This window comes from Eublepharis macularius, chromosome 17 (genome assembly GCF_028583425.1).
Source record: "Eublepharis macularius isolate TG4126 chromosome 17, MPM_Emac_v1.0, whole genome shotgun sequence".
In the NCBI taxonomy this organism is placed as follows: Eukaryota; Metazoa; Chordata; class Lepidosauria; order Squamata; family Eublepharidae; genus Eublepharis; species Eublepharis macularius.
Genome location: NC_072806.1, coordinates 16,929,649 through 18,033,919, shown reverse-complemented (window position 1 = coordinate 18,033,919; position 1,104,271 = coordinate 16,929,649). Strand labels below are relative to the sequence as shown.

Here is a 1,104,271-nt window from a genome sequence, read left to right as displayed (position 1 = left end):
TTTTATTTTTAGTTGATCTAGCTTCGAAGTTGTCTCCTTTCTGTCAAACACTCTGGGAAACAGATCGGCAATGCCCACATCTTTTCAGAAACCGTCCGCTGTGAGATGCGTCTCAAATAAATAGTTGACTTGCAGGAAGCAGTGAGTGCATGCATCCATGACGGATGCGACTTTTATCTTCACATCAACTGCAAAGCACCCCCTGCTCATAGAACCCAACCTAAAACATCACTTATTTATTTCATAGGCCAAGGTTGTAGGTAGCTGTGTAGATTCAAAAACCACAGTTCAGCAACTTTTTAATTAGTTGTGTGGGTCCTTTTTATTTGATCTTCAAATGGAACTTTGTTTAGCGAAAGTTCTTTGCCCTCCAAACACTGTGACATTTATCTGATTGGGCTTCTATTGACCCTTTGCCTAGCAGTGCATCTCCTAAAATTAAGCGTCAGCTTTGTAAATAGTGTGGCCATTTTTTACCACCTGCTTTCAAGGGACCTGTGTGTGTCAATTAGTGTTGGGAGAGGCATTTGATCACCTACTTGGGTGGTATCAAAGGGAGAGTGGCCACTTTTTGCTTCTTGGTGCCTCTTGAAACCAGTCTTGCACCCAACACCATGTTACAGTTCATGAACAGATACAAAGAAGCTGCCTTATGCCAAGTCAGACCTAGACGATCTTGCTTATGCCAACTGGCAGCAGCTGTCGGGGTTCTGTCAGATCGAGGTCTACCTAATCCTTTTCACTGCAGATGTTGGGAATTGAACCTGGGACCTTCTGCATGCAAAGCAGATGGTCTGTCATAGAGTCATGGACCCTCCTTACGTGAAACTGACTTATACTGTCAAGGTCAGTCTTGTCTACTCTGACGGGTAGTCCAAGATATCTCCAAGATATCTGGAAGCGGTCTTTCATACAAGAACATGAGACTAACCCTGCTAGAGTCCAGCATCCTGTCTCACACAATGGCCAACCAGTTACTATGGAGTTACTACAGAGGGCCAACAATAAGGCATAGAGGCCAAGACCTGCGCCAAATGTAGCATCCTAGCACTGGTATTCAGAGGGGTTTTTTTTTAGTTACTATGGCTAGTAGCCACTGATGGATCTAACCTTCATGAATTTGTCCAATCCCCTTTTAAAGCCATCTATGCTTGTGTCCATCACTACATCTTCTGGCAGTGAATTCCACATTTTAACCACTTCTTAGATAAAGAAGTACTTCCTTTTGTCCGTTATGAATCTATTGCCCATCAACATTATTGGGTGCATTGACTTCCAGTATTTTGGGAGAGGGGAGAAAAGTTCTCTTTATCCACTTTCTTTGCCCCATGCATAATTTCATAAACCTCTGTCATGTCTCCTCTCCATTATCTTTTTTCTGAACTGAAAAGTGCTAGTCTCTTTCTTTAGCCTTTCTTTGTAGGAAAGTTGCTCGAACACTTTAATCATCTTGGTTGCCTTCTTCTGTACCTTTCCCAGATGTGCAATGTCCTTTCTGAGATATGGCCTCCAGAACTACACACAGTATTCTAAACGAGGAGGCACCATTGATTATAGTATTTGCATTATACTGTGTGATAGTGAGCACCCTCAAGTCATAGCTGAATTATGGCGATCCCTGGTGGGGTTTTCATGGCAAGAGACTAACAGAGGTGCTTTGCCATTGCCTGCCTCTGCAACCCCCGTCTTTGTTGGAGGTCTCCCATTCAGGGCTTTTTTTCAGGGGGAATGCAGTGGTACAGAGTTCCAGCACCTCTTGAAAATACTTGGCAATAGTGTGTGGAAATAATATTCTTTCAAAGAATCCTGTGTGTTTCTTCCTCATTTCCCCCTTGAGAGTTCCACCACATCTTTTCCCAGAAAAAAACCCCTGCTTCCATCCAATTACTTTCCAAGACCAACCCTGCTTAGCTTCTGAGATCTGACGAGAGCAGGCTCACCTGGGCTGTTCAAGTCAGGAAATATTATATAACATTTGCATTTTTATCTTTAGTTCCTTTCCTACTAATCCCCAGTATGAAGTTTACCTATTTCACCTCTGCTGCATATTGAGTCAACATTTTCAGTGAGCTATCCACCACTACAGTGTGCATCACACATCATCCAACTACCAGATCTCTTTAACTGGAGATGCTGAGTGGAGACTGAACCTAGGACCTTTCTGCATGCAAAGCAGATGCTCTACCACTGAGCTACAGCTCCTTGGCAAGTCTGCAACACATTCAGTATTCCATTTTAAGACTCTGTGTCAGGCTATGGATGACAGGCTATGGCAGATAGACCCCTGTACCATTACTGCAAGAATCCAGGCTCTTGGTTAAAAGGTTTTATTCAGGAATCAGATCATTCCCACAGATATGTCCATAGGATGACTCAGAAGCAAGGTAAGCAACTAAGCAGTAAAAACAAGTTGACAGGAATGGCAACATGTGGAAAAACCATTCCTCTTAAAGAACACAATTACTCCTTTCCCCGCTCCCATCAGCAAAACATAACTTTTGGCGCGAACCCATCTTGGGAACTTCTCACATATTTTAACTATCACGTCTAGACACTGAGAAAGCAGGAGATTAAAGCTGAAACACAGTAATTCATGGGAGCAGACAGTATACAAAGTCAGAAGCACTGAAAGCTTCAAAGCTGTTAGATAAGACACCTGCAACTTCAGTAAGCCTGTGAAAGCAAAGCAGTTATGGCATTGACAATATGGCATCAAGGTACAGCATGAAACACTGGTTCAGAATAACAGGTCAGCATCAAATAATGGCATGGATGGGGCACAGACATGACACTCTACAAACTAAGGGCTTATCTATCATCTACCACATATTTAAGCTCAGCATTATGTATATAATTCTCCTCTCTTCCATTTTATCCTCACCACAACACTGGGATGGAGAGACGGTGGCTGGGCCAGGATCACTCGCAAGTTTCATAGCTGAGTGGAGCTTCGAACTCAGGTCTTTCCGCCATCCTGGTCCAACACTCCAACCACTAAACCATCATATACTGAAAGATCTTTTTTTTCCCCTCCCTCCTTTATTTACACAGCACATCCAACCTGACAAAGAGTTCCATGGAAAGCATGCTTAACTGTTTTGTGATATTTTGATTGACCCTAATTTTTAAAAAAGGTCTTATGCAGGGCTTTTTTTCTGGGAAAAGAGGTAGTGGAACTCAGTGGTAGAACTCAAGACAGCACAATGACGTCACTTTGGGTCAGCTGGAACAAGGGAGGAGTTTTTTAAAGTTTAAATTGCCCTCAGCAAAAATGGTCACATGGCCGGTGGCCCCGTCCCCTGATCTCCAGACAGAGGGGAGTTTAGATTGCCCTCTGAACCACTGAGCGGTGCGGAGGGCAATGTAAGCTCCCCTCTGTCTGGAGATCAGGGGGCGGGGCCACCGGCCATGTGACCATTTTTAAGAGGTGCTGGAACTCCATTCCACCACGTTCCCGCTGAAAAAAAGCCCTGGTCTTATGCGATGCTTGTTTCTAGAATTTCCCCTTCCTCATCATGATAGCAGCATCATGACAAAAGAAACAACTCGTGATATGAAAACAGTAATCCTCTGCAGACGTGGTGATCAATGGACTTAAAAACATTTGCATGTTTGCAACTGGGCAGCAACCACTTAACTAGGAAAAAATGCCTCCATTTGAAAATTACATAATGGCAGACAGGTTTTGTGAGGGGGGGGAGGGGCAGGGAGTGCATAATGTTAGGTCAAAGGAAAATGTGGTGAGGCAAGAGATTGGCTCTTGAATGTGACAAGGGTGGGGCCAGGTAACAAGCAAGTAATGCACAGAGGAAACCATTCTCTAGAGAGCTGTCCAGCATGCCTTCCTATGGTCCTTGACTCACTAGGGTAGGTGACAAACTAGTCCAGTGAACATCCTGATCTCCTCCTTCTGCCCTCTCCAACCAGGCCAGTTCCTGGGCTGCACAACCTGGTGAAAGCGCACAACCATTGTAGGCACGTGTGCACACATGAAAAGACTCTGAACATGTGAGGAAAGCTTGTGTACCATGTTCAGAAACACTTCTTAAAAACCTTAAGATTTCTTGCAGTTGCCTGGATGTTTGTAACCGAAAGGTGGCACCCTCGTTCCCTCAAGTGAGAGCAGCAGGTTTGGCCCACAAACAGCTCCTCGAAACTTGACTGAATGCAACACAACGTTTCTTCACAAGAGAGACCATTATGGGCACAAGTCTTTTCAGTTTTGTTTAGTCTAGTCTCTCTTCTTTATACACAGCAAGCTAAATTCCAGGAGTTATAAATAAATGTGGGGTTACAGATAAACTGAAAAGCTTTCCTGAAGTGCACTGCAGACATGAGTAAAGAGCTCTCGCAAGAGGAACAAGTGCCAACTTTTGCATGCACATGGAAATGTGTAAAAATAAATATGTCAAGCACCGGGACGAAGACTGAATCAGCAGAAAGGAATGGAAACCTGACTGCTGAACATGCCGTGCTGCAAGATCTTTATGGAAGCCCCATCTTCCCATATTGCAGCAGTCTCCCTAGTTAGCTTGCTCTTTGTTATCAAATAATGGGGAGGGGTCCAGATAAAGACCCATCAGCCCATGTTGCTGTCAAGCTCTTTGCTTCATTTTCCATTGTAAGGGCTAAGAATTACTGGAACAGAAATCGCTTCTGCCAGTGAATGAACAGCCCCTGCTCAGGGGGAATTGGGGGGGGGGGGATATATTTCCAAGCAAATCTTCCTATCTTGAAATTGTTTGCAAAACTTTTAAATGTATATTCTTCTTGTTCTACCCCGCCACCCCTCCATCACTTCCTGTTATGTTGGATTCAGTAACCTTGGAGAACAAAGCAGGAGAGGGGGTAAAAATGGTAAAATCAGGGCTTTTTTTCAGCTGGAATGCAGTGGAACGGAGTTCCGGAACCTCTTGAAAATGGTCACATGGCTGGTGGCCCCGCCCCCTGATCTCCAGACAGAGGGGAGTTTAGATTGCCCTCCGCGCCGCTCGGCGGCACGGAGGGCAATCTAAGCTCCCCTCTGTCTGGAGATCAGGGGGTGGGGCCACCAGCCATGTGACCATTTTCTCCAAAGGCAACCCACTGAGTTCCACCACCTCTTTTCCCAGGAAAAAAAGCCCTGGGTAAAATTATTCAATTTATCCCACCGATGCTTTAGATAGCTAGCTTAAAATTCAATCCACAAGAGTTAATCTTTAAGGTTTTGTGAAAGCCTTGCTTAAAGCCTAATTTTAAAAGTAACCTTTGAAAATGTTTAAGGTTAATTCAGCCAAATTTCTGCTGCATGTGAAATTTCGTTTCTGCTCAGAGGCCCTTTCCTGACCCTATGCCTCATGCACCAATGGCAGTGAAGGACTTGCCAGAGGCATGCATACATCACAACCAGCCGGACATCCTGTTGCTCGCATTATCCCACCAAAATGTGGAGGAGAATGTTCTCACATTTCTACACATGATCAGAAATTCAGGGACAAAGCATGCAGGAATGGGAAGAATCTCCTCTCCAATGGGTTGATGGTGCTCACTCAGCCCTTGGGGCAAAGGCTATTGGATTCACCTTTGACTTCCAAGACTTGAGTACCGTACACTCACGTTTTGCAGGGCATCCATTCCCAGGATCACCACAAATGGCAAAATCAGCAAATACACACTGCCCCACCCCAGAGGCCTCCCAGTCATAAAACAACAACCAGTACAAAATGTAACAGTGTAATGGTTACAATGATGATGGGGTGGGAGTAAAAACAGTACAGTGATGCCAACGATCTGCATTACTTACTTTTCTTTTCAGCTCCATAATTAGAGGGGGAAGAGCAACACTGCCTCATGTGGTTGGGCCAAGGACCACAAAGGAGTTAACATCCCGATTCCCGAATCGTGAATCCACAAATAGTGACATTTTACTGCCTAAATTGTGTTTGCCCTGGTCTTGTGCACTTCCTTGGCCTTGGGTAGGGTTTGACAAGTGTAAGAAAAATATAATTGCGAGCAAAATTATTCCAAGTGGAATGTGTAATTGCTGACTCCCAGTATAAACAGCAGTAGCCATTCCTTCCCCAAACCATGATATTAAGAATAATTAAATTTATTTCTAAGTTTCATTCATCAACTATATGAGATAAAAATTAAAAACAGAAAATGTACATCCCGTGATAATGTCTCAAGCCCTGCAATTTCAGGCTTTAATAAAAAAAAATCCCCTGTAATTGTGAGCGTTGTGATAAAATCACAGCAGACTTCAAGCTGACATTTAATGGGAAATTATTAAACGTCCTACACAGACTAAGAATAAATCACCAGTTGTGTCGCTAATTACTGGTGCGTTGCATCAATATTATGGGATGTGATCACCATCCTGTCCTGAGGTTAAAAGTGGGGGGGAGAAGAGGCGACAGTGGGAAAGATTTTCTCTAAAAAAAATAATTTAAGTAAAGAAGAGATCTAAGTGACAAGACAAAGAAGGTGGATGATTAGAGATGCTGGGATTAAAGAAAACCACCCAGACTGAGAGAAAGAGGTGGCAAAATCCATATCCTCCTCCACAATCATTATTATCCCGCAGTGCTCCGCTTCCAGTTTTAGGTGGGAAGGTGGTTGCCTGAAAGCTAGTTATCCAAACACAAACAGCCTATGATGATTCTGGAAAGATAACTGTCCAGACAGTCTTGCTTCATTGGCAACCAACAGCAGCCTGTACATGGGCTTTCTCTGTGGCGGCCCCTACCCTATGGAATGGCCTTCCTTAGGAGATCCGGAGTAGAGATGGGCACAAACTGAAATACGAACCAAAATTCATCACGAACCAGGCCAGTTCATGGTTCATGAACCAGTGGTTTATCAGAGCCCATTTCTGACGAACCGCCACGAACTTTAGGGCAGTTCGTTTGGTTCGTTTTTTGATTTGTCACTGCAGACAGCCTGATGCCAATCAATCAGTTTCCTAGGCAACGGGGGTTGGGCTTTCTGCAGACCTTATGCTGACCCAGAAGTGACCTTCTGCTGATCCGGACGTGGTGATTTTGCTGGCCTGGAAGTGACGTTTTCAGAAACCGAAACCGAACTGGTTCATGAACCGGGGCAGGTTTGTGAAAGTTCATGGTTCGTGAAACATGACAAACCATGAACCACATGGTTCGGTTTTTTTCTGGTTCGTGCCCATCGCTAGTCAGGAGAGCCCCCATGCTCCTGGTTTTCCACAAACAATGCAAAACCGAATGATTCAAAAAGGTCTTTTTCTCAGCTAAGAGGACGGAATTGTAGGAAAGGGGTCCCAGATGTTTCGCTAATGAGTTAGAAACCATAGATTTCACCATTATGTTGCCTTACATATTATCTGTTGCTTTAAATATGTACTCCCAGGGCTTTTTTCCTGGGAAAAGAGGTGGTGGAACTCAGTGGCGGAACTCAGGACTGTACAATGACATCACTTTGGGTCAGCTGGAACAAGGGGGGAGTTTTTTAAAATTTAAATCGCACTCAGTGAAAATGGTCCATGCTGGAGCAGCGTGGAGGGCAATCTAAACTGCCCTCTGTCTGGAGATCAGGGGGCAGTGCCACTGGCCATGTGACCATTTTCAAGAGGCGCCGGAACTCTGTTCCACCACGTTCCCACTGAAAAAAAGCCCTGTGTACTCCTATATACTACCTGTGCTTTATGTTGTTTAATGTAAGTCCTAGAATTGATTATGTCCTGTTTTAGCAATTCCTCAACTCCATACTGGATCCTTGCTAATATTATGTCTTTGTAAACTTATATTCCATTGTTTATGGAAATGTTTTTGACACTGTATGGAAATGCCTGCCCTTGTCCTTGCCAGTGAATGTACTAATCTCACACTATGTAATCCGCCTTGAGTCTCAGTGAGAAAGGTGGAATATAAAATGACATAAATTAAAATTATCCTGCATTCCTTCCTTTCCTCCCTCATAATTTTTATTATTAAAAAAGGGTAAATGGGTACCCTAACATTTGTGCAAGGGAAAGTGTCATAGTAGTATACATACTTTGCATCCTAAGGACTTCCCTGGATCTCAAATTGAAGAACATTTGACAGAAGGACTGGGAAAGACCTCTGAAAGGAAACCTCAGCCTAGTGCTTTCACCATACAGACATCTGGGGGAAAAGGTGGTGGAACTCAGTGGGTTGCCCTCAGAGAAAATGGTCACATGGCTGGTGGCCCCGCCCCCTGATCTCCAGACATAGCGGAGTTTAGATTGCCCTCTGCGCCACTTGGCGGCGCAGAGGGCAATCTAAGCTCCCCTCTGTCTGGAGATCAGGGGGCGGGGCCACTAGCCATGTGACCATTTTCAAGAGGTTTCGGAACTCCGTTCCCCCGTGTTCCCCCTGAAAAAAAGCCCTGGATGGTACTAATTTTTTAAAGCAGGTTCCAAGCCATTTCATTTTTCATTTAACTTCACTTATACCCCACCTTTCTTCCCCATGGGGACCCAAAGCAGATTACATGATTCTCTTCTCTATTTTTTCTGCACAGGTGATTTTTGACACTTTTGGCCCCATACTTCTTTGGGTTTTCCCCCAAATTCTGGACAATTAACTCTTTCTTCCAATTTCGATGTGGCATTTCAAAGGTTCTCTTCTGAATTTTCTCCCCACACAGAAAAGGCGCAGGCAGAAAACATGGAAGAAAACCCTTGAAACGCTGCATTGAAATCTGAAGGGAGAGTTAATAGTCTGGAATTCGGAAGAGATCCCAAGAAGATATGGGGCCCAAATTGGCAAAAATTGCCTGTGCAAAAAAGGCCTGAGACTGGCCCAAGGTTATCCAGTGAGTGTCCATGGCAGAGTGGAGAATCAAACTTGGGTTACCAAGTTCCTAGTCATCACTGTATCCACTAAACCACACTGTTTCTCCACACCCAGAACTTTATCCCACTCCTTCTGTTTGTTTTTTCAATGTAGGAGGCTATATGTAAATGCTAATGTACATCTTTCATTTCTCCAAGAAAAATGTAAATGCTTTTAAGAATAGTAAAAAAACTACTCCAGAAATTTGGTGGGGAGGGCGATGAGTCTGTATATCATTGGCCTACTACAGTGATGATATGGGCATCAGTCAATGGGAGCTCACTGCAGTCACAAATTCGACTCATGCATCAGTTCCTTTGAAGAGACAGAATAATCTTTTTAGGAAAAACCTGAACTCTGCCCAAAATAGTGCTGCTATTTTTATATGATGTTTTAATGTTTTAATATGGAACGTTTTAAAATGATTTTAAGGTTGTTATCCGCCCTGAGCCCGCTTGCAGGGAGGGTGGAATACAAATATGATATAAATAAATAGTAAATAAATAAATCCAAGACTAGTTTCTTTACAGCCATTTGTGGGGCAGGAAAATCATTGTGTATAGATTACAGGTAGAAATGGGTGAGTATAACAATGGGCATACTCTTCTCCAACTACTCTTAAAAACAGAATTTCTCTTTTAAGTTTACATTTAAAGACTGACATTGAGTTAGAGATGTAAAATTTCTGGAAATTTTGAAGCAATGGAAAAACACAGGGAGAAAAACGGGGAAGGAGAGGCGACTTGAAATAGTAGTGAACACTTACTTTCTTATCAGCCCTAAGCTTATTTCACTACTTTATCATCATTTGAAACTTAATTAGCATACCAAATTGTGTGAGAGAAAGCGAGAGAGCTGTACGCTGCTGCCCTCTATCCTACTCAACAGTTTTTGCCATGAGAGGTTGAAAAAAATAAAAGTTGAAAATAGAAAACAAAGTTTATAGTAAATGAAATGAGTTTAACAGAAACACTCTTGTACAATTACTGTATTCGAATGTCGATGGAAATGTGATAACACGGAAAACACTGTACGCTTCATTAGTGTATTATTGTGATATACAATACAGCATATCAATTGTGGACACAGTTAGTCAAGTTTAAAAAATAAATGTATCTTTGAAAATATTGTATACATCTACACTGTGGGCAGCTATGGCACCTTGATGGACCAATGGTCTAATTCAGTATAAGACATTCCATGTGGGTATACACCAGAAATTTCATTCTCTAAGGTCATAGACTGGCTTACATAAAAATATTCACTGACAATAATGAGTAAAACTGCATCTCAAAAAACATTTCACTCACTCTGTTAGTTTCTTGCCATGAGAACTCCACCAGGGGTCACCATAAGCCAGCTATGACTTCCGGGCACTTTCCACCACTACCATATCAAGAAATAAAATATTTCATAGGAGTTTTTTCCCCCTCTGTGTACCAATAGTTTCAATCTTTTCATTGGAAATATGTATGTGTGGGAGGGGGGAGTATCTTCAGAATTCGACACACACTTTTCTGTTTTGTTTTTTTCCTGGGCATTCACATCTCTGCATTGTACTGTTATAATTAGTCATCTGTCCACATTGGACAACTGAGCAGATTACAGAAATAATTTTGTGACAGTCATTATGCAAGATCCAACAATGAATGGATCCCATCTTAAAGTACTTTCCCAGCCAAACTTGAACGGAAGCTGTACCCTCGGCAATCTGCATTCTGTACAGAAAGCAGAATTAGGCAAATTAAGCATAGTTGCATGATCTTGTGAGCAAAATTAGCCAGAACACTGTCATATTACCAGCATGCAATTCGAGGAAGGGACCTACCACTTTCTTTTGACAATCTTATTTTGCATAATCATGAGACAGAGCCAAACAGAGTGTAGTTCAACCTTAGCCATTAGGAATCTAATTCAGCAATCTTCCGTATCTACGATTTGCTAGACGCTGCACACACTTTCATTGATAAGGGCAGAAAGTTTCTTTTGAAAAGACGAGATTCTTGGGGAGGGGAATTTTACCGCCAGGACCACAGTTCTGTCAATTCACATATTTATTTATTTACGGCATTTTGGAACCCAAACCTGCTTACAATATATACAAATTTACATAAATAGAACGTAAGCAAACAAACAGGGAACAAAACAAAAAGTATACTAAACATCCTGGGCTGGGCTGAGAGCGGGACCACAAGTGACGCCTGACACAGGTTGGACACTTGCCAGCTTCCCTCAAGTTTTGATGGGAAATGTAGGCAGCTTGGTGGAATGTTGGACAAGTGACAGTTGAAAAGTCCATTGGACAGCAGTCAGAGAGTCAAGCTGCAAGACCAGGATGCCTACATTTCCCATCAAAACTTGAGGGAAGCTGACTAGTGTCCAACCTGTGTCAGGCGTCACTTGTGGTCCCGCTCTGAGATCCGCTTGGCCCAATCCATCGTGGCCATGGCCTGTGAACCAAGAGCCCTTTGGCTCTTGCCAATAGGCTCATGCTTCTGGTTAAACATGAGTATTAAGTTCTTGCAACAGGAAGGAAACAAAAGTATAGCCTGTTCTGGATCTTACATAGCCTGGCAGCCATCTTACCACAATTCCCCTTCCTTGCTCAGAGAGCCTTCGGTCCAGGATTGTGAGGTCTGAGTTGGGAAATTCCTGGAGATTTGGGGCATGAAGCCTGGAGAAGGCAGAATTTGGAGAGGAAAACAACCTCAGCAGGGTATAATGCCACAGAGTCCACCCTCCAAAGCAGCCATTTTCTCCAGGGGAACTGATCTCTGTAGCCTGGAGATCAGTTGAAATACCAGGAGATCTCCAGCCACCACCTGGAGGCTGGCAAGCCTACTTCGGCCACACACCTTGGCATTTAGTACTTGCTTACAGGAAAGAAACCAACGTGCACCCTGGATCTTATGCAGCCTGGCAGCCATCTTCCCATAATTCCCTCCCTTGATGAAACAGCCTCTGGCCATGCCGAGCTTTTAAGGACCTTGCAACAGGAAGGAGCTTAAAGTTGTCTGGAAGGGTTCCAACTGGAGGTCTCCTGGAATTGCAACTGATCTCCAGGCCACATAGATCAGTTCCACTGGGGAAAATGGATGCTTTGGAGGGCGGACTCTGTAGCATTATACTCTGCTGAGGTCTCTCCTCTCCCCAAACCTTGCCCTCTCCGTCCTCCACTCCCAAATCCCCAGGTATTTCCAGATCTGGAGCTGGCAACCAAAGGCTGCCATTTTGTAACTCCCCGCTCCAGATCACATACGTTGTAACAGTAAGCAAGACATTGCTTTGACTCATTTCTACTTTATCATCTCTGTAGTTGTTACTAGCAAAATGCCCGACTGCCATGGATGTGTGCATGTGGAAGGCTAGGGTCGCCAGCTCCAGGTTGGGGAATTTTTGGAGATTTTGAAGGTGGAGCCTGAAGAGGGTGGGATTTAGGGAGGGAAGGGAGCTCAGCAGGGTATAATGCCATAGAGTCCACCCTCCAAAGCAGCCATTTTCTCCAGGGGAATGGTTGGCTGGAGATTAGTTGTAATTCTGTAAGATCTCCAGCTACCACCTGGAAGCTGGCAACCCTAGCAAGGGAAGGATTGTGTATTGCAAAAACCAGTAGGGGAGAGCCTCACACCTGGGTCTGCTCAAAGACACATGAAACTCAAAGACCAATTAAAGTCCATCTGGGCCACCCGCTTGTCAGGAACTGAAAGGCAGCTTTGTCCTGCCTGCCATAACATTCAAAAGAGCGGGACTTTGCTTCCGTAGTGTAGGAGTGATTGAATGGCAAAATGATGTCCCAACGGGTGACATTGGGTGGCACCCTAAACCAGCTCCTTGCTGCTGGTGGTGACTCCAGGCATTTACATGCAATTTAGCTAGGATTGTTCCTAATTGTAAGCTAGATTTTTGCATTTTTCTTTTAAAGACTGAAAAGATAACCAATAAATATACAGATTAAATAACTGCATCCGAGGAGCTGGCCGTATCTGCTTTGCAATGAAGATGTGTTACAGCTAATCCTCTTGCCATCTGTCTTTATTTAGCTAATCCACTCTCCCGCACACACTGTGCAGATGACATTGGATAATCCCCTCTACCGGCATGCGCTGAGCATTCCATGGTATGGTTTGGCAAATGCTTGTGGCAAGACGCAAACGCTCTTGGCATGTGTTAAATGCCTGGCTGGATAGATCTTCTTGGAAGTATCTGATCAGACGTAAATTGGAACCCCTTGGCAGAAAATGTTAGCAGTCAATTTTTCCAAAAAGGAAGGCTTGCGTGATTTCATTAACCTGACCTATCTTTTTAGTTGTTTTCTCTCTTCTTGTCATGACAATCTTATGAATGACCTGAAAGTGCATCACCAACCAGTTTTATAGTTTCAGGTGGGTAGCCAATGTTGGTCTGTAGTAGAAGAGCAAGACTCGGGTCCAGTAGCACCTAGTTGGTCCCTAAAGTCCTACCAGACCAGAATCTTGCAACCGAAATTATAACTGAACTCCAGGCCATCGAGATCAGTTCACCTGGAGAAAATGGCTTCTCTGGAAGGTGGACTCTATGGCATTATACCCTGTGGAGGTCCCTCCCCTCTCCAAACCACACCCTCCCCCGGCTCCACCCCCCTAAAAAATCTCCAGGAATTTCCCAACCTGGAGCTGGCAACCCTACGTGCAATGGAATGAGATGGTAGAATCCTGAGATGGTAAAGTGGCTTCAAATTGTGGAGGAAAACAAGTACATAACAAATGTTTCCCTGTGTGGGAAAAACAGATCTCTGCAGATTAAATAAAAATAAAGCAGAGAGAGAGCTTCTATCCCTGCATGCTGTGTTAATGCTCCTCTGGAAGGGAAACTATTGATCTAGAGGAATTTTGAAAACATAATCCGTTCCCCCCTGCTGTTTGAAGCAATGCAGCCCACCTTGGCACTCTGCAACCTCATTCTGCTCTGTACTCAGACTGGACTTCAGTGAAGCAAGGGTTGCCAACCTCCATTGGAGGCCAGGAGTGTACCTGGAGATGTTACAACTGATCTCCAGGATACAGAGATCAGATCTTCTGGTGGAAATGGAAGTGATGGAGGGTGGACTCAGTCATGGCTTCTAGGGTTGCCAAGGCTCAGTTGGGGCCAGGAGTTCCCCAGGAATTACAACTGATCCCCAGACTATAGAGATCAGTACCCTGGAGAAAATCACTGCTTTGGAGGGTGGCCTCTAGGGAATTATGATGATCTGCTCAAGTTCTTCCCCTCCACAAACCTCACCCTCTCCAGACTCACCCCCAAATCTCTAAGAATATCTTGACCTGGAGTTGGCAACTCTATGGAGCACCCCCAAACTCTGCCCTCCCTAGGCACTATCCACCAATCTCCAGAAATGTGCTAAGTGGGAGCTGGCAACCCTAAATGAAGCAGGCATAGCTAGATTTACATACCAGCCATGTTGTAGTTTAGGGCTTCAGAGTATGAAAGGCTTCTAACTAATATTTTGGAATATTAGTTATTTGATATTATTTTGGTAACTCTACGGGTAACTCTAAATTTGACATAGGACCTCAGCATGTCTTAATCCAGCCGATAGAGTAGGAAAAGATCACATTGCATAGTACAAATGAGGCATTAACATGTGTGCGTGTTGGGGTGTAAAAAGCCGCAGAGTTTTAAGTTGGAAGTTACTTTTGAACTGCTTTCTCTATGGTAGCAATACAACAATACTCCATAACTGCAGTTCTGTGTTTGCAATGGGAGTGATTTCGTTTCTGCATAATTTCATGCCTAGGTAATCCATCTGTCAGAGCACAGGCCCTGAACGCAGGGCAATCACGTGACCTCATACAAGGTTGTGCTTCAGATAAACTCTAGGGGGAAAAAATCCATCAAAGTTTCATAACAAAACTGCAAACACAACCTCTCAATGGCCTGTTTACTAACCAGGGCAAAGATTAGATTCAAACTGATGACAGATATCAGACTATTTGTTTATGAGAAAAAAAATAATTTAAAAAATGTGCCATGATTTTTTTTTGCCCATGTTTGAAAGGCTACTTTACAGAACATTATGTCACCACATGGTTTGAACGATGACGTCTGTAGGAATGGGGCAGAATCTGTTTACCCAAGAGGGCGTGAGCAATTCTGTGGTAACCGAGCAGCCCATGAAATAAGATGACATAATTGTCAACAGTCAACCTCTGTTGACACTGGAGCAAAGCCGTTGAGGTAGTATTTGGAACAGGGAATCAAATCTGGAAGAAAAAATCTCCAGTTACTTAGAAGAAGAAGCCCTTCTTGTCCCAGCTGGGAATTAATTGTCAGTCAGAGCTAGCTATATCTTACCTTTAATTTAAAAATTCTCCAATTTTTCTCGTTTTACTGATTCAGCCGTATTTTTCCTGCTGTTGATTTTTTCTGTGGCCTGTTTTTATGCTTAAGACAGTTTTCCACTATTGTTTTTATTAACTGCTGTCTTAAACGCATACGGTTGTTTCATTGGGCAGGCGTGGGGGGATTCATGCTGTTGAATTGGTTTAAATCATTTTTAGCACTAGACAGCTAAGCTAACCAACCAGCCACCGTTGTATAAACAGCTGAAAACTGACATTAAAGTAAGGCTGCCCCCCTGATCCTTGCCTTGTCTAACAAATGAACCATATAGGCCAGACTTATTTCAGTTGGCTTCAGCAGCTAGGCCCCTTCAACAGAGAAACGAAGGCAATGTTTCGTGTTCTCTGTTGCACAGGTCTAGATCGACAAGGAGGCAAAAAGCAGGATTCCCTTGTGACAGAGAATCCCCAGCAGACAATTAAGATTCTCCCAGTTAAATCAGTACTGTTAAAGGACATGCAACAGTCACCATTTGGGCTGTGGAAATTATATGGACATGTCAACAAATCAGTCCTCTTTAAGTTGTATACTTTCAGTTATGCGAGTGGACTTTCTTATACCAGCTCTCTGTTGATCTCTTGCTCTGAAATTCAGTGTCATTTGGCTATTTCATGACAAAATATTGCCAGTCTTTGCGATATAGGGTGTATAGATTGGGGCGGGAGGACAAGGTCACAGGGCACTATTGGCAATGGTATGATGTCACTTCCAGGGAAAATCTAGACGTGGCGTCACATCTCTCTAGAGATTCTTAGAGAGGACTGATGTCACTTCCTGGTGTCACTTGGAAGTGATGTCATGTTGTCAGACCAATGGCAATTTTGTTTGTCTGTTTTTCTCCTCTCACCAGTCCAAGTGGTGAAGGGAAGAGACAGTTGCTAGCAGGAAGTCCCCTGCCATCGTGGAAGATCTGGCAACCCTAGTGTGTATCGATATATGAGAGCACAGTGATTCCTGCATGAGTCTTATGGCCGTGGTTCCACTTCCAGTTTCATAGGCTCCTACTCTATTATATTCGTACACAAGGGACTTACTTCCATGTGGAGCAGTTGTCTGATGTTTTTGTTGTGGAGCTGCACACTAGCAGAGAAGCACAGTGGTGAATTAGCACAACACAATGCTTTTTGAAACATCTTCTAAACAAATCCATTGTGGCTTCAGTCCTAAGCACATTTACTAGAGAGTAAGTTTCACTGAACTCGGTAGAAATTACTTTTGAGTCTATATGCTTATGTTTGCACTGTCTTTTGTTATTTTTTAACTGTTAATCAGGAGTCCCACATTCCAGTACAAAAAAATTGGCAGACAAGAGTTTTGTTTTGCAGGAGTTTAATTTTTAACCTTGGCTTTACTTTAGAAACAAGCGCTGTTGGGCTACTGCACTCCTACAGAAAGGCAAGGGGAAAAAAATAAAATTTTGTCACACTGCTCCCTCACAACGTGGAGAACTCACATCATTCAATGATCGACCTTTTCAAAACACAAGGAAATCCTCAAAGCAAAATACACTTATTGTAAGAGAAGCATTTCAGAGGGCAATTCTAAGCAGGTCTACTCAGAATCCCATCTGGGTCTATTCAGTGGGGTTTACTCCCAGGAAAGTGTTCTTAGGACAGTGCTCTGTGCTCAGAAATGCAGTGCTTAAACATTTAGTACCACTACAAAAAGCACAGAAATTGCATACTAAGGCTCTCCCTAAACACCAAGTGAGTAATACTCAGTTACAGTAGAATCCATTGCAGCTTCATTCCTATAGTAACCCCATAAGCTGCAGCTAAGGTCTTTGTGAGTTTGGCTCTGTTGGCATTTAGGGTGCAGCCTTTAGGCTACAAATGGCCCTTTGATGCTGAGGAAACTGGGCCCTTGCAAATTCACAGGCAATGCCCTATTTTTGTGGTAATGCTCATTCTTTGCATGGATAAAGACCCAGGTTCAGTTTCTGCCATCCCTAACGGAAAGGATACAGGGTGGCAGGACGTTCCCTTGCCTCAGAACTGATAGAGTCACTGCCAGTTAAAGTAGGTAATACTGGACTAGACAGATCAATAGTCTGATGCAGTACAAGGCTGCTTTTTTTGGCAAGCGTTTGGAACGTACAGTGCATTGCAAAGAGTGGTGTGATTATATGTAAACGGAAGGCTCAAGGAAATGGAACTCAAACAGTAGATGTCGCTGAGGACACCAGGCTGATGCAAAAAGTGCTCTTGATTGCACGTTCCAGCCATTTGGTTGGCTGGAAAATTACAGCCTTTTGCTCCAGGCTGATTACCAAGATGACCCACGGCTGGATAGGAAGTGATTCAAACTGCAGTCATATTGCTTGCCCTGTTCTGCAATCTATGGGCAAACTTAAATCTTTCTCTTTCCACCCCCTCCTCTGCAGTCACCTTTCTCCATCCGCTCTCTGGTTCAGATGGTCCTTTTTGAGGGGAGATTTCAAACTGGACAGCTTTGACGTAGTGGCTTCAAAGAGACCCCCCCCTGCTGCCTCCAACCCTTTGCTCTAATTAGCGATTTAACTTTTAATATGAGGGTAGCAAAGACCAAGAAAGAGAGTTGGTTGGTGGTTCATTATAAAGACAGGTGGAGTCATTTTCTCTCTCTGAGAGGAACTCTGAGGGCTTGCTGCCGGCAATTGAGATTCTGCATGAACCTATTTAACGCTGTAGTTAATGATGGCTGTGTAATTCAGGGGCGTGTCTACACTAGCAATTTGGGGCCTTTGAATACCAATTTAAATGATACGGCTTCCCCCCCCAGAACCCTGTGAATTGTGGCTAGGTGCTGATGGAGCTTGTGGAAAAACTCCCAGGGCTTTTGCTCACAGTTCTTTGGGGAGAGGGACTCCGGCTGTTTTCATACGTATCTGTAAGCATCTGGAAGATTGCGAGAAACTCATGGCATGTTCCTAGCATGATTCACGATCCCATTTAATGGCACAATGACATCAGAAATCATGCTGTTAAATGGGATCGTGTTTCGGTAATGGAAATAATGAATTAATATATATATATATATATATATATATATATATATATATATATATATATAAAACGGGATCGTGCTGGGAAATCACGCTAGGAAGATGCTTCATGACGTGAATTTCGTGCGATCTTCCGGGCGCTTTGGGCGTGTGAAAGCGGCCTCCATTTTCTGATTCTCTGAATGGTGGGTTTGGTATTTTGGACAGGAGAGTCAGGGAAACAATACTTCTCCTTTCAGTGACTATTTTGAAGATCCAAGGCCTCATGAGAGATAAGGTGTTTGTATTTCACAAAGGAGGACACAGGGATGCTGAAAGGGAGGCAATGTGCCCCAAGACCCCCATTTTCCAGACCCCTCAATATATTGGTTGGTTCATATTGCTCAAGATTAGTGGACAAACAAGGTTTTGTCTTTCTGACCTTTCACCTTTGACCTGCAGGACAGCAGATTACTGTGTCCAATAAACAGCAGGATTTGAGTCCAGTGGCACCACAGAGACCAAAAAGATTTTCCGGGTATAAGTTTTCAAGAGTCAGAGCTATCTGAAGAAGGGAGCTTTGACTCTCGAAATCTCAAACCCTGAAAATTATGTTGGTCTCTAAGGTGCCACTGGACTCAAATCCCGCTGTTCTGCTGCAGACTGACACGGCTACCCACCTAAAAAGAGTCTAATAGGAAACGTACCTAACGAATCAGCATTCACAGTTAATAGTGAGTTTAAATTATTAAATACCACATACTAAGCTATATAATACATTTATTATGCCAGTGTTCTATGTTCTGAAATCTTTTATTTACTGGTAGCATGGGGGGCCGGTTGTATGAGGATTACCTCTAAGTGGCCTAGGGGGCACATAACTGAATACTTTCCAATGGAAAAAAAATCCTTGTATACATAAAAAAAATCAGATCAGAGTGAAGTGTCGGTAACTTTTTTTCCTTGGCATATATGCTCAGACAGAAATGCACCCCACTTTATTAGTCTACCCTTTTATAACTTAAATCAGGAAAATATCAAGAGTAGAGATGGGCAGAAAACAAACTACGGAACAAAATTCTGTATGGAACGGCCAGTTCATAGTCAAAGAACCACGCGTTCCATGGGACCGCGTTTTTCCGAATCAAACAAACTTTTCTTACCATTCCGTTGCCGGTTTGGACACTTTTGATGCCAAACACTCCCTCACCCAGGCAACGGTGGCAGTCTTTAGCTTGCTCTAAATCTGAGGCCTCCAGGCTTGACTGGCAGCTGTCCCTGCCAACTAGAGAGCTCCCACTCTGGCCTATCCAGCCAGGAAGAGGGGGAGGGTTAGAATCTCCAAGGCAACTGAGGAAATGGGCCTTCAGCAGTCATGGTAACACCATCTCTTCCTTCCAAAACCATGTTAGGCAGGCTTTTCTGCCAACTAGAGTGCTCCTGTGTTGTTCAATCTCTTGGCTTTTTCCATAAATAGGGGATGCCGTGTGATTCTTGGTTTCAGTTTCTCTAGAGTGGAAGAGGGAGGAGAGCTTGGTGGCTGGCTGTGGTGTTGGGACTGGGATTGGAACTTGGATCTTTGAACTTCTGGCTGCTGGAAAAGGGGCTGAGAAGCCTCTTTTCTCTTGCTTTCTTGTTTTTCTTACTGACTGGGGACTGGGGAGGTGTTTGGGGAAAGGGTGCTTTTTTCTCTGAGCATGAAGGGGGCTGTCCTGGGCCCCCCCGAACCGGTTCGGAAATTGGGTGAGTTTGTTAAGATCGTGTTCTGTGTTCCTTGGAAATGAACGAACCACGAACCGAGTGGTTCGTTTTTTTCATTCCGTGCCCATCTCTAATCAAGAGTCCAGTAGCATCTATAAGGCTAACAAAATTTGTGGTGACTTTCATGAGCCACAGCTGTATGTTGCCTTTTCAGTATCCATTGGAAAACTTAAAGTGATCTCAAAGTCTTCTGCATTTTGGGGGGGTACTTTCATGTGTAGTCTTGTTCTATGGGTTATACCAGAGGTTAGACTTGCTAGAGAAGCAAGTAAAATGCAGCTGCAAAAAAGGCCTCCTCAAAACTCAGTCTACCCTGGAAGATGGCCCCATACCATGTCGAGGCTGATCTGGCCACCTGGATTCACAGCACAGTAACATCAAGACTAGACTACTGTAATGCACTCTACATAGGTCTCCCCTCAAAGCTGACTTGGAGACTCCAGCTGTTGCAGAATGCTGCAGCTCATTTACTCTCAGGAGCTAGACAGCGCATGCATATCACTCCTATTCTGCAGTCACTCCACTAGCTTCCCATCAGTTACCGGGCTCAATTAAAGGTCATGACCATCACATTCAAAGCCCTTTATGATCTCAGCCCCCCATATCCATGTGATTGCCTCTCCCCCTATGTCCTGCTATGGCATTTTCACTCATCTGGACAGTGCCTTCTGTAGATACTGCCAACAGCTGCCTGCACATGTGCTTTCTTTGTAGTAGCCTCCACCTTGTGGAATGGCCGAACTGAGGAGGTCAGGAAAGCTCCCACTCTCCTGGCTTTCTGCAAACTATGCAAAACTGAATTATTCAGGAGGCTTTTCTAACTAGATTACAGGACTGTCATAAGAAGTAGCTCAGAAAGACACATCAGCAGGGATGGACTATACACTACTCTGTTGGGTACTGTCTGCTGATATAGATGTACTCCTACTAGAGAGCTTTCCACATTGCTAAACATGCCATGAAAATTACGTATGCTTGGTTTCATAAAAATTTCATCTATGTTTTTGGCTTTATGCATCCCACCCAAGCTTTTCTGCTTCCAAACCCTATTATATCTCTTTCACGGGATGTCCGAACAGCTATTCCTTATTGTATTTTGCTCAATGAATGTCCTAGCTGTTGATTATATTGTATTTTCACTTGCACTGAGTAATCTGCCTTGGATCTCAGTGAGAAAGGCAGACTAATAATAATAGTAACAATAACAACAACAACCTGACACTGTACCAGGGAGCACTGTGGTTCCTTCACCACAGTTCAAGATCCCTCTTTTTCAGTCAAGCAGATGTGTTTTATTGGTAGATGTCCCTGTCCTTGCTCTTTAAGCCAATTGCACAGGTCATGGGAAGGGCTGTGTACTGAACATCAGGTCTTAGGTCTCATGAATGATACGTTGTCTGTTTGCACCAGCTCTGTTTAATCACATGGTCTCTTGCTCATGAATATCTTGTCACACTGGCTTACACTGGTTGGGAGTTGAAGGTGTTTTCATATTCAATCCTGATCTCTCTCTCTCTGTCTTTCTCTTTGCCTTCATTTATGCCTCAGCTGGTTGCGCGAGACACCAAACTAACCAGTCAGTGAAGTTTGCTGCAACACATTACCAAGCTTTCAACAATTCTGCCTTTGCAATGAGGCTATTGCTAGAGGTTTATAGGAAAGACACTTCCTGCATCGTCCCTTTCTGCACATTTGTTTCTTGTGATGTTGCGTACCCTCAGTACATATGACCTCACATTTGCGGGTTTGTTGTGCTTTCCTCAAAGCAAAATATTTAGCACTTATCTCCCCACAACTTTAAGTAAATTTAAAGCTGGTTATTAACTTTTCTATTAATGTTATGCTTTAAATCCCATGCCGCTGGAGAACAGAATTGAGTAATTCTGGGTCATCTGTTGCTAAGAAGTATGTTGACTTATGTCCAATCTGAACAGAAATTCTCTTGTTTAACTTCTAAATTTCATTTTAAAAATGTATGTTTCACAAATGGGATTTGATGCAGAATACATAAACTACTTAAAATATTTACACTGTGCCTTTTTCTTGTCGGTCACAGTGGCTGACAATTCCAAGTATTTAAAACATACAAAATACAGTAAAACCCCATTAACCCCCTGTCTAAGAAAATGCCTGCAACTTAAACCACATTAGACATCCTTGTAGATAAAAGAGTCTTACAGCACCTCCTAAAACTTCTAAAAATGGTGCCCTCTCACCTCTTCAGTGAGCCTCTTTTACAAGGTTTGAGCCACTGTATAGAAGGAATGGGTCCCAGCAGATGTCAAGCAGGCCACCTTAAGAGGGAGAACATATGCCTTAAAAGCTGCAATTTAAAACAACAATCAAAGTTAAAACTTTCAATTGACATTCTCAGAAGCACTAATAATTTATTTATTTATTTATTTATTTCAAATTTCTATTCCGCCCTCCCTGCTAGTCATCTTCTTGGAAGCCACTGAAAATAAAAGTGTCTTAATCAGTGTCCTAAAAGCCTTGAGATATCCAGCCTGCAAGCAGTTCTACAGCAAAGATGCCACTACCTAGAAGGCCATGCTGCTTCATACCGCTACAAGATTCCTATGGCATTCTATCCAGGTTATATCACAGTAAGCCAAACAGAAATTTTGGAATTGCTTCAAGGATAGTATTAAGAAGCAGAAGATAATATCAATTCTGGGGCACTATGAAGTTCACCCATCACATGGCTTGCTGGCTCGTTGCCTCTTCAAGCACAATGATAAATTCAAAGAACTCTGGATGTTCCACCGGCGCCTTCCTAATTACAGCTTTGGGCACTGGGCATTAGGTATAAGACGTTAAATTTACTTATAAGTGAATATGAAGCAGCCAGATCATTTTTAATTAGGAACTCGATAGACAGAGTATCTGGAATGGGCTCACCTTTGTCATGGCAGGTGTACATTATTGAGTTTCATTTGAGATATTTTACTCAGTAGAAGATGCTTGAATAATTGTTTCCTGGGGGAAAGACTGTATTAGATGCTAGGAGTCAACACACAGCAAAATAATTTTTAATAAAGCACAGGCACGCATAACCCAATCTGTCAGGTGGCATTGACGTTCGTGGATCCTCTAAGCCAATCTACAGGGCACTTGTCAGTAGAACTGCTGACTCTGACCTGGGAAATTTCTGGAGATCTGGGAGTGGGGGTTGTGGAGGGGTAGTTTGGGGAGCAATTTCACCTGGAAACTATGAGATTGCCCTCTGAAGTTTCCATTTGTTCCAGGAGAACTGATCTCTGAAGCTCTGGAGAAAAGTTGTAGTTCTGGGAAAATTCTAGGCCCCACCTAGAGGTTGGCAACCCTATTTGTAAGAGCCAATGTGTACACAACAGGGATCACACTCGGTCTGTGAAATATAAATTGCATGGAAGTGTATCCTGGCTGTGTGGGAGTGGAACAGGGGATTTAATTCTTCAACGCTTGTTTATTTTGCCGATCAAACCCAGGCTCCTGGTGCTATCATTGCAAAGGAAAAAAATACAAACACTTTCTTTTAAAGTGGTAAGGACAGTGCTGGGAGCCTTGTTCTGAGCAGTGAAACCAAGCAGGCCTTGAAGGGTTAAATCCCCTCTTCCCTTCCTGCACAGCCCCGGTTCAAGTCATGGCTCTGTGTGTGTGTGTGCCCATGCATTTTACAGATCGATAAAGATCCGTGGCCTCTGTCACGTCTGTTTTTGGGCCCTGAAACCTCTTGATTTGTGGTTTAAAGGGGGGAGGGAGGAACCCGCAGCTGCTCCTTCACAGTTTCCTGACCCTTTTGTTATCTTTGGAGAAGCCAGTATAAATAAAAACACATTTGTCAAGCATGCCAAAGCTCTAGTGTTGCAACAACATCAAGCTGAAATCTGTTGATCCCAAAACAATTTAACCAAGTACTCTTCTAGCATTTTGCTTAGAACAAAGAAGTACCTGGTCCTGCTCAGAACTTAATTCCCATTTTGGATGGGGACTGAGGCATCCTGGGCCAAGGGGAGTTAAGCCTTCCTTTTACAATATTTTTCCAACGTAAAATGGTTCTGGGGACCTGCTATTTTTCCCTGAGCTGGCCTGACCATATCAGCGAGCTAGCAGTCGGCTAGAGTCCTGACCTTTAAAGGGCACCAAATAAAACAGAATGAGAATTTATTTATTTAAAAAAATTAATATGTTATCTCTTATAAACAAAAGAATGACATATTGAAGGTGTGCACTAAAGTAATAGTTTATCTAGGATGCCAAAAGCACTTTGGGCAATGGCGGGAGTAGAGATGGGCGTGAACCAGAATACAAACCAAAGTTCGTGACAAACCAGGCCGGTTTGTGGTTTGCAAACTGGTGGTTCGTCAGAGCCCATTTCTGACGAACTGCCACGAACTTTAGGCTGATTCATTTGGTTTGTTTTTTGGTTCGTCACTGCAGACAGCCTGGCACCAATCAATCAGTTTCGTAGGCAACATGGGATGGTCTTCTTGCAGACCTTCTGCTGACCTGGAAATGGCCTTCTGCTGGCCCGGAAGTGACTTTCTGTTGACCCATAAGTGACGATTTGCTGACCTGGATGTGACATTTTCATGAACCAAACAAACTGATTCACGAACCACGGCAGGTTCATGAAAGTTTGTGGTTCGTGAAATGCGACGAACCACGAACCACACGGGTTCGGGCTTTTTTCCAGTTCATGCCCATCTCTAGGCGGGAGACCTCCTGCTGGCAATCCTTTCTTCCTGCTGCCTAGGCTTACCATGTGCCTGCTTATGGTGGGCAATCTCCCAATGATTCCCTGTTACCCACCATAGATCCTCTGTGTGGCAAGAGAAAAAAACACTGGCATCATGAATGGTGGAAGTGGTATCACTTTGCTCCAGGAATCACTGGAAACTCTGTGGTTTTATCATAGAGTTTCCGGCAATTCCTAGAATGACATGATCTAACTTCCAGTTTTCCCTGGAAGTGATGACACACTATGCATGATGTTGCCACTCCCTATGACTCTGTCCCCCCATATCCCTCCAGTTGCCAGCTATCAGCTTGCTTCCCTACTCCAATAAAAAAAACTTACATGGAGCCCATTGGCATATGTGTAGGGCTCAGCGCATGGAAGTTTCCCCTACAAAGAAAATAGTGGCTTCCTTGGGCTGTTTCAGGTGGGGAAAATGCTCTCGACAAGGACCACACCCTGCTGTCCTAATTCAAATTGGCCTGGAAAGTAAGTTGGAATTCTCCGTGCAAACAGGGGATGCACAAGGGACAAAGTAAAATAAAGTTAAGACCTAACAGAATGTACTGTGAACGCTCAAAAGGCCTATTAAAATGCTGAGCATTATTATGAAGCATTCAGATTCCTTTAGCGATCCAAGAGCTTCTTCATAGATGACCTTTTCTCTTCACAGATGGCAAAAGAATTAACTTGCATATTCGTGCCTGGTTTGATGGTGTGTATGTCCAAAGACTGTGCAGAGACATACCACCGGTGAAACAGGCATGTGTGTGATCCTCATGTACAGGACATTCCTACACTGTTGTTCATTTGCAGGGAAAACATTTAGTGGGAAATGGCCTTGATGAAATGAGCTCTGACTCAACAAAGGTGATGCCTGCCAAAAAAATTGAGTAACGCTGCAGCCCTCTGGTTTTGGTGGCTTTAGATTGCAGTAAATCTGCATAGGATTGCTCTATAACACTGAGAACATCTGTACTTCTTGTGTATTGGAGAGAATGCTGAAGAGAGGCAAGGTAAATCTCCATCCTATCAATGCAAGTTTTACAGCTGCATTACAAGTGCCAAAAAAGAAGTAAAAAGTAGGGTTTGTTTCATATGTGAAAGTCCATTCATCGAGAAGGAAGTCCCACCGAAATCAGCCTGCAATTAACCTTATGGGATTGGGTGTCACTATCTCACGTCTCTTTAAACCCAGTGGGATGTATATGGACCAAACAGTCTCTGGGTTTCCTGCGGCCCCTTCAGTCTTTTACAGTGCAGTCATCATAAGCAGAGTTCACCCTTCTAAGCCCATTGACTTGCATGTGGAAAATTTCAACTAGAAATGTCTCACAGAGCAATGCTAGGCAGAGATTCACTGTTCTAAGCTCATTGACAGATGCTCTATCTACAGAAGAACTGGCAGAATTTCAGAACCATTTTGATTGGACTTTGAAAATAGACATCCAGAGAAGCTCGACGCTCTGTTTGGCCTATCCTTAAGGCATAGTTTACCAAGGGCATTCAGTAGCGCTAGCTTAGAGTTGGAACATTGATGCTCCACAGTGTGGAGGCATCGGAGGACAGGATCCATGTATATATCCCGAGTTTTGTGGTGGAGGTCTGGGAGACAACATATATTCTCTCTAATGCCCATTTGTGTTACAATTCTGCTTCAAGCAAACACTGGTCTAAGCCTCTGCCGCATGTGAAAACATCTTTCAAAAGCCATCTAGAATCCTATACACAACTTGACTGGGTGCGCCAGTGGTTATCTGCCCACACAGTTGGAACATACTCTGCCTTTAAGTTTTTTTCTCTCTCCAAGCTGGGGAAACAGGAAGTCTGACACTTGCATCTTTGTCCTTAATGTTACCGCAACATTTTTCCTGTGGAAGGTCAACCTGAGGCCAAGGAAACATGAAAATGGGAACTGTGTACCCAACATAGACCTTTCCAAGTAATTTCTTAAAGGATTTCATTTAGAGAAACTAAGAACAAATATTGACTTCCCCCTTTTTTTAAAAAAAACCTCATTTTCTCTTTTATGATATGTATAAACAAAACAATATCGTTTTTGTTTTTAACTAGCGGGCACGTTTGTTCTAGTAGGGAGTTTAAGCAAAGTTGTTAACTGCATGAAGAAGGACTATTGTTCTGATACAATAACTGTAAAGCTGGTTTTGAAACTCAGTGGTACTGAGGCCGGTGATCCTGGTATGTTCCTTCTTTGCAGAGCACCATCTTTCCTAATTTGGTTACCCACCACATCACAGCTTGCTTTAAATGCTTCTGAATTAACCTGAGCTGCTGCATTCATCTGGTGGCTGCAAACCTGCAAAGCTACACGTGCACAGAGAAGAAGGATCTATGTGTAAACCCAGCGAGTTACATGGTTGTTGTTTCTTTTAAACTATCCACAGGAATGTACAAATAGCTTTCCAGATTAAGATTTAAATTACTGGACTCAAAAGTGGACTGCTTCATCAGCGTGGGATGGAACCTTCTTTTAAAAAACTGTGGTCCCCTCAAGCATTTTTTCTATTATTTTCATTGTGGTCTTGGGGAACCACGTAAAAGTGCACTAGAGACCATTGGTAATCTCTGGAACAGTTTAAGAATAACTGCTCTGACTGGAAGTGCCAATAGCAAATGACTGTGAACCCTGCAATTTTGGCCTGAAAAGCTGCACTGAATGCTGAAAACCTAGAGAACATGAACAAAACCAATGGTGGAAATCGCGAGGATCCTCCAACTCACTAAAAAAAAAACACCTTGAAAAATTCATTCTCGGCAAATGCATCAAAACAAATAAAAGATTCATATAATAATGAGAGAGGCAAAATGGCCAAGCCAGCTAAAGGTTAGAAATCTCCAAACAGTAATGCCACTACATGACGTACAAAATTTTGAGCTTCATATTGGCCGAATCCACACTTACCCGGCACAGTGCTAAACAGGCGGAGTGAGAGCGTCTTTCTGGCGCGTTTTATGATGTCATCGCGCCACAAGAGTGGCAGAAAGATGCTCACACTCCGCCTGCTTAGCGCTGTGCCGGTAAGTGTGGATTCGGCCATTATAAAATTAAATAGAAGCACTTCTCAATAGGATGCAGTAGCACCTTGAAGAGCTAAAAGAAACTCTTAAAGAGACTTTTCCATAGCAGAATCAGCCTTGGAATTGGATCTACGAGGGCAAGAGAAAATGCAGAGTACAGAAATTTAAAGGGGGGAAATGAAAGCAAAAATAGAAGATACTGAAAACAGATCACACCATAATAATTTTAAAATCTGCAGTTTTCCTGAGAAAACAGAAAGTTCTACCATTGACAACTTTCTAGCTAGATGGCTAACCCAGTTAATGAACTTTGGAAATTATATCACCCCCACTTTAAAGCAGGACTGTAGACTTAAAGTCAGTCCTGCTATGGAGAAAATCGATATGAAACCCAGAGCCTTAATTTTTTCCCACCACTGAAGACTCTTAAGGAAGCAGGATTCAAAGGGGCCCTTCCTTTTAAAGACATCTTTATATAACTATTTCAGGATGTGATGTCCAATAGTTGTGGCGATTACAACAGACAAAGCCAGTAACTGGCAGGGATGTAAATGTCATTTAATAAAGCCACCAGCAAGAGTGTTATAATTTCAGCATTAATAAGCTCACAGTCTAACTAGCTCACATACATATTCTTATGTATTGTCTACTACACTACTTAATTTCGTTAAGAACAAATAACATAGTAGCATGCTGCGTTGTCAGTCTTATGTGCAGGCGGCGATTAACAATAAGGCCAGCACTGGAAAATGCACATTTCTCAGACACCAGTGAACACACAAGTAAATCTTTTTTTCTAACTTCCCAAACCTATATATAAATGGTAAACAAATCTTTATACAAATCCTTAAACAAATCCTGGTGAACACATTTGTGATAACCCTTCTCTACTTCCCTCATCAAGCCATATTTCAGTACTGAGTGCCAGGTTTGTGTTGATTCATCTTGGATTAGATCTGGAATAATGACTTGGCATTCAATTTAAGTCTTGATGACACCCAGAGTATTTTTTTTCCTGTAAAGTAAATAAATACATAAAATATTGCTTGGGAAGAGGATCAGAAGAGAGACAGGTTTGAAGAAATAAAATCTCTCTCCTGAACTGGCCTGTTTGGTTTGCATTATTGTTGCCACCCAGCAGCCTTTGAAATACTGTCATCTCTACATCCACCCCCATAAACTCATCTTATATTTAATTAACTAATACCACTTCTCAGTTTCTTCTCTTGAAGATTTTGGACTTTATCCTACAGCCCTGACCTGGATGGCCCAGGCTAGCCTGATCTTCTCAGATCTTGGAAACTAAATAAAGTTGGTCCCAGTTCGTACCTGAATGGGAGAGCATCAAGGAAGGCTAGGGTTGCCAGCTCCAAGTTGGTAAATTCCTGGAGATCTGGGGGGTGAAACCTGGAGAAACCTAGAGAAAGTGGGGTTTGGGAAGGGAAAGACCTTGGCATGGCATAATTCCATAGAATCCACTCCCCAATGTAGCCATTTTCTCCAGGTGAACTGATGTCTATGGCCTGGAGACCAGTTGTAATTCCAGGAGATCTCCAGGCACTACCTGGAGGCTGGCAACCCTAAGGAAGGCAGAGGCAGGCAATGGCAAACCACCTCTGAAATTCTCTTGCCTTGAAAACCCTATGGGGTTGCCATAAGTCAGCTGCGACGACAGCATTTTCCACCACCCACAGCCACAATACAGGCCCTAGCCACCCAGCCAGTCCAGAGTGACTGTGAGGGACATATCCTGCACTTCTAAGTAATGAGGGCGAATATCTTAACTGCAGTTTTATCTTTGTACGTTCTTCCACATCACTGTCTTTTGTCCTAGATATAAGCTACCCTGTCAAGCCAAGGTGCCCTCAGAAATTAATGGTCCTTGACAAATCCATTCTACTTTATCAGTGAAACATCATGGCCATTTTTAATCTAAGAAAGAATCACAGTACAGAAAGGGCCTCCTCCGCCCACGAACACACCGCAGTCTTTTTCCTTCCAGTTCCACAGAGGCGGGCACCTCAGGCTGTGGATTTTTATTGCCATTAAGTCCACAAATGAGCGAGAGGCAGGCTGCTGGGCTCTCGCACATCTCCTGTTTATTTTAGTGAGGCTTTCCTAGGAAAACTTCCTGGTGGACTGTGCCTCCAGTAAATGAGTGCATTTTTCTGTCTCAGCTCTCAAGCACCCACTATCTTTGACTGGCCTCACACCGCAATATTTTTTATTCAGCCTTTCCCCCCTTCTTCTCCTGAAAAGCCAGCATTTGAGAAGACAGCTCCTTATTCTTTGGAGAAGCCTACAGTTGCCACCTTTCATATAGACAGGATGTTTATGCAACAACTCCCTGCTTGTACTTTTCGACTCCAAATCCAGGCCTTATCCAACAGGACAAGCCAGGGCTTTCTCCCCTCTCCCCAATAGAGCGCTATTAGTGTCACCAGGGAAGAGAATTTATGCTGGGAGAGGAAGGCCTGACATTCTCCTCACAATGCAGCCCATTGTTCCCTGTGGCCACATTCAATTAAATGTTTACTTTTTTGTTTCACAACCAAACAGGAAGCTCAGGGTCAGCAAGGCCTCAGCTTGGAGCAAAGGGGGCTTTTCTTATTCTGCTATTCACCTCTGGCCAAGACTCCAGCAGGAGGCCATGAAGGCTTCCCAGAGTTTTGCCCTCTCTCCCCCTTCCCCCCTCTTTCCTTGCTTTGTTTAATTTCTTTCTCCTCTTTAAAGCCAGCCCAGACGCCAGGTAGTAAATTAACACTCCCGACAATCCTTCCGGCCTACTTCAACACTCCCGTAGCCATCCCAGCAAGCCTGGGACTGTTTTGACAAGAATGCATAAAAAGAGGATTAGAGGCCTTGTTTCTTCTCTCCTTCTCTACTCCAGCTGTGCCTTAGGGCTGAATAATAGAGCGGCCCTGACCCTGTGGCATTACTCCTTGCCATTGACCTTTCGGCCACACTTGAAAAAGCCATTTAGAAGAAACAGAAAAGCATCCCAAGGTTTAAAAAAACAAACAAACGCCCCAAATCTCTTCCTTTGGACAAACAGACTCCTTAAATATCTTCCTAGATGCGATTTCAGCCTGGATTGCACTGGTTTCCATTAATTTCTAAGCACAAGTGAGACACTGTTAGTTGTAGATCCAGAGGAGTTAGCCGTGTTAGTCTGTAGTAGCAAAATCAAAAAGAGTCCAGTAACACCTTTAAGACTAACCAATTTTATTATAGCATAAGCTTTCGAGAATCAAGTTCTCTTCGTCAGATGCCTGATCAAAACTGGGCAGATACAGAAGAGGAGGGGGAAAGAGAGAGAAAAAAGGGGAGGGGGCATAAATCACAAGAAGGCAGAATGCAATTAGCATGGAGGCTATCAAAACATTCCTTTGCTTGGAAATGTAAACATTTCCTTTTGGTGTGCAGTCAGTTTGTAGCAGTGAAGGTATCCAATTCCTATGTAGTATAAGCCTTCGATGACCACAGCTCTCCCTGCCAGCTGCATCTGACAAAGAGAACTGTGGTCCCCGAAAGCCCACACCAGGCGTCACTGGGCTCCCCCAGATCACGCCTCTGTAAAGAGAATCTGTTACCTGTGGTAATGTGATAACCATTCATAGTCTCTATTCAGTCCCCGCTTGACAGAGTCAAATTTGCATATGAATTCCAATTCAGCAGCCTCCCGTTGGATTTTGTTTTTGAAAGGTTTCTGTTGAACCACAGCGACCTTTAAGTCTTTGGTGGAATGTCCTGGTAGATTGAAGTGTTCTCCCACTGGTTTCTGGACGTTTCCATTTCTAATGTCAGATTTGTGTCCATTTATTCTTTTGCGTAGAGGTTGGCTGGTTTGTCCAATGTACAGAGCAGAGGGACATTGTTGGCACATGAGGGCATATATCAGGTTGGAGGATGAGACCTGATATATGCCCTCATGTGCCAACAATGTCCCTCTGCTCTGTACATTGGACAAACCAGCCAACCTCTACGCAAAAGAATAAATGGACACAAATCTGACATTAGAAATGGAAACGTCCAGAAACCAGTGGGAGAACACTTCAATCTACCAGGACATTCCACCAAAGACTTAAAGGTCGCTGTGGTTCAACAGAAACCTTTCAAAAACAAAATCCAACGGGAGGCTGCTGAATTGGAATTCATATGCAAATTTGACTCTGTCAAGCGGGGACTGAATAGAGACTATGAATGGTTATCACATTACCACAGGTAACAGATTCTCTTTACAGAGGCGTGATCTGGGGGAGCCCAGTGACGCCTGGTGTGGGCTTTCGGGGACCACAGTTCTCTTTGTCAGATGCAGCTGGCAGGGAGAGCTGTGGTCATCGAAGGCTTATACTACATAGGAATTGGATACCTTCACTGCTACAAACTGACTGCACACCAAAAGGAAATGTTTACATTTCCAAGCAAAGGAATGTTTTGATAGCCTCCATGCTAATTGCATTCTGCCTTCTTGTGATTTATGCCCCCTCCCCTTTTTTCTCTCTCTTTCCCCCTCCTCTTCTGTATCTGCCCAGTTTTGATCAGGCATCTGACGAAGAGAACTTGATTCTCGAAAGCTTATGCTATAATAAAATTGGTTAGTCTTAAAGGTGTTACTGGACTCTTTTTGATTTTACTGTTAGTTGTGAGTGCCTTTTGTAAAGCTGATGTAAATTAGCTACTTTACTTGTTGTTGGAGTCTTGGAAGATGCCCATTTACAGACAAATAAAAAGAAGTTGAATCCCGTAGATGACTATTCAAAATAATCAAAAGAGGGTGATAGAATTGTCCTCCCTTTCCCTCAATGAATTCTAATCAAGTAGAGAGAATATTTCCATGCAGGTCAATGAAACTTTCCCAGAGATGGCCTGAATATCTTCCTGCAATATATAATATATACAGTGCAATTCTAAAGAAGTTACTCCACTGGAGTGACTCTTTTTAGGATTGCATTGATAGAAACCCAGATTGTATAATACTTCCAAAACTTGCTGGAAAGTTGAAATTTGACACACGTAGTCCAATTGCTAGATTGCTAGAAATGTCTGGAAATGGGATGATTTCTGTATGTAACAAAAGCTAAGAATATTATTTCATAATAGAGGTACCTGCTCCTCTAGAATGTTTGACAGAGGGAGTTTCTCCCCCTCCATCGGGGAGTTTCTAGTAGCCACTGTGAACTTTTCATTGGCCAGGCAAATGCAGAAAAATTTGCCAGGCAAATACTGGCCCAAACCAGTATTTAGGGCGAGGCCTTGTTTAGACTTCCATAGCTGTGTGATCAAGTTTAATTTCTGGACAGGAGTTGGGGGCGGAGCTGTAATTATAATCTGGATTGGAGCTGTTCCAGGTTGCATCCGCATGGAAGTTTCCTCCACATTTTCCTTGGTTATCCTCTGATGGATGCTATTCTTTCACACACACCATCAGAAGGTTTTTTGCTGATTAAAAAAAGCCCAGGGAGTTGCTATAGCAGTTGTAATGCTATTTCAATATGGCAGCTATGTTTTTTTTTAAAAGCTTGCAAAAAATGGCAGGCATGAGGTGATGGCGCAGTAAAATGGTCCCAGCGTGAGTAGGAGGTTTAAGAATGCTACAGCTTGGAAAGATCATAGCAAAGCAGGCTTGGGTAATATCAGAGCAAGAGAATAAAACTCTGGAAAGTGCATGAATGGAGGACATGGTTGCATAGATACTCTGAAAAACACCTCTGCACTTTGAGAGCCAAGGCAGAGCAAAACGTCCATGTGGATGCAACCAGACTCTACTATACTAGAAAGCAACTAAAAACCAAGAACAGACTATTAAGTATTGTGATTTCAGCTCAAAAGGAATAGAGATTTCTGCTCATAGTAACAGCTTTATTGAGAACTGGAAGCAGACAGACAAATGCAGAGGCTCAACAGGAGCCAATATATACACATAAACCCCATGCCCCTTTCAAGCAATAACCAATAGGAATACACACAACTAGAATCCTCAGTTTGCATTAACTATATACAAGGTAAGTGATTTGCAGCCCTGTGATTGGTCTTTATTAGAGATAGGCACGAACTGGAAAAAACCTGAACCATGTGGTTCATGGTGCGTCAAATTTCACAAACCACGAACTTTCACAAACCTGCCCCTGGTTCGCAATCCAGCTCGTTTGGTTCGTGAAAATGTCACACCCACTTCAGAAAACCATCACTTCCGGGCCAGCAGAAGTTCACTTCTGGGTCAGCAGAAGGTCTGCATGAAGTCTATCCCCTGTTGCCTAGGAAACTGATTGACTGGTACCAGGCTGTCTGCAGTGATGAACCAAAAAACCAAACCAAACGAACCAGCCTAAAGTTCGTGGCCATTTGTCAGAAATGGGATCTGACAAACCGTGGTTCATGAGCCACGAACCACCCTGGTTCATGCTTAATTTTGGTTCGTATTTTGGTTCATGCCCATCTCTAGTCTTTATTTCTGCGGACCAATTGGCTGCTGCCAACAAGTAACAACCAATGAACATCAAGGCATTAGGAGCCTAGTTCTGCCTGAACGCAACCCAGTACATAACACAGACTAAACAGTGTGTATAGCAGCTGGGCATGTTTTTGAGTTACCCTTGGCAAATGGCTTCAGGTAGTAGTTACAGGATGGGGGAGGGGCAGAAAGATATTTGTCTTCCTCCATCGGGTCTGGCAACTGACCAGGGGCATTTCCACAATGGTTCTCTGACCCTGGGTTTAATGCTGTTAGGAAGCTCCACCCCCTCTACTTCCCCACAATATCGTGGTGCACCTTCCAGAGTTTCCCTGGATTTCTATGATCTTTCTCAAATTTGCTTTGCTCTGACATTTTGGGAATTGTCACAGTAAAGCCTAGATGGCTGCCATGTGGATGGGAAAGTTTGGATTTTCCTACCGAAATGGCAGCCCTTGTCCCTGACCCGATGCCCATGGTGGCCATTTCCTCTCTCTACCATCAAGGTTTTTTTTATTTCTTTAAAAAAAATCAACATCAGAACAACATTATATGTATATACCATTGTAACAATACCTTATGTGTAACTGGTTCTCTGAATTCCCAGTTGTCATTTAAAAAAACAAACCCAAGTCTCTAGCCTATTCTGTTTTGGAGATATAAAGGGAAAGGGCTACAACACAATGGGCTAGAGAACCTGTTACACATAGGTGGACCCGGCCATTCATGCTGCCATTCCATAGTGGGTGGTTAGGGGGCAATCCAGCAGCTATCCTACATCTAATGTAACTTCCAGCACAAATCCAGAAGTGATGTCATCACGTTGGCATGATGCTCTAAGATTGCCCCCAAATGCTAAGGTTTAGTTTGGGGTGAATCCTGGAGCATTGCCCCAACTGTAATGGTGCCTCTTCTGGATTCAAGCAGGAAGAGAGGTCCCTCATTGGTACAGAGAAGAATGTCTTGACCCTGCCATCTGAATTCTTCCACCTGGGTAGCAGCCAGGGCTGCAATCCTACACCCAGGGGAGTAGATAGTGGCTGCTGCTATGGAGCAGGGGAACTCCAAGGAAACCTGCTACGTGGAAGCCTGGTTGCTGCTGCACTTTATCAGCAGTTGCACCAGCAACCAGGACACCACACAAGGTCCTAGTATTAACACACCATAAACAAGTCAATAAAACAGCCAAACCAGCAGAATAAATAAAGCAGATCAATAAAAACATTTCAATAAAACATGCCAAGCTAATTAAATGTCATTGAGGCCTCATTACATTGCATCTGATGAAGTGGACTGTCTTCCACAAAAGTTTGTGCTGGGATAAAATCTTTAAGGTGCCACTGGATTCCTGTTTGTTGCTGTAGTCTCCTAGGTGGCCTTTTACAAAACCTCTGCCGTCAAACTTCACAAAGCAACTTAAGACCCGGAACCGTGTGGGTAACGAAACCAGTCTGATAATGATGGAAACTATCTGTGATGTGCAAGAACCTGATGGGCGCGAGTCACTTCCTCAACTGGCAATACCCCATCTTTTACTCAAAAACAGTGAACCACTTGCCAGTTTCTAACAGTTTCTCATGAATCATAAGGAGGCCAGGAAAGGGTCTGTACTCTGTAGCAACATTCTTTCAAGATGGAGAACTGATGAATCATAAGTGAAAGAAAGGCAACTGAACATTTATGCAAAAAGGAACAAGGGAATGGGGAGCCTGTATTCCCTGATCAGAGAGAGACATAAGTCCAATTCATATGTTACATCCATGCAAGCTGGGAGCCTGCCAACTACACACTGAAACGTGCCATCCTTGGGATGCAACCCGATGCAGGTGATCTTTGTTCTGTGGGAAATCAGCATCACGTGAATTTTCTGTTTACATACATATGAACCAGAACCGACTAAACAGCTGCCTTCTGTTCTAGTACCTGAACATTCTATTCTTCATAAAATCTAGAAAAATGTATCAGTCTTACATTTAGCCCAAAAAATCAACCAAGTTAGGGGCCACGGTCTAACCAAATTTCAGAAGGAAATCTTGAAAAGTGACCGAGTTAATGCAGTTTAAAGAAATACCATGGCCGAATCCACAGTCACCTATTTTCCATTTTTTTAACAGAAAACTTCCGTGTGTCTCCAACCCGCAAATTTCATCTCTTTGTTCACATTCATGCTTAAACTGCGTATTCCTTGTGCGATCTACTGTTCACACAGCCGTTGGCAAAGACGTCTTAGTGGGCGGGGCTTAATCTTCCCGCCCAATTTTTTAAAAAATTTTTTTAAACAGAATTCCGTTATTTCGAAATCGCAATATACTGAAACATCAGCAAAGTGATATATCACGTGCTGCTTTTCGTAGCAATTGGTTCATATTTCTGGCGGGGTACTTAAAAATCCTATAAAAAGGAAGCGCGCAGGAAAGATCTCTTTGTGGGTGATAGTGGCTGGTAGGATTCATTATCATGGATCCCATAATAGCTCTGATGGTGCAAGTAGTTTTGATCATTGCGCAAGAACATTTAGCGGAATTTCGATATTACATTAATCAGATTAAAAAAAGTTTTTAAAGGACAGAAAATATGGGGTGGTCCGCATCACGCCACTGAGGATAGAATTCTGCAGACCGCTTTCCCCAGCAACGAGATTTTATTCTGGCAACATCAAAATAATGTTTTCAATAGAACAAAGTAAGCTATGAAATCCCAGCGTTCATGGAGTACAGAACACTTGTGGGGACAATAAGCCAATCGACGCGTTAGGAACGGGTTTCCTATACAGGGTAGAGAAACGGAAGAGGGAGTGGTTTCAAGAAAAGGCGCTTGAAATCCGCTTCTAGGCATTCACGTCCACCGTGCAACTCCCGCAAGAGACCAGTAACTGGCGATGAAAACCAAACTGCAAGAGAAGCGAGAGAACTGTGGAATGGAAAACAGGTGGTGTAAACAGCACTCAGATTTGCGCAAAAAAGTTGGGAAACTGCGGGAAAATTTATGTAGTGTGGATTCGGCCCATGTTCCGCCTGTAGGCTGACATCCTTTTAGCTCTCTCAGCCTCACCCACCGCACAGGATGATTGTTGTGAGGATTATAATAACACACTTTGTAAACCGCTCTGAGTGGGCGTTGTTGTCCTGAAGGGCGATATATATTATTTATTTATTTGATTTATAAATTGCCCTCCCCACAAATGGGCTCAGGGTGGCTCACAACATTAATAAAAAACAATAAGTTGATCATAAAATGATAAATATTTGATATAAATCGAACGTTGTTATTTCAGGGGTCATTTCGTAGAAAAAGCGCTGGAGGAACTCATTAGCACAACTCATTAGCATAACTGATTTGCATATACCATGCCCCTTGACATCACCAGAAGTGTGTCATTAGCATAACTGATTTGCATATGCCACACCCCCTGACATCACCTATCCTGGTTGTTTTGGACCCAATCCTGGCCATTCAGGGCCGAAAAGGGGCCCAAAAAGGTCAGGATTGGGCCACTGCTGAGTGGGAGAGTGATCCACCATCCGTCAGAGGCCCGATCTGGGCCGTTTCGGCCTCATCCAGGCTGAAACGGGCCCAAAATGGCTGAGAGTCAGGTGGGCGGGGCCACCTGACATGTGACCTCTTTGGGGAACTGCTGGAACTGCATTCCTGCGCGTTCCCCCTCAAAATGAGCCCTGATTATTATTATTATCTCCCTCTTTTTACTGCTCCATCTCTGATGATAATGTCTCTTCCTTCTTCTCCCTTTCCTAGGTAGCCTCTCCTTCCTTTACATCTTACTCTTGTTAGCAATCTCTGCACCATATTCTGATTTTGCCCTCATTCTCTTGCAGTCTCTCTGTCTCTCCCCCTCGCCCACCCTTTCTGTTTCCGAAAACCTTTAGCTCCCCTCCCTATATACGAAGCTGATGCGATGCTTGTACGACATTGGCCTTTTTCATCTGTTACGCTTCTGGTGCTTGAGGTCATGCATATTGGGCAAGGGTGCTGCATGGATTCATCTTGTTGCATGCAATCACCCTGTTGTGTGACAAAGGAAACGTGCATATTTTGTAGGTTCAGATTCTGCAAACATGTACCCTAAAAATCTGGTTTTCAGGTAGTGCGAACAGAGCTGGAAAATACACTCATTGCCCTTTTCTGACAACATGGCAGTTGTGTACAGAGGTGATCTTGCATAGCAGATCACGCACAGCACTCTGTCCCGGCATGTACAATTGCAGCGCCAGAAACAACTTCTGAAGAGGACTCATGAGAGAGCATGTGGGGTGGGAAGCTTATTATGTGTATGTGTAGAAAGTAAGGAACAAAAGGACAAAATGTATGAGATGTAAAGAGAGAAACGGAGTATCTGGGTGTGGGAAGGCAGAGACAGAAAGAGTAGAGTTTGTTTCCCGCATCCCTCCATAAAAATCTGATGTTCAGAGGAATGTGGAGGTTGCCATTATCGTAATAGCTATTGAGTCATTTCCGTTTTCAGAAGAATCCAGGAAATTCTAGAATCAAACAACCTTTGATTTAAACCACTTTACAGCGCATCCCTAAATCCACTGAACTCAATGATCTTAAAAGGGTGTAATTCTGCTCTGGGTAGATTGTGCACGTCAAACCTGTCCTCCCAAAAATGTGAAAATGATAAGGCAAGCCACAGCTTAACCTCTATGCCCTGTCATCCATCTTGCAAGTTATGTTCACTTTTAGCAGCTAGACTCACATGCATTACTTTTGTCTTGCAGCTTAACCTTAAAGTCAGACGATATGCCCCAGTAGCAGTTCTACAGGTATAGCTTCCCCCATTGTTTGCAAGACAGGCATTGGATATTTTTCTTCATGATGCAGATAGGGAAGTTAGTATACTTAGTAGTACTTATTATATACTTATATAATTTTTTATATTTTTAATTAAGATAAGTATTATAGTAAGTGTAGATAGTTAAGATAAGTAAAGATATTTGATTAGTATGTATAATATAGATATACATTATAGACTTTAAGAATTTATACGATATACCTTTTAGATTAAGTTGGGTATGGAAAACTGCTGGGAGTCACTAGAAAAGGGGGGGGGGAAAGGATGGGGAATTTGTTATGGGGTAGGAAATGTTAATGATTTTTGTGTATGTTTGTGAACCCATCCAATAAAAATTTTTTTTTTTAAAAACCAAAGGGATTTTTAATCTGATTATTTAATTACTCCCATGCTGCAGTCCCTTCACTGACTACCTATCAATTACCAGGCTCAGTTCAAGGTATTGGCGATCACATAAGCTCTTCATGGCCTTGGAGGTAGGGCCGGCGCGCCCATTGAGGCCAGGTAGGCAGTTGCCTCAGGGTGCAGTGTGCTGGAGGGGGTGCCGGAGGAGGCGCTGGGGGTGGGAGTGCGCGCCACGGAGCTGCAGCCTCCCAGTCCTCCCATCCCGTGCTGCCGCTGCCACCAGCACATGCCCCCGGCCGGGCTCAGCAGCCGCGGGCAGGTGTCTGGGGCAGTGCAGGGCATGAGTGGAAGAGCTGGAAGGCTACCCATGCGCCATCCCAGCCGCCCGCCACAGCAATCAGGCTGGCTTGTGCACATGCCCGTGATGATGTCATGCGTAACATCATCATGCAGGCTGGTGTGTGTGCGCACGCACGTGCGCACAACCAGCTGGCCGGCTGGCCGTGGGCGCCGGAAACCCAGCCGCCGCTCCTGCTTGGAGGCCCAGCCTATCTATTGGATTGCCTCTCTCCCTGTGTTCCACTGCAGCAGCTTTGCTCATCTGAACAAGGCTTTCTGCAGGTGCCACCTCGTACGTGGGCAAAATCAGCAGCTGCCCACACATGTACATTCTCTGTGGCCTCCATTTTATGGAATGACCTACCTGAAGAGGTTAGGAAAGCTCCCATTCTCCTGGCCTTCTGCAAACTATGTAAAACTGAATTATTCAAGAGGGCTTTTCACTCAGATAGGAGGCCTGCTATATATGGAAGCCGTCTCAAAGAGGTGCATCAGTAAAGGGATAGGGAGTGACTATAAACTTTACTACTATTGATGTATGATCCTATTGGCTAGATCTAGGGTTGCCAGCTCCAGGTTGAGAAATTCCTGGAGAATTTGGAGGTGGAACCTGAAAAGGTCAGGATTTGGGATTCAGGAACCTCAGAAGGTTATAATGCCATAGAGTCCACCTTCCAAAGCAGCCATTTTCTCCAGGGGGACTGATCTCTATGGCCTGGAGATCAGTTGTAATTCCGGGAGATCTCCAGCCACCACCTGGAGGCTGGCAACCCTAGCTAGATCCTATATTGTTTAATATGTCAATCTTAGAATTACTTATGCTCTGTTTTCAGCATTTCTTCAATGCTGTATTGGTCTACTGGTTTCAAAACTTTGCAAATTTCCAGATAAATACCCCATTACATGTATATTGAAATGTCTTTGAAATTGTACTGACCCACACCTTGTAATCCGCCTTGAGCCTCAGTGAGAAACACGGTGGCAGACTATAAATAATGTAAATAAATAAATAATATGTTGAGCACTTAATATTATTGACCAGAGCATTTAAAAAAAACTTGATTGTTTAATACGGTTGTCAGCTCCAGGCTGTGAACTTCCTGGAGAATTTGAGAGTGGAGCTTGGAGAGGGTGGAGTTTGGGAAAGGGAGGGAGGAGCCTTGGTAGGTATAATGCCAAAAAGTCCTCCCTCCAAAGCAGCCATTTTCTCCAGGGAACTGATCACAGCTTCCCGAAGATCAGCTGTAATTCCAGGAGATGTCCAGCCATCACCTGGAGGTTGGCAACCCCGGTTTAATGCAAATGCTTAATGTCGATTGTGTTTCCTCTGAGCCCCTTCTGCATATACATTATAAAAATAAAAATATATACAGAAATGAGCCACAGTCAGAACTGATTTAGCTTCAGCCGCAATGATGTGCGTTTCTAGCAGAGTGCCTGGCCTGCTAGAATCCCCTCCGCTTGTAGCACTGTACACTGTAGATGCTGTGGAATGACTCAACAGATAATGTGGGATTTTTAAAAAAAAAGTATTTAATTTAATGGATGCTTCCTGGATGTGGCTTTTCAATAGCAGTCACAATAACTGTGACTCTGGAAAAATGAAGAGAGCTGGCAGCTGTTGTAACAAGGGCAGGGCTTCCTCCTAGATAGGTAGAAGGAAAGTGACTTCCAAATCCCTCTAGGAAATGCTGAAGCCCAAGCGGCGTCCAGTTCATTTTGTTCATTTATACCCCACTTTTCTCCCCAGTGAGGACCTAAAGCGGCATACTTTGTTCTTCTCTCCTTCATTTTATCCTCACAACAACCCTGTGAGGTGGGTTAGGTCGAGTGTTTGCGACTGGCCCAGGCTCACCCAGTGAGCTTCCATGGCTAGGTAAGGATTCAAACCTGGGTCTCCCAGATCCAACAGTAACCACTGGGTCCCCTGATAGGATGACAAGGTCAACCTTTCATATCTTCATCCAGGCTGGGCGGGGAGTGTTCTCTAGCTCAGGTCCACCAAATTCCATTACAGGAAATGACACTGAAGTGCAGAAGGTCTGGCTATGTGGACCAAAGGCACTAACCAGGCCAGCCTCCTGGCATTTATATCTGTCCTTGTCAACAGAGAACCTTCATATATCCTTCCAGCTCCATATCCCAAATCCGTCCTGCATCAAAACTGAATACACTCAGTCTCTGCTGGTTTGCTAGGCTTCATTCCCAGACTTGGTCATAGAGGTTCATGCCCCAGGGTCCCTCAAATAGGGAGAAGGAGTTATTAACAGTCAACCCATGGAATGGATTCTTTTTCCCTTTCCATATTAGGTAAAGTAGTCTGTTTGGGAGACATTGGGAATCTGAGTCACCAAAGTACACATAACTCGTCTGATATCTTATTTACTCGGCAGCCAACAGAAGAGGATAGGACTATGTAAAGCAAGAGGGCGTGGCTTTCTAATTTTAGCTGTGTTTGTTTTAGAGTAAGACGCTGGCGATTCCCACCTGAATTCCCGACCAGCTTAAGGGCTGAGTCACATCCACACATCGTGTAAGTTGGCCCAATACAAGATTCATGTCATGGCTCCCGAGATTAGCATTTCTGTGTCACGGGCAGCTCACTTCTGAGTCAGTTTGGGCGAAGGTGAGATGTAAGCCATGGGCTGCGTGCCAGTACAAGAAAAAAACGCCTTAAACATAAACACTGGACTCTGAAGAACAATTGCATCAGGGTTCCAAAGCTGATAAATAATTCTAAGCACAGTTGAGGAAAAGCCACAAGGGACAGTCTCAAGAAACCAGCAAGTCCATTCAACCCAAAGGGAGCCACCATTTTGTAAACAGCCAATATGGCGTCATCTCAAAAAACACATATCCATTTTTGAGAAATACGTGCTGTGTCAGTGTTTATGAAGGGCAACAAATCTAACAATAATAATAAATAACACTAACATGGCTTTTTTCCAGCTGGAACGCAGTGGAACGGAGTTCTGGAACCTCTTGAAAATGGTCACATGGCCGGTGGCCCCGCCCCCTGATCTCCAGACAGAGGGGAGTTTAGATTGCCCTCCGGCGCGGAGGGCAATCTAAACTCCCCTCTGTCTGGAGATCAGGGGGCGGGGCCACCAGCCATGTGACCATTTTCTCCGAGGGCAACCCACTGAGTCCCACCACCTCTTTTCCCAGAAAAAAAGCCCTGAACATTAATATTTGATTTATACACCACTGTTTAGGACAACTTAATGCCACACTCAGTGATCTACAAAGTGTGTTATTATCCTCACGACAATCACCCTGTGAGGTGGGCAGGGCTCAGAGAGCGCTGAGAAACTGTGACTGACCCAAGGTCACCCAGCTGGCTTCAAGCGGAGGGGTGGGAAATCAAGCCCGGTTCTACAGTTTAGAATCCTGCCGCTCTTAACCACGACACCAAACTGGCTCGCATTGAAAAGCAGGGCATATTCTTAACCCTGTACATGGGCAGTCTGCTGGCTATTTGGTCTCCAATGCCAATACAGTTAACCTGGATTGAGTAAACCACCCAAAGAAAGCAGAACCTGTCCCTCGCCAGAAGTTTCCTGCTTAACTTGGAGGGCAAACTTAAAAAATGCCCCCAGAGCAAAGTGTTGCTATAGCTGAACGATCTATATATTTCCCTATATATTATGCGGTCTATATTTCCCCCTTGAAATCCTGTACTGGGTCCTCAACAGCCTGTGCTCTGTTCTGCAGGTTGTCACAACGACAAGGCCAGACTCTAAAATGCTGAGACCGCAGCTCCGATTAGTTGCTTTAGGAAGCAGGTGTGGGTCCCGAGCCAAACAGGATTTGGTTTCTTAATTTCCCGCCCACCCCTGGAGCAATTTGGGGCGTTCAATAGTCACTTGATCTGACAGATCCACCCTTTGTCAAAAGGAAATTACCGGTCCTCCTCCAGACAAAAGCTCCTAGTGTTCGGTGACGCTGCCAGAAATCCCTCAGACGGCTAAGGGAGAAACAGGTAATGAGGAGCAGAGCCCATGGCTAGCAGCAAGAGACAGGAGACCAAGGAAAGAAAGTCAATGAATTATCCCCTTGTTAAGCTCACAGCTTGAGGCTGCAAACACCTTTACAGTGCCATTAATTCCTTAGACGATGGGGAATCATTTATGGAAAAAACCTTATGAATTTCTGGAACTATTTTTAACAACCATATTCGTCCCAGAGACCCTTCCTTCTGCCATTCTCCCCTCCACCGTCTCCCAGGCTGCTGACATTTCAACAGGAAGCTCCTTGGGGCAGTGACCTTTCTTTTAAAAAATCATTCTTTAAAGCTCGGTATACACTGATGGCGCAAGACACAATAATAATAATAATTAAAAATAGAACAGACTTGCAGGTTTTACAGCGCAATCCTAAGCAAATTCACATCCATCTGAGTCTTTTGACTTCAAAGAACCGAGGCAAATGTAACTCTGCTTAGGTTGGCACTGTTAATCAATGTAATTAGTAGGCAGGCAGAGCAATCTTAAGAAGAGTTACTCCAGTCTGATTTCAGTGGGCTAAGACTGGAGTAACTCTTCTTAGGCTTGTAGTGAGAATTTTGTTGATTCATTAGTAAGTAGGGTTGCCGACTCTGGGATGGAAAATTTCTGGAAATTTGGGAGTAGAACTTAGGGAACTGGGGTTTGGGGAGGGGAAGGAGCTCAGGCAAGTACAATATTAACAGCTGTTGCTGGTCCCTGGCCCCAAGGATGCTCACCTGGCCTCAACCAGAGCCAGGGTCTTTTTTGGTTTGTGTTGGTTAATGGAAGCCAAATGCCTATCCTTATAAAGGGCACGGTTCATATGGAGGAAGGGTCTTTATATTTTAGGGACATAAAACTTACCTTCCAGCAGCAGCAACAGTAGGCAGCAGGGGTCATTTCGTAGAAAAAGAGCTGCAGGAACTCATTAGCTTAACACATTAGCACAACTCATTTGCATATGCCACACCCCTTGACATCACCAGAAGTGTGTCATTAGCATAACTGATTTGCATATGCCACACCCTCTGACATCACCTATCCTGGATGTTTTGGACCCAATCCTGGCCATTCAGGGCCAAATTTGGGCCCAAAATGGCAAAAAGGGGCTGAAAATGGCTGAAAAGGGCCCCAAAACGGTCAGGATTGGGCTGCTGCTGAGCTGGACAGTGATCCACCACCTGTCAGAGGTCTAATCCTGGCCGTTTCAGGACCAATCCTGGCTGTTTGGGGCCTGATCCTGGCCATTTTGGCCCTGATCCAGGCTGAAACAGGCCCCAAATGGCCAAAAATCAGTTGGGCAGGGCCACCTGACATGTGACCTTTTTGGAGAACTACCGGAACTGCGTCCCTTTGCATTCCCCCTCAAAATGAGCCCTAGTAGGCAGACTACTCTTTAAATTTAATAAGTCTCAAACCCCTTTCTGTATTAGAGTTCCTAGTGAAAAGGTCCCTGGGAGTTGTCATTTACTGCATTGATACATGGTTGGATATTGCACCATTGTTGTTCTACAGCACTCGTGCAACAGGGTTATTTTGTTCACACCAGGAAAATCCAATTGAGAACGATTGTTATAGTGCAAAGAGAGTGCAGTATCTAAAGATGTGTGGATGCAGTCCTTCTAGTCTATATTGGGAGGGGGCGCTTCTGGCACACTTACAGTTCCCAAAGATCTTTGCAATGTTTGTAATGCCCGCAGGTCTAATAAAGCCCCCAAGTGCAGCCTTCTCCTTTGAATAGGATGACCAGCCTCAAGGTGGTAGCTCGAACTCTCCCAGAATTACAAATGATCTCCAGACTATAGCAATGTATTTATTTATTTATTCGATTTCTAGCCCACCTGCTCACCCTGCGAACAGGCTCAGGGCAGGTTACAGTAAAATGCTCAATGAGCATTAAAACATACAAATACATTTAAAAACCAGAAAACATCACAAATACATACAAAACAGCATTTGGGATGGTGGGCCCCCTCCAATTTCCCCACTCATAGTATAAAACAAAGCAAAACAGAAGGGGTGGGGTAGGGCCACAGTTTGTAATAATCTGGTGACTGCGCTTATAGGGAGGCAGATGATTTCGTTGCCCCCCTGGTGGGAGACCAGTAGGGAGGCTCCTAAAATGATCAAAGACTGGCCTTAACCACACACCTGGCGGAACATCTCTATCTTATAGGTCCGCCAAAAAGATATAAGATCTTAGTGGGCCTGAGTGTCCTCCAACAGAGAGTTCCACCAGGTTGGGGCTAGCACTGAAAAAGCCCTGGCCCTGGTCGAGGCCAGCCAGACCTCCCTGGGGCCAGGGACAACTCGTAAGATCGTATTTGTCGATCATAACGCCCTCTGAGGTACATACAGAGAGAGGCAGTCCCTCAGGTATGCTGGTCCCAGTCCATTTAGGGCTTTAAAGGTCTCCTGGGAGAAATGGCAGCTTTGGAGGGTGAACTCTATGCCACCACAAATTCCCTCCCCCAACTCCACTCTTCCCAGCGCCCACCCCCAAATCTTCAGGAATATTCTAAGTTGGCAAGCCTACCTTTGACTTCTCTCCACCCCATTTCCTTGCTGCTGGAGGGAAAATTCTATGGGAAGGGATAGGCAGGGTGGGGGAAACCTCGGGACAGACTGAACTTATCGATGAGCCAAGTTGAAATTCAAAGAGGATTTGACTAATATAAAAGTTTTATTATTTCCATCCCGGGAGGGAGGGTGTTCCCATACACCCCCAATGTCAATCGGTTGACTAATCATAGAGCAATCAAGTGATGCAGAGGGGTAGGAGAACTTACCCTGAATTAAGCATTAATTGTGTCCAATTCTGTTTGAGACATGTACAGCTTTTTTATCAGACAGAGAATAATTAAACTCCGCCCCCCCCCCGCCCAGCTCCACACACAACCAAAAGACAAATTAGAAAGATCAAGAGCTAAATTCAGGCTACTTCCACTTGAGGGCAATTACTCATTACAGAACACCCAAGAATCACCCAAGGTGGATGCTTAGTTGCTGGAGCAAATGAAGCATTGGCAGCTTCAATGGAGCGTCAACATGGGACAATTCTCAGATTTTTCTTCCCCATTCCCTTATGTCTGTCATTCCATTAGCAGACTTTTTTTGCTTTTTAAAAAAATCAGTAGTATAACCAGGGCTTTTTTTCACCTGGAATGTGGTGGAATGGAGTTCCGGCACCTCTTAAAAATGGTCACATGGCCGGTGGCCCCGCCCTCTGACCTCCAGACAGAGGGGAGTTTAGATTGCCCTCCGTGCCCTCAGCGGCATGGAGGGCAATCTAAACTCCCCTCTGTCTGGAGATCAGGGGGCGGGGCCACCAGCCATGTGACCATTTTCACCAAGGGCAATTTAAACTTTAAAAAACTCCCCCCTTGTTCCAGCTGACCCAAAGTGACATCATTGTGCAGTCTTGAGTTCCACCACCTCTTTTTCCAGAAAAAAAGCCCTGAGTATAACAGTATAGTATTATGATGATATACCGACTACCAGTCTTTAAAAAAAGATGGCAAAAAGCCTGCCTGTAGTGGTGGGGAAGGGCAGGGGCGAAGGAAAATGGCACTGGGTGAGGGTGGGGAGTTTCAGAAGTTTGCATCTTCTTGTCAACACGTAAGCTAGGTTCTGAAAACATCAGATCAAAAGAGGGGCAAATGCAGAAGAGAAAGGAAAGGGGATGGGAGGATGTTGTGTGGATGCTTCCATAAAACCTCTGCTGCAGTTTAAGAGTGATTGTGGAGGAAGTTGTCCATGTGGACGCAGCTTTGCTCCAATCCCCTGCTCCCCATCAACAATAACCTGACTGATGCAACAGGCACTCAAACCTCACTGTCAGAAGAGGCTTTTTTGCACGTATGCAACCATTGACGTATGTAGTTCCTTAAGCAGCAGCAACAGGCACCTGCTTGTAGACAGATCCGAATGCCTGTCCCTAATTACAGTAAGAGCCATGAACAGAAGTCTTTCATTGTCACATGTTCCGGGGATCACCATTGCTTTAAGCAAAATTGCCATTCTTTTCAAGCACTTCAACTGGTATAGTAGGGGGGAAAGATATGCATGGTTCAAACACTGCCTCCAATAAAACTGTAGGAAGAGGAGGATTAAATGCTGTCCCTTTCCTCAGGTTTGAGAAGGGGACAAAACAAAGAGAAAGATAGAAAAGTCAGGGCACTCTATTTACTGTTTACTGCTCTGACTGTCCTTTGATACGTAGATTGCTATTCTTAGGATTTTCTCCTCCCGACTTCCTCTCTCTCACTTCTTCTCTTCCTGGCATTGTTCCAGGCAACACCTCTCTCTTTCTCCTCTCTCCATCTTGGCAGCATGGATGCAGGCCTTGTCCTGCCATCCATGCTCATCCTTAGACTAGATAGGTAGTTAGGATCTGTTTCTCCTCCTTTCCGATCAGAGTATGGAGTTCCTGCAATAAAGAACTCTCATTTCTTTTCCAAATATAAAGCAAGTGTATGATTTATTATTTTCTCTCCTGCGCACACACACCAGCCAGCAGAACCAGCTCACAACCACCTATAATCACGCTTCCTAACAATAGACTGCTAATGGCCCAAACATGTAATCCTTTAATTGGGTTTCTGGGGTCTACATAACGATTTTTTTTAATCAAAAACTTCCCCGTGGCCCCACACAAAGGACAATAAAAATGCTATTAAGGTGGTGATTACAGAAGGGAGGAGACCGAACTGATATCTGGGCCAGGACTTGGAAAAAAGCTGATAGAGACTCCATGTGCTCTGTTGCTGTTTTGTAGCCAGATGAACTGATGGAGCTAATGACTCCACCTGTGCAATAAAATAGCACAATGTGTAATAAACTGCGGCAAGCCACCCTCTCCCATGTTCAGAGACAGGTAGGATAGCGCCCAGTATCCAGGGCTTTTTTTCTGGGAATAGAGGTGGTGGAACTCAGTGGTGGAACTTAGGACCGCACAATGACATCACTTTGGGTCAGCTGGAACAAGGGGGGAGTTTTTTAAAGTTTAAATCTCCCTTGGTGAAAATGGTCACATGGCCAGTGGCCCCGCCCCCTGATCTCCAATCTAAACTCCTCTGTCTGGAGATCAGGGGGTGGGGCCACGGGCCATGTGACCATTTTCAGGAGGTGCCAGAACTCCGTTCTTCTCTGAAAACTCCGTCCCTCTGAAAAAAATCCCTGCTAGTATCAAATGCTCCTGGGTGGCTGTCCTGAGAGAAAGAATGTTGCATGATTCTGTGTAGTGCAGCAGTTCGAGTGTCAGCAAGACCCAGATTCAACTTCCGACTCAGCCATCAAGATTATTGGGTAATTTTGGACCAGTCATTTTCTCTCTGCCTAACCTACTTCAGAGGGTTTGGGGGGAGGCAAAATGGATGAGAAGAAACCATACATGACACCTTGACCACCTTGAAGGAGGGACAGGATAAAAATGTCGTAGATACCTTTGGCCACATCCAACAGGGCATGCCTTATTATCTTATTTTGATCTCTTCCCATAAGTCATTTTGGAATTATGTTATTCGGCAGATTGTCTCTGTGCTTGCTGTAGGCAAATGGCTCTTAATTATATTCAACGAGCGCAGAATCTGTCATTTTAGAATTGCACCCAAAGTTAAAGCTATTCTTTTGTGTTTGCATATCTTGCCTTGCATTTTATTGTATTGAAAATCTTTTTTATAATATTTTTTTTAAAAAAAGAATAACATAGTAGGTTTTATCTCTGCAACTGGCCAAATTGTTAATAAAGAATTAAGAATAAAATGTGCCTGTGTGATGCTGCCTCATATCTTCCGGAAATCTTGACCACAACCAAACCAAAAGGAGGAGGAGCTACTGGGTGTTGATCTTTGTAACCTCTGTGGAAGAGAATTAATTTCTCAGCTGTTTTCTGTTCTCTCTTGGTAATCTGCCTGTTCTCCCACGACCCTGCGAGTCCATGCATACCGGATTCTCGGTGTCTGCAGAACTGCCTGAGAACTCTAAGCTTCGCTCACGAGTGAGTCACAGGATGCAGCAAAACCACCTACTGGAACAGCTGGCCAGATGTCACGCCCTATCTACAAAGGGCTACAGTGCTCTAAACTGGAGCAGGGAACCACAGCTGTTCATTCAGCAGGAGAGCTTTTGCTAGCCAGAAGTGACTTGAGCAGAATCCTAGCAGGGGTTTTGGAGTTCAACAGGGGAGTGCATGCTTTGCACGTCTGAGGGTCAACCACCGCCTCTTGTCAGAGATTTTTTAAAAGCCATACAGCTTTAGACTGTATGAGTGTGTTTCCCCTCATATTTTTTAACATTCTCTCATTGAAAAAAATGAACTAGCGTACTGTTGAGAGAAGCAACAGCCCTGATAGGATAGTGTTCTGTAAGCTGGGTGTTTTTAAGTAAGCGTGTGTGTGTGTGTGTGTGTGTGTGTGTGTGTGTGTGTGTGTGTGTGTGTGTGTGTGTGTGTGTGTGTGTGTGTGTGAGAGAGAGAGAGAGAGAGAGAGAGAGAGAGAGAGGAGCAGATTTAGACAAAAATTCATCTTTTTTTAAAAAAAGCTACAACTTTTTAATAAGCCAGCAAATTCTGATTATTTTATTGCTGCAGCATATTTGCCCATTATACAATTTGGCCATTGATTTTCATTTCATTTAATGATTTGAGCTTCCTTTGTATGTACATGTTTATATACAGGGCCTGATTGAGAGTTACAGCACAATTCTGTTCACATATCTCCTCATATGTTTGAACAGGAGTCTTTCTCTGCTTCTTGAAATTCAGCGGAGGAGACTCCTTAACCATCAGCAGAGAAGATTTCAGGGAACACCTCAGGCTGCCCCACACAAACACGTCCCTGGAACCCCTAGTGACCGTTCAGAATTCTGGGTGGGGGAAAGATCCCGCATTGCTCCAGGCATATTTGCCTGCACAGAGCAGTTTGTGTCCCATACAGTTGAGAGCAATTCAAATGTTGTGCCTCAGGGCCTACAGCATCTTGGGCTAGCCCTGCTGGTGACAATCTGAATCCCTCTGGAGTTTTCCACCTCAGACATACATACATTTTGATTTCACAAGAGCTATTTTAGGGAGGGAGAGCAGACAGATGTAGAAGACACTTTTGACAACCTTCCCTTTTACTCCAGCCTGGCCTGAAATACAGGATTTCCTGGCCAGGGGCCTGCGTGGAAGTTTTGCAACTGTCGTGCCAAAGGTGCTGCCTGCGCTTAACCCCTTCCATTCCTCTTGCCTGCCTTGTCAGCATAAATTTTCCGCTTCTGCTCTCCATGGGCTTATCAGTTGAGGAGTAGTTGTGTTCTCCCACTCTCCCAGGCTGGACAGACCCAGGTCCAAATTTATTAACTCCTCAGGTCTTAACAGGGACCAGGAATTCCTCACTCGCTATAGATGTTAATAACTTGCCTATCCCATTCTCGTGGATATCAAATAATTCTGAAAGAACAAGATTCAAGTCCAGTAGCACCTTAAAGACCAACCAGATTTCCAAGGCATGAGCTTGTGAAAGTCAAAGCTCCCTTCATCAGATATCTGGTAGCTGATGAAGGAAACTCTGACTCTCGAAAGCTCATTCTTTGGGAATCTGGTTGGTCTTTAAGGTGCTACTGGACCTGACTCTTGCTTTTCTACTACAGACCAACATGGCTTTCCACCTGAAACAAATCATTCTTCTGTAACTTCTTAAACGTCTTATATCTGCTTACCTTGCATTACGTTTTATGTGAATCTTGCTTTGCTTAACTATCGACAGCTGGGAGTGGCCCTCACCAAATCTGAGTGAACTGGTTGCCCTTTTTATTGGATTTTGTTTAAAGTGGCCTCTCTTTGTAACATATCCCTCTTCCTCACTGCCTTTCTGTTAATATAAATGCACTGATCTAATGGATGCACGCTCCAATGCATCTAATGAAGTGAGCTCTTACTTGCAAAACTTATTCTGGAATAAATTTTGTTTATCTGTAAGGTACCACTGGACTCCTGTTTTATTTTGCTGCTACAGACAAACACAGGTACTTGTCTGGAATTAACACACACATCCCTGGGCTGATTCTGTTTAATCTGAGTTAGGCTCAGCTCTCTGGATCCCATGAACACATGAAGCTGTGTTACACTGAGTCAAACCGATGATCTATCAAGGTCAGTATTGCCTACTGTGTTTGGGTGTGGCCAGGATCTCAGGTAGAAGTCTTTTGCAGCACCTACTGCCTGTTCTTTTTTTGGTAGCAGATGCTGGGGATTGAACCTGGAACCTTCTGCATGCAAGCAGATGCAGTACCACCTGAGCCACAGTCCTCCCCTTTCATGTCATCAAGGGCTTCAATCAAGACCCTCTTAGCCTGAGACTGGCCCCCAGGTTGTGAGTCTTGTGCTCAGGCCCCAGACCTTCCCCCATCGGCAAGGTAAAGAACATAACTGTATAACATCAACCGCTGCGATTGGCAGTGAGGATAAGGTGAAGAGAAGGTAACCCAGTGGCACCAACAAGAGTACTGCAGCACCTAGGACAGCTCCTGAGGGTAGTAAGACGTTGGTCCAACAGTTTAATCCCAGCTGAAGCAGGGTCTGAAGACCCCTTCTGGTGTAGTAGTTAGAATGTTGGACTAGGCTTTGGGAGACAGGGTTGAATCCCTGCACTGCCTGGGAAGCTTGCTGTGTGACCTGAGGCCAGCTGCATACTCTCAGCCAAACCTACTCATAGGGTTGTTGTGATGATAAAATGGAGAGGAGGAGAACAATGCAAGCAGTCTTGAGTCCCCATTGGGGGAAAAGGTGGGGTATCAATGACGCCAGTTCATAAATGCAAATAACCTTGGTGTGTCAATGGGGTGACTCATTTGCCTGAAAAGTTTGGCTACTCGTGCTGCTAGAGTCTGGAAAATCGTCCTGTTCCTCCTGCACTGTGTACCGAATTTATCCCTTCAAACAGTTTGGCTCGTTAATATCAGAGAGGTCACTGTACAGAATGTCAGGAGGCTAAACCACACAATCCACCAAGAGCTAGGATAGCTCTTTGTTAGTTCCCGAGAAAGAGAAGCACATTATTAAGAAATGAAGGAATGTAATGTCATTATGTGTACTGCATACTATTTGTCATTACAGTGACTCCCTTCCAAATAGAGTCAATCCTTGATAAAGCTTGGTTGAGTGAAACAAACGCTGCTAGCAGTTTGTTGGGCGGAGCCTGGACCGTGGATGCCCGATTCAAAAAGATGTAACTTTATGAAATAGCACAAGAGGTTTAAACATGAGTGGAAGTATCGTCCTGGCACGTCTTTGCAACACGAGCATTGGAGGCGTCCGCAGCAGTTTTCCTAAATGGGAGTTTCTTTGAAACTGATTAACTGTCTTTGCATACAAGTCATGAGAAGAACTCAAATTGGGAAGGTATTCTAGCTGAATACACATGGAATGTACTGAGGACTTCTTAATAATAATTTGTTAGACTATTTATTGATGTATTGTGTTCTTTATGCTGAATATTTATTGTGTACAGTGACGGATTGATTTCTATTTATTGAATGTATTTATTGAACCATATTTATTATATGCACTGAGCACTTTGTACACTTTATGCACTGCATTAGACTAATTAATTCTTCTAAGCTTGTGATAGTTTCTAATTGGGAGGGAGGCTTTGTTGGTTTGATATTATGCAAGGATTCATCGCACCATCAAGCTCGGGCCAAAGAAAGCTTACCTAATGAAGCCTCCTTACCCCAGCCAGGCTGGAGAGAGTCAGGCAATACTCTCTGAACAGAACTTTCCCAATCAGACAAGAATAGTTGATGCTGGCAACAGCTTCCCTCACCTCTTGCCTTGCTGTACCCTCAGCTGCCCAGACATGGATCTGAACTTCTTGTTCACTTCGTCTGAACAGATCTGCCATTGTATTTCTTGTGCAGCCCATTTACTTCTAAACCTCCCAACAAACAGAATTGCGCATATCTCAAAGAAAGGGAGTCTCTCTGTCTGCCCCTTCCCATCCTTCTGCGAACATGTCCTGTTCTCCTTAAGCAATAGGGATGGGTGCATTCGGTTTCTTTCACCAGCCTGATTTTTCCAGAGACCAGCTCCAGAGCAAGTAACATAAAATACATCTGATGCAATTCATAAATGTCCAGGGGTGAAGGAATCTGCTCGGTAAGTGCTGTTCCAAAAACCTGACATCTGTAAATACCATCCTGAAACAATGCCTCGGAGATCTTGGTGGATGTGTCCTGCAACGCCTTGGAAACAGGATGCAGAACAGAATTCTCTGGCAGGTCCCCGGCACTGGTCATTGGGATGAATTATAGACCCTTCCCTTCACAGGGGGGGGGCTCCTGTCTCCTGTGACTCTCCAGAGATACAGAGGTAAAAAACTGGTATTAACAGATCCTACATCTGCTCAACCATAGGAAGAAACCTTCCAATGTTGTCTAAAGCAGCAAGGCAAAGAAGGGGTACTATAGAAATGGGAATATGGGGACATCAGAGTTATCTCTGTCTGCACAAGGGTGTTTTCCTGTTTTGATCTTATTGCCTTTGCTTTTGGAGTTAAGATACTGACAGAGAATCACAGTAAAATTCTTGTCATTTGTCTTTGTATTTGCAGTGGCAATTGAAACTTTGTACAAGTCGATCCCCAGTTCTTTCCACTCACGCCTGCCATTTTGCTATTTTTTAAAAAGTTGCTAGTTTGCATATAGCTATCGTGTTTTAATGCGCTCCCAACATTTTTTTAAAAGTGCCAAAAAGCCTGTTGGTGGGGAGGGGGAAGGAAATGGAGGGAAGGAGAAGACTGGTGCTGGATGTGGATGGAGAGCCAGTTTGGTGTAGTGGTTAAGAGCGGCAGGACTCTAATCTGGAGAGCCAGGTTTGATTCCCCACTCCTCCGCTTAAAGCCAGCTGGGTGACCTTGGGTCAGTCACTTAAGAGCAGCAGGACTCTAATCTGGAGAACCGGGTTTGATTGTCCACTCCTCCACTTGAAGCCAGCTGGGTGACCTTGGGTCAGTCACAGCTTCTCGGAGCTCTCAGCCCCACCTGCCTCACAGGGTGATTGTTGTTGTGGAGATAATAATAACATACTTCATAAACCGCTCTGAGTGGGTGTTAAGTCATCCTGAAGGGCAGTATATAGATCAAATGTTATTATTATAAAGCTGTGGAAATTCACACCTTCCTCAAACCTGCTCTGGGCACATGATTGTACTAGTTGATGCTTCCTTCCAGCATCAGCAAACCACTTGCTCATTAGAGATACAGTTAGTTTTTTAAGAGTGCCCAAATACCACGTACAATCTAGAACCTGGTAGCTACATTTTCTCTTCCCCCCCCTTAAAATCTCAAAACATCTAGACTAATTGTAGTTTGTAGAACTGTGGTGAGGACACCCGAAGAGCAGGATAACCTAGGATTGGAAGGAGACACTAGGACCTGGGAACCACTCATGGACATAAATTTTGGTCATACTCATGGTTGCCAACCTCCAGGTGGTTGCTGGAGAGGTAACTTTAACTATTAAATACATTGTGGTGAAATTTGTGCTCTGCAATGTGCAGAGAACTTAGAACAGGGAAGTAGGGCCGTTAACTTTTTTTCTGGGCAACCTAGAACAGGCTGGCACTAGAAATAGACTTATGGTTACCACGGGGCCCCTGGCTTGGCAACTGGCTACAGAAGGCAGTTGTGGGGAGCTGAAAAAGATCTGATGCTCTTACAAGACTGGTTCTTTCCATCTGGGTGTATTCTGTGCATTTTAAAAATAAACAGATGTTACCAAAATATTGCGAGTCTCTCTCTCCTCAAAAGGAAACAGAACCTGTAAAAAAGCTATCCCTTGCAACATCCTATCATGGGGGTGGGGGATTAGGAAGTGCACAGTCCAAAAAAAGAGGCCACCCCTTATATCCCCAGAACGAAGCAATTTGAGCAGACACAGCCTAAAATCTCATAGGAAGCAAAGGATGGCTGCTAAGCGGTTTTTCAAAATAACCGATCCACTCATCACTCAGAGATGGGTGCAGCGAACAATTTCCCATGCACAGGGATGTAGAGACGAACAGGGGGAGTTTGGGAGAAATGAACTGTTAACATTGTTAAGTGCTTGCTACTATGATGGATTTTTCTCCCTAGGAAGCCATTAGGCCTGTAGAACATTTATAATGTGTGGGAGAAGAAGCGGAGAGACAAAGGCAGCTGACTTCCTCTCGGAGACCTCCTCCCAGAGTCAGCCAGGTGGTTTTCCTGTTTTCCTCTTTCCGCTGCAGCATCTAGGGTCTCCCCTCCTCCCCACATACACACACACTGTGTTGACTTCATATTATATGTGAGCAATTTTATTCCTAAAAATTTGGGGAGTCTGTAGCATGGAAAGATGCCCCAGGAAGGAGGCTGTGGGAGCTGGTAGCAGGCCTATGATGTACAAGCAACAGGCTGAAGGAATAGGAAGGACCATAGAATTCAGAGGGCATTGTAGAAAAAGGGAGGGGCTGTGGCTCAGTGGAAGAGCATCTGCTTTGCATGCAGAAGGTCCCCGGTTCAATCCCCAGCATCTCCAAGCAGCAGGTGATGTGAAAGACCTCTGCCCAAGACCCTGGAGAGCAGCTGCCAGCCTGAGTAGACAATACTGATTTTGATGAACCAAGAGTTTGATTCAGTATAAGGCAGGGTCATCTGTGTTCATCTTGCATTCATTCTGGAGGGGAAATGAGGGCTTGAATTAGAGGAGGCTGAGGAGGAAGGGGACGGTTACCTCTGCCTTTGGTGACAGCCCCCTGAGGTCCTGTTTTAGACCACCAATGGAAGGATGATTACCTCCACTCTGTTCGTTCTCTCTCTCTCTCTCTCTCTCTCTCTCACACACACACACACACACACACACACCACCTCTGAATCTCGAAGTCTTAGTGGGAAGGACTAGGATGGATGGAGGTCCAAGGATGGGGCGGGGGATTTTATTAAGGCCCCCGTGTCTTACCCTCTCATAATCTGGTTTGCCGTTAGTGGCAATTTCTTATTTGCTGACATGGCCTACCTCAGGCTGTTCATGCCAGAGCCAAAAGACTCCTCAGAAGAGATTGAATCCATGAGGGGAGAGGAGCCTCTACCGTCTTCTGATTCTGCCTCACGCTCCTTGCCTTTTAGGATTTTCAGAAGAAGGCTGCCTACCTTCTCTGTTACAGCTGGTTCCCATCCAAGAGATAAAGGTTCAGGTAGATCAAGAGCCCTCCAAGTGATCCTCCCACATTTAACCACAGTTTGGCCCAGGACACATCCCCAGGAGCAAAGCAAGTAGAGATCCAAGAAGACCTTGCCTGGCAGCAACCCAGAATCTTCCCTCTAGATTCTCACAGGAGGAACATACCACTCATTAAGTCTTGGCAGAACCAAGGGCCTAACTCTTCATATGTGAAAGGGTGGACCCTCAGTTCTGTTAATATCTCCTCAGCTGAGTTTCAGACAGAGTCCTCCACTGCAACTTGCCAACCTACAGGTGGGAGCTGGAGATCTCCCAGCATTTCAACTGATCTTCAGGCCACAGAGATCAGTCCCCCCTGAAGAAAATGGCTGCTTTAGAGAGTGGACTCCATGGGATTATACCCTGATGAGGGATGAGGTCCCTTTCCTCCCCAAACACTGCTGTCCCTAGGTTCCAACCCCCAAATCTCCAGGAATTTTCCAACCCAGAGCTGGCAACCCTACCTCCAACCAAGCTTGTGCTATTCCTGGACAGCTGCCTGCAGGAAGGCTCCACCTCCTATGCTAAGACTCAGTTCCAGCCCAATTCTTAGCTGCCTAACAGCTGCCCTGTATCTTTTCCCCATCCGGCCAGGTATAAAAGTGAGAAATTTTCAGCCTTGGGGTTTCTGCCTCTTGATGTAACAAGTTCCAGCCTTTATAGTTATCAAGGCTGTGGTTCACCCTTCTGGTCTTGTGAATCTCCATTCCATTATCTGACAAAAGGAACTTTGGCTCTCGAAAGCTTACAACCTGGAAACCTTGTTGGTCTTTAAAGTGCTACTGGAATCGAACCTTGCCATTCCATTATCTGAATTCCACAGACTGTGGGTCTGCCTTGCCAAGAATGGAAGTACCTTGTTTAAAGGCCAGTGCCGAAATCCAGCTTCCACCCATCTCAAAATCTATTCTGACTTGTGAGATGGGGATGAGTCTGTGGCTCAGAGGTAGAACTCCTGTTCTGAATGCAGAAGTCCCCTGATTTGATTCCCAGCATCTCGAGTTCAAAGGATTGCGTAGGAGGTGATGTGAAAGCCCATTGTCTGAGACCCTGGAGAACCATTGGTGGTCAAAGTAGACAAAGTCAACAGGAAGAAAATTGATTCATTTGAAATGTGGTGCTGGAAGAGAGTTTTGTGGATACCATGGACAGCCCAAAAGACAAATAAGTAGGTATCCGATCAAATCAAGCCTGAATTCTCCCTAGAAGCTAAAATGACAAAACTGAGGCTATCGTACTGTGGTCACATTATGAGAAGACAAGATTCTTTGGAAAAGTCAATAATGCTAGGAAAAGTGGAAGGCAGCAAGAAAAGAGGAAGATCTAAAACAAGATGGCTTGACTCAATAAAAGAAACAACCTCCAGTTTGTAAGATCTGAGCAAGTCTGTTAATAATAGAATGTTTTGGAGGTCTTTCATTCATAGGGTCGCCATAGGTCGGAGGTAACTTGACGGCACATCACACACACAACGTTGGCTCTAACAGACAAATGATCTGATGTAGTTTAAGGCAGCTTCATGTGTTCAAGAAAGATCTCACTGTTTCCTTCATTTAAACCAGAAGATAGCTCTAAGGTGGGACTAAACCATGGTGATGCCAGTCTTTAGAAGGAGGGAACGGTTTGCCTCTAGTATTTTTTTTGCCAGTTGCTTTGTTCATGTTACATCCCAATCTTATGCAGAGTTAGGCAAGACTAATAATAATAACATTTGATTTATATACTGCCCTTCAGGACAACTTAATGCCCACTCAAGAAGCCCACTGGTTTCACTTTTTAATGGCGGCCACAGAACATTCCGTCTCCGCTGCTACGCCCCATTCCTCTGCACATCGCTGGTCAGTTCTGTTTCTTGGTCATGCTCGAGTGTGACAAAGAGGCACAGGAGCAGCTGGCGTATACAAATATCATGTCTGTTCCTTGCAAAGGTTGACGGATGAAAAATTAATTCATTTGGGTTATGCTGGTGATTTATTTTTAAAGACGACTATTTTTCACTGTTTAAAATGTTTTCATAGTCATCCTTGACGAATAGAGGAAGCTGCCTCATCCCAGTTCACACCACGGTCCATTTAGCTCAGGATTATCTACTTTGGCAGTGGCTCTCCAGGCAAAGGAAAGTTTTTCTCATCACCTGAGAAGCTTTAATTAGAAGCGCTGCCAAGGAATGAGCCAGGAGCCTTCTGCAAGCCAGTCATGCTTTCGACTGCTGAGCCACAGCATAAAGAGGGACAATATTGCTGTCATGTTCCACGCTGGGGTGCCCCTTTGCAGGTCTGCCTCTTGCCCAGCAGGCTGGCTGCCCAGTCCGCAGCTCTGGAAAGGGAATAGGGTTGCCAATCTCCAGGTGGCACCTGGATATCTACAATTACAGCTGATATCTAGACTATGCCCTGATCTGGATAGTCCAGGTGAGCCTGATCTCATCAGATCGCAGAAGCTAAGCAGGGTCAGCCTTGGTTAGCCATTGGAGGGAAGACCTCCAATGAGGACCAGGGCTGCAAAGGCAGTCAATGGCCAATCATCTCTGTTAGTCTTTGACCAAGAAAACCCCGTTAGGAGTTGCCGTACGTCAGCTATGACTTGAGAGCACTCTCCACCCCCATCCAGACTATAGAGATCAGTTCCTCTGGAGAAAATGGCGGATTTGGAAAGTGGACACTTTGGCATCACTTTTCCTGTTGAGCTCCCTCCCTTTCCTGATCTCTGCCCTCCCAAGTCTCCACCCCCAAAATATCCAGGAATATCCCAGACTGGGGTTGGCCACCCTACACAGGGAAGCAGTTCAAAGTCCACCCTTCCTCCTCTCCCCCAGAAAATATCAGCCTATTTTCATTGGCCTGACTCTTGTATTTAAAGGGCAGTCATTAGAAAGGGTGGGCTGCTCTGTGGCTTCCTGGCATTTGGGCAGGGTTAGGGTTAGAAAGTCAGACTCATCTTCATCCTTCTCTGTTTAACCCAGGGCTCATTTTGAGAGGGAATGCACAGGAACACAGTTCTGGCAGTTCTCCAAAGAGGTCACATGTCAGGTGGCCCCGCCCACCTGACTCTCGGCCATTTTGGGCCCGTTTCAGCCTGGATTGGGGCCGAAACGGCCCGGATCGGGCCTCTGACGGGTGGTAGATCACTCTCCCACTCAGCAGCGGCCCGATCCTGACCATTTTGGGCCCCCTTTTGCCATTTTGGGCCTAATTTCGGCCCTGAATGGCCAGGAATGGGTCCAAAACAGCCAGGATAGGTGATGTCAGGGGGTGTGGCATATGCTAATGAGTTATGCTAATGAGTTCCTCCAGCTCTTTTTCTACAAAATGACCCCTGGTTTAACATAGCTGCTGTCCTACATGGTGGATAAGGACGCCTTATCCCTGTTGACCGTTTGTATTGTTGGCATCCCATAGAGTGACAGGCAGGCAGAATTACTGCCATAGCCAAATGAGGCTTCCTCACTGGGTTACCAGTTAGCCTTCCAGGGCTCAGTCCAGTTTCCAGTGAGCGTTAGGTGTGCCTCCATCCCCAATAAGTAGAAACGGCTGATCTTTTTGAAAAAAATCTTAGAGTCTCTCTAGGACTCCCTTCTCCATTTTGTTTCTCAGGACTAGATGCTGCCCCTCCTCCCATTTCTTAGCTTTCAGAGGAATATTTAATACCTGCCAGCTGCCTGAGGCGATGTCTCAGAGAAACCTGACCTGCTGACAGAAGTATGCCTGTCTTTTTCAACCTACAAACCAAAGAAATTAAAAACACGGATGTTGTCTTTTCAGAGCAGGGGAGGGCACTGTGCATGAGTCATACAGCAACTGCTGTAGTTGTCAGCTGGTGTGATTAGGCCTGACTAGGGCCTGGGAGACCAATTCTCTCCGAGCTATTAAGCTAATTAGCAGTGTAGTCTTAAGCCAAGTTACACCCTTCTAAGCTCTTTGACTTTGGGCCGCTTATACTCTTTCGTCCTAACCTACCTCACAAGGCTGTCGCCAGGATAACAAGGGCCGTCGTTGCATGGCCCCTTATTTTGTCAGTTTTGCACTAGAAATCGTTTCTTCTGTTATCGTTATCAGAACAGATTCTCCCATCTTTTGACGACTGCTTGCGCTTCCAGTCAGTCACATTAACAGGGAAAAGCGCAATTTGACGGGCAGTCAAAGTGCTTCCGGAAACGGGCTCAAAAAATCTCGCCCTCCCTCAAAAAAAATTTTTTTCGCAAATTTGCGCTATATTGCACTTCCGTTATATCAATATTGTGCTGGGCCAACATTGATATATATATATTTAAAAGGGGGGGGGGGCAAGACGGGCAGCGAAGCAGAGAATCCACAGCTACTTGGCACTAAAATTTTAGAGGAAATGTCAGTGTACTCAATCAGTGTAAACTGCTTCATTTGTTCTTGCATGGCAGAATATCGCAATAGCACTATAAGGCTTACCTTTAAAAAAAATTACTTTGAGGCTTAATTGTGGGTCACGCTGGGGCTTGAGGGAGTGTGGGGCGGTGGGGTGGCAGAATCAGCGTTAGGTGGGACAGATGATCGGGGAAGTGAGCACTTTGGCGTTGCAAAGCATTCACAGTCGATCCAGGGCATTCACATAGAAGCAGATGAGGACAACATAAAGGCCATTTTCACACTACTAACCTGCTTCCATAATGTTGCGAAACATCACGCAAAAACCGCGGAAGATAGCGTCTTCTCACGAAAGTTTTGCACAATGTTGCGCAAAACTCTCGTGAGAAAACGCTATCTTCCACATTTTTTGCACGACGTTTCACAATGTTATGGAAGCAGGTTAGTAGTGTGAAAACAGCCAAAGAGTCACAAAGCGTGATTTGGGAAGAATGGTGAAATTGCAACAGAACTGGAATAAGGTGAGCATTCAGTGGGAGATGGCACTAGTTTGGCGCTAAATTTATGGCCGTGTGACGATGGCCAAGGTAGGGAGAAATATGTATGCTGTTCTGAGCACCAAGAAAGAAGGGTGGGATAAAAGTGTACAAGACAATGCCGCAGAAAGCTTTCAGCTGCACTGTGGCTTGAAAACAAATGTAGTTCCTTAGGAGGACATGCTAGTTTTCTCACTTTCTGATATGGTTAATACTACCAGGGAGAGATGGCTTTACAGTCCACGGCACAGCTGGGTGCAAAGTGTGCTAACGAGCACAGATAATGGAAAAACTAGGCTAACATGTGCCTCTTTGTTTCCCTTGTGGTTCAGAAAATCCATTGATCTTGGCTTGATCTGCCTGCTGGGCACGGCCAGCTCCCACAACAACACGAAAAGTGTAACTATATGGTCAAGGGGTGGCAATGATCAGCGATGCACAACTTGTAAGCGCAACACACTACAAGTGCCACCCTAAGCAGAGTTCTACCTTTCTAAGCCCATTGACTTATGACACTGCCCGCAGCACCTATGCATGTTTCCTAGACTATAGGCTTTGTCCACAGATATTATTCAGCGCATATCAACTGGAAACTAGGTTTGTCAGACTTCAGATGGGGCCTGGAGACCTCCAGGAATTACAACTACAGAGATCAGTTCCCTTGGAGGAAATGGTAGCTATGGCATCACATCTTTGCTGAACGCCCCTCCCCAAACTCCGCCCTCTCCAGGCCCCACCCCCCAAATCTCCAGGAATTTCCAGGCCCAGAGTGGGCAATCCAACAAACTGAACTCTTCCTTTAGAGAAGGAAAAGGGATGATCCTGCAAATATATATGCGGTAAATATGAGCACCTTTGGCCAGCACCTGTGATTTCACTACGGTTATCTTTCTTTCCCTATAACCCCTCCCCATGCCTGGAGCATTTGATATGTGTGTCCTCGTTAATAAGCAGAAAGTACAAAAAGGCATAAACGGCATTTATTTTTAAGCAGAATTCTACCCGCTTCTCATTGCAATGACCCCTCCTTTCAAGGTCCACAGCATATTTATTTCTCTCTTCCCCCGTGTGTTTAAAATCTTTTAAAAACCAGTGGCAGAGATTTTTCTCCCTGTGACAAGACGAAAGGGAGGAGATAGGCAACAATTGTGTTATCCGGCTCCCGAAAGGTCATGGCAGAAAGCATGAAATCACCGTGAGAACATTACATCTGTAGACTGGCCCGTAAGCCTCAAATGATGGAGAAGATTAAGTTGAGCGCAAATGACATTTCAAGAGAGGATCAGGGAAATTTATAGGGGTCTGTAACATTATTTTTAAATGGAGGGGAAAGATACCCCTTCCTCGCCCTCTGGTTTTCTAAGGGCCCCTTAAAAATTCTCCCACACACATCGTGGCCACTCAACTGCACAGCCTGTCAATAAAGGCTGTCAAACCGATGCAAATTACACAGCCCACGGGGATCCGTTGTTTTATCTCATACTGGTTTCACAGCCTTTGCTTCCTTCCCTTCCTTCAACCCACACAACCGGGTCTTGTGGCTGCTCCCACTCAGCCATCTTTTGGCCTTGATTCCAATCCTTGGATAAATTCATAAATGTTACAAGTCAGGAGGGACCTTGCAGACAGAAGTGAGAATGTCGGATTCGTCCCCGTCATTGCAACAGGGGGCCATTCATGTTTTGGCTAAGATGTGATTTTTTTTCAAGGGAGTTGGAAAACCACTAGAAAGCCAGTCCTTCTTCCTGGAGCTTACAGCGGCTATCTGTCCTCTCCTCTGTGTCCACAGAAAACATTTTTCCAGCAAGTACTCACGTCACGTATGTGTCCAGTTGCCTCGCTGGCCATTTTCACTTAAATTCCAGGGCAGACTTATGAGGGTCTTGCTTGGAATTGGAGGAATTCTGAGGGAAGCAAAAAGAACATCAATTCCTAGCACATTCCCCTTCCCCCAGGAGGAGGGGTTGCTGTCCCTAGGTATGCAATAGCTGTTGATTTCCCCCCTTGTTCTTGTGCATTTTACCCGGAAACCATGCCATGCACTGCTGATGGGAACAAACTCTCCCCCCACCCCAAGTTTAAATCAGAGATCTATCTAAAGCTGTTTATCAATAAAGTTTTAGTTAACTGTTTAAGACCAATAGGCCATGGGGAGAGTTTTATTACACATTATTGGGGGCGAGTGGACAAGGAGAATAAAGGACTCTTCTTTCTTCCCAGAATCTCGTTTCCATGCAAAGTTTAGTGCTGCCCTCCCTGATTCTCCAGTCTGAAAATCAACTGGTGGAAGCATTGCCCCCTCACTTTTCTAAAGAGAGAGAATAAAAAAGACTTTTTAAAAATGACATCAAACAAAGCCTATGGTCAGGCAACGAGTGGAAGCAAGGAGTGGTGAGATAACCTCTTAATGACAGAGGTGATGGGTCGCATGTAATTTTTGCCTCTAATAAGACTGAAATCAGATCTATCTCCCTCTGTATCCAGAGACCTCGACTCCAGTCTTCCTGGAAGACCCTAAGCTGCCCATTCAACCTCCTATAATAACATTTGATTTATATACCGCCCTTCAGGACAACATAACGCCCACTCAGAGCAGTTTACAAAGTGTGTTATCATTATCCCCACAACAACAATCACCCTGTGAGGTGGGTGGGGCTGAGAGAGCTCCTAGAAGCTGTGACTGACCCAAGGTCACCCAGCTGGCTTGAAGTGGAGGAGTAGGGAATTGAACCCAGTTCTTCAGATTAGAGTCCTGCGCTCTTAACCACTACACCAAAGTGGCTCTCTATGGTAGATAGACACATAAAGGGGTTGATGGAAGGTGCTTTATCATTAGATTCAAGGTTGCCTGGCAATTTTCAAAGAATTCCTTAGGTAAGATCCAGGAGGACCAAGGCTGATATTAATCTCTGGGTCATTTCCCCAGTTCCCCTGTGGGAACCCAAAAGGCATTGAATCTAAGGAGAGAGCAGAAGGTATTCTGCTCATTGGTCCCTGCTTATTTGGTGTAGTGGTTAAGAGCGGCAGGACTCTAATCTGGAGAACCAGGTTTGATTCCCCACTCCTCCTCTTGAAGCCGGCTGGGTGACCTTGGGACAGTCACAGCTCTCTCACAGCTCTCTCAGCCTCACCCACCTCACAGGATGATTGCCGTGAGGATAATAATAACACACTTTGTAAACTGCTCTGTGTGTGGCATTAAGTTGTTCCCAAGGGAAGTATATAAATTGAATGTTGTTGTTGTTGTTGTTATATATGTCCCACCTTGTCTCCTTAATTTTAAGGCAGCAAGTCCAAATTGCAAACAAATAACAGCTAGCAAAATTTGGGCTATACCCAGACTTGAAAATAGAGACTAATATTGATATGCCCCCCCTTCCTTTTCTCATTGCTGATTCACCATAGCCAGGTTTTCATCTGAGCGGGCCGAGCATTCGGAAGAACTGGAGAGCGGCCAGCAGTTGGCTCTCTCTTTCAGGATGTAATGGGTCATAAAGCTACTCCCACCAAGTCACATAACTCCATCACACGTCACCTTCTTCCCTCCTCCATGTCAAGGTTGAGTGTTTTGCCCTGGCCAAATGGCACAATGGAAAGCAGAGGCCAACTCAGGGCAAACTCCATGGCAGGAACCAGGAAAAGGTGCATGAATAATCGCTGGCTCACAGAGGAAGTGAGTGTGCGCACCTTTCGTCATGGAGAACGTGTGCGGTGAGCAATGCCAGCGATCCTGCTTTCATTAAGCAAGATGAGGTCAGAGGGAGGCTTTCCCTTTTCCCTCTCCTGCAAATTGTTTCCTGAGTCATTTGCCTCTGGAAATTTTGTCTTTGAGGTCTGACCACTTACCAGGAATAGGAAAAGAATCCTGGAGAACAGCATGAAGAATGTTTTGGCTTTTCCAGTTGGGGATGGTTTTGCAGGCACAGCTGTTTCTCATTTGCTGAGCAAAACCCTGAACAAGTGCATCCGTGACTGAGAACAGTATCAAATTGTCCATTTTCTGCAAAATTCGGCACAGGCTCCAAATCCTGAACTCCATCCCACACTCTGAGAACCATGCATAAATAAATTAAAAGTATATTAGCAGAGCTACCCATGAGCTCACTCCTGCGCAGAATAATTGGTGGAATCTTGAGAGAAGTGATATATTTTCAAGGGCACGGTTAAGGTTGCCGACTCCAGGTTGGGGAAATTCCTGGAGATTTGGGGGGTGTTGCCTGGAGAGGGCAGGATTTAGGCAAGGAGACACCTCAGCAGGGTATAATGTCATAGAGACCACCCTTCAAACCAGCCATTGTCTCCAGGGGAACTGAGCTCTGCGGCTTGGACATCAGTTGTAATTCTTGGAGATTGCCGCCTACCACCTGGAAGTTGACAACCCTAGGCACTGCTGATGAATTCTACATTTTTCTTGCTCAGAGAACTGGCCAATGAGGGCAGAAATTTGAATGCTGACCAATCAGTGCAGCTAGTTAAAGTGACATGTCTCTGTCCCACCAAGAAGCTGTATTATGTTAGGCTCCTGGTGTAGTTAACATACAACAGTGCTACTCTGCCTGGCCTCACAAAGCCTCACCTCTGGATTTTCATTTACCTTCCTGAAAACATGCTTATTATTTCATGCAGAAAAAGTCTATCTTTTAAATTAATTAATAATGGTGAGTACGGTGCAGACGAGGCCCGTTTTGTGTCCCTGTTCAGGCTGTGTCTAGGTCAAGTGCCTCATCAACCCAATGCAGTTCCACCACTCCCCAGGACTCTCAATGTGCCCTCGATTCAAACCACAATACCGAGTTGCTGGAAGAATGGCATCTTCATTGCAACCACAATCCTAGGTGTGACAAACATTCCATGGCTTGCAGTGGCAATGGGCATCCGTTGGATGGTGCTTATGACATCACTGTGAAGGGGCGCCATGAGTCCTTCCTCTCTTGACCTGCCCCATTTGGAAAAATGTAAAATCCCCTTTCCTGCCTTTTTGTTGTTCTTCTTCAGAGGCTGCATGGGCACAACACACTGTACATCTCCTCCGTCTGTTCCTAAAGGGTCGTTTCTCTGCATCAGCAAGGCTTCCCTCTTAGTATGTGCGGACGGAACTCCTGTGCAGATCTTAAAGCTTAAATACATCGTATGGGCAGAGAGGGGAGCAGGAATGAGCCTCTTGGTCCTGCCCTCCCCCCCATACCTGCATGTTCACCTAAACTTTGATGTGTATGTTTCTTCACACAGTCGGCAGTGCTGCTTTTTGTAGTGTTCCCAAGCACATAGAAGAATGTTTGCTGGCATGAGCATAGGACTGGATGGATGGTCTGGTGCTACCCTGATTTCATCAGATCTTGGAATCTACACAGGATCTGGATGGTCTGGGCTAGCCCGATTTCATCAGATCTTAGAATCTACACGTGATCAACCCTGGTTAGTACTTGGATGGGAGACCTCGAAGGAGGTCCAGAGTCGCTATGTAGAAGCAAGCATTGGCAAACTACCACTGTTTGGTTTTTGCCTTGAAAACCCTACAGGATTGCCATACATCAGATGCAACTTGACAGCACCTTCACACATGTGTGAGCATAGGGCTTGCTACATATGTTCACCCAAATCTGTATACATTAGGAGTGGGAACCAGTGGTTACAATTTCCTACCCTCTGCACACACACATTGAACTTGATTTTAATTGCCTGTACACACATGACCAGAAGAAAGTTGGTTCTGTGTTCATTTTCTTGCCCGGGGAATTCTGGAAAAACAGTCCAATGAATGGATGGTGGTATGGGAGATCTCTCAGCACCCTCAATATACTGGAAGCCCCAGGATTCTTTGGAGGAACCTCTGACCATTAAAACAGTGTTGTTGGTTTTTTTTAAGGAGGCGGGGGAGGGTCCCTTTCCTGTTTAGAATACAACAATTAACGAAAGGATATAAATTTGTTTAACAGGCTCTCGGGAGAGATATCCACTAAGCACCAAAAATCCAGTTCTACAGCACTAGAAATTCTTTCACTAATAATCATTGTTCCATCTGGTACAACATGCAAAGGGTTGTGCAACTTAAATAGACATTTATAAGACACAGATTAGCAGCTCTTTGCAAAGTATCTCACGGTGCCATCAAAAGGACACTTTCCTGGGACCCACTGAATAGACTTCAGTAGGATTCTAACCTGCGTGGGAGTGCACTGTTAGAGGAGTTAATGCAGAATAGAAAGGGTAACCACTCTCCCAGAGGAGAATTGTGTAGGAAGCATTTCCTTAAACTGGGAGGGAATCTATATCCATTGTTAGGATTTCCCAAACCTTTATAGAAGGGATTCTTCTCGTTTTCTGTAAGTTTGTTAATGAAAATTTGCTACAGTCGTCACCACCAACACCCGCACCACCAACAACCTATTCCCTTCATTAAAAAGGGCCAACATATATATGATCTCTTCAACTCTCTAGTAGTACATAAACCATATAAAGGTGGTGGTAGAAAGTGCCATCAGTTCATAGCTGACTGATCAAATCTTGGGATCTACACGGGATCTGCAAACCCTGCTGCAGTTTTCAAGGCAAAAGACTAACCGAGGTGGTTTGCCGTCACCTGCCTCTGCAACCCTGGTCTTCTTTGGAGGTCTCCCATCCAATTGCTAACCAAGGCTGATCCTGCTTAGATTGGGCTTGCCTGAGCTATCTTGGTCAGGGCAAGTCATGTAAGACCTTTTATTAAACTAATCCAAGTAACACCAAGCAGTGTAAAAGCTTTCAGGTTCTTCAGAGCTCATTAGGATTGATGTTAAAAAGGGGAGTGGGTAGGAGAAAAGAAAGATCTCTCCACACATTATCTTAAGATCTCTCAGTCAGCATCTTATGTGGAATGCTTTGCTGACTTCTATGGCGACAGGGTGTGGCTGGTATCAGGTTGCTCCCTTAGCATGTTGGGAAAAAGTAGCAAAAATGGAAGCCATCCAGTTAAAGTATCCCTTTCTTTACTGGCCAAATTCCAGTATCCCCAAAGTAGACAAAACCATTTGGGTAACTGCTTTGGTCCATAGCAAAATCCAAAATCCAGGTTGTGCATAATCTCATAGGTATAGAATAGATAATGTGATAAACACAGTTGAACTTCTTGGAAAAAATCTCTATCTGGGGTCTTATTTTTTAGCCTTTTTTTATTACATCCGATACTTTGTTAGTGATGATGTTCTGTTCTAGAAGGACTATGTAATCTGGAGGAAGAGATTTGGCTAGATTCCTCTGCAGAAACTCCTTTACATCTAAAGAGCTGAGGGAATCAGCCGTACAGCATTTTGCATAGCAGTAATCAGGAAATGATGTAGATATTTCAGAAGTCTTCTGTGGTGTCCTTTAATATCAGAAATTGTCCAAAGTTTATTTGTAGTCCTCCTTGCCATCATCCTATGAGCCTTTCTTCCTTTGACTAGCCTGTATTTGACTGTCCTGATGGGTAAAACTGTCAGGTAACCAACACGGGGTGGAGGTGGGGGTAGGAAAGCCAGCAAATGTCTATTTTGGCAATACTCCATTCAAAGCACAGCAGACTCCACTCTAACTACCACTCTGGCTTCGTCGTGGTTCTGCCATCAAGTGCCAGGCTGCGTTTGACCAAATTCTTCATGGCTCCACCTAAGTGCCAGTCATTTTTCTGGAAATCATTATTGCCCCTTACCATTAGAATTTACAAAAGAACAGAACCTATACGTGTCCTTGTCACTTGCTATTTACAGTAGGGAGATAACAAAGGGAGGGTGTTTTTTCCCATCAAGTCATAGCCAACCCTGTAGAGTTTTCAAGACAAGAGACATTCAGAGGTGGTTTGCCATTGCCTGCAACCACATACTTCCTTAGGAGCCTCCCACCCAAGTACTAGCCAAGATCTAACAAGACTGGGCCAGCCTAGGCTATCCAGATCGGGGCAGGGAGGAGATGGGGGAGGGGTAAGGAAAGCAGGGGTGAGGGAAGAATCCAGAAAGGCTTGAGTACCTAGGCACACAAGCAAATGCCAACAGCATACTTCCCCAAGTTATTATTAACTGACTGACTGACTGACTGACTAATTGGTTGGTTGGTTGGTTGACCGATCGATCTATCGATGGATTGATCAATTCCTTGTTAAGAGACAAAGAAAATGAAAGTGTCCTGAGAGGGCTGTGATTATGACTGTGCAATAGTGCTTTGATAACTTGGAAAGCCATTTTGTGTATATATAGAAATGCCAAAAATGGCTCCATGGCTGATTGGGGGGGGGGCTGTGTTTCCTTAAAAGTTGTGCATGTATATGCTGGGTGAGCATGATGACAATGAGGAAATTGAAATTGTTCGAGATTTGCTATTCCTTGGCTCAATCATCAACCAACAGGGAGACTGCCATGAAGAAATCAGAAGAAGATTGAGACTTGGAAGAGTAGCTGTGAGGGAGCTAGATAAGATCCTTAAAGATAAAGATGTCTCTCTGGGAACCAAGATCAAGATAATCCAAACTATGGTATTCCCCATTACTATGTATGGATGTGTAAGTTGGACAGTGAAGAAAGCTGACAGGAAGAAAATCGATTCATTTGAAATGTGGTGCTGGAGGAGAGTTTTGCGGATACCATGGACAGCCAAAAAGACAAATAAGTGGGTACTAGATCAGATCAAGCCTGAATTCTCTCTAGAAGCTAAAATTTTTGACAAGGCTGTTGTACTTTTATCACATCATGAGAAGACAAGATTCTCTGGAAAAGTCAATAATGCTAGGAAAAGTGGAAGGCAGTAGGAAAAGAGGAAGACCTAAAACGAGATGGGTTGACTCAATAAAAGAAGCCACACCCTCTAGTTTGCAGGATCTGAGCAAGTATGTTAATGATAGGACTTTCTGGAGGTCTTTCCTTCATAGGGTTGCCATAGGTCGGAGGTGACTTGATGGCATATGCTGGGGGAGGGGAGGAGGGGAATAGCAGCATGAACCAAAATTCCAGAACCTGAAAATTTTGCCAAGGAAATGGACATTCAGTCCATTGCCAGTCCTAACCAGAGCTATCTCAGTCCCATGCCCCTCTCAAAGCACAAGAGTTCCAAAAACACACCAGGGCTTTATATCATGGCTACTAACGTGCACCAATTCTCCTAGATGACAAACAGAACTCCCTTCTGCATGAAAGAGCTTCATAGCAGATCCTCAAGGGATCTCAGAAAGCGTTTTTGGATGTGGGCATCTTTCCAAGACCTTCTATGATTTTTTGAGGGAGAAAGACAAGAAAAACTCCTCTATTTGTTGGACAGCTAGATGTATAAAACATCTCTCGCATGTCATTCTTCTCAGTGTTTCCTAACCTTTTTTTCAAATCCCAAGGAACTGACTGTTTACCTATGAAATGAAAATGTTTCCAGGCCAGAAAAAGTTGAAGGCAGGGAGGCGCAATTCAATTATTGTTAAATTATCATCAAGAAAATTCATTTGTAAAGAGATGTGTGCGCTCTCTTTCCCATGTCAGCTTACATTATAAGAAAAATACATTTTTCCTGTCTTTTTGGTATTACCTAATCTTTTTTTCCCAAATATCAAAATATCAAAAATTAAGTTTACTTAAACATCAAAATAGAGTTCCAAAATCAATATAAAGTTTACTTTTCAGTGTGACATTTGGGCTCGTTTATGTTTGCACAAATGCTGGATTTTTGGTCTAATTTGAATAGTTGGAATTTTGGGTGGTATTTAAAATCTTTTATTTATTTATTCCATGATTTCTTTTGGAACCCATAACAATGTCCTGCAGAATCCCAAAGTTCTGTAGAACCCTGGTCAGGAAATACTGATCTATCAGCCTCAAGTCTTTACAGAACAACTGAGAATAATTTAGCCAGTTGCAGCAAAGTAAAACAGAAATCAAGCGGCACCTCGAAGACTAACCAAGTATATCCCAGCAGAAGTATTTGTGTGCATCTGAAGAAATGAGGTCTGACTTACGAAAGCTTGTGCTGGAATAAACTTGGTTAGTCTTCGAGGTGCCACTTGATTTCTATTTTACTTTGATGAACAATTGAAAGTTCCCTGGAAGGAGAGAGAGTGCACCCTAGTGGTTTGTGAGAAAGCCTAGCGATCAGTCTGGAAACCTCTACGGAAGTTACAGAGTAGGCAGGTTGCCCAAGTCTTCCCAGTGAATGAAAATAGGAATCTGTACACCATGCATTTTACATTGAACCACTTTCCTTTCTTTTGGAAAATTTTAGATATGTCCATATAGATCGTACTGAAATATCTCTAGTTTGCTATTAATGCACAACTATTAATATTTGACAAATATTAATGCACAACTATTAATATTCAACAGATATTTCTGCTTTGATCCTCCTCCCACGGCCCTGCCCCAGTATGGTAAATATGCAAGAGAACAGCAGAGGTTTTCAAGGAAGATTCATGGTAAATCGAAAAGGTGGGAAATATAGGAAACTAGGAACTGCCTTACTCTTACGCTTCCTTATACGGTCAGACCATTGGTCTGCGAAAGTCAGCATTGCCTGATTGACTGGCAGTGGCTCTCCAGGGTCCCAAATAGAAATTTTTCACATTATCTACTAACTGATTATTTTACCTGGATATGCTGGGGACCTTCTGCCATCAACACCGGCCCCTATTTCCAAGGCTGATGGTCCTAAAAGTCACCACCTCTACTCCTCACTTTATATGTGAAGAAACCGCCACATGCCTTAGGGAACCTCAAGCCAAGTGTTAGGTCTGTGACTAAGTATTAGGACCCTGGGGGACAACAGAAATCGAGCCTGTCTGCCTGTGCAAGAAGGTAATGTCTCCAACCATACAACAGAGAGCAAAATACTTATGACAAGCAGGGAGCGAAATACTTCATAAAAAAAACCATTCCACGTGTGTGCATGCACAAATGCTGCTCTCTTTTCAGTCTATCCCTGGGGTGAACTCTGGAATCCAGACTAGGGATAACTTCTACCTCAAGGATAACATCTGTTCTGAGGTGAGTGGGAAGACGTTTGTTCTCTTGTAAAGAACTCTCAAGGAGCTAGAAGTTCTGCCAAGAAGGTCGGCGCCTCTTTAAAAAACAAAGGTACGATATATTGACCACGCAATTAGATGGCAGCCTTTGAATCATTCAGTCATAACCTGCTGGCCTCAGACAGGATATCCTATATCCAGACCCACCCTGACAGGTACCTGCCTAACCAGTTTGGGACGATGGAGACTTTAGCAGCTTTGTTCTGCTTCTAATCATCTCCATTTTTGTACTCTCTCTTTTAATTTTATCTAGCTAGTACATATTTATCTTCCACCAAGGAGCAAAAAGCAGCATGGATTCACCCCTCCTCCATTTGACCTTCACAGTAACCCTGTGAGGTCAGTTAAGCTGACAGAGAGAGACTGGCCTCATGCCACCCAGCAAGTATCATGGCGGAAGAGAGATTATGAATCTCTCTCTGGCTACTTCGTGATTTGGACAGTGAAAGAAGGTGTGGGATAGCGAGTCAACTTCAGCCAAAGGGCAGTCACAGAAGTTTTGATCCGATGGTATCCTGAGGAAACGGCCCTTCATCTGAGCGCCTCCCCTTAACTATTTTTTAAAAAATTATTTCTTTTTCAAGGATCAAAACAAGTTTCAGCCTCTTACGTTGCCTTCTTACGCCGAGTTACTCCCTTCTAAGCCCATTGGTGTCAATGGATTTAGAAGGGTCTCATTTTACTTAGGGTGGCACTGTTACAAATTCCCTCAGGACTCCCGCCTCCCTGCTCCAAACCCTCACAGACATGGAGCTTGCTTAAAATCCTGGGCACCCACACAGTGCCCCTTATGTTGGAAGAGTACCTCGACTTACAATTTCTATTCTTTCTGGTGCATGAATGAATTTGAAGATGCTTAACTCTTCTTTTAAACCAAAGATTTTTTTAAAAAAAATCTTAGAATGTCTTTTACAAAAAGAAATACACAGGGCTCATTTTGAGGGGGAACGTGCCGGAACACAGTTCCGGCAGTTCCCCAAAGAGGTCACATGTCAGATGGCCCCGCCCACCTGACTCTCGGCCATTTTGGGCCTGTTTCAGCCTGGATTGGGGCCGAAAAGTCCAGATTGGGCCTCTGACGGGTAGTGGATCACTCTCCCACTCAGCAGCGGCCCGATCCTGACCATTTTGGGAACCTCTTTGGCCATTTTCATCCCTTTTGCCATTTTGGGCCCAATTTCAGCCCTGAATGGCCAGGATTGGGTCCAAAACAGCCAGGATAGGTGATGTTAGGGGGTGTGGCATATGCAAATATGTTATGCCAATGACAACTTCCGATGATGGCAAGGGGCGTGACATATGCTAATAAGTTGTGCTAATGAGTTATGCTAATGAGTTCCTCCAGGTCTTTTTCTACGAATTGACCCCTGGAAATACATAAAATCCCATCATCCTGCCCCGGAATGAGGCCCCAGCAGTAGCAACGACTAACTAACTAACTGCGAAAATAGCTCATTAACAAGAAGATTTATGGCCGTCACATATGTAGTTGCAGTCATTTTTATATCACCCCTGTAAGAAAGGTCACATTTATTATCGTCCCCATATAGTCGCTTTTATTACCATCTTTATAGCTTCATCAAGAACGCATCCTGTAGTTCACTGCTATTAGCACTGACTGCAAATCAAGCAATCATGGTAAAGACACAGGTGGTGCAGACCACATGAAGAAGTGAGCCAAGCTGCATTGTAATGCAAGCGGCAATGAGGACCATATAACAGTAGAATGGACAAATGTTAAAAAAATTATATGTTTTATGGATAGGAACTAGGAACAGATAATTTGACGAATATAATTCCTTCCTTCCTAAATACCTCTGTAGCTTTTTTCTTTAAGAAGCAGAAATTCTACTTTAGCCATTTAATTTCCCCCAGCAAATTGCCTTTAGTTAAATGGTTGATTAAAATGGGAAGGAGCATTTTTCTGGTGGGCATAAAAACTGTCTCAAATGTGGGAAGCCAGCGCTTCAAGGCAAACATTTAAAGTAGCCATAAGCCAACCATCCCTCATGAGATTTTTCTGAAATGTGGCCCGATTGTGTAGATTCTCAGTGCTAAATTTCACACTGGCAACACAAATAATCTTGATTTCATAATAAGATAACGTATTCACAGGGTATAGTGGTAGAACATGGGGAAACAAATATTTATTTAAGTATTTGTAGCTGGAGGGACACAAAGCAGTTTACAATAGAATCAACACCATATAAATAAACCAGTAAACAAATAAACAGAACCTATCTACAGTGTAGTTGACCGACTCAATGGCTGGCTTGGTTCGTGAATCTCGGCTCGCACCTCTGGCCGTGCCCAAACTCTATAGGATACCTGATAGGGTTGCCAGGTCCAGGTTGGGAAATTCCTGGAGATTTTGGGGGTGGGGCCTGAAAAGAGTGGTTTGAGGAAGGGAGGGGCCTCAATGGGGTATAATGCCATAGACTCTACCTTCCAAAGCAGCCATTTTCTTCAGGGGAACTGATCTCTGTGGCCTGGAGATCAGTTGTAATTCTGGGAGATCTCCAGCCACCACCTGGAGACTGGCAACCCTTTTACCTGAAATTTTATAGAGTGACCTGACTGAAAGACAGTTCTCCGTCCCAAGGAGTTTACAGCTTAACATCAGCCTGTTTGGTATAGTGGTTAAGAGTGTGGGACTCTAATCTGGAGAACCAGGTTTGATTCCCCACTCTTCCACTTCAAGCCAGCTGGCTGACCTTGGGTTAGTCACAGCTTCTAGGAGCTCTCTCAGCCCCACCCACCTCACAGAGTGATTGTTGCTGTGGGGATAATAATAACATACTTTGTAAACCACTCTGAGTGGGCATTAAGTTGTCCTGAAGGGCGGTATAGAAATTGAATGTTGTTGTTGTTAAATACAAGGAGACAATGGGAACAGTCACAAATACTAGTACGGAGGCATTACATCAATTTGGACTAGGGGCTGGGAGAATCAAGCAACAAACTTCATGGAAAAGCTGGGTTTTCAAGGGAAAACATTTTCTCCTTTTCTCCTTTTCTTCCCATCCCTAGTTTATAGGTGATAGTTCTAAAGTATTTACACCAGATGTAGGTTGATGTCAGATTTGCGTGGTTGAATTTATTTTTATCCCAGATTCCCCAGAATCTAACTGTCCTAACACAATCTGCACAGAGTGGTAAGCTGCAGTAATGCAGCCCAAGCTCTGCTCACACGACCTGAGTTCGATCCTGGCGGAAGCCGGGTTCAGGTAGCCACTCAAGGTTGACTCAGCCTTCCATCCTTCCGAGGTCGGTAAAATGAATACCCAGTTTCCTGGGGGTAAAGTGTAGATGATTGGGGAAGGCAATGGCAAACCACCCCATAACAAAAAGTTTGCCAAGAAAACGCCGTGATGCGACGTCCCTCCCATGAGTCAGTACTAATGACAGGTGCTTGCACCTTTACCTTTAACACGATCTAAATGTCCTGTCTGTTGTTCATCACTGTACTTTATTCAGTGAATGTCCTCGCCATCGATAATAGTGTATTTTCACTCGCAGTGTTGTAATCCGCCTTGGATCTCAGTGAGAAAGGTGGGCTATAAATAAACCAAACAAAAATGATCTGAGGGTGCATTTTAAGTTTACTGCCTGATCCTGAATATGCCCTTTTGCTTTAGAGGTGCTGGGCTGATCTGGGGGAAATGACTGTCTCATCCCTCGTTCTTAGTAAGAACCCCAGACACAACCGGCCCTGGGTGGTCACCGTAAATTGGCCAATATGAAAAGACACCAAGACCAGGAGAGGAAATGAGGGTACGTGATGATGAGCAGAGCTGACTGGACAAAATATGCAGACTAGCCGCACCGGCAGCTTCCTTGGGCAACAAAGTTCAAGGGGCAGAGGCCTTGCTTTCACCAGGATGCAAGGCTGGGCTTTCCTGGCACGTGCAACTGCAATGTCAGCCCAGAATCCTCAGAGATTTCGCAGGGGGTTCTTCTTACACCTTCCTTCACATTTGCCCTGGGACATTTCTGCTGCACTCCTGGCAACAAAGCCCATGGAGGCAAAAGAATCAAACCTGGAAATACATTACCAATGGAGATAAAAGGGTGCATACAATCGATAGGTCTTTAAAAGTGCATAACTGTGGCAGATCTCGCTGCAGAGCTTAAAAAATAAGGCAGATCCAAGGACTGCAAGAGAAAGCAAGTTATGAAGGAGAGCCTCCTAGCTGATCACTGTGCTCCCTGGGGGGCTATCCTGTCACCTTGGTAACAGGGGGGAGACTATTTCCAGTCCACACTGTTTTAGCAAGATGCTTATCTTCTCTCCCTTTTCTCCAGCAAAGAGGACAACGTTGCTTCCTCTTAGCATTTCCACAGCAGATGGAAGAACAGGCAATGGGGCATGTGGACCCTTGTGGGTATTGCAGCCCCCCTGAAATATCCATAGTAGCCAGAGATGAGTTGTGGTGTGTGTGTGCGTTGCTGTCCCTTCGGAATGCAAGTAGGTCAGCGCATCACACAATGAGCAGGCAGGAAAGCAACTTGTGCACCATTGAGGGTGCAGACCCTTCCCCAAAAAGGTTATTCATTTGCCGATCAGTCCCCATTTTGTCCCCCTCTGCCCTTCACCACACTGGAAAAGCCCCCCCCCCCATTTGTCAGGCTGTCCTTTGGGGACTGAATGCAAAAGAGGCGGTCTTGAAGGTTTCAAAAGAGGGAGGAAGAAGGAATTCTGGCAAGGGAAAGCTTTGTTCATCCTGAATAGTAAGGGGGGGGCCTCCCCCATCTTCTGCCTCCCCTCCCTTCTGCACAGCCTGTGTGCCCTCCTTAGCATCGGCTTGCACCTCATGTGCTGGGCTGAGTCCCTGGATTAGGAACAAAGGGCGTGCCTTCACTGTCCTTTCCACCTATACGATTATAAGATAAGGGCCATGATCATTAACGTCGCTCATAATTATTATATGGTCTACCTATCTCCTGCATTTGTATTCCACCCTTCCTCCAAGGAGCTCAGGGTGGTGTAAATGATTCGCCCTTCCCCATTTTCGGCTGAGCGGGAGTAACTGGCCCAAGGTCACCCAGAGAGCTATAATATCAGGAGGGGAATTTGAACTTGGGTCTCCTGGATTCTTGTCTGACTTCTCTAACAATGAAACTACCATGGATTATCTAATGTGTTTTCTTGAGTAAGGAGTCGGGGCAAAAGGCATGTTTGGGCCTCTGGATCACTGAAAGCAGCAACTGTTGTGTTCAGTGAAAGTTTATTAGCAGTTCTAGTTATTTCTTCAGAATTCAGGAGAAACCAGCTCAGCTCCCTGGGGGAGAGGAAAGGGGTAATGGGGGTCACATGGCATCAAGAATGCTGCTGACAGCCATGTGATTCGAAAATCTCGTTAGGCTGCCGTAGAGGAGAGCTTGCTAGGCGCCGAAACAGACCGCTGCTATTTCCCTATGGATGTTACCTTTTTTACTTCATCGGACGGCTTCCTCATAAGTCTGCTATTATTAGCCAAACCGCGATCGCAGTGAATAGTTTCAGGACAGCCATGTAGACCTGTCCTAAACCACAAAGAGACCAAAGCTGGGAGGGGTATCCAATCTGAGCAACAAAAGGGGTGGATCAGTACATGCACTGCTGGGATGCTCGACCCATTCAGTCGCTAAAGACATGAAGACTTAATTCAACCACTTAGAATAATCTCAAAGTAACAGTGGAATGCTAAGGAGACTTGCACCTTTTCAGTGCCATCCTAAGAAGTTACACCAGTCTAAGCCTATTGAAATAAATGGGCTTAGATTGGAGTAATTCTGTTTAGGATTGCACTGTTAGACTTTGAAGTCCATTGACTTCACCGGATATAAAAGGGTGTACGTTCACTTAAGATTATACTACTAAAACAGCGTTAAGTAGCACTCTTCTGCTATGGTACCTCTTTTTTTTAAAAAGGTATTTTGAGCATGAAAGTGTGCACCAATGTCTAAGGGCCAAGCTACAAGTGATGAATGACACTTGAACAGCAAGTGAACAGACTCACGTGTATTCCTCCCTGCTCACTTGCGCTCCACTTGATCACTACATGGAGCGCACGTGAACAGGGAGGAATACACGAGTCTGTTCACTTGCTGTTCAAGTGTCATTCGTCACTTGTAGCTTGGCCCTAAGATTACTGTGTTTGTATCAATGAAAGAAAAAAGGGATTGGGTTGTCACCCAAGGGATAGAGCACCTGCTTGGCATGCAGAAGGTGCCAGGTTCAATTCCTGCCATCCCTAGTTAAACGGAAAGACCCCTGTCTGGGATCCTGGAGAACAGCTATCAGTCAGAGTAGACAGCATGGCCACTGATAGATCAACTGTCTCACTCAGTATGAGGCAGCTTCCTGTGTCCAAGGGAAGAGAGAAGTTTGTATGCTGCCAGTACTTTTTAATCAGTGCTTGTATGCAACAAATAGTGCAATCCTAAGCAGAGTTACGCCAGTCTAAGCCCATTGATTTCAATGGGTTTAGACTGGAGTAACTCTGCTTAGGACTGCACAGTTAGATTATTGCGCTCCGCCTGGTTCACTTTGATTTCATGCATCTCTTCTTTGAATTCCAGACTCCGGTGTCAGACGCGTATCCTTTCACTCCATGAGAGAAATTTCCTCTGGGAAGCTGATAGTATAATAATCATAAAACGAAATATTATAATAACCATAAAATGCAATATGTATGAAGGACTGCCTTCATACATGCAGGGTGGCGCCAAGGGGGGGGAGTGCTAGTTCATAATAAATCGATTCTTATAATTAATCCGATTTAAAATATCTTGCTCGTCTCTCAGACCTATTGCCCACTTGCCAGGAACAGAGTGGGAAAGAATTTGTCCATATCCCCCTATAGGTCATGAATTTCATGCTCCCTTTATCTTGGAGGTGTTTTTTTCTCATCCTCCTACATAAAACATCTGTGTAGTGAAAATCTACTCATTGCATCTCAAGTAGTAGACTCTAGTCAGCAAACATTTGTATGTCAGAATAAAACATTGTTACATCTTTAAGATTCCTGCTTATGTTTGCTAAGGCAGACTAGCAGGGCTCACAGTCTGGAATTACTGGCATCCTCAGTTTAGAGAAAAGCTATGACTAGTGGCAGGGGGAAAGGAAATATAGGTGGGTGGCAGGGTCGAGGTCAGTGAAACGCCCTACCTGGATCTCCTACCTAGCAAAGGGAAGTGCTGCAGGCTGCATGTCAGCAGTGCAATCCTAAGCTTAAAAGGGTGGTACTATAAAAGAGTGGACCAGTTGTTTATAGCCGTGCCGGTCCAAAACAAAAAGCCCCCAAAGCCAAGTACAAAATCCATGTCATGCCATTTATTCAGACCAATCCAGTGGCACGCAACAGTGTGCAAGCTTTTGATCTTGCCAGCACTCTTCAACAGGCCAGATACTGCAATTATTTTTAATTGACAGGAGGAAAAAAGCTGGCAGGGCGAAGTCTTAGAATGCAAAATCTGCTTTCCCCCTTCCCTCTTGCTTATTTTGTAACATCTGTCTTGATGAAGAATTCTGGTCAGCTCAAAAGCTTGCACACTGAAAGGTATTGGTTTGAATAAAATATATTTACATGGACTATGAAGAGCAAACAGCTCAAAAGCTGACATCTTTTCCTGTTGGCTAGCCAATGTTCTAGTGCACACACACACAGAGCATTACCCACATGCTTGCATTTGGTTTAAAGAGAATAGCCTGTGTTTGTAGCATACAGCTGTATTGGGTGGGGGGGAGAACCAGGGTGATGGATGGAGCAGAAGACTGAGGGCAGAGGCAACAGGCCAAGTGTCTGCAATATCCTGAGTCAAGGAACAACGCATGAGTCAGCAAGAGGAAAGGAGGAGGCCAAATCCTGCATTGAATAGGGAATATGCATAGCATTGGCCACTGCAACAAGCAAGCTCTGCTTCCAGTGAATGAATTATAATTTTTTATAATATACAAGCAGTTGCACAGGGAGTCGGCATTTCTGATTTTTGCTTGAACGTTCACTTTCCTGGTGTTCCTTCTGGCTCCATCCTGCTAAGTTGCTGGCAGCCTGGCTTCCCAGGGACCCTTCTTTGCCCCAGCAGAGGCTGACACAAGGGACAGGCAGTGGTGTTATCCTCTGTAAGTGAGCAAGATTCGGTTGGGAAGGTTGGGGAGGGGAGGGAACTTACATTCATTGTTGGTGGTCTTGTCCAGTGGTTTTTAAGTTTTGGGGAAAGATCGTGCATCAAATATTCCTGGTCATACAATTCCATTCATGATACAATCTATATTGTTGAATGTTTTGCTGGATTTAGACATCCCTGATATACGGAAAAATTTAATAGTAATGCTACTATTGGTAGCTTAAAAAGTAATTGCCTCTCATTGGAAGCCCCCTCCCCCAGTTACTAGAGATAAAGGAGAGGTACATGTGCTTGTGGGACTATATAATTTTTGACAAAATAGCCAATGTTAGGAGGTCATATGAGTATCCTACGTCAGTCAAATTTCCTGAATAAGTGGTACCCAGTATTGGAAAAACTTTTAAAGAATGAATATTCTCCATATTCCTTCCACAATCATCGTTATTTCAATTACATTTTGTTAACTTAACAATTAAGATTTGTATAAGGAAGTATGGTAATATGAGCTGTAAGATAGCCATTTTGTTTCTATTGGTGTTTTAAATAAATTATTATTATTTTTTAAAAAAGCAAGATTCGAGTCCAGTAGCACCTTAAAGACCAACTAGATTTCCAGGGTATGAACTTTCGAGAGTCAGAGCTCCCTTTGGAGTGGGGAAAAGTAGGAATCTTTATAATCCAGGCAGAGAGTGGGAGGGGTATTGCAATAACCCCCCCACTCTCTGCCTGCAAATTATTTGCCATGCTCCACCCACCCCCTGCATGGATTATAAATCCCCCTACCTTTTCCCACTCCTTGTATCTGATGAAGGAAGCTCTGACACTCAAAAAGTTCATACCCTGGAAATCTAGTTGGTCTTTAAGGTGCTACTGGACCTGAATCTGGCTGTTCTACTGCAGACCAACACAGCTATCCATCTGAAACTACCAGACAAAGAGAGCTTTGACTCTTGAAAGCTAACACCTTGGAAATCTAACTGGTCTTTACGGTGCTATTGAGCCGAGATCACGCTCTGACAGTGGCAGCATCTCCACTGCCGGAGCAAAAAGACATCATTGCCAGGGTCAGTCAGGGGCCTGCAGGCAGGAGTGGGCTGCTGCCTTTTTGCATTGCCACTGGAGCATGGGTGCCTGCCTCTGCCCTTTGCCAGTGGCTCCTTCACAGCACGGCATCTTTCCGTTTGGGTGGAGCTGGTCAGAGGAACACCCTTCTAAGCCTTACAATAGGGTTGCCAATTCTGGGCAGGGAAATTCCTGGAGATTTGGGGGCAGATCCTGGGGGTGGCAGAGTTTGGGGAGGAGAGGGAGAGCAGCAGTGACGGATGCCATAGAATTCACCCTCCGAAGCTGTCATTTTCTCCAGGGGAATTGATCTTCACGGTCTGGAGATGAGTCATAATTCTGGATAACTCCAGGCCCTACCTGGAGGCTGGCAACTGTAGGAAATCTGTCCATGCCAGGCAGGCAACATGCACCAGATTGCACACTACAAGGTGAAATAAGCTTTGCAAGAGATCAGTCGTCAAGTCAAAGGATGTAAAAGCACCTCTCTGACTAAGGGTTGACGCACTGCTGACCCCTCACCCCCCTTCCGTTGTTCCTCCAGGCTCCCCCCTCATTCCCTTTCCGTTGTTCCCCCAGGCTGCTAAGGAAAAGGACTGGAAATGACAGACCTGGGGGGTGGGGGCACAGTGGCAAAGCTGTTTGTGGAACGCTTTAACTGCTTATCTGGCATGGAAGCACAGGCAAAAGGTCCATGTTTGGGAGGCAGATGAGGGTGGGTTTGGAAATTTGCTGTAACACTTTTTTGAAACCAAAGGTTGCCTGATTTTATTCTAAAAAGGAATGACACAAGTCTTCTCGGGGTGGGGGGATCAGCACAGTTTAATTTCCTTGTGGCTCCAAAACCTTTACACCAGCTCGGTGACATAGGCCATTGGATGATCATCTTAGGGTTGCCAACTTTGGGCTGGGAAAGTCCTGGAAATTTTGGGGGTGGAGCCTTGGGAGAACAGCGTTTGGGAAGGGTATAATGCCATAGAGTTCAACCTCCAAAGCTCCCGTTTTCTCCAGGGGAACAGATATCTGTAGTCTGGAGATCAGTAGAAATTCCGGAAGAGCAGCAGGCCCCATCCTGGAACTTGGCAACCTCTATCAGAGCCTTCCATAACGGTTCATTCCATGGGTACGAACCTGCGGCGAACCTCATACGCTTTCCTGAGCTGCGGCTGCTCACATGCTTACATAGCAATCTATGCAGAGCCACTCTGGCCTCAATCCCTTGCAGTGCAATCCTATGCAGAGTTACTCTAATCTAAACCCAATGATTGCAATAGGTTTAGACTGGGGTAACGCTAAATAGGAGCGTATTCCCGGTCTTCCATAGGGGCACCCTACACGCATAGAAGCCGGTTCAGGAGGTCCCTCCCAGTTCCGTGGCATCGCCTTTTTAAGACTCACGGGGGGCGTGTCCCGAGAAAGGGCCGGGCTCCGCCTACACGCACAGGCCCTGCCCACCACTATAAAATGAAGCTTCATCGAGCGCTCGCCACCATTTACCTGGAAAGCTGTGGACAGAGAAGGAGCGGAGACATGACGCATGCGCACAGCTGGTAGGGACGGACATGCCTAGCCGCGGCGCTGCCCTCTGGGTAAGGACCGGGAGACCCCTCTGGCGGGTCGTGAGGAAAAGTTGGCTGCCGCGGTTGTTGCTATGGCAACCTGGATAGGGGGGAGCGGAGGGAGCGCGAAGGAACGGCCGAACGTGTACGTCTGAACGTGTGACGCTCGCTTTCTCGAATGCGCGTTTGAAATGAAACAAAGCTGGAAGGTCATTGGTAGTAGGGGAGCCGCGGGTGAGGTGGGGACCGTCTCGGGACGCCTTAAAGACCCAAGTGGTGGTAGAAGCCTCCCCGAGATACTGGGAGGGAGCCCTGACTCGTGAGGAGTGGCGTTTACACGCAGTCCAAGTGCCTGTATATGTTAGAATTGCGTGTCAGAATTGGGCATGCACACACGCACATTCTTGCACATAGGTGTGCATGGCGTGGGATGGATATAGGTTGTCAGTGTAAAGATATCAGAATGCAAGTCTCTTGGTGAGGGGTGTGTTATGTAAGCGGGCTGTGATGTGTGCTGGACCCTCTCAGTCCTGTCATGCGCCCCTCACCCATCATGTACTCCCCTCCGTGAATCCTGCCAATGCGCTCCTCTTCTAGCTTCTGCCTAATGCGCCAGCTGTCTTTCGACAGGCTCTGCTGGAACAGGCCTCCCAAACTGCTGATAAAAATCATCGTGAATCAAGTATTAGTCACAATCCTGAAAGTACGGCAGGGACACGGATGGCGGCTCCTGGCCAGGCGGGTTGTTGATTTTTTTCCCCAAGTGCACCTGCCGCACAGGTAGCACAAGCCCAGCTACCAGGCGGTTGTCAGGGTTAAGGAAGGTAAATTTATTCCTCCTTGGAGAAGGTGAGGGCCTGCATGGCACCTCTCTCTTTGACGGGTGGATGGTGCTGGGCTGCGAATCCTAATGTAAAGCTGGCTTGTGCCATTTTGTTGGTGCGTTGCCAGAATTGCCCGGCTCCCATGGGTCGGCCCTGAAGGTTGCTGACGCTGAACATTGAGCGCCAGTCTCTTGGCTAGTCCGGTTTCAGTGGTTTCACGTGCTTAGTGTAAAAGTTTATGATCCTAAAGGGGCTGTACAGGTAATGCTAGATGGTTGGGGTGGGTGAGTCACTTCCCAAAACCGTGTACGTTGGGGCTCCTGCAACTTGTGACTGGCTCCAGTTGCAACCCCTTCAGGGTTTTCTAGATCTTCCTTTCCAGCAGGCTCAGCATCTAATATTGCAAAGCCTCACAGAACAGGAAAAGCATTTGCAAAGGAAAGAGGCAGAGCCCTCTAAGAGATATCTCAGCTTTCCAGCTGGTTGTGTGTTAGGCATTCCAAGGCAATTCAAACAAGCTGTAGTTAGCTGTGTGACTTGCTGGTTCCTCTGGTGAGGGCTGTTTGATTTATGGGCCAGTCCCTGTGTAAGGAAGACAGTGTCTTGTGAAACCTTCAGGTGGGTAGCGGTGTTGGTCTGTAGCAGAAGAGCAAGATTTGGATGCAGTAGCACCTTAAGAGACCAACTAGATTTCCAAGGTATGTGCTTTCAAGTGTCAAGGGAGCTTTGACCCTTGAAAGCTCATACCCTGGAGATCTAGTTGGTCTTTAAGGTGCTACTGTACCCCCGAATCTTGCTCTTGTGAAACCTTGTACTCTAATTTGCTGCAGCGGTTTTAAGCATGTAGCATGTGTGCATCAAAATGAAGCCTGCCTGCGTTCCTAAGTCTTGGTAACTGAAATATTGCTGGTGAATGCCTTGGCAAGAAAACTCAAGCCCTTCTCCTTGGTGCTCTTTACCAGGCTAAATAAACGGTAGCCATTATCCTTAACCTCAATTATCCTCAATTTAGGCTGCATTGTGTGGCAAGTAGCAAGACCCAAGAGGAAGTCTAAAGTTGCTTCCGCAGCATTAAAGATGCTCTCCCAAATGCTGTGCAAAGAGAATTGTAGGCGCACACTTTCTTAATTGTTAACATACAAGAGAATAAACGCATACAGGATATTAACAATAGTGTGACATTGAATAGTCTGACATTGAATAAATACATCCACATGTGCTTTTTCTTAAAATACAGCATTCCAATAACAGCACAGCTTGCGCATCTCCTTATGTGTCCATGTTTGCTATGTTTTCCTTTCAGTGTTTAGAATTTTGCCTTTTGTTACTATGGAGCTCACTCAGAGCTTCCAATGGGGATGGGTGGTGGTGGTTCTATTGCCGTTACTCCTTTTCTGGGCTGACTTGAGACAGCTAGGATTCAGGTGGGGCTTTCAACACTATACATTGTGGCCAGTTGAAATGCACCTTTCCATGTTCCTTCTGGATTTTGCAAGGTGGTGCAGACAGTGAGCACTTGTGCTTACATATGTGCGTACCTGGATGCTGGAGTTGTGGAATCCTGTTGTCTCTGGTCGGGATGCCATCTGGATGGGCTTTAGGTCTGGACTGACCTTTTAAAATGGTGTGCTTTTATTGTCTCAAAAAAGGCATCTGTGTTAGGGTTGTGGTGATCTTGAGTATATTGGTGAAAACGATGCTTGATTGGCTAAGAATTGTTTAATTGACTGGCAGCCTTAGGTTTTACCTGATCTACGAAGTGGTTCTTGAAGGAGTGAATTAACCTGTTTTAAAAGGCAAGATGGGCTTGGGTAGCTTCAGACCCCTGAAAAAGCAATCCTCATTCTTCTTGGTCCGGGAGACATTGGTGCAGGCAGAAAACCATCAGTAGCATTAAATCACAGAGGCGCACATGTTTTCTCATGCATTTAAGCACATGTCTAGCTGAGAATTTGTGTGGAAATACTTCTGTTTGTGGTTAAGAAGGTATTTAGCTGAAAGATCACTCATCTTAGCTGAAATCAGCAAAGGACACTTGGCAAATCCGGTCCGAAGGAATATTTTTCTAGCTCATCATAAATAAATACCACTCACCTCCAAAAATATATCATGCAGTAGCCATTCCTTCCCTAGCAACTGGAGTTGAGGTGGCTGTTGTAGTCCGTAACAGAGAACTTAATCCACCACTACCACCCCAAAACTACAGATCCCAGGATTCTTAATGGTGACTCCAAATTACTATTTAACAGGGGCATCCTTTAAGCCTAAACAAAATTAACTGGACCTATGTTTTGGAATACATGTTTATCTTTAAGGTACCACTGGACTCCTGTTGAATTTCAGGGCAATGGACTTACACAGTTACCACAAAACCACTGTGTGCCTTTTGTCCTAATTTTGGTGATAGGCCACTGAGCTATGATCTATTTCTGGAAAGAAACACTTGACCGCTACTTCCATCCTTGCTTACCTGAGACCATGACTTGGTGCTTCAACTAGTAAGATGCTTGCTGTAATGCCCCTGTGTGCAGTATCTTTCACGGTATACCTCAGGAATCTTCTGTGAAGGTTTGCTCCTGAATAGATCAGAAATATTAAAAGATTAAGGGGACTAAGACTTTGCATTGTCGATACTTGGCTCGTTGCATGTTTTCTTGTTGTAATCTTAGGGTTACAATAGCCTTGTAAGGGTAGGTCAGTATGATCACTTGTGTTGTAGATATGTAGCCTTTAAGGAAGCCTCAGCCACCCTTGCGAAGCGGGAGTGAAAAGATGTGAACCTGAGACTTTCTGGTTTGAGCTCAACCTCTTATACTGTGGCCCTGTGCAGAGTTACTCCAGTGTAAGCATGCTGATTTCAGTGGGCTTAGCCTGGACTAGCTCTGCATAGGATTATGGACTATGTGCTACACCAGGGTTCCCCCCCTCTCCTGGCCATGAGTGTACGGACAGGTTCTCTTTGTTCAGGGTCATGAGTCCTTTTTTGTAGGTTTTGGCAACCAAGGCCCTGCCGCTACTTCTGTCACATTCCTTCCTCCGTGTGGGGAATTGCTCGTCCTGAATAGCCTGATTTTTTTTTCTTTTGCCTTGGTTTTCAAACCAGAGGTGAGGAAAGTGGCTTCCTGAACTCCACAACCTTCAAAAATGAAAAGTCAGCGTTGCCAACCTTCTAATTAAACACACACGGTGTGTATCTCCTACCTGGTCATTTTAACATCCACAGCTAGCTGTGGAGGCTCTGAGCACCTTGTTGCCCTGCATATGAAGTATTTATTCTCAATTTGTCTCATTTCCTGTGCCTCAGACAGAAGCTTTGAGGAGGAGCTTTTTATTCTCTCCTGGCTCTGTTCTTTTCGTGGCTGTTTTTTCCTCACAAAGTAAGGAAACTGATAGACTCTGATATTGGGCGCAGAATTCAGCATCCAGAAAATATCTGCTTCCTTTTTAGAAGAGCAGTCTTCTAGCCCTTATGGATCTAAAGATGGGCTTGGAAGCCTGTGGCCAGTATGGAGAAATGTACAAGCCACAGAGAGCTTCAATGGGGCTTCACTGACGGGGGCGGGGGCACGGGCGCTTCATTGTCCATTCCTGTAAAGGGTAAATTATACAGAATAAGGCTCTAACAATTTTGACGAATTTCCTCATTTGCAAGATGCTGCTTATCTTGGCATAGAAGTTTGCTTTCCAAAATGTCAGGAGATCCTTGGTAGTTGCAGCAATCTCTTTTCCTAACTGGTAAGCCTTAGTTCATCTCTTAATATTCCTCTTCGCTTACACGCTTGAATCTGTTCTGTTTGCTCTTACATAACACAGCCTTGGCCTTCTGGGCCATTTCCCCTTGAATGTTCAAATCCTCTGCAGATGTTCAGTATGGGGAGGGGATTGTGAGGGCAGACCACCCCTTCCGCGCACCAAACAGTTGCGCACACAGTAGAGTATTTGTACAAGAGGTCTGTTTGCACAGACTCGATTTTCCTGGTCTGCACACTGAATGTTGTAGTGTGCAGCCTCACAGTTGCTGCCTATGCAAACAGGCTTCTGTGCGATCATTCTGCTGGTCCGTGGGCACTGGACGCATGCAGGGGGTAGGACCTGCCAGTGCCGCAACCCTGCCGTGCATAGGGAAGAGCCTCTGCAGAGTACATTGCATTCCAGGCAATTGTTTTGTTTGGCAGAAGCGAAATCTGGGATTACCAGCCGCAGGGCCAGTTCAGACACTCTAAAGTTCTGATGGAGGGGGAATAATGTATCAGCTGTCATGACCTTGGTGACAGGCGGGCACAGCTTTGCAGCAGCAGCGATGGCCTATTTTTCAGCCACTCTGGATGCAAAGTGTGACTTGTCCTTAAAGTGTAAACTGAACCAGAGCTGAATCCAAATAAGCAAGGGCTTATTTGTCTGCTAGAGGAGCTACAGAACATAGCAGGATTCTTATCCGCATGACTTAAATCTACACTGGACAAGACAGGGTTTGGGGACAGGGAAGGCACAGGTTCTTTGAAGAACTCTGTAAAGTTCCCTTGTCCAGTTTGCCTGCCTGAGTATACTTCTGTAGTACAGAGAGATCATCCTCTTCCCTTCTCAGCCAATTCCATACCAGTTTTACGAATCTCTGCCTTGTTTCTCCGGAACCAACCTGGGATAGGGGAGAGTCTGTGGGTAGCAGAGGAGCAGGTAAGATGAGGCTGGCTTGGGTGAGGAAGCGGGTCTTTGAGGAAGGGAGGGGAAGCAGGCCGGCAAGTGGAAGCAGCAGCCCGTTGGGTTATTTGTGGTGGTGGTGCGGTTTGGCTTTGGCTTGCGTGGACTTGTCTCTGTAGGGAGATCCTCGTCGGAGTCATCTTGTCGCACAGGGCGAGAGACTTCCAGCCGAGCAGCTTGCCTGGCTCACCCGCTCAAGCCCTCTTGTGACACAGAGTTCTGTGTGGGAGGGCAGGCTGGTAACTTTTTTTAACAAAAAGCTTATCAGCAAGGCTGAATTAGAGCAGAGCAGAGGAAATAATAGACTGTTGTAAAAACCCAGAGGTCTGATGCAACCAGGCGCTGGGTTTTGTGGTGATCCAGGTTTCCTGTCATCTACCTGTGAGTAAAAGGCACCACTTAGAATTATGTAATAGCTACAGCTTAAACACTGCCTTTTATGAGTTCCAGGAAGTAGATAATACCTGCTAACAGTCCACGGTTTGCCCCCCCCCCTTTCAGGGTTTTTTTCCTCCTGGGACTTACAATAGTTTAAAGAGTGTTAAAGTAGCTGAACAGGCTAAGAGTCATCCCCAAATAAGCAGAAGCGTCTCCTCCTTCTCCAAGTTAAAGGAGGAAATGACGTCATGGTAGTTGTCAAACAGGGAAGGGCAACAAGCAGGGCCGATGACTTGGTCAGTAGAAATGTGTCCCTCCTCCTCCTCCTCCTCCTCTTCTGAGTCACTTTGGAGATTGAGTCATGATACGTGACTGGTAAGGTAGGCAAAACTAGGTTGCTACTGGGGAGAGAGAAAGGGGAGGGGAGAGGCTGCCACTGCTTGATAAATGCAGCTCTGTGTTTGCCCGCGGATGGCACGTCCTCTTCTTCTAGCACAGAAAGGGAAACTTGGTCATAACCTCTCCTCGGTCACTTGCTGCAGATGCCAGAGGATTTCTTGCCTGGTCCCTTGGTATTTTTTGTGCCTGGTTTCTCCCCCTCCCCGCAATTCCCAGGCCCTGTGCAGGCATAATCCTTGACCCATGGTTAAACATTGCATCTGAATATCGAAAGAATTGGCTGCAAACCTGGACACAAAACTACGGACCAGGTTAACTGAGGGCAAGTGTAACGTCTGCACCAAGTGAACCAGCCTCTGCCTCTTTGCCTGTCTTACCGTGTACCCACCCCTCCAGGACAGGTCTTGCTCAAAAAACTAAGATAAGAAACAGAGGTTAAATCTAACCATGGTGAAGAGTGATGTCTGTTCTGAGCCCTGAGAACTGCTCATTAGAGGGAGCATACCTTATAGGTTTATTTATCTAGCACATTTTTATGCTGTCCTTCTGTCAAGGAGTTCAGGACAGACATTCTCCCCTTCTCCAGTTTATCCATACAGCAGCCCTGTGATGTAGAGAGCAATTGGCCCAAGCTTCATGTCAGAGTGGGGATTTGAACTTGGGTCTCCCATATCTTAACCTGAAACCTTAACCACTACAAACAGCCCCATATTTATCATGCTGATTGGATGGTATAAACTCTCCGAAAGGCAATTTTAACTACTAAACATTTCCAAGGGCTTGCGTTTCGTGGCCAGAGCATGCTCTTCTTATCTACACCCACCCTTGATAATCACCCTTATCTACACCCTGGATAACATGAAGTTTGCTGGTTGGCCATAGGCTAGCTGCTAGCTCAGTGTCGCCTACTTCACAGGGTGGTTGTGAGGATCAAATGGGGAAGGAAGAGCCATGTATGTCACCTTGAGCTTCTTGGAGGAAAGTCAGGATAGGAGTTTACTGCGAGGGCTTTCTCTGTGTTAATCCAGTTCATAGTGCAATCAAGCATATAAGCGAGAGCTGGACCCTCGTGAATGAAATAAAATCAGTAAACGAGGGAAGAGGGGCTCACTCCATAGGACTGCAACCAATGTACAGAATAATGAGCAAAACAAGATCAGTTCCTGCCCCAAAGAGTTTACTGTCTAAGGCAGTGGTTTTCATACTTATTAAAGTCAAAACTTCTTTAGGGGTACACTTGCAAAGTAATTCCATTCTATTTTAATCCTCTGTGTAAAATGAAGAATCTCACATCACTTAACGTGGAGTAAGATCCTATATATGCAACAGGCTGTACTTTGTGGCTGCTTCACACGTGGTGCAGAGGCAAATCTGAATTTCCCATCATGCCTCCCAGCGTCCCCAGTTGTTGTTCCTCCTCCTCCTCCATCCTGGCTTCGCAAACCACCTGTTATAGAGACTCATGACCCACTTCCCGATCCCAGCTCACTGTCGGAGGACCACTGATCTAAGGATCCAAATATGTCATGCACTCTGTTACACAGTTATTCTCTTTCTATCCTGCACCAGTTTGTTCTTAATGAAAAGAGCAAGAATTTCTGAGGCTGTTTGAAAGCTTGTTTTAATGTTACCTGGGAGTTGAATTTGTACAATTGAGTGTGACCCATAGCTTCAGTGGGGAGTCAAAGGGCAACTGAGTGCAGTTCTTATGGGTGAGGGGGAAGGGGGAGCCAAGCTTCTATCTGCGTGCTCAAGTTCAGTTAGAGATCATCTGCTTGGGGGTCTAATGCCTGTCGCCATCTTGGATAAAACTGCCTTATCCATGAATGTACAAGACCGCCAGGGCTTTCACTCTGGCTTTTAGTTGTCTCCCAAAAGAACATTTAGTTATTTATGATTCCTGTTAAAGAAACAAAATGTCCAGCACTATTAAACAGCTCCTTGTTTAGCCTCACTTCCTTAGAACTGAGAAAAGGACTGCTTGCAAGTCCTCTTTGGTATATTTCTCTCCTAATTTGTGTAACATGCATCTTCAAGGGGGAGGGAGAAGGATGGCGGAGTCCTCATTTTGAACACTTCAATCCAAGTGAATTGAGAGTACCTCTTGCCAGTCCAGGAAGTTTAATAAACAAGCGATTGTCCAGGGTGAGGGTGGGAAGCAGTCCCCAGTGGCTTTAAAGGGACTCCTTGTCTTTATTTTAGGGGATGGACCCAGGCAAGGGATGCTGTGTTCAGAAGAATGAACTAAGCCTCCACAGTGTATGACTTTCTAAGGTTGCATAGCTCGACCAGGTCTCTGGAGGAGGCCCCAACTGCTTTGTTGTGTTGGTGGATTGTACATATTGCAGTGTTTTTGAAATGAGCCTGGTTCGCAAAACCCATGCTATGGTCTTCTAGGGTGCAGTAAAGTATGAATACTGCATATTCCCACCTGAAGGAATTAATCGGGCATTCATGGAACCACAAGAGGTGCTAGTGGCCAATGGAAAACCTGTTATCCAGCAAAGTAGTTGTGACTGAGCTGTGGGCCAAAGATGCCTCCAGTTCCAGTTTTGACTCCGCTGAGAACTGGCTCCTGAGCGCTTGCCTCGACTCGCCTGAGACGAGCTGCTGTTCCTGAGCTTCAACAACCCACAACTGCAATATGAAGATATTATTGAGCTACCCTTCAGGGTGGTTGTTACCGAGAGCACTTCGAAGTGCTTTGAACATCATTTTTAAAAAAGCATTTTTTTGCAGCTAATTAGTAATGTGAGGGCGACTGACGCTGATGAGACCCAAATGAAGACCAAGTCCTAGAGGTGGATTGCTCAAGTTAGACTAGTGATTATTAACAGGGCAGCCATACAGGCCTTCCGAGGAGTGATCTACAACTCTTGGGAGGTTTTCCATTTGGGGAGACATTTGGGATATTAGGTAGCTCTTCTTCCCACTTGCAGTGACTTCTGAAATCCCGTAGAAGATAGTTATTTTATACTGCTCATTCCTCCCTAAGGATAAAATCCTGGCTCCTTTATTTCTCTCCCAAGCTGTTAAAGTGGCACATAGCAACTAGGAGTCAAACATAGCTTGAAGGAGTTGGCTGGTGACCACTGTGCGCAAGGGTCTCATACAACATACTGCTGAATGCTGAGATCTTTGTATTCACCTGTCTTGTCTAGTCTAGAGTGCTGCTTTTATACCCTAACGTTTTTTTTTCCCTTTTGGGGGTATTAAGTGATAGTTTTAACGTGCTTGGCTACAATAGTGGATGGAAGGTTAAGAACCACTGAGTTGGACATTTGCATGAGAGACAACTAGGTGATTACTCTTTGATTATCTGTTTGGCCAGTATCGATAATGACTGGAGGAAAGTTTGGTACCCACCATCCAAGGGCCACCTTGCCCTGCGCTACTTTGGATGTCTACAGGCCATAAGAGCAATGCTTTGTGCTTCCCTTGTGTGGGGGTGTTTGTTTCGTTGTTGTCGTTGTTGTTGTTGTTATTATTAAAGTTGCTTTAGCTGCAGTAGCCCCATCTCTGTGGAGAAGATGATACCACGTCTTAAAGGTTATCTTGGTGAGCGTGATGCTGCCTTCTTCCCATTTGAAGATGGATCATGTGGTCTGTCTGGATATTCCCCCCCTTGAAAGGCCTGGCCAGGTTGCTTTCTAAGATGGTAGTGTTGGAAAGAGCTAGTTTTAACAATTAAGCTTTTTCTTGGAAAGTTAAGGGGAGGGGAAGGCAGGAGAGACTTGTCCTCAGAGTAGGCGCTGAGCCTTTCAAGGCGTGCTCCAGAAGAGAAGGGGTGGGGCAGACGTCTTGCATCGGCTGCGAGGGAAGCTTCACATTCCAAAGCCAAGGGGTGGTGGCAGCACCATGGGACTGAGGCGGCATGAGGAGGCTGGCGTGCGGCACTCACTAGCTGCAGGTTTTGGCATCGACCTATGTGGAGGCTGGCCTCTTGGAATCCCCAGAGGGTGTCTCACGTAATGAGAGGAACTCTTGAGCCTGCGTGTGCTCCTCCAGCTGGTTTCAAGGCCAGCTTTTTTCCTGTTCTCCCCTTTCCTGCGTTACCACAGGCACACACACACACATACACAGAGCTCCTCCTTGATCTTGCTGGATCTTGCCAGCTGAAGGTGGATGACTAGAACATGCAGTCGAAATCTAGGCCTCTTCTCCATTGCCAACAGGAGGACTTCCTGATTGTCATTTCCCCTCCACCCCCAAACCATTTCCACTCTGTGATGCACTTCATGGTACAAAATACGCCCCCCTCCTCCCTCCATCTCATGGTCTAGATAGAGGTTTTCTCTCTCCCTCCATTAAACTGTGGGTTGGTCAGTGACACTCACTGTTGATAGCTCCAGACCATAGTTATGAGCACCAGCTGATAGGTTTAGATGATCTGCATTCAGAGGCAGTATGTCTCTTTGAAATACCAGGTGGCTGAATACTCTGGAAGACTGGTTATCTCTGGGCCATGCTAGTGAGTTTCCAGAGATCGAATGCTGAGCTGGATGGATCCTTTCAGTCTGAACCTAAAAGGACAGTTCCTGTGTTCTGCATAACAAAGAACTAATGCAACATCCTGTTGCTCATGGATCTACTTTACATGATTGGATGATCAAGCCCAACATTGGTGTGCAGCTGCTCTTGGCAGTCTCTGTCACAGCCCTGCCCTCTTAACTGGAGATATCCAGGACTAGGCTCAAGGAGAATCTGCACTCTTCCTCTGGGCTGTGGTCCCTTCCCCAACGTGCTCAGTCATTACTTTCATTAAATGATGCTGAAAAGCTCCAGCCCTTGAATCCCATGTTGGCATCCCATGAACCTAGTCAGCCAGAACCAGCGGCCAGGATGGATGTCCCTTTTCTCTCTCCTGGCAGGTGCTGTTCTTCTAGCATCCCGGTTATGGAAGAAAATCAGCACGTGCGAACTGGATGCGATCGGACTAGTCCCTATAGACCTCTGTCTACAAGGCAAGACTCAGCACTGCAAAGGGTGGAAACTTCCCTGCCACGTGGCTTTGCTTCCCAATAATCCTGCGGTGGGGAGACCTGCTTATGAGTTGCCTCCCCCAGGGAAGCTGTGATACAATAATAATAATAATTATGATGATGATGATGATAATAATAAACTGCGCTTATATACCGCTCTTCTAGACAGAGATATGTAGTGGCTTCTGAGGTTTCTAGTCTTCATTAAGTGAGGGGGGAATTAAAAAGCGGTAGGAATCACTAGAATGTTTTACACGCTGGTCCCCTTCGTACTGCTACCGTCCAGCATTTTGTATAGCGCTCCTGGCACTTTGGTGCTGAACCTCTTGCGTGGCATAATTGCTAGTGTGCCTAACCTGAGCTTGTGAGGTCTATGTTCGTGCAAAACTGATATCAGGACTGGTGTGGGAGTAACTGCAGAGGAGGCAACAACTATGCCACTCGCCCCTATGTACAAGAAGAGTGTGTGTGTGCATGCGCACAACTCTCTCTTTGTTTGGTTTTGGCAAGGCTTCTTCCAAGCTTCCTGTTTTATCACTGTTGAGTTGTCCTGAGCTGCGTGGAAAGCTTATCTGCTGGCTGTTGTCTTTCTTCTCTTCCCTCTCTAAGCAATTAGCCTTGTCCAGAACGAAAGAGGCTGATAGACAGGAAGGGCTCCAGCCATTATTTCTTATCTCTCTCTCATATTATCAGCCAATAGAGTGATTTTTTTTAATAAGTTGCTTCCAGGAACGATCTATTTATATAAGCCAGTGCTTAAAAAAAAAAACACCAACCCAGGAACATCTTCTGCTACCATGGCATCAACAACTGGATTCTCTGAACTTAAAATACGTCAAGTAGTTGTGATTACTATGTAGAAGAGTGGAATGTAACATCTTCATTCTAATTTAGTCCCCATTCCTTATTTCAGTGCAGAAGCTGGGGCAACACAGCGTCTTTCGGTCAAGTGTGATGTGGTGGACAGCACTGGAATTGGGCCAGGCTGCCTTGGTTTGAATCCCTTGCACAGCCGAAAGCAAGCTGAATGACCTTGAGCTGTTAACACACCCAGAGCCTAAGCTACTTTGCAGGATAAAATGGAGCCACCCCAACACGTGTGCCATCCTGAGTTCTTTGGAGGGGTGCTAAAAGTGGCAGATACTGTGTCGGCATTTGCTCTTGTAATGGCTTTTCCACTAAATAGATATTTGGGAAGTCTGAGATAATCCTACGTAAATGTCTAGATGCTTACATAAAGAAAAGGTGCAATGAATGAAAACCACCTTAGGGACAACCTTTGTATAGTTAGTATCCTAAAAATCCAGTGATGTTGGAGAAATCGTTCCAAGCAATATGGGTGCCGTTGTTCAATATGAACTTTGAAGGGCCTGATTACACAGTATGTTGTGTACAGATCCACCTTTGGTCCTGTTCACAAGATATGCATTGGTAGTTCCCTATTGAAGCTCAATTCCCAGGTCTGCAGAGGCTCAATTAAATGCCCGGAGGGAGGGCTTTATTGTCCCCCCCCCTTGACCTGGTGTTTCTTCAACCTGAAGCAATCCTTGAGAGCTGCTGTATACACCTTGTGTGTTGCCTATCAGTACACATAAGTCTCCCCAACGTGCCAAACAGCACTTCCCCAGGGCTGTTTCAGGTCAAGAAAATGGCATGGAGGAGTGGGTGAAGGCCTCTTGCCCCACGGTGCCCATCCAAACTGGGTTTGTGTGCCTGGAGATTATTTCAACACAGATCTTGCAGTCCACATAATGTTGGAGGAGGTGTGGCTCATTGCAAGACCCTCTGTTTTGCATGCAGCAGGGTCCCAGGTTAAATCCCCAGCATCTCCAGTTAAAAGCACCAGGCAGTAAGTGATGGAAGAGCTGCTGCTGGTCTGAATAGACAATAGTGGCCTTGATGGGCTGATTCGGCATCAGGCAGCTCAGTATGTGTCCAGAGAAACAGTGTACTAGCTAGGCCCTGACTCCGTGTCTTTTAGTTTCCAGAGTACAGGATCAAGGCAAATTTTGGCTTTTTACTTTTGTTTTATTTATGTCATTTCTAGTCCACCTTTCTTACTGAGACTCAAGGCAGATTACACAGTGTGAGATGAGTGCATTCAATATCAAGGACGTTTCCATAAACAATGCCATACGATAAATAAATACAAGTTTACAAAGACACAACATTAGCAGGAATCCAATACAGAGTTGAAAAAATGCTGGAACAGAGTATAAGCAATTCTAGGGCTGACATTAGACAACATAGAACTACCCAGTAGGGTCATACTTGAAGTGCGGGTAGCACATAGGAGCACATACTTAAAGCAACAGATAGTATGTAAGGCAACATAGTGGTGAAGTATATGGTCCCTAACCCATTAGCGAAGCATCTGGGACCTCCTCCCTACAATACAGCCCTATCTCAGTATAAAAACCTTTCTGAATAATTAAGTTTTGCATAATTTGTGGAAAGCCAGGAGGGTGGGAGCTCTCCTGACCTCCTCAGGCAGCCCATAATTAAAATCCTCAGCATGGTCCAAGGAGAAGACTCTGCGTTTGCAATGGATGATTCACTCTGCTTGGGGCCCGGTGGACCAGTTGCTAGTTGATAGAAGCCAAGGAAGAAAAAAACGGTTGCAAGTTGTATATTGTCCAGGGCTCTTTCCCCAATATCGGGTTTTGTTTGAGCAGCTTTTGGGTTGCGTGTGCTGTCTGAATTGTCTGGCTCGTACTTCCTGTTCATCACCCCTGTGCAGAAACTTGTCCCATACAAAACAGATTTCCAGCTACAGACCTGAGAATCCCAGATCTGCAGATGTACAATTGCCACATCAGTGTGTTCCTCTCTCCAGCCAGCACTGAGGCCTTTTGAACAAAGGAGCCGCTGTTAGCCTTGGAGCTGGGTTGCATTTACAATGGACCCTCATCTCTGCTGCGATGGTACTTAACACTTCCTATCCTCCTTTTCTTTTTCCCCTTAAAGGGAGCAAAAGTTGCGGGTTACCTGGCAAGAACTGTGGACTTCTGAAACTTTAAAGACCAGAAACCAGGACATCATGTCAACAGCAGGAATTGCAACGCAGGAGATGAGAGTCCCCTTAAAGAGCGGCTTCCTCCATAATGGGCAAAGCATAGGGAGCCTGAAGACCTGTTGGACAGGCCACAGTGGGTTTGGAAAGTAAGCAGTGTTACAGCATACTTTCCCCTCCCTGATGCTGCTTGCGTTTTTTTTTTGTGCCAAATGTGTGTCAGGCAGGGGAGTGAAGAGCATGTGCAGTAAGTGGCGTTTGGTGGTTCTTGACTTCATTTTGACCCTTTTCCTCTCTTCCAGTTCATTCTTCAGCATGGATCCCGTAACGATGGCCTACAGCCTGAACCCATCGGCTCAGCATCACTGTGCGTCTGTCGGTATGTAACGGCCGGGGGTGGTTTGAGAACTCAGTTGTGTTTTAGTTTGAAGGAAGCCCTTTTAAAAGCAACAACATATTTTATGCCGGGGGCGGGGTGAGGGAGTCGCAGTGTTAGTCTGTTGAGCGGAAGCAAATAAAACAAACAGGAATCTTGCCAGCGCCTTGAAGACCTAACAGATTGATTGTGGCAGGAGCTTTCATCAGATGTGTGAAGTTGTTGTCCTCTTTATTTGACATGTATGTGGGAATAAAGAAAATAGTTGTAAACAGTGCGAGCCAAAGGCCAGGAAACGAATGTATGGCACAGAAGGGCTGTGGCGTTTCTACGGAAAGCTCAGCTGTGTACCAGACGAGAACTGGGATTGTTCACAACTGCTGAAGCCCATTGGCACAGCTATAAATAGTCCACCTTATCTTTGCATAGAAATATCACAGACCTCATGCTGTGCTTGGCCTTTTGCCCCCAGTGTTTACATTTTTTTCCTCTGTACTCATCGATTGTGTGCTATGTCAGCTGAGGATAACGTTTCATTCATCTAAGTGGGCTCTAGTCCTCAAAAGTTGCCACAATAAATTTGATAGTCTTTAAGGTACATAGGGCTCTGCTTTTGCACCTATGTTCTACGCGCACCTGGCCTAATTTGCATGCATGCAGTCAGCAAGTTACTTGTGCTGCATTTCAAAGGTTAACCAGTGGTTTTTCCTGCTTTAAGTTTGAGCTCCATAACCCATACCGTGGCCACTGGTCTTTGCAGCAAGAGACAGAAGGCCCCTTTGCAGTTGCACTGATCTTCGCCTGCCCCCTAGTGTTGGGATTTAGTCCCCATGGTCGGTAAATTGAGAATTTCTTGACAGCAAATAGAAGTTGTTGGCAGCTGAGTCAGGAACAAAATTCATATAATACCTTTTATTGGCACCAACCCAATGACATAACCAAACTTTTTTTTCAGGTAGGATGTTACAAAAAAATTTTTTTAAGTGGGAAGAGGGCAGCGTGGAAAATCCTTGTGCGGTCTCCTGTGTTATGCTGTAGATGCAGAGCTGATGCTGACATGCAGTGATGCCCATCTTTTGTTAAGAGCAAGAGGCCATAAAATTGTTACATTCTATGGCAAACAAATAACAGCAAATAGCCTTTGTGCTCAGGTAGTCTGGAATTGGCCCTGACTTGGATAGCCCAGACAAGCCTGATCTCATCAGATCTCAGAAGCTAAGCAGGATCAGCCTTGGTTAGTAATCGGATGGGAGACCTCCAGCAGAGACCAGAATTGCAGAATGGGCAATGGCAAACCACCTCTGTTTCTCTTTTGCCATGAAAACCCCACCAGGGGTCGCCATAAGTCAGCTATGACTTGAGGGCAGGATTTCATTCATTGTGCCTGGAATTGAAAGCCACTTCGGGGCTTCCTCACAGACTTCTTAAAAACAGATGCAAGGGTTGCCTTCCTTTCTGAAACCATTGTGGAATTTTTCCCTGTCTGAATTTGTAAACCAGGTTTTGCTGAAATTTAGATCACCCCGTACCAGATTCCTCTGTGGGATGTTGCAATGTAGCATTTCCCCATGGAGGCATTCACCCGATCATTTCAAAAGCCCATCGATGAGGACATATCATTCCTCGTGCCTTCTTGCAATCGATGGAACGCTCTGGGGCGGATCACATCTTTGTTGTTCTGCTCCCTGCCAAGATCTCATCAGAGGGGAGTAAGCTCCAGAGATCGCTGCACCAGCTGCAGAGGTTTCTGGGCTATCTTTTCACTTTGCTTGGCATCTGCCAGGTTTCAAGCAGAGTGTGTGTGTGGGGGAGTTGAGGACACCCCCCCCCCTCAGCTTGATCTAGCCCGTGGACTGCCCTCAGACACCAAGATCGTCTTGTTCAAATTACAACTACGATGGTGTGATTGCATCCGAATTGTTGGTGCAGCAAGAATAGTTCAGGAATCAACGTGCGCTTTGCAGGTCAACTCTGTTCCCCTTTTTTGGGAAGTTTAATTTGAATTACCAAACTGGTAGTTTCGTATTGACTGAGAAGATGCACATAAGTTAATGTGTCATATTAAACAAATAGATTGTAACTGGAGTAGTGGGAGTGTCAGAATCGTAGTGGAATACAGGGAATCAGGGGGGTCTCCAGACAGCCCTCACTATCTTTGGAAAGGTTGCAAGGGCTGATTGTAGTTTATGTTGTACTGGCAAGTGCTGGATGCTGCTTTAATATGCCAAAGAGGCCTTGAGCACGGTACATTAGAAATCTTAAACCGGTTCAGTCACAGGCTTGCTGTAGGTGGGAAGATGAGGCGAAGAAAGTAATACAGTCAAAGGGACATGCTAAAGAAGGTGGGGTTCTTAACTTGATTTGCAAAAATAATTCTGGAGCCTTTCATCAGCGTTCAGTAGCAAGCCAGAATTAATTTCTCAAAATTTCTAAAGCCTTAAAGCAGTACGCACATTCATGAAGTCATAATTACAAAACAGAACAGCACGAGAAGACACGGAGCTGCTGAACGTTAACAGAATGGGACGAGAGAGATGAATTTCATGTGCCCAAGGCAGTCTAGAAGAAATAGGCCTTCCCCAGTCTACCAAATCCTCAGCAAGGAGAGTGCAGAGGAAAGGAGAGTCCAGAATTCTACAGCAACTGTTGAGCGTCTGGATTCTAGCAAAAGCCAGTCTTCTCTCTCCTTTAGATGCTGCTTCATGCAAGGCCTCTCCAATTGATCTCAGGTTTTGATTGCATGGACTGATAACTGGTGAGGTGGAAGCAAAAGGTAGAAACAGATCAGTTTTCATAACAGAGGGGAGATTGTTTAGCTATATATTGTGCAAAGAGCACAACTTGGTATTTAAACTGGTGATGATTAGGAAGGCATGCTAGGGTTCATCATAAGCCACCCCAAGCACCAGTTAGTTGAGGGGCCAAGGGTACAAATGCTTACTAGGAATGAATAAATTTATGGTGGCTAGCTCAATAAAAAATGTTGACTTAGTGTGAGGCAGCAACTGAAAAAGATAATTCTGTGTGAGAAATCGTTGAGATTGGAAACGAAACAGAAGCATAACCCTCTTCTCTAGGTCTGTGAAGTGGATCCATTTGAAATGCTGTGAACAGTTCTGGTCACTGCATCTTAATAAAAGGTGCTGTAAAGATTGGGGAAATGTGTGGGACAGGGCATCTGAAACAATCCAGGGACTTAAACACCTTCTGTTGGAAGGCCTGAAGGATTTTTGAGGCCTTCTAGTTCAGGGGGGAAAGATAACTAAGGTGGGGAAATGGTAGACATTTATAACTTATAAAAAAAATACTCTTCCATGCATGTAAAGTGCCATCACGTCACAGCTGATTTATGGCGCCCTCATAGGGTTACGAGGCAAGAGACAGAGTTGGTTTGCCATTGCGTGTCTCTTTGTTATGACCATGGACTTCCTTGGTCCTCCCACCCAAGTGCTAACCAAGGCTGACCCTACTTAAGAGATCTGATGAGATCAGGCTAACCTGGGCTATCAAGGTCAGGAGTGTTACTTGACAAATAGTTTCTTCTCACAACAGCTGATCCAAGGGATTTGCTGCAGCCAGATGATAGCTGATTGTTTTAGAAAAGGTAGCTGATAGTTTTTGAAAAGGTTGGACCAATTCTGTCAATGCCTGTTAGACATGAAAAGATCCTCCAGATTCTGAGACACTGTACCTGAGTAGTAGCATGCAGGGAGAGAAGGCAGCTGCCTGTATACCCTCATTAAAGCAGTTGTCCAGCCTGTGTTCAGTACTGAACACGAGTCTCGATGGGACTAGGTCTGATCTGGTAGGGCTGCCGATATTTAAATAGATGGACCCGTTGCGCATCTCTTCCAATTAGATGCTCATTCTTAATTGTCTCCTCCTAGGGCCCGTTTCGAATCCTGATCCAGTGAATGGCCATAGCCACAAAGAGAACAAGGCCTTGCCTCAGAAATTCAGCCCGCTCCCCTTTAACCCCAAAAGCGAGCGGCCTACTTCAAACCCCAAAGATGACCCAATTCCCAGCTTCAGCAGATTCTCAATAAACACAAGCAGCCATTGCAGTGAGACACCTCCCCACACGCCAGTGGTGAGCAGGACGCTTCTCTCCCCTCCCATGCCTGCTAGCGAGCGTGGCACCAGACCTCTGCCTCCACTGCCTGTTGCTCAGGATTTCCTGCACGACGATGTGGACAGGGAAGTGGAGTTCCTGACCAGTTCGGACACAGACTATTTGCTGCAAGATTGTGAAAACCCTGCATTTAAAACCACTGGGCAGGGTAGGAGGAGCTTTCGGGGCTGCGGGCAGATCAATTATGCCTACTTTGATGCCCCAGCAGGAACTAAATCACAAGATGCCCACTCTGCAGCTGCCCATAGCGGATGCACAGCCAGCGCCTGTCCTCCTCCTCCACTACCCCATCAACTGCACCGGCGATTGCGGCGCTCACATTCCGGACCCGCTGGGTCTTTCAACAAGCCAGTTGTGAGGATATCGAGCCATTTCCATCGAGCATCTCCCACTTCTGATGACGATAAGCCAGAGGTTCCCCCTAGGGTTCCCATTCCTCCCCGGTCGCTCAAGCCAGACTATCGGAGGTGGTCGGCCGAAGTTGCTTCCAATGCTTACAGTGATGAAGATAAACCTCCGAAAGTTCCCCCAAGAGAGCCTCTGTCCCGCAGCAATTCTCGAACTCCGAGCCCCAAAAGCTTGCCACTGTACGTCAACGGGGTCATGCCGCCCACGCAGAGTTTCGCCCCCGATCCAAAGTACGTCAGCAGCAAAGCCCTGCAAAGGCAGCACAGCGAAGGTTCTGCCAACAAGGCCCCGTGCATCCTCCCGATAATTGAAAATGGCAAGAAAGTCAGTTCGACACATTACTACCTGCTGCCAGAAAGGCCACCATATCTGGACAAATATGAAAAGTTCTTCCGGGAAGCGGAAGAGACCAGCTTGAGTGCGGAAGGGCAGCCTTGGAACGGTGACTCTGGCACAGCAAAGCTGGACTTGAAAGTAAAGGCAGATGTGGCCAGTCATGTGAAGCGCAAACATCTGCCTTGCATGGTTTCTCCGTAAAACTCTGGAAGGGCACAGCAGGAAGGTTAAACAAACTGTGATTGCGAGCAGCTCTCCAAGGACAAAGTATGGCAGAGCCGCTCTGGCCTGTTAGGAGAAGAGCAAGAAGGGGATAGCAGAGCTCTTTTGGTGCTGCGTTACTGTGGACAAAGTGGGACCATTCTTGTTTGAATGAAAGGACTTGGAGAAACACTTGAGTGTGCATAGGGTTGGCCAGTTATTCAATATTCTAGAGTAATATATATGTTTTTAGGAACTCACATTAGTAGGGAAAAGAAATGCAGTCTTGCTAACAAGACTAGTGACTTAAGCTGAAAACAAAGGGTGGTTCAGTATTTTTATTGGAGGACTTTCAGCGTGACGGCCATGACATTTTAATTTTTTTTTCTGAACGTGTTTCCTGCTCTCCTCTACCTGGCACAAGCTGGTTCTCCTCTGCCAGGAAATGGCCTTGTTACGGGGTGGGGTGGGGGGTGAGAAAGGAGACTGACAACTCTGGTACCGGTTTCTTGACTTTGCAAACCAATCATGGTTTGGATAAAAGGCTAGTTATGTGTTCTAGATTTTGACCGTGGGAGGAGTTTAGATCTGTTGGCTGGAATTTGTCTGCAGGGCCTAACCTAAACTGCCCCCCCCCCCCATTCCTGTACTGAAAAGCACTTGGTAGGATTCAGTCAGTTATCTGTTGACTTGGACCAATAAATGCCAGCTGCTGCCCACAGCTGCAGTCTTGACAAATCCCAAGGAATGGTTAGTGTTGGTCTGCCAGGTAGGGCAACCGTGAAAAAAGCTGTTGCCACCTAAACTGAAAAAGACAGATCTAGTAGGGATGGAGAGGACCTTTTTAAAAAAAATAAAACGGACCAATTTCTGTTCTTCTAGCAGGAAGTGTATGAGATAGCTAGAAATGGGTCACAAGCTGGTCTTGCGTCCTGGTTCCTGTTTAATATTCCATGAGAAGGTGACTTATTTTTGTTAAGTCGTTAATGTCTTTTTTTCCCTCTTGAAGATGACGGTCTGTGCTTGCCAGTTCTTCCTGTTTCTGAACCTTGGCAGCAGAAGGGCCTCTTCGAGCCATCTGAGGGTTTGTTGAAAGGTGACGCTTCCCCCCCCCCTTGTGTCCCCTGCCCCCCCCCCCCACTAAAACTTGCACCAGGGGGAAAGGTGCTCTCTGACGGAGGTCTGTCCATGGTCGTGGTCTCCCGATGACACACAAAAATAGCTGTTTACAGTCAAAGAAATAAAACTGCTGAATGAAAAGGTGTTCCCTTCCCCTCCCCATCCCAACTTCTGGAAAGCTTACGTGTTTCTAGTAAAAACACTATATGAAGGCAACATACATGTTCTGGAAATAATGCACTGAGACTTTAATGCATCAGGTGTACAGTATTGGAGAAAGTTCACTTTGTATTTTTGGATATTGTCATGTCTTGAATTTAATAAAATTATAATGTACTTATTTATGAAAATATAACACCTCTTGTGTTGACTGGCAGGCTGTTGTGCGATCTTCCCCTCCCCATGTTAATAAAATTGCAGAAGCACTCTTCTTCCCTTGGTTACGTTGCCGAGTACTTTGAGTGCCAGCTGTGTTTAGCATGTAGTGTAATTTGGGGTGCGTCCTTTGGCTTCCTATGTGAGCCAATCAGGAGCTTGTGTCAAATCAGGCTACGGCTTTATCAAGATTGGGAAGGCTGGCATCATTGCATGCTTCCGACGACGCCCACGCCATGGGTAGTCAGTATACGAAACTCTGAAGGGAAGGTAGTTGCTATGCCTTGCTGAGTTTGGGATGGAGCCAGGCTAGGCCAGGAATCTTCAGGTTAACCCATTGTACACCGCAACGTGCTGTGAGGAATGATGTTGGGTGGTGACCATTACAGCTTTTGGCTGAACTGCCTGCGCTACCCATCTGCGCCTTTGGTACTTGCTGCGCTCCTAAGGATCTGTGTTTCCTACTGGTGAATTTTAATCATAGAGAGGCCCAAGCCAGGCAGAAGGGCCCAACGAAGGAGCAGGATAGCAGTGTGCAGAGGGCTGAGGAAACCAGGCAGTAGTGTGGCTTAAGAAAGGAGGGAAGGGCAGAGCAAAAGAGACCAGGTGGGAGAAGGAATGTGGACATGGCCAGGAAACTGTCCGTCAAAAGTTTCTGAACCATCTTCAAGAACAGCCTCATGGAGTACACGTTGCAGTGCTCAAGGCAGCACATTTACAATAGCCAAGATCTCCCCTTGAGGTTGCCCTCTGACATTGGTATTCTGAAATATTAGGGTAGTTGGTTGTGGAGGTTCCCTTTAGTCATGAGGCCTGTAGCCTTTGATCGATGTCTCCTCTACAAATCTACGTAAGCCCTTTAAAAAGCCGCTATCGGTCTGGCAGCAAATTCCAAAATCGTTGCGAGAAGAAATGTTTCCTTCGACTGTGCCCTCCGCAATGAACACAAGTTCTAGACTTATGGTCAAGGGAGAAAAAGATCTCGGAGGTTCTGGAAGCCAGCTACCCACAAGGTGCCTGCCACTTAAGCAAATTCTGCAGCCTGGCTGTTGAAGTTCATGCAGGTGGGAAAGGCTGGGCTCCGTTTTCCTCAGGCACCAGCTCTTGGCACCTTATCAAAACCTCTCCTGCCAGTTCCTGAAACAGCTGATGTTCTGGCCAGCCCTCCCACGTTGATGCCACAGCAATCTTGATCTCTGCGCCTGTCTCCTGTGCCTCAGCTGTCAGGCCCGCAGGCACTGATGGGCGGAGATTCTTTCTGCTCATCCTTTGGTATGCAGCATGACTTGTCAAGGCATCCCATCTTGCTTGCGCAAGGAAGCTTTTGATTACACATTCAGATCTTTAGAGAGCACAGGGCTGAGCTTGGCAGTGCCAGGAAGAGACAGGGAGGAGGAGAGAGAGATTCTCCTTAAGAGGTCTGGTAGCGCATGTCTGCCTCCGCATGGTGAAATGAATATGACAGCTCATCAATGTATGGATAGATGCCCACCCTGGCCATTTGGTAGGTGGTGCTTTGCACATGCACAAAGTGGCAGCCATTTGAACGGTTGCCTGCTCTGCTAAATAAGCTTATTGAGTGGTCACACATGCTGACCTTGTTTAGATCCCGCTTTTCTCCCTGTTGGGAATCCAAAGCGGCTTATATTGTTCTCCCCCTCAATTTTATCTTCACAACAGCCATCCTTGTAGGTGGGTTAGACTGAGAGAATAAATGGCCTGAGATCACCTGGTGAGCTTTGGTGGTAGAGCAGAGAATGAAATCTGGGTCTCCCAGGTACTATGCCAACGTTAATCACTACACCACGATGTCTCTTCACTACGCCTGTAAAAAAAACCAAACCTGCATATGCAGTTTCTAAACTTCTCGGGACAAAACCAAGTGTTTCCTTCCACATCCTACAGAGTAATAGGGACCTTGTCTAACCCCTGCCCACCTATTTCTATTTACAGGTAATTGTTTTATTGTCTGATACCCTCCCCCCCTTTCCCAAATTATATGTTCAGCCCATGCCTGTATTTAGCTGTTTAGAGAGTGTTCCTGTGGCACTTCCACGCACACCCAAGCTGCCTTCCCCTTAATCATCTAGTCTCTCCTTTTGCCAAACCTGAACCACAAGCTGCTAATGGCGACCATCCGGTTCCACCTTCACTGTCGGCAGAGAGTGCTCTTAAATGACGCTCTAACCTCTGTAATTATCTGCTTTTTGGGCCTGGCAGTTAGCCCTGCCCACGCTTGGGATACCAGTTTTATTCAGGAGGAAGAAGACGCAAACCACGTCTAGGATTCTGTATGCTCGTAAACTCTACCTTGGAGTATGAATTTTGATAGATGTCCTTGGAAAATGTGAATCTTTGATGTCGATTTGCCATCAGTATTTGATAGGCATACGGTGGTATCTAATTTTGGCCTTTTACAGTGACCTTTTTAAAAACAACAAGAAGGAATTGACTTCTTAAAAACTAAATTTGTTGGTGCCTGCGGACTGGGCTTCAGTACAGAATCTTTTTGCCTTTAAAAAAACTAATTTGCATTTCCATCTGGTGTATGATTGGAGCACTTGCTAGAACTAAATAAGTAAGCATGCACTTTGAAAGTAGCATCTTGATAAGATTATTTTTTTAAGCCTTTCGTTTCTTCCTCCAGCCCAAGCAACTCAGAGTACGAGTTGCGGCCATGTGATACAGCTGGCTTGCTGACACGTATCAGGTCTGGATGTGACCAGTAACCAAATGGGAGTCTGTCTGGGGCAGTGGGTCAACCCTCCCAACGTATACCACGTTCATAGTTCTTTATGAACAAAGATGAAAGGTTGGATATAAAGGAAACTGATGTCTGGAGAAAAGGGCTGTATGACATTATACCCCACTGAGGTCCCTCCCCAAATCCCACCCTGCCCTAGGCTCCCCCGAAAAATCTCCAAGAATTTTCCATCCTGGATTTGGCAACCTTAGCCTGGAAGGTATCAAAGGTCCCCCTTCAGTCAACTGCAGTCTAAGGATTCCCAGAGGATAAGGAACAACTATTACACAAATCTTTAGTGCAGATTTCAGATTGAGAAAGTTCCCAACTTACTAAATTAAGATTTGAAATCTTGAATAGGGCTGGAAAATGGTTGTCTTCATTACTAAGAACTCCTCCAAACACTCGAGAAAAGATTTTTTTTTAAAATTGTTCTCCTCACCCAGTCATCCAACACACAGTAGCTTCCTTCTGGTTCAAGACTAGAAAAGGCCACAGAAAAATGCCAAGTTATCCTTTGAACTGAAACAGCCCCTTGATTCTCTTACAGCAAGGGAGTGCTTGCCGTCTGCCACTAGGTGGCACCAGGATGTCAAGTCCCAGCAATTTCTAGTGGACAAGAGAAACTGTTGTGCAAAATGTTAAAGAACAGACTAGGATATTTTACAGATCCCCTGATGAAGTGTATGCAAAACGCATAGGGGGCTCAGAGTGAATTAAAATCGGTTCTCTCAGCCATTGCACCAATTGTCTGTTGGTGTTTGATCCACACTTGGTGCAGCCCTCCTTTTCCTGCCACTTTGGATGGTGGACTGTATGGCATTATACCCCACTGAGGTCCCTCTTCACCCAAATCTCCAGAAATTTCTCTACCCAGAGTTAGCAACCCTAAACTAGAATCTGCTGCAGCCTCATCCTCTTCCCTTGTCTCCAACTTGAGTCCAGATGTAACATCACTGCCTGTGGCGTGGGTTCCCCGGCAGGTACAGTGCCCAGTTCAGGGCTTTTTTTCTGGGAAAAGAGGTGGTGGAACTCAGGACTGCACAATGACATCACTTTGGGTCAGCTGGAACAAGGGGGGAGTTTTTTAAAGTTTAACTCGCCCTTGGTGAAAATGGTCACTGGAGCGGTGCGGAGAACAATCTAAACTCATCTCTGTCTGGAGATCGGGGGTGGAGCCACCAGCCATGTGACCATTTTCGAGAGGTGCCAGAACTCCATTCCACTGCATTCCAGCTGAAAAAAAGGCCCTGGCCCAGTTAGGATCAGAAGTCCTGAGTGTAGAGAATCAGCCACAGCACTTTCCCAGCCTAAAGCTATTGGACTTGTTGGGGAAACCTTTATGTGTCCCGGAGGACATGAGTGTTTCTCCATATAGCACCTCTTGGAACTGTTTCAGGAAGGGAAAATTGCACAGGGGGAGGCAAAATTCCTGCTCCCTGGGTGCTGGGATATTGTTCCTTGCCTCTTGTCATGCTGGGGTCCCACTAAACTGTCCTACACTGCCAGGTAGTCTAGCTGCAGTGATTGGCAAGGGGACTAGCACAGTTGTTGGCCGACTGTGTTAGCTAGGATTCTCCGAACTGGAGTTGCTGCCAGAGATGGAAACTGTCCCTATCCATGCACAGTGTGAACTACTATTGCTCTCTGCACTCCCCACCCCCACCCCCTGGTTGGAATTTTTAAATTTCTCATTTATAGTCCGCCCTCAAGGCGGATTACACAGTGTGAATCAGTACAGTCAATTCCAAAGACATTTCAACAAACAGTGTAATAGGGTATATAAATGCAAATTTGCAAAGATTTTAAACCAGAAGGAATCCAATACAGAGTTGAAGAAATGCTGAAGCAGAGTACAAGCAATTCTAAAACTGACAAATTAGACAACACAGAATCTCCACACAAGACATCTTACACAGGCGATGCTCAAGTGACTTACTTTCCGAGTAGTCTTATATTCAAGTGTACTCTGTCTCCCTAGCGGTGCATGTGTATTCACAATGGGAGAACAAATGTAAGATCTTTCACTTGATCCTACGCATGTAAGATGTCTTGTGTAGAGAGACTCATAGAAACTACCCAGTACAGCATATGTTCAGCAACCGACAGTACATAGTAGTAAAGTACATAGTAGTAAAGTAAGTGCCTATCTCTTTACTGATGCCTGTCTTTGAGACCACTTTCATATAGTACAGCCCTCCTATCTGAGTAATAAGCCCCCTTTAACAATCCAGCTTTGCATAGCTTGTAAAAAGCCAACAGTGGGAGTTTTCCTGACCTCTTCAGGTAGGCTGTTTGTAAAGTGCGAGCCACCACAGAGAACACAGTTTTACGGGCAGCTGTTGATTTTGTTGGAATGCCCTAGAAAGCCCCCCCCCCTTTGCAAAACGTGTCCTATGCAAAGCACGTTTCCTGCCTGTATATGTTGAATTGCCTTATTCTTGTATCTTTTATGTTTTCTTATCTTTTTCAGGAAATCTTGACAGTACGCTGCAGAATGCCAGAAAATCACGTGTTCATTGCTTACCAAACAGTTTGGGGTGGTTTTTTTAACCCGCAAGAATAGGAATCAGCTAACCACATTTCGCCCTAACACTTTGCTCAAGATGGAAGCAGGGTCACAAACAGCCTTCCTTACAAGCAGGGGCTGCCCCATGTCCAGGTGGGGCTTTATAGAACTGAATGAACCCGCCCCCTCCACTGTGATTTACTTACAACTAGCAGAGATTTCTATAATCCAGATATGTCTGAAATTGTGTGCTTACAGAGTGTTAAGTTTCTGTAATATATAAACTTAATATGAAGGACTATTTTGCCTGCATTCTTAAACGCTTTAAGAATGTTGCGTTTAGTTCATACTGGGCACGCAAGAGAATTAACTGCCGCCGTACGTTACCAGTGGAAAATTTGCTATAACCTTACCAGTGGTCAGGAACATTATGAGGTGAATGCACGAGTAAGTACCTGGACAATTCCTAAGTGAATTTGTTGAGATTTATGGTAGGGTTTGGTGTGTATCAAGGTTTGTTTGTTTTTAGATGTAAAAGACGCACACTTTTGAGAATAGAACACTACGGAGACCGACGCCCCTGACGAGGCGTTGAACGAAATCTGAGCTTCAGCCGGCCCCAGATTGGGCGCGTCTCTCTCTTCTGAGTGAGTGACTTCTGCACCGAAGTGGAACTCACGGGGGTACTTTTACCCCCGTATGTATTGATTACATACTGGTGTTTGAATTGCTGTGTTGTGCTTAAGAAGACATGGTTTATGTTTGAAGTGGTTCAGTAGTGCTTAAGAAGATACTGTTTGGATACTGGTTACTTTATTTTGAAGGTTCATTCTGTATAAATTTTCATTGGACTGTTGTAAACATATGTTATGTATTTTGTAATATGTAAAATTGTTGATTAAATAATTGTATTGTAGGTTATACATTGCACATAGTATTGTACATAACCCCCGTGGGCTTCCCTTCCAAATTGCATCCCTTTACGGGGGTGGCCCCTTTTGTATGCTTATAATGAGCCTCTTCCTGAAGTAAAGGATGTCTTTCTTAAGTTATCTCCTTTGTCCTGTTTCGCTTCCCTGGCAGGGTGACGGGGGTTTTCCCGCAGAATCACAGAAGTATGGAGAGAGTGGTGATCGTGAACCATTCTTTCTGGGCCAGGAGCAACGTTGGGGGAGCAAAGTGGAGCTTAGAGCACTGTCACTTTGGGGGAAGGAAGAAGCAGCAGTCTTTTTTTTTTTTTAAAGCCAGAACAGTTCATAATGTAGAAGAACCCTGAACTTTTAAAAGGAAGCTGTCACAGCACAAATGAAAAAGTTGGTCCTCCAAACAGCAGCAATAGGGACGTCCTACACAGACTTATGCTTCTAAGTCTGTTGAAGTCCATGGGCTTCAAAAACTTTAACTGTGCATAGGATGGGACTGTGTGGCATGGCAAGTTCTGTTCTGGCTCGGTATTAAGACTTCTGCTTATTTTCAGGTTTCTGCAATCCAGACCCTATTGTATGGTTTATTGAACATCTCAGTCGTTGACCGTATTGTCTTACATGATGTAATCTGCCTTGAGTCGCAATGAGAACGGCGGTCTATAAATAGCATCAATAAATGAAATAAGTTGGTGACCCAGGTGAGATGGTTAACTCTCCAAACCCACCTCTGCATCTTCTTCAGGGCCTTTTGACAGGACAACCCTCGTAAACGATCATCAGGCGTCTTAAAGGAGGCTGGACTCAGCTACATAGCACAATAGGCAGGTGTTTTATGAACAGCATTTGCAGAGTGGTTTTAAAAAATGCTTCACAGGTCCAAATCATATCAGAACCATGCCATAGGCTTTTTGTAAGCCTTTCCCCTACAGTGATTTGCCCCTTTAGGATAAATATGGAAATACCCATGTCAGGTTCTGCTAAGGGCACCACCCTGTGAGACGCTGGCATGCCTGACTTCAGCCTTGACTTTCAGGGAATATGCAGGGTCCCGCTCTGTGGATGGAGGAGGGGGGTATACCTCACCCTCACACCCTCTCAGTCCACTCGCAGATCCCTTCAACCTGAAATTGTCCTGGCTGCCTTCCATGACAGCTGTCCCCATCCAGCTGTGGGTCTTACTCCTGCTCCTCCACCTCCTCTCCGTTGCTCTCTCATTCTCTCTCTCCTCCACTCCCCACACTCCTACACAATAACCCACCCCGCCCTGTGGGTGGACTTCCCTTATATCCTTTCATTCCTGGCTCCACCTGCCAGCCACACCCCTCATTTGCCCTCTAGCCTTGGCCTTGGTTGCCTCAAGCAGCTGCACCTGGGGTAGCTAGTCTGGCTGCTTTGGGCAGCTACAGCTGTGCTCTTAGCTGGCTGCCAAGCCTCCTCTGCTCCAAGCTTCAGGCTCCTGGGCAGCTACAGCTGTGCTCTCTTGGCTGGCTGCCAAGCCTCCTCTGTTCAGAGCTTCCAGCAGCCTCAGCTGGTCTCTATTATTCCCTTCCTCCCTGTTTGCAGGTTGGGGCATGGCCCTGTGCTGCTTTGGCTGCATTTCTTCCCCTGCCGGTAAGGCTGCAGTCTGTCTGGCTGATGGCGGGCTGTCCCTATCTCTTGTGCCTTCTCCCTCTGCCCTGGTCTCCTCCTGTCTGTCCTTACTCCTCCTGTCGGGGCTCTTAACCTCCTACTGGAGGGTGGGGCTAGCTGGCTTCCACCTGCCCCAACTGACCCTCTGAGGCTTGGGTGCCTCCCTCTCTCTGTTGCTGACAGGTTCTGGACCTGGGTGCCTGTTGGGGCAGCTGGGTCGTTGTCTCCTGGCCACCTCCCGCCCTCTGCTCCCGGCGAGTCTGGGGGCAGAGCCCCAGACCCTGGGCAACTCATATGTGTGTTTCCACAACAGTGGTTCCTTGGGGGCCATTTCGTATTAAGAAAATGGTGTGAGGAAACAATAGACAGCCATCAATTCTATTTCTTGGCATAGCAGCGCATTACTCTGTTCAGGAAATCCAAAGTTCTACAGCCCAACTAGACCATGATATGATCTTGATGTGACGGAAATGACCCGTGCCACAAATGAATTTGACACGACACCGTTGCCTCCATTAAAAATATGTGCTTTTTACCTGCTTTGTCTTTACTTTCAGAAGTGCATATGAAAAACTCGCAACAGCAGCATCCCACAGCTGGGGTGGGTGGGAAAGGTTATTACCCTAGTAATAACCGCACCAGCAATCTTATGAAGTGTGATCCATTGTGCCTGTACAATTGCAGTCAGTGAACTACACAGTAACAGGCAGCTGCCAACGGAATGAGCACTGCTTTGCAAATGTGATTGTGGACATAGCTGCCCCAAACCTGGCACAATTGTCAGGGGCTATGCAAAATGTAGACTGTGAATATTAGAATAGTCTCTTTATCTCCACCTGGGCTCTATTTGTATACTCCCTCCCCTGCTCCAAGTCTGCTTCCTTTGGTTGGCTGAGCTGGTTCCCCATTCGATTGGCTGACCCCATTAAGCAAAGCAGGTGTGGATGCATGGAAAACATGTGCTCGTCCCCTCTGACCAAACAAATTGACTCCATAAGGCACAAAGGGGCTGAGAGATGCAGCAAACCAACAGCAATTAGGATAGACAGCCGTGGCATCCAGTTAGTATCCCGCCTCCTGTTCCACCGAGGAAGGGTGACACCATCTCCTTGTGATTGCCTCACTTTTCTCTGGACCCAGCTATGATGTCCACGTGGATTTGGGTGGCTGTCCTCCTTGTGCAGCAGAGTGCCAGTGACTCTTGCGACTCTCTTTTCCACCTGGCCGGGGACTTTATTATTGGTGGCCTGTTTCCGATTCATTACAACAGCACGTGGAGCAGTGGGGCCCTGCAATTGGACTTGCCGTTGTGTACAGGGTGAGTGAACACTTTGATTCTGGGCTGATGTGCTTGGTATAGAACTTGCTGCGCAGGGGTGCCATTGAAGGAGGGAAAGCGGGAGGCAGCCTTCTGCCTCCGGCTTCAACCCCCCTGTGGCAATTCCTCAGGAGCTGCCTCCCTTTAGCACCAGCCTGTTGCTTCTATGCACTCCCAGTGCAATCCTGTGCAGAAGTCAATGGGCTTAAACTGGAGTTAACTCTGCTTATGTGTGTAAGCAATGCATGTTTTTAAGCCTTTATGTTCTGTTTCTGCATTTAGCCCTGTGTGCATTTTCCACAGGATAAATTCATGGGGCTATAGCCAGTTTCAAGCAATGCGGCTGGCAGTGGAGGAAATCAACAATGTCTCCAACATACTCCCCAACATCACCTTGGGGTACCATGTGTGGGACACCTGCCACGACAGTATTTATCTGCAAGCAGCTCTGCAGTTGGCACCAGGTCGACTGCACAGCTTGCAAAGAGGATCTTCTAACAAAGTGATCGCCATCGTGGGACCTGATCAGGCCGATATGACAGTTCTGATCTCCCGAGTCCTCACTTTTTACCGTCTTCCGCAGGTGAGCTGCCAAACCGATTGCATGCTTCTGTTTTGCTTTGTGTTGCTTTCTAGAAAACATGCTTGAGCTTCCAAGTTTTATAAGACAATCACTGAGTGAGCATAGAGTGACTCGTCTAACGGTGTTGTTCGATATCTAACTAACCAAAGTAGTTGCCTCATTCTGGATATGCTGTTGGGATAATTCAGATCCAGTTACACTTTAAATACCAACATTTCCAGGGTATGAGCTTTTGAGAGTCAAAGCTTCCTTTTTGTCATACCCTGGAAATCTAGTTGGTCTTTAAAATGCTGCAGGACCCAAATATTGCTCTTCTATTACAGACCAACACAGCTACCTACCTGTTGGGATAATGTAATGGATATATAACCTTCCCTGCCAGTGGGTGGTGCTGTTGTACATCTGAGTGTTTAGGTTGGTTTTATACTGGTTCTAGTGGTTTTATCTGTGCTCTGTCTGAAGGAGTTGACACTTTAACTGTTCTGTCTTAAGATCTGTGCTGGAGACTGTGGACAACTGGAATTTTTTTTAAATTAAAGTTGGTTCGTTAAACAAGTGTGTTACATTAAACCAAGCATGAAATAGTGTAGTATCGCCGCAGCTCATCAGAAGCTAAGCAGGATGGGAGGACCACCAAGGAAGACTCTGCAGAGGAAGGCAACGGTGAACCCCCCTGCTTCCCACTTGCCTTGAAAGCCTCTTGCTGGGGGTTGCCATAAGTCAGTTGTGACTTGACAGCATATACACCCAGATACAATAAACCTAAAGAAGATCTAAATAGTCAGCATCACAACTAGTGTCTTAGGATAATTAAAATGGGAAACAAACCAAGACTGTTATATACATAATGTTCTTGGTTCTTGTTTCAGGCTAGCATTTAGATGTGTGTGTTTGGTTCAGCAGAAACACATCCTACAGATCTCCTTAGGAATGAACTTTTTCACTTCTCCTTCCAAGGGAGGTAACTATCTACCCCCCCCCCCAACCATGGACTGAGGACCTTGTGGCTCAAATTTGAACCGTTTTGAAAATCTGACTCTTATTGCATACCTCAGCAGCGAACACTGCCTGTCGTTTCCAGCAATAGAGTCTATGACCAGCAATGGATGCCACGGTGTCATTTTAAAGGCATGTGATGCTATGCCATTGATCAAAGAGCGTAACTTACAGAAAGCTGCCCAGGGAACTTGGAATTTGGGGCTCAGTTTTCTGAGTCTAGGTCTAGGTAGACATGAAGTTGCCTTTTACTGAGCCAGACCAGGGCTCATTTCGAGGGGGAATGCGCAGGAACGCAGTTTCGGCAGTTCCCCAAAGAGGTCACGTCAGGTGGCCCCGCCCACTTGACTCTCGGCCATTTTGGGCCTGTTTCAGCCTGGATTGGGGCCGAAATGGTCCAGATCGGGCCTCTGATGGGTGGTGGATCACTATCCCACTCAGCAGCAGCCCGATCCTGACCATTTTGGGCCCCTCTTTGGCCATTTTCAGCCCCCTTTTGCCATTTTGGGCCCAATTTCAGCCCTGAATGGCCAGGATTGGGTCCAAAACAGCCAGGATAGGTGATGTTAGGGGGTGTGGCATATGCAAATATGTTATGCCAATGACACACTTCCAATGATGGCAAGGGGCGTGACATATGCTAATAAATTGTGCTAATGAGTTCCTCCAGCTCTTTTTCTACGAATTGACCCCTGAGCCAGACTATTGATTTATCAAGGTCAATATTGTCTACTCTGGCCCAAGACTCTCCGGGGTCTTGGGCAGAAGTCTTTTCTCATCATCCTTTTAACTGTTATGTCAGAGCAGTGGTGTTTAGGGCAGCTAGAAGGACTGCAATGCCCCTGTCAAACTAGCTGTTCGGTGACATCATAGTTCAATGACAGTGGCATCAAGAGGTGGGGCACAGGTGTTCACTATGCAAAGTGGTCCTCTGAAATGGCCTGTCAGGATGGTGTAGCAGACACCTTCACTGGCTACATTAAGGCAGGCATGCAAAGCAGTTCTATTTCAGAGGGCATTTGGTGACAGGAAACCCATTTTGGCAGATTTGGTTGCATTATTTAAAAAAATCTGTGCATTGCGTTTTGTTTTTGCTTATGGATGTTTTTGTGTTCTCGCAACTTGTTGCTTTGTTAGCTGCCTTGAGTCTAATAGATAGGGTTTGGGTTTTTTGTTTTGTTTTTATAGTCCGCATTTCCCACTGAAACTAAAGGCAGAGATGCCACAGTCAAAGTCCATACAATCAATGCCTGGGGCATTCAATAAACAATACATTCAATGTAAATATTCAATCAATGAAGATGGGAGAATAGGACCATGGAGAGGAAAAGAAGTTAAATGATGCACACAGCCCACTGTCCTGATGGGTCATTAGTTCAATTTTGCAGATTCTTACACAATTGTGTAACTCTATTTTGTGTATACTGCAATCATCCACATAATCTTCCTCCTCCACCCTGCAAGAAGCCCAATAAGAAATGGAATGCGTACTTATGAGATACTTTGGAAACCGCTCTGAGTGGGCATTAAGTTGCCCTGAAGGGCGACATATACATTGAATATTGTTATTGTAATTATTATTGATAATTATTATTGATTTAAAATATCCTACACTAATATGGGGTGGTGGGTGTTCCTCTCCCTTCTGTCCATCCAGATCAGCTACAGTGCCAAAGATGAACAATTTACCGACAAGAACCTTTTCCCTCTACTGTTCCGCATGGTGCCCAACGAGAACCACCAGATCTACGGGATCCTTTCCCTGATACAAGCCTTTGATTGGCGGTGGGTTTCCACTGTGGGCAGTGGCACAAAATCCAGCCAGAAAGCCATGCAGACATTGGCTGCTGAGGCCTCAGCCAGGAACATTTGTATTTCCTACCAGGGAGTAATGATGGCGAACGATGAGATTTTAAAGCTTCAACTCCAGCAGATTGTAAGGAATGTTGTGAAAGCAAAAACCAACATCAGCATCGTTTATGGGGAAGAGGACGTGGTATATAAATTCTTCAAAACAGTCATTGAGCTGAATGTGACTGGCAAAGTCTGGATTGCTCCCGAGACTTGGGTCTTATCCGACTTGGTTGCCTCGATACCAGACATTGGGGCAACCGGCACTGTCCTTGGTCTCACCATCAAGCCTATTAAGTTACCCCAGTTCACACGCTTCGTCGAGAGAACCATACACTGCAGCACGTTGAGTAACAGGAGCTGCCAGTTTTTGCTTGAGGCTGAAAAGCTGGGCGAAACAGAAAGTTGCAGCCAATCAAGCGATGAGCATCACTCACTACCCCAGGAATCTCTAGCTGACATTTTAAAGTCTTCCACTTGGCACTGGTCATTCTATACCTATGCTGCAGTGTATGCTCTAGCACAGGCTCTTCATCTGCGCCTTGAGTGTGATGATATAGAAGCATGTCGAGCAGATGAGGAGTTTGAACCTTGGCAGGTATGTGATGAGATTGCAAAAAAAGGTGAACGCAGTTGGATTCATGCAGCATCGCCAGAATGTAAGTAGAGGGAAGATTTGCAATAGCGCAAGACAGTTGAGCTCTACGGCAGACTTTCCTACTCTGCTCTGCAGCCACATTTTACTACATAAGTACCCTGATCACCCAAAAGTTTTGGGATAAGGGAACAGGAAACTGACCAACATGGAGTAGCGGTTACAGTATAGGCCTAGGATCTGGGAGAGACGTTCACATTTCCCACTTTGCCATGAAGCACTCACAGTGCAATCTTAGCAAAGAGTCCAGTAGCACCTTTAAGACTAACCAACTTTATTGTAGCATAAGCTTTCAAAAGCCACAGCTCTCTTCGTCAGATGCATGGATCTGACGAAGAGAGCAGTGGCTCTCAAAAGCTTATGCTACAATAAAGTTGGTTAGTCTTAAAGGTGCTACTGGATTCTTTCCTATTTTGCTACTGCAGACTAACACAGCTAGCTCCTCTGGATCTAGTGCAATCTTAAGAAAAGTTACTCCAGTCTAAGCCGATTGATTTAATTTAGGATTGCACTGAAAATAGGTTTGATCCAGTTACTCTGTTTTGTCTGCACCTACCTCAAAGGGCTGTTATGAGTATAAAAAAGGCAAGGGATGTAGCTACCCTGGACAGGTTGATAGTAGTTGCATGCTTCTTGTATAGTTAACTAGTATAGATTACTGTGGCTGCTTCTCTTGTGGTTGCACACTTATCTTAGTAACAGTTAATTTTATACAGAAGCCTTCTCGAAAAGTTTTGGTTGAGTGGCTGGATGTGTGTATTTTGAAGAGAAAAAGATGTAACAGAGGAACCAGTGGTTACTTTACAAGGTGTTAGTGAATTTTATCTAATTTTTCATCTGGCAAACAGTCACTATTGCGCTTCTTGCTTTGTGTTGCTTACTGAGACTGAAGGGGGGTGGGGACTTCAAAGACCTAAAGTACAGAAGAAGAAGAAGAGAAAAATGCTATTCTGACCAAAAAGGGAAGGAAAGAAGACATATATTACAACAGTTGACAAGGTTAGACTTGTTTTCATGCTGTATATATGACGACGGTGCTGGACAACTGAATGGGAGGCTGGTTTACTTTCCCCTACTCACTCTCCGCTTTTTCAGCTGAAGCCGTCTTTCACCTTTGAATGCATAGGGCTCTCTTCCAATATCTAAACTGGAAACCTTATATAGTGTTAAAACAAAGCCTGCAACAGCAAGCCGGATGGATTTTGCACACTTCCCTGAACATAACTGATCTCTGCAATGGATCTCTGTTAACACAAGAGCTTGATATATTTTTTTTGAAGTCATGAATAATTGTTAGTTGTATTCAAAAGCATATGATAGTTGGCAGGCAAGTTGGCATTCAAGAGTCCAAAGGCAGTGTTTGGAATCTTTTGCAAATCTGCCTTTTAGCTCTACTGTAAGATTTACCGAGTTGAAGCTTTTGGAAACAAATGGCAAACCCCACCATGCTCATTAGCAAATTTTGGCATGAACAGAGGACTTTTTCTGAGAGCCAAGCTACGTGACGTGACACAGGTTGGACACTTGTCAGTTTACCTCAAGTTTTGATGGGAAATGTAGGCATCCTGGTCTTGCAGCTGTAATGGAGAGCCAAGCTGTAAAACCAGGATGCCTACATTTCCCATCAAAACTTGAGGTAAGCTGACAAGTGTCCAACCTGTGTAAGGCGTCACTTGTAGCTTGGCTTTCAGTGATTAAAAACAATTCTCATGTAACTGACTGTGCTTAGGGGCCCACAATGGAAGAACACTAAGCAACCTGATGAACCCAGGACAAGATGATGACTCTGGTATGGGCATGGATCTAGTGATCTTTATTAGCATGCTAAGCTGTACAATGCAGACGTATTGGCAGCAGCTGTGGAGCACCCAAATGATCAATTGAGCAGAGAATTCCCATCTCAGTCCAGCTATTTTGCAACTTCCCCTCTCCATTCATTACCAGGCAATCAAGACAAAAATTGCCTACACCTATCTCCACAACAACAAAGAATATAGGGACTTTAAAAATGAAAGACAGAGTTTTTGAGGAACTATTAGGTTATGGTAACAAGTCATTATAGTGTTATTTTACCTATAGTGCAATAGCAATTACTAATTTTTTAAAATGCTTTCAAAAAGCCCTCTAGTGGCACAGTTGGCAAAAAATATCAAATGTGAGAGGAAGGAAAATAGTACCAGTGTGGGTGGGACCTTCAGAAACACACACTTACCCATCTAGATAGAATGCTAACATGCTTAAACCACGTTCCTTTAAAAAAAAAAACATAGCAAAGGTGGCTTGGGAAATACCAGAAAAAAAGTAGAGGAAAACCTGGTAAGTGAAAAATTAGAGGATGACATCAGGTGAATGCTAAAAAACAATGCTCTAGTTTGGAAGCCAAGATGGACCAAAAGATCTATGTGGAAACAGCTTGTCTTTTACTTTAAGTTAACCAGAACAACAACTCAGATTCTAAACAACAATTTTTGAAGATAAAGATTTTCAAGTGCGCATGGAACTTCTTTTCATAGTTTCATGTTGTCTCCCCTCCGCCTTTTGTCTATTGTTTTCAGGAGCCAAATTAGATATCCTCTCTCTCTCTTTCTCTTTGCAGCTTTCTGAAATGTTGTACCAGGTGAACTTCCTTTTGCAGAACAACACCATCAAATTCAGCTCCCAACAAGATCTTTTCCTTGGCTATGATGTGCTTACCTGGACTTGGGCAAACGGCAAATTTGATCCAAAAACGATCGGCAACTTTAGCTCTAAAAACTTGAACATAGCTAGCAGTGAAATTAGATGGGCAACGCCAGATGGCCAGGTAAAACCACATGGATGTCTCAGAAACTCCTCAGGCTCAGAGTAGCCCATAAAACAGCTTAAAAATATGGAATCTCTCAGATAGAATCCTGGGTAAAGAGAAATATTTTGGCCTGGCACTTAAAAGTCTAAAGGGGAGGGCATTTCAAAGGTGAGGTGCCACCACTGAAAAAGCCCTGTCTCTGGTCACCTCTGCCTCTCCAACAGGAGCAGGGAGAAAGGGCTTAGGAAGAGAATTTTAACTAGTACTGTCTACTTTCCACTAGCAGTGGTTTGTCAACTTTCTAGGCAGAGTCTATCTTTCCCAGCCCAGTTGCATGTCAGCATTTCAGCTAGGTATACCAAGGATTAAACCCAATACACCCTGCATTCACCCTTGCCCCCTTCACAGTGCTTGTGGCTGGCACCCCCTTCACAGTGCTGGTTGGCTGCCATTTTGTGCCACTCAAGGTCGTTTCCCCTCCCCACAAATGCCTGTGCATGCGTAGACATCTTTTTAAACCAACTTTTGTTATTGCTGTCAATCTAGGGGTTGAGCTAAGTTTGCAGAACCCTAAACTGTAGTTGTAGCCGGTCTTGTTGTGCAGATCTTTCTGAGTCACAATGTGGGGATGGGGGGAGCTCTTTGGTGTATGAAGCTGGTGGTGGAGGAAAGTGCCATCAAGCCAAAGCCCCGTTGGGGCTTTTAAGGCAAAAGACTAACAGAAGTGGTTTGCCATTGCCTGCCTGTGCAACCCTGGTCGTCTTTGGAGATCTTCCATCCAATTACTAACCAAGGCTGACCCTGCTTAACTTCCATGATCTGATGAGATTGGGCTTGCATGGACTTTTTAAAAAATCCTTGGTGTCTATGAGGATATTGTCTAAGGTATCGCCAAAAGATTACCCCCTAGGAAAGGCCACGTGGCTACATTAGCCTTGGATGTGGCATCCACTGTCCAGTTTTTCAGACAAGTTTTCCCTTCTTGTAACTACAGTAGAGTCCATAGCCTTTGAGGAAAACTTCATATAGTCAATGCTGACATTAATGAAAGTTGTGGCTCTCTCTAGTCTGGAGAGGAAGCCAGTAAGCATCTTTGACAAACTGGAGGTTTCCCACCGAAATCTCTGAAGTCACATGATGGAGTTCTAGACATGAGCAAGGAGACTGCAAAGGATCTAACAGTGGGCCATCACTTCATGAGCTCTGTGTAGGGCTGCCCCACTTTTTCTATATGTGGGATAATTTAAGGTGCTTTCCCTTTCTTTAGGTAAGGCTAGGGACCTGGATTGGAAATGCGGTACTTTCCTAAGTCCACGATGGAACTTGCTTCCAAGTAAACACAGAAATTATTAGCTGGAGGGTTGGAAAGCTGTTGGAAATCGACAAGGAGAGGGGAGGAAAAGGGTGGGGGGTTAGAGCAAATTAGATATAGTGGGAATGTATGTATTAAATATGAAATAAAAACTCACCAATAAAAATTCTTTTAAAAAAAAGAAAGAAATTATTAGCTGCAAAGATCCCTTGGTTTATGTTGTGTCTGGGGCACAGTCCTCACATTTGTGGCTAACCAACATATTTCTCTTATTAACCAACACTGCATACTCTCTCGAGTTGTATTTCCCTGGCAAATGTCTCCTCTTCAGGTTCCACAGTCAACTTGCATCACGATGTGCGATGAAGGCCAGATCTGGAGCAAGCAAACTTTGGACGAATGCGCATGTCGCTGCGAGGACTGTCTGGAGGGGACCTATCCAAATCACACAAGTAAGAACAAAGTCCGTACAGCTGAGGTGTCTGAGGTGTTTGCATCTGTCGGGGCTTCACTCAGGAAGGAAAAGGGTATCTCTCATTGTGAACGGAGTGACTTTTGCACTTACAAGAGTCGCTATCTTGTTTTGATGTTGGCATAAAATTCATAGCACCAACACAAATTCATATCCTTAAGATATGATAGGAAAAAGTCTTAAGACACTCTGCCCTGAACTCTGCTGCTTTGTTTCTATGTCTTATTTATTTAGATAATTTTTATGCCTTATTTCCAGGGAACTTGCCTAAGGCAGTTTACAAACCATTGAAGTTGTTAATTAAAACCCAGCATTAAAAGCCCAGCCAGTGTAAAAACTGAAAAGCTTTAAAAAGTTGTCAGACTGAAAGTGCACTGTAATGATGGTATTAAAATTAATTTTAAAAATGGAGGAAAGGGAACGATGGAATTCACTTTGCGTCCCTATTGGGGATAAAGGCGGGGTATAAATGAAGTAAATGAACAAATAATAATAACATTCGATTTATATACCACCCTTCAGGACAACTTAATGCCCACTCACAGTGGTTTACAAAGTATGTTATTATTATCCCCACAACAAACACCCTGTGAGGTGGGTGGGGCTGAGAGAGCTGAAAGAGAGCTGTGACTGCCCCAAGGTCACCCAGCTGGCTTCAAGCGGAGGAGTGGAGAATCAAACCCGGCTCTCCAGATTAGAGTCCTGTGCTCTTAACCACTATACCAAACTGGCTAACAGAGTCACCAACACAGGTACAAGACCCTGCAAGAGACCCAGATGTCCTGTGCTCTTAACCACTACATGAAATTAAAAGCCTGGCTAAACATAAATGCTTTGGCTAAAAGAGAATAGCACAGATGCTGAGAGAGTCGCAAGGGGAAGGGCATTCCATAAGCAAGGTGCCACTACTGAAAAAGTCCTGTCTGTAGTAGTAGTAACAACAAAAACAGTGCACTTATATACATACCACTCTTCTAGACAGATTAGGACCTCATTCAGAGTGGAGAAGAAAGTCTGTGTTATCATTATCTGATGCTGAGTTAATGGCAGTAGTGGGATTTGAACCAGCAGAGTCCTGATTAGAGATGGGCACGATCCGAATTACGATCCAAAAAACCCCACAATAATGGCAATCACACGATCGTGACTCAGCGGATCGTGATCGGCCATGGCCAACTATCCGGCGATTGGGAGGGGGGCTGGATCGGGGCTGGATCGTGCTCAGATCGAGAAGCCAGACGCTCAGGCGCCAGTAATCTATTCCCGGGGCAATGGAGCCAGGGGAATGCCTGAGCTGTGTTTCCCCTCCTTCTGTCGCCCTGGAAACCCGAATGGAAGCCAAGCTTTCCTTGATCAGCAGGGCTTCCTTCCAACCACGGAGCAGCAAAGCAGAGAAGACACCCAGGGGAGGGAGGGGGAAGGGGGTGTTCTGTAGCCATGGGCACTCCAATCACATCCCTGCAAACCCTGATAGGCAGCTCTGACAGCCAAACGCAAACACAGATGCCGCCGGCATCACCCACCATTCTTTTCTCACCAGCACGCTCCCTTTTGGCCTGGCGGGCAGGCACATGGGGGGTGCTGCCGGCGAGCGGCCAGACCACCTGCCCCCTGAGGGGAGGCGGCTCATTGCCGTCTCCCCGTGCCCGGTGGCCACCGCCAACACTCACCTTCCCACATAGCTGGGAATAGCAGCGCGCTCCGCTTTGGCCTCCACGATCCACGGATTGGGAACGGGAGATGATCGGTGTGGATTGTTTAGTCGGGATCGTCACCGGCACCGATCCACGATCAGCTGGATCTGCAATTTTTTTTGGATCGTGCCCATCTCTAGTCCTGATTCACATCCCAGCCACTTAACCACTATGTGACAACAGCCCCCTTGTTGCTACCTGCCTCATCTCTGAAAATGGAAACACCAACACCAGAGTTTGTGAGGCTGATCTTAATTGGCAGGCTGGACAACAGGCGTTCAGATTGTTTGGATTTTGAAAACAGACAGCAGGTGCACCTGAGCCATGGCTGCTGAGGGAGAGGGAATCAACTATAAAACAGCTGGCGAGGACCTGACACAAAATGCTGGGGTGTTCCAACCCAAATATCCTCCTACGATTGAGGCATCTGTTTCCAAACGGATGCTCCTGGGATCACCTGAAGCGCCTCCTGCTCCGGGGAGCTTGAAGGAAAGCCAGGACAGGCTTGTTGCGTTGGAGAAGCAAGCGGGTGCCTGGAACCACATGAGATGCCCCACGGTGCCCCACTGAGGAATCACAGCTCTAAGCTCACTCGCCTTCTCCCTCTTCCTTCCAGATTTGGATGCCTGCATTCCTTGCCCATCGGGCACATGGGCACCAAGGAAAAGCAGCCAGTGCTTTGCCCCCGCCGTTACTTTTCTTGACATGAAGGACACCATCATCTCTGCCTTGGTGATTCTGACCATCGTCGATTTCTTCCTCCTCTGCAGCTGCCTGCTGGTCTTTGCTGGCCACTGGCAAACCCCCGTGGTGAAAGCGGCAGGAGGAAAGCTGGCTTTCGTCATGCTGGGCTCGCTGGTCTCTTGCTGCACCACCACCAGCCTCTTCATTGGGAGGCCCACCTCGTTCACCTGCCTGATCCGGCAGCCCATCTTCGCCATCAGCTTCACCTTGTGCGTGTCCTGCCTCCTGGTCCGCTCCTTTCAGATCATCTTTATCTTCAAAATGGCTTGCAAGTTCCCTATGATCCACAAGTATTGGATCAGGTACAGGGGGACCTACTTCTTTGTCACCCTCAGCAGCGGAGTGCAGGGTTTGCTCTGCTTCCTCTGGCTCTTTTTTTCCCCACCCTCTTTGCATGCAGATGTGATCAACAAGAAGGAAATCTTTCTCCGGTGCTCCGAGGGCCATTTCCTCGGGCTGGGCTTCGTGCTGACCTACATTACACTGCTGTGCGGGGCCTGCTTTGTGTTTGCCTTTTGGGGGCGGAACTTGCCCAAGAACTACAGTGAAGCCCGCCTCCAGACAGTCAGCATGTTGGTGTTTCTCATGGCGTGGGGATCCTTTATGCTCATCTACACCACCACGGAAGGGAAAGGGAAGCAGATCTCCGCTCTGCAGATGTTCACCGTCCAGACCAGCGTCTACGCTGTCTTGTGCACCTTCTTCCTTCCGAAATGCTACGTCATCCTCTTCAAGCCGCAGACTAACACTGTCGCTCACTTCCAGACCTGCATCCAGGCCTATACAACCACCACCCGCCACTCTGCCAAGTAAGCCTGCTTTTGCAAGGGGCCACCACAGCACAGGCCCTGGGGCCAACCTGCCCATAAGCAAACCAATACCAAAAGTACTCCAGGAGGTGCATGTTGGTTCTCTCTCTCACTCTCTCTAGTGACCACCTTGCCAGCAGCCTAAGTAAATCTCCTGCATATTTTTGGCATGGTGTTACTGAGCCATCCACGTACGCCATATTGCTAATATCCAAGGTGATGCAAGATGTAGCAGCAGCAGAAAGTCTAGGAAAGGAAACCACAGGCAACCCCAACCTTTGGAACTCCTTGCTGAGAGAATCCCTGCAAAGCTCTCATTTTATCCCCAGGCCCAGGAAGCTGATTCAAGATCTTATTTGTGTGAGCTTTTGCTATGTGGCACCTCCACTAAAAGTATGGATGATTTTTAAAAAAATACTTTGTGTTGCTGTTTTCTATTGTTTATTTTTAGCTGTACCATGTCACGTTAATCTTATTCGCATTTTCTTACAAATTGGCTGTGGGGCTTGTCAGTGCCGTGGAAGGACAGATCTCAAACTTCTGTAAACATCAATCCCATTTGCACCCATTTCCCTGGCTGACTGGTAAAGTCCATTGAGGGCTGAGCCAGGAAGATGGACTGGACCACTTTGGACAGCACAGGGGTGGATTATTCCCCCCCCCCACAGCTTTTTGTAAATGAATGTGAAACATGTAAAGGGCTAGGTGAGAACCTCTCTCCCTTGAAGTGCTGATTTTTAATATGCAGGAAGTTTGCACATAGGGGAAGTGTTAAAAAACTGGCCTCCCCCTCCATCTGCAGCTAGAAGCAGTACAGCCCCTTATTAGACTTGATTCTACTGTGTGCATACTAAGCCTTATAAAGGAACTCCCAAGGGTGCTCTGGAAGCGAGCCTGGACCTCACTGGAGCCGCAGATCTGACGCCATTCACTGCCACAGAAGCTCTGGCCTCATCTAGAGCACACGATGCATGGAATCCATGCCATCTTTTAATAACAACTGCACTTATATACCGCTCTTCTAGACAGATGAGTGCCTCACCCAGAGTGGTGAACAAGTTAGTGTTATTATCCCTACAATACAGCTGGGGAGCTGGGGCTGAGAGGCTTACCCGAGGCCACCTACTGACCTCACAGCAGTAGAGGGATTTGAATCAGGAGTGCTGATTTGTAGCCAAACCACTTAACCACTGTGCTACAGCAGCTCCTATGAAACAGCACCTATGAAACAGGCCTGAGGATTGCCAGTTCAGTAGGCTGTTGGGTTTTGGGCCCGAGTACCCTATTCAAATCCCAATGGCACCTGATGCAGGGGTGGGGTGTGTGTGTGTGTGTGAATGTAGCACCATCTCTTGAGCATTTCAGGGTTTAATTTATTAAGTAAAAGAGCTTGTAAGAAGCCAGTGAACAATAAACAATGAAACGGCAATCAGAAATCTTTTGCATTTCCAGGCTAACGGCAAGACAAAAGCAGTGATCCGCACCCCCCTTTCCTCTTCCTAGTAAACACCTATAAATAGGAGCTAGGAAAATTAAAATCAGGTATCATTTGTGCCTAATCAGCATGAAAAATGTCTCTGGGCAGTCCCCCCGGCATTGTCCAAAGGCCCTCTTTTCTCTGAAGTTGAGAATAAATTTGCGGATGCAAATGATATTTCTTCGATGATTGCTCACCTTCACATTTATCTCGCATTTGCATGGGTTGAACAGTCAAACCAGTTCATTTGCAAAGCAAACCTGGAGAGTTTTACATGTAGGTCAAAGAGGCCGTTTTGCATCCACAGCTATGACATGAATGTTTGTAAAGGGCAGTTTCTTCGAGTCCCTCCCTGGCCAGTTACTTGTGCCACACTGAAGAGTCATTGTGGTGTGGTGATTATAATATTGGACTAAGACTTGGGAGACCTGGGTTCAAATCCCCACTCTGCTACGGAAGCTTCCTGAGTGGCCTAGGGCCCGTCACACACTCAACCTAACCTACTTCACATGGCTGTAAGAATAAAACGGAGGAAAGGCAACCCACCAATGTAAGGCACTTTGGGTTCCCACTGGGGGGAAAAGCTCAGTATAAATAAAGTTAATAAATATTTGTTGGTAAAGCCTTTAGCTTTAACGGAACTGCCTTTTAAAAATGGAATGAAGTTACTCCTTTTGCTGGTCGCCAAGCTGCACCCTTACATACTTTCTGTGTGGAAACTCCAAAGGAAAAAAGAGAGAGTTCCACCCAAAAAGAACTGGGTAACAAAGAAAAAACTTTCACATACAAGTGCCAAGATTAATACACGCATGCGTGCACAAACGCACGTACCAAAATCTTTAATAAAATTCCAAGAATTAAAACTGTGCAACTAAAATAATATCACTCTGGTTCCATATATGTAAGTATCTTCTCATTTGCGTAGAAAAACTGCACCCATACAATGAGGATGTCATTTACATTTACTGGTATCTTTAAAATGACCATTTAAAATCATCATTACACACAACCAAAGGCATTTCAGCTGTGAGGACTTCCGCGGTGGTTTTTATTTGTTTTATACACACCATATATTATATGTCCAACCAAGCAATAAATAAACAGAAAAAAAGATGTAGAGATGCATGGAGTGAGTAGGTCCCACTTCCCAATTCAAACTAAACAGGACTGCCAAAGACACATTAGTGTAGATTGTCATGAGAATAATGACACACTTTGTAAACTGCTCTGAGTGGGCATTAAGTTGTCCTGAAGGGCGGTATATAAACTGAATGTTGCTGTTGTTATTTTTCATGTTATTCCACATGTCTAAGAATTCTATAAGCCAGGTCAGGATAAATCATATGAAGAATAATGTGTATAGCCACAAGAAATCCAGAAACATGGAACCAGATATTGTTTTAATAATACAGTTTTAATTCCTGGAGTTTTATTAAAGATTTTGGTACTTATTTTTTTTGTTTTGTTTAGCTTGGTCTTGGAATTTGTATGTAACAACTTGTGTGGAAACTCCACCTGAATATTATTTAGCATTACCTCTGTTATTGACCTAAATAAAGATTTCTAGAAGATGAAAAATATCACTCAGCTATCCTTATCTCTATCAGCTTAACGTCCTTTACCTTAGAGGCAGCCTCACAGGAAGGGTTACTGCAGAACAGCTGGGGGGACTGGGACTTAAAGCAACAGTATCCTCCACTGGTCAAGTCCCTGCCCCACCGGAAAAAGTCACTGGACAAATGAAACCAAATGCTTCTTTTATTTATGGTGAATTATGTCAGAAGGACAGACACCACTGGAGAGATGACGAGGCGAGCATGTTTTTATTTTCAACTTCCCCAAACTCTTTTCAAGTGCTCCAACTGCATTTGCTAAGGGACTCTAAGATTACAACTGTGATCTCAAACTGCATTTCAGTTCTGTGGCGTTAACACAAGCGTCAGCTTCACAGCTGCTTGGGGAACCCATTATGCATTCCATTATTGCTCTAACCAAAACACAAAGCATCAAAACATTTCTCTCTAGTCCTTCAGGACAAGAGGAGCCTTCACCTGTGCTGCCACTTCCTTCCCCATTAAGGTTTCCACAATAGCGAGGCCAAACTCGAAGCTGGTGCCGGGCCCCCGACTGGTGAGAATATGTCCATCCTTTTCCACACGGTTCTCGGAATATTTGTAGTGATCTTCAGAAGAAAAAAAAAAGGAGACACAAAAATAGGTTGCAGGGCAGAGACCGGCCAACTCAACACAGGCTCCATAGGAAGAAAACAGCCCCCGCCCTCACCTAGGAAACGCTCTCACGCTCTGACGTCCTCATCGACAGTAAACCACGAGAGCAGCCCGTTTTGGAGGACCACAGAATCTAAAACTGTATTGCACACATCGTTCCAGATAGGTGGATTTGCATGTGGTTTGAGAGAGAGATTTTAATAACCCCAGTTCATAACTTCAAGACACAACACTGGGTTTTGAACCTCTTGGCAGGAAATGAGGGGAAGGGCTGTTGGGTCCAAGGGCCATTGAGAGACTGCACACCCTGTCTCCCAAGTGGCACACTTTCTCAGACCAGCCAGCCAGCCCTAACCCTTGGCAAGTGGACAGAGCTTGATTTCCGCTACCCCTGCCCCAAAGGCCCCTTTTCTCTAACTACCAGCTGCTTGGGGTCTGCAGGAGGAAAGACGTTCTGGATTCTACCACTGGCCGGAGCCAAGGGCTGCTGGGAGGTTGCACTCTCTCCTTCCCAGGACCAAAAACCAGCCAGGGAAATACCACCTTGGCTCCAACTAGACCTAAATGTTCACTTCATTCTGCCAATGTTAGCCTGATGGCCGTCCTCTGTCTTTTTCCTTCTCTCCCCATCTTGTGTGGCTTTTTAAGGTTAGGACAGGGGTCGTGTGAATGGTATCAGACCATAAGGGAGACGACTGCCAGAAAAGCAGGATGCAATTCTCTACATTCAGCCACAGCAGTGGCCCAGTACCTTCTGGCATTCCGGACTGCCTTCCTCCTATTGCGTTGCTACTGAGTAGCACATTGAGCGGAGGGGCCTCCTTCCCTGCTGGCAGCCACAGCAGCAACCTCACAGCCCAAGCTGTGTGAGCTTCTGAGTCTTGCTGACCTACTCAAAACATGGGACACTCGAGCACAGCCCCTTTTTCGCTTTCAGCCTCGAGATGAACTCTAGGCCAGAAGTAGCTGATCGCTGCAAATTCTCCACTAACAGACATTGAAAGTCCCAGGTGAGCGCAACAAAAATACAGGTAATTCTCACCTACTGGTTGAACAACAGGGTTTTGAAGTCCAGAATACAACCTTAATTTGAAAAAATCAAAACCTTTATAGAGGTGGAGAGAAGTTCTTACCAATCCCCAGCGCAGGTTCATAGTACTGTTAGATGGAGAACCATCTCCCTCACTAATAAGTGAATCTGCTTAAATTCAGTGTGTGGGGGGGGGGGGGCGGGGGGGTCCTACCTTAATTTACAGTGAAAGCCTAAGCAGAATTACTCCAGTGAAACAAAGCAAGAGTCCAGTAGTACCTATGAGAGTGAAAAAAACTGTGGTAGGGTATGAGCTTTTGTGAGTCACAGCTCACTTCTTCAGCTACAGCTGTCTCCACAGAATTACTCCAGTCTAAGCTCCCTGATCTCAACAGGCTTAGACTGGAGTAACTCTGCTTCTCCTCTGCTTAGGCTTTCACTGTTGGTCTACCTGCTACTCAAGACTCCAAGTCTTTCACAGACGAGCTTTGGAAACCTCATTTGACCTTCCTGAATGGACACTTACCATTCAGAATACAGAATACAGCCCCCTTCCCCCTGCCCCTTTTTGTGCTTACCCCCATTCATCATTTTCTCTTTGGCCAGAGGATGTGTTGTCACATGGCTTCCAAATCCTATTCCGTGTGCCAGCAGAGCCGTGGGACCTAGGAAGGCACAGGGAGGCATGAAAAATCACTTGGGCCCACTTGGGCGAGCCACCTCACGTAGCCTACATTCTGCAAAGGTTAAGGGGAATGGGGGGACAAACCCTTGAGGACCTGCAGCTAAAATCTTTTATAGTGAAAAAAGAAAAACCAAAACTTAAGTTTGAAGACTTGTTACTCCTTTCAAGCAATGTCTACTCTCCTGAAAGCATGGAACCAAAATCCCTGGCCTTACTAAGCCTGGTGAACATCTCAATTTTTGAGAAAGGATAGCGAGTCCACCACAAAATGGGTACCATATTGGGCGTAGGGGAAATCACCAAAAGGTTATCAACAGGGTGGATGGTGGAGGAGAATGCCCTCAGGTCATATCTGACTTATGGCAACCGCTGGTGGGGTTTTCATGGCAAGAGACTATCAGAGGTGGTTTGCCATTGCTTGCCTCTGCATCCCCAGTCTTCACTGGAGGTCTCCCATCCAATTACTAACCAAGGCTGACCCTGTTTAGCTTCTGAGATCTGACAAGATCAGGCTCACCTGGGCTATCCAGGTCAGGGTCAATGGGGTGAGACTTATCAAAAAGTTGCACCTTCCTAGGATGCAGACCGCTGCTCCCAAATGGGGACCCCCTTCAAATGCAAACTTGATGCTTCCAGGCCCTTCCAAAGCACCTCCTGCTCCAATATGGCAGAAGAACGCAAGGGTCAGCTCTTTGCTGTGCAGAAGAGGTGCTGTTGGGTTTCAGTTTTCAAGCAGAGAAGTATGTTTGGTCCCTGACAGCCACAGAGGGAGCCCGCTAAGCACAGAGATATAAGAAAAGCTCAGGCCAAGCTGAGGCTGCACAGCTGGGATGCGCCTGCCCAGGATGAATTAAGAACTTGGCCAAATAGTTAACTGATAAGGATCGACCCAAAGCTCCGCATTCCATTCAAGACCCTTTGGATTTTATGCTGGAGAAGTTAATGGGCTCCAGGAAACACATCCACCGGAGTGTCATATGGGGGATCACTAGTGCAGAATAACACATTCCTGTTTGGAGCAGTCTAAACCTGTATTGGTGGCTAAAGCATTGATCTGAATGTAGAAGAGATACTCTGAAATAAAGGGGGGAGGGGCTTTAGGCTACACATGCTGCATGCCCTGACCTGGATAGCCCAGGTGAGCCTGATCTCGTCCAATCTCAGAAGCTAAGCAGGGTCGACCTTGGTCAGTAATTGGATGGGAGACCTCCAACGAAGACGGGGGTTGCAGAGGCAGGCAATGGCAAACCACCCCTGGTAGTCTCTTGCCATGAAAATCCCACAAGTCAACTATGTCTTGAGGGCACTCTCCATCACCACCAGACATGGTGCATGATAGGGTCTACTGTGGAAGAACATGGTTTTGCTGGGGATCTGGGTAATTCTTCGTGGCATCAAGCTGTGACTACAAAATACCACCCTGGTGCAGTGAAGCAAACATTTAGCACTCCAGAATACTTGAACCACATGTGGCACTCGACTGATTCAAAAAGTGGAGACCCAAGGACTATGTTGGCTGAGGCCAAGTATCTCGCCACCATATTTTCCTTAAAGAAATAGACTCCTTTTCTGCTGTTTAAGATCATTGGATCAAAGGAGCTTGAAAGAAAAGGGTCAATTCAAAAAATGCTACAAAGCAGGAGATTAATGATGTCCCACCACCCCTGACAAGAACATGGTTTTCATGAAATTAGCATAAATAGATTCATACAACGGCTTAATTTGCGACCTAAATGCAGTTGGACAATGGCGTGAGGACAATGTGAAAGAGGTGGCAGGAGAGATCTTTTGTGCAGGGGCTGGATTGGAAGGACTCTTGTGGATACAAGACCCTCCTCTCCCATCCTTTCTCACAGCAATCAGGACATCTCTAGATCAAGCCCAGCGCACTGGGTGAATCTCATTAAGTATGGCTAGAAAAGATCCAGTTACCAAGTAGGAACTCTCCACTGCCATCCCCTCAGATTGAATCAATCCGAACAGCACCATCATCAAGAAGAGACTTGTAATTCTAGACTTAGAGCATTGAAGGCCAAGGGGCAACTGAAGGTCAAGTCATTAAAAAAAATCAAACTGCATGCACAACAGAGATTCTGACAGACAAAGCAAGAAGTTAAGAGAACTGGAGCCAGTTAGTAGCTGGAAGAGTTTAAAGGAGGGATCTGGAATTCCAGGCTAACAAACAAATACCCACTTCTACCTGGCGCTAAAATAGCTTTTGGGAAGGGAGAGGTATTCTACTATTATGCAATATTTAAAGAGATCCAACATCCCAACAGGTACATGTGAGAAGTAACACAGTGCTCGCACAGAAAACTGACTATCCACATTAGAATTTTAATTGGCATCATGTTTGTATCTTGCCCTTTCTACCCAGGGAGCTGCAATTGGATCCCATAGCAGGCCCTTTCCCTGGAACCAGACCCATCTGGCCTTAGAGGTGCAAAAACATTGGGCAAAAGAAAGTGGTAGGAATCAAGAACTCTTAGGCACTGCAAGGCAAGAAGTATGCAGGGAACCAGTTCTCCTTTTGCTTTTCTGGAGATTTCAAATACAGCTGTCCTTACTTTGAGTTCCACTATGCAGCGGGTAGTAACTTGAGATAGTTTTGCAAATCTCAGCACCCTCTATAAACACATACCCCTCCACACACACCCTTAATACTGGTTTGCTGCAATTGCAGCCAAGGTTAAGACAAAGACCCAAACAAGGTATATCAACCTAGCTCCTCCAGGCAAACATTCAGGAAGGACAGCGGGAGCCAGTACCTGCACAGATAGCTGCAATCAGCCCTTTTCTGGCATCCTGGTCCTTCAAGACATCCTTCACAAGAGGGGACTGCAACAAAAGAAAAGGTGGATTTCGTCAAGGTATACTGACCACAGAAAGGGGGGAGGGACAATCCTGTTTATTACACCTTCTCCCCATTGAAACACTGTCTCTGGGGAGAAGGTTTCAAAGCCCTGAAGTATCCCAATCCAGAGCTCGTGGCACCATAATCCTACTCCTATGCAATGAAAAGGAATGAGAGCTTCTTCTTGTCATGGGTTAGGCAGAGTTTAATTTATTAAAATATTTCTATCCTGCCTTTCTCAAAGATACAAGGGGTTTTGCTTTTATGTGCACCAGAGGTGGCACACACTGGAGTACTTTTGCAACATATAAGCTCCACCAGGGCTTTTTTTCTGGGAAAAGAGGTGGTGGAACTCAGGACTGCACAATGACATCACTGTGGGTCAGCTGGAATAAGGGGGGAGTTTTTTAAAGTTTAAATTGCCCTCTGCAAAAATGGTCACATGGTTGGTGGCCCCGCCCCCCTGATCTCCAGACAGAGGGGAGTTGCCCTCTGCGCCCGCTAAACTCCCCTCTGTCTGGAGATCAGGGGGGCGGGGCCACCGACCATGTGACCATTTCCAAGAGTTGCAGGAACTCCGTTCCACAGAATCCCCTCTGAAAAAAAGCCCTGAGCTCCACATCTGGTGAGAGCCCCTTCGCAGCCGCACTACTAATTCCACAGGGTTATAATGCAAGATCCGATCATCTCGCTCTTGTTCAGAATGTTCTCTTAACAAGGACAGGCATTCCAGTGTTTTCACATTTATTCAGGTTTTTACCTCTGACAGGTTTTGGGCTCCCAAGTTCCCTCCTGGCAAGACCACCACATCGTAAGGTCCCTTAAAAAAAAAAAAAAGAGGAGAAAGTCAACATTCAACGAAACTCTTGAGCCAGAGTGGTAAGAGAAGAACCTGTTTCATTGAACAAAGCTATAAGCAAAGCAAAAAAGTAAAGAATCTTTGCACCAAACCTACCCCATCTGCTACATGTTATTTGCCTTTGGTAATAAGCTGTTTATCTGGAGCACTGCCACTCCACTTTTCTGCTATAAAAAATGGTATATGAAGTGCTTTGAACACTGAGTGTGATACAAACGCCAAGTGGCACTGCCTAAAATGTCCACAAACTCCTCTTCCTTCTCGGTCACTGAAAATGGCAACAGCAGAATGTATCAAGAGGGCCCTCTGGCTCCTCAACCGTAGTGTCTAGCGGTCCACAATTCATAAGCAAGACAGAGTCCAGATAGTTCAGCACAACAAACCTCTTTTTTGGCATCTTCTAAACTCTTATCAGGGCAAATGACGACATCGCGGCTACACTGCACAGGCTCTTTTCCCGCCAGGCCAGCTACCGTCACCATGATCTGGTGAGAAAAGAAACACCATTATGGAAGGTTCTGCTTTGGAGCGGAAGATTGAGATTTGTATGTGGAATTAAGCGGATGGGAGAGGCTCTTCAGGGCAATTCAATGGCCACTGAGCAAGACAGGAAACTGGACTAGATGGACTACTGGTCAAATCCAGAAGGGGTCTTCCTTGAATAGTCCCCAAGTGGCAACCTCCTTTCCAGACCTCCATTTGGGAGCTAACAAGGGCACTTCGGTCACTGCTCACTACAGAACCGTCGATTCTTCAGTTCCATATACTTACACCTGCCCGTCTCAAGACATCCGTGGGGATAACCGTTTCCATCTCCTCTGCTCCTTTGGCGAGAATCACCAGGGCTCTTTTAGAAGCCATTCTGAGAGCGGCGCTTGGGTGCAAAACACTGGCTCACTAGCGCACAAAAGCAAAGAGAAACTATTAAGAAAGTCTCATAAACACTGTTCTAATGGCAAGACCTGGGCTGAGGGAATCCCTCTGGAGTGCAGGCAAGAAAGATTATGCAAGCAACTGATGGTGGGGGGAGAAGCTTTCATGATCTCTGTATCTGAATGCCTTCCATGCAGGCAGCAGATAACAGATGGGGGTACCAGAGACACTCTAAGGAGCTAAGATTGCTACAGAGGAGAGCTGATGCAGTCACACCTAAGTGCCCTGTATAAGGAGGTGTGCTGGTTGGAACCAGCACAGAGTAAGGGCACCCTCAGGGCTAGACTGCAAGTGACAGCAGCAACGTGTCCATCCCATGGCTGCCGATGCCGTTTTGAAAGCAGGTGTAGTTCTTTAAAAATTGCTGTTTAGGCACTGAGAAGGGGGAGGGGGAGGAAGAGCTCCACTGTGCTGTGCGCACGGTTTGGATTGGGGCCCCACAGCAATTTATAAAGAACGACACCTGCTTTTAAAATGGTGTTGGCAGCCATGGGATGGACCCGTGACCGTTGCCACTTGTAGTGTGGCCCTCAGAGAGATTCTCAAGTCCTAGGAAAATCACAGACAAAAATTGCTTTCCTGAAAAACTCCTTATTTTAATACCTTTCCAGGCAGAGAGCCAAAAAACACAAATGGGGTGCAACAGCTATAGTGTCGGACTAGGACTTGGGCAATACAGGTTTAAATCCCTGACTCAGACCACAGCTCAAAGGAGACCCTCGGCCGGATACTTGCTCTTGGCCTAACTCAGGGGCCTCCAACCTTTGCAGACTGCTGAGCTATATAAGCATGTGACATAAGAGACATATGACAAGAAAAGAGCAAGAGCCCAGTAGAACCTATAAGAGTAACAAAATTTGTGGTAGGATATGGGCTTTCATGAGTCACAGCTCACTTCTTCAGAGCTGTGACTCACAAAAGCTCCTATCCTACCACAAATGTTGTGACTCTTATAGCTTCTACTGGGCTCTTGCTCTTTTCTACGGCTACATGGCTACCCGTCCTGATTTTACATGACAAGAATAAAAAGGAGGACTGTAGCTCAGTGGTTAAGAATCTGTTTGGCGAGCAGGTGGTCTCGGATTTATTCCTCAGTCTATCCAATTAAAAGGACCATACAGGAGGTGATGTAAAAGACCTCCGTTTGAGGCCCCAAAATGCTGATACTGGTCAGACAAAGCAATACTAACACACTGGTATTTCAATGGTCTGACTCAGTGTAAGGCCAGAAATGCAAAATTTCCAGAAATGTTGATGCCATGGGAGAAAACTAGGGTTTTCCCCTGCTTAATTACTGAGAGGAGGGAAACCCCAGAAACTTCGAGGAACATTTAAATGTAACCAATAAGTTCCCATCAAATCTAATATAAAATACAATTTGGACAAACTAGAAATCTGAGAGACTGCTAAAAATCTCCTATGTTCAGAAAATATAGGATAAAGCTATTTTTTTATGAAAGCCAACCTACAGCGTTACATAATAATTTCCACGTATAGCAAGAACATATATAACATAGTTCAAGCGTGTATTTATTGTGTAAATGAGACTCATTTTGTCCAAAACGAATATGCTACAAATAATACACAACTGAAAATTTAGTGTTTTCAATGTTATAAAGTTTAACGAAATATTCAAATAGTCTACCAGGCTTCGTCGAAGTGTGCAGCCAAGACAATGTCTGGAGATCAGTTCTGATTCCGGGAGGTGTCCAGCCTCCACCTGGAGATTGGCAACCAAGCAAATTTACATACTGGGGTGAGTGACGCACAGTTTAAAGGAAGGGTTTTCCCCATCGCCCACCGAGGCCAGCCACCCTCCGCTTGCCTTGCAGGCAAGGGGAGGCTACCGCGACCCTTACGGTCCCCCGCAGCCCGTTCACACGCCCCCTGGGCGCACGCACGGGTTGCAATACAACCCCCACAAAAAAAGCGCAGTCCAAACCTCAACAGCGCAGCTCTCCAAGCCGGGCCGCCCTCCAAGCCACCCACCTGCCTCCTGCCCCTCTTCGCCCCCAGACTGTTCTCACGCGAGCCAAGCCGAGAACGTCGAGCCCACGTTGCTGCGGCTGCGCGGCCAGGGTGCCCTTTACAGTCAGCGCGTTCTCCTCCCCCCCACCCCCGCTTGGAGGGAACAGGTCCCGCCCCTCTTAACCCCTTCCTTGCCCTTCGCAGAGCTCGCTCGAACAAGCTTTTGATAGCCCCGTCCGTCCAAGCCGGGCTGCGCGCGGCGCAATGCGCGAGACGTCTGTGCAAGAGGCGGTGCGTTCGCGTGGAGGCCCGCCTGCCGCTTCATGCTTTGCCCACCCCCTTTCTTTTGTTGGAACGAGGTCGGTCTTTCCCGCCATGCCCGCTGGGACTCCCCCTGCCCCATGCATAGGAAGAGGCCCCTGATGCGAATGGTAACACCCTGTAAACCGCTCTGAGTGTGGTATTACGTTATCCTCAAGGGCGGTACATAAATCGAAGGTTTGTCATCATCAGCCTTTGCTCATGTGAACTGTGGCACAGTAGTCCACTTCAGGCGGTGACTGGAGATCTCCTGCAATTGCAACTGATCTCCAGGCCGCAGCGGGTGCTTTGGAGGGGGGTGTCTCTTGGGCATTGTGTCCTGCTGAGGTCGCTTCCCCTTCCCAGGCTGCAACCCCCTCAAAATCTCCACAGAAGTCTTATGGAGGAGCCTCTGCCAATTCTGCAAAGCAGGAGCAAAGGAAACCGGCGCCGAAGAGGTGTGGTGACGTCACGCGCACGCTCCTCTTCGCCCCGCCCACTTCTCTCGGCAGTCGGGCCTCGTCGACGAAAGCGCTCTGAGTGGGCGAGGAAGGGAACGAAGCGCCAGTGAGGCGCGTGCGTTCTTCGCCGCGCGTCATGCGCACGCGCACTCTTCCCCCTTCGTCTTCCCACGGCCCTGGCGGAATGACGGTATGACTGTGGCGTGACGTAAACCCCTTCCCAGGCTTTGTTTCGAAAGTTTCTCAGGCGCTCCTGTGAGAAGGCAAAGAAGTTTCCCTGCAAGGAGAAAGCTAGTCCTTCAGGGAGGACTGGGCTGGAAATCGGGACTTTCCTTTGCTCTGCGAGAAGCTTGATTCCTCCCAAGCCATTTTCACCCCCATCTACACTCAAGCCTCGATCCTGACAATTCTAGGATGGAGTTGCCAGCTCCAGGGTGTGAAATTCCTGGAGATTTGGGGAGGTGGAGCCTGGAGAGGGAGCGGTTTGGGAAGGGGTGTCAGTGGAGAGTCCACCCTCTAAAGCAGCCGTTGTCTCCAGCCAGGGAAACTGAGCTCTATGGCCTGGAGATCAGTTGTAATTCTGGGATATCTTCAGCCACTACCACCTGGTGGTTGGCAAATCCACAAGGAAGAAGGATGGAACAACAGGATTTGAGTCCAATTAGACTAACAAGATTTTAGTGTATAAGCTTTTCAGAGTCAAAGCTCCCTTCTGTCAGGACTTTGAGGGGCCGAGCCTTCCCACAGCAAAGTTCTCATCGCCATGGAAGTTGGGGGGGGGGGGAGGCTGGGAATGAAGGGTTTGATGTATCACATGTTGTGCTTTCTTTTTTCATTCTGGACAATGACCATATTCAGCCAAGATCCTTTCTAGGCCTTGGAATATGGATACTTGTGTCAGAGCCTAGTCTTTCAATAAACCTTTTGAAATCAAGAAATTGTGCTTCTTGCAGAAGGGGGGAGACGAACTCTAGATAATAGGGATTCCATAGTCTGACACCTTCTTCAGATACAGGTGGGAGTGGAGATCCCTGAGCCTTTAAATCCCAGTCAGGAGGTGGGAGGGATGGAGCAAATAAAGGAGACAGGCTGTAAAGGTACCATGCAGCTGATTAGAGCAGAAAAGATAAAGAATCCTATGTCTTTGTTCAGTCCCTGGGGTTCCATTGTTCTGAACTTGTGAATGAGCTCAAGCCCAGCAATTTCACTTGTAATCTGCCCTTTGAGGAGAGCCGTTGTCATTGGACTGTTTCCCACTGTAGCCTTTGGCTCCTGCAAGACAACAAACACCTTGTGAGGGAAGCTTTTGTGAGCCAGAGCTTTTGTTAGAGGCATGAAGTCCATAGGCAGGCACACACAAGATTATAAATCGGGGAGGTAGGAGAAGGTGGAAGGTCAGGCATGTTTCGAGTTATGGCTGTGTCACATTACATTGCAGAACACTGATAAAGACCCTGTACCAGTGCAGGGGCTGGAAAGTGGTGGCACCAAGAGTATGCTGAAAAAAAAGCAGAGTTCAGTCAGTATACCAAGCTCCCTCAGGCCTCCCCATCCCTCGAACTGGCCATTACAGCAATGAAAATGCTGGTATAAGTACTAAGTACGGTGAGGAAATGGACTCAAAGAGATGTACCAGTAAAGGGGTAAGGATTTTTACCATGTACTGTCTGTAGCTTTAAGTATGACATCGAACGCTGAATCTTGAACTGTTTTATTGTCTTTGTAGTTCTGCTAGTTTTATATTATGCTTGTTTTTATATGTATGAATATAATATTCTGTTATCTGCTCTGTGCCTGCTTGTGGGCTACAAATTTAATAAAATAAATAAATATGATCCTATTGGGTAGTTTCTGTGTTGTTAATATGTCAGGCTTAGAATTTGCTTATATTCTGTTTCAGCATTTCTTCAGCTCTGTATTGGATTTCTGCTTGTTTTAAATCTTTGCAGATTTGCATTTATATGCCCTATCACATTGTTTATTGAAATGTCTTTGACTGTACTGACTCACACTGTATAATCCACGTGACTATAAATAACATATATAAAAACACTCAATTGCAAATTAAAAAGCACCCCCCCACACACACTCACACCCACTTCTCACTCATTTGCACAGCCAATCACAGTTCTCCTAGACACTAATATAAACCCCAACCCAGATGGAGGAAACTGCACAAAAGGGGAATACTTTTCTGGGGCTGCTGATGGGGTGGTCTAGGGGGACAAATTTTTAGGACCCCCTTAGGGCCTATGGGGAAGGCAATGGCAAACCACCCTGTAACAAAAAGTCTGCCAAGAAAACATCATGATGCGATGTCTCCCTGTGGGTCAATAATGACTTGCTTCTTGCACAGGGGACTACCTTTACCCTTACCTAGGGACTATGGAACTGGACAACTCATGATTTGCTTTCATACCGTATTTGTGTTAAGTCAGAGTGTTGTGAAGGGGGCTCCCAGAGGGAATCTTTGGGGGAGTAGTGGCTCACAGCAGCCCTGCACTTTGCACAGATGGCCAAGGATGAGAGCAAATACAGTTAGAGCATATTGTTAACATTGCTCTGCTCAGAACCTTTACAGGTCCTTGAAACTCAAACATTGTTCCAGATCCTCTTTCCAAGTCTCTAGCTAACCCTATATCAAAGGCCCAGATGCATACCAAGCATTGTTTTTTAGAGCAACCGCAAAGACAATTCAGAGTACTGTAATCAAAACAGCAAAGCCACAACAGTATTCAGCCTCACCTTTATTTACATTTTTTTGGAGATGAAATTGCTGAATGTTCCCCAGAAAGCAGAATTGTAAAGCTATCTTTTCCGCTTACTAAGTATTACACAATATTTGCAAGGCCCAAAGTGTGCCAGGGCTAGTCAATCTGGGCAAGTTGTCATTTCAGTCTTTGCCACTTTCGCTCGGTTGCAATGTGTTCGAGCTGCAATCTGCCTTTGACCTAGTTTTGGAATGGAAACTTTTTTGGTTGCCCAGATGGATCAGTTTGCCTGGAGAATGACAAGCAAAGTGTGACCCAGTTGATACTCAATAGGCTTAGTCTGGAGTAACTCTGTTTAGGATTGCATTGATAGATGTTTCAGCAGCTTTTGACACCATCAGCCAGGGCGTCCTTCTGACCAGTGTGGTTGAGTGGGGATTGGGCCACGCTGTGCCAGCAATTCTAATCCTATCTGACTGACTGGCAAGACGGTAGTGTTGGGGGAACTGCCGTTCAGACCCCCGGTATTTATATCCCATGCTGTTTAATATCTATCTAAAAATTCAGGGAGAATTCATCCCAAGATTCACAGAAAGAGGCTATTAGTAACAGGCTATTTCTCCTTTTCCGCAGAATTTGGATGGACTGAATTGGTGTCCGAAAGCAGAACGTGACTGGATTTATTTATTTATGTCATTTATAGTCCGCCTTTCTCACTGAGACTCAAGCTGAATTACACAGTGTGAGACCAGTACAGTCAATTTCAAGGATATTTCCATAAATAATGCCATAGGGTAAATAAACACACAAGTTTACAAAGATACTGCATTAGTAAGAGTCCAATACAGAGTTGAAGAAATGCTGAAACAGAACATAAGGCTAACATTAGAGTAGCTCATAGAAGCACATATTTAAGACAACACATAGTACAGAAGGCAACATAGTGGTAAAGTTTATGGTCCTTAACTCATTAGCAAAGCATCTGAGATCCCCTTCCCTACAATACAAAAGCCCTTTTGAATAATTCAGTTTTGCATCATTTGCAGAAAGCTAGAAGAGTCAGGACTCTCCTGACCTCCTCAGGCAGGCCATTCCACAGGGTAGGGGCCACCACAGAGAAAGCCCGTGTACGGGCTGCTGTTGATTTTGCCCATGTGTAGGGTGGCACCTTCAGGAGACCCTGTTCAGATGAGTGAAGCTGCTGTGGAGGAACATAGGGAGAGATGCGGTCCCGTAGATATGCTGGGCCAAGGCTGTGAAGAGATTTGTATGTGATAACCCATACTTTGAACTGAGCATGGTAGCTGATAGGTAGCCAATGGAGTGACTGCAGAATGGGGGTGAGGTTCATGTTCCTGCTCACTCTTGATAGCAGTCGCACTGCGGCATTTTGCACCAATTGGGGTCTCCTTGTTATTTGGATGGGAGACCTATGTATAGTGCATTACAACAGTCAAATCTTGATGTTACCGTAGCATGGATCCAGGTGGGCCAATAAATTGAAACTCAGCCCAGATAGCATTGATGTGCTGTCAGTCAGTAGTAGAGCTAAACAAAGGTTAAAGTGTCAGCCAGTTCTAGCTGCGGTTGCTCGGCCCTAGAAGGAGCAGGTTTGTAGCTTGGGGGTGTTATTGGGGCATCAATAAAATTAAAAGGACATGGGCCCTCCAGGTAAAGTAGAAGTTCCGTCTCATCCCTGCATGGCATACCTGCTTGTATAAAATCAAACTTTAACTTTAGTTTTGCTCAAGTCTTAGGGAACATGGGAGTTCCATCATTTTGAAGTCTAGATAAATTCTGAGAACTAGCTCTCTGTCACAAAGGTGGGCATGTGTGCTGCAGAAGAGCAGCACCTGAGATGGACCTGAGATGCCTCATCTCAGGCTCTAAAAATCTGTATATAAATGTATACATTATCTTCATGTTATTGCTGTATATTTATTTATGGAATCATCATGCTAAATATTGTAAACATACTTTCCTTGAAATTGTACTTAAATAACCAGACATGAATTCTTGTACTTTACTTGTACTTTAGAAAGTTACAAATTGTGTTATTGTTATATTTCGTTATGTATTGTTTATTGTTATATATCATTATCTTATTGTAATTTTGAGCGTCATAAAGTTTTGATAAAATTTTTAAAAAATCTTCAGGGGAAAAACTGAAAGGTGAGGTTTTAGAACTGAGCCTATAACATGGGAGAGGAGTATTAAAGGAATACATGAGTAACTCCTGAATTTTTCAAGAGTCAATGGTCTGAATAGTCTAGACAATGGGGCAGAGTCTAGTATTCCTAACACCAAATAGTGAGTCTGTTGGGCCAGCCTCTCCAATCATGAGACGGGTTGAGAATGCGAGATCTGAGCACAGCTTCCATCACCTTCTTGCTTCAAAATCATAACAACATTCTCAGGTTTTTCTATACCATTACAGGATCTAGGAGCTTGGTCTTTAAGCCAATCAAAACAGACATTTCCAGGAATTGTAAATGGAGCCATTGGGGGGAGGGGAAGTCCACCCACTTCTAAAATCCTAGATCTACAGCAGTGGAAACATTTAGCAAGATCCCTCCGCCCCTGCATAACTCTATTTTAACATTTGGTAAGAAGTGAGGCAGAACATCCCGCCTATCCAGTTCTACCTTCTCAATGCCAATCCCAGGGATAATCTTGGAGGATGGAGCTGCTCTTTCCCCCTCCCCACCGTCTTGTTCCCTAGAGGGACCTTGGATAGTTGTGCTTTGATCACATAGATAACACCATTTAGGCCCTGTAGAACCCAGAATTGCTCTCTCCTTGGTGGAAGGGGCACTCCAGATATCAAGGAGAAAGGAGGAGGGATGTTCCAAAGCTTTTCCTGCGGTGCAGCATAGTTAGACCATTGTTATTATGCGATGCAGGCACTCACCTTGGAGAGCTTTCTACAAAAAAGCAAGTGTGGGGTAGGAAATCGCTTTATAGCATCTTTGGAGAACCACCTTCTGGTTTGGGGATTGTATGAATAAGGGTGGTCCAAAAACTGATTTTGGGGCATAGCAGCAGCCTCAGATTTCAGCTATTTAACAATACCCTGCAAGAAGCCCGCAATAGACAGGGCACCTCTACAAGACCAGAATCCAGGGATATATAAATTGGGGTTTGTTCCAAAGCTTATTTGGGATGTAGCAGTCTTGGGTCCTTCAGCTGGTGCTCAGCAATGCAATTCAATGGGATTTCTGTAGTCAGGCCACCCTTTCAGGATGCAAAAGCCAGGCTTTAGGCTGGTCAACTCTCTATGCCACCTTCCAGGGTATCTTCTCTTGATTTCAGCCTTTCCCAGGCTTATTTTGGGGTAAAGAAGCCATCAAAATATCCTTGATATTTAGGGTAGGACTGAAGAATAAGGAACCAGGACCTGCAAACTGGGAGCAGTTAACCATCCTTATCAGGGCTGCCAACCCCAGTTTGGGAAATTCCTTGAGATCTGGGGTGGAGCCTGGGGAGGGAGCTCAGCAGGAAGGCAGTGCCAGAGACCTCACTCTCCAAAGCTGACATTTTCTCCAGATTTCTGTAGTCTGTGTCTCTGTAGTCTAGAGATAAGTTAGTTTCTGGTACATAGTTGTGTTGGTCTGCGGTAGAACTGCAGGATTATAGTCCAGTAGCACCTAGAGACCAACAAGATTTTTCAAGTGCATGAATTTTTGAGTCAAAACTCCCTTCAGGATTTGAGTCCAGTGGCACCTTAAAGACCAGCAAGATTTTTAGCGTGTAATCTTTCCAAGTCTGTATCTGAAGAAGGGAGCTTTGACTCTCGAATGCTTATTCATGATATCCAAATGATGTATAGTGATTGTGCACTAGATAATCTGTGTAATGGGTATCTCCATCTTCCCTTAGTGTAATGGGTATCCTGTTTTTCCCTATTTTTTCCTGTATCCCCTTTGTTTAGAAAATTAAAATAAATAAAAAGAAAGCTTATATCCCGAAAGTCTTGTTGGTCTCTAGGTGCCACTGTTCTCTAACTCAGGAGATCAGTTGTAATTCCGGGAGAGCTCCAGGCCCCACCTGGAGAGGTTGTCAACCCGAATCCTTGTTCCAGTAAAGTGCTTTTGGCTTCGGGGGCGTTTCACTTGCAAAGTAACCTTGAAAGTCTCATAGGCTGGTTCAACCATCACCACGCGCAGGTGGCAGGATGAGGCTCGCTGGTCTGAGAGTGAGGGAAATTCCGAACAGCGGCAGGGTGGGTTGGGAGGGACGAGGGGTCCCCGAGTACATCTGGGCCGAGCCCTGCCCCGGAGGGGAGGCGCCATGCGGGGGGGCCCGCCCCGGCGGCTGCTTTGCAGGCGCCCCCACAGGGCTGCAGCCTGCAGAGCGCACGGAGCGGCACGTGGAGACGATGGGGGGCAGCGCGGGGCTGCCTCTTCTCTGGCTGCTGCTGCTGCTGCTTTGGAGCCGGCGGGGCTTGGGGGCTTCCTGCCCGAACGGTGAGTGCCGGAGGGCAGAGAGGCGCGCCGGGCCGAGGGATGCTTGGCGTACGGAGCAGGTGGGAAGGCGCCAGCCAAGCCGAGCCCCGGAGCGCTGCACGCAGGGGAGGCGCGGGGAGGCGGCGTGGCTGGTGGCGAGCGGCCCTCCAACTGTGGCCTGTTTGATTTCTGCAGACGCCTACCTCGGGCCGAACGGGAAGTGTTTTCCTTGCCGGACCTGCGAAGGTAAGTGGAGCCCCAGGGCGGCCAGGTAGAAGCCCTCTTTGCCAAAGGTCCAAGGAGCAAGTCGAAGATCATCTCGGAAACAAGACATCCCCACTTGATACAATTGTATTTTGGTAGGGGAGGAAGCATTAATTCCAGCCCAAAGAAAATGGTGTTTGGTCCCTAAGTACTGAGGCTGGAATGGGCCCCTCAAGACCTATTTCTTGCACTCCGAGTGTGTATAACTCTTAGGATTAGAATCTGGAGAGGCGGGGGGGGGGGGGGAGGATTGTTCTCCCAGTTGACTCAGTGGATGGGGTATTATTTTTTATTTCTATGCGGCCTCGGCTAAAGATTGATGGACATCCGGTACAATGCATGGCCTCAGGCTCTTGTTTAACGGGAATTGGACCCGAATAGTGCAATCCTACGCACTTGTACTCCAAGTCCTGCTTTATTGAAACAAGCTTCCTCTTAGCTAGGGATGTCAAGAAGCGCAGCCTTGTCTTTAGAAGCAACAAGTTCGTTTCGACATCCCTTCCCCAACCTGGACTGTGGAATTCTGCACTAAACTTGGGGGCAAATTTCACACCCCACATGGGTGCCTTCAGAATGTATGCAGCTATTTCAGGATCCGTAAATGGCCCAACGGAGCTTTTACGAACTGGCCTCCAAGACCCCTCTGTCGGCCACTAGCTTCTGGCTGCAAGAGGAGCTCACCTTTCCTGCCTTCTTGGGTGTAACACGGAGCATTTAAAAAAATAAATAATTTATCCCTTCAGGAGAACAGGAGTATGAAAAGAAGTGTTCTGAAACTGAAAATGCAGTTTGCAAATGCATTCGGTGTGGAGAATGTGGGATTGGAGAGAAGCGGACGGAGGAAGGTGAAGACTCTTTTCATTATGTTTGTTATTGTCCATACTGTAGTGCACTAAGGCTTATGGTGCTGGCCAAGCTACACCAGTGGTACAGAGGGTGAGTGCAGGACAAGGGGGTCTCTGGTTGCTATTGGCTTTCTCTATCCTTTTATATCAACTTCTCCCTTTCCCCTTTAAATTAATGCTTACTTTGGACAGGCTCATATACAAGTCACATCAGGCACTGGCTCTTCCCCTTACCCAACCTATCTTATAAAAATTCCCCAGTATGATTTTCAGTCACATGTCTATCTGACAAAGCAGGCCATGACCCATAAAAGCTCATATTGAAATAAGTGCCGTGTTTCATTTTGGGAAGGAAGCAAGCTAAGCAAAGAGGCACGGGGACAAGAGGAGCAGAAAGTTGGGACTTCACATCCAATTTACAGTCACCAAAACAACTCTGGGCTGCTATCATTCCATCTTGCCCTTGCTTTAGAAAGCTCCAAATGATTCCTGTAGGTCTTGGGGAGGGACTGTGGCTGAGTGATATCACATAGGCTGCTTTGAACACAGAAGGTCCTAAGTTCAAACACCAGCATCTCCAATGAAAAGGGCCAGGTAGCAGGTGATGGGAAAGACCTCCTCCTGAGGCCTTGGAGAAATGCTGCCCGCCGGAGTAGACAATACTGGCATCAATGGACCAAAGATTTGACTTGGTATAAGGCAGATTGCACATGCTCCTGGTGCTCTCCAGGCACTGATCTCGGTCACGTGTGTGTCACTTCGACAGGGCAAACTTTGCAGTAGACCAGCTTTCAGTTTTCACATTCAAATCTTCTCCTGTTTTGCACAGGCATTGGTTTCATCCTGGGGGCCTTGGGAGAACCAGAAAAGATGCAAAGCAAACCTAGGGAAAACAAAGAATGAAACGCCCTTCAGAGGCCCCCTCTCCATGGTCCACCCTGCCCCTCACTTTCCATTTGTACTTTGAGCTCCTCCCCCAAAATCTATATATTAGTGCTGCATTAGTCAGAGACTGCCGTGAAATTCTGCAATGAATCTCGGGCAAATTTCAGACCTCACTAACCTCCAAAGTACTCATAGTAATATCAGTTCATAGAAAGAGACACAATCTGCCACACCTTTTTGATCTCAAAACAACAGCGGAGAGGAAAAAAAACCCATCAAGAGCAAGTGAGATGCTCAAATGGCCTCCTGGTTATGGAGAGACCTCACTTGATCTCCAGCCGTAGGCTTGAGCGGTGGCCATTTGGAACCATAGCTCTTGAGCATTGGGTCCAGGAGGTTAAAAAAAATTGCTGCTGGCCTACAATGCCTTCACGCTCACCGACAGCAGCCTTTCATCTGCCAGGAGTTCACACTTCCCTTAGCCTGTTTGCTCCTCCACTTAATCTCATGAACTCTAAAAAGAACCAAAGTTTTCTTCTCTGGTCCTTCAGAGCTGGTCCGTTTGCAACCCAGGGAGTGAGCTTGCCTGTGTGAATGGGACTCCTGCAGCAGATGACTCTTCCAGGTATTCTGCTGAGTTGCATCCTACTTCCCCTTTCTTTATGTGACAGGTGCCTTTGTGTTTCTCGCAGGTTGCCAAAGTTGCCCCCAAGGGACATTTAATGATCAAGTCAATGGCGAATGCCGACAATGGACACAGTGAGTCCTTTTTCAAAAACACTTAGTAGAATGGCTGCTAGATTGTCTGTTTTAATACCGCTCTTGTGACTGAATGCAGATGTCCCTCCGGTAAGATTATGACTCCTGGGACGGAGAAGAAAGATGTGGTTTGCATGCCCGAGTTCAAAGACCCAGAACCGTCACCTACTGCCCAAGGCTCAGACACCACTGAAGGAATAGGTGAGGTTTTACTTCTCAACTTCCAGCAAGAGGTTACTAGTTTTAAAAATGCTCAGAGCATCCATCTTTGCTCTGCCTAGATATTTCTACTCTTTCAATAGAATAACTCTGGTTTAGCCCTGATGCCCTGCTGGGGCAAATTAAGTGGGGCCGCAGTCAGGTCAGTCATGGTGTGAAAACCGTAAGCCTTGTTCTGTTTTGGCTTCCTGATACCGGCGCCGATTTCATGGGCTCTGCTGCTGTCCTCTGTTGGTCCTGCTTCACTGTCTCCCCCGCTTTGCTGTGATCTTTCCAAACCCTTTTAAGAAGATCTCAGTCCAAGCCCCTTCAAGCACCATGTGGACAGGAAGCTGCGTATTATCAGGTCCTGCCCACCCAAACACCGTTTTGCTTGTCTCACCTCCCCTGCCGAGGCCACCATCCCTCATCTCCTGACATAGAAAGCTTTTTAAAAACCTGTAATTGACGTAATGATCTGTTGCCACCAGATACTAGTTCCCAGCTTTCGTTTTTTAAAAAAATCTGTAGATCTGTTCATTTCTCTTTAGAAGGAAGGGTGAGATTAAAATGCGATCCAGTGAAGGCAGATTGCAGAGGAGGGCTGTGTAGGTCTGCTGTAGCCTTAGTTCCCCTACTTTGGTTGTCCTGCTTGCCAGCTGAGATCCTCTTCTCAAGCCTTGCTCTTTGTGCCCCAGGTGAATGGCGACCAGAGACAAGGCTTTTGACGTTCACCTGGAGCCTACCAGGCCAAAATATTACTTTTTAACTAGGCTTCTAAGTAAGGTCTTTCATCTTTTTAAAAGCTGTTTTACGGACTGTTCCCAAGATGCTTTTATCAAATATCATTTTAGACAGCTGCATTTTATGGAGTTTTATGCTCCACCTTGCTTTTATTGGCATGTCTTTATGGATATGTTTTTATTAGTATGATTTGTTTTATCGACTGCTTTTTGTTTTCTTGCTGTAAGCCACCTAGAGCAGGTCTGGAAAGGGGGCAATACCTTTTGCAAAATAAAATAAAGAAATTTGTGTATCTGTAAAGAGTCCAGTAGCACCTTTAAGACTAACCAACTTATTTATAGCACAAGCTTTCGAGAACCACAGCTCTCTTCGTCAGATGCATGACAGAGAGAGCTGTAGTTCTCGAAAGCTTATGCTACAAATAAGTTGGTTAGTCTTAAAGGTGCTACTGAACTCTTTACTATTTTGCAACTACAGACTAACACGGCTAACTCTTCTGGATCACATAACTGTGGGACTTCTGGAAGCTCAGTACACAAGCTGTCATTTAATTTTGTTCTGAGGACTGTGTTCTGCCTGTTCCTAGTGCTCACCGCCAGCATCGCTCTGATTACAACCTCAGTTCTGTGCCTAGGATTCCTGTTGCTTTTCTGCATCTTCTTCAGCCTGTGGGCTCGAAAGAAGCTCTCCGCTATTTTCATGAAACGTAAGGCCAAACATTTTCCTGTTTCCGATTGACATCCAATTCCTTGCTGGGTTTTTTTTTTGGTGTTAAAAGCGTCTAGTCCTTATGCGTGAGATGAAATTATTGAAAATGTGGTCAGTTTTTGTTGAAATCTCAGAAATTAGAGAAGTAACTGAATGAGGTTTTCAGTAATTGTGAAGTATGAATAGCAAAATCAGGCTTATGCAAAATAGTAAAATGTGCAGATTATGCAAAACATGAGTTGCTTAATTTGCACAATTCATAGAGGTTGGGAACTTCAGCTTTTCATGTCTTAGTTGAGAATCTTGACTTTTGTAGATCAAAATGGGTGGTGTAGCAGTAGAAAAGAGCAAGAGTCCACTAGCACCTATAAGACTAACAAAATTTGTGGTAGGGTATGCACTTTCATGAGCCAGAAGCGAGCTGTGGCTCACGAAAGCGCATACCCTACCACAAATGTTAGTCTTATAGGTGCTACTGGACTCTTGCGCTTTTCTACTGCTACAGACAAACACAGCTACCCATCTGAGCAAAGCTGTCAACGAGAGGAAGCTTTGGAGGTCATTAACTCACAGGGTCACCATAAGTTAGAAGTGACTTAACAGCACATCTCTCTCTCTGTCTCTGTCTCTCTCTCTCACACACACACACACACACAGAGTGTGTAGTTCCATGCCAGCAGCTGATGAGCCTCCCCATTTATTCTTCTCGGGTCCCCATTTGAGGATAGTGGGGAGCAGACCTAGAACACTTTCAGCAGACTTGGCTGTGCAGCTGTAATAGATTGCCTGTCCCTCTGTGCTTCATCATGAGCAAATGAAGACGCCTTATAACAAATCAAACCAGTGGTTCCTCTACCTCAGTATCAGCAATGGGCTCTCTCCTGAGTTTCCCAACACCAGTTACCCCAGAGCTTTTAACTGGAGGTGCCAGGGCTTGAACCTGAGACCTTCTGCATACAAAGCGATAGGGAAAATTTCCTTTGTAGACCACAGGTTAAGGTACCGAGGGCATATCAATAGATGCTAACGAGGGCTGCCCTGCATCTGTATTCTTCCTGAGACACACTCAAGCCATGTGCCAGAAGCAAAAGGGGGAGGGAACTTTTTAGTATCCAGCATTGTGGAAAGGGATTTTTAAGCAAAGAAGCAATTTTTGCAGCATTGGGTCAAAGACCAATTTAGCTCGGCATTGTCTCAAACAGTGGAAGGGCGTGAGGAAGGAAGCAGCCCACCTATGGGACAGTCCCAGCAGCAGCATATACTTGGGCTGGCCCCTGGTAGCTGTTTCTAATAATGCAGTGGGCACTTTGGGAACATGTCAGATTTTCTTTTACAGGAAGCCGTGCTCTCTGCCCCTTGTACTAATGAATCACAAAAGTTACATTTCACAGGAAGATAGATCAAGATGGGTAACTGTGTTATAGTCTGTCTGTAGCAGTAGAAAAGAGCAAGAGTCCAGTAGCACCTAACAAACCTAACAAAATTTGTGGTAGGGTATGAGCTTTCGTGAGTCACAGCTCACTTCTTCATTTTACATGAAGGATTACTTCCATCTTTCCCATCCTGAATCTACTGACACTTAATAGAGCAGCAGCTGTTGATGAGCCCTCTAAGTGGAATTAAGACTTTCCCGCAGCCTGAGCGCAGGAGAGCCTGGCTGCTGTTGGCTAAGCTCAGGGAGGAGGTGGATATAAAAGACTGCGCCAGAATCATCGTTACGCTGGGTGCAAAGGAACCAACCGTGCCTCCTTTCTTCCCCCCTACCCCTGTAGAGCCTCTCAAACAACCAGCACAGGAGGTAGAGGATTGCAGCTGCCGTTATCCAGAAGAAGAAGAAGGGGGAGGCTGCAATGCTGCAGACCTGAAGTGGGAGTTGCTGGAAAAAATTGCTTAACCAATCACAAGAGCCCAAATCTTCCCCCCACACCGAGAAAAATAGAGATGAAGAATGCAAATGCATCAAAGAATGTAAGCGCAACAACAAATGCCAAAGGATCTTGGCAGCTCCCTCTCCTGCTGCCTCTCTGCCATGGTCTGGGATGAACAGTTCCAAAAAATGTAAGCCCCCCTCCCCTAGCACAGATGATGATTGTGGTTATCTAGAAAATTGGATGCTTTGATAGCGTCAGCCTTCAAAAACATCTCCTTGGACTGGTGCTCTTCCTAGGAGTCTGGCACAGAGGTTGCTTTGGGGCAAGAGGGAGGGGAGGGGACGCAGGCTGAGGGTCTCAAGAGCAAGACTTCCCACAGCTGCCTTTCAGAACAGGTGAAACAGGAGGCTGGATTTTGTCAGCTAGGAGAGCACCTGCAAGCAGCCAACTCTGCTCCTGCCACGGTGCATTTAGCAAGTGTACCTCAGACAGCAGATCTGGGGCACTGCTCAGGATAACAGCAGCAGAAACCACAACCATCTGATTATGTGCTTTGCCCATTTATTTCGATTGGGCTTGTGAAGGAGAACTTCTCAGGTGGTTGGAGCTCCATTTTTATGGCTGTTGAGGAATGTTGGTTAGGCCATCTACCATTGGGTCATCTCCACCCACAGACTCCTCTGCAGTAAAATTAGTGGACACCTGTCCCCTGTAGCAATGCCCCACCCCACATAACCTGTTCTTTTCTTACAATACTCCTAAGCTGCTTTTGCTCCCGTTTATGTACGTACAAAACGCTGACAAAATGACTCATCTCTTACGTCTGCTTTTGATGTCAGGTTCAATGGAAACATCCGTCATAAGCTTGAGGCTGTATCTTTGTGCCACCTGACCACAGTGTGGCTACATACTTCCGGCCCAATGACATTTGCCTTTCATCTGCAGGGAAGTGAGAATATGCTATCTGAGATTGGCTTTCTCTATTTACACACCAAGAGATGGAAAGACTGAATCTTGAACTTTCCAAGTCGCACCTAAAAATGCAGTGGCCTTATATACATAGAGGTTAAAATGCTTGCCCTAAGCAATGCCTGCTGGATTTGTACTGTAAGACCCACAACTTCATGCAAAGATGGCCCAACTGTACTCACATACAGGAAGGAGCTGACATACAATAAATTTTAGAAACATACCCCAGAAGCTAGATAAATCCAACTCAGTTATTTTTTACAAGTAATGAGCAAAATCCTATAATGTTTCATCCTTTACTGTTGCTCTTAAATTTTCACCAAAAATATCCCATGGGGAGGGTTCAGCTTTAGCGACTTATAAAGCAGGATAATGATCTTGCATTTTCTGGAAGCTAAGTAAAAAAATTGTAAATAAATTTTTACCAAATTTAGCATCAGTGAATTCTCACTATTACAGAATATGCATCTTTGATATTATGTGTTTTTCTGGGCAGGGCAGGTTTTTACCAGATTTCCACAAATGCTTGCACTGGTAGGGCGCACCTAAACATATGGACAAAAGAAAGGGGGGGGGACATTTCCCCATTAAAAAAAGATTCAAAGATCACTGAACATGATACAGCATTAGAAAATATGTAGACGTTTTCAATTGGGTGCTTATATTACATTTCTGGGGGCAGGGCAGCAACAGAAGTCCCCTCCCCTTCAGCCACAGGTGTTTTTTGAGGCTCCAAAGAGGGGTTTTATATCAGTGTAGGAAGGATGTGGCAGTTTGCCCTCCTATCAAACCAGGTTTTCCGTTTAGTTTTCAAATGGCTCCAAGGAATCAAGATGGGGAAATAGCAAATGTTCTAGATCCGCAGAATCCATGAAGCCCTTGGAAGAAATGCTCATTTGTTCACTGAAGCTTGGAATCGCAGGAGATTCCAGCAAACAGCTCGCCGGTGGGTTTGACCACAAATCGTGTTGCATTTGGAAAACTTTCCATGCTTGAAACTTGTGAGAGGCTTTCAAAGGGCTCAGAGATGCACACACACACTTGGAATAAAAGTCCTTCCTTCGGGTTTGCTTTCATTCACTTAACTTTATCTACACAGGATTTTACAGTGTTGCTTTAGTCCGAGTCAGACCACTGGCTCGTCAAGCTCTGTGGTTTTGATTCTGCCTGTCAACAGCTCGTCATGGTCAGAGAGAAATCTTTCTCAGCATCAGCTACCCAAGATCTTTAGTGGCCAGATGTCCAGAACCATCTGCATCCAAATGCACTGCCACAGTCCCTCCTAAAGTTGCCAACAGACCTGGAGTGAAATGTCCTTTCCCTTTAACAGAGGCTTGCTATGTGGAAATGGGCTAGTGAAGCTTTTCATAGCATGAAAAATTTATACACCAGATTTATGCACTCATCGGGGCCACCGAGGTGGCTAACAGTTAAAACAAGCCATATAAAAGCTCATCAGAAAAACAATTTAAACCATAACGAAAATACACATATAGAAACACAGAAAAACAGCAATTAACACACAGTGCAGGAGAGAGGGATCAGTGAGGACATGCTAGACATAACGAAGTTTTCACCAGGTAGTGGAAGACACTGACAGGAGGGGACAGGTGAAGCGCCTGGGGAAACAGCGCCATAGTTTTGGTGCCACAACCAAGAAGGCCCTCTCAGGTTGCCACCCGCCTAATTACAGAAGTTGGGGGCATCTGAAGCAGGGTCTCAGAAAATGACCACAGTGGTGGGGCACATTCATAAATAGCATCACCTGGTAAATAGCATCCCATTAATCCTCTATTAAAGGGGACAGGCCATTGTTCTCCAGGCTGTTGGTAACCTTAGCCTGTCCCTCTCTGAACTTGGCAGAGAAAAAAGGGAACGCGGAGCCACTGCTGATCAAACCATTTAAGAAGCCATGGAGAAGGATCACAAAATGTCTCACCAAGAAGATTTCTCTTCCAGGAACAACTGCCCTGGTAACAACCGTGGGCTCTCTTCCTCCTACATCTCTTCTCCCTTGTGTGAATTCCCCACCACTACTGTTGCGATCCACAGTTGGGTGCTTCCATCAGTGCAAAGGTTATTCAGAAACTGGTGTCTTCCTTGTTTGCAAGGTATTTATACCCAGCCTTCTGATGCTTTTAACTTTTGGGTTAGCCCGCTGGGGCCAATTCCTTATGCCAAAGAAGTTCTAGCCAAGTGGTCTACAGGAATTCCTGAAACAAGTCAACAGATAACTGATTTTTAATGTAGGGAAAAACACAAATCACTGCAATCTATCCTACTACATAATTCTGTAAGCGTATTCCCGAGGACTCACTGGGATTCCACAGCACAGGCGCATTAGTGCACCCCTAGCGGGATAAGAGGGGAGTTGCTCCGTCGGTCAATGTGGCTGGATGTGCAGGAGCCCATCAGGAAGCTGGTGCCACCCCTGCGCTCCCCATCCGCGAGGCCAGATCCGGCCCCATTGGGGCCATGATCCCAGAGGGGGTGAGGGATGTAGCAGCAGGGAATCCTTGCTTGCCTGCTCTCCTCGCCAAGGCGGGGGGGGGGGGGGGCGCACAGCGGCGGGCAATCCTTGCTTGCCTTCCCCCCGCCCTCAAAGCCATGATCCGGGTGGCTGCACAGTGGAGGAGCTGGAGCCGCCTCCCTTGCACACTCCCTGCCTGTGGCGGTCACTGCCAGGTGCAGGAGCCTGTCAGGGCGCCTGGCACCATCCCTCACATTGCGGCACTGGGAAGGGGACAATGCTGTTGGGCAACCCTGCCCTCCTTTCCCCACCCCAAATCAGGGGGCTAGGCAATGCCCATCCTGGCCACCCTGCCTTTCTCCCCCTGCCCCAGATAGGGGTTCTGTGGAGGGTGCAGTGCCCAGCCGGGCCACTTTGCCCCCCTCCCCACCTCCAGATAGGGGCTCTGGGGAGAGGGCAATAGCGACCCAGGCCACCGTGCCCCCCCCCACCCCAGCTCAGGGTGCTGGGAAGCAGACAATGTCCAGTCCTGCTGCCCTGCCCTCCTCACTCCACCCCAGATAGGGGCTCTGGGGAGAGGACAATGGCCAGCTGGGCTGCCTTGCCCTCCCTTCCCCCAACCCAGACTGAGGCGCTGGGGAGGGGGCAATGCCCAGCTCCGTTGCCCTGCCCGCCTTCCCCCAACCCAGATGGGGTTGCTGGGGAGGGGGCAATGCCCAGCCCGCCCCCCTGCCCTTTTCTAGAGCCAGTTGAATTTTTTGCTACAATGGGCTTTGTTGCTAGTTATAAATACTAGTAAACCAGGAGCTTGTGCCCACAAGAATTCCACTGGAGCTGGCAAAGCTTACTTCACTGATTAGAGGAGTCAGTAACTACGTTTGTTGATTAATGGAAACCCTTCATAGATTATTTACATGAAATAGATAATGATTTGTGGATTTGTAGATTTATGGGCTAAGGGATTTTGACATTAAGAAAAAACAGCTTTTAATCATCGAGAGAATGAGTACATTTGACATGATAAGAATATTTGTTTTGGAGAAACGTGGAAACTTTTTAATTTAGATAGTTTGCTTTTTTATTGTTATTTTTATTTGTATTATGTATGTTTTGTAATTCTTGTTTGTTGATTTTGTTTGTTTGTTTTGTTAGTGTGTGTGCAATTGCAGCATTTTTAGGCTTTTTTTTAATGATATAAAACTCTTAATAAGAAAAAAGAATTCCACCGTGCCCCCCTTGGACTCCTGAGGACCAACACTGGCCAGGTGCATCAATGCCCTTCACAGAGGTTCAGTTTACACAAAACGCTCAAGTAAGGACTTCTTTAATGAAAGAGATACCACATTTCTTTTGTATATATTATATACACACGTAACACATGCACCGATTTCTAAGGAAGCCGAGTGGAACTAGCTTTTTCTTCAGCCAGACTCTTTGCAATGGAACTGCTAAGCAGCACCTGCTGCTACCAGGCCCTGCTCTTGGTGCAGAGGATTCATATATATAGATATATATGTAAATATACACATGCATATTATTCTTTTTTTAAAAAAAGAAAAAAGTGCAAATTAACACATTTAGCACCAATTCCAAATTGCACATCTTGAAGTCCATGATCCAGGAGCATCTGAACTGATACTTGGAGGGGAGGAAAAAGAGGCTCGTCTGCTTGCTACTAGGGTGGCATGTGGAAGATCAGCTTCTAATCTACCTCGAAAGCGTTGTGCGTATTTGGCCGTTCATTTACTCACTGCCTGTGGATCATATGTTTGCATAAAAGTAATGTAACTGCAGAAACACAAAGCACTTAATAGAATACTCTGTTTTTATATCTTGTTCGCGTTTCATATTTGAAGGAGAAATGTTGAAAAGCCCAAACTCCCCACCCTTTTGTCCTTTCCAAACCTCATGTGTTGCCCTACTTCCATCTTAGCTCCCCCACCATATCCCCTGCTACAGAACATTTGCAAGAGGCTGTGTCTGTATTCTCTGTCAAGAAAAAGTTTTAGCCAACAGTGTTTTCCAGGGAAGGACTGAGAGCCACTGGCTACAGAAGCATCCTACTCTACATGTGGTTTGGCTTTGCCCGTAGTCACCTGACAAACAGCGCATTGCAAAGCCATTATTTTGCACTGTAGTGAAAGCACCCTAATGGCTAGATGGTTCTGGATGCAAGAGTTCAAACTTCTCCTGGGAGAGAAGGAATTGCTACGCTTTGTGTTTTTTGCATTCCCCCCCCACCTCCCCCATGAATGAGCTAGGGCTATGCTGCTTTTGTCTAAGCTGTGTCGCTTCCATTTTCAGTTCTTTTGAAACCAAAATGGTAGCTGCACTGGCGATCTTTTGTATCTGCCGCATCTAATCAAATGCCTCAGTGCTAGAACAAAGGAAGCCCTGAGCAGGAACTAAGTCCACCATGGCAGACTTGTTCCCTGATGGTGAGGTACAAACAAGGAAAAACTTGCAATTCTGGTGCAGAAATATACTGTCAGTGGCAGAGGGTGGGGATGGATAACCAGGGGCTCATTGTTGCTTGCAGCCTTCCTTTTTGTCCCTGGATTTCTGGCGGTTCACCTTTTCTGGCTGCCGTTTGGTGGGGGATACAAAGGTGGGTTCTGAAATCTCATCCATATAGTCAAAGAGGCCATCCACTGGAACAGGACGTACTGAGCCCACAGCTGAAGGGAGGAGGAGGAGGAGGAGGAGAAGGGAGAAACAAACTTAACTGCATCGGCAGCATCTTTGTTACCTACCAGAATCATCCAACTACCTCCCTTTCTAATCCTCTCTCTTCAAATGTAAAGTTTTTTTCACATAAACTACCAATGGCAGCCACAAAAGCAACTGTGATGCAACTCAAACCCACTGTCCACTTGGCAGCACAATGCAAAGACTTTGCTAAAAGGAGGCAGGGCCAAAGTGGTTCCATCAGCACCCCTCCCGCTACTATACAAACCCTTTGACCACTGCCCCCAGGACATGCCAGGATGCTAAGCATTCAGGGAACTGGCTGTGGGTGTCCTTTTAATGCACAGTAAGTACTAACACCATTGCATGGTCATCAGCAACAGCCACCATTCACTTGGGGGTGATGGAACTATTTATGTGCTGGGCACAGGGAGGATAATGGAAAAGCAAAAGATGACGTTTCAGGCTGCAATTGCAAATGGGAGAGTTCAAAGATTCCACTGCACCATCAGGAGGAAGCAGAACTGTGGGCTTCTCTGTTAGGTCACATGACCATTTGGGCGGGAAGCGGTCGCTATGTGATACGAGAGCAACAGCCCCTAACAGGCTCTAAGAAGAAAGAATTCTCCGTTGGCAGGCCTGCGCATGTGCAGTCCCATGTGGGACTGCCCAGAAAAACGAAGATGGACTGTGTATTCCTGTCATATCATCCCATGTCACAATAAGGCCTTGAAGTTAAAACAGACCTTTGTTCTACCATCCATGCAGATAACCCTATTGCATACAAACGTGTCTCATTCTGTCTACACAGCTGTCATTCAAAAGCATTAAATGAGAGATGGAGGCTGGAAGGCAGGGGAGGTTAACAGTCATTTACCATGCCTCTCTTGTTCTCCAAACTGCACCAACAATGAGTTGGCACGAGCACAACCTTTCTCTCCCTCTACAAGTATGTATGTAACAATATACTTTTGGCCTTGGTCTAGATTAAAGGAGTCACCCTCAAAGCAGGTTCGCTTGATCGCTTGTGGTACATCAGAACTGCCTGCAAGTGAACAGAGGGGCGGTTTTGTTTTGAGGCCATTGCTTTGCGGTAAATGACTGACAGAGGAATACAGGCTAATAGTAGGCAGGCTAATGAAACTTTTAAGGGGCAGGATTAGTAGCCTCTGCTCTACTGGCAGGGCAAGTTTGTAGTTCCATTTATGGGATGCAAGCAGGCCATGACTAATTTGTCAGGCTGATTTCAATGCAACTTATATAGCTTTGCCTGGATCAGGATCATATGTTGTGCATATATGTATACATCCACAGCAGCACAATTCAGAAATTGTGTGTTAACTGGGCTGGGATGCACATCTAAAAATGTCTCTAAAATGCCAAGATCACAGATGCCTGTCCAGATGAGCTGTCCTTGCAGGTGTCCACTAATGTGACTGCTCATGTATGAACTTTGTGCAAGAGAGCTACACTGCCTTGGAAAACAAACAAGAAAACCCCCTTGTAGTACGGAAAAGTCCTGAAAAGAAAACAAGGTACATGAGGGATGGATACCCCCCCGAGTAGGAGGCCAATCCTGCTCAGTTCAATGGGCCTCAGTCCCTCGATCCCACCTTTCGTGTGACCTCCTACGTTACCTTGGGAACAGACTGTGCTCACATCAGAAGGTGGCTCCGTTCTTTTGGCTTTAAAGGTTGGATCCAGATCTTCAGCGATATTCCGGCAAAGCTGAGGCCTAAGGGACAAAGGCAGGATGCTGAAATATAACTGGCGCTCTTTGGCCTTCTGTGCAGCTGCACATATAAGGGGATCTGTGCCTGAGCAGAGTATTATTTGAATTCATCTAGAATGAAAACCTTAATGTTGATTTTAGAAAAAGGAATCTGCTATCTGTGAAGTATTGGGAGCTTTTACCGCACTTAGATCACAAGATCACCTGCCTGCTTAGACCTGCTCTCCCACCTGAGATATCTCCTAGGTCTTTGTAGGGACTCGTCTATTCAACCACCCAGTAGCTTGCCTTTTCCTGTCACTTTAAGGAGAAACTATAACTTAGCACCTGAAACCTGCTTACAAGAAGAGAAGGGCAAGTTGTGTGGCTGTACAGAATACCACGGATGCCTGTAAACCAGTGGGTAGCTGTGTTGGTCTGCAGCAGAAGAGCAAGATTTGAGCCCAGCAGCACCTTAAAGACCAATGAGATTTTCCAGGGCGCAAGCTTTCAAGAGCCAAGCTCCCTTCATTAGATACAACTTGTCGGTCTTCTTCATAATCTCTGTACAGGTACACATATATGGGAGGCCTAGCAAGCTGTTGTACGCAGCAACAGGTACAGGCGGCGGCATCAGGAATACTGTGAGCTGGAACAGCCACTTTGGAGGGAGCCATCAGATCCAAAGCAGTGTGTCTAATGATGCGTGGTGGTGTAGCGGCTCGAATGACAAATGAGGATCTGGGTGAGCCAGGTTTGATTTCATGCTCTGTCGTGGAAGCTCGCTGGGTGACCTGGGGCCAGTCCCACACTCTCAGCCTAACCTAATTGCCAGGGTTTGTTGCGAAGAAAAAATGGAGGAGAGGAGAACGGCACGAGCTGCTGTGGGTCTCCATTGGGGAGAACGGTGGGGTATAAAGGAAGTCAAACATGAAAAATAAAATGTTTAGTTCCCTGCTTATCCCTCCAGCCTCCCTCATGCCGATTTTTAGTCACCTTCCTGCAGCAAAAGGCCAGCTAGAAAATTTTAAATACATTTTCGACAGTAGACTCTCTGAAGCAGGTACCTGCCTTCTTATACTCCACGAAGCACATTCATGGCACTTAACAAACAGCTGCAAAAGGATAAGATCTGCTCTTCAAGAGTTTCGTAGAGCATCATCCTTCGAAAGGCAGAAGTGACAGACAGAGCCAAATCTCACAGAAGTGAGAAGTTTTTACGTCAAGTCTTACAGAATTTGATATCTGCTGTTATCTCAATGAGATACCCCAATGGACAGTTACAAAGAGGGGTTTCTCTAGCACCCTTGTCAACAAACAACACGTGTTACCTTCCTTCTGCACAAGGCCAAATCTGGTGCTAATAGCTGGAGACAGGAAATGGGCCTTCAAGATCTGACTTTTTAATCCATGAGGGCTGCAGAATTTAAGAAGCCCTGCATATACTTCACCCAGTTACTAGTCTGAGCACTGACTTCGTGTCCGCGTGGCCTCCTCTTGAGGGAGCATCTGATCTTTCCAGGGATTGGACTCTGGCAGGGGATGAAGCTCCACAGCTGTGCTGGGCCTCCTGTCAAAGGCAGTAAGAAGATGCTTATTTATTTTAATTATGGTATTTATAGTGCGCCTTTCTCACTGAGACTCAAGGCGGATTACAAAGTGCAAATCAGTACAGTCAATTTCAGAGACATTTCAATAAACAATGTAACAGAGTATATAAATGCAAGTTTGCAAAGATTCAAACCAGCAGAAATCCAGGACAGTGTTTAAGAAATGCTGAAACAGAGCTTAAGCAGTTCCAAGACCGACATGCAAAACCACACAGAAGCTCCCCAGTAGGATCAGACTTACAGCAGCAGACAGGACACAGCACTTAAGTATATAGTCCCTATCCTTTTTTCACTAATGCATCTCTTTGAATAAAAAGCCTCCTTGAATAATTCAGTTTTGCATAGTCTGCAGAAACCCAGGAGAGTGGGAGCTTTCCTGACCTCTTCAGGCAGAAGATGGCAGAAGGATTAAGGGGAGAGGCAGGAGGAAATGACTCGACTCTGAACAGATCTGCACTCCTTGTGTGTCTGTTTAGCTGGGAGAGGGAGACTGGACAAGCTTAGGGATCAACACTAGCAACACACACGTTTTCACATAGTGACTACAAGAAAAGTTGCAGACTAATTGGTCAAAGCCATTAACCAGCCCACGGATGCAAGAAGCCATCAAGAAAACTGTCTGTCCCCTTCTAGCTTTTTGGCACAAACAGCCATTCTGAGGCTTGGATTCTGTCTATGGCAAAATTCCCCATCAAATAGCCTCTTTTCAAACATAACACTTTCAGTAGTGTAAACGCGCTTGGATTGGACCAGAGAGTTCAAATCTCTTCTCAGACATGAAGTTCACAGAGGGTGGCGGCAGCTAACCTCAGAGGATTGCTGTAATGAACGAAAAGCCCTCCCAATACATGCCTCGGGGGGGGGGGGGGGGGAAGCAAGAGACAATGAAAGCAACTCCCAGCCTAAACTGGATTTACCCTTCAATCCAATTTCAGCAGCTTTGTGGAGAACTGGATTGTGACTTTTGTGTTTCTGAAGTGATCAACTACACGTCCCAATTTCATCAGTCTTCTGCTGCACCAACACTCCCAGAAAAGAATGTGCTCTACCACGGCAGTCATTCCTTTTGTGTGTACAGGATCCTGTCGGTGCTTCCAATGAAGCAGCTACACATTTCCCTGGGGTTGCCGGAACAGGGTGCTGCTGCCTCCAGTTGCGTCATGGGCTGTGGCAACTGCTGGCCCAGCCGACCCAACTCAGACTCCATTCTTTACATGTTTCAACAGCTTGATCTCCCTCCCCAGGGCACTGCAGCTAGAGATCTGAGTCAAGCCCCAGAAAAAGTGCTTCTGGGGGCCACCACAGGGAGAGGCTCACTGGGTCACCCTGCGGCCATGCAAAGCTGAGACTGACAAGTTCTGCCAGTCTCATCTTTGCGTAGCCAAAGCAGGAGCCACTGTGAACTGTCTCATGGGGACATCAATGATGTGAGGTGATATAAATGCATAGAAAATACTAAAAGTCAGGTAAGTTGACTGCTGTGCACAGCTGTAAACAGCAATCAACAGACAGAGGCTACTCCTCTCATGGGCACAAGGGTTTTTCTCCAGCCCAGGCAAAATGAGGGTCTCTCTGTGTGTTACCTCTAGACCTCGGCTCCGTCTCCGTTCAGAGAGGCTGTGCACCTCCTTGATGCTCTCAGCTGCTCCGTCCTTGCCGGAGGATCTCCACTGGGCTTTCAGTTCCTGGTCTTGCATATATCGAGCGATCTCCTGTAGTACGAGCATGAGAGACGGATATTTTCAATTCATCCCATCTGGAAAACTACAATGAACAGAGATGCACTCAACGATGCCTGAGGACACCCAGGGAGGAGAGAGATTTGGGCAGTGTCTACTGTACATGCAAGCTGGGAAGCTCTGGCCTTCTCATGGCATTACTGAATCCTCCCCTACCAGCAGCACCTTATTTAATCAACCCTTTCAGACAGAGAATGCCATTTAGGACAAGGTATGTGCAGGGGCAGACTGACACATCTAAATAGCCCAGGAAGAAGCTGAGCGATCACCGGCAATGCCATGGGACCAATCAACTCGGACTTACCAAAACCAGTTTGGTGAGTGGGCTGCCACTCACCAAACAGCGGGAGGAGTTATTTGGCTGTTTTCCGGTCATGAGAACCTTCCCATTAATTGAAAGGGCCAACTGTCCCTGGATCTGTGACATTCCCGTGACAGATACAGAAAGGGCGAGGCCCAAGGTTGCCACCACAGCTGCAATCTTCCTAGGTCGGCCTGCCTCACAGCAGCTCTGCCTGTCCAGCACAGGAGCAGACAGGTAGTCCCCTTGTAGCGAACTGCAGCCTCAAAGGTCAGGGATCAGACTGAATCCACACCCTCCAGGAAGGAGTTCCATTAACTGGTGATGGGGGGAGAATATCTTGGTTGGAACAGAATGCACTGATGCGACTCTACAGGCTATCATGGGCCGCAGAAAGGGAGGCAGCCTCTAAAAGCTGCTGACAACATAACATGTGCGGCAAAGCCTCTCTCTCTCAGGACCATTTCTGCAATTTGCAACAACCCGCGCAGGGGGTGGTGCTTGGAGGACCATGTCAATGAGGAACTCTGAAAACAAACCTATGTTCTGCCTCCCAGGAGCCGCACTCACATTAATTGCCTCATGCTTGGCAGTGGCACCTCCCCCCCCCCCCGTCATGCGTTTGATTGTTAAGACATAAGCAATATGGAGCCAGGCTTGGCTGGCTCTTCTGCCCGATTCCAAGAAGATATTGGAGCGTTCACTGAAGGGTAACGATACTCCCACTACGCTCTGATGCCAGCCCTGCCTCCAGCATGCCCTTCCATCTTAACACCCCAGATATACACAAGAGTCCAGAAATGGGGCCAAGAGAAACAAACAAGAACATGGGGAAGAGATCACAGCTGGTGCATTACCTCATCCTGAGCCACCTGGGCAGCTCTGTAGTCATCGTTACGCTCCCGGTTCTTCCTGGCTCTCTGCACAAGAGGGGTCAAAAGCTAATAAGCGTGTGGGAAAACAAACACTTCAAAGAGAGGGACAGAGCTGCCCTGTTTCCATACAGCACATACCCTTACCTTTTCTAGCACCCAAGCATGTAAAAATAAACAATTATTGCCAAGCTCCAGTTCATGATACTTTTTCCAACGCAAGGCTGAATCCTGCCGGGCTGAATGCTTTTATCAGTTGAACCAGCAATGAATCAATCAAAGTTCTCATTTACTGAGCCCATCCGGCCCAGTACTGTCTCTTCTCAGAGTGGCAGCAGCTCCCCAAGGTCAAAGGCAGAGACACAAAAGATTCTTTAACTGGAGATTCTGTAAAGGACCAAAACTGAGGTCTTCTGCATGCAAAGCAGATGCACACCGCTATGTTACTTTCTTAGAATGAAACAAGAGAATCTTGAAAGCGGTCTTTTATCTCTACAACAAATAAATTACAATTCAATCAACAAACACCATCTTAGAACTGGTTCAGTACCTTTAAAAGTTGCCTATGTTGAAGTTTTGGGAAAATGCATAAGAACATAAGAACATAAGCAAAGCCATGTTGGATCAGGCCAGTGGCCCATCCAGTCCAACATTCTGTCACACACAGTGGCTAGAAATCCAGTGCCATCTAAAGGACTGTCAGTGAGGCCAGGACACCAGAAGCCCTCCCACTGCCTTCCTTCCAGCACCAAGACAACAGAGCACCACCTCCCCACAAAGAGAATACCATCTATCTCCTGTGGCTAATAGCCACTGATGGACCTCTGCTCCATATATTTGTCCAGTCCCCTCTTGAAGCTGGCAATGCTTGTAGCTGCCACCACCTCCTGTGGCAACGAATTCCATGTGTTTATCACCCTTTGTGTAAAGTAGTATTTTCTTCTATCTGTTCTAACCCGACTGCTCAATAATTTCATAGAGTGCCCACGAGTTCTTGTATTGTGAGAAAGGGAGAAAAACACATCTTTCTCTACCTTCTCTAACCCGTGCATTATCTTGTAAACCTCTATCATGTCTCCCCTCAGTCGTCTTTTCTCCAGGCTAAAGAGCCCCAAGCGCCTCAATCTTTCCTCATAGGGAAAGTGTTCCAACCCTTTAATCATTTTAGTTGCCCTTCTCTGTACTTTTTCCAGTGCTATGATATCTTTTTTAAGGTGTGGCGACCAGAACTGTACACAGTACTCCAAATGAGGCCTCACCATCGATTTATACAGAGGCATTATGATACCAGCTGATTTGTTTTCAATCCCTTTCCTAATAACCCCTAGCATAGCATTAGCTTTTTTTATGGCAGTCGCACACTGTGCTGACGTTTTTAGTGAGTTATCTATCATGACTCCAAGATCTCTCTCTTGGTCAGTCTCCGCCAGTTCAGACCCCATCAACTTGTATTTATATTTTGGATTTTTGGTTCCAATGTGCATTACTTTGCACTTGGCTACATTGAACCTCATTTGCCACATGGATGCCCACTCTTCTAGCCTCGACAGATCCCTTTGGAGTGCCTCACAATCCTCTCTGGCTTTCACCACCCTGAACAATTTCGTGTCATCTGCAAATTTAGCCACTTCACTGCTTAATCCCAATTCCAAATCATTAATAAACAAGTTAAAAAGCATTGGACCCAATACCGACCCCTGTGGCACCCCACTGCTCACCACCCTCCACTGTGAGAAGTGCCCGTTTATACTCACTCTCTGTTTCCTATTAATTAGCCAGTTTTCGATCCACAAGAGGACTTGGCCCTTTATCCCATAGCTACTGAGCTTACTTAGGAGCCTTTGATGAGGAACTTTGTCAAAAGCTTTCTGGAAGTCAAGATAAACAATATCTATCGGGTCTCCCTTGTCCACTTGTTTGTTCACTCCCTCAAAGAACTCTAACAGATTGGTGAGACAAGATCTTCCCTTACAGAACCCATGCTGAGTTTTCCTCATCAGCTTTTGGTCATCAATGTGCCCACTAATTTTATTTTTGATAAATAAAGATTATTTAAATCTGACAGATGAATCAATTAAAATGAAGACGATGTATTAATTTCATAAGATCAGAAGAGTAATCCTATTGGATCAGGCTAAGGTGGGTTTAGCTAGTCCTGCACTCTGTTTCCGAGAGAGGCTGGCCAGACGCATTTGGGAAACTTGCGAGGAGGGTACTAAGACACACACACCCTCTCCTGCTGTTTGTCCACACCAACTGGTACTCAACAGGTATTCTTCCTCTGAACCTGGACGTTCTGTTTAGCTATGACGACTAATAGCTGTTGGTAGATTTCTCTTACTCCAAGAAAGAATGTAATCCATGACTATGCTCTCCTAATTTTTAATTAATATTTTTACTAATTATCGGAGCTGATAAATTTATTTTTAAAAAAGAATGTGGGACATCCACAGATACGTGCCAGAGGTCATCATCTCATGTGAGTTAATCATTCAATCAATTAAGTTGAAGGACTTCCTCTTGCCTGTTGTTATGGGAGAGGAAGGAAGTTCTTTCAAAGCACTTTCTATCCACCATGCATAATTTTATGAACTTCTCCCACATTTGACGTTAGTTGCCTTTTGCTCAACTGTCAATCCCCACGCTCCTTACATATTAGCTGAGTTTCTATTAATAACCTCCAGGCATCCTGAACAGACTTGGATTCTTTCAATTCCCTCTAACTAATACCCTTAATTTTCAAGAGATTTCCTCTTCTGAAATCAAAAGGTGACCATTGTGGACTACTGGGCAACTTTCACCAAAACACAGAGATACTAGATTTGTTAACCAAGGTCATGGTTCCTGAGCGGTTTTGACAGTACCGGCATTCAACACCAAATCCTGGCAAACCATTCAAGATTCATCTGGGGGTTGGTTTCCCCTTTAGTTGGTTCCATGATTAATTGTTCTAAGGCACAGTCATTTCTGTGGGCTTGAACTTCAGAATCTTCTAGTGATCTAAATTTGGTTCTCAGATGACCTCACAACTACATTTTTCAAAATCAGCAATTGTGAAATACGCTGTGTCACTGACTATTCCCTACAGCCTTATCTGGAGAGTGTGCAATGCCCACCACCTTTGCAATAGGCAGACAAGTCACCAGATAGCCAATATGCCCGTCGGAATCCTCTCTCTCTTCTAGCAACCAAATCTGCAACGTGTTTAACCGGTTTGGCAATACTCCCACTGCTAACCAAATGAGTTGCATTTCTGATTCAGAAATAGAAGAGGTAGGGGGTAGACACTCACAATAGAAGCTTGCTCCTCTTCTTGCAGTCTCTGAGCTAGTTCTTCATCTTGGCGGAGCTGTTCCAGAGTCTGGAGTTCCAAATTTGCCATTGCCCAATGCAGAGGTTCAGCGTCATCACCTTAACACCGGAAGACAAAAATACAAGCATCAGAAGAAAGAGGGCATGGCAGCTGTGTGTACTGCTGATGGTGCAGAGGAGGACTATCTCCAAAGATTACTACCCCTCTCTCCATGGAACAGGGCAGGACTGCAAGCACTGTGGGGTGTAGAAGCACAGTAAAAGCAGTGAAAAAGGCAAAATCCACACCAGGGATGATTAGGGAAAGGAAGTGAAAATAAAACAGGCAGTATATCACAACAACCCCCTTCAGCAGATCTCTGATGTTGCTGCATTCAGATTCCTGAGCAGTTTTGGCCTCAAAAAGGGTATCACAGAGCTGAAAGAAGTGGTGCAGAAGAACAAGTAAAATGAATACTACTGCTACAAACCGGCCTAGATGGCTTTATAAGGGAATTAGGGGATTTTGCAAATGACAGGTCTACCGACACTTCTCCATATTCAGAGGCGGTATACCGTAATTGCTTGGGGGCAACAGGGGTGAAGGGCTATTGCTTTTATAATCTTCTTGTGGGCTTCCTGGGAGAATCTGGCTAACAACTGTAGGAGATGACTGTCAGGATTTTTCTTTTGTTATTTAAATGAGAAATACAGGGAAATGCAAGCAGACAAATTAGAGACAACAGCCTAACAGGTTGAATGTGAAGAACACTAGTAAAAGTAAGCCTCATATTTTTGCCTCTTATGCCTCTTATAGCAACTGGCTTATAAAAAAGAGCTTTGCTTTAGGAAAAGGAATTGCATAATTCTGTAAAAGAATTTTCAAAATTATAATCAGGGAAATTATGAACAAGTCACTGAAAGTCTGCAGAAGCAAAGTGTCACTGCCAGCATAGAAGGCCAAGAAGAGACAAAGGTTGCAAGTTTGTACACTGTAAGAAATTCCTCATTTTTTGAGAAAAGGCCACTCAGAGGTCTGCTGGAGTGTCCTAGAACAGCAGTTTTACTTTACATTCCAGGGATCCTGAAGTTCCTCAGAAGTTATGGCAGTGAAGTGTCTCTTGCAGACAACTGGTCCAGCCACCACGCAGCCCCAAGAGACTGCTGGGTGTGATTTTGATATGCTTTCAGGACAAGCAAGGCAACGGTTCATTGTGTGAACTGACTACGCACTCTAGAACAGGCCCCATGCTGAGGTTCCACTGCTGTGTTCAGGAATTCTTGTTTCGCTGAGGCAATGCAGAAAGGTGTCTGTGAGAACCACTGCCCATGAAAGTAAAAAAATGCTTGCTATTACTTGTGAACTGGTGCAGCATAACAGTCTGGCAAAACTACACATACCAGGGATCCACAATCAGGTATCTCAACAAATAATTTAGCTGAAAAAAGCAGATATGGTTTGGTGTTGGGCTTCCCCTAACGTTTCTTTGACTGAAACGGCCCCCTGTCGCAATGGCTTTTGGTCCCAGGGTTTAGGGGAAATGACAGGTGCAATATGGATACTTATCCACCACCACTCCCGTTACCAGGGCTTAAAGCAGCTGGGGAGGGGAGAAAGAGAGAACTTTTCATTTGAAGAAACAGGGAGAAGAATTAAGCCATCTTTGCTCAGAACTGCAAGCCCTACTCCATATTGCCCCCTTGGCAGCTGCTTGTTATGACTCAACTACAACTCATGGGATCCTCTCTCAGACCCCCAACAATTTGGTCCTGAATGTGAGGAGATCCCAGTTCAAACCTCACATCTGCCCTGTGGCAAGGCACCCTCAGCTTGCCCAACCCACTGTGGGGATGGAGCATGGAGATAAATCATACTGGCCTGCCTTTTTTATGGATGCTGTAGGGATTACTGATATGAATGTAGACTCTTAGTTTAGGTGGTGGCGTTTTTTCTTTTTTTAAACAAATGGACAAATTCTCTCAAAAAGCATCTAACTTGATAGCTAAATTCATGCACAGAGGCAGCGTATCTTTGCAAAAACAGATGCTGGGGGCAATCAATGAGGGAAGGCCATTTCGCCATCTTTGTGTTGTTCTTATTCGGCTTGGCAACATGTCATGTTAAGCTGGAGCTGACTTGCTCAAAGTGGGGCCCTCTCCTTCCGCCCTGACTCTGCTCTGGCAACCTGTATGATGCAGATGCATTCAGAGAAGCAGAGGCTATCCAGTGTCAGACTCGGTTCTGAGCTCCGGTTACCTTTCTCGCCATTGGAGTTCTCGAACCTCTGCTTCTGCCGTCGGATCTCTTCCTCTTCTAAGTCTTGCAACCTCTTGGCTAGCTCCTGTGCATGGCAGAAAATCAGAATAGGTGTACTTCCAAACTCCACCTGTTTTTGTCATCATACTTACTGTTGACCACTTGATGACTGTGAGTAGCCCTGGAGGCCAAATAGAAACCAGGCAGGATATAAATGTTCTAAATTAAAAACAGATACAAAAGTGGCCTTCCTCCATTGTCTCTCTCATTCTCACCTGGCTGGTAAAACACCCTCCCACGAGGATAACTAACTGAAAGTTCCGTCTGTGGCCAATCTGGAAATCTTTAAGTTCTATTTTAATTTTATCACCTTTTACTTTTTTGCCTTTTTGAGTTTGGCCTGTTAATGAAACAACATTTCTTGGCAGCCTTTGTCTTGGTCTTTGGGGAGCTGCAAGCAAACCAGGCAGATAAAGAATTTGAGATTATGATAACCTCCTTGTGCATTTATTTCTTACATTTCTATCATGCCTTTCTTCCAATGTGAAACTGAGAACAACGTATATGTAAATAGTTCCCAGGTCTTCAATCCAGGCACCAGCCAGAACCGGACTTCTGCCTTCATACTCAAACCCCAGAACTCCAGTCAATGCATCTCTGCATTTGTATACTGAATTGGCATTTACTGACATGTTGCAAAGGGGAACTTCTGAGCAGGGTGAAAACAAACCTTGAATACATGGACCTGCCTTCTGAGTAAGCCCCTGGGTCTCTTAAAGTCACTGCTACATATTCTCATTGGTAGCAGCTCTCCAGGTGACTTAGATAGGAGAACTTTCATATCACCTGCTACCTGATCTTTTTCAAACTGGAGATGCCAGGATTGAACCCAGGACCTTTAGCACCACAAAGCAGACACTCTACCACTGAGCCACAGCTTCTCCTCACACCTTGCGTGTGCTTAGGAAGATGGAGAAGAATCCAGGGCACGAGAGATTTCTAATATCCGGTCTCAGGGAAGGGAACAAACCAAGATTTTTAAAAGCGGGTATTTGTAAATACCTCAAGGCCTGCCTCCACCCATACCAGCTGACCCAAGCTCTGATATCTATCAAGTGTGCCCTCTGCAGGAAACAGCTCTGTGCAAGTACAGGATTCCACTGGTGCGCCTGCACAGGGGCCATGAAGAACTGACTTTATTTGAAGGGATGGCAGTTGGAATTTGTAGGGAGGCTTTAGCAGCTGCTAAACTTTGTAATTCCTTCCCTCAAGAGACAAGCATGGCATAATCCCTACCAATCTTCTAGAACAAGTTCAATATATTTCTATTCTGGAAGGCCTTCTGAGTTAAATTGACAAAGGGATGGCGCCTGCTTGGCTGTGCGGTGCCTGATGTTTTATAAATTGACTGTTCTAAACTGGATGCTACTAATTGAATTGTATTGCTTGTAATTCTGCATTTTAACTTCGTTAGAGCCCCGGGGGCCTTCCAAGGCCAAAAGGCGATCTAATAAGAACACAAATAAGTGCCTCAGCCAGGTCGTTTGTTCCTAGTTGCGTAGTTCTCTCTCTTTAATTATGCCTGGATTATTCCTTGCACATATGTGCCAAACAGTGTGCAGATGATAGAACACCAAGCCAGCAGGATGGACACACGTGACACAGGACTGGTGTTTAATCTTCCCCTTTAACAAAATATCAGAAGTTAGTGCCAAGGAAAGTGGAATCCCATGACCTGAATGCGCAATGCAAATTACACAGATGTGCCTAGATTTTCTTAGTTTGTATAATTTCATCTGCTCCTACTCAGCATGGGCAGAAATCTGGTCCAGCAACTCCTCTGTCTTTGAAGATCTGAACTCCACCAGCAGTGCGTTGATGTGCCTCAAGCAAAATTACCAAGTGCTTTCCCGTCACACCTAAAACATTGCCATCAGATCACAGTTGCAAGCTATAGTTCCTTACAGAAGCTGCAACATTACGGAGTAGTGCAGATTCATTACCAAAATCTAATTATATCTTTAACTGGGCCCTGGACTGTAGTTGACACCTTTACCAGCGGTAACAGGGTTAAACCTATACTGACTTCTCACATTTTACCACATGAATAAGATCACTAAGGTTCTGCTGAAATAAAGACTTAACTACTCATTCATATAGTTCTTTTCCTGAACACTCAAAGCCCTTCATGTACACTTTCATTAGAAACAAAACAATCACACACACAAGGGGTCCATAATCCTTGCTCAGTGTGTACCCTGCCCCAATCAGCTGCTTGGACTGGCCTTCCATACACCTTCCATACTTCTCCAAAAACAATCAATCTGATAGGAGAGATTCTCAGGAAGTCAATTATCAGCAGAAATTCTCAGGAAGCCAATATCTATGGCCAATGCTGAGTTTGGCAGCTTCCTTGAGATCCTGGTTTAAGAAAAAGCACACCTTTGTCCTTTCCCCAATCAGAAATGAATGTATGAGGGCTGCCTTTTGCCGAGGAAGACCATTCGTCCGTCTCTCCTGATTGGCAGATAGTGGTCTTGCCTGAGAGCCTTTTCATTAAGGCCTCCCATGTACAAAGCATGTGCCCTTCCCGTTGAGCTTTGGTTCCTCCACAGATCAAGGAACAAGGAGTGGGGATCCCACTCCTTCAAGCTGTGTTCAGGTACAGAGAGGCACTTAGAAGATGGCAAGAATGGTCCCCCCCAATTTAAAGGAGAATTAGCATCCCAGGCATTTCTTTCTACAGTCCTTTCTCATATCCTCCAAGACAGTTCAAACTTACCTTTAAAACTAAAATGTAAGTGGGTGCAAACCTGAGCTTGCAGCCACAAGGCTCCTACAGATGCACCTTAATGATTGGATGCCACTTCCAAGTAAGCTTCTGCTCAGTGGCAACCATGTAAAAGGGCACTGCAAAATCTGCAGAGAGTCAATTTGCCTAGCACCAACAGTCATAACAGCAGCCTCTCCACAGTGGAGAAAACATTTGTGTTATTTTCAAGAGGCTGAGACCCAGCAGGAAGCGCAGCAGTTGCACTACGGCAATTCTCAAGTGTAGGATCCTCTTTAGCTGCTTGCTAATGATTTCAGGATACATCCCATCATAGCCAGAAGGTCAAGAAACATACATTTCTTACAAAGGAAACTCTTGCAAGGGTCAGACTGCCATCAAAAGATCTCTGTGTGGCACTCCCCCCCCCACCCTCAGCCTGGGCATTCCAGATACATCTCTGCTTGTATGTGAAGTTCATTTCAAGAAAGTCTGCCCCATATTAATATTTTGCATGTTTTCAGCCTCACGTGGCCATGTCATTTTATTGACATGCAAGAGTAGGCTCCATAAACTAGATAACACATTTTCTTTCTAATGAAGCATTCTGCTTGTTCAACAAGGTCAAAAGGAAATTTATTCAGGAGTAAAAATTCTACTGGAGAAGCCTCCCCCTACGGACTTTAAGTCCTTTAAAAAAAAAATTCAGAAGGCTGAAGAGGGCTTGTCTCTTCGATTCAGATGCAGGTACTGAGGGGAGGGGAGGTTGAGCGGCTGACAAGCGGCCTCAAAACAGGTTTCAATGCTGCCAAGGTTGCAGGCGTGATCCTGTCCACTTCCTGGCTAGGAGACCCCCCCCCAGGAATCTGGTGTGCATCAAGTCCCTTGAAGGAAGAGAGAAATACGAATGGTATAAAAGCAGGGACGGCACGCTGATCTCCTGGCTTTATTCAACCAGATTAATCAAAGGAACAGCCTCCACAAAAAGAAGCAGGGGGTGGTTACTAATGGTTGCAGCAGTATCCGTTCGTTCTAACTCTGAAGGTTCACGGGAAGGCTTGAAGCAGTACTTCTTTCCATCGGTTGGTAATGGAAACAGAAAAACCTGGGCTGGCTAGCTTACTCAGTCACATTACAAAAGCCCCTTTTGGTGCCTAAATTAAGAGCGGTCAGATGTTCACAGTGAAGATGACTGAAGCTTTGTGCCAACAGCATGAAGCCGAGTCAGGAAGTCTCTGTGTTACGTTTCTCTGCAGCCATGAACTTTTTGGGCAACTCAGAGCACAACCAACACTTTTCAAATCCACATTTGCATTGCGAATGTGAGCCTGCTGGTGCGGGGAGGGCAGAATACACATTTAAATAAATAAATAAATAGCTAAATAAATAAGAGCATTACAACCTTGCCGGGATGGCTGCTGTTATGACTACTGGTATAAAATGTGCACTGCACTCTGAAACCCCCAAAAGAGGTACGGATGAGAGAGGACATTGCCTGATCTGACTGGCACGCCCTGTAAAAACCTAGGGCCCTGGCACTGTCTGTTTATCAAGATTCCCAGGCAACTGGCCTGAGGACAGTGCAAGGAGAAAGGACACCACAAGCTTAGCAAGCAGCGCTGTACGGCTTTAAAGAGTGCCTGAATGTCCTTTGGAGTCACAGGCAGGTTAGCTAAAGGTAGAGAACAAAACTCTTGCCTGGAGAGCTGCAGAAAACAGGCAGGAAACCTCCCGGAGTGTTCAACTGTCTAGCTTAGTCAAAATCGGACCTTAAAACAGCTGGATTTTCTTCCAAGGAGAGTATGAACAAGGAGTCACAAGGGGAATGTCTCATCCACGAGAGGGCAGCAGACACTACGCAAGAACAGCCACCAGCAGCCTTGTGGCAAGAGCTCAGCAAAGGAAGTCAAGAGTTCCTATCTAGCCCCCAGCTTGACAACACTGGGAAACATTTCTGACCTGCCTAAATCTACATAGACCACACCACGGATCCACTCATATATTCTTTGCAGTCACTAGATAGAGAACACACTAGCCCTCTTCAGAAGACATAAACAGGGTGCCAACAGTGCATACAGAGGGGGAACAGGAAAGAGGGTACTGGTCCTGCCTACACATGAGCACCAGACGGCGAGCACAGTGCCCCATGCATGTACGTACAAAGAGTACGCCTGCCTGCACCACGCTTATATTCATGCATTTGTATTTATTTACAGCCCGCTTTTCTTCCCAGTTGCAACATGAAGTGGCTTAAGAACATCATTCTCCCCTCCTCTGTTTTCTTGCCATAACCACCCTATGAGGCTGGCCAGGCTCAGAGTTTGTGACGGGCCCAAGGTCACCCAGCAAGCTTCCATGGTAGAAATGGGGATTTGAACCCAAATCTCCCCAGATCCTAGTTCAACACTCTATCCACTATGCCACACCGGCTCTATTGTGTGTAGACTGGATGAGCAACACGTTTGCTCTCATCCCTCTGCCATGCAAACTGTTGCAAACTGTGCTGCACAAACACCCAATCAGTACAACATTAATTAATTTTAAAAGAAACTTAACAAAAGCAAAATGAAGCTAGCCATCTAGAAATCCTTCCTGCAAGAAATCTAGGATGGAAGTATGTTCAGGCCACTGTTGTATCCACTTCTTGCAGGCATACAAACAATGGAACGTAACAGGAACACGGAGACCTGACTCTCTCCAAAGTCACTTATGAAACAATGCTCAAAAGAGCTGGGCACAACTAGAGCACCAGACTGGTCTTGTTCTCCAAAATCAACAAATGAAACACCAGCCTGCACTTGGGATGGGGGGTGAAGTCCATTTTGCAACAGGGACTGACTGCGAGCTTTGTTTTTCACAAAGCATACACATTTGTTATCTCAAATACCCTTCCAGCTTTGATTTCCTGCTTTTATTAGATGCAGCCATTCCTAACGTTTCTGTCACCAACTGCTCTAGATACAAATCCGGATAGCATGGCAGACATTTTATAGCCAAGTTGTGGTCAGCCACTAACTATAGGGGGAAATCAGGCTGTGGTTTTACAAATACTTGGAATGGCAGAACCAAATCTATTTAGTGGCTTCTAGAAACATCCCACAATGATTGCTTGCCTTTTCCTTTTAACCACTGGAGTGGGGAGCGGCGGAGTCTAGGAAAAACCAGCACACTGAGACATCGCAATAAAAGTGTAATCAGTTTGTCAGCCCTCGAGACAAGTTCTGTTTTTAATACTGCTGTAGAAAACATGGGGGGGGGGGAACCAAAGATGTTTAAAAAAACAGAAAAAAAACCTTGGATATGAAAATATCAAGGTCAATATCAAAGAAGCTAAAAATAAAGTTACAAAATCTTTACTCAAATTGCATTTAAAATCTGTGCATTAAAATCTATTAACTTTGGTTACATATATGAGTACTTTCCCGTTGTAAAAATGTGTAAAGAACAATTCCACTTAAACACATGGGGATGTCACACATTTATAGGCATCTTTCAAGTGACCTGGTACCATTGTCTATAACATCAAATACATGTAAACCAATCCAAAATTTGGACAATTTCTGTATATAAGCAGAGGGGTTCTCTGTACTTATTTTGTAACTGTATTATTCAGTTGTCTATATGCCTCCTTAATATAATCATTTGCATCCCACATAACAACTGTACCTCCTTTATCAACTGAAAAATGATACGTTTAAGAGCACAAAGCTCTCTTAAACTATGCCATACTGGTATTTTTATATGGGTTAATTTCTTTAGTTCCTCCAAAACTAACTCCCGAAAAACCATAACCCTTGGATTATTAAGTGGAGGGGTGGTGGCGGCTGAAGTAGTTCTTGATTTAAATATATTATTAATGAATGAGCAAGGAATGAGCTTTCGAGAGTCAAAGCTCAAACACTGGAAATCTAGTTGGTCTTTTAGGTGCTACTGGACCCGAATCTTGCTCTTCTACAATAGACCAACACGGCTGCTCACCTGAGATTATTAGTTAATGAGGCATTCATCTTTTTGTCCTTATCTTTAAAGAAATCAGCAAGCCTAGTTTTTCTGAAAAATTGCTGGATTTCTTCATTAATTTTTAAAAAATCATGTCGATGTGCTGCAACAAATGAGAACCCCTTCTGTAATACTGGTATTTCCAGTTCTGGAAGGTTCACCCCACTAAGATTAACTACTTCTGGTTTTTAAAGGATTTTCTTGAATCCCCTTTTGGGTTCCTGAATTCTGCACCTTGTGCCTGTTTTCCCTAAAAAACTACTGTCAGTCCTCCTATAAGTGGAGCTGTTATTATTAGTGGAAGAAAGATGAAATGAGTTACCAGATAGGCTATCATCTAAGGATTGCTCTTATCAGTGTCAATGGCTTTATCAAAGGAAACAGCTTTTTACTTGCGGTATCATGTCTATCTGCTGGCCATTCATAGACCCCCTTTTCCTCATAATCTTTTAAATCTCTTTGGAATGTCTTCAGTTTTGCCTCCTTCAGTTCCAATAACTGTTTTTTAAATTTCCTTACCATGTGAGGTAATTCCTTCCATAAATTCAGCATCTTCTACTGTCCCTTGAATATTTTCTTTAATGTGCTGTGTACCCTGTTCCAGGTTAGGGGTGTGCAGCCCGAAAAGATTTGGGTTTCCCGCTTCGGGTTTACCTGGCGACCTGAAGCCCAGCTGATGACCCTCCCGCTCTCTCTCTGGCCAGGTACGTGGGTGGGGGGTGGAGGAGTTGCCCCAGGGGGGTGGGGGGGTGAAGCAGTGGGGCCCTTTAAACTCAGCCCTGAAGCTTTCCGAAGCATTACGAATGCTTCGGAAAGCTTTGATTCGGATATCCCAAATCTTTACGGATCGGGTCCGATTAGCGTATTTTACCTGAATCAGAAATTCGAAGCACACATCCCTAGTTAGGACTTTGTGCTACAGCAGTTTCAGACAAAAGGGCCATCAAATCCATTGAATGCTTAGTCAAAATAGCAAAGGCCCCTCGTATGTTCCCTTATAGTGAGGTTTAAGCAAAAGTGGTTTGCTATTTCGACTAAGTGTGCAATGGATTTGATGACCGCTTTGACTGAAACTGCTGTAGCAGAAAGTTCTAACCTGGAACAGGACACGATTGATTAAATTTGCCTGAACTATAAGCCTTTTGGCCATCCCTGAAACTGTCCCCAAGGCCTCTTCATTCAGCAGAGACTTTAGAAACTCTCGTTCAAAATGAGAAAAGCAAGAAGGGCCACATCTGGTTCTTCATTTCGACTAGATGCTCAAGTTCAAGTGGGGCTCCAGGAAGAAGTTTTATAATGGCAAAACAATAACCCTCTATAGTTGTCAGTGTGCTGACAAATTATATAGGAGTTTATGAGCTTGGACTGCACCCAGTAAGACGGTGTCATCTCTTCCAATATCCTGCAGGAAGTGCCCACAATTGACCAAGATTTCACAACCAGACATTCTGATTTTGCTGTCGCATTTCTTTTGCATTTTAATCCCCTCCCACTCAACAGTTTGCAGAAAATCGACCTCCTGATTCAGGTCAAGAGGTTCAGGCACACAGTAGAGATCAGTGTGGTGGGAGACTCAGGCCTGAATCCCCATTCTGCCATGGAAGATTTCTGGGTGACTTTGGGCCAGTCACACACACAAAGCTTAACCTACCTCCCAGGAATGTTGCGAGGATAAAATGGAGGAGTGGAGAATGTTCTCAACTTGCTTGATCTGGCCACAATTTGGAAACACCTCTTTAACAGAAAGGTCATGGCTCATGAGAGTTGGCTCAATTCTCAGGGCCACAAGGATCCAAGCACAGTAACAGCAACAACATTCGATTTATATACCATCCCTCAGGACAACTTAACACCCACTCAGAGCAGTTTACAAAGTATGTCATTATTATCCCCACAACAACAAAAACCCTGTGAGGTGGGTGGGACTGAGAGAGCCCCAGAGAGCCGTGACAAGCCCAAGGTCACCCAACTGGCTTCAAGTGGAGGAGTGGGGAATCAAACCCGGCTCTCCAGATTAGAGTCCCACGCTCTTAACCACTACACCAAACTGGCTCTCAAACTACTACACCAAACTGGATACGTCAAAGCAGAACAAGGCCTGGGTCCAAATAATTAGAAATCCTCCTCCCATGCAAGACTGCAGCCCCACTGCTTCTGAACTACTTTCACTAGCAACTCCGTTGGGTTTGCAACATTTGAGTTTTATGGGAAACAGCGGGAAAGACAACTGTGGTGTCGCAATGGCTTGGAGAATTGGTGGGGAGACTGCTAAGCTGCAGTGGCAGGGGAGGAGGCATTTTGGTTCAGCAAGTCATCTGACTGTCCTGGAGCCATTAAAGCAGTCTGGTCACCAGGCCAGGAGCTGGCAAAATAAGGCGAACTATCCAGCCCACAAGGCTTGACCAGTGAACCCCTGCTCCACCTCCCCACCCCCCAATCACCTCAAGCAGCAGCAAACAGGCCCAAATCCTTGACAGGGACTGTAGACTATACTAGTGTGTACTGTCTGCTGAGGTAAGTATGCTCTAACCAGTAATTGCTACACCATCTAGCATGTCACGTTTAAGCGTTTAGGTTTTGTTTCAGAATTTGTTCTATGTCTATGTGTTTACAAAATATCTGCAATCCAAATTCTATTGCACTGTTTATTGGATGTCCCAGCCACTGGTGATATTGACTTACACTGTGTAAGTCAATATCACTGAGACCCGAGTCTAAGTGAGATAAGCAGACTATAAAGGATGTAAATAAATTTTAAAAAATGCTGTGCCTCCCGCAGAGACTGTCTGCACTGAATGCTACACTATATATATATATATATATATATATATATATATATATATATATATATATATATATATATATATATATATATATATATAAAAAAAAAAAATAAAAAAAAAAAAAATAAAAGAAGTCTCCTGGAACTCCTACCTAGAATTTCTAAGCAGCCAGTTAAATTGCTACAGGGTGTTATTAAAATGATCTTGAAATAACTTGGCTGACAAAAATGGCATGTTTGCCTGCCACAACCTGCTCCCTCCTGATCTCAAAACCCTGTTTGACTCCATGTGCTCTCATACCTGGTCTCTCTCCTCCCGCTGGCGACTCTCTTCGGCTTTCCTCTGAATATCTTCCTGGATGGCACGGGCAATTTCAGAGTCACTCTCTTCGCTGTACACAATGGGATGAAGAGAGATGGAAAGAAGCAATTAAAGCAGCCACTCCTTGCCTGGCTGGGTACAAAATTAACAGAACACTAGATGGGCCATTTCTGAGTTCTCAATGGTCAGACTCGGTTGGTCTCATTGGGTTGGTTCAGGCTAGCCTGATCTCATTAAGTCTTAGAAGCTAAGTAGGATCAGCCCTGGTTAGTATTTGGATGGGAGAACACCAAGGAAGGGTCCCTACGCAGACAGACAATGGCAAACCACCTCTGAACGTCTCTTGCCTTGAAAACCCTATGGGACTACTGTAAGGCGTCTGTGACTTGATTGCACTTTACACATACATGCACCTTGCGTTCTCAACAGTATCCAAACCCACTAAAGAAAGGATCTTTCAGAAGCAACCAGTTGCCTTCAACATCCCACTACACACATGCGCACGCATGCACACACACACACAGAGGCCATCACCCTTTACACTGTCCTGTTACACCTAAACCATGCTTGCATTCAAAGCAACCCAAATGTGACACTACAAATCCACGGCTGACTCAACACTGGAACCCCAAATGCATCACATTCCCAGGAATGCAAAATTCGCTTGTTCCGTTTGCAAAAGGGGAGTGCGTCAGAAACAGCCCAAAAGAAAAGTGCGATGACAAAGGGCGACGACCCCTACATTTGCTTCTGCTGCTGAGAGTTATGGAGCTTCCTCTCTTCCTCCTCCATGCCCTGCAGCCTCCTGGCGATCTGGATGTCCTTCTGAACCAGCTGGTTCTTCTGGACGTTGGAGGTGTAATGCTGCTCATCTGCGGAAAAACGGCAAGAGACGGGAAGGCTCTCAGGGGGCACTGCAAGGAAGAAGTCCTCCGTGCCCCTTCCTTCTCCACACTGAGCCAGTCAGTGGTAAACTGTGAGCCCACAGGCTGGGATTTGTCTTTTTAAGGTAAACTGTAGAGCACCTATTCCAGCCGAGCAGCCATGCCAGCCTGTTTTAGCAAAAACAAAAGACGACTTCTTGTGGCGCCTTCAGCATATTGTGCCATAAGCTCTTTGCAGGTTTGAACTCACTTCGCAGGTGCAGTTAAATGAATCCTCCGTCTGCAACAATAAATTTGTTAATCTTTAAAGCGTCAGAGGATGCTTCTTTTGTTTCTTTACTGCACCTAGAAATTTAAGCATGCTGTAAACAAAAGAGGAGACCAATGAACAGAAAACAGCTGCTGTAAAGCAGGGGGAGGAAATCTTTTCATCCTGAGTGCCAAAAAAGCCTGTGCATCCACCTCTGAAGATGCTGATTTCCTGGCACCAAACGGGGAGAAAAGAGTTGGGCTTGGGAGTCAATAAACCCCCATGTGGCAACGTCATTCCTCCCAGCAATTTCTTGAACCTGTACCTTCCATGAGGATGATGAAATCTGCCTCAGGTCAGTCATCGGCCTTTCCTGCTGAGGCCCGACCTTCAGGAATCTTCTTCCTGAGGATGTGAATCTACTGACTAAAAAAACCCACCTCTAAATCTGTAGCATTAAGGAGGGCATTTGGAAGGGCTTAATTTCTGGTTCTTCTGTTTACAGGCGTAATTATGGTCTGAACTGTAGATACTGCTTGAAATGCTTACTGTTGGAATATTTTCTTTTCTAAGTCACCTTTCCCTTCTTTGGGGGGAAAAAGTGGACTATACACATTTTAATTAATTAAAAATGCAGTACGGGTTGAAGAAAGAAGCAACAAGGAGGAAGATGGGCTAGAGGCAAGGAGAGAGAAATCAGTGCATGTGAGGAGGTGGAAAGAACCCTTTTTGAAGGAAATAAGGAGGAAGGGTGCAGATGACGGCTTCTGGCCCCACCTCCAGCTCTGCTCTTACCTTGCCTCTTTTCCCTTACCTACGTCCTGCTTTTTTTATTACTATGATTAGACCTGCTGTCCTATCTTGACACTCAGCTTCATCTGACTGCCTTCCGCTGCCTGGTTATTTCCTTTGGCTGGAGCTGTTCCGCTACTAAGGGCCCCCTGCTAGCTGCTAACTCTGCACAGGCCACTCCCATTCCTAGCACTCCATTTCTGTGGCTGGCCTGAAAGAGAAGTGTCTTTTCCAACCAGCCAGCACCCTGAGGATTAGAAGTAGGGCAGGAATTGTTCCTGGTCCTCTGGGGCCAGAGCGACGGGCAAGGCGGCAAGCTTATTCACCCCTTCAACTAGACCATCCCTAGCCAGGAAACTCTTATGGAACTGCGACCTTCTCCAATAGGAAGCAAGAACCTAATTACCAGCCATTTCTGTAGCCTGTTTCACAGCACACCAAGTGTTTAAAAGTCCTCCTGACATCTACTTTTCTAATGGCTTGGGCAGCGTCTCGCACGCCATCTCCCACTCCCTCTGTTTCCAGAACAAGGAGCAGCAACCTCCCATACTGGAAAGTTGCTATGTTGTTCTTTATATGTCTGCAGGCACAGAGCAGCTCAAGGAATGATCTGAGAGTAAGCAGCCCAGCCTCAAAAGAGAGGCTGGGGCACTCGCAAGGAGACCCGAAGGCTGCTGTTTTCAAGGAAGCTATCTTTTGGTCTAGTCAATTTAACTCCAAGTATTTTTTGCCCACTTTGAAATAAAGGTCACTAAACCAGGGGCTGTATGCCAGGAAAGCTTCTGATTTAAAACCATTCCAAATGAAAAGAGGAGGGGTGGGGGGGGGAAAGCCTTCTGTGAGAGTGAGATTCGGGTCCTTACAGACCAACAAGATTTCCAGGGAATGAGCTTTTGAGAGTCAGAACCCCTTTTGTCAGATACTTGATGAAAGTATCTGGTCTTGAAGGTGCTACTGGATCCAAATCTTGTTCTTCTGCTACAGATCACCTGAAACTATTTTCATGAGAGTATTTGTTTCTATCAGGACTGTTTGCACACAGAGGTTTAACTCTGCCTTGTCTTTCTTACAGCAGTACCATTTCTGGGAGCAACTTGACATCATCCTCTATTCTTCTTCCATGTCCCCCCCCCCCGACTATGCTGTGATCTTTCCAGAAAGATCTTTCTGGAAAGATCACAGTCAAACTGCTGTAGGATGCCATGTGGGTGGGAAGGTACACATTTTTGCACAGTGGCACTGTTTTTCTTGATTCAACCATTGGGGGCTGTCAATCCCCTCCCCCACACTGGAGGGATTTCTTTAATAGCAGGACTTGTTAGATTATTGTAGTGTTACAACATTATGATGACTTATTGACATGATCCACTCGTTCAGTTTTCATTTTTAAAAATTTCATTCTGGAGTTATGAGAATAAAGGTACAGACTGCATATTTCCCCTTCTAATTCTGCAACAAAAAGGGACAGAGACTGTTTTTTTAAAAATAAAAACTGGGAAGCTCAAGACTGTGGCAATAGATCTCTATAACACTATAGTGGTCTAGCAATTCCAGTTTATCAAAAAATCCCTCCGTTGGGGGAGGGGTTTCTGAGACAAGCAAAGTGCAAGGAATGCTGTTGTTTGGGCACCCCATTGCATCTGTGGGTGGCTCTGCATTTGTAGCAGTAACTAGAGCTATCCATGTGGAAGCAGCCTTGGAAATGGAGTCCCACTAAGGAAATGGGGGAGACCACACTTCTGTTACTAAGGCATATTTTTGGGCAGCCAATTATGTTGGCTTCCCCTCTACAATGGCTGGTGAGACACAGCAAGAAATGAAGGGAAGCTTTACCTTCACCACAGCATCTTAATTCACCAAAGCATGCCACAAGGGTCTCACTGGCCATGTGCTTCCAACACTTACGAACTTCCCATCCTAACAAAACAGCCTGATCTAAACAGCCATCCATCACGGTCCCTGGCAGGCTGGGGGAGGAAGGATCAGTGTATTGATCACCCTTCATCACAGCTGTGGGGAAGTCTTGACGTCATGAAATGATTCATTGGCATCAGTGGTGGCAGCCAAAACAATTATGGGATGAACAAGACAACACCTCTGGGCTGTGGAAGGGACAATTCCCCACAAACAGCTGCCAAGAAAAGGCACCTATACAAGCAACCTTGAGAACGTCCCTGAAAATGCTATATCTTCTGATGACAAGATTTGCGTCACTTGCCTCATTAAAATCTACAGGTTTGTGTGACACTGAAACTCTGGACTCCATTTAATTAACCAAATATTATAATGGTTTTTTTTAATGGAACAGAGTGTCAGAGGCATCCCATTCTCGGGCAATCAAGTGCCCCCAATCTTTCAAGTGTACTTCCAAAGTTTGCTTCACTGATAGAGTAGGACAGACATATTCCCAGGCATTTTTTGAAAGTCTTGTTAATCAGTTGGTGGCTCTTGGCCCATTTCTTGGCTGCCTCAGATTTGTCCTCTAGCATTAAATGCTGGAGGAACATCAGGAAGAAAAACACCTAGTAAAAGTTAAAGCACCAGCTAGAGGAGGCTAAAGTTAAGCCTGGTCCATCACCCCAAGTTCCAGCTCTTACTCTCTTGTTCTTGCAGGCAGTAGGCCAAAGCTCCATCTTCAAGGACAGCAAAATCTCGGCAAACTGCAGAGAAAAAGAACAAAGACTTCATCAAGACGGGACTCACATCCACATTACCAGCACAAGCGTTCCCTGTAGGATCTCCTTGAATGTACTCACCTGTTCACCAGCAGCAAATGATCTTGGCCCCATATGCCAAGTTATGCTTGTGCTAAATGCAGTGAGGGTGTTTTCAGACTGGCTCTGGTGATTTAAAAGTGTTCCATACAGGGCTTTTTTTCTGGGAAAAGAGGTGGTGGAACTCTCAAGAGGAAAATGAGGGGAGAAACACATGGGCCCCCTTACAAAACAGCCATTTCGTTCAGGGGAACTCATCTCTGTCTGGAGATCAGGGGGCGGGGCCACTGGACATTAGAGGTACCGGAACTCCGTCCTACTGCGTTCCCGCTGAAAAAAAGCCCTGGTTACACACATCTGTCTTCACTCTTTCACTGGGTGAATAAAAAGAGGCCCTTCTTACTCCATTGAGCATATCGAAAAAGGCACAGCCAGAGGAAGGAGGAAGCATAAATAAAAGCATTTATTATATGGCTAAGCATTTTGATAGTGCTTTTTGAATGTTGAAACCACTTCACAGATATTTTCTCAGTGTTCCTTACAAAACCCCATATAAGGCAGTTAGGCATTACTACCGCATATTGGAGAGGAGAGGAGGTGAATGAGGCCTGCTAAAAACCACCTAGCGATTTCATGACAAAGGCAAGATTCAAACAAAGGACTTCCCATTCCACAGTTCATGTTTTGAGCCATTAGCCACATGGAAACAACTGTACTACAAAAGCGCTAGTGCAGTGGCTAGAGGGCTGAACTAGGTTGTGGGAGACTCAGGTTCAAATCCCTGCAGGGCAATGAAGCTCACAGGCTTGCTGTGTGGGTAAAATGGAAGAGGGACAGACATGTATGTTACCCTGAGCTTCTGGGAGGAAAAATGTATGAGAGACAGATGGAGAAAGAGAAGGGGGGAAATACCATTGTCTGACTGAAGGGTCTCATCTGTCAAAGGCTCAGCAACACCACCCCACCTCCGTGAACACCCTCACCAAGAATGCAGCTAGCCTGCCGAAATCAACAGGTACCTCCCTGCAGAAGCTCTGCCAGAAAATGGGTGTGCTCAACAAAACCCTGCTCCCTGCCACCGACGCCAGCCCCCTCTCCGTGGCGGCATTCCACTGCTTCACAGCTGCCAAGACTTTGCAGCTTGATTATGTGTTGAAAGTTCTCTCTGTGTGCACAGGACTTATCCCACTGTTGACAGAAGCGAAGGCATGAGAGAAGGGAGTTCCTCTCACTTCAGAGGATTACTCAGCGCTAAGGCTCTGACATGGCTTAGTGTAGGGATGGCCAAATGTGTGTGTGGGGAGGAGCATGGGTCAACGAAGCCCCAAGCAATTTCATCAGGCTCCTTACACTGACAGCTCAGCCAAATGGTTACCAAGATATAGTAAGAAGTTTGCCCACTGATTCACTTGAAAGGAAAAGAAAAACATTTTCAAGCTGGAACACTTCTCTTTTGGACTTAGTACGTACTGCAGCTGTAGCCAAGAGCTTGCCTGTGAAGCCCGTCCTGGTAGTTAGTGCCAACTTTACAGTGGAGCCAGAACTCTCTCCCAAAGGGGTCAGTTTCTGCTACAAATACACTGGTATCACTCAGGGGCCACTCTAAGGAGACTGTCCTTAAACTATCCCATCTGGACCAGAGCAAAAGCCATCCCATCTCCAGCTACAGTATTATGGTCTCTGTGAGCAGATGAAACAGTGGAGCAAGGAGGATGAGTTTTGATTTGTTAGGTACTGGAGAGCCTTTTGGGGCATCCCAACCCTGTGCAAAAGGAACAGGTTCCACTTGAACTGAAATTAAACCTGATTGCTGGCACTTATTATTAAACAAGGACACAAAGCAGCTTTTAAACTATCTCCTAGGGGGGAAACGAACAGGAGCTAGAGACCATCTGGTTCAGGGTGACTCATCTCTACTTGTTTATTTACAGAATTTATAAGCCGCCTCTGGCTTGACACTGGCTTGAGGCAGCTCACAACTAGAACAACAAAACAAAACCAGCCATTAAAAGCAAGGGCTGATGCTGATGGTAATCTAGATGTGGATGGGCTATAACTTGATAGTGAGAGTGTGCCAGGCAATGACAGCCATTTAAGGACACCAAAGGGCCACTGGGGAAAACGTGCATGCTAGCAACACTTGCAGAACAAAACAAAGGACAGGTGTTTGTATACAAATGCTAGAAGTCTCCAGGCTAAAATGGCAGATTTGAGTGCTTTAACATCAAGCACTCAACGAAAACACAGTAAGCATTTCAGAAGCCTAGCAGGACAAGGGAGACCAGGGTGTAAAACCGCCATGAAAAACAACAACCATGTTGCTCAGTAACACTATCATATATCAAAATCTGAACCTGGCCTCAAGTTGAGGATCAAAATACCCAGACAATGGGACCACATACAAATAAAGGAGAAGTTTCAGCAAACCCAGGAAAATTCCAGGTTTCCAGAAGAACCTGAATCTTCAAAAAGAAAAACACTTTGGTGGGGGGAGGTCAAACCACCCCCCACCAATCATTCCAGTTTTCTAAAAAACGCTGACTGAGATCTCAGGAGACTACGTTGCAAGATCTCCGTAGCCATGTTGAGGTCACAAGTCCACCCCAAACAACATTATAGAGCCTTCCATGCCTCAGTTAGTGTCAGCCAACAGGGGAAGTGGGAGATTCAAAATGGTAGGTAGGAGGGAGGGGGGGGAAGCAGGGAAAAGGAATGAAAGAAGGACAGGAAGAAAAGATGAAGACAGGGGGAGGAGAAAAGTAGGCAGGGAGGTGGGAGAGAAGAAAGGAAGCAGGGAAAGGGGAAAGACCACTGGGGCTGCCAAGAAGGAGAGAAGGGAAGAATCAGGAAAGGGGGGGAAGCAGAGACAGTGTGGGGGGACATGTGATTCTTCCACTTGAACATTTATAAAAATTCTAACATTGAAAATAAACTATAACCTTCTTCACTGTTAAAGGTGAGATTCCTGACTTTAATGCCGGGAAGGGTGAAAGTAAGCACGGAATTACTTGGCCAGTGGTTCCCCAAAAGTACAGTGGCCTGTATCCTACACTTCACTAAGCAAAATTTGAAGCCCTCCTCCAGCCTAAGCAGCCTTCCTCCAACGTAAGCAGCATTTCCTTTCAGGGAACAGCTGCTTCAGTTGATGGAAGGTTCCTTAAGTGGGAGGAATTTCATCCAGCATGGTACAATAGCATCCAGTACATTTAGAAGGTGGTTCCACTAAAAAGTCTGAGAACCATCGGCTTAGAGAAAATCACTGGTTTAGAGAAAAGATGACCAGGGTGTGTGCAAATTGGTTGTTCATACTAGCAAATATGTGGTTACCATCTTCAAAGTTGGATTAAATCCAGGCTAGGTCTACAAACAGTTCTAAGACTTCAACCAGATCTAAGAATTCAGCCAGTTTGAAAACCTACCTTCCTGAACCGGAGGCAGTCGAGAGCTGTCAATCTGAACTCCAGTCATCTTCCAAGCCGGGTGCTCTGGTGTCTCGGGGCTGAGTAGCTTTCACACACTCCTGAGAGCGTAAAGACAACCTGTGCAACAAGAGACAACGTGAGTTACTAGGACTCTGCAATGACAACCTGAGTGGATTTCAAAGACGCCAGAGGCGACAGGATGAACATTGCACAAGCCGAGATCACAAACTTCCTGAAAGCTGCAAAGACAAGACAATCCTGCTGAATTTGGCAGCCCGATGTGCATCTCATAAAGATCTTCCCTCAGGCCGCAGCAAAAGGAAATGATCTTCCTTAGTGAGGGATGAACAGCAACAAGAAAATGATTCCCTGTTCCTGCAGGACTGAGGGCAGCCACTCATTAACTACGAAAAATGCTAAAGAGGACAGGAATCTATCAGTTGAAAACATTTCTGTTTCATCTCCACATGCAGTTCAGGCAGTTTATAACCAATTCAAAACAGACTGAAAGAGTTTCTTTAGGTTCCCTGAAACCACTGCGGCATGTTCAGTAGAATTTTCCAGTTTTTCCTTTGAACAGCAGGCGCCCTCCCTTCCTCCCAGCCACAGCACAAACTGCCTATAAAATTCCCCTACAGTTTTTTAAAAAAGGGAGGGGGAGATGTGGAGTTGAGGTGGGGAGATGTTTTACAAGAAATACAAGCCCAAATCTCCCTTTGGAGCAAAGAAACGAGATACGTGGCTCTATGAATCACTAAAAGTTTTAAAACAGATATTAAAACAGTAGCAGTTTTAAAAATTACCAATATTTAATTATCAGCTTCTCAAAATATGATCACAACTGGACACAGCCACATAAACCTTGCACCTTTTTTAGAAGCTCCCAGAGACCCATCTACTCCTGTTGTCCACAGGAGTAGATGGGTCTCTGGGAGCTTCTAAAAAAGGTGCAAGGTTTATGTGGCTGTGTCAGGATTGCAGAACCCTAGCTTCCAGTTCCCCATCAGACATGACACTTACAGGATAGCCCTAAAGACAGTTACTACCTCTCAATTTAGTGTATCCCATAAGAGTTGCTATGGGGATAAGAGAGAGCAAAGATGATCTGAGCTCCTTGGACTAAGGGTTGGTTGAATTCCTGCAGCATATAAATGTGAGAGATGAGTTTCTTGGGGTCTGTTTGCTGACAGATATTGTTTCTGCATCTATCCGTTTAAAAAGGACGCAGAACTGTCAGAGCTTGGTTTATTTATTTAGGTTCACTTCTCTGCTGGCACTCCAGAGTAAAGCTGCCCAAGACCATCTTCCAAAGAAAGCAAAACAAACAAAGTTGTAACACAATCAACGAACCATTAGAGCAGCTAACAATACATTATAAAACCAACCCAATGGAACAACAGGAGGTTATAATGACCTGAACTGGCATAAAAGCAAGAAATAAAAGCTCAATAGAGAGGAAAAACGCACATCCCCCAAAACTATACAACAGGCCAAAAATGACAAAATGATAAATAAATCATAAAGCAGATATAAAAAAAATGTTTGAATGGCCAAATAATAAAACAGCACAAATCGGTACAGGAAAAAAAGGATTCAGATAAAAACCTGAGCAAATAAAATGTCTTGGCCTGGAAGCTAAAACAAGAGACACCAGGTGAGACAGCACACACTGTAACTGTCAGGTGACACACAGAAAAAGCCCGTCTCTAGTTGCCATTTGCCTCTCCTTTGAGGGAGGGAGCGCACAGAACAGGGTCTGGGTTGAAGCTCTTTCAACAAGCAGGCAGGACAGCATGGGAGAAAGTGCTCCTTCAGCTACCCTGGTCCTAAGCCATTTAAGGCTTTAAAAGTAAGAAGCAACACTGAATTGTGCGCATGAACAGACAAGCAGTCGGTGTAGATATTCCAATAAAGGGTTAATACGTTCCTTACGGCTATTCCCAGTCAACAGACTGGTGACAACATTTTTTTTTAACTTACTGACACTTCCACACAGCCTTCAAAGCCAACATCAAGGAGAACACATCAATGTAATTTAACCAGGATGTGATCAGCACGTGGGTAATTGTGGCCTACGGTGCCATGCCCAGCAGAGCTACATTCCTTCTAAATCCAGCGCTCTGCCAGTCTCGTTTCTCAAATCAAGACAAATCATTCCACGTCGTTTGTTTGCCAATACGCTTTCTCCGCCTACAGAAACCACCTTGGTCACTCGACTGGATGATCTACACATGGGGGCGGGGGGATGTGTTCCTGATGGTTTTTATGGACCTCTCAGTAGCTAATACCTACAGACTGTGGTATCAGTATGGCACTAAACCTAAGAGCAGCTTGCAAAAGCAAGGGGACACGTGAAGCTGCCTTATACCAACTCAAACCCTCGGTCCATCTAGGTCAGTACTGTCTACTTAGACCGGTAGCTGCTCTACAGGGTCTCAAGCAGAGGTCCCTCACATCACCAACTGCCAGATTTTGTAAACTGGAGATGCTGGGGATTGAACCTGGAACCTTCTGCATGCAAAGCAGAAGCTTTACCACTGAGCCAGGCCCCCCTCCAAAGGAGGCAACTCCTTGCATCACAAGCTTCCCTCAGACCCAACAAAAGTTTTGGAAGATTCTCCTGCTCTTCTCCTGCCTTGTGGGAAAACTCAAGAGGGATTTCCTTCCTGTTCCACACTAGGGACAGACAGCATCATTTGGCTGTAGCTCCCTTCGCTCCATTTCATGCCCTACACGGAAAGCCAAATACTTATTGGTAGGACAGAGAAACAGGGCTGGTATTTGCACATTCTTGAGTGCTCAGGAGAATATTAATTTATAGATTCTGATGGACTGATGAAGCGCTGATGAAGACTGAGCATGCTCATTGCTCTCCAGGAACCTATACTGTCTAACGATCAGGGGAGGAGAATTTGGCCTTCGGGGCATCTTGGAAGGAGGAATTAGTGCAGGCTCCTCCTAAGCAAGATTATCATATAAAGCTACCTCACACCAAGTTGGACCATTGGTCCACCTAGCACTGTCTACTCTGATGGGCAGAAAAGGTTTTTCATGGAGACACCAAGGGTTGAACTTGGGACCTTTTGAATGCAAACCTGGTGTTCTTCTACTCCTCCCCTCCCTTCCTCAAAAGCAGGTCTTAAGAAACAAGGTTTAACCTGTGCTCCTCGCTTCAGAGATCAGAACACTGAAGAAGGAGCAAAGCTGCTCTAGTATGGTACCTTAACAGTGAAATTCTAAGCGGAGTCACACCCTTCTCAGTCCATTGGAGTCAAGGGGCTTAAAAAGGTGTAAGTGCTTAGAATGGCACCGTTAGCCACCTTGGCCTTCTGGCACACAGAATGCTATAAGCTTTTAAGGACTCTGATCAGTTTTAAGCTAAAAGTATCTTGGAAGGGAAGTTAATTAGGATTAGAGGAAAAGTACTTCCTCAGACGCTAATTAAACAGTCATGCACAGACAACTAAATAAGATAATGGCAAAAAAAGGAAAGCAGGCAGGAAAAGACCAATGGAAGAGGCCAGGCAGGCACACCTACTTAGAGAAATGGAGTGTTAGACTGCAGAAGAAGGGGAGATTTTGGAGTTTGGAATTCCCAACTGTTTACCCTCCCCACAATCCCTCATGAACACCAACTTTTCCTGTATTTCCCTACCTTGCACACACACAAAAAATCCTCAGGTTTCATCAGTGCTGGGACAGTGAACAAATGGAGAAGCATCCTTTGGAGCACCAAAACATGGTGGTTTGAGACCACCTGTGGCAAAAAGTGGAACTCAGAGGCACACACCACACACCCCCAGTGAAGCCGGCCTTTTCCACATGGCAACACTTTCCTTTGGAAGAACCAATGTTGTTGCAGCTGCCAGTGAAGCACAGTGGCAATAGGGCTTCCTGATGGCAGCTTTCCCTACATTTTCCTTGCCCCACACCCCCGTCCCCCTGGGAGCCACTGTGGGGTTGTGGTGGTCCAGGATATTTTAAAATTAAACCAGACATATCAACATACTATTATATTGATATGCCAACTGCCAATTTTTAAAAACAGCCTCCTGGTGGCATGCAGGGTGGAGAAAGAATTTCTGCTGCAGACACTGGGGCAGGGAAAATGGCGGCTGAGTGGGCAGTACCAGGAAAATCCAGACTTTCCCACCCGCACAGCAGCCAGCCTGGTTATGCTGCAATCTTTCCCAAAACACTGCAGGAAAGCAGGTTTGGGAAAGATTGTAGAAAGGTTAAGGAAAACATGGGTGGTGCATGGAAGTGCCACGATGCTATGGGGAAGAAAAAAAAAAACCTTCCCAAAAGGCAAATCATCCATATGGAAACAGCCGCCAAAACCTTTGTTCTAATAGACCAACACAGCCAGATTTTGACCACTATTTGAAGTTACTGAACTCAATTCGTAAGCCTCCATATCCCTGGAGTTTTAGTTAAAAGAACACATTTTAACTTTCATACTGCATTAGGAGTCAAGACATTTCCATGCTCCCTTGTAATTTTGGCTCCATGCTGTGACACTTTCTCTTGCTTTCTTAAATTCCCCCCCCCTCCAATAGATGTTGTTACATCTATTCATTCCAAGGGATTATTTCCTAACATTAATTTCAGCATGTAATCAAACCCTTATTATACAGATATACAGCACTAATTCTGTATTAAGTGTTGTGTCCCAAATCTGTGTTGGATGAGAACTGGAGCAACAAGAACAAGGGAAAAAGTAGCTGCATAGAGCCAAAGTAGGAAAGATACATGAAAATGTCAAGCTATACATGCTTATCCATGCCCTGGTATGGCCCAGAAGATGACAAGACTTAACTTACGATTTCAAAATTTCTTGGCCCACAATTAATTTTGTAAGTACCTTCACTGGTTTCTTAAAGAGAAAGTTTTTAACAAAAAATATACAGCAGCAGTTGAGAGAGGAAAGTGCCCTCAAGTCATAGCTGATTTATGTCAACTGCTGGTGGGGTTTTCATGCCAAGAGACTAACAGAGGTGGTTTGCCATTGCCTGCCTCTGCAACTCTGGTCTTCCTTGGAGGTCAACCCTGTTTAGCTTCTGAGATCCTATGAGATCCGGCTCACCTGGGCTACGGCAGCAGTTACAATGCTTTATTTTCAATCCTTCCTAATGATCCAGTAGTAACTTTCTGAAATCCAGTTGCTGGGCAGAGGGAGGGGGGAGTAACACTTTTTATAGGCCTTTCAGGAACACCTGGCTGCTTGCTGAGTGAGTTCATCTTTCAAGAAAGCCCATAAACAGGGCAAGAAAGCCACAGGCTTCTTCTGCCATTGCCTCTCCCCAGCAACTAGACGTTCATTGTTAGGCAAGTCTGAGGACTTCCATTTGCAGAAGCCTTGCTGATTGTTCCCCAGCAAGGTTTGTTCTTCTTTATGTTTAACAAACATTTAAAAACAACACTGCAGCTTTAATGATGCTTTTCATCAATTTACCTAGGACAGTTGAAATTACGGGGCCTGTAATTTCTTGGCTCCTGTCAGAATCTTTTTTTTAAAAGACAGATGCTATGTTGGTTATTTTCCGGTGAGGTGACGTGTTTCATGATAAGATGAATATTTGTGTTAACAAGATCACCAAGCTTCTAAAAGTCTTTGGATCTTGTTCATCCAGACTCTGCTTTCTCAATTATTCCTGGAACTTCAGTTCTCTGCCATCTCTTCATTGTCTTGACAGGACACAGAAATTCCCTCCTTGTTCTCTTCTTAACGAGAGATAAGGAGCCATACTAATGAGGAACCACAGAGAGAATGAGATTCTGTCAATAGATATCCCAAATATTATTTCACATAAACAGATGGCTTGAAAGGTGATGCAATCTAAGGGAGGTTCCAGAAACTACTTGGCTAACAAGAAAATCCTAAAACTCCGCTTTCCTCCTCTTTTTAATTCTAGTCCTCTGCCACTTGTGCAAAAAGCTGAACAAATGCGCTTTTAGCTGCTCATCAGCAGAGGCTGTGGTTTGTTTCCTTTTACTTGCATTTATTGTCAGACTGCTTTTGTTTTTTAAGTTTAATGTTAAACCTGCTTGAAGCCTTGTTGACTGGGAGAAAAGAGAGACATAAACATTTTAAACAAACTACCAGCTAAATGTGAACCCTGTTCTATCCAACACAATCAACTCCAACTAGGTCTCTTCCCAACTGATCACAGCCGCCACTAAAACTTACACAGTTTCCCAGAGGAATTTGAGCACAGAAGATGCCTTCTGGAAATAGCAACTGAAAAGAAACTTTTACCAAGTAAGGACATATATATATAGCTGCTGAGTGTGCTTGGTTGGTATGTGCGCATGAATCTCTTATCTTTTGAGGATGCTGCTTTTCCTATGGGGGAAAGTGGCAGCAGAGAAACTCCTCCTGCTCAATTTCTGTGCATCAGGCTGTTTTTACATACAAAGGAACAAAGCCAGTCCCAAAAGATGGCAACCCCACGTCCAGTGAGCTGGACTGTTCAGTCGTCTGAAATCAAGCATCTAATGGCTTAATTGGTATCTCTGTGTTCCGCATCCTGCATACAGCTATCACAAGACAGCCTCTAGTGTGATGGAAAGTCATATTCAAGAAATTCTCCATTTTACTCACCACACCCCCTCCAAAAAACCCACAAACAAAAAAGCCCTTTATTTCACACCACATTGTCACAAAAGAGTTTAAAAGACATGGCCATATCAGTATGACATGGCCATGTATCAAGCACAACCACCCACAAAAAACCCCCCAAGGATTAGCCAAAACCTTCATCCTCCTGGTTTGTGGCTATTATGACATGAAAACAGCAAATGATTTATATTTGCTACTGCTCCCGAAAGCAACTTCAGTAGCATAATCTCCATAGGTAAATCAGAGGCATTATTTTTTCAAAATGAAGGGGAAAGGAAAAGTAGTTTGCAAGTGCTCAGGGGCACATGGTTGATGACACTGAAGGTCCAGGAGATTCAAGAGGGTCCCTCGGTCCAAGACTTCTTTGACCTCTGAAGGTCAGTACTGGGAACACTGACTTGTGCTGAGAAACTCAGTAGGATCTTTCAAAACCAGAGGGCTGTGCTCAGAGGAGTAAGCACAGCCCAGCTGCTGTATTTTGGACTGATGACTGAGTCACATATGCCAGTCCGCATTCCCATGTGCATTTTTGGCTTTTCCATTTCACATACTACCAAAGCACCTGCACAAGCTCAATGAATATGAAGCTACTCCGATGAAACACTGTCCCTCCACTCATATATGAAGCTCTGACTCTCAAAAGCTCATATCCTGAAAATCTTGGTTGGTCTCTAAGGTGCCACTGGAATCTTATCCTACTGCTCCCTAAAAGGCATCCCCCTCCCCCCGCCAATAGATTTCTTCACCTATGCACGCAGCTATTTATTTTTGCTGGGTAGAGGCCCACATGCACTGAAAGCAAGAAAGCTATCCCCTTTGTTACGGTTTTCACAGTGCAATCCTAAGCACAGTTGTAGTGGTGGAAAGTGCCCTCAAGTCATAGGGTGACTTATGGCAACCCTTTGCTGGGGTTTTCAAAGCAAGAGACTAACAGGGGTGGTTTGCCATTGCCCACCTCTGCATAGCAACCCTGGTCTTCGTTGGAGGTCTCCCATCCAACTATTTTATTCATTTATTATTAAATTTATAGTCCATTCTCCCCACAAGCTGGCTCAGGGCAGATAACAATATTTAAAAGTTACAATAAAAGATAAACACAATAATAAGATAAAAACATCACACTTCAGTTTCAGTTAGTAAAACCAAGGCTGACCCTGCTTAGCTCCCAAGCTGAGTTACTCTACTCTTAGGGTTGCCAGATTCCAGGTGGCAGCTGGAGATCTCCCAGAATTACAACTGATCTCGAACCGATAAAGAGATCAGTTCCCCTGAAGAAAATGGCTGCTCTGGAGGGTGGACTGTATGGCATTATTCTCAGCTGAGGCCCCTCTCTTCCACAAGCCCCCATCCCCCAAATCTCCAGGAATTTCACAACCCAGAGCTGGCACCCTATCTGCTCTAAATCTATTGGGCTTAGACTGACATAGCGCAGTCCTAACCAGTAACTCTGGCTGGGACTGCACTGCTGTTGGCGGCACTCTGCACATGCCCAGCGTCATGCGTCTCAAAGCAAAACCAGCAACCCGCTCACCCGCCACAGCAGGCACACACAAAAGCTGCCCGCCTTCCACACCCTGCCTCGGCCCTCCCAGTCCAAGGACTGGAGAAAGAAAGACTGGAGAGAAGAGGGGATAGCGCGGCTTGCCATTTGCCAACACCCATAAAACATGAGCACGGCGTCGCCCTGGAGGTTTCCATGGCGGGCAGCACAGCCCCCACCCAAAAAACCCCCCAAAGGCAAATCTGCAAACGCGCCAGGGCGGAAAGCGGGACCCTCCCTGCGCCTACCCCACAGGGCTGTCGTGAGGCAAAAGGGCGGCAGCCGGAGCCCAAAAGGGAGACAGGAGACAAAGCCTCCAGAGAGAGAGCGAGAGGCCGGGGCGGCGGCTGCTTCACCTGAGGGGAACCGCCGCTCCGTCTTCCTCAGCCTTGGCGCAGCGCTGGCGGGGGGTCGGGCTGGGCCTGGCCGCGGAGCCGCACCCGCCGCTTCTCTTTCTCCGCCGCTCAGTCGGTCGCCGCTCCGCGCCGTCGTCAAGCCAAGGCCGCCCCGCCGCCTTCCCATGGCACAAGAGAGGGCGGCCGGCGGGGAAGGAGGCCGGGCTCGCCCAGAGGCCTCTGGCGGGGACGAGCGCCTCCCGCCCGCAGCCGAGAGCTCGGAGCGCCCTGCCGCAGCGGCGCCAACCGGTCTTCGGCCGCCTCTGCACACGCCCGGCGGTTGCCCGTACCTACCCCGCCTCGGCTGCCTCTCCGAAGCAGCGGCCTGAGGCGAACATCCCTCCGTCCCCGGCTAGATTCGCCTCAGCAGCCGGCCGAGGAGTGGGAGGAGACCCTGCCCTTTCGCGTCCTCGTGAGGAAATGGCCGCCAGTCCGTCCTTTGAGGGGAACCTAAAGCCCCGCCGTTCTGGGGTTATATTTTTGAGTTAAAACTATTATTTTTTTTAGCTGCCTTTTCTCCAGAGGTGCTCAAGGCGGCTTACAATGTAAAATATAAACAATACAAATATATTTAAAAGCAACAGCCCCATTCTGGGGTTTTATTTATTTATTTAAGATAGATCCAGATGATGCATCTGACAAAGAGAGCTGTGGTTCTCGAAAGCTTATGCTACAATAAAGTTTGGTTAGTTTTAAAGGTGCTATTGGACTCTTTACTATTTATTTAAGGTTGTTTCAGGTGGGTAAGGTGTTGGTGTTGGTCTGTAGTAGAAGAGCAAGAGTCGGTCCAGTAGCACCTTTAATTGGTTAGTCTTAAAGGTGCTACTGGACTCTTTTTGAGTCGGTCCAGTAGCACCTTAAAGGCCAACAGTTGGTGCTACTGGACCCAAAACTAGCTATTTTGTTTAAAACATTTGTCAGCTGCCTTTCCTCCAAAGGTGCTCAAGGCAGCTTACAATGTAAAATATAAACAACATAAATGTATTTAAAAGCAACAGCCCCATTCTGGGATTATATTTATTAATTAATCCTGTTTTTAAAAGTTATTTTTGCTGTCTTTCCTCCAAAGGGGCTCAAGACAGCTTGTAATGTAAAATATAAATAACATTAAATATATTTCAAAATCGTTAAAAGGAGTTAAAAACAGTTAAAACACATTTTAAAACTGTCCGAAATGAAACAGTCTTTAGTAACACACGCCACTTGAGAACCATGAGGAATGTGATGCCACATCATGCTCTAATAACACACTTTCAACACATTCACATACATTATTGTCACAGTAATACTTACTACAGCCTGGCAGGGTAGGGCACTTTTATTATACCCCCATTAAATAGGAGCAGAGGCTGGGAGACTTGCCTAATTCCAGACAGGTAGTCAAGTTAGGCTGTAGTTGTTGGAAGTTATGGCATTCCTGAGATCTTTTGTCTACTTTCTTTTCAAATATCCTGCAGACTTGGAGAACTAGGTGAATAATTGGTCCCGTCTTTGGGAAAGAAGAACCCCAGAATAATGATGGCGTCCACTGTGGTTTTATATAGATATATATTTTAAAAGAGTGACTAATCAAATGTCTTACACCTTAGAAGCTGTCAAAGCACCTTAGAAGATCATTTTTTCCTCCTCCAGATCTACTGTAATGTAGTGGTTAAGTGGCTGGATTGCAAATCAGCACTCTGCTGGTTTGAATCCCACCTCAGTAGGTGACCTGGGGCAAGCTTCTCGGTCCCAGCTCCCCAGCTATATTGTGGGGATCATAATAACACTGACTTTATTTACTGTGCTGAATGGGGGACTAATTTGTCTAGAGGAGTGGCATATAAGTGCAATTATTATTTTCCCACAACAACAACCTTGTGAGGTACGCCACGAGGCTGAGAGTTTGTAACAGGCCCAAGGTCATTCAGCAAGCTTCCATGATCGAAAATTCAAATCCAGGTCTCTCTGGATCCTAGTCCTCTATCCACTATATCACCAATGGCTGCTTTTTAAAACATTCACCCTGATGAATGCTGGCGAACTTCACTTGTACATTTTTGTACCATTTGGGTTGATTTAATAGAATATTACTACCCTTGGGAAATAACCTTTTTGGATTGTAATTATTTTTCAGTTTTTTCTGGACTAACTATGGTACCTGGGAATCTTTATCTGGATTACTGCTGGCTTTTGTAATTTCAAAAGAAAGATAGTGTATTTTGTGGCAGTAGCCTTAGAGCAAGCCAAAACCGTGTTGTGACCCCAACACAGCCCACTCCAATTATGTGGGCATCGCACCACTGTTGTACCATCTTAAGGCTGTTACAATCTGCTTTCCACAAGGCCCAGCTATCTTTCCTCCTTTAACCCACTCCCTTTTTAAAAAAAAACAAACCCAAACTTGTCCTTAACCATCCAGCTTGAAGAAGAGTCCTGGACATTTCACTACTTGCTGACTACTTCGTATTCTTTCTTTAGTGCTAACCAGACATTAACCTGTGTTGCTTTTTGGAAGGGAAGAGAGCCATAGAGCATGAACAGGGTACCCCATTCTGAAGAAAACTACTTTGTGATTTTTAACCGGCAAAGCTCATCATGGTTCCCAGCGCCACCTGCAGGAATGAAGTCTCATTCAGCTTCTCTACCCGTCTGCCCCACTAGCAATTACAATGCCAATACCAACAAACTAGACATGACAGTGGAGCATTTTTTAAAGGAAAATAGATATAGTGCATGGAACAGAGAAAGAGGGCTGATGACCCAGGCTGAAAGGGAGGCGAACAAGTAAATTGCAAGTGCCTGTCTTTTTAAGCTTAAGGCAAATAGCACCTTGGAGAGGGGAGGCAGTTTTGATGGGGGCAGGGGGGCTAGAGAACATTTTCTGCCCTCCTTTGTAAGATTATTTATTTGCACTCAAGAAGTATTAATGCAGCAGGGATTTGGTTGTTGAACTAGGAATTCCAAAAGCCAGAACCTATTCTAGAATTTAAGGTCCCATGCTACCCTCTCCTCTGCCCCTCTCCCCGCAGATAACCATAAAGCACAGGTTGAGCACAGTTAAGAAAGCAGGTACTATCACATTTGCAATGTGACCTTTAGGAACAAGAATTCACATTTATTTATATTGGTGCTGTGGTAGTTAATTGTGGGCGTGAGCAATACACATGATTGCTCATATTGGTATGCTCGTCACTCAGAGACTGGCCAAGAAAGTCCTTATGTCTTAAAATGCAGAAATGCTTTGCAACAGACTCCTCCTTTTACCAGGTCAGCCTTCAGTCACCAATGTGCAGAAAAACTCCAGCAAGCTATATGCAAGCATGCACCAGCTCACTGCACTCTTTTTAAGCATTGTCAGGAAAAAACAACTTGTAAAAATTAAAAAGAAATTTAATTTGGCGCAGAAGGTCACCTGTATTCACAACTGCATGAATAAGCAATGGTTTGATGCACACACTTGCTATAACAGATTTATCGCAAGATGTATAATATGTGGGGACTTCTGAGTGGGAGGCGGTGGCAGCAGACACTGTCCTGAAGCTCTGAGATTTTTAAGATTTTTTTAGTTATTCTGGTGACCTCTAAATGCTTTTATCTTGTTTTAACCAAGACTGAATTCTTAGCAACATTTTACTCACTACGTTTTAAGTCTATAATACGCTAGCACACCAGCCCTAAGTCTGCTGGTGGCTACTAAAATTTATGAGTCATTAGCTGTCCCTGGCTGTGTTCTTGTAAGGTACAAAGCTTTCTTCCAGTCACAGAGTATTTTTTGCTTCCTGGAAATATCTCTGTTTGGTCCAGAACTGTAATGTTTTCTGTGCTTCATGTATTTGGATATAGGCACACCACGGCTCAGCAGTCTTGGTGCAACCACAGTCATGGCCCCAATGGGTGAACTAATCAGGGACCTTAAGAAAGACTGTGGGTCCAGGAGGAGTCGTCCCCACCCATGCTGCTGCCTGGATCTTTTATGCAGAAGCACAAATGAAAACTGTTGTAGGCAAGTTCAGACGGAGAGAGCTGTAACAACGCACCAAACTCCTACTAGGTTCAGAGGAAGTCTCTAAGGCCTTACAGGATCTCTGCCCATTGGAGAAGACCACGTTAGGCTAAATGCATCATGCTTGACTGATTACATTGGGCCAGTTGACATTATACAGGCCTTCTGGAGCCCACAGACGTGATTCTCCCTGCTGGACTTAATTCCCAGGCATGCACAGGCCCAATCTGGATGAGGACCACACCATGCAGTCTTTCTCCAACCCACTTGGTTTTCTTGACTTGCATCAGCCCTGAGAGAGCTGCTATTTGCCCTGATTTACATATAGCTATGACTACATATTACATTTCTCCAGTACATGAGGGGGCACCTTTCCTTTTCATATAGCAAACAACTACCCTCTCTGGGAAGAAATGATTCCATTTATTGGATGTTTGTCCAATGGCAGTAACGGCACCCATGCATGCATACAACTCAGAAAATTCATCCCAGCAGATCTGCCAGAATGGTTAAAAAGATTCCCTGGAGGGAGGGGTAGTACTGTTGTGTGTTGTAAAGCCAGGTTTTTGTTATGCCAGATTTGCTTTCCTTGGTGTTGAACGAGTTGAGGGGAGGGACTTTGGTCATTAAACTCTCTAGCACCAGATGGCTGGGGTTCTTGAAAAGGCATCTTCACACGGCTGCACATGCCAGTCCAGCAGGGCTCCATGTTCAAGAAGGCACTATGAACTTCTATTTTGGCAGCCAGGCGCGCTCCAACTTTAGCCAAGGGAGCGGACTTTGAGTCCAACAGATGTATGAGATAACCAGAGTCTGGGCACAGCTGACCCTGGAGCAACTTCAGCAGTACAGCAAAGATGTTTGCAGGGATGTTCAACAGTGGACTGTTAGCAGTTAACAATTCTGGTGACTTGGAGCAGGCCAGACTCACTGCAAGTTGATCACTTCCTACCGTTCAAGTTGGATGAGTATCACTTTTAACCTGGCCAATAAACAAACTGATGGAACCACTCTTTGTCCTCTACTAGGGACACTGGAGAGGTTTAACCTCCAACCTCTCTGCTTTGTCTTCCCACCTTGATAGCTGGAGCTGTTTCTTAAATGCCCAGTTTAGAGCTATGCTTCTCTTGCATGTTGAAAACAAACAACGGGCTGGCCTGTGACTAACCAGGTACTTAAGAAAGGCAGGAAGCCACAGAGTAGGTGCATCTCCCCCATCTTGGATGTACCTGCCTACTCTCCCAATGAAACATAATAGCACCTGTCTGGAAAAAAGGGCTTTCTTCATTAGCTTTCCATGGAAGCAACCCTGAGCAAATGTTGATGGCCAGTTGTCATTGATCATTTCTTGAAGGAGAAGAAAGAGCTTGTCATGAGCAAGGAGGACATGAAATCTCACCGCCCCTAATTACTTTGTGCAGCAATGGAATGAAATGACGTGCATGAGAGAGAGAGAGAGACAGAAGGAAAGAAAAGGGACCATGAGCCAGGTTCTTTTCCCATCAAGGAAAAGGAGAGGTACTAGCAGATTTGAAGTGCAGGTGATGGGGGAAGAGGGCAAATATCCAGGCAGGAAAAGGAGAAAGGCAAACAAATGGAGGGTGCTTGGTTGCTGTTTTTTTAAAACTTTTTTTGGAGAAGGGGGGGGTGATTTTGATGTGGGAGGCTAGAACAGAAGGGGGAAAAAATAAGCCTTTCTGCCCTTCCTTGTAAAACATTTAAGAAATCTTGCACATTCCTAAGATTTCAGGACAGGGTATCCTGAAACATAACATGCCTTACAAATTAAATAAAAGTGATACACCTATGGGTGCCTTTTAAAAATACCTTCCATGGTATCATAACATACCAGAAGAAAAAACCCTGTCAAAATAAACAACTGTGCCTTTAATATGCTGCCTTGTTGACTAAAATTGGCCCCTGCCGATTAACCAACTAAACCATCAATGGATTCTTGCAGCGATGAAGCCCATTAAATATGCCTTCTCTGGTTGAACAGTTTCTGCAAGATTGTCAAAGCATAGATCAAAGAAATGAGACTACTCATCACAAGCAACAATAGTTCTGCCACACCTTTCTAGAACAGGTACCATCTCTTCCGTCTCCTTCTCTGTATTAATGCATGACTTGGGGTGGGGGTCTGTAGCTCAGTGGTGCTTTTCCTTCACATAGAAGGTCCCTGGTTCAATCCCCAGCGCCTCCAGTTAAAGGCTTTCAGGTTATGAGGCTGCATGAGATTGTAGAGGGGTGTTGCCAGTATGAGTAGAGAACACAAGATTAGTTGTTTAACCTCCAACCTCTCTGCTTCATCTTCCTACCTTGATAGCCGGAGCAGTTTCTTAAATTCCCAGTTTAGAGCTATGCTTCTGTTGCATGTTGAAAGTGGATAATGGGCTACAGCCAACAAGGTACCTAAGAAAAGCAAGAAGCCACAGAATAGGATCACCCTCCCATCTTGGATGTAGCTACCTACTCTCCCACTGAAACATGATAGCACCTGCGAGGTATAATCTGACTTGGTAACAGGAGAGCTCTACGAGTTTTGGGGGCTCTGTGCAAAAGTCCAGGATGGAGCCCTAGAACCCCTGCCATCCCCCAGTGGGGGCCTCCCTGCCAGACCCAAGCAAGGAGCAGCCTTGACCTGTGTAGGCGGGTGGGAGGTGTCACTGGAAGCTCTTGAACAGAAAAGGACAAGTGCCTGCTCCCAAACCAGCCACCTGAGCCTCAGATGGGGTGGGGATGAGTAGCTGTCACTGAGTGAATGGCATGATCTGAACAGGGTGGGTGTGAGTGGTGGGGTGGGAGCCTGGTCTTTCTCTTCTTTGCCCCCCTCTGTCGAGGGTGGATGGGGCTATAGGTGGTTGGGCCTTCCCCTAGGACTGGCCCCGGGCAGCTTCCCCTGCTTGGAAGAAAGTAACTCCACATTTCCACATCATTTCCCCCAGATCTCTTTAGCATTCCTTATTGCACACTTCACAACACAGAGGGCTCCATTCAAGTATCTTAGTTGGGATGATGCTTAATAGACGGGCTAGTTAGCAGAGGTTTAAAAGCATTGTGTGTAATTAATCTCTAAACAGTGATAGAGGAAGAGAATTTCTTACTACACTGTGTAGAGAGGTCTGCTGCCTTAGGGAAAAGCCATGCAAAGCAAGCAGAGCTGTGCAGGTGGGCAGTTGCAGGGGCCCCAGCCTGATAAGGGTGCCCAAAGGCACTGCTGCCTGGGCATGGGGCTATGCCACTTGTAATCTAATCCGGTCCTGCATCAACGGCACCCCAAAGTCCCTGAGTTAATGGCAGGTATTCTGGGCTGTTCTCTGTTTGCATGTCCTCCCACCCCATCCTTCACTGGCCTTGCATTCACTGGCAAAGGGGAACATGGGACATACACGGTGTTCTACCAGGCGCAGTTGCCAGCATCCATGCATCCCAGCCCCACTGTCACCCATCAGCACGGTTGTTATGTTGTACTACAAGGAATCCCCCCCCCCATGTATTTAAAAACACCCACATGAAAGTAAAACTTGAGAGCATGCCCCTGGCTCTATTGGTCCAAGTACCGACAAAGCTACGTGACTGTGCAGGAGGATGTAAGTCCAGACTCACTAACCCAAGGCAGCTCTTATGTGGGGTGGCTGGAAAGAGAGGAGCCCTTCTAATTTTTCTCTAGGAGAAAAAGAACAAAAACAAAACCCTCTCTCCTTTGGCATGGGAGCCCCAAACACAACAGGTCACCTCATCCATCCCACTTGGCGAAGGGTGGGCGAGGCAGGGAGCACGTTCCCTGTTGGATGCCTTGCGTCAGGCCTGCTGCGATTAATAAATCAGCCATTTCAATCCTCAGTCCATTTCAAATGACGTCCAGCTTGTATGCCAGCCTGTGATTTATCACTAGAAGGTGCTCTCTTTTATTTTATGCCCAATTTATAAACTTTTTTTTTTATTCCTCTTCCACCCCACCATTTGATATCACATTCACTCTGTCCACCAGGCAGCGAGACAGTAAATTTATGGTCCATGAACTCTGGAAGATGACATCAATGCAAAAATGGGTTTCTGTTGAGCGTCTTTGGGCAATAAATTCATTGGAGAATCCTTGCGGGGCGGAGACTACGGGCGCTGTGAGGTCACGGGTGGGTATATTATATATACACACATGCCACTGGGGGGAAAACAACAGGAACGGCAGAGCGGCTGAGTGGGAACTTTATGCTAAGGAGGTCAAGACTGACCATCTCAGTAACACGCAATGGAGAAGCTGGGATGGAGCTGTTTCTTTCTGGTCAGTCTGTCCGGGCCCCTCTGGGCTGTCCCTGTGGCTAGCTCCAGTGACCTCTCCTACTGGATCTCAGGTAAGATTTCTGTTGATCATCTCTCTTTAGGCAACACATGAAGTTACCCTGCAGTGGAAAAAGTGCTGCTAAGCATCTCTGGTTTTGCTATTGCCGAAAGCCCAGCTTTTTTCAAAGTTCAGTGACAGAAAGGCTAGTTCACACATCACTTAATGACAGGGCTATAGGAATGTGTGAACTGAACCCTCCTTGGACAGCCCTGTTTTTGGAAGCAATAGGAAAAGACTGTTCTGTGGGGATTGATCTGTGACGACCCAATTCACACATGCAAACAAGCCCTCAAGGGATGAGCTTGTATGTGCGAATTGTCTTCTACGGCTGGAACTTGGCACAGTGCGTAGGAAGCCAGGTAGTTTAAATGCCTCATGAGTTCCACCGTTGGCAGAGTCAAAAATGAGTAATGTTTGAAAGGTTCCTGTTGCCAGCCTTTGAATTCTAATCGCTGAAGAAGAAAGTAAATTCACCTCTGGAAAGGTTGGGCCAAGGCAAGGAAATTTCACTTCTCAGCTTCACAGGATGAAAAAGACACCACGGCGACTGTAGTTTGGTGCTGAGTTCAGAGCTGATCTCAGCAAACGAGGGGAAATTAAATGTGGAAGGAAACAGAATCTTTTGGATAGCAGCAATGCACCTGCCAGGATACTGGCTCCACCCAGTATGCTGGAGCTGGAATATAGTACACATTTGTTTAATATCGAAAGCCCTACCCCTGTATGTCATCTCCACGAGCAAGACGATGCCTGTTTTCAAAGTGCCCAGTTCACAAACCAAAAGGCAAGTGAGCTGACCTCTTCAGATCTGAAACAAACAGGGGTCAACAGTTGAAATTTGACCTTCAAATCTTGGAAGGAGGCATGCTGAAGTAAAATATCAAATGTGCACATTGATAGCAAAATGTTTTTTCAACATTGGAATGTTTTAGACTTGTTGGAATCTCTTGGTTGTTTGGATGCGTGCAAGCATCAGACACAAAATATGAGATACTGAGACAGTGTGTCGTGTAGCCTTTAGAGTGAGATCCAGGAAATTTGGGTTCAAATCCTCACACTGCCATGAAGTTCCACTGGGAACTTGCTTGAGGTAGTCTATCTTAAATCTATCTCACAGGGTTGTTGTTAAGGATAACACAGAAGTAGGGAGGAAACTCTGTATGCCACCCTGAGTTTCTTGGAGGATGGACAGGAAAAAATGTACTTGATAGACAGAATATCAAATAGTATTTACTGTTACCTGTTATGGAACACACTGTCATTTGTTACAAACAGGATGTTGTGCTCCATGGACCTTTAGTTCAGCAAAACAATTCATAAGGGGAAAAAAGGGAGAGAATGCATGTAAATCTATGTGAAGAGGTCCCCCATTATTCAAAGTGTTGTTTATACAGAATTACATTGCTTGGGGTTGGCTGATTTTACTCATGGGCTTTTTACAAGAAATGAAAATAGAAAATGGGTGGGAGTTTGTAACAGTGCAGTTTTCTCTGTTCCTTGGAAGTCTGTGGCAGTCCCTGCCACCTAAGTCTCAATAAACCGACTATACTGTTTGCTAGACATTTCTCACACTGCACCTGTCCTTGAGGCAGGTTCTCCCTGAGCAGTGCATCTGATGTCTCTTTTGTGTCATTTTCACTTTACAGCAGTCAATGAAGATACAGGGTTAAATTTGGAGGCGCTGAACAGCAGGAATCGGGGCTCCCTTAGACAGATTCTTCCAAGGTTACTTGGAGCACAGGTGGACAATCAACCCAGTAAATCTGGTGAGTGTGGTTTCTGCCCTTGGCTACTCCACACATGCATGTATGCATGTACGTGTGCACACACACAGGGCCATATTAACATTAACCTGCATGTTCTCAAGGATTCCACCAGCTGTTGTGCATTCAAGTGTGCATCCTTTCAAATCTCCCCCTCCCACAAAATAGTGCAGACATCTTCAGAACGTTGACTGACAGTTCTTTGCAAAGCTGCATTTTGTAAATTGCTCCTCTTTGGAAACAGCTCATAAATAGCCCCACTCCAGGATTATAGACCTGTCAATCCAGTGATGACAGCAAAACAAAGGCGAGAACCAGGTACCACTTAGGAAAGCTATGCCTTGCATGTCACCACTGAATCTATTGCAAACTATTCTGAATTTCCAGTTAGGATGCAGAACTAAAACTAAAAAGGCACCCAGTCAGAGAACCTGGATACAAGATACTTGAACACTTACAGCATTTCCATGTACATTTGTTTGCATTCCAGGTTTAGGACACAACAGCTTCACCCCAAGAGAAAATGTCAAAGAGGTAAGAAACCAGCAGACCTGTAAATGGAACAAGAATTCTTCACTGTATCCCTGTTCAGAATTAAACACACAGGAAGTGGGGAAGATCATGGGTGGGAATAGAGATTCAAGGTGTGAGATGTTCCCAGACAGGAACTAGTACAACCGAAAAAGGGAACACATTTCCCATGCTCTAAACTTGGACCGGCCTCTGGTTACTATAGCCTCTTAACTGCTCAGAAGCCATCTTCTGAACCAAACCCAGTCTCCTCTCCCAGCATCCTGTTGCTTCTTCCATCACCTCTATTGCTTGGGGCGGACAAGTAGGCAGGTGTGGGTATGCTGAACCAAGAGATTCCCACAGTTGCCTTTGCATCCACTGTGCTAACCAAGCCATTCTGTGCACTTTTGCATCACTGACATTTTAAAATCTTTTGCATAATTTATTCTGTTATTCATGGAGATGGAGGTACTGAAGCTCCACCCCCAGCTTGGATAGGCCATCTGGTCAGCCTTCAAAATGTCAGGTTTTCCCAGAAAAGACCTATCTGCCCTGCTCTCAAGTCTACGTCCACTACCAAGAGGGAAGAAGGCTCCACAGCCACATCTCACTTGCATGAAAGACGGTGTGCATTCCTTTCAGAGCAGAAAGGGCCAGAGTCAGAAAACCGAGTCCACCTGATGGGGTTGGCCAGTTGGCCTACTTCATTGAGGACCGAACCTTTTGCACATACAGCACATTCTCTGCGTTGGGCTATTATCCCTTCCCAATCCCAATCCCAATTATCCCTTCCCGCTCAAACTCTAGACCACCGTTAAAAGCGATTCGAACTCTAGACCTTGTAAGAGTCTAGTGCTGAATCAACTGAGCCATGCAGAAATATCACTTTGCTAGGCCCATCATTAAACCTCTGAACAATCTAGTACCTGTTAGATTCCCCCCCACACACCTTATCACATTGAAGGCATATTTACTGAAAACGTTACAGAATTGAAAGATGGTTCAAATGGCCCCTACCCTATGGAACGGCCTGCCTGAAGAGGTCTGGAGAGCCCCACGCTCCTGGCTTTCTGCAAACGATGCAAAACTGAAGTATTCAAAAAGGCTTTTTTCTCAGCTAGGAGAGCGATATTGTAGGAAAGGGGTCCCAGATGTTTCGCTAATGAGTTAGGAACCATAAACTTCATCATTATGTTACCTTACATATTATCTATTGCTTTAAATATGTAATCCTTTATACTACCTGTGCTTCAGGATTGTTTAATGTCAGTCCTAAAATTGATTAGGTTCTGTTTCAGCAATTCTTCAACCCCATATTGGATCCTTGCTAATGTAAACTTGTCTTCATTTCCCCTATGATGGAACTGTTCTTGACACTGTATGGAAATGCCTGCTCTTGTCCTTGCTACTGATTTTACTATTCTCACACTATGTAATCTGCCTCGAGTCTCAGTGACAAAGGCGGAATATAAATAAAATAAATAAATATAGCTGACAATATACTGCAGAGAATCTGGCCATCTTGCACCCCTGGCCAGATTGTACTCAGGGCACCTACTCCCACCCACCACTTTTAATTGCCTGTCTGATCTTGCCTCTTGTGCTCTTGTTTAGGCTCTCTTTGGAAACTTCCCCAGGACTGCTTTGCTAAACCGCTTACTGACCAAGGACAAGAAACGGAGCAGCCTCTCTGAATGCTTCTGGAAATACTGTGTGTAACCAGCTGGGAGCAAGCCACTCCACATTCCGCACATCCACTCTCGCCTGCCCTGCTCCTTAATTTATGAAGATGTTATTGAGGACGACTGTACAATTCTGTATACAAAATGACAATAAATGTGACATTGGCAAAAAACAAACTCCCTACTCCTTTGTGTTTGGGAGGTGAATAAATTCCGTTTTGCAAAGACTGTGTAAATGAAGGATCCTTACCTTGTGTGCAGGCAAAGGCAGTGAGTAAGGCAGGTTGAAGACATTCCAAGCATGGCATGTGTTAACCATTTCTCTGTGCAATTTTTCCATGCATCCTTTCAACCACCCATTTCAGTAAGATCACTGTTCCTGCAGTTTTGCCCATGAGGAAAGTTTGGTGCAAAGGTAAGGGAAGAGACTGAGCCCCCGTGTTCCAGGCTGAACTTTTAATTTATGCCAGTCAAACCAATACAAGCATGTTTATTCCCTAAGCCCTGCGCCTTCACAATAAAGGCAAGGTGTAGGGGCACAAACAAGACTGCCTGGCTTCCAACTTCTAATGAATACAGTAACTGGCACTGAGATATGGGTTAGAAGACATTTCAGTGATGCCCGCCATAAATCTCCGTCTAGCTATCTCGGACACTATAAACTTGTCCTATAAATCACATCCAATTTTGATGCTTCTTAAAAGAAAAGCCAATCCAATGAAAGGCCCCCATTCCGTCAAGAACACATTTTGAGGCACGCCACAAATCTTCCCGACAATCAATAAATGATCTGGGCTCAGACACAGCTTGGCAGGAGAAACACAGCAAGAAAAGCTCAAGCTTTTCAAATGAAATGATTGGCTCTTTTTTATATACAGTCTTTATGTTCCGTTTCTTTTTGTAAACTCTCCAGAGAGCTTGTTTGAGTCAAAGCATATTGTGCTTACTTTATGCATGTTGGAGGTGTGAGTTCTTGTTTCAATTCAACAGCATTTTTTTTTTTAGTAGGAGTTCTATTGGACTGCTGTTCTAGAGTGTGGATATACTGTTACGAACACCACAATGCCAGCCAATGGCTACTTAATCTATTGGTAAATGTGGACATCTTGTACACTAGGTGGGGGGACAGTAGAGCACCATTTAGTTAAAACATTTCTGACATTCTCCAAAATCATAATCAAGATGGGTAGTACTAAATATAAAGAGGAGTACTAAATATCATCTTCAGCTTTTCATTATCCTCAACTTTTAACACATTGTTGTCATGCTGGGTGAGTGCATACTAGTTGCCAAACTTTGAAGAGACGCTTTTCCCACTCACATCTCATTTCTAGATGAATTGTCACTAGCACCACCTGTACTGGCCTGTACTGTACAAAGGAGCACCACTCCTTTGGCCTGTACTGCAGAACCATGAATAGTGCTGTCTGCTGAAAGTAGACAATGGTACTTTAATTTCAAACCCTACCTCCAAATGAATTGTTTGGTGGCAGCAGCCCAAGATACTAAATGTCTACTCAATGGCTTGCCCATTTCCCCAAGACAACCCAAATTACAAAACCAAACTCATCCAACTTAAAAACCCCAGGATCATACAACCAGTTAAGTGTTGCCCCTCCCCAAAAGCAATTCTGAACTTTAACGCCTTGGGCTTCTACCTTCTCCAAACAGGCTTCCTTGGGTGGGCAATTACATGTAAGGGCACAAGAGCTGAGAAAACCGATTAACTGCTTTGTACAGGGGGCTACGGTAAGGAGCCAACGTCTCATTAGGATCATGAAGCACCATTCTTTGACCACTGATTAGGCATTATGAGACGAAACCTTTATGCCCCCTGTCCTTTTCAGACTGGGAACTGAACCAATTCATTGTGCCTGGATCTAGCTCCAATTATCCTCCTCCTAACTGCCCGAGGCAGCAGCCAGGCACATTTCCCACTATACTGGTTAACTGTAATGTTCTTGCACTTGAGAAAGCAGTTCTTAGGAGGAGGTAGCATGATTGGAGTTGCAGAGCCAGGCTCAGTGGTATTCGAAGATCTATGTAAGGATAGATCAATTGGTATTAAAGCAGCTGATAAAGGGGGAGAGATTGTTATTTAGGATACCAAGGATTACATATAGGAAGCTGAATGGCAATTAGGGGACATGACAGTTTATAGGGCTCAATGAGTTTTCCAGAGTTCCTGTTTTATACGTAGCCCAAAATTCATAAGGCATCCAAGACTTCCTTCAGGTAAGCTTACTGATTCTAGTTCTGATACCTTCGGCCAAATTTGTTATCATCATCTTCGTCCTTTTGTTTCCACTACGAATCCTATGAAAGGGACTCTACGATTAAATGTTGAAGGTGGAAGGAATTCATTTTGGCACAGATGTCTTACTAATCCTGGATATAACACCTTTAACATACCCACACACAGATGCTCTTGAAGGAGCCAGATCTTTTTGGGGTCACAGGGAGGATTTATGTCCTCCTACATCATTCTTGTTACAACTGCTGGAAATTGTGCTAGAGAATTATTTTTGGCTTTGGGACCAAGTTTTCTATCAGACTCAGGGTGTGCCAGTGTGGAGTGCAGTGGCACCCACTACAGCCAATTTCTTCATGTCTAAACTTGAAGATATGGGCCGTTTCCACATGACTTACCGGCCTCAGGAGTGTTGAACAAAACACGCGGAAGATAGCATCTTCTTGCTGGAAATTGTGTCAGGAAGAAGCGATGTCGCACAAAACTCCTGGATGATAGTGTCTTCCTGGCGCAATTTCACGGGAGAAGACGCTATCTTCCGTGTGTTTTGTGCAACGCTCCAGAGCCCGGTAAGTCATGTGGAAACTGCCCTGTTCATTTTCTATCCATTCAGTCCTTTTTTGGAGTGTTTTTTTTGTTTACCTTTCATCAATGATATATTTATCATCTTTTGGGAAAATCTAAATCTCTCAAGTTTCACTGAATGGTCTTCACTCATCCCTGAGTTTCAGGGATGAGTGAAACTGAACTGGTATATTTAGATACAGTGGTCTATGTGTCTGCAGGAGTCTTCAGTAACAGTCCCCATGAGCTTCTTTTGTGAATTTCTGGCAGCAAACACGACAACCTGAACCCTCTTCTCCCCCAAACAACAACTGGGGACATCTAACTTTCCATTTACTCCCATGAACTCTTACAGAACTACACCAAAAGCACATTCTTCTTCTGAAAATAAACATGGTGGTGTAATGAAATTAAAAAAAAAAACAGAAAACAAAAGAAAAAACTCCCTACTAGGAAAAATGGAGAAAAAAAACAGATAGAAATGCTGAAAATCTCAGCAATGCTGCTGTCACAGTGACCAAACTGAAGTGAGCAAGCAGGAAGGTGCCTGACCCCTTCCTGCCGACAGGTTGACAGACCTTCTCCAGCCAAAGGGAGCCCCAAAGATGCAAACTCAAGCTCTGGAAGGTTTTGGAAATACTGTGAAAGCTGCAGATCCCAATTATGGAACAGCACAGAAAACAAGATGAGTAATTCTTCATGGTGCCATCTCACTAGCTGAAGAACATTAACAAAAATAACCGCAAACATTGCAGAATTCTTTTTCACTTGGTGGTGATAGATCACAGTAAAAAGAACAGTGAGTAAACTTACCCTCAATAAAAGCCAGTGCTCTCTTTAAGAAGAGTCTAAAGTTAGCACCAGTTCCTTCATAGATAAACCATTTTTTATAAAGGAAGCTGTTTTTTTCAGATACAGACATCCTATTTCTAAAGGCAGATTTTCTGGTGCTGAATTTGTCCTGTTACTTGGAAAGGCAGAGTCGCTTTTTTTTCTAAACCTCTGAAACTGTTAGCAGACTGACAATCTATTACATTTATTTAAATAGGGTCCAGCAGACCATCATCATAACCCAGAAATGTTTTTCCCGATTTTATTAAAAAGAGAAAACAATATCAATACACAGAACAAGACAACTTGTAAAATACACTTTAAAATATATCATACAAACAAGTTTGCTGATAGCCAGCATATAAATCCAAACTAAAAGATTTAAATTCAAAGTGCATTCTAAGTTAGACTGATTAGAAAAAAAATTACCCTATTATAATGCTACCCCAGGAAAAGCACTCTTCTCTTCCTAATGAACCTTTACTGCCTACCCTCGGTAGTAGCTTCAGCATCAGATAGCACCATTTGAATATCAAGTTATATGCATGGCAATCCAAGGCTGGCACCAAGGCATTAAATCCCAGCCACCTACTTCTGCTAATCTACTAGGCACCATTCACCAGGACATTCTCCTTTGCAAGATCCACGGACAGGAGTGAGAACTGGTAATGGATTATTCTCCCCAAGGGTCAGATCTGTTCACTGCTGCCCTTCACAGCAGCGAACAGTGGCCAACTGAGGGAACTGTCTCCCTGTGACTCTCCAGAGAGCCCTTGGCTCCATCTTTCTGATTTAGTGAGGCCCCCATGGGGAGCAGGAAACACATCACTGCTGCACACAGAGTGGCACTAGTAATGTTATCCTTGCAAAGCTGAAATTATCTACCAAAGGAAAAAGTAGCCATGCATCCCTGGTGAGCTGTGAGGGCCCATCCTGAGCAAAAGACACTTGTAGCAGGTCACCCCACTTAGCAGCCTTTCCCCATTAGGCTAGCTCTGCTGTAAAAGAACAAATTCCATCATTGCCAGAGTCACAGACCCCACAGGGCACTGATATTTCACATGAAGACTCTCCATTAGACAAGTTCTTATCCCCTCTCCTAGTTAGCTAAGGCAGAATCAATGGTGGGGCAAAGAAGGGTGATCACCAACCAATCCCACAGAGCTTAGCGCTGCATTGCTTTTCCTGTATGAAACATGTATTAGGCTGGGTGTACAAGATTCAAGAACTTTTCCAGATATGAATTCAGTATGTGGTGATGGTGGGGAGGCACCTATTGTCCCCACTAGCCAGGTCAGTGCTACTACAGTAGGATAATTAATAACGCTTTTCCTCTTGCTTCCACTTAAATACAGAACACCTCAACCAGCCAGTGAGCCCATCACATCAATCCAGACACATGCACATTACAAAGCTGAGAATCAGGAGGCTGTCCAGTTCCATTATGGACAAAGATCCAAAGGAGTTAGTTGTGTTAGTTTGTAGTAGCAAAATAGAAAAGAGTCCAGTAGCACCTTTAAGACTAACCAACTTTACTGTAGCATAAGCTTTTGAGAACCACAGTTCTCTTCGTCAGATGCATCTGACGAAGAGAACTGTGGTTCTCAAAAGCTTATGCTACAGTAAAGTTGGTTAGTCTTAAAGGTGCTACTGGACTCTTTTCTATTATGGACAATGAATACAAACGTGGAACAAGCAAGTTTAGAGCTAAAAGGGAAGTGAGCGTGCTCTCACCCTGGTGACAATCACACCACTGACACAAAAAATGCTTCAGTTTAGGGCAAACATCCGTTCTTGCCAATGCTGTACAAGCTCCAATGAGCATCAGTTGGTAATTTATAGCAATTGCCCCACTGCACCATCCCAAACATAATCCAATATTATTTATGATAATTTCCAATTCTTAAAAAATCAGAAGCGGAAGAGGAAAACTGACTCTGGAACCAATCTGTTGCTGAGGTGAGGGGAAACACTGTGGGGTGCCCATTAGCATAAGGCCAAGGTCACTGCCACGGATGAGGGCATACTGGAATGGAGGCACTCTTCACCACCCTTCTTCATCAGGAGCTGCAACCATGCAGCTGGTATTCCTGCTGTTGCATGTGATACAACCCTAGGAAGGAAAAAAAAATCACGTAACTAATACTCAAGTGCAAGAGCATCAGAAGAGCCCTGTGGGACTGGATCATGGCTATGTCCAGTCCAACATTCCTTTTCCATCAGTGCCCTGCCAGATCTTCTCCAAAGCTCAGATTATCCCTCGATGGTGGATTGTTTCTTCAAGGCTGAATCACTGGGAAGAGATTTTGCGCACCATTCCCTTCACTTCCAAGAATAAGCACCTGTATACTTTTATCTATCTTCTCCCAAGACACAAAGGCAGGGTACAAATATTCTAAAACAAACACAACCATACCAAGTGCCAAAATTACAGCTAATACCAGATACCCAAAAGCCTATACTTTAAAAGTCTCAGTTTAGAGACTGGAATTCCCAATCCAGTGAAAAACAAAACACAGTGTTAGTGAGCTGTTATGGTGAACTACCAAGGACTGTACAAAAATTGAAGTTTCCTTACATGGGTGTTAATTTCTTGTGGGATAGTCTGGGTGCGAATCCAGGGATGCACCTCGGCCAGCTCCTCCTTCTGCCCCTTTGTGAACTGAGGCTGCTGCTTGGTCATTGCAGCCAGCTTTTCCAGGTCCCCTTTCAGCACATCCTCTTGCATCCTGCAAATTACAAGAGTGGGGATCAAGCACAGCTGAAGTTCTAACTGTATCACGTCCTGCAAAACATTCCGCATGAAACTGAGCTGGGATCCAACACCAAGAACTGATCAGATAAAGCATGTCAGCACCCTGTTTCACTCCCAGAAGTGTAAAATCTCAAATTAATGTTACGTGGAAATATGTATAATTACATTTTAAATAAAGTCTCTTTTTTTAGAGAAAAGCTAATGGGGGCTGGTTGCAAAATTTACTGGAAAAGTAAACAAGGGGTGTGATCCGCCCTTTCCCAGCCTTCACCTCAGCTCTGCTCCAGATCACCTGCCCCTTGAGGTGGCTTTTCTCAAAGGAAACAAAAGGTCTCGGGTTTTAGTTTTCTGGCAACAGCACAGAGATGTTCTGGGATCTCCTCCCTCTCTCAAGGTAAGACCAGTTCAATCATCAAGAGGAGTTGCATGTGGCAGCACATATGAGAACTCCTCTACTGACTCCAACCACCAAGACTTGGCAATTCCTTTCATTAAAAGCAGAGCTGTTCACATTTCCCGCATCCATCTATCTACTACCCAAAGCAATCTAGATTTGGCATGAAATTTAGTTTCCTGAAGATACTGTCAGGGAAGGGAGTCCCACAGTATCCCTCTAGGACTCCAGCAGTCAATCTGCAAAGCCCTCTTTAGTGAATTTCTGCATTTTCCAAATGTAGACAAAGCAGCACAGTATCATTATTCAAGCAATTTTGGGGAAAGCTATGCCTGTGTGCTTCCTAAATAAAAGGGTGGGCGGAAGAACTTTCTGAGCATTTGGCACCTCTTCCTCGATCATAAGCCTTCCATCAATTTTCACAAAATCCGCCCAAAGCACTCCTTTGAAGCCAATTTCAACACCAAACTGACAATTCATCTTCCTTCTTTCTCTCTTTGCCTCCCCTCCACCACCATCAGCAGTAACTGAGCCTCCTTTGTGCATTACCAAGCCATGCTACTTTCATAAAGCAGTCAGACATCTGGATGCATCAAGTTCTGGGGATCAACAAAAAGAAAAGGTATTTCTCCTCACCACTTTGTCTGAGCCAGTCCTGATGACTTACCAAGTAGCAAACCACTATCATCTTCTACACCAACCTGGTTGGCTGACCAGATGCTCCTTGTCTGTCTTCTTCTCGGTTTGTCTTTTCTCTTTTGGAAACTTCTGAGGAATTGTTGCTGGCAAAATATTTGCTGCTGTTTCCACTGCCTGCCAAGAAGCCAGAAGGGAGCAGGGAGAAGAGTCACATGCCTCTGCCAGTTGGTCTCTCTGGTTTGCTCCTTCTGAGACAATCAAAGCAGAAACATCTCCCTTCCCAAAGGTTATAGAGCTCCCTGCTCTCAGTGGCTTCCCTAAAGGCCAATCACACATTACGGAAGGGTCTTAGGAGCAGCTTCCTGGAGCTTTCTTCCAGTTGCTACCTTGTTAACGAATTGATACAAGATCCTTTCCACAGTGGAATATCAATGTGATTCCTGCATCCAAAATGAAGGTCAGCACACTGAATGGGAGGTTTTGTGGGTTGTTCCTGACATGGAGCATAAGGTAGAACAAGAGATGGGAATAAAGGCCAGCAGGCTACTAGGATTCATGGCAGACTGTAGCCAGCTCAAGAGGCCTACGGCATCAACAGCAACCAACTTTTTTGACTCATGTGCTACATGTGCCTTGAGGAGCCTTTATATGTAGCCTATCAAGCCAAGAAGTGGGCTGCAGTGTAGCACAGAAGAGACAAGCAACCCAGGATGGCCACCACTGGCCTACTGGCCCCATAGAAACAGGCAACCAATATTTTAAAACACACTACTGAAGATATGGGAAAGCTATCAATTGCTTATGTCTATAGAAAACATAGGCTATCCAATCACAAACTTCTCTTACAAACAGCATCACTTTGTTCCCATTTCAAAAATCTCATTCCTTTCATGGCCCTGATATTTAATAACAACATAATAATAACAACATTCGATTTATTTACCGCCCTTCAGGACAATTTAATGCCCACTCAGAGCAGTTTACAAAGTATGTTATTATTATCCCCACAACAATAATCACCCTGTGAGGTGGGTGGGGCTGAGAGAACTCCTAGAAGGTGTGACTGACCCAAGGTCACCCAGCTGGCTTCAAGTGGAGGAGGGGGGAATCAAACCTGGTTCTCCAGATTAGAGTCCTGCACTCTTAACCTCTACACCAAACTGGCACTCAAGTTTAAGCAGTAAAATAAGGTGATGTCCAGCTTCCCTATCAAGGATGCCCTACCTGGGCCACAGGCAGATGTTTCATTGGAGATAGAACCACTGGAGCCAGACGCTGAAGAACTGGATTCTGCAGAACCAGAACCAGTTCCTGACTGAGAATCCTCATGGAGCAAGAGGTCAAACAGTTCACTGGAAACAGAGTGGCCATCATTGTTGCTGCTGTCCTCCCCATCCTGATCCTGCAAAGGAAATGGGACAACACATCCAATCACTCAAGTCAGATCTCAACTCAGTTATGGTTCTGGTGGACAGCAAGAATTAGCCATTGTTGTCAATTGGGGGTGGGGCTAATGGTTCTGTGAAAGGAAAAGGTTTCTGGCCACAAAGCCAAGGGAAGACCTACACGAAACCAGTACAAAAAGTATGCTTTAAACCGGAGCATTCCTTCTGCCAATGGAAACCACACATGGCAAGCACCCTTGGTGTCTCTGTGCAACACCAGAAGATGCCATACAGCCACAGAAACAACAGCATACCCCACAGGCACCAAGTCCATCATTCCTTTGCTTGGCTGTGTCTCAGTCACAGCCTTGACAGACCACTTCCATTTAGGACTATGCATTAGCAGTGCCAGCTCCCCCAACCCAATCTGGCTTTCAGAGTTAACATTTTCTGCTGGACAGCAAAACTCTGAGTATGCAGCAGAAACTGGAGGGAGGAATTTTGTCTATGCCCATGTATGTTCTTCACTACTTAGCTGTATCATTCCTGGGAGACAGAGGGAGTAATAAGAATGGTATCTTGCCCTCTGAAGTGGCTCTCAGAGCCAGAGGGACCAGCAGGAGAGGAAGTGAAATGTCATATTCAAATTAATATCTCACATGCAGAGATCCCACCTGACACCTTAGAAACACAGCTCCACTCCAAACAGAAAGGAGCAGCATGGGATGCAAGTTGCCAGTCAGCAGTGCATACAATTGCAATGCAGCGCTATGTGGCCTCAAAGAACTGTCATCAAATTTTCAGGAAGAATTGCTAGGAAGCAGCTTAATTATCTGATTTCTGCAACACTGTTACTTTTAACTCTGGATCTGCCACAGCCCCACATGAATATGTACATGTAAACCAGTCTTTACAGACCTAGTGTTTTCTTGTGTGAACAGAGCCTAGGGACTTACACATTTTGTCTCCACATGTGTCTTAGCTGGCACTGTGCTGGGCAGCTCCAAAGGTTTGGGCATCTCTTCTTGAAGCAGGTCCAGCTGCAGCGGAGAGCTGCTCCGTGAGTTACTGAATAGTGGGGGCTGGCCGTCACAGGCCTCTTGCTGCTCTTCCTCAGTAGACAGAAATGTGGTTGATGGTGATATAGGCTCTACAGGCTCTGAAGCTGCGGGCGATGGCATTGTGGAAGGAGGGCCTGGGGTCATTGTGGGGTTGTAGGCGTTAGACGTTGAGGGGTACTGAGCATGGAAGAAAGGCTGAGGGAGTGGAGTGGACACTGGAAGGCTGGGAAGCAGTACAGCCATGTATGGAGCAGGAAATGCTGGGATGGGCTGTATGGGTACAAGCAATGGGAGGACTGGTGCTGTCTCTCCTGAAGGCCAAGTGTGGCCCCCTCCCAAAGAGGCCACGGGAAAACCAGGCACCAAGTAAGGATTGGCAGCATGGATCACAGTGGGAGGGTCAGGCCAGGATCCTTCTGAAGTAGCACAGGATGGCTTCTGAGCAGTTGCTCTCTTCCCACAGTTTCCATTTTTATTGAAAGATTCTACCTGCTTGAGGCGTTTGAATTTTCCCTGTTTATTTCTTTTGCAGTTTACTGGGCTTGTTGGTTTGGAAGGGAAATCTCCTAAAGAGGACAGAAAAAATGCAGACAAGGTAAAGAGGAGGCAGAGGAACAACAGCAGTAGTTCAGGAGATGATGCTCTACTGCCAACCTCAAGATATGCTGAAATCAGTCCTGTCACCGACTATTGAATATTCATGCAAACATGGACCACTCTCTAGACCTGTCCAACTGTTCTCCTGACAAGCCTCCATACTCTCCCTGGCCCATTCTCTCAGCTGTCTCCAGACAACAGAACATGCATTGCTTTGGGGTCAACCAGTTCCACCCCCAACGTCCCACAGGTAGGTTATCAAAGCTCAGCTCTTCCTTAAGAATATAAAATCACAGAAAGAAAACACTCACTTCTCAGTATCATATTCCAACAAGAACAGAAACCATTAAAATGTACCACAAACTCTAATTCATATGAAGTAAATGTAAAAAGATCCAGTCTAAACTGGCTTCGGGTGCTAGAATCCTGTTGAAAGCATAAGCATTCTTCTTTAAAAAGCACTTCTTTTAGGTCTCTCTTTGTATACTAAGTAAAGCACAATCTGTTTATGTGAAAAGTTGGAACATGACAGATTTCTCTACATTATGTTGGAGCTGTAATATAATTGGGCTAATATTTAATGAGTGGAGCAAACCATGCAAGGACTTTTTTAAACTCGAGGGCAGAGATTATCTCATTTAGAGTATTGGTCTTAACACAGAAGCACAATTTGTACTTTGTCATGTATGCCAGATTTTTAATGTTAATATTTTTTATTACTGCAGAAGCATTTATTATTTAGAAACGTGGGCAGGATTGCAGGGGGACATGATTCACGGCAGTTAGAGCTGAAGATGATGCATTTTTAAACTACTTGCTTGCAAATTTTGGGATTTGCCCCCTCATCATTCCTTCTAGCAGGGTTGCAGCTGGCCTGCTTGCGAGACCTCTTGTAGTACCTCAACACTGCCAAAAAGAAACACAGGTGAGCAGCCTCCAATACCTTGCTGGCCTTGCTCCGCCTTTAGCCCGTTCCCGTTTACAGCTTTCCCAAGAAAAAGAACTGTTGCAGTCCTGCCTCATTCACCCATCTGGTTGCTTGTTCCTACCTTGCTTATGTGAATTAGTCTGGTTGCTTCCAACCTGTCCCTGCTGGAGGTAAGATCTGTAGTGGGACAGGCACATTCTCTGGCGGAACTGATCCACATAGTTCTGCTCCTCCTTCTGAGTGTGAGCTGACAGGACCTCCTTTGTCAATCCAAGCAGTTTGATCTCCTCCAGGACTGCAGTTGGGATCTCTGCTTGCTCACTCTGCAGAGTGGCCTCGTCTATGGCAGTCACTTCTGCAAGAAGAAAGGAAGAACCCTCAAGCAAGGCAGTTGGTTGTGCTTCAGGATCTCATTTATCATAAGCCAAATGATTCACTGAGATGTGGGGCTGGGTTACTGGAGGCGGCTCAGGCTACAAGAGGGTAGCCATGACAGATAAAAGACCTCAGGTAAGTCAGACTGAGAGCATCTGAATCAGTGTCATGGGAACGAGTGGCGCTGTGAGATTCTGGCCTGTTGGGCACTCAGCTGTACCAGTTTCCTTACTTGCTGTATGCAATGGGATCAGCCAATCAATTTTTATATTCAGAGGCAAAGGCCAAGCCGTAGAAGATTTTCCTACAGTTTCAGAATAATACTATTGCTTTATCTCAGTTATACCTTGGGTACTCCAAGAATACAAGTGGTGGGTTGTAGGACTGGTGATCACATTCACACAATCCTTATGTCAGTTGGTAGTATATTTCTCGCTAAATTCATCAAACGAGACACACATACTACCAGATATACAAAACAAGTATTCACCTCCCTCAGTAGGGACTACAATCCCTTCAAGACACTAAAGGATAACTCTGAAGAGAGAAAGAGACAGGAGCAGTGCATGTTGAGAACAAAACATGTATAATCATTACCTGAACTTTAGTTTTGGACTCATTAATTCCAGAAAAATATTTATTAGGAAGAGGGCAAGTAGAAGAACTATGGACTATTTTTATTTTGCATTCCATAGCATTGAGACATGGAGGAAACAACAGGGGGGAAAACACACACTTAGTTTGAGAAATGCCAGGCCAACCTACCAGATTCGGGGTGTGGAACATGCACAAGGGTGCTGCTGTAGCTGCACTGGCTGGTAATGGACACCACACTCAAGGCCATGGTGGTCAGCGACAGGTCTGTCATTGGAGGAGCTGCCACGGCTGTCGATGCTTGTGGCTTCATGGCCCCTTCTGGCATGGGCACTACTGGTGGTGGGGAAGCAATGGAGGACAATCTGGAGGCATCTAATGGTAAAGTGGCAGAAGAGTCAGAACAAATGGTTTAAGGCTGCCCTGCGACTGATATGAAGACAGAAAAACAACAAGGATTTCTCTTGCTCAAAACAAGCCCACTGACCAATTCTACTATGGTGTCTTTCATGGCTAAAAATTTGAAAAGGAAGAATTTTAAGTTTTAAAAATCTGTATGAAACATCAGTATACATTGGTAGCATGGATTAGCAATGTCACGCAGTAGCTGACACTTGAAACAGATTATTTCTGTAAAAATGTTGCTGCATTTTCTGTTACCTTTGAAGATCTGTGATTCATTCTGGATTAGCTGGACTGGTTTGTCATTATCTGATGATGAAGAGGAAATATTTGCAGATTTGCACTTCCTTTTCAATGCAGGAACATTGCAGCTCTCCAGGTACCTGCCAGTCAGCAAATCAGAGTCATGATCTTACTGTCATCATTCAGGGAGAGCCACTGATTTGGGGCTGTTTGGACAGATGGGGCTGCCTTTATTTGCTCAGAATGTGACTGAAAGAGCAAGCAGAGTCAATTGCCTAAAGAGTATGGTGCTTCAATTCAGTTATCCCATTAGAAGTGGCACAAAGCGATACTGCTGAAGCCACAATATAGCAAAAGATTTAAGTACTCAGAAAAACCACATAAAGCAATTTCTCTGCAGATGAAGGCCTAGACCTTTTCTAAATATTCAGAGCAGAAAATATAGAGTGCAGGGTAAAACTGCATACGAAAAACTTTCATTTTTCAATCATTAAGAATTACATAAGTTTCGGGCAAAATCAGCTGTTATGTCTCCTATTTTCAAGTACCCGTGTAACTTCATATAACTAAAGGCTCCATAAGCCAAAAGAAGAATCCCAGGGAAGAACCTTTTATTACATTTAAAATGTCCAACCACTCCCTCACCCTGACTTCACCAGTTGTCAAAAACAAATGGTTAATCGCTGCGCTAACGCACGCTGTATCCAAATATGCATCACAAACAAATTAATCATTATAAGCACAAAAAACCAAACAGCAAAAATGTTATCCAGCATATCAAGCACCTCAGGACACATTAAGGTGGCCAGGTGCATGCCTGAATCCCGGAGAAGAATTTTAGGGGTGGGGCATGGGGAAAAGGACATCGGAGATGAGTTGATGTCACTTCCTGTTAGAATCATAGCGACTGGGAAGATGCCTACAGCATTGTCATAGCACTTCTAAGTTCTGGCCAGAAGTGATGTTAATATGTTGTCAATATTCCCCTGCCCGCCATTTTCGTCCCACCACTCCTGAGCACTGGCAGGGGGAGGGGAGCATCTGCAGAAGACTGCTCACACCTTCCATGTTCAAGAGAGAGTGGCGCGGCTCCGGTGGGGCTGAGGGGGCACCGGGCACTTCGCCCCATTACCTGGGCTGCACCGGGGCTTGCAGGCGTGTCGGTTTTCCTGCCCCACCCGCCTCTTCTGGCTGAGCTATGTAGGCAGGCGGCAGGAGGCCGGGCAGACTTGCCTCACTCCAGCGGTCTTCCACGGCGCCCTTTTAACCTTGTGCGCCCGCGCAGGCGCACCAGGATATAAGTGCGTTGTCGGATAGACGCTAAGGGAATTATATAGTAGGATGGGAAAATCAATCCTGGTGCTATCCAGGGAGGCGGGTGTATGTCATTTTCCAAGCAAATACTACCAAATTTGTAGGGGATCTACTGCTGACTGTCCTTTAAAGACCACTCCCCACCAAGTTTCAGGAAGATTGGACCCCAGGGGCCAATTCTATAGGCCCCCAAAGAAGGTGCCCCTAAGCCACTCCATTGTCTCCTAAGGGAAAAACGTCAAAGCTGGACTCCCACTGCAGAAACACACGGGGCCAAAGCTGCCAGGGCCATGGCACACTCCCAAATGCAAGCTGAGCTCATCCCAGAGAATACCCAACAGAAGCAAACTGAAGCAAGGGAGTGGAATCCCTTCAGAACAAAGTGAAGCAAGGGGACCAACATCATACCAGAGATTCACACCTGTTCCACCCAAACCAAATCGAAACGAGGGACACTGTTGCAACTTAGCCCAACAGAACCAGTGTCATCCTCAGGAGCTAGGCACTGGGTTCAGCCAGTGGGGGAACACCACACTACAGATTCAGTATTGCCCATTCTGACCTGGGAAAACCAAATTATACTGAATCAGCAAAAATTCAGCTTCCCCCCCCGAATTCGTGAACTTCACACCCTGAACTTCACTAGAAAAGCACAGCACGTTTCTAGATTTCATTACAAAAGAAACTTGCATGAATTTTTTCTCCATCTCCTCTGTCCACAAGATGACTGATCACTGTTGTGTTTTAAAATCTATATATGAGAACCATTTCATTAACGATTTGTACGTTAAAAGCTTTGGAATTGTTAACATGTTCTCTTCCATCTCCCAGAATAAGCAACAGACACTGAAATGTTCTCACCATATTACCTGATAATGCTGTCCATGCAGTTAATTTGCTGATATGACAGAATACGACGTGTGCCTCCTGAATCACCACAGTGTACAACAGGTGCGTCTCTAGCACTGTCACTGCTCACAGTGTAAGGCAAATCAGAAGTTGTACGTTGTTTGTCTAGAAAGAGTAGAGGGGAAAGGGAGCCATCTTAAAACATGGTTGAGAAAAAAGGATCAGAGAGAGAAAGCATTACCGATTTCAGTTCTCATTCCAGCTCTCATGATTCCAATATCCTGACTGCATTTTCAGATTGCTAAATGTTTCTTTTGTAAACAGACTCTGGATTTCTGTACACAGTTTTTGCAAGCCTGCAAGGGCACCTCATTCCACCATGTACAATGCTGCAGTCTCAAAGGCCAGAACCTTCTATGTGAGTTCACCTCTTGGCAGCTCAGCGTCCGAAACTCTTCCTCTCTTCTTCAGACGCTTACTGTGCGACTCAATGTACAGCTGCTGGCCCACATTCTTCAGCCTGTTGATGTCCACAAAAGCCTTCTGTGAGGGCAGAAGATAAAAAAAGGTAGGAATGTAACTGGAAGGGAACTCAAGCAGACATCGAGACAGTAATAAGATGTATTACAGTAATAAGATGCTTAACCATCCTGCATTAGAGCATGGACACTGGGCAAGATCTAGCAGTCCCTGAAGGCATACTCTGCTTCCCACATTGCAGGATAGAAAGGATAGAAGAAGCTAGGACAATCACAGTAGGGCGACAGTTTATGGCTCAATGGCAGAGCATCTGCATGTGTGCATGAAGGAAACACAATTTTAATTCCTAGCAAAACCATGCATTTTAAAACACAATATATAGAGCAAGATTTAAGCCCACTAGAATCTTAAAAAACCAACAAGATCATCAGATATCTGGGAAGGAAGATTTGACTCACAAAAACGTATATCTTGCAAATCTTGTTGGTCTTTAAGGTGCTACTGGACTCAAATCTTGCTCTTCTATAGCAGACCAACACGGTTACCCACATATAAATAACATCCTGTATTTATAACCTGTCTCCATTTTGAGTAGACTGCTCATGCTCAGCAAATGAAACCATTGTACAGAAGTTTGACATCTGCAGTCCAGTTTGCTGAATTCTGCATTATTGCTTCAGACAAATTTTTAAAATCCAAATCGACAGTTGGATCTAACCATTTAAATTCAAGTGTTTTTACTTGCTTTGACTTGCTTCTCTCATCATCAGCTTCCCTTGTAGTTCATATGTAATGAGCAGAGTTCTATATTCCATACTAACACAATCTCAGGGTTTTTTTGTTTTGTTTTTAAGTCTACTGAATCTGGCCAGTAATATTAACAAGAACTTACTGTTTCCTTCTGTATTTCCTCCACATCATTTCCATTGGAATCACTGGAAGATGCTACACTGACGTAATGTTCATAAGATCCATTGCTAACAAGGCTTCCATAACCACTTGAACCATTGCTATGAACTGGCTGCAGAAAAACAAGGACACTTTTCAGAGCCCCAATATGGAAAGGGTGGGAAATATCTTGTTAGTGTCATTAGTCTTAATAATGTAGAGTTCGATGCACCTTGCAGTCATGCGGCATGAGCCTAAGTGAAGAATTGCCTGTCTGATGTTCCCTCCTTTTACCTGCAGAAGCAGCCTGTAGATCTGCCCTTGCAATTCTGTGATCTCTTTGTCAACACCATTTCCCTCTCTGCTTCTTACAGCAAAGACATCTTCATTCAGAGGGCTCCTACAAAACATTAATGGAACATCACATTGAAGCCAGATAAAGAGAAGTCTGTGGAACAAGATTATACAATATGCTGTTCAAGGAACTCTTTAGCATCAGGAAGCAATGCTGGATTATTAACCTGAGCTTTGTAAACTGAACAAAATCAGACAGCAGGATGATGGTGTAACCCAAGGAAAGCTGTTACCCTCTAGAAATAAGAAACTGGCCTTATTGGCTGGTTTTAAAAATAATATGATTTAAATGTTTTATTCCCCTCTACCCTCTGCCTTCATGTACTTTAAGGACCCCAAGAAACAAAACCCTCTTCAGATAAGGAGCTTCTCTATACAAGAACTGGATCCTGAATGAAAAACAAGCCAAAGCCTAGGGGATGCTTGGGGGGCCTGCTTATGCTTTGAAAGGTATGAGAGAAGCACAGCCACCTAGCACAAAGGACCCTACTGGAAATGCCCTCCAAAAGACCTATAGCCACTGGTATTTTTCATTGTTGCCCACTTCTACTTTCCAATTGCAGTGGAAGAAATGGTAGACACAAAATAACAGGTACCCGAGTTAACAAAACACTGGGACCTCCTATGAAAGTCTCTTTATGTCAGACAACAGCCCTGGAAGCTGCACTTGGAAAAGAAAACCGTTTACAGCAATCATGGAATGTCCAGCTGACCAAAGAAGTCTGAATTCATACATTACAAAGGCTCATATGTGGTTACGGACAATTGTTTTTTTCCCTTCCTTTCTACATTCAAGAGTTTGGAAAAAAATCCTTTCTGCTTTCATAGCAAATTGTAGTTTTAAAAATATCTGAACAACAAAACTATGCTTTGTTCCATCCCAGACAAGCTAGGATTCCAACTGCTTTCTGACTGTGGAGGGAAAATAGCACAGCTATATGATTCAGATGCAACAATAAACTATGCTCTCAGAAGTAAGCCTAGTTTTAAAGCCCTTTTAACATGTCAAATGCTTTACCTTGTCAAGAACATAAGAAAAGCCCTGGTGAATCAGACCAGACGTCTATCTAACGATACATCCTGTTTCACACAATGGCCAACCATCTGCCCTTGTTTCCAAACAGGACACAGAGGCCACAACTTCCTTCTGAAGTTGCCTCCCGGGCACTGGTCTTCAGAGGTTTGCCACTTCTGAACATGGAGGATCCCTTCAGTCATCATGGCTAAAGCTACTAATGGACTGATCCTCCTTGAACTTGCTTTTTAAAGCCATTTGTGCTAGTAGGAATACTCCATCCACTGGCAATGAATTCTGCTATTACTCACTTATTGTTGGCCTTCTCAACAGCTTTGTAAGGTAAGTACTCCAGTTTTACAGATGGAGGGAGAAACATGGAGCTAAGCCTAACCTGAGTCAGGATTTGATCCCAGGTTCAATCCAGCCCCCTTTCAGCTCAGGATGGTATCAGGAAGCAAAACATTGGAACAGAAAACATGGAGGCTTCGTTAAGCTTACGTTCTGACTTTGTGCCGCCCAATGACAAACACAACCTTCCTGCTCCATGGATTCACAAAGCTGGACCAGCTGGTATCCACAATGATGTAGTCTCCGTTCTGAGTACAAAATCTGATGGGCGAGTGTTCAAACGGAGGCTGACCTGCAAACTTCAGAACTGCATGGAAGTTGGGAGGCAAGAAAACAGGCCTGGACTGTTAATACTGTGACAGCAAATGATTGCTTTTTTGGGACATATGGGAAGGAGGAAGCGCATGCAAGGGCTGGACAATACAATACCACTGCACCCTTCTGAAGCATATGAAGAGGACAAAAGGTTTAATCTAAACGGAAAACTAGGACTTGCTGCAAGCTCTATCACTCTGAGCAGGTAAAGAGGTGTTCTCCTCCCCGCCAGGCCAGGGTCTGCTAGACATGCCACACAACTCATCTCCTTATTTACTTCATTTATACCCCACCTTTCTCCTCAATGGTGATCCAGAGTGGCTTACATCTTTCCCCTGCCCTTCAGTTCATCCTACCAATCACCCTGTGAGGTAGGTTATGATGAGAGTGTGTGACTGTCCCAAGTTCATCCAGCATGCCTCCATGGAAGAGTGGGGATTCAAATCCAGATCTCCCAAACCCTAACCAGTATACCACACTGACTTTCCAGTCTGTGAGAAATGCCTGTCCAGTTTTGGGATGAAACTTCACATAAGTGACTTTATTTATTCATTCATTTACAAGCCACGTTTCTCAATGAAGGTAGATTACAGAATTAGAAAACAATTCACTAATGACAGGTATAATCCATTCAACAGTGCAATAGAAATAGATTTCTCAGTTGGGGAACAATGAACTTAAAACAATATAATCTACCCAATAAACAATATAAAGGGGAAATATTTATATTTTTCTATATTTTTCAGAACTAAAACTACAGTCCTATTCCTTTTAATAAAAAGCCCTCTTGAATAAAGCTCTGTAAAAAATAAAGAAGAAATTGGAATAAAATCCAGAAGTTGAGAAATAAATATGCAGGACCAGGAGAAATTGTTAGGCTAACCATGGCTGAGGAAGCTGCTATACCAATATGAATTTCCCAAGACAGCAGATACCATCACTCCTGGACAAAGTGAGTTAGTGGTGGGAAGACAAATAAGTCCTGGGTGTTTAGAACTCCAGGTCATCCCTGTCAAACCTCTCTGTTAACTAATCCAGTGGCAGGGGAGGGAAGTCAGGAAAGCTTTGTGTTTTCTTGTGTCTGACTGTCTCTTCAAGGATATCCCACGTCTCCTTTTGTGATGCACAGACTTGGCAGGAATTTCCCCAAGGCACGCATTTGGCAATCTCTTTCCTGAGGCTACAGTTCTGCTGCCAATGGCAAAGCGTGCCTCGTTACACAAGAAGCACTTGAGTAAGCTGAAGGACCAGTACGGCTCTGCCTATATACATCCCAGGAGGATGCAACTTGGGACAACGCTTTCAGGCAAAGGGGTGCCGGCAGTTCAGGCTTACCTTTGCGATGAACAGCAACCATCAGAGGACGATCTTCAGGATGGAGATGCATCAAGATAGATGTTCCAATCAATTCCTGGGGCAGGTATCCCAGCAGAGGAACAGCTCTGAAAAACACAGCTGTCAGCTTATTACAGGACAACACCAAATGCCACCCTTTCAAGCATACCCTTGCTGTGAAAGAGCAAAATGTTTTGCACTTCTATCAAAGGTAGGCAAAAAGCACCAGCAACACAGACAAAAGCAACTGGTAGCCAAGCTTAGCTTCATTGTGCCTGGACCAGCTTCAGCTGAAATCCTCCTACCTCCAGCCTTATCATTTTAGCTCTTGGAACGCTGTCATCTTCCCTCTCTTTGGCTGTTCCCTTAGCGATAAAAACTTAGAATGCAAGTTCGGAACAGGATTTTTTTCTTTCTTTTACATCTTTCTTGTCTGCCTTTCTCCCAAAAAACCCAAGGTAGCCTTTGATTGTTTTACTGTGTAAAGAGTCATGTACATCAATGGCACCTACATGGTAACATAACCATGATAAGAACTAGAACCAGACTTTGTGATAAAAACATGAAGCATAGTAGAGAACCAGTGTTGCATAGTAGTTAAGAGGGTCGAGCTAGGATCTGGGAGACCCAGGTTTGAATCCCTGCTCCGCCATGGAAGCTTGCTGGGTGACCTTGGGACAGTCACACACTCTCAGTCTAATCTACCTCACAGGGTGGTTGTGAGGATAAAGTTGAGGAGAGGAGAATGATTTAAGCCACTTTGGGTTCACACTGGGGAGAAAGACAGGGTATAAATGAAGTAAATAAAAAAGAAATCAAAGGGTCTTCCCTAAAGTTCAAGTTACATTAGAGACATGTTCCCAATGTTCTCAAATTGGAAGATTTGAGGAGCAATTCTAAGCAGGTGTACTCTAAAGTAATCCCTTTTTTATTCCATGCATTTTATTCACAGGAAAGTGTTCTTAGGATTGCAGCTGCTTTAACTAGTTGGAGATAGGCTTAACTATGAGATTTTCCACATTCAATGGGATTGATTGGCATAATTTACACTAGTGTAAAGAAAATAAAGTACATGCAGTAATGTCTGCAATTGTTATCTGCAGCTATTCCCCTTTGAAATTAAACATGCAACTTTACATATTTAATAGAATTACATTCATCTATAGAATTACCTTTAAAGTGTTTTTTGTTTGAAAATTGCCCCATAGAATCCAAAAGGGTTAATATTTAATTTATGTTTTGGCACAACCAATTGATTTCATTTATTGTATAGTGCTTTGTTTCATATTATTCCAAGAGAACCCAGTAACAAAACACCACTTTAGGAGGACGAAACTGACAGATGCTTCCAGAGATCCTTGAAGTCAACATCCTGACTGAATGGATTAGGAAGTGTGCAGGGTGTGTCAGAAAGTGACAGCTGAATGTTCACAGCATCCAGCAACAGGCAAAAAGGCAGCCAACGGTGTTGGGAATAAGACTTTTGAGGATTATCTACTAGAATTTGCTGTCTGATGAAACAACGTTCCAGCTTGACAAATTTCATGAAAGTGTGCATCTGGGGGATGGAAGAGAGTCTGTTTGCTATTTTTGGGGGGATCTTTATATACAATTTTGAAAACTCTTAAATTTGCAGACGATGCTCAGGAAAGCTTTTTTCTTTTTTAAAGCTTGTAATTTTAGCTGTCAGATTTTTGTTGCTTCTTATGATGATGTAAAAATTAAAAATATTTCATTCGTGAAGGTTAAAGAATTGAAGCAATGTTGATTCATTTTACTATGTCCTACGTTTGCAGGGGTATGGGAGAGGAGGAGAAGAGAGATTCTTCTCGTAAAGCCAATCTAGAATTCCTTCAGCTCACAAAACTAGTTTCAGAGAATGACGAGTGAGCAGCCTAATCAGAAGAATTTAACAAGGCAAAATGTGTTGACTCAAATTTAACATGGAAATGTCTGCTGGATCGAAGCCTTTATATGGAACAACTGACAACTAGTTACATCAGTTTCCATTTTGAGTGGAGAGTATTAGGATTACTTCCCTACCTGAATCTGAACATCATAGGGTACCCTTAATATATACAAAATTTCATGTTTTTATTACAAACAGCATGATTTTTGTTAATATGCCTATACTAAGTAAGCACATTTAAAACTAGAACTTGACTTGCTTTGCTTTTTGTAAATAAAGTGCCATGTAGTCTCATTCATCTTATTGCATTACTTTTGGGTGCACCTATTATTTCTTCTCTATCAGATGCAACACAATGGGCTTCACTAAACGATAAGCCAAACAAGCGGCTTTGGAAGTGGTGCTTTCAGTTCTCCTTGGAGAGAGGGATCTGTGTATAGCCCTCTTCCTATGAAACACAAGGTGTTTTCAAAACCCAAAATTATCCAAGCTAATGCTCTTGGTTGCTATCAACATGATACATAATGGATGAGTCTCCAGCAATTTTCTTAAGGAGATTTTCCTTTTGCACATTATGTCATTAACTTTCATACATGAGAGCAAGAAAAAATAATTACCTATCATCAATCTCTAGAAATGAACAGCCTGGGGTATGAGCAGTGGTGAAAATCCTTTTTTCCAATGGTATTCGAGGAGCTGATCATAAAGAAAAAACAATACTTAAGAGTACAGCATGTAACTTAACAGGGACTGAGACTAACAGAGCCATTCTAAGCCAACAGAAGCTGCATTCTTAAAAAAGAAAGGCTTATACACATGCCATATTACTGAATTGCTTTTTGATACTCCTGAATTCCAATAGCTCTTTGTTGTGTCACATTTGCTGAGGAATGAGGGAAGAGAGATTCTTCTTGTAAAACCAATCTACAGTCCCTTCAGCTCACAAAACTAGTGACAGGGTTTTTTGGATCCTGGCCAGAGAAACTGAACTCTCTCATGCCTCATGGTATTTTATTCTGCTTAATTAGCTACTACTTCAAGAGGGAATAAAAAAAATACTGCACAAGTTGCACGCACACAAACAAACACAAAGCATTCTGTGTTGCATAGCAGGACTGTTGGCACAATCCAGCTCCATTAAAGTAAATGTGAACGAGTTGCAGTACAGCAGGATATGACACTAGGACCCAGAAAAACAAAGCAGGGGGCTCTGAAGAGGAATGTCTAGCTAGTTAATACACATTTAAAAAAAACATATTGCGTTATCTTGGGTTTCTAAATGGGCCTGTTCCACACCCAATTTCCCTTAGACTTGCCTTCATATCCAGAGTGAATTTTTTCAGCAACAGCAAGGCAGCAAGACTCTGGCTCGCTGTGATTCTGATAAGAGACATTAACCAAATAAGGGGTGATCCGGAATGGATAGTAGCGCTTCTCTTGATCTTGGTCTTTACCCACTCTGTAACAGAAACATTGATTCACAAGTTCCTGGAAGTTATTTGGAAATTGCTCCAGACACTGACTGACTGGTCTTTGGACATACTGAATTCCCTTGTTTTAATAAAGTTTTGTTGGTCAACTTTATTGCTACGTTCCTTCAGCTATGTACCTGGCAATCAAAAATTATACTGGAAATTCAGGGAAATGTTGATTTTAAAGACCAGCTGAAGAACCCCAATACATTTTTAAAACATATGCATCCTGTTCTCTCTCAGAAAAAATGGTAATATGAGAAAATCACTGGTTATTTCCACCCTATTTTGTGCATTTTGTCACACTCATAGTGTTATAATCCTTGATAACACTCACCTGAGTCTGCAGAAAAAGGACTTCACTTGTGCATATTCATAAACAGATGCTATAAGGAAAAAATAAGTGACCATAAAGTTAGGCATTAACTAACCTTTGCTCTCCCCCCAGTGCCCAGCTTGGTATTGAAATAATGCCCCTCCTTAATATCTACTATGAAAACCAAACTTGTATTCCAAGAAGCACCCAGCTTAAACGATAGGAAGACGGGTCTGGGTAATACATTCTGAGCTCCTTCCCAATTTATATAATCCAACTAACTTGAACATTTGTAGAACCAGTAGAGTCAAGCTATATGAATCAACAGATGACCACCTGAGTATCATCAGTTGGAGACGGACAGCCACCAACATGTTATCAATTACCCATAATACAATACAATTACCCACAATACAACTATAGTGCAGGAACAGCCTCTCTCAGAAAGAATCATGATCTGAGCACTTTAAAATTAATTCTGCAAAATATATAGAGAACAAGGGTGCCACACCTTTGGCCTTTCTTTGCAGGCAGGCTTAGAGGAGTAGCAGAATGGCTAGGCTCTAACCCTTGCCTTGTTTCTGACTACAATACACGTTCTGGTGCTTGGCTTATATGCTTTCTCTGGCTTTCTTGATCAAGTGCTGCCACCAAAGGGTATTAAAAGAGCCAGTGTGATGTAGTGGTTAGAGTGTCAGACTAGGATCCTGGAGACCCAGATCTGAATCTTCACTCTGCCATGAAGCTCACTGGGTGACCTTGAGCCAGTCACACACTCTCAGCCTAATCTATCTGTGAGGATAAAAAGGTGGAGAGGAGAATGATGTAAGCTGTTTTGGGTCCCCATTGAGAAGAAAGGTGAGGTATAAATTAAGTAAATAAATAATAAATAAATAAATAAATATTAAAAGGTGGGTTTTGTGTTTAGAAATGTGAAAAGCCATGGTCTTAGCCAATAAAGCAAGCTCCAGCCAGAGGATGATGCTGTCCTCCGTGAAAAGACAGATCAAGACATAAGCCTGCTAGTTTACTTGCCCCAAGAACAGAGGTGACAGAAGACAATACAGCAACAGATGCTAGCACTGGAGCCTCAGCACTCCTGTAAAGGGGTCAAATGAACTACAGGTGTCTAGCCACAAAGGGAAGGAGAACAATAAATTCCTGTTGAATGTTTAAGGGGGGGGGGAAAGTTCCTACCTTGGTGAGAAAATTACAATAGGAAGGATAAAGCTCAAAGTGGCAAGGAAAATCCTGAGAGATGCTGGTCTTGCATTGAACAGAGGCAAATGGGAGAATGCCTGCCCTTCAGACTAGACACAAAGGAGAGACCTCTGTGTGGAGGGATGAGCACACCAGCTCTAGGAATTGTTCTGTGCAGACACACAATCAGCTGTGGGATTCGCACAGACCCCATAAAAATGAGTTGTGGATAAAACTAGACAAGGCGTTGTTTTTGTAAATTTAATTTTTAATTTACTCATTTAAAAAATATTTTAACCCCTTAATTTGAAAGCAAGTTTTTCCTATACTCAGCAAGTCACCTGTTTGGGCTTTCACATTCCAAAGTGGCAGGAGAGACTGATTGGTATGAGTGTAGAAGATGCCTACATCTTGAGGAGCCAGTAACTCTGCAAAATGAGAGGAGTCTAAGAGTCTCTTCTTACAACACAAAATGGAGGCTGCTTGCTCAGAGACATGCACCATCTTCCCAGACAGCAAGGAGAAGATAGCCACAAAGGTGTCCTGGAAGAAAGAGAGCATGTCAATGAAATGTATTTCAAAGCACAGCAACAGTGTCATAAAGGTACCAAATCCCTGGCTGAAACACAAGAGTTCTGTATTCATGTTATACAGAGGTCCCTGCAAGCCTATAAACCATTCATTATACACATTAAACAGTGGAAGAGACAGGCTACGGAAACCTATGCAAAGGATTCCTCTTTCCAGGCTGTCAGGGTTCCTTGAACCTTATACTGCAATATGTAAAAAAGAGGGGAAAATTCACCAATAAGTCAATTTTATGCTCCCCACCTTTAAGAGAGCTGCTTTTGTGCAGTGGTTAAGTGGTTGGGCTGCGAGTCAACACTCTGCTGGTTCAAATGCCATGAGCTGAGGATGTGGCCTTGGGGAAGCCACCCCACTCAGCCCCAGCTCCTCAGCTGTATTGTGGGGACACAATGACACTAACTTTGTTCACTGCTCCAAGTGAGGCACTAATCTGTCTAGGAAGAGTGGTATATAAGCAAACTGTTAGTATTAATAAATGTTTGTATGCAGTTGTCTGTTAAGAGGGATCTAATTGCAGTGCCACTGTGAAAGAGGAACATTAGCAACTCAATACTGTTTGGTTAAAATGTTGGAAATGAAAAATCCAACCCATGTCCTTCCACACCTTACTCTGCCTGTATATTTGGTCTGAACCGAGAGAGAGAGATTTAAGTGCTAAGAAACCACCAGTGGGTTCCACCTTGGGTGATGTTTGAAATAGAAAAGGCAGAACAAGTGTGTTAGCTAAGTAAATAAATAACTAAAAAGCCACAACTGGCTAAAAGGATGCCCTTCCACATGGTTGGGCTTGCTTTTGTGACTCGAAAAGAGACACTACTTACAGCTTACAGACAGCTGTGATAAAAAAACCCCTGTATCGCTTACTGTATTTTTTGGAGTGTGTTCAGATGTAGCTGCTGCCAGCTCCTCAATGCTGTACACATTGGCATCTGTATGATATGATCCATGTTCCTCCCAAAACGAAAAGGACTTGCTTTCTGCCAATTAGAAAAACATGGAAACAAGTAGTCAGATGCAATGAAGTTGGCCATTGCTTGTTATCAGTCTAATTTGCATCTAATGGTCTTCCACATTTGCATGTATTAGAAAACTCAAAGAACAAGCATCAGGTAGAACAAATTTTTCTCCCCTGTGTACCACATATTAAACATTTTAATATCTTGGAGAAGACAAAGAACGGATCAGTCCCTGGTGACTTGCAACCGCTACTCTCATCCCAACATACTGAAGATACAAGACTGTGTTCCTACCTGCTGAACACATTTATCTGGTTATACAGATCAATGGATCAAAATGCATTCTGAAGAAGTTAAGATTAGTTTGTGTGGTACAAACTTTAAATCCCATACTTTTCCAAAGCAGAATGCCTCATTCTCAGCCGTAACAACAAAAAAGTTAACTCACATTTTCCAGATATGAACATAATTCAAGATCCCTTTGAGAGAATGAAAAGCAGTCAAAGAACCCCAGATGGCCCACAAACCTGTTATGCTACCCCTACGTAACATGTGTGCGAATCTGTGTCAGCCCACTTCTGTCTACATTGCCTTATCCTGAGGTTTCAACTTCTCCGCCGCGTTAGAGACAGAGAGAACTCTAGGAACCAGCTCTATACCCAATGTTGGAGCTACATGCTACCCACGTACTCTGGACCTGCTGGACACATTTCAAAGCATAGTTGAGTGCACTGAGGTTGCTGGTCTTGGTGTAGCTCTCCATCTTCTCTCTTGGGAGATACTGCTTCAGTTCCCGGATCACCATCTTAAGTTTTTCGTTACTACTTTTCCAATTTAGTTGCTCACTGCAAGTGAAACCCAACAAAATGATTGTCAGTAGGATTAGAAACAGCCATTCCTGCAGGACAACTGTTTTGAACGGGGATAAGCTCAGATTTATTTTGCTTAGGGGGCTAGGCCTGCAGAGTGGTTCCTTTCAATTGTGTTCTGACTGAAAGATCAGTGCTGTGTCGCACATGTGGACAGCAGTGTTCAGGCTATGGGGTACTTTCAGCATAGCAGTCCACCCTAAACCTCTGCTTTAGGATCTTCTGATTCAACATTGCCCCATATTATGCAAGTTAAAATTATTAGCTATAACAAGGAGTGATTTGCTATGATCGCCCCAAGTCTTTGGAATAACCTCCCTAATAAGGACAGGAACAACTTCCTGGAAGAACAGTAAAAGTTACTTGCTCTGGTTTCTGTAAAATGATGTGATCAAGAGGCTACTCAGATTTCATTTATCTGTTGTGTGAAACTTCATGGTCCAACTTTAGTTTTAAATTGTTTTATTGTATTTTTTATAAACCACAGTACGTATATGAAAACTAATGTATTGAAACAAACACAAAACTTCATAAGGCACAATATGTATGCAATGGTTTCAAGTATCTAGGCATTTTGCAAATAAGACTAGTGTGGTCCCAACAATTACATAACAGAGAACTAGGGTTCACCAAAGCATCCACACAATAGGAAGTGGTAGCCCATGCTGGCTCTTTCGTAAATGTATGTGGACGGATAGGTTTAGATCAAGAATTGAGATACAAATCTGGAACTGGTATTGGAAACAGAACACAGAGGCTAGCATTCAGACTAGTATTCCCACAGGCACAAGGACTTCTTTCTGCCTCTGGAGTGCAACCCCCCCCCCAGCCCAAAACACTCCCCAAAAGATTCTGAAGGCCATTTTGGCCTACATGGAAAGTGAAAATGTCACACTCCACAATCAGAAACTGGGAACACTAGTCTAGATCTCCAGAATCCCCTAAAATTTTCCAAAGGGAATGTTCTTAGAACAAGTTAGTAGCTCTTCCTAATTTTCATTTTTCCCATATCAGGATGAGATAAACGTGGATCAGCAATGGCAACCTGTTAAGGGGTATTCAATGCACCCAATTCTCACCTGGGGAGGGCAGGATGGTTCCAACCGCCTGAAGATCTCACCCATTGTTCATATCTACCCCTACGGGTGACCTCTGAGTTGACTTAGTTCAAAAGATCTAAGACTGGCATCTACTAGGCCTCTTAAACTCAGGTATAATCCCAAGTGATTTTCAGTTTCATTTCTTAGCCCTTGGTCACAGTTTGAGCCCCAATCCAACAATAATATAACCAACTGCTTCAACAAGCTGAAAAGACTTACCTCTTATTCTTCCTCTGGGATTTGTCTCGAACACTGGAATTTCTCACTATGTCAGGAGACTCATGGCTGTGAGAATTGGCCTCGTTGAATTCCAAGCCATTAAATTCATTTCCAGAGTTGCTTTTGGTACATCTGCTACAAAATATTTCCGTATCTTCTTGCTGGGTGCCATCCTGCTTCTCTATACCATCAGCTTGCTGACTGCCAGTTTCAGCTATAGCACCTGGCAACCAATTTTCATGGTGGTCCAAGAAGTCATTGTGGAGCAGGTTCTTATTCATGATGAGCAGTAAACTACTACAATACAGAGATTACGAATGTCACTGGCTGGTCCATTGTCAAATTCAGGTCGTTCTTTCTCTAAGCCAGGTTGAAAGTCAGGTGAATCCAACATAAGCGATTGATCTCTTTCATTTTACTTTTAACAAAGTACTTGCTCATGCACCCTAAATGGGCAGTTTAAAGAATTTCTGCATCCTTTCTGACCAAAGATAATGAGTTACTTCCAGACTTCTTTTGTATTTGGTTCCATACAGCTCTTCAAAATGCAAGCTTCAGCAGCTCTAATCACTTCCATCATCTCTTCACTTTATGGTAACTGTATCAATTCAAGAACACACATGCAAGTAATAATTATGACTAAGTGAGTACTACAATCTACTGCAGCACTAGTACTGTGCACCATGCAAATTTCAAAATTCTCAGACACTGATATTAGATCCTTACATTTCCACAATCAGAACAGCTTATTCACAAGCTGGTGAATTTCCCCTCTCACACTCAAAACCAAAGCTAGGATGATATCATGCAAGAGTAGCTTGATACATTGCACTTCAGGCAGGGTGGCTGTTGCTTAAGTTTAGCGTGTGTTTATATGCAGACGGCAATGATAACTGCTTAGTAGAAACTGGACCCTACTGGTGGGCTATGCAACTCGGTCCCTTTCTAATTAAATACAGAGTTTTGCAACTTTGCTGTCTACCATGCTAAATAATAAAAAATTCAAAGCAACATAAAACTAAGCGTGAGAATGTTTATATAGGTCTAGGCCATTGGATCTGAATTCTCATGGCAAAAATGTTGATTTTTTTTTAAAGTACAGATTATGTCAGAAAACAAAAGCAAAATAACATGCATTATCACTGCCATGCTGTTTTAGCTTATATAACGAATACTTTAAAAAGGAAACTCCTGGGCAAAATACACACAGAATGATCCTAGGCATGTTTACTTGTACTGTCAATGGGACTCTCTTCCTAGTTAACATGCTTAGGACTACAGAGAAAAATTATAAACCTTCCTTTACTTAGCATGTAACTTCTACAATGTAAATCCCACTTCTACCAGTTGAGTCCAATAGGTCATGTCTGTACAAGTAGAAGAACAGCTAAGAATAACTAGCTATACGGCAGTAAAGGGGAAGAGTCTTACTCCTTGATCTGCAGTGTCTATGATACTAATGAGAAGTTTTCCAGTCTATAAAGTTTTCCAGTCTAATTCAGGAGTTTCATATTTGAAATCTCTGGGATTCCTACGTACACTGCACTTGAGAGAGATTCCTGGGACAGAAAACCTTGAACTAGATCCCTTGAGTTGTAATTCAGAATCAGAAAAGTTCTATTTGAGTTCTCCTAGAAGAAAAATACAGAAGAAAGACAGTTAAAGAAATCCTCATTCCAGAAGTAGCCAAATTAGTGTCTTGTGGTAGACATCCTTATTCCAGCATAAGCTTTCATGGACTAGAGCCAATTTCTTCAGATGCTATGAGCGAATTCTCACATTTCATTCATTTTACACAGAATATCTGAAAAAACAAACAGCTGGACCAAGTAAAGTCAAATCTAATTAGGAAGAACTAGAGAATACAAAATGGCTAACCTGCAATTTATTCAAATGTTCCATAACTCCAGGCTACCCTGAGATGAACAGTCTTCGGATTCAGTTACCTAACTACAACTGACTGTGTTTGGACAGTGACAGGTTTTGTTAACTAGCTTAGTGTAACTAATGAATGGACTCTATACTCCTGTCTGATTAGATCTAAATTTTATGTAATTATATTTCACTTTCTACTGCTTGCATTTCACAATTCCATAATGTATGTAATGTTAGGATTCACTCACAGCAAAATTCGGCTGGAATAGAAGGAACTAGATAATTAGAGCATACTCAAAGGCAAGCACGGCCTATTGTACAATGTAAAGTTGGTCAATGTTCCCCAATGTAAAGCGCAATGTCACCCTATCGTACAGCCTTCTTACTACAGCACACCTGCACTCAAGTTCCTGTCCCTCCCCCCTCCTCTCATGATTACATAAATGTCTAAAACATGCTCCCTTATTAACTCACAACCTGAAATTCTGCTTCTTGGCTCACTGCCATTCCGCCAAACCCAAACATTGCACAAATACAGGGAAAGGAACATGATGTTCTGTACTGCACAAGATCACGGATTTTTGCAACACTAACCTGAAGCTAACAAAGCCACAATGAGAGAAACAAAGTGTGGTCAAGTAATAGTTTTATTGGATTAGCACCTCTTGGTGGACAAAAGAGTCTCACAGAGCATTTTTTTGAGGCTCATTCTTTACTGCTTAGGCACAGCTGCTCAAAAAAGCACATTGGAAACTGGGCTTTTTCCTGGGCACATACGTGCATAGTCAAAAGCATGATCTGAGCAGCACAAGGGGAAGGGAAAAATTACACTGCCTTAAGAGTTTGGAGCTGGCATTATAAGCAGAGGATCTGGACTGCTACCGAGTAGCTGGAACAAGGTAGATATCTGCACTTTTGTAGTTTAACACTATCAGTCCAGCTCTGTGATTCTTCAGGAAAGGGAGTGCTTAAGGTCAAGTCTTGTTTGAGTTGGCTTTCTTGCAATCACTTTGGTTGTGCGTATGGTTGCATACAAGCACCAAACAAACTAGCACGTACACATCAGTGATGTAAAAGCAGGTGTTTCAACTCCTAACTACAATGGCGGTAACTTGAAAGGAAGCAGGCCACATACACAAAACTCACATGCAGACGTGGGGAGAGGGGATTTGCACAAATCAGCAGGCTGGCCCAGTTGCAGCAAATTGTATGGGGGCTGTACCTCAAGTAAAACCAGTCCTCCAATGCAGTAACCTGATCAAATGCTGAGTGAAACAGAGAATAAAAATGCCCCCCATATAAACCTATATGCTGGTTGAGCACCATCAAGTCACTGCTGACTTATAGTGACGCCACAGAAATTCAAGGCAAAAGACAAGCAGAGGTGGCTTGCTATTGCCTGCCTCTGCATAGAGACCCTGGGCTTCATTAGTGATCTCCCATCCAAGAACTAACCAGGGTCTGCTCTGCTTAGTTTCTGAGTTCAAGTCAGTACTAGAATTATCTTATCTCACATATGGAAAAATGTTTCAATCTTGCCCCAAAAATAGTCTCTCAAAAGTGTCCAAATAAGATTCTTACATTAAGGACTATGGAAATTATTCTAGCATATCCTAAATCAATTCCTCTGCAAGTAAAATAAGACTTACCATGAATTTTAAATGTATCTGTTTACATTAAGCATTCTGAAAAGCAGAATGCTTCATTTTATTTATTGTATCTTCTCCATTGAGCTCAAGGCAAGTTTTGTAGGTTAGTAAGTTTTGAGAACTTACTCACTGGGTACCTCCAACAGCTCCTATGAACTACTCATGACTAGACATGGGCACGATCAGAATTACGGTCTGAAAATTGCCCCGATTTGGGCGTTTGCGCCATCGGGACCGGGCTGATCGGTTCCGTCCACAGCTCCCAGTTCAGCACTTGGGCGGGGCGCTCTATTGGGTCTCGATCGGATCAATCGGTTTACGTTCGGGATTGCAGTCTGCAGACAGTCTTGCCATCTGTTCCCGAGGGAATGGAGCCCCGTGGAAACAGAGCCTGGGGAATGCCGGAGCTGTTTGCCCTCCTTCTGTCGCCCTGGAAACGCGAATGGAAGCCCAGCTTTCCTTGATCAGCAGGGCTTTCTTCCAACCACAGAGCAGCCAGAAAAGCGCGCGCCCGTCTCGTCCATTTTGGAGAAGAGAGGGGAGGGCGGGGGAAGGGGGTGTTCTTCTGTAGCCATGGGCACTCGAATCTCCTAGAATCTCCTCACCCACCTCCCTTCCTTGGCGGGGAATACGCCCCGCTCCACTTTGGCCCGGCGGCCGGGCACATGGGGGGTGCCGCTGGTGAGCGGCCAGACCCCCCGCCCCCGCAGGGGAGGCGGCTCGTCGCCACCTCCCCGGGCCTGCTGGGCCCGGCGGCTGCCGTCACCCACCATTCCTTTAGCGCTGGAAACCACGGGGCGCTCTCCTGCGTCGGCCTTCCCAATTCCAGATTCTGCATCGGAAACGGAACTTGATTGGTGAGGTTCGGGAACCAGGGTTCGGCGGCGCCGCGGAATCACGATCAGCTAAATCGGGATTATTTTTTGGATCATACCCATGTCTACTCATGACCAAATAATTGGAACAAGCATAAATGCGCAGTATTACTCCTCAATGGACATTGAGCAGCAACATAAAATGTACTTCGCTATTCAAAGTTATGTCCAAGCAACTAAATACTACTTTGATAACTGACTATTCTAAAGAGTCACCATGACTCTGAAAGCAGACAAAATCATGCCAGCAATAAGGGGAAAATGACGGAGGGCTTGTATAAAGAATTAGTCTCAGGGAATTGTCTGCTACAGTGCAGAAAACAGAACTCAGTTAAAAGTTACGGAACAACCCAGAATATCCAATTCTAGTGTACCCCTGTATCACTAGGATTCAACATCACAGCAGCTAAAGCACAAAATTTTAAACTGGTCAAGCAATGTTAGGTATTTCTATATGCCCCTCCCCACATAGGAGCAAGGAATAAGTAAGATTAAAAGTTTCTTATCATTATTGGCACCAGCAGGGAAGTCCAGGATCACAATTCAGAGGCAGGCAAAACAAACAACCCAGTGGTTTCCCAGTTTTGGCTCTGACTAGTACTTGAATAGGAGACTACCAAGGAAGTCCAGGGTCGTTATGCAGAGACTGGCAAAGGCTACCTCTGCTTGTCTCTTGCCTTGAAAACCCCATGGGGGTTGCTGTTAAGTTGGCTACTTTACACACACACTATGACTGGCCACCAATGTAATAGCAGTGGGGAGGGGGGATATCAAGACCTAAACAATCAACAGCTAAACCTAAACAGTTTCATGGAAAATGAGGACCACTTTTGGAGATGTGAAAAGCTACCATGCTAAAGTGCAAATTAGACTCTTAAATAGCAAGGGCTGGGAAAGGGATGGATAGGGGGGAGTAAGAGATGATGGCCACGCAGAAATAATGCCGAGAGGGTGATTGGCCTGCAGCTCAGGAGCTTTCAGAGAAGGACAAGTAGTGTGTAATGTGGAGGGGATGTGTCAACCCACTCCAAGAGTTCACTGCAGTAGCACCTTAAAGACCAACAAGGTTTCCTGGGTATGAGCTTTTGAGAGTCAGCACTTCCCATATCTATCGAAGGAAGCTTTGACTCTCAAAAGCTCATACCCTGGAAATCTAATTGGTCTTTTACGGTACTACTGGACACAAATCTTGCTCTTCTCCTGTAGACCAACACGGCTACCCACCTGAAATTAGCCACATCTCATGGTTAAGTGGTTGGACTGCAAATCATCACTCTGCTGGTTCAAATCCCACCATTGCCATGAGCTCAGCAGTTGGCCTTGGGTAAGCCACTCCTCTCAGTCCCAGCTGTATTGTAAGAATAATATGCAGCAATATCTCGCTTTTATTTTTCTGATCGAGGTAATCAATATGTGCCTGCTGCTCTTAAAGGCTTCAGTGCTAAAACTGGAGCTCAGTTATTGTACGGGGCCCCGCTCTGGATGGATGCTATTGACAATTCAGTTGAACGTGTTCACTCTAACTTTCTGTGTAACATCATGGGGGTTCCTGAGTGTGTTCCGTATGCTGCCTTATGCTTAGAGTGCAGTCAGAATCTGTTGGCCACCGAGGCATGGCTTCACACTATCAAATATTGGTTGAGACTCCATTTTAATTCTGATCCCCCTAGTTATACGTATTATTTATTATCTGAATTTGCCAACTCTGGTTGGTCATCCTGTATTGAAGCTAAAATAAGTTCCTTGAACTTGTCTTTAGAATCTTTATCTCGGCTATCTGAGTCCGAGGCCTTCTCAAAAATAAAATCCAGTCTTTTGGGACTAGAGTTACAGACTCTCTATAGTTCTGCTAATAGAACTTGTTCTCCCCTAAACTTGGGGATTGTTCCTAATGTAAGTCTCCCAGCAGTATACTTTTACCAGCTCTCGGCTCCCAATTTACATAGAGTCTTTTCTCTGGCCAGATTTAATGTTCTTCCTTCAGCCATTTTATCTGGTAGATTTCATGGGATTCCTTATTATAGCAGGTGTTGTCCTTATGTTGAAACTGTCTCCCATGTTCTTCTCCAGTGCTCTTTTTATCTGGTGCCATGCTGGGACCTTCTGCATCCTATATTAGCCCAACTTTCAGAGTTTTCTGATGATTTTAAGGTTCAGTTTCTGCTTGACAACCCAGATGGGAAAATAACTGAAATAGTAGCAAAGTTTCTCTACAGTGCTATGGCTATACGCCCTGTCAAGTAATATTCTATACTGATTTTGCTGTACTGCTGCCCTGTTCCTATCTGTAATTTTAATCTCATTCTGTATGAACTCACTTCTGTATTTAAAATCTTTTATTTTTATATATGCCAATAAAGGCTTGCTTGGTTGGATAATATTTATTTCATTAAATTTAGAACCCACTCTCCCCGCAAAGCTTTTGACTGTGTGGAATGAAAAGCTATGGGTGGGGGTGCCACAACATCTGATTGTTTTGATGCGCAACCTGTACTCTGTACAAGAGACTACTGTCAGGACAGAATATGGGGAAACAGAATGGTTTTCCATTGGCAAAGGTGTCAGACAAGGATGCATATTATCTCTCTACCTGTTCAACTTCTAAGCAGCGTACATCATAAGGAAAACGGGATTAGATCTAGAGGAAGGTGGAGTGAACATTTATGGAAGGAATATTAATAATTTGAGATATGTAGATGACACCATGATACTGGCAGAAAATAGTGAAAACTTGAAATGACTACTTATGAAGGTTAAAGGTGAAAGTGCCAAAGCAGGATTAAAGCTGAACATCAAGAAGACAAAAGTAATGAGTACTGAGGAATTACACAATTTTAAAGTTGAAATTGTTCAAGATTTTCTATTCCTTGGCTCAATCATCAACCGAAAGGGAGACTGCAATGAAGAAATCAGAAGATTGCAACTTGGAAGAGCAGCTTTGAGGGAACTAGATAAGATCCTTACACTCTGGGAACCAAGATCAAGATAATCCAAACTATGGTATTCTCCATTACTATGTATGAAAATTGGACAGGGAAGAAAGCAGACAGGATGAAAATTGATTCATTTGAAATGTGGTGCTGGAGAAGAGTTTTGCAGATACTATGGACAGCCAAAAAGACAAATAAGCGGGTACTACTTCAAATGAAGCCTGCATTCTTCCTAGAAGTTAAAATGACAAAACTAAGGCTATCATACTTTGGTCACATCATGAAAATACAAGATTTTCTGAAAAAGTCACAGATCCAGAGGAGTTAGCCATGTTAAGTCTGTAGTTGCAAAATAGTAAAGAGTCCAGTAGCACCTTTAAGACTAACCAACTTTATTGTAGCATAAGCTTTCGAGGACCACAGCTCTCTTCATCAGACGAAAAAGTCAGTAACGCTAGAAAAAGTGGAAGGCAGTAAGAAAAGAGAAAGACCTAAAATGAGATGGCTCGGCTCAATAAAAGAAGCCACATCCTGCAGTTTGCAGGATCTGAGCAAGTCTGTTAATGCCAGGAGGTTTTGGAAGTCTCTTTCATAGGGTCGCCATGGGTTGAAGGTGGCTTGACGGCACATCACCCACACAGACACATACGCAGGCTCAGACCAAGTAACAACAGTCAAAATCATATTAAAAACAGTAACTATATTAGTTTTACACACACACACACATTAAAAGCAGTATTAAAAGTCAGTATTATCACAATACTGACTTTGTTCACAGCTCTGAGTGGGCACTGATCTGTCTAAAAGTGTGGTATACAAGCAGACTATTATATAATTTTCGCTCACGCTCAACAAACGAAGCCCTGGCGCAGAAGTTTGACACCCACTTTGCTGAATTCGGCCTTCTTGTGTGCCACACGAAACCCACTAGATACCCCCCAAATCCACCTGTTCGTTCCGATTCTCGCTCCCGGGGGCCATCCTGGAGAGTTTCCTAAAGACAAAGCCGGTCTTCCTCCCCCGTCCCCCAACACAGCCACGAATTCTTACCTCCCCCTCCAAGCCCTCACATCCCCGCCAGCGTAAAAGGGGCCAGCGCGCCTCGGGGGCGAGCTTCCCAGACGCGCCAGGCACAAAAAAGCGCAAGAGGAAGAAAAGCTCCCCCTCCAAGCGGACTCCGCTTCCGACCGGGCGACGCCAGCCTTGGCTGCCCCTCACCCTGCCACACACCCGCGCAACGTGACATGAGCCCCGCCCCCCTCGCGGCCGTTGGCTCGTGCCAACGGCTGCAAAGCGACGGTTGGCCGGCTGTGCGCGAGGCAGGGGAGGGAGGGGGCTGAGGCGGACCGCCGGCGCTCTCCCGCGTTCCTATTGGCTGGAAGTAGGAGCAGCCTGGTTTTTGTGCCCGGCGAGGCTCCGCCCCTCGGACGAAAGCCTCCCTCAAGACTGAACGGGAATATTGAGGGCTCGGCCCTTCCCCGGTTCAACTCAATAGGGTTGACTTGGAGAACTAGTTTTTTTCGTCATATGCACTAATGAAGAGAACTGTGGTTCTCGAAATCTTATGCTACAGTACAGTTGGTAAGTCTTAAAGGTGCTACTGGACTCTTTACTATTTTGCTACCACAAACAGGGCTAACTCCTCTAGATCAATAGGGTTGGAGTCCAGTGGTACCTTAGAGACCAACAAGCTCTGTTCTTCAGATATGTTATCAGATAGAGCTCTGACTCTCGAAAGCTCATACCCTGAAAATCTTGATCCAGAGAAGTTAGCGGTTAGTCTGTAGTCGCAAAACAGTAGAGAGTCCAGTAGCACCTTTCAGACTAACTACCTGAAAGGCAGTTACTTCTGTTAACGAGATAACCATGCTATTCAGATTCAACTATGGAGGGGAGGGATCACTCCCAGCCTGGATGGTGCTCTCCCCACCTTTCATGACTTTTGCAACCGATTTGCATCTACTCCCCCCTCCCCTCACTACCTATATCTCTGGGCAGTTTCTTCATACCTTCCATGCATCTGATGAAGAAAGCTGACTTGCGAAAGCTTATACTACAATAAAGTTAGTTAGTCTTAAAGGTGCTACTGGACTCTTTACTATTTTGAAAATCTTGAGGAGTAGCCCTATTTTGTCTGTAGCAGTAGAAAAGAACAAGAGTCCAGTATCACCTATAAGACTAACAAAATTTGTTCTAGGGCATGAGCTTTTGTGAGCCACTTCTTCAGATACCAGAAGGGGATATCAGAAGGGAGTTATGACTCACAAAAGCTGATATCCTACCACAAATGTTGTTAGTCTGATACTGAACTCTTGCTCTTTTCTCTTGAAGACCTTGGCCGTTTCCAGACGTTGCGCCACTTTTCGGATCGTGCCAGGGAAAACGTGAAGTATCGCGTTTTCTCACATGCGTTTTGCGCGACGGAGCTTGTTGGTCTCTAGGGGGCCACTGGACTTGAATCCTGCTGTTCTACTGCAGTCGCAGACCAACATGGCCACCCACCTAAAACGCCCCTCAATATATTTCCTATTCCTCTCAGCAGCCACGTTCTTCATGGGGCTGTCTTCAGTTCCATTGCTTCCCTCCTTCCTAGGATTGCCATCCTCTGTGGGGTCTGGAAATCGAAATAACTGATCTTCAAGCTACAGCAATCAGTTCCTCTGGAGAAAAAGGCTGTATTGGAGGGCGAGCTAACGTTGCCAGCCTTCAGGTGGCAGCTGGAGACCTCCCAGAATTACAACTGATTCCCAGGCCATAGAGATCAGTTTCCCTGGATAAAACGGGTGCTTTGGAGAGCAGTCTCTATGGTATTATACCTAACTAGAAACCAAGCCCATTGTATGAACAACAGGCTTAGGAAAGGTGTGGTGTGGTGGAGACCTTCTCCGTTGAGGACGCTGCAGCAATGGAGAAGGCTGGCACACCAGGCCTCCCCACCAATTCCACGGCCATGGAGGCAGCAGGGAGGCTTGGCCGGGCATTCTATCATTCTACTTTTCAGCTGTGCCGGGCCTCCCCGCTACTGCTTCTCCATCGCCACATTGGCCATGACTCACCGTGCCTGCGCCAGGATAAAAAGCGAGTTCTCGGCAACATGGCTTGCCTTTTATATATTAGAAATGAGGTCCCTCATCCTTCACTAAACTTGCCCTCTCCAGGCTCCACTCCTAACTCTTCAGGAATTTTCCAAGCCAGAGTTGGCAGCTCTAGGGCTTTCCACTGCAGGGCTGGCAGCCAGAGGCAATGCTCCCCAGATAAAGCATTCCCTCTTACTCCCACCTTTGAGTTGTGAACATAAATCATCCTTATGGATTTACAGTGTAGTGTTTAAGATGAAGTGAGCTGGGGCCTGGAGATCTCCTAGGAGAAAAAGGCTGCTTTGGAAAGTTAATTCTATAGCTGTATACCACCCATTCCTGGTGAGGTCCCTCCCCAAACTCCACCCCTCTTCAGGTAGCAGTAGACTTCCTAGTTGCTCGCCAGTGGTAGGTAATGTCCTGGGGGTTTGCCCCATTGCCCGCCAATCACTGGCGATCAGCAGGAGGTAGCAAATCCCCCGGGGATCACCCACTACTGATAGGCAACCCCGGAAAGTAAACATCAGGTGCGCTCCTGGCGAGGCACCATGATGTCACCTCCTGAAGTTATGTTGTTGCGCCGGCTGTGGGCATGGTCTCACACTTTGCTGGGGTCAATTATGACCCCAAAGAGGGCAGATTTAACCACATGTGAAGCAAAACACACCCATCGGCAGCTTGATGGCATCATTTCCTGGAAGTGACATCATCACACCTCTTTGGGAGCGTGTGCATGCAAAGCGCATGCAGAGATCAGAAGAGTTAAGTCCCAGGTGCCTCGCCACTCCCACCAGGAGGGTATAGGGATCTGGGAGCCCTAGGTACCACCCCCCAAAATTCCAGGAATTTCCCAACCTGGACCTGGCAACCCTGTCTCCTTCCACTTTTGTTCTTAATCAGCCCACCATAATGACACCCTTGGGGGTAAAAGAAGAGGCTATTCTTTCATATCAGCACACACACACATATAATAAAAACAGGACCACACACCAGATTGGTAGAATGCACTTTTAATAAACAATTACAAGCCTGTCTCTCACCTTGATGGGCATTTTCTGAAAAGGCCACCCTTCAGAAGAAGCAAGGCTTTCATGCCAAGCAGTATTTTTTTTAGTCCGTCTTAGAAAAGCTGTGATTTAAATCCTAGGACAATTCCTTTCTGGGTCAGACCTTTTACTGCAAGGCAACTAGTAAACAACACTTTGTACAGCCGAATTTCTGACAGCAACACTTGAACGATCATTTGGTATTGCAGGACAGCAAAAACTGAAGGCCTTTTAAAGTTACAAAACATATAGACAGTGTTTTAAGAAAATAGTACAAAACATAGCAGATTGTACAAACATTGAGTGTATATCAAATATCCGAAAGGTGGCGCTTCTATATTTACAGAACTGCACAATAGTATGGGAAGTGTTTTATGTTACATGCTGCTCCCCTCCCTTCACTACCTCTTACAAGCCAAAGTTCTCTACGAATTCTCAGGCTGCGCTATGTATGTTTGGCCATGTTAAGAGGATAGATTTGACAGCCTTGCAGTCGAGCCATTGGTGCCTACAGTTTTAACCTTAAGACCAAGGAGCCAGAAGAACAACAACATAAACCTGAAGAGGAATACAAGAGACAGGAAAAACCCCACCCACTAAAAATGGAAGTGAAAGTAAAGAAAGAGCACAGCATGTGATTAAGAGACTCTTCATACAGAAGAACAATGCATGCGCTACTATAAAATGACAAAGAAAACACTGTAGAGTTTCACCACCAACCCATCCTAAAAAACTTGCCCAACAATATGTGAAAAGGCTGATCATGTTTCCAAGCAGGAAACATATAAAGAAAGCCCAAATGACTCAGGTATGGCATTTGACATTTTTCAATGTTTCCTCTTGGTAAGTTAAGAGAGTTTATTCATGTAGCTTTAGGGTTTTTTAGCCAGAAAAACAAACCCAACAATTGTACAACCAGATTTTTTTAAAAAAAGTTAGAAACATTTTATGGTGCTTGTTCAAGTGCTAAGCATAAAGGCACCAAGGTGATGGTTTAATGCAAGGAAGATCATATTTTTTTTTTGTCTCAAATACTTTTTATATTCCACTGTGATTAAGTGCTCAATATATCAAACGTCACATCTTCATTTAAAAAGCACAGCAGTTGCTATACAGTAGCTCTTATTCCCTCCTAACTAGATGAGAAAGCATGAAGGCAAAAATTGTTCAGATATGGCACCACTGTGGGCAAGAGAAACTTCCACCCAAGAAGGCACAAATAAAAGCTGGTTTGCAACCCTTTCAACATACCATGTAGGAGGTGAGGTAGTGATGATATACTTGCTATCTTCTAAAATACATTCCAGAAGTAGACATTACTATCATAACACTCTCAAATCACAAAATTCTGAAGCCTTAACCATTTTCTTGCAAGTTCACACAACACAGCCAGTTTTAACAGCATTTACAGGTTACAGTGCATCATTTATATAAAGGCACAAACTACAGAAAAGTTAACACTTCTGCTATCAAAAAAAAGGTTGATTTGTGCACCCACAAGAAGCTTGGCAATATAGCAAGTCTGACGTAAGAGACTGGAGTGTCTCACTGAAACAACTTTGTCAGATTCAGGGTTTCTTCTCAAAGTTCATGGGGACACGCTCCAAACTATATAAAAAAGAGGTTTGGGAGGTATTAATTTGGATTCTTCAAGGGTAAATAATACAGCACACAAGCCCTGTATAACTATGCACACTACGCAGAATAAGAACTTAAGTGGTGTCTGCCGTGTTAAGACCAGTGGTCCATCTAGCCTAGCATCCAGTTTCACACCGGCCAACCAGTTACTCTGGAAGGCCAAAAAAACACAGCACAGAAGTGCAGGCCTTTTCCTGATGCTGTCACCAAGCACCAGTACTCAAGAATTTCCTGTCTTTGTAAGTGATGCTTTCTTCCAGTCATTATCGCTAATAGCCTTTGATAAACCTTTTCTCTGTGAATCTGTCTAACCTAAAAAGCCATCTATGCTTGTTGCCATCACTATGTCCTTTGACACAGTCTAGTTACTCACTGAGTAAAGTAGCTTTTCCTTTTGTCTGTCCTGAACCTATTCCCCAACAGCTAGCATTATCAGAGAGGGAGAAAACGCTTAATTTTACAAACCTCTACGGCATCTGTTTTGAATATGCAGGCAGTCTATCACAAAACCTCTTGGTGTGTGCGTGTATATATAAAGATCTTTTTTTTAGTTACTAAAACAGGAACCTGTTCCTTTATAGCGTTCAGTCTATCAGAGACCCACTAGCTGGCATACAGCCTGACCAACAGAACATCTAACTCCTCTTTACTAAGACTAATGGTGGTTCAGATTGTAGACAAAACCCATGGCTGGCACTTTAGGCCATGAAGCCTTGGTTCTCAAGTTATGAATGTGCAATGAAAGAAGGGCTCTAAATCTGGACCCTCTACTTGTCCATACAGCCCACATGTCCATACTTACCAATGATGATTATGATGAGAACCACCACCACCGCTATCAATATGGCCCACATCTGGTAAGGGGAGAAAGGGAGTTTTAGTCTCTTGGAACTTGCAAATTTAAGCCAGTACTCCAATTTTGTCTTTCGGTATCGTAAATTTAAAAAAAATAAAAACACTTGAATCCAAGGGTTGTTCTCTGATAACAGAAGGCGTTCTACCGATAGAAGAAACCTTTCCAGAGTTCCCTGCCTCCCCCCTTTCCACTGAGCGCCACAACATGCCACTCCGAGAGGACCCTTGGAAACAACACAGGGGATAAAGAGGGGTCCTTCACTAGCGGAAAGTGACCTTGGATTCTATCACAGACTTGCAACATTTCAGTAGAAGAGAGAAGTATCTGTTTACAGCAGGGAACATTCCGATTTCCAAATCCCAGAGATAAGTGACATTTAGAGGTTTGTGATCTGCAGAGCAATCTTAAACAGAGTTAAGCCCAGTCTAAGCCCAATGAAAGCAAGGAGCTTAGACTGGAGTAACTCTGCTTAGGACTGTAGTGATGGAGTTTCCTTTAAGAAAAAAAGAACTTGCATCCGCAGAAGGCCTCTTAACACCCACAAAACAAATGAAAGGCATTCTTGAGGATGTAAAGTCCTCTCATTAAATGGACCAGGTAGCTTCATATTTGGAAAATTTAAGCATTAGTTGATACTGAGTGAAACCAGCTGGGTCCCCCTCTTCTCTGACCCACCCCCAGGTTTTCACTATAAAACAAAAACCAGGTGCTCGTCACTAAAATTGCTTTCTAACTTCTGTGACAGAAAAATCAACGTGAGAGCAGAGTTAAAAGGGATGGGACAGAAACTGGGCAGACATGGAATGTTCATTTTTCTTGAAGATAACAAGGGACACTCTACTACGAGCTTACTGTGGAGGACGGATACAATACCCCCCATAAGCGCCTATCACTGATAAAAGCAGAGTTGTGACCATCATATTGGGCAATAACACAGCCCACCGACAGCTTCTTGGTATTCTTTTCCCAGTTTCTCTCAATGACAGATTGGGCTGGGTTCAATCAGACTTCTGGCTCATATGCTCAGCTCCATGTTTCCCTTTCTATTCAGACCCTGGAGAGACTTAAAATAGTTCACAGATAAATATTTGGAGGGCGAGAACGGGGGGGGGGGGGGATTGAAGAGAGGACTGGTGGCAGTGGCCTTCTAACTAAGAAGTATAGGGATACTTGGCTTGGGCCTCGCTTAACCATTCCCAGGCGTCGGAGCAAATGCACTAACTACCTTTTAAACATTTGAGAGTTCAACAGCACAGACCGTATTACCTTACAATTTTTCCACCAGTATTTTCTTTTCAGTTTGGCAGCATTTGTTTCGAACTGGGCGGCTCCTGCTTGCAAAGCATCGGCCCGGTCGTCCAGCTCAGACAGCTTCTGATCTCTTTCCAAAACCTTGTCCACGTTCACTCTCATGATATCTACCACCTAAAACCAGAGAAGCCACATACTCTAGAAGGGTTCTGTTACACCTCTGTGAATTAGGCCCATGATAGAAAACAGCTGTATTTCCAAGGCCGCAAAGCCCGCGTGGAAGTGTTTAGCATGATATCTGGGCGGCTGTTCTTTATCAGGATTATAAGAACTCTGATCCAAATAGCTTATACTCAAGGTGTAATTCCAAGTTCTGTGGAGATCCAGGCTGTTTTTGAGTCAGCAAGACCACAGCACGGAGCAAGATTGAAACTTGCAGTATCCTTTGTTCCTTAGTTTAGATGGTTTGTCATCTCAACTCATATTTATGAGTTCAGATGTGACCTCCTTATGTTATTGTGTTACAAGCTTGGATGTCAAAATCCTACAGTGTGTTTACATAAAGTGACAAAATGTTTGCAGAACCTTACACATGGAGTAATACACAATCTTAATCGTGAGGCTGAGGGGGCGGGGGGGGGGGAGAGAAGCACCAATACCCTCTTTGCTTCCTAATCACTGTTTGTTTTTTGAAACCCAGGCAGACAACACCTGAAATTGCAATTTGTTTGGCACTTAGCGAGAGATCTCCTCATCATATGACATCACCTTTCAAGGCACTTACTCTTTGCCAAAGGAACCACTTCTCCACCCAAACTACAACAGATCTGATATAGCAAAAAGTGTCTTGCAGCTTTATGCAATAAAGCAATTGGGGCGGGGGGAGGAGCTAGTGAGGAGTTCACCAACTCTGATTATCAGCAGAGAAGACAACTGTCCCCATTTTATGATACCCGTAAGTTTAAAGGGACAACGAAAGCCAAACTCACCTCACTGACTTGGTTTTGAGTCTGCTGAAGACGACGGTTGCTGCCAGAGGCAGCCCCAGACCCGGTGGGACCACTGGCTGACCTGCAGTGTAGAAGCAGACTACTTTTAAGGCAGGATTGTACACACACTACAGCAACAGCCAAATGCTTCCCTGGTTCCAAAAGAAACTCTTATTTTCATTTACAGTCCGCCTTTCTCACTGTGACCCAAGACAGATTTATAAATATGATTTAAAGCACGTTTCAGTCAGTAAGCGGATTACAAGACATGACAACATTTGAATCTAACAGCAAAGATTCTTAATAAGACAAAAACATGCAGTTGGGCTGGGATTGTAGAACTTGGGGGGGGGGGGGACACCAGAACAATGCATGCAAATGTGCCTGTTTAAGTCAACAGGACAGTCAAGATAGGTAAGATAAAGTCCCCTCCCGGAGCTGAACCATTACACCCCAGCTTTTCTCCTTCTATGAGAAATCCCTCCTGAACAATTCTGTTTTGCACATTTTGCAAAATGATAGCAGCATGGCATCTTCCTAATAGCCTCAGGCAGATGGTTCCGTAATGCAGGAGCCACCATAGAGAAAGCATGAAGGTGTTGCAGGGCAGCAACTTCAGGAAGGCTTACAGCCTAAGATTTAAATCAGTGGAGACAAGACACTTTATTCGCCCCATCCCAGCGAATTAACATAGCTGCACATGCATCACTCAACAACAACATTCGATTTATATACTGCCCTTCAGGACAACTCAATGCCCACTCAGAGTGGTTTACAAAGTATGTTATTATTATCCCCACAACAACAATCACCCTGTGAGGTGGGTGGGGCTGAGAGAGCTCTGAGAGAGCTGTGACTAGCCCAAAGTCACCCAGCTGGCTTCAAGTGGAGGAGTGGGGAATCAAACCTGGCTCTCCAGATTAGAGTCCCGCGCTCTTAACCACTACACCAAACTGGCTCTGAACTGCTGGTTTACTTCCATTTGTCGTTCCTGTGGCCCCATGAAAAGAACAAGCTGGTAGAAACAACTGGATGAACAGGCGATGCTTCAGCAGTAATTCTGAATTGCATCTGCTGGGTTCCAAACCAAACTCCTATCACCTCTGGAAATCCAAGTCCACTTAAATAGTTCGTCGTAGCCTGCTTTACAAATCATTAATTTTTTGTCTCTTTATCAGCTAGACACCAAGTAAACTAGACGGGGCATAAGCTGTTAGCTACCAAGAGACCCCTCAACTGTAAGAACAATCACTTTAAGAAACCGTAGTTCACCACTAGAGAGAAAGTAAAAGAGGTGTGCAGCAGGCATCACATCATTGGTTCTAGCAGCACGATATTTTAGTCCAGTCGCTCACTGCTGCTTCACACATGCAACAATAATGCGTGTGGAGACCAACACCAGGGTCTGTTTTGCTGCCAACTGTGGCTTTCCAACCACTGCGTACCTGACATAACAGACACTTGAGTCATCTTCACACACAGCTGCATACACAGGTCTCTCTCTATGGCTCGCAGGGAAAACAGTACATGTGAAGCAGTTCTCATTCTCTTAGGAATGCCAGGCTATTAAGCTGCTCTGCTCTGCATCAGAACGGTCAAAATCAAAAATCCCCAATGATCCACCAACAGAGGCACTTTGACTTCACACACTGCTTATGCTGATTTTTCAGCCTTGGCTTGTAGTGCAGATACAAAAAGGGGCCCAAAAATCCAGGGCTCTGTCATGTCCATCTGGAAACCACCTACCCTTTTAATCCATGGAAAATAAAATCTCCCTTATTTTCCCCCTTTTTCCAATCCTATCTTCAAAGAAAATCGTTAACTACATAGACTGGCTTTAAACAGGAGCACCAGGCAACCGAGCTTTGCAGCCTTCTCCGGTGCTACCTTTTAAATTCCACCCCCCCACCCCCCCATAGAACTGTCAAATAAACTGCTTGACAACAAACAGTGACCTCCTTCTCTATTAATGCCTAAACTCAGAAAGTTTAACAATTGGTGGGAGATCTGAAATGATAACCCACAGCTTGTAATCAGCCAAGGAAACATGATAGAGAAACCAGCTATGCTTTAGTGCAGTATCTGAACTGACCTGCCATATTTGTGGCCCTTGCTGCTTCTACAAGCCTGGACAGCTGGGAAAGATGCAAAGAGAAAGCAGGCACCGGGCCAGTTTGCCTACCAGATACAACTGGAAGCTCAAACCAGGGTTTAAAACTCAAAAAACCATGGTATGTGCAAATTACGGATCAGTGCAACTCCTGACCTCAGCAGCCATTCCAAAAGTGGCGTGAAGGGCTCCTAGGGTGGCCAACCTCCAGGTGGTGGCTGGAGACCTGGAATTACAACAACTCTCCAGGCCACAGGGATGTTTCCTTAGAGAAAATGGTGGCTTGGGAAGGTGGGCTTTATGGCATGATACCTACAGCCAAGCTACAAGTGACGAATGACACTTGCCTGGCAAGTGAACAGATTCACGTGTATTCTTCCCTGTTCACTTGCCATTCACTTGCGCTCCACTTGATCAAGGGGAGAGCAAGTGAATAGCAAGTGAACAGGGAGGATTACACGCGAGTCTGTTCACTGGCCAGGCAAGTTTAATTCCTCACTTGTAGCTTGGCTCCTAGTTGAAGTCCTTCCTCTGCCCAAACCCGACTCTCTCCAGGGGCCACCTCCACAATCCAACCTGGAGCCCGCACCTCTACACCCTTTCAGCATTAGCCACGCTGCCTTAAGACCCCCAAACAAAACCCATGTAATATCTTCTATGAAGGCCAACCAAAACAACACACGTTTTCAAGCTTCTCTAGAACCCTTCCTCAGGCGGATGTAAACGGGGAAAAAAGAAGAGGAAGGAGGGGGAACTTTAAGGCCACACCCCCTTCCTCCACCCAGCTCGAGGGCGCGTTCGTGAGAACTCGAAAGCTCGCAAAACTCTTTTCAGGTGTTGCGTCTGTACTGGAAGTGCAACATTCGGGTCCAGCAGCACCTCTGGGCTTTCGGCTGTTCCCGGACCCGAATCTTGCCCTTGCAAAAAGATGTCTTGTTTCGGTCGGCCTTAATAAAAGTTTTGCACGGATTTGTTTTGGCCCGGACTCCTACAGCTGCCAACTTCGGGGCCCCTGTTTTAAAGCCACCGAGGGCTTCCTCCGGGGCGCAGGGAGCGCTGGCCCAGAGTCCCGGCCAAGCCGCGCGCCTCCACTCCGGGCCGACGCGGGAAAGCGAGCGGAAGGGAGCCGCCCCGGAGTCCTCCTCGCCCCCAGCCAAGCGCAAAGGCCGGTGCGCACCGCCGGCCGCCCAGTCCCGCCGGCCTCGCCCCGAAAATCGCCCCTCTCGGCGGGACTCACATGCTGGCGACGCCTGCGGGGCTGCAGCGACTCTCTTGCACACGGGCGGAAGCCGCTCCGAGCGCCGCCGAGGCCCTTTTGCGCCGCCGGAGGAGGGCCGGGGCGGGGCCGCTGGGAGGCTGCGGTAACTCTTTGCGCACCGGCTGGGCAGTTGCGTGCGGCGGGTTTTAAGTCCAAGGCGGAGCAAAGGTAGGAACCGCTTTGCAGGGGGGAGATTCCACCGCAGCCCCCCTGTTGGGCTGGATTACTTCGGGAATCCTCGAGTCGACGGGAGGGAAATTTCCTGGAGAAGAGATTCAGCCTGCCTTCCCCTGCTCGTTTGCTACTGTTGTGATATCTTTACTACCTTTTCCTTTTCTTTCAAGCTCCTTTGATCCAGTGACCTTTGTTTTTAAAAGAAATTTCATTTGAAAAGAAAAAGACGACGGAAAGTGCATAAAAAAGCTTAGATAATATGCATAAAGCAGATTTAGGCGACCACTAAAAAAAAAGAAAAGAAAAACACAGTCAAGCAATTATAACAGCAAGCTAAATTGCCAAGTATTACTCCTCTCTCCTTCTCCTTAATTACTTATGCCCAAAATTTTATACTTATCATTCTGTAGTCAACCTTGTACTTCTCATTTTATAGTCAACATTTTTTAAACCTTAATTTTATAATGTCTGTGGCCATATTGGTGATGGAGAGTGCCCTCAAGTCATAGCTGACTTATGGCGACCCCTGGCAGGCAAGACACTAACTGAGGTGGTTTGCCATTGCCTGCCTCAGCAACCCTGGTCTTCGGTTGGAGGTCTCCCATCCTATTAAGTATTCTTAATTTTTCTTAATTTTCAGTGATCTTGAGCAGCTGATAAGGAGTCTGTTTCTTTAAGGAAAATATAGTGGCGAGATACTTGGCCAAACCCGTCATAGTTCTTGAACCTCTATCCACTAGCAGATAGGGGACTATATTATGTTTCAGTACAGTGGGAGCAAGTTCAGTTAAAATAGGGGTAATCCACAAGTGGCGATAAACATTATAATAAGGGCATTCCAAAATTGTATGGGACAAGTTGCCATTGTAACTTTTTCAAGTTACAATGGCAAAGTCGATTGGAATTAGGTAAGTTGCAGTATCTCCCATATAGAACTGCTAAAGGGGCAGTGTTCAGACGTGCAAGCATGAACGCTCTACAATAGCAAGGAACTGTATCTTTACTACCATGCTGCATTAGGTTTCCTGAAAATGGCTTACAACAACAGCAAAAGTATTAAAGATAACAGTAAAATGAAAACACCAGCATTAAAATACAAATCATTTTAAAAGTGGCAACTGCAATCAGACATACAGACAGCGGCAATTATAGTCTGCCTTTCTCATTGAGATCCAAGGCAGATTGAATATCGCAAGTGAATACAATACAATCAATAGCTAGGAGATTCACAGCAAAAATACAATATGATCAATAGTTTGGGATCAGTTTGGCAGTGCATAATAAACAGTTCTTGGTCATTTCAGAAGACAAAAACGATGTTAAAAGCCCCTCCCCCTTAAAAAAAACCCTCCACGAAACTCAGCTAAAAGCCTATATAAATAAGCAAATGGTTTGTGTGTTTGCAGACATTAACATTCCCATTGGCCTGGCAGGAGAAAGCCTAATTGTTGACATGCTAACTTTCTGTGTTCGGGGACATAGTTGCATTCCATCATGTGAGCCCCCTCCTGCCCTCGTGGATGGTACAGGCATGGTCTGTATTGAGCACTCTAATGAGATTTCAAAATCCCCTTCAATTCAGTGGGCTTCAGCCTCTCTCCTTGCAAGTAATGGGTCACCAAAGTGCTGCATCTGCAAATGAAGAGCCTGGGAATTGCCTGGTTGGCTCTGACAAAAGATCCACCTTGTTCAGCAATCAGCAGGATGTACACCACTTTGCGTCTCACTGGGGAGAAAAGGAGGTATGAATAGATAAAATCAACTCAGTCTACACCTGTTGAATCATAATCAGTAAAATGCATGTCTGTACTAGGTCAGAAGGTGCAGATCTCTGCTTAAAATGACAAAGGGGCATCTTTGACTTCATTGCTGTAATTCATGTGAGGTGTAAAAGAGTATACCAGCACACTTCTTTTGCAAGGTAATCTTGGACGTCTTCCAGAGCGGGACTTGGAACTTTTTTCAGCATCTCCCCCTGCCCCCCTCTACTGAACTGGCACTCTCATTTTGCACAGCCAGTCTGAACATGGGAGTTCCATTTGAGTATCGTGGTGGTGGAAAGTGCTGTCAAGTCATCTCTGGGTTATGGTGGCCCTTGCTTGTATTTTCAAGACAAGGGACTAACAGAGGTAGTTTGCCATTGCCTGCCTCTGCAGCTCTGGTATTCTTTGGAGGTCTCCCATCCAATTATGAACCAAGCCCAACCCAAAACCAACTTGGGCTTGCCCCGGGCCATAAGGTATAGATGGAACTCTGTCTAGGGCAGTGATGCTCTGTATTCTTGGTGTTTGGGGGGGCAATCAGTGGGAGGGCTTCTAGTGTCCCTTCCCCACTGGCAGACCTCTTGAGGACACCTGGTTTTTGGCCACTGTGTGACACAGAGCGTTGGACTGGATGGGCCATTGGCCTGATCCAACATGGCTTCTCTTTTGTGCTTATCTTCCAAGATCTGACGAGATGTTTTCTGTTTCTTAACCTCCCTCTTGAGATCTGGGCCCTGCGGGATTTGCTGAAGTTCCCGCCAGGCCTGTAAAATGGAGATGTTCCACCAGGCCTATAGCTGAGGCTGAGGCAATGGCAAATTGTCCTACTGGCCTCTCTTGGTCTGGTTCTGCCCTGTTTTTCTGCTGGTTTGATCGTGGCAGATTTTTATCTACTTGTATAGCTCCACATTGCTTTAAGTGCCTATCTGATTTGTTTTTGGATGCCATAATTGGATCGCTATTGTTAACTTCTATTTTATATTGTGTATTTATCGACTTTCGATTTTATATATGCTTATTCTCTCTCTTTATATTTTATGTGTGTTTTATCGTTGTTGTAACCCATGCTGAGCCTGCTTGCGGGTAGGGAGGGCTAAAAATTGAATAAACATATACATAAGCATTAATTGTTTCCCTCCGCAGCTGTCAGTCAAACCTTCTCAAGACAGAGGATATGTGATGTTACGATTGCAGAGCGACAGCTTCCAACCGTGTATCAAAGTGTTTGGGAGAGAAATGCTGGCTCTTAATGAAGTAAGTAAATAAATAAATAGTTTTCTAGACAGACTGTAAGAAATTTCACAGAAATTTCCTCTTGTAACATAGAGAAAGCTTGGGCTGTTGAATTTTTGCTTGTCAGGTATCTGCCAAAGTTTCAGGAACTCTGCCAGGAAAAAAAGTGGCCACAATGAACCAAGAGCTAGCAGATGCAACTTGCAGCTAGATTTTGTGCAGATTGTCTGATGTTGTCATAGCTGGGATGGCAATTTTATCTCCTTTGAATCTTTTGGGTGATTTAAAAAGGTCTTCTGTTCAAAAAGGTCTTTTGACAAGAGCTTGGAATATTTTTGTTGACTGAGGGCTGCATTCTATAAGGCAACCTTGTCCATCTGTTTGTGTTTTAAAGTTTGTTGTTATCTATGCACCCTGAGCTTTACTGAAGAATATAAACTTTTCAGTGCATAAATGAAAAATGAATTCCAATGTTACACATACGATGTATTGTGGTGATCTATATAAGATAGTGATTGGGGCAAGGTTGGTAGTCAGAGATGCAGCCTCCAGTGGAGGTGAGTTGGAAGACACACAGGAAGGACTAACAGCTAAACGACTGTGGACCAAGAAGAGTGGAAGCACCAGTAGGGTGTGGTAGACTGAGGTGGATCTAGGATTAAGCACCCATAGAACCTCCCCAAAGCACCCTGAACTGGTGAGTGCAGGTCTCCATAAGCATATCTGCTGCTCTTGGTCCTTGGCCATTTCGGCAGAGAAGGAAGTCTGGACAGGTTACCATGACATCCCTCCAAAGCCCCCTGGAGTGGGTGATGAATACACCTTCTCGGTGCAGACACGCCAGCTCTAGGTTGGTTGACCTATGCCCTTTCTTAGGATTCAGTCTGTGTAAGAGGCAAGACCAATGTCTTGACTTATTTCAGCTTCCCTATCAGTGTCCTGGTTTCTCAGGTCCTGGTTTGCTTCCTGAAAAATTGCAAATCCATCATGTTGCAAAGATGGGACAGCTGGAAACAGATTATGTATGTTAAGTGTGCAGTCCTAAAACCCTATGTTGGCATATTTTGGAGATATGTGGGTATACCTGGAGGTGTGCTGTTGTGATGCCTCTACTGGTGTATACCCAGTGCTGGCAGAAATGTAGTGTGCTGGGGGCATACTGGGGAAGGTTGGTCTCTCTCTCGTCCCACATCTCATCCGTTGCACTATTGTACCACGTCCATGGAGACACTGATGTTGGTTTAAACATACCCACTGAATTCAGTGGGAGTGAAAAGTTGTTTTCCTTGCCTCCCATCTCATCTCATGGCCATGGCAAAGCTCAGGATACCCACTAAGTCTGCAGCCAATCACAACTCTCCTAAATATTACATAAACCCCAAAGAGGAGATCTCTGGCTCAGATGATAGGGCAGGCAGCATGGGACGACATTTCTCTGGCCTTATGCCAGGCGTATTTAGAACACTCCCGAACACCCTAATGGCAAGGGGGCTTTGATGATGGGAATTCAAGAGAAAAGGTGCTTTGCACAAAAGAGCCAAGGAGGAAAACAAATATTGCTTCAGCGTATTGTTGACAGTGCTGTGCTCTTCCCCACTGTGGGATATAAACACTGATCTAGGCCTTCTATTCCTCCACCTGGGGATGCGAAGATAATATAAGCAAGAGAGGGGTATCGCCTGCTTCAGACATGAGACTGCTGCTCATATCCATTAGCAGCAACACGGATCTACCGTGTATTGGTTCAGCAGCCCCACTCTAGGTGCTAGAAAGGTCTCCCACACAGGGAGCTGAGGGTAACATATACATAATTCCCCCTCACACACCCCATTTTTGTATTTCTTAAGTTTGCAGAATTGTGTATAATTGGTCGTCGCAGTTGCCTACATAGCAGCTGATGCACCATCCAAGGCCATCTTGTGACACTGGTGTGAGTCCTCTGCCACAGGCTGTGGTGTCAGCCTTGTGCCCTGGCATTTTCACCCAACCCTATTGGACTTTACTGAAAGGTTTCATTGGTTCCAGGAAAGCCGTATTCCTAAGTAGCTGTGCTAAGGATGGCAGTGTGCATCTGCTGGGGTCAGCATCTCAGAGGACTGAAATCCACATTTATGGAGCCGATTACAGCAGGCCCTGGAACATGGGGCAGTTTCATGCTTCCGATCTTCTGCAGCAATGGTAGCCACAACCTCTGAGATTGAAGGAACTACCTTAGAGGGCAGGGATCTATGAGACTTGGAAGAGGAAGAACTACCTTGGAGGACAGAGATCTGTAGGGAATCTGCTGTTGCAGGTTGAGCGGAAATATTGGCAACTGCCAAAAGAATAGGCAGAATTGACAGTGGGCTCATGGGTATATAATTTGTCAGCATGTCTGCAAAGATACTAAGGGCATTTTCACCAACAAGCAGGGCTTTTTTTCTGGGGAAAGAGGTGGGGGAACTATCAACCGGGACAACACCTGGGAGGAGGTGGTGCACCTCTCAATACATGCGTGTGCTTGCACAGTGCACGCTTCCAGGACTGCATGATGATGTCACTTCCACAGGCAGTGATAAGGCTAAATTTGGCCCAGATTGGGCCTGAATCAGTATGGAATGGACTGCTCCACCATGGGGGAGCACTCCCCTGCCTGGTAGTGGCTGGATCCGGGTCATTTGGGGCCCAAATTGGCCTGGATCAGCCTGGATCAGCCTGGAACAGGCTGCTGCTACATGGGAGAGCACTCCCCCACCTGGCAGCAGGCCAAACCTGGCCGTTTAGGGCCCAATCCGGGCTGTTTTGGGCCCAAATTGGACCAAAAACGGGCCCAGATTGGCCTGGGATGGGCTGCTGCCACACAGGACAGCACTCACCTGCCAGACAGTGGCCCAATACTGGTCATTTTAGACCCGATCCTGGCCATTTTGGGCCTGAATTGGGCCCTAAATGGCCAAAACAGGCCCAAAAGGGCATGGATTGGGCCGGTGCTGGGATTTCCCCCCACTTGGCAGTGGCCCAGTCCTTGCCATAATGGCCCTGAAATGGTCTGGATTGGGGCCAAAATGGCCTGGGTCGCTGCTGGAAGGGGGAACCCTCCCCTACCCAGCATTGGCCTGATCTTGGCCGTTTTGGGCCCTAAACTGTTGTGCCCCCTTCCCAAAAAACCCTCACGGCAGCTGCTGCACCAGGTTTTTTCCCCATTATTCTCCACTGGCAGTGTTCAGTAATGGAATGGGATGAACTGTGTTAGGCTGCAACCATGAGGCCAATACGGTTAAGGTGCCACTGTGCCTGACCTACTGATTTCATGGAGTATCTGAAATTTTCATCCACCTTCTTGAAAACACGCCTGATACATGCTAGAAAGAAAACCTGTCAGTGTCATTGCTGTCCACGTTGTATTCCTGATCCAGCTGTACCCAAGCCCAGTGGTTGTCACCCCATTTCCTGGTTACATGGCTGCCTGCCTTGTGGATAAAATTAGGAAAGACAATATATACTAAAAAAAAAAGCTTCAAATGGGGAAATTTTCTTCATTTTTAATTTACAGCAGAAAGAATATAAAGCATTCAGAAAACATTTTCCATATTTTAAGGGCAATTCAAAACATTTTGCATGGTTCCAGCAGCTGAGTTCTTCGACAGATCCATTGATTCAGTGATGCTTTTACATGCAGTTACAAAAATAAAACTTACAAAAGAGACATCTATACTAGTTTGACATGCAAGTCTTGGGGGACCCCCCCTCCCCTTTATTTGGGCGCCGACTACTCTGTGGAACTGCCATGAAGCGAGCAACCATGGAGGGGGTTCATGTTATATTCTTTATTTCGTTCACACAGTATTGTTCGTTTCTCACAGGTGATGTCACACAAAGGAGCAATTCCAGGTTTTGGGGGGAGACACAAAAGGATGCTGGGCCCTGCTGCTTGGGAAGCCTGGTTATTCAGGAGGCCCGCCTGGGTTTTTCCCTGTTGCTAACCAAGTCCCGCAACCGAGTTAAGGGCAAGCAGCAATACTTGATACTAATTTGGGGAGTGTTTTTAAGCGGAATGTGCCAGAGGTCACCAATGTGGCAAAAAGTCACGGCCCCAGTTCAGCAAGGCATTTTGGCACATGTCAAACTTTAAGCACACAGGTGGACCCCTGAGCTCTCTTTGGAACTGAGGGAGGGACTACGGCCACGATCCTCAAGCTGCCTTGCAGGCACAAGCTGCTTCCTTTGCTATGGGACTTGCTCCGGCACAGCGCATTGAGGGTCAGACTGCCAACGGGTTGATGCACCACCAAACCTGTGGATCTGGAAGGGTTAACGGTGAAAACACTTCAGTATAGTACTGAATCTGAAACCCCTTGGGAGAAACTGAAACGGGACTGAAATTTTCCACTGGGGTCATTACTCTTGTTAGGAGGGGGCGGGGGGGAAGCAGTGATCTCTGCTCATAACATTACTACAAAAGAAGACGGAAAGTGTACTATTGTCAAATGTCAATTCTGTCAGAGTATTCCAAAGGATTTCCTTGCAGATTCTAATTCCCGTGTGTGGAATACTTTTTGTGCAAAGGCCTTGTTCAATAAAATCCTTGCGTGGTCCGAGGCTGCCTCTGGCCACAGCATGGGAGCCAAATTTCTTTGGCATCTTTTTTATTGAATTGGGCCAGACAGCAGCAAATAACAAATGTACAGACTCTGAGAACAAGCTTCAGCACACATAACGGCTATTTCTTTTTCAATCCTGGCAGTGAAAGGAAGGTAATTAAAAGATACAGTTATGATAGAAAAGGCACCAAGAGCACTGACCCCAGGTTGGGTTTTTTGCCACTATCTTTGTGTTTTAAATTTTTTTTTCAAAGACACCAGTTTAAAAGAGTCGCAGAATTGTGAGTATTTTTAGGCTTCACAACAAGCCTTTTGAGCAAGACTATACATTTCACCTGATGGCTGGGGTCAAGCAAGAGTGAGCGTTCATACATCAAGCATCTAAAAAGGTAAGACCATCAACCCACTTTGAACATAAGCAAGAGACACATTGAGGGAGGGGGAGGCAGTGTCCACCTCTGATCTTAGCTACATCGAGTGAAAAGCCAAAACAGTCCCACTTCAGACAAAGCAGAAAATGGTTTAAAAATCAGGTTCTGCCCCCTCCCCATGGTCTTCATTTCACATTAGCTTTAATATTGAAACGGCTAATTTAAAACGGATTTCTTTGGCTCCTCTCTATGTGGAAATAGCAATATACCATGACACCCCTACAAACCTGTTTGCATCTTTTAATTTTTTTACTTTTTTAAATTTTTGTGCAATTTTTTTTTCAGTACATTGTCTGACTTCCAGTAGGAAATATGGACATGTGAAACATTTTTTCTACTTTAATACTATTTTCTTTTTATTTTCTTTTTTTTTAAAGTTTATGTTCATTCTAAGTGATCTTTATTGGAGTGTGTGTATGGTGTTAAGCTAGATACAATTTTGTATTCTTATGATTATCTGCTTTGCAAAATAACTTAATTTTTTTTCTTAAGCGATATTAGCATTCACTTTACTTGGCACCATTGGCAAAAAAAAGGAGAAATAAAATTAAAAAAAAGTCAAATATAATCAAGAAGGTTAAAAAAATTTAAATAAACTCCTGGTAGCCAAAATCAAATGTAAACATATCCTTTTTAAAAAGTAATGTTACTTTGCCTTTTTTCCTAAGTCTAAATACATTAGCTCTTTTGTTTTTGCAGTTTTAGTCATGCTTTTAGCAAAATGTTCTTCTAAAGAACATTTAAAATAAAGTTTCTTATAGTGAAATAAAGTTTTTGTTTCATTTTACAGACCATAGCCACTAATGCTTTGCTTTTTCATTTCTTTTTTTTCCTTGAATTCATGCACATCTGTTTTAGTATATACAATATGTACAAACAATACATCCACACTCTGCCCTTTCATTCAGACAAAACTATACAAATAATCAAATTTCTCTCACCAAGTTATTGACCCTTTGTGAATAAAATATTTAGCAATTAATCAATATATTCCCTTTCAAATATTTCTCATTTCCATTTTTACCTTCTCTCTATGTACAGAAACTGCCTAAATTTTCTTTTTTTCTTTTCTTTTTTTGATGAAATAGCCAAAACAAGAAATCTACTGGCCAGAATGCAGCACCACACTGCCCCCCCTTAGGTGGTATAAACGTCCAGTCAACTTATTTGCATGTGACTTTTCGGTCTCACAAGAGGTCTGCAGGTTACTGAAACGCTTTACAAATAACTTGTTAAATACAGAAGTAAAAATCTTGCATGAAGTAAGGCCAGAAAATAAAGTGCCTAATATGAGAAGTGCATGGCAGTTGATATCCTTGAAGGCCCTAGAGAGAGAGAAAAAATAAAGACACCAAGAAAAGGAAATTTTTGCTTGAGCTCCTCGCCATTCTCTCCCCACCCCCACCCCCCCTGCAAATACCCGTTTGCCTTAAAAACACTGACAGCTTTCAGGAAAAACTCCCACGGGGATGTATTGAAAACCAGCAGATCTAAAAAGTTGCATTCGAGTGTGTGGTAAAGAGAGATTTCAGATGAAGAACAGAAAGACAGGCGAGCAAAGGAAATGGAGGAGGGGATGGACGTAAGCAAGACGGAAGGTGATCAAAGCCTCTCCGCGGAGAATCCCAGCCTTTCTGGATCTTGGAGGTGAGCAGCAGGAGCAGGAATAGCATTCTTGGGTTGTGGGTTTTTGCCTTTTTTTTTTTTGGTATACTATTTGTACAGTTCCACACGTTTTTGTTTTAATACAGCCCTATATGAAAAGGATAATTAATTGCTTCTTTTTTTTTCTTTTCTCTTTTTTGAGCGGAACGAAGCAACTCATGAAAACTCCTTCCGGTGTCACTTTCCCCCCCAACCCCGTGATCCAACCAAAGATTTGAGTTCCAAGATGTCTTGCTGAACAAATTAAAAGTTGTCCATGAAAGTGCAAATGTAATGACTAAACATTACTGTTAAAATCCTGCAGCCGAATAATCTCGGCCCTGCAGTCAGTTTCTTTTTTTTTTTTTTAATAATTAAATCATTTTGTAATTGTTGTTGCATGTTTCTGCTAAAAACAGAAAATGAAAACAGTCTGAAAAGCAATGTCACATTGCTACGGGATGCTGCCGTCTCTCTCTTCAGGTTCCTTGGCCCTTTTCAATTCTTTCGCTCTGAAAAGACAAAGCGGGACCGTGTGAGGTTTGTTTCAGCTCTCTCTGGATGAGAAAAGACATTCTTCATTTTGGCATCATTTTGTTTTTGCAAAATATATCGCAGTCACATTCTTTGAAAATCTTCACAAAGCATTTAAGAATAATAAAAACCACGGCATTACACTACAAAAAATTCATGGAGGTAATTTCTGGATGACAGTGGAAAGGAGAGAAGACCAAAAGCATTAGATCATTCTATACTATAGTCAAAGTGGAACTGCACCATTCAGACCAGACTTGCACAACTGGTGACCCACTAAGCCAAACCCTGTGCGCCTACCATGTACAGAAGCCTACCGAGGGCTTAAGAAATCACATTGTTTTGCTGCCTGTTTGGATCTGCAATAACGGGCTATGCCTATATGTGTCTAAGGGGCAGAATGCTCAAGTACTTGGAAGGCATTTGTTTGGCCTGGTGGGCAGATGGAGGTTTGTTACCTAGTTAATACTCCACAAAAAATAAAGCAGGTCCTCTAGGATATGTGTAAGAAAACCAACAACAAAAAGATGTGTAACAAAACCCAATACTGAACGAGAAAAAATTTACCATTACACAAAAATGTTCCATATATATCAGAGATCCACATATGTCCCAAGAGTTGTAGACCTAGAGCAGTGCTTTGTTGTTGACTTTTTTTTTTTTGCATATGTGGATCTAGGTTGTTCCAGATTGGACATTTTTGTATAATCATAGATTTTCCAGTATGCGTCTTATATTTGCCATTCACTGTATTAGTTTAAGGTCCTTTTGTTGTTGGTAAGTTAATAATCAGGCTTTATAGTCAAATAGTTATCACCTAGCACCATTCAGGATTACCACCAGCCGGGCTTTTTTTCTGGGAAAAGAGGTGATGGAACTCAGAATTGCACAATGACGTCACTGTGGGTCAGCTGGAACAAGGGGGGAGTTTTTAAAAGTTTAAATTGCCCTCAGCGAAAATGGTCACATGGCCAGTGGTCCCACCCCCTGATCTCCAGACAGAGGGGAGTTTAGATTGCCCTCTGCACCCATGAGTGGCACGGAGGGCAATCTAAACTCCCCTCTGTCTGGAGATCAGGGGGCAGGGCCACCGGCCATGTGACCATTTTCAAGAGGTGCCGGAACTCTGATCCACCGTGTTCCAGCTGAAAAAAAGCCCTGACCACCAGTAAAACACTCTGCTGAGATGCTGGTTTGGGAAATAGGCTTATGGAAGAAAAACAGGCAGGTATGCACAGCATGGAAGAAACCGCTCTTTACCATTCGCTTCTGAAACACCACATTTCTTTCTGCCTGAAGTCTTCCTATCGAGCAGTGTTTCTTTGTGCTTTGCACCTTCTCCAAGAACATTTCCTGTGCTACCACAGCAGCACGGGAGTGGCTTCTTCCCATGTTTCCACAGTATTCCTGGGAAGCCTGGAAGCAGGTGGACAAAGTTCCTCTGCTTGTTCAGGAATCCCTGGGTGATGCAGACCAGCCTTTGTATTATACCACTTCCTCCTCAACATACGTGTAGGAGCCCTTTGAGAGTCAGAATGGAGAGGAGGCTCATGAATACAGAGAATAAAACTTATTTCTGGGTGCTTTGAGACAACCTGCTTCCAATTGATTTGTTGGATCAGCCCAAAAGCATTCTTTGCAAGGTGAGCGGTTTTAGGAGGCTAAAAGTGCAATCCCAAACAAAGTTACTTGCTTTAAAGTCCATTGAGGCCAATGGGCTTAGAAGGTACAACTCTGTTTAGAACTGCACTGTAAAATACCACCTTGCAGTAACCCTCCATCTTCAGGTGCCTGAGCGTAAGCCGTATCAAAAGGGAATCGTCAGGCCAATAACAAGGTGGGTTATTTGCATCAGTGTGCTATACTGTGATCCTAAGCAGAGACTTCCAAATCCATTGTAATCAATAGTGTTAGAAGGGTGTAACCCTAATTAGGACGGCCTTGTTAGTGTCTTAAATGCCCAGCTTTTTGGTCTTTATGAGCATCACAGTTTCAGGTGGGTAGCCATGTTGGTCTGTAGTAGAAGAGCAAAATTCGGGTCCAGTAGCACCTTAAAGACCAACCAGATCTCCAGATTATGAGCTCTGACCTTGAAAGCTTGTACTTTGGAAATCTATTTGGTCTTTAAGGTGCTGCTGGACCCGAATCTTGCTCTTCTATAGGCATCGCAGGCGCTGACCCAAAAGGCATACAGATGGGTACACTGACCAATGCTTAAGCTAGTAATCACCTTTCCTGTCTGCCTGATGACGACTTGGATAACTAAAAATTCTCTTTTATACCCATGAGAAAGACATTCTCCACATAGTTTCATCTTAAGCTCTTCCCCCTGCTGTGACCCTTGACAAAGTACTAACACAGTAGAGGCAATACAGATGTAGTAAAAGAAGTAGCAACACATGTGAGGCATGCTCTTCCATGCAAGGCTCACATTTCCCTTTTGACACCCGTTTCATTGCATAGAAAATCCACCTGTCATGGATCTCTGACTGAGAACATGCATGATCTATTAAAGCCGATGGTACCTTTGCTGGCACATGCCAAGTCATGCAGAGTCCATGATATCAGAGCATTTTTGCTGGGGGGGAAATGCAAGTCATGCTCGGCGGGCGCCATCTGTCATCAGCATGCAATGTCTGTACTGGTGCAGACTGGTTGCCCTTGTTTGGGAAAACGCATGCTGATTCCTGCAACATTCCCCATTTGCATGAGTACAGATGGTATTTGTAGACTTACACAACACCTTTCTTGGGTTTCAACTGTGACACCCCTGCCCCCCCGAACCAAACAAAATTCATATTGTTGATTTGCTGTAGAGCTTGACATATAAGCCTCGTAGCAGATAAAATCCCGTAAGAGTCCAGAGTGTCTGCCGTTTCTGGTGCAACCTGCATGATTTCATAGGTGTGTGGAGATGGACTTTTAGGTCAGTCTAACTTTTATACTTTTTTGCCCTAATCCAACAATAGAGAGTTATTCAGGCAGCTGATAAACGTTATGGTGCTCATCAAGTCTTCAGTGAATTTAACAGCTGCATCTGATATGCACAGGATATGGATCTCCCACCTCGGCCTGTAGTCACATTCACAAAATGTTGCTAGAGCCGGATCAGGGCCTTTCACTTGCTCTGTGTGTTTCCAATCTGGTACATATTGAGTGTCTGTTTCAAATAATGCTTAGTTAAAAATAACGCTAGGCTTAGTTTAAAGTACTGTCCTTTCCATAACTATGTATTAGTAAAGCTGCAGGTGAAAAAGCTGAAACCACATCCTTCATCTCCTGTTTGACTTTGAAAGGATAATGCAGAGATATATATCTGCCAGCTAGAACGCGTCTCCCAATCAGCATGCTGGTGGGTATAAGGTACGCTTCCTGTCTGTAGAAAGTAAGCTGTTTGAAACCTCTGCCTCTTTACGGTGGAAAGAGAGGAGGATTAATTAAAATTGGAGGAAGTATTCAAAGTGGTCAGTACCTTTAAAAGAATCTAGGACTCCGGAGCACATGTTCCATTCTTAATCCTTCCCTCCAGGCTACTAGAAATCTTATGAAATTGAATAGGCCATTTACCTTCCCCCCCCTTTCACCAAGGTTCATCCAACCTCAATTTTTTATGCTTCTGGAGGGTAGTGAGCATGCTCAGTCTTTGTGAGGATGTTTTTGTTCTTTTTTCTGTGAAGCTTCATAGGATCCAATCCTTCGATTTCAATTTTATTAACATTTCACCAGGACTTGGGAGGCCTGGTATGAAAGCAAGTTATTATGATACATGTAGGACATTTTGAAATAGAAAAAGCTCTTGAGTCATAAGTTGACTTCTGAGACCGGAAAGGGAGGGGGGAATTTATTATAAGTTTGTACCTAGTTCACTATTAGTTTTAATACAATAAAGGACAGACCATAAGCACCACGCCACCCTATCCTGTAACAGTTCCACCCCCACCAAAACAAGCACGGGACTTCCTTTGCCAATTCAAAACACTGCAAAGTGGCCTTCAGTGTTGAAGCAATGGAATAAGCAGAAGCCCGGAATAGCCAGCGGCAGCCTCTCACCGCCACCCCCCCCCCGCTGCCCCATCCGGTCCGCTGAGAATCGAGTGAGCAAATGAGTTTGGTCTCGCTGGAGAAAAAAGATTTTAAAGGGAGGACAATGGCTGTGTGAGTAAAAGCGTGCTGCAAAGCTGTCTTGTTCAAAATGCCCAGCCAAAGGAATGCTGGATGAAACTGACAGCAGAATTGGTTGGTCAGAAAAAGACAAGGTGAAGAAAGATGGAGGCTCAGGGCAGAGCTTCGGAAGCAGTTACCTGTTGCTCTTAGAGCAGAAATGGTGCCTGGGTAATTTGGGGACTGGGGGCTCTTTCCAGATCTCTCATTTGGGTGGCAAAACAAAAAGAGAAAAAGGCCCAATAAGAGAGACGCCCCAGAGCATACGGCCTGCACCTTAACACACTGATTTGTGCTTCGAAAGCATTCAGCTCCTGAAAGAGGCAAATGGAACAACATTACTTTGGAAATCTTTGTGGCAGCTGCCTTGGCACATACTATACCACCACGGATTTTTTTTTTAAAATTCCAGGCAAGGTTTTCATCAGTACCACCAGCTGCAGGATTGTGGTAACATCTCGAGTCCTCGACCTTGGAGCTTATCTGCAGCCCCGTTTCCAGGGCAGCCATTTCTTTCTTGTCAAAAACAGAGGCCTTCAAGGCCCCCAGAAACTCCCCCCCGCCTCCCCCCCAGGCTTTCTCCCCCCATCCTCAAGCATTCCGTGTCCAGGCAATGGAACAACTCCACAGCTCACCCAATTCTTTCCTTACTCCATCGCACTTTTAGGCTTCCACCCTCGTTCCTCAGCTCCACCACCTCCTACTCTGTCTCCTGCCTGGGTGACTCTCTCACAATCAGCCTGGACTTGTCTTCTTGCCTATGAATCCGTCTTGCTCCACAGCAAGGGTCTTCTATTTGGGAGACTCCCCTGGGAGCTGCTTCTAGCCCAGGATGTCGTCACCACAGGCCCTGATCCTCAGAGAGACCCTCTCAGGCCTGACAGCCTTCTAAAAAACAGACAAGGGGAAACCTAATAAGCCTCCCATCCATGGAATAGGCACAGTGACTGGCCTTGTGATGCGTCATCAGTTTTCAGAAGAAAACAAAAATTCTGAGATGTTAGGCAATGCCACAGCCATACTTACCACAATTGGGAGTGCCTGGCCATACTTCTAAGGGTGCTATATTACATCTAATGATGATGCTAGGAGTGGGATTGGTTCAGTTTTCTTATCCTGCACAAAAGAGCTATAGAGAACCTCTGTGGAAAGTACAGCTCTCAAAGGTCTATGTTTCACACACATATTGAAAGCCAAAAATGCAGATACAGCAAAAGCCCACTGAATACAAACCACCCTGGCTTGCCAACTGCTGCACTTTGTCCTGCACAAAGCTAGGAGCAGCTGGAGGCTGTGATGCAAAAGGGGCAGCTCACTATACTGCTACACAACTGAGGCCAAAAGAACTTAGATCTGCTTGTTGGGAAACCTGTAATCTCTCCCACACTACTAGAAATGCACAGTGCAATTGTGTGCTTGCTAGGGATGTGCATATAACCTTTCCCAATTTTTTGGGTTCATTTCAGTTTTTTAAATGATTCTTTTTCCTTTAGTGCCATCTATCCCATACTTTATATTGTATTAGTTTCCACCAGCTTCCGTGAGAAACCAATTAATACTTGTAACCCTCCTCCCTCATTGAGTTTAAATTCTCAGGGACTGTATCCTTCCTCCAATGCATCTTCCCTGCCAAATTTCAGGAGCGCTAGAGGCGGGGTTACTCTTTTACAGGTACTTAAAAATCCCGTTTCCAGAACAGGCACAGGGAGGCATCTGGCAATCGGGGACAGTGGGACTAATCATACATAAAGCTCACCAGGGATATCTTGCCATATACATTCACTGTTCATGCCTAAAGCAGTGTATGAGGTCTATTTTTAGCAGGCAGGCAAGGAGCAGAGGTGACATCATACCCCTATTGCCGTTTCTCTTGCTCCAGTGTGGTGCTTGAAGCAATTTGTCCTAGTTTGGCTTGGACCCTGGAAGGGACTTGGGCTGGACGCAAAACGGTGAAAGAGTGAAGCAAGCCATGGCTCCTCGGTATCTGTGTCTCACTGACGTTTAAATGCATATCCTATCTACCTGTAACGCACTGTTTAAAAGGCCTGTACAGATACACAGTTGTGCACACTTTACTAAATGAGATTCTTGCCGTAGGTTTTGGGGTTCCTATGGCAACTCCCCCCCATTCATTTCCACAGGGATTGCTTTGCAAGTTCCAGCCAAGGCTACGTACAGCAGCATTCACCCTCTTGAAGCTAATAAGCTGTGCCTTGGACAATGAGAAACCACAAACCCCAGCTGAGGCTCGAAAAGCCCAAAACATACGCCGTGCACATCATCCTCTGAGTTGTGTGAGAAATGCACGTTAGCATACCTTTAGGATGGGACTGACAACATTTGGAAATGTGTATGCCACTGTTGTCTGCATGGCCTCTCTCAGGAGGTGACAGCAGCAGCAATGCTTCCTTCCTTGGAATAAAAGCAGCAGGTGCCTCAGCTGACAGCCAGAGCCACTGGATGCAATGCTATGAGCCTTGGGGGCATATGTGAACCATGCTCAGAAAAAAAAATATCCCAAGCCTTATCATGCAAACATCCAATTCTCCCTGATCGCTTTCAAAGAGGTGGCCCATCCCCTTTAGCGCTTGGCTCAGAAAGCCCTGTTGGGCAAGTACATGTAATTCCTTTTTCTGGGTTTTCAGCCTCCATAACCAGTTGGAGACACTACATCCACACAATGCTGTGGAGCAGAAATTTTGTGAAACAGGAAACCTGTCAGATTGACAGGTGAGCAAGCAGGGCACCCAGTGGCACCTGGACTGCAGACTGCCAAATGAACAAGATCAAAAAAACACACACAATGCAAAACAAAAACAGAATAAAAATTCTGAACTGGCAGTAAATGGCGCCAAAGACGTTTCCGAACCTAACTCCATACAACTGTTTGAACTATATATAAAAAAAAAGTTCCCAAGATTTTTCAAAAGAGGCCACACACCTGGGGACAAACCAGAACGGATGTTACTTTCCAAAAATGTAGAAAGCCTGAAGCAGAACTAACTCTCACGCTGGATAATGCAGGGGTAGGCAACCTCTGACTTGTGCGAGAATGGCAACATGACAGACTCTTTGGCTCGCCTCACAGGGCCAGTCAGTTCTCAGTCCAAACCACCAAGGTGAGCGAGCCTCTGAGGCAGTGGCAGTGCTATGGGAGAAGACAATGGGCATGGCTCACATCACTCATCTCCTCCAGGAGATGCACAGCTGTCAGCCAGGTCTGATTCCAGTTTCTGGTCAAACACAAGCCTTGTCTCCCCCACACATGCTTCAGTTTGCAGAGACTGATGTGGCTTGTTCTTTAGAACTCAAGTCAAAAAGGCTGCCCATGTCTACTCTAGTCAGAACACCTCATGTCAACAACCCAAACGGCCTCATCACGGTAACATCAGCAAGAGACTGGAATTGATTGCCCCCCCCCAATAATACGTTGCTCTTATTGTATCCTCTGCAATGGTTTGGATTTAATAAAGGCACTTCCCACAATATGACCCTGCATCTCTTTTAGACCAGCTGAACAGTTACAGCTTCCCCCAAAGAGCGCTAGGCATTGCAACATAGGGCCCAAGACCCATGCAATCCACATGTGCTTGCAAGTGCTTTGCTGAGAGCTCAGCTCCCAGGTGTGCCTGGCCTGATTTGGATCCGGATTGTGGCATGCAAGGGAAAGGGGCCTCAGCCCCCTCTGCACCGTTTTTTGAACCTCAAATAGCCCCACTAGGGGCTCCACCTGTACTGATGAGGTTAATGAAAGTTTCACTAGCAGGGTGAATAGCACTTCCTGGGGTGGTTGAGAGACAGGAATATGGTGCAGGGGAAGGTACAAGCATCTCCCTGCCTTGCTCATTTGGGAACTGAGTTCCTGGTGGGAAACTGCAAGCACATTGGCTGACTGCCAGTCCCCATGGGAGAACCAGACCTGACAATACAGATCATATAATTAGGGAACAGGTGTGAGAAAATCTCTACTCCGTCATCCCCAACTCCAGAACTCCCAAGTCTCAGGTTCTGTGGGTTGAGAGAACAGCTTTAACGTCTGCAATACAGACAAGCTCTGAAAGTACAAACTTGCTTATCCCAACAAAACTAAAAGATGTATTCCAGAAAGACATGATGTCAGAAGAAGTCTCTGTAAGGCTTCTATCACTTGCCAGGTTTTTTCCTTTCCTGTTAAGCGAACTTGGCACATACTGAGCTCAGTAGGAAAGAACTTTATTCAGTAATCTTGCCTTCCTCAAGAGGTGCATATCTGCTAGGGACACCATGAGCTCCTCTTGATGAGAAAGCATACACTTTAGAATAAGATCCAGAGGAGTTAGCCGTGTTAGTCTGTAGTAGCAAAATCAAAAAGAGTCCAGTAGCACCTTTAAGACTAACCAATTTTAGTTCGGATCAGGCATCTGATGAAGAGAACTTGATTCTCGAAAGCTTATGCTACAATAAAATAAAATTGGTTAGTCTTAAAGGTGCTACTGGACTCTTTTTGACTTTAGAATAAGATAGGTAGCCGTGTAAGTCTCTGTAGCAGTAGAAAAGAGCAAGAGTCCAGCAGCACCCACAAGGTTATCTGAAGAAGTGAGCTGAGGCTCACAAAAGCTCATACTCTACCACAAATTTTGTTAGTCTTGTGGGTGCTACTAGACTCTTGCTTTTTTCTACTACTTTAGAGCAGGTCTCTCCAAACCTGTTACTTAAGAGCCTTGATCTGGTGCTGCCAAGGGCTGAAACTGGGAGATTTGGCACACAAAGCATGTGCTGCACCGGTGAGTTCATCAACAGCTTACTTTCATCACCCCACCTATTTTTCCAGGCAGGCCAGGGACATAGTTCCTTCAGGCTCTGTGTTTCTGCCAGCTTTCAGAGGTCACGCACTGAACAGGGCACAGAGGCAACAGGCATACATAAATTGTGTGTGCATTTATTCATTAGAGCTAGGTTGGGACTCTTGAATCCAAACGTGTAAGATGCACTATCTTGCTCAGAGTCTCTGTGGTCGGGTTGGCGCTTGATCCTGATGAGTAGAAGGACCAGGCAAGACCACACTGAAGTAGTTCCACCTGGCTTGACAAAGTCTGAGGCTTCACACGGCCTGCCAATCACAGGGGCAGATGCTGCACTTTCCACCCCATTCCCATTTCTGGAGAAAACACTGAAGCCTGAGCGCACAGAGTCCCCCAGTTGTGGGTTAACAAGCCCAGAGAACTCTGCCTGACTCACTTTCCCCTATCTCCCTGGCACTGTTTTCCTGGGGAGGGGGCGGGGAGTTATTTGCCCCATTTTAGAGCTGCATGTGCACAGAATATTGCATGTTTGGTGCTGGATCAAACCCTGGAGTCCCTGCAATGGGTGCCTCCTAGTCCAATAACAGGGAACGTTCATTTTGACCGTCCAGCCAGAGAAGGGAAAACTCATTTAACAAACACAGAAACAAATACTTAGGAGTATGCCAAGACTTTGTTTCTAGATCTAGAGACTTTTTTTTTGTTCAGGGGAGAAAATCAGATGCTCTCTTAGTATCACGGTGCTAGGCAGAGACTCAGTAAAGCTCTGAAGCCACTGGGGTGGGGGTGAACAAAGATTTCTGGCCCCCACATTTGTCAGCATGCTCCATGATGAATGGAAAAGATCGCCCCCTTGCCCCCCCTCCTCCCGCTCCCCTCCCCATTCATGCATCTGTAACAGCTACTGCAGACTGTACAACTCGGCAGTGTTAGTAACCGCAACAGAGTTAGTTTGCACTGTATTCCATCTCGGAGAGAATTCAATGGATGTGAAAACTTACTGGCATTCTCTCAGCTGCAGCCCCATGCAAGCAAGCAGAAAGCAAAAAAGTAGATATATACATCTATATATAGAGAGATAGCTAGATATATAGATATAGATATAGATATATTTCAAATGGAAGAGAAATGGGCCAGCAAGGCAGCTAAACTCACCCTTTTGTACCGCCTATGGTCCACCAGGGGGCTTCAGATGAGCAAAACAATAGCAAAGAGCTATTAGCACACAGACCGTAACAGAGACCGTATTCAACAGCTTGAGATCAACAGAGGCAGAGGTCTTGTCTGGTTGGGAGAAGGGCAGGCAAGGGAGGTGGGGAGAGAAGGAACCAAGCTTCAGAGGCTGCACTGCCTCTTCTTTGCAGACATCAAGGCGTGCGTGCATGTGCAGTGTTTGGTAACATTCTGCGGCAATGATCAATATTTAAGACAAACTGCAGGGCTGGGGGAAGAGAGGTCACTTTGAGGCTCCCAGTCCTTCATGTCTGACCCCTAAGACCAGAGCAGGGTTTGGTAGTTAAGGAGAAGAGTATGTGACAATTACAGATTAGAATCCATGTAGAGAAAATGTGATCCTTTAATTGTGGCCCCAGGGATACCGAGAGTGAGAAACCTGAGATAAATAACTACAAACAAGGGTCGAAATCTGAAGTTGGTGTTGTCCTGCTTCAACAACAACAAAAGAACTCCTGTCAGTCTCAGAAGGGACCCCCAAGGGGATCTCACATTCTCCTGAATATCTCGAGATGACTGAGTATGTAGAACCCCTACCTTGTCTGTAAGTGGCCTTCTTCTGCTGCCCTACAGATAGTTGCACACAATTATCCAGGCTGCTATATTAGGGGTGCCAATGACGACTGAGTGCCTAAACTACACAGGCTCCTAGAAGATATCAGTAGGTGATTATTTATTTATTTGGTGAATCTAAGGGTCGCCCAAATGGCAAAGGTGCAACCTAGGAGTGAACTGGTTTATACAGCGTTATGGAAGAAAATGGTTGTCAAGGGAAAACAAAACAAAATGTTCACCCAGCAGGGAGTCACTCCAACTCAAAGGCTACTCCTTCACTTTTGCCTACACTGTTGGTTGTCTCCACTCTACCAGCATGATTTTTTTCTTCTCAGCAACTACTGTATTTGTTTGGACATGTGTGTGCGGAGGGTGGAGAATGGAGTAAAACAAACAAAGGGCCAGAGCAGATGCAACACTGGTGCCCTGCCAGCTGGAATGTCGACAGACATAGAAATCTAGGATGTATTATATTCTTGGACTTCCCAAAAGCCTTCAGGACAAGGATGCTCACCAAAGGCTCCTAAGTAACCTCAGTAGTTATAGGAAGAGATGTTGGATTTGCTTATAGATCCATAATTGCTCAAAATGACATGAGGTAAAGGGGCAGGAGGAAGTGGCAGCTTTCACCTACCAGTTCTACCAAAGCAGATCAGAGGTGGCTGATGCAGAACAAAGCAGGGATGCTTGCCTTTGTGACCTGCCTCCCAGAAGCCTCTGGTTGCCCTCTGATGAAAACAGAATGCTGGGCTAGATGGACTGCCTTTGGCCTGATACAGCAGGGCTCTTCCCATGTTCCACAGTCAGAAGCCAGGATGTGGAAGCTGCCTCCCCCTCCCCTTTCCCTCTTGGGAGAGACTTCCTGTCTTTCTTCTTGAAGCTAACCACAATTTCATATTTTGTGTACACCGAGGAAATCATGGTTTATACAAATCAGGCTCCTTTATAACCAGGGTTTGCAACCCGCCATTGTCAATCTCTGATTTACAAAAGAGCCATAGTAGGCACGTGGGAAACTGATTTAAAGAACTGATGTAGATTGCCACACTACAACAACTCGTTTAAATTATGGTTTTCAATTGAGCTTTGCACTTGGTAAAATTGTACATTACCTAAACAAATGTGCCAACTCCTTAGCTATAGCAATGAAAAAATATTGCCTTGCAGCTGAAAAGAGCTGATAGACTTCTTAAGAGCATAGTCCAATTTCCCCCTCTCCCCCCCTGCAATCAACATGGCCTCTGCACTCCACTTGGCAAGTCAGGGCTTGTAAAAAGAGCCACTATGGAGTCTCCACCCATGTCACAGAAACGTGTAATTTCATAACTCAGCATAAAAGAAACCACATACCCCTTCTACATGCACAAACACCAAGTCATCTTGATCAAAAAGGAGGGCACAAGAAGAGTCCAGCCGGGGGCTGGTGGAGCTGGGGAAAAGAACACAACCATCACGTTGTGTCCAAGCTCAGCTCTGGCTGTGGGGAAGCTGTGCCGTTCCCACGCTCCAAAATGTTCGCAGCTTGCCACCCTGAACAATTCTTACTGTTGGCAGAGAGCCAGCATCTGGCACTTTCTCAGTGGATGGGAACAAACCCCTTCACTGGCTTCCAGACTCAAAATCTGGTGCACTGATGGCATTTTGCAAAATTCCTGCCTAATAGGGGGAGCCTGCCTCTGAAATCACACTCACCCCAAAAGGCAACTTCATCAGTTTTCTTGCTTGGCAGTTTCTGATGTCCCCAAGAGAGCCTCCAGATGTATGTGGGAGAGGTGGTGTGCAAGACTTAGGCACACTGAAGCAGCATGCTTGGTACCAACAAGGGACAGAAGGTTTGTACTGATCTATGGAGTGTGGTCTCCTGTTTCAAGTAGGGAGTGCTACTAGCCCAGCCTTAGCCACCAACTCTCATGTTAAAATGCCAGCTAAGTTGGCTTCTCTCCCTTAAGGCACTCTTCCCTTCCCTTATCCCCATTTAGCACTGCAGATGATGGGGGACGGGGCTGCTGTTCAGAGACTGGATTGAATTTTTAACCTTTTGCCTACTCTCATGGTAGATCATATCCATCAATTTCTTTCCCCAGATCTCAGCTTCTGCTGCAACGTTCTCCATTGAGACTCAGCACTCCTTCCTCAGAAATGTCTCAAGAGTTGTGCTACACACTGTGTAGAATTGGGTGAGAGAATTCCAGCCTGTGTTTGTGAGTGTGAGTGTATGATAGGGTGGGAAAGCTGTGCATTTGTGAATGTGACCCCATGTAAAAAAAACTCTATCGATTACATTTTTTTATGCCAAATGTTCTCCAAGGAGTTCTCCACAGAGTGGCTTATACGGGGGTCTCCCCTTCCATATTTTATTTTCAAAACAATCCTGCAAGGTAGCTTGCTTTGCTTGGGGGAGGAGAAGGAAGATGTAACATTCTGAGTATGGCTGAGGATGTTTAAAAGCACCTTCACCACCCAGAAAAAACACAAATATTTTTCTGCCCTAGAGTGACCAATGGAATTTTTTCTCTGCTAAGTTTCCACCATGTCACAGCAAACCATGCTGTAGGTGCATACTGGTAAGTGTCCATAACATCAGAAAGTAACTCTTCTCTCCTGCAACTGATTTTTTAAATAGTTGAGGGTCCACCTGAAGCATGAAAGAGGTGGTTTCCAGTGGTCTGCTTGCCCCTAAATTGTTACCATAAGGCAAGTTTTGAACTTAGGCTAATGCTGTGGGCAAAATGTGCCAAGTCTAACTACGTCTTTGACTGCTTTAGTCCAATCACGAAGGGTTTCCCAAGGTCTGGGCTCAAGAGAAGGGCAGAAAGTGCTGTCCTTGTCCTGCCTCCTCCTATCAAAGCCTAACTTGGCCCAGCGTCTGCTGCTCCTCTGAATTCTGCTCCTTAATGGAGCTGATTGAAGCCACACCCAAATAGCCCCTCCTGCTTTCAAATCTCCAAGCTGCACCCATCACTGGGAGTTTTCCTGAGCACCACAGGAACTTGAATGTAGGTGATGCCTTACCTGTGGCGGCAGCGTCGTAAAAACCGCATGATTTTGCGAGCAGCTTGGTCCTGCTTCTTGGTGAGCAAGCTGCTTCTATGAAAAGAGAGAGAGAAAAAGGAGAGAGTGTCAGGGCCATAGAGGCAGCAACAAGGGGACCCCCTCGAGGGGAGCATCTATTCAACACAGATGTAAAATTGCTGGACCAAGCAATTTTTGAATACATACAAAAAGAATTTTTTTTTTTGGTCAGAGGGGAACAAATTTGGGAAAAAATGAAATATATGTACTACTTTCTTTCTTATCAAGCCTAAATTTACTTTACTGCTTTTACAATGTAAAATACCTAATTTATACCTTACTGAGCACATCAAATGGTACAATTTAGCATACCTGTGGAATTTAGAAATATAACTGCTTTTGTGTTCTACAAGCAAAATTTTAAGTATGGCCAAAACTTTACAGAATGGAAACCTGTGTAAGGTACAAAACACCTGTAGCTCTGTGTGTACACGTGTGCGCATGCGCACAGAAATTCAGTGAATGACTAAAGCCCTTCTGAGGTAAAAGATAAAGATAATTGTAAGAAGGTGCTGTGGAGAGGGTCACAGGGGGAATTAAGAGAAAAGGGTGGCTTAATAAAAAAGGGTTGCTCTCCTGAGGTAAAAAGCAAAGAGGAGCTGCAGTGCACTTAAAAGAAATAGGTGTGGCAAACAAATTTGACGTTCCTGAGATAAAATCAGAAAGGGTAAAGTGTAAGGTAGGGGTCCCCAACGTGGTGCCCATGGTCACAACTGTGCCTGCTGACACCTTTCCTGGTGTCTGCTAAGTGTTTTTAGAGAGTGGGTGGGGCCAGGTGGGGCTTTTGCAAAGCATGGCTTCTGATTGGCCATTGGAGTAGTCATTGGTTGTGCAGATTTTTAAAAATAGTGCTTTGGCAGTGGCTGCTTCCACAGCCCAAGAATCTTCACTGTGTGACTGAAAGTAAGCTGTAGCAGTCATTTTGTGGTTGGCTCTGTCTCCTGCAGCAGACATTTTATGGCAACCATTTTGTTGCTGTACCCACCAAACTGTGTCAGAACTCCAAATGACCCTGCAGGTTCAAAAAGGTTGGGGACCCTGAGTTGTCACCAAAATGCCACTAAGAAAATAAAGCCAGATGCGGAGAAAGAGGGAGGTGGTACAAAAACTAAGGTCGCCAGCTCCAGTCTGAGAAATTCCTGGAGATTTCAGGTATGGAATCTGAAGAGGGCAGTGTTTGGGGAGGGACCTTAGAAGGGTATAATGCCACAGAGTCCTCCCTCCAAAGCAGCCATTTTCTCCAGAGGAACTGATCTCTGTAACCTGGAGATCAATTGTAATTCCAGGAGATCTCCGGCCACCACCTGGAGACTGGCAACTCTATGCTACCTTAGCGCACGTATCTTAGTTTTTGCCATCTGTGATGGGGGAAGGGGAATGTTGAAACTAGAAAACAACTTTTGTAGAAAACAAAATAAAGTGCCTTATTTGGACAGAAACATATAGATGTAATAAGAATAGCATAGGGTGGACCAGGGAAGGCAAAATGGCCTGAGGAAAAGGGCCAAACCTTCTTCCCCCCCTGTACCCCCATGGAGTGAGGACTGGTTGGCGGTTGCAGCTGCAGGCAACTGTTCAGGGCCAGGACTGTCCCTCAACTTGCCTGGGATCAGGTTGGCCCCAGCAGAGGAGGGCCCTGCCCCTACCTGTGTGCCCGGCTTCCCCCAGCGGGCCCACCTGAGTTTCTGCTGCACGAGGGCAGCCGTCCTGCGACTTTGCCTCCTCTTGCCACATTCTTTGTAGCTGCGGTAAAACTGCTGGATCAGCACTGCAGCTCGCCGGCTCTGCTGGAATTTCTTCTGCTCATAATAGCTTCGGAATTTGCTCTGGATTAGGATGGCAGCTTGAATCATCTTCTTATAAAGTGCATACTGCAAAATGAGAGACAATGGAGAGGGAGGGAGGCTGAAGCCTTCTGGAAGCTCAGCGGAGTTCCCAAAGGCAAGACTCAGAACTTCCGTCCCAACCAGAGACCAAAGGGTGGTGGTGCTTGTGCGTGTGGGTGCTCCAAAGAAGAAACTTCATTGCAAGAATGACAGAAAAAATTACTTCCTTTGAGAGTCAGAAAAATAGGGGACAGAGAGGGGATATGAAACATTATTCCTTGTGTTCCCTCATCTTTTGTCATCTTGGATATTTCAGAGGGAGCTGGCTTGCAAGTGCATGTCTGTCTTGGGCTCAGTTGAAGAGAAGGGAAATTCTGCCACAGTCTTTAGATCTATGATTCACACATGCAAGTCATCACTTGATATTCAGGTCACAAAGTAATGAGCCTGGATGTGTGAACCAATTCCCAAACGTTAAACTGATCGTTTTAGAAAATGGAGGAGGTGGAGGGGGGCATCTTTGCCAACTAGGCCAAAACATTTTCCAAATTTCACTGTGTTGTTGAAGCAGATTCTGGCTGCTGGCAGAGAAGCGGTCTTCTTTAAGAATCTGTAGACTCCCGTTTTAAAAATTATTTCAGCAAAATTACTTTAAAAAAAAATAGAAAATTGTATTTGAATGATAACAGCAGCATGAAAGGAGCCAGTATATGAGAAACCAACACGCCAAGCCAGAGAATTGGGGGGCTCTATAAGCCACAGAACAGAGTGACTGTCACTCAGCAACTCTGGCTGAGCTTGGTATGTGATCCCTGACAGGTGATCCCTGACGGGAGCATGGGGCTGTGTGCACAGGTGACTGAGTGAACTTGTGAGCTCTGCCGAGAAGCTGGAGGACAGAACAAGTGTGCTTGGGCAAGATGCGGCTCAACCACTCCAACAAAAAGGGTGAGAAAATGGGAACAGAAAGGTGGAAGGGCCAGGAGTGGGAAAAGTGAGGAAGGATACCCAGAGTCCCTGATGCCCAGGGGAAGGAGGTTAACAGCAGCAGGACAGTGAAAACTATTTATTTAGTTTATAACCTGCCTTTTCCACCCATACGAAACCAAAGCTTCTTTACATGGTTCTCCCCTTCTCCATTTTATCCTCACAACAACTCTGTGAAGTGGCTTAGGCTGAGAGACAGAGAGCGCGACTGACCCAAGGTCAACCAGCGAGCTTCCCTGGCAGAGTGGGGATTCAAACCCGGGTCTCCCAGATCATAATCCGACACGCCACGCCTCACTGCAGCCACTCAGGTGGCCGCATTCCCTGTCCCCTCTGGCTCAAAGTCAGAGGGCAGTTTCTCCTTGTGGCACACACACTCCTGTTGGGTCTTATCATCTCCCTTCCAGCGAACAGGCCGAAGCAGCTAACAGGAGCTTCACATAAAAAAGGGGTCGCCTTGCTGGGTGAAGGTTCCTGCGTTCCACCTCCGTGGCGGCCAACAGCCATGAAGCTCACGAGGGTGGCAAGATGCAAACCCCACCCCACACACTTTCACCGCTGTGCTCCAGTCCATGGACCAGGAAAATGTCCAGAGCAATGAAGCATCTGTTGGTGGTCTCTCCAGGAATAGCTGATGCCTTTGACTGAAGCAAGGACCCCTACAGCAGCCATTGTAAGGGACAAAAAGGAAAGCAATGGTGTTGTGATTATGTTGCCTGCATTGAAAAGATAAACTGGGTCTTCGTATGGGGAGTAGCTTAGTGGGCTTGGAGGACCTGGGCAGATGCAAACCCCTTTCTTTGGCCTTCCTTGTCCAGCTCCATGAACCAGTGGGCTGTAGTCAAAGGGGGCAATTTCCCCACCTTTGGCAGTAATTTCCAGCTTTTGCTTTAAAAGTAGCCCTTGTGCTAATGGAGACATAAAGAAAACAGAGGAGCAGCATTCTACCCAAATACTCAATAAGAAGACAACCGGCTCCCACCTTCTAGGCCAAGATGCTGACTGAGCGGCAGCCCCTTGGGCACTTGAAAGCGTTATGATTAAAAATAACATTTGCAATTTAATTACATTAAACATAGATGACCGGTTGAGTTTTTGTTGTTTTGCATGGATTTGCAATGCCCCTCCTCAGAAAAACTCCTGGCTCCGGGCCTATGTGCCATGGACCAGTCTCTTGACTACAGAACAGGCTTGCATTCATAACAAAGTAGTATTGCTGGCATGCACCATCCAGTGCAGGATGCAATGATCAAGTTGTTTTCTAGCAAAACACAAGAGGAGTTCCCTGGTTTGCAATGAATGTGAGAAGCTGGTGAGCCCAAATGGTGTGTATTTCATTCATTACCTTCAAGGCTATCCAAGTAAGCTTGGGGGGAGAAACAGAAAATACAAGATTAACGTTCAACTGAAGTGGTCATCAGCAAAGTGTGAGGGAAGGCTGGCTGCTCCCCCAGCAGGTCTCAGGTTGACTTTCAAGGGAATTTTCCAAGTGCAATCAATCACTGGGGATGGCCTGCTGTATTCAATGTTGCCAACAACTGCAACATTGGGGGGGGGATTCCCTGCTGAGAACCAAACAGATCTCGATGCTCCACCTTCCAGTCTTTAGGCAGCTGGCTCTTCAAATAGTGCAGAGGAGTCCTTTCATTGTGTCTAGAGAGGTTCTTTGTCCCGTGGTTGAAAACTCGGCCTAATGCATGTTGCATGGGATTTATGGTCTGCTGGATTTAAAGCTAGCCTATGTGAAAGCAATCACCTCAATTTACTTACACCAAGGAACTCAGGCCAAACCCAACTTCCACATTTTTATATATATGTGGGTGGGTGGAGTATATTTATTTTCTATACAGAAATCCTGCCTTTCAGCCGACCAGCAGCCCTTGCTGTGCCTTACCGTTAAAACCAAGCAACAGCAACAACATAACCTGTGGCAACAGATTTTGGAAATGAGCCAGGCTCAGTATTTCCAATCCATTCCACTGGGTGGTTCTTTAGCAAAGTGAGCTGCTGATTTAAGGTTAGGATCCAAAGCACAGCACAGAGAACTTCTAAGCTCCTTCCCTTTCTAAGCAAAGCTCCTGTGTTACTGTACGAGCTGCTACCAAAATCATAAGGGGGCCTTGGAGAGGGGCCTCCAGCAGAGCAGGAGGAACAACAGTGGGAAGAGGAAGCCGGGACACTCTGCTGTCAACGTCCAAGCATGCATTCACACAGCTATCTTGAGTAAGATCGGAGTTACACCACAACATCTGTGGTCCCGTCTGAGCAAGCCAAAATACAGGATTCTGTAGACAAACAACTCATCCTATGGTAGAACTGTTCCCAGATTGTACCATTTCTCCATGCAGGTGGAGGATAGCATGATGGAATGTTTCCCCCATGGGGGGGAAATCCATATATCCAGAAATGTAGTATGCCAGAGAGAACACTAGGCTAGAAGTGTCCTCTTGGATTTCTAGCTACCTAACAAGCAGTCCGATGCGGAGTTCTCCAGTCTAAAGCCACTGAATGGACTTAGACTGGAGTAACTACATAGGACTGCACTGTCTAAATTGGGAGGTGACTTATGTGGTAGAAGATTAAGTCATGTCATTGATTCCTCTGCTTGCAGTCTGCAGTGGATCTCTCTAGGAACAGCTGCATCAGGCAATGAGTTTTTTTGGCAACTCTAGGATGCTTTGGACATCCCACATAAGGGCTGGTCTTCCTCTCCTCTCCTGAGCCCACACGAAGGAGACCCAGAAGCAGCAGGAGAAGAAGTATGCTACCTCTGCTGCTGCAGCTGTCTGTCAAAACAAACAAGCCAACCCAAGAGTGAGTGGAGTGCAGAATTGTCACGTGACCTTGGTCCACCATGGCTACCCACCATTTTCACGCTTTTCAGCTCACCTGTTTGTATTTTCGGTAACAACGCTGAATGACAGCAGCGGCCACTTCTTGTTGCTCCCGGAGGGGCCGTCCCTGCAATGGAAGTGAGAACTGTAATGGAGGAAATTGCAGACTGCTGCACCAACCAGAGCGAATGGAAAATTAAAAACTGACAAGGCTGTGGATCTGAAAGGCATGCACTTGTGTGTTCTTAGGGCAATTATATGGGAAACTGCTGATCTAACAAATTTTTTTGCTAAAATTGGTCTCCCTTCCAGAGACAAAATGTAATGCCAATTTTAAAAATGGATCCAGGGGCGCTCTTGAATATGACTGAACCTAGCATCTGTTCCAGGTAGAATGGTGGAAATGTTATTAAAGATGGAATTATTAAACACATACAAGAATTAGCCCGATAGGAAGAATCAGCGTGGCTTCTGTAAAAGGGAAGTCCTGTCACCAACCTTTTTGAGGTGGTTACCAAGCATGGTAGATCTCAAACTGGGACTTCCAAAAAGCTGTTGACAAAAGGCTTTTGACTAAAGGCTCCTGAACCATGGGATAACCATGAGGTCCACTCATGGGTTAGAGACTAGTAAAGCAATTGGAAATAGTAGGAATAAATGGAAAGTTCTTGGAATGGGGGGAACTAAGAAGTAGGGTTCCACAGAGAACTGTATTGGGAACAATGCCATTTAATTTGTTCATAAATTATCTGGAATTGGGGAGTGAGCAACAAAGTGGTCATTGTCGAAGGCTTTCACGGCCGGAGAACGATGGTTGTTGTGGATTTTCCGGGCTGTATCACCGTGGTCTTGGCATTGGCACTGTAGTTCCATCTTCAGAGGTGTAGCACCGAAAGACAGAGATCTCTCAGACACTCTCTCAGAAGATGCCAGTCACAGCTGCTGGCAAAACTTCAGGAACTACAATGCCAAGACCATGGTGATACAGCCCGGAAAATCCACAACAACCAAAGTGGTCATGTTTGCAGATGACACCAAATTACTTAAGATGGTGAAAACCAAAGCAGTTTCTGAAGCGCTCCTGAAGGGTCTCTCCAAAATAGATCAATAGACAATCGTGTGACACCAGTGGTTCAATATAAGCGTTAAGTGATACACACTGAGGCAATAGATCCAGAGGAGTTAGCCGTGTTAGTCTGTAGTAGCAAAATCAAAAAGAGTCCAGTAGCACCTTTAAGACTAACCAATTTTATTGTAGCATAAGCTTTCGAGAATCACGTTCTCTTCGTCAGATGCATGGAGGGCAGAAGGAAACTGGCCAAATATAGAGGAGGGGAAGGGGGGAAGGAGGAGAGGGGGGATGTAAACAACTCCTTTGATATGGAGATGCAGACAGCTCCTTTTGGTGTGGGGATCAGTTTGCTTGTGTAAAGATTCAAAGGAGTTTGCCATGTTAGTCTGTAGTAGCAAAATCAAAAAGAGTTCAGCAGCACTGCAGCACAAGCCCTCGATAACCACAGTCCTCCCCATATACCTTAATGAGGTCTCCTTACCTTATATTTCCTGAAGACTGTCTGGACGAGTTTGGCAGCTTCGTAGAGTTCTCTCTGCTCGTGGTCGGACAGGGTCAGCTGCGCAAACTCATTTTCAACCTTCTCACTGGTGGAGGCGCTTAGGAATTCCGACCAGTCAGTCGCCGAAGGGAGGCTGGGCTTTTCAAAAGCCATTTCACTGACTGGTGAGCTTGCAGGGCTCAGGCTGGTGTTGGAAGAAGGGGTCTGGGTTCCACTATACAGACTTCTGCAATGAAAACAATGCCAGATAGGGAGGTGTCACCTGGATCAGCCGCCTCACGTTCCGTCACGGAAATGGCCAAAGACAGACACGGTATTCTAAAAGTGATCATGGCAGGTGCTTTTCCCACAGTGAGAGTCTAACGTAGGTTACCAGCAAGCGTAACATTGGATTGGCAAGAATACATTTTCATTTGCAAGTATATGCTACATTTCTGTGTACATATACTACTCTATCAGCTTTCCATAAATAAATCACAAATATTTTAAGAATAGTAAAACTTGTGTTCTGTATGTTGGTGATGGTACAAGCACTAGCCAATAGGTGCCCACCCCCACCTCCAGTTTATACTAAAGCCAGCTGAAAATCGATCGAAGCATATATATTTTTTGCAGAGCTTGCCCCAGGAGAAATAGAAGCCCCATCCACCCTGGTGAATGAACATTACGGACCTTATTTGAGCAGCACTTGGTAAATGGTCAACGTCCGCAAGGTAACTGGCCAGCCAGCTCATTGAGGTGCTAATGGCAGCACTCTCCGTTCTCTCTACCAGTGGCGTCTCCATTGGCACAAAGTTTTCCCGCTTGATCCTCTCTGGTGTGGCTTCAATGATATGCTCTGCCAGTGTCATCATGGTCACCTACAAGGAAGGGAGACAGAAGTTTGGGGATGTCTCTCTCCCCCACTGAAGGAATTCTGCAGCCACTGCAGTCTTCCTGACCAAGACCTGGCTCGCATCAAGGTAAGGCAGAGGTGGCATGAGGCAAAGGTCGTTCGTCTCTAGCAAACAAGAATGACCCAGAAGCTTTTATAGTTGTCACTGAGTATCACCTGATCCACCCTGGCCTACACATGTGAAAAGGCCTCCTTAGATAATCTCGCTGCAGTTCCCCTCCTTCTTTTGGGCAGAGCTGAGTGCACAGGCTGAAATCTTGCTGCTTGTTCAAGATCCACTGCAGGTTTGGCTTTGACACTCGCTTCTGGGCACTTGAGAAGACCAAGCCAAGAAAAAATTCCTAGTTCTGTGTAGCAGAACATCTAACCGGGAGCCATAAGAAACTTGCCCAGTCCATCACAATTTGTGTGCGCCCATGTAAAATATAAGATTTTACAGAATTAAAAAACGAAGAATGCAGCAATCTTTTTCTAAAGATTTAATACTAGGTTGAAATTCTAACAAACGTCACTCATAATTTTAAATTTTTTATCAAGGTAGTACAAGACCTGTAAGGGTTTAAAAAAAATTATAATTGATATGGTTGGGGATGTACTATCTTCTTGGAAATGTGTGAAAGAGGAAACACTTTTGTTTACTAAAGGGCAGCGACTGTTTCGTCTGGCGTTTGGATGCTGATCTTGTCATGGGCTTGACTGCCTATGACTGATCTATTATGGACAACAGGCCTGAATATGACACAGTGACAGTGCTATTCTTTGTGATTTGTGGGTTTTAATGTTTGTAAAATGTTCGTATTCATGCTATTTTGATATTGTAATGTTTATTGTATTTTAGACTATTTTTAAATATTAGTTGTTTTATGTCTTATGTTGTAAACCGCCTTGAGGACTAAACATGGTGAAGAGGTGGTACAGAAATCAATCAAACAAACATTTCCATTAGTGTTCATCAGGGTGTATCCTCTTAGGGCATACTTAGAAATCAATCCTATTGAAATACACAGGACTTACTTCTGAGGAGGGTTATGCTGAAAGTTTCAGTGCTAACAGATCTCAGACCTGGTGTGTATGGGAAAAGTTAAAACAGTTTACACCTATAATTTACTGAACTGTTGTACTGAATCATTCTTTAAACTGGTAGCAAAGTCTTTTGGGGCCTACAAGCAAAGCAACCAGTTTTAAAAGTGGGAGGGGAGTGCTATTCAGCTACCAACAGTTTGGCCCAATTTGGCCTCAAAGTTTTGGTTGCGACACATGCCATTCTCTTCTCGTTACTCCATGCGGCAAATCTTTCCACATGGTAAGTTGTTCATGAATAACATATAAATAAAAAGCTAAGGAAAGTGAAGAAATATTCATTCATGAGTGGCAAAATATCTCACGGGAAGCCATTAACAAAGCAGATGTCCGTGCACTGCCCAGTGCACACTTGCCCACCCCACCCGGTTCCTGCCTCAGGCACTTACTTGCAGATCGTCCATATGGTGCAAGCAGTCCTCGCTTTCCGAACTGTTCCGGAAGGAGAGCAGTTCTGCTTCTGCCATCTCCCGGTCCGCCATCATCAACATGCTCATCTGCTCCCGCTGACGCAACCGCTGGGCCCCCAAGTCCTTCCCTAGAACCAGCCCCTTTGGGCTGCCTGTCATCTGCACCGCAGAGACACCAACATAAGCTTCCTTTGGGTTCCATTTGATCCCTGCCGGCCCACTGGAACTCCGGTACCCAGTCACATCTGGGACAAGCTCCCGGGCATAGTCCCTCACCCCCTGCCTGGGGCCGATTGTCTCAGGGATGGATGGCTTAGCACTGGAGCTTAGCTTCCGGGCACTCGACTGCTCCAGGCTCAGAGCTGTGGAAAGGAGCTTCTCTGGCCGAGCAGAGAAGTATTCAGGGTTCAGTTTGTGTTTTTTGGGTGCTGGGTAATCCTTCTGACTCTCGCTGCTGTAATAACTGGAGGGCTCAGACCGAGGCCGTCTCAACTCTGGAACCAAAGAAAACAGAAGTCAGGACAACGAGCATTCACTCTGTGGTAACTTGCAGGCCTTGCCTTTGGACACAGTATGCAAGAAACAGCAAGCGATGCTACAGAGTGGGATTACCAAATGCATAGTGCATGGACAATGCTTCTTGACACACTGCACTTCCTGTGGGATCTTTGTCAGGGACTATTCATGCATTAAAAAATCCACATGGCAGATATGTAGACTGGCAATGGATATAGTCTAGGGATTCCATGCTGGGAACTTAGTTCCAAGCCACGTGCAGGTCCAAGTGGGGTCAGGATTGTAGAATACAGAGAGAAAGGGCTTAAGTCTTTCCCCCGCTTTGCATTTTCCCAATCTGAAATGTCCCCAGGGACATTTGCCCCACTAGGGACATAACCCTCAGCACACACACACACACACACGTTTCCCTAATGGGGCTAGTAGCAGGTCCCCAGGGCTATTTTGGATTAGGCAAAAGGAGTGGGGGAGAAGGCTGAAAGCCCCATCTTGATCCATTGTGTATATATATATAATTTTAATTGCTCAGTTTTATTGCAGAATCTGCTATGTATTTGTATTTTATGACTGTTGTACCCCGTCCTGAGCCCACTTGTGGGGAGGGTGGGTTAAACACTGAATAAACTAAACGTACTGGGCCCACATTTGCCTGGGAATGAAGTTCCCAGCATGGACCTCCCAGGCTGTGTCTGCCAACATGTGAATCGGCAACATGAGGCTGCCTTACAATGAATCAGACCATCAAGGTCAGTATTATCTACTCAGACCGGCAGGGGCTCTCCAGGGTCTCAGGGTGAGGTCTTTCACATCAACAGCTACTTGTTCCTTTTAACTGGATGACGGACATTGTACCTGGGACCTTCTGCAAGCCAAGCAGAGGCTGCTCTGCTGAGCCACAACCCCTCCGCTCAGGCATGCCTCAGGGAAAAAGTGGGCAATGTGGGGTTGGAAACGAGTTCTGGGGACCCCAGCCGTCAATTATCCAGCCTGTGCTTATCTGCCTTACTGGGATCTGCTGGGATCTACTTCTTGGCATAATGTTCACATTATAAACAAACAAGACCCTTCTTATAGACCAGCAAGATTTTACTCCAGGACCTGACGAAGTGGGCTGTGGTCCACAAAAATTTATACTAGAATAAAATGTTGTTCGTGAGGTATTATAAGATTCCTGATGATTTTTGCTGCAACAGACCATCATATTTCCACTCCCCACATCTAACTCTTAGGTTGAGAATGCAGAGTGCAAAAAATCCAGAAGTCCCTGTGGACTGGGCAGCAAAGAGCTGAACATTTCTTTGCAAGCTTAATGGGAGGGGAAATGCCTCTGGCATTTCTTTTAAAGATACCTGTATTGCAATTGGAAATCACGGTGACTCCCTTGTGGGGCTCTTGAGAAGCAACCATCTCGCTGTGCCACTGCGTGATCCAGGTCTCACTGCTGGGCTCTTCGTTTGAAGGGGAGGGGATCCGGGGATCTTGTCGGAGTTGGGCTTGCTCCTCCCGCTGCAACTGCTCAAGACACTCGGCCAGTTTCACGTGGCCCCGCGACCGGGCAATAGCCAAGGGCAACCTCCCAAGGGAGTCAGGAATAGAGATGGCACGGCGGTCCCACTTGTACAGCACCACGGCTGCATCCATGTGGCCCAACGCGCATGCCCACATCTGGAAGAAAGACGGTTACATAGGCCAGGATCACAATGGTATCTTTCCAGCCCTTTCTCTGAACATTCAATACTTGTGCTGGGCACATTTAAGAAGCATTACAAATCCTGTGAATGCAAATGACAGCAGGAGAGATGTACAAACAGGACTTCGTCATGCCAAGCACTCAATGTAATCCCATGGACAGATGTAGTTATTTAATGTGCAGCCTGCACCCTCCCAAATACTCAGTGGAAGCAAACAACATGTTCAAAACCAGAGCATGTATTAGAACATCAGTCTTGTGCCGTCCAATCTCTGGTCCCCACAAAACCAGCTGAAAAACATACTGCTAAGGCTAAGGCATTGCTGCTACTTACCAGCGGAGTGCAGGAGAAATGGTCCACGTTCAAGGGGTCTACTTCCAGCTCCAGGTCGATGCTGTCAGCATGTTTGGTGCTAGGGAGGTGAGAAGGAGAGGAGTCACTACAGGTTATTTGCTGAAGGCAAGCAGAAATCCATAGGGAGGATGGGAAGCATGGAAAGTGAACCAGTGGAAAGGAAATGCAAGGAACTACAACACAGCAGCTAAGTTCCTGGGGGGGGGGGGGATGTCACAAAGCCACGCTATAAAAAGATTCCAATGGCAGAAAGGGTCTGTCCCTGCGCAGCAGGTCTGGTTGAGTCAATAGAGCGCACTTTGCTTCACTGCTGTTTTTATCAGGAAGCTTGTGTGAAGATCCTATATCCTCTGCTTATGAAGTTTTTCACATGCCCTGCTTTGGAAAACACCAAGAAGCTTTTATCCGACGTAACACCACAGTTTTCATATGCATGTGCTAGATTCCTTGAAGTAGTGCATAGAATCCACAAGGAACGACTACAGAAGGTATTGGATATATAATACGAGGGTTTCCCATGTGCCTAATGTTTTATTTGCTCACCTCAAGCTTGGCTTTTAAAATTTAAATTTTATACTATTTTTATATTTATTCCTGCAAATCTACTTGAGTTGACACCTGGAGGCATGAAATAAAACCCCAAGGCCTATGTTTTGTATGTTTATTCTGAGTCTTGTTTTAAATTTATAACAATTTTACATGCATTTCTGTAAACTTATTTAGCTTGATATGTGCTGGTTATGAACTGTAATAAATACTGATGATGATGATGAAGCCACACAATCTCTGGATGCTTAAGGACATCTAGGTTAAAAATATACTTCATTTGTGGGCATAAAGAAAATTGTGTGTGACAGTCCGACACTGCACTATGCATTGGTATGACACAGGCACTGGCATCATAGAAGAAAGTGAGATCTCCCCTGCCCCCCATACCCCTAGAACTTAGAGTGTCTCTACATGAGACATCTGACATGTGAAGCTGGCAATGGTAGCTGGGAAGGATAGTTTACAAAGACAGAGCAGGCAGCAGGGCAAAGGCTTTGCTATATACTGCAGCTGTGTGAAGGGGCTGTGAAATGCCAGAAGGGAAACTTCAGCCCATTACAACCTCTCCAAATCTAAGCCCAGGTCTGGAAAGCAGCTCCAGCCCATTTCCATTCCTCCCTGTCCTCTGGTTTTGACCCCACACGATTTTAGACTGGAGAGATGAAATTGACAGAGCCTTCCAGGAGGCAAAGATGAAATTAACAAACCCTCTGAAGAGCAACCTCTGCCTGCTCTGTCTTTTAAAACTACGCTTCCCAGCTAACACTGCATCTCCCTACACTTGACGGACACATGCCGAGACATCTCGTGTACAGTCAGAGACTCTTAGAGACACTTTACTGAATCAATCAGCAGATTCAGGATGAACAAAAGAGAAGTATTTCTTTCCAGAATACATAACTTATGGAACTCAGTGTCACAAAATGTGGCATTGGCTGCTAAGCCTAGACGGTTTCCAAGGGGACTAGACAAAATCATGGAGGACAAGTTTCTTGTTGGTTATTAGCTATGATGGCTGAGTGGAACCTCTGGGTTCAGAGGCAATATACTTCAGAATATCAGGGGCTGAACTATTGCTTTCAGGCCCTAATTGTGGCCATCTGGTCTATGGGATGCTTGATTAGATTTAAACCTACTTTGGTCTGGTCTAGCAGATCTGTTATGTTTTTATTGCACAGCTTGGGAAGAAGGCTGAGACTGCAAGCAGACTGCCCCCTTCTCTCCTCCTCCACCATAATGGACTTTGTAGCAGGCCCCGGCACAATCCCAAACGTCAGGGAGGGGGCCACCTCTCTTATTCTGCACCAAAGGCAAGCCTAATCTTTATCATCTCCTCTCTTCCCCACAGAAATTGAACGCATTTTGTATTATTTATAAAATCTTTTAAAAAAACTGCCCCTTTCCTCCCTGAAAGGGGCTTTTGCATAGCTTCAAGGTCTTACCGCCATTTGAGGAGGGTCTGGATGAGGGTAGCGTAGCCTTGGGCGGCAGCTAAGTGCAGAAGGGTCATCCCCCGGAAAGTCTTGGAGTGGATGAGGTGCTTGGATTTGGCCCAACAGGCCCGGCTCATCATTTTCTCACACACCACCACCACACGGCTTTCAAAGCAGTTCCCCAAGTTGGCGGCCCCTGAGACGCACTGTGAGAGAGAGACAAAGCTCAGAAACAGGAGAGGAAGGGAAGGCACGCTGGCAGGGGGGTGGGGGTGGGTGGGTGCGTTTCAAGACCGGCCAGAATCTGGAGAGTGTGATTTTTCTTCTTGTTCTTGCTCCTTGAAGGAAAGGAGACTGAAGAGACACCCCTTTTCACACAAGGCGTCTTTGCTCTGAGTGGGCCACAAGTGAACAAGCAGGCCACAAGTATTAAAGAAGGCAAATTTCTGCCAGGCAGACAGCATATGAGAAAGCACCCGAATGAGCAGCCATTGTCCTCTAGAAGAGCAGCTATGAGGACTTGTCCTCTTGCAACCACTCAGCCTTCCCAAAGGGCAGAGCACCAAAAAAGAGTAAGAAAGGGAGAAAAAACAAATAAAGGAAATAGGGGAGAAGACCTAAGGCCCACTATAGTAGCGCTGTGAACCTCCAGGTGGCGACTGGAGATCTCCTGGAGTTACAACTGATCTCGAAGCCACAGAGATCAGTTCTGATGGAGAAAATGGCTGCCTTGAAATGTGGACTGTATGACATTATACTCCCTTTGAGATCCCTACCCCCCCCCCAAACCCTACCTTCCCCAGGTCCCCCCCCTGCCAAATCTCCAGGAATTTCCCAACCCAGAGCTGGCAACCCTATAAAAAACTGCAAGTTCTCAGTTTTTTGAAAAAAGATTTAAGAAATTTGTCTTTCAGAATGATCTGTGACATTATGCTACAAGCGTGCTTATTTCTGAGTATTTTCTCTTTTTCTGCACGAATAAAACAAATATGTAGCAATAACTATCTTTCTGCAAACCCACAAAAACCGAATCTTCTGTTTTTGTTGCCACAAGGCTTCTGTGTTCAACGTCTATGCCATCTTCTTCCTACTCACTAAATGGCCGAAGAAAGAGCTTGCTTTTCTACCTCCGGGTAACACTGCACTCCTTCCCTCTCCATTACAGAACGTACTTATGGCTTGAGCAATGAGGACTTTATACCTATTTGCTTCACAATAAAACGAAATAGCATTTTGTGCATTCAACACTGATTAAACTTTACTGAAGGCATATTATGTGCTGAAAGCAGTAAAAAATTTAATAGGTATTTATTTCATTTCCCTTCCAATGGCCTAGGGGGGGGGGGAAATGCAGCCTCTGGGAAGGGGCCCAAAATTTTTCTGGAAACTTTATATCTATCCCAAAATTTTAATAAAATTATGAGAAGTGGGAACACAGTTATACATAAAGAACTACCTTCTGTCCTCTAACAGTATATGAATTTGGGACCATGCAATGGAATTGATGAGCTGAATATTCACAGAAGGCAAAAAGAAGCCCTTCACACAGTAAGTATTCACTTGCTGAATTCACTACCGTAACATGTGGCAATGTCTTCTACGGTTAGCTCCACTCAACAGCTGTTTATGTTGCTAAAACATCCCTCTCCAAGTTATGCAGTAAGTGAAATTGAAAAGGGGTTCCACATTGCATTTTAGTGCCGTATTGCCCTTAAAAATTTGGCAATACCCACCCGCTTCAAAGCCCAAATCTTACTTTTACAAGATTTTATCTTTACTTCGAAAGAAGCCCTGTTCTGCACAAGTCCTAATTCTCCTTGCAATTGTTCTTTTAAATTCCCGGTTGCTTGTCCTTAACTTGACCTTAATTAATTACATATTGCCATCCCTGAATGGATTCTGAACAAGTTCCTTTTTCCCCAAGGGAGGCTTAAAGTTGCAGCAACAGCGGCTGTTTGTTTTTAAAAATATCCTAATTGCACAGTTACAAAACCATGTTTGTGAAAAATAATTTTTACACAGCACACCTGGCAGCCAAATGCAATATTTCAAGATTCTTTCCCCTACCTCCCAAGCAAAGAATATGTTTAAGTATTCTGGAATACCACAAACAAATAACAGGGAGAAATAGAAAAACCAGGGGTGGGGGGGTGGGCTGTTGTAAAACAAGACAGGCAAGGAAGTCTTCAAAAGGGCAGGGAGACTTTAATTCTCACCTTTCTCTTAAATGAGCAAACTATCATACGTGTTGTGAATTTTAAAAGAATAATAAAAGCCTCTTGCAACTCCCTAATCCATTCAGTAAGGTGGCCGTTGCATTCACAAGGAGGAGAATGGACTCAAAAGGACAGTGGCCATGTGATGCCTCAACAGCGCCTTGTCAGTCCAAAAGAGACCGTGACACTAATTGCACTTACATTTGTGCAAAATAAATTTCTACAATTCAGGTCTGAATGCAGCTGAAAAAACGAGGCAGAAGACACCGACTATGATATCGTCTGGAGCCACCATAAAAATAGCACTAGCGGATCACGGCAGTGGCAGATTGAACAGCCACATGGAAAGCTTATATGGTTTCTTACAAAAGAGTTGGATGGATTCATTCAGGGGAAACTTTCTCAGCAGCTAGTAGCCATAATAGCTAAACAGAACTTCCACGATCAGAGTTATCTAAGGGCTTCCCGGAGGCATCTGGAAACAGGACGCTGGACTAGACAGCCCTTTGAACTGACCCAGCAAGTCTTTTCTGATGCTAGAAGTAGCATAACAAATGCCTCGTTTCCAATTTGACCTGTGAAATCCACCCGTCTTTGCGTGATCTGCCTGCTGGGCGAGGCTGGCTGTTCTCCCAGCCTCCAAAAGAAGAGGTTCAATACAACGTTCAGTTGGCAGTGCACGCTGGAAACTTGGTAGTGCAAGGGCGCTGCTGCACATTATTGATGCTACACTTATGCACATCATCACGACCTGCTCTTAACCCCACTGTGGTATGGATTTCTAACACTGTCTTTTAGGACTGGTAAGAGCCAAGTCCTTCAGAGACAAGGAGCATTTTTGACTTTACAACTAGAGATGCTAAACAGGTAACAACTTGCTCCCGTTAAGCAGGCATTATTGTACAAGACACCCTCTTTAACAAGGGGACATCTTTCCCAGATTTGTTCTACTGACGTTGCGCACTCAAAAGGGACCCTGTTTTGCCTCTTTTCTCTGGCCCCTGCACCCCAAAGACCTTTACATTTTTCAGAGCTACAGCCTCCCAGGAAGATTGTTTTCTCCTAATACTTTTAGTGGAGGCGTTGTGGGGGGTGGGGGGGAGGAGGAAGAAAGACAGACAATAAATATTGTAAAGCCCTACACAAGGTGCTCTGGAGGTAACTGAACAGCATCAGAATTAACCTAATGGAATCACATTGCACTGTGTGGCCATTTCTCAAAGAGTCAGCAATCAGCTAAGTTGTTTTATTCCGCTCTGCTTTAAAAAATCCTCTTGTTAAAGGGAATGCAGACCCAAGAGTATCAGGGAAGACTGGGGCAGAGCCATGCTTCATAAGCATTAAGCCTCTGATTAAATCCTTCCAGGTTTGTGACATCAGCAGCAGACACTTCAGCAGGCTAGAGCTTAACAGACACTAGGCAAGATGTCCTAGGAGGTCAACAGCCCCCGCAGGGCATCTGGGAATAGAAAGGGGTAGGGGTAAAGCCAGGGCTTGAGCATGTACCTGTGCTTGACTACCTCCATTGCCGCTGCCGTTGCTCCCGCCTACGCCTTGCTTGTGCTGCTGAGTTCCAGTCATCTCGGCCATCCGTCGCTCCATTTGCTCCAGCCGCTCCAGGATAGACATTCTGAACTGGTTATCTGCATTAAAAGAGGGGAAAGGTTGTGTGTGAGAGAGAAGGGTAATCCCATAGGCAGCAACGCAACGAGAAAGCATTCCCAAACTGGGTGAATCAGTCAGTGGGGGAAAGTTTGCTGAATTAAGCCTTCATTTCCAGACGTTTGTTCCTCCTCCGCTGCACCCTCCTAGAGATCTGCCTCCAAGTGGATGTAGTTTGGAAGCAATTTCTTAGTTTTCCTCAGTCACCGAAACGGAAACAAAAGCACTTCCCAATCTGAGAAGTCTGCTGTACAGGAGAAGGAAATTCACACACTCTTTCTTTGGCCACCTGTTGCATACTAGCCCCAGTAGCAGCTCCCAATGGATGAGTCTGGCTGGTGGATGTGACAACAAACAAAGGCTCCACATACAGATGCAGCCTACTGAGTGCTGGGGATAAAAAAGTGAAAAAAACCCACTCCAAAAGTCCCCCCAAAGTCAAGCTTCCTATCAGCTGCCAGTCCAAATAGAAGTCCCTAACACTAGAAAAGGTTAACATGTACCCCCACCCCCATGGCCCCAACATTCCTAGCCTATAAGAAAATCAACACACCAAACTGTAACTCTGAGAGAGAAGACTTGAAGAGATCAGACAACAGATCATCACCCTCAGACTTCCTTCTACTGACACAGAATAAAGCGCACGGTGTCATATTGCACGTGTCCCTCCTCCATTTTATCCTCTCCAGAAGACTGTGAGGTTGGTGAGTCTGAGAGAGTAACTGGCCCAAGGTCAGCCAATGAACGTTACAGTTGTGTGGAGGCCTGAACCCTTGCCTTTCCAGGCCTAGTTCAACACCACAGTCACTACAGCACACTGGTTCTCCCCTACAGTCAAACATGGGGTTCTCCCACCCCCCAAGGCCTTGTTCCTTATTTACAAAAAGGATTTTAAATGAACACTGGGTCAACAGCATCAAAAACAGAACCACCACGAAAGAGAGTTCACAGGCAAGACCAAGTTCCCTTCCTCACGTGGCTCTGGTGGTTAGGGCTGTCTTGGCTGACAGTGTTTAGAAAAGCAGCCACATCCTGGGGCGGGAAAGGGAGGACAGAATATAAGACACCACATTGAGATCCTCTTTACGGCACTGGATGGATTCACATACTACTTTGTATGGTTCAGACACTGCCTGCTGAGCCACTTTGGCATCATCTTTGGAATATTCTACCTTTATGGAGGACCAGTGATGTTCCACCCAGGTTAGCATCCTGCGTGCATCCCTGCCTGTTTACATGCGCCTTGGTAAACATGTTGTCTGTGTGGATTAGCACATGCTTTCCTTGTAGCAGCTCTTGAAAGGTCTGCATTGTGCCCGCAGCTCCAAGCAGTTTATCCTCTGAACAGACTTGACATGGTCCCCAAGCCATCCGTTCCTGCAGATGACCCCTTGCCGCAGCCATACAAGCTAGTGTGTAATCAGGATATGTAGAGAGGCAACCCAGAGACTGCACAATCTATAGTCAGCCATCATCAACACAAGCCCCCCTCTGATATTTTTATATGCTGTACTGCTTGATTCTGAAATGGGAACAGCAGCTTCTGAAGTGAAATCTCACACAGGGAATCACATCCTGAGAGAATAACGATGTGCCCAGAAGCTGAACCAGAGTCCTGTGATCACCAACATGCCCCTTTACAGCCCAGAAGATCACATTTGGGATCTTTGATTATCTTGCCTGAGATAGAAACAACTTGTTGAGCTGGGTATCAATTTCCTTTCTGGATACAGAATCTGCTGGTTCGAGGTGTTCTCATCTCTATCGATGACGAACCCCAAACCCTTGGGGATAACTTATGGTGCTGTCTACATCCTTCCTCCAGTGGACCTAGATCACCAGATATCATTTGAGTACGGAAAAATGTATGATACTGTATTCAAAACCTCCCGATGATTTTCCTTAGCTGTTGCAAGATGATGATAATAGCACAGAAGACATGATGGAACCTTTTGGATTCCACAGCTCAATGGCAACCAGGAATACCGACAACCTCCTAATACCACATTCTGGCCCCTGATTTCCAGGAATAATCGGAACTGCCACAGCATGGCACCTCTCAATCCCACCTTGACTAGGCATAGAGGGGACAGAGCTCAGTGACATCAAAAGCCAATGAGAAGGTTGGCAAGCATTAAAAGAGGTGCTGTCCATACCATTGATTAGATCATTGATTAAGGTAACCAAGGAAGTATCAGTGCTAAAATCAGCCCTGGAAACAGAATCCAGATAACTTGTTTTACCCAAGAGACTTTGAATATGCCATTGCCCCAAATTAGAATATAGAAGATCACCCTATAAAGTTATTAAAACCGAAGGAGGTGGAGCTGAAGAATATTTTTCCAACATGGCTGTATCATAGACTCCGTTGGTGTCATGAGGATCGCCCTCATCTTCAGCAAGGCGTTCTCCACCTTTATTGTCCAATTGCTCCCCCACCCACCCACTCTCAAAAGTCAGGAAGGGCAAGAGTTGAATATGCTGGTTCTGAGCCTCACTTCTAAAAAGTTCTTGTTCATCTCTCCAGCCAACACAATTTAGACAAGCTCTAAAGGCAACCGGAAACCCCACTGCATCCAATGTCCAGTCCATGGAGCAATCAGCTGATGATATGTGAACTAGCCCACATGCTCCATGCTTACAGTAAAACGTGACAAATTCTAACTCAACTTCGTTTTAAAGGTCCATTTATTTTTTAGTGCAGTGCCTGGATTAGGTGTCTAGTGTTTACAGAAGAAGGGCATTGTTGACAAAAGATCTGCATGTATCACATTGGAGGACAAGCGGATGAATGAGCCTAGACCAGATTAATGCTGCCTAGGATTGCACTGCCAGTGCTCAGCTTTTTATTTCAACGGTTACAACTTATGGAGACCACTGCAAGAGATTAAAGGTGGCATCTGGGCAGCTTCTTACTCTGTTCTTGGATGGGGAGGTGGAATGCCTTTGTTTGCCCTCTCTATCCACCTCTGGTCTGCCATATAGCCAAGCAGCGCTTCCTGAGGAATAACAGACAGGGATCGTGACTGCAGATTCTTAGTAGCACAGGCTTGCAGCACATACTCAGCTTCTGCTCTGCTGTTTTCCCAAAGAGCTTTTGTTCCACCGGCAGTAGCAGCAGCAGCTGCTGCAGTGCAGTTGATAGCACTGCCACCGCCTCCCCCCCCCCCATTTCTATGCAGAAGATGTCCACTGCAGAGACTGACAGGCTGGCCCCTTTCTCACCCCACCCCTTCAAACACAGCCACCTCCACCCTGCCGGGAAACGCAGCCTGAACCGGCCAAGAGATACCAGCCTTTTCCACACAGCCCTCCCTCCGAAAAAGACGATAGCGCCCGACTTTCCAATGGCCTTCTCCATGAACAATCATCTGCCTCACACTCAATGCAAGGCTAGTCTGGGCTAAAAGCCGGGGGAGGGGGGGGGAAGGCTGCGGGCTGAACTAGAAGCTACACAGAGATTTGTGTAACTTTCCTGTGATTTATAAAATGAAAAGCATTCTTGGGAGGTGGCCATCAGGAACAGAGGAATTACTTAACTCTGGTGGCTGGACACTTTACCATTCAAAGTCCGCCTCTCCAGTGGTTTTTCCCTCCACATGCCTTTCTCCCCAATGGAGACCCAAGTGGCTTACATCATTCTCTCTTCCATTTTATCCTCACAACAACCCCGTGAGGTAGGTTAGGCTGAGAGTGACTGGCCCAAGCTTACCCAGCAAGTTTCTACAGCACAATGGGGATTTAAACGTGGGTCTCCCAGGTCTAAGTCTGACAGAACCCAGCCGGAGAGAGGAGAGCTCATCAGGCAGGGGAATTTTTATTTTAAAAACAGCCAGCAGGGAAAAGGGTCAAGAGCCTCCATCCCACCACCATTTCTCTAATCAAATCTGCAGCCTCCCCAAGCTGCTTTTCACTTTAAAAGAAGTTCTATACATCTGATAGTGTATAAAAAGTTATATACGTCTCTATGCTACATCTGTAGTGTTGAGACAGTCATTGTAGTTTAAGATCTGGGACAGCCATTGTAGACTAAGATCTGGGAGAACCGGGTTCAAATCCTCACTCTGCCATGGAAGCTTGCTGGGTAACCTTGGGCCAGGAACACAGTCAGCCTAACCTACCTCACAGGGTTGTGAGGATTAAATGGAGGAGAGGAGAATGGTTTAAGCTGCTTTGGATCCCTGTTGGGGAGAAAGGTAGAGTACGAAGGAAGGGGGTGAATGAACGAATGCTCAGCTCATTATGGAGTCATAGTTGGCACCACTATCAAGAGCTTTACATGCTTTATTTCTGCTTCACACCCTCAGTGGACAGAGACAAAAAAGTCAGCTTCCAGCCCCAAGGGACACAGAAAACTACGAGAGAAAGGCAAGATTACATTTAGAGCACAGGGAGGGGGAAGAGGTGCCAAGGGCAAAACGCCAAACACGCGCAAGGCACACCCCGTACTTCCACTTCTGTTGGAGCAGGGATGAGGGGCTTTATGGAAAAGTTGAGCTTCGAGGAGGGCATCAAGCAAACAAGGGCATTCAGGTGGCTCCTTCCTACTGGGAGATACAAGCACCATGGGCGTGGCCTGCAATCTTTGCAGCACAACTGCAAATCTCCAGAGCGGCACCTGAGCGAAGTTGCCAGACACAGATTCTGCAATAACCCAAGTCATCTTTAGATTAGACTCCTTTATCACTCCCTACGTTAGGCTCCCTTTAAAAATGCTCAGAAGGTTCCACTGGCCCAGAAGGTAGTCGGACGGGGACAGCCCAAGACCCACCAGCATCAAAGGAGCCATGCTGGTCACTAGTTAGCCTTCTGAGCTGAATTCAAAGTGCCAGATCTTACCTTTAAAGCCTCCAATGGCCCGATCCCTCACAGGCGTCTCCTCCTAGAGCAGCCCCCTTGAGACTTTCACTGCCCAATGAGGCCTCTTTATCCAAGGTGAGGCTGGTATTCACAAGGCAAAGGAAAGAGAATACTCATCCATGCCTGGATCTCTGGATCTTCAACAGGCTCTCAATGGCCAGCAGAGTCTAAAGGCCCTTCCCAGCCTTCTGAGAGATGAGCACCTTGGGAACACTGCTCTTTCCCAGTGCTGACAGTGGAGTTTTACTTTGGAAAAATCCGTTGTGGCATCTGGCTGCTTTGGGGCACTGCTTGCATAGCAGGATAAAAATGGAATGCTTAGATAAGAAAGGGCACCCTGCAGGGGGTTGCCAAGGCACAAGCCTTCACAGCTCCCCCCTGGCTCGCAACCTCCTAGGAGACGCAGGGTGGAGCAGTCTCAGTCCTCAGCTCCCCAACAAGCCCCTTTAGCTAAAGCACAGAAATATTGTAACGGGTGTCAGGGCGATTTACAGACCCCTGTTCCTGGTTGGCTGGAGGGGAATTCAAGTCTGGTCTTCTTGCAAGGAAAAGGCCACATCCAAGCTCAGATCTTCAAAACTTCCAGATTCTATCAGTTTCATTGATGGGCAGAAACTCTTGCATCAGACCCCTCAGCTCTACAGGTTGTATTTGCTTGTATTTACCCAGTGCCATCCCTGTCCACTGTGCATAGCTTTACAGAGAAATGGAAGCAAGAGTCAGGGTAAGATGGTGATTGTCTGCATATACTATATATGTTGTTCAGTTAAGAACTTTGTCTCAGTCCATAGTAAATAATGCTGCCTTTCATTAGTACCTGCTTGGAGCCAGGTGCATGCAATGTAAGATGGGGGGGGGTTAATGGTGGCCCCTCCCTGTCTCTTTGTAACATGCAGCAGAAGGAATTCAAAACACTCACAGTTTGCAGCATCTTTCTACCCCTTTGAGGGAACATCCAAGGCCATTCAAGCCCATCAAAAAAGGGACTTTGGATAGGGAAATCGCCCCTGTCGCGCTACCTTTCCCTGGCTTTCATGGTGCACAGCAGAGCTGCATCAGTTTCTCCAGCCTGTGGCAATCAGCCATACTGCACAGCTTACCTGTGCCAAAGACTCCCTCGACATGGGAAATGCAAAAAAGAGGAAGCAGAAGTGGTGTGGCAGAGAAGATGGGAACGAGCTTTCCTGTCAGGCTGGGAACCAAGAGCAAGAAGAGATTTATAATTGCCATTGAATGGCCACCTCTGATATCTGCATTTGTGGGCTCCTGCTTGGAAAGATACAGGAGGAGAGAGTAGAACATTTACGGGCCACATCCAGCCTTTTCCATCTGTCCCCACTTCATGTCACAACAGGAACACTGAAGCCCAAATCCTGGCTGGCCCAAATATTGCATAGCAGTTCTGATCGTTTTCTAAGATTTCTCTGAATATTGACCATTTATTTTCACAGCTGTAAGGGCCTCAAGCTTGCTTTCAAAAATAAAATGTGTTAGTACACATGCAGCCTTGGTCATGAATTCCTTTCCCTGAAGCCAAATGCTCCGGACTAAAAATCCCAGAAGCCAGGACTTCTGGTGGAAAACCAGAACTTTTGCACAGATTCCTCCAAACAAAGTGAAAGCGCAAGCTAGCCAACTTTAAGGCAACGAAGCCTTTTTAATTTGTTCAGTGAGCAAATTAAGAGCACGGAACTCAAGCAGATGGCAAAGGATTCCAAGGTGGTCTTCCAGAGAGATCCACAGCTTGCTAAACTCTAGCCTGGAAGCTTACTAGGATATATCCTACCTATAACTCTTCTGACAAACAGAAAATGGCTCTGAAATATTCATAACAACACTCAAATAAGCAACCTCAATAATGCAGGTAGGTGTGTCTCATACGCACTCTAATTTTGAACACAGCACCCCTCCAACCCCTCCTGCAAAGATGTAATAGTTTAGGAATGATTCACTCTTGACTGTTATTCCTTTTGCCTTGAGCAGCTGACACAGCGGAAGGGAAGATTCAAAACCAATGTCCCCACTGGCTGGTTCCAAATTTGTCATTAAGCCCTGACCCATGGGCCTGAATGGCCCAGATCCCTAAAGCAAAATTCTACCTCCAAGAGAGCCTTTTTGAAAACAAGCCTTTCATAGTAGAAAAAAAAAATCACCCGTTCTGGGGAAAATGCTACCTGTAACGGTGCTGATCCAACAGTGATTGTAACGATAGTGATTTTACACTTAGCATCTTTTAGTGACAGCTCAGTGCCAAATGAAAATGCTCCAGGCAAATTCTTATCTATGGCTAAAGCAAAATAAAACCTGAATTGAGGATTATGTTCATCTCTTGATATCTTTTCTAAATTGCCTAAACACGTGTCGACACTTTTATCCCTCCAGGTTTGCCAATGAAAATATACCTTTTAAAATTTAAGCGCTCTAAACTGAGATAGTTCTCCATGTTTAGTAACAAGCCTATATGCCTGGATACTCAAGTAATGTTACTGGTCCACAAAAGAGTGGGTATCAATGAGACTGGCAAGATCCCACAAAAAGATACTAGGGGTCACAGATCTGTAACTAACAGCAGTGAGGACTCCAAAGAAGGAGATTTATTGCACAAGATCTTGTTTTTAAAAGGGTATTTTACACCGCTTAAGACAGCAGGTTGAAGGACAACCATCACGTGATTGAATCCACAAAATTCCTGAATTCACCTCCGCCCCATAATTTATCAGACCACATCTACTGCCTCTCCAGGATCAACAATCCACAGAAGCACTCACCAGCCACCACTCACAAGTGCATCTTTTAATCTGGCGAGAACATCTCTCCTCCTTTGGAACTTAAAGGAGGATGGGAACTCACCTTTCTTCATGCTAATTTCCAAGTATCTATAAGCACCCTGTCCTCCAGTTCATCTGAAGAGGAAGGTAGAGGACTCATTCTCTGAAGACATATGCAGCAAGAACACAAAGACCCCTCCAAGTCCTCTCTCATGGAGAGAACAAAGCTTGACTGGCTACTAAGGTCAACTAAAATATGTGGATTTCTGCTCAAGACCCACATCTTTTGTTTTTATCCTTTAATTTTAAAACGTCTGCTCTACTGTACAGGACCTCCATGTGGATGGAAATAAATTACAGCCCAGTCTACCCTGGACCATGCCAAGCTTGTCGTTTGCTAGCACAGATTCCTCTGTAGCCCACCCTCCACTATTCATTGCCAGTCTGTTCCATCCTTCTACCATCCTCCAGGCCCCAAAAGGTTCTGAACTGGGACCTGAGTGGGACCCCCAAATTTTGTCTTGACTCTAACTGGCCTGGTCCCCCAAACTGAAGAACTTGTGGGAGGGAAGGGAGGTGTCCTCATATGACACTGCTTATGCATACTGGTGGATATGAGTTGGTAGAATGCAGCAGAGCCAGGGCTTGAGAGTAGGACATGTGCTTTGTGTTCTAAGTTCCATTCCTGGCATCTGCAGGGATTGAACCTGGGACCTCCTCTGGCTCACTAGGGAACCTGCTCCAAAGTTCAGTGCAACAGGAGAAAAACCTCTTTTGGAAAGAGAGAAAATAATCCACTTGGTGAAGCCTGCAACGTTCTGGGAATGCCAGTGCCTGGTGAGCCAAAAAGGAATAAAGTCTGCCTTCTTCATTGGTGCTTCCTGTGATTCCTTTGGGCATGCAGCTCCAAGAGGCCTCCCTTCCTCACCGAGAAGGGTAAACTGTCAGCAACAGCAGAAGTGAAAAAGCAGGTGCTGCCCCTTCCAGCTAAATAGCACCTGACGGGGAGAAGTCCCTTCCATGCAACACCAATGCCTGAGGTAGGAGGAAGTTCCTGCCACAAAACGAGTGCCATTTGGGGTGAGGAGCGTCCGCACGCTCCATGCAAGAGACTGCCAGATGGGCAACTGGAGCTGCAGAATAGAAAGAGTTCACTGGGGCCTCCTCACCACTTCACACCCCATGTAGGTCTTCCCATATCCCAAATAATATTTATATAGCATCCTTGAGAACACACAAAGTATTTCAACAACAACAGTATTATTTACAACAATATCATCACCTTTCTATTCAGACCACCCCCCAATCAGGCCAGCTGAGTTCCTGGCAGAGGCAAGTTTGACCTAAGGACTCCCTGACTGGTAGTTCGGTCTCTTAGCCCATTTTTGAAACATGAAGCTGCCTTGTGCTAAGTCAGACCACTGGTCTATTAGTGTCAGTATTCTCTGTTCTGGATGGCAGTGGCTCTCAGGCAGCGGTCTTTCACACCACCTGCTACTTGACCCTTTAACCTACAGAAGCCTGGGACTGAACCTGGGATGTCCTGCATGCAAAGCACATGCCTACCACTGTGCCGTGACTCTGCTGTGCTCCGCCAACTCAAATCCACCAGCACAGAGCAGCAGATGCCGGTCATTCCAGAGTTGTGCCTCCCTTGTAAGCACCTCTTGTGTTTGGTTTCTGTGCAGGTCCAAAGAGGCGACCACTGTCCCGAGTCCTTCTGCACCTGTCAGGGAAAGGGAGTGTGCCGTGCCACTGATGAGCAAATCCGTGGAGGCCTCAGCAAGCTGAGCTCTGATCAGCACGAAGAACTAATTGCCTGTATAATTATTTCAATATACATATACATGTATTTATTGATATGTATCCGGATTTTTAAAAAGTTTAGTATTTTTTATGTTCAGTATTGTCATGGGGAAGAGCCCCATGGCACAGAGTGGCAAGCTGCAGTACTGCGGCCTAAGCTCTGCTCATGACCTGAGTATGATCCCGGCAGAAGCTGGGTTCAGGTAGCAGGTTCAAGGTTGACTCAGCCTTCCATCCTTCCAAGGTCGGTAAAACGAGTCCCCAGTTTCTTAGGGGTAAAGTGTAGGTGACTGGGGAAGGCAATGGCAAACCACTCCATAAAAAGTCTGCCAAGAAAACGTCATGATGCGACTTCCCCCCATGGGTCAGTAATGACTTGGTGCGCGCACAGGGGACTACCTTTACCTTTAGATTACGTTTTCTCATCTTTCCCTACCCAAATGTCTTTTCACAGGTCTCTTTGCTTGTCCTAGCTCTGGACCTGTTCCACTTCATCTCTGCCCAATGGCCTTTCCCACATTATATCCAGACCTAGATTGTTCCCATAATCTCATTCCCCTTCATCCAACAACAGGAGTCAGGCTCAACCCCTCAAAACTTCTTGCCTGCCTAACATGTAGCAGACACAGCTGCCCTGTGCACACATCATCCTGTAGATCCTCTAGTAAGCTGGTACTAAACCAAACATTTGTTGGTTCAAGGCTGGCATCAAAAATGAGCAGCTGGGCTTAGCCTGGAAACCATTTTCAAACCTTGCTTGACTGGTCATGGAAAATGTTGGCAACCTGAATGCATGTGGGGAGGGAGAGCTATGATAGGATTTCTCCTCTAGATGATTTTACTGGGCAGGGAACACAGGAAGAGTGCTGTCTGTTTTCTTTGTATCCCCAGAGTTCTTTGAATGATTGACTATGATCAGCCCAGTTATCACCTGAAGAATGCTAATTGAAATCTAGCACTCTGAAACACAGTAAAAGCAACGGGAAATGTATCTCAGATTCAATGAATGCCACACTATGCCCCCACATGTGCCCTTTGCCTCTGTTTCCTGACTGAGACTTCTGTCTATATCCTCTGCCACCAGAGCTCTGCTCTAGCACTTGGGTGGACACCTAGTTAGCTGTATGCTTGGGTAGCCCTGCTGGGCCAATCAGCCTCTTGATGGCACCTCCCTCACCTCTAATCCCCAGCCTCTGCTTGCCTAGTCCTTTCCCAAACACAGATGCTCCTCTCAGACCACCTGAACCATGACCAAGACACAGACGACTCACGCCTTTGTAGAGGATAGGGGGAGAGCAGTGACAATATTAGCAACTACGTTACATTAGAAATACCCCAGAAGTACGACCTAATTCACACACTCACATCCCTTAAACCTGTGGCACAGATGAACATGTAAACTGACTCCACTGAAAAGCACAGAGTCTGGAGAAATGTGAAAATTTTCTCGGTAGTGTTGCATTGTTACTTGTGGTGGCACTCCTCAAAGAGACAAAGCCAACCTACATTACCCACAATGGACCCCACTGTAGAGTTCTATTATTGCCTTGGGATGCATGCTTCATGTTTTGCAAAATGTCAGTTCACACATCCACGCAGATGCTTGCTTTCTCTCCAAATGTTTTGAACTGTGTGGCAGAACGTAATGTGTGAATTGGTGATGTTTTGCTGGAAAGTACATTCAGTTCCAAAGGGACTTTCTTCCACTTTCTCTGCCTCATTAATACCACCCACAAGGCATGCAAACAAGACAGAAGCCCTGTTCACATGGAACAGTGAATGCACATACAACTTGCACAGACATGTGTATGTATGTTTGTAAGAAAGAGCCAGCACACGTTCACTTTACAAATGAAACGGGGAACAAGCAACTGGAGTTTTAAATCACATGTTCAGCTGTACATAGGTTGAAGGTAACATGAAAATTACTCAACAACATACACAGAAAAAAATGCATGCTGCACATGGGTTGTACATGCGGCCACTTGTGAACAAGGCTAGAATGAGAATCAAAGCTATATTCGTGAAGGCATAAAAGGCCAACCAACCTGGGTTTGCAACTGAGTTGAAGCCAACTATATCTCCTTGACATGTACAACATTATCAGACATGAGTTTCCAGACATGATAGTTGTATTAGTACCTTGCATTTTAAAGTGTACACAGAAACTTCTTAAATGCATGCACTCACCTGCACCTCCCGCCAGTAATGTGTTCTAAGGAACTGACCACTATGATTATTTCATCTGCTTTTTAAAAGAACTATATGTTTAAGAAAAGTAATTGTTGAGTGGAGAAGCAGTAAGGATGAGGAGTACTCTACTCAACCCTTTCCTTTCCTGCTTTCCCTACGGCTCCCCCACCCTATGGATGCATTTTCTCATATTTTGAACTCTGCAAAGGAAAGTTGCAGGGTGAGGGAATCCAGAGCAGAGGAGGAATTAACCACCCTCCCCAACTTCTGAGCTTGAAACTGCCCCCTCCACTCCCAAATGGTGCCAGGGCGCTGCTCCGAGTCCTAACAGGCAGCTCAACCCTCCCGCGGTTCATCGTTTGATGTCTCCAGGGATCAAGCGATGGGACTTCCCCGTGTGAATGGACGGCCACAGCTCTGCCACCACAGACAGAGCAATCCCCATCTCTTCGCATGAACATCCGTTCACGCATTCAGGTGAGCGGGCAGTCATCGAGCGCCAAGAAAACAACCTCGGCGCACGTGTGAACGCAGCCCGACGATCGCAGACCTCGTGGAGGACCCGAGGTCTGCGCGCTTACCTGGGAAGGAACCCCATGGAGCCCAGCAGCGCCCTGACCGCAGCGCGAGAGAGGCGAGCCGAGACCGTGGGAACCCAACAAACCAGCGCGCAGCCCGCGTCCCCCACCGCCCTCCGCGGCTCGCGCCTAGAGCCAGGCAGGCTCCCCGGCATCCAATCCCCGGCCGGGAAAGTGACATCACCTCGCACCGGCATTGGGGAGCGCCGACTGTTTACACGCGCGCCGGAGCCAATGAGGAGCCACTGGGTGAGCTCATGCCCGGGCAGCCGCCGCGCGCCGAGAGCGGAGCCCAGCGCCCCGCTTTGGGGCTCGGCTAGAGAGGCGCGCCCAGACTCCTGCCAGCATCGCCGCCACGGGGCTCCCCGCTCGGTGCCGGCCTCCCTCCCAGCCCGGCTCCAGCTCCCTCGGGGCCTCCTTGCCTGCAGCAGCCGCCGCCCCCGTCTCCGAGCCCGGCTGCCCCAAAGCAGGGGCCATGCCCGGGACAGACCCTGCCCAGCCCGCCGCCGGTCAAGCGTTGCCGCCCCTCTGCGATCGGGGCTGCCGGACGCGCAGGTCGCAGCTCCGAAGCGGCTGGAGCGAGCGCTTCACGGAGGGAAACAGTCCTGCCGCTGCCGCCGCTGTGCGCCCGCAATGCAGCCGTCGGGAGAGGGGGGCGCTCCGCATTATGACAAAGCTCCGCTGGGCGGGAGAACCGGAGGCCTCCCCCCCCCCCCCGAAGGAATCTGCCTCTCTGCGCCCCATCGGAGTCCAGCATCTGAACCGCGCCTGCCAGGGAGCAGCCAAAAGAGCTGCAGGAACTCGAGGGCGCAAAAGCCCTTCGTGGCGAGCCGCGAGTTTCTAGATCTCAGGGCGCAAACCCCGGAGCGCTGATTGCATTCTTGCCAGGCGAGCTGTTTCCTCTTTGAGCCTGCATCTTTGGGAATGGAAAGTTCTACTCTCCAGCAAGGCACCTTTTCTCTTTTACTTCATGTGTTTTCCCAGCTTTTCCAGTACTGGGTGTAGCTGTTGGGGATTTGGAGCTTTGCTCTGCCTTGCCCTGCCTTGGCCCTCTTGGGAGAGCCACTTATTGTCAAGACTTGATCACACAATCTGGCCATCCCAGAAGGCAGCAACTGAGAAAATGGGTCTCGCACCTGGTCTTGCACCTTTGCACATAACTGTGGAGAAAGTACAAGTGGCAAAAGGATCCCTCACCCCAAACCAAAAATTGAGATGGGTCAGCCAAGCTAATCCCGGTTCAGTGTCACAACTTGCCAAGAAGCAGCCTCCAGTCTGTTCCCTTGCCCTGTCTGGGAACTGAAGACATAGCAGCCTTTCTTACTAAGCACATCAGCACCCCCTATAGACGGAGCACTTCTATACAGCTTGGTTTCCCTCTGGGCACATTGTTCGCTTGGGGGTGTGGCAGCTACTGCCTTTGATTTATGGCTCCAGCATCTCTGGACTTCCAGGGTTGCATGGAAGCACCAGCTTCTTCCCACATCTGTATTCCAAAAGCATGCCATTTTTCATTTTTGTATTAACTTTAAATTGGGAACCAAAATGTTCCTGTCTTAGGTAGGCTTTATGTCCAAATGTGCTCACAAGGGTTCTCTTAAGCTGGCCCCTGAAAAGCCATGGCATTCTCAAAACTCATAGATGGTGGGGACACAAACCCAACCTGTGGGTGTGGGTAAGGCAAGTCTCCTTGAGCGGCTGAGAGGGTTTATACTCTCTGTGTGATGCAGCATGCCCCACATCTGTTAATCCACACCTACCTCTTTTCTGCCTTATAAATGAAAGACGTTTTCATTTATGTTGAATGTTCCTCTGGCCAGTTATCTAAATGATGTTGCAAATGAAATCTGAATGTAATAATAACATTCAATTTATATACCGCTCTTCAGGACTACTCAGAGCGGTTTACAAAGTATGTTGTTGTTATCCCCACAACAGTCACCCTGTGAGGTGGGTGGGGCTGAGAGAGCTCCAAGAGAGCTGTGACTGACCTAAGGTTGCCCATCTGGTTTCAAGCAGAGGAGTGGGGAATCAAACCTGGCTCTTCAGATTAGAGTCCTGCTGTTCTTAAACACTACACCAAGGTCCAGGGAAAGGTCCAGAACTCATGGCCATATGCATGTATAAATATAATCAACGAAAGAAGCTCTGGGTAGCTGTGTTGGTCAAAGGAAAAATCCAGAAACAAAAGCCATGTGATGCTTTTTTTTTTATTAAGAGCAACCAAAGATGACACAAAACAGTGCAAACTTTCAAGTTCCCTAGAACTTTTCATTTGGCTGGATGGTAAAAAAGCAAGCAAACAACAAAGGGGAAGGGAAAGATGTTTCAGGCCTTGAGGCCTTTCATTGGCAACCTGTGTAGAATGGAAAGCCTCAGAATCATGGCCTGAAACATTCCCCCCCCCCCCATACACACCTTTATTGTTTTAACATTCCTGCTTTATGAAACATTTCAAAGAATCAAAACAAGCTTTCATATGGTTTTGTATAATTTTGATTGGTCTTAATAAAAAGCATTGTATGGCTTTTGTTTTTGGAATTAGCTGTAAAGAAGCTTAGGGGCGAGTCAACATTTAAAATTGACCCCGTCCTACCATATAGGAATTCATCATGATCTGCATGCAGACTAGCCCAGTCTTATCAGATATTGGAAGCTAAGCAGGGTCGGCCCTGGTTAGTACCTGGATGGGAGGCCAACAGGGGTCGCTTCACAGAGGCAGGCAATGGCAAACCAGCTCTGTTCATATCTTGCCTTGAAAACCCTATGGTTTTCAAGTTTTGGCCCTGACTAGTACATGAATGGGAGACCACCGAGGAAGTCCAGGGTTGCCATGCAGAGGCTGGCAATGGCAAACCACCTCTGCTTCTCTCTTCCCTTGAAACCCCTATGGGGGTGGCATAACTCAGCTGTGACTTGATGGCACCACACACGCACTTACATATTCTCACACATGAGTTTGCCTCTCTTTTTTGACAGCTTCTTCAGATATTCCTGGGAATTGTAGTTCTGAAAGGGGGGGCTACCAACTAGATGCTCAGCTCCTTGATCGTGCTACAATTCCCATGATCTTTTGTGGGGGAGCCATGACTGCCAAAGGAGTATAAGATGGTTATTGGGCAGGGCCGCCATGCATGTCAACAGAGACACTGTGAAGGCCCACTGTGTCCTGTGCTGCCTCCAAGAGCTGGGTAGGCTGGAATGAAGCTCTGTCCCACTTTTGGCCTTCAGCTCCCTTCCAGAAGGTGTCTGAATGGAGGATGACAATGGGGCCGGGACAGCAAGGACTCCCACAGCCTCCACAGTTGGGTGAAGTGGAATGTGGCACTTGGCAACTTAGGTGGTTGTTGGCTGCGTGGGACTGGACTCCTTACTCATGAACAGATCTGGCAGGCCTGTGGCATGAAATTCATACCCCCTGTCATAATGATAAGCATAGGGCAATGAACGAGAGAAAGTGATTATTTGTTGATGTCGAATGTTCTTCCTGTTCTCCTGCTGATCTCCTCCTGAGCTGCCTTCAACCCCACTTGAGATGGACCCCTTTCAGTTGGCAGATCTGTTGCGGCACTTCGTCAACAGCAGATCCACCTGGGAGATGCATGGATTCAAAAGGGAGGGCAGATCCCCTGCCTGCCACCAAAAGATCTCCTCAGGAGTAAGAACCCCAAAGTTTGGGCTTCCTTCTTGTGTATGCCCAGGAAGAGCAAACAGGGACATTTGTAGTAATTTTAGCACAGAGGCCCTGCTGGCAGCAGAGGTACAGAAGATGGCATAATTATTCCACCCTTTCCCCCTTCCAAGGCCTCTGCATTGCAGCTGTTCCGGTTGTGTGTGTGGTTTATGCTCGCTATGCCCTACTTTGTTCACAGCTACAAACTCCCTCCCTCTTCTCCTCCGTTACCACACCTCTCTCTCATGCATGTGCAAGCACACACACTCTCCCACTCCACAACCAGTCCTGCAGGCATGTTTACAACCAAAGCTGAAAGGTGAGGGGAATTAAGCTGTCATCCCCCTGTGCTACTTCTGCATTTCAGGGGCAGACTGGTATTTGTCTTCTCCCCTGCTAACAGCAGTGGTGCTTTGGGAAACATAACCTTGCTGTGCGTGTGCGCCATTAACAATGGACTAAGATCTAGAAAATCTGCGCTCAGCTAGTTGAGAGGCAAGATGGATTCAAGAATGTGTATTTGCATCGGGGAAAATGGCTGGGTTGGATTAGTACTTCCTCCTCAGCACTGTGGCTGGATCTGAATCAGCCCCCCCCCCCCGCCTCAACTGCTAATAAAAAAATGTGGGCCGGCCAAGCACAGATCCACCCCCCCTACTGCCCCACCTAGCTGGGCCCTTCAGCAAGTGAAACTTTTCCAGGGAGCTTCCGTTGCTGCTTTTCTGCCTCTCAAGATGCGGCTGAAGACACGGCAGCATCTCCAGCAGAGGATCCTGGAGGATCCTGAAAAAGGGAGGGCAGGTTCTGCCCAGGGGCCTGAAAACTGGAGGTGTTCTGTGCATCCAGCTATAGGATGGAAAGGGACACTTGGAGGTGCAGCTCTTCCTCTTGGCCAATTTCCAGGCAGGAGTAACTAGGGTGACAGGGAAGAGAGTTGGAGAATCTCTCTACAGGCAGCAGGGCAACGGCTTGGCTATATACGGCAGCTGTGTGAAGGGGCTGTGTAATGCCAGAAGGGAAACTTCAGCCCATTAAAACCTCTCCAGATGCAAGCCTAGCTCTGGAGCTCCATTTCTTGCTGCCCTCTGGTTGCAATCCCACACAGTTTTAGACTGGAGAGGTAAAACTGATAAGAACCTTCAGGGAGGCGAAGAGGAAATTAACAAAACCTCTGAGAAGCGATCTCCGCCGGCTCTGTCTTTTGAAACTATGCTTCCTGGCTAACATTGCATCTCCTTACACTTGACGAACATGCGCCAAGGCGGCTCATGTAGAAAGAGAGGGGACACTTTTACACCAGCCTGCTCAGTGAAGGATACACAAGATCTGCACACCACAGAGGTGGGGGATGGGTGTGACAGAAGGGGTCCCCTGGGCCCAGTGGCAATCCAGTCTCCCACGGGCGCAGTTGTGACCATGAAGGAGAACATGATTCATTGTATGTGCACTTCCTTGTGCTTTGGATATGATCTGTGGATGCAAGTCAGTTATCTAGACAAGATTTAACGTTGCTGGAGATATTTCCTCAGCAATACAAGATAATGAATTTTCCATATGTGTGTCTGCAGTATATTTTTTGCTTAAACTGGTCTGTTACATCATGTATAACCAACACTAGCTGCAACGTGCCATCTGTTGAAAAGGGCTGTCTTCTACATTCCAGCAGTATTAACAATATTGACGTGTGGGATAAACTCTGAGGGCCAGAACAGATGTAATACCATGAGATATGTAGTGGTTTCTTCCCAGCACTTAAAAAAGGGCTAATAACTGTTGTTTGGGCTTCTAATTCATATCAGGCCTATGGTGTAATGGAGAAGGGGTTTTAGCTCCTTCACAGTTTTACTAATTAAACTCCTACCCATTTCTTAGCCAACCTCTCTTGGAACGTCTTTGTTTTCTTTCAAGGTGAACAGCAGCAGAAAGGTCAGTTTCAATGGTCAAAAGCCTTCTCGGAGGAAGGGTTAAACCCTTCTCCCACCATGCTCTGGGCCCTGTGCACTTGCTATTAGCCACGTTTTGGGTGGCCCTTCATATCTGAGATCTGTTGACTTGTGCAAGTATTTCACCTGATCCCCTGGTAGCTGAACGTATGGGTGGATTCCGTTTAAAAAGTGACGATGCGGAATCTCTGCTTCTGTTCTTCAACCCACAATGACTCATTTTTGCACATGAAAAACATCACTTGATGCTGCATTAATCACATGCATTAAATGCTGTTTTACAAAAGATGCAGTGGCAAACCCATCAACTGGGTCTATCTGACTAGAGCATTTTTCAAGACAGAGCTCTGGGCAACAGTTTTCAGCTGGGAATTTGCATGGGTGTGTGTATCTCATCACCAAAGTGGAGGGATGCAGTAAGCCCAGCAGTAAGCAAGGACTTCTTCACTCCCCCCCCCTCCCACCCCGCTGCTTTATGGGAATGCAGTTTGGCTTTCTTACCATCCAGGGACAGCCAATCATGCTGGGAGGAAGGCAGTGTCGGCAATGCCCTCGCTTTGTACTCGAAGACCACCGAATTGGAGATGATCTGATTGTTGAAGGCAACTTGCAGCGTGACTAGCCCGGTGTCATGAGCTGAAAAACAAGGGAAGCATGGTGAAAAATAGAGGTGGGGTTTGGGGGGTTTCCAAGCAAGTCTGACATGTTGATGGTTTAGAAACTTTCTACTGAGCACCTGCCAGCAATGCGGAACAATAGACACTACAGAACAATAGACCCACAGAGATGAATAGGAACAGGAGTCTAATCTCATTACAGATGCTAATTTTCTACATTTCCTCCCTTGCTGTAATCAAGCTGATTACATTTTGCATTGTACCTTTGCATCCTGATTCCGTTCTTTGCAACAATCAGCCCACCTTCTGAATGGTATTACAGTTGTTGTTGTTATTATTATTATTAATCCACCTTTCTCTCAGAGATCCAAGGCTGATTACACAGTGCAAGTGAAAATACAATATAATCAACAGCTAGGACATTCATTGAGCAAAGTACAATAATGAACAACAGGACATTCTGGGAAAGAGAGACAATAGGGAATGGTAGCAGGAAAATTTTAAACAAGCATAAAGCTGAGCACAGAGATAAGAGACATAAGGTCTCAGGGATCTCCATTCCTACTTTGATCTGACAAAGGAAGCTTAACTCCTGAAGCTTGTACCCTGGAAATCTTGTTGGTCTTTAAGGTGCTACTGGACTCTACTCTTATTTTTCTACAGCAGACCAAGCCTATTATCCACCTGAAACTGCCAGCAATACTGTTTTCCTATTGGGGAGTGATGGTGAGTACAGTGTATACCCTCACATGCTCTGAGATGGCATTAGATGCATCATGTATCATGAGGGCAGTGCCACGTTCCTGGAATGGGGAGATTGTGGTATCTAAGTATGTGGCACCAAGAAGTACCCCAGAACCCTGACACTAATGTTTGTCAGGGAAATCACACCGCAGAATCCCCAAACATTCTTCTGTGGGTTTTTCTGTTGTTCTTATGTCTCCTCACTTAGCAAAACAGACAGAGTTAATACACCAGAAGAACATAAGAGCATGCTCGCTGGATTAGACCAAGTCAACCAGATGCCTTCCGGGGAAGGGGTTTGTGGTGTTCTAAGTAGGGCATGCTAGAAACAGCCACCTCCTGTTCATCTCCAACATCAGATATACTGCCCCCGAACATGGAGGTTCTATCTAGCCATCCTCACAGCATCCTCCTCCAAAGGCAATGACTGTGGTTACATCTTCTAGCAGTGAATTCCATCCATTTTTACTGAAGCAACTTCACTTGGCTTGTATCTTTTCCCTTTTGAGTTGGTTGCATTTAAGAGAACAGAGATCTCTTGATGGGTTTTTGTGAGCAAGAGCTTTCTTCCTTAGAAACATCATGCATCAAGTTTCTCTGATCTGTATTATAAGCACTATAGCCATGACAGTTAAAAACCAAACCTCCATATTCAGAAGCAGTATATCTTGCAATACCAGATGCTGGAGACCAATGACAAGGAGGTTCTTTCATTTCCCAGAGCACATTGCTGGCTGATGTTCAAAACCAAATGATGAGGCAGATGGACCTTGATCCAGAAAAGTAATTCTTTTATGTTCACAAGAAAGGATTGCAAAATTGCAAATGAGTCTCCACATGCACACAAAAACAGGAACTCTGAAATACACACGCAGCTTGTCAGAGGGTTTTTGTTTGTTTGTTTGTTTTCCTCTTAGCACAAATACATCAGAATTCCTCACCTGGGCAGTAACAGCGCAGCACCCCCGGCTGTATTAGCGAAGCAGGCACAGAGATCTGATCAAACAGACAGCTGTAGTTATTGCTGGCTTCCTGCCATGGGCCTGTGATAAGCACCTTCACGCCCCCCTGCAAGGAAAATAGAGAGGATGGTGTCAGGTTGCAAAGGAGAATGCAAGGGGTGGTACAGCCAACTGGACCAGAGACGACTTTACAATCTCCCCTGCCCTCCAAGCTCAACATAAGATGCAGGGAAAACATGAGGAACCCATCAGGGTGGCTTCAGCACAGCAGAATGATACTAAAGTGATTGTGGTATAACCAGTGCCAGGTAAATAGGGCGGATCATTCTGGGGGGAAAAGGGGCAGAGAGGTTTCCCCATCTACATCTGCAAATGGTGGCTTTTAACTGGGAGCTGGAAATCCAAGACCGTTTGTGATTGTCTTTATGCTACTAAGTGAGGGGGGGGGGGATATAGAGGGTGACCATATCTGTGTACGTAAAGAGTCACACCTGAATTATGGTGACCCCATAGGCTTTTCAAGGCAAGTGATGTGTTTGCCATTGCCTGCCTTTGGGCAGAGACCCTGGACTTCCTTGGCGGTCTCCCATCCAAGTACCAGTCAAGGCCGACTCTGGTCAGCTTCTGAAATCTGATGAGATCAGGCTAGCTGGAGGCCATTAACTCATAGGGTTGCCTAAGTCAGAAGCGACATGAGGGCACATAACATGCACATATCCGGTACCAGGCATCCCATTTCTGTCAATACTTTCTTGAAGTTATCCGATGGACGTGAATTTGGCAGATGTGGGTTTAACAGATATTCAGTTTAATTTCTGCTGTAAGTTATTTGCCTCAGCTGCCCACTTGAAAAAATTGGGCAACAGAAATGGTCGATTATTGATGAGATGAGTACATGCTTATCTCTCCCCCGACAAGGGGACCTCATAGTGGTTCATTTGAATTGTGTGTGTTATGTGCCATCAAGTCGCCTCCGACCTTTGACGACCCTATGAATGAAAGACCTCCAAAACTTCCTATCGTTAACAGACTTGCTCACATCTTGCAAACTGGAAGACGTCGCTTCTTTTATTAAGTCAAGCCATCTCATTTTAAGTCTTCCTCCTTTTCTACGGCATTCTACTTTTCCTAGCATTATTGACTTTTCCAGAGAATCTTGTCTTCTCATGATGTGACCAAAGTATGATAGCTTCAATTTTGTCATTTTAGCTTCTAGGGAGAATTCAGGCTTGATTTGATCTAATACCCACTTATTTGTCTTTCTGGCTCTCCATGATATCTGCAAAATTTCCCCCCAGCGCCACATTTCAAATGAATCAATTTTCTTCCTGTCAGTTTTCTTCACTGTCCAACTTTCACATCCATAGTTCGGATTATCTTGATCTTGGTCCCCAGAGAGGTATCTTTATCTTTAAGGATCTTATCTAGCTCCCTCACAGCTCTTGGATATGCACCTTAACTATGGTGAGGGGGTTTGAGCGTGTCAGTGAAGCTGAGAGCAACACCATCAGGAGCACGGGCTTAGTCAAGAGTCTAAACTCCTGGAAGAGTCACTCGAGGTGGAATGGTCAAAGCTTAGACACCAGACTAAGATGTATCCACCCCCTTCAGGAATCAACGGCCACATCAGCAGAAGAGAACTGAATGTTCCAGTGGTGATGGGAGCAGAAGAATCCTTGAAGGTTAGCTACTGGGCAGCAGCAGTAGTGGAAGGTGACACTGGCGGAGGATCTTTCACAGACAACGGCAGTGTCATTTAAACTAACCCTGGTTAGTACTGCAAAGTGGAAGAAGGTAATGGTAAACCACTTCTGCTGATCTGTTACGCTGAAAACCCTATGATGAGACAATCCAAACCATTCAAATTATTTTATGATTAAACCGGTTTAAAAAGCCACACCCCAAACAGTAACATCAAACCCCATCAATGCTGACTCCAATAAACACCCCATGCGAAGTAATTACAAAAGTCACAGTGGCAACTGGGAAAAAGGAGAGAGCAGCCAGCTTCCTCAGTGCTCCTTCAGAAAATGGGAAGGGGGTTTCGTAAGGAGGGCCAGAGTTCATTCGCTTCAGCAAATCTGTTGGTCTTTAAAGGCGCCACAAGCCTCCTTTTTATTTTTACTGCCACAGGCGAATGTGGCTCCCCCTCCCATGGGAGGAACAGTGTGGGGAACTGGAAAAAAACCCTAAACTTTTCACCCTCTGGGTGTTTTTCCTTTTAAAAAATCCCTTCCCTCCAATACTTTTCCAGTTGCGGAGAAAAAATACTGTTGTCTACTGATACCTATATTAATCCGTCTTTAAGAGTGGAAAAGTAGGGACTGATTCTGGGGTGGAAAAAGGCTGAAGGGTCAATGGTGAAGCATCTCTCCACCCCAGTTACTCCATTCAATTGTGTAGTTTCTCATGGCTTAGTTCAATGCTATATAAAGGAATCAGGAGACGTGAAGCTCTGGCTCCTATTTAAAGTCTACTTTGACGCTCAGAGCAGGAAAATTGATGGTCTGAGGCTGGACATGGACAATAAGAGCATAGTTTGAAAACGGTTTTGCTACCCGAGAGGTATGTACAGGGTCTGGGGGAGTGTGTGTGTATTCCTCTGTCATCTCTGGACAAAAAGGCTTGGTGTGTTCCTTTGGCCGCCTGTCTAAAGGTAAAACACCTTACCAGAGCCTTAGTTGTGTTTGCTGTTCCTCTGCTGCCCCCGTGTGGCAGAAAGACAGTTTGCTCTCCAAATAGTTTGCAGTGAGAGAGGAGGCTTGGATTAACACACACCAAAATTCTTCCAGCGCCAGCCCTCTGAGCTCTAAACCTGCTATGCAGAAGGACTGGGAACAAGAGGTGTTTCCACTGCCAGGGGGTGGGACACTGGAAGAACAAATGTCCTTAGCTGGTCCAGAAAAACAGTGAGACAAAACCTGCACGGATGCATTATGAAGACCTGACCAAAGCGAGACAGAGTTTGATAGACTGAGGGACTCAGGAGCAGAGATCTCATCAGCACATGAGTTCAAGTAAGCCTTGATCAAATTCTTCCTTATGCCACTTCACACACTGCTTTAGAAAAACTGGAAAGCACTACGGAAGGAGACCTTCCCCCATCTCCCTGGCATGATGCGGTCTTGGCCCATCTTCCCAGTTGCCCATCTTCCCTGGAACAGATGAAGATGCATTGGGCAAAAGGGGTGCCCTCTTCCCTTTGGTCACCCAGTCTGCCTGCCTGTCTTTCCATTTCATCTGCACTGCCCTGGCACACAGCGAGAAGGATCCTCAGTTGATCAAAACACTGGAGAAATCAAGCAAGTGGAAAGGTCTTCCTCAGCACTTATTGTGCATGTATCCCTGCATCAAAGATGAACTCAGGAATTAAACCTTAGCATGTGCTGATAGGCCTATGGTTTCACAGAAGTTTAAATATCTCATTACACCTTCCCTAAGAGAAAAGGCTTCTGGAGCTAGAATAAGCAAGGATTAAAAAGCTGAACCTGTCCCAGAGCTCACCTCAGGGTAAGACCACTCTGGTGAGTAATCCGTCACCATGAAGAGGCGCCCACTCTGCTGGAGCATCCCGAGTGCGCCTTGTGCAGCGGCAGCTGACACCACCTCTGTCACGTGCATGTACGCCATGGCGCTGGCCCCGTTCTCTGCGCTGCTGAGGTGCAGGTTGGCTTGCTGGGGGCTGCAGCACGGAATGCACATCTCTGCCTGGCTGTAGGATGCCCGGCTACCATCTTCCGGCTGTGACAGCCCAGCGCTCTCCCCTGATACTAGCTGGTGCCCATAAATGGTGTTGCTCCCGCCTTCCACCGAGATGAAATCGTTAATCAGATCGGAAAACTGGTTGCTAAAGGAGATGTCGAAGTGGTCCAAGCTCAGTTCCATGTTGGAGGAGTTGTTCAAGCTCGGGTGGGCGACAGGGTAGAGGCCTTGCACCATGTTCCCTTGCAGAATGGGCAGGTTGCTCCCATTCCTCAAGGTGCCGTTGGCCTCAGGCTGCATATAGTGCTCTGAGCTGCAGGTCTGGAGGTCACCAGGTTTTAGCAGATTCTCATTCCCTTCTGCCTGCGGCGAGGTCTCCATGGGAACTTCCCCTTCCGCCGTCATGGCCTGAAAGTTTGCCTGGAACTGCATGAGCTGCAACGAAGAGGTGGACTCGATCCGGGCTTCTACTGTGCCATTACAGTTGGAGGTGTTTTGGGAGGAGGCCTCTGTCTTCACATTGGGGAGCCCTAGAGGGTTGACGAAGGAACTGCTCGTGTCGCTCAGGTTGCCGTGGGCGTTTTGCTCCAAGGGGAGAGGTTTACTTGCATCTTGTAGGAAGAAGCTGGGGGAAGGGGTCTGATGGACATGGGGACTCTGGACGGCCTGATTGAAATTGGAGGCGTAATCTTTGTTGGAGTCAATTGCACTAAAGTCCATTTGCTCCAAGGTGGTGCTCGGGCTTAGGCCCCCTCCGGAGGGAAGCAAACCGGAACCGGTTGTAAGGGTGAGTGAGTTGGACGACGAAGAGGAAGAGAAGGCCTCTTTGGACATCTGTTGCTCGAAGGACGTGTCCTCAGTCTTGATTTCCTTTGTGAGGGCTGTGCTGAAGTTGAACCCGCGTTCCGTCGTGGGTGACTGCCTGATGTTGCTGCCGATGCTGTCTCCTTTGGGGCCCCCTCCTCCATAGGTCTGTCCCTGCTTGGGATTGTTAAGGAAGCAGTCAGGGTCAAAATTCATGGTGGTTTCAGGCATCTTCCTGTTGCTGTCGAGCGTTGTGGAGAGCACCAGCTCTTCAGAGACACCGGCAGGCAACATGGACAGACCCTCGGAGCTACTGGCAGTGGGGAAGGCAAATTTGTGGCCGTCTGAGCTCACGGCCAGTACCAGTCCTTGCGCAGTGGTGTCCGAAGTGAGGAGGTGCTGATTTGGGCCAGTGGTGGGCGACATGGTGTAGACACCGTCACTGGTCACATCCGACATGAAGACCGTGGCATTCTGTGACAAGTTGCCCATCACTGAGGCAACGGCCATGCTGGAGACCCCGGTGACTGCTGGACTGTCTGCCACGTCTGGATCGCTGTTCAATCCGCTGCTGATGGACACAGGAGAATTCTGGGTAGTGTCGGGAACTTCAACCTGATTGGTCGAGGAGACCTCTGTACTGTTTTGGTGGAGAAGCACCGGCTTGGCCACTTTGCCATTCCTCTTCTCCCTGCTGGAGGACTTGCCGTGGCTGTGCTCATTCTTGCCTTCGGAGACGTCATTGTTCTGCACCTCGGAGTGAGCGCTGTACCCGCCAGACCTCGGTTCAACCTTTGGTGATATGATGCGGTGTTTGGCACTATTGCATTTGTGGTGCACGCTGCTACCTGCGCCTGTCCCAGGAAGGAAAGCAAGCCCATGTTCATCAACTGGAACCACAAAACCTGCCCAAGATTGCATTAATGTTTGCCTGTGCCACTGACCCCAATAAGGTAAATAATTTGGGTCAAAGCAGCTTGGTGTTTTTTAAGTCTAGCTATATATAGCATTAGAGGAAGCCCACAATATGTTTAGAGATCAAGCTGCAAAGAGTTTGAACTGCTGGCCAGATGCTGGGACTGAACTGCATCTGCCCAGGCCTTAGGTCTCCCCTCTTTCAGGTAAGACAAGGAACAGGGGGACACCTCATCAATTCCTGCAATTGACAAGGCCTCTAGATAGGCCAGGCTGGGTATGCACACTGGGTGCCTGTCCTTCTGCCCTTGCCAGGTGAAACCTCTTTTCCCCTTGTTCTCTTGCATGTTGCAGCCACAGATACTTCAATCTAATATTCTGCCAAAGTATAGCATTCTCTGTTACTCCTTCTGCACATTTGTAGATCCCTTTCCCATTCATCCCTGTGGTCCTACTGTGGAAGGTTTTATTTATATATTTTATATATTTATTCCAGCCATACTTATCTTCTCCACCCCAAGGTGTTTCAGAAACTCCATCCTCAAATTTCACAAACTTAAAGACCACTGTGTCTTTCTTAACTTCTGTTCTGTACCCTACAGGGACTCACAGGTAACAAATAGTATCAGAGACATATGGGTTCACACGCATTCTCTGTGGCGGCCCCAACTTATGAAATGGCCAGCCTGAAGACGCCACTGTCTTGGCTTTCCACAAACTATTCAAAACTGAATTATTCAGGAGGGCTTTTCACTCAAGCAATAGCGCTGTGCTGTAAGGAAAGAGAGATGCTTTGGTAAATAATAATTATATAATAATAACATTAGATTTATATACTGCCCTTCGGGACAACTTAACACCCATTCAGAGCAGTTTATAAAGTATGTTATTATTATCTCCATAACAATCACCCTGTGAGGTGGGTGGGGAGAAAGAACTCCTAGAAGCTGTGACTGACCCAAGGTCACCCAGCTGGCTTCAAGTGGAGGAGCGAGGAATCAAACCCGGTTCTCCGGATTAGAGTCCCGTCGCTCTTAACCACTACACCAAACTGGCTCTCAGGGACAGGGACTGTTGCCTTTTCTTGTAGGTACTGTATGTTGATGTAGATATGCTCCTACTAGGTAGCTTTTGTGTCGTTTAATATGTCTCGTTAAATTACTTACGTTTTGTTCAGCATTGTTTCATCTGTCTTCCTGTATTCAAATTTATGCTTCTATTCAAATTTCTGCAATGCATACCCTGTTGCATTGCTTATTGAATGGCCCAGACCTTCCGTCTATTAGGGTTAGCAATGGTCTACTCTGAATGCAGCATATATAGGGCTCTATAGGGTCTCAGGTAGAGAAAGGTTTTTCACATAGGGTTGCAACCTCCAGGTGGTGGCTTGTGATCTCCCGGAATCACCACTGATCTCCAGACAACACAGACCAGCTCCCCTGGAGAAAATGGCTGCCCTGGAAGGTGGATTCTGTGGCATTATACCCATTATACCCTTCCCCTTCCCCAACCCCACTCTCCCCAGGCTCCACTCTCCAAATCTCCAGGCAAAATCAAAAAGAGTCCAGTAGCACCTTTAAGACTAACCAATTTTATTGTAGCATAAGCTTTCGAGAATCACAGTTCTCTTCGTCAGATGCGTGGAGGGCCAAAAGAAACTGGTCAGATATAGAGGAGGAGAGGGGAGGGCGGGTTAGATGCAAACAGCTCCTTCTGATATGTAGATGCAAACAGCTCCTTCTGATATGGAGATCAGTTTGCTTCTGTAAAGGTTCAGAGGAGTTAGAAGTGTTAGTCTGTAGTAGCAAAATCAAAAAGAGTCCAGTAGCACCACCAAGACCAACCAATTCCACTGCAGCACAAGCCTTCGAGAATCACAGCTCTCTAACCCGCCCTCCCCTCTCCTCCTCTATATCTGACCAGTTTCTTTTGGCCCTCCATGCATCTGACGAAGAGAACTGTGATTCTCGAAAGCTTATGCTACAATAAAATTGGTTAGTCTTAAAGGTGCTACTGGACTCTTTTTGATTTTGCCACTACAGACTAACACGGCTAACTCCTCTGGATCAAATCTCCAGGAACATCTTTACCCTGACCTGGCAACCCTACATCACCTATTGCCGGATCACTTTTAATTCGAGATACCAAGGATTGAACCTGGGACCTTCTGCATGCAAAGCAGAGGCTCTGTCACTGATTGCCAAGCGAAATGTTACTTTTTTGCATGGATTTTCACGGGTTTTCTCTTGATCCTTGCAGCCACACAACAGGTGTGGGAAACTGCTTGTTTTTTAAAAAAGGAGAGCCCAAATGGGCTCCGAATGGTGCTGCAGGGGGAGGGAGGGTCCTTGCCTCTCCCTCCACGCATTTTTCTTGTGTAAAAATTGCTCAGAGGAGTTATTTTACCAATTTTGCTGCTCCAGATGTGTAAAATTCTGCACGTGGAGCTGCAAAATCAGCAAACTAACTCCCCCTAGTGTGGTTTTAGTACAAGAAAACTATTTGGTGGGAGGAGAGGCAGGAGCCCTTCTTCCCTCTGCAGCGTCATGAGCCTGTTTGAACTCTCCTTTAAAAAAACCCAAAAAACCAAGCAGTTCCCCACAGTTGCTGTGTAGATGTGGGGATCAAGCGAAAGCCAGCGCAAACAATATCTAACTTTACACTGAGCGCCCCCCCCCCCCGCTTCCAAAGTTGGACAAATGTTCCTGCCAGCAGTCCCCTATTTGCAGTCTGAAGTGTTACAGCCCAGGAAGAACTCCCCCATGGGATGAGCTAACTCTCTGCAGAGAGAGATTCTTATGGATAATTTAATCTGTTTATAATCTAGTACGTTTTGGGTCTCAGAGCTGACAAGGCAGGCAGATGCTGGGCTGAGCCATCTGTCTGCGATGCCAGGTCTCAGCTCCAGAACCTACTGGGTTTATTTTATTTAAACCCCACCTTTCCCCCCAATGGGGACCCAAGGCGGCTTACATCATTCTCCTCTCCATCCATTTTATCCTCACAACAACCCTGTGAAGTAGGCCAGCAAAAGTGAGAATACCTGATGCCATGATAATTGTGCATCCCCTCCCCAAATAGGATAAATGTTCCTGCAAGCAATCCCGCGCTTGCTACGCCAAGTGTGTGTGACTGTAGCAAGTCCACCCAGTGGGCTTCCATCGCAAAGCAGGGATTTGAGCCTGATTCTCTCAGATTTATCCCTCAGTCAGTGAAAGAAGTAGTCCTCTTACTGCTGATGAAGGGGAAGGACATGGACGGAAGGCGGAGTTTGAGAGTGACCTTAGCCCAGCAACTCTTGTTCTAAGCATAGTATGCTGCCTCTATACCTGAAGGTTCCCTTTATGGCACCACGGCCAAGTCCTCTTCTTTAATGACACTAAGAGTGCAATCCTGAGCAGAGTTACTCCAGTCCATTGATTTCAATAGACTGGAGTAACTCTTCTTAGGCTTACACTGTAAATATGCAGTGGAACTCGACAATGTCTTGAAACGTCAAGAGCGACATAACACAGTTCATTCCGACTCCTTTGGGCTCTCCTACCCCCTCTTCACTTCCCCCCCTCTGCCGAAAAGTTTGTACTGCTCACCCAAGTTGCCAGTGCAAAGGCAATTGTGCGTCCGGGGCTGTGGTTTGGTCTGGTGACTGTCCAGGATTTGCTGCACCAGCTGCTCCACTGAGAACCCCGAACTGCTGTTCCCATTGCTGCACGTCCACTTGATGCCATGAACTGTGGAGAGAAGGACAGAAAGGCCCGTCAAGGACTGCCCAGCAGGCAGTTGGACAAGGTCACCCCTGAAGGGGAGTCAGAAGCCAGTCCAAAGCTTCTTGGCAGAGTTTTAGCTGTGTACAGACTATGTAATGTCATGAGAGTGAGCCCCCCCCTCCCATTAAGGGCTCAAGCAAACAAGATGAGATGAGCACATCTTGTTTCTCCCACAAATGCAAACTGTAGGCTTGTGTAGCCTCTGTTTACCCCGGGGCTGTGTAGGGAAGAAAGGCTGTTTAAATCTTTCACTCAGTTTAAAGGCTTGAAACTAGGTGCTCTGTTATTAGTATGTTAGAGGCAAGAATAAACCCAGTTGTTAAAGGATACCTTTAAAAGGGTAATCACAGAGCAAGAAACCACAGTTTCAAACAGAGCAACCAAGTGCAGGTTGAAGGATTAACAGCACAGACCTACGTAGAGTTAACTCCATTCTAAACTTGCTGACTTCCTAGGACTTTAAAAGGTGTAACTCTTATTACGATTGCAGTGCCTCTTTCTTCTCCATGGGGCCCTGCGGCAAATGGAGGCTGCACAGGCCTGCAGACAAGATGTGTGATCTTTGTTTCTTCTGTCTGAGCCGAAAGATAGCTTTTGACCCAGCCTGGCCCATACCTTGATAATCAGACACCATGAAAGATACTCAAGGGAAGAGGAATAAGAAATGTGGATCTGATGCAGCTAAAGCAACAGGCTTCCTGCACCTTAAAGAGGAAGCTATTTACTGCGGCAGCAGCTTCTGAAGGCCAGAGCTCACTGCATCAGATCCACAAAGCTTGGGGCCTAACCGTACGCTACGCTGTTCACAGTTCTGCCCCGGGTCCTTTCAAGCCAGATGCACTCTGGAGTTCCATGTTGGCAAGTTCTTGCAAAGAGAGGCCAGAAGACCCTCACGTTCTCTTCTTTTTGTTCCCATGTGGGTGTGTCTGCCTCTATCGATCCTAGGGATGGCAGCTTACAGGTGGGGGCTGGAGATTTCCCAGTACCACCACTGTTCTCCAAACTACAGCGATCAGTTCCCCTGGAGAAAATGGCTCCTCTGGAGTGTGGACTGCATGGCATAATACTCTTCTGAGGTCCCTCTCCTCCCCAAACTCTGCCCTCCCCTGGTTTCATCCCCAAATCTTCAGGAATTTCCCAATCCAAAGATGACAATCTTAGGCAAATCAGGGGAATAGGCTTGCTGTTCCCCCAGTGAGGGCAAGGGATCCCCTGCTCCCAACCTCCTTCCACTGCCACCACTCACCTGGTCAGTGGAGGGAAAGGCATGGGAAGGGGCCGGGAGTGACATCATCGCACAGGCCCCATAAGTGCTCCCGGGCTTTGTGCCGGCTGATTCAGCCCAGGGCCCAAACCAGCCCGGCGCAAAGCCCAGAAGCACTCCTGGGGCCTGTGTGATGAAATCACTCCTGGAAGTGATGTCATTGCACTGTGCTGGAAGCACGCGTGAGCTTTCTGTGCGTGTGATGAGGTTGAAAAGGTAAGTGCTGGGTCCCCCCCCCCCCCGCTCCTGCTGGGAGGGTAAAGGGACCTGGCAACCCTACAGGGGAGGCTGGGAGTTTTGGAAACTGAACTCCTAGTCCTTCAATTTCAGTTATCGGGTTCATGCCCCCCATTGGATAGGGACCAAGGCACAAAGGAAGGGAGGGGGGTTGAGCCTTTCCCCTTCACCCCAATGCCATTTTCCTCAGCCAAAAAAGTCCTTGAAAGCCACTATTTCTCCTGCTGGACAGATATATAGGTCTCTTCCCTTTCCCCCCAAAGTCCTTATCTTAAGAAGGCTCCCTCAATGCCCTTGAAAATTGAATTTTTTTAAAAAAATCAGGGAATGCTGGTCAGAAACTTGTAGCATCTTTTTCTGGTTTGTCTTTTGGAGAAAAATTCATGCCTCAAGAAAACTTTTGTCCCAGTACATTTATTGGTCTATAAGGTGCCACAAAAGACTGGGTTTTTTTCTTTCTAAAAAGAGGAAGAACGCACCTTGTTAACTGAAAAAGATGTTTTCATTAAGGGAAAAATAAGGATTAAAAAATGTCAGGATGTTGCTGCTAGCAGAACAGGTAACCGTACAAAGGGGAAAAAACACCCTTTGGAATAGTGTAAGATTGTGCTAGGGAGGCAGGGAGGAGTTACTGGACTATAGGACTGTCACAGGCTCTAGCCAATAGACACCATTAATACGCACACCTGTGCAATCATCCTCTGCTTTCCACCTGAGACAAGTAGTATAGTTTCCATTGAACAGCTTGTAGCACCCAGCAAACCGACAAAATCCACCTGAGCAGAAGCAGCAAAACCAGTATACGTGCTATGAGGAACTCTCGGCATGTACCATTAGGAACTCCTGCCTTTCTCTGTTCCCTGTTCTGGCCTCACTCGATCAGGGTTTTGCCCCTTTGGCTGCCCACATTGGTCACTGGTTTTGGACTGGTTTCCTGGCCTCTGTCTCTAGATTTTGGATTCAGATCCCTGAAGAGCCTGGATGATGTTCTTGGGAGTCTTTCCATGAAACTGCTGCCTTTGGCTGCTTTGTATTTTGTTGCGCCTACTGTATTGGGGTGGGTGTATGTGTCTGTACAATTCTGGAGCTTGCTGTATTTTCTGGATCGGTCATGGAGGTTTTTAAGAGACCAGATGTGATAACCAGAATCATTTCTTTCTCTTTCTCCTGTTTTTGGTCCTGGTCAAACCAGTTTTGTCATATTTCTTTGGAAGCAATAGAGAAAGCTTAAAACATGTTCGAACAAAGACAATAGCAGGAAATGACAGTGATTCCCTCCTCCCCCCAGTAATATGGACAACCTGGAATCCTTCCTGTTGTCAGAGACGTCCCTTTTTTCCTACAGATTCCCTATCCTAATTCTGATATCAAGCCAGGTTGCCGGTTCCTCCAACCGGCTCTTGGTATTGGTGTCGCTGCTCCCCCTTCTGTTGTGAAGGTTATAAAATGAAAAGCCATTGAAGGGTGACAGATTGCAAGGAGAGAATTTCGGGTTGCTTAATGTAAATTACCGACTGTCTTGGCACATCCAATATGCAGATTGTCTCGCTTTCCTTGCGCAGCACTCCCCCCTTAAAGAAAACCTCCTCTGAGCCACTGAGTTGTTAGCGCTGAATATAAAATACTATCAAGATGGCTTTTAACATGTCACGCTCGGCTTCCTGACACATAATGAATCAGCGGGAAGGGAGGAGGGGGAAGAGTGCATTATGAAGGCAAGGTTAATAAAACAGCACCCCCTCCTCTCTTTCAAAGGCTGAAGTATCAAAACAGCATTGAAAGCACACAGAATTCCATTTGAGGTCATAATGTGGGGATTTGACAAACAAATAAATAGACGGAATAAAGGAGCCGGAGCCAAATGGAATCCTTGCGAAATCCATCATCATCATCACACACACACACATACACAAAACCCCCGCTAAAAGCTTGTCTCTTCCCCTTCCTATTCCAAGACCCAAAGACTGGAAGATAACCCTCAACTCACATCCTTTTGGAAATATGGAGGTAAGGTAAAGAAAAAAAACCCGCTGGAAAATGGAAGATACTGCTCACAAGAGCGGATTTGGATAGGTAGTGACTAAATGAGACACTGGAGGGCTCAATCACACCTGATGCTGGAGTTTTGTGGATGGACTCCCAGCATTGTGTAAAAAAGTTTCCAGTGCATGGGGGACTGATGTGCCATGTGTAGACGAGCCCCCTTCTGGCAGACTTACAACCTCAAGCAGCCTACACTCAGTTTTCTGCCTGTTAAAATGGAATCAGTAACAGTCTAACACAGGGCCAAAATACACATTACGTTTGATGTGTCAGGGTGCTCAACTTGACTCAAACGTTACAGCAAGGATTAACCTTTAACAACATCTTCCTCTGGTTCCTCATACCCATTCCCAGGGCACGTGAAGCCAGAGAAAGGGTCAAACAGGCCTCCCTTTGCCATTTCCACGGGTGAAAACAGCAGGGGAGAGATGCATGAAGCCCCTCCTCCTCCCTCGTAGTGTGTGGAGCTGTGGAGGGTGTCAAAGATTTTTTAAAAGTTAGCCCTTCTCTGATGTTTAATTATGAGTTGGGTTAGGCCCCTGTGTCTCAACATGTGACCAATATAATGTGTATTTTGGCCATCAGTAATTCCCAGTGTGGTACATGTGGGTGCCGTGGTGCCCACTGATGTGTTTTCCTGGCTTCCACTTGCTTCTTCTTCAAAACAGTGTTTCCTCAAAGCAAAGACCCAATCTTGGCTTTCTTCTACCTTCCTGGAACAAGAAGTGGTTCAGAAGCCCCCAGGAGGTATCACTTTTGGATCTGCAGCAAGCATCCACCTGGAAAAAGCAGCTTTCATACACAGGGGGGAGGCTTGCTTTGGGACCTCCCGAGTTTTTGTAATGGCTTCTCAAAGCAGCCATTTTGTAGTGGTGTCCACTGCCCTTTCTCAAAATTCTGAAAGTGCCCGCAGGCTCAACTAGGTGAAAGGAAGAGCGAGCAGAGGGTGGTCATGTCTGAGAGCTGATTAATGCATATCATGGAGGTTTGAAGAGCCTGTGTTATGACATCCTCCACCATTTCCCTCCACAGCAACGGGAAGCCTGCACTGGCCTTTCCCCAAAGCCTGGCCGTGCTCAGAACATTCCCCTGCCCAAACAGAGCACTGATGTTAAAATCCCCCTTTTCCATCCTTCCCCAGTTCTGCCCAAAGTGTACACACTTGACACTTCTACAGGCCAGCTGATCTGGCACCCTTTGTATCCATTTAACATCTCATTTCTCAACCAAGGATCATAGGCTGTGTTCTTTCCCACTATAACATAGCCAACCTTTAAACACAGGAAGCTGCCTTTTGGAGGGTCCATCCAGACCAGTATTTGTCCCTCCTGTTTGACAGAGGCCCTCCAAGCTGTCAGACACAGAGAAGCCTTTCTATCACCTGCTATTTAAGACCATTCAGTTCATGTGCATGCAAATCATACCTTAAATCACTGACTTATGCCTCCCCATCAGTGAAGAATCCTCTCCATCTGCTTACTGTTCATTTACTCTGCAATAGCCTGTCCCACACAGATTTAAAAGATGTGAGGATGTTTGCTCTGTTTGGCTAAAGATCTGCTAGAGAAAAAGAATGCTGTCCTATCTCACCAATGGTTCAAAACATACCTCACCCACTTCGGCATGTGCAATGCCTGGTGCCTTGGCCAGACCCAAACCGTTGGCTTCTGTGCATGTGCAGAAGAGTCACTGCTCCCACTTCCCCCTTGACTGAATTTCTAGAGGTCAAGGGAAAGGAACTGGGGAAGTTGCAACTCTGGCAACATCTTCAAAAGGCATTGCCAACATCTCAGGGACAGTTACATGCTAAAAGGCAAGTACCAGCCAACGGGCACTGGCCATGACAAAAAGGGGGCTAATGGAGAGCAGGGAATGGCCTGGTTGAACCAAACAGAAGAAAATCAGCTGCATGCAGGTGCTTCCTCTGCTGTAGCATGTGGTTAAATGGTTGGGTTGCAAATCAGAACTCTGCTGGTTCGAATCCCATTACTGACATGAGCTCAGCAGGTGGCCTTGGGTAAGCCACTCCCCTTAGCTCGATATCCACATGTATGGGGATAATAACAACACTGACTTTTTTCATCACTCTGAGTGAGGCACTAATCAAGAAGAGTGCTATATAAGCACAGTTATTTAACTTCTCAGCATCCAAATGACCTTCCTTGTATCGACTCAATGGCTGCCCTGGACAAACCATTCGTCTTGTCAGGACTGTCTTTCGATCAGCAGCACCAATTGTCTGGGGATATTAAATGTGCGACAGAATACTCATGGCAAGGAGAACTAGCGGTCAGTGAGCCAAGAGACCAAGCAGGGCCTGCCTCTTTTCTCCACCAGCTCCTCCTAGACCATACCATCGATCACAGTTTTGGAGTTGATGTTCTCAGACAAGAGCAATTCTGTTTTGCTTGTCTCAAATTGCCGCTAGTATACCAGTACTGGGGGCTTATGTGTGCGTGACAGGAAGTGCTCTGTGGAAGATAAGAGAAAGCCTGAAACCTCAAGCAAAGATCAACTGGGACAACAGCAATAATGCACTTCAGCATTTTGAGAATGAGAATCACCTCACAAAAATTATTTCAGCACTGTACAACAACCCTGTGAAGTAGTTTGCCATGTTATCCTCATACTGTACATGGATGGGGTGAGCAGCAGATGGTCTGAGGGGAGTTTTGAACCTAGGACTTCCTGATTCTCAGTCATAATGACACTCCAAACTATCACAGTTCTCTCTCTTTCTGTGGCATTGTGTTTTCTTTGGAAATAATAAGGCTCTCAGTTCTCCCTATTAATGGAGATCATTTTGTTTCTTGGTTGTTGACATGTGAAGGCCAGCATCCCCGTGGTAACCATCCATTTAAAATGGCGGCTTTGCCCTTTTATCACCCTCCCACACCCCAATTCCTTTCTTGCTGACAGAAATAAAGGCCTCACTTCAGGTTTTTCTCAGCTCAATTGGGTGAAATTTCATTAGATTTATCTTTTCATACCCAGACTCCCACACACAATTCAATTTTCCTATGCTAGCTTTCTGTGTCCACCACCCTCTCGGAAGCCATGACAGTAAAACATCTTGTGTATTCCCCTGCTAAGTCCAGGGACAATTTGTGTTTCCCCTGCAAAATACACCCTTTATTTAATTACATGGAATTATGCAATACTTTCATTTTCACCAAAGGAAGATTTTATCCCACCAGGAAACATTTCCTTATAAACCAACTCAGGTGAGGCCCCTCCATTTGCCCTTAAATCGCAGATGGGAATTAAACATGGTGGAACATTTTCATTTAACTACAAAAGACAATTAAAAAAAATTAGCTGCCTGTTTTTGAAGGTACAGTGCCTGCGATGTAATTCCATTAAACTGTTCTCATCAGCTCTGTCCAAGCGATTTTTCCTGTTGTAGAGAAACAACATCTTGCTAAAAGCTCTCAGCTGTGATTACTTTGCATGAATGGCATGGGTTTCCTCCTTTCACGGTTCTATCCCGCAGTGCACCCCTTGACAGAGGAATGTTGAAACCCTGAGAGAAGGACAGGATCCCACAGGAAGGATTGCGTGAATTCTTCAGAGGATTTTTGCTTTCTGTTTACTACCAAGGAGTTGGTGCTCGGCGCACCAAGCCAGAATCTGTGGCAAAAGAATGTTTCTCTGTGGGAGGTAATTGCTAGGGAGGTTCTTTGCCCCCCCCCCCCCCGCCAGCTCTATCAAATACTCATCAGAAGTTGGAGAGGCTGAGAGAGAGGGGAGGTGAGGGTGTGTGTGTGTGTTAGTTTGAGTTTGGAGTGACACATAGCTCTAGATGAGCTAAAGCACCTTGAAGGTGCAGGATCTCTCTCTCTGTGGCAACATCTGCACATCACTGGATACAGTGCTACTTGTACCATAGCAATCATTTGCAACTGGATTCCCCTGGTGCGGACAAGACAATCCAGTTGTGAATTAATGCTATGTGCAATATCCAACAATCCAACAATTTGTGGATGCATACCCTGCTCCCCTCCTCAGTGGAAACCTGATATGGAGTGGCTGTGCTGTAGAACATTTATAAATCAAATATTACACAAATGCCACAAGACTCTCTCTTCCAAAGGAAACCAATCCAGGTTATGTGTAGAGGTTATGTGTAGCTCCTGGAACTTCTCATTGCTTGAGGAAGTGCAGACAGCTTAATCCTCCCATCTCACAACAGCACTCTGTTTGGACATCACACTGAACACTGCAGGGGAATTGGGCTCCTCTTTAAAGAGGAATGCACATTCCCATAAGCAAACACAGAAGTGTGGTGTATTCATCAGTGTCTCCACACGGGATTTGGTGGAAATGGCATGAGACATTCCTGGGTTTATCCTAGTGAAAACATCCCGTAATTAGGCTCAGCACCTTCTTCTAACTGAATATGTTGCCTCTAAGATCAAGTGGTTAGTAGGATTTAGGCTTGGTGGTGAAGCCAGGAATCTTATGAGTCAGTTTAGTTCTCATTTCTGCTTTCAACCCACATAAACAGTATTCCCGGCAAACTGACCCGCTGTTGTAATTACAGCAAAGGAGCACTGGAGCTTAAGCCCTGGAGAGGGACCCAAAATGAGCATCAAAGATAATGCAATGTACTGACAGTTATTAAGATAATATTAAATTATGCTGTTTTCTATTCAGTCAAGTTAAATTAAGATTGGCTTCAAGATGGAAACTGGATAAAGGAAGATACTAGATTGCTTGGAAGCTTACAGTGCAATCCTAGGCAGAGTTACTTCAGTTTAAGCCCACTGGAGTCAATGGACTTGGACTAGAGTTCCTCTGCATCAGATAGTGAGGGCAGGTAGAGCAACCCTTCATATTGACCTATGGCTGAAGATTAAATGTGGCATGCAGAACTAATTCAGCCATCAAACATTACTCTAGTTCGGAGGGGAAAATCAGAGACCTGAGATGCTGGGTGGTATCCTGCCTGGGGTTGGAGGAAGTTCCTGCAAACTAAAGAGCTTTCCTCCAATTTAAGTAGGAGGAAGAGTGACTTAAGCAAGAGGAAGGCTCCATATTATTGAAGTGGCAAGATAACAGTAGCAGCTTGGCAGTAGCAGCACAAGAACTTCTGTTCAGGAGCGGTCTATCTGAGCGGTAAGAACTTGGAACATCGGCAGCAGTATCCTGTTCCAATACAGATTTGTGAGGTATAGCGAGACCTAAAATTGGAATCCTGCCCTGACCATAGAAATTACTGACCTAATTTAATTTTCCCAAGCAAATGACCACTCCCTGCTCCCACCCAAATGCAGAAGGGTTGTAAACGAATTTGTTTCCCTTCACCTCACAAGCAGCTACCCCTCCTTATATTTCCCCTCCCCAGATAATTTGCATTCAAGGCCCTGTCTAGCTTTCTCCAACCATAATTTTCTAAGCTTATTAAAAATGTCAGAAATGATTTGTTCTCTCTTCAGATACATGGTTATTCATCAAGAGGTTTTTCTACAGGGGCAAATTACTCCAGGGGGGTGTTTTCCAGACTGGAACGGGCCTCTCTGGGAAAACACAGCAAGGCCGGGAGAGGAAACAGCAAGAAACGAGGAGGGAAGGAACTGTCAGAAATGAAGCCTTTGGGACCAAAGAGCTGGAAGGACCCTGGAGGGGTGGGAAATCCAATGGGAGCAAGAAAGCTGACCCACGTTGGAGAGACTTGCTGTCAGAATAACCCACAAGCCTGATGCATTCTGGGCCTGCATGCTTTCAGGTGAGCCCCTTCTTTACTAATCAAAACCAGGGAGCCTCTAAGGCTGCATAGTGCCAGGTGTACCTTCCTGAAAGTACAATCTACCAGCCAAGTCCTTGCTTATCCGCAGCATGCAACAGCTGCTCCCAGGCTGACAAAACATGAGCATTGGCTCATCACTTCCCCAGCTTTTTGCCGCCTCTCTTCTGTCTCCAGTCCAAACACACAAAGCGGCAAAGTGCTGAGAGGCACCAGGCGGAGCGTTTCTGGCTTCTGTCAGAGGGCCTGTTAATTTTTCTTGCCTTTCTTCTCACGGCCCCTTTACAGCCTCCCACAAAGCCCCAGATCCGAAGTCAGCAAAAGCCAGGCACTTGCTTTGTTGCAACACACCTGGGATCCACAGTCACTGTGAAAACCAGAAAGAGCAACTGTGAAATCTGCAGGTACCTGCTAAGCCCTTGCCTTGGAGTGAGAGAAGCTGCTCCTCCTCCCTGCTCAGGGAGCCAGTCCTCAAGGCTCTTGCCATTCCGAGACGGTTCCTGAGCTTCCATCACAGTAGTCCAGGGTAGGAGATACAGGCTAGCTTGAGTCTGGATGACTGGCTGGTCTGAGATGTAATGAAAAGAGTTTCCCTCACAGACACCATCTGCCAAGGCTGGCTTCAACCCCAAGTGCGCCTTTCCCTAAAGAGGAATGTTTCATCCACTCCTCGGCAAACAAGGAAGGGCTACCAGAGGGTCATCTATGTTGCAGCAGGGGACAAAACTGTACAGCAAATTGCCCAGCCTCTCTCAACAGGGACCGCGTGGGGGAGGGATTGAGGCTTGTCCAGGGCGCATCTTAGAGCTAAGCTACAAGAGACGAATTACACGAGGAAGAGCACATGAAGAGAATCACAATGTTAGTCGGGAAGCTGAGTTTTAAAAGAGATCAGATGGCTTTGTCAATTTCCCCTCTCTACACAGCCAGGGAGATAGTTGCTCAGGTTTATTTCCTCTTTGCCTCTTAGAAGGGGAGGTGAAACTAACAGAACCTTCAGGAGACAAAGAGGAAATTAGCAAACCCTCTGAGCAGGGATCTCCCTGGCTCTGAAGAGAGGGGAAATTGACCAAGCCTTCCGATCTCTTTTAAAACTCAGCTTCCTGGCTAACATTGCGACTCCCTTCACGTGCTCTTCTTTGTGTAATTCATCTCTTGTAGCTTGGCTCTTACTCTCCTTTCAGCACCATGTCAGAGCCCAAGGGTTTACCTGAGAGGTTTTTTTTAAAAAAAGCATTATTTATGGTCTGCTTCTAGCCTGAGGCCTGTTTTATGAATATCATTTTTAGTCTGTAGTTTTATATTGTTTTTACGCCTTTTTATTATTGTTAATTTTACTGCTGTTATGGTTTGATTGTATTGTTTTACTTCATGAGCCTCCTTAAGTAGGTCTCTGGAGAGGTTGCATTAGGGTTGCTAGTCCTCTGCTTGGGGCAAGGGATACTGCGCTCCCACCTTCCACCGCCCATCCTCGCTTACCTGGCCAGTGGGGGAAAAGGCAGGGGAACGTGCCTCCTAAGGTGTGCTCCCGGGCAGCGTGGCATGCTCCATAGCAATTCATCCTCGGTCAGCAACCTTCTTTCCACTCGTGCGGTCATTATTGCCACATGACACCTGAGCCAGCATCCTGTGGACCAGTCCCACACAACCTGCACATATCCCTCCTTAATTTCTCCCTCACTTATCATGCCATGCTGCATGCCCAATCTGGATTTTTTAATGACATTAAAATGTCAGCAACATTCTTGTGGCAGCTACAGGAATGTCATCACATCTAGTTTGGCCCTCAAAGGTAAGTAAGTGACCTGCCTCCATTAAAAATAAAACAAATTTACTGGAAGCAGTACAGGAGTTCTAGCTGTGTTGCTTGACTTGTATTGGCTTTTTCACACATTGCCAGTCACTACGTGATGCTGCATGCATTGTAATGAATGTGCATGTGTTAAGGATAGATCCAGAATGTAGTTTATGTGTAGTGTGTAGTGTAATGTATTCTTAGAGATGTCCCACTGAACGCAGGGCGACATTTCTGAGTAACCTGCACATGCTCAGATTGTGTGTGTTTGTGTGTGCTTTCAAATGTGAGGAGTAACATTGTCTTTTATGACAATGTCTGAACATAGTCCATGGAGAAGAAAGAAAGGCATTTGTATTGTAAATGAGCATTCTGGAAAATGTGGGTTCGATAGAAACCAACTGAAACAAGAAACGCTTTAAGCGTCATGTGTGGAGAAAACACCTTAAACAGGATGCTAATCCTGACTGAGAAAGCTTCAGTATAGAGATCTATATTGCCAGAATAGAGAGAAATCTCCTACTAAGATTGAGAATATTGGGATAGAGTTGTATTACATGAAATTGCAGTATTGCTGTGTAGAAAGACACTTTTTAAAAAGAAAAGATACACTTTTCTTGCTAGCCACATGGTGGTGCTAACAGATCAGAGAACTTATGGAGCCTTCCTGGCTTCACTATGAAATAAAAGCTTCTGTTGTTAGGGGTCACCCCCACCCCTTTTAAATATTCTATAATCACTAAGATTACAGTCTTAAGAATTATGTTGGATGTTTCAGGTCTGTGCTTTGAATAATTAGGAGAAAGCAAGAACACAGTGATTATAGATTACTGACATCGAGCAGAATTCGCGGGAGGCGCAAGTCTGCTTTGATGCGGAGAAGGGAGGTAGGGAGGAGAGAGATTTAATTGTCAACTGAGATATTGTGCAAAGAGTGGCTTGCTGGGAGTTCGTGCCCCAACTGCTTTCTTAACCCTACCCATCACAATGTGGAAGGGCTAGGGAGCTCTAGGACATCTCCGCAAAAGATTTCTGCTGATTTTTCACACATCAGCTCAGTTTTGGGATCCCAAGAGCATATGTCTTAGGTGTAGTCCAGATGGTATAGGTATCATACAGGCACTTCTGTGTTCACATTGTACATTTGTTTGTTTATACGAGCTGTCACATGCATTTGGAACATTGAGTTGGTAGCTTGCCACCTCAGGAATCAATCAATCACATCAAAGAAATGCCAGTTCTTTAATGCATTTCTGGCACTTGTGAATATAGCTCCAGAAATTCTAGTGGCCCTGCTGAAATTTGTCATCCATTCAATCATTTCACTGAATTTTTGTCTTGGACAAAGAAGTTTTCACTGTTGCCGTATACAATGTCCTCAGGCAATTTCTATATTCTCATGATACTTTAACACTTTTACACCAACCCATCTTCTATAACCACAGCAAATCTCTCCACATCAGGTGTGAGCTAGAGTGAAATATTTCATGCAGCAGAATACTGACAGGTTTATACCAGCCTTAAGACTACAAATTCCATGAGGCAGTGCACACAGGAGCAAAAACAACATGATAGACTGGCAGAGAACTATCAACTGATACTGGAGTCATGGAAGTGCAAAAACAGATCCAGATACATAGGAAAGTCCATTTACTGTGTTGCTTGGGTCTGAGAAACCAGAATTGGACAATGGAATTATTCCTGTGCACTGAACTGTCCCTGCTCAGGATTAAACAAACACAGGCTTTGTGAAGGTGACCACTGGCCATCGAGGTAGAGAGCAAAGCCTGTCATCAAATACAGAAAAATGGAATTGGTCTTATTCAAAGTTGTAACGACATAGAACAGAGGTCTGCAACCTATGGCTCCAGAGCCAAGTGTGGCTCCATACTTTTTAAAAAGTGATTTCTTTTAAAAAGAATCAAATCTCCATGTTACTGTATGTTGGGAGGATAGGTTAGATACTAGAATAATCAGCATGTGAAGGGAATGGCAGGTAAAGATTTTTATGGGACTAAAGGGTTTCTTAGAGACACTTTACAGAAAGAGAAATGATAGAGGTGAATAGTTACCAGGAATTCCAAGAATGAACCATCCACAGATTTATGCCAGTGTGCTAAAACAATCACATAGGGAGCTCTTGTGAATAATTGTGAGACCTCATGTGTGTGCTCCTTCCTAATAAAGGGCTCTCAACAGCCAGTGTTTGGGCTGCAGAATTATTAATTCAAATGTCAATTATCAGTAAGGTTACACTGTATATTTTCATTTATGCAGACAGGCTTTCTAACACTATGTCCTTGCTGATCTCTTGCTCTGAATTTTGACATAGTTTGGCTGTTTGGACACTGGACCTTAGAAAGGGAGTCTGATTAAGTCCAGTGATACAAGGACACCTGCCCAGCTTTGAGAAATTTCTTCAGCCTTATCAAAACTTTTGTTGCTTCCATCAGACCCCATAGATGTTCTGTCACTGCAGAAGCCTTCCAATTTGGCTCAATGTTTAGGTAAAGTTTGGTGCTTACTCCTAACGTTCCCAAGTCTCTCCGGTCATAGGAAAACAACCTTAGCCAGGAAAAATCATCATCATCATCTTTTAGAGACAGCCTTCCCTTTTGTAGGACGTGACACAAGACGGAAGCGCCGGGATCAGCACCTGCAGCCCTTTTGGTCTTGCTTTGTGGAACAGGAAAGCTGCCGCCGCCGCCACTGTCCCAGATCTCACAGCTCAGCTGCCTAATGTTGCCGATCACATGGCAGGACTACAGAGAGCTGCTGAATTCTGCTTTGCTAATCCCATTTCTGCTACCAGATGCCTCCAAGGACATCTTCAGGTCAGACTGGCGAGCCCTCAAAGCAAGGGTAATTGGGCACGGGAGGAAAACTGTGAGGGCCGATGCCAAACCTAAGGGATTTGGAACAGGAAAAAAGAAGAAACAGCAATCCAGTCTCTCTCCTAGCTGAAGCGCTTGCATGAGAGTCTCACTATTTCTCGATTGTTGTAACAGTCCATGGCAACAGCCCCTTCCAGAGGCTCTGGTCTTGTAGAAAACAGTGTGCTTTTGTTTTCTTATAGAGTGGGCTTGTTCTAGTCTATGGACGGTAGTCCCAGGGCCGGAAGGCCACAACCCCACTCCTGGTGTTCACATAATTGCAAGCTAATAAAGAAACATGGCTGAGGCTGTAAGGCCGGGTCGTTGGGGAACAGGTTAGAAATAGCAATCATGACAAGGCAAGGGGGAAAGAGGGCAGGGCACTACCAGAGACGAAGTGTAACGCTGATAGTCACAAATGGGGTTCGGGGACATGCAGGAAAAGCGCTAACCTTCGATCTTCTTCCCAACACAAATCAAATGCTAGGATTGGTAACTAGCAACACTTGCTCATCTTCTTCTTGTGATTATCTTGGGTCTTTCCCACCCCTCCTTTTCTCTAGCCCTGCCTTGGTGCCCCCCACCCACCCCATTGTCTCTCTCACTGTCAAAATGTACACTGAAAGCTCCTCAGGGCCTGGGTTGTTGTTGTTTTTTGCTTATGCTACTCTGGAAAGGTCCAGGCACTTGGGCGGCACCCTGTCAATACTGAGTAGAAATAATGGATCACTTTATAATAGGAGGCTTCTGTTTGTTTGTTTGCTAGTTAATCTAATCCAGCCTCTTGTCTTCTGTAGGTCAAAGTCACCTGCAGCAAACCTTACAAGGAGAGAGAGAGAGAGAGAGAGAGAGAGAGAGAGAGAGAGAGAGAGAGAGAGATGCTTCATACAATGAAAGTTTCTTTCTCCAGCCTGGAAGGAAAGCTGTTGCAAGAGAGGGTATAAATCCCCCTTGAATCCGTCCCCGAGGAGATGGCATACGGGCTTGGTAATTAAGTGGCTGGCAGGGAGGTGCAGCCGGGGCCCTGCTATAAGAGAGCTATTTGTGAAAGCTTGGACTCAAAGGGGAAAAAAGGCAAAGCTCACCTGCACACCTTGCCTTTCAAAGGTCTGGAGGAATAAAAGCCATAATAATGAAAAAGTACTGGAGCCGCATTATGCAACAAGTTGGGTTTTTTTTTTAAGGAAATGGTGGGGGGGGGGGTAGAAGAGAGAAAGAGCCTCGTGCGCAAGGCGCGCCTGGACTAGGCCAGTCACAGCACTCAGATTCAATCACTGACTAATCTCCTTCAGGGCAGAGAAATTTGGAAACATCAGGAAATCAAACTGCGAAGCCTGCGATAGAATGTGATTTATGTGAAAATGTGAGGCCGCTAATGTGCTTGGCTTCAGGATTTAGCAGCGTGCTCTGCTTGGAACCCAATCGGAGGCCTGCCTGGCGAGGAACACTCCTGGCACTCCCTGGACGTGCTCAGCCAAGCGCCACGCACTTTCCAAATTCAGATCAGAATCTAACGTGCTCCCCCCACCGCCCGCTCCCCACAATCCCACTTTAAACTCTGAGCTGCATTTCCAAGGAAGCCTTTCCCAGGATGCGCATCTATAAACAGGGACGTGCGCATGCATAAGCAGGCTGAATAATTGGGCAGAACTTTGCGCTTCCCTCCCAAGGCATAAAAGAGATTTACGGCTGGTTTGGTGTCGTTCTCGCATCGTTTTCCTGACGCACTGCAGATTTTCAAACCTGCTGCCACCTTCTCCTCCCATGCTGCATCACAGGCTTTGGACCGACATCAACGATGCCCTCAAAAAGTTTCAGTGCCATTTCTTCCTCCCAAAGGGGTGATTTGGCCCATCTGCTTAAGGTCAGGGCCGTGTGCTGGCATGATGCAATGAAGTAGTGAGTTTTTCCATATAGCCACAGCTATGCTTATGCTGTGACCTGTACCAGCCACAGGAAAAGTGCAGAAGGCACGACTGAGCCCTGGGTTCAGACTCTTCGAGCATCTTGGTTTCTCTTTCTGTTCAGAGAAACAAGGCTTGTCAATGTGTGGACAGTGCCAGGAACAGCACTCCTTTAAGGGAACAAGGGACTAGAACACATGGAGAACACAGCAAGGAGCCAGAGAGAAACAACAGACCGAAGGATCCATTTTTGGCTTACGTGCCTAGCCAACAATACTGACCTTAAGCACGGGCCATTACTGGGGGCCTGTCATGGATGCCCACTTTGCAACTCTGCTACCCAAACAGCCTAGTAAACCACTTGTGTCATATCCTAGCCCATTCCCTGACAAGTGTTTCCCAGCTTTTTATTTCAACACTGACCTTCAAGCAGGGCTGGCATCAGCATGTCCCGAAGTGGGGCATCTGCCAGGGCGTAGGGCTTCTGGCAAGGCTCGCTGCCCCTGACCCCCACACCTCCTCTGCAACATGCTCACTTGCAAGTGCTCTACCTCTTGTGTTCCCAGCTGCCTGGGCTGCCCAGCACCACCCCAGAAGAACATGCAGGTGACGCAAGCGATGGTCACAGTGGCACTCTCAGCTGTATACCCCACTCAGTGCTGCTGAGGAAGGGGTGTGCCGGTGGCTTACGGGTGTGAGCAGGCAGGGAGATGTGAGTGGGAGTCCTGGTGGAGGGCAGAGGAGGAGAGGGCAGCCCTGGGTGCTCTTTGCTCAGGGCCCCTCAAACCAAAGGTTAGGATCAGGACAGGAGGAACCATGGCAGAATGAGAGTGGGTCACATCTGGAGCCAGGGAGGGAAACGGGTGGATCAGAACTTGGCTTTTCAGACCTCCATACTGGGCATCAGACAGAATTCCAGTTTACTGAACAGGAAAAGCTGCAACCCTGATCCCTCCCACCAGCCGTTCTCAGGAGTCAAGCAGGAAGGGCAGAGCTGAACAGATGGGTATTTCTTCCCACAAGCTTTGCTGAGGGGCTTGTCTGGCTCCGCTCAGTTCAACCTGGCAAAGAAGCCCCCTTCCCCTGCCCCCCTGCACTATACAGAGCCTTACAGAAGGTATCCCTCCATGCCCCAACAAGCCTGTTCCCCAAACTCCAACAGTCAGATGGAACTCATTTTGCAAACATCGTCGTGGGCCTAGCAGGAGTAATGGAGCAGCGATATCTTGGGAACAGGGATCGCAAGGACAGCATTGCTTTCAAACTAAATTGGCCAGTGAAAATGAGCTGAAGATTGGGGGTGTGGGGAAGGACGAATTTCCTCTCTTGGCCAACTCCATCAGGGCTCTACAGACTTACAGGCAAGGAGAGGTTTGGCCTGGTTGATTCTCAGCAGGACAGAAGGAAGATGCCTCCAACTGCTGGCCTCTTTTGCATTCCGTAGCCCATTCCTGCCAAGAGGGATGCCTCGCTGCTAAAATGAAGAGCGGTTCAATACAGCCGCTATCTGTATGCAACAGCAGCGGCTTTGGAATGATCTGCTCACTTCAAACAGCAGGCAGTCGGGAGAGGGAGAGAAGGGGCTGAAAGGAGGCAACCCAGCTCCTGTTGTGGGGTTGGGGGTGGGGACAGGGGAAGAGGCGGATGACAAGCTGACCGGTTTGTGGCTTGCAATGGAGGGTTTGTCATAGCAACAAGTTAAAGCTGACGGAGCCAGCAGACAAGTGCCTGCCAGATCAATTTTCTAAAAAATGATTTGTGGGCAGTAACGGAGGCATGCCCTGGGACGCAGGAGCACAGCAGGTACATGTACACATAGACTCGCCACGTGTGATTATCCCTCAGGCTATCTCTCTGGCTTTGTGCACTGAGCTATGCTTGTTATAAACCGTGAAACAGCCCTGAATACTTACTGTGTCTGGCAAAGGGGCAGATATCCTTGCTTTAAAGCCAGACATCACAAGGCACCGGGAGTTCCGTGCTCAGAGATTCCAAGCATTCTTTCCTCTTTCTAAATAGCAGTGGTGTGGATACCTGGTTTAGATCAAGACTTGGGGGAGGGGAGATAAACTCCCTCTGTGTCTTTTTCCATACAGGCGCTCTGTATTTGCCATTGAGGCACGCGCAGCAGCTCCATGGGGGTCATTTCAGTCTGGGAAAATGGCTGATAGGGGAAAAAAGTTAACCTAAAACATTGTCCTGACCCAAAGTGGGCCCCTGTCCTGCTGCTTTTGAGGAAAAAACACTTAGGAGTCCAACCACAGAACTCTCAGTGTCACCAGCAATTTGATCCTAAGGAAAAAGTGATCATTAGATATGATTCCACTGCTGTATAGGCATTAACTGACACTCTTAAAATACACAGTCTTTCTCCAACAATCCTCAATAATAGTCAAAGCCTTGAAACCTTACATAGGATCCCCTTCACCCAAAGCCTGCAATTGTCACGGAGCACTTTTGTAAATTTCGTGCACTGGTTCCTGAAAGACACACAAGGCACCGCCAGTTGCGGACTCTGACATAGCCGGCGGTCAGCACCCCGCCCCTGTCCCGTTCCCACGTGCCCAAGCCCAGCATACTCACACATTGGTTTCAGTTGGCCAATCAGCTCCTCTTTTGTCCATTTGGCCCATTCCTTCTTGTCGGTGTTTATGGAGCAAAGGATGGGGCCACACGGCTTCCCGCAGTCCTCTATGGCAGGTACATTCAAGTAATGTACCAGCACAATGTCCGGGTTCTAAAGGGAGAATGGCAGAACAGGCAGTGTTGTCATCATCAATTCATTACTATTATAATTAATAATAATAATTATTATTAACATACAACTTTCCTGTTAACAAAAGCTCACAAGAACGTTTGCAACTGGAAAAAAAGAAAAAGTCAACAGCACTAAACAATAGAACAAGGTGGCAGAGAAGGGGCCGGGGCTCTGGGATACAACACCACCTTTCCCAGGTTCAATCTCCACTAAAAACATTCCAAACGTAAGTGATGGGCAACCCTGGAGAGCTGCTGCCATACAGAGTAGACAAGACAAACCTTGGCACACCAGTCCTTGCCTCTCCCCCGCCCCAGTTTGTTTGTTAACATGAAAGCAGCTTCATAGTTAGATGTGAGTTTTGGGGAACTCAGGCCAAAAAAGGTTGTCTACCTGTGCATTGCCCAGACCTGGATAATCCAGGTGAGCCCAGATCTCAGAAGCTAAGCGGGATTGGCCTTGGATAGTATTTGGATGGGAGGCCTCCAATGAAGACCAGGGTTGCTTTGCAGAGGCAGGCAATGACAAACCACCTCTGCTAGTCTTGTGCCTTGAAAACCCCAGCAGAGGTCGCCGTATGTCAGCTATGACTTGAGGGTACTCTCCACCACCACCTGTGCATTAGAGGCATTCTATTATTTTACATTAGACTTCCCAAACTATAGCCAGCCAGTTTGATTATTAAAAGCACCATCAAAATGGTCAGAGTTAAACCACCATGAAGGCACAGTGGGAGCCAGAGAAAGAAGAGTTCCAGAAGTGCCAGATTTTGGCAGCCACCTTGGAGGAAAAAAATAGCTTTGTGGGTTTCTGAGGATGACAGCAGCAACTATATCGATTGATTTTAAAAACTTACATCCTACACGTCACAACCAATGCAGGCTCTGGAGACAGGTTACAAAATACAAGATATTGTATATTATTACTGCTTCTCTGCCTTTTGGCTAAGATCAAGTGTAGTAGATTATTAAATCTGCCCACATGCACTTTTACAGTGCCATCCAATGCAAAGATAAACCTTTGTAAGACCGCTGAAGGCTTAGATAGGAATAACTGTTTAGGAGGATCTCACAGTTCCTGTTTTCTGCTTGTGGCACATGGGAGTCTGGATTGTGTTGGCCCCTCTTTCATTCACATTACTGGGCTCCACCTCGGGCCCTCCCATTCACAACCCTATTGCTAGCTGTGAAATGTGGGAGGATATCTGTAAGGCACATGCTCATCAAATGTTTTTCATCAGGCCTGGCTTAACATTTGAGTTTTGATGCTTGAAAACACCAAAGAATTTTTCACAGTGAACCAGTTCGAGGGAGAAAGGGGAGGATAACCCAAGAAAGCTAATGGCATTGCTGTGGATCTTGCATGAACACATGTGAAATCTACTTACTAAATCAGACCTCTAGTCTATTAAGGTCAGCACTGTCTACTCTGACTCCTCTCCAGGGTCTCCAGTGACATCTCAAAACACCTATCACCCGATCCTTTTGACTGCAGATGCCAGGGACTGAACTTGGAAACTTCTGCTTGCCAAGCATGCTCTACCACTGATCCACGGGCCCTCCTCTCTCTGGAGGGAGCTCCTTGTCAATCCAGCCTTCACAGAATTCCAAGATATGGGGGTGAAAAAGATCAAGCCAGTGAAACATGGAAGGAGAGGACAGTTCCCAGAGATCTAGACTAGCTTTGCATGTAGCGAATGAGTCTGCACAACACACATCCATTTATTTTGAATCTAATCATCTGTGTCTTCTGATAGGTTTGCAATTTGGGAATATGGGCAATCTCTGAAACTCTTAGAAATATTTGGCTTGATATGATGTATTCGGTCATGTTTGTTTTCTATAACATTTAATTAAATTCTGAAGAGAGTGAAATGTTAAGCAGTAATGTAACACTATAAAGTCTGTGCCATTTATTCTTGCTATGTTTATAGTTTGAAAGTAAATGCAATATTTAATTCCAGCTAATATGCAATATTTGGCTAATGGCTAATATGCAATGATAATGGCTAAAATACAATATTTAATCCCACTTTGTTATACTATTTAACTGATTTCATGAGTATGCGGAATGCTGAAAACTTTGCCTAATGTCAAAGTTTTAAATGATCTCTGTGGTGCGTTTACTATTGAGAATTGTTTATTTATCTGTTTAAAATATTTATAAACCCGCCTATGTTCTGGCACAGCTGGAATATTTGCAATATTTGAACACTTCACAAATATCCAGTGAATGTGTAATACATAAATTTTTCTGTTTTGCCATAAAATTTAATTAGATCTAAGGAAGTATCTGATAAGGAGCAAATGTAAAGCAAGGTATGTAATATCTACAATACAGAATGCACTGTTGTATGTGTACAATATCTTAATATGCAAAAGAGCAAGTATTTTTAGACTCATTCAAGCCATGGGCAATATCTACATTGTCATAATACTTAATGAAGCTTAGTAGAGTGTGAAATATAAATAAGTTATTTATTGCGAAGATTTGTATGCTGCCTAACTCAAGACCTGCTCGAGGTGACTAACCAAGGAAAAACATATTCAGAACTCAATAAAGCGGGATAGTCAATGAGCTTCCCTAGGAATAAAACCCTTTCAATCTACCAGTCATAAAATGACCATCCAATGAAAGCGGCATAAAACAGTAGAAAAAGAGCTTACAAGCAGCTTGAAAATAACCACATTTCAGGTAGGAATAATAGATAAATGGTTAACTATTGCACAAAACTTTATTTCACACAGGGAGCATCGTGGGATGGTGTCATTAAATAAGTCGAAAGATCTGGTGATTCCCATTTGGGCTGAAGATGCTGGATGATCCACAATCAGATCTGCAAGGCACATGTTCTTTGGTAAACAGCAGCAACCAGGGGTCCCAACTAGAAACCCCAGGTTGATAATTTGTTCCCCCTCTACTCAGTCTTTCCCCGGTTTTCAAGCAGTCCCCTTGAGCTTCTTTGTACCCCACTAGTGGAAGCATTTAGGCTCAACCAGGCAATTTGTTCTGTCAGGGCTGGTACTTGGACAGAAGTGGTATATGGTGAACTCCTTTTTCAATACGTTTGGAGACACTCAGCTTGCAAGAAACTAAAATTGGCCCCAAGATATCTGTGACAGAATGTGGATGAGTCACTTGCAGGAAATACCGTGAACTCTTTCTTCAAATGCAGCACCAGCAAAATGGCAATAGCCCAGAAACATCTGGTTTTTGGCAGGCAGTTATTCCGTTCCTACCCTGCTCGCCTTAAGTAATTAATGTCCCACTTGGAAGGAGAAGCTTCAAAGTCAACTATCTTTTTGGCTGGCCCTAACTTTCTAAGTGATGGCAAGTCCAGAAGGCTATTAGAGAACCTCTCCCCCACTTTCAGTGCATATTAGCTCCAGGCTGTTGCAGGAAAACGGAAGACCTGTGTGGACGCACATTCCTACATAGTCTACCCCTTCCATCACTGCACCCAATCCGAACAAAACTTGAGGGCTGTGTGTCCCTCCCACATTCCCATATGGGTCCACTCCAACCGATCAGTCAAAGAATGCAACTCTTTACTGGGGAACTGTTCTTTGACTGAAGCAGAGCCTGCAGGGCTGGACAAAGATACACAAGGTGCACACAAGTGGTGTGAGAGGCAATTTAAATATTGTGACCATCTGATACAAAGTTATGTTTTTTTACAGCACAGCCCTGTGGTCCCAGACTCTAGGATTCTGTACAGGTGTATTTTGAAGATATATTCATGTTGGGTATTCTACGCTTATGCAACTCCACAGGTACGCTGACAAAATACACTGACAGAATAACAAAGCTGGTGCAACTCTGCCAGTACAGGGACCAAAAACTGCAGTGTGTGTGTGTGTGTGTGGGGGGGGCAATTCAAGAAGGCAGCAGGACTCAAAATTGTTGTTGTCTTCAGGCTGCATGTGATTGTGATATAAGAGATTTGTACCCCCAGCTTCAGTGTTCCTAGTGGCTTCCTGATATTGGATTTTACCATTGAAGGCACTATGTTGACTTTGTATCTTCCAGTTCATTTTGTGTATGTGTGCGTGCGTGTGTGTAGAGTTTGGTACTAGCAATGCTGACACCACTGGAGATGAGGGATGTCTGAACTTCTGTGTGTGGACTGGCTTCTTCCATGCACGTCTAAACTAGGACAACATGTGTGAATTGTGTTGGCAGTATTGCTACAGACTCTGTTGCTGAAAACAGCTTCACTTTCTCCCTGGATTTCACTGTTTAGGAGAGCAAAGGAAACCATCTAAGCAACAATGAGATGACACTGGTGGTAGGTGCATCATCAGATTATTTTGCAAATTTCATAAAATATGTAGATCCAGAAAGATTACAGGAGATAACACTACATTTGCAAGAACAACATGCGAACACAGCCGGGAAGCTTGTGAGAGCCTCTACAAATCTGCTCTTCAAAGTCCAAAAGCTGACTTCAAAGCACCTCCTAGGACCTTTTCATTCAATGAACTCTGGGGACCAATTGTACTGCTCACAAGGAATGAAGTTTCAGTCTGATATAGCTCTTGCCAATGCCTGGATGCCTGATCTAATTATGCTGTGGTGTTCAGTAGCAATGTGTGCTAATTATGGATGGCGGGGTGAGGGGCAGTCTGTTCTTCCTAATTCAGTGTTGGCTTAAGTTTTGGAGATACTAAAAGAAAAGTGTAATTTTAAAAAGTTTGCTCATTGCAGGGCTCTGTTTGCCACATAAAAATGCAGATCTGGGTGCAGAATCTAGCTTTCTGAAAATCTCTGATTTTACCTAAAAGGAAGCTGTTTCTCGTCTTGATGGCTGCAAGCTATGCTTGAACATGTGTGGCAGTGACTGACAAATTGACAGACGCAAGCAAAGTGGCTTGGGGCAGGGATTCAGCGCCCTTTGTGGCTGCTTGTCTCCCACCACACTGCCAGCAAAACCGGGACATATTATTTAGAGCAGTAAAAAATTCAGAATTTGGCAAGACGAGAAATTCTAGACGTGCTTGATTGGCGTATTTCATGCAGAATCCAGCTTCTCCTAGCGCAGAATTCAGATGGCTTGAACACAAAAACACCATTGCTTTTTTAGCACAGAGTTACTCAGTGTCCTACCTGACTGCGAACACAGGAAAGCTCAGAATTTGCCAAGGTTACTATCAAGCAACCAGAGTTGCCTGTGGATCTCTTTTCAGTAGAAGCTGACCTGTTGCCAACCGTACCTGTAGCTGACCTGCAGTTAGGAGTTGTTGGGTTTGCAAAAGTCACTCTGGTTTGCCTCAGGTAAGACAGGTGTTGCTCTATACTTTGTTATGGATCCAGAAACCCTTGTGATGTTGTGGGATACATTTTCTGTAAGAAATGGCTCCTTCTTTTTCCTTGTCTCCAGATAAAATACTTTGTAGAGAGCACTCGTAAGACTGTCTTCGTCCAGATGTGCATCTGCAAATTTGATCTTCTACGAGGAGGCGATTGTGTAGGCAGCGTTGGGCCCTACACAAGAAGCCAAGAAGCCTTATCTTAACGTAGGCAGACATAGAAATGTTCCAAGAACTGGCCACCCGCAAAGTCTTTCCAGCAAACTTTCGAAGGAAGAAAGTTCAATTTGAGTGTTTATTACGGGTTAGATAAATGAACAATCTTAAGAACAATGAGACGACCAAGAAACAGCCCCCCTGGTAGATAACACCAAGATTGAAAACTTGATTTCTCTCCCTAAAGTCATTTACTCCTAAATTCACAAACTTTAATGACTGCTCTGGAATTATTTATAAAAATAAATAGGATAATGGTGTAATTAAAACTCTAATGTTCCATTAATGCTGTTAGAGCACGGCTTGGGAGAGGACAGGATATACAAGCCGGCATTTGTACGCAAAAAGGGAGTCACTTTCCTCATGGTGGAAGTAGCAGAGCAGCAAATAAGCTCCCACGCTAACGAGAAAAATTTACTAATGAATATACGCTGTGAGCCAATTAATTGCTTGTCCTTCAGATGGGTTAAACACACATAAGGGGCCTGACTCAGGCAAAGAGCAGGAGAAGCTCTAGAGGTTCAAAGGACAGTGGCCTTCACAAGGGATGAGAATTTGGGAAGAAACGCTCTTCCCCAGTTGCTTTTAAGGAAGATTTGGCACTGGCTGCCTGGGGGCCTGGGAGAGCTTCCCTTGGGCAGCCATAATAAACATTTCACTGAATAAAATAATAAATAGAGCTGGGGTTGCTACGAGCTGGAGGGTCAGAGACAGTCCTTTAAAACGTGTCTTTCAGAAAATGAATGACAGAAAGGGCAGCTTCCAACTCAAAAGCAGTTTTTAAAAGTTATGTTTTGTAACTTGTCTACGATGAGTCATATGTGTGCAAGCATGTACCCGTACAAAGAGACAGTGAAGCGGCTACTTTATACAGACTGTGGAATCCAAAGGTCTCCAGGCTTATTTCAAAACTCAGTTTTGAGTAATAGTTTCAGGGATCAGCATGACAATACTTTCAGGTGGGCAGCCCTGTTGGTCTCCCATACAAGAGCAAGAACGCTGCTGATTCCCAAGATCAATCTCATCACTTACCCATCTTGGTAATGTGCAGAACGTAAATGTTTTAAATAAATAAAGCTGCTCATGTCCAACCTCCTACAGCTACCTTATTCAAGCATGTTGTTTTTTTCTATGTCCGTCTTAACTTATGTGCTGAGAAAGGAGCACAGGCACAGGACCGTCTGAGAATTCATGATTGCTTATGGCTTAGGCACTCTGCATTTCCTATTACACCATGAGTTTTCCCACCCCCAGACTGGCACTGCTGCTACTTATATTCCTTTGAATAGCATTAATTTTGACAAGCAATCCTTATTAAACGTAGAGTCAGTGTACTATAGTGGTTAGAGTGCCAGACTATGTTCTAGGAGAAGCAGGTTCAAACCTCCACTCTGACATAGAAGGTCACTGAATAACTTTGGGCCAGTCAGTCTCTCTCTCAGCCTAACCAACCTCACAGGATTGTCGTCATGAGTGGAAGAGGAGAGAAGGATGTTATAAGCTGCTTGGGGTTCCCACTGGGAAGAAAAGCAGGACGTAAATAAATATCAAATAAATATGTAAAATTTACCCCACATTCAGTGGGGCACTTCCAATTCGCAAAGAAAGAAAACTGGGGCAAAACCAGCAAGGGACCCAGTTATGTATCTGCTGGAACCAATCAGTAACCATCAGTAAAAAAAATAACATGCCAGAACAAAAATGACTCTTGTTGGTTGTGCCTTGGATTCCACAAGGATATTCCATTCTTGACTGCAATTCCCTTTGGATTCTGCTCACTGCTTGGATGAATTGATTTCATGGCCCATGCCATGACATGCCCTCTTAATCCTTGTCCTTTTTGGCTGGTTCTTGGCAGTTGTTAGGTTCTGGCTGGCCCAAACAGTTGAGTGGTAAATGGGCTCTGACAGCAGGGTGTGTTGAAGGAGGAAGTAACCCAACTTCTGCTGAAATAGCAAATTTGAACCCTACTGATTCATGAAACAATTGGAAATTGGCCTATCTGCCTATTTTTTAAAATTTCAAAATGCATATGCCTCAAGTTTTTCTTATAGAACTCAAGGTAGTTAAAGAGTCCCATCCAAGGACACAAAACTAGAGGATCATTCAAAATACATCCCGATTTACCAAATGCCTCATTTAAAAGTTTTGTCTCCTTAGGAAGGAAATCCATAGTCTGAAGTCCTCCAGAAGGCACTGAGAAAGCTCATGCCTAGACTGTAGCTGTTCCTACAACCATATGAAAAAGCACTTTTAGTAGGATCTACTAAAAAGTAGATCCTGCGCAATGCAACTGACACAAGGTGTGATATAGTAACAACAATGTGCTTATATACTGCTCTTCTAGACAGATTAGTGCCCCACTCAGAGCAGTGAACAAAGTCAGTGTTATTATTATCCCCACATTCCAGCTGGGGAGCTGGGGCTGAGAGGAGTGGCTTACACAAGGCCACCTACTGAAGTCATGACAGTGGTGGGATTTGAACCAGCAGAGTGCTGATTCACAGTCCATTCGCTTATCCACTGTGCTACAGCAGCTATAGAGAGATGTGACCCTGCCAGTTAAAGTAAAGAACCCAAGAGGATGATGGTGGGTTAAATCCTGCTATTCTAAGTTAATTATCTAGATCCATTTTGAATGGACTTTGGAAGCATTTTGGACATAGACTGGCTTGGTCACCTTAGCTGATTGCCTGTAGTGGGATCGAGACAGGACAGGGTGTCACCCCTCTTGGGATCATTCGATATCACCAACCATGGTAATTCTTCTGGAATACCTTGAAGGGTTGGAGCTAGTGGTTTGCTGCTTTGTGGTGGTTTCTGCCTTTCCTAGTAGGTAAATCCTAGGAGGTTTTGTGGGAAAGATGATTTTTCATCTCTACTGGGGTAATTGCATAGATTTCCCCAGAGCCCAATTTTGTTTCCCCTGCAATTTAACATCTACATGAAATGGCTGGGAGAGGTCATCTGGCACAGTGCTGTCAGTACACTGGTGATAGCTAGCAGTGTCTCTCCTTTTCATCTGAACCGGGTGACTCAGCCAGTCCTCCTGAATAGGTGCCTGGAGATCAGTGGATGAGATGTGAGAGAATACACGGAAGCTTTGTCCACACAAGACAGGGATAATTGGTCATCAAGGGAAATGCCTTTTCTGGATGGGATTATGCTCACCTGGAAGAATCAGGTTCATAGCTTGGGCATGCTCCTGAATCCAATATTACTGCCAGAACCACAGATAACAGTTGCCCTCAGGAGTGCTTTTTGTTGCTTTGGCTGATTCATCAACTACATATGCTACTAGATCAAAAAGATGTTGCCATAACCACTTAGGCCTTGGTGATTTCTAGATCAGACTGATGCAGGGCACTCAGGCTGGCCAGAAACAGTCCAAAGTGCAATCATTTGTGTGTGTGTGTGTGTGTGTGAGAGAGAGAGAGAGAACAAAAGAGTACTCATTACACTGGTGCATAAGAGTGTTGGCTGCCTATTGGCTGCTGTTATTGTCCCCACAACAACAATCACCCTGTGAGGTGAGTGGGGCTGAGAGAGCTCTCAGAAGCTGTGACTGACCCAAGGTCACCCAGGTGGCTTTAAGTGGAGGAGTAGGGAATCAAACCCAGTTCTCCAGATTAGAGTCCCACGCTCTTAACCATTACACCAAACTGGCTCTCAAGGTGCCCAGTCTTCTAAACCTTAAATGGATTGGGCATGAAGTATCTCCAGAGGTATCTACTCCTGTATGAGCCTCCATACGCTTTAAGATTTGCCAATGAGACTCTGCCCATCTGAGGAAGATGCTAGACTTAGCAGAGGCTTGTAGGTTGTGCCCCCGCCCCCCCGTTGTGGAATTTACTTTCCCAAGAGATGCACCTTCTGCCTTTACTGTTCCCTTTTTGGATGCAGACTAGTGACATCTTCTATGATGTCTTAGGGCATGTTAAAAGAGTTTTTAAAAAATCTGTATCAGTGAAAAATATACACAAGCCTCTACACAATTTGAAAATATTGAGTTCAAATGTTTAATGAACAAAATCCAGTTCTTCACATTAAAACAGTTTTATTGTTCTACTGATTACGGTTTCAGTGTTTAGATTTTAAATTGTGAATGTGCTTAAAAAGTAGAATTGAAATACGGCAAAGAAACAACTCTTCTCTAAAAGCAAAGGTTTTTCTTTTTTAATTTTTAAAAAATGAAATTAAAATCTCCTACCACGCTCTGTCGCCAACCCTTTCTTGTAATTTCTGCATAACCAGAAATTTTAGCAGGAGTATCTTGCCATGCCAAGAGGAGAAAAGCTGCATCTGCTGACATTCTCTCTTCTGCGCACTTGCTAACATTACAGCTACCTGTACTCTGGGGTCACCCATCCACAGAAAAGGACTTTTATCTCCATGCCATGCCGGAACAGCCTCTCCTTCCTTGGCTGCTGCAAGTGCAATAGAGAAAGTCAGGATGGATTAAGTGGAAAGGAAGGGGAGGGGGCTCCTGCGACCGTCACAAGTGGGCAGAAGAGGGAATTCTGGGAGAGTCAGCTTTGCCCAGCCCAGGACTGGCATCAGCTTGCCCTAGGGGAGGCAGCTACCAGGTCTACTGCCACTGACCTGCATGCCTTTCCCCCAAGTACTTGTTTGCAAACACTCTGCCATTTATGCTCCCAGCTGTACACTCTGACCAACATTGCCAGGGAAAGGGGGTGAAGGTGATGCAGGCAGTTGTGAGGGTGAGCAGTGAGAGGACTTGTGATGGGGTATGGGAAGGACACACAGGCACATGGATGCATAGGCAGAGGTCTGGTGATAGGCAGAGAGGAGCGTACCTGGGCACTTTCTTCCCAGGGCCTCCCAAAATCTGGAACTGGCAAGGAAAAAAAAAACCCTCCCTCTTCTACACAACAAATGTCTGGTATTTGCATCAGGCCACGTTCCTGATGGGCACCAAGCTTTCCTGCAAGAAACACCCTACAGGGGCCAAATATTTGGCCCAGGGCCTTGAGTTGTTGACTCTTGCCCCAGATTCAGAGTCGGCTGACCCAAATCCTGGTTCAGCCCTGACAGCCTTAGTCCAGGGCATGTCCAGATGCTCCAAGTCTCTAGTCATTCCCAGCCCACTTTTGAAAGACTTTGGAAAGACTCCTGGCGAGAGTCTTGGCTTGTAACAGAGTGAGAAGACTTTCAATACTGAACTGAGCAAATCATCCCCATGCAAGGCCAACAGGAAGGGGGGAGAGAGAGAGAGACACGCAGACAAAGCAATCGTTAACCCATCGCTTAAATATGATTGTGCAAGTTCCCGAAGGCAAAGAAAAGTTCTTTTCTCCTTGGTTACTTCCATTAATTCTGCCATAATGTGTGTTATTAGAAATGTATCATATTTATTGTCCTATTATGGTGAATTAATCCTGCCCTAGATGCAGTTATTTTCCAAAGCCCATTGAGGACTTCACCCCAATCAGCTTTTATGATCGCCAAATGCATCCTCTGTGCGTATAAGTCTTCTCTCCTCCCAAGGCATTCTTTGCATACAATGCTACATCTCTAGATCAAAAAACAAAGATCTGAATCGCCCACCACAGGCTTAAGGCTTAGGGTAGATTACAATTTTAAAAGTCTGTTTAAAATCAAGCGGAATAAAACAGACCCCATACTTCATCCCAGTGGAAAGCTGAACCATGAGGAGCCAAACTTGATGGATTTGCATGTGCAAAGGTTGTTGGAGGACTGTTTTCAGATTCCAGTCCCCCCACCCCCAGTCTTGATTAGATGATTTCTGCAGAAAATTCGACAGTGACTTTGAATTGTTACCGCATGGACTTTGCCTCTCAAGAGTGGTAGCTGAGAGAAATGTTAAGCCAATAGTGTGTGCTCCTGTATAATTCAAGTATGGGTCTGGTGATGGGTCTCCCCCAAACTGTTTGCATCAGCTAATTTCAGTAAAGTTACTGGAATGGTCTGAGAATGTAGAGTTAACATGTCCCTTAAACATCTTCTTAAAAAGATGGGCTTTGGTGCTGAAGATGTTTGTCCAGTTCTTCCTGGGTGTGTGTGTGTGTGTGTCCCTCATCCTCTCCCTCACTAACTCTCCCCATCTCTCTGCCCCCTGCTCCTCTTGAGAGTGAATGCCCCACATTTCTCTCCCCAAATTCCCTGTCTCCCAGCATCTTCCCTATCCCTTTCTTGATTGGCCTGGGGCTAGGCCATGCTGTTGTCCCAGAGACATAATCTCGGGCTGCTGTTGGGTGTAGCAGAGCCCCCACGGGCACTTTGACAGAGGCTTTGTCTCCCACTCCCACTCTGCTGCATGCCCTGGTGCATTCCCATTTAGAGCTAGAATGGTGGAGTAGTTAGACTAAGGGTTGGGAGATGCAGGTTTGAATCCCTACTCTGCCTTGGAAGCTAACTGGGTGTTCTTGGACCAGTCTCTCTCAGCCTAGTCTACCTCACAGGGTTGTTGACATGAGTATAAAAAGAAAAAGGAGAGAAGATCGTAAGCTGCTCTGAGTCCGCATCGAGAAAAAATGGGCAATAAATATCTAAATAGGGTTACCATAATAGGGCAGCCCTTGAAAATGATTCTGAAATTTCAACAGATACACAATGCAGCACCCAGACCGGGGTAGCCCAGGTAAGCCTGATCTCGTCAGATCTCAGAAGCTAAGCAGGGTCAGCCTTGGTTAGTAATTAGATGGGAGACCTCCAACAAAGACCAGGGTTGCAGAGGCAGGCAACAGCGAACCACTTCTGTTATTCTCTTGCCTTAAAAACCCCACCAGGGGTCACCATAAGTCAGCTATGACTTGAAGGCACTCTCCACCACCACACGATGCAGCACCTACATTAGGACTGGTTACATCTAACACTTGGTGAGTTGCAATGGGGAAACAGTTTGTTTGGTATGGATGTGTCTCCAAAAAGAATGGCTCAGGCTGATGCTTAAAAAGATCTACAGAGGCGGGTTTTTGATATTTGGTAACAGATGTGTTAAGTGTAGCAGAAGGAATTTTCCTGGCTAAACTTTGGAAGAAAAACCTATTACCATCGATATAAGCCTGGAAATGTAACAAATTTAACATTAATGCTCATGAGAAAATGGGTCCTTTTCAAGCACCCTTGGGGAAAAATCATTGACACTAGTGAAAAATGTGTGGAATGACAGTAGCTGTTTCCTGGGAGCTGAAATAAGACGCTGCCAAAAGAAAATGTCACAGTACACAAAAAGAAGAAGCTACCCTCGGGTACAGCCAAATACAAAGAAGGTAACACCAACCAAGGGATAAGATACAATAAAGTACAGTAATATAAATTCCTATAAAAATATTTTTTTGTATTTTGTATCAAAATGGTGCAAGTGCTATTAATAAATATACAATAAATAGGTTCACATGTAATAAATATAGTATCAAAAATATAGGAATACTGTCCAAATAACAGTCTCAAGTAAGAAGAGATACTGTTGTCCAGCTGCAAAAGTCTACTCTAATTCATGCAGTCAATATAATAACTATTCCACTTTCCTTTTGTTGCACACATAGGACATCAATGTGAAGATAGAAAATGTCACTAATAACAGGTGAGTATTCATAAGCAATTATTGATTGTTCCGTCTTCTCTATTTTGCAGGTAGAGATAAGACAGGGGGAACAAAGTATCCCATGACCCAAATGCCTGCTCCCTGACTTCATGCAGCTGGGATCAGGAGCAGAGTAGGTGGCAATGCCCACCCCCGCCTTCACCCAGCTGGGATCAGGAGTAGAGTAGGTGGCAATGCCCATCCCCTGCCTTCACCCAGCTGGGATCAGGAGCAGAGTAGGTAGCAATGCCTACCCCCCGCCTTCACCCAGCTGGGATCAGGAGTGGAGCAGGTGGCAATGCCCGTCCCTGAGCCTTCACCCAGCTGGGATCAGGAGTGGAGCAGGTGGCAATGCCCGTCCCCCTGCCTTCACCCAGCTGGGATCAGGAACAGAGTAGGTGGCAATGCCCACCCCCGCCTTTATCCAGCTGGGATCAGGAGCAGAGTAGGTGGCAATGCCCATCCCCTGCCTTCACCCAGCTGGGATCAGGAGCAGGTGGCAATGCCAATCCCTGTGCCTTCACCCAGCTGGGATCAGGAGTGGAGCAGGTGGCAATGCCCGTCCCCCTGCCTTCACCCAGCTGGGATCAGGAGCAGAGTAGGTAGCAATGCCTGCCCCCCGCCTTCACCCAGCTGGGATCAGGAGTGGAGCAGGTGGCAATGCCCGTCCCTGAGCCTTCACCCAGCTGGGATCAGGAGTGGAGCAGGTGGCAATGCCCGTCCCCCTGCCTTCACCCAGCTGGGATCAGGAACAGAGTAGGTGGCAATGCCCACCCCCGCCTTTATCCAGCTGGGATCAGGAGCAGAGTAGGTGGCAATGCCCATCCCCTGCCTTCACCCAGCTGGGATCAGGAGCAGGTGGCAATGCCCATCCCTGTGCCTTCACCCAGCTGGGATCAGGAGTGGAGCAGGTGGCAATGCCCGCCCCCCTGCCTTCACCCAGCTGGGATCAGGAGCAGAGCATGTGGCAATGCTCACTCCCGGACTTCACCCAGCTGGGATTGGGCATGGAGCAGGGGGGCAATGCCAGCCTCTTGCCATCACCCAGCCGGGATCAGGAGCAGAACAGGTGGCAATGCCCACTCTCCCATCACCCAGCTGCAATCAGGAGCGAAGTAGGTGGCAATGCCCACCTCCACTTTCACCTGGCTGGGATCAGGTACGGAGCAGGAGGAAATGCTTGCTTCCCTCTTCACCCAGCCAGGATCTGGAGCAGAGCAGGTGGCAATGCCCTCCCCACCAGAATCAGGCCCAGAGCAGGGGACAATGCCCACCCCCGTTCACCTAGCTGGGATCAGGAGTGGAGCAGGTGGCATTGCCCACCCCCTGCCTTCCCCCAGCTGGGATCAGGCGCGGAACAGGTGGCAATGCTCACCCCCCCTCACCCAGCTGGGATCAGAAGTGGAGTAGATGGTGATTACCACTCTCCACTTCACCCAGCCTGGATCAGGAGTGGAGCAGGTGGCAATGCCCATTCCTCCTTCACCCTGCTGGAATCAGGCATGGAGCAGGAGGCAATGCCCCCGCTCACCAGCCAGGATTAGGAGTGGAGCATGAGGTAATGCCCACCCCACCTTCACCCGGTTCGGATCAGGGGTGGAGCATGAGGCAATGCCCACCCCCTTGACCTGGCCAGGATCAGTCACGGAGGAGGAAGCAATGCCACTTGCCCGCCTTCCCCTTTTTAGATCCCATTGTATTTTTTCCCATGATGGGCTTTGTTACTAGTTGGTTTATATTGCTAACATCATTGATGATTTTAAAAAGAGCTCTAAATTGGCTTCCACGTTTAGTTCATAGCGCAATGGTTTCAGAGCATTTGACCTTAGCATCACCACCTCTTTTCTCAATGTACATTCAAATTAATTAAAAAATATATTTTTGAAGGAGCACAGCAAACAAACAGCTATGCTGGGAAAAATGATTTTTATTTTTTATTTTTTCTCATATACAGGGCACACTAGTACTCATGTGCAGTTCAAAAGCAATACCATTTTAAAAAATCTTGCTCCAAGATTGATTGAAATTATGAGCATGAGACAGCTTTTCTTGAAATAATGGGAGCTGGGTCAATTCCTGCACTGAACCTGCTATTTTCAATCATTTATTTGGTTAAAAGAAACCCCAAAAGTGAAGTCTTTGGAAACTGAATTCTCATTCTGTGATTTTCTGCTGGATCCTAGCAAACACACTGTCTTGCCTAAAGTTATGACGCTGCAACCAGAGACAGAGTTGGCCCTTGACCCATTCCGGAATTTGTGACTTTTATGACAACAGAGTCTCAGGGCAGGACAAAAAAAATGTGAAAGCCAAGAAGGAAAGATGGATCCCTATTATATGGAACTGAACACTTAAAATGCAATTCTGCTGAGAAGGAAACATTGCTTTGTTCCAGTCTCTCTCTACCAAGAGCTCCAGATGGAGATGAGAGCCCTTTCATTAAGGAATCAACACAAATAATAAGCCTGCTTTCAAAGAACCAACTCTGTGGTTCTCAAAGCCCAACCAAGCTGCTCTTCCACCAATCTCTTACTTCACACCATGCACTCTATCTAGGGTTGCCAACTCTGAGTTAGGAAATTTGTGGAGATGAGGGTGGAATTGGGGAGGGAACTCAGCAAGGAGGTGATGGCATAGACTCTACCCTCTGAAGCAGCCATTTTCTCCAGGGGACCTGGTCTCTATAGTCTTGAGATCAGTTGTAATTCTGGGAGAACTCCAGCCCCAACCTGGGGGCTGGCAACCCTAATTCTACCACTATGGCATGCCAACCCCTTTAGTACATTCGGTCATGCCAGTTCAAAAGCACTGGCCCATCACATGCTGTTTCCTACACCTACTTAAAATACAATACTATAAAATAAAACAAACATAATCCACTGGTCTTAACAACTGTCTCCTCCAAAACTTCCTGTGTTTAAGAAATCAATGCAAGACCCTCCATTTTTGCACCAGTATCAAATAGCATTACCAATTTGCTTAATGCATCCTGGATTTCAACAGGCTGCTTATCCCAGGGTTACTTTGGGTTCCAGCCTTTTAAATGCTCTTCTTTTTTATTATTCACTTTTAACTGACTGTAAACAAATAAAACATGCATCACATGGAAAAAGAAAAACTTCTACCTTAAAATGAGAGTACGTAACCACAGAATCATTTATGTATGTAATGTCTCCTTCCCACTCACTCTCACACACACATATATATATGCAACATCTTTCTGTGATTACATCTTTTCTTCAAATTACTGAAAAGAACCTCCAGAGCTCACCTCCTCCCCACCCCCGGCATTTTATTTGACTGCCTGCCTGCCAACTTGGCCAGTATGTGTCTCCTTCCATCTGCAAGGTTTGCTCATCATAATTAGATGATTTGTCCTCCCCAGCCCCAACTGCTGCTATAAAGATTGCCAACTTCTTCTTCCCAGCAGGCTTCTGTGTCTTTTAACAGCTGGATGTTAGCCAGAAATTCAACAGGTACATCAAGTCAAGGTATGGGGAAAGCTCCCCTCCCATTGGATTTCTGCACACCCCATTGAAAAGTGATGTCCTGTTGTATTTAGTTAAGAATGCAGGTCCAGTAAGTATAGCAGGGGAGGAGGGAGTTGTTACACAGACAGTCCAGTTTAAAACAAGATTTTATTAAAACTGGTAATCAGTTTGCTCCTTTTAAACCTACCTGTTTGTGACATCTGCCCCATAGTGCCCCCATTGTTCTGTCATGGATAAAAAATCATTGATCTAATGGATGTACGCTCTGATGCATATGATGAAGTGAGCTCTGACTTGGAAAGCTGACACTGGAATAAGTTTCCTGACTCTTTAAGGTGCTACTGGACTCCTGTCTTATTCTGATGCTACAGAATAACATGTGACCCATACGAAATAATGAAAGACACATCTCAGCACTACCTCAGGGGACACACAACAAGAGAAAGCAGTTGTATTCATGCCCTGTAGTGCAATGTCCTGAGGGCATGTGGCCTGGCCACTTTAGGAATCCAGACACCGGACAAGATGGACTCAATATGTTTAAAAAGACATTTTCTCTGACAAACATGCAGTATGTACATCCTCTCCAAATATATATTCTCATTCCTGTTCTCTTAAAAACACATTTATTTTCAAGCTGTGTTACTAGGAATGATTTGGAATGTTTTGATGTTCTCCTAGAAGAGAACATCAGCAACAGTGGACATAGTTTAAGGTGGAATTGACAGTAATCAGCTAACAGGCAGATGATTACCAAACAGCAAATTCTTTTATCAATTGAGGGGTGTCCTACCATGGCCAGAGACCAAATTAGACTCACTTCCAATAAGACCCACAGCAGCTTGCAAAGGGTTGCAGCATGTAGCAATGGTCAGCAGCCATGGACCTATCAGTGGGGGTCTTATCTTCTGACAAGCGGGTGTTGTGATGTAGCAGAAGGGGCCACCAGGTGAGTCATTGATATCAGTAGCTCCACTGGACACCTCTATATGGTTCTGACCTGGCCATCCATTGGCCCATCTCATGATCCCTTCCTGAAAGGATGTAGGGCCTCCCATCCCTAAGGTTATAGCTTGGGGCAGTGGGCTTTTCCAGCGTGATGCATTTGGCCACTGAATCCCAACTTATTTGTAATTTATCTCAAAGGGCGGATACCATGCCTACGCACCTTCAACTTGCTGAGCATTTTGTGTTTTTAATGGGCTGCCAATCGTACGATTTAGAATTATTTGATAAACCTGGGGAGATAGAAGGAGGAGCAGCTCCTCATAAATCCCTCGCTGGCATCTTTATGCATTTACTTATCATCCAAACATTTTACAGGTTTCCCCCAGGCATTTACTAACCGTGGTGATCTGCTCTATTGGGTTGCACGAGATGGTCATAATGGTGTCACTGATGCCCAGATATATGGCTGGGGGTGGTCACCTCACCTGTCAGTAATCACGGGAGCTAAGGCAGAGGGAGAAGAAAGCAAACCAGCGCAAGGAACAGACGTGCAACCCAAGGAGACGTATGGCATGGCACATCTTTCCCCCCCTTCATTCTGAGGATTCTGAGCAAGTTACATAATGTGTTTAAATCCACACACAAAATCAAGGATCAATTGTATCTTTCAAAGCCAGTTGCTGGCTGGCATCCTTTGGTCACATTTCACTTCCTGTGCAGTATATTCTTTTGTTCTCACACTCATAGGTAGGACTGTGAGCAACAGACAGAGGAAGGAAGCAGATGAGCACTTAGAGGCAAGATGAGCTGCATGTGTTGTATGTGTACAGTTGTGGAGGAGATACTCGTGCCCTCTATTATGCCACCAGCTGAGAGGGATGCAGTGTGGAAGGAAGGATGGGGGAGAACAGGTCCTGCTTCTTCTTGTTCCTGAAACAGTAGCAGCCTGGAGAGTGACACACGCTCCACCTCTTCACTTGCTGATGGGCCACTAGTTAGCCACATACGAAATGATGGCAGACTGCAGGGGGAGGTAATTGCGTGTTTGATGTCTCTCCAAAATGGTCGGGAACACTTGGACCAAATTTCCACAAGCTGCTTTTTTTTACCCCTTTCCGGCTGTTAGCTGTGCACAAGTAAACAAACCAAGAAAAACCAGAATGGCAGTTCTAAAGGTGTGAGAATTGGATTTCTGAATCCAGTGATAGTAGTACGGAAAAGATGATACATAATCACCTGAGCCAGACAGAATCACCTGATACTTTCTGTACATTACGATGCTTGTGCGATTTCAGCCTTGCTGAGGTCTGGCTAAGGTTCCTTTTCTGGGCAAGTACCGAGGTGGTCAAGGCATACATCAGATCTGAGACTGCTGGAGGCCATGCTGGGGGGGGGACCCCAGGCCATGGCCAGATGGTCTTTCCTGAGGCTTCCTCTACCCTGGCCAAGAGCCAGTCCAGTCAGTAGCATCACATATGGCTGCCCAGGGAGCCACAATCTTCAATCTGGTTGCATCCACATGCGGGCAATTCTCCATTCTGCTCTCATTGCCACTGAATGCAGAGGCATTTGCAGTGGCAGCAGCGCTTCCACGTGGGAATATTCTCTGCAGTACCTCCTCATGCCTGCCATTTGCATCCCTTACTGCTTTTTTCCCCACTTTAAAAAATGGCAGTAGCTGTATCTCTAAATTTTAATGACATGATATATTTACAATTGGTAATAAAACGTCTGACAAAAAGCCTGATGTTGGGAGTGGGGAATGTTGGGTAGGAATGTGTGGAAATTTGTTGCTTCCTGTCTTCAGCACCTCCAAACCTGCTTCAGGAAAGATCTACCAAAGCCGGTTTGGAAAAACATACAGCGGAGCCAGGGAAAATCCAGAAAGGGGACTATGGCATGATTGTCGTGTGAACGAATCCCCTCAAAAAATGATGCAGTTTGTAGAAGAACATGAAGTCAAATCTCTGTGTGGAAGCAACTTGTGGAGGGGTGAATTGTCATTGCTCATTGGGACAGGGAAGATTTTTTGCAGATGCTCAGAGGCCTGCTGTTGCTTGACAGTTTTCAGGATAGTACCTTGGTGTTGTAAACAGGATAGGCCCAAAGACAAAGAGTAATGTCAGTCTTGCAGTGTACAGGAAAGGGTCAGAGGGAAGGAAGCCAGAAACTCTAGGGGGATAAAATGAGCACAGATCCTAGCTTGAACTGAACGCTTCCACAACTAGAACTGGATAGCTTGAGACAAAGAGAGCCCGACAGATCTTCAGCTGCAACTACTTCTCTTGGTGATGCACAGTAAGCAGAAACTGGGCGCAAGAAGTGGTTAAAAATGCACAAAGCTGTTCATTTTGATAAAGAAAAATGCAGCTGCAACAGCTGTTTGACTCGTGGTTGCGGCTTCATCAATGCTAAGTGGTCAATAAATCAAGCTGGCGTGGCGTTACGTTTCTTCCCTAGCTCCGTCATTAATCTCGTGCCGGTTCTCATGAAAAATGAAGGAGAAAAGCTGGGTGATAGTGAAAATGTATACATTATCCAGAAAGTAATAATGGCTTGTAATGGTGCTGTGGACCTCCCAGCACAGGCGCCAAGTGAGGGAAGACGCATGCGCCCAGACTGCACGGCTTGGGGAAAGCAGGTGAATAAATTGGCTGCCGCTTGTTCTCCCCACCCTACTACATTCTGCCTATTAGCATCATTTAAGGAAGAGCATTCCCCCCAAAGGCTCAACCAAGTAAGGTGCACTTTGCAGGTGCCCTTGGCAGCACTTGCCAGAGAGCAACTCCTCAGGGGATGAATAAACGATGAACAGAAAGGCAGATCAACTACTGCGGGGGCATTGGGGAATGCAAACTCTCCCTGGCATCTTCCCATCCTTAAGAATTATAGGGCCAAGGCTTTTGTGTGCAAAGGGGTGGTGGTGGGTAGGAGGGCACCAATCTCTGGCACTGGGGGGGAAGAGCAGGGCAGGAAGAATAACGGAGGATTGCAAAGTGTGTTTGTGAGTAGCCCCAGCTTGGAAAGGTTGCCACTGGACTAGATCGGTTGAAGAATGGGCTGCTGTTTGTCAGTAATCTTTTCTCTTTTGCTGTCAAGACTAGTAACTTACTCCAGAGGCAGTAATTCTAGGGCACCTCTGAGCCTCCTTCTGGGACGACTTCAGTATTAACTGTGTGTGGATTCAGGTTACAGTGAAATGTTCATGGTAACAACAGAGAAGCTAAGACAATTGCAGCTTCAGCCGGGGGACAGGAGATAGGGGTATGCAGACTAAGAAGTCTATTCATTCATTACACAGGCTGAGCCTGTGGTTTCTGTCCTGTGTAACAGTCTAGTGTGAGTTAAGGGCTGTCCTCAGTTCCCACATGCAGGTACCTGATCAGGATCAAGAGCATATCGCACATAGAGAAGGGGCTTCAACACCTGCCTTGTGCTATTTCCCAGACTTGAGAAGCTCCTGGGTTACCCTAATGGGCCAAATACCCCCCTCAAACTGTTTCAGGTCAGGAAAATGGCACAGAGGTGGTGGTGGAGACCAAAGCTTCTTTTCTACACATGCCATGGTCCTGAAATGGGCACTGAACACACAGGAATTAAGGAGATGACTATTACATAGGGTGGCTACCCCAATCCCAACTTGCATACTCCATAATGTGTGGATAAGGAGTTCATGGCGTAGGTCTCTGAGGTATGCTCTCATTTGGTGCAGGCCCAGACAGCTTGCAGGGAGGAATTATGAGCTGACTTTGAACCTAGCCAGACATGGTGACAAATGCCATGCTGTGGTGGTCTTGCTAGGAAATCTCGTAGCAGGTCTGGGCCTGACAGTTGCCCAGTCCTGCTGACCTGTTGGCCTGTGCTGCTGCCACCTGTAGTAAGGCAATCCAAACCCTGCACTGAGGCTGTAATAACGAAGCCAAACCACCTGTTTTCTCTAACTGAGCATAAGATAGCCTGCTTTGGCTAGCTTGTTTTGAAGGGGGCAGAGTAGCTAACCAGAGCACTTCTGTGCTGCCGCTGTCCTAATTACTGGAGAGCAGAAATCCTATTCAGCCTTCCGTCCAGTTCTCAGATGGTGTTAATGACCTCCTTTCAAGTATATCTGGGTAACCATGAGGGCAAGAAACCTTTGTTTCTTTCAACTGAAACTGGGAATTCTCCAGGAGGCAAGTCTGGTGGCCACGGCCACCCTTTTCTCATGGTGCGCACCGTGCACGCAGCCCCAGTGGCAGGAAAGGAACAACAGCCTCTAGATTCCCTTGTAAGAATGAAGCTAAACCATTTAAACTCTACTTTGGTTCAAGCAGCAGGCCAGGCCGGCCTTGTTTTCCCCCAGCAGTAAACCCTAACATTGCAGAATGGACAGATTGCCCGGAGGCCTGATCATAATGTCTCAGCTGCCATAGCTGCCCTGCCTTGGATGAATGGGTTGTAGCTTCCCTACTATCTTTGCCTATTCCACAAGCAGAATCTGTTTTTAAACAGCATCTGTAACCCTCTTTGCCATCACATTATGAGAAAGGGCAACAAGACACACACATACAAATCTTCACATCCCTGCCAGGTATGTATGCAAAATGCTGTTTTGACTTCTCTTCCCACCCAAATAAACTCTCCTGAGATAGTTAAATCAGGGCTCTCCCCTTCCCCCATATCTCTGATCATTCTCATTGCCCTTCTCTGGACCTTTTCTATTTTTAGACTATATATTTTGCTTAATGATCTTCAGCAGCACAGCAGGACATTTGCCGCCTGCCTTTGCCTTGCATCAAAACTGCCTCTGCCTCATCCCAGGTTCTTTGCTTTCACAAGGGATTTGCACCCCACTGTGAAGGGGGGTGGGTGGCAACAGGGTTGCAAATATTAAGATAGTTCTCCTGCAGGCTCCTTGCCCACCCATGCACTGCCCCAGAATTTCTAGTTTACTATTCCCATCTGTAGCTCAAGTAAAACAAATCAGCTTTGCTGGCTTCTCGATAATCGTCATGGAAAGAGCCCAGGATGCAGCCATCTGGAGGAAGTTCTTTCCAAAGACAGGAGGATGCTGTGATGGAAAAGTCCCCTGCTCTTCAGTCCTACTTACTATCAGTCTAACTTCTGCTAAAGAAGATCCTCAGAACAGGATCAAATGAGAATATAGTAAAACATCAATCTATATGCAAAAGAACCTCCTCAGGATACAGTGAAGTTTCCCCCCATTAGCATTCCACACCCTAGGAAACTCTTACAGGATGACTCAGCCCAAACCCACCTTCCTGACTAGATATAAATTACCTGCTAACATCTTCTCCACACATTGACACTGAGAAATCTCTGTCTTTTGGTGCTACACCTCTGAAGATGCAAGTCATAGCTGCTGGTGAAACATCAGGAACTACAATGCCAAGACCACGGCCATACAGCCTGGAAAATCTACAACAACTAATATAGTAAAACCTTTGATGGCAATAGGTGTCACCATCTCTCAGCCCAACCTACCTCCCAAAGTCTAATGTAGGTAGGGGTCTCCAGACTTTTTGAGCCTGCAGGCACCTTTGGGATGCTGATAAAGGGTGTGTGTGGGAGAGGAAACCACAAAATGGCTGCTGTAGGAGGCAAAATCAACCACAGGGAGTAAGGTAGGGTTGCCAGCCTCTAGGTGGTGGCTGAAGACCCCCCAGAATTACAACTCATCACCAGGCCATAGAGATTAGTCCCGCTGAAAAAATGGATGCTTTGGAGGGTGGATTCAATTGCATTATACCGCACTGAGGCCCCTCCCCTCCTCAAACCCCACCCTCTCCAGGCTCCACCCCCCAAATCTCAGTGAATTTCCCAACCTGGAGTTGGCAACTCTAGAGTGAGGCTCTGCATAACCCTAATAGTAACTCTTCAATATTTTAGACTGACATTCTGCTTAACAGGATGCCTTTTTAAGTGAACTTAGTGTTTTAAAACATTTTTCTTGAACACACACAGCTTACCTTCAGTTATGCAGGCAAGATCTATCTGCTGTGGAGGCAGCTGCCGCCAACGCAATATTTTAAAAAATGTGCACAGCCAATGAGATCTCCAATAACCAATCAGAAGCCATGTAAGGCAAAAGCTCCATTTTCCCCCTCCCAAAAAACCCTTCTTGGTAGGCTTCAGGAAAGGTGTTGCTGGGTGCCATGGCACGTACAGGCACCACATTGGGAACTCCTGGTTTAAGGGCTGCAGGCATGGCTCAGTGGTAAAGCATCTGCTTCTCATGCAGAAAATCCCATATTCAATCCACAGCATCTTCAATTAAAAGGACCAGGTAGTAGGTGATGTGAAAGATCCCTACCAGAGACCCTGAGCAGACAATACTGACCTTGATGGACCAGTGGCCTGATTCTGCATATGGCAGCTTCAAGAGTTGTTGGGAGAAAAAAGGGAGAGTGAAGCCATGCATAATGAGCTGAGCTCTTTGGAGGAAGCGAGGGATAATAATGAAACAAATTAAAGCCATCTCCTTATATTTTGCTTGGAAACCTGTCAACGGGAAAGCCAGTGCTTTCAGAGCTGGTGGTGTTTTATTCTTTTTCTTTTTAATGATGAACACCAATCAGCTGCTGAACTCTGAACCAAAACCATCTTTGAAAGCATGCACTGAAGTATGCATAACAGTCAACTGGTCAGAAAGTTATGGAGCAACGTGCAACACAGCAGGCATTTTGCCTTCCATGAAAGAACTTCATGGGCATCATTCAGGAGCTCTCCAAGGTATCGACCAGAAAACGGTCCTTCCCAAGTTGCTATCTGAAATCCTTAACCGGAGATGCCAGGGACTACACCTGGGACCTTCTAACTGCACAGATAAGAACTGGTGGCGGAAAGTGCCGTCAAGTTGCGGCAGACTTAAGATAACCCTTGTTGGGGGTTTTCAAGGCAACAGACTATCAGAGATAGCTTGCCATTGCCTGCCTCTGCGTAGTGACCTTGGATTTCCTTGGTGGTCTCCCATCCAAGTGTTAATCAGGGTTTACCCTGATTAGCTTCTGAGATCTGACCAGATCAGGGTAGCCTGGGCCATCCAGGTCCACAGATAAGAATTACAACCTGCTATATCCATGCTCCTCATTTCACATGCTTGTCAAGACTTAACTTTTATAAAGCATCTGATGGTGTTAAGGAACTCAAAAAAGTGATTAATACTAACCCTGCTCCCAGATTAGTGCTGCCTTTCCTACAGCAGAGATCTTTGTCCTACCACCAGCCACCCCATACAGAGTTTTTAAACACTGGCTTGGCTAGAAAAGCAGCTCACTTGCATGGATTTTGGCCAGTCCTTCCTCTCTCAGCTCAAAAACACAGCCAGAGGATGCTGTTACTATTCAGCTGGGTTTATGGATGCCTAGGCAAGCCTGCTGCTCACTGGAGCTGCCAGCGATGAATTGTGGAGCTTTGCAGAGTGATTTTTATGCGTGTGCCGTGGTAATGGCACGATTCCCTGCAATTGTTTTAAAGGGAATCATGATTAAATGGAGCTGTATGTTTTTTTAATGTGCTCCCCAGCTCCTCTTTAATACCTTGGTAGGACAAAAGAAAGTATAATCATGGAAGTCATTGTGATGCTACACACTTTATGGCTACGGGGGTGACAGCGACCCGGCAGGGCAGGGCTTGGATTAGGAAAGAACCGATTTGCCTTTGTGTTTTCCTCCTCCTTAATCCTTCTTTATCTTTGCTCTCCCTCCCGTCACTTCTGGCACTGGCTGATAACCTGTCAGCTTTCTCCACATAATGAACCTTGTGTGTGGCATACCTGCGCACTGACAAACATCGGCAAACGCCAGACGATTTGAGTTTTGTCCTTCTAACCTCCCTGCAAGGCGAGACAGCAAATTGGCGACTTTGCCTGAAAAGCCGAGGCAGACCCAGAAGCTGCCAAGGAAGCCAACTTGGAAAACGGAAACCATTTTCATAACCTGCCCTATTGGCTTTATGAAGGCATCTCTTACAGAGCGGATTCAGAGAAGGGTCTTCTGACTCAGAGGAGAACATAAAGGGTGGGGAAGGCAAGATGGTGAGAGATCTGTCTGTTCTTCCAGAACTGTTTGAAATTTAAAGTTTCCATTTGTTATGACACAGGGTGCACTGCCTTAGCACATGGGTCTGTCACTGGAGGCAGGTAGTACTTTGATTGGCAGAAGCTTTAACCCTGTTGCCTGTAATCCCTTAACTGAAGGTGCTAAGGACTGGACTTGGGACCTTCTGCGTGCAGAGTAGGTTCTCCTTCACTGTGCTACAGGCCCTCCTGGCCAATGTAAATTAGTTTACCTAGTCTGATCACAGAGTGCCTGTAACTATTTTGTAAGCCGTTCACCTTTCTAAGTGGTGTTAAGAATTTCATCATCTTCTGTGCTTCCCAAGCAGAGACAGCAGAGTGGTAACATTCTTCTGTGTGCAATGGGGCATTTGGGGTTGCCAGTTCCAGGATGGGAAATTCCTGAAGATTTTGGAGGTGGAGCCTGAGTGGAGTTTGGGGAAAGGAGAGAACTCAACAAGATATAATACCATAGAGTCCACCCTTCAAAGCCACCATTTTCTCAGAGGAAACTGATCTCTGTGCCCTGGAGATTAGTTGTAAGTCTGGGAGATCTCCAGCCACCACCTGGAGGTTGGCTACCCTAGGCATCACACTGGGCACCAGAGAACTTCATAATCTCAGTGTTCAACTCAAGACTAATAATAAATGTGCCCAACATACACACTCTGTTGCGAATCCCTCATGTAGCAGAGTTTTGAATTAATTTTGGCAAGGTGGAATAAGGTTGAAAGAGAAAGGTCAGTCGAGCAGAGCTGTGTGTGAAAATAGGAACGGGCTCTAGAAGAGGAATGGGCTGAAGAGGAAGATGTGAGGATCAGAGCAGAATTGGCTGACGGCACTGGTGGTGGCTGTTCTGTTGCTGAAGCTAAGCAAGTTCGGCCAGGGGAACTGCTTGGATGGGGGGCTACCAAGGAACCAGATGGAAGCCTACCTGAACTCCTTGGAGAAGATCTGCAGATACATATGATAAATCAACAAAGCATGAAGTTTGGAATGCCTTGCTTCAGAGAGGGCATTTACAATGTGTTTTGCATCCCCCCTCTTTAAGAGTCAAGCAAAACTCAAACACACATAGCAAATTTCACTGTGATAAGGTGAAGGGAGGTATGTTGCAAACAGAATGCTTGCCGGCAGTGCTATCCTGACAGGAGTTACACCCTTCTATATTCCTTGGAGTCAATGGGCTTAGACTGCACTGCAAGTAAGTTAAACCAAAGTCCCTACTTTGCTCACCCTGCCAACCATTTTTCTCCAAGCAGACCGCTGTTGAATGAGGGCCATCTTATCAGCACAGAGAGCTATCAACCTACTGGGTGATTCAGAGCTAATTCCACAAAGCCTGGAAATCAGCTTTTGTCTGAAAGTCATTTCCAAGTAAAGGGCATCTTAGCAGTGCAAGCACATGTTGAGGACCAGGAGAGGAACCGGGGAGGGGAAAGGAAAAATCTGGCAGATGATTGAAAAGCACTTGTGAGAAATTTGATGAAGCCAGAAAAGGAGGCAGAAGGGAAGTGCAAGGTATGTGCCATGTACTATGCTTCATCTCAGAACATGACAGCCAGCGTGGTATGGTGGTTAGAGTGTTGGACTAGGATCTGGGAGACCCAGGTTTGAATCCCTGCTCTGCCATGGAAGCTTGCTGGGTGACCTTGGGCCAGTCACACACTCTCAGCGTAACCTTCCTCACAGGGTTGTTGTGAGGATAAAATGGAGAAGAGCATAATGTAGGCTGCTCTGGGTTCACATTGGGGAGGTAATCCAGGTATAAGTGAAATAAGTAAGTAAATAATAAAAATGCTTCAGCCAAAGACCGCAAGCCTTGTCCAGTGATATATTCCCCAGTGGAGTTAAAGATGAGTAGAATATACAGACAGTACCTTCCCAAAGCTGTGGTTTGAATGCAGCCATGTTCTTGGAGAGGGCTTAATGGGGTTTTCTATGTTGTGTAGAATCTTAATTTGGAAATTTAAGCTGCCTTGAACCACAGAAGAAAGGTAGCGTATAAATATTTTAATTAATTAAGAAAACCAAGACGTTTTCATCTTTCTCCCCTATATATTTCTCCGCAGTCTTTTAAAGGTCTATAGAACAATCTGGTGATTCAAATTTATTAAAAAGCCGCTTTTGACAGGGCCAATTTTTCACCAGTAATTCATTACCCCATCTTGATCAGCTAAAATCCTGTAGGGAAGGGTTTGGATAAACAAACAGGAGACAACTGGCCATGGCTACTGAAGCCAGAGGTCAGTGCCAAAAATGGTGGAAGTTGGAGCTAAGCATAAGCAAACATTCCCTGTTTCATTTCTCTTTATAGTCTTTGATATATTTATAGACCATTTCAGTTCCCTGCCTTTTGCTGTTGGCTTTGTAGATTTTGTATGCGGGCTGTTCTGTTTTTATAGGTAATGTATATTTTATTTATATGCACAGCTTACATCATAAATTAAACTTATAATACCAGATTTATTGACACACAAACAATGTTGAAATAATGCATACAGTAAGAGTGATATAATAATGGTATGTCCTGAGTCAGAGGCCAGATGTCACATAGGGTTGCCAACTCCGGGTTGGAAAATTCCTGGAGATATGAGGTGCAGCCTATGAAGAGCAGGATTTGGAGAGGAGAGGGACTTCAATGAGTTGTAATGCCATAGAGTTTACCCTCCAAAGCAGCCATTTTCTCCAAGGGAAGTGCTCTATGTCATCTGAAATCAGTTGTAATTCTGGGAGATCTGTAGGTTCTACCTAGAGTTTGGCAACCCTACGAGAAAGCACCCAATGTCCTGTTGTTGCTGTATCTCATGAGTGTTTTGGGTGTGGAGGCTACAGTACTATTAAAGGCAGAAAGATACTATGAGCCTCTGGAAGGCTTTGGTCTGACTGGCTCGAGTACTGGACGGTGCTTTGTCCGTGGATGGTTTTATGAAAACGTTTTAAGGTCTGAGGTTTTAATGTTGAATATTATTTTTTTGTTTATGAGTCGTTAGCTGCCTTGAGGCAACCAGCTGGCTTTGAAAGTCAGCATCCAAATGACCCAAATAAATAAACAAATAAATAAAAGCAGTAAAAAATAATAGCCCATACTAACTCTTCATGTCTAGAGTTCTCCTCAATACTGAATGGCCGCATCTGGTCTCCACTAGATCAGAGCCCATGTGGTTTCTAAAGCTTCTCTGCCGGCACACCATAAACAAACTTTGGAGGAGGCACAAATACTATCAGTGTAATTAGCTAGGTGAGCCCCTGCTGAATTCAGATCTGGCAACCAAGGTCATTTCCACATGTCCTTAAAGAGACAGTCCACTCACCAAACACTGGTGGCGATGTCTCCATTTTCAAAACAGTTGCAGGCTGTTCGGCTTCCTTTTCAGTGCCTTTTCTAGGGCTGCACTTTCCTGCAGTTCCAGAAAAGGCACCAAAAAACCGAAAGTCAAATACCCTGCAACCGTTTTGAAAATGGAGGCATCTGGAGTCAAGGGGAAAAACCGCCAGTGTTTGGTGAGTGGGCCGTCCCTTGAAGGACATGTGGAAATGGCCCAAGTCTACCCTCAGGTTGCCCACCTCCCGAATTATGATCACCAGATGACAGAGATCAGCTCCCCTGGAGAAAATGGCTGCTTTGGAGGGTGGACTCTATGGCATCATACCCTACTCTTCTCAGGCTCCACTCCCAAATCTCCAGGGATTTTCCAGCCCAGAGTTGGCAACCCTAATGCACCCTTCTCTAACTCTTAGAGAAAAAGAGAATGGCAGAGCTAAAAGCTAACAGCCTTTCAAGGAAAACAGAGTTCCTAATGCTGATCACAGGGACGGCTCCCCACTGGCAACTGGCAATGGGATGCGATCTCAACTCAGTGGAATACATCAGGAAATTGGGATGCTTTTTAATTATCTCCTCCTAATGGGAGGTGAAGTGGGTTCCCAAGGGAGAGGAGCACCCGGAGCCACGAGGTTTTCACATCAATTGCAAATGCGCGACCTGGGCTGAGGAGGAGAAAGGGGCATTTCCTCAGTGTCCCCTGATGTGTAGCCTTTTACTGCTGTCATAAAAAGACAGTAAATTAGGAAAGTGTGATTTTTAAAAAGCGGAAGAAACTGCTGGAATGAGCTCCATGGAGCTGAGTTGCCGGCAGAAGCATTTAAACTGAGGAGAATATCAGATGGTAAACTTGAGCTGGGTGGTGGGAGTCTTGCCTGCTGGAAGGGCCTGAAATCCTTATCTTTCAAGATGACAATGCAACCAAAGAAGGGGTCGAGAGCCTCCAAACACATGAGACAGAACCCTGGCTTTCCTGGGCCTGGGCCCCCTCCGCCAGGAGGGGAAAGGTGAGGTACAAATATTTTAGCAAATTTAATAAAGCATACTCAAAAGGGGGGCTACAGACACACCAGGTTCTCTAAAATATACATGCACGATGGGTGTGATTTGTGCATGTGAGTTGCACAAACTTTGCATTTTAAAATATACCTTTTTCCTTGTTTTGTTACATTGTTTTGGAGTCAAAGTACCGATATGTCAAAAAGCGACAGGAACTTTCTCAATATGTTAAAAAATAGATTAAGAAATCAGTAATAAAAAGGTCATTTTTGTAGTCACCAAATCCCTATCTCAATTGCCACAAGTAAAACAGACCTCCTAATCTTATACAAATTAACCCTTTCTGGATGAAAAGCATCTTGGATGGTCACCTGCAGTGACTGCTGTCTTCTGGAACCCCTCTTCCCATCACCTCGCCTTCTTAGGAACCCTTATTCCTTGCCAAGACTTCTGTGGAGTGTTCAGTGATGCACATGCCATTCACACGACTGACCAATCCCTGTTCACAGATGCCTTGCTTGAATGAAACAGTATCCAGGGTAATAAATGAGAATACACAAATTGTGTATGTCCATGATGGGAGTTCACAGGTTGGGTTTGTGCTTCCCTACAACGTGAACTTCACATAGTAGAATTTGACCCTGACAACACAACCGCTCCCAGGTAAAACCACTCCAATGTTTCATCAGAATTCTACCACCCATCCTGGACAAGGATATTTCCTTCTCACAGGGTTTGGGGTGTAGGCCTTTCCTTACTTACAGTCTCTGGGGAAAAAAATTGTCTGCAACAATGGACTGCACAACAGATATATCAGCCCAGTTGCTGACACAAAACTGTCCCCCCTATCAGCTACCACATTTACAGAATCTAATAATGTCAGCCAAACCACCAGAGGCTCGTTCATCTGCTCATCCTCCAAAACGATATATGCAAAGTCATCTGTCAGCTATGTCCTGCAGTCTATGCAAGACAAATAGGCCAGTCTTTACCAAAAGAGTAAATGGGCAAAGATTTGATGTAAAAGATGGCAGCATTCAGAAATCCGAGGGAGAACATTTCAGTCTCCCAGGACATGCCATTGCTGACCTGACAACCCCCATTCTTCAGTAAAGGACTTTCAAAGGACAATTCCAACCAGAGATTGCCGACCTAGAATTTATCAGTTGATTTGATAGCACAGGCCAGCAGCTAAAGAGAGCTCATACCTTTCTTAGCCAATTGATTAACATAACTAGATAGATTTGTGCAATGATTTTAAGCAAATGCGTGTATGTGTCTTTAAATGCTTGGTGTTGCATAGATGAAGAGTGGGGGGTGAAAGAGAGGGATGAGTGAGTGATGATTGGTTGATGACTCAGGGTGTGGGTGGAGTGAACTCAGTTTTAGACAGCTTGGAGAGAAAAGATTCAGTCAGGGCAAGAGAGGCAAGTTGTGTGCAGCCTTAGCAAGTTTAAGCAGTTCTGAGAAAAATATTGAGTCTGGTATTAGCAGGCAAGCTGTGTGCAGCCTGAGTATTTTTAAGCAGTTGTGAAAGTACATTCAGTCAGGAGAAAGCAGGCAAGCTGTGTGCAGCCTGAGCTTGTTTATGTTGTCTGAGAGAAATATAACATGTGTGGAAGCCTGAACTGTGTGTCTGTGAAAGTCAGGAGAAAGCAGGCAAATTGTGTGTGCCTGAGAAAAGGCCTTACTTGTAATTGAGAGAGAAATTTATATCAAAAGCAGGCAAACTGTGTGTGAAGCCTGAGAGAAGATCTGTGTGACTGCGTTTAAGTAAAGTAACTTTTAAGAATTGAGAACTACTCTTTTGAAACCATCAAGTTTTAGAAATAATATGAAACTGATATGCTTCTTATAAAAATAAAAGTTTACTTTGTTTTTTTAATATCCCAGAGTATCTGTCATTCCTATATCCCATTCCTTTCCTCAGGGCCACATAGTACCACAAAAACGCCTGACCCTTGGGCATGTTACTAAAAGGAGAAATTTAAGTTATTCTGGGATTTAATTCCTGGTGGCAGCAATCTACCAAGAGGGGGCAAGAATAAAAGGCTTAAAGACCAAATCTACTCAAGAGAAAGAAAAGGGCCATAACAACTTTTTATCACTAGATACAGCTGCTGTGAATCGTCACTGTATTTATCTTGTATATACTTCAGGGTTTGGGATAGACATGTCAAAAAACAATGCCTCTTGCATTTTGGGTGGTTTTACACACACATTTTTCTTTCTCATCTTCGATGGAGTTTACAGATTGAGTCTGCTGTCCCCACTTTGTTCACAGGCCTTCTGACTGAGATTCACTTTAGATGTTGGACAAAGTGGACTCTAGCCCACAAAAACTTCTGCTTCAAGAGATGTTTGTCTTTAAGGTATCATATGACACCTTTCATTTTTTACAAGTCACAAAGTGGTCAACCCTCACATACAGCTACCCAAACTAACAACTTCTTTATGATCAATGCAATTGAATGGAAAGTTTGCACACAATTGCACATATGGTTGGAGAAGACTACTTTACTCTGGAGTAAGCTGGAAGAAACTGAACCCAATCAGAATATTCTTTCCTTAATGCAGCTATTAAGTAGCCCCCTCGCCCCTGGAAGATCATTTATGTTGGAATGCACAGGGGGAAATTTAGAAATTAGTCAATCTTTCTTGCTCCTCATGATTTCGTTCCCAACCCAGTTAACAACTCACAGTGCAGATAGGAGGAAAGCAAGATGGCAGCACTTCCTGGAGCCTGTTTTCATTTAGAACTCATTTCTTTATAAGAAAAGAACATCTCTTCCTGATATGACTGCTTTGCAGACCTGCCTGCTTTTCCCCTCTGCAAGGCTCACCAACTTTTAACCCTGTCCCTCTAAGCTGCCCCTTCAGTATCAGTTTGAGCTGCAGAAAATATAAGGAAATACTACTCTTAGCTCCATGTCATGAAAAGCTTCAACTCCTCATTTCTGCACATTTATTCAAGGGACAGGACATGTTTTGCCTGGCCAGTTGGCAACCTTATCAGCTGCCAGGCTGAAGGGAAGAGAAAACACCTGCCTTACATCATCATTTCAGAGGCTGCAGCTATAAAGTCAGATGTACACCTGTGTGGCTCCCTCAAGGACAAAGAGGGCACACAGATGTGTTGGGAAGGGCGAAGACCAAGGCATAAGCATTTTGCTGCTTCAACTGTCAGTCTTTGGGAGACCTGAAAATTAGAAGGTCAAATAATGCCTAATCATGAAGTCCCCTCCCATCATGTTTAGTACAGCCACATCATTCTGAGGTGCCAAGGGAGGAGACAGACAGCTTCTCTTTCAAAGTTTCCATGTAACTGATGGAGAACAAGCAGTTCTGCCTTAAAGGCCAGAGACAGGTCATCAGGGTCTGTTTTATCTGGGAGTGGAGGATCTGGGAGGCTCGATGGCAAATTTGGATTACAGCCTGTTGCTCAGTAATATTTATAAAGACAAAAACATGAAAGCTAAGCTTGTTCGGTGTTAATGTGAGTCTTGCATTTTATATTAAGAAGGGGAAAGTTGCTTGGAGATACTTTGCAAGTGGGTTCAGAAAAGTACAGTCAGTTCAGCAGCAGGTCACACTTAAGAAAGTTTGAGTAACACTGGAAACTCCTTAAGAAATTCCATTAGTCTTGTCCAAACTTTTTTTTTAATATTTCTTTCAAAATTTCGCAGATCTTTCTCTGAAGCAGGGACCTTCAAATTTTACCTTAGAACTTTGCTATAGGCAAAACTGTGCAGCATGTGGCAATTTCTGCAGCGCGGAAAAGCCTGTGCTGTCACTGAAACCTCATAGTGATGAAGCGATGTTAACCAAGTCTTCTTTAGTGGACCGTTCAAACTGCCCAGTTCTGAGCACTTCCAACAGCAAGAAGGCTCAGAGGAAGCCCCTTGGCCTCCTTGTTAGACCACAGCATCCTTCGACAACTTAACTCTGCACAAAACATCCCTTTGGCACATGGGTTGCCTTTCATCATTCATTTGGATAAAGAACCCAGAAGATAAGACAGCGATTGTAAGTCTTGCCTTTTCTCCCCACACACTAATTGAAAAAGGTCTCATTAATCTCTTTGGGCCCCTCCACTGCATTTGCATAAGGAATGGCTGCGGAACAAGCCTCTCCCAGATAATGTATTCTTTGCAGTGCATCACTCCCAATGTGCCTGCAGCACAACATGTTATATGAGTTTGACTTTGTAATGTGTGTAAGACAGGCAGCAATAAATACAACTTTTGTGAGTGGCGGGGGGACCCTCTGAGCGCTGTTGGACTTAGAGGCAACTTCTTCTCAACGGAAATATCAGCTACGACTCCTCCCTGCAGCCTGCTTTGAGATGTTACTGCGCTGTATTGTTCACAAAGAATTTCTAGTGGGGACGTCTCAGGGTAGTGTCAGGTGATGAGATCCAATGGCTGCCAAGCACCTTAGAGCAGATAAATCAGTGGCCAGGCAGGAAGTAGCCTCACTGTTCAGATGGCCACAGAGAGGTTGGCGGCAGCTTTTCTAGCCATATGAACAGGCAGTGACATGGGATTGGCCTTTGGAGTCTCATACTTTCCGCCTGCTGGCCACAGGCTTCACTTGAGATTTAGTACAGCTTTAAAAAGGTCACGGAGGATGGGTCTATTAGAGACTACTGAAGGGAACCTCTGTATTCTGAGCAGGGTTGCCAGATCCCTCTTACCTCCCGCTGGGAGGGTAGGGACAGCTGGCATTTATCTCCTGCTACCCACGAGGGTCCTCTTTGTGTACATGCTTTGCATGCACATGCCCTGGGGCTGACATGGTGATGTCACTTCCATAAGTGACATCACTGCCCCAGCCATGTGAGCTTCGGTGCGCTCCAAATGAAGTCTAGGAATGTTCCCATGGCCGGTGCAGTGGAGTCACTTCTGGAAGTGATGTTGCCGTGCCTGTTAGGAGCGCGTGCACAACACGCATTCCTGAGGTGCCAGTGGCGGGCAACCTCCAGGAGCTTGCCACTCCCGCAGTGGGTGATTGGCAGATAAGGGGGCAAATCCACATGAGTTTGCCCACCACTGGCAGGCACTTGAGAACTCTAATTCAGAGACAGTGAATCTATGAATACCAGTGCCAGGAGGCAACTTCAGGGAAGGCCTTGGCCTTCATGCCCTCCATAGCAACTGCCATAGCAACTGGTTAGCCACGATTTGAAATGGGGTGCTGGACTAGATGGACCACTGGTCTGATTCATTAGAGTTCTTCTTATGTTCTAACCTACCTCACAGCGTTGCTGTTAAGATAAAACGGAGAATGAAATAAGCCACTCTGGGTCTCCAGTGGGGAGAAAAGCAAGATATAAATGAAGCAAACAAATAGCCAGTGGAGCTTCACCTGGGCCTATAGGGCCTCCCCAGTCTAAACAACACAAGCTCAGTCTGCTAAGAGACCTGTTGGCCTGCCTATCCTCCAAGCACCTGCCTTGGTTTGCTTCCCAGCCTGCCTAACAAGTGATGAGTGGCCTTCTGTCTCCCCAAGTGAACCAGGCATTAACTTCCTGACCAGCAACTTGAGGTACAGCACAGAATCCTGAGTTGCCATTTCAAACAGAAGGGGCGAAGTTTGCAACCTCTCTGTCCTTCCCTCCCTTCGAAATGCCGAGACGATATAGTAAGCCCCAAGTGGCTCTTCTCCTGCCTTCCCTCAGCTAACTCGACAAGGCAACAGAACAATAGAAGTGGCAAAACAGGAGATATTTTAATTTCAAAGCTCTGCTGACATTCACCAAGTGCTCTCAAGGTTTCTATCAACAGCGGGTGCCACTGGAAATTCAGCTTTGGAATTCAGATTTGTGTCACTTCTCGTTTGCTGCGAGCTAGAGATTCAGTTTCCCTCATTAATGGCATTAACCTTTATATTTTTAAAAATAACTTTTTAAAAATCTCTTGCAAGGTGAGGAGAACCATAAAATAAGAAGGCAGCCTTGTAGTTTGGCTGAGGAAAGCAAAGTCAAAGGGGTAAGGCACAGTGTGTGGTAACCAACCATACAATATGGTGGTGAAGGAGCAGCTCAAATGCTCTGGCTTTGATGTGGATGCTGGAAACACTTCCACACGGCAATGGCTTCTGGCAGGGAGGGGGCAGGAAGATGCATTTGAAAGCCCCTCCCCACGATATCTGTGGTTTATTTCATGTTTGTTATACTTGCTGTAGAGAACCCTGCTCTGCCATGGAAGCTCACTGGATGACCTTGGGCCAGTTCTTCTCTTGAAATACCTCATACGGTTGTTATTGGCTCTTTCCACACACCCTTAAAGGGATGGCCTACTCACCAAATGCTGGTGGCTTTCCCTCATGAATCCAGATGTCTCCGTTTGTGAAATGGGTGTGGGCCATTTGGGCTGTTTTTGGGGGGGGCATCTTTTTTGGAAACACACTTTCTGTGGTCCCAGAAAAGACACCGAAAAAATGGAAGCCAAAAGGCCCGCATCCGTTTTGCAAACAAAGACGTTGCCAGCATTCCATGAGTGGGCCGTCCCTTTAAGGGCGTGTGGAAACAGCCAATAACAACAGTGTGAGGTAGGTTACTTTGAGATAGAATGACTGGCCCAAGGTCACCCAGTGAACTTGCATGGCAGAGCAGGGATTTGAACTTGGATCTCCTAAATATTAGTCCAACAGTCTAACCACTACAACATGCTGGCTCTCTATAGCAAGTATAACAAATGTGAAATAAACTACAGATATCATGGGGACTGGCTTTCAAATGTCGTCAGTGTTCCATGAGTGGGTCATCCCTTTAAAGGCACATGGAAATAGCCATTGTTGTGTTGATAGGATGGAACATGAGAGAATGTTGTAAGCTGTTTTGGGTCCCCACTGGAAAGAAAATGAGATCCAAAAATATAAATAAATAAAATCCTGCCCTTCCACCACAGGACTGTGGAGGCTGGAGATAATTAATGGAGTCTGCTGGCCTCGAGAACAGACTAAGGCTTCAGAAAAACCTTGCCATGTGTGACCAGTAAATTATTAATTTGAATAGCATTTCTGGTGGGTGGGTTCTCACTATGCAACCAAGACTGGCCTGTTCCCTCCATCCACACCCTGAAACCACAACATCAGGGGCTGGATCTATCCCTTGCCCCTGGATCTAACTCACTCGCCAACAGACATGTCTCTCTGCCCAATTCCATACAGGTGGGACTGGAAGGATTTTCCATTAGTATCACCGATCAGAGGCTGTTCTTGTTCCCATCAGGATGTCTTGATCCTTGGAAAGAATACAGCTTTTTATAAGCAACCTGCTCCACCCAGCCAGCTACCATCGTTCGACTTCTGTTGGCCCCTCTGTGATTTTCCCCATCTGGAACACAAAGAGGATTTTGTTTTTGTTTTAAGAAGAAAGAGCTCCAGAAGGTTAATGGAGTCCAAACTGGCATGTCTTCCTCTCTAGAGGGCATCAAAAGAGACTTTCCCCTTCTTTTCACTGAGCACAGCAAAGCTGAAGAGGACAGAACAAGGATGGGAGGGAAAGAGAGGAGCAGGGCTATTCTAAGGCAGCAAAGTCTGTGGATTGGAAAGCAGTTCTAATATCCCAAAACAAGAAGTAGTACTTTTCATTAGGATCTACCAAACAGATGCAAAACATTTCCAACAGCATTGAGCAAAAGACTGGAAAATGCTTAAATACAAATACAGCAAGAAACCTTCCTCCATCAAACACTTAAAAACATTTCAGGACACTAGCCAGTGCTGCTGAGCAATTTCTCAGGCAGCAAAATTTAAATGGTAGATTAATCAATTAAAGCTTTCATTGATTAAGCTTTACGATTTAATTGATTAATTGGGGGAAGGGCAATTTTCATTGGGGAGGATGAGCATTAGAAGACACTTCTTTATATTTGAGGGTATTTTGGTTCCAAAGAGATAGGGCAATAAGGAATAAAAAGTGGTCACTTTTGCTTATTTTTATTATTTTATTTTGTATCAAGTGGGTTTGAGTCCTGCTATGCAGGAGAAAAGCAGTATAAAATATTTCAAATCAATCAGTAAAAATAAACAATATTTTACCCTGCCTTCAGTGTCTGAAAGAGACACCTCAAGTTGAGGGTTTGATAATTTGCATTTAAAAGAACCTTTAAACAACTTGCTGAGCACAAAAATGTAGTATAGTTACTCAGTGAATATCTGTTGGGTGTCGAAGCTCACACATGGTGGACATTTGCAACAATTAACAGGTGATTAATATTGACTGAGATTAGCAACACAGGCATTCCTGACACGGGAATTGCACTTTTAAATACATGCGCTCCAGAAATTACCGATTCACAAGCTATTGTCCATTTACAATGCAGTCCTATGCAGAGCTACTCCAGTCTAAGCCCACTGAAATCATTGCTCGCCTCAGTAGCTCCTGGAAAAGTAATAATAGATATGTAGATAAGCAAGCTTGGCTCAATTACATTTGGCATCCTGGGTCACTTAAATTCACTACAGGCTAAACACATCCAGATGGCTTTGTTGCAACTTGGTTTCTGTTATTCTCTTACATTGAGCTAAACCCTAATTACTGCAGAATCTCAAATCAATATAAAGCCTTATTGTCCTAAGAAAGGTTTGGTATCAATTAATGGAATTATACATGTAAGAAGGAATATGATTTGTCCCTTGGTGGCAAGTCAATTAATCTGTCCTGGTTCTTGTTGCTATCTGCCCTCTCCTCCTTGAGTTATCTGAAATTATTTTTTGGTTTATTATTTATTGTTGTTGAAGGTTTAACCCTTGTTGTTCTGCATGCTTTGCTTTTAAAAAAAATTAAATAAATAACAAAGGTTTTTTTCTTTTAAAGCACCACTCTGCAAGGCCTGGCTTGCACTTAAAAGAGGCCATCCCAAGGACTGAAAGTGCTGCAGACTCCAAGCATCAAATACCACAAATCCTTTTTCTTTTATTTGACCATTCAGCTACTTAAGGAGTGGAGAGAGCTGTTAACCAGCCAGATAACCCAGAAATGGAGCAGTAAGTGCTGAGCCCAGAGTGGAGTGTGGGGATGTTTAAAGTTTAACAAGTGAGTGTTTGAAGCTGGAGGAATGCAAGGAAGGCTCAGCCCAGTTCAAAAGTTCCTTTAGTCTCCTGGAATATACAGCATCCAGAGAAGCATCTGAGAAACAGGCAACTCAGAGAAATCAACAGGTACCTGCAAGCATGAATACTCTCCACAGTATAACCTGACAGAAAGACATAAGAATGACCCTGGTGTGGTAGCCATGGGGCAACTGAGGCAGCTGGGAAGATCCCATTAAGATCCTCTATTGCCCTGCAGCTAGATGCCCCAGTTGCTGCCCTGAAGACCCTGCTGCGATCTGTGCCATCTGAAACTTAGGCAGGGGGTGAAGGCCATCATCCGTAGGGCAGTGGAGGGCACTGCTCTGTAGCTGATCACCCTCCCCCCAGCAATTCTGGGTCTCCAGCCTTGAGTTTTGCCCAGGGCCCCAGAATCACTAAGACTGCCCCTGAATGGCCTTACTGGATCAGATCAAGGGCAGTCCTGTATCCAGTTTCTAAAAGCAGTCAGCTAGATACCTCTAGGAAGTCCACAAGCAGAGAATGAAGGCAAAAGCTCTCCGCTGCCACTTGACATGGATAATCAGGGATACACTGCCTCTGAACCTGGAAGCTCTCTCAAGCTGTTGTGGCTGTGGATAAGCCTGTGCCTTTTTAAAGCCATCCCAGTCACTGGTTGTCACCATCTACACTTTCTGTAAGTTAAATGTTTGTAAATCTTATAGTGGACTGAACAAGCAGTCAGGGTATTCAAAGCTGAGCCACCCTGAATCTCCTGACCCATGTCTATTTCCTCTTGCACATTTCCAAGTGGAGAAGCTGGAAATTTCAGGGACCTTGAGGGCTCCCCGTCAGCCAGCTAGCAAGGCTAGCCACTCATCCCCCCACTGGACCAACACAAGGGAGATGTTTGCTGTCATCTTGATGTAAATTAGATATTTTGGGGACTGGATTAATGTTGACATTAACTTTCTTAACGGGCTTATTCACATGCAAAGCACTGGAAAATATTCAAGTCTAGCATTTTCTTTTCTCCCAAGACGAAGGGAAACAACATCTGTTGGTTTTTAAATCCTTTTCTTGACACCTCCCAGAGGGAAGAGGCAGGAAGGACACAGAGAGCAGGCTTTTGATGGGGCCACTTAGGAAAAGGCATAGGGAGGGGGGATTCATTGCCCTCTTTGGCTGGGAGCAAATAAGGCATCTGCTCCTGATAACGGAGGAAATCCAGACCATCTCCAGGTAAGTGTTTGGTCAAAAGGAGCATTCAGATTTCATCAGACAAGGAATTGGAGAGCCAATTGGAGAGCCATCTAACCTTGGCTAAAAGACAGAGCTGGGAAAGCTCTAACCCTAGGGCAAGCCACTCTTAACTTACCCTCACCATTGGAAGAGGTGTTGGAAGAATAATTGGAATAAGGCCCATGAAATATCTGAAAGCACTATATTCGGTTTCATTGTCACATGCATCTCCCCCCACCCCCAGCCTGATACACATTTTGCATTCCCACCTACCCCCTTTGCTACAACAAGCAAGGAAAAACAAATCTTTGGAGGCTCTCTACCTGCATTACCGCCTGTACCTTCCCCTGTGGTCACTGCAAATAGATGGTGGATGTTGGTGTGAGGCAATTCAAGTGTGGGAAGGAGGTCAGTATTACAGCTGCTGCTAAGATCCTTTGCTTGTCAGCAGGGGCATATAGTGTGCGTGTGTGTGTGCATGCATGCATGTATGAGGGTGTGTTGCTCCACCAGCTTCTCAAACAGATAATAATGAGTGGAGAAACTCTGGCTTGGGTTTCTATGCTAGCAAATGGCTTGTGTTGTGGATCTGTGTGGGAAACTGTTTTCTTTTCCGCCCCTTCATTTTCTTCAAAGCATCAAAAGCAGGCTCAGACACTGCTATTTAGCCTCTGGATAGCACAATAGCTGAGAAACACTCACATATACATGATGTACATCTTTGTGGATGGCCATCACGGGAGTACCAGGAATTCTATTCCTGGGAAGCTATGACTGGCAGCAGCTTTCCAATGAGTATATGTACATATGTGTTCTTATGTCACAACCAACTTATGGGGGCTTTCAAGACAAGTGAGAAGCAGAGGTGGTTTGCCATTGCCTTTTGCTGCAGAGTCTTCCTTGGTAGTCCCCCAACCAAGTACCAACTATGCTTAGCTTCCGAGATCTGATGAGATGGGGCTATACCACGATACCTTCTTTCTCTTCCAATGAGCATACACCCAGAAAAAGTGATGCTGATACAATCACCACACAGGACCATGGATGTGGGCTTCTTGACTATGCCCGTGTATACCTTTGTAGGGAAAACATCCCAGACAGTGACCAGGGTCAAATCCACATTACTCATTCTAAGTCGCATGTTCCCCGCATTCCCCACGCAATCCCGAGTGCCGGTCACATTACCTCATTAAACAGACGCATTTCATTCGCATTTCTTCTGAATATGTGGTCACAGGTTTTCAACGGGAGTTTCACGGTGGCCGTGAACGGGCCAATGTGCAATTTACGTGTTTTTTTAAAAAACCACCCCCCTTCCTGTCTCTCCAGCCGTTCCGAGAGTTCCTATTGGCTGATTCAACTTGCAAGTGCTCCGTAGTCTGCAAAAGACTGTTTTTGACTTCATAGCATTGGATTTATTGATTATGCTGTTTCTGAATCAAATCTGGTAGTTTGAAAAATCATTTTGGGGTGAATCCACCCTCGGAACGGACTCGCGAAACTTCCTTTTTAACTGTTTTTTATTTTTTTATTTTATATTACTGTAATATTGAAATTATGAAATATCGAAATAATGACACTCCAAGGAAGTGAAACTTCAGTAAAATTCAGGCACTGAACTGTCCTGCATAGGAAATGCCCAACGAAAGCTTCCCACATGCTTCCAAATTTCCAAAAAAGAAACGGGAGAGAGCCATCAGTGCTGTCAGTGGGGGAAAGAGAGGCATCATTATCTTCAATGATGTTTCTTTATAAGGCAAGATAGAAATAACGGAAAAGTGCGCTCAAAAAAATAAAAAAAATGGGCGGGGAAAAAGGCCCCGCCCCAAAAAGTGGTTTTCAAGCGGCTGTGTGACCAGAGGGACGCGCGAGAAAGACAGATTGGAAGCAGGAATGTGAACGAAGAGGAAAAAATCGCGGATTGGAGGCAAACGGAAGATATCCGATAAACATGCGGGTAATGGGTGAATGTGGATTTGACCCAGGAGACATCAGAAAGGGAAGGTATATAATGTTGTAACAACAACAACTGATTTATATACCTCCCATTTAACACCCACTCAGAGCAGTTTACAAAGTATGTTAATATTATCCCCACAGCAAACACCCTGTGAGGTGGGTGGGGCTGAGAGAGCTCTGAGAGAGCTGTGATTGACCCAAGGTCACCTAGCTGGCTTCAAGTGGAAGAGTGGGTAATCAAACCCGGTTCTCCAGATTAGAGTCCAGTCGCTCTTAACCACTACACCAAACTGGCTGTAGGTGCATAGCACCTGCAGACCTGTCACCACTAATGTATACCATTGGGAGGGGGCATCCCCTCCCTGACAGGAAGACCATCATGGTAAGGAGAAGGCAAGCCCAGCTCCAGCCATGACCCAGAAGCTGCAGGGAGCTTGCCCCTCTCCCTCCCAGAATGAATTCAAAGCAAGTGCAAGGTGCCCGGATGGGACCCCAACTGGCTCTTCTACAAGCCAAGCTCCAGTGCCTTTCCAGTGCAGCTCAGCTGCAGTAACTCAAGGCTTGGGGGGCTTCTTGATTTATAGGCTGAAGGACTGCTCTCTCTAAAGGGTTGATAAATTGTTTCCTTGGTAAAAAGTGCTTATGGAGAAAGTGTGTTTGCTTTGAAGAAGAATCTTGGAAACCGGACCCACATACTGTTTTTCCTGTCAGTGGTCACACAAGTGGTCATGTTTGGGATTTATGCAACTTAACCTGGAATTGGCACAGCAAAACCCATTGAGGAACTGGAAGAAATGATGTGAACTTATGTTCCCTTGCACCTGCCCTTTAGAGAACTGGCTATTGCAATTTTTGCTGTATTGTTAATTTTTATAGAAGTTCTTGATGTTTACATAGGAATTGATTGTTTAAATGTAAATATGATTTAAAGAGAATGAGCAAGGATGTATTATTAGGACAAATGTTAGCATTTATGTATGTAGGATGCACTTTACCATTCATATAAAAGAATTTGAATATTGTAATTACTTCTGATACCTCTTCTGTTGGGAAAACAGAAGTATGTGTTGAATCTAAATATGATTCTACTTACTCATTTCCAAGAAATAATATACACATATTATTGGATATACATTTTTGTTTATTGCTTAGTTAGTTTTCATGGGTTTGTTGATTTTTGGGTCTCAGCCAATGGTGCCTGGGACCAATCAGGATTCATTGGACCCTATAACACCCTAGCTTACAAACTACTAGTTGGCTGTGAGCAGCTCTAGTACAGGTTGAGCCCCACCCCCCAGCTGTCTGACCTCACCTTGCCTCTGGCTCTTTGACCCCCCTCCTCCTAGGAAAACCTGATCAGGGCTTGTTTTCACATCTACTCTTGCATCCCTGCATTGAGCCCTGGTACGCTTATAGCTAGCTGCCCTGGGACTGTAGACATGAAGGGAAGGACAGGGGATTTGTTAAAACACAACGAGCTCTAGAAAACTGATTTGGCAGGCCCCTGCTGTGGGGCCTTGGGAGGGTGCCGCCGCTGGGCCTCTATGCTGACTCCATGGCCCACATTGAGCAACTCTGGAGGCTGGGAGCACTGCCGGGGGGTGACAAGGGCCCTGGAGTGCTTCCGTGCCCCCACAGCCACCTAATTCGGCCCTGATTCATGCCAAATTGGCAGCTGTGGAAGCTGGGAGTGCTGCGGGGGGTGGCAAGTGCCCTGGCACGCTCCCATGCCCGGCAGCCGCCTGGATCAGCCCTACTGGGGCCAAATCGGGCAGCTGCAGAGGCGAGGAGTGCCCTGGCATGCTCCTGCGCCCGGCAGCCACCTGGTTCAGCCTCATTGGGGCCAAACTGGGCGGCTGCAGAGGTGGGAAGCACTGCTGGCGGGGCGGCAAGTGCCCTACTGCAGCATGCAGGAGCGCAGCCAGGTAAGCATGGGGAGAGGGAGGAGGAGCAGTAGCCTCCTCGGCTATAAGGATCTGCCAGTTGAATCTCAATCACTACAAGAGTCCAAGAATACATGAGGTATATTGATGATCCCCAGTTCAGCATCCCAAAATGTTATTTGTTAGGAATAAGGTCTGGTTCTCAATATACCCAGCATATACAGACATTTAAGCATAGCCCTGTTCCCCCCTTCTATCTACAGCAAATCTATCTACAGCGAATGGGAAGGAATCTAGCTACAGTAGATATCTACAGGAATGTGAGCTAAGAGAATGTTTTTATAAAGTCCAGAATGTCAAGGTTATGTATCTATGGCAACAGCTCTTTTCTTGCTAAAAGTTCAACATAGTCAGATAAGCTTCTCTGCTGTGTCAGCTAACGGGATCTTTTACACACAGCACAATAGTTAACATTAAGTCCCTAAAGTATGGCAGGGGCTGCTAGACCATGTAGCTTGTAAAGTATAGCTTATGACATTGGCAAGCCATGGTGCCAAGGACTCACCTTTTATCCCCACGGAGGGGCGTGTGAGCACACCTGCGTGGGGATAAGAGGTGCATCGTCATCAATACAGCTTGCCTTTTATATGTATAGATTTCTCACCAGCAGGGCATTTCACACCATCAGCAAAGAAGGTGGGACCCTGCCCCAAGGAAGTTACAGTGTGCATTTAATCTGTAAGGGGAGACAACACATGGAGGGTAGAGATGAGCGCAGTGGAGGAGTAGGAGAGGCCAGGGTAGCAGGCCATGAATTCCAGGCTCAGCTGAGATGAGACTGGCTCAGTGGCAATGTGGAAAAAGAATGAATGGAAGGAGAGGGCACTTCCAGCAGGGAGCCCCAATAGCAAGGAAGGGGCCAGGCAGTCAGCAGCCTCTCCTGGTTCCCTTTCTAGGGGCTGCCCTGGAACCAGAGTCAAAGAAAGCAGGAGAGGCTCCAGGGGCTTCAGGGAGAGGCTGAGTCCCATCCCTCCTGCCCTGTTCTTGTCCATCAGCTCATCCTTCTCTTGGCCACTGTCAGGTCTTTCAGATGGCCTGCTGCTTCCTGCCCAGGCTGCTTTTGCTCATGTGGGATAAAGCACTTTCAATGCACTTTAGTGATGGTTTGCAAGTGGATTTTCTGGGGATTTGAACCTGGCTTTCCCAGATGCTAGTCCAACACTTTTAACCACTACACCACATTTTGCCATGTCCCCAGTCCTATGTCATTTTGCTAGCCTTGATTCCACCCTAGTCCAGGTCCCACTGAAAGCTGTCTAGACCAGAGGAATTTTTTGGGCTGAGTTTGCAACCCAGCTTGATGTCATGCGCTCAGATCTCCAAAGAAAATATACGATTGGTTGGCTATATGAAGCTTCTTAACTGACCAGGCCAAGCATAATCTTGGGTGTCTGGATGTGTACCCTCGCTCAGTCAACAGTGCAGAACTTCCCGGGTGGCAGATCTTTGCTGCTACCAGCTTCTCCATACCCTTCAGCCCGATTTGGGGATGACTAACCATAGCCTTTGTTTCTCCTTAACAAAGCCCGCCCTCCTCTGCTTTGATAGTGTTTGATTCTGATAGTGCATGAGTGTCAGCTTCTGATGACAGGGAGGGGGAGAAGAGAGATTAAGTGTAGCAGACAGCAAATCCTGTCTGTCTCTCCTCCCATCCTGTACTCTGTAATTGTAGCATCTCGGCAGTGATGGTGTTAAACCATATTCTGGATTATTTTCAATGCTGGGGGAACACCCTCCACAACTCTGACTGTCTGTGAATAAATGTTTAATGGCGATAGAACTGCAGGTGTTAGCTGAAATCCTCTCTAAGATGCCAGGAACAGGATTGCTTGGCTGACTCGGGGATTTTCTTTTCCACTGTATTTGCGACACAGATTTTTATCGATCAATTTCCATTTCTGAGCTCAGATGAAGCAGTTTAGTTCTGGTGTGGATTCTAGTGGGGGGTGCCATTTTGCTAACATTTCAACAGGTCATTAACAATAATAACAACAATAACAAAACCCCCTTTCCCTGTGAAGCACAGCGGTGGGGACTGTCTGCCATAGTTCCTCTTTGAGGGTAAAACTCGTCTCCAGCAGTTTCATGAATTTTCTGTACATAGGGGCACAGTTTTGCTTCTGGATTAAAATAAGAAAGGCACGTCTCTTTTATACCACCACCCCGCAATGCAGATATATTTTTTTGACCATCCTGCAAGTGGCCTCCTTGCAGCTGCAGAAATGCTCAAGTAACATTGCCTCCCATTCTCCCCTGTGTTCAGGGATGGTCTACAGTGAAGCTTCATGGATTCTCTGTCCTGTACCAGCAGTACAGGCTGTATCAGGGAGTCTCTCTCTTGGCATAAGATGATCTGACAGAGAGAGGGTGAATCAGTGAGCTGCAGAGCCACCCCATCCAAAAGACAAGAGAGCGGTGGACACCTCCAGCATAGTGGTTTAGTTTTTCAAGGAAAGCTTCAGCTCCTGTCTTAGCCCAAAGTCTGCGAATTAGTGGCCTAAAGCCAGCAGGGGCTCGTAGGTAACAAGGAACTGATGCATTCTTAATAAGTACTTTCATTGACTCTTCACCTAGTGCAAAAGCTAGAATTATACCTATACATTTATGACCGTGTTTTCCCTCCGCTGTCAGTCTTGTAAGGTCCATTTGGTGTCAGAGAGGCAGTTGCAAGCGGAGGCAGTCGTTGTCTCTCCCCCACTTGCTTCTTCACAGAAGGGTGCTGGTGGTACTAGCTGCACTTACTTAGCATTCTGTACAGGATGTAGACAAGATCATGGCCTGAAACATCGTTTTCTTCTGCCTTCTCTACCTCCCTCCCTTTAAAACATCCAATCTGATGAAGAGTTCTAGAGGACTCAAAAGCCTGCACACTGTTTTGGTCTTACTAGATGGCATTCCATGGCTTTTGTTTTTGGATTTTGCTTTGGACCAACAAGGCTGCTTGCAACTGCACACTTAAAACTAGTGGACTGGAAATGAACAAGGCATTTAAAATGCACACACATAACATACACAATTTGAAAACCCACCTCTCTTCATTACTGCCCATGAACCTAAAAGAAGGAAAACTCTGCTAGATCAAGTCAAAGGGCCCCTGATCAAGCACCCTGTCTCCAAAAGTGGCCAGCCACTTTCACACCCCTCCCTTAAAAATGCAGGTGGCGGGGGGGAGGGGAGGGGTAAGGACTTTTGCATTTAGAAAAACGGAAGCCTCCCCATTCCAGGCTTCCATTTTAGACTGCAGTTTTTGTGGTGATGTTTTGTAAAAGAAAAAAAAGATTTGGGAAGAACTATATGCAACTCAGGGTCACAAGCATGTTGATTCTGATCATGAATCTGGGGGTACCCCTTGGACTCCACTGCAACCTCAATCACTTGATCACATCCTCAGTTGCTAACCTCCACAAATTTGGCTACCTCATTGCTAACTGTAGATCATTTAGGCACAGGCAAAATTGCATTGGTTCCAAAATGGTTCCACTACTTAACTCCTCTGCTTCCTCTTTCTTTTTAAAGTGACCAATCCATGGGCAATCCTATCTTCTTATCCCATGACTTTTGAGTTTACTTAGGAGTCTTTGGTGAGTGGCAGTGCCATAAGATTCTGGGAAGTCTGGGATGACTACAGGATCACCTGTACAGGACTTCATGCTTGTTGACACTCTCAAAAAATCAAAATGGTTGCAGAAGCCATGCTTCCTCAGCGAGGCTTGTTCTTCTGTGTGCTTAATAATGGTCATATTCAGAATGCCTTCTGCCAATAGATCTGTCAACAAGTGCGTAATTTTTGTGATCTTCCAAGAATACATCTCAGATAGAAGAGTAGTGCTTCTGACTTATCTGTTTTCCTGTGTGAAGCTAACTGAGGGCAATATTCCGAAGCAATATGCACGGTTCAAGCTTAGTTTATAGCAAATCTCCAAAGAACTATAAATCTACAGCTAAAACTTCCCTTAACTTTTAGCCTCCCTTCCTAAATGCATTGCCTTTGATAGCTTCCGATAGACCAGGTCTTCAAGTGAGGAAGTCAATACCACTTCTTTTCGAGGAGCAGAACTTATGCATTAAGTCATTAGTTACCAGGCCTCCCTGAAGTCTGTAGCTCATCACAGCCAATTCAGGAACAAATAAACTTGTGACTCAAGGCAGAGAGCATGGCAGCTCAATCCTCTGTGGAAGTTGCCTCACAATTCTTTCAAAAGACAAGCAGGATCTCCCAGTGGGGATCTGGTGGCCTTACCTATTGGATAAGCATCTTCCCATCACAATGTAATCAGAGAAGCTGTACCTCATTGTGTTTTCCCTTCTGCACAATGCTTGGTGGTGACCTCTGCCGGGGTTTTCAAGGCAAGAAACTATCAGAGGTGGTTTGTCATTGCCTGCCTTGGCATAGCAGCCCTTGTATTCTTTAGAGGTCTCCCAACCAATTACTAACCAAGGCCGACTCTGCTTAGCTTTAGAGATCTAACGAGATTGGGCTTGCCTGGGCTTTCTAGGTCAGGACGCACAATGCTTAGAAGCATGTAAGCCTTCTTAGGGTGTCAACCCTATTTTGTGAGAAAAGAACAAAGCCCTGCAGTTCTATCAAGAGATAAGTGGCTTCCTCGCAGTAAGTTTAAATGACATCTGATAAATGACATCTGCCAAAATTCTGTCCTATGTGCCACTTTTAGAGGTTCTGTTATACCTGGTCCCTCTAGCAACAAACCTGGTTTTAGCACAAAATCCAACCCTTGACAAATTTCTATGTGGATTTTAGAGTTCAATACAACCAGAACGATTGTCCAGGGTGGACTTCCTGAGATTGGAATCCAGAGGATTATTCCCAGGATACGCTCAAAAGAAATAAGAATAGAAATAAAATAAACCCTGTCAAACCTAGCTCAGTGCCTCTCAAAGTTCTTTTAAAAATGTTTTTATTTCTATATTTCAGATGGCTGCAATTGAAATCCTTTGTAACACAGAAAGAAGATGGAAAAAATAGAAATCCCTTTAGAACCAGCCCTCTGTATGCAATTAATTTATTTTTCAGCCAGAGAGTCATTTAGGGTGTATTTGTTTTTACTTTGTCGCATACATGTGGAAAAGCAACAAAAAATAATGCAAATGAATTTTTTTCAAGGAAATATTTTTGTTGGTAAAAAGCTATACATCTCAAATGAATAATTTTTTCTCTGCGTTAAATCCATTATCAAATTCATGTTCCTTGCTGGAAGATAACTGGAATGGTGCTCAAGTCATACTAAGCCACAGTACGGTAACATGACAGAATTGGGGAAATTCCCTAGTTTTATCATAGACTTGTAAACAGCTAGTCATCTAGTTTGTTGTGCTTGTGGACTAGTAACATGTATGGACTCATTCACAAGGATGTTTTAGCTGATTTGTCTGGAAGGTACATAGTGTGAATTGTGTCCGAATGCCATCAGTTTCAAATCAGTCTGGCTGAGAGGACTGAGTCTGAGCAGGGTTTTTTAGATAATTTACATGGCACTGTCCACCTCCCATTACCCTTCTGTGCGTTTCCAGAACCTGCTTTGATTCAACATTTCCAGTAACATCACAGCCAAAGTAAATTAGACCTTAAGTGGACTGGGAAGTGCTGTTTTCTCAACTTCCCCACCCACATTAGCTGCCATTTCCCCCACCCATCCCTTGACCACCAAAGGGCCTTTTCTTGGCTAAAAAAAAGAGATAGGTATTCACTATAACGATATGTCTACTATGGACTTTTAAAAAAAAGCCCAGTGGTAGTATGGGTGCATGTGGAATGGTGGGTGCAAGGGGATGGGGAGGGAAAATCAGAAAATTGCCACTGTGGATGTTCTGTTGTTGTTGTGAATGTCTCTGCAGTCACAGCAATAATGAGTTCCCAATGGGGAATCTCACTCATGTGGAAGCAGCCTCTGTCATAATTCAGAGAGGATTTCACCACTCTGCATGCACTCAGAGGCACTCTGTTCCTTAGTACCTCTCGAATCTTGATCATCAACCTCTGGAGGTGGAGAAAAGGGAGAGGGACATGAAGAGAACTTTGTCATAACATACAAGTTTCTGGAGTCATGCAGTCCTTCTCTCTTTAAATTAGATATAAACATCAGGGGAAGGGGGAGGGAGGAGAAATCTAAAAAGCATTGTCAACTTGAATGATTTCCGAGGCGCCTGTCACTAAACAACCATCACCCTTCAGAGCTCAAGCCAGGCAATGAAACCAATAGAAGTAATAAAGGGGAAGGCGGGTGGCGCTTGACAGATCTGAATGGCCCTGGCAGCTGACACTCAATTTCACCCAGGGGCAATTGAAGCTGAGACACGAATGTGTCCGTGGCTGCAATGACCCTGAGGAAGCAGCATGGATGGTTAATTTTAAGCGCGGTGTGTTCATTGGCAGATTCTGCCTGACGGAAAGAAAAAGAAGATGCAGGAGGCTAGCTCATCCAGAGAAGCCCCTTACAAGCCTAGCGGCCAGCCCTAGAACATGAAGATAGGCGCTTGCAAGATCTGATACAGCTCCATGGCCATGAGACAGAGCCACAAATGGCAAAAGCCCCTGTTCAAATTGCTCCTTTGCCAGGAGCTCATTAGGTGGCCTTCAGCAAGCTGCTGAAATTGCCACTTCTGGAATATGGGGATGAGCTACCTTGCCGGGTCATTGTTATCATAAAGGATTATTGAGCTAGCGTGCAATGCATTTTGCACCCTCCTGGGGTGCTGTATAAATTCTACATATTATTCTTATTACTAGGAATAGTGCCTTTGAACATAACCAGAGGGGCTTTTCCAAGAAATTCAGCCTCCTGGCAGGAAATCTACTTTTTTTGAAAAGGTGGTCTGTCCCAGGGAACTGTGACCCAGTGGCTGAGTATCTGCTTTGCATGCAATAGGTCCCAGGTAGGGCTGCCAGTCCCCCAGTGGGGGCGGGGGATCCCGCATTCCCAGCCTCTGCCAACCACCACCACTCACCTGGCTGGCAGGTGAAAAAGGCCCTGGGGAACAGGTCTGGGAGGCTAGCGTGCAGTGGGTGTGCGCCTCCCATAGGTGTGATGACATCACTTAGGGAAGTTTCAGTCCTCGTTAGTTTCAGTCAGAGGATTTCGAGTGATGGGAAAGAGCTTTGTGAGACCCTGGTGAGCTGCTGCCAGCTAGAGAGTAGATGGATCAGTCACCTGACTCAGCAAAAGGCAGCTTCTTCTGCTCATATGGCCTAGCCACCCAGTCCTCTTCCTCCCCCGCCTCACTGAACACATACTGAAATAGATGCGACTGCACTTCCTCACCTTCGCCTGCCTTAGATTAAATATAATGGGCCTTAGATTAAAACTAAGCCCTTTGTGCAAAGGAACTTTTTTGGCATCCGTGAAGCATCAGGTATGCCAACAGATTCAGAGAATTCCACATCTGGCTTCTGGGGCAGAGAGACTAGTTTGCACAGGCAAGTGTGAGCCCCAGCCCCTCTCCTCAAAGTAATTAGGCACTCAGGGTATCTTTTCAAACCATGGCCACTTAACATACAACCCAACTCATCGCTCACTAATTGCTCCTTAATTCCCATTTGGCAAGCAATAATAAAGTGAGCCTGAACACAGACAGCACACTCTCTGTCCCACACCTGCTCTCTAAGAATGACACCTGTGCACCATGACAGCGTGATTAGCCTCAGTGGCTTTGTAGCATTTCTTCTGTTGGGGGAAATGCCAGGAAGGCAAAAAGTGTGTCCACTCAACTCCTGGCAACTCTTATCCCCGATCTCCACATTTTGCGATGAGAGGAGCTGTCTGGAGGCCTGTGGAGAGCTAATTAAGGGCAGGGTCTGGGCACACCGTCTTTCTACTCACACAGATGGCAGCTTGCATTAAGGGGCAATGGCACATCTTCTTCCCGACACAGGAAGTTTCACATTATAAGAGGTGCATTTTCTTAGGAGAAGCTAGAAAGTTTTTTTTGGGGGGGCAGGATGTACTGGCTCTACCTGGTGGTCCAGGCAGGCTATGCTGTGGTTGCCCAATTCATTTCTGGAAGCCTTGAGGAAAGTCATAGGGGAAAGTGCAGAAGAGGTGAAACATTTGGGGAAATTTTTCCTGCATATGGAAGCAGTTTCCTGGGGGTAAAGAGTAGATGACTGGGGAAGGCAATGGCAAATCACCCCATAACAAAAAGTCTGCCAAGAAAACGTGATGCGACATCCCCCTATGGGTCAATAATGACTCGGTGCTTGCACAGGAGACTACCTTTACTTTTACATTTATGGAAGAAGCAACCCACTCGTCTATTTAGAGGAGCCCCCTGGAAACTGGGGGACCGCATTTGTGTTCTGGAGCTTGACTCAGTATAACTCCTGAAACACAAAATCCAAGGAGACCAAAAACACGTATCAAAATCACATATGATATTTATGTTGCGCTAATAAGCTTTGCGGACAGAAGGTGCACTCTCCATTCAATATGCCATTCAATATATAGTCATAAAATCCGATAAATAACTTTTTAAGTCCAAGTAATGTCCTTTCCTTCTCTGTTCAATATTGCAGGCAAAGAACCATAATAGCTTCAAGGATGCTAGTGGGCAGTCTGTGATGTTCCCAATGGCCAAGCCGCTCCCAAGGGAACTCCCCATGGGATGTTGGCAATGGGTGCTCCAGCATTGATAGTACCCCTTTTCGCTGTATCTTGCTTCTTCACCAGCCTTTCATATTTTGCAAGAGTTTTCTTTTCAACATCAAATTCATGCAATGAATTAATTTCCTCATCTTAGCACAACGTAAATATCATATGTGATTTTGATACGTGTTTTTGGTCTCCTTGGGTTGTGTGTTTCTTGTGCATTGTATATTGGAGACCTTCCCCCTGTTTGTGGCTTTATACTGACTCAGTATAACTCCTGCCAGGACAAAGGAGAAGCAGATTTGGGGCACCAGTGAAATACACGTAGCAGGATGTAGCGGAACTTCCTGCCTTAGAGGCTCAACTACACCTTACTGCATTTTTTTGGGTTTCTTTCCTTAAAGCATTTCTGTCCTGCTTTCTATCCTTAGACATAAGGAGGAGGGTAAAACGATAGCAACAAGTTGCTGGAACACAAAAAAGCAAGCTAATTACCAGGATAAAAACAAACATGCAAGGTAAAAACAAAAAAGAATTAAAAATCAATACAAATGAAAACAAGGATTAAAAACACACACGGATTAGGAACAAATTCATGGATTAAAAACCAACAGAGAGATTAAAACTACTTTTTTTTCTTTTGTAAATTTAGCTGCCAGGATTGTTTTACCAAGCACAAGAACAGTATGTGTGTGCGTGCATGCACACACACCTTTAATCCTCCCCTGCCATATTCTTACCGGAAAACACCACCACCAAGGTGCTTTTGCCTCTGCTGAAGAAAACATAAAGGTAGCCATTTTTTCCATCAACCAGGCAGGCAAAATAAGCTTGGCAGTCCTAAAAAACAGCAGGGGAGGAAAGGCTTAAAGATTCCCTACCTCCCCATTTTGTTTTCATAAAACATAGAAACAGAGCTGGAAGGAACCTCAAAGGGTCATCTAGTCCAACCCAGTGCACAATGCAGAAAATTCAGTTATTCCCCCCACCTCTCCAGTGACCCTTGCTCTATGCCCAAAGGATGGCAAAAACCTCCAGGATCCCTGGCCAATCTGGCCTGGAGGAAAATTCCTTCCTGACCCCAAACTGGTGATTTGCATTACCCTGGGCATGTAAGAAAGGGCCACAAGAGCCTCTGATAAAACCATCCTGACAGCTAAATCAGTACAGTTAAAATCTGATATTTTAAAACCCCCATAGTTTCAGGTGGGTAGCTGTGTTGGTCTGCAATAGAACAGAAAGATTCAAGGCTAGTGCACCTCAGAAACAAGGTCTCTAAGGTGCCACTGGACTCTAATCTTGCTGTTAAAATAAACATGGTATGGAGAAATGCTTGACACCCAAGCATTCACCTGGGGCGTTTCCTCATGCTCATCTTACATTAGATTTTCTGAGCTTTTGGCCTGGGAGGATCAGATCCAATGTGTCTGCTCTCTGTCCATGTATAAGAGCTCAGCTGCAGGCTTGTAGCTGTCAGCCATCAAGTACCCAGAGCACTCAAGTTCTTAGTTAATGCTAAGGAATCTGGCCAAAGCAGGACAATGGCTGACTGAGAGTCTCCCTATACAAGACATCTTACGCAGGGATGTTGAAATGACTTACTTTCTGTATGGTCTTCTGTTCAAGTGCACTCTGTCTCCCTAGCAGTGCATGTGTATCCACAATGGGAGAATAAGTGTAAGATCTTTCCCTTGAGTGTCCCCGTGTAAGATGTCTTGTGTAGAGAGACTAACTTACACCCTGCTGCCAGATCAGATGGGACTGAGACTACTAAGAGCCAAATGGCTAGAGAGTAAAGTCTTCCTTTTGGAGTAGGACTCCCAGGTGGGACAGAATCCCCAAGGTAGATTATAAATTCTCAGGGAAAGAGGAAGAACTAGCACCAGCAACTTCCAGGCTGGAAATCTCTCAGAATTAGAAGTGATCTCCAGGCACCAGAGCTTAGTTCCCCTGGAGGAAATGCAAATTTGGAGGGTAGATTGTATGGAATCATATTCCTGCTCTCAAACATCTCCCAAAATTCCAACTTCCCCAGGCTCTGCCCCCAAATCTCCAGGAATTTCCCAAATCAGAGCTGGCAACCATAGGAAGAAACTCTCTTGCATTTCGGGCAGCTCTTAGGATGGGCACCAGCACCAAACTAAGCTTTTATCTAAGAATTCCAATGGGGAGATGACCCAAACATGAGAACAAAGGTAATGCTGAACTTTAAACTACTGCAACTTCAAGTAAAGCTAGCCTGTCCTAAATTAAATATCATTAAGGGAGTACTCAAAATAAGCAAAGAGGACTGGGTGTTTTCACCTTTTCTTTGTTCATTTTCTCAGCCTGAATTGCTTGAACAGAACATGTTTAAACTTTTTATTTGTGTATTAAACTTTCTTATATTATGAATGCTTTATGTCTTATCTCTGGAAAAACACTATGTATATTCAAGTGTGGTAACGGGGAGGGTCAGCAGGTCTTCTCACCAGCTCTGTAGCATGATAGCTCAGGTGTGCAAAGTTGCAGTGGATCGCTCTCGTGCTTGCTTATAAGACCATAGTGGGAGGTGCAGGAACTAGGCAAAGGCCGTTTCCACACGTCTTACCTTCTGCCGGAACATTGTGGAAGACAGTGTCTTCTCACGCAAAATTGCGCCAGGATGACGCAATTTCGTGCAAAAATCCCAGATGACAGCATCTTCCTGGCGTGATTTCACGCGAGAAGAAGGCTGTCTTCCGTGATGTTCTGGCAGAAGGTAAGACGTGTGGAAATGGCCCATATCTTGACACAGCAACGCAGGTAGAGCGCGCCAAACGTAGGACTCTATTTAGCAGGAGATACTCTCAGATTCATTGGTGGCAGCAAGCACCCTGTTGTTTTTTGCATTCCTGGGGAGCGAGGGGAAGGGGCAGCATCACCAAGCAGAGACCTGGGAGGGCTGCAGTGGTTTTCCAACCTCTCAGGGACCAATCAGAAGGGAAGGGCTTGTAAGTCCGTTTCTTCACCTGTTGCAAAACCTGAAATAACTAAGGGAAATGGCCTTGGCTCAGAGTAGCAAAGGAATGGCCAAGTCACCATCTTTGCATGACAAGGGGCTCTGGTTTCAGCTTCCAGATGTCAGAATATCAGCCTAAGCATCTTGCCATGAGTTTGGACCATTTTTAGCAACACACACCTCACCACACTCTTTTGTGTCACATTCAATAAAACGTGCTGCAAGTTCGTAATACTAAGCGGGTTCTTTAAAAAGCTATTTTGGAATATCAAAGCTCTTCACATACAGTATCATGAGATGATCGCACCATTATTAGGTAAAATCTCTGGTCTCGCTGAAAAAGATAGGCTTGACTATCTCTTATTTGATAAGAATGCCAAGATTACCCATCAAGTAGCCAGATATTGCTTGTGATATTCAGGTCTCGGAAATTATATTGTACTGTAATTAGATCTTAATATTAAACTGTTTTATTTGCTCCATTATATGCCTTGAATTTTCTTTTTCGGTGTAAATGTGTTATATGATTGGTCAAATGACTGTAAATAAAAAGATCTGAATCACATACACCACTGGCGCCAGGGTTTCTGGCGCCAGCAGCAATCCCCACGTGCGCGTGTGCACAGTGCGCGCATGCGCCCCCGGACTGCGTGACGACATCATCATGCAGCAAAAGCTGGGCCCATTGGCCAGCGGGTGGCTGGGGTGGTGCATGGAAGCTGCCTGTGCTCCACACGCTGCCCCGGCCGCCTGCTGTGCCTGGCCTGTGGCTTCTGCGCCTGGCCAGTGGTGTGTGGCAGTGGCAGCGGCAGCCGCCGCACAGGACTGGCCAGCTGTAGCAGCCACGGGCCAGGCACACCAGCTCCGTGGCACTCACCTCCGCCCCCAGCACCCCCTCCAGTGCCCCCTCCAGCACCTGCAGCACCCGCCTCATCGCCTCAATGGTGGCGCCGGCCCTGATCACATACTGTATCTTAGAAAACATTACAACAACTCAGTGAAGCCAGCCAGGATTATCATTATTATCTACCAACAGCAGAAGGGTGGCTGAGGTAGAAATGTAGATGTTTATCAAACAACACCTACTGAGTTTGTGGCTGTGGGGACATTTGAACCAAGAGCTTTTAGTTTTGCAGCTATACTGTACTGGTTCTGGTGTGTGCAATGCACCTGGATGTTTGGGAGGGGGGAAGCCTTCACAGTCCATGGACAGTTGGCACACACACACCCTTCCAACTAAGCAGCACAAGAGCACAAGGAGCATTTTAAGACTCCTTTTTATAGAGGGAGAGAGAAGGACGATAAACAGAAAGGTTAAATGACTCGCCACAAGATCTCAGATCATAAAGTGAGCAGATTTGATAACCATTTCCAAATATGTGAAAGGTTATAAAGAAGACAGAGGTTGAACGTTTTCTGTGGTCCCTGGAGGAAGAAAGAACAGGATGAAGGGAGATTGGAAGGGAAGAAAGGGAAACTCTGTAAAACACATACACACACACACACACAGAGCAAACATTATTTTGTGCTCCACAACAACTTCCCAGGTTTGGGCTCAGCATCCAAATCAGTCCCGTTAGGGAAACTGATGGCACTCAGGAAGCTGATGGCACTGAGTTCAACTTCATTCTCAACAAGAGTTCGGAGTTCTTCAAAACGTCAAAAGCAGCATTTTAAAAAATTCTCAAGAGCTAGGTCCAAATTCTCAAATAGCACCACAGTTCAAATTTGTGTGAAATTTCATTTTGCCTCTAGAACTGAGAGCCTTTCTACCAATACCAGGTGGCCATAAAGGCAAAGGGTTAGTGTTGGGGCCTGCCTTAATTTATTAGATCAACAGAAAGAAACAGAGACAATTCCACTGATGACCAAAGCTGCACTGTGGCACTTTCTGCCCAACTCCACAATCCAGTTCCCTGCCCACGTTCAAGGAAGCAACATTGGACAGAACACCTGGGGCTCCCTCCTCCCCACACCCAGTGCAATGGCCTCAATGGGCAGTACGGATTCCTGCCACTTGCAACTTCTGCCACTGTGTGTGTTTAGTTCCTGTTTCCAGCTGTCCGGCTCCCTCCCTCAGTCCTGGAGATGCCAGTAAGGCATCTAAGGTAGTGTGCGTCTAGAAACCCTTCCCCCTAATTCCTGGTGAATGAGGATCCTCTGCAGTCACGTAGTAGGGAGAGAAATGCACTCTGTACATGTCCCTAAGAGCTTTACTTTTTTCTTGCATGGTATGTTCCAGGGTTGAGCTCAGGCATTGATGGCAGGGTTGATCACTAAGGGGCCATGCACAAATGCAGCCCTGTGTGTTAGGCACTGGGTGTGAGGCCTTCCACAGGGAAAGTACATGGTCTGCCTAGGGCTGCCAGCTTCCAGGTGATGGCTGGAGATCTCTCAGAATTACAACTGATCTCCAAATGACAGAGATCAGTTCCCCTGGAGGAAATGGCTGCTTGGGAGGGTGGACTCTATGGCACTGTACCCTGCTGAGGTACCTCCCCTTCCCAAACTCTTCCCTCCTCATGCTCCACCCCTCAAATATCCAGGAATTTCCCAACCCAGAGCTGGCAACCCACTGAACAACGAGTCCTCCCTAGCAAAGTTTGGAAAGGAAAACTTGTACATATATCAGCCTCTTGCCACCTGTCCCATTGCTTCTACAACACTGAAGCAACTCTATCTTGGAGCAATTCAAAGCAATCACCACTCGACGAGATAGAGAGGGGGAGAAATGTACAAAGTCACGATAAACGTTCACCATGGAAGTCATTTGGGGAGGGAAACAACCAGCAGCGGGTTTTTTCTTGTTCCTCCTTATTAGGACTCAACAAAGAATGAAGGAACTTCAAGGGCTCTCAAACTATGTCCTGCAGAGAAAAAGCAGCTCCATCCTCCTCCCCTCAAAGAAACCCATCCTCTCCTCATGCCACAACAGAGTCCTTGGAAGCAACATGTCTTGGGGGGGGGGATTCATTGATGGGAGCTTGGTGTGATTCCAGCTAAGAAGAAAGGTTTTGTTTTAAACCAGCCCAGCACAAAACCCAGCCTCTGTCATTTTGATTTTCTTTAACTACCCCCCACAAGAACTGATTAGAAGTTTTAATTGTTCCAAGAAACTTTGAAGCCATAAAGCTGAGTGGCAGACCCAGCTTTCAGAGCTTCACGATAAAAGACCGCTCCTAAATCCTAGACTTAATTTATCCGAGAACTTGTTAAGATTCTCCCTGTGCAGTTGCCGAATGAATGCACTTTTGAAGTCATTTACTTACTAATAAATTACAATGGTCTGAAATCATTAGCAACAAAGTAAATTGTTTTAATTGATCTGAACTTCGTTACGACCCGAGAACCTCGTTTCTGCGCAACTGCACTTTCCAAAGGACTGAAATAGCAAATTAATCTCCCTTGAAGCTTGTCATTTTGAGACCGGACGGGGATTACACATACACCACACCCCCTGCCAAAAACAGCAAGATCAGCAGCCAAAACAGCTCTGTTCAGAACAGCTGGCTTAACATGAGCTTTGCAATCTGGATTTCCTTTTGGATTAAGAGAAAGAAGGCAGCATGACTCTGGGGGCAGCCCCCCCCCCAATATATTATCATATAAGAATGAAGAGCTGTCAGAATCTATTTCCTGCATGAAATCTAACACTTCTCCCTACTGAACTACACAGAGAGGCCATTGCAACCACAATGATCAAGAGAAGCAGAAAGAGCTCTCTATGTCTCTGGGAGACAGCTCCCAACATTTCCTCTGTTGGTCACACATGCCCAACATTGGCGGTTTCCACACAACCAGATTTCCCCCACCCTTTGTCTATTTTTTGTGTATGTTTTGCTAACTGGCTCCGAAAACTTGGCCTTCACACACACTCTCCAAAAGTGCTTAACTTGTGCTTTGAGGTCACAGGGCAGCCTCCACAGTTCTTAGAAAAAGTGGTTTGGGAGGGGAGGTCGGGCACTTTCATCTTCATTGCCCGCCTCCGTTTCAAATGTTGTTTTTTTTTGCTCTACACACGTGTGATTGCATGCTGAGAGCTTCAGGGGAGGAACTGGGCTGTAATGGAACAATTCCTCAGAACGCTTTAACCATTCACATGCCCAAGAATGCAGAAGAAGCTCTCTATCAGCCTGCAGCAAAAGAAAAGACCAAAGAAAGTGCGGTCCCAGAAAAGGCGCCCCCCCCCCAAATGGAAACCAAGCAGCCTGCAAGCTTTTTGCAAATGGAGACGTCTGGAATTGTGGGGGAAAGCTGCCAGTGTTCCATGAGTGGGCCATCTCTATAAGGACATGTGGAAACAGCCACTGACACACTCTAGCATGACCGGTGGGGCTATGCAGATGAAGGGGTGGGGCTATGCTCCTTTTCTCAATGGATTCCTTTGGACAAATGGCACACATTGTGTTCTCTGAGATGCAGCTGGAAGAGGACGAAGCATGCCACTTCAAGTGTTTTCAACATTGGTGTCAGAGTTAGCCTCTCCTCAGTGGTGTCCTGGAGGACACCCTTGTGACAATCTGCTTTCGAGGACAAAAAAAGCAGGGTGTGAACTTAAAAATAAAATCTGCAAAGGGCTTCCATTCAATCCTACATGGAAACAAAGAGTCATATTTGTGACACCATTTTGTTTGAAGCAGATCTGTCTTGCTATTGTGGGGGAGGTAGGAGGCTTGGTCTGTAGCAACAGGGATCCAATGGATGGTGAGGAGGCAAGGCTGCTGGGGTCACTTTCTGCGCATACCTCCACCTGTCATGCAGAAAAGCATGCATGTACTTTTCATGTATTGGTGGTATAACCCCAATGATCTCACATCTGGAGAAAGGACCATTTATGGGGCAGAAGAGCAATTAAGCAGTCCCTCCATCTTTGGACAGAACTCTTATTGTTCATGTAAAAGTGCCCCCCCCTCTGGATCTTGCTCCATTCCTTGATTTGCAGTTGTGCCCTGTATGAACAGCCTGTGACACAAAACTTCCTAGTGACAGCGACTGCTGGGTTAGAATGGCCATATTAAAGCATCAGAACTTCTTCTCCTCTCTGTCCTTTCAACAACATCACCTGCCAAGCATGGGGAATCTGTCCCCTTGTGCAGTGGCTTCATGACAAGGAAAGTGAAGAGAGGTAATGAAATGGGAAAAGGGAGAGGGATTTCAGGCTTTGGAAGAGACCAACACATTACATTAGGTAAAGGTGGTTTTGTGTTTCATAAAATACAACAATTTGGAGAATGTATTCCTAGGTAGTTCCAGGGTGTAACAGAGGGGTAGTTTGTGGGGTGGATGGAATACATGAGTATCTTTGCAGTCTTATATAGACTTACTCCAGTCTAAGCCTATTGATTTCAGTGGGCATAGATTGGAGTGCATCTGTTTACACTGCTAGACTCCCAGCCAAGGGTAGGTGAGCTCCTTTGCTCCTCAGAAGACTCAGACTGGCTTCTTCCGTGGCCAGAGCAGCTGGTTCCTGGGTCCATGTTGGACACTAGGTCTCCCTTGATCCTGCAGTCCATCACTTGTCATCCTAATGGTGGGATTTCCTAATTTTCAGGATCTCTGAACCCATAAAAAGTGGTTTAATCTCACTCAGAAGCAGTCTAAATTGGTAAAAATGGGTTCAAAAACTAAGCAAGGCAAAATATGTTGAAACCTATTGAGGAGATTCAAACTGGTTTAAACTTGATAAAACTGCTTGAAAACTGCTTAGAAACGAGTTGGCTAGTATAGAAATGGTTAAAAACTAGTTAAAAGTAGTTAACACCAGGTTTTATCTACTTCAGAAGTTGTCGAAATTGTTTAAACAAGTTCAAAAGTTGTCTAAGCAAGGTGAAACCCCTTCAAGCCTGAGATCCTACAGTAGGTTAGGGATGTGACCACATTGTCCTCTGGGTCAATGGCTGGTCATCAGCTGGGGAAATGACAGGATGCACCAGTGAGAGTCAGTAAGTAATTTGCAAGAGTCAAGGCAGCAAACGACATGCACCAAATCATAACAGTTTGCTGTTGACCTCACAGCTGTTTCCCTTTCCCTTTCATACTTTCACTAATATTACTCGGGTTTGGGAAAGCAGATCAGGAAGCAAAGCAACATGCCACTCAGTGAAACCACCGTCCACAAAAATAGGTAATTTCCTCTTTTCAGGTGTTTGTATTGATTCATAGTTACTGGTGAACAAGAGATGCTTCCTTCAAGGCAGAAAGGCTAGCAGGCTACTCTAAACCCACCCTTGGAACATATCTGAAACCACTTCTATCTCTGGGATGAAGGTTGTGAATTTTCCTCCCCCAGTCTGGGTGTGTGCCAAGTAAGCAAATGAGTGTTGTTTCACTAGGGAAACCCAGTTTTTGAGCCTTGGAACTGGCTGAGAAAGGTTGCTCAGAGGTTTTTAGCTGGTAGAAAGAAGCCACTTTTAGAATCACAGGGCGCAAAACGAATGGTGCTCTGGAATTAGAAAGACCTTCCTGCATGTTAATTTGCTATTGGCTCAACCTGTAGGTCTGTAAATATTGTGAAAGGTGCTAGAGCAGTACAATGCTCTGGTAGCCAAAAAGGAACCAGCCCTGTCCTGGACTTCCCAACCCTCTGCAAACAGCTTTCCAATCAACTGTCTTTGCAAAATCAAATCTGGGTGATCCACCTGAGTCAAACTCCAAGCTCCAATCTAGACATATCTTCTTTCAAAACCCACCAAAGTCTAACTCAGTCTTTGTTTCTAGCTGCTTCTGATGGCAATGATCAACAAACCACATTCCTATCAGAGGTGTACCTGATGCTTGGCAGGGGAAATCACTACCTAATTACAATGGATTCTCTTTGCAGCAAACATGCGGTGTCTTGCCCTAGAAGGAGAAACTCAGCCAGGTGCTGGAACAGCTCCAGCCAGAATGTGGCTTGGGACTGAGGGCATGGGAAGGGGAAAGTTGGGAATCCCTCCGCAGAGGCCAAAGAAGCCCAGCCAGGAACTGCCAGCCCCCTCCAATCAATACAAACTCTTTTACACATCAGAGGAGAGGAAAGTGCAGCCTAAAAGCAAGAAGGATGCTTAGATCAGCATCAGCAGTGGTGGGCAAAGCTGCTGATGCGGCTAAGGAAACGGGTAGATCAAACCAGAGAGCCTTGGCAGATGGGGCTGATGTTGGGGCAGGCTTGGGAGCAAGGCAGTGCCACAAGCTTTCTGGGGACTGAATTATTTAGAGCCCCAGTTAAAGTAATGCAGCACAGTAGAAAAGGAAAGCTGCTGTTAGGAATTTCTTCCTCCTCCCATTTGTGTGAGGCCCAAGTTACTGACATTGCCCACTGTGGGAAAAAATCCCAGCTCATCAAGAGCACTGAAGGGGGGGGATGACTTCCTGTTTGGGATCCATGGAGGTCTAACGCAGCTCCACTTGCGGAGCTGACCGGACTGCCGTTTTAACCGGCCGGCGGGGTGAAAATAGCCCGCGGCCGACTGCTCTCAGGCGGGGAGCAGGCAAAGAACGCTCAAGACCCTAGGGTGAGCTAGATCTCGGACGAGGGGGGGCTCTACACAGCGAGTCTCCCCCCGATCCTTGAGGTCCCACCTTGCGACGGGTCGGCTATAATCTCTGCGGCAGTTTTGGGGCCAATTCGGCTGGCATAAGACCTACATACCCAAGCATCGATTGGGGGAAGAAGCTGAGAGGAGAACTTAAAATCGAAACAGCGATTACAACCCGAGAAAAGTGAAGAGAAGGTAAAGATCATTATCTTCTGAGACGGGACAGATTGATAAAAACAGAGAGGAAAAAAAGTAGATTTTTAAACTGCAACAGACTAGTGAAAAGGAGGGGAAGACTCGGCAGGAATCGAATTTAAAAAGAGACTAAGTTTAAAGAAGTTATTAAAGAAATGGGACTATTGTTTTGAATACCTGTGGCTTTGGAGCTGTGAGAAAAAGACACCATCGCGAGATCTGCTGTGGGAAGACGGGAGACAGGAAGTGCGTAATAACAATAGAGTGGCTGGAGAGAAGCGGCCCTTGCTGGAGGGCAGGAAGTAGGGAATCGCCATTTTTGAAAGGGGAAGGGTCGCGGCTTCAGCGGAAGAGGAAGTAGGCCATCTTGGATTACAAAATCATAGAGAAACCATAGAGAAAAGACGCCCGACATTTTGGACTCTTTAAAACTTAATTTCTATAAGAAGACCGGGACATTTAAAATAGAAAAACGTTAAATTTTACGCCACGGAGTTAAGGAAGAGAGCGGATTCGTGGGAGCGAGCTAAAGCAAGCCCCACGATGTCAAAAAAAGAGTGGCAATCGGCAATAGAAAACCTGGATAAAAACCTGGACAAAAAACTTTTAGATATGATTAAAGAACTTAAGGACACGAAATTGGAGCTGATAAAAGAGGTTAAAGAGGTTACACAGACAGTAAAATCGGAGCTGTCAGAAGTGAAAAAAGGTATGGAAACAATACGAAGTGAACTACAAGGAACGCAGCAGAGAGTTAAAACAGTAGAAGACGCGATGGAGAATTTAGCAGACACGCAACAAACAGAGATGAGATTGGTGAAGGGGAGAATGTCAGTTGCAGAAACTAAACATATGGAGAAGCAGCTACGTTTTCGTGGCTTGCCAGAAGTGGAAGGAAAGTCAGCGCAAGAACAGATGACTGAGGTGTTGGCTGAATACCTGGGGAAGGAGGAGGAGGAAGTTGTGGCTATCCTAGATGTGGCGTACCGTGTGAACTCGAGAATTGCAACCCAGAGGAAATTACCAAGGGATGTGATTGTGCAGTTTACAACTAGAAACATGAAAGAGAGGATTGTGACAAAACAGTTTCAAGATCCATTGGAGATTGATGGCAAGACGATTATTATAATGAAGGAACTGCCCAGATCAGTGTTATTGGACCGGAAAAAATATAAAGTGCTAATTCAGACTTTGAAGGACATGAATATTAGGTACAGATGGGAGCTACCGGAAGGAGTGTCCTTTGAGTTTGGAGGGGCAAAAAAACGCATCAGATCTGAGCGGGAGATGGAGCGATTTATTAAGGACAATGAAAAAGACTTACCAACAAAACTATGAATATGGAGTGTAAAGTATTATCTTGGAATGTAAATGGACTAAACTCACCGAATAAGAGGAAAAATATTTTTCATTGGCTACTAAAACAAAAATGTGATATTGTTTGTTTGCAGGAGACCCATATTAGAAAACAGGATGTAAAATGTTTAAAATCTGGAAAATTGGGCAAAGAATTTGTAGCAGCCTCCAACAAGAAAAAAAGAGGAGTGGTGTTGTACATAAAGGAGGAGCTGCAGCCAAAATTTGTTATGAGAGATGTGGAAGCTAGATTTGTAGCAGTGGAATGTAATTGGAATTTAAAGAGAGTGTTGGTAGTCGGACTTTATGCACCTAATGGTGCAAAGGAAAGCTTCTTTGAGGATTTAAGGAAGCATTTAGACGATCTTGCATATGACCAGATAATTCTTGCTGGAGACTTCAATGGAGTGACAGATTTGGAATTAGACAAAAAGACTACAACAGCACAAAAGAAAAGAGGACTATTGCCAAAGCTTTTTTTTGAGTTGATTCAACAAGAGACTCTCGAAGATGTATGGAGGAGAGAATATCCTAAAACCAGACAGTTTACTTTTTATTCTGCAAGGCATCTTACATTATCAAGAATTGACATGATCTGGGCCTCAAAAGACTTAGCGTTATGGACTAAGGAGGTAGAAATAATGCCGATGGTAGGCTCAGATCACAACCCAATTATATGGAAATTTGGAAAAAGGAGAAAAAGGAAAGCCTGGAGAATAAATGAGGACTTGTTACAGGAAAGAGAGAATATGGAAATATTGAGAAGAGAGACAAAGTTTTTCATACAATACAACGTGAACAAAGAAGTACCAACCAACAAAGTTTGGGATGCATACAAGGCGGTTGTAAGGGGCATACTAATGGACTTAAATGGTAGAGCAAGGAAAAAGAAAGAGGAGAAAAGACAAGAGATTGAGGAGAAAATAAAAGCCAAAGAAGCACAGTTAAAAAAGAGACCAGGAAAAAAGAAAATATACCAGGAAATCAAAATTCTTCAAGAACAGCTAACAGCAATGAGTAATAAAGAATTGGAGTGGAACCTTAAAAGATTGAATCAAAAAGCGTTTGAGGATGCCAATAAACCTGGGAAATATTTGGCATGGCAATTGAAGAAGAAAAGGGAAAAGAAAACAATAAATAAAATCTGTGAAGAAAATAAAACGTACTTGGAGCAGACTACCATCAGTAGAGCCTTTTATAAATTTTATGCTAAGCTGTATAATAAAAAAGAAGTAAACAAAGAATCAATAGCATCATATCTGGAGAAAACCAAACTTCCAGAAATCTCGGAAGCTTGGAGAAATAAGTTGAACAGTGAAGTAACTGATGAGGAAATAAGTAAGGCAATACAATCCGCAAATCTAGGAAAGGCGCCAGGGCCAGATGGACTTACGGCTAAATTTTATAAGATAATGGCCAATGAACTGGCACCATTCCTAAAAGAGGTGATGAATGGAGTTTTTAGGGATCAAAGGATTCCAGATACTTGGAGTGAAGCGAATATATCATTGATCCCAAAAGAGGGCCAAGACCTGACCAACGTGAAAAATTACAGACCTATATCACTACTTAACAATGACTATAAAATTTTTGCGAAGATATTGGCGGAGAGATTGAAGGGGTGGCTCTCGGAAGTTATAGAGGAGGAACAAGCAGGCTTTTTGCCAGACAGACAAATAAGAGACAATTTAAGGACAGTGATCAATGCTATTGAATATTATGACAAGCGTTGTGACAAAGAGGTTGGTTTCTTCTTTGTAGATGCTGAAAAAGCGTTTGACAATTTAAACTGGGACTTTATGTTTGCCACTATGGAAAAGCTACAACTGGGAGAAAGATTTGTCAAAGCAATTAAGGAAATTTATAGAGACCAGACTGCAGCAATTGTAGTGAATGATGAACTGACCAAGAAATTGACGATTAGTAAAGGAACAAGACAAGGTTGCCCGTTATCTCCATTGTTGTTCATTTTAGTATTGGAGATTCTGATGATACAAATACGACAAGACGAGGAAATACGAGGAATAAAAATAAAGGACTATTCATATAAGGTCAGAGCATTTGCAGATGACATAATGTTAATTGTAGAAGACCCACTGGAGAACATGCCAAAAGTGATAGATAAGATTAAGGAGTTTGGAGACCTGGCAGGTTTCTTCATTAACAAAAAGAAGTCAAAGATACTATGCAAAAACATGACTAAGCAGAAACAACAATTGTTAATGGAAACAACGGATTGTGAAGTAACTAGTAAGGTGAAATATTTGGGAGTTGAGCTGACTGCAAAAAATATAGATTTGTTCAAGAATAATTATGAAAAATTATGGATTCAGATAGAGAGAGACTTGATCAAATGGAATAGATTGAACTTGTCATGGCTGGGCAGGATTGCAGCAGTTAAGATGAATGTGTTACCAAGAGTAATGTTTTTGCTACAGACAATACCAATCATCAGAGATTCTAAACAATTTGAAAAATGGCAGAGGAAAATATCAGATTTTGTTTGGGCAGGCAAGAAGCCTCGAGTGAAAGTAAAAGTTTTACAAGATGCAAAGGAAAGAGGCGGAATGCAACTGCCCAACCTGAGACTTTATCATGATGCAATCTGCCTAGTTTGGCTAAAAGAGTGGATGACATTAAAGAATAAGAAACTATTAGCCCTAGAGGGATATAAAAAAATTTTTGGATGGCACGCATACCTATGGCATGACAAAGTGAAGGTCAACTCGATGTTCCTGCATCATTTTGTAAGGAGAAGTTTATATACAATCTGGAAGAAGTACAGAATTTATCTACAAGAAGGAACCCCCTTGTGGGTGGTTCCATATGAGGTGATAGACCCGAGAGCTGTTGATAATGAACAACAATGCTTAACGTACAAAGAAATAACTAAAATTGAAGTATCTAAACTTAGAATAAAGACGCAAGAGGAACTATCACCTAACTATGATTGGTTCCAGTATAGGCAGATCAGAGACTTATACAATTCGGACTCTGCAAAAGGGGGCATACGAACAGAGAACTCGGAACTAGAGCAGACCCTTCTTAAAGAAGATAAGAAAAGAATATCCAAGGTATACCAAGTACTGCTGAAATGGTATACTGAGGACGAGACAGTTAAAACACAGATGGTGAAATGGGCTATAAATTTTAATAAAGAAATAACAATGGAGGCATGGGAATACTTGTGGAAAACTACAATGAAGATAACGACATGTACTAATATTAAAGAGAACATTTACAAAATGATTTATCGTTGGTACATGACACCAAAGAAGATTGCGCTAGGGAACTTGAATACTTCTAATAAATGCTGGAAATGTAAGAAACATGAGGGCTCCCTCTACCACATGTGGTGGTCGTGTGAGGTAGCTAGGCAGTACTGGGGGGAAATAATAAGAGAAATGAGTGAAATTTTACAGTTTCAAATAAATAAGAACCCAGAACTCCTGCTACTAAACTTGGGAATGGAGGGAATTCCAGCCCATCATAGGACGTTGATATTTTATATGACAGCAGCAGCTAGACTTTTGTATGCGCAAAAATGGAAAGTACAAGAAGTGCCAACTATTGAAGATTGGATCTACAAATTGCTGTATATGGCTGAAATGGACAAGATGACGAGAAAATTGAGAGATCTGGACTCAGGGCAGTTTAACACGGACTGGGAGAAGCTGAAACAACATCTGGAGAAGAAATGGGAGGTGGGAGGAAAACTGTGGCAGTTTGAGAACTACTGAAGTATAATATAAGTATAAAAGAGAGGGGTGACTTTACCGGGGGAGGAAGAGAAAAGTGAACTTATAAGCAGTTAGATTAATAGATTGATATATATACATAGATATGTATAGGTTAATTGATAGAACATTGATAGAGAATAATTAATGATAAGGTTTAAACATGAGGATTGAGTAACTAACAATATTTTCTTTCTTTGATAAGATTTATATGCACCAAACTGAATGTACAGAAGAGTTAAATTGATTGACTATGTGATGAGCTATATAGAATTACCATAAAAAGATGAAATGAGTAACATATAGAGAACAAATCAAATTGTTTGATTTGTTTGATTTAAATGTGGGAAATTTTTATGGTTTATGATATATAGGTTTATGATATATAGAAATATTCAAAATGGGAAAAGGGGATAAATTGTTTATCCAAGGACGTACAGTTTGGGTGTATAGTAAGTAAAGGAGTTAAAGATGTACTGCTTAATATAATGGAGAATGTATATCTGTTTTAGATAGAGGAATTTAATAGAAGTAAGGGAAAAGGGACAGAGGGGGGGAAAGCTGTTGGAAGTCAACAAAAGGGGGGGAAAGGGAGGGGGTTAGAAATGAAAAATTTGGGGAAAATTGAATGTAATGTAAAAATAATAATATTCTAACCCAATAAAAATTTTTCTAAAAAAAAAAAAGAGCACTGAAGGGGGGGGGGGCAAAGGCAGCCCCCCCCATCTCATTGACAGTTCCTCTGAACTGCTCTTCTTCTGTCTGGGGTGCTCTGCAGAGGGGTGCTGTGCTCAGGAACTGTTTTAAAGACAGAGCAAGCTCCTCTGGCTGAAAGTTGAAAGACGATGCTGTGGAACAGCTGGAAAAAATTTTAAATATTTTCCCCTGCCCTAATAGCCCTCCATCCATCCCACTCCGGCTGCAGTTGAAGGAAGAGGGGCACTGTTTGATGTCTACTTAAACAGGAACTGAGGCTCAGGCCTACATGGGAGTCCAGTCATGTACCCTGGAAGTCCTGGTCCCTCATTTTCAGTGTGTAGGGACAAGCTGTAGATGCTTTAGAGCTGAAGGAAAGGTACTCTGCCCATGCTCAGAGGTACTTTTAAGAATAGCTCTGCAGCTGCAGGGTTAGAACTTGCTTTTTAAAAAACAACAACAACAAGAACATTTATGTCTCTGGGATCATCTTCTATAATGCTAGGAAAAGTAGAAGGCAGTAGGAAAAGAGGAAGACCTAAAACGAGATGGCTTGACTCAGTCAAAGAAGCCACGTCCTCCAGTTTGCAGGGTCTGAGCAAGTCTGTTAATGATTGGATGTTTTGGAGGTCTTTCATTCATAGGGTCGCCATAGGTCAGGGGCAACTTGAAGGCACACAACAAGAACATCATCTTCTATGCATTTTCTGAGCTTCTGTGGAATAAACTACACTTGGTACCCTGCTTGCATCTTCCAGCTCCCACTCTGGCTTACCCAGCTGGCAATGTATCTTCACCACAGGCACATGCCAGTTTGAAATATTATTTTTTTCCCTTTGGCAGCCTTCTGATCTATTTGCCCCTTTCCGTGTGTCTGATAACACTTGCTGTGCATATGTTTCTCAGGCGGGCTGGACCTTTCCTGTTCCTAAGCTGCAAATTTCTTGTTCAAATACAAAATGCATACAAAAAAATGTGTCAGAGGCGCAAGTCATAACACTCCGGGTGAACAAATTCTCTCTCTTTAACAGGGAGGATGATTCCCTTCATTAGAGTGCTTGGCTTTCTAAACACACCCCATCCTAATTAGATTTTGCATTTAATTTCTTGGAGTAGGTTGTGATGGGGAGACGTTATTTGTCCTAGATAAATGTATTCATTAATAGACTCTATTATAGTGTTTCCCACTCCGATTCCTTCTGGTAGGAGAATGGCAATTAAACATGACCTTGGCTTTCGTTAAAAAAAAATTTATCACGCTGGATTGGCCACCGCTGCCTTCTCTTCCTGCACATCCGGAAGCACAGTGTTCATACTGGACCACATCTCCCAAACCAATCTCTCTGCCCATTAACAGAACTGGCTGCTGTTAGGGACAGCTATGGACTAAGAATGCATGAATCTAAATGCAGGGATGCCAGCTTGCTCCAGAGGCACTTCAAGTCTGCTGAGCAGAATTCTTACCCTAAGATGGGCAGACATGTTCTTAAAGAGGAGGCAGTACAAGCAGTCTATGGGGAGGGCGAATGTCTACTACTCAGATCCTAGGCCCAAATCAACCGGAGGGGTCCAACGCTCCTTTCATTTGTAAGTCCTTGCTCCAGGTCTCTGGGACAGTGTTTCTGGGACTTCTCCCAACAGCAAGAGACCTGCTTCTGCTAGGTCTTTTAGATTCTCTAGCTCCCCAGCTGTTAATATATATTCCCCTTTATAATGCACAGTCCCATGCATGCTTAAACCAACTGAAAACAATGAGATCAAAGCCTGAAACCTGTAAATCAGTGTGTGTGTGTGTGTGTGAGAGAGAGAGAGAGAGAGAGACAGAGACAGAGACAGAGACAGAGACAGAGATAGAGAGACCATCCAGGCTGCTTCCATTTGCTCCAGTTTGGCATCCAAATTGTTGTCCCCTAACCATCTTCTATCTATCCCATGCTTTTGCTGTGCTCTTTCCCAAACCTTTTTTGATACCGTTTTTTGGGAAAGACTATAGTCAAGATGCATTTGCATGTTGTGTAGGTGGGAAGATGCCCCATTTCTGGGGGTCCCACCCACATCAGCTCCACTTTCCTTGATTCAGGGCCCACCCCCCCCACGACCACCATTCCTGTGCATCACCAGAGGTCTTTTTCAAAAGTTGGTATTGCTGTATTGCTATAGCATACTGGTTTTTTTTTTTTTTTTTTAAAAAACAGTCCTCCAAAGCCCTTCTGGTGTTGGGGGGAGGCTGCTGCTCTGCCCCCCCCCAAAGCATGGAAAACTCCTGCGTGGATGCTACACTGCCATAGCAAATGCCTCTGGATCTGCAGCGGCAATGAGAGCTACACTAAGCACTGTTACCATGTGGAAGCAACCACATTGTGCACTCCCAAGGGCTTCTGTTTGCATGTCGTCTCCAGAGATGGAGGGTGGAAGGAAGAGCAGGTGGAAAGTGAGGGCTGCTCTCATCCACCTTGCACAGGGTGAGGGTCTCTGGCTTGCCTGTCCACCTTGTGTTGGGAAAAGTCAGGCTGCTGGTTCATGGTGGGTTCTGCCTGTCTTGTGTGGGGCGACCCTGCACGAAGTAGATGGTGCCCCCCCCCTGGCCATCAACTCCTCCAAGACTTTCCCCATTGATCTTAACAGTCACTCCACCCCTGCTCAGGGGTCTCTTACTGGACACTAATGTCAGTCATTGCTTTGGAACCAATTCAGAAGTTACAAAGTCCCCATGTCCACCACAAGGATTTTGTATCACAAATGTGTCGGAGGTCTGAGGGCATGATGCTGATCACAACCACAGCATGCAAGGAGAAAGTGCTTCAGCCTTCCCCTGCTCTGTGTTGTTTTTGCATCCTGAAAAGGGGCTCAGGAAGCCATGGGCCGTCGTCACACGGGCATCTCTTCCGTTAAATTTACAGCATATAGCGTCCTACCTGTTATCGGCACAGTAACGTTTCTTTGGGTCACCTAACGGCTCTTCGCGCCACCAGCTGTCCACACCGAAGCACTCTGTTCTGTTCTCTCTAACCGCGCAGAAGCAGCTCCCCCCCCTTTTTTTTATTATTCTGGCGTTTAATTCCGTTATAACGGAATAACAGCATATAAACATTCCGTTAGAGCAAAACATTACGACCCTTTTGTTTTTCCAATTTTGAAATTATATAAATAGCCCTTTGCCCACAGAAAACTCCCTGTCTGGCGTGATCCCCATCGCTGAAGACTCTGCCATGGCGATTGAGTCATTTTTACTTCAGCAGAAAGTTTGCATTGTGTTATGTCGTTATGGCGTTATAAGGACAATAAAATTTAAAAAAGGGGAGTCGCAGGAAGAAATGGATTCTGGGATTGAAGGGAGGGCATAGGACGTTGCGAGGCGAAATACATCGATGTGAGGCATTCACACTGAGGCACAAAATAGCGCGACTATCAAGCACAAAGCAGAAGAGATTAAATCGCTACAGTGTTGAAATAAGGTGGGTGATTGCCGGGAAATAGCACCATTTTAGCGCTAAATAAAAGCCCGTGTGACGACGGCCATGGTTTGCTCTGCTGGGAAATGTACCCACGTAAGTTCCCAAGGGAGCTAATCACCCTCCCCCAGTCATTTCAGGATCCCCAAAACACAAGTGTATGTGAGGGTGAAGGCCAAAGTCCTTTCTTGCACAATGCAGTTGCCATCTGAATGGGGCCCATGTGCATCTGGGAGGCACGGAACTCCCAACTCACATATAATGCCAAATCAACACACATGAAGCTGCCTTATACTGAACCAGACCACAGGTCCATCAAGGTCAGTATTGTCTACTCTGACCACTAGTGGCTCTCCAGAGTCTTCGGTATTGGTCTCTCATGTCTCCTTATACCAGACCCTTTTAAATGGAGATGCTGGGGATTGAACCTGGGAGTTAGAGCATGCAAAGCAAATGCTCCACCACTGAACCCCATTCCTACCCTCCTAGCTGTATCTGAAGAAGTGAGCTGTGACTCACGAAAGCTCATACCCGACCACAACTTTTGTTAGTCGTATAGGTGCTACTGGACTCTTGCTCTTTTCTACTACATTTCTACTTTCTGATGGCCCACCATCCTTGTTGTCGGCACAGGGACTTTATAACATGTGAATTGGCCCTCATCAGTTCTTGAATGCCCAGTGGACTCTGAAGGCCAAGGGTTGGTCTGGGAGCATTGAGGATGGGAGGCCCAAGTATCTGTGTCAGGGGAAAGCAGTGCCTTTGTCTTTTCCTGGTATAAACACGGAGCGGGAGCCGAGAAAGCAACATTAGGCCTGGCGCAAAGAAGCTGCGAGGCATTAGTCACCCTGATAAGTTTAATGTATAATTTAGAAACAGATCATCAACATGGAAGGGAGAGGAGCTCTTAAATAACTCTGAAGGGTGTACGGCTCAGGAATTGCACTCCACAGTTAATGTTTCAAGAGAAGCTGCTGAGCCAGGGGGGCAAACGTAACCCGTGATCAGAGTGATTTGATTTAGGTGCCTCTGAGCACCAGAACACTTTGGAAAGAGAACTCTTTCATGGCCAGGTGGGCTTTATGCATTTTTGTCCGGTTTCAACTGAGGTGTAAAGCAGAGTTGTCAAACTTCAAAATCTGAGGCTGTTGAAATCAAGGCAGGGGAGAACAAGGACGTATCCCTGGCTGCACTCAGCCACTCTTGCAAAATCATGCTACAAACTCTACACTTGCCACACAATGAAATGACAGAGCAGCACAAAGGCTGAGTCAGTGCAGCGTTGTCCTCTGGAGGAGCACAGAAAAGCTGCAGAATGTGGTCTGTCACACAGAATTCAGCTTCCACTTCATTTCAAAAAACCTCCAAGTTTCTAGTCCTTACTGCTGAAAAGGGAAGCTTGAAAGGATATAAGTTAAATGGTCGCTGAAGTCTCAACAGGATGCTGTGGAAGATTTTCAGAGCCCAGAGGGTGGGGCCTCAGTGCCTGGAATAGCTCTTAGCCCCTCCCTCCAATTAGGAGAAGAATTTATGCAAAACAGACATTGTACCTTAGAGCTCAAGATTTACACAGTTGATAGAGATTGCAGAATCCAGCTTCTGTTGACACACAATTCTGATTTTAATTTTTTTAAAAATGTGCTCAATATATTTCAGGTCTGAGTTTGGGGTATAGTTTATTAACTTTGTGGGATCCCCCTCCCCCATGCAAATATTCAACTTTCCCCTTGTTCTGTTTGGCACCATTGTTCCTCAAGTTGCTACCTCTTCCTTTCAACAACAGCTGTTGCTTTTTCACATTAGGCATATGGGAGGCACTACTCAATCAGGAAAAACATGGTCAATAGGATGATGTCACAGGACTACATAGGCCAGGGGTCCCCAACCTTCTTGAGCCTGTGAGCACATTTGAAATTTTAAGATTTAATGGCTTCCACAGGAGGTGGAGCCAAACAGAATATCTGCCACCTCATGCCTCCTGGGAAGAAGGAAAGCCTGAAGCAGCAATGGAAGCACACACTGACTAAGGAAAGCCCAGGTGTCCTTCTGGTCCTCTAGTGGAAAATGCTTTCATTTAATTGAAGGCAGCCAATAAGAAGTCATGCCTTACAATGGCCCCACCCACTTTCTGAAAAGCTCGGCAGCCACCAAGGGAAATAATTCATTTCAGGGAGCCCGTGGGCACCACATTTAGGAACCCTGACATAGCCTATCAGATCTGACTAGGTGATAAGATTCCTGAGAGCAAGTGAGAGCACTTGAGAGTGAGAGCAACATACATGAAAAACAATACAATTGGGAGCTGACTCTGAAAGCTCATGCCTTGGAAATCTAATTGGTCTTTAAGATGCTACTGGACTCAAATCTTGCTATCCTATGCAAAGTTATTCCAGTCTAAGCCCATTGAAATCAGTGCATTTAGACTGCTGTAACTCTGCACAGGGTTGCACTGTGAGTGACTTTTTGAGTGTTCAAAGAATGGCAAAAATTGTCAAAGAGGGTAAACCAAAAACATTTCCACACACACACAAATTGGAGCGCCTTTGTAGGGCATAGAACCCCCCAGAGTGTCATGCTCTCTCACCTGAAAATCAATTTCCACTGCAATGGGACATGTGCAAGTACAGCCACTCCAAAGCCCCACAATTCTCTTCTCTTTCTGAGCATTGGTGCTGTTCACCGTACCTGCAAGAATCTGGGGACATTTCTTAGCACATAGCAAATGAGAGAGAGAACACCTTATCATGCGACCAAATCTGTGAAGTGCTTTCTCCCATTTATTTAAGCCCTGATTTAAAAAACCCATGTTCAGATGAACAAACAGAAATGCATGGGTATTGGGTTTCTTTCCTTTTTAAAAACCTCTTCTGTGCATCCTGTCCTCTTAGAAATAAAAAAAAAGATAGTTAATCTCCAGAAAAATGGAGACACCAGCATCGCTCGATCTCAGAATTGTATTGCAGGAAATGAGATGGTGGTGGTTATCATCGAGGGGGGAAAGGGAGAGGGGGTCCAGGGCCAACACACCTCCAAAACGCCCAGAGAAACAGGCACCGCTATCAAGAGGAAGACATCAAACTGCCAGGGGATGATGTGTTCATTGACACAGAAGATGAAGACAGGCGGATTGTCGGCTCTTACAGCAGAATAAGGAGGAGATAATGCCCATCTGGTGATGCTACCCCACTTGTAAGGGTTACAGTGGAAAGGAAGAGCTCAGGGATGCATTAAATATCAGAGACTTCCCACATGCTACGTGAAAGAACATAATCTGTTCTTGCAGATAAGTGTCCTAAACAGGCAGCAGGTTTGCAAAAGTGATTCCTGAGTTCTTAATCATAGGACTGGTGTTTAGCTCCCCAACACCAGGTCATGTATATGATTGATCGACTGGCTGGTTGATTGATAGACAGACAGCACAGTCAAATCAGCTTTCACGTTTTCCCATTGCTACTCTTTAATCTGGTAGCTGGGGCACCCTGTCTAGGACTGATTGGAGGATTTCTGCAGGCCAAATTGTGTCCATGATGTACTAGCTGCAATGCCGTCCAGAGGGTTTATGCAACTTGGGGCAAGTGTGATGTTAGGGGCTCTGCTGCTACCCCCTACAAGAATGTATGTCTGTATGAAGTTACTGGACCACATGCAAATAATTCTGCTATGCACGATTCACAAGTGCAAATTCTCTCATGCTGCTCCTTCTCACACTGGCAATGTCTTTGGTTTGGCCCTAACAGGCCCTGTGATGTCACAATTACATGTTGAAATTCGGTGTCCGCCTTACACTGTCACTGGCTTCCTCTTTTTAATGAAAACTTTACACAAAACACCAAGAATTCTGGTGAGCAATGCAGGGAGGCTAGGATAAGAGCCAATGGTATGCATTGGGGTGCATCTCACTGTGGGGTGAGATAGGGCTCCTGCTTTGGTCTCCAGTTTGGAAAAGTGCAAACAGCTTTCTCCATCCCTCATGTCCCTGAGATGCTGCCTCAGCCATCCCCCAGTACTTCTCCTCCCTCCCCCAGCTCTTTATTGCAAGCGTATCCCTGCCCCGCCAGACCGAGCCTGTAAACAGCCTCACACTTCATCATCCCTTCTCTTCTGGCAGCTAAACTGTCTTTGATGTAGCTGGCCAGAGCCTCATCCATTTGATGCTGCTTGGCTTTAAGTGCGTTTTAATAATGCATCTCCCCAGTACAGGGCTAGCCGTGCGGAGCACCAGCACCAGAGAGTGGCTAGAAATCTGCGGTGAGACTGGAGGGGTGATCTGAGGATGAACCAGGCTGCCTCTGAGTTTAGCGGTTATTAATTACGGACACTTTCCTGGAGGATGATTGGGGAGAAATAACTAGGCCTGTGGTTTGGGTGTAATGAACAAAGGCTCTTTGTAGCAGTGGGGCATGTTCCAGAGGGCCCAATCGATGAAGCCTCTTATCTGCTAATGTATTAAGCTGGTTCCTCTCTCTCTCTCTCACACACACACACACATACGCACACACACACACACACACACGCGCAAACACAACCTCCCCCCACTCCTCTCTCCATATCCCTTGTTAACTGGCTTCTCCTTGTATGGAGGTCTTGGTTGGGCAGAAATACAGCATTGCATGTTTCACTTTCAAGTCCTCCGGTATCTTTGACCTTTATCCCAGGCAGAACTACGGAGGATTCTCACGCTATAGGTTGTTTTCAATAGCACAGTGATTGGGGGAGGGCAGGGAATCCTCTTTATGGAGCCCAGCCTTGCAAGAGAGTGCAAGGACCTCTCTGCAAATCCCTGCAAACAACCTGCATGTCCAAAATCCAATGAGGACAAATTGCTCAGTGATAGAGCGCACATCTTTATCTATTTCTCCAGGGAACTCAAGGCAGGGTAAATACATTAGCCTACCCTCCTCCATTTTACCCTCACCACAACCCTGTGAGGTAGGTCAGGCTGAGAAAGGAAGTGAATGGCCCAAGGTTACCCAGTTACCTTTATGGAAGAATGGAGATTTGAATCAGGATGGACCAAGAGTTTTGGTCGCTCTAGGCAACCTATGACTTTGCTGCCTCCCCATTCAATACAGAGAAAAAAGAGGTCTAGAACAAATATCAAGTAAATGAATGTAAAATGTAAAACACAATGCAAAAATACAAATACAAATTTTTATTAATTTTTAAAACTCTTAATGACTCCTGTGCTGACATAGGGTTTACCAAATAGTCTAACAGAACACCTAAGGCCTCTGTAGACCTTATGGCCAAGATCCGTTCACATGTTGCAAGAATCTGCCATTTACACATATAGTAAGTGCATGGGTTCCCGCAAGCCACCCGATACACGCAATGCTGCAACATGTAAATCGGGCAATGTGTGGATTCTCCAAGTGCTTTTATTCACATAAGCAGATGCTGTACCCACATGGGAAACCCACGTGTTGCCCAGCTCCCACATTATGGGATCTCACATGTCACTTTTCTAAAGTGCATGGCAGATGGCTCCCACATGAACAGAACATGTGCAGAAATGCCCCCACAGCTCTTGCCGAAGGAAAGAATTGCCCTCAGAGACTGTGATTCCTCTCCCTCTCCACTCCTCCCCTCCATGTTCACACACACATTGGCCATGCTGCCACTTCTGGCTTCCCTTTGAACCAAACACAAGTCTTCCTGGATGCTCCATGGGTGCAGAAAGAGTTAATTCCCTACCTAAGACAGGGGGAGGAGCCACCAGTGTCAGATGCCAAACAAACAGCTGAATCAGTTTGCTCAGAGGATGGTTTCTGGTCGCTTAGTGATTCAAAGCCCATTTTTATTGGGAGGGCCAGACTTGCTAGGCCAGTGTCTGCGGCAGAGGGTGACAAATGTCATATTTTAAAAGCAGCAATGAGCCAGCCCTAAAGGTTTCTAAGGTTTCTAAAGTGTCTTGCAAGTGTAATTATGGTTTTTTGATGTTAATAACCATGTTAACTTTATAACTATCTGTAGCCATCTGATCTTTTAATTTTTAACTGTAAATATGTTTTGTGTGTAGAAAGGTTTGTAAATAATAAAAAAATCTATTTTCCTAAAGGAGCACATTCAACTGCCCTCCCCCACCATATGAATGCATGGTGTTGGCTGCATCAGTGGTTTTCAAGAACAGCATGCCGGGAAACACTACTGGACTCCTGTCCTAAAGGAAAAGGCTGGTTTAATCAATAAAACTATCATACTTGGTATTTATACTGTTCTCCTCTTAAGAGCTCAAACTGCTCCCTCCACACATATTAGGAACCCAGACAATTCTTGTCTGATAGGTCAGCATTATTAGCCTTGAAACGGAGATTCTGGCCTGCCTAAGGGCTCCCACAGAGCCGGATTTGAACTGGGCCTGCTGTTAACATCCCAGGCATTGCCTAAGCAGTCACAGAGAGATGATTGCTCAAACAAGACTGCTCGAAGCTGATCTATGCCATCAGAAACAGTGGCTCTCAGACTATACCTGGTGTGTGTATGTGTGCCGTATGCAGAATATCAAGAACTTTCTCTTTAGGAGAAGACAACCTGGATGTGCTTTTGGGGAGAAACGAATCGACATCTGAGCCAAATACATTAACACAATTATTGCAGCCCTCTGGAATTATATCCTTGCAGCGGGATACAGTTCCTGAGAACTCCATTCCACTTTGCTGAACAAGTTACCAATGGAAATATATTTCCTATTGAAAACCAATGGAAACAACCACCACAAAAGCAGAATAAAGGATCTACAAATGTGCAAATAGATGAGGCTTTGGACAACAAACCAAACATAAATCAAATCTTGATGCACGTCCCGAACCACAGCCACTAAGAGCCAAGGTTAAAATGCCTTCCCATCCCATGGCCTCATACTGAGAAGAGTAGGGGTTGAGCACCGTTCTTTTCCACCTGTTCTCCCTTAACCTTACTCTCTTCTGAGCTGGGAGCCTGCCTCTGTCATAATTCCAGCCAAAACGTTAATGATAAAAAACAAGAAATGTACAGATCCTTAAGAAAATTCTTCCTTACTTTCTCCAGGGTTGCATGACTCAGGATTTTTTGGCTGATTGTTAACAATATCCAGTCCTCTGCTTGTCAAGTTAAATCCATTTGGGGCTGGTGGCAAAGTTAGACACCTGCTCGGCAAGGATAAACATCCATTCAGCTCTCTGATCCAAGCTGCCTGAGACTTTCTGGGAGTGTGGCTAGAGATCCAAAATCACACAGATTGGGAATCTGACCAGAGGACTCTCTTTTACCCCGGATCCAATCCCTGAAGGTGGCACTGAATGACATCAAACGGTTTTATACAAGTAACAGGGCTATCACACTTCCCTGGCCTTTAAAAAAAAAGAAAAAGAAATATTGATTGTTTGAATCATCCAGAGAACGAGTGCTGCAAACGCCTTCTCTTATGCTGTAAACCATTCTTGGTGGTATGATTTGCAATAATGAATTTAGGAGCGGAAAGGGCAGACGAGGGACGGGGCTGGTTTGTATAAGCAATTTACTTAAAAGAAGGCTTAGATAAAGCTCAGCATTTATCTAGCGCTTTCAGCATCAGGCTGCATCTTCTTATCCTTCAAGCATCTCACAAAACTTTTTTTTAAAAGGAACAGATCAAGATATTAAAAAACAAAACAATCAGATCAAGAAAAAATAGCATCAGCTAAATATACAGCTCATCACCACTTCCTAGCAATTAGCAAGCACTAATCAGAACAGCTGTAAGCCCAACCATTTTTTTTAGCTCCTCCTTAAAAATATCCAAGGAGCTGGACTGTCTCTATTGGGGAGGGGTGGAATCATTCTGTGTTCTTGACACCACAGCTGTAAAATCCATCTAAGGCATTTTTATTTCATCCTTCCTTTAAGGAGCTCCAGATCTTCCTCTCCTCCATCTTATCCTCAAAACAACCTTATGAGGCTGGTTAAGCTGAAAGAGAGTGACTGACCAGGTCACTCAGTGAGCTTTAAAGCAAAGTGAGGATTTGAACCCGGGACTCCTCATTCCTATTCCACCCAAAACAGCCCATTGCCTGGAGAAGACCATGAGATCCATAATGAAGGAAGACAAGACTGGACTTGATTTGTAGCATGCGAATGCAGTGGGGCTGGCCTATGGGTCCCTGGCTGAGCAGCACTTGAAAGGCTAAAGCCAACATCTTGGCTTGGAAAGACACAAGCAGCCAAAGCAATAGGTAGAAAAATGCTGAAGGTAGCCATTTTGCCTCCCAGAGTTCCTTCAGAGGCCTGGCCACTAGGTGGACCTAGGTGATTGCCTAGGGTGCCAGAGGCAGCGGGCCGCCAGCCAACCCTGTCACCACCCTGTCTGCCCCCACTACGGCACTGAGCTCTGCCATGGCATGCAGCAGCCCCAAGAGGTGTCCCTTGCCCTAATGGGAGGCCCGCAGAGAGCCTACTCATTCCCTGCCTCCCTCTTTTGGGGGTCAGTATGGGCAGATGGGCCCTCTTCCTCCTTCCCAGGCTTCACCACGGTGAGGGGCACAAGGAGGAGGTGTGTGGGTCCCCTTCCTGTGATACAGCGGTGGGGGGAGAGTGCAAGCAGTGAGCTCCCTCTCTGCCAAGGACCAAAAAGCTCTTGCGTTGGCCCTGAGCAGGATTTTCCCCTGCTCAAAGTCATCTCTGGCTCTGCACTTACTCTGAGAATCACAAAGGCAGCGGGAGATCTTCAAGGGCTGTTTTGTGCAACAAGCAGGCCTGGAAGTAACCAAAGCACAGCTTGGCTGAGTCCAAGTAAGGGTTGGGCATGTGCAATCAATGCAATGCTTCTCAAAATTCATGTCAGACTAGGGAGGCCCAGGTTCAAATCCCAACTCTGCCATGGAGCTTACTGAGGGAATGGTCAGTCACTGAACCTACATTGCAGGGTAGTTGTGAAAATAAAAAGGAAGAAGGTGGAACTCTATCCCATGCTGAGTTCCTTGAATGTAGGGTGGAATAATAAAAAAGGAACAGATCTGATTTATGTTTTTAAAAAGCTCTGGTGGGGTGGGGCTTGGCATGGAAGGAAGGCACGTGGTATTTAGTCCTTTCCTTTTGCACCATTTACCTGCTCTAAGATTCCCCTAATATTTACCTTGAGGGGGGAAACACAGTTTCAGGTTTAGATTAAACCAGTTTTGGTAAGGACATACCTAAACTGCCAGCTTCATCTGTCATGTATTTCTGCAAGTTTGGTGTCACTTCCCCAGGAACCAGTTACTGTTGGGGGAGGACACAAGGATTTTCAAAACAAATTATTAATGGTGCAGAGAACTCTCTATAGAGATCCCTCACCTGCTTCAAAGACGTACACTTCCCTCAAGGGAGAAACTATTAACAGAGGTCTCCAGCTTAAGTTGCCATCCTGGGGGCATGGAGATCTCCTGGAATTACAACCTATCTCTAGACTACTGAGATCAGTTCCCCTGGAGAAAATGGCTATGTTGGAGGGTGAACTCTATACTCTGCTGAGTTCCCTCCCCTCCCCAACCTTGGCCTTCCCTTGCTCCAAGCTCCATCCCCAAATCACTAGGAATTTCCCAACCAGGAGTTGGCAACGTGTTGAACCAGTGAGTGTTTCTATGAGAGTCCACTGCAGGTCTTGAACTGACAAACTGAAGGTGGTCAGGCCTGTGTGCTATCCCCTGCAATGACCAGAAGAGGGAAATATAGGGACAGAAGCTACGCTAATCAAAGAAGCCTCTTTCCATTGACAGGCCATCCCGCTGTTTCCTGATTCTTATAAAGGACTCCAGGTCAGGCTGGCTTGCTGGCAGGTCAGAACAGCCTAAGAGGTTCTTAAAAAAAAAAATTATTGGATGGTTAACATAACATATATAATATTATTACATCTTACTTACTAACCATCCCCTATAGATATAGTATGTTCCCCACCCCCTCCCCACCCCCTTTCCTCTGTTGACTTCCAACAGCACTGCAACCCCCCATTTCTTGTTACAAATACTATCTCTTAATTGTCATTTTAAACTTAATGGTAAAGATTTATATTATAAACAGCCTAAGAGGTTCTGTTGCACACTTTGTTGGCTACAGAGCATATTCTTGCCACTTCTGTTTTTGCTTCATTTTGCCCTCTGTTTAGCAAGAGATGGGCTTGAGACACTCAATCTTGTTTGGGATGTAGGTGTGCCCTTCCCCTGCTTTCACATGATGGTCCTATGCTTTTAAAAACCTGCCTGGAGGTGGGGTAGGGGGAGGCCTCTCCTCTTACAGTAGCTCTGCAGGATTTTCTGTCCCTCATCACAACTCGCTCAGCGCTGATCGCAAGCGTAGGCTCTACGCTCCACTTCCTGACTCCTGATTCCACCAGTCTGGTTGATCGGCGGCATGCCAATCTATGCACCTGGCAGCTGGCTTTGCCACCAGAAGGGGGGAGAAGGGATTCTCATCCCTGACCATCAGATGAGTCATTTCCTAATGACAGAAATAACATCCTGTCTTCTCCTTTTGCACATCTATCTTTGGTGATTATTGCCAGAGAAGAAAGGGATGGGGGGAGAACTACTGGCCAAGGCGAACTGAGCCGAGAGAGAAGCAAGAGAAATTGCAATGGCCGGAAAGGCTGAAACACATGCTGGGTGGATAGTAGGTGGTGGTGGGGGAATTGCCATGCATGTTCAGCTGGCTGATGATTTCGTTGCTGCTTATAGAAACGCAAAGTCCTGGACTCGCAAGCTGGAATGTTTCTGCCAAAGGACAGCAGAGGGTGCTGTGTCTTTGTCTACAACATAGCAGAAAGAAGGTTCCTTAGCTTTGCAATGGTTACTGCAGAGATAGAAATGTCGTCCCCCCAGCTCCAAGTGAAAGGAAAGTTGGGACGATTCCCCCTGCTTAACATGATCTGCCAGAAAACTAACTTGGTAGTCAGTAGCTGCTGCTGAAGTCACCTGGAATACCCACTGAAGGACTGGGATTTCCCTCAAACCAAATATCATTTCCCCCCTCTTGAATGCCTGGAAGAGCTTTACAGCCAGAGTACATCTCAAAATGCATGGTAGGACTGATTTTGATATACCTGCACGAAGCTGCCTAATATTGAGTTGGACCATGGGTCTATCAAGGCCAGTATTGGACTGGCAGCAGCTCTCCGGGATCTCAGACCTTTTATATCACCTACTACCTGATCCTGTTACCTGGAGATGCCTGGGATTGAACCCGGGGCCTCCAGCATACAAGGCTCTGAGACTTCCTCGTCACTGGGCACCTCTTCATGTTCAAAGAAGATGCAGACAGCAAAAAGCAAAAGGGACAAGCTGAGGTTGGACACGAATGTAGCTAGGGACCAGTGTCAGTTCTGGAGGCAGACCAGTTCACACAACCAAAGCAGCTTTGTGAAAGAATGTGAGTGGAGGAGAATTGAGCTGGGTTGTGCTCTTGGGGACATTTATCAAGAGGATGAGGTCTGGTTTATGCTAGCATGGTCATTCCTGAACACAGAACCATCAAGGGTTGAATTGCATGTGTGACTGAGGTGGTCCAGCTGCCTTCAGCACACAGTGCGTCACAGCCAAGTCAATGCATATTGATATGCTGCCTAAGCCAGCGAGGGGACTCAGTGAGAGACCAGAGAGCAACTGGCTTAGTATGTTTGCGAGGTGGGCATCCTGATTTGTAGAGGGAGGGGGAAGCTGAGGTTCAGACACAACAGGGACTTTTCAGTGGTGGTGTCATGGCTGTGGTGTCATAACTTGGGCTTGAGGGTGACCCACCCAGTCCAGTATCTTGTAGCTTCTAGGATGTCACTTCAAGTCCCCCCCCATTCTGCTGCACTATTGCTGAGCTCCCACCATCACTACTGAAACACTCTTTGCCCAAAGGGGGAAGCACTTCCACAGGGTGTGGGAAGTGTGGATAAGTACAACAAAGAAATAGGTGGGGCCTGATAAGTGTCACATTTGTACTTTATTGGCGGAAATCTAGCACAGTTTAAAATACACTTACCAGGGATATGGGATCATGGCCATTATTTATAAAAGGCTTTCAGAACTAAGCACTATAACAGACGGTTTAAAAAAGAGAGAGATAAGCCTGAGATGGCACGTTTCTACCACAGGTCCATAGACTACCCAGCCCCCATATTCCTCAGCTGCCCACTTCGAGGTTTGGGTAATATGCAAACACAGTGAAATGAGATCGATCAGTTAAAAGGCAGACGATTAATCAACAGAAAAATCTTTATCCTTTGACAGCCCTAATTTGAATGGAGAATCTCATCACACCATTCTTTACTTGCAGTGCCAGACTCTCTCTCTCTGCCAAAGCAAAGCTAGATAAGACATCAAAAGAGCAGAGGCAAACAACATCGGATATTTGTTCCTCCCTCCTCCCCCCCCTGCCGAATTGGAGCCAACATCTCCGAAAGGAAGGCGATAGCGTTGCTGGGGAGTGTTAGGAACATGACAGGGGAACAACACCAACCTGTCAGGAAGATGCAGGTAGTGGGGGGAGGAGGGAGGGGCTGGGAGTGATGGGGTTCTGCATTCCGAAGCTCAGCAAACCTCTTCCGTCAGCTTGATGGTGCGGCAGAATTTCTTTGGTCTCTGAGGCAACCGAAGCATCAATTATCCAAACTACCGCGGCTTCCCCTCATATCGCTGCCGCGAAGAGTGAAATCAAACTGGGACTGAATTAAGCAACTTCCCAGCTGCTGAGAGAGGAGGAGTGGGAGGGAGGGAGGGAGCCCACCGCCCACCCCCCAAAGTCTGAATAGCAGTTGTCTGATATAGATTAGCCCACACATTCCAAACTCAAAGGCAGTGGAAACCAGAAATAATAATAATAAAAAATCACACACACACACACACACACACACACACACACACACAATCTGATTAGGAGGAAGTTCTGCGCACCCTGCAAGGCCTTCTTTGCATGGTGAACCCGCTCGGTTGGGAGCTGTCCATGGTGCCTATTTGATCAGGCAAACAGGAGCCTCCCAAGCTGCTGGTGGGCTAGTTTTAAGATCAAACACAAAGTGGGAAAGATTGCACTGTTGTGAACTGTACCATCCTACATGCAAAGGTTCTCCAGGAATACAGGAAAGCAATTGGGCTGCTATTTGTTCTATAGCTACCCACTGCTGAATAACCCAATGTTATTACTGATAAAACACTTTAAAAATTGTTGTTGTTCTTGTTATTAGTCCACCTTTCTCACTGAGATCCAAGGCAGATGACACACTGCAAGTGAATACAACAACATAATCGATAGCTAGAACATTCGCTGAGCAAAAATAAAATATGATCAACAGTTAGGACATTCAATGAAAACAGATACAACAGAGTATAGAAGCAGCAAATTTGAAAACTAGTATAAAGCTGAACACAGAGATGAAAACTGAATGAAAATGTAATTAATTTTCATGATATCTTTAGCAACATTGAACTACTCAGTAGGAGCCTATCTACATCAGCAGACCGTGATAGCCAAGTCTACATTCCCTGTCCCTTACCAAGGCATCTCATTGAGCTATTTCTTATGACACATTCTTACAGTCTTAGTAGAAAGCCCTCCTGAATAATTCAGTCTTGCAGAGTTTGTGGAAAGCCAGGGGAAAGGGAGCTTTCCCGACCTCTGCAGGCAGGTCATTCCACACGGTGGGAGCTGCTACAGAAAAAGCATGTGGACGGACAATTATCGATTTAGCCCAACTGCAGTTTAGTATCTGCAAAAGGCCCTGTTCAGATGAGTGAAGCTGCTGTGGTGGAACATTAGGGGGAGAGGCGGTTGCACAGATATGAGGGGGCCTTGGCTGTGAAGAGCTTTGAAAGCAATAGTCATGACCTTGAATTGAGCCCAGTAACTGATGGGTAGCCAATGGAGTGACTGCACAATTTTTGAGCATTAAAGCTGTTCTCTCAGTAATCTTGACATCCCTGAATAGCGAAACATGATCAGTCTGCATACTGCAGATGTGGGGCCATGGTAGAAATGATTGCTTACCTAGTGGGATTACAGCTGTGGCTAGATTTGAACCAGGAACTTCTCAGATCATGCTTGGCCACACCAGCTCTCCACCCCCTGTTGGCTCAACCAGTTTTGCCTGATGAGTTCAAGATACAGTGCAGGATGGGAGCAGCTTGGGTTTGACCAGAAACAGCAGTTTTGCATGGCTGCTGGTACAGAAGGCTGATCTGATCTCTAAGAAGATGGACTGGTGCTGCTATGAAACCTCCAGCTGCCTTGGTTCTGCAGAACTGACCAGGCTGGGACAGACCTCTGTGTCTTGCTCAGATCTCACTCCTGTTTCTGCCTCCTCTGCTATCCTGGTTTAGCCTTCTGCTGTAACACAGCACCACTATGGATATAATCTCTGAGTTATGCTGGTCTCGATGCCCCCCTGGGGCTCACCCTGCTTTGCTCAAACCCAACAGAGGGTCACCTTTTGGGAACCTCATCCCTCCAGCAACAGCTAGCAATTAGTGGGATGATCATGATGGCCCCTGCCCAGAAGGCATGCTATCCCTTTGCATACCGAAGGTCCCAGCATCCACGCACCACTGGAAGCCTCTTTGGAAGCTGCTTGGGAAAAGAGTTCGACTCAAGAACTGGGAGAGCCACTGCTAGTCTGTGTGCTGAGCATTGTGCCAGATGATGGGATTCAGAAAAAGGCAGCTCGACACAGATCCAGGGATGAAATGCTCATATCCTAGACACCAGGTCTAGCTTTCTCTTCCATCCAAACCCAAAACAGGGGATTCTACTCGGGCAGCTTTTCTGCTAATGAACAAGGAAAGTGCAGTCCCTTTGGCACACCCACTAAAAGCTTATGCTGAGGATCACGGGACCTAAATGTATAAAAGCCATGTGAGACATGGGCTGTGGTAAGGAGGAGCATTGGGCAACAGTGAGTGAATGATGCATTCAAGCTTGGGGGAAGTGACTCATGTTGCTCACAGCCCCAAGATGAGACCTTAACTTCTGAACCTTCTATTCTCTTGACTGGTTCTAAGTAAAGATCTAGCTTACTATACTGCTTCCATCATTCTCAGAGCGGCAAAAGAACCATTATTTTTCTCATTATTACAGAATCCTGAGTGTACTGTATAAAGTTCCTTAAGAGAAAATAAAGGAGCTCGTTCTTTCCCAGGAGCCCTCTAACCAGCCATTCGTCAGAATCCTGACGAATCCATCACACAACTCCTTTCGGGGACCTAAATGGAGTTCACAGCAATCTCCCTGCCTCTCCGTCTCCTGATTCCATGCGGTGTTATTCTGTTTCTCTGGACTTAAATCTTTGGTTCTGCCAGCCCAGTAATCTCTGGCAGCAATTCCTCAAAGCCTCAGTCCTCTTGTGATGGTTTTTACTGGAGCTGTCACAGACATGAACTAGGAGCCACCAGCACGCAAAGTACAGGCGCTAAGTTAAGATCCTTGTGCAGAAAGGGGGGAGGCTGAAGGAGCAGGGCCTAGACCCCCACCACCCCAGCCATGGCAGCTCATAAAATCCATGTTGCCTCTCACGTTTGTTCCTGTTTTCCCTCAAAGAACTCAGGGTGGCAAATGTGGGTTGAAGAAGGCAAACTGCAAGAGAGTGACTTGTTGGAGGACAAGGCGGCAAGCTTTACAGATGAGAAAGGAGTTGAACTTGAAACCATATCTCTTCGGTCCATAACGCTACCCCAGCTCTTCATAAGGAATTCACTGGTCAAACTACGTGTTGCTTTTTGTCCTGGTTGGCAGTGTCTCAGGGTCTCAGCTTGAAGGACTGCCTCCTCCCATACTGACAGATGGGAGCTCAGATCCTCTTCTCGAGCCTTGGTCTCTGTGCCTTCAAAGGTGATTAGAGACAGGGCTTTTTCAGTGGCAGCCCTTCATTTTTGGATGGCCCGTTTCCTTGAGGCATGCTGGTGGTAGAGAGTGCCCTCAAGTCATAGCTGATTTATGGCAGACCCTGATGAGGTTTTCATGGCAAGAAACTAACAAGGGTGGTTTGCCATTGCCTGCCTTTGCAACTCTGGTCTTTGTTGGAGGTCTCCCTTCAAATTACCAACCAAAGTCAACCCTGCTTAGCTTTTGAGAGCTGATGAGATCAGGCGCACCAGGGCTATCCAGGTCAGGGCTCCCGGAGGCAGTCTGATCTTGCCTGGTACTGATCTTACTATATTTTAGGCACCAGGCTAAAACATATCTTTTTTACCCAGGCTTTTAACTAAGCAATCACATCTTTTTAAAAAGCTTTATGGCCTGCTCCTACCCTGAGGACTGCTTTATGGATTTTAGTTTTGGCTCCTCAGTGTTTGTTTTATGGTGTTTTAATGCTCTGGTTTGTTGTTAATTGCTGTTTTTAGTGGCTTGTTTTGTTGTTTTAGTTGGGAGCCACTTTGAGCAAGTTTCTGGAAAGGCAACATATAAATATTTTAAATAATGGTCTTTGGCGATCTCTTTTGTTGAACTTTGGACCTTCACTATACCAACGATGTGATCGGCCAGAGAGTTAGTCCCGCCCCCCCCCAAGCAGGGCCGTTTCCAGACGGCCCCCCGCCTCGCGAAACGTCGCGCGTCGTCGCGCGTCGTTGCGCAGAAAACGCGAAATATCGCGTTTTCTCGCGCGAGTTTTGCGCGACGTCGCGCAAAACTCGCGCGAGAAAACGCGATATTTCGCGTTTTCTGCGCAACGACGCGCGACGACGCGCGACGTTTCGCGAGGCGGGGGGCCGTCTGGAAACGGCCCAGGCTGCTAGGCCCTTTGACATGGGCTTCTATGTACTGTGCCATCTTCCCAAGCAACAGCTCGGCTTCTCTGCCGCACATGCTGCTGAGTGGAGGCCACAGGTGGTGTTCCTAGCAAAGCAGCTGGTAGAGAGGGAAAGCCATTTCGACGGAGAGGCTTCATTGTCTCCCTCAAACTCCCTCTCAGGCAGCCTTCTTTGCTAATCACTTGTATAGACTTGAGTCAGGTGTTCCATCCCTGTGTTCATTTACCACTTGACAAAGGCTCATTATGGGAGATGGGCCCTGCCAAAGAACAGGACTCGGCAAGGACATTTTTCAAGTGTGTGCACAACACTGACATGTATCCTTGGGAGAATCCAAGGAGGAGGCAAGGGGTGGGGGAGGACTCGGTGTGGGGAGTGCACATTCCAAACCACTACAGTTGCCAGATGTTTTTATTATGAGGCCTTGTCAGAAGCTTTTTCTGGGGTGGCAGTGGGTGTGTGTGAGGTGGAGGGATTGGAAGGAGCAAAGGGTATAACCTGAATTTTCAGCACAGCATTTGAGAAGAGATGGAGCCGGGGGGGGGGGGAGTAAACAAAGAGTAAATAAGCAGCACACATCTCTTTCAGCACAGTGCTGTGCTCAGTTCCCTGTCATTAAGGAAAGAAAATACCCAAGGCAACAAGAAGAAAGCGGGAGTGTCTGTTCTGACCAGGAAGCTGCCACACAGCCAGAGGAATGAATGAACAAACTGAGAATCACTTATCCGTCTTGTCACTCTCATCCTTCACATGCTCTTTGCATCACTTTCCAGCTTCTGGCCCCAGCAATGTCACCTCTCCTTAGGCCCTCTGACAAACCTTTCTGGTTCCCTCAGTGACAAGATGACTTTTCCTCCACCACCCACCCACTTTCTCTCCTCATCTGTCAAGCTGCCTGTCAACCTTGGCTCCTTTAGAGGCAGGCCTGGAAGCCTTTGGAGCAGCCACTAGATTGCGCCTGGCCTCTTGACTGGTCTGGGTGCCTTGTAGCTTTGAACTGTGTAGAAGTTGCCTGACTGAACACTCACCAGGGGTCCCTCAAGGCCAGGCCCCACCTCACTCCTTCCTCTTAGCAAAGTTCTTCTTTGTCTCACTCTGTTGCTGTATAATGTAGACTGCATGCTTTCTGGGCAGGCATTTTGTGTTTTGTGTAAGACCTTGCACAGTGTTGGCACTAGATCCTACTTTGCAAGCAAGCAAAAAAGTCTGCTGGCCAAAAATCCACTCAAGTGATGTGCACCACCACCGTATCATTCAGAACGTCAGTCTTTAGTTTCACTCACATAGCTTAGAATGTAGAAAGTCCACCCCAAAGCAGCCCAGCATGCAGCGTGCGGATGATAAGACCCTCTGTGACATCAGAGCAGTTTGCAAATAGCAGCCAAGGGACCCAGCACTCAGTTACCAAAAGAACAACCTGTGACATCAGAGCACCTGAGTGAATGGCAGCCTCGGAGAAGGTGAGCAGATGGCAGCCATGGGAACTGACACTCAGTTACCAAAAGAACATACTGTGACATCAGAGCAGTTGAGTGAATGGCAGCCAAGGGACCTAAAACTAAGTTACAAAAGGAATAAACTGTGATGTCAGAGCAGCTGAGTGAATGGCACTTAGGGTCCTGAAACTCAGTTACATGAGGAACAAACTGTGACCTAAGTTACAATTTGTGACATCAGAGAGCAGGTTGTATGCCTCCCATTAAACGGAGAGCTCTTGTAACTTGACAGTAAGAAGTGGATCTTTGACTCAGAAGGACCCTAGATAAAATCTCACAATGTGTCCAGCTGGCCTTGGACAAGCCACCGTCTCTCAATCTCATCTCCCCCCGCCCATTATCAGGGTTGGACTAGATTTCCCTAGAGATCCCTTCCAACCCTATGAGTCTATGATTCTATGATTATGAGCATTGGTCTAACTTGGAAGGCTGTTGTCTACAAGATGCTTTTAAAAATGCTATATAAATGTTTCTATTGGCCGCCAAGATTTTCTTGGCAAGCATAAGAGCAGGGTTCAATAGCACAATAATCTAGGAGAAGACACAGGCAGACATGGTGGTCCAATGCCTTCCCCAAATTTGCAGTCTTCACTTGGAAGCTGGCTTGAAAAGGTGAAAAGTGGCTGCTGTACTAGCATCTCGCCACCATCACCTCATTCCTCTCCAAGTGGAAATGTATAATTGCTAAAAAGGGAAGCCCCCGTGGAAGTTGCAGGATTAACTCTGGTCTCTGAAGGAGGGATTGGCACCATGAATCTTGTTTGGGAGCTTCTGGGCATCCCTGGGCCACTTGGGATCAGAGTTAGATGCAAATGCAGAACCCTCTGCTGCCTTTGATGGGAATGCCAAGAGAGCAGCACCGCTTCACCACCCTGGCCTCTTCGGGATGCCTGCCTCACTTATCATACATCATTTTGTTCCCAGGCCAGCCCGTGAGATCCACCCACTCTGCTGGGATGTATTAATAGTGTTTGCCTGCTACCTGCAGGTGACGCAAGCCCCAGCGCTATCCATATGCTGAATTGCTCCCAGAAGGAGAGCATTAACATTTTCCCCCTGTTGCTTGCCGTCACTGTTCCTGGCTTCACGGCCCCTTTCATCAAGCTGACATGTGGTTTTCCGGGAATCACTCACAGTTAGTGTCAGAAGACTCACTTCCCCCTCAGGGGTTGAAGCCAGCGGCTTGCAAGCCAAGGAAAAATGGCAGAGTCTGCCGGGCGACACCCGTGTGTTTCTGAGCAGGACGAAGAAGGGAGAGGATCTCTGCCAGAACGCTGAGCTCACAGGTCTTGTGAAACAGAGAAGCTGCAGGTCCAAGGATGCAATCCCAGAGCTGAAGGAAGGTCACAGGTTTCACTCCCGCTCTGCTGTGCCCCAGGCAAGCCAACAAAAACGGAGCACATTCTCAATGCAGACAGTGCACAAAAAAAAAAGGACCAAAGGAAAGATATAAACATTTATTGCAGGTAATCGATAAGACTCAAAATGTTTGGTGAATACTTTATACAGAAAGGTATTAAAACATGAAGAGACTCCGGGTTATGTACTCGTGTGGGACCTTCCTCTGATTTATCCAGAAAACTTCTCAATACCCTAACACTCCATTGCAGGACTTGAATTGCTATGGGAGGTAAGTGAACCCCAGTCAATGTCCAAGATCCAGGGCTTTTTTTCTGGGGAAAGAGGGGGTGGAACTCCCGGCAGGAGGTGGCGACCCTGTCACCACGTGCGTGTGCGCAAGGTGCATATGCATGCTTCTGGGACTGTGTGATGATGTCACTTCCAGGAAGTGATGTCATCATGCAGGGTGTGGCCCTTCCCAGCTCCACCCTCCCAGCTGAAGCCCGGGAAGCGAAACAAGCTTTAAACTTCAGCTGGGGGTGGGTTTACCCCCCAGCTGAAGCTCAGGGAAGCCCCAAAAGGGCTCTTTAAACTTCAGCTGGGAGGTCAGCTGAAGCCTGGGGAAGCCAAATGGGAGCTTTAAACTTCAGCTAGGAGGGGGGATTCCTCCCTCCCAGCTGAAGCGCGGGGAAGGAAACACTTTAAACCCTGGCTTCAGCTGTCAGGCTGGGACTATTGGGACAGGAAGTTTGTCAATGTGCTCTGAATCTTTACGGAGCACACTGAAGGGGGTTAATAAGCAATTAGTCCTCCAGAGGAACTGATCTCTGTCTGGAGATCAATGGGTGGGGTGACTGGACACATGATTAACTTCAAGAGGTGCCGGAATGCCATTCCACCGTGTTCTGGCTGAAAAAAAGCCCTGTCAAAATCTGAATGGGATGTATGGCAAAGGGAGAAAGCAGAGCTGGCAATAATGTCGCCAAAGGTAGATGGAATCTTCAAAGATGCTAGTCAGCTCACTTCCTTCCAGATGGGGATTTTCCCCACTTGAAAAGCAAGATGCCTCCAGATTAAAAACAGAACATCCACAGGATACTGTACTTATTCTGGTCATGGTGTTCCTGGGGCTTTCCCTTAGAACAAAGAGAAAAAAACCCTAAATAAACCTCCCCCCACAGGTTTAAACAGGAATCTTCAGAATGACTTTAGGATGGTATCTATGGCGACATTTCCTCTGACACTGCTAAAGGGAGGGGCATAGAGCTAACCTCCACTTTCAAAACGGCACGGTGCAGTTTGCTGCTGTACACTATTCCTCCATCACCTTTAAAGGTCTTTTCCCCTTTCCCTGCTGAGCTGTGATGTATTGTTTTAGCAGGGCTCAGTAAAGAAAGTGAAAGTGAGAAGAAGGGGTGGGTGGGAGCCTGGCAGTTGCGGCAGGGGGCGGGAAGTAGGGGAACAGCAGTGGTGCCAAGTGGTGCAGGAATTGGAGGGTTGGATGCTTGTCCCACCTGTTCCTGTGCTGCCTGCTGCTGCAGCGCAGGAACATTTTTGCACTCCTGTGTAGAAGCAAGCCCCTAACATCTGCCACTGTATCAAACTCAGCTACCACATGAAGTAAAACTTTTCATCAATTATATGTATGGCAGAACAGCCCCAGTGACCTGTGAGCACTGCCCCTTCTTGTCCTCTGGAATGTCTGGGGGTTAAGCAGTGGCAGTCTCCGCCTGGCACGTGCCGCCCAGCTGATATCCTCCCAGCCCTCCGAGGGGCTTTTGCTCCTTCTGTCTTGTACCTGTTACAACCACTTGGCCTCCGTAGGAATTGCCAGTGCAGAGGATCAAGGTTCCCCACTCCCCTATGTAGGCTTGCCACTCTGAGCATTGCCTGGTGCCCAGTCTCCTGCTACCCAGCATCTGGTTACCACAGGGACTGTTTACTGCACTTGTGTATCACTGTGGGATCAGTCCATTGCCAACATACCACACCCTTCCTGTGGTACCTGTTTAGGTGGGAGTCTATGGGGTACTGAGAACAGCTAGTAGCATTAAAGAATTTTTAAAGCATTTATTAAAGAAATTGGAAAAAATGTTTACACTCACGCTTTTAAGCACAGCACCAAAGCAAGCAAGGGAATTCAAAAGAACTAGTTAAAAATGCAACTCTTCTGTCCCTCTGTATACACCTAACTTAGATCTTCTGTTAAGGGAGGCTCTCTATCTTAGAAAGTTCCAGCTTATTGAGAAGTCCTCATGGTTCATGCCTCCAGCCTCCACATGGCCAATGGCCACCACCTGCAAGGAGCCAAGTCTCAGCTCCTTCAGCTTCCAACTCAAAGAAACCAAAGAGACTTCCCCCCCTATGCCAGAAAGTTTTATTCTCTCCCTTTCCCCACTCCTTGGGCAGATCAAACGGGCAGGACAGAGAGGCTTTTTCTGGAGGTTCCCTGGTATTTTAGTCCTCTAAGTCTCTGTCCACCGTCCTCCACATACTTAGAGAGGTAAGGGGAAATCTTCTGCCACACCTTTTCTTTAGCCAGGTGGGGCATCTGCATCGCTGAAGACACTGGGTGCAGCTTAGAAAGCAGTTGGCTTCCTCTTACACGTTCTCAGTTAAGAGACACTTTTTAAACTGAAGGTGAAGGATTTGATTCCATACAAATCTACAAATAAAAATCTTTCTGCACAATATACAATACATGTTTATATTTTTCCTTTGTTCCTACTGAAAACTTGGACAGCCTTTCTCTGCATGGTCATTATCTGATTGACCTGTGGCTGCGGATGGAGGGGGTGTTATTTGAAACATGAGAGAAATGCCCTCTCATTTGCACAGCTTCCGCCTAAATTCCATTTCTCGCAGAGGAACCGAATTATATGTTCCGTACAATGCTTCCGTATTTCCTATACTGCCCCCTGCAGCAGCAGCCAATGGTGCCACCAGATGGGTAAATTTACCTAAACGTTGGAGGGAGTGAGGAGGAAAAAGCATTCAAGTTTTTAGCATAGCATTCAGTTTACATCTTTGGTCACTGTGCGTCTACTGTTATACAGTAAAGGCAAAAATTACTGTCATTATGATGAGTGGGCTATATATGAGCATGGAGCAGAGAGGCTTGTATACTGCAGGGTCCTCTGGGAAGCAACGCAGTGCATCTCTGACCTCAGTGTGTCAGCACATGTGGCACCGCCTGAAAAATCCCCGTCATTGAAAGTTGGGCCACTGAGGGTGGGTGTTAGAGATGGGCAGGTTTTTTACTTCCCTGAAACAGTGGCCATTTCCACACATCCTTAAAGGGACGCCCCACTCACTGAATGCTGGTGGCTTTCCCCCTTCACTCCAGATGTCTCCATTTTCAAAATGGCTGTAGGCTGTTTGGCTTCTCTATTTTCGGTGCCTTTTCGGTGACTGCAGGAAAGTGCATTCCCAGAAAAGGCACCAAAAAAACAGAAGCCCAACAGCCTACAACTGTTTTGAAAACAGAGACATCTGGAGTGAAGGGGGAAAGCCACCAGCGTTCAGTGAGTGGGCCGTCCCTTTAAGAACGTGTGGGAAATGGTCAGTGACCCTGCGTGCATTGTTTGACTGTCCTCATAGAAATGCATATCAGGGAACGTGTGTGGGATTAAACTTTATTTTGGGCTCCTAGGGGGGCCTTTAGGACTTGGGAATCTTTCTGTCTGTGTAACCTTGCCCAGTGTCTGTGTATGTCAGTTTTCTAGTCACACTGAAATGTGACAGAATGTTTGAAAACTGGCTTTTCATAGGAAGTGGTTATTAAATCTGGTATCATGTGTATATAAGCAGTGGTGAGGTTGATGCCTCCATTGCTCCGAGCCTGTCTTTGTGGGTCTTTTGAATGTCTACATTTTTCATCTGCAGATGTGGGACGAAAGCCACCGTGTGTATTTGCATAAACACCTGGCACCAAGCAGCTGTCAACATCATAATTCTTGCTGTCCCACATTTCATTTCTCCTGGAGTAGAAAGACAGTGGGAGAGTGATGGATTGCCTTCTGCTGGAAATGGGGCCTGTTTCTTCCACGCCAGGCAATGTATGTTGCTATGGAAGCATGGCAGGCAGAGGCACTGTCTCTCCTCCCCCTCCCCTTTGGCTGGCCTGGATGTTTTGCCACCATCTCAAACTTGTCCGGGGAACCTTCCCATCATGCTCTGAGCTGCCACGTGCTTTCTGCTACATCCTGCCAAAGTTCTGTATTCGTTGCTTGGATCTTAGCAGCCTTCCTGAGACTGCAGTGATACCAAGGAGGAGGGCACACCATCGGTGGAGCTGCTTTGATCCTAAAGGGGCTGTTAGCATTTGCTGGGAGGATGTATGAGTCAGCAGCCCAAGTGATAACAAAATCAGGGCCCGCAAGTCAGGAGGGAGGATGTTTGGAGGAAAGCAGCATAGTCTGTGAAAGCAAAGCTTGTGTTTTAGTGGCAGTCGCTGATGTGAGGAACTGGACACTGGTCTGTCAAGAGTAGACATGGGCACGAACCAAAACAATTTAATGAACCACTGGTTTGTGGTTCGTTGCCAATGACGAACCCGAACCAGCGAACCAAAACGAACATTTCCCTCTGACGAACCAGTTTGAGGTTCGTGGGTGTCAGAATGGCCCCCGTTGGACTTAGAGAGCCCATATTCCCAGGGAGTGTTTAGCAGGCTCTCCTCCACCCAGCAACCAAGTTTGGTCAAGATTGCAATAGGGATCAGTCCGAGGCCCCCAGGAAACTTCCATTCGATACAATTAGAACCACCAGTTGATGTTGGCCCAGTGTACAAGGGGTTGGCCGTCAGAACTGCCTATCAGGGTTTGCAGGGATGAGATTGGAGTGCCCATGGCTACAGAACACCCCCTTCCCCTTCCCTCCCCTGTAAGGTAGCCTGTAAGTCACCTTTTCTAATCAGGCCCTGGGAAAGCAGATCTCCGTGCAGGAAGAGGGTGCTATAAACACCTGGCAGGGAGGACACCATTTGCTGAAACTGACACATTTCCTTAGGATGTTTGTACAGCTGACATCCTGGGATGGATAAATGTACGTGGTTTTAGCCTTTTGGGTGCCATCATAAAACAAGCTCCATGGTGGACGTGCATAGCCATGGAGGACTAGTTTTAACTCTCTAGGAGGGAAGGAAAGGTTTCCCCCCTCTTGCCTTTTTGTGTGTGTGTGGTTCATCAGGGATGGAGAAATGAGGGTGCTAGAGGCAGGCTTGCCACTTCCCCCTACTTCCCCAAGCAATGAACACCCATCCGGCATAGATGTTTTCAGTTAGTTTTATAGTTCGTAACTCAAAAGATAGTTAGGAATCAGACCTCTCCCTTTTCTTTCTGTTTATTAGCTCCTTAGCCCAATGCACTATATCTTCCTCTATAGTACTGAGCTCTCTGTATTTTCTATTCCGCTGTAGTATAATAAGGATCTTTCTTGGTTAAGCTAAGCTACATGAAAGGTTTCTCACCCATGGGCCTCCTGTTCAGCCATTTGCTAGAACTTTGCACATACCCAAACAGCTGGTGAGGGGTTAAACCTTTTCAGTTTGGGTGGTGGCAGCTACTGAAGGAACCAAAGGCTGGGAGGGAGAAGGCCCCCCCCCCATGGTCATAATAGGAGGGTTGGGAGTGGCCCAAAGGAACACCAGGAGGAAGGAAGGAAAGCTGGGACAGAAAGAATGGCAGAGAGGCAGCCACAACTTGGATTTGCAGAAATGAGGACAGGTCTGAAGACTGCATATTGAAATAGTCGTGCAGGTGGCCTCTACTGCTATTATTTTTTTATAGGGTAGGAAAGGCAGTGACTTGCTGAAGATCCTGGCTTTGCAGGCATTTCAACCATGATCCATCAGGGTCACAAGTATGGGGCAGTAGGAGCACTTGTCCTAAGCACCATTATGACAGAGCTGCAAAGATTGTATGAGTAATCAAAAGGCTTTTCAGTTTGGAATTAATAATAGATGAAAGGCCAGATAACTGGCTTGCCCAGAGGCTTAGTGAGGGCGGCAGGCTGGGAAGGCAGCACAATTGCATAGTTCACTGGCATTGAGCCTGCAGCCTCACACAGGAAAGCACATTCAGCTGCTGAGAAGGAGAAGACTTGGGCTTTTAGCAGCAGATTCAGAATCGCTAATCTTTAGCATCAGCCCAGATCCACTAACCACACCCTCAGGGGTCTGTTGGTTTAAAGTAACTTCATATGAGGAAACTCATCCACCTGCAAAGCTCTTTGTGTCTTGGGGTCCATGGCCTTGAAGGAGTGACTCTTCCTCCATATTCCTGTATGGCAACTTCATTCTTCCCAGCAAGGTTTATTCCCAGAGCCCCCTTCACCTACGGCAACAGTCAGGGATTTTTCAACGGCTGCCCCATAAGTTTGAAAACACATGGAGAGGCCCTTCTACTCTCCAGGCCTTCTGGCAGGGCTGAAAAACAGAATGATTGTGGTTTCAGGTGGGTCGGCATGTTGGTCTGTAGTAGAAGAGTAAGATGCTGGTCCAGTAGCATCTTAGGGACCAACTAGATTTCCAGGGTATGAACTTTGGATCAACCTAAGTCTGGACCAAAGATGGACTATCTTGGCAGTAGGGCACAAGGGGCTGTTAGATGTGTGTTAGTACAGGTTCAATGTATATTAGTTGTTTCAATGTTTTCTTGTTATACTTCTATGACTCTTCACAGTTCTTTGTATTTTCTATTACTCTGTCAAAAGTATCTGCTCAGGAGAAAGGTGGGCATATACTGTAAATAAATACATTAGGCATATAAGTCACACATTGCCTATTGCTGTGAGAACCCCCTACTCATGAGGGTGTAAATAGTCTTCTTTTTCTGGGGAAATAATTTTAGGGGTGTTCCATGGTGGCTCCACTATCAGAAGTATAAGGAATGCTCCAGGGGATGCCAGGTGTCAGAAGGCAATTTCTTTTCCCCGCTTTCCCTTTTTCTCCTTTCCAATCCAATTAAATTAAGATACCAGAACCAAATAAGGCTCTGCTCATTAGCAGGCCTTTTATCTTAATGACTACAGCGACTAAAATTACTCTATAATTTTGACGGTATTGTTTTGCTGCCTGGCTTTGTATCGGAGGACATTAATTTCAACCTGTGACAAGAAGGGCCAGTGATGAAGGGAACAATTTGAGTTCAGGAAGATAGGTAACATGAGGCCCTTACATCAAGTATTAGGTCTGTTGCCATTGCCCTCATCAGTCAGGTGCACGGCTACACGGCTGGGGACACAACGATGTAGTCAGCTCTTCCAAATTTCACACTGGAATAGCAGTAAGCTGGAAGTGCAAGGAGTCATATGGAAAGAGATCTTACGGGAGAGTTCTACACTTGAATGCACAAAGCACATATCCTGAGTCAGGTACTTGGTCTAGCAATGTCAGTTTTAACTGGAGATGCTGGGACTGAACCTGGAACATTCTGCATGCAAATCAGAAGTTTTACCACTGAGCCATGATTCTACTGGTGCTATATCTAGATTGCATCATCCCTTTTGCGCTGAACCACATTCTTTCCTACATGCCCTTAGCAACACATAAAGCTGAAGTAGCACTCCACACATGTAAATAGCTGTCAATCTGCCAGCTGAAGGATGAACATGAACTGGCACACTGTCCACATGGTGGCACATGACCACTAGAGGCAGCCAACAGGTGTGTCAGATGCTCATAAAATCTTCCGGCTTGGAGATGCTTGCAGCACAGATGGGGTTAATACTGTATGTGCAATTTGAGGCAGAGAGCAAATGTCCCTAAATACATTTTAATGAGTTTCCTTAGAGGAAGGGAACTGGGAGTCAAACTTCAAGAGGCGGAGAGGGTTGAATTCATTCTTTGCACCTCAGTGGGGAGTTGCTGCAATTCATTACTGCTCCCTCTGTCTCTGAAAGGGAAGGAAAAACCCATCCAACATTAGACACAGAGGTGATCTTTTTTCCCTTGAAGATGCATCCGTCTCCCTCCCTCCCTCTTTGCAAACTCCAAAAATGAGCCTAATAGAGCTGTCTAGGTCAAACTCCCCAGATTCTCTCTGCTTGTTTCTTCCATTCCTGTGCACTTCAAAAAAGAAAGAAAAGGGATCTGGGGAGCAGAAAGCGATCTTCTCAGTGGAGCCCTAATTCGCAACCACCCCACAAGGCTGCAGCAGAAGATATTTGCAAGCAAAGATACTGCAGGAGTCCAGAAAAGAGGCTGTTCGACACTGAACAAGAGGGAGATTCTCTCTCAATCTACCTGCCCGCAGGCAACCTTCCCTGTTCCCATAAGCAACACAAACAGCAGCAGTTGTTTCCAAAGGAAAATCAGGAGGAGAAAGGTAGAAATGCAACAGGAAAAGAAAATTAGGGAGATAAAGCTGTAGACCCCACCCCCAAGTCTAGTTTGATTCTGGGACCTGCAGTCAGGCATCTTAGATAGTTCTAGTCAGACATCACAGGATGCATGCAAATTCTTCCAGCAGCAGCACTGAGCATGGATGTCAAAAGTATCTGGTGAGCTTTGCTTTTAAGTTGGCTCCAAATGCCCATTGTGCACCCTGGCTGTGCTGCAGCTGGGCATCATGGTCATTTTAAATGTGCTTACTTATGCACAAATTAAGAGATGCTAATGAGACAGGGTCACTTCTGTTTGCCCTCTGGGAGAACCTGGGAAGGTGGCTTAACAAAACACAGAACGACCATGCCAAAGCAGCCAGTTAGAGTGAACCAATCAATGCAGGCTTTCCTTCCACTCCTGTGGCCTTGGTCAAAAGCCAATCTGAGAGGCACCTTCCTTTAATTTCTTTGGGCAGCATTTGAATAAAAAGAAAGCTAGAGCAAGCTTTTTTCAATTGTTTTCCACCGGTTGCCATGAGCTACCTCCTACAAACATATTGGAGCCGTTGTTTAGAAAAGCTTCTGAGAAATCATTTCAGATAACTTTACTACTGTGTGGGTGTGAAAAACTGATACCCCGCTAGGGAAAGGGGGTGGGTGGGAATCCTATAGAAAAAGATAGACAGAGTGCAAAATCTGTTTGGATGCATGTTTGAATGCAGAGGACCAGAAACTGGTCAAAGGAGCTTCATGCAAGCATCTCCAGTGACATGGAAGGCACAGAAGAGTAAATGTATGCGTAACTTGTCAGGTTCCCCATCCCACTAAAGGAAAAAACAACACACCAGGGCAAATTCTTGGGATCCAAAAGTTCAAAGAGAAACCTACCCTTGCACTTGTTTCTCTCACACAGATCCAATGGGACAGAATTCGTTTGCTATCCAAAGCTCCTCCCACCATCAATATATCCCTGAACACCAGCTCCCACTCATCCACGCAAACAGAGCCTCAATTACCTGTAATACTGATGTTTCTCTGCAGGGTTTTACGGTCTATGGCTGGGACTTTATATATTTTGTATTAAGTTCTATGTTCTGTTTGGATTTTATTGGATTTTTATTGTTTTGTTGATTTTAACTGATGTAATTGATCATTGATGTGAATCACTTTGAGCTCTTAAATAAAGAGAAGTGGTATAAAAATCAAACGAATGAAAATGAATGAATGAATGAATGAAAACATATACTTCCTGTTCTCTCTTGCTGCCCCTTAGGCCTGGGATTTCTGCTACAATATTGTCATGCTGTCCTCTCTCTTCTTTGTCTTCAAACACCACCTTTTCTGAGAAGCCTCTAGAGAGTCCCCAGCTGAAGTTATGCTCCATTCATCCCACTCATTCCCTTGTTTCCCATTCCTGCCTTCTCTGTTGCTTGTTGTGCTGCCAAAACCAATGCTTAGGTCGGGGGCTTGGTCCAAGAGCAGTCAAGGACTTCAGGCAGGCAGCAGACTGGCAGGCAACTGGCACCAAGCTAACTGGACAAAGGGGAAGCAAGTTGCAACACAGTGGACCAGGGGAAGATAACCTCTTGGCCCTAGTGCTGAAAAAAAATGTATAATCTGCCTGTAAATATGTTGGTGTGCTGGAAAATGAAAGGGAAGGCAAGATGTGCTTGGTCAAGAAGTACTGTGAACAAGCCAGGCTCCTTCAGCACTTGCAGCACCCCAGGGACTGCTTGGGTGAACTGCCGTTGCCTGCTGAACACACATGGTGCCGTGATTAGAGGGCTGGAGTAAGATCTGGGAGACCCACGTTTGAATCCCCGTTCTGCCATTGCAGCTCTCTCGGTGACTTTGAGCCAGTCCCCGTCTTTCAGCCCAACCCAAATCCTCTTGTGAAGATTTTTAAAAATTGGAGGAGGGGAGAATTATGTTGTAGGCCACTCTGGATTCTCATGGAGGTAGGGGGTCAAAAGTAGGGTATAAATATCTAAATGAATAAATGGTCTGGTATGCTGTTGGTCAGCATGTGGGCTGGGAGTTGCCTGCCACCACACTGAGAACTTTATAGTAGATGGTGACATGGGATGGACTGCGTGCCATCATATGATTCCCTGTACCATCTCCACCACAATAAAAATAATAGCAATTGCACTTATATACTGCTCTTCTAGACAGATTAGTGTCCCACTCAGAGCAGTGAACAAAGTCAGTGTTGTTATTATCCCCACAATATGGCTGGGGCTGAGAGAAATGGTTTATCCAAGGCCACCTACTGACCTCATTCATGGTAGCAGTGGGATTCAAACCAGCAGAGTGCTGATTTGCAACCCAATCACTTAACCACTATGCTACAGCAGCTCTCAAGATTCTGGGGAACAGCAACAAAAGCTTGCCTTGAACCTCCTCCAGTTCCTTCCTCCATTCAGCAGCCCCAGCGATTGCCTGCCTGACCCCCAGTGCAGGTGCCATGCCCACCAGTTCTCTCCCATCTCCAACTTTGACAAAATGAGGATTGTTGGCTTCCTGTAGCACAGTTTGTGCTTGCTTATGTCCTTAAGGTGAAGCACCATGGACAGCAATAGGGCCTGACCAAAAAACCAGCAGCTTTAAGACAAGTTTGAAAACACCTCCAGCTGGACATGCCCCTCACACTGCCTAAAACGACACAGGAAAGCTCTTCCTTCTTTGCTCTTCAAGTTGCAATGGAGAAGCGTGGATGCTCTTTTGATTACTGCTGCTGCATCTGGAGGAGGGCCTAGCAATTCATCTCTTGCAGTCGAGGCTGTCTCCTCCCCACATAAGCAAAACTGTAAAGAGGGGGTGTGTAGGTTTTTTTCCCCCGTATGTGCATCTCCAAAATAAAATGGAGACCTGTCGATTGTTCTATAAATAGAAGCTTTTAAATTAAAAAGCTAAACTTCTCCCCGGATACCTGTACAGTGAGAACCCAGGCTGCCAGAGAAACCAAGTTGCATTTGTTAGGCCAGGCAGATTATACCCCCTCCCATTCTCAAAAGCTGGAGTGGTTGCATTTGCAGTGGCAATTTAAAAAACCCAACAGATCTACAGATTTTAATGGGCGAAGTCACAGTGCAGCCCAAAAGGGTTCCCGCTGCTAACTTCAGTTTGGCAAACCATTTGGATCACCCATTTTCTTTCCTTTCATCTAATATTCTACACTGCTTGATTTCTAGAAAAAGAAATGCTGACGCTGAAGTCCCTGAAAGCAGGAACTGCTCTTATGAAAGCTCATCCCACAGATCCCTGAGTTGTGATGAGGACTCTGCAGGTATTCAGGGGTGTAGGAAATGCACTCTGCACATGCTCAATGCCCATTTCAGCTATTCCTTCTTCCTATCCAGTTTGGTGTAGTGGTAGTCTGGAGAACTGGGTTTGATTCCCCACTCCTTCACTTGAAGCCAGCTGGGTGACCTTGGGTGAGTCACACCTTCTAGGAACTCTCTCAGCCCCACCCATCTCACAGGGTGTTTGTTGTGGGGATAATAACATACTTTGTAAACCGTTCTCAGTAGGCGTTAAATTGTTCTGAAGAGCGGTATATAAGTTCAATGTTGTTGTTGTTGTTGTCGTATTTTTCTGGGCCAAGCTGCATTATTAAGAGCAAGATGACACAGGTGTGACATAAAAGATGCCTGCTGGCAGATACCCACTGAACTGGTTCCTTTTCTGCAGTGATTTAGCTCTCCTTTTGTTTACACGCAGACTCTTCCTCCTTATCTTCAATTCCTGAAGGCATCTAAGGGTCCCATCTGAAGTTATTTTCCATACTCATCTCACAAATGTGTAAAAAAAAACCAAAGCCACCCCCAAACCAGCCTGGTTCTGGAAGTGTGCTGGCTGCTGTCGAAAACAGAAAGGGTGGTGGTCGTGGTGACTGAAATCCACTCTTTTCAAGGGACAGAATCCCAAATTCCAAAAGCAGATCTCCAGGGAGTTTCAGAAAGCTGGGCTATTGTTTGCACGGTGCTCAGTGATGGACAGGCAGCACGATTTATTTTCATTTTGGGGTGGAGCGGTGTGGCCTTGCCTGGTGTAGGGAAAGGAACAAGGGTGGCAGAGCGCCTTTCTTCCTGGCCTTATCATCATCACCTTGAGTCAGAGGCCAGATTTATGAAATCTTCATGAGGCCCAGAGAGCACAGCAGACTCAGAATGGTGTGTGTGTGTGTGTGTGCGTGCGCGCACACACACAAAACAGACTCAGATAACAGTGGCAGGATTCACCGATCCAGGTAGTTAAAACCTATGGGGGCTACAAAGACAGCCAAGCCACACTTCTCATCCCCTCTGCTTCAAATGGAACTCACCTCTCACTTGATACATTTATATTCCCAAATCCTGTCTCTAGAGATATATACGGCGGCAGGAAAAAAGGAAGGCCAAAGAGTCTTGTTAAGCAAACAGCATGCTTTCAAACTAGGGCAGACTTAGTGCCCTCTAAGGATGGGGTGGAGAGGGGCAGAAAGAAGAGATATGTCCCCAAGGACAGGGGTTATCCCACTGGTGGCTTATTGAAGGGGATAATGATCATGTTTAACATGTTTATGGAGATTTTTTTAGTGTTCTGCACAGAAATTATCTCAGTTAAGGTGGATAAACCAGTCTGATCATCCCTGTTGTGCAGAAGATGGGAGGCACAGGCTTGCTGTAGACATAACATGAAACCACAGTTTATTTTAACTGTGGTTCATGTATGAAACTGGGATTCAGCTCACAGGAACTCAAATCTGAGTTAGCCATGGCAAATGCTGGTTTGAGCACCTGTAGCCAGGGAATGTGCAAAGCAATTACGACGGAATGCCAACATTGGTACATCTCATTAAGCCATACTTAAGACTTATGCGACAGAGAGCCCAGCCATTGTTCCAGAAGTTATCCTAGACCAAGTGACTCAAACCTAAGTGGATCATCAAAAACTGGAAGTGATGTCATCATCTTGCTCGCAGGTGAGTATAAGAAGCCTACTCCTAGCCTGGAAAGGGCCAGTCAGGTTTAAGCAGGTGAGCCAGATGGAGCACCTAGGCATTTCGAGGTAGCTTCTAGGTAGCTCTATTTAATGAGATTCCTGATTCAAATCTCATCCCAGCCACCGGCTCACTAACTGGACTTTTAGACATGCCATTCTCAGTATTAGGGTTGCCAGCTCCAAGTTGGGAAATTCCTGGAGATTTGGGGTGTGTGTGTGGGGGGGGTGAAGCTTGGAGAAAGCAGGGTTTGAGGAGGGAAAGGACCTCAGCATGGTATAATTCCATAGAGTTCACCCCCACAAAGCAGCCATTTTCTCCACGGGAACTGATCTCTGTGGCCTGGAGATCAGGTGTAATTCTAGGAGATCTCCAGCCACCACCTGGCTGGCAACCCTACTCAGTATCCATTTGAAACATGGGGATAACACTGGCCTACCTCACAGGGCTGCTGTAAGGATTGTTGTGATAATGTAGGTGAAGTGCTTAGAACAGCACAAAGCAAATGTCAGATATTCTGATGAAGCAAACAAATCGTATTAGAGATTACAGATGAGGAGGAGAAGGGAGACATTTAGCATTATCCTAGCCACTAGTTTCAATTTGTTTTGATGCTAACCAGAAATGCCACCGATCTCAGGCAGAAAAAAGGACAAGAATAAAGGGGAGGAAAAAGAAAAAAAAAGAAAAATGGGCCGTCACTAATTATATCCTGATGTTTTTGCTGCTTAAGTGTTTAAATCACAAGTGACAGTTGCAAATCAATCCTGCTCTTTATTGGAGAGCTTCACATGAAATATTCAAGCTCTGGGAGAGCCTGCATTTATTCTGATCAGTAATTTGACAAGAATCCATTAAAATAAAATGGGGGGGGGGGGTGTTCTGCCCCCCGAGGTGCTACGTTTAGTCCATGGGCCTTTTCACAGCAGTTTTAAGGGGTAGGAGAAGCTATGTATGGAAACTCATTTTGCAAGTTCATCTCCAGGCATAATTAGTAACCTCTCCCCCAGACTCCATTTATCCAGCTTCCTTTTTATAAACCACAGGCTGAAATTCCAGATGGAAAAAGCCTCTTTCAATGGCAAGGTAGGCACAGAGCCAGGGAAGACCCTTTCCAAAATGCTTTTCTCCACAGAAGTTTTTTTTGGTCTCCTGCAGGTAAACTGTCAATTCCAAATGCATCAGCCTGGCTAGATTTTAATGAGAACGATGCCCAGCAGGAATCTGACACTAGAGACTTCCCACATATGCTGGAAATGTGTGAGTCTTCTTTGCTAAGGTGCAGTATACCTGAAGATCCAGGGAAGGATGGCAGGGCTGGAAAAAGATGGAGGGTTTCTTCTTAGAAAGCTGCTGGTGGGACTGGGAGCATGGAACTGACCCCTCATCTCCACTGTACATTGGTGCATGTTTTTAATGTATCCCTCCTGCTTCTTCAGACAGTAGGGATACTGTAATACTCTTGGCTGGCCTTGGGGACAAAAATCTGGGCCTTGGCTCAACAATCCCCCGTTCACGACGCAGGATGTAGTTAGCGGTGGATGAATTCTGCCCAGCTCCCCTCCATCTTTATTCCTCCACCTTCTTTTACCCAGTGCACACTGGGAATTGTAGTTCTCACAGCAGCTGACATTAATGATCAGGAGGAGGGGAGCCCTAAGCCCATTAAATCCAGAGTCCAAAATTACAGAACCGTATCACTGATAGTTTTTGAATTAAAAAGGGGGTTGAATTAGAAGCAGAAGCTTTTACCCCCAGCATAAGGCTCGCTTAGCACAGCTCCCGATTTTGTCACTGCCGTGCGGAAACAAGTAATTCTTTTAAAGCATTACATTTGAATAAAACGTGTAATTGGGAAAAATGTGTGGGCTTAGCATAATCAATAACCCACAGCAATAACTCCAGCAAATTGGGATTTGCATTGTGCTCGCGTCTGATCAAAATGACTTTATTCTCCCTAACACACTCAAGACCGTCACGCTGGTTTCACTTAAACCAATTTGCAACTATTGACCAAATCAAGGCCTGTGGCCATTCTATCAAGCCCTCCTTCTGGCCCCCAGAACAGCCCACATTGATAATTATGACAAAGATTGCGGGTTCTTTTTTATCCCTTGGAGGAAGAGATTGTTATTGATAAGACCACTTTGGGGACATAATGAGGCTTTAATCAGATGACCAGAGAGTGGTTTGCTTGGGTCATCCTTAAGTAGCATGTTGAAGAGTCTGTTCTTCATAGGAAGAAAAGGTGATGTGAATCAGACTGCTGCCTCTCTTTAACATAGCATAACTGTCCTACTTTTTAAAAAAACTATCCCTACCTTGCAAAAAAAAAGTTCACAATCTTATAAAAATTTGCCAAATTGCTTTGGAGGGCAGGGTGGAGGTGGCAGTGAGGGGAAGGAATGAAGGACAGAACATGGAAATAATTAGTTCCTCTTTCCCAATACTCTAGACTAAACTCGGGCATGTAGAATGGATTCTGCAATCGTCCCCAGGGCTGTTAGAGACTGGAGAAATGCCCTCCTCCCATGAGTTCACCTCAGTATTTTAACTACTGTGTCAGCTCTTTGTCTATGTTCAAGGGACACAGCTGGCAGACTCTTACATTTAACATGCTTTCTTTTACTTCTCCTGTTTGGGCAGCTATTCGGATGGGTGGACAGAAGGAGGCATGGTATAGCCTGATCTCATTATATCTCAGAAGCTAAGCAGGGTCAGTACTTGGATGGATGACCAACAAGGAAGACTGTGCAGAGGAAGGCACTGGCAAACCACCTCTGCCTCTTCCTTGCCTTGAAAGCCCCTTGATGGGGTTTCTAAGTCGATTGCGACTTGAAGGCACATATACACACACATTTGGATGGGTACTGGCCCTGACAGAAGAAGCTTATACCTTATCAAGTTGCAAGAGACAATTGGGAGAAAACCCACCCATAAAAACTATGGTAAATGATGATCTTTAAGCTACTGCAAATTCAAGTGAAGCTAGCCTGTCCTAAATTAAATACCATTTAGGGAGTACCCAGAACAGAGAAAGACAACAGCATGTTTTCACCTTTTTCTTTGTTCCCTTGCTCAGCCTGAAATGCTTGAACAAAACACGTGTAAACTTTTTATTCATGTATTAAGCTTACATTTTGAATGCTTGCAGTTTGATCTCTGAAAAACTTGCCTATTTGGTGATACAACCGGGAGGGGCAGTGGGGCAGTTCACCATCCCTAGAACACAATAGCTTTAATGTGCAGATCTGCAGTAGATCGCCCCTGCACTTGCTTGTAAGAACATGGTGGGAAGCATATCAACTAGGTGGAGCTTTTAAACAGAAATGCAGATACAAGATTTGAGTCCAGTGGCACCTTAGAGCCAACAAGATTTTCAGGGTATAAGCTTTCGAGAGTCAAAGCTCCCTTCTTCAGATATAGGGAGGACAGCGCTAGACATGTGACTCCATCTGGCAGGAGATACTCTCAGAGTCATTGGTGGTAGCAGGTGGATACCAGCTAGCTGTAGGGTCTCCCTTGGGAGACAGAGGGGTTGCTGGTCCCCCAGTGGAGATGGGGGATCCTCCGCTCCCAGTCTCCCCCACCCCCCCCGACTCACTTGACTGGCAGGGGAAATGCACAGGAATGGGTCTCCTGGGGCAAGTTGATGATGTCACTCCCAGGAGTGATGTCATTGCACAGGCCCCGGGAGTGCTCCTGGGCTTCATGCCACAGCCCATTTGGGGCCCAAATTGATCCAGCGCAAAACCTGGGAGCACTCCTGGGACCTGTGCAATGATGTCACTCCTGGATGTCCTAGAGGTGAATGCTGGGTCCCCCCTCCCATTGGGAGTGTAAAAGGACCTGACAATCCTTATAGTGAGGGAAAGGGGCAGTACTGACAAGTAGGAACTTGGGATGGTTGCAGGGTTTCTCTATCCTCCCAGGGGTCAACCAGAAGAAACTAGGAAAAGTTTGCAAGTCTGTTCCTTTTGAGAACCAAGCTGCAAGAGATGAATTACGCAAAGAGGAGCATGTGAAGAGAGTCGCAATGTTAGCCAGGAAGCTGAGTTTTAAAAGAGACCGGAAGGCTTTGTCGCTTTCCCCTCTCTACAGAGCCCCTGAGATCCCTGCTCAGAAGGTTTGTTTGTTTCTTCTTTGCCTCTTAAAAAGGGAAGTGAAACTGACAGTCTTCAGGAGGCAAAGAGGAAATTAATAAACCCTCTGAGCAGAGATCTCCCTAGCTCTTTAGAGAGGGGAAATTGATAAAGCCTTCTGGTCTCTTTTAAAACTCAGCTTCCGGGATAACATTGCGACTCTCTTCATGTGCTCCTCCTCGTGTAATTTAACTCTTGTAGCTTGACTCTCAGAGACAACAAGAAGAGGCCAAAAGATGATCTCTTGAGCTCTACTAGGCTTCTTCTAATCCATTGTGAATTCCCTAGTGTTACTGGAGGGGGCAATTCAGCTAGCTTTTACAGGATTGCAAGTCTCTAGACATGGCTTGTATTTGTCTATATTTCCAGACTCATTAGAGACACCTAGGACCCAGACTGGCTTTGGAAAAGCTCCTGCCTCATACTTAAGAGGACTGATCTAACCCCACCCCCATCTCTAGTTGTGTGAGGAGGGTTGGTGGTGTCATAGGCACTGGCTGACAGATACCCATCACAGCTGGCTTTTCTTCAACTCAAGTGGAACCATGCTGAAAATATGCAGAACTATTTTTACCAAACTTGTCCAGGAAGTGTCTGTGTTTTGAGAGCAGCAACATCACTTCTACTGCTTGTAAAAAGTTATGCCTGTCTTTACCCTTAAAAAAAATATAGGTCAGCAGGAAAAATGTGGATTTTACCTGGCACATCAAACAGAGGGGGGAAAAGAAGGGAAAGAGAGGCAGGAAAGGCGAAGAACTGGAGAGTAATGAAGAAATAAATTAATGCCACGACAGTGTAATGATGCTGACACCCAAACGAAGGTCAAGCCCCACTTGAAGGTCACCATGTTCCCTTCTTGCTGCATTTACTCAAGAGTTGATGGTTTGCCTTCGCTTCCAGGTTTTGAGGTTAACGGAAGCTGAACCGTCAGGGGCTCAACGCCAAGCTGCTCCGTGCCTGGCTTATTTTCCAGAGAGCAATGACCTTCCTGGAGTTTCTGCCGAGAAGCAACTTTCTGTAACTAATCAACTAATTCATTAAACTTCGGAGAGGTAGGCAAAAAAGCTCATATGATCCAGTCAATTAATCACGTTGCTAAAGTTGCCGCTCAGTGTTTAGGCTTTAACAATCATTTATGTGACCTTTCTGACCACTTACGTGTCCCCCAGCGGCCTTTAACCTGATGCATTATTCATTACCAACTGGCCAGCTGGTTGCCACCTGCACCAGGGACAGGTCTAAAGGGAAAATGAAAAGAAAAAGGCAGTTTGACGCTGTGGATTCTGGTTGATGCAAGCAAGGCTTAAAACGAAAGAGGGCAGAGATTCCAGCTGCTTCTTGCCAATGCAATCACTTTGACATTCCGTGCTACCAGAGTCTGTACTTCTTATGTGGCAGGCCTTATAGGTCACTGCTGAAGTTCACCAGTTATTGGACTGTAACTTATGGCTTTCTAGAGGGCTATTCCTCTAACTATCAAGGTGGAAGAGGGGAGGAGCAGACAGGTCCTTTGCCACTGCATATGAGCTTAATGTGATGTGACTTTCTTCTCCACCCATTAACTCCCTGGTGCTAGGAGAAACTTTGCTTCTCCCATTCAAACTGGGGCTAAGCTGAATGAATGAAACCCCAAGGGAAAGGCTGCAGATCTCAAAACCACCCCTGAATACCCTTAGATCTGGTATGCTGGAACTTCAAAATTCAAATTTTGCTCAAAGTGAAATTTATTTGCAATGCTCAGCCCTGGTCTCATCAATTTTGCCTGCTACATGATATGGCTGGCAACTTCCAGTTTGGGCCTGGAGTACTCCTGGAATTACAGTTGATCTCAGCTACAGAGATCAGTGCCCCGGAGGAAATGGCAGCCCTGGAGGGAGGGCTCCATGACATTGCAACCCTGCTGAGCTCCTTCCCACTCCAAATTCCATCCTCTCTAGACACTGCTCCCATGTTTCCAGGATTTTTCTAAGTTAGAGTTGGCAACCCTCTTGCATGGAGAGCATCTTTGTCAATCCCAGACTCCCAAAGGGGCATTCAAGGCTGAGGAGAAGCACAGAATAACACTCACAGAATGGCTTAATTTTTATTATTTATTTAGATCTTTATGTCCCACTTTTCTCCTCAATGGGGTCCCTTTGCAAGATCATTCCCCCCCCTCCTTTTGACCATCAAAACAACAGGCCAGTGAGGTAGTTTAAACCAAGAGAGTGCGGCTGGCCCAAAGTCATGCAGTGAGCTTCCACGGCAAAGTGGGGATTTGAACCTGGTTCTCACAGATCCTAGTGGGCTGCTCTAGCCACTACACTGCACTCTCTCTCTTTTCTGTCTTCAACTCTGCATTATATTTCTGCTGGTTTTAAATCTTTGCAAATTTGCATTTAGAGACCCTATTACAGTATTTATTGAAATATTTTTGAAATTGACTATACTAAATTGCAAAGTGTAATCTGCCTTGAGGCTCAGTGATAAAACAAACAAACAAACAAACAAACAAACAAACAAACAAACAAACAAACAAACGCACGCACGCACGCACGCACGCACGCACGCACGCACACACACATTTCTTACCCCTGTCCAGGTGAACAGCCCAGACCCTGCCACAATGCCAGGTGTCACTGAAACAAGGGAGAGAGTGACTTGCTGCTGACCACCTTGTGACTGAGTCTCTTTACACGAGACGCCTCTGTGCATGTTCGTCAAGTGTAAGGAGATGCAATATTAGCCCGGAAGCATAGTTTTAAAAAACAGAGAGATCACTTCTCAGAGGGTTTATTAATTTCATCTTTGTCTCCCCGAAGGCTCTGTCAATTTCATCTCTCCGATCTAAAACTGTATGAGATCGCAACCAGAAGGCAGCGAGGAATGGAAATGGGCTGGAGCTGCCTTCCAGAGCCAGGCTTGGACCTGGAGAGGTTATAATGGGCTGAAGTTTCCCTTCTGGCATTTCACAGCCCCTTCACACAACTCTAGTGTATAGCAAAGCCTTTGTCCTGCTGCCAGCTCTGTCTATTTAAACTACCCTTCCCGGCTACCATTGCATTTTCCGACACGTGTTCTTCACGTGTCAGACATCTCGTGTAGAAAGACTCTTTGTGGGTGAGGCAAGATTGAAAACAGGGCACTCAGCTCCCAGTTCACTCTCATAGCTAGTCTCTGCTTAGGATCTGTGCCACAAAAGGAGTACCCTCTCTCACACAAGAAAACGTAATGTATAGTACACAGGGTAAATGCTGTCTTGCACCATCTAATCCAATTCAGTCTGCAGCACGTCTCTATATTCTATTTTCAGACACTACAAGCCGCAGACTGAGGGTGTCTCCATCATACCCTGAAATCTTTCTCTCTTCCCCCAACCCCGTTTTTGTACAGAAGAGCTAGCTTGTTGACGGAGAGGGGGGACTTGAAAACGTGCTGATTGCTTTGTGACAATTTGGTTAGTCCTAATATTTTTTTAAAGCAGTATCACACAAACTGTTACTTTTGGAATTTCTTAATATGGTTTGCAATCTTTTTTCCTCCGGCAGACAGTATGTTTGATTTTGCAGAAGTTCACCCTTAATGGAAATTCCACTGCTACAAATGAATTTAAATCTACCACACTCAGGCAAACAGACCAATCCTCTAAAATAGCAGTGGTTCACAGTGGCCTGTTCTATTCATGCCCAGCCCTTTCCAAAAGAGAACTGCTGGGCCCTCCACCCCCTTTGTAATGAATTCTCCTTGTCATAGTTCAAAACCACTCATCAGAGTATCAATTCCAAAGACGCTCACTCCCCTTCTCACCCTCCATTCTTTGACACAGATGGTCTGATATGTGCCTCCAGTGAATTCAAACCTGATAAATGTATCACAAGGAGAAGGTGCTGTTTTATTAAAAAGCCCTGAAGCTAAAAGTGGCCATCACTCCCCCCCCCCCCCCGCCCCGCTCTTGTGCCTAGTAATGAGAACTTGAATTTCCACACCTTGATGCAGAAAAACCTGCTTGCGCTCTCATTTAAGTGCATTAGTGTTTCTATGAAATTGAAGTGGGTGGGAGGAAGGCTGTTACAGACATATCTTTTTTTTTTTACATTAATTCACTTTTTAAATACTACATGCCAAATATTATATCTGTTCAAGAAAGTATTCCTCCCTTCTGAATGGATTCCATCTAGCTCCGTAAAACCCAGTTTCCAAAACTGTTTCACATGCAAACAAGACCAAAAACACTGAATCCAAGAGGGAATTATGCAGGTAGGGATCTGCTGTGTTTTCATGGCTGGAGGCTCTAGGGAGAGGGGTTCAAGTCATGCCCCCCAACCTAAGTTGCATTCCCAAATATATCCCTTTACTTTCTCCCTGTATAAGTGAATGCCATCAAGTCCTGGGGTGGGAGAAAAAGCCCAGAAAATGAATATTGATACATTAGAAATGGGCACCTTCAAAATTTCTTCCAACTACTTTGGGATGGGAGGGCTCAGGTTTCCTCCCCCTTAGGGGGAGGGACACAGGACACAGTTGTGGAGAGAGATTTGGGCTCCATCAACAAGGAATTGTCCTGCAGCATGTAGTCTTTGGATAAAGGGAACAAAGGAGTATTACAGGCTGTGCCAAGAGGGCACTTAACAGATGTTGGCAGGTGCGGCTTGTGTCTCTAGTGCAATCTCTGTGCTCATTCTCTCTCACACACATGCACTACTCCCATGCAAAAGGAATAGCAGCACTTCTGACATGTGTGTCACTCATGCACCACTTGCGCGAGCAAACACACACAGCTGGACTAACACCTCAGGTCATGTTACCTGTTCTCTGTTAAACTCCTTTCCTCCATCTACACAATGTCATAGCTGCCACGAGACCTTGGGTAGGCTTGTTTTTGTGACAAAATATGTGTTTATTTATGAGCTCAATATCCTGCTTTAGAACCATATGGATCTCAATGAGGTTACAGCTTTCTAGAAATGCAATATTCACTTCTTCTCTCACCCATTCCCAATGTAATTAGCCCCCTGCTGTTTTCCCTCAGATATTATTCTGCTGGTGGCTGTGGATGGGGAGTTTCAAACACATGAAGCTGCCTTGTACTGAGTCAGACCACTCGTCTCTCAAGGTCAGCACTGTCTACTCTTACTAGCAGCAGCGTCCCAGAATCTCAGGCAAACCTGCTACCTGACTCTTGTAACAGGAGATGCCTGGGACTGAACCTGGGACCTTCTGCATGCCAAGCAGATTGCTCTATCACTCAGCCACAGCCTCTTCCTACTCTCCAGCTTTTAGAATCATGAAAATCCATGGGGGCCAAACAGGGAAGTTCCCAACATTGCTCACCTTGGATGTTCATAGATTGCTGTAAGATCTCAGTAGGTGAGCCAACTGACAGCGAGAAGTCATTTCAATCAAACAAAGCCAGCCAATCCTTTCAGCCAATCACTACTGAGATTTCAAAGACGGCAGCTTGCTTTAAATTCTTTTTTTCTTCTCTTTTGTTGAGTTTATCTGATTTCCAGGTTAAATTGACAAAACCACTTATTCTGCAAGTCTAGGTGTTCTGTGTTTCAGCTTGGTAACTCGTTTGTCTCTCTACAAACCTATTAAGCGCCCCAAAAGATTATCCAAAAGTGGCTTTGATTGCACAAATAGATATATCGATTCATGTTGCAGACTTCAACTATCGGAAATGTTCTTCTCATAACCTCTGCTCCACCTCAAGCTGTGCTCAGTGATTCCCATCAACTGGGAAGAAAGATGGATTTTTAACTCAATATTGGTTTTAGTGCTGTTTTTTTTATGATGCTGGATTTGGGCAGCTTTAGAGCAATGACAATTTTTGTGTTTTTAATGTGTTGCAACCTGTCATAAGGATGGAAGGGTGGGATATAAATGGTCTCATAAATTAATGAAATAAATGGCCTGCTTAAGGACCAATTCCAAGGTAGCAATCCGTACCAGTGATTGAGCTTCCTTGACTAGTAGGATTGGACTACCAATCCTCTCTAGTGTTCTTTGTTAGGCTCAGCCAAATATCATCCAGCAAGCATCTTCTATGTGGAAAATAAAGAGCTTTGGGGAGATTTCCCCAGTGTGCGTTTTCTTTTGGTTTGTTTTGCTGAATTCCACTCCTTCCTGGGGTCACACAGGCTATGTGATGAAGCTAATTCCTAAACAACTACAGTTTTCATTTCATTTGCCCCCAGAGATACTGTTGGAAAGGGAGTGTGGGCTGACATTGCCATAGTCCGCCCCCCCCCCCCCCCCGGGCAAAAGGCCCTCTGAAACCTCCTGTAAAAAAATGGCAGGCTTATGCAACAGAGTCCCAGCTTCGGTTCACCCTTAGTACTTTGTGATCCTCATCTACACAGCCATTCCATTGTGAAGGTGTTCAGTTTTATCTCATTCATGCAGAAGGGGAACTGAAGAGCAGACTACAACTTTGCACACAGCAAGTGTTTTGCACAAATGGATTTGTTACAATTTGTTATGAAGTCAGGTGGCGTTGCCAAGTTCTCATGGGTCAGGCAGAGAGTTTCTTTCATTATATCTTGCTTTGTTCATTTTACCTTGAGGTTACATTTATAGTGCAATCCTATGATGAGGTAGTCCAGTCCAACCCTCTTTGAAATCAATGGGCTTAGACTAGAGTTGCTAGCTCCAGGTAGGGAAATCCCTGGCTATTTGGGGGGTGAAGCCTGGAGAGGGTGAGGTTTGGGGAGGGAACTCGGTAGGGTATAATGCCATAATTGCTCCAAGGTGGAAATGTTCTCTATAGCCTGGAGATCAGTTATGATTTCAAGAGATCTCCAGCCACCACCTGGAGGCTGGAAACCCTAGCTTAGACTGATGTATTCCTGCACAGGACTGAACTGTTAAACTTTTAGGTTCAGTGTTAGATATTGTACCTTGTAGATCAGCTCCTTCCAAGCTAGCCTTTTTCTTTAGTTACAAGTCAGTATGTGTTACTAAGGCTGTAACTTTGTGTGAACTAGTGACGGCAGAGGGATTTGGGGGGAAGAATTACCAGAATAAAAAAGGTTAACTTTTCATAATTTACAGTTTAGTCCTAAGCAGCGTTACACTCAAGTGAGTGGGATTAGAAGGGTGCAACTGCTTAGGATAGCACTGTTAGTATGTCCATTTTTGAATGTTTTTATGCTGCTCTCATTTTTATTTTTGTTTTATTAATTTTAGTTACTTCATTTATAGTGCCTTTCTCCTAGACACTCTAAGCAAGTATCAGGGCAAATTCATTTGTATTCTTAGTTGTGGTATTTGGTAGTGACTCAGGATTTGAATCCAACACTAAGGAGTTGTCCACTGCTGCTGCTTAGGTTTTCTCCCCCTTGGCTTTGGGAGAACTGCTAGAGAATCCTAGATGCTTGAGTCTAAATGCCCAATTCATGAAGCTCTCTGATGAATGGATCCATGAACATTCATCGGAGAGCTTCATGAATTGGGCATTTAGACTCATGCATCTAGGATTCTCTTTAAGGGTTTCTGGGCCTGATTTACTGCCCTTCCTAAAGATTGTCAGCTAGAGGATATTGTCATCTTACAGAAGAACATTTCAGGAATGTCCTCCGATGGCCACCATGTAGGGAGCATAAGCCTTCCACCTCTTGGCCTGTTCAGCCAAGCCCAAGAATGCTAGCAGAACAAAAAGACAGACTCTCCAGAGTCGGCAAGCTTTGCTGCCCCCCGACTTGCTCCCTTCACCTTTCCTAATTCTGTCCGGCTGACCAATTACGCAGGCATTAACACATTATTAGATTCAGAAGAGCCTGAAATTACAGGTTAATGACATTTAGAAAAGTAAATTGAGAAAAAAGATTGAAGGACAGAGAAAGCAAACATGCCACTGCAATAAAATTGGTCTGGATGAGAGCAGTCATCAAAGACACGCCGGAGGACGTAAGAGCGCTGATATGACAGGCCACTAAGATAATCCAACCTGGAATCACTGGTGCTGATTGGAGCTGGGAACCCATCTTGGCAGGGAATCCATCAGCAAGTGGCATAGTTCACTTCCTCAGTAGAAAAGCAGAAGCCCAGAGAAAGTTCCTGCTGGGCCACTTCTAGGTATGATGCAGTCAGAATTAAGCCATCAAAACAAGCCTTATCCAGACTTTTGCCTACATATGCACTGAATGGCCTGTGCATTCATTCTGTAGTGAATGGAGCACATTCATTTTGTAGTGAGCCCCTAGATGGATGGAAATGTATGCAACATAGGATTCCATACATGGCGGGAAAAGCAGCATGGCCATTCAGTTGAATGTGCAGATTTTAGGGGTGCAGATATGATTTCAATCCCTCTACTCAAAGTCAGCGAACATATGCACAAATGTCCAAAGAGCATTTCAGAAAGGACCAACTTGTACAGGTATTTCCTGTTGTGGGGGTCTTGAGTTACTGAGGATGCCAATGCTAGGATATAATGATGGCTCCCCACCCTTAACCAGCCAAGGCTATTTGTCCTTTTCTCAGCCTGAAGGAGTGGCCGACAGGTGATTGGTGCTCTGAATCAGCTCCAGAAAGGCCCTGTGAGGTAGGCCTTCCACCTCAGTTCATGCTGAGTTTCAACAGCATATCAGGAATCACATTCTCAGGGATATTTGTCGTTAAGGAAACTCCAAATAAATTATTTTCCTTGCCAGATAATCAACTGAAATAAAGCTCTTTCTAGCCCTGTACCAAACCTACACCTCTCCCTCCATTCTTGATATACATTACTCAGTGATGGACATTAATAACTGCAGTTAGCATAGACTTGGGTCATTTCCACATGTCCTAACATTGTGCCACAAATGGGATCACGGTGCGATGATGTCAGAAATCGTGCCAAGAAGACGCCCTCATTCTGTGAGTGTGGTGTGATGTTAGGACATGTGGAAATGACCTTGGTCTGCTGCACAGAGGGCCAGGCAAATGCCAGGGCTCAAAGGCCAATGGAGGGACTCTTGAGCTGACCAAGCCAGGTAAGTCCCTCTTGCACCACCCTGACCTCTCAAAGAGCCCAGCACAAAACCTCTCTTTGATTCCCTGGTGTGGGGAGCAGAGTGAAGACAGCACTACTGGACCAAGGGCCAAATAATGAGCTGAAGTGGGGGAGATGGCAGACAGAATGAAGCGAGTGATGGTGCACGCGAGTGGGGGCATACTGCCTGCATTGCAGCTTCCCCATTTTGTTTCAGGCGCTCCCAGGCTTCCACTAGAATCCTCAGGGCTTAGGGACATGCCTCCTTCCAGGACAAAAAGCCCCTGAGGAAGCTCAGTAGGGATGTGATGCCACGGAGTCCACCCTCCAAAGCAACCATTTTCTCTAGGGAAATTGATTTCAGTGATGTGGAGAGCAGTTGTAATTTCAGGAAATCTCAAGGCACTACTTGGAGGTTGGAACCAAAATGTCTGCCATGAACTACTTACTAAGTAGTAAGTAGTTCACAGCAGACGATTTTCTTCCAACCCTTTCCGTGAATCTCTTTTTTCCTTGTACTACTTGGAGGGTGGCAGCCATACCAGGAGCTGGGATACTCAGATTCAAATTCCCACTCTGTCACAAAGTTTACTGGGTAGCTTTGGGCCAGTCACTCTCCCTTGGCCTCCCAGTATTGTTGTGAGGATAAAATGGTGGGGGAGCAATATATACCACCCTAAGCTCCATGTAGAAAGGGGGGGATAAAAACATATTGAGTAAATGAACATACAGTTTTTTAAATTAAACAAACAGGTTAAATCCTGTGATGAAAATGCTCATTTCCTCACGGGCAAATAGGAGGAGGAGAGTAGGCTGCCCGAGCAGGAAAACTAACAAGGAAAGACCAAGAATCCCTCTCCACTGCTGGCCTGCAAGCCAATTTCATTAGCCACATTCTCCACCCCCCCTTCCCCACCCTGTATTTGTTTCAAAAATAGATGCCAGCAGGCTCTCTGAAAATTAATTACAGATTACAGTGGCTTGTGCCGTGGAAGGAAAGTGCCGGGAAAAAAAAGAAGAGACCCAGGAGAGAGTGCAAGACACAAGGTAATTAAGGGATGAAACTGGCATCCATCTTTCTGCCCTAAAGCCTGGCACCCTTCAGAGGGAACAGCCTGACTTGAGTCAGCTTCATTAGGTATTGTCTAGAATTTCAACCTTCATTTGTTTGCATCAATAATGCATTCAAAGGTTTTGATTTAACTTGCAGATGTGCATTCAGCTGACTGGCCCCATAAGCAAGCAAGGAAGGGTGGCCAAAGAGGGTCTCGTCAGGCATCAGGCTGCAGGGAAGGCGCTGTTGAGACAGTGAGAAATGGAACCCGATTGGAAACGTTTGTGTTACGATGTGTGCCGCGGTGAGGTCTCCGCAAATGCAAACGGCAGAGGAGGAACTCCCGTGCAGAGAGAGTCTGAAATCAAACGCAAAAGGCAGGGGGGGGGGGGACACTCTCTAGCAAAACAGGCGAGCAGGATGCACACAGAAGACAACTCAGATTTGAATTACTATTTTGTTAAATTCAGAACAGAAAGGATATGGATAATAGTATTATTATTGTAAAACATAAAAGAGCAACCTTGAGGGTTCAAAGAGCTTCATGCCCGGTTTCAGTTCTGAATAGTCCCCTACATAACTACCAACCTCCGTTCAGTAAATAAGCACATCAGAGATCAGACGAGAACTATACTTACCACCACCCCGACGTCTTAGTATTGTATAGGGAGGGAGTTTTTTGGTATGAGGGAGAATCCTAAACTCACAAGCAAGGCCTCTGCCTGCAATGTGAAATGGGACAATTTGTCATTCTCTTAGTAATAATGCCTTGATAATTCTTGGCTGAGGTGACATTTGAACAGGAAGCCTTCTGTAGCTCTTCTCCACAGTCACTAAACTGCACTGCCTCACGTCAGAACAGCCTAAAACCAAAGATGGAGGAAAGGGGCCTTTTCCTTGGCTGCCAAGACACGGTCATAACTGCAGGCCTGAAGCAGGGTTCCTACTGCATGTCTTTGGGCATGGTGAGATTTGTTGTTGATTTCGACCTTGTGCCCCCATCTTCCTTCTCTTCTCCCAATAATAATGACAGCACTGGGGCAGCTCCCACATTCCTCTCTTCTAACTCAGGCAATGTGAGTTAGAACCTGCTAACCAAGAGCGGCCATTTCCTTCAGTGCATAGTAAGGAGATGGGGGACAGACCACATGATTCTGTGGCCAACTGTCACCTGAAATCCATGCTGTGAGCAGCTAAAGGAAACAGAACTAGCTCACAGGAATGTTAGGGAGATAAAATGGGATTGTTTAGGGTTTCCAGTCTCAAGATGGGGCTCAGAGTTTTCCCATACATGAAATGGCAGCTTTGGAGGGTGGACTCTATGGCATCACATCTTTATTAAGCTCCCTCCCCAGGCACTGCCCCTAATTCTCCAGGAATTTCCCAAGCTGGAGTTGGCAACCCTAGATAGTCTCCCCTGCATGCTACCCTGAGGCCCTCGGGACACACAGATGAAGGAGGCTTTGTGGATGTCACATTTCATTCATCGTAGAACAACGCAAGGGTAAAATGATTCAGACCATTTTTCTTCAGAATTTCCCTAACAAAAATTATTTCACCTGAGTAATGAAACATATCCACTTTCTTTCACTTTTCTACTTTCTTTCACTTTAGAAAGGCAGCCACCACCCACCAATTTTCTACAGCTGGGGAAAGGAAGGAGGACTGCAAATGCACCACTTAGTTCTAAATTGAAATATGAAAGGGGGGAAAAGCACCCTCTTTTTTTGGTCTTGACCTTCAGAACAAAATGGCCACCTGAGGGCTGGAATATATAGGCAGGAAGGCAAAAGGCCCAAAGTGGGTTCTCTCCCCCAAATGGTCCTGAACTTTGGACAAATATCCAAAGAAACAGGACGTCTCTACAATGCAAAGGAATTTTAATCTCTCTCATCTCTTATGTTTGGATTATTTAGCCAGGATGCCAAATGCTACAAATAGTCAATTCAGACATTTTATGGTGGAAATTTATTCTCTTTCCTGAAAAAAGAAAAAAAAAGTTTAAAAGGGAAGAGAAAAATCTTCTGTTCATCATCTTCAAGAGAAAAATTAGTTTCCAATTATCGTATCTAAAATTCATGATTCCTCCTAAATTTCTGACTAATCAGGGATATCATAAGCCTAATCATTTAAGGTAATTATCTAAAAAATGTAATTTGTCCTATATTTCAAAACATAATGAGCTCCCAGGCGTATCTGAAAGGGAGAGAAAGTGAAAGTTACAGATGTTGGGGGGGGGGGAGAGAATCTAGATATTCTCTCTCTCTCTCACTCTCCCCTACACAGATACAAGCTGCACAGCCAGGCAACTCAGAATTTTTAGACCCAAGTTATGTTGATGAAATGACTGGTGGAGCCTGTGTGTTATGCTTCACCTTATGGCTGCCAACCTCCAGGTGGGGCGTGGAGATCACCCAGAATTACAACTGACTTCTAGGCCACAGAGACCAGTTCCCCTGGTGAAAATGGCTCCTTTGGAGGGTAGACTCTATGGCATTATACCCCAATGGGGTCCTTTCTCTCCCCAAACCCTGTCCTCTCCAGGCTCCATCCCCAAATTGCCAGGATTTTCCCAACCCAGTGTTGGCAACCCAATGCACCCTCCATCTGGTCATGTCCTCAGGGCCAGCAGCAACCTTGACCTTGAGAAAACAACACCAGGTAGTTGCATATTCTAGCACCAATGCCTTTGTCTTCATGACAGACAGTAGATGAGGAAGTGAACCTGTTTCTAGACTATATGTGAACTTCAGGTGGACATGTAGCCTCAAACAACTGAATGCTTCTTCATATGAACAAAGGTCCCTGCGTACAGAAAACTAGCATACCAGGGAGAAGGTTAGGTTAGAACCTGTCTCTTTGCCATGTTCATTCTCTGTGTGCAAGATTCTTATTTTTAATATGGACAAGCATTCAGCTCTGTGCAGTCTGATGCAGTCTAACTTCATAAACAAGTTTGCTCCTCATTGGTCTTCTAAGAGCTCTTAACTTTTTCCCCACATTAAAGAACATCCAGACAAATGCCCTGATCTAATCAACAGGAATTGAATGCATTCCCTAGGAATGTACTGAGAAATGTGGCTAATTTATAAAAACGCTCCCAGAGTTTTTAAAATCCATTCAGGAAAAAGCAGAGTCACCTGAAAGTTTTGCTTTAGGCCAAATGTAAAGCAACAACCACTGGACCTGTTTTCTCCATCCATATAAAATAAAAGATACATGAATAACCAGTTGTGGACACAGCCTGCCTCCTACTCTAGTGTCGTGGAATAAGGCCATTCATCCCACACCAGACACTGGTTGTTCAGCTTTCAGGAGGTACCCCTTGCCCCGCTGACAACTATTTTCACCTTGTCATTGATACTGATACCTGCCTGGGTGCCGGTCACCTTTCCATGCCCTCAGGATCAAGTCCTGCTGGAGACTGAGGGACAGAGAAGGGCGAAAGGGATTTTAACACTGCCCTGCCTGGCTCAGGAAGGAGTGGACACCATGTAATGCACTTGGACAGAAAGGATCCGGTAGGGGTGGAACATATAGAAAGCTCAAAGGAAAAGCAAAGCTAGGCAGTGGGAGAAGAGAAGGAGATAGACTTTCACAAGGTATGGATATGTGGGCTGTGAGTGAAAGGGCAACAAAGGTTCCCATGCAGGGACCCCATTCCCATGGCTCCCAGTCTCTGCCCCCCTGCCACTACTTACCTGGCTGGCAGGTGGGGGAAGGTGTGAAGAATGAGCCTGGGAGCTCTGGAGTAGAGATGGGCTCAAACCAAAATATGAACCAAAATTCATGACAAACCAGGCCGGTTTGTGGTTCGCGAACCAGCAGTTCATCAGATCCCATTTCTGACGAACATCCACGAACTTTAGGCTGGTTCATTTGGTTCATTTTTTGGTTCATCACTACAGACAGCCTGCTGCTGATCAATCAGTTTCCTAGGCAATAGGGGATGGACTTCCTGCAGACCTTCTGCTGGCCCGGAAGTGACCTTCTGCTGGCCCAGAAGTGACCTTGTGATGACCTGGAAGTGACGATTTTCTGACCTGGATGTGACATTTTCACGAACCAAACAAACTGGTTCGTGAACCAGGGGCAGGTTCATGAAAGTTTGCAGTTTGTGAAATTTGACGAACCACATAGTTTTTTTTTTCTGGTTTGTGCCCATCTCTACTCTGGAGCATGCTACTGGGGGGGGGGGGATTTTTATCAGATCAGCCCTGCATGAGGGCCTTAACTTCCTTGTCGTACCAGGAATGATGTCATTCCCAGCACAACAAGGAAGTCCCATGAAGCATGCGTGTGAGGTAAGTTCCCCCCAGATGTGCCACCCCGACCCCCCTATACCCCGGTTTAGGCTCCAAGGGACCTGACAAACCTATCCCCTAGTTGGTAAAGAGGTTTCCAAGGAAGGTTGGCAATAAGACAGAACTTGGGCACTGGATTCCACAAGCTTCTGCTCATGGACTGTGATGCTTACAGTTCCCCACCCCCTGAGGCATCAAAACAGTTGATGCTCCAAAGTTTCTTTTCTAGGAATCCAGCCCAGGAGATGGGCCAGACGGAGCTTAAAAGTACTCTTTGGCTGGGCCAAATTGCCAAAGCCAAGCCAGACTGTGCCCAGGATTAGCATTTCATTGTGTGCATGAGTGCCTTTGTGTTGCCAAGTCACAGCTGAACTATGGCGACTCCCATGGGGTTTTCAAGGCAAGAGACATTCAGAGGTGGTTTGCCATTGCCTGCCTCTGCATAGCGACCCTGGCCTTGCTCAGTGGTCTCCCATCCAATTACTGCAGGGCTAATCCTGCTTAGCTTCTGAGATTTGACAAGTTAGGCCGCCTAGATCATCCTAGGACCCAGTTTTTTGAAGGAGAACTTGCTGGCTGGAGAAAGGGTTATACTCCAGTCTTAAAACAGAGGCTCCAAGTTGGGATATCAATGCAAACTGAACTGAGTGGCAGACCAGGTTGGGAATGGTCATGGCTCAGTGGCAGAAGATTCAGGCTCCGGTTAGGCAGACTGTAGGTAGCTGAGCTGGGTAAGGACCCCCAAGAGACTATGCCAGTCTCAAGTAGACGATACTAGGTTAGGTGGACCAACGTCTCGTTGAATATAAGGCAGCTTCATCTGTTCATATAACCTAATTGACTCAAGACTCCTATCCATCTTGCATTTAGCTGAATGTTATTATGATCCTCACGTAAAGGCAAGACTAATGGATTTCTTCCTTGAGGCAATTAAAAAGTGATTTGTCACCCGCCAAGATATATGGCTCAGTATCGGCAGATATTACTCTGCTGTGCCACTGACTGAGGCAGGGAAAGAAAGGAAGAGAAAGACAGAGAACGAGAACACATTAGGGGTGACAGGAAAGTGCAGCATGTTGCTGACAAACAGGGTCTCTGTTGGAAATTAGGAGCACCAACCAAAGCTCGATAAATGACACCAGCTCCAGGCAGAGGACCTGGGGTACGGGAAGGGGTGGGGTGTGGGGACAGAGGTTGGCAAGGAAAGAAGATATGCATCCTTGGGTCCTTGGGATGGGACTGCAGGCCTTCATTAGTAAGTAGAGATATGTCAGACACCTCCCCCACCCCACCCCTGGGGAATAATACTCATAAACTCTTAATTTCCCTGTTGCTTGGCTCAAAGCAGAAAAATCGAATTTGTACTGAAATGTTGCCTTAGCTGAATTTTGGCAACAACCTCAGGATATGTGAACTAAGGTGTCACAGGAGAAGCAGTGTGGCTTAGTTCACATGAAGGAGAGAAAAAAAGAAACTTTCAAGAAAAAGACTTGGTTAGAACCCTTCTAGAACCAGGGGTGGGGTTGTAGAGATATCAGCGGTACAGAACCTGCTTTGCATGCAGAGGGTCCCAAGCGCTGTCCCCGATATCTCCAAGTCATAGGTGATGTGAAAAACCTGTGCTGGAGACCCTGTCAGAGAAGACAAGACTAACCTTGATGGACCAAGGGTCTAGCTCCATTTAAGGCAGCTTCCTGTGTGTGTGTTCTCTCATACCAACCTGTTTCCTATATTTAAGGAACTATTTTATACAGCGGACCTCTGAATTCACATGTGTCATCCCTGCAATCTGAAAGGATCCAGATAACAGTTGGTCACCTTACTTGCTGTTGTAAGTGCTGCGTCTGAGATGAAGGTATGTGTGCATGCACACACATGCACATGTGCACATACTCCCTGCGCAGCTTACAACAATCCAACCCAGCTATTTACAAGATGTAGTCAGCCAGATGGCCTTGAAATAGTTATAACTATCTTAATAATGGTGCAACTGGAATTTGCTGCCCAACAGCCATCCATCTGGAACAACATGAAAAATTTGGAATACTGCCTTTTCCCCTACACAATGGAATTTGTTGGAAAGCTATTGGTATAGATTTACTGGCCATTGCTCTGAGATTTTCCTCAATGCCTTGATTATATTTAACTATCTGTTCCCTTTCTATACATTTTTTTTTGTTTAAACCCTGAATAAAACATGATTGGACAATACGCAGCATTACACCAGTCATGGCTAGAAGGAATATGTTAGATTACATGGTTTTATGGTCTGGTCAGCTCCTGAGAAATATTACAGATTAACAGATATCTTATCTAATATAATTATAACTGATATCTTACTTGATGCTCAGGGAGGCCTGTGAATTCTAAATCAAGATAAGAGAAAAGGACTTTAAAGGCAAAATGGGAGCAGTTTACAATGTGATCCTAAGCAGAGTGACACTCTTCTAAGCCCACTGACTTCGATGGACTTAGAAGGGCAAAACTTTGTTTAGGATGCCACTGTTAACAAATGGTAAGGGAGGGGTGGCTGTTGCATAGAGTCCTTGTTTTCATGCAATCCAGTATTTATTTATTTATTTATTTATTTATTTATTTATTTATCCATGTATATAAGAAAGCTTGGTTCTTGGAACTCTGAAAGTTCATAAACAGTGCGGCTTCAAACATATTCAAGGGGTGGGGGCTTATGATGGCCTCACTGCCTCAAGAGCCAGCTACGATTCTCCCAGTGGGTATAATCTGGATATGGTCACAACTGCCTCTGTTTAGGGACACCACTGGTATTGGAGCAGGAGCTCACCACTGCCGCACACACTCTTTCCTGGTCCTGCATACAGGCACTGCCCTTTGGCACATCAAAAGAAGCCTCGTTAATGCACATGGTAACCTTCCATTTCAAAAATCTTTTGATCCCCTCAAGGCTTCCAGCTCATCAAACTTTAAAGTACTGGCATTACTTCTGAGTACCCAACAATACCAAAGTTCAAGTCGTGTCTTATTCATCTTTTTATTTATATATATACTGAAACTTTAAATAGAAAATACAGTGGTAAGCATTCTCAAGGCTTCACTTGCTAATGGCTCACGTGGATGGTTTAAGAAAGGGAGTGAGATTTCCTCCCACCAATTTCTTTTTTGTAGTTCGTGACCTTCAGATGACCTTGCCAGCCCCAATGCCCTCTGCCTCTGGCTCATGGAGGGAATTGGCTTGGAAGCAGAGGAGAGGTTTTTCTTTTGTTCTTTAGCATTGTTTTATGGAGCTTCCTGAACTTTTCTCAGCAAAGCATCAAACTCTTTACTTCCACAAAGGGAAGCATTAGAACTCACTTGATATTTAAAAGGACTTGTTGGTGTCTTGTTTCTTTCCTACCAACCAATTTTTTCCCAGACAGAAAAGCTCCTGTTCTGGCCTTATCATTGGAATACCATCCAACCCCTCAATGTGATCCCATCTGCGGATACTTAAACTCATGGATTGGGGCCATGTAGAGAATAGGATCAGCCATATGCAAACCTAAGGGATGCCTTAGGAAAAATACAAAATCTTAAACAGAAAAACTGCATACATGTAAGAAAAATCTAAAGCAGGAACATGATATTTGTGCTTGTGTAGACATTGCAACTCACAGAGAACAGGGCCAGGGATAGACAGGGGAGATTTTCCAACAGGGTGGGGAAAAAAATCTTGAGTTTGGAAACCTCCAGATGCTAGGAGTCACATGACCTAGGAGAACCATCCCTTTGTCATTTGCTATAGAGCTCCAAGGCCTCCTCTGCTCTTTCAGTCTGGGCAACAGAGAAGAGCCATTAGGTTGCCTCTCAACAAACTCAACCTAGGCCCCTCTCTTCTTTCCTGTACCTGACTATACCCTGTTAGTTGCCTGGTCTGGTTGTAATCCGGTGAGGCTTCTCAGGCATAGGATCCATGTCTCTGCCCCTGGTATCAGCATCTGTCTCTATCCATCTTCTCCACCTCCAGGAAGGATGTCCAAACCTGTTTCCTCCATCCCTTAAAAAAAATTCTCTTGTCTAATCAAAAGTCTTGTGGCTTCCCTGGAAATCCCTCTGAATTTTGGTAGCAACCTTTGCCATTACTGCAGCCTCAACAGTCACTGAAAGCCAAGTCTCTGATGCGCCTGGCACATAGCCCCTGTGTGTGAGAGAGTCACAGAGTGGAAGTTCACGTTAAAAGCATGTGTTTCCCTACATTTCTTGCACGCAACCAATGTCATTCCAAGGTCGAATCCACATTCACCCATTACCCGCATGTTTATCGGATATCTTCCGTTTGCCTCCAATCCGCGATTTTTTCCTTTTCGTTCACATTCCTGCTTCCAATCCGTCTTTCTCGCGCGTCCCTCCGGTCACACGGCCGCTCGAAAACCGCTTTTTGGGGCGGGACCTTTTTTCCCGCCCATTTTTTTTTATTTTTTTGAGCGCACTTTTCCGTTATTTCGATCTTGCCTTATAAAGAAACATCATTGAAGATAATGATGCCTCTCTTTCCCCCACTGACAGCACTTATGGCTCTCTCCCGTTTCTTTTTTGGAAATTTGGAAGCATGTGGGAAGCTTTCGTGGGCATTTCCTATGCAGGACAGTTCAGTGCCTGAATTTTACTGAAGTTTCACTTCCTTGGAGTATCATTATTTCAATATTTCGTAATTTCGATATTACAGTAATATAAAATAAAAAAAAACAGTTAAAAAGGAAGTTTCGCGAGTCCGTTCTGAGGATGGATTCACCCCAAAATGATTTTTCAAACTACCAGATTTGATTCAGAAACAGCATAATCAATAAATCCAATGCTATGAAGTCAAAAACAGTCTTTTGCAGACTACGGAGCACTTGCAAGTTGAATCAGCCAATAGGAATTCTTGGAACAGCCGGAGAGACAGGAAGGGGGGTGGTTTTTTAAAAAACCGCGTAAATTGCGCATTGGCCCATTCACGGCCACCGTGAAACTCCTGTTGAAAACCTGTGACCACATATTCGGGAGAAATGCGAATGAAATGCGTCTGTTTAATGAGGTAATGTGACCGGCACTCGGGATTGCGTGGGGAATGCGGGGAACATGCGACTTAGAATGAGTAATGTGGATTTGACCCAAGTCTTGTTGCTGCCCTTCTCCCACTAACATTTCTTCTGATGTCCTTCATGAGAAAAATAGTAAAGAGTCCAGTAGCACCAACTTTATTGCAGCATAAGCTTTCAAGAACCACAGCTCTCTTCATCAGATGCATCTGACAAAAAGAGCTGTGGCTTTCAAAAGCTTATGCTACAATAAAGTTGGTTAGTCTTAAAGATGCTACTGGACTCTTTACTATTTCACTACTACTGACTAACACAGCTAACTCCTTTGGATCTATCTTCGTGAGAAAGGACATTTGGGAAACTTCTCTAATGGGAACTGGAATATGAATCCAGTCTTTGACAGGTTTGCTTTTGGTTCAAAGGAACAGGATTCCCTTCCAGCTGGTGGTAAATGTTTTAACTGTATGCAGTCCTGTCCCTTTTCAACACAGCTCTCATTTCGACCACTGGGAAATTGCTGCTGCTTTAGTGTCTTAATTCATTTAATTATTTCATATTAGGTCACTTTGATCAACAAATGCAAAACAAAGTGCGTGCACACACACACACACACACCAATTTTAAGAACATCAGGGGCTTTCAACATATACTCTTTAGATATTGTTGTTCATACAGTAAAGGCTTTTCAAAAGCAAAAAATGATTCAGCATTTACAAAATGCATCTAGATCCCAACCACGCATGTACGGGCCCCAGTCCCTATAGTCAACATTCTCTGTATATATACATTTTCTCTCCCTCTCCCCAAACCCCGAAAAATGTACTTTAAACAATAATGGGCCTCCTTCAGATGGAAGACTATCGGTAGAGTTTCCAGATGACTCCCCCCAACCCAGCTGGACAGGGGCCCTGGCACTAACATTTTTCCCCTTCATGTGATGTCATCACTGGAGAGCAAGAGGCTGGGCAGGTGGACAGGTGAGATGACTGGCAAGCTGCTCCCTGGGTGCACGGCAGGTCGGGCATTTGGGTGAGCGAGCCAGGTGTGTATTGCACAGCAGGCAGGACAGTTGGGCACACAGGCCAGCCATTCCCTGGGCATGCGGCAGGCCAGGCAGTTGGGCAAGTGGGCTGGGCACGCGCTGTGCAGCAGGTAGGGCGATTGGGTGAGCAAGCTGGCCACAGGCACACAGCAGACCAGGAAAGTGAGTGGTCTGGCTGCTCCCCAGACGAGTGACAGGCCAGCCTGCTCACCTCCCCAGGCACACCCTGGGCACGCACACATAGGTGTTTGTTTTTTGGACTTTGTTTTTCCCAGACAGTCTGGCCAGTCCAGGGGGAAAGTGGACTGCTGGCAGCCCTAACTATGGACGGAGGGAAGCCATTGTTTCCACAATCAACCTTCCCCTTCAGCTTTGGCTTCCAAAGAAAACTTTGCAAACTGTTCCCTTCCCTTACACAAGTTTCCACACATGCCAACAGCAGATCTTACACTTGGATGGAAAGCTATTTGTAAGAAATATTTCTAATTTGGAGGTCTGTTTTTCACCAACTATTGTTTTCCTGAACAAGAGACATTTATTAAGATTAATGCCAGGAAAAATCAGATTCTTCTTTTCTCTGATTTCCCCGAGGTCCATCTTGCACTTCCCAGCGTATTGATGGAGCACAGGGCCCGAAGGAAACTCTGTTTTTCATATAATAGATATGTTTTATATATAATGTACTGGCTAAGGGCCCATCAGTATGATGGGTAGTGAGTGATGCAAAACCTCCCTCCTGATGGCCCCACATCCCTCCTCACCAGCATTTAAGGCCCACTCTTAAACATAAAGTACTTACAAGCAATCATTCTCTCTTATCATCTCTTCCTGGATTACTCTGCTTGCTTTGATTCTTCAGAGGCCATTGTCTGATCTGCTCTGACCAGGGCCCTATGCAATTCTTGGCAAACGAGTCAACTGAGTTGGCCTAGCATCAAGCCCTCTGGCCTGTCTGGAGTACTTATGGAGAAACTTAAGAATATGCATTTCAAGGTTCGTGGCCCACCTTGTGCGTGAAATTAACAGCTGTATCTCTGGGAGTGAGCCTCAGGCTTTGGAATGTTACTTTGTGAGCACAAACTGGTTGAATAGTCTCAGAGCCCTGTGCCATTAAGAGACAGACAACATTAGTTATGTATAGATGCAAACAGGGGAATGGTTTCAAGAAGGCAGCCGGAGAAGGTAGAGGAGGGAGACGGAGCAAAACTTCCCTTCCTTGCTGTGCCAAGCTGTACCAAAAGGTGACAAGTAAAAAAAGAATGTGCTCATATGATCGGGCAGTAAGCTGCTGAGGACACTTTGCTATAACACTTTGAGCATCAGTAGTCCCATACAATTTGAGGAACGGTGCAGAGAAATATTTTCCCAGATCTCCCAATTCCAAGCTGGATGCCAAATCCACAGAACCCTGCAAGGTAGACTTGATTGTGATGCATAACAACAGAGGAAGAAAGTTGGGTGTTGCCAACAAGGGTGTGCTACAGTCCAGACAGAGGCAGTCATGAAAGCTGAAGTCTCTTAAGTCCGTCATCATACAAGCAGAAGTTTCCCAAGAAATTTTTGTTTCTGGGCTTCCGCATTTCACACTGTATGTGGAAGACTGAGTCTACTACAATACTATCTATAAAAAAAAAGATATCAAAGGGAAGCTAATCAAGCAAGAGGGGAATTGTAGAGGGGTGGTTGCCTGATATTTATGATCCACACTAATTTTTGGTTTCCCTTCAGTATCGGGTCTTTCAAGCCTGGTCATGGCAACAGGCTTCTGTGCATGAACCAAAGGACAAGAGCCAAAGGGCTCTTGCTTTTTGGCCTGTGGCTCACAACTGTTGCGTTGATGGTAGGGTAGGGAGTCTCCCACTCAGAAAACACCTGGAGATTTGGAGTTGGAACCTGGGCATGTTGTGGAGTTTGGGAAGGGAAGGGAGCTCCACAGGATATTATGCCATACAGTCCTCCCTCCAAAGCCACTGTTTCGAGCACGGGGATACTCTTTGTAGCCTGGAAATAATGTGTAATTCCAGGAGATCTCCAGCTTCCACCTAGAGGCTGGCAACCCCACTTAATGGACCACCCAAGTGTATCCCTGTCCAGCCCAGGATGTTTAGTGTGCCTTTTGTCTTTTTCTTTATTTCAATTGTATTGGTGTTTTCTGTAAGCTGCTTTGGATCTCTTTTGGGGATGAAAGTAGAACAAGAAACATTCTAAATAAGTAATAAAACTTTCTCCTTGACATGTGAGTTCTGTTGGGCCCAAGGAGCATCTGGTGGAAGCATGCAAACATTCTCTTCTTCTCAAACATTCCTTCCCTTCTGTTGGTATGAAATAGTACAGTCCAGCAGTACCCATACCACCTGTTGCTTCTGCTAATCTGTTTCAGCTCAGATACGCCATCCATGAATGAAAAGGGCTGTCTGAAGGGTGGAAGGACCCTCCAGATCAAGCCATATCTTTCCAAGCTATATAGTCAACAACATCCAGAGGGCAGAGGTTCAGCAAAACAACACCTGAAAAAAAGCAAACAATCTCTGGCTAACTTATGCAAGACAGAACACAGAGGGTTTCAAAATGACGGCGCACTTCTTTTTCCCCGATGAGATTTCTTTTAAACAAATAAAACATCAACATTAACCAGACGGGGTTGATAACTTTGAGATGGGGTGGGATGAGGTGGAAGAGAAGGGAGCGCAGTGGAAGCATCAGCTATTGGCTGTCTGACATGCCAGTGCTTTGAATGTACCATGGCCAGGCAGCTGGCGTGGACCCAAAGCCTTTCTCCATCGTCAGAGCACCAGATGCCAACGGGATGTCTGTCTTTATAGGCAACAAAAGAGTTCAGGGTTTTTTTTTCTTATTCTTCTCATCATCTCAGTGCCACACAGAGCCGCTTGTTTCTAGACAAACAAAGCCCCAGCTTTAAAAGCAGTGGCACATCGCTGCAATTTATCTCTTTTATTACGTTTTTGGAAGAAAGGCGCTTCTATACGAATCCAGCTCCAGCAGAATCAATGAATTCCCAGTCTGTTGTTTTGTTTATGATTAAGCTCTTGAGCGTGATGTTCCTTGCCATGCCCTGGGCCACATGTTTTTTTGTTTTAAAATGAAACCATTAAAATGAGGAGGCTGGTGTGATCCACAGCGTATGTCATGGGGCCCTGGGACGCCGTTTTCCCAGTCAGCATGGAGCACGGCACAATACTAGCGGGCAGTAGCCGGACTTAATGGGATTCCTAAAAATTATATTGGTTCTTAATCACTTCGGTGCTTCTTTGCAACTCATTTTAATGGCTGCAAGTAGCTTTCTTGACAGCTTGAGCCTCCAATCCGCCACACGCTCCCCTAGTACACAGATGCAGTACAATGAGATGGTAGAGCAGGGGTAGGCCACCCCTGGCACACATGCAACACAGCTGCAAGCTCAACCATTTTTGCTCAGCACACAGGGTGACTTCTTTGCCACTGCAGTTCAGCTTCCTCCCAACATCTCTGGCCAAGATCATACATCACCCCCTGTGTTTGTTTGCTGGCACGCTCACACCTTCACTGGTAGATGCTGAGGGTTTTGTGATATTCAGGCCAAGAAGAATGCCTACTCCAGGATTTGGTAAGAGGAGACACCATTGCTTAATGTTCCTCTACGTAAAAGCCTACATGCAAAAACACCCTGACCTGGATAGCCCAGGCAAGCCTGATCTCACCAGATCTTAGAAGCGAAGCAGAGTCAGGCTTATTATAACTGGATGGTAGATCTCCAACGAAGACCAGAGGCAAGCAATGGCAAACCATCTCTGTCAGTCTCTTGCCTTGAAAATCCCAGCAGTGGTCGCCGTAAGTCAGCTATGACTTGACAGCACTTTCCACATGTGCAAGAAGAAAACTAACATATCGGAGCTGTGATAAAGATTCCAAGCCCACATCTCTCTTCACCTTGCAGGAAGTTTTTTCCCTCTTAAAAATATAAATGGGCATTCCAAAATGATATCCACCACCTTCAGGTCTGATGTGGTGCAACACCTCATTGTGCTGCCTGCATAATAAATGCTGCTCAAGTAGACTGCTCAAGTAGAGGAGAAGAGAGAACAGAGCTGCAAAGACACAAGGGCTCTTGGGAGAGGAAAGTCCTCCTCTCAGAGCTTTCCTGGTTTGAGCCAAAGGTGCAAAAGCAACCAAGAATTTATTTCCGTCTGCTATCCTGGAATCTAATAATTCTCAATTTTTCTACTCTAGCTTTCTGTTATCACAGCCTGAGCGGTTCTCCTGAGCATGGGGTGTGTGTACGTGGCGAAGCAGATTAAAAAATGATCATATTAGTTTCCTGCACTTCTCCCCTATCTCTGCTGAATGCTATCCCAGCACCCAACAAGAAAGAAAAAGCACCGAAGCAGATAGATCCTGACAGCTCAATATGAAGAACAATGACGGTCTTGCTCATGAGAAGGCTACAGGATTGACACCAAATATTAAACATCAGGGATCATCATGAGGACTTCCAGGAGCACTTGCCAGAAGAATGCATGCTCTGTGCTGTAAGTGTATTTTTCAATAATGCAGGCTACTGAAAGATGCCCTTCACCCATTGATTAAGACTGGGCTGTGCTCAGTAAGTCTGGAGGTTCCATGTAGTGCAAATGCCGATCAAGCAGCCTGCACTGTTGAATGTATCTCTGTCACAATGGTGAATATCCCCCTTCCTCCCTCCTTGCCGAGCTCAGACACAATTGGCTCTTGTGTTGTTCCAAAGCGCACAGTATTCTGCATTGGGATCTTGTAGAGACTGTGTGTGCAGCTTGGCTTAGTCCATATAATCTATTTTTAGCAGTACCCTATTTTTTCAATGGCTTTTGCCTTATGAAACTGAATCTTATTAGGGTTTCTTTTTGCAAGGGGTTGTAATTCTGATACTTTCATTTACTTTTAACCAGATTGATAAACCAACTAAAGGTAAATTGCACACAAATGTTGCTAAGACATTTTTTCAAGGCTTGTAGTAACTATCTTTACTGAAAGATTTATTGGACCAATTGATTAATCTATTGTCTGTCTGTCTGTCTGTCTGTCTGTCTGTCTGTCTGTCTGTCTGTCTGTGTCTTTCTCTGAATCTGTCTGTCTGTCTGTCTGTCTGTCTGTCTGTCTGTCTGTCTGTCTGTCTGTCTGTCTGTCTCTCTCTCTCTCTCTCTCTCTCTCTCTCTCTCTCTATCTATCTATCTATCTATCTATCTATCTATCTATCTATCTATCTATCTATCTATCTATCTATCTATCTATCTATCTATCTATCTATCTATCAATCAAGGAATCATGCTTGGATATAGTCCAACAAGGGGCGATCATAATTTATCCTTATTCCTGATATTTTAATTCTGTAGATATTGAGTAAATGCCAAAGCTCAAGGTAAACAAATGGAGCAGAAAAAGTACAGTGAGGTCAAAACCAGAATCCACATTCTGTAAGTAGCACCCTCAATCTAGTGGCTCAGAATTCAAAGATGGTGGCATCCACAGGTATAATTTCAACAGGGGACTAGGCAGAGGGAAACATAACTCTTCCTTCAATCGTACTGAGAAGAGGCATGCTACTTGGCAATGTTGCCATTATTCAGAGGGGGAATTTGAAAGACAAAACATAAGACAGCCAGTTTGGTGTAGTGGTTAAGAGTGTGGGACTCTAATCTGGAGAGCCAGGTTTGATTCCCCACACCTCCACTTGAAGCCAGCTGGGTGACCTTGGGCTAGTCACAGTTCTCTGGAGCTCTCTCAACCCCACCCACCTCACAGGGTGTTTGTTCTGGGGATAATAATAACATACTTTGTAAACAGCTCTGAGTGGGCATTAAGTTCTCCTGAAGGGCGGTATATAAATTGAATGTTATTATTATGTTATTATAAACAAACAAACAAACAAATGTGAGTGGCCATGCTTTTATTTCCATTAAGCAAAAGGTGCCAGCAGACGATTCAAAGACCTCTCATCGTTGGCTGTCATGAGTGTGATGGTGGAAGGGAACCCCTTTTGATACAGGGAACCCCTGCATTGCAAAAGGGAACCCCTTTTGCAATAAATTAAAACTGCCCCCCCTCACCTGAGCATGTCCATGAGGGCGGGCAGAGGAGTCACCTTTTAGGAAATAGCCAATGTGCCCCCAGAGGCTCTCTCATGATCCCTCTCTTCAAATACCGCACACCTCCAACAAATCAGAGAAAAGCCATGCAGAGGGCAATCTGAGAGGTGGGAACAGGGCTGAAACTATCTTATTTTGCAGCAACTACACATTTGTTGGACAGAGGTCCTTCCCTCAAAAGCCTTCTTTTTTAGCTCCACATTTCTGCAGAATTCATGTTTTCAATACATTGTACTAATTTTCAGTCTTGCATTTAGAAGAGCCTCCCAGTGAGGCCATTGGGAACCTCTCTAAAGTGAGCAATCTAGAGAAATTCAGACTTCAGCTCTGCCTAACATGCAGAAACTTAAAAGGACAAGCTTAGGAAAGCTGAGGCTGAAATGAGCCAGGAGAGGAGGCACTTCTGGATGGAAACAGGGACCCAGCACATGGGTACCACCAGGCCCGGTGCATCCATTTATTTATTTATTTAATCGCATTTCTAGACCGCCCTCCCCGTCAGCTTGTCCATGGAAGCGGTGCTGGCAGCCACCTCGAGCGCTGAACTCTGAAGGAGGCACCGTGCTGGCCCCGACGATCCTCCCCGGCCTGGAAGTCGGCCACGTCCCTGCTTGCCTCTCCACCCCTTCGCCGCTGCTGCCTGCCTCAGCTTGGCTCTCGGCGAACTGGGCACCCAGGCAGCACAGCAGCGAGCGGGGAAGCGAGTGGGGAAGCGAGCCGCCTCCCTGCCCCTTCGCTGCTGCCACCTGCCTCAGGCGAGGGGGATGCATAGGGCCGGAGTGCGTGTGCACTTCACGCGCACCCATGGGGCGAGGGACACAAGTAGGTATCCTGCCTCTGGCGCCAGAAACCCTGGCACCGGCCCTGGGTGCCACATGTCTGTGGGCTCCATCTTCAAAGGCAAGCTGCCTCTTTTCCCCAGCACTCTCATGTCAGCAGCCATAGAGAGAACCAAGGCACATCACAAGCCCCACACAGCCAAAAAACTGGCGAAAAAATAGACTGCATGTATACAATTCGGGCTGCCAAACAGAATAACCTGTTAGAATGGTCTTTGGGAGAAGCAGAGAATAGGGGATGCAACTGCAGCAGATTCTGATGTTCTTCAGAAATTATTATAAAGAGAGACTGCTGAATTGCAACTGATAACGAAACTCAAGAAAATGCATCCACCTGGACTAAATTGAGACCTAGGCTTCCTGTCTCATTACGAATGCTTTCTCCACACCCAATACCCCTCTGCATACCTCACCCTATTCAATCATGTCCAGTAGCACTGGCCAGTAGCACCTTTAAGACTAACCATTGTCATTTACTGGCTATTATCCAGTAGCACCTTTAAGACTAACCATTGTCATTTACTGGCTATTATCATTCAGCTTCTGTAATCACTCCACTCTCCAAGATATAAGGACAGATGGATTAACGTTTTAGCTGTATCAGAAGAAGTGAGCTGTGGCTCACAAAAGCTCGTACCCTACCACAAATTTTGTTAGTCTTATATCCAGAGGAATTAGCTGTGTTAGTCTGTAGTTGCAAAATAGTAAAGAGTCCAGTAGCACCTTTAAGACTAACCAACTTTATTGTAGGATAAGCTTTCGAGAGCCACAGCTCTCAAAAGTTAGTCCCCTTTTACTTCTCTGTGTCCCAAGTGTGATAACACTTGAAAACCATTATGCTGAAAACTCTAAACTCAGCTCCTTTTCCTCCACATTTACTTCATTGCTGCCTGAGGCTGGGCTGATAATATTATTACTAAGGCACCAATCTGCATGGGGAAGAATTGTTTTTTAGAGAAAGAGAATGACACGTAGGGAGAAAGAAAGAGAGGATTGATATTTTGTAGTCTCCTGGTGGAGAACGATGGAGTTTCATCAGTATGCAAATTATTATCCAAACAGCTGAACAGCTGCAACCTGGGAGCCATCAAGGAAGCTGGAAAATCTATCAATCAGTCCCAACAAAGTGATGCTCCTCCTGTGGGTATGCAAGAAGAATGGTATGAATGGCCAGTTGTAAAAAAGCAATGGAGAAAAAACAGACTCTTCAGTACTATGGAGTGACCTGCTTGGGTGACAGGGTCATGGATTGCCTTGGGCAAAGAACCTGAGACTCTTCTTGGTTTGACTCCACACTCGTTTTCAAGCATGGAAGAGAAGAGGGGTGTGCAACACCATCCATTGCAATTGGCAGGCAGTACAGAGGCTCTAGATTGGCTGGGCCAAGAGCTCTGGACTTCTTCCCTCTTGCATTCTGCCTGCTGCTGGCTAAAGGCCAGCCAGGTCCCAGGAGGTGGCAATAGGCATGTGTGCCTGTTCCACATTTTGTTTGGTGCTTTTTATGCATGGCTAATATGGCCTCTTGTCATTGGAGTTCTCAGAGAAGAGGGAGTGGCTATCGCTCCAACCATTACGGCTCCCTCCTGCCCCTTTACTGCTGGGAAAAAACAGAATCCTGGCCTTATAGAGCCACAGTACAAGGCCTTGCAGAGTGGCAGCTACTTTAGTTGGACTATAAGATTGTAGGATGTTTTTTATATATACCTATATATACCTGTCACTGGTTGTGATTGGCAACAGCTCCCTTTGGATGGCAAACCTGATCATGTACCAAAGGGCCCAGAGACATTGCTCTGAAGTGCTCAGGTCTAGACCTGCTTTAAATAGGATGCTGGTGGAGGCAAAAGAATTTGCTCCTCACATCTCTTCTCCGCCCCTCTGATGATTAACGGCTGGGCTGATTGAAAACCTGCCGGCTTCAGCCCTGGCTTGCTTTGCTGAGCCCGCCCTTTCTCCTGCTCTCCTCGCTGCCCAGGCCACTAATTGGATGACAATCAGCTCCAATTTCAGCTATTCATTTGGTCTCAGCAGGCAACTTCCAGGCCTGGTTTCAGCCCTCCCAAGGAAACAAACAAACAAAAAAAAGATCCACCAGGCCTGTGATAAACAAAATCAAAGATTGTTTCTGTTTGCTGGCTTCAAGCTGCTCTTTAATGAAGACAACTGGCCTTGATATTTTGGAGTTTCGTGATTTGGCTCCATTCTCCCAAGAGCAAAAACTGTGTTTTAATAAGCAGCTTCCAAAACTGACCTTAGAAAAATGAGCGGAGACACAATAACTCCCCCCCTCCCCAATGTTTTTGCAGATTTCATGACTGCCATGATTGTCAAAGCTCCACGAAGTTCCCTTTGACAATAATACAGTAATTTAACTGATTGACCATACAGTCCTAAGAGTTACATTCTTCTAAGTCAACTGAAATGAATGGGTTCAGAAAGGTGTAACTTTGTTTAGGATAGGATTACAGTATACGGTTACCAGCACTAGGCACACTTACTTGAGAGTAAGGGCCATTGGTCACAGTTTTGAGCAACTCTGCCTCTAAAGATGTTATCTCTTATCTCTTAGAAATAGCACCTGATATTTCTTATCAACCTGCTGTTGCTGAAGAATTGCAATGTTCTTGCAAGTGATTAGGAAGAAAAAATGCTGCAATTTTGTCTCAAACAAGATGACACTGGAAGGAAATTGTGCACTTCTGCACAACCTGGCCTGGATGTCAGTTTTGCTTCTACTCAGGAAATGCTGATACACAGAGGTTGGTGGTGTTTACTCAATGGTGCAAGAAAGGCATTCTCCCCATGCTTCCAGACATTTGGACCACTACATAGAAGAGAACCTTCCGCTATTTTCTGTTGGCTGCCAAAAACTTCTCTGAAAGCTTTGCAATGCCAGAATGGGCCATCACTCACCCAAGGATTTGTATGTATGATCTATTTGTTGAGCCCTCCTAGTCCCACAGCTCTCAACGTTTTGGGTGTCTCTGCCCCAGCTTCTGATCCCTCCAAAAAGGTTGCCAAAATGCATTATGGTAAAAGCAGGGCTTCTGATAAAGCTCAGAGTTGGAGAGGACATGATTCAGAATCTGCAGTGAAATACATGTTACAAATTCTCTGCAAATGCTGCCCCCCTCAAAAAAAAGGAATGAGTGTTAAGTAGCTGTTTAGGGTTCAGTCAATGAATTATGCTACAAATCTATGCTATAAATACAAAGTCCTGTTGTGATCATTGATGCTCAGTCACCTGCCAGGTTGGGTCACATCCTGCTCACAAGCAGATATCACCAGAGATGAACATTTGATACCCAAAGAGCTAGGACATTTTCAGTTGACGAGAAAAGACAACTGTGCATGGGCAACTGCCTTGCTGCAGCTGTCTTCACCTGTCTGCTACCGCCAACTATTAAAGGGCATAAATATTTTTTAAAAATCTCCCGACATTTTGAGATGAGACTTACTACTTAGATATCTCTATATGCCTTATGACAACATCAATATTATATCTGTTAATGTCTGCAAAACTACTTAAATCTGCATTGGTTTGTGGATGTGTATTCCTACACTGCCTCACAGGAACTGTAAGTCTCTCCCAGTCCATCATGCCCCCTACAAATTTACATTGGTAATGTGGTGGGACTGAGGGTAGTCTTTGGCTGCATCTATACTTTGCTGGATATTGTGCTATCATTGTGTTATCACTGCACTATAGCAATCATTCACTTGCTGGATGCACAGGAAAATCCAGCTGTGAATGTTTGCTATTTCACAACATCCAGTCATCTGTGGATGCAGCCTTTGTGTCTCAGGCTTAAGGACAACACACTGCCACGTCCACTGTTACCTAAACACAGGACAAAAGCATTTCCTGTTTCCCTGACAGCCTTTTACAGCATGCAGGATTCCAGGGAAACTTCAGCTGTGGCTCACAGGTAAATCTAGATCACGCCAAAGGTAAAACAGACTTAAATTTCTTACTAGGATTGCTTCTTTTTTAGGGGTGGTGGTGTTGATGTAGAAGATGGCAGGTACTACTTTTCTTACCAGCTCATACTTGCTTACATTCACCCCTGTATCAGTGAAAATGAAGGGGGCAGTGAGTGACAAGGACGTGGCTTTTTGAAGAGCCAACAAGATAGAAGCTAGGGTGGAGAAGGCCTGTTGGGCTCAAAAAGAGCTTACAGAAAGTCATGCTGCAGAGATATGAGTGCGGGACTAGGATCTGAGAGACTCAGGTTTGAATCTCCATTCTGCCATGGAAGTTTGCTGGGTGACTGTGGGCCAGTCACATTCTCTCTCAGCCTAACCTACCTCACAGGGTTGTTATGAGAATAAACGTAGGGGAGAATGATGTCATAAACTGCATTTGAGTCCCCTTGGGGAGAAAAGTGAGGTCAAAATAAATATCTGCATCAATAAATAAAATGCTGGTGCTTGCTTTTCGAACACAGACGTATGGCAATTTGAGATGTAGGACCATCACTACGGGGAGATGTGGAAAGGAGGCTGGGCTTAGCTTAAGCCTTCTCACCTTCAGCACAAACAGGGTGGGCCACATCTGACCTTTGGCTGCCCAAATGTCTTCCCCCTAGTCACCACAAACCGTCCCCTGATGTGGAGTTGAACCCAGCAATTGGCGGCTGCAGGCTAATTTAAACCGTATTACGGTATAAAAATTAACAACATTAAAATGTCATGATCATCCCACTCTAATTACACACCTAATGAATAATTAGCCGTGGACACTTCTGACATGTTTTGGTTGTTAATTTGAGGATGTGTGTGTGCGTGCACGTGCGCGTTTCAAAGGAAAATGCCTCCCTTTTAGTAGCCCAAGCATTCCCAGCCAATATACTGACTGTACCCTCAGGGCCGGATCTAGGATTGCTGGCGCCCACGGCAACCCTAGTCTGACCCCTCGCGTGCACAGCACATGCACACGCTCCCAGCACTGCGTGATGATGTCACTTCTGTGATGTCATCACACAGGGCAGAGTGTGCTGCCCATGCAGTGTGCCAGCAGAGGCAGCGTGAAGGGCTGGGAAGCCACCCGCGCCATTCGCCTCCCCGCAGGACAGGGGGCGGCTGGCCACCCCCTGTCCTGCGGGGAGGCAAATCGCACAGGTGGCCTTGCAGCCCCCAGCACTGCCTTTTGCCTGCCCCGCAGGACAGGGGGCGGCCGCCCGCCCCCTGTCCTGCAGGGAGGCGAATGGCGCGGGAGGCCTCACAGCCCCCTGCGCTGCCTTTTGCGTGCCTCGCAGGACAGGGGGCGCGTGGCAAGCTGGCCACCCCCTGTCCTGCGGGGCCGGCGAAAGGCAGCGTGGGGGGCTGGGATGCTTCCTGCGCTGCTGCCTGCGCCGGCAGCTGGCAGCTGCTCCCAGTGCCCCCACCCTGGTGGCACTGGGGGCAGACTACCCCCCTGCCCCCTTGATCCAGCCCTGTGTACCCTAGTAGCTTTTCTATGGGCAAAAGAGGAAGGAAAGGATCACATTCGGCCACTGCAAAAGTTACACTAGGTAGAGATTTGTGGGGCCCTTGTGGCCAAAAGCCATGGTGGCTATAGTAAGGAAATGAATTGGGACTGATAAGAAAATCTGGTAGTATCCAACCCACAGTCTCTACAATGACAAAGGCCACGGAATTCATCTCTAGGAAAGGCAACTGGCCTCAGTTGCCCAGACTCATCTTCTCTGCAAACACGGTGAGGAAAAGAGAAGAGAACCAGCTGCCTGGTGATTGGGATGAAAATTGCCTCACGGAAGTGATGGCGGTAGCGCCGACATCCCTTGTCAAATTCATTAGAATTGCAGAAGTCCTGGAACGGCTATGACAGAAGGAAGCGAAGGGCGATCCTTTCAAATGCTTGGCTTGTCTCAGTGTCAACTGTTTAGATTTCGTTGCTATAACAACGGGAAACATCTCTATATTGCCTTCCTGGCTCACTCCATATATATATCCTTCTCACTTTCTGCCTCAGACTATTATTTGATGTGATGTGGAAACTATAAGCCCACTTGCCAGAGACTCACAGCAGACAGAGCAAGATAAACCTTTCACTTTGTTTTGGGGTGACAAACTGCTACAGCCGCGGGAACTGGAAAATCCTAAATGCTTGAAGTCATCTCTGGAGTTGAGAGAGGAAGGAAAGGTCTTCTCATGGAATGTCACTGCTGGGTTTCAGAGATCAGGATTGAACCTGATTGTCCTTCGGTCTTATGTGGAAAAATGCCACCCTTGAAGCAGGTGACAATTGACAGGTTTGTGAACAAACATTTCCATGGTCACCTGGGCAAATAAGGATCCCCCTCAAACCACTAGGATGGGGCAGGCCGACAAAATCCAGCAAGAAACTCCAGCATCCCTTAGGTTCTTGCATCAGACTGTTTCCCAGACCGGTTCTGTTAGTTCTCAGCAGTGTTGAAGAAGAGAATAAAGGCACCAATTTCCCCCCTTCCTGGTCTTTGAGCCAATTTTGCCAGAAGGTTGCAACATGACAGCAGTTAATGAACAAAATGCATCTAATGTTTAGGATGAGGGGACACGTTAAAAAAGGCACAAAAGGCCAGAATTGTCAGCAGATTGAACTCTAAAACAAAGACAGAAAGCAACAGATGTTTCCCTCCTAATTTAGTCCTCTAGGATCTCCTCCAGATAACGCACAATGCTGTTTCCTAATGAAGCATTTCCATCTTCTTTCTGTACAGCAACATTTAAAAAAATGGACTCCCCAAAGACTTGAAATGCATCAGAATCCAGCAATTCCTGACTCTCTGTCTGGGTTATGCAAACCTACTCCCATCCTCATTTTAAAACGCCGAGAGAAAGAAAATGATTACAGATTGACTGATTCTGTAATTCGGACATCAGGCAATTACAGTGAAATCCAAAGCAGAGTTACACATCCTTCTAATTTCATTAACTTCAATGGATTTAGTAGGGTTTAACTTTGTTTAGGATTGCACTGTTAATAACTCTTGCTGAAACTCTTGCATTTGGCACAGAGTCATGAAATTTAGGTGAAGGAGAGAGTTGACAGAGGGAGGTCTAGTTCCCATAAATTCATTTCCAAGCCCTTCTCTGTGGAAAGAAAGAGGGTTTTAGACTAAAATGATGGCTTTACATTGCCTCACTGAAGACAAAGAACAAGAATGTATGATAGCAGATGAATTAGTCCTGCTTCTCAGTACATCTTAAATCGTAAGAGTTTATTTTTTAAAAAATCCTAGAACTGGTTTTGAATGCTAGGGGTTATCTTAAGAGGCTGATGGAAAGAACAGGGTGTTCCAAATGTGTGCAGAGCACATTTCCCCTCTTTGACCATCTAGAACTGGCAGCAAGGTTTTCAAGTCAGACAGAATGGTAGCACAAAACCTGTCTCTCCTGCCGATTATCCATACGGGATAAGTACAGAGGTCTGCCTGCACCAGCCAAGCACTTGGCTTGGCTTTTATGAATGATTTTGTTAATAAATGCCACCCTTGCAATATTTTATCCCCCACTCTTGCAAAAGTCTCAGTGTACTGTATGGGTCTCCTCCCATTTCAGCCTCAATGCAGCCCCAGCAGACTGCAAGGCTGAGAAAGCTTGTCTGACTCACATGTCACAAAGAGCTGGGATTTGAACTCAGCTCTTGAACCAACCTCAAGCCTGTGCTGTCAGTGACTGCCAACTAAAATTCTTCATCTAAACTCTGGCCTCTGGTCAAACCCAAGTTGCCTTAACACTGCCACAGGTGTCTGTTGAATATGGGGGCGACATAATGAGCTTGGCACATAACATGCTTCCCAGGCAAGAAAGCCACCCACGCATACAAACACCCGCTCAGTTCATTAGGAATAATATGCATAAACACACACACACACACCATGCTTAGTTTTTACAGCAACTAACGACACGTATCGTCGTGGTTAGTACATTTCCCTAATTCCCAAAGATCATAAGGAGGAGGAGAGGAAAGAGATGGCTACCGAAAGGAACAAGGCGCTGGCAAGGGAGACAGCCAGGCTAGTTCCTTGGGGCTAAGTCTGCCTTCCTCATAAGCATTCCATAACCTCCATCAGAATGGGTGGTCTGTTCATGGTGCCAGCCTTCACCAGGGCCTGTGGAAGCAGCATCATGTTTTGTTACTATGCTGCCTTCTGGGACCTTCCCTTATTCAGGCTCCTGAGGTTGGCGGCATCTGCAAAAAGCAGGATTACTTAGCCATTATTTACTGGAAGGAGGGAAGGGCTTATATACTCCCTCCCAGCCCAAACAGGGTTAATGATTCTTAACCTGGCAAATTCTAATCTGTCCCTCCATTCCCTGAGACAGGACATCAACAGTCTTATTGGAGCTCCTGCTAGCAGTCATACTCTCACACTGAAAGAACAGCTTATGAATATGGGCATATCATAAGCCTTTTCCCCTATGTGCTTCAAGCACCAGACATGCTACCCTGGCTAAGCAGAATGGTTCCCAACTCTGGATGGAGATGGAAAAATACTGGAACGTGAGTCACGAAGGAGGACTGGCTAGCAACCCCACACCCTGGAGATGTGCAAAGATGTAAGGACAAAAGAGGTCTTTCAGGAGTTCCTGAATTAAAACCCCCACTCCCTGTTGATCTTCCCTCCCTTCCTAATCTAGGCTACTCAGAGATCTGATAGCCCTTCCAATCCAACAATTGTGGGTCATCAATCTTTTTTCTTACCTTTAATAACACCTAGGAAGGTTTGTTTAATCAATCCTTTCCCATTTTATTGTCTCACCTCCATTAAGCTATTGGTTTTGGGGCACAGACATAAGTTTTGCCCCAGGATGCATTTTGCAGTATAATTGGGCACTTCAGCTATGTGCCCTTAAGTACATCTGAGCCTTCCTTTCTTCTCTCAGTGAAGTGCTGGTCATCTTTGGTGCTACCTCCATGGAACCTTCCTCTTCAAGACTGGTAACTATAGCCCTCCCTGAAACTGCTTTCCCATTTCTTCACTGATTTTCTAGTTAGTTCTCTCTCTCTCTCTGGCTGAATCCACACTACCTTCCCCTTCGCATTTCTTCCGCTTTTCTTCTGTCGTTCTCCAGCGCGCATTTCCCCTTTTGGTGTTCTCACACCCTTTCTGATAGCGGATGTTGCGCGCCGAATTCTGTTCACATCCCCGTTAGAAACGCGCTTCTCGGGGCGTGTCCTTCCATCGCATACGCGATGACATCACCACGCATTTTTAAAAAATTGTTGTATATTTCCGATATATCGATATTTTGTAGGTATGTGGGGTCAATTGCCCCTATTTTTCACTTTGGGTCATGTCCGTCGTTTGCAAGATTGATGACACCAAGACGCATTTCTCCAAAAAATTTATATATTTATGGTTGCTTTGATTTATCGTCATAACGGAAATCTGAAAAAATATATATAAAAAAGAAAAGGGCGGTGGTAGAGTGAAAGGTGGAGCAGGCGTCTTGGGAAGGATTTTTTCCCGAGCTGGAATTTCTTTTTCATTTTCGGGATACTGTCGACTCGTGGCTGCGGAACAGCGATATAAGTTAAGTTAAATTAAAAAAAAAACCCATAAAACAAGTGATTTACTTATAGGGTAAAAGGCACAGCAACAGAGGAGGGGAAAAAAGGACAATGGGAGTGGTTTGGATTGGGCAGAAACAAGGAGAAACGGATTCTTTTGTTCACATCCGCGGTGCTTGCTGAGCAAGAGACGCGCAAGAAACCCATGAAATATGCGTTAGAAAAAAAACGCGGGAAATCCGGATGTGCGGTTAGAGTATGTGAACTGAAACGGGACCCGCGGATTTTATACGGGGAAAAACCGGAGGAAATTAGAAGTGTGGATTCAGCCTCTCTCTCTCTCTGTGGTATGTATTCTGTGCAAGTGCTCTTTTACTGCTCCTTTAATAAAAAACCGCTCCTGTTGAACACCTGCCTGTTTGTTAGAGAGTCCTGTAAGGGAATGAGCCTGGTACACTTTGGTGGAGAAATTTCTAGTTACCCCCTCTCACTGTGTCTCCTTATATGCCAATTCCCCCAACTCGCAAGGAGATCCCCCCCCCCCAATTTGGGTAACACTCCTTAGTCCTTACTACAGAAAACTGCATCTAGAAGAGGTGGATAAAGGATGTATTAAAGGATGATTAAGCATGTTGGCACACTCACTCTTATTCCTAGCTACTGTGATGTAGAAGTTAGGGTGTCAAACTAGGACCTGGGAAAGGATGCCAACTCCCCTGATCGGGGCAGGTATCCTTGCTCCCAACTCTCTCCTTTTGGCCCAGCTCACCTGGCCAATAGGGGGAAAGGAGGTGATGATTGGAGCCATCAGAGCATGTGGTAAAATGGAGTGCTCACATTCCAGTGGCCCCAGTGATGCACTTTTGGTTGAAAACCACAAGCTACAGGGTCTCAGTGGAGCCAATCCCACCCCCCAACATTGCGAAAATGCTATCTTTGGAGCTGATTTTGCCTTCCAATCACTTCCATTTTTCAACCAAAACTGATGTCATCAGGGCCTCTAAAGCATGTGTGCACAAGAGGACTCAAAATTGGGTCCCCCGCTTGCCTGCAGACACCTCCATCCCCCACTTTGGAAGTAAGGAAGTCATCCCTAGATTTGGAAGACCCTAGTTCGAATCCCAACTCTTCCATGGAAGTTCATATGGTAAGATTGGGCAAGCACTCCCTCTCAACCCAGCCTACCATAACAAGGGGGGTGGCTGTGAGGATAAAGTGGAGGTGTAAGTAGTCGGCCCTGGCCTCTGCCATATTTAACATACAGGCCTGTGATACAAAATCATACGGTCCCTGGATTAAATGCAGCTTGATCTGCAGCAGGGCGAATTCCAGCCGGCTGGGCAAGAGCGTTGCTAAGACCTGTCCAGGAGACTAAGGCATGAAAGGAATGTTCATGCTAATGCAGAGTGACTGGTGGTGGTTGTATTTACTGCCTTCCCAGCTAAGGGCGTGAGCTATGATAAGACAGGGTCTCCTTGTGTCACCCCACTTAGCACATTGCAATACCCTCCTTCCATGATGAAATCCCCACCCTAAGATCGAGGATCAATCAACCAGCACTAAGAAGTTTACTTTGGCTCTGGGAACATGCATCTTCATATCTAAATTCATCAACTTAGCTCCGGGAAGGTTCATTAGCAAATTGCCCCTTTGTGAGGCAGCAGGAGAGACTTTGTATTTCCTTTCACACACCCCAGCAGTAAGTAATCAAGGTAATCAAACCTTTGTAATTCCCAGACCTTTATGGTCTTTGATCCAATGGCTGAGTGGGCTTCCCAGCCTAGGACATGTTTTGCCCTATAAGAACCAGGGCTCTTGCCCCATTCAAACTGTGCACACTGCTCCTTCAGATATGAGTGTCGTACCGTTAGGGCCACTTTCCCTAAGTCTCTCTCCTGGCCGAGAACACGGGATGTTTGAAGCTACTCTCTTCCTCTGTGGACTACTCTACTCTCCTGGATTGGTAAATATAATTCCCCCCTCCTTCACTCCATTCCAACTTCTGGCTAGCTTCCCAGGACTCTGTGTGTGTGCATACCAACCATTTTTAATTGCCTCTTGTGTATATGTTGGTTTTTCCTCTTTAAATAAAAATACTCTCTGATCCTAAAAGCACCAAGTCGCGTCTGCTACCTTGGGGAAAGGACCTTGTAAATACTGATGGAAATAACCCGTTGTTGCCCTTCTTGCACAGCCTTCCTCCTTGCTGCTAATTCCGCCCACTTACTCACAAGCTGGTCCATTCCCGGTAACAGAGGAGCCAAGAAAGATGTTGTAAATGAAGTTGCTTTGAGTCCCCGCAGGGAGGTAAATATTTAAATAAATAAAATCCAAATACATTTCTCCATTACTCTTTTGCATCATTAATCCTGCTTTGGTCACGACGAGAGAGGGCTAGAGGCGATTCAGGGAGGTGGTTCTTCGATTCTCCTCACCACTGGACATCAACTCTAAACAGCAAACTATATACATAAGCTCATAGGAAGCTGCCTTATATGGAACCAGAACATTGCTTCATCAAGGTCAGTATTGTCACTATGCAAACTGGCCATGGCTCTCCAAGGTTTCAGGTGGAAGTCTTTAACATCACCTACTGCCTGGTACTTTTAATTGGAGATGCCAGGGATTGAACTTGGGACCTTCTGCATATAAAGATGGTGCTCTACCACTGAGCCATGACCCCCTCCTCACAAGAAAGTGTATCTTGATAGTTCTTCCCTGAAAACTGTTATTAAGAAAGAGAAGACGTTAAGATAATGATCAAGAGGGATGAGTGGGCGGTCCTGCTGAGCAATGGCCACTGTCATTTGGGACCAGGGGATCTGAGATTCAAGGCAAGGCTTCCACGCTTCCACGCAAACACTGCACCATAATACCGCAAGATGTCAGCCACTGCTATGTTTAATGCATGTCACAGCATGTTGTTGTTTAGGACTGGTCTTAGATTAAAAATACTGGGCAGCACAAGAATGGGAGAGGGGAAGGGAGAGGTGGTAAAAATATGCTCCCTGCAGACTATAATTCAATATGACTTATAAAACAAAACCCCAGTTTTAATGGATTCTTGCTGCTTTTGCAGCACCTGAAACGAAATTTTATAGGGTGTTTCTTACAAGGTAGCATTCTGGAGGCAAAATGAATGCAGCACTCCAAGTAATAAAGTTAGACAAATGCATTTCCAGGTAGAAAGAAGGATTGGAGGAAGAGGGGGGAAAGTCCAGCTCTTCTTTCCCCATTCCATCACATGCACGCCCAATGGGAGAAAAATCTCCAGGCTGCCCTCTTTGCTTCACTTCCTTTCTCATCTGCAACCGGAGGACTGTGTGTGTGTGTGTGTGGTGTGTGTGTGTCTCCTATCGTAAACCCTTCCTGTCTCTTCCAGTCATGCCCAACTTTAAAAGATACAATGAGCCAAAGCTTCCAGAATAGGTCCTCCCTCCTGCCTCTGTTTACTGCATTTTAAAATTCCAGGATGGAGTCAGTGGGACTCAAGCCACAGTAGGATGGGCAGAACTTTGTGGGTAATATTATTTATTTTAAAATGTATTCCTTACCTGTCCACTTTAAAAAAATGTATAAGGTGGTTTACGCCAGTAATTTAAAATTGTATCCACAATATCTTCTGTTTTATATATGTAGTTTTATCTCTGCTTTTTAATTGGTTTTATGGCATATTTTCATTATGCTTGTTTCCATTGTTAGTCATCTTGGAGCCATAACTGGGCAGAATGGCAGGATATAAATGGTGTAAGTAAATAAATAAAATAATGAATGTAGTATTATTGCACATGCACTCGTGTATGCACACACATTCTGGCCATGAAAATACAACCAGACTACAATGCAACGTCAAGTAAACAAATTAGTAACTAGTATAACCTCAAGTGAACTTGGCCTCATTCAGGAATGTTAGTTCCTAAATTGAATCTACTAAATAATAATAACAACAACATTAGATTTATATACCAGGGCAACTTAATGCCCACTCAGAGCAGTTTACGAACTATGCTATTATTATCCCATAACAAAACACCCTGTGTGGTTGGTGGTACTAAGAGAGCTCCTAGAAGCTGTGCCTGACCCAAAGTCACCCAGCTGGCTTCAAGTGGAGGAGTGGGGAATTAAACCTGGTTCTCCAGATTAGAGTCCCACAATCTTGACCACTACACCAAACTGGCTCCCCAAGGGAAAGCACTACAGAGGCAGGGAGCCATCACTGAGACCCTCCCACCATGAAGATATGGGAATATCTCAACTAGAGATGGCATGAACTGGGAAAATGGTGGTTTGTTACAGTTTGTGATTTGTTGCATTCACAAACCATGAACTGCTATGAACTTGCCCAGTTCACAAACCAGTTTGTTTGGTTCGTATGCACGTCACATCAGAGGCTGCAGAAGGTCTGCAGAAAGCCCATCCTCCTGTTGCCTAGGTAACTGATTGATTGGCGGCAGGCTATCTGCTGTGACGAGCTGAAAAACAAACCAAATGAACCACTCTAAAAACCATAGCGGTTTGTAGCAGTTTGTCAGAAATGAGCTCTGATGAACTGCCAGTTCACGAACCAAAAACTGACCCAGTTTGTGACAAACTTTGGTTCGTATTTTGGTTTGTGCCCATCTCTAATCTCAACTGCTCGGAAGGGTTCATAGGAGCTATATGGGTCATAGGGTTATATGGGTCATGGCAAAATTTTGATTGTTCGGATCTAATCTGAACTAAATCTAGAATTTATTGGTTTTCCAAATCTCTGGTTACCTGACAAATCACAACTGTACTGGAAAAATAAATAAAATGCTGCTGGCAGCCCAAGTGTGATGCACACACCATACAAATCACCGGAGAGACCAGCAGCCATTACAAAGAGGCAAACCCAGGTATGGAACTGATTCTGTACTCAACAGGAAGAAGTTGCGGCCAATCACGGCTCACTGATGAGTGCATCTTTATCAGACAGGAAACTGCACACATGTGCTTGCTAGAGTCATGCTTTGTAATCAAAAAATTTCATGCGGATGGCAGCATCAGCCTAGATCAGACTTTTTTTGTAGCTTTCAGACAGGAATGGCTTCAAGTAAAGATTGAGAAGGACTTAGGGTTGACTTCCAGCTGGGGTTCTATGCAAGCCCAGAAAGGAAAGGTAATCTCTGAATGTGACACAGCCATATATATATCAAATAACTCTCAGTATCTCCAACACCCCACGCCCCAATTACATGACTAAAAGATTTTTTTCTCTCTCCGAAGTCTGAGATGCATTTGGTCTATTCTGGGCCTTGGCATACAGTGAAAGTTTTATGGCCAAGTTATAAAGCTCTGAAAAATGGGGTTTATAATAGAAACTCTGACATCGTCTAAAAATATAGCAGCGCTGTTGGGTGCAGCTATAATACAGCCCTAATTTATAAAGCACTCAGGAACCCTTTTCTGTTTCAAAACTTATGGATAATAATCCAGCTAAAAAAGAGTAAACCAGAACAAAAAAATGGCCTCAGAGCCTGTGAGCAATAACACTTGGGCCGGCGAACAATTTGGAAATCATACTGGATGCCACAATACACTGTATCCCAGACCATCACACAATAAAAACACAGCTTCGCCAAGAATGTGGGTATATTTTATCCAGCTCTATGCCATTTTGCTTCCCCTGGTGCTGTATTTCTAGGGCTGATCTAGCAACTGCAAAGGACTAGGAGAGGGAGAATGGGGGAGAGAGGGGAGGTGCAACATTTTGGGGTTGACATAACCAATGTTTCTGCAAGAGGGCCTCAACACACTCCTCTTTAAATTGGAAGGGGGGGGGAATAAAGGAAACCAATTGTTTATTCACTGAAGACTCAAGTTTATCACTAAAGGTTAGTAAAAGGCGCTGGTTGTTTCAGGCCTCCAGCTTTTTGCTAAGAGATATCGAAAAGACTGTAACTCAGAAACACAATACTCCATCTTAGCAGTCAGGGCCCAAGAGTCTCAGAATCTGTTTTCCTCCATTAGGTTTGCCAGAAACCTATTTTAAAAATCTTTACAAGGATGCTGAGATGCTAAAAAAAAACAAACCACACAGATCAGTGCTCAGTCTTCAAGTCAGGTCAGGTGCTGATTTGCTTGGTCTTCTTTATCATTTCATTAGCTAAATCAGGTGGATTTTGAAAGCAACATTACAGGGAGACTGGAAATATACCACTGCTTCCCTCCTCACTTTTACTGTCCCAAATTTGGAGGGTCCCCAAATCAAGTAAATACTTTAACTAGGCAATAGGGGTCTTTGTCCTGAGAGTACACAATGCACATTGAAGATCATGTCATATACTGACAATTATTAAAATGCTGGTTAACAGTCTCTTGTCCAGAGGCTTAGTGAGGGCAGCAGGCCAGGCAGTATGGCCCTGCAGCTGCTTCTCATTCTTTGTGTGCATTCAGAGTACTGCTAGAATGTAGGGCTGCTGAGACGGTCACCATAGACAAAGTTTCTATCTGGAAACCTCCTCTCCTCACATCACAGAGAGTCTCTCTACACAAAATGCCTCAGTATGTGTTTGTCAAGTGTAGGGAGATGCAATGTTAGCTGGGAAGAAACTAGTTTAAAAAGACAGCCGGCAGAGATCCCTCCTCGGAGGGTTTGTTAATTTCATCTTTGTCTCCCCAAAGGCTGTGTCAGGTTCACCTCTCCAGTCTAAAACTGTGTGGGATCCCAACCAGAGGGCAGCGAGGAATGGAAATGGGCTGGACCTGCCTTCTAGAGCCAGGCTTGGACCTGAAGAGTTTATAAAGGCTTATAAGTTCCCCTTCTGGCATTTCACAGCCCCTTCACACAGCTCCAGCGTATAGCAAAACCTTTGCCCTGCCGCCAGCTCTGTCTTTTTAAACTACCCTTCCTGATTACTATTGTATCTCCCAACTTCACCTGTCAGATGTCTTGTGTAGAGAGACTCTTAGATCCACACCAAGCAAATCATGTGACTTCCCCAGCTCCATAGGAAAGCAGGCTGACCAGGAACCTGGCAGTTTTGTCCTCACAGGAAAGGGTGATGGTTCAATAGTAGAACCTCTGTTTGGCATGCAGAAGGTTCCAGGTTCAGTCCCTGGCATATCCAGTTAAAGGGATCAGGTAGGAGGTGATGTGAAAGACCTCTCCCTACCCGAAACTCTGGAGAACTGCAGCCAGTCAAAGCAGACAATATGGATCTTGGAAAACCCGTGGTCTGACTCAGGATAAGGCAGCTTCATGTGTTTATGTGTAGCTCTTTCTCTCACCTGCCCTGCTGGTAGGAAAGGAGTAAATTTGAGCTATGGCGCATTAGGAAACCCTGACCTGGATAGCCCAGGCAAGTCTGATCGCATCAGATCTCAGCAGCTAAGCAGCCTTGGTTAGCAATTGGATGGGAGACCTCCAAGGAAGACCAGGGCTACAGAGGCAGGCAATGGCAACCACCTCTGTTAGTCTCTTGCCGTGAGAACCCCATCGGGGGGGGGGGGTCGCCATACATCAGCTATGACTTGATGGCACTTTCCACCAGCACCACCATGTTAGGCAACAGTAGCAGCTACTGGCAGATGTTCAGTGAAATGGATCAGAAGCCATTCAAGATGTGAGAACCTGGAGGGTCCTCTACAGATCCACTGTCATTCTGAACAGCTCAAGAGGTGGTTTGGGAGGAAAGGGCAGAGATACGGAACTGGTCTGAGCGTAAAGGTAACAAACGATGCTACTATCCGAGCCTGGGAGAAAAGCGAGCTGCATTGATGTCATCATCACATTAACCAATATGCACCCACAGACAAACCGTTAAAAATGCCTTCACCTTCTGGAATGAGAAACAGCACATAGCTCTCAGAGAAAAGAAACTATTTTTAAAAAACGTACCGACCAATATTTTCATCTAGGACCAGTAATGCATCCCCGTCAAAACACACTCCCAGAAATTAAATGCAAAATCTAATTAGGATAGATTGTGTTTGGAAAGCTAAGCACTCTTAATGAAGGAAATTACCTCCTCTGTCAAAAAAAAAAGGAGGAAACTGCCAACTGGCATATCTTGGGCTTGAACGGCGTATGGCTCGCAGGCTGAATTTAGCTGAAATGGGCAGCCAAGTGGAGATGCTCTGTAGAGACTGTATTGCAATAAGAGACCAAAAGAGGGATTGGAAGCTACAAAGCTAAGCTGACCTGAGGAGCAACAGAAGGTAAGAACGTCCTCAGGAGACTCGCCTGTCGAACAGGAGCCCCCAGCAATTCTCAAGCCCTGATGTTGCAGAGCAAAGAAATGAGTTTTGCAGCTGGTCGTCGAGGTGAACCAGGCAGAGCTAAGGAAGTTTCTCAGGGAAGACTTGGCTTTAGAAGCAGAAGAGGCTGAAGGAGCCTCATGCACAGAGTTTGAAGTAGGGGTACTGGTTCTAGGCATCCGTCTCGTGTGTTTTTATCCTGTATTTTCTCCAAGAAACTCAGGGTGGCATACATGGTTCTCCCTTTCTCATTTTACCCACACAACCATCCTGTGAGGAAGGTGAAGTTAAAAGAGAGTAACTTGTCCAAGGTCAGCCAGAAGCAAGTTTTATGGCAGAGCGGGAATTTGAACCCTGGTTTCCCTAGCCTAGGACTGAAACCACCATGCCACATTGCTTCTCAAGCACAGGGGGCCTTCCACAAGGCAAGCCAGGAACCTTTTGATCAAAGGCTGGGATATATCCAAGTATGTAGCATGCTCAGTTGCAGAGCCTACAGAATGCATGCAGCTTCCAGTTACAGGATCTGAGACAGCAAGCTTGGGGGTTTCTTTGCTGCTGGAGAGGCGGTACCACAGACTCGGCAAAATAAGACAGCTGTTGCTATCTTTGCATGTCTCCAAAATTTTGCACTGCACCACTTATATTTCCCTCACCTGACGTTGTTCCTCTGGACAGCCCGTGTAGGGTAGTAGTTAGAGTGCAGAGCATCAAAAGGAGGGAGGGGTTGTGTACAGTGTTGTGAGCTTCATGGAGGCAGGATGGGAAACCAAATCCAATTCCTGTAGGAGAGAAAAGTTTTCTTGTCCTGACGTGGCAGTGGAATTTTCTTAAAAGAATGGGAGATTCCCCAAATGCTTTCAGGTCAATCCAATATTATTTGACAACCTGATCCTTTGCAAGGAAATACCACTGAAGACAACAGGGCTTATTCTCAAGAAAGTTTGCATCAGATTGTAGTCTATATGAATTAGATCAGACTAAGATCCTCATTTAACTTGGCATTCTGACTCCAACAACAGCCTGCCAGGTGTCCTCAGAGGTTAATACAAACAGGGCATGCAGGGTATGCATCTGTTGTTGTTCAGCCCTAACTTCTGTTCCTCGGATGTTTATTCCACTTAGTGCAGAAGATCCGTTGAGATCTTGTGGCTGATAGCCAGGGATAGACCCTCCTCTCCCATTCACCCACCTGAGCAAGTGCTACACTCACACTACAGCCTCTGCTTAAAAAAAAAACACTGCAATGTCACTACAAGTGAAAGAAAACAGCAAGCAACACGGCCACTGATGACGGCCTCAACCACACACCGTCCTCACGTCAAACGCTGCCTTAATCATCTAAGTGGATTTGGATGAAGGATTTTTGACAGATGACCTTGGCAAGCTAGAAACAGCAACATAACCTGCCCAGGTAGCTCTGTGGCCTGCTGAGCTCAAGCAGTATCACTTTAGCATTTTAATTGAAAATTACAGAATAGACATGTTTTGTTGTGCCTGGAATGCTCAGAAACTAGAGAGCCCCCTGTGGGGGTTCAGTTGGCCCTGCAGAAGATCCTTGATGACAAAGGGAAGGACTGGATTTTGGGAATCACAAAGAAGCCAATACCAACTTTTTGCAATATGAACGCCGGCTGTGGAGAGAGGTGTGTGTGGTGGGGAGGAGTGTGCGTATGCAGCTGACAACCAGCAAACCAGAGTGCTACATCAGATATAACTGTATGTGTGGACATATCAGGCCTCTTTAGGATTCATTGAAGTTGTGGGCACCTTGACCTGGATATCCCAGGCAAACCTGATCTTATTAGATCTCAGAAGCTAAGCAGGGTCAACCTTGGTTAGTAATTGGATGGGAGACCTCCAACGAAAACTAAGGTTGCAGACGTAGGCAACGGCAAACCACCTCTGTGAATCTCTTGCCATAAAAACCCCACTAGGGTCGCCATAAGTCAGTTATGACTTGATGGCACTCTCTCCACTACCAAGGTTGCGTGCACAAATACACACCATCAACAACCCAGTGCCTTTTAAGAGCATTTGTTGAGGAGATACTTAAAAAAAAAAAAACTCGTAAAATGGGGAATTCCCTATAGTACCTGGAGGTGAAAGGAATGCCCGTGGGGTTGCTGTGTCAGTCTGTGGCAGCAAAAAAGAAACAGGAGACTTGAGGGCACCCTAAAAACTAATATGATTTATTTTCCACCTAAGACTTTGTATACTAGAGTCCACTTCTTCAGGTGCAATGAGAGGATCCCCACTGTGCAGACATTTTGTATGAGGTGTGTGTGTGTGTGGGGGGGGGAACAGTGGGAGGTGTTGATTTCAGCGTGGAGAGTTCCTGCTTCACCAAGTAGGTATTGTGCTTTCTGTTTTTTATGCCTTATCAATTGATGGTTTGCATTTTTACAATGCAAAGTTACACCCTTCTCATTCTTATGGGACTGTAAGCTACTTTGAATGTTTTAGGCAAAAAAAAAAGGGGGGGGGTAGAAATAGAGAAGGATTTGCTTGCCTGCTGCATTTCAAGGGTTCACTCCACACATTCGAGCTTTCCAGTCTCAGGCCTGCTCGCTTCCTGTTTGTGGCAGAAGTAATGCTGGATCCATAGGTCCCCCAGACACCAGTATCTTCCACAGCTTTTTTAGCAAGAGAACGATCCAACAGGACCGATGCAAGGTGGTACCATGCTCCAAAGACGGAGGCACGTTCTGTCTGCTCCTTTGTGAAATGCACCCGAGGGATTTTGGCAGAGAGGAGGGAAGAAATGATTGTGCTCTGCACAAATCCTGCCCAAAATGTGGGAGCTGTTCCTTGCGGCATTGCCTGTTCTATTTCCTGGTCAAATGCTGAAGCTCCTTTATAGATATGCACTGCAGAAGGTGAGAGGAGGGTTTCTTTTGTAAAGCTGAACTCTTCTGCATGTTAGCGGCACCCAGGAAAATGTGGGTGGTAACCATTTTCTGGTTGGGCTCCTGAGCCTTTACCTGCTGCAGGGAATAGCAGGTGGCTGGGGGATTGGACTCCTGGAATGGGTGTGGAATGTGCAGAGGGACTTAATGGCATCCAGAGAGGTTCCAACCAAATACAGCCCTCCTTGTTTCAGACACACAGCATTGCCCAATATAACAACTGGCATTTTTGCTAGTATAAAATAAATGTGAAAGAGCAGAAAGCCGACTTATTCAGGGGGGACTATTCCTTCCAGAAACAAATGGCCATGCAATAGCAGCCATTCCAGAGCAAGTGATCAAACCCCATTTCCACTCTTGATAAGTCTCTGCCTTGCTTTGACAACAGCTTGAGGTGATGGGCAGCTGGGGGCCACTTCGAGTTGACCTAAGTTGTGCAGGAAACAGCCTGGCTTCTGCTGTGGCAGAAGAACAGTTCCCCTGAGGAAAGGTCTGGAAATCAGTTGACACACTGAGACCCCCCAAAGATGTGCTTTTTCTACAGCGGGGCTGAGGGACAGTGGGGAGGCAAAGTGTCCCCTTCCCCAGAGCTAATGGCCTGGGGATCCATTTCTCCAGTCAACCTTGGCCATTTGCTGTGATGAATACAGGGAAGCAGCTAGATAATGTCTGCGGCAGTACCAGATGCCCTTCTGTAATCCTTCAATGTGAAATAAACAAACCACACCAGTATAAAAAGTCAAAAGAGGAGCATCCAAACGAGGGAGTTCTATTTTGCCCAGGCACCATCTCAACCAGGGAGGCACAAAACCTTCCCTAATTATTCCTCCAGACCATGATGCTTGCTGGGTGATGTTGAACCAGACAAACACTCTCTTGTCTCTCAGCCTAAACTACTCCACATGGAATTGCTGCAAGATAATGTGAATATGCTTGCTGGAAGAAGGATAGATACATAAACTGCATGGTGAGAGTCCTGTGAAGGGAAGAAATCATACCTATTTGATCCATCTGAACCTGACCAGTCCAAAAGTGGACTCTTGGGACATGTTTATTTTAAGCAACCTTTTTTTCCTTTAGGAAATACAGCCGCCGGAATTGCTTTATCAAGGAGGGGAATACCATGGGGGAGAAGAGCAAGTCCAACCCTTTACTCTGCTGCTGTTTTTTTGCTGGAAAATCTTCTTATGCTGGGGAAAACCCTACAGATTTTTTTCACCAACAGTGGTACAAGCAACTTGTGAGTGGCTTTTCCCAATAAACCATGTGCTTGGATTCTGCAGAAAACCCCCACTAATGGACATGCTGGGGGGCAGATCACCACTGATTTTCCCTTCCCAGACCTTCAACTCTTCTCATGAAGGGGTCCTGTGTTACCCAGGAGCAACAGTTCAGGGATCACTTTGGGAAGAGGGAGGTGATGCAATCCACATTGCTCACACAAACGCCTTCTATCAGTGGAGATCTGCCATGGGATCTGAGCCATAATGGACAATTGATCCCTTGACCTCACTGGCACCCAAAAAGGTGCCTTGTCCCTCCCTTTGCCTGTTGGAGATGTGGGTTGCCCACACCCAGACCAACATTCATGTTCTAGTTCCTATGGACACCTGGAACAAGAGATGCAGGTAGATAATTTTAGACTCTGGACTCCGTGGTCTTCTGGGGCCCCTCTTTAGATGGCCGTGGATACTTCAGATGTGAAGCTACAGCATGCTTTGCTCCCCTCTCAAATGAACATGTGAGCTGAGACCTTGGATTTCTGCCTTAAAGTCTAGCCCAGACAACACTACTGCATGGAAATTTCTTTCTCCAGTCCCTTCAAGCAAAGTGCAGGCAGGTCAAACTAATGCCAGGAAATGTTTCGAGATGACAATAACTTCGTTTGAGCTAAAACCTGGCAATGCAACACTGCTATCCTGTTCTAACTAATTTAATGAGCACATCATTGACATGGGACACTGATTGCAGTTATGAATGCTGGTGTGAATTTTTCATTTCCTATTATGTATCTGACTAGTCAGACTCATGAAAACTTATGCTGAAATAAGCTTGGTCAGTCTAAATGGTGCCACCTGATTTCTGTTTTAAGTGACTGTAGAGATTAGTGTCACCGTCTCTACAGGAAAGGCTCCCTTCGTGAGATGGGCTATATCCAGAAGGACCCTCTATCACCCTTAAAAAGAAAGAGCATCCCAAACTTCTTGGGCCACCCAACCATTTTTCCAGCCTCACCCATGCATTCCAGGATCTACTGCATCCCGGGACCTACTGCATTCCAGGGCCCCCAAATAGGTTTCTGTTTTGCTTGCTAAGCAAACGTGAGCATCACAGAACAATAAATCAAAGTTTATTACACATTCCTCCCACTAAAACCTGGCAAATTTATCTCTATTCCTGAACAGGCTACACAACTTAATATAAATCAAATACACTTTGCAGTGCAGTCCCATACTGCCCCCTCACTTTGGAGAGCCTGATTCCCTACAGGCCACGTTCCTATCACTGAAACTAACCTGCAGCCTCTTCGAGGCCCCCAGACATGCAGGGAAATGGAAGGAGACAAAGGGGTGGATGTTCAGTAGGAAGATGTGGGTGTCATTTACCATTGTGGGCACTATTGATTAACATTACGGTTAGAATGTAGGACTAAAAGGCGGGATACCCAGGTTCATCCCCTCCCTCTTTCTCTCTTTGTGTGATCTACCTCACAAGACTGTTGTGAAAAGGGAGGGAGAACTCCCTCCCGAAGTCCTTGTATGAAGGCTAGGATAAAAAGAAAAAAAAGACAGATGGAAATGTGTCCAGGTCCAGACCTGAAGCACACATTTCATCATCCCCAGCAGCTGAACCACAGCCTAAAGGAGGGCTGGATTTATACCTGGCCTGGGCAGACCAATGGCAACTTGCCTCCTGCCACTGTTGCACCCCTTCAGTTTTCTTCTGTGCATGAAGAGGGGAGAGAGGATAGTCTGGGATACTTCAACAGACTGAATGAGGTTTCAGAACTTGCAGCCCCCCAGGTCAAGCCCCCGACAGCCCTGGGTCAGGAAGAGTAAGAATGACTCTGGGGCACATTATTATAGGCAGAAGTTTGGACAGGAGGGAGTGAAAGGGAGAGAGAGAAGAGTTACTTCTTCATAAACTGGTTAACAAGCTAAGAGTTCATTTGCGGTGGAAAAGGATGCACTAAAAACTGAAAATACTCCAGAGGTGGAATCCTTAAAAAGATGATTCTGCTGAGCTACAGTGCCACATCAAATTTTTATTGAATGCATTTCTGCTAAGAACCACTGCCCTAAAAGCAGTCAGAACTCTGGTAGAAGGGAATAAATTCAGTGCGCCAGCTCCTCAGAAACACGGTACAAGGACAAAAAGGGGACTCTGGTAGGGAAACAGGTGCCTGAGTCAAAGCAGAGCTTCAGGAAAGCAGCAGGCAAGGGCCCTGGACTGTATGCTGAGTTCATACAGGCATGTTCATTGCTCTAGTAATCACATGAGTGAAGAAGTCAGACACCTCAGAGAGAATTTTCACTCCTCTCCAAAAGCAGAATCTTTAATTGGTTTGCATATACAGTGGCAAGTTGTAAGCCATCAACTTATGAGATGTTTGGTGCAAAAGGCTTTTACCTGAGACCCCTGAACGCTGCTGCCAGTCAGAGTAGACAATACGGACATTGATGGACCAAGAGACTGATTCAGTATAAGGCAGCTTCATGTGTTCAATCTATTGCTGATCAGTTTCACAGGTTGCCCCTGAGTTGTCGTGTTTTGAGGAGAGGCTGTGGCTCAGTGGCAGAGCATCTGCGTGGCATGCAGAAGGTCCCAGGTTCAATCTCCGGTACCTCTGGTTAAAAGGATCAGGTGATCTGCTCCCATGTGGGGATGAGATCTGAGAAGTGTACTGAAGGGCACTGCACATTTCTTTGCAAGATAACGTAGCAGCCAAAGGGCAAGGCTGTGTACTAGGGATGCTACAACATGCTTGGAGAAGAGAAAGTATAATCCAGGGACCAGGAACAATTGATCACTATGCTCAGAAACTTAAAATCAGACTATAATATATCATTTCAAGACTTGTAGGGAATGCCGGCTTTTGTAAAGACAAAGACCCCTGACCCGCCAAAAACACACCTCTCTGCAACAGAGCCTTCTCTGACATGGACTGTTGTGGAGATAATCTGGGGAATGAAGAGTTAAAGGCAATTTCTTTTGTGGCTCCAACAGACCCACTGGATGGTTCTTGGGAGATGGTGCCTTAACTGCTGCTAACAACTGTGTACTAGAAGCTGCCTGTCTTCTGGGGAGGATACACCCCCCCCCCCAAAAGGGCACAGATCTAGAAAAAGTTCCTCGCGTTTGGGAGCTCATACTTTCGGCTCAGGAACCTTACGCTGAATCAATGCGGCTTTATTCCACTAGAGCCCCAAACTCAGGCCGGTGCATTGCAAATCCACTCAAGTGACCTTGAGAGATGTTGCATTCGTTTTTCTTTCTGCATCTCTCTCTCTCTCTCTCTCTCTCCCCCCTCTCTCGCTTTGTGTGTGATGGATTTAATGTTCAATAAAACTGAAAGAAGAACAAGCGATTTGTATGGGCGCCAAATGCGGCTGGAAAAGTTCAAGGCTGTTTGCTGCACCTTGCTCAAGACGAATGGAGAGGCTGGCTCTGCCCCCTCCGTGCCAAGGAAAGGGAAGCTCTGCACCAGTTTTTGCTCTTGTATCCTCCTATCCAGTATGTTTCTATCCCGCCCTTCCTTCCAAGAAATCAGAATGGTGTACGTGATTCTCCCTTTCTCATTTGTTATCCTCTCAACAGCCCTGTGAAGCAGGTTAGTCTGAGAGAGACTGACTTGACTCAAGGCCATCCAGTGAGCTTCCATGGCAGTACTGGGGATTTGAATCTGTGTCTCCCAGTTGCTAGTCTGACATTCTAGCCCCTACACCATACTGGCTCTCAGAGGTAGAGGTCGCGCCAAAGCAGATGTGCTGTTTATCTGGCTCAGACTAAGGCAGCTTTGTCACAGGGCATCTGTGCTCCTCGTATGACCACGTGGATGTGCCTAATGAAGTCCACTATGCACAATGCAATGGCTGTTAAACGTGTGCACCTAGAGAATGCTTTCCTTGCTAATGCATTCAAAAACAAATTGAAAGTGTAGTGCCTTGGGCAGATGTGTGTGTTCACATCGACTGAGGCTACCACCAGTGAAAATTGGCTTTGGGTTCAGGGTAGGTTTAGATGCAGAGTTTTTGTCTCTGTCCTTGTCCCCCTCCCCACTCATGCTCTTTGGGTTCCAGTTTGAGAAATCCATTGATCTCCAGCTGATCTTCCTGCTGAGCGGGGCTGGCCCTGCTCCCAGCAACAACAAACATCCCACCATGGAACAGAGTTCCTACTCTCCAAGGAGAGGCCTGCTTTTCTGGTACGTTTTCTGTTTGTCTGTACCTTGTAGTGATTTTCTGGCCTCTGTACTAGCAAACCTTACCAAAGCCACAAATCTCTTTGTTTTGTTTTTTTAAAAGGAAGAGTAGAGTATGTTGTCCTTCCCGCCTCTGTTTTATCCTTACAACAACCCTATGAAGTAGGTAAAGCTGAAAGACTGGCCCAAGATCACCCACTGAGCTTCATGTCTGACCACGGATTTCAACCCAGGCCTCCCCAGTCTTTCCCCTGCACTAGCAGCCACACTGTACTGCTATAGCTGTGCTGGAGCATCACAACATAATTGCACCACAGGCTTTGAACATGCATTGCTTTGAGTCCAATTTACCCTGGAATCCACCACTCCAAATTCTGCATAGGATTGCGCTGCCAGCCTTGACTATATCCCAGTTGCAAAGAGTTTTGTCCCTGCCTCTTTGCTTCCACAGTAATATGAGATGAAATTGATGGAACCTGCTTGGGAGGCTACCTTGCATGGTTGGACAGCATTAAATGGGTTCCCTCTGAGCCTTTAGCAAGCCTTGCTTGCTTGAGAGTGTAACTTCAGCAAAGGGTGGGCCTGAGGCGGGATCCTGTGTCCTTGAAAGAAGCTGCCTCAGAAGAACACTTGGCCAACTGGGCCATCTGGATCCATGCCATGGTAACTTAAGACTGGACTACTGTAATGTGCTCTTTATGGGCCTGCCCTTGAAGTCAACTTGAAAACTCCAGTTGGTACAAAATGCTGCAGCTTGGTGGGTATCAGGAGCTACACAGAGTATGCATATTATGCCAGTTCTGCAGTCACTGGCTGCCCATCCGTTACAGAGCTCAATTAAAGGTACTCACTATCACATTCAAGGCACTTCATGGCCTTGGACCCTCATATCTGCAAGACCGACTCTCCTCCAATGCTCCACCATGGCAGCTTCATTTGTTTGAGCAGGGCCTTCAGGGAGTAACATTCTGAAAATAGGCAAGATCTACAATTGCATGTACACGTGTGTTCTAATTATGTAATACCATTTTCTGCACTGTTAAGATGTTTAATACTTCTTGCTTTGTTTCAAATTTCTGCAATCTGAGTCTGATTATGTTGCTTATTAGAAGTCACAGCCTATCGACTGCATTGATTTACACTATGTAATCTGTCTCGAGGCTCAGTGAGAAAGGTGGGCTACAAATCAAGAAAATAAATAAATAAAACCTTTTTTTTTTGTTAGGGCCATCCGAAACTACACAAAGCACCATGAAAGCTTTCAAGCTCCACAGAACTCTTCATCAGGTCAGATGTTTAAAAAAATGGAGGGAAGCAAAAAGCCCTGTATGGTCACTCCATTCCTCAATTCTGCCCCATTGCAGTCTCTTTTCTCCTTTGTTTTCTTTAGAACCTGCAGGTGGCTACCTGGGATCAAAGCAAGAGAAAAACACCTGCAGAATATCAATTGCTTTTTAACCATCACCACCCTCCCCCAAAGCTCATTAAAACAGAAAGATTTCATGTTTCTAATTTAGTGGAAAAGTAGAGGCGGCAGGAAGGGAAGTAGGAAGCAAAAGCCCACAATTGCAATGTCACTGTCCAGTGAGCAAGAAAGGCATTGACGGGATGCAGACAGACTCATGGCACTTACTCAAAGTTGGTGTCACATCATAGCTGAGGCTGAAAGACGCAGCTGGCCCAAGGTTAACTGTTGACCTTCCTGGCTGGGGATTTGAACTCAGATCTCTAGTGCAATACTTGAATGACACCACACTGGGCATGAGGATGAGCGAGGAAGTGAAGAATCTGTGCAGCTTTGGGTTCCTATTTGCAGGCTGCAGACTGTGGCCGCTGTGGACAGTCATGGCCAAGTCCAAACAAGGAGCAGACTATTTTGCAAGCTCTCCACGTTTACTGCAAGTTTGGCCAACCCAGATTCCTCCACAGGCCTGCCAGTGGTAGGGGACAACACTGCCTTCGGTGCAGGGACAGACTGGGAAGTGAAAACAGCCCTGCAACAAGCCAAGCTGAGCGGCCGTGCAGTGCTAGAAGCCAGAGCTGCTCAGCTCTGCAGCACCAGTGATAAGCACTGGCTTATCCCATGCTTCCTCCTGCTAAATGGTGGCAGTGTGGGAAGAGGCAACCGAAGTACTGACACCGATTGTGATTGTTGCCACAAAGTTCCAAACCAAGTGGGCCCTGTGGTGCTGGGGCTGGGCTCTACTCACTCTCGGCCACCAGCGGTCCTCTTGGGCACTAGCTCACCAAGGAATTTCCCTGTCAGTTAAATGGCCAGTCCATCCCTGCCTCTGTGCCCCTGTCTCATATTGTGCCAACCCTGGAGTGAGCCCTTAGCTAGGCTTGCTGTTGCCCTTCCCACTAAGCATAACCAACAGTGCTTCCAACACTGTCATCACCCCCCCCCACACCGCCCACTGTCATTTTCCTGTCCTTACAAAAAAAAGGGGGGCAGAAGTATGATGAAAGCAGGTGAGAAATGCCTGAAAGCCAAACCTTTGTGTGCCTAGAAAAGCCTGATCTTTGAAGACCCAGCGGGATCCCCCCCTGCCAGCAGACTTCCGTTTTGGTCTTGATACAAAGGTGAGGAGATGCATCTTCGAGGACATCCTGTTAGGTTCCTTGTGCCCCTTTAAATCACCATGGATAAATATCTGCCCATCACGCTGCAAAGCCTTTGTTCGGGGAAAAAAAATCACACGGCTGGTTTCTTTCAAAATGCTATTACCCTGCTTGAAAGCAAGAGATAAAAGGACGCCGCAGCCGCAAAATTATATTTGCTTAAACTCGGCTTTTTTTTATTATTATTTTTAAAGGCATCTCTCTTTAAGTGGATTTTCATCCTTGTCAGAGATCTGTCGCTATTCTTTTAAAATATACCCGTCCTTTAACTTCTCTGGTTTCAAAAGCATCTAAAATTAATTACTCCCCTTTCCCCCTCAAGGTATATTCATTAATGAACTGAGCCCCTCACCCTCCCAATCTAAGATGACGGGAAACAACCCAGAATTCAAACATGCTCTTACAAATTTCCCCGTTTTATTTTGCTTCCATGTCTCCTTCCAAATAGTGACAGTTTTATATGGATTTTAAAAGCGGCCCAGCAAGCACAGTGCAACGGATTGCAACCCTGACCTTTTCCTCAGTCTGTTTGCTTGACAATTACACCCTTGGTTGTTGTGGGTTTTCCGGGCTGTATTGCCGTGGTCTTGGAAGCCCGGAAAACCCACAACAACCATCGTTCTCCGGCCGTGAAAGCCTTCGACAATACAATTACACCCTTCCTGCTGACCAGTGTAGTTCTCCTGCCTTGTTCACTCACCTGAAAATTATCAGGAGGAGGCTCCCACTGCCCCCCTTCTAGAACCTCCCAATACAAGCGTCTGAAGGTAACCCAGTTCCTCTGCATGGATATCTCTTCCTTGCCAAGGAAAATCTCTGAGGGCAAATTTCTTTGAGCTTCCTAGCATGAGAGCATCCAAGCCCTTGGCCCCTTCCCCAGGCCTTATACAGAATGATCTGCCAACCTGCATGCAGTGACACTTTGGTAAGGTCAAAAACGTACCGCGGCTTTCAAACCAGGCAGATACCCTGGCCAGCTCCCTTTACAAAAATGCAGCCCTTTTGTGTTGCAAGAAGCCGAGGGGCAGCCCTGGCTTCTTAGTAGTGCTAAGCATGAAAAAGCCTTTGATTTATTCCTGTCTTTTCCACACTCTGGAGCAAGCGGCAGCGTTTCAAGCCCTGCCAGCGTGACGTGGTCGTTTCTCGAAAAGCAGAGCCCTTTTAACGAGAATCTCCCCCTCTCAGGCCAGGCCCAATTCCAGAGTCTATTTTAAGGCAGCACGGATGTCCAAGCCTGGATTTATTCCCCGCGCCTGGCACAAGCGTGAAGGGCTAGCTAATGAACTCTGCCCACAAGTGGCTGGCTGGCAAAGGCCTGCCCTCACCTGGTCACTCACGCAAAATTCCCCCAATGCCAAATGCTCTGCCCATCTCACAGCAAGACTGAGAGCATCCTCCTGCTTCTCTCTCCCCCTCCATCAGTATTCTGCACAGCTTTGCAGCTTGACTGGGCAGAAGCTCCGGCCTGCGTAGACCAAAGGCTCATGCTCATTGGTGAGGCTGCTTTGTGAGTCCCAAAAACGCAACCGAGCACTGAATCTATAACTCACAATCCAGACCATACCAAAGGTTGATACTTGCCAAAGGTTGATACATGCCAAAGGTTGATGCTTGATCAGACCAAAGGTCTACCAGGTCCAGCATTCCATTTCCAGCAACTTTCAGCAGCCCCTGTGGTTTTGTCTCCCACCGCTGGTATTTCCGAGGTTTCTGAACACGGGGGTCTCACTTAGTGACCAGGAGGCCCTGGGAGACCTATATTTTATGTAGAAAATGCACACTCTGTATTCTGTAGGCTCTTGCATTGCACGTACAGCGTGTATTGCAATGTATAATTTAAAAGGAGTTAAAATCACTGGAGGTTCCTGGGGTGAAGGCAAACGAGTGCAGCCTAATACAACGCTCTAACGGCCCTTGTGTGGGATAGAAGCCGGCCGAAGATGCCAGGGGGTTCCTCCCACTCTGCTTGCATCAGCGGCAGAGATGGATTCCTTCCGAAAATATAGATCGGTTGCTGTTCTTCCCGTGACGTGTCTCCATTTCTTGACTCCCTGATGAAGGTTTGTAATAAAACCCTGCTCTTCTTCCTAGCTCCCCTGTCAGACCCAATCAAGGACCAGCTAGTCCAGAATTTGTGTGAGTGTCTATCCTCAGAATCAGAAATTCGGAAGTATACCAGCTCTGCATATTGAGGGTCGAGGGTCTCACTGCCCAATATCATCTGTAGGGACCCTGGTTCATTTTGGGCTGCGGGGAAGAGGGCTAATGCTTTGCTCTTGCGCTGCCTCCAAGAGTTATTTGCTCCATTGGGGGAAGAAAATAGGTTGTTGGCACCTCTTGAGTACATTTTATCCCTGTGCTTCCTACAAGGAGCTCAGAGTGGGGCATGTGGTGAGGCTGAGCGAGTAAGACTAGTTTAAGATTGCCTTTTTGGCAATGTGGATCTGAACCTGGGTTTAAGCGCTGTACCAGACTGGTTCTCTTCAGGTCAGAAAAAGAAGTGTTAATCTACTTCCCCTGCACCACAATCCTGACCTGAATGGCCCACTCCGTCAAGGTGACGACTTATCAACAAATATCGATTTAGTGATAAATACTGATTCCCCTAGAAATTTATTAGATTTATTTATAGAAGTGTATCAGCTTCTTGCAACCACAGGTCTTCCAGGATAATTTCCAATCTGACCCCTGTTTACTGCTAGCCAGCTGACAGCTGTTGAAAGACCTCGTCCTCAGCAAAATTATCTAAATTCTTATGAACATATAAGGCTGCTATATGTACTGACTCAGATCATTGGTCTACCAGTACAACCTGATTCAGTTCTGACCAGAATCCCTGGCAACTGAACTGGGTTTTTTTCTGCGTTCAAAGCATCACTGAGCTATGGCTCCCCCAACCCATCAATTTGACCAGCGCAAGTAGTAGTGAGCAGTGCACTTTTAAAAATGAGATGGAAACACGTTTGGGTGGGGGAAAGACAGAAAGCCATCCATGAAACTCAAGCCCCCCTCCAACAGAGCTGGGGTCGGTCTCTTCATAGGCTGATTCTGCACATGTTGGATAATGCACTTTCAATGCACATTATCAATTGTTTGAGGTGGATTTTTTGTTCCGCACACAAAAAAATCCATTCCAAATGATCTATAAAGAGGATTGGAAGTGCATTATCCAATCTGTGCGGAATCACTCATAGTCTCTCTCACTTCTTATGAGCCAAACTGCTGTGTTACATCTTGGTTCCCCAAACTTGTTGAACCTGTGGGCACTTCTGGAATTTTGAGAACAGGTAACAAGTGCCTCTACAAAATGGTTGCCATGTTGTGTGCGTGTGTGCATGCATGTGTGTGCGTGCATGTGTGTGTGTGTGTGTGTGTGTGAGAGAGAGAGAGAGAGAGAGAGAGAAAACAGCTGCCATGGGCCACTGAGGCAAATCTCAAAATGTGGGAGGTCACAAGCCAAGCATTGTCCTATGATGGAGGTGTTTCTGAACAAGTGCTCTCTCAGACAGAAAGGTGACATCTTCCAGGCTCTTCTAAAGCCCTTGAAAGAGATGGTGGAAAGCTAGGACTGGCTCTTTGCTTTGGGGAAGAGGGAAGTGGTACAAGGAATCACATTGGGGGGTGCTATGTGCCCATGCTGTGGATCACTGTGCTATGCAAACTAAAGGGACTGGCTGTGATACAGTCTAATATTTGGTGTGGACAATGGGTACTAACGAGCATTTTGACTCAAGAGTTACATTGTCATCTATCTTGAACAGTCCTGGCGTATCCATGGAGGCGATGTCGGCAGCCGCCTCAAGTGCTGAACTCTGAAGGAGGCGCAGTGCCGACCCCCAATGATCCTCCTCTGACCCAGAAGCGGGCCGCATCCCCACTTGCCTCTCTGCCCCTTTCTCCACTGCTGCCTGCCTCGGCTCAGCTCCCAGCGAGCCGGGCACCCAGGCGGCGTGGCAGCGAGCAGGGAAGCGGTGCGCCTCCCTGCCCCTTCACCGCTGCCGCCCGCCTGAGGTGAGGGGGATGCTCCTGCATGATGATGTCACAAGTGATGTCATCGTGCAGGGCCGGGTGCGTGCTTCGTGATTGCACATAGGGCAAGGGGCGCAAGTAGGTATCTTGCCTCAGGCGCCAGAAACCCTGGCACCAGCCCTGATCTTGAACCACACCTACCTGATCATTTTAGGGCTGAAATTAGTTTGTTTGGTATAACAAAACGGGTAAGATACATCTGGAGACAAAAGGGGCTTTTTTATCTGTTTTTTAAAAATCCCTAAGGCTTCTCGTTTTGTTGGTATAAGCGCTGCTTCTGCCCCCTCTAGAATTCCTGATCAAGCCGTACATTCACTTGCTCCGAAGACAACCCAGGACTGGAGCTGTTCGAAGGCAGCTGTTCTGGAAAAGGCAGTTGAGGGACCAGGGGAAGGAGAAAGAGCATGAAAGAATGTGAAAGATCACCCTCCGTTCTTAGTTTAACAACCCCCAGCAGAACGCAGGGATTGGCTTTGCAAAAAGTCCACCATTTCACAAACCATTTCGGCGAGATCCGAGGTGGAGTCAATTTACCGTGCACAATGTCTCAAAATAGCATTAGAATTCAATTTAAGTGTCACCAAAAAAAGAGAGAGCTAATCTTTGCTGTTCCAGAAAGCCAGGATAAAAAAAAAACCTGCTCTGCCTTTGGTTTGATTTTGTTTCCCACTGAGCGGTGCTGTTGTCAGTCCTTGATTCTCACGGGGAGAACACATTGTAAGCCCCAGAGACTGGGTGGGTTGGCTTCCCCGTGGGGCCTGTACTACAAAGTCAGGGCAGGGAAGAAGAGGGGTATGAAAATCTTGCCTCTGTTTGCAGATATTGCCGCCTTCCTGCACACTGGCTTTACATATTTGAAACACTTATCTGCAAAATGTGTTTTAACAATGCAGATCTATTGCTGGTGCCCATGACAAGCCTGTCCTGTGTTTGAAACCGTTTCCAAACTGAGACCTTTTCCAAACTTTTTCCAATCCTGGCTCCCAAATGAACCTAAACTGGTGTGGTGCAGCAGTTAGGGTGTTAGATTAGACCCGGGGTTCAAATCCCTATTCTGCCATGAAAGCTTGCTGGATTACCTGGGCCAGGCACTTAATTGCAGCCTAACCTTTTTCACAGGGTTGTTGTGAGGATAAAGTGGAAGAAGGGGAAACAAGGCAGACAAAAGAAACTTCACACAACATATCTGTGGAATTCACTGCTGCAGTGTGCAGTGGTGGCTGCTGTTCGATTGCTTTAAAAGAGGATGACAATTCTATTTTGACTACATGAACACACATGAAGTTGCCTTATACTGAATCAGACCATTGGTCCATCAAGGTTAGTATTGTCTACTCAGGCAGCGGCTCTCCAGAGTCTTGGATGGGCATCTTTCATGTTAACTACATCACCTCCTACTTGATCCTTTTTTTTACTGGGGATGCCAAGTATCAAACCTGGGACCTTCTGCATGCCAAGCAGATGCTTTTCCATTGATCCATAGCCCCTCCCCAGTGGGGACCCAAAGCTTACAACATCGCCACCCCCTCCTCTATTTTACCCTTATAACATTGACCTGGTGAGATATGTTGAGAGAGAGAGAGTGACTGATTCAGTTCACCCAGTGAACTTCCATGGAATCTGCATCTCTTGGATACCATTTTGACACTCTTACTGCTACGTCCTGCTGTCTTTCAAGTCAACTTTTGAGATATTGCAGGGCGGAGAAGGGGAATCACTGCTACTTTAGAGAACAGGCTACTGCTTGTGGGGCAAGTGCAGCAGAGTAGCCCATTTATCACCTCCCATGCATGCCAGATTTCCACCTCTGATTCTTGCCAGCCACTTGCGTGCCTTGCTGCTACTTCCTGTTGCACTAGCTGAGCCAACAGCAAATGGCAGAGCCACAGCAACTATGAAATGACGGGTCTGCTTCTCTCTGCTCTCCCGAGTCAGATGGACAAGTACAAATGGGGTCTCGTCCCCATAAAAAAGCCAGAAACATTAAGTCTGTTTTTAATGTTTTTTTCTAGTGTGAGGGGAACACTTTTGAGGCCTTCCTTTTTTATGGGTCTCCAGTAATAAAACTCCCCAACAATTAGCAGCCACGACTCATCCCAGGGCAGATTGGAAAGCGCATCTCTCTGCCAGCAGATTACTTCTGCAGCGGCAGGTCGAGCGCTTGGGCTGCTTCCTGGTTTTACTTGCACTAATGCCAATTTCCTTTGTATATCCAGGGAATTCATCTTTACTTTTTCTCTCTCCCTCTGTGTATGTGTGTTTAAAGGAAACAAAGGAGAGGGCACTACTAAAATAGCAGAGTTCTCCGCAAATGTGAAGCTGGGCTGGAAATTTTTTTTTTTCTTGCAGAACACAGACAGAGGAGCTGCTTTTCCCAAGCGTATTTCTACATTTTCACTTTTCCTTGCCATTTTCAGAAAGTGGGGTGGATACACCAAGTGAATGTGAAATAAATAACTTAGAAAAAACATTACACTAGACAGAGTGCTTGCTGAAAGGTTTCTAGCTGCTCATCGGCAACACCCTCTATGTTTCCCAAGCCTGGACATCAAAGAAGGAGGACTGACACAAGCATTCAATGCAATCCCTCTCACTTTACTCATCCTAAAAGTTCAGCTTGTTTGGGAAGAGTTGCAGAGGTCAGAAAAAGATGAGGGTCTGCAGGTTTAGAAGGAAACATCTGGGACTTTTGTAAATTGTTATAATATAACACAACACACACACCTTCCCTGTTCCAGGAATATTGAATTTCCCCATTACTACAACTGCTCTGTACTGTTATTGCCAAATGCAATTCTTTCCCAAGCTAGTATGACCTCTAGGATTGAGAGTCCTGGTATAAGCCAGAGGTTGCAAAGGAAGTGTGGGTATGTCTGGGAAGCATTTCTTGCATGAGACTCTGCCCATCATGTTTCTGTGCTCTGTCAAGAGCCCTTAAGGGCGATACCCTTAATACAGTGGCCTTAGGAAGGGCCACAAGTGAAAGGGAGAGGAGAGACTAGCAAAGAGGACAAGAGGAAGCCTGCATGGGAGCTGAGCCTTACTAGTCTGTCCTGCCAGCACATTGTAATGATTCACGTTGTGAGAATAAAACAGAAGAGAGGAGAATGACGTAGGCCACTTTGGATCCCCATAGGGAGATAGGTGGGGTATAAGTCAGTCAGTCTGTAAGTAAATAAATAAAAATACGTCAGACTAGGGCCTGACCTAGGATCGAAACTCTGCTCTGCCATGGAACTTGGCAGGGTGGCCATGGGCCAATCACACACTCTCACCCTAATCCAGCACACAGGGGGGCTGTTGTGAGGAGAAAATGGAGGAGGGGAGAATGATGTTGTAAGCCACTTTGGGCCCCTGGTGGGGAGAAAAGTGGAGTATAATATCTAAGCAAATAAACAGAAGCCTCCTGACAGTTTCCCCTAGCAAGTCCCCCCCCCCCCCCAGAAATATGTGTGCTTTCCACAAGGCAAGTTCATCAGGCAATAACCCAGAAGCTTTGCAAGGGACCTTTCCATATCTCACAGAAGCATATATACAGATATAAGCCTGACTTATACCAACATGGGTCCACATCGCTCAGTCTCCCTTAACTGGCAACAGCTTTCCAGATTCTTAGGCAGAGACAGATCTTGTCTTTGCAATCTCTGCTGCCAGGGATTGAAACGGAGACCGTCGGCTTCTAAGGAAGCCTCATCTTGGATTCTTTCGAAGGCGCAAGGAATCCAAATCAATCTTCAGAAGGCCTCTCCCTCTGCTCATGTCTGAGCCGCAGCAAATGAGAGGCAAACTTTTTCAGAGGCAGTGAGTGAGCATATCAGAAACAACAAGAGCAGCTGTCGCAGAGGGTGACGCTCAATGCCCATCAAGAGTTCTGGCAGAGACAGTCAACCGCCTTTCCCCCCTCTTTTATGATGGAGACATGAAGGGCCTGATGTGCCTCAGGCAGGGGCAGAGGATGATGGAAAGAGAGGATGACAAAGAGCAGACCGGCAGCCGCCAAACTCTTTCAAAGTGACAGCGGGAGATTTCTCTTCCACGTTCCTGACAGTCGCTGCAAAGGTGTAGCCTAGCCAGTGAAAGCGGCTGTGACTTGAGATGCATCCTCTCTTCACACATGACAGAGTACACATGTTGAGTTTAGGCTCCCCACCCCGTGTCCTATGCAATGGTCATACATGACTTATAGGTTCTCAGTTCCCATGCATGCAGTGCCCAATTGGATGGTGACCATGGCATGTATGGAGAACGCATTTCAGCCCCCCCTCCCATTTTCCTGACCTGAATCAATGTGGGTGGGTGGGCTATTCAGCAAGTTGAGGAAATTCTTGAGTGTACACATTATGGGTTTCCCTAATGGGCCAAAGAGCACTCCCAGGGAGCACTGCAGGTCAGGAAAACAGTGCAAGAAGGAACATGCAAGTCATCTATGAATATTAGACAGAAGATCAAAAACTGCTCTAAAAAGATAAAAAAGGAGGTTTGGGCTTGGTGTCTAACAGAAAGTAAGGTAGGTACCAGGCAAGCCTCAAGAAGGAAGGCATTCCAAAGACAAAGTGCCATCACTGAAAAAGCATCACTTCCAGTCACCTCCCACCTCACCTTTGCAGGCAGAGGCACAGAGAGCAGGGCTTGAGAAGAGGATCTTAACTGGCGGGCTCCACAGTGTAAAAGAAGGCAGTCCTTCAAGATGGGAGTTTCAGTTTGCTAAGACCCTTCCCTGAATGGCCACTTTCATAGCTAAACAGAGAGCAGAGTATGAGTTTTATTTTCCTTACAGCACACTCTTCATCAACCAATTTCTCACTGAGGATGCAGTCTTTGTGTGGGGCAGCATAAAGGTAGATTCTATTTCTCTGCTTAGGGGAGTAGATGTGGCGGAGAGTAGCATCAAGTGGAAGGATCAGCATCTTCCATCCCTCCCTGCGCAAACTTGACTGGATAAAAAAGCATCCACTGGAACAACAGGTCTCCCTGAAATGCAGCAAAAGCTTCCTTTTACAAGTTTGCTTCCTGCATGGCCATGTACAAGAGAGGCGAGAGAGCTCGTTTGGTCTGACAAATAAAGACGGCATGCAAAGGCATCGAGTTTAGCGCTTTCCTGTTGCAAAGCAATTCTTTAGCAAAGCTGACAGAACATGGCACCAGCGGCACAAAGCCCTGCGCATTGCAAAGGATTAGCCAACTGACAAGCTCTGGATAATAAGTCTAATTAATAATTTCCATCTCTAAGGACTCCGCATCTCATTCAGCCTCCCTTTTGTCTCCTCGCTTTATCTTTGGGCTTAATAGTCAGCTCCTCCACATTGTGATGGACGACTGTAGATCGCTGGAGAAAACAAACAGCACAGTGTGCATCCAAGGAAGCCTGGGAGGTAGGAAGGGCTACTTTTGCATCCCACAAATCTTTGCTTTTTCCTGCCTCGCTGGAGTTGCAGGTTCAAGATACTTTATCTGCAGCACAAACATGCTGCTTTCATAACAGAGATCTTGCAACTGGCTTAAGAGCGCATCATGCGCCACATTCAAAAGGCACTAGCAACTCCTCCTAGGAATATAATCCAACTCTCAAACATTGTTGCACATCATATGTGTGTTATTATTCAGCACTGGCTTAACTGAATATCAGTACAGCCCAAAGGAGATGTTTGACAGCAGCTTCTGTGGGGTGAAAGACATAAGGGACCACGGGTTTTGAGTCTGGGCCATCAGGGTTGGGGGTGGGTGGGAGACTGCATTAGCTCACATCATCAGGATAGTTTATCAGAAGTAGATGCGATACCTTGTGTTCGCACCAGACCAAATGATACAAAACAGAGTGCAAGCTTTCAAGGTCTCCAAGCAAGCAAACAATGAAGACTTAGGCCTCATGTTGTAAGTATCCTGTGTGAAGTTCTGAGCAGGTATACATATTTATAAGCTTGCACATTGTATTCTGTAACTTTGGTACGTTCTAATAAAAGGTATTATGTGGTCCTAGTTTTTGGATTTTGCTTTGGATCAATGCAGCTACCTGCAACCTTTTTTTCTTACCAGAAGAGGGAGCTGCGGGTACTGCAGAAAGCCTGTCGCCTGCTGCTCCCGGGCCATTGAACTGGCCATCTGAAAAGTCAAAAAGAGTCCAGTAGCACCTTTAAGACTAACCAATTTTATTGTAGCATAAGCTTTCGAGAATCAAGTTCTCTTCGTCAGATGCATGGTACAGAAACTGGTCAAATATAGAAGAGTTATGCTACAATAAAATTGGTTAGTCTTAAAGGTGCTACTGGACTCTTTTTGATTTGGCTACCACAGACTAACACGGCTAACTCCTCTGCATCTGAAAGGTGTTACTGTAGCCAGCTAACTGACATGGTCAGACTGAGTTCTACTGACTTAGCAATTGTGTCCCATTCGCTCTTATAGCCTGCCCAAACTCTCCAGTCTCAGAAACTCATCTCAGCAGACAGGCTAGAACTGCTGCCTGCCCAAATGCTTTTCTCCTTTGCCTCCTTACTTGCTCACACTCTTCTCTGCCTAAGAAATTGCAACTGACCATCCACCACCTAGGCAATGCCTTGCTTGGGCTCTTAACTTGCCAGCCTTGACCAGTCTAATGCCTGCATCAGCCTCCCCAGTTTACTCAAACTGAGAGCTCCTTTGCACTTGACAGCTCACAGATTCACACACCATCAGAATCAGAGAAGCCCTTGAAAAACATTGTGCTCTTTGTCATCAGGGACAAACAGAGCCACAATGGTCCAAGCTAAGCCTCTGCAGCCCTTTTAACCCTTCATCAAAACAGCCTTCAAAGTCCACAGAACAAACATCTCCATGGGGTACTTGCGTGCACATCTGGCAACCCTGGTTGGTTGACTGGCTTATTGGAAGCATAGAGCGACAGATAAAAGTTCAGTTAAAAAGGCAAATATAGGTGGTGGTGTTAGTATTAGAAGAACAATCTGCTGTATCCTACTTAATCTCTATATTACCTCTCTGCATCACATCAGTCCTTGTGTTGATCCCAGGACCTTAGTGGCACAGTCAGGAGTTGCTGCTACATGTCATGTTGCTCTGTTGTTCTGGGACCCCAGAAGTCCAAGATCCAATGGGAAGGGCTGGTGGACACTGCTCCAGTACATGGGACAGGAAGGAGCAATGCTGGTATGGGAAAGAGCCATATCACTGGATTTTTCTCATGGGCTTTTGATATGTCTGAGCAATGTGGGAAGGATGCTCACCACTCCCATATATTGAGATAACATCGGGAGCAGTCTATATATGAGTGGGTGCCTCTCCGCTCAGTATTTAAGAACTTTCTTGGCAGGCACTGAGAGAAAGCTCATTTGTTTCTTGAGAGTTCTCTCCTGGGTCATAATGTCGGTGCTTGCATGCTGGTGCTACTGGACGCACTGCCTCTTTGAGAAGTGTAGCTCACTTTGGTATCACCATGGCTCACCCCGCCCCCATTTTATTTATTCACTCATTACCGCACTGTTTTGTAAATCACATACCCAATAAAAGAGATACACGAAGCTCAACAGCAACTGACAAGATTTTCATTGAGAGGAAGCAGTTGATACTGGAAAACATTTGCGCATGCGCTTAGTCAAACGCGGAGTTGCTGAATGATGACCGTGCATGCACGGAATCTTGTTAACAGTTCCCATCCAGAGAAGAGCTTCTGGGGGAAACGATGCTTGATTCAAAATACAGCATTGGGAGCTGGATAAATTGGAAGCATGTCAATATAAATTATTTTAAAATGATTGCTTAGCTGCAGTCATTCCATGATGAGTCTCCCAATCAGCTGTGTGTGTTACCCAACATGCTGAGGCACCATCCAGGATAGATTCATCCCCGCACCAATATCTGCAACACACTCTTGCTTGCTGCAAACCTTGTTGCTTCGAAAATAAAAGATCCCCGATGTGGTCAAATCAAATAGCAAACACGCTCCAGGCAACTGGGGAGGTTTTTATCTGAATGAACATTCAGCAATTCATTTCCTCAGACTGGCTGCCCCATGTTCTTGTCAAGGAAAAAGGTATTACTGACCTCCCTTTGTTATGACTTTTGTCGTCACCTTATCGGCTGAGTGCAGCAAGCAGGAAAGATAGTTTTGAAAAGACAAATAATTAAAGGGATGAAATGTGAAGGGAACAAAACTCTACAGTTCAGCTCCATTTAAGATACTGTGAAGTCAACACTTACAGTCAAGGTGCCAATTTGAAAAGCTCTCTCCACCTTGTTATAAAGGGATAATATGTAGCCACGGGCTAAGTTCACAAGAGCTTTTAACACCCTCCTATACATCAGGCAGACATATATGACCAGTGCCTACTTGCTAACCATGATTTCAAAGGGGAAGGCTCCCAGTGATTGTAATGGAAGCTCCCCCACCCTGCAAACACATACATGCATTTCTGGCACATTTATGGACAACAAAGAGCAAGTGTTCACACTTATGGCTGCTTTTATTGCCCAATAATGTACTAGGCTCCCAAAGGACTGGAAATTAACACTCGTCATTGACAGCATGAACTTATGCCCATCCGATAAGAGAACAACTTCTGGAAGACCAGCCTGGGGGAAGCAAAGCCCCCCCCCATCCCCTGGCTTGGAGGGGAAAAGAGAGTTTTGAGATGCGGCAGTATCTTTCCCCCTACTCTTCCTACCCTGCTGCCCCTTCCACCAAGTTCAACTTCCTGGTAATGTAAGTTGGGCTGAAAAACATCCTGCCTGCTTCACAGCCAGGCTATCAGCAATAGCCCCCAAACCACCAGCAACTACACATCTCCATTCAATGGGCCAGCATCTCACTTGGTCCTCCCTGCTTCCTGACTGCCAGACCATGCCCACCTAGTTGTGGCATCTGCCCCTACCCACCATGTTTGGACTTCTACACAAAGTTGGCCTCTGCAACTCTCCTTCAAAGCTCAAACCAGCAAGATCCCCGCTCAATGAGATATCATGACCTGACCATCTTTGCTAGTGAACTACATGCAGAGGCCTTTTCACCTGTTTCAGGTACCCCACAAAGCTGCTTTGGGGATTATGAACCTACACATAAATACTAGACCCACTGAAGGTATAACAAACACCCTTGCAGAGCATTCCTTCATTGTGCTATTTATCTTTCTGCCAGCTACGTGGCGTCCCATCTTTCTCACGGTTACCAACACAAAACTGCTGCCCAGTGCTTGGTTTACATTCTGCATGTGTTCTGTATCAGGTGGTTTATCTGAATTGTATATTTCCCAACAGAGGTTTCAAGGGAGAATGGGTATTAAACCAGTTGTCTAACTAGGATGGAGCCACAGTGCCAACTGTCCATGGCACAATCAGGACAGGACCGCAAAACAGGTACAATTAATTGCCTCAGAGGCCAACAAACGGGGCAGAGAGGCCATGGCCTCCCCCTAGCACAGGTATTCAGAAGTTTACTGCCTCAAATTACAGAGGTTTCCTTTAGTCCTCATGGCTTGTAATCATGGACAGACCTATTCTCCATAAATCTATCAAACCCCCTCCGAAATCCATCTATGCTGATGGCCATTGCTACATCCATTGGCAGCCAATTCCACAACAGAGTGAAGAAGTATGCTATTTGGTCTGTCCAGATTCTAGTATGGTTCTGCCATGGCACAATTGGAGAGATCTGTGTTACCTGGGTAAAAAGGCAGCCAAAGCCATGGAAACCACCAGCCAGCCTGCCGATCCCCCAACAGCCAGCTGCGTTGGTGTCTCCCAAGCTGCTAATTGTCAACAGCAGAAGGGAAATTCTGCCATCAAACTGGGCCAACACTGCCAGCAAAGCAACTCACATTCCAGGCTGTATTAATCGCTGTAAATACAGACTTGTTTTCTATTACTGGAAGGCTGGTGCTGTTTAAACACAGCACCCAGTTGTGAATCTACACACACAAACAAAGCTCACAGTGCAGTCACAGCAATTGGCTAAGAACAAAAGCCTTCTTCAGAATTTGAAAAGGAGCCCCATGCAACTTGTATCCAAAGAAATGATGCTCCTCCATTTGATTGATAGAAGATGGCAGAGATTCCTGTTTTTCTACAGAAAGAAGAGAGAGTGCCAAAATTTTTTCTTCTGTGGCTTGTATTGCCTGTCTTAGTACCTCAGAACAAGGGAGATTGCAAGTAGGAAGCCTTTTTCCTGCCTGCCTTTCAATGTCTAAATTAGGGGCAGAATAGGGTTGCCAGGTCCCCCTGTCCTCCCAGTGGTAGGTGGAGGACCCGGCATCTACCTTATCTTCTTTTTCTTGCATGATGGGAAGTGACTTCATGACATGGGCTTTGGCTCCCCCAGGAGTGCTCCCGTGCTCCACAGGGCCCCCCAAATTGGGCCCAAATCGGGCCTGATTCGATCCAAATTGGCCTGGATCGGACTGGAACTGGCAGCTGCACCACCTGGGAGCATGCCCCCAGGAGGCCCATGCCTCCCCTGTTGGTCAGATAAACGGGAGCGGGGGTGGAGAGTGGGAGCGAAGAATTCCCCCATCCCCAATGGGGGACTGGCAACCCTAGGGAAGAGTGAAATTCAGAAAGCAGCACCCAAGCAATCCTCTCAGCAGGAAGTGCACTTGGTGGCAAGGCAGGCCTAGATTAGCCAAGAAGACCTGTTCTTTTTAATAGGAAGCTGCACAGATTCACGTATCCCAATCCTGAAGAAAGTTAAACTCTAGGACACAGCTGCACATCTCCAACATGAGCCATAATGGACCTTGCCTGACCTGAGCCACCTCATGACATCACCAGGTCCCATCCCATGACATCAACATCAATTACAAGCCTTTCAGATGCAGCACAGAAGTTACTCTTTCCCTAGGAAGGGGCCAGAATGCCACCTCTCAGGCCGGAGAACAGTGGCATTTTGACCACTTCACTGTGAAGGGGAAATTTTTTTGCTTCAGGGGGTGTGTGCGCTGTGGGTCACAAAATGTGGAGTCCATGAGCCAAACAGTGATGGGCCTCTCCTCCATGAATCCCCTCTCCTCCATGAACCCCCTTTGAAATCTATCGTCATGGCTATCACTTCATCCACTGGCAGCAAATTCCAAAACTGAATTAGTCACTGAGTGAAGAAGTAAGCCCTTTTGTCCGTCCAGATACCTCTGCTGTACAGACACAGCAGTGGATTTCAACCAATGCAAAATTCCACTGTGCAGAAATATTGGAGTCAATAGGCCTGTCTTACAGTCTCAACGCTGACTTCTGGGGGAAGAGCACCTTTAGATACCAAGAGCATGAAGAATCTCGACAGAGCTTTGTAATGTGGGTCCACCTGGAATCTATTCGGAGGTGGCTTGTAGGAAGAATAAAAATATCAAGTCACCAAAAACAATTAAAATGTTGGGGATACAGTAAAAACAAACTCAACATGGAAACATCCATTGAAACAACAACGACAGCAAAATGTTGCAACACAGAAGCTCCCCAACAAATAGGGGATGGCTTTTTAATGTTTTTCCTAATGGACAAAAAAGGATCAGTGCTACTGTAACTCATCTCCGGTGCTTAGTCCTCCTGCTAGTAGATTTCACTGAAAGAGGAAACCTGAGCTGGGTCCAGTGAGATGCCAGTCTTTATGGTGTTCCTCTCCTTTTCCTAGTTGTGCTTTTTGACCTATCAAAAAGATTATTTCCCAAGTCAGGGGAAATGGTTGTTGCGGGGGGGGGGGGGGGGCGCTGCAGTGAGATAGGGAGAAAGGGCAAATATTTTCCCTCCTCCTTTCTGTGCTTGCAGAAGATGGAGGGGTGATTTTTCTCCCTTCTCCCTCCCCACTGCAACCCTTGACCCATAGAACCATTTGTCTACATGGGTCCTCCAACCTGGCACATCAACTTTCCAGGGTTCAGAGGAATGTGGCCAAAATCTATTCTCCACTGATGATTCACTGGACCCAACCCCTGGAGCTGCAAAGCTGTGATCCTTGTGACATCTCAAAAGTAGAGCCATCCTACCTTATTTAAAACACACATTGTTAGAAATGGAATGGGACCCATTTAGAAAAACTTATCTTTAGAAAGGCAGCGGGACCTGTTTAGAATGGGTACACTGACACACAGCCCTTCTTGGCTTGACAGAGCTGCGCTAACTTATGACACAAACTGCGGCAAACAGCCGGGTCCCTCTGCAAACAAAAGAGCACAGGGGAGAAAACTCAAGCTGTCGGGCTAAGATTTAGTGAGCTTTGAGGAAGGTTCATTCACCTGGGGGAAGTCATTCTGCAAACAGAATAAGCTTCAAAATTTAAAAAGAAATGGAATTTGCAAGCGTCAAGGGCTTTGTCGATTACAAGTGATTGCTTATTCAGGAGATGGCACTCTTGATTAGAGTCGTAACCAGAGGAAAGGGTTCTCTGCTTGTCTGTCACGGCAGAGTTCCCTGGATGGGGCCCCAGAGTCTTCAGTAGTGGGCAGCCCTGGCTCTGGGATGCCCAGCTGCGTATCTTGCCCGTCAGGTGGGACAAGGAGGACTGGGAGCCTAACTGGGGGTGCAGCAGATGCTCTTCTGTCAAATGTTGCACATCTATCTCTGTGCAGAGCCAGCTGCTCTTCCACCTAGCAGGACTCCAAGGAAGCCTCTGTTGTCAATTAACACCCAACGCCTGGTTTTTTTGGGTTTTTTTGCTTTTGCAGGGTGTTACGCCGACTGCCGGGAGCCAGACTCTCCACCGGTCAAATCCAGAGAGAGAAGCAATCTTAGCTGTGGCTGGTGGCGATATGGCAACAAGATTGCTGTCCTCTAGCGCAAGAAGATAATTGTTTAACGTTCAAATTCATTATAAATAAACTGGAGAGAGAAATAGGCCTCGAAGGGGAGGGGGGGAAGAGAGCTTGCTTTTGCATTCTGAATTTTACCCAACTATTGCATGTGCCTTGCGATTCAGAAGAGGGAGAAATTTCAGCATGTTCCAGTGCTGTCAAGGCAGAGGTGGAAGCCAGCATTTTTGCTCTGATAAATGTTAGTGGGGGGTCCTATACATGACGCTGCCTTATACTCAGACAGATCATCTACTGTTTCTCTGCCACTGAGCCATGCCCCTTGAATTCTGCCATGTCACTTTGCCAGAACTCCAAAGTGGACATCACTATATATTTGGGGTATGTGGAGATGTCCAAGAGACTATGACATAGCGCAAAGACAATGGAAGCACAAGCTTAAGTTACCATACTGCCAGAGGCATCCAAACAGTAGGTAGAGATCTAGGGCGCTCAAAGGGTTCCCTCAAGCTCTGGCCTAGCCTTCTCTTGGACATATGGTTTTCTAAGTGTTGTAATTTTGTTCATGGGAAACTGTTCGAATCCGTCAGCAGACCTCCCCAATATGAAGCAGGACAGTCCAGGAACTTGTTTAACCACTGTATCTATTATTCGTACAGGTCACTCTCCTTATAACAAAGGGGTAGGTGGAAGTAGTAACATCATACTTATAATCTCTGGTATTTCTATTGTTAAAGGTTCAGTGGCAGTTCTGGCGTTGGTGCAGCTGCTTCTTCTCATATTTGAATCCCAGCCCCTCTCTTTTTAGAAATTACTCCTGGCCATTTTATCAGTATAGGTATCTGCAAGCATGTCTATCTCCCTTGTTTCTATAATGTGCAGCTTGAGCAGCACTTGAGCACGGCACTGTGCTTGGCCAGAGTGAACACAGAGGCCGAAGAAACACATACGCAAATGCTAAAGCCCACTGTTAAACATGCCAAAAGGCATGTTTTCACACACAGAAAAAAATACTTTGCTACAGCTGTATGACCATGCTCCCCCCTAGCTAAATGTGCCCCAGAGCTTCCAAATGCTTCACTTGCTCTCTACTGAGAGAGATTTCAGACTGCATTTGTGTGAAGGCAACTGTGGGAACAAGTGGGAGTCAATGTAGGAGGTGTGCATGAACCACATTTGAGAGGGTAATGATGTGGGAGGAGAGATGAGTAGCGTGTGCATGGAGCCGTGATAGGATGTGCATCAGCATCCTTGAGCTGTAACCCATACATGCCCCGAGATGAATGCACAGCTATGTTGAGCATGAACAACAAGCACAGAGGTGAGCACAATGCAGAGTCTGTAAGAAGCTTGTGTGCTGGAGGAAATTCTGCTGCTTGCCGTTTAACATCTATGTACTCTCTGGGGTGTGCAAGGTGCTGTATACAGTGCATCAGTGACACACCGTTTCTTAGGAACTAGCCTCTCAGAGACCAGGATAGGCAAACTGCATGTGAAGATATTCAGAAAATATTCAATACCTCACTTGCAGTGGTAACAGTTCATCACCAGAGGTTACCATGGACGGCTGCTACTTTGGCACTTCAAGCTCTCGAGCTGGAATATTCTCCCAGCTCAGCCCAGACATTTATCACCATGCTTTGTCCTACAAAAAAGGGGGAATTATGGTGCTTAAAGCATTAATCTGGAATGATTAATTGATTACCTCATTAATTGCAGATTAAACTGGGGAGTCTTAAATGGCAGTTTAATTGGAACTGACCTTTTGTCAAAGCGCATTTCATTCTGATGGCATTGCCAAAAGCATTTCAACAACAATTTTTTTTAGAAATGTTTTGGAAACAAGAAAATGATCCATCTCTCGTTTTTCATTCAGAGGAAACCATTATCTTCCTGAAATGTTTGCATTTACTAAATGAGTATCCTGCTCTTCATTCAAATAAACAATCAGGGCAAAACCAGCCTTGCAAGGTAGGCTAGGTGGATGAAAATAGATTGCCCAAGCCCACCCAAGGAATTTCAATGCTGAGCACAGTTTTGAACTCTCAGTCCAAATGTCTAATGTATTGCCTTGGCGCATTAGTTTCAAAATTAATGATGAGATGAGATTTCTCTGCCCCTGAGAAACACTCCACCTCCTTGGGAGAGCATACTAAACTGCTTCCAAGGGAGCTGAGAGTTCAGGGAGGAGACGTTTCAGGGGGCATCCTAGAGACCAACAAGATTTTCAGGGTATAAGCTTTCAAGTGTCAAAGCTCCCCTTGACAGATGAGTCTGCGTGAACTCTCATTCACTGTGATCTAGACACTTGCATATATCCAGTTGGGGCAGAATGTGGAAGGAGAGGTGCCTGTGGATGTACATCCCATTGAAAGTAACACAGAAGGGAAGGACAATATCCAGCCCCAGATATGCATCCAAATGCAGCGTCTCTCCATCCATACAGCATTACTTTCAATGGGCTGTACATCTGGACAGACATGCAGGGGTGGGTATTGATCCATCATCTATCTTTGCTAGTTATACATAACTATGTAGAGCCAGGGCTGGGTCAGGATGAAAGCCTTCTTGCGTAGTGCTAGTAGGGAATGAAACAACAAGACTGGAAGCATTGGCTGGTTGAATGGCATTTGGGATGAATTCCATCTTTTCCCCACTTCACAGTGAGGCCAGATAAAGGGGTCTTGCGTTCCACAAGGTGATTCCTGATTGGTTGGGATGTTGCAGCAAAGAAGACTGTTCTCATTTTCAAAAAATGCAGAGAAATAGCAGCCTGTTGAGGAAGGAATACGTATAGGCTTAAAAATACACCACAAAAGATCCAGGTTGGGATTTTTCAGGACCCTTACAACAAAGTAACAAACTTGGCATCAAAGTCATGAAAATTTAGCCTCACATGACTAAACAATCATATGAACGGTGCTGATATAGTTGGAAAGGGTTTGTGTGAGGCAACACAAGTGTCTGGATGGACTCCATCCCTCAAACGGAAGGCAATGTTTCACTAAACAGTGTAAGTTGCACACAGCACGGCCTGAGGGTAAGTTCGCAAATGCACATGCATCCCTTGATGAAAACAACATCAGACATTGATGTGAATGTACGAAATCGTCATCTCGGGTCAAATGCCACAGGCAGATGGTAATTCTCACTAGACAGTCCCTTCAATGCAATCCCTTTTCTGTCTTCCCATTCAATGGGCCTCAGCCTGAGTCCCAGACCCCCATTACAAAGCCACTATGCCTCAACAAGAGGAAGAGTTTTCAGGTATGAATCACACAGAAGAAGAAAAAAATCCAAAAGCACATCTATCCCTCGCTTTACGCTGATGTACTCAGCCAGTTCTCCACCCCAGGCATCCTCTGTGCCTCTGGGGCAACCAAGAGGCCAGGCCTGACCATATAGCAAAAGGTGGATCAACTTAAACTGTCTGTCTAGAGGCATTAAAAGGAAGTTGCTTCATGGACAACAGCCAGCGGGTTGAAAGGCAATGCTGACAGTAGACCCTTTCCCCATCCTGCAGTGGTAACTGCTTATGGGTCAGAGGCAGAAAGGAAGGAAGGAACTCTGATTTTAAACAGCAAAACCAAGACCTCTGCCCATGAATTTTTACTTATTTGCTAATTTTAAATAAACGTTTGCTATAATGAACTACTCTCTCAGGTCTGGACAGAGAGAACGATCACTGAGCATATAAATAGTTTGGTTGGCATCTGTCCTGAAAAAGGGGGAAAGAGACCATGAAATGTCCTTTCAAGAGCACAAACAAAAGTGTGCAAATACCGGGGCATCTAAGGTAAGGTTGACTGGACCCCTATGCAATTCCCCCACATACCAAGATCATCTCCAGCCCTGAATGGAGCAGAACAGTGATGGCTCATGTCAAGGCTGACAACAGCTGAAATCCAGAATTCTTAGCCCCCCAAATCCAAAAGCAGCACAGATGGCCATGATCACTGTATTTTGAAATGACATATGAACAGGAGGTGCTCACGGATGACTTGTACAGTTAAGCCCCCTCCCTTCTTGTCACCACTTTGAAATAGAGATGGCAGCGAGGACTCTGCTCATAAGTGCCTCATTTGGCACGGCAAGGGCTCTCCGTCTTTCTTATCCCCGCTTTCACCCTTGAAGCTGAATGGATGTGTTGCACAGGTATCTGAAAGAGGATTATCCATTCTTGGCCACCGTCGTCCCTCTCCCCTCCTCTCTTTTTCAGAGTTACATGACCTTCAGAATGCCACCAAAGGGCACCCGTTTCCATTGGGGAAGAGACTTGTATGAATCACAGTCTTTTACTTCAACACAGTGAAGGCACAACCTGTCCTTGTGGCTGATTAAAGCAATTCAGCTTCCTGCAATGGAACATTCAGCATTGTCTCTTATAAACTGGGACTCAGAAAGAAACAGGGCTTGCCTGAATCCCAAATCACTTCTCCCAATCTGTCAAAAGAACCATCAAGCAGATACTTCCACTAAGGGAACGATCCACAGATGGGATGCACAGGTGCTGGCAGAAGCCATTGCAAGTACAAGGAGGAAAAGAAATCCTTTCAAACAGAGGCCAATGGTTTTCGTTTTTTTTAAAATCACATTTGAATAGCATTTTCAGAGGTACGTGGTTCCTTCACATATAGCCCTTATGACAATGCTATAAGGTAGGCCAGTCAGGTATACCTATGGTGGGAGGAATGAGTAGTTGCTGTCACTTGGGCCCTTCTCAATATAGAAAACTCCCTAACATAGAAAGACGTCACATAAGAGATCTAGGCCAGCCACCCATTTGGTTCTGCATTTATTTGCTAGGGTCAACAGAACCATACGGAAACCTCCCACATCTCAAAGTCCAAAAAAACAGTTTTATTGCCTCTTTGGATGCTTGAAGGTAATGAGGTCTAAAGTCATCTTTGAAAACAAAAATCGGGAGCTTCCTTCATGCGGATGACTTGGGTTGAAAACTCAACTTGTTATAGTGCTCTTGGGCAAAGAACATTTTCGATAAGTGTTTGTTTGTTCCAGCAAAAGTTCTGTCTGGCAAAAATCCTACAAATCAGCCTCAAATTTCACTTACGGCAAAATTTGGTAATGAGAACCTAGCTTGCACTCTTTGGGAGCAGGAGGAGAACCCAAAAAGGGAACTGAGAGCAGAAACTTGGAGGAATGGGAAGACTCAGGTTTCCGTGGCTGTGTTGTGCCAACAGCACAGATTACATTTGCCGTCAGAACTTGTTGTCACTCCATCCATCACAGGCAGCAGCAGAGAAGGAAGTTACATAATAAAATACACAGCTGTCCACTGCCTCAGGCATGCTGGACACTCACAAAAGTTTTGCGGCAACAGCTCAGCTCAGGCAGTGTGTTGGAGTGTGAAATACGAAGTGGGCCCAGGCACTGGGCTTAGGACAGTCTCACACCTCCCTTGCACTGAGAACAGCTGCATCCAGCCTGGGACTTCCCATGAAACAAGGGGAACACCATGCCTGATTTCCTCCCCTCTAACGGCCATCTGGCCACTGCATCTACAAAGGTATTGGGGGAGCGGAGTAGTTTTGGACTTTTGGATTCAGGCATCGACATTTCTGAGGACAGCATTGCATCAGGGTTCATGAACATTCAAAGGAGGTCCTTGGAGCTGTGTCACCATGGAACCCTTCAGCCAAAGGATCAGATGCAACAGAACAAGGCCAGGGAGCAAGACTCTCAACCCTTCCTCCCACTCTCAAGTGCCTCTGCACTGCAGCAGGGCACTGAAGCCTTGAAAACAAGGATGCGGTTTCCTAGCATGCAGCTAGGGTTGGGGAATTCCTGGAGATCTGAGAGCATTGCCTAGGAAGGGTAGCGTTTGGGAAGGGGAGGGAGCTCAGCAAGGATGTCCACCATCAGGACCTGCCCTTGCCTCCAGGGATACGGATTCCAATAGTTTGGAAGTCAGTTGTAATTCCAGGAGAACTCCAGGCTCCACCTGGAAGTTGGCAACCTTAACATCAACTCAAGCTGTCAGCTCGGCTGAATGCAAAGGGAACAGAGGGCTTCCTGAGGCCCCAAGTGTCTGCTGAGGAGAGCAGGTTGCAGTCTCTGAACCTAGGGCTAGACCTCTCTTGTGAAGAATCCAAAATCTCTTGCAACAGTTTCCCTTTGTTCTCATACTGAGCTCTCTTTGCCGAGAAAGCAAAAAAGCAAACAGGGGGACTACTCAGGGAGATAGTTACTTTGGAGGCAGGTGGGATTGTGGCAGGCTGAGACAGAATGGAAGCCAGCGGGATGGGAAGCAGAAGTACAGAGAGGCAAGAGAAGGGCTGCAGCACTTTATCTGTGTCAGGAGCACAAGGCTAGCCAGCAACATCTCCTGACTTTCTTCCTAGGCTAGGAAGTTCGTGACATAACATTACCCTTGAGTAGTGACCATGACACCAAGTCAGAAGAAGAGGATGCAGAAAACTCTGGAAGGGGGATCTGTGGGGCCAGCGGTGGCACATTGCAGAGGAGCCATGTACAGCCCCCAACATAACACTGGTCTGTTGGTAGAGGCCCCAGCAGATGGAATCCCTAAAGCAAGATGGGATTTTCCCATCAATAATCAACATTCTCACAGCATTTTGGTGCATTTTGCTACGTGCCTGGCTTCCCCGGCACAGAGGTGCTGAACTACAAACAACGTAAGGGAGAAGGAAAAACTCATGATTTCAACAGGTCTTGCTTCCAGGTAAGCAGGCTTTGAGTTTCAGCGCAACACATGCAGGATGGGGGTCATTAAGCATTCTTTCTCTGTATGTTGAACAATGTCTTTTTTTTAAAAAAAAGTATCAATCAATAATCAGAAAAAACACAAAGTCAAGTCGAAAGCGAGCCCTCACAACCCCTCCCAAAATAATTGATTTTAAAAATTAGCATTGCTTCTTTTGCTATCCTTTGCAAAACACAACTCTCACATCAAGCATCGCTAGCCTTGCACTCCTTAATGTCCTGGTGGTTTCCCTACAAGCAGGCAGAGCCTACCTAGTGACTCGCAAACTGCCCTACAACCGCATTAGCAAATAGAAATCTCTTTTTAACCTTGGATCACACTGCAGACTTAAAACACAGATTTCAAACAAACAAAAACAAAACCTGAAGGACATAATCACAATTCTTGCATGAGAATCCATACCACAAAGAGGAGAGGTTAGGATCTGACCCTCTGCTTTATAGTAAGAAACTTCTGCTTGCAACGAAGTCCCCAAAATTTGCTATTGTGAAAATGATGGAAATAAGAAGAGGCCCCCCAACATCTTAGCCAAGCGTGCTATAACTGGGTAAACTTCTCTAGCTTGTGGAACGGGTAGGGAGGTAGGTGTGCCAACACACCACCCCCTTTACTGGGCTTTGACCCTTGGACACGAGATGTCAGGTGCAGATGCAACCTGAGTGCCCAACCCAACTCTGGCCAAAGGAGGGAACTGCAAGAAGAGCAGCTATACCAACAAGGAAACATCTCAACTACAGTAGGCCTGACGTAGCTGTCAGATGAGACTTGCCCACCAGTTGGGCACTCCGCTTTGTCTATTTCTTCTCTGGGCTTTGTCTTTGTCTCCTCACTACCCATCCCTTATTGGATAGCGGCTGGAGAAGGTCTTTGCGTCCCTTTGCCCAGAGATACCACAGCAAAGCAGTACGAAAGACGAGTCTCTTCCCACCATCATAATTCAAGCACCATTAGCCAGTTCCCACAGGCCGCTGCTCAACCTTCCTTTCTGCTCTTCACTGTCATGTATTTGACCCCTTCCAATGCTATGAGCCCAGACTTCTCACAACTCACTGCACGGACGTTTTCTCTTCAGCTCATGATTTTTCTACATGAGAAGATCACTGAATTGCTGCCAGTTAAAAAAGCCCACAAGCAGGAGGAAAGCACCTGTTCAGAAGGGAAGCACCCCTGTGGTTTCCTTCCACAACGAAGAGAAAACAAGGCCAAAACCTCCCTCTGAGCCAGGCTGAATCTCAATCCATAATGAACCATTTGCATTAAGATATGGATCCCACAGTGTCTTACCTGAAGAAGCCAGTAGCACCTTCTATGGAACGTGGGGATGATCGAGGAATGGACGTAACAGCCATAGAGGCACTAGAAGACAGAAGAAAAGAAGAAAATAGGAGTTAGGTAGTTGACAGAGAGAAACAGGGCTGCCTTCACCTTGATGCAATCACACTGGATCTGATTGCTCTACTTGACACTGCAGATAATAGGTCATTGTCAGAGCATCTGGTGGGCCTGTAGAAGAGCCCAGGCTCAATCACCAGCATCTCCAGTTAGAAGGCTATCAGGTTGTTGTAGGTGAACAGGGTTTGAGTCCAGTGGCACCTTAGAAATCAACAAGATTTTCAAGGTATGATCTATCAAGAGTCAGAGCTCCCTTCTTCAGGTTGTAGGTGATCTCTGACATTCAGAGTAGATAATACTAACCCTGTGATAGATCAAGGGTCTGACTCAGTATAAGGCAGCTTCATGTCCTCATCATGATGTGGGAGTTTACAAAGAGATTCTTTGTCACCAGTTTGGCAGCCCAATGGGATCCACTGTGGCCAGCCAGATGCCCTGAAAGGCTCACACAAAGAGGTGGAGGGGAGAGATACTTGTCCCTTTTCATTGCCCTTGGCCTGTGGTAATCTGAGGTAGACTACCTCTGGACATGGAGGTTCAATTTTAAAACAGCACTGATAATAACTAACTAATGTCAAACTCTAGATTCAGCAACCCTTTCACCTCCTCTATGAGAAAAGATAATCGTGTCCAGAATTTTATAGACCACCCCGCAACAGTACAATGAACAACTGTTAGTAATCAGAGTGTCAGACTCAGGGCTCCATGGCCTGTCTGCTTCCATCCTGGAAAGGAACACAATAAAACCAGCCACCCCAACAAAAAAGCTCCTTAAAGGCAACAGATTGAAACAAGTCTATGGTTCTCTTTGGGCCAAGCTTGCTCACTGGTCTGAGCAACCAGGGCCGGTGCGTCCATGGAGGTGGGTCCAGCAGCCACCTCAAGTGCTGAGGTGCCAGAGGGGGCACCGAGGGCACGCACCGCGGAGCTGGCGGCGGCAGTGTTGGTGGCTGAGCAGAAGGGCTGGGAAGCTGCCCACACACTGCCCCGGCCGCCTGCCGCACCTGTCACCCAGCTGCTGTGCCCAGTCAGGAGCGTATGCTGGCAGCGGCAGCACAGGGCAGTCTGAGTGGGCAGCCTCAGTTGCCCTGTGCTGCCGCCACTGCCACCTGCATGCAGCTGTGGGCCAGGTGCAGCAGGTGGCTGGGGAGGCACGGGACAACTGAGCGGGAGGGCTGGGAGGCCACCCGCGTGCCATCCCAGCTGCCTGCCGTGCCAATGGGGTCGGCTCGCAGCGGCATGCTGCGTGATGACATCACACGCAGTCCGGGTGCGAGTGTGCACGTGCTTTGCGCACACGCATGGGGGTGGCAACATCCCTGAAGCTGCCCCTGGCCTCAGGAGCCAGAAACTCTGGCACCGACCCTGTGAGCAACAAGTAAAAGGAGATGCTGCTGCAAATTCAGTACCACATGAGATGGAACCAATAACACCCTTAAGGTTCCTGGTCTGGTCACAGAGTTTCTCCTAACAACAAGCAACCATGACCTTGGTTTGCAACAGCTTGTCATAGATGCTGAATACAAGTGGGAATCACAGATGTGCAAATTTAAATGCCAAAGCCAAAAGCGAATCAGATTTTTCAATGGATTAACATTTGCACATGCAATTGTTCAGGGAAGTTGGGAGAAAAGACCGAAAACACAAGTAAAAATTAATTTAAAAGTTTCCTATGTGATTAAGACTGCAAATGCGTTTCTTATTAAAAAAGCGATACTGCTTTCATTCCCCTTTGTTACTAGAAATCTAAGAAGAAAAAACAATCTGCTCATAGATATCTACTACATCAGGGAGAAAAATGCAGCCAAAATGGACCTGCTGCTTTCTTAAATAAGGGAAGTTAGCAGTTCACAGATGAGCAACCAGATATGCCTGTCTCTTACTTGCAACCTAAAGTGGTAGAGTCCACAAAAGTTTTACCACTCAGTTAGGCGATGATACATAAACAAACTGCTGCCCTTCTAGCTGCACTTAAGAAGTTGAAGTCTGAACAACAAGGAAGGTGACCAAGATATATAGAAACATGGGTATGAAGATGGGCTGTGAGTGAGCAAGTGCCACACCTTGTCTTCCTAGACGGCTTCAACCCACCTTTCTTTCCCTCACTTCCCTCATCCTCTGGGAGCCTCACCTCTGTCCACTGCCCCCTTGGCCTTCTTCTCCCTTCTGTCCCTTCTGTCTGTACTTGAGGCCATGTGAGCAAGATGCCTATTAAGTGTGGCTATCTTTGGGTGTAGTGGTTGCTAGACATACAAATAGGTCTGAAATGAAGGTGGGTACTGGAGTACTGGCTGCTGATGTCATAAAGCCACTAATGTCCCACCAAGCAGAGGAAAACAGAGCAGTCCTGAGGGCATGTTGGAGGCTTCTTCACAGATGGTTCCCCAAATAACAGATTTTCTCTGTCTCCAAGTAGATCTCTCCTGCAAGCAACAGTCAAGTGGTTAAGGGGGAAGATGGAAAGATGGTTCGAGACTTCCTAACAAAAGCGGAGAATTTGCTCCTAGATTGTATAAGAGAAGCATGAGAGACTGCTCTGGATTCCAAGCTATTGCGCAGGGGTTCTTTCCTTAATACTGCCTCGGCAAGCAAGTTTAGCAACCTTCAGTTGCCAAAGCATTTTAAAATATTAACGCTATTAAGAGCTATATACACTGTAAATATTTTAAAACGAGCTGCTCTGTGTAAATATTAGCAACACCCGGATGCCATAAACCAGAGGATGAAGATAAAGCAGTTTTCAGATAGAGCAGAACTTTTGCATCCTGCTTCTACGCCGTTGAAATAAATACCCAAACTGAATAAGTTATGAGCTGTTGCTGCCTCTTCTTAAGATATTCACCCCTCCCGCCCCTGGAGTTCCTTATCAGCTGCTTAAGGGCTCAAGATCTCCCAGTGGCAGAAAGGATGCAATTCAGAATTATCCCTATGCCTGGAAGTCTCAGCAAATCTGCTGGCTGGGGACGATCTTCACCCCTCAGGGTAGGGGGAAGTGTAGAGCGAGCCCTTTCCTTTATTTATGTGATTATTTCCACCATCCCAAATGCTGGCAAGACATTTATCTCCAAAGCAAATGTGCAGGTTTTTTGTAATGCAGATTCGAGTCAGAGGTGTGCACTGCATGTAAGATACTGCCAGCGCTTAGCTTAATTGCACATCAGGCACTTCATTCAAAAGCAGAGTTAGACGCCTCTCAAAGCAGCATCACACAGTTCTGAGTCATTGCTATGCATCACCTGGGTATTATCCACAGATGACTTAAATGCACATCAGCTAGCTCGTCCAATTGCTCTTTTTATCTACCTGGATGCGACTCAGTCTATTTGGAGCACTGCAACAGTGAATGTGAGATTTCTTAATGCAAGAACAGAAAAACATGGAGATACAGTATCCATCCTTTCTGTCAGCTTGAGAAATATGCATCATCTTCTATGCTTTTGTCATTTGGCTCCCACTCACCCTCCACATACTTTCCTGCTGCCACAACTGGTTGTCCCACATCCCTGCAATCATCCCACATGGACACCAAACTCATGGGTAACAATTCATGTTCCTGGAAGACTCTGATATTCCCTTGTCTTCTTTGCTGTTGTCAGAGAGGCCAGAACTCAGAGAGGACAAAAATCTTCAAAACATTGCATGAAATTTTGGGAGAATGTTGTTGTTGGGGACCTCATGGTTCCCATACAGCATGCAAAGAGGGTGGATGAGCTCAGAGATGTATGCAACGTGCAGGGTACTCATGGCGTGTGGATTTTGGGAACGTCATGTTTCCAGGCTGTGGACTGTATCCTGCCAGCTTTTCTATTTGTTCTCACTCTTCTCATCTCCATCCTAACTAAAGCACCCATTCCATGAAGCCTTTGCATTCCACACTCCCTAGCATAACCTTGTCAGTGGTTAGAACTCCCTGCCTTTGCTTACACTAGTAGAAAAGATGCTAGGATGCAAACCGTAGACTTGAAGGCAGAGCTAAATATACTAGAGAGTTATTTCCCAAGTTTGGCCAAAGCCTCTCATTTGAGAAGGAAAAGACCTACAGACCTGAATGAAGAGGAAGTCTAGATGGTGGCCTTGGACTCCTGGCTCTGGAATTCCCTGAGAGTCAATATATTGATCCCTCTTGCTCCTCTGTGAACTCCCGCCAGAGAGGCCATATGATACAATGAGATGCTATGGTGTGGCCTAAGATCACACATCTCTAAGCCAGGCCAATGCTCCTTTAAGCATTATTACCATCTCTACAGAAGAGTATTTATATAACCATCAAAGGCTCAATGGGGGGCCAAACTAAAAGGGAGAGTGGCCACGGGTCCATCTCATGGTCACTGATGGCATTTTAAAAACAACTGTTCTTTAAAAGTTGCTGTGAGGTTCTGATTCAGATTGTACGCATTGTACAGTAGCCCCTAGAACTCTCCCCCCCCTTGCATTTTCAGGTGTCAAAACAGCACCCCCATTGCCCTCACAAGGTGGGGAGAACAAGAGCTTCTAGGGCCACCACATACGTGATTCAGACTAGGGCCTGTAACAATTTTTGAAGAACTACAGCTGCTTTAAAAATGGCGCTAGTGGCCGTGGGATGGACACGTGACCATTGCCACTTGTAGTTTGGCTTTGAGTTCTGTATTTTACTGAAGCAACATGGCGGCTGCTCTGGAGCTGTCCGTGGTCCTGAAGATCTTGACTCTGGCTATGCTTTCTGCTACTCAGCCTATTTTGCATCCTAAGCATCCTGTCACATTATTGGTTACCAATTACTTGCAGCCAACACATCTGAATGACTTCTTGCTTGAAACTGCACTCCTCAAGCTCTTGCCCAGCACTAGCCAACCACACCAGAAAAGGCACATCCAGCGTGTTACTTAGCCACTTTTTGATGGCACATACTCAAGCCTTGAGCTTCCAGTCCCCACCTTCTTGTTTTCACTTGCAAGTCTCAGCATAAACCCCTCCAGCCCTCCTCGATGCAGGATTTCTAACCATTTCATTATCACACAAAAGCTTCCCTCCACTGCTTCTGATTTATTTAGCACCTATGACACTTTTGGAAATGAAAAGAACTTGGAAAACACTAAAACAGTAGAAGCATTCCTGGCTTTGCATCCTTAACAGGTCCCATAATAGGATTAGCAGGAGGGGAAAGATGTCAATTCAGGTGAGTCATTAAAAAAGGACACACTTATCAGGGAACACACCAAGGAGAGATGCTGCTTTTGCTGCTCAAGATAATCACTCACAATACTGGCGTGAATTAAGAAGGATTTTCAAGGCCGCTGGCTTCTGTCACAGAGTTATTTTTACAAACACAAAATGCCAACGATTAATGATGTTTTCAGCTACATCTGGGGGGAAAAACTGCATCACCCCCCAATAAAAAGTATAAGAAATTGAAGTAGATAATATGACTCAAAGAAAACTGTAGCACATTAATCCTACTATTCGAAAGCAAAACGAAGTGAACTGAGCTTGTCATATATATCAACAGCAAGAGCGAAAGGCTGGTTTTCATAGAGAGGGTCCAAAGCTGCTAAAATTAACATTTTGAAGATGGAGATCTCGTCCCACAAGCTACCTGTCGATCCATCTAGTATATTTTTATTCTACCTTTCCTTCATGGAGTTCAGGGGGTACCATACGTGACTCTTTCATCTCTATTTTATCCTCACAACGATCCTGTGAGGTAGGATTGGCTGACAGAGAGTGACTATCCCAATCAGCCAGCAAGCTTCAACCAGTACACCACAGTGGCACCTCAGAACACCCTTTAGACTCAGAAGGGAATAGAGATATGCAGTATCAGACATTGCAGTTGGCAGGTAGTATAGAGATTCTGGATTGGTCAAGCCTGGCAGAAATCCTGGAGGCCTAGCTGTATGCCATTGGTGGTCTATACCAACAGGGACACTATACTGGAAGATGCACTGTCTGAATTTGGTTCATTGTAATCCACATTCCCACCCTGACCTGGATACCCCAGGTGAGCCTGATCTCATCAGATCTCAGAAGCTAAGCAGGGTTGGCCTTGGTTAGTCATTGGATGGGAGACCTCCAACGAAGACCAGGGTTGCAGAGGCAAGTATTTGCAAACCACCTTTGTTAGTCTCTTGCCATGTAAACCCCACCAGGACTCACCATAAGTCAGCTATGACTTGAGGGCACTCTCTATCACCCATCCCCATTTCCAATATACATTCCCTTCTAGATCTTCCTATCCATGATCTTTTGAAGATGCTTTTCAATATTTATTCATTCACACAAATTACACAGAGAAAATTATCCTAACTGTCTATTTGAATAGTCGCACAATATACCTTGAATTCCCATGGTACCCAATACAATGAAACCAAGATGAGTGATGCAAATCCCAGGTAGAAGCAGCAGCAATGGTATGCAGCATAAGACCTCTTTCCTCATTCTTGCAGACAGTAAGTTTTGACTGTATCATGAAAAGCTAATCAGAGACTGTGGTTAGCATTAACCAGAGATCAGGCTGGCCAATTAAAATCTCAGGAGGGTGCAGATCTCATCACGAAGAGAGATTCATTCCAAGATTAATTTTAACTAAATGTATTCCAAGCTGATTTGGCTAACGATGCAAACCCAGCAGTCTCTCTGAGTGATAGACCAAGCATTTGGCTAAGGTGACAGGATTGTGCTTTTCAGGGGATAACCAGTTTTTCCAAATGCAGCACACCATTAATAGGGTAGGGTTTCTGTGCAGGTGAAGCAAAAAATAGCTAAATCCGTGATAGAAGGCAAGTGCTGGACAAAGAAAACAGAAAGATGTGCAGGAAAAAGTTAAGCAGAAGCTCAACAGGAGGCAGGAGGGAACAGCTTTGTGGGGCACTGGAGACCATCTTGGCCTGCACTCAGAGAATAAAGTTTAACTGCTCCCTAGAGGGTATGAATAGAAAGGAGAGGAAGGGATTACAACTGGAACCATCAGAAGATGCTATGGATGCCTTTGGCTGCCGGATGAGAGAGGGTAGCAGAGCATGAGGGCTACCCCGAATATGGAAGGAGCCTGACAAATTAGGACTTGAATCTCTCAGTATGCTCTGTTGATCCAAGAAGCACCCAAAAATGCAACTCGCTATTCTCCATACCAGGAACAGCTGAATCTAATTTGATTTTCATCTCAAAAAGTACATGCCTGATGTGGGGGAGGCACTGTTTTGCAAACACAACACAAATCACTAAAAAATAATTGTTGTTCGAAGTAGTAACTCACCCACACAGCCATCCAAAGTGGTGGCACTTGTAGTTCAAGATCAAGAGGGGAAAAGAGATAGTGTGGTATAATGGGGTTTAAAACATTTTTAAAACTTCATTTATACCCTGCCTTTCTCCCCAGTGGGAACCCAGTGGCTTACATCATTCTTCTTTCCTCCATTTTTTCTTGCAACAAACCCTGCAAGCAGGTTAGGCTGAGAGTTTGTGATGGTTCCAAAGTCACCAAGTGAGCTTCTATGGGTTGCCCAGATCCTAGTCTGGCACTCTAGCCACTACACCACACTGACTCAACACTGGTTGCTGTGTGGGACCTCTGTTCAAACCTCCATTCTATTGTGAAGCATGCCAGATGCCCTGGATCTCATCACACACACTTTATACATAACCTACCTTACAGGGTTATTGTGAGGCTAAAATAAGGAACAATTATGCTCTCCTGAACTCTCTAGAAGAAGAGAAAGATAAAAATGGACTGGGTGGAAACTTAAGGGTGCCCTTGCTTTCTACCATCTGTGTGCTCAGCCACTGATATAAGCAAAGTTTTATGGCAGAAAAGAATCTTGGATCAGTGGCAATAGGGTACACATGGTATAAGAAAGTCTGCATTCAAGTTCAAGGTGATCCTAGACCACTCATAACATGACCCAGCTGCCTGTATATCTGACTAGGTGACCCTCGATGACCCAGCCCAGCAATATTGCATGACTGTTGCCCTATAGTGGTAATTCACACTTGGATTTTCCAATCCAGTTGCAAATAATTGCTATAGCACAGCATAAGCACAATAAGCTCTAGAGATGGATTCATTCAAATCACAGCCAAAATGAGTTTTGAGTTCCAAAAATTAAAGTATACCATTTCTTATCAAAAGGAAATTAGGGTTGGACAAATGTCACTTGTTCTGTTCTCTGTTTGCTCCATAATTTTGCACATCAAGTGTTCAGTTCTGCTTCTGTCCATAGATCCACTGTGAATTTCTGTGCATTTCATTTTCATGCCCATATTCTGTTTCCAGTGCACATTGCAATCTATACTTCCATTACGATAATACATGCCCTAGGGCATATCCAATGTTTACTGTTCCACCAATGGAAAAATGGGTGAAAATAATATATAGGCGGTTCTGTTGCACAGTTTGGACATCTCAAATTGGAACAGGTTAACTCCTTTCGGGGCAGAATTTGGAGGTAAATGAAAAGGGAATAATTTCACTCAGACCTAATGATGAGTAAGTACAACATGCTCTGTACGCTTGTACGTGCTCGTGGTTACTCCCATTTCCCACCCCTTTCCTTATTTCTCTCCCCACCTCCTAGATCCCCATAAGTCAAACTGTCCATGTATATACTGCTCACATACGGAGCATGTAGTGGCAGGTCCCCCAGTGATGCCGGGCAGCTTGCCTCTTCAGGTCCCTCACAGTGCCCCTTAAGAGAGGCAGTCGCCCTGAACTGTATGGTTCCAACTTTGTGTTTCAGAATTGGCACAGTTGGAAGAGGAGGAATTGCTGTGGAGGAAACAAATCTTAATAAATCCAGTTGCTGGAATAAAGACGACATGAGTGAAGACTGCAATAAAAATTAAATGCATTTCCAGATAAAAAGACATAAAAATCATGTCGAAGACATCAATTTGGGGAAAAGGGGGGGTGTCTTTCTTTCTTTCTTTTTTGGAGGGGCATGAGGCAGGATTTCCAAGATTAATAATGTATTAAGGGCTATAAAGTGAAATAACAGCTAAAAAATTGATAACGTTACAATCGGATTTAAAGAAATCAGGGAGCTGGGAGAGACGGATTTAATTGTTGCGAGGCTCAAGGCTCTGTTCTTGGAAAAGCCTACTTGGAAAGCAAGACCCTGAAAGCTGAGTTGCCCCAAGGTGGGGAGTGTAAAACTTGATCTCTAGTTTAGCTCTTCTCAGCATCATTTGAACCAGAGACACTCACAAGTCCATGGTAAGAACATCTATACGACAGCCCAAAACTTTCCCACCTTGAGGAAGAACAGAAAGTCATCTCACCAGCTTCCTTTCCTTAGTCTTTAGTGCTTTGAAGGGCAAAGACCTCACTCTTCTAAAGGGAATGTATAAAAAACACCTAAGAAATTCCACTGGTCTCATGTTCCTGCAAAATCCTTTAGGTGTTTTGACTGAGAAGAAAACTTGAAATTCACTTTGAATTTAACACATGGTAGTGATAACCCAAGGGATGAAGAGAATCCAACCGATAAAGTTTGCTCATCTTCTGAAAAGCTTTTTTTTTTTTGGTGGTGTGTGTGTTTGTTTCAAAATTGTGCAGATATTTCACCAAATAAGGGTTCCTTCACAATTCAACCCAGGTGACAATTCAGGCTACCCCTCCCCTTGGTTTCGCTATTACTCTCTCTGAGAGCTGGCGTGGCATAGTGGATAGAGCTAGAGTCCTGGGAGACCTGGGTTCGAATCCCCACTTCTAGCATGGAAGCTCACTTGGGCCCATCACAAACTCTCAGCTTGGTCTACCTCTCAGGATAGATGTTGTGAGGAATTGGAGGAAGGGAGATCAATGTTCTAAGCTGCTTTGAGTCCCAACTGGGGAGAAAAGTGGGATATAAATAAAATAAATGCAAATGCCCCTCTCATGCACGCACAGCTGCATAGGTCCTGCTTCCTGTTATTCTAAGCAGCTACAGTTTATCCTGTGACAGTATTGATAGGCCAATCAAATGAGTCTTTCCCTCCCAAACAGACATGCATCCTGAGTGCCAACCAGCTATAAAAGAACTACAGCATAGCAGTGGTATAGACAACACAAATAACCAAGTCACATAGGAAAGTAACGTAGCTGTTCATACAAGCCTGCATGTTTGTGTGTGTGTGTATGCATCCACACATGCATAAAGGGCCCCCAGCAGCAGTTCTGTCCCCAACTGACTATTATACAGAAAACTCAGACCGTTTCAGAAAGAATATCTGCTTTAGGACCCTGCTAGAGCAGAAGGCGTCTCAAGTTGGTTCACATCCAATGGAAGTTGTAGCTTTTAGTTACTTTTTTATGACATCCACATTAATGCTAAATGAGTTGATTATGATCAGTTTATCACAATGAATTAATGATAGGGAAATGGAAGCATCTCTCTGTTTACTGCAGCCGTGCTTGAAAAATTGGATTTCCAGTTAATCTGAAACCCGCTTCACAGTGTCCTCCTGCCAGATACATTCAGAGGGATGTCAAGAGATACCCAAATACAGAATCAGACAGCACAATTGACTGGAAAATGGCCCAATGCGAGCCCAGTTGAAATCAATGGGTGTGCTACAAGAGCTTTATGCAGGAGAAATTTCCAGTGGATTGTGCCAGCTCTGACTTCAGTGCATAATTTACTTATGGAACTCACTGCCACAAGGTATGGTGACAGCCATTAGATAGCTTTTTTAAAGGAACAGACAAACTCATGGAGGACTTTCTCCCTGGCACTTAGAACATCAGGAACGCATTGGGATTCCTGAATTTGGTACTGGGCTCAGAAATAAAAGAGCTATGTGTACTAGTAACTGAAGGGTAAAAAGAAACCAAGGCAAAGGGACAAAGATTGATATAGGATTAATCTGAAGAAATACTGATTGCAAACTTGCAAGTGTGATTCCAGACGAGAAAAAAGACCCATTTATTTCTTCTGCCTCTTGTACGGTTGGCATGGCTGTCCTAGCCTTTACTTTGGTTAGGGCTCTTCAGATCTTGCAAGTGCACATGCTGGTAGCCTTCGTACAATACCCGCCGCAATCCTCCTGATACACAAAGTTACCGTGTTGTTTGAAAGGGGCAATGCAGAGATTTTGCCTAAATGTACCTCCTCTGTGCACGTTACACCAAACCTTGAGTTTTCAGGGTTCTGATTGGTGGGTACCAAAGCTGAAAATATACACATTGCCCCTTTCAGAGGACATGGCAACAATACACATTGGGAGAATCTCTACATGGTTGGCCGCCTTTGAGTATGTGCAATTGTAATATCTGAAGCAAATGGGTTAAGTAAATGGTGATGAAGAAAGAGAGGGAGGAAGGGAGAGAAAGATGGTATGATGTAGGGATTTGGAAAGAGAATTCCAGGATCAAAGGGCAGCAAGGGAAACTGGAGGGAGTCGTATGAGATTGCAAGAGCCTTTCGAGCGTCTGGTGGTGATGGAGGCCACGTATTCTTCCTTCTAGAGGGGCAAACTCCAGGATGAATTAGCGTTGCCCCTCCCATTCCCATGTACCCCCCCCCCATGGGAATTTCGAAGTGTTATAAACATAAGAGTGTTTTCCTGAGCAGGAAATGCTCTATTGCAGCTGCCAAGTAATATAATAAAGGTAAGTATAAAGTTATAGCTTTATTGATTGCTGCATTTAAGATGGTAAAAGCATCTTCCATTTCAAAACCAGATTAATAATTACCAATAACATTTCTTTGGATTGCACATGGGAATTTTCCCTCCCATTCCCATGATATTTCTGTTTCTCAGGGCATATCTGTATAAAATTATTCTAGGTCAATTAGTGCAGGCTGTCTATTTATTCCTACTCCCTGGTTTCATAGTTACAAATATGGATTAGTTTCACTGACCCACAAATTAATTGCTATCACCATCGAATGTAGGGTACTACTGGATTTTCATGATATTCCTCAAAGTGCTGTCTGAAAGACGGATTACCTGCTTGGAAAAAAAAAGGCTCACTTTTGGTTGCAGAATAATTGCTTTCCATTTACATCCCATGGCAACATTGTCCATTGTGCAGAGGCTCAAAAAAACATCATTTGTTCTGATCCACTATCTCTGCAGAATAATCCCAGAATACTGGGGGAATGCAGGCACTTCCAGAGACGCTTTTGATTATCTGTCAGTGTGGTTCACGGATTTATTTGCACAAGCTGCAATGAGCATAGCTGAATTTTGGACAAACTGTTTGCCTGTGTTTGAACAGTTCACATGTACCTGCCATATAATGAGTCAGCCAGTGGTTTAATCAAGGTGTCTGTTGACCATTCGGACTGGCAGCAGCAATCCAAGGTCACAAGCTGAGATTTTTCACATCATCTGCTACCCACTGAATCACAGTCCCTCCCTAAACATATGTTTGATTGTGCACATGCATGTTCTCATTTCCTGTGGGCTCACCCCACCCCCACCCCCTCCCCATCTGCTCTTTGCCACATTCTTTAAGTACACAAAACATTAACATTTGACTGCAAGTAACATACAGATGTGAGGCATTTCCCCTTATGACTGCCTGATTAACGGCACAGGCAAGTGAACCGTCTGTATCTGGAACAATGCACTATTCTCTTATTGCTCTGTGGAAACTGTAGTCCCCCTGCCTCCAACTCCATAAAAATATAAGAGCAGCCCTGTTGAATCCAGACAGTGATCTACCAAGCCAAGCATCCAGTTTCACACAGTGGCCAAGAAGATGCCCCCAGAAGGCCTACAACCAGGGCAGCCCCATGTTGTTATCCCCCAGCAACGGTATCCAGAAGGGTACTGTCTCTGCCCATGGAGATTTTATTTAGTCATTGCAGCTAATAGCCATTTACGAACATCCCCCATGAATTTGTCAAAGCCCCTTTTAAAGCCATCTATTCTCATCCACTGGCTGTTACTTAATTGCCTGAAGAAATATTTCCTTTTGTCTGTTCTGAAAAAAACTTCATCATTGTGTCTTCTGTGCAGTCCCACATGGGAACTGTGCATGCCCAGGCCAGCTGCTGGCCTGCACATGCACAGTTCCCATATGTGCCTGCACAGAAGAACACTCGATGAACAACAGTTACAGGTAGGTGCAGCTCTGTTTTCTCTCTGGTCACTTTCTCTTCTCCATATATAACTCCATAGCATCTAAACTAAACAAGCCACCTATTCCTTAGCCTTGGTTCACGTGTAAAAAAGCAGTAACTCTAAACACCAGTTGCACTCGTTTACAGCATCACTACTTTCTGTGAAATGAGCATTCATAACTGGCATGAAGTACTTGCAGATAATCCGTAGACAGGATCTGTTTTGTAAATGTAGATTGAAATAGCAGATCCTGCTTTAGGGCAAACATTGGGGCCAGGCCTGGCAGATTCCAGACAGTTGGAGGGATCCACGGCAAATCAGCCAACTCCTGCTCCAAATAATCTCCAAGTCTTATTACTGAGATGCCAACACAATCTCACCTAAAGCCAAATATAATGAAGCATACTAGGGTAGTGGTGAGCATCTCCTTTGCCAGGGACAAAAGTAGAGTCAATTTTCTTGAGAGAGGTGACATTCTTCATGGGGGTTCATACTCATCAGTTGTGCTGTCAACAGATTTCACCTAAAGCCATATCTGAGGTGAATTTGTTTTTTGTCAAATTAGAGTGATATTCTATTTCTTATTTTTATATTAAGCATCATCAATGTATGTGGAATTTTCAGACTATAATAAGCAAACAACCAGTCTGGAAAGCTTCACTGAAACAATAAAGAGAGAGGAAGAGGAAGAAAATGTATAACAGTTATAGTGTGTGCGTGTGTGTGTGGGGGGGGGGGGTTGCCTTCAACCTTGTTGACCCTGTAGGTATTTTTTGAGAATGCTGACTGGGCCCCAACAGAAAATGGAGGCCACAGAGGACTATAACCAGTCACAAAACATTGGAAGGTTCCAAGCCAAGCATATTCTGACGATGGAAATAGTTATTTTCGAATAGAGGGTGTTTACAGACACAAAGGTGATATCTACTGGGCTCTTCAGAAGGATCTTCTGCTACAGTGGGGTGGAAAAAAGACAGGACTGGCTTTCTGCTTTGCAGACATGAGTTAGGGGAAATAGTGAGTGCAAGGAAACACATAGGTGGGCACCATGGTGCCCTGTGTTGGAAATCACTGGGTTAGAGCAGTGGAATAGAATCGGAGAGACCCAGGTTCAAATCCTCCGTCTACCATGAAAGTATGCAGGGTAACCTTGGGCCAGTCACACACTCTCAACCTCACCTATCTCACACGGTTCTTATGAGGATAAAATGGAAGAAAGGAGAATGACGTAAGCCACTTGGAGGAAGTGTCCCCCATTGGGGAGAAAGGGTATAGATATATCTAAATAAATATATAAACCTTCTGCCTGTTCTTACCCAAGTCTGGACTGAGGCCCTTTCTTACCAAATGGAAATATGATACCAAACCATAGAATTCCTCGGGAAGCCAAAGTGCTTTAAGACGGCACGAATCGTTCTTCAGGAGGATGTGTCCTATTCTTCTTTCTTCACCTACCTGTTTGCAAATGAGGCTGTTGAGACCTCCTTTGGCAACTGGGGAGCTACAAATCTGCTCCTGTTTCTTCTCCCCGAGGCACATCTCCACCACCACGTCCGCTGCCATCCCTTTGCAGCCAATTCCACACAAGTAGAAAGAAGCAAAGCAAAGCAATGTCCACTCAGGCCTTCATATAATTAAAAAATCAATGCCTATTTGCTTGTGCGAAGCCTCCTGGCGAGAGCGCTGCTTACCATAATTTAATATTTCAATCAGTCCCCCCCTTTCTCCTCCCCTGTTGTTGTTGATTTCTGTTTTACCGACAACGCTCGCGAAGCGGCCCAGCTCCTCCTGATGGGATGGAAATGCTTGCGCTCCCTGAAGAGGATTTAATTATTCTCACAGTTGGTTCCACATCCTCAAGCTCACAGGGTGAGCCTGCGCCAGCCATACTTCTGGGCAGCCTGGCAAAGAGACTAGCTTCAAAGGACACTCAGAGTGCCACTTCAGAGAACAGAGGTGGATCCACTGGCTTTGGAACCATACATGGCAGAGGGGCATTCTGCCTTTCCCCACTGGGGGTCCTATGATCCCCGGAGAAACATCAGCTTTCTGATTCCAGTCTTAGATTGAAATCCTAAGCATAAATGACTTGGAAGTCATCCTTAAAAGGGATACTGGATAGCATGAAGTTACAGCAATTGATAGGAAGGCCGCCTGTGAACTCTGATGGATCCTAATAAAGCTGGAAGGGCTGTGGCTCAGAGGTCAGGAAAGATGCTTTACCACCTGGGACTCTGGAGAAACTCTGTGACTCGAAACAGACTGCTGAACTAGATAGACTTGTGATCTCGACCGATATAAAGCAGCTTCATCTGCCAATGCAGTATGTTTTCATCTTGTCCTAATGAACTCAGGGCGCAGCACAAGATTCTTCCCCCATTTTTATCTTCACAACAACCCTGTGGAGCTAAGTTAGGCTGAGAGAGTGTGACCATCCCAAAGTTACCCAGTGAACTTCATAGCTCTGTAAGGATTGGAACCTGGTTCTCCCAGATCCTACTCCATCATTCTTACCATTACAACTACAGTGGCTCATAGGTCGGAATGGCTTTTCTTATCTTGGTTACTGTAGATCTTTTCAGATGGGTCAATATAAGTAATCTTCTCCCCCCACCACCACTTTGTTTCCTAATAAAGCTTATTTCCAAACTGTTGAGTTGTTGGAATGAAATGGTACCTAACTCTTCTTCCCAAGGACTCCAAGTCAGCCTGCATATGCTGTTTGTGTCCTAACACAGCTGGCTGCTTCTAATACTTGTGCGTTTCTAACAAGATTATGCATCTGTTGCCCATGTGTCATACAGTTTGTTCTCTTGGGCACCCTGCCATCCAGCGAGGAGGAGGTGGAGGGGGGGCTGCTCTTGCAAAGGCTGGGGTCATCTGCAGAGCAAAGGACTCCTTTCAAGCCCATTCCTAATGTCAGAAGAAGAGGAGTCACACTCAAAGGGCCTGCAAACTTCCTTGCTTTGCACTAGTTCCTGGCACAAGAAGAAGTACAGCTGTGTCTGTTGGGAAGCAGAGAAAGACACATCCTCATTAGCCAGTTTTAGCCTGTTCACTTCATTATTGCTACAGAGCCGGGGCGGCATCACACATGGCAAGGTGGGGCAACTGCCAGGGACTGTGGTTTCTGGTGGGGACCACTGCTGCTGACTCCCTGTTCATGCATCTCCTTTGATGCCTGCACTCACACCCTCCCACTGCCTACCTGTGTGTGCTTTGTCACCTTTGCTCTCAGTTCTGCTGGAGATGGGCATGTGGGTGGTGCACAAAGCATCAGCATGCCTGGTAGTCATGGCACTGGTACTGCTAGCTGCATTCACTACCCAGCACCATCGAGGAAAGGGCCTGCAGCCAGTGTGAGCAGCTGTGACTGCAGGTGGTGGGAGAGCTTGCTAGTAGGCAAAGCTCCCACACAGGTGGGAGGACAAGGAGGGGATCCTAGTAGTGGGCATAAGGAACTCCTGAACACTCTCTGCCCAGGGATCCCCAAAATCTGGAACTGGCCTTGCTACACAGAATTGCACAGCCCTTTGCAGATGCACAGAGCAAAGATCTCCGGTCTGCAGAGCTTCAGTACCAGCCTCCTGCCTGGCTGGAAGCTGTTCCCCTGATGCCATGCTGTAATTTACAGGTCAGGTGACAGAAATGTGTGTGAGTTGGGGTGGGGGCTACAGCCATCAAAGACCACCATCCGAAGAGGTGCAAACACCATTTCAGGAGGATCAACATAAAAATCCAAATGTCTTAAGGCACCTTAAAGGCTTCTAAATCTAGAGTGGCACCAAGAAAAGTTGAGGTTGTCGGATGTAAGCCAATCCCCGGATTCCATAGTAGTCAGGCATTCTGAAACTTGTTAAAAAAGGAAAGAGACGGCCAAGCCTTTCTCCTTGGCCTTGTCTTGGCATTTTTTAAAATGTCAGCTGTCTTACAAAAGACAAGATAACAAACATAATAAGCAAACCTATATCTACTTCCTCAAGTCTCTCTCCAGAAAGAAAAGTGTAAGATACAAGTCTGCCAAGAAGCTCCACCTGCCACATTTCTAGATAAAAAGTTCCCAAACTCTTCCTTGTTTGCAACAAGCATTCTGTGCATGCTCAAGTCAGCTTCACATATGGCAACTCTGCAATGAAGAAAATGTCCTAGTTGCCAGGCATTCTCTGGAAGTCTCAGGATCCCATGTAACACCGCAGTGGTGCACTGTGTTTGCAAACTCAGTTTCAACCTAGTTTATTACTAACCAGCTTGGGTTAAGAAGCTGCACCATTTGGAAGAAGTACACCGTTCTTTCTGGAGCATTCTGCTCTCCAGTCTCCACCCTTCAAGAAGCATGAGAAATGTTAAACATATGAAAACTGAGCAGAGTTTTTTTAAAAACACACACACAACATAACCTTAAATCAAAAAGGAGAACACACAAAACCTAGGAAAATGAATGGGCCTTCGTTCAGAGCCACAAAGACATCAGATTGAATATGAGGAAAGCCACTCAGGGAGGGTATTCTAAAGCTGGGGTGCCTTGACTGAGAAATCTCAACTTCTTTCTACCATTCCAGTTGGAGCATGGCCTCAGGCCTGGGCTATATATGCAGCACAGGGAAATGGTAAATGGGAAGCAGAGCACAGAGATGGTAGATGGACTATCTCAGTTCAGATAGCAGGGAGGGGAGCTTTGCTCACCTGAACAGGGCCTTCCGCAGGTGCCACCCTGCAAATGAGCAAATCAACAACTGCCCATACACCTGCATTCCCTGTAGTGGCCCTCACCTTAGGGAATGGCCTGCCTGAAGAGGTCAGGAAAACTCCTCTCTCCTGGCTTTCCTGTGCAAAACCAAATTATTTAGGACTGCCTTACACAGGTAAAAGGGTTGCACTGTAATGAAATGGCTCAAAGAGATGCTTTTAAAAAGGGGATAGGGACTGCAGACTATACTGCTGTGCATTGTCTGTTACTGTCATTTATTAATTGCTTATGTTTTGTGTCCACATGGTTTCATCTCTGTATCAGATTTTCTACTTGTTTTCAAATCTCTGCAACCTATACCCTGTTGTATTGTTTGTTGAATGCCCCAGCTGTTAATTGTATTGAACTACATTGTATAATCCACCTTGAGTCTCAGTGAGAAAGGTGGGCTGTCAATAAATAAATAAACAAACAAACGTTCTCCTACACTATTAATTTCATGTCACTGGAAAACCAGCACAGAATCTTTCACCCTGGTGTGAGAATTTTTTTTTTTAACTTGCAGGAAGTTTTTATATTTGGGAAATGTTAAGAAAGCCCTTTCCTTCTCTGGAGTCTGAAGTGGTATCTTTGTCTGAAGCAAAGATCTTAAAGGATGGGCACAAACATATAGTAGAAGAAAGCCAATAAAGTTGTAGAAAGACCAGTGAGATAGGATCACTGCTGCTGCAATCAAACAGCAATAATCTCACTGCAGCATTCTGTATTAATTGAAATTTCCAGGCTGTCTTCAAAGGCAGCCCCATGGAGAGCACATTACAGTAGCCCAAGCTGGACATGAGCTGTGTTGGATAACCATGTGGACTGAGTAGATACATCCAAGAACATTTAGATGCTAGTAAGGAAACCTTTCACATGGTCTCCATGCTTGTGTGATGCAGTGCTTAGGGCATTAGCCTAGGACCCGGGAATTCACGGAGATCAACTCCCCTCTTTGCCATGAAGCTCCCTGAATGATTCTGGGCAGTCTCTCTCTTTCAGCCTGACCTTATCTACCTCATAGGGTTGTTGTGAGAATAAATGGATTGGAGAACTATGTATGTGCTCTAAGCATCACAGAGGAAAAGCAGGATAAAAATGTGATAAATATTCCAAGAGTTGTACTGTTGCCAGCAGCACTTTAGATTACATTTATGTGGGGGGGGGGAATCCCCATGCAGAAATAGCTGGGTGAGGGCGAAAGAGAAACAAAAATGGAACAGCCAGAAGAAGAAAAGGGCAATGAAGAGGATCGGAACAGCATGGCTGTTTGGTGAGGTGAGTGTTTTTTTTTAAAAAAGTAATTATCTTGGCTGTGTCAGATGTGCTGATCTTAAAGCCAATTTCAAGAGGAGTGAATGTTCAGCGTGGCCCTGTTCAAAAGCTGTAAGACAGCAGTTCAGTGGTGCACAGAGCTCAAGTTCCCTCGGAAATGGCGGAGTCCTCCATCTGCTAGAAAGAGCTCCAGCTCCTACCCCCTTGTTCCTACCCCCCCCCCACACCTCTTGCTAGGCTAGGGCCACAAACCCCCATTGACTCACAACTAACAGGTGTGTGGTCTCTCCTCTCTGCTTAGCACGAAAGGTAACCAGAATGCTGCTGTTTTTTTTTTTATGCACTTGGTTAAAGGAGTTCTTAAAATGAATTCTTGCTTAAACTATGCAAAGGGGGTTTCGTTAGCTTGATATTTTTTAATTGAAGAGGTAAAAAAAAAGAAAGGAAGGAAGAAAGAAACCCTGAACAAACGAGAGGCTTGGTGTATCTGTGGCTATGTTAATGCTCAGCTGGGCTGCCAGCCAAGGCATTAAGTGAAATCGAATTCCTAAAACCAGCTTCAATCAGCAGATTTTTATGGTTAGAATTACTCTCTCCTCTAGAAAGCTTGCCAAGGTTAATTCTGTCCTGAGCATGCAGAATTAATGGGCTGGACAGAGACAGGCGGAATCCCCCTCCTCCCACAAGCCACATCCATGGTTTTCTTTTAACATGAGCAAAAAGAAAGAAAGAAAAAGAAAGAAAGAAAGAAAGAAAGAAAGAAAGAAAGAAAGAAAGAAAGAAAGAAAGAAAGAAAGAAAGAAAGAAAGAACGACCCTCAGAAGCAGAGGTCTTTCTGAAGAGCCCCTTCCAGTGAGAAAAATCCCCCCCCCCAACAGTGGCTCTGGCCTGGCTGCTCTGCTCCCTTCCCTTCTGGCTTAAGGAGTCTTTGCCAGTGTAGAATCAGCAAATGCTACCTGTCAGATTTGTTGGCCTCGTGAGACCAAATCTGACAGGTAGCATTTTCTGACACACTTGCTCTTCCTCCCCCTGCAGCCTCTCTGCTCCTCCCACTCTGACATCTTCCTAATCAGATCATCTGACTGCTACTTCCATCTTTGTCCCAGCCCGCTCCTGTCTGGATTCCTGGCACAATCCTGGCCTGCATACCCTCCAACATGCCTCAGAAGGAAACAAGAACACTTCTGCACCAGAGTGGGCAGGGCTATGGGGACTAGCAGCCTAGAGGCGAGGCTTGGAGCACAATCCGCCCTGAGCCTGCGAAAGTGGGGAGGGCGGAATATGATACATATGCAATATGAAGCACACTTGGGTGAATTCTGCCTATTTCATGAGCCACCTACTGGCAGGCAATTTTAAGTTCCTCTTTTCAGCTGGTGGCACATTTAAGTCTGAATAGAGAATATGGCCATTTAATTTAATTTATTGTATTTATAAATTAAATTAAATGGCCATATTCTCTATTCAGACTTAAATGTGCCACCAGCTGAAAAGAGGAACTTAAAATTGCCTGACAGTAGGTGGCTCATGAAATAGGCAGAATTCACCCAAGTGTGCTTCATATTGCATATGTATCATCCGGAATAAATTGCCCCCATTTTGCAGCAGGAGAACACTGAGGCACAGCAATAAAAGTACAAACCCAACCTCAGTCAGTGAAGTTGGAGTGCAGATTTCTCAAGCGGAAATAACAGACCAGTGTGGTATAGTGGTCAGACTGTCAGAGTAGGATCTGGGAGACCCAGGTTTGAATTCCTGCACCGCTGCGGAAGCTTGCTAGGTGACCTTGGGCCAGTCACACTCTCTCAAACTAACCTACCTCACAAGGTTGTTGTTAGGATAAACTGGAGGAGAGACATTATTCTCCTCTCCTCCACTCCAGTTTATCCTCAGAACAACCGCTTTGAGTCCCCATTGGGGAGAAGTGTGGAATATAAATAAATAAGTAAAAAAATAAACAAATAATAATAAACTGCCACTGGGCATATATAACATGATTTCCTCTCAACATGAACTTTTCCTTGCACACACAAGTTACAGAGCAATCTCCCACCCCCATAAAAATCCAGCACACCTCTCCTTAGAAATTAAACAGTGAAACCACCAACAAACTAGAACTGCCAAATGTAGACATTTTTCCCCTCTCACAATTATCCCCTCTCCCCTCTTGAGAAACAGAACAAGGATTACGCACACGCACACATGCACCCCTTTACTGTAAGCAAGTTCTCCTTCCTTTGTAGATTTACAAAGCAATTCTAGAGAGCTACACTTTTCTATATCCATTGAAATAAATGTGTTTAGAAGAATATAACTCTGTTTAGGACTGCATTGTCAATATACTTAATGCGTATCAAGGCCTTACCAAGGGTTTTGCCCAACAGGCAGTTTTCAATAATAGGGCTGAGGCCAAAAAAGAATACCTCTTAGTATGCATTAGAACACCTTTCCCTTGGCATTAAATACCTGAGGCTTCCCCTCCTGCACCCCACATGTACATAATTCAGGACCAGGTTGTGGGGGCTCAGGCAAGGTAAAGGCTGAACCCATAAACCTTTCCCTTTATGGGAAAAACTTCCATCCTTGGAATGTCTTCCCTTTTCTTTTCTCAGGCACTTCACAATACAAAAGTGCAGTTTTGAAAAATACCTTCCCGGCACAGCGGAAGAAAGTAACTTCATTAAAAAAATACCCATTTTGATGTTTTATCATCAAATTATGGTGCATATACAAGAGGTTAAAGAAAACGTCTTCCTTACTTAGCCCACTTCCCGGCCCTGGAAACCTTCCCTGCAGCACCTACCCTGGCTTCCCCAATCTGGCTGGGCCAGAGAAACAAGCGGCCAATGGGAAATACGTCTAATTTGCATTTAACATTGAAGCTTTTACAGAGGAAAGTTGGGGGGGGGGTGAACAAATCAGCAAATTCATTGAAAACAATATATTTGATGCCAGTTTCTTTGCATGCCTCAGTAACTCATATAATTATGTGATCAACAATTTTAGATGTTTGTTTCTAGGTGTCACCATAATCATGGTAGTATCAAATTACAGGCAGAGCTGCTGGGAGCTGCCTCAAACCTGCCCCCCCCCCACACAACAGAATTCTCACTATCCTCACCTGACACCTCATATAAACCTAGACCCAACCAAAACATCGTATGAAAACAGGAACATATAAACCACTTGGGGGGAGACTTATTTATGATGCCTATGCTTTATTTTAGATATCATGCTGCAGTTCCCGGGAGTAAGCACCACTGAATAAAATGCAAGCTACTTCTGAGAACAACCTGCTTAGGGTTGTTCTTCTTGCCACTTACATAATGTAAATACATAAAAGGGAACTGTAGTGTTAAAATTGGACATTCGTAAGCTGTGATTTTCCTGGGACAGAAAAATTGGAACTGTCTAGAGACTCGAGATGGTTATGGGGTAAGGACTTGCAAGGAGCTGACTTTGTTTCTGCCCCCATCCCTTTGAATCTGCCTCTGAGCTCTGTCCTGACTCTGTTCTGTGAAGCTACAGGCTGCTTTTAGGGGCACCCTGCTGTGCCCATGAAATGGGGGCCTGGAGTACTGCCCCAGCTCTGATGGCACTGCTGCTCTAAGGTGGGAACCAACATAAGCAACTTTTTTCTGTGGCTGCAATTTGCACAGGCAAAAAAAAGGTCTTTCTCAAACAAAGACACCCTGCCAAGGCTGAAGGAAAGAGACTTCAGAACATGCCCCAAAGCAGAGGTAGGCAACCCTTGGCACATATGCCAACAGTGGCACACCAGACCATTTTGCTTAGCACCAGGGCCAGACTTCTGCTGCGGTCGGTACTGGAGAAGAAAGCAACAGGCATGACTTATGCCCGTCATCACCTCTCAAACCTGCACAGCCACCAGCTGAGTCCAACAAAATCTCTGAGAGGCTGGAAGTGCTGCTGGGGCTTGGCTGGTGCAAGTAGACCCCCCCCCCGCCCCCATTTTGTTAGCTGCCACACTAATATTTTCAGAGGTAAATGTTGCACGGCAGTTTCGCTCATCTGAACAAGGTCTCCTGCAGGTGCCAGACTGCATATGGGTGAAGTCAGCAGCAGCCTGTACACGGGCTTTCTCTGTGGTGGCCCCTATCCTGTGGAATGACCTGCCAGAGGAAGTCAGAAGAGCCCCTACTCTCCTGGATTTTTGTAAACGATGCAAAACCAAACTATTCAAAAAGGCTTTTTACTCAAATGGGAGGGCTGTATTGTAGGGATGGGGTCTCAGGTGCTTCGCTAATGAGTTAGGGACCATGGACTTCATCACTATATTGCCTTACATATTATCCGCTGCTTTAAATATGTACTCCTATGTACCACCAGTGCTCTGTGTTGCCTAATGTTAGCCCTAGAATTGATTATGTTCTGCTTCAGTATTTTTTCTACTCTGTATTGGATTCTTGCTAATACCATGTCTTTTAAATTTTTATCTACTTAGCCTATGGCATTGTTTATGGAAATGTCCTTGATACTGTATTGAAATGTACTTGATACTGATTGTACTAATCTCATACTGGGCAATCCGCCTTGAGTCTCAGTGAGAAAGATGGACTATAAACAAACAAACAAACAAACAAACAAACAAACAAACAATTTTTTTAAGGCGATGGGGCCAAAAAAGTTGCCTATCCCCCTGGCTCAAAGACCTGGAGATGCTCAAAACTAAAAAGCTGTGTATTTTGAAGAACGTCTGTTGTATTTACTTTTTCTTTGCCTCCTAATCAGTCAGTAGCTTAAACCGCTCCCTCCTTTTTGATGCAGAGAAAGGCATGGCAGCCACATAGATCGGTTTAGAGCAAGGCAGGACAGCTTCTGAAGTTCCTCTATTAAGAAACTGGAGAACAAGCAGACAAGTCTTCCTGCTTGGAGCTCTGGAGGAATAATGAAGCCTAACATGTCTGGTCAGTGTGCCCCACATGCACTTAGTGTGCACCCGAGAACTTGATTTATTTTTTCCATGCTCCCTCCAGAGATCCAAAACTAAGCGAAGCCAACATTCATGCATAGGTATCATAAATAAGAGTCTTCCCAAAGTGGTTTATATGTTTATGTGTTCCTTGCCCTGTTCCTGCAACCCTTTGTCCTGCAAAGGACAAATAAATAAAGACAAGGCAAGGCATAGAGACCCCTAGTTGGAAGGACAGGGCTCCCAATACTGGATGAAATATGGGGTAGTCTAGGCGTTCCCTAAATGGGCCTCCTTAATAATGATGCTCCCACTGCAGGATGTATTTTGATCAAAAGATCAAATTTCCAAAAGTGAGTGGGGAAAGCAAATCAAACCATTACAGGAAATTCTCATGAACCAACCCCCCCCCCCACACACACATCCGAAGTCACTGCAGCTTATTTAAAAATAATGCAATAATGCTGAGGTGTTTTCTCTTTAATGAGACCACCTTGGGGGAGGTGGAAAGGAAAAGGAAATCAGAAATTCAGGCTAAGGTTGGACAAGCTTTGAAATCTGCTCCCTACTGAATTACACCAGTGGAGAGAGAAAAATATATATTTAAATAAAATCTGTTTTTTTCTCCAAACCCTTCTGGATTTGGTTTAGCTTTTCTACGCTCAATTCCCCAATTCCCCTAATAAGAAGCTAAATCAATCTTTAGAGAGAACAAATCACATGCAAACCTCTGCTCTAAAAAGTTTATATGTGCATATGTGGATAAATTATGATCCAGGACCTGTGTATTCCATTATGCATTTTGTAAGGCTCTCAAGAGTGCAGAAAAAAGGAAGATGGTTTGGGGTGGGGGCCTTCCAATGCAGGAAACAGAAGGCTTTTTGACCAAAAAAGGACAACAAGCCCCACAAGAAACAAGTAAAGAATGGAGGCAGTTAAGTGAGTGAGGGTAAACGGTCCCCCCCCCCCCGCTTATTCTTACAGTGCTGATTCATATGCATGTGTTAATCTCCCATACCGCTTGGCTGATCTGGGCTGTTTTAGGATTGGGAAACAGTATGGTGTAGTGATAAAGCTGTCAGACTGGGATCTTGGAGTTCCAGGTTCAAATCCCCACTCAGTCATGAAACTTGCTGGGTGGCCTTGGGCGAGCCACATACTCTCACCCTAGCCAACCTCACAAGTTTCTTGTGAGTAACTATATACCCTATTTTGAGCTTCTTGGAGGAAGGGCAGGATAACTATATATAGGGCTTTTTTTCAGGGGGAACGTGGGGGAACGGAGTTCCGGAACCTCTTGAAAATGGTCACACGGCTGGTGGCCCCGCCCCCTGATCTCCAGACAGAGGGGAGTTGAGATTGCAGAGGGCAATCTAAACTCCCCTCTGTCTGGAGATCAGGGGGCGGGGCCACCAGCCATGTGACCATTTTCTCTGAGGGCAACCCACTGAGTTCCACCACCTGAAAAAAAGCCCTGACTATATACTAGGTAGAAAACAAATGAACAGTACTAGATGTCAAGATAATGAACCTCAAGGGATGTATGCCAGCTCCAAGTTGGGAAATTCCTGGAGATCTGAGGAGTGAAACCTGGAGAAACCTGGAGAAAGTGGGGTTTGGGGAGGGAAAGGACCATGGCATGGCATAATTCTATAGAGTCCACCCCCCAAAGCAGCCATTTTCTCCAGGTGAACTGATCTCTGTGGCCTGGAGACCAGTTGTAATTCCGGGAGATCTCTCTCTCTCTCTCTCTCTCTCTCTCTCTCTCTTTCTCTCTCACACACACACACACAAATATACAGTTGAGTATGTTTCATGCAAACAATACGTGAACCAAGAATCAGAGCTGCCCTCATGGAATGGCTTGTCTCTCTAATGCCACACCTGAAACCAGTGGCAACATCAGGAACCAAGATCCATATCGAGTCATGTACCTGGAAGCTGGGGCAGGGTGGGGGGGATGCTATCAGTCACTATGCAGCAGTTATCAAAGAATAGAAGGACAAGGAAACAGCCACAGGCCCAGTAGGGTTACCAGTTCCAGGTTGAGAAATTCCTGGAGATTTTGGGGTTGAACCCTGGAGAGAGTGGCATTTGGGGTGGGAGGGGCCTCAGCAGGATAGAATACCATAGAGTCCACCCTCCACAGCAGCTATTTTCTCCAGGGGCACTGATCTCTGTAGAGTGGAGACCAGCTGGAAATCTGGGAAACCTAAGCTGGCAACCCTAGGTCAGAGTGAGCTCAGAAAGAGTGTCCACTCTCTGGTCCGAGCAACAAGAGGGCTCTTTCATCATTCTTGTTGGTCCTGGATCTTGCCAGGCCATTTGTACACACCAGACTGGTAAAATCTAGGAAGAGCCACACCCCTCACATTTTCTACTCCTACCCTTAACTTAGCAGCTAGGTATATTTTTTAAAAAATGCTCCCATAGCCTGCCATATTTTAAGAGCATTTTCTTTGGTTATTTACACCCCATAATAACCAGGTACACAGGAACACTGAGGAATAATTCATGGAGATTCTTCCTTCCTCTGTTGCCATCTCTCAGAAGGTCTCTGGGCAAGGACCAGGCTCAGTCTGTTCTCCCCACCCCTTCCTGGCCTGCTCTACATTCCCTGCTCCCTGGTTGCCGGGATGTTGCTGAACATGCACAGCATTGCGCTGTAAAGCACAGCAATGGGTGTCCTGTCCTCTGACCTGCCTGGACGAGTCTGGTCCCAGTGGACCTCTCCAGGCCATGCGTCATCAGCATCCCAGAATCTGGCCACAATGGCCTTCCCCTCCCTCTCTTGCTCGACAGGCTAGTTCTTCTGCGCTCCCTCTCCTGCTCCTTACAGTCAATTTCTCAGGCTTAACTCCTTTCAACCCAAAAGTTGGAGAAAAGACAGAAGAATTAACCTGATTGGGGGGGGGGGGAGGAAGGAATAGAAAGGGGTGTAACTACACTGGACTGAAATCTGGACTCGAATGGACTTCCTAATAAACACAGTCACAGAAACTTTTAAACAAAAGAAGCTGATTAGTGAAGAGTTGAGCTTTTTAAAAATAAAATAAACCCCCAAACCTTCCTTACAACAACAGTTCAATGAAGCAATCTATTTTACAAAGATCTGCCAGCATCTGAGGAAAAGGAGAGCAGGAGAAATTCACTGCATGATTAAACTAAACAGAATGATAGGCAAAGAGTGCCTGGGTTGAGGAGAAGCAGCAAATGGATGGACGCAGGATGGAGAAAAGCATGGTAAGAAAACAAGGAGAGACAGGATCACAAGGCACCATGCCTTCCACACACCCCTTCCCAAGTGCTCAGGGCCCTTGGCATCTAAAAAACTTGGCTCCTGCAGGTGAAATGGGAGTGAAGCCTGGAAAGGGTGGGGTTTGGAGAGGGGAGGGGCCTCAGCGGGGCATAATGCCATAGAATCCACCCTCCAAAGCAGCCATTTTGTTCAGGGGAACTGCTCTCTGTGGCCTGGAGATCAGCAGGGCCAGCTTGGGGGGGGCAGGGGGGTAGCCTGCCCCCGACACAGCCAAAGAGGGGGTGCCAGGCATGGCTGCCAGGTGCCAGAAGCACGCCAGAGCTGGCAGTGGCAGCATGGGCGGCTGAGTACAGGGTTGGGAGGCCCTCCACCTGCCCCGCCGATGGGGCAGCTGGCTTACCACGCGCACAGGACAGGGAGCATGCGGCAAGCCAGCTGCCCCATCAGCGGGGCAGGCAAACTGCGTGGAGGGCCTCCCAGCCCTGTGCTCAGCCGCCCGCACAGCAAGCCGGCCACCCCAGCGCATGCCTGTGCTGCTGTCACCAGCTCCATGCCACACCGTGCGCTGGGGCGGCCCGCTTGCTGCATGGGCAGCATGCAGCGTGATGACGTCACGCACAGCGTGCATTCAGGAAAAGCCAGACAAAGGTTGCCCTGGGTGCTGGCAACCCTAGATCTGCCCCTGGAGATCAGTTGTAAGTCCAGGAGATCTCCAGCCACCACCTGGAGATTGGCAACCCTAAGTGGGGAGATGGAAGTCCCCCCCCCCCGATCGCCATTTTCTCACACCAGTGCTGCAACATGTGAGGCAGCTAAGCACAGGGACAACGGACACAGGGTTGACTAAGGCAAGGTTTATCAAATTGTGCAGAGAGAATCAGTAGAGGGAATTTATTCTCTATCCTCCATGGCCCAAGCATTGCTGATGATTACTGGTGGACCTGGGGTACTGCCATGCATGTTGAAGAACAGCAAATGCCCAAGATGGATTCCTCCACTCTTTCAAAGCTTGTTTATGGATAGTATTGGGGATTACCAACAACAACATTCAATTTATATACTGCCCTTCAGGACAACTAACTGCCCACTCAAAGCGGTTTACAAAATGTGTTATTATTATCCTCACAACAATCACCCTGAGAGGTGGGTGGGGCTGAGAGAGCTCTAGAAGAGTTGTGACTGACCCAGACCGACTGGAGGAGTGAGGAATCAAACCTGGTTCTCCAGATTAGAGTCCTGCTGCTCTTAACCACTACACCAAACTGGCTCCCTGGGATGCATCAACACTTGTGGAGATGGAACCTGCAACTGTTCCAAATTAATAGGACAAAAATATACAGGAAAGATCTTGATTACAGTTCAGTAGGTAGATTTCCAGGGTATGAGCTTTCAAGAGTCAAAATATGCTCAAATGCTCACACCCTGGAAATCTAGTTGGTCTTTAAGGTGTTACTGGACCCAAATCTTGCTGTTCTACTACAGACCAACTCACCTACCCATGTGAAACTATCTTCAAGGAAAGATCTTGAACACATTAAAACATGAACCAGCATTATACTGAATCAGACCATCAAGATCAGTATTTTTATTTATTTATGTTATTTATAGTTCACTTTTCTCACTGAGACTCAAGGTGGCTTACACAGTGTGAGTAGTAATAATAAAATTTGATTTATATACTGCCCTTCAGGACAATTTAATGCTTAATAATAACAAAGTGTGTTATTATTATCCTCACAACAATCACCCTGTGAGGTGGGTGGAGCTGAGAGAGCTCCGAAAGAGCTGTAACTGACCCAAAGTCACTCTGCTGGCTTCAAGCAGAGGAGTGGGGAATCAAACCCAGGCTCCTCAGATTAGAGTCCAGATTAGAGTCCTGCTACTCTTAACCACTACACACTACAGTCAATTGCAAAGATATTTTGATAAACAAGGTAATGGGATATATAAACCCAAATTTGCAAAGATTTAAGCCAGCAGAAATCCAATGCAGAGTTGAAAAAATGCTGAAACAGAGTATAAGCAATTCTGACAATAACACAGCATGTTATATTCAAATGGAGATCATCCACTAAAGCTACTACTAGAGCCGTCCATGCCCCATGACCTGGTCTGAATCCAAACTGAAAAGGATCCAAAGCACCACTGTTATCCAAGAAGACCTGGAGTTGGTCAGTTACTGCTCTCTCAATCACTCTGCCCAGGAATGGCAGATTAGAGACAGGTCCATGACATTTTTGTCTAGGGATGATTTTTTAATTAGCGGGTGGATAACTGCCTGTTTGAGTGGCCAAGGTAAAGTGCCCCGAGTTAGTGACTGATTTATGACAGACCTCAAGGGCTCATTTGTGTGGTTCTTACATGATCTAAATAGCCAAGATGGGCAAGGATCCAACGCACAAGCAGTAGACTGCTAGCAGCTCTCAAGGATCACAGGTAGAGGTCATTCAATCACCTGCTACCTGGTCCTTTTAACTGGAGATGCTGAGGACTGAACCTCGGAACTTCTGCATGCCAAACTGATGCTGTATCACTGAGCCACTGCCCCTCCCCTTGTGTTTTGTGAGTCATCAAAAACTAAATAAATGAGCATACACACCCCAGCACTGCTGATATGAAGCTGCTATTGATTTCAAAAGGTTCTAGGTATCAGTTCAACAGACATGACTACACTTGTTGACATGTGGTGAGAGACTCTCCCATGCAGAAGCTAAGACGGTATATAAAGATTTAGAACAGCCTGACAGGGCTGGTCTTGGTTCATGGGGCAGCTGGGCAGTCATTGGGAACCTGGGGAATTAATAGGGACTGCCAGGAAAGGGAAGCCCAATGGGTTATTCTGAGAGTGTTTAGCCTTTCTGGCTATTCCAAAAGATGGATTGGAAAGTCACTTTGGAGATTTCAGTAGGCTCAGCCCCTCACTGCGTCTGGAGCATTCACAGCTGTAAAGGTGGAAATTCGCTTTGAAGGGAAAAAAGGAAAGCGGGAGGGAGAGAAAGAGGGGGAGAGAACATGAGAGACTCAGTCACCTGGAGTCTGAGCTTGGTTCCCACTTGTCAGTTTTCCAGAGTTCCCATGGAATCAGGTTCCAGACATGACCCAAATATAGTTTCCTGTTGTCTATTAGATACAGTGCAAATGTAGCAAAGCTCCTGGGAATAGATGACCAAGGCCTTAATGGTAGCAAGGGAAGACTTCCTAAAATTAACTGCTCTAGCTAGGCTACAGGTTCTATAGTTAACCTTGGTCCTGGATCTTACTGGCTCCATTACAGATTAGGCTGGAGATGATGAAATGCCAAGCTCTGACAGAAGTAAGGGCGTGTAGGCTACATGGGGTACACATTTCCCCGACATATAACAGGTTTTCTGTCACCTGCAACTAAATGCAGCTGCTTTAAAATATGAGCAGTCAGGCTTCGAATGCACGGCGATTGAATTTTGCAAGTGTAATCTGTAGAAAGCCTTATACCTTCAGCCCCTCCAGGCGTATGCTGCAAATTCACTCGCTTTTGTTTCCATGATGCTTACAAAGGAGAGCCTGGTACTTTCTCATGGGGAGGGGAAGAAATCTCAAATGTGGCTCATTAGTCACCCCCCCCTCCACTGTTCACATGACAGCCACCCTGAAATATATCCCAAGAGGCTGACAGATTGCTGCTACTGTGGCTACCAATTTCACTGGAACTTAAACCCTTCTCAGTCGGCACAATATCTCAAAATGAAAACCATTGTCAAATGTATGCCCAAAGTTGTGTCATATCAGCGAAGTCACATCTCCGCTGTGTATAAGCATCAATTCCAAAGTTCACAATGAATAAATGTATTTAATGGAACCTAAGAAGGGACTATGCAGATGAAAGGATGGGTTCAGTTCTTAATGGCTTCCAGTACAAAAATGAGTGGCTGCGAGGGTTGCCAGCCTCCAGGTAGTGGCTGGAGATCTCCTGGAATTACAACTAGTCTCCAGGACACAGAGATCAGTTCACCTGGAGAAAATGGCTACTTTTGAGGGTGGACTTTATGGAATTATGCCATGCCAATGTCCTTTCCCTCCCCAAACCCCACTTTCTCCAGGTTTCACCCCCCAGATCTCCAGGAATGCCCCAACTTGGAGCTGGCAACCCTAGTGGCTGCAGTTTCCAAATACGGTTGCCAGCTTTAAAACTGATCCTTCTAGCTGTCCCTTTAATACCAATTTGAGCTACAGCAATAATCAGGTGATATTATTTAGCTCCATGCCACAAAAAGCTTCAACTGCCCATTTCCACATACTACATGTCTATTAAAGAGACAGTATTTCTTCCCTGGTCAGTTCACAACTTTGTCTGCAAAGCTATTAGTAGAGGGACAAAATCCTCCCCCAATAATCAACCTCTGAAGATACTAAGACCTCAAAGGCAAACCTGTGAGTGCCTCTGATTACACACACATAAGTCTATTTCTGTAGACATTTTTACTCATATTCAGCTCTCCAACATCATTCCCTTTCTTTCCATTTTATTTTCACAACAACCATGTGAGGTAGGTTAAGGCTGAGAGAGCAGAACTGGCCCAAGGTCACCTAGCAAGCTTCCATGACACAGCTGGCATTTGAACCTGAGTCTCCCAGATACTAGTCCAACACTCTAATCATGCAAGTTTACAGTGCCATTCCTGAAGAAAAACTTATTGCTGCAATCAGGAACCTTATTCTGCCCCTCCCATTTTGACACTGGTCTGATCCCTGCTGAGAAGCACCAAGGGAAGGGACTCGTGTATGCAGAATCAACGGAGATGCATATCCAGCCACAAGTGGAGTGGTTGTGCGAAATAACCCACCTCTCCAGGTGTGTCAGCATGAACTGGACACACACACAGCCACAAGTGGGTCTCTGAACACTCCACCGACTGCACAGATCCTGATTTGCCATCCTGTTTCTGAATGGAAGAGAAGGGATGCATGCTAGACAGCAGTACCAACGTGTACCACATGTGATTTGTGGCTATTTGCAAAAATGGACTGGGTTTTCCACTTGTGTTTGCAAAAGAACACCATGTAAATCCTTAATGTGAACAAAGTCAGAAAGATAAGTATATGTTCAAAAAGGACAAGAAAACCAGTGAGCTTCCTCCACTGCAAATTTGCAAATTATCTTAATTAAACAACAAAACACCCACGTAAATCACAGACCCTCACACTGATGGAAGGGTCATCTGTCTTTTCAAACAGGTCCCCCAAAATAGTGCATTCTGAGAGCTGGCTATCATGTAGCAGATGGCCGTTCCTTCAGGACTTCGAGGCGAAAACCAGACACATTCCAAAATCCATTTAAACACCAGATTACCCTCATTCCTGTCAGCTAAAGGAGCTGGGAGACATCAGTGCTTCCAGCCTGTTCCATTAATCAAAATTCAGTGAGAAAAGCCAATGGGCAGCTATGAAATTCCCCTGACTCTCTACCAGCGCCATGCACAGTCAAACAGGACCTATCCATTAGAGGGGGAGATATGGGGCTTCGGTTCTGATGGAAACATAAACTGGGGGACAGACCTTGAATCCCTAGATGAGTTCACATTGTTATCTGTTCTCATCATCCAGTCTCCAGACTGGAAACATTTCTTCAACTCGGTATTAGATTCCTGCTAGTTTTAAAGTTTGCACATTTGCATTTATATATCTAATTACATTATTTATTGAAATGTCATTGAAATTGACTGCACTGATTCTCACGGTGCAATCCGCCTTGAGTCTCAGTGAGAAAGGTGGGCTAATATTGACATAAATAAATAAAATAAAGGGCAGGGACTTGCCTGTCTTTTGGGCTCATGCTCCTTTTCACACATTATAGAGCAGACAACTTGAGTTCCCCATTTTCTTTAGGACTGCTTTTAATTAACTTTGTTTTTCCGTTTATCGGCAGTCTGAGACTGAGCTTTTAAATTTTGCTTTTATTCATTTTATGATTGTTTTTATTTATATTGTAGGCTCCTTGAATTTCTGCAAGGTAAGAAGGCAGCTAATCAACATTTTAAATAAATACATACAATGAAAATAAATAAAATAAATAAAATGTTTCAAATAAATGAATAAAATAAGAAGCTTCAATCATTCCTGGCACTCTACATGGGATTCCTAACATGTGTAACTGCCTCATTCTCACATTACATTGTGAAGTAGACACTTTAAAAAAAAAACATAGGTGCAAAATGTTGTCAAGTCTACTCCTTCTGGCAGAGTACTTGGAAACTGAAGGAACACATTTAAATCCCGTTGGAACCAAAGGGAATTGAGCATTGCATCTTGCCTTCATGACTCATTTCATGTAGCAGAGTTCCTCAGGACCCAAATTCAGGACTACATTGGGGTGACGTATCTCCAAACTCCATCCATACAAAAATGGATAATTCAGAGCCTTTCTCCCTGATGTTTCCCACATGCAGGAAGGCTGGAGACACATACGTACAGAGCAGCAAAAAGGAGAGCCGAGTCCCCAAACTGATAATATAACTGCAGTTAGAAGGAATGGCCAAGAAGGATTGCTCAAGGAAAAAGCTCTCTGGACTGCTTTCTGTTTCAGAAGCCCATTTGCTGGCTCACCTCATACATCCCCCTCTTCGCCCACCCCCCACTCAATGCACAGTAGCAACACCCAAAGCCGGCTTTCATCTATCAAACACTTAAACTTTTACGATGGTAATTCTTTTAATAAGAGTTCTTTAAATATTTACGACAATAAGGCATGCATGTTGCTTGGCGAGAAATGATAGCTTTAATCTCAGCGTACTCAGCAATACTCCCTACTTCCCAGTGTGCCCTTGCTCAGGAAACAAATGGTGAGGCAGGACCAAGAGGCCATTTATTCGCCAACGGGTGCCACACCAAGCTTCTGGGAGGCTGCAAAATCTGAACCAAGAACCCCAGAGCTGCAAGCTGGACCTTGCCCTATGGAACTGCTCAGGTTTCAGAGCCTCCTTCGTAGACAGAAGGGAACAGGGACCAGCTCCTACAACTGGCAGGCAACGAGATGTCTAGGGATTGGTGAGTGGAAAAAAAATACTGGGAGCTTGGGCCTTCTGTTTTTGCCTAAACAAAATAGCAGGACCTTCAGCCTGCTAGGCATTTGCCTCTAACTCAGTGATATCCTAAGAGGTGCTCGAAGATCCTGCAGCAAGAAGTGAGTACCAGGAAACACTCCACTAAGTTTCCTGGCACTCACCTGCTTCTTCCTCAAAACACTGAACCGGTACTGCTTTCCCCCACTTCACTGGAAGAGGAAGTCCTTCACAAGAGCCCAAGGGACATTCCCTTTATGTCTGCAGGGAACATCCATTCAGAAACGGCTGCCTCCATTGAAGGAAGAGGATTGGCTTGGAACCTCTTAATACTTTGTGGAATGTTCCATCATTTTGATTGGGTTCAGGAGCCTGTGGCAGCCATGTTGTGATTGGTTCCCTCTGAGGCAGCTGTTTTGTAGTGAGGCCCACAACCTGTTCTCAAGATTCCCAAAGTGCCCACAAGCTCAACAAGATTGGGGCTCACTGCTTCCCCCAATTCTAGTAAGGGACCTTGAGAATGGCCAGTATCCATGACCCTACCCAGCCCCAGTAAAGACTTGTTCTGCCTGGATTAGAAGAATTATTTCTAACTTGAGGGGTCCTCTGGGGTACATTCACAGCTAGCTGAGCCCAGAGAAGCTCTCTATAGGCTGCCACCACTCTGGTACAGATTTCCTCGGAAGGGCCCAGGGCACCTAACCGACCCCTTCTGATTACTCTTTCTCAGTAGGTTTGATTTATTATGTGACTGAATGAGGCATAAGGACCCAGGCAGAATAATAAAGAACTTTATTTAAAAGGCTTATTAATAACTGCTGTTCAAAACTTTGTAAAATAAAGAGAAAAGTAAAGGTTGGTGAATAAACAAACTAACACACCCTAACAGTCTAATTAGACTGTCTTAGCTGTCCTGGTGACTGACTCCCAACTGTCTCACCCCTTCTGGATGAGGGATCCCTCCATCTGCAGAAGCCCCTCCTCAGCATGCTCCCTAGGAATGAACCCCCCCCCCTCCCACTGTGGTGAGGCCTTTTATCTCTTCTCTCAGGCACCATCCCCTTACTTTCCTATTGGTTCAATTTTCTCTCAGAATCCCCTTACCCAATCACAGAGGCAAAAGGGAACCTGGGAAATGTAGGCCCTGCAGTCACTTTAGCGCAGGCTTTCCCAGAGACACTGCCTCACTAGGCCCAGGCTCATAACAATTTTCTCTTGCCAACTTTAGGTGACTCACTCTCTCTTTCTCCACCTACTGACTGCACCCCAGTCTCTGACTCATAAGAAGCCTTGAAAATAATGCATAGGAGAATCACCTCAAATGCTCAAATAAACAAACAACAGCAAGGGTAAGAAAGTTTGCCAACATTGGGGAGAAAAGGTACACACAACGGTACTGGCAGTTTTGGCACACGCCTCCTCACAATGTAACTGATAAGGAATTCTCAGCAACAGGGGCTGGCACGTGTGCCACCCTCAGAAATTCTACACATGTTCAAACTTTCGTCTTGTAAAAGGCTTTAGGGTCAGACTTGGATTTAAGCATCTGTTCCAGCTCTAGGTTGTACAATGATGATGACAGAAAAAAGGGGAGGAAAGGGGAGGGTATTCCAGCCAGGGAATATTCCTTCCTCAATATCAACATGGACAAAACAAGCCTTGTCAAACCCTTCCCGAGTTACAAATAGAAGCAAATTCCACATATCGTGTAACTACCCGACAGGTACTTTCTTGCATAACAGAAAGCCTGGGTTTAGTATGCAAATGATGCCACCAGTATATTTCTTTATTAAAATGGGGATACTTTAATCTCAGTCTAATTTTATCTTTGGGGAAGCCGCATCCCTTGGCTGCCTATCGCTAAAGCCTGCTGGATGCTAGGTGCCAATTGGTATTCAAAATACCACGTCTTCCCTGTCAACATGTTTGTCTCCTGTATCTACCATCTCTTATTTATAATCTGGCTCCGATTAATGAATGGCAGTAGTTCTCATCACAGGAAATTTGATTAATCAATTTAAATGCTTAATCACTACAGTCTCAGTGAGAACAGGACAGATGGATGTATCTCTCTCACTTTGATGTACAGGAATTGAAGAGAGATGGGGAGGAAGAAAAGGGTGGAAGAACAGAAAGGACTAGAGCTACTCCCAAAAGGAAAGGAAAAGAACAAGAAATGAGTGTAACAACCAAGTTAGAAGCAAATCTCATTATTTCGTGTGCTCCATTGGCACAAACACAAAAACTGCCTTGTTGCATAAAAACCTAAAGTCTCTCCAGTCGGCATGTGGTCTCCAAAAGTGGCCCTTCAGATCCCTTTGAGAAGCCTTGAGGTTTAGATAGGCTAATCAGCAGCCTGCATGGACGAAATTGTGCCTTGGAAGCTTGTCAAAAGTTGCAGAAATGACAAAGCAAGCAACAAGTACCACAGCCAGCGGTGAGTTTAACAGCACCCGGGATAGCTCCCTGGGCTGTACAAACAGCTGGGCTTGGTTGTAGCAGCATACAGACTGCTTTTTCTGGGAGCTGTCCTGGGTTGTGTCAGCCTCACCCCCCAGGATCCAAAGAAAACTTCCTATACCCTAGCTCGGACTTATTCACATATTCAGCTGCGAGTCATCAGGGATGGCCACTGCCACACATAAACCGGGACACCTTCCACCTGAACTACAGGCATGCACTCTCTGCACAAAGCTGGCCACAAAGACTGTTTGGAAGCTGCAGCTGGTTCCTAATGCAGATGTTAAGTAATTCTGTAGGGAATGCATTGTGATGGTGTTAAAAGAGCTGCAGCTGATCGCTTGCAAGCGCTATTTATGTTTACCTTTAAGTCACTGAAGGGCCTGATCCCAAGATCCCCAAGAGCATGTCATTTCCATCAGAACTCCCCCTACCCCACATGCCCAAGTCAAGTTGCAAAGCCTCATATCATTTAATTTATGGTGGTTGCTGTAAGAACAGGGCTTTCTCACTGGTGGCACCCAGCTTGTGAAACTGTCCCAAGGGAAAGTCACCAGGACCTCTCTCTTCTATCCAAACTTCAAGAAAGTATTTTGAATGATACAGAGGAGTTAGCCATGTTAGTCTGTAGTTGCAAAATAGTAAAGAGTCCAGTAGCACCTTTAAGACTAACCAGTGATGAGACAATGAGACCTGTGGTTCACGAAAGCTTATGCTACAATAAAGTTGGCTAGTCTTAAAGGTGCTACTGGACTCTTTATTATTTGAATGAGTCAGCAACTTGGATTTTAGTGCACATATCACAACCGATTCTTATGACTGGGGGGGGGGGGGCTGCATTCATTGTTTTGGGCTGTGTTCATCATTTGAACACTAAACTTAGTTTTGTTGGGACTCTTAAGATTGAGGGTTTTTAAAAAGTATTTTGATATGCCTTGTGGGCCCTGTTACAAACAGAAAGGCGGGTATGAATTGCACGGCTCAAATCAAATGTAATACTCAAACAACAACTGCTCAGAGCTGTGTTGAATGGCCCTGCCCACCACCATCCCCAAGTGCTCTGCCTGACCCATCCAGGCCTTTTCATCCCGTCTTGCCCTTTCACAGTCTGAGAGGGCTTTTTTTGTCAGAGCCAAACTGTACCTTGGAGCGAAGAGAACTGTTAATTGAACTTCTACCAGCCTGATGCAACTTAGCACTCATTCTTTCATGCAGGAACAACAAACAAAAAGCATAGGTAGCAGAGCTGTGAAATCTCATCCAAGTTATTTTGCAAACTGCCTAATCCAGGCAGAGAACAACAGCAGGTGAGAAAAGGAATCTCCCCAGCTAGTTTCATTGTCGACCAAGGAGGGGAAAAGGGGTGGTGGTAAACAAATCCCACCTCCAATGACTGCAAGAACTCACTCCGCATTCTGCCAGTTTTGTGAAAGGGGAGGGGGGGAGGAACTGATAGCAGATTTTTTTTTTAAGTGGCTCCCTTCTAATCCTGTTGTCTGTGGCTGGGGTAGAGATAAATTCTAATTAAAAAGGGAAATAATCATTAAAAGATGTATCCACGCTGAACAGCATAATTAATCAAACACTTTGTTAATACATATTCATATTTGTTGCTTCACTTTTTAGTCAGGAAATTGGATGTAGCATAAAGACGAATCATGAGAGCCGGTGAGGCAGGGATTGGGCCACAGTGGGCTGCTCTGCAGCTTTTTGTCTAGGATGCTGATGGAGGGGTGTTGCAGTATTCTCTGGCAGCATCAGTGAAACAGCCATTGGTGCTGAGGGAGGCTGGGGATCTTCCAGGACAAGATTTCCTGGGAACTGGAGGGAAGATTCCCAGGCAAGGGTATTCCCAGCAGAGACTAGAGATATTTCCTTACAAATCCATTCCCTCCATGGCTGAAATTTACTCTACATGCTTCTTGGATGCAGTGGTACTTAACATTTTCTGCTCTGCACCCCACCCCACCCCAGTACCAATTAGAATTTTGCTTTCACCTCCACCTCCAAAGCAAAAACTCCCACTGAGCATGCCCAAACCCCTGGGAACTGGCGGGTCCCATACTTGCTCTTTGGCAAGTAAGGTGTTGTCCCAGGATTATCATAGACCCTTCACATGTAAAAGAGCCCAGACTAGAGTTATTTGTTCTGGATTACTCTGGTCAGGCCTGATTTAGATATAGAAGTGCACTTAAGAAGACTTCAGTGTCCAGTTAGCTTTCCTATATCCAATCATTTAACTTCTGCAAAGAGAGGTTCATTACTGTGTATTGTAATACAATTATGGAGTCTCTGCTTCCATTTTAAGCCTGTATTATTACAAAATAATTATTCAGTATGCTTGATATCAACTCAATCAACAGAAAATTATACCATCCACTATAACTAAATAGATCATTAAAGGAGAGCAATTACATGAGTTCAAAAAAGTATCTTACCTAAAGATATGAAGGTCACAGGCAAGGAGCCCCTTCAAAGATGAAGCTCTTGATCAATTTAGCTTGTCATATTTATAGGGTATCAGAACCTCTTTACAATAGCTGTCTGTCCCACTTCAAAGACTCAATTTCTTGGCTAACTTATTATCTTATGACTTCATACTCCAAACAAGGTTATCCTTATTTGAAACATCTTCTTGAAACATATAACAATAGTTCATTCTTGCTACTTCTTGTCTTAACAAAGTCTGTGTAGAATTAGTGATTGCAAGTTTCTCATACAACTGAATACCTTTTGGCCCTCAATCAGTGCAACTATCCTCAAATAATGTTGCCAGCCTCTATGAAGTTATGCATTCCTGCCATCCTCAGATACTTCCTGCACTTGAGCCTTGTTAGTTAAAGGTACCTACCAAGGCCCAGGTGCCTTGGTATCCAAGGCACCTGGGCCTTGATATGTTGTATATATTGATATGTTAGACAACTCTTTAATCTATACATGGCAATACAACTATGTAACTCTATTGTTTTATGCCCCTCTTCAAGGTTGTTCTGTTCTAGGTCTCTAGACTCCCTTTGTGGCCTGTCTAGTTACGGGGCTGGAATAGTCCTGTTTCTGTATGCAAAGGCTTTTTAAATGACTTTTTTGGTCATATCCAGCAACTGTTCCCCTATAGTTCTAGATATATTCATGACATACTGTTTCCTTGGTCAAGATCCTGGTAATTGGAGGTTTGGAAATTAGGCCTCTTTCATGAGCATATTTGCCAGATCAAGGCATTGGTGGACATGGCTTTGTCTCTCAGAATGGTCCATCCCAGAGACTTATGGATACTGTAGGCTTCTAAGATGCCTTAGGAGAATTTAAGTGTACCTATTAGAAGTGGAGCAGGGGAATCTGATTGGATCAAAGGTGAAGGATCACATTTAAGAGGGGTTGTGACTCAGTGGTAGAACTTTTATTTTACATGTGAAGGTCCCAGTTTCCTGATAAGAGGTAGTAGGTAATGTGAAAGAGACAGGAGTAGAATCAGAGAAGACAGTGCTGACCTTGATGAACTCAATGGTCTGAAGACGGCAAGTATAAGGCAGTTTCATGTAAGTTGGAAGGGATCATATTATCTTGGAATGGCTAAGGCATAAAATTTTATTTGGTGAACAGCCCCATTTCCCCCCACCCTTTCTCTGGGTTTCAGGCTGTGATGGAGATCTGAAATGACCCATTTCTCAAGTTGTGTAATCCTAGTGATACATTCGAAGCAATGACTCCACTCAGTCTCCTGGGAGCCTGTGCAAAAAAAAAAAGACTCAAATTCACTGTGCCAAAAATACCAGACCTAAAGTGTTTCATGGCAGTTTGGCTGGAGTGGTGTTTGCTGCCCTGACATGTGATATCCATCATTGCCAAAGCAAAAGGAATAATTAAGACCAAGTGGAGGCAGGTAATTGGCAATTGATGAGGAAACTCGGCGATAACTCTGACAATGAGGGCATCACATTCTGGATAGCCCAGACTAAAGAGATACTTTTTTATGAAAGAAGGAGATCAAAGGCCCAGGCAGTCAGGGATATACTTCCGGTGCAGAAAAAACCCTGCAAGGGCAGGAGTAAATCAAGAGGTCCCTTTTGGTATCCCCATGTCTCCTGCATATTTCCAGAATGCAGGTGGGGGGGGGGGAGGATACAGATTTAGCTCAGAAGTTACCATTTGCAGATCTCTAGTCTGTTTTAACTGCGAAGGACCTTGTTCCAGTAAGTTCAGGGAAGAACAAGCTATTGGAACAAAGGTGAAGTTGGAAGGATCACATTATCAAAGGGAGGGAGGGAAACTACATTAAACACAGCCCAAATAAAGTATTGATAGATATAAGAAATTCACCAATATTTATCATTGACTTTTGGCACTCATTGATTGCTTCAGTGGGCATCACACATGAACTCCCGTAAGCAGTCAGGTGTCAAACAATCAATTCTATTGCAATGTCAAATACTAAAATCTAAAATGAAAGGTAAAACTCATGTATCCTTGGGTGGGACTAAAACAACAGAAGACTAATCCACACCCTTTCCTCCCTCCCCATATCTTTGAAACTTTGAATGGACTAAAAAATGCAAGCCAAAGACACATTTGCTCAATGTCCGGCAAACATTTGAATATAGAACAACATATCTGAAAAACAGTCAGAGAGGCCCAAAGTACCCATTTGAGTCCATAGCAAAAACCAAAACCAGAAGTCAAATCAGTTTTTATTAAGACCAACTAAAATGACACAAAATAGTATGCAAACTTTTGAGTGCTTCAGAACTCTTCATTAGTATGGATGGTAAAAAAAAATCAAAAGGCTGGGGGGCGGGGGAGAAAAAAGACCACGATCTTAAGTCTTGTTTGCATATTCTGTAGAATGTCCTGCAGCCATAATAGCACTGCCCATTAAGGTTGCAGAATTTTGATGTTATTAAAAGGAACTACCAACATGGTGCACTGGTGGTTACAGTGTTGGATTAGGAGAGGAGTCCTTTCTGAGCCTGTGAGCACCTTCGGAATTCTGAGACATGATGGTGACTACAACCACAAAATGGCCACCATGGGAGGTGGAGACAGACACACAGACACACACAGATCTCTCCAATGGCTAATCAGAAGCTGAGCTGGGCAAAAGCCCCACCTCGCCCCACCCAATTTCTAAAAGCTCTGGTCCAGTGCCAGGAAAGGTGTTAGTGGGCACCACATTAGGGACCCCTGGATTAAGATCTGGGTGACACAAGTTTGAATCCCAATCTACCATGGGAGTTGAGCCAATCTCAACCTAACCTACCTCACAGGGTAGTTTGTTGTGAGGATAAATACAGAGGAGGGGATAATGAAGTTTTAAGCTAGTTCAGGTCCCTATTGGGAAGAAAATCAGGGCATGTATAGATAAATAAAAACACAGCATGGCTTTTGGATCTGAATAATGTTTGCTATCAGAATTCTCTATGCTGAGAAGTTGGACTTAATGTGACTAGCTTGGCAAGCGTGGGAGTGGCCCATGGCTGACCTCTTGGGTCTGCCTTGAAGAACACAGGTGCCACGGAACCTACCACAGATTTTCTTCTTCTCTTCTCGCAGCCAAAACAATCCGCAGCCACATTCACAGTTCGTTACTGCAAGTTTATATCTGACCCCCCTCCCCTCCTCTGCCTTTGCCGCTGATATGATGAAAACCTTCTAGTAAAATCTTCATTAACTCCTGTCACAATTCAGCTTCAATGTTATTTTTCCTTATATTAGGATTTCAAGCTTGGCTCTGATGTATTTTTTTATTGTCGGGCGAGGAGGAAAAACACTTGTCTAATTTGCAACATCCTCATTATATTCCTTTTATAACGGTTGCAAAAGGAAAATAAATATGAAATAGCTCTCTGCATCGCGGCCATATTTCCAGAAGACTTTAATGTGCTGCATGATTTCTCTTCTCCCCCACCTCACTCTTGCAGCTCACAAGTCTCCTAACCTTGTGACAACAGTTAAGAAATTGTCATACCTAGGAGGAAAAAAGTGCTTCTTGCCAAGTTACCGGAGAGCCATGTGCTTTTTGGTATCAGGAGATGGATGACAGCTGAAATGCCCCAAGTTTGCAGCTTTTGCTTTTCCTTCTTCAATAGCTTGTAGTTGCCCGAAACAGGTTAGACTTGGGAGGGTATTGGAAATGAATGACACCTTCAGAAATATAATTTGGCATAGACCTCCCTGGACTGAACCACTTGTGATTACAGGTGTGGAAAGTATGTGAATGCCCCTTAAAAATTCCCTGCCTACAGAACGTTCGCATGTTTGGTGTGGTGGTTAAGAGTGGCAGGATTCTAATCTGGAGAACCAGGTTTGATTCCCCACTCCTCCGGTTAAAGCCAACTGGGTGACCTTGGGACAGTCACAGCTCTCTCAGAGCCCTCTCAGCCCCACCCACCTCACAGGGTGATTGTCGTGAGGATAATAATAACACACTTTGTAAACCGCTCTGAGTGGGCGTTAAGTTGTCACGAAGAGTGATATATAAATCAAATGCTATTATTATTATGTTTTGAAGAAAAGTTCTTCCCCAGCTTTCTCTCTAATTTGCTATTTATATAGGGGAATCCTTTTTGCATGGAAGAGCTATCATGTGAAGCACCCCCTCCCCTCTCAACATTATGAACTGTTACAGAGTCATCATGTTATCTGGGCCGTTTCCAGATGGCTTACCTTCTGCCGCTCCATGCTGCAACGTCGCGGCTTGTGCTGGGGAAAATGTGAAATATCGCGTTTTCTCCCGCGAGTTTTGCACAACGTCTCACAAAACTCGCGCGATATTTCGCGTTCACCCCAGGATGAGCTGCGACGTTGCGGCATGGAGCGGCAAAAGGTGAGCCATCTGGAAACGGCCCTGGTTTTGTTTTAACATTTAGATGGGCTCTTAAACACTGTGTCCTCTCTTATATTCTATCAAAACCTTTCAGGCTAACTAGCAGTTGTAGTAAGTCAACGTGGCCTAAAGGAAAATAAAAACTAGCCCAAAAGCTACATAATACTTTTTATTAGGACCAACTAATATGTCACAAACCAGTGTGCAAGCTTCTGAGTTCTCCAGAACTTTTCATCAAGCTGAGTGTAAAAAAAGACAAAATAAGGAGGAGGAAGACATCTCAGGTTGTGATCTTGTCTTCTCATCAGCTTCTGTAAAGAGTCCGTGGGGTGTAGTGGTTCAAGTGTCAAACTAGATCTGGGAGAACCAGGTTCGAATTCCTGCTCTCGCATGGAAGCTCACTGGGTGACTTTGTGCCAGTCATACTTTCTTACACTAAACTTTCTCTCTGGGTTGTTGTGAAGATAAAACAGAGGAGAGAAGAATGATGTAATCCACTTTGGTTCTTGAATGGGGAGAAGGGTGAGGAATAAACAAAATAAATAATAATGTCTGAACAGACATGAAGATTTAAAATGATGCAAGATGTCAGGTTGTATCACTGGTATTCTGGAGAAAGAAGTAAAAAAAAAAAAGGGATTCCTCCCATTGAAAATACAATGGGAGACCAACTGACATCATTCTCTTAACAATGTAGTCTATGCATCAACCAAGTTGCTTCTCATTTAGCGCTACCTTTCTGAATTAGACCAAAATTTCATACTGTGATGTGTAAATCTGGTATTCTGATTTTCCAAAACTAAAATTCGACCTATAAATTGAGATTCCAGTACTGGAAAAAGGAAGGAACAGAATAAACCGACTTAGTAGTAAGTACTGTTGAATGTTACGGTCAGTCATTCTCATCTTAACCTGTCTCACAGGGTTACTGTTGTGAAGATAAAAGGAGGGAAGGGGGAATAATGTAAACTGGGGATAAAAGAGGGAGTTAAATATCTAGATTTTTTTAAAATAGTGAAAAGGGAGAAATATCCTGCCTGCTTGGAGGGTAAACAGTGAAAGTGGTAAAAAGGGGAACGAGGAGCAGGCTAAAAATCTCTTACGGGGTGGGAGCTTTGAAAATCCCTGCTTTAGTGAAATGGAGTGTTCATAACTCACACAGATACAAATTTGGCCATGATGCATCACCATCTGACACAAAAATTAAAAAGGAATGCATCCAACTTGGCTGCAAGCAAATTCTTTTGATGCCCCCCGGTTTCATTCTATTCCTTGATTATCTTTAAAGATAGGAAGTCATTACGCTTTGGAGAATTAATAATTATCTCCACTCAAAACGTTCTCTGGGCACGATCAATTTAAACTCCTCAGTGTGAGAAGCTATTGTAGACGAAAGCAGGATGAACTGGTGGGGGAAGACACCCCCCCATACACAGACTACTCCCTGTCCCCATCCCAGTTCTGAGTGCTACATTCAAATTTCTGACCCTTTATATTCTTCCTGGTGCCAGGGCAATTTAGGGTTTGTGAACAATCCCCACACAGCCTTTTTGAGGATGACATTGGCAGAATCATGTCTCTGTTAAGCCCTGATGGGTTTGGGTGTGAGTGGAGCTTCAAAAAAGCAACATGGGGAGATGGGAGAAGGAGATGATGCCCCCGTTATACTTTTAAAAAAATGTTTTTCTCCCAGTGGGGCTCCATAGCCAGAAGTAATCCACAGTGGGAGAAAACAGCTAAAAATAGGCAGTTTCCGGTGAAAAAACATGGAGGTAATGCTAGGATCAATGTTCCTGTCCACCTGTCCATGCTGATTTAAGGTTTGATTGAAAAAAGATCTTAGAGAGGAGAAAGGACTCAACTCATGGGCCTTTACACTTAAACGAGGCGGCTAACGCGAAGCAGATTCACACACAGCAAAGTTTTGACTCAGCCAGTGCCATGTAAACAGGCCAATGTCACCCCACCCCACTCTGCTTAATAAAGAATTTGGAAGACCCAGGGTGAGCCGTGCTTTGCCCTCCAGTTTACTTTCACCCAGTGTGGAGAGGTATGGCTTTTCCAGCCTATTCAAGACATCTCCCTATGCGGAATACTATTTACACAGCTTAAAGCAAATTATTGTGTATGCTGGTATTACATCTGCTTTTTCCAATGGTTTTTTTTTAAAAAAAACCTACGTGGCCTTTCATGATAGCTCACTGGCCCCTGGCAGCCCCTGCAGTAAGTGCGACTTTTAAGAATGGCTTTCTGTACAGGCAGCCATGAAAATACCAAGTTTACATAGCCCGCAATCAACTCATAAATATTTCATACCCCCCCACACAGACCAAAATGGGAGGGGCCTCCATCTTTCCTGATTAGTCCGGCGAAATTTACCAAAGTTCACAAGGAGCCCACCGAGCTCAGCTTTCTTGACATTCAATAAGCAGCGAAAAAGGTCGACATTTTACTTGTATTAATTTTTTATCAAAGGCTGAAAAGCTCATTTTCATGGGAGATAATAAATGCCGCTTGAGAGCTGCTCCCGCAAGATATACAGCGTCGGTCGATTGGGCTGCATGAAAAATAGCAGGACTTCAGAGCCCTTTTCCTTGTCTTCTGGGCCGACCTTATCTCCAAAATCCCGTAAATTATTGCTTTGTTTCTTCAGGAGTTGTCTGGGACAACGTAATCGTTTGTGACACGGTGAATTGCTGAGCAAGGGAAAAGCAAGGCATGGAAAGTCAGCAGACTTCTTGAGTTGCTATCCCAGGCAGAGAATATTTTTTGAGGGGAGTGGTATCTTTCATTCCCATCAATGCCTGGTAAGAAAAGAACCTGGGGCTCTTGCTTACCTCCCCCTATCAGCACCACAGCCAATGGCCCACCTTTTATAAGAATTCTTATTTTCTTTACAAATCCCTATAGATGTCTCATTAAAAGGAGGACTCCAAAGCAACCCTTAGAGCTGTCCACCTTTTCTTTCATACTAGCTTTCCATATGCCGCCAGTTCCAGGGCTCAATGTCCTGCACTTTGTAGGCTGGGCAGGTCTGGGCACCTCTGGAGAAGGGTCACTGGCTTGGACAACTGGACTTGGGAGCACAGACTGGAGCTTGTCGCTGGGGGCTAGGACACAGGGCTTGCACTTAGTGGACTGGTTGACCCAGCAATGCAGCCTTCTCCGGCCTCAGCCTAAATAGGCTGAGAGGTAATCTGACTCAGCTGAGTTTGATGGCAGGTGTTGAGGCTTCTGAAATGGAGCTGTGCCTTGGACAGGATCCTGTGAAGCAGAACTACTCTGAGAGCCCTGTTCTGGGTCCAGACTGGGACTGCATGCCGCCAGTTTGGCACTTCGTCTCCTTTGTTCTATTTCAGCCCCTCCATTGATGCCACCCTTGCAGAGTGAGAGCAGATCGTGAGAGGCGACAGGCCCAGGTTTGCATCCTGGCTGGTGGATGCCTAGTGGTTATCTTTGAGGTTAGTGGCAAGGTCTCCCTGGGAGGCTCTGGCAGGGTGGCCTCTGGTGCTGCTGGAACGAGGTCAGTAGGTGCCGCAGCAATGTCAGGCCCTCCCTGATCCAACTGGTCCTCCTGGTTCCCTGCCCTTGGCTTCTCAGGCACTTCCTCTGTGCCTTCTGAGTCACCAGGCTGGTCAGAGAGGGTCATGACACTCAAGAACTTGTACAGCTTAATTTTGGATTGCCAAACAGGAGCCCACATTCAAGTTAATTTAACAAACTCTGCCTATGAAGGGGTGGTAGCAATGAACTGGAGAAGGGGGAGAGACCTGATACATCCCCCAAGCAGCCTCTTATGTTTTATAAAGAAGAGACAGAAAATGCTAACAAATAGTATCAATCCAATCAATACAGTTATTCAAGCAGTAATAGGATCGCAGCTAGAATGCCGCATCGGCACTTTCTGCACAAAAACGGTGGCTATTCCAGGCCTCCGTGCTCAGGTGGTAAATCGATATTCCGAGATGGTGCCCAGTTCCTGCTGAAATGCACCTGCCTTTTCTTATTTCTCCATTTCTGGCCAGAGCTGCAGACATGCCTTGGCTACTGCTTGCAATCAATCTTAGTGTGCCAATCTCTCTGGAAATTCATTCTTGGGAGAAAAGGGAAGCCACAGTCTGGGCAGGCAAGTCCAAGTTTAGGGGCAAAGCTACACATTAAACACACACACTTTCCAGTATAGAGCAAAGCAGGGTTGGGGGAGTTACTTGGGGAGGGAAAGGGTTATGAACCCCCACAAACACCCTTGCTCCACTCCCAACTGCAGTCTCCAACAGCAGCTTTTTATTTTAAACAATTCAGAGAACAGTTACAGAGAATTTCATGGAACATGTCATCCCCCAAAGTCTTAGATGAACATGTCAATGGAAGAGGACAGGTCAATCATAGAATCATAGGGTTGGAAGGAACCTCTAAGGTCATCTAGTTCAACCCCCTGCATAATGCAGGAGTAGTACCCAGAGCAAGTTGTTTTCCAATTCCACAATCAGCACCAACAGTAGCTAACGGTCTTACTTGGACTGAGTTTCAGTTTGCTGGCCCTAATCTAGCCCAGTTATCACATTCACATAGGGTTGCCAGCCTCCAAGTGGTGGCTGGAGATCTCCCAGAATTATAACTGATCTCCAGCCATACAGATCAGTTTCCTTGGAGAAAATGTCTGCTTTGATGGGTGCCCTCTATAGCATTATACCCCACTGAGGCCCCTCCCCTCCCCAAACATTGCCTTGCCCAGGCTCTACCACCTAAAATCTCCAGGAATCCCCCAACCTGAAGTTGACAGCCCTCCATTCAAACATCATTTCAAAACACCCATCTGCATACTGACAGCATTTGAACTACAAAATTCCAGATTATATATCCCAGAAGTTCCATGTAGATGGGAGAAAATAACTACACCTTCTGCAAACACCACGAGAGGAGCCAAACAGAGCTCCCTCCAGCCTCTTTTGGGGTTAAAAATCAGCGAGGCAACAGCAAATACACCAAAGTACTTTATCTCCAATCTCTACCATATAGCCAAATGATCCAGAGAGATTCCAGCACTGAATGCCATTGAGAGATCCAGTGGAACTGACAGTGGCACACTCACTCTATTGTGTTCCCTTCCATCATCTGTCAAGATGAACAAGACAGTCTCCTGGTCTGAAACTGGGCCTGAACCCCAACTGAAATGGGTGTTCTTAATATCAAATAAGCAAATGTGGTATGGTACAGCCTGATGGTCAGATTTTGGAAGCTAAGCAGGGTCAGCCCTGGTCAGTATTTGGATGGGAGACCACCAAGGAAGACTGGAGTTGAGGAAGGCAATGGTAAACCACCTCTGCCCCTCACTTGCCTTGCAAACCCCTTTATGGAGTCACCATAAGTTGGTTGCAACTTGATAGCACACACCTAACACTCAAATGCTAGAGGTGACAGAGTCCTCTCTGTACTTCTTTTGCCCCATCGCTTGTGTGACCATTTCTAAATGGACTTCTGGCTATGGGACAGAAGTCTGCTTTCTAAACGTGTACTGAAAGTCTACCTGTGAATGTACAGCATGTCAGGTAAAGGTGTCACATTCAGGTAAATATTCATGATTACTAATAAAGCATGTATCATTTTGCCAGGAGGAGGGGGAACAGGGCCTGTGTTCAGCTGTGCTGTGAGGGGGGGCATGCTGTGCTGTAGGGGGGGGCACACAAGGAAGCTGCACAATGGGCTTCTCTGCACTGTACACTGAAGCACACCCAAGGGGTCTTTGCTGATGGAATCCAGGCCAGATTTTTGCCTCAATATAATGTTGACACAAACACAGTAACTGGCCTTTCCCTACGGCAATGAACAGCAACCATTCACCCAAGCAGAAGGAGAACAAAGGTGTGTGCTTGGGAACACCATTCAGCTGGGAGCTTCCTCAGATCACCAGAGGAAGGACTCCCCCCCCCCTTTGGTACTCCGTGCGTTTCCTGATACGTTCAGCAGCACAGGATCAAAGTGGTTATGTGCTTAAATCGGATGTGGCCATCACCAGCTGGGCTGGCAACAGCCTTCTTCTACATACTAGGTGAGAATTCTAAAGGTTGCCCACCCATATCTCACATGTAGAGCCCTGCTTGTGCCTTTCTTAGTGACAAACTTCCTTCATCAAGCCAGCATTGATTAAGATGGGCAGATCTCTTGTCTGGAAGTCCCCTGCCAAGCCAGGCAGTAGAGTCTCTTTCCCCATTTCCTCCCACATTTGCATTCTGATTGCAAAGCCAGCGTGGGGTGCGCGTCAGTGTACTTTCAGTGATTGGTTAACTCCTTAGACATCCCTGACATCTATCTACAACAAGGAGCCTGTGCTGGCTTCCTTCATTTTCATGAGTTCATGAAAACTGGGGTTAGGGGACACGGTCTGGGTTCTGCTCATTATATACCAGTGTGTGCAATAAAACCTCAAAAGCAGGTTTTGAAAAACAGAAGCAGCTTAGGGGAGGGGAGAGTTTATACGAAGAAGTGGTAAAGGGCTGAATGCTTAACCCTTTCCTGTGCATGTTTTGCTGTTGCAACACTTTCCCCTGCTCCAACCTGCTCCCTCATCCCACAAATTCCCAGCTGTCTGTTAAATTAGCAATCTCTCCCCTCTTTCCCTTGGCAAGGGGGAGCTGCATGGAGAAAACAGCTGGCAAAACATCCCTCTTATTAAAAAAGTGGAATCTCACCCAAGCTACTTCTATTTACTCAGCCTGAATATATAGTTGGTCTAGTGATATCGGATTGGATTCCAAAGGTTCTTTCTGCCCAGGGTGGGCCAAAAATCCACTGGCAGAGGGGTTGGGGCCCGGGTCATCTCCTCATCCATGCAGAACTAACCTTCTATTCTTCTTTAGCTCTTGAATGACAGACACACCCTACTGAGCCCATCTACAGCCCACCACTCCAGATCAGCTAGGCTTGGGTTAAGTCTTGAACTGCCCATTGCCAATATCTGGAACTAAGAAGCTCCAATGGTGCTAAATATGGCAGCCTGGTTGCTGGTTAGTCCAGAGAACAGAAGATTTAGAACAACTGCTCCGCCTGCCCATTTGCTTGTGGGTCTAGTTCAAAGTGCTGGTGATTACCCTTAAAGCCCCATGGGTGTGGGGCCAGGGTATTTAAGGCACTCCTTGTGCCTATATACATCTGTGCAGGAGCTGAGATCTTCCTTCAAGACTCTGTTCCACCCCCATCCTTTCTCTGAGATCAGGCAAGGTTGTGCAGGGCCTTCTCAGCTGTGGCACCCTAGATGTGGTACACCAGATCTGTTTTCCTTTTTGCTTAATACATTTCCTACTTACTACATTTGTGTGCCCATCATCTTTATTGTCATCCTCTGTTGAAAACTGCCCTGTCATCTTTATACTACCACAGCTTTTGTATCATGTGAATATTGCTAGTCCTAACAATTTCTCTGGTTTTAAAAAAGTTGTTAAAAATAGGTTTAATTTCTTTTAGCTGCTTAAAATGTTAAGCATTTTATAGATAAAATTTTTGAGATTTGTAAATATTGTTATCTGATTTTGATTTTTGTGAGCAGCTCTGGAAACCGGTCTTTGGTTGAGGGTTGGGAGAGAAGTGCTTGTGATAAATAATAAAACTCTTACCCAGTGGGCTGCATTGTCTCATAGCACATTTGCCAGTTACTGCATAGCTGTGCCCCAAAAACAGCCAGTTTGTTCACCCCACAGACTGTAAATGAGAGCTACCAAGAACTCAGCCATTCCCCCCATATGTGGACTCTCAACTTTGGTTCTGTTTCTTGACCTTCTTTGTCAGTTCTGAACTAGCCAAAGCAAGGAGCAGGTGAATCCTGTTTGCACCATTGTAGATTTGAGAGGGAGAGCATACCTTCATCTATGTCCATGCATGGGCACATGGATGTGTGCACATGTGCATTCATGGTGCAGCCTGAGGGAGTGAAGTGGCCCGTTCCATTTCCAGTGCTATTAAGTTGTATGTGACAGGTGACAATTTAACAAATGAAGCTTTCCCAAATGAAGCTTTCTCTGTGCAGCGGGAAACATCATCTGCTACACTTTCGCCCATTAGGCAACTGCTAAAAGCCCAGGAACCCTGCCAGAAAAGATGAGATGCTCCAGGTTGCAGCATGTAGCCTGCCTGCCCTCATCTGTCTCTTTCTCTCTTTTTCCTTCTTCTTTTTATATTCTTCTGAGAAGCCTCAGAGGAAGAGGAAGCTGTTGCTGGGAGAAGATGGGAGAGCAACTGAGGTTGCAGGAAGCTGAGACGACACGTGCTGATGATGCCTGCCAATAGCAGGAGAAAGGACAAGAGTTCAGAGAGGGCATCTCAAGTTGCCAGCTTTGGCCACCAAGGGCAGGGAGCTGCCCTCATGTCTTCACCATGAATAGAGCAGAGGTTGTGCACTGCAGAGGCTGATGTGTCAAGATGGCTTTGAGTGCAACTGACGAATCCTCCCTTCGCCAGCACCCATGGCGTAGATCTAACAGCACAAAGCGTACCATTGCTTTTTGTGTGACGGGCATCGAGAGGCCTCCACAGCCAGCCAACTGCACCAAAGGAACGCCTTCCTTGTCAAGAGCTTTCTGCCAGCATCTTGGGGAAAGAGGCTGGAAGAGACACTCGAGAGCCTCATGACTGTCAAATGAAAATACTTTACAGAGATCGACCACTTGCCGAGTCTTCCTTGGTCGTTAACAGCTGTAAATCAAAAAGGCAATCTCTCCTTAGCTCTTAAAGCGAACTCCAGTTTGTCTCGGATTCAGGTTACTCCCAGAGCAGAAGATAAGCAGCGTGTTAACGCAGCCACGATAGCAACACTATCATCAAAAATGAGTCCGCCAACAGCGCAGGTGGCTGTTACCCTAACCTGCCGCTTCATCAGTCGTTGCCAGTCATTTTTCAAGTTGCAAGAAGTTTACTGAAAATGCTTTTTTTCAACGGAGGAGAGAACGACGTAAGCTGCTAGTGGTCCCCGGCAGGGTATAAATAAATAAATAACAGTCAACAATAGACCATCAACAACCTGCTCAAAGAGAGCAATCTGGACAAAAAGGGAGCCAGAATAAGTTCCTCAGTCCTGCGCTGCTGATGAAGAATTAAACGCCCAAATCTCCCTACAGGCGCTATCAAAGGAAACAGGAAGTTGCCTGGCGTGGCAAAGGTTGTTTCCCTTTCCCTGCCAACTGGTGATGGCACTGCTGCTGAAGAAACCCCTGGAAAGGGGATGGGCATGCTGCGCAGGGCCTCTGCTCTCTCTTGGTCACAGTAAGCTGGTTAGTGCATGCGCACCTATAGAGAACAGGGAGATGCCACTGTCATGCCCAGGGATTTTAGATATATCAAAATCTTTACAATGCTTAAAATGCCAAAGGATTAAAAAGGTGCCTGTCCTGAATGGCTTACAACCAAAACCAAGAAACAAAAATTACGGTGAATGAAAAATAAGCAAGGATGTTTGTTAGTTTGGTTGTTTGTTTATCTATTTATTTACAAAATTTGTGGTAGGGAATGAGCTTTCATGAGACACAGCTCACTTCTTCAGATACAATTAGAACATCTCATTACCAATGATGATTTTTCCATACCCACCACCCCTCTGTATTGCATACCCAATCCAATCATGGCTGCTATTGTCATTCACTGGCTTTTGTCATTTACCTGCTATTGTCATTCGGCATCTGAAATGACTCCACTCACCAAGATATATGGACAGAGGAACTCACATTCTAGTTGTATCTGAAGAAGTGAACTGTGGCTCATGACATCTCATACCCTACCATGAATTTTGTTAGTCTGATAGGTGCTACTGGACACTTGCTCTTTTCTACTACTACAGCCAGACTAACACGGTTACCCATCTTTATTTATTTACTTCATTTATACCCCATGTTCCCTGCTGAGGAGTTCTAGAAGCTTCTGTTAGGACTACACATGTAAGGTTTAACCACTGAGATAGTTAACCACTCCAAGTGGGTCTGGCAAGCACTTTAGGGAGACAATAGGCATTGGGGCCTCCCTGAGCCACACCACTTTCTTTGTAGGAGGAAGATATGTAGGTTGGGGAGATGACAAGTCATTACCTCCTTGACCCATGCCACTGGGGGGGGGGGCATGCGTAGAAGGCAAGCCCCAATGCTGTGGTCAGTGCCACTGGTTTTCTTCCTGGGAGGTGTGGCAATGGGGCAGATCTGGGATGAGATGACGGACATGAGCCCTACCGATCACCTCCTCCTTTGCTGCTGCCCTCCTCAAATTATTGTGCATTAAGCCATCCCTGTGTTTAACTCTCTTACCAGCCTATCCGTCCCTGACTTCTGTGGCAAGAGACAGCCACAACCATCCATGGAAGCCCACAGTTGTCCAAAGGAAGGGGGACTGTTGCATGATTCTGAACAGCAATGCATGCACTGATTCTGAACGGGGAACCTAATACGCAATGCTTGATTATGATGTGCTCCTGCTTAGTGATGCTTGATGACAATTGCAAATAAGCGATGTATAATATTCGTGGGCAGTCTGCCACTGAATTCCAGATGCAGTCACCATTTAATGGTATTCCCCTTCATGCCCTTCCTTGTTACCTTCCCAAGATCTCTGGCTGGCTGGTGGACTGGCTGACTCTTGGACTGACCAGTAAGGGCAATTCTCCCATTCTTAAAGGCACAGAGCTGCCAGAGGCCCTCGCCTTGGGTCTCAAGGACAGAAATAACAAAGAGCACCTTTCGCATCAGAAACAAGCAGCAGCTCTGAATTACTGCAGAGTTACAGAGCCAACGTTTAATTCTGAGCACGCAGGTGGGGAGAAGTGCTATCCACCCTCTCCCTTTCTTAGGCTTGTGCTTAGCTTGCAAGTTGAGCCTGTGGGAATATTCTGCACACAGTCTACCAGAGAATATGTACACAGCCTGCTTAGTCCAAATATTGGCACTTCCTTGTGCCTATATCCTCTTAATGTATAAAGTTTCCCGCCAGATGAGCAAGTGCCAGAACCATAAAATACAAATCAATTCCATGCTGAGCTCCCTGGGAACAGGAAGGGGAAAATTTCCAGTCGCGCACGCATGACAGAGTTGCAAGGCTGGCTTTGGAAGGTCCTGGACAAGATTCTTCCCAGTAGTCACTCTGCTAAGTGTGCCACTACCCCCTTGTCATTTGTTTACCCCCATCACCCACATCCAGGTTGGCACTGGCAGGACTGAAGGCGGAGAGAGTCACTGCTCTACTCCCTCCCACATCTCTTTAAACAGGAATGAGAAATTGCCTCCCAAGATCCCTGTGATGTCACAGGAGTTTCTGGGGCAATCTCCTATTTCTTGATGGAAGCTGATGGGCCAAGTGACTGTAACCGGTAATGCACCACCACAAGCCTGAGCAGGGATTGCATTGTGCGCATCCTGACACTGACTCTCTCAAGGTGGGAGGAAAGAGGCAACGCTGTCTTCAATTTACTTGGGGAGACAACCTCCCTACCTAAGGATCTCGATGGCATTGACAGTGCCATCTTAAGAAGAGTTACACTGTTCTGTGTCTGTAGACTTCAATGAACTGTGAAGGGTGTAAATCTGCTTAGGATAGCACTGATAATCAGCTCCAGTGAAAAAGTAAAGCCCCCCCCCCCAAGGTAGTTTTGGTTCAGTTCTAATAATTAACAGCAATAATACTGAAGGATCAGGATCTTGCGCAGCACTTTCGGGATCCTGCATGGATTCTCAGACATTACTGGGATGCCCTGTGCATTCTTTTAGTTTAGGATTTTGTATCAGAAAGTGTAGGTTTTTATGTCAGTGACATTAATGGCACAAGCAGCCAGCGGGCAGCTGGCATGGCTTGGCGCCATCAAATGGCTACAGTGACAAGTTGCCCGATCGAGTTCCTGGCCATGTTACAGTACATTACAGGGAACGAGCAATTATATTTTATGCGGCAGAATAAAGCAAATAATGTGGAGATTCACTATTCCCCCGGCGGCTTCAGGCAACTGTTCAAAAAATGCATCCGTTCTATAATAAAAGGACCAGATTTGTGCCACATCGGGAAGTCTTTTCTGTTCCTAATTGGCAGAAAGCAGACGTGCCTCGGTGCCGTGACGATTCCCTTCGAACAGCGGGCTGTTGTTTTTCAGTTGTTAGCATGCCTCTCCCAAACTTTTGATAGATTTGCATGTGAAACTGCAATTAACACCTTTCACAGGTCGCCCCACAAGATTAATTTCCTGAACATAGATTAATGAAAACGCGTCCCAAAATATTTTCTCTATTAATCTCAATCAGGAACGGATTATGGCGGTGGGTGGCCAATGAAGATGTTGCATTCTTCAGGCAAGTGCAAGCGGTTGCACCCGGCCCAAGTGAAGCTGCTGCAAACCTCCCTTGGGCAGCCTCTGGAAATCAAAGTGTGGTCGCTTGGGTTCTTAAGAATGAAAATGGATGTGTAAAACGTTTCTATTCAAAGATGCAAAATGTTGTACTATCAAAGAAAACCAAATCAACTGAAAAATAAAAACCAGTAATCCCCGCTCCCTTTTTTGCATTGTTGATGCAACTGGTGGTAGTTTGGAGATGAGCTGAGGACTTAGGCTGGCAAGCAGAGCTTAAATGGTATCAAGCTGCTGAGAAGCCAGGATGGAGTAAAGATCTTTACAAGTTCATGTCAGGACAGAAGATCTTTACAAGTCCAAGCCAGTACAGAAGCAGGGTAAAAGCATTTTAAAATTATATGTTTTTATATAATTTGATTTATCACTGGAAGAGGCAATCATGCTAGGAAAGGTTGAAGGCAGTAGGAAAAGAGGAAGCCCAAACATTAGATGGTTTGAAGCCAAGACATGAGCAAGGCTGCCAATGAGAGGACATTTTGGAGGGCATTCATTCATAGGGTAACAGTAAGTTAGAAGCGATTTGATGGCACATAACACATACAACTAATTTATATGCCACTTTTTCAGCTCCTTTGGGAGCAGCCTGCAACCATTAAAAAACATTTCAAAACAACAAGAAGGTACCATGGAGATGCCATCACCAGACATTGGGTTCAAAGGTCTTCTAGAACAGCAATGTTTCAGTTTTCTCCAGAAGGCACGAAGAGAATCCCATCCTCACCAGCTGAGAGACTGATGAGGTCCACACCTTGGGGGCCTCAGCTAAAAAGCCCCTCTCATGAGTTCCTGCCAGTCTTGTTTTAGACAATGCAAGTTTCTGCAGAACAGTCCCAGAGCAGGGCTTGGACAGATCAATATGGGAAGATTTGGTCCTTTTTAGGTACTGTGAACCCATGACATTTAGTTTTTTAAAGGCCAGAGTCAGCAACTTGAATGGCGTCCAGAACCAAACTAGAAGCCAATGCAACTTGATTCTCATTCTGAGAGGTTCAAGTAAGAACTCTAATAATTCTGAACTAGCTGAAGCTTTTCTATTGCCTTCAAGGGCAAGCCCCACATAGTGTGTGTCGCAGTAGTCTAAACTGGATGTCACTAGTGTGTGCACAGTTATGACCGGCTCAGCTTAGCTTTATGTAGGAATAGCTGCAGCAGGCAAATAAGCCAAAGGTGGAAAAACAACCCCTAGCTCTCCAAGGTCTCAGACCTGAATAGCCCAGGCAAGCCTGATCTGATCAGATCTTGGAAGCTAAGCAGGGTCAGCCTTGGTTAGTAATTGTATGGGAGACATCCAATGAAGACCAGGGTTGCAGAGGTAGGCAATGGAAAATCACCTCTGTTAGTCTCTTGCCTTAAGATCCCTAGGGGCTTGTCATAATAAGCCAGTAATGACTTGACAGCATTTTCTAACACCATCTCTCCAAGGACAGTGGAGACAGGACATGGCTTAGTGGCACAGCATCTGATTTGAACTCAGAAGGTTCCAGGTTCAGTTCCTGGCATCTCCAGTTAAAAGGCTCAGGTAACAGATGATGCAAAACCTCCTGGAGAGGGACCCTGGAAAGCCACTAACAGTCAGAATACATAGTACCGATCCTGAAAGACCAACGTCTGCCTCTGCATAAAAAAAAGTTTCATGTCCGGGAGTAAATTGTACTAATTTGTTGTAGTTTTAAGTTTATTTCATAGGACAGAAACTTCAATTTTTAAGTCCTTTTTATTATAAACGTTCATGTTTCTATCATTATAAGTTCTTTTTTATAGCTTCTGAATGTTGTGTCTTTTATGTTAAGATTGCAAAAGCCTTTGACTATTATCAATGAATAAATATATGACAACAATGATGATTTTTGTACAGATAAAGCAGTTTCTTGTGTTCATCCAGAACCATCCCTAACTTCATATATGGTGAAGGAAATGAGAACGATTCAGGGATAGGAATACAGTTTCACCTGGATGGGATTACTCTTGAACCCCATCCGGTAGAGATTGTATACCTCTTCCTGAATCAACATTATTTCCAATCCACAGCACCTCCATCTTGCCCAGATTGCTTTAATTTAGTTACCCACATCCAGTCCTTTACTGTCACCAGACACAGGTTCGTTTCTTCTCCAGCCTCCAAAGATTTGGATGGAAAGGGAGGTAAAGCTGAGTGCAATCCATGAATTGATGACGTTGTGCTCCAAAACTCTGGATGATCTCTCACAGTGGTTTCCTGTATATGTTAAAAAGTTTGGAGGGGGGGGGATAAGATGGCCCCTCGTAGAACCCCACAGGCCAATGGCCAAGGAGGGGAGCTGAATGTCTTCATCACTAATATTAAACGGCACTTAGAGGTACAGGTGAACCAACAAGGACAGACTTCTCTGTCTTGGACTGATATATACCTTCTAACAGGGTGACCAAAACAGTTTCCCATGCCCAGGTTGGAAGCCAGGATAAAAAGGATGCAGGTAATAAGTTTCATCTAAGAAAATTTATTCAAAGACTTCACTGAGAAACAGCAAATTGGAAACAGGATGTTCATTTTTCAAATTTGCTACATTAGGAGATAACTTTTCAAACAACAGTCCTACTACTTCCTCTGTTTTAAAGAACAGACGGAGCAAACCTTCAACAAAAAAGCCATTTACAACAGGCAAAGTTTTTCCAGCATCCCTTGTATTCATTAGCATATTTGTTTAAATTGCCCTTGCTGGCCCTCACTTCCCTTAAGCAATATTGATTACCAACTCAAATCTGGTTGGCAGTGTGGCACTGTAAGCATAGCTCCTCTCACACACCCTGTGATTTCTGATTGTCAGAGGCCCAGTCTGTGGACCCAATCCAGAAAGCAGCAGGAAGGCGAACATGCCAATGAAATGGCAGCCAAAGGATAGAACAATGCCAAACAGGGATGAACACAGAAGTTTGAACACTGCCTTTTCAGGAGAAATGTCATGTCTACCAGAGTGACCAGTTTTGACTCCAAACTTATATTTGCCCCATCTGTTTTATGCCTGGTTCCCTACTTGGATCATAACACCTATCCCAAAAATAATCAAGGTATTTCGGGGGGGGGCAGGGGGAAGACAGGATCCAACTGGCATTGGCAAAAAGAAGGGTTTAAAAAAGAAAGAAATGCAAAGCATGCATCCTTCTTCAGCACGTCAAGAGTGAAGTATGGAGCCCGTTTTTAAGGATGACTGGAATTACTGTCAGGAGGTCACCTGTTCTGCCCCTTGAGAAAGCTTATTGATTGCTCTGACAACCCCAGATTTGAAGGATCTCTTTTTAAGAAGGCCTGTCCCCTTTATCCAGATGAACCAAACAAGATAAACCTCTTGGCAAACCAATTCTACAGCACAAGAGAATATATCACCAATTCTCTATAAACAATAATGCAGGTGCTAGCAACCTGTACTGAATCTTTTTTTAAAAAGAAAAATCCAGAATAAGTTTCCTTGCTGAATAACAGGGTGCAACACACTAACAAATGTGTCCCTGTGAAGCATTTTGTTGTGTTTCAACAGTTTCATATAAGTCACATAGAATCTATGTTCTGAAGAGTCACAACTCGCAACCTTCCCAGGTTCTTTCATTTATTGAACCACAAACCTGGCCATTGAAATACAACTGAATGCTTCAAAATGGGTCACTCATTGGTCAGGCAGCCTGCGCCTCAGACTCATGTGAAGATATTTTAGAATCTTCAGAGCCAGAAAGACTCCAAGATTTTAAAGACAATGCAGGTTTTGCTCTACCGGACTGGAGAATATACTACAAAGCATGTTGCCTTGTGTGGATGAGAGATTGGATTTTACAAGAAAATTAAAGATTATTTGCCCTAGAAGGACACAATTTGCAACTAGGTTGGCATGCTTTTCTATGGTATGGGAAAGCTAAAGGGCATAAATATTTCAAGAATCATTTGATTAGGAAATCCATTATGACTGTATGGGAAAAAATTGTACCGGCAATTTACGCTAAGGTTCTGCGATGGGTATCACCTCTAGAAATGTTTTCACAACCAAAGATGTTTTCCCTGGATAAGAGTATTAGATACAGAGATCTTCTAGATGATAAAGGAGTATTAAAATCAAAAGAGGAACTCCAAAGACAAGGTATTAATTTAGACTGATGGTCAAGGGCTCATATTGAATCCAAATATAACAAAGATAAAAAGCTGGGAGGCTCCTATTTAGAGCAAAATGCCTTTGAAACTTTGTTGTGTAACTCTGATGAGAAATTGATTTAAAAGATATATGTGTTTTTAATGCAAATAGAGAAGAAAAATGAGGAGGTAGAAGAATACAAAATGAAATGGTCACAAAACTCAGGATATAACTTAGATCCAATGCAATGGAATAAGATATGGAAGGTTAATGTTAAAATAACCAAATCAGTTGCAATTAAAGAAAATCTATATAAGATGTTTTATAGATGGCATTTGACACCAGATAGACTAGCTAAAATGTATAAAAATACGTCAAATAAATGTTGGAAATGTGTGAAACACACAGGAACGTTTTATCATACGTGGTGGACATGTAAAGAAGTCCATAAATTCTGGATAGTGGTGCATAATCTGTTATAACAAATTTTACAGTGTACAATTCCTTTTAAACCTGAGATATTTTTGTTAAATTGTGTACCAGAAGAATTGGGAAAAGGTCAGAAATATTTTATAATTCATGGAGTAACAGCAGCAAGAATTCTATTAGCATGCTTCTGGAAAAGATCAATAATATCCCGAGAAGAAGAATTGATAGCAAAGATAATGGAAAATGCAGAAATAGACTAACTTCACTAATGAAAGGACAATTAGAAGAAGATTTTGCGGCCCCATGGACACCATTTTATGACTGGATAAAAAACAAATATAGCGACTTGAATGTAGTAACTATATGAAGACACTATTGTAATGTATTACTAATAATCACAGTTAAATGTTTGTTGAGGTGGTATGATGAAAAGATATAGATAAGTAGAATTCTAACTCAAGCAGACTATATGATATATATTGGATATTTCCTTCCCATCTCCCCCTGTTTCCCTTACCCATATATGAGAAAACCAATAAAAATCTTCAAAAAACCCCTTCAGAGCCAGAATACCGATGTGATATACGCGCTATGTTCTGTACATAAATTGTAGGAGTCGATGCAGGATTCTTTCCTCTTAAATTCAAAAGATTACTGAGCGAGCCACTCCCTATCCTTTGCAGGTCACATACACCCTTGATCATTTTTTTCCGTTCTACTTATTTATTAGAAAATATTCACCTCCTGCTCTCTAGGATAATCTTTTGAGGTTGGGCACCCAGAACTGTACATAGCACCCAGAACTGTACATAGCATTCCAGGTACAGCTGGGCCATTCATTTATAGAAAAGAATTGCGATGCTGCGATTGCTTTTAAAAACAATCTCAGCATGTAATTTGCCTTTTTGCCCTACTGCTAATTGCCTCTCCAGGATTACCCCCCCCCCTTTCTTGGAGAGCATCTTTGTAGATGCGAAGGTGGGATTTTAGCCCCAATGTGCATCACTTTATACTTGCTTGTGCAAGTGAAACTAGATAAGCAACACAGACTGCACTAGAGAAGAAAACGAACCTCTCTGGTTAACAGTACCCTTCAGAGAACCTTGTCCCTTCTGAGTTGATAGCAAACAATTTCAGCACAGTTGAGCAGCCTTCTTTGATATTTACATCATCCAGTTGCAAGGACCCATCTGGCTACCCAATCCACGGGAACAATTCCTTTTCATTCAGCACCACCTGAATAGATATGGTTCAGTAGGAAAGCAGCATTCATTCTCTGACCTCTCTAATTTCTGCTGAAACACACACATCTGTGAAGATGCATACACAAACCTCCCACATGAGAGAACTTTTATGACAAAGATGAAAGTTATCCCATTGGTTCTTTTTGACCACAAAAGCCTCCTTTTTACTCTCCCTGTTCTCTCCCAGGAGATGCTTATCGCAAAACTGCCACTGAAGTTTTGTGTGAAATGACAAACCAACAGGGAGGATCCCACAACTGGTGATACATCTAGGGATTTTCAAGAGAAACTAAAGAAGTTTTGATAAAGACCACCCTCTCACATCTCAAGGGTGTTACCTTTTTTTGCTTAAAGCAACCATGAAAATGAATTATGAGATTGTCCTTCAGACAGAATATCTGGGAAATTCCAAAGAAAACCAAAAAACTAAAAAAAATTCTGCAGAGGTTTCTGCACTTCATCTTCCTCCCTATGCTATGCAACCATAGATGAAGAATAAGGGCAGCGTTCTCCTTAAAAATAAGGTCCACAGACAAAATGCAAGTTACCACCCCAGAACTAGAAGCAACAGGCTCTAATTTTTATGCAGCTACAGACCAAATTAGAGATAGAGGCGGTCAGGAGGATGTGGGAGGCCCTGCTTTTAAATGTTTGAGCCGGGTGGCAGGATACAGGCCAGAAAGCTTGCAAACCTAACACCCAATGCTTTTCAATGGCACAACTGCTGCTGAATGAGCAAGAAATGAGCAATTACATAGTAAATATGCCATGTGGGAACCAGCCCAAAGAGTATTGCTTGAGACAGCCTCTGGGACAGTTATCACCGCTTAGATTCACTCACCTTCTTTTAATTCAGCTCATCTGTAAAGTTACCTGAGATCTTCGTTATGCTAAAAAAAAACCCAACCCCTTTTATTTTATGCTGATCATTAATTAAAGCAGTTAATTCACACTTGAGATTTGTGTTCATTAGAGGCAATTGAAATTGCTTCTACCCGTTATTTTGCTTTGTGTCGGCTGATTTCCTTATAAAAATATTGAAAACTGTTTTGCCAGATTTGGGGGGGGGGGGGAGGCAGAAAGTGCAAACAGAAATTCTGATCTTCCACCCACCTTGAGAGGTCAGCGACTGGTATAGGTACAGGTAAAGAGGTGAGTGGCTTCCTAACAACCGTGCCATTCAGAGAAAAACATAGGTTTGAACCATGCCCACTCCAAACATTCTCTGGGCACATTGGGCAAGTCACTGGTCTCATCTGTAAACCTGGAGCAATGGAAGACTGACCAGTGTATCGTGTTTACTGCTATCCAATGGCAGGATCTAGCTCTACTGCAGTAAACTTTTCAAGGCAGAATCAGGGGAGCTTCCAGATTATAGAAGTTCCCAGAGCAGCATTACATCTCCCCGGTGGTTTGTGCTACAGATGTCTAAGGTTCTCATGGGGTTTGGTGTTCCATATGATATCCTGTTGTTCTAGCCACAAGGAAGCTACACTGACTGTACCAGTAACTTAGGAAACTTCAGAACCCATCCTAAATTGTGCTTCCTTTTTGGTGGCAAGTCTAGTTTTTCTACCAGCTCTGCCTAGTTTCCCAAGCAGGATATTCAATGTGGTGGACAGGCAGTTCAGTGATATACCCAGCTTCATTGATGGTGCTGCACGTCTTGGCCAGGTGCATGAAGACATCCCTCCTTCTTCCCCCAAGAACCCTTGCTCGTCTTATCAAAAAGCATGTTTCTTTCTTTGAAATTCCTCGGATGCTTCTCCCAAGGAAGAGCCTCTAGATATGCCTTGGAATTTAGATGAAATTCAGCAGCACCTTCAACACACCTCCCACCATGCACATGTCTCCCAAAGGTCATTTTACGGATAAAGGGGATAAAACGAATGCACTAGTTCTTCTTTGGCAATGAGACAGAGTCATTGGGAATTCCAAAATCTAGGGGAGAATTTGGATCAGGCACATTTCAGAAGCATTGCTAAAAAGACGAAGGCTTGCATGCCATCAAAAGCAGCAGAGGGATTGTGAGCAGAGCTGAGAGTTTTGATACGGTCAATACCATTCCCCAGAATGTATGTGTGTTGGATGCTAAAACTGAGCCAACTGTCAAACTATCTTCTATTTACTCCCCTCCCTGCAAAATTTGGCTTTTTACTGGCTAGGCATAACTGAGTTGCAAAGAATTAGAACCATGGCCAGCCCTATTGACAGGGAGCTCTGCAGAAAGTGGATGTAGGTAATCCTGCGCAAGAACAATCTGGAGAGCGGAAGCTATCTCCCTCCCGCTCTCGATGGCATTGGAATAGGGGGAGTGTGTTGTCTGTCTGAGACGTCAAACTCAATCTCTCCAAACCCACTGATCCTAATGAGCAGATTTTAGCAGTTATCAAAAAAGTCTCATCCTCTCATATCCAGAAGCATTCAAGCAGCGAACCCTTCCGTTTCAATTAAGGCAACTCCTCTTTGGGATGCTGGCTTATGATACACTTCAACTTAAAACAAAAATAAGTAGAACGATCACGCTCCTAATCCATTTGGCAGCCAGCCCTTCTCCTTTGGCTGCTGCTCTCCAAGGCCCCCCATCACTGAGGGTGTGGGCTATTCTCTCTCTCTTTTTGGAGAGGGGCTGTCTCTGTGGTACAGGCTCTACTTTACATGCAGAAGGGCACAGATTCAGTCTTCTCCAGTTAAAGGGATCAGGTGACGAGAAAGACCTCTGCCTTCAACTCCAGACAGCCAATGCCGGTCAGAGTAGACAAAACTGACCTTATTTGCTCAATGGCCTAATTCAGTTAGAGGGAAGTTTCGTGTGTTTTCTCCGGGCCACAAAGGGTACACAGACAAACAGCTCAGCAGGAAAGCAAAGTGAAGGTCTGAAGGTTAGAAAATTTGATTGAGAATCACCCCCTCCCCAAGAGTTTCAAAGCTGTGTGCCAAAACAAAATTGTCAATGGAACCAACAATGGAAGCATGTTCAGTTCTAAATGAACTGGAAATGAAGGCAGGGCCCTTCCTAAGGAATTCAGAAGGATGCATGAAAGGTTTGAAGCTGGCTAGCAACATCTGTCAGGGAAAATCCACAGTTCTAGAGGTTGTTGCCTGATTTAACCTATAGCAAAATTAGCAATTAATTTGAAACAAAGATAGCAATTGTCATATAATAAAAATATTATAGCAATGTGTCTGTCAGATTCTCTGGACTACCAGCTTTCACTAAAAATCAGTAAGCCAGGAGACCCTTTCATTAAGGAGATGTGTTCTTCCTCTTATATATCCACAATGAAAAGATTTAGAGATTTACTTTTTTGAAAAAAATGAAAGCCAGGACTTCAGACTCAGAGAACCTGATACACATACTACTATAACCTTATAATGATAATGATATTCAACTTCTATTTTTTAAAAAATTGGGAAAGTCCCAGTGGGATATGGATGGCTGCTGCCAAGGGACTGGGGCAGGAAAAATGTGGGAAAACCTGCCATATAGAAGCCCTGCTGCCACTGTGCTGGATTGGCAGCTGCAGCAGCAATGGAAGAGCCACCCAAGTCTGCCCCCGTGTGGAAAACACTTTACAAAATTTCTCAGTAGAGACCTGAACCCTGTACTTTTTGATGGGTGTAATGTATCTGTCAACATTCAGACCCTGAATTCTCCATAGCATAGGCATGAAAGAAGAGTGTTGACAACAGAGACACGTAACGGGGTTATTACATCTGCAGGCTGTAAGCAACTGATGTGCCTATAAAAGTTATTTAGCAGCTAATAAAATAGAGGATGGCAATGAATACTACCAAAAAATGTTAATTTAATTCACTGTTCTTTGACAGAATGGGGAAGGGAGGAAGGAAATCCTGCCGTGGCAATTTAAATCTCAGCTGTAGTTTAAACAGGTGGATTAACTCTGTTTGGCCCAGGTTCTATTTCTCAGCCTCCAGATAAGGCAAAAGAGGGCTTGGGATAAGAGCACCTCCCTCTGCATGCTTCTTGTGCTTACTGCTGTGGTTCCCATGGAGCAGACCCCTTCTGTACATTTGCACTCAATAGCAGCAGCTGAAGCTAGTATTTCCCGCATTAGTAGGAGCAGAAATACAACCTGTTCACCAGCAAGTAACACATTGAGTTTCAAAATAATTTCCAGGTGTCCCCAGGCTTCTCCAGTCCCACATGCTGCAGCAGTGCATTGCCCCAATTCCTTCCTAGAAGCTGAAATAAAGAAGATCAGTTGCCTGGCATGCATGGTGCTATGCAGACACCCCATTCCATGCCACTGTTAGGTTCCTAACAGCAAACATGGACTTCAAAGGGACCCATTCAGCTCTGTTTGTTCCTTAACACTTCTTATGCAATGCTAACACCAGCAGCTACTCAGCTCAGCATTATGAAAATCGGAAACAGGCCTTTTCTCATCATCTCTCAGGCAAAATTTGCAAACCATTTATCTGACACAGAAAGCTGGAGGGCACGAAGCAGTGGCTCGGCTCTGCAGCTCCTAAAAGGTGAAGACACCTAGCCTCATCTCCCAGGAGAGGTTGGAAAAGTTAACTGAGAAGGGAGAGATAAGGAAAGAGAAAGAATACTGAACATGATTAGCAAGAGGCACCATTTCCAGAGTGGCAAGGACACACAGATTTTTTTTTTGCTTAGCATCACTAGCACATAGCAGTGCTTTTGCACAGCCAAGTTTACCACCAACCATGGCCATCCCCCCATCCATATCATGTGCCATCTTTATTTAATATTTTGCCGATGCGATTTCCCAAATCAGACCAGAACCCAGTGTGTGTAATATTTCTATCTCTATGCTCGTTTCCATACTGTGCATCCCAACTCTGTCTGCAAACCTCAAAACTATCTCCCATCGGTTGCCTCCACATACACTTTCTCTGGGGTAGCCAGAGAAAGTCAGGTACTATCCTGGCTTCTGAGGAAATCAAGAAAGCTCCCACTCTCCTGGCTTTCCGCAAACTATGCAAAACTGAATTATTCAGAAAGGGTTTTTTTTACAAAGGTATAGGGGACAGGGACAGAGTAAGGCGACGGTACTGTCTGCTGATATGCTCCTATTGGCTAGTTCCTGCATCATTAAAGATGTCATGTTTAATTACTTATCCTTTGCTTCAGCGATGTTGCATCTCTGTGTTCAGATTTATGCTGTTTTCCTAATTGCTGCAACCCATACCCTATTGTATTTATTCACTGGATGTCCTAGCTGTTGATCTTACTCACTCGCACTGTGTAATCCGCCCTGCGTCTCAGTGAGAAAGATGGAAAATAAATAAATAAATAGGAATTACATCTCTTAATTTTTGCTGACTTTAAAAGCACAACACAGCAGAAATTTTTATGGTACAACACCAGCTGAAGTAGTCGCCTTACACCTCTCAGCTTAATCTACCTCATAGGGTTGTTGATGTGAAGGTGAAATGGAGGCAGGGAGAAAGATGTTTTAAGGTGCTTTGGGGTACAACTGGGAAGAAAAGCCAAGTATAAATATCTAAACAAACAAAATGGTAAGACTCAGGCTGTCTGTCTGGGTCCTCTTTCCTGCTGTTCTGCTTCCATATTTGTATGTGTGCTATGTGCCATCAAGTCGCAATTAACTTACGGAGAACCCAACAAGGGGCTTTCAAGGCAAGGGAGAAGCAGAGGAGGTTTGCCATTGCCTTCCTCCATAGTCTTCCTTGGTGGTTCCCCATCCAAGTACTGATCCTGCTTAGCTTCTGAGATCTGACGAGATCAGGCTATACCGTGCCACCTTCCCTCCCTCTCCCATATTTACAAAGAATTTATTACAAAAATGGCCTAGCTGTTTTTGTTCTCTCTTATAAGGAAAATGCCCCTGTAAGATGCTGTCCCAAAACTTGTGCAATATGTCTATAAGCTGGGCTAGGTCATGGCCACGGGTTTGGGTGTTTTCTCCAGCTCAGGAGTCATAAGTTCAGTGGCTGGCTTTGAAGTGCAAAAGGAAGAAAGTTCTGTTTGGTTTACCTGGCAAGGTAGGAAGGCACCCCCTGTCCAGTCTTTAAAGGAGGCCCAATAGATCCAGAGGCTTTATATTGCCCTCCAACTGCAGGGGCTGATATTGCACACCCCAAATTCCTTCTGAAGAGGCCTGAGCAACATAGTACAAGGGAGCTTGTGGGGAGTTCCTAACAAAGGCAACCAAAGGAGGCACCTCACCTTTCCCCTCGGTGAGCTGCTCTATACCCCAATCCAATGCAGGTTACAAACTATCTGTCCCAAATCTATGGTTCTCTCTGTCCCATCCTCTTGCCCCCATCATTAATACTATTAGCCTAGCCAATGCTCCATGTCAAAGCAAATCTATTCTCTCAATATGAAAAAAGGTGAAAAATAATTGCCATGTTGAGTTAAATGCCCTACTTTCCAGACCATTTGTAAGAATAGTTAGAGATCAGTGAGGAGTAAAAGATGGATACAGGCTCCTATTCTACTCAGTCCCTCTGCATTCGTTAATTGTCAAGTATCTGCTCGGGCATATATAATGAGATTGCTTTTGCCAAGGACAGAGCTAGCCCGGTCTCCTCTCCATCATTGTAATGGATAAGGGCTGTGAACACCAAGTCAAATGAGAGAGGGGCTCTAGCAAACTGATCTTGATGAGTTCTCTCCCTTTCCCTTCACAAGCCACACCTAGATCTGAAGGGGTTACCAAAAAACTTAGCAGGAAGCAAATGACATCCATCAAATCCTTTCAATCCATGATGCATGGGAGTAGGCGAACACAAAAGGCTGTGATGTCACAACACAGGGGAAGCCCTCCTCCACAGGACAGGCATGCAGGAGAGAGGGATGCCTGGGGACACCATTTTTATCAGCACCAACTCCGCATTGTGCAGCAACATCTTTACATAGGCTGAGTTGTTCCCTTCCTCAGTCCCCAGTCTGTTGTTTCCAAAGGAGTTATCCATTCAGCCTCAAAGGGGTGGAGACAAAGCTCAGTGAAAGAGCACCTACTTTGCACAAAGAAGTTCAATTACAAATATCTCCAGTAAATTGCCTTTCAAGTCATAGATGGGAAATCTCCTCTGCCTAATGCCCTGCCAGTCAGAGGAGACATACATGAACACACATGAAGTTGCCTTATACTGAATCAGATCTTCGGTCCATCAGGATCACAGCAGAGGTTTTTTATATCATCTTTTTACTGGAGATGCTGTGGGATTGAACCTGGGACCTTCTGCATACAAAGCAGAGGCTCTTCCACTGAGCCACAGCTCCTCACTGAAGACTGGGTTAGATGAGATGAGGGTCTGACTCAGCCACTGTTCATCTGACTCATTCCCAGGCCCCCTTGACTGTTAATAGCTGAAATTTTTTCTCCATGCCTTCCAATCTCTCCTTTCCCAAGGCTCAGTAGAGCCCCCCCCCCCTCTTGCATGTGAACAGGAGTTGGTTTGGTAAGCTATTCCCTGAGATGTCTCTTTCTGTTTCACTTCACTTAACAGGCTTTGCTTATGATAGGAAATTCTGAACATTCACAACATGCCCCCAGAGAAGCAGAGAATTTTTTTTTAAGTTGAAATAAATATATTCAAACCAGCAAGTTAAGAGCCTCAAGGAAACATGGGAACAACCTTCTCAGCTCCAGAAATACTGGATACTGCAGTTTCCTATTGAAGATGAAGAGAGATATTAATAGTAAATGCACATAAAAATGGCAAAGGACCAAGATGCATCTCAAAAAGACAATCACCAGGCCTGAAGGGCCCAGGCTTTTTAGGAATCTTCCTGCCTTGCTTTCCTAACATCTTTTCAAGCAGGATAGTTTGAATCCAACAGTGAGGTTACATCAATTCCAAATCCAGATCCAAAAATGATGGCAGGTGCATCAATGCCTCTAGAGCTGTTGGTGAATCTGCAGTGCATCTTGGAATAAGGTCATGATGCTGCAATGCTTATTTTGTATGGTTATGATGATGCCATATCCTCCCAAACCATGGTACCAAACAACTCAAAAACTACAGATTCCATGCTGCAGTGTAACCCTGAGTGAATGCCTGATGTACAACAGCCTGAAGCATTGTGTAATGGGTGATGCAACTAACTGTGATGAATTTTTGAGCTGAGCTGAACAATTTAATACCAGCTTAGCAACTGTTGAAACACACCCTGGTTTTTCAACAGCTCTCCTGAAATTGTCCCCATTTTTCATCCAAGGACACTAAACTCAGAGAGAGAGAGAGAGAGAGAGAGAGAGAGAGAGAGAGAGAGAGAGAGAGAGAGAGAGAGAGAGAGAGAGAGAGAGAGAGAGAGAGAGAGAGAGAGAGAGAGCGCGTATAAAAGCCCCATCATTTTTTCATTCCCTGATCTCACCCCCATGGGACACCTACTGTTTCAGAGTGCAAACTGGGGAAACAGAGTATGAGGAGAAAGAGATAACACAGAAGAAATGATTAGTAAGACTTACTGTCAACTGCACATCGGCTCTTTGTAAGACGTGGGGCAGAATGACAACTTCAGAGTCCCTGGTTCAAGTCTCAACTCAGCCACAAACTTGCCAGGGAGCATTAGGCAAGCAATGAGTCTCCCATCCCAGCACCAGGAGAACCTAATAATGGGTTACCTTGCAGAGCCTGGAGTACTAATGATCAGTCAGGTAATGTACGCGAAAGGCTCGTAAAGCAATACAAAGATGCTTAGGGTTATACTTAAATCAGGGAAGACAAAATCCTGAACTCTTGCATTCATAAAAGTGAATTTCTAATTAACGTCTGGAACTCACTGCCACAAAATGTAACAATGACCACTAGCATGTATGGGTTCAGAAGGGGATTAGACATATTCATTAAGGGTAAAGTTCATGCATGGGTTATAATGGCTATATGTGTCTAGAGGCTATTTACCTCTGAGTACCAGTTGCAGGGGAATAGTAGGCTGTGGCCTCTGGACCCTGCCATTGGCCTGATACATCAGGATTCTTTATATGATCTTCAGCTCCTGCGTTGCACACCTTGTGCATACCTTTTGCTTCCGCTGCAAATATAATACAGCTTTTTAACAAGTGTTTCTGCCTTGGTCTGTTGGCTACCATTCGGCTTTGCCTCTGAAACAGAAATACCATCAGACCAGTCTGGATTATTACTACTAATGCATCTCTTTCTCTCTCTCCCTCTCTCCTCCCATCCCTTTTCTTTGGCTGCCTGAACCTAAAGGCGACACAAAACTCAGCCTTAAAGTAAAGAGACACAAAGACATGAGAAAAGACAAGGCATTCTTGATGCATTATTAAGCTGCCACAGTTCTGGAAGTGCAAAACAATTACAAGAAATTAATTTGGAGGTGGAAAGAACAGAAGGCTTGATTGCCTGATAGCTGAGACTCCTCCCTTCCATCTGTCCCTTCCTCTCCTCAAATTAAATTTCCCAACAAGTCCTGTGCAACCAACGCAGTTTCCCCCAGGAGGAAGTTGAACGAATTCTGGACATCTCCTTGAAGTCACCTTTCAGTTAATTGTGATGCTGGAATATGGACAAGCCTTTGGACAGGCGACCCTCCATGTACTGATCAGTCCTCCCTCTCAACTTGTCCCCTACCCCTGCTGGCCATAAGATGCCTGAGTGTTTTCAACAAAGTTGCTCTTCTTAAAATCCCTTCCACACAAGTGTGTGCTTTGGGCATAGGGTGGCCAACCTCCAGTTGGGGCCTGGAGTGCTCGCCAATTACAACTGATCTCCAGAACACAGAGATCAGTTCCCTTGGAAGAAATGGCAGCTTCGAAGTGGACTCTGCAGCATCACATCCCTGTTAAACTCACTCCTTTCCCTAAACTCTGCCCTTCCCAGGTTGCACCCCCAAATCTCCAGGAATTTCCCAACTGGGAATTGTCAGCTTGGCATAACCAGTTTAAAATTCAGCTTCCTGAGAGTTTAAACTTCCTTTTAAAAGCAAAGCTTTTATCTCTTATTAATCAAAAGTTGTGCAGGCAGGCAATGCCTGCTGGGATTCCTGATGCAAGAGAGGCGGCTGGAAAAGATTGCCAATGGTTGGGGAGGCTTCAGAGCCTTGCTCCTCCTCTCCCCCAGCAGCAGCGAAACCAAAAAATCTTGTGCAAAATTGCAAAGCCTGCCGCAATTTAGTACCATTGGTGAAACCTGCATGAAGTATGCAGCTCATGAATGTGGACTGTCTGGTACAGAAGCTACACCCAGCCCTGCTCTCGCTCATCTACATCATCAGGGATGCCAGACAACAGTGTGGCTAGCACCCGGCCAGCCTACTTTGGGGGAGCATGTAGGGCAGGCCAACCATGCTCTGAAGGAGTGGTTCTTTGGGCAGCAGATGCCAAGACTGAAGGGACAGCAGATGCCAGGTTTTTCCCCCTCTCTCCAATCTTTGGGTGCCATTAGTAGGAACAAACCCCAATCTGCCACTAGAGTTCAGCAACTGTGCAATAGCTCAGGCTATTGTAGAAGACCCACAAAAAGATGGTGGGATAATCTGATCTCAGTTTTTTTTTAAAAAGATGCTTTTCCATAGGATTTTTCTCTGTGATTCTTAACTGACAGCTTCATCTCTGGTGTTCTTCCTAGTCTATGTTCTGTGCCTAGTACAGAACAAAAAAGGTAACATATTGGTGGGCGGAGTTACAAATGTCTATCAAGGTCAGCATTGTCTACTCTGACTTGGCAGCACATCTCCAGGGTTTCAGGCAGGGGTCTTTTGCATTACCAACTACCCGATTTTTTAAACTGGAGATGCTGAGGATTGAACTCAGGACCTTCTGCATGCAAAGCAGATGCTCTGTCATGGCTCCTCCATTTGCCTCCACTGACAGTAGCTGTAATGGAGAACTCAGTCCTCAGATTTTGCAAGGGCCAGGAACCTGGACTGTCGTGTCCCGTTCTCATCTGTCTGCAAGCACACTGCAGCTCTGAGAAACACAAGCAACACCATCAGGCCATCCAACACCCTCTATAGAAGAAGAATATAAACTGCTAATCTGAGCATTTCTTTACAAAGCCTGTCCCTGAAGTCACTGGTAGCCACATGTTGATTATATTCCATTAACATATTGTGTCCTCTGCTTTAACTTTCTTAATAAAGTTTATCTCCAAGGAAATTCTGGAGAAAAGACTGCATTTACATTTAAATAATAGACATGTCAAAACATAAAATGATCGGATTTGGTATTCTTAACTGGATTGTAATACACAGTTTGCGCCTTAAATTCCAGAGTAGCTCTCAGGCCATTCAATTGCCAGCAGAGGCACATTCCAATTAATTACAATTCTGTCCAATTTTACCAGAGTCAGGGCAGTTGATTAGGAGTTGTCCAGTCCCAGTTGCGCATTTTGTGTGCAATCCCCCCTTTTTTTGAAATGAAACCATTTTAATTTCATCCCTTATAGACAGGAGAGAACAGGGGGCTTTGCAAGAGGTTGGTTGGGTGGAAACAGTCAGTGTGGAAGCTTAAAGGAACTATTTGGGAAAAATCAAAGGGGAATTATTTGGAAATAAGGAAAAGTGGACACTTTAGATGCTGGATCACAAGTCCCCACTGGGGCTCCTGCTGTCTACCCCCTGCCATGCTCTCTTAACCCTTGGCTTCTCCCCACTAGCAGCCTTTCCACCTCCTAAACATGGAGTTCTGAGGTTGCCAAGACATTTACGGTGCCAAGTGTGCAGAGGGTACATTCAAAACAAAAGACAAGGAAGTTCCTCTTTGCAGTTACCCTATGGAATTCCTTGTTGCAGGATTTATGATTGCATCTTATAAAAATGCCTCATTAAAAGGATTTGAGATCACTGTTTCTCACGTAGCTACTGGGCAAGGCACACTTTGCATTGAAAATGATATAATAGAAGACTGCAGAGATGGGACAGATTTACCTGCCCACGGAGGAAGTTGGTTGGAAGGGGGCAAGCCTAGAGCAGTAATGTATGCTGTCTTACAATAGGCAGCCTCCTTTATAGGTGGGGCTTCCATGAACCTTTGTATGGCGCACAGTATTGAAATTACTGGACAAGAAAAACAAAGATGCAATAAACCTCTCAACGACTACTAGATATGACAACCAAATGATTCCATGTACTAACATAATGCACCTCTGACCTGGGATTGCCTTGTTACCTGTGGTGAACAAGCACCGCTGCCAGGTGACTTGGCTCAGAAAGTTTTGCGAGCTGCTGCTTTTCTGCCATTGATACAGTGTGCACTGGCTGTCATAAATGTTATGTAGGCCAGTCTGCCTATTAGTTTACCAGGCTGCCTTGGAATACATGATGCTTTGTATGAACAAAGGAGACATCATGCCCTGATGAAATATTTGGCTTGCCACCACATGAAGCTGCTACAGAGTCAAACCATTGGTCAATCAGGGTCAGTACTGCCTACTCTGACTGGCAGTGTCTCTCCAGGGTCTCAGCCACAGAGAGGTCTTTCACATTGCCTGCTATCTGAATTTTTTAACTGGGGGTGATGGGAATTGAACCTGGGACCTTCTGAAAACAAAAACAGATGTTTTGCCCATGACCACCTCCCCAGAAGGGAGTCTGCTGAGCTCAGCGGGCTATTGGTCTGATCCAAGAGGGCAGGTCTTTGATTCTTAAGAGAAAATGATGCACTTTTTATTTCTGCCCAAAATAAGAATTTTGAAATAAATTTTCCTCCCCCCAACTTTCAGTCTTTCCAACGACATCACAAACGTAGCAACCTCCCCAAGGAGAGTTAATCTTTGAAGATAATTATCTTCCACAATAGATTTCAAGTCATAGTAATAAAAAGAAGTGAAGGGGGGGAAGGGTTTCTGAATTATAAAGATGAATTTCAATTAAGGATCCATTGCACATTTCACTCCAGACCACAATAAACAGACCCTTGGCTGCCAAAATCCGGGGTCTCTTGCGAGTTCCTCTTTGAAAATAGCCTGCCTTTTTTCCCCCTGAAAGCCAAGTTCTACAACACATGTTCTCTAGGGCATCAAGAGAGCAGCATTGTGTATAAAATGTAATTCCAAGGAGTAGATCTGAGCATATTGACATTATAAAAAAATGGGTTGCAATGGGAAATAATATCCTTACAAAGGCCGTGAACAGAAATGCAAGACCTCAGGGCAGTTTCTGACATCCTGACAAATAACACAAAATGATGAGTCCCCACTGTGCTGGATTAGGTCGCAACTTTCACGGAGAGGGGTGTGTGGGAAAGAAACATCAACACCCGTGGGTCCTCTGCTGATCCTTTAGGGTGCATTTATGTAACTGCTAATCATGCAATGGCCATTAAAGAACAGTCTGTATCATGGCTTGAACTATGTGCCAAGACACTCTTTTGTTGTATACAGTCATTGTACTGAGTTGTTTTCACACAGAAGTCGTGTTCTGGTTTAGCATCCAAATTGGAGGTGGTTGGTTTTTTTTTAGTAGAGGAGGAGTATCCATCCACACAACACTGTCCAATAATGTTTCACTTTCTGGATTTCTCCCTGCTTTCAAGCAGTCCTTCCCAAGCTTGCTTTGACATCACCTTTTTGGAAAGACTGCAGTCAGAAGTGCATTTGCCCACTCTGTGGTTGCGAAGCAGAGTCTTTTTGAAGGTCCGGCCCACACTGGTGCCAGTGCGTTTTCCTTGCCTCCCCCATTTCCACTATGGACACCATTTCCCCTGCATCACCAGAAGGGCTTTCTTTAGCCTTAAAAAATATCAGCAACTGATACATTAACATAATGATCTACTAATAGATCTACTAGCTCCTCTCTCCAGCTTCCTTCAGCTTTCATTTCTAAAAAAGGAAATCTCTAGACCCTTTCATGGCAGAGATATGTGTGCTTGAGCCATCGGCGATCACACACCATGGATGGAACTTTCCTATCACCTCTGATGCTTTACTTCTTCTTAGGGTTGTTTCATGCATTCAGCTTTGTACCACCCAAACACTGAACATTCAAATGAGAAATCTACAGGCATGAACCAGCCCAGGGGAAAGCGAGGGTAAAGGCCAGAGATTATCAGCTCTCTATGTAGACAGATCCAGAGGAGTTAGCCGTGTTAGTCTGTAGTAGCAAAATCAAAAAGAGTCCAGTAGCACCTTTAAGACTAACCAATTTTATTGTAGCATAAGCTTTCGAGAAGAGAACGTGATTCTCAAAAGCTTATGCTACAATAAAATTGGTTAGTCTTAAAGGTGCTACTGGACTCTTTTTGATTATGTAGACAGAGTCATCTTATAATAACTTTGGAAGCCTAGTTGCAAGAGACAGAAAATCCGTGTGCGAATAAAAGAGGGCCAAAATGCAATAGAAGGCAAAGCAGCCAGCAGGGCCAGAGGGAGGGAGCATCTTATACTCCCAGAATCAAGGGAGACAATGGGTTGGTTCATCACCGGGTGTCTGCCCTGTGAAATGTACAATAAAATGTAGTTATTTCCTAATGCAGTGCTTCCTAGCCTGGGAGAAGGGGACCTCTGAGGGGCCAGGACATTATTGCAAGGGGTCTGCAAATTCATATTTGCACTGTGATTCTGATTTTTTGTCATATATTCTCAATCAAGGCAAAAGGACAGGGGGAACGGTCCCAAACTCCAAGGCAAGGTACACTAAGGAAACACCAAAAGACCGCTGCTGCAATCCAAAGCTTTATTCTCAAGTGCCGAGGGTCAAATCAAAAAGACAGGGGAGCACCCACACTCTCCGGCCGGGAGAGTGTGGGCGCTCCCCTGTCTTTTTTATTTGACCCTCGGCACTTGAGAATAAAGCTTTGGATTGCAGCAGCGGTCTTTTGGCGTGTCCTTAGTGTGCCTTGCCTTGATATATTCTCAATCAACAGATACTAATAGTACAACTTCTACATTTTTCAGTGTGAAAAAGGGGTCGTCATAATCAAAAAGGGGTGGGGGGGGGAAGCAGTGTCCTAATGTGTCAATATGTCTCTCTACATGAGACACCTCAGCGCACGTTTGTCAAGTGTAGGGAGATGCAATCTTAGCCGGGAAGGGTAGTTTAAAAAGACATAGCTCACAGAGATCGCTTCTCAGAAGGTTTGTTAATTTTGCCTCACCCAAGGCTCTGTTAATTTCACTTCTCCAGTCTAAAACTGTGTGGGGTCACAACCAGAGGGCAGCGAGGAATGGAAATGGGCTGGAGCTGCCTTCAAAGCCCGGCTTGGACCTGGAGAGGTTATAATGGGCTGAAGTTTCCCTTCTGGCATTTCACAGTCCCTTCACAGAGCTCCAGTGTATAGCAAAGCCTTTGTCCTGCTGCAGGCTCTATCTGCCTAACATTGCATCTCCCTATACGTGTTCTTCCCATGTCAGATGTCTCTCATGTAGAGAGACTCAAAGAGAAGACCTCATGGAGGAGAAGATAATAGTACATTTACTATTTTCCATAATCCAAACCTAAGGTTTAGTTTTGGACGGGGAAGAGAAAGCAGGGGAGGGAGGGATGCGTTTCTAAGATTTCTCTCACTTGACTCAGATACTGGTGCTGAGGAGGGGGAGTGCCAATGCATCAGAGACAGAATGGGATGGGTGCAGAGTGGGAGCATAGGAGGCTGAAACAAGAAAGGGGGAGAAGCATTGGGAGAAGGGCGAGGTGGAGACCTCCCACTCCAAACAAGAGGTTTTCCAGGACTTTCACCAATGTAGAGGAAAAAAAGGTCCAATTTCTTTATGCCGATGAGAAGCCCCCCCCCCGCCCCGCCTGCATTTCAAAAGCTATTTCAAGGAGATACACAAACACTACCCAGATGGCTCCATTGCCGCTCCCTGGCTGAGAAATCCTGCACAGCCAACAAAACCATATGGTCAGACAGAGGAATCCCGTAACGATAACGATCCATCGCTCCGCAAGCAAAAGAATAATGAATCAGGACCCAAGCTGATACAAATCTGCTCTTTGGCGCAGGACGCCTGTTTAGATGTTTAGCTTAGCATTTTATAACATAGAAGAGTGAAACAAAATGCTTTTAGAAAGCGAGACACACTCTCTCTTTGGAGAGAGTGTGCTCTCTCCGAAGTCCAGCTCAGTGCTTGGATTGCTCTTAGGGGGAGTAGGCCAGGAAGCCAAAGGAGATGCTTATGTGCATAGAAGAGAAAACGGGAGAAATCTCTGGTCCTGCTCATTGCTCTTTTCAGAGATGTCTCAGATAGAAGTGCCCACCAAAATATGGAAGGAATAATCGGGCATGGGACTCAGGTCCTGGGGTATGAAGAGAGGCCTTGTCAGGTTACAGTACACAGCCTTTAAGCATGCAGCCTCACACCCAATTATGAAGATAGCTAAATTTCACCTAAAGAGAAATTTGGAGGGCTCCTGCTCAGGCGAAACATCTAAAGCATTTTCAAGGGTAGCAAAAGGAATTTTAAGGTGAGTGAAATGCGCTACGTGAGTTCGCCACAAGCTTTGTGCTGTGACAAGCTGTGCTATGGATGCCACGGGGCTTGTACCAACAGATAACTCAGGCTGGGAATCCGGGGCTTTTATTAACTTATTTTTGTTCTTGTTAAAACATTTTTATCTCGCCTTTCCACATGGTTCAAGGCAGCAAAGAAACACTGGTTTTTGAAGAGACCACAGAGCGGGCAAAACAAATAGAAGCATACAGGCCCATTTGGAGGTTGCTTCGAAGTTTAAACATCCTAGCTGCATCAAGGTTCAAGAAAATTATGGACATTTCTCTGGGGGATTCCTCACATCTCTTCCGCCTGCCTGCCAAACTGCAGAAACTACATGGTGGCTTGTTTGTGTAACGACTTCCTCAAGCTTTGTTCTCTCTGATCATAGCTAGCTGGGAATAAACAGGCAGGAGGAACTTTGACAGGGGATCAGCAAGAGAAAATGCTAATCTATGAGCAAGCAGGCATCGGCATCAGTTTCCAGTTTGGCAAATTCTGTAGGTCTGTCTGCCTATCACATTTTTAACCTGAACTTCCTCCAAAGAGATACAGAAAGTTATTCCTTCCCTCATTTTATCCCCCCATCTGTGAGGAAGAACAGCAGGATTTGAAGCTAGTGGCACCCTAGAGGTCAACAAGATTCTCAAGATATAAAGCTTTCGAGTCAAGGCTCTCTTCTTCAATGTCTGAAGGGAACTCTGGCTCTTGAAAGTTTACACCCTGAAAATCTTGCTGGTCTCTAAGGTGCCACTGGACTCAAATCCTGATGTTCTACCGCAGACCAACATGACTATCTACCTGAAACCACCTGTGATGCTGGCAGAGAATGACTTGTCCACAGTCACCCACCACGCTTCACAGCAGAGTGGGAATTAGAGCGTAGGTCTCCCATATACTAGTTTGATATATTACCACTACAAGGCCAAAGATAGGAGGTTAGTTGGGCTGAGTGGTAGGGCAAGGAAGTCAAAGAACACTAGGAGAAAATGAAGGGGAGAGAGACCAGGTCTGATATAGAGTAGTGAGAAGTTGCTCAGAATCTGAGCCAAGAGCGACAAAGAACATGGTACAAGGAGACTGGTGGATGAAGATCACTGTTAGCCAGGGACATGGATGGGCTTCCCTGAAATATTAAATCTTCCACTTTAGGCTCAAACTGAAGAAGGGCGACAAGCTAAAAGCCCTGCTTTGTTGGCTGGAGAAAGACTGAAGGCCAGGCTTGCAGAGCTGGACAATCCACTGGTTTCACAGGAGCTGGCAATGCATACCTCTGTCCCTGCATGTGTCTGGAAAGAAATCCAAACCACCACAGGAAGCTTTCTTAGTATGCTGGGCCCTGAGGTTCAGAGCCTGAGGTTCATTCTTCATGCTTGGAGTCCCTGACAGTCACCTGCCAACAGGTCTCAACCCCACCTACCACGTGTATGTTATATGCTGCCATCAAGTCGTTTCTGACTTACGGCAACCCCATGTATGAAAGACCTCCAAAACATTCTATAATTAACAGACTTGTTCAGCTCTTGCAAAATGGAGGACACGGCTTGTTTTATTGAGTCAAGCCAGATCTTAATTTTGATATTGGATCATAAAACTGAACTGAACTGAGTCAAACCATCTCGCTTTGGGCCTTCCTCTTTTCCTATTGCCTTACACTTTTCCTAGCATTATTGACTTTTCCAGTGAGCCTTGTTTTCTCATGATGTGACCAAAATATGATACCTTCAGTTTCGTCATTTTAGCCTCTAGGGATAGATCAAGCCTCTAGCCTGATATGATCTTGAACCCAGTTGTTGGTCTTTTCAGCTGTCCATAATAACATAATAACATTCGATTTTATGGATATCCCATGATATCCATAAAATTCTCCCTCAGCCCCACATTTCAGATGAATCAACCTGTCAGCTTTCTTCACTATCTTAACCTACAGGGTAGGCCTCATCTAACTTTAGACTGTTCACAGTTACCCATGTCCATTACGGAAGAACAGGGAGTGCATGGGGTGGATCAGAGGGAATTCTCACTTTGCAGCTCACATGCTAACATATCTCAATGCCTGCTGGCCAAGGTTATCTTTGTGCCACAACCAGTGCAATCATTATGAAAGGATTGGCCTTACTGTCAACTTTTTTTTAAAAAAAATTCTGCTTTGAAGAGCGAAGGAGTCATATTACACATGCTCGGGGAAAAGCACAGCCACGGCTCCTCAGAACCTATCCATGACCTTAAATTATTTATCCAGCGTTCCCTATTAACGTTCTTAAATACCAAACAAAGTGTTGACTCAGCTGCTAAAATAGCATGAAGAACAAAGAGAATAATCCAAAGATGTCCATCTTCCTCTCTCCAAGGCACAGAAGCCTTTGACAGTCTCCCCCTCCTCCTTTCTGTTCATTCAGCTGCCTGCAGTCAAGATTCACCCAAGGGGAGGCCTTTTTAAGGGTAAAGCAGCAGACAGACTGCAAGTAGGTCCGAACACTATATTCAGTCATGTTGGTTGTGTGGGTATTGCAAGGAAGAGGCGGCATCAGTGGATGCTTCCACACCTGCAGTCAAGCCTATGTTCTCCCCTCCCCAGAGAATGTGCATGGCCAACCTGCCCCCCTCCAGAGAATCCGTATTGGCTAGGGGAGGGGCAAATGATGAAGTTCTGCGTCTCTCTGTGTGCTGCACAGTCCAGATCCTTATCAGTGGAAGGAGAAGCCTCCCCCCGCCCTGTCCTTTCTGCTTGCAACTGATAAAAGTCTGCCAAGAGCTGCTCTGCTCACGTAGATAAAGGGTCTCCCTTTCTCTCTCCAGTATCACCTGCCAGGGACATAATTACTTGGAGCATTTTTATAGCCTGTACAGACAAGGGAAGGCAGCTATCTATACTGGTGCTTGGGAGTGGGGGGGGGGGAGCATACATGCATTGGAGGGGTTAAAAGGAAGGCCAGTTCAGAACGGCCTCATGTGGAAATCCACACATGCCAAGCCCTTGTGCTGTGAATGCAGGAATAATTTTTCACCTCCCCTCCCACCCTGATTCCTGAAATGATGAAAGTCCATGCCTCAGTTTTAACACTGTGCAGAGTGCCAAAACACAGAATCCTGGGTGGGACTATGCAGATGAAAGGGTGAGGTTATGCAGATATGAGACAGATTGATTCTCATGGGATGCCATGGAGTTTTATGAGACACAGCTGAGACCTCAATGGACCGGCCCACCCTTTTATTCTTTCCAGGTATACAAGACCTTGGCAGCAACACCCGCCCCCATACACACACAGCTTCCATGCACAAATAGTCTCTACCATTAAAGCAGGGACAGGAGGTCCACATCAGGTTGGAGATTTGGGGCTACCATTAATAGGAATGCAAAATGTCATTTATTATTATATTTTAATCACCACGGAAATACATGGTGGAGGTACGGTTGCCAGGTCCCCTTATCCTCCCAGCAGGAGGGGAGGGGACCTGGCACTTACTGGTGGTATCTTTGTTACATTCGTGCAAAGCGCATGTGCACTTCCACCGGGCACAATGACCCCACTTCCAAAGTGACATCAGCATGCCCCAGGACGGACATGCTTCTGCACTTCACAAGGACCAATTGGGCCCCTGTGAAGCATGGGAGCATGCCTGCCATGGGGCACGATGACATCACTTAAGTGATGTCAATTGCACCCAGCACTGGCCTGGGAGGTTTTTTGGCCTCTTGGGCCCGTTCCCCGGAACTTTCCACCCACTGGCCTGGTGAATGGCAGGAGGGGGCAGGGCTGGGAGCTGGGGATCCCCCAACTCCACCGGGGGACTTGGCATTCCTAGGTGGAGGGGAGAATGGGATTTTCAGCATCTAGAGGAAAAACATCTTAGGCCATCTCTGCTCAAGTGTAACCACTACATCACACACACTCAGTCTCTACCCAGTAAGCTTTCCCTCGGTTTTCCTTCCAGAAAGATCTGTTTCCTTCGTCTCCAAACAGGTGACCTTCCTTAGTCCCCTTGCACAGGGGCAGAGAGAACAAAAATGCTATCTTTATTTTTATGATTCCCCTGAGAAGATAAACAGGCCAAAATGTGAGAAGATAAACAGGCCTCATAATCAAATACGCTTATTATACTCCATTGTCTAAAGGTGCCATTTAGTTGCCAATAGGTATGCTTTCATATGTAAAGTAAGTAGCAGTAGACTTAGGCTTGTCCAGGAAACACAGAAATTAGAAAGACAGAAACTTCATCTAAATCCAGGCATCAAATGGCCTGGATTTTAATCAGTCCACCAAGACCTCAGCTATGTTTTCAACATGATCAGCCCGATGTGTGACCTTATACTAAGGTCATGCGTGTGGTTACCTTCTCTTCTTGCCCCCTCTCCATATCTGATACACTGCCCCCAAACACAAAAGCAGTCTCATGGCCAGTCACTGTGATTTCTGATTTTCGAGCTACATAGCAAGCATAAAATGAAGAAATGCAGCATTTGTGGCAGCCCAGTCATGCTCAGGGCTACATCTAGGGTTGCTGGCGCCCAGAGCAACCCAAGTCCAGCCTCCCCCCGTGTGCACACGCGCTCCCAGTGCTGCGTGATGACATCACGGAAGTGACATCATCACGCAGAGGCAGGAAGTGCCGCCCGCGGAGGGGTGGAAGGCCGCCTGCACCATTCGCTTGCCCCACTGAAGGGGCAGTCGGCTTGCTGCGTGCTCCTTGTCCTGCGCGCACGGCAAGCCAGCCGCCCCGGTGGGGTAGGCAAATGGCACGGGCGGCCTCCCAGCCCTCCGTGCAGCCGCCCGCGCTGCCACCACCAGCTCCTGCGCGCTCCTGGTGGCTGGCAGCTGCACCTGGTGCCCCCTCTTTGGCGGCACTGGGGGCAAACTACCCCCCTGCCCCCCCATCGATCCAGCCCTGGTCATGCTGTAGAGCTGGGCAGATGTTTAATGAGAAAGGTGGTTTATCAAGCTCTTGCTGTGCTCCATTCGCATTACCTTGGCTATCAAGACTGGGTGGAGCCTAAAAGCTTAATGTTGGGGCCTTTTGGATCAGAGGCAGAGCCTGGTGGCACTTAGTAATTTAAAAAATATATATATATATATATGAAGCCTCTCTTATCCTACAGGTTCTCTAGTGACGGATTCCTGTTCTCTATTTTTATTATTTCAAAATAACTTAGGATGTCTGTTTTAGTTCCTGATGCTCTCTCATAAGAGAGAAAAAGGGACAGGGCTTGTGGCTCATAGCTAGATTCCCTTGCTTCTAGCTTTGAGATACATTAGAGATTTCACATTTTCTCTTTGAGACCTTGAAAAGGAGGCTAAATACCTGAGACTCAAGGCTCGGAAACCCTATGGTTTCTTTCCAGCCTGCAATGCCTGGGCCTCCTCTTCCTCCGTCTTCTGCAAGAGAAGAGACAGCCATTTTCTCCTCTTCAGCGTGGGAGTTCTTTATTACCCAAGGAAACAGAGGATGTCCAATAGAGAGGGGGGAATAAATCACTGTTCTCAGCTAAATGGAGTAGCGCAGATCTGCTAAGAAACCCTGCCTTTTATCAACAGTGCAAATAATGAAGATTCCATGCACTGAGGACAATGAAATGAGCCGCTGCGCCGTTGATGGGGTATTTGTACAACTCCATGAGTTATGTTGCAAAAGTCGGCTCCCAAAGAGATGCCAAGCACTTGCATTAAAATAAAGAGAAAGGCTGTGTCACAAACAAACAACCAAGGCTCATCTCCACTGTCCCTATCTACTGCTGTCGAAAGCTCCTGCCCCCACTTGGAGGCCAAAGCATTGGCATAAGTCCTGATCCTCAAATCTGCTCTGAACAAGAAGTTTCCATGAAATGTAGTAAAGTCTTTTCAGTAATGAAAGCAACAGTCCAGCTCCCTCATACGATATGTACGTGCAGTGATCCCCGACACAGCACCCTTGGGCACCTTGGTGTCCACTGATGGGCTTCTTAATGCCCGTTTGCTTCTTTGACAAAGCATCTCTTCCCCAAAATAAACAGCCAATCTTGTTTTCTTCTCCCTCACTGGAACAGGAGGTGTTTTGGAAGAAGCCAGGTGTAGACATCGTTGTTCCTGCAGGGAGCACCTGTTCAGAAACAGCTGCCTCCATCATAGGAGGATGCTTGTTTTGGAACCTTGTAGTGCTTTGTGATTGGCTCCAGCCCTCTTGGAAGCCATTTTCTGGTTGGCCATGTCCCTGCTAAGGCAACCATTTTGTGATGACATCCACTACATGCTCTCAAAATTCCCAGAGTGCCGATTCGGTTTCGTTTTCTCAGCCATGCCGGACGCTCCTCTTGGCTGGTCCGGGAGGAAACGACCGGGCACCCTGACCGGGCGGCTGATCTGCAAGGATTAGCCCCCAGGACTCCCAGGGAGGGAGCCAGGGTCCGGGACGCGGCGGGAAGAACTCCCCGAAATCAATGCGGGGAGGGAATTGCCCGTTTGTCCCTATGGAGGCCGGCAGATGTGCGCGGCGCCTCGAGTGCCGCCGGGCAACGAGAAACGGCAAGTAAAAGAAACAGGCGGAAGCCTGTAAACAAGCGAATCCCTTCTGTTCTACAAGCGTTTGTGAAGGAGAGGTTGATCTGAAGAAGACTCGCTCTTCCCCTTCGTGGAGTTCCAGAATTTTGTTGGCGCCCCCCCCCCCCCAAATGGCAGCAAAGAAGCAAAGTCCCGCTCTCGGTAAGTCAATCTCGGCCACCTTGCAGAAAGGGGAGTCGCTCGAAGAATTGGTGCGCAGGGCGGTGGTGGAAGCCATAAAACCCTTTGTTGACAAGCTGAACGAAACTGATCAAAGGGTGGGCTTAATTGAAAGCGAGGTGAAAACCATTAAGGAAGCAGCGGGGGGGGGCAGAAAAGTCTGCTCTGGAAAGTGCGTCACTTGTGAAGGCTACAAAAAAGGAGCTGAAGTTGGTGGAGAACCAACTGATCGGGCTACAAGTGGAACGAACGCAGACAATTTTGCGTCTCCAAAACGTGAAAGAGGAGGAAAATGAGGATCTGTGGGATTTGGTCTCGGAACTACTGGCGACACCCGCGAGGACGACTAAAGAAGAGGTTAAAAGCGCCATTTTGGAGGTCCGTCGGGCTTCTTCAAAATATGCAACAAAGCGACAGTTGCCTCGTGAGATCATTATTGACTTTTCAACTAAAAAGATTCGGGACACCATCCTATATAACTCATACAATGCGGATTTGGACTTTATGGGTTTGAAAGTCAAGATTTTGAAGGACGTTCCATTTCTAGTCCGGAAACGGCGTTTTAAATATAAAAAGTTTGCAGCTCTTCTGAGGGACCATGGAATAAAGTACAAATGGTTATTCCCGGAAGGAATATGGTTCAGATATAAAGATCAGGCCTATAAGATATTATCAGAAGATCAACTAAAGGATTTTGAGAATAAAAACCCAGAACTCTGCTGCACCAAGAACGAAGAAAAGGAGGAGCCGGAGGGGGGGGGAGGAGGAGAGCATTGCAACAGCAGTTGCACAGAGAGAATTGCGTCCGGGACCCAGAAGGGGGAGGAAAGTTTAATCAGAATTTGAAATGTTTATTCTCTGTATGATTAACCACTCCATCATTATTCTATGGAGCTATTTTTGTATTATGACAGTATGAAGGGAAACATTGAAGTGTAGTGTTTAGTGTTTGTAGTTCATTCCCCCCCCTTTTTCTTTTTCCACTCCCCTTTGTCCCTTCCCTCTTCCCTTTCCTTGTGATAGTCTGGTGTAGTGTTTTGTAGTTATGAAAAATAAAAAAATTTATAAAAAAAAAAAAAAATTCCCAGAGTGCCTACAGGGTCACCAAGATCAGGTATCCCCTGAGTTAAGGGGTGCATGAACCTCTTCCACTCACTCCCTGAGAAATGCGGCCATTCTCACTGGAGCTTTTGTCAATTGGCTTCAAAATTCTCCAAGTATTTTGTCACATTAGGGGGACAAACCAAGTTTGTTTCATATTTCACTTCAGGAAACATCTATTTATTAAAATATTTATAGGTCTCAGTTTAAAGAAGACAGTTTACAAAGATATGAACATACCTGACACTTAAAACAATAACACCATCAAAAATACATCAGAACATCATCAATAAAACAAAAGCTTGAATCTGCATCCACAAACAGCCAGCATGGCATTACAGTTAAGAATATTGGTCTAGAATCTGGGAGACCCAGGTTCAAATCCCCATTCTGCTATGGAAGCTTGCTGGGTGACCGTGGGACAGTCACACAACCTCAGCTTTACCTGCCTCACAGAGATTTTGTTGCGATGATAAAATGAGGAAATGACTGCACAGAACCATGTGTGACATTTTGAGTTCCTTGGAGGAAGGGAGAAGTCACTCTCTCTCAATGAAACAACTTCATAGTGTTGTTACGAAAATAAAATGATTGAATGGAGATCCATGTACTATCTCCCCGCAAAGTTCCTTGAAGGAAGAGCAGATAGTCAACAAAAAAACCCTCCAATATAAGAACATCTCGTCTGCTCTTACCTCCACTAGCAGTCTATGTCAGGGTACTAGAGCAACCAATGGGGATGCTCTGGGACTGTTTGCCACAGAGCATACCACTCTGTGGGAGGAAACAGAAAGAAAGAAGCTGGTGGGAGGAACCAAGTTCTTTCCCGGGGTCATCAAAGGACAGATGGTTCTTCAGATATGTGGATCTCATGCAGTGAAAGGTTTTAAAACACAGCACCTTATATCGAGTTCAGAAACAAAACTGACATCCGATGTAATTGTTCTAGAATTGGTGCAGTAGGATAACTATTTCTTTAACACTGAAGACATGGCTGCTGTGTTCTGAATTAGCTGAAGTTTCTAAGTTAACTTTAAGGGCAGCCCCACATCAAGGCACCTAGCCTCAATGTTACAGGAGCATGGATCAGAAGAGACAGATCAGCTGACCCAATGAGGGGGGCATGGTCAACTCGAAACCAAGCTTGTGCACAAAAAGAAACTTTGAGTAAACAGCACCACCATAATAACTATCCATTAGCATAGCCGGGTCCAAGGAGACCCCTAAGCTCTTTTCAAAATCTTCCAAAGATAAAACATTCCCAACCAAGGCTGGCAGTACAATGCACTCCAGATATCAGCTTTTCAAACCAGAATCACCTCATCATATCTGGATTCTCCTTCAGATTGTTCCTTCTTGGCCACTTGATCATAGCATTCAGACATGAACCCAGGACAAGGACAGCTTTTGTCATATGTGTTTAATGAAATATAGACACCCAACTCTAAAGCCTGATGGTACACTGCATGTCAGTTTGCAAGGAATTGACTTGGCCTCTCCAATGACAATTCTTTGTGTCCACTGGAATAAAACGGACTAAAGCCACTAGAAAAACATTCTTTTTTTTTTTTTAGATCTCCTCCACTCTCCAAATGAGTTAACAAAATGAACTGGTTCACAGTATCAAAGGCCACTGGCAGTCCTAACAAAATTAGCAGAGAAAAATTGCGCCTGTCTATCTGCAAATGGTGATCATCCACCAGAGCAATGAAGGTCCTGAAGCTGGGCCTGAAACCAGATTGAAATGGGTCAAGGGGTAGATGTTTTACCTGGGGAAATTTGAAGTCGTTCTGCCAGCCCCAGTTCAATCACTTTCCTCAAGAAAGGCAATTTTGATACTGGCTTCTAGTTAACCTGAATCTTCTTTAGGTAACACAGGCTCCTTTAGCAGTAGTCTGATCTCTCCTTCCTTTAAAGGGCCAGGAAAACCTCCGTCTGCCAAGGAACGATTCACAGTCAGAGCAAGAGGGACCTTTCCTTTCTCTAACTAACAAAGCCCAGAGGGGCAGGGATCCAATTTACAGGAGGTAGCCTTCACCACTCCAAGAATCCTTGCCATACCCGCTGAAAGCATCAATCTATCAATTGGTCAATGCAAAAACTCAAAAAAGCACCCTGGTGGTTTTGGGGATTGGCTGTTGTGGGGACTGGGGAAGGGGGAAAGTGGCTGCTGAGTGGGCAAGACTGGAAGAATCTAGACTTTCCTGCCTATGCAGAAGCCATCCCCGCTTTTGGGTGGGATTAGGGTTGCCAGCTCCAAGCTGGGAAATTCCTGGAGATCTGGGGGGTGAAACCTGGAGAAACTTGGATAAAGTGGGGTTTGGGGAGACGTGGCATAATTCCATAGAGTTCACCCCCCAAAGCAGCCATTTTCTCCAGGTGAGCTGATCTCTGTGGCCTGGAGACCAGTTGTAATTCCAGGAGATCTCCAGCCACTACCTGGAGGCTGGCAACCCTAGGTGGGATGCACTCTGCAGAGTTTATTCTCCAAGTGAAAGCTGAAATGGCTGCTATGAGAAAGCTGCCTCAGCTGCAGAGCCTGGGTTGGGTCTTCTGCTCTGACACAGCTCACAAGGAAGGATCTGGAAAGTTTTCTTGAAGGATAAAGGAAGCCTGTAAACCTTCACACCCACAAAGAGAGCCCTGGCTGGAATGGCAGGCATAAAAATTTAAAAACAGGCACATTGAGGCTGCACCAGCAGCTCCTGCTCAGGTCAAAAACGTTCATGAATGTGTTTAGGCTTGTTTCATTTTTAAAACGAGAGTTTAACAGCATAGACTCCCTCCAGAGTCACTTTTTCTGATACTGTGGCAGAAGGTGACTGCTCCGTGCTTGACAATTCTTTCCTACATTTCATTAAAAAAAGAAATGTAGCCTTTTTTTAAAAAAAGATAAGAACCAATGTACAAAATTATAGGAATAAAACTCACCCAGTGACTTCATTTTTCTTCCTAACTCGGTAATATTTTAATAACGCTTGTCAATAAATAACTATTTGCGAAACGTGAAATGCTTAAAAGCTCCCTCTTCCCACTTGAATTCCACCTTCACTGAAAATGGATCAGTTTATTCTACTTCTTTATATGCAATTTTTTTAACGTATATTTAAAAACCCCGGGGGGGTTCCAAAGCACCTTATTGCATTTAAAGCCTTCGGATTGTAGCAGAAAAGTGTTCTGCTCTATAAAGCTTACAGCACACTGGATGTCTGATAGGTTCGCTTCTATTTTCTACCCCACAAAACGCTTTTTCTAAATGCCATTAAAATTTAGCATACGCCATAATATCCAAGCTGCATTTATGCCATCCTTAAGTCAATTGCCTTCTCCGTTTTTTTTTTTTATCTCCCCAAATGCAGTGGATGAAATAAAACAGTGCTTCTGGCCTAAACGATGGAATGTGGAATGCGTCATTTCAGAAACTGCACAATTTGGAGTTGTTGGAAGGGGGTAGTACACCAGGGATCTGTCAGGGCTAGTCCATAGTACGAACTGGATCTGGAATGCATTGAACATATGAAACTGCCTTATAATGAGTCCGACCCTTGGTCTATTAAGACCAGTATTGTCTACTCTGACACCAACAGTCGCCACCAGCATCTCCTTTTCACTGGAGATGCTAGTGGCGACTGAACCTGCATGCAAAGCAGATGCTCTACCACTGCGCCATGTCCCCAGTCCCCATGCTCAAATCTTTCACAGACTTGGGGTTCCTGCAGTTGCAGCCCAGATATGGAAAGCAGAGAGCAGCATGCTGGGAAATTGATTTCTGTTGACCAGCAAGAATAGAAAGCCGAACTCTGAGCACTGAAAACTGGCCTGGCTTAAAGTCCCCTGCTAATTGCTATTATTGTGGGGAGGGGGGGCATAACCTTAGTTGCTATTTTGCCTACACCTGGGTCAGGAAATGACAGTGCAGGGCTCTTTGGACCAGAGCACTTATAATCCAGGGGCGTTCACTAGGAGGGTCCCACTTGAAACCCTGGATCCCTTAACAGAATGAGTGATGCTTCCCTCCCAGTATCTCTGGATAATTCCTCCTTCCCTCCTTCTGTCCACAAATGTCCATGTGAGTTTGAATCTTGGTGTTTTCATGTTTTAAAATATTTTTTCCTGTAGAAACAGCAGCAATGGATGAAGAAGCACATGTGAAAGAACCCCCTGGCTTAAAGCAGCCTCATGTTCCCCATTAGGAAGCAAAGCTCTAAGCAGAATATAAGCTCCCTTCGATGGGTGCGGGACATTCTGATGCATTTTAGGAGTGCAAAGTGGCTCATAGCAGAATCATGTTCCCCTTTGGGAAGCACATCTTAAGCCATATGCATGCTGCTGGGGGATGTGACATAAAAGTGACTCAAAACAGCCTCATGCTTCCCATTGGGAAACAAATCTAAGCCCCATTGGGGGATGCATGTGCGCATTTAAAATCAGAAGAACTCCGGCGGGGAAGATCCATTTTCTCTAATTTCCCACTGCAGCTCTTAAACTTGAGCATTGAGTCACTGTTCTTTTTTTTCCCCTTATGAAAAAAATTCTTAATAAATCCACTGCATATCTAGGATACCTTTTTATTGTTTTCTTGCAAAAGCAGATATGGAGTATTTGCATTGAAGTTTGCAAACCATGGATATTTGCAGCATCTCTAACGCACACTCTCACAACAACATAAAGAGCAGCCATGCTGGATCACATCATTGTTCCATCTAGTCCAGAATCCTGCTTTCAACCACGGGCCAGTACGAAGTCACAGGGAAGTAAGTAAGGCTACTGTCAACAACAGCCCTCCCCTGGTGAGACTGCTCCCCAGCACCTGATGATCAGAGACATTCTACATCTGTACCCAGAGGCTCCATTTAGTTGTTGTGGCTAATAGCCAATGATAGACCTATCCTACATACATTAGGCCAGCACCCCTTTAAATTCATCTATGCCAATGGTCATCACTACACCTCATGTTAGTGATTTCCATGAGTCAGCTACCTGTTATGTGAAGTCATACTTCCTTTTGTCTGTTCTGAATCTATTGCCGATCGTAGGATGAATCTGAGTACTAGCACCATGGATAAGGGAGGTAAGTTTGGCTCCATCTGCTTTTTTTGTACCATGCTTTATTTTGTAAATTTTTTATCATGTCACTCCTCAGTCACATCTTTTTACACAGGATTAGTATCTTACTGATAAATATATCTGTTATTCCACCATTGTGTTAGGTGTTGGACAGAACACAAAAGTGGACATGATTCTTATCCAAAGAGTTCATAATATACAATCAAGAGAAATGCAAGGATTCATAATGAGGTGCAGCAGAGTACGGGAGGTGAGCTATCAAGCATGCTTCTCTATGCAGAGGAAGTCATTGCAGAGCAAGGCTTAGACCATTCTGAATAGGTTCTTAATTCTAAATTGCAAAATAGGTGTTAATGAAAAATATAACAACAACAACCTCAACAACAACTGTGCTTATATACTGCTCTTCTAGACAGATCAGTGCCCCACTCAGTGTGGTAAACAAAGTCAGTGTTATTATTGTCCCCAGAATACAGCTGGGGAGCTGGGGCTCAAATCTGGGGCTTATCCAGGGCCACCTACAGAGCTAATGACAGTAGTGGGATTTGAACCAGCAGAATGCTGATTTGCAACCTAACCACTACACTACCATGCATAACCACTATTCTACAGCAGCTCACCCATTATGTTATAGCAGCTCTGATATAAAACAAAAGAGGTACAAAGGGAGTTACAGTGAATCAAAAACAGACACACCAAGGGCTCTATTCCACCCATTGATTTTGGAGTATAGCTGAGACATACATTTGATTCAACAGCACATTCATAAACTTACAGTGCAATCCTAAACAGAGTTACACCTTCTAGCCCATTGACTTCAATTAATTTAGAAGGGTGTAAATGTGTTTAGGAATACACTCTTACTCTTGCTGTTATCCTCTAATAAATAGCTTCCCTGACATTGTAGAGAAAGAGGAACACTAAGACCTACTTCTTTCTCACTTGGCATTTTGTAAAGGAGGACTCAGAGTGGTACAGCATGTATTTTGCATACAGATGGTCCCAGGTTCAATACCCGGCCCCACCACAAAGAAGTCTCATCAGGAAGCAAAGGAATCTCTCTCCAGGGCCATGGAAAGTTACCACCACCTGAGCTGGAGAGACCTGTGGCCTAACTCTTCATGTGTCCATACTACAATTTATTGGTCAGAGCATGGCTTTTTTTCTGGGAAAAGAGGAGGTAGAACTCAGAACCGCACAATGACGTCACTTTGGAACAAGGGAGGAGTTTTTTAAAGTTTAAATTGCCCTTGGCGAAAATGGTCACATGGCCAGTGGCGTGGAGGGCAATCTAAACTCTCCTCTGTCTGGAGATCAGGGGGCAGGGCCACCAGCCATGTGACCCTTTTCAAGAGGTGCCGGAACTCCGTTCCACTGCGTTCCTGCTGAAAAAAAACCCTGGGTCAGAGCATGGTCATATGCTTTGCTGACATAAAGACCAAAGTTCAGTCACTGAATCGTATAATTCTGAATTGTATATTTCTGTATCTATTATGCTTGTCCAGGAGCATGTGGATTCTGAACCACCATCTTTAGCCCATTTCAGACAATACATTCACATGTACCAGGATTCCCATCCCCCTCAAACTGTACACAGACCTTTCCAATATGTGCAATTGCCATCCTGTCTGAACAGGGAGAGTGTACATATTTTGCATGCATGTTGTACAACTTTGGTATGCATGAACCAACCTCTAGATTTTTCAGGATTCTAGTTTGCACATTCCAATACTTTATGCACATGCAAAATACATGCATCTCCTTATTCAGACAACATTGCGACAGCACAGCACATAGCAGTGCTCATGTCTGATACACACAGTTGCTGAGACCCCAGTATGCATGGCTGTCACATTTGAAGAGGGAAAAGTTAAAAAAAATAGTGAGAGTCAACCCATTTTCTGTAATGTTTTTGAAAGTAAAAGAAAGGATCTGTGTCTTGTCTGTCTCCCCCCAACAAAACCCCCATGTCCCTTGCTTGATCACATGCCCACCAGCTGATGGGGGGACATATTCGGTGTGGTAAAGTTGACATAACATTTCATCAACAACTCCCGTTATGTTTTTAATGTGATGCTTCTGCCTGGGCCCAATATTCAAGGGATGTTCAGGGAAGTAAGAGGAGATTTAACAAGAGCCTCCGGTCTGATATTATTGTGGATTTTTTTTAAAAAACTGCATTCCTAACAGCAACAGTAGCACCGTTTCTTGGGCGTTTATAGTCAACACAAATCCTAAGTTACCACCACATGTTACCGAAACAAGACATTCCGAAGTCAATACAGCTGTGCCTGTGTCAGCTGAGCATCTGAAGGGTTCGGGAGGAAGCAAAAAGTTCCAATAAGACCAACAACATTTTTTCAAAGGGGCTCAAACTGACACCTCTAACCTCTGGTGATCTCTGCCGACCAATCTGTATTCTGCACCAAAGTAGCACGCTGATGATGTTCTAATGTGATCTGGCAGAAGGTGAGTTGGGAAGAATACAAAAAGTCAAACGGCAGTGCTGGGGTGATACAAAGTTCGTTTTTTCTGCCTCTTTTTTTTCCTATCAGGGGAGCTCACTGGCTCCTTTCCCTCTCACCTGGGGCTCTATTCTTTACAGCAAATTGGACCTTTCTTTCAGAAAGAAATAATTACCCTCTGAGGAGCAGGGAGCTGGTCATGAATGCTGATATGACAAACAATGTCACCTTGCCACTCAAAGAGGGGCTCCAGTGCGGAGCTTGGGCACCGTCCAAGAGCGGGTTTCTTTCTCATAATGGAGGTCACCTCTCTATAGAATTTGTTGACAGTTTCCAAAATGACAAGGGAGAAAGACCCTGTCAGCGTTTTTTTCTCCCCCCTTAAAGAGGAAAAGATTGTCAAGGGAGGACAGAAATGGGGACGCAGGGAAGAGAGAGGCAGGCAAAGGTTACGTTTTGCATAAATTGAAAGAGGTCTGATCTGCTGCCAGGGGGACCTAAAAAGAGAGATTATCTGGAAAGCGAGTGAACGATATTGCAGTCAAGGAGGCTCCAGATCCTAGCAGGACACCGCCAATCACAACAGTCTGCATGTCCACGAGTGATTGACAGAAAAAGAAATAATCTTTAAAATTATTTAGTCAGTCCATTTCCACCTTCCTTAGTCATATGGCCAGATTTCAAAACAGGCACTTGGAGACAAAGCAACTCTTTGAAGGATGTCAAAGATGCACAGAATTGTTAGGGTTGTATCAGTGGCTATCTCAGTGCCGGAAACATAAGTGAAAGTTTATCCTCGACGTTCAGGCTGTGGAGTTGTCAGGGTGTTTATTCTCTTCTGCTGGACACTTTTCCTGCAATTTCCAAGTAGTGACCAACTACGTGAAAATGTCTGGCAAGGGTACAGACAACAAGATTCTGTTTACCACAATGAGAAATTTCCCATAAGATGGTAATAGATGATATTCTTCCAAACTTCCTTTCATCAGTGCTTCCAATTATTCTTAAAACCATTTTGGCACACATGAGAACACCACCTATTTTTGAGTCCTCAATATTCTTAATTACTGTCACTTTGGCTGATCCTGATAAAGGTGCAAATTGCAACATTTAACCAACTTTGAAGCCTGTCTTTATTTTGGAGATCATTTATTCAGATGAGTCTATCTTAACAATAAGCATCATTCCCTGTGTTCTTGCATTCCTTCTTCAAATAGTAGCTTCAATCTGCCTTGCATTCTGATCTTCCTGAATTCCAGTGTAACTAGGGCGCATTATAAATTTAATTTCAGAATGGAGCAAGTGCAATTTCCTGCAGCCTCTCATTCATTTGTATCTGGCTCCCCTCTGTTACTGATATGGAGGTGCATGCTGAGAAAACACTGCAAAAAAGCAATCTTAATGTGATTGCAAGATTGCATGGAGACACAGGGTATTTACTGATGTCCACATATGTTCTCGTCCATTGGTAACATGCTACATAAAATAAATCTTGATAAATCCATTTGCTCAATCACATAAACATTTTTGCAGTGTTTTATTAATGCAAACACGTGTATCATCAATATGGGAAACATAAGCAAAAGAACTGAAAGAACTGGAAGTATTTCCCACAAATTGTTTATACACAGAACTCTGTACAAAATTCAGGAATAAAAAATGGAACAATGGAAGATTCCTAATGCATCAGATCTGCTTTAGAAATAAGGCCAGGTAATTTATAACTCTAAAATCCAGAGAGCAATTCGGAACTGCAGAATTTCAACAGCATCCTTTCTTTCTTCCTGTCTAAAACCTGCTTTTATAACAGAAGTGCTATGTAAAAGTAGAAGGCCAGCAGTTAAGCCAGTCAGATTTCACGATCTAATTTCATCACTCAAAATGACACTTTGTGCGTGAGTGGCTTCAAGTGCCTTTATTTTTAAATCGATACAACTCTTCTTCTAAAAAAGAGAAAATAAGGGGGGGGGGAGGTTTGGTGTGATACTATTTAGGAAAATATTCTTTACAAAAAATTAAGTTGTTTTATTTTTCTTTGGAGGTTTTAAAACCCCACAATTGGATTCTGGATAAAAGATATCAAAACTGGAATAACTCACAAGAGAAGAAAGGTTTATAAATGTTTGCAAATCTCTTTCAACCTTGGGCAGACGGGGGCGGGGGGATTTTATGCACTGTAAGGCTTCAGAACTTGAGCAAAGCACTTAAAAGGTTGGGATCCAATCTCTGTGTGTTTCACTCTCTTAAGAGGATTCTATCCTTTACGAGCATTCTATTCTTTTTGAAAGACTACATTGCCATCAACGCAGAGAGCCCCCCCCCGCCACTGTCCTGGAAGTTTTCTGCACCCATCCTGCTGCTCTGATGTAGCAAGAAGAAGGGGGTGCGGAGGGGGGAGGGGAAATCTGTGCCTGATGAAATGGGAGTCCTAAGGCTGTTAAGGAAATACATGCATTGAATTTCTTATACAATCTTACTGAACCTCAAAGAAAGGAGAAAACACCCACCTACCAGCTTCTAAAAAAGGCAGAGTTTACACCTGGCTTTCTCCCATTCCTGGAGAGAAGGAGAAGGCATTTCAATCGACTGGGGCACTGTTTCAGCATCCTTCAGCAAAATAACTTGAGTGACTCCAGCGTGAAATAGCTGGATTGGGATTCATTCAAAACATTCATATAGCTTTCCTGGCTCCAGACTTAGGATTCTTATCTCCCTTAAACCTTGACTATCTTGACAAAACCTGTGACTTCTCACCCAGTACAAGTGCTAACCAGTTTTGCACAACTAGTGAATGGTCTCTGTATTTTTCCTGATTAGATTTGAATTTTGCATAATTACATTTCACACTGTAGCTCCTTGATCCTGTTTGTTGTTTCCCCCAAACTCCTTACATAAGTTGCACAGTGAGACTCCACTCATAGAAGTCGGCTCTCTAGCCCATGGAAGTTTATGCAGGAAAAAAAATCCTGTTAGTCTTAAAAGTGCCACAAGATAGGATTTTGATGCATCTCTGGTTACTGCTCTGGAAAGACATCCTGTCCCTCTTCCAGCAATATCTTGCTGTCTCTGCTAAGGGCTGCTTCTCCCTGACCCAAGAGCTGCTCTGAAGACACTGGGAGTTACTGCTCAATGGATGGCAAATACTCTTCTTCCTCCTCAGACTGCCAGGAGAGGGGACGAGGGGGACCAAATTCCCAGAAGCCCATCCGCTCTTGAGGGCCGCTGAAACTGGATGAATTATGCACGCTTTCAGCAAATGCGTTTCAGTTTTCTATTTTTGGTGCAGTTCTGCTAGCATCCACTAGGGGGCTCAGGCAACGCCGTTGCTATGTTTGCTTTTTTGTTTTGGGTCCGTAGAATTATTTTCAAGTATTTTTTCAGTTTAGTTATTTTGAGAGACTGATGTCTCACTTTATTCAATGGGGCTTATTCCAAAGTAACTTGTATCTCGCCTATATTTAATTGCTAGTGTGCCTGAGTGCTCTGGCTAGGCCCTTGGCTGGATAGTCTTCCTGATTCTGCTTGCTCCTGGTTTGTTTGGGGAGCTGGGGTGGGGGAGGGGGATTGCACCATATCCTATTGCATTTATTATTCTGTTCTCAGTAACACTCTGGAGATTAGCTGTAATTCTGGGAGCACTCCAGGCCCAACCTGGAGATTGGCAACCCTCTGAGGGGAGGGAACCTATTCTCTCCCCCCCCCCCCATCCTAAACCCCAAACTGTATCTCTTTGTATCAAATGTATGTGTTCTTTTCTCAAGGATGATGAGGCCTAAATATTAGCTCAGGCATATCCGATGTCCAACTTTGGTGGAAGTTTGATGACACGTAGTGGGTGCCACCACAAAATCACTGCCATGGGAACAGTGGCCAATGTTGGGAGGCTCCAAGCTAAGCATCTTCCTATGAAAGAAGTAGCTGTTTCTGAAACAGGTATTCTTAGCTGACACAAAGATGATGCCTCAGGGGCTCGCTCTATCTACCTACTTACCTAGCTACCTACCTTAGTGTTGCCAGCTGCAGGCTGGGAAATTCCTGGAGATTTGGGAGATAGAGTCTGTGGAGGGTGGGGTTTGAAGAGGGGAGGGACCTCAACTGGGTATAATGTCATAGAGTCCACCTTCCAAGGCAGCCATTTTCTCCTGGGGGACTGATCTCTGTCACCAGGAGATCAGTTGTAACTTCGGGAGATCTCCAGTCACCACCTGGAGGATGGGAACCCTAACCTACCTACCTAAACATTTATACCCCAGCTTTCCCCATGGCTAAAGTTAGCTTATAATACATAATTTTAAAAAACCAAAGAGAAGTGAAAAATCAGGACTATATAGGGCAAGTCTATACAGATATGTAAACTATATGATTCAAATGATTTTAGTTAAGGTTTATGTTAAAATGTATACGTTTAGTTTCTGTTTTATGTAGATAAATGTAGAAGTAGATCATAGTAGATGTACGATTTAGGTGATTATATGATTATATTTTTGAGTTTATACACTGAAATAAAACATTAAAAATTAAAAATAAAAAGTAACAATAAAATCCCAATTCACCCCCCTCATCTAATAAAATACACTCCATTTAAAGCTCTGTCATTTAAAACAGCCTTACAGCGTTTCCTGAAATCTTCCAATGGATAGCACCCCCCTCACTTCCATGGGGAACCCATTCCATAAAGTGGCATATCAGAGGATATATAAATGTGGCCTCTGTACCATTTGTCCTATGTCTTTAAATGGCACAGAGATTATTTTGAATAATGGAGGATTGACTCCTTATTGAACAAATGTGGAGAAAGTACAGACCCTAACTGACACCGGGCAGCCTACGGACTCCTCTGAAGCACCGCTTGTTTCAATGAGGTGGAGGAAAGCCAAAGCTGGTTCTTCACTCTGAGAAGGAGGGGCATGTGCACCAAGAAACACACAAGGGGGGGGGCACCATGGCATTCATGCGCACCCCACTCTGGATGACTGAACTAGCTTGTTTGCTAGTTTTTAAAAGAGCAACTTTTCCAAATGTAAACCATCCTGAATCCACATGTCTAAAGTGAATCCTTGGAGTTCTTCGGAATTCAAGCAAAGCCGCAGACCAGACTGAAAGCTACCAAGTCCTGGAGGGGATCAAAGAACGAAATAATATCGTCACCCCTGGAAATCCATGTTAAAGCTAAAGATCAAGTGAAGCTCCAAGTGACAGATGGTGTTCTCCAAAAGGTCAATCCTCGGCTCATCCTGCTATTCATTATTTATTAACAACCTCTTCGACATTAACATTACATCAGTTGTCTGGCTCTCTATGCAGATGATGAAATGTAATTTTATAGTTCAAGGTCTCCTACAGGTGTATCCAAGAGAAAGAGGGAGGGGATGAATGCTGATAACGTAACCTCAAGGCATAACTTTATCAGAAAGTGATGGCAGGTGTCAAAGCTGCATCCAACACAGATTTGAGGAAGCAGGTTAGGATGGAAGACTTGAAACAGTGAATGTCTTCACATTTAAGAAGCTATGCAAGAGGCTTAGTTTAAGATGCTGATGATGAGTCAGGAGGCACCCTGGTTCAAATGCTGCCTCTGCCATGGATATATGCAATAATGGCTGCTGGAGTAAATGGCCTTAAAAGGAAATTAAATGTAGGACAGGCCCATCAATGGCTATCAGCCAAGATGACTTAAAGAGAACAGCCACATTCGGAGGCAGCAAACTGCTGAACACTGGTGCTAGGAGGTAACATCAGGCTTTGTTTGGTGTAGTGGTTAAGAGTGGCAGGACTCTAATCTGGAGAGCCAGGTTTGATTCCCCACTCCTCCGCTTGAAGCCAGCTGGGTGACCTTGGCTCAATCACAGCTCTCTCCAAGCTCTCTCAGCCCCACCCACCTCACAGATTGCCATGAGGATAATAATAACACACATTGTAAACCACTCTGAGTGGGCATAAGTTGTCCTGAAGGGTGGTATATAAATCGAATGTTGTTGTTTTTCTTGTTATTATTATTGGCCTCTATGCCCTTTTAATTGGCCTTTAAGGGCAATTGGCCACTGTGTGAAACAGGATGCTACTAGATGGACTAAACCCAATCCCAAGTAAAGCTCCATCTCTGATGTCAGTTTCTGGTGGCTAGCTGTATCGGCTGGTACAAGAAGAGCAAGATTCAGGTTCAGTAGCACCTTAGAGATCAACTAGATTTCCAGGCTGTAAGATTTCGAGAGTCAGACGAAGGGAGCTTTGAATTTCTGATATTGGAGAGTATTGCTACCAATTAGAAAATTGTCACACGATGGTCCCGCCCTATTAATGACTTAGCACTTCCATGACAAAAAGCTGGTTTTCCTTTGTTCAAAAAGGATTAAGTTGGCCAGGTAGCCCCAGTGTGGAATGGAGAATAAAACGGTATTCTTGTCTAGGCCTCAGAGGTCCAAGATGGACTAGAAGTGCTCCCGCAGGGCTCTTATTAAGTTCTTAACCAAACAAACGAAGCTTTGCACAAACCATGCTCACACACCAGAATGCCAAACCACAATTTAATCATGGTTTCGCATTCTGGTGTCCAGGACAACTATGGCATGCACAAACCGTTGCTGGCCTGCTTTAAATGTAATGGCAAACTACAGTGTGCTGAGAAATTGGGGAGGAATTGCAGCAAGTAAGCTGAGACTCATGACTTGGCATTATATCTGAAAAGGCAAAATGTGTGTGAAATGTTTGGCATCTTTGGAAAGGGCTATGTGCAAAAGCTATATATTATTGGCTGCAGACATTAGCTTCTCGTTCTTTTGCTGGGCTGACGGCTCAGAATAACCGTCTGATATTTCCTCAGCAGGCAAAATTGCTGAGAGACAATCCCGATGGCTCAAGGTGACTCCTCCCACCCTAGGTGAGGGAGCAAGTTTTGAGTTTGGAAAGAAACAGACAAACTGTTGTTTGTTGGTTGAAGTACCTTGAGAGTGTAGGATCTTCCTATCTGGAGATTTGTTGTGGGGCAAAAGAGGGATTCCAGCCTGTGCTCTTTTTGCATGTTTGAAAATGTAGCAAATATTATACAAAAATGCTGCAAGACTCCCTTCTAAAGAGAACGAACTGGGTAGCAATGCCTTTGGACCTTCTGGATGCTCGGGGAAGTGGGGATAGCAGATTGTTATTATTTTAATAAACTCAAAACGTGACCAGACTGTTGCTAAAAGAGCCACCAGAGATCTGAGATGATCTACCATTTGGTTTCTTTTAGTTAACATGTTGTCATCGGTTTGCTTTTGGTTATAGCTGTTTACTTTTGACTTTTAATTCAGATTAACTCGTGTTTTATTGAATTATTCCACTCAACAAAAAATTGGAATAAAATTTTGGGCAAGGGTTATAACTGCCTCTGTTCTTGGGAGAAATCTGCAACTCACATTTCTGTCCATCATTCTGACTACAGTACTTCTAAACCTGCACAAGTTTGCTTCCATATGGTTGAAATCCACTCTGGTCTTACTTTTAAAGGGAAAAGATCCTGTTTAGTTGCAACAGTCTGTTATGACATTAGAGTTAGAAACTAAGAGGAAGTCAGAAAACCACTTTCCTTCCCTCTATTATAGCCAAAATATTTTTAAATGGTTCTGTCTCTCAGGTTCTCTCTAGAATTCTAGCTCAAGGAACTGAGGGGGAAGACTTGGAAGAGGTACAGGCAGGACAGTCAAGAGGCCCTCTGCTCCATCCTCCTCCTCCAGGCAACCTCTGAGAAGCAGGCAGGCAAAATCATTCCCTGCGACCAAACACATGCCTTGAAAAGGGTGCCTACATTTTTCAGTGGCATGAGCCCATTAACAATGGCCTCTGCTCTTCCCCATCCCAGCCTCCGCAAACCACAGCTGGATTTATGGCCGCGGGAAAATGACCCTATTACTTGCCGCAGTAAACTTCCTTTTGCAAAGGAGGGAGGGAGGAAAAATCCCTCCAGTACCCAGCTTGCGAACAGAAATGAATTACAGCAGCGATGAAGACATAGAAATATCACGCTGGATGTCTTCAAAGAAGCAGTTGTTCCCTGGGCCTCACTTTTTTTTACTGGATAAGCCTGCATTTCCCACACACCCCTAGCAAAAGCTTCCCAAAAGCTTTAATTCCAACCCGCATATCCCCATCCTTATTTCTAAATATATCCGTGTGCATACGCTCAACTCTTTTGCTACCTAGAATTGCCCTCCCAGAGCTTCTGTCTGTGAAACCCAGGCCCCGGTCTTGTTATTGCCAACTGAAACCAAGTTACATTTCTATCTGTTTAATAAATTTTCACCTCTACTTTTCCTCCTAAGAGTTTAAGGTGGGGTACCTGTTTCTCCTTTTTCCATTTCATCCTCATACCAACCCTCTGAAGTAGATCAGACTGAGAGTGACTCACCCAAGGTCCTCCAGCAAGCCTCGTGGCCGAATGGGAATTTGAACCTAGGTCTCTGATTCTAGTCAGATGCTCTAACCAATTCACAATACTACCCCTCACTTGGCAAACCTCATGGTAGAGTGGGGCTGTGAAACCAGGTAACCCAGATTTATAACATGCACATAAAATTATTCAGGGGGTGGAGAAAGCAGAATGAAACATCCATGTCCAGTGGCAGTAAATCTCAGAACATCAATATCAGGGGTCTTGGTCTTCTTGGTCCCCAGTTCAATCCTTGGCTCCCCCAGTTAAAAGGATCAGGCAGTCGGTGATGTGAATGATCTCTGGTAGAGACCCTGGAAAGCTGCTACCAGCCCGAGCAGACAATACTGACCTTGACAGACCGATGGTCTGATTCAGTACAAGGCAGCTTCATGTGTCTCTACACCCTGTTGTTGGCCCTCCAGGGCAACTGGGTAGCCACTGTGTGAAACAGCGGGTGGGACTAGATGGATCACCAATCTGATCCAGCAGACCACCTCTTATGATTTTAGATCCTAGGCTATCATTCTAACCACCACACCACACCACACCGGCTTTCCCACCACATGAGCTCCACTTCAGCCTCGGTTTCCATGCCTCTTTGTCCTTCTCTGTGCCTCTGTCTTTCCTCCATCCAGTGGCGTAGTGTGGGTTCGGAGTGCCCGGGCTCCACATGCACGCGTGCAAAGCGTGCACACGCTCCAGGGACTGCGCAATGATGTCACTGGAAGTGATGTCATCACGCAGGGCATGTGAGCACTCCTGCAATTTGGGCCGCTCACCTTCCCACCCCCTTGGCCTGCTCGGTGCGCTCCTCAGCTGCAGGACAGCCATCTCAGCGCCCAGCGAGCTGGCTGCCCCGTCGGCACAGCAGATGGCCAGGGTGCTGTGGGCACCCTCCTGCGGAGCACAGGTTGTCCTTGGCAGAGTGTCCCGCAGCGCCCCCCCCCCTATTATGCACCCAGGGTGACCTCCCCTCTGTCCCCCCCACGCGACGCCACTGCCTCTAGTAGAGCTTTCTTGCCACTGCTAAAATATGGATTATGAACTCTTTGAAACAGGATCTGTTCTGTAAAGGACCACGTACATTTCAAGCACTCTATAAATCAGGGAAAGCCTATTGAAACTCCTTATCTAGAATGCAGCTCATCTGAATATTTTGGAGCCTCCCCCTCCAATTTGGACAGATCAAGTGGGTCACTCTCTACCAGAACCTTTGAGGCTTCACTTTCCTGCCCTGGAAGAGAAAGAACATGATGTGGTTCATTGACCCATGTTTTCTAAAAGATATGCTAACCTTTTTCGAATGCGCAGAAGAGCTGAGCATTTTATGGATATTTTTTTTTATCAAAGTTTGTTTTAAAACCCCAAATAAAACTGACAAGTTGGAACCAAACTCCACAGTCTGGAAAGTGAACTTTCCAAAACAAGGACAAGAAAATAACAACTCTATAAGCAATAAAAACAGAAGAATGAAAAAGGGCAATTTTATACATCCAGAAACTTCCTGCTGTGACTCACAACTCATTTTCTCTCGTCACACAGAAAGCTTGTGTGGAATTCAGAATAAAGTGAGAAGCAAGGAAGGTTGTGAGGAGAGGAATGCGTAAATTGTGGCTTTTAATGGTCCGTTAGGGACCCACAAGTCATTTCTTCCTGGCTGTTGCAGACCCAGGCCATGAATTAGCTATCGACACTATATTTAGTGGCTACCCACCTGACACTATATTTAGTAGCAAATCACTTTATTCAACAGGCCGGTACAGGTTATGGGATGGGGAGGGGCAAGATGAAACTGTTACCCATCTGCAGCCCTTTGGAATGGGTGCACTATAAATATTAGGCCGAGAGTTTCATCACAAAGGTGGAGTTTGAATTTGAAGAAAGGCACCCCAGGTAGGGAGGCACCCCAGGTAGGGTTCCCAACTTCCATGTGGGGCCTGGAGAGCTCTCAGAATTAAAAATGTTCTCCACACTACAGAGATCAGTTCCTCTGGAGAATATGGCTGGTTTGGAGGGTGGATAGCATTATAGCATTCTGAGGTTTCTCCCTCCCCATACCTCACTCTCCCTAGGCTCCACGCACAAATCTCCAGGATTTGTGATATCTGAAGAAGTGAGCTGTGACTCACGAAAGTTCAAACCCTACCACAAATGTTGTTAGTCTTATAGGTGCTACTGGTCTCTTGCTCCTTTCTACTGCTACAGACAGACTAACATGGCTACCCATCTTGATAAATCTCCAGGAATTTCCTAAGCTGGTGTTGGCAACAGCTATTTGAGGATTATGTTCAAGGTGTCGTTGACATAAGGGAGAACAACAGGCAGAGTTGTTCGCATAGATAGGAGAGTTTGGGCAAGATGACAGTTCTAAAGCTGGAGAAGTGAAAATTACAGGCAGAGAGTATTGGGCAATAAAGATGCAAATACAGGGTAGAGAGTAGAGATGGGCATGAACTGGAAAAAAACGAACCATGAGGTTCATGGTTTGTCGCGTTTCACAAACCATGAACCACGAACTTTCACGAACTTGCTCCGGTTCGTGAACCAGTCCATTTGGTTTGTGAAAACGTCACTTCCAGGTCAGCAAATCATCACTTCCAGATCAGCAGAAGGTAACTTCAGGGTCAGCAGAAGGTCTGCAGAAAGCCCAACCTCTATTGCCTAAGAAACTGATTGATTGGCGCCAGACTGTCTGCAGTGGCAAACCAAAAAACGAACCAAATGAACCGGCCTAAAGTTCATGGTGGTTTGTCAGAAATGGGCTCTGACAACTGCCGGTTTGCAAACCACTAATTGGACCTGTTTGTGCCGAACTTCGGTTCATATTTAGGTTTGTGCCCATCTCTAGTAGAGAGACCATAGAGTTTAAGAAAAGGATCTGTAATCTATGGCTCCAAACCCAAAATACAGAACTAAATACTTTTCTAAAAAAAAAAGGAATGTAAAGGTATATTGGTCATGCTGGATGCTAGAATAACTATTATGTGAAAGGAATGTCAGGCAAATATTTTTTTGGAAACAAAGGGCTTTTCAGAGACAGTTTGCAGAAAGGAAAATGATAGAGGTGAACAGTTGCCAGTAACACAAGCGTGAACCATGCCCAGATTTATGCCAGAGCACTAAAACCACCATGCAAGGAGCTCATTTGTGACTGATTGTGAGACCTCATGAGTGTGCCACATCCTAATAAAGGACTCGCAAGAACCAGTGTTTGGGCTGTGGGATCTGTATGGATTATTAATACACATGTCACTTATTGGTAATATTCAGTTGTATAGTTTCAGTTATGCAAACAGGTTTTCTTACACTGGGTCTCTTGCTTTGGATTTTGTCATAGTTTGGCTCTTTTATTATAACAGGTTGTTGACTCTTGATTTAAGAAGAAAGGGATTTGAGGTGGATGTGAAAGGTGATGAGAAAGGCCTTGATAAGGAGGCTGTTGCTATGTGCATGATACAGTAATAATAAACATTTTAGGCAAACACAAACATTGAATATTGGAGGATCTATACTGGAAGGGCCTGTCAAAAATCATTATTTGGAGGAAACAAATACTTACAGTTTCCGTTTGCCAGCTGCAGGGGTAGCCAAAGATCGAAGTGGATCATTTTGATAAGCCTCTGATCAGAGGGTTATCAAAACAAACCTAAAGCCTAGGAAAGGCTGTCAATCACATGACAAGGCATCCCCATACCAAGAGCGGAGAATACTGAATTCGTTATAAATGATCCCGCTGCTGCCATTTGAGTATGATGGCTGCACGGGCATGACGAGATCAATAAAAAAGTATACAAACAGCGTAAAAAGTAGTCAAGCAAAGATAAGTGTATTAGTAATTATGAGCAGCTTGACATGCCCCAACTTCTCGTAAAATAAATGAAGCCCATTTTTAATATCTGCTGGTGCGACTTGGAGATAATAGACAAATTTGCTTCAAGGTCACTTCTCATTTGTCAAGTCAGGAGTTTTAACTACATGCAACCAGAAACCAGCAAAGGATTCTGCTTCGAATTAAATTTAAAACACGCATCACATTAGCAAACCCTGATGCCTCTGTCAGTTTAAACAACTGTCACAAGCCCAAAAGGGACAAGCAGGGGAGAGAACCCCAAAGAGCAAATATTTGGAGGTCACTGTCTGGGACTTTCATTCTGAGACAAGGGGCTGGAACCTTTTAGCCTGGTCCTTATGCTTTTTTCTGACCCTTCCTGCTCAGTTGCCACAAGTTCTCTGATGGACTGAGTGATTGTCTAAACTAAAGCTCTGGCCCACATACCAGAGCAATTATCAAGGTGTGGGTGTCCCTGGTTGGCCTTGTCTACTTAAGGGAGACGTTTGCATTGATGGCGAAAGGGCAACAGGCAACCGTCTCCCCCACGAATTCCAGCTAGCCTGCAGATGAGTCAACACCAAATGCAAAGCAATGCAATGCCCTTCTTCCAAGGAGCTCAGTTACCAATCATCACCCCCCCCCCAATTTGGTCTTCACAACAATCATGTGAGGTAGGTTAGGCTGAAAGACCTAACTTCATGGCTGATTATGGATTTGAATCCAGGCCTCCCAGGTTAACACTCTAGCCACTGCACCATACTGATGCTCATCTATGCTACATGAAGGTTTCCCACTGGAAAGAGGTGTACTTCATCGTCTAGACACTGCAACCTATTTTTTGCTTTGTCTTTTGGTTCTTTGGGTCTTTCTTCCTGAGAGGGGCAATTCAAGCCTCAGTGCATTGGGGAAGGATCATGGTTCAGTGATACAGCACCTGTTTTGAATGCAGAAGGTTCTGTCATTGGAGTCTCCGCTTAAAAGGAACAGAAAATAGGGGATAAGACAGACTTCCACCCGAGACTCTGAAGAGCGGCTGCCAGTCGGAACAGACAATACTGACCTTGATGAGCCAAGGGTCTGATTCAGGGTAAGGCAGCTTTATGTGTTCATTTCAGAATGAACATATTTAAAATTAGCTGTTGCTCAGCACTCAGGTTGAGCCATTTACAGTGCAAGACTAACCAGAGTGACACCTGGCTGCAGGGCTTTTTTTCTGGGAAAAGAGGTGGTGGAACTCTCAAGAGGGAAATGAGGGAGAAACACACGGGCCCCTTACAAAATGGCCATTTCCTCTAGGGGAACTGATCTCTGTCTGGAGATCGGGGGTGCAGGGCCATTGGACACAAGAGGTGCCGGAACTCCATTCCACTGCATTCCTGCTAAAAAAAAGCCCTGCCTGGCTAAGAAGGGTGCAACTCTGCCTTCAATCTATATGGCAAGAAAATACCCACCACCTATTCTATTCCAACAATGACAACTTTCTGAATAATTCTCAATCATCCTATTCAAAAAGTGGCTCACAGATGGCGCTCTGCTCTGTGATTACAAAGGCATCCTTTGGTTCTGCCTCTCCAAAGCAGCATTATTGGCTGGACCACAACTAAGGAAAAAGAACAGGCTTAGCAGTGAAGTGAGTGGGGATCTATGTTGCAACACAACTCCTTGGCTCACCCTCCAGCCAGCCATGACAACCCCAAAGAGTCGTGGAGGGAAACTTTGGAGGGAGCCCCCTGGAGCACTTTGAGCCCATGCCTCTTCTTCCATCCGCGAAGGCTATTGTCTCAGATGCCCCTGGACCTGACACTTTCATGATGGTTTCAATTTTCTGCTCTTCGCTTTTCTGTTTTATAGCTGGCAGTATTAAAAGCTGGAGAGCATCACTTTGTTCTCTTTTGTATAAAACCTCCTCTCTGCACTCTCGCCTTTCTCCCCTGGCCTGGGCTTGATGATTTGGCAGTAATAACACACTGTTTAGACTTGCCATAAATGTCAAGCCCAAATAATATACGGCCATTGCATTTTATCTTGCAACATGTGGGAGGGATTTGCCTAGAATTCAAAAATGCAGAGCAAAGAAGATGATGCAGGAGGAGGAGGAGAAGAAAAAAGGGTGGTTAAAAACCAAGAAATGTTCTGGTCTTTCTTGCTCCAGAAGACAAAATACTGTTGATGAAAGTTTAGAAGAGAGCTGAACCCCCCTACAACAGCATCAGAATTGTAACAAGGTGGGCAATAGGGGACAGCAGCCCTGGGTGGGTGCAAAATGGGCATCAAAGGTCATCCAATAATTTCACAGCAATTGAAATAATGTTATCATTTTTAGTATGGAGCCTTTATGGGTCATGTGCCTCTGACCTAACATTCAGCCATGGAAGACTACATGTCACTTCTCTAAAGGAAACAATCCAAGACACGTGGCCCTGCATAGGGGCAGCCAGAAGGATTTTGCACAATGACTTCTGAACAGGAGAAGTTTACCTGAGCAGTAAGAATTTTTCAAGTCAGCAGGAACATCCTTAAAGTTCTACATTATTCTTAACTTATTCAGTGCTGGCTGTATGCGTACGTGTACAAGTGTGAGAGCCTGCTGCGGGCACTGAAATGACCATAGGAGACACTCATTTTCAGTTCGTCTTTGCGCCTGTACTTAGCCTTCTGTGAATGTGGGAAAGTTTTTAAAAGCCCACAGAACTTGGATGTCTCAGTAGTGAAGGGGAAGACAAAGGAAGATGTCGTAGGGGAATACCAACAGACTGTCTACATGAGATGCACATGCTTGTCAAGTGTAGGGAGACACAATGTTAGCCAGGAAGGGTAGTTTAAAAAGACAAAGCCTGCAGACATTGCTCCTCAGGGGGTTTGTCAATTTCATCTTCACTTCTGAAGGTTCTGTCAATTTCATCTCTCCAACCCTGTGGGATTGTAACCAGAGGGCAGCGGAATGGAAATGGGCTGGAGCTGCCTTCCAGAGCTGGGCTTGGACCTGGAGAGATTATAACGGGTTGAAGTTTCCCTTCTGGCATTTCAAAGCCCCTTCACACAGCTCCAGTGTATAGCAAAGGACTTTGCCCTGCCATCCACAATGTCTTTTTAAACTACTCTTCCTGGCTACCATTGCCTTTCCTGACGCAAGTTTTTCACGTGTCAGATGTCTTGTGTAGAGAGACTCAAGAATCATCTGGCACAGTACTCCTCCGACTTCATGATTTTAGGATATTGGCGGGGGGGGGGCATATTGGAATGGTCACCAACTTTCTGTCCACAGAAATCTAGCATGATGCTTCAAACATACTCCCCCTCCTACCTCTATCCTAAAATAGCATTTTGCAGCCATTAGCACAACAACCCTGTAAGGTAGGCTAGTGTTATCCCCACATTGCAAGGGAGGAGCTAAGGCTGAGGAAACAATGGATGATCTAAGCATCCTTCTCCCCAATGCACTAAGTTTCTCTCTGCAATGAGGTTTCTGTTTAAAATGTGGGAGACTATTCAAAAAATTCACTTCAATCCCATTCATTTCAGTGCTCTAAATGTTGGAAACATGCTACAGGAAAATGCTAATAAAATTAATTTATCAGCAGTAGTACCACTGGGCTTGAACTAAAGAGCAGCAATTGTCTCCTAAGAGAATGCTGGATTATGAATCTTTGTGTGTCAGACTACCAACCTCTTTGCTTGTATCTCAGCTACTTTTGGCTTCACTGTTTCCTGACTTGGAAGAAGTGAGCTTTGTGACACCCAAATTAAAGTACACATGGAGAAACCCTTTTGTCCATGGTCATGATTCAACAGCAGTAACCTAACACACCCTGTGCCCTTGGATTGTCCTCCCTGAGGTCCTTCCATAGCCTTGAAATATACTTAACAATTATGTTTTGTATCTGATGAAGGGAGCCTTGACACTCCAAAGCTCATACCCTGGAAATGTAGTTGATCTTTAAGGTGCTACTGGAACCAAATTTTGCTCTTTGAAAACAACTGTGATAAGCAAATTTGGTCTACTGTAGAAAGCAGCCACCGGGATTTTAGGCATTCCTTCTATATTCTAAACAACAATTCTGAACAATATTAAACATTCCCCCAGAAGGGAAGTCTTTTCCCTCCGTGTCAGAGAATTCCATCTTATTTTAAGATTGAACATCTTATTCTGTTTCCCCCTTTGGGTTTTGGAGCTGCGATTATTAAACCTGCAGATCAAGTGCCTCACTAACTGAGCTGGCAAGGAGGTTAGGAATTTGCAAATGATGACATTTGTCAAAAAAACTCAGAGATTTTCCGTAGTCTCAACCGCCTGTCACATAACAGCCAAGTTCTTATTAAAACAGAGACCACAAACAGAGATACAGCCCCCCCCAAGCCCTTTCAAGTTCTCCATGCACTTGCCTGACCAAAGCAATCTCTAAGCACTTGAGGATTTATGCCTGTGAAAAACGTAATGAACTTTCCAGGGATTGCTCAGAAGAAAGAGAGAGAGAGATTCATGTTGGCAGAAGCCGTTCTCTCAAATCTGCATTCTGCTCTCACTCCAAATATGAATGATGCGATATGCTCTTCATATGGAATCTGCCAGATGTAAAACACTCCTCCGAACACTGAGTAAGAAAAAAAGGCTGTTGAGCTGTCTCGGTTTAAAGAAGGATGCTGGGAATTCAGCACTCTCCCTCCCAAGTATCTCTACAAAGCACCCTTCTAATAGCAGTTGCAAGCCTCACAAGGCCAAAGAAAAAGGCGTAGAGGTCTGAAAACATGCAGCTACAAACTGCACTAAATGGCAAAGCTGTTCTAGAAGAGTCCAAAAGATAGCAGTCAATGCACCCGGCCAGTCCCAACTGGCAGGCAAACCATTTTGCTCAGACTGTCTGTTTCATCCTCTTTGTGCCGACCTGTCACTGTTGGACAATGACCTTTCCATTACACACTTACAGTGCCACATTGAGCTAAAGTAGTTTTTGCTACTGGATTTTGCTTGGAGTGAAGTTTGAGATGCATTTGGAAGGCTCCTGTTTATGGGGCCAGGTTCAAGACCTGTTTCCTAGTCATTGCAGCTGGCACAGAATGGCTTGATGCTCTTTGGAGTCTTTGCAAATTCCGTAACTGACCAGATCAGCCTGTATTCAGCTTGGGAGCCACCCCATCTGAGTGCTGATGGATTTAATGAAGGCCACAAGGAAGAAGGGCTACCAACACTTGTGGGATAAGTCTGCACATAATAGACTTGCTCAAAGGCCTCCCCAGCCACACTCCAGCCATTTCTGTCCTGCCAGCCAACCTGCTTCTCCATTGTCTGACTTTCCAGACCACAAACTTCTATCTACCTATACATTGTTTATCTTGTCTTTCCACCAAGGAGCCCAGAGCAGTGTACCTGGCTCCTCCTTATTTTAGCCACACAACAGTCCTGTGAGTTAGGTGTCTGATTGGTCCAAAGTGATGGCACAATGGGGATTTGAACCTTCCAGATCCTAGTCCAATCACTATACCAGCCTGACTCTCCACTCCCTTTAATGGATTGCCTACCCTTCTGGCTGCATAGCCCCTGCTTTCCTTTGGCTCAGATTAAAGCATGCAACTAATACTTCCTCCAGCCTCCCATTGATCTGTCCATGAAGCTGCCTTACCCTGAGTCAGACCACTGGTCTGCCCAAGTCAGTATTGTTTACTGTGCCTGGCAGGTTTTCAAGTAGAGGTCTTTGCCATCACCTACTATCTAATGCTTTTAAACTGGAGGTGCTGCGGACTGAACCTGGGACCCAGATGCTCTGACACTGAGCCACTGTTCCACCCCTACTCAGCGGCTTTTGCATCCTGTGCTTTTTTCAGCGAAATACTGCTGTGCTCTTTCATTCTCCTGCTCCTAATCTAAGATGGTTACGCAGTTTATCAATAGCCATCCCACTGTAGTACAGAGAACAGGAATGGAAGTATCTACCAAAAGGACAAGCAATAAATGAAAGGATCCAGGGAGGCAAGCAAGTTCAGGGTCATCTCCCCAGATCCCTCTCTAAGTGGATGGTAATGCAATAAAGAGAATTATTACACGAATAAGCTGGCATAATTAACTAGCAGCCATGGGATATTTTCCTTATTGAATGCCATGAAGGGCTTCGATTTTGCTGACTGCAAGCGGGAGGAACTGGTAAGAACTGGTGTATAAATAAATGTAAAGTACACCGGCAATGATGTTAAATGATGCTTCATCTAATTATCGCTATTCCGCGGTGTCATTAACATGCGCAAGCATGGAATGCTAATGGCTTTTAAGTTGATATCACAGCTACAATTTGTTGTCTCAACCCCGCTGCATGGAATAAAATATTCCAGCAGATACAGCTGTTAAGATCTACAGAGAGAGAGACACGACAGGGTCCCATCTTGGCAACAGCTAATGAAACAGGGGATAAAAGAGGCCCTTTCTTCCAGAGGATGAAAACAAGGCTTCCTCCAAAGCCCTACACAATTAATCTGGGGTGTAATCAATCCATGGAGATGAGAAGGAATGGGCAAATTTCAAAAGTGAGCAAGCATGCCACCTCTTACCTTCTCATCCATTATCACCCTTCAAGATATGTACCCCATTCTGTCTGTGCACTCAGAAACTAGCTTGGGCAAGATCCAACCAATGTTTGGTATTTGTGAGTGAGAAATGCTTAAACACAACTGTGCCTATGAAATCAATGTGCTTCACTTTGGGCTTCTTTTCCAATAACACAGGAATGTTTGCTGTGTGGGACTGGAACCAGAGGGCAGCGAGGAATGGAAATGGGCTGGAGCTGCCTTCCAGAGTCGGACTTGGACCTAGAGAGGTTATAATGGGCTGAAGTTTCCCTTCTGGCATTTCACCACCCCTTCACAGAGCTCCACTGTGTAGCAAAGCCTTTGCCTTGCTGCCAGCTCCATCTTTTTAAACTACCTTTCCTGGCTACCATTGAATCTCCCCACACACGTTCTTCATGTGTCAGATGTCTTCTGTAGAGAGACATGTAGCCTCCAAGGCTTTCTGCTGATCTTCAACTTCAGCAACAGATTGTTATGAGCTCAGCACCTTGCCTGATTATCCCTGGCCTGACTATCCACCCCACCCTCTTGCTCTTCAGCTCATTTCCCCCAATCTCATAGAGCCATTCCTTTCCCTATGTAAAGTGGTTGCTTCATTTAATGGTGCATCTCTCGATATCCTATTCATTTACACGGTGTTTGCTGCTCATGGTAAAGCCTGGTAGGGATCTGAGTTGGGACTCACTACAACAAGCCATAGAGATGTCTTCACATTGGAGGCCTGTAGGATTGAATTGGAAGCCTGTAGGGTGGGAGGACGGGCTTTGGATTGTAAACTCAGACCAAAGAAAGAACAGACACAAAGTTCTGCTTCTCAGGGCTGATCCCCTCTGGCCTGCTGCTGTACCCGAGGAGTGGTCCAGCAATGGCTACTAGCCCTGATGACTAAAGAAAACCTGCACATCTACAGACAGTTAATATCTGAATGGCAGTGCTAGCAAGAAACAGCAGGGGGAGGCATTGGCCTCTACGCTCTAGATGCCAGACTAGATGGACCTCTGGTCTGATCCAGCCAGTCTCTACTTACGCTTCTATGTTCCCACCAAATCCTCCTCTCATCTTGGCTCAGTCATTGGACTTCACCCTCTACATGATCTCCATTTACTTACCCAGTGTGGCACCTATTTCTTGGTGTCAGGGAATGTGATGTGCTAATGCTATGACTGATTAGATGGCAAGTACAGAATATGCCTTGTCTTCAATCACAGCCCATGTAGAAGGGGGGTGGGGAGAGATGGTTTCCAGAACGGCAAGTGTGGCCCTGAACCAGGCAGGCTTGTGCAATAGCAACTTTTTTGAAGAAATCAAGCACTGCCTGGGAGGGAGAAAGTTGAACCGCAGTCCACACTAGCACGCTGGCCAGCCACCACCACAAGGAAAGGAAAACCCCATACATGGCCTCCTAGAGACACATGAGTGTAATTGGATTGGTACAGAATCCCCGCTCTCTTCTCTGCTATGCTCTGGACAACTTTCACTGCAATGAGACACAGCCAGAGAGGAAGAGAGATGAGCAGCCGCTTCGCCAGCCCGAGGTTCTGTCTGCCAACATTCCCGCCTGACCTTTTGTCCTTCAACAGCTCATCAGCCAGGAACTGAGCTGAAAAATGGCTCCCAGCCTCCCCTGTGCCAGCTTCTGAGCCAGTCTCCCTGCAAAGCACGTACAGCTCGCCCCCCCCCACTGCCCCTTCAGCAATAATGACACTTCTTTCTTGCATCCCACAGACCAGTGGGTGCAAACAGAAACCTGTCACTGTACCATCTCAGTGCACCAAAACTGACAATCCCAATTAATAGGTTGGTATTGATTTAAAGTTCTACTTAGGATCAGAACTACTGGTGCATACAGATTATTTGAATGACACCTCAGGTGAGCGTAGCTCTGCTTTGATCCTCAGTTGTTGGGGGAGGAGGTTGCTGCAGCAGAGAACTTGCCCATTCCTGGCCGAAATGTTAGCAAAAAGGTAATGGAGGAGAAAGAGGACGAAAAATGGAAAGCCTGTGGACTCATGGATGAGGCTGAACATGGGTGGTGTCAATCACCCCAGCAATATTTTGGAAGCCTCAACCAATGGGTATCCAGAGGTATTGCAAAGAAGTTGCAAAGGAGGGGGAAGAGCCCATGGATTGGGAGAAGAGGACACAGTGGCAGATCCAGATTGTGACGCCTGCAACTGCAAGTACCCCAGTGATCATGGTGCTGAGCGCCCCAGATGCTTATGCCCTCTCTGTGCAATACTAAAAAGAGCTACTCCAGTCTAAGCCCGTAGACTGGAGTAACTCTTCTTAGGATTGCACTGTGTCTCCTAAGTTGCTCCTAGCTTGAATAGGGCTTCTAAACCTTCTGCTATCCAGAAGAAACTAAGTTTGGACTGTCACCCAAAGCTGCACAGGATACAAGACTTTGGGCATCCTTTGAAACTTTTCTTGTGACGTGATTGTGACTTTGCTTTCATACCACTCTGTGTTTGTCCCACCCCGGAATAACTTGCCACTGGTGATGCAGCTGCATGCTGCAAGGAGGATTTGCAAAAGCAACTTCCTGTTTATTCTCCAATAAGACAAAATGAGAGTCAAAGAAATGTGGCTTAGTGAATATGGGATCTGGTCATATTTTTCAAATCCCAATGTTCAAGATTTCAACTGCTGTCTAGTGAATGTCAACCTTCATTGCAATCATACAGTAAAAGTAATGTCAGTAGTGAGAACACAGGCAGCCCAATGCTCAGGGTGGGGCGGGGGATCATAACTGCTACACAGGGGTTACCTGTGATCTCAATGCACAAGTCACTTCATTCACAGAAACGAAACAAAGATCCTCCAACATAAAGGTGCTACAAAAAGACTGAAATCCTTGTCAAGATTAAGGATCACCTTTACCGTACTAAGACCAGGACCAGAAGTGGACTGGCAGTTGGTTTGGGTAAGAAAAAATACCTTCATTCAAGACACAACAGTGATGGTTGCTGTTTCAGATAGTTTTAATACCAGGCCTGGCCAGTAAAGAGACTTCAGATGGCTTGGTTCGCAGAGCACCACCTGCCTGTTGTATCTCCGGCTCCCACTTATAGTTGCCTTATGCCTCTTTTGCTTCCACATTCTCTACACTGGTCAGGCCTAGATTCGGTATGATCACCTATGGCTTCAGCTGGGTCCTGGCAGCCCCCTCCCCACACCTACAACTGTGCTGATGGGGGGGAAATAACATTTTCTTGGGTCCCTGCAGTTCCAAGAAGTCACCGTAAGTCATCCCTCTGAGTACAGAAAGCGAACTGAGTTCATCCAAATCAAATTTGCCAAGTATCAGAAAACAGACTGCTACAGGATCACCAAAAAGCTGAACAGTGATAAAACAAGGTCCCTGAGAGGGAATTCTTGGAGCTGTAACTTTTGTGGCTGCACTACAATCAGAGATGAGTACTCACACACGGACTGAGGATGTTCAAACTAAGGATCTACAGGAACATTCACTGAACAAATTCCAAGATCTTTTATATAAATCTTCACATGGGTTATCCTCCTCTTCAGGTATTTCTATACTAGTTAAGGACTCTTTAATATGACTGTTAGTATGTTCATTCACCCATAAAATGACTGTTAGTATGTTTATTCACCCTCCAACCTCAGGCAGGCACTTTCTCAGCTGCTTGTGACACCCCTCTGGATGTCATTGGCTGATCTGCTCTGATGTCATAGTAGGACTGTGAAGAGTCATCAGGACATGCAACACTTGTCACTTATGGAATGCCTTGCCTCTGTTTGTAGGCTTCTGCTGTGGTCAGTATGGGAACAGGTATGGTCTCTCTCAGCTTGTGATGGAGCAGGACACAGGATTAGATGAGCACACCCTCTGGAGTTGTTTAGGATCAAGACCATCTCCAGAAACTGAACTAGCCCAAAATGACTCTTGGGACTGGCCACACTGCTCCTTTCCTCAAGTTACTTAGTGAGGGCAGTGCAGAGGGTACGCAGTTAGTGCTGTGGGCAAGGTCTCTGTCAGGTTTAGATGATACCACAAGCAAGTGAATACCTCCGAAGGTCCCCACGAACCATGGGAATTGAAACGTGATTTGGCAACGTAATCCAAGACCACTAAATGATTTCCAGTATGGACTGTTGAAATCACACCACTACGCTCAACCTCGTGTTTCTTCTGCAGAGTCAGAACAATAGGGATCTACCATAAAGCTTTCTCACAATCATCACTGCAAGAGCATCTGTAAAGCTAGTGCATGTTCCTCATGTATTTTTATAAGAGAGTACTTCTTCTAATCCCAAAATGATAAGCAGCAGTGATGTTCCCAATCTCATACCCATCCTCAAAACTTGCACAATAAAATCCAGTGAAAAAGCATATGAAGATACCTTATACTGAGTCAAACCATTGGTTTATCAAGGTCCGTATGGTCCTGTGACTGGCCATGTCTCTCGCAGACAAGAGGGTTTTTCACATCAGTTATTAATTTTTAACAGGGGATGCTGAGGTTTGAACCTGGGACTTTCTGCATGCATAGCAGATGCTCTACCATTAAGCCACACACACACACACACCCCCGAGAACTGGTATGTACATAAATGGAGGTGCACAGCTTATGTACCTTATCAAGCTCTTCAGTACCTAGTTCTCTAGTTATGCGGCAGGAGGTGTTTCTATATCAGATGCTAGGGAAAGGGCCTTCCATCTGTCAGTTACATTTTTAGCCCTTAATTCCTCCAAGGACCTTAGGGCAGTATACAGGGTTCCTATAGTATTTTATCCTGTGCAGCAAGTCCTGACTGACCTGAAGCCCATTAATGCACTTCATGGCTGGGTGGGAATTTGGAACCAGGTCTTTTAGAGTGAAATTCTAAGCAGAGTTACTCCAGTCTAAGCCCATTGATTTCAACAGGCTGAGACTGGAGTAACTCCGCTTAGGATTTCATTGTTTGTCCAAGCTCACCTTCTTTCTCAAGAAGCTGCTGCTGGAAAGTATGACCTGATTGGTGATGCTGAATAACTGGATCAGTCCAGTTACAAAATGCAACAGGAACCCACGTAGGGGGAAAGCTGCTCTCTTTCAAATGTTCATGCGGTTCTCAAGGGCAAACCCATGGGCAGGATGGAGAAAGATGGGAAGGCATCTCTGAACATCTGCATGTTTGTAAGCTGGTCCTGATCTCATTAGGTACAACTTGAATGCAAGTTACCTCTGGGGAGCCCAGATCTCTATACAGTAGGTGGTCACTCACTGCTCAACGTAGCTAAATAACCTTGGTCCTTTTGCTGTGGGATTCAACAGCCACTCCTCTCAATATTGTGTTGTCCAAATCTGCTTTTAGCCCAGAGAGCATAACATTGGTCGCTGCTGTGTTTTTGTTATGTTCCACAGGGAGGAAAAGAAAGGAGCCCAGCATGAGATGAAGCTGACTGGAAATTCTGCAGAGGCAGTGCTGGACTCTGACCAAATGACAGAGCGCAGGCTGTCAGAAAAAATGCACACAGAAGATGGAGATGAGAGAAGAGAACAATCCCACATTCGCTACAAGCCTCTCTCACTCTGCGTCACAAGTGCCATATGCGTCTTGGTGGGATCTCCGAGACTGCAGCCAGCCACTGGCACCTTTGGCTGCCCTTGATTGTCTGAGAAGCCTTCTTAAAGTGGGCCACTGGCTCAGCTCAGCTGCAGGAATGCCTTTCGTTATGCCACCATGTGATCCAGCTCCCATCTTGGAAGAAGCTACGATTATTCTTAGATGGCACCAAGCCTGGTCTGTACCAGCAGTTGAAATTCACAGCTCTAAGCCAAATTATTGTGTTGGGTTCAAACTACTGCCCTTGTGGAGTGGGCAGTGATTCCACGCAAAACTCCCCCTCCCCCCCATGGAAGGAGGGTGCTGCAGGCAGTTCTGATCACAACACAAACCCTACAGATTCCTAAGACCTTGCCATTTAATGCCAGTGAGTCAGCTCTATGCCACTCCTTGGGGAAAGCTCTCAGGCCCACCACTCTTTTAGCACCAAGAGAGATGCCAACTTTCCCCATCTGCTTGTCACCACAGTACCCACTGTTAGTACCTAACAGTATACAACCCTGAATGGCTGTCAATTGTATTTTTTTTCAAAACTTGATCTCTACAGTCAAATATATTGATAATGATTTTTTTTTTAAAATTCCATTTTGTCTGTACATGCAATATTCATCCCTCCTCACCTGGCCACAACAGAATGTCCTCCAGAATGAGGTTTCTTCCCATCTCCCTCCATCCTTGACAGGGTCAGCCACCACCCATCATAGGGAATGAAATGCATTTCTGGCCACTGCATCCTCCGGGGTCCTTGTAATGGGAGGTGCATCTCTGCCCCACCTTTTCTAATTACAAGCATTTTGCTAATCAACTACATGATGTTATCTGCTAAGTGATCCTGACTCAGCTGCATTATTAAAGGGGACATCCTTGTAAGGACTTCTTAAAATTTAATTTAATTTAATTTATTATATTTATATTCCGCCCTCCCCGCTTTCGCAGGCTCAGGGCGGATAAAATAACATGGCAACTGCATAAACTGAAACTATGAAGCCGGGATCACATATGTAGTTAGTATACTTCAGCATGGTCATGGCTGCATTTTAAATCTCACAGCTGGGGATGCCATCAATATCTACAGTTTTCTCTGCTCCCAAATTAAAAACCAAACAAATAAACCTGCATGCGCACTGTGGCAGATCGTCATTCCAAAGTGTCAGCAGCTTTGTAAATACCATTGCTGCATTTGTTTTGTTTTTCTGTATTTGTCAATCTATCTGTATTATCTTTATTTTTCAATCTAACCCTTTGGTTGCTGAGCAGTCCTGATGCGAGTTTAAAGCATTTGGATTAAGAAACTGCTTCTTGTGCTTTGGAGTAAGCGAGTGATGCACAACTGCAGACTCACACAAGCCATGCACACAATATCCATTGGGGTCCACTGATTTTGTGGCATACATTTTTGCACATAATCTTCTGAAAATGCCGTGCATCAGGTAGAACTGCAGATATACCCATGAAAATGAAGAGGCAGGTTTTGCAGATCCTGATGTCAAGCAGAGAGCAGGTGTTTGTTGGGCCTTCGGGGGATGCCTGCCTGGGCCAGCATCTGAGAATACTCATCCATTCCCGCTTAAGAACCACGTGATGTGGATCTAACTGAGCAATAAAACAACCAGGGTTGGACACGTGGCTCGACACCAAGTAAACGAGGAGCAGAGATGACTGGGATAGCTTTTCTAGTGCCAAATTAGATTAATAAGATTGTGACACTTAATTGAGACGAATGTCCATAATTCAGGAGTCTGAAACCGTGGGGTAATCTCACTGGGTTGCCCTGGAACAGCTGTCAGTTTATAGTGCAATTCTAAGCAGACCCTTCAAATCCCATGGCTTATAAGAATGTTACTCTTCTTAGGACTGTACTATAGATGACAAATCAGAAGTCTCTGATCTGTATTTTCCTTCTGCCACAAATGGAAGCAGCCTTATGGAAACCATCGTTTTGGTGGCTAGCCATGTTGATCTGCAGTACAACAGCAGGATTTAAGTCCAGTGGCACCTTAGAGATCAACAAGATTTTCAGTGTAAGCTTATGAGAGTCAGAGCTCCCTTCTTCAGAAGGTGCTGCTGGATTCAAATCCATATGAAAGCCACCGCTGCCAAATCTGCAGTATGGGAATAGCAGTAACATTTGACATTTCTTTGCATTTTCAGTGTTTCAGATGCTTTACATATTTAGCCCCTGTGACACTGGCAGGAATGGACTGGCCATTTAACTTACAAGAAAACTTAACTTACAAGCTCCAGCAACTCCGCACGAGCCTCAAGGGCTGCATGTCCCAAACCCCTCATCGGCCAAGGTAATTTGCGTCAGCTCACCAACTGCCTCTTCCTGCACTACTTCCAATTTTGGGGATTATATAGAATCTCTCTACACAAAACATCTTACACGTGAATGCTCAAGTGTAGGGAGACTCAATGTTAGCCAGGAAACATAGTTTAACAAGAAAAGCCAGTGGAGATCGCTCCTCAGAGAGTGTGTTAATTTCATCTTTGGAGAGGAGAAATTGACAGAGCTAACGTCTACTGTTTGCCCAACTGAGCTGAGCAGCCCTGCAGTACTGGCTTGTACCACAGTCAGGGTCGCTCAGCTTGACTTGTAACAGGCTTGTTTTCATTTCTCAGTCCACTTCTGGAGGTTAGCCAGTATTATCACCACTCCCCCTATTGCATAAGGGAGAGGGGGAGTGACAGAATAGCGAGATTTGAACCAGGGACAGCTCATTCCCTTAGCCACACCCAGTAATAATGCTGACCTATCTCATGGGGTTGCTAACATACGTGACACACTTTGCAGTGCAAATCCTATTCTCAGTTACTCCTGCCCAAGTGCATGGAAATCCATGGGCTTTGGCTGAATTAACTCTGCATAGGATTGTCCACTGATGAATACTCAAAAGTGCTGTCTGTATACATTATTATTGTTGCTCTTGTCACTGAAGGAGCCAAACTGCTCCAGGAAGGAGGCTTGCCTTGTTGCACACTCTTACTGGAATGAATGCCTTCCCCATCTGCAGTGCAATCTTCCAGGCAGGCTGCTGGAGCTGGAGCTGGAGCAGCAGCTTGGAAGATTCGAGGCTTTTCAACAGAAACACCCCATACTGGAAGGAATTGCCCAAGGCGGCTGGCTAGGCCAGATTTCACTCCATCTGCAGAAAGCCAGTGAAGAAGACTCTTTGGCAGAAGACATCCATCCCGCAGGAAGTTCGGCAGGTAGCCACAGGTAGCGGTTTGTAGCTGAGCAGGAATCTGTTTCGACCATCGGCCTCTTGGATTTTGTTATTCGGATTATTGTTTTAGTACTGTTCTTACATAGATTTTAATTGTTACTTTGAATCATTTTGGCACCTTGCTTGAGAAGCAGCTTAGAAATTGAATAAATGAAGGAACGACAGAACAAAGGTTGGTAAAACTGAGAGGGTGCTCAAGAGCTTGTCAGGATTCCCTAGTGAGTGAGAGAATTCTAAGTCAGGGAAGCCTCACTCCAACACCACGAGCATGCAGAGCATGAGCTGGGACAGGCAGACACAAGAAGAGCCAACTTGTGTCTGACCTACGAGATGACTAGATTAAGAATCCAGTCCTATGCTGAGAACCAGAGAAGACTTACAAAATCAGCTCTGGGGTGCCGCAGCATAGCAGGAGGCAGGCTGGAGGCCCCATCATCTGACAAATTGCCCTGGTGCCACAGAATGCAAGGCACCCGAGTCCCTAGCTTGGAAGTCCCTGAAGATTTCCATCAAGGAGAAGGGGAAGAATTTAGCTGAGCGTATGGAGTCTGTGGGGCATGGAAAGTCTCTGCCTTGTCCTAAAGGGAGGTGGCAGCACTCAAATGAAGGGTGAGGGTGAGGGGAGCTAAACCCTAACCCCTCCTGTGTCTTATTTTGCTGTACTTCCTTGCTTTCTGCATCTTTCTTGCTTTCATCCCCTGAGCCTAGCTGGGAGACCACTGCCTCTAACAGTGCAGCAAGGTAAGGCATGGGGAGGGGGCATAGAGCTTTGTGACAGAGCACACGTTCTGCATGTGGAAGGCCCCGGGTTTAATCTCCTGTTCAGAGGATCACAGGTCTGGGAAAGAGATCCCAGAGAGCTGCTGCTCGTTGAAGTGCTCAGTACTGGACTAGATAGGCCAAGGGCAGACCCTTGACCTCTCTAGCCCAATATTGTCCACTTTAATGTTAGATTATTCCTCCTTGGCCTTTGCATCACATTCTTCAGGGACCAAAGTGCTTAGCATACATTATTGTGTTGCGCTTCTTTTAATCACCCTGTAAAGTAGAATTCTCCCCATATTGGAGGGGGTGAGGTTTGAGGCTGATGAAAAGTTACCTGAAGCCACAAAAAGTAGGTTCATGGCAGAGACAAGACTCAAAACATGGACTTAGCTCAGTCTTTTAGCCATACCATTAGGCTTCATATTATCATACCCACACACTCAAAGTGATAAAGCGCTCTTTGGAAATGAATGACTAAAAACAAACAACCATACGCAATTCCAGGGCTCTTTTTAAAAAAACATACATGCAGAGACATCTTTACTTTCCTGCATCCTCAATGAATTTGAGCTCCCTTTTTGTTGTTCAGAGAAGTTACGCTGAAACATTATGGGGCACCATTTATGTTTCACCCAGGTGCCAGGAGCCTGTCTTAATTCCAGTTCTGGCACATGGCTATATGGCTACCACAATCGTTATTTTAAAGTCGTCCCCCCCCTTAATATATAAAGGTTCAAAGCAATCTTAGGAGAGAAGAAAGCTTCCTCAATGTTAGCCACAAAAACAGTTCGAGATCCTTAGCTATTGACAGCAAGCTGCTAGTTTAACTGTAATTTAACCTCCATGTTTTCTTTGATAAATGTGCCAATAGACGTTTGTTGCCTATAAATTGTCGGTCCAAGGGAAAGCGAGAGTCAATTTGCTTTAAAAGAAATTGATTAAAGGGTGCTATATTCATCATCTCTCCAGAAAACAACAGGGACTGAATAGCAATTATATGTTCCACCAATAACTTCAGCTGAACTTTTTTGTGGTTGCTGCTGCAGTTGCTAAACTATCAGATCAGCTTTGTGAGACAGCGGATGCCCGTGTGTGTCCCCCCCCCCCCCCGCCATCTTCTCTTTCAGCCTATCGATGATATATGTTCCAAGTCAAAGAACTAGCAAAGGGGACTCTCTGAAAGATCCAGGGCTCTGAAGATCAAGCAGCAGGCCAGGTAGCAATCCTTGGCTGGATCTTCCCAAGTGAATGTTGGGATCTTGAAGTCTATACTCTCAGGGATCATTTCTGTAGTTTCATAGCCTGAGGCTGAAGATGAACCCACCTTGTACATTGTTTAAGTCTCAAGCTGAATTTTGGAGGTAATGATTTTCATGTACCATTGCCTATTACAATTGGCTGATAGGATGAAGCCTTTGGACTGGAAAGGCTGAGTTTAAACATCTGTCCTGGGCCTTTTACACATGGGCACTTTATTCCTGATCTTTTTACCCAAAAAACATAGATAGCTAATCTTTGAAAGCCTAAACGAGATTAATGTAACTACAGCACAAAGTAACCCTGCCATTATACTGTTGTGTTGTTATAACATCATTATGCTTGTTTTTTTTTTTTTTAAAAAAGTCCCTGATACAGGACAGCGATGCTCTGAGTAGACATTTTGGTTATGATTTATGACCCCGTCACACACACACCATGATCCATACCAGAGAGCCCTAACTAGGCTGACCCGGAGCTGGGTGACAGAGTCCGGTGGGGCAAACCAACACGATGCAATAACAACAATATTATGATGGTATAACATCATTAAGTTTTCTTCTTCTTCAAAAAATGTACATCTTGGGAAAAGAGGAAGGCAAGCAGAAGAAGGAGGGGAAAAGGGGGCAGAGGATGGAGAGACCAATCAGTGAGGGGGGCAGGGTGGAACAGAGGGCGGAGTGGGGAAAAAGACAGGAAAATTCTGCACAATTGAAAAAGCCAACACAAAACCTCAACAAGAAAAACATCAAGGAATAAGAACAGGCAGAAAATTCGAAGGGAACCCTTGAAAGTACCACACTGAAACTTGAAGGGGGAGTTAAGTGTATGGAATTTGGAAGAAAACCCAAAGCAGGATGGGGACAGAACTGGCAAAAACTGCCCATGTGGAAAAGGCCCTGCCCTGGTCAAGACAGCAGTAGCCATTTGCCAGTTCAAGCTATATAGGCAAGAGATGATGGGATGTAGGAAAGGACCATGGGTCATTCGGTACGGCATCTGCTTTGCATGCAGAAGGTCTCAGGTTCAGTCCCAGGTAAATGTCCATGTAAAAGGATCAGATAGCAGCTAATCTGAATGACCTCAGCCTGAAACCCTGGAGAGCTGCTGCCAGTCAGAGTAGACAAGACTGACCTTGATAGACAAATGGTCTGAGTGAAGGAATAGGCTCAAAAGCCCTGGCTCACTACAAGGCAGCCTCATGTGGCGACATGTGAAAACCATTCAGGACCAGATGTGGGATATGGCTGTCCACAACCTTGGCCTGACCCAGACAGTGAGAGCTGCTGTAGCATAGTGGTTCAGTGGTTGTGCTGTGAACCAGAACTCTGCTGATTTGAATCCCACTACTGCCATGCACTCAGTAGGTAGCCTTGGGTAAGCTACTCCTCTCAGCCCCAGCTCCCCAGCTTTATTATGGAGATAATAACAACACTGGGGCACTAATCCAACTAGAAGAGCAGTATATATGCACAGATATTATGATATATTTATACCCAGCTTTTGTCCTTAATGGTGAATCAAAGAGGCTTACATTATCCTCACAACAACCCTGTGAAGTAAGTACAGCTGAGCTTGTGTGGCTGGCTCAAGGTCAACCAGCGAGCTTCCACGGCAGAGCAGGGATTCAAATCTGGGCCTCCCAAATCTGAGCTCAATATTCTAACCATTATATCATGCCGGCTCTCATCAACTGCCTCAAGGCCTCTTCATGAGCTTCCATGGCAAAGTGGGGGTTCGAACCTGGGTCTCCCAGATCCTACTTTGATACTCTAACCACTACACCAGGATAGCTGAAGGATGAATTAAGATTCAGAGCTAAAAAGACAAGTTAAAATCACAGAAAGCAGTCTGCAGGTAAAGGAACACAGCAGGAACAAGGTCAGGAACTCAGCCTGCAAGCTGCAAACAGGGAGAGTGTCATTGCACAGACCACAACTGCTGCTGGCAAGAGAAGTTTTGACAGGAACTGAGAAAGGCCAGGATCAGTCACAGGACTAGTAAAGCAGTTTGGAGCACTGGAGGGCCAAAGTGGGAAGCCTGCAGAGCAAGGCTCCAGCCCAGTGCCCTCATAGTCCTCTTTCCAAGACCTTCTGCAGCTGGCGGACTTGGCTGGAGGCAAGGCCACTTGCCCGGTGCAAAGCCAACGCTCACAAGCTTCTGCTGGCTGCCAAACGGGAACTTCCTCCCGAGTCACGCCAAGCCATGTACTCATTACAAAGTCAGCTTGTGCGGGCGGCTCCAGATGCCAGGTGATAAGAATTACTGATGCGTCCCTCTCAAAAAGCCATTTGCTTTATGGCTTGCGAGGCCAGCCATTCAGATTCAGCTGTGCTTCATTAACATGCAGAATGTCAGCCTACAGAAAAAGGTTACGGCGTGCCCCCCCCTTCAGCTGCCAGTGCTAGGTCATTTTAAACAAACATCTGGCAAGCATATTTTTTTAAAAAACAGCATCTGTAGTTTTAATTAGGTTATCTCCTGGGAACGTCAGGAGAGGAAAAGCAAACTCATTCCCTCCGGGTAAAAGCTGGCATTTGGGCCCTGTTTGCTTGTACAGTAGCTGACTCGGCTCATTTTCTTCTATTATACAATCAACAGGGATGCAAAAAACCTTTTGTGTGTGTGTGTGCACAAGAGAAAGTTGTTATCAAACTTCATCCAAAGATGAGCAGAAACTTCCTCGCTCTGAGGCATCCTGGGACTTCCTTATGGAGTTAACCTCTCCCACACGAAGTTGGTGATTAGGAGCTTTCTTTCCCTTAGGAAGGAGGAGTGAGGGGTGTAGGGTTGCCAGGTCTCCTTACACTCCCAGCAGGAGGAGGGGGACCCGACACTCACATGTTTTCTCTTCTTCATGTGCACATGAAGTGCAGGAGTGCTCCCTGGCCTGCGCAATGACATCACAGAACAGCAACCCTAGAGGGGTGGTGCATGGCACAGTATTATGGTGGGTGGTATGGAAAGATAAACTGAAACAAAATTCCCTCTCTGCACTTTAAGTAATGAGCAAGCAGAAGTCACACAAGACAAATCACACATCAATCTGGACAACCAACCTCTGGAGGGCTCCCAAATTTAGTACAGATAAGGGGGGACCCGCAAGGACTTGCAGGGGGCATCTCATCCTGTGTTCCACTGTTTCCTTCTTCTCTTCCCTGAAGATTCCCATAGCCTCTTCCTTTTCCCTGCTTCCTTCTCTCCTCCCCACCCACCAGCCAACATATCTTTATCTGCCCTCCCTGGCATCTTCAGCTTTCCCTCCTTCACTCCCCCGGCAACCTTTATCTGGGAAAACTGAGGCCAAATAGCATAGTGTGGGCCACTGGGCTAAGCTGTGCAGTGGGGAACTTGCAAGGATTTGCAAGAGATACCTCACTGGTAGCCCCCTTTCCTTTCTTCCCACCACTGAGTTTTATCTGCCTCCCATCATTGGCTATATTTATTTTATATTTACTTGATTTTTACCCTGCCCTTCTCCCCAATGGGGCCCCAAAGCAGTTTACATAAGTCTTCTCTCCTCCATTTTATCCTCACAAGAACTCTGTGAATGTGGGACAGGTCCAAGTTAACCCAGTGAGCTTCCACAGCAGAGTGGGAATTCAAACCTGTTCTCCCAGATGCTATTCTGAAACTCTGACCGCTTTACTACACTGGCTTTAATGGGGTGGCTGCTGTTGAACAGTAGCAAGCAGCCAGGCCTGGGTGTCATGGAAGTTATGTGGTATTAAATTGCCTAGTGGTTGCTGCTGAGCATGGGCCCAATGAGTCAAAAATGCCCTGGAAAGAGACCTATCTTTTCTCCCTGCCTTTTGCTAACAGAAACCAAGGCTTGAAGGCTGGCAATGCTGTTATGGTTGCCTAGCAATGGCTGCTAATGGCATTCATTTCTTAAAGCTACAAGTGCTATTTCCTTTCTTTAAACAAAAAAACCGCCAACGTATTTTTTTTTTAGATTTCAGATTTTTCTGCAGATCTGGGGCTTTTTCTTACATTTGTAGAAAGATCTGTCTTATGTGTTCAAGGCTCCAGTCTCCGGATTTAAGTATCCACAGATTTGGATGCGTTGAGAATTAGAGATATTGTTAGCAAAACACAGCGGGCAAAGGAGTTTAAAATTCTGGAGGAAATAATCCCTTCAGGTAAAGTAACACCATTTTTAACTGACCTCACAGTGTTAGGATAAAATGGACAAGGGGAGAAAGAAGTTGTAAAATGTTTTGGGTAACCATTGGGGAGAAAAGTGGGGTGTAAATATCTAAAGCAATAAATAGGCAATAGCAATAGATAGACAATAAGCAATATCTAAAGCAATAAAACTTGGACCTTTTATAGACATCTTTCTGACCATTCCAGAGGAGTTACTGAGCTAGTCTATTGTAGCAAAATAAAACAGAAGATTGGTGGCACCATTGATTCCAGCATGAGTTTCTGTGAGTCAGACTCTGACTAAGTCTCGGCAATAGATCAAATATTGGCTCCCTACCCCTTTTTGCTATCATGTTGGAGTTCTGTCTGCAATTTTAACTCATAGGTGAGATCAACTGCAAAGAAAAGTGATACCAGTTCTGCTGAAAAGAAGTTGGATCCCGGCCCTCCATCACCTGCCCTCCTCTTTTTAAATACCAACAACAAAAAGGGGTGGAAAACAGCCTCTACTCCTGCAGCATGAGAATGTTGAGGTAATTGCACCTATGTTTTATATAACAAAGGGAATGGTTGTCCTGTGCCAAGTCTTGCCTGCCCGTGCAGATGGGATGGGTGGTATTCCATGACAAAGTCAATTTCATCGTTATAAATTCGCTGGAGATTGTGTTACAGGAACAGTCTGGCCAACATCCCAGTTCCACATGATGACTGCTTGTCATGAGAACCGCCACCACACTACACTTAAAAGCATTAGCAAAACCTCTAATGAATTTTGAGGGAAACAAAAAGAACTTCATACGACGATCAAAATTTCTCAAGGTGGACTGAACGTCTGTTGGTTGCCAAGTATGAAATTTCAAGGTGAGTTGGAGGTCCCTACTTTGGCAAAAGCTCAGAGACCTTCAAAAGGAAGTTTTTTTAAAAAAAAGGTATGATTAGTGAAAATTGTCCAGGGATTCCTGCCCTTTCTTCCTTATCATTCTATTGTGTGGCCAGTGGCAGAGATCATCTATACCAAGCCAACTTGTTGGCATGCTGGCTGTATGTACAAATCTAACAGAAATTAGGCTTGCTAATGGAGGAAGAGGAGAGCGCCCTCAAGTCATATACTTATGGCAACCCCGGGAGGGTTTTTCATGGCAAGAGACTAACAGAGGTAGTTTGCCATCACCTGTCTCTGCAACCCTGGTCTTCATTGGAGGTCTCCTATCCAATTACTAACCAAGGCTGATCCTGCTTAGCTTCTGAGATCTGATGAGATCAGGCTCACCCGGGCCATCCAGGTCAGGGCAGCTTGCTAATGAAATGATTAAAAATTGAACCAAAAGCAGATTTCAGTTCCAAACTGTTGATCCTATCAATTCCAGATCTGAAAAACCTGGCGACCTTTTCCAAAATTGACCATCCTTTCAACTAACGTATCTGTTATGTTAATGATTAACCAGAAATATTTTGTCCATATTACATTCACAAGAATGAGTACCATGTCTCTTCGTATCTTCATTCACATCATATAGTCTTCTTGTTATGCTAGCACAACTATACTCTTGTGCTATGAAAACACTTTTGCAAAAAGAAGAACCACATTTCATGTGCTGAGTTGTAGCCACACAACATACCAACAAGTGTGAAAACACCTAGGAGTCTTCAATTAAACAAGATGATTGATAATACGGAATGAATTGATATACAGCTGGAACAGATCAAACTCTGAATAGATTTTCCCCGAAACATAAATCCTGAAGTACATCAGGAAAGATCAAACCAAGGTAGGTCCTTCTAGTTTAGCATACCTTTTCCAACAGAGTCCAGCCAGTTTCTCCTGGGAAAAATGTGAAGACAATAGCCTTCTCATCCTTGCATCATTTGTTCCCAGCAGCTGGTATTTGGTTGTTTTCCTTTAAATTTTTCACAACCAAAAAAGCAACCAAATATGCAATTCATCTTGCATGTTTTTCAAATGATTAATAGTACAATTCTGCCCTGCCCTGATCAAGCAAGCCCGATCTCATCAGATCTCGGAAGCTAAGCAGGATCAGAATTGGTTAGTAATTGGATGAGAGACCTCCAATGAAGTCCAGTGTTGTTATATTGAGGTAGGCAATGGCAAACCATCTCTGATAGTCTCTTGCCTAGAAAACCCCACCAAGGGTCAGCATAAATTAGCTATGACTTGACAGTCATTAATCCATACAAACACCATAAGTCAGAAGCAACTTGATGGCACATAACACACACAACAAGAGCCATATACTTCTATGGCTCAATACAAATACCGCTCCAACTAGCATCTTAATTCTTCTTTCAAAATTGTTTTAAATTCCTTGCATACATAACTTTGTGAAAGCGAGTTGCAAAACACTGTTTAAGTCTAATAAATATATAAACGAGTTCCCCCACCCCCAGACTTTTCTATGATATTTTTATCCCACTCTTCCAAAAAAAAGCTCAGAGTAGCATATGTGGTTCTCCTCTGTTTTTTTCCTAACAACACCCCTGTGAGATTGGATGGACAGAGAGGACATGACAAGCCCAAGGTTATGACTGAGTGGGGAACTGAACCCAGCTCTTAGTCCCATCTCTATACCACACTGGCTCTTTCAGTGTCCTGGGATCTGGAGTGCCTCTCCAGGCCTCTATGATTATTGTCACTGGTAGGGCTAACTCCTATTGTGCTTATATCCTCTGCTCTGAGGGTTTACCATCCCCACTCATGACAAATGTATACATGTGTCTTCTACTTGGACGCTGGCTTCCCTTCTTAAATCAACATTCCAACACACTATCTGCCACTTCTCAACTTGCAAGGGATTTCTCCAGTGGGCACGCTCAGAGTTCTTGTTTTGGAATCAAATAAAGCCAGAAGCCCATCTTCTCCCAGCTATCACAGCAGCCAAGCCCATGGCTTGTATTTTGTATTTTGGCACCTGCTCTGCTTACCCCAGAGGATGTTCTTTTCAGAAGCCCATGTGGCTTTTTGGTATATTGGCAACTTCACTATTTTTCAGAAAATCTCTGTGTTCCGTATCTTAAATCCAATGCCTCAGTCATGATTTTACAATGATGGGAAGTGCCATAAAATGGTATCCACACAGAGTGGGAGTGAATCAAAACCAGGAGGCCGGCAGACATTAGTTTAATCTTCTAAAAACATTATTCAGCCTCAGGCAGACCCGAGGCATGGCAATTGCGGTCCACAAGATTAGAGTTTGGTAAAGTAATAACGCCACTGAAAACGAGAATCCCTGGTGGGGAAAGGTGAGGCAGGCACCAGATCCATCTCTATCTTCTCGTTTTACATTTTGACAGCCTTGCTCCTAAAAAAACGATTTCCAACAAAATATATAGTGCTTGCAATGGAGGAAGGCGGATGGAAAAGGGAGCCGGGAGGAAACGATACCTAAGCAAGTCCTGCTATGGACACCATTATATATTTTCTCCCTATATCAGAGGGGCACTAAATATGCACTTACCAACACTGGATGTGTGTAAACAGGATGTGCTTTGGGTATGTTTGCACAATCTACCACCTCACCATCATTGCTGTTCACAACTAACCCTCCGCTTCCTTGCTATAGCTCTCATGCTGCATTGCATTGTTCAGGGCTTCTTTTCTTTCCTGGAAAATCCCCTGCCCCACCAATCCAGGCACATGAGGTCAGCATAATGACATCATAAAACACACAGCCAATTAGATTGGGCTATATGACTTCACTGAGGGCAAACAAAGCAAAACCTTGCCTGTATTTGAGGGAAAGGCACTCTCCTGCCTTGGAAACACTTGCACCCTCTGCCAAGCTCTGCTATGCCCTGAACATTTACAAAAAGTGCATGTTTTGACTGAGCCCCTCTACCCATGCGTTATTGCTAGCTTCACAATTTTTAATGATTCTTTGCTCATACAAAGCTCATCTTGTTCATGAAAAGATGATGGATAGAAATAAGACTGACCAAGAATTCCCTACTGCATATGTACTTTGCTCTCACTAAGCCTCCAAAGCTAAAGCACAAAGATGCAGGCTTTCAGTCACTAATCCACAGTGGTAAAATTCTCATCCTCTGGAGAATTTCCTCAAGAGGGCTGTTCATCCATGCATTTTCATCGCTTGACGAACACAGCATGAAGTGGTGACTTGCATGTGTGAATGAGCCATAGATCTAACCTTGCAGACACAACTTCTGCATCAATTCACACACACAAATGTAACTCATTTCAATGGATGTCAGTTCCCATGTTCAGCTGCACATAAACAAGCAGCAAGATAATGAGCTATTTAAATGCATGTGTAAACAGTGCCTAGCTGGTTATTTGACTCAGGCTGCAACCCTAAAGACACTTTCCTGGAAGCAAGTCCTATCAAATAACATGGGACTTGCTTCTGAGTAGATCTGTTTAGGATTGCTCCCTCAGTTTTGAATGCTCGAGCCAAACTGCCTCCTTAGGGAAGTGAAGGCAGGGAGGTGATTTTAATCTCTGTTGAGAATTTTTAAAATTTTGCTGTCCATCCCTCATTCCCTTCCTCTAATTTTATCCCACCTTCCTCTAAGAAGCTCAGGGCAGGATACATGATTTGCCTTTCCTCACTGTATCCTCACAGCAGCCCTGCGAGGTAGGTTAGGTTGAGTGACCAGCCCAAGTTTGTTTTATAGCCAAATGGGGACCTGAACTTCAGCAATCTAACCATTGCACTATACTGGGTCTCAGTAAAAGTCTAAAAGTCATAAGCAGGTGTTAGGATAGGGGCAGATAAAAAAAAAATCTAAACACCCTTGTCTACACAGCGAGTGTGTAGTAATTGCCTGGTGGCACCAATCTTACCCTTTCCACAAAAGTGCCACTGAACTGCCAGCTAAATATCTCCAGATTGTCAAGACTGCACCTAGTAGATAAACTACCTGATTAACAGTTGTTTCATTGAACTAATAAAAGTGAAAAGGGGAAAAAATGTTTATAAGTGACAGCACAATGTGAATGATAGATACCACCATGAGCTCCCTAGACAGTCTCCCCCCCAGAGCAAGTTCTGTGGGGCTTGCATTAAAAATAGAACAGATTCCTGCAAACAGCCTTGTATTTATATGGAGTGTTGTGACAACTGTCATCTTACATTAGTCAGGACAATCCCACAGGACCTGCACAAGTATTAAACTTGCCCATTTTTTTTGTTTGCTGACAAAATAGAATATGAAGCAGCCTCCCAGAGAGTATCCTGATGGGGTTTATTCTTCCCTCCCTGAAGTAATTCATAAAATAAATATGTTCTCTATTCGAATACCTGGATTTGAAGATGGAGAGCTAAAATGGAGGGGAGTGGTGTGTGTGTGTGTTCCTCAGTTCACAATAAACAGTGCATGGGCTTTCCAAACAGCTTTGCCTAAAATAAAGTTCGAAACCAATCTGGAGGCTTCTGCTTTAGTGAAATTTTGTGGGAACCATATAGAAAGAAGTTCAAAAAGACTGGCAAATTTTCTGCAGGAGGTTCTAAGCTGAAACATGCTGATCTCAACAGGAGCTCAAGGACGAATGCCATCCCTGGCTGCCACTGCAGCCTCCACTCACCGCTCACCACCCTGGCCCATTGCCTCTGCCTGGAGAGTTTGGGAAGCCCTTCTGGGCACGTGCAGCTTGCCACACTGTGTTTAAAAATGCCTGGGGGAATGAGCAGAGAAGACTGGTTAGCTGCTCTGACTCTTGAATGGAAGATGAGGCAAAGAGGAGGTGGATGGGAGAGGGATGCAGCAGTGGTAGTGAGGAATGTCTCCCCCTCCCAAATCTGAACACTTTCAGGGCTAAGCAATGGTTGTCTTCAAAAGCCATGGTTATAACAGTGAACTGAAAAGCCTGACTGTAGCAATAATGGGGCAGTCTCTCTCCCACTGCTTTTCAGCTCTTGGTCCTCCTCACATAGCTTCTGGATGAACACCTATGACAATGCTGACTTGAGGAGCTGCATGGTTTGCTGTTCCATCCACTTGTTTATGATTGCTGTATGACCAGAAACAGGAAGGAGTGCAAACCTCACCAACACAACCCACATTGTGCGAATCTTTGTTAAGTGGTCAATGTTGGGGGGTGGGGGCTGGGAATGGCTGGTGTCCTCCAATGCAAATGGTAAGGAAATTGCATAACGTCTGCTGGACGCAATTATTTTTACCACCCAGCGAATGCCAAAACCACAGAGTAAATGATGTGGCGTCTAAAGCCAGCCTTAATGTTCAGGACAAAAGCCAGCATTGACTCCCGTTGCTTTTAAAATGCCCACAGGTAAACAACTGCTAACCTTTGATATGTCTTTTAAATCTCTACCATTGTTTTGTAGGGAAGGCCTAAGACATCCTGGTGCCTGAGATGAAAAATCCACATAGCAGCCCCGTGTGTTAATTAACACAGACACAATCCAGCAGGATTTTCTTCCAAAAGTAGAGCCAAAATTATTCCCTTTCTGCGGGGAGGAGAGGGGGCATTTTTCTATTTGGTGATGCTGAAAACTCACCTTTGCATTGTATTCCGTGTGAAAATGTTCATTAATTCCTTTACAATCCTATTACTTGACCTCAGTCACATCCCTGCATAACCAATCCCAACTAGCTAAATAAAGCTGCAGCAACATCTCATTCACTGTTTGATCCCTGATTGGTTGGGATCACCAGTAGGACTAACCCAGGGAAGAAGAAGCTATATCCAACAGGAGAAAATATGGGGTGCTGAACAGGATTAAAAGAGAGGCAAATATTCACATTAACAAAGGGTTTGAGGGTGAGAGAAATCTGTTCCTACTCCACTGAATGATAGTTTCTACCTGAAATATGGAAACTAGAAAATGTGCTGCATGGATCCACTTTTCGCTTTGCCTCATCGAAATGAAAGAAAGCTGCACAAGCGAACTGTGTTCCATTAGTATAAATCTGTCCACCTCTCTCTCTCTCTGCCATCTTCTTTGCTTCTCAGGGAAGCCATGTTTGTAGCCCACATAAAATCCTCGTGAAAGGCAGGAGGATGTCTCTTCCCAGATCACCCTGCAGTTCAGGCAACAACCCCAAACAGTTCTAACTTTTATCCCCATCAAAACAGCCACAAGGAAATAACACTAAATCGTTCACTGCTCTCGTGGCCCCAGTAGCCAAAACAACCAATTAGCACAAATCAAACTGATTAAATAATTGCTTCATATTTTCTGCAAATCCATACCCTTGTCCTAGGCATGATTAAAGATGTCTTCATTTGGAATGCAAATTCTGCTCTGAGAAAATGAAGCCAAAATCAACTGGAAGGCCTAGAATGAACTATCGTTCAGGGAGAACTGATTAAAGGAGAGTGCTTAGCCAGGTCTCCCGCCAACTGCACATCAGGTGGGGGGGAGCATGAAAGGGGCCCTAGGAAAAAGCACAGTTTCATTTGTTCAGTTTCCTAACCTCTTAAAGAGCAAGGAGCTTTCTGCATCATGGAGAAAGAGGGCCCATTTGGGACACAGAAAACATTGCCAGGTGGCCTCTTCTACTGGGAATGCTATGATGTGTGGCACTGCTGGATATAAGCAGAAAAGCCTGTGGGGCAGAGTGGGCCATAAAGGAGCTGGGCATGTCTTGCCCATGCTTGGTCACCTCACGGTTTGTTCCCACCCCACTTTGCTGTACATGGCTCATCTCACTCACACAAGAACTTAACCTTCATGCTGAGGACAGATAGAAGGCTAGCTTCTTCACTATGCAAGGAGAGCTCCCTGCACCATGAGTGAATTAATTGGGGTACAGTGCAAAACTAAAATATATATATATAATTGCATAATTACAGGAAAGTCTTTTAAAGAGCTGTTGACCTCTGGCTAGACTTAGGCACAGGGAGCCAAAACTCATTAGCATCCTCTGCAGCTAAATTCTACCAAAAGATTAAGGAAGGGGATGAATTTCTCCTTCCCACATCCCTTGTGGCCTCACAAGGTCATCTTTGACTCTCAAAAGTTCATACCTTGGAAATCTTTCATGTGCTGTTGGATCCGGATCTTACTCTTCAACTACAGACCAATACGGCTACCCACCTGAAATTACTGACACAGGAGAAACTTTGATGACTCCACCATATGTAAGAAAGGCAAGGAAAAAGCGGCTCCCCTAAGATGTGAATTCAGCCTTGGTTCAGCTATTTAATTGGAGCTTCTTTGTGTTATATCAAAGCACAGGGCCATGAAAGGCTCAGCAGCTCATGAATTTCCAGGATCAAGTCAACAGGCAGCCAATGCCAAAGAATGCAAGGATACAAATGGCCTTTGCAGGGACAGGACTGGGATGCTAATATAAGCCAGCAAATCCCATAACCAAGTCAGTGCTCAAGCCTGGCTGACCAGTACAGCAGCTCTGAAGTCAAGTGTGAAGACAGCATGACCCAAAGGTCACCATGCAAAAGAAATTGCAAGGAAGGAAGCCTAGAGAAATAAATAGAAATAGAAAAGAGTCCAGTAGCACCTTTAAGACTAACCAACTTTACTGTAGCATAAGCTTTCGAGAACCACAGTTCTCTTCATCAGATGTATCTTAAAGGTTAGTCTTAAAGGTGCTACTGGACTCTTTTCTATTTTGCTACTACAGACTAACATGGCTAACTCCTCTGGATCTAGAGAAATAAATGCTTGTGACCTTCCAGAAACTAGCAAGGCAATACTTGCATCTTTATGTTCCCATAAGGAAGGATACTGCTACATAATCCTGTGAAAATGACTGGCATTGGCCCATGAAACTGAGGAGGATAACTGGTAGGCATCATTCAATTGAAGTTTAATTTTCAGAGGTGGTCTTATCAGTACCAGAGGCTAGGGACAAACAAGGATGGGCCTGCTTCTTTTTGCAGTGAGTTATTTAAGCACCAGTCGTAGCTAAGATCTCACTAGTTCAAATCACTTCTGAAGACCAGTATCATGACCTAACTTAGACCCACGACTAGGAGCAGATGGGTTGTTACAAATACCATGTCAGCTCATGGTCCCAGCTGCTTCCTGACTCCTGCTCACAAGGAGCCTCCACCAGACATGGGGCAGAAAACCTGGTATTGCTTAGGAAAGTTGCAAATTGCTTAAGAAAGTTGTGGTTTTCTTCTGCCAACGTGAAGCTGCATATTTGTTGGTGCAGCAAGGTGTCCCAAAAGGCAGCAGGTTTGAGAATCATTCTGTATAAGATGATACACAATTAGCTCGTACTGTTGCTTTTAAAGGTCATCAGAGGTATGACAGTTTTCAAAATGACAAGTGGTTTGTGCAGGGACTCATCACAATTCATCTTTACTCCGCATGTGAAGCTGTGGAACTAAATCAGAGAACTCAGCTGAGCGTCCTCTCTTGTTGGTTTTAACCGATGTGTGCATGTTTATGTGTGTGCACATGCACAGAAAAATCAGTGTTAACAAAACTTGCTGAGAGGACAGGAAAAAAAGTTGTTCCCCACTCTGCTTATTTGACAGCCTGTAACTGGTGATAAATGATACTGGAAGCCATCCACATGGTTCACTTGAACTTGTCAGATCCCTTCCCTTGGCCCTACCATTTGAGACCTGCTGCTAGGAGATTAACAGCGCAATCCTAAACAGAGTTACACTAGTCTAAGCCCATTGATTTCAACGGGCTTAGACTGGAGTAACTCCGCTTAGGATTGCACTGTAAGAGGGAATGAAAAGGAGCAGGAGAACTTGGAGTCCTTAAACCACAGCAGGAGGGTCTTTGGGAAGTTTTGCAAGATCAGATTCTTTTTCCTTTCCTTCCTTATTTGTACAGCATTGGGAAGCTGAAATGTAGAGGAAGGTATATCCATTAATCAAGGCATGGTATCCTTTGGGACTGCCTAGCCAGGACAGGCCTAGGAGAGAGTGTTTTGTTTTATGCTCATCATTCTGAGAGGGAAGGCTATAGGAACATATGCTCCACTCTTTTTGCCTAGAGCAATAGTTTTTTAAAAAAACATTTCAAGAGACCTGAGACCCATTAAGCAGTAGGCTTGTTAAGAGAAATTCTCTTAATTCCTCTTTAGCCAGTTTCTCTCTGAAATCTAACACTCCTTTTCTTCCTTTTAGAAATTTGGAGTCAGTTTCTAATCAATTCCTTTTTGATCAATGAGAAGTTTGAAGAGAAGAAAGGCAGGAAAGGAGGCTCTGCAAAATTTCAGAATTTCATTCTGTAGATGCTCAGAAGCAGACAATGTCTTACCAAGCCATCCTGCTGCAGCACCACCCTGGGGTGTATAATACAAAAGACTCGCAAGGGATGAAGTTACAAAAGGGATCCTTGGTTTCTCTTTGAAGAGAAATGAAAGAGAAATCCTGCTGTTAAAAGAGAAAAAATGAGAATAAGAGGAATCCATGGCTATATCTAAAGAAGCAAATTTTGGAAAACGAAATTCCCCACCCCATAACAACCCTACATAAGCAGCACTTGTTTGACAGGAAGTCCTGAGACATCAGTCATGTGATAGGAAGAGGGGAAACTTGAGTGATGACCTCACCTGTTTCAAGGCCAGGACACTGGGCAGTAGACCAAAACATCCAAGGCAGGAAACAGAAGCCCAGCACCAGAAGATGTATCATAGTGAGGAACCAGAAAAGAGTCAGAACCAAGCAGGAATCGTCTTCAGCTACTGAATGACCTTACCATACTTCTCTCTGCATGTGTGCCAAGAAAAACAGGAGAATGGCTTTCTCTCTGCACATGTGCACTAGGTGCAGGTCATTCCAAAAAGGAGAAAAATGGTGGCTCTATATGGACATGTGGCCCAACAGGTAAGACTTCATGACCCACCTGAGACTCCTGGGTTGAGTATCACTAGACTATGGAGTTCCACAGGGCTCCATCCTTCCTCGACACTATTGAACAGCTACATGAAACCACTGGGGGATATGGAGTGAATGATCATAGGTATGTTTACAAGGCCAAGCTCTGTCTTTCCTGCAACAAAGTTCTAACCTCCTAACCCCTCTGATGTTTCATTAGTTCAAGAGACCTTAAAAATCAAATCCACCATGATAACTTTTGCATGGAGTTCTCTTCCTTTCCCCATTGGGGAGCAAGTAGCGGGTACAGATCACCAGAACAGCGCATTATGTCCTTCACAAAACACTGCGAGACCTTCTCTGTTTGATTCTACTGATGCTGGAAATTGGATCGCAGAGTTTCAGCTCTGGGTAGTCTTTGTTTTTAATTCTTTCCACAAGTTAATTGCTCATCATCGAGCTTTTAATTATGCGTGCCTGCCCAAAGGACTCTGTCCTAACACCACAAACGAGAGTGTTAACAGTTGTGCTGTGATCCAGGCTCCAAGTTCTGGAGATTCTGCATCTTCAATGAGTGATCTCCAAAGACTAGCAATGCCCCTCTCCCTGCACTTGCTGTGGAAAGAGTAACCAGCTGCCCTCACCCCTCTCAGAGTCATTAGGGAAAAAAGTACGGCTCAACTCTACGTTGGATTGCTAACTGTTGACATATAATCCAGTGGCAAATGCCTATGAAGGATAAGGCACCCTTCAAGGTCTTTGCTCTTGCAAGCTCAAAGCAATAAAAACAGGGCACTCTTTAAAAGACCTTGGACTCCTTAGTTAACTTACAGCAAGAAATTCACAACCCCAACAAGCAAAATGTGTATCCTCAGCAGACACGTAACTCCCAGCACCCCCGCACATACCTGTGCCAACAAAAGCCTCGGTAAATGGATTCTATCCCCTGGATTTTATCATCCCTCAGGGTGTCATTGCTCTTTTCCCACAAACCTTTGCAACACTCCTCTTACATAAAGTTCCAAGCCCCAAGGAGCTTCCAAGCAGACAGCAATGACGGCAAACCACATCAAGATGAGTCACTGGAGAATAAATAAACAGAGAAGGGGCTGTTCAGCATTACTCTGGCATTGCTTAAGCCTAGAAGAAATGTTGTGGGGTGGAGGGGGGAAGAAAAGGTGGTTTTCTCAATTATGCTGGATGCAAACAGAAAAGACTCCCCCAGCCTCCAATGATCACTGAAACCTCACCTTTGGCAAAGTCCTCTTGGTGTTCCCTGCAAGGCTCAAAGAAATATTTCCCATTGGGATTCCTAGCATCATGGGAAGGAAGGATAATGTTTACCAGAATGCTGAGAGGTGGGAGGGGGGGATTCCAGGGGTTCTGGTCACCCTGGAGTCCAATAGAAGGTGACAAATCATGTGGCCTGTTTTCTTATGACTCGGGCCTTTAAGAACAGGTTTTGATACCTCTGACCCAGTAAGACAGTTTTAAGTGGATAGTCATGACGGTCTGCAATAGAAGAGCAGGATTCGAGTCCAGTGGCACCTTAGAAACAAACAAGATTTTCAGGGTGTAATCTTTCGAGAGTCAGAGCTCTCTTCTTCAGATCTAACCCAAGAAGGAGACTGAGAGACAAATACCATATATGGATGCATGTGTAGTGTGCATCTATAAAATTCTTGAGAAGAAAGTGAAAGGATGGGGGGAGGGGGAGGGAAGGAAGGTTCTGAGTTCAAGAGTCTCAAGTGGAGGTCTTTCCCATCACCTTCTACCTAATCCTTTCTTAACTGCAGAAGTCAGGAATGGCATCTTCTGCATGCAAAGCAGATGCTCTTCCACTAACTGTGCAATCCTATGCAGAGTTACTCCAGTCTAAGTAAATTGAAGTCAATGGGCATAGACTGGAGTAACTCTCCACAGGATTGCACTGTTAGCCACGGTTTCTCCCCAGTGGCATTTGAGAAAGAGCAGAAAAGGCTTGAACACAGCCCAGGAATTTGCTACAAATGAGTATGAAAGAGTAACAACAATTCAGGGCTGTCAGGTTTGGATTCTTGGTTCACATTTAAGCCCCTTTTTTGTGTGGGAGGAGTGAGATACAAAACGCTTTACAAGGAAATCTTAAACAGAAGCATATCCTTCTAAGCCTGCTTACTTCAATGGGTTTAGAAAGGTGTAACTCAGCATAGGGCTGCACTGTTAATCAATTAAAACAGGTCCATAGGGTTGAGCGAATTTCCCCCTATTTAATGTCTTTGTATATTTGTTTCTCTTTTTGCCAACTCTTAACAGTTTTCCTTTTCTTTCTTTTTAATGTTTTGTTTATTTATTTGCTGTTCGTTTTGTAGATTCATTTATATGGTCAAGAACTTCTCCTGGCTTTTTAAAGTGATTTACACGGCATTTATTCATACCATGAATGTCATTTATATATATATACTGTCCATGTCATGTGTCATGTCAATTTGTTGATGCACAAATACTGTTGGGGAAGGCATACACTTTAATGTGGAAATTCTGATATGAGGGGGAAAATGGCACGAAAATAAAGAATCAGAGGTTCAGTTCACAGAAGCGAGAAGCAAAATGAAAATGGGGATTTGGGGGTCAAAGCAGCAGGGATGAGAAATTCAAAATCATCCTTAGTCCGTATTTCTAAACTTGAGCATGCTATCAATTGACCCTCAGGCTGCTACAATTTTATTTCCTCACCAGAGGGAGCACAAGGGGTTCAGCTCAACCCGCACTGCTGCCAAATGCTACACTTTTCAAATTCCGAATCTCGAGCACAGACAAAACTCAGACAATCCATCAGCAGCCCTTTTGACACAGCTGACTGAGACCAGAGAAAAAACAGCAAAGTGCCCAGGAATGATAATTTGCTATGCTGGTGTATTGCCAAGCAGTACCGTTCTAGAGCTCAGAGAACGGGATCCAAATCTTAGCCATGGATACCATAAGGCAGCTTCATAGGTCATGGCAGCCCTTGTGTAAGGAGAAATACTGCAAGCCTCATGCAGCTCTTCAAACGTGGTGGCCAAACATGTGACTGTGAAGCAGCGCAGGCATGTGGCCATCATATCTAACACATACACTGCAATCCTAAGAAGAGTTACACCAGTCTAAGCCCATTGATTTCAACGGGCTTAGATTGGAGTAACTCTGCTTAGGACTGCACTGATAGCATTTCATATATAAAATAAAATAGGAGGCAGAAGCTTATAATGCCAGAGTGACAAAGGCTGGCTGAGCTCTATCACCCCCTATTACATAGAGGTTGACCTGGATTTGCCACCAAGTGAGAAATTGGGGGGACCAGGCAGATGCAGCCAAATCCTAGCTCTCTAATGGAATTATCTGTATGTCTTACCATCAGTTACATAGGATAGTTCCAGAAACACTTCTAATAATGTGAATCTTGGTAACAGCATAACAAGTTGCAATGCAAATATGATCAGTGCTGTTCGTCACATTGGAAATCCAGACCCTCATTTAAATTCAGGCAAAAAAATTGTGTCCAAGAGTACTATCCTCTAAGCCCCCACCCCTTGCAAGGATTTGTTTTTCCTTGCCGGAGGGCTCATTCTGGGTTCTGACTGACCCAGAGCAACTGCTCAACGCTGAACTCTCACACTTTTCACATCCAGATCTCTGGCGCTGACAACATCGAGACGATCCATCAGCAGCCCTTTTGACATTCAAATTTTCCCTCTTGCATTGCTCCAGTTTTGAGAACGCCTCAACATATTTGTACCAAAATAAAGTCACAGGGAAGGGGAAAAAACACAAAGCACATGTCGAGCAACTTTTGATCTCAAGGACTGGCAATTTGTTCTGCAATGTGTCCACCTTTTCGCTCTGTGTTTCATCCAGTTTGATGTGTTCCATTTGCCCTCCAAAGACCCTCCATCCCTTCTCTAGCAAAGACAGATAATCTATGTCTCTTCAACAATATTGGTGCCCACTGACCCTGTGGAATGTATGCTGACCTTCTTGAATCCGTAGCCTGCATAAAGCTGCCAGCTCGGCTATTGACACATTGTGTGTGTGTGTATGTGGTTTTGGATAGATGTTGCTGTTGTAGTTTCTGCAAATCCTTTCTCCTGTGTCTGAATATTCTCTCATTTTGACATTTGCTTCGCAACAAGCAATACAGCTGCACCAATTACCCCCCTCCCCAATACTTGCCACAATCCCACACTCAGTGCTGTTTCAAAGAGGAGCCATGGTCAGTTTCTTGCAGCAAAAATAAGCTAGCACCTTGAAAGCTAAAGAGACATTATTCCAGCATAAGCTTTCATGGAGTAGAGCCTGCTTTGGCAGATGCAATGTAGTGGGCTCTCGGTAGGCACTGCACCTGACAACACAGGCTCAAGTCCATTACAGTTCATGCTGGAATAAGATCTTGCTAGTCTTTGAGAAGCCTCTAGACTCCTATTTATTTTTGGTGCTGCTTCAAATACTTCTTTCCCTCTGCCTGTTGCTTTTCCTTGGCACTGTTTCCATCCTCCTCCATCTTCACACCCCATATCGGCAGCAGCAACTCATGGGGTTTAATTGACAAGCACCTGTGATGTCATCATAACACAGAGACATTATGTTGTTATCAACAAAACCACACATGTTGCCCCCCACAGATAAAACCAAATCCAAACAGCAAAGCGATCTAACCGGCGGATGTCAATGAAGGACAGCCTCGAGCCATGCTTGCGTCCAGGTGCAGAAAATCGATCGAGAGTGGGTGTCATTTTTCTGATGCTCGCAAAAATGAACACAACACAAGGTGAGTAGCGTCAGCTCAGCCCTGCATCCACCGGTGGAAATTTAAAACAGACTCCATCTCAGGCAACTTACATCTGATGGTAAACTTATTTTGTAGAATGAGATGGACCTCAGCAAAAGGGAAGAGGGACAACATCAGATGAGTTTAAAATATCATCGATAATTCCAATCTGAAACCAAGCAAGCAACAGCGTGTTAGCATTCTAAGCTGGCAGTGGGCTTTTTCCAGTGAAGAAAGCCTTTCCATGACCCCCCCCCCCATACTCCTAGCTCAGACCAGGAATGGCCAGAGTTGGACTGCACCTAATCCTGTAAACAAGTACTGGGCCTGGGAATTGCGGCTGAGCTGGTTCATAAGGAACGAGAAAGCCGAAGATGAGCAAAGCTGTTTTTCTTAGCTGGAAGGTGAGCACCAGTTGGTATGGCTCAAATGGTAGATCAGCCACAATGGCTCTGGTCACTTTTTGTGCAAAGGAGGTAGATTACAGTAATTGATAATAAGTAGAATGGACATCCCAATTCAAAGCAAAAGGAACCTAGAATTAGCTCCTGGAGCACAGCAACAAGAAGGCCCTCCTCTGTGACTCAGAGCAAGGCAGAAAAGCCAGGCTTTCAGGATTTAATATGAGGCTCAGCCAATGGAGAGGCTTTATGCTGTCTGCCAATCACAAGAGCTGATATAGCATAAACCAGCATGTGGAAGGTCTCTCAGCTACATGAGAGCCTCAGGCCATGAAATCAAGTCCTTGACATTCACACACTTCAAGAATATCAGTCTACATTAGAGAATAAGCCCTTTGAACATAGATTTCCATCCCAGGTCCTCTACCAGACACATGAGCCCCAAGATGGCTGATGGCAGTCATAACAGAAGGAACGTTCAGGCCAGAACTGACCTGACTATGAATGAAGCAACATTGAGAATTTGCTCTTGGCAGTCAGTTTCAGCAGTGAGGTGTAAATGGGTGAGTGTGTGCTTTGAACAGCAAAGCTGCTACAATGCAGCTACAGTGGATATGACAGGCAGTGTACACAGTTAAGACACAATTTATGGGCACTATGGGGGAGTTAGTGGTGGTTTTGCTCCTGCTTATATTCCTGACCTGTTGTCATTTCTTCCCAGTTCTCTACTCTGGAGTAGGGGGCTATGCATAGGCCATAGGAGATATGCAATTAATAAAGTTATGATATGATCTTCCCTGCTCTGGTGTGTGCAGGGAAGATTTTTCTCTTTCCCATCACCTTTTCTGGCTGAGCCACTCATTGGGCACAAGGATGCCCTTTTCCTGTTTCAGTCACTTGGGTGTCCTTTAAGGAAATGAACTTCCATATACTTGGGGGGGGGGGATTTTGCAGTTCTGGAGAACAATACCTACAACCAGAACTGTGCAGGATTCCCAGAACTGTTGCAGTCTCCCTTTTGGTTGAGCCAAGGAATAGAAAATCTTGAACAATTTCAATTTCCTCATTGTCAAGTTTAAAATTGTGTGATTGCTCAGTAATCGTTACTTTAGTCTTTTTGATATTCAGCTGTAATCCTACTTTGGCGTTTTCTCCTTTAACCTTCAACAGTAGTTGTTTCAAGTCTTTGCTTGAAGAGCCAGTTTGGTGTAGTGGTTAAGAGTGACAGGGCTCTAATCTGGAGAACCAGGTTTGATTCCTCACTCCTCCGCTTGAAGTCAGCTGGGTGACTTTGGGTCAGTCACAGCTCTCTCAGACCTCTCTCAGCCCCACCCACCTCGCAGGGTGATTGTCATGAGGATAATAATAGCACAGTTTGTAAACCACTCTGAGTGGGTGTTAAGTTGTCCTGAAGCATGGTATATAAATTAAACGTTGTTGTCGTCGTCGTTATTTTCTGCCAGTAACGTGGTGTCATCTACATATCTTAAACTGTTAATGTTCTTTCCACCAATTTTCACTCCTAGATCTAATCCAACTTTCCTTATGATATACTCTGCATAGAGGTTGAACAGGTAGAGAGATAATATGCATCCTTTTCTGACACCTTTCCCAATTGGAAACCATTTTGTTTCCCCATATTCTGTCCTGATAGTGGCCTCTTGTACAGATTGTGCATCAAAACAATCAGATGTTGTGGCACTCCCATTTCTTTTAACTCTCTTTTTTTTTTTGAAAAATTTTTTATTGGGTTAGAACATTATTTTAACATTTACATTCAATTTTCCCCAATTTTTTCATCTCTAACCCCCTCCCTTTCCCCCCCTTTTTGTTGACTTCCAACAGCTTTCCCACCCTTTGTCCCCTTTCCCTTATTTTTATTAGCTTCCTCTATCTAAAACAAATATATATTCTCCATTATTCTAAGCAGTACATCCTTGACTATTTTTAACATTGTATGCCCAAACTGTAAGTCTTTGTTTCCATCTTAGATAAACAATTTATCCCATTTTTCAATTTCAAATATTTCTATATATCATAAACCATATAAATCATACATTCATTTATATCAAACAATTTGACTTATTCTCTATATATTGCTCATTCTATCTCTTTATAATAATTCTATATATCTCTCATCACATAGTCAATCAATTTGACCCATCTATATCTTCAGACATTCAGTTTGGTACAAAACTTACCAAAAAGAAAGAAAATATTGTTAGTTAATCAATCCTTATATTTAATCCTTATAGTTAATTATTTTCTATCTATATTCTGTTTGTTAACCTATATATATCTATATATATGTCAATCTATTAGTCTAACTGCTTATTAATTCACATTTATCTCTTCTCCCCCCGGTAAAGTCTCCCCCCTCTACTTCAGTACTTCAGTAGTTCTCAAACTGCCACAGTTTTCCTCCCACCTCCCATTTCTTCTCCAGGTATTGTTTCAGCTTCTCCCAGTCTGTGTTGAACTGCCCTGAGTCCAGATCTCTCAGTTTTCTTGTCATCTTATCCATTTCAGCCATATACAGCAATTTGTAAATCCAATCTTCAATAGTTGGCACTTCTTGTACTTTCCATTTTTGCGCATACAGAAGTCTAGCTGCTGCTGTCATATAAAATATCAACGTCCTGTGTTGGGCTGGAATTCCCTCCATTCCCAAGTTCAGTAGCAGGAGTTCTGGGTTCTTATTAATTTGAAATTGTAAAATTTCACTCATTTCTCTTATTATTTCCCCCCAGTACTGCCTAGCTACCTCACACGACCACCACATATGATAGAGGGAGCCCTCATGCTTCTTACATTTCCAGCATTTATTGGAAGTATTCGAATTCCCTAGCGCAATCTTCTTTGGTGTCATGTACCAACGATAGATCATTTTGTAGATGTTCTCTTTGATATTAGTACATGTCGTTGTCTTCATTGTAGTTTTCCACAAGTATTCCCATGCCTCCATTGTTATTTCTTTATTAAAGTTTATAGCCCATTTCACCATTTGTGTTTTAACTATCTCATCCTCGGTATACCACTTTAACAGTACTTGGTATACCTTGGATATTCTTTTCTTGTCTTCTTTAAGAAGGGTCTGCTCTAGTTCCGAATTCTCTATTCGTATACCTCCCTTTACAGAGTCCGAATTATATAAGTCTCTGATCTGTCTATACTGGAACCAGTCGTAGTTAGGTGATAGTTCCTCTTGTGTCTTTATTCTGAGTTTGGATGCTTCGATTTTAGTTATTTCTTTGTACGTTAAACATTGTTGTTCATTATCAACAGCTCTCGGGTCTATCACCTCATACGGAACCACCCACAAAGGAGTTCCTTCTTGTAAATAAATTCTGTACTTCTTCCAGATTATGTATAGACTTCTCCGAACAAAGTGATGCAGGAACATCGAGTTGACCTTTACTTTGTCATGCCATAAATATGCGTACCATCCATATATTTTTTTATATCCCTCTAGGGCTAGTAGTTTCTTGTTCTTTAATGTCATCCATTCTTTCAACCAAACTAGGCAGATTGCATCATGATAAAGTCTCAGATTGGGCAGTTGCATTCCGCCTCTTTCTTTTGCATCTTGTAAAACTTTCACTTTCACTCGAGGCTTCTTGCCTGCCCAAACAAAATCTGATATTTTCCTCTGCCATTTTTCAAATTGTTTAGAGTCTCTGATGATTGGTATTGTCTGTAGCAAAAACATTACTCTTGGTAACACATTCATCTTAACTGCTGCAATCCTGCCCAACCATGACAAATTCAATCTATTCCATTTAATCAAGTCTCTCTCTATCTGAGTCCATAGTTTTTCATAATTGTTTTTGAATAGATCTATGTTCTTTGCAGTTAATTCAACTCCCAAATATTTCACTTTACTTGTTACTTCACAATCCGTTTTTTCCATTAACAATTGTTGTTTCTGCTTAGTCATGTTTTTGCATAGTATCTTTGACTTCTTTTTATTAATGAAGAAACCTGCCAAGTCTCCAAACTCCTTGATCTTATCTATCACTCTTGGCATGTTCTCCAATGGGTCCTCTACAATTAACATTATGTCATCCGCAAATGCTCTGACCTTATATGAATAATCCTTTATTTTTATTCCACGAATTTCCTCATCTTGACGTATTTGTATCATCAGAATCTCCAATACTAGAATGAACAACAATGGAGATAACGGGCAACCTTGTCTTGTTCCTTTACTTATCGTCAATTTCTTGGTCAATTCATCATTCACCACGATTGCTGCAGTCTGGTCTCTGTAAATTTCCTTAATTGCTCTGATGAATCTTTCTCCCAATTGTAGCTTTTCCATAGTGGCAAACATAAAGTCCCAGTTTAAATTGTCAAACGCTTTTTCAGCGTCTACAAAGAAGAAACCAACCTCTTTGTCACAACGCTTGTCATAATATTCAATAGCATTGATCACTGTCCTTAAATTGTCTCTTATTTGTCTGTCTGGCAAAAAGCCTGCTTGTTCCTCCTCTATGACTTCCGAGAGCCACCCCTTCAATCTCTCCGCCAATATCTTCGCAAAAATTTTATAGTCATTATTGAGTAGCGATATAGGTCTATAATTTTTCACATTAGTCAGGTCTTGGCCCTCTTTTGGGATCAATGATATGTTCGCTTCACTCCAAGTGTCTGGAATCCTTTGATCCCTTAAAACCCCATTCATCACCTCTTTTAGGAATGGTGCCAGTTCATTAGCCATTGTCTTATAAAATTTAGCCGTAAGTCCATCTGGCCCTGGCGCCTTTCCTAGATTTGCAGATTGTATTGCCTTACTTATTTCCTCGTCAGTTACTTCACTGTTCAACTTATTTCTCCAAGCTTCCGAGATTTCTGGAAGTTTGGTTTTCTCCAAATATGACGCTATTGATTCTTTGTTTACTTCTTTTTTATTATACAGCTTAGCGTAGAATTTATAAAAGGCTCTACTAATGGTAGTCTGCTCCAAATACGTTTTGTTGTCTTCACAAATTTTATTTATTATTTTCTTTTCCCTTTTCTTCTTCAATTGCCATGCCAGGTACTTTCCAGGTTTATTAGCACCCTCAAACGCTTTTTGATTCAGTCTTTTAAGATTCCACTCCAATTCTTTATTGCTCATTGCTGTTAGCTGTTCTTGAAGTGTTTTAATTTCCTGATATACCTTCTTTTTCCCTGGTCTCTTTTTTAGCTGTGTTTCTTTGGCTTTTATTTTCTCCTCAATCTCTTGTCTTTTCTCCTCTTTCTTCTTTCTTGCTCTACCATTTAAGTCCATTAGTATGCCCCTTACAACCGCCTTGTAAGCATCCCAAACTTTATTGGTTGGTACTTCTTTATTCACGTTATATTGTATAAAAAACTTTGTCTCTCTTCTCAATATTTCCATATTCTCTCTTTCCTGTAACAAGTCCTCATTTATTCTCCATGCTTTCCTTTTTCTCCTTTTTCCAAATTTCCACATAATTGGGTTGTGATCTGAGCCTACCATCGGCATTATTTCTACCTCCTTAGTCCATAACACTAAGTCTTTTGAGGCCCAGATCATATCGATTCTTGATAATGTAGAATGCCTTGCAGAATAGAAAGTAAACTGTCTACTTTTAGGATATTCTCTCCTCCATACATCTTCGAGAGTCTCTTGTTGAATCAACTCAAAAAAAAGCTTTGGCAATAGTCCTCTTTTCTTTTGTGCCGTTGTAGTCTTTTTGTCTAGTTCCAAGTCTGTCACTCCATTGAAGTCTCCAGCAAGAATTATCTGGTCATATGCAAGATCGTCTAAATGCTTCCTTAAATCCTCAAAGAAGCTTTCTTTTGCACCGTTAGGTGCGTAAAGTCCGACTACCAACACTCTCTTTAAATTCCAAATGCATTCCACTGCTACAAATCTAGCTTCCACATCTCTCATAACAAGTTTTGGCTGTAGCTCCTCTTTTATGTACAACACCACTCCTCTTTTTTTCTTGTTGGAGGCCGCTACAAATTCTTTGCCCAATTTTCCAGATTTTAAATATTTTACATCCTGTTTTCTAATATGGGTCTCTTGCAAACAAACAATATCACATTTTTGTTTTAGTAGCCAGTGAAAAATATTTTTCCTCTTATTCGGTGAGTTTAGTCCATTTACATTCCAAGATAATACTTTACACTCCATATTCATAGTCTTGATGGTAAGTCTTTTTCATTGTCCTTAATAAATCGCTCCATCTCTCGCTCAGATCTAATGCGTTTTTTTGCCCCTCCAAACTCAAAGGACACACCTTCCGGTAATTCCCATCTGTACCTGATTTTCATGTCCTTCAAAATCTGAATTAGCACTTTATATTTTTTCCGGTCCAATAACACTGATCTGGGCAGTTCCTTCATTATAATAATCGTCTTGCCATCAATCTCCAATGGATCTTGAAACTGTTTTGTCACAATCCTCTCTTTCATATTTCGTGTTGTAAACTGCACAATCACATCTCTTGGTAATTTCCTCTGGGTTGCAATTCTCGAATTCACACGGTATGCCACGTCTAGGATAGCCACAACTTCCTCCTCCTCCTTCCCCAGGTATTCAGCCAACACCCCAGTCATCTGTTCTTGCGCTGACTTCCCTTCCACTTCTGGCAAGCCGCGAAAACGTAGCTGCTTCTCCATATGTTTAGTTTCTGCAACTGACATTCTCCCCTTCACCAATCTCATCTCTGTTTGTTGCGTGTCTGCTAAATTCTCCATCGCGTCTTCTACTGTTTTAACTCTCTGCTGCGTTCCTTGTAATTCACTTCGTATTGTTTCCATGCCTTTTTTCACTTCTGACAGCTCCGATTTTACTGTCTGTGTAACCTCTTTAACCTCTTTTATCAGCTCCAATTTCGTGTCCTTAAGTTCTTTAATCATATCTAAAAGTTTTTTATCCAAGTTTTTATCCAGGTTTTCTATTGCCGATTGCCACTCTTTTTTTGACATCGTGGGGCTTGCTTTAGCTCGCTCCCACGAATCCGCTCTCTTCCTTAACTCCGTGGCGTAAAATTTAACGTTTTTCTGTTTTAAATGTCCCAATCTTCTTTTAAAAATTATTTTAAAGAGTCCAAAATGTCGGGCGTCTTTTCTCTATGGTTTCTCTATGATTTTGTAATCCAAGATGGCCTACTTCCTCTTCCGCTGAAGCCGCGACCCTTCCCCTTTCAAAAATGGCGATTCCCTACTTCCTGCCCTCCAGCAAGGGCCGCTTCTCTCCAGCCACTCTATTGTTATTACGCACTTCCTGTCTCCCGTCTTCCCACAGCAGATCTCGCGATGGTGTCTTTTTCTCACAGCTCCAAAGCCACAGGTATTCAAAACAATAGTCCGATTTCTTTAATAACTTCTTTAAGCTTAGTCTCTTTTCAAATACAATTCCTGCCGAGTCTTCCCCTCCTTTTCACTAGTCTGTTGCAGTTTAAAAATCTACTTTTTTCCTTCTCTGTTTTTATCAATCTGTCCCGTATCGGAAGATAATGATCTTTACCTTCTCTTCACTTTTCTCGGGTTGTAATCGCTGTTTCGATTTTAAGTTCTCCTCTCAGCTTCTTCCCCCAATCGAAGCTTGGGTATGTAGGTCTTATGCCAGCCGAATTGGCCCCAAAACTGCCGCAGAGATTATAGCCGACCCGTCGCAAGGTGGGACCTCAAGGATCGGGAGGGGACCCGTTGTGTAGAGCCCCCCCTCGTCCGAGATCTAACTCACCCTAGGGTCTTGAGCGTTCTTTGCCTGCTCCCCGCCTGAGAGCAGTCGGCCGCGGGCTATTTTCACCCCACCGGCCGGTTAAAACGGCAGTCCGGTCAGCTCCGCAAGTGAAGCTGCGTTAGACCTCCATGAATCCCAAACCGGAAGTCCATTTCTTTTAACTCTCCATAGCTTTTCATGGTCCACACAGTCAAATGCTTTGCTGTAATCTATAAAACACAGGCTGATTTTCTTCTGAAATTGCCTGGTAAGTTCCATTAGCCATCGTAAATTTGCAATGTGATCTCTAGTGCCTCTTCAATTTCTGAATCCAGCTTGAACATCTGGCATTTCTTGTTCCATATACTCATTCCATATACTACTACTACTACTACTACTACTACTAATATTTGATTTATATACCACCCTTCAGGACAACTTAACGCCCATTCAGAGCAGTTTACAAAGTATGTTATTATTATCATCACAACAAACACCCTGTGAGGCGGGGTCGGGGGGCTGAGAGAGCTCCTAGAAGCTGTGACTGACCCAAGGTCACCCAGCTGGCTTCAAGTGGAGGAGTGGGAAATCAAACCCAATTTTCCAGATTAGAGTCCCGTGCTCTTAACCACTACACCAAACTGGCTCTCATACTGGGCTGGGCTAGGGCAACATTCATTCTCTGTTCTGGAAATAGCCTCTGTCTAACCTCTGCTCCCAAGAACCAAGATGTTCCAAAGAGGAAGGGGACCAACCAGGCTGTTTACTGGATAATCAGTTGCTATAGAAAGTTATATGATTCCTCATTTATAAAGGGAGGGGGGACTCGTGACTTTCCACCACTACTTGTGCCTTCAAATAAACAATGCCATCTTTTGTTCAGGCACGACCACAATTACCCAAAATCTACATTTTAAAAAATAATTGTCCTGTAACCAGCCGATCCAAGCCAGGGCTGTGTGCGCTCGACACATATTTATTCAAGAAGAATCAAAATCTACTCTTCTCACCATACGACTGAGCCAAGCAATTATAAGATATTTTTAATGAGCAATTGAGGTAATTAGAAGTGTCAAACATATAATATGCACAAAGTACTTTGGGTGAATTAAAGCTCAGCAGCTTTGTGCCCTTTAGCTGCCCGCTCCAACTGAGTACCGCTGCTACCTTGTCCCACTTGGGCTCAAGAGAGGCCAAAGGGGAATTTCTGCAGAAGATGCATGTTCAGGGGTGAATGTCTGAAGCTGACCTCCAAAGGACACTAGGGAATTGCAGCCGGAATCCAAAGGCCATTTTTGCATTTCCTGTGCAATGTGGCAGCAGTAAGACCTGAGGAAGAAAGCTTTATGGTCGGCGGTTATGATAACTAGAGGTTTATGGTAAAATGGAACCAAAATCAATTCAGAAAAGTATGTAAAGTGTGGAATGGAAAGGTGCTTAGGCCAAGCTGCTTCAACCAGGGATGCAGCTGCAGTTTTAATCATTCTTGAAACTGCTACAAACATACAAAAGAACATAGAATTGTGTGCAGCATTTATTAACATATATGTTTGGACTGGGGGGCATTTTAAAAATAATTAACTATAGTTCAAAAAGGTGTTAAAGTGGAAAGCTTGACTGTCTGTGGAGCTCACAAGGCTTTCTTCTGGCTTCCCAAGGGGATGTGCTGAAGCCCATGGATGGGGGTGGGGAAACGCGCAGGGAATTGCTGATGGAAGGAAATTCCAATGCAGGTCTTCTTGGCAGGCTGTAATGACAAAATTAGCCTGATTATCCTCAGACTTTTCTCTCCGGATAGAGAGCTGGGATCAGAGAGAAACCCATCAAAATTTAGTGGGAAGCCTTGTCTCTGTAGATCAGGTGACAACCCTGCGAAACAAGTGTCTAGTCCTGGGGAGCAGAGCAACTCTCTGTAGGAAAGTCAATTACCTGTTAACATTTGCATAAGAATGAATTGCCACTGATAATTATTTCCAGCGAAGTTTTGAGACAAATGTGCTGCTACAGTGAAACCTCTGGGGAGCTTCAAAAAATTTTCTCTTAGGGGAGTTTCACGCATTCCTAGATGCGCAGTTCCCCTACACTCACTCCACCTCTGAACTGGGCCTTGAATGAAAGTACTAGGGACCTCAGAGTTTCCTGCTCAGGCAAGAAAATGGAGGAATTTCCAAGAGAATCTAGAGACACCATTGCATCTATTGTGGCCTTTCTGGCTTAGTGTATTTACAAGTCTTTGAATTGTTAAATCAGATGTTCCCTTGCAAGGCTGGTTTCACCCAGATAGTACGCCCTAATGAACCTCAACAACAACCTGTATCAGCACTTGAAGGCCACTCATTCCCTGCACTGAATCTCCCATGGCACTATCAAGTTCCAGCTGTACTGCTACCTCCCATTAACAAAGGAAAAATGCCATTAGCTCAGTCCAAATGAAAAGCCAAGCCAACATCTCCAACACTGAGCAATGACAGACGATGAAGAAGAAGAGAAATGGTATCTAACATCTTAAGCCTGTTTTATAAACTGTCAAGATGCCTAACAAAATAGCATTTCACTATTTGTTTATTTTTTAAAAATACATATTTAGTTCAGGGATTTCCCCCGCTCCTTTGGTAATCTGTATCCGAAAATAATTACAAAAGCTAGACTGTATAAAGACAGATACTATTCAGTAGCATAATGTGCATTAATTATATAACGATGAATTCAACAGGTGACAGGTGGCTCGAGAGTCCTATCAATTATCTCCAAAACTCAACATAGTCAGCCCATTAATAACTGTTTCCCTTTCTCATAGGTGCCAGCATCAAAAGCTTTCAAAAGCCGTTTGCTAACAGAAGGAATATCCAGCATCCTTCAATACTATGTGATCAAAAGGCTTGGCTAAATACAGTTTGGTTCTGAACCCTGCTATATATAACTGGCCCTTACTGTGTTGCATTTGTGACCTGTGGAGGAAAGGATTCCCTTTTGTTCATGTTATGCTGCATGCTAATTTCGCAGCTCTTCGAACTATAGCCAAGGCTACACCACTGCTCCAGGTTTTTGTTTTCCTGCACAATCTATGGTGATCCATCGCTTTCCCCAACCCTTTTCAAATCTTCTTTGAATAGAAAGCATCACATATCCTTGATCGTAATTGCTCTTCTTCTTTTTTTTCTTCTCCCCCTCTCTCAGCCCTATTATATCCATTTTGGAAACGGGACAATGCCAGCTACGCACAGAGTGGCTGCACCATTGATTTCTATTAAGGCGTTACAAAAGAAACAATCACCAGTGCTTCGCAGCCACACAATAAATAGGGGGAGAAACTAGCTGCTGCTTCAAACTCTATTACAAAGTCTCTGAGCCCTATGCAAGAAAGACAGGAGTGGGGCTTTTTTAAAGCCCAGGGTGGCTGAAACAACCTGCTGTAATATCTGCAAGCTGCTCTTTGAAAAGCACCAACTTCCATAAAACTGCCATGCCTAATCACCTTGGGGGCGGTTCGAACTCACCACAGGTGGCCAAGTGCATTGCTATTTTTACTCCTGGGCCTTCCACTGTAGCTTCAAACTGCAGTTGCTCCTACCATTGTGAAGTCTGCAGAACCACACTGGTGCCCTCAAGAATGGCCTGACCCGGGGTGCAAACATACCACTGCAGCAAAAAAAATCAGCCCATTTGAACAAAATCATCTGTACCTAGGGATTCTGCCCAACCATGTCATCCCACTGTTTCCACTCAACAATCCTGAGCTTATTTTTGCATCCTTCTTATGCAAAAGAACCCATGGCCTATTTTTCATGATGTCATTATTGTTCTTTCTGTCAGCCGCACACACACACACCCTCCCTTAAATGGACACGATTTTAATCCGGTTTTGCATTAACAAAAACTGATTAACTTGTAAAGAGTGTAAAAATAGTGCAAGGGAAACAAATGAATTGAGAAAGCTTGCAACAAATACAGGATCCCAATAATGTACGAAACCCAAAAAAGAAAAAAAAAATGAAAAAGAGCAAATGTATACATCCAGCTCCAGCATGGTGAGAAAGGATCATCTTTGAAAAGTCCATGCAGACCTAGCTAACAAATCTGCATCCTGACAGTACAAAGCAAGCTCCAGATTCAGAGGTTCTCAGAATGTGGACTAGGACCCCCAAAGTGAGTCAAGACGCTCTTGCAGGCCTCTGATAGGACCATGAGGCCAGGAGGAAGGAGGAAGAACAGGGTGAGTTAAGAGGCTCTTGGAGGCTCAATGACAGGTTTGGATTTGCCTCTGCATAATGTACAAAACAGCCATGAAATGCAGCCTGTTCCTCAATAATGTTCTGTATTTATGAATAGTAAACATAGAAAACAATAAATAAATGAATGAATGTACACTGCTAACTGATGTCAGATTCTTGCATTTTATGCTGGGGAATGGGAAAAAAGAAAGGAGTTACTTTGCAAGAGGGTTCCAAGAGACAGCATGGTGTAGTGGTTAGTGTTTCAGACTAGGATCTGGGAGACCCGAGTTCAAATCCCCACTCTGCCATGCAGCATGCTGGGTGACCTTGGGCCAATCTCAGCTACCTTCCTCACAGGGTTGTTGTGCGAATAAAATGGAAGAGAGGAGAATAATGTATGGCGCTTTGGGTCGTCATTGGGGAGAAAAGTGGGATATAAATGAAGTTTAGAGTAACATTAGAACTGAGTCCCAAGTTTAAAAAAACCCTAATCAGTCCTACGTCAGGCAATGTTTTCCATTATTCTTTCCCTCGCTTGACTTGAGCTCACAGCAGGTCCTTTCAACGGACCCTCCCGAGAGTAAACTAAGCCCAACCAATGTTCCCTCTAAGCTGTGCAGTGTTGTGATCTAAAAATCTACTTTGTGAGCTGAAACAACAACTTTCATTAAAGTTTTGAGCGCACCACCTTTAAAAAAAACAAATTATTTCAATCTACAAACATACAAAACATACAAACATAAACTACAAACAACTTTAATTTGTATTGTTTCTCGCTTAGAAGCAACAATCCAAGCAGTCATTCAAACATGGATTCTAAATAAAGCAAACACCCAGTGGCATCTTGAAGACTAGCACATTTATTTCAAGATGAGCTTTTGGGAGTCAGTGCTGACTTCTTCAGATACGTATGGAAGTCAACCTGAGAATCACTCTCACATTTTCTTTTTCCACATAATGAATCTGCACTTGAAAGACTCATGACAGAATTCATCCTTGATCTTAATCTGCCCAATCTGCCCCATAAGAAGGATTCTTATTCTGAAGAAGTGAGCAGTGACTCACAAAAGCTCATACTGAAATAAAAATAATTTTTTAAGGTGCCACTGGACTTTTGTTTTACATTCATGCTGACTGGCTTTCTTGCGGCTCAGGTGCAATTCTGACTTGGATTTCTCAGCTCAGGCAGTTAGCCATTACCCTATACAAGCACCTGGCAATCTGACACCATATAACATTTGGAACAATTGTGCTTTAGACAATTACAAAATACATAAATGCAGTATCTCTCTATTCTTCTCCATGTCACAAACAAAATGTGACTCATCTACCCCTTTCATTTTAGACAGAAGCTGAGGAATGGCAAACCTGGCACCTTAGTAACATTGTGCATGCAACTTCAATAGCCTGAAATCCAATTGCCAGTTTTCTGGGGCAAGTAAACAAGATCTGCACAGTGTTGCAGCTCAGAGGGATAGGACGTGTAAATACAGAATTGCAAACTTTTGATTTTTCTTTAGAATATTTATGTAAATACATACATAAATACCACCTATACAGAGAGCTGCTTCAGGTGGCTCACAAACAAAAAACAACATGATTTTTAAGAAGTCAGGATCACAGAAGGAAACATTTCTAGAATGCTTTGATCTATCATCATTGGGATACTCTAAAACTGGGCCCATCAGCAGGTTACAAGCCAGTTAACATGAACAGGATCAAAACTTAAAACTCCTGGAATTGGCCAGTAATCACTAGTTTTGGACAAAGTGACTTTGTGGCACCAAAAAAGTTTCGGTTTGGTAGCCATCTTGGTCTGCAGTAGAACAGCAGGATCAGAGTCCAGTAGCACCTTAGAGACCAGCAAGATTTTCAGGGTATAAGCTTTTGAGAATGAAAGTTCCCTTTTTCTTCATATCTGAAGAGGAGAGCTTTGACTCTGGAAAGCTCATATCCTGAAAATCTTGTTGGACTCTAAGGTGCCACTGGACTCAAATCTTGCAAAATCTTCGAAGCTTCCTGTTTAATTCTGCACCTATAGACTCCTCTGTGAAGAAGGAGGCCTTCCTTCAGCTTCTGCTGGAGAGAAGGCAAGTCAGGTACAGCTGCCCTTGGAGGCTCACTTTAGCTTCAGATCCAGATTTGGGGTGGGGGGCAAAGAAGGGCTGTGATACTGCAAAGAAAAAGGAGGCTTAAAAAAAGAAAATGAGAGAGCCAAGCAGGAGCCAGCCCCAAAGCGGCTGTGCTAAAATAAAACCCCAACAGCGCGATCCTATGCAGAGTTACTCTGGTCTATGTCCATTGATTTCATTTTAGATGGAGATGCTCGGCTTGCAAAGACAGGGCAGCCAGATCCAGTTCTTGGCCAAGTCTGCATTTCAGGCTGTAAAAGCCACTTTGAAAGAGCCTTCAAAAAGGAGGCCTCATCAACGATAAAGACCAACCAGCCTCCTTCAGCATTGCAATGGTCTTCTCCTCCTCACTTGGCCATCAGCAGGCATGATAAGCACCTGGCCCAGCCCTCCTTCCCCTCCTCATCCTTCTTCTTTCCAGACTCCTATTGCACCAAGGCCAAGTTAAACGACACCTTCACCGTGACAGCGGCTGAGGTGCCACCTCCTCTCCTCTGCTTTCTGGGGCTGAGGGGATCCCAGCAGGATCAGGCTGGGCCCCATCGCTCTGCTCTGCTCTGTTCTCCAGCTAGAAAGCTGGCGGCAACTGGAGTCGCTCTCTGGCTCTGTCCTGAGGGCTAAGCCAGCCCTCAGGGCGGAGCCAGGAAGGAAGGAGAGAAGTGGGACAAGGTTCTATCCCTATTGGACTCACCAGTTGGCGCTGGCTGAGTGGGAGGGCAGGGCCACCTGAGAGTTAATACCTGTGAGCTACAGCTGAGAATCTGTGAGTGGAGGAGTCAGAATCTGTGAGCGATTGCTCACATGCTCACATTAGTGGGAACATTGAGCCCAACCCCTGTCCACATTTTCAGGTTGTGCTTGCACCAAGGCGTCCCTCTCCCCACTGCATCCAGCCTTGCAGGAACTTGACAGGAACTGGGTCTGATGGATGCTTAATACCCAAAGCTGCCAATCCACAACATGTGGTATTAAGATAAGACAGATCCCCGATTTTCTACTCAAAGAGCTGCCACTCCTTTGAGACTTTGACTCCTTTGCTTTCCTCTCCAGGCAGCCAGCCACTGACTGAGTCATGTACTTGGAAGTGGGCGTTTCCCCAAAGGTCAATGCCTGGAGGTTTGGGCCATGCAAATATCAGGGAGAACATCAGCCAAGCTGCACACACACACCAAGCACTTGATAAAGGGCTGCCAGAAAAAAACAACCCACAAACCAAACTGGGTTACGGGAAGACGTACCAATTTTCCTAATCAGTTAGCAATTTTGCAGCACAGAGGAAACTTGCAAAAACAGTAATTAGTTCCTCAGCTGTAGATAGCAGGTACCAATCAGGGAGAGCAGCACTCTTGCTTATTCAGTGACAGCGATAAACATTGCTTTTGCCCTGGGCACGGCTCGTTTGGAAAGCTAGGGGGTGGAGGGGGGAGTTGCGCTTGGCAACTTCCACAGTTGGTGCAGGTTTGTAAGGCGTGGAGGAAAGAAATGAATGCCTGGGAACAGAGCACACAAACCCAGCAGAAAAGAGAGTTATTGGCTTGGATTTTTATCCTGCCCTATCTCGAGTCTTGGGGCAGCTCACATTTTGAAAGTAAAATCCTGAGAGAGAGAGAGAGAGAGAGAGAGAGAGAGAGAGAGAGAGAGAGAATACAGACTTTCTAAGGATTATATTTCTTTCTGCAAAGTATAGGCAAAAAATTCCTTGCAATACTTGCCTTTTTTCTAGCTGATCCCCACTCCCTTACCCACACCATAGTTTCTCTCTGTCTCCTAATATTTCACCTCACTCTGAAATCTACTCTGTCCTCATGGCCTGTCCACCCACTTAAAAAGTGTGACTTTTCCTTGCCCATCCTTGTACTTTCTCTCTCTCTTGGAAGAGTCACCGCCACCCCACCCAATCCTTCATGGCTGTTTTTGCTGTTGTATTTCCTTCTCTGTCCCATCTTGTGAGATACTACAAAGAAATCACCCCACCATCCTCTTTATTCTATTCCTAAACATAGGTATGAGCTCCCAAACACATCCTCTCTCTCTCTCTAAATAAAACCACAAATTGAGTTTCCCTTCTTCCCGTCAACTCCACCCCCCCCCCAAGTGCCTATTTCCTCTCCCCCTCAGATCATCTTTGTCTTTCTTCCTGGGTGGGGCATCCCCTGCCGCCATGTCGTGTGCCATTTTGGATTGATATAGCAACCTGATATGCTTCCTGAACTTGTCGGCGAGGCTGCATTCTATGCTAATGTGCACAGACATTATTGTTCCTGCTTGGGAGGGGGAGTATCCTCTTTTTAACATATTGGATTTTTGTGCAAAACTGTGGGTTTTACCAGGTTTGCAGAACTGTAAATTGTAGTCTATGCTGCACCTGCTGTCTATTACAGGGCCATTTCCACACGTCCTTATAAGGAGGTCCCACTCACGGAACACTGGAGGCTTTCTCCCATGAATCTAGATGTCTCTGTTTGCGAAATGGTTGCAGGCTGTTTGGTTTCTGGTTTATTGGCACCTTTTCTGAGACTGCACTTTCCCACACTTTTCCGCAATTCCAGAAAAGGCATCAAACAGCCTGCAATCGTTTCGCAAACAGAGGCACCACCAGCCTTCCATGAGTGGGACATCCCTATAAGGACATGTGGAAATGGCCCAAATCAGGGAAAATGCAATATATTTATTATACCTCAGTTACTATTTTATCCCACCTTCTTTCAGATACGTCAAGAAAGCATGCAGAGCTGTCCTCTCCTCTATTTTACCCACACAACAACAGCTCTGTGAGGTGGGTTAGGAGAGATGATGAGCCCGTGGTCAATCAATGAACTTCATCGATGAGTGAGAACTGGAATCCAGGACTTCATATGCCTAACCCCACTGTCTCAAAATAGTGGTAGAGGCGCTTGAGTCCTGGGCTCAGATTAGCAGCTCCTCACAGTAAACTTTAAACTGACTCCTTGAAACTTGCTTGAATGCAAAAGTTTTGGATTGGGTGAGCACTGCTAATGGAGGAATTCCCTGGAATAAACAGGCCATTGGGAAGAGATGACATCAATTTTCCCTTTTAAAGTAAGATTTAAAGGTACATTAAGAGACTCCTACTTAGAAGGAAAAAAAGAAGCAAGAAAATAAGCCTCATGAAGGCAAGAGACATTTTGCAGGATGGCCCCATACATACTCACAGGAAATAGAGGCCAGCTATTAGTCAAGCTGCACACCAGGGCTCACCCTTGGTTTGATATCCACAAGGAGCCTCAGAACTTGTAAAGGAACTCTTCGGCCAGTGGGCAGCGCTGGTCAGCCCTGGGACTGGACTTGGCACTAAATCTCTCCTCCAGGAACATCTGAAGGAGAATTTGGGAGATTCCCACTCAAAAGAAACCTCTAAGAAATTTCAAGGGAAGCTCCAATAAGGCTAAGCACCAAATCTAAAAGGACTTTTCCAGCCAAATGCCAAAACTATTCTTAAAAGAGTAGAAGGAACAGCTGGAGGGGCAGGAAGAATCTGCTGGCTGGAAAATACCCAAAATAGCTTCATTGTGCTGCACGCTTGCCAGGGATCATGTCCTATATCAAGCACAAAGACACAGCAAATTACACAGAGCTTTGAAAGTCAGATATAGAATTGGAAGCACTATCCAGGCCAGCGCTAGCATGGCACAGATTTTGTGGATCTATGCAGTCAGACAAATGGATCTATGCAGACAGGGCTGCATCCAATGCAGTGCTTCCACTGATGGAAGGATTTCCACTCATGGAGTGTGATGTGGGGAAAGGAGAACCCCCAGAAGCAGCAATGTGGGGGGGGGGGCATTCTGGGCTGCAATGGGAGGGGGAAGGCAAGAAAACTACACACTGCTGGAAGAATTTCATCCATCAGTGGAAACACTCCATGGGATCCAACCCACAGACTTTTTTTTTTACTTCCATTTTTAGTCATGCAATCTTTTAGGAGAGTTTTTTTAAAAAACAAAAACCTACTTTTCTTGTTTATGACAACAGCAATGCAAAATTGTGGCAAAAGTACACCCATAAACGATCATTCCAGTACACTGCTGTGAAATGTACTTAGGGAAGAGAGAAGACATAATCCTCAAAAACAGGTTTATAGTACTGTAAAATCTTGCAGTCTTTAAAAAAAAAAAAAGAGGAGTCCTCCCTCCATTTGCTGGGGGGGGGGGGGAGGCGGGAATGCTACATGTTTGTTGCAGTAAAGCAACAAGGAAAAAGCTAGCGAGCCAACAAGGCAACAAAAGGGAACTCTGGAAGCAGAATCCGTAGCAAGGGACTCCTAAGAGATTGCAGGAGGTTGGCGAAGGTCATGAGGAGTTAAGTGTTCAATTTCACGACACCATTATCCCGGCGAAATTACTACCGCATGCGTTATTGTGGAGGCTCAAACAGCCCTACAGCACAGCTGCATCTAACAGCACTCCAGCGTCCTACAAGGAGCCTTCAATTCCTGGCTTGCAAAACCCATTTCGGAAGAAGGACTTTAGGGTATTCGACACAATGATTTGCCACAGACCTCTGGCTAAAGTTGCGTCCTTCTCCTCTAAATTCACCCAAAGGTTAAACAGACAAAACTAGGAAATTGCTGGTGAGCACCAAGATAGTTTTCCTAATGTGTAAAACCTTTGGAGAGCATTCAGGCTCTCGGGATTCTTGTTTTCAAACTTTGATGGGATTGCAAATGAAACGTTCTTCCTCCCTTCTCAGGGAAGGCCCCTGCAATGCAGCAGAAAGGACCTGAGATCCTACTAAGGAATTGAACAAAAATATTGAGAGGAGATGAGAGATGCTGTCTGGCATTTATGTCTGCTCCCCTGCCCCACCCCCTGCTAGATATGCATCACTACCTGAATGCCAGCACGTGCCTGCAAAACATTTTGACTATGCATATGAGATGCAGAACCAGAGAATGGAATGGCAACTAAAAATGAGCTATTGCTTATATACAATCAAATTCCTCCTCATGCTCGTCAGCCAGAAATGGGTTCAAGACAATCCTCTTCAGAGGCGACATCTGTGTAAGTCTCCTGGTTGGAAAATGTCCCTGTTAGTTACCCATCTGCTGAGTCATTTAGCTTTTCACTCTCCTCAGTCCTGCTGTGAACTCTAAACTAGAGAGGTACGGTAAGACAGGTAATAACAAACAGATCCAAAGATTCTGAATATTAGTGACTGTCATTAATTGAATTCATTATAATAATTATAGTAATGAGCAGACTTTTTGGATTCAGGTTTTCAGTAGCTAATATCTGAGTGTACATCCTTACCAATCACAATTACTTGGGATTTGGCCCCAGTGCTGTACAGAAAGCATAAATGGCATAATCTCTGCTCAGTCAACTAATTCAATTTAAGGAGGTATATTTAAAAACGTACAGCAGCAATGAAATTTGGTATCATTTCAATGATGAGAAGCCTGGGACTAAATCCAGCCCCTAGAGCAACTTTATCTGGCCTCTGTTGGCCTTGCCAAATTTTGATCAAGGGCAGTGAAAAGATTATATACAGTTCTGTTCAGTAGGGTTGGGGGTGGCAAGAAGTGTAACAGCGTGCAGCAACCCATGCTTGAATACTGCATCTCTTTGGACTGTAGATACCCAGTGGCCACACATGAACAGCAATGCTCTTACTCCTGCAATATGGCTTTGGGTTTATTGTGCATCCTAAGCGCACTTGAGGAGGTCATCTTCTGCCACAAAGTACAAGTCTAGTTCCCAAGACATTGGCCACCCTGACTCCACCATTAATACAATGCTACCCAATAAAAGTTCTTGTGAAAAATGGGTTCTAAAAAGAAAAATGTTACAACTTATTGTCTGCGCATGTGTATAAAGTGCCATCAAATCCCAGTCAACGTATGGTGACAACACAGGGTTGTTATGGGCAACAGACAAACAGAGGTGCTTTGCCATTGCCTTTCTCTGCAGAACAACCTTGGACTTCCTTGCTGATCGCCCATCCAAGTATTATTGGCACCTTTTTAACAGAAAGTGTGATGCCTTTGGCTTTAAAAAAAGTTGCAATTAGGCTGGTGTGTGTGTGTGTGTGTGTGTGTATGCTATCAAGTTGCAATCAACTTATGGCGACCCCCAGCAAGGGGCTTTCAAGGCAAGTGAGAAGCAGAGGAGGTTTGCCAGCGCTTTCCCTGGCAGAGTCTTCCTTGGTGGTTGCTCATCCAAGTACTGACTCTGCTTAGCTTCTGAGATCTGATGAGATTAGGCTACAACATGCCACTTTCCCTCCCAATCAGGCTGTTACTGAAAGAAAAAAGTATCCTTGGATAAAACAGATTTGAATAACCACTGACCAGTATCATTCTACCTATTGGGGGGCAATGTGCTTGTAAGAGTGGTAACAAAGCAAACCAGGTTTTTCTGGATCAGAAGGATTATCTACTGTCTTTTTCAAACTCAGTTCTGGTCTGGTTGTACGGAAACCATCTTGACCACCTTAACTGATGAACTTCTGGGCAGCTGGATGGAGGAGGAATGTGTCCTTGTTCACTCTCTGCCACATTCAGTACCATTGACTGTGGTATCCCTCTGGAACACCTGACCGGAACATACCTAAAAGGCATCGTTTTGTTCTGACTCTGGTCCTTCCACAAGGGCCGAATGTGATTGTGGGAGATATTTTTGTTCTGCCCCATTGTCCATGGGGTGCTGCAAGGATACATTTTTGTTCACTGTGCTGTTTGACATGATATACAAAGAGATCATCTAGACATACGGAGCAAATATCATTAATATGCTGATAGTACTTTTCCTTGCCATCTAAATCCAGGGAGGCCATAGAAACCCTGAGCCCATTATCAGTGAGGGGATGGATGAGGAAATGCTGTGATTTGAGAGTGATGAGTGATGCTGATTCAGGAATAGGAGCACAGCCTGGTCTGGATGGGATTGTATTCCCTCCAAAAGAGCAGGTAAGGAGTCAGGGACACCCCTGAACTCAGAGGAGTCGCAACATTGGCCAGGAGTGCCTTTATCATTTTAGGCTGGTTCACCACCTGCAACTGTTCCTGGAAAGAACAGATCTAGCCAGAGTCACACATGCTGTGGTAACATCCAGGCTTGACTACTGTAACCCCTGTATATGAGGTGCTGCCCTTAGAAGATGGCCCAGGACCTGTCAGAAAATATGACAGCTGGAGAACTGACTGGGGACTGCAACAGTGAACATACAAACAGTTCTGTGGTCAGTTGGACCCAGGTTGCAAAGCTAACACTCACAAGCTGGTCCATAAGAACTGATTGAACCAGGGTGGCCACTAAGTCAGACTAAGGTTTAAACAGTCTAGAAGGAGAGTAGCCCATACCAAGGATTGTTTCTGGGTCTCTTCCTGCTAGGACATGATGGCCATGATTCTGCAAGGATCTATGTATTTCAGAACAGCAGTCTGGTGACAATTAGTCTCTTTCTCAGGGGTGGTTCCCAGCTCCATCTGTTCCTCCTCAGATGAGGAGTTCATTGCCAAGTTTGAGTCCATTCCAGGAAGGGTCCCGACACCTCCCTTTCATTTCTAGCTTAGGATAAGGGAGCCTGGAGCAATCGGGTTCCATTTCTCTCTTGTGATGCCTATTTTTCAAAAAGTGTTGGGAACTATCTAGAGCAAGGAGGCTCCGCTGGGCATATTGATTATCCTTTTTTCAGTTTTTTTTCCAGGTATAGCCCATGCAAAACAATGAGAACTAGAAATCTGATTCTCCTTTGCTGAAGAATTAAGTTTCTATCTCTCATGGTTTGCACGGGCAGTATGTGATGAGAAACCGAAAAGAGGATGACCAGCATGAGGGAAGCCTCCTTGCCCTAGATGGCTCGTTGTCCTTTCCACAACAAGTATAATGAAATATGCAAAATTGCAGAAGAAATTATGCATAATAAAAGATCATGCTAATTAGCTTAATTTGTATAACCTAAAAGGACATAGAACTTGATTTTCCTTGTCACAGAATTTGATATTTTCAGCAAACAGTCCATATTTTTTGGCCCAGAGCAGTCATCATTCATTTGAGGCCCATAATCATACGAATTAAGTCCCTCCCATCCTTCCCATACTAGTTTAATAAATACTGGATTAGAGATGTAAAAAGTCCTTTAGAAAAATACTGAGTGGGGGGACTTGAAATCAGACAACTGGGGAGTGGGAAAGCTTCTATAAAACATTTTCTCTCCCAGGATGTGGAGTAAAATGTTTTTCAAAGGTGTTTTAAGATGATGTTGTTACAGCCAATGCACGCTGCTGCAAATCTCTTAGATGATCCAAGATTCAAAGGTAGAAATGTTGGTGATGACAGCGCTGCTGCTGCAGTTGCCAGGATTACTGAGTGAGCAACACCCTGAGGACCCAGCACTGGAAAAGTACTTCCAAACGTTGCAAAATACAGAACATCTCCAAGAGTTTGACGCAGGAGGACAACCTGGGAGTCCGCCAAGCATCTCACTCTTGCAAACAAGGTTGTTGCAACACGCAGCTCTTACCTCCCCAGCCTCAGACTCTCCCATCTTTGACCTCTAGTGAGTATTCTTTCCTCTCTTGTTCCTTGACAGGGAACTGTCCCCTAACTGCTTAAGGACAGCATTGGTTCTGCTGGCTCACGTTTTAAAACAAGGGTAGCAAATAAGGCTGGAGGAGCCAGATTCAAAGACAAGTGGTACAGGGGTGGGGGACACAAATTATCCATGATCTTTCCCTTTCTGCCCTCAAGACACTCTCCATTTCCTTAGGCTGCAGGTTTGATCTCCGGACAAGCTAAAGGGTGGTAGCCTCATACCCCTCCGTGCCAGCTGCTGCTAGAGGATCATGGTTTACTGTGGCAGAAATTCAGGCATATTGGCAGAAGACTGAGAGGTCTGACCCTCTCAGAAGGCAAGACAGTGCAGCTTGGGGGCATTGTTCCTCCAGGCTGGCCAAGCAGGTGACCTATGCAGTCTTCCATTCATCTCTGGGCCCAGGGCTTTCATGTCATAGGAGAGACCTCTTTCTCTCTTCTCCGGAGATCTCCAGAGCCAGCCGGCATAACACAGGCCAAATCCCTGTTTTTTCCATACATGCAAGCGCACACACAAGTTCTGTATAAGCGCAAGCTTGAAAAGGAGTGCAAGACTGACCACCTCAAGCCCTTGTGAGAGCCCATAAAAAACCAAATGGTCAGTCACTCTTTTAACCTACAAGCATTGCCAGCTTCAAGAGGGGACTGGACAAATATATGGAGCAGAGGTCCATCAGTGGCTATTAGCCACAGGAGATAGATGGTATTCTCTTTGTGGGGAGGTGGTGCTCTGTTGTCTTGGTGCTGGAAGGAAGGCAGTGGGAGGGCTTCTGGTGTCCTGGCCTCACTGACAGTCCTTTAGATGGCACTGGATTTCTAGCCACTGTGTGTGACAGAATGTTGGACTGGATGGGCCACTGGCCTGATCCAACATGGCTTTGCTTATGTTCTTATGTTCTTAACCTACTCAAGCCAGACAAGGCTAATCAGTACAGAGGCATGCATCAGGTGAAGAATCAGATTTGGAGGATCAATTTATTAGGGCTAGAATTGGCCTGGATAGCTCATCAGATCTTGGAAGCTAAGCAGGGGTGGCCTTGGTAAGCAGTTGGATGAGAGACCTCCAAGGAAGACCAGGGTCACTATGCAGAGGAAGGCAATTGCAAACCACCTACGTTAGCCTTGAAATCTCTACGCAGGGTCACTGTAAGTTGGCTATGATTTGACAGCACTTTCTACCACCACAATTAGGGCTAGCATTAATGTGTCTGAAAGAGAGGCACAACCTACAGGGCCATCCTAAGAACACTTTCCTAGAAGTAAGCACTGCCAAATAGACTTGAGTAGGATTCTGAGCAGACCTGCTGAGGATGGCTCTGCTAGAGAACATACCATCTCCTAATCATTCTGTGAGTTTCAATGGAATTCGGAGGTGCATCTACACACACACACACACACACACACACACACACACACACACACACACACACACAAAACATGCAGAAGTTCACCCACACTGGTATTGTGTATGATGACTGAATAACATTAAAGTCTTAAACAACATAAAATGTACTGGAATATGCAAATACATTGCCTCTCCTTAATTACCTTAGTATAATATATATTTTCTGAACTTTCCCCTCTAACAAAAAGCCCCTAACGTTCCTTTGGTTTCCATAGGCTAATACTCAAGTCGACATTCTGTTCCTAAGCATAGATAATGAACCCTTCCATGGATGACTGGAGTGTTGATGGTTCCAATTTCCAACTTCCATTTTATTTATTTATTTCTAACTGGCAAAAAATGTATATCCACGCTTAGGTACTTTCCAAGGATGACACCACTTGCAGCTCCATCCCTAACACTGGGTAATTATTGTTTTAATAAAACAAAGGCGTTTATACTTTTAAAATTTCATTAATATACCAAACAACACAATTTTCTGTGGTAAGTTATACATAATATATAAGAGGATAAGTATTGCATGGATTCCAATTTTTCCCAAAATGTCCATTTAGAGAAAGAAAATGGGGGAAATTGTGTTTCCTCTCCCCGTGGCTTCACAATTTGCAGAAATGTTGCATCTGTGCACAAGATTAAAGAATGCAATGAGCGATGTGAGTTTGTAGACAGGAAACCTCTGGGATGACAAGCTATATCCACTCAGTTCAAAAGAGCATTTTGGTCTGCCTGGCACAGATGCATTTCAAGTTGAGTATCCACAAGGTGGCGGCAGAAATAAGAAAATGCTGCATGGGATGAATAGATCACCCTACAATTCTTGTAAAAGATGCCAAGGTGCTGAAGCTGAAGGAACAGCAGCTAAGGGTAACCCTGAGTAAAGGAAGCCTTTGGGGCATCGGTGCCTTTCACAGGTTAATAGAAGAGGGGATTTGGGCAGGTGTCGCTCTTCTCCACTGTATAAGAAGGCACAGCCTACAATTCTTCATTTGCAGAGCAGGCAAAGATTTAGGAGACTCCCTGGATTTTCTTCTTTGTGCCTCACTCTCAGTGAAGCAGAGTGGCTGGAGGTACTTCTCACTTGGTTTACTGACACTTTCTACCCTGAAAGAAATTAGTCAGAATGAGACCTTCCCTGCCCCTCATTTACCTTTAAAGTGTCATGGCAGAGATGCAAAAAAGCATCAGCACCCCGGAACCTCCTGCCATTCAGGAAGCTCCTTTTCAAAGGAAGGGTAGGGATGGATGGTCACCAAAGGATGCAGACACATTGCTGGAGATGCTGCCACTGACAAAGAGAATAAGCCTCCAAGACTGTATCTCAAGACTGTTTGCATATCACAGCCTGCCCTTATCTCTAGCCTCCTGGCATCCCGCCTTCACTGCCACACCATACCCAGAGGTGGAAATGAACTCACCAAAGTGCTCCACTGCTGGAACAGTCAGCAACTAAAGAGCTTGCTCATCATCCAGCAATTCAGGAGGGACCTGTCCATGGTGCTGACTCCTCTCTTTCCAGTCTCCCACTGGCCAATTTTGCATCTTCCTTTCTAGTTCTTGAACCCACCTCCATCTCGGACTGAAGGCACTCACCATGGCTCTCCCCAGCCCCTGGATTCCAGCTCCTCTGTGCGCTTCTTGGGCCTTGAATAGATGCTCTCTCCTTCTCAAAGCAGCTACTTCCAGGGAAGACCAGCCCTTCGTGACTGGTCTTGGTACCCCCCCCCCCTCCACCGAGCCAAAGCAGCTGGTGAAAATGCCTTTGTGCCCCAAGAGGAGGGGAAAGCAACATATAAAAAAAATGAAGTCATTTTCATCCATTGGCCTGCCAAGTTAGAAGTTGCTTCTGGAGGGTCTGAGGATGAGAAAGCACCCTTTAATGGAAAAGCGAATCCCCAAGGGAGAAGCAACCCCCCCCCCCCGTCCTCTTGGTTTTTCTTTCCTACTCAGCAAGTTCAAAGGCAACAGAGGCCTCCTTGTTTTGACTTCAGCATATGCAATCAACGTCAAATTCCACTCATCCTCCCTCGCCCCATCAGCCCTCATCACACTACCAGCCATTATGTCAACTCTATTAAACATGGTCAAACAGCTCCCTCATTAGTCTCTTTGTGCTTAAACTGCTTATTTAACATTTTCACAGCAAAGCCGTTCTCCAGGAACTGTCTGAGAGAGACACTTTTAAAATAAGCCTTTTCTTTTGCAAAACGTTTAAATGACTAAGTGAGATTATGCCTGTGGCGGTGGAGGTGCGGGAACCCTGACAATACAGCAACAAACTGGTTTGACGATTACCTTCATTTGAAATGTAGGACACAGCTCCCTTGCTGGGAACAAGGGTTCAGAACTAGTGCTGGCAAGCCACCCCCTTCCGCTGTAGGATTCCCATTTCCTAACAGCAGCTCTGCATTAAATCTGACTAAGTTACCTATGAGTGATTCACTAGGAGTTCCAAGGGGAGTTCAAGGGGAGTTGATGTTAAAGGAACAGCACCCACCTTGGTTTCCTTGTCAGAAATTGTGACTTGAGGATCTTTCTCAGGAGTCCAGCCTAGATAGGATCCTGACCTGATCTGACCTGAGCACTGCTGGGCTAGGTGGTTCTCACTCTGGTCTTGGCAAAGGAGGGAACTATAACATTCGATTTATATACCACCCTTCAGGATGACTTAACACCCACTCAGAGCAGTTTACAAAGTATGCCATTATTATCCCCACAGCAAAACACCCTGTGAGGTGGGTGGGACTGAGAGAGCTCTGAGAAGCTGTGACTGACCCAAGGTCACCCAGTTGGCTTCAAGTGGAGGAGTGGGGAATCAAACCCGGTTATCCAGATTAGAGTCCTGAGCTCTTAACCACTACACCAAACTGGCTCCACAACAGTGAAGGAGACATCTGAGCCATCTGGTCAAGAGGGGAATTTGTATCAGCTGGCTGCCTCTGCCTCTTTCCCAGGGACTCTTTCTGCTGGTTTAGCAGGCACAGGCTCCAACAGCCCTCTCTAGCACAAGGCAGGATGAGATAGTAAGTCCCAGTAGTTCCAGTTTGAAATAAAAGAAGAAACAGGGATGCTGGAGTTCTCTCCAAGAACTAGAGCAAGTCCTAATCTGTTGAGACACCCTTGTGAATTTGGAAAACCCACTTCCCTGGACAAGACCATGTATGTAGTGATGCCTCCATATATGATCAGCAGTGTTCAGAGGATGCTGCTTGGGAAAAGAGTCCATTTGTGGTCTTCCTGGCATGTGCCAAGCTGTCCTTTGCTAAGGCTCAGCTCACAGGTAGAGTTAAGCACCTGCCACGGAGAAAGTGGAGCCCCTTCAACAAAAGGACGACTAAATCTGTGGGACTGCATGAACTCCCATTGATCTGGACGTTTCAGAATTTTACCCTTCTGGACTGTGGCTATTATGTGTAAGTGCGTAAAGTGCTGTCAAGTCGAGCTTTGACCCTTTAGGGTTTTCAAGGCAGGAGACAAACAGAAGTAGATTGCCATTGTCTGCCTCTGCATTGTGACCTGGGATTTCCTTCGTGGTCTCCCATCTAAGTATTAATCAGGACCAACCCTGCTTAGCTTCTGAGATCTTATGAGATTGGGCTAACCTGGGCCATCCGGGCCAAGGCATAGCTGTAAATCTAGGAAGTGATGTGTTTGCAGCTGGAGCACCAAAGGTCATTCTACCCCATGTTCTCCATAGCCATTTCAGTACTAAAGATATTTTGTTCATCTTTCTGACAGCACAAAGGAAAGGCATTCTGTACACGAGTGGGGGAACTTGCCCTCTGACTTTTTAAAGGTGCAGAAACCTTACATTTTTTTGCTCATATTGCTCTGTAAAGTGCCCTGTGCACTCCGTCGATCAATTATGTTTTGTTTTCTGAGATGTTAGCCTGCTGTGAGGAAAAGAAGTTCAAGGAGCCTTCATCCCTCCTCACCAAGAGAACCCCAATGCTCATATTTCAGTAAATGTTTCTTGCGCACAAGATTTTTTTTAAAGCTATCTTTCTGCCCAGCTGGACATTGGTAATATAGATGGCTACATGTTTTCTGACAAATTGCACAAAAATCACAGATACTGCATCACCCACTCGACGTGACATTTTTAAGACAAAGGATTTAAGAATATTTCCTAAATGCCAACTAAGTCTTGCAGACTAAGAACATATTGTTCCTATAAATCCTCCCCAGAGGCAAAGGGTGGAAGTGGGGGAGGGGAGAATGCCAGTCTTCTCTACTACCAACATTAGTCAAAGCTCAGCAGGGTTTTGATGCATACATCAGATTGCTCTTAATTCTGATCAATTTTCCAGCTGTGCACTGGAACTTCTGCACATGCACTGCGCATTGGAACCTTTCTCACTACCATGTGCATATTTTTAAATGTGTCAAGGCATTCTCCTGGATTGGGTAAACATTCTTCACTCAAAGCCTTGGCCGTACCTCAGCCCTGACCAGAAGCCTTGAACTGCCTTCCAACTGCTGGTTGTTCACCAGCTTCAGCATCTGAGAAGTCTTAAGGCGGGAACACAATCAGTTCATAGCCTTAAGACAAGAGGTTCTTTTCCAAATCCCAGGAGTTTCCCCTGCCACCAAGCTGCACTTTATGTTCAACATGGACACAAGAGATCTGACGTGCAATCTCTATTTGCTTTGCCAGCACAAGACATTTCAGTGAGTATTTTTGCAAGGTGCTTTAAAAAAACATTTTCTTACCAACTGAGAGCAAATAACAGACATGGTGGGGGGAATCACATTTTAAAATGCAAAGCCTGCAAAAAAGTGCAGTGCAAACTATGGAGAAGAGATGCAGCCACAAACCTCTTTCCCTTCCATCTTATCCTTGGCTACAGATTCAGCAATCCAATCTCCATATAGTTTATTCTAGAAATATTTCATTTCAGGCCCTCAATCTTTAGATCTGCTATTGGATTTTGTTTCTGTAAAATGATTTTTTTTCCAGAGTGCAGGCCAAAAGGTATATTTCATTTCAAATTCCTTCAAACTGAAAGAGGTAATATAAATGTCAGGGTATATTTGAGCCCGACCCTTCCCACTCTGTGCTTTGAAGGCAGCGGTTGATGCATCTGCTTTGGCTCTGCATCCTCGCCTGCCAAGAGTCTGGCTTTTATAGGATTGGTTTAGGAAGAGTGATGCACGCACAAACTATACTCAGGTTCACTTCCTTATGTTCATTAACATTTCTGGCCAGGTTCTTTAACAGTGGGATGATACGTGCTTAGAATTTTTAAGGCATTCAGACGATGAGTTTGCTCCACCAGGAAACACATCCTAAGACGTAAAAGTCAAACCGTGTTCTCGATGACTCACTTATTATCCTGGAGCAGGCACATTGAGGGGTCTGTGAGTGTGCCTGTGCCAGAATAAGAACTGAGTTGTTGGGTGGCAGGACTCTGAGGGGCTGCAGAACTGGCAGGGAGGCGTAGCACAGGGAGCTGGGTGGTGCCTTCCCACCACCTCTGTGGCCCCTCAGAGGCTGGCCTGCAGAGCCGGCATGGAGGCACGGCGTGGCCCCCCCACGGCCTTTCCACTATATACCCAGTGACTGTGGGCTGTGTTGCGTTTCCCCGCAGGCTGCTGGGCTGTGGTGCAGGCCGCCGGGCTGTGACGCCAGGCTGGGACACGGCATGGGCCACTGGGCCACTGCAGCATGGGGCTGTGTAGCTGCATGGGGCTGCCCAGGGCAATGCAGTGGGGGGCTGCCCAGCCCATTGCAGCATGGGTTGCCAGGCCAGGATGCTGGGATGGGCCACAGCACAAGCTGCTGGGCCGGACCACGGCATGAGCTGCTGGGCTGCTACAGTGCAGGGATGCCTGGCCCACTGCGGTGCAGGGCAGTTCAGCTTGGTGCCCTCTGCTAGAGCCCATTGTATAATTTCACAATGGGCTCTTGCACTAGTCCCACCATAATGTTTCTGTCTCCTAAGAAACCAGAATGAAATTTTCAGGGACTGTATCCAGGTGAGCCTGATCTTTTCAGATCTCAGAAGCTAATTAGGGTCAGCCTTGGTTAGTAATTGGATGGGAGACCTCCACTGAAGACCAGGGTTGCAGAGGCAGGCAATGGCAAACCACCTCTGTTAGTCTCTTGCCAGGAAAACCCCACCAGGGGTCGTCATAAGTCAGCTATGACTTGAGGGCACTCCCCCCCAACCAAAGGATCCTCCCTCCCAACTTTCACACAGGTAGGAGAAAGTGTCTCCTGAAGGGGAAAAAAAGCTTATAGTGATTAAGAGCTCAGTGGAGCAAGATAAGGCCATGTGCTCAACCTCTGAAAAAAATAAATAACCACTCCCTGTTTCAAAGATGAACTGGCAACATCACGCACAACTAAGCTCCCACAGGGTTCTGTTAGATTAAGAGAGAAATGCTCTCACACAGAAATATCTGATTAATCTCTTGCATCATCCTGTGTATTTCTGGACTGTCAGTGAGCCAGCACTGTGGTTGACAGTGCATTGTGTGTAAAAACGCCATTCAGGGACGATGCTTTGCAGTGTCAACATGGAATAAATGTTCTGGTTGGACAGGGTGCCTGTCAGACATATCTGCTGCTGAACCATCCTCTCAGGTCAGCGGAAGGTGACAGACAGCAGGGGGAAATGGAAACTGAAACCAGAGCACAGACAGCAGACACCATGATAGTGTCAGAGAAACAGCCAGAATTGGTACAGTTAGTTCAGGTCAGAAAGCCATAGGAAATTCGTTCAGACTAGCTACTCTTCTGAAGTTAAAAAAACAGGGCATATTTGGAGCCAGTTTGGTATTGTGGTTAAGAGCAGCAGGACTCTAATCTGGAGAGCCGGGTTTGATTCACCACTCCTCTGCTTGAAGCCAGGGGGTGACTCTCAGAGCTTTCTCTGCTCCACCCACCTCACAGGGTGATTGCTGTGAGGATAATAATAATAACACACTCTGTAAACTGCTCTGAGTGGGCTTTAAGTTGTCCTGAAGGGTAGTATATAAATTGAATGTTGCTGTTGTCATTATTATTAATATATTTTATTATTTTCTAAGCGCACTTGTCTACTTAGGGATGTGTGGAACAGGTCCGTAATCTTACCAAAGATGGTTGCTTCCTCTCAAGATTCTTCTGACATTTCGACTAAAGAGGAATCACCACACTTGCTTCAGTTTTTGTTTCTTGAAGAATTCAGTGGCAGCCCCTATAAAAAGTGTTTCTTGCTGAAACACCTTCAGGTTGCTTTGCACTTCTCAGGTGCAGAGCAGTGCTTCACTTTGATCTTCTCGGCACTTCAGGTCCCGGTCAGGTTTAATAACATTAGGCAGGAAATACTAAGGACAGGGCATCTGACTGAGAAAAAGTACAGTCCAGAAATAGAAATGTGAAATGGAGGCAGGCCTCTAGATCCAAAACACACACAAAAAGCTCCAAGCCACACCTTGACTAAAACAAATTCAGTGTTAAAATTAAAAAAACAAATTAAAGCAAGCAATCATGACTTGCTTTCTAAAAGAGGGACGTTTTCATGCAGCTCCTGAAAACGTGCAATGGCCAGCTTCGGCACATCTCTAACACTGTTCAGTTGTACAGTTGCGGAAATACTATGGGGAAGGCTATGGTCTTTCTTCTGCTCTCCAACCTAACCTCAGAGGGAGGCTCTAAAAAGCTGGAGAAGGTCATGCTGAAGGAGGCACTCTCCAAAGCATGCCTAGCCCAAGTTATTCAGGGTTTTGAAGGACAAAACTTAGTCCTTGAGCTGACTTCAGAGAAAACCCATACGGAACTACAATGGAAGGGGGAAGAGTTATGCACACCCTAGAGCAACTGGGCTGTCATGTTCTGTACTGATTCACATTCAGATTCATCATCTGCACGGGCAGCAACATGCGGTGAAGATTACAGGAATCCAAATGCAAGGGGCATGGGATGACAGAAGCCAGATCTTTACTATCCTGCTGCATACTAGCTGAAGCTGGCAAAATGCTCAGAAGTGCTGCCATCCCCCTCTTCCCCCGTTGAGTGCACTAATTTGTTCCCTGGTGTCCCTGGTAATAAGTCCAGACCGCCAAGACATGCTGCAGACATCTCTCTGGATTACAAGTGACAGTGGCAGGCACATGCCCTGCCTTTAATAACACCACGTTGCTGAATGCCACCTTCCCTGTTTCCTCCACATCCCTAATTGCAGAGTAATTCCAATAGAAAATTGACTGGCAATTGTCAGCACAGCGGCGATTCGTGGGGACTTTAATAAAGGGCAAGCTTGTACTAACTTGCTCAATCAGAAAATGTCACTATTTCCAGCTTACAGATATAAGAGGGCTTCAATCAAAAGAGCAGCGACATTAATGGGATTACTTGAGAGTTAGGGGCTTGAGAGTTGCATCTTGTCTCCAGTTTGCCATTGGGTCCTTGGGAAACAAAGCCAAAGTGATTGGGGGTGGGGGGGGATCAGTGGTCCTTTTGCTTAGGTGCCAGGAAGTTTGAAGCACAAATCCCTCCCCTCATCCTGTCCCAGGTGCCCTGATATGGATAGCCCAGGTGTCCCTGGTTTCATCAGATCTCAGCAGCTATGCAGGGTCAGTCTTGTTAGGTAACTGGATGGGGGACCTCCAGTGAAGATTAGGGTTGCAGAGGCAGGCAATGGCAAACCACCTCTGTTAGTCTCTTGACATGAAGCTGACTTATGGCACCAGGGGTTGCCATAAGTCAGCTATGACTTGAGGGCACTCTCCACCACCCCAATTGTTTAATCCATCTTTAATCCATACCTCCATGGCAAAATATAGCACCACTAGAACCTGCATACCTGGTACAGGTGCAATGGGACAGGACTGAGATTCTGCTGGAGCACTGATAACTTAACCATACATTTACTTTTTGGTTGGATTTGTTTTTATATGGGCTCATGATAACAGCTTCAAACCAGATAAAAGTGCAAGAGGCTTCCAGGCATGGTTACACCTCTAAAAGAGTGAGGAAAGAGGACTGAACATCTCATTGAACGGCAGTCTGGATTTCTACATTATCCCCTGACAGTTTCTCTGGCCTGTGGTAGTTTAAGTGTGATTGTGCTGCTTACAGGAAGTTTCTTTAGCTAGGTGGCAGTCCTCGGTGATTCTGACTAGAGACCAGGCCTTCAGCATAAAGGCAAGTAGAGGAATCACCCTCCAGAGAGCAAGTCTCAGGGGACTTCCTTCTGTCCCAGAGGTTTTTGCTTTTTGAAAGGACCACTTGAACTATTCTGACAGCTGCAGACAGGAGATGTCTTGGGAAGGATTTAGAAGCTCTGAGATGAAGAGGAAGCTGAGCTCAGAGCTAAACTTTTTGCAGATTTAAAATCTGCTAGAGAAATAAATAGGAGTTCTACATTTTGCAATGGGAAGCAAACCAGCATGCATGTGTTGGACGGGAATCTTTTCATAAGAAAACATAAGCAGTTAGTCCAGGCAGTTTGCATTGCTCAAAGAAGTGGGAGGGGACTGCCAGCCAGGCAAATGGCCCTAATACCGGCCTTCACTTCTGGAAGCGTATTTCAGACACATTCTGAAGAAATTTCCTGTGATGTTATTCATTTACATTGAGATTGTTATGCAGCTCCTTGCTCTGAAAATACTGACGTTTCAAGAATTCAATAGCAAAATAAAAACATTTAGTCCCCCAAGTACTGAGCCAGCCAAATAGGTACAATTGGTCAGTCAGCTCAAATAACAGGTAAAAATTCAGTGAGTACACAAAATATGCTCGTTACCTATTCAACAGGAACAGGAAGGAAATGTCAGGGATACAAAGCTTTGCAGCTCTGCTCCTCCTCCAGTAATTAAAGAAATCTGGACTGTTAAGTTTCCCTGTTGTGACTCACTTCCTCTTTGTAGCTATTAACTGATGCTCACAAAAGCACTTTGTTATGATGTGTAGGTCAGAGAGAAGCTCCATCTAGGAAGGCTGGTGGGGAGCAGTACATCTCCTAATAAGACCTGTTGTTGCATTTGCATATCTGTTCCTCTGAGTGGTCCTCAAGTGAGACAGAATCCGGGGCTTTTAAGTGTGTGACAAAAGGAGAAATGTTGGGACCTGGCCTTCTAGTGCATCTGCAGCCAGGCTTTTCTTAAGTGAAACTGTTAAAACTTGTGTCCAGTTCCCTTTTTTCTTGCATCCCCTCCCCCACGTCTTGCACAGTATGCAGCCATACTCTGGCATCAATTACTCAAACAACTTCAATCCATTCAGACACTAATGTCATTAGTCTATCGAGATCCTTTTGGAATAATTTACATCGGAACTGCCTTTCCATGCTAAATGAAAAATGGTTGGCTTTTAGTGAATGGGATTTGAATTACAATCCCACCACATGTGGTTCAGCTTTATTCTAGCTATTTATTAAACAGGGGGAAAAAAGGTGAAGCAGTCAATTACAAAGCAATTATCAACGCCTTTATTGCAAACTTGCTGCCGCGCAATGAATATTATGCTTTGCAGGAGAGAGATGGCTGGGCCTCCATCTACGCAGCACTTAAACTCAGGTGACAGAGAGCTTGATTTGGGATCCTCATGGTCTTTGGCATGATCTTGATTGGACCTGGGAGCTCTCTTTTGATACAGAAGGCAACATCTGCCACAGTGCCTGGCAAGCAAGAAGAAACATGTGGAAAGACTGACTTCTTAAGACCGACCTCCTTGTCCTTGTCTAGTTACAGTTGTTAGGAGGGGTCTATTTTAGCTCTGAAGAACCTGACTTGGTCTCTGCTCACTCTCCATTACTACCCTTCGTGCCTGGAGCTCCTTCCCAGACCACCCATGGGTGATGTTACCCATTCAACACTTGTTTTGCTATGTCAGGCATTCGATTCAGCATCCTTCCAATAATCAAGGAAATTTGCAATTGAACGTTATATAAATGCACATCCAATGCTCATTTGCTGATGTGTATTATGCATATTGGCTATGAGTTGCCATCTGTACTTCCATATCATTTCCATAATGCTAACACATATCCAGTGCATATCCTCCAACCTGAAAAATTTGAACACCAACACAGAATGCACAAAAAAGAATAAATGCAGTTCCATTCCACAAGATGACTATAAAGATCAGAATGCAGGGTTCCAGGGAGGATTCCTATCTAGGAGGAATTGAGAAAAGTCCCAACCAGTATGCTACCATCTCCCCCACCTTCACTTTCTGCCACACGCAGTCTCCTTTTCGGTAACAGCTTTGCCTTAACTTAAACCCATAACCATTCAGTCTTTATCCACACCCGAAACAAAATCCAAGATCCTAACTCTACAACATACCTTGTTTCTATTCAAATCTAAAGCTCAAGGCTTCTCTCAAAGCATCATGGGAAAACATAGTTTGGTGATGCACTGATAATTCTCTGTTAGCAATCAAGGTGGTGTGGGAGGATACCTGTTACCAAGACCAGATACAGATATATGAATATTCCTCATCCTTTTTGGCCTCTCCAGTTAGAGCTGAAATGGCAGGTTGGAAAAATCTGCCTGAAACAGTGGAGAGACCTGGCCAGTCAGGGCAGGCGGTACTGGTTTTGGTGGGCCATCTTGCCTGACTCAGTGACCCCCTCAGGTCCATCTTCTAAGGAAGGACCATGAGAAGGGGAAAGGGCCTTAGTTGTAAGGGGAAGGTAAAGAACCAGAAGGTTTTTGGATGGCGAAGAAGGGGGTAAATATAGTCTGTGGCAATCTTACAGCTAAAAACAGCAGGTGGGGAAAAAGTGTTGCTCAGGTGTTTTATTTGCAATGTGCCATCCGCCTTTGAGCTGCCATGCTCTTAGCACAAGTGCTCTTTTGTATTCTGTCTGGAATGCTGCTTTAGCCCTGCTAGGAAGACCTGTGACAGGTTTAGGAGCCACCAACCCTCTGGCCTTGTTGATCTTGCAAAGACGAGACCCGCGCCATCTGGTCGGAGTCACTTTACTAGCCCTCAGGCACTTCCTATTAAAGTGAAGGCAGACAAAATGCTTTTGCTCCCTGGAACAAAACAAACAAAAAAGGCAGAAATAAACAGCCTTGTATTAAAAGAGAGCTTTTTTTAGACCTACTGAAAGACTGAAAATGTTCTCAGTTCTCCTTCCAAAAAAATGTTGTTCAGACCAAAGGACAACACACACACACACACAAAGAAAATCCATGGTAATTAAAAGGAAAGGTAGGAGTATCTGACTCCGGCATGGCTGCAAACATTCCATATGAAATCTAGCCTTCTAGATATTCATCTTATAAATTTCCATATTCAAATTTAAACAAAAAACCCCCTATGCTATACATTTCATCAAAGAAATAACTGAATGAGAACTCTGGTTTTATTAATTAAATTTGTACCTCAACGAGTCCCCTGAGAGTTCCCAGGACCTTTCCAGATGAAAAGCAATAAAAGAAGAAAAAACTATGACAGGACCCTCCCCCCCAAAACCCTTCCATTCAGCCCCCCCCCCAACAGAGCAAACCAGTTCTTACCACTGAAGGCAGAATTTCAGACAAGAGAAAGGCAGGCTCAAGGCAGGTCATAGTAACGCTTGTCCTCTTCTGCAAGACCACTTAAATGGATTTGGCTCCAAGATTAATGCTTTTTACTTGGGTCCCAATGGGGACCTAAAGCGGCTTACATTATTCTCCTCCATTTTGTCCTCACAACAACCCCGTGAGGTAAGTCAGGCTGAGAGTGTGTGACTGGCCCCAGGTCACCTGTGATAGAGTGGGGATTTGAACTTGGGGCTGAAGGAAAGTTTCTTTGCACATACTCAGAAACACTGTGTTCTGAACTTCACTTCTTCCTCAGACAAGCTTATAGCACTGAAAACATGCCTCAGGGCTAAGTCCCAGCAAGACCTGGCTCAAATTAAATCATGCTTCGATCCACAGGAAGAAACATCAGGCTTCTTTGAATCATCTGCCTAGCCATGGCTAAAAAATTAATACTGGACAAGATAGATCCTTGGCAATTGCATTCTAAGGGGAGATACCAAAGAATGGTTTAGAACAGCATTTCTCATCAGATCTATGGATCCTGGGGGGCTCACAAAGGAGATCCTCAGTAGAAAACTGTAGGCTTTTGAAAAAATGTTAAAATGGGAATTCTTGGGTTATTAAGATGTGAGAATCGCTAAGCAAGAGAGTTTCATTTCCAGATGACTAAACAGGCATATCTCTAAGAGCCTCTGGAGGAGGAGTTGGTAAAAGGAACCTTATTTCTGCTGGGAACGGTGGAATAAGCCTGAAGAGCTGAGCTCCTCCCTGAGGATGGCACTTGGACAGTTGGGTAAATTCCACATCCCCCATGGCACACCAGAGGTGCTTGCAGGAAGCATTCTGCCATAGACAACACCCTACTCTGATTTTCTTATAGCCCTTGGGATGCAGCCTAAAGTAATGCCTGGAGTCAATGACAGGCTGGCCGAGAGTGAATAAACTGAAGCTTAATCCAGACCAGACAGATCTGCTACTGGTTGATGATAACAGCTGATCCTGCAGTGGATGTGTGGCCTGTGCTGGATGGGTTGCACTTTCCTTGAAGCCTCAGCTTCACAGTTTGAGTGTTCTCCTAGGTTCAGCTATATTCCTGGATGGTCTCACCTCCTGGACAGTCAAGTATCCATGAGCAAGGATTGGGCACCTTTGATCAGTTTAAGCTGATATACTAACAGCACCCTGTCCAGGAGAGGAAGGTTGACCACAGTCAGATATCCCTTGGTGTTACTGGTGTTACTGACACACTCTTTTTGTAGGGTTGCCTCTGAAAAGTGCTTGAAGGCTATCACTGGCCAGAATCCAACCAACAGATTACTGACAAGGATGAGACACTTCGTACATATAGCTCCCCTTTTGGAGTAGTTGCACTGGCTCCCAGTTGGCTTCCAAGCAAAATTCAAAGTGCTGTTTTTGACCTTTAAAGTACTGAACAGTCTAAGACCAGAGAATTTCCAGGACCATCTTTTCCATATGAGCCTACCCATGAGCTTGAGCCATCAAGAAAGGGCCTGCTCCATTTCCTTGTACTGTCAAAGGTGCAGTGAATGGATTTGTGAGACAGAAATTCTCAGCGATGGCACCAAGACTATGGAACTTTCTGCCTAGACAGACCCTCTCTGCCCTGTTCTTGGGCTTTAGGTGACAGAATAAAACACCTATATTTCAGGGGATTAGAGTAAAGTGATACTGCATTGTGTTATCTAACTACTGCTGGTGACTTTCGTTCGATTTCTGCAGTTTGGGGTAAGTTAATATTGCTACTCTGCTGCTGTTAGATTGTGTCTTAATGGTGCTAATTTAAATTGATGCATTCAAATTTTTCTTCTATTGCTAGCCACTCTGTAAACCTAATAGACCAGAAAGCAAGACAGAAATATCCCAAATAAATATTACACAGAAGATTTTTTTATTCCCCCCTCCTTTGAACAGCAGATTTCACACATCCCTCCTGTACCATATCAGAAGCTGTTTTTCTAACTCCATTTCACATAGGGAAGGAGAAACACAAATCTTCCTTGGCATGCAGAATCATTCTTTGGGTCCAGGCCAATGTGTACAAAATAGCCTTTGGCCATCAACTCCTGCAGGAGAATAATGTCTACTCACTGTCCCTCAGTATGATTCGGTTCTGTTCTGAGGCACAAAGCAGAGGCTGAACACTTACCAAAGCACACAAATGGTCCCACTTTGCTTTTCTCATTTCCTGCAAAGAACTAAATATTTTAAAGGGTTAAATGAGACTCAGGATGCCCTCTTTAACTCTCTAGCCTAAGGTTTTATTAAGAGTTCCATGCACTCTCCATCTTATATAACTTAGATTACTCCACATCTGCCCAGGGCAGGAACATGCCTCTTTCATAGGGGAATGCACAGCACCAAGTACTGTCATCAAACAGAAAAGGATACTGGGCTAGCCTCAAGCGCCAACAGTAACCAGGAAATTTCCAAATGGCAAAGGAGTTGTAGCAAGTGTCTGGCAAGGAACCATAGGCCAAAGGCCTCTGCTCCGCAATGACATACCAAAAAACGTGAACTGTCTTTTGCGACCTTCAAAATTCCTTATTGCAGGGCCCTTCCAATTTGCTCCACAATCTCACAGTAGGATTGTAGTAGCCTTGTCGCACAATCCAAAACAGAATTACATTCGTCCAAGCCCAATTGAATTCAGTTGATTTAGAAGGGCGTAACTTGGTTTTAGGATGGCAATTTCACAGTCAGTTGCACCAGAGACAATTTGGGATCTTCTGCTCATGATTATATTTGAGGTGATCAGCTCTATGGGATTCTAGAGTGGATTCACTGGCATACCTTGCCCAGCAGTGATCACTAGATCAGTAACAGTGCCATCTTAAGCAGAGTGCTATCCTAAGCAAGACTCAAATGGGTGTAGCTCTACTTGGTGGTTTGATGGAGAGTGCCCTCAAATCATAGCTGACTTATGGCAACCCCTGGTGGGGTTTTCATGGCAAGAGACTAACTGAGGTGTTTTGCCATTGCCTGACTCTGCAACCCTAGTCTTCGCTGGAGGTCTCCCATCCAATTGCATACCAAGGCCAACCCTGCTTAGCTTCTGAGATCTAACGAGAACAGGTTCACCTGGGCTATCTAGGTCAGGGCGAAGCTCTACTTAGCATGGCACTATAAGTGTTGGGAAGGAAATATGACCAGAGCTGACAACAGAACTACACATAATGCCTCAGAGATGGCAAAGGTCTGACCTCAAATCCTAATCCTGGATTGAAGTCATGGAGAAACTCTCTTCAGGGCTCTGTGGGTCTAGTGTCACATGCCCACAACAGCCCCGCACCATTACAGAATATAAAATCTAGCACATTTGAAACTGCTGAATCAAAGTTTTCTTTTTTCTTTTCTTTTACTAAAAGTCACTAACCCTTAAAAGATATAACTTGGGAAATGGCTGGTGAATTCAGGATCCAGAAGAGGCTGGACTTCAAGTGATCTACTCTGGTTGCCAAAATAGAATAAATTATGCAAACACGAATCTATGAATAATGGATGGATTTTGTCAGGTGGCATTCTTCAAAGCTGGATTTGAATCTCCCCCCCCCCTCCCTCGGACACACAGAAAACACACCACCACCAGTCATTGTGGCAGGTTCATCTCATTTGAGACACAACTCCACACCTGATATCTATCGCCAGTCCCTTTGTAATGGATTCGCTGCTGGCATTTCAGTTTCCAGGTGCAGAGGAGGAGATGCACTTCCCCCACGTGATTCCTCCCTAGATACTGCACTGCTGACATGAGAAGACCACCTGGGTAAGCAGTTCTTTGTGCACTTAAGCCAGCTGCAGGAAAATTCTGTGTCAGCTTGCTGTCCCTTTGACTATAGGACAGTAAATTCCCAAACTGTGTGTTGCAAGGCAACTGTGTGTGCTGTAAGAAATATATTCATTATATCAAGGGCTCCCATGAGGACAGAGTGGCCATCCACTGCTACCTGCTGCATCTCTCTCTTTCACTTTTTAAACTTAATTTATACCCTGCCTTTCTCCCCAGGGGGGATCCAAAGTGGCTTGCAACATTCTCCTCTCCTTCACTTTATCCACACAACAACCCTGTGAGGTAGGTTAGGCTGAGAGTATGTGACTGGCCCAAATCACCCAGCAAGCCTCCGTGGCAAAGTGGGGATTTGAACCTGAGTCTTCCAGATCGAAGTCTGATGTTTTAATCACTGCACCATCTTCTGCATGACTGATTGCTCCATCCTTGCCTTCAGTGAGAAGCATGTCATTCTGCCGATCTCTGCACACTAAGTGATTGAAACATGCACTCACTTCTGATCCAGGGTAGTAACAAAACTCTCCACCTTTGTGGATAGAATTATTATTGTTGTTATTGTTTGTTTATAGTCTGCCTTTCTCTCTGAGATCCAAGGTGGATTACATACTGCAAGTGAATGCAATATAATCAATAGCTAGGACATTCACAGAGCAAAAATGCAATATGATCAACAGTTGGGACATTCAAAGAAAAAAGGTGCAATAGGGTATGGTAGCTGCAAATTTGAAAAGTAGCGTAATGCCGTAACAGAGATGAAACCTTTCTGAATTAAAGTATAAGTAATTAACATGATATCTCTAGCAATGTCGAACTACCCAGTAGGAGCATATCTACATCAGTATCCCCAGTAGCTTAGTCTACAGTCCCTGTCCCTTACCACGGTATCTCTTTGAGCTATTTCTCATGACACGACTCTATAATCTGAGTAAAAAGCCCTCCTGAATAATTCAGTCCTGCATAGTTTGTGGAAAACCAGCAGAGTGAGAGCTTTCCTGACTTCCTCCAGGCAGGCCATTCCACAAGATGAGGGCTGCCATAGAGAAAGTACATGTATGGGCAATTGTAGATTCAGCCCAACTGCAGGGTAGTATCTGCAAAAGGTCCTGTTCAGATGAGCAAAGCTGCTGTGGTGGAACATAGTGAGAGAGGCGGGTTTAGTAGATATGAGGGGCCGGGCCATGAAGGGCTTTGAATGTAATAGTCCTGACCTTGAATGGAGCCCCGTAACTGATGGATAGCTAATGGAGTGACTGCAGAAAGGAAGTGCTATGCATGCTCCATCTAGCTCCTGAAAGTGAACAAGCCGCAGCATTTTGCACTAGCTGGAATCTCCAGCTTTGAGAGGAGACCCATGTAGAACAAATTACAGTCGTCTAATCTTGATGTTACTGTGGCATGAATCCAGGTGGCCAGATCAGCCGTGTCAAGGTAGGGGGCCCTCTTCTAGGCTAGTCTAAGTTGGAAAAGGGCCTTTTTTGCTGCTGCATTTACTGGTTTCTCTAGCCAGCAGGGCTGGATCCAACATAACCCCTAGGCTTTTCACTGAATGTCAGAACTCTGGGCTTGCTGCCTTCTCAGTCAGAGGCAGAATGATCCTATTACATCTGATGCAAAAATGAGGGAAGAGGCTCCACTGAGGGGAAGTAATTCTCACCTTTATACGTTCTGAAAGGGAACCTTTTCAGAGGCCTGTAGATTCAATTTAGGGGGGAAAGTAACTTGGATGTCAGAAACCTGGGAAAGACACCAGAAGGCGTATGGACTGCCCATTCCCTTGGCTTTGGGGGTGCTTTATAGCCAAGAGAGCTGAGCGACACTCTGCAAACAGCGATTTCAGACATGCAGGGGCCCAACAATAACATTTTTCCAAACAACACCGGAGTCCTAATATATTTCCCCTGCTCCTTTAATGAGAACAATTTCAGCTCTGCAGATCCATCACTATAACGTTCCTTACCGTTACAATTCATAATTAATCTCCACAATTATAAATAATTCAACATTTGTTTATTGCCCTGCTGGTTGTAAGCATGCGATCCCCACTGGTCTGACTCCAGTGCTGAGGAAGACTAGGAACAGGCTTGGCTCTTTGTCCTCACCAGTCAATCGCCATATCCAGATAGGTCAGTTCCTTAAAGGGAGCACAAGTGGGGTGGAACGTAACAGGCTCAGAGGGTTAGAACCACCAGTGTTCAGTGAAGCATCACCAGCTCCCAGATGCTAAACAGCAACAATGGCACATCTCAATCTTAAGAGGGCAGATGGCATGGTTTTGGGGGGTGGGGGACCCTCAAAGCAAGATACTCTTACCTAAGCTAAGAGACTGGCCACTCCTTCCTGCATGGAGCAAGAACTCCTAGAGTTGTATGCTGCAACAGTGTACATTACATAGAACTTGTAAGAACAGCCTCTTCCTATGTTTAGGGTATCCAGTCAAATTAGCAGCAATGAAAGAGAGTGATTCATGCCATTTCTAACAGTCATTGATGCCTATTAGAAGCCTGAATGTCCACTCCCAATAACTCACCAAAGTTCTCTTGCAAGCTCCCACACAAGACGGAAGAACACACACTGATGCTGGAGTGCAAGGCACTGACAATGCTCCGATGTGGAAGTCTTCTTTTAAAGTGTCGACTCCTCTTTGATCAATGTCTGTGCATCGAAGGAGCTCTCCATAATTCTGCTCCCAATCGACTCTCCATCCAGCTTCTTGGTTGTCCTTTAACCCAAGGTCTTGTATGGTTCAGACTTGGCACCAAGCGGTTGTCTGAAACTGTACTTTTTGGCATAATATGTGGGGATGAGGGTGTAAATATTTGCACAGAATGCAGAACAGTTCCTCTCCTTACTATTTTCCTCAGCACTCATTATTTCAAAAACCATTGAACGAATCATGCCATAATTTTGACTGGTGTCTCCTAAGTTCATCCTAAGCGCTCGCATATTCTTGTAGCAATTCTTAGGACAATAACTCTTGAGACTATATACTCATTTGTCCTATGGATATGGCCAGATATGGATATGGAAAACTGAAACTTTAAGAAATATATATATCCTACTTTTCTCCCTGATCAGGGATCCAAAGTTGCTTTTCACATTGTTCCACTTAATCCTTGCAACAACTACCTTGTGAGGGTAGGTTAGGCTGATAGATTGTGGCAGGCCCAGGGTCACCAGCAAGCTATCCATGGTTGAGTAAGGGATTCGAACTGTTGTTCCAGTTCTTAGTTCAACACTCTAACCACTACACAACACCAGCCACCAGCCACAAATTCCAACTTCTTTATTCACTCTGCATGCAGAAGCATACATACATGAATGGTTGCTGGAACAGTGATAGTTTTTTGAAAAAGGAGAATTTTGCTTGAGAATAGCCCTTGATTCACTTGAGTAAAATAAACAAATAAAATAAACAACCTCAACTGTTTTTCTTTTTTCTTGCCTGGTCTACCTTCCCTCTAACCCGAGTGCAGGTCATCAACAGGGATCTAGCAAAGGAGCTCTCATTTGACTTGACAGCTTAGCCCTTGAGGGAGGGGGAACTGATCTTACTGATTCCTGTGGGCAATTATAAACTCTCAGTTTGCAGCATTTCAAATGCAACTGAATTTTTTAAAAGGAGGAAAAGAAGGACCCCTCCCCCCAGGACAAGTCCCTTTGGAACGATGCAATGAATAAATCTTTGGAGTCAGGAAGGAATGTCCTTCTGGTCTGGCTCCTCGTGGAACAATGTGGTTCTGGATCTAGAAAGTGGATCTGTGGACACTGGTGCATCAGAGGTCCTTACAATGAGAAAAGGGGCTGCAGCAGAAACTAAGGCTCATGATATGAAATATAATTCTGCATGTTCTTTCAGTTCCCTTCCCACTCCCATCTCTCTGTTGTCTCCCCCACTGATGAAATTTAGTTTACAAGCTGTTGTTTCCCTTTGGTTTCTTCATCAAGCACCATGAACATCAATGGCATTTTAACAACAGAAACAAGGATAAGGGGGTATGGATTACTTCCCACTTGAGGATTCTATCAGCAAACCATCAGGCAGCAGATACATTTCAAAAATATTAGGGAAGCATGCCAGCCTTACGACTGGGTACACTGTAAGACACATAGATAGAAGGTTCAAGAAATGATCAAAAATATAAGAAAAGCCCTGCTGAATCAGACTGAGAGTCAAGCCAGATATGAGAGTCAAGAGTCAACCCTAATGGGACTTTTCAGAAAGGGTAGCTGGTAACACCAAAAATTACTGCCAATCACAAACTGGGGGGGGGGGGGCAGTTACAAAATGTTTGGAGATTCAGGACAATGGTCTTCATACGATAAGGGCAGCTATTTCTAAGCTGATGCTCCCTGCACACATCCTGCTCCAATGAGGTGGAGGAAAGCCAAGCTTGGCCTTTTGCTTTTGAGAAGAAATAAATGGATGGCAGAAAACATTATTAGAAGACACAAGGGTGCCCACAGACGACATGCTGGAGATCGAGTCCATTGTTCTGTTTACAGCCACGGCCACCAGATATCTTTAGGAAGCTCACATGCAGGACATAGGGAATGTGTCCAACATCTTGTATTCAAAGGTAAACTAACTTTGAACATGGAATTTCCATTTCTAATTACCAAGGCTAATAGCATTAAAAAGCCAACCTTCCAGAAAAGGGTCTCATACTTTTTAAAATCCATCTCTGCAAATAGTTCTGGAAGTGAATTATGCTTTTTAATGCGTGGAATCTTTTAATGTTTTATTTTAATGTTCACTGCCTTGGGGGACGCTGAACTGGGAAGAAAGGTGGCAAAAAATGTTTTAAATAAATTAGATAAATACAATTGCTGGAAAAGACTTGCACTCAGAAGGTATGCTATAAACAGCATGTCAGATCTGCAAAATCATAAATAAAAGCATCTACTAGACAGAAATACTGCAAAGAAGAAAAAACTATGAATGGCAGCAGCATGTAAAGAATTCAAACACAATGGAAATTGTGATTTTTCTCTCCAGGAAACAGTGAGACAGATACTCTTTCACTAAATTAATAATAACACAAAGGTGAGTCTGTAATAAACTAAATTACAAAGAGATGATCAGGAATTTTAGCATTCAGGAGCCAAAGTTTTTTAAAGCAAAGATAATGAGTTGTATAATTTATGCTGCCTACAACATTTGCTAGATGCAACATAAAAGCGCAATATTTATTTGAGGCACATTGGTGAGTAAAAACAGGAGCCTGGATATTTTACCCAACACTTCTGCATTCTTCTTCTATTAATAATTTTCTTGCAATGCTGAAAACACAGATGGAAGACACATGGTGGGTGTTTATAACGTAGAACAGAAATCCATTCAATATTGAATTCACAAGTTTAAAAATGGATTTGCCCGAGAAATTACTTAAATTTACAAGACACAAATTACTAATAAAAATGTGCACAGATCTTAGTATTGAAAAATTATTCACAAATTTGCATGCATATTTATTGCATTATTTTCATTGTTTAAAAAATCTCTAAATGAATAGGATACTATTTTCTGGCAGCTTACAAGACTTTCCCCCCCCTTCTGCCTTACAAGATTACTCAGTTAGGTTGACCTTTTGGTTCAACGAATGATACAGCTCCCCCGCCCCCCTTCCTGCGATGAACAATATTTTTTTGCAAATGCGTGTTAGAGAAGCAATTTAATCACTTCGTTCGGGATGTATTAGAAGGGGCTCTAAGTATCTTGACACTGCAGTGCTTAACACAACTGTATTAAAGGACATTAAAAATGCAAGGAGAGATAATTAAGCAAAATAAATTAAATACGCTTCCCTGAAATATTCTGCAAGACAAACACTTTTCTGCTGCTTAAATGTTTTCTAGCAGATGTTCGCCTCTCAGCTTACTTATCCATCGGTGAAATTCAGAACACAAAATGTTCAGAAGCTAAAAAACATGCCTGTACACAAGCGCTGATTCTTAATGCCCTTTCATAAATGTTACCGCAGCAAAAAAGAAAGCATTCCAAAAGCAATGAGACAACTGTTTGGGTGGAGGCCATATATTGTATTGTGCTTCGGAGACAGTAATTTTTTTAGCACTGTGCTGCCTGCAGCCTCTCTTCTCTATCCCTAGCTCAAGAGTAGTGCATAGTAGTGGGAGGGACCAGCCAACAGCAGGTTTGGAACCTGGGGATCAAAGGACTGTTAAGTGAAGTTCAATGTATGTGCCACTACGAGGGTAAACAGCTCCAGGTTGGAAAACTCCTAGAGATTTTGGGGGTGGAGCCTGGAGACCGCAGAGTTTGAGGGAAGGGACCTCAGCAATGTATAAAGCCATACAGTTCACATTCCAAAGCAGCTATTTTTTCCAGGGGAACTGATCGCTCTGGCCTGGAGAGCTGTTGTAATGCTGGGAGACCTCCAACCAGCACCTGGAGGCTAGCTATCCTAGCCACTACCCAGCTGTGGCCAGAGGGAACTGCAGGCAAGGAAGCCTTTTAAAGACAAGAGGTCAGCGTGTGTCTGGTTTGGCCCCTCCATGCCTTTCCAAGTCACTAGTCTGAAAAACTCAGAAATCTCTTGCTGAAGCTAGCCACCCACCAGAGTCACCTGCATTCTCCTCTGCCTCACCCCATTCCACATACACCCTAACTCTGCAGTAGCCATGTTTGGCATGAGGTTACCTTGTTATAGGAGGATTATGGAGCAAATTCTCTTCGGAAAAGAATATTCTGGAAGATGTCAAAGAAACAGAGAAAAAGCAGACTGTACTGTAAGTGGCAGAACACTGCTGCATGGGAGAAAGAAACTTCGCTAGTGTTTATCAAGATTCCTTCCCGCCGCTCCCCAACCTGAGGAAAGAAGATGTATGAACACTGGTGTGAAAGCAGAAGCATGCGACCCAGATACTTAAAAAAAAAAGACTATAGAACTTTTGAACATAACACCACTCTTTGTGTGACCATTACAGACCACTGTGCATCTTGTCAACACTGTGATGTCACTGGCACTGGCCAAGAGGTACTGACAGGCATTCTATAGTAGATAGGACATGGCAGTAAAAGAAATTATTTGCCACAAGATGTGGCCACGACCACCATCTTAGATAAGATTTTAGGCAATTTGACAAATTCATGAAGAACAGATCTAACAACTTCTACTAGTCATAAAATCTAAATGGAACTTCCATGTTCAGCACCAATATACCTCTGAATGCCAGAGGATGGAGGACCCACAATGGATCTTGCCTCATCTGGCTGACCACCACTGGAAACAAGATGCTGGACTTTGGTCTAATTCAAGGGTATATAGGAATGCAAGGCAATTCCTATGTAGGTGCAGGGTCACCACACAGCCACCTCACACACAATATCTCGGAGTGAACGCTAACTGTAGAGACATCCAACTTGAACCAGCAATGTAGAAAACAAGCTCATTTTCCGTGCACGAGAACAGTAACTCTTTTCTCCAGCAGCAAAAATTTCTGCATAAGCTTCAGTTAAGAAAACTTTTCCGACATCAAGATTAAGGAAGTGATTGCGAGAATTCTGCAGGTCTCAGGATATGCAATGCCCATCGCTGGAAGGTATCCACTACAGTGGGTAATTCATGCAATGTATTTCATTGCATCTCTCTCGATCATGTAAAAACCCAAACAAAATACATTCTCTAACCCACATTTGCTCCCAATAGTGTGGGAACTAATTGAGTGTAAAAAGAGTCACTTTGCATTCTATCAGTTAAAGCCCATGGACTGGCAGTTCTCTCTGCCCCCGAGCTCCTTCAGCTTTCTGGCTTGGTTATAATTCAGCCCATTCACAGTATGTTTCAGGATGAAATCGCTGCAAAAGAGGAACAAAAGAAAGCAACTCCTTTCCTTCTTTGCAGATTTATTGTCTTCTCTTTCCCTTCTGGGGCTGCTTAAACCCATCAAGCAATTCCATCTGGTTTTGAAAGCATTGTCATTTTGTAAACAAACAGACAAGTCCCCTAAGGGCAACCCCAACTGAATACTCCATCGTCCATCCTGCCGAGGATCCTGCTTCCAACAGTGGCCTCTGCAATGTTTTACAAGTGAATACGAAGGCAATCGATCTCATCAGATCTCGAAAATGAAGCAGGTTTGGTACTTGGATGGGAGACCACTAAGGAAGAAGTTGCAGAAGTCAATGGCAAACTACCTCTGCTTCTCCCTTGCCTTGAAAGCTCCTTGCTGGGGTGGCCATAAATCAGTTGCGACTTGACAGCACATACATGGAGACTATGGGATTTCTCACTGCTTGGATTTCAGAGGTCCACTGCTGCTGAACATTTACCAGCAGACAATTCGCAGGCCACAGAGCCCCAGAGGCCTTTGCCTCCCTAAACTGTGTGGAAGAAACGATTAGGTATTACATATTTGGCAAAGCTCAGGAGGAATTTTATCTCGAGTGTTTAGAGAGAGAAAAGCAGCAGCATTCTGCAAAAGTGGAAGTGTCGGCATTTAATTTAGCTTCAACCCATGAATATATTAGGATCCCCAATATAGAAAAAGGGATTATTGATATGCATGTTCCCTTCCGAAGAGATCCTCGGGAGGCCCATTTGAGAATTAATAATAATCCATATTCACCCTTCAGAAACTGTAAAGGAAGACTCCAATCTCCCTCTGCGGCCTTTGAGGCATGAATCGTTAAGGAATAGTTATGACCGAGAGATCAGTATATCACATACCGCAACAAATATTTTCCAAAATAAATCCCGAACAATCAATTGTTGAAAAGTCAACTTTTTAAAAAACATTTCTCATGATAAATGCCTGCCGATCACATCCATCACTGAGATGGTGCAGAATTTATATCTGCGCAGATTAAAGTTAACAAGCAAAGGGTCTTCTTCTACTGTCATGTGAATGCTTAAAACAGAAAGAAATAATATACACATCTTTCATAATAGGCCCGTGGAATTGTAATAAACTAAACAGCCAGACTCTCTGCAGTTAATAAATGTCTGCCACCCTCAACCAACCCTGCCTCAAAATGTCAGGAAGTTTTAACCCCTTCTGCCCCCCTGCTTTTTCCTCTGCCCAAAGGTCAATGACCCCGGTAGTCCCATCTGACTAATCAAAATGTGAAAGTTTCTTAGTTTCACTGAACCCTTTGCCAGACAAAACGAGTATATGATTTCTCTTAGTCACCCTTACAACCCACTTTGTGCTAGATGGGGGTGAGCGAAGAAGGCCCCATTCAAAGCCTGAAGGTTAAAACAGGTCCATGCATGCCCTAATAGTCCAGGGAAGTGTGGACATCTGAATTTCATGGACTTCAGCCTCAACATCTCTATACTCTGCCCAGGCAGAATTGTATATTGGCCATCTTCACCAGGCATTGTCATCTCCTCCACAGGTGTGAGTGGGCTGTCCTGTCTCCAAGACTCAGATGCTTCAACAGCAATTCCAAAACAAAGGAGACCTCTCCAAACGCTGGTCAGCAAGAGTTTGCCTTGGCCACCCCACAGACCCCAAACTGAGAACCAGAGAAGAGGTTATGATGCTTGATTCTGTTGCTGGGGTAAATGTAATCAGACCCGTGGAGCAGAACAAAAAGAAATAGCCCAACTCTGAGTCTACAGTTCTGCCATATCAATAATCAGACCAGCCAACCAGCACAGAAATGGACAATGATAACTTTGCAAGTTGCGGTGGCTACATATGGAGTTTTTGCAATGGCACCAAATCGTTTCCTTAATAGGAAAGCCTTTAGGTGTAGAGCCACACATTTTGCATGCGAAGGAAGACTCTGCAGGACTGAATCAAAGCTCTTCACCTTCCTTCTCCGAGCGGCTCCTATTCTATTTTGCTGGAACGCATTAGGTAGTCGGTCTGAACAACATGAACCTAATTAGTTTGCAAACGACACCGCTCACCTCCGATGGAGAGCAAAACCCATGTTAAATTAAAGCAGATCAGAGCATCCTAGGAATAGTTCTGCAAGATTATAGCTCTGGTCTCACAAGTTGCTTCGCCCTCTAGTAATAAACCCAGGAGAACATTTTGCCAACAATTGCACGGAACAGAGTAATGCGAACATATTTTTGTAATTTCAGATCTGGCCAGGGATCTTTTACATAATGCCAGGAAAAAAAACCATCGGTCACTTACTAAGAAGAGGGCTTTAAAAGAAAAAAAAAGCCTGCATGTTCCTGAGTATTCTTTCCCTAACTCCCAAGCTGTACTACTAATAATGTGTTATTATCACTGAGGTTATATTGCCAATGGAGCATCTAGCTTCAGTATTCTGCACATTTAGACCAAAGCACTGAAGAAGCCTTTTGTGAATTTAATAGCAGTGTTTGAGGGGTTACAAAATAATTGATTAAAAAAAAAATCCATCCATATCCATATGAGCCAATCTGTAACAATGTTATGGGACTGTCATGACAGCACTACACGTTTGGCATACAAAACTGGTATTATGTGGCCCTTCCTCCACAAACACACATACACACGCACGTGCACACACGGGAGTCCCTTTTCACTAAATTCAAATCAAGTGGAGGAAAGATGAAAGAAATCATAACGTATTGACAGGGCCGGATCTAGGGGGGGCAGAGGGGTAGTCTGCCCTCGGGCGCCGCCAGGGAGGGGGCACCGGGAGCAGCTCCCAGCTGCCGGAGCGCGCAGGCGGCAGCATGGGCAGCTGCACTGCCTTTTGCTTGCCCCGCGGGACAGGGGGCGGCCAGCTTGCAGTGCACCCGTTGTCCTGCAGGGCAGGCAAAGGGCAGTGCGGGCGCCCACGCCATTTGCTTGCCCCGCAGGAGAGGGGGCAGCTGGCCGCCCCCTGTCCCGCGGGGCAGGTGCATGGCGCGGGCAGCCTCACAGGCTCCCGTGCTTCCTTTTGCTTGCCCCGCGGGACAGGGGGCAGCCGGCTTGCCATGCACCCCGTCCCACAGGGCAGGCAAAGGGCAGCGCAGGCGCCCACGCCATTTGCTTGCCCCGCAGGAGAGGGGGCAGCCGGCCGCCCCCTGTCCCACGGGGCAGGCGAAAGACAGCGTGGGGGGCTGCAAAGCCGTCCGCGCCATTTGCCTGCGGAGAAGCGAATGGCGCGGGCGGCTTCCCAGCACCGCACGCTGCCTCCGGGGCCGGTGCGATGATGTCACCAAAATGACGTCATCACGCCACGTCGGGAGCACGCGCGTGAGGACCAACAAGTGTTGCCCCCGGCGCCGGGCACGCTAGATCCGGCCCTGCGTATTGATGATGCTCCCTAGAAGAAACTTTGGGTATGAAACGTCAGGTCTTCTGGTCCAACGTTAGCAGAAGCACAATTTCTGTTTCTGGGACAACCAGTGATGCCACAAATGTGTATGGCTTGCCTCCAGAGGTGTGCAGAAGCCCCTGGAGAAATTCTGCTAGCCTTGTCAGAACTGCAAAACTCACTTTGAGTTGCTCTCCAGGCAAAGTTCAGTGGTGATTCTGCTTTGAGGTAAATAGGATTGTGACCATGGAACTGTCCAATTTGTTGCTTTCAATGAAGAATCTACTCTCAGCTAGGTATGTGAGCTTCGGGTTTCAGATTCATGTTTTTAACCCGAATTTAGCCCAATTTGGAAAGATTCAGGATTCCCGAATCACCCCCACCATTGCTGAGGCAATTTGGGAATCCCAAAGCAAAGCTTTCTAAAGCGATTCATATCGCTTTGGAAAGCTTCGGGCAAAGTGGCAGCAGCCGGCCTGTGGCACTTTTGTAGTTGTTTGCATTTGCAAACAGCAAGAAGAGTTTCAAATGTCCCACCATGCTGCTTTTTTTAGCCAATGGAAGGGGGAGGAGGGACACACCCCTCTCCCCCTCCAATCGGGTGAAAAAAGCAGTGGGGCAGGAAGTTTGAAACTTCAACACTTTTCAGGTGAAAAAAGTGGCAGAGCAGGAAGTTTGAAACTTCAGCACTTTTCTTGCCGATTGCAAATGGCAAGAAAAGTGCTGCTTTGAGCTTCGGTGTGGAGCATACCGAAGCGTTCAAATATCAAAATCCCAAAGCAGCTTGCCGCTTTGGGATTCGGATTATCCTGAATTGTTTTCCCGAAGCAGGAAACCTGAATCTTCTCCATGTGCACACCCCTACACAGCTGCAAAATGTCCATGCTTAGGTCCAAATTATATAAAACATCCAAAATGTGTCAGGTCACAGGTATGTGACTGAACTCACAGACAGATGCACATTAAGGGAACTCATCTTGGAAAGTGCTTGTTCAGTCAGCATTGCAGGAGATCATTGCGAGGGAGAAAAAGGAGCTTTCCCTTTCTCTCCCACCCTGCTTTTGCCACAATAGGGGTGGAGGGGCTTTCCCTCCATTTTCTGTGGCTCCATGGGTTCTTCCTAAGGCATGTGGAGCCAGAGAAAAAGGGTGAAAATCCTCCTTCCCTTTCTGCTAGTGAAAATGGCGTGGGAGGGAAACTGAGAGCTCCTTCTCTCCCTTTGCAGCTCAGTACTAAGTAAATTAGCACTTTTTCAGGGGAATTCCTTCAATGTACATCTGGCTGCAAGTCTGATTTTGCATCTGTGATCCAACATATGTCGGGCATATTGTGTAGCTACACCCTTGGTCTTCAAGACTGAAGCCTGAGGCAGAGTCACAGCTGTATGTTGGTACAGCTGTGGAGGTCACCTGAGGTGCATTCGAAAGTATTAGGTGGTAAGTGATAAGAAAGACCTCTTTGTGAGACCCCTGTAGAGGTGCTGCCAGTCAAAACAGATGACCTTCATAGACCAGTGCTCTCACTCAGTTGAAGCCAGCTTCTTGTTTTCATGGGTAGGTTCAGTGTTTAGTAATATCATTTGATTTATATTCCGCCCTTCAGGACAATTTAATGCCCACTCAGAGCAGTTTACAAAGTGTGTTATTATTATCCTCACAACAATCACCCTGTAAAGTGGGTGGGGCTGAGAGAGCACTGAGAGAGCTGTGACTGACCCAAGGTCACCCAGCTGGCTTCAAGCAGAGGGGAATCAGGCCCGGTTTGGCAGCCAGGCAGCAGTGACTGGGCAACCAACTGTCAGGCCAGACTGTAAGACTATGGACACTTTATCAGAAGCTGCAAGTAGAAACAAAGCAGTTGCTCTGTTCTCTGACATCAAGTAGAGTGCCTAGTATACATGATGTCTCATGCAAGATGGGTGGAGTAGTGAAGGCAGAATGCTGAAGGCTGTGAGGATTTGTGGGGCTGGGGGGGAGATTGTTATCCAAAGATATGAGGTGGGAGGCACTGGAAACAAAATCCTTTGTGGGGCTCTTCTTCCTCAACATCTGTGATCATGGCTTCCTGAGACACACCAAGGAGAGATTCTCCTCCAGTCTCAGTTTTCTTGCCCCTTGATTTCTCTGAGGCTGAGATTTCACACTTGGGGTCCTGAACCACAACACCTAATGTCAATAACATTGGTGAGAGTGGCAGACTGAAACCAGGACTGTGCCTCAGTAGCATGCATACCTTGCACTATATAAATGACATCGGATGAATATGAAACTGGAGACTTCTGCATGTAAAGCAGTGCTCAACCATCAAGCTACAGCCCCTGCCACAAGAAATTATTGAAAGGAGCATGGATCTCCTAGAGAGTCCCTACCCATCCAGTCAGTAATGAAGTTGACACCTCCTTTGCTTTAACCAGGAGATGATGCTATTCAACAAACTGCGAAAATGGAAGACTGAAATGAAAAAAAACTGGTCTTTGGCCTTCATTGCTCCCTTAAGCAGCAACACAAGCTCCTTTGCTCAATTGTAGACTCATCACCATCTCCTGCTGCCCCTTGGCTCCCTGGCCCACAGTCCCTGTCCCACCCTTGCTTGATCCAGCCAAGAGTCATCAGAGCTCCTGCCCCACTTGAGCTCCTGCCCACTCTATTGTGCTACTCTGTGTCTCAGTCAACAGTCAACCCCAACCTTTGCAGTCCATGGGCTGCTTTGCCCACCCCCTCTCCCTAACAGAGGCTCTGATCTATTCTGCACATCAACGCTACAAGGCAACAGTGTAGTGTTATCAGATTATAGACTTCCTTCTCCTTAAAACCCTGTCAGGATATCCTGTCCAGTCATGTGTTTAGCAGAATCCTGTCACTAGGAATCAAGGGACCACATTAAGGATATTTGCCAACCCTAACCACTAGGTATCCGGACTTCTGCTTCTTCTCAACTCCGGTGCCTAATCAGTTATTCATTCCTCATTTGTCCACTGCATGCTTGAAGACCCCAACTTCCAATCCAAGCACAAATTAGTCCGTACTGCTCAATCTGAATGAAGACACGTACCAAGTCTTCAAATGAATTAGTTTCATTTACATTTTGCATAGATGACCTAGCGTATAAAGACAGCATCCCATCAAGTGCTTTTTGTTTTTTGGATTTTTAAAAAAACCTTACTCTTTTGTTCTCTATCTGCTGGCTCCTTTTTTGTGCCACTAGAGGCTTTTGTGCACCCTTTTTACACTCTTTTAATATGATCCTACCATGCCCTATGCACATTGTGTGCCCAGACAACATGTACTCTTTTTTTGGCTTATGAGTCCAACTAAATGCGATCGCTCACATCTATTTCTTTTTGGAGTTTGTTTGGGAATCTTCCATCTCAGACCAATCATCAGGACAGGTCATATGTTTTATTATTGCACCCGCACTTACACATACACTAGCACATTTAGGAAGAACTAGGAAATCAGCTAGGAAATCTGTAGCATTTTGTTAGTTATGGTTGTGAGTTGCAACTAGAGATGGGCATGATCCACATTACGATCGAAAAAACCCACGATAATGGTGATCGCGTGATCGTGACCCGGCGGATCGTGATCGTCCACGGACAACGATTCAGCGATCAGGAGAGGCCTGGATCGTTGCGATCGGGCTCAGATTGGGGATCCAGACATTCAGGCGCCAGCAATCTATTCCCCTGGCAATGGAGCCAGGGGAAAGCTTGAGCTCTGTTTGCCCTCCTTCTGTCATCCTGGAAACCCAAATGGAAGCCCAGCTTTCCTTGATCAGCAGGGCTTGTTCCAACCACGGAGCAGCAAAGCAGTCACAAGTTGGGAGAAGACACCCAGGGGAGGGAGGGGGAAGGGGATGTTCGATAGCCATGGGTACTCCAATCTCATCCCTGCAAACCCTGATAGGCAGCTCTGACAGCCAAATAGACCTCCTGTGTTGCTCAATGGGACCTGAGGGGAGGCGGCTTGTCACCGCCTCCCCGTGCCCGCCAGGTCCGGTGGCCGCCACCACCACCCACTTTCCCACATAGCTGGGAATACCAGCATGCCCCGCTTTGGCATCCATGAGCTACGATCCACGGCTCGGGAACGGGAGATGATCAGTGTGGATCGTTAATGCGCGATCGTTGGTGGCGCCAATCCACGATCAGCTGAATCATTAATTTTTTTTGGATCGTGCCCATCTCTAGTTGCAACTACATATGATATGGAGGGTGTCCAGGTGAATATCCCATTGTTTTGTTATGCATTCTTCATTGCATACTTTCTAGTTCCTGCCTTTGTAGCTATTCCATTGTTTGTTTCTTTATTAGCAGTAAAACCCCATTATTGAAAACGGGCATCGAGTCTTTATTTCCCCACAATCTTAATAATGTAGTAGAGGCAGTCCACTCTATCTGTCTTCTGGTCCCCTTTCTCATTCTACTCTCCTCACTTTTGAGTTGCAAAGTTGGTTAGCTCTACTCACTGGACCCTGGTATATATAGGAACACCCCCCAGTTTTTACATTAATTCTTTTGGTGCTGATCTGTACTCTAGATATGCGAAAAAACACTTTTTAAGACTGGAAGATAAACACAAGTAGCCATTCAGGTAACAACACCTGCTTCCCCCCTTTCCTTGATTACTTCTGTACTCCATCAAATCTCTTCCCATGGCTTTAACATTTTCTTTTTTTTAAGCCCAATTCTTCTTATTCTTCTCCATTCCAATCTTGAAAGAGGGAACGCATCCTGTTTTCCTATACGTCATTCATGGATGTTTGTAGAATCCATGCACAAAGAAAAGGCAGACATGCTAATGAAAGCAATTGTCTGTAAATTCAGTGCCACTTCAGACTGGAAACAAGCAAGAGCTACTTGCAAAACCTTCAGCTTTACCTCTATTTATTGGTTGAAAATTTTAATTATAGCAAATTGATTAAGAACACACCACCAGAGATGCTAACTAATTAGAAGTTCAAGGACGACTATGGATCGGGGAATCTCAAGCAGCATCCACCAAGAGATACAAATGCAGAAAGGCCAAGCACAGTTTCATTGGTGGCTGTGCCCAGAATCTTTAAAAAACAAAACAGAACAGGACTCTGTGGATCACGTTAACAGGAAAGGCAACAGGCCGAGAAGTGGCAAGTAGGAAGACCAGCTTAGAGGGCTGCCACTAATAATCACATCTTTCTCTCCAATGCTTTCGAAATGCATTCCTTTCTTCTAATGGGCACCCATGAGCTCAAAGTTGAGCAGAGAGAGGGAGTTTGGAGAAATATATCTACCCGCTATATAACATCTAGCTGAGCTTCCGTCTCCACGGCGTGGCAAGAGACATGAGACTTTTGGCAAGAGCTAAAGAACTCTTAGTCTGTGGCTCACAGTCTACGTCCATTTCATGAGCCAGTGCCACCCCACAACCTGCTCTGCAGAATTCACAACCTGCTCTGGCTGTGGCCTTGTGCTCCCCACCTCCACTTTGTTAGTTTAAATTGCTGATCATTGTAATTATATATAGGTGCTTTTGTAAGCAACTCTGGGTCCAGATTGGGGAGAAAAGAAGGTAAAATGGTCTAAATAAATAAACAAAAGCCCATTCTATTGAGGTATCCTCCTTATAATCGGAGAAGCTTTAGTGTAGCCAAATTTCTCCATCAGACAATGACTCCAAACTGGGTACTTCAGAGCTTAGTAATGTGTGAAACATAGTCTTTAATTTTCCTAAATATTTCCACCTCCCCATAAGCTGGCATCACAGGCTCAGTGCACATTTGACAAAGCAGATGTATGGTTTCTGCATTGTTGTGCTTCACTTGAGCATTGCCCATACTTTAATATGCATTTATTTACAATGCAAAGGAATCTCCTTTCTGTAATGTAGCATCCGCTGTAACGTACTGTGAGAAATAATTGCCCGTCATGTTCCCCTTGCATACACAACACAGACCGGAATAATTGTTCTGTATTGCATGCACAATTGGCTTAGTTGCATATCACGTGTCCAATTCAAAAACATCAACAGATCTGAACTGCTTTGCACATCACATGCATAAATGACTTAATCACCAAACAGCTCTCACAGCTGAGCTGCCACTGTCCCCTCCCCAATATCTCACCGTAATAATTGCAAAGTTGCTGCTTGTGATACTTATTCCTAACATTAAATGTGCAGTTTGTGGTTCAAAAGCATAAAGTTATTGACATTCATGACAGCCTACAATCAACCATCTTTCATAAAGAATGGAATTTGATCGATAGGAGGGGGAGAGAGGAATCCAGAACAACAGCTGTGTTAATCAAGAGCATGATTTTGTAAAATAAGTGTGCAAAATGTACTTGTCAACACAAAGTTTTACAGTGAAATCCCAAGCAGAGTTACTCCAGTCTAAGCCCACTGATTTCACTGGGCTTAGACTGGAGTAACTCTGCTTGGAATTTCACTGTTAGTAGCCTAACTGCTTTCACCAGTGATTTGTGGCATACAGAGGACCTGAAATTCAGTGGAGGGAGAGGAGTGGGTCTGTCTGTTTACAAAAGCTTCCCTGGTTTGTTACCTAACCAGAATGATTGTTTGTCAGATGTGGCCTGGTAGGTACTTGGCTACAAGTCCAGTTTGGTTATAAAAAGTACAGGGGACTTTTAGAGGTTTCCTGGTTGGCAGTGACTTCAGCTAATTGAACATTCAAGGCTGGATATCACACAGGAAGGGTAGCAATGGAGGAGCTATATGGATCAAGGAAAGGTCCAGGACATCTGGAAAGCAGAAGCAAGTCCACTGAACAAGCACACAGACGGTGCCATGTACAGGAAGAGGAGAGAAGCAGCACAAGAAACAAATTCCGCCCCAGCCTGAAATCCTCTCTCTTTACATGTAACAGAAACAAAATTCCATATATATTTTGGCGGGAGATGGAGGGAGAACATCATGCATGAATTCTGACTTTAGGAATATGCACTTAGATGATAAAAATGAATTTGTAAGGTGATAATGCTGAATATCCTTGGTAAAATCAAAACATTTTGCAACGTGCTTTGGTCTTTCTAGTCAACAGCATGCGCAATTGGCAACATTAAGAAGAAAAAAATGCATGAGTAGCATATAATTTCAGATGCTACAAGGAGACTGTGATTGAGAATTCTGTCGCACTGCAATTCATTTTAGCTTCTCCTGGACTACCAAAGAAGACTGAAATGTAAAAACCCTGTCAATAATAAAGGTCTGCACTGTGCATAAAACATCTTTTATTTGGCTTCTGATTTTAGACACCTTCGTCTCTCTTCTATTGTCTTCTGTTAACTGCTGTGTTCCAAAACCAGACAATAGGACACTATCATTTATTTATTTACTAAAAATCATCCCACCCTTCTCTTCCCAAAGGGACCCCATGTGACTTAATACCTTCCTGGTTAGCAACTAACCAAGGGCCTTTGGAAAGAAGAAATGGTCCACAGTGCACTTTGACACCCACACAATTAAGAGCAGCAAAAGGACTTTGATAGTAAAGTCAGTACAAGAATTTAAGCATTTTGAGTTCCAGACACAGAAAAGGCAAGGCAAATCCATCCATTATCCAGATGGGACTTCAACCTCCTTAGGCCACGATCCACAGCAGAGCAATAAGAGACAGTTTGGAAAAGTGCCTGGTCTTGACAGAGGTCTTTGGACTCATTTCACCTGCCACATGTTCCCCAATCACGCCACCTGTCTGCTCAGTCTGACCTGGGCACTACCCAAGCACACAGATGCCACCTCTGCGCTTGGCCAATTTTCAACCATTCACTGCATTGGCATCAGGGAGGTGGGGGAGAATGGAATGCTCAGGCATCAAGAGTCTTATTGCAAACACAGCGCACTCATATATATCTCTAGTCACATTTTAATTATTAACTGTGGAGTGGGAAAATAGGTCTCTAATGGCTAATGGTCATTACAGATCCTTATTATCCTACAAAGCAATTTCAGTTTTCGGACTGGGGATGACAAACACCATTAGGCACCGCATCTCTGCAAAAAAAAAAAAAATCATCCAATTCTCATTAGGTTTTTTAAGAGTTGTGAGTTTTTATTAACTTCATGTTTTTATTGAAAAACTTTTTTAAAAAATGCCAAACTGACTCAACATAGCAGAATCTAAAACTTGACAGTTACTGGAGTAGATCAAAGTGAAGACCTTCCATGAAGTGACTTCTGGATAATATACAGCAAAAGTAAACATGCATTCATTGATGGCAACAGACGCCCCCCCCCCCCCCGGCCAATATGTGAATATATCCATTTCTTACAAAACACACTTGCTCTTGTTCTTTGCCGGCTTCAGATGCTGTCAATAATTTATTTTGGAAATTAAAGGCAAACAAGACTCAACGTTGGATAGATTTGCAAGTGACATTCTTGTTCCATTTTTTTTTAAGAATTACATATTTTTCCTAATACAGAACTGCCCAATTGATTATTATGAATGGTGGAAACAGGGCACCTCTGTCCAAGCACTACACCTCTGCCTGGTCCCAGGAACAAATGTCAACCTTATTATGAAATGAAAGAACATGCCAAAGCTTAGCAAGGAAAGCCCTCGATCTCCAAGTTGCTTGACTTTTGCAACTCTCTACTGCACAAAGAGAAAGACTAGTTTCAAAATCCAGCCCCACAAGTAGCAACAACATCCTCAGGGCATTGCCCTCTCATTGCTGGCCCACACCAACACACCGTCTCACATCTAATGGAAAAGAAACCAAGGCTAGAAGACGAGGAAGGGATGACCCTTCAGCAAAGACCTCCTTTGACTTAGCATTCATAAAATAAAATAAAGAGGGGAACGTAGCCAGTAGGAATCCTACTTGGAAAGTGGAAAGCTCAGCAGAACATGGCAGCCGCCACTCCTGAGCAGCCACGTCATGCATTCATGTGCCCACCTCCACTCCTTGCACCTTCAGCTTCATGTGGTCCTCTCGGGTGGTCTTCCCGTCTTTCCGTTTTTTCCAGCAATATCCATCTTTCCTGTATTTCACCTTCTTCCTGTTGTATAGGATCATGGAGCCATTCTGAGGCCTGAAAAAAGTAAAATAAAAGAGGGAATCCAGTTATACGGAGCACGAATTTAGGCACTGGTTTACATGCACATTCAGCCCACTGAGTGAAGATCTGCACGTGTCGCCATTCCAGAATTTCCATAGCAGCTGTTACCAAAAACGCAATGCTTCTGTCACAGCCGTTCACCTGTTCGGGTGTGAGCAATCATGCATGTCTGAATTGAGACAGCAACCTGATGAAAATCTCAGCAGACAGGCAATATTCCCCATTTGCTATGAATGGGTTTGCCACCTTTGCAGCTTATCCACACTGGATTAATTATGTTTTACAGCCTGAGGGGGGGAAATCTACTGGTAAACATTACACCTAATAAATTACTTGCACCAACAAGACTGGGCACGGTGCCATGGGCTAAGAAACATCAGCTGGGAAGTTGCTGGTCCAAATGTGGAGTGAACAGCCTGCTGTGCTGGGATGGCACTGGCGTTAAGCACATGAGGTATAAGCTGCAGGCACCCAGTTGAACTTCAGCACAGTCAGTCTCCAGTAATCAACAGCACTGTCCTACCTTACAGAGTAGTTGTAAAAATTACTTAAAGAACTTTGCATGATCATCATAATCCCCATATAAATGTTATTTAAGAATGAGCAGATTTTTTTCTTCCAAACCAAGAGACCTGGGTAGGGACAGACAGATAGCGACCATGCTATTTACCACCAAAAGGCTGTTCTATTGTTACCTTTGTGGTATAGGACCAACTGCTATACAACTCCTTCCAAAGTCACTCCACTAAACCTTGTAGCCTTGAGTCACAGAGGAGAAGACTATGCCATGCACTAGCATGAGAAGGAACACAGGCCTTTGACATGAAGCAAGAGATACATAAGGAACTGCTCTGCTTTGACTATCATGTCAAGAGGGCAAAATCAGAAGAAGCCCTGAAAGCAGTCAGCAGAAGGCACTGATACAATTCTAGACTGAACTACTCCAGGAAGGCCAGGAGGGGTGTTTGTGATAGGGGTGTCACACTTTGGAATGTTCTGCCACATTAAAAGACACCTGCAGGTAATAAATCAGCAGTAGGGCAACATGAAACCTTCATCCCCATATGTTATCTTGCTATACGTGTGGTATTTTTATGACTTGGAAGGGAGGCAAGTATGGGCACTCTGTACTAGAATACTAGAAGACTCATTCTCAAAACTTAACACTAACCAGCTCCATGCACATGCAGGTGAAGGTGAGACAACCCAGAATTCTATCTCCTTGTTTTCTATGACAGATAAAAAGGATCCTCCAAAAGAGGGGGGGGGGACAGAAAGAAAAAGCAGTTGCTTATTTTCTGCCCCATAGGATCTCTCAGTACTTTGCAAAGTAATCTCTGCCATATCTTTCAAACCACAATTTCTGGATAGTTAGGGGGCAGCTTTGGCAGCCTAACAGCAGAATAAACACATTGGCAACAGGATCAAACAGAAACGGGCACTAGTTGCACCCTGCAGCAAGGATTTGTAGAGGAAGGAAATGAGGAAAATGCTGCTGACTTGCTGCAGTGAGCTAGCAGCAGTTTCCTCTTTCTGCAAGTATTTAAGATGAATGGTGTCAGAGGTGTGAGCTGAAAGGGAAGAGCGAAATTGCTTAGTCCTTTAGCTCTTAGACTGTGACTTGAGCCTGGGACCTGTGATAATCAGGTTGGGGGACCTAGATCAGCCCAGATTGGTTTGCTTTTGTTTATATATTAGTTTTTGTACTTTGGAGCCTTTTAATTTTTTTGTAAGCTGCTTTGGATCCCTTCAGGGAGAAAAGTCACTTGAAATGCTTAAACAAAATAAATAACATCCACAGGTCAGTGCTGGAGTGGCGCTCGAGATTTCTTTCCTTGCAATTTCCTCTGCCTTCATCAGCTCCAAAAAGTGCTAAGACACGCTTGCCTCTCAGAAGCACACTTTTGGCCACCTTCAGATGGTGGCCGGTAAGTCACTGCCACAGCTTGTCCAATGAACAGCTGTCACCATGCATTTGGTACACAGCTACATGCACACACACACCCATCCCCAATTGCTTTGCCATATGGTAAATTGATATAATGGAAATGCCACTCCTGTACAACATTTGAAGGAGAGAGAGAAAAAATCCACTAAACCAGAATTCACTAAGAAGAGACCATGCATCATTTGCAGACAGCAGCCATGGAGATGGTTGCAAAAATTTATAGGAGTACATTAGTCACAGTAATTTGGCTTTGGAACACCAAGAACAGAAAGAAATACAACAACATTAGCAGCAGTTGCGGCAATAAACAACTTCTGGAGAAAAAGCCAGAGTTGGAGGCATTTGATCATGTAAAATCTCTGGAAGTTGTAGAAGGGAAACTAAACTGACACAAAGAAGATGGGGGGGGCGCTATCCCCCACACCACCCTGCCCTACATTTCTCACCTATTTCTACAGGCCCACACAGATATTTGGTTCTTTAAAAAAGAAACCCTCTGCCTAAAAATAGATAAACTTCTCGTTGAGGGCTGATGATAGAATGATAGGGCCAGCCTGTAGGGGGCATACTCACTCTCTTTTCTGGTTAAACAGACTTCATGGGCTGCAGTAGGGCTTCCAAACCTGTTTGATCAAAGAGGACAGAAGGTGCTTGCTTTCTTAGAATCATAGGGTTGGAAGGACCTCCAGGGTCATCTAGTCCAACCTAGACATGGGCACGAAACGGAAAAAGTCTGAAACGAGAGTTTCGTCGCGATCCATGAATCGCGAATCAAGAAACTTCATAAAATTGACACGTTTGCTGAAACGATTTGTTAGTTTCATGATTCATCAGAACATGGGGCATTTCAATGGCCCCCTTCATACCCAGAGATGCCAAACTTGCAGGCTCTCCTCCTTATCCACCCTCCCAGTTTGCAATACATTGATCGGGAAAGGTGGGAAGGGAAGTGCTGCCAGAGCGCATGACTGAAACAGGGACAGGAAGTTGCTGGATCAGAGGAGGATGAAGGACTGGCCATGGTGGAGCTGGGCCAGGAAGACAGAGTGAGGGGTAGGGTGGGGTGGAGGAAAAAAGGCATCTTCGCCCAAAGACCTTCCCAGAGCAAGGCCAAGAGCTGGAAATAAGAGGCTTCTTTCAGTCTCTTTAAAGCAGCAGCAGCAGCCAAAAGTACAATCCCAAATCCTTCCACACACTCTCCCGCTCCAATCCCAGCAAAATGCTGACATAGATCAGAACAGGAAGTCTGTGGTTGGCCAATAGACCTGCCTAACAGGGTTTAAAGGGATGAGATTGGTGTGCCCATGGCTACAGAAGGCCCACCTCCTTGGTTGCCTAGGGGATTGACCCCCACCCCCAGCTCCTGGTTGCATAGGGCAGAATGGAAGCTGTCCAGATGGCTAGGAGAGCTGCCAATCAAGGGTAACTGGGCTATGATTGGGGTTTCCAATGGCAACAAAAGGTCTGGGCCCATTGTTGCCTAGGGAATCAATGGATTGGAGCCAGCCTGTCTGCAATTACGAATTGTTCATGAAGCTAACGAAACAGGCAAAAAGTCGTGAATTTCATGATCATTTCGTAATAATCGCGGCCCCACAAAACGCTGTTTTGTGACACACAAAACGTCCTGTTTCATGATGAAATTTGCTTCGTGTTTCAATTTGTGCCCATGTCTAGTCCAACCCCCTGCACAATGCAGGAAATTCCCCTCCCCACACCCCCAGTGACCCCTGCTCCACGCCCAGAAGGTGGCAAAACACCTCCAGGATCCCTAGCCAAACTGGCCTGTGAAAAATTGCTACCTGACTCCAAGGTGGTGACCAGCATTACCGTGGGCAAGTAAGAAGGGCCACAAGAACTAAGTACTGATGTAATCCATTCTGCTCTCCCCCTCATGATCTGCCCAGGTTAACAGAATCAGCATTGCTGTCAGATGGGCATCTAGGCTCTGCTTAAAAATCTCCAAAGAAGGAGAGCCCACCACCTCCCGAGGAAGCCTGTTCCACTGAGGGACCGCTCTAACTGTCAGGAAGTTCTTCCTAATGTTATGCCGAAAGCTCTTTTGATTTAATTTCAAGCCGCTGGTTCTGGTCCGACCTTCTGGGGCAGTGGAAAACAACTCCACACCATCCTCTATATAACAGCCCTTCAAGTACTTGAAGACAGTTATCATATCACCTCTCACTCCTGAAGGCCTTTGCCCGCTCTCATCTATGCCTGACACCCTTTCCCCCCCTTCACAGTGCCACTTCTCCTCCAGTTCATCAAGATTTCCCCCTAAACCCCTACCTAATGGAATGAATACTCAATATGGGTAACTGTGTTTCTCAGTTTCACTCCCTGCTGTTTTTTCCTTCCTTCTTTCGGTTGCATCCCTCACTATCAAAGCCTATATTGTCACCCTGCCATTGTCGCATTTTATTTTTGCTCAGGTCACTATGCAGAGCACCAGGGACACTGGTAGAACAAAATTATTATTATTAATAATAATAAAACATAAATAAAACACAAGCCGTGATTAAAGCAATGTCTCCTTTATTCTACCTTTCATTTTCTTAAGAAGGATCTGTACTTCTCCTCCCTCTCAAAGAAAGATGCCTGAACCACACAAACTTAGTGCAGTAGCTCCCATTTAACTCCCAGTCAAGACCTGAAGTCCCTGACACCACATAAGCCAAATTAACTGTCATCCCCACCCCTCCTCCCCAGCAATATCGGCACTGTGACTTTCTATCCTCAGTCAAACAGAGCAAGGAGGAGATTGAATCAACCCTCAGATTACTGCATTTTGGTGCTTGTGCACAATTATATGTCCTGCTGTTAAACTTGTTCTTCAGCTACCCAGTCTACCAATTAAAAACATTTATTGCAAAACTTTAACATGTAAACATAGACTGAAGGTGCAAGATTAGAATAATTTGAAAATGTCGAAGCAAGGGAATGCAAAAATGGTGCAATTCTGGCTTTCTGTGGTCAGTGTTGTCTCCTTAACTCTGCACTTTTGACATGGGGTGGTAACAGAAATCAAGGCCTAACAACAGCTTTGAAATATAGCAATGAGGCTTAATTCAAGTACATGTGCACAGGCTTTAAGAGAAGACCGAAGGAGGGAGGAGGGATAAAAGACTGGAATTTAGACATTTCTGAGAAAGGGCCAGTCCTGGATATCTAGAACAGATCACGTCAACCCACAGGAAGGGCCCATAGCTCAGAGAGAAAGCCCTCAATTCAGTCTTCATTTTCCCCCAATTCAATCTCCATTTAAAAGATCTCAGGTATCAAGGGCTCAACTTTTTTGCCTAAGAATGTGGACAGCAGCGGCCCCTTGCAATAGATGGACCACTAGTCTGACGTGTGGATTAGATAGGTAGCCGTGTTGGTCTGCATTAGAACAGCAGGGTTTCAGCCCAATGGCACCTTAGAGACCAACAAGATTTTCAGACGGTAACCTTTTTTGAGTCAGAGCTCCCTTCTTCCTGTGCGGCCCTCAAACAATAACTAACCAATTCTTCAAGCGGGCGGGCGGGCGGGGGGGGGGGGGATTTGATAAAGAACAGCCTTCATTTTTTTAAAAATGTGTTTAAAATACAGATTTTTGGGCACTCCAAAAAAGAACTCTCATTCTTTCTCCAAGGACTTTCTTCCTCTCTCCCTCTCCTGTCCTTGATCATTGTGGGCATCAGTTCTGCAAACACAGTCCCTTTTCAGAGGAGTTAGCCGTGTTAGTCTGTAGTAGCAAAATCAAAAAGAGTCCAGTAGCACCTTTAAGACTTAAGGCTTATACTACATAGGAATTGGATGGTCTAGCTGTTTTACTGCTGCAAACTAACAGGGCAAACTTCTTTGAAGCCTCACCCAAGCCAACTGGCCCCAAAAGGACACCAAAAGGAGATGTTTACATTTACTAGCAAAGGAATGTTTCGGTTGCACCCTCCCTCTCCCCCCCCCCTAACTGCATCTTCTCTCTCCTCCCCTCCTCTTCTATATTTGACCAGTTTCTGTACTATGCATCCGACGAAGAGAACTTGATTCTCGAAAGCTTATGCTACAATAAAATTGGTTAGTCTTAAAGGTGCTACTGGACTCTTTTTGACGGTCCCTTTTTTAATCTCTGAAAGGTTTCTGGCCTGAGTTTGGTGCTTCCGAGTCACCTTTACTCCAAGGATGCTGGTTCAAGGCTTCCTCAGGGGTGTTGTTTCCTGGCAATACACACCTAACTGGCTTTGATCAAATGACCTTCTTGTCTGGGATTTTAAAGAGCCGATTACAGATCCCAAGACAACCTCCAATTGCAATAACATTCCTTCAAGTTAGCTGAATGCCCTGAAGAAACCGGCCAGTTCTTAGATATCGTCATAACAAATGAGGGTCAAATTTAACCGGATATAAATTCTTCCTAGAGATTTCTCTCTCCTTGTTGTGTGCAGGGATGGAGGGGGGGAAGGTTGAGAAAATATGCCTCCTGTGCTTATCTCTCTAGAACACAAACACGGCCAGCAGTAATAAATTGATGACTGAGGCAAGGCTCAGCAGATCGGGATCCGATAGAAAATCTCCGAAGGCTGTGTTGCTACATTATGGGGGGGAAACAGGGGGAAGCAAAACCCAATCTCACCTAAAGGTTTAGGCTGTAAACTTTCCTTTGGGGATTTCGCTCATCAAATTTATATTAGCCATCCAAGTTTTCTGGGAAGTAGGAGAAGGTCTCTGCACCGGCTGCATGTCGAAGCTGCTCTCCTTACTCTAGCTTAAGTGAGATCACAAAAAGAGCCCTGCTGGATCAGACCAAGGCTGACTGATCTAGACCAGCATCCTCCTGTTTCCAGCACAGGCGTGACTGGCCGTCCAGATGGCTTTGACAAGCTTGCCAGCAAGACATCAAATTGATGAGCTCCACTTTTCCTGTGCCCCCAACAGAGTTTATTTATTATTTATTTTATTTATGTCATTTATGGTCTGCCTTTCTCACTGAGACTCAAAGGGGTTTACAGGGTGTGAGATTAGTACAGTCAGTATCAAGGACAATTTCATAAACAATGCCATAAGGTAAATAAATACAAGTTTACAAAGACATAACATTAGCAAAAATCCAATACAGAGTTGAAGAAATGCTGAAACAAAACATAAGCAATTCTAGGGCTGACTTAGGCGTACATTATTTAAAGCAACAGACAGTACGTAAGGCAACATAGTGGTGAAGTCTATGGTCTCTAACTCATTAGCGGAGTATCTGAGACTGAGTCCCCTCTGTACAATACAAAAGCCTTTTTGAATAATTCAGTTTTGCATTGCTTGCAGAAAGCTAGGAGAGTGGGGACTCTCCTAAACTCCGCAGGTAGGCCGTTCCACAGGGTAGGGACCACCACAGAGAAAGCCCATGTACAAGCTGCTGTTGATTTCACCCTTGTGCAGGGTGGCACCTGCAGGAGACCCTGTTTGGAACAGCGAAGCTGCTATGGAGTAGCATAAGAGGAAGGTGGTTCTATAGGTATACCGGACCAAGGCTGTGAAAAGCTTTGAATATGATAACCAATATCTTGAACTGAGCATGGTAACTGACAGGTAGCCAATGGAGTAACTGCAGAATGGGGGTGATGTTCATGCTCCTGCTCACTCCTGAAAACAGTCGTGCCACAGTGTTTTGCACCAATTGGAGTCTTCTAGTTAACTTAGATGGGAGACATATGTATAGTGTATTACAGTAGTCAAGTCTTGATGTTACCATAGCATGGATCCAGATGGCCAGATCAGCCATGTCGAGCTAAGAAGCCATCTTACCAACTAAAGGTCGGAAGATTTGAGGGTGGAGTCTGAGGATGTTGGTGAGTGTTTGGGTAGGGACCTCCATGGAGTATAATGTCATATAGTCCACTTTCTGAAGCAAGCATTTTCTCCAGGGAACCAGATCTCTGGAGATCAGTTGCAATTCTGGGACAACTCCAGATCCCACCTGGAGGTTGGCATGGCAACTCTAGCACCCAGTACTGGGCATGCAGAGGTATACTGCCTCAGAACAGAGAGGCTGCATTCAGCTATCATTTTAATAGTGTATTTTAGCCTGGGAACTGGTATTCATTTTAAGCTGTTTAATTATCTGTTTTTATGCTCTGGTTGGTTGTTTTACATTGGGTTTTAATTAAGAATTTTAACGTTCTATATTTTTATATATGTTTTATTTTCTAAGTTGCCTCAGGCAGGTTCCCTGGAGAGGCTGTGTAAAAATTCTCAAAATCAATCAATCAATCATGGCTAATAGCCATTGTTAGTAACCTATCCTCCTCTTTAGATTTGCCTCTGAATTTTTTTTAAAAACTCAACCAGTTAAGCCATAATTAGTGGCACAGAAGTCTAGAATTTTATTGGGAATTTTGTAAGGAAGTCCTTTCCCTTCTCTGTTCTCGGCCCAGTGCCCATCAATTTCAATGTAATGCTACAAGGAGGATTAGGAAATTCTCTTTATCCAAATTTCCCCTCAGATTTGGGGATTTCTGATCTTGCCTACAGAACAACAGTGTTACATTAATGATTGCCCGTCCTCACATTTAAATTTTTTTTTGATGCTGTTTAGTTTACAGCACATGCGCATTTTGCTGCAGATTTTTCTTTCTTTCCATGCAAGTTTCTGACGTGCATGAGCACATAGACTGATATTCTGTCTAAGAATTAATCTGGTTTGCAGAGCATTTCTGTTTCGTTAGTTGTCCTCTATCCTCACATTTTAAATTTCTAGTCATGGTTTAGAGTATGACACATGCACAGAATACTGCAAATTTCAGGGTTTTGTTGTTGTTGTTGTTCCTTTGCAGGTTCCTGATGCACATGAGCGCATGGATTGAAAACCTGGGAGGGGATAAAACACCATGTAAACACAGATCACATTGATTCCTTCATGGCTGTGATTTTATTTACATCCATGTGTGCATGACTTTGGCAAACTGCAGAAATCAAGCCACAAAGTAAATGTGGAGATTCTGCAAGTTCAACCGTAAAGCAGGCGGAGTCAAACGCAGAAAAGAAACATGCCACAGAACAGAAACACCCACTCATCTCTGTTGTCTTCTCTCCCATTCAGTTTTCTAAACCTTCCACTATGCCCCTCCCCTCCACAGCTGTCTTTTGTTTTAAACCTCAGAAGTCCCTAACACTTTAACCTCCTCTGCTGCTGCCAGGAAGAAACGGTATATATTATCAACTCATTGTTGTTATTGAATTATTAAATTGTTTATCATTGAATATTAAATGCTCCTTCTCCCTAACGTACAGTTAATAAAAAGGTTGGGGGGGAAGGTTGAAGAAAATCCTCCCCCTTCTGGAACAGTTCATTAATCACCTTGAAGACAGGCCAAGGAAGAGCCCAGTTTTTCTTTTACAATATCATGCCAGAAGACATTCATCAAGTCAAGACCCAAAAGGGAAGGAGGAGAATCAAGCAATTTAATTGTGTCCCTTCAGGGGCAGAGCGCTAGTACTGGGAGGACGACGGATGCTATGCAAATGGTGGGAGCAAAATTATCTGGAATTATTACCCTTGGGCCCCTCAGAGGAACACCAGTGCCATGTGGGCCATTAGCTTTAAATATAGTGAGGAAGGATAAAGAAATATTATTCTGCTGAGTGGGGAAATTTAATTCACACTGGGCTTATGCACATTACACGTCCCTCCTCCACACCCCAAATGGAATCCAATATTGAGCTATGCAAAGAGATAAAGGTGGACTGGCATCTCTTCTAAAATAATGGTTCTTATCCCAACCATCTGGGTGTACAGCCAGCTGCCCTTCTTCTCCCTCTCAAATACTTCACTTCTAAGATTCTGCCAGTCCTCCAAGCCAGAAAGTGTAGAAGCCAGAGGTCCCTTGTTCACAGGCTGGCCCAAGCAAAATGCTCCTCTTTCTGCCTCCACCACCCATCCACACGACAGACTTGATTAAAACAGGACACCGGCTAAGGCAAAAGCACTCACCCATGGGACTCTGCATTTGCACAGCAGTCTTATTTTAACTGGGCTGCTAAACCATGCAAAGCAGCTATGCAATTATTGCCAGGATTCTTGGATGGGAACACTTTTGTATTTATGTAACCCTTTCTCCACTGTGAGTCCTTCCCCCAGGCACCTAATAAGGCACCAGAAGAAACAAGCAAGCAAAGTTTTAAAAAAACAAACCATAGAACTGTAAAAAAAAAGAGGAATCACAAAATGTAGCATTTGCAGCTGGTCTTTAAAATATTTTGCACTGTTTGGATTAGGAATCATTGATTGTTGTTCACCCTCATGAGCCAGTCTGGTGTAGTGGTTAAGAGTGGCAGGACTCTAATCTGGAGAACTGGGTTTGATTCCCCATTCCTCTGCTTGAAGCCCGCTGGGTGACCTTGGGCCAGTCGCAGTTTCTTGGAGCTCTCTCAGGCTCACCCACCTCACAGAGTGATTGTTGTGGGGAGAATAACAACATACCCTGCTCTGAGTGGGTGTAAATTGTCCTGATGGGTGGTATATAAATCAATGATGATGATACGTCCAGGAGCAGGTTGACATAAAGAATCTTATCACCTAGTACTAAGATTTCTGAGGACTTTCCCAGAGCACCCCACCCCCTTTCCCTAGTGCTGCTAGCAACTGAAGCCTGGTAAGAACCCACTCCATCTAGGCCATAGACATGTGGACCTCCTAACACCCTTCCAGGGTGAACGGTCTACATGCCGGGGACACAGATCGGGCCACTGCATGCCCAGCTGGAAGGCAGGGAGTTATTTTACCCATGGGCCAGATATGCCATGCATGGTTCCCTGCATTTCCAATAAGGTGGTGTGCAGTTTACCTTCTGTGTCTCAACAGGAGTCAGGTAGATTGTCCTCTAGGTATAGAATCTGGATTTTAGTCCTCAGGGTGCTAGAGCCCTCTTTAGAAAACAATACTTCCACAAGGTTCTTTTGCACAAATGATCAGACTGAAACAGATTGTTTAGGCGAATTAGGTAAATGTTTGTTTATGCTTCAAATAATTAAATTTGAGGCCCACGTTTCAGTTCTCCTAGTTCCAAGTTGCAGATGCAGCTGAGGGGGTGAATGATGGTGTACAATTTAAACAAAAAGGAGGAAGGACCCCAAATCAAGACCTGGAGAAAAAGAGGGAGAGTTCATGAGCAGTTTGTTTGACCTTCCCCTGCTGCAGGAGGGCTCAAACATCACTGAGTATTGAGCCCATTAGCATGGCCTGGTTGGATCAGGCCAGCTTCCTGTCTCCAGCAGTGGCCTACCTTATCTAATCTGTGCTCAGCAGCCAGAGGTACACTGCCTCTGATTACAGAGGCTCCCCTAGGCTTGTTATATCCAAAAAGGATGAATTAGGGAGAATTCCTTATCTATTCACCATCAAATAGCTCTCAGTATTGAAATGGCACAGAATAGTTTAAGGACAAGCTTTAAACGACAGCTTTGAATCCTGTCTCTTTTATGGGTTTGTGGCATTTAAAAACTGCTTGCTCGTCTTTTCTGTCGCCTTATTTGGGGCCTGGGGGAAGGACACAAAGAGTGGTTTCAAAGCAAAGGATTGTTTGTCCCGAGCGCACATGAAATTTAAGATGTCTATCTCCCCATCTTCTATTTATCACAACTGTCAGCTCCATCAGGCTATTCAGAAATTGCACTGGTTCGATCCCAGTTACTGAAATATTTAACTTTTTTTTTGCATAACTTCCATTTTGCTTAAGTAAATGGGGAAAGGAGAACCATATAGACTGCCCTGAGCTTTTTGGGCGGATAAAAATGTACTATACAAGTAGAAAAACACAATATGCAGAGCAACTTTGCGAATGAAAAAAGAATTAATGTGATCATATCATATTCTTTGCATCTCAAGGCCTGCTGCAGACGTAGCCTCCCAAATGAGAAGGTGGCACAAGTCCTTGGCGCCCCCTCCCTACTACCACATGAATTCTTCACCCCTTCCATATTTTTGCTTGAATTGTTGCAACGTAGCATTAGGCCATAGCTCAGTAGGAAAGCACATTCCTTCCATGCAAGAAATCCCAACTTCAGCCTCTGCCAGCTCCAGCTACAGGACTTTAGGTCTGAGAAAGAAAGGTCTTTGTCTGCTGGTAGAGCCACTGGCAACAGCAGAATAGCCAACATTGAGCAAGACAGACCACTGGTCTGACTCAGTCTAAGAGTCGTTCTACATGAGACATCTGACATGTGAAGAATAGGTGTCAAGAGATGCAATGTTAGCCAGGAAGGCTAGTTTTAAAAGACAGAGCCAACAGTAGGGCAAAGATTTTGCTACACTGGAGCTGGGTTGACCCAGGGGTTGTGAAATCCCAGAAGGGAAATTTCAGCCCATTATAACCTCTCCAGGTCCAAGCCCAGCTATGGAAGGCAGCTCCAGCCCATTTCCATTCCTCACTGCCTTCTGGTTGTGATCCCACACAGTCTTAGACTGGAGAGGTGAAATTGACAGAGCCTTCCAGAGGTGAAGGTGAAATTAACAAACCCTCTGAGGAGTGATCTCTGCCGCTATGCCTTTTTTAAACTACACTTCCCGGCTAACATGTCTCCCTGTACTTGACAAACATGCATGTCTCGTGTACAGAGAGTCTAAGCAGTGTTGTCTGTTCAAGTTACATGATATACAGATAGCAGTACACATGATATACAGATACTGGTATAAATAATATAGAGATATCGGTACACACATACCGCATGCTCACTGGCATTGCCCCTAACTAGGATGTGTGAACCCACTTCAAGCTTTGCATGTAAGAACAATCTTTGTTAGTGTTAGCTCTGATGTAGCTATCATACTACATGGGGATATTTGTTTATTTAAGGCATTTTAAATTTGCCTTGTTGACCCATTTGCCCAATGTCTCCCTGCAAAGATCTTGCAGTGCTGTGAAAACAAAAGGGGAGGGGAAAGAGATGAGAGTTGGACTTGGCCAGATACATTGGGAGCAAGTTGAGCCCCAACAGTTTTGCCAGTGCCCTGGGACCTAACTGTTGGGTGAAAGAAAGAAAAAAGTCCAACTTGTTGAGCAAAATAACCAGATGACAAACTTTATCCTAGGGTTGTTCAGTACCACCACCACCACCACCACCACCACCACCCCCGGCTGGTTTTGGGGCTTGGGGCTTGGAATTGTAGCGCCCTACATTCTGGGTTTTGAGATCTAAATGGCAGTGACACATTTTTAGTTTTAACTACTCCATTTCAATTGAGTGGTTATCTAATTTAATTTTAATGTATTTTGTCATGTTATTTTTAAGTCATTTTGAATGCTAGGAAAAGCACAGTGTAATATCTTCAATAAATAAATAAAATCCATCTTAAACAATGTATGTGGCTGAAAGATCCCTGGTCAAACAAAAGAAAAACCCAGAATCAGAAATCCTCCAAATCTTCCCTTGCTCTGTCTTCCTGGCAGAAGTTGCAGGGTAAAATTATCACTGCTAACTCCCAAGTGGAGACCTTTCCAAGTCCACATACAATGAATGTATACGTGCAATCTTGCCCACAGAATGGGAGGCAAATCAGTGCTACAAATGTAAAATTAGACACATGCTTTAAAACTTCAGATTACTTTGTCAATTACCATCCAACTTTCCAGTCCTCTAAATGGCCACATATAAGCACCGCAGACAGGGGCACTAATCAGTCCTTATTATAGATCAGAAAACCAGTATTTGCAGTTTATTTGCACAATGATGGGCTGAAAGAAAGAACAAGCTGGGTAAGGGTTAATTTTCATGAGATGGAGTTCACAGGTTTTAAGACGCTAGGGACCCCTGACCTAACCTGTGAACTCCACCACAGTCATATGTTACTTGTGTTTTCCTCTGTTCCTCACCACAAAAACTAAATGGAACCTCCATGTTCAGAGGCAGCAACTCTCTGAATACCAGTACTGGGAGGATACAAAAGGAGGCTTTGGCATCGGCGCCCTGCCTTTAGGCCTCTAGGCCAAGTAGATCTGATTAGCTCTGCATGAAACGGGATAACTGATTCAACATGGCTGCTCTTATGTTCTTGCATTACAGAATTCTCTGTCACAATAATATTTTAAGGTATAGCTGTATCTAGGGCTATGAGCCATGATGATAATATGGAACCTTCATTTATAGAGGCAGTATACCTGTGCATATCAGTCACTGAGGGGCAAAGGGCAGAGGAGAGCTGCCAGACACTGGACTTGATGAAGCCACCATGGCCCGACCCAACAGAGATGATGCTCTTAGACCTTTATTTTAGGATACAAACTCATTGCTTCATGTCAGCACGGGCTCACCAGATGTTCTGGCAGCCCTGATGCTGCAGCTTTGTAGAATTAAAGCGGGCACTGAATGGGTTAAGAACTCTGGGATTTCTAAAGGAACAGCCAAGTATTTCTTTATTGAGTTCCTTCAGTATGTTTTATTTTTAAATGCTGTCCACTGCTTCGCAGTGGTAATCACTTTTTAAAATAATTAATAATAAACATAATACACAGCAATGGAAATATTCAAGATAGACTGGTGGGGGGGAACCATATTTCCATCGTAGAAGTTCACTGCTTAGTCCCATAAATGGGCACAATAACAGCTGGTCAAGAGCCACCTCTTGAACTGAGCCATGTAAATCTCAAGCCCCTTTGATCTAAATGACCATGATATTCCCCTAATCATGTTACTGAAATATTAATAAGGCTGTTTAATGCAACCGGTTTTTCTAAATTGTCGCATAAAAATTTGGTAAATGTCAGACATATAATTTAAGTGAAAAGTATGCTTTATAGCCATGGTGCTTGGGGAGAGCTGTAAATATTGCAAAAGCTAACAGCCACTTCAAGTTTTCTGGAAAAAAGGAGTATGGTCATCCAAAATTCTGCTTTGAGACAGTCCTTTATTCTAAAATTGATTTCCCCTTCCCCCTCGGGTCTTTTTTTTACTATTCCATCCTTCTAATTATTTCAGATGTCTGCTGAGAAAGAAATTCAGAATGCTTCAAACTCATAAAAATAGGGAAAGCAGCTCAAAAAGGGGGAAACCGCCAAGTTCAGCAGGCATTAGCAACCATCTCTGCATTGGGATGAAACGCATCACAAGTTGCCCCCGCCCCTCAATAAACAAGTACTTTGCTAAGATCCTCCTTTCCCCATCCTAGGTTTCAGCTAAAAAAAAATCCCTGCACATCTAAATGATGCTCAGAATCTCTGTGTCAGTCCTGACAGAATGTGAAACCTTAGTGTAATTAAATTAACTATGGTTAGTACAATTGACTGAACGCATCACTAACTATGGTTATTTAGAGACCATCAAGCTATGATCTTAAACTGTGGTTTGAAATGGGCTTATAACTATGATTTCAGAAGATCTATAAATATGGATGTCTTGGGTTGTTTCCTGGTGCCACCCCTTTCACCTCTTGGCTACTGAGATTCCTGCCTAGAGGGAAGGTGATAAAACCAGCATTTGTTCAGGCAAACCAGGATTTGAGTAAAGCTCAGTCCTGGTTTCAGATCAAATAAACCAAGTTTTCACATTACGTCTGAACGTGCCTTTCCCTCCTTAACCATTGCACAAACCAAGGGACATAGTAGATTGAAAGGTTTAAGTTCAGTTCAGATTTCACACAAAACTATGATTTATTGTAACTATGGATTAGTTTGTGAAACTAGGGATCTGATCACCATTCAGATCTTGGTTCATCTTGACAAAGATTAGTTGCATTGCCATCTCTGTAGCCTGGGAGAGTGTCTCTAGGAAACAAATCAGGATGAAGCCAGGATGGCTGCATTCCCATATTCTGCAAAACCTAAGTTAAAATTAACCATGGTTAGTGAATCAACTTTTTATCCTGGGTTGATGCTCCCAAATTAACCATAGTTAGCATGGCTTGGTCTACATTCTGACAATCACTTCAACAGTAGAAGTAAAACATAGTTTCACATGGCGTCTGAACTAAGCCTTGAAATGTTCTGTTCTGCAAAGAAGAAACCAACAGTGCAATCCTAAGCAGAGTTACACCATTCTAAGCTCATTTGATTTCAATGGGCTTAGAATGGTGTAACTCTGCTTAGGATTGCACTGCAACCGACAACCCTGGCCTTAGCCTTGCTCCAACTTCCTTCATTCGTTGACATTAATATTATGGTAACAACAACATATTCACCTTGCAACTGAGTCCACAAAAGCGACTAGCCAAAAGACATTTTTACTAGCCCACTTTCCCTTATAGGGGTAGACCTGCCATTTAAGTTATAAGGGAAGTTCTCCCATTTGGAAACTGTTCTGGATGACCACTGGAGGCCAGACTCTGCCAGCACTACGGGAGCTACTTTGCTTGGACCCTTCAATAACAACAACAATCGATATCAGTTCACCAGTTGCCCCTTCCTGCACTGCCACCAGTTGGCAGCAATGTGGGAGAAGGCAAGAGGCGAGTGAACAGTGAACACCTATCGTTGGAACCAATTATTGGGTCTGAGCTGAGCGGCCCCTGTATTGCTGGCTTGTAGTGATGTAAGGAATGCTCAGCTTGGCTTGCTTTGGGACCATTTTCACTTCCCAGTCAGCCCCTGCAGCCCTGTGTTCATTAAATGGAAATCAGAACAGGAGTAAAATAAAGTGTTGTTTTAAGGGAAGGCTTGCGGTTCGGTGGTAGAGCCTCTGCTTTGCCAGCAGAAGGTTTCGGTTCAATCTCCAGCATCTCCAGTTAAAAGGATTGGGCAGTAGGCAATGAGAAAGACCACTGGCTGTCTGAGCAGGCAAATGCAGACCTTGATGGACCAGTGGTCTGATTCAGTATGAGGGAGCTTCATAAGTGACCATGTGTTGCTTCTGAAACACATGGCAGTGCTAGATTATTTGACCATGTTGTTCTGCATGGTCTCTGTACTGTCTTCATATTTTCCAAGTAGTTAGCACAGCATTCAGGGGTATGGGGAAAACATCCCTCTAACATCTCTGCATCATAACAAAAAGCCAATCCATTCCTATCCCCCAAGGGGCACAGCTGCTGGTACAGAACCTGATGGCCAGACCTTCCACAAAGGTTTGGAAGAAACTCATCGAACTGAATTATTTTCCTCATGTTCCATCTGAAGGGGGAGAGGAAGGGAGACCCTCATGCAGCAGAACTGGATAGCCCTTGCCTGCTCCCTGGGCTGGCATCGTTAATTGATTCAGGCTTATGCTGCTAGCAATTTTTTTAAAAAGTTGAGTCATCATCCAACTAAATAAGCAAATTATCACCACCTCAGTGCAGGAGCCTTTTCCTGAATGACTAAAGAAGGTATAAGTTAATAGCTCAGTTCAGACACTGTGTAAAACCATGGTTTAATTAAACTAATTGTGGTTAGTATGATTGTCTGAATACAGGCCATTCCACTAACTATGGTGTGGTTAGGTTCCATCAAATCAGGATCTGAAGTTGATTTACTAACCGCAGTGAGTCTTGGCTATGATTCTGAGTTATGTCTGAATGCAACCTTGGCTTGTTCTCTGGCAACATCCTGCTAGCATGCAGAGATAAGGGTCTATTTTTTCCTAGGAACTGGTACAGCAGGGGGGAAAGAAATTCACAAGGACCTTGGGCCTCCTCCCTTGTGCTCTATGTTTGAGGAGGAAAGGAAGATTGTTGTGGGGGGGGGGAGGCACTGTACTACGAAAAGGTCAGAAAGGACCCTAGAAGTTTTCCTCAGATGCAAGGGTGTTCTTATGCTCAGCTACAGGGCATGTTCCAAGCGATGAAAATCAATTAACATGCAGACTGTTCCAGATGATGTCCCCAATCCTGATGTTAATTATTCAGGGTTGCAGACTCTAGGCTGGGAAATTAATGGAGATCTGAGACTAAAGCCTAGGGAGGGCAGGGTTTGGGGAGGAGAGGGACTCAGCAAGGGACAATGCTATAGAGCCCACTCTCCAAAAAACAGGGTTAACATACCTGTAACTTATGTTCATCGAGTTCTTCTGTGCTGACACACATGGGGGACTGCGCAGGCGCAGGCCAGCCGCCGGAGAATTTTCTAGAGCTTCCATGGCTCCGAAGGGGCCGTTTGTCGCGCGCCTCAGCGACCGTTTTCCCGCCCAAACGGTCACGTGATCCTCCAGCGACCAACGGCCCCTTCCCTCAGTTCTCCCTTGCCGCCGCTTGACCAACACACTTCAGCCATAACACCTTAAAAACACCAATTTCCGTTACAGCCATCACATTATCGTGCATTGGAGTTCACAGCGGGGTAGGAGGGAGGGTTGTGTGTCAGCACAGAAGAACTCGATGAACATAAGTTACAGGTATGTTAACCCTGTTTTCATCTTCGTTCTTCTGTGCCTCCACACATGGGAGTGTACCAAGCTTCACACAATAAGGAAGGCGGGGGTGAAGTCCAACACAATTTTATTGAACAAACAAGAACAACAACAAATAGATATGCATATATACATCTATGTAAAAAATGTGTAAGGACACATAAATACTCAATATTTACATATATACACCCCAAGGTACATATATACACTCTTTCACTCAAGGGTACCCAGCAGGTACGCCAAGAAAGTCATCCCAAAACTCCCTCAGGAGAAAAGGGAGTGTAAGACAGCCTTGGCCACAGATACATCCTGCTCCGCATTGACATCAACAGCGTAATGCCTGACAAAGGTGTCTGCAGAGGACCATGTGGCTGCTTTACAAATGTTAACCAGGGGCACCCCCCTAAGGAGTGCCGAAGAGGATGCTTGGGACCGCGTGGAGTGGGCTCTGACATGAAGCGGGCAAGCCACCCCTGCCAGGGAATAGGCCTTGCTAATGGCCATCACAATCCACCTAGACAGGGTCTGTGAGGAAGCCCTGTTACCCTTGTCCTTGGCCCCAAAACATACAAACAGGTGAGGACAGGAGCGGAATTCCTTCGTCCTATCCAGGTAATAGGCTAGGGCCCTCTTCAAGTCTAGGGAATGAAGGGCCTTTTCCCCCTTAGAGGAAGGTTGAGGAAAGAATGCAGGCAGTGAGATATCCTGCGAGAGGTGGAAGGCGGACACCACTTTGGGCAGGAACCCGAGGCAGGGACGCAGGACCACCTTGTTGGGATGAAACACAAGAAAGGGAGGGTCAGACCGCAGTGCAGACAGCTCACTGACCCTTCTGGCCGACGTCACGGCCACCAAGAATGCTACCTTGTAGGATAGCATATCCAAGGGGCAGGTAGCCATAGGTTCAAATGGAGGCAACATGAGACGTGAGAGCACCAAGGACAGTGACCACTGAGGCACTGGTGCCGACACAGGCGGGTAAAGATTATACATGCCTTTAAGGAACTGGCGGGATTGTGGGTGAGAAAAACACCGTAGCACCCTCAATTCGGGCGTGAGCAGCTGATATCGCTGCCAGGTGGACCTTGAGGGAGGAAACCTTCAAGCCCAGGCCACGCAAGTGGCACAAATACTCGAACACAACCCCCAAGGGACTGCTTTCGGGCACCACTCCTTTGGCAAGTGCCCAAAGCTCGAACCTGCGCCACTTGGCCGCATAAGCGCGCCTAGTGGATGGCCGACGAGCGTTCAGGAGGACCCTTTGTACCTCGTCAGTAAAGCCTACAGGGGAGGAATGATCCGCCAAGCCGTCAGGTGCAGCTTCCCGGGATCGTGGTGGACTAGGCTCCCGTTCAGGAGAAGGTCTTGCCGAGGGGGCAGACTCACATATGTCTGTTGGGACATCTGTAGGAGCTTTGGGAACCAAACCTGCCGTGGCCAAAAGGGGGCCACCAGGATGCAGTCCGTCCTGTCTTCCTCTATCTTGCACAGGACCCTGGGGATCAAGGGGAACGGAGGAAACATGTAGTGCAAGCCCTGCGTCCACGTAAACTGGAAGGCATCCCCAATAGAGAGGGGGTCGCTCCCTGCCCTGGAACAGAACGTGTGGGCCTTGGTGGTCGCCGCAGTGGCGAACACGTCTATCACTGGATGACCCCACATCTGGAAGATCGGCCCAACGCACTCTACGTTCAGTTCCCACTCGTGGTCCAGCAAAGGGACCCTGCTGAGGGCATCTGCCCGGGCATTGTCTGACCCAGCCACGTGTATAGCACGGAGCGACACGCCGTTCCTGATAGCCCACTCCCAAGTGAGCGTGGCTTCCCGGCACAGGGCCATGGACACTGTGCCCCCCTGCTGATTCACGTAGTACATGGCAGTCGTGTTGTCCGTCTGCACCAAGACCTGACGATTTCTCAGCAGTGCTGTAAGAGACACAAGTGCGAAACGAATGGCCCTTAGTTCAAGCACATTGATATGGAGGGTCTTTTCCCTCTCAGACCAGACATCCTGCACAGACACATCACCACAGTAAGCCCCCCAACCCAACAGAGAGGCATCAGTGGTAACCGTGACGTCATGGTGCTGATACCCAAAGGGGGTTCCTTTAAACAAGTTGTCATCAGACAGCCACCAGTCCAAGGAGGAGAGGATGACCCTCGGGATAGAGAATTTGAGGGACGGAGGGTGCAGCAGAGCATCGTACCTCCGCACAAACCAGTTCTGGAGCGGGCGCATACGCAGCCTAGCAAAAGGCACCACAGAGGTGGCCGCTGCCATATGCCCTAGTAAGCACTGGATAGTGCGCACAGACTGGAATCGGTTCCTTTTAAACATGGACACTAGACCCCTTAGGGACCGAGCCCTCTCCAAGGGGAGCAGAGCCTTACCCTCCACAGAGTCTAACAGTGCACCAATGTAGGACACCTTGCAGTTGGGCACCAGTTTGGATTTCTCAAAGTTCACCAGGAGCCCCAGGCGTTGGCAAGTGCTAAGTACCAAGTCAATGTCCTGCACCAGCCTAGACTCCGATTCAGCCACGATGAGCCAGTCATCGAGGTACGGAAAGATGGTACAGCCTTCTTCCCGTAGGAAGGAAACCACAGGGGCCACACATTTCGTGAACACTCGTGGGGCAGTGGACAGGCCAAAGGGGAGCACCTTATACCGGAAAACCCTTTGCCGGTAAACAAAGCTCAGGTATCTCCTGTGCTCCTCTCGTATCCCCACGTGAAAGTATGCGTCCTTTAAGTCAAGAACCGCAAACCAATCCCCCTGTTTCAGCAAGGCGATCACAGCCGCCAACGTAACCATTTTGAATTTGGTCACCTTGAGGAAGGTATTAAGGTCCCTCAGATCTAAAATGGGACGTAAGCCCCCATCCTTCTTAGGGACCAGGAAGAACCTAGAGAAGAAACCCTTTACGGAGTCCTCATAGGGCAATTCTTCCACAGCACCCTTGGCCAAGAGCGACACGATCTCCGCATCCAGCTCGACCATAGTGTTATTGACAGCTGTCAGGGGTGAACCGCACCTAGGCAGCTCAACGAACTCCAGCCCGTATCCCAGTTCAACAATTGTTAAGACCCATGAGTCAGATGTTATTGACTCCCACTCAGGGAGGAGTGGACTCAGTCTGTCCGAAAAGTTCGGGGATACGGCTGGCGTGACCCATCAGTACTGCCTCCCGGCGCCCTGCTGATCCCTCTGCTGGGCCGGTTGTTGTGCCGGACGAGGCTTGAAGGGCCGACGCCTCCTTTGCTGCTGTGCGGGAGGGTAAGGCCGCTGCTGATAGGCAGGATACTGCTGGTAACCCGGCCGCTGCTGTTGGTATCTGCCCTGGTAGTGGTAAGGGCCGGAACGGGGAGCGTACCGTGGCCTGGAGGCGGGTTTGTCCGCAGGAGCCAGACCCAAGGACCGCGCCGTCTGCCGGTCCTCCTTCTTTTTCTTCAGGGTCTCGTCGGTCGATTTGGAGAACAGCGAGTCCCCTTCAAAGGGCATGCTCTCCACCCTGGAACGCACCTCTTGGGACAGGGCCGTAGACCGCAACCAGGAGTGGCGCCTGAGGACCACCGCCGAAGCCATTCCCCGAGCAGCAGTGTCAGCAGCGTGGCTCCCAGCATTCATCTGCTGCTTAGACAGCCTGACAGCCTCTGTCTGCAACAGGGAGACGACAGCCTTCTGCTCAGGTGGGAGCTCTCGAGTGTAGGATGCCAACTTCTCCCAGAGGTACAGCTGGTACCCAGCCATGATGGTCTGGTAGTTGGCGATCCTCAGACCCAGCGAAGCGACAATGTACTGGCGCCTGCCCATGGCATCAAGCTTCTTGCCCTCTTTATCGGCAGGCACCGAGGAGTGACCCGATCGTCGGGGGTTGAATTCCTCCGTGACCAAGGAGGAAGGTGGAGGGTGCTTCACCAATGCCGGCCAGGTGCCCTGCTTGATTTTGTAAAGCTGCTCAATCCTCTTAGATGTTGGAGGCTGGTCACAGGGCACCTTCCACACCTTCTCCACAATCTCCTCAATACCCTCGAGCATGGGGAAGCCAACGGACGCCGGACTATCCCCGTAGATCCGCTTGAGGAGCTTGTCCTTGGTCTGGGGGACTGCCGAAGAGATATCCATCTCGAGAGCCTGAGCCATCCTTGCCATCTGGTCGGAGTAGATGCGGAGGTCCTCGAATGGTGAGCCCGTAGATGGCACTAGATCCTCAGCCGGCGACGGCTCGGACCAGGACTCCGACTGGTAGTCGCCGAGGCTCTCCACATCGCCCTCCTCGGAACCGAGCTGGGACCCCTCACCGTGGACCGGAGGCGGAAACCAAGCTTGCCGTGATGTTGAAGGCCTCGGTTCCGATGCGGAGAAAGCCGCAGGCGCTCCTTCCCACTGACAGTGGTACGACGGGGGAAGGTAGGAGGCCTGGCGATGTCGGGATGCGGTGGACCGGACGGAACGGACACTGTCTCCGGACCGACGCCTCTCGCGACCGACAGGAGGCGTAGGAGATGGACGGCTCCGAAGAGGTGACGGGCTCGGTTCCGACCTTGACAATCGACGGGCAGGCGACGGTCGGCTCTGACGGGACCGCGGGCTCGGTTCCGGTCCAGAGGAGAATTCTGCCTGTACAGTCTCGAAGGCCGTCGGATCCGGCACCGGTTCGGACACCTCCCCTGGTTCGGGGGAACCCAGATGAGGAGAGGGCGTGTGTGGGAGCACGATGACCTCCTCCTGCGGAGAGGGATGCGGCGATCGACGATGCTTGGTCTTCTTCTTCTTTTTGGGTGGCTCTAAAGAAGAAGACTCCGGAGCCGACGCGCTCCTCGATTTCGAAGGGGACCTCGGTTTCGGTCGCTTCACCTTGATCGGGATCGAACCCGCCGTCGGTTCCGACCGGGGACTCGGCACCAGAATTCTCGGTTCCGACGCTGGTCTCGGATCCGACCTGGTGGAAGATGCGCTACGGGGCGGCCGTACCGGTCCCTGCGCTGGAGAGGCCGCTCTCGACGCCGAGGCACTCGGGGGACGCGGTTTCGACCCCGACCTCGCGGAGGCCACTGAGCCAGCTGTTGATTGCCGTTCAGCAGAGGGGCTAGGGCCGGCCTTGGACGGAGGTAACGGGGTTCCCTCAGACATGACCTTCTGCCACAGCGAGGAATTTAGCCGGGCCTTGCGATCCTGCCGGGCCTTGCTGGTGAAACCCTGGCAGATCCTACAGGCCGAGACATTGTGGGTCTCCCCCAAGCAAAAAAGGCACAAATCATGGCCATCGGATTTGGCCATTTTAGTGTGGCATTGCAGGCAATGCTTGAAGAGAGCCGTAGAGGCCATCTTCAGGGGCACGCGAGAGAAGGGTCAAAAACAGTCCGAGTCGTAAATACCGAGTCCACGTCAAGTCCAAGTCAAGATCCGAAGAATGGTCGAGGTCCGAAGTCCGAAGTCAAGAGTCCAAAGATCAGTCAGTAGAAGCACGAAGCACAAAAAGCACAGAGCACAAAGCTCACGTTCTCTCCAAGCGGCGGCAAGAAGAGAACTGAGGGAAGGGGCCGTTGGTCGCTGGAGGATCACGTGACCGTTTGGGCGGGAAAACGGTCGCTGAGGCACGCGACAAACGGCCCCTTCGGAGCCATGGAAGCTCTAGAAAATTCTCCGGCGGCTGGCCTGCGCCTGCGCAGTCCCCCATGTGTGGAGGCACAGAAGAACGAAGATGAACAGCCATTCTCTCCAGGGGAAGTGATCTCTGTTGTCTTGAAGGCAATTGAAATTCCGGGAGATCTCCAGAACCCGCCTGGAAGTTGGCAACTTTATCTTTAGGGATGCTTGAACACCTGCTGGTTCAACTCATGGGCTGTTCACTAAATGCAAGCAGAGAGCCATTTCTTTTGCCAAACATTTCAGCTGTTTGTGAAAAGTTCAAGTCTGTTTGCCGAGTTTTAACATACGCAAACAGTGCAATCATACTTGTGAATTCTCAGTCCACTGGGAGTTCTTCTACTCCTCTCCCCTTCTGTACAGAGCTGTTGTCACTGCACATAACTCAGCAGCCAATGAGTAAATCAATCAGTCAGGCATAAAGTATAAGAAAACATGGCATCTTAGCAACTCATTCCTGTTATCAATATTACCTTGAGCATGCACATGTTCACCAAAATCTTATGGAAGGCATTATTCCCTCCTCACATCATTTCATGAGCTGACCCAAACATCCATCACCCTAAATAGGCTCACCTCACCTATTGCACAGGTACAAATGGTCTTGCAAAGCAAGGAAATGAAACTCTGCCACCACAGCTACTGCACAGCTGTACTGTTGTTCAACAAGGCAGATGATGGACAGGCAGATTGGGGGTTTGGCTCATGGGTGATCACAATTATCTAACACCCTATTGAATGTATTCACCTCAAAGTTTGCAGCATCCCTAATAATGCAGAGAAACACCAAAACCACAGCTCCTTCATGCTTCTTATTTTTGTACATATCATTAGTATCCAAAGATCCTTGGTGAGAAAAAAAATCCCAAGAGAAACTTCACCATGGTTATCAGCACCAGGAAATGTCAAGATGCAACATGCATTGTGAGACTGTTACAACAGCAACTGTTACCAATCTCACAAACAATAAAGAAAAGAGAACCGGTTTCTATTTTAGAGTGTATAATGCATATGAAGCATTACAATAGCAGCACTTTTTGCAGGTAAAACAAATGAAACAAGTAGCATTTCCAAACCAGAATCAATCTTTTGGGCACTGGTTATAAATTAAAGGACTCTGGGCTTATGTTCTCCAGCAGTGCTTTAGAAGGAGGGGGAGAATCAAAGAAAATAGAGTAGAACCTCAGCCAATGGCTTGCTAGTATCCAAACACTGCAGTGCTCAGAAGTGCCTCTCCAGGGTCACTGTGAGACTTGGGCAACAGATTGGCCTCCACCTGCTTGAAAGTCAAAAAGTGCCCAGTGAAATACAACAGTGATGGCCCACCTAGCAGCAAGTTCTTCCAAAAAGATCACTTGACCTAGCTGTGCGGCTCCATTACTCCCCCAAGGGTCTCAACTACTGGCTTGAAGACCAATTCCCTAACTGACATAGCTGCCATGAAATGGAACTGTATAAAAGAGGGGAGGGAGGAAGTATAAAAAAGGGGAGGGTCCCAAGGGAGACATGGGGAAAGAGGTGATCAGCAACACTCACAGCTCTCCAATGAGACTCCTGCTAATAAGCAAAGTTCCTTCTCCTTCTAACAATGCAAATGTCAGCAGAGCCTCACCAAGATCATTTTCTTATGGGGGAGAAAACTAGCCCTGGAGACAGATGCCTTCCTGATGACTGATGCATGACGGTCATGACCATGTGAGGAGGATGAGGCCCAGGACAAAGTTGTGCTGAGCTTGGCGAGGCATCCTGCTGACTGGACATTCATTACAGCCCTTGGGAATCTTCCAACAAGTGGCTTCAGGGGACCAGGATAGACTCCACCTAGTGCCTGAAAGAGGACTGTGATAGTGCCAGGCAAGCAGCTTTTTGGGCAGGGGGAGTCCATAAGCAAAGTGGAACCCCAGAGAAAGCTCCATCTCTGGTAGACATCTGCCTGACTTCCAAAGGCCTGGAGCAGGACATAATTTAGGAGAAAGGTCACAGGAATGATTCAGGAGGATCTAGTTAATACCGATGGAATTTGAGGTAGTTCCCACTGATTTGATCACTCTAGCATTGTTCCTAAATTCGTAATCCAGTTTTATAGCATTGTTGTTAAACTTTATACTGTTTTGGAGGGAGGGTTGTATATATTGCATTGTTTTTAATGCACTGTTTGCTAATTTTGGAATCCTGTTTTATTGCATGGTTTTTAATGGGAAAGGCGGGTAGTATAGAAAAAGTATGTAGGAGGTAGATAGTCACTTGATGAGTAGGTTTACATCCTTCAGATGCTCTGCCAGGTCTCAGGCCATTTAGAGTTGTACCTGGGATTTATATCTACATACTCAAAACATTTATACCCCAGCCCCTGCCTCTTCTCTCCTGCCAGCTGGGGTGGGGCAGACATGCAGAACATGTGAGCTTTCCCCTGTCATGCTGGAAGAGGGTCTCAGATGCTTCACTGATGAGTTAGGGACCATGGACTTCACCACTATGTTGCCTTACATACTATCTGTTGCTTTAAATATGTGCTCCTATGTACTACCTGTGCTATGACCTCACTGGGTAGTTCTATGTTGTCTAATGTCAGTCATAGAACTGCTTTTACCAACCTTGGAAGGATGGAAGGCTGAGTCAACCTTGAGCCGGCTATCTGAACCCGGCTTCCGCCAGGATCGAACTCAGATCGTGAGCAGAGCTTGGGTTGCAGTACTGCAGCTTATCACTCTGCGCCATGGGGCTAACCAGGAGACAGGGCCAATCCTGGTCCTCTTACCACTGTACGCACCCCCTACCATCTGTACACAATACACAGCTATCTGGAGAGAATTCTGTGTTCACAACTTGTTGCCGCCATAGCCTTCCATGCAATCCATCACTTCTCGGCTGTCTGTTTGTTTTGCAAAATAAGCACTTGCCTTTTAGCCTTGAGATATGGTTTCTGTTCAAACCGCTGGCGGAAGGGGGAAAAATATCTTAGTTTACGTTCAGGTTCTTGTAGCAGAGCCACAAACAAAAGAGCACCACCTGCTACAACTGCTGAACACAAATCCAATGTGTTTGATGCCTGAGTCGGAGCCTCGGCAGCACTTCATCTTGCGCGGGGAACTGAGTTATGCCTTTCTCTTAAAGACTCCGCTCCCTTTAGTTCGCGCGGGGCCTGCGTCGGGGCTGAAAGAAGCTTGAGTTATGTCTGCCCACAACTTACCTGGGTCTTTGGGCTCCACATAGAATGAAATTAAGATTCTCCTGGCAAGATCCTTCTCTACCCGACATAAATCCTGCACGCGCGCACACCGCAATGTAAATACGCCAACTCTTCCTGCATTGCCAATATTAAAACCAATTTGCATTTCAGATGAAAAGCAAGCATGCCTATCGCGTCGGCAATATTTTAGAAAAAGTTAAAGCCCTAAAGTAACAGGCATGGCAATTTTTATCCAGAGTTGCAGTCAAGGCAGTGAGTAATCCCATCAAGGAAACATTAATTGGAGCCCGGGATGTGTCTTTACTGAACAGCAGCAAGCCACAGAACTTAATCCTCACCTCTTTCTGGCAGGCACCCGGGCTTCATCAACACAACTAATGCCATTGATCCGAGGCGGGTGTAATTACCTACAGCTGAATAAGTGGCACATTGGGGTAAGCCCGGCCTGTGCTGAGTGGAGCAACCCAGAAAGGCTGGCTCTTGTGTGTTGCAACTGGGATGCTGGGATGGTTAGTTGATTAATTGGTTGGATTAATCAATTAAAAAAAACTTCTTTGCCATTTTTTAAAAATGGATAATTACATTTAATGCAAGAATTTTCAAAACACTCAGACAGCATGTGGTGCCCCCAAGACAGGTGAGGGAAGACATCTTCTTCAATAGCACCTGCTGCATCCTACACATGTGCAATCTAAAAGCAAAAGTCTGCTGTTTTCCTTTAGGACTATTGTTTTATTCCTATGCAAATGTATGTAAATTGAATTGATTAAAAACCAGTCATTCATCAAAACAAATTTCCTTATCCTATACTCCTAAGAGAAATTATTCTTCTCAAAGGTAAAATGTGATGTCGCTTTCAAACACACTAAATGTATTTATTTAAGTTTTTAAAAAATATTTTTAAATATTTCCCCCCCCCCCCCACTAATTTAATGCAGAAGAGGATTATACTCTGTTCAGTGCAAGGTCAGAGGTTTGGATCCAATTGAACCTTTTGCTCTAAACTCACTTTATAGAAAAGGCAGAAGTGAACCAAAAAGGCAATCCTGACCTAGGTGGCTTAGGAGAGCCTGACCTCATCAGATCTTGGAAGCTAAGCAGGGTTAGTCTTGGTTAGTAATTGGATGGGACACCTCCAACAAAAACTAGGGTTGCAGAGGCAGGCAATGGCAAACCACGTCTGATAGTCTCTTGCCTTAAAATCCCTAGGAATTTACCATAAATCAGCTATGACTTGACGTCACTCTCCTCTACCACCAACCAAGAAGGCATTATCTCAATCAATTGTATTAGCCGGAGCACCAACATAGGAACTGTTCTATTCTCTTTACTTTAGATGACATATGTTTATTCCTTAAAAACACCAACCACTCTGGCTAATTCACTAGTTGCACTAGGCTGTGGAACTGTTCCACAACAGCTGGCAGGGAGTTGGTTTGATATGCAGAAGCCATGGATCGTATGGCACCACCCCACACATGCATACTCTCCAGCAATCTGAAGTGGTACCGAGGGCACCACACAAATCTGTGGAACATGTAGCTCAACCACATGGATGTTACTGGAAACAGGTACTCAGAGCACACATTAGTATATCTGCTGGGTATCATCAGAACCAACAAACTCTGATGTAGTTAAGTGTGTGTGTGTAAAGTCATGAAGTGTGGCAATTCCTCATTAGGTTTTCAAGGAAAGAGACAAACAGTTTGCCATTGCCTGTCTCTGCATAGCAGCCCTGGACTTTGTTGCTGGTCTCCCATCCAAGTACTAATTAGTGCCAACCCTGCTTAACTTCCAAAGTTTGACAAGATTAGGCTAGCTTAGGCAATCTGGCTTTGGTCAGTTAAGTAAGTGCACAACTGGAATCTGCCCAAGTCTTGGCCAGCAGCAGGAGCACCAAGATTTTGCACAAAAAGGAGATTCTCTGTAAATGGGTGGTGGGCATGGACCTCAGTGTGTATCTTCCAATTCTTCACCAATGAAAAGAGGGGCCACTTTTTTAACACTCTGTCTAGGCATTCAACCCCCTGGCCACCGTTCCAAGTGCTGCTCCCAGCAACTCAGACCCCTAGCAGCCCTCCTGGAGGGTTGAACTACCTGGTATTGTTTAAGACTTCCCAGTCTCTGGGTTCTTTACTTTGGGTGGATTTGCACACAGCTGGCCAGAAACTCAAGACACAGGCTTTAATGTAATGGTTGTTTATTAGCTTAGGAGAGTGTATGCAGGGTTGCTCTATTAAGGAACAAGCAAAGGCAATAAAATAACAACTTATCTATTTCCATCTAGAGCTATCTGACTAAAACCATAAGCTTGCTATCTTGCATTTCTTTGAAGAGGCTTGAGTGCTCATACTCACAGACAAAGTCCATTAGCCATGCCAGGCAGGTCTGGTCAACTCAGGCCTGGCATGGAGCAAAAGTCTCTCACATGCTGATGGAATAAGGTAGGATAGAACGGTCAAACGACGTCTCAGTGAGAGTGTGTAGCATGATGATGAATGCAGTGAGGAGCCATCTTTTCTAGTAATGTCAGCTAATCAGGGCACGGTTCACTATCAGGATTGCTAGCATGAGAACAGAGAAGGAGGACATGTGGAGCCAAGACTCTCTTGCGCCTCAAGGCTGCCTAGCCTGAGCAACAGCTCACAGGTGCAATTAATTAACTGAGCTGCACATTCCACTCCCAGGGTGACAAGCCAAAACTGGGCCCGTGAGACCTTTGGAAGCCTGAACCACTGCACCCAATTGGGCTTAATGTTGCTCTCAAAGACACACCATTCTTCTCACACCAAAGATCAACACCTACACTATTAATTGCTGGACACTCTGCTCTTTATGCTGAATTAATTTTCTCTACAATCACTGGTCATCTGTTGATTCAAAAGCAATGTATGTATTCGTTCTTTAATTTCAAGATGTATGAAAAACACATTTAGTCTCATGCTGCCACACTTCAAACTATAACTCAACATTTGCAGTATGTGAATTGACTGTATTCATTAAGATAATTTCAGGTGGGTAGCAGTGTTGGTCTGCAGTTGAAGAGCAGTGCTATTGGACCCAGATCTTGCTCTGGGTCATTAGTTCATGCAAATCTATTTACATGCAGGTGCACTGTAGATTTGTTTATTTAGAAGATGCATATGTTGCCTCTCCAGAAACCCGCTTAAGGTGACTCACAACGTAAAATACAATAAATTAGTTAAGAGTTCAAAAATAATAACAAACAACCATAAAAGCCAGCCAGGGCCTGAAAACAATATAAAACACCAGCTAAGGTGTAAAACCAACATAAAATCCAGTAAGAATGGTAACCCTCTATTAAAAGCCTGAGGTCCTAGATGAGTCTAAAGGGGTAGGCCATTCCAACGGTGAGGTGCTACCACTGAAAAGGCCCTGATTATGGGGGGCAGCGACCTGCAAGCACAAACAGTAGGGCTTGGAAAGACCTTAACTGGCAGTTTGAGCTTTTTACTTTTAGATACTCTGGGCAAGAAGATAAACTATAAAGAATGACAAATGCCCCGTTTGTATGTATGTGTGTTTATATGTTTTATTTCATTAATTATAGTATGAATGTGTTTTAACATTGTTTTGATTGTCTGTCACCTTGGGGACCCAAGGGTAGAAAGTTGGGTGGAAAGGCAGCAGAAAAATGTTTTAAACAAACATACAAACAAACAAATTAGAGCCAGTGGGGTGAGGTGAGGAGATGGCTGAGAATGGAGCAGGCAGACCAAGGTTAAAACTTTGCCCAGACATGGGATGTTCTTCTGCCAGGTGCTATCATGAGGATAAAAAAGGAGATTCCCAAGCATGCCACCCTGACCCCATTGAGAAAGGTGGGATAAAAATCTTATCATCCTTATAGTCTTCAATTCTCACTAAAGGAATTGCGTCAATAGCTGACAGTCGAGACCAAACATGCAACCAGGAATCCTGAACAGAAGCCTGCCTGTTTGGTGGATGCTCGAGTGCCACCAGGAAGCGCACAATAGCCATTTCTTCTCCTTTTCAAATAACCAGATAATATCAGATGTTGACAATTCCATCTTTGCCACTCAATTTGAAGAATTTTTCTCGAAACAATTTTATGGGCTGCTCCACATACCAGGCAATTTGAATCCTCTCCATAACGATTTAGGGCCGAAGCCGGGAATATTAAAATTGCCATTAAGTAGAATGCACACGAAATACTAAAAGTCGGCTGATGAATAATTTCTGGTTCTAATGACGCGCTATAGACTTAAATCTTGGTGCTAGACATGAGAAAAGACAGTTAAATCAACTTTGTCCATTTAAATATAATTTTAAGGGAACTCAGAGCCATCTCTTTATTGCGGAACAACCTTCAGCAATTTCTCCTGCCCTCATTTATTTCTCGCTCCTATGGGGAATGCAGTTTGATTTATTGAAAATTAGTTCTTACAGCAAGTGAATGTTTTAAACTGTTTTCATATAAATCACTCACATATCTGTTAGTGCACCTAGGAGAGGGCCTCTTTGATCTATATTTTCAAATATAGCTACAGGGTTTCCAAAGCTGCTCTTTGTGTTAACTGTCGTTTTGAGTTATTGATTGCTCTCTCCATGGAAACAAGTCATTATCTCAAGAACCTGGAGCTCCAATTTAAGGTGGGGGGGACCCACAGAAACCTTATTTTAACGAGGCTTAAACTTTGCATTTTACTGAGGGGTTTGTTTGGATGCCAAGCAAACACATCCTTTCTCTATGAAATACAGGGCTAAAAACAGAGCTCCTTTAAGGAAGGAAGTGGAAAACAGGAAGGATTGGGGAAATAAAACACCTGCCAGGGTATTTTTCTTGCACAAAATAATGCCCACGAGTTATTTTTTTTTGTAAGAATATGTCTATTCTGTGCAAATGTTCCAACGCCCAATGCAGATCCTAAATTATTTAGGTAGAACAGTTGAACTTTTCTGTCTGTTTTGTCTCTATCCAGCAAAGCAAAGTGCTTTTTTGTTTGCTTATTTTAATAACCCTACTGGATCGATCCTTGAGGCAGTCTAAATATAAAAGAATATTGAAATGCTCAAAATAGTTGGAAGAAGAACACAGAAACAACAACAGGAAGTGACAACTGAGCAAGCCTAAGTGACATTTTCTGTACACCCTATAGTGTAAGATCTGGATGCAGTCATACAATCTGGATTCCAGAATGTTGTCAGCATACAGTATATATAGAAAAGTCAAACTTGCCCCTAGTGGAAATCCAGACAATATCTGTTTCTTTGTGTGCTTCCATATATCCTGTATTGAACACTATTCAGGCCCTCAGTTTCTTTATTCATAAGTGATTAGATCACATTGCATCATGGACACTACAAAACCCATAATGCAATGTAAGTGTGGTTGAAAAGCACATGCCCCAGGGTCTTTGTGATATAGAGGTCCTATAGGTCTTTGTAGTTCTACACACTGTTTACCCTCTCAACAGCATCATGGGCTTTGTAGTTCAGAGCTGCTGCAGATAGCATAGTTCCAATACAACACATCACTATACTCTGCGTCTCTTGCCACCCTCAGGCCCTTTGCTCATTATTTCTGTTCTTACCCCCAAATGTTCTTTAAAAGTGCATTAAGAACAAATTATATAGAAAGAAATATTTTACATCATGTATCTAGCAGGAGAACCTGGCTCTTTAATGACCAGCCCAAACTACAGGTTCCAGTAAACCAAGGGAAAACATGGAAAGGAACTAAGCTGGAAATATATCTTGGAGCTGATTGTCAAAACTATACTCTGCATTTTAACTTTATGTTTTTGAAATCCCTCTATAACCTAACAGGGCCCATTCTAATGAAGGCTGGAGTTTTTTCACAGCTTCCTCTCAGCTGGAAAAAGTTGCACTGTGTGGCTTCACACACCTCAGCAAGCTCAAACATGTCAGGATATAAAAGGCAGTGGTGGCAGTGGTGGTAGCAGAAGCTCTGCACCCAGCATGTCTCCCACCTCTGAGGCATAGCTACCCTTAGCTTGAATTCAGCGTAGACGTCATTAGCCCAATTTGGAGTTGGGTAAAACTGCCAAAAACTCCAAGGAGAGCAGTTAGGGAAAGACACAGCTCTCTTTATGGTCTTTTAATCTTTCATTGGTAAATATAATGCAGCAGGTGTTCTCTGCCTGCTGTTGTCTCCTCCCCCCCCCACCTCGATTTCATTCCAGAAGGGGAAAAAATCAGGTTTTTCTTTTAGGAAAGGTGTTCTCCAGCCACTACCCTAGCCCCACAGGAAATAATGTCTGCCATACTAATAAATGCATACAAGGAATCATATGCAGGAAACGTCTTTAAATCTGAGACAGAGATGGCATTTGCAGTGAAAGATGATGTTCATCCATCTTCCAGAGAAATATTAGGTGATAGGGTGAAGATTTACCCCCTCAAAATACTGTTCAGGACATCACATATATTTAGAAGAACGGATTTACTAAGACTGTGTCAAATGGTCTCTTATTTTCGTTTTCCCTTTGAAAGCAGCCCACTCGACACAGCCAAACAATAGAAAATACCTCACAAAAGGCTGTTCAGTGCCAGTTGATGTAACATTTGCAGCACCAAGAGTGCCCAGCCGTGCTCTGGCATAACCAAATTTACAGCATACTCTATCAATAACAACCAGTCCCCATCCACCATATCCATGTTACGTTTCCTTCTTTGCTGCTGGGATTCTCCAAATCAAACTGGGAACCCTGGGGCATGTTTCTATGGTTGTTCCCATACTTTGCATCCAAATCCACCTCAAAGTGATTTTTCATCAGCAGAAATCAAGTCAGTAGGTGTGGACACTGGCACCTCCTAAGGTGCCACACACATACCTTTTTTTGAGCCACAGTGCAGCGGACAGTTTTATGGTGCATCATAAATGTAAGCAGTTGCCCTATGCCCATGACAGCTGCTGCTACTTGGTACCATCATCCATCTTTGCCCTTCCTAGCTTTCTCCTCAGCCTCATCGCCTTTGCTGTCTTTCAACCTTATCACCTGCAGTGACCCACATGCTTTTGTTTACCAGCATCTGACTGCCACCTCACTGTATGGAGAGTGGAGTCCTTGGGTGCCAGTCATGTGGCTCACCATGGCTAGTGGCATTAAACAACAGTGTGGGGGCAAATTAAGTGCTGAAGGAGGAGAAGCAGAAGGAGAAGGGGAGAGGAGGAGAAAGAATGCAGAAAAAAGAACAGCATCAAACTAACAGGAATGTGTTTGCAGCAGGCAACAAGAATAACCAAAAATAGGAGACATTTTTTCTAATATTAAGGAAAACAAACACTAAAACAAAGTCAATACTTCTGGCTCAGCTCTAGGATTTGCCAATCATGCTGGGATAGGATTAGTTGTTAGAACTTCTGCGCTCCGGCTGAAATAGCTATCTTTCCTAGTTAGGAAACTCAGAACAGCAGTTGACGTTGTGACTATATCGATATAATCAAAGATTTCAGATTATCCTGGTAGCTGCAGCCAGAGAGAGAAAAAATGGGAGAGATTTCCTTTGTGCACAGGAGACAACTTCTCACTCCAAGAGATGATGCATATGATCAGTAAAAGAACAGTTTTTCAGCTACTAAGGCTGTGCCATTTAAGGATTCAGGCAGAAACAGGAATCTGAATAGTTCTTCTGGGGGGGGGCATACTACACATTCAAATGAGTCAGAGAGGACTAGGCTTGCTGTGGCAGAGCTGTGTGTGTTTCAAGGAGGTGTTTTTTTAAAATGTGATGAGCATTCATTTAGTTTTCTGCCAGCAGTCTACCAACAGATAGACTATGTGAAACCTGCTGCTCTTGTAGCTTGGTTCTAAATTTAGTGACTGTTAGCCAGCACAGCAACACCTTAAAAGAAACCTTATCTTCTTTCTTCTGGATCATCTCTGACCTCACTTCCTCCTTAATTCTCAATGCAGTTCTTGGCAAAGGAGAGGAAAGTTGATGGCCCACTTATGTCACCTCTACCACACAAGGCAGACAACCTTGTCTGGCAGAGACAATTGTTCATGGCAGAGATAACAGTGGCTGTGCCATAGCACCTCAATAGATGATACTATTTATGATCTGTGGGACTGGTACTTTCAGAGCAGAGGAAATTCATTTAAGGGAGGTTTGAACCTCTTATTTAAGAAACTAAGGAAAAAATAAGAATAGTAACATTCGATTTATATACTGCCCTTCAGGACAATTTAATGCCCACTCAGAGCGGTTTACAAAGTATGTTATTATTATCCCCACAACAATCACCCTGTGAGGCAGGTGGGGCTGAGAGAGCGCTGGAAGAGCTGTGACTGACCCAAGAGCTGTGGCTTCAAAACTTTCAATACTGATCTTTTACATTCTGCAATAATTTTTTTTAAGATGCTCCTGGAAACTTAACAACAAATAGTGCAATCCTTAGCAGAGTTACTTCAGTTGAAGCCTATTGATTTCAATGGGTTTAGACTAGAGATGGGCACGATCGGCATTACGATAGAAAAATACCCACGATAATGGTGTTCGTGCGATTGGGACCCGGTGGATCGGTGCCGTCCATGGCGAACGATCCAGCATTCGGGGGGGGGGGGGGCGCTTCATCGGGGCTTGATCGGAGTGATCGGTATCTGATCGGAGATCCAGTCACTCCAGCACCAGTAATCTATTCCCCTAGCAACAGAGCCAGGGGAATGCCTGAGCTGAGTTTGCCCTCCTTCTGTCACCCTGGAAACCTGAATGGAAGCCCAGCTTGCCTTGATCAGCAGGGCTTCCTTCCAACCACGGAGCAGCAACGCACTCACCAGTTGAGAGAAGACAGCCAGGGGAGGGAGGGGGAAGGGGGTGTTCTGTAGCCATGGGCACTCCAAACGTTTTTTGCTTTTTCAAAAAACGGGGCTTTGTAGGAGGAATGGCTGTTTTTCTGTCTGTCACTCTCTGTTTTTAACCTGCTTTTAAAACACTGTATTTTGTGGGGAAACCTCATTCACGGCTCTGTGTGTGTGTTTAAAATATGCTTTTGGAAGACTGGCTGCTTGCTTTTAAAATTGGGTGGGGAGGAATGGAGGATTCTGTCCCGGCTTTTTTTAAAAAGCTGGCTGAAACATGTTGACGGGGTGTCTCTCTCTCTCTATTTGGAGAGGCAGGGACGGGTTAAAAACTCCCCCCCATTCTAAGTGTGTGTGTGCGTGAACGTCCCCTCCCTGAGGGGAGGCGGCTCGTCGCTGGGTTAAAAACTCCCCCCCCCCTGCTCTAAGTGTGTGTGAACGTCCCCTCCCTGAGGGGAGGTGGCTTGTCGCCAGGTTAAAAACTTCCCCCCCTCTGCTCTAAGTGTGTGTGTGTGTGTGTGTGAATGTCTCCTCCCTGAGGGGAGGCAGCTTGTCGCTGCCTCCCCGTGCCCGCCGGACCCAGCGGTCGCCGCCACCACCCACCTTCCCACATAGCTGGGAACAGCGGGGTGCCCCTCCGCTTTGGCCTCCCCGATCCACGTATTGGAAACGGGAGATGACCGGTGTGGATCGGTGATTTGGGGTCGTTGCCGGCGCCAATCCCCGATCAGCTTGATCAGTAATTTTTTTTGGATCGTGCCCACCTCTAGTTTAGACTGGAATAACTGTGCTTGGGATTACACTGTAAGTGTTGTTGGAATTAATACATAGGATCAGTTACTCTGGTGAAAATGGCTGCTTTGGAGGATGGACTCTATGACATTATACACAGGGCCGGCTCCAGTATCGCCGGCGCCCAAGGCAGCTTAATGCTGCCTCTGTGCGCATGCACGCACGTGTGCCCACCGGACTGCGTGATGATGTCACTGCGTGTGATGTCATCATGCAGGGGCTGGCACATGCACGGGGGGCCTTCCAGCCCTCCCATTCAGTTGCTCTGCGGGCCAGGCACAGCCGGCTACGCCTGGCCCACAGAGCGACTGAATGGGAGGCTGCCTGATTAGTTGCCCCACGCTGCCGCTACTAGCACACGCTCCTGGCTGCCACCGCCGGCGGCAGCTCCATGGCGCGCGCCCCTGCCCCTGGGCCACTGCCCCTCCAGCGCCTTAGTGCCCTGAGGCGGCGGCCTCACTGGCCTCAATGGATGGGCCGGCCCTGATTATACACCAATGAGGTTCCTCTCCTCCCCAAGCTCTGCCCTCCCTACGCTCCATCCCTAAATTGTCAGGAATTTCCCAACCTAGAGCCAGCAACCCTACTAATCAGAGTTTTGAGAGGTTTATTATTAACATATTATTAACAAGAGCCCCGTGGCGCAGAGTGGTAAGCTACAGGATTGCAGCCCAAGCTCCACTCACGACCTGAGTTCAATCCTGGAGAAAACTGGGTTCAAGAAGCCGGCTCAAGGTTGACTCAGCCTTCCATCCTTCCAAGGTCGGTAAAATGAGTGCCCAGTTTCCTGGGGGTAAAGTGTAGATGACTGGGGAAGGCAATGGCAAACCACCCCATAAAAAGTCTGCAAAGAAAACGTCGTGGTGTGACGTCCCCCCATGGGTCAGTAATGACTCAGTGTTTGCACAGGGGACTACCTTTACCTTTACCTATTATTAACATAATTGGTTTTTTTGAAAGATTTTAATACAATACACCTTCAGTTGTATATGTTTCTGGGGCTTTGGAGGGAAAAAATTAAAGAGATATATTGAGTATTCAGAAACAATTATCTAACAGCAAAACACTTCTGAATCTAGTTTATATACAGTCATAACAGAATTATAGGTTGCTGGCAAGTAGCCAGTTTCAAACATTTTTAGAGATGGCATTTAAAAAGCATTTGGTCTTACAGCCCCAAATTAAAATTTTCGCTTAACTGTGTGGTTAGAATAAGAAGTTGCTTGGTGAAACCAATCTTCAGATCAAAAACAGACAGGTATACTATGGTGAAATGACACATTGTCCTATGGGCAATTTGGGGGGAAAGTCTATATTTTACATAATACTCCCCTAAGCATATCAGTTTTGTGGTGGCTTCTAGCAAATGTTCAAGTGCAGAAAAACAAAACAACCTGAATCCAGAGTGAAAAAAAATCATAAAAATGGTAGCTGAATCAAAAAAATGGGGAGAGGGAAGAGTGACAAAGAACCAACAGGAAACCAGCTGAATAAAAAGATGAAGGTGGGGATCGTTTTTGATTGGTGTTTGAAGTTCAGAAGACTGATGCCAGATGAACCAATGTAGGGGTGTTAATTTCATAATATTCTAGATGCTGGGACAGAAAAGCCCTGCTTCTGTAGGCCACCAACCATGCTTCAAACGGGGGTGGGGGCACACAGCAGGGTCTCTGGAGCCAATCTTTACTGATAGGCAGAAGATCTCTTTCATGCTTACCTGAATCTTTGCTGTGCTAGATATATACGCAAAAACATATATACAGCCAACAGCACCTTAAGGGGGGGACAGGGCAGAACCTGTATGTAATGCAAGAGAGGTTTGAAAAAAAGCCACAGCATCATTTTCAGAAATTTAACACAACCAGAAACCAAGGAAACGATGTAATCCAGCCCCTGGATTTCTCGTTAACAAGGCACCGTGCGTGCCTGGCAGATGACTTGAGATATTATAAAGTCAGTAAATATTTGAAAATGGAATAATAACTTGTTAATTATAAATTTTAATTGAGAAGCACTTCAAGCCAATATTATATTTTTGACAGCTGACGAACACCTTCCTGTGACACAGCCAACAAAATGGCGGGACAAACCGAGATTACAGACCTCAATTTGCCCCCGAGCTTCACTGAGGCCTCTGAAGGAATCCAAGCGCTGGCTGTTCAGCTCTGGGAAGATTAAACAATGAAACACAGGGCTGACAAACTGCCACTCAGACCACTGCTTCAAGATACAGACATGGCTGCCGGTCCTCGCTCCCCAAAGGAGGGATTCAAGACATTAACTACAGGCAGTCCTTCACCATGCAATACCCCACAGGATGGAGAGGAAAAAAGTCTTGTGAGGGGAGGCAGCTTTGTGGAGGTGGTAAATAACTGTGCTGGTGCATGCCCCTAAAAGGAGGGTAGGACGGTAATGCTGAGTGGGGAGGTACATCTTTCATTTCTACTCTGAAGTGGCTTTATCTGTTTCAAAGGCAACATAATGAAATAAACAGGGCTGTCTGGACTGGAGCCACTTCCACAGCCAGGTCTTTGGTAATTGCTCCTATATTAGTTCTGCATTTTTAAAAACGTGGGTAAGAGAGCAAGACTTGAGTCCACTGCCGTCTGAAGAAGGGAGCTTTGACTCTTGAAAGCTTATACCCTGGAAATGTTGTTGGTCTTCAAGGTGCCACTGGACTCAAATCTTGCTCTTCCACTGCAGGCCGACATGGCTACCCACCTAAAGCCACTTCCAGCGAAGTGAGGGACATATCATTTACCCTTGAAAAGGCGGGCTAACTTCTGGCAAGAAGAAGCTGTCAGGGGACTACCCAGACTTTCAGCTAAGGTTGTAGAAACACCCTCCCTCTGGCATGACTTTTGAGGACTTTGTCTGGGAACTTGACACATCCAGCAGTAGACGGTTTCTCCCCTTGCAAATGGAAATGGACTCGTTCAGCCGTAGCAGAAAAGTGTGTGGAAGGAGGGATGGGGGGGTTGGGAGACAAATTCTGAGGGTCTTGGTCAGCCTGGGGATCCCATGTCACTGGACTAGTCTTGTGATTTGCTTTTGTCCCCAGGATTCAAAGAGGCTTCCCATCTTCCTCTCAGATTAAGCAGTAAGTTCCTTCCCTCCATTCCTTTCACACCCATGTTTGCCTGACCCATTTCTTTATTCTTTTGCCAGGACTGCTTCAGCCTTCACCACTGGGAAACCTGTTTAAGAGAGCTGCGCAGACCACAGCAGACCATACTGGAATGCGAATGCAGGCAAGACAGAGTCACAGCTCCCTGATTAGCAGAAGCAAAAAGCCATGGCAAGCATGCCAGCCCCAAACGCTAATGAAGAGACGTGGGGAGGAGAGGGCATGGCAGAGAAGCTCCAACAGGCTCCCTTTCTCCACCACAGTCGGAAAATATTTTACGCAACACAGCAATCTAATTAAAAAATGTTGATTTACTCAAGAGCTCTCGTTTGATTGTTGATTAATACTAATTATATACATAAATCTGGGCTGACCCAGGGCTGAGGGATGTTCAGTGCATCATGTAAATCAGAGTTGGTGGGGCTCCCCCCCTGTCATATTCTAGCTATTTATAGCCATTAAAACTCAGCATGAAGTTTCTGTGCTGGGGGAGCAACGTTTCCGAAAAAAATTACCTACATTACCCACACTCCAGCTTATTGAGGGCTGCTGCAGAGGAGACACTACAGAGGATTGAACTACATATTGCAACAGACACCGGGATGCCATCCAAATTGTAGTCTTGCATCAAATTTTCCCTCTCTACCCTCTGATTCAACCCACTCTGTGTCTTTGATATCATTTTGATATATGTTTCTCCACCTCTGTTCTTCATTACTTTTTTAAAAGTTTATTTTTTATTTTTATTATGGAAAAGTTAAAAGTTTCTTTTGCTCTGTTCTTCATTACTGATTGACGGGGCAAGAAAATGCATGGCATAATGAAGTCAGGATAAGGGATACATTGGGCATGGTGATGCTTTTTTCTGTGACAGCCCTCTGCCCTTTCTAACATTTTACTCTACAGTACATGATGTCTTCTCTATAAGACACCATGGCTGAATCCACACACCGTCGGAGCGTCCCGGCGTTGCGCTAAATGTTTGCTAAACACCCGGAAGTATAGCGTCTTTCTAGCGCAATTTCTGAATCGCACTAGAAAGACACTACAGTTCCGGGTGTTTAGCAAACATTTAGCACAACGCCGGGATGTTCCGAGGGTGTGTGGATTCAGCCAAGCTTATCATTTGCTGTTTCGCATACATACAAACACACTCACAGTCACTTATGATGAAGGAGAAGTGTAAAGCAGATGCAGGCATTCAGTTACATTTATTCCATTAGCTCTTGTAACATGCACCAAAAAAAGAGACTCTCTCCAGTCTCTCACATTTTTCTATTGTTTGCTACCCATGTTTCTCCCAATTCTCTCCCACACTGCTGAAACTGATTGTAAGCTCCTGGGGGCAGGGGCTTGTCTTTTTCTGCTTATGGTGCTTTGTAAAATCCCATCTGCATTAATGGCAACAATCCCTGCCAGATCACGGCTGAAGCCCATAGCAGGCCTTGAGCTAGCAGCCCAAGAGTGGGGGCTCAGCCAGTGCTCCACTACTCAGCCAAAGGAGATAAGCCAGTCTTGCAAAGAAGACTTTTAGCAAATCACCCCAACCAATATCCTTTGGCTGCTCTCAGAACTTGTTAGTCAGATGTGCCTATGGGTCCTAAAATGGAAAAGTAGCTCTCCTGGAGAGACCCATTGTCCATCAAATCCAGCATCTGTTTCCAGCATGTTGGCCAAACAGATATCACAGGAAAGACACAAGCAAGGCTCCATTGGCAACAGCTCTCCCTTACAGGCAGCTCCTATGTAGCCAACAAGAGACATTCTGCCTATGAATCTGGAAGTTCCACTTGGCTATCATGGCTAACAACAAACAATGGCCCTATCCCTCATAAACGTATCCAATCCCCCTTTTATACCCATCTAAGTTAGTGGCCATCAACACATCTTGCAACAACAACCCACTGTATGAAGTGGTACTTTTATTTTGTCTGACTTGAATCTATTGCCAATCAGTTTCTTGAGGGAACCTCCAAGATCTAAGACTGTAGGAGAGGAAAAAACATTTCTCTCTGTCCACTCTCTCTACACCATGCACAGTTCTGTAGAGCTCTTATTATGCCACCCCTCAATTGCGATTTTTCTAAACGAATACTCCCCAGATGCTTTGGCCTCACTTCATAGGGGCAGCCTCTCCAACCCCATTATCATTTTGATCACCTTTTGTTAACAATCCTGCCCTGGCTTCTCCAAGCTTCCTAGAGACTACCTCCATCTCGCTCCCTTCTGGCCCCAACTTACCCTACTTCTAGCTTCTCAGGAGCCAGATTATGTCCAAGCTCTTCCCATAGGGGAGAAGGGCACACTTTTTTTAACATTAAAAAACATAAAGCAAGATGCCTCAAACATCTCTTGCTCCTGACTAGTCTGGAGAATGATGGGTGACTTTTCCCACTGTAGGCTCCTCTTCTCAGTGTGTTAAAGAAAGCCCCTCTTTCCCGTCTCAAGGCTCTCAAGGAACCATCGTCCATTTATTTATATCGCTTCTGAGACATCAATTAATGATGACAAGCAATTAAACTGGGACACCAGACATGAAGAACAAGCCAAAGAATGCTTTCCCCCAACCTTTTGCAGGAAATCTATCCCCTTTTTCCAATCAGGTTTCATTACACGAACCATCCCGGCAAAATGTAGCAATCAAGCTGTATGCAAAGGTCGGCAGAATAAGCCCAGACAACGCACGCAGCTGAAGACGGGGAGAGGTGCAGAAATTCATTGTGTTTGTCTTTCAGAGTGAGGAGACCACAAAGAGGGGCTGGAAAAACAAGCCACCATGTTGGATGCATCTAGGCCTGTCATATTGGGGAAGCTCTGTACAACACTGACAGCTCTCTCTCCTGCACACACAGAGAAATATATAGACAGGATGTTCCCTGATGTAGCCCAGGCCACAACTGAAAGGAAGGCAAGGATTTTAGAAGTATCACGAATTCTCAGAAAACACACCGCCTCTGGCTGGGGTGGCTGAGCAAAACGGAGGCAAGACAAGCTAGGCTGTGTCCTGCACATGAGTGATCAAGTATAATGGCACAGCAGAGCATCCCTAAAGTTTTAATACAGAGAACTACTGTGTCCCAGATGTCCAAAATTTGGAGAAAGGTACTCTAGGAGGTTTCAACAGGAAAAAAGCAGACAAATATTTCCAAGGGGTAGCTGGGTTAGTCTGTGGTACTGGGTTAGTCCAGTGGCACCTCAAAAGACCTACAAAATATCTTCTGGCACAACTTTTTGTGAATCAGAGCTCACATCATTAGATGCAAATGGAACACACAATCATTTTACAAGCATCTCTACAAACAAAGTTTCAAAAGGAGGGGGGAATAGGGAGGGTTATAAGAGACAGAGACCGGTTGTAAATCCTGGCGTAAGCCATTCAGGTGTCAGCTCCTGTAAAAGGGTTTGGAACTGATGTGGTTGTTATGCATGATGAAAGACAGAGCTCAGAGGTTCCAGAATCCAGCCCCTTATGGGGTACATCTAGCATCCCCGGTGCTAGCAGGGAGGCAATGTGGTGAAAGAGGAACTCACCAAGGGAAAAGGCCTTCTTCCAGAAACAACCAGGGCTTTTTTTCAGCTGGAACGTGGTGGAACAGAGTTCCAGCACCTCTTGAAAATGGTCACATGTCAGGTGGCACCACCCCCTGATTTCCAGACAGAGGGGAGTTTAGATTGCCCTCAGCACCATGGCGCGGAGGCCAATCTAAACCCCCCTCTGTCTGGAGATCAGGGGGCGGGGTCACCTGCCATGTGACCATTTTCACCGAGGGCGATTTAAACTTTAAAAAATCCCCCCTTGTTCCAACTGACCCAAAGTGACCTCATTGTGCAGTCCTGAGCTTCACCACTGAGTTCTACCACCTCTTTTCCCAGAAAAAAGCCCTGGAAACAACGTTAAAGAATTGTCATCCAAGTCACTGAGGGAGCCGGCACAGAACTATTTCAATTGTCTCAGTGCTTGTAATGGCACTATGCATTTAAGGAGTGGGCGGGAGGTGTTGGACCTGGGAGGAAGAATGTAGGTCACAAAGGCTAGGAAAGACTTCCCACTGAAAATAATGAGGCTTCTGCAGCTTGCTATCTACCTTCGCTTTACAGCAAGTAAATTAAAAACAGATAAAAGAACCGGCATGATGGTGTTTCAAACCACGAGCCTTTAGCAAAAACTGCCCTTGTTAAGGTACAGTTCAGAACACCTAATATATCTAGGGTCCACAGCTCCCCAGAGATTTTTTTGTTCTAATTTTATTGAAACACTCCCACACACACATGCTTTCAGAAATCCTTGGATGTTTTTAGGAACTTCTACTTTCATTTGAGGTGAAATCTGGAAGCTTACCAAGCTGCCTGATCTATCTATTCTGAAAGGCAATGGCTCTCCATCTCAGGTAAGCAAAGGTTTTCCCTACTGCCAAGTTTCAGGTGAGTAGCTGTGTTGGTCTGTAGTAGAAGAGCAAGATTTGGTTCCAGTAGCACTTTAAAGACCAACAACACTTCCAAGGTATGAACTTTCAAGATTCCAGGCTCCTTTCATTAGATACAAGGAATGGTATCACAAATAAGAGAGAAGATTCTACTCTGTGCCCTCAAAAGATGCCAGAGGATCAGGTTTGCTAAAATGTGCTACCTAATCCCTTAAGGCTAGTGGGGGAGCCATGTTTCCTCCCCTCCATAGTCCCAACTTGCTCTCCGTCATCTCTTTGGAAAGTTATCCAGCTAAGACGGAGACAGAGAGCTTCTCCCAGCTTCATTTGTCATCCGTGCGGTACTTTTATGTCTGAGCGCAACATGTACAAGTGGCGCTTGGGAGCAACCCCTCAACCTGTCTTGGCTGTGGCACATCCTTTGACAGATTGTACAATATCTCCAGCTTGTTCTAAAGTTATTTCAAATCAGAAATGGCTTTATCTCCCTCCCTTTACTCACTCTCATGCTATAGCAGCATAAGATAAACGTCTTTGCCACAATCAAAATATTCCAATATGCAGCTGGGATATTTATTCAGGATGTCCAGCATTTTTAATAGTGATTTATTCTACATACTTCCAGCACTGAAAAGATACTGAAAATGTAACCTTCGAAGGGGAAAAAAGCCAGCTGACAAAACTTCTGAATGCAGCATCCATCACCATGCTGACATTTGCTAAAGCATCGTCCCAGGAAATAAACACTTTCAAATATTCTCTCTCCCGCATTTTTTATTCCGATTATGCTCCGCCACAATACCAGCCCCTATTTTATAAGTCACCTTTTATGATAAAGATAGGAGCACCTTAATGGAATTGCGTTATCAGGCGCAGCCCGTGCAACTGTTCAAACAAGATACTGTCTACGAGCTGCTTACCTGAAGCGCTCAGCAAGAAACTCAATGCAAAGAAGAAAGTTAGCATATTTCACCCCAACATTTAAACTGGTTTGCTCTTTCAGGCAAAGAATATTCCCAAGGCCCCTGCCGGGAGCAAGCAAAAGAGTCCTCAAGTTTCAAGGAGAATTTAGCTGATTCGCTCTGACATCATCATGCAGCTTCGGAAGCATTAGAATGGATTGACTGAATTCTCCATGAAACCTGAGGAATCTCTGTCATTCTTGCTACCCAACTGTCATCTGCATGGATGTCGGTCAAATACAGTGCTGATGCTCTTCGACAGAGAAGGAGACACACCTCTGCATCATTTTCCACCACTGCCCCTAAATAATGTAGACCCATTGCTCCACTGGTAAAGCTGGCAGTTCTTCCAGAGGCAGGGGAGCTGGTGGGTTCATACACCCAGCATGTGCTGCCACATACCCCTTCTTTGCTAATTACTTTATCATTAACTCATGTGACCAGTAATTTACTGTGCTCTTAAAATAGTTTCAACTACTGGTTTTCTTTCTTCTATTAATTTTATTTTAAAATTTCTAGACCACCTTTCTCTGCAAAAAGTGCAAACTCAAGGCAGCCTCAGAAACTCCCTTCTTCTTCTTCTTCTTCTTCCTCCTCCTCTTGTCAAGGGTTATCTAGGCAAATTAAAAATCCCATAAAAGCAGAAGAATTCTCAGAATCATGCACTGTGAGGAACGAAGAACTTGGGGAAGCAGCCCAAGGTGGGGGAAACTTATTACAGCATTACAAGGTTTGATCCTGCCCAAATAATTTTTTGGGACAGTGATGCTATCAGAACCTAGGGAGCAGACAGGTAGGAGGCACATGGTCCCATTTCAGGAGCAGTCCCTGAGAACTGAAAGGTGGAGAGGGAAGGGAGCTCAAAAGGTCAAGGGTTATTGCAAAAGAAACAAGCCTGACCTAGAGAGCCATCCCCAGCTTCTTCACAAGACAAAACTCCCTGTGCAGGGGCCTAGCATCCCCTACATTTGTCCTCTTTCTGCCTTAATTGAACCCGACATACATTTCAGCTTGAACAGTCAAGTTGCACTCTTGTGTCTAATTGTAGGAAGGAGACCTTATAGCTGCCAGCTTTTTCCCCGTGCTAAGTACTTAGATGTACCTCCTTGGGCTTTCTTCCTGACCCAAAGATGGACTCTGGGCTGCTCTGACAGCCAGAGAACAGCAAAAGGCCCGAGTTCAGACTCCAAAGACTTATACCAGGCCTGGCCAGTCCAGAAGCTTCACCCTGACTGCCTGTCACAGGGGAAGATGTAGCTCACTTCGACTCCCTTCTGCATCTGAGGTAAACTCTGACACCTGAGCATAGAAAGTCCTTAAGTAAGCTTGCTAAGGTAAAGTCCCATGCTCAGGCAGGAGGTTCCTGGCTGACGTCCCTTAAAAGAGCCAGTGTTCATGTAATGGTTACATTATAAGACTAGGATCTGGATACGCAAGTTCAACTCCTCACTCCACCCTAAAGATCAATGGGTGACCTTTGGCTAGGGTTGCCATTCTTCCTGGAGTTCTCCCAGAATTACAACTGGACTCCACAGACTACAGAGATCATTTCCCCTAGAGCAAGTGACAGCTTCTGACTAGACTCTATGGAATTGTATCCCCACTGAGCTCTCTCATCTCCCCAAACTCCACCATTCCCAGGCTCTGTCTGCCCCCCAGATCTCCAGGAATTTCCCCAGCCAGAGTAGACAACCTGCCTCTGGCTAGTCTCTTTCAGTCTCTATTCTCTCTTTCTCAGTTGGTGTGAGGGTAAAAACTAGGGTTGCCAGGTCCAGGTTGGGAAATTCCTGCAGATTTTAGGGGTGGAGTTTGGGGAGGGGAGAGGCCTCAGTGGGGGTATAATGCCATAGAGTCGACCCTTCAGAGCAGCCATTTCCTCCAGGGGAACTGGTCTCTGTTGCCTGGAGATGAGTTGTAATTTTGGGAGATCTCCAGCTACCACCTGGAGGCTGGCAACCCTAAAAAAAGCGGAAGAGGAGAGACTTGTGTGAGCTGCCCTGAGTTCCTTGGAAGAAGGACAGAATAAAAATGTACTAAATAAAGGATAGCATTTCCAGTGGGGAAGATTCAGAAATGTCCATTCGTAAGGCAGGTTTCTTTGTTCTTGGCTCTATAAAGAAGGAGCAACAGGGCTGTCTCCTCCCGTGCTCCTGGTGATGACTGCACAACTGAAGGGAGAGTGCTTCGGAGCAGTCAAACCTTGGGAGCTCCCGTCCCTACTCTTCTTTGCAGGTGCTTGAATCCACTCATCCAATTTCTTACGGTGAAACACAGACAGACCGTGTCAGCAAAAAAACCTGACAAAATGATTCATGGTCCTGTGTCGAGCAGATAACCCTTTTTAGTGGAAAAATTAATTGACAGCAAGACACTGGATCCCAGAACATCTAAACTAGATTGCACTGGTAGGGTGCCAAGTGCTAAGAAAGCCACAGATAATGATGGGAGCAAACTCAGAACCTGAGCTTGCTCCCAGAAGTACGCTGCCGTTTTCCAAGGTGATGCCAAGAACTTTTAAAAACTGCTCCTGTGTTTACTTAATTCTCCGTATCAAAATCTCAGCCTCAACATTCCTCTCAGCATTCACAAGGCCACAGATTGAGAAAATATCTGTCACAAGAAGGAAATGTTCCCCCTGTAATTTCCTTCATAAATTGCATCTCCTCTTACGGCACAAGTTGATGCATTGTAAGAAGCCCTGAAAAATACAAATCAGGCAAAGAGAAAGGTGTGCGTGTGTGTGTGGAAACCCAGCTTCAGTCCAGATAGCTCAGGATAACCCAGTTTCCTGTCTCCAGCATAGTTGATGTCTCCTCAACTATAAAGTGAAAAAATGTAGAGATGGACATTTTACAAACAATTTTGCACCCTGAGATCTGCAGCCAGCCTTATGAAAGCGATTCATATACTGTTTGCCACAAGAGGAGCTGAAGCAACACTTGAATAATTGCTCATCCCACTAAGCTGGATGTATTAATCACTCTGTGTTCCACAGAACAGGATGGCCCGATTGCACACTGATCCCTCCTCTCTCTGTCAATGTGTGGTGGTGACATCCTCCCAAGGGAGAGTGTAAAAAAGCCCAGGGATTCTCTGAAGTGGCCCACCTAGAGCTGGGAAGGAGTAATCTAGAAGCACAGCTCAGATTGACAAAATTCTCCACCCCTGAGCCTAGACGGCTCTGGCAAAAGTGTTACTGAGGTGGGAGTTATTTTTTATTTTAGTTTTGAATTGGATTTGTATGCTGACTGGAGCAGATTCCTGGAGAACTGCTTAACAAATAAAACCCATTTTTTCTTACCAAGATGCCATGGGGATTTCAGATGGGGTTACAGTAATATGCTCTATAAAGACTGCCTTTGAAATTCCAAAGGGGTGGAACAAAATGTAGCTATGAATTTATTGACAGGGGCTGCTCACAGAAACAATAAAAGACCTACATGTATTTAAGTAAATTTCAAAAAAAATCTTGAAACTCCAGTTGGGGCCAGGATATCGGAAGGAATGCCTCCTCTTATATCTTCTTCCATCTATTCTTGGTTCCTCAGAGGAGGCTGTGCTGGTGGTTCCCTTGGCCGTGGAGGCTCAGACAAGGGCAACAATATTTGTGGCAGACCTCCTCTCTTTGGAACACTGCCCGACAAGCTTTTACTGTCCAGCATTCCTTCCCCTTTTAACTCTGGGTTGTTTATTTGTTAGTTTGCCTTAAAAATCTGTGCGGTTGATATTTTAGACTTGCTCACTTTTAAATACTGTTGCTTTTAGAAATGTTATTTGTTTCTAGGATCTCTGGATTGGCAAATTTAACTTGTTTTATTTATGTGAATTTTTTCGGGGCCTGTAAACGGCTGTGAGAGACCCTGTATGAGCAGAGTAGAATGTAAATAACTAAACAAACATGTTGTTTGTTTGGCTGGCTTTGATTTAACAGAACCCAGGACAACAGAGGCCGTCCTTATGAGTGTCTTCTGTAACACCTGGAGTGACAGACATCTTCTCAACTGGTGGCTCAGCATGTCAGCAGCGATCTCAATACATTTCAATACATGAGAAGGAGGGCAGGAAAGGTAACATCTGTGTTTAGTTCTTGGAGACCCTTCTTACATGCCCAGGGTAAAGCCGATCGCTATCTTGGGGTCAGGGAGCAATTTTCCCCAGGCCAGTTTGGCTAGGGATCCTGACAGTGTTTTGCCATCTTCTGGGCATGGAGCAGGGGTCACTGGGGGTGTGGGGAGGAGAGAGAGTTATGAATTTCCTGCATTATGGAGGGGGTTGGACTAGATGACCCTAGAGGTCCCTTCCAGCCCTATGATTCTATGATTTCAAGCATGTATCAAAGTGACCGTTGAGCTTCTCTGGATCCACCCCCACCCCATTTTTCTGATTAAAAATACAGATTTTTTAAAAAAAATAACTTTCTAAAGCATTCATCTTTTCAAAACCTTTTAAAGCATTAAAAATGTCACAGATCCACAACATCGTATTCCAGGGCCTTATCATAATGTCAATATTCATTTTGTTGTTAAACTTATTGTTACCAATCAAGTTGGTCTCCTATCCTTAACCAGCAACCTAGAAACCAACCCTGACTGCAGGCTACCACCTTACTGAGAACCAATGTATTATAGTGGTTAGAGTGCCAAATGTTGCCAAGGAGCCCCCCTCTCCTATTCTGAGGCCTGCCTTGAACTGTGTCAGTTTCCTGCATTGCTGTTTTAAAGTTACACCAGAGACTCTGTTCTAGGGCAGCACTGCCCATGCCTGTTTCCTAACTACCCTGCTTTTATGGACTCTGCTTCTCCTGTATCTATTATGGACTATACTGTCTACACACTGTTTCCTGCCTCCATGGACGTCTGCCTCACCTGGGCCCAGAGCCATGCTGTTAGCAGCACGGTGCCAGCCGGGGAGACCCTTCTCGAACCTGGCCAGGCGCCCCCTGGTCAGTTCCCGCGGGGAATCTCTCGCAGGCTGGCCACCAAGCTTGCCCTCGCTATCGGGCAGCCTGCTAGTAAGCCCCAGTCATGCCCAGGCGGCAGCCATGTTCCCAGGCAGCCAGAAGACCAGCCTGAGCAGCCTGCTCAGAGGAGCCATTTCGTGGAAGCGTGCAGACCACGTCCGCAGCGGCCAGCCTCGCCCTGCTCTGCATATCTTGATAGCCGCCCCGGAATGAAAGCTAAAGTGCTGGCTGTCCTGAGCACTTAATGTATGCATCTCAAAGCAACCTCCGCATTCCAGAGCTGATGACATGGAGACAAGCCCAGCTCCCTGGAAGATCCATTCAACCCGCCCAGCATTCCCCCTCCCTCCTTTGTCCCCTCTTCCCGAGGTGTCACAATAATATATTCAGATTCTAAAGTGGCCCATCTAGGGTAGTTGTAGAACCATTAAACCTTTTTTTCGCCCGTGAGAACCACAGGGAAAGGCACCAGCCCCAGGGTATGTTTTGGGGTATTTAAGCCGACCTCCCCGGCCATGAGGTGCGCGTGCCATTCCTATCCTGACACCCTTGATGTCACTCTCTTTGGATCTAGTGCAGGTATTAGTCCATTCCGTCTCGCTGCTACGTCTTTCTTCCACGCCGTGACTAGGTGAGTATACCCAGTTCCGTCACTCTCAAGTGGGTTCTCCTGCTCGTGCAACCGTCTCTATTTTCTCTACTCTATATTTCTTAGTTTCTCGTATGTACCTTGTATGTGTGTGCTAACTTAGGCATACGCAACACTATTTAGTAAAAATGCGTTTTATTGTTATTAGTCTGCCTCTTTATTACACGAGTGTTCTGGAGAGGGACCCTGGTATATATTGGTTAAGATCTGCACTAATTTAAAACCCAGACTGCAAGCTAATTCCCCCATTAAAAGGAGCAGTTCTGGTAACACAAACTAGGATCTGATTCAAACCCCCATGTAAGCTAAAAAGCTCTCTGCTTAACCTTGATCACTCTTTCTCCCAGCCTAACCTACTTCACAAGGTTGTTGTGAGAGCAAAACAGAAGGGAGGAGATAAAAAATGTAATAGAGTTGAGACAGATCCCTGCCTCTACGTAGCAAGCTGAATACAGGCATTCAGACAGAAAGCTCATGATACCTAGACGGATCTGGAGGCCATCACAGCAGATGACAGAAAACTGTGCAACTGACGGGACCCAGAAACCAGCAAGCCAGCCCAAGCTCTGTAAGGAGCCAGCATTATTGACTGTCCAAGGCCTCCTAGTTTTCTGATCCCCTCTCACCTGAGATGCTAATAGGGCCTATTAGCTATGGAACACTGAAGGAATACTAGAGGTCAGAGCATGGCCCCTGTAAGAGACTCTCTCCTTGTTGGCTTGAGGCCTGCAAGGCTCAGTTTTGGACTGGAGTCTTCTGCAGATTTTGTGTGCAGATGGCTCCTCCTTGAAGCCCATGCCAAACCTCCACTCGATTCAAAGCCTTCAGTTGCTACTACACCTGCCATCTCATTTCCCTCTGCACTGTTCCACACCAAGGATTGCTAACCATGTTGTGCCTGGGGGCACTTTTGGAATTTTGAGAAAGGGCACAGAGTGCCATCCAAAATGGCCACTGTGAGGCCAGTCACAAAATGGCTGCTAGGGGGAGGAGGGGCAAGATTGGCTGATTGCTCTAGGTAAGAGAACGGTGCATGGTTTCAGTTTAAAAGACAGAGGAATGTGTACTCCCAGAATGATCAGAGGGAGAAATTGCTATGCCCATGAGAAAGTTTATATCTATGGTCAAGCCACTTGAGATCCTGTGGAAGAGGTAGAAGCAGGTGGGCATCAAAAACACATTGGTAAGCACCCAGACATCTACAGGCTCTTTGATGGGGATAGCTGGCACATACAGCTGGATGCCATACAAGGGGGCGGGGAGGCTCCTGATGGCTTTTGTTCCTCTGGCCTATGGCTCAAAGCAGGTTGATCTTCCCCTGGGCGGGAGTAGTGCATTCTCCACCAAGTACACCTTCTTCCTCTGGCTAGGGTTGAGTTGTCCAGTCCTTTCTTTTGGCTCTGCAGCCACAGGGCACCTCCTACCCCCTTCCCCATTTACTTTGTCCTTGATGTGTGATTGTGTTACTTCCCTTTGTTTACTTGCTTAGACAGGAGGCAAACAAGTTTTGTGTTTTTTTTAAAAAAGCCAGAAAGGCCTTCTTTGCCAACGTACAGATCCAATTTCTGCTTGACGGAGATGTAATCGCAGCGGTTCCAAGAGATCTGCAGAAAAGCGTTATGCAGAGAAAGCTCCTGGCATGCAATCGCCACAATCTCCCAGAGAGCACCCAGCTTATCTTGAGGTCACAGCTAATTATGGAACCTAATTTCCCCCCCATCCTCTTCCTCTAAACAGAATCATAACACATTTAAGATCGAATACATTTATTACCAGCACTTTCAACCAGACGGCATTATATTTTTTTTAAAAAAAACTTGTGAAAGTGACTTTGTAAATTGCCAAACAGTCACCAACCTAATGAAGCAAGACTTCTAAAGTGACTGAGAAATAATTTCTATATTATAAGGATGGCAACAAAGTGCACAGGGAGAGATTAGGTGGGAAAGGGTGGGAAAAAAAACAGCTGCAATGTACAAAATGTTAATCCAAACCCTGAATCACACCAGTTTTCTGGAAATGGAAGTAGTTTAAACTCCAGTGTTGCACAGGGGAGAAAACACTTGCTTTTTAGGAACAGCCAGAAATACTAAGAGCAGCCAGCAGTGCTCGGTCTGTTGCAATCATAGTCCTCTGTATTGTCGGTAGTTCTTGTTTTATGGCCTCTGATGGTTGGTGGCTATTGTGTACCCACAGAAGGAACAGGCAGGCGAAAATGCCATTATTTTACCCGTTATATTTGGCCTCTCCAAAAGGTTCAAGGGGGCTAATAAAAATAAAAGGGAACATCCAATTACCATCACTGACAACCATCAACACAATAATACAGCATGCAATAACCACTAGAAGTAGCAACAGCAATAAAGACCATAGTGGCTACCTCCAAATGTCTGCTGAAAAATGCGAGATTTGCAATGTGTTACCGACAAGGGGTTGCCCAGACCAATCTCTTCTGGTAACTGGTTGGAAAACCTCTGAGCAGGAAGGAAAGAAAAGTCAGGAAGAGATGCTTGATCAGATTCGCTCATCTTGATAACAACTCTTTTTTCTCAAGTCACTCTATACAAGACAACCCCTCTTTGATCAGTTACCAAACCTATCAACAAAAAGGTTAGGAAGGTAGAGAGATGAGAAAACATTCCCCGGAATTTAAAAAAGCCCTCCAGAGTCACGTTAGATAAATAAAGTTTATCGCATTTGCTCCAGTTAAGGAGACCTAACTTACCTCTTTTGCCCCCAAACAATGTCATAATTTATCTCTTTAAATGTTGGAAGTTGAGAAGAATGCCTAGTTGAAAACATCTGATGCACCTCTAACCAACTTTGCACAAAGGCTTGATGACCAGTCCAACAATCGATGCCCACTTCCTAGGGGCATTCAAATCCTGCTCTACAGTAAACGCTTCTATGGCAGCAATTTCCAAATGGTAAACAAACCCAGAAATTGAGGCAGATCAATTTGATGGTGAGTCAACTGGTAGATTAAAAAAAGAAATCTACATTCCACATTCAGCAAGTTGGCCATTCTGCTGTGCTGGATATAATGACCTGCAAATGAGTATCTATTGTCAAGTCAAAGGGTGAAGAAGCAAAGTCGCACAATTCCAAATGATGTACGTATATGTTGGCATCACCTGGGGAAAGCAAAGGGAGGGGACCACAACTGTTGCAGATGTGAAAACCATGTGCAGAGCTGCCAAAGGGATCTTTAGGGACATAAAGGCATGAAACTTCAGGCTGCTGCTGAAAATGCAGCTCTATGCTCCCCACCTAGAGCTGAGTCCTTCTGAAGTCACCCTGGCTAATGACTAGTCAAAGATCATCCGCCTGCCGCTTCAAAGAGCTAGCTACGTAGGGGCTGCCACTGCACGAACTGCTGAAAAGGAACTCAGTTAATAGCAAACTTCAGCACAGCTGCTTCTCCAAGTGAGCTACCCAGGCAACACACATAACCCATTTTGTCATTCGACTCTATAATACAGCTCAGTTTCGCTCAGTGCTGTCAGGCCACGTTAGCTACACCGTCCCTGGTTTGCTCTCTCAATGATAATCCTATGAATTTTCCCAGGGAGCCGGTGACAAGGGATGCCAGCTTGTTGCCTGCACACTCCATGAAAGGAAGGAAATTGGTTTGGAAAAGAGCCCTAATAGCACTCTCCCCTCTGGCGCACAGTCTTTTCCTTTCAAAAAACAATCTGGCCTGTCTTTCTGGCAGAAAGCTGAAGCAGGGTGCCTGGGTCATCTCATTCCTACAGTAACCACTGTCAAGAGTGCCCTGTCCTGCTAGGATGCAGTGGCAGAATGACAGCAATACTTAGAGCTAATGCCTACCAGCAGCAGCTGCCTGTTGCTGGGCAGCTGGCGGGGGCTTGGATGTTTCAATACTTCCAGATCTGTAAAAATTATTTTAAAACCAGCATGTCAGGGAGAGCCTGGACCACTTGCATCCATTTCACACATTACAGAGTTTTTGAGGAAGTTTGTTTTCAATGTATACCTCTCATGGTAATGGGTGTACCGCATACATAGTTCTGCGAGGAAGCCCCCCTGTCAAGTATGCATTTGCAGGGCCTCTCCAACGTTCTCAGTATTTAATACATGGGAATATTGGCATAAGTGTTTTACATGGCTTAGTATCTAATGTCTAATGATAATATTCATTAGTTAATTATGAATACCAGTTTACTAGATGGGAAGGATGTCCTATTTGACTATGTAAGCCACTGTCCCAAAAGTCCAAAGGGGAAAGAATGGATGGCACAACCTTGTTTGTCCTCTAATCTTAGGCAAGGCAAAACAATATGTTGGGAGCCATCAGATTTGTGAGGTCCCAGTGAGAGTGCTCCTTTGCTCTGTGCTCCTGTATGCCTGGGGACAACTGAGTCTTGCTGCCAGGCAGTCTGTGAAAGGGGCCCAAGAGTGATGCCGCTCTTGAAGTCACTGCCTCCAGCAGTTAATGGGATGCAGCACTAGGGCTGGCTTCAGAAATTACAGGAGATTTGAAGGTAACACCTAGGAAGGGCAGAGACTGAGAATGGGAGGGAGCTCAGAAGGGTTGGGATGCCATAGAGTTCACCCTCTGGAACTGTCACTTCCTCCAGGGGAACGGATCTCTGTAATCTGGGGATCAGTTGTGGGAGGACTCCAGGCCCCACCTGGAGGTTGGCAAACCTGGTAATAATAATATTATAATATCTGCACTTATAGACCACTCTTCTAGACAGTTTAGTGCCCCACTCAGAACAGTGAACAAGGTCAATGTTGTTATTATCTACACAATACAGCTGAGGAGCTGGGCTGAGAGGAGTGACTGACCCAAGGCCACCTGCTGAGCTCATGGCAGTAGTGGGAGTTGAACCAGCAGAGTGTTGACTTGCAATCCAACCACTTAACCACTATGAGGGAAACTACACGAGACGCCTGGATGCGTGTTGGGTCCTGCAAGTTTCCCTGGGTAATGTAGTCTTACAAAGAACAGCCGCTACATGCGATTCTCTGCCAGGGGAAGAGCGGTGGGGGGGATTCTCTCTCTGTCGCTTGCAAAAAGCCTCTACTTGGGTTTTCCTCCAGGAGCTTGGGGGTGGGGTGGGGTGGGGTGGTGGATGTAACAGGAGGCAGGAAATCCAGGGCGGCTTTTTGCAAGAAGCAGTTTGTAAGACTACACTATACAGTGAACTTGCAGGACCTGACATTTGATGAACACGTGTTGGGCATCTCGTGTAGTTTGGCTCTGTTTCAGCAGCTCTCTATGCAGCATGGATCAGATAGTCTGAAATGAATCCAGCAGATTGAGGGTGCATCAGCACACATTGGTTACCGTTCACACTGGTAAAAAAGTGCCAGGAGGAACACAACACAGTTAGCGGCAACCCACAGCCTCCTTTGCCTGGAAGTCCACTCTGCATCCAGAGAAGGCCTCCAGCACCCTGGTTTATGTTCTTTGAAAACTTGGCCACAAATTACTATCTTTGGTTCAGCAAGCCCATTATTATGAAAGGTCAGTGAGTGTAGAGGCAAAGTCAGGGTTCTTCAAGAGCCTAGCCATACATGGAAATCGAGCCAGTCTTTAAGGTGCTGTTGGACCCAGATCTTGCTGTTCAACAGCTGACTAACATGGCTTCTCACCTGAAACTAGCAGACACAATGAGACACAATGAGTCTCTGGGCACACTGCAGACTAATTTGCATTCTTCAGTGGGACCCGTGACAATGGGATCAACTTGCACACTTTGCTGGGATGGAAACTAACCCTTCCCCTGATGAAGGGAGCTTTGAGTCTCTGAAAATCTTGTTGGTCTCTGTGGTGCCAGTGGACTCAAATCCTGCTAACCCTTTCCCTTTAGTGACCCCAAGATCCAGCACAAAGGGCAAGGTCAGCCCCTTCTCAATTGCATCCCAGGCTGCCATCTTTTTACATTCTCCACACAACTGAACAGGAGCCAACCATTAAAAACACTATACGCATAACCCTTTACCTGCATAGGCACACCCGGGGTTTTTCTGGCTTTTTCTGGTGAGATGGAACCTTGGTAACTTGACTTATAGATTTCCATCTGGACGACAGCAAGACAGGCCACTTGCTCCACCTCACCAGATGTTTGTGACTTCTTTCTTGCCCTGGATGGATTCTTCCTGGTTTATTGAGAACCAACTATAGTAGCAAAAAAATAAAATAAAAAAAGACCATTCCAATGGTAATCTCCTTGCTCTCAGCAATCACTGCAGCCTGTGGAGGTAGAAAATGCTTCCTTTGAAGAGAGCGGATTGCAACAGGAAGGAGGGCAGCAGGGTGCTTCATGAATAAAATGCCAAGTAGGAATTGTGACTGTTGGCTGAAGTTCCCCAGAAGTGGCTCCAAGGGAAAGGCTTTGAAAAACAAAACTGGTCCCTGAGCGTTAAGCTGCACCCTGGGGAGCTTTGCTTCTGTGCACAAGCAACTCAATGGATGGCTATCAAAGGTCTTTCTAACAGGTCAATAGCTGAACTTGTGGTTGGCTGAATGCCGTGCTATGCTGACAAAGTGTTGTTTGTATTGTGCTGGCTCCCCCAAAATATGGCTGAGCACATTGGGGGAAGTTGTGTGTTTCTTGTTCACCTCTGCAAATTGTTTTGACCTTTCCATTCTCTCCCATCTAAAATGAGAGCCCTTTTTTGTTCCTGGCTGACTCTTTTTTGTTCCTAAAAGTTAAAAAAAAAATAATTTTATTTTTATAAATTTATTATTTATTTTTTTAACGTCTGTTTTTTTTTAAACTCCTGATAAATTGGAGTTTTGTTAAATTTCTTCTCCAGAATTAGGGGGAAGATTCTAGGATTCTAAGAGCCAAATTAGATGTTTGCTTTTAAGAGTAGGGTCCAGGTTCCCCAGACTCCTAAGCAAAGTTAGTCCATTGCATGTGTCAGAAAGTGAATATTGCAATGACTTGGGCAGGTGGGAAAATTCCAGTAATGGGTGACTGGGAGACAGCTTAAGTTGCTGATGTGCCATAAAACTTTCTGCTTTATTATGGTTTAAAAATACAATAGTTGTAGTTCCTTAGGACAGCATACTGGTGTCCACACTAGAGGTGGGCACGAACTGAAATACGAACCAAAGTTCTTCACAAATCAGGCCATTTTGGGGGGGTTCCTGCAACAGCGGTTCATTGGAGGGCATTTCTGACAAACCACAACAATTTTCAGACCAGTTTGTTTGGTTCATTTTTTGGTTCATCACTGCAGACAGCCTGGTGCCAATAAAACAGTTTCCTAGGCAATGGGGGTGGGTGGGCTTTCCGCAGACCTTCTGTTGCCCTGGAAGTGACATATTCATGAACCAAACAAACTGGTTTGTGAACTGGGCAATTTCATGTTGGTTCATGGTTTGTGGTACGTGAAATGAGATGAACCACAAACCACAACAAACTGCCATTTTCCTGGTTCGTGCACATCTCTAGTCCACACAATCGCTGACTTAGCAACCACCACTGAGAAAGGACTTTGAGATTTAGGATGGTGTCTGGACACAGACTGTGGGAACAAACATGAAAGCATTCCAAGTACTATGGCAACTGGATTAGGCCAGTAGCAAAAAAAGGTGCTCAAAAAGGTGGAAGGAGTAAGCTGTGAGTGGTGATATATCATGAAGCTACTCCTAAGAAGCCAAGTAAATTAGAAAGACTCATATGATTGGTTCTGTTGATGTGGTTGCAATATTTGTTCACATTCCACACTAGCAAGAGACTGCACCTTGAGAAAGTAGTTCCCACACTGGTATGTCAGAGAGAAGGGTCCCTTGATGGATTTTGGTGAGACACGGGGTGGGAGAACCTCCAAAACTAAGGGGCAACCCTGAGAATTAGAGATGCAGAGATGTTACTGAATTTCTCAGCTGCACTTTAACTCAACAATAACAACAATGATAGAAAAAGAGACTGAAAAGATAAAAATATTAAGAGCTAAAATATGAAATTCAGCATCTCTGAGAGAAACATGCAACAGTTATTCCAGTAGTCCAAAAGGACTAACTAAACTCCTAGGCAATATCAGCATAAATAGGATAACAACTAGCCAGTTGTGAACAACTACACTACTTGGAACATGTCACATACTAAGGCAATACCGCTCTAGCTTCCTAGATTCTTGGATAAAATCCAAGCTGGTGAGGGACCAAAAATTCCAGCCCAAATATCTGGTGGACTGTGGAAAACAGAGGTGATGATGATAAATTGTTGTTATTGTTGTTGTTGTTTCACTTTTCTCTTGTCTGACTCAAAAACAGGAGTATTGGTCTTCTGCTTGCTCACACTGATTTTTTCTTTTTAAATTTATGCAATTTTAATGTTGTTTTTGCATTTTGATTATAAATAGCTGTAAAATAAAACAAACGGAACAAAAACACCAGCACAAAATGGGTGAGAGAAAAGAGCACTCACCACAACTGCATACAAAACCACAAAGAAACAGAAAAGTTAACATTCATACATTCCCTATCAAGAATAAGGTTTGAGAAGATGCAACTTAGCTTTGATGAATTTCTGGAGGGGGGGAACTGGGGGGCAATTTTGCTGAATTAGAGACATCTGCCACCCAACAAGGAAGTTGCTCACCCCCTAAGGCCTCCTACACCCATTCCAGTTCTTTTTAAAACCCAGAGGAAAGCTATTGCTCCATGTCATCCATAAAGAGCCCAATTTTCCTTGCTCTATTAAACATTTTTAATAACTGTCCTGTACGTGTTGAATTAAACTCTTTGTTTAAAGATGTCCTTATACATTTTTCCATAAATATAGTCAATTAACACGCTGGCAGCTCAGTAAAACCTTTTTAAAGGCAACGCCAAACAACAGCCTGAAAACTTGGCAAGGTGGCAATATGTGGGGCAGAGTGACATTTCTAAAACGTGCATGCACAGCAGCAGGAAAGAAAGCATCCCTCACCTTGGAGAACTTCAGCCTGAGTGGATGTGCTAGTGTGGTTCAGTAGTGAGAGCACTGGACAAGGATCTAGGAGTCCCAGATTCAAATCCCCACTATGTCATAAAGTTGGCTGGGTCAGCTTGGGCCAGCCATACTCTCTCACCTGATCTACCTCACAGGGTTGTTGTGAGGAAAGATGGAGGATGAGAGAACCAAGTCCTGAACTCTTTTGTTCAAGGAATGAGGGATAGTAGCCTTTTCTTGACAAGGGAACGGGTTCAGGAAACAAACACTGGTTCACCAAAGACTAACTTTCACACATCTACTCTACAAAACAGAAACCAGTTAGAAACCAGTTCAGCTGCCATAACCTCCTCTCTTGGAATTGCAGGCCACGGCGGATTGCTCGATACCATTCCCACAGTCCCTCAGCTGGAAGAAATGACAGCAAAACAGGTCAGAAACTGGGTTAAGTTTTTACTATATTTATGTGCTCTCTTTCCTAGTAGTATCAGCCAACAGAATTCTGTAATATGAGCCAACAGTTCTGAGCCAAAAGAGTCTGAACCAGGCTAAAAGCAGAGTGCCGCATCCAGGACACTAATGTGGTACAGCAATGAGTCACATCAGAATTAGGGATGCTTCTGAAACTCTCCTCCCTAGATTTTGGTGTTCCAAAAATGACCTGGCCTTCTTTCTGAAGTGGAACTGGTACACTTTTGTTTCTTATATTTCCCATTTTGTGTAGAGTGCTTTGCTTGTACATTTTCCTGCAACTCTCATTTCCTTCCACTTGTTTCTGCCTTTCTCACTCCGTGCTGTCTTTTGGGAACTAACCTCTACTTGTCTCTCCAAGCTAAATTTTTTCCTCCTTATCCAACTAGCTGGCTGAAAAAGCCCCAACTCTGCAGAGGTGCAGATTCTTCTTTTCTTCCCCCAAGGCCTTGGTCTGACCCTACATAGCAGCCGAAATTACCACTGGGCCCCCCCATATTTCAACTAAAGGACAGCCCTTGAATTGGCCCATCTTTTTGTCTTATCCCCATTCCTTGTAGCTATTGAAGATTTAAGGAAGAAAGTGGTGGGTGATGGACAGCTCAGAGGCAACCCTGTTCTACTGTCTTCTGCCCAGAAGAGCCCAGAATATTCACCATGCCCTCAAGCCCTAACATCATATATCAAACGGTAATGGGCGGCCTTTCTCTACAGATCAACAGATCCATCGTGAGATGGGTGGTGGAGGAGACACCCAAGGCAAGGGTATGTTTTTGCAAACCTAGGGCAATCTTCAAGTTTGCAAACAAATCTAAAAGTGTGTGTGTGTGTAATATATATAGTTATATGTATAAGGTTAACCCGTCTCCCAAGTTGCAAAAAAAAAAATTCCAAACAATAAATATCTTTTTTATAAGGCAAGCATCGGATGAGGTGAGGTGTGAGGGTGAGGTGTGAGGAAAATTAGGCAGAGTGAGAGAGAATGAAACATAGGCCAACGGGAAAGAGCAAGAGTCCAGTAGCACCTATAAGACTAACAAAATTTGTGGTAGGGTATAAGCTTTTGTGAGTCACAGCTCACTTCTTCAGATACAGCTAGAATGTGAGTCCATCTAGCTTTATATCTTGAACAGTGAAAGCCAATGGGAACAGAGTAGGATTTCCCCACCCCATGAGACCTTGCAGGTTCCCCTCTTATTATATATCCAAGTGTTGAATGCTGAGTGCTGGAAGTGATTTGAAAGCCACCCTTGACTGAATGTATTCTGTCAATAAAAGCATTCTTGGTGTGCTCTAAGAGCTTCTTGCCACCCATTGGGTGCTCAGGCTTCATAACAAAGTTGTTCCCACCTTGCAGCAAATGCTTATGCAGGATGAAGTATGTATGTTCAGGCACAGTGTTGCATAATCAAGTCTGTATTTACATACAGTATTTATTATATCCCAATGATATATAAAATCTAAAAAGAGGATTGCAGAATTAAGGCATCTCTATTGATTGCAGCGGGGGGGGGAGTAATCTTTTTCATTTTGAGTCCATCTGCAGACAAACTTGTTAATATATTGTGATTAAAATTTCATAAAGTCAACAGTTGCTCGAAAAAATTGCTTGGGGGGTCAGACTTGGCCCAAAGGTGCTCATAGATCATCTCAGCACTAAAGTGTGGGCATTTCCAAGCTCAAAGTCAAGCAGAAGAGAATCCCAAAGTCAGCAAATTATTCAAGCAAAGTACAGAGCCACTGGGACGTCACCTCCTGCAGAACCTGCGTAAGATAGAGAGGGAGAGGATGGCAGAGAAAATAATCTTCCTCTCCACAGAAGACCAAGCTGCAAATCAGCCTGCAACAGGCAAGCTGGCAGCAGACCCTCTCTACCTGGCCCCGACATTGATGCATTGGCCCGTCACTCGTATTTACAGTCGGGCTTAAAATATACAACCTCATTTTACTTGTAAACACACCATCCTCCTGCCATCTGTATCACTCAGTGTCACTGTCCCTGCTGGAATACTACAAAAGCAGGACAAAGCGCAGCTGAACTGCACCTCACTGCTTCGCTGAACTGGGGGCGATCAATGTCAAAATGTGGGTGCTGGGCCAAAGGATAGCTGTAGCCATCACAGAACAGAAAGGTATTTTCTTCAGCTCAGGGCTTCATTGAGATAGCAAACAGAAGGCCTCACTGTGTTGGCCACGCCAGGACAGAAAGCCAGGATCCTTGGATTTATCCCCAGTGTGGCCAGGCCACAAGCCTACTGTCAATTCTGTCACACACCCATTTCCCTTTGTTCCCCAACAGAGTAGTGAAGAGACATCTGTAGCTCACCAAGCTCAATTCCAGTCCCAGGCCATGAGATTCCAGTTTAAGCTCTGAAGTCTGTTAAAGTCTGTCAGACAGACGGATGGGCAGGCACATTTGTGCATGCAAGCCGTCCCCACTGATTACAGATTTTGTACGGATGGGTGGCACTTCAAAAACATGCAGAACCTGTTTGTCCAGAGGCAGTAGTTATGTGTTTTGCAAGGCAACCATGTGTACACAAACCCTCATCTCTCTAAATAAAAGCCCAGTTCTCTGTCTCTAATGTTAGCCTCTTTCCACAGAGGAGCATCCTAGCATTACTTAGGAGGGTATCAGTTAGTTAAGATCCAGCAGATATCAAAGACTCAGGAAGTGTCTCACTACAGCCAGGCAGGCAAGGTCATCTAGACCAGCTACAGCCATTGACTCACACTGGGTCAAAAATAGGGATAAAGGGGGACCCAGTGAGCTTTGAAGCCATTTTCAGCCACATCTAATGTTGTATCTTCTGATGGTTCCCAAGGAAATGAGACCAGAGTGCTTGGAGAATAGAAACGGCCCTGTTAGCACATTCCATTTGATACCGGAGTGTGTGTGTGATGGTGGCTCTTGACTTGTTCTTCCTTTCCTCTTCTCTGAATGGCAGATCAAAAATGAATCCATTGTCTAAATGCAAAGTCAGCAGCTGGCAATGCATGGGCCAAACCTGTCTGGTGAAGGTCACCCTGCTCCTTCCTACGCACCTGCTGCCTCTTTGTTCCTTTGCTCTCCCCTCCATAGGGAAAGAGGAGCTTTTGTTTCCAGGAAGCTGGGACTGACTGCTAGGCAACAATCCCATCTCTTTTTCTTCCTTCCTTCCAATCAAGCAGCAACAAGGACCTACAAGCCATTCAAGTCCCCTGGAGATGAGAACAGCATACAGATGGATGTCAGAGGTGAAGAGAAGGAGGAGGAGACAGCCTGGCGAGATTGGCCTGCCACTCCAGAACTGTCCCTGCGGTGTCTTCCTGCATTTCTGCAGTTGCTTCATGGCAGCTTTGAACTCTGAGTCAGCAGAGACAAATGGCTTTCAGTTTCAGTCCGTTTACTACAACAATCCCCTACAGTACTCAGGGGGCTGCTTGGCCTCAAGCTGGACACAGACTAGTGTTTGTTTTACTTTACAGGGACAAGCTACCACTAGTGCCCCATCCTCCAATGTGCAACGTAGCAGGAAAAAGTGGATGTTGGTATGTGGTGTAAGGGGGACTGTCTAATACACAATGATTACCAAAACGGCACTGGGGAGTTAAGAAAGCCTTCCTCACCACCATGGTCTTGCCCCACATTATACATACCCCACTGGGATGATACACCAGGGGGATCCTGTCACCCCGTGTCATTTAGCTGTAAGGCCACATCCTTAAAGTAGCTGAATTAGAGGCAAAAAATGCTTTCAGGGAAGGAGGAGCAACTTTCAAAGGAGCCTGAGCTGAGAACTGCATACAGAGAGCACAGGGAAGTCCTAGTGAGCTGGAAGGATCTTCAAAAATAAGGCTGGAGGCTGCAAAAAAATGGAGGGGATGGGAAAGAACAGTGCAGGAAAGACCGGGCTGCTAAGCCATGCACCCTCCTTTCCCTGGGGAGCAGTGGATGGATGACGTGGCCAACCTGGTTTTCTGAGATACTGTAAGCATACTGTATACTGTAAGGGGAAATTTAAAGCAGGTAACACTGCACAAGCCTAGAGAATTGCAGAGGCCGGGGTAGGAGTCTTTTTGAGCTGCCCCTGCTCTCCCCAGGGCAGGAAGCTCAGTCCTGATAAAGAAGGGGCTCTGCTACCTGAGTTCTCCTCCATCACCCAGCTCTTTCTGTCATTGTCTGGAAAGCTAGCAAGGGAATCCTTCTCATCTCAGCCTGGTCAGGCATGAGGCACAGCAGTCCCTCCCTACCTCTCCCAGCACATCCCTGGCAACCATGTATGTGGCCTTCTCAAGCTTTTCCCTATTGCCTCAGCAACTGTTTAGTCCAACTTGGCATATTAGGGCTGGTTGCCAAGGCAACAGACACACTCTCCCACTGCCACATTGGGCTGATCTGGATCTTTGCCCGCAGCTTGGTAGCTGCAGCCTCTGTCCCCACTGATGCCAAAGCTGGCTCGATGGGGTGAGCGGAGTGAATTTTCCCATGCCTGAGTCACTGCTGCATACCCTTATACAAGTGAAAAGTGAAAAAAAAACTCCATGGTATGTTTTAAGGAGACCCTACTCAGCTAGAAATAGCTAGACCTGAACATTTTTCTGGTCCAAACAGAGTGTTCATGGTTGAGCAAACCTAAACTGCCAATGTCCAGGCCTAACAACCCAGCCTGTGACAGATTAAAGATTCACTCCAGTAGCTTCCAATACCAGGCGAGGCCCTCGGTTGCTTCTCAGCCCTGTCAGTCTCTGCTGTGGCCATCAAGCTTCTCCTCTCTGTGCATTTGGAGATAGTCACTGACATTCAGGTTCCGTCTTTGTAACATTTGCACTGCTGTTGGAAGGTTAATTAAAATGTGGAAATGTCACAAAGGTTCTCCGAAGTTTCATTCGAAAACCCCTTTGGCAAATCTTAAACCCAGCCGACAATGGCTCCAGAGAATTAATGGACCAAACTATCATTGTTATTTACAGGGAGGGGGGAGTTTCTAGGTTTCCTGTCCATGGGAGGGGGGAGTTAGAAAGATGCCTGCAAAATGGGGAACACAGACGTTAAAACTTTATGGAAGGGGATGTTGCCCTAACTTTTTTTAAAATAAAAAGAGATAAAGGGAAATGTGCTCAGGTTGCCAACATCCAGATCTCCTAGAATTATAATTGATCTTCAGGCAACAGAGATCAGTTCCCATGGAGGATATGGCAGATTTGATCCCATAGTCTCTATGTGATCATATCCTCGATGAAGTCCCTTCATTCACCAAATACCACTTTTCCCAGGCTCTGCCCCCAAATCGCAAGGAATTTCCAAAGCCAGACTTGGCCACTCTAAACCAAGCAGTGGTAAGACTTTCCATCATAATATGATATGACTTTGCAGTTCCATACGATTCTGAACTGGATAACGTTGAAATATTAATGCAGCAGTACTTGCTCAGTGACCCACAGAAAGACACATTTGCAGTTACCATCAACTAAAAGAGCCACATTACTGTCACTCCTGTGTGCCATCCTAACAATCACACACACCCAATACTATTAAATATAATTATTAATATAGCTAAATAAATTTTCAATGCAACAAAACTAAATACTACTAATGGGGGAAGTAGAGAGCCCCCTCCACTGCCTCCTGAGCCCAGGCTCCCCCTACTGCCAGGCATAGCAGCAGGAGAAAAAAAAGTGGGGAATTTGATGTTGTCCCAAACCTAGAAGTGACATCAGCACATCAGTAAAAGCATCAGCACATCAGTAAAAACATAGAGTCACTTCCTGGTTCATACCAGAAGTAGAGTTGCCAGGTCCCCTTATCCTCCGTGGCGAGGCGGGGGAAGACACCTGGCACTCACCTGTTTTCTTTCCTCCCAATGCAGTGCAATGGCATTGCTCCTGGGAGTGATATCACAGAGGGCCCATGAGCGCTTTCACACTTCGCACTGGACTAATTTGGTCCCCAAATGGGGCTGATTTGACCAGGAGGCCTGTTTCCCACCTTTTCTCCCTGCCCATCAAGTAAGTGGTGGCTGGGAGTGGAGGGTGGGAGTAGGGGATCCCCCGCTCCCACCAGAGGACCTTGCAGCCCTAGCCAAAAGTGATGTTACAGCAGTGCCACAACATTGACTTGAATGTCCCAACCTCCTTAAACTCCCACCAGCTACCCTAAGAAAGAACCATATGTGGCTCTTTAGCCATAGAGTTAAAGTACCACTACTTTAACTCTCTTTAAGTATGTTGTGAACATTTCCTTTGCTCCAAGAGGCCCTTTTTCTGGATTCTGTTCCTGGTAAATTGTTGTTCCTATTTTGATCCTTTGAGATAACAAGATAAAATTGTTAATATGAGATGCTTAGGCTGTCACTGTTCAGGTCTTTTCTCAGGCTCTCCATAAACTAGATGCACCTTGGTCCTAGCACACATTCATATTCAAACTGCATGCACATGACCACTAAAGCACCACATGATGCACAGCCATAATAGACAGCTGCTGAGGTCTATTATGAAATGCTGGGCACAGACTGTAGGCGTCTTTTACCTAAATGCCAAACCCTTTAGAGCAGAGTATAGGAACACAACATAACACATGGTAGAAGACAGCCTTTTGCAATGTGTGTGTGGGGGGGGTACGCACAATATACTTCAATATGAAAACAGGGGTGTTATTACTAAGCCCCTATATTTATCAGTGAAATGTCAGAGGTACATTTTCTGCAGGTTAACCAAAAGATTCATGTGATCCCAACAAAGACACAAGTGGCTCAACTGTGAACTGGATGGTGAGCCCTTGATTTGGATCCTTTGCTTGGCAAAGAGTTACAAAGAATGACACAGTTAAGACAGAGATAATGTTTGGAGGAGAAGCTAGGAAGAAGCAGCTGTGATGGTGGTTGTGGAGTTATTGCAGTTAGGGCCTCTAGGCTCAATTTATATATATGTAAATAAAGCCTGTTGAGTTCCTTCATAAGTGGCAGGGATCAGTTCTTTGTGGAATCTGGAGGAAATCCCTAAGTTCCCATTATAACACTTTGAATAAAAATTGTACTAATTTCTTTTTTTGTTTAACTGTATTGCAATCACTCCTGTCCCAACTGGATTTGCTTGTTCACTGCAGTTGCAAATGGCTGCTACAGCACAAGGACAGTGTAATGTCCAAGGATGTGTGGATGCAGGCTGAGAAACTCCCCTAGGAGCTCACTGTGGAATTGCATTTTCAGACTTGTGACCCACTCAGCCCAGGACACAGCCCCTCCTTGCAGTTATGCTGTTCAGAAGCTTGATAAGACCCATGGTTTTGCTGCTTGCCTGGGTCTGCAAAATGGGAGAAGGCAATCCCTAGCAAGTTTGAGAACATGTCTAGTGGCTGCCAGAAAACTGCATCTTCAACCAGTCTGGAATGCTGAGTCTTAAGAATTTAGAGCTCCTAAAAGGAAATGGATGGGGGGTTTTCCAGCTGTCATTTTGTTGTGTCTATAATCCTGTCTGCACTGGATTCGATTCAATGATCGTTTTGTTTCTTGGCACTGGAAATTTCTCTGGCTTCATGATGAAGGTGTGTGCCAAAATGGGAACAACCAGCACCCTGTTGGAGTTGAGCTTGTTACCCAACAGCATGATATGTGGGGGAATCCAGCTCATTAACAAGTTCTGGAGCTGAGCTTGTCATCAGGGCCAACAAGATACAATCTGCGGCATTCAGCTCACTTGCTACAACTTGATGCAGACTTGGGAAGGACTCCCATTCCTCCCTGGGTTGTACGATGCTGGCTCATGAAGACAAATCAGCAGCGGAGGATCCCCACTTGTGTGATCAATAGCTGTTATATTTGTATACTTAGGGTACTAGCTGGTCAGTTAAAGGCTTTGAAGCCCCACTGATTTCAATAGGAAACAATCCTAAGCCCCAGATCTGGCACAAGGCCAACCCAAGTGCAGCACCAGTGTAACTAGTCAGTATCTGATGTTCTTTCAGCAGAGAAAACAAATGCCCCGAAAGATGCAACTCCAAGGAGCTCAGTGCATAGGATGTGAACCTGAAAGAATCTTCTAGAATGGAAGACCCTCTTAGCCCCATCTCAGTGTAGGTCCCATGGTGTGGATGGCTGGACCCCATTAAAATAGAGTCATAGCTGTGAACACACCTTGATTGAACAACATGAAAAATAAGAGTTCTGAAGGTAACTCATAGGAATGGGTTTGTCACCTGTCCTAGTAGAGCAAGGCTCCTATGACACTGACAGCTGCACCGACAGGTAGCATAAAATCTAGCAGAGCTGCCCCTATCATGGCATGCCTGTGACAGGTAGCACTGTGCTGGCCAAACAACTCTTAAGGAAGCCCTCTAAATGCTCACCGGTGATGGCAGGGATTGACTTTGGAAACTTCTGTAAGCCAAAGCAGGGGCTCCACCCCTGTTACTTATATTTGTATCCCACGTTTGTTGGGATTTTAACAAGTGTTTCCATTTCAGTCATGAAAGAGTTAAACTGTTTGTGTTACTTAATTAGTAAACTTATTTGCATGCAACCACTTAGGCTTCGAATTTGGATTCCCGCCATAGAAAGGGGAGTCTCTAAGCATAATGAAGTAGAATTAGGATTTTGTATTGGGCAACCTGTTTATTGGGAGGGGGGGCAATTAAGTGATGCTATATACTGAAGTTTTATCTCTCTTTGTCTCACTTGTTTTGCTTGCTCACTTGCTTTCTCACTCTCTCCCTGTTACTTTTCTAGCAAGATGTAGTCAGTTTAGCAATTTATTATTTTTCTCCAAATGTAACTCTATTTTTATCCTTTAGTAAAGTATTCTTACAGAGCTATACTGGAGCGTGTGTCTGTTCTTATTAATTCCAGTGCGCAATTTCTGCATTAACTCTGCAAATTTCCGACAACTTTTCTCCCGGAGGGACCCAGGGCGGCTTGCAACTACGAGAATAATACAGTACAAATAAACCCCACACAAACAGAACAACAATATGTTTGGATGGTTGTTGTGGATTTTCCGGTCTGTATGTTTGGAGTTCGTTGGGACTCAGCAGCTGCTTCATCCAAGGGCACTAACAATCCACACACAGCACACTTCCAGTGCAATCCTAAGCAGAGTTACTCCAGTCTAAGCCAATGAGCTTAAACTGGAGCAACTCTGTTAAGGATTGTACTGTTAGTTAACCCAGATGGGACTCAGCTACTGACAGTTTGCTGCCAGCAAGCTCTTCCTCCCCTGCTGTGGCCACCAAAGAATGCCACTCAGGAGGAAGGAAGGCCCAACCTGTTATGCTTGGAGTTGTTGGGCAGAGCTGGAGCCACAGGGTTACTAAGACAGCACATAGCACAGCATTGAGTTATCCATCATGGGCCTCCACACTGCCATGCACAAGACCCCCTACTTCATTTACCCACCATAATGCCTCCAGCCACTGCCATTCCACCCATAGATGGAGTTTCCCAGGATTAGGGTGTATCTCTGTATGTGTAAAGAAGAGAGAACCAGAAGAGGAAAAGGGGAGAGGTGCTGAGAGTTACAGTCAAGATAGTCTGCGTGGTTGTAAGACTAAAGGTATATTTTTTAATTAAAAGAAAAAGACCAAAGCTGTGATGCACCATCATAAAGCAGATAATTTTACAGCTGGATGGTCTCCCTCTGATGTACTTGAAAACCATTTTCAAGCGACATAAAGTTTAACATACCGGTACATCTGCCTACCCACTAGATTCTACATGGAATTTTAAATTTAATTATATTAAAGCTTTGTTACAGAGCGCATAGCAAGACTGCTAACCAACTGGAACTTGGAGAAAACCTTCTCTCTCCCCTTCTCTCTCTCTCTCTCTGCCAGATCTTTCTTTCGAAATCTGTTTCTCACAGGACTGAAAAATCATTTTGACACATGGATTTATGCTGCTGTTCTATATATATATATCGATTACCAAGCAATCCAGCCTGGGCCAGAAAATGTTTATCCACTTGTACACTATTTGCTGGCATGAGGCCTCACTGCGCCCATATCTTATCTTTGCCCATTACTTGAAAGCCTTTGCTTGGATACTGCAGAGAAAACAAGTCTCCCCCCTCAAAAAAAAATTATATATAATCTCATTAGCAGCATAAAGGACAAGAGAATTAGACCCACATATTTGGCTGTGTTTTTATTTAGTGTATGTCCTAGTCACTGGGACTGGAGATTAGGTGAGAAATACTAAAATATTGCAAGTAGAAAAGAGTCACAGAAAATATAAGAGGGGGATATAGAAAAGGTAAAGTAAAAAACCTGGGAACTTTAGGATGATAAAATAAAAATACCAATGGTAGCCCTGCTGGATTCACCTCTTGCTGGTCTTCATTGGCATAGAATGATTGCTCAAGTCAGTGGTACACCAGAAAAGTTTCTGCTACATTGTGGCTCAAAAAAACTCACGAAAAATACGATCTTGAAATCTGAATTCCATCAGTCTCTGCTTGACCTGCCTGCTGGGCAGGCATCAACAGGGCTTCATAAGGAGGAGGGGGGAGCAGTACGACTGGCTGTGCACACTGTAAACTTGGTAGTACAAAGGTACCATCATGCACTATTAATGCTATGCCTACAGCAGACAGCTTTCAACTTCAGCTGACCAAAGTGTGGCAATGGAGGAATTATTGTTGTTGTTATTAATACATGCAATATTTATTTACGCACCCTCATCAATGCACATGACACTTCTCAGAGGGGGAGATGGAACATTACCAAGAACAAAGAACTGCTGGTGAAAGCAGCAGGCCACACAGTGTTCCCCTTCAGAACAGTCTAGAACAATGTGCCCTCTACTCTGACATCATGGCACTGAGAATTTTCCTGCTCTATGTGCAGCTGCCTGCCAGTGATGCAGCAGAAGAGCAGGGAAACGCATGACACAGTTTGCAGGGGTGCTCAACATGGGGATGCCATATGAGGGGCAACCTAGCGTTCTTGGCAAGGAGTACAGACTCACATAAACAAGAGAGATGGAGCACTTTTAAGCCTACAATTTAAAATTTGAGGAGGAGCAATGGAATAGGCCAGGGTAACAAGGCATATTGAGAACAACGGAGTCGAAGAATCAGGAAAAAGCAGAGAAGAAAATTGTTACAAGGTCTGAGCAGTACCAGGTAAGACTAGAAATGGCAGATTGTGACCTGGATAGCCTGATCTCATCAGATGTTGGAAGCTAAGCAGGGTTAGCCCTTAGTACTTGGATGGGAGACCACAAAGGAAGTCTTTGGTCACTACACAGAGGTAGGCAATGGTAAACCATCTCTGTTCGTCCCTTGCTTTGAAAACCCTATGGGTTTGGCATAAGTTGGCTGCAACTTGATGGCCAAAACCCCCATGTAAATTGAGTTGCAGGAGGCAACTGCCTTCGCTGGTGGCCAGCTGCCCCTAATCAGCTGTGAGAGTTAAATTGCTCTGACAGAGGCTGTGCTGGACAAGGAGTAAAAGTATGAGCTTAGATCCAGAGGAGTTAGCCGTGTTAGTCTGTAGTAGCAAAATCAAAAAGAGTCCAGTAGCACCTTTAAGACTAACCAATTTTATTATAGCATAAGCTTTCGAGAATCAAGTTCTCTTCGTCATCAGGCATCCTGACACGTCCTGGCACTTCCTTGGAGCTGACAATTTCAGTGCTTCGGCCCTCTGCTGTAAAACATGGCCTTGTTGCAGCAAAGCAGGCCTGTTACAAACTGCAGGAAGGAAGCCGCATTAATGCTTTCCAAATTACCTTCATGCTTGATGGTCCAGTAGGGACCCGAAGGAGGCATTCGCCCTCAATTAAACCAGCATGATTATGAATGCCAGCACCACGTCCTGGACAGTCCCGGAGTCCTCCAGATTCAGTGTCCTCCAAACTCCCGTTCTAATAAGGTTTGGAAATAACCCTAAAAGTCCAGGGCGCCAAACAGTTAGCAGATGCAGAAATCATTATAAGCAATGGGTTTTTTAATCATCATTATTAATTGCTATAAATTTTGCCCAGCCTCAGAGGAAAGAGGCCAAACCGCCAAGGATGCCAGAGCAGAAGGTATATCAGATAGAAGCATGGAAGCATGGAAGGTGGCATTGAACAGATAGGAAACAGCTCAGCCACAAACTGGGAGAGTGGCAAGCCACTCAGCCTCAGTTTCCCTTTTGCAATACAGAAATAACAGTGTCCATCTCTCTGTCTCTCTCTTTCTTAGTGGGGAGTAGAGGTTAGAGCGCTGGACTAAGATCTGGGAAACTCAGGTTCAGATCCCTCTCTGCCATGGAAACTCGCTGGGTGACTTCTGGCCAGTCACACACTCTCAGCCTAACTGACTTCACAGCATCATTGTTGTTCTGAGGTTAAAAAGAAGGAGGGAAGAATAATGTCGTAAGCTGCTTTGGATCCCCATTAGGAAGAAAAGCATGTACTAAATAAACACATAAGACTGCAAAGACATTTTGGACATGAAAGGGGCTTCACAGAATATCTACACAACTTTTTATAAGCCATTTATGAACAGTGGATCACATGGCTGTATGACCAAGAGGAAAAAAAGATAAGGATATACAGATGGAGAAGTGGGATCAGGCAGGCTAAGCTCAGTAGTGAGCAAGAAACACTGAACAAACCTATAGAGGATTGAGAATACTACTTGATTTCCTCTCATGTTGCATGAATACCTGCCGCTGCCCAGTGCCCACTATAGGGAAAAGATGCTGAACAGGGGGGCACACTGGCAGAGAGGCGAAAACCTGCCCAACACTTCTTGGGCACGTAAGTGTGTATAGTGTGAGTGTGTGTATGTACTGCAGCCCCAGGAATCTATACAAATTTTCTCCCCTTGTGCATGCACACTCATCACAATGACTAGAATTCTGCTAGCAGATGATTTTAAAGAAATGGAACCATCTTGTGGTCTGAAGATAGCTTTTTAAAAGGACTGGATGGAGGCACAGAGCAGAAAATATAGCAGAGGCTGTAGCCATGTCAGACAGGTCCTCCATGGCATAGTGGATGGGAACAGTCCTACACAACTTTTGACCAGGGATCAGTATTCTTACTGCTGCCATTTAACGCCTTCACTCAGTGATCTGGATGAAAGAGTATGGCAATATGGTTAATCACACTACTAATGTGTGTGTAAAGTGCCACCAAGTCACAACTGACTTATGGTGAGCCCAAGCAAGGGTTTTTCAAGGCAAATGAGAAGCAGAGGTGGTTTACCAGTGCTTTCTTCTGCAGAGTTTTCCTTGATGTTCTCCCATCCAAGTACTGACCCTGCTTAGGTTCCAGGATCTGATGAGACTGGGCTATAGCATGCTACCTTGATGGAAAATCAAAAGGGACCGCAAGAGACAATCAGTTCAGAAACTAAGGGAGTAGTTTTCTATAGGGTGGCCAGACTAGTTACACACTAGGGAAATATAGTGGTGGAGGGCTCACAATAGACCTTGGGTGCCAGCTAAATGGGCACAGCTCCCAAAGGCATGATTGTATGGGATGCAAGCACAGACAGGGCCGGTGCCAGGGCTTCTGGCGCCTGAGGCGAGATACCTACTTGTGCCTCTTGCCCTGTGCGTGCACACAAAGCGCATGCGCACTCCGGCCCTGCCTGATGATGTCACTTGTGACATCATCGCACAGGAGCATCTCCCTCACCTGAGGCAGGTAGCAGCGGCGAAGGGGTAGGGAGGCGGCCCGCTTCCCCACTCGCTGCCGTGCTGCCTGGGTGCCCAGCTTGCTGGGAGCTGAGCAAAGGCAGGCAGCAATGGTGAAGGGGTGGAGAAGCGAGCAGGGATGCAGCCCGCTTCTGGGTTGGGGGGGGGGGTCGTCAGGAGCCGGCACAGTGCCTCCTTTAGAGTTCAGCATTCGATGCGGCTGCCAGCACCACCTCCATGGATGCACTGGGCCTGACCACAGATAGTCATATTACATGTTTCAGGACAGATCATGGCAAGTTAGACCTTAGGTTTGCTGGGCTTGTGCACTGGAAAGAATTCCTTTCATAAGTCTAGATGAGCAATGAGTTGGGAGAGAAGGAATGAATGGGAGGTTGTAAGAAATAGCCCCTTTCTGGGCTTGATCATTGGAAGAGATGCTTGGGCAGGAGGAGGAAAATAACCTTGTCCCTTCTGAATAAAAGCTTTGATGGGGGAAACCAAAAGCTTTATTGTGCTGCTATAAAGGTTCCAGCAAAGTCTGAAGGCATATGACACAGTCCTGCTTCTAAAATAGTTAGCAAGCTGGATGGAAACAACCTATAAGCCATCTCCTTCTTTGAGGGGAAGAGCAGAGCAGGCACACAAACAGAGGTGTGGTAGGTGGATAGGTAGATAGACAAGATTCAAGCAGCTGCACTTTTGAGAACAGTCTTGGGCTTAGAGTGGATTGTGAACTCAACACAGTTGTGTGGGATATCCTTAGGCTGTCAACAGTAGGGCCACCGACTCTCTGGAAAAACAAAGCAAAAAAAGAAAAAAAGAAAAAGATTTGCTAAGCCCAGAGGGGGATGGAGCTGATAAGCCAGCTGCCATGAGAGCAGCTTGTCAGTGTGGTTAGAGGTACCAGCCCGGCTGGGGCTTCCGTCTCATCAGTCATTGTCCATTAGGCGGAACAATTAAACCCTTAGTTGATGCTTACTTTACCGATTGTGTTCACAATTGCCTGGAACAAATAGATGGCTGGCAAATTGGAAGCAAAGTATTTAAAAACAGAAGAGCCATGTCTATGAATTTTTAAACAGCCCACACTTGAATCCAAAGGTAAATGTCATGCCTTTCCATCAGCTCTTGGGGAAAACCTCTACAAATCTGTAAGGTAGCTCGGAAAATGCATCTAGAAAATATTTCTTTACTGGTGGGATTGAGTTAACTCACAAGTTTTCAAAGGGGTGTGTGTGTGTGTGTGTGATGGACTAAACTTGATCCAAACATACAGGTTGCTATATTGTATGGATAATATGACACTGACTTTGTTCAGTGCTCTGAGTGGGGTGCTAATATGTCTAGAAGAGTGGTATAGAGCCAGGAGAGCCAGTCTGGTATAGTGGTTAAGAGCGTGGGACTCTAATCTGGATAACTGGGTTTGATTCCCACTCCTCCACTTGTAGCCAGCTGAGTGACTTCCTGTCAGTCACAGCTCTCTGGAGCTTTCTCAGCCCCACCCACTTCACAGGTTAATTGTTGTGGGGACAATAATAACATACTTTGTAAACTGCTCTGAGTGGGTGGTAAGTTGTTCTGAAGGGTGGTACATAATTTAAATGTTGTTGTTATATAAGTGCACTATTGCAGTTGCTTAGTGTGAGGGGGACGAGAGGGGCGGTTATCCCGGGCGCAAAATTTGTAGGGGCGCAAGAGACTGCGTGCCACCAGGGCAGCCGGCTCGCTGGGTGTCGAGCTGGCTTTCCCGCAGCGGCCAAGCTGGCGGCTCAAGCCAAGCTGGCTGTGGTGGTGCAGGTGGCTGCAACGGAGGGGAGCAGAGACTGCACCACGCCCATGGGGAGGCCACCCACACCCCCTGCGTGCCGACAGGGCAGCCAGCTTGCTGGGCACCGAGCTGGCCTTCCTGCAGCAGCCGAGCTGCTGGCTCAAGCTCAAGCTGCAGTGGAGGAGGGCAGCCGTGCCATGCGCAATGATGTCACTTCTTGTGACATCGTCATATGGGCCTGGGAATGCGTGCACACAAAGTGCACGCACGAGGAAGAACAAAAACTGTAGCGGCAAGACTTGCCTTGCCCTGGGCACTCTCAACCCACGCTACACCACTGCACTGTTGTTATTGTTGCTGCTATTATTATTATTCCTGAACTTCATGAATTTCAGACCAGTTGGAGATAGCATGTTTGAATGCTTCCTGAAGTGTGTGTGGAGGTATCTCTGGGCAGGCACTACTGGGAGCCAGCGTGTTGCAGTGAATAAAACCTACATTGGCCCAGGTTCAGATCTCCACTCTGTCATTAATCTCACTGGTCACTCTCTCTCAGCCTAACCATCCTGACAGGGTTGTTGTGATGATAAAAGGGTGGAGGAGAGATCCATGTAGGCTGTCCTGAGTTTGCTGGAGGAAAAGTGGAATAAAAATAATATAATAAAAAGAAAAACATAAGAGGTTAAAGGAAAGAGGGTAATGCCACAGAGTTTCCTCAAATTTGTGCTGAATGCAAGAGATTTGTATAATCTGGTGGCTCTAACATTAGGACACCATACTGAACAGAATGCTTAATCCAGCCCTCCATAGTCCAAGACTGCATATACAGAGTCTGCAAAGATTAGCAACTTGTCCCGCCCCTTCACCCCCAACAGGTAGCAACCCCCACTGTGCTTCTATGTCTTCCTACCTAGTGCACTTTAAGAAACGCTTAACTCAACGTGCAGCATTAAAAACATGGGAAAATATTTCCATTTAAATGCAAAGTGGATGCGATCAGTTAAGAGGCCAAGATAAAGGGATGCATGAACGGTTTCTCTCCAGGTAAACTCAGTAGGTGATTCTCTGCTCATTTCACCCCCCACTTTCCCATCAACTGCTTGCAAGTTGTTTGCTTATGGGTCTTGAAATTATGTCTCCGGCTTTTCCCCTTGCCGCTTAAATTGGCTTTGGAGCTCCAGCCGGGCAGGTTCCGGTAACAAGTTTCCAAGTATCAGATGCTTAAAATAAAAAAGAGAGAGAGAAGTCAGAACCCCAAGAAGCACCAGGTTTTTTTATCTGCCCAGGTGAGCAGGCAGTAGGAAAAGAAAACAGTGGCAACTGAGGAAAGCCTTCATTAAACATTCATCTCCCCAGCAGGAACCAAAAGCACAAACATTAGAATGCCTAGCGTCAAACGCCCTGCCGAGATCCCCAACAAAGCTGCTAAAAACTCACAGCAAGAAGAAACAAAGAGGAGACACCTCAATGATAAAACGAGCAACATGGGGGAGGAGGGATGACGAAGACAAGATCAAAGTGCAGAGAGTCACACCAAGTCAAAGCCCTGGAACCCCTGCTGGGGTTCTGATTTAAGGGGAAGCCCAATTGCTACAGACCCAAATGCAATTGCTCAGTCTGCTTTGGTATGCAAACATGAAATCCGCTCCGTGGATTCTGAAGCCACAGTTTATTGTGATCACAGAATAGGAGGAACTTCAACAAACTGAGGTTGGCTTTTTGCTAACAAAGTGGGATTGCAATCCACTATCCTGATTTAGAACCCCAACGTATGCATGAAGACAGCCACAGTTCATTACGGCACCCCAATTTTGTCATTGTAACAAATGATGGTTTCTGAAACCTGGAAGTTTTCGATCTTAATTGGGTGCGTGAAGAGGGGAAGAACAAGAATCCAGAGATAAATCAGGCTTGCTCTTGTTAGAAAGAAACTGCTGGTTGTTCAAGATGACTGAACTCAGCCACTGTGTATAAGGGGACTGTGAGCTGGCAAGAGAGATATGAGTTCCTGAGAAACATAGCTCTCTACAAACCTTAACTCTGATCTTCTGGTTTCTTATCCTAATGTAACCCTGTCCATGAGATTCCCTCTTCAACTCTAACAACCTGAGTTGCCTGAAAATCTCTTAGCTCTTAAAGATTTTGACTCCTTCCATTTAGAGCTCCCCCCTGATGAGCATGTGTGTTGCTGTCTCTGTGGCTGTCCCATCTGGTCTTTAGGTTGATTTTTCTGTCCAGCTGAACTACTGTAACTGAAATGGGAATAAGAATGCTGTTGCTGTGTCTCATGGGAGCAGCACATTAAACCCTTTGGGGTCAACAGATGAAGCCCAATTGCAGAGATGAAACTGCTATTCAAAATGGGCTTATTCAACAAGCACGATGGGACAATTGCCTTATTACTCATATTCCCACAGGACCCCTGGCCAGGATGTCCACTGGTTGATGATCTGGTTCACATGCCTTGGGTTGATTTAATCTCCAGCCAGGTCTCTCTCAAGGGTATTAGTTCGGCACGGTATAGCCCAATTGTGTCAGATCTCAGAAGCTAAGCAGAGCTGGTACTTGGATAAGAGACCACCAAGAAAGACCGGGGTTGCTCTGCAGGGGAAGGCAATGGCAAACCACCTCTGCTCCTCACCTGCCTTGAAAATCCCTTGATGACATCACTGTAACTCAGTCACCATTTGATGGCACATGCTAACATATATGCCTCATATCCTTTGCCATCTGCCACCTCTGCTCTTTGGGGCTTACCTGCAAAAGGCCGATAGCTTCATTGTCCTCTTTCATCTCCACTGAACTCCCACACCCTTATGTCTCTGCCCATCATACCCCTTTTAGCTCAATGTCCTTCTTCTTCCCACCCACCCCGACTCTTATCTAATGTTTTAAAGAAACAAGAAGCCCTAGGCAACCACTTAAAGGCCTCCCACCTCTTCTTCCTGGCATGGGTGGCTTACTTGCTCCCATTAGCCTGCAAAGAAACTCGGGTCATGAAGGGAGTAGTAGACAGGGCCCTCATTGTTCCAGTGCAAAGAGAGGGCCCAATCTATGGCTAGAAGGCAACCCATATCCCTGAAAGGTTAAAGCAGAGGGTATTCACTAGCGTGGACCCCACCAACATGCAACTGTATTTCTTCATATTTGACTCCTAGCCTCATGTCTTACTTTCCTCCTGTTATCTCCTTACTGGCTGAATTTCATTCTGAAAGCATTCTCATGGCACAGGCCTTATTCTGTATAGTATCACAAACCCCAGAGGTGCTATGTAAATAATATCAATAAGTGATCATATGGCCTGAAAAGTAATCAGGCAAGGATTCCTCTCTAAACAGCTTACCTGGAGGAAGGAAAAAACACTGCCCATGTTTAGGTATTGAAGACAGTATAAGGGAGACACCAATAAACAAAGGAAGGAAGGAAGGAAGGAAGGAAGGAAGGAAGGAAGGAAGGAAGGAAGGAAGGAAGGAAGGAAGGAAGAAAGAAAGAAAGAAAGAAAGAAAGAAAGAAAGAAAGAAAGAAAGAAAGAAAGAAAGAAAGAAAGAAAGAAAGAAAGAAAGAAAGAAAGAAAAAGATTTTTCCACTCCAGATCAGTCTCACTCAGCATGACTGACAGTGGCTCTCCAGGGTCTGAGGCAAAGAAAGTTTTTTTTCCCCGACACCTGCTGCCTTTAATTGAAGATGCTGCCAGGGATTGAACTTGGGACCTTCTGCGTTCAAAGCAGTTGCTCTCTCTTCAACCTACATCCCTCCCCTTCTGCACATGTAGCAGAAGTTCTTCTCCTACCACCTTTTAGTTTCAGCATCTGGGCATTTCTCTGAGCAATCTCTCTCCCCCTCTCTTTTGCCTGCATAATTCAGCCGCTTCAGTTTTTAGTTCACAGAACTTGAAGGGCAAGAAGGTGGCAGAATTTGGATTGGCAGGTTCTCTGAAGTTTCCAGTTCAATCCGTAGCATTTTGTAATTAGAGAAGGCTCCGATTGGCAAGGAGGAACTTGAAAGCCAGTTGTGGGACAACCTGTCTCATTCCCGACAGCACAGACCCAGCTATCTTTGACATCGCTCCAGAAGCCGGTCACCTTTTCGTTCGTAAATAACACGATGCAACTTGTAACGTTTATCGGGCACCTTAATCAGGGCGGGGGTTGAGGCGAGTATCTCTCAGAGATGTTAATGTTTCTGCAGATAACATCAAAAAGACTCCAGAATCAATGAAGCCTTTCCTGGTCATGAAATATATTCAATCCAATTAAACGCACAGTTTTGCTGGGCTTACAAGTGTCACAACCAGTAGTGGATCAAATGGTATATCCATTGGCGGCTGAGTCATTCGGAACGCCAACCCTCTTCAGCGGCTGTAAAAATGTATTATGGGGCAAAAACAGAGAGGGGGAGGAAGCAACTTTAATAAGTGGGAAATTAAACTGTATAAAAGGGCTTGTTCTTCCATGACAGGCAACACGGTGTAAGGGTTACAGTGCTAAAATGAAATTACTATCATACAGAAAAGGCAACCACATCCACACTTTCCCCCTCCCCTGCATTTTAGTTTTCTCCTCCTTCTCCCCAGAAATGTTGTACATCTCGCCTTCTAAAAATTTTCTCTACCCCTACCCATGGTGAGACTCACTGTACATATGAGCAAGTAAAGCTGCCTAATACAAGGGAGCCAGTGTGGTGTAATGGTTAGAACACTAGGGTTAGAACCCTCTTTCAAATCACTAATTACAGTCTCTCTCCAGGAGACACCTTGGTGTGTGTTTGTCAAGTGTAGGGAGATGCAATGTTAGCTAGGAAGCATAGTTTTAAAAGACAGAACCCACAGTGATTGCTCTTTAGAGGGTTTGTTAATTTTATCTTTGCCTCCCAGAAGGCTCTGTCAATTTCACCTCTCCAGTCTAAAACAATGGGGATCGCAACAAGAGGGCAGCGAGGAATGGAAATGGGCTGGAGTTGCCTTTCAGAACCAGGCTTGGGCCGATTCCAGATGACTAACCTTAAGGCGCTTCATGCCGTCCTCTTCCGGATCGCGACGGGGAAAATGCGAAAAATCGCGTTTCCTTGCGCGAGTTTTGCACGACGACGCGCAAAACTCGCGCGAGGAAACGCGATTTTTCACATTTTCCCCGTCGCGATCCGGAAGAGGACGGCATGAAGCGCCTTAAGGTTAGTCATCTGGAATCGGCCTTGGACCTGGAGAGGTTATAACGGGCTGAAGTTTCCTTTCTGGCATTTCATAGCCCGTTCACACAGCTCCGATGTATAGCAAAGCTTTTGCCCTGCCACCAGCTCTGTCTTTTTAAACTACCCTTCCCAGCTGCCATTGCATCTCCCAACACATGTTCTTCACATGTCAGATGTCTTGTATAGAGAGACTCTTAGCCATGAAGCTCGGTGACCTCAAGCCAGTCACTTTAGCACAACCTAATCTACCTCTCAGGGTTATTGTGGGAGGGAAACAAGAGAGAGAACAAACCCACCTGATCTCCTGGGAGGAGGAATGGAAAGGAAAAAAAGAGACAGATGCAAAGCTGGCAGATCAGTACTTCTACCTCCATGACAGAATGGCAAAATCTCTCCAGGCTTTCAAGGAGGAGTATTTTTCATATTCTCTATAACCATATCCTAAGGCCTTCTTAGCTGGAGATACCAGGAATTGAATGTGGGACCTTATAACAGACAATGTGGAAAATGCCGTTACATAATAGCTGACTGGAGAGGTTTTCATGGGAAAAGACTAACAGAGGTGGTTTGCCATTACCTGCCTCTGCAACCCTGCTCTTCCTTAGAAGTCTCCCATCCAATTGAGAGCTAGTTTGGTATAGTGGTTAAGAGCGGCAGGACTCTAATCTGGAGAACCAGGTTTGATTCCCTACTCCTCCATCTGAAGCCAGCCTGGGTGACCTTGGGTCAGTCACAGCTCTCTCAACCCCACCCACCTCACAGAGTGATTGTTGTGAGGATAATAATAACACACTTTGTAAACCACTCTGAGTGGGCCTTAAGTTGTCCTGAAGGGTGATATTTATTATTTATTTATTTATTATTCAATTTCTATTCCACCCTCCCCACTAGGTGGGCTCAAGGCGGACCACATCATTAAAAATAAAACAAAACATGGTTTCATTACATAAAAACATTAAAACACTATAAATAAAATATTACTACTACTACTACTACTACCACCACCACCCAAGGCCGATCCTGCTTAGCTTCTGAGATCTGACAAGATCAGGCTTGCCTGGACTATTCAGGTCAGGGCATGTCAGACAATACAGGGACAGTGATCACTAAGGAAGCCTCTTTGTACAAATAAGTCAGAGCAGCTGGTACTCCATGACTCCTGCAAAGGATTCTGGGTAAATCTTATTCACTGATCTAAGCAACTTGGAGATTGGTTCTTGTGTCTGGTTGTTGACTGTGGACTGACTGCCTTGCTCTGCCTGTTTCAACCCTCCTCAGTTTAAAAGAACTTCTATATATGTGTCTCACAGACACACACACAGAATCATTGGTGTCACATGTTCTCTCTCATTCCACACAAGCAACATCTGTCTGTAACAGACATCAACTCCTGTCCGTCACTTTGTTCATTTCCTGCCAACTATGAATTGTTGCACAAAGCAACCAGCAGTTTCTAAAACTGCCATTTCTCTCACAACCCCCACCCCACCCCACACTCTCTCAACACATACATCAAGAAGCAGGAGCGTGACTTTGGGAGTGGGGTTGACCACAGGCTGGCACAAAAAGCTTATTCGTCCATATTTCTCACCCCATTTATTGCTTTAAATAATGCTTTTCTATTTTTTGCTAGTTACAGGAATGGTGAAGGTAACTGCAAGATTTGGCTCCAATGGCTAGCATTCCCATTTTGGGGCCAGGATTTCTGGAGGAAGAAACTTTGCAAATAAATAATCCCAATAAAAAGTTTATTAAAAATAATAAAAAGGTTTGGCATGCTCTGATGGCCAAGGAGAAGAAACAAGTGGACTCAACAACTGACATCTCAGCGACCATTCCATTTCCTGATGCACAAAAACAAAACTGGCGAAAGTGGAGGGCATATCATTAAAGGTTAATTATGAGCAACTTAAAGGTTATTTTTGCATATCTCACCTCCTGGACAAAAGCTGGTTCTTCATTAACATGCCAGAATATAAATTAAGCTGTAAGGCATTTAAAATGCCACAAAGTCTTTAATTTTATTACCCAGTTAAATATCATGAATAAATATGAGTTTGCTGGGTCCCCCCTGAAATGCTCTGACTTTTCTTCAGGAAGTTCTTCTCCCACAAACTCCGACAGAGACCAAAAAATTAATCCAGACTCACATCTCTCTTGTGGACAATTCTTCCTTTTTCATAAGACATTAATAAAAGAACATTAAACACACTGCAATTTCTCAGTGTTCAATTGTATTTTCCAGCAGCCACAGGAATAAAAATCATTAGCAGAAGAAACCTTCTTCACCCTTTTCACTGAATCATTGGAACTCTATACTAGTTTAGACAATGTAAGTCTTTTGTACACAGTTAAACAAACACACAAACAAACCTAAACCCAGGCAATCCATGTTCTGCCCTAAGAAAAGTTGGATTTTATAAATTATACAAATTTATAAAAATGTATGTAATATGCACCCTGTCCTGGATGGCCCAGGTTGAACTTGTCAGATCTCAAAAGCTAAGCAGGGCCGGCCCTGGTTAATACTTGGATGGGAGACTACAAGGAAAGTCCAGGTTTGCTACAAAGGGGCAGATAATGGCAAACCATCTGTGTTCATCTCTTGCCTAGAAAACCCTATGGGGTCAAGTTGGCTGCAACTTGATGGCACTTAAACATACACATAATAAACATTTGCTAGAAGGTGAAGGAGCTGTAAAGCAAGCTGGAATCCCCCAACCAACTACTGGACAACTTATTCTGGCCACTTAAAATTGCTCACACATAATTGGTCATGAGGTCTAGCAATTTGCTTTTTAAAAAACTGAGAGGACTCAGAATTCAGCTCCCGTTTCCACATTCTGCAATTTTCCATGTTATTGTACTGTTGCAGCATACACACAGACTTACACACAAGATGGTATTCCAGTATGCTGCTGTAACATAGTGGTTAAGTGGTTGGAATCCTACTATTGACATTTGCTCAGCAGGTGGCCTTGGGTAAGTCACTCCTCTCAGCCCCAGCTGGATTGTGGGAATAATAATAACACTGACTTTGTTCACTGCTCTGAGTGGGGCACGAATCTGTCCAGAAGGGTGGTATATAAGCACGCTGTTCTTGTTGTTATCATTATCATCATTGTTCAGTTTTGCAGTGCAAAGAAACTACAGTGAAGCACACAGGAAGACAGTCTCCACTTGCAGAGAGGCATCGTTCCACAACAGCATACCCACACTACAGGTGTGAAACCAGCTTTGGCGGGATGCGGCAGGCAGCAGCATGTGGCTGACTCTCCTGGACTGAATTTGTGTCTATGATATCGGTTATCCTGGCTCAGATTCCCTTCAGTTGCTATGCTAGGGGTTATTAGGAAAGGGATTGAAAACAAATCAGCCGGTATCATAATGCCTCTGTATAAATCGATGGTGAGGCCTCATTTGGAGTACTGTGTACAGTTCTGGTCGCCACACCTTAAAAAAGATATCATAGCACTGGAAAAAGTACAGAGAAGGGCAACTAAAATGATTAAAGGGTTGGAACACTTTCCCTATGAGGAAAGATTGAGGCGCTTGGGGCTCTTTAGCCTGGAGAAAAGACGACTGAGGGGAGACATGATAGAGGTTTACAAGATAATGCACGGGTTAGAGAAGGTCGAGAAAGATGTGTTTTTCTCCCTTTCTCACAATACAAGAACTCGTGGGCACTCTATGAAATTATTGAGCAGTCGGGTTAGAACAGATAGAAGAAAATACTACTTTACACAAAGGGTGATAAACACATGGAATTCGTTGCCACAGGAGGTGGTGGCAGCTACAAGCATTGCCAGCTTCAAGAGGGGACTGGACAAATATATGGAGCAGAGGTCCATCAGTGGCTATTAGCCACAGGAGATAGATGGTATTCTCTTTGTGGGGAGGTGGTGCTCTGTTGTCTTGGTGCTGGAAGGAAGGCAGTGGGAGGGCTTCTGGTGTCCTGGCCTCACTGACAGTCCTTTAGATGGCACTGGATTTCTAGCCACTGTGTGTGACAGAATGTTGGACTGGATGGGCCACTGGCCTGATCCAACATGGCTTTGCTTATGTTCTTATGTTCTTATGTTCAGTTCCCTCTGGAACCAGCAGCTCTGGCAGCACAGCAAGTGGGGCACCATCACCTGCCACGCAGAGCTTCCTCCTGGAGTCTTGAGCTTTGGGCCCTGTGATCCCAGGTCACTGACAGGTTCCAAGACCAGATGCTGCTTTGCTGGTACTCCTAGAAGCAGGCTGTGTGATTTGACCAACTCTGCTCCCTGGAATATTTTGTTTCAGACCAAAAGCATACCGTGCATGCCCCATGTTTTTTTAAACACACAAGCTCTCTTACGGTTCCATTCTAAGCAGAGTTACAGCTTCCTGAGCCAATTGACTTCAACAAATTTAGAATGGTGCAAGCCAAGGTAAGGAAATTCAGCGATGTGCCTTGCGCAGCATTTTGGTCAGAACTGAAAACTCAACATCTGTACCAATTAAGTCCCACATCAGGATACACGAACACTCTTTATCTGCCTAAGTTAGCAGATCTTGTCTATCACAGCAACGCCGCTCTCCTCGGTTACCAGCCAAGTATTAAATAAAACAAGCTGTACAGGGGAAGCCCACTCTCACCTGCTGTCTAGCTGAATAATTCATAGGAAACATATTTAAAATGAAGTAGTCGAAGACAAGGAACTGATTCTCCACCGCTCCCGCACTTCTGATAGTAGAGCATTTTAAAACAAAACCAAAGTGGGTGGGGGGTGGGGGATAAGCCACTGAAAGGATTAATGATTGGCTTCCCAACTCTACTGGACCTCTGTGAGTTTTAAAAAAAATCTTTACAAATCAGTGGCTATGATACCATCTCTGTGTAGTTTTTCCTCTTCAGCAAACAAAACATGGAAAAGGAGAGGAGGAGGGCTGACATACCATTGGGGATGGAGCCAAACATCTAAAACGAGATGCTGCCTGTTTAGTTTGATGTCAAGGGGATGGAAGAAGAGTTGGACACAAATAACAAGTCATAGGATTAAAAAACTGTTCAGATCGCTGAGGGATCGCTGATCCCTACAGGAGAGAAACTTGCGTGTTAAGCAGAAGAATAGGCTAGAACACCTCTTGCAGACATTTACCTTTCTGTGTGCAGGGAGTTTTCCCCCCTCAGGCTTCTGATCATACTATTGCACCTCCAATAACTATGATACTCAATATTTGTATAGCTTTTTCAAAAGTGTTCACCTATATTATCTACTGCCATCCTTACAATAATCCCTAAGTTATTATTATTATTCAACATACTGCAAATGGAGAGACACTGAGAAAGGCTACCTGGTAGTTCCCTGCCAGAGACAAGACTTGAACTAGGGACTTGCTGGTGGCAGTGAGTTCCACAAGTCACTTATCCATTGTCAGCAATATCAATCTCAAGTATATAGAACAAACTCAGCCTTTCTCTGAACTCAGCCAATATAAGTATTTCCATTTCCATCACATACCGATTTAAGGCAGAGACTGATTTAAGACTAAAAGCTGCCAAAGATTTTGGGTCGTTTAGCCTACGAAGATCCAATAACTGACAACATTCTTGGTTGTCACTTATCTTTTGTTTAAAAAAATTCTCTTTAACACAAGGAGTTATGATCCTGGTATGACGACCTTAACACTGTAAATTAATTCAACAGCACAATTGTTTTCAATCTCCATTTAAAACCAACTTTGGTTAATCTCTCTTTAATGACACAGGAAATGGAAATTCCCGTAATAAAATAAGTTATTAATATTTATTGCTCCTATTTTTACATGAAAATTGAATAATTCATCAATTAACTTTACTATTAATTATATAATGCAAAATTAATATACTGCAAAGATTCCAGCATACCTGCAGAACCCTGTGGCACCGAATGTAATTAAGCAATGCCTCCATGCATACATGGGCTTTCCACTGGGGCCTGGATTCCACCTTGAGAATGAGAAACCAATATATATTAAAGTACCCTCAGGGACGTTGGTGGTGGTGATGTCATCACAACCTCTGCTAGTGATTGGCTGCACTGCCTGTATGTCACAGAGAGTCAAGCAGAAGGGTCTCGAGACTCCACTGGTTTGAGCGCTCTCATTCTAAGGATCTCAGGCTGCCATTGGCAAATTCTAGAGAAGGCCTGGGAGAGGAGGAGGAGTAAGGGGAAAGGGAGGTTGGAGAAGGAGTTGACCCAGAGGAATGAGGGGAAGAGGAAAAAAAGAAGTCTACATTTCTAAGATCTTCTTAGGAAAAGCCTCCTTGGACTGAGGCCTCTTTTGCATCCTCTTGGATTTAGGAAGCATCAGGCCCTTGCACCAAAGCGTTTTGGCCTAAATACCACAGTGACACCCCAGATGCATCCCTGGCTGCTGACCACTTAAAACTTTCCCATGAAAGGTCCAGTCTACCTATTGAGTACTCTCTGGCCTACCTTCAGAGAGTGGTGCTTTTTAGGCATGTTCAACCCACTCTGCAGCCCTCTTTCCTCTTTGTTTCTGAAAGGGAGCACACAGAGACATGTGTGCATGCACACATGAACTCTCACATGTGCACACACAGAGGCCATCTGTGTGATCCAGGGGTGGCCAACAGAAGGGGCTTGCCCTAGGAAGGGAACAGCTCACTCTGACTGGCAAGGCATGTCATGAGGCACCCCAGAGGCAGGCAGATTGGCCCTGTGGAGAAGATCAGCCTCAGCACTCCTACATGGAGATGTGGATAGTCCACCTTCTTCGGCACCACCTTGTCTGTTCAGGAGGTCCCACTGGGTTGGTGAAGGATGAGCAGACCAGAGCAGGAGAGGGGGCAGGTCCAGTGGTTGGGCCAGGCCTTAAAAGCCATGCTCTGGATGGCTTGGGAATGGCCAACAGAGAAAGAGGAAGAGGTGGGCTCATCAGGAGAGGAGATAGAGGAGTAATGTTTAATTACCCCACCCAGGTGTCAGCTGTGGTTTGTAGGGCATGATAGGAATCAATAAACTCACAGAACAGCCTGTCCTGTCTGGAGTCTCTTTTTTGCACATGGTAAGAGATGGAGGGACACAACCTCTCGAGTCTGCTGTGGGCACTTCCCATTCCTCTCCATCCTGGAGTATGTAGGACTCCCCAGAGATGGCCACCAGCAGCCTCACCATTTTGTCAGAATCTGCAGTAGAAAACAGAAAACACGTTTCCCATCCCAATGATACATAAGATCCAGGGCAATTCCAGATACCCCCTAAACAGCACTGCGCTCTTCCTCAACTGTCAGGGGGCAATCCTGGAAAGCTGGCAAAATTTGCCGGAACAGCAGAAACGGATTGCCTCATGGTGGTTTGTGTTATCCACGGAGGGTTTTTCTCTTCCAGCGTTCTCTTTTCATTTCTCAAGTCCCTTACATGCAGTTTAGTCTTAATGGTGATTTTACATCATTATCCCAATAGGGTACCTCTAAATCTTATTGTGGGATGGCTCCCGCTCCTCCTCACACAAGGTGCAAGGCTGCGTTTTACATAATGAATTGAATTTAACCAGCAGATTTGAAAACGCCAGAGGCTGAAGAACACCCAGGCGCAGGGGGGAAAACAGAAGCGGCACCGACTAATTCAGGAGTGAAAAATGAGCTACAGCTACTGTCTTTGATTGCCGTCATTGCCAGGTTGAAAGGGGGGGGGGGGTGTCTGCAAGTGGGAAAACATCTTCCGTGATAGATACAGCTTCTGCAGTGAGGAACACAGAAATCTAGATGCAATTTTGAGTCTAATCCAGACCCGCAAGGCTTAAGTAAAAAAAAAAATTCCAAAGAGGGAATGCCTCTTCATCCTCATTGAAGAACAGGGCACCTTTCTCCATTAAAGACTCTTATCCACCCAGGCATTTTGTGATGAAGAGTCTGGGGAAATAGTGCGGTAGCTAAAGTGTTAGAAAGGAAGTCCCCAAGTCAGAAATTACCTTAACCTAGAACAAAGTGACCTTAAACAAGCCTCTCCCTCTGTCAGCCTCAGCACACACACATACACACCCCTTCTGCAACATGAGGATAATAATACAGGACTTTTGTAAGGATTACTTGAGGCAATGTAGGAGAAGCATCTTGAACATTTGAAATGCATTGCACGCCACCTAGGATTATGAATCCTCCAATCAGCCAAAGCTGTTCGCTTCTCTAGAGGTCAGCATCAGAGGTGACAAAAAGCTACTCAACAGTGTCACGGTGTCACAGCCTTGTGTTTTAAAGCCCCTCACAACTAGGCTCTGGTTTTTGTTGCAACATGGCAGTGGCTCCTTGTGGAGCTATCCTTGGTGCTGCAGCTCTTCCTGCTAACTTCTTAGTTATATAGTTTTGCTGTATACTGTATTTTCTGTGCTAATTTCACAGTCTGATTCAACACATCTGTCCATTGCAAGCTCTGTTCACCGGCAATTTCTTGTCTCTGACATTTTTACTAGCTTTCTGAGGTCATATCTAGTCTCTGTGGGTTTTTGCCTACTTGAAACATGACTGCTTTCTTCAAATTAAAAAAAAAAGTAAGTTATACACACACACACACACACACACGCCCCTTCAATGTTCCTGGTTCCTGCTTTTCTCTTCCAGATAAAACCAGCTCCTGTCCCTCTGTCATTGGACAAAAAATATTTCTCTTGGACGTCTTATCCTTCTTGCAATCTCCTTGCCTACATTTCCTGCCATGCCCCCCCAATTCCCTGCCACTGCTCCGTTCCCTGTATAAGAGTACTCCCCAAATGTTCTAATCTAAACAACAGATAAGAAAAGTGTGTGTGTAAGAACAAGGTATTATGAATGTCTGTGATGCAGCTGCTTCTGAGATTGTCACAGAAATGTGTGAAATTCAGACAGCAACTTCTGTACCACTTATAAAGCTGCCCCATGACTAAGCATTCGAGGACTTTTTTTTTTTTTAAATCTGTTTTCTTAGGTATTGTGCCTTTCAAAAAAACGTCATGATTTATTAGGTAGGAATTTATCAACAGAAAAAGGCAGCATTTGCATCTCACAGACCTCATCTGCCGAAGGAGGAAAGTGACTCTCGTTTTCCTAAAACCTGGCAGAGGGAAATTAAAATGCTAAAAATAAAACTAAGAGGTAGCCGAAGTAAAACTAAATTACCCCAAATAGATACTGACACCACATGTAAATGGCTATTGATTCGTAGGAGTCCAGTGCTGCAGAACTTTGGGGATTCAGAAATATTAATCATTGCCAAGTCCTGCTGCCTAAAAATGCTACACTACAGCTTGCCTGGTGCAGACTCTCCAAATGGGAAGTTTTAAAAGGAAAGAAACAAAGACAAAAGAAAATAAGCTTGCAATACTTCCAGGATTTGGGCTTAGATAGTTGATAGCCATACAAACGTGAACGTTAAAAAAAAGTCAGTCCTTTCCCTCTAGCCATATATTCCCCCCAAAAAACATTCAGCACAGTCCTCAGGATTCAGACTCTCATGCCCCATAGCAGGGAAACTGCCTTCATATCTGAGCTGGTGCTTTGGAAGGCAGAGAACCTTCCACAGTCAAAGCTCACAGAGGGTGCAAGAGAAGCCCTTGGAGATGGCTCATATAACCAGCAGTCCAGAGGCATCCAGGGAATTAATCAGAGAGGCCTGAGTGAGAATCCAGGAGCTTCAATTACTTGAAGGACAACATGAGGCCTGCAGTCAGCAACTTCGTATGAACTGCTGCCTCCATGGGGGCTGTCATGGTTTGTATGTCTGTGGCCTCTCTTTGGGAGTCGCCATAATGGGTTGGCATAGAGGCAGCAATTCATACCATATGACGTGTCATGCAATCCCGGCCAGATCATGAGAATTCTCTTCTTTTACAAGGGAAAGCATCGGGCTACTAAGCTTCTCAGAACCAGCTATAGACAAGAGATAATCTCAGCAGAACCATGGACAGTTTCCAAACAATCTCCCCAGCACCACCATACAGAGTAAAGTTGTGTGTGCTCCCTTCTAAATGCTGCCCCCAACAGTCTCCCTGATGGGGGAAGGAGGCCACAAGCCCCTCCCTTTTCTGCCTCTCTCAGCCTCAGTTTTTCATGTTCATTGAAACGTTTGCAAAAATGCTGTGGAGAGTGTTGAGTCTGGACCTGTTCCTTTGAGGATGTCAAGTGCGTGCTCAGATGCACATTCTGGCCTGGAAGGGGGGGGGGGGGTTGCAAGAAAACCAGGGAAGGAAGCCTCCTTGCACCCACTGGCCAGAGCATTTCGCCCTTCCTTGCTGGGTAGAACAGACATCTTTGCAAGTGGGGCTTTAAAAATGTGAATGAAAAACAAGCAGTTTCCCCATTATCAAGGAAACCATCCATGATCCTATCGCCAGGCCCAAGTCTCTCTGCACATTGTAAGGGTCTATGGATTGCTTGTACCAATTTTTTTTTTAGTTAAAAGTTGCAAAGCTTTCACTTGTAATGAACCTCTCCCATGTTAAATAATACCTTCTTTTGTTCCCCTCTCCTATGACGACCCTGCCATGCTCATTCACAGAATTTAAAGGGGATTTTTAGGATTGTGTGACAGTGACCATGAAAAATCTGCTAATGAGAATTTTGGATGTGCAGAGCAAGGCAGGTCATCTGGGTGGATTCTGGAGCGCTACCATTTTAGAGGGGCAACAACCATTACTGGTATCAGATATTGCCCTACTTGATGAAAGCGTTCATATCATTCCACCTTGATTACAGCCTTCAGGAGGACTGTAATGAAACAGAAATGAGACCTACTGGTTCCTTTGAGCAAACGGGGCTTGTTCTTGTTATCTAAAGCTTAATTTTCTTATCTATTTATTCAGTGCTTTTTATACCCCCACTTCCTCCAAGGAGCTCAAGGTGGCTTAGATCATTCTCCTTCCCTCCATTTTGCCCTCATAACAACAACCCCCGGAGTAGGTTAAGCCAAGAAAGAGAGTTACTGCACCAAGGTCACTCAGTGAGCTTAATGGGTGAGTAAAGTTTTGAACCCGTGTCTCCCACCACTTCACTACACTGGTTCTTTTCTGCCCTTGTCTCCACGCTCAGCTGGAGGGTGGAGCCCTCAAGATTTTGAGTGGAGCCTGGGAAGGGGAGGGAATTCAGCAGGGCATAATGCCATACAGTCTATCCTCCAAAGCAGTCATTTCCTCCAGGGGAACTGATCTCTGCTGGATGCATCAACTGCAATTCCAGGAGGTTTCCAGGCCTCATCTGGAGATTGGCAACACCAGCTGCACACAACTGGGGTTATGGAGGGTCCATTGCTGGCTGCCTTGAAAAAGGGGTACAGTAATCTATCTGTCCGCTACTACTTCCCCTTTTTGTATGCTGATGGGCAGGAGTGCAGGACTGCTGGTCTTGGAATGGTTTTATTGATTGCTGTTTTTATGCTATGTTTATTGTTTTATGTTGTATTTTAATCAATGTTGTACCTTGCTCTGAGTCCGTTTGCAGGGAGGGTGGGTTAAAAATAAATAAATAAAATAAATAAACTTGGGTCTGGCAACACTACCAGCCTAATTTTATGCATTACTCAGAAGTCTCAGTAGGTTGGATCCAGACTAAATTTTCCAATGGCAGAATGGACCTTTCCTGCTTCCCCCCTCCACAGCAGCCCACTGATCGCTACAAAATGCCACTCCTGAGGGATAAGGGACCCAGAGGAATGTCATGAGGGGTGTCTGCAGCAGGAAGGCAGAAATCAAAGAAAATTGCCAGTGCAGCCTGGATTCCACCTCAGTGTGTTCAATGGGCCTTGGTAAGCATGCAGAAAGGATTTCATCCTTAACATTGCCAATTTCCCCATGCATGCAAGAAAAGTTACACAATGAGTCCCTCTCAAGGGATGGTTCTGAGAAATCACCAGTACTCACAGCATTCTTTGAAAACAGAAAACACTGAGGAGTAGAGAACATGGGTTCCCCCCGCCCCCCCGAACTTCCTTGTGACGTTATAAGCCTGTTTGGTATTCTCCAAACTAATCCCTACCTTCTTTCTTTTCTTGGGTTTTGTATTTGTGTGTGAGGATGTGCTCTCTGCAAGAACGCCTAATTAATTTCTATGATTTTATGTGGAAATGGCAAACAATTTCAGATTTTCTGTCACATGACTGTGCTTCACAGCCAATTCATTTATTTATTTTTTACAAAATACACACTAATGACTACCAGCTCTATTGTGGATTAGCTGGCCAATTAAAAAAAAAACTGTAAGCAAACAAATGTGATTACAAGAAAACATCAAGGAGAGCATATCACAAAATGTACTTTGTTAATTTATCTTGATGTGGCATTTAGTTTTTAATTAGTTTTAATAATACTCAAGTTCATGCATTAGCATATTTTCTAACAACAACCAAAAGGAACAGCCACAGCAGTCCATCTGCGTTTGCATGGAAAACATAGTGCAAACTCTGGGTGTTTTTCTGGCAATTCTGATCTTTATTTTATGACACTATCGACCCTGTAAGTCCACCTGCATTTGAATGAAAAATGCACTGCAAATTTGGGGTGTTTTTTTATCACCCTGATATTAACAGGAAGACAGATTTACTCTAAGAGGTGGTGTCCTTTGAGGGCCGGTTTGCACCATCAGGCAGTACAATGGAACATGCAGTTCTCCAGATACTAACAGTGCCTATCTCCATGATTTCTCTATTGCAATTGTGGAGTTTTTCTTAGTTATCACTTTCTAGGCAATCTCCCCTGATCTGGTGATAAGCAAATGTGATAAGAAATAATAATGCATGATAGCAGATCTGGGATACAATCTCATAATAGCTGCTATTTATTACTTAGATAGCCTTGTGTTTGACTACAGGCAGGCAACCAATGGCTTGGCTGGTTGGGTTTTTTTTTTTAACTCTTCTTGTGATCTTCCCCCAACTTGTTTTTCTAAGATATTCTATTCTCCCAATGGAAGCAGCTAAGCCAGCAGCAGTCAGAGACCTCCATGATATTAGGACAGACAAGCCAATCACTGTGTGAGAATTTACAACTATCACCCTCCCACACACAACTTCTCACTGCACTGCAATCTAGACTTCATTAAGTTACCTCCAACAAAAATACCAAATTATCTATCTGAGTTAATTATTCTAAAGTATAGAAGGGCTTTTATGCTAGCACTACCTTCAGCAGTGACACTAGGAAGAGTCAGTGGAATTCCATATTCGGACAGACTCTGTAACTGCGTAACTCTGTAACTGTGGCAGCAACAGAATGGACTCTGTAGATCATACCTTCTTTGACTGTCCCAAATTTTCATAATTAAGAGCTAAACTGATTTCCCCACTATTTAATCAGAATTCTCTCTCTCCAGAAGCGAAATCATCCTGGCTACTCAGAGACAGCAACGAACAAACTACTCCGTGTGTGGTGAATTTTTTGGCAGCTGTTGTTAAGATACATGATAATGAACTTTTTGGTTCTTCTCCTGTGGAATGAGAATTGCTATTTATGACTCAGGTTGTAAAAACAGTAAAAAATAAAGTTACCCCATGAACTGACGCATGGGCTTGAATGAAAAGACTCTACATACGCACCAGACACCTTTTGCAACTAAGAGCACTTTGAGATGGAAGGTGAAGATGATCTTGAAGCCACAAGTTCAAGCTCAGTGGGAAATCTTGGGACAGTTACATTGTCTCAACCTTACCTATCTCTAGGGTTGCCAGCCTCCAGGTAGTGGCTGGAGATCTCCCGGAATTACAACTGGTCTCCAGGCCACAGAGATCAGTTCACCTGGAGAAAATGGCTACTTTGGGGGGTGGGTTCTATGGAATGATGCCATGCCAAGGTCCTTTTCCTCCCTAAACCCCACTTTTTCCAGGTTTCTCCAGGTTTCACCCCCCAGATCTCCAGGAATTTTCCAACTTGGACCTGACAACTCTACCTATCTCCCATGGTGGTGGTGGTAGGAACAAAATGAAGGAGGGGAAGACCGGTATGTGCCTCCCTGAGTTTGTTGGAGGAAAGTTTAGATAAAAGGCATCAAGTGGTGAACATGCGTGCAGGGCTGATCCCTAACTGTAAGAGCCTTCCAACACAGTGGGACAAAACACTCAAGATAGTTGCTGAGTATCTTTCTTAGGGGATTTATAGCACAAGATTGGGTGAGTTTCTTTCAAGGATTTAAAGGCAAAGGGCAGAAGGCTGGAACAGATTATTGTTCCCCAAGTTAATTTCAGTACCCATATGTCTCCTCCAAACATGTGAAGATAAATCAAAGAAGACCCCACCTTCTGAAGCCGGCAACAGGGAGCAGGGCCTTCTCAGCAACAGCACGTTTCTTGTAGAGACCTTGCCTTCAGGAGCTCAGCCAGGCCTAGTTGTTCCTTTTCAAAGGCTGGCTAAGACCTTCCCGTTTAAACAGGCATTGGATCATTTTTGTTTTAATCTGTCAGTGGGCAGCTGCTGTGTTGATTTTTAAAAGTATTTTAATTGATTTTCATTTTAATTGTTTTTTTTTTATTGTGCTGAAAACCACCCAAGGAACCCTTGTGGGGCAAGTCAGTGGGGGATACTTAAAAAAATACAAATAAAATAAATTCTTTGACCTGCAATTCTACAGAGATCCTTCCAGCTCATACGATGCATCATTTTATTAAGAAACTCTATGAACTGTCAGCAGCACAATTCATTTTTATTAATTTTCTCAAACAAAATTAGTAGCAAGAAAAAAAACCCAAAAAAGAATAGAAGAATGTTCCAGTCCAGTGCAGGATCAATGTCATTAATTCTTTAATACCAAGAGGCCTGTTTGTATGAACTCAGCATTAAACTGCAGCAATTAATTTCAATATATTATATATATTCCAAAGCAAATTCAAACAAGTAATTTAAGGTCCTTGAACAGCAATTGTGCACACAACACACACACCATTTTTTTCCTCCTCCTGGGACATTATGCTTTCAAGTATAAGCACACAGGAGCAGAATATTGTAATATTAATAGAAAGAGTGCTATTTTTGTGCCTTGCCTTTAGCAGACTAAACAAAACTCTCCAAATTTTACAAGGGAGGAAAAAGGAAAAAAAACCCTTTGCAAATACACCCGTAATCAGATGCTTGAACAGTGTTGAATATTGTTATTCCCCTGACTTTGCACGATGTCTTTGGCTCATTCAATAGACTGTCTTAGCACAGACTAAAGATGATGGGCTCCTGTTTTAATGATATCACTCAAGTTCCCTGGTCAGGAAATGACATTTCCCCAAGAGCACTGCCACAATGGCTACTGTCCGGCAGGCACAGGGAAGGGCGGGAGGGGGGAATCCTTCACCCAATGAAAAGAAAGCAACAACACTGTGCATGAATTACTCGGGCCATCAGACTCAACAGGAGACTGGGGTCAGAATCTTCTTATGCACTGATGCCCCCTTATGGTAAGCCACCACCACTGAGCAACCTATTTGTTCTTCCAGACCTGGTTATAAATGCTTCTGTGAGCCAAGCTACAAGTGATGAAGGACACTTGAACAGCAAGTGAGTTTGTTCACTTGCTGTTCAAGTGTCATTCGTCTCTTGTAGCTTGGCCCTGAGTCAGCCTTGGGCAAGAACCAGCACCCAGATTTCTCCATGTTCTTTTCTAGCAGCTGGCCAGATACCTCTGTTTGTCCAGCCTCTAACCTCTCCGAATATTGTTTCCTTGTCCCAGCCCTCTTGGGGCAAACTCCTGCCCTGAAGTCCACCCCTGCCTCTGCAATGTTCTCTTTGGTGTAGGTTCTGCCGAGGCCCATAGCCTCAACCTGGCCAGATTTTTCAACTTTGCAGTCTAGCGTTGGCAGTACAGTAATCAGAATGACATTGCTGGGCTTCTGCTTTGCCACATCGGGATCTCATCTTTCTGTAATAATGGCAAGGTGACAAGGTCATGTGGAAGGTTCTTCTAGTAATTGTTGCGCCACTCTAGGGACAAGTTGTTCCACTGGCATGATTCTGTTAGCCAGGTGTTACCAGAGTGGCATAAACTCCAGCCCTGCAAAAGTCATGTCTATATTGATCAATTGGCTCATAAAAGTTGCCTTGGAGGTATGTAAGGAAGGTTGGGGCAAAATATCCCATTCTCCCAGCTAGAGTTGTAACCATTTCTATGGCTTCTCTACTGTTGTTTTTTATGACATGATTGTATTGTTTTACTTTGCGAGCTGCCTCGAGCAGGTCTCTGGAGAGGCAAAACATATATTTTCTAAATAAATACGCAAACCCATACTGACGTGATGGCAGAACTGGACAACTGTTCTGGTGAGGCAAGCAGTGATCCTAGAGGTAGGAAATCAGGCCAAGGAAGGATGAAAGGAATAAACTGTTGCCAACAAGCTGGAAAGGCCCTTTAAGGAGGCAATAGGTGGCCAGGCCAATGAGGTTGGCAGGTGCCAATGAGGAGAGAGAGAGAGAGAGAGAGAGAGAGAGAGAGAGAGAGAGAGAGAGAGAGAGAGAGAGGTGAACATAATAATGTTTAGAAGCTCCAAGTTTCCCACAGAACTGATCCCAGCTAGGGTTGCCAGCTCTAGATTGGGTAATCCCTGGAGATTTGGAGGGGTGGAGCCTAGAGAGAGGGCAGGGTTTGGGGAGAGAAGGGACTTCAGCAGGGTAAAATGCAATAGAGACTCTATGATAGAGTCCCCCATCCAAAGTAGCCATTTTATCTGAGGGAATTGATCTCTGTCACCTGGAGATCAGTTGTAACTCTGGGAGATCTTGAGAGCCCCACCTGGACATTGGATGGCAATGCTATTAACAACACCAGCTCCTGGTTCCCCCTCCCGGACTCCACTAGGAGGCAAATGGCCTCTCCTCCAAGCATTAACCATTGCTTAACTGCATAATCCTGTTGCACACACTTCATATATATAAGCACAAAGTACATGGACCACACAACAGGCAGAAAGGCTGATGCAGAACCTAAAAAGAAAGCATGATGAGCCTCTTTGTATTTGACACGAAGCCCACCTTCCCCACAGTTCTGAACTTTTAAACACCAGGAAAACTTATTTTTACTTTTTTTTGTTACAGTCACTAACAGTCTTTGTGTTTGGCTATAATCCCCCTCCCCCACGCTAAGGAGTAAAACGGCAACAAATCATTAAAAACAGTGCTTGCGTTGTGTTGGAGCTGCACGTCTGAACAACAAAGAAAAAGTAATCTTATTGTGTGTTGGTATTGTCCTCCCTTCTCCTTCCTTTGCAAAATCTAGTATTTTTTTTACTGTCTACAACCTGGTACAACTCAGTGAAAGATCTTTCTTATCATCAAGGCTAAGCGTGGACAAATACTAAGCGTTTTGAAAATTCACCAGGGAACGCTGCCAAAATTCCATCTCACAACTATGTCTTTAAATAGAAGTCTTCACACATCACACACATAATGTGCACTGCTGTTTTTGCCTTCTTGAAATCTGTCCAGATTTGTCAACAATTGGAGAGATGAGAACAGTTGCCCCCCGCTGTAAGTGTGATCTTGGGATTCCATTCAACCAATTCTCATTTATTTTGAATGAATTAAAGCTGAAATTGATTTGGTCCCTGAAATTCTACTAAAAAAATTCTCCACGGCAAATTATGATACTGAACATTCATCACAGTCTCTGCACATTTGATTACTTCCCAAACATTCACTGACTGATATTTGTACTGAACATACAAGATCTAATTTCAGCACCAGAGAGTTCAAATGCATCCATATTTTGGAACTGTGCCCCATTTGATTGAAGAGATGGAGTGGCTTGCGCTATTTGACAAGTGGTAGTTTGGGAGGATTTATTTTTGACACCTGCACAAATCACAAGAGATGCCAGCAAGTCTAAGCCTGTGTTGGAAAGCCCAGTTACTGTGAGAGGGAAGGTAAAGTACCCAGGACTGCAAGGTTCAAAATGTCATATTCAGATTTCATATGGAAAGTTTTGAATAGTGATATGTGACTGTTTGCTAAACTTTGCAAACATTTACTTTCGCTCAATTTCCCTTTATGCCACACATAACCAAAAGGAGGAGGGGACAGATATTCCACTTCCAAAATATGCTAGCCAACTTACAGATTTAAAACTAGCTTCCATGTGAAGTAGCCATATTCTGTACTCATCATTCGGACAGAAAGGCACTCATCAAAATACGTACCGTTTGCAACTTCCAAAAGCAACTCAAAACAAGGCAGGTTTTTGTTGCTCTTCAAAGAACTTCAGTACAACCAAAAACAAGCAGACACAAATTTTCCAGGTTTCTTAGTACCGTCAAAAATGTCAGTATTTTCAAAGGAGAGAATACTTGCAGATTCCCTTCTCCTTTCTGCTGAGGCTTACTACAGTCACGAAAGTTACAGAGCTAGGATAGGGGGAAGTGCAACATTGATCGTAGAACAAACACAAACAACATGTCTTCCCACTGGGGCTTTTTCTGGGAGAGGGTGGATTTGGTCTAGTTAGCATATTTACTGGCTGCTTTTCTCCCAATTTGCCCTCCTTGCAAAGCTTTAACCCAATAAGCAAAGGAGCAGGGGTAGATATGTTTTAGACAGCCAATATGGCCCTCCTTCTACCCTGGAAGCTTTTCATTTGTCTTTGAATGCTAGTCCAAAGGTTTGCGACAATTGACAATACCATGAAGATAAGCAGACAACACCCCTTCGCTCAGCCAAGCCCTCCAAATCTATCCTCCCCAACAGATAAAATGAAACGTTAAGCCATTGGGTTAAAACTTTTTTTAACCTGTCAAGACTGCAGATGGTCTGGTTTTAATCAATCTGATTTCATTCAATAAAATACTCATTAAGTCAATTAATGAGACTTTGGTGTCACAAGCTATCAAGCATGACTTGCTGGGTTGTTGGTGTCCCCCCTCCCCGCACACTTTTGCCTTCACTTGGTGACCAATGAATTGATTTCGCAAGTCAAGTAAAATCAAGGGGAAAATAAATCAATGGACATTTTCACAAGGCGAGCTATTTGGAAAGTTACCTGGTTTTAGGGGAGGTCGTTAGCCATTCTTCATGCTTTTCAAATGTTATTAGATATGCGGCAATTTCCTGGAGGAGGGAAGGAAAAAAGAAGCTGGTTTTAGAAACTTTGTGCATTCAAGTAGCTCCATGCCTCCAAATGCACTTTCAGAGATTGAGCCTGCAGCGGGTCTTGAACTGCCTACCTTGAAGGAGGTCAAGCAGGGAGTCTACCAGTGTGTCAAAGGAGAGGAGCCACACCACTAAAAGAAGCCTCCTTGAAGCAACAGGTCAGAGAGATACTCCTGGAACACTGCTGCCAATAGCTGTCTGAGCCCCTAAACCAAGATTATCTCTGTGTCCCACTCCTGTTACCAAGCCCCATCCCAAATATTACAGGAAAACAAATCACATGACTTCTCCTGCCTCACAGGATCCAAAATGACCAGGGGCCCTGGATTCTTATTCCCTAGCCCCCACCCCCTAGCAGCCCTGTTTCTGAGGGCTGCACTGTCAAGCTTGCTCATTGGTCAAATATTAAAGAGTCCAGTAGCACCTTTAAGACTAACAAACTTTATTGTAGCATAAGTTTTCGAGAACCACAGCTCTCTTCATCAGATGCATCTGAAGAAGAGAGCTGTAGTTCTCAAAAGCTTATCCTACTATATATAATTCCCTTTGTGTCTTTCCGACAACGCACATTTATGCTGGTGCGCCTGTGCGGGTGCACCAGGATAAAAGGGCGCCATAGAACGCCGCTTCTGGAGGGCGCTGCTAGTGGCAGAGGGCTGGGCAAGTAGGCCCAGCCTGCTGCCACCGGGCTTCATAGCCCAGTTGGAGGCGGGTGGCGGGCAGCCGTGCGGGAAGGGCGGTCTGCCTGCATGCCCTGGGGGAGAAGCGCCCACGGGAAGAAGCCCCAGGGGAAAAGCACCCATGGCTCCCCACCCTCTGGGGGGGCCCACCCTCTGACACCCTCTGAAGCCCCAGGGGAGAAGCGCCCGCAGCCCCCTGCCCTCTGACCCCTGCTGGAGCCGAGCTGCACCGCTTTTGGCAGAGACAGGGAGATGGGACAATGGCGAAGAGCTTGCTGCCGCGTCAGCCCCGCCACAGCCGGGCGCTCCGCTCTCTGCACACTCGGGGCGAGGGGGGGTGAGCAGAGCGCTGCCACCCTGTGAGGCCTGCTGGAGCTGCGACGCTCTGCTCTCCATGGACCTGGGGCAAGGGGGCGCAAGCCAGGGATGCGGAAGGAAGAGTGGGCCTGCCTGCCCGCCCGCCCTGGCTCCACATCCCGCCTGCCAGCTGTCCCCACACACCCCTTGCCCCCACCTGCCAGCCGTCCCCAGACCCCTCCTGCCTCTCCACCCTCCTCAAACCCCCATTGCCTCCCTACCTGCCATTCCTCCCCAGACCCCTCCTGCCTCTCCACCCTCCCCAAACCCCCATTGCCTCCCTACCTGCCATTCCTCCCCAGACCCCTCTTGCCTCTCCACCCTCCCCAAACCCCCATTGCCTCCCTACCTGCCATTCCTCCCCAGACCCGTCTTGCCTCTCCACCCTCCCTAAACTCCCATTGCCTCCCTACCTGCCATTCCTCCCCAGACCCCTCCTTCCTCTCCACCCTCCCCAAACCCCCATTGCCTCCCTACCTGCCAATCCTCCCCACATCCCTCCTGCCTCTCAGCCGTCCCCAGACCCCCCCTTGCCCCTCTACCCGCCAATCCTCCCCAGACCCCTCCTGCCTCTCCACCCTCCCCAGACCCCCATTGCCTCCCTGCCATCCTTCCCCAGACTCCTCCTGCCTCTCAGACCTCCCCAGACCCCATTGCCCCTGTACCAGCCAATTCTCCCCAAACCCCTCCTGCCCCTCAGCCCTCCCCAGACCCCCCTTGCCCCTCTACCTGCCAATCCTCCCCAGACCCCTCCTGCCTCTCCACCCTCCCCAAACCCCCATTGCCTCCCTACCTGCCATCCCTCCCCAGACTCCTCCTGCCTCTCACCTCTCCCCAGACCCCCCTTGCCCCCACCTGCCAGCCCTTCCCAACCACCACCACCCACCAACCCTCCCCAGTGCCAGCTTTCTACAGCCCGTTGTATTTATTTTCACAACGGGCTCTGTTTCTAGCGCTACAATAAAGTTTGTTAATCTTAAAGGCGCTACTGGACTCTTTACTGTTTTGCAACTACAGACTAACATGGCTAACTCCTCTGGATCATTGGTCAAGAAAGACTGCCTTCAGCTTGCATGTTGTGTTCCTCATTTTGGCTTGCTCATCTTATACAAAGCCACATCTGATCCAGGCACGGTCCCCTTGAACTCTGTTCTGTGAAAATCACTGCTTTAAATCACCAGAAATTTTTAAAAAGGACTTTTGTTTAGAGAGAACAAGAACCAAAATACTACAATTGCTGTACAGGTCATATTAAGGTCACTGGTTCCCTTGTATGGCTTAAGATATAAGTAAGCAGATTAATCAACTGAGGCTTTAGTTGATTGATCTGTTAATGCCAGGTTTAATCAGCAAAAGCAAATGTTAATTAGTAAGCTAAGAGCTCAGGGAATGTTACCTGAATAGTTTTAGGCTATTTCAGTTCTTGTGGATTTACAGAAATGAGAGAGAGAGAGAGAGAGAGAGAGAGAGAGAGAGAGAGAGAGAGAGAGAGAGATTAAGGATGGCCTTTCTAATGATGTGACAGCTCTCTTACAATAATTCATATTAAAGCTTGGGTAATAAACAAATGTAATTAAATAATTAAAATGCAGGTGATCAAGGAGTTTGTGCCATGGGTTTCCAAGTCTGCGAATACTTTGATTATATCTTAACTTTCTATAAAGCAAGACGTAAAACAAAGATTAACTTTTTTTCTGTGCCAATCAAGACAGTCACAACAACACAGTTCTTTGGAATTCTTAGCTAAAGTAGAAAAATGACAAAAGTATCGCTTCCTCCCCAAAGCTAATTAAATATCTATTCATCCAACCTTATGACTATTAGAATGACTAGACTTATCAATTCTCAGTTCTTACTACAAGTGATGGCCTATAAAGCCCAAAACAGCTTGGGTGTTGGACTCCAAATGTTGGAAAACCTCACTTCCTGTTCCTATAAGACAGACCAGGAATGTTCTTTTAAGTATTCCAAGACAGCAATGTAAAGGCATACACAGAGAGAGAATCACACTAGATACCCCTTCAGTGTCCTCTGTGATAAGGAAACTCTGTCAGATCAGAGTGCAACCCTGAACAGTGCATTAACAGTGCAACCCTAAGCAGAGTTACTCCAGTCTGAGGGCCAACAAAAAGGTGAGTGCTGAGTGTGTGTCCCCCACTCCTGCCAGGAGAGTAAGGAGACCTGGGAACCCTACTTACATACATAAAAGATTTCTTTGCCTCACTGTGCATCACTTTATATTGATTGATTGATTTGATTTGATTTATACCCCGCCCTCCCCACAAATGGGTTCATGGCGGCTTTCAGCTACAAAATGGCCAAAATGGTGGTCATACAGTTGTGGATGACCCATTCAAAACCTCCACTGCTGCTTTAATAACAAACAAGAACCATGTTGTTGTTTGTTATTAACACTGCCCTTGTTATTAACACTGCCCTTCTGGACAAATTAGTGTCACACTCAGAGCAGTGCACAAAGTCAGTGTTGTTATTATCCCAACAATCAGTGTTATTATTATCCTGACAATACAGCTGGACAACTGAGGCTGAGAGGAATGGCTTACCCAAGGCCACACCTGCAGAGTTCATGGCAGTAGTGGGATTCGAACTGGCAGAGTGCGGATTTGCTGCTAAGCCACTTAACCTCTATGCTGCAGCAGCTTTCTTTACTGAAAGGCAGGGAGAAACTGGGAGTTTTCACCAAAACAGTCTCAATGTCAGTGGGAGGGGAGAAATAATTCTCTTTCGTTTCTGGGCTCTAATTCATGAACTCCAGGAAGGCCTTCTGGCTGAGGTCTCCGCTCCTGAGAAGCAACTTTTCCTCACAGTAGCAAGAGCAGAAGCCACAAACACTCCAAAACAAAAGGCCCAAGCCAGAAAATGGCCCCTCTTCAGTCAACTGCCTTCTCTGGAATTTCTTCCTTCACAGAAATCTTCTACTCCCTCAGGAAAAATCACCTCAGCTTTCTTCCCTTCTTTGAAAGCTAACCCCCCCCCCCTCTTGTCATGTTGCCAGGCAACCACTCACCAAGCCTGTGCAGAAATCAACCTCCATCTAGAGGGCAGCATTTCCAGACTGGAACCCACACTAAAAATAAAAATTATTTTTAAAGGCTTACGCTAGGGTTGCCAGCTCCAAGTTGAGAAATTCCTGGAGATTTGGGGAGTGAAACCTGGAGAAACCTGGAGAAAGTGGGGTTTGGGGAGGGAAAGGACCTTGGCATGGCATAATTCCATAGAGTCCACCCCCCAAAGTAGCTATTTTCTCCAGATGAACTGATCTCTGTGGCCTGAAGACTAGCTGTAATTCCAGGAGATCTCCAGCCACTACCTGGAGGCTGGCAACCCTAGCTTACACTTACATTGGCAGGAAGTGCCCTCAAGTCATAGCTGACTTACGGCAACCTCTGCTGGGGTTTTCAAGGCAAGAGGCCAACAAAGGTGGTTTGCCACTGCCTGCCTCTGCAACCCATTGGAGGTCTCTTATCCAGTTATTAACCAAGACCAACCCCGCTTAGTTTCTGAGATCTGAAGAGATCAGGCTTGCTTGGGCTATCCAGGTCAGGGCACGCTTACATTCAGCCTTATTTACTAAGCTGTTGCCCATTTGCCACTGACAATGAAGTTCTTGAAATCCTTCTTATTTTCCTGGCTGTTGTAGTTGCATGTGGGATTTTTTTTTTTACTGAGTGCTTTTTATTCTGTTTTTAACTGCTGCCCTGCTTTCTATTGTTGATTGGCTTTATCATAGTGCAATTTGGAAAACACATCCAATGATTCTAAACTGAAGGAGAGCGGTGTCAAAAATATTTTAAACAGATAATCGGTGCATTTTTAAAGAGCCTTTTGTGGCTCCCCGCAGGCCTGCAAACTTGGCCACTCACTCCACACCATTTATGAACAAATTGGGATCCTGCTGCTTACTTTCCTCCATGGCATGTACAATACAAATTGGTAGTGTGCCTCTGCAGACCAGGCTAGAGGCTAGCACTGAAGGCACTTCAGGGCTAACTGCTTCTGTATCAACCCTGGTAGGTTTCAACAACTGCACTGACAGTTAACATTAGTATACATTTTCATGGAGTAGGTAGAGAGGAAAGCTTCCTCCAAGAAGGCATGGGAAAAAATAACTGGATTCCAAGGGTGGAGTCTTGCGCTTATCAGTCCAGTCCACTGATTCTAGGCTCTTAATCCCAGGGTTCTCCTGACAGCCCATTTTAGACAGTCTCTGCCTTGAGTTTCAGCCCAACAGCATGACTTCAGATTCTTTACTCCTATGGTAAAGGATCCTTTACTTCACTGATGTCCTTCTAGCTCTCATAGAGTTGTTTCTGGCTGCAGTTCTCTCTCGGACCTCCTCTCTCTTTTCCCTCCTCATCTTGCCTCTCAAGAAAAAGCACCATAAGGTCATGAAGGACTGTTGGGAGATGGTCCCACTCTCAGAATCACCATTCCTCTGTTGTTTAGCTAGTTACAACGGCATACCAGACCCACACACACATCACCGGGAATTTTGTGAACAGAACTCGAAGCATTTTTTAAAATGTTATTTTCATGCATGCAGAGGTCCAATTGTGATTGTCGGTGCATTTAACTCTTTCCATCCCCACACCAAATTTCCCAATCTGAAATTACCTCAGGGAGCTGTTTTTTGCACCACTGTGGCAAAACCTGCAGGTACCCATATCACAGGGAAGAGGAGAATGTCCCCCTTCCTGTCAAATGATAGTCTAGTCAAAGGAACGGCTTGGCCTCTTAAGGAGATGTCATTCAAATCTGCTCCATGAAGAGAACACAGAGATTTCAGAGGACCTTGAAAGGTGTAAGTCTCCTTAGGATGCCACCATATGCCAACCACATTGGCCAATTTCAATCCTCTTTCTCTTTGGATAAATAACTCTTTTGACACCACCCAAGAAGATATTGCTCATGGGATTGCAATGACTCCATACTTCCAGTGGGAGAGCTCTAGGATGCTGTCTGACTGATGCTTGCTAAGCATGAGTCAAACTTTCTGCTTCCTGCTTCTGTTCCGGAGGCCACGTGTCTATCTTCATCTTGGACAATGACCTGAACAAAAGACTTTCTGTATTTTGTCAGTTTCAGGTGGGTAGTCATGTTGGTCTGTAGTAGAAGAGCAAGATTCAAGCCCAGTAGCAGCTTAAAGACCAACTAGATTTCCAGGGTAAGAATTTTCGAGTCAAAGCTCCCTTGAATTCTTCTAGCCATAAGATCTTACTACAGGCAGCTTAAGATCCATTGCACTTTTCTACTTTTTGTCAGTTTCAGGTGGTTAGTTGGGCTGATCTGTAGTAGAAGAGCAAGACTCAGGTCCAGGAGCACCTTGAAGACCAACTAGATTTCCAGGTCTTCAGATACAGCTAGAATGTGAGTCCATATCTGAAGAAGTGAGCTGTGACTCACGAAAGCTCATACCCTAACACAAATTTTGTTAGTCTTATCGGTGCTACTGGCCTCTTGCTCTTTTCTTCTGCTACAGACAGACTAACATGGCTACCCATCTTGATAGATTTCCTGGGCATGAGCTTTCAAGAGTCAAAGCTCCCTTGAAACATGTTGCTACAGGCAGCTTAAGATCCCTTGCATTTTTCTACTTTTGATGCCTTTTAAATCCTGATTTCCTTCAGCGAACTAATTTTTATTTACAATCTTCTGCTCGGCATGATTTGGATTATTCTCACCCATGTAGTTTTGGCCATGCCACTAAGATAAAACCCAGATATGGGTGGGAGTTCTTTGGCTCATTTACACCGGGAGGCTGATGAAGCGTTCTGACGGCCTGCACATCTTGACAGGGTCAGCTCTACCAAGGTTTCCCCCCCCCCCAATAAATTTTAGACCCTTTGGCTGAGTCAGGGAGATGGATGAGGGATGTTTGTGGAACAGGTGTTGAGGCTTGAAATAATGCTGCAGAGGGCCCTTCCTCTCCACAGCACAGACGGCCTCCTCAAGCACCAGGCGGAAGCTCTCAAGCTTGAGCAGGACTGGAAGGCCAGTCCTTAGTGTAGGCCAGGTAATGCGTGGAGATGGATGCCTGCAGCCTGGCAGGAAGTCCAGGTGGCTCCCGCAATTCCTCATTCGGCTTGTCACTATTGGAAAGGAGTAACGGCAGCCGCAGGCCAAATTTGTCTCCAATATTGAAACTGTAGAGGGCATGCTCAGTCGCAAATTTTCTTTATTTGATGCCTGGCACTTGAAGGGCTGGTAAGTAACAGCAAGCCTGGTTTGGATGGATGGGGAATGCGAGCAGCAAAGCTATAGGACCACAGGCAGGCAGAAGCCCTCAAGTCAGAACCAGGATGGAAATAATAGGAAGACAAACTCTCTTCATCCTGACACTATATCCTACATCTTGCAAGACATTTTTATTTCCCTCTTTATACATGACGTCAGTGTTCAACCCCTGCTTGATAGAGGAGCTCAGAAGCAGAAGGCTGGACCCGTTTAAGACTATGCAGAGCTTAATGGCACTATCTGAGTTGGGCAGGCTGCAGCAGCTTATTTCTAGCCAGCATGCAAAAACTAGGACTTGCCCTGCCAGAGGTCATGGGAAGTCAGCTAGGATACAGGAGGGGATGGATAGGTTGGAAGAGACTGCAGCGATGTGGTTTTTCCTTTGCACAACTAACAGTGAAATCCTAAGCAGAGTTACTCCAATCTAAGCACATTGATTTCAATGGGCTTTGACTGGAGTAACTCTGCTTAGGATTTCACTGTAAATGTGACTTTTAAATATTTAAGGGCCAAACAATTGTTAATGAAAGTGGTTAACACTGAAATACACAATTTTCCTGTACACGTTTTGATTGGAAAAATACCAGTCTACTGGAAGAGGCTGAGTGTGGGCAGCAGGCCAAGCAACATGGTAGTGTCGCAGCTACTCATGGGCACTTGATTGCCACCTAACACAGTTCAAACATGTTCACCCCCAGCAGGGTAGGAGTCAAGCAGAGGCATGATATCACGGTGTATATAACAGCTTCAGCAAAGGGTTATATAGTCCTCCGGATCTTATCCAATGCTAGTTCTGGGGCAAATCTAAAATGGGGGGCTACTCAAGTTACTGAAATGACTCCCCATGGCACTGCCTCCCTCTACTGTTATCTGGAGCCACGTCTGATCATAGGCAGACACTTTCATGCCCAAGGAAACTGAAAACATTTCAACAGATTTTTTTAAAGTTAGTTTTTACAGAAAAGGTTTTATCTGAGTGGTACCAAATCTAAAGGAGGGGGGGACCCTATACTTCTTCAACCAGCTGGCCCAGGCATCTGCTAGAGCCACAAAATGCAATTATATTATTCCCAAATGAGACACAAAAAATATCTTGTTTCCTAATAGTCTTGGTTTTAAGGCTCATACTTCACGTCCTCTGGGCATTTCTGTGGTGCCAGATCTCTGCTCTATGTACTTTATTAGAGCTGCGTGGATGTCATATTAATGACTTCTGAGCAACATGTTTACCCTGCAAAGAAAGTCCTCCTGGAATCCACTGTGCAAATCTTCATTGCCCTTACTTTTCACACATACATGTGCCCTTGGAAACAATTTCCAAGCTATGTCCATTCGGTTCAAAAAGACGCCCAAGGGGATCATGTCCCAAGTCTAATGGGGGAGGTGGCCCAGCAGTACACAAAACTTAATTAAATGCTGGACTGACTGAGTTACTTCATTTATACCCTACTTTTCTGCCCAAATTGTGACCCAAAGCACTTTACATCATTCTCTTCATCTCTGTTTTATCCTCACAACAACTCTGTGATGCAGAGGCTACAGGTGTGTGACTGGCACAAGGTCACCCCCAAGCTTCCATGGAAGATTCGAACCTGAGTCTCCCAGATCCTAGTTTGACAATACACAATGCTGGTTGACTTGGCTGACTAAGAAGTGAATAACATTCCCAGGTAATCTTTTGTATAACACTGGGGGTGGGAAGTTGCTTTTTCCCTGTTTTTCTTTCAAATCTGCCACCATCACAAAACATCAGGTCTGATGTTTGAGGACTAGTAACTTCTGCACTTTTGTTTCCAAGGCTGACCCTACGTAACATTTTTAACATACACACACCAACCTTTGCAAAATATATTACATCCTTTGCTACAAGGATGAAAGAATCTCAGCCTCTATCCTTCTTGTAACCATTACACTGTCACAGATAGGCCATTCTTATTCCCATTTCACAGATGGACAATAGGGGCTTAAAGCATGCAGAGAGTCCAGGTCCAAGAAATGATCGGCACCAAACTCAGGGCTCCTAAGATCCAGTTGCCTATCCTCTGGACCACACTGACTCTCTCAGGGATCGAGTTCCAATGAGCAGAAGTGGCCCTGTGGCCCGTCACTCATGGCCTCAATATCCCTCCTGCAACCGAAACAACAGCAGTGATTTGCGTACAGTGAAGATTAATGGAAGAACAGCAAAAGCCGATGTAAAATTATTAAGAATCAGTCCTTGCTAACCAAGCCATTACAAACAGATCCAGCCCAACTTCTCATGACGGCCCCTCTGCCCCTTACTGCAAGTCACCTCTTAGTGGGATGCAAGAGGGGATTGGTTCTGAGCTCCAGCTTAAGGCTAACCACATCTACACTTATAATACTTCCAAAGAATTATGCATGAAACCTATAATTAAACATTCAAGTCTTGCGAAGTTGTAATATCAGTTCCCCAACCCCCCAAAAGAACGAGCGCTGAGATGAGTTGAGATGAATCTGAACTTTTAAAGATATTTAAAGATATTACTTCTAAAATCCTATTTTAGAAAATCCTTCCTAGTGTGGCAATCAACCTACCTGAATTGCTCCCTCCATGTAAATCTCATAGGTGTAGGAGATTTTCCTGCTAGGGCAGGGGCTGAAGCTCCCAGCACTCAGCCTCCCTTTCCCTGCCTGCTTCTTTTCTGCCATCTTCTCATTTTAGGGATGCCAACCTCCAGGTGCAGCCTGGATTGCTCCCAGAATTATAATACTCTCATATCCCTATGTTACGTTTTGCACAGTCTGGCCATTCTCGAACCCACCATAATTTGTAATCTAGGATTATTGCCTTGTTAGATGGTTACACTATAATGTACCTATTGTATTTTTAATTATGTAATACGCCTTGAGCTTCAGCAAGAAAGGTGGACTATAAATTAAGAAATTATATAAATTAAGAAATTAAATGTCTTTAGGTCTTTTAAGTCTCACTTCCTTCAGCCACCCCAGCTCTGCCTGTGCAATACTTTGGCCTCCCCCATTGCCAGCAGTACACAAAACTTTTGTCTTGCACAGTGTTCTCAGTTACCTCCTCTTCTAAACTGCCCTCCATCTCCCCTTGGTTTCCACTTCCTCTGTCCTGATCTTGCTTGTTCCTTCATTCATTCCCTCCACTCCATTGATGGGCCTTTATCCCTTATCTTCCTACCCCTACAACCCCACAGCTCCTTTCTGTTTCCCCATATTTGGAAATATTCAAATATGGCCCAGCAGCAGATCTGTTCTTAATTGAATGCTGGACTGACTGATTTACTTCATTTATACCATGCTTTTCTGCCCAAATTGTGACCTGAAGCAGCTTACATCATTCTCTTCATCTCCATATTTGGAAACATTCAAACTGGCAAAGCAAGCAAGTGGCAGGAAATGGGGGGGGGGTGCAAACTAATGTTTCAGCAGTAGCCGAGAAGTGAAGTAAAATCCACCGCCCCCTAGAATATGCCAGGACAGCTTGCTATGGATACATTTCAAAAATGCAAGCAAACAAAAGCATCCCGAATACAGTTGGGGATGCTTATTCCAGCTGCATGCACTCCTGCCAGCAGAGGCCTCCAAACAGGACTGGGGCCATTTCTGTTTGGCTGTGGCTATGGACGGTTCTCTGCTCCGCCAGCATCCCCTTGGGTTTATCAATGGGCATCCTCCTATATGATTCTCCTTCCCAATGATCCTAACCTGCTATCACACTTACGTACTGCGAGAGCACCACATGGACAGAGCTCTGAACGGCTTTCACACTCTATTCCTGTCCCAATTATCTCTCCGCTCTTGAACACCAGATATCTCACAGGGGTCAGCCTGAGTATGTTTTCTCCTTCAGAAAAAAAACCAATGAGCAATTAACTGAGGTTGTTTTCATACATCCTCCAGTGTTTCACAGATTAAAACAGCAACATTCTTCTGTACCTGGAACGCTGCCTTAACCCTCACACCCCAGTTCACACTGGTAAAAACTCTTTACCATCTCCAGACTCTTTAACAGCCTGTCCTGAAGCAGCTGTATCAGCAAATAGACCATAACTTTTTTAAAAATAAGACTGTTTAATCTAGATCTCACAATGGCGCCTATTAGAGAAAAGCTGCACCTCAAACATTCAGTAATATTTATTCCCTGGAGAGGGGGACAGAAGGAAAACTCACTTATCTATTGCACATCTGCGCACGTTGAGTTAATGCTGTTTAATAGCATGTTTGTTCTCACACTGGACCTGGATAGACTTACGGATATGTGCAACTCTAGCGCATTCTGCAGCATCTGCTGTGTGGGTACGCAGTCAGTGGAAGACGATATTGTGAAATGGCAGCTGGTGCTCCTGAGCAGGTATGCGCATGCACACGCACCAAGGGACAGGAACTGTAGACTATACTACTGAGTACCATCTGTTAATGTAGATATGCTCTTACTGGATGATTTCTGAGTCATTTGTCACATCAAATGACTTATGTTTTGTTTTAGCAGTCCTTAATCTTTGTATTCCTGTATTTGAATTTTATGCTTCTTTTCAAATTTCTGCGACACATATCCTATTGTATTGTTTACTGAATATCCCAGTTGTTTATCGTATTGACTTCCAGTGGGTAATCTGCCACAAGTCTTAGTGAGAAAGGCAGATTTTGAATTAAATTAAAAAAAAAAAAAAGATGCATCCATTCTCCTCATTCCCCACTTGAGATATGCAGAACAATTTTACTCAAAAGTAAGTTCCACAGAATCTGGTGGATCTTACTTCTTATTAAGTGTGTCTGGGATTACTGCCTGGACTTCTAGACACTTGTGGGGGGTGGGGGTGGGGGTATCTGAAACCTGAAGGTTTCTAACGTACATTACCAAAATTTGTAGATCCTCCCCAAAAGAAAAATGTGAACTGTGTTTTAGAAAGGACAGGAAGCAGAAGACAGGGGTTGTCCTAGGGAAAGGGGAATATTCGAATATAGGTATTGTAAGATTAACTTTCAGTCAATTTCTTTTTTTTTTACTTGTGTGTTCATTTATTATATACAATGCAATTTAACATTTATTGGTAATACAGATCTATATTTTACTAATTATATTTTCTTAATCTAGTATTGTGGGTCAAAGTTTGGTAGGTCACTGTTTTGGTTTAGTCTGTGTCAGGGCTTTTTTTCAGCAGGAACGCGATGGAACAGAGTTCCGGAACCTCTTGAAAATGGTCACATGGCTGGTGGGCCCACCCCCTGATCTCCAGACAGAGGGGAGTTTAGATTGCCCTCCGCGCCACTGGAGCGGTGCAGAGGGCAATTTATACTCCTTTCTGTCTGGAGATCAGGGGGCGGGGCTACCAGCCATGTGACCATTTTCATCGAGGGCGATTTAAACTTTTAAAAACTCCCCCCTTGTTCCAGCTGACCCAAAGTGACGTCATTGGCCCTGGAAGCATGCGTGCCCTTTGCACGTGCACATGTGGTACCAGGGGCACCACCTCCCCGCCAAGAGTTGTCCCCTGTGCTGGCAACCCACTGAGTTCCACCACCTCTTTTCCCAGAAAAAAAGCCCTGGTCTGTGTTGATTTAACTTATATGAATTTAAGATTGCTTGATATGGTGTAACCTCGAGTCAATTTCCAGTAGTTAATGCCCTAGTCGCCACTCCTTTTACTGGGATTTTTGCACAGAACGCTGCACTAGGTAGACCTGGGTGGGATGCTGGCATTCTGCAAAGCACTTCTGATGTTCTTTAGCAAGAGTGCAGACTCGGGAGCACTCCACACAGATCAGCTGTGCCGTATACTTCAAGAGGATGCTTTATACATTTAATACACTTTGGTGGACTGCAGGGCTCTAGTAAAAGAGCCTGGGCAGGCAGAAAGTCCATGCCAGGCTGAAGTCAGCCTGCCCCTGCTGGAGAAGGCTCCCTCACCCAAAGCTCCATGCCAGCTTTTCCTTCCACATCAGTTTTATCTGCAGCAATTAGCCAGAGATAAGGTTTATCTGCACAAGCATCATTTGCTAATTCCTGTATACCAAGCCATTATTCAAAGCACAAGAGCAAGCTAGGCTTGGTTTCTTTTTCCGGTGCACTAGCAACCCTAAAAGGTTCTCACACTCAATTCGAACTGATCAGAAAGAAAGAAAAAAACAGCCCGGTCTGCTCTTATGTCTTTAATGGCAACTTAGTATGCAGAAATTAGAAAGTTAAGCTTTTGACACACATGGCAATGGTCCAGAGGAGTTGAGAGTCAGTTTGGTGTAGTGGTTAAGAGCAGCAGGACTCTAATCTGGAGAACTGGGTTTGATTCCCCACTCCTCCTCTTGCAGCCAGCTGGGTGACCTTGGGTCAATCACAGCTCTCTCAGAGCTCTCTCAGCCCCACCCACCTCACAGGGTGTTTGTTGTGGGGATAATAACATACTTTGTAAACCGCTCTGAGTGGGCATTGTTTGTTTGTTTGTTGTTGTTGTTGTTGATAGCCATGTTGGTTTGTAGTTGCAAAATAGTAAAGAGACCAGTAGCACCTTTAAGACTAATCTACTTTATTGTAGCATAAGCTTTCGAGAACCACAGCTCTCTTCGTCAGATGCATCTGACGAAGAAAGCTGTGGTTCTCGAAAGCTTATGCTAAAATATAGTTGATTACTCTTAAAGGTGCTATTGGACTCTTCACTACATGGCAATGAGCAACTGCTATCCGCACTGTACTCAAGTTTATTCATTTTACATATTTATATCCCACTTTTCTCCTCAACGAGGACCCAAAGCAGCTTACAACATCATTTCCCCCTTCCTCTGTTTTCACAACAACCCTGTGAGGTAGATTAGGCTGAGAGAGAGTGACTGGCCCAAAGACACCCAGGAATGCTCCATGACAGAGTGGAGATTCAAACCCGGGTCTCCCAGATCCTAGTCCGACACTCTAACCACTACACCATGTTGTCTCTCAAAGGCACATTTGCAGAGGCCAATTAAGACTCGACATTGCCAGTTCTGTGCTGGGGGAAGAGGCTGGTGATTCCACATCAGTTTGGAGAGGCTTCTTAAGGCCATCCTGCCTTCTCTGTTGTGATTCCCAGTTATTTGCCCCTGAGCCACATGCTCCCAGCTGGCAAAGATTCGCTGGGCCTTTCCCATTTCTCCATCCCCTGTTCAGGGGAAACGTTCAATAACATAAGAAGCCAGCAGGACGAAAAAGCCTTATGGTGGCCGTGGGATCTCGGCCCCCACGCCTGGAACCGCAGTCCATCAAATGGAGCCCTTCTGATGCAACGTATATATTATACCAAGCACATATAAAGGGATCTTGCTCTTCAAGGGGCTACTATAAAGGGATATCAATGTTATGAGAGAGAAATTTATGTTCTTTTTGCCACATTAGAAAGAGGCTCATGCCAAGGGGGTGGGGGGGGGGAGAAATGAACTGCTTAGGAAGATTAATAGCTGTAAAAGCCTTCGGAAGCTGAGTTGCTCCCATTCAAAGCTCAGCTTTATGGAGGCCTTTGATTAATTCTTGTGCAATTGATGGGCAGCCTTGGAGGTCATTAACTCCAATACAATCTCTCGACCTTATTTGTTTAATCAGGGCCAATTTTTACGATTCAAAACCTAGAAATGGAGACTACGAAATATTCAGGCTGAACCCCACACAAGCTCTTTCTGCTGACAATTAGAAGTTGTTCGTTCTGCTGGCATTTTGTTGGCAATACATCAAAAGATTTTAATGTAGTGATTTTTCAGTAATAAACAAATATTTTAAAGACAAAACAGCCGGGCGGGGGGAGGCAGAAACCCTCTTTGGGAATGAAAGCCAGGGAATTTATTAAGTACTTATTGCGCACTCATCCATTTGTACTGCTTATCAGAAGCTTAAATGCGCTGTTTCTACTTCAACAAAGTGCATTGTTGTGCCTCCATCCTAAGACATGGTGGTAAGTCCCATAGAATGGATTGTCCCATTTCAAACTGCAGAAACGTACTCTCTTTTGTAGTCCCTGTTCTGCTTTCCTCCCCAGTGAAGACTGAAGATAGTTTACAAATTATCATTTAAATGCAAAGCAGAGAATAAAAGCAAACAGGGCCAGCCCACCCAGTGGGCAGGCCTAGGCATGGCCATCGCCTGGGATCCTGGTCTGACGTGCGCATGGAGGGGTGCCAAGCCAGTCCTCCCCACAGCAGCAGCCCATGGCCTGCTATGGTAAGCTGCACACAGTCCGGCATGGCACCATGTGGCAGGGAAAGGGCTCCTGATGGAGGCTGCTGTAGCCAGACCGCCTTCCCCATTCCCTGACCCATAGTGTGCACATGACTGCAGGCAGGTGTAGCAGCTCTGAGTGGTACGGTCACCCACCTGGCAAAGGAGGGCAGCGTGGAGTTCACCACAGCCACTGCAGATGCAGCTGTAGACCTGCCAGCTGCCTTTCCTTAACCCTCTACCCCACTGCCCACATACTTGCATGGCAGCTTGGGGTGTGCCAGCCAGATCTAGAACAGTAACTTGGGGCATTCCCAGCCCAGTTTGGGCACAGCAGCTCAGGGAGCACCTGGGTCTCTGCTGGGGGTGGGAGCACAGAGCTAGGCTTGCCAAAGGTGCCCTAAACTCTTGGGTCAGCCCTGATGCCAAAATGCAATCAACTACATCTTGAGCTGGTTCTGTGTCCAGCGGACAGCTCACTCATGGCTGTAGCCTCAGAGGCAAGAAGCCTTGGGCTGATGCCCTTGGCCACATCAGGCTTTCAGACCTGCAAACAGGGAGGGAAGCACAAGCTCAGCCCAGATGTTATGCACCGGGCAGAGATGTCTCCAAACTGTTCCCTCCCTGCCAGGTGACGGTCTGCAAGGACGCTGAGCTGCAAAGCGAATGAAGTGTGTGGCTTATGTTGGGACCCAGGACGGGTGGGCCAGGGACGGCTGCAGGGCCCACAAAGAAGCTGGGCCCTCCTGCTCCATCCTCGATCCCCCTTCCCCTGCAGGAGAATTTTCAGCCTTTGTCGTAGTTTACTCGGCAGCCCTTTGCTCGGCAGTCCCCTCAAAGCAATTCCGCCTGCACTGGGAATGTGTAGCCTCAACTGGGAAGGAAGCTGTCAGATAGCTGGAAGAAGGCGCCTTGTTGCAAAGGCCCAGCCTGCAGCCATCCTCACACTCTCCAGCTTCAGTCCGTAATGACTTGGTTCTTTCCTTTGGCGCCTTACCTGCAAAAGAGCAGTGAGTGTGTGCGTGAGCATTAATATCACCACTAGCAAAAGGACTCCACAGCATTGCTGCAGAACATGCCGCTGGCATCTCCTTTTAAGAGAGCACAGGCAGCAGCGAGTGAGGAGAGCTGACTAGAAAGTAAAGAAGGCAAATGAATTGGGGGGGGGGGACTGGAGCCAACACCCTTTCGCTTGCAGCCTCAAAAGGCCTGAGAAAGGACAACAGCCCAGCCAAGCGGATCAAAGTGGAAGGCAGAATTAGAAGCAGAGGGCTGGGTGTAGGAAAACCAGCAGAGTTTATGACAGAGATTGCGCATTGGAATTAATGAGACCAGACACACACTCCAGTATAGCTCCGTAAGAATACTTTACTACATAAAGGATAAAAAATAGGGTTACATTGGATGAAAACAATAAATTGCTAGACTGACTACATCTTGCTAGTAAAAGGCATCTTAAGATGGTTCAAGACTCAGACTCTCTGAACAAAGAGCAATAAAACTTCAGTATATAGCATCACTTAATTGCCCCCCAATAAACAGGCTGCCCAATAGAAAATCCTAATTCTACTTCATTAAGACTAGTGACTCCCCTTTCCTTGGAGGGAATCCTTATTCGAGGCCTAAGTGGTTACATGCAAATAAAGTTTAACTCACTAACACAAACAGTTTAACTCTTTCATGACCGAAACGGAAACACTTGCTAAATCCCAACACAGGGACTTCTCATCTGCCAGGCTAATGCAGTAGCAAGGAGGGAGCCACGCTTTCTGATGGCCTCTTTGAGCTTCCCATAGTGGTGGCAGCAGCTTGGCACAAGGGCCCAGCTGTCTTCCAGGGGCACTTGGCAGAAGGCCCTTAGTATAAAAGAAATAGAGGCCTGGAAAACAGAAGGGAGATTTTTTCTTTCCATCGTCAAAGTGCTAAGCCTCTCAAGCCCTTTAAAAATCCACAAGAGGCATGTCAGAGGTCAAGCCAGAAAAAAACATTATCCTCTGACCAGGAGATTCTAACCCCTAAGGCCAAGCATGTGGCAGAAAGCACACAGCACATGCTCAGAGACAATCTCTTCTAGTAGATTCTTTGACAACTTCCAGAATTAAGCTCCAGTTTGGAACGTAAGGGTGGGCAGTGGAACAACCATGACTTGGAGTGTCTTGAGGAATGGACCTCAGACCAGAAATCTGGGCATGCATTATGAGAACAAACAAAAAGAGATTGTTTACAGCTTGGGAGGGAGGTTGCTGTTTGATCTGTGCCTTTGAATGAAAGCTTGGGTTTCCTCCAGGTTGGCTTCAGCTGCTGTGCCAGTTATCGCCTTTCCTTGAAAAGTGTGATTTGGTCACTGTTGATGATGCTCTGAACATATCCAGGATAGATTCCTGCAATGTGCTCTGTGTGGGTCTGCCTTGGAAGACAGTTTGGAAGCTTCAAGTAGTACAAAATGTTTTAGCCAAGATTAAACCTGGAGTGTGAGCTGTAAGGAACACATCACTTGGGCATTAAAATAACCAAAAATGTCTGATTTTGTGCTCAAAGCAAAGTGCTGGTTCTTAACTGAAAAGACTTAAAGGGTCTAGGCTCAAGGTATTTGAAATATCATCTGCTCTTGTATTAGTCTTTACTGTTACCCAAGATCCCCATCTGTATACCCCAGCCTTTGAAAGTGAGGTGGGTGGCAAACAGGGACGGGGCATTTTGAGTGGTGGCACCCCACCTGTGGAATAACTTTCCCACGGAGGTTCTGCCTGGTGCACCAGGTGAAGATAGCTTGATTTGTCCAGGGCTTTTGTTGATTGGATCCAAGCCTGTGTTACAATGGGATTAAGTTAGGTGAGTAGCTGTGTTGGTCTGCAGTAGAACAGCAGGATTTCTGTCCAATGGCACCTTAGAGACCAAAAAGATTTTCAGAGGGTAAGCTAACTCTGACCCGAAAATTTACATTCTGAAAATCTTCTTGGTCTCCGAGGTGCCACTGGACAAAAATCCAATGGGATTAAGGGGGCTGCTTTCCTATAACTTTCTTAAATCATTGATCATCGTGATCATTTTAAATCACTGATCATAGTGACACTATGATGGACTTTCCATGCCTCTGGGTTTTCTAGAGTTTTCAAGGAAGGGACTTAGCATATGATATTTTCTTTTCTTTTTGTTGGTTGCAGTTTGGTCTTTTACTGGTGGTTGTTTTGTTCTCTTGTTTTGTTGTTAATCCTTGTTCCGTTGCTATTTTAAAACGTCTTTTTTGTGTGAGCTGCCTGGAGCAGAATATTTGCCAAGGAAGCCAACAAATGACCTAAATAAGCAAACAAATAAATAAGACATAAATTGATTTTCACATCTCTCGAGACTCACGCAACTCTTCCCCTGCAGGTGCTTAGGAGACCTTGTCGAGTGTTTTTAATTAGGGGGCATTGGACTGTCTTAGCTGAGGAATGGGCCTCAACAGGGCTGGGTATACGAAACAAAAGGCAAGATGGTAGCCCAGCTTGAAACAAAAGAGAAGCCGCTTTCTGCAATCACCCTAAATTAACCAAAACATGCATGATTTTTCTTATCCGTCCTAATTTATTCTGTAATTTTTGTTTTACAGCAGGGAGTAATTTCTTCTGCTTTAGATAGCCTCTTGGGGGAAAGAACCAAAGCAGGCAATGATTTCCCTGCCTCTGCCAATTCACACATTATGGAGTCCACTAGAAAGATCTGGAGTCCTGTGAATCAACATGAGCTGTGGGTTTTCTTAGTTCCTGTGTGCACAATGCCTGATTTGAACCATGACTGTGGTGTGCGCAACAAAGAGCTTCAGGCACCCCCTGTACTGTTTTCCCAATCTGAAATGATCAGGGGGATATTCAATATTGCTCTTCCCAGGACCATTTCGGCTCTCTAGTAGTAGTATATTTACTATGGTCAGAAACCAAAAGTAATAACATACAACCTACAATCAAGGTAAGTCATATTATTTACAGAGCTGTCCAATAAAATTCCAGAGTTCGTATTCTTAAATATTTAAAACCTTAAGATCTGAGTTCCCTAAAACCAAATTGTTAAATACTTAAATCCATAAAGTTACAAAATATTTAAACATTTCCCCCTGTAAAATACTTCCTGATCTGTATGGCCTGCACAGCAAATTTTGCCACCTTTAAAGTAATTTCTTGATCCTTGTCGGCTAAAAGTTTATCTAGATAAAATCTATCATTTCTTCCCGGGAACTGATGGCAGATTGGAGTTATAAAGGTTGCTCTAATATTTTGATAAAGCTCACACTCAAAAAGTACGTGTCCCCTTGTTTCTATCTTCCCGGCCCCACTTACGCATACTCTTTTCTCGAGTGGTTGTTTTGTGTATTTACTCTCCATGACCGTTGATGGTAACATATCCATTATAAGGAGGGTAACTGCTCTCCTATAGTCAGCTTTATCCAAATTTTGTAAGTAAGGCATCATTATCACTTGGTTTAAATTTCCTATTCCCAGGAGATAACCTTTAATTTGACTCAAGTCATACTGCCTTTCAATATCCAAAATTCCTTGTTTCACGAAGGGTTTGACCGAGCCATATTCCATATTCATCAGGAACTGTTTAGAGAAACCATAATAACCCAGTTGGTGCTCCGTTTCTTTAATCCAGTGTGGTACTCTAGAGTCTCGTGCTATTAGGCCAGTTAAACCGGAGGGTTTAGTCATTAGCTTGAACCAATAAAGAATGGTAGCAATCCACACGCCAGTTTCCAAACTAATATGTGCATTAGAGCTTTCAAAAATATGTGCATTTCAGCTCTCAAAAACAGTAAGGAGCAGGGGACCTTCTCTTCGTATACCCCAGTTGTGACCATTAAACAGGAAAGGGAGTATTTTGTAATGTGTGATGGTCTTCTGCCTCCTGAAATTTCACCATGCAGCGCCCAAACACTCCTAAGCCCATTTTTGCAATCCAGGATTACAGACTTGGCTTGCCTGGGGCTTCACAGTTGTTTCATTTGAAAGAAACCAGAGGTCTTCAGTAATCCATACCACATTCTGTACGAGACACCTCAGTACGGGTTTGTCAAGTGTACGGAGATGCAATGTTAGCCGGGAAGTGTAGTTTTAAAAGACAGAGCCAGCAGAGATTGCTCCTCAGAGGGTTTGTTAATTTCATCTTTGCCTCCCCAAAGGCTCTGTCAAGGTCACCTCTCCAGTCTAAAACTGTATAGGATTGCAACCAGAGGGCAGCAAGGAATGGAAACAGGCTGAAGCTGCCTTCCAGAGCCAGACTTGGACCTGGAGTAGTTATAATGGCTGAAGTTTCCTTTCTGGCATTTCATAGCCCCTTCACGCAGCCCCAGTGCACAGTAAGGCCTTTGCCCTGCTGCCAGCTCTGTCTTTTTAAACTACCCTTCCCGGATAACATTGCATCTCCCAACACGTGTTCTTCATGTATCAGCTGTCTTGTGTAGAGAGACTGTGAGTTTCTACTGAATTGCCGCACACAGACAAACACGTATACAGCTGCTTTTTAACCATCCTTTGCTACTATCTGTTTTGTTGTATTCGATGTGTTTATTGATTGTTGATCTTTTGTGATTTGATGCTACTTTTTTTTAGTTCTATGCCTCTTAGTCCCACTTACCCTGTTTAAAAAATAGCAGATTGAGAATTTGCAAAACAAATAAAATAAATTACTTGTAAGAGCAACAGGGACCTTTTAATCCATCCTCACCCCCCCCTCCCAATTTTCATTTGCTCAGCAAAGGCAATCACCATCCTTTACAAGGGGGCAAAAGATTTTGCAGGAGTGGAGATAACAAAGATGTCATTACTCTCATAATTAAAAAAAAACAGGCTTCACGTGCAAATAATGTTCTGTGATAATAAACCACATTTCAATGTGCATTAAGTCCCCCCTTAATGATCGACTCCAAAGTGAGTCTTACAGGGTCAAATCAATGTCTTTACACACAAAAAGGGGGGGGGGGGGAGAAAAAGAAAAAGGAAGAAAGGGAAAAATCAATTAAAGCCCATCCATTGTATCTCCCAGGCAAGCCCATTGTTTGCGTTTGTCTCCTATCTAACCATTTGTCACTTACATTTTGCCCAATATTGCAAACAAAAGACAGGATGTCACTGCCAAGGTCAGCTGAGTAGGATCTCATTCCTGCACAATGTGACTTGCTCTCACTCAAGCTTGCATTGAAAGGGAAAACAGAAGTCTGAAGAACAAAGCAGCTCAGCAGTTCTCTCTCTGGCCCACTCAGACCCTCTTAGGTTTGCCAGCTCCAGGTTGAGAAATTCCTAGGGGTGGAGGGCTGGGGAGGAGCGAGTTTGGGGAGGGGACGGATCTCAGCAGAGATGTGATGCCACAGAGTCCACCCTCCAAAGCAGCCATTTTCTCCGGGGGAACTGATCTCTGTGGCCTGGAGATCAGTTGTAATTCCAGGAGATCTCCAGCCACTACCTGGAGGTTGGCACGTTATGCGACAACCACAGGGTGCTGCCACTTTCCCCCTTCAAACTTCCCTTTCCCGCCAGATAAAAGCTGTTAACATTTTGCTCTTCAACCCCGACCGGACTCCACTGGAACATGATCATCAAATCCCCTGCCCTTCTAGGGCTGCCAGCTCTCAAACTGCCCCCTCTAGCTGCCCTTTCAGTAGTCAGACTAGAGGCAGTGCACAAAAGGAAGCCTGGACCAAAATTTCTGTTGCTTTCTGGGGAGGAGGGGGTTAAAGAGTCCTTTGCGCCACCGCCTTCATTTGCAGAGAAAAAAGGACGTGTGCTTTACGAGCAGCCAGAAGCCAGACACAGCAGTCATTGCGAACCCATGAAGCTGAATGAAACCATTGGTCCAGCAAGGTCAGTATTGTCAACTCAGGTTGGCAGCCGCTCTCCTGGGTCTCAAATGGGGGTATTTCACATCATCTGCTATCTGATTCTTTTTGCTGGAGATTGAATACGGCGCCTTCTGCATGCTGAGCAGGGGTCCTGTCTCTGAGCCACAGCCCCTCCCAGACTGTCCCCACTTTATTCTTATACCATATAGAGATAAGAAGAGGAAAAAAGACCTACGTGAACTTGGAGCTGGGGGTTTCAATCTGAGGAGCACTGACTGCCATTTTGCAATAAGCGTTCACAGAACCAGCCAGCATCTGACAAGCAAACTGAATACATTTGCTACCCAAAGCAGAGGCCTTTAACCACCCCTGAAGTTTCCTTGGGTGGTATTTTCTGGGCACAGGCAACAATCCCCTGGAGAATCTCAAGAGGTAGCGCGTGGTCACGCAACAGGTTGCAATAAATTGCTCCCTTTCATCTCCAGTGCAGGCTCTGATGGGTTCTGACAGCTGAAAGGATTGTGCAGGTATATATGACTGAACACGGTGCGACGCAATTCCCCTCTTGCCATCACCACCATTTCCATTAGTCATTAAAAACGAGGAGTTCAGGAGGCTGGCGTTGCAGGTGTTCTCTCGGCCTGTTCTGGAGCGGATCGCGCTTCGTCATCTGCCACTTTGCCCTCATTTCAGGCAATCAAAATGCAGCCGGCAAATGCATCCGTTCCAGCCTCCGACTATACGCAGCGGCCGGGGGGGAAGAAAAATATGTATATATATATATATATATATATAACGCAAGGTGAAGAGGACCTGCTTGTTATTCCGTTTGCCAGCGTAAAAGCAACACAAAGCCTGGCACATCAAGCATGGGAGGCACCCTATCCCAGTCCACACTGCTGAAGCAAGATGGGCACCAAGGGCGTATGGATGGAGGGCAAGTTGCCTGCCATGGGGGCCCTGGCATGGAGTCAACAGAGCGTGGCAGTGCCAGCAGGCACAGATGGATGGATTTCCCAAATCAAATTGGAAACCACTCAAACGCATGAAGCTGTCTTACAAGGAGTCAGACTACTGAACTACTGAGTCTCGTCTCCTCTGACCAGCATCTTTCCAGTGCCTTATGTCAACGTCTTTCCCATCCCATTCCATTCCATCGGATCCTTTTTCACTGGAGACACTGGGGATTGAACCTGGGTCTTTCTGCAAGCAAAGCGAATGCGGTACCACTGAGCCATGGTCCCAACCCAACAAAGGCAGAGGTGCTGTTCCAGTACAATGATCCTTAACACAGCACGCCCAAAGATGTCAGGGTGCCCGCCAGGGGGTTTCCTGGCACTCATTTACTTCTTGAAGGGAAAATCCAAAGGGTCTAGCCTGGAACGGGGTGGGCGGGACTTCAGGTCACTCTTTATTAACCAGCAAAGAGCGACTCTCATCCTAGGCAGGCGCATAACAGCCGAGCGCCCTCAATTTGACCATCCTTATGCAGGGCTCATTTCGAGGGGGAACATGCTGGAACGCAGTTCTGGCAGTTCCCCAAAGAGGTCACATGTCAGGTGGCCCCGCCCACCTGACCCTCGGCCATTTGGGGCCTGTTTCAGCCTGGATTGGGGCCGAAACGGCCCGGATCGGGCCTCTGACGGGTGGGATCACTCTGACGGGATCACTCTCCCACTCAGCAGCGGCCTAATCCTGACCATTTTGGGCCCCTTTTTGGCCATTTTCAGCCCCTTTTTGCCATTTTGGGCCCAATTTCGGCCCTGAATGGCCAGGATTGGGTCCAAAACAGCCAGGATAGGTGATGTCAGGGGGTGTGGCATATGCAAATCAGTTACACTAATGACACACTTCCAGTGATGTCAAGAGGTGTGGCATATGCTAATGAGTTCCTCCAGCTCTTTTTCTACGAAATGACCCCTGTCCTTATGTATCTTGGCCTGGCAACCAACCCCATAGCTGCACAGTTTCCAGACCCTGGAAACTGAAACCAAAGCTGATCCCATCCCCCACGGTAACTATTTTGTGGCAATACCCACTACGCTTTCTCAAAATCCCCAAAGGTCCCACTAGAGTTTCCAGCTGGCCTCTTGGCAAAATGAGGAATGGATTTGAGGTTAGGGACAGCAGATTTGGGAGATTCCAAGAGGGTTGTGACATCACTTCTGGGTACAACCAGAACTGACATTGCTTTCTATTCACCCTTTTTGCTCTCACCATGACAGGAAATCTAGTAAGCCTAGGTCCCACAGGCTCAGCCATTGACAGCTTTTAATAATGATTTGTAATCCTCTTTGGCTCTGACCTGGACAGTCCAAGCAAGCAGGACCTCATCAGATCTTGGAAGCTAAGCAAGGTCAGCTTTGGTTAGGAATCGGATGGGTGACTTCCAAGGATGACCAGGGTTGCTATGAAGAGGCAGGCAATGGCGAGCCTCCTCTGTTAGTCTCTTGCCTTGAAAACCCCAGCAGGGGTCGCCATAAGTCAGCTTTGACTTGACAGCACTCTCCACCATCAAAGAATAAAACATGAGCACTGTGCAACAGTGATTTGGGTCTGCATTGTGCAAAATGAAAATCTCCTCATCTGACGAAGAGAACTGTGATTCTCGAAAGCTTATGCTACAATAAAGTTGGTTAGTCTTAAAGGTGCTACTGAACTCTTTTTGATTTTGCTACTACAGACTAACACGGCTAACTCCTCTGTATCCTTTTTTTTAAACTCTGGACTAGAAAATTCCCAGACATTAGGGGATGGAGCTTGGGTAGGGCAGGTTTGGGGTGGGGAAGGGCCTTCAACAGGGTTTAATGCCATACAGCCCACACTCCAACGCAGCCATTTTCTCCAGGGGAACTGACCTCAATGGCCTGGAGATCAGTTGTCATTCTGGGAGATGTCCACCCATCACCTAGAGGTTGGCAACCTTAAGCACCACATCCAGGGACACTGCTGAGCCAAGAAATCCCCCCTTGTGGTTCTCTCTGATCACTGTCTGCATTCCAGCGGTAGGAGAAGCCTCCTTTTAATGGCAACACAATATGAGGCAATTAGATAATTTATGTTAAAAATCCTTGTCTGCGATGCTTCCCTTCCCCCCCCCCTCAATGCATCCCATTTAGTGTTATAATTTACACTTTGTCATTCAGGGTGAGATGCACTTTAGTTAGTGGGGTTGTTATTTTTATTTTGTGTGTCTTATATTTGTTAAAATGATTAGTCTGAATGCATCAAAGAGAAATAACCACAGGCCATTAAGCGATAAACAGAAGCTGTTAATATTAGCCAGGCGTTATCCACTTAGAAGGAGCCTGCTTTCCACAAAAAGGACCTTGTGAGGCTTTTGATCTTACTCTTTTGAAAGCTCGGCAATAAAGACGCAATCCAAACATCGTCTCGGAGAGCGAATCATAGGCTAGGATGCCGGAGAAATTAAGGGTGGGTGGGTGTCTTGCTGAAAGCAGACTCTGAAGAATAGCCTGAAGGAGGAGAGGCAGCTGGGTGGACAGAAATGAAAGTTTGAGGGTTTAAGCCTAGGGCTGACTCCTTATCACAGAGGTGTAGCGGTGAGCACGTTTGGCTGGGACCTGTGTTCAAATCATCACTTCGCAATGAAGCATACTGGGTAACCTTAGGCCAGTTGTTGCCATGTATGCCAGTGTTTGGAGGAAGGGTGGGATAAAAAGGAGATAGGCCCACAGATGAAACACAGTCTCTTCACCCACCCCCTATTGTCACAGCTGCCCAATGGCTAAGAATTCTCCTCTGTTCACTGTACTCATTATTCCGTCACAGCTTGCCCTGCACTGATTTAAAATCAAAGAGGATGATGTTTTTTCTTGGTATACCTGCCCCAAACAAGATAAGTGGTATGTTATCTATGGTTCAGAATGAACCTCACTCATATGTACATATGTGCCATCAAGCCGCAACCGACTTACGGTGACCCCAGCAAGGGGCTTTTAAGGCAAATGAGAAACAGAGGTTGTTTGTCATTGCCTTCTTCTGCAGAGACTTCCTTGGTGGTCCCCAGTTCTAGTTCCAACCCTGCTTAACCTCCAAGATTTGATGAGATCAGGCTATACCATGCTGCCTTCCCTCTGATCCTCATTCACTGCAGTGAATAAAATGGAAGGCTACGTGCCACATTTGTGTTCAGGCCCATACATTTGTGTGTGCACTAGAATTGCTAGAGAACTAGAGACAGGGCTGAGATTTCAATGACATTCTCACAACATTTTGGAAAGACACTGCTGAAATTGCTCACAAAGGCAAAACAAGAGGCATTCGTTCAGCAAGAAGAGGTACCTGGAAAGCATTCCTGGTATACAGGGAAGACTGCAGCAGATGAATTAACACAGATGCATGATCAGGGGGTAATCTGAAGAGGTAATATGTACACATACATGCTTGGCTTGGTGTCTCCTTTGCTGATGACTCTCAGCTGAAAGTGTGAATGGTAACTGTTGAAAAGTATTACGTTTCGAGTCGACACCGGGAAAAATGAAATCTCTTCCTTTTGCAATGATTCATCTGCGATGGCTCACTCACACATGCAAGCCATCACTTGATGCAAAAGGGACAAAATGCGGTCTCTCTCACACCTAGCAGCAACTTTTTTCAGAATAACACAATTTCATTTTATCAGCTCCTCTGGTCTAAAGTAATCAAAAGCCTCCAAAAAGGAGAAGCGGTACGCCAGCACCAGGGAAGGCAGACCACAGGGGAATCACAAACAAGGCTTCTTGTTAACTGGCGGAGAATTAAAGTCCAGGCTGTGCCTGGGCTTTCTAAATAAGTGCCAGCAATACACAGCTTTTTCCCCAAGACAAAAGCAATCTCACCTCCTCCCTTCCTCCCTGTTTAGTCTTGCAATTCTACTGTAGCCGACCGATCTTTCTCGCACTGCTTAGATTTCTATTCTGTCATGGGTATACTCAGGGAGATGGTGTGTCTATTCTTTAAACAAATACGGTTTGAGAAAGAAAAATATATTATTATGATTTATCTAAGGCCATCCACATACTTTCCAGTCCAATCACTTTTCTGCTTACTCACTACATGGCAATCCCTGCCCCCCCAAAAGTTACTACTTGTTGCAAAGAATGTCTGAAATAATCAGTGACCACAGGGAGACAAGAAGACAGGAAAAGGGCAAAGCTAACCAGGGGAAAATGCAAGCAAATACCAGGAACGTCTAAAGCAAACATTTTAACAATCACTTTCTAATATCAAGAATCGATTCCAATTATATCAAACTAAAATACCCGAAGGGTAGAAGTCAAGACTCTCGAGATAATGCAATTAGAGGATTTTAAAAGCATTGTTCCCAAAGTGGAGGATTTGCCAGCCAAAATGTCCTTTAATTAAAAAATGTCTCAGTGTTCATTTCCGTAGATACTTTTTATCCCCCAGACATGTTCCGTCTCAATATACATATTAATCAGTCATAGCTAAAAGGGGAGGGGGAAACATTAAGATAGACCAGGGTGGCTTAATTTTTAGAATTTAGAATATTAATATTTAGAACGTTTAGAATATTAATATTTAGGATTTTTGGACCAGCTTGAGTTTCCTAGGGAGCAACCTGTGAAAAAGCCACTTCATCCAGCCCAAACCCTAGTTGGACATAGGAAAGGCAGTTGCTTCTTAAAGGGTTCTCAGTAAGAGAAGCTTAGAGATAAACCTTCTGGCAAGAGATTTGCGGCCTAGCTTTCGTGGAATCTTCCCTGCCTGCAGATCCATGGGAGGGAAGGGCACCAGTCTGCCTCCTGAAACAGACCCTTTTCCCAGCTAGCTGATCACAATCCATGAAGGTCTGCTGCAGCAGAATTGGAAGGCTCCATTGAGAGCTGCCGGGTCTCTGGCTTTGGCCCCAAGATTCCGGTTTTGTGGCTCGTTCTCCCCTGAAATCCCAGGCAGTCATCATGCCAACTTGATGACCTCTTCTAAGTCTTCAGGCCATGCCTTTTTGCAACTGAAAGGGGGAGGCAATAATCTGGTCCCAACAACTCAACTCTGTCTTACATTTAGTGCATAATCCCCCTGTTATTTTAAATCCTCCCATGCCATACATAATATTGTTACTACAGCACATTCACTGATGCCACATAGCACAGTTCCTAGTGGTGGGTGGAAGCTATGGATACTGCTATTCAATGTGACACCACCAGGCCCCACCCCATGATGTCATCCGGCCATGCCCCATGACATCACCAAGCCATGCCCCCACGTGTCTCAGGATATGAAAAGTTGGGGACAATTTCTCCTGGAGAAAATGCCTGTTTTGGAGGGTGGGCACCATGGCATTAAATGCTGCTGAGGTCATTCCCCAAACCCTGCCCTCCCCTGGGTCCACCCCAAACCTCCAGGAATTTTCCAATCAGGAGTTGGTGACTCTAGTGGTGCTCGATGGGTTAATCACAGTGAAGAGGGCAGGTTATCTGCGACCCTGGAGAGCGGCTGCCAATCAGAGAAGGTAATACCGACCCTGTCAGACCATTGGTCTTTCAGGGTTGGTATTACCTTCTCTGATTGGCAGCCGCTCTCCAGGGTCTCGGATAACCTGCAGCTTCATAGTTATATGTATGAAGGCAGCTTCATAATTATATATATGCAAGAGGAACTCTGTCACGGTGTTCTCTCTCTCTCTCTCTTTCTCTCTCTCTCTCTCTCTCTCTCTCGTTAATTTCCTTTTTATGTACAATAAAAAGCCTTATTAGGATGAAGGATTGTGGCTGACTCTCATTGCTTCCACATCAGCTTTTAATGACATACGGAAGGTCTTTCCTCCCCCCCATTCTCTTAATTAAATCCCCCCCCATTTTAATATCAACAAAATAGACAGGGAGAGAAACATTCACCTGGTGTCTTTTGCCCCACCTGGGAAATCCAAGTTTGCCAGGCAAAATACAGATGATGAGAGGGTGTCTCTTGCACCTAAAACTACTGGAAATGGATCTATTAGGCATCTGAAGTGGAGAGAAGGAATGCGCACACGCACGTGTGCGTCTCTGCGTGTGGAGGAAGGGGTTCACGCTCTAAGCCGTGACACCTTTAGTGAGGCCTCACCTGTTATTTATAGGTGCTGCTATTTTGAGCTTGCCTGCTGAGCACCTTGCTTTCCGCAGCCATAAAAGGGAGCTGCTCTAGAGGTACTCAAAGGGAGCGGTTGCGAGCACCAGAGGACTGGCTGGCTGTTAAAATGATATAATGTATTTATCGATAAAATGTATATGGGTGCACGTACGTGCAGGAGAAATACAAGGGTCTGCTGCAGGAAGGAGACGGGGCAATCCAAAAAGGTGCTGAGCTGAAAGAAAACTGTTAGACTGCTGGTAAGGTGCTACAGAAGAGAGGGGGCCAAGAAGTGCAGAGCCAGAGGGGTTGTGGGGGCTAGACTGTCAGGCTAGGATCTGCCAGACCCAGGATCGAATCTCTGCTCTGCCATGGAAGCTTGATGGGTAGACTTCCCATTCCCCCGCTGGGGGCGGAGGATCCCCTGCTCCTACCTCCTTGCCCCCACCCCCACATACCTGGCCGGTGAGGGGCACGCCCCCTGGGGCGCCCCCCCCCCCGGTGGCACAGCACACCGCTGCCCCACAATGGGCCTATTTCAGCCCGAATCGGGCCCACGGGGGGGGGGATTCAGCCCTTTGCCAAGTGCGGGAGCACTCCTAGGCCACCCTTTGACCCACGTGATGACATCACTTCCCAGAAGTGATTGTCATCACACATGCCAGGAGCGAGGAAAAACGCAGCAGCCTCCGAGGGGTTAGTTCCAGGCAGTCTCCCACCGGGGGACTCAAGGGAGCTAGTAACTCTATACCTTGGGCCACTCACATATTCCCGGCCTAACCTACCTCACAGAGTCATTTTGAGAATAAAACAGAGGGAGGAGAGAATGACATAAGCCATTTTGTGTCCCCACTGGAAAGAAAGGCTGGGCATAAATAAAGTAAATAAGTGGGAGGAGCAGGAAGAGAAAAGGAAAAGTTTATTTGTAGAAGCTCAGAGCTAAAAAAAAAGCTGTTCCCAGCTAATGGCAAATTTTAGAACTCAGACCACAGAATTTCCTAAGCACACAGTTGGGGCAAACAGCAGGCAAGGAGCTCTGCCTGGCTCAAGGAAGCAAGCCAAGCTACATACTGGCTTAGGAGAAATGTAACACTAGTCTATCTGCAGGAACTTCAGCTCAGATTCAAGGAGGGGAGCAAGAGAGATGTTAGGGTGGGGCCAAGGCTTGATTAATTTGTTTTTTAAAAACCTAGTCAAGCAGCATGTGTTGTGTTCACCTTGTTACACTCCTGAATAATTATAGCAGTTTTGGCAACATATGTCAAAACAGTCAGATTTAAACAATTAAGCCAAGGGTTCTGTGCCTTTGGCATGTATGCCAAGAACCCACAGGCCCACTGAATTGTTTGTGTCTGCAATTTCCTCTGTGAGGCATACCAGCGCGACACAGCAAGAAATAAAAGAGGCATTAATCACATTTGGTCTGAAAATTGTGTTCGATAGCCCCCTTCCTTTCGGCCACCCAGCATAAATGGCAGCTGGTTCCCTCCCGGACCAGCTTTTCCAAAAAGTGAGCAGGCGCTAGCATCAGGCTGGCTGTCCACCTGGCACGTCAATACTCTGGCAAACCTTCCCCATCCCAGGATCAAGAACGGCATGTTTTGTGTGAAAAGCACGAGGAGAAGCCGGTCCCTAGTACAGCACTCACACAGTCCATCCTGAAGTGTGCTGGGTTTGAGTATGAGAGGGATGCTGGTTCGAGTCACGAGGCTGGGTCAGTCCCTCGCAGATTAGCCTAACCTGCAGAGTTAGCACAGCAATTTTGCATGCTGACAAGCGCTAACCGAAGCGGCAGTTAATAACTAGCAGAATGCAGGTCATGTTGAAGGATCACTCTGGGAAGTAAGAAGCGCCCTACCGGGCTACGGTTGTCAGGGAAGAAAAGTGAGGCAAGAACAGCCTTGCGTGTTTTCTGGCCATTGCTGGGGGAAGGCAGGAAGCCAGGCCAGGCCAGTTTACACAAAAAACCACAACTTCATCTGCAGTGGCTACAGCAGCATGGCCTGTGGAGGAAGGCCTGTATTACCTTCATTCAGTCTCTCTGGTCTTTTTTTAAAAAATTGGGGGGGAGCATTTTGTTCCAGCATTTGGAGACAGTCCATGAAGTTCACTTGGGTGATCTTTGTTTTGAAGCTTGCCGATAGAAAAACGGAGGAATTCCCACCGTCGTTCGGAAGGAACCAATAGATTTCAATCGTCATTCTCTGTTGTTCTTTCCAGAATGCTTGCTTACTTTCGAAGGGCCTTGCTGTGGGTGCATTTATATCAGCTGAAGAACAAGAGGGTGTCTGACTGGAAGCCAAGTGAGACCAAGGGATGGAACTCCTAAACCAGCTTTTGTGTAGGACGAGCAAAATATTAGACATCATGGAGGGTGCGTGTGTGTGGCCTGGACAGAGATATTACAGGGCAAAATCTGCCTTCCTGTCTCTCTCGTTTTGCTAGGTCTACATAAAAGCTAGTTTGGAGTGCCCATTGATCTCCTACCTGTCTGGGGTGATAGCCGCACCCCTGCACTGACCTACTCCAGAGGAGTCTCTGGCAGGAGACAGCCTTGCCCAAACACTACCGAAATAGGCAGCTGAACTAAGGGAAAGAAGGAAGGGTGAGGTCATGTTTGGAAATGCCTGACTGACAGCCTAAAAAGCCTTGCAGGCTTGGCTCATACCTCAGAAGGAAGCAGAGAGCACCTGGGAACAGGTTAGAGGTGTAGGCTGGCAGCAGCTGGCACCTGGGTGGGGAGGCAGGCGGAGCAGGCCCCTAAAACCTCTGAGGAGGGCAGGGCATGAGAAGGGAAGGCCCATCCAGGGAGGCCATTGGCCCAGACTTCCTTCACTCACCTTGGGCCCACCCCTCTAAAGAAAGCATTGGAAGGTTGGATTTCAGGGTCAGTCCACCCTCAGGCAATCTAGGGTTGCGAGCTCCAGAGTGGGAAATTCCTGGAGATTTTGAGAGTGGAGCCTGGAGAAGGCAGGATTTAGGGAAGGGAAGGACCTCAGCAAGATATAATCCCATAGAGTTCATCCTCTAAAGCAGCTGTTTTCTTCAGGGGAACTGATCGCTATGGCCTGGAGATCAACTGTAATTCCAGGAGATCTCCAGCCACCACCTGGAGGCTGGCAACCCTAAGACAATCCCTTATTAGGGCTGCCCTGGATGGGTCAAGCTGGAAGGGCAAGATTACTCCCAACAAGTTTTGGGAGAAGTAGCTGGCAGGAAAGAGGTGGAGTGGAGATGATGGGGTGAGCAAGCAGGACGCTTCAATAATCCCCTTCTCCAAATTCTGAGGTCTCTCCGTTCCTGGACCAAGAACAGGGGATGCTGGAGGGCCCCACAGCCCCAGACTCTGGCCTGGTGCAGGGGGAGTCTGCCACTACCCTACTTCAAGCGGTCATGATTCTCTCCATTCAGCTTACTACATTCTCCCCCCACCCCATACACATTTAATTTAGAATCCAACATTGTGTTCAGGCATGCCCAGAAAAGCCCTTCAGTCAATTGGGGCTGGCTTTTGACAGCCCCTGGGAGCTCTTGGGCCTTCTCAAACAAATGCACTTTTGCAAACAGATAGTTACTTTCCACCTTGGCGAGTAAGTATCTGACAAAACATTCAAACATGAGAGAGGGAGAATGAGAGAGAGAGTGGGTAGCTGGCAGGGATAGCTTTTGTTCCCAATAATACTGTGGCAATTTCAGAAAATAGCTGCCAAATGGTACAAAGTAAGAGAAGAGAGGAATGCCCAAACTCGGGCTTATTATCATTTAGTCTCCAAGGAGAGGGAACTGTATGCTGCAAACAGCAGGGCTTTGTGGGATTTTTACTTGTCTCTCTATCCCACCCCCCCCCCCTTCAATTATTTTAACTGAGCTAATTTAGGCCGTTTTGTGTGCTTTGGATTGCTCACCTCTTTGGCTTTTGGTTTTTTTCAAGAGTACAGTCCCAGGGGTGGCCTCTGAAATATCTGGGATCTCTTTGTCCGGTAAAGTTGGCTGAAGTGGCTGTGGAGGCTCAGTTCCTGAGCAGCCGAAAGGGCACCCCACAGTTATCTGCAGTTGGAAGAAGTCTCTACACAAGACATCTGACACGTGAAGAACATGTGTGGGGAGATGCAATGGTAGCTGGGAAGCACAGTTTAAAATGACAGAGCCGGAAGCAGGGCAAAAAGCTTTGCTATACACTGGACCTATGTGCAGGGGCTGTGAAATGCCAGAAGGGAAACTTCTGCCCATTATAACCTCTCCAGGTCCAAGCTGGCTCTGGAAGGTACCTCCAGCCCATTTCCATTCCTCGCTGCCCTCTGGTTGCGATCCCACATAGTTTTAGACTGGAGAGGTGAAATTGACAGAAACATTGGGAAGGTGAAGATGAAATTAACAAACCCTCTGAGGAGCGATCTCCACAGGCTCTGCCTTTTAAAACTATGCTTCCCAGCTAACATTGCATCTCCCTACACTTGATGAACATGCACTGAGAGACTCTTGTCTCTCTTGTAGAGAGACTCTTGCTTAAGCTAACCAGGCTGTTTAAGGCAAATTCAAGATGCTGAAGAGAGAGAAAGAGGGGTTCCACAATCAGCAGTTAACCTGGCCCGCAGGCACGGCTGGCATTATGGAAAGCTATCTATTTAAATCAGAATATCTAAAACATGCCTCTGCTTAATATAAATTAGCGGGTGCCGATGTCGAACTCTATTTTGTAGGCCCTTGTCCTCGTTTTGGTCATCCCTGAAGGTCACTTTAGTTGGGATGGGATACAGCAGTGCCCCCCCCCCCCACACAACAAAGGGCTGTGCGATGATTCCACTCCTCTCCTTGGCCAGTTCCTTGCTTCTATATACCAAATCATTAGAAGCGATTCTGTGGACTATGGTTCTAAGCAAGCCTGCCAAAGGTGTCCGAAGAAGGGAGCTTTGACTCTTGAAAACGTTTACTCTGAAAATCTTGTTGGTCTCTACAGTGCCACTGGATTCAAATCCTACTGTTCTGCTAGAGGTGGACTCCCCAGAGAAAGAGGAGGCAGAATGTCACCATGCGTGGTTGCTCTGCTGTTCTGCCAGAGGTGGGCTTCGCATGGAAAGAGGAAGCATAATGTCACCATTTCGGTACGACCCATGAGCTGATGTGGGCTACTGAAGGATAAGGAGGTGCAAAGGCCACCAGGTGCTTTTTCCTGAAAGTATCCTCCGATTCAACACAAGCCTCCTGCCTGTCCTGGGGTAGGATATTGTTGCAAAGGTCTAACGCTAATGCCAAAACTGATGTCTTGGCATTACAGGGGAGTATCTGCCAGTTTGGAACAGCCCTCAGAATCTCCGATTTGAGCTTGCTTCTCCTTTAAAAAGGACGGTTTTTCGTGCCAATGAGAGATTTGCTTTACTACCCCAGCAGTGGACCGAAAGAACTGAGCTTGCAACGCGGACCACCTTGCAAGTCAGCGCTCCCAATTACCACTTTCTCTTCCCCCTGTTGTGACTGAATTAAAGGCACAAATAAATTAAAACTTCATTTAAAATGTATTTTTCTAATTGAGGAAGGATACACCGACTAATGTCCTACCTAATTAGAGGGAAGCGGGATTTTTATTACCAACATCTGAAACCATCTCTAATTGACTCATTTAGAGTCTTTGCTGCACCAAGAGCCGGCCCATCCTCCGGTGACACAGGCAGTCGCAACTGGCCAAGAAAAAGGGATTCCTCTTTCAGGGCCTAGGGAGCCAACGCAAACCAGATGTGATCAGCATTATGCCCCCCCCTCTTGTTTCTTCTCCTGTAGCCAAATGTTTTTATGGGAACACAAAAAGAGCAAAGGACCAATAAAATACTGTTTGAAATGAAATCAGACCCTCAAGTCATAGTTGACTCATGGCAACCCCTGGTGGGGTTTTCATGGCAAGAGACTAACAAAGGTGGTTTGCCATTGCTTACCTCTGCAACCTTGGTCTTCGTTGGAGGTCTCCCATCCAATTATTAACCCAGGCCAATCCTGCGTAGCTTCTGAGATCTGACAAGATCAGGCTCTCCTGGGCTATCCAGGTCAGGGAAGCTACCTTTGCTCAAAATGTTAATGCCAACTGCTCAAGTGCTGGTCAATTGTCTCAGTGCCCTTGTACTCGTTGGCCAGAGTTTGTGAAGTAGGTGCACTTTACTTGGCTAAGAAGCTAGATAGAATAGTGCCTGTCCTTTTTTCCTGTGCAGCATGCAAGGTCAGACCATGACCTGGATAGCTGAGGCAAACCTGATCTTGTCGGATCTCAGAAGCTAAGCAGGATCAGTCTTGGTTAGTAATTGGATGGGAGACCTCCAGGGAAGACCAGGGTTGCTATGAAGGCAATGGCAAACCTCCTCTGTTAGTCTCTTGCCTTGAAAAACCCAGCAGGGGTTGCCATAAGTCAGCTATGACTTGACTGCACTTTCCACCCCCACCATATAAGGTGATACCTGCCCTGAAAAAATATCAAGATTGTGCTGTAAAAAATATTCAGAAATGACTTATTTTCCTAACTTGCACGCTGAAAATGGAAGGAAAGGGTCTGGAATATCCAGTCGTGCAGCAAACCCTTGAAAATGGCAGATAAAACTGCATTATACTGAGTTAGAACATTTGATCTATCAAGGTCAGTATTGTCTACTCTGACTAGCAATGGCTCTCTAGAGTCTCAGACTGAAGTCACTCGTATCGTCTGACTGACTACCTGATCCTTTCAACTGTTGATGAACCTGGGACCTTTTGCATGCAAAGCAGATGCACTAACCCTGGCCCTGCTCTCCTGCAGCAGTTTGCATCTCACTCACTAGACACTAAGGAACGTCCCATCCTACCACATCCCCATAGGAGGAGAACCTGAAGTGGAAGAACCGCAAACAATGGAAGTGGTGGAAGCCATTAGAACGCTCCTTTCATACTTCCCACATCTGCTGCAGCTATGCCTTTCGGCATCTTGCTCACTCCAGCTCGGGCTGGCTCAGGCACACGTTACACTTTCTTCCATGTTTATTTTCGGTGACTCCCCCCCCCCTTTTGCAAATTCACTTGCCAGGATTACTTGTCAAGGAGAAGGATGGCAAGTAGAGACACAAACTGTACCCTTTTGCTCCCTTACCATTCTCTTCTAGCAAAAGGCACCCCTGTGCTTATTTTCATTCTGCTAGGGGAAACTTACAGGTACCCTTATTTTTCTCCAATGGGCTAAAAACAGATCAGAGGTGGCTTTTTCCAGGGAGAAAACAGGAGGAGGAGAAAAGTCTCTCTCTCCCCACCTCTCCTTGCACTGTTCTCTTCCTTGATAGAGCAATTCCAGAGGCTTTGTTTGCAAAAGAGATTTTAAAAAACAAACTCAGAAGAAACCATAATGCATGGTTGCTTGCCCAGTCCAGGGACTGCAGATTCTCAATTTATATCAATGACACTACTGGAGAGCAAATCAGAATGTGGGCAGCATAAGGGGAGTCCAAAGAAAGAAGGCAGGTTTGAGTAGGATATCGACCAAAAACACGTACCAGACAGGCAGCACGGAATTGAATGCATGGCCCATTACCAGCAGGACAAGGGGAAGGAGAGACTAAGAAAAAGGAAAATCTGGTTCAGGAATGCAAGCAAAGGAGGAGATACGGCCAAGACAACCTGCCAAACAACCGCCTCTTCCCGTATGTACCCGAGAGCACTAAGATCAGCACTTACCGGTGGTCCCTGGCCCCAGGGAGGCTCGGCTGGCCTCAACCAGGGCCAGAACCTTCTCAGTCCTGGCCCCAACCTAGTGGAACTCTCTGTCAGTGGACACCCAGGCCTGCCAAGATCGTACATTATTTTGGCGGGCCTGTAAGACAGAGATGTTCTTCCAGGCATATGGTTGAGGCCAGTCCCAAGTTGGGTTGGGAGCCTCCCTGCCAGTCTCCTACCAGGGGGGCTATGGAATCATCTGCCCCCCTTATAAGTGAAGTCACTGAAATAGTATTAATTATGGCCCCCACTCCCCTTTTCTGTTTTATATTATGATTGGGGAATTGGATGGGGCCACCATCTGAGATGTTGATCAGGTACGTATTATTACAGGGTTTTAAATGTATTTAAATGTTTTAATTCTGCATCAATTATACCATTGTACCCTGCCCTGAGCCCATTTGCGGGAAGGGTGGGCTAAAAATCGAATTAATAAAAAATAAATAAATAAATAAACCAGCAGCCCTTTCCTGTTATGGAGCAAGAAAGCCCAAGTGCATGTATGACGCTGCCTTATAGAAACTGGGGCGACTTTCTTACCTGCTCTCACTAACAGCAGAGATCTCCAGCCTTGTCATCCGAAATCTTTAATTTTTTTTAACTTGGAAGTTCCAGGGTGTGGACTGAGGACTTTCCATGTGCAAAACACGACCACAGAGCTGTGGTCCTCTTGGAAAGCATGTGAGCTCCCACTGCAAGGCAAGGCACGGCTGGGGGATTTTGATGGGCTTGCATTGCTGAGTGCGGGTGGGCAACACTTTGCCACTGGGTAACAACATGACATGAAAAGTCGGCACTAGAGTGCAATGGAACGCCTCATAATTGCGAAGTCCAGTTGTTGTTTTTTGCAGAGGGATACAGCACGGGAGACTGCCTACCCTCTTTCAGAAAGAACAAATGCCGGTAGCAGGAAATACTTTTCTTCTGAAGGGGTGGGGGGGGGATGTTCACTCCAAGCCTCCCCGTTCAACTCAGCAAGATGAGTGGTTAGATTTTCACACAGCAGGGATGTTTCCATTAATAACAAAGTCTTATTAAGTGTCTGTTAAAAGGTCTGTACCGCTAATTTAGCTGGAAAAATTGAACAGATTACTCTTACCAGTTTCAATTAAAATAACATGATGCCTTCAGACTGATACCTTAATTAGACATTATGAAATGACATTTAGGAATTCGGAACTCCGATTAGCCGATGAAGATGTTTTCACAATCAGTAACAAAACAACTTTCCGGAAACACACAGGTTCCATTTTTCCCCCCATGCAGGAGAACTTGTAAGAGTTTTCTCCACACGCACGCACATTCACCAAGCGTTGAAAGTGGAATGATTTCTTGTCTTTTGTCCTGCTGTCATCTCCCCATCAAAACAGCTTTTACATGTTTTTCAAGCAAGGACAATAGCAAGATGGCCCTACGTCCCATGGGAAGGAAAATTTCTCTCTCTCACTTCATTGGGTGTAAATGGAAATATTTGAGAGATACTAACTTGTCCAGGCTTACTTCCAAGGCATCACCATAACTGGCAACAACTGAAGACAGCAGTCCCTTCTTCCTAGTCTCTTCCTGCAATATCTGGAGCGATGCTTATCCTTCACTGGCTCCTTGGCTGAGAGCCTTGCTCATATTAGGTTCTTCATCTGAAAGGTTTAGCACACAGATTTCTCTTGCCTCTGCCTTCCCCTCTTTCTTGAGCCCAATAGGAAACTGCGGAGGCGAGGGGGGGTTGGAATCTGTGGCTTCTGTGGAATCTGTGGTAGGGCATCTCCTTTGCATGCAAAAGGTCCCATTTGCCATCTCTGGTGCCTCCACTTCTCACACCGGGAAAGGCCCTTCTATGCAAGGGAGGCAAGCTCAAATGGGCTGAGATTCTGTTCCCCATCCTGTTGCAGGTATTTAAACAGCAGCACAGCCAGAGACACGAGGCTTTGGGCAAGGGCCAAAGGGCTCTTGACTCATGGCTGGCAGCCTGTGGCCTTGTGCGAATAGGCCCCAAAGATCCAAGATAAGTTTTCTGAACAGGGTTTTCTTTGTGTTTTTGTAAGCTGCTTTGGTTCTCTGTTAGGGGGGAAAGTGGAATAAAATGCCAAAAGCAAGCTAGCAAACCAACAAATGCTCTGGAGAGCTGCTGCACTCAGAGGGCTGGATGGAGCAATACCCTGAATTGGTATAAGGAGGCTCAGTATGTTGATATCAAACAAACATGCTCAACAAACCTCGCTGGCCAATGCAAAAGGAGAAAGGTCCATAGATCGGTGGGTAGGCCACACATTTTGCTTACAGAGGTCCTAGGTTTAGGCTGAATCCACACTCACTCACCATCCGCTTATCTTGCGCAGTCGTGGCAATCGGGTTCATTCTGCTATCATGCTGTGCATCTTCACATTCATCCTTCCACTGCGTCTTTATGGTGCAATCAGTTCTCCACACGCCACTGAGTAAAGTGTCACAGTGGGCGGTTCCATCCTCCGCCATCAGAATTGACAGCGCTCATCACTTCCCGGTTTTTTTTTTTTAAAGGGTCAATTATCCGGTATACCAATATCGTGACTCCGGTGACTGTTTCTTTTCCCGCGCAAACCGCTGCTCACTACGGTTGGTTTACCAGTATACTGACCTTTATGCACTGTGGAAAAAAAGGGGAGAAAACGGATTTCCGCCAATATCACGTGATTTTGAGGGAAGGCGCAATAGTAGTGTAGTGATGACGGGGAACACACGGAATGGGAAAGCATGTGAGTATCTGCATGAATAGCGCGCCGCTTGCGAAAAAGGCGCGGAAACAAAAACGATGTGTGGATTCGGCCTTAATCCCATTCCACGGCATCTCCATTTGGGATTTCAGCCAGCTTCTTTGAGGCTTTGGAGAGCTGTTCCCTACCAGATTAGGCAGCACTGGGCTGGCTGGAGAAATGGTCTGTTTTGGAAGTCCAAGGAATTAGCAACCCATCTTCCCTCCCTCTTCTTGTACAGGGAAGAGATAGTTGACTAGCTGCAACAGCGTGTTACCTTTCGGCTATGATCTCATTGATGTAATTGCCTTCTTCGAGCAAGGGATCCAAAACTAAGAATATTTAGCTCTTTGGGCTTGAAATTTTTTAATATACAGTAAAGTTAATTTATGTCGGAACAGCAGCAACCAAAGCAATTCTCCAAGCAGGCTGTGCATTATTAATTTAATCTTTTCTCCTGCTTCGTTTGGGCTTAAGTATCACATCATCAGCAAAGGGAAGTTTAATTTCTTTCCCCCACCATCATCAAAAATCTAAGCGGGATGAACTGGAAGATGCCCGAGATACTTTTTAAAAGAGGAAAGCATAAGCAGGCAGCTAGAGAAAGGCTACTGAATTCCACACTCGGATCTGCAGCAGAAGCAGCCTTGCCAAAGTGACACGCAGAGGGAAACCCTATAGACGTGTGCCCAGAATGGGCACCCACCTCGGCAGAAGATGTTACATTCAAAGTTGAGATCAGTATCTTCTGCGAGCCTTGGCTCGTCATGGCTTTAAGAGCAGGTCACACGCAGCAAAATGAAAACAGTGCAATGCCTTTTGCAAAAGCAGCCCTAGTGACTGGCTGTTGGGGAAGAGCCAGTGGGCAAAGCTGATCTTGCCAACCAACAGATCTGGAGGATGAGTTGCTAGGAAGAGTCATATTCGGGTGGGAGAAGGAAAGGAGGGTGCTAGTTGGGAGGGCCTACAAAGCAGGTGTGGCGTGTGGATTTGGCTTTGAATGGGCAGAATGGAGGAAGAGGCTTTGAGGGGAAGAATGCTTCCTGGAGATGGCCTACAATCCAAGGACAATCCTGAATGGCCTTGGGCTGGAGCTTGCGCTCTGGTCGGACGGGTTAAAGCGAAAGCACTCACCTGTGGGACTTGGCTAGGGTTGCCAGCCTCCAGGTAGTGGCTGGAGATCTCCTGGAATTACAACTGGTCTCCAGGCCATAGAGATCAGTTCACCTGGAGAAAATGGCTATTTTCGGGGGTGGACTCTATGGAATTATGCCATGCTAAGGTCTTTTCCCTCCCTGACCCCCACTTTCTCCAGGTTTCCACCCCACCCCCCTAAGATCTCCAGGAATTTCCCAACTTGGAGCTGGCAACCCTAGACTAGGCACTTGCAAATTTTCTCATTTCAACTAGGCTGCTACCCCATAAAGACCCTCTGTGTGTCTCACTGAACAGGGCTGCGACTTGTGCACTGCAGCTTAAACAAGACCCTGAGAGTGCAAAGCCTACAGGGAAGATTTTTCTTTGCCAGTGTCACATTGAAATCAGGCCTACGCAGCCCTCCTGGAGGTGCAGCTGTAAACATACCGGTGTTTGCATTTGCCACCCTGTGCAGAACACTGTGAAAGAGCTGGAGCAGATGACCTAACTACCCTTTCTTCTGCAGCTGCCTGGTCAACTGCAGATCTGGCCCGTGTATTGGGTCAAAATATTATCAGTAGACAATTGCGCTATGAGTGGACAGTTTGTACAATCCTTCTCACTCTTCGGGGCGGGGGGGGAGTTCTGCAACTTGTCAGCAAGAGCTAGACATGGCAGGGAACTCATGCGCATTTCCCATTACACCACGCAACAGAGGATATTGTTTTGGTAAATGAATGAACTGCCAGGGAGGTGTTTGAACCATGGTGGAACTTCTCTTTCTCCCGCCAGCTCTGGATGGAAGATAGCATAAGGCCATGCAACAGTCACCTCCAGACTGGACTACTGTAACTCACTCTACGCAGGGCTTCCCTTGAGTCTGATCGGGAAACTACAACAGATCCAGAATGCTGCTGCTCGTGTCCTGATGGGTGTTGCATACAGGACACATATTACACCAATCCTACAGCAGCTTCACTGGCTCCCTGTGGAATTCCAGATCCGTTTCAAGGTGTTGGTTTTAACCTTTAAAGCCGTAAACAGATTGGGACCAGCATACCTGAGGGACTGTCTCTCCCCATATGTGCTCTGGAGAGGGCTTCATTCAGTGGGTAAGAACTTACTGGAGATCCCTAGCCCTAGGGAGGCTCGTTTGGCCTCGACCAGGGCCAGGGCCTTTTCAGTCCTGGCCCCAACCTGGTGGAACTCTCTGTGTGAGGACACTCGGGCCCACCAGGATCTTGTATCATTTTGGCGGGCCTGCAAGACGGAGATGTTCCACCAGGCTTACGGTTGAGGCCAGCGGATCATCATTGAGCCTCCCACCGGTCTCTGGTATTCGAGTACAGCTCGTCTGTCTGTCTGTCTCCTCTTTGTATGCTGGGGGCAGGAATGTGTAGCCAACCATCGGAGGTTTTTGTATATATATGATTTTAATTGCTGAATTTTATTGTAAAATTTGTTATGCAATTGTATTTTATGACTGTTGTACCCCGTCCTGAGCCCACTTGTGGGGAGGGTGGGTTAAACACTGAATAAACTAAACTAAACTACCTTTGCAGGTTTCTGTGATCTGTGGCTCTCCTGTTCATTCTCGATCTCCATACAGTTCTGAGGATTAAACTACAGCCTGCCTGTACTACTGGCAGTCAGCTTGGAGTCTCAGCCCACAGCACTGTAGAAGAGCCCACAGCGGACTTGATACATCACCTGCTTTTGCCGCCTGCTGGTGATTGCAAGAGAGGATTGGGGAGGTAGGGGAAGAGATCAAGCGCCTGGCAGGACACCAGGTGTGCATTTGGCTCAGTGGGTCCCAAGCCACGCAGGCTGGATTCCATATGCACCCTGCTATCAGCACGTCGCAGACACCTTTGGGTGTGTGGAAACACATGGATGGATGGGGAGGTGGGAATCATTTATTTGCAGTTATTGCTGCCTCACAATCTGTTGCTGAATCCATTTGGCTAAGAAATCACAGAAACAGAATTCCGAAGGACAACATTTCGTAGATCCAACACCACCACCCCAGCCTAGGAGGAAAAAAATTCCTTACTGCCGAAGGAACAGCGTTCTTTTGTTTGGTTCAGTAAGCAGCAGCAACAGCCCCCAAGAGGAGGTGGGAGGCAGTCACCTTTCTGCAAGGCCCATCTGTCTCCAAACCACTTTCGATATGTAACACAAGCGAGTGGCTCCAAATTAGTCAAATCAAAATACTGTGCGGTGTTGTAATTATCTTTTTTTTTAATTGCTAATTTCACAATCTTAATTTACAGCTCAGCAGCATTGTGTGCGTGTGCGTGCACTTTTTTTATAAGAAGTTTGTTGGGGGGCGAGGAAGATGCATTACGTTTTCAACGCTGCAAAGAAAGAACCCACACACAAACACAAACAAACACAAAAACTTTTGATTTAAAGGGAAAGTAATAAATGGGACAATTAGTTGCAGGAAACAGCCGGCAGCACAAGGCTTCTGTAGACGTGCAGCCCAATCCTACCCAAATTTACTCAGAATTAAGTTCCACTATATTCAGTGAGACTAACTTCCAAGCCGAGCGTGCCTCAGAGTGCAGCCCTAGGCTGGAAAGGGAATGAGATCCCTTCCTGACTGACAAGACGCTTGCAAAGGAGACTTTATTACAAAAGCCAATATCCCATTCAGCTAGCACAGATGTAAAAACTGATGTAGCAAGCAAACAAAACGTCTGCTTGTCAAATTTTATCTGCAGGTAGCATTTTCTATCGGTTGAGGCGACAAAGCCCCTCTCTGTGACAAAACAGCTGACCACAGGGTAGGCTTTTTCCTCACACTAACCATCAAACGAGGCAAGCTGGCCAGATTGGTCTACTGGTGTTTTTTGCACTTGTCTAATATGCTTGTCTAATATGTATCTTCTATCAGTCTGTAAAATCTTTTTTATTTAAATTAGTGGCAGAGACCATAATTATATCTCACAGAGAACAAAAGACAAGTCTGCCAAATCGATATACTCGAGTGTGGCAATCCGGTTTCCCCACCGCGGCCCCCTCAATGCTTCTGGGAAGCCCACAAGCACGGCATGAAGGCAACAGTGTCTCCTATTGTTCCCCTCATATCAACTGTTGTTTGTTCCCAGATTTACTGCATCTGAACATGGAGGTTCTGTTTATCCATTGAGGGGTCTATACTTTCCATGTCTAGTCCACTTTTAAAGCCATATACGCTATGGAGCATTCCTTTGTCTTGAGACAATGGATTCCATAAATTAATGGCAATACAGGGATTTGAATCTGGGTCTCCCAGATACTAGTCTAACTACTACACCACACTGCCATCCCAGTAATGTGGGGCAAAGAAAGAGAGAGAGTCTCTACCTGATTTCTCCACGCAACTTAATACATAAATCAGTCACTTTCTTGTTTTATCATCTTTAAGAACCTTCAAGTCTTTAGCCTTGGCTTGTATAGGAATTTCTCCAATCACTGTTTTACATAGAAAGCAATGGGTTTTGAAGGGTGTAACTCTGCTTAGGATGGCATTTCTGGTTGCCCTTTTATACCTACTTTCGAGATTTGTGATATTATTTTTCAGACAGCGACAACGACGAGCCCCATAGAAAAGGACTGGTCATCAAAAATGCCGCTGGTAAACAAATCTGACAGACATGTGTTTATGATGGCCAGCGCAAATGGAAAAGGACCAGTCATCAAAAATGCTACCAGTAGACAAATGATCAATTTATAAAGTACAGTCATGTCCCCCTTAGTCATATTTTAAAATATGGCAGGAGTCTGTTTCTGATGGGAAGAGCCACAGAAACGACCTTCCTGTCAGTGTATGTTTCCAGCGAACAAATCTTGCGTTCCTGTGTCCCAGAGGCAGAATCACAATGTGGCTGTTATGATTTTGTACAGGGAACTGGAAATTTAACGCACTGAAACAGAAATTTGGAGCTAAGATTTCAAGCTTCTCATTTACGTAGCAGATTAAGCCATGGCAATAACAAGTACTTTGCAGTAGTGTACGGGAGATCATGAAAACCTAACACGAGGCATGAATCGGTATGTTTAAGAAAAGAAACAGCAAATGACTCAAAACAAAGAGTTATTCCATTTGTAAATTGCCTATAACGGAAAGAGAACGGGTTTAATCCTTTATATTAGGCATATCCATGAACCTCCATGTGCAAAAGCAGTATACTTCTAAATAACAGCTGTTGCTTTGACAATGGCTGATTCCGCACACGTTGGATAAAGTGCACTTTCAATGCACTTGATCAATGAGGTGGATTTTTTGTTCCGCACACAAAAAAAATCCATTCCAAATGATCTATAAAGAAGATTGGAAGTGCATTATCCAACGTGTGCGGAATCACTCAACGTCTATAATTCTTCCTATTCACATGGGCAAGGAGCACATTCGTTTATGTTTTGCACATGGCAAGATCTACCAAATCCCTTTTTTGTAATTAATATTCAGACCAATGAAGTGACCTCTTGTCATGACCAAAAAATTATCTACGCATGCTCAGAGGTTATGTTTCCTTAGGTCCTGGCAGTTGACAGTTCAAGAACTCCCCTGTATCTATTACTGATCAGACAGGGTGCATGGGGTCAAACACAACGCTAACAGAAAATCCTGGCTATCACAAATTTCCACTAGTAAGCAAAGCCAGCAGGCATTTCTGTCTAAATGGTGTATGCGACAAAAAGGGCTTTTATCAAAAAAGCAACTGGTGTAAAAACTTGGTGGAGTATGTCTCTGAAGGGGAGTGCAACAAAAATAACCTTTCTGTCAGAGTATGTTTCTAGTCTTGTGTTCCAGAGGTAGACGCACCGAACACACACACACACAAACAAATGTGGAATAGAATAAATGGCCTTCGCGACATGCTTTCTTTCTGGAAGATGTTATGCATTAAATTTTCTCAAGAATGAACAACCTGCCTGGGATCCATACACAATTCCCTGCTTACCCAATACCAGGCAGGAGGCAGAACTGCAAATACAGTGAGAGCATTCTGTTGAAATCTTGAGAGCCGAATATAACTCGAGAGTCGGAAAGGAAGGCAGTTCAGACCTGTCCGCTTTTGCAAAGAGGAAACATTAGAACTCTAATGTATTTGTTTCAGTGTGGGCCTGCAGTGGAAGAGCAAGATCCGGTCCAATAGCACCTTTCCTTCTGAGCTGTACCATTACATGCCTCAATATTTTCTCATTGGATTAGAATAACTTTGCTTCAGTGCATTGGTTTTTGGAGGAGAAGGCTTTTTGAGGGAGCAGCACTCTGATAGCCAGTATGGGCACGTAAGGGCAACAGCTACAACAGGAAAGTCTGGGCATGCTCTATTCTTCCCAGCTTTGGAGCTGTTGTGCAGCACTGCAGATTTTTCGTAAGAAGCAACACTGTACTCTCCCTGTCTACACATTTTTGCCTTGTTTGGGTCTAAAATAAGCACATGACATAGTCTCTTTCCCCAATTTAGACTTACTTTGACCATATTTTCTACAGCATCATTAATTCTAACACCAACTGTGAGCAACACCTCTCTCCCACACAAACAGCTTCCCCTCACCTCAGGGTGCTCCAGCCTCCAAGGCCAGCAGCGGTGAGGATGGTGAGGACTATTAAATGCCTCTTTGCAGAATGAGAAGGGGAGGGGAGGTCAAGGGGAAAGCGTGGCCCTCCCTCCCTTCCCCCCTGCCCAAACTGACATTCCATTTCCCCAGTATCAGGTATCTGCAATGCACTGGAGCTCAAGCGAACCGGGTCGGTAGAAAAGAGCAAGAGTCCAGTAGCACCTATAAGACTAACAAAATTTGTGGTAGGGTATAAGCTTTCGTGAGCCACAGCTCACTTCTTCAGATACCAGAAACTGGGCCTGTTCCTCTTTCATCCTAACGTCTAAATACTCTTCCCTTGTTAACATGTTGATGTTTAAAGTCTACACGCACAGAAAAGGCAAAACCTTCCTTTTTTTGAAAAGCTAGCATATGAAGGAGAAAAGCCTACTCTGCTTATTTTTCTCCATGCAGGAAGTTTCCAATACTAGTGAGACTTAGGGTTCCCAGCCTCCAGGGGGTGGCTGGAGATCTCCCAGAATCACAACTGATCTCCAGAGATCAGTTCCCCTGGAGAAAATGGCTGCTTCGGAGAGTAGACTCTATGACGTTATACCCTGCTGAGAGCCAAGCTACAAGTGACGCCTGACACAGGTTGGACACTTGTCAGCTTCCCTCAAGTTTTGATGGGAAATGTAGGCATCTTGGTCTTGTAGCTGTAATAGAGAGCCAAGCTACAAGACCAGGTCACCTACATTTCCCATCAAAACTTGAGGGAAGCTGACAAGTGTCCAACCTGTGTCAGGCGTCACTTGTAGCTTGGCTCTGAGGCCCTTCCCTTCCCAAACCCCATACTCTCCAGGTCTCTACCCCACCCCCACCCCAAAATATCCAGAAATTTTCCAACCCGGAGCTGGCAACCTTAGCAAGATTCCAGTAGATAGCACATTTATAAACAGTAGAATTCCAAGAGTAATATACCCTGTGTATATCTTCTGAATTCAAAATAGTTCTAAGCAAATGGTTAATCTCTAGGACGCTGCTCTGGCTTTGCGTGCCTCCCCCATTCAATCTCCAGTTTCCATTCATGGTGTCCCCTTTTTAAAAAGTCATCACGTGCTGCATCAGGGAGGGAATGAACCACATTTGGAGACAACCTTGTGACCGAAGGAACAGAATCTGTCCATGGTCAAGGGTGTCTGTGTATATAACATCTTTCTGAGTGGAACTTCAGGGGTGCGTTGTACATTCATCCAGAGATGTAGCAGTTAAGAACGGCAAGACTCTAATCTGGAGAGCTGGGTTTGATTCCCCACTCCTCTGCTTGAAGCCAGCTGGGTGACCTTGGGCCAGTCACAGCTCTCTCAGAGCTCTCTCAGCCCCACCCACCTTACAGGGTGATTGTCATGAGGATAATCATAACACACTTTGTAAACTGCTCTGAGTGTGGCATTAAGTTGTCCTGAAGGGCAGTATATAAATCGAATGTTATGTTATGTTATGTTATGTTATGTTATGTTATGTTATGTTATGTTATGTTATGTTATGTTATGTTATGTTATGTTATGTTATGTTATGTTATGTTATGTTATGTTATGTTATGTTATGTTATGTTATTATTCTCTCCACCCACAATCTTACTTTTGCATAGTTTGGCAGGAGGTAAAATCTAGCGTAAGTCCACTGTGCAATTTCTGCTGGATCACCTGCTAGTAGCTGAGATTCTTTCAAAGAATGCTGGATGGGGTGGACTTCTTATATTCTTAAGCAAGAGGGCAGACTCAGGAATAGGGGTGGGCTTTTAGCCTCAGACTGTTATTCGATATTGCTACTATAATTAATCCAAATGGGAAATTTAACAACACTTGGTCCTCCGAAGAAACAGGGAGGGAGGGAGGGAGGGAGAATGAAGAGAGAATGACTCAGCAGATACGTAAGTGAAAGAGACATCGACCAGTCAGGAGAATTACTGATCTTACCTCAAAGAGCGTGGACTGATAAGTCTCTCTTATCAAAGCACTGTTTTGAAGAGTCACTGGCCGGCGGGGGGGGGGGGGGGCTTTGATTCTATATAAGCACATTCGTTCTTGTTTGCTTGTTTATTGGCTATTTGGGTCTCTTGCTAGGAACAGGGAGAAATATTCTGCCCTCATAAACTATTAGGAACAGGGAATATATTTTGCCTACACATACTGGAATACAGATATGTGACAGTGAAGATTGAGAAGGATGGAGATAAATGTCAAACACCTATCTGTGATAGGAAGCATTTGCTTTGACATCTTAGTATGTGTGCGCTGCAATCAGTAACAGAGAAAGAGAGAGAAATCAGAGCCAAACCAGATGGACGCATGAGAAATCAGTAATGAGAATGAGATCTTTTGACAACGTCGTTAACGTTTCTTAAAAGCAGCTGCGGAGGGGCACGTTTTGAGATGCTAGGATTTAACCATTCCCACTTGACCATCTCCCCAAGAGAAAAATCCCCCTAGTTGCTTTTACTTCCATTTGGGGAGGGGGGAAGACAGGCAACCGACCATTCATGAATTATTTTTCAAAGAAAAATGGACTCGGTGAGGGAAGGGAGCTAAATCCTGCACCCTTCCTAAGCTTTACCTTGCTGCACTCAGCTTCTTCCAGCATTTTGTTCCTATTTGAGCCAGTCTGGCTGAAAGTCAACTGTTTCAAGTGTTGGGGTGCAAAGAGATCACGACTGGGGTGGAGTGGGGGTCACGTCTTGGGTCCCCTCAGCTTCTTTTTGGTAAAATTAGACCCCACTTGAGATGAACAAGATTTGAACTTGAGGATATCCTTACAGTGCAATCCTAAGCAGAGTTACTCTAGTCTAAGCCCACTGAAGTCAACGGGCCTAGACTGGAGTAACTCTGATTAGAATTGCACAGTTTAATCTGTTTTATTTCTGCCCACAGCATGCTCTCTTGGGTTCCCAAAGGAACAAATGTTAAAATCTCCAGGCTTATAAAATGGAGGCATTTTCTTTTCCCTGTCTGAAATTTGGGCTAGCAGATCCTTTGGGTGAGGGGTACAATCTTTGCAAATGACATGTCAGCTGGATTTTTAAAAAAATAGTTACAGCAATAATGTGTAGCCCATTGAAACCAAAGGAAAGAAAGTGAACACACATGCAATAAAGTATTAAAGGATAATAAAGAAAAGGCATTTTAAAAAATGAATTAATTGGACATGAAGGGAAAAGGGACATATCCCTATTCAAAGACAAGTTGTGCCTTAAGATTTCAAGAGGTCATAAGTGATTAATCATTATGTAGGCCCCAGAAACCTAATTAGAGGATTCCATGTTTGGGCCATTAGCAGAGTCTATCGTGTGGCATAGGAAGCGTGATTATAGGTGGTTGTGAGCTGGTTCTGCTGGCTGGTGTGTGTGCAGGAATGAAAATAATAAAAGCCTAAACTTGGTTTATATTTGGAAAAGAAATAAGAGCTCTTTATTGCAGGAACTCCATACTCTGATAGGAAAGGAGGAGAGACAGATCCTAACTACCTATCTAGTCTAAGGATGGGCATGGATTGCAGGGCAAGGCCTGCATCCATGCTGCCAAGATGGAGGGAGGAGAAGGAAAGAGGTGTTGCCTGGAACAAAGCCAGGAAGAGAAGGAGGAAGTCAGGAGGAAGAAATCCTGAGAATAGCAATCTACATATTAAAGATCCAGAGGAGTTAGCCTTGTTAGTCTGTAGTAGCAAAATCAAAAAGAGTCCAGTAGCACCTTTAAGACTAACCAATTTTATTGTAGCATAAGCTTTCGAGAATCACAGTTCTCTTCGTCAGATGCATGGAGGGCAAAAAGAAACTGGTCAGATATAGAGGAGGAGAGGGGAGGGCAGAGTAGATGCAAACAGCTTCTTCTGATATGGAGATGCAAACAGCTTCTTCTGATACGGAGATCGGTTTGCTTCTGTTGAGGAAATCAGTTACCTCTGATAATGAGATAACCATTCATAGTCCCTATTCAGTCCCAGCTTGTAAATTTGACTCTGTCAAGCTATGATTCTTGAAAGCTTATGCTGCAATAAAATTGGTTAGTCTTAAAGGTGCTACTGGACTCTTTTTGATTTTACATATTAAAGGACAGTCGGAGCAGTAAACAATAGTAAACAGAGTACCCTGACCTCTCCATCTTTCTAACTCTTTGGTTTGTCCACCTCTGAAACCTGAGAAGAGGGGCAGTGCTGGATCCTCCTCTTCCAACACTAAGCATACGTTAAAGATTTGATTCATGTGGCTAAACCACTAAGGGTTCTAGTACAAAGCAGAACCAACCCTGTAAGACTCAAGCCAACCTGGCCTTAGTCTACGAATCCATATGAGAGCCTGGAAATAAGCTGATGCATGTCTTCTGCTGCCCAGTGTTCTTGATTCCAATACCATTTGGGTCATATGGATATCAAAGCTTCCTCAATTTTCCTTTATCTATAACAAGACATCAGCAAACCATTCTGCCAAAGAATTGTACAAGGATCATTAAAAGGAAAATGTCCGCAGTAATTGTTCTTTTTTTTTTTTTTGCATATCCTTTCCTCCAATATCCCCGAAACATAATAACGTTCCACATTTCTGCAGAACTGTCTTTTCAGCATGTTTTCGCATTACGCCTAATTTTGTATGAGTTTTTCAGGCCCACATAACGACACAGTTCAATGCAAAATCAGATATAAATCTGGCTTAAGAGACTCTCGGCAGGAATTCATTTAAAACTGTAAATGTTAAAAGATTCAGCCTCTGATTTATAGGAGAGGAAGATCCCCCCCCCATTTCAAACAGGGAATTAAAATGCTTTTTAAAAGAAAGATGCACATTAAATCACTGCCAAAATTATGTTAAGAGTGATGATACTAGAATCCTTCACACCTACAAAAGAAAGCCCGCGGTGACCCAGAAGCTTTTGACATCCCTCCATCCCAGATACGGAACGGAATATGCAGCAAACAAAATAACGTGCTAGTGAGACTTAATTCCAAGTAATTATGCAATTGGAACTTAGTACCAAACATTTCCATACAATGAGCAACTGAGCAGAAACAAGCTGCCTAGCGGCAACCTGGGAGGAGAGGCTGTAGTTCTGGGGTTGAGCATCTGCTTTTTATGACAAAAATTCCCCGGTTCAATTACCAGCAACTCCAGTAAAAAGGATCAAGTGGTAGGTGACATGAGAGACCTCTCTACATGAGACCCTGAAGAGTTGTTACTAGTTAGTTGACCTCCCTAGACCAAAGGTTAGGCTCAGTAGCAGTGTTCACAAGTTTACATTGAACACATGGACAGTCCCTGTACGGTACTGTGTACGTTTGATTTTTGCTTAAACGTGTGAAGTCTGTGGACTAATTCTTAAGTTATGGTCAACTAAGGTACAGCTGAATGTGTGATTTAAAAGCCATATTTAAACCACACTACCAAGCCCACCAATTAACATCTGTCTCTCAAGGCCTGTTCTGTGTGCCTTCACTTATAGAGATGAGACGGGTGGGGTGGCTACAGAAAGGGTGGTGGCACTTCGCCTTTGGCATGCTCTCCCCCTGGGGGGTCAGCAGGTTAAAAACACATCTTTTTACCCCGTCTTTTAATTAAGAGGTTTTGTCTTACCATCCCTTTACTGGTCTGCTTCTGTTTTAAAATGGCTTGTTTTTTAAGAATGTGGTTTTTAATTGTAACCCACCTCAAGCAGGACTCTGAAGAGATGGCACAGAAATATTCTCAATGAGATAAACACATTGATCCAGGCAACAGTGCCTGATTTCATTTGAAAAATGACCGTAAGTTGGCTGCTTCGCATAAACAGATGTATGCCCGTACATGCAGGACATATAAGCATTCACTGTAATGTCAGCAGGGCTAGTATACGGAGGCTTTATGCTACCTGCCATAACTGTGAGTTTAAGGCTGTAATCCTGTGCACACTTACATCAGAGGAAACCATGCTGGGACTCACTTCTGAGTAGACCTACTTGGGATTGCTCTGTAAGGAACCAGTGGACTTGGGCCGAGGACTCTAGCAGCAAGGCCCATGCGCATTACTCTCTACGCAACCAGTTTCTGCAGCCCTGCTCTGGGGCAACCCTTCATCACCTTCATTGCAGATGGCCAAAGGCATTGCAGCTAACCAGCTCCCAACTCAATGGGATTCACGTGATTCAAGCAGCCAATAATGTTCTGCCTGGTCCTGTGAAACTTATTCTCTTTAGGATGTGCAGTTGGACACTTATGCATGTTGACCTGACCTTATTTAGAAACTCCATAGGCAGTCTCAACAGAAACTTGCGCTTCGTGAATTACACCCATTTGGAGATACAACCAGTGCTCCAACTCTGAACAAGGTCGAGAAAACCCACCTCTTCACAGTCAGGAGCCAGAAGTGCACTTGTGGTCAAGGCATATGAGACTGAGGGAAGACGGCTTCTCCCTGTCTCTGGGCCAAGCTAAATGAGACACTGGGCAAGCGTTGAAACCTGTGTTGAGTGATGCCATTTTACCTGGGAACTGTAGTTTTCAAAGACAGAGCCATGAGGGCTCGCTGGGGGGTGGGGGATTTCCTTGCAGCCCTCCACCTGGTTGTCACCTGTGCCGGCTGCTCCGCTGGTTCCTTTCCCTCCCTTCTGGCAGAGGGGGCTGTTGCACTCCAACATCACCTTTTTCCTGCCTTCGCTCCCTCCAGGAGTACAGGCATACAGCCATCCAGAGTGCAGGGGAAGGGAGAGAAGATAGGAGGAAGGCAGCATAATCTGGTGATCCCAGAAACCCAATAGTCTTCTTTGGTACTCTGTAGGGTTAGGCTTGCAAATCTCCATTGTACCTCAGTGTATGAGTACAGGGATAGCACGGAAGACACAGAATGAGAGCAAACAGTCCTCCTGCCTTCGCTCCCTTCCCCTATGCTCCGGGCAGCTGCATGCCCGCACTCCCGAAGGGAGCGAAGGCAGGAGGAAGGTAGTAGTGGTGCACAACAGCCCCCACTGCCACCCGGAGAGTGGAAAGGGGAGAGGGAAGTGGGTGATCAGCCAGGGGAATGGTAGCCGGTAGAGCAGCCAGCAAGAGCGGTGGCCTGGCAGAGGGTTGCAAGGGAATCCCTCCCCACTGTTACCAGAACTGGTCTTTTAATGGGGGAATTAGCTTGCAGTCTGGATTTAAATTAGTGCGGGATCTTGACCAGCTATACCAAAGTCCTTCTATCAGAACACTCATGCAATAAAGAGGCGAGACTAATAAAGATAGACGTGTTTTTACTAATGGTGTTGCGTATGCCTAAGTTAGCACACACATACAAGGTACACACAAGAAACTAAGAAATACAGAGTTGGAAAATAGAGCTGGTTGCTTTTGCAGGACGGCCCACTTGAGATCGACGGAACTGGGTATACTCACCTGGTCACGGCGTGGAAGAAAGAAGTAGCAGCGAAGCGCGGTGGTATCTAGTGCCTGCACTAAATCCAGAGAGAGAGACAGCGGAGGTTCGGGATACGAATGGCACGCGCCCCTCATGGCCTGGGAGGCCGGCTTAAATACCCCAAAACGTACCCTGGGGCAGATGCCTTTCCCTTGTGGTTCTCAAAAGGGGAACAAAGACTTGATGGCTCTACAACTACCCTAAATGGGCCACTTTAGTGTTCTGATTGTAAGATAGTGACACCTCGGGAAGTGGGGACAAAGGAGGGAGGGGGAGCATCAGGCAGGTTGATTGGATCTGCCAGGAAGCTGGCGTTGTCTGAATGGTATCAGCCCTGGAATGCGGAGGTTGTATAGAAATGTGTCCATGAAGTGGTCAGGGCAGCTGGCACTTAGCTTCCATTCCGGGGCGGCTTTCAGGATATGCAGAGCAGGGCGAGGCGGGCCGCTACAGACGTGGTCGGCACGCTTTCACGAAATGGCTTCTCAGAGCAAGCTGTTCAGGCTGGTCTTCTGGCTGCCTGGGAACATGGCTTCTGCCTGGGCACGACTTCGGGCTCGCTAGCAGGCTGCCTAGTGGCAAGGGCAGACTCAGTGACCGGCCCGCAAGAGGCTCCCACGGGAACTGACCAGGGGGTGCCTGGCCAGGCTCGTGGAGGCTCCCTCTGGCTGGCACTGCACTGCTAACAGTATGGCTCTGGGCCCAGGTGAGGCAGGCATCCATGGAGGCAGGAAACGGGTACAAATCATACAATCCATGACAGCGTAGCGACAGGAATAAGTGGTACAGTCCATAATGGCAGAGACAGGAAACAGGCATGGGCAGTGCTGCCCTAGAACAGAGTCTTTGGTGTGGCTTTAGCACAACCTCACAGGAGACAGTTCATGGCAGGCCTCATAACAGGAGGAGGAGGGGGTCCTTGGCAACACCTCCTTCATCCCCCAGCGAGCTTGCACGGCTCTGTCTTTGAAAACTACAGTTCCCAGATAAAACTGCATCACCAAACACAGGTTGCCACCCCTGCCTGGCATCTTGTTCAGCTTGACCCTCTGTTTGTTCCCATCCATTTGCAGCCGAGGCTGTGAGCATTCGCACACATCTAATGTAAGCTAATATTCTCCTTTGTTTTTAGGGGCAGTGGAAGAAGACAGAAGGAGGATCTCTGAGTGGGGTTTTACCGCAAGGGCTTTGAAACCTTGGAGTTAACCGAGTTTTATGCTTGTTTTCAAAGGAACCCTATTATACTAGGCTCTTGATAGATATAATGAATATGGAGGACCCATTAGGGGCTGTTGTATAAGCATGTATTAACGCAGCTTTTAAACGTGCGCTGTTTACAAGGTGGAGCCATAATGGCGCCAAAGGGGCCATTCTATCCAGACACTCAGTTGATCCCAGATCCACACATTCCAGCTAGCTGCCACCTCCCCAGACCAGAACCTTTTGGAAATGCAACAAGAAATTATGTGGCACTGAAAAGTAGCACATTTATTGCAGCAACAGATGCTTTTGTGAGCTAGAGCCACTAGGTCAGATGCAGGAGGCGGCCTGGCAAATTGGCATATAGCTACAGAAGGGGAGCGGGGACACAGTGTTGAAACATTGGCCAAGAAAGCTGAAGCAAGCATATCATTCATTCATTCATTTAATTTATAGTCCGCCTTTCTCACTGAGACTCAAGGCGGATTACACAGTATGAGGTTAATACAGTTAGTATCAAGTATATTTCAGTACAGCAATACGGCATAGCAAGTATGTCATACAAAAAGGATTCTCGGAGAAGCACAGGAAGTGCAATGACCTAAGCAAATTCTCCATCTCCCAATATGTTTTGGGCTCAAATACGCTTTTTCCCCCAGCACAAATATTCAAAATCCAGTCGAAACAGGTTGGAGTCATTCACTTGCATGACCACCGCAGGGGTACAGAACGCACCCAGTGAGTGACTCACCAGCTAACCATGAACTGGCAGCGTAACAGAGCTGCAAAAAAGGCTAACGTGATTTCAGGCTGCCTTAAACACAGTATCCAAATCATGAGAAGTTACAGCTCCATGCTACTCAAAGCTACCCAGATCTTGTCTAAAGTATTATGTCCTGTTCTGGACACTGTACTTTAAGACAGATGAAGGACAAATTGGAAAGGGTTCAGAGGGGAGTAATAAACATGTTCAGGGATCTGGTAAACGGGCCTTACGAGGAGCAGTTGATGGAACTGGAGAAGTACTGGAAGGGCTGTTACAGGGAAAAAATGAATCAACAGTTTGAGCCATAAAAGCAGCAACAATAGATAAAAGCCTGCTGGATAAACCATAAAATTGACTGAAGAATAAACCAACCCAAGACCCACAAACAATGGATAAACAAATGACAAGTCAGCATCCATGAATACCTTCAACCACTTCTGGAACCAGGGAATAAAACACTCAATTAAAATTCTTTAGGTAATGAAAGAAAGAAGAAAAAAAGAAAAAAGAAGCAAAGAAATTAAGAAAAACAGAAGAGCAGATAAAAAAATAAAATAAAAAAGGGGAGAAGCATCTATATAATAGGAATATATGCCAATTTTCCATTTGAAGCAATCAAAACATGATACTTGTTCTACACTAACTTTAACTTTAAAAGTCCATTCCTTCTTTCTAATCTTCAAAAGCATATCATTAATTCTTCTTGTTCTGTTTGAAGCAAAAAGTCAATAAGAGGTTTCCATGTGATTAAATATTTTATGTTTTTTCTTCTTTTTTTCTTTTTGATTGTATGTTTTATAATTAATACAAGTTTATTTAAAAAAATTAAAATTCATTTGAGTATTTATGAAAACTCTCCAGGGAATAAAAATGTCTTTTTTCTGGTGCTTGAAAACTTGCGAGAAAAGAGTTTCAAAGTCTGAGAGCCACCACAGAGAAGGCCCTGTCCCAGGTGCTAGCCCACCCTGAGCTGTCAACATGGGCACTCAGGGCAGGGCCTCTGAAAATGATCTTAACTGGCAGACAGCTTTCTACAGGAGCTAATGTTTAATTTTCATTCCTCCTACAGGTTTTTGTTTTCTGGGCACAGGATTGGTACATGAAGAATTTACTGTTTTTTGTGTGTGTGCAGTATACACAAAGAGTTATCTTGCCAAGGAAAGGCAGAGGGAAATATTTCCAGCATCCAATATTTCGAGTGTCCAGAGCAGGTTTCTTGACCAAAACCCTTGAAGCTGCCTCAACATGATTAAAATCCTCAATATATTTTGACTCCTTTCTCCCAAATTCCAGAATCTTAATATGCATATTTTTTTCTGCTCAACATTTTCTTAGCATTCTTTGGAGTCCCCACACAGTCTGCAGACATTATCTCCCTGAATCCCCAATAAGCACCCATCTCCAAGGGATAACAATTCCATAAGATCCTTCTTTTTAACCCCCAAAAGTATAAACAAGCCCGTTTTTTAAAAAAAAACTACATCCCAGTTTTGATGTACCGATATGGCCTGCAGGGCAAAAGTCAAGAAACTCTGTTGAGCTAAAGAACTGCTGAGAAAAGAAGCTGCAGAAGAAAAGATCTTGGTTTTAATCTCTTTAAAAAAACAAACAAACCTTCCTTTCAGCAAGGATGCCAAAACAGAACTCCCCTGTGAATAAGGGAATAGAAAGGAGCTTATATACTGTGCTAACACACGGCTCTTGATGGCTCTGGGTACAACCAAAGGCCTCTTTCTTACAAAATTAGCTAGCATTTCTGCAAAGCTCCAAGCATTATTACAGAAGGAGGAAAGGGCCAGATAGAAAAGTAAAGCTAAAAAGGACCTTTCGGCTTTATAATTTCTATCCAGCTTCTTGGGGACGGCATATCGCAAGCAGCAGTGACAGTAGCAGCAGCAGCTTGCAAAAATATTCCGAAGATCGGCAGCGGGAGAGTACCTGCTGCTGATTTGTATTCAGCAAAGCTATGTGGTTCTAAGCAATCTCCTTTTCAAGAAAGCTGGCTTTTATTGCAGCCTCACTGCTCACTCCATACGGCTTCCTGCTATTGCTCCTTTTCAATGGTAATAGCCACGTTCCTCCCGAGATGCAACGTATCAGTGCCCACAACATTTCTTTAGGTCATCTCTGGGCTAGGAGGATGGCAAACGTTAGTGCACACTGGCCATGTGTTAGAAAAGAGCAAGAGTCCAGTAGCACCTACAAGGCTAATGAAATTTGTGGTAGAGTATGAGCTTTCGTGAGTCAGGTACAGCTAGAATGTGAGTCCATCTGTCCTTAAACCTTGATGAGTGGAGTGATTTCAGACGCCGAACGACAAAAGCCAGTGCATGACAACAGCTACCCATCTCGATCTACTGACCCTGTATGTTCATGAGAGAGAGAGAGAGCAGAACAGAAGGCTTATGGAAGCCTTCCGTTCAGTACAGTCCTTTACTCATTTTTTAAAAAGTGGTTCATCAAGTCTGACTTCCAAATTTCACCTACAATGGCTGCTCCTTCTAAGGCTTAAAGGAAAGTCTTCCAAGGATCCAGCAGGGGAGGAGGGTGGGCGGTGAATGCTGCTTTCTGAGCCCCCTCAATATAACCTTACATTGTGGATAACAATCCTTGCAACAAGGAACGGAAGGCGTTCATTTTCAAGGCAGAGGATGGCTCTTCTAGGTCAAGTTTGGAGAACTTGGCTAACAAATGCTGATTAATGTACAAGATCAGCTCCTCTGCAACTCATTACGCCCACGGCTGCCATGAAACCGTCCTCTCTTTTACAATTTCATGCAGGACATAAAAGTGAAAATATTTTTGGCTTGCGTAAGAAGCAGGCTATGAATATTAAAGCAGCCCCCTATTATTAATTCAACGCCATTCATTTTAAGTAGACACAGAGGAAGCACACACACACCCTTTCCCTAGAAGGGAATGCTTACCGGCTATCTTTCATCCGGAATTACCCAGCCCGAAAGCTCACCCTGCTAACCTGTGAATTATTTCAGATTTTTGAAAGAAAATTGTCATATTTATGAAAAACACACGGGAGAACTGGGGGGGATCTATAAATCTCTTATTGAGCCAATGATGGGGGGGGGGTAGGCGTGCGGAGCGAATGCGCTGCTCGCAGATCCCCTCTAAATGTCCTCCTTTGCACTTGACCCTTCACTACCAGGCCCGTTAAGGATGGCAGCCGGCTCTTTATAGCAGGCGGCCAGAGCAGGGAGGGGCGGCAGCACACGGGTGGGAGAAGCTTCAGCTTACCTGGCTTCATAACCCAGCTTTGAATTTAAAGAGGGGAGGGGGGATCCCGTAATTGTGACTTGGCAGCCTTCAAGGGGAGCGGTTAGACAGGGAGATTCCTCCCCTGGAAAGCTTCCCTGCTTGGTCCTGGGGAATGCACAAACTGGTCCTCATAAGCAGCATGGGAGGAAGAAGCACTCAAGCCCTATTGCTGGGACCAGACTCCAGCCCAGTCTGCAGCCTGCCAACGTGGTCGTCATTTGCTAGCGGAGAGTGCCGTCAAGTCAGAGTTGACTTATGGCAACCTCTGGTGGGGTTTTCACGGAAGGAGCCCATCAGAGGTGGTTTGCCACTGCCTGCCTCTGCAACCCTAATCTTCATTGGAGGTCCCCCATCCAATTACTAACTGAGGCTGACCCTGCTTAGCTTCGGAAAGCTGAAGAGATTAGGTTTGCCTGGGCTGCCCAGCTCAGGGCAGTCATCATTTAGGCAGGAGGGGAAAAAAACTACCAGCCAGCTAACTACTCAAAAGCAGTGTGCACCATCCTTGAGAAGGGCCATAACTAGATTAGGGCTTAACCTACCTGGTAACTATGCCTCAGAGACTGACACACACTGGCCAGTTCTGAGTAAGTGCAGAATGTTTTCCTTGACTGCACAGCTGAAACAAGCGTGCGTGGAGCATTACCTAAGTTTAAAGGCCCTTTCACGCACCATTCGTGGGCTATGAGTCCTTGTAATGCTGACCTGTTTACAGAGGCCTGTGGGAAACTTGTGTATAGACACAATCATTGGGTAGAGATGGTTGCTTTCTACTAAGAATGGTGTGAACATCTACAAACTACCATTTCTGATGCCGCATATTCAAGTTGCAGATAAATGTCCCGAACAGATTTAAGACTCCTAATGTTACTTCTATGGTAAAGAGCATTAACTGGATGTGCAAAATGATGCATAGTTGTGGACCATAATACAGATACAATACGTAACCATGTTGGACAACATACGCCGCTCAGGCCCTTTGGTCCAGTGTCATCTTCTCCGCCTGGCAGCCAGTTACAGTCCAACAAGCAGTGCTGCCTGAGGCTACCCAATAGGGTTGCCAGCTTCAGGTTGGGAAATTCCTGGATATTTTGGAGGTTGAGCCTGGAGAGGGCAGGTTTTTGGAGAGAAGGGACCTCAGCAGGGTATAATGTCATAGAACCCACCCTTCAAAGCAGCCATTTTCTCCAGGGGAACTGATCTCTGTGGCCTGGAGATCATTTGCAATTCCAGGAGATCTCCAGCCGCCACCTGGAGGTTGGCAACCCTACTACCTGAAGCTGCTGTCCTCCGCCCATCTCCCACCACTTCCACCTTGTCTTCTGCTCCTGGAGTTGCTCCCCTTTCAATACACACAGCCTGGCAAGCAGCACAGGCCCAATAAGGCTTCTTGAACTCTCAGAAGCAGAATCTTGCAAAAGTTGAGGAAGCCCTACTGGGCATGCGCGACTGGTTATATTGTGTGGAAGGATAGGCAGGGGAGGAAAGGGAGAGGGAAGGAACACCAGCTGCACTGGCTTGGAGGCAAGTATGGGGATGGAAGCAGTGGCAGAAGTGGCAAGGGGTCAGACAGTGATGGCCAGGGAGGGCTGCAGGAGGTGGATGCTGCTGCTGCTGCTACCCTAAATCTGTTGCCTGAAGTCCCCACGCCATTATAAAACCAGCCCTGCTGTCTGCTGCGCTTCCAGGTCTGAAGCAGAAAAATGTTTTTTTCCCCGTAACCTCAGATTGTGTGCAACTAACAATGCCAGAGACTGGGGCCTTCTCCCATGAAGAACACATGCTCTGCCACTGAACTGTTTACCACTGCTTTTGAGCAGGGCCTGTGATGTGCAATTAACCCACTTGGATAGCACAGGTGAGTCTGATCTCGTCAGATCTCAGAAACTAAGCAGGGTCAGCCTTGTTTACCAATTGGATGGGAGCCCTCCAAGGAAGACCAGGGCTGCAGAGCCAGGCAATGGCAAACCACCTCTGTTAGTCTCTTGCCATGAAAACCCCACCAGACGTCATCACAAATCAGCTCCGACTTGGCAGCACTCCCCACCACCAAATAATAAAACATATGCACTGTGCGACAGTGATTTGGACCTGCATTGTGCAAAATGAAAATCTCCGTTTGTGAACGAGTGCCCCCCCATTACAAAGCTGGAATGCGGGGAAAGTAAAGGGGCATGTTTTGCACACCCTTCCTTCCCACAAGCCCTGATTGTCAAATCAGGCAAGCTCTAGAATCATCACAGGTCTAGCTTGCTGGTCTCCCCTGTTACATTATGCCCCAAAACACAACCGTTCATGCAAAAGAAGAGTTTCCAAAGGTTAAATGCTAGATAAACATTCCAAGGTTCTCTGCATGTTTTTAAATGGTTGCTTTTGATTATCACAAGGGAGGGCGGGAGGCCTGCCTCAACATCTGTCCACCGGTGCTTCTGGCAAGATTCAAAGAGGTGCCGGCAGCAAGAGACGTCTCCGGATCAGCTGATCCGTTCCAGTTCAGTGGGGACCCCGGCTCCATCCTGCTATATTCCGCTGTCACATTTTTCACTGTCACAGCCGGGCTGGAACACCATTCATCATTACCATTACCCAAAAAAGAAAGCGAGAGGGAAAGAAATCCACCACCAGTGTAGCTTTCAGAGCTGGGGGTTCTATGCCTCCCAGCAGCCCAGAAACGAGAGAGCTAAGAAGTGCAGAAGACCATGAGGGGGTTCACGTGATGGGCTCATGCAATGGGATCATTTTTGGAAAAAAGAGGGGAAAGTTTGTGCAAGGATATTTCAAATCCTGGCGACCCCTGTAAAATAAAGTTCTGAATCTGCAGTAATGATACAATTCTCAATGGCAGGTGTAGGGGGGAAATTCATGACTGCAATGGGCGGGGGGTATCTCTGCTTCAAAGGGTATTGATGGATGGATGCAGGCAGTGGAGTGGTTTAATTTCTTTAAAGACAATTTCATCTTCCTGTGCAGCAAAGTAGGGTGTCCTGGCATACAGTCTGCGGGGCTCCATATTTGCCGGTAGACATGAAGTGTCTTTGGCTGTCCTAAGAGAAATTAACAAACAGGTGCATGGCTGGCTTGTACCTGTGTTGTATGCACTGAAAGAATATGTGCAGGGTTGGGGGATGGGAAGCTTAGCAGGCTTCAGACGGTCAGATCATTCCTGTGCGCTGGTTTTCTTACAGACATCAACTCAGGCATACATAAACCAGAAGATCAAACACTGTTATAGCCATTTGTCAATACACCCTATAATATCCAAAGCTTCTCTATTAGAGATGTGCATGGCATAACTGAAATCCGAACCTCTTTATTCTTTAATATAGGTAATATATCAAATCTGTTCACTAAAAACAATAGTGACAATTTCCAGCCATCTTCAAAAATAAGCCATAACCTGGCAGCTCACTATCTAGTTTTCATACTGATACAAGGTGAGGTCAGTGGGAGGAGCAGCAAGGGTGGCTCGGGAGTCCACTGAACTGCTAGAGCTGTCTTCCAACCAGAACAGCAAGCAAATGTTCATACTCAAGAGGACTATCCTGATAGGAATCTCTGCCCATGGCTTCCCCTGTTTTTACCAACCATTGAGCTGTTCCAACCTGTTTGGGGAGCATTTTCTTGATCCTGTATATGCAGAAGTGTGTGGTTGCTATTCCGTTCTATGCTTTGCCAACCTACCTGCCCTTCAAGCACAGGGGTAAACATTTTGATGGTACTTTCTGAACGGAGAAGCTGCAGACTAGGAGCCCTGGCCTGGATGGCCTATGCTAACCTGATCTCATCAGATCTCTAAATCTATGTGGGGTTCGCCCTTTTTAGTATTTGGATGGGAGACCACAAAGGAAGGCTTCTCAATGAGCATTACTTCTGTCTTGTCTGGATTGAGTTTCCATTGTTCACTTTCAGCCATTTGACCACAGCTGTCAGACATCAATCCAAGATCTCTACTGCATCCCATGGTGATTTGGCTAGTGAGATACAGAGCTGGGCGCCGTATACATATTAATGGCATCCAGTTCCATAGCTACAAACGAGTTCTTCTAAAGGCTTTACATAGAGGTTGAATAACATGGGGGATATGGTTGCATCCTGTCAGGCCTTGCAAGACAATTCTCACTCTGAAGATAGCTGCTCTCCAACAGCATCCTTTTGAGTCCATTCCATGAGCCTTCCACCACCAATATAAATTGCCTATGAAACAGAGGATCTTTTTCCTCTCTGTTAGGAAGAATCTCTTGGGCAAAGAGCATCACCTTTGCAGATTTCACATGTGGAAGGGAGGACTTATAACTGGAAATGTGTCCCCCAATGAAACCAATGGACCTGGATAACGAAAATGAGAAGGGTGCCCAAAGGTTCCGGAAAATAATTTAACATGGAAACACCCACTCCCCCAAAACAGCCAAGATCTTTGGGGAAAGTAGATCCGGTAGCCAGTCTCTACCGCTGTGAGTAGGACAGGCGTTTCTTTAACAAAGGATTCTCAGAACTTCCAGCAACTTACAGTTCCAAGGATTCTGCAGAGGAATCTGTGCTGCTTAAAAACTGGAACAAATGCATGTAAGTCTGTGGCGTAATGTGCCCTTAGAGAAACACCGACCTTCCTCGAACCCTCTTAAATACCACTTTTGATCGTCACATCCTTGATACACCTGCCGTACTCCTAACACCTCTTCACATCTCTGTCCTTAAAAGCTTCGCTCACATGATCCAGCTTTCCAGAAAGTTCACTGAATCTGAACTTTAAAGCTCTTGATATTTGAATGGGCGGCACAGGCGGGAAGCCTGTTCCAGGAGCTCTTTATTCTAATTGCCTTCCATTTAAAAGGCTGATCCTGGAAAGATTTTATGAATACAGACACAAAACAAGGGTGTCTGTCAAGAGAGCAAAGTGTGTTTTTAAGGGTATACACTGATGTGAAAGATGCTGACCAGCCAGAGCCAATAAATGAAGATCTGGTTTTATAAGTAGAGTTTGACCAGGGAGAAGGACAAATGTCAGATTTCCCACTATCTGCAGCCTGAATCCGAATGTACAAACCCAAAGCAAACAAATGAGCTCCATTTGCCCCATTTGCTCTCTAAAACATTGCAACCTATTCAGTATCCCCCTCCCGGAGGGAGCTCTCCTCCACATTGCCTCCCTACACAATGCGAGGGCTGGAAACAAGCATGTATGAATGAACGCGCCATAGTGTAACCCAGTGCTGTGCAGTGGTTAGAGTGTCAAAGCAGGACACGGAAGACCTGGGTACAGATTCCCACTCGGCCATGAAGTTTTATTCAGTGACCTGGGCCAGCACTTTCTCTCAGCCACACATCTAACTCACAGAGTTGCAGGGACAAAAAAGAAAAAAAAGGAAGGGGAACCATGCCCACTGAGTATGTTGGCGGAAGAGTAGACGAGAAGGCACAGAAACAGAACCATTTTGGGATGAGAAGAATTTCTATGGCAGTTATTCTGCTAAGGATGAAGTTGAATGCAAAGAACCACCACAGAAATGGAAGACCAGACTTCTCGCCCATGATGAAATTGCTGATAGCTAAAAGGACCTTGATCCTGTCCTGGATAGCCCAGGCAAGCCCTATCAAGTCCAATCTCGGAAGCTAAGCAGGGTTGGCTTTGGTTAGTAATTGGATGGGAGACCTCCAGTGAAGACTAGGGTTGCAGAGGCAAGCAATGGCAAAGCACCTCTGTTAGCCTCTTGCCATGAAAGCCCCAACAGGGGTCTCCATAAGTCAGCTTTGACTTGATGGCAATCTCCACCACCAGAAGATCCTATGTGCTGGCCTAACCTCCTGGATCAGCTCATTCCACTGCTGAATTCTTCTCTGAGCTTATGTTAAAGAAATGCTCAGATCTGCTTAACCCTTATCTACCTGCCTTGGAAAGAGAAGGGGGAGGGCAGATGTCTGTGTCCAGACGAAGCTCGAAAGGATGCTGACCTGAAATTAAGGATGCTTCAGATCTGGCCAATCCCTGGAAAGGAAATCTTCTAGGAACACCTTGTTCAGAATTCCCCAATGGTACAAACAAGGTAACAGTGGAACATATGCAGGAAGCATCAGGTGTGTCTCTGTTCTGAAAATAAGATGGGAAAACAATACTCATCCCCAGGGCTTTTTTTCTGGGAAAGGAGGTGGTGGAACTCAGTGAGTTGCCAGCACAGGACCAGACAATGATGTCACTTTGGGTCATCTGCAACAAGGGGGTAGTTTTTTAAAGTTTAAATCGCCCTCGGTGAAAAAGGTCATATGGCCGGTGGCCCCGCCCCCTGATCTCCCGACGGAAGGGAGTTTAGATTGCCCTCCATGCCGCTCCAGTGGCGCGGAGGGCAATCTCAACTCCCCTCTGCCTGGAGAGCAGGGGGCGGGGCCACCAGCCATGTGACCATTTTCAAGAGGTGCCGGAACTCCGTTCCACCACGTTCCCGCTGAAAAAAAGCCCTGCTCATCCCACCCGAAGATTTCTGTGATTTCATATTTTCTGTATCCTAAAAGAAGGGAAGCATTTTGCATCAGGAAGCGTGCATCTGTGTTTCCTCTGTGATGAATGGGGCTCGAAGTATTTACCTCTGATGACTATTAAGCCCAGTCATTCTTCTTCATCTATCGGATAAGGATGATGCCAATTTAATATCCACGCTCCCAACCGCTTGCGATTTATCAATTGCTTCCATCAGTAACTGTCCCAGTTTTCAGTCTGTTTCACCGTGGTTACTGGCTCCGTTTCCAAAATAAAATTATATTAGAAAGGAACAGACTCATTTGTGAGAGAACAATAATTAATAGATCTGTTTCTGATTGGCAAGAGGCTGTGTCAGATCCGTTCTGGACTGGATCCCTGACGACACCTTCAACTTAAAATCTTCTTGACGAAGGTGAATACAGTGGACTGGATCCAGAATAAATCGGCATTTTCTGCCAATTTCCCCTCCTCACTGCAGACTCCTTTCCGCCCACATGTGGATTCTTTATCCCCCTGGAGCAGCATTGGGTGGTTGCAGTGGGACAAGGAGGCAGGAAAGTTTCATTCTGCCACTGGAAAATGTAGTCTGGAGCCAACTCAATATATTTATCAAATGGGTGACACTAAACTGGGAACAATTGTGAGCGGTTTGGAGGACAGGCTAAAAATGAAAAATAATCTCTGTAAACTGAGGTGATGCCATTTAAATGCTTGGGTAAGATTACTGGGGAGGGAAAGCAGCACAGTATAGCCCAGTCCTGTCAGATCTCAGAAGTGGGGTTGGTGGATGGGAGACTTCCTCTGCAGAGGAAGGCAATGGCAAACCACCTCTGTTTCTCGCTCACCTTGGAAGCCCCTTGCTGCGGTTGCCATAAGCCAGCTGCAACTTATTTATTTATTTTATTCGATTTATATTCCGCCCTCCCCACAACAGCAGGCTCAGGGCGGATTACAATTTGTACAATAATATAAAATACATGTACCTTTAAAAACCAATAACACTCCTTAAGTATTTAAAAACACACAACAAACGCAAAACAAAACTTGACAACACATAAGTGTGTAAGATTGCTGCATAGTAGGCTAGATGGTAGGACATTTTCTCAGGACTTCTTCGGAATAAGTAGGTTCTGTTCTGGACAAAGGAGTTCAAAGAAGACTTTAACAAGCGTTAAATAATTCAAAGCAGACTTACGAGGAAGTTACATGGCCCAGAAGGCAAGTCACAAAAGCAAAGAACAGTGTGTGTGTTTCCTTTATAAGAAAGGAAGGATATAATATTTTAAAAGATGCCAGACAAAATGTATGACGGTGCATTACCTACTGTCAGGGGTTTTTTTCAGCGGGAACACGGTGGAACGGAGTTCCGGCACCTCTTGAAAATGGTCACATGGCTGGTGGCCCCATCCCCTGATCTCCAGACAGAGGGGAGTTTAGATTGCCCTCTGTGCTGCTGGAGCAGTGTGAAGGTCAATCTACACTCCCCTCTGTCTGGAAATCAGGGGACGGGGCCACCGGCCATGTGACCATTTTTGCAGAGGGCAATTTAAACTTTTAAAAACTCCCCCCTTGTTCCAACTGACCCAAAGTGACGTAATTGTGCGGTCCTGAGTTCCACCACTGAGTTCCACCACCTCTTTTCCCAGAAAAAAAGCCCTGCCTACTGTGTGATAAACGAGTCAAAGGGAGGGATCAGAGCCCCTGCGCTCTTGCTGTACCCCAGTTATGGCTTCATGTAGTCTGAAATGGGTTCCGAATGAAGTATCCCGTAATCTACTGCATTTGTGAATGCTGCCCTTCCTCCAAAGAACACAAAGCAGCGTGTATGGCTCTCCTCTCCTCCATTTTGCCTTCACAACAACCCTGCATTGCAGGTCAGGCTGAGAGTGCGAATGGTCCAAGATCACCCACTGAGTTCTGTAAATCTGAGTCTCCCAGGTCCTAAATCAACATACTGACCGCTACAGCATATTGTCACTCAGTAATAACTTCACAAAGCTATTTTCTATTCCGGGGAGAACAAGAACATGGATTTCTGGGCCCGTTCTAAGAGTTGGCACCTGAAGTCGCTTGTTTTGCTCTTCCCTTTGCATGTCCCCTTTTCCTCTTGTTGTGTATATCATACTGTAGATGTTATTTTTGAATTGTATACTGCTTTCAGTGCACGAGCGGAAAGGCAATATCTCTATCAAATGAATAAATGAATAAAATCACAAATTGAACTGGGTAGAGAGACTGAGTTAATCTGCCTTTGTTTGATGTAGTGTGGGGAGGGAGGCACGAAGGGAGGAAACTTCTCCAAATTTTTCTGCTCATTCACAGATGGAAATTGAGAGCACAATCAGCATGCTTTTTTTAACTCCTGGGAGAATGTTTGCATGCAGTCCTTCAGATTTACCATCAAGGTCTGAAAATTCTTGCAAAGCAGGTACCTGAACCGTGGTGCATTTGCAGTGAGTTGCCGTAGCAAGTTGCCATGGTGTTGTGGTGCCAAGCAAGAAACTGAAATAAATTTCCAACCATATGAGGGTAACTTGATGGCATGTTTTGCCCTGTGATTGTACAAACATTTTAATTAAAAAGAACTGCGCTTGCAGTTCCTCCAAAGCAGAGTAAGATGTAACTGATCCCACGTTCCTCATTTCCCAAAGCAGAAGGAAGTTGCAAGGGAATAGAGGGAGGGGGTTGAGTACAAAGACTCCCCAGTCAAAGGCTGCTTTCACACATGTTGGATAATGCACTTCCAGTGTGCTTTCAATATGCTTTAGCAATCACTTGCAAGTGGATTTTCCTATTTCAGACCCAGTCGCTGAACACTGCCGGCTTCCCCCCTTCACTCCACATGTCTCCAATTTTGGTAGCAGGTTGTTTGGCGTCCATTTTTTTCAGCAACTTTACAAGAGGTTTACAAGATTATGCATGGGATAGAGAAGGTAGAGAAAGAAGTATTTTTCTCCCTTTCTCACAATACAAGAACTCTGGGGCACTCAATGAAATTGCTGAGCAGTAGGGTTAGAACGGATAAAAGGAAGTACTTCTTCACCCAAAAGGTGATTAACACATGGAATTCACTGCCACAGGAGGTGGTGGCAGCTTCAAGCATAGACAGCTTCAAGAGGGGATTGGATAAACATATGGAGCAGAGGTCCATCAGTGGCTATTAGCCACAAGGTATAGATGGAACTCTGTCTAGGGCAGTGATGCTCTGTATTCTTGGTGTTTGGGGGGGGGGGGCAATCAGTGGGAGGGCTTCTAGTGTCCCTTCCCCACTCCAGACCTCCTGATGACACCTGGTTTTTTGGCCACTGTGACACAGAGTGTTGGACTGGATGGGCATTGGCCTGATCCAACATGGCTTCTCTTATGTTCTTATGTTAGCTTTTCTGAGAATAACTTTCCCGCAGTCCCCAAAAAGTTGCCGACAAAACAGAAGTCAAACAGTCTGCTACCATTTTGAAATCGGAGATGTGTGGAGTGAACGGGAAAAGCCGGCAGCATTCGGTGAGTGGGCAGAGGGGGAAAGCCTCACAAAGGAAAATCCAATAGCAAACAATTGCTAAAGTGCATTGAGAGTGCATCATCCAGTATGTGCAAAGCAAAGTCACCAACACTCAAGCAAACGCCTTGCTACCAATGGCCTGAAGAAGCACTTTTGGCTATTAATTTAAAAAAAAAAACAGAGCAAATTATGTCTCCTGGTCATAACAACATTGTAGAAGGTAATTGTTTAAAAGGATCAATTGAAGACAACTTTCGTTCTTCGGAAAGTCCTTAGCTATTCTACTGAAGCTGGTCAGCAAACTTTATTATAAGTGGGTTTCTGACAATAGGAACACATTATTCAATTTTTTTTAGGGGGAGAAGGAACTGGACTTCAGAAAAGCCACGCAACAATGCTGATCACAAGCATTTTGACATTATAAAAGAAACCGAAGGAATTTAAAATAGTTTTAATATTGCAGTTCACAAGGAAATTAGATTTGAGAGATACCCAGTCTTCGATTGAAAAGCCTGCCTCATCACAATGTGAAAAAATAAATGCTTTTTCATCCAGATCTTCAGACTACACAACCTGTGATTTGCAAAGCAATAGTGTCAACAGAAGCTATTGGGGCGGGGGGCGGGGGGAGGCTATGAGATTCACTATCCAGCTCCATATGGTCTTTGGAAAGGAGCAGAAGGCTATCACAAAGATAGCCAGCTTTCTGACCTAAGGCAACATCTATCAGCCATTCACATCACACCCCAGGATTGCATAGAGGGAGTTGAGGGGCCAAGGTATAATCCAGAGCAGTTGCTCTGCATGACTCAGGGAACTGGCTTGCAAAAATAGAAGTTGATCATGCTTTGGACTGGTGGGGTTTGACAATGTGCTTTCTTTCGCAGCACTGCAGGAAAAGCCTTCCCCGACTTCTGTGAACTTCAAGTTGGTTTACCAAGCTCTCAGTGGTGGTGGAGGATTTCCCACCACTGATGGATGCCTCCCACTACTGCTCAGCAGGCTGGTGGAGGAAAACGGTGGGAAATGGGGGACTGGCAGCATCCCAACGTACTGACATCACTCTCCATTCACCCAGAAGTGGCATCTATGCATTGCCAAAGACGCTCTGATATTTGGGCAAAACTCTATGGTTAAAGAGTAGGGTTTTGCTCAAATCCCCCAGCAATGTGATGATGCCACTTCTGGATGCACAGGGAGTGACGTCAGTGCTTGGCCAGCTGTGTAATGACATCACTAGTGAACCCCCCCCCAATCTGGTAAGAGCCCCCTCACCTCCACCCCTGCTGATTTCCAGGGGGATACAGCAACTTTAATTTCAAACTCATTTTTCAAAAAAACTGGATCTAAGCTGCTTTACTGAGGGCTCCCTTTGGTCCTCCCCAAAAGGATGGGCTGGGAATTACAGGACCTGCATGGACAAAATCCACATGGGATGGGAGAGTTGGAGTAAGAAGGGGAACTGAGTGAGATTGAGTGGAAAAAAACTGGCTGGATCCAACCTTGGATCCAGGACCTTTTATGCACGGGCTATTTGCCCCCCGTTTGGCTGTGTCAGACATTTTTCTGATTTATGCGCAGCATCCGATACTTTCAGTGGTGGTTTCAACACTATGCCTGGGTTTGCTCAAATTTAATGGATGCTGGTCTATTGCAATTTTTTTCTTCAATGGGAGAACATGCCAGGTCTGGCTCTCCTGCAGATGTTTACATTCACCTTTAGAATCATCGAATCATAAGATTGGGACCTCCAGGGTCATCTAGGCCAACTACCTCCTTCCCCACACCCCCAGTGACCCCCTGCTCCATGCCCAGAAGATGGCAAAACACCGTCAGGATCCCTAGCTGAACTGGCCTGGGGGAAATTGCTACCTGACTTAAAGGTGACGATCAGCATTATCCTGGGCATGTAAGAAGGGCCAGGAGAACTAAGCACTGATGTAACCCTTTCTGCCCTCCCTCTCATGATCTGCCTAGGTTCACAAAATCAGCATTGCTGCCAGATGGCCATCTAGCCTCTGCTTTAAAATCTCCAAAGAAGGAGAGCCCACCACCTCCCGAGGAAGCCTGTTCCACTGAGGGGCTGCCCTCACTGTCAGGAAGTCCTGCCCAATGTTTAGCTGAAAACTCTTTTGATTTAATTTCAAGCCGTTGGTTCTGGTCCGACCTTCTTGAGCAGCAGAAATCAACTCTGCGCTATCCTCTATATGACAGCCCTTCAAGAACTTGAAGATGGTTATTTCCTCCACCCACCCTAGACCTGCCCATTGACCAATTATTTGTCTTTTTGTTTCTTCCCCCCCCTTCCTCCTCCTCTCCTTTCCCACCCTCTCCTCCTTGGTGATGTTCAGTCTCTCCATCATACACTTCAGTTCTCTTGCTTGTTTGGGATATCCCTAGGAGTGTGTCTCCAATCAGCCCCTACATTCTATCCAAACACCAGGGCTGCCAAACTCTAGGTGGGTTCTGTAGATCTTCTAGAATTACAACTCCAAAGGGCAAAGATCAGAAGAGATCAGTTCCCCTGGAGGAAATGGCTGCTTTGGAAGATGAATTCTAGAGCATTACATGCTGCCAAGGTCCCTCACTTCCCCAAACCCTGCCCTCTCCAGGCTCCCTCCCCATATCTACAGGAATTCCCCAAACTGGAGTTGGTGACCCTACTATACTATACTATACTATACTATACTATACTATACTATACTATACTATACTATACTATACTATACTATACTATACTATACTATACTATACTATACTATACTATACTATACTATACTATATTCTCGAAAGCTCATGCTACAATAAAATTGGTTAGTCTTAAAGGTGCTACTGGACTCTTTTTGATTTTGCTACCACAGACTAACACAGCTAACTCCTCTGCTACTATACACAGTGTAATTACAGATCCCTCTGCTTACAGTCACAGCAATCAGGATTGCCCCGAGCAAAAAAAGGAAAATGGATTATCAAGTCTCAGCCCCTGAGGAGATCCCACAAAACTTTATAACAGATCTCTCAGAACAAGAATTTGTTTGTGCTACATTGTGAGAGGAGAGAGAGAGGAGGACTGATTCCTCCAGCAGAATGTTGGCGATTGGTTGCTTTAGCAGTTTAACAATTGTGCAAAACAAATGACGCGCAATGAGCTAAGCATTTTCGGAGGATCTTTCTTCCAATCAGAACTCTTTTCCCAGCGGGGGTGGGCAGGGTGGGGGTGGGAAACAACAGTGTGGACAATTAACATCAGAGAGAAATCCGACACAGAGGTGGAGGTGCATAATACATCAAACAAAAACGGGGAAAATAAATAAGCTGAAAATATCAGGAGCGAGGAAAGAGTGGGAAAAGGGTCTCAAACCATTTTCTCTGAACACAGAAGAACTTTTATCCCACAACTGCCGTGTTAGTTTGGTGTAGCTGTTAAGAGCGGCAGGACTCTAGTTTGGAGAACCAGGTTTGATTCCCCACTCCTCCGTTTGAAGCTAGCTGGGTGGCCTTGGGTCAGTCACAGCTCTCTCAGAGCCCTCTCAGCCCCACCCACTCATGGGGTGATTGTCGTGAGGATAACAACACACTTTGTAATCCACTCTGAGTGGGCATTAAGTTGTCCTGAAGGGTAGTATATAAATAAAATGTTGTTACTATTATTATATTATTATTATTTTTCTTTCGTCTCCTCCAAGGCTGAGAACAATGTGACTGACCAAAGATCCTGTAAGGATACAGACCCAGGGCAGCAAATCATAATGCTCTTAACCACTATATCATACTGGCTCTCTAGGGAGACCTTTCTAAAATTTGGGGCTCCTTTTGCCTACAGCTGTTCTTGAAGAGAAGCTACATCCGGACTGGCATTTTATTTAGAAACAATTTCAGCTCCCTCTGCAGAGGCCTGCTCAGGGCAACTTACAAAATAAAAACGATACAATAAAAACACACGAGTATCAATATTAAAACAAGCCATAAAAACAACATTAAGTAAACATTAACTACAACGATACCCATGAAACAGCCCTCAGGCTACATGCAGACTATAAAAATGCTTTAAATGAGGCTGGAAGCCTTCAGCTAAAAGCTTGGTGAAGAGAAATGTTTGGGCTTCGTGTATCAAGCAAGCCAGCATGGTGCAAGTGGTTAGAGTGTTGGACTAGGATCTGAAAGGTCCAAATGTCTGCTCTGCCATGGGTGAACTTGGGCCAGTCGTACTTGGGATCTGCCATGGGTGAACTTGGGCCAGTAGTACATGCTCAGCCTAACTTACTCCAAAGGGTTGTTGTGAAGATAAAGCAGAGGAGAGGAGAATGATGTAAGCTGCTTTGGGTATCCATTGGGGGAAAAGACAAAGTATAAGTGAAGTAAATAAATAAATAAAGGATGGTAAAGTAGGCACCAAGCAAGCCTCAATAAGAAAGGTAGTCCAAAGGCCAAGTGCCATTAAAATAAAAGCACTGCCTGCCTCTGGTTCAATGTAGCTTACCTACCAATTGAGGCAGGAGGGCATGGGCACATTCATCTGATTTTGCTGCAACAACCCCGTCTCCCAGCCATCTTTGGGGCCAAAACTCAGGCAGTGATGTCAAGTTTCTTACCGCCTGGGATTTATAGATCTCAGAGATACCCATTATCCATATAAGTCATCCCCCCCACCCCCACCCCCACCCCCACCCCCACCCCCACCCATTTAGAGATCTCACATAAAGGCCATGCTTTGAGTGCCTTCATCGTGAGAAGCAGGGTTCTCACTATTGCAGTGCAACGCTCAAAGTCGTTCAGAAAGACTCGTCCAAAATCTGAACGGGTGGCATTTTCTAGGGTAACCAGTGCCCCTGTGGCTTTTAGCTTAAGTTATAAAGTGTGTCTCAGTACATGATTTTGCCTGGTGTTGCAAGCTACCTCTAGCTCATAGACAGGTGAGATAGGCATGTTCTAAAGAAATCAAAGTACTACCAATTTTTCTTCAGCAACATTGGTTCTTTGCCATTCCAGACACCCATTAGCCAGAAGTCAACTCTTCTCATCCTCTTCTTGACCCCTGGCAAAGCTTTTGGATGCAAAGGAAGCAAATCATGACGCAGAACCAGCATAGTGGAACAGCTCCCAGTTCCAGAAGGTGATTCTCGTTTTCCATCCAGGTTTGGATATGGTGGAGAGGTGGTATAGAAGATGAATGAATGAATGAATGAATGAATGAATGAATGAATGAATGAATGAATGAATGAATGAATGAATGAATGAATGGCTAATATCTGGAAGCACACAGACACACACACACATGATGCAAGTGCTCTTCTCTGCCAATGTTGAGGTTGAATAGTCGCCACATGTTCAAATGTCAGCCAGATGTTCTCCGGTTATCTAATTATAGCTAATTTCTATATTTGATAGTTCTAGAAAATGGACATGTAACGGTGTTTGGTATATGGTAACAACTGATAAATAACATGTAATGGTGTTTCTTTTTCCACAGCTGGGCAGCGATCATTTTGATCCCTGCCAAAATCAAAAGATGCCACCATGCCTAAAGCAATTGATTGGCAAATCTTTACATCCAAAATTCACCACTGCAGTTTCCATCCCGCAAGTGCACTTGCAAAATCTAAATGGAGAAGCTGGAAACCCAGACAAATTTCAAACATTTGCAGATAGCTTTTTTCAGCTCTAACCTGAACGGTTTGAAACACGTTCCTTTTCATAGCAACAGACTTTTCATATAAGCCAGAGTATATGCCCCTCTGCTCACCCACACAATTTCTCTTTCTTTCTTTCGAACACTGCATCGTAGCAATCAGGAGGTTAAAAGCCTTTCCCAGCCTCACCATCAAATGCATAATGCCAGCCAGTCACTGGGAAATCATTTTGAGGAAAAAAAAAACAAGTTCATTTTCCTCCCAGGCATTCTTTTAATTTCAGGATATCATTTGCAAAGAGCCAGCTATGAACACACACACACAGAAAGCAAGAAAAAGGAAAGAGGGAAGGGGTATAATGAATTGCTAAAGTGCACTTCACTTGGGGAAAATGAACTGCAAAAACCCCATATTAATTGGGCCTAATTGAGAATCCAGCCTGGCCACTGTTTTGATTGGGAACTGCAATTCACAGGCAAGAGACAAAACAGCCTTTTCGGCTACCTGCTGAGAACCAATTGCATGGCCACTATTTGCTTGTTAATGTTTGCTTTTTTCTAACGTGGGGCAAAGTAAAGTGTTTGTTTCCTTGATCTTTTGATGCTCCAGCCAGGAACGGGCACTACGGCACTGGATGCCAGGATTAGGGTTGCCAAGCTCCAGGTGGTGGCTGGAGATCTCCTGGAATTCAAACTGATCTCCAGGTGACAGAGACCAGTTCCCCTGGAGAAAATGGCTGCCTTGGAAGGTGGACTCTATAGCATTATATCCCTCCTCCACTCCCCATGCCCCGCTTTCCCCAGGCTTCACACACCAGATCTTCAGGAATTTCTCAAACTGGACCTGGCAACCCTAGCCAGGATGCTTCCAGGCCCAATCCAAGGCATCAGTTATTCAAGCCAAGCAGGGCTTTTTTTCAGCTGGAACGCTGAACGGTGGAATGGAGTTCCGGAACCTCTTGAAAATGGTCACATGGCTGGTGGCCCCGCCCCCTGATCTCCAGACAGAGGGGAGTTTAGATTGCCCTCCATGCCGCTGTCCGGAGATCAGGGGGCGGGGCCACCAGCCATGTGACCATTTTCTCCAAGGGCAACCCACTGAGTTCCACCACCTCTTTTCCCAGAAAAAAAGCCCTGAAGCCAGGAAACCTCAAGATTTCCATCACTGTTCCCCATAACTACTCCTGCTTCCCTCCCTGATACCAGGACAGACTTCTCCCCGATCCTAATACGTGCCCTCTCGTCCCAGCTGCACCACACCCATTTTTACTTCTTAAAATCCATGAAAGAGATTTGACAACCTGTTTTGCTGCCCTTGTTGTTCTGGTGGCTGGAAAGTCCCCCCCTCCCCGCGTTGTGTTTCCTAATCCTGCCTCCCTGAAATATAAGCCTCTTTGCTTGATTATCTGTGGCAGGCGAGAACAATTGAACTCCAACTTCTTTGCGGCAGACTTTCAACTATTTGAAGATTGTTATCCAGTTTCCCTCTTAATCTTCTTTTCTGTAGGCTATGCACACCCTGTTCCTTTAACCTTCCTGCCAACAGCCAGGCTGCCCCAGATCTCATGTATGCAATTCCAGGGGCACCAGAGAGCCCCTAGGGAAGCAGCCAGGTTCTCCCAGCCCATACCAACCCAACTCCAAAGTCCTTTGCATCAACATCCAGAGATTAGGGTGAGCCATGCAAATGGTCAAGTGTTTCAGATTCCTACTTGGTGCCCAGACCACCTTTTAGTACTCGTCTGTCACTACGAAATGAACAAGAACCATCAGCCTTCCTTATTATCTTCATGCGCACGGCAGTGACCCACAAGGCGAATGCCTACCTTTAAATGGAAAGAGGCTATCCCTTTGTTTTAGGAGGCTGCCGATGGGGAAAGTGAACCCACATTGGCAGCTAGGCTACAGTTGTCAACTTTCAGGTAGGACCTGGAGATCTCCTGGAATTGATTTTCAGAGATCAGTTTCCCAGGAGAAAATGGCAGCTTCAATGGCATTATATCCTACTAAAGTCCCTCCTCTGCACAAACCCTGCCCTCTTCAGGTTCCACCCTCAAATCTCCAGGCATTTCGAAATCCAGAGTTTGCAAACTCTACTACTGGGCTCAGCTACACATGCCTGTGGTTCTTTAAAAGGACTTTTTTAAAAAAAAGCCAATTTAGCTGCCAGGAATCCTTTATCAAGAAAGGGAAAGAGGGACTACCCCATTTCCTTCCCTACTACTTTTTCATAGTGGAATACAATCCCTGGCTGGTTTTACTGCCACTAGAAGGTAGGAATATGAGTAGTGTAAAGTATTCCCCAGCTGGAGTGAAAGCAGTTGAGAGATGGCTTCTTCCAGAGATAAAATGTCAGTAGGGGTGCCAGTCTCCAGGTGGTGGCTAGAGATCTCCCAGAATTACAATTGGTCTCCAGGTGACAAAAATCAGTTCCCCTGGAGAAAATGGCTGACTTGGAAGGTGGATTATATGGCATTATACCCAGATGAGGCTCCTCCCCTCCCCAAACCCCACCCATCCCAGGCTCCACCCCCAAATCTCCAGGAATTTCCCAACATGGACCTGGCAACCCTAAATGTCAGTGAAGGAAGTTTTCCTCTTTTCCCCTCTGCACTATTCTCTTGCTTGATAAAGCAATCCCGGAAGCAAAAATTGCAATGAAAAGAATGTCATGGGGAACACAGAAGTCGTCCTAAAGCGTAAATGGAGTCCAACATATCCAAAGACCTCCAGCTTCAAAAAGAGGCCTGCAGTGTCTAACCCATGCCAAGTTGTGATCAGCAGAAGGGGACACATGAACCTTTCCAAAATCTAACACAAGAGCAAACTCAGAGAAGAGACCAAGGCTGCAATCCTAACACTTTCTAAAGAATAAAATGTGACTTACCTCTGAGTAGAGCTGTTTAGGATTGCTCCCTAAGTCACCCTTGGGGACCCTCTGCCAATTGCCAAGCACAGAAGAGAAAGGGTCCCAGTCTTATAGGCATTTAGATTTCACACTTGCGAATTGGGCAAAGGATGCCATTTGATAGCCAAGGGAGTCAGTCGGCTGGGCAATACGGGCCGGGGAAGGAGCTGAGTACATCAAGAAAGGCCAGTGAAGGCAGCATGAGAGAGCAGGCACAGAGAGTCACATTTGAGGGAACAGACCACGTTGCAGAGTGGGCACAGAGAGGTGTTTGAAAGGCAGGTCCCGTGAAGCACTGGCACCTGCAGAAGTCGGACAGAATTCACCTGTTGCTGAAATGGGAAAACCAAGGAGGAGCAAGGTGTGTGAGATCCGAAGGCAAGTGGATTAACCGCCACAGAACTCACAAAACCTGCAACCAGAGCTCTGGCTGCCGCTGGCACTGGGTGTGTGGCGGGGGGACTCTGATCTGGCACCAGATCTTCAGTGCCCGGGCACTGGCATATCAGTTCCAGCCAAGCCACATGTACACCCTGCCAGGCCATTCATTCTGCAGAACTGCTGAATAGCTACTCTTGGCAGCAGGGTGTGTGGAATAATTATTAAGCCAAGTTAAGATTTTGGGTACAACTCTGCCGTAAGTTGCCCCTACAGTTCTAGACATAGCCCTCTTTCTAGGAAGCTTCAGCTATTTTTTTTGAATAGGTGAGTTTTTAAAGCTTTATTTCTGTCTGATTCTCTTCAGGATCCTGTGTTTGTTCTTCTATAATGACCTGCTCAAAGCCCTTGGGAAGGGGCTGGCTAGAAGCCTTTTTTTTTTTTTAATGAAGGCTTTAACAATTGCCTTTTTTTTCCTTTGCAGAAGATTTACACCTCTCAGGGCAGGGGGGGAGGTAGATGACTTGTTAGATTTTTCAAAATATATTTACTGTGAAGTATTTGCTGTGAAATTCCCTTTCCTCTTAGGTGGCCAAAGGAAGGTATCGGGCTGACGGGAAGAAGGAAGCACAAGGGAAATTTCAGAAGCAGAGCGCAGCGTAAGTGCAGAGACACGAAGTGTTTCTCTCCTGACAGCTACGCAGAGGGCTTGGCTTGCATCTGTTCCCTGGAGAGTTTGGGAATTATGATCCACGGTTCCGTAACTAGCACTTTCTATACCCAGAACAGACTCGCATCTTTTTCCTGTAATGATGATCAGCACAAAGGTGAGTTTTGAATGGATGTGGACCTTGAAAGGCTCTTCTGCTGAAAGATCTAGTTCTCGCTGCTCAGATATAGATTCCTCCTGCTCCAGCACTGTGGTGGAAGAGAACCTGTAGGATCGCTTCCCCTGCCCCCACCAACAGAATTCAGTGGCTGGAAGTTCCGTACCAACAACAGATTTTATGATCTGGGTTTTTATTGGGTGGGCTTTGAATGGATTGTTCATTTTAATCATTTTTGGTTTTTTTATGATTTTATCTTGTTGGAAGTTCCATGCCAAAAACAGATTTTATGATCTGGGTGTTTATTGGCTGGCTTTCAATGGACTGGTCATTTTAATCATTTTATTATTTTATCTTATTTTGCAAACTGCCTTGAGCAGGTATCTGAAAAGGCAGCATATACATTTTCTAAATAAATATGCTGCTAGCACCAGGTGAGTGTGAAGGAGCAATGGCATCACTTTGCCCAGCCTGCTGCCCTTACTAATCCTCCAAGCAAGCTGGTATCTTCTGTTTTGCCTACCATCTTGAACCTATGCTTAGTTATTCCATCTATGTAATCTGTAGCTGAGATTTTTTTAAAAAAAAAATTCAAACACTTTATATAATTTAAGATTACTGCAATATCTGGCAACATGTCACACATCTGATGCCTGGTTTTGTCGACGCCACCCCTGAAAGGCAGGTGCTTCTCTCATTCCATGCTAGTCATGCCATTGATTCTACACTTACATAAAACCGGGCAAGCATTCCAGGTGAATAATAATAAAACTGCCTTTATATATTGCTCTTCTAGACAGGTTTGTGCCCTACTCAGAGTGGTGAACAAAGTCAGTGCTATTGTTATTCCTATAATACAGCTGGGGAAGTGGGCCGAAAGGAGTGGCTTACCCAAGGCCACCTACGGAGGTCAAGGCAGTAGTGGGATTCGAACCAGCAGAGTGATGATTCACAGCCCAACCACTTAATCTCTGTGCTACAGCAGCTCCCATCAGCAGCAAGAAAGAGCTTACCTAAATCTAATACAGCCATCCCAAAACAGAAGATAGTGGCTGTTGCAAGCTCTGGCCAACCCAAGGAACCCCTGCTACCAACGCTGAATGGAGACAGCGGTACCTACAGCTCACTAGCTACATCTATCATTGGTGCTCTGCAAACAAGTGAACAAAAGGCAGGAGGCACCTGACAGTCCACAAGATGGAAAAGCAAAGTCAATCAGTTCCGGAAAGCAATCAGTTGGAAAAACAGACATAAAAATTCACAGGATTCCCTACAACAGGAGGAACAACAGCTGTTGGAGGATCAGAGCTAACAGCCAGCAGCTGAGGCAGAAGCACCAGCACCCTCTGGCCCCAATACCACAGGGGAAGCTCAGCCAGGGACTTCCAAAACCACAGGGGAAGCCCAGCAAGGGGCCTCCGCCCCCCAGGTTCACCCACCCCCAAAGAATGCTGCAGACAATGCCACAGATTGGAACCGTAGGAGAGCCGGTGCAGTGCTTGTCTCCTGAGCCGACGCCAGCTGCTAGATGATAAGTAGAGTCAGGATGGAGCCCCAGTGGCTGGCTGAAAACCACACCTGGCTATAAAAGCCAGTCTGGAGGAACTTCCAGGTGTGGAAGCAATGTGTTGATTACCTGTGACCACTTCCTAGAACCTTGCAGCTTGTTCTTGCCTGCACCTTGACTGGATACTCTCATGCTCTGACCTACGGACTGGGCTTGACTTGGTGTTTGGACTCTGGAGATACCCCTGGTGTTTACCTTGTGCTCTGACTATGGACTGGACCTGGCTTTTGAATCTTGAATGCTCCTTTGGCTTCGTGTTAGCGCTTGGACTATCAGCTTGGGCAAGCCCAGCCCAGGACATATGATATACTGCATGTGAGCATTTTCGTAGCTGCCTCTTCAATACAGGTCAGCATTCCCTTTCCCTCGGAAGGCTCCCTTGCATTGGACTGCTCGTTGAGCTGGGGGTCTTGTTTTACTACCATCCCTTAAAACGAGACCTAAGAAAGAGCTTTTGAACAGCTTTGGTTGCCAGAATGAATTCCAGGGCAGTCCAGGATGGAAGCCTCTCATTCTGTAGGGAATTCTATTTATTTCTTCAGGTTTTAATCCTTGAATTCTACTGATCTGTCAGATTTTGATATTCTGCCATTTAATGTATGCAAATTATGTTAAATATTTCATCCATTAAAAAGCTCAGGTTATTGTCGAATTGTACCTTAAGCGATAGGGAAAGTTAATTCTCTCTCTCTTTTTGCACTTATCCAGGAATGTGAAATAACCATCCTAAATGAATATTTTACAGTTTGCACTAGATAAGAAGGTACTTATGAGAACCTCCCCCCCCTTTCATCAGAGCCATCATTTTAGCAGGTTACTTACAATGCATTATAAAATTCAAATTGTCAAGATGGAATAATAATTGCTTCCCCACACACACCCAAAGTCCAGGCAAATAAAAGATTTGCATGTCACTTTTTAAAACTTAAGGCAAGAGCCCCTCCCTCCACATACCTGAATTTCACATTCAGCACTGTTCTTGAGAATGCTACTCCTGTGCTCAAATGGGTGGATTTCTTTGCAATAGGAGCTGGAATCTAGCATATCAAATCCAGCCTCAGGAGCCTCTTCAGACAGGAATGAAAAGGGTTAATGTTGGCCTCTGTGATTCGCAAAGTCATATTAAGTCTCTGGATTGGCCACCCGGTATAAATACAGCCTGAACTCCTGCCTTCTCTGCTCAGTAGAGAGCCACTAACCTCCAGAGCCTTGAACCAGAAAACGTATCCTCTAGGAGTCTCTACACAAGACTTTTGACACATGTTCTTCACGTGTTGGAAGATGCAATGTTAGCTGGGAAGTGTAGTTTTAAATGACAGAGCCAGTGGAGATCATCCGGAGGGGACGGATTCTCTCATACCCCACCACTGCCTCTGGCTTCTCCCCTTCTGGAGCCTTTGTCTGCTGAGGTTTGGTTAATTCAAAGTTTTAAGCAGCAATGATGGCAGAGTAAAAGCTCCAGAAGGGGAGACAGTCCAGCACGCCAGAGGCAGCGGAGGGCTGTGAGAGAATCCATCCTCTCCAGAGTGATCTCTGCCAGCTCTGTCTGTCAAAACTACATTTCCTGGCTAACACTGCATCTCCCAACACTTGACGGACACGCGCCCAGGCGTCTCGTCTAGAGAGACTCTAGGTCTATGTTCAACATGACACTCTGAGCATGCGCACATGAAACTGCCTCCTTCTGAGTCTGGCCATTGAGCTATCATGTCAGTCTTGTCTGCTCTGACTAGCAGCAGCTCTCCAGGGTCCCAGGCAGAGCTCTTTCACATCACCTGCTACCCAGTCCTTCTAACTGATACTGGAGACTGAACCTGGGGCCTTCCACATGCAAAACAGATATTCTGCTATTGAGTCATGATGACCAGTCCTGTTCATAACGTGGGGCAGAGGAGTAGGTTTGTCCTTTTTGAACTGGCTGTGTTTGGATCCCGGGGACAGGATTGAATCGATCTCTTCCCTGCTTCCCCCTTTTCCAAAATCGGGCTACAATGGAGAACACATGCCAGCTATTTCAATGCCACCTTGTTTTAATCCCCGTAAACTTGCCGGGAAAATGCATCTTCCGTCAATGTGAAGTCTGAAACATCCCTGCGTCTGCTGGCAGGTGAAGGTTATGCCAAATGTGTTTCAAAAGCAGAATGCAGGCTCCATCCATTCAGAGAGAAACGCGGTGTCAAGGCAACAGGCGGCGGAGTCTCCTTTTATCGATTTGCAAGGGATGCAGGGAGCCAGATCGCATACACGGGCGTGATGTGGAATTAACTGCTGGAGAGCCAAAGGCTCCATTCCTATTGCTGTGAGGGAGAGTGAACAGCTCTTTGCTGTCACTCATAACTCCCCCCCCCCGCTCGCCTTAGGGGGCTAGAGCAACGGCGAGCCCCATCCAGCCAACCCAATCCCTTGAGAGTTTTTGCATGTTTAGTTACATCAACCAATGCAGACTCTGTATCCATTTCCCATCATCACTCAGACTAAGTGAGTGTAGCAGCTGCCGAATGCAGAAATTCAACAGGTGCGGTGCTTCATCCAGCACCATATCTCAGAACCCCAAAGGCCGCAGCACGCTTCTTGAATTTCTGCATCTCAAACAGATGCTGAAATCACCAGTGTCCCAGGAAAAACTGATTGCCTCTCTGTCCCCATCACCACCAAGTTGTTGACGCCCTTCGAAATAACATTCATAGTGCCACCCTAAGCAGGGTTACTCCAATCTTAAGGGGGGCTTACTTCTGAGGAAACAGGCATCAAGCTGAGCCATTTGAAAAACTTGTAAACAAACATCTCAAAGTAAAATTGCAACTCATGGCAAGTTTCACCTTGAGGAAAGTGCTTCGCAAGTCTCCTCCCCTCAGAATGCACCTCATGTCGCATAATCACAGGATTTTATCTCAAGCAAACCACGCAGGGCGATAATTCATTAGAAACTACCTCCTTTGGCTTGATATGTTTGTGTGTGTGTGTGGGGGGGGGGGGAGATAGCCCTTTGGGCAGACTCAGATGGTTCTGACAGTCTGAGAAACTGCAGAGAGAGATGGACTTTGAATCCACACAGGCTGCATTCAGAGGCATTTTGTTGTGTCCAAATCACATTCTCCCCACTTGGGAGGGGTATGTCTTTGGGGGCCTGCGTTCCCTCTCCTGGGAGAATGACAGCAACTCAGCACTCTCACCAAACAAGAACAGTCAGGATTCCTTGGGAGAAGCCAAACCAATTAAACTGGTGCAAAAGTGATACATGTTTTGGAGTGTGGATACACCTGAGTCCTGAGTCCTTGGACCTGAGTCCAAGAAGGAACATCTAGTCTTCCAACCGTTAGGGCATCTACTGATTCTGTACGGGACGTTGCTTTCAAAGTCAGGGCCAGGCTTAGCCAGGGAGCAACAGGGGCAGCTGCCCTGGGCTCCCATGGGTTGGCTCCTGCTGCCATTTGCCCCTGCCCTGTCTGGGGCTCAGGCAGCTGGCTTCTGGCAGCAGTGGGGGCTCCTGCCCACCTCACATAGGATGAAGGCTACCCCTTGCTCAGCCCAAGCTACAACCAGAAACTATTAACTGTCGATTTGCGTGTTTAAAAGGGAAGTGTGTCTAGGGTTGCCAGTCCCCCGCTGGGGGCAGGTGATCCCCCATTCCCACCCTCCACCCCCACTTATCTGGCTGGTGGGGGGAAAGGCGGGGGAACATGCCTCCTGGGTTCATGCTCTTGGCGAGCACAGCACACTCCTGTGCACTGCAGTGGGCCAATTTGGGCCACAAATTGGCTGAATTGGGCCCATTTGTGGCCTAAAATGGCCTGCCGTGATGTGCAGGAGTTCTCAAGGGCCCTCCCAGCAGTGCTCCTGCGCTTCATAGCAGGTCAAATTGGGCCCATCTGGGGCCAAAATCAGCTCACTGCAAAGTGCAGGAGCACTCCAGAGCCTGTCGCAGCACCCCAGGAGTGCTCCCACGCGCCACAACAAAGGTGAGTGCCAGGTCTCCCACCTCCTGCCCAGAGGATCTGGCAACCCTTGGTGTGTCATTCCCCTTTTGCACCAGTCACTCCTGATCTGAATCAGGCCTGAGTGTACATGAGAACTGAGTTCCTAGCACAAAACACGTCTGATTACAAGGACCCAGACAAAAAACTTAGCATGTAGCTAGGCCTTGGAACAAACTCTCAACAGTGCAGAGTATCATATGCTCTTCCAGAACCCACCCCCCTTAATTTTCTTATTTTTTAAAGCTCAGAAAGACTTCTGTGTAACTCAGAAGTTTGTACACTGTATTGTGAATTCTGACGAACCTGAGCAAGAGTGTTCTTATACAGTGCCAAATGGAATAGAGCTCCTGGAAGGTGGGATTTTTCAGTAACACCAAAGAAGTCATGTTTTATATAAATAAAATAATAATGAATAATAAATATGCTTTCCTGTACCACCAACTGACAGCATGGTAATCACAAAAACAATCTGTTAAGTTAAAAGCAGCTTTGAATACTCAATTAGGATACGTACTACAGTTGTGCAGAGAACGAGGGGCAAACAAAAGTGCAGAATAAGTAGATTGGCAGGAAACAGCGTTTTGTCAAATCGTCCTCAAAATCAGATGACAAAAGTAAAATACTGGATCAAATGCAGGCTGTCAAGACATGAGCCCTTAGGATCAGAAGGGTTCTGAGAAGAGACACCTAGAAGTGGGGGTGGAGGCCACTGAAATCAATGAGCTTAGATTTGAGAAACTCTGCATAAGAGCACAGCGTGAGTGTCGGAATTATATCCGTATATGTGTAAGAAGGAAATACATTAATAAAGTGTGACACAGCTTGGGAGGAAATAAGAGGGGCAGAGATACAGGACCCTGACCCAGATAATCCAGGTGAGCCTGATCTCGTCAGATTTCAAAAGCTAAATAGGGTCAGCCTTTGTTAGTAATCGGATGGGAGACCTCCAACGAAGACCAGGGTTGTAGAGGCAGGCAATGACAAGCCACCGCTGTTAGTCTCTTGCCATGGAAACCCAACCAGGAGTCGGCATAAGTCAGCTATGACTTGAGGGCACTCTATACCACCACCAGGGCTTTTTTTCAGCAAGAACGCGGTGGAACGGAGTTCCGGAACCTCTTGAAAATGGTCACATGGCTGGTGGCCCCGCCCCCTGATCTCCAGACAGAGGGGAGTTTAGATTGCTCTCTGCGCCGCCCAACGGCACAAAGGGCAATTTAAACTCCCCTCTGTCTGGAGATCAGGAGGCGGGGCCACCAGCCATGTGACCATTTTCTCTGAGGGCAACCCACTGAGTTCCACCACTTTTTCCCCCAGAAAAAAAGCCCTGATCACCACCAAAGATACAGGAGACACTACAGTTCAAAAATGTCTTTTTTGCAGGTCAGTACAAGGCATTGCTTTTTTGAGACATGTACTCAAACAACAAACTCCAACAGGTAAGATGACCATCAGCCCATAAAATGCAAATTCCAACGTTATGCAGCTTCCATTTGACTCAGTGCCATGTAAGGAAGGGAAGACCTTGAGGCAAATTGAGTCTGCACAAACCTGCAATTTCCATTTTATGAATGGACACACAAATGGATGCATGATTTTATCTGTCTGAGATCAACATTTCCCCATGATGGCCAAAGAGAGGTTAAATTAAGCCTTGCTAAGTGCAGAAGAGACCCACCAGCTAAAACAACAAATCCATTTTTCCTAGAGGAACAGAATGTCATTTTATAAAGCGATCCTTTTGAAAATTAATGCATTTTGTGCTTGCCAATTACAAGAATCCCTGACTTTCATATTTAATACCGACAACAACAACCCAAAAAACCTGCCTGGCCATTTTTTTTTAAGTTAAGAAAAAGCAGGCTGGGGGGGGGTGGAGCTCCTAACATCCTAATTCCCTGTCATTTGTGTCTAGATAACCTAAGGACAGCTAACAGTTTAAAATGAAATTATGCCCGCAATGGTGCAGAACGAAGGGCCCCAGGTCCTTCTGGAATTTAATAAAAATAAGGGCAACAGAAACAATAATAATTAATAATTTGACCCTGCGGGGAGCCAGTCCCGGAGTCCCACCCGCCTGTGAATCCTGTTATCATCTGGTGCTTAAGCAAGACAGATTTCTTTTTTAATGGTCAATTGCAGAGCAAACTCCAGAGGCCCCTTTCTGCTGAGATAACATGTTGGCTTCCATGCATTCCCTTCGCACAAGGTCACTCCTGTCTTCTAATGAGGAGGGGGAGAGAGAGAGAGGGGGGGGGAAGGTTCTAGTGAGGCAGCAATTCCGCCAGGCCCTATCACAGAATCGCAAGGAATATGGAAGTGGGGTGTGTGTGTGTGTGTCTGCTTAGGCCAGGATTTTCGAAACTGCTCGTCACAATAAATCAAACTAAATAATCCAAAACTCCTGAGGAACCCCAAATGATTCCCCATGGAGGAAGATGCCTGCTGAGCCCCTACGTGAATTCATACTCTGACTTGGCCTCCAGCCAACCAGCCTTCCTTAGGGGGTCAGTGGGAGCAATTTTTCATGAGTCTGCATTGAATATGATTGTTCATCCACCCCTGTTGCAGAGCCACAATGGAACTATCTGCTCTCATAGGAGGGTGCCTGTTGCATCTCTTTGAGAGTCCCTGTCCTGGGCTTGCAGTATTCCATTCCAGAGGTATTCGACTTATTCCACACTTGTTACTCTTAAAATGTCTAAAAGTCAACCCAAGAGGGTCTAAGACTCTAGTGCATGTCCCCCATTTTCTTCCACAAACAGAAGTTTTTGAGGCACCCATTTGGGCCTTTTCTCACCCAAGAATATCCTCACAGAACTGTGGAATCCCTTCTGCACATTGTCAGAATTCTTTAGATCTCCTTATGTGAGTGAACTCAAATGTATAAGCTTGACCCAAAGAGAGTGCTCTGGGGGACCCTGTGCTTGGGACGGTCTGCAGAGTGGTGGACCAATTAAGGCTACTAACCAGAGATGTTTGTGCATTTTTAAAAAGTAACACAAGTACATTTTCTTTGGAGCCAATACATTTCTAGGCGAATGGTTCAAAATTTCTATGCTATCCGCTGATTCCATGTGCAGCCTCAGCACATTTGGAACCCATATTTAGTCTCACCAAAGGTCGGTGGCAGAACAATCAGGAACCTGCGATATGCAGATGACACTACACTGAAAGCAGAGAAGGTAAAAGATCTGAAGACTCTGATCATGAAACTAAAGACAACAAGTGAAGTATTGGGGCTTCAGCTGAACATCAAAAAAACAAAGTTCATGACCAACACTAACAAACGAGTCCATATCAAGATAAACAATGATGAGATCGACGTGGTTAACAACTTTGTCTTCCTAGGTTCACAAATCAATAACAGGGGTGACTGGACACCTGAAGTAAAGTGGCAAATCACACTTGGATGCTCAGCAATGGTCAGCATGGATTCAATCTGGAAATGCAAAGATGTCACAATAAGCACCAAGCGCCAACTGATCACAGCCATTGTGTTTCCTATAACAACCTACGGATGTGAGACATGGACCTTAACAAAAATGGACAGGAGAAAAATTGACTCATTCGAACTGTGGTGTTGGAGACGACTCCTGAGGATCCCTTGGACAGCAAAAGTAACAAACCAAGGTGTCTTGGAACGCATAAAACCTGACATGTCTCTGGAGGGGGAGATTACAAAGCAGAAGCCCAGCTATTTCGGGCATGTAATGCGGACCAACTCACTAGAAACATCAATGATGCTAGGAATGGTGAGTGGAATGAGGAAGAGAGGAAGACCAAAAACCCGCTGGCTGGATACCATCATGAAAGACACTGGACTGAACATGAAGGAATTGAAAGAAGCAGTCAGAGATAGAAAGGCCTGGAGGGATACGATCTACAGAGTAGCCAAAGATCGGACACGATTAAATGGCTAGGATTGGATTGGAATTGTCACTTGCCTGGTTATCTCTGGCAAGTAATCTTTGCCTCCAGGAGAGCAGGTGGAGACACTTCTCGGCAGCCAGTCCTTTGTTTCTCCCAGTGTGAGCCAGGACTATATAAGTGTGAGTGGGCAGGCTAAGGCTTGCCTAAAGGGCTAGTGGCAATTGTGCTTCACCATCTCCAGACGCTCAGATCCTTCTGCCTGGCCCCGTAGTTAAGCAAATCTCTGGGGCAAAAGTCATCCTGGTTGCATTTCTTTTCTTTTTTTAAGAATACATCCAAAAATGTCTGAACAACTTTATTCTTTTAGAACACAGTCAACTTGTGCATTACTAAACAAAAGTACAACCGCTTACCACTTACGGTTTTCTTTCGGCACCTGGGACATAACTTCCCTCTGCCTGATAAAAAAATTAACCGATTTTGCCACTGGGATGCTACTTTGCCCCAGCCAATGGTCATGTATTAGGTCAAGAAAGGTACCATTAATTTTTGCAAAGGAAAACTCATCCAGAGAAGCTCTGAAGGGAAGTGTTGTCTCTGTTGGTAGGCCGGTATAAACAGTGGACATCACTGGAGAACGCATACCTAACTGTGGACAGGTATACACTAGGGGCAGAAAAATAACCCTCAAATCTAACTATGTTAGTAATCAGGGCTTTTTTTCAGCTGGAACGCGGTGGAACGGCGTTCCGGAACCTCTTGAAAATGGTCACATGGCTGGTGGCCCCGCCCCCTGATCTCCAGACAGAGGGGAGTTTAGATTGCCCTACGTGCCATGTGACCATTTTCTCCAAGGGTAATTTACACTTTTAAAAACTCCCCCCTTGTTCCAGCTGACCCAAAGTGATGTCATTGTGAGGTCCTGGGAGTGTGCGTGCGCTTTGCGCACACGCATGTGGTACCAGAGACACAACCTCCCACCAAGAGTTACCCCTCTGCTGGCAACCCACTGAGTTCCACCACCTCTTTTCCCAGAAAGAAAGCCCTGTTAGTAATGAATAGTGATTAAAAATCAGAGATGTTTAAAACATCCTCGGGGTGTTTGGGGCAGGCTCTAGAAGTTGTGACTGGTGCCTCTACAAACAGAAATTTTTGCAGGTGACACTTGACTACTCAAAGATACATGGGAATGTGGCTTGGGATAGTGAATAACCCCGGAGAACAATATTGTTACGTTTTTCAGAGTTGTCCAAAAGAAAACTGCATCGATATTATTCTGGACCACTGATAACAGCTGAATGACTCCCATCAGTAACTGGGGGGGGGATTAAAAGCCCAAATCGGTGATCCGAGGAAAATGTAGCATCCTTTCCAACGTGAAACTGCGTATGCAAATGAAGAGTTTACAGCCTTCTTTACGAGTAATAACAGAGCAGGTCCCTTTAGCCAGGGGTTTCTCATAAATCTCGTCTAGGGGGTAAAAAAACTTTCAATTTCCAACAGAAATATGCAAAAGAGACCCCATGCTGTAAATCTTCCTTTTCGGTTCTAAGGAGATAAGTAGGACCTATTAACCTTCCATGTTATTTTCAACTTCATTATTTGAGCTGACACGACAAGTGAGTGTGGTAAGGCTCTTTTGGGCAGAGTGCAAGTAAATCGCTTTCTCAAAGGAAATTACTTCTCCGGGCTGAATGTTATTAATCTAAATTCTCTGTTAGTCAAATTGTTGCTCGTAATAAATATGGAACAGGTGGTGATACTTATCTCTGGCGGCAGTCTATACGGGTGGCAACTTTTCCATCCTTCTCTTTGGTCCCACTTATGTTTAATCCCCCATTTGAAAGCATCCAAGTCATCAAAAGGGCCTCTGGTAGTCCGACTCCTGACCCAGACGAAGGCCATTTCCACACGTCCTTATAAGGACGGTCCACTCACGGAATGCTGGCGACTTTCCCCCACGATTCCAGACGTTTCCATTTGCAAAACGGTTACAGGCTGCTTGGATTCCATTTTTCAGCACCTTTTCTGGGACTGCACTTTCCCTGGTCTTTTCTCTTGCCATGGGCTGGCAGAGCGCTTTTTCTGTATTCTTGGACATGTGATTGGTTAAAGCGCTCTGAGGAATCATCCAATCACAGCCCAGCTCCTCCCCTGAAGCTCTCAGCATGAAATCACACATGTGCAGAGCAAAAAAAAAAAACATTTGAAAGGGAGTGGTGGGCGACAATGACAAAAGTGCCCGACCTCCCCTCCCAAACCGCAGGGTAAGTGCTTTTGCGGAGTGTGTGTGGAGACTGCGTTTTCAGAGCGACTCAGCAAACCACACACAAAATGTGAGCAAAGGGAAGGAAAGACTGGCTGTGTGGAAACGGCCAAAAACGGGTCAGTTCAGAAGAGGTAGCTCCCCAAATCAACAGTTTAGTACTGACACAGAATGTCAACGCACAGCCTGATTCCAAAGTGGAAGCATTCTGTTTCCTGGAAGAGTCAGAGATACCAAATATGAGCATCAAAATTTGGGGCTCGTATGTTATCTCCTCAAAGGTATATTATAGTTTAATGCAGGGGTCATTTCGTAGAAAAAGAGCTGGATGAACTCATTAGCATAACTCATTAGCATATGCCATGCCCCTTGCCATCACTGGAAGTGTGTCATTAGTATAACTGATTTGCATATGCCATACCCCTGACATCACCTATCCTGGCTGTTTTGGACCCAATCCTGGCCATTCAGGGCTGAAATTGGGCCCAAAATTGCAAAAAGGGGCTGAAAATGGCCATAAAGGGGTCCAAAATGGTCAGGATCGGGCCGCTGCTGAGTGGGAGAGTGATCCACCACCTGTCAGAGGCCCGATCCGGTCCGTTTCGGCCCCAATCCAGACTGAAACGGGCCCAAAATGGCCGAGGGTCAGGTGGGTGGGGCCACCTGACGTGTGACCTCTTTGGGGAACTGCCGGAACTGCGTTCCTGCGTGTTCCCCCTCAAAATGAGCCCTGATTTAATGTGTGTGACATTCTTGATGAATTTCTAATGAATATATTCTTGTGTCATTTGCATTACTCAATGTTTCCATGAACAAGTACCAAATAAAGTACCAAATAAAATACAGTCTGGGTTTCGTTGTCCTTTCCCAGAACCCAGATAACAAAGCAGAGTCCTGAAGGAGCAGAAGGGGGAATTTAGCTTCCAGTCCTTGTTCTTGTGGATTTGCAATCACACAGATAAAGCAGAAGAGATTCTGAAACTATTTTCCAGCGCTCAGATTCCTTGCCACCAATCCGAATGTCCTTTCTCACATAACTTGCATCTAGGTGTGCAATCTATGAAACAGAACAAAAAAGTCTTCACCCATTGGTGGAAGACAACAGTATAGGAATACAGACGAATCTCCTTGTGGAGGGAGTTCCAAAGTTTTTGTGCCACAACTGAGAAGGCCCTTTCTCGGGTTGCCATTCATCTAGCCTCAGGTGGCAGGGGCGCTAGAAGCAGGGCTGGGGCTATTCAATGGAGCTTACTCTCAGGAAACTGTTCTTAGGATTCCACTATGCGTTTACCTACCAACGTAATCCTTTAAGTTAGGCAATGACTGGGACGATCGTAATCTGCCCACAGAGTAGAATGTGACAAATTTCCCTTGTGGTTTCCCCCCCCCCCATCGTTGCTGGGGAAATTTGGGGGGAATTTTGACAGGTGCTTCTTGCCATGGATGAGAAAAGCTGCATATCTAAAATGCTCTCTTACAGTGCCTGATGCTGGTGCCGCTGTTTCTTTCCTTCTCTTAAATGAAGTTGGCACCAAAACCACTGCTGTACAGTCTTTGCATTGGATCCTAGAACTAGAACTGCACTGACTTTTTGACTGCTGCAGCTCTGGAGGCGAGGGCAGTGCTCCATCTGAGAAAGTTCTCCTCTATTTGTCCCTGTTAGTAGCCAATCTTTTCCTCTACTGGCTGTTCTTTCTGAGCCATTTTTCTCCTTTGTTATGAATGTCTAGAAATATTCCCGCCAATCAGGGATGGGGGATCACACTATCCACGGGATGACATCACAACACTACACAGTGAATCAGATTTGCCTATGTGCTGATAGCATGAAGGGCAAATGAATCTGATATACAGAAGGGGGTAAAACTTTCTAGATTGTTCACAAGGAGCCTATAAGGAAAGTAAGGGCGATGCTTCTTAAATAGGAGAGTATGTTGGTTTCTTTCTCAGTGATCTGCAAAAGTTTACAGGAAAGAGAGTGCCTCTCAATGCTCCAGAAATTGGATATTGTCCCCCTTCACTTCAGCCCTACTTAGACCCTCCATGGTCCCACCTTGTACCATCAGCATGAGCCAGCCAAAGATCAATGAAGCAAGTTCCTTTGAAAACCCATAACTGGAATATCCAAAAAGCAAGCTCAAAGAGCTTCTCCTTTTAAAATTGTTATTTGCTTTCTGCCTCCAAACTACCGGCTCACCTCCCCCCGCCCCGATCAGGATAGCAACTTTGCGGGGAATGATAAGAACCAAAGAGCTGCTTGTGTGACTCTTCTGGGTCTTTCCAGGGTAATTACAGGAAGGCTTGAGAACCATTCCGCAGCTGTAGTTCATTAAATGCATTTTCATTGTTGCCCCTTTCTCTACCTAGGCAGTATCGCTTTTGTAATTCTGGGATTGCTTTTACTGCGCATAAGTCAAACTGCTAATTTGCAGCAGGCAGAGCTGGCGAGAACATTGCAATAGGAAACAGTGACAGGTACTGGCACCAGGGTATCCGACGACACACTTTTAACACTTGACGGGCACCGTACGTGTCACGCTCTGAGAGTCTCCGTTCCTCCAGGAGGTTCAATGTCACAGTCATTTCACACGCAAGTGTGCATTCAAGCAGCTAAGTGGACAGCACCTGACACATGAGCTCTCTGCCTTTACTTTTAAGGGATAACGACATTGGAAAACAAGCTGCTCTTCCAGGTGCTGAAATGCCAAAGCAATTCTAAGTCGTTTAGAGATGCCTCTCCGAGCAGGATGAGCAACACACACATTGCCGTTGGACAGGAGGAAGGAGGGAATGCAGAGCTTAAGAAAAAAAAGATGCGGAGTGACTCACAGCTGTTTCAAAGCTGCTGTTTGAGTGGCAGGATTGTCAGGGGGACAGTGGGAGACGTTCTAGGCCACACCTCTAAGCTGGAAACAGGAAGTGCCAATCAAATTGCAATGGAGGGAAGCCCTTGGGAGAGACTCCCACAACTGGGTGACTCAGATAAACAGGCAGGTGGGCCACTTCCTGCCTCCCATCCATTCCTAATGTTTGGTGCCTGTTGCTGCTGTCCCATCTGCCATATTGCTAAATAAATTTATGCCAATAAAGGTACTAACTGGCTGGCTGGCCGCTAAACAAAGTTGTGCATGCCAAGTATAGAGACTACTGCGGTTAAACACAAGGACAGTGCAAAGTTCAAGGCATCAGCCATGGAAGAAACTATGAGATATGGAGGCAAAGTCTTGTCAGTACCAGCAAAGAAGCACCATAGGCTTATTGTGGTGTCCCGGAGAGGAATAAGATCCCCAAGAAGGCAGGAGGAGCAAAAAGGGTGTTATTATATTTAGCATTGATATGTTCATGGTGTTTTGCACATATTGGGTCACTAGGCTTTACAACAACCCTGTAAGGTAGGCCAGGACTGGGTGTGAGGATGAGATTTGAACCAGGGACTTTCAAGCTCACTCTACACAATTGTAGGCTGCACAACCTCTTGTGGTTTGGCATGAGAACTCCTTTTCTCTGCCATCAGAGGTGTTCCAGCTTCTGTAGAACTGGCAGAGAATATTCTTCCGACATGCACACATGAGAATTAGAGGCTGCAGGCACGAGAAGCCCATCCAGGGTGGGTACAAGAGGATGTGCAGCTCATGAACTGTATCTGTGCATCCAGGGCTCAGATTCAAAGCAAATAAGGTCTCAGGCTCAAATAAAACAAGAAGCTGGGAAAGGTTCTGCATACAGAAGCAATGCCCAAAGGGCTATGAACGTCTGTCGTCCATACCCCATCCATCCCATTCCCAGGAGACTGCTACAGTACCACATTCACTGGGCAAGGGCACCTGCCTCAATGCCTACCACTCACTGAACTATGAGTCATAAGCCCCCAGGACCACAATATTTGTCTATGGAGCCACATGGCTGTTGCAGTGTTGTGCAATCCCGCATGCTTTGCCACGTTTAGAAAACATTCATTAATGGAAGTCATGAAAGTATCCACATTATAGAAAGGAAAATACATCTTATGCCCAACACTTGGTGCCTTGATACAATTTTCTTTCTTTCTCACTCACATTTTTATCCCACCATCCCTCCAATGAGCTCAGGACGGCATGAGCATCATACTTTGTCATCACATCCACCCTGTGAGGTAGGTTAGGTAGAGAGAGACTGGCTCAAAGTCACCCTGTGACCTTCATGACCGAAGTAAGGATTTGAACCCAGCCCAATACTCTAACCACTACACCACACCGCCTCACAGAATCCAAAAGCTACCCATTGCCAGTGCCCATTGTCACATTGATGCCACAGCCTTAGCAATTGGCTGCATTCATCACCATCATTCTGAACATGCATGGTGGACGCACGTTCCAGACATCCCAGGCAAATCTGAGAAATTGCAAACACTTGAGGCACCTGGTTTGGGCTCAGATTCCAAAATAACTCCTCCAAATCCAGCTAGGAAAGAAAGGAAGGAATTTGGGGGGGGGGAGCCAAAGGAATGAGATTTGGATCCGGATTTCGGGGCTCAGATGTAAAGTCACGCAGCACCATGACGCATTTGACTTGACAATCTCTCCTTTCTGCCTCTGTAGGTTGCCTTGGTCACCCATCAGGAACAGTGATACACAGAGCATGAGTGTGAAGGAGGAATACATTGGGAAGGAGGGGGCAAGATGTATGGTCTTGATATCGTAAGAGCTTATAAAAATAAAAACTCTAAAAATCTGCAAGTCTGGAGAAGTCAGCAGGCACTTCTGATGGCAGATACTTTTCCCCATTCCAGAAAGCAGCTCTGATCCACCTCCGAGGCTAAAGGCAAAGTCTGGGGGACCTCATGCCTGCATCTCAATATAGATAGAAGGCAAGGGGGAGCAAAGCTAGCAAATAAGTTCTCAGATGCTACTAGCCTGCATAACCTGCAGAGGGGGGAAGTCAGGAAGACCCTTCTGGCTTGGAGGGAGCTAACCAGCTGCACTTAAGTTCTATCTAGTCTGACTTTCTTCCTCCTCTTCCTGTAGGCATTTAGCTTCAGAGGGCCCACAGGTAATAATAATAATATGCGATTTAAATACCACCCTTTAGGACAACTTAACTCCCACTCAGAGCAGTTTACAAAGTATGTTATTATCATCCCCACAACAAACACCCTGTGAGGTGGGGCTGAGAGAGCTCTGGAAGAGCTGCGACTGCCCCAAGGTCACCCAACTGGCTTCAAGCGGAGGGAGTGGGGAATCACACCCGGCTCTCCAGTGTTGCCAAGTAGGCTCCCTCCCCTGCTTTAAGGCCTGCCGTGGACTGTGTTAAAGTTTCCTGCACTGATGTTTTACTGCTACACCAAGATTGCCCTGCACGTGTGTACTCTAATACACGTGTCAGTTTCCTGTCTGCTGTTTAATTACCTTGCTGCTGCAATAGACTGTGTAGTTCCCTGACTCCATGTTTGGTTAACTGCACAAAGGACTCTCTTCCTGGGCAGCCCTGCCCAGACATGTATCTGGACGTCCCAGTGTGTGTTTGGACTTTATTACAAGTGTGCCCCGTGCCTGCATTGCCATCTGCCACGGACCGTGCCTGTTTCCTGCTTTGGACTGTGTTTTACGTGCTGTTCCCCCTGCCTCCATGGAAGCCTGCCTCATCTGGGCCCAAGCCGCTGTTAGCAGCCGGGCGCCTGCCGGGGAAATCTCCAGCGAGCCTGGCTAGGCGCTCCCTGGTCAGTTCCCACCTGGAGCCTCCCACGGGCCGGTCCCCGAGCTTGCCCTCGCTACCAGGCAACCTGCTAACCAGCCCCAGCTATGTCCAGCCGGCAACCATGTTCTTAGGCAGCCAGAAGACCCAGGGAAGAAGACTGCTTTGAGAAGCCATTTCGGTGAAGCGGGCACACCACGTCCGCAGCGAGAGTACCTTGCCCCGCTCTGCATATCTTAGGAGCCGCCCCGGAGAAGGAACTAAGTGCCGACCATCCCAAGCACTTAGAGAATGCATCTCAAAGAAACCTCCGCATTCCAGAGCTGATGACATCAGGGCAAGCCCTGTCCGCTGGAACATCCATTCAGCCCACTCGGATTTCCCCCTCCCTCTTTTGTCCCCTCTTCCTGAGGTGTCACTTATCACAATCAGATTACCAAAGTGGCCCATCCAAGCCATTCAGTAACCCATTAGAACCTTTGTTTTAATCTGTGAGAACCACCAAGTACAGCACCAGCCCCAGGGTACGTTTTGGGGTATTTAAGTTGATCTCTCAGACCACACGGTGCTTAGGCCATTCCTATCCAGAACCCCTTGCTGTCTGTCTGTGGGTCCATTGCTGGCATTGGACCACCCCGCTGTTGTGTCTCTGCTCCGCTTCAGGATAAGTGAGTATTCCCCCTATCATCGTTGGGAACCTGCTAATGCGAACGTCTCTATATTTCTTACTCTGTATTTCTTAGTCCTTGTATGCTTTCTTGTGTGTATGTGCAAGTTCAGGCTCACGCCACACTATTAGTAAATACACGTGATTGAACCTATTTGTAGTCTGCCTCTTTATCACTAGAGTGTCTGGAATCGGGACCTCCGTAAACACAGGTTAGATCCGCGCTAATTTTAGTTACAGACTGCAAAGCTAATTTCCCCATTGTAAAAAGCAGTTCTGGTAACACCAGATCAGAGTCCCACACTCTTAACCACTACACCAAACTGGTGTGAACTCTTGGCTCACATCTGGCACTTTGGCAGCCCCAGACTGACAGGGATGTGTTTGTGGGTTGTTTATTGTTGAAATGATTTTATTACTTATTATTTCTTTTTCTTTGTAAACTGCTTTGAGTCCCTCTGGGGGAGAAAAGTGGCCTAAACAACCACAAATAAATAAATAAATGTGCTAGCCCCACCCAGCTCACTCATCCGACTGTTACCAATTTGTGACATACTGTTGCTCTGAAAGGGGAGGGAGGAAGAATCCATTCATCTCCCCTTTAGGAATTATCACCTGGAATGACGACCGTCTTACCAGCTGCAGCAACCAAGAGTCTCGGGGCAACTCAAAGACTGACGCAGTTATGGCGGCATCAACTTCTGGGAGCTGAAGTACACTTTGCCAGATATGTAAAAAGCCCGTGCCACAATAAACTGTTTGCCTTTGGGGTGCCACAAGATTTTTTTTATTTTGGATGCATCAGACTAACACGCTAGACCTCTGGACTGGGCTTTTCCATATGGGGGGGGCATGGGCAGAGAGTGCCCAAGGCTCCCTCCTCTCCTCTACCTATCACCGGCCCCTCTCTCATGCCTCCATCCCTCCCCAGAGACCCACATGCCTGTGCATCCTTCCCCCACCCCTGACAACCCCTCTCAGCACCTGATCCATGGCAGTGGGTCCCACCATACACCCAGAGCCCCAGCAGCTGCCCTACTTCGGGATATTCTGATGCCAGCCCAACTTCTGGAATTTATCACTGGCTGCAGGCAACCAGTCAGGTGACAGTTCACAAGACCAGGAAAAGAACCGCCTAACTGTTCCCTAGGGCACTTTTTACCCTCCAGGTTAAGATTCGAATCCAGTAGCACCTTAAAGACCAACTAGATTTCCAGGGTATGAGTTTCCGAGAGTCAGAGCTCCCTTTGTCAGATAGGATTCCTTATAACCCAGGCAGAGGGTGGGAAGGGTAGTGTAAATTAGAGTGTCAGGAAGCTGGCCTATAATACATGTTATAATTAGCTTGATGGAGCATGGGTGTGTAGTGTAAATAAGTAGCATCTGTAATACGAGAAAAATCCTATGTCCCTGTACAACCCGGGGATATCCATCTTTCCAAATTTGCAAATAGATTCAATTTCAGCAATCTCGCATTGCAATTTTCTTTTGAAGTTTCTATGCTTGAGACCCCTGAAGGTTGTTTGCGTCATAGTTTGCTCAGCCAGCATCATAAGCTGCTAACTTCAGGACGTCCAGGCAGTGTCTGCAGCACAGCTGCAGGGATGCTTCATCCTCTGGCAGGCTGGCGCACGTCACCGTCCCGGCTCCCTGATTTTCAGGCTCTTTTCTCAGCATGCTTTCTTGGCCCTGGAAAGCAGCTCTGCATAAGAAGCATCAATCTCCAGCACTTTTCCTTTCCATATTACATAGCTTGATAAATAACCTTCTGCTCAGCTACCACAGGACCCCACTTCATTACAGAGGATTCTGGGTAGGGTTGCCAGCTCCATGTTGAGAAATTCCTGGAAATTTGGGGGGTGGAGCTTGGAGAGAGCATGGTTTGGGGAGGAGAGGGACCTTAGCAGGGTATAATGTCATAGAGTCCATCCTCCAAAGCCGTCGTTTTCTCCAGGGGAACTGATCTCTGTCATCTCTGTCATACTTGAAACAATTTTGCCAGGCATGAGCTTGCAGACGCTATGGAGGTGGCATAGTAATCCTTCTTTGCCACCTTCACAGCCACCTCATAGGCTTTCATAAACGCTCTGTAAGATGATCTTGCTTCTTCGTCACAGCTTCGCCCCCACCCTCGCTCAAGCCGTCTCAGCTCCGTATGACGGAGATGTTCCGCCAGGCGAATAGTTGAGGCCATCAGTGTTTCCACCAATTGAGCCTCTCTCCTGGTCTTCTCTATGTCTGTAGGGGGTATTGACCATCCACTCCCCATATATGAGTGACCACGCACAGTTAAGCCACACCTCCACCTCTGTCAGATGTTATATGGTTTTTATACAGTGAGCAGGTGTTTTATTAGAAAGCTGTGTCAATTTATTGTGATTTTATCTTGTATATTTTATCTTCTGTTGTGACCCGTCCTGAGCCTGCTTGTGGGGAGGGCAGGATATAAATATAATAAATAATAATAATAATAATCTGGAGATCAGTTGCAATTCCAGGAGACCTCCAGGCACTACCTGGAGGCTGACCACCCTAATTCCGGGCCATGTTCTAAAATATGCGCACTGATGATGGCGGGCCAAGTGTCATTCTCGCCCTGCATGCACTCCGCACATTTCCTCTGCAGGGAAGGCTGGTGGAAGTGGGGCTGCCTTTCTTTCTGCAGACCTTCTTTGCCCTTACTGATCCTTCCTAGGGAACCCCAGTTGCTCCCTAGGGCACCATGTCAAAACTACGTCTCTCTGCAGTCCCTCTTTCCCAAGTGGATTTCTCTGATCTGGAGCAGGGGAAGAGTTAATCTCTTGCAGCTCCAGGTTAAGGGAGATTAAAGCCCCGGTGTAGATAGAAGTAGAGAGAGCATTCAGAAAAAAGCGTTATAAATCTACCGGTCCAGAAAGGCCTTTTCCTCATTTGTTAGCCAGCGAGGTGTGAAAATGTTAATGAAGGGAGCGATAATCTATGAGAATTCCGCTATTAAAATGTAGTCCACGTCTGAAGGCTCCTGTTTCGGCGTGGCCCACAGTACATCAACCCCTCCAACGTGCTACTAATAATAGGTGTAATTGCCTTTCCCTGTCTAGCCACCTTCACCCTGGCATGTCTAAGATTTGCTGGAACTGTTATTCTCGAAATTATTTTCATTCTATTAACCTGGCATTTTATTGTCGGGATTCTGAAAGTGGGATGGGGGCGGGGGGAATAAAAAGGCAAAAGGATTTCTTGTTTACTACTTCCTGGCCTTCCCCTTCCCTGGGGATCTACAATGGGATGGATTCCACTGCACGGAAGCTTTCCCCGTCCTCTCTTGCATCTTACAGCAACCAAGTCGTATTCTTTTGAAGCCAGCTAAATGCTTTGGGGGTCCCGGCGTACCAAGAAGAGAGGCCCCTGCAAATCAGGTCCCACTCTCGGCTAATCTTCCAACTCCGGAACGCCACTTGAAAGAGCCGTGCGGCCTCTCATCTGGTGTTCAAAGCTCGTGGAATGCCTAGCAAACACTTGGGGCCGGTTCAAAGATTGGTGAGAAAACCTTAATTGAACCAGGAAAAGCTGCACATGCTTTTGTGGGACTCTTTGCCAAGAGAATTCCCCAAGCCAAACTGTTTTTCATCACACGCACACAACCCCTGGTTATCTTGGCAAACGTGTTTCTTTCTATCATTCAGTCCCCAAGAGGGAACAAGGGAGAGCTCGTGGTGTAATATCAGGGTGCTGCCTGTTTCTTCAGCCAGCCAAGATGGAAATTAAAGCGCGCCGAGGCAGCTCTCCCACTGAGAAAAGCAGCTTCCGAAAGGTTGAGTGGTCTGAAAAATTTGGTGCTATTTTTTTAAAGCTCTCTGCATCTTCCACTAACACGCTTGGCTGCTGCTAATGGGAATAGCATGATGATGCAATTCTTGGGGTGCCCTCTAATGACAGCAGATTCAGTATGGCAGCTAAGAGTGTGAGCCAGGAAGAGCCTTTTCCCATTCAGCAATGACCAGTAGTTAGAGTATCAAGCCAGTGTGTGACAGCCAGTTTGGTGTAGTGGTTAAGAGCATGGGACTCTAATCTGGAGAGCCGGGTTTGATTCCCCACTCCTCCACTTGAAGCCTGCTCGGTCACCTTGGGCTAGTCTCTGGAGCTCTCTCAGCCCCACCCACCTCACAGGGTGTTTTGTTGTGGGGATAATAATGGCATACTTTGTAGACCGCTCTGAGTGGGCATTCAGTTGTCCTGAAGGGTGGTATATAAATCGAATGTTGTTGTTGTTGTTATAGTGGTTAGGGTATAAATCCCACTCTGAGTCTCTCTACACAAGACATCTTAAGAGTCTCTATAGACAAGATATCTTACTCGAGGATGCTCGAGTGAAGAGAGATGCACTGTTAGCCGGAAAGCATAGTTTAAAAAGACAGGGCCAGTGGAGATCGCACCTCAGAGGGTTTGTTAATTTCATCTTCGTCTCCCAGAAGGCTCTGTCAGTTTCACCTCTCCAGTCTAAAACTGTGTGGGTTGCAACTAGAGGGCAGCAAGGAATGGAAATGGGCTGGAGCTGTCTTCCAGAGCCGGGCTTGGACCTGGAGAAGTTATAATGGGCTGAAGTTTCCCTTCTGGCATTTCACACAGCTCCAGTGTATAGCAAAGCCTTTGCCCTGCTGCTGGCTCTGTCATTTTAAACTGTGCTTCCCAGCTACCATTGCATCTCCCAACACACGTTCTTCACATCTCAGATGTCTTGTGCAGAGAGACTCTGTGGTTACTAGCCATTGTGACTGAAGGGAGCCTCCATATCCAGAGGCAGCAAACCTCTGAGTGCCAGAGCAGTGCATGGCTTGGCCTCTATGCCCTGTTCATTTGGCCCTGCGGGACAAGTGATTGGCCACCCTGTGAAACAATACACTGGACTAGATGGACGACTGGTTTGATCAGCAGGCTCTACTTACGTTATTACAGTGGGGCAGAATGGGGAGCATGTCCGGGATTTTCTGACTCTCTGTTTCACTTGCTGACATAGCAGAAATTCATACTCCTTGATCAGGTTTTCTCCTAAGAAACTATATTTGCTTCAATCTTCATCTAAAGTTCTGCGGCAAGTGGCCTGTCTTGAGAAGATCCAGAGCAAGAAAACTATAGACAGGGTCTTTTCAGATGTGGCACCCCGATGATGAAATACCCTCCTCCCCAGCCCAGGTCACTTAGCACCACCTGTTTTGTCCCTTAGGCTCTGGGCTAAAAGTTTCTAAAACAAGCCTTGGTGTGCTGGCACTTATATATCTATTTTATTTTATTTATTTAATTTTTTTACTTGACTTTACTTGACTGAAAGTGGCTGATTTTGATGATTTATTGTTCTTGTGAACTGCCTTGGGAGATTTTATGGAGAGGCAGGACATAAATGCTTTCATCGATAAAGTAAATCTCTATCATTAGAGTTTAACCTCCCAATATACATCATCACCTTGTAGACTGCTTGTTTTGGTATCTGCTCTAATAACTTTCCTAGCATACAAGCAACTGAAAACTGCAATGTTTAGAAGCTAGAGTTAGATACGCTAATTTTAAAAATAGAAATTTGGGACAGCTAAAAGCAAGCACATGCATTTTCTAGATGCTATAGAAACGGATATGTTTCTTTAGGCAGTAAGTTTTTATATCCTGCTTTCAACATTGTGACATGTTTGAGGCATCTTACCAGATTAAAGCAATAAAACAACAGAATTTAAAAGCATGAAAAGACAGCAGCTGGGGGGAAATAGGCAAAGCTGTAATTAAGCAGATAAAAACTATTAAAAGCACCATCAGCAATAAAAGTACCTAAGATAACAATCACAAAAGCGGGTGATCCTTTCCTAAAGTACACATTGGGCAGTAGAGTAAAAAGTGGAACACAATTGATAAAACTTCCCCAGAGGCACAAATTACCTAAAAGCATGGGTGGGAGGGAATTGACTCTCAATGAAAAGGAAAACCTCTGGGTGGAGGGCATTGTACAATTTTGGGGCCATAACAGAAAAGGTCTTCTTATTAACCATGGGGGGGGGGGAAGGGAACAGTGCATAATTAGCAGAGACATTCTTAAGAGGCAGAGACATTCCTTCTGCATCCCAGATCCCAGACTGTGTAGGGCTTTATCGGCAATGACCAAGAATTTGAATTGCGCTCAAAAGTAACCAGCACAGGAGCACTCCAGGGCCCTTCCCTCCCCCTCCCCGCAGCGTTTTCAGCCTCCACAGCTGCCCGATGTGGGCCATGGAGGCACCAGAGAAGCCCGGCACAGCAGCGGTGCCCTCCCAAGGCCCCACAGGAAAGGTCTGCCAAATCAGTTTTCTAGAGCCCGTTGTATTTCCCCCCCACAACAGGCTCTATTGCTAGTGTCATTATTATCTTCACAACAATCATCCTGTGAGGTGGGTGGGGCTGAGAGAGCTCTGGAAAAGCTGTGACTGATCCAAGGTCACCCAGCTGGCTACAAGTGGAGAAGTGGGGAATCAAACCCGGTTCTCCAGATTAGAGTCCTGCCACTCTTAACCACTACACCAAACTGGTTCTCTATGAAAGTAGATATGTAATTTTCATAATGGCAGGGCTTTCCAAAAAGCCCACCGGCCCAAATGCACATTTCAGCCTCTCCAAAATACTGCCCAATGCCAGGTTCTTTAGGTTTCCTGCCCATCTTTCTGGTGACCACCTTACTATCTTTGGTTTCCATCAATGTGGAGCTTCTGCCCACAGCGCATGGCTACCACCGACAAGACCAGACTATATAGGCTATTCTGCCCAACTTTGTGAAACAGAAAACTGTGACATATTTGGCACCGGAAGACGCTTACCTGCCTCCTCCCCATACCCAGACATCTAAAAAAAGTTGTTCGGAAGCATGAGCTTTTATTCAGGATACTTATCCGTGGTTGTGAACATGAATCGAAAACCACCAATATTAACTGAACCTCTAAACTGAGCCCATTTTCATCCAAAATCTGTTAGGGAAGGAGCAGAGGGTATGGGGCCCGGGATGAACAAAGCAAGACCGGCCGTGTCTGAGCACAGAACTAACAAGTTCTCCTATTGCCATCTGCATGTCACACTAAAATGTATCATTACAGGAAATTGTGTCAGGAACAGCAGCAATCTGTCAAGAGCCAGCGAATGCGCATCCCCCCTCCCTTGGCAGAGGAGCAAAGGAAGGCAGGAAAAGGGAACCCTAATAAAATCAAGGCAGGCTCTCAAAAAATTACCGCTGCTCCCTCAGCCTTGTGATTTTTAATTTTCCTCTAATTTCAGGACTGCAGTGCCGATATAAAAATCCCTTAGAACTGTTTTAGGGAGATGGTAATGGTCCCGTACTAAAATAATTCAACCAACACTATAATTTTACTACCACTATCAAAATGAAATAATGGCTGTTTACCACGTTACACCTTTGAAATGACCTTCATCTGAATACAAATTGTGAGCGCGGAAGCCTAAAAAAGCCAGTCGGTTTTCTGGAGGCCACAAAAACGGAGGCTGTTTACTCCAGGCTCGCTCATCCGCTGCAGTTCCTCAGAGGAAGTGTCCAGATTAAGTGGATTTCTCTCCCAGGAGTTTGGGAAGGCTTGTTTAATGTCAACCCCCCCCCCACACACACACACATACACAAAAATGACTTGAATGGCTTCATCCAAGTAGAGACAAAGGAGCAGAAGGTGGCAAGGGAACACCTAGCAAAAGCCAAGGGCAAAGCAAAGGACTCGAATGAAAGTCTTTTGACAACTCAAGGCAACAGGCAAGTGAGGAAACTGAGGAAAGAAAGAAGACTCTGAGCAAGAGAACACCACGCTGCTGCTGAAAACAGCAGCCCTGTGGTGAACTCACCTTGCCCCTTTGTGACTGTGCTCCGCAGCGCCTGAAAACAGGCCCATTTTGCAGCAGATCGGGCCTGTTTTGGCCCAGATTGGGGCCACTGCAGAGTGCGGGAGCGCTCCTGCGCTCCATACTGCCTCAAAACGGGCCCGATCCATGGCAAAATGGGTCCAAAACAAGTCCAATTCCAGCCAAAATGGGTTCGTTTTGAAGTGCTGCGGAGTGCAGGAATGCTCCCGCGCTCTGCAGCAGTCCCGATCTGGGCCAAAATGGGCCCGATCCCAGCGGCGGCTGCACACGGGAGCGTGCAGCGCCGCGGGGGAGTGCGCATGGAAGGTGCACCCCCCCCGCTGGTTAGGTAAGTGGGGGCGGGGTGTGGGGAGCAGGGGCGGGGGATCCGGCATCCCTATACTGGTTAGAGTGGCAGACTAGGATCTAGAAGATCTGGGTTCGAATTCTCGCTCTGCCATGGTCGCTTACTTGGGTGACCTTGGGCCACGCTCCCAGCCAAACCTACCTCACAAGTTTGTTGTGAGGATAAAATGGAGGAGAAGGAAACAAAGAAAGCCATTTGGGTTCTCACTGGGGAGAAAGGCGGGGTATGAATGAAGTTAATAAATAATGAATGATGGGAGCTGCTTTTGAAAAAGTGGGATACAAATCTAAGGAACAATTCAAAGTAGAGGAACTCGGCTTTAGACTAGGCTTCAAGCAGCAGCCCCAGGATCTTTTTTAAACACACAGTTCTTCTTTTCAGCATATCTAAATCCTGGGCTCTGCAACAAGGAAAACATCCGGTGTTTAAAGGCGTGTAAGGAACTGCCTAGTAACGAGTGGCCCGTTCGTCATGGCATGATTTTATGAGGCTGATCATTGCAGAAAGCCCAAGGCAGCAGCTAGACATCCTTGGCACCTTTCACAGAACAGGCCCACAGAAGTCACAGTCCACCATGATCCACAAGCCCACCAGAGATGGATTTTGCATGACAGCTCTCCTGGTTGTTGTTTTTTTGCAATCCTAAGCAAGCAACAAAATAAAAGGGAGGCTGCTGCGTAGCTGGCATGCTGTGTTTACCTGTGTCACAAACCTGAGGTTTCGGCTGAGCTCCTTTAATGGCCTAATGCTGATTAGCAAAGATGGTCCGAGAAACTCTGGCATCTCCAGTTCAAGTCTCTCCAATATTGCCAGATGCAGCTCTTTAAGCGTACATGCTGTGGGCTGATATTGGAACCTTGCACACAAATATGTTTTATCATTGAAGTGAACAAGAGTTCCCTGCTGGAACAGACCAGCGGGGCCACCTAGTCCAGCATCCTCTTTCACACGCTGGTCAATCAGATGGCCCCGGAAGGCCTACGAACAGAGCATGGAGATCAAGGATTTCTCCCGATGTTGCCTCTAGCGTCCGGAGGGTTACTGAAGCAGGATGTGTTGCTCCAGCCCACAGCTCTTAATCAATTAACAGGTCTCTTTTTGAATAGGATGCAAACAAAAAAGGAGAAACAGTTCTCATTTCTTATCCTCTGGATAGGGTTGAGAAGATGCTGTGCTTTCTGGGCACATGGATTCTAGTCCCACAGGTGGTGTTACCCAAATAGAAGGTCTCCTTGTGAGCTGGGGGAATCAGCATACAAGGAGAAGCAGAGAGACAGGTTAACTAAGTGAGATTTCTCCACCAGTGTATACCAGGATCATTTTTCTAGAGAACTCCTAATAAAAACAGGCAGATGTTCAACAGGAATGGTTTTTATTGAAAGAGTTGCAAAAGGTGATTGATGACTCATGATGGCTGGACAGGTGGGGCTTAACAGATCCCTGAGTAGTCCAGATTGAGAGAGTAGATAAGGGAAGATTGACAGGGTGTGGATGTGATTAATTCAGGAACTCCAGGAAAACCCTTTCTCTTAAGATCTCTGCACATCTCCAGAGGTGCGGGGCTGATAGTCAGTCTTGCCTATGACTCACATGGCAGTAATTTTCTACTCCCAGCCAGGGGGTGGCATCCATTTCCTGCCTCACCAAGCAGCATTTCTGTGTTTAAAACACATGAGGAGAGGGGCTTACGATATAGCCATATTCATAAGCTTCCCTATTCCAGTGAGGGTCAAGGTCAACTGCTAACAGTAGCTCCACCTGACATTATTAAGACTGCCTGTGCATCCCTCTATTGAAAGGTAAACTACAAAAAAATTACTAGACTGGATTGGGATACAGCCCATTGGCTAAGGAACTTGCAGGCTTTTGAGTTACACCGGGTTCTTCATCAAGCAGAAGGCATTGAAACACGCAGATTCCATTTGCGCATCATAGGATAGTCATATGTTCATCTCTGGGACTAGCCTGCCAACAGCCACTTATTAAAATCAACAAGATATTTTTAGTATATAGGCTGAGAAGGTTGGTTACAAATTATGCATATATTATTTATTTATTTACAACATTTGCAAGCTGCTTTTCATTACATCCCAAAACAGCGTGTAACCAACATTCAAAACTCTCCTCTCTTCTCCTCTGCTGTGTTGCAGGAGCCGGGAGTAAGCAGGCATGGATCTAAAAGAGTTTTCTTTTTTGCATTTCAGTCATTTTGATCCATTCTTTGTCTGATCTGTGCATTTAACTGTGTTTCCGCTAGAAATCTTGCAAGCTGCCCCACCTCTCACTTCAGGGCCTAAATATTTTTTAAAATAAAATTACTGTCTATTCTGGCAGTGAAACCCATGACCCACAAGAAGGTGCTTCACATTCTGCCAGAAAGAGAACCACTTGCAGAAGATTTGAAAGACTGATGAATCCCGGTTGCAGCAGAGATGCACCGGTACAAAGACACCAGATTTTCAGAACCTTCTCTCAGTTTTATATGGGTGTGTGTGTGGTGGAATTTACTCTGGAGTATCTTGTAAACACACCCACTCTTTAAAACCTTCCTGTAATTACCCAGAATGGAAGGGGGACGACAACCATTATGTGCTTTTCTTTTTCTGGAGACGACTTCTCTCCCTCACCCCGCCTTAATTATTTTCAAGGTTTCTCTCTCCTCCTCTTTCTTTGCGTCACAACCAGGGCTTTTTTTCAGCGGAACGCGGTGGAACGGAGTTCCGGAACCTCTTGAAAATGGTCACATGGCCGGTGGCCCCGCCCCCTGATCTCCAGACAGAGGGGAGTTGAGATTGCCTTCCGCGCCATCTGTCTGGAGATCAGGGGGCGGGGCCACCAGCCATGTGACCATTTTCTCCGAGGGCAACCCACTGAGTTCCACCACCTCTTTCCCCAGAAAAAAAGCCCTGGTCTTAACACTCCCTGGAACCTGCCACAAGTCAGGACTGCTGGTCTGACTAAATCACTAGGAGTCTCCCCAGGCTATTCTTAAAGGGAAAACATTGTGCGTGGAGGGGGGGGATACACCTAAGGCGTTGCGTGGCAGCACAAAGAAGTCTGTACGTATGTGTGTTTAGTGTACAGATATAAAGAGACATTCATACACTGAATCAGCCATCAAAGCAAAATTTGGGTGCTATGTTCCTCCAGGCCACCCAGGAAAACTCTGCAGCAGAAGGCAATGGCAAACCGCCACTACTCTCACTTGCCTTGAAAGTAGGGTTGTCAACCTCCAGGTGGTGGCTGGAGATCTCCTGGAATTACAACTGATCTCCAGACAGTAAAGATCAGTTCTCCTGGAGAAAATAGCTGCCTTGGAATGTGGACTCTGTGGCATTATATCCAGCTGAGGTCCCTCCCCTCCTGAAACCATGCCCTTTCCAAGCTCCACCCCCCAAACAACCAGGAATTTCCCAACTTGGAGCTGGCAACCCTACTTGAAAGACCTTTGCTTTCATAAGTCAATTGTGACTTGATGGTACTTTATACACATCGTCCCCCAAGATTTGAACCAGGTGCTCTGAGGGCTAGGCCTCGCCCCTCATACTGAGATGAACTGGACTTGCAGGAGTGAGCAGGAGTCTGAAGCACCTTAAAGACTTATTCCACCATAACAACAACAACAACAACATTCGATTTATATACCGCCCTTCAGGATGACGTAACACCCATTCAGAGCGGTTTACAAAGTAAGTCATTATTATCCTCACAACTAAACACCCTGTGAGGTGTGGCGGGGGGAGGCTGAGAGAGCACCAGAGAGCTGTGACTAGCCCAAGGTCACCCAGCTGGTTTCAAGTGGAGGAGTGGGTAATCAAACCCAGCTCTCCAGATTAGAGTCCTGTGCTCTTAACCACTACACCAAACTGACTCTCATAAGCTTTCATGCGTCAGAGCTCACTTCACCAGATGTGTATGAGTGCAAAACCATCAAAGCCTTGCAGGGAACCAAGCCTAATCTTCCCAGCTCTAGAAAGCAGGTGGTCCCCATCCGGCCTAGCAACAGAAACTCCAGAGTCTGTAGCATTCCCTCAGTTCTGGACAAGTTGTTATTATTGTTCCGGGCATTTGCTGCTTCCAACTCCATGGGGTGCTGGATCTTGCTGGAATCGGTTGTGAATGCCTGACTTGGTCACAGAAAACTGCAAAGTCTGCCAATTGATGCCTCAGGACTAGAGATGGCATGAATCGAAATACGAACCGAGGTTCATCACGAACCAGGCTATTTTTTTGGTTTGCAAATGACAAACCGCGATGATTTTTAGTCCAGTTTGTTTGTTTTGTTTTTCAGTTTGTCACTGCAGACAGCCTGGCACTGATCAATCAGTTTCCTAGGCAACAGGGGGGATGGGCTTTCTGCAGGCTTTTTGCTGACCCAGAAGTTACATATTCACAAACCAAACAAACTGGTCCGGAAACCGGGCAATTTCCTGCCGGTTTGTGCTCCATGGTTTGTGAAATGCTACGAACCACAAACTGCAACAAACCACCATTTTCCTGGTTCGTACCCATCTCTACTCAGGACCACCATGGTTTGTTCATTCAGCACAGGGCCTGAGAATTCCATACAACTGAAATAGCCTTTCCAAGGATGCTCTCCTTGGAAGCAAAAGCAGAACCAGAGGGTGAGGCTAAAGCTACCAGTACAATTTGGCCTATGGCAGACTGAGAGGTAAATGTGGTATTTGAGCCATTCTAAAAGAAACCACGTGCATATCCATATGACAATGAGTACGGGCGGGGACACACACATCTGTGGATCGTCACCAGAGTGACAACATGGCAGAAGAGGCAAGATCCTCCCTTGAGGGAGAAGGAAGGAGGAGATAAGAGGAATTAGGATAAGAAGAATTAGGCTGGTGAATGAGACTTCTTAGGTTTGGCTGCAATTAGGAATTAGGTAAAAGGTTTCATGGAAAAGAAAGGGTCTGAAGGGGGTCTGAGGGGAACAAAAGGTGGCACTGCACAGGGGTTCTGGGAGGGAGTTCGGTGGCAATGCAGAGAACAAAAACCCTTGAGGTGGCCAAGGATGGCAGAATTGGAGGTATAACTGTAACAGGCAAAGAAGACCCAGGAAATGAGAGAGGGAGATAAGATGGGGAACCTTGGTGGTTGATGAGACAAGAAAATTTGAGCTAGAAAGTCAGCATCTGGGATTGAAGATGGGCATTTCTGTAAAAGCTGGGCGTACCACTGCCAAGGATGCTTCTGTATTCAGAGTCCCCTTTTCTGGCTGGCGTGTATTCGTGTAAGACGCAGGTGGCACAGCACTAGCCTTACCACACGGGCTTTTCCCAGGGAGGCTTCCTCACAGACAGACCTTCAGAAACTCCAAGGGTGTATCATAAAAGGGTAAAATGATGTGGGTCTCCAGCGGGATTCCCTTCCCCTATAAATAATCCAATACCTGTTGTATTTGCTTGCCGGAGCCGGGTGCCCATGGCAATGCCCCCGGCAGTGGCAGCACACAGAGGGCTGCATGGCTTTTCAACGTTACACTCTTTTTGTGGATTGTCGGCATAAAAAGAGCTTTCCCACAGCCGGGGCATGGTTGTACGCCAGCATCTAAATTAGTCTCAGAGTGAGACGCAAGAGACTCCATCATCAAATGGTGTTTCGCAACTTGGGGTGCGACAACTTCTGCCGTGCTGCTGTCCAGCCTTCAGGTACACACCTCTGACAAAGTGGGCTCTGGTTCAGCAAAGCTTGTGCCAAAAAAAAACTTGTTAGTTTTTAAAGTGCTATAAGACTCCTGTTCATTCTTTTGGTTGCAGAAGGGTCCCTTTACTTACACCCCACCCCCTGGAACATGGGCACAAATGCATCCTCTGTGCATAAGTGGAACTACATTTGGCTGAGAAAACACAAAAGAATGACTCTGCTCTGCCACTGGGGCACCGCCTTCAACTTGGGAGAACTGTCTGTCAAGGAAATGTCCAGAAATAAAACATCTGCCCCACAGCTTTTCGAGTCTGCAACATAACGACAACACAACAACCACAACATTTGATTTATGTGTGTTGTTATTATCCTCACGACAATCACCCTGTGAGGTGGGTGGAGCTGAGAGAGCTCTGAGAAGCTACGACTGACCCAAGGTTACCCGTTGGCTTCAAGCGGAGGAGTGGGGAATCAAACCTGGCTCTCCAGATTAGAGTCCTGCTGCTATTAACCACTGGACCAAACACAAGAGGCAACCTGCTATTTTATCCACTCTGACGGAAAATTTGATTCCCCCCCTCCCCGTCCCCTTTTATTACAGGGCTGAATATTCAGTAGCAGCCTTTTTTGAACTGAAAGGTATAAAAAAATAAACTCCCATCCGTCACTGGATGGAGGTAACTATCATGTCCCAGGCTGTGTACACCTTGGGTTGGGGTCCGAAGCAGAGGGGAGCTTCGACAGATGTGGGTTAGTTGGGAGTCTGGCCTTGCCTGTTCACCACAGGGAAGACCCACCAATCAAGAAAAAAGACTCAGCAGCACTAACTCGGCCCCTGGAGTCAGAAGTCCAGGCGCCCTGAACAAAGGCCCCGAATCTGACTCTCCAGCCAGTCACTCAAGGTTTCTTATTCCCCTTCCAGCTCCCAGTGGAGAAGCCAAAGTTTACACCCAGAGGTGCCCCAGTGAAGCCAGAAGGCACGGCTCACATGAACGCATGAAGCTGCCCTATACTGAGTCGGATCATTGGTTTATCAAGGTCAATGTTTTCTACTCTGATTGGCAGAGCCTTGTCTTCCAGGGTCTTCCAGATTACCTCCTACCTGATCCTTTTAGAATCATAGAATCACAGGGTTGAAAGGGACCTCTAGGGTCATCTAGTCCAACCCCCTGCACAATGCATGAAATTCACAACTACCTGTCATATATGCCTGTCTGCATATCTGCCATGAATGTATTCTGTGTTATGTACTGGTCCCTCTGAGGGCATGAGAAGTTGCTTATTGATGTTAAGCCAGTAGGTTATCTTGCAAGTATATACTTTCTCTCCCCACCCCCCCGCCCCCCACAGCAAGTGTCCTTGAAGGTTGGCTGTGGCCGGCTCGAAATGTATCCTTTTTGGGAAGTGAGATGATTTCATTCTTTGTTCTGTCTAGCCTAAACCTAGCTTCTCCTCTTCATCCCCACCCCCTGACTCCTTCGCGCCCAAACTTTAATGGTCCCTGCCCTAATGGCGGGAATCTTCCCTATAACTAACACTACCAACCCCATCCATGTCACTTCTGCCAATCCATTTGTCTGAGCACCTTGAACTTGATGGATATCTAATAAAGTTACTTCAACCACTACACCTGCATGTTTGCTGTGGAGAGCTTGAGGATCTGTCTGCCAAGGACTGACACTACCCCCCCCTCACACACACCACACACCAGAGACCCTTGCTCCATGCCCAGAAGATGGCAAAACACCATCAGGCTTCTTATGCCCCTGAAGATGCCAAGGATGGAAACTGGGACCTTTGGCATGGCCAAGCAAATGCTCTCCCCCTCTGCTGGCTTTAATGCTGAACAGGAGAGCTTGGATTTGTACTGGAATTACTGTCCCACCCTCTCTGGGAGTTTTTGCAGGAAGTTGTCTTCTCTCTTGTCTAGCTCAGCTCCACTTAGAAACCTGCTGCGAACTTCTCCCCATACAGCAGTTCCCTGCAGGCCTCTTTCTGAGCCCCTGCAGAGGCTCACAGCTAAGCTAGAGGAATGTCGTGTTTTTAGCAAAAGGAGGGAGGGGTGTACTTTTGTGTTTCCTCTTTCTCCTTCAATCCTCAAAAAAGAAACGGCACTTCTTACGCTACTAAAGGGACGTCACTCAACGTTGCTGTTTTGAATCCTGAATTCGTGTCTGGCAGCTGGCGGGGATCCTTTCACAACAATTCTGATTTAATTGTGACAGACAATTATTTGGCGGCTTAAAGTATTTTGCAGAAAGAGGCGACGACGCTCCCACCGCAAGCGTGCTTTGCCGGGAGATCCTGAGATAATCCAATTCTCCTTCATGATGACATTGTTGAGAAAAGAAAGCGTGCTTTAAACAATGGATGTTTTCCGTAATGCCGGAAAACAAGACAAATTAGTCATTAAAAATTAATTTTTAGAAAATTACGGAGCCTCGCTAATGGACCCTGTGCCTGCCGCCGCCTCACATCCCCATTCCTTCGAAGGCGGCAACAGGGAAGGACATTTCAAGCATGTCTTATTCCATTTCAACAGACGCTTGAGAAAGATGGAGATAAATATCCAAGCGAGCGCCTGCTGTAGCCCCATTTCGCACTCGGGCCAGAAACAGAACTTGGGATTTGAAATGAGCGAGGGACAGGCTGCAACAAATGGCCTTGTCAACTTGTCACAAATCCTCCCTCCTCCCTCGCCTGCGAGTCCCTCGGCTGGCTTTATTTTTAATGCATTTTGTTCCCTAATATAATGTCACTGCCAGTTGTCAGGTATCTTCGGAAGCCTTCACCCTGTCATTACCTCCTCAAGATGCACCAGGCACTCCCGATTCCCATCACGGCATCCGATGAGAAAGCCACAGGGCGAGGGCACCGTCCTTGCACACACGTGAACCGCTGTATTTGGTCGAGGCTCATCACCACAATGTCGCTACCCCAGACCCGAACCAGACACCTTCTTCCTCTCCCAAGTTCGTTATGATTTCCACAAAGTTAAGGATTTTCTTCACTCCCCTGACTGCTATTTTTCTTAAAGCGACAGCTTCCATAGGACTTGCCACGTAAATGATCTACTACAATAAATGCACTAGCACAGCTACTTTGAGATTCAGCACTTGTTTCTAGTTCTCAGTGTTTAATGAAAACTTGATTTGCAATGTGGACAGAAGCTTATTTAGGGTTGCCCACAGGCTTGAAGAAAAAGTGTCTGGTTCCTTTAAAAGAGGCTTAATGGGCTATTTACTAGGCTATGTGATTGACCTCTACACCATGAGAAGTTTCCACTGCCCATTTCCACCCATTAAGCCTCTGTTAAAGGAAAAGGACCTTTTTTATCTCTTAAAGGGACGGACCTTTTTTCTCTCTTAAAGGGACAGGACTAGGGGTGTGCAACCCAAAAATTTTCGGCTATAGCCGAAAATAGACAGCCGAAAGAATATTCTCTATCGTTAAAGCCGAAAGCCGAAACAAGAATCTCTTTCGGCTTTCGGCTTTCGGGATTCTTTCGGCATTCTTTCGGCATTCTTTCGGCTTTTTTCTATGGGAAAATGCCTCCGTCTTCCAGGACGCCTGGAGGAGGCATTTTCCTACCGAATAAGCCCAAAATTGGTGGGAACCTTCCTCTAACCCTTCTCTAACAACCACCCAAGTTTCAGACAGATTGAACTTTGGGGGGCCATGTTATGGCCCCCCCAAAGCAGGTCCCCCCATCCTCCCATAAGAAAGCGAAGGAGCAGCATATTGTTAGCATGCTGCTGCTCATCTTTCTTCATTATTTCCTATGGGGAAAAAATGAAGAGGCAGGCTTCCTTTGCCAGGGGTGGCATTTTGCATGCAAAATACCCCCTTACCCTCAGGGGCCCTTCTCCCACCCCTCCTCCCACCCCCCACCAAGGCTCAGCCTGCTCCCACTTGGGGGGGGGGCCATTTCATGGCCTCCCCAAGTAGGTGCTCTAATCTCTACCACTGACAGCTGGGGGAGGCTTGTCTTGCCAGGGGTGGCATTTTGCATGCAAAATGCCCCCCAACCCTCTGGGGCCCTTCTCCCACCCTTCCTTCCACCCCCCACCAAAGGGCATGGCAGCAGTATCTTACACAAAAATAACACAACTCACTTAACATCAGAGAATCACCCCAAAATATTGCTGTCAAAAGCACTTTATTTCCTTAACTGCTTTAGGTTACACAGTAGGAAGGCACAACAGGGCATGAAAGCAGTGTACTACATAAAAATAACACAACTCACTTCACATCAGAGAATCACACAAACACAACTGCTGTCAAAAACGGTGAAGTGGGTTGTATTATTTTGTGTAGTACACTTCTATCATGCCCTTTGGTGCGCCCCCCTGCTGTGCCCACATTTGTGGCACCCCTGGGCTGTGCAGAATTGCCCAGGGAAAGAGAGTTTAGAAGTTCCCAGCATAGGGAACAAAGGGAGAGGGCTGGCCTTTGCCAGCCTGTTCCTGGGGTTATGGGTGTGGGGCAGGTGGGGGTGGATTTGGGTCTGTGAGGGGCTAATGTGGGGATTTGGGTCTGTGTGTGGCAGCTGGGGGGGAATTGGGTTTGTGTGGGGCTGTAAGGGGTGGACTTTAGGGGCTGAGAGGACCTACTTGGGGAGGCCATGAAATGCCCCCCCCCAAGTGGGAGCAGTCTGAGCCTTGGTGGGGGTGGGAGAAGGGCCCCAGAGGGTTGGGGGGCATTTTGCATGCAAAATGCCACCCCTGGCAAGACAAGCCTCCCCCAGCTGTCAGTGGTACAGATTAGAGCACCTACTTGGGGAGGCCATGAAATGCCCCCCCCAAGTGGGAGCAGGCTGAGCCTTGGTGGGGGGTGGGAGGAGGGGTGGGAGAAGGGCCCCAGAGGGTTGGGGGGCATTTTGCATGCAAAATGCCACCCCTGGCAACACAAGCCTCCCCCAGCTGTCAGTGGTAGAGATTAGAGCACCTACTTGGGGAGGCCATGAAATGCCCCCCCAAGTGGGAGCAGGCTGAGCCTTGGTGGGGGGTGGGAGGAGGGGTGGGAGAAGGGCCCCAGGGGGCATTTTGCATGCAAAATGCCACCCCTGGCAACACAAGCCTCCCCCAGCTGTCAGTGGTAGAGATTAGAGCACCTACTTGGGGAGGCCATGAAATGCCCCCCCAAGTGGGAGCAGGCTGAGCCTTGGTGGGGGGTGGGAGGAGGGGTGGGAGAAGGGCCCCTGAGGGTGAGGGAAAGGAAAGCCTGCTTCTGGCAAAGGAAGCCTGCTTCTTCATTTTTTCCCCATAGGAAATAATGAAGAAAGATGAGCAGCAGCATGCTAACAATATGCTGCTCCTTCGCTTTCTTATGGGAGGATGGGGGGACCTGCTTTGGGGGGCCATAACATGGCCCCCCAAAGTCCAATCTGTCTGAAACTTGGGTGGTTGTTAGAGAATGGTTAGAGGAAGGTCCCCACCAATTTTGGGCTTATTCGGCAGGAAAATGCCTCCCCCAGACGTCCGGGAAGACGGAGGCATTTTCCCATTGAAAAGCCGAAAGAAAGCCGAAAGAATCCCGAAACGTTTCGGCTTTTTTCTTTCGGCTACCCGAAACGTTTCGGCATTCCCTGAGACGTTTTGGCATTCCCCGAAAGAAGCCGAAACACTTTTGTTTCGGCATTCTTTCGGCATTCTGAATGCCGAAATGCACATCCCTAGACAGGACCTTTCTTCGCTTGTAAAGGGACAGGGCCTTTTTTTCTCACATCCTCTGGCCAGCCCTACTTTTGCTGCATTTGGAGGAGGAGAGAACCTAACTCAGAACATTTTGAAAATAAACTAGCCTTCATCCAGTCTAGATCCCCCCATTGCCAAGCACAAAATGACTGAATGAAAATATGAAACATGAAGACAGTTCCACCATGAGAGGCAGAAATGATAGAGGGGACAGATTTGTCCCACTGTGTACAATCTCAGGAAGTGCTCCACTGCAAGCCTTGTTTCAAATAAGGCTTGCATAGGAGACCATACTGTGGATTTGTCCCATGTACATGAGTTGAAACAGCCTGAATAGCCCTGAATAGCCTGATCTTGCCAGACCTTGGAAGCTAAGCAGGGTAGTCCATGGGTAGCATTTGGATGGGAGACCACCAGGGAAGACTAGAGTTGCTATGCAGAGGAAGGCAATGGCAAACCACCTCTGCTCCTCTCTTGCTTTGAAAGCCCCATGGTCCTGGGGTCACCATGAGTCAGCTGCAACTTGATGGCACACAATTATTATATCCTGACATGGTTGGTCCAGGCTAGCCTGATCTCATCAGACGTTGGAAGCTAAGCAGGGTCGGCCCTGGTTAGTACTTGGATGGGGGGCCACCAAAGAAGTCCAGGGTTGCTACACAGAGGCAAACCACCTCTGTCGCCATAAGGCAGCTGCAACTTGACAGTACTTTACACGTACATGAGTTGAAAAAGGGAAGGAGGGCCATTTGGATTTCCCACAATATCTTCAGCCAGCAAACAAGAGCAAAAAACCCAGAAGTCATGCGTCATGAATGGCAGGCAAATTCAGACATCACACCCTGTATTAGATAGCCCTTTGTACTCGATGCATCCAGAGTCATCTAATCCGCACACCACAAAATTACAAAAGAGGTGCCATTCTCATTCATAGCAGAGTTTTAGGCTACGGATGTACACTTTATGGCTATGATGAAGAGAACTCCGACCCTCAAAATTCAGCTTTTAAAGTGCTGGTGGACTTCTGTTTAGTGTTGCTGCAACAGACGATTGCCCAAGAATGATTAGCTGTAGAGGACTGCACTGCAACTGAGATGGGATTGGAACAGAGGACTCCCAGAGCCTAGTCAGGCACTCTAACCACTATGTAACACTGCCCTCTCCTTACAGCGTAATGAGCTTCCTCCTCGGAGTAACAAGAAATCACAGTGTATTGTCGAAGGCTTTCACGGCCGGAGAACGATGGTTGTTGTGGGTTTTCTGGGCTGTATTGCCGTGGTCTTGGCATTGTAGTTCCTGACGTTTCGCCAGCAGCTGTGGCTGGCATCTTCAGAGGTGTAGCACCAAAACCCACAACAACCAAGAAATCACAGTGTTGCTTATGTAAATCTACAGTGTGGTTCTTTGAAAGTCCTACGTGCTTTTAAAGATGGGGTGAAGGAACAATGCAAAATTCATTGCCAAGCAAGGCCTTTGGGTCAGTGTTATTCATTAGCGATAACCCAATTGTGCAAAATTCCTATAAGCTGCACTGCCAAGCAATAAGGTTTGATGCCTTATAGGCAAGCTCTTGAGTGCAATGCCTATGGAATTTTTAAAAGTTCATGTAGTAACCTCACTGTTCACAGACCAAATGAGTTCATTTCAATGCTCCTTACTGGGATGGAGGATGGACATAACGACACCAAGCTCAATCACCATTTCTAGACAGAAATCCCAACCTGGCTGCCATATGGAGATACATTTCTCAACCCCACAATCCCATGCAAGAATTCTGCCTCTTGCTCTCGCTCTTAAAGCATTGGGTGCCCAGGGGACAGTGGCTGGTTCAGCTGTGTTTTCTCAGCCTCTTATTAGGCAGCAATGAAGGATAATCCCATTAGGACACGTCCAGTCTTCTCAAAGGTTAAACCAAAAAGACAAAGGGCAAAATACTTCCAAAGCCCAGGAGGGCCAGAGGTGACTCTACGGCTCACTCGACCAAGATCAGAGGGATGTGCCTGAAAGGAGCGACCGTAGCCCTGAAGATCAGGACGCAGGAGTGCTTCAAGGCCAATCCCTTGCTAATGCACTTTCAGAGGGAAACAGCAATGTAGGTCAATCGCAAGCCGTGCCACCCAAAGTGTTCTCTGTCTCAAACAGAGCCGTTCCTCCCATCATGTCTCAAGATGGAAACTATTTCTAGATCTTGCTGACGCGCTGTGGCAAGTATGTGTGTGTGAGCAAAATCCATTAAGCAAGTAGGGGCCTCTATGTGCAAACCTCAGCTATGCCATATCAAGAAGGTAGCCCAAGGTGAACTCAGCTTCACTGTTGTTGCCGTCATTCCCCTCTGCCCTGTGCACTGAGAAAAGGCCAACATGCCAACTGCCCCCCCACCCCCAATCAATGCTACTGCTGTAACCTAGTGGTTACGTGGCTGGGCTGTGAATCTGCTGGTTCGAATTCCACTCCTGCCATGAGCTCAGCAGGGGGCCTTGGGTAAGCCACTCCTCTCAGCCCCAGCTCCCCTGCCGTATTGTGGGAATAATAACAACACTGACTTTGTTCACTGCTCCAAGTGGGGGCACCGATCTGTCTCAAACATCGGTATATAAATGCAGTTGTGGTTGTTATTTTCAGAATGAGACTTCTCAAGAGGCAAGGTGTAAGCCTCTCTCCACAACAGGAAGCATTTGCTACAGGTCAACACATACCAGGAGCCCAGAGTGTTGTTATTTTTTTGCAAGCTGGGGGTCCCTGTGACTCAATAATCTCCCTGCTTGCATGTTACAGCGCAATCCTAAGAATACTTTCCTGGGAGTAAGCTCCACTGAACTGACCTGAGTAGGATTCAGAGTAACCTTGCTGTGGACTGATCTCTAAGTGCCCTGCTGGATCAGACCCCAATGGGTCTATCTAGTCCAGCATCTTCTTTCAAACAGCAAACAACCAAATGGTTTGGAGGGACTCACACACAGGGCACAAAGGGAAAGAGATGGCTAGGCACGTGACTAGCACCAGATCCTCAGAGGTAGAGTGCTTCTGACTAGGACGCTCCATGTTGATATTTTCAGGTGAGTAGCTGTGTCGGTCTGCAGCAGAACAGCAAGATTCGCGCACCTTGAAGTCCAACAAATTCAGCATAATGGAGCCCCCCAAGGTTGAATAGAGACATGGGAGTCTTATCTCAGTGCCAGGGTTGCCAGGTGTCTATTTTTGGCCGGGACAGACCGGTATTTTGGGGGACTATACGGGGGAAAAGTCCCCCAAATACCAGACCCTTGGCCAAACCCCTCCTCCTTCCCTGTTGGTTGTCCAGCCTAGCCGCTCAGCCTCCTGTGGCTGTGCAGCACTGCCACCAGGCCGGGAAAGCTGCCAGCCCAGGTGTCTAGGTGACCTCCAGTGGTGCTGCCCAGGAGTGGCCAGCCAGCCTGGGTGCCCAGCCAGCCTCCTCAGCAACACAATTGCCCAGGAATGGCCAGCCAGCCCAGGCACCTGGGCAGCTTCCTGCGACTGTGCAGTGCCATCCAGAAGTGGAGATTGGTGTGATGATGTCACTTCCTACAGCCCCCCCTCCCAGCCTCTCCCCGGGGTCCGGTATTAGGCCAGACCCCACCTGGCAATCCTACTCAGTACAGATGCTAATTTCCACTCTGGTCGGGCTGCATTGTACTATTGTACTTTTGCATTCTGATGCCCTTCTTTGCAACACCCCTCCCACCTAATCAAGCTGCGTTGTACCGCTGCATCCTAATGGCCTTCCCTTCCAGCACCCCTCTTACCTTTTGCCTGAGATAGAAATGTTCAGGGATTTTTATTCCTACTCACAAAGGGAGGAAGGGGTTGGAACCACAGTATCCCCACTGAACAACCCTCTCATGCTTGAAAGACCTTGGCAAGCCCCAGGCCGGCAACAATAGTCCAAACAGGTCGGAACAAAATTTCCCTTGGCCTTTTGCTCCTGCTGTGGTCACGGTATGGATCCCGGCAAATAGCAAATCCATCCAGACCATTAGTTAACACTCCCTCTCCCCATGTCTCTGGCTCTGAATCTCTTTCCGTATCAAATGGATGCTCCTTGACTTCACCTCCCGGGCGCTGCTCTCACCTCTTCAGATTCAAGAAAGAGCAGGATTTGTGCGCTCTTGCCCTCCAATGTCTGCGAAAGGAAAAAAGCGCCAGGCTGCTTTTACGCTAAGTTAGCAAGGGGGTCCTTAGCTTTTTGTGGCACAGTCTCCGCAGGAGGCCCGGCTTGCATTTCACGAACCAGCAAAGAAAAAACATTTTTTTTGCCAAAGGTATTTTAATTGCTGTTTACTGCTGCTTGTGATTATTTCCTGCTGCTATAATGGTTTGTTGGGTTTTTATGAAAGGATTATTTTATCAAATTGTCAGTGCGTTCATTCTAGCTTTCTATGTCGTCTTGAGCAAAAATTGAAAAAGTGACTCCTTTTTAAAAAAAAAATAGTGTAATATATTACTATATATTGGACAAACCATCTCTGTAGGAAATAGTAATATTTCTGATAACATCAAGGCAGGAGGTCCCAGCACATCCAAATAAGGCAGACATAGGAGTTGCGAAATGATGTGCAGATAAGTCGGGGTGGACAAGCTGGAGAACAACCCAGTTTATCCCTGCACAAGTAATTGCTTTAGCTACCAATCTGGCTCAGTGGCAGCAGCTTTACAGGAATGGGAAACTCTATTAGCCTCTGGAACCACCAGATCTCTGGTGCTTTGGCAGCTGCAATACCTCCTCTGGCCAGCTGCAGTGGTGGCAGTGAAGAGCAGCAGAGGAAAGGCCGGAAGTTTTTTCCTCCAGCAATTACTGTAGAGCAGACAGCAATGCCCTTTGACCCACAACTCGGAAGCCTTGCCTTGAGACCCCCCACCCCCACCCCAAAAAAAGGCTTTCCAAAAATCTTCAGTTCTCACAACCTGGAAAGCATATTTTTAATGTGAGAGGGTGTCACAAATATGTGCTTGTTAAATATCCATACAACATCTCACTCACCAAACATATCCAGAATTCCAGCATCTAGGTGTCAGGAGGAAAATGGCTAAAGTGCAGTATTATGCTACCCAAACAGGGATTGTTATAAATTCAGCATGAGGAACACATTTGCTTAATCGAAGGACAACACATGCATTTTTATTTTTATTTTATTTTACTTCATTTATAAAACCCTTTCTCCCCCCCCCCATGGGGATCCAAAGCGGCTTACATCGTTCTCCGCTCTCCCATTTTGTCCTCACAACAACCTTGTGAAGTAGGATAGGCTGTCAGTATGTGACTACCTCCAGGTTGCTCAACAAGTTTCCATGGCAGAGCAGCAAACCAAACCTGAGCCACCCAGATCCTAGTCCATCATTCCAGACACTACACGGCATTTGCTCTCCAGCCTCAGAGTGTGCGTGTGCACGTGCCCATGCAAAAAGTGGGCAAGGAGAAGTGGGCTAACCACCGGTTGACAAAGAGAATCTTCAGCTCTCTGTTCGCAGGAAACCAACCACAGAATGATCCGTCAGCTTCAGCATCCCATTTCACACAGCAGCCATTAAGGTGCTGCTGGAAAGCCTACTGATAAAGCGTCGAGTTCAGGCTTTCTCCGCTGCTGTCCCTCAACACCAATTACTGCTTCTGAAAATGGTTCCGACTAGTCATTGTGGCTAAATGCCACTGATCAACCTATCCTCCATAAATATGCCCAATGCCCTTTGAAAGCCAAATGAACACATGGCCCATCACCACATCCCATGGCAATGAGTTCCAAAGGTCAATTACTCTGTGACAGGAGAAATACTTACTTTTGTCTTTCCTGAACTGACTGCCCATCAACTTCCGTTGGATGCCACCAAGTTCTACTACTATGGAAGAGGGATACAAAAAAATCTCTTTTTCTATGCCATGCCTAACTTGATGAATAAGTCCCCTGCCCATCGTCTTTTTCTCTACACCCAAACGCCCTGAACTCTTTAGCCTCAAAACGAAGGCGCTCTAAGCCCTTGAGATATCTGACCGCACAAACTGTCTATGAAAATCTGCCCCAGACCACAGCACCTGCTGCCCAATATTTCAGCTGCAGTTATAGAGCGTTCCATAATTTTGTTCATCTTGCCTTTAAAAGGACTAAATACGTTTTCTCCCTGAAATCTTCCTGCAGAATTGCCAGCATCCGTTTTGAATTCTTGACAGCAAGGTCTGCGCGAGAGACGTCAAGGTCAGGAGACCAGCATGATTCTCGGCAATCTGTACCTCTTAAAACAGTGACAAATATGTTATTTAATTTTAATGAGCTTTTTTGCATCTCAAATCTAATTACAGCATTATCAAGTACTGCTTTGAACTGCAGGTGGCTTCTCGTTACTTGTGCAGTGGCTGCCACAAGCAGTTTTTCGTGAATACTAATAACTGCTTAATTTTACTATAATTTTTTAGAAAAAGAAACAAAGGAAGAAAGAAAAAAAAGAAAAGAAAGCCTTCTTGCTTTCTGGAAATGGCGCCCGGGGTATTTAAGGGGTTAAACTGTGTTGTAAGATCGCTTAAGTGAAGCATAAAAATATTTGGCAGGGCTGCACAATCGTTCCGATGGTCAAAAGAAGTGAAGTCTCCACATGCTTCCAAGGATGAATCAAAGCACGCTCTCGTCCCACTCTTTAGTTTGTTGTACTGAATTGGAATCCGAAACCTCTGTTAGTGTGGAGAAAACTCTGCAGGTTAGAGATAGCAGCTATAGACAGAGGATGCTGACTTGTAAGGAATCAGTATTATCCCAGCTCTGAAGAGCAGCGACCCTCTGAGATAGGAGGCAGGAGTATTTAAAAGACTAGCTATAACCAGGGCTTTTTTCCTGGGAAAAGAGGTGGTGGAAGTCAGTGGGTTGCCCTCGGAGAAAATGGTCACATGGCTGGTGGCCCCGCCCCCTGATCTCCAAACAGAGGGGAGTTGAGATTGCCCTCCGCACCACTCAGCGGCACAGAGGGAAATCTCAACTCCTCTCTGTCTGGAGATCAGGGGGTGGGGCCACCAGCCATGTGACCATTTTCAAGAGGTTCCGGAACTCCGTTCCACCGCGTTCCAGCTGAAAAAAAGCCCTGGCTATAACTTTTTTTTTTGCTGGAGATTTTCTTCTGTATTCTACCACTGAGCTATGACCTCTCCTCTAACTGAGGGGATAAAAATTGCAGATTTCCAGTATGGCAAGCATAAATCGGTATTGGTGAATTTCCAGTGGGGGAGCCTCATGGCAGGATGCAAGAGAACAGATGCTTGCAATGACCCACGTCCCCTATGGGAAACATAAACTCTGTCTACTTGGCATCTGCGGCTGTGACTTTCTATTCCTGTTTCATAGGGGCTTTCAGGACAACAAAGAATTTACAACACTGAGTACATTTTCAAATTGCAGAAGCCTAAATCGAGTATGAGCGCAGTTTCCCCAAACTGCAAACAAATAAGGGACAACTGTGCCCATCCCAATACACATTATCCTGTGTGTGTGCAAAGTGCCATCAAGTCACAGCAGAGTGATGGTGACCCCCAGCAAGGGGCTTTCAAGGCAAGTGAGAAGCAGGGGTGGGTTTGCCAGTGCCTTTCCCTGCAGAGTCTTCATTGGTGGCCTCCCACCCAAGTACGTTTTCTCCCTGCTTAGTTTCTGAGATCTGACAAGATCGGGCTATACCATGTTGCTCTCCCTCCCACACATTACCCTGCTCTTAACCAATTGACAGAGATATGTAATGCCATCTCTACCTGATCTGACAGAGGGAGTGTGGAAAGAGAAAAAGAAAAGAAAAAGAGAGATGGAAAAAGAAAAATGAAGGGCCATTGCAGAGTTACCAGTTTACATGAAGTGATTCAAACTGAGGTACAGGATGTGCTTCAAGCACTCAGAAAGTGTGCTAAAAGTGGGGGCACATGTAGCCAGCCACTGGCCATTTATAAGCAGAGCACCCATCCCAAACCACCTGAGGGCCATTCACACAATCAAACATCCAGGGCATCGCTCCTCATACTTACAGGATTCTTTCTGCAGGGAGCAGTTTTAGTGATTCTGGAACTCCGTCATGGAGCAGATTGGCCCAGTGGCTGCCTGAGTGAAGCCACTACTGCCCCAACACCAGAGACTCTGAGCTGCAGCAGCAGCTTCAAGGCAGCAACCGGCAATCAGCTGTGGGGCAGTGGGGTGGGCAGAGTCATGGCAGCTGCAGCTTGGCAGCCTCCTAGCAGCCCCCCCCTCCCCAGTACAAGGGCCAGGTCAGCTCCCCAGATGCCCCATGGCTAAGACCACCTCTGCTTTCTGCTTCTAAATCTAACATTTCTAGAAGATTAAAGAATTATTAGCTGACTGCTGATTGGGATTTTTCATCGATGAAATCAAAATCTGGCCATATTCTTGCATGCTGCCAAAGCTTTGCTCTAAAGGGCAAGCTAGATGTGACGGCACCTATGGGTCCAGTCCGGGGATGCCACCATTTTAAATGGATTTTAAAATGCTGTGAGGGTTGGCCAAGGAACTCCCCCCCCCCCAATGCCTTTCCAAGTGCATAAATGCTGGGTCCTCCCTCCATCGGCTATTTTGGCACTTGAGAAGGTGCGGGATGGGGGTGGGGGGGAGAAGGGTGCCTCAGACCAACACACTGTGGGGTTTTTAATTGCTTTAATATGGTACCAGTGCCCAAGGATCTGAGCCATGGATTTGTCATATCTAGTTTGGCCCTAAGTGCCTTTTTGAAGAGATAATGTCAGGCCTTGGCAGTTACATGATATTGGAGGAGGGGCCAGCTTCAATAATCTCCTTTTTGCTCCCTCGTGTGTGTTAAACACACCGCAAACCAAATAGCTGAAAAACAGGGAAGAGCCATGCCCGAACTCGCAATGCTTCCAATTAAAACGAAGGATTAAACCGACTCAAGCATGCCGTTTTTGCTGTGGACTGCTTCCCATGTGAGATTTTGCCACAGCAGATTGTAAACCTGAAGGGAGGGATTTAAAAAAAATAGTAATAAAAGTACTAGGTGCCATACAATTCGAGACAGAAACAGCAAACGAGGAAGAAGAGAAACAAGGGACCAGGCTGCAGGAGAGGGAGAATTCTAACACACAAGGCAAGGCCTGGATTTCAGTGCTCTGCGAGTGACAGCGACAGCATTTGTGCAAACTGCGAAGAGGTTTGCAATTCACTAGTTCTGAGAAAGGGAGGGGGTGAAGGATTGGGGGGAAGAATTATCACTGCTCCATAGACACCCTCTTAATTTTTCATTCCATGAGATTTAAGTGGATTATCTCCTAGCGCAGAAGTGAACTTTTTTTTTTGTTTTGAGTTATGCTCCTGTAAATTAGCATTCTGTCAGCAACCAGAAGACTCCGAGGGAAAGTCCAGAGCAATATATGGGGATATGTGGAGAGCTTTCTCTTTCCAAGAGCAGACAGCTGAGCTTGATTTCAGGTGCCATATTTTTCTGGGCTCACTATTTACAGCCGGGAATTTTTCCACTGGGAGCAACACAGTCCCATTAATAACTAAGGCTTACGAAGTTGAAACCGGTGTGGTGGCAGCAGGAGCCAATTCATTGTGGAGCCCGAATCCGGAAGAGCAGCTGCTATTGTGCCCCCAAAGATAAGCTTCCCTTAAACCCAGACTTTTCGTAGAAAACTGTCATTTTGCAAAAATCAGCACCAATTGAGCACCTTTGTGCAAACCTATCATTTTATTTTATTTATTTATATTTCAATTTATATACCACCCATCCCCAGGGGCTCTGGGCGGTGAACAGTTTAAAATCGACAAAAACAAGTTATCCAAGCCAAAGAGAATTATTGATTGATTTGCTGCATCCCTGAACCACCCTCTAAAACAGAGATCTCAAAGAGGTGGCCGAAAAATAAAATGCAATTAAAACAATAACATAAGAATTCTAGAGTCTCTCTACATGAGACATATTACCCGAGGATGCTAAAGTGTAGGGAAATGCAATATTAGCTGGGAAACGTAGTTTAAAAAGAAATTGCCGAAAGGTCTGTCAATTTCACCTCTCTACACAGTGCTGGCAGAGATTGCTCCTCAGAGGGTTTGTTAATTTCATCTTCTCCTCCCCAAAGGCTCTGTCAATTTCACCTCCCCTTGGGTGAAGACAGGCAGCAGCATGTGGAAGTCGGGGAATAGGCGATGGGAAGGAATGGGGCAACTGTTACCAAGAAGCCCCAAGAGGGCAGACAGATGCAGCCGCAATCATTGAATGCAAATTCCCAAGAAAGCCCCATTTACCAGGGACTAGGGTTGCCGGCTGCCCAGGAGACAAAGGTACCACCCCTTTAAAGAGAGGCTTAATGTGAGGGTGGGCATGTGAGTAAATAACATCACCTGCCATTTGCTGCACATCAAACTGATATTAACAGGATCGCTAGAGGGACTGGTTTAAAATCTGGCAACCCTATCAGGGACTGTCCCAGTCTTTCACTACTCATGGCAAACAACTCTCCTCATTTTGTTTTCTGGCAAAAACAGCTTTCCTTCCTGCGTCCTCCAGCAACTTGGCCACTGTCACCTGCCAGTTCTAACTATGGGTAACATGTATCTTGTGGGAACAACCTCACATGACACAGGAAGACAGTATAGTATAGTAGTTAGGGTATTTAGATTAGCACCTGAAAGACTGGGGTTTACTCTGTGACAAAAAACTCCCTGTAAGACTTAGGTCTGGTCACTGTTTCTCAACCTGAGCTACTTCACAAGGCTGTTATGGAGATAAAATGATAGACAGAGCTGTGTACATTGCCTTGAAATCGTAGAAGACAAAGCAGGAGAGCCATTTGGTGTAGTAGTTAAGAGCTGTGGGACTCTAATCTGGAGGACCGGGTTTGATTCCTTACTCCTTTGCTTGAAGCCAGCTGGGTGACCTTGGGTCAGTCACAGCTCTCTCAGAGGTCTCTCAGCCCGACCCAACTCAGAGGGGGATTGTTGTGGGGATAATAATGACATACTTTGTAAACCACTCTGAGTGGGTGTTAAATTGCCCTGAAGGATGATATATAAATCTAATGTTGTTGTTGCTGTTATAAAAACACATAGATAAATCCAATATTATCATCAGACAGCTAGGTTTTAAAGTACATAAACGAGCAGGTCAGGGTGTTACAATGGAAATTAATAAAGCATACAACAGGCAAAGAATATCCTTCAGGGCATGTCTCCCTACAGGTATGGAGGGTATCCTCAAGCAGCGACTCCCCCAGTGTGAACATGGGGTTGTTAAAGTAAACAATGTGTGCCCCTATTTTTAAACTCTTAAGTAGGGGACGGAAATGCCCCAAAACTCTCCTAAGAGAAGGCCTGTGTCAATGATACTCTGCCCTTTTCAGATTATGCAAAGATTTTTTTCCCCTCCTAATGACAATTCAAAATTGGCCCATCAGCTGGCAAAGCACCAGAAAGGGAGAGCGCCCAGGGAAAGCAGATTTGGCCGGCCAGCCCAATGTCTTGCCTTAAGGAGATTTGACAAACATCAGCCTTCTGCTTTGGTCAGTCACATCAAACTAGAACAAAAATGGTAAAGGTCAGCAAGGAAAAAAAATAGATTTATACAAACATACACAGGGCAACTCCACTTAAGTATGCAGATTTTAAAACATTTGGCTTTGATCAGAGAAAGCAGGCTTTTCAGCTCGGCTCAGCCCTCACACCCATTTCCCAAGCAGCCAACAAATGCAAAATGCAAGACAAAGCATTTGCCGCCCGCCCCCCCCCCCCCATGACTGAGAGCTAAACTTCAAGAGGCGAATTACACAAGGATGCTCATGAAGGGAGTCGCAATGTTAGCTGGGAAGCTGAGTTTTAAAAGACAGATCGGAAGGCTCTGTCAATTTCCCCTCTCTACAGAACCAGCAAAGATGGCTCCTCAAAGGGTTTGCTCAGTTCCTTTTTGCCTCCTGGAAGGCTCTGTCAGTTTCACCTCCCCTTCTAGGAGGCAATGAGGAAATAAACCAACCCTCTGAGGAGCAATCTTTGCTAGCTCTGTAGAGAGGGGAAATTGACAGCGCCTTCCGATCTCTCTTTTAAAACTCAGCTTCCCGGCTAACATTGTGACTCCCTTCATGAGCATCCTCGTGTAATCCGTCTCGGACATCGTAATGAAAGCCTGACAGCTTCTAAGCTTCAGGTAACATCCCCCACCTCAACCCTCTCCCCCGGTTTCGCCTCAGATAAGTGAGATCTCCAACACAACACAGAAAATGACACCTCCCTGATTTCTCTCTTGAAGATGGAAGCATCTATACAGAAGCTGGTTTAAAGGTGCAGGACACCATTCCACATCTTAAAGGTGCAGGACTCCATTCCACATCTTAAAGGTGCAGGACACCATTCCACATCTTACCTTTGTGCAAAACTTCTTTAGCAACACAATAAAAAAAAATCTGGTTTTGGAAGGGGAAGGTGTCAGCGCACGCAGTACAGTTGCCTGCTTGATGACAAAGCTGAACAAAGGGAATGGGACTGCTCTCTCAGAGAAGGTAACTTGGGGAGATCATACAGAGTTACCCCAAAATTTGATCTCACAAAATCCTGCAACAGAACTTTACAGCAGCCTTGTTACTGCATCAGTCTACTAAAACCTGCTTTGTTACATGATAATCAAATGAAAAGTCTTATTTCGAGTTGTAAGCTATCTTAAGCCCCTTCCCGCTCTTTTCTAAGGGGAAAGGATGCAAAATAGATAGCCCTTTGACTTCGGAAGCAAATGCTCAACTGTGCTCTACCAGTTTCACTTGGAAGGATGGGATTTGCCAGTCCCCGCTTTCCCAAAGAGTGTTACATTGCATTTTGCTCTCTGCAATTAACAGTGTATTTAATTAGCTTAAATGCTTTTTCACTCTGTGAAAACAGCTTTTTGTACTCCAGGATTCCATTAAGAAAACTGACTGGATAGGTTACTTTGATCCTTGCTGCCACAGACACCTCTCCCTAGGATGGAGGGAAGAAATGCCAGGAAATTTTGGCTACCCAAAAAGGCCGCTTAGGGAAATGGCCCAGGCTGCTCACCGTATCTCTGGTGGAGAAAAAGGCTATACATGAAAGCAAGTGGGCTCCCAGAGCCAGAGAAGCTAACGTTTAGTGACACGTTGGCATCTGCTCCTTTAGAGATGTTTTCATAAATTGTGGCATACACACCCACACCACCCTCCTTCATTGGGTACTGTAAAGAAAAAGGACAGAAAATCCCAGAGATAGGCAGGAGAATGGATTTGCTAAGACACGAAAAATTATTTTCTCACTGCTCCAAACCTCTTAGAACAAATGGCAATAATCTCTTAGATATGAGAGAGGCAACTTCAACTCTTAACTTTAACTCCTGCTTGAGCCCAGGAACATGATAAAATGCCTCTGGGGGACTGTAGCAGCTAGCCAGTCCCAACAGCTACCAGGGCCCCTTTCCAGCCTTCCCAATCTGCATGCTCTCCTTCCCGAAACACCTAGATTGTTTGGGGAGCAGTAACCTGGCTCCTCTGTTGCTTTGACTACCAGGTGCCGATTGAAACACTTCTGGCTACACTAACTGAGGTTTCCCATCGTGTACTATTCTATGGAGACTCTCATTGCTAGTAAAGGCCTCACAGTCCCTCTTCCCCTTGGCAGAAGAACTAATGTTGTACTCCCTTGCTGGATAGTCATTCCGCAGTGGACAATCTGACGGTAAATTGAGACCCAGACCCACTTCCTTTTGATTCTGGGCCCTCTAGAGAGAAGCCTCTGAGAAATCTTCTTGCCCTTTTCAGGAATCCAGATAGGGTTGCCACGTCCCCTTATCCTCCCAAAGGGAGGGAAGGGGCCCAGCACCCATCTTGTCTTCGCTCCTTGAGCGCTCCCGCACCTGCATGATAACATCACTTCCAGGAAGTGACATCACGGTATGAGAGCATATGCAAGCTTCACAGCTGGACAATTTGGGCCACTTCAAGGTCATCTGGGAAACCCTGTCGCACAACTCCCACAAGGGGGCCTGATTTTGCACCACATCCAAAAATGTGCGGAATGCAACATGAACATAATCCTGAATTTGCTGACTTTGATTCTTTGGTGGGAAAATTGGCACACTGCATGCCCACCCTTCATTGATAAAGCTACTCTCCTTCTTTTTCACTTGAACTCTTAAAATGAGGGCTGGGGAAGACAGCGTTTTGTCAGCTTTCAGGCATACAAACCCCATGAAAAGATATCCTCTCACAGGAGGGGCACGAGGATGTTTGGGATAATTGCTAATTAGCCAGAAACTTACGGGGTGGAGGTGGGGGAATGAATACTTTGGGCATGATGCACAGCCTAGGCTATATGGCCAAGTTGTCACAGCGATAATGTTGGCTCTGTTGTTAGCTTCCCAAAGCCATTTACGGTAGGGACAGAAAACAATCCAGATTCTAACTACTTCCATCCCACACCTCGCAGTCTTCAAATATCTCTGCCTTGGTCTGAAACATCGAGGGGAAAAACGAGCCTCAGATGGCTGGCCTCTAAAAAAAAATCCTGAAACATTGCTTGGAAATCCCTAATCACTGCTTAAAATATACTGTCGTTAATTAAAACAGGAACTTCTTCTTTTTTAATTAACATATATGCGTGTGCATTAATATAAATAACAGTGCTCGTTCTGTGTCACATCACTGCTTCTTTCTCCGTATACTGTCCGGAGATGATTAGTCTAAAGCACTGCCCACTTTGGACTCGACAGCAATGTAAATCCCCTTCCAAAGGCCCTTGCCTTCCCTTCTTCTGTGGCTACGGGGCTTTGAAGTGGGAAAGGAGTCCCCAGTGCCCATCAAGGGGATGCTCAGCTTTTTAAGTTGTCCTGCAACAAGAGAGAGGGAAGACACTCAGCCATTTGTTTTCCAAAGAGAACAAGTGGCTTGTGACGCAGAACAAAGTTTCTTTCATCCTCGTTCTTTTTTTAAGCAGGCTATTTGTGGGGCTCCTTCGCCAAGCCCATTAAGTCTAGTTATCCCTTACAAAACACTGCCACGCAGGTACCATTTCCCAGAGACAAGTTCATTTAAGAGAATTTATAGCCTAATTGTACAGCTGTTGCCTTCTGAGTCCGTTCGAAGAGATTGTTACACAAGCGCTGCCATAATTTAGTCATGTTTTCATCTCACAACTATACTGTAATTACCGTTGTTAACAGCCAACAGTAAACAAAAAAGTAAATACGACACACAGCCAAAGTCTGTGCCAACAAACCATGAATCAGACGGTTGTCTCCAAAAAGGCCGTTCCATCACCGGATGAGAGATAAAAGGACCCAAAACCAAGCTTCCTTGCTGCTGGCAGGGAGTGAGATAGGCCACGTGTATGCGTTGGGGGTGACAAAGACATTACTTGGGAAACTTAGCAGTATCCTTTCAGTTAAGGTCAATGGTATTCAGCCTTGAGATGAGAGACAGTGTTGTGTAGTGGTCAGATGTCAGGCTAGGGGCTGGGATATCCAGGTTTGAATCCACACTAGAAGCTCACCGGGTAACCTTGGGCCTGGCACATGCTCCCAGCCTAGCCTACCTCACAGGATCGTTGTAGGGATAATGGAGGAGGAGAGAGAAATGCTACGTAAGCTTCTTCAGTCCATAAGTTACTTGTTCTCCTAGCATACATAAATGCTTTATTCAATGCCAAAGGCATAATTGGAAAGAACTCAGGCTGGCTTAACTAGGTTTATAGATTTTTATCAAAACAGGGGTTACGATGCCCTGGAAAGAGATTAGACAAAAATTGATGAAAATGCTGTTTGCGGGGGGGGGGGAGGGTATCTTCAATTAAGAGCTTTATTCAAACTAAATAAGCTCAGATTGATAGTTTAGGCCACTGGACAATTTTGAACAAAAATGGGCTCAATTTACAAAATCAAAAGAAATGATAGTAGCAATGTATACCACATTGCTGGATTATAAAATACAAAAAGCCACTGTATAGGATTGAGCAAGATTCAGGTCCAGTTGTGCCTTAAAGACTAGCAAATTGTATAGAATTAAGTGGCAATGAGACTCGATACAGGAAATACCGAATCAAATCTAGATATTTGTTAAGGGAACTTCATAGTGGTAGTTAGATTATGCATGGCAAAAAAAAGCCTGGAGGCAGAAAACAGTTACCTTTGGTGGAAAGCTGGCTGAGGAAATGTTGGTTCATCGTGCTGATGGAATTATAATGTATACAAAATTAAGAGAAAAGAAAATCTCACACGAACAATGTTTATTCAGAGACAGAGATCCTTCATTGTTTATTGGAATACGGTAAAACACATGGAAAGTGTACAAACAAAAAAATATTGTATATTTTATATCCTAATATATAAAAGGCAAGCTGTATTGGCGACGACTCACTTTTTATCCTCAGGCAAGCACACTCTGGCCTTGAGGCCGCTGCAAAGCGCCTGCTTGCTTCCGGGAAGGGGCGCGCCGAATCAACAGCCCAAGCCCTCCTCCCCGTGCCTCCCCTCAGCACTCTCCTGCTCTAGCCTCCAGGGTGCTGCAAAGTGCCCTCTTGTCGCTGGGAGAAGTGCTCAGGCTGTCGATTCGCTGGGCCCCCTTGTGGTGGCAAGTGGGTGCTTCATGGCAGCGGCCCCCAGGAGGGGGAGAAGAAGAACAGAACACAAATTAGTTTTCACACAGGCGCATTGCCGAGAGGGGGCCCGCTGAATCAACGCCCCAAGCACTCCTCCTCCTGCCTCATCTGAGGGTCGCTGAGGAGAAGGTGGAAGCCCCGGCGGAGTTGGATGCCTGTCCGCGCTTGCCTAGGAGGGGTCCCCACTGGATCGTGTGGAGCATATTCTCCCCTCTGCAAAGAAACCTAGATGCAATCCTGAAGGCAGCTTCCTTGGAGTAAGCTCTACTGATTTATGTTTCATGAAAAATAAAAAAATGACCAACAACAATTTTCTAGAGCCTATTGTATTTTTTCACACAACAAGCTTCGTTGCTAGTATGTAGATAGATAGATAGATAGATAGATAGATAGATAGATAGATAGATAGATAGATAGATAGATAGATAGATAGATAGATAGATAGATAGATAGATAGATAGATAATACTATTATTGTCTTTTTGTAACATTTATTCTCTCTGTATAAATGTTTTGTGCATTTTTTATGCTTTGTATATAAAAATATATATTTTAAAAAAATGTTAAGTGGCTTTGGGCTCCCACTGAGGAGGGAAGTGGGGTATACTTACATAAAATTAACTTAGAAAATGAAGGTCATCTGAAGTTCAGGCAGCTAAGCAAGATGCGTTCTCGATCTGTGTCAAAATATTTCAGTGGAGAGACAGGGCCCCAATTCTGAACCTGTGCAAGAGGTGGAGGAAGTACAGAACGCAGTTCCTTCTCCCTGTTCTAACTTCCTCCACGGCCACCAACACCAACTGTGTGATTACAGCCTGATTCAATTAGGTGTTGTTATCATGGGGAGGGTGAGAGAAGTTACAGAGGCACCTACCCTCACAGTACTCAGATCAGGCAAAGATCATAACAATATATTCACAAATATTTAAACCCAATTAACAGTTTCTTCTGTAAGGCTTTCAGTGTGCCGCAAGAGAACATGTTTTCAAGAGGGTGGATGGCTTGCAAAGAGGCTTAGTGAGGGCAGCAAGCAAGCCAGACAAAGTGGTGCTGCTCAGTCTTCTCAATTGGCCCTGCGCTTGCAACCTGACATAGTAAGTAAAAGCACATTCAGCCACTGAATACTGCTAGAAAGGAAGGAGGTCAAACAAGAGTGACTTTAAGCAGTAATAATCAATAAATGTTTCTCTATAACAGTATCTGTGGAGGTGCTGAGCAGTTGGAGTTTTAGCAGCCATTCCCTTAAGAAATCGACAGCCGTTCTGGACTCATTCCAATGCCAGTTTCCCCATGCGAGGGAGGGGTGTCAATTTGGGAGCTCCTTCTTGGTGTAGTCCTGACCTGGATAGCCCAGATAAGCCTGATCTCATCAGATCTCAGAAGCTAAGCAGGCAGTGGAAAAACCATCTCTTTTAGTCTCTTACCCTGAAAACCCCACTAGGGGTCGCCATAAGTCAGCTATGACTTGAGGGCAGGGTTTCATTTTATGTCTTGGTGTAGTAATGACAGTGTTGTGACTTGTCATTATTACACAGGAATGAAATGAACAGTGCAGTCCTAAGAAGAGTTACTCCAGTATATGCCCATTGAAATCCATGGGCTTAGACTGGAGGAATTCTGCTTAGGATTGCCCTGTGAATCTATGATCCATAAAAAGATGTTTGACCGGTCAGCTCATGAAAAGTTCTCCCACTTCAGGCACACAAGGCTCAGAGACAGAATTAAATGTTAACGACAGGTGTGTGATTGTTATCCAGCCAGTTTGGTGTAGTGGTTAGGAGTGTGGGACTCTAATCTGGAGAGCCGGTTTGATTCCCCATTCCTCCACTTGAAGCCAGCTGGGTGACCTTGGGTCAGTCACAGCTCTCTCAGAGCTCTCTCAGTCCCACCCACTTCACAAGGCGTTGTTGTTGTGGGATTAATAATGACATACTTTGTAAACCGCTCTGAGTGCGTGTTAAATCATCCTGAAGGGCGGTATATAAATCAAATATTATTATTATTAGGGCTTTTCTTCTGGGAAAAGAGGTGGTGGAACTCAGTGGGTTGCCCTCAGAGAAAATGGTCACATGGCTGGTGGCCCCGCCCCCTGATCTCCAGACAGAGGGGAGTTTACATTGCCCTCCACGCCGCTCAGCGGCGCAGAGGGCAATCTAAACTCCCCTCTGTCTGGAGATCAAGGGGCGGGGCCACCAGCCATGTGACCATTTTCAAGAGGTTCCAGAACTCCGTTCCCCCGCATTATCCCCTGACAATAGCCCTGATTATTATTATTATTATATTATAATTATTATCCCAGATCAACAGCCCTGTATCTTCTTTTCCTCTCTTTCTGTTTTTGTTTTTAACCTTCCTTTGTTTCAGACACTAGAGAACCACTGCCGGTCAGAGGAAATGATGCTGAACTAAGTGAACCCAACAGCTTCACTCGGCAAAAGACAGCTTTGTATGTTGTCTTCCCCTGTAGATGGTAAACTAGGTCTCCAAGGCCCAGGCTGGGGGGTTTGCAAATATGTACGCTGATGGAGAAATGGCGACTCTGCAGTGTTTATGTACAGTTCCTTGTGACGGGCCTGTGGATAATTCTTTCGTGGCACAGTTGTGAAAAAGTGATGGATAGGATGGGATTTTTTCCCCCTGCAGATGTGGCGTTCATTACTGGTCTAAGAAGGGGCATGATGCAATTCCCATGGTCTAAGAAGGGGCATGATGCAATTGCATCCAGCAGATGCAATTCCCACCCCGGTCATTGCCCCAAAGCAAGAGCAGCCAAACCCTGCCGTTCTAGCCACGTGACAGGAAGTTCTCGCTGGTTGGGAGGCACACAAGAGCTTGTTAGCGGAAGGCGGATGGCTCTTCGGGCTGCCAAAGAGCTAACAAGGTTGAAATATTTGCTGCTCGACCGGAGTCACCGGAGAGAGGAGAAAAAAGAGCAGGCCCGAAGACAAGGATCAATAGATGCTGGGCCATTTCTAAGAAGGAGAATAATGGATGCCTTTATGGCCACAAGGAACCAAATCCATGCTGTGGGGGAGGTCTGCTCAGATGGGATAAAAACAGAGCAAAAAGACTCCCGGAGCTCATAAGGAGTGGAGCCCTGAGAAATGCCGTACACTCGGGGAACCCTTTCAGAATTTCTGGAGGAAGCTCTGCATGTTGCAGAAGTCTTCGCAGCATGTTCTCCAATACTTGGGGCATGCACTTAGGGCACCCACCTCACAGGGTGTTTTGTTGTGGGGATAATAGTAACATACTTTGTAAACTGCTCTGAGTGGGCATTAAGTTGTCCTGAAGGGCAGTATAGAAATCGAATTATTATTATTATTATTATTATTATTATTATTATTATTATTATTATTATTATTATTATTATTATTATTATTATATACATACACATCAATGCACTGGGCTGGCTGCAGACTTCTAATACTGGCCCCGTCACCTACCTGCACATCCACTGCAGACAGTCTCCTGAATCGTGAAAGAAAATAATTCTATTTCCTTTCTGAAATGATATAAATAGACAACGTCATGGTGATGCGCTGACTGCATGGGATGAGCCCTTCTTGAAGAAGTAAAGGGGACCGCTTCCCCCCGCCCTGCGATTTGGGCCCTGTGGATGCAAAATACCAGGTAGCTATTACAGAGGATTGGACCTATCATAGAGAAACTAGGTCCAAAGGACTGGACCTATCATAGCTGTTGCTGCATAGACAATCTTGATAGGACACCACAGTTTGAGGGACATTAAGCTGGTCTGCCTTTCCTGATCTTCTTAAGGAGAAAGCTCTGAGAAATCACCAGGAATAACGTCAAAACCACCAACTTAGGATGGCTTTAGGTGAAACAACTTGAAGTCTGAGAGCTTCTGAACGGTTTCCCACGTGCTCAGAATGATCCTAAATTCTCCATTCATGACGACTGGCTGTTGACCCCATGGGGAAGCATTGTTTCCAAGGTGAAAGAACAGTTTTACCTACAATATTAGGCTTGTGAAGGTTTATTTCAACAGGCACCGAATGTTAACATTGTCAAATGATGTGCATTCATGGGCTAGCCAGCCATAAACGTTCTTTTCTTCCAGCTGGGATGTAATATGGAATGAAAACAACATTAAGGAAGACGAGAAGCCAGCCTGAGGGCCCATAAGCATCTTGCTGTGTATTACGGGAGAATATAGCTTGCTTTCTACAGAAGAACTTTCCTTATGATGGATCCCTTTTGCTATATCACATGAACACATAAAGATGCCTTACACTGAGGCAGACTTTTGGTCTATCAAGGTCAGAGTTGTCAGCTCTGGTTAGCAGCAGCTCAAAGTTTTTCACATCACCTATTACCCCAGTCCTTTTAGCTGGAGATGCTGGGGATAAAACCTGGGATCTTCTGCATGCAAAGCAGATGCTTTACCACTGAGCCACAGTCCCTTCCTTTCTTAGATTTCTACCCAGGAATTAAGAATTCCATTGGAATCACATGGCACATGAATGACATTTTTGCAGAAACGAAGCCAGAAGGAAAAGGAAAACGAGTATCTCATTTAATACCATGAAGAAGATGATTTAAACCAAAATCAAATTAAGCCTCCATCAAATATATGCTGGAGAGCTCCCACTCCTTCAATCACATGTGTGCCTTGGCTGTCGTCCTACCTGTTGATCATACTGACTTGCAGTGTGTAATCTGCCTTGGATCTCAGCGAGAAAGGCAGAATATGAATGAATGAATGAATGAATGAATGAATGAATGAATGAATGAATGAAATTCTCAATGGCTACCTGTGCCTCCAGTCCCAGCTGCATTGTTGCCTTCTGACATTTTGGCCTAAGACCAAGAGGCAAGGGAGCAAACTATTCCAGTGTGTGTGGGAGTGTTAGGCTGATGCTGGAAGGAATTGGGGTGGCTGAAGAGAGCCTCACTGGAGGCTCACTGGAGGCCATTAAGCCTGGGGTTCTCCTGGAATTACAACTGATCTCCAGATGACAGAGATCAGTCCCCCTGGAGGGTACAGGCACTTCCCAGGACAGTCTATGGCATCACATCTCCATGGAGCTCCGTCCCTTCTTCAAACTGCCCCCTCCTCAAGCACCACTCCCAAATCTCCAGGAATTTCCCAAGCCAGATTTGGCAACCCTAAAAGCAGCTGTGCTGGTCGCGGACACAGAAGCATGTGTTGAGGAATGGTTGCCGCTCTGCTGCAAGGCCAGTTCTGCTGCAGTGGGTTGGGGCCTTTCCTTGGCTCACCCCGGTGCAAGAAAGCAGGGATCCCAGCCAAAAGAGAGAGAAAGGAAGACAGATGACAAAAGCTGCAGCCATCATCAGATTCATCAGCTCGCAGACTGCATGAGCGCCACTTTGCTGCTCTGGGACGTATCCCCGCAGCAGAGCAACAGTGATTTTATGGTGTGGTGCTGTATTTTAATAGTCAATTGAGGCAGCGATTAAAATTCAGCTTTACACATTAAAATCCCTGCTGCAGATGTAGAAACACGAGATGCTGTTGTACGACGCGGCAACCTGGAAAGTTGTTCTCCGATGCGCAGAGCCGCTTGCTGTCCCCCTCCATGCTTGTCATGGGACCCAAAAGTCCTGTGCTAAGGTCACCAGGAAAACTTTAGTGCAAAATCTCACATCCTTTCTCCATTTTACTATGCCATCTTCACCATTTCTGTATCTTTTCAGATGCCAATCGTGGTGGGGATGCAAGGAGATACAGGGCACTGGAGCTCACATCATTGGAAACCACTTCTCTGGCTTCAGAGTTCACCAGGCATTGTTCACATACTCTCATGCCATAAGGATGAGAAACTTGCTTTTTAAAATAAAGCAGAAATTCCTAGGAAGCTACATTCTGTGGTCAATGCCAGGTCCTCTGCCATTTTGCACCAATACAGGCACAGCCCTGGTTGGCAGGTCCTCCTGTTCTCCGGGACGGCACAGCATCATCTGTCCCCTCCCCAGCAGTTTCTAGATGCAGGTGACTTCAGAAGGGCTTGAGCATCCCAGAGCACCTGCTTTGTATAACTCCAGACAGGAAGCTGTGCTAGTCTGTAGCAGCAGACCAAAGGAGGAGTCCACTGGCACCTTATAGACTTAACATTTATTCTGGCAAAAGCTTTTGTGAGTCGCTGGCCTCTCTTTGTGACATCCCCCCCCCCTCCGCCTTTCTGTTGCATATATAAATCATCCTTATGAATTTACATTCCAATGCATAAGAGGAAGTGAGTTCTTTCCAGGATTGCCAACCTCCAGCTGGAGCCTAGAGATCTCCCAGAATTACATCTCCAGACAATAGAAATCAGTCCCCCTGGAGAAAACGGCTTCTTTGAAAGGTAGATTCTATGGTATTATACCCCACTGAGGTCCCTCTCCTTCCCAAATCCCATCCTCCCCATGCTCCACCCCCCAAGCCTCCAGGAATTTTCCAATCTGGAGTTGGCAACCTTAGCTCCCACTCAGGAACGCTTACTCTGGAATGAATTTTGTGAGTCTTTAAGATGCCACCGGTCTCACTCTGCTTTGCATTGTGGCCACCTGGGGGACACCACACTGGAGAATTAAACCCACCGTTGGGCCGCAACCACATAAGAATGATTGTAGCTTGCTTGGCATTAACTATTCATGCCAGTGATAGAAACGGGTAACTGGCTTAAGTCGTAACAACTGAATTAGTCGTAAGGGGAAAGGCGAAGAGCAAACAGCAAGCTGCCTTTGGCAGAAGCGTCTCTGTTGTTGCGTCGCTGGGAAAAACCCTCTGACTGCAGAGTCAAAACAAAAGAGTACAGATAACCCAACGGGGGGAGAAGGAGATAAACATGTTTTGTCAGCAAAGAACAACAGAAGACACCGGTGATGGATTGGGGGGAGCGCCAGGAAACGGCTGTTTCCTGCCCAGATTTACGGTAACGCTGGGGCAATGAATTGCCCGTGTCAGCATGCTCGCAGCTCGACATGAAGAGCATATGACAGACCCAGACAGGCAGAGGTGGATCACTAATCATTTTGCAGCAAATGGTGCAAGGAGTTAATGAACCTAAGTGGCGGCCAGACAATTTCCAAGTAAAAGGGGGAGAAGAGCGATCTTCCTCTTCTCCCCTCCTCGGCCTGTTTCAGTAGGAAGATAACAGGGTGAAAACAGGATGAATTATGAAGCGGGGTGGGGGGGCTGCCTTGGGGCACAGGCACCTCTTTTGCTCTTAGAACAGGAAATGTTAGAGAGGTGGTAGGTTGTTCTCTGTTTAATGGTGGTAGATTGTTCTCTGTTTAATTGCTGGCAAGAAGGAAGGAAATGATCTTGAAGCAGTGGGGCATTGCTGAGGGTGCAGACAGCGCCGCAGAAGAGCCGCCAATGAATCCTCACTCTGCTGTCACACCTGAACACACGCCCTGTACTAAATCAGACTCTTGGTCCATCAAAGTCTGTACTGTCAACTCGGACTGACAGCAGCTCTCCAGGGTCCCCAGCAGAGGGTCTTTCACATCACCTAATGCCCCAGTCCTTCAAGCTAGAGATGCCGGGAATTGAACTTGGGACATTCTGCATGGAAAGCAGATGCTCAACCTCTCTAAGACACAACCTCTCCCCTCCTTTCCCATGTCCCTTCAGTTACACCCCTCTAAGAGGTTCAGATAGCCCAGTCTAATCACTTATAGAGGCCTTTACAGCATTTTGATATGGAATCCCACCCACCCCATACTGGCAGGTGAGGAGGTGCTGCCTTTCCAGTCTAAAGAGCAGCTTAGGAGAAATCCCTACAGTCGAGAGGGACATCCACCAGCATTTTCCATTCTCATTAAAGCGCCATGAAACTATCTGATTTCCACTAACGCGAAGTAGGCACAAGCCCAAACAACTGCCACGATATATTGCACATATAAAACAGACTGGACTTGCAGTGCCGCTGGTAAGTAGGTTTTGTATTAAAACCATAAAATGCTTAATAAAAATTAATGCAGGAGTGATGTGTACCTCTATGTTCGTTTGGAGAACAGACGTGTTAATTCCTTCATGGTGGGGTTCCTCTGATGAGCATCGTAACACCGTGTTTCATCTCCCTGACCTTGATGCAATCTGTAAGGCACTCTCTAAAATGCGCGCGCCTCTCTCTCTCTTTTTAACAACTCTAGTCAATTATTGCCACATGATTGTTTAATTATATTTGCCTGCACATCATCACAATTGCTGTTGATATTACTCGAATGTCACGCAATGATTACCAGATAAAAGGGGATGTTTCCTGAGATAATTGGAACTGAGTATCTGTTTTGTTTTCCTTGACAGAACTTGGGGCTCTCCGGGACAAAGGAAGATGATTTGGGAGGAGCCTCTGTTCTGCGCTGTAAACGATGCCGGTGGAGGGAAACGAAGCAATTTGTGAACATCTGAGCGAAGGACAAAAAAGTGGGACAGACTTTATCAGGGGGGCAAAAGCTGTCCATATTCTAATAAACTTGTCAGAGAACGGCAGTTGGGGACAAGATGGCAGTTAAGCTAGGAAGAGCAGGGAAGGCTGCCAGTGAGAACACACAGTCTGAGGGCCAAGCTACAAGTGACGAATGACACAAGTTGGACACTTGTCAGCTTCCCTCAAGTTTTGTTGGGAAATGTAGGCGTCCTGGTCTTGCAGCTTGGCTCTCCGACTGCTGTCCAATGGACTTTTCAACTGTCACTTGTCCAATATTCCGCCAAGCTGCCGACATTTCCCATCAAAACTTGAGGGAAGCTGACAGGTGTCCAACCTGTCTCATTCGTCACTTGTAGTTTGGCCCTCTGTCTTACTTAGAATGAGGACCCAGACAGAATCAGCAGCTTTAATAGGGCCAAGTGAAACCCTATTGGCCCCTTGTATCATGTGACCCCAGTTGAATAGGTCACTGCAGTATCTCCCACTGGCCATCTCAAGTGGTGGTGCTGAAGCACAGCAAGCCAGGAGTGCCCTCCTTTGGCAAGCTGCCATGGTGGGAGAAAGAGAAAGGCCAGGATGCTGCTTACATAACCCCCATCTGAGATTCCTGGGGCTTAGGAAGCAGGCCCCGAAACCAAATGCTGCCTATGAAACAACCATGACTTACACTGAGCCTGACCAGTAAATCTATCAAGGTCAGTCTTGTCTGTTTTGATTGGCTGCAGTTCTCCAGGGTCTCAGGTTGAGATCTTTCACATGACCGACTGCCTTTTAAGTGGAGATGTCGGCAAATGAACCTGGGATCTTTTGCAAGCAAAGCAGAATGTTCTAGCCACTAAAGGATCTCACCTCTTGACCAATTTAGTCATTTTTGGGGTACCCTTTCCAGCTCTGCAATATCCTTTTTGGAGGGGAATCAACCAATGCAGTACCAAAAGCTAAACGGAACCTTACTGGCATCTGACCTCTGAATACCAGTTGCTGAACGGAGGGAAATAGTGGAGAATCCTACCATCTTCATAGCCCCTCTGGTGGGTTTCTTGGTGGTGTCTTTTTAGTCACTGTGGAAAACCTGAGGCTGGTCAAAATGGATCCTGCAAGAATGTTTTTGTGTCCTTGTATTCTTTCCTTGCCGAGTTTCTCCATCACCTCTTTCGTAATCATCCCCGGGACTGCACTGCTCCTTGCCAAAAAATTTCCAAACTCTACCAAAATATAAATCTCTATGCACCGCAAAGAAGGCTTATACAACACAAGCAAATTTACATTAATCTTATTTATTCACAGGATGTACTGGGGTGGAGAGAGGTTGGGGGGGGGGGTGGAAGGAGCCTGGCACGCAGCATGAACACCTCCGTGCAAAGCAATTTGGTTTGAGGTGTTCGATTTTGTTTCTCTGCAAATGTTTTATTTACAAAAAGCAGGGGGGGAAAGTTGCTGTGAAGTCAAACGGATCAGACAATTAACAGGAGCAAACGCAACCCCAAATCTGCATTTGCTCAGCTGCTTCTTCGTAGAGTTCGCCATTTTCCTGTCTCCCACAAGTCAATTTGCCCAGGGAGATCAGCCTCTCCTCTAGATAAGCACATTGGCTTTAAAATAAAGTGTGCGCCAACAGCTGCGGCGCCCGAGACGAGAGCAGACAGGGATGTGGCACTGAATGATAATTAAAGACATTTTCTTCATCCGTCATTTTCCCCACTGCAGGTGCCGGCGTTATAAATCGCGGCTCGCCTCTCTTTTGCCACTTGGCAGCAAAAACGTTTGAATGCAAAGTCTCCGGGGCCAAATTAAGAGGTGCGCTAAGGTGGGCTGCGTGAGGGTGGGAAGGCCAACGCTTTGCTCCTTTCTAATCTGCTGAACGGGCGACTGGAAGCTAGTTGGGTTCATCGGGCTTTGATGACGCTGGATCTCCAAGGCTGCCTTTCTAGTTAGAACAACAGGCAAAGAAGAACCTTGAACTCTTCTCTAGCAGGGAGAAAACACGTCGGTGGCTTGCATCATTGTTACCATGACTATCCGCTCTTTTATTTATGTAATCCTTCTAACATCTCTGCAATGTAGGATGCCAGTCTTATTATCATCTTCATCACCATTACCATCATCATCCCCCCATTATGGATGAAGCACCATAGGAGAGAACAACCAAGAAAGATGCTATGGCCACCAGAGGAGTTCATGGCTGGGAGGGGAGGTTTGAACCAGAAGCATCCTGCATCAACATTCAGTCTCTTGAGCTGCTGGGTTAAACTAAACGAAGTCATGATTTTGACTGTATTCTAGCCAGTTATCTGCAACCTCCACCTAAAGGAGTAGTCCTCAAGCTCCCTTCTGATCTCCAGTGGACACTTCACTTGCTCGTGGAACATTTTAGGGTTGTCAACCTCCAAGTAGGGGCTGGAGTTCTTCTGGGGTTACAACTGTTCTCCAGACTAGAGAGATCAGTTCCACTGAAGGAAATGGCAGCTTTGGAGGGTGGACTCTATGGTATTACGTCCCCACTGAGCTCCCTCCACACCCCAAACTCTGACTCCCTATTGTTCTCCCTTCTGATTTATCTTCACAACAACCCTGTGAGGTAGGTGAGACTGAGCCGTTTGTGATTTTAAAAAGAAAAACGAAAATGCCAACTTTTGCAAACCATGATGGCCTGGAGGGCCTCTGTATTCCCCTACAGTGGCTAGAATTGACAAGCCTCGAGCCCTGGGTTCAAGAAGCTTAACTAATCCTTCCTGGAAGATATCCACGGTGCACAAAAGTTTGCTGGTTGACCTGGGGTCCATCATTCATTCAGCCTAACCTACTCACAGGGTGGTTGTTGTGAGGATAAAATGGAGAAGAGGAGAGAGAAGTTGTAAGCTGCTTTGAGTCCAAGTTGATGAGAAAAGTGGGGTACAAATAGCTAGAAATAAATAAAACTACCACAGGAGTGAGATAGATATCTTACTAGCTGTTCCAAGCTAGCCCAGGGAGCTTCAGGGCGAAATTGAAACAATGAGTCCCTGATCCATACCCCACCACGTGACCCCAGGGAACTGCACGGGCAATCGGAGCAACTGCTGTTCAAATCCATGCATTTTGGAAAAAACAGGAGCCCCCAGGCCTATTCAAATTCCTGCTCTAGGAATATTTATCAGCTTGGCTGCCAATCGGCTCATTTTCAGACTGGCAGCACTACTCCCGAGGAAGAAGTTCACGCAGCCTAAAAGCCAGAGGATAAGGAACACCGTTCAAAGACTAAAACTTCTGCTGAAATGATTATAGTGAATGAAAAGTGAGCAGCAAATTGCCTTGGAAGGGCAGGGGTGTTCCAACGCACACACGAGGCTTTGTGCAAGTTCGGGGCTGGATAAGACATGCTGAAGCCCTAAAACTTTGCTAATCTTCAGAGGCCCACATATTATTACTCCCACAAATGTGTATTATTCTATTTTTTTTTGTATTTAGAGGCCTCTGATAACCAGACACCCTTAAAAGGTAGTTTGCGTAGCTTGTACGTAAATCCAGCTCTATGTACCAGTAGATGCTCCCCTACATACCCCATCCAAAACTAGAGGCTGATCCATTGACCTACGTGTAAGTACAATAGAGTTCCCTGCTCTAGATGCAAATGGGTCAGCTCTGCTCATGCACTGCAGGTGGGGGGTTGCATGCCCCCTTCTCTGCCTAACTGCATGGCCCACAGCAAAGGCAACAAGGAGAAAAATGGCTTCAGTGGGAAGGGTGATCCACAGCCATTGCTGGAGAAAACTTTAGCTCATCCTTTCAAACAATTTCCTAGTTCACACACCCCCAAAAATGCTAACCCACGTGTCCTCTAGGGTTGCCAGCTCCAAGATGGGAAATTCCTTGAGATCAGGGGGGTGAAACCTGGAGAAACCTGGAGAAAGTGGGGTTTGGGGAGGGAAAGGACCTCGGCATGGCATAATTCTGTAGAGTCCACCCCTCAAAGTAGCCATTTTCTCCAGGTGAACTGATCTATGTGGCCTGGAGACCAGCTGCAATTCCGGGAAATCTCCAGCCACTACCTGGAGGCTGGCAACCCTAGTGTTCTCTTGTAGCCACATTAGTTAGTTAAATCGGAGATGTGGAGTGGGGGGAAGAAAACAAATCTTTAAAAAAATCCCTCTCCGGGCCACCTGCAGGCGATTTGCAGCTTGCCAGAGATATGTGGCTATTTGCAAAACTTGTCCCACCAAATTTTCGGCCAAACGGCTCTTGTGGTAGCTTCCAAGCATAAAAGAATAAAGCATTCAATAATAAAGCAAAAAAAAAAATCAATAATTGGCACACCCTCCTCTGCTACAGCCAAATCCCCCAAGCAGCTTTGAGGGCTAGAGATGATTTGGTATCTCCGGGATCCTAGATTCTCCCCCTCTCTCTGCCAGTTTCTGCAAGATGGACTCTAGTTCTCAGCCAGGCAAGCCAATTGCTAGCTGCTTCATACATGCCTTGGGGCCTCCCATGGAGACTTGGAGAGTAGCCAGTTATCTTTTAACTGTGCATGAAAAAAATGCTTCCTGGCCCTCCACTGAATGCATTTTGCCTTTTCATTGTCTGAAGCAGCTGAAATGCTGCATTAGATGAACATGGCGGCACATTATAATTAGCAACTGCAGGTCTTAAAAAGACGCTGAAGCAAGAAAGCGAAGTGGCGTTCACCTCCGAGGTTCCCTGGTTTATTTTATCACTGAGAATAGAGGAGGGGGTTTCCTCAAATAACTTTGCTCCGAGAACACTTCAAAGTAAAGCAAAGGCAGCAGAAAGCTGAGCTAGGGTGAAATTTAAATTTCAAAGAGAGGGCAAGAGCGGAGGAAAAAAACATCCCAGCAAACTCCCTATTTTGTGTGGAGAGCCACATTTCAAAGGCAGGAAAGGAACAGGGGAACCAAAGCACATACAAAACCTCAATTTGGTGAAAGGACAAAAAAGCTTTTTAAAAAAACACATTAAGAGGCCCTGAAGGGAGAATGGTTGATATTTTGATAGGTTTTCGGAGGGTCTGCGCCATAGAAGCGATTGAAGAAGGGGAGGGAGAAAGCAATAAACTCCTCCTCTGTGTGATGCAGAGGGAAATACCCCCCTGCCAGGTCATCGTCACCAGCGAGATCTCGGTGACCGTCCTGGGAATTAGAGCCACAGGGGCACTTGCCCTGCAGCAGGGTATTATGCATGAGACTGTACTATAAGCGCTGCTGAAGGAGGGTTGTGGAATCACAACTACGTTGTCACTGCTACCAGTTTTTAATTGTTTATATTGAATATAATGTTAAAATGTTTTAGTTGTTACTGCATATTGTATTGTTTTAATCTGTATGTTATCCACTCTGAGCCTGCTTTGCAGGGACAGCGGACTACAAATCCAATGAATGAAATAAAAATGAAAACACTCCGTAGGACAGGTATGTTGAGCCAGTTAAGCTCCTGCAGTTCTTTTCCCCCCGTCTTCCTCACGTTTCCACTCATCACAGAGAGGCCATGAGGCAGGCAGGTCATGAGGCAGGCAACAAACCCCCAGTGCAAAATCTTAGCCCTTTCAAGCTTCAGGGAGTCCCATGGTTACCACACACATGTTCCCCAGTCCATACCCAGATGTCGGCACCACTACATGAATGCAGCGATTCCACACAAGATCAGCTTTCGAGGAGAAAAGGACAGGGGCTGGGCACTTGAAGGGCAGTCCATCCTACCAGTTAAGATCTTCTTCCAAAGTTCTGCCCTTTGTCTCCCGCCCACCCCGGCCTGCAGAGGTGAGGAAGATGGTAACCAGAGACAAGGCCTTTTTAGCAGGAGCCCTCCCAAATTTGGAATGCCCTCCTTCTTGAGGCTCATCAGCCACCCACCTTGCTATCCTTTAAGGCATCAGGTCAAAGCATCGAGGTCCAGTTTGGTGTAGTGGTTAAGAGTGGTTAATCTGAAGAACCGGGTTTGATTCCCCACTCCTCCGCTTGAAGCCAGCTGGGTGCCCTTGGGTCAGTCACGGCTCTCTCAGAGCTCTCTCAGCCTCACCCACCTCACAGGATGATTGTTGTGAGGATAATAACAACACACTTTGTAAAGCGCTCTGAGTGGGCATTAAGTTGTCTTGAAGGGTTGTATATACATCAAATGTTATTGTTATTATTACCCCCCCCCCCAGGGGTTTCATCTTTTTAGCTGCCTTTATGGTCTGCTTCTAGGCGTGCGAACATTTTTATGAAGATAAGTTTTATTCCAGAGAATGTTGTTTTAGGCTCTTTTTTATGCCACTGGTTGCTTGCTATGTCTCGTTTTATTATGGATAAATCTTACATTGTTGTTAAGATTTTATTGTGTTGTTTTTACTTCGTGATCCACTTTGAGCTATGGTTGCCAATCTCGGTTGGGAAATTTCTGGAGATTTGGGGTTGGAGCCTGGGGAGGGAGGGGCCTGGGGAGGGGAGGGACCTCAGTGGGGTATAATGTCATAATGTCCACCTACCAAAGCAGCCATTTTGTTCAGGGGAACTGAGCTTTGTAGTCTGGAGATCAGTTGTAATTCCAGGAGACCTCCAGGCCCGACCGGGAGGTTTGGCGTCTGAAGAGGCAGCATATGCTAGCCTGCTTGCCTGCACAGCAACCCATTTGTGACTAACATAGCAAAGGCTCACAGCCCCAAGGTCCTCTACTACAGTTGACAAGCCAGCAGCCCTGGGTTCGAGAAGCCTAGCTAATCCTTGCAGGCAGTATCACGGTTAAGTGAAGAGACAGGAATTGTGCTGACCCGTTTTTTTCTTCCCTCTGCAGGAGAAATGTACAACTGTTTCTCCTCGAAAGTGCTGAACATCTTTCACATGGAATGAGATAAAAGAGACTGATTTCTCCCCCTTTTTTTGGAGAAACATTTGCTATATATAAAGTGTGCCTTGCTAAAAATTATTTTTGGTGGAGTTTTTTTTCTTTTTTATTCTAACACTTGCCGAAATAAATCCAGGCTGGCTGTCTCGCCATATGCTCCCCTCCTGCAAGCGATAAAAATAGTATCTGAGCAATAACTTAATTATTTCAAGCTAAAATATCCAGGGAAATGCAGGGGGGGGGGAGGCTGCCGGGATGTGATTACATTTCTTTTGTGAAATATTACTTAACTTTGCTGTCCCTCTCCTCCCACCCCCACCACCCGCAGCTATGGTACCGGAGATAATTCACATAGCTGTCAATTTATGTACTCCCTCTCTCTCTGCTATTAGGTCAGCTCCTTGTAATGGGAGATGCCTCTCCTCCCGGCTAGCTCACCCTTTTGCCTGACCTGGCAGAATGGAGTTTGTAGCCTTTTGCAAAGGAAATGTCTGCAAGGTGAGTTAATATAGCAGCACGGAGCTGGAGGAGCTGGCCCTTATCCGAATCAGTGTTGGATCTTTAGGATACAGGAAGCAAGCGGGTTTGTTTTTTCTTCCGATGTCTTCTCCCTGCTGTGAAACACACGACCAATCTGTCTTTTAAAAAATACAAGCTTCCTGGCCCTCCATAACAGGCAATCAGGGCAGGACAGCAGAAAAACCCAGCACAAGGTACAACCCTACGCAAGGGTGCAAGATGAGCATCAACAGTTGTGTGATAAATGGTGAATTATCAAAATAGTGTTTCATTTGGACATGGCCTCTTTTCAATTTGGGGAAGAATAAGTGTGCTGCCAAGATGGTAAATGACAGGCCAGAGAACAGCCTTCTCAGAGGCTTAGACCCCACATAGCTGTACTGAACCTAGTATAGCTTGAGGTTCTCCGTCCAGTTGCAACCACATCTGCATTGCTTAGATGATCCAGATGTTCTTCTTTGCTTATGTTCTGTTTCTATAGTAACATGTTGGGCAGGATGGGGGAAGTAACTCAGGGTATTTTTAAGTACTCAGAAGTAACTCTCACCAAAGAAAAGGGTGGCAAGCCCTGGTTTAGAACTTACTTACAGTGCAATCCTAAGCAGTTACTCCCATTTATTTCAATGGGCTTAGACTGGAATAACTCTTTATAAGATTGCATTGTTAAGTCACAGACTTTATCGACCACTTTTCCTAGCTCCCCCGAACCCTTAAAAGCGGTTTACCAAATATCGCCCATTCTTGCGGATAGTTTTGCATAACACATACTTCCATTTGCCATCTCCAGCTGCACGCAGTGCCGTTGCCCATTGAAAGCTTCCAGGCATGCAATTAAGAGTGAATGTCAATGGAACAGAACATTGTGTCAAGATAATGGTCTCCTGATGCCAGGTAAGTGCCACTGTGGATCCAGGGCATTTTTCAAACATTAAAAACACCCCAGGAAAAAAAACAAACAACAAAGCATTTATTTGCTATGGGGAGCTATTCATTCCCAAGCCGCCTTCTCTCTGGTGCTTTTTCTTCCTTTTCTTTTTGTGGTTGCAGCCGAAGATTAACGATGCAAATGTTGTCATTTTTCTGATGGATGGTGGTACAACACAGTGGCAAGTGGGCTCATTATTTCTGAAATGCTGTCCCCTTATTGGCTGAGAGAATGGGCACGCCCACCACCTCACTCAAAATCCCTGTCCTACAAGGTATAAGTAAATCGGATTGGCTGAGGAATTATTCATTTGTCAGTCAATGGAGGTAATTCATCGAACAGCTAGGCTGGCTGACACCGGTTTCATTTGGAAAAATGACGCTAGGGCACTTGGGTTACATAATCTCATTGTCAACCGTGTTTTCCTCTTTTTTCTTTTAGGGTGAATGCAAGGATACCTTTTGATAAACTTGCAAAAAAAGCCAATTAAAGAATTTTTACTTGATTAATCATCTGCCTTTTAACCAATCAATTAAGTATACTATATTTAAATATATTTACATAGTGTGAAAACCTCAATGTAAATGCCTTTTTCAGGCACTGGAAAGAAGCGCAGATCATGAGAAAGCATACTGTTAATAGGAAAGCCCAATTTTAATACTTGCCCCTTTTCACACTTCTCCCTGCCCCAATTGCCACTGGAAATATACGCCAAAGAGGGCTCTGGCCCACAAAAGCTACTGTCCAAAATAGATCTAAGTTTTCAAGACGTTTCTTTTTCTTCCCCTCTCCATAAAAGGGCCATCCCCATCTGGAATTTTCCCAGAGCCTCCAAAAACAACCACGGGTGATTTTCGTAAGAATGTCAGATCTGTGGCCCAGCTAATTCAGTATCTCATTTCCGTCCCATGGTTACTGATCACGTACTGCAGAGACACAAAGCCCAAAGCTTCCGCTTCCAGCTGCCCTTCCAATAACAAACATTCACACATATATTGCCTCCAAACATGGAGGTCCCATTAGCCATCATGACTCAGGTGAAGCTATTCTTCACGAATGGCTTATGACCGTTACTACAGCCTGTGGCAATCAGTTCCGTAAGTTAATTGTATACTTTGTGTGTGTGTGTGGGGAGGGGGTGTCCTTCTACTCGCCACTGATTTTATTGGTCACGTCTGAGTTTTAGTAGTACTTTAGGAGAGGGGGGGAAAGTTCTGTCCTCTTCTGGTATAATTTTACAAACCACTATTGTCTTTCTCCCGTCAGCTGTTTATTTTTCACACATGGACCACCACCCCCAACTGGAAATGACGAACGATGAAAGTTGGACCCCACCCACCAATCAACTGAAACTGCAGTTGATTAATTTATCAATTCTACAATTACAGGTTTCTAGACAACACAACATGCGCTTACTCACAAATCAACTGCAGCAAATCTGCCAATGGCAGCGATGGCAGGAAACTGCAATTTTTTTTAATGAAGTGCCTAATAAGTATCACTTGCCTGAAAACAAAATCAAAATGTTATTAGGTCAAACATGTAGAAAATTAACAGAATTTCCCACCCTGCGGCTGTTTGTAAATGGTTCGCCATTCCAATTACGCAAGAAAGGAGAATCTTCCCGTAACTCGCCTCCTCCTGGGCACACCAAGTTCCTGGCATCTGGTATCTTAATCTGATCAACTTTATGAGGGTCCTTTCTTGGAAAATATAAAACTTTGATCTGAAGGATGCTTCGGTTTGGGAGGGAGGGGAGAGGAGAAAACCAAGCGCCGAAGCTCAAGTGCCGCTGGTTCTTGCTCTTGATTTATTTGAATGAGAATTAAAAATTTCTCCTCAAATATATCAGGACTTTTATTCAATGCCGCTTATAACTATTAGTGTCAGTGAGGGACTGAAAAAAAGTCACTTGGCATTATTAATGGCTTTGCAGCTTTGAATACAGGAAAGAAGCCTCAAAGAACAGCAAATAAAGGGCAAAAGGCCTCCGCATACCTTAATATCACAGCTTCCCAGCCCATTCAGCACTGGGTGCAGATCTCAGTACTCAGAACTTTGCCCCATGTGGAGAAATGTGTTTTTTATATGTAGATGGTGGACTGTATCAAAACCTTAACACACCCCCATTTCAAAAGTATCTCTTAGCTGAGAACAGGTAGGAGTGGGGAGGGAAAGCCAGGTGCTTTCTAAGCCGCACCCAGCCTTGAGCTTTAATCATGCAGATGTAGCCAAAAAATTTTGCTAAAATCTTTCCTTTCCAGGTGTGTAAGATAGAGACTTGGAGGACTAAAATGCCAGAAAGGTTTCTTCCTGGAACCTCCAGGAAAAGCCTCTCTGACCCACACCTATGATAACCATGTACTGGGTAGCAGGAAGCTGGGCATAAGGCAAGGCTCAGAGTGGCAAGCCTACACAGGGGAGTGGGGAGCCTTGGCCCTCCCCATGGGCAATTCCCATTACAGCCAAGTGGTTGTAGCTTGAAATTAAATCAAAAGAGCTTTTGGCTAAACATTAGGAAGGACTTCCTGACAGTTAGAGCGGTCCCTCAGTGGAACAGGTTTCCTTGGGAGGTGAGGGGTTCTCCTGCTTTGAGATTTGTAAGCAGAGGCCATCTGACAGCAATGCTGATTCTATGAACTTGGGCAGATCATGAGAGGGAGGGCAGGAAAGGTTACATCAGTGCTTAGTTCTCGTGGCCTTCTTTCATGCCCAGGGTAAGGCTGATCACCACCTTGGGGTCAGGTAGCGATTTTCCACAAGCCAGTTTGGCTAGGGATCCTGGAGATGTTTTGCCATCTTCTGGGCATGGAGCAGGGGGTCACTGGGGCAGTCGGGGGGGGTGTAGTTGTGAACTTCCTGCATTGTGCAGGGGGTTGGACTAGATGACCCTAGAGGTCCCTTCCAACCCTATGATTCTATGATTTCTATCTTTTTCCTGCTCCTCCTCCAGCCAGGATGAAACTTTCAGAGATTGTCCATCTCTCCCAAGAAATTCTCCAAACTACATTAGGTGGGGGGAAGACCCGTTTTACAGGCTGCTAACATTCTCCCTTGCAGAGCGGGCTCTCGGAGGTGAGTTTTTTCTGCATCTTTTCCTACAGCGAGGATCCTGATGCAATGGCATGAGGACCTGTTTTTAAGGGGAAAGCACTTAGCCCTACACAAGCAAAGGAAGCCGACACATTCATTTCAGCATGTCTCTTTGGGCCAATGCCTCATTTTACTTACTTACCAGCATTCCCCAAGAAGCAGTCAGAATTGCTTCGAGAAAGTTCAGCATCTCACAGCAGAGCAAATTAAGGCACTGGCTTACCTCTCTTCACCCCCATGCTCCATTTTTGTAAAACAATTACAGGCAAAACACCCCACACATGAATTAGCAAAATCATGCAAGGAAATGCACACAGAAGCACCACTCAGGAAGGATTTTGCATGGTGGGCACATCTGACAATTCTTTTGGTTGGATGGCGTGCTGTGTGTGTCAGACAGAAATCATGCTGCCTTGTGCTGCTCTGGTGTAAGGGAAATGGTGTCAGTGAGCAAGGTAACAGAACAGGACCTCTAAAGTACCTGAATGCATCCGAATGTCAGAAGAAATTTCAGTTGGATTAGTTCCCCTTCTGTACTTAATTGATCAGTATCTGATCAGTTACATTCTGAGAGCAGATCCCCAAAGGATACAATACTACTTTCAAACAGAACAGAATGTGCAAAAAAAGTTGTACAATACACAACTGACAAACAGGCTAGAAAGTCAATTTACAAAGAGGTCCATGTATGCAAGATCCAGAAAAAAACCTTGTTTAATCTGGGAAATGTGAAACATAAATTACACACTGCTGTGCTGAATAGTTGGGGACAAATGGCTTGCATTCCACGTTTCTTGAGTTCAGGCAGAAACGGATCCAGACCCAAGTATTTTAACAAAGTATTTTGAATATGGGTTAGCAAAACCTTTCTGCTTCTTTTTTTAATTCTAAGGGGGTGTGTGTGTCTTCTTCAGTACCTGGGAGATTCTCATAAGGCCTGGACTGCAGATACATGAGGAAGAGGTGAGTCTCACTCAAAAGGACACCACAGAGTTTTCTGGCTGCTAGAGAGGAGAAGTAGACTTCTCAGAGAACATGCAGCTGCTGCCGAAAGCAGCCGTGTCTCGGCTTTTCCTATCCTCTTCTCCTAATAAAGCATTTAGCAAAAACAGGATGCCTGATGTGATGTAATTGTATCATGAGTTTCTTTATAATCCCCATCCCAGTGGAGGGGACGTCTCCCCTGCAGCGCAAAAACATCCTCAAAACAACCCTGTGAGGTAGGTTGGAATGGGAGAGAATGTCTGGCCCAAGATCACCCAGTAAGCTTCCATGGCTGAGCAGGAATTTGGAACCACGTCTCGTAGGTATTGGTCTGACATATCATATATCATACTGAGGATATCACACCCTAAATTTTGTTCTGATAGACACTACTGGGAGAGAAAGAAGAAGGGGCTAGGGGACTGGCTCTTTGGGGGGTTCACACATTCTAAGTACTGTCCAGTTCCAGCCTAATGCTATTCTAAAATTTACCTTCAACCTGTCATTCATTAGCATCAGCAAAAGGCAGGGGTAGGGGGCGGGGAAGAAAAAGAAAGGACAGCTCAACCTTATTTGGATGCAGACGCTACAAAAAAAAAGAGAGAGAGCAGCTCGTCTAGCCTTCTGGAATGCAACATGATCAATAAACCCTGAGGATAAGGTATCAGGTAATGCCCATTACATCAAAAACTGGCACACACACACACACACACACCACTGTCTGGCACTGGCTTGTCTCTTTAAGAGTTACACAAACAACTTCAACAGGAACTACAAGGGAGAAGTTAAAAAGCATTTGGAATCTAAGAAAACATGCCTGGTCCATAGCCCTGTTTGCAAATGCCCCACGCCCACGGTCAATAGCCCCATATACAAATGAAAGAAATGACAGCAGTGGATGTTTTTCTGTCCTGCAACCATAGACACCTACTCCTGGTAGCTCTTGGGAGCTACCCTCCCTGATGCAAGCCTCCACACCTCATTGGATATGGCACTGTCATTGTACTATACAGCAAGATTCAGGTCCAATAGTACCTTAAAGACTAACTAGATTTCCAAGATAGATTTCAAGAGTCAAAACCAGGAGGTTATACTTTGGAAATCTAGTTGGTCTTTAAGGTGCTATTGGGCCCCGATCTTGCTCTTTGACTGCAGACCAACACAGTTACCTACCTGAAACTGTGCTATACCAATCAGTCAGAACTGCATTATCCTGCGTGGACAAGCCAATCCAGGAGCAAACAACTGCAGCAGCACAATGACAAAATAGTATCCAGGGATGAGAGGGTGCAGTCCTCATCTAGCCGAAGCATGTGAAAAGGGAGTGGAATTCACAGCCTGACTCTGTAACCAGAAGAGACTTGGCTTGAACTAAGTTGGAATGCTCTACTCTTATGAGGAGGACTTAAAGGCTGCGATCCAAAGCACATTACTGGGAAGCAATGTCCACTGAGCTCAATGAGACTTACTTCTGAGTAAACCTGCACTGATTTGTCTTGTAGTTTGTTCACAGAAGGCAAAATGACCACTTTTCCAGATTCCCCTAGTAATGCCCAAATCTCAACTTTCCCAGTAGCCTAGACCTTTCACTTTTCAGATGATTTCATAAAAAAGAGCTTTCATTTTTTGTAACAACAACAACATTTGATTCATATACTGCCCTTCAGGACAAATTAATGTCCACTCAGAGTGGTTTACAAAGTATGTTATTATTATCCTCACAACAACCATCCTGTGAGGTGGGTAGGGCTGAGAGAGCTTGGAGAGAGCTGAGATTGAGCCAAGGTCACCCAGCTGGCTTCAAGTGGAGAAGTGGGGAATCAAACTTGGCTCTCCTGATTAGAGTCCTGCCGCTCGCTGTGGAGTTATGGCCAGTATCTTCCTCGCTGGCCTTTCACAGAAATTTTAAAAAGTATTTCTTTATGAATGCCTCTGAAACTGACTGATCATTTTCTATTGACTTTTTCTACCTGTTATGGATTTTAATCTGCTGCTGGGAGACTCTAGGATTTTTTATTTTGAAAAAAAATATATAGATGTTCTTTCTTTGTATTGCTTTTAAGGATATAGTCCGCAGCTGTTCTGTCATCTTTCTGCTTTATATTTATATTGAAACCGTTATACATTTTATTTAAACATAATTTTGTATCTAGCTTGGAGATTTTATGATGTCATTTTTAGCTTTTTTCCCCCCCCAGTAAACTACTTTGTGTAAGCAGAAAAACAGGATACAAATCTAAGTAATAAAAAGACAGCCAAGGGAGGAGATTCCATTCAAATGTAAAGTGCAGAAGTGCAAAAGTTTGAAACTGACAAAACAATAAAAGAAATGGTTGGAATTAAGCTAAAATGCAGTCCTTCGCTGTATCTTTTAAATGGTATACAGAAGAATGTGCAAACTAAGAGTATTACTGTTAATCCTTTTGGTAACAACCAAAATACCTTCTGCAAAATTTTGGAAATGGAAAACAAAATCGGCGAAGAGAGTCTGGTTATTAGAAAACTGGGAAATGATCAAACTAATTAAAATCATGTTTGTGAAATAATATGAAAGATATGGTGCCAAGTTATTATTTCAAAGTATTCTATTGAAGATAAGGTGGTATGTTACTAGGGCTTTAAAACATAGTGTGGGTTTTATCTGAAAATGTTTAGATGTTGCATTGTCTGGATTAAAATAAAGTACTAAAAATAAAAAGAGGTGTGCTAAGGACCAACAGGCCCTAACCTGGATGGCCTGGGGCAAACCCAATCACATCAGAACTTGGAAAACCAATCAGAGTCGGCTCTGATTAGTACTTGAATGGGAGAGTGTCACCATGCGGAGGCAGGCAATGGCAAACCACCTCTATTTGTCTCTTGCCTTGAAAACTCCAGTAGGGGTTGGCGTAAGTTGGATGTGACTTGACAGCACTTCACACACACACAAAATGACCACTAGAATAGCCGGCTTTTTAAAGGGATCTTGAGTCTTTCGAGAGAAAAATGAAACCTCCATGTATGGAGGCAGTAATATTGAATGGTGAGGTGGGTAAGGAAAGGTCACTCACGTCCTCCGCAGGAACAGCTGGCTGTCTCTTGCTGCACTAGATGACCCCGTTCTTGTATATTTATCACGATGCCTCCAAACAGAAAACAGCATATGAGGCATTGCATTTTTAAAAAAGAGCGAGCCTCTGAAAATCCGCTCTGCAACAATGATCAGCCCTGTTACACAACTCACCAACTTGCCACTTCTCAGAACTTTACAGCATCGCTCATAATTGCCACTCAGGTGACGCTGCGTTTTATGAATCTCAGTTTGGCAGCGACATTTGCAAAGTAACATTTCCTGCAGCGGTTATCAGTTGTGTACCTTGACCTTAAGCAAAATAAAGAACTGGGCCATTCAAGCAAGGAAGAGGCAGACAGAAGGGCTCACAATCTGTTTTTTAGCTACTGATAGCTTTCATGGCTAAAATGCATCCTGTGAATTAGAGGACAGGGAAGGGGGAGGGTGGGGGGGGAGATTTATCCTTGGGGAAGTGGTAACTTGAGGCTACTGCAGCTCCGCCAGGTTTCTACTGCCGCTGAACGTCATCCATCTTGCCAATGACCCAGCTGTAGCTGAAAACTACCTTCAGACCAACAAACAATTCTAACGCAGAAGCCGCTGCCAAGGCAAAGCAGAGGCACCAATCCACTTTAGCCTGTGAGCAGGGCTGTATGTATTCTGCACGGGTGGTGGAGAGTGCTCTCAAGTCATAGCTGACTTACGGTGACCCCTGATGGGGTTTTCATGGCAAGAGACTAACAGAGGTGGTTTGCCATTACCTGCCTCTGCAACCCTGGTCTTCACTGGAGGTCTCCTATCCAATTACTAACCAAGACAGACCCTGATCTGACAAGATCAAGCTCACCTGGACTATCCAGATCAGGGTGTATTCTGCACTAAGAAGTCTTTAATTTTTTTTTAAAAATCAGCATAATTATCTCAAATCCTGCCAAAGAAGAATCCTGAAACATGTCGGGAATGTGCAAATATGCACGATTTCTTTTCTTTGCAAAATTTGATCTGCTCCTTGTAATCCTGAAGAGGGGCAAACATCAGTACAGGGTACTTGCTGACCCTTCTGGCTTCTGAGATTTTAGAACTTCCATCTAGGAAACTGAACTCTGCAGCCAGCGCTCCAACTTTCCCCAACACCCACTGCATTATTTTATCACTCACAAAAATTTTACGTGAGTTAAAATACTGGCGGCAATCACACCTCCTCTGAAGAACGCCAGTGTGCACATACCGCTGGCTACTGCTGGATTGTGTCTGTGTCATGAGCAGAGTCATGACTGATCCTTCCCTCCCTCCCAATGCTCTTGTATCAAAATCCCAACAAAGAGATTTGGCCCTGATGCTTGGGAGCATGAGCCACGTAGTCCAGTGAAAACAAACAACCAGGATCAGAGAGGACAAGTGGATGGGGAAAGCCCCTCTAGACCAGAAACTTGGAACTGCTTTCTCCTGAGTCAGGTGGCCATGTTGGTCTGCAGCAGAACAGCAGGATTTGAGCCCAGTGGCACCTTAGAGACAAACAAGATTTTCAGGACATAAGCTTTCAAGAGTCAAAGATCCCTTCTTCTGATACCATCAAGGTCAGTCTTGTCTGCTCTGATCAGCAGTAGCTCTCCAAGGTCTCAAGCAGAAGTCTTCACATCACCTGATACCTGAGACTTTTAAAAGGAGATGCTGGGGACTGAACCTGGGGCCTTCTGCATGCAATGCAAATGCTCTACCACTGAGCCATCCCACCCCACTGAGCTGCTTACCTCTCATCTTGGAACTATATACTACTGCCTTCTATGCCCATCAAATAATGCCAAAGCCAAGCTTCACCAGAGGGCAGTCACAAGGGCCAGCCAGTGAAACCTCATTTTTTCTCTTGGCATTCTCTCAAGCAATCCCTCCTGCATCGCCAGTGTTTAACTGTTGCTTTTATCCTTTGTATTTATTTTAAACTCTCTTTTAAAATTGTTTTAATGCATGCATTTTTGTGCTGGCATTAACGGTTTTTAAAATGAGATGAGGTTTTAATTTGTGTGTTTTGTTAGCCACCTTGGTGACCCTATGAGGGTAGAAAGGTGGGGTAAAAATCTTGTTAATAAGCAAATAAGAATACAAGTCTCCAGGCACAAGGTGAATTATCCTATGGAGGCAGAGCCTGCTTAAAGGAGCTTGCTTATTCTGAGTGCCACTGGAATGCATTGTCAGCCTCTGAGCTGTCCAAGGTGCTGCACATGATGCCCGACCCAGCTGATCCCAGCCTGTCCCAATGACCCACTCTCACTAGAACTTGGCCTGGCTCCACAGTTCCCATTCAAGACATGATGTCAGACCACCTGCATGAAGGCTGACTCAACAGCAGACCTACAGTGAAACCTGAGAACTTTGTAAAGTTGCCCTCTCTTGAGATCAATGAGTTCTACCGCTGGACAAAGAATATTTTGTCTTTGCAAACCCAGAGACAGAGCTCAATGCAAAGAGTTTAGACTGCCAGGCTCCACTTCCCTAGGCAGTCTTCTTTCCAAGTCTGGTGGATCCTGATGGCTTTGGGGCATTTTCCAAGTGAAATAACTGGTGGTCGCGTCAAAGCCCTGGTTGAATGGGGAAATGGCTCAGGAAATTGACATGATTATTCCTGAGCTTGCTGATCAGAACTCAGTCCATAGTTTACTGAGATGAAAAAAACCGGACAATGGCTAGATCAATTTTGGCAAAAGACTCTGACCAAAGCTGACAGATCACAATTTAGAGTCCATGTCAGAGGTTCATCTCTGTAGTGGCAATGGTAGCAAAGCAATATAATTTCTAAGTAAAGCCATTCTTTGGGTAAATTGGTGTGACTCCTCATAAGAACCTGCCAATCTCCCGAGCAGCGAAACCTGTGCTGGCCTATCACCCAGGTGATTCACAATGCCTTCAGCCTAGAAGCACATTCCATATGCTTCCAGCCACAATCTGTCACTGAAGACCTACCATCCAGTCCTGCAAGATATGGAAATTTCATGAGGCTGGGCGAAATGGGAGGGGTTTGTTCTAGGCTCTGCACCCCACTAGGGACAAACTTGTTTCTATGCCGCCACTGGATTTACTCAAGGTCGCCCAGCAGAGCCAAATTGGAGAGCCAGTTTGGTGTAGCGGTTAAGAGCGCAGGACTCTAATCTGCAGGACCAGGTTTGATTCCCCACTCCTCCACTTAAAGCCAGTAGGGTGACCTTGGGTCAGTCACAGCTTGTAAGAGCTCTCTCAGCCCCACCCACCTCACAGGGTGATTGTTGTTGTGGGGATAATAATGACATGCTTTGTAAACCGCTCTGAGTGGATGTTAAGTCATCCTGAAGGGTGGTATATAAATCAAATGTTGCTGTTGTTATTTTCGGGGTTTAACCATTTACTTAACCCTGGGTTTCATGGGGAAATGCAAGTGAGCTTGGTAGCCTGCTGCGACCTTTTCACAGCTAAAGTTGCCTCCCTCTGCTCCATTGCAGACACAAGAGATCCACTAGATATTTCTACAACTACCTCCAGCATGATTTTGATGGATACTTTTCAGTTCGTGCTATCCAAGGATACGGATAAGATACCTGGAAATGTGAAACTGACTACCCCATCTACCTATTACATTTGAATGCTATTTTTCCATTATGAAGGATGCAGCAGTACACAAGGATCTCCCCTCACCATTTATCCCCACAACAACCCAAATCTCCCCAGTATTAGTCCCATACTGTAAACACTACATTGATCGTTACTCTTACCCTGTCTGGCTCTTTAGGTCAGCTAGTGGCCACTTGCAAAGCTGAGGTTGCTAATGCCTTACTGAAGGACAGAAAAAACCACATGACATTTGAAGAAATCATAATGCAGCCACTTGTGCAAACTCCGTCCATTCATGTCTCCCATCTTACTGGTTTCTAATATTCCACTCTTGGGCAACGTAATCAAGCTTATGGATTGCATCTCAAATCTAGGTTTGTTTTGATAAAACTGGCTATCTGGATCCCAATTAACAGGGTTGAAAATCAGAGTACCGCATCACCTTAGTTATTAACTTGCATTGGGTGATGTCCCTGTTAGCTCTCCTGCACCACTCTGTGGCTTTTGATATACCCTTGAGCATTGTGTGTGTAGTGCCCTCAAATCATAGCTGATTTATGGCAACCCATGGTGGGGTTTTCTTGGCAACAGACTATCAGAGGTGGTTTGCCATTGCTTGCCTATGCAACCCTGGTCTTTGTGGTGGTCTTTCATCCAATTACTAACCAAGGCTGACCCTGCTTAGCTTCTGAGATCTGACGAGATCAGGCTCACCTGGGCTATCCTTTGACCATAATAACAAATGCCTCACCAGAGCGGGACTGGATGGCACCTTAGTGCAATGGTTCTAATTCTTTCTAGAGGGTATGGTCCTCAAGGCGATGATAGCAGACTGCTGCTCTTCCCCTTGACCTGTGGGGTCCTGCAAAGTTCTGTCTCTGCTATGCTGTTCATTATCTATGTGAATGTGCTGGGAAGGTCAGAAATGTTATGTTATCGTGTCCTCAGTATACATCCAGCTCTACTTTCCTTTCCATCAGTCCTAAGAGAACAGTGGATTTATTGAACTGATATCTATATAGCAATGACAGGCTGGATCTGGGTGACCCAACTAAAGCTTAGTTCAGGCTAGACGGTTGAAGGTTCAGCCGCTCTAGTGTCTGGTATTCAGCCTGATTTGGATATGGTTGTACTAAACTCAGACCCATTGTGGATGGGAGGGGAGGCATTACTCTTAGATTCAGCTTTGCTCATAAATGTCCAGGTTGCAGTAGTGGCCAGGAGTGGCTTTTAGCAGCTCAGGTTGTTAGATTGACTGTGACCTGTCAAGACCTTTTGGCAAGCTAACTGATGCATCAGTATTTTGTGCTCGCTCTCAATTTTTTTTCTTATTTGCATGATTGCAGTTTTAACAGGTCATGTTGATCATCTTGTTGTTATATTTTAATTTTTTATGCTCTATGTTTTAAGAATTTCCTGTAAGGTACTAGAAAGAAAAATATAAATATGTTAATAAATATTTGTGTAAAGTGCACAGGTTGAAAAAGGAGGAGGATATCCGAGGGGAAAAGATATCGCCCTTGCTTTTTCTGGCAACTAGTCCAAAATGAGGTTGGTGGAATGTGGGAAGAGATTGACCAGGCTGGCTGGGGTTTTTTTTCCTCTCCTGGTTGGCTGGCAGTCCAACTCAGGTACATGACATGGAAGTAATAAGAGAAAAAAGGCACAAATGCATTATGCATTCTCCCTTCTGTGCTTCTGGTGTTGCGTGAGAAAGGGGAACTTACGCCTCTCACCAGAAGCATGACTCATTCATGTATCTCTGTTGCTCACCAAGCTACTCTTAGAAGGATGAAGTCTCTATACTAGATAGTAATCCAGACTTGGTGGGGGTGGGTTTTTTTTTTTTGCTGGGAGCAGAGGAGAAAGACATTACCCTCTCTATACCCTTGTCAGTAACTCTGTAGTCACAAGGGAATGCATAGCTGAAATCCAGTAAAAGGTGAGGAAGTCGATGCTACTATTAAATATTCTACTTGAGTTTATGACCCTGTTTGCAGCATTTTGCAAAACACAAGATACTGTGAGATGGATTGAGGGAATGATGTGACCTTCTTGACAGTGACATGTTAAAAAAAAAAAGAAATGGAAGATTCATGTAGAGACATTTCAACAAAAAGCTAATCCAGACTAAATTTCTATTTCATTCACAAAAAAACCTCTCTCTCTCTCTCTCTCTCTCTCAGACACACACACCCTACAATGCTTCATTTCTTCCTCTAGTTCCATTGAAGCAATTGCTTGATCCTCCAAAAATGGGTTTTGAAAAGATGTCAAAGCCGATCAGGCACTTCAGCACCGTAAGAAATACATTGTCCAAGAGGAATCATAGTCCAGGGCATTCTCTTGTTCCAGAGCTAAATCCTTGTTTATAAACGAACAGGGATGACTCAGATAAAGATTCCCATCTCTAAGGCCTAATATACCCACAAAGATCCCAACCAGTCGAGATGGAAATCTTGCAAGTAGCGATTTACACAACGGTGTGTTTTTGGTGCCTGGGAGGCAAAGGTGTTAAAATAGCTTTGCTCAAAAAACAGTTTCTGCCAGTTTAAAGGAAAATAAGCTTTTAGGTCAAATGGAACTATGCAGCACATACAGATAGATCAAGATGGGTAGCTGTATTCGTCTGTCTGTAGTAGCTGAAAAAAACAGACCAGCAGCACCTATAAGACGAACAAAATTTACTGTAGGGTATGAGCTTTCATGAGACACAGTTCACGAAATGGTATCTGAAGAAGTGAGCTGTATCTCACAAAAGCTCATACCCTACAATACATTTTGTTAGTCTTATAGGTGCTACTGGTCTCTTGCTCTTTTCTACAAACACGTACACAGAAATTATTTTTCCTATCGAAAGAGGAGACTTGTATACAAGCACGAAGCGAGCTGGGTAAATAAGTTTTGCTTATCATGTCCCTCTTAATTACGCTGGTCTTCTACTTGATTTGAAGTTGTCAAAGAAGTGCCCTAATGTGAAATAACCATGTGAGAAAAGACAGACTCAGGCACACTAAATGTAAAGTTATCTTCCTATTGGCTACTCAGAACTAAAATGTTATCGAAACTGTAGCTACAGTTTTGTATCTTGCATCTATGAGGCGAGTTGTGTATTTGTAGATTGAGTTCTGGTTGCGTCGAGTGTTTTTGTTAACATGGATGTAATGCCAATAAAGGTTGCTGCTGCTGCTGACTCAGGCACACAAAGCATCCCAAAGTCCTGTCCGCTGATGGTCATGGCAGTCTTTGGAGGTTACTGTGCAACATGTGTGGACTGTTCTCTGCAATGCAGGTGTGTAATAGGGGGGTGGGGAGTCAGGAGATGACAAAGACAGGATTCCAGAGATCCCACCACTCATTGTCTGGTGCTTCCTCCTCTTCAAGCAAAAGGTGCAGGTGAGGGGAAACCGCCACGCGGTCCCACGGACAGAGAATGCCGAAGGAAACCCACCCCCTGAAGCACTGTTCAATTTGGCTGCCTTTGGGTGAGGTTCAGATCCGAATCACTCATCGTTACACATTGATCTCCATACTCGCGGCTATTATTGGGCTTTGCTATGTTATCCTTTGATCTGACGCCTTTTAATTAAATTGAAATTGACTGAGCCGTTCTGGCATTGACTTCAATAGTTGGGCTATTTTTAAGAAGGCTGAATGCTGCTGAATTAGTATTGCACATTCGGCTGTCAATAAAAGCTTACGATGAAAAATAACAGAGCAAGGGGCCCAGGCGCTGCCCCTTCAGCAAGCTTGGAGAGTGGCAACAAGGAAAGGACAAGTGGCAGCTCCCCAACCACCCCGCCCAACATCATTAACTCAGGTCAAGAGAGACTGCAACGAGAAGAGGGAACAGCTTGTGACATGGCCCCACTTGAGCTACAGATACATAAGTTGGCCCCCGGCAGCCGTCTTCGTTATCAGCCTGATTCTGGTACCACCTGACCCCCTTGCCAACCCAGCTACTCAGGAAGATCTCAACTGTAGATTCCCTCCTCCTCCATACACCAGTCCAGTCAAAACGTTTTGGTGGTGTATATACAACACTACTTCACAGAAGGAACAACTCACCGGAAAGTTCTTCTATGAGAGCTGCACCAAAGGGAATAGGAACTGCATAAGAATACTCCAGCAGCTGGCACAGGATTTCCAGTGGGCTTATGCTCTACAGGCATGATCTGCCACCTCTCTTCATAGCCACCTGAATGCACCACTGGGGGCAGTGTCTGAAAGGGGGCACAAAGGCAACTGCTCTCCCCTGTTTGTTCCCCAGTGCCTGAGACATACAGTTGAACATATCAGATAGTTGGTTTATCCCAACCAATATCGTCTACTGTTAATGGCAGCAGCTCTTCCATGTCTCAGGGTCTTTCATATCACCTACAACCTGATGCTGGGGGTCAAACAGGAGACCTGCTGCATCCAAAACTCTACCACCCTCCCTTCTTCTAGCTCAGATGGATGTTCCTTTGAGCTCTTAAGGCAGTAACTGCAGATACATTACAGAGAGGAACTGCTGTTTGGGACAGGATTAGAATTTAGTTACCACAAGGCGCAAACCCTTTTAAAAGCTGAGAGTTTCTGGTTAGGGACTTGAACATATCTACAGTGTAAACCACCTCATGTGGGGAGGGTAAAGGACCATGTCCAAAATGACTTGCAGAGGAATAGAGGTCTCTTTTTCATCTCCTTTGAAGTGTGTTGGAGATTTCTAGGCCTAACCAGTCCTGGACCCCACCTAGACATATCATTCATTCTCTTACCTGCTGAGTTTCATGATCTGTTGACCCCAATTATTTTCTCACAATTATGTGCATATATGTGTGTGCTGACTGGAACCACAATTTTCATCCAATGAAGTTGACTCTAACTTACAGCAGCTTCAACCACAATGAAACGATTAGTATTTAAGGTACCACAAGATTCCTGTTTGTTTTGTTGTTGTTACTGCAACAGACTGACACGGCTACCCCTCTGGCATCGAGTCTCTGTCTGCCATCTGTATTTGCCAAGGTTTTCTGAATACAATATTTGGGTTCCCTTGGTGCGAATTTTGTAATGTGCAGAAAACAAACAGCCTTGATTAGTGTTAACCCTTAACTTGATGTGATGCAAGAGGAGACACAAAGTCCTTTGCAAATGCAGTTTTCAGAATATGAACAAGAGAGACCACAGAGGAAAGGAACTGTACCTGGGCATTTTATAGCCCTGCCCCATTTCTTCTTGCTTGCTTTTAATGAGAAAAGCAGCATTGAGAGCTGCTTTGGACTTCTTTAATAAAAAGCTGAATATGTTTGAATATTTATGGCTCGAGTTGATGAGCTGTATGAAAGCCCCAAAGAGAATAGCCTGGTGTCCCTAAAGCATGATATAACACTCCCTTCTTTTTTAAATAATCATCTTATTTTACCTGTCTCCATTTAAGTATATCAATTAAAAATGCATAACCTCTTAATGTATATGACAAAGATTACTGGCAAGGTTATTTCACTGCCTGCAGTAACTCCAGGCTAACCTCATTTTCTGTATCAGTGGGGTAGAACAAGTCTAAAATGGAACAATTTTATTTTTTCCCTTCTGTGCTGCACCCTACAGCTACATGTCATTTTATTTAAGGTTGGGGGAGAGGGAAAGAGACAAGAAAACCCACAGGATTTTACCTGTGACATAGCAAGTAATGAAAAGCAAGCTGAAAATAAAGAAGTCCCCACTCTCTAATCACCATTTTTCCTGACCCTGTCCTCAGGCTGACGCCAAAATTAGCAACAAACGGAACTCTGAGAATGGATGTGTAGAATTACCTGGCTGATTGACCTTCTGGGACTTCAAAGACCAAAGCAAAATCTGTTTTGCAGATTGCAGGAGTTGCACGTTGCATATTGTAACAACCCACCCACGCACCCCCTCAATTCTCCATCTCAGGAACTGTTGCTGCTAATGCAGGGACGAGAAGTACCCCTCTTCATGTTTCAGTCTTGCTATCTTCTTTTAAACTCCACCTTTCCTCCCCTCTTCCTTTTTGCCCTTGCAACTAGCCTAGGGAGATAGCTTAGGCTGGAGGAGTAAACAGTCTGAAGTCATCCTCACTGCAGAGAGGGGATTTGAACCTGGGTCTCCCCCAGTTCTAGTTCAATGCTACATCACCATGGTTATTATTCGTTAACGTGAATGGGGAGGCAAAAGACACAGCAGAGCAGCAGGGCCCATTCAAAAGAAACATGCTTCTTCATCTCCAGTTCAAGCCAGGGGGTGGGGGGAAGGATATTCCTGCAAGTTCGCAGTAAAAGGTTCTTGTGGACAGAACTGTTGGGATAATAACCTGTGAGAACACCAATTTATTTATTTATTTAAACCCCACTTGTTTTTTTTCCAATGAGGTCCCAAAGCATCTTACACCATTATTCTCTTTTCCTCCATTTCATCCCCACAGCAACCTCTTGTGAGGTAAGTTAGGTTGAGAGAATCTGAGAGGCTAAAAGTCACCCAGCTAGCTTCCACGGCAGAGAGGGGATGGTTCGAACCCGGGCCTCCCAAATCCTACTCCAGCACTCTAACCATTATACCATGCCAGCTCCCAAGACATTTTGCCCTCCACCACTCCCCTAAGCAGTTCTGCAATGTTATTTTTCAATGCTTGTCTGCTTCTTCAATGAAGTTAGAGGCTGGACCTATACATTCATGAACATCTATGCACTACTTCAAACATCCAGCCAGCTTGATGCCAGACATTTTTCCGGCTGCTTGCGACAGAGCCTAACAGCAAGAGCCGGCTTTCTTTTAGGCGGACATCTAAATGTCAACCTAAAAAGTGTGTGAGAGAGAACTTTTGTTTCGAAGCACATGCATCATAATGTCACACTCAGCACAAAACAGCAGCCCTGTCAAGTTGCAAACCTGGGTTTACTGCTGTGTATGTGAGGAAAGGCCCTGAGAGAGGAATCCAGGTGAGTATTACTCAGAGAAAGCTACCCAGCAACCCTCTCTCTCTCTCTCTCCCTGTGCAAAGTTAGCGAAGTCATTTATCATAACGCACAGCCAATGGAGCCGCTATATATCAGATTGGGAAAACAATTAACTTTGAATGAAATATATGTGCAAATCTTAAATGCAAAGTTTGCTGTAACAGACTTCAGGGAGTCTGTTTGCCCAGCACTATTTTTCAGCATGAAGGTATGGGGAGAAGGGGGAGATCAGGACCATAAAAGGGTTTAAATTATAAGTAAATGGCAGTTGCAGCCCAAAAAGAAGTAGAGGGAAAATCTTGTTTGAGATTTAAATAAACCAACTAAAAAAAATCTACATTTAATACAGCGACGTTACGAACTTCACAAAGTTTATGATTCAATTACTGAAGCACACAGGAAAAAGAGAGAAAGGCCAGTCAATTTGTTATAGACTTGACAGGTACTTTGGTTTAAAAATAAAACAGCTCTTCTGTGCTTCTTGCCCCAGCATCCACCACAGATTGTCTCAGGTGTTACCCAGCCCAGGAAGCAGTACAGGTGGCTGCTTTTGACAGCAGCACTCCAGGGGCTCCCGGCTAAACGGGAAATCCCATGAGGGGAAACCCACGGACCCAACCTCAGTAGCCTTCTTGAAATGGAGACTGCGAGGTGTTGCAGACTTCAGTGGATCAGGACAGTGGCTGGGGACACGGCAGGTTTCAAAGTACAGAGGCTAGTGGGACACAGAAGCCAAAATTTACCATTCTCCCATTGAAAATATAAAAGTCTCCAACTGATCAAATCCCTCTCTAGGACTAATCGGAATATACGCACGTCTCCATTTCAAGGAAGGTACATACAGCAGATTGTGAGCTTCTCTATCATGCCCTGGAACCTCCTCCCCACTTCACATACACATGGTTTTTGTTCTCAACATCGAGCCCGAGGAAAAGTCATGTGGATTTCAAAAGCTTGCTTTCTACTTGGTAATTATTTGGTCGGTCCTACGAAAAAGACATGCCCTGACCTGGATTGCCCAGGTGAGCCTGATCTCGTCAGATCTCAGAAGCTAAGCAGGGTTGGCCTTGCATAGTAATTGGATCAGAGACCTCCAACAAAAACCAGGGTTGCAGAGGCAGGCAATGGCAAACCACCTCTCTTAGTCTCTTGCCACGAAAACCCCACCAGGGGTTGCCATAAATCATCTATGACTTGAAGGCACTCTCCACCACCACCACTAAAGAGATGCTGCTGGGGTTTTTTTATTGGTTTCTAAAGAACCAACACAGCTAGCTACATCAGTCTAATGGGTCTGAGGTCTCATGCATCTGATGAAGTGAGCTCTGACTCACAACAGCTTATGCTGGAATTAACTTCTGTTAATCTCTCAAGCATCACGAGACTCCTGTTTTATTTTTCTCCTACTGACCAACACGGCTGGCTACCTATTGAGAAGCAGTCAGTGTTTGGCGCTTTGAGGACACGGGTGGGGGAGAGAGACAATCATGGGCAGTTATATTATGAACTGCATGGAGGGCATGGAAAAAAATAATTCTGTTCACTTCATAATACTAGAACTTGAGGTTACCCAATGAAATTGACTGTCAAGGGGTTCAGGTCACACCGAAGAAACGACTTCTTCTCACAGCCCTTTCCAGGTCCATCCCTGCAGCATTGGGCATGCAGAAAAGAGATGTTGGGCCAGCACCTAGAGGTTGGCTCCAGCCCTTCCCATCCCGGACAGGTGTTTTGATGGGTGCTAGCAAGCACAGCCCTCCTCGGCTCCTTCCAGTTTAGCCTGGAAATAGTTAGAAAGCACCTTCTGTGTGCCCTTGGCAATGCTGACAGGCCCTCTCCATTCCCACCAGTCACCCTGGATACTGCACACCAATGCCAAGGCAACACAAAAATAGGGCACCATCTCCTCAAAGTACGGAGAACTGGGAGGCACAGAAGTACGGGCTTCTCCCTGGGCCGACGTACTCTTTGGCTCTGTTCAGCATAATTATTTCCAACAGAGAAGCATTAGGACAACCAACTACAGTTATTGCATTCTGAGAGGGGGAAACAAGCTATCTTTTTACATTTCAAGATGCTTTGAAGGCTTAGACGTGCCTGAAACTCCAGTTTCTTTTAACGTTATCAACCTGGATGACTAGCGTGTGTGTTTGTGTAGGTCATTTCAGAGAATGCTAGGGTTGTTTTTTTTTAACCACTACTTTAAGAGAATACTATATGGGTCAGGAACTGCTGAGTCTTTCCAATAACAGCTGAACAATTTCAAGGACCAGTGGGAAAAAGAAGGGAGGGGGGCATAGATAATCCACAGAAGATTTTGTAATATCACTAAACCTTCGGGGGGGGGGATAGGCAAAAATATCCTTTCCCAGAAATGGGCTTTTTAGCCTGAATCATCTGGGGAAAGAAACAAGGGCAAAGAAAGTCACTTGCAGCTGCAATCTTTGTTGGGTCATTTAAATTTTGCCTGCAGGGTAATCTCAGCAGGTTGGGTATATCTGCATGTTGTTCAACAGCAGCCACAGTAGGGAGGAAAGAACCTAATCACTCTGCTCAGATAACAAGAGCGGATTTAGGCATGGAGGTAGGAGGAAGATTGGGAATGATTCAACAGAACAGGAACACATCAATAAAACTTTGGTAAGTCAACCTGAAACTGGGTAAAGAGGGGGTTTTATGTGTGCAATTTGGAACAAAATTCTAGTTAGAATGATCAGGCTGTAGGTGGTGTAAAAGACCTGGATAGGGCCCTGGAGAGAGACTGCCAGTCAGAGTAGACAATACCGACCTTGATAACCAATAGTATGACTGAGTATTAGCCAGTTTCTTGCGTTCCAGTTGGTTACAGGTGACTCAACTCAGAAACTGTAGAAAAGAATGGTGACTGAGTGCTATCTGCTATGGCAGCTCAGGGACACCCAAGCTCATTGTGTTAAATGCATGAAGAGATACAGTTGCCCACAAAGTATCAGACACGCATTACGTGGGTACACTTGACGGTTGTCCAAGAGTTCGGCAGGCCCAAGAACAATGTGGAAAACTTTGCCAAGCAAGTACAAATTATGGAAGAGAGGCTGGTTCACAATGGCACCCAAGAACCAGCATGAGTTTGAGAAATTCCACAATCATTTGTGCTGCTGTTATCACCAACTGTGGCATCGGGAACCACTAATTGTACCATGTATATATCACATTGTACCTCCACATCTTGTCTTACTTCTTTGCAACACCCCTCCCACATTTTGTCTGGGATAAAAAGACTCAGATCTTCATTCCTACTCATATCTGATGAAGGGAGTTTGACTCTTGAAAGCTTATGCTTTGGAAATTCTTGCTGTTCTTTAAGGTGCTAATAGACATGAACCTTGTATTTATCTTGTGGACTTATCATACTTTGTAATCTGCTTACTGGTTATCTGAAAAGTTTTTTTTTTAAATCATAGTTTTAATTTGCCTTGGGTCCCATTGAGAAAAGTGGACTATAAATGAACTCAACAATTGCAATTAGGGACTTAATACATAGAAGCCAATTTCCAATATTTCATTCCGCTCTGGAATGTCATCGGGGAGTGGGGGAACTCTGCAGACAACAGGATCACCAGAGCAGACACTTTACAACACACGTCAGCAAAATGCAGGTCTTCCTTCAATATTTCTGACAATAATAATGCTAGGAATACATAATTGATACCATGTTGGATTAAAAGCATCTCTTTAAAGATCAAAGATGGGAGGGTGGTGGGGTTTCAGGGACAGAATTAAAGAAGAGGGTGTGAGATTGCATGTGTATGCAGCAACACAAGATACTTTCTTCCTGTTAAAATAACGGGATACAAGGAAAAGGCATGGGGAAACTAGCACCTTAACCACAACCCTTTCAGCAACTGTTGAACTCTCTTGCTCAGCACTTCAGCTCATCTATCTGAAAACAATTTGCAGATGCATGTTACAAATAATGTATTTGCCAACGAATCTAAAAGCTCCAGGGTGCTTGAATCTCTGCAAGCAAAGCACACCTCTCTCTTCTGTTCAAACCCATTCTTCCATCACACACTGTTGGGGGATCCACAAGGAACACACACGGAATGTGGGAGATAATCCAATGAGAATTTTCCCCCAATCCAAACCTTCCCATCCAGGATGCTGTAAACTCTTAGGGGCTTGAGATCAGGCCAAGTGCCCCATTCCCAGTTTTTCTTTTCCCTCCCCATCCTTTAACTGATACTCAATTGCCCTTGACGTTTCATGCCTCATGACACAATGAACATGCTGCGTCTTCATCAGCTTGATGAGGGGAAGGGTCTCTGTCATTTACAGATATAGATTCCTGCATACCTGGAGGGGGGGGGTCCCCTCTGTCACAGACTCTTTTTGTGTGTGCCCCAAATCAGACAATGAAGTTTGTTATTAAAGGGAACAAGTCAGGGATAGAACTCCTGCAATTGGGGAGTGACTAAATGATTTCCCCATATTACACAGCCAGATCTTCCCATTCCAGGATTCTGTAAATTACTGGAGTTTTGACTGCCAGCCAATTTCTTTTCTCCTAACCCCTTTGAATTGCCTCTGAGCTGCTCTTAATATTCCATGCCTAAAGTCCTTATCAGGACACTTTGGAGGTTTCCCCCCTTCCAGTTATATTTTTTGCAGACGTAGCAAGTGCAGTTGTCAACTTTCAGGTGGGGACTGGAGATCTACTGCAATTACAACTGATCTCCAAACTACAGAGATCAGTTACCCTGGAGGAAGTAGCTGCTTTGGAGGGTAGACTCTAGGGCATTATACTGAGCTGAATTCCCTTCCCTCCCCAGGAGGAAATCTCCAGGAATTTCCCAACTTAGAGGTAGGATACCTCCTAACAGGGTCCCCCCCCCCTCTGGGGTTACGCACTGCTATGCAGTACTGGCGCCCATTTCAGCCAGTGTTCTTGGGCCTCCAAGGCAGCAAACATCATGATCACCAGCACTCTTTTTATACAAAAAAAGCCGTGCCTGAAAGCAAAGTCTCTCTGACTGTGTTGATGCCCACACATTGGAGGGTGGGGGGCTGATTGTGCTCCTTTCGTGATGGATCATGGGCCACCCCTTTTATTATGATAGTGATAATGAAGGCATCCAAATTCCAACAGGGGAAATAAGATTTCCTATAATACAGCATGGTTGTGTGCTTAAAATCCAACCTAAAAATAATACTCAATGAGTTTGTGCAATGGAAGCCTAAAGCAAAAATTGGAGGAAAGAACAGATTACCTTTCCTTGTGCATTAACTACAGATTGAATTCCATAGCCCTAAACCACAGCAATCTGGTATTTCCCAGGAAAGGTAAGACAACCTTGCAGTAATGGCATTAATGTGTTGCGATGTTGCTCTGGGACAGTAGTCCATAGGTTTCTCCCTCAAATACAAAGCATGACCATTTTTACAAAGTATTGAAATTGTCTTACTGTGGAGGAGGGCAAGTTTCTGGGAACGAATACATTTTTTTCAAGAGCACAACAAGCTACCAGTCACAAAATGGCAGTTTGGTGGGCAGAGCCAATAAAAAATACCAACTTGAGCAAAAAACAGTTCAGTGTTTCAGAACAGTCTATTGCTTTTGGGTGGGGAAACCCTTTGCTGTTTTTCCAAAGCAAACGGCCACCACCCAAACTGTAACTTATCCAGAAAGGGAAAATTGAGTTTATCTCTAGGTTTTCCCCGGATGAGGCAAATAGCAGTTTCGATGCAGGGAGGAGGAAGTCCTCACAGCACGTCTTTTCCCCATCCAGAGCAAGGGAGTGTCTGCAAAGGTGGAAGAGAGGCTGATGGGGAAAGATGCAGGTTTTCTCACTTTCCCATCCAGAGGAAAGGAGTGCCAGTGTTGGGCAGCACTCAAGAGTGTCCAGCCAGGATCTGGGAGACCTGGGTTCAAATCCCCCCTCCATCACGGAAGCTTGATGAGTGACCTTGGGCCAGTTTCTCACATTCAGCCTAACCGACTTCACAAGTTTGCTGTGAGGGTAAAATGGAGCAGAAAAGAAAGATGTGAGCCCCACTGGGGAGACAGGCAGGGCATAAATGAAATTAATAAATGTGTGCATGTCTCCTCCTCTAGATGAAAGAGATGAGAAGCTGCTGCAGTAGCTTTGTGGGGTAGAATAAGAAAGTGATTATGAAGCACTGGAGAAATAAGGTGGAGGACTACTTTAAATTGCCTGGAGAGTGACTAGACAATTCCAGGTGACCTTCTCCCCACCCCTTTCCCTGCGGGGATCAGACCCTTGACCAGCAATGAAGGGCAGCAAGGCGATTTGTATGTGCTTTCTGAGGACCCAATTCTAAGCCTCCCTATAAGCATGCACTGAAAATGAGGCAGATAAGACTTGCAGAAGCTCCCATTTGTCCCCTCTTTCTGATATCCCCAGATATACTGCCTCTGAAAACGGAGGGTCCGTCTAACTATCATGGCAACATAGTTCTCCTTCATGACTGTCATCCTTTCTTCCAAACTATACCTATGCTAGCAGATATTGCCACATCTTGGGAGCAGTGACGCCCATAAAAACATAAAATATATTAAAATAAGCATTAGTATAGGAATGCCTTGTGAAAACAAGGCATAATTTTATGTAATTGGCCATTTAATCTCAGAAGAAACACCAGCACCATTACATTAGATGTGGAAGAAATACTTCACTCTTTGCAGATCTCACCGAAGGTAGTGAACGTGCATGCTTTCTACTATTAATTAAAAATTTGGAGGCAGCTAGGAAGAAAATAGGAGGGCCAGGCCTTTAATTTAAGTCATGATTAAATCCAGGCTTGTTTATGACACTTCAGAGGGAAAATGAAGATTCAGAAACACGTCACAATCAATTAATAGTTCTGAAGTCTTAGCTTGAGGAACTTTGGATAAATACCAAAAACTGCCTCCTCCAATGCCTTCATTCTCATCTACAGGGACAGCCCCAGGGCGAGTTCTTCCTACAGTCAAGCCTGATACATTTAGATTATTCTAGGGTACAAAGATTTAATTGTGCTGGATTTTTAATTATTTGGTGCATTTTTCCGCAGGCTTCAGGAAAAAAATCCTAAACTCTTTGTTTATTTACATTATTTATAGTCCGCCTTTCTCACTGATACTCAAGGCAAAGCACGGCATGTAATTAAATATAATCAACAGCTGGGGCATTCATCCACAGAAGGCATTAGATGAGCGAAGCTGCCGTGGCAGAGCATAGGAAGAGGCAGTCCCATAGATATGAGCAGCCAAGGCCATGAGAGGCTTTGAATGTGATAGCTAGAACCTTGAATCCAGCCTGGTACAGATGAATAGCAAATGGAGTGACTGCAGAAGGAGTACTCTCTCTTCTAGGGGCCAGACAAGAGCAGAAGGTATCATCATCAAGTGTGACTAAGAGACCCACCAATCAGGGGAGGTTAGCAGAAGTGACAGTTAAAGCCCAATCCAACCAGAACATCCTTGAACAAAGCAGGGGTAGAGCTGCCACTCCCCCCCCCCCCCCGGCAACTAGTCCTAGTACAGAGACCAGGGAAAACAAGCCTCTGGCCTTACTGCACATTACCTAGGAGTCTCCCAAGAGTTACAAAGGTAGCTGGTGCTTAATTGGCTTGGGCACTAGTTTAGGTTGCAACTAGGAATCAAAGAGAGACCACACAGTTATGAAGATAATTATATAAAAGAATATATTTTAGTAAGTGTGCAAAACGATTGAGAAAACAATAAAGTTAACTAAAAACCTACCCTATAAATACAGGCTACTCTAAGGCATGGTAGGTTGCAGGTGTAACACAGCATTCTTAGCAACCAGGTTCAGAGTCCAGAGCATCAATCATAGTTGTAACCCATAAGAACCTCAAAGAGGACCCACAGAATAGAGTGTGCAAAGGCTAGAGGCAAAATCCACAATCTCAAGAGCAAAGTCCACAACTGACTTTTCCATTTTATGACCCTTTGCCTAGCAACCTGGGGCAATCCTATTAACCACTCAGAACTCAGCAGTGTTATGTGAAATTGACACTCTGCAGTTACAATAAGTCTCCATTACACTGCCAAGAGCGTGTACCACTTTCTCATGAGAACCATAGCTGGATCAGATATGCTTAAATGGCTAGGCCTCTTCTTTGGCCTTGCTTCGCCTTAACCACGAGGACTTCTGTAACAGCAACTGTGTTTAAAAACTGTGTAATCATTCTCACACTGACGACTCTTACCCATAATGCATTTAGACTCTTGCCAGCAGGCCTAACTCTTGTTTAGCCAAGCAAGTCAGTTTCTTTACCATCGTGCATCTGGTTGCATGATGGTTGCAAGTTAATATAGGCTTGTACAGCCTCAATTTGCCCTGAGACAGTGAAGGGGAAAGTTCTTTTAACCTTTCAACCTCCACTATTACATCCTATTTGTGTTATATATTCATCTTGAGGGGACACAAATAGTACAGGGTCTGGCCTGTAGGCAAAGAAGTGCCTAAATATGTTTCCTCAAATCTTACAACATGGTGGGAAACAACCACTGTGCAAACTTTTGAACATTGCTTCATATGGGAGTACTAAAGACCCATGCACCATGAAAATCCCAGAGAATACTAAAGCCAACTACAATTCTGTAATTATTTCTACTGCTGAAAAGACAGCTCCTTTTTATTGCAAGGAAAGGTCTAAAAAGTACCTTGCTGAACATTTTAAGCTTTCCACTAAGACCTAGAGGGCTCAACTCTTAGCTCCTCAATACACTCAATTCAGGCATGAACAGCATATAATGAATGCATGCCCAACTAAGCAGCATAGTAATCAAAGATAGTTTTGAGTGCCCCATCAATCTTCTTCTGCAGAGAAGGGTCTCAGAGGGAAAGCCAGCAGCTTTCTTGTTGGGGAGACAATTTGCTCGAACCCAATCATCTTACAGCTTCAAAAGCATGAGAAATGCTGGAACAGATTCTGTCTCCAGTAATTAATCTAAAACCTTTTCTCTATATGGCAGTGTCTAAATTCCCATACTATTAACTGGAAACAATCCTTAAGACCTCTGTCCAACATCAGCGAGCTCCCCACCAATGCATCTATTTCATCAGCCTAGGGCAAAACCAAGATGTAACCTGCTGCTCTCCTGGACCTGGGAGAACTATACAGCATTAACAGGCTTGTGACCCCCACACCCAAAAGACTATCTTATTCCCTGTATGTCTCATCAGGATATTTTGAGGCCTACTGACAATTGCATGCGTATTTCATCCAATGGGCAAGTCTGGGCAACAAAACTATTCTGACAGCCGGTCCACTACAGTGAAGAAACCTCCTTCTTCACTGATTTACAAGATGAACTACTTACAGAGATGTGGGGCAAGTTCAGTGGGGCAAATCCTCCTGTTTGTTACCCAATGCAGATACAAGAGTTTAGCGACCAGTTATAGGAACTGGGTGTAAATGCAAACTGTCATTTTTATTAAAAACATTAACCTCACTAGGATTTTTTATACACTGAGAAACAACATGGCTACTCCAGCGATAACGTTATTTCCATTCAAAGAAAACCACATTTTCATTTATTTTTTTTGCCTCCAATGGTGTTCACGTGGATTAAATTCAGGTTCAGCTGCAACCAAAAAGCAAGTTAAACATTTCCTTTCTATTAAGACATCTAAATCAGAAGATTAAAAACCTGCTTTGCATTTTTACAGAAAGGAACAGTCAAATCAGCAAGGCGGCCGCTTAGCTTATATTTAACGCCGAAGAGCTCTGATGCTGAGAGGTAATCAATTTAGAGAGGGAGAGATTTCTTTAAACTTCTCAGAAGGTGGGGGGGGGCACACCACATTTAAACAAAGCTTTTAATTATAATATCTCTCAAAGAACTCCTTTCAAAGCTGCCTTTTCTGCCAAGTCTAAGAGGCTCTCTTCTAAAAGGCAGTTCTTGCCCCAGATTTCCTAGTCAAAACTGTTATGCTCTGTCTGGGTTCTAATGCACCGTATTCTAGTTTTAGGTGCTTAATTCACAAGGGAGCTCTATAGGCAAAAGTTCTATTAAGGTATTGATGTTCTGCACTACATACCAAACAGGTAGCATACGGTCATATGCAACTGATCCAATAAGTGATACACCATGGCAAAGGACTAGACGTGCTCCAAGTTTGTGTGTAGCTTCTTCCCTAACCTCAACTGTATTCATAGTTAATGGCAGTACTAACACTTGTCTGCTATTAACTAGAACTGGAAATCTAAGTCTGAAGATAATAATAGCTGCACTTATATACTGCTCTTCTAGACAGATTAGCACCCCACTCGGAGCAGTGAACAAAGTTAGTATTGCTATCCCCACAATGCAGCTGGGGAGCTGGGGTGAGAGAAGCGGCTTACCCAAGGCCACCTACTGAACTGAAGGTAGTAGCAGGATTCAAACCAGCAGAGTGCTGATTTGCAACCCAACCACTATGTTATAGCAGCTTTCAGCTACAGCAGATACTTTCAAAACCACAGTTAATAGCAAACCCTGGTTAGCATCAACCAATTAAGTATCAATATCAATTAATAAAGGCAGCAAGCAAACCGTATGCAATGGAGAAGAAAGGCCAAGGGAAGCAGTGGGGAATGGAATACCATGCTTAAGAAAGAAGGTATGCACACGCCGTTAGACTTGGGTGCAGTTCTGCTCTCTGTATGGAACCTTGTTTTTTAAATATAAAATAATGGGTATCCTTCTGCTACAAAGGAGCAGGAATTTTAATGGATGGTCTAAAAGTTTGTAATTATCAAATGGTTAAATCTTAAAAAACTGCATGAACAGCCATCATGCAATTATTTATACCTCCACAGTGTTCCACGGCACAAAGCAGCAACACAAAAATGAAAGCTGTTCAATAGCTGTGATCCATACTTTATCCTCAGGTTTTCAGATCATTTTTAAATTGAAGCAGAATAAATCTTGGGTCTAAAATATCGACCGTGCTTTAGACTGGGCAGTAATTCATCTGTGCCTTGACAGAGTAGAGTTCCAGAAGTGGAAGCATGTCAATTAATTTGCACAACGAATTCAACTAATAACGCTTAGCATTTATATGGCACTTTTAATCTTTAAAAGACTGTTACACCCATCAGTTAATGAGCCAGTGCTTCTGCAGGACTGGAACAAGTTTTCTGCTATTTGTTTTCCCCCCAAGTTCCTAGATCTCATCAACAGATAATTTACACAACTAATTTCCTTCAACGCATGCGAATGTATGAAGCTGCCTTATAGTGAGCTAGGCAGCGTAGCACCATCTGACCCACTTACAATCTATTCCAAAAAGCAGTAGCTTTCGAAAGCCTCACTGCTACTCCAGCCCTGCTACTAGACATCCTTTCAACTGCAGATGGTGTGGGGGGGGGGGTGCTAAACAGGAGATCTTAAGCCATGCAAGTCATGTGCCACAGCATCTCCCAAATACAGTCCTGCAAAACTATTTTCAAGGTTTTTTTCTTGAGTCTGAAACAAACGTTAAAACTAAATTATTCCTTAATATATATTTACCACCCGTGGTGCTATGCGATGATTGGTGACATGTACGACCCAGCACAGACCCCATCCTATGTCTGTATTTGTGGGATTATCCTGGGCAACTGTATGTCCCCACTACAGATACACTGCCCTTATTTTGCTTTTCACAAATTAATAACGTATTAATAATATCACCTTCATACCATCAGCTGGTACATTTACTTCCTGGCATACTTTGGGCCTGTTCAGACATTTCACTCTTGCAAGCAAGCTAGCTTTCCCTCTACCCACTTAGAAGTCTGAAGGGAGCAGTAAAACTCTTTGCAAAAAGGAGTTGCTGTCTTTTTCCTCCTCTGTTCTCTCTGGTGTGGCAAACCTTCTTAACAAGGTGGAGAGGGGAAAGCAGAAAGACAGTTTGCTCCCTCCTTCAAAGAGACCAACTTGTTGGCAATTGTTCATGAACTGCAAGAATGTATGAATCACTCCACGTACTACTGCAGAACCTGAAGCCGATTCTTGGTGAACAGCCTGCAAACCCATTTGGACCCGAGGAAGCAGGCAAATAACAAAATAGCTTTCTACAGATGATGCTGACACTTCTACATGGGAATACCACTCCTTGCTCCTGGTGCATTTGGTATGAAAAATAAAGGGTAAAACATGTCAATCAAATCTGCACTGACCTAGAGCAAAACCCTGAACATCCTTAGCAAAGCTAAGTGGATTTAAGGTAGATATCTGTTCCTGGCTTTTTCTCCAAAGGGGACTTAAAACAGCTTACAACATCATTCTCCCCTCCATTTTATTTTCACAACAGCTTTGTGAAGTAGGTTAGGCCAAGCGAATGACTGGCCCAAGGGCATCCAATGATCATCCATGGCAGAGCAGAGATTCAAACCCAGATCTCCAAGATCCTAAGCTGACACTAACTAGAACACTATGCTATTCCTACATACTATATCATTTGATTGTTCCACAACCCTGTAAGGTAGGTTAGTATTTTTATCCCGATATCATTGATTGAGGAATGAGGTTGATGGAAGGTGGCTTGCTTAAGGCCACCTAGAAAGAGGTTAATAAAAGAAGTGAGATTTAAACTGGAAAATGTCCTAATGTAGAACTCTCTCGTGCATTCAATAATCTTTCCCTCTTCACTAACCTCTGCTATCACAGACTGAGCCATGTTTATTCTTATTTACCAAGAAAATGCAAATTAACTCCATGTTTATAAATTACACATCATTTTTGCAGCGCTTACTCTGTGTTACCATTTTGCATAATTTATTCAAATTCCACTAGCCATCGGATGAGCCATCAGCTCTGCAGAATACTGCAAAGCTCTGCCTCTAATCCCCAGAAATTTCATCAAGCAACTCCTCTGGCTTCTAAAATTTCAGCAGGCATACCCATAAGGGCAAGAAAATTCCTTTCTTGTATATAAAATGGAAGTTTCTCAGGAAGCTGCGTTCTACGGACAGTACTGCATTCTGCCCTTTTCTTGCTCAATAGATGCATGGCTCTTTGCAGAAACCCACCACTAGGAACTCAAGGCAATGCTACAAGCTGCTGGGTGTTTTTTAAAGGGGGGGGGGGTTGCATCTGAAGTTTAACCAGGCTGAGAAGTTGCATCCTTCACAAGGAAGCAGGGCATTTAAAGCTTCTCATTTCCCTAAGGCAATTCTCAGGTTTTTAGCTTTTGCGAAGACAAAACACACAATCTAATGTTAGTAAAACGAGGCAGCAATACTGTCAGCCTCAAGTTACACATGACAAGTACGACTCAAGTGTGAAACTAGATTTTAAAATTGCCTTTTCGGTATGGACATGTTTCCTCCCCCCTTCCCATATTAGTTAAGCCTTCAATTAGGATTTTGTTAAAAAAATAATAATCCAGCAATAAAGCTGTAGTCATTTTAATTCCTCATTTGATTTTCAACATACTATTCAGATACTTCCCCCCATCAGATAATTAGAATTGCAAAAGAATGAGGAAATTGGCCTAATGAGCAAGCTTTTTGAAATCGTTTACTGGATTTTTGCTTATATGTGGATATTAAAAGGCCCCAAGAAACAAAACAGTGAATTCAGAAACAGTCCTAGTGAGACAGGAGGAAGCCATCCTCAATCATTCCCCCCTCCTTCATTGAATCTCCTGCTGTAGGAGACCAGAACTGTCTCCTAGATTAAAAAAAAATTGGGGGCTAAACAGCCCAGGTCCCCTCTCTTTCATATCAGCCTGAAGCAAGTAAGAACAGCACACAGAGGGCAGGACTTCAGCACTCTTGATACTGCCTTCTAAAGTTTCCCACCAATGGTCAGTCTGGCCAACTAGCCCCATACTGGTCAGTGCACTAGCTAAAGAACTGCTGAAAGTGATGGGAAAGAGCTCCGACCCTCTCCCAAACTCAAACACTAATTCCACCACCCCCACCCCCTCCCATCAATCTTTGAGGACACTGCCTCAGGCAAGAAAGAGTTGGGAGGCAGCTTGCAAACACAGACCTGTTTCCCCAACCAAAAATACAACCCAGGAACACTTTCAAGCTCTAAATCTCAAGTTGTATTTGTTGTGAAATTACATAAACCATGTTGGTTCCCAGGGGATAGTGATAGCAGCAGTGGCTTAGATCTCGTGGCAGATTTCTGCAGGCAAAAAAAGGGAGCATTTTTGGCATTTCCCTCCCCTCCCAGTATAGACTCACTCCAGCTTTCTCTTATGCTGTTCTTGAGGGGTCTCCTGTCACCCAAGAATTATGGCAGCATTTTGGGCAGCAGCAGGAGGTGAGAAAGTCATTTAAAAACCTCCATTGGATCCAAGCTAATGAAAACATTGTTGCTCCCATACAGCCTTAGAGCTGCTTTCAGGAGTGACATTTCAGCCATGGGTCAGCCATTGGTGCTGGGTGTGTTTTGCTTACATTGCAAGGGTTTTCCTCAAGTGCTACACTTCTTACTCCCAAGTGTGAATGTTTCTCATTCATTCCCAGGTGGGGCCAGAGGTGGGTGGGCAGGGAGCACAGGCAGGGCCTGCAGAGGATAAGAGCTGTGTGCGCAAACTCAGTGCCTGGAGTAACAAGGAAATTTCCCCTTTCTTTCTGTGCCCTCTGATTGCACCCATTCCTTTCATCCTACAGAGCTGGACAGGAGCTGATGAGAATCAGATGCGTCACTCTCTGCTCTGGTCCACTTTCTGGGTCACACAGAGATGCATAACAATGGCTTCAGGATGGGATGGGATTTGGGGGGACTGTCTGCATGCTTAGATACTTCTTCGGTAACCCACTGGACACACCAAATTTCATAGTATTGTTCTTACCCGTTTTATTATAAAAAGAGCCAAATGGCACCCACTCTAAGTGGTTTACTCTTGACTGGATCTTGTTCTCATCTGTGCGCTGCAGCATAATGTAACACACCTTGCCCTGGGAACCTTGCCTTTTGCCATCTCTTTTTAACAGCTCTTCCCCACACCTCCTCCCGCTTCTGTTACATGTAAGCTTTGGGTATAATCTGTCAACTGAATGCAACACTCCATCTGACAAAGTGGACTCTGGCTCACAGAGGTTTATGCCATAATAAATTAGTTAGCCGTTATGGTTCCACAATACTCTTTGTTATTTTAAGGGGCAATTTGCTTTTCCTGTCTGAATGCAATGCATTAGGATTAAGCCAAAGAGCTATCACCTTGGGGTTTTTTTGTTTTGTTTGCCGTACAAGAGCAGTAGCCATACACCTTGTCTGCACAGCCACATGCAAGATGGCAATAACCAATATCTCCAATGAGTGCCGCCATCTTGGATATGGCTATGCAATCTCAATATGAACAATGAATATATGCAGCAATACTCAAACTTGTATCGACTGGATTGTCTTATGGATTTTAGAAAAGAATCTTGGCAGAACAGGGCAGATAGTACCACAAGAGAGCCAACAAGAACAACTGGATAGATTGTTGACTCCATATTCAAAGCCATCTTTAATGGCTTTAGGTGAGCCACCTCAAAAAAGACCGTGGCACATCTAAACTAACAAATACTCATACCAGCTAAGTGATATCACACTAGTATTAGATGCTGTTTTACTGAGTTATGATGTAACATATGAACCCTGGAAGTTGTGTTTGTGACAGAAACTGGGATGAGTTGTAAAGTGCACAAGCTGCTCTTCACAAACACTGGGTCACATTGCACTAAGATTGCCCAGTGCAGCCATACCCGGATGACTCTAAGCAGAAGGCCCTGCACAGAAAGCTCCCTCTGAGCATTTGTTATCCTATAATGGCTCTCTCAAAACTGGCTTGGAGGGGAAAGCTCTTCATTTATGCTACCACCCATTTTAATACTGCATTAGTGAAGAAAATTGTTTTCTTTCTCATATTGATACCCAGGGTGAACGCTCAAAGCTTATTAGCTGAATGAATCTTGTTCATATGGCATTTTAAACCCTACAGCTATTGCGGCTAACCAGTTCTTTTTTGGTGTAAACAAGAATGATCATGCAGTTACTGCGCACAACACAAGCCAGGAATTCCCAGGCGCTCCTGCCAATTTTGCCACAATGTCCTGCATGATACTGGCTAATGAGGATTTCCAAACAAACTAAAAACTGATCTCATGTACACACAAGCCCACACTGAGATCAGGAACTTATCACCGCAGTTGCAGCAAAGACTAAGGTGGCTCAGGGCAGCAACAACACCAGCAGAGGCAAGACAACACAACAGAAGGAGGCCCAGTCCATTCAAAGGAAGGTCCCTTGTCTAGCTGTGGAACAAACTCAGATCATCAACAAGATGGGGATCAAAGAAGGCTAAGGACAAAGCCTTTAGTTTAAGCACTGTCCTGTATGTAAACTTGGGTGACAAGAGCTGTAAAGAAAGCTGGCAAATGGCCACCACTGCCTTGAACACTTTTGGCTTCCAGGGATATACAGAGATGGTTCCAAGCTCTAGGCACCAAAGACACACACACACACCCCAAAAGTTGGGCATTTACCAACTCAAGGAAAACATTTATTTATTTTATTTTAATAAATTTCTATTCCGCTCTCCCCACGAGAGGGTTCAGAGCAAATCACAACAGTATCAAAAATACAATAATAGATTAAGAGGATAACATTTGGCAGCATAAATATAACCAGCAATAGCAATAATATTTAAAATATCCGCACATGTTGCACCGCCCACTCAGCCTAAACAACCTATGGGGCAGGGTGGCCAGTTATAGGTAGATACAGAGTCAGGTAGCATATGCTCCCCCCATGGTGGGAGGCCTGCGTGGACAACTTGGGTGGCTTGCCCGCCTCAGTCACCATAAGCCTGGCAGAACATCTCTGTCTTGCAGGCCCGGCGGAAGGATAGTAAACCTGAATGAGTCTGGGCTGCCGCAGGCAGAGAGTTCCACCAGGTTGGCACTAGGGCTGAGAAAGCCTTGGCCCTGGTTGAGGCAAGGCGAACTTCCTTGGGGCCGGGGACCACCAGTAAATGTTTGTCTGCTGAATGAAGCAGGCTCAGGGGACCTATGGTGAAAGAATGTGTGTACATTTTTGTCACTAGAAAAGAACTTGACAGGAGAGGTTCTGCAAAGGAGGGAAGCCTGGCCCCCTAAGACTCTGCCTTCAACAACTCTGCTAACTATAGGGCATGAATAAAACAAAATACACACACACACACACACACACACACACATATTCTAGAATTCCGTTTTAATGCTTCATACTTCTCTTCATTTTAATGGCTCAAATATGCAGCATTTTTAAGCGGGCTTTATAAATCTATCAATCAAGTTAGGTCACTTTCGTACAAACAGAGAACAATTTCAGTCCAAGTTCCCCCAGGCAATTTGTGTCTGAGCCGGAACTAAGCAAAGCAGAACGTATCGTGGGCCACCTACTGAGTTTGCTCCCTGACAGGGAAACAGGAGCAGGCTGTCAAGACCCAGGCAGGCTACCATATGGGGTACAGGGCTGCACTTGACTCACAGGGTCACACATTGTACAGACCCAATGAAATCTAATGAACCATAGCCAGGAGTTGCCAGCTACTCAAAACAGTTTGCCACAAAACATTACCCGCATCAAATTGTTTTACTTCCAAATGCTGATCTAGACCACAAGGGCCACTTGTCCCCTACAATGTCACCAGTTAAGACTGGAATGTCTGCTCTCTTCAGTCATTCTATTTCAATTTTTAAAAAATCACTTCTGCAAACTTCAGAGAGCTGGGCAAAAAGATGACGTATTTCTGCACCTTCCATTATTTATTTCGCTTTCCTTCCCACACAATTATTTCGAGTGGGATGGATGGGGCTTAGAGACAATCCGCTTTATTTTACAAGAAAGCTTTTAATGCTGTCATTTTAGCAGGAACTTAAGAAAGAAAAACACTTTTAAAAGGTTCCATCTAAATGCATAAGGACTGCCATTACGCATGACTCCTGAAGAAAAGGGGGAGTGTGGGGGGGGGGGAGTTTAAAGTCATATAGAACCTGATTTTTGAGGAAAAGTAAAGCCACAAAATTAAATAATTCTTATTTCAGGATGCGGTGTTACTTTTCTTTCTTTTTATTGATATATGAGCAACTAGAAGCTCTTTGGAGTTACTAGTTAGCTTTGGAAGTACAACAAAAAGAGCCAAGAAGGAAACAATAACAAAACGCTTAACCTGTTTGGCATTAGAACAGCAGCCAACTCTGGTTGCAACAAAGTCTAGAAAGAGCACAGGGAAACGCAAACACAGGGGCTTGAGCTTTCTGTTGGAATTAACCTGCAAAGCTCAACAAAGTCGGAGTTGGCTGAAAACAGCCTCAAGTGCAGCACGCATTTCACAGCACTGCTTTTAAAGCGTCACTCCTTCCTGTGAAGTGGCTATAAATAGGAGAGAGATTCCTTTGGAGCACAGGTTCAAGAGCAAAACATCTTTCGTTTACAAGCGAAACCGCTTTTTAAACCTCTAACATTTGTAAGCTCATTCCGGACTTGAAAAAGGATGACTGGTTCTTTGCTCCTCACACCATATGGCTTGTTAAAATTCACGAGCACACAAACACACGCCACATACTCCTGGCAAATCTGATCATCAAGCTTTGTAAAAGTATCAACTTCCATCCTAGCAAGCGATTCTCCCAGTGCACAAAACGGAAACCTTTTCTCATCGTATAGCAGGCTGCAGTTCTCCAGCAAAAAGCTCCAAGGGTGCAACCTCTTGCTCAATTAGCAATAGGGACTTGGCATGCTTACAACTGAAGTGGGACACGGAAAACACAGTTACTTGAGCAAATCTCACTGCTTTCATTGAAGCTTATTTGCAAAATGCTTTGGAACAGAGCCCTTAGCAGATCACGGAATCCAGCTGTTAGCCAACTGAAAAGGGAGGGGAAAAATAAATTCAGTAGCTGGAGCGTTTGATCTAGAAGAGGAAACCCGTTTCCAAATACCCACAGCGGGGACCAATGCAGATATAATGATACCCAGCGATAAGTGATTGGGACAGGGCTCTCAAATGGGGATTAAACTTGAGTTCTGGAATTAGGTTTATGAATATCCTGAGGTTAATTTTAAGCATTAACCCGCAATGTGCAATCCAATAGCCCCTCCCACTGATACTTAAACCTCAAAGGTGGTGTTAAGCCTATACAAGGCTTTAGTGGCCTTGGGAAAGTCACTCTCTCTTCACTCTCTCACATACTTGACAGGATTGATAAAATGGAGTATCCCATGTATATGCCATACTGAGGCTTTTGGAGGAAAGACAGGATACAAAACAAATAAATGACATAGGATTGTCATGGGATTTTTGCTCTGTTCTCAAACACAATTGCCACTGTGGACTTACCACTATGGTGATTCTCAGACAGCTTTGTATTTTTTTCAGCAACAGCTTTTTCAAAACTCCTTTTAAATCCTGGACAAAAAAAAAATGAGCCAGCCAAAGAATTCCAAGATCTGCTCTTGTGGCACGCCTGCCTGGCTTTGCCTTTGTTGTTGAGCTTACTTAGATTCTCTCTCTCTCACACACACACACACACGCATGCATGCACACATAACTAGCTTGGGGCTATTAGCACACATCCAACAAGAAATGGTGGCTGCCAAAGATGCTGCCACGGGGCACTGCTTGCTCATGCCCACTTGCAACCAACTCTTAATTTCTAACAGCAGCATCTTGGGATGTTCAGCTCTATGACAGTCCTCCCTTTCAATCTATCCTCTTTTCCTCAGTGTTTTTGGTGCATATTTCCAGAATTACATCCTCTAAAAGTCTAAATTTCACCACCACCCGACATACATACAGAGCTTTTTTCCCTGCTCTCTCTGGAATCACCACTCTTTCCCCCACCCTATCTTCCCCAGCTACCTGCCCTCACCAAAATGCGACTCTCCTGCTCTGACACAGACATTGTTTCCACCCTCTCTGCAGGAAGCATTTCTGTCACCCACAGACCTGAAGGCTGTGATGATGCGGTTTTCTTTCCAAATTCTTACACCCTCTTGCCCTCCATTTAGAACTTTGCTTCCTCCGTTACTGATACTTGAAACTATCCACACCCATGTCTCACACCATTTTCTTCCTCTTACAGCTCTTATTACACCTCCTTCAGTCTTTTCTTTATGCTAACGTACCTGTTGATTTAATCTAATTCTTTCATGTATTCCCTTCTGATCTCTGCCACCACGGCTCACTGTTCTCTATCCTCTCTGGAACATAATCAACCTATTCTTTCTGTTCTGCACTCTAACATACCACTGTTTCCCCCATTTTCAAAAAGCCATCCCCTGAGCCACCAGTCCAGTTACAGCTCTATTTTCCCTCTTCCCTTTGCCTCCAAACTTCTAGAGTATACCATTTACATCTACTGAAGTCCCAAAACTTTCTCACTTCACCTTAACTCCGTACCAGATTGCCTGGGTTCTCTGCACTTCACTGAAATAAACCTCACTAAAATTACTGACCAAACCCAAACGTTCCTACTCTGCCCTCTTTCTCCTAGCCTCTCAGCCACCCTTGATATAGTAGCTTGCTACTACTCAGCACTCTTCACTCCCAAGCTTTCCAAGTCACTGCTCGCAGTGGCTTCTCTTCCTTTCTAGCGTTCAATGTTTCCATAAGAAAAACTTGTGATGCTTTCCTTCTCCCGTTGGAATCTCCCCAGAGATCTGTCCACGGCACTCTTCATACTGTCCTTTGGTAACCTCATAAAATCCAAGGGCTTTCAAATACCCAGTTCTATTCTTTGCTCATCTACACCCCACCTTCATTAAACCCTGCACCTCTTATTGCCTTTCTGAGATTTCCTCTTGGTCTCTCTCTCACGCTTAGAATGTCTAAGTCTGAACTCCCTCACCCTTCCTTCCAAGTCTTCCTCTCCCCTCGTTCTATCCACATCTGTCGCCAACATCATTAACCTATCCTGCAGAACGATCACAAAGCCATAGTAATCTTTTGACTTCTCTCTCTGTTGCCCCGTATTTTCAGTCTGTCACTAGATTATGTGGTTTCTCCCATTACAATACTGAAAAATTACAGATATTCCTCTCCCCTTGGGTGAAGACTGGAAATCTTTCATCTTTCTTCTCTGGTCTTCGATTGTCACATCTCAGCCCCTTTGCCTGTATCCAGTATTCTACCACCAAAAATCATCTACCTCCTCACCATACGTTTCACCTACATCCCTACAATGGTGTCCCTGTTCCAGCCCAAATTCTCCAAGAACATCTGCGGGGGATCCCCTCTCTCATTTCCTTCAAATTCATCCTCCACATCCACCTCTTCCATGAAACCTTTGGCACAACACATTATACCTTCTCCTCTGTAGACATTGAAGCTATGCACATAAAAGTAGCTTCCCATGTTATCTCCAACTCCTTCCCCTGCCTAGAGTTCCCAACACTGCCTCAATAAATGCTGGGAGATGGGAGGGACACTGCATGGGGAGGGTGGAGTTTGGGAAGGATGGGATGTCATTTCTGGGTAGCTCTTTAGGCTGACTACTCTAGTATCTATGGCAGAGGTCCCCAAACAAGCTTTTTGGAAAGTGGGTGGGGCCAGACGGGGCTTTTGGCCCAGCAGAGCTTCTGATCAGCTGTGCAGATTCTTTTCAATGTTGCTTTAACAGCGGCTGCCACCACGGAACAACAATCTTTACTGTGTGACTGAAGTAGCAGAAAAGAGCAAGAGTCCATTAGCACCTATAGGACTAACAAAATTAGTGGCGGGGTATGAGCTTTCATGAGTCACAGCTTCAGAGACAGCTGTATCTGAAGAAATGAGCTGTGACTCACAAACACTCATACCCTACCACCAATTTTGTTAGTCTTGCAGGTGCTACTGGACTCTTGCTCTTTTCTACTGCTACAGACTAACATGGTTACACATCTTGAGCTGTGTGATTGAAGGTAAGCTGTGTGTAAGTAAGAAAATATTTTTTAACAATTTTCATTTTAAAAGGCATCCTGTTAAACAGAGCTTCTGGCTGAAATATTGAAATACTGAAGAGTTACTATTATAATTAATACATAATCTCATTCCTGGATATTCTGCAGATGGCTCTGACTTCTGCAGAAGCCATTTTATGGCTGTTCCCATCATTCTGTGTCAGAATTCTAAAAATGACTGCAGGCTCCAAAACATTGGGTACCTCTGCTCTATTATTTTTATCATAGAGATTACAGAAATTCCTAGAACATCATTATGTGGGGCTATTTTTTCTCCTGCTCCTCAATTTCTTCAGGGCAGGAAACTGAGGCTGGTAACTCCTCACCCTGGGCCTATCTCCTCCCTTTGTTGTCACCCTTGTCTCCAAACAACAGACTATAAACTTCTTAGGACAGGTGCCTGTCCTTCTGTGCTCTGTAAGGTGCCACCTCCATTGCTAAAGTAATAAATTCCACAGATTAGCAGGGCAAAGACATTCTGTGTGTTTGGTGGGGGCACTAGCCTGCAGGAGCTCAAGACTCCCAACGCTGAAAACAAATTGTCATTTGTTGCTGTAATGAACAAAACACTTTCCCAAACAAAGGCCACTCCAAGAGGGTCCAGGCCCTTTCAGCATTAATTTAGCAGCTTCAGCTGTGTGCAATTAAAACTTCAGTATTAAATGTTAGAGAATAAAATAATGAGGCACTTAAAAAATAATCTGTGCTCCACTGGGCCATGCTCAGCACAGATTTCATTAGATCATTTGTAAGACAAAAATAGATCCCAACCAAAGTCACAGCCGTTGTCCAAAGTTAACAGACTGCCTGGATCGTCTACACCTTTTGAAAAAAGGAAACGCTGTGGTTCTGCAGAGTACGATACAGTATTGCTCTGCCTTCCTTCCACGGAGGAGCCCCTAAAATAATTTTTCAAATCCTAAGAACCCCCTGCCTATTAAAATGCTTATAGGCCAGAAAAAGTTGGTGGTGGGGAACACAATTCAAGTACTGCTTAAGTATTGTCAAGAAACTGTATTTGTAAATAACTGCTCTCAGTCTGTCTACATATGTCAGCTTACATTGTAAGAAAAATATGAAGCATTTCTACCTGTCTTTTTTGTGTTATCTAATCTTTTTTTAATATCCAAGCATCAAATCAAAATAAAGTTTGCATGCAAAGTCAACATAAGATTTACTTTCAGTGCGATATTTGGCCTTGTTTATTTTTGAACAAACGTTGGCCCATTTCTCACAGAACCCCTGACAACGTCCTGTGGAACCCCTAGGGCTCCACAGATCCCTGGTTGGGAAACACAGTTCTGATGATCCTAGCTCCTAACATCAACTATTCTGTAATCCGTTTTTAGAGCACATGATACTGCCATGATTATTATGCAGCCCTAAGCACTTTTACCTGAAAGTGAACTCCGCTGAAATCAATGAAGTTTGCAAGCATGCTCCAACCTTTTAGAACTCCTAATGCTACCTCCATTAGCCACCTCTCTTCCACAGAGCCTTGCAAGCTCAGTTCGTTTCTGATTTCACATCTCCTCTCTTCCCCAGCATCTGCCCCAACATATGCCAATAAGAATCGTTGGTATCACATACCCCCTAGATATTAAACAAGCATAGAGTGCAGTGGAAAGAAGAGTCTACCCAACACCCTCCATTCCAGAGAACAGAAATGCTTCTTTCAAATCCCACAACTATCCACACAAATCATTTTTCTTCAGGATGTTCCAGCCAGGTGTACTGCTCTGTACTAATTGAAAAGGACTTAGTTCAAGATGAAGAATGAACACAGCAGCAGCAGGGAATCTGCAACAGTAGGTCCAGAGAAAAACATCAATAAAAACTCCAAACAAAGCCTAATCAACTAGGAAAGTTCTGGTGTTAAATCAGACAAAAATCTTATCACATCTCTAATTATGGCGTTCATGGTTATGAAACAAATATTCTCACAGTAGTTGAATAAGCAAAAACGAAAGGAAATTTAACAGGGAACAAAAAGGGCATATTCTTCTTACATATCAGTTTACTAAAGCTAAATTTGTGGACGATGCTAACACAGTGACTTACATGAGATGTGTGTCAAACATGGCCCTGAACTTTTTCTCATGTCAATAGTTAAACTGCAAATGTATAATTTTGGCAAGGAAAAGGTAATGGGAATGTGCAAGTTTTAAACTTGCTTTTTAAAAGGGGTTAGTTTATAAGTGTTCTAAACATATGACTAAAAAAGTAATGTACTATATAAAAACATGCACTGTTAAACATCAAAGAAAAACAATGAGAACTTCGTTTTTTTAAAACTGAAATGAATTTTAATACAGAAAATGAGGCTAACATTTTACAACATTTACAGGTAAACAGAGTACTTATAATTAAGGGAAGTCAAAGAATGTTACAATTTAAGAAGGTGAAATGTTACAAGCTTTCACACCAAAATCAAAAAATGAAATTAAATTAAAAATGAAATGGTTACCAAGATAATGCAGGTCAAGGGATCAAAGGTGAAGGGTCACACATTATTAAAAAGAAATCCAAAAGGGCGGCTGCATCAAGATCTCTGCAAAACAAAGGAGCTACAGTAAGTAAAAACTAAGATCTTACACACATTCACATTTTCTGAAAATGAATCTAACAGAAAATATAATCAGTTACAAGACATCAATATTTACATTCACCTTCATGTTGATAACAAACTACTTAGAAAAAATAAATTGAATAAATTAAATAAAACTATTCTTCCAAGAGAAATTATAGGCTTTTGTGGTTAATTTTGTTTTAAATAAATGTTTTAAATAAAATCGGGGGGGGGGGGGCGGAGAGAAGGTCATGCAGAACCACCAGGACATAACCTAAGCACTTGATAAAAATATTTAATAAACTATACTTATTTTGATCATACTGAAAGGTTACATGTTGGGTTTGCAAACCTGTTATTTGAAAACACTGTCAACAAGCACACAGTAAATGTTCATAAAGAAACTAATCCCAGCCCAGCTAACCCAATTTATTGTCTTGACTCTTGCTAATTGGTTCAGGAAGTGCAAAGAAAACATACACAGTGACACAAACATTACACACAAGTGCCTCTGTAACAAAAGGGCCTTTTGCATTAGGGTTACCACTCAAGACAGCAATTGGTTAAAGTTCTGCCACATGAACCGAAGAACCTTCAGTACAATTTCTTACACATCTCACAGGAATACCCAAATTACCCTGCAATTAGAAGCACTCGAGTCATTGATCATTTTATTATATTGTCCTCAAAAGTTCTAAAGTTGTAAAGATCTTCATTCAATAGATTAGGAAAGATGAGAGAACTTGGGGGCCCAGATAATCGAAGTATGGCAAGTATACATTATGCAAGTGCTGACCTTCACTCTGCAAAGATCGCTTATAAAACCTGCTTCTACAGTCCAAGATGAATCATATTTAAAAAAAAAACTTGTTTAGATTTATCCTGCCTGAAATGGCACCATTCAAGAAATCTAGATACAGTTGCCCAAGCAACTCCTTGAATTTCCCAACTCCCTTCACTATTTCCCCATTTCACTACTTGGTTCTCTTATGAAAGATCTTATTAGAAAGAGAAATGTCCAAGACCCTTTAAAGTCCTTTCCTATTGCTAAGGCATGATACGTAAGGGGAGGGGAGACCTCTTAAAGAACTGTAGCCAGAAAACAAGACAAAGTCAGCAGACTTCTAAAATCTGAGCAAGGAGTTTTCAAGAAAACAACTTGATTTTCATTGGAAAACAAACAGCCGTTGACAGGGGTCCACACATTTGCCTCGCTTGTCAACCATTACCCACCCACCCAATCCCCACGGTGAGTTTGAGCCTGCGCAGGCTCCTGGGTGCTGGGGAAGAGAACTGAAAACTGTCCAAGTAGTCATTCAGAGCTGTTCTCCGAAACACGGGGAAACACAGACAAGCCTCTGGCCCACTCTTGACTTTAGAGCTGCAGCACAGGCACAAGACCCCAGACCCCACCCAACTTTGTATTTCCCAATATATCAGCTAACAGAGGAACTCAACGCTCTAGTGAACTGTATAGAAACATAGACCTGAGCTGGTGTTTTCAGCTTTACACAGAACAAAGAATAAATTAATGCAGTCACACGAAGACCAGGGTTGCAGAGGCAGGCAATGACAAACCACCTCTGTTAGTCTCTTGCCGTAAAAACCCCAGCAGGGATCGCCGTAAGTCAGCTGTGACTTGACACCACTCTCCTCCACCACCCCTCACCCATTCGTACACAGCTGGTATAGGGCCATTCCTTGAAAACTTTTATCCTGTCTTCATCTAGCCCATTTCTTTAATGACGTATAGCGCTGGGACCAAGGGTCCCTCAGAAGCTAGCTGCCAATTACTGCCTGGAGGCTGAGGCTGAAGAGGCAACTCAGTAATCCACCTCAAGCAACAAGCTACACGGGTCAATCTCTCCCAGCCTAGCCTACCTCACAGAACTATTATCAGAATAAAATGGAAGAGGTGAGAGCTTCACACACCACCCTGGCTAAATATGAACTGAAGCCGATTTGAAGCCGATTTGCAAACTGTGATTTTGGCTAACTATGGATGGCTTTAAAAGGGAGGCTGACAGATCCATGCAGGATCTAAAGGGAACTCTCCCTATTTGGGGGCAGCTAACCTCTAAAATATCAGTGCTAGGAGGCAACATCGGGGGAAAGCCTTGGTCTCTACCTTATTTGTTGTCCCTCACGTAACTGCTGCTATATGAAACAAGTTGCTGAACTAGGTGGACCATTGGTCTGATCCAGCAGGGCTCTTATGTATGGTTACTACCAACTCTGGGAAAGAGTAGAATGCTAATTATAGTTTTTTCTAAAACTGAAAAGAAAGCAGGAATGCCCACACACAAGAGGGGAGGAGCATGTGGCATGCTACCTCCTGCCTACCCATCTTAAAGCCATGTTAACACCTCCATGAAACTCATAATTCACATTTTTAAACCCTCGTGGCCTTTAATGGAGTTCTCTATCATTCTAGTCACACCCTCTTCATATTGAGTAGTTAGCATTCAAAATTAGCTGTGTAACAGAATGAACCAAAATCAGGATACTTCCTCAAATACCATCCCTCTTAGTTTGCAGCAACCAAGCATTACATATGGGCAAGCCACAGCAGCGTCCGCCCAATCTCCTCTTTAAAGTGGATTTATTAAAAGCAGATTCTAGCATTAGATTCTTGAGGCTGCCTTGCTGCAGAAGAACGGTTGTGCCCCACCCTCCCACCCACCTCACTTTTTTGCATAGCCCCCAAGACAGGAATGTAAACCGCCATCATTTCATTTCTACTGGAATTCTCATCTCATACTGCAACTGTCATATGTATTCACTGCTGGGAGGCATGCAAGCCATTTTAAACGTTACAGAAGGAATCAATATCCCATCACAATGTCAGTATGAGGCATACAATCCTTCAGAGGCAGCATTATTTGTATTGTTCTAGTCTTTGAAAGGGGGAGCTAAGAAACCAGATAAGTATAGGGTAAGCATGATGAAGTTGGATTCATCTCAGTAAACACGGTTATCATCATGAAGGCAAGGGGGGGGACACTCTAGATGAAGCAGCTTGATTAAGCTGGTAAACAACATTCCTCAGTAACCCCAAACCCAGTTCAAAGTGAATTACAAATGTGAAAAAGCATTAAGGGATACAGCTAACACCAAAGTGAAGAGGCAGCACAGCCTTGCATGCGAGAGCCACTGGTAATAAGCGTCCCAAGGGTGGGTGTTCAGGCTACATTTCCGCCATCGATTGCTTTTATACAGTACTATTGGGTTCCAGGGGAATGGAACACAGACCTGAGGATTAAAAGGAGAATCTGGTGAAGACTGGAATTCCAAATTTAAAAATTTGTTTACCTTTACCTGTAAACATTTTGAACATGCATTGCGACAACGTTTATTATTTTGACACGTGCACCTGATTATATTATTAAAAATAATTTGATAAATATGGATTAACAAAACAAATTTCACTACAGGCTGCCATAGACTAGGAATAGCGCAGAAGTTTGTGAACAAACTATTTCAGTTTGAAAGTTCCAGTTTCCAACTAGGGTTCTCCAGGCTCAGAGGAAATTTTTAATTATATTTACTCCGTATTAACAAAATTTGACCGAAACTGTTAAAACTGGCCTCTTTATCTGTCAACTGGACAAAAAAGCGTAAAAATAGCATTAAGACAGCATTAAAAATCAGCAGGGAAGACCAGTATCAAAAATGAGCAAAGCAAGAGGGCTGACAACACCTAAAACAGAAAAAGAGCCTATCTGTGCATCTCTAGCATAAGCATGCCCTGACCTGAATAGCCCAGGCTAACCTGATATCAGAAGCTAAGCAGGGTTGACCATGGTTAGTGATTGGACAGGAGATCTCCAAGGAAGACCAGGGTTACTATGCAGAGGCAAGCAATGGTAAACCACCTTTGTTAGGCTATTTGCCTTGAAAACCCTAGCAGGGGTCACCATAAGTCAGCTATAAATTGACAGCACTTTCGAACACTACCAGTGTAAGCATAGCAATGGTTAGCAATGTAAGGCTTGGGGGAAAGTCAAAACATTTAAGGGGTCTCCATACTGCCTCCCCAGACAGAGAGAGCCATTAAACCAAATAGGGGGGGGGATCAATGTTAGAAGAATTACAGCTTGGGGGCATCATCCACAAATTTTAAGAATCAGCAATAACTTGACCAAAGGTAATAGAAAATCACCGAGCATCCACCTGGTGCCTCATTACAGAAAGTGGAGACACCAGGCAAACTTCTTGGGAAAGAGAATTCCACAACCACAACAATACCTTGCCTTGATTATCATGGCACCTCACTTCAGACAATGGGGGCACAGTCAGAGAAAGACCTCTCCAGAAGATTTTAAATGGATAGGCATACTCATAAGGGAGTAAGCCATCCCTTCAGACTTCTTGTTCCTGGACAATGCTGGCTGCATGAAGAAACTATTAATCTGATTTAGGTAATAAAACCTTCCTTTCCTCAGTACAGTGTTGATGGTTTCTGTTTCTAAAAATCTTATTCTGTCTTACTTTTCCCCAACACAAACTAAGATATGCTTAAGTACCTTGAGATTTCACTTGCTGCCCTATCTCCATTACTAGATATATTTGAAATTGTTAGTTTTATTCAAATACTTTCTAACTTCAAAAGATGTATCAAATACAGTTATAACATTAAGATATTATGTTACTTCATTTATCTCCCCAATGGGGACCCAAAGCAGCTTACATCATTCTCTTCTCCTCCATTTATTCTCACAACAACCCTATGAGGTAGGTTACATTGAGAGTTTGTGACTGGTGTAAAGTCAACCATTGAGCTTCCATGGCAGATCAGGGAATCAAACCTGCATTGCCCAGATCCCAGTCCATCACTCCAGCTTACTACACCACACTTAGGAAAGGAAGTCAGTTCAGAAGATAAATATATTTTTGTTTTTCTAAAACATTCTGATTATCCCCTATGGCTTTTCCATAATTAAGATGCCACATTCACAGTTACAGAGATTAGTATCTACCAGACTAAGACCCATTTAATCTCTGCGATGGAATTATTTCTCACCTTGGCCAAGTTGCTATTCACAGTCTCAGCTCGCCATCTGCAAAACTAGAAAATCAGCCTCCTCAGAGCTAGCACAAGGATAATCTCTTTTTTAAAAAGATAACAGCAATTTTAACCTGTAAGGTGACTTGTGAATAATTCATTACAGTGGCATAAACCAGGGGGCTGTGAATGATTTCACACGACTAACCAGGTTTCCATCTTTCATGATTGTGGCAGACAACAAGTTCACAATACTTTTACCCTGACAACGTTACACAAAATTTAGGTTTTATATAGTAGCATTGTACATATTTTAACTTTTCCAAAGCGCCCAATGGAAGGGGGAGTTGTCTATATGGCCTCTTCAAACATTCCCCACCTGTTTGAGAAACTGTTCTATCTAGATATAGTTCTTGCTTGCCACAGGCAACCAACTAAATGGATATTTACAAGTGTGGCATCTAGTGAATGCTTAAGTGGCAGTACTTGTTTTTTAAAAAACTGATTAGAAGCTGCTCATCATTCTATTCTTCCTCTAGTACACAAACGTCTCAAAACACATGATGATTCCAGCAGAAAAGCTGCAGAAATTGGTAGAGGCATCTTCATTTGTTTAATTTTACCTACCCGTTGATTCTGCTGACCTGCAGGGCAGAAGCAACCATCAGCTTCCACTGCATAACACCCAGAGACTCTGGAAAACAGAGCTCTTGAAATGTTCTGAGCTGAGCCCTATAGATTTCTGGAACTTTCTATGCTATTCCACAAGGAAACAGTTTTCCAAAAACAATTTTTAAAAGGACTCAAAAATGTTAAAGGCTAGTAAATTGGCTTATATCAAGTGAAAAATACAGGAATGAAAAATACTACATTTTCCTAAGTTGTTGAAATATTGTATTTTCAATCTAGCAGTCTATGCTTCCAAAGGGAACAATTTCCCACAGAAAAGTGCAGGAGACGCAGCAAAGGAAAAACAGAACTGCATGCATGAGAGATCCAGCTAGAAGAACACTAAAGAATTAACTCCTGCAAATGAAAGCCCAATGTTCTAAATATATCCTCAACACAGGAAGTTGTATATGAGGAAAGCAACCACTTGAAGCAGAAGTAAAAGCAGGACCAGGAGAAAGCGCAATGCTTGCAAAAAGCTCATGTATCAAGGACTTGCCCAAGACAAAATCAGGACAGAATCCTCTGTGGCACAACAAGGCACATAATTACCATCCTTATAGGCAAGCTGATACGCTTGAGGCTTAAAATACTAGCCACATATTTTAAAACACCAGTGGGCTGATGCAGCCACAGTTAAGGAAAGGACATCTGAACAGGTGCAAATGTATTGTAGATCAGGAAATTCAGTCCCAAGTTCTTCACTAGTTACCACTGGTAAAGACCAAATTCTATACATAAACATTAAATTAAAAGGGGAAACAGCTAGGATTGGCACACTGGTCAAATATCTGCTACTCACTGCCTATTTGACATATTTCATGATGGTAGGAAGTGAAGGTTACTGGTACCCAAGCCCTGAAAGAAGGGTAAAACAAAGCAAAACTCCCTGCCACCTGCTAGATCGGCAGATACTGCCATACAGGAAGAATTAGACTGTACAAATGACTGGCTTTTCTTTTAAAAAACTGAACCTGTTGTTGTGCCTGGCATTCCAGGATAAAAGTCCAAAGGAAAACTGTCCTCTGAATCACTTGCCTTGTTCAATGTCATTAAACGTTATGCAATTCATTACAATTTTAAAACATTTCTAAAACATTTCATTTTTTAATCAATTTATTTATTTCATGGAACTTTGTTAACTGACCATTATTAATTTGTTACTGTAATCAGTAGTAGTATGAAACTTCTTAACGATGAAAGGGTTTGATGTTTTTATTTTAAATAAAGTTCAAACGTTAAATATGTCTAACTGCATCTTTTTATTGTTAAAAATGTTTAATTCCAGAAACAGGCACCCTTAAACAGCAAATGGCTTGCCACTCTGGCCAGAACCAGTCCTACCAGTAGGTAGGGTAAGCTGCTTGCTTACCTTAGGAGGCAGATGAACCTCAGAAGGATAGAAGATTGTCAATTTAGTTCATTTTTACCACTTATAGGGATGCCATTTGGATTATGTGTCTCAGAACACCAAATGCCAGGCCATCTGATTATAAGTACATTAAAGCACTGAGTTTATGTAAAAGGGGGTCAAGAGCACCATACATTAAGTCTTGAATACGGGACAAAATTTCTAAGTGACATGCAGGAACCCAGCAACTTAGGGGGCCAAACAGCCCGCAACATTGGTATTTGGTTCTAAAATGCAGTAGCAGCTGCTGGGGAAGGGGGACAGAGACACAGCACTAACTTCAAGCAGAAATAGGTCAGTTAGTTTCCTTGTAGATGTGATGGCAGGCAGAGAGAGAGAATTGGGTTATATTGTCGCAAGTGCAGGATTACATATGATGATTGTATGGACACAATAAAAGGCACAGTGGGAATATGCTAGCAAGATAAGGACTATAAAGCAATACAGAAATGCTGGATGAAAGGAGAAGTGGGAATAATGTTTACAGGAGCACATACTGAGGAACTGAAGTAGGTAGCAGTCCCTTCTCGAGCACATCAAGATGGGTAGCCATGTTAGTCTGTCTGTAGCAGTGGAAAAGAACACAAGTCCAGTAATATGTAAAGGACTAACAATTTGTGGTAGGGTATGAGCTTTCGTGAGCCACAGCTGAAGAAGTGAGCCGTAGCTCACGAAAGCTCATACCCTACCACAAATTTTGTTAGGCTTATAGGTGCTTACTGGACTCTTGCTCTTTCCTTCTGGAGCAGTCAAGACACACTGCTCCAAACACAGAGGGGCTTTTTGTAGACTACCCATAGCTAGATTACCCAAGGACTGGCAATAGTGGGAAAAAAACAAAAACATAGGGAAAGTACAGCTGAATGAGGACATTTCTGGGGTGGGGGGAGTAAGATTGCCTACCAGTCTGAAGCAGACTAGCTGTCAAGGACTCTTCTCTAGAGCATGTTAATACTGATCCACAATGTTCCCAAGAGGAGCAAGCTCTACAAACTTATGGCTGCTTACTTGATTAAAAAAATCCAAGTGTTACAAAAAATACTTGCATGGACTTTTCTTGAACTTCTGACTCCAGAGGTTAGATTATAACTGCAGGCACATTTCACTCTCACATTACAAAACACGTATTTCCTATATCAACTTCCAAAACAATGGATAGGCAATCTTTCTTTCAACTGTAGGAATAGCCTGATAATATCCCACCCGTTTTTTTCCAGTTAGCAATGGGAGCCCAAGGGGCAAGAGTTATGCCTCTCTGATTTGCCCACACCCATTAGCTATAGCATGGATGGCCTCATTCAATATCCCTTCCCTCTGAATGATGCCATTGCTTATATCCTGGTGGAGGCAGAAGGTGATGCTGCCTCAGATTCCATTGCTCTGACGGGCAGAGATGCATTCATCATGTTGATTTATTCTTCAAGGCATATTTCAGCCTCTCTCACAGTACACTTGTATACTTTAGAGCTAACTGTTCTACGGTGAACATGTGAGGTACCAACAGGTGAAAACAGCCGCTCTAAAAGTAATTAATTTCTTTTTTATATCCTTGGAAGTTTTTTTTCTTCTGGAGAACTTAACTGAATTTTTTCCCCTGCTCTACTACCTTATTCAGAATGTGAATTCTAAGTACATTGTCAAAGAGACATTCTGTTAAAATGAGTGAACACAACCATATCCCACACACAAAAGTGCTGGCAGTGAAATGATGACCAGACTATTCCCCTAAAGATCAACTCCATCTCTAAAATAATCAAGGGAAAGAAAGGACTTCTATGAACTTCTACTTAATGTTTAGAAGTATTTATCAGAGAATGAGGAAGCTGAAATAATCCAACAAAAAGAGGCAGAAAAAACGCGAAGTTAAGAGAAACACAGCCATGACCACTGTACATGTATCCCTCAAAAATCCTATCTAGAATGCCAGGCTAAAGAAACAGAACTTCATGTGCTAAACTAAGCTGATTTGGTTTCAGCATAATGGCTATTAAATTACTTTTCAGAACCATCCACTGGGATCTACTGGTCTCTCTGCAACAACTGCCCCACTTTTCACCACACTTCTTTAGCGAAGTTGATGGGCAGTAACAAACTTAATGGAAACAGGCAATCTCAAGTCTCTACAAGCATTTTTCATGGTTCCCAACAAGAATTTCCTCTCTCATCCCTTTGAAATACTCATAATTAGTACACATTACAAGGATATTAACTCACTCAACAGCTCTTTTAAATATTACATTCATCAATAAGTAAAATGTGATTTATTTTAGTGACTTAGGCAAGTACAGCCAGTTGTACCAGCCTAGGGCTAAAAACAAAACCTTCAAGATTGATAAACACACCCACCAAAAAAAGCTATATTTTTTCATCCAGCAGCTTAAGGGAGAAGACAGCCCAGTTTGTTCTTCCTCCTCTGGAAGCTTACCACTTAGTGATGCTTGCTTGTTTAAAAGTCAACCAGAATGATAACCTTTCAATTGTGTGAAATTACTCAGCCTACTCACAACGGCTGCTAATTCTGTAAATATGACTGGAAACATACAACAGGGCAACTTTAATGGCAAATTTTGCACTATGTAAATTTAACACAGCGCAGAGGTATTTCAATTCTGCTTCAAGGTTCTTTTAAAGACAAAGCACATCATTAATGCAGAGTGGCCCAAATTAAGCAGGGTCAATTCTGAATGGTGCATTAGAAGAAATGTGGGGGATCCTGCTTCAAGCCTCTTGTTCAGCTATGAAGTTTTAGTCGGGCGAGTGCTGGGAAAGATGCAATCACAGAAAAGGATTTTCAGAAGTATTTTTCAGCCATTCTAAGAGTATGACTTAGATGGCATTTTTCAAAAAGATGCACACAGTGCCCTTCCCTTCTAGATGTAGCCACAGCACATCACAAGTGCAAGCCAGGATCACACTGACATTCACACATGACAAAATTCTTTTCTACAGCTTACTCTAAAAATGATTTACTCTAAAAATGGTATCCTTTGCTTCAAACACAGAAATGCTTTCAATGAAGTCGGTTCACATAGGCATTGTTTGTAAAAGCCTTGGGAAATAAACAGGCTCACACACTCTCCCCTTCTCCTCCCATCATGTTTATCAATGATTACCTGGTTCTCCAAGGCACAGTTCATTGTAACATCCCATTTGGATAAAATGACAAACCAGGTTTATTGGGAAGAAGAAAAACGTCAATATACAAGCCTCAAGCGAGTCAGGGGATTTCCAAGGTTCACTTCTTTCAATACAGGCTTTAGTTTGTTAGGCCTAAAAAGAACTATATTCAGCTATTAATTGCTGGTCAATAAGCTCTCTGCAGTTTTAGAGGGGATTTTTAATGCACACTGTGTATTTTCCTGTGGTAGGACTGTGAAGCAGCACTCTGCGGGTTCGAATCCCACAATGGCCATGAGCTCAACAGGTTGCCTTGGGTAAGCCACTCCTTTCTGCCCCAGTTCCCCAGTGATAATAACAACACTGACTTTGTTCACCTGTCCAAGTGGGGCACTAATCTGTCTAGAAGAGCAATACGTGAGCACAGTTGTTATTATTATGTTGCTGGTTTTCATCATGCTGGCTATTGACATAATGAATAAAAATAGTTCTTGAAGAACGTCAGACCAGTCAGAATTTCTTGGCCGATTAAACTTCACAGCATTGTTGTGAGCACTGAAGAATCCAAACACATCACCAGAGTTCCTTAGAGGATAGGTGGGATTTTTTTCCTTTAGATGTTTAAAAAGTCCAGATCTCAAACTAGGCTATATTATGAATGATGTATATAATGCTCTTCCCCCAAATGCTAATCTCATTTAATAAAAAAAGTCTATACACCCTCTTAAAAGTGGTTTTGTATGTTCAAAGTCATTGGGTTAAAAGTTGGTTTTCTAAGTAAAAGGAACAAACTGAATGGGGTCTGGTGTGAGAGAATCAGACAATTGATAATTTACAAGTGGGGACCCCCAAAGAGGGGCATCTCATTTTCCCCTTCCCTGCCAAGTCCTCTTTCCCTTCTCTGGCCCTCCAAAGCCTTTCTCCCTTTTCCTGCTTCCTTCTTTCCTTCCCACCTACCTTAGTCTGCTCCTCTGCCTTCAGTTTTCTCCCTTTCGCCCCAGGCAGCCTCTCTCCTATGGCCCAGTTGTATGGTGCTGGTTGAGCCAAGCCCAGATGCATGGTGGTGAACCTGCAAGGACTCGTGGGGGTACTTCACTTGTCCCTGTATGCCCTTCCCCACACTATTTCCTCTCTCCCTCTTCTGGAAGTCACCATATGCTCATTTTTCCATATGTCCCTCTCTCCATCAAACCCACTAAACAACCAACCTTTTATCTGCCCTTCATCTTCAACTGTATTTACTAATTTACTTCATTTATATATTGCCTTTCTCCACAATGGGGACACAAAGCAGCTTACATCATTCTTCTGGCCTCTAGATTATATTCACAACAACCCTGAGAGGTGGGTTAGGCTGAGTGTGTCTGGCTGGATCAAATTTGCCCAGTGAGCTTCAACAACAGAGTAGTGATTTGAACCTGACTCTCTTATATCCTGCTCTGCAACATTAACCACTACACTGCACTGGCTTTGGGGGGTGCTGCTGTTGAACAGTACCAAGCAACTAGACCTGGGTGAGTCATGGAGGTTACATGTTGCCTCATGGTTGCTTTTGGGCCTGGCTCAATGAGTCCCCCCTCAAAGGCCAAAACAGCCTGGAAAGGGCCCTGCCCCCTGCCTTTTACTGACAGAAACCAAGCCTGGAATTATCACTAAATCTGTTATGGTTGTCTAGCCAGAAGCACTGAAGGCATCTGGTTAAAGCTACAGACATTCCTTTTATCCCTGTGGGTTTTTAAACCTACCAATGTATATTTTTTTTAGATTCCAAATTTTCTGGCAAATTAGGGGCATTTTTTCAGGTGTGTAGGAATATCTGTCTTGTTCATTCATGGCCCCAATTTCGAGATTTAAGTGTCCACAAATCAGGGATACTTAGCTACCGGTATATATGATTATTGTGCAAAGTATGAAAAATTCCAGAGAGTATGGATTTTCCATCCAATGGAATACTATACCCATCAAATTGGGTGAATGAAAATTCGACACTGCTGAAGTAGATTAGTGGACACAGTAGACTGGTCATGCTAAAACTGGTATGTTTGCACTTTTTAGTATCTTAATGTTTGTTTTTTAAATAAACTATCATTTCTTCTACAGAAGTTATCCTGACAAAAATAAATGTTAAGCTTTACTTGAAAACTGCCAGAACATAACAGTGAGATAATCATCATATGCTTTATTTGATTTCTTCTTCCCTAACCAAATGTTTCAAATACTTCTGGCTATCAGGAAAACCCCTTTGGAAATAGTAAAACAAGCCTTTGAAATGTATTCTGTGCAAAGAGATAATAAACACACAAAATCAAATTCTAGCTGATTTAGGACAAAGAAGATACTTAGAAAATATTCTGGACAACCAATATCACTTGCCAAAATCTTGGGCAATGATGTTCTCCAGATCTGACTGCAGTAGATGTCTGGTAGGGGTCAATATTGAACATACAATCATGAGCAATAATAGCTTGCGCCTGAATAAAATCTGAGGGAGCTCCAGCTCCTCTCTGTGTAGCCAAGGGTCCACATAAATTCACTTTCCACAGTCAATGTCTCTTCTCTCCTTCCTTTCTAGGAACCTTGAGAAGCCACCATCCTTCTCCTAAAGGTAGAGAACTATCTGTGCAGTAGTTCTGCACTTTGCGGGGAGCATTCTGTGTGTAGACCACAGGATTTAAAACTACAACCATCTAACCCAAGAAAAAGCCACTGTGTTACAATTTTCTGAATCCGATGATTGGAGAATATTTCACTTTGTTTGCACCCAATTTGTTTTAACCCAACGTCAGTCTCAGAAGGAAAATGCCTATATTTTATTTTGGTGAATACTTCTGTCTGCCAAAAAATTATAGTCAACTACTACAAAGTACTCAGTGCATGCCGTTTACGTTCTACACAAAGCAGCAGAGAACTGCTCTTAGCAATTTTTGTACTGTGGCCAAAAAAACTAGAGTTATTGCATTACAGGAAAATTCCCAATGCATTAGGTCATCTGGAAATGGTCAATTTGAACACTAAGAAATGTGGTATATTAGATAGGAAAATTTAAGAGTCACGCACAATAGCATATTGTTCCTTCCCCTCCTCCTGTGCAAAAGAAGTATTTTAGTCTTCTCACTCATTAAAGGGCAGCTGGATCTTAGTGGTGTCGGCATAATTTTAAAAGAAAACAGTCTGAGATTGCATAACCGGCCCCATCTTAAGAGACAAAGTCATTCTACCAGGAGGGAGGCTGTTGCTGATTAATACCTCAGGCTACTGAGACAGGCTGCTTGAGAAGCTCACAAACAGGTATTGACCTTTGTCCAAAATTCTCGGTACTGCTGCAGAATTCTTCCTGCATTTCCTATATTCCTCTGGGATTTCTATTAGCTTGCCTGATCCATCAACATCTTGGCTCTACCACATAGTGGTTGCTGCACAAATGCTTAGAAAGCAAAAATGGATTCATAGCAATAGGCACAGGGTGGATGGGCAAAGTTGGGATTTAGGATCAACTGGAGTTGCGTGGCATAGTCAGACTCCCACACAGCAATTCTGGCATACTCCACTGTACCAAATGCTTTCCATAACGAACATGGCTCCTTTATACGCCTCTATCTGGCAAGAGTAAGGGAGCAATTCTCTCTTGATCACTCACACAGGCTCTTAACTAGAACATCAGATCAGGGAGATTAAAACCCAAGCTCTGGAGAGTCTAGAGTTAACTATAACATATGGTGACTGAAAGCTGAGATTGGACTCACAGGTCATAATCGAGAATCTCTAATGGAGCAAACTAAAGAGGGAACATGAACTGGGCAATCAAATTTCTGCCAAAATATTAAAGTGGCATTCTGATCTAGCCATTTTCTATTGTATGCAGTACAAATTGGCTTGGTGTTCCACATACTAGCAGCAGGAATCCACAGGAGGGTGTCTTTTGTACCGCCGAACTAAAGGTGTGCAAATGTACTTGCTTATACCACTGATTCTTAAACACACAGAAAGTCCATGGCTTTGATGTTGCTTGAAGGAGAAAGATCGCAATAGTACATTCTGTTGATCCAGCTCTAAACTTCACAACAGACAGCTATGCCTGTGATTAACAGCAGGTGACCTTGGTTTCTGTCAATTTAATGAACTCTACCAAGACAGAAAGACGCTCCACAAGCCAAGATGTCCCTGGGTAAAAGGGATTTCAGAAGTTGCACTGGGAAGAAGTCTGCTATGTTGAGCTTCATGAAAACACTTTATTGTAGAGGAAATTAATGCCCAGAATACCTTACAAATAAAAAATAATGCCAACGCCAAATTAAAGTTAAGCAGACAGCATTTATAATATGCTGTAACTTTTTATCATGTAGGTACTAAATTATGTTGAGTTCAGAGCAAGCAAAGCCACTAAGCGCTAGTACTGTGTGGCATGCATCCATTTATTTTACAGAGACTCGTGAAGACAGCAGAGGCTGTGCAACACTTGCACTCTGAATGGCTAGTGCCCGTATTGCTTATTTGCTTTCTGGCAGCTACAAAGAGTTTGCTCGATGTGTGCAGTCATGATATTCCCTTTTGTAAATATTGGCTATAAGATCTTTTGAAAGCGTTTATTCTTGCTGCCACAAAACATGTGCTTCAAGAAAATTAACTCTTGCTTCATGAAAAGGGGTGCGCTAGAACATCCCCACTGAAGTAGCTCAGTAAACGCATTTTTACCACTCTGACTGAACAACAGGGCTATGAAGCCTGGATGCTTGCTAGCCAACTCTATCCAGCACAGATGGTACATTGAAGAGCATCACTTTAATCGCTGTAATTTCTTCATGGACCTAAACCAACCAATAAGAACCCATTCACTCCAGTCATCTTCAGAGGTCCTGCTTTGGGTACCCCCGCCATCTGAGCCTAGACAGGTGGCAGCCCCAAAAAGGGCATTCTCAGCTTGTCTGGTCCCCTCTACAGCTGCCTTCCTCCAGCAAGTGAAGACTGTCTTGTTTTGTTTGGCATACCGCCAATAAATGTCACTGACCTGTCTTCCTCTTCTTTGTATTGTGCGATTGTGTGTGTTTATTGAATTGTTTTTTATCCTTTCTAAAACGTTGTTTTAAATTTTAAAACATTTTAAGGTCCACCTCCTTGGGAACCTTATTTAGAAAGGCGGTATACAAATGTTTTAAAATAAACATTTTGGTGACTATTATATTAATAAAAATGCAAAAGGTAAAACGTCTGTTTCTTGCAAGCGTGTTAAGAGTTGAATGTTGTCCTGAAAGCACTGAACATTTTACAATGTCCAGGGGGTAGGTTCTTTCCTGGCTTGAGTTTGCAAGGCTGCTTATGCAGATATCCATCATTCTCTTCTAATCAAATGAGCAAAAGCCTACCCTCTCCACGAACACTCTTCCCCACATTCAGATACCTTGAGCTCCCCACTCAAATATACTAATTCCCTGCTCACAAACTGTCTCTAGCAAAGAGTATTCTTCTGCACTTTTCCTTTGTGATTGTCCACAGGGCGATCCCAAAACAGAACAATTTGGTGCAGCTGTCTGTCACAGTTAAAGGGCAGCCAGTAATGTGAAAGTGTTTGGCCATTTCACCTCCCACTCTTCAATACTGCATATACTCGATGACATCCAGAGTAGACCACAAACAACACATGGATGGCTGTTGCCTCCCCTCCATCCAACTGCAGCAGCTTTTCAGTAAAATTCCTTGGTGCTGCAAACACATGTACAAATGTACAACTACAGATACAGAGACTGTTTATATGGCTTTGCCCAATAATGCAGACTTTAACTGTATAGTAGTTGTGCGGAAGCACCACATATGTGGTGTGTGCACCTCTGTATAAGCTATCTGCTATCACTACTATCTGTAGGAATCAGCCATTTATAACAAGTGATGGGGAGTTAAAATGCAACTGAGTTAGAATGTACCATTTGAAAAAACAGCTTGCAAGTTCAGCCCGTAAAAAATAGCCACTTTTTTAGACAGGTGCTGCTTTCATACAGCAATAGTATTAACTTCCATGAGACTCTTTTTAGTCCACATAACTGTTACACTGCCCCCAGAGTTAACTGGCAGCAGGCTTTATTTCTGAGCAGTCACATGAGCTTTTACTTCTACAGTCACAGGCAGGCACATTAGTATGTTCCACACATAATGAAATGGGTGGGCTGAAATCATGAGAACTTACCATCACTATTTTTTTTAAAAAAATCTATAAGGAACACTTTCTTCAGAACAAAAACACATAGCTCAGAGAGCTGATTTAGGAAGAGCTGGCATTTTGATAAGAGTATATATATTTCCAACAAACATTTTAAGTAAAGCTACACACATCAATAGCAAATCTCTCAGCAGGAAGAGTATACATGTTAAGATGTCCCATTTCTCACCGCTTCAGACATTACTTGACTAAATTTAAGGCTTTCTTGATTTAAAAAACCATTTTCCTTTCTCCTTCCACATTTTTCTCAACCTCCCTGTACTAACAGCTGTTCTGTCCATTTTGAAGAGGTAGAAATACACTCTGCGGTCAACCAAGTGTTCTTTGTGAGAGACGGCAGTAAAGATGAAATTATAGCTCGGAGCTTCAAGTCATTTGCTTTAATCTCCCAATAAAGGCCCATCTTCAACTTCAAGAACACCATCTGCAAAGCCAGTTTACTTCTTGCCTGATCACACAACTGTTTATGCTATGTAACTCCAAAATAGAACATACAGTTGTGATTAACACCATCCCAGAAACAAAGCAAGTTACAGTACAGATCGCAATTGCCATTCATACTGCCATTTGCGCACAGAGGGTGCAATCTCTCATGCACAGCTGATACTTAACCCCCACTCCTTTCAACTTGCATATACTGCCCTCCCCGAAACCACAAGTAGATGCAGGTTGTGCTGCAATAATGTCTGGATGAACGCAAACTATCCCTCTGGCAGAGACTCTCGCTGACTAAGCTAGCCCCAAGATCTGTCATCACCAGCCTCACCAATGCATTTGGGTTCCACCCCCACATTCCTATTATTGTTCCCACTGTGTACTTCCAAATGCCTTCCCCCTGACCTTTAAAGGTGAATTATTAAAGATTCTGTTTTTTAATGAAAACCAATATGCAATACTGTATATAAACTGGCAAAAGCATTTTTACTTCCCTTTTTATGACTTGTTATGCCTGTGCAGAGGCATAAAGGTCAGCCCCTCCACCTAACCTGTAACATCTCAGCAATATTAGTCATTAATTTCATTCCACTGCCGCCCCATTAAATCAAAACAGGAATGCAGCTCTCTAGAATCTCTGGAAACTCTAAGCCCAAGGAAGTATAATTTATGAATAGTTAGCTTAGCAAATCTTTATGAATGACGCATGTGTCTTTTCACAGCCTTGGAAAAACACTGAAAAGGCCAGAAATGGTCACAGTAGAAGAGGACACCATCCCACAGGCTGATGCTCCCAAAACAGCCTCTCCTTCCACCCCCCTAAGAAACACAGCAGAGGTTCCTCATTCTATTCATAACAGTTAGCAAAAGGCATCCCTTTAATGTGGAAAAGACTTATTAAATCATAGGTATACAATCATGCATAACTTAAAAGATAAGTAGCCAAGGATAGTACTAAAAATTGTTTTATAGCTGGTTTTTTTATAAGAAAAAAGGATTGCTAAAAGAAATGTTGATAAAATTACCACCTGAAAAATCAAAAGAGAGGAAATCAAAATAGAAAAAGCCAATTCTGTCATGAAATACTGTGCAAATCAGAAAAAAGCAGTTGAATATTAAATATCAACTGACGCTTTTTTCCTCAAGACAGTTTTCCAGCCTATATATGTGCCTATTACCAAAGATGCTCAATACCTCAGGTAAGATCTTAACAAATTTTTTTCCTACAAAAATCTGCTAGACTGCACCCTGTATTTGCAGTGGAACCTTCTAAAACAAGCTGCAAACATGATCGAGACATAAGTATTATCATAAAGACACTGTTTGATGTATAGTTTCCTCCCTCCACACACAGCTTCTTAGTGTCATAGTGTCAAAAGATAACCTTGTGAAAGCTAGTAAACTCACTATTTTACGCTTAACTGTAACTCGGATCCTTGTTGGCAGCAACACAAAAAAAAAAAGTTGCAGATGCAACAAATTACTTTTGAACAGACGACCCAGACTGTACACTTGCAAACAGTTTAACATGCAAAGAGCACAATCCATGCAAAGTTAAACTCTTCAGACCCACTAATTTTATAGGAAGGGCTGTTTTCTATTTCTCTATACAACTTTTCAATCAAATGTACAAAGCTATTTACAAGAAAAAGATTAATAAAACCAGTACACAAACCCAATACATCAAATTTACTATTTACATAAAATGGGAGTAAAGAACATGCACAAAATCTGGTAGTCAGTAAAGCTGTTAAGTCTCTGCTGAAACATTAATCAGACAAAACGGCAGTAATGTTAATGGGAATGTTAAGGTGCTGATAAAGTTGCTTTACTCTATCTGATCAAGCAAAGGGTCTAAGGGTGATTTTGGGTTCCAGACATTGAAAGGAAGGTACAAGCTGTTGCTAAAAAAAAGTTTTTTCATACAGATCTAGTCTATAGGCGCTTATCATTCCTAAACTGGTGTGGCCTTGCTAGTTTGATTCAGGCTTCCACAATTTCCTGGCTTGACTACTACACCCTGCAGTCCTTGAAGAAAACTGGGAACTACAGCTGGTGCAGAATGCAGCCACCAATGCGACTTAGTGTCAAACAACATGCATGTTTACAGCCTGTACGATGCTGCCTATCAATTCAAGGAACTGGTTTTTACCTTCAATGCCCTTCATGGAGTGCTTGAAAGACAGTCCCTCTCCATCTGTGTCCATGCTCTGAGACTGGGACACAAGCCCCTTTGCCCTTTCTGGAATCTGACAAATATGAATACTGGGAAGAAGCAGGGTTTTGGGTGGCTCTGCATCCTTCTTCAAATCTCACAACAGCTCTAAAACATTTTCTTTCATGTGGCACTGGACAAACAGGGTGGCCATTTTGTAATTTGATTGTTTGTGCTTTTTATGTAATCCTTATGTTATAGTTCATACTGCAATTGTAATGTTTACTGTATAGGAGTTATTTTATTACAAAAGCACTTTATATTATAATTTTCTAAGAATAAATTGTGCCATTTCAGAATGGAGAAGAGTCAGATAGCAATTGCCTCCTGGCGGAGAGCATTCTGTAACACTGGGGGGGTGGGGGCTATAAAGGCAAGCCATGCATCCACAAGCAGTGCTACTCTGAGGATCTAACTGGCAAGAATTCACATGGAAAAAGGCCATCCCCCATATACTCCAGACCACAAGCTTAGGGCATTCAAAACTAGTGCCTTGAACTAGACCTGGAAACATCTTGGCAGTTGATGAATTTCTAGTAGTAAAGTTGTGATATGATCCTGTTGACTTGTGCCAGTCAAAGACAAGCAACAGCATTCTGGAATAACTGAAGTTTGCAGAGAGTCTTCATGACCGGACCATGGACAGCATTCTAGGATCCAGCAATCTCTGGGGAGGACCATATTACCAGAATCTCCCATCCTTGCAGAGATGGGAGAATACTGTGACACCCCATTCTCACCTGGCAATAAGGAAGTCAACGGAGGCTCCCACACCATATCATCAAGTCTGAAACAAACTGAGTGTGTGCTATATTGAACATCTAGAACACGATATGCAGCTGCATGGTTGTCATGGCAGCCATGAAGCCCCAAGCTACACCAAGACAAGTCAGCCTCTGCCTGAACGCTGGTGCCTCGTCCTTCAACACTACTCCTGTAGACGCAATTAGGGAGTCTGGTTCAGCACCAGGGAACATCAACAGAATCATTGCTATCACTTAATCACAGCATCAAGAAGCTATGCCGATCAAATATAAGTTGGTATAAATTACCTCCCCCCCCCTGCAAATGGTCTGGTAAGTATTGAAAATGCACCAGGATCATGCAATTTTGAGAACAGCTGACCATCAGTGCGGGGGGGGGGGGGTGTTAACTTAGGTCCCTGAGAGTTTACAGACTCCCGGACGTTTCCAAATCACACCACCCTTCCAGTGATTCCTTGCAGGCCCCTCAACTAATTCCTTCTAACTATAAAGAGGGTGGTTGCTGTGCCGGTCATTAAAGGGGGACATTCACACAAAACCTGGAAATCTTTGTATCAAGAGAATCTCCTCAGAGGAGCCCCAGAAATGCTGCTTTCTCTACCAGCACCCCCCCCAGACATAACCCCCAGCACAACCCTAGCAAGACAAAGGCAGAACACAGACAATTAAGCTACAGCTGGACAAGGAGACTACGTTTTCCTATTCTCCCCAAAGAGCTCTTCCTACCCCAGGAAAAGTGCTGAGATTCCTTCTCACCGCTAAGCTAGCAAAGGAAGAGGTAAAATAGCGTAAGGAATTGTACCCAAACACTGCACAGGAATTGCCCCACAACACTGCAGAGAGATCAGAGCTGGGTGGGGGTCATCTTCTACTGGGAAAAGATTGCTGCTTGTCCCTCAACAACTACCTCCATTAAGCTATTAAGCAGTTGCCCTATACTACCACAAAAGTTAGAGGTGGGTCTTTGGGAGGCTCCAGGATGTACAAGGAGTTTCCCCTCTCCATTCATCAACAAAAACTGCCCTATAGGCAAGCTCCCCACATTACACTACAGAGGTGAAGAAGGGGCATTGGGAAGGCAGTTGACAAGTCCCAATACTAAGTTCTGCTATGTTTATAAAAATATGAAAAACGTACCAAACAAGGGACAAGTAAATAACAAAAAGTTAAGGTTTCTGCATATTGAGAGATTTACCCAAGGATGCAGAAAAAGTTAACATGAGAAACCCCAAAACAGCCTGATGAAGGCTGAGCATGCTCATTTGCCTTAGAGGGACCACATAAGGTTGAGGGCAACTGAATATCAATAAAAGAAAGGGAAATGTCAAGGGGTGGGGGAACGTGGTCTGCTTCTAGCATTTTATGGTCTTCAGGAGAGGAAGACGGTGGGGGGGGTACAAGAAATTTGCCAATCATTCATCTCACCTCCCTTCCACAACAGTCCTTCATAAACCTGCTCCCACGCCTGATCCTCATGCCAAGAACTAGAAGCATGCAACTCAATAAATATAGTTTGGTGGATTGACTCCATGGAAGTCAACAGAACTCAAAAGTGCTCAGCTTCAGCTGGATTATGCCCACACCTTGCCCAGCAAAACATACCAACAAATCTTGTCTCACAACTTATCTTAGAATAGAAAAAGATTTGATTTAAGAGGGGCTACAAAAACACTATCTTCCATACAGATTGAACCACCTACTTCCCCCCCTCCCCAGATCCCAATACTGAAAGCCCATGAACACACCGCCTAATGTTTCACAGGGGACTAGGATTTGTTTTTCCCATGCTCAGAAGATGCTTCCATTAAATCCATTTTCAAAGCTGGAAATATTATCGGGCAACCAGGACCAAGAGTGGTTCTGCTGTTGTGAAGTTTTATTGTCTTTGTCCTCTGTCTTTATCAAATTAACACTTGAGACAGTGGCATACCAAAGCTACATCTTCATTAATTCCTGACAAGTGTAAGAGCGTTTAAATCAGATACACACAGATTATAACTATACCTTGGAGAGAAGCAAAATGCAAGATATGCAAACAAATGCCAACACCTGCCACATGGAGAGTCCATGTTCTGTCTGTATTTAAAAATAAAACACCAAGCAATTCAAAATAGCCATGCTAAATTATCCCTTGTGACTTACTTACAAACGTTGTAATCATGACAGGTTTTGCTAAATTTTGAATCCTGTTTTCTGCGACTTAAACAAATAAATCATTGAAAACAAAAGAAACTGGATCTAGCTACCTCATTCGTGTTCCAACGGTGCCTCTCTTTTGGTAAACTGGAACATTTTGGTAGACATTCAAGCAGCTTTTTCGGTAAAAAGATTTTTACATGACTTCCATTGCTGTTCCCATGATCATCTAAAAGGAGAAAAAAAAAGTGAAACGCTGCCATCAAAAACAAGACAATTTGGTCTATATTTATTATGTTCTGGAATGGAAAATTCCAAGATGGAGTTCAGCCGTATGCACCTTTTAATTGGAAATAATTGTGTGAAGACAATAACCTTTTTCTATATTGTTATATAATTTGTCTTTATAAAGGCATTTAAACTAATCGGTACATGCCTTCTCTTTGATACAAGAAAGTCAGTTTGCACTTATAGGACAAGAACATTCAGCCCAATAATGTCATGTTAATGCTTTACCTCTCACGACTATAAGGAAGCCAAGGCCAACAGCTAATTCAGAATTAAAGCTTTTGAGTCAATCATGTTCTCACCTCTTGAACTCGCCAAGGTCAGCAACTGCAAGCAAGAAATGAAGGGATGACAACTTTCCCAATCACATCCCAACCACCATCCAATAAAGCTTAAATTAAAGTCCAATCTTAGCAGATTAAGCTACATGAGACTTCCTAATATACAAGTGTCACCTCTTCACTCTTATTAATTTTCCCTGCCCCTTGCATGGACGTATTCGGTATTCCAGCAAACATCTTAGAGGTCTTTTAAACCAACTTCTCTTGGGATGAGAACCCTTTATTCTTTCTACATTAATGTAGCACAACTTTAGCCCTAGTTCATGACACAGCAGAACACAAATCAAAACACAAGGGCAGTTCTAACCTTGTGCAAAACAATTTCCCCCATTCACTACTTCCACAAAATTTGTCTATCATATAGCTCAAAGATAACATCCATCGGCTCCAATGAGCTGCGCTGATGTATGACCTTTCCTAATGCCAACACAGGCAGGCAAGGGCCAGAAACCCCCATATGTACCTGATACCACATGGCCCAGTGCCACGGCAATGACTGCCAAGAACTCAGCTAATGGCTGGCACAGGCTCAACAGCTTTGCCAGGAAGTATACAACCGAAGAGCACTCCATAGTTGGAACCAGGCCTGCCTGGGAGCCATTGCAAGTGCTTTGGTTCCATGATCATTTGGCCTCACAGGTCACAGGGTTTACAGTGGTCTTAATCCTTTCCAAATCTAACTCACATGTACTTCCCAGGTAACAGAGTGGAACCCATTGAGCTAAGCAAGCAACAGGAAGTCATGTGACATCAGCATCATGTGACAGGAAGATGAGGAGCCAGAGTTAGAACATCACTCAAAGGGAGGGGAACTCCATCCTGCAAGCTCAGGCAGAACATTGACAAAGCAAATGAGTGGCCAGCCCAGGGAAAGAGTAAGATGGCAAGGGAGTGTTTTTCTGAACCATCCTGTGCTAAAAATAATCTTTTCACTGCTGAATGACCTTACCTCAGCATCCTGCTACTGCTACCAGCATACATGCCAAGAAAGGCAGCGTGCATTAGCAGCAGGGACATTCCAAAAGATAGCAAAAAAAATGGCACCTGTACTGGGGCTTGTGACCAAGGATCGGATTCTCCCCAACCCACTTGAAGATCCTGAGCTATATGCTGAAGAACACTGTGCTAGAGTACAACCATTTATATTGCTAGGCAGAGATGCAAACCCAACTGGCTATGGCACAGGAAGATTTTAAGCCTGCAGCAAGTATGCTTTTAACTCAATGGTGTAGAACATCTACTATTCAAGGTGCATCATAAATCTTCTAAGACAGAGTTAAGGACAATAGGACCCCTTCTCTCAGAAACGAAAAGGGGACATTTAAGTCTTAAGCAATATAAACAGGAGTTTAATACGGACAACCTGACAATGTATTCTTCTAACATCAACATGACTAATGAATTTGGAGGGGGCTTTTTTTTCTTTTTTGCAAATTTGAGAATACAAGCTGGAATACTGCATCTGAGCCCAAGACAAGAGAGCTGCATTTATTTTCCAGACAGGGAAAAAGCAAAACTAAAATTAGCATCTACTTCACAATCTGCTGTTTCTAAAAAATTTTTTGAAACCCCTTAACATTCAGAAGCCTTAAAGTAAATCTCAGCAACATGCACACACACCCCAAAAAAACCATCACAAACACAACTGATAGACAGTTTTTCTTGTATGTTCCACTGAGAAGGCCGGCTGTTAGATACAAGCTTTAATGTATCAGCTAAAGAAAAGGCCTTTTTCCCATGTTCATAGATTTTGTTCATTGGATCTACAGCCAATAGGATCACACTGGATTTATAGAAATTGTATTATTAATGAAAATCAAGTCTCCTCAGGTAATTTTAAAGTATCTGACATTTTTTAACAACCAGGCAAAGCTGGGGACGGTGGTGGGAAGACAGGAAAATGAGAGCAAATCTAGTTTTTATGCCAGATACTGACATTGCCTGCAGATGTCACATTCACCAGGACAGAGCAAACACTATTCACATAGCTTCTAAGCCTATTAACTCCACACAGCGACCTAACGATGGAAGGGACCAGGGAAAGGCCTCTTATTTAGCTCTCAACAGTGATATCAGCATTGTTAGCCTCCTAGATCTCATGCTGTATGATCTTCACCTTGGTAGGGAACTAAGTTATACAGTTCGTTCAAAAAAAAAAATCAAATTCCCACATTCATTTTCAAATTGCTGCCTCAGACTGTCAAACAGAGTATGCTTTAAATAATGTTTTAAAAGACTTTATACTCTGAAATAAAAGAGTTCATGTGCACAGTGGGCTAAGATACAAGAGCTGACTGGAGGTGGGGAGAGAATGTGGGGAACAGCCTAGCAGAACTACTCGTAGTCTCAAAATAAGCAACACAACTCAACACAATCTGAATCTCTATGACAAAGTAGCAAGGAATCATACAAATTAACTCTTTCTGATGTGGTACTTAAGACCACTGAACTATTTCCCACACTGAAAGCAGTAGGACTCAAGTGCTGAACTTTGGCTGGACAACACCCCAAGATCTGTAGATAACTCATCTAATATATTTTGTTCTGTGTAGTATAAAGTTCAAATGGAAACCAAACAAAAAGGCCAACTAATAAAAGTCCATAAAGAGTTCTGAATTAATTACACACTATAAAGTCTTGGTAATTTTATAGCCTCATTCACATTCCCTGCACTTCGTCCTCCCAAAGGAGGCAACATGGACCATAAAATTTAAAAAGCACACAACAGCAAATCACACACCCATACCCCCTCCCCACCCACATCTTTTTTTACTGGGTTCTTAAATCTTCTGGTAATTCAAAAGGGTGAATGGAAACTCCAGCGCTCTGGCTGTCAACAGCTCTGGCACAAAACATTCACAGTTTTGAAGTTTATCTCTTACCACATAGTCCCAGAAGCCGAACACCGAGGAAAGCAAGCAAATATAAGGTTGTAGTACATTTTGAGCACCGCAATAACAGCTCTCAGTGTTCTGTGCTAGCATGCAGGTCTCTTGTGACTGAAGAGATTTAGGCATTCAATCACGTTGGACTTGCAGCCAATCTGACAAAATACTGTATCCAGGATTATGAAAGCACGTTTCAAGTGGCTGAACCCTGCTTCTATGCAAGTAAAGCTCCACACAGTTTCCATACAACAGCGTAACAACTGCCATACAATCCAACAGCCTACATGAAAAGCCAACTGTTGACATTACTGTACCCACATGGAGTCCCAACCATGGGGAAACTTTTTGCCAGCAGCTCCTTCATCACCTAATGTGAACAGGGACCACCTCTAACAGTCCTTTCTCATACCTCTTCCACTGCAGATCTGGTACAAACCCTGTGAAGGACCCTGCCCCCCCTCTATATCTCCAGAAGCCAACTACAGTATCCTGGTCACCACCTTATAATAGTTCCCCTGTTTAAGGTGACATGGTTGGCATCTACTACAGCCCTTCCTTCTCTATAATAGCTCCCACTTTGTGTAACAGGCTCTGTGAACTGGGGAGGAAAGTCCCCTATTTAGAAGTTCTGGGGAGGTGCTATAAGTTCATCTTATTTGTGAGGGCTTTTAGTTAGGTTTAGGCCACAGGCATTTTCCCTGAGGTGCTGGGTTACTCAGTTTTTATTGTATTGTGTTTGTTTTTGATCTTGGAAACACAAGGGGAAAGGGGGGGTATAAATATTGTAATGAATGTAAATAAATTAGTAATTGCGTCAGATTGGGTCAAAATGTACCCTTTTTACATCACATCACACTGTGCCCATGTGGCATTTTTGTGACTTACCTAGCAATATCTAGCAGATAATTAGAGTCAACCACAGCCCAGTTAACATTGGTTGGAAGTTCAAGCTTGCAAGACCTGGATTAGCCTCCCAATTTATCCATTACATTTTCATGAAATCTGAGATACCTTAGTTTATTGCACTGTTTTATCCAATTCATTTTAACCTTTATTCTACATGTTACTGTTCTTAGATGATGTAATATACGGTTTTGTAAACTTGTGATGGCCTACGGCTTAGACAATAAAATTTACTGTTACTGTTACATTTTCAGTCTCATGTATAAAACAAGATGCCTTGTTCTGATCATTTTCACTGGGGCTGGTATTCATGGCTCAGTGATAACACTTCACCCACTCCCTTTGCTGCATTTTTCCTGATGGTTCTCCAGACATATCTCGGCATTTCCCATTTGAAAAAATCAGCAAATGTTTTATAGAATGCAGATGCTGAAGTCCTAATATGTGACTTACCTTGAGCAGATAAGCCTAGAACATCTGCTTTATAGTCACTTTCAGCTCTTGTTTTGCATTGTGGATTGTACTGAACTGATCTATGGTCATCCAAAATATATAGATGGTATTGAATGGTGAAAGGTGACTTGTATAACTATTGTTGGTACAGTGTGGGCAGAATGCTATGAAGTGCAAGAACAGTAGCCCTCAAGAAACACAATCTTCCCACCACCCCCAGCCTCCTATGCCTCCCAAAATTGGCTGGCCCATGGTTAGGCCTGCACTAAGGTGGCAGGAATCACATGCAAAAGGAACAGGATTCCAGTCCAATATCTTCTATGGTTCTGGCCTCCTTACATTGTCTTTTTGTAACTCGCTCCGCTCGTTTGCATCTAAGAAAGTCAGCTCTACTTCATAAAATCTCCTGCTGCAATAAACGGTGTTAGTCTTTAAGGTCTGAATAAAGAACAGACTCTGCAAGACTGCAGTCTATCCACCGCTGCTTTAGGGGAATTGAGACTTTCTAACCCTATCCCCTCAAATACTTGCAATCCCACCTATGACACAGTGGCAAGCTATACTGTACGATAAAGAAGTGGAGGAATATGCGCGCGCATCTCAATTCACTGATAAAGACCAGCAAATACCAACCAACTTAACAGTTATTTATTTTATTTAATTTGTAGCCCGCTCTCCTCACACGTGGGCTCAGAGTGGATTATCAATATGTAAATACACATAATAAAAACAATTAAAACTCTGATAGCAGTTATATAAATACAACAGTAAAACATACTAAGACAGCCCACCTTGCACCCTACATCCATCCTGTCTGATGAGCACATTGCCTTTCAACTCCACTATCTACGCCAACAACAGTATATTAAAGACAACTTTATCACTGAGGTGGCCAACCTGCAACAGGGTCACACTACTTCAGACTGCAGGTGTGTGAGGATGTGCTCAGGCACGTCTTTGAGAGGGCAGAATTAGAACTCAAAAGACTGCAAACCTCCTGCAACAGTATTGGATAGACAGCATCTGGGAGGCTGAAGTCTATCCAATACTGTTACAACATTTAGTTTTAAATTGCAGAGCACAAAATCATTCAGTCATGTAAGCCCTCACCCGCAGTCCGGAATGGTACAGCACAAACTCAGCTTTACCCTCTTATGATAGGCCTACATCATACGCAACATCTGTCTCTGAGCAAGAGTTGGCATGATTAGTTAAGTCAGTCAAAAGCAAATTATTCCAGCTATATTTGTTTAACAAATCTTTGTGCACTGTTTGGCTGCCCTTTTCCGAACATTTCTCATTGTTAAGAAAAAACAGCTGTGTCAGCTCAAGCCTTTTGCTGCCCTTATTAGCCCACATCCTCAGATAAGATCACAAAAAGGTAAAAATTATGTTTTAGAGCCTAATCATTTGCCACATGAGATAGGCGGTGGGCACAAAACCACTAGGAGCAGCAGCAGGAAACTTTTCACCAAATTCAACAGCAAACCTATGAATGAGAAAAGTATTTAACAAAGTTACTGCTCATGAGCAGAACTGCTAGATTATTCCTCCAGGCAATGTTAGCACAGAGAAAAGTATTGTTGAGAAAGGATATAAAGATGTCATTGGAAACATATTGCAGCATGATTATCCAATTTAAGACATTTCTCTTGAAGCTCGGAAAAAGAACTTTGGAGTGAACATCTTGTCGTTGCCTAGCACATGACACAAGCAAACGATCAGATTAATTCAATCAAGCTCTCCCCAACAGCAGAACTCCCTTTATGCAATTACTCTTGTGCAACTAACTACTACCTCTTCAAAGTACACTGCTTTTATGTTCACAGCACCTCTACTTTGCAGCTGAGAACGGTGAAGGGAGGCTATACGGTCACGGAGCTATATGGGCAGTAGCATCTGGGCCATACTGCAAACACAGTTGCATTTTTTAAGTGGTAATTCTGTAAGTTTCCATTCAGCAAAAACAGCCGTAACCACCAAATGAACTACAAGCAGTTAGTAGTAGCCAGACTCCAATTGTTCAACAAGATCGAATACATCTAAGACTATAATGTTTAACAAAAAAAAATGTTTCAATAGAGAGGGAAAAATAATCTGAAATGCAGTAGTAGGACTAAAAATAGTCATCTAGGTGACAAGCTGCAAATTCAACAAGCTCTTGGAGATGAACAAAGCAACCATATATACACACCAGTGCAGTTTTCAGCTCTGTGAAACAGCCAGCCAGCCAGCTTTTTCTCTATAAAGCCCAAAGCCACTGTGTTTAGACAATGCAGGTTTGCTTCTAGGCACTCATATATATATATATATATTTTACAGTATGCAGAAATGCAAGACAAAATCATTTTAGAGATAGGGTCCTCACTTAGTTATGGAAGAGCCAAGGAGTAAATGATAGGGATCTACGAACCTGTTACAAAACATGAAAAGCAATTACTTGCACTAAAATATCCAGATGCTCTGTAATAATTAGGGGGGGGAAATCTTTTTTCCTAATACAAAGGATAACAATTTTCTGCACACAGTAGAAGGATAGCAGCAACATTATCGAAAAGTCTGCTAAGGCTCTACGCTTTAGAAAGTAGCAGTGGCTATGGTAACTTTTTGTCCAGTTTCAGAACAAACCACACCAGAGTAGAAACAGGGCTTCGAGGACTGCTGAGAATGAAGTCAGATAGATGAAATATCCCCGAGATGGACAATAGCCAAAGGAAAACCTCTCATTTACCCCAAAGCAACAATCAAGGTCAAGATGGTCCTGTGAAGCAAAGGATCCCCCAAATGGCAAGTACTGTCCCCTTTCATCCATCGCCTGGGTGCGGCCGCTTTAGAAAGCACCTTTTAAGACAAGTTAGACTAGTATTAGAAGTTCTAACAAGATGCTCATGAGAACTAGGCAAACAAAAGGTCACAAGAGTATACAAAAATCTTATGCTGGCAATATACTGCCAAGTCGATGTCGTCTCCAATCCACAGCACCACCCATGTTAAAGTCACATTGGTGCAGTGGCAGGGCCATGTGTGCCTTTTAATGTAGCCCATGAACTGATGCAGCTGTTTTAAAAAATGATGTATGGAAATGGACCAGTGGGCCACAGGGGCCTTGCAAGCGGCTCATTGGCATTGAGACTGCATCACTTCATGGCTCTCATATTCTGACCAGGAATGACAACGGATGAAATTCTAGAGACGAAAACGGCACAACTTTTTGATGACTGGACTAGCAAATCCCTGGGCTCTCCTAAGCATCAAAATGCCAAATGAAATCTGAATGAAAGAAAAAGCTGATATAAGTAATATACCAATCCATAAACCCCAACTGCCTTTATTGAGAACCTTTTAATTCCCTAACAGATCAAACCACACGCAGCAGCTTTTTAAAAAAGTCAACTGAATAAAGGGTTATTTAAGCTTTCTAACAAGGCTGAAGAACACGGAGCATGATTTCGGTTTTCAGATCAAGCCCAGTCTCATCTCCCACAAGCATGGTTCTATTACTTTAATATGGGAAAGACTTCAGAGGCGGCAGCGACTCCCACTCTGGCCATGCCTGAGAAGCTCAAGGAAAGCTTGTGGATTCCAGCAAATCCTCAAGGTAATCAGGTAAGCTGTGATAGACTAGTAACAAATGCCACAGCTGAGATCCCTCTGTTGATGATTTGCTGCCCCCAGCCTATGACCAGTCAATAAAGCTGGTACTTTTAGGAAAGGCTGTGTACTATGTTTTATCAGTACCAAAATAAATAGAGTCAATCAAAATATCTCCTTCATACCCTAAATGCTGAACAAGTCCAAAGTGTACAATAAAATAAGCATAGTAGATCATTTGAGACTTAAAAAAATGTTCTGTCGTGTAACACCTTCAGCAAGCTGGTGGGAACAGAGTGACGGCCTTACAAGTCCTGCTGCTACGCTAAAGTCATTCTAACTTCTTAGCTTTAACAGTCCAAAGATCTTCACTGACCACTGACAGCACAATTTTTTCCCAAGATGCAGCTCAGCAATAAACTGATCCACAATGACACAATGGTTTTTCAGACAATCCACCCAGCGTGGCCATCTGTGCTCACCTGTTAGCTAATCTAGTCCTTGTTCTAGTCATTTTTATACCCTGGCATAATTATTTACTTAAATACCAAACACTTCAAAATCCAAGGACACCCTCTGACTATAGATATTTGGCTTGCAAGATGGGAAAAGGAGCTCTCAATCATTCTTAATTTACCATGGTGGAGCACTCTTCTGCTAATGCTGTTGGTCCCAACTAACTCAATATCACCCTAAATGACCTGTACAGTTAAAAAAAATCTCTCCAGATAACTTCTCATCTCAGACCATACAATGCATCGTTTTGCCCAAAAGATGGTAGGACATTTGAAAGCCATACTTGGAAACCACCCTCACAACAATACTAGGAAATTGTGAGATACAGGGTGATGGATCTAAATGCAGTTCACAAAGTATCCTGAGCCGCAAGAACATTCTTGCAAACTTTCAAAAACAATCATGTTTTGTTTGGGGGGGGGGTTCACTTCATTAATCAGCCTTGTTACAGATGGCAAAATAGGGGGTTGATTGAGATGAGGAAATGGAAAAACAAAATTGATGTTTTAAACATCACACTTCCTAGCTTGCCCAAGTCTCCTATATTCCCACCTCAAAGCTGGGGGTGGATTACAAACACCACCCTCATAAAGCCAACATTGATGCAGCAAGGTCAACCCATGTCGACCTCCTTCCAGTTAGATATGCACATGAAGTGCCCTGTTTTGGCACTGCAATCTCTTCTGTAGCTCAAATGATCAGGGAACCAGTGCAAGACACGTACCATATCGACAAGTGTCATTTTCCAGAAGGATTATAAGCATCACAATGCAATTTTATGCAGAGTTTCTCTAAGCCTATTTCAATGTGTTTAGAATGGAGTAACTATAGAAAGAACTGCACTATTAGTCTCTTTAAAAAATATCCTCCCGCTCCCAGGACTAACAGGCCCCTATTAGTATCTTCATGAATGTTCACATTTGAGAATAGAAAGGAAAATGGAAAACAAACAGCCGATTGTCAATAATAAGTTATTTGCGGCTTAGCAAGATGCACATCAACAGTATTCTGAGTGGCCACCTCTGGGGACAAAGAAGATACAGGGCCAGAGATCGAACTGTCCTCCAACGCTTGTAAAATGTCCTTCTAAGATATTGTGCAGCTCTACCAACTGTGTCTTACCCATGCAATCTATAGAAATAACAGCAGTCCTGAGGATGGTCAGCCCACCTGATTTCACACACAGTTAAATCTAGAGATTAATATTAAACATTAAGTTTTATAAGTTAACCGGAACAGCATCTCTGATTATTAACACCACTAGTGAAATACTTTCCTTTCCACAATCATTAAAAGGGAGAGAAATGGCTCCCTTTATATTTCTGACAGAGGTTAAGTAGCATGTGATTAAGCAATGAATATTTTGTCATTTCACTCCTGGAAAAATATGGGGAGGGGGTGGAAGAGAATAAGTCAGCTCACTAAAAACTACAACAAATATTTGCTAAGTTGGAAAATGTTTGTCAGGTTGTCAAGAATAATCTGGTCTTCTGTAAAGGACAGAGTAACCCATTTTAAAATTATGTAATACAAGCCTGACTACACTAGACATGGAACATCGACACACACTAGCAAGGATAAGACGTCCTACCCAAAAGTCACGAGGTCTAGAACACAGTGGGCTCACACAGTGGAATGTTCATTAGCAGCACTTTCCTCCACTCCACACCTACTCCCTGCATGAACTAAATAAGCTATTGTGAGAGCACAAAATGTAAGGCACATTTCAGATGACCAAAACATGAGCAGACACCATCACAAGACAAACAAGGTTGCACGAAAACACCATATCAAAAATACAGGATGAGCATCAAGGCTTATGGGAGGCCTTCTTCAATACCAAATTACAGAAATAAGCAACCTTGTACGTTAATCAACGTACAACAGCTGTTTGGATCCAAAAATAAAAGAGTCCAGTGCCACTTGAAAGACTATCAAAAATTTATTTCAGTATAAGCTTTCATGAGTCAGAGCTAACTTCACCAGACGCAAGAAGTCCCAAAAGAGCTACACTTCCTGAATGTATTACAGGAAGAAAGTTTATTACATCATATGGTTTAATAACTATGAATCCATGTGAAATCCACTCACCTTAACATTTAGGCTGCAGCAGTACATCAAGATGACTTTTTATGTGGGAAAACACTATTGTACTTGCACAGAAAAAGCTTAAAAGGCAAAGCCAGCGTGGTGTTCTCCATCTCCTCCCCCATTTCATCTGTGTTACCCTGATTCACATCTCTGTTACTACGATGATGTACGTGCCCTGACCCTTCTTCAGATCAAAGAACAAGAATATGCAGAAATAATGGTTTCAGGCGCTCAAGTCAGTGATTGTGTGAAGGCAGAAAAAGCGTAAGGGTTTTTCAGCCCAATACGGACAGTTGCAAACGAGGGCTTTTAATGTACTAGGAGCTATGTATACAGTACTGAATAGCCTTCCTTTCCCTGCATTTTTTTAAAAGCTAGCTTTGCATATTGTTTATTGCACAAACTATTCTTAAACCCCTCTTCTGCTGAATAAAGCAAACACACTAAGAGCACATTCTATGTTGCTGTGGTACAAGTTCCACACAAAAATTATTTCATGCCTCTATAGACACATACGTGTCAACGCAAAGACTTGCATAAAACGGCAGGCTGCTTGGCTCAGCTTCATCACACGAAACTGGAAATGTCCCAGGATATCTGAAATGCCTGGTCACATGCATGCCTAGCAATAAGATGTAGTGCAGGGCTTGCACCTAATTTGATAGTAGCTGCTAAAAAAATATGATGCTGACATCTAGAAATTTCAAATACATTTTCAGCCCTGCTGGTGTTACACAAACATGATATGTGGCATAATGCTTCTGACTATGTTATGTAAATGAAGGGGGGAAATACTAAAACAGAAAAGAATGCGTATTTTTTTATACTGTTTGAGGTTTGATTTTCAATCTCAAGGGTAAACATTGCCTACTTGTCATAATGAACCTATTATTACATCCATATGGCAAAAGTTTGGACACAGCTTCTCTCCCCACCCCCTCAATCCATCTTATTGCTTCTGAAGAATTATGTGAAAAAAGTACTTCACATTTTTAATGGGTGCCCTAGCAAGAATGTGTGGATACAGATACTGGATCGGTGGGCAGAAAACTTGACCATCCAAAGGTCCAAAAAGCCACAAAACCAAAATTAAGCAGAACATTTAATTCTTTATGATATTTACTTCTGCATTCTTTAAAGATTTCATTAAGTTAAAATGCAAACATACTACCTTGCTCTGTATATTTAATGTGTTTTTAAAGGGATCCGCCAAGACTTCTACTACCAATATCTTAGACAGTACATCACTACCCCCTTGTGGATATGCAACAAAAGCCTTATCTTAGATCTTTTGATTTTCATAACCAAATTCTTTTCCTTCAACTTTCACCAAGAACATCCAGGTTTTTAACTCACCAGCTCACAGGTCATACTTATTAGCTATCAGGACTATTCAGTAATTCCATGCCAAATGGTAACTCTGAAGCAACGCTATTTACTATTTTCTATCAAACAAAACTCTCAATCATTTGCGGAGAATCCAAACACAAAAGCAATTTGATTTTACTAGAGCTGCTTTAAAAGAACAAACATGTAAAAGCATATTATTTCACATACTCTTTTTTGTCTATGTTTTGTCTTTTGTACTATTTTTGTTGAAGTTTCTAGCAACGGTAATTTCAAGGGGTACAATGGCCACACTCATTGTAATCTCATATTTAAAAGGCAATCATGCTGCAGTATTTTATCTCAAAAGCCCACTAGGGGTTTGTTCAGTTAAGAAGTGACCAACCTTAAAAGTTCATCACACATTCTATACACATAATGTCACCGAGCACACTATTTTGCACTCACATTTTTAGATCCAGTCTAATTTTTAAAAATTGACCTTTGCCATCAGAAGGCAAAGTCACACTACTCATGCAATCCGAACAAGAAAGGAAATGCATGCACACTTTGAAGCTGCCGGACGTTTCGTATAGATTTTGTGGGACTAAAGTAATTAACACTTGCGTCACCATGAAAATGCAAACATACATTACAATCTTCAGATTAGAAGAGGAAAAAAGACAGACAGGCACACATCTGATGAGCAGCCCCATCTGAATAAATAGAAAGCCCGAATAGACATGCCCATGATCCAAACACTAACACATAACTCTTGATTTGCACGAGCAATATGCATAATCAAATCAATTTGATACTGGTGAGAGGTGAAAATAAGGGCAAATATATATATATATATTGAAAAAACTTGAAGCATCTACTATAGAGTTATTAGGCATTCTGGTCTCCCAACTCTACATGCTCTTTTGCCTTCTACATGAACTGCTTGCCAAAAGAGGGGGGCGGGTTACTAACATCTTACATTACACATATGTAAAGGTGGAAAAACTATGCTGAACAGCAATTTACAAATACACCATCTAGAGAAGGAACAAATCAAACAAACTCTCAACCAAGAGCAAGTGGCAGCTATCCTCACTTTGAGGAGTCTCACCTAGGATTAAAGAATGCCAGTCTTCTTGACATTATCAAAGGCTTGTACAGCTGGGCCACATTTGCCATTCTGATATGACCGGCCAGTATGGAAGGTGTACCAAGTTATGCTCTGCCTGCCTCACTAACACAAGAGAGACAGAGAACACCTACAAAGGAGCAGCTACTTTCTATAATGCCGCCAACAGGAGTATGTATGGGAGGTCAGGGTGAGATGAAAGTAGAGTCGACCAATTCCATTAAATGTACATCCCCTGCCAGACGTTTTATGCTACAAAAGAGAAGCAGCAAAACTTTAGAAAGCCTAAAGCTGAATTGTCCATCCTTGCCCTTTAGCGCTTAAAGACTATCCAGATGCAAAAAGACAAGCAACGTAGGTATATAGGCCAATTATAAACTATGCACAGTATCTGAGAGAATACCAGTAAACTTATTCCTTTCTTCATACAGGAAAAAATGCCTCTTAGCAGTTATCGATACAGAATACTTCCGTTTATGCCCAACGTGCAGATGACCGTATGTACCATTACAAAGGGCAATAGATAAACAACCTGCTCAGCACAAAACATATCTGTTTTTCTGTATGCTCTTCTCTATGCCTACCTGTGCATGCCATACACTAACAGGCACTTCTAATCAGCAATACCATCTTCTCTTTGAACAACACCAAGGGGCAGGATCTAGCAATGCCCTTGCCATCATGAGATACAGCATTCCATCCTCCATGCAGTCTCGAAGAGGGAAAAGGCAAATGGGCTATTCTTACATGGCCTGTCCTTCACCATATGTTTGACAGGAGCTGTGCAGGATTATTAGCAGGGAGAATTTCTCTTGCACATATTCAGGCTCTCTTTTTTTTCCTCTTTCAGCCCCCATACACTTGTTTTGGCAAGAAACAGTCCCTACCTCTATGGCCAAAGGATGAGCAACTGTGCACCCACCATTTCCCACAGATTTAAGAAGCAAAATGTTTACACAGGCTTCACTCTGTCCATGTTGGCTGTCAAGGAGAAACCAGATGTTATGTTCTTAGGCCCTGCCCTTGTCAGAGGAAACAGAAAGCCAGTTCCCTATCAATAAGGTTGGATACACGGATCCTTCCTGCGCTTTTCTTCACTTACCATTACTCTTCTTGGCACAGCCAACTCAAATATGCCCTTTCTACCAAACTTTAAGAACTGAGGCAGACAGCGCAACCTGCCAGACAGACCACACAAAAAAGCAATGGGTGCTTGCAGCTTTGATGTACCTTAGCCTGACTTTACAACAGGGGGGGGTCCCTCTCCCTGTGTCAACCATCCCACCTAGATTTCTCTACCAATAAGCCACATATTTCACCAGCACATGCTAGGGTGAGGGGGTATGCCACCTTCTCTATGAGCCCTGGGACTAAGAGCAGCCCGAACCAAGAGCACTAATCGAATGAGTTCAGAGATGAAACAACCATGGAGAGAAAGCAACCCTGTCCTTCCTGGGGCTGGGGAGAAAGCAAGCCCACACTCCTGCAACTGATAAGCAACAACCCTTCCCTCGTTTCTCAGACCTCCCAGCACCAGGTGAGAACAGGTGGGCCTACCCTCGTAAGCCTGGGCAGACGAACCCATGCCCTAGAGACAAGAAGAAACAGACGCTGAAGCGCTAGAGCGCATTACGGGTGCATGAGCCTATGACAGCTGCCAGGCACCCCCTCCTCTCCAAACCCAGGACTTTACCTCCGCACGCCATCCCATCCTGACAGAGCCTAAAATGCAAAGCGTGCCCCACTGCTGCCACCCCGTCTGTGCCATGCCTGCCCGCCCACTCCCATCTTCCCTCCTTTCTTTGGGCGCCACGCGCAGGCTGGGAGCAGGGAGGCAGGTCCAGCGGCTCCCAGGAGGGGGCTGCCCCTTGGCACGACCACCGCACGCGCGCCTCCCCTGGCACGCGAGGCGGGAGGGAGGGGCCAGGGGAGGGGCTTCGCTGCCAGCCCCAGGCCCCCCCGGGCTAGCCCCTCCCTCCGGGGACAGCCGCTCTCAGGGCCCCCGAGCAACTTCGGGCCAAGGGGACCCGACCCAGCCCGGCCCCCTTAACGGGCGAGGACGAGGAGGGGTGGGGGGATTCGGAGGGTCGCGCGCATGCGTGCTCCCCCCCCCCAGCCGAGCTCCCCTCTCCCCGCCGCTCTCACCCTCACGGCCGCTCACCTTCCGGCTTGTTTTCGGCGGCCATTTCCCCTCCGCGCGCCACATCCTCCTCCGCCGCCTCCTCCTCGCGACCGGGACTAGGCAGGCGCGCGCGCCGCCGCCGCCACCGCCTCTCCGCCCGCCTCTTCCTCCTCCTCCCGCTTCCGTTTCCGCTGCCGCCGCTCCTGCTTGCTGATGTCCCCCTCTGTCTGCCCGTCGCGGCCCCTCCTGCTGCGGCCGCCGCTTCCTTCTCCTCCGCCGCTACCACAACCACCAACCGCCACCGGGCCGGCCGCCGCCGCCGTCGCGCGCGCCGCCTCCTTCACACACGCCCCGGGCCTTCCATTGGCCACCTGGCGGCACTGACGCTCCGTTCGCCCAATCGTCGCGTGCGGGAGGCGGGCCGGAAGAGAGGATGGGCCTGACTGGCGGCGCCGACGGCCTATGGGCGGTGGGAGCAGCGGGTGGGCGGGATAAGGGGGGAGAGGCGTATCGGAGGCGCTCCAACGGCCATGATTGCAGAGAGGGGGTGTGAGGGACGGAGCGCTGACTGAAGAATGGGGCGGCCAATCGGATTGCAAGGAGAGGGAGAAGATGTCTCCTGTGACAGCCGCGAAAGCCAATCCGCGGCGCGGAGAGGGAGAGCCGCGACAGGCGAAGGTGGTGACGCAAATCGCAGCCCGGCCAATGGGGCGGCAGCAGCGCAGCGCCTAACCGAAAGCTAGGGAGGGAAAGTAAGAGTGAACTGGGAGAAAGGGGCGCGGCCAAAGGACGGCTCGGCTGCCGGCCCTCCTATTGGCCAGAGGCCTTGACGGACAGCCGCGCCCCTCCTTACCCCGTCAACCCTAAACAAAAGAGCGGATTGGCGGAGGAGCAGGAGGGCGTGGTGACCAATCGGCGAGGCGCGCGGCGGATCCTGGGCGTTCATTGGATGGGGAGGTGGTTCTCGCCGCGGTCCGCTCCCGAATGCTTTCTTTCACCTCCCCTCGAATTAGTGAGAGTAACCATGACTGGGGCGGGGGAAGTGAAAATAAGCCTTATCTTCGCGTCTTGCCTTGTTAGCTGCCCCATGTTAGGCAGGTTGAAGGGCGCTAGTGGATCGAGAGCCCTTGTCTTGGTGCGTGCGCGGGTTTCAAGAGACAGCGTGCATAGACTCTCCCGCTTCTTTGTTGCTCGGTCCGTCGTTTTGTGCATTGAAACAAATCATGTAGCAGAGAGTTCCCGAGACTCCACTGTGGCAAGCATTCCCGTGCATAGGTTGCTAACAGAAAGCGGCTGGAGAGCTCCTGGTATAATCTCCAGTTGACACCTGGAGAAAATGGCTGCTTTGGGGAGAGAATTCTATAGCTTGTTAAACTTCTGAAACCCCTCCCCAAACCTCACCAACCCCATGCTCCACCACCACCCCCAGGAATTTCCTGGCCTGGAGCTGCAACCCTAAGAGATAGTGCCAGTTGCATATAGAGAAGGCTGTCCCTCTTGCTTCATTTTCTATCTTGCTCTGTTGGTCTGTCTGTGCAATGAACTGAACCATGTGGCAGAGAGTTCTCCAGACTTCACTGTGACGAGTAGCCCCATCAGAACCCATGTGCCTGGCTGCGTGTGGTAAGCTGGCTATTCTATGAGAATTTAGTCATCTTCCACTAGAGTGGGGGGCATGGACTGTATGGGCCTCCCTGAAGTCCCTCCCCAAATCCTGCCCTCCCCAGACATCAATTCACCTCCCAAATTTAGAAGCTGAATCACTTCTCTGGAAGTCCCCAGATCGAACGTCCCTTGTGCCTGCAGCTCTCGAGGTGGCTGCATTAAGCAATGTGTAAGAAGACAGATCTCAACCCCTACCTAGAGGGTTATGGTATAGGAGAGAGAACAAAGGGAAGGGCAGGAGAGTAAACAGGGAAACTTCTGCATTTCTTTCAGTGACACGTGCTTAGTTTTCATTTCAGTAGACAAGGTGGTACTATATGGTTGTGCCAAAGGCTTTATAGATTTAAGCAGATTGAGGTGTGACTATGATTTATACTGCAGTGTTATGTGAAAAAGTATAGAAAAGCTAGGTGGTTGTTATGTTTAAGCACTGGCCCTGAGACACCCGTGACAGATTTGCAAAGCACTCCCTGTTTCTGCAGTGAGGCTAGCTGTATTCTCCCAACAATGTATTCTGCCCTCTGGGTCCTGCCTGCTTTTGGCAGCAGTAGCTCACTCAATTATTATAATTCATAAAAATTCAAAGCTTGGGATCTACTGCTGTCTACAGTTGACAGCAAAGGGCAGAATGCGATGGCTGAAGGTGTTAGGCAGGATGGGCAGTCTGCCACCAGTTGTAGGTGTGGTTGGGGCTTCCCATTCTGTGAACTCCCAGCAAAATGTATGGGTATTCACTCCCCCCCCCACCCCCCACCCCCCGTGCACAAATAGCTTCCATCTAGGACAATAATTGCTATCGATGAGATTTTGTGGAGATTGCAGTGGCATTGGTGAAATTTCTGGCAACTGTTAGCCTGTCCCAGGGGGGAATGAGTACATTGAAGGTCTTCTGCTTGTTGTTCTGATACCCGATGTGTACAGAAGAGCCTCAGAAATGTGATTAAATATACAACAGTCTAGGAAAGCAAAGATAGAAGAAGGAATGCTCCCAGGAGATGCGGAGGACAGTCCAGAGGTTGTTCTGAATCCAGGGGTGCAGAACGCAACAAGGATTAAAGGAACGTCCCCAGGAGCTGCAGGTGTAACTGGTATCTTTGGACCAGTGGCTCTCTCTCAGCCTAACTTACCTTGCAGGGTTGTCATGAGGATAACGTGGAGAAAAGAGAACCGTGTATGCTACTCTGAATTCCTTGGAGAAAGGGCAAGATAAAAATATGTATCAGATAGGAGTGCGAAAGATCACCTCTCATGCTGTACCTTTCAAGTCATGGATAACAAAGCCCTTAGGGTTTCAGTTTAACACAATTGGAGGCTTCTCAGGTGAATGCAGGAATAGCCAGAGTTTGATGTTAAGAACTGAGTAAAGCTACGAGAAAGACGTACCTGATCCTGTCTTTCCCCTGAGGATGGGAAGGTAGCGAATATAACACCAGTTTTTAAAAAGGGATCCAGAGAAGATCCACAAAATGACACACCAGTTAGCTTAATGTCCGTTCTATAATAATATAGTAACATTCAATTTATATACCGCCCTTCAGGACAACTTAACACCTACTCAGAACGGTTTACAAAGTATGTTATTATTATCCCCACAACAATCACTCTGTGAGGTGGTTGGGGCTGAGAGAGCTCCGAGAGAGCTGTGACTGACCCAAGGTCACCCAGCTGGCTTCAAGTAGAGGAGTGGGGGATCAAACCCAGTTCTCCATATTAGAGTCCTGCTGCTCTTAACCACTACGCCAAACGGGCTCTAGTCTAGGGGAATTGTTGGTAAAGAAAGAATGTATTAAGTGTATGGAAAAACAAACTGTACTGAGGAAAAACCAGCATGGCTTCTATAAAGGGAAGTTCTGGCTATCACCTTTTTTGGAGTTCTTTGAAAGGCTTAACAAACATGATAGATGTCCTATTCTTGGACTCCCAAAAGCTTTTAGCAAAGACCCTCACAAAAGGTTCCTTAGTAACTGAGCAATCACAGGATGAGAGGATCCCTTTGTAGATTAGAGACAGGTGAAAGAACAGGCAGCAGAGAGTAGGATGAAATGAACAGTTCTCTCAATGGAGGGAAGTAATTGGTGAGGTGCCACAGTGATCTATCAGGGATGGTGCTATTTAATTTGTCCATCAATGAGCTGGAATTGGACCAGGTTTGCAGATGACCCTCAGATTATTTAAGATAATGAGGGCCAAACTGGATTGTGAGGAACTCTAAAACGACCTCTCCAAACTCCATAAACGGGCAATAGCATGGCAAATAAGGTTGAACGTCAGTAAGAGGTGGTGGTAGAGAGGGTCATCAAGTCATAGTTGACTTATGGTGACCCCTGCTGGGGTATACAAAGCAAGAAATGAAGAAAGATAGTTTGTCATTGCCTGCCTCTGCAACCTTGGTCTTCCCTGGAGGTCTCCCATCTGATTACTAACCAAGGTTGACCTGGCTTAGCTTCCAAGATCTGCTGAGATCAGGCTTGTCTGAGCTATCCAGGTCAGGGCAAGTGGTAGATAGCTCACCATGTTTTTATGAAGCTAGCTTTGTTGAATCAAATGACCACTGAAGGGCAACTTGGAAAGTTGTATAGTTGCCAAGTGAGGAAATGGCCATTGCCCTAGCATTTTGTTCAGCTAATAGCAAAAGAGACTTCCTCAACAGGCATTGCTAGCTAGAAAATGCTTCCTTTGATTGCAACCCTCCTAAGAATATTTCCGAGGCAGTAATGCTCAGTGTGTTCAACATCACTCTGTGCATGAGCACTGATGGCTGTTGGCTACATGCCGTTACACATGCATGTAGCCAAGAGTTGCAAGATTTAAAAGAGAGACTTCATACAACTGGAATGTAGCCTACAAATTAGATAAATGTGGGTCTTGCAGAAGGCTACAAAGAGGTGACACTTTAGGTGTTGTTGATTGGGGCTTTAAAAAAACCATTTTTCTCCAGCGGAACTGATCTCTATAGCTCAGAGATCAGTTGAAATTCTTAGAGATCTCCAGCCACCACCTGGAGGCTGACAATCCTATGGGTCAGAAAAAGGTAAGCCCCAGCTAGGGAAGCCATTGGTCCATGTTTTCTTCAGTCAACTTGGGCCCACTATGAAGAGAGGGCATTTGGGGAGTCCAGGGTCAGCTACCCACCCCAACAATCCTTTATTAGGTCAGCCGAGGGATGGGTGGGCAGGATGGGTGGATTATTTTCATGATATCAGTGGAGTGCAGGAGGGCTTGAGAGGGGGGGGCAGGGTGCAACAGCTCCCACCTCTTTTTTTTTCCTGAGGTTCATCCGGTGTTGGGGTGGGATTCTGGAGGATGCCGTAATCCTGGATTGGCAAAGCATCTGTCACAAACCTTCCTGGAGCAGAGCGCTCCTCTGAAGATTTAATATGATTCAAATTGATGTGATTTCAGTACAAGCTTGTCAGGTTCTGCCACGGGCACCACTAAACCAGGCATCGGCACGCCTAACCTCAATTCTGGGAGGCCATCAGGGACTGTGCAGGTTCTTGCTCTGTGGAAGGAGAGGGGGTATTCATCACCCTTGCCCCCTCTCAGTCCACTCGCAAGCCTGCTCAACCTAGCAGAGTCCCAGCTGCCTCCCCTTACTTCTCACTCTCCAAGGCCTCTGCCCTCCTCACCTCCTCCAGGCTCACTCTTCCTCCTTTCCTTCATCACTCTTGCTCTTTCTAGCTTATCTCCTAAACTCCACCACACTCCTACACAACCAACCCCATCCTCTGGGTGGACTGCCCTTATATCGCATCACCCATTCCTGGCTCCACCTGCCAGCCACATCCCCCCAGCACTCTAGCGATGGCCCAGGCTGTCCTAGGCAGCTACACCTGGTGTTACTCTGCTGGCTGCTCTGGCCAGCCACACCTGTGCCTCCTTTGCTGGCTTCCGAGCTCTCTTTGCTGATTGCTCAGGCAGTCCCACCTGAGGCTGCCTTGCTCCCAGCCTCACCTGGTCCTTGCTATTCCCTTCCACCCTGTTTGCAGGTTGGGGCATGGCCCTGTGCTGCCTTTTTTCCTCTGCCGGTAAGGTTGCTGTCTGGCTGTCCTTGTCTCCTGTGCCTTCTCCCTCTGGTCTGGTCCCCTCCTGGCTGTCCTCACTCTCCCTGCCTGGGCTTTTAGCCTCTCACTGGAGGGTGGTGCTAGCTGGCTTCCACCTGCCCCTTCTGACCCTTTGCAGCTTGGGTGCTTCTTTCCCCCCCTCTGTTGCTGGCCTGTGTGGGGCCTGGGTGATTGTCGGGGCGGCTGGCTAGCTGTCTCCCGGCTGCCTCCCATCCCCTCCTCCTGGTAAGTCCGGGGGCTGAGCCTCAGACCCTGACAAAGCTTTTGTAGGTTATTAATATGTTCAGAACCAGAATGGAGTAAAAGTTTGAATGCTTGAAGTTCCTTATTAACTTTCGCAGTTCCTGCTTTGTTTTTGGTGATCTCTTAGCTGGTTCCTAATCCATAACAGATCTTTACCTCTCACCCCATGCCTACCCTTTTCTTAATAGCCTCTACTGAGGAACTTTATCAAAGACTTTGGAGAAGTCTAATAAATTTTATCTGCCAGCCCTCCTTTTTCTCCACTGCATTATTGGCTCCCTCAAAGAATCTTATTAGGTTGCAACGGCAATGCTCTTTCCTGCTGCTTGCCCCTATCGTATCACGCCATCTTTAATTATTTTTTTGCAGCTAATTTACCTGGTTCTAAAGTCAGGCTTACTGGTTTGTAATTCCCATGATCATTCTTTGGCCTTTTCCAAACAGCCAAAGCTTCTGGCTTCACTCCAATGCGAGAAATGATTTTAATGATAGATTAAGTTTGTTCTCTTTCTTAAGCAGGGCAGCTGTTCAGTTCTTAAAATCTTGCTGAATTCTTGAATAAATACAATCTAGCATTTGTGATTAATTACAGTTTGCTATATTAATTTGTTCCACTGCTTTCTCTTTGACACCTCAGTCTCATGAGCAAAAAAAAAAAATGGAAGGGGTTTTTACTGACTGTAGTCCTGTCTCCTTCCTTAGTATGGAAGGAAGATTTAGAGAGCAATCCTAAACAGGTCTACTCAGAGTTCTAAACAGTTCTATTCAATGAGCTTACTCCCAGGAAATTGCCTCATGATGGCACTCTAAGAGTCAAACTACACAAGACAAATTACATGCGTATGGCATGTGAACACACATGCGTTTCCCTGTTGCTTTCCTGTTCACTCACACACTGCAATCACACTGCACTTGATCCCATGTTCAGGCTGGCACAGGTTTCCTCCCCATTTCTCCCAGATGAATGCTATTCCATGATGTGCCTTCTCTTTGTACATGCTCAAACCTTCCTCTTTAACTTTTCTGTGCAGGAGAATTGTTGACTCCATTGGACGTATCGGGGGGGGGGGAACCCGCCAGGTTTCCTGGCTGGGGTGGGTAAAAAAACAGGTTCCACACCTCTGCTGAGATCTTGCAGCTTGGCCTGCCAGGAAGGAAGGGCATCTATGCAAAGGGGGGTGGGGAATTCCCATTTTCCAAGCACCCCCTCCTTGATCCGAGGAAAGATTCCTCTTTTTTTGTCTATGTGTAAGACTGATCTATTGATGGATCAGAGGGCTTTCCTCCTAGCCCTGCAAGGCTGTCGGATGCCAGGCACCGGGGCGGAGGGGGGACTCCCACTACACTGCACAGCATGGTTTTAGAAGCCGCAGCAGCAGCATTTCTTGCTGTCGGCAAGAATCTGTTTCCTCCTGTTTGCCCCTAGCCACTTCCTGACTGTCTTCTAAAGACCCCTCATGTTTCATGAAGATTGAACCCTGGGGTGCCATTTTATGCCGCCCCCCAAGAAGGTGTCCCAGCCACCTGCAATCTCCATTATTCCCTATGGAGAACACTTGGGCAGTTATCGAGAAGAGCTATCTAGGGTGCTGGGGTGGTATTTTGCAAGCAAAATCCACTGAATTTGTGAGGACCTACTCCTAACTGTCCTCTAAAGCCCCCCACCCACTCAAGTTTCAGGGAGATTGGACCATGGTGAGCCATTTTATGCCCCCTCCCAAGAATGTGCCCCCAGCCACCCCATTTGTTTCTTTTGTGGGTAGAAACAGACTCCTACTGCAGAAACACACGGATCATGGTTTCCCTAGGGTCCAATCTCCCTGAAATTTGGGGGGTCTTTAGAGGACAATTAGGAATAGGTCCTCTGCAAATTCTGTGGATTTTGCTTGCAAAATGCCACCCCAGCCCCCTAGATAGCTCCCCTATTTTTCCCCCATAGGGAATAATGGTGATTGGAGGTGGCTGGGGGCACTTTCTTTGGGGGGCCATAAAATGGCCCCCAGAAGTCCAATCTTCATGAAACATAAATAATTAGAGGATAGTTAGGAGTAGGTCCCCAGAAAATTTGGTAAGAATTGGTCCTAAAATATCCCCCAGGCCCCCAGAAAGCCCCAAATCACATTTCCCATTGGAAACAATGGCCAAATTGTACCCAATTTACTCTGTATCACTGAGCCGAACTGGAGAATGAATACCCCCCCCCCCATCCTTTTCAGGTTCATTTATCAGGCATATTTCTGAACTTTTGCTCAGATGCTTACTCGTGTTGCCACAATCTCTCTTCCCACCTCCTGCTTATCCTGACTCAAGACACTGCATGGAGAGGAGGAAGTTAAGGGGAAAGGATGGCGCAGGAAGGAGAAGTAAGGAGACTGTGGCAGCAACTAGAAGACAGGAGATTTTTAAACATTCCAGATTAAAATCAAAACAGTTTGGGGGTAAGCGAGATCTAAGGGCAAAAAGAGGGGAGAGGGAAGTGGAAGCTGCCCAAAATCAGTGCTTTGCAACTGTGACTTGCTGATTATGACCATGACACTCACAAACACAGCTACACACACAGACTGCAGTTACAAAACACGTGCAGAGACTGAAGTTATAGGACACGTGCCCAACTAGGGGAAAAGTTGACACGGGCAAGTTGGAACACACATACTCGCAGAAACTCATGTAATTCATCTCGTGTAGTTTGGCTCAAAGTTACATCCTTCTGATTCCATTGAAGTCAATGGGTTTAGAAGGATGCAATTCTGTTTGGGTGGCGCTGTCAATTCCTTTCCATTTCCTTTGAGTCCTGCCTCCTGTTAGTGTTGAGAAAACATTGCAGGGGTCTGTATGACCACCCCCATTGTATTGCCTAGGTTGCATGATACACAGTGTCTCTTTATCTTTTGAAATATTCATATCCCACCTAACGATGAAATTAAAACTGAAGGGGATTATGAGACATTCAAATGAAAATCAATTAAAAACCTTGAAAAAATCAACCCCTAAAAGCAGCTGTACCCCAATTCAATACATAGAGCGAGAGGGCTGCCCCTTAATCCACAGTGGTAGTTCTCAAACAGGTCAGCCCCTTTGTAATAAAATAAATTGACTAAAATCTGACACTAAAAATGGCAATGTTCACAAATCAATGCTGAAATATTTCAGTTTCCCAGAACACAACCAATCGCTCATCTTTTTAGTTACCGTCCTCCAGCAAGAAGACTTCAAAGGGAGAATCCAGCATGAAACAACTAAATCAGTAATCATCAAGAAGTTTGACACTATCTTTCATGGGCGCACCAGAGAATTGAAATTCCACTGCCATTATAAGTGTCTTAACGAGCTTTGCAAGTCTGGAGAGATTGCCAGTTACTGCTGCTGTGAATGGGCTCAGTACTTTTCTTGATTGCATTTGAATTTTACATAATTGCATATTGCCCTGCATTTCATGGCCTTTTGATCCTGCTGTTTACAGTTTCCTCTGTAGCTTCATAAAGGTCTGCCTAGTGAGGACCAATTGCAGACATCTGATGAAGTAGATTCTATTCCACAAAAGTTTATGATATAATAAAAAAGCTTCTTATAGTACAATCCTAAGAAGAGTTACTCCAATCTAAGCCCATTGAAGTCTATCAGTTTAGTAACTCAGTTTAGGATTACACTGTTAGTCTTTAGGATGCCTAATAGACTCCTTTATTATTTATACCCTGCCTTTGCTACCCAATGGGGACCCAAAGTGGCTCACATCATTCTTCTCTACTCCATTTGATCCTCATAACCGGGCTAAGAGAATGTGACTGGCCCAAGATCACCCAGCAAGCTTCCGTGGCAGAGCAGGGATTCAAACCTGCATCTCCCTGCTCCCAGTCCAACACTAAAAAAATCAGTTGACTTAGACTAGAATAACTCTGCTTAGGATTGCATTGTATAACCTCTGCACTACACTGGCTCTCATTTTTTATCATGAGTTCTTGGAAACTTATTATAAGTTAAGGTTGTTCTTAATAAGATCATGCCCGTTCCCCTGAAAGATAGCTTGCCCCCAGCTGATTTCCCCCTCAACAGAGAAATTTGAGGGGATATCTTAGGAGTGTATATGCAGACATAGCAAAACCCTGGACAGCTAGAGGCCATCCCTTGAGGCCAGAATGTGCGCCTAAGAACAACACATGGCCGTTGTCTAGTTGAAGAGCAACTGCAAAAAGGGGTTCCTGAAGATACAAAGTTTGAAAAATCAGTGAGGCAGACCGCAGCTGCTTCTTGGCCTAGAAGATCATCCTGACTGTGCCCACATGCAGGAAAGCACAGTAGATGTATCCAAAATAACAGCTTTTGCACAGTGCCGGACCAATATGGATAATCTGATATCAGGGTGTATGAACTGGGCAGACGTTGCTCAGTTAATGCAAAGTCTCCATGTCCAATATGTACATTGCCTAGGCAATGTCCATAATACCCACAAGTAGAGGAGTCCATTTTTGTACATTCTCTGTGCTTTTGTGCGTGTCAGTCCTAGGGTGGCAGTCCCTGGCAGTTCAACCCCCAAGCCCCTCACAGCAAGCACGCAGGTACATTGGTTGAAGAAACTTTATTCAGAGATCTATTCAGTTCAGGTATACACTCATAGGCGGAAGTGATTATTCAAACAATAGGACTACTGATTATAGGGGATGTTCTCCTGCCCTCTGGCCCGTTTGCATTCAGGCGCGAAAACCCAAAAAGTTACATGGGAACAGAGTAGTTTAGTCTAGACAAAGTACAGAGTGGAATCATTCCCTCCTGTGAAAAAGATATATTTCAGTACATAGCTGAAGCTCCGGCCCAAGGACACTCATAAATGAAAGTGCATATTTCTTAGAGATAACAAAGAGGCCACTGGCTCCTCTGGAAATTAGTATTAGCAGTATAGACACCCTCAGGTGACTTACATAAAATGCATAAGATACAGTATTTAATTTTGGCATTATATCAGTATGAGTTTAAGATGCAGTGTAAAATACAGAACACAATAATGGCATGGATGCTTATATCACTCTCAGTATAAGATGTAGAACACAACAATGGCAAGGATGCTTGCATATATGACAGTGGATATGTAGAGTCAGAGGTGGTCATCATACGTGTTTTCCATTCATGTCCATTTTTATACCATGTGCATACAGTTGTGGGAGTGGGCTGTTTTGCATGGGGAGGCTAATGGGTGTCTAGGTTTGTGTACTTACAAAAAAGGGGGGTATGGAAGAGGTGAAACCATGAATGACGTTTTGAGCTTCTTGGAATAAAGACCGGACAAAAATAAGTAGTTTTTTTTTTAAAAAAAACTGAAATAAACACCTGTTAATTTGGAAAATTAATATACCACTTATTCTATACCCAAAATATGCACATTTCTACTTTAAAGGTAGATATTCAAGTTCTGAAGAAGCGAGCAGTCTCACAAAAGCTCATCATACTCTACCACAAATTTTGTTAGTCTTATAGGTGCTACTGGACTCTTGCTCTTTTCTACTGCTACAGACAGACTAATATGGCTACCCATCTTGATCTACTTTAAAAAGCACTCAAGAAGGCTTACAACTCTTTGCAAACATCATGTTCAGTTACCAGCACCAAAGCACAGCACCCTCAGAGCACCCATGGAAAAGGTACCCTGTTGCAGAGGGCCAGGTTTCCAGCTTGGTCTTAAACATTTATTGATTCGGTTTGATTTATATTCTACTCTTTCCCATGGGCTCAGAGCAATCAAGCAGTTTTTCCAGATGCGCTTCTATCCCCAAAGGGCTCGCAATCTAAATCATTTATAACAACTTAATCTAATATAGACCTGGGGACCAGAGGGCAATCCCAGGTGTGGTGGTGATAGCATCTCTGGAGTTCTGCCCGGGAGGTAGACGGATCTTCCCTCCCAGGTCTTGGAATATTCCTGCTTCCTAGTAGCAACACCAGTTGTCCATGGAACCTCTCACAAAAGATGCTACAGAGTGGGGGATGGTCTAAGTGAGGATACAATTTGGTCCCAGGTGTCAAGCTGACAATGTTTCTGAGCTTTGCCCATGTAATCTGAAACAAGCCCACCCCCCAAGCTTAATGGGATGTTCCCCAGTAAATGTGTTCAGGGGAACAGTACAGGTTTATGCCTGTTTTCTCAGAAGTATATACCCTTAACAACATCAGGTTAAGTGGTTGGGCTGCAAACTGGCACTCTGCTGGTTTGAATTCCACTACTGCTGTGAGCCCATCAAGTGGCCTTGCATAAGCCACTCCTCTTAGCCCCAGCTGTATTATGAGAATAATACTACTGACTTTGTTCACCACTCTGATTAATGACTCCGAGTGGGGCATTAATCTGTCCAGAAGGGTGGTACCTAAGTGCAGTTGTTGTTGATATGCCGTTGGACTACTGATTTAATTGGTTGATTAGATTTCTATCCTGCCCTCCCTGCACGCAGGCTCAGGGGGGGTTACAACATCATAAACATCAATAAATACATAAATACATAGGCAATAATAAATACACTACAAAAAACCATATAAAAACAATAAAAACAACAAAAACATGGCAGGCATCAAGGGTAGTCTGCGTGTCTTGGCAGCCTGTCCTCATAGATTCTTGATTGTTTGCTCAAAAGAAAAATGTACTTGCTGGGGTCATAAGCCTGCCTCCCTATTCGCCTTCTTCAAGAATCTGCACTCCAGAGGGAACAGTGAAAACTAAGCTGCCAAAATAAATAGTTTTGCTGTGATAAGAAATTATAATTTACTGATGAACCTGATAAAAAATATCTATTGAAAGAAATGGGGTGCCCTTGAGCACTCACAGCCCTCTTCTGCACGAGTCCCAAGTCAGCCTAGTTTTGCATGCCGTGAGAGAGAGAGAGAGAGAGAGACGGTGAATTTATTCACATGCAAGGAATCTATTGAAATGCAGGAGATTCTGAACATTTTGGCAGCCTTATCAATAATGGTATTCCAAAGAGGAGTCAGCACCCGCCAGAGGAGCTGCGGCCCAGTAGTTGGGTTGAAGGCCAAGAGACTTGGCAGACACTGGATTCTTTGAACTGACTGATGAGGGTGTTGTGTTTGAATGAAGGATGTCTGACTTCTGGCTCCCTTGGACTATATGGACACAGAGAGAAAACAATGGCATTGAGTTCTTCTTGCCCTGCCAGCATAATTGATGCAATAAAGGGCAACTGCTGAATTATACAGATGGCTGGTGTCGATATTGCCAGGGGCCACTGTAGTCACTCTGTCCAGGGCAGGACAATGCATAGGGTTGCCAGCCTCCAGGTAGGCTCTGGATATCTCCCAGAATTACAACTGATCCTTTGTACAACAGAGATCAGTTCCTCTGGAGAAAATGGCAGCTTTGGAGGATGGACTCTATGATCTTATAACCTGCTGAGGTCCCTCCTTTCCCCAAACCTTGCCTTCTCCAGTCTCTGCCCCCAAATTTCCTGGAATATCCCAACACAGAGTTGGCAACCCTAACTATCCAGCTCCTTCTTGATGTCCATTACCCAGGGCTTTTTTTCAGTGGGAACGCGGTGGAACAGAGTTCCGACACCTCTTGAAAATGGTCACATGGTTGGTGGCCCCGCCCCATGATCTCCAGACAGAGGGGAATTTAGATTGCCCTTCGTGCCGAGCTGGCACGGAGGGCAATCTAAACTCCCCACTGTCTGGAGATCAGGGGGCGGGGCCACCAACCATGTGACCATTTTCAAGAGGTGCCAGAACTCCGTTCCACCACGTTCCCGCTGAAAAAAAGCCGTGACGTCAATCATCAGTAATGTTATATCATATATTGTTAGATATGCAAGCAGGATGCCTTATATTTGTTCTTTGTCACTTGCTCTGAATTTTGACATCTTTGGCTCTTTAATTATTGAAGGTTTTGTTTGAACCAAGATTTTGACTGTGCCGGGAGCCAACTTTGGCGAAGACCCCATAGGTCCAGCCACCAGTTGAATATGAACAATCTCCTGCCTTGCTCTCCAATACCTTATTTTCATAATCATGCCCACTTTACACGTGCATGCAATCTTAGCCTTTTATTGCTGGGAAAAGCAAAACAAGGGGACATGTTGAGCGGATTGCTATTTCCTACCTTGTTCTATCTCAAAGGGACCACCGGCCAGGTTCCAAATTCATGCCAAGGACTCTAAAGCCCCTGACCTGCAGAAGAATGAATTGCTCTTAAATCCCCATCAGAATTGATAGGCGATATGATGCGTGACACCTTTTTACCTCTGGATCAGAGCTATTAATTTCTCAGTGTTCCTGCTGAAGTGTAACTTCAAGATTGTCACTTTTGATCTAGAGTATTGAAATAAAATGATGAAATCTCTCTGTGCCTCAGTTTCCCACCTGGAAGAAAACCAGCTTTGAATGTCACTGGCTATACAAGGGCAGAGTGAATCTCCCCCAGGGTGGATTCTTGCTTAGGCTGAGCAGAGTCATTTGGCCATTGATCAGATGCTAATTGCTTCTGATCCCAGAAAGCCTTTTTTCTGAGCTGTCCCAAGCAAAACAAGCATTTTAAAAATTGTCCTTTAAGAGGCATATTACTCGTAAGAGGACCGCTGTGATAGCTTTACACACAGCCTACTTACTGCAGCTTGTGTCATAGGCTGCAAATATGTCAATTCATCTTTCATTAGCTGAACATAGGCATTTTTTCCTTTTCTCTTTTTATCTCCTTTTTTCTTTAAGACAAATTCCTGGCTCCTCTTTCCTCCATTTTTGTTTGGTTTAAGTTCTTATCAAGTTTCTGGTGGGGATGAAACGGGCAACCCCATGGACTAGGATTTAACCCCAACAAGCCACCCGAAACTGTTGGTGCTAAGACCTCAGAAAAGGTGTAGGCAGGGGCGGCACAAGGGTTTGCGGTGCTTGCGGCCGGCCGGGTGCCCCCCAGCCTGTGTGATGACATCATGCGTGACGTCGTCACAGGAGTGCGCTCGCTACCACCGGCCCAATTGCTGCGGCGGGCGGCCTCTGAGCTCTCCCGCTCAGTTGCCTGCGCCGCCACAGATGCCTGCCCACGGTGGCTGCGCCCGGCCGGGGGCTTGTGCTGGCGGCACGGGGCAGGAGGGATAGGAGGCTGCTGCTTTGTGGTGCACACTCCCGCCCCCGCGCCTCCTCCAGCGCTCCCTCCAGCACCCCGCGCCTGAGGCCACCGCCTACCTGGCCTCAATGGGCGCACCGGCCCTGGGTGTAGGACTGTTTAGCATCCATTTCAGCAATTGACATGCAGTGAAAAGCCTCCAGATTGGCCATGTCTAAGATAATGGCTTAGGAGCTGGATTCCCTGACCTGGACTGACTCACAGAGCAAGTTTCTCTGCTTTCTGTGCTTGAAACTAGCTGTAGCCCCTGCCTTAAGCCAGAGAATATGCCTTGTGGCGATTCGGTTTCGTTTTCTCAGCCATGCCGGACGCTCCTCTCGGCTGGTCTGGGAGGAAACGACCGGGCACCCTGACCGGGCGGCTGACCCACAAGGATTAGCCCCCAGGACTCCCAGGGAGGGAGCCAGGGTCCGGGACGCGGCGGGAAGAACTCCCCGAAATCAATGCGGGGGGGGAATTGCCCGTTTGTCCCTATGGAGGCCGGCAGATGTGCGCGGCGCCTCGAGTGCCGCCGGGCAACGAGAAACGGCAAGTAAAAGAAACAGGCGGAAGCCTGTAAACAAGCGAATCCCTTCTGTTCTACACGCGTTTGTGAAGGAGAGGTTGATCTGAAGAAGACTCGCTCTTCCCCTTCGTTGAGTTCCAGAATTTTGTTGGCGCCCCCCCCCCCAAATGGCAGCAAAGAGGCAAAGTCCCGCTCTCGGTAAGTCAATCTCGGCTACCTTGCAGAAGGGGGAGTCGCTCGAAGAGTTGGTACGCAGGGCGGTGGTGGAAGCTATAAAACCCTTTGTTGACAAGCTGAACGAAACTGATCAAAGGGTGGGCTTAATTGAAAGCGAGGTGAAAACCATTAAGGCAGCAGCGGGGGGGGCAGAAAAGTCTGCTCTGGAAAGTGCGTCACTTGTGAAGGCTACAAAAAAGGACCTGAAGTTGGTGGAGAACCAGCTGATCGGGCTACAGGTGGAACGAACGCAGACAATTTTGCGTCTCCAAAACGTGAAAGAGGAGGAAAATGAGGATCTGTGGGATTTGGTCTCGGAATTACTGGCGACACCCGCGAGGACGACTAAAGAAGAGGTTAAAAGCGCCATTTTGGAGGTCCGTCGGGCTTCTTCAAAATATGCAGCAAAGCGACAGTTGCCTCGTGAGATCATTATTGACTTTTCATCTAAAAAGATTCGGGACACCATCCTATATAACTCATACAATGCGGATTTGGACTTTATGGGTTTGAAAGTCAAGATTTTGAAGGACGTTCCATTTCTAGTCCGGAAACGGCGTTTTAAATATAAAAAGTTTGTAGCACTTCTGAGGGACCATGGAATAAAGTACAAATGGTTATTCCCGGAAGGAATATGGTTCAGATATAAAGATCAGGCCTATAAGATATTATCAGAAGATCAACTAAAGGATTTTGAGAATAAAAACCCAGAACTCTGCTGCACCAAGAACGAAGAAAAGGAGGAGCCGGAGGGGGGGGGGAGGAGGAGAGCATCGCAACAGCAGTTGCACAGAGAGAATTGCGTCCGGGACCTAGAAGGGGGAGGAAAGTTTAACCAGAATTTGAAATGTTTATTCTCTGTATGATTAACCACTCCATCATTATTTTATGGAGCTATTTTTGTATTGACAGTATGAAGGGAAACATTGAAGTGTAGTGTTTAGTGTTTGTAGTTCATTCCCCCCCTTTTCTTTTTCCACCCCCCCTTTGTCCCTTCCCTCTCCCCTTTCCTTGTGATAGTTTTGTGTAGTGTTTTGTAGCTATGAAAAATAAAAAATAAAAAAAAAAAAAAGAATATGCCTTGTGGCTCCAGTTTCAGGAATAGCCACACCCAGTTCCCCAGCATGGCCCTAAGAGGCCGCCTTTGTTGTTCCTTCCACGCTCACACGGGTCCGTACCCCATATTCCCCCAACTGCTCTTTTCTCCTCCTCTGTCTCATCGCCATTTGATACCATGATACTGGCTGCACAGCTTGCAGACAGGCACATTTACAATCACCCCACATGACCACTATATGTTCTGCATACCACTCCACCATGCATACATGTACCCTCATAGTCAATGCATTAATATGTAACAATAAATATAACCAAATACAATTTCACTGCAACGAGAACAGAATTCTGCTAATTTATGGCATGCATTTACTTTTGGACAGCACGCAACTGGAGGCAAAGAGCAGACTCCCCTGAAACCAAAATCAGAAGAAGAGCCAGAGCTGGCATGTGAAAGAGTTATAGGCAGCTCTCAAGACACAGAGTAACTAACACTGATTTGACTTTCAAAAGCTCATACCTTGCAAATCTAGTTGGTCTTTAAGGTGCTATCGACCTGGCTCTTACTCTAACACTGATTTAATATTATTTGTAGAGATACCTGAAATATGCTAGGCTGCAGGGCACTGTATGAGTAAACTCTGAGTCTAAACAAGTCCATGAAAAAAAGGAGCAATTTTTCCTTTTCTGACCAAAACTGAGCTGAAATTCAGATTATTTGGTTGCAACAGATGTAACGAGACAGACAGGGTTTGGTGATTTTGCCTTACCCAGTGCTAGCTGAGCTCTGAACTTTCTCCTCCCATTGTGCTTCATATATTTTTTACGGCAGCATATATACGACATGCACATTGAGCCTTCAACTTCCACAAATAGTTACATGCATTTAAAAAACGGTCCAAGGTACTAAGATAGGAAAAGAGGTACACTGGGCACTAGCCAACAGCTTGGATACTAGCCAATAGGCACCTGCCACAGCCAGGTACTGTGCGAGATGCTTGACATGTATTTTAGAGAGCATGTTCCAGGGCAGAAAAATATGTATGTGTTTTTGGAACACTCTAAGTGTTTCCAAATCCCCTTTCACTGAGATCTAGGGGAGCAATTCAAAGGTAGCTGTGCATAGGCTTGCAACCTTAGTACATTACATCTGTCTTCTCCTTCCGCTCAGGAGCAAAATATTCCAAGGATCAATGCCGAGGTCCAGCTAACCTAGAATTGATGTCAAGGAACTTCTGCTATAAAGAGTCCCTTCAGAAACAAAGTAAATTGCTCTGTCCTTTTAAAAATGGAAAGTGCCTTGGCAGGGTGATATACTATGTGCCTGGCTGGGTTTTCTTTCCACCGCCGTCAAACCTCCAGACATACTGGCAATTCTGCCTTCTCAAGCAGAGCCTTGTAACTGGACCACATCTAATGCCTGTACAATGCAAATGAAGATTGAAACGGTTGTTTCCTTTGATGTGTGTAACTAAATGCTCAAAAGGGATATTTTTGCCCCCTCTGATCCTCGGAAGAATGAGCTGCATTTAGAAAAGACCTGTTGGGTTTGTGCTTTTTTGCTAATGGCTAAAGCAACTTCAGAGCAGGAAAGGGGGGGGGGGCGACAGCATGAAGCTGGACACAGGATGGCTGCTTCAAATGAGAATTGGCCCTTTCTCGTTTGTAGCGACTTTTGAGGTTGTGGGCAGAGTTGGACAGACTGTTCTCTAGAATCTCATCCAGAAACCTTTCAAAGTTAACTGGATTACTTCCCCATGCATGCAAAAAGCAGATTTGGATTTTGCATTACTCTCACAGTTGAGGAGGGAGTGTGGTTCAGAGACAAAGTATCTGCTTTTTACAGGGTCAGACCCCGCTATCTCTGATAGCCTAAGAAAATCTGCACAGGCAGATTGGTGTGCTTGGTGGCGCAGTGTCTTTCTGCCACATCAAGGAGCTTATTGAGTCTGTGAGCACTTTTTGAGTCTGTGAGCCACCACCACAAAATGGCTGCCAGTCGGGAGGGCAATCACAAAATGGTTGCCATGGGTTGCTGAGTAGAGTTGTCAGCTCTTGGTTGGGAAATTCCTGGAGATTTGGGGGGTGAAACCTGGAGAGGGCAGGGTTTGGGGAGAAGAGGGACCTTAGAGAATATGATGCCATAAGTCCACCTTCCAAAACAGGCATTTTCTCCAGGGCAACTGATCTCTGTTATCTGGAGATGTAATTCCAGGAGATCTCCAGCCACCACCTGAAGGTGGCAAGTTGCAACCCTATGCTGGGGCCAGTCACAAAAGGTTGGGTGGTTAGCCAAGCATCATGGAGGCTACTGTTGCTGAATGGGCACCCCCTGCAGACACAAAAGTGACGCCTCCTACTGGACTCTTTTGAAACATCTCTTGCCCCAGTGTTGTGGAGGAAAGCTGCAACTGGATCTTTACTTTGGGAAAGTAAAGCTTGGTTCAAGAAGCAAATGGTTGCCAGGAAACCCATCAGCATGTCCCATGATCACACTATAGAGATCACTATTCTGCAAGGACCATTTCCAGCCTGTACAAGGAATAAAGGAAGGAGGGAATAAAGAACTCATGCAGTTTCCCACTCCTGACTGTCAGTGTACCCACAGTGTGCCAGATGAATCCTTCTCACCGTAGCAAAAAGTAATGTCAAATTCTGGGCTGTAGCATTCCCTGTGCTGGACTGTGCACATGTGGGGAGTTCCTCCACCTAAAAAGATTTCTGTACGCACATCAGGGAAAAGAGTGCTAAATTCTCTCTCTGGCACTAAAATTTTCTCTCTTTCTCTCTGGTTTATGAAAGGAAGCCTGATTTGGTTTATTTTTGCCTTGCATGTGAGAACGTGGGGATCCTAGATAGAAGCAGTGGGTTCTGAGGCAGATGGAACTCATCTCCACAAGATGAGGAAGCTATTTTTGGATCTGGCCTGCTAGCATAGGGGAGGATCTGCTGGTTAGTGGTAGAGCGTCTGTTTGGCAATGCAGAAGGTCCCAGGTTCAGACCCCCATCTCAGATGACTTTCTATGGCACCAATTCACCACGTCATTGAGCGGAGCGAAACAGAACCTCCATTGACAGAAGCAGTATATGCCTGATCAGGGCTTTTTTTTCAGTTGGAACGCTGGGGAACAGAGTTCCGGAACCTCTTGAAAATGGTCACATGGCTGGTGGCCCCGCCCCCTGATCTCCAGACAGTGGGGAGTTCAGATTGTCCTCCGCGCTGCTGGAGCGGCGCTGAAGGCAATCTAAACTCCCCTCTGTCTGGAGATCAGGGAGCGGGGCCACAAGCCATGTGACCATTTTCTCCAAGGGCAACCCACTGACTTCCACCACCTCTTTTCCCAGAAAAAAAGCCCTGTGCCTGATCATTAGATACTGGCGACAAAGAGCAGGAGAGGCCTGCTGCTTCTCTTGTGTGTGAACTTCCCAGAAGTGCCTGAATGGCAAAGGTTGGAAACAGAGTGCTGCAGTGGGTGTAACTTGGGTCTCCTCCTGCAATGCCATTCTTCTGCTTAGCCTGGCAATGGAGAATCGTACATGTTCAAGTGGGACATTCTGGGTGCCATCCTGCCTCCCTGAAAGAACGGAGGTTCTGCCGATATATTCCCTGCAACTTACCAGGCATGTTTTTGTGCAAAGGTACGCTTGCCCTCTTCCTCTCTTTGCAAACCTTCTGCCCCATCCCGTCCTGGCAAAGCCAGATACGCAGAGGGGCTTGCTCACATAAAATTCAATTAAAGCATGATTTATGATCTGTTCATTATGGCACTGCAATCTGTCCAAGCGATGCAGTATGTGACTTGAAGTCAGATTTCCACCCGGGTGTCCGGAACATTTCCTTGTCGCTTTACTCTGCAGCAGGATTCGATGTACAGAATTTGAATCAAAAGGTAACTTGAAGGGTTGTAAACTTTAATCCGTTAAACAAATGGATTAATCAACTAAAGCTGTAAAGTTCAATTCTGCACACAATCACACATAAGTAAGCCATTCTGGGTTCAGAGAGGCTTATATCCAGGGGAGCGTGCAGAGAACTGAGCCCTTAGTTGATTAATCGAGGGAGGGGGATGATTTTAATGGTAAGCCAAGGACACTCATGTTGATTGTTGAGGCTATTTTTGGATCTGGTGTGCAAGCCTAGGGGAAAATCTGGTGCTCAGTGGTAGAGCATCTGCTTGGCATGCAGAAGGTCCCCGGTTCAGTCCCCAAGATCTCCATTTAAAAGAGTCAGATAGCAGGTGCTGTGAAAGACCTTTATCTAAAAGTTGTTACCAGTCAGAATACACTATACTGACCTTGATAGACCAAGGATTTGTTTTGATTCTGTCCAAGATCTCAGAAGCTCAGCTGGGTCGGCCTTGGTTAGATGGGAGATCTCCAATGAAAACCAGGCAAACTTCTGTTAGTTTCTTGCCATGAAAACCCCACCAGGGGTCATGATAAGTCAACTATGACTTGAGGGCAGGATTTAATTTCTGTGTAAGGCAGTCTCATTGGTTCATGAGTGGGCTCTGGTCCTGATCTTTCCGCAGAAGAACTATTCATGGTTCTTTACTCATTAGGCTCTCTGTCTCTGTCTCTCTCTCTCTCTCTCTGTGTCTATCTCTGTCTCTCTCTCTCTCTCTCACACACACACACACACACCAGAGAGTCCACAGGCACCTCAACTGTAACCAGCCTTCTCTATGCGGAATTTCATTTTATTTATTTTATTTACAAGATTTTTACAAGCATTAGAATTGGCACACAAATACATCATTAAAATAATTTTAAACCAGCACTTAAGATGAATACAAAAAATAAAAACAACAGTTTAAACACTGGGGAGAAAAGAGGGATCATTGAGGGAAGGCCAAATAAAACAAAAAAAGGGGGCTTCACCTGCTGGAAGATGACGGCAACAGAAGGAGACAGCTGAGTCTCTCTGGGGAGAGAGTTCCAGAAACTTGGTGCCACTACTGAGAAGGCCCCCTCCTAGGTTGCCACCCACCGAGTCTCAAAAGGTGGGGGTAAACAAAGCAGAGCCTCTGAAGATGATCACAGCAGTCAGGGGGTTCATAAGGTAGTCCAGATATTGTCAGTCTATGGAAGACAGGATGCGTTGAAGGTGACTCCCCACCCTTGCAGCAAGAAATCCAAGCTCTCTTGAGTCAATGGGTTTTTATTGAGAGATCACAGGCTTCACCATACATATGTCCATAGGTTACAGAGAAGCAATTAAAGGCGTCTGACTGTACACAGGCCTCTTGTTAAGAATGACGCATTGAGTACATGATACATTATATCAACCCTTCTCCATGTCCCCCACCCCTCCAGTTCTCCCAGCCAAACATAATCAGTAGCGGAACAGGAAGGAGCTGTCCCAAGGCCACTGCGGCAAGCCATCCGAGATAAGGGCTCAACCGTCCTGGAATCTGGAAAGCAACAAGGGAACAGGTGCACGAGGCTATTGCAGCATATCTTAAGCTGGGTAACAATATGGAGGGACAGTGGGCAACAATCCTGACAGATATATTGGTCCCAAAACCATGATCAAATACTTCCCTTGTTATTCTTGTGTCTCCCTTTTTTCTCTCCGTTTGTCATCTTTCTCCCTGCTTATATTGTAAACTCTTTGGGGCAGGGAGCTGTCTCCTTGGGAAACTGAGTGAAGAACACTGCTGATGCTGCATATAACTAATAGCTGGTGCATGAATTAGAAGGCAGGTTATTGATCAATTAGGATGATTTAACAATCAGTCGGCAGTCCTAGTGTTTAGATGCCCCAACGTTTGGATCACTTCGGGTGGGTTGCAGATTTCTGCCTTGAAAACCCAATGCCCATGAAACCTGACATTCCAACAGTACGTCTAACATATCCCTGCATGTAAGTGATGGTTCAGCTTTGTTTTGACCTTATGGAGGCAGCCGTAGAAATGCCTGCTGCTGACACAAAATTAAGTGCTCAAATGTGTCAAAAGCACAAGGAGTCACCAGATGAGTAATGAAGTTGGTGTGTGAGTGTGTGTAGCATATACTGGCAGTTGATTCCCCTAGTAAATTTCTTTTCTTGGAAAGGTTAAAATATGTGGGGGGAAGTTTAAAGCTAATTCTCCCACCCCTCCACCCCAATTGTCATTCCATGGCAGCTGCAGGATAAGCTCTGTTAATTGGGTTAATGTGATGATACGGCAGAAGTGAGAAAGTGTGCATTCCAAAGTTTGCTATGGAAATTCAGCACATTTCACAACCATGGTGGATGTGGCACGCATTTCAAAACATGCAGGCATATATATTGTTTAAAAGGGGGGTAATGACAAATACAGGACACACACACCTCTCCTGCTTTGTGCGTGTGTATTCACTTTGCACTCTTTGCATAACAGTTCCAGCTCCACTCTGCAGACTTGGGGGAACATGGGAGACCTTTCTCTGCAGTGTAGGAGAAACAGTTCGAAAAATGCCACTATAAATAATGAGCCCCTGGCTCTGGAGAAAGGCTATTTCAGGAGAACCCTCCTTCTCCTTGTCGCTAAGGGGGCTTTGTAAGCACCCAGAGAAAAGGACAGCCAGGCAGAAAGCTTCCAGCTTTTCATCTCTATCACTCTGCAACCTAATAAATTCATACTTGCAGCTCATTTTTTTCTATCGTTGGTATATCTCTTTCCTTGAGATGGTGTTTCCCTTTCTAGGATATCTTTCAGGCCAAGTTGGAGAGGAGGGAGGAGATCCTCTTGGGAGCAAGAGACAACAAGAGCCACTCTGTTGTTCAGACCAGAAGGTTTTAAGAGGGGTCCGGTCTCTCACCACACTGGGGGAGGGCTATATCTTAGTGGCAGAGAATCTGCTGGCCTGCAGAAGATTCCAGGTTCAAACCCCAGAATTTACAGTTGAAAGGACCAGATAATAGGTGATGGGAAAGACCTCTGCCTGAAACTCTGGAGAACAGTTGCCGGTCAGAATAAACAATACTGACCTTGATGGACCAATGGCCTGACTCAGTGTAAGGCAGAGTCATGTGTCCATGGGACCTCCTTTGGACTGTTGTACTTCTGCTGCTGCTTCTGCTTCTGCTTCTGCTTCTGCTTCTGCTACTGCTACTGCTACTGCTACTGCTTCTGTTTCTGTTTCTTCTGCTTCTGCTGCTTCTGGTTCTTCTTCTGCTGCTGCTTCTGCTTTCATTTATAATGTTGCCAGTAGGGATGAAACATAGAAGGCACATTGTGTCAAAAGATCCTTGTATTTGCACAAACAACAAAGGAGAAAATAAACCAGAATCTGGATTGTACCATTTTAGACAGGGGAGGGTCTGAGCAATATAAAAAGCAATTAAAGCAACAACAACAACAACAAAAAGTCAAATTAAGCACATTGTAACCATCAGCAAGAGCCACTGTGCCTCAGCTATGTTTCACAGTGACTGCTAAGGTCCTGCAAGCTTTGATCCATTGTTGGAGAACTGTGGTGCTGATTGTACCAACAAGAAACCAAGAAAGGGAACAAAGATTATTTTGTTCCTGAAAATTCAGAGACGATTTCGCTCCTGAAATTCTACTCTATGAACAATGGTGCTGAGCTATACCTGAAATCTTTAGGACTCCTTTGGGACACTTTGGAGGTTGATTCAACTCCATTTGTGCTGCAGTTCAGTTAACTATTGGGAGCTACACAGAGTATGCATGTCACACCCATTCTGCAGTCACTCCATTGGCTGCCTGTCAGTTACCAAATTTAATTAAAGTACCACAAGGTACATACATGGCCTTGGACTGTCATATATGCAAGACCACCTTTCCTTCTATGCTCCACCTCAACAGCTTTGTTTGCCCAAGCAGGGCCTTCTGGTGTGTGAGTGTGGGGGGGGGGGAGGTGCTGATAAATAACAGTGTGATCCTAAGCAGAGTTACTCCAGTCCAAGCCCATTGAAATCAAGCCATGATGTTAAGGCCTCTCCTTAACTTCTGCAGGATGTAGTATAAAGATTCCTTTCCTCACCCTTCCCACTTTTTTTTTAACAACCAGCCTGCTGAAGATTTCTGAATAACTCAAAGGCTTGCACATTGTTTTATGGTATTTTGGCTGGTTCTGATAAAAAAGTATGACGTGACTGTTTTAAGCTTTTTTAGCCGGTTCTAATAAAAAAAGGTATGACGTGACTGTTTTAAGCTTTTCCTCCCTTCTCTGGACCAAGACGGCTACCTTCAATCTCCATCTATTTTATGTTGCAAACAGTTAAGGATGGTAGAGAAGCCTTTTTTCCTCTTGTCAACAATAAACCCTGCTGCTGATCTTCGGTTGCTGAGACAAGCGCATCAATTATTTACAGAATAAAGATGGTTAAATATTAAATATTTCAGCCTGGGACAGAGCAAGGGTAAAACCTTGTCAGACAGTAAATGTGGAATTCTCTGCAAAGACATCGAGGCACCTGCATAGGGCAGCTGGGTTGGTCAACTCTGAGCTGAGCAACGGCCGAACCCCAGCAAACGTGTCATTCGTTCCCCATTTACATGGGGCTTGGGACTGTTCCTTCTAGCAACATTTCAGATCAGTTGGTGCTTTAGAGCAGTCAGCAAAGCTTAAAGACTCTCTCCTCGCCGCTACTGCTGCTTGCTAATACCTGGCCTTCCCCCTAACCCCCCAGTAATCCATCTCTTGTCCATCCCGTGTAGTTTTGAAACCTTTCAAGCCAGGCCTTTTTATCATTCCCAAGGAGGCTTGCTCAGTAATCTGAGCAGCCAGTCAGAAGGCAAGACAATGAAATTAACACCTGCAGCAGAAAGGCAGAAAAAATAAACAGACACCACTTCAGTTTGACCACCTGACATGCAGAATTGCGGTGGCCCAGTGCCAGGGTGCCCATTCCCCCGGTGAGGAATCCCCCGCTCTCAGCCTCCACCCCTGCCATCTCTCATCTGACCAGCGGTGGAGGTGTGGGAACAGGTCTGGGAACCCCACAGCATGCTCCCACACACTCTAGGACACTACCTTGTTGCACTGGGAATGACATAATTCCTGCCATGATGCGGAAGGAGCGAGGGGCTGGTGCCTATGATAACTAGTATAATCTGTTTTGGTGACCAAAGGGGACCCCTCCTGCTTTTTTCCTCGAGTATCCCTACCCAATGAGGATCTGATCCCTGCAGATTGAATTTTCAGAAAACCCAATGTAAGCATGCATGCAGATAACATGATGGTCGCAAACAGCAGATAGTGCTCTGGGCCAAAATGTTCTAAGCAAGGGACTCAACATACTGATCCAAAATCTGGAGCTCTCGTATCTCATCACTAGTAAGGAGCTTTATTATTGGTGAATCATGAGTCGGGATCCTGCCAGCTTTTCTACAATCTCATTCATCTCCCCTCCTTACTACAGTTCCCCACCCCACCCCAATCTCACATAGTTCTTGTTTATGCTGTGATAACTAGTATAATCTGTTTTGGTAGCCAAAGGGGACCCCTCCTGCTTTTTTCCTCTGCAGAAAAGCTGGTTGGAGCCAACCCTTGCGTTAAAGTGAGATTAGATAGATAGATAGATAGATAGATAGATAGATAGATAGATAGATAGATAGATAGATAGATAGATAGATAGATAGATAGATAGATAGATAGATAGATAGATAGATAGATAGATAGATAGATAGATAGATAGATAGATAGATGCACCTTAAAATTCATACTATTACTTTTCAAGTTTGTGGCTAGATCTTTTGCTGTATTGTCTGTTTTGCATGAATTTGTTCTGAGGCACATCAAGTGCTCTGCTAACGAGTGGGATCTAAGAAAATGAATGGATTCCCATTTGTCATGTTATGCTGCAGAGGGAACAGAGACTCCAGTGCGTCATTCTTGCTCTTTTGCAGTGTCTGGATTGCCTCTCAGAAGATTTGGAATGGAAACCCCTGGTTTGCGCCTGCCTCCACTGATAACTTTTGACACAGGAAAAGCTCCTTCCAATTGACCCACATGACCTTCCGTGTATTTCACCCACCATTGGGGGATAACTGCTTTTCAGGGCTTTGTTTTTTGTTTTAACTATGACCAAGTAATAGTTTGATTGTTAGGAAAGTTCTCCAAAAAACTGTCTTCCACTGAAACAGTATCTCACAACCCCAAAATAACACACAGCATTACTAAACAGCATTAAAATATTTCTATGTAACTTAAAACAATAAAAATATAAATGCCCTGTGGACTTCTAAAAGGACTCATTGTTGCTGTTTATTTATATTCTGCCTTTCTCACTGAGATCCAAGGTGGATCACATGTTGCAAGTGAATACAATATAAGCCATAGCTAGGACATTCACAGAGCAAAAATACAATATGATCAAAAGTTAGGACATTCAATGAAAACCAATTTGACAAGCTCCTTTGAAAGTGGCTCCAGAGCTTTAGGAGAAACAACCTGATTGGAAGATCCTCCACATTAAGAGCAAAGGGAGCAAGCCTTAAGTGGGTCTACTCAAAAGTAAGCACAAACTTATTTAATGGGGCTTACTCCTAAGGATAATGTTCTTAGGATCGTAGCCCAAATACATCAATTCCCAGCATACAGAAGGGGGGCAAGTTCAGATTTTCTTTTAAATGACATGAATCGCTTTGTGGAACCAGATCAGGAAACTCAATCAATTCTCCTTATAGCATTCTCAACCTACAAACCTAAATGCAAAATCCCAATTATCTTTTTTAAAAAAAACCTTGAGTTGCAATTTTTGTTAGATGAAATGGGCACAAGGAGGTGTATTATATTTATCCACAATACTGCTGAACTATGGCCAGAGCTCAGTGGTACAGCGACAACACGTGCTTTGAATGCAGAATTTCCCATCTGGCATCTCCAACTGATAAATTAACCGGATTTCGGGTAATAAGGCTGAGAAAGACTTAACTGGAAAACTTGGAGAGCCATGGCTGGTCAGAGTCGACCATGCTAGACTGGCTGAACCAATGGCCTGAACAGGATACTTTCTCGGATCATATATGTTTATATGACACAATATGGTGGGACTTTGGAGGGTGCCGCTGCTGGCCTTGACAGGCTTGCTCGCCCGGAGGCCAGGAGTGCAGGCCCGAGCCCTGCGCGTCCAGCTTTGGAGGGTGCCGCTTCCCGGCACCACTGCCCCTCCGCTTCCCCCTTCCTATAACTTACCAGTAGTCCAGGCAGGTAGGTAGGTGCTCGCTCGCTCTCTGCTGCTGCTGCTGCTCAGCCGTTCTCTGCTGGCACTACTGCTACAGCCGCGGGTAGGAAAAGGAATCATGTGGGCGGGCCCATCACCCACATGATTTCTTTTCAGAGCTACCAGAACGGCGTTCCGGCACGTTCTGCCCCCAACGGAGCCCTGGGTGGGAGTATATATTTTGCTGTTGAGATGAGATACACAGTGGGGTGCAGATTACCTATCGGGAGGCAGCTCATATGATATTCTGCCGGTTTCAGTGTCTCAGTGCCGCATTAAGATGATATTAAATCATTGCTGTTTCTTGATGTGACTCTAGATTCTGATTGTTATGCAGATGTGGCAATTTTATTGTTTTTATTAAAAAAATTGGCTTTCTTTGCAGACCTTCTTGAGAACTGGCTGTGGTCAAAAAGGCAAGCTAGAAATATTTCTTATAAATAAATGATGATACGATGATGATTGCTTTATTTTGTGGGACGTGTTTTTTTTATAGATTTTTGAGTGTGTGTGTGTGTTGCCAAGGATAAGTTACCTTCTTTATGGTCATTGTCTGGACCAAATGGAGAGCAGAATCGAGACAAACCCATTCTGATGACTATCATTTGACTGAATGGAAGTACAAAACCGTTAGCTACTTTGCCCAGCGTATAGGGACAGACTGAGATGTTGCAATGACCCAGGAGGAAGATGAACTAAATGGCCTCTATGGTGCAGGCACACTACCAGTCACAGTAATGGGCATCACCACCAGTGGCATTGGTGGGTCTAGCCTCTCCCATCACCTCCACCCAGCAGAGGCACAGGTGAACCTACAGATGTCAATACCTCTGCTGGCAAATTCTGTGCCAGGCAGTTCCAGTGCCACTGGGTCTTGACTCAGTTTGTCTCTGGCCACCAGTGGCCCTCCAGGGCAATGGTCAACTGGTTACCTTTCTGGTAAGTTAAAGGGCATTTGGTGAGGTCCATCTCTGTGACTGGTGGAATGCCTGCACCATAGAAACCATTTGGCTCAGCTTCTTCCTGGGCCATTGCTACCGCTGCATGACATTCAGGTGTAGGATTTGGGAATCTTCCAAGGAAAGCAATCCAATCAGCACTTGTAGAGAGGAGGGAGGAGTGGGAGGGATGACTGACAGGTGCATAAGCCAATGGATGGAGAGAGCAGAGAGTTGGTTCTGGGGCATGGAAGAGCTAACAGCTCTACTGTTCATTAGAATGGAAAGAAATGCAAAGATAAACTAGCCTGGGCTGATGACCTTCAGAGCTGGCATGCAGCTCTCTCTCTCTTTCTTCTTTCATGCATTCAGAGCTGCAAACTGACACTCTCTGGTGTCTGTGATTAATTCCCCATGGCTTTCTGATAATACTCTCACTAACATGCTTGCTGGTTCCTGTATGTATATTTTCATGCAGTTGGGTCTCCTTGTGTGGTTTGAAAGTGATTTATTTATTTATTTCTCATATTTCCAACCCACCCTTCCTCCAAAGAACTCATCCCCCCTACAGCCTCACAACAACCTTGTGAGGTAGGTTAGGCCAAGAGAAAATGATTAGACCAAGGTCACCCAGTAAGCTTTATGGCTGCATGGGGGTTAGAACCCAGGTTGTCCCAGTCCCAATCCATGCCATAAACTCTAGCCCAGGGATGGCCAATCTGACGATGCCATCGAAGTAACTTTATCTGGTCCCTGGAAACTGGAATAAGTTTAAACCAAGGTGAGATTAAAAATATTTTGCACGCAGTTTCCCTGGTTAAGGAATAGAAGAATTGTGCTGCGCGTTTTGCATGATTCTCATTCTTTTGTGCAAAGACAGTTTTTCAGTCTCCTCTTGGGAGACTTTTCAGGGAGCACATTTGTTCCTCACTGCCCCCTCTACGTGATGAGTTTGTCCCATACCTACCAAGAGATCTCAGGCAGCAGGGGTTATTTCTCTGCCTGGAACCACACAGAAGCAAAAACATTCAGAGGAGATGCTACCAAGTTAGACAGACCAACAGTCTAGCTCTGTAAAAGACAACTTCATATGTTCATGTGGATTTTTTTAAAAAAAGAGAAGAGGAGCTGAGGATCAGCAGTAGGGGTCTCTGGCAGCTGCAGGATTGCAGGCAGCAAGAAAGATCATGGAGAACTCTGCTAGATAATATCTAAGCTAGGTGGACCATTTGCTTTGACCTGGCTAGCTGAGGTGAGTCTGATCTTGTCAGATCTCAGAAGCTAAGTAAGGTCCACCTTGGTTAGTAATTGGATGGGAGACCTCCAAGAAAGACCAGGGTTGCAGAGGCAGGCAATGGCAAACCACCTCTGATAGTCTCTTGCCATGAAAACCCCGCTATGGGCCGCCATAAGTCAGCTATGACTTGAGGGCACTCTCCACCACTTGGTAGACCGTTCATTTGACATACAGTATGGAGATAAGTTCAAAGAGCACCCGCTTTGTATTCTAAAGGTTCCAGGTTCAATGCCCAGCATCTCCCACTATGGATCTCAGGTAGCAGATGCTGGAGATGACCTTTCTCCACCAGAGACCCTGGAGAACCACATTGAGCAGAAAACAAGGAGCTAGATGGATCAGGGGTCTGACAAACAGAGCCAGGTTTTCACCAGAGACAGATGAAGCTGCATTGTAATAAGTCAGACCCTTGGTCCACCAGGGTCAGTCTTGTCTCCTCTGATTGACAGCTGCCCTTCCAAGGTCTCAGAGGGAGGTTCTTCATATCACCTATGACCTGGACCTTTCAACTGTTGATAGCAAAGATTGAACCTGGAAGCTGCTGCATGTCACGCAGATGTTCCACTACTCAGCCACAGTCCTACCCCAACAGCCAACAGCCCGTGAGAGTTCTCTTATCTTATGGTTTCGGCTTTTCTCTTTCTCTTGTGTTGCTTACTTTTTCAAGTTTGGAAACCCTCTCAAGTGGATTGGCAGAAAGGTGGTGTACAAATGTAGTCGTAAAATCAATCACCTCTAAGACTGGAAACTGAAGAGGAGGAAAGAGATGGGCTAAAATCTGCCTCCTCCTAGAACAGAAAACGTGTCTGGTTATTGCTACCCGAAGTCGCCCTTCATCACTTGAAAACTGTTTGATGTTATTGTCCGGCTACATTGCACGATTCATCCACTTAGAAAGGAAAGAGAGAAAGAGAGAATGATTTCTCCTTCCTCCCGTTGCTAAAAGACCTTGAAAATAAGGGCTGCTTAGTCGAAGGCCTTGTTTATGTATCAGCTGCACAGAGGTACTCTGTTCCTTTTTTTTCCCTGGGATCATGAGCCTTGCGGGTATCAGCGCTCCGTTACGTCTCTTATTTAAGATATATGTCAGACCATTAGGGGAGACGGTAAGATGCTTTGGGCTCTGATGACAGGTAATACTCTAACACCCATCTTTACAACTTCTCCTTGCCCACATTACATCAGAGCCATTATTCAGCTGCCCTGGTGCCTGGGAGGAATAAACAGCAGTGCAGAAACTAGCTAGTCCCAAGTTGAGATGGCTGCGGCAGTGCGGGGGGGTGGGATTGTGGAAACTGAAAGAGACGGGAGCTCTTGTAGAGGCTAAGATTTCTGCTTGTATTCACTCTTTGCTTTTAGCTGGATATACAGAAATTCACCTGGTAAAGGTTTTCCGAGCAGAGAGTTCAACCGATGGGGGAAAGTGCCCTCTACATAATTTTTGTGTGTCTGGCTGCTATGAAAGGTAAAGCAGCACAACCCTCATGCATGGGGACATTTTTCTCATGGCTGGCTTGCCTTTCCCCGCACCTGCAGGCCAATCCATCCATGTGGCAAACTTGGAAGAACATCAGAATTTCCTAGCTGGGTCATAGCAACAATCCAGTAAGCCAGTTGATCTGTTCCTGAGAGCAGCCGGCCACATGCTGAGCCTGTAGGATTAGCTGATCTCATTGAGGTCGGTCTAGAGTACCTGATTCATGCAGGGAGGCAATGGAGACAGCTGAAGACAGCTAACTCTGTTGCAATATGTGGGATTAGATTATCCCATCAGACTCAAGGCAGAGAAGCAATAGAATGATGACCCACCTCTAGTGAAAGCTGGTTGGAAGGCGGCTTCAAGACCAAAAGCCAATATATCATGCAGGGGAGCAGGGGCAGCCTCCCATCTGGGTACTTCAGCAATTTCTTAATACAGTATCATGTGGGCAGCTGTGTTGGTCTGCAATAGAATAATAAGATTGGAGTCCAGTAGCACCCTAAAGACCAGCAAGATTTATAATTTGCTGTTCTACTTCATACAATCTGATATATACCCTCATGGGCCAACAATGCCCATCTGCTCTGTACATTGGACAAACCAGCCAACCTCTACGCAAAAGAATAAATGGACACAAATCTGACATTAGAAATGGAAACGTCCAAAAACCAGTGGGAGAACACTTCAATCTACCAGGACATTCCACCAAAGACTTAAAGGTCGCTGTGGTTCAACAGAAACCTTTCAAAAACAAAATCCAACGGGAGGCTGCTGAATTGGAATTCATATGCAAATTTGACTCTGTCAAGCGGGGACTGAATAGAGACTATGAATGGTTATCACATTACCACAGGTAACAGATTCTCTTTACAGAGGCGTGATCTAGGGGAGCCCAGTGACGCCTGGTGTGGGCTTTCGGGGACCACAGTTCTCTTTGTCAGATGCAACTGGCAGGGAGAGCTGTGGTTACCGAAGGCTTATACTACATAGGAATTGGACACCTTCACTGCTACAAACTGACTGCACACCAAAAGGAGATGTTTACATTTCCAAGCAAAGGAATGTTTTGATTGCCTCTATGCTAATTGCATTCTGCCTTCTTGTGATTTATGACCCCTCCCTTTTCTCTCTCTTTCCCCCTCCTCTTCTGTATCTGCCCAGTTTTGATCAGGCATCTGATGAAGAGAACTTGATTCTCGAAAGCTTATGCTATAATAAAATTGGTTAGTCTTAAAGGTGCTACTGGACTCTTTTTGATTTTGCTACTACAGACTAACACGGCTAACTCCTCTGGATCTACTTCATACAGTTATTTCTTGTGGGGTGCTAGCAGTTCTTCGGGCGTGCACCAATGTATCCCTCGCAGCACATAGCTTAGGGATTATTGCTCTAGAAGCTCACAAGGGCTGCATGAGAGCAGTGTCCCCCCCCCATGTCCCAGCATCCAGCATTCATTGTCCTGGGAAATCAAAAAAGCATAAGGTAAATCTCCGAGTTGCAAACTGGCAACCCCACATTGAAATGCAAAAATGATTGTGCTCTCTTCCATTAGATGGGCAATTCTCCTTCTGTTGCAGGATCAGGCCTAGGATGGGCTCAAGACTAAAAGCTGTTCCCATTATTCTAAAAAAAAAAAAAAAAGTTATGTAAAGACCTAAAGAAACAGGGGCTGTAAATGAGTGTTGATACCTCCCCCCACCCCAGCAATGCAAGAAAGCAAGAAATCAAAAATGAACTATAGAGCATCACAAACACACAGCATTGATATGGACTTGATTCATTTCTAGAACACTGGTTTACTGAGGAGCCAAGAAATAAATTTGGCCCAGTCTTGGACAGAGAAGAAAGGAGCCTTCTCGCGTTCCCTTTGATCTTTCGGCAGCCTGATGGAACAGCTGGGTTTTTAAGCCAGCCAGCCTCGCCTCTGCTTCACTCTTTGGGGTCTACTTAGCTCAGCAACCTTTCAGGTTCTTCCCTTAGGGGAATGTTTCCCATTACAGGTTGCTTCTCTTCTGGTTCAGAATTCCAATTTAGGAAGAAATATATTCCGTTCAAATATTGATGGGGAGGAGGATGAAATAGAAGCCTTCACAATTACCCTGCTTTTGAAAAGCGGGCTTTGGGCCGACACGGTTGCAGAAAAGTCACAAAAGCCAGCAATGGTTTCACTGTCAAGTAAGAACACGTATTAAAAGTCTATAAGGGGTGTCTCCAGAACATAACGTTCTGGATGGCCGACTCTCAATCATCCCCAAATGCTTTCCAGGTTTTGATAAAAACGAGATGCACCAGAAAACACCCTCTGTTCAGGAATCTGAAACCGAAATGGAGTGATTTTTCTTTCACAATTAAAG

At 45.2% G+C, this 1,104,271-nt stretch overlaps 9 protein-coding genes across 18 annotated transcripts; 4 read left to right on the top strand and 5 right to left on the bottom strand.

The window, feature by feature from the left end:
• The first annotated feature begins 83,379 nt into the window (after positions 1–83,379).
• On the top strand, positions 83,380–104,655 carry ERRFI1 (ERBB receptor feedback inhibitor 1). Its single transcript, XM_055001395.1, has 4 exons — positions 83,380–83,464; positions 97,683–97,877; positions 98,031–98,107; positions 101,992–104,655. The coding sequence occupies exons 2-4, from the start codon at positions 97,756–97,758 to the stop codon at positions 103,179–103,181; spliced, it is 1,389 nt and encodes a 462-aa protein (XP_054857370.1). The 5' UTR covers positions 83,380–83,464; positions 97,683–97,755; the 3' UTR covers positions 103,182–104,655.
• Positions 104,656–114,304: 9,649 nt separating this feature from the next.
• On the top strand, positions 114,305–126,311 carry LOC129344756 (taste receptor type 1 member 1-like). Its single transcript, XM_055001618.1, has 5 exons — positions 114,305–114,383; positions 117,037–117,828; positions 120,482–120,688; positions 122,314–122,434; positions 124,765–126,311. Exons 1-5 carry the CDS (start codon positions 114,336–114,338, stop codon positions 125,703–125,705), a joined length of 2,109 nt encoding a protein of 702 aa, XP_054857593.1. The 5' UTR covers positions 114,305–114,335; the 3' UTR covers positions 125,706–126,311.
• A 2,607-nt stretch (positions 126,312–128,918) lies between these two features.
• On the bottom strand, positions 128,919–137,846 carry PARK7 (Parkinsonism associated deglycase). 4 transcript variants are annotated; one of them, XM_055002002.1, is made up of 8 exons: positions 137,757–137,845; positions 137,413–137,487; positions 135,606–135,731; positions 135,218–135,319; positions 134,736–134,795; positions 133,890–133,959; positions 131,015–131,101; positions 128,919–129,360 (listed from the first exon to the last, which is right to left on the bottom strand). In XM_055002002.1, the coding sequence occupies exons 3-8, from the start codon at positions 135,693–135,695 to the stop codon at positions 129,200–129,202; spliced, it is 570 nt and encodes a 189-aa protein (XP_054857977.1). In that variant the 5' UTR covers positions 135,696–135,731; positions 137,413–137,487; positions 137,757–137,845; the 3' UTR covers positions 128,919–129,199. The 4 variants fall into 4 exon arrangements, with proteins under 4 accessions (XP_054857977.1, XP_054857975.1, XP_054857978.1 ...); XM_055002000.1 differs by having other exon boundaries at positions 137,710–137,812; XM_055002003.1 differs by lacking the exon at positions 137,413–137,487 and having other exon boundaries at positions 137,757–137,846.
• A 7,723-nt stretch (positions 137,847–145,569) lies between these two features.
• On the top strand, positions 145,570–152,756 carry TNFRSF9 (TNF receptor superfamily member 9). Its single transcript, XM_055001434.1, has 7 exons — positions 145,570–145,673; positions 145,848–145,898; positions 146,660–146,761; positions 148,339–148,405; positions 148,485–148,606; positions 149,934–150,053; positions 151,828–152,756. Exons 1-7 carry the CDS (start codon positions 145,586–145,588, stop codon positions 151,947–151,949), a joined length of 672 nt encoding a protein of 223 aa, XP_054857409.1. The 5' UTR covers positions 145,570–145,585; the 3' UTR covers positions 151,950–152,756.
• Positions 152,757–202,671, bottom strand: LOC129344633 (coiled-coil domain-containing protein 50-like). Of its 4 annotated transcripts, none has more exons than XM_055001433.1 (12): positions 196,288–196,568; positions 187,767–187,886; positions 184,231–184,293; positions 180,450–180,579; positions 179,687–179,777; positions 169,835–169,919; positions 167,579–167,697; positions 164,272–164,334; positions 162,958–163,086; positions 161,240–161,334; positions 159,691–159,788; positions 152,757–152,865 (listed from the first exon to the last, which is right to left on the bottom strand). In XM_055001433.1, the coding sequence occupies exons 2-12, from the start codon at positions 187,813–187,815 to the stop codon at positions 152,768–152,770; spliced, it is 1,020 nt and encodes a 339-aa protein (XP_054857408.1). In that variant the 5' UTR covers positions 187,816–187,886; positions 196,288–196,568; the 3' UTR covers positions 152,757–152,767. The 4 variants fall into 4 exon arrangements, with proteins under 4 accessions (XP_054857408.1, XP_054857407.1, XP_054857406.1 ...); XM_055001432.1 differs by lacking the exons at positions 152,757–152,865; positions 196,288–196,568 and adding exons at positions 156,674–158,043; positions 202,630–202,671; XM_055001431.1 differs by lacking the exons at positions 152,757–152,865; positions 196,288–196,568 and adding exons at positions 156,674–158,043; positions 196,621–196,650.
• A 1,889-nt stretch (positions 202,672–204,560) lies between these two features.
• UTS2 (urotensin 2) lies at positions 204,561–208,648 on the top strand. Its single transcript, XM_055001435.1, has 4 exons — positions 204,561–204,663; positions 206,300–206,419; positions 206,907–206,950; positions 208,544–208,648. Exons 1-4 carry the CDS (start codon positions 204,561–204,563, stop codon positions 208,646–208,648), a joined length of 372 nt encoding a protein of 123 aa, XP_054857410.1.
• A 5,239-nt stretch (positions 208,649–213,887) lies between these two features.
• PER3 (period circadian regulator 3) lies at positions 213,888–245,685 on the bottom strand. 4 transcript variants are annotated; one of them, XM_055002064.1, is made up of 22 exons: positions 245,540–245,685; positions 237,161–237,758; positions 235,663–235,817; positions 234,881–234,993; positions 233,770–233,971; positions 232,250–232,298; positions 231,757–231,899; positions 231,058–231,136; positions 228,532–228,638; positions 227,032–227,188; positions 225,456–225,561; positions 225,166–225,294; positions 224,222–224,336; positions 223,814–223,958; positions 221,646–221,770; positions 221,157–221,360; positions 220,138–220,371; positions 218,387–219,057; positions 217,270–217,447; positions 216,108–216,219; positions 214,836–214,986; positions 213,888–214,370 (listed from the first exon to the last, which is right to left on the bottom strand). In XM_055002064.1, the coding sequence occupies exons 2-22, from the start codon at positions 237,439–237,441 to the stop codon at positions 214,302–214,304; spliced, it is 3,525 nt and encodes a 1,174-aa protein (XP_054858039.1). In that variant the 5' UTR covers positions 237,442–237,758; positions 245,540–245,685; the 3' UTR covers positions 213,888–214,301. The 4 variants fall into 4 exon arrangements, with proteins under 4 accessions (XP_054858039.1, XP_054858041.1, XP_054858042.1 ...); XM_055002066.1 differs by lacking the exon at positions 245,540–245,685 and adding an exon at positions 245,438–245,535; XM_055002067.1 differs by lacking the exon at positions 245,540–245,685 and adding an exon at positions 238,700–238,740.
• Positions 245,686–248,560: 2,875 nt separating this feature from the next.
• On the bottom strand, positions 248,561–256,789 carry VAMP3 (vesicle associated membrane protein 3). Its single transcript, XM_055002069.1, has 5 exons — positions 256,694–256,789; positions 253,347–253,428; positions 252,373–252,531; positions 251,053–251,104; positions 248,561–250,220 (listed from the first exon to the last, which is right to left on the bottom strand). Coding segments are annotated over exons 1-5 (315 nt in total). The 5' UTR covers positions 256,696–256,789; the 3' UTR covers positions 248,561–250,200.
• A 6,646-nt stretch (positions 256,790–263,435) lies between these two features.
• Positions 263,436–1,070,535, bottom strand: CAMTA1 (calmodulin binding transcription activator 1). Its single transcript, XM_055001694.1, has 22 exons — positions 1,070,204–1,070,535; positions 1,054,640–1,054,758; positions 840,647–840,714; positions 740,802–740,937; positions 537,275–537,346; positions 346,680–346,833; positions 328,058–328,198; positions 322,551–324,406; positions 319,026–319,152; positions 317,225–317,359; positions 298,747–298,883; positions 295,034–295,230; positions 293,022–293,100; positions 292,347–292,662; positions 290,461–290,666; positions 288,769–288,956; positions 288,076–288,322; positions 286,578–286,649; positions 285,034–285,054; positions 282,553–282,746; positions 280,816–280,890; positions 263,436–267,051 (listed from the first exon to the last, which is right to left on the bottom strand). The coding sequence occupies exons 1-22, from the start codon at positions 1,070,262–1,070,264 to the stop codon at positions 266,994–266,996; spliced, it is 4,659 nt and encodes a 1,552-aa protein (XP_054857669.1). The 5' UTR covers positions 1,070,265–1,070,535; the 3' UTR covers positions 263,436–266,993.
• Between the last annotated feature and the right edge of the window lie 33,736 nt (positions 1,070,536–1,104,271).

Excerpts from the sequence above, each read along its gene's own strand:
- UTS2 (XM_055001435.1), top strand. The coding sequence starts at position 204,561 with ATGGAGAAGCTGGGATGGAGCTGTTTCTTTCTGGTCAGTCTGTCCGGG. Across the intron at positions 204,664-206,299 it reads CCTCTCCTACTGGATCTCAG|CAGTCAATGAAGATACAGGG; the intron begins GTAAGATTTCTG and ends TTCACTTTACAG. Across the intron at positions 206,420-206,906 it reads CAATCAACCCAGTAAATCTG|GTTTAGGACACAACAGCTTC; the intron begins GTGAGTGTGGTT and ends TTTGCATTCCAG.
- PARK7 (XM_055002003.1), bottom strand. The coding sequence starts at position 135,695 with ATGGCTTCTAAAAGAGCCCTGGTGATTCTCGCCAAAGGAGCAGAGGAG. Across the intron at positions 135,320-135,605 it reads ATGTCTTGAGACGGGCAGGT|ATCATGGTGACGGTAGCTGG; the intron begins GTAAGTATATGG and ends TTTTCTCACCAG. Across the intron at positions 134,796-135,217 it reads TAGAAGATGCCAAAAAAGAG|GGACCTTACGATGTGGTGGT; the intron begins GTTTGTTGTGCT and ends TTTTTTTTTAAG.
- LOC129344756 (XM_055001618.1), top strand. The coding sequence starts at position 114,336 with ATGACAGTTCTGATCTCCCGAGTCCTCACTTTTTACCGTCTTCCGCAG. Across the intron at positions 117,829-120,481 it reads AGGAGTTTGAACCTTGGCAG|CTTTCTGAAATGTTGTACCA; the intron begins GTATGTGATGAG and ends TTCTCTTTGCAG. Across the intron at positions 122,435-124,764 it reads GACCTATCCAAATCACACAA|ATTTGGATGCCTGCATTCCT; the intron begins GTAAGAACAAAG and ends TCTTCCTTCCAG.
- VAMP3 (XM_055002069.1), bottom strand. Across the intron at positions 252,532-253,346 it reads CTCAAAACCAAGTCAGTGAG|GTGGTAGATATCATGAGAGT; the intron begins GTGAGTTTGGCT and ends CTCTGGTTTTAG. Across the intron at positions 250,221-251,052 it reads TCTCATCATAATCATCATTG|TTTGGAGCGTGTCCCCATGA; the intron begins GTAAGTATGGAC and ends TTTTTTATATAG.
- TNFRSF9 (XM_055001434.1), top strand. The coding sequence starts at position 145,586 with ATGGGGGGCAGCGCGGGGCTGCCTCTTCTCTGGCTGCTGCTGCTGCTG. Across the intron at positions 146,762-148,338 it reads AGAGAAGCGGACGGAGGAAG|GTTGCCAAAGTTGCCCCCAA; the intron begins GTGAAGACTCTT and ends TGTTTCTCGCAG. Across the intron at positions 150,054-151,827 it reads CTCCGCTATTTTCATGAAAC|AGCCTCTCAAACAACCAGCA; the intron begins GTAAGGCCAAAC and ends CTACCCCTGTAG.
- CAMTA1 (XM_055001694.1), bottom strand. The coding sequence starts at position 1,070,264 with ATGTGGCGCGCGGAGGGGAAATGGCCGCCGAAAACAAGCCGGAAGGTG. Across the intron at positions 290,667-292,346 it reads GATTTCCAATTGCAATACAG|CTTATGTTGGTGTCTCTGCG; the intron begins GTATCTTTAAAA and ends ACCCAAAGGAAG. Across the intron at positions 267,052-280,815 it reads TTACGACGCTGCCGCCACAG|AGCGAAAGAATTGAAAAGGG; the intron begins GTAAGGCATCAC and ends TTGTCTTTTCAG.
- PER3 (XM_055002064.1), bottom strand. The coding sequence starts at position 237,441 with ATGAATAAGAACCTGCTCCACAATGACTTCTTGGACCACCATGAAAAT. Across the intron at positions 235,818-237,160 it reads TCCCAGAGGAAGAATAAGAG|TGAGCAACTAAATTGGAAAA; the intron begins GTAAGTCTTTTC and ends TTTCACTTGCAG. Across the intron at positions 225,562-227,031 it reads GGGCGGCACAAAGTCAGAAC|GAGCCCTCTGAATGAAGATG; the intron begins GTAAGCTTAACG and ends AATGTTTTGTAG.
- LOC129344633 (XM_055001432.1), bottom strand. The coding sequence starts at position 187,815 with ATGACTGGAGTTCAGATTGACAGCTCTCGACTGCCTCCGGTTCAGGAA. Across the intron at positions 184,294-187,766 it reads ACTGCCTCCGGTTCAGGAAG|TTTGCCGAGATTTTGCTGTC; the intron begins GTAGGTTTTCAA and ends TTTTCTCTGCAG. Across the intron at positions 163,087-164,271 it reads CCCAGGTGGCTCAGGATGAG|GAGATCGCTCGATATATGCA; the intron begins GTAATGCACCAG and ends CTCGTACTACAG.
- ERRFI1 (XM_055001395.1), top strand. The coding sequence starts at position 97,756 with ATGTCAACAGCAGGAATTGCAACGCAGGAGATGAGAGTCCCCTTAAAG. Across the intron at positions 97,878-98,030 it reads GGCCACAGTGGGTTTGGAAA|TTCATTCTTCAGCATGGATC; the intron begins GTAAGCAGTGTT and ends CCTCTCTTCCAG. Across the intron at positions 98,108-101,991 it reads GCATCACTGTGCGTCTGTCG|GGCCCGTTTCGAATCCTGAT; the intron begins GTATGTAACGGC and ends GTCTCCTCCTAG.